Source organism: Heterocephalus glaber, unplaced genomic scaffold (assembly GCF_053883595.1).
Source record: "Heterocephalus glaber isolate CG9 unplaced genomic scaffold, H.glaber_assembly_v1.0 deba00000470, whole genome shotgun sequence".
In the NCBI taxonomy this organism is placed as follows: domain Eukaryota; kingdom Metazoa; phylum Chordata; class Mammalia; order Rodentia; family Bathyergidae; genus Heterocephalus; species Heterocephalus glaber.
In genome coordinates this window covers 2,905,993-4,045,075 of record NW_028258145.1, presented here as the reverse complement: position 1 = coordinate 4,045,075, position 1,139,083 = coordinate 2,905,993, and the positions used below count along the sequence as shown (strand labels likewise).

General features: G+C 42.2%; 9 protein-coding genes, 2 long non-coding RNA genes and 10 pseudogenes across 44 annotated transcripts; 8 read left to right on the top strand and 13 right to left on the bottom strand.

The window, feature by feature from the left end:
- The first annotated feature begins 29,713 nt into the window (after window positions 1-29,713).
- On the top strand, window positions 29,714-158,168 carry Cracdl (CRACD like). Of its 6 annotated transcripts, XM_087203447.1 has the most exons (11): window positions 30,120-30,615; window positions 41,327-41,506; window positions 108,695-108,774; window positions 121,887-122,055; window positions 127,374-127,509; window positions 127,860-128,021; window positions 132,740-132,952; window positions 135,838-137,440; window positions 154,641-154,828; window positions 155,883-156,027; window positions 157,352-158,168. In XM_087203447.1, exons 3-11 carry the CDS (start codon window positions 108,723-108,725, stop codon window positions 157,492-157,494), a joined length of 2,811 nt encoding a protein of 936 aa, XP_087059573.1. In that variant the 5' UTR covers window positions 30,120-30,615; window positions 41,327-41,506; window positions 108,695-108,722; the 3' UTR covers window positions 157,495-158,168. The 6 variants fall into 6 exon arrangements, with proteins under 6 accessions (XP_087059571.1, XP_087059573.1, XP_021113718.2 ...); XM_087203445.1 differs by lacking the exons at window positions 30,120-30,615; window positions 41,327-41,506 and adding an exon at window positions 29,714-29,953; XM_021258059.2 differs by lacking the exon at window positions 41,327-41,506.
- A 5,800-nt stretch (window positions 158,169-163,968) lies between these two features.
- Window positions 163,969-169,191, bottom strand: LOC110349059 (uncharacterized). Its single transcript, XR_002394762.2, has 3 exons — window positions 168,840-169,191; window positions 167,956-168,069; window positions 163,969-164,310 (listed from the first exon to the last, which is right to left on the bottom strand). It is a non-coding gene; the product is annotated as an uncharacterized LOC110349059 (long non-coding RNA).
- Window positions 169,192-204,720: 35,529 nt separating this feature from the next.
- LOC147829750 (uncharacterized) lies at window positions 204,721-207,478 on the top strand (annotated as a pseudogene).
- An 11,268-nt stretch (window positions 207,479-218,746) lies between these two features.
- LOC101718992 (mitogen-activated protein kinase 6 pseudogene) lies at window positions 218,747-222,226 on the bottom strand (annotated as a pseudogene).
- An 11,130-nt stretch (window positions 222,227-233,356) lies between these two features.
- On the top strand, window positions 233,357-234,373 carry LOC101723558 (glucose-induced degradation protein 8 homolog; annotated as a pseudogene).
- Window positions 234,374-238,650: 4,277 nt separating this feature from the next.
- Window positions 238,651-358,277, top strand: Mgat4a (alpha-1,3-mannosyl-glycoprotein 4-beta-N-acetylglucosaminyltransferase A). Of its 5 annotated transcripts, none has more exons than XM_013072164.3 (16): window positions 238,653-238,738; window positions 243,190-243,515; window positions 283,693-283,833; window positions 286,627-286,767; window positions 295,416-295,549; window positions 316,264-316,310; window positions 318,073-318,186; window positions 319,373-319,448; window positions 329,564-329,678; window positions 331,117-331,247; window positions 340,429-340,536; window positions 340,659-340,852; window positions 343,725-343,803; window positions 344,467-344,533; window positions 352,752-352,864; window positions 352,993-358,277. In XM_013072164.3, the coding sequence occupies exons 2-16, from the start codon at window positions 243,422-243,424 to the stop codon at window positions 353,017-353,019; spliced, it is 1,581 nt and encodes a 526-aa protein (XP_012927618.1). In that variant the 5' UTR covers window positions 238,653-238,738; window positions 243,190-243,421; the 3' UTR covers window positions 353,020-358,277. The 5 variants fall into 5 exon arrangements, with proteins under 5 accessions (XP_087059536.1, XP_012927618.1, XP_012927617.1 ...); XM_013072163.3 differs by having other exon boundaries at window positions 283,693-283,860; XM_004844417.3 differs by lacking the exon at window positions 238,653-238,738 and adding an exon at window positions 238,962-239,119 and having other exon boundaries at window positions 283,693-283,860.
- Window positions 358,278-358,793: 516 nt separating this feature from the next.
- Window positions 358,794-368,176, bottom strand: Unc50 (unc-50 inner nuclear membrane RNA binding protein). Of its 3 annotated transcripts, none has more exons than XM_004844411.4 (6): window positions 368,027-368,176; window positions 366,737-367,020; window positions 365,487-365,607; window positions 360,953-361,092; window positions 360,777-360,878; window positions 358,794-359,134 (listed from the first exon to the last, which is right to left on the bottom strand). In XM_004844411.4, exons 2-6 carry the CDS (start codon window positions 367,014-367,016, stop codon window positions 358,998-359,000), a joined length of 780 nt encoding a protein of 259 aa, XP_004844468.1. In that variant the 5' UTR covers window positions 367,017-367,020; window positions 368,027-368,176; the 3' UTR covers window positions 358,794-358,997. The 3 variants fall into 3 exon arrangements, with proteins under 3 accessions (XP_004844468.1, XP_004844469.1, XP_004844470.1); XM_004844412.3 differs by having other exon boundaries at window positions 366,737-367,016; window positions 368,027-368,158; XM_004844413.3 differs by lacking the exon at window positions 368,027-368,176 and adding an exon at window positions 367,832-367,993.
- Window positions 368,177-368,261: 85 nt separating this feature from the next.
- Coa5 (cytochrome c oxidase assembly factor 5) lies at window positions 368,262-382,380 on the top strand. The gene is made up of 3 exons (XM_004844397.4): window positions 368,262-368,450; window positions 377,622-377,705; window positions 379,864-382,380. Exons 1-3 carry the CDS (start codon window positions 368,352-368,354, stop codon window positions 379,903-379,905), a joined length of 225 nt encoding a protein of 74 aa, XP_004844454.1. The 5' UTR covers window positions 368,262-368,351; the 3' UTR covers window positions 379,906-382,380.
- On the bottom strand, window positions 382,218-506,680 carry Inpp4a (inositol polyphosphate-4-phosphatase type I A). 12 transcript variants are annotated; one of them, XM_087203392.1, is made up of 27 exons: window positions 506,242-506,382; window positions 440,122-440,183; window positions 439,073-439,282; window positions 438,548-438,592; window positions 437,753-437,847; window positions 428,044-428,162; window positions 426,270-426,386; window positions 425,944-426,023; window positions 424,305-424,416; window positions 423,414-423,504; window positions 422,839-422,986; window positions 420,358-420,488; window positions 418,321-418,425; window positions 417,772-417,880; window positions 415,552-415,569; window positions 412,204-412,387; window positions 410,756-410,974; window positions 409,548-409,803; window positions 405,971-406,003; window positions 401,460-401,632; window positions 400,501-400,624; window positions 399,596-399,722; window positions 399,203-399,343; window positions 396,769-396,866; window positions 395,131-395,243; window positions 393,113-393,267; window positions 384,772-389,569 (listed from the first exon to the last, which is right to left on the bottom strand). In XM_087203392.1, the coding sequence occupies exons 7-27, from the start codon at window positions 426,321-426,323 to the stop codon at window positions 389,389-389,391; spliced, it is 2,652 nt and encodes an 883-aa protein (XP_087059518.1). In that variant the 5' UTR covers window positions 426,324-426,386; window positions 428,044-428,162; window positions 437,753-437,847; window positions 438,548-438,592; window positions 439,073-439,282; window positions 440,122-440,183; window positions 506,242-506,382; the 3' UTR covers window positions 384,772-389,388. The 12 variants fall into 12 exon arrangements, with proteins under 12 accessions (XP_021113709.1, XP_004844464.1, XP_004844461.1 ...); XM_021258050.2 differs by lacking the exons at window positions 384,772-389,569; window positions 437,753-437,847; window positions 506,242-506,382 and adding exons at window positions 382,218-384,765; window positions 506,475-506,680; XM_004844407.4 differs by lacking the exons at window positions 384,772-389,569; window positions 437,753-437,847; window positions 506,242-506,382 and adding exons at window positions 382,218-384,765; window positions 506,475-506,680 and having other exon boundaries at window positions 409,665-409,803.
- Window positions 405,552-405,689, top strand: LOC147829749 (U2 spliceosomal RNA; annotated as a pseudogene).
- Window positions 506,681-526,791: 20,111 nt separating the features above from the next.
- Window positions 526,792-528,671, bottom strand: LOC101718652 (TIM double twin CX3C motif protein pseudogene; annotated as a pseudogene).
- Window positions 527,813-566,320, bottom strand: Cnga3 (cyclic nucleotide gated channel subunit alpha 3). Of its 2 annotated transcripts, XM_021258044.2 has the most exons (7): window positions 555,743-555,816; window positions 554,460-554,584; window positions 547,866-547,979; window positions 545,772-545,951; window positions 539,302-539,409; window positions 536,414-536,520; window positions 527,813-533,739 (listed from the first exon to the last, which is right to left on the bottom strand). In XM_021258044.2, the coding sequence occupies exons 2-7, from the start codon at window positions 554,552-554,554 to the stop codon at window positions 532,331-532,333; spliced, it is 2,013 nt and encodes a 670-aa protein (XP_021113703.2). In that variant the 5' UTR covers window positions 554,555-554,584; window positions 555,743-555,816; the 3' UTR covers window positions 527,813-532,330. The 2 variants fall into 2 exon arrangements, with proteins under 2 accessions (XP_021113703.2, XP_087059466.1); XM_087203340.1 differs by lacking the exons at window positions 554,460-554,584; window positions 555,743-555,816 and adding an exon at window positions 566,246-566,320.
- Window positions 566,321-593,218: 26,898 nt separating this feature from the next.
- Vwa3b (von Willebrand factor A domain containing 3B) lies at window positions 593,219-908,271 on the bottom strand. Its single transcript, XM_087203240.1, is given in 32 exon segments — window positions 593,219-593,277; window positions 594,046-594,274; window positions 602,869-602,969; window positions 605,564-605,701; window positions 606,807-606,931; window positions 612,720-612,831; window positions 629,654-629,855; window positions 634,770-634,820; window positions 640,318-640,436; window positions 655,368-655,524; window positions 655,618-655,705; window positions 657,079-657,198; window positions 658,744-658,901; window positions 661,140-661,273; window positions 667,446-667,628; window positions 674,014-674,112; window positions 699,487-699,618; window positions 700,656-700,794; window positions 704,752-704,906; window positions 709,192-709,280; window positions 709,283-709,378; window positions 728,759-728,884; window positions 758,196-758,311; window positions 760,584-760,753; window positions 782,641-782,803; window positions 784,323-784,573; window positions 786,561-786,655; window positions 802,586-802,813; window positions 846,596-846,668; window positions 852,183-852,322; window positions 867,813-867,985; window positions 908,103-908,271. Coding segments are annotated over 29 exon segments (3,858 nt in total). The 5' UTR covers window positions 846,654-846,668; window positions 852,183-852,322; window positions 867,813-867,985; window positions 908,103-908,271; the 3' UTR covers window positions 593,219-593,253.
- LOC110349056 (uncharacterized) lies at window positions 644,682-648,186 on the top strand. Its single transcript, XR_002394759.2, has 3 exons — window positions 644,682-644,847; window positions 646,551-646,977; window positions 647,805-648,186. It is a non-coding gene; the product is annotated as an uncharacterized LOC110349056 (long non-coding RNA).
- Window positions 679,084-679,988, bottom strand: LOC147829748 (GATOR2 complex protein MIOS pseudogene; annotated as a pseudogene).
- LOC147829747 (GATOR2 complex protein MIOS pseudogene) lies at window positions 685,390-699,230 on the bottom strand (annotated as a pseudogene).
- Window positions 763,629-766,018, bottom strand: LOC147829746 (large ribosomal subunit protein uL18 pseudogene; annotated as a pseudogene).
- Tmem131 (transmembrane protein 131) lies at window positions 908,099-1,100,302 on the top strand. Of its 2 annotated transcripts, XM_004844395.3 has the most exons (41): window positions 908,099-908,846; window positions 962,355-962,416; window positions 981,891-981,931; window positions 994,123-994,191; window positions 1,006,229-1,006,352; window positions 1,012,214-1,012,330; window positions 1,013,924-1,014,046; window positions 1,017,796-1,017,876; window positions 1,019,595-1,019,745; window positions 1,019,850-1,019,906; window positions 1,020,782-1,020,843; window positions 1,024,806-1,024,914; window positions 1,027,860-1,027,968; window positions 1,028,755-1,028,908; window positions 1,029,001-1,029,171; window positions 1,036,936-1,037,046; window positions 1,037,135-1,037,269; window positions 1,038,643-1,038,747; window positions 1,040,565-1,040,651; window positions 1,046,593-1,046,745; window positions 1,046,846-1,046,921; window positions 1,047,096-1,047,213; window positions 1,049,729-1,049,867; window positions 1,049,981-1,050,090; window positions 1,050,512-1,050,578; window positions 1,054,480-1,054,631; window positions 1,063,455-1,063,597; window positions 1,063,993-1,064,179; window positions 1,065,280-1,065,465; window positions 1,066,203-1,066,361; window positions 1,066,761-1,067,359; window positions 1,084,806-1,084,981; window positions 1,087,734-1,087,861; window positions 1,092,364-1,092,488; window positions 1,092,682-1,092,831; window positions 1,095,363-1,095,528; window positions 1,096,095-1,096,216; window positions 1,096,314-1,096,410; window positions 1,097,117-1,097,214; window positions 1,097,960-1,098,120; window positions 1,099,247-1,100,302. In XM_004844395.3, exons 1-41 carry the CDS (start codon window positions 908,669-908,671, stop codon window positions 1,099,529-1,099,531), a joined length of 5,643 nt encoding a protein of 1,880 aa, XP_004844452.1. In that variant the 5' UTR covers window positions 908,099-908,668; the 3' UTR covers window positions 1,099,532-1,100,302. The 2 variants fall into 2 exon arrangements, with proteins under 2 accessions (XP_004844452.1, XP_021113702.1); XM_021258043.2 differs by lacking the exon at window positions 1,065,280-1,065,465 and having other exon boundaries at window positions 908,273-908,846.
- On the bottom strand, window positions 918,866-920,453 carry LOC106009350 (acyl-protein thioesterase 1 pseudogene; annotated as a pseudogene). Its single transcript, XR_015447548.1, has one exon. The product of XR_015447548.1 is annotated as an acyl-protein thioesterase 1 pseudogene (transcript).
- On the bottom strand, window positions 956,247-957,114 carry LOC101717159 (nucleophosmin pseudogene; annotated as a pseudogene).
- Window positions 1,100,303-1,112,071: 11,769 nt separating the features above from the next.
- Window positions 1,112,072-1,133,189, bottom strand: Zap70 (zeta chain of T cell receptor associated protein kinase 70). 9 transcript variants are annotated; one of them, XM_087203254.1, is made up of 15 exons: window positions 1,131,866-1,133,189; window positions 1,129,975-1,130,206; window positions 1,129,762-1,129,840; window positions 1,120,763-1,121,181; window positions 1,120,455-1,120,615; window positions 1,117,249-1,117,387; window positions 1,117,094-1,117,172; window positions 1,116,963-1,117,009; window positions 1,116,784-1,116,835; window positions 1,116,386-1,116,578; window positions 1,115,790-1,115,996; window positions 1,114,950-1,115,142; window positions 1,114,715-1,114,855; window positions 1,114,509-1,114,621; window positions 1,112,072-1,113,853 (listed from the first exon to the last, which is right to left on the bottom strand). In XM_087203254.1, exons 4-15 carry the CDS (start codon window positions 1,121,162-1,121,164, stop codon window positions 1,113,730-1,113,732), a joined length of 1,851 nt encoding a protein of 616 aa, XP_087059380.1. In that variant the 5' UTR covers window positions 1,121,165-1,121,181; window positions 1,129,762-1,129,840; window positions 1,129,975-1,130,206; window positions 1,131,866-1,133,189; the 3' UTR covers window positions 1,112,072-1,113,729. The 9 variants fall into 9 exon arrangements, with proteins under 9 accessions (XP_087059380.1, XP_087059387.1, XP_087059385.1 ...); XM_087203261.1 differs by having other exon boundaries at window positions 1,130,073-1,130,206; XM_087203259.1 differs by having other exon boundaries at window positions 1,129,975-1,130,172.
- Between the last annotated feature and the right edge of the window lie 5,894 nt (window positions 1,133,190-1,139,083).

The following is a 1,139,083-nucleotide window of genomic DNA, read 5'->3' as shown; positions in this document are numbered from 1 at the left end:
ATAAGGGATAAACAGGTTCAGATCTTAGAAGAATATTTGTATTTGATGTCCACAAAGATAAAAGGTCCCCATTTATGAATACTAGAAGTCCCTTCCTTTGGAGAGATGCTCTTCATTACTGTTAGTAAGGGATGCAGAGAGGTGTGACGTCAGAAGTCAGACAAGGGCAGGTAGAAGCTGAAGCTGAGAACAATTCTGGAGGGAGCTGATGTTGCTGGAGATGCTCTCCTTATGAGAAAGACCAGATTTTCAACTGGTAAATGAGCATCATTGTTCTTTCTGAGTCCCTTCCCTTTCTAAGTGTCTGTGATCTAGTACTGAGGGAAAACCTGTGTCTCTTTTTGTCTTAAATTTTTAGTGCTCTACTTACAGGAAGCTTTGCATCATAAATTTACCCATTTAGTAAAATGGAGACCAAATCTCATAAAGTTTCAACAAAAACAAAAAAGACAAAAATATATAAATACTTTTGTCCCTAAGTAAATGAAGAATTATATTTTATGTTTATTTTGCTATTAGAGTAAATGGTATACACACCCACACAACTTTCCTATAGATTTCAATAAATACTTGTTGCAGGAGCAAATGAATGAATGATCTTCCTCAAGACTTGCCTGCAACTAAGCAATCACTGAAACTCCATTTCAGTCCAGTCAATCTTAACATATTTCCTGTGCTCTGCCAAATGATTGATAAACTGCATGCCTGTCCATTGGCAATATGGACTACTCTGAGGGAATTCTTCAATTGCATTTACATTATTTCACTTCTCTCTGCCTTTTAAATTTTTTTAATTAAAACTTTTGATTTAAAACACTTTTCTTTGAAAGCACAACATAGTTTCAATAACTTGATGTAATGATTTATATAATTGCTTATTCACATTAAAAGCAGGAAGTAGGTCTTTGCAGAATGGAGGTAAAGGCAGATCTGTAAAGGCAGATCTGAAGAAGATGGTCACAGCAGGAAACAACTCAAGAACCCTCCCTTACCTTCCCAGAATTGTAAAATTTAGTCAGGTTAAGTCATGATGAAACAAGTCTCTCTGACCATTCTCAGGACTTCTATTTCAAAAAGGACAATTAGTCCTGGGTACTGTAGGTGTTAATATCAAAACTTCAATACATCTATTAGAGGAAAGCCATATCCAATGTCTTCTGAAAACATTAATAACAATTACACAGACTGGGGGGAGAGAGAAAGAGAATGGAGAGAATGTCCATAAAAACCCAGAACTTTTAATGGCCTCTTATAAAAAGTTTGAAATATAGTTATATTTGTAATTGGAACAGTGTATGGCCATTTCACCCTGAACGTGCCCAATCTCATAATTAGAACATTGCAGTTGCTGTAATACAGGAAGAATTTTTTTTCTCCTAATTCTGAATCTTGATTGAACTATGGCTATTGCTGTAACTATTTTGTATCTGAATGTGATAGCCCTCATCATAACATCTTTCAAATCCTTGTGCTTATCCATAAACTCAGTTACTCATGAAGTTGGATTGTTCAGAGACAGTTTCTCAGCTTTGGTTTAGTGATTTGTGGTTTTCATCAAGCTCCCATCTAACAGTCAGTTTGTCTCCAGAGGTTTTGAAATAAACATTTCACTGGGGCAAGTGGCTAATTCATACATGAAGCAATAGAGTAGTATCTTCTTTTATGGCAATGAATGGCAGATTTATAGAGGCTAATTCTGAATGAAAAGAATGAGTAGGAATAATCTATTTGAGAAGTTTCCACCAATCATTAAAACCAGACAGGGCAGACTGTTGTCCCTCTGGCTGCTTTTCTGTGCTGTCCTCTGCATGTACTGTGCTTATTGTTTAAAAACTTTCTGGGTTAAAATGAAGCAGACATCTCTGGTTCTACAATGAGAAGGAGAAGTTTCTCTTTCTTTGGAAAACAAAATCTTTGTAACCGTAATCTTACAGCCTCGTACACCTGACATCTACATGACAGATTATTAAGAAAGGCTAGAAAAAGTCACCTGTTGGGATGAGGGGAGAAGTATTTTCTTCTAATTTTATTTTATTATTAGAAAAATATAATAAAAATTAAATCTTAGCAATACTTCATAGAAAGCACTTTATTCTAACTGTTAAAATGTAGAAAAGTATGCTATATGAATGTTTTATGAATTATAGACAACCATAAAATGATCATATTGAGTAAAAGTACGAAACATATCAAGTCTCAGCGGTTTCTTTTGTACCTAATCTCAGTTACTAGTCCTACCTTATCCAATAACCAATATCCAATGCTGATTTCTAAGGCTTATAATTTAGTTTTGCCTATTTGGACATGTTTATGAATAGAATAGAATTATTTTCTTTTTCTCAATGTTTTATGAAATTTACACATGTTGATAAATGTAGCTATATTTTCAGTTTGTTTCCATTGTACAGATAAACACTACTTCTTAATGTTGCTGGTAATGGACATTTGAGTTTTTCCTAGTTTGGATCCTTAATACTACTGTGAATATTCATGGACATGTCTGTTGGTGTGCATGGGGATATACATCTACTACTGGAATTACTGGGTTCGAGTATGTGTGTATTCACCTTAGATAATCCTTACTATTTTCCAAAGTAATTGCACTAATTTACACACCCACTAGCTATACAAGGGAGTTCATGTCACTCCACAAGCTTGGTACTGTCAGTCATTTAAATTTCTGCCATTCTGGTGGGTGTTAAGCAATATTTCACTATGGTTATAACTTGCATTTTCCTATTGACTAACTTTAATTAGTTGAACACCTTTTTGGATGCTTATTTCCCAGTTGGTGTATGTATTTATGAAGTTCCTATTCAAGTATTTTATCTAATTTTCTATTGGATTTTCTGTGTTAAATTACAGTTTTTTATAAGCTCTGGATACAAGCCCATTGTTGATAATAAATGTTGAAAGTAACCTTACATGGGTAACTAGAATTTTCACTCACTGAATGATGTATTTTAATAAACAGAAGTTTTTAATTTTAATAGTGTCCATTTTATCAATAACTTTCTTCATTAGTATGCTTTTTTGTTGTTCTAAGAACTCTTTCCCTACCTAATGGTCATAATTATATCTCATATTATTTTCTATGGACTTTAATGTCTTGCTCATCAATTTTAGAGCTATAATCCATTTGAAATTAATTTGTATGTATGTTATGAGGTCAAGGTTGAAATATTTTTTATTCTCTATAGATTTCTACTTCATACTCATAAGAGAGACTGTCTTTTTTTTCTCATTAACTTTATTGGTACATTTTAGGTACACAATACAGTTACATTCATCATTGGGATCTTGTACCATTACATGAGTCTCTTGGTTCTTATTTTTTTTCCCCTTCCCTTCCCCTCCCTTCACCCCCTCCACCCTTCCCTATTTGCAAACACCTTGTTTCCATTTTTTTCCTCTTCTCATATTTTTTCTTTTCCCTTTTTTCCCTTCCCCTACCACTCCCAATTCCCCTGCTCTTTTAGACCTTTTCTTCCTGTTACACAATATCAGTTATACATTTGTTAAATTACAATATTAAGATCTAGGAGACATTACCACAGATTTTACAGAATTTAAAAGGATATAGAAAGCATATTACAAAAATCTGTTTTGAAATAAATTTGACAACTTCTAAGAAGTACCTTGGAAGACAAATTAATGAAACTAACTCTGGAGGAAATATAAAATTTGAATAGCACCTATTAAAGAAAGTATATTCCTAGCTTGAAAACCTACCTATATGACAACAGCAGGCTCATAAACATTTTAACTGATAAATTATATCAAACAATTAAAGCAGAAAAAAGAAGGAACACTTCTCCCCTCATTTTAGGAACTCAACATTGTGCTAATCCTAAAACTGGATAAAGATAATAGAAGAAAAAAGTATGAACATAGATAGAAATTTGTTTAACAAAACAAACTATTAGAAGTCAGATCTGGCAGGATGTAGAAAGTGGTTTTGTTATAGGGATGGCAGTGTTGGTTCAGCATTGGAAGATCCACCCCCAAAAGTCATCATTTTAGCAGAGGAAAGGAAAAAACCATATGATCCTGTCACTAGTTGGAGAAAAAGTATTGGACTAAATTCTACAGCTGTTCATGGTAAAAGCTATCAGGAGACTAGAAGTAGAACAGAACCTTCTCAACAAATTAAAGACATGTACTCCATACTTCCAGTGAGAATGCCTTGTATGAATGGAGAAGATACAGTGCTTTCTCCCTAAGGTGGGGAACGAGGGCAGATATGCTTACTCTTTATCTGTCCATTAAACTTTGAAACCTAGGCCCCACCAAAATAGTCTGGCAATAAAATGACACAACTAGGATAGGATTGGCACAGCAGAAGCAAAATCTTTATATGTAGATGAAATGATCATCTACAGAGAAAATACTAAGAAATCTCTAGGAGCCCCTAGAACTTGTATTTGAATTTAGCAGGATTAGAAAACACAAGGTATATATAAAATTTCAGCTCTGTGTATAGTTGCTATAAATGAAGAATTGGATATTGAAATTTAAAAGTTATGTTGGAGTACAAAGGACCCAGAAAAGCCAAAAACAAAAACAAAAGCAAAAACAGTGTTGGAAGATGTTTAGCACCCAATTTTAAGACTTCTTCTAAAGCTACAATAATCAAGGCAGTGTTGGTGTAAGGAAAGACATATAGATCATTTGAATAAAACAGAGAATCTAGAAATAGAACCACACATATATGGTCCACTGAGTTTTGAAAGATTATTTAACATTGGCATTTTATAGAATATAAACTCAATTCAAGAGCCGAGGAAGAGATAGTGTCTTCAGCAAACGGCACTAGAACACCTGGTATCCGTATATAAAAAATTAACCTCAACCCTTTTTTTCCATACATGAAAATAACTTCAAGGGATCTATGAACCTAATAAGAAAGCCTAAAAGTATAAAACTTTAAGAAGAAATTATAAGGGAAAATATTTATGAATTCAGTGTAGGCAAGAACTACCTAGGATACAAAAAACATGATGTATAAAAGAAAAAAATTGATAAATGAGATTCCATCAAAATTTAGAACTTTAAATGACATCATTAAAATGAAAAGTCCTTAAACAGACCATATTTACAATGCATATAACCTATGAGCAGAATATATAAAGAATTCTTAGAGCTCATTAATAGACAACCCAATTAAAAAGTAGACATAAGAAAATGATAAATAGCCAGTATAGCACAAGGAATGGTGTGCAACTCTAGAATCAGAAAAATACTAATCAGTACAATAATAAGATTGAATTATACACTCATTAGGGAGATGAAGCTAAAAGTTTTAAAAGCCTTATCATGACTTTTTCTTTTTGTTGGATTCTCCCCCTTTGTGTTTAATTTGTCACACCCAATGGATTCATTCTACTGGGTTTCCTGGGGTTGTGATCCTCATTGTGTTTTCCTAGGGTATTGTCTAAAATTTTTTGGAGTGCTGGTTTGGTATTCATGAAGTTCCTGAGGTGCTCTTTATCATGAAAGTATCTTATTTCTCCATCAATTTTGAAAGATAGTTTTGCAGGGTACATCAATCTGGGTTGGAGGCTGTTTTCTTTTAGGGCTTGAAATACATCATTCCAGGCTCTTCTTGCCTTGAAGGTTTGCATTGAGAAGTCTGCTGTGATTGTGATGGACTTTCCTTTGTATGTGATTTGTTTCTTTTCTCTCACTGCTTGTAGAATTTTATTCTTCTGTTGGATTTCTGGAATCCTAACTATTATATGCCTATGTGTAGATTTTTTTTGATTAAGGCTAGCTGGAGTCCTATATGCCTCACTTACCTGTATGTCAAGTTCTTTTCCCCTCCTTGGGAAGTTTTCTGCCCTCACTTCTGTGAACAGTTTTTTTATGTCATCTGCACTCTCTCCTCTTTCTTCACTGACTCCAATCAGTCTTATGTTATTCTTGTTTGCATCATCTAGCAGCTGCTGGATTGATTTCTCATGTTCCCTTACAATTTTAAAGCAATTTTTCTTTTCCTGGTCACTAATTGCAATCTTTTCTTCTATATCTGAAATTCTATCCTCACATTGGTTCATTCTGCTGTGCAGACTTTCGTTGGAGTTTTTAATCTTTTGGAAATCTGTTTGTATCTGTTTTATGGATTCCATTTGTTTCCTATGTTGGGATTCCATCATATTCCTCAGATCCTCTAGTTTTTTATCTGTGTCCTATCATGTCTTGCACCATGAGCACAATCTTTGCTGTTATCTTAGAAATTATTTCTGATTTCATTTTTCCCAGGTCCTCTTTTGTTGCCAGTTCAGAGAGTCCAGGTGTTTGAGTATCAGAGTGTTCCATCTCATTTCCCTTTGGGGTTGCTGTAGGTGATCCAGAAGTCTGATTTTGAGGCTTATGTGTCTTCTCATTTCCACGTGGCGGGGAGGGGGTGCTTCTGGCACCCATGCAGCTCACCTTCTCTGCCCTAGGAGCTTGGGATGGCAGGGGGGGAGCTTCCTTCCAGGTGCTGGGACTGGCTCAGCTTCTCTGCCCTAGGAGCCTGGGCTGGAGGCGGGGAGCTTCCTTCCGGGTGCTGGGACTGGCTCACCCTCTCTGCCCTAAGAAAGACTGTCTTTCCCCCATGGCCATGCATTACCACCTTGTCCTATCTAATGTTGAAATATGTGTGGCTTTGTTTTTGGGCACTCCATGCAATCCAGTTGGTCATTTATCTATTTGGCAAATAGCCTATTTCTTTCATTACTGTGTCTTCACAATAAAGTGCAGCACAGGTCCATTCATGATATTGTTCTTGTTCATCTGTGTCTTAGCTATTTTTTCTTTTGCCTTTCCATATAGTTTAAAAATAATTTAGTGAAATTCCATACTAAATTTATTAAGATATGTTGTACTTCATCAAAACTATGGATTAATTTGGGGAAATTTTACATATTGATAATATTGAGTCTTATAGTTAATGAACATATATTCCTCCTTTTATTTTACTTTTTTCTCAGTAATCTTTCATAGTTTTCTATGCACAAATGTTAAAATACCTGTTAGAAGGTATATGAATTTTTTCAATGCTTTTATAAATAGGCATGTATCATTTCAAAATTTGAATATTTTAATTCTTGCAACATGTAAAACTTTTTAATATACCCTTCTAGTGTATATAAAGTGTTTTTGACTTTTATTTTTCTACTGATTATGTTGAACATGTTTTGATGTATTTATTAGCCATTTATATGCCTTTAGAGAAATAGCTATATAAACCTTTTACCCACTTTTAATGAGATTATTTGTCTTTTTATTATTGAGTTATGAGTTATTTATATATTCTAGGTAAAAGTCCCTATCAAATATATAATTACAGATATTTTGGTTGTCTTCTTCCTTGATGGTATACTTGAAACACACAAGTTTGATCAATTCCAACTTATACTCTCTTTTATCATCTATACCTTTGGCATCATGTATAAAAAATCAGTGACTTGCGCTGGGGATTTAGCTCAGTGGTGCCGCCTGCCTCGCAAGCGCAAGGTCCTGAGTTCGATCTCTGGTACAAAAATAAAATCAGTGCCTTACCCAAAGTTATATCTACCATCCACTGAGTTAGTAGTTTTGTATGATGTGAGGGAAGGATCCAAATTCATTCTTTGAAACATGGATCTCCACTTGTTCCATCAACATTTGTTGAAAGGACTACTATTTCCTTCATTGAGTCTTTGGCATTGTTGAAAATTGACAGAGGCTTTATTTCTGTATTATCAATTCTACTCCCTTGATACATATGTTTGTTCTGTAGCAGTACCACACTGTCTTGATTTCTGTAGCTTTACTATAACTTTGAAACTGGAAAGTGTGGGACTTTCATCTTTGTTCTTCATTTTCAAGATTATTGGGCTACTCTTGCATTTCCATATGAATTTCAAAAGCTTGTCAGTTGCTGATAAAACTGAACTGAGTTTTTGGTATACATTGCATTATGGCTGTCAATTTGGGATGTGTTATCATCTTAGTATGTCTCTTAGTCTTTAAATTTTAGTCATTATGTCTTTTTTTATTAAATTCTTTTATTGGTACATTTTAGGTACACAACACAATTACATTTCTCATTGGGAATTGTACCTTTACATAATGCATCTTGGTTCTTATCCTTTCCCCATTCCTAGCCCTCCCTTCACCCCCTCCACCCTTCCCTATTTACAAAGACTTTATTTCCATTTCTCATCATTTTTCCTTTCCCTTCTTTCCTTTCCCCTGACCCTCCCACTACCCCTACCCCTTTGGACCTTTTCTTCCTATTTTGCATTATTGATTATTCATTCTAATCATTGGTACATTTTAGGTATACAATATAATGACATTCATCATTGGAAATTTGCACCTTTACATAGTCTCTCTTTGTTCTTATTTTTTCACCGTTGCCCAGCCCTCCCTTCAACCCCTCCATTCCTCCCTATTTACAAAGATTTTGTTCCTATTTTTCCATTTTCTCATATTAATCCCATTCCCTTCTATCCTTTCCCCTAGCCCTCCCACTTCCTTCCCCTTTGCCCCTTTTCTTCCTATTTCACATGACCTATTATACATTTAGTCCTTATTTACACTTTCAGTTTCTCACACCAGAGAAACTATTCAGTATTTATACATGTGTGTCCTATTTATTTTGCTTAAGAGTATCGCCTCAATGTGCATCCACTTAGCTATAAATGTCTCTAATTTCTCATTTTTTATGGCTGAGTAGTACTCCATTTTATTAAAAACCCACATTTTCTTTATCCAGTCTCCAGCTGATGGGCATTTGGGCAGTTTCCAAGTTTTAGCTATTACAAACTGTGCTGCTATGAACATGGGTGCACATATATCACTGTGGTATGATTCTTTTAATTCTTTGGGGAAGATCCCCAGCAGTGGAATAGTGGGGTCAAATGGGACTTCCAGTCCTAGTTCTTTGAAGTATCTCCATACTGATTTCCACAGTGCTTGCACCAGTCTACACTCCCACTAGCAGTGGAGCAGGGTTCCTCTTTCCCCACAGCCCCGCCAGCATTTGTTATTGGTTGATTTCATGATAGCAGCCATTCTTTCTGGAGTGAAGTGGGATCTCAGCATTGTTTTCATTTGTATCTCTAGAATGGCCAATGATGTTGAACATTTTTTCATGTATTTATTTGCTATTTCTACTTCTTTGAGAAATGTCTGTTCATTTCAGATGCCCATTTTTGGATTGGGTCTTTAAATTTGAGAGGTCTGATCTTTTTAAGTTCTTTATAGATTCGAGATAGTAGACCTTTGTCTGAGGAAGAGCAGGTGAAGATTTTTTGCTACATTGTGGGTTGTCTCTTCACACTGCTGGTGGTTCCTCTTGCTGTGCAGAAGCCTTTTAATAAGAAGAGATCCCACTTGTTGATTGTTTGTGCTAGTTCACGGGCAACTGAGGTTTTGTTCATAAAATCTTTTCCTACACCGATGTCTTCAAGGGTTCTACCTAACCTCTGTTCCAACTGATTCAGAGTTTCTATTTTAATATTTAGATCTTTAATCCATTTTGATTTTAGTTTAGTGCATGGTGAGAGATACAGGTCTAGTTTTAATCTTTGGCAAGTTGAAGTCCAATTTTTCCAGCACCATTTATTAAAGAGGCTATCTTTCCTCCACTGAGGGTGTTTGGCTCCTTTATCGAAGATGAGATGGCTGAGTGTGTCTGGAGTTGTTTCTGCATCTTCTAATCTGTTCCACTGGTCCTCAGGTCTGTTTCTTTGCCAGTACCATACTGTTTTTATCACAGTAGCTTTGTAGTAGAGTTGTAGGTTGGGGATTGTGATACCCCCTGCCATGTCTCTGTTACCTAGAATTGATTTTGCTATTCTGGGTCTCCTCTTGTTCCAAATGAATTTTTGGATTGTTTTCTCGAGGTCTATGAAGTATGCTGCTGGGATCTCAATTGGAATTGCATTAAATCTATATAGCAGTTTTGGAAGTATGGCCATTTTCACTATATTAATCCTTCCTACCCAGGAGCAGGGGATGTCTGTCCATTTTCTGATATCATCTTCAATCTCTCTTTTCAGAGTGCCATAGTTTTCAGAGAAGAGGTCTTTGATTTCTTTCATTAGGATGATTCCTAGGTATTTCAGTTTTTTGGATGCTATTGTGAAAGGAATTATTTGCCCTATTTCTCTCTCAATGGGTCTGTCATTGGTGTAGAGGAAAGCTATTGATTTTTGTGTGTTGACCTTGTAACCAGCTACTTGACTGAATTTGGTTATTAAGTCTAGAAGACTTTTGTTGGAGTTCTTGGGGTCTTCTATATAGAGTATCATGTCATTTGCAAATAATGACAATTTGACTTCTTCCTTTCCTATCTTTCTTCCTTTTATTTCTTTCTGTTGTCTAATTGCCGTGGCTAATGTTTCCAGAACTATATTGAACAAGAGTGGTGATAGTGGGCATCCTTGTCTTGTTCCTGATTTTAGTGTAAAGGATTTCAGTTTTTTACCATTTAGTATGATATTGGCTGTTGGTTTTTCATAGATGGCTTCTATCAGTTTGAGGTAGAGACCATCTATTCCAATTTTTTGTAGGGTTTTTATCATAAATGCATGTTGGATTTTGTCAAATGCTTTTTCTGCGTCTATGGAGCTAGTCATATGGTTTTTGTCCTTGGCTGTATTGATATAGTGTATTACATTGATTGATTTGCATATACTGAACCATCCCTGCATCCCTGGGATGAATCCCACTTGATCAGGGTGTATGATCTTCTTGATGATCTTCTGCATTCTGTTTGCCATTATCTTATTAAGGATTTTTGCATCTATGTTCATTAGTGAGATTGACCTATAGTTCTCTTTTTCAGTTGGGTCTTTCTCTGCTTTGGGGATCAAGGTGATGCTTGCTTCCAGGAATGAATTTGGGAGTATTGCTTCCCTTTCAATTTCATTGAAGGGTTTAAACAGTAGTGGCAGCAGTTCCTCTCTAAATGTCTTGTAGAATTCTGCAGTGAAGCCATCAGGGGCCGGGCTTTTCTTAGTTGATAAGTTTTTAATTACGTTTTCAATTTCATTGGTTGATATTGGGTTGTTCAGAATTTTTAGGTCTTCTTTGTTCAACTTTGGTAATTCATATGTATCTAGGAATCTGTCCATTTCTTCTGTGTTGTCCATCTTATTGGCATATAGATTCTGGAAGTAGGTATTGATGATCCTCTGGATTTCTGCTGGGTCTGTTGTAATTTCACCCTTTTCATTCCTAATTGCATGGATTTGGGCCTTTTCTTTCCTTTTTCTGACAAGATTGGCTAAGGGTTTGTCAATTTTGTTGATTCTTTCGAAGAACCAACTCTTGGCTTCATTGATTTTTTTTGTATCATTCTCTTAGTCTCCATTGCATTGATTTCTCCTCTGATCTTTATAATTTCCTCCCTTGTATGAGCTTTGGGGTTGTCTTGCTCTTCTTTTTCTAGAAGCTTGAGGCTCAGCATCAGGTTGTTTAATTGGGCTCGTTCCGTTTTCCTAGTATGAGTATTCACTGCTATGAATTTCCCTCATAAGACTGCTTTCATTGTGTCCCATAGATTCCGATGTGTTGTATTGTCACTGTCATTTAATTGAAGGAACTGTCTGATTTCTTCTTTAATTTCCTCTGGACCCATTGGTTATTCAGAAGTGTGTTGTTCAATTTCCACGTGTTTATGAAATTTTTTGAGTTTCTTTTGCAATGGATCTCCAATTTCATCGCACTATGGTCTAATAATATACAGGGGGTAACTTCAATTCCTTTGCACTTACTTAAACATGTTCTATGTGTGAGTATGTGGTCTATTTTGGCGAATGACCCATGTGCAGCTGAGAAGAATGTGTATTCTGATTTTGTGGGGTGGAAGACTCTGTAAACATCTGTTAAGTTCATTTGTTCAAGAGTTCGATTGAGTTCTAGTATTTCAGTACTTATTTTTAGTCTAGTTGATCTATCTATTTGTGACAGTGGGGTGTTGAGGTCCCCCACTACAATTGTATTAGTGCATATATGACTTTTCATGTCCGTTAGTATTTGTTTTATATAGTTGGGCACACTAGTGTTTGGTGCATAGATACTTATGATTGTCATCTCTTCCTATTGGATTGTTCCCTTTACAAGGATGTAGTGTCCTTCTTCTCCTTTCTTAATCAGTGTTGGTTTGAAATCTACTTGATCTGCCAAGAGGATAGCTACTCCTGGTTTTTTTGGGGGTTCCTGTTGCATGGAGTATTGTTTTCCACCCTTTAAATTTCAGTCTATGAGTTTCCTTTTGAATTAAGTGTGTTTCTTGTATGCAGCATATTGTTGGATTTTGCTTCTTGACCCATTCTGCCAGTCTATTTCTTTTGATTGGTGAATTGAGACCATTAACATTGATGGTTATAACTGGAACATACTGACTTGTCATTGCCATGACTTTTTCTTTTTGTTGGGTTCTCCCCCTTTCCATTTAATTTCTTGTCATGCCAGATGGGTTCATTCTGCTTTGCTTCCTGGGGTTGTGATCCTCAATGTCTGTTCCTAGGATATTGTGTAAAATTCTTTGGAGTGCTGGTTTGGTATTCACGAAGTTCCTAAGGTGCTCTTTGTCATGAAAGTGTCTTATTTCTCCATCCATTTTGAAAGATAGTTTTGCAGGGTACATCAATCTGGGTTGGAGGCTGTTTTCCTTTAGGGCTTGGAATATGTCACTCCAAGCTCTTCATGCCTTGATGGTTTGTGTTGAGAAGTCTGCTGTGATTCTGATGGGCTTTCCTTTGTATGTGATTTGTTTCTTTTCTCTAACTGCTTGTAGAACTTTGTTCTTCTGTTGAGTTTCTGGAATCTTAATAATTATATGCCTGTGTGTAGATTTTTTTTTTGATGAAGGCTATTTGGAGTCCTATATGCCTCACTTATCTGTATGTCAAGCTCTTTTCCCCTGCTTAGGAAGTTCTGCCATTATTTCTGTGAAGAGACTTTTTATGTCATCTGTACTCTCTCCTCTTTCTTCATTGACTCCAATCAGTTTTTTGGTTTTTTTTTGGTACCGGGGATCAAACTCAGGTCCTTCCGCTTGCAGGGCAGGCAGCAGAACCACTGAGCTAAATCCCCGGCCCAATCCCAATCAGTTTTATGTTATTCTTCTTCGCATCATCTAGCAGCTGCTGGATTGATTTCTCATGTTCCCTTATAATTTTGAAGCAATTTTTCTTTTCCTGCTCACATCTTATCTTCTATATCTGAAATTCTGTCCTCACATTGGCTCATTCTGCTGTGTAGACTTTCAGTGGAGTTTTTCATGTCCTGGAAATCTATTTGCATCTGTTTTATGGATTCCATTTGTTTCTTATGTTGGGATTCCATCATGTTCCTGAGCTCCTCTCTAGATTTATTAATCATGTCTTGCACTAGGGGCACAATTTCTCCTGTTATCTGAGAAATTATTTCTGATTTCATTTTTTCCAGATTCCCTTTTGTTGCAGGTTCAGTGGGTCCAGGTGGTTGAGTATCAGAGTGTTCCATCTTATTTCCCTTTGGGGTTGTTGCAGGTGATCTGGAAGTCTGGTTTTGAGACTTATTTATGTGTTTTCTCATTTCCACTGGGGCAGGGCATGGATTACCTCCTCTGAGCTGGGAGACTTGGGACAGGAGCCGGGAGCAGCGGTAGGGATGGTGACCCAAAAGCCCTTTCCTGTGGGCTGGGAGCAGCGGGAGGGATGGTGGCTGGGATGCCCCTTCCTCTGGACCAGGAGCAGTGGGGTGGTGGCTCAGAAGCCCCTCCCTCTGGGCCAGGAGTGGTGGGAGGGATGGTGGCCTGGAAGCCCCTTCTTCTGGGCCAGGAGCAGTGGGACAGAAGGTGGCCCAAAAGCCCTTTCCTCTGGGCTGGGAGCAGCGGGAGGGATGGTGACCCAAAAGCCCTTTCCTGTGGGCTGGGAGCAGCGGGAGGGATGGTGGCTGGGATGCCCCTTCCTCTGGACCAGGAGCAGTGGGGTGGTGGCTCAGAAGCCCCTCCCTCTGGGCCAGGAGTGGTGGGAGGGATGGTGGCCTGGAAGCCCCTTCTTCTGGGCCAGGAGCAGTGGGACAGAAGGTGGCCCAAAAGCCCTTTCCTCTGGGCTGGGAGCAGCGGGAGGGATGGTGACCCGGAAGCCCCTTCCTCTGGACCAGGAGCAGTGGGATGGCAGCTCAGAAGCCCCTACCTCTGGGCCGGGAGCAGCGGGACTCAGTACCATGGTCTGGTGGTCTGGTGTCCTCTGCGTCTTTGTAGTGTGGAACCAGGTGGCTGCCTGTCTGCAGCGGGGTGATTTGGCATCTTCCAAGCGACTCGGGACCTCGTTAGGGCGTGGGCAGACCTGCCTGTCTGCAGTGGGCTGATTCCGCGTGTTCCCCATGACTGGGGACCTCGGTAGGGCATGGGCAGACCTGCCTATCTGCAGCGGGGTGATTCCCATTATGTCTTCTGACCCATGGCCATGAGATAGCTTTTCATGTACATAGGTTTTCTTTAATTTCCTTTCATAGTGTTTTGCAGTTTTTAGTGTACAATCCTGTATATCAGTTGTGAAATTTGAATATGTAGTTTATTATTTTTGATGCTATTGTAAATGGAATTTTTAAAATTTAACTTAAGATTGTTTATTGCTGGTGTTAGGAAATACAATTGAATTTTGCACATTGACCAGTGACCTGTGACCCTTCTGTACTTGTTTATTGGTTCTTTTGGGTGAATTCTCTTTTTTTAAATTTTTGGTCCTAGGGGTTGAACTCAGGACCTTGCACTTTCAAGGCAGGAGTGGTGCCACTGAGCTAAATCCCCAGCCCTCAGCTGAATTCTTTAGGATTTTCTATCTGCAGAATCATGTCTTCTGCAAAATATACTTTTCCTTTTCAACCTATATGCCTTTTATTTCTTTTACTTGATAATTTTTCTAGTTATAAACTCTAGTACAATGTTGAATAGAAGCAGTGAGAACAAATATTTTTGATCTGTTTCTGATCTTGCAGCGAGAGCACTCAGTTTTTCATCACTTACTGTAATGATAACTGTAGTTTTATCAGAGATAAACTTGAGAAAGTTTCCCTTCTATTTCTAGTTTGTTGAGTGCTTTTACCATGAAAAGGTGTTAGTTTTTTTCTTTATATATCCTTTTATTGGCACATTTTAGGTATACAATATAATGACATTCATCATTGGAAATTTGCACCTTTACATAATCTCTCTTGGTTCTTATTTTTTCCCCCTTCCCCTATCCTCCCTTCAACCCCTCCATCCCTCCCTATTACACAGACTTTGTTTGCTTTTTTTCCTTTTCTCATATTAATTCCATTCCCTTCTTTCCTTTCCCCTACCCCTCCCACTTCCCCTTCCCCTTTGCCCCTTTTCTTCCTATTTCACATTATCTATTATACTTTTTAGTCCTTATTTACACTTTCAGTTTCTCACACTAGAGAAACTATTTGGTATTTACACGTGTCCTATTTATATCACTTAAGCATATTGCCTCAATATGCATCCACTTAGCTATAAATGTCTCTAATTTCTCATTTTTTATGGCTGAGTAGTACTCCATTTTATAAAAAAACCCCACATTTTCTTTATCCAGTCTCCAGTTGATAGGCATTTGGGCTGTTTCCAAGTTTTAGCTATTACAAATTGTGCTGGTATGAACAAGGGTGCACATATATCACTGTGGTATGATTCTTTTAATTCTTTGGGGAAGATCCCCAGCAGGGGAATAGCTGGGTCAAATGGGACTGCCAGTCCTAGTTCTTTGAGGTATCTCCATACTGATTTCCACAGTGGTTGCACCAGTCTACACTCCCACCAGCAGTGGAACAGTGTTCCTCTTTCCCGACAGCCCCGCCAGCATTTGTTATTGGTTGATTTTATGATAGCAGCCATTCTTTCTGGAGTGAGATTTTGTGTTTTTTTTGTACCAGGGATCGAACCTGGGACCTTGCACTTGCAAGGCAGGTGGTGGCACCACTGAACTAAATCCCTGGCAATAAGTGTTATATTGTATCAAATCCTTTTTAAACTTTTTGTCTAATATGATGCTTATTTGTCATTTGTCCTTATTAATATGTTGTTTGCAGTGATTGGTTTTTATATGTTGAACCCATTTTTGCATTTCAGAATCCTGGTCCTTTTTATATGTTGCTGAATTATTTTTCCTAGTATTTTATTGAGAATTTTTTGCATACTTATCCATAATAGATATTAGTCTGTAGTTTTCTTTACTTGTGATGTCTTTTCTGTCCAGGTAATACGACCCTCACAGAAGGAGCTGGGAATTGTCTTTCTAGGAATTTTCCATTTCACTAGGCTTTTCATTTATTGCCATATGATTACTTTTAGTATACCTTTATAATAATTTTTATTTCCATAAGATTAGTCATGATGCTGCCTTTTTCATTTTTTTATTTTACTTTTTGTTTGTTTTTGTTTTTGTTTGTTTGTTGAGACAAGCTGGACTTGAAGTCACTGTGTAGCCCAGGCTGGCCTCAGACTCACAACAATCCTACCTCAGCCTCCTGAGTGCTGGGACTACAGGCATGCACCACATCTGGTTCCTTTTTTCATGTCTGATTTTAATTATTTCATACTTCTTTTTTTACATTAAGTTTATTGGTACATTTTAGGTATACAATACAGTTACATTCAACGTTGGGATCTTGTACCTTTACATGATGTATCTTGGTTCTTATTTTTTCTCCATTCCCCTGCCCTCCCTTCACCCCCTCCACCCTTCCCTATTTACAAAGACTGTATCCATTTATTCCTTTTCTCATATCTTTTCTTTTCCCTTCTTTCCTTTCCCCTACCCTTCCCACTTACCCTATATTTCATACTTCTTTCTCTTTTCTCTTGGTCAGTGTAGCTAAAACTTTGTCAATACTGTTGATATTTTCAAAGAATCAACTTTGGGTTTATGTTTCTTCACATTGGACGTTTTGCAACCATTGTTTCTTTAAGATTTTGTGTTGTTGTTCTTTCCTTCTCTTTAGTCCCCATTTGGACTCCACTGCAATGGACGTGAGAACATTTGATATGCACCTCCCTGAGGCTGTTTTATTTTTTAAAATCTAATTTCTCTGTGCTTTATTTTGATAAATTCTTCAAATTCATCCATTGTTTCCCCTTCCACATTGCTTAAACTGCTGTTAAGCCCATCCAGTGAATTTCTCACTATAATAGTTACTTTTCTCTCATTGTTGAGACAAAATACCCAAAGTTAAGGGGGAAAGGGTTTATTTGGTTTACAGTTCATAGAGGTTTCTGTCCATAATCACCTGGCTCCAAGGCAGGGTGGCAAAGGGACAACAGTTCATGGTGGCAGAAGACAGCAAAAGCAACAAGGGACAACAACAGCTCTTTCTATCCCTTATATCTTATCCAGATGTGTTAGGGTAGGTAGTACTTACACTCTTACTCTTAGGGCCCTTGAGCCTAGCATTGCACCATGAATAAATCACCCACTTTGGATTCAGCCAACTCTGAAAAATGCTGACTGCATGAGGCTTTGGGGGGACCTCTAAACACAAGCCATAATGCTTTCAGATACTGTATTTTTCACTCCTAAAATTTCTTTTTCCTCTCTGTCTCTGTCTGTCTCTCTGTTTGCCTGTCTCTCTCTCTCTCAGCAAATAAGCATTTGAACAAAGAGAAAGAAGAATAGCAAGATGATAGATTCAATACAGACTTATAGATACATACAACATAGATACATACATAGAGCACCCTTCCTTTCCTCTCTCCATTATGTTCATGTTTTTCTTTAAATGCAAGAACATAGTTATAACAGTCAACTTTACTTGTCTGTTGGCTCTATAATCTATAAATTCTTCATCTTTTCCTATTGACTGATGTTTTTCCTCTAAGTATAGATCACATTTTTCTTAGCATGACAAATCTTTTATTGGATGCTGGACAATGTACATGTCATTGAGGGTCTCAATTGTTTTTATCTTCCTTTAAACAGGATTGATCTTTGTTTTGAAAAAAGAAAATATGTTTAAAAGAACATGTTATTTTTCATATGACAGATCTATTAATTTTTTTCTGGATTAAGAAATAATCTTATTTCTTATGAAGGGAAATATTAATAAGTTCTCTTTTTCTATTTATGGACATTCTATAAATATAGGTTTATAAGTATACTTATAGGTTACACTATAAGTATATTGTAAGTATACTTATAGGTTTATAAGTATAGGTTTATATTTTACTAGAGATTTTTGATTACCTATAATAGAATGAATTTCTGTTCATCCACTGGAAACTCTTTGCTATATACTCACATAGACATAACTAGTATGTCTATCATTATGAAGAAATTAACAGAAGGTGAATTTATTATAAGGGAAAACACTTTTAATTCAAAATAGACAAACTAGGTCTTGTAGAGTATAGTGGTTGAAAGTGCTGACTTTGAAACCAGTAGGACCTAAATTTGCATCCTGGCTGTCTCTATTAAACTTTATTTCTTCAGTGTCAATGAGGATAAACAAAGAGTAAAATGAGACAGTCTAGCAGGTTTGGTCCAGCACATGACATGTTGTAAATGCACAATAAAGGATGGCTATTATTTTAACATGAAAACAATGGAAATTTAAGTACAGCAGTACTAAATAACAATATGCATAATACAGAACTTTCAAAAAGTTGTTCTTTGTCATCTCTCACATACCAAGAAGAAATGAAAGTGAGCCTATTGCTTTTTTTTGTTTTATTTTTGCCAGAACTACTGCATGTCTGAATTTGAAATCACATATATTATAAGCCATTCAGTCTTAATCCTATTTAGGAAAATTAAAGTTCAGGAAGTTTTTAAAAGTTCCCCCAGAGAGACAACTACTTCAGGACTGAGTCAAGCCCAGGACATTTAATGCTATACCATTTACATTTCTTGTACCCTTCACAATCCAGATCCTTCCTCATCTCCATGACCTTGCTTATTACACACTATATCACCCATGTATGGAAAGAGCAGTTCCCCTACTTTTCTTTGGGGGAGAATCTTGGAAGATTTTCAGATATTTATCTCAAAATCCCAGTGTTTCTGTGGCAACCTTAAGTTTAAAAAAAATTGTAGGACGAAAACCACACAGTTTCTCCCTGCTTTGTCTCAATTCAGGCCACACATCGATATGACAAGAGGCATAGGCTTCACTGAGACTTCTCATGCTGCCTGTCACCTCAACACTAATGGGCTCAGTGGTGGTTTCATTCTTTTTTTTTTGGTTTCATTCTTTCAAGGGGCCTGGAGTTGTTGGTAGTCTATTTTTTTAAAGTCTCATTTTTGGGAAGGAATGGCAATGCTGGGCTAGCTACTCTGCATGTTTTTAGAGTGAATCAGTTCTTTATAGAGTATGAAGAGCAAATCCATTTTGCCCTCCAGACTTTTTCCTTCCTATTTCTTTTCTTTTTTGTAAAGCTATCATAAAGTGTATAAATGTGGAGACTACAAAAGAGCAATCCTGTGATTGAACCAAAAAATTCAAAACAACTCAGATATTAAAAATTAAAATTTTCTGGGGATTTAGCTCAGTGGTTCCAGCGCCTGCCTCGCAAGCCTGAGTTTGATCCCCCGTACCAAAAAAATAAATAATTAAATTAAAAATTAAAATTAAAATTTGGGGATGGAATGGGCTGGGAGATGATAGATGTTTTTCACACAGCTGTTACATACAATATAACTGTATGTAAAAATGGGAATAGAAAAGATCACACACCAGTTAGACTGCAGCATTTGCAGCTTTTAAGTCTTTAAAAATGAGCTGATCATCAAAGAACTTTTCCTGAATAGGCCAAGAAAGGAAAGTCTTAATTTTGTTTTAATGCTTTACTTCGCTCTTTGGCCAGTAGCTGATGGAAAAACACTGTTGTGGGAGTACACCCAGGTCTTTCCTGCCTCTTTGAGCCTACTGGATGAAAGATACCAGACAGGCTTTTTGGAGGTCTGCCTGTTGATCACATAGGTTCCCAGATTACCATGTTAACCACTTGGTAAGCTGGTTAAAGCACTACTCCCCAAGGAAAGGGTAGTCTTCACATGTGTAAAGTCTATAAGCATGGTCTTCAATGAATGCCATGAAAAAGTCTGTCTCTGCCTGTCTCACATCAGGGTCTCATCTGGAGAGACTCAATCACTCATAGTTTCTATTTCATGCAGATTCATGAAGTGGACATTCAGCCTTTTGACATTTAGAACTGGCTGAGGCAATGCGGCTATACACTGACCTGGCCAGGGCACAGCCCATGTGCTTAAAGGGCATGCCATCCACTGCATCTCCCACTTCCCGCGGTCACCCACACATGTGCTTTTAAATTGTATGTGTTAGTTTGCTAGGGCTGCCATGAAGTCCCACAGGCTGGGTGGTGAGCAACATAAATGTGTCACAGTTCTGGAGGCTGGAAGTCCACACAAGGGTGTCAGCAGAGTTACAAAGGAGATGTTCCACAACTCTGGATTAGCTTTGTGGGGTTGGCTGGGCATCCTTGGCATCCCTTGGCTTGCAGATGTATCACCCAGACCTCTGCCTTCATGCTCACATGGCTTCCTCCTTGTGTCTGAGTCACTTTCCCATCTCTGGGACACAATACCTGATACCCCCAGCTTGAAGGAGAGAGGTTTATTTTGACTCATGGTTTCAGTCCATAGCTAGCTGGCTCCAAGGCAGAAACAGGATTGCAGAAGGGGCTGGTGGAGGGAAAGGCGCTCAACCCAAGGCAGCCAGGAAGCAGAGAGGGAGAGGGAGGAGCCTGGGACAAGAACATGTCCTTCCAGGTCATGCCCCAGTGACTAACCTCCAACCAGGCCCCAACTCCAACAACACATTCAGCTATGAACGCATTAGTAGATGAATCCACTGATGAATATAGCACCCCCATAATCCAATCACCTTCCACACACATAAGGCTTTTGGGGGCCATTTTTTATCTAAACCAGAACAGCCTCCGTGTGTGTGTGTGTGTGTGTGTGTGTGTGTGTGTGTGTGACCACATTCCCACCCCACCCCTTTTTTGTGGTACTGGGGATTGCATCCAGGACCTTTGCACTGAGCAACATCCCCAGCCTTTTTTAATTTTTTTAAATTTTGAAACAGAGTCTCACTAAGTCACTAAGTTGCTTGGGCTGGGTTCAAACTTGTGATCTGCCTGCCTCAGTCTCCCAGAGTCCTGGAATTATAGGTATGCACCAACACACCTGGCAAATCTCCCCTTTCTATAAGGACAACAATGCATGAGATTAGGGGCCCACCCTAGTCCAGTATGACCTCATCTTAACTAATTACATGTACAATGACTCTTCCAAATAAGGTCACATTCCGAGGTTCTGGGAATTAGGACTTCAGCATATGAATGGGATGGTGGGCAAATCCAACCCATAACGCTTGTTGGGATGGGTCTAGAGAATGGTTAATCCAGGAAAAATCCGGTCCCTCATCAAGCTGTGAGCCTTCTGGGGTCTCCACTGATGAGTTGTGTGATCCCCAAAGACTATCTCTGGAACTCTTTTCCCCTAAGGCTGTCTTCTTTCTGGATCTCTGCCAGGCAAATTCCAGCTCCCTCAGCCTCCCTGAATTCTGAGCTCCATTTCCATAGCTCAGCAAGACTACCAGACTTCAGATTCCTTCTCTCTGCCCACGCAGTCCAGAAATCACCTTCAGGCAAGAAGCCAAGGTGATCTTAGGGCTCACCTTCTTTATTTCCCTTTTCTCAGTGATCACAGTTCTGTGTTACTGGTAGTTAAATGAACATCAAAATTTTATATCTTTTTTTCTCCAGTTTTCTAGTTGTTCAGCCCTTCCTACACCATTTTCTCAAGGGCAGAAGTTTAGAATAAAGTTTAAAAATTCTCTTTGATTTTTAAAAGTGTATCAATGTACAATTCACAGTTCTGATTATTTTTTAGGTTGCTGAATTCAGGGATGTGCTGCTTGCTCAGCTAAAGCCTGGAGAGCAAAGCCATCTTCCCAGAATTCTGTATCTCCCGAATGACTTTAATCTCAGGCCTCTCCAGCCAGAGCCTGTCTGTGTGTTGAGCAAGCAGGAGCACTTTGGCTCAGTCTGTCCTCAGGCCACCACAGAAAATTAAGTCATGGGAGGTAAGAGGGTGGCCTCCCTAAACTTCAGGCAACTCCAGAAAAGCAGGAGAGTCTGCCTTGCCATATGCAGCTCACACAGCTCTCTGGTTTTATTGTCATGCCCCATAGACTGAAAAGAAGTACATTCAAGTTTCTGCCAAATGTTTGAGTTCAGAAATGACAAATTATCTTACCCCAGTTATTGGAATTTGAACTCTCCACAATGAGGAGAAAGGGTAGTTTCTAAGTGTATATGCATCAGGCCTCATCCTAAATGCTTTGGGTTGGTTCCTGTTGGGTCTCAATTCTGGCTTTCTCATTTACTAGCTACTCCAACTTTGGCAAGTTCGCTTAGAGTTTACTAATTCCAAAAACAAGGATGGTATTTATTGCATAGGTGTATTGTGAGGATTAAGCAAGAACATGTGTCTGCTACCAAAGCCTTCTATACAGCTGACTCATGGGTGTTGTGAGGAGACTACCAGAAAGACCTGCATCCCAGTAGCCCCTCCCCCAGTGCCCTTTCCTGTGCTTTTTTCACCAATGGTCAAGCATTTTCTAGGGCTTTTTCTTCCGGATTTTGGAAAATTACATGTATCTTTATTCAATGGTTAGCATCAAGTCAATGCTTGTAATTTACCCCTTTGAAGGGATTGATCTATGAGCATGTTCATTTTCTAGCTGAAGTTTAATAATTGTATTTTAATATTAGTATTAATAGTGTATTTGAATGAAAGCTAAGGGTTAGGCAAGGAAGGGGGCTTTGGTTCCCAAAGGCAGGTCTAGGGCATCTGCTGTGTGGGTCTTTGAGCTGCAAGAGGACTCTTTAAGTGCACCAAAAACAACCTTTGCCTACATCTCAGTTTCCCAGAGGATCCCTGCTCCTAAGCAGTTCTTCACAGACTGAACACTGATCAGGCAGTAGGCAATTAGATACAAAAACAGTCAGTGAGGACTTTTATGTGTGTGTGTGTGTGTGTGTGTGTGTGTGTGTGTGTGTGTGTGTGTGTGTGTGTGAAGTAAACCACAGGCTCCTGGACATTTAGGACAGGAGGGGACAGAGAGGGTGGCAAAATGCATAACAATTGTTGAGCATTACCATGCCAGTGGATGGCCTCCTATTTCTTCTCAGCAAGTCTCCAGGTCTGCCTGAGGCCTCTTGGCTGTAAGACTGTGGAGACATCATTCTCTCTCCCATTTTTCCATGGAAACAATGAAGAAATTATTCTACATCCTACTTTCACTCCAAACACTATTTTTAGTGTTACCATTTGCTATAGAAACATTCACTTCGTTCTTTCACCTCACAGTCACAGCATTTCACTGACAGAGATAAGGAAGAGCTACTCAAGCAGTTTTCAGAAAAAGGTGTGTGTGTTGAGTACCAAACAACTGCATTCTGAACATGTTTTTGTTTATAACTAAGCCACGAATAAGGAGCTGCCCAAGGACGGATGATTATAAAATCTTTGTGATTTAAAACCTTTTCCTTTTTATTTATAATTTATCAGATGAATGAAATTCTGCTTCCCTACCCAATGAAAATGAATGCTGCTAATTTGTCCTGCCAAAAAGTCAAACTACCAGAGAGATGGCAAGCTGCAGAACTGGACCCAGAGATGGGCTGTGTGCAAAGCAGTGGGCAAGGGATCACCTTTCTTGAGGTGCATGTTTGAGACAGTCACTCTCTTCATCCTCTAGAACAAAAGAGGCTGAAGAGTCTGTTCTCTAAGATCCTGGGGAGATCTAACCTCCCAAATCTGAATTCCAGTCACGTAGCACATCGTGCTGGGGAGGCAAGACGAGCTCCAGGAAGCTCCATCTAAATGAAAATCGTGAACAGCATTGGGTACCCAGAAACACAGCAGTGTGTTCATTGGCAGAGATTATCACTCTTATTCAGTGCCTTACATTTATACTCCCACATTTGTTCTCCTTGCTTCTAAATTAGTCAGTGTAAAGACTTTTAAAAGATTAGCTGGTTTAAAGCCACATTTTGCAAAAAGGAGCTATGTGGGCCCGCACATAAATCAGATACATTCTTGTTTCTATCTCTCTGCCCAAAAGAAAACTAGTGGTTTAGACTTTTTCTTGATAACCATAATTAGAGTCCTCTTATTTAAACTATTATTCCATATGAACACAAAATGGCCATTGTTGTGGGTATTGTTCCAAAAGAATCCTTAGTGCAGGAAGCTTGCATTGCCTTTGGACAAGCAAGTGACAAGTATTACCAGAAATAATTAAGGGTTAAGCATGAAAGTGCAGAATTTTATAGAAAACAACATTATTAATGTTCAAAACTAATAAAACTATGATTTTTAGCCACCTAACAAAAGAGTACACTTTTAAAGGGAAGAATTAGTAATACATTCTATAAGGTTTGAGCAGATTAAAATTGAAAATGTTTTTGAGTGACTAGAAAATATTCTGATGTACATTTTTGAAAGGTATTTAAATGGCTGTCCAAGATCCCAAAACCTGAGATTGTCAGTGTTTAGCAGTTGTAGAACAACTACAACAGAAAACAATGCCTCTTAGCTAAGTCTGAATCCCATTAGAGCAGTTTGAAGTACAGTTTCCATTTAGAATACGAAGCTTGACTGGCCAGCATTCAGCCAATGGGTGTCTACTGGGTCTTTGCTAGAGGAAGAGTGGGGAAACTGAGTGCCCAGCAAGGCCAGGGCAATCTAAAACAACTGCTGTGATAAATTGTCCCACACTCAGGGGCTTAAAATGTCTCAATTATTGTACAGCGTTGGAGGTCAGAAGCCTAATATGGATCTTTTGGGGATTTTGTTCCTTCTGGGTCACACAGGGAAGGATTGTTTTCTTGCCTTTTTGAGCTTATAGAGGAGCCCGCTTTTCATTGGCTCATGCCTTTCTCCTCTGCCCTCAAAACCATCAGTACTGAGCTGAGTCTCTCCCCCACTGCCAGATCTCGGACCCCATCTGTCTCCATCTTCCTTTGAAGGCACCCTCGTGATGCCAGGGCATCCACCCGATGATCCAGGGAATGCTTCCTGTTTGCGGTCAGTTGATTAATGAACTGATTTCCATAACTGATATCTTCAGTTTTCTCTGAAGAAGGAAGCAAAACCATCTGTCCAGAGAGGATGGTAGGCACTGGGAACATACATGCACGAGAGTAGTTAGGGCTGGCTGCTGCCAGGAGTGACCAAAGGAGCTTCCCAGGACACTGAGAGGATGTCCCTTTGTGCAACTGGTGCCTCTGGGCCTTCACAGCTTATCTCAGTCAGAGTCCTAGGCCCTTGCATACTGTTAACACAGGGATCCCTCTCTGGGTCTCTCCTAAGGACACAAATATAGGCAAAAAATACATGCCGACAAATTATGTACATAGATACTTGTCAAAGAATGTAGTATCATACCTTCAAACTAGAAACCAAGCAGAGAAGTTGTAAAAAATTATATATCCACATGGAATGTAAATTAAAAGTGTACTTTGTGAAGATTTATTATTAGCTGAAAAATACTCATGTTATCATGTACATAGTTGAAAAACTTAGATTACAAAATGTACATTTACCTTAATCTCAGCTATAAAGAAGATATTTGAGATTGCAGGTCAGCTCAAATGACTTTTTTATAAAAGAGGACAAAACTAGCATATAAAAACAATAAAATGGAAATAGTAATGACCCCTGGAGTTAGAATTGTTGATCTTTCCCTCTTTTTTCATTTTATGTACCATTCATTTGTTTCTCAGAGACTGATTAAAGGGTGTTAAGGCCCAGTGGGGTCCGGGACTGTGCCTGTTGGTGGTTTCAGAGTCTGCATGGCTCTGTGCATTTCCTCTGCATCACAGAAAGGCCTGGCTGTGGGAAGAGGAGCTGACATAGCATTGAGGTTTCAAGCAGAGGTGTGGCCAAGAACCAAAGGCTCATGGGACTGGAGGTACCAGGAAGACAGCAGTTGAGTGACAACCACTGGCTCAGAGCATGGAGGCTGGAGAGGGAGGGCTCTCAGGATAAAAGTGGTCTACTAGAGCAGCACTTTGGGGATTAGTGAGCACAGGACAGGATGGGAAGAGTTGGGGGAGAGTGGGTACTGGCTGCAGTTTCCCACACTGTTGTAGAGTTCAGGAGGGTGAAAGGTCATGGTAGAGCCTCACTGACAAATGCATCCTGGTCAAGCAGCTACTGTATCCAGCACCATGCTACCTGCTAGAGACACAATGGGGCTCTGAACAGTCAGACCCTGCACTCCTGGTGATCATACCCTGCGGCAGAATCCAGTGTGAGACCAAAATGAAAGCACTTCAAAGTGTAATAGGAATAGGTGCTCTCCAGAAAAGAAGAAGGGCAAGAGAGAAATACAGGTCAGGAAATAAGGACCAAAGGAAGTGACATTTAAGGTAAGACCTGAAGGTTGAGAGGGAATATTCAGGTAAGGAGGTAAAACCCTCCAGGATTGGAGGCAGCTCAAGCAAAGAACCCAAGGCAGGAAATGGTGTTGGGGTGTTCATGGAAACCTGGAGAAGGCCAGTGTGGCTGCAGTGCTGTGAACAGAGGATGAGACTGAAAGGAGGTCCAGGAGATGGGCAGGGAACAGGTATCCTAACTGCAGCAAAGCTGGGGAGAAATGACATGCCCATCCACATCATGGTGGAGCCCGGGAGGACTAGTGGCTTCTATCTGGGTACTGTGGACTTCAATCTATGGGAGTCCCTTGGGGCTGGGGTCTGTGTGGCCTCTCACAGATCAGCTGGACTCTGCCACCTAGGCTTACCTGGATAACCCACCCAGTCATGAGAAGAGTGACTTCTCTTCCTAGCTGTTCCTGGCTGGCCCTTGGGTCCAGTCCTCTGAACCCAAGTGAAGACAGGCAGATTGAATGCCTTGTAAAGATCCAGAGCAGAATCCAGGAATGAACTCTGTCCCAAGAACACAGTGTCCCCACTGCCAGCCTGGAGTAGGAAGACAGGTGCCTTTGGTTTAACCTGCCTTACCCCCTTACTGATGAGCCTCTGGTTGGACTAAATGAGATTTCAGGAGGATGGGGACTGGTTTCTAGCTAAATCTCATTAGGGATGCTGGTGCTGCTGTAGGGAATAATTGAGGGAAGAGGAAACATAAATATTTTAAAATGTAAATATGAGCAGTTTAAATACTCTTGCTGATATCCCAGAGGATGCCTCTTCCTGAGGGCAGGAAGGGCTGATTCATTCTTTTCTAAATCAAAAAGCTATTTTCAGTTTGCAGGATTAGATTCCATTTTGACAAAGGCAGACCATACCTGTACAGCAAGAATGCAGGTGGTAGGTTCGAGGCCTGGTTCTCCCACTCAGTACCTGCGTGCCCTTGGGCACAGTGCTTACCCTTATGTTGCTGAGCTTTCTCATCTGCACCTCTGGGATAAGGGAAGTACCTCAGCTGTAAAGGGGTAATGGCAGATTTTAGCTCAAGGGTTCTTCTGGGGCGTGAATGATTTAAATGAGGGGCTATTTCAAAACAGCTTAGAATAGTGCCTGGCTTTCGATGAAAAAAAAAATGCATTCCCAGATGAGGTGTGATACTTTCAGAAGTGGCACAGTCTTCCCCTTTTGGCTTGTCAATGAGGTTCTCCTTCTCTGGAAAGGGGTTTTGGGCACAGCTAAGAGTGGTTTCTTGAGCTTCCAGGAAACAGCCAACCCGATACTCTAAGCTTTGTAACAGTCTGTGCAGGCTGCAAGAACCCATATGTGGGGTCTGTTTCCTGTTGAGGTTTCGGCAAAGCCTTGATTGAACATTTTAGCCTTTTCTCAACTGGCTTCAAGGTTTGGCCCAAGAGACATTAAAGAGGGGAGGAGCTAGGGCCCGGGATTTAGCTCAGTGACACCTCGCCTGCCTTGCAAGCGCAAAGTCCCGAGTTCAATCCCCACGGGGGGGGGGGGAGGTTCGGGGGCGGAGGGGGGGAGGTTCCTTGACTGGGTTAAGAGGGCCTGGGAACTTCTGGCCTGGGAGTTCTGGGCCCGAAGTTGAAAATCACAAGGGTGGGGAAGAGGCCTTCTTCCTTTTCACATTTTTTTTTTAAGCACGAAGGTGTTTTGCTGTACCAGCATCCAGATAATTTTTCATTTCCCTAACCTATTCACAGAGTCCCCCACCACTTTGTATTTTGAGCATTGACACCATGTTCTCAGCCTTAGCTAATCACCAAGAACCTCGGTTTTGTCCTCTCAAAACCTTCAGGAACTTCAAAGGCCACTCACAACATACACAAATAAAGCCAGAGGCTTCCGACATTTGGAAACAAAACTCTTAGGTAGAAATTCAACTTATGGAGTCAATAAATATTTAGTATTACAACGACACAAAATGTGATTTTGAATAGCAAAAGGCAGTGGCTCAAGGTTGGAAGAGTGTACAGAGTTGCTTGTAGTTGCTCAGTTTAGTTTGAGGAGCTAACAATTCCATTGTCTGCCCTGAGTCACCTGCCCATTGTGAATGCAGGTGTTTAATTCGGGGGCTGTGAGATGGATTCACAATTTATTTGAGCTCCTGCCATGCCGGGCATTTAATTCCTTTAACCATCAGAAGGGGTTTTTAAGTGACTAGCTTGCCATCAAAAATTTAAAAGGCAGCTTCCTTGTATATGCTCAAGTAGATGAGATCTGTCTTCAGCCTCTTTCCGGGCCTCTAATTCTTTTATTTCGGATTCTGGTCCCAATTTCAAGCCCCTTCCCACGTCCTGCACTTTCCCTGCTGCGGATAGCTGTGCATTGTGGGCTTCTCAAGTCCTCGGTGTCCATTTCGCAGGCCATCAGACCCACTGCCCCGGGTGGGGCACGGGATCTGCGCAGTCCCCCACGCATCGCCACCCACTAAGAATTCGGATGACACCCGCGTGTCTCTGACGCCGGCGATCTCGTGGTCGCGGTTGTTGGTCCCTCCCTTACCTGAATGGCTCCTTGCCGGGGAGGGGGCGCGGCCCCGGATGGTGGGTGGGCGTGGGGGAAGTGTTTCTGTGCCATTGGGATACCAAAGCAGGAGTTGGGGCTGCCTGGAATTGATTAGATGAGCGACCATTCAAGGTCAGCGCGTTTCCAAGACCCGTTCCCCAAATGGACCGGCTCTGTCACTAAAGGAAAAACAGGAGTCAGCAAAGCTGAGAAGTCAGCAGCCTCTCTTCCCACACTCGCCGGTGTCACAACAATGATTCACCTCGAGACGCGGCGGCAGCTCCCCTAATTATCCTTCAGACGCTCCGGACCCACAAGGTTATAAAGCAACAACAACAATAAAACTTTTACTTTTATTCAAATGCACATTTCCCTCTCACAGAGCCGCTCCTTCTCTGGATCGTGGGCGCCTGAGGTGGCCCGGACCCCGCTCACCCTCAGTGCGGGCAGCCCGCTCTCCCTCCCAGCCTCGCCGCGGGTCGGGGGTCCTGGGGTCCTCAGCCCAGCCCAGGGAGGGGTGGGCAGACGCAGAGCCCGACAGCGCCCCCGCGCGGGCGGGGAGAGGCGGAGTCGGGGCTGGGCAGGGGTCCCCCCCCCCCCCCGCCGCCGCGCCACGGCGCACCCCCTTGACGGTCCCAGCTGACGGCATCCCCACGAGGTCCCAGGCCGGCGGGCGGCCGAGGCAGCGGCGGGCGCCGCGGGGGAGGCGCGCGCGGGGCCGAGTAGAGCGCAGCTAGCGGAGCCGCGCGCCGTCCGCCCCCGCCGAGCCGAGCGCAGCCGAGCGGAGCCGGCGCCGAGCGGGAGTGGAGTGACCCGCGAGCAGGGCCGGCCGGTGGATCGAGCCTGAGCCCGATCCCGCGGGTCCCGGGACCCCGCGACCACCTGCTGCGTGCGCCCCGCCATCGGCCTCGAGGCTACGGCTGGGGTCAAGCGCGCCCCCGCAGACGGTGCCAGTCCCTGTGCGTCTCGCCGAGCCCCGCAGCCCTCCGGTGCCAGGTACCCGGGGAGGGGGCTGGAATCACGGGCTCCAGGCGTGCATGGGGCGAGCACAGGGGGCGCGGGGGCGGCGCGGGCCGGGAAAGCGTCTCCCTGAGGGGCTGGTGTGGGGTTGGCAAGAGTAGAGCCCACGCAGCTGGTGGCCTGGTGGCCTGGGGACCCGGGGCCGCGTCGCCCGAGTGGCGGCCACGTCCGTCAGCGCGAGGCCCGGGGCCCAAGAGGAGCCGGACGCACTCTGCAAGCGCCTGAAGTTTCCCTCTGCACACTTTGCTGGACTTAACTTTGCCTTGCGAGGCGAAGCCCAGCAGTCTAAGGCGCAGAGAAAACAGGGAGAGTCCGGACCAAGCAGCTGCGTTGAAATTATTGGTGTAGGAGCTCTGTGTGCGGAAAATAGTGGACGCATCATTAACTACCTTCCTTATGCTTCAGGGAATGGGTTATTTAACAGGCTTTGGGCTTTGATTACAAGCTGCCGTGAGGGATGCTGGGTTTAATCTGAGACATTTTAATCAGCAAATATTGCTGGAGCGGACGCTTCCCAGCAGGCAGGACTTCCATATGAGGTTCGCCTGTGATCGGAGCAGGAGGAGTTGCACAGATGAGCTAGCACTGGGCTTTGGAAATGCAAGCGAGCGGACGGCCACCCTCTGAATTGAACCCTGGTAGGTACCGGTGGGCAGCTGGCGTTGTGTTACTAGTGAACACTTGATTCTGAACCAGCAGATCCAAGAGGAGGAGACAAGCAGCCCTGTGATCCATACCTCCTCTGACTGTCTGAAAGTCGGCTGCTCCCTGGGGGAGCCAGTGGGTTTCCCTGGCTAACACCAACACCGGCCTCGGAATCGGGCTTGTGCCCCTTCAGGCCCCACCCCAAGGGGAGGAAGGAGCTGTGGTCATCCTAAGAGCTCCTTGAGGTTGTAGAGAATGTAGAGAGAGGAGAGGAAGTTATCTGGAGACAGTACCCCAGGCGGCACCCACAGTTCCTGCTTTGGGGGAGGGGAGTAGAGAGAAGGTGAGCTGGTGGATACAGGCTCAGCCCCAGTGCCGTGCTGAGCCGTGCTAGAACGTGAAGCAAGAGGAAAAGATCAGGAATACTGAGCCTGTCTTCTTTCTCTTTAACTTGATATTTTGTACATCATGGATTTTTAAAAAAATTACTTTCGATGTTTTAAAATACTTCATTAGAACATCTGTCTGAGTTTGGGGCAACCCTTTAATTTTTTTACCTCTAGTGAGTGTCTCACCCTCAATCTGGGCCGCTCTGCAAGTCAAATTTCTAGACCTCTCCAGGAAGCCCTTTCCTCTTTTATAGAGTACTGCAAGCACACCGCCAGGGCTGCGGCATAGCTGGCCCCCATAGCTGCAGCTGGCCACTTGCAGGAGAGGCACAAGGCATCCTAAAGGACAGTTTTCCTGTTTGTGTTACCACTCAGCTTGGGCATCTTGGGCTTGTCATCAAGTCTTGCTGAGTCTCAGTTTGCCATTCAGGGAAATGGGAGTCTTGATGGTGCTGTGAGCTGGGCATGGTGGTTCACTGGGGAGGCTGTGGCTGGAGGATGTCTGTGAGTTCGAGACCAGCCTGGGGTACATAGTGAGTTCAAGGCCAGCCTGAACGACACAGTGAGATACTGTCTCAAAAAAATAAAAAAAGGTAGTGCTGTGGTCTGAAAGTTTGTGTCCCCCTAAACTCGAATGTTGAAAAACTCTAACCTCCGAAGTGATAGTATTGTGAGACAGAGTCTTGGGAGGTGAGGAGACTAGAGGGATTAGTGCCTTGGTGAATGGGATCGGCACTGTTATAGAAGAGCCCTGAGTGAGCGTCTGTGCTCATTTTTCTATACAAGGACACAGTACAAAGGTGTCAAGCCCTCCCTAGATGCCACAAGTGCTGGTGCGTGAATCTCAAGGCTTCTAGTTCACAGAACTGTGAGTAGTAAGTTTCTGCTGTCCATAAGTCACCTAGTTTATAGTCTTTTGTCATAGAAGCCCAAATGGTCCAAGACTGCCAGCTAGCTCTCAGCTTAAATGAGAGCCCTTGTGCAAAAAGGCGCCAGGCGGCCCTGGAGGATAGGTTTTCCATGGTGGCCAGGTGGGTCTGCGTGTGATTTAAACTTGCAGCTACTTGCTCATCCTCTGGAGGGTGGCCCAGGTACACACTCATAAATACTCCTCATGTTGCATGTAGACCCTTCAGAAGTCTTGGGATCAAAGTAGAGAGGCTTCTCGCCCAGGATTTATCGTGGAAGCATACAAAGGTTTTAAGATTCACCTAATTTTGCTACCCCACACAGAGCTTGGGTTCCCTTTGCGCTGTGCACATTCCTAGCTCATGGTAGTGTTTCTCTGGAGCCTAAATCAGTGGTATTTCAGTCATTATCCAGAGCCAGCAGCTTGGGCTCTCAGACTCCATCTGTCTCTCCAGGTTACCCCTCTCAGGGGCTTCTTCTTGCTGCAGGTGGTCTCTGGGAACCAGGAGATGTAAGGAGGGGTGTCCTCTTGCTGGTTGTCTGATCTTGGTGTCCCCCAGTGGGCCCCACTGAGCCTCCTTAGGTTTCCACTATCCATTGTTCAGCTAGGCGTTGCTGGGGTAACACACAGCTGGGCACCAGGCTCCTGCATTGTTCCTCAGGCCCCACCCTTTGAAGTCTCTTCAAGTGCTGGGCACCTACCCTCATCCTTCCCAAGTGTGACAGCATAGGCTGCAGTGGGCCACCAGTTCTGCCAGGCAAAACCAGCATTTCCTACAGGAAGCAGACCCCCACACACACTTTCTGCCCCTCCCCAAGCCTCTCAGAGGTTTTATTCCGCCCCCCCCCCACCAACTTCTCCTCCAGGCTGGGTGCAAAGTTGTGGGGGCCCAGTCCCTGCAGGTTCCTCTCCTCCCACAACCAGAAGGACTTTTCCCTGCTTGTGAAGCAGGAATATTTCTTAGGTTGTGTCTTCTGTCCTCGAAATGTTACAGCTTAGAGTAGAGCTATAGGCTCAAACCTCAGGGCTTTGCTGTTGATACGCAAAAGAACTTAAAATATTTTTATATAAAAGGAATAAATTTCTGGCGTTCTATGGAACAGTAGGGTGACTATAGTTAATAATTTATTGTGTATTTCAAAATGGCTGCAAAAAAGATTTTGAATGTTCCCAGCAGAAAGAAAGAAATGCTGGAGATGGTCGATTATATACTAATTGCCCTGATTTGATCATTATTCATTGTATACTTGTATGAGAATAATCACATCGTACCCTATAATTACGTGTCAATTAAAATAATTTAAAAATGTATTTTTATACTACCTACTTCCCTCTCCACTCTTCTGTCCCTGGATTAACCAGGTGCCCTGGCAAGGTGAGAAGGAGACTCGAAGGTCCCTCCTCTTGCCCACCCCCGTGTTTCTGCTCAGGCCCACCTAGGTTATGTGCAGGAGACTTTTTAGTTCTTGAAAAAGAGGAAAACGTTGTAGGATCTGCTGCAGACTCCAAATTGGGGGTTGGAGGGAACCTGGCAAAGAGCCTCTTGGAAGCATCGGTGGAGGGAGAAGAAAAGAGTTGCTTTCTTCTTGCACCCTGCTTACTGAGCCCGGCCCAGTGAACCAGGTCCCTGTGGATCAATGTCTGCCAAACCATCATCCCTGTTTCTGCTGTTAAGTCTTCATCATCAGAAAGCCTCTCCCTGTGCTTGGCATTTAGTGTGGGCAAAGGAGAAGAGCAGAGAAGCCCAAGTCATAGGCGCTGCTTCTGGGTGCTGAGGAGTCATCTGAGACTTGGGTGAGTCCTTGTGAAGCCCAAAGCTGTGTGTCTGAGTCCTAGGTCTTATTCTTGCCCAGTTTGTGCAGGGTTCTCCGGTGGAGTAGCCAGGGGTGGTGTTTGGAGCAAGTGGGACTTTGGTGATGCAGACTTGGCCACCTTGGATGTGAGATGAATGGGAACTGCCCGGGAGATGGAGCTAAGAAGTCAAAAAGTGGGCCTTGGGGGCACATGTGGGTCACCTCTGGACAGGGATGTGCTCACCTCTTTCCATGTCAAGATACCTGAAAACCCTTACACGGTCATTATCACCTGGAGGTTGAAAACAGGGAGAGTCCGCTTTCTAACCACCTTCCATTTTCCCAAAAGGGAATGGAGATCAGGTGAATTCTCACTGGCATCCTGTTATTCTTAGATCCCTGCACGCAGAAATTAATTTCAAACTTTTAGATTAAAGGGTCCATAGGACAGACTCATTTGTGATTGGGAGAAATGACCCCGCAGTCCTTTGTGTCTCTTTTCACACATGCTCACCCATCATCCTGAGCTCAGTGGATGGTGGATGAGATATACCACATTGGTGCTCTGCAGATCTAGCCGGGAATTGACAGGAAATAATGAGACGGGTGTGCACACATCACCTGGCACCTCCTTACCTGTGCCAGCCATCAAGCTTGCGTGGACTCAGACGACATTCCTGAGGAGACTCCTGCAAGGGAAGGGCTCTCAAATACTTTTCTTATGATTAAGGTATCTGTAAAACTACAAAATATCCTGGAAGGCAAAGGACAGAGAGTTATGTGTTTGCTCAGTCCTTTGCCTTGTTCTGGTATGTGGGACTGGTTTTTAAATGCATAAAGTTGAAGAACTTCCAGAAGAATTTGTCCATACCTCCAAGGTCCGTGCACCAGTCTCTTATGTGGTTTCTGCCCTTCAATTCTCAGGTCTGTGAGAAGTGCTGGAACCATTAGCTGTGGTATGTGCAGGTCCCAAGAAACTACTCTAGAAAGATGCCCTGCAGCTGGGGTGTGGGAATGGTGGTGGGCTCTTGCTGCCTTAAAGTAGGTGGCCCAGCTGAGGGGCCCAGTGGTGCTCTGGTTTCAGCCCTACTACTTAGAGATCCTGAGACCTCGGGGAACAGGGGTGGTGGTGTGTACATGTACACATGACCACAGACAACACTTCCTTTTCGTTGTCTTTCTGATAAGAAGGTAAAAGGACATTTATTATAATTCCCATTTAAGACCCTTCAGTAAAATACCCTAAAGGTCCTTCAGCATTTGAGACCCGATGGTATTTAAGGCATATTTAAGGTGTAGCTATACTATTTTTTTTAATTTTATTTATTTTTTAAAATTTTATTTTATTGGTACATTTTAGGTATATAATATAATGACATTCATCATTGGAAATTTGCACCTTTACATAAACTCTCTTGGTTCTTATTTTTTCCCCCTTCCCCTGCCCTCCCTTCAACCCCTCCATCCCTCCTTATTTACAAAGACTTTGTTTCCATTTTTTCATTTTCTCATATTAATTCCATTCCCTTCTTTCCTTTCCCCTACCCCTTCCCCTTGGCCCCTTTTCTTCCTATTTCACATTATCTATTATACCTTTTAGTCCTTATTTAAACTCTCAGTTTCTCATACTAGAGAAACTATTTGGTATTTACATGTGTGTCCTATTTATTTCACTATTAAGTGCTTGTCGGTGGAAACGGTGCTAGAGGCTGTCCCTTGGGAAATGACCTCGATTGCAATTGAAAATGTACAGTGAGAAGCAAGGGGACAGGCTGAGGTAAGTGAAGGCAGGCAGGATGGGATGCAGCTGGGTGGGAGACCCGCAGCTTCTGCGTCCTGGCGTACAAAGCATTCCTGTGTCCCACCTCTCTCTGCAGCAGCATCACCCTCTGCTAAAATGTGGGTCCAGCCAGACTTCTGAGGTACAGATGGAAGGTGCCCTGGGCCAAGGACACATGTTCGTTCTGTTGGAGGACCTGGGGACAGTTCTTCTTTGCCACACCTGTGGCTCACCTATGAGTCTCATGGGCCACAGAGTCAGAACAGGTGTCACCAATGAGTGATTTAATTGTGACAGGATATTTGGTCCCTGCTGTATATTTAGCCTCATGCATGTGAATATTGAGTACCTCTTCTATATATAGCATTTCATGAATATTTGCTGCCGGGCTGCGTTGGGTATATTTAGTGCCTCCTGAATATTAAGAATGTCTTGGCACTCCCATCCTTTCCTGTCTGTCTTTTATACACCTGCACTCTACTTAGTATTTATTTGCCTGTACTTAACATATCTTATGAGATTTGTCTATTGTACTTACTGTCTTTTCCTCTGAGTTGAATTTCTCAACAAGATCACAAATGCACATTAAAAAATGACATTCAGTAGTCTCTTAAAATCTGTTTGCAGATCGGGTATATGTTTGGGAAGTCACTGTCCTGTCAAGATGGCTGGGCTCAAGTGCTGGGGACCTTCCAGGAGCAGGGTTAGGTCTGTGGAAGTTTGTGAAGCTGGCTTAGGCCCACTGCAGGTTCAGAAGTGGGTGCTGAGCTGGGTCCACAGGGCTGGCTCCTGCTCTGGGCTCCTTGGGAAGAAGTGACCTCAGGAGGATGCTCCTCTGTATCTGCCACTTCAGGTCTTATGCAAGCTGGTCTCAACTTTTTACTCTTTTTGGTCTCATTGTGACTGTACCCAAGCCCAGTGTGTACCTGGCAGGTGCCAGGAAAGGTATGGTGGGTGGAGGGGCCACGCTTTATCTCAGGGTATAAGCTCAGCACTGGCTAGCTGAGTTCCCTGCTTCTCTGCAGTTGATGTAGGAAAGACCTGCCCCGCAGCACCCTCTCCATCCATAAATGCACCTGCTGCTCCAGCTCCTTGTCCTGCGGTTCTGTGATCTTGTTTCAGTACCTTAATTATTTGCCATTTTTGGCTCCATGAAGTGGCACCAAGAACTTTTTGTGTGGGTCCTTTCTGCATGGAAGATTTGGGACTTGGGAGCTGCGGTGCTGATCACAGTGGAGGGAGCAGGGAGAAGCCCCAGGGCTCATGAGTGGGTCCGACCCACCCTCTGGGGGCCTGAATCCACAGAACTGGGGATTCACTCCCTGTGACCCGGGATCATTTCCACAGAAACCGAATTCCATGAAGTGTTGGGTAGTTTCTGGGCATTAGCTGCCCACTCCATTGGAAATAAATTCCTTTAATCCTCAGTCATTAGCCTTCTGACCTGCCCACGGGGTGAAAATGGGCCTTAGTCTACAAACACAGGTTGGGAGGGTCTGAGTCACAATTTGGCAAAGCTTGGCCAGTGTTCCCTTATTTTCCTCATGGCTTTCTTGGGCAAAGAGGTATCTACTAAGTGAGGCTTATCTGGTACCACATTCGTTTTACTTTTTGTTTGTTTGGTTTTTTTGAGGCAAGGTCTTGCTGTGTAGAGGCTGGTCTGGGACTCACTGTGTAGCCCAGGCTGGGCTCAAACTCACAATGGTCCTCCCACCTCAGCCTCCTAAGTGCTGAGATTATAGGTGTGCACCACCATGCTTGACTTTATCTGATACCACATTTTGCAATACAGATGACCAAGGGCCTTTTATGGGGTCCTCAGTGGAGGGGACCTGTGTGGGCCCAGGGGACTCTGCACACAGCAGCCCTGTGGGTCAGCCAGGCTCTGACCAGACTTGTGCTGTGGCTCACTTCTGCCTGGGTGCTCGCTGGCTGCTCCTTCCAGTGGCACAAGGCCAGGTGCTTGCGGAATAGACCTGTCCACCATGAGACCCAGGGGCAGGACAGCAGTGTTTGGAGATACTGTCTGGAGACACAGCCTTCCAAACATCTATCTGAGCTCTGCTGAGTGTACATGTGTTCACATATGCACTAAAGTATGTACAGTCCCCACCACCACCATGGGTTCTGTATCTGGTAATTCAGGCAACCACAAATCAAAAATAATTGTACTGAACATGTACAGACTTTTTTCTCTGGTCACAATTCCCTAAACAATGCAGTATAGCAACTATTTACATGCTGTTAGGGGTTAGAAGTAAACTAGAGATGATTTAAAATGTACGGGATGTGCATAGGTTCTATGCAAAAACTACTCCATTGTGTATGAGACAGTGAGCGTCTGTCAGTTTGGGTGTCTTCGAGGGACCCTGGAATCCATCCTGTGCAGATAATGAAGGATGACTATATTTACTAAAAAGAAGCAATGCCATACTGTTTTGTGGGCCGCCTTTTAAAGATTGATAGTGGGTGGTGAGTCTCTTTTCTACTTCCTGGGTTATTAGATGCCCCTCCTCCGCTCTCCTAGCTGGAGGGAAGTCCATTGTACAGACAGATCTCTGCGTCCCCACTCAAGCCCTCTCCTGTTTGGATGTTTAATTAGGTTCTTCTCAACCTTTCACCACTTAGTAACAGCACAACAGTAAACCGTCCTTGTCCGTGCTTTTTGTGTGTCAGTCTGGTTGGTTTCTTCCCCACATTATCTCCATAGTAGACCTCCTATACATATACAGGATTCTTCCTTTGATGAGTCCAGCCCAAAATCCTTCTTTTTAACACCAAGGGTTTTTTTTCCCCTTAAAATGAATTTCTGCTAAGATTTCACACATCTTGGTCAACAGCATCTGTGTTATTCAGGATCCACTCTAATTAGTCTAAGCAGAAGACAATTGAAGACAAGAAGTTCAGGGCCGATGGAACTGTTGGAAGCTCTGCTCTTGGCCAGTCACGCAGGAGGGACCTCAGAGCTACCCTGCAGGGCTGGCCCGCTAGGGAGCCTTTGCCATCCACATCTGCCCCATGAGGGGTCCCATGTGCCTCTCAGAGTCCACGGGCTGAGGATGAGGGTCAAGGACCTCTACCACCACCTACTGGAAAACTGTTCCAGTTACTTTCAGATGTGCCCCTCAAACCCGCACCCCTATTGCTCGCCCTTGGAAAAATGAGGTGCCAGCAGACTGACCTGTATATGAGCCAGGAGTTTGGAGGTCAGACCCCAGCAGCCCTGCTCCAGTGCGAGGGCACGGGAGGGCCTGACTCTTTTCCCTGGATGTGGGAAAGCCCTCTGCTCCCTTCGTCCCTCTCTCTGTGGGGTGTTAATACTGAGCAGCACCCCATGATGAGGTGTGGGTGGGAAGTGAGATTTAGTGTACCACTAAGTTAATAGCCAATTTTTTCTCATGAGCCATAATTGATCAGCAGTCAGTTTATGAACAGTTTTTCTCTTTACCTCTTCAAACAGGCTTTTGTGTGCAATTACTGTGAATTCAGGTGTCTGTGTAGTTCCTAGCTGCCCACTGATTGGATTATTGTGTTTTCTGTTGTTCCGGGAAAGAGCTGCGGTGGAAGGCACCCAGGAGGGGTGGGGGCGCATGGGAGGCAGTGGGGGGCTGTCCTGAACCCCACTATTTAACACCACTTGGTGCTCTCCACCTTGCAGGCTCCGAGGGGAATGGTGGAGGATGGCCTCCCTCCCTCGTTCCCTCCTTTCCTTCTTTCTGTCCTTCCCTTTCTCTCTTTTCTCCTTCCTTCCCTTTCTTCCCTCTTTCCTTCTTTCCTTCCTTTAACCTTTCCTTCCTTCCCTCTTCCTTTCTCCTTCAGGCCTGGGGTCAGAACTTAGGGCCTTGCACCTGCTGGGCAAGCTCTCTGCCACTGAGCCACACCCCCAGCTCTTGTCCTGTGTTTCGATGGCACCTTCTCTTTATGCATTTAAAGTCGGATTTGATTTATATTTATAACAGCTATTTTTCTGTAATTTTTGGAGGTATATACTGGTGGTGTATTACGAAGTAAACTATAATAATTATTTTACCAGCAGTGGTTGCTTTTTTTTCAATTCTTTTAGCCGCATAAAATGAGATTCTTTGAGGGGTTGCAACATATAAATGCTGGATAATCCAGGCTGCCAACTAGTGCCCAATCCCACACCCCAATTTTATGCTTTAATATAATAAGGTGGGAATGTGCTTGCAATGAGGAGATTCTTGTTCCAGCTTGGAGATTCAATGATATTTACCATGTGTCAGGCATTGCTCATCATTTTGAATAATCTCACCTTCATCATCTTGATTAAACCCTGCAGTTACCTTGTGTGTTTAAGAAATAAGGAAACTGAGGCTCAGGGACTTGAAGAAGCTTGGCCAGGGCTGCTCAGCTGGCAAGTGATGGAGCTGTTGGAGCTTTTGCTTCCCTGTGTGTGTCACGATGTGTTCCCCGGTCGCCTGTGTGGCGTGTGGCTGTGACTATGGAGCTGCCACACGGGGGTCAGGATTGCTTCACCCCACCCTGGTTTTGTCCCCCCTTTACAGAGAAGCAAACTGAGGTGCAGAGAGGTCACAGACTTGCCTAAGTGACTGTTGCATAGGGGAGCGGGAATTTGGACCCAGGGTCCTTCCTTGGCGCCTGGTTTGTGACTATCTTGAGCTCCCCACTTGGCAGTGCCCAGCTGGGAAGCAAGCTCGTCAGCCCACCCAGGGCTTTGCTTCATGAGAGTGCAAGGTTGTTGGACAGATTCCTCCCTGGTGGTGTGCAAGGGTGGGATCCAGGCCTGGGCATGGCAGGGACTCTTACTCCCCATCAGCTCCCCCTGAAGTCTAACTAGGAGTGAACCCACAGGCTGGAGTCACAACCCAAATCTTCCTCCTTCCCCACCCCAGCAGCGGCTTTGGCAGGAGAGGAAGGGTCATGCTGATGTTCAGGTGGCCTTGAGTGACACTGTGGGCCCACTATCCTCCCACTCTTCTGCTTTATTACAGTAAGCACAAGTAGGATTTGTGTGGAAATGGCAGATGGGTTATAACCAGTGTCCAAGCGTGCACTGGAAACATTTTTGTGACAATTAGGTCTAACTCTCCCCTGCCTTTGTTGTTGCTATTAAACAATTTAGTTAAGACAGAGAGTACGTTGTGGCCAGATAGACATGCCAGACTTGGTCTGCAGGGTGGGAGGAGGGAGTGCCAGGCTGTGCCTTGCATGGTGCAGGAGAACACGCTGATGGCCTCCGTTCCTTCTGGCCCTTCTCACAGTGCAGCCTGGGTGCTAAGCCCGACTCCCATTCTCCAGCTTTGGGGCTCTCAGTCAGGGCCCCGACATGGAGAGTGGCATGGAAATGGTGTCATCTCTGGGTTGTCCTCTGGATTAGCTGGGTATTAGTGTTCGTAAAGTGCTTAGCACAGTACCAGGCCTAGAGTGAGCACATGCACTCGCCCATTTTCTGCTGCTATAACTATATACCCGAGGCCAGGAACTTTATCAAGAAAGAGGTTTATTTAGCTCATAGTTCTGGAGGTTCCCAGTGCCTGCATCTGCTCAGTTCTGGCAAGGGCCTCTGGCTTCATCACAGTGTGGCAGTGGGCATCATGGTAGTAGGGTCATGTACAGGAGGGAGAGATCACATGGTGAGACAGGAAGTGGGAGAGATTCAGGGGCCAGGCTGAATCTGAACTTATAAGTTGGCTGAGTATGTTCTGGTACTTAAAGGAGTATATTATAAAGTGTGATCAATAGATACAGTGAATGTTTGAATTTTAAAAATTTGTTACAGTAAGACAAATTGCCATTAATCCCCCTCAGAACACTTCCCTGTGCTTATCCCATTATTCTTGCCACTTTCAGAAGGAGTTCTAGAAGTCCTCTTTCATGAAGTTCTTTGTGAGGTATGATAAAAAATACAGTGAATGCTGCTGCTTCTGAGTGTCGTCCAGCGGAAAAGCAGAAAACATGATGGTGTGTTCTCCTAATTCACTGGATCTGATCCCTGTGACTTCTAACTCTTCTCCAAAGTGACCATGAAAGGTAAATCGTTTGAATGGATTCAGGACATCAAGGCAGCCACAACAACACCACTAGACACTCATGACAGAGGACTTCCAGAATGGCTGCAGAAAGTGGCAAGAATGATGGGATAAGTGTATTTGAAGAGAGGGAGTGTTTTGAGGGGGATTAACAGCAGTGTGTCTTTTATTGTAATAAAATTTTTAAATTGATACATTCACAGTATTTTGACCACACTGCATATGTCCTTATGTATTATTTCTTTAATCAGAAATTGAAATGAGTATCCCTGTTTCAAGGTGAAGAAACTGAAGGTAAGGAAGGTGAAAGTGGCCTGCCTGTCCCCAGCTGTGGACATCTATGTGAAGCTGAGAGAGAAGTGGGTGGTTGAAGCCATTGAGGAGTTTGGCTGGGCTGGGGTCCAGAGCTGGTGGTGGCAGCCAGGGCCTAGTGATCAGCTCCTAGCTTGCACTAGGTCAGTGGTGGCAAGCCATAAGGGGCGGTGTCCTAAGTCTGGCTCTCTCTTCCATCCCAAGTGAACTCCTCACCATGTGTCAGCATGAGTAACTCAAGGAGCAGATATTTCCCAAATATCATCTGTTCTTGTTTCTTCCCAATTCCTAAATAAATGCTTCTGTTGTTACAGCATATTGTATTACAGCAGCTCTTTACTCTTCTGATGAACATAAGTGCAGCTTTTGGTACAGAGTTGCAGATTGGGGTCTTTATTGTCTAAATTCCTGTCAAGGAATACTAAGGAATATTAAATTTCTGTCAAGGATGTATTAGTCAGTGCTCTCTCACTATAAGACATACTTTTGGTAACCATCTTACAAGGAGAGAAGGTTTATTTCGGCTCACCACTTTGGAGGTTCCAATTCATGACTGATTGACCCACTGCTATTAGAGACCTCTGATGGAGGTGCTGGGTGGCCATGGCAAGGGTGGAGAGCAAGTGGCTAACAAACCGATCACTTCCTGGCCAGGAACCAAAGAGGGCAAGGAGGGGTGGAGTCCCATGATCTCCTTGCAAGGCATGCCCCCAGTGACCCAAAGACCTCCCACTGGGCTCTGCCTCTTAAAGGTCCCACCACCTCTCAGTAGAACCTCCCTGGGGATCAGCCTTTAACACATGGGCCTTGGGGGACACATATCCAAACCACAGAAAAGATCATTATCCAGGATGGCCTGCCAGGGTGTTTGGTTTTTTAAAGACTGACAACTCTTCCCTAGTGTCAGGATTCCTGGTTTTTCTAAGTATGTGACATTGAATAATTGGGGGAACCTTTTCATGACAGTAACTACGTCTTCACAATCCATCACTGGGAAAGTAGGTATCCCCAGAAAGACTGAATTTTGAGGCTTGCCTGGGTGACATTGTATTTTATGAATTGCCTCAACATCTGCACATATTTGGAAAACAACCTGTAGTATGTATGTGACATAATATTGATTCCATTTTGAGATAATGCTTATACATCCTGGGTTCACATGTCAAGATGTAAAGATGGGTGTTTGGAGATTTTGTACTTGTAGCCTCTCAGAGACAAATGTGGTAGGTTGCCGCCCCTTCTGTGGTTTGTTTTTCCTCCTGGGAACTTAGTAGCAATTCCTGTTGGTGGCATGAGGGAGCCTGGGGCCACCAAGCTTCTGCCACTGACACTACATCCCAGCTATGGGATCAAGTGGAGTTTTTGGCTCCTAAATGTTTTCTTTTTAGAACAAAAACATTTTATTTTTAAAAAACCACATGAATTACCAGAATATAGTCTTAAAGGAGTAACTAAACATGAACACAAATTTAGAAGATATAGCAGGCTAAGGTAACAACTACATGCCAATGATTAGTTACCACTCAGCTGAATTTAATTCTGGATTTCATTTCTTCATAGCTTTCAGACATTAACACATTCTTGCCAACTTGAACTACTGGTGGTACCTGCATGACTGTTCCATCAGGTGGCTTATACCATTGGTGGTACAAATGGATCTAATCACTTATGGGTCTTTTTACTAATAACATTAATGAAAAGCTGCCCAATGGGACAGTCATGGGTGTACCACTAGTGGTTCAAGCCTCCTGGCAGTGAGACATACTAATTATGGCCCTATTGTGAATGTGTTAGAAACAATCCCAAGCATCAACCAGGGCCTGACTTCCAAAGGGGTTGAAGTGTCATAGCCCTGTAGAACTTTAGTGTTAGAAACAGACAGGTTGTCTTGACAAATCAGGCACCTTGGGCTGTTGGGAGGTTGGTGAACCTTTAAAGGGTGGGGCCTATTGGGAAGTTTTAGGTCATTAGGGGATGTACCCTTGCAGGGGATTGTGGGACCCCAGCCCCTTCCTCTTTCTCTCTTTTGCATGGGCCATAGAGTAATCAGGCCTCCTCTGCCAATCACTCTCACCATAATGTACTGTGTCACCATGATCCAGAGCAATGGGGCCAGTCATAGATGGACTGGAACCTCCAAAACTGGGAGCCAAAATAAACCTTTCTTCTTTTTGAGTTGATTTGCCTCAGATATTTCTTACAATAATGGAAAGCTGACTGACACAATTCCTTTGAACGAACCTCTCAACTTATGTAGAAGGTGCACCGGTGAAAGCTTGCTTTTCTACATCCTGTCCAGTGTCCTTCAGTACATGGCTCTTGAGGGCCCCAAAAAGTGCACAGTGTAATAGTAGCTGTGCTTCTGTCACCTACATGTGGTGAGGTCTCAGGCAAAGGCAGCTGAGTCCCCTAGTGCAGGGTAGGTGGGATCCAGGGCTTGAGGAGGGTCTTCCATGGGGAATTTCCAGAGGGCCTGTAGGGCTTGTAGTGAGGCAGTGCTGGCCAAGGCACAGTGCTGGGGTCCCACCATGATTTTAGGGCCACATGAAAGGATTTGAGTTTCTTTTCAAGTCAGAAGGAAAACATGGCCCTTAGATCAAAGAAAATGTTTTCCTATATAACAAGAATAGGTTTCTCTCTGTACCAATAAAATGGTAAAATATGCTGTTAGCATTTTTTTTTTAATGGAGAAACAGATACTTGAAGGCAAAAGTGCATGGGGCCCAAGAAAATCATAATGCCATCCTAGGTAGGCGTGTGACAGGAGGTCCTTGTGACTCAGGGAAAACTGCCTGGCTGTTGCAGAGGCAGAACTGACCCAGCCCAAGGGGCTGAGCCAACGGCTTCACTTAATGATACCTGGTGTAGAGGGGACAGGAGGGACCCTAGGCCTTCACCTAAAGCAGACCTATTCATCAGGTGTGGCAGACACTCATTATTTTTGCAGGCCCAGGGCCAGGTGCTAGCCTTGGGTGCCCCCAACTTAGGGATCCCCAAGTAATGGGTACTTGGAAATTTTAGCACCTTTGGAATTTTCACTAAGACAGAAAAGAATGTATTTCTGAAATACCATATGGGATACTTTGTTCCCAATCTCAGCCTGATCCTTCAGGGATGACTCCCATCTCCAACTGTGTGTCCTCCTCACGGATGTGCTGGGGTTTCGTGTGATGCACGTCAGGGTGCCTGGCCTCTGAGTACTAGAGTGTGTGGCCTGCCTTCTCCTTTGCCCATTTGGTGGGGCTATCTGGGCCAAACAGGCTTTGCATGTGACTCTGCTGTGCAGCTGCGATGGAAGAGCTCAGCCTTCCCCCTTGGGCAGACTTGATTTCCAAGAACAGGGCTCCCACTTTCCCTCGGGAGGGAGGAGCCAGAGACCATGTAGGGGAGATTCTAGGAGTGAGGCTGCCTGGGGTGGCGTGCACCCCCATCCCCTTGCTGGGCAGGAGCACAGATGCGCCTTTGTCCTCGGCTCCTGTCTTCTGGGTTCCTTCTTCCTTTTGGCTCATGGAGCCAGCAAGGAGGAGGGGCTCCTCCATGGCCAGGGTGCACCTCTCTGGTTTTCCTGATCCAGTTCATCAGCATGCACTGGCTGCAGCTTGTATGCACAGGGCTGATGGAGGCGGATGGCTGAGGGGAGGCTGTCCCTTTCCAGTATCATCGCATGGGGACACATGTGTAGCTCTCTTCATTCAGTGGATTGAATCTGTGTTGCTGCATGAGATAGGGCCCCGGCAGGGATTCTGAGATGTGGAGGGGGCATTTGAGTGGATCTAGAGAGACTCCCATTTCTCCAGGCAGAGAGCACTGCTGATGGGAAGGTAGCTCTGGTGTGTAAGGACAGATTGGGTAGAGGGCTGTGTGAGACAGAGGAGTTTAAAAGGAAGCTGAGGCAAGAAGATCAGGATTCGAGGCCAACCAGAGTGATATAGAGCTTTCATCTCAAAAATAAATAAAAATAAAGTAGATTGCACCCAGATTGGGAGGTCCAACAACCTGGAGGAAAGTGATGGCATCCCTGGGTGGTGATGTCCCTGGGGGTGCCTCGAGGTGATCACTCAGTCCAGGATTTGGAACCCGCTGTGCCTGGGTTGATGGAAGTGGTGGGCAGAGTGTGGTCCTCGGCCTGTGGCAGTCAGGAAATATGCCAGGGAAGCAGATCCACTCATGGTAGGATCCAGGGTGGAACTCTAGGGTTGGGGCTCATGGAGGGGGGGGACTCACAAGCTTCAGGAGTTCATTGTTCCCCAAATTAATCTATAGATTTAATACAGTTTCCAGCCAGGAGGTGGGTGAAGAGCCTACCAGATATTAAAATATGCTGTAAGTTTATAGTGATTTGAACGTTTTTATATTGAGGTGAGAATCGACAGCATGTCCCTGGAACAAATTAGAGTGTTTGGAGAACAATATTTAATGGATTTAGTTAATATTTAATGATTTGGGAAGAGATCAAGTCCCTCACTCATATCAAACCCCATAGTAGGATCCAGATGGATTAAATATTAAAAGTGAAACAAATCATTAAAGTACTAAAAGAAAATTTAGGTAGTAAGCAATTTTTGATGAGAAACATCTTTCTACATGTGGTGCCAGAGACAGACCTACAAAACTGTTTCATTTGAATATCAAGGGGACTGAAAACATTAGTATGCTTAAAGAGAAACAAAATTGATGATTAGGTAAACTGAGAAAAAAAATGCTTACAGGATATAAGACAAATACTGTACCCTATTCCACAGACAACTCTAATAATCCATAGGAGCAACTCTTCTTATAAACAGACTTCCCCCAAAGAACATGGGTGGAAGATGGGAATTAGATCACAAAAGGAGAAATGTGAACGGCAGTAAATGTGAAAAAGAAAATCATACTAATCAAATGGGTTCCTGTTTAAATAAGATACTGTTTTATGCTAACACATTAGCAGATTTGTCTGGTTTTGTGGCTGATGGTCCTCAGCAAAATGAAGGGTGTGGTAGGGCTCTTGTGGGCCTTCAGGCGGACGATGTAAGCTTTCTGCTAATCACTCCAGCAGTTTTCTCAAAACCTTTAAAAGAATTCCTCCCTTGATCCTGGTGGTTCCACTTCTAGGAATCTATCCTAGTCTCAGGGAGACAGTGGGGTCTGCAGGCTGAGACTCCTGTGCCAGGTTGTTCCTCGGGATGTTATTTATAAAGGGGAACATTTGGAAGCCATGTGAAAGTTCAATCATGGGGAATGAGTCACTGTATGCTGGAGCACAGCCGGGCCCTTGGGAACGCTTCTGAAGGGTGCTGAGTCACAAGGGAGCGTCAGCATCTAAGGCTAAATGAAGAAGGCAGGAAGGACGACGGGTCGGAGCTGCAGGGAGAAAGGGAACCGGTGGGGAAGGTGTGGGGAGGGCTGTCGTTGTGCACACAGGAGGCAGAAGGGATAAGACTGCTGGGGAATAGGCTGTTCTTCATTTTTTTCAGGTTGCCTTTATTGAATTTTGATTAAGTAAGTACAATGAATGTACTGTCCTCCGGGAAGGGAAGGGTGCTAACACTGTGCACGTTCTTGCTCAGGGTAGTGGACCCGACTCTCCATCTTGTGTCCATCCCCCTCCCAGCAGGATTGGCTAAGGTATCAGCCTCTTCTTGTCCCCTTCTACCAGCTACTGTCTCTTTGTTCTGTTTCCTGTGTGCATGAGGAATTGGGGAATTCAAAACCAAACCAAACAAAATACTCAAGATACAGAACTTCTAAAATAAAATTAAATTTAGAGCCAGGCATGGTTGGCACATGACTATAATCCCAGCATTCTGGGAGGCTGAGGCAAGAGGATGGAAAGCTCAAGCCTACCCAGGCAATCTAGTGACTTAATGAGACCCTTTTTCAAAATGAAAAATGTTTTAAAAGCTGGGGATGTAGTTCAGTCCAAACACTCTGGGTTCAGTCTCCAGCACTGCAAAAAAAAAAAAAAAAATCAAGATATAAAACATTTTAAAAGAGGGATTTTGTTCTATATAAAAACAAATTGAAGTCAGGCATGGTGGTTCACCCCTGTGACTGTTAATCGTGATCTGTCTGTTGACTTGACCAGAGTAAGAAATACCCAGCTGATTGGTAAAGCACAGTTCTGAGTGTTGGAGTGGGTGACTGACATATAGGCCAGCAAACTGAGGGGGAAGATCCACCCCGGATATGAGTAGCACCAACAGGCTTGTAGTCTGAATGGAAGAAAAAGGGAAAGAAGGAAGCATGCCTGATTTGAAGAACTTCATTCATCTTGAACATGTGCATCCTTTGCTGCCATCACCTTTGAATATCAGTCTCTGAATCTCTAGTTTCTTCAGCCTTCCCATGGAGACTCACACCAGCACCTCTTCAGTGAGCCTCCAGGCCTTCCACCTTGGACTGGGACTACATCCTTGGTCTCTCTTGATCTGTGGCTTCCATTCTCTTGGGCTGAGCAGCTGCCAGGTCCTCTGGCTCTTCATTGTATAGACAACCATTGTGGATTCTCCTGCCTCTGATCCTGCAAGCCTACCTAATTCCCTTGCATAAATATATATATATGTATATATACACACACACACATATGTGTATATATCACACATATATATGCATATACATATGTGTATATGTATATATATATTTTTTCTACTGATTCTGTCCCTCTAGAGAACCCTACTAATACAACCTCTGTAATCCCAGGACTCTTGTAGGAGGATTGCAAGTTCGACCCCAGCCTGGGCACCTTAAGACTTAGTAAGATCCTGCCTCTAAATAAAAAAAGGGCTGGGGATGTAGCTCAGTGTAAAGGTCCTAGATTTAAACCTCTGTACCACAAAAAAATTGATGTATGATTTATGTGTATGTATAGAGAAAAGACTGTAAGGAAGCATATCAAAATGTTATTGTGGTTAGTGTTAGTAGAATTATGGTGCATTTCATACTTTATACATTATCTTATGAATAGCATAGGTTATGGGTTACTTATTTTTTAAAAGTAAGTAGTGTTATTGTGGTATATTTTACATATAATTTGCATATATTTAAGGTGCACAATTTGATAAGGTTTAACATATAACACACCTGTGAAATCAACACCACAGTGAAGATAGTGCACCTCCCCATCACCCACAAAAGCTTCTTACTCCCCTCTGTTCTCTTCCTCCATCCCCACATGCCCCTTGAGCAAACCGCTGATCCATTCTTGGTCACTTTCCTGATTTCACATTGTCTGGACTCCATGTATGCATGGAATGTTGCGGTCTGTGTTCCCTTTGGCTTCTTTCTGCCCATAGTTATTTTGTGCTTTGTCCAAGTAGCTGTGTCACTGCCTGTTCCTTCCTGTTGCTGAATAGTATTCCATTGTGTGGATACAGAACAGTTTTTCCAATCCCATGAATGACTTGGTAATTAGGAAAAATCCCTGCTTTCTAAGCATACTTTGAGATTGGCCAGTTGTCTTGGGACTGTGGTCCCCTCCATCTGTCCCTCTCTGGAAGTCAGGGCCAGTTTCCAGGCCTGACAGTGACCTGACCATAGCAGCCTGGTGACCTCAGAGGACTGTGCTCCACATTGGCCAGTCCCAAGGCTCCACCCAGCCTGTGGGTCCTTGAGCTCCACATGGGGTGTGTCCACATGATAGTTTGGTTGGAGTGCCAAGATGTTGTGCCCCCCAATGGCACTTGGAAGCATTGCCCTTATGCTTGCCCTCTGACAGGGAGTTGAAGAAAGCTTTGTTGAAAGAGCCTGACCTTTGACCACAAATTGGTGGTGACGAATGTTCATGTGCTGCTCCTGCCCTTGCCTGGCACCCACAAATGACTGGCAGCCCTTCCCCCACTCCCACCCACAGGCCTCTGTGCAGAGGCCATCGCCCTGCAGCTTTTGTCCTTCACCTAGCAGAGCTGATGGCCCTCAGGCTCTGCTCTCAGGTGATTTTCACAAAGCCTCTCCCCTGTCTCCTGGAGAAGCAAGAACCCAGGCAGGTTGACCAGGACTCCAGGTGCCCCAGGGCCCTGGACAGTGTCACGGTCCACCAATCCCTGGGCATCCGTGGGCTCTGTGGGCAGGGTGCCAGGTGGTGCTGCACTCTCCATGCTGTACACAGCCCAGTGCATCTCAGGGTTCCCAGGAGGTGGTACCTGCATGGTCAGGGGTGAATCCACCATGAGATTCTCTTCTGCCCTCCAGCCAAGCATGGCCCCAGGGCCCAGAAAGAGGATTCAGCAGCAACTAGTTTTGATCAGAAATCAGGCAGCCAGGGCAGCACCTCTCCAGCGCTCTGTCCCTGGGTTCAGTGCCCTGAGAGCTGCAATGTGCTGTCCTTCTCTGCCTTCCCTTGTCATTTCATGCACGACTCACACCCAGTCCTTGGGGAAGAGATGCTTACAACTTGGCTGACCCTTGCAATGCAACATTTCTCTCCATGCCACCCCTTCACCACAGCCACTCCCACTCACAGAGACCAGTGGCTATGGACTAGGCTCTGGTGCCAGGGGCCTGGGCCTTCTGCCGTAGATCCACCTCCTTGCTCAGTGGGCACTTGCCTACTTCAGGCCATGCCTGCCATGGTGAGGGCCTGCTTGGGGAGCTCCTGCCCTAACTGCTCTCCTCAGGGTCCTACATTCCTGGGGCAGCACTGTCTAAAATGTCCCCTAGGGCAGGGATGCTGGCTGCTTGGCCATTCCTAGGGGTGCTCAGGGCACCCTTGCCCAGAACCACCCATGTCCAACCTTGTCTCAGAAACACTGTAGGAAGGGCCTGTGGATGTCAAGGGGCCTGGGCACGGGCAGCACATGGTCAGCTCTGTGAACTGTGACCTGGTGCCCACAAGGCAGGTGAGGCCAGGAGGGCTCAGGGCTCCTCTATACCCACAGGGGCTCCTAGTGTTTGAAAAGCCTGAGGATAAGCCAGCCTGGCCTGTGTCCAGCCTCGTAACCTGAGAGCCACCATGGCAGTGGGGACAGGACCCTGCCTCTCTAACCTGAGGGCCCAGGTTGGGGGCTAAGGGCTCTTCTGGAAGCTCTTGCCAGGGGCTGCCTGCTTTGTCCTCATGTGGCAGAGCTGCCTCATGCCTGTCCCATGGCAGGGTGAAGCCTAGGGAGTGAACTGGATGGGGCCTTCAGGTTGGGGGCGGGCAGGCCCCTTCCTGCAGCTGAAGATACCCAGGTGTGCGGTTACACATGTTTATCCATGTGGCTTCCATGCTGCCTGTGGGCATGATGTCTGATCTCCTTGGAAACTTTCTCTAGGATTCTTCGCCTGGGTGTAGGTATAGAGGCTGACTCGAGGGACTTTTTTTTATGGTACTGGGGATGGAACCTGGGGCTCTCTACCACTGGACTACATCCCCAGACCTTTCAAAATTTTGAGACAGAATCTTGCTAAGTCTCCCAGGCTGGATCTAAACTAGTGAATTGCTTGCCTCATCCTCCCAGTGCTGGGATTACAGGTATGTACCAGGGACTTGTGATGCATTTTGGAGAGGCTGGGCTCCAGCTTCACTGTGGAGAAGGCTGAGGAGAGGCATGTTGCTCCTGAAGCTGACGGATCCCATCCACATGTTACTGGGCTCCTGGCTCTGGCCACCTCCATCCAGCCTGGCTCCTGACAATAAGTGGGGCATGTGGCCAGCTGGTCATGCATGGTCAGGTGGAGACCAAAGCCTGAGCTGCAGAAATGACTTCTGAGCTTGTCAGCATGGCACATGCAGCTGGGCATAGTGGTATACACCTATGATCCCAGCACTCTAGAAGGCTGAGGCAAGAGGATCACAAGGTCAAGCCCAGGCTGGGCAGCTTAGTGACTTAGTGAGACCCTGTCTCAAAATAAAAAATAAAAAGAACTGGGGATGTACCTCAGTGTGAAGGCCCTGGTTTCAATCCCCAGTACCAGAAAAATAAACAGTAACAACAGCAAAACAACCAGAGCACATGCTATGTCCATTGTTGGCTGGGAGGAAGCAGAGGATCAGAAGTGCTAATACGTCTCCCCAGCCATGTTCTCCCCACTGTGTCACACTGGGTAATCAGGGTCACCTGCTACAGGCCAAGGACTTCCACGAAACTCAGTATATTTAATCCTCTAACAGCCCTGCGGGGCAGTCTTGCCTGGCTGTGATTCTGGTGGTTGTAGAGGCTCTGAGTATGGAACTTGCCTCACCTCCTGCCTCCATTCGGGCTTTCTGCTGCTGGATGTGCAGACCCACCCTAGGAGGGGAGATGGTCCTTAGTGACACAGGAAACTGTCAACCTGGCCCTGTGGCCTGTGACCTGCACCTTGCTGTCTCCCCAGAGCTGGTTCCTCGGGGCCTTCTTGGTCTGCCCAGCGTTTGCTGCTTCCAAGCGCCCCTCCTCTCCCTCCATGTGTGCTCCAGCCTTGATCTCCTTGTTCTCAGGCCTTGCCCAGGTGTCCCTACTGCCCAAGGGCTTGGCCACCCAGCCCACTGTGCAACAGTCCACAGGCCACCTTGAGGCAGACTTGCAGCCCGTCCTCCCCTCTCCTCTCTGTCTCCTGTGAGACAGAAGTCACTGGCCTGGTTGTCCCCCTCTAGTTTCTGCACATCCTTTGCAGAGGGACATCACCTCCTATCTTAAAGGTGCATGGAAGAATAACACATGATGAGTATTGTGAATAGTTTTCGAATCAGGTCGAATGGAACTGTTATATACGAATAACCTCCTTCTTTTCTCCTTGTTTCACTTTGTTTTTTGAGACAAGGTCTCTCTGTATAGTTTAGGCTGGCCTCAAATGCATGGCAATCCTCCTCCCTCCGACCCTTGGGTGCTGGGATTGTAGGCACATTCCTCCACCAAGTCTGGCCCTAATGCATTTTACATTCAAGAACTTTGGCAATATTGTAAGACTTCTGCACTGGCTGAAATGGCTCTTTTTTTGGTAGGGCCCCAAATGATAACATTTAATTTCATTCAAGATGTTGGATGAAAATGAAAGGAAATTATTGTAATTTCCCTTCTATCATTCAAAAACGTAGACTTTTAAGTAAAGCCTTATTCAAACAAAATATCCATATAAAAATGTTATTGATCCTTTTCAAAACATGCTTTTTAACAATGTTTTTGATGTTTTTCATTCTATCGATAGTGAGCGATTGTGACCATTTAACTGGAAGTTCCATTTAACTGGAAGTCACGTGTGACACCTGCTTTGCACACGTGATCATCAAATTCCCCGAACCTCTCCTTTGTCAGCAGCCTTCCCATCATTTTCAGAAGGAACTTTCTCAAGATGAAACCTTAGTACAGCTCTCCCAGGGTTTAGGGTATGATGCTTCTGGTGCCCTCATGAAATGGCTCTTAATGGTAAAGCGTGATAACAGCTTGATGTTCAGGGTTCTGCTCTGGGGGTTGTGTCCTGTGAGGGGAAGGCTGGGGGTCTGGCATTCCATGGAGCTTAGCCTTTGGGTTTGCCCACTGAAGCAACCGGTGAATGTGACCACCTCCGGGTCCCACCGTTGCCCCGGTGCTCAGCCAGTGCCTCGAAGCTGCTGTCCCAGCTCCTGCCCAGGCACTCAGTGTGATTCAGCATCCACTGCGTGGGCCTGCACCAGTGGCAGGGAGCCCAGATTAGCTCAGCTTCGTCTCAGCGGGGCCATGGCTGGGAAGGGAGGCTGCACTGGTCAGCGGAGAGGGGGTGCGGGGTGGGTAGAGAGGTCAGCTCTCAGGAGCCATCCGTGCCTCGGGGTGTTCTCGGAAAGCCTGCCTTGTGCCTGACACATGTCCAGCTGTAGATGAGCAGTGGTTAAAGAACAGGTTTTATACAGCCACAGCTGGCATGACCTCAGCACACCTGGGACAAGAGTGAGTGCCGGCATGTGTAAATACTGAATAGTTTCTCTGGTGTGAGAAACTGAAAGTGTAAATAAGGACTAAATGTATAATAGGTAATGTGAAATAGGAAGGGGCAAAGGGGAAGGAAGTGGGAGGGCTAGGGGAAAGGATAGAAGGGAATGGGATTAATATGAGAAAATGGAAAAATAGGAACAAAATCTTTGTAAATAGGGAGGACTGGAGGGGTTGAAGGGAGGGCTGGGCAACGGTGAAAAATAAGAACCAAGAGAGACTATGTAAAGGTGCAAATTTCCAATGATGAATGTCATTATATTGTATACGTAAAATGTACCAATGATTAGAATGAATAATCGATAATGCAAAATAGGAATAAAAGGTCCAAAGGGTTAGGGGTAGTGGGAGGGGCAAGGGAAAGGAAAGAAGGGAAAGGAAAAAATGATGAGAAATGGAAAAAATGGAAATAAAGTCTTTGTAAATAGGGAAGGGTGGAGGGGGTGAAGGGAGGGCTAGGAATGGGGAAAAAATAAGAACCAAGATGCATTATGTAAAGGTACAATTCCCAATGAGAAATGTAATTGTGTTGTGTACCTACAATGTACCAATAAAAGAATTTAATACAAAAAAAAAAAAAAAAGAGTGAGTGCCGGACAGGCATGACCAGGTCCCACCCAGTAGTGAGGGACACAGGTGTGGCAGGTGTGTGGTGTCCTCTGCTCTTTGCAAAGGGCTTTTTTCATTAAAATGGAGAGAATTGTTAGCACAGGCACTTGGATAAGTTGCAAAATGTTTTATTCTCCCTCGCGCTCTTTCGTGCTTGCTGCAGTCCCTGGCACAGGTGCATCGCTGAGGATGCCAGTGGTTGTCACCCAAGAAAACAAGGAATCAGCCCTTGTCACTCTGGTGCTGCTGCTGATCAGGGTGAAACACAAGGGCAGGCTCCATGCCTCCCAGGGGTGTGGGTGGGCCGGGTGCTTATGAAGCCACCAGTTAAGTTGTCGGCATGGAACTGTGCCATATTTAATCACAAGTGTGTCAGCATTGTTTTAGAAAACAAACCTTTTCAAGGTTCTGGTATGCAGCATGGGCACAGTGTGTTACCTTTGTGGATTTCCGCTGCACGCACAGGGATAGATCAGTGTGCTCAGTGTTTCTATGGCTTTACTCATGTGTATGGAACAGTTGGGGATGAAGTCTCGAGGTTCTTGCAGTGCCCAGCTTGTCAGCTGAACCAGGTAATTTCTGCCTTTGAACCCCTGCCTGCCCCTGGCCATCATGATATGGAGTTCAGGGAAACCGCACAGTGAGTGTGGGTATAAGCAGTTCCACAGGGGCCCAGCTCATGGCACATCACCACCTGGAGCAGCGTGGAGACTGCTTTCCTTCTCAGATTTGTGTCAATTAACACTCATGGATCCATTGGCCACTGAAAGGTGAGGCAGTACCTCACTGGATCCTCAAAATGGACAATAAATAAGTCCGAATCCATTTCCATGAAGGAACAGGCAGAGAATGATCCCAGGATTCCTCCATGCTTGCTCCCATATTAGGTGGTGCACCTGGGACCAGGACTGGGGCTAAAACTCCAAGGCAATGCTGGGGTGAGCTCAGTGGCAAAGCGCTTACCTCCCGTGCATGAGGCCCCTGGGTTTCCCTCCAGTACAGCCTTCCCTTCCTGCCCCAGGGGGGTCTGGTCCTCATTGAAGGGGTTGGGGCTGCCAGGGTGGTCCTAGCACTAGTGCAGGGATGGGAACAGTGCTTCCCTCAGCCTTGTCCCTTCAGTGCCTGGTGCAATGCTCAGCACATATCCCTCCCTTTCCACGTCCATTTGCTGGGACCCAGGCCAGGACTGGGTACATTTGTGCAAAAGGTCCCCCAAGTCTGGAAAACAAGTCCCAAGGAATCCTGTTCTCTGCAAAGCACAGCAGGCACCCACTAGCCTTGTTTGAGTCCCAGATCACCATGAGGTGGGTGGAGCCATAGTGAAATTTGAGGAGCAGAGAGACGCGTGGCCCCTGGATGTGGACTGGGGGCACCCCTGTTGGGAGCAGTGTCCACTCTTGATTCCAGATGCCCTCTCACCAGGCTGTGCTGCGTACACCTTCTCAACCTTTCTTTGAAAATCAAATTTTCTTACATGTTTCTGATTCTCTGTGGACAGAAAGCTCTTTGAAACCAGAATCCTGTTTTCAGGGTGCAGTGACTGGGTACGTTTCTAGGCCCCTGCTGAGGTCGCCTAACATACAAATAAACCCCGCCCGGCCTGGCAGACTCCAGAACCCATGCAGGTGCCCTGCAAGTAGCAGCTGCAGAGGTGGGAAGTGGCTCCAGCTGGAGGTGAGGAATGGAAAGATTCTCACCAGTGCCCTGGAGGAGAGAAAATGCCACAGCGAAGGACACAGTGTCACTGAGGGCTCAGGGTGTTTCAGGAAGCCAGAGGGTCTCCCAGAGAATCTCAGAGAAACAGCAGTTTCCTCCTTCAGAATGAAGCCACTCACTTTTCAAAGCCGCCCAGCCCATCCCTTTTGTTGCCTGTTTCCCCAGCCTGTCTCCAGCCCTTGGCCCCTCCCACTCCTGGGCTTTGTGCCCAAAGCAGGTCTGTGGGTTACAGGTGGTAAAAAGGAGCCAGGAGGAAGAGCAACGTGGCCAGGTGGCCTGGGGCAGGCTCAGGAGGAGGTGTGCAGTGCCAGGCCCTGCTTCCCAGGAAGCCGCCTCTGGAGTCAGATTTCAGGGGCCCTGGAGCTTGCAGGCAGGGAATGAGCCCAGGGAGGGAAGGAGGCGGGGAGGGAGAAGGAGCCGTTCTCTGCTGTGTGTCCTGTCCTCCACACAGCTCCATTTGTGTTTGCAGGTTTCAGGAACGGGGTTTGGTGACAGTTGCTCAGGGCCACATCGGATGGGTTTATTCAGAGTCTCCTCAGGGGTCCCTTATCTCAGTCACAGCAGCTTCTCTCACACACACAGCAGTGCTTTTCCACACCTACTGGCCTGTCCATATAAGTTGTAGGTAATGATTACCACTGTGCAGCACTTACATGTAAATCAGAAGAAAATTGGACCAAAATAAAATAATTTTGGGGGGCTGGAGATTTAGCCCAGTGGTTCTGCCGCCTGCCTCACAAGCATAAGGACCCAAGTTCGATCCCCAGTACCAATAATAATAATAATAATAATAATTTTCTGAACAAACAAGTTCCCTTTGAGAAGCAAAGGGAATCGGATACATATATAAGAAGGGAAACTTAGGAATCTGCTACTGCTGTTGAGGGCTTGGGAATTTCGTGGTGTGCACAGAAACCTTCCTCAGAAGTTACCTGACAGCTTTCTGCCAGGTGCCTCTGAATCTTCACTGGAGTCTTCCCAGGAGCCTCTGGGGAGCTGAGTTCCTGAGATTCATAGATTGAAGCTTAAAATCAGGACACAAATCTACATCTTGTTTTCTTCCTGTTTGCACATAGCCTTTAAACTTAGCATAGGGCAAGCCAAGTCCAGGCTGTGGGTGTTTTTGTGTGTGGCCCTCTGAACTGTCGGACCATTCTGGCTAGTTCTGCAGGTGACTGTAGGGCCTCACACCAGGCCAAAAGAAGACAGGCAAGGTATTAATGACTCATGTCTGTACACATGGATTTTTAATGGAAAATGTGAGGCTCGACTACTTCTCAAGTGCAGGCCCCAGCCTTTTGTGGACTCCAAATGCTGTTGGACTGCCGAGACAGGTGACACCGGAGAGGGGAAGGTCACTAGACTGTAAGCCACCTGGAAACCTGAGTCCTAGTCTATTGTCCAGGGCAAGTGGCAGCTTACCCCAGGGAAGGGCAGGGACAGCCCTTGCAGGTATTTATCTGCCTGCTAGGTGTTTGCAGTGATAGTCTGAATTTAGCCTTCAGTTTTTATTTGGACTGATAAAATCTGTTCACTTGCAAGCCATTATAAGGTTTACAAACTGTGGTGTCATCTAGCTGAGTGGCCAAGACTGACCGGCCTCTGCTCCAGCAGGATCCCTCCTTGTAGTATAAGAAACAGGCATTTGCTAGGAAATAACCTTTGTTGGAGGATTGATTGAATCTTGTGTGTTTGCTTCCTATTACCGAAACAATTGCCTAAGATAGTATGTTTATGAAGAGGAAAGGTTTATCTTGGTTCATCATTTTGGAAGTTCTGGTCTAAGATTGGTGGGTAGCTTGTGACCTATTCCTGCCCCCAGATGCTTTGCAGGTGTCTCCAAGAGCTCTGAGACCCGAGGACAACCTTAGAGCTCTCCAGGCCACACATTTGGGCTGCTCCATCCTCGTGGCTGGCTTCAGACATGTCAGGCTGCTGGTCACAGTTTTGTACATGGAAGAACCTAAAGGGTTGGCCAGCTCCTGCTAGGGCTGTGCTTGGGCTGGGCCAGTAGGACCATGGGAGAGGGCCCCTTTACTCCAGCCCTCCAAACCGCATGTTTCTGCCTGGGTCAGGACGAGAACAGGCTTATCTGAAGGTACACATGTTCTGGTGGGTTTAGCGGAAGGTCCACATTTCATTCCTAATGCCACTTTCCCAAGGAGTTTTAACAAGTGTCAGAACACGATCATTTTCTGCTTCAAGGAAAACTCCCTCATCAGTCTTTTATGAGTGGTCTTAAGGAATGTGGTTCATTTTGCAATCTTGTCTACACAGCAGCCAGAGTCATCTTTTAAAATATAATCAGACTTCCAATCTCAGACATAGTGGAGCAATAAGTATTGCATTCACCCTCTTTTCCTCAACGATTTTGACATTAGAGAAAATGTACAAAACAACTGTTCTCAAGACTAGAACAGACTAGAACACCCCCCAGTGCAGATCTTCAATGCAGTTGGAAGGTTGTGGGGCAGGGTCCATGTTCATGCCTTTCTGTGTGACAGTGCCTTTGAAATGAAGGCAAAGGGGGCAGAGGAGACAGCAGAAGTGGGGAAGCCAAGGCAGCTGGCACTGGTAGAACAGAGAGTAGGGGGAGAGGGTTCTGAGCAGAGCAGGGATTTAAGCAATCTCCAGTGTCCTCCTGTAGTCTTGTAGAGACTCCAGGACAAGGACATTACAAGGACAAGACTCTTTGGAGCTGGCCAGGGAACAACCATGCTGAGGGGTGGGAGGGGGTGGTGAGGTGAATAGAGAATCTGGGGGTCACACAGCCCCAGCACTGCAAGTTCTGACTCCTAGGGTGAGGAGGCCTTGCCCAAGACTTTGAGAATTCACCTGAAAGCACGGAAAGGCCACTCTTGGGAGGAGGGCCACTGCGGGCTGGTGAGGAGCACATTCAAGTCCCCACATGAGCTTCAGCAGGTTAAAGATGTTATGCCATTCCACCAGCTGTCTGCCCAAAGACAACCCTTGAAGCACAGAATTATCTACAATGCCAACATACCATAAAATAATTACTAGACATAAAGACTGTGAGACCAGTAACAAAGGGGGAAAGGTCAGCAGATAGAAACCCATACACACATGATCAGTGAAAAGATAAGAATTTCAGCAGAGAAATGGAAATTTGAGAAACAACTAAATGGAAATACCACTCACGAAAATACAGTATCTAAAATGAAAAGTTCCCTGGATGGATCTCAGTTTGGACACAGAATAAAATGTCTGTGTACTTGAAAACACACCAGAAAAACCATTTCTTATGAAGCAAAGAATAAAGAAATGCTGAGGAAAAAATGAAGCCAGTGTGGTGGCGCCTCCCTCTAGGAGGCTGAGGGAGGAGGACAGCAAGTTCAAACCTGGGCCAGGCAACTGACTCTGTCTCCAAAATGGGGTGGGATGTAGTTCGGTGTGTAGGCCCTGGGTTCAGTCCCTCCTACCACAAAAACAAAAAACAGCAATAGAAGAACTCCCAGAAACTCACACGGGACAAGTATCAATTGGTCTCACATGTTTAATTGAGACAAGGAAGAAATAAGGGTAGAAAAATATTTGAGTAATTTTCCCCAAATTTGATGAAAAAAATCTCAGCCTACAGATGCAAGGAGCCTCAAGCAGCATAATTTCTCTTCCCTCACATACATACCTGGGCCTATTAGAATTAAAGTGCTAAAAACCAAAAATTAAAATGATAGGCAGAAGGAATATGATGGATTGAATACAAGAGAACAAAAGTTTTAAAAACCTGACTTTTCATTAAAAAAAAAAATGCAAACCAGAAAACAGTAGGGTATCTTTAAAGTTCAGATGTCTTTCCAAAATAACTGTGAAACCAGGCATGTTGGCAAAATGCATGTGATTCTAGCACTCAAAGAGGCTGAGTCAGGACGGTTGTGAGAGTTCAAGTCCAGCCTGGGCTACATAGCGAATTGAAGTCCAGCCTGAACTACACAGCGAGACACCGTCTCAAAAAACAAACCAAAGCAAACAAAACAAAAAATTAGATGAGAAACAAAGGCATTTTCAGACTGACAAAAGGTGATAAAAATTGTTGCCTGGATGGAAATGCCACCAGATGGAACATGGAACCATGTAAGGGGAAAGTGGCAGAAATGGGAAATAATGTGGTAAATAGAAAAGACTTTTCTCACTTTAGTATTTCTTTAAACGGTGGTTTCAATATAATAGCAGTTTATTTTGGAATTTCTAGTGCATGTAGCAATCAAAAGTACAACAGGGGACAGCGCAGATAAGTGAAAGTGTGCAGATTGTTGAACAAAAGTTGGTTCTTTAAAAAGATCAACATGACTAACTAGGCAAATTGACGCACACCTTTAATTCCAGCACCATGGAGGCTGAGGCAGGGGGATCTTTGCCTCAAAAGGATCAGTGCCAGCTTCGTCCACAGAGTAAATGTGAAGCCCGGACTATGTAGCAAGACTTTGTCTCTAAAAACAAAAACAAATCAATATAATCCCCTAGGAAGACTATTGGAGAAACAAAAAGAGAAGAAACTACATTACAATATCAGGAAGGCCCATCAGTACATATTGAAAGTTAACAGTGGGATATTAATAACTTCCGTATGTCAATAAATTCAGTGAAACTAGTAAATTCCTTAAAAGATAAATTATCAAAGTTGACAAAGGAAGAAAGTGAAAATTTGAATCACTCCAAATTTGATTTTCAAAAAAGCCCAATTTGTAGTTAAAAATTTTACCACAAAGAAAACTCCAGGTCCCGTGGTTTCCCTGGTGAATCATAGAAAAGCTTTACAGAAGAGATAGCACCAGTCTAACAGAATCTTTCACAGAGGAAGAGGAAACAATTACCAAATAATTTTACTTTTTTTTTTTGGAACCAGGGATCAAACTCGGGTCCTTGCGCTTGCGCAGCAGGCGGCGAAACCACTGAGCTAAATCCCCGGCCCAATTTTACTTTTAATACAAATCATTTCATAGATTTAAATTTAATCAAAATATAATCGGCACAACCACAATTTTGAGAAAAGGAAAAGAAGTTACAGACCAATATTTCTCAGGAACACAGGACAATAAAAAACAAAATTTTTGTGCATTGACTGCAGCAATATAAAAACAGGACAGTGCCTCATGACCAACATGAGAAATGAATGAGTTTAATTTACTACATTAATTAAATTTTAAAAATGATATGATCTCTTCGGTAAGTTGATTGGTTGGTTGGTTTTTTGTGGTGCTGGGATGGAACCCAAGGCAGGTGCTCTACCACTGAGTGACACCCCGAGCCCTACCTTGCTTTTGTGGGTTTTGTTTGTTTGCAGTAGTGGGGATTGAACCCTAGACCTTAGCCTTGAGCTTCATCTCCAGGCCTTTATTATTTTTTATTTTGAGACGGGGTCTCACTAAGTTGCCCAGCTGGGCTTAAAGATGTTTCTAGCTTTTCAAGGTCAGTTTGGGAGGCAGGACCTAGAAGCTAGAGGTCAGAGGCCCACAGCCCTAGATCACTGGATCCTCAATGTAGACAAGAAATAAATAAGCCTGCATCCATTTCCATGAAGGAACAGGCAGAGAACGACCCCCAGGGCTCACCCACACTTGTTCCCATGTTAACCTGGGACAGGATCCAGGTTAAAACTCCAAGGCAGAGCTGGGGTGAGCTTCGTGGCAGAGTGCTTGCCTCCCTCCCTCCATGAGGCCCTGGGTTCCACCCCCAGCTCTAGCAGAGAGATTTCTTGTGTGGAACGAATCACCAAGGGAGTGACAGAGACAAAAAGAGTTGCACAGCAACTGTGATGCTGTTGGAAATACTGTTGAAAGTTTCCTGGTTGTTTGTCCCCAGGTGGGATGCCTAGGGGCAGATTTCAAACAGGGACAGGGGGCTCACATGAGCGCACTTGGGGGTACATGGGAAGAAGTGGGCGTGTGGATTCCTACCTTTGCTTTCAGTGTCTTGTTTTCATACCTCTGTCTTCGGGATCATTTTACTCTGTCCTCACAGGCTCTGTGGCTGACAGGAACTCTGAGTGTCACTGACACCTGCAATGAGAGTGGCCCAGGCTCCCTTACATGAGGCCAAGTGTCCCTCTAGGGGCTGGGGGACCGAAGTCCAAGAAAGCAGGGCTCTTTCTGTGGCAGCATTTCTGAGACCATTAGAACTTTAGGTGTATGCTGTGTTTGGGCTGAAGGATGGTGCTGGAAGGAATGTCTTTTCTTCATGACTTAGTGACACATCCAAAATAGAAAATTACAATGAAGACCAACCTGAAGAACAGTTATAGGGTGAGGCATATCAAGAATGCTCAGTGTGTTCTCAGAGTTTGGGGTTAATCAGAATGCAAATGGTTTTCATCATTAGTATAGTTGAACATTAGAAAAAAAAATTCGTAGGGTGTTTACAGTTATTTAAAATGTACTCACCAAGTTGTGAAATTATTTAACAGAATGAAGCATGACATCCATTCTTAGCCTCCCTGAGAAATTGTAAGAAATTATAAATTTATCTTCTTTCTAGATGAGGTTTTACTGTAAAGCAGGATGGGGAAACAAATGGATTTTAACCAGGGAATTCTTACCAGTGTTGTGTCATGGAAGTAGACATCTGGTCCCTCAGCCCACCTAAGTGTGGTCTGTGGCATCTCAGTGATGGTGAGGTGAGACCCCCTCCATGTAATCCTTGTGTTGTGTCCTGTGGTGGCTTTGAAATTGTTTGTATCGTAGTCATTTTCCTCATCACTGGGGCACAGTACCTAACACCCACAACTTAAGAGGAAAGATTTACTTTGGCTCATGTTCTGGAAGTTTCAGTCCTTGCATGGCATGGTGGGAGGGCTTGGGCAGAGGACAGCTGCTCAAGTCCTGGCAGCCAGGAAGCAGAGAGAGGAGCTAGGGAGGGAGAGAATCCTTCCAGGCCACACCCCCAGTGACCCTCCTCTTCCAGGTCAGACTCCTGCTTCTTAGTCAGCTCTAAGTCTCATAATCCAGTTGCCTTCAAAAGGCCTGCCTATAAGTGCACAAAGCTCTCAGGGGACGTCTATAAACCGTACGTCTACAAACCGTACAATATAAACAGTAACAGTTTGAGCATGTCTGTGGGGTTCGTATGCTGGTAGAGTGTCCTCAGTGTACTGATGTTGGGAGGTGTTGGAACCCTTAAGAGGTGTGGCTTGGTGCAAGTTGGTTAGGCTATTGAGGGTGCTGCCTTTGCCCTTGAAAGGGATTATGGTAGTTCTCATGAGACCTTGGTTAGTTCCCACCAGAGTGGATTGTGATGGAAGAGCAGGAACTGACTCCCTCTTGCTCTAGCTTTGTCTTACCACATGATCCCTCTTGTACATACCTCCACTATGGTGACATCACCATGAGGATGTCACCAGAGGTCAAACACATGGGACCACCTGACTTTGGACTTTCAGCCTCCAAAACTGTGGTCTAAATAAGCCTTTTCTTCATACATTACCCAGTATCTGTTATTTTGTTACAGCAATAGAAAACTGAGTAATACAGATCTGCACAGCACCAAAGGAAGCTGAGGCCAAGAGGGAACTGATTCTGTCAGCTCACGTGGAGCCCACAGCTTGGAGAAAGCGAGATCTTCCCAGGCCTCTGCATTATTGAAATTTGGTCTCCTATGAGGGTTGTGTTGGCTTAATTCCCATGGAAAATGGAAATGAGTACTCAGATCATGTGATTGTGGGTCCCCTCCCCCAAGACTGTATGATGTAGGGAGGATGCCAGTGTAGCTCTTGAGTCGCCCCCACCCTGAAGGGGGAGCTTCACTATCTCAGGATGCCCTCCTACATGAGAGCACTGAATGCTCTGGACATTTGGGCATTTTCCTAAGATGATTTAGGAAACTCAGGAGCTTGTTTTCCAGCACTCCTTTGCCTGTTTCAGAGCAATGACCTGTGGGCCAGGATGTGTCCTCTGAATGGAGGGGTGGCTTTTGAGTCTGAAATGCTGACCCCAAAGATGAGGGTGTGATTTGCGGTCTCAGAGTCCAGGGTAGCTGGACTGGGACAGTTACTGAGATCTGGTCTTCTCAAGGTGCTTCTGCCAGGTGAGGACACCCCCAGCTAGTGTAAGGCCCTCATTCTTCTAGCCCTTCTCCTCTAGGTTGAGGGATGATCAGGCCCTAGTGATTCCCACCCAGTCTCATTCAGAACTGCTCTGGAAGCTGAAGCCTGCTTTACAAATTCAGGGTGGGGGGTAGTCTTCTCTAAAGACCAGAGCAGCTGGGTCTGCTGCTCAGGAGACCTCTTCCTGGGACCCACATACTTGAGGAGCCCACCTGAGAGTCATAAGGTTGTTTGGTGGGCCTGACTGCAGTCTTCGATGAAGGTCTTGATCCGATTAGGGGAGGGTTTTTTCCTGTCTTGGGGGAGGGGGCACTCCTTGCTTGTTCCCTGGGTGTGACTTAGTGACCCTCCTCCATAGGCTGGTGACATTCTGAGAGGTTACCTCATTCCTGTGTCCGTGATAGCATCTGTCCCACCTTCTTTCATTGATGACTTTACTTCCCTTGTGTCACATGAATTGACATCTAAATCTCACAGCAGGCTGTTTCTGAGTCATATGAGGTTGGTACGTCTCCAAAGGGGTTATCCCGGTGGTTCCACTTGCAGGTCCTTGGAACTTCTTTTGCTGGAGAACAGGCTTTCGACCATTCTAGCAGGAGTGGCTTTTCCAACTCTAAGGTCCTTCCTTCTCAGCTGGTGGCCAGTCATGCCATAGTGGGCTCTGATTTATTCTTCAGCATCTCTTGTGTCCATGTCTCACTTCTTCACTTACCCTACAAGTTCCTGGTGAGGAAGGGCTGTGTCTGATCATGACCTGTATGGTTGGGCACAGCATGTTCCCAGCAAAATGTTATTAATACTCACTAATGCTGGGCCACATGATGCTCATGGTTCACTGATCTTTGCCCATTCTGGCCTCAGATCTGAGGCCTCAGGACTCTTAACAAAGAAGTCCTACCCTTGAGTACAAACTGGAGTTTCAAGACTGTGTGACTCAAGACTGGGAAGATGTGGAAGGATCCCTTGAGAATGCAGGCCTTGTAGTGTGGTGTGACATCTTTATGCATGGTCCTGTTGTGCACAGGTAAACATCCTGAGCAAGGTGCTCGGTGGGATGTAAGCTACATCCATGGCCTGCTTCTCTGAGGGGCTGATGCTGTGTGGTGAGGGTGACCCTCAGGCCCTGTGGACTGACCACCCAGGATGTCTGCTCTTCCCACCAGGCCTCTGATCTCTAAATTGAGAGGACCCTTGCACAGGTATCTTGTTCTCCCAAGTGCTGGAGACAGGCAGACCTGTGGTGGGAACTAAAACCTGAAGTCCTGTATGCAGCTGTGGCAGGGGCTCCAGGGCATCCTCCTGGTCAGAATGGTTACTGTTCATTAAGCCTTCTGGGCATCCAGGCTCTGTGCCAATAGCCCTGCCAAGAAGATGGGTCTGCTTTCACAGGTGAGGGGCTGCAGAATGTGTCCTAGGCCAGTCTGCTCTCAGCAGCAGAATCGAGGTGAAACTCAGGCCCAGCAAAGTTATGTGCTCACAAAGCCCCACCTCCTGTGCCTCCCACCTCCTGTGCCCCCCACCTCCTGTGCCCCAGCCCTGTAACTTGTTGAGTCATTTCCTGTTCTGAGAGTGAAGAGGGGTCAATGTACCTTTCTCTGGATTTGAATTCCTCTGTCCACCAACTGCCTCCATCCCAGAAGGTAGAGCCAAGGGCCTTGTCCTTCTCAGATAAGGCCCCATCCCAAAAGCCACACCTGAGTCCCTGGGTGTTTCCTGTAGCTGCTTGCTCTGCCCTACAAGGATTTCTAGGGGGATGCTGGGATTCCTCCCTGACTAGGAGATTACCACATCATGTTTCAGGTGCTAAGATGGGATGGCAGAAGTGTGCTTGGTTCTCTTGGGAGGGCTGTCCAATCTGTCTCTTGGGGCAGAGAAGAGACAAAGAGCAGTGGCACTCATTCAAAAGCCCTGCCACCTTCCACGTGTATGTATATGCACATGGTTGATAGGACCCAACTCCCATCTGTGCTCTTGTTTTTGCCTACTTCTCATGTTACTTTGGAAAGTCAGGAGAGGCAGGCATCACACAGGGCATTGTGCGTGGAATTTGTGGCCTGGCTCTGGATGTGGGGGAGACCAGGGCATCTCCCACCCTGAGCCTCTAGGCCACCCCTGCCTTCCTACTGGACTCAGATTTCCCAAAAGAACCCTCCCCAGGGCCTTGTCCATGGACCCTCCATCCTTAGCCCTGCTCTGGCCCTCCCACCTGTTGCTTTCTTTTCCTACTTAGATACCTGCTTTCAACTCCAGTCCAGCTTCATTTAACCTACTATGTCTCTGCTACTAAACCACAAGTTTTTAGAACTCATGTATTTTTGCCATACTTAGGTGCTTGTTAAATATTTGTATTTGTATTTTTTAAAAACAAGAAATGCCTTAAGGTTAAGAGATCTTGTCTCACTCCCTTGTATTGGCCAGTGGCCAGCATCATGCTGGAGCCCCAGAGGGCACTTGGGTACTTGTTGATGAACCTATAGACCATCAGAGGCAAGTGGCTGCATAGACTTGATGGGGTTGAATGAGCTGGGACACATGATGGCCAGTAATTTCAGATTCTCTACGCCATTCTGCTGTGGGGCAGAAGGATTCAACATGGCAGCTCTTTTATGCGTGGAGACCTCTTAGGTTGAACGAGACAGAGGGCGTTTCTAGTGTCTGCATTTTGGGGGTAGCTATGAACTGTCACTGGGTTGTTTTCAGTCACCATGAATGTTATGGTTTAAATCTAAAATGTCCCCCCCAAAATTTTAGGTATTTAGAGTGGGGCTTTTGGAAGATGATTGGATCATGGCTCACTGTACTTATCAGTAGATTAAATTCATAGCTGAAATGTGCTGTTAAGAGGTTGGGTTCAAAGAAGTGAGTCATTTATGAATGTGACATAGAAAGGTGTGTCCTTGTCTCTAGCTCATTCCTATTCTCTGCTTCCTGGCTGCTGTGGCTTGAGCAGCTTTTCCCATACTATTCCACCATGCCATTTCTGACTTGGAGTCACCCAGTTATGGATTGAACCCACTAAAGATGTGAGCCAAAATAAATCTCTCTTCCTTTAAGTTGTGGGTGTTGGGTAATTTGCCCCAGTGATGGGAAAATGAGTGATATAGAAAATTTGTACTGAGTGTCAGGTTGTTGCTGTAACTGTACCTGACCACATGGTTTAACAAGCCTTTTGGAACTGGTTTATGGGCAAAATTTGGAAAGCTTTGGATATATGGGCTAGAGAAGTCCTCAAATGCTGTAAGCAGAGCCTGATGGGTGATTTTGCTTGGAGCTCAGAAGACAAAAGTGCTGATAGGAATATTGATAGTAAAGGACAGGCTCAGAAGGATTCAGTTGGAAACAAGGACTCCATTACCACTTGGCCTAGAGATCATATGATCACTACATGATCACTACATAATCATTTACACTCTGGCAGAAAATTTTGCCCGTGTCCTAAGACTTTATGGGAGATGGAGATTAAGGGTGGTCGACTAATTAATCTGGTGGAGGAAATTTCAAGGCAGCCCAACAGTCAGACCATGGCATGGGTACTTCTGGCTGTTTTAGCCAGATTTATAATGAGAACTGGGGACAAAAGACAAACCAGGAAAAAATGGAAGAATTTAAATTTTGGCCCAGAAGGGACCATATGTAAAGTTGGGGGCAAAAGAAGTGTGGTTGCTAAAGAGATTAGCAACATCAAAAAGAACTGAAGTACTTTATACAGGAAGGAGAAAAAGGATACCTTGAGGGCATTAAGAAATCAGTAAGGCCTCACCCATCACAGGCTCCAGGGTACAAAAGTATAAATCTTTCATTTGAGAAGATAGTCCCTGGGATGCCTACTCAAGAAAGGCTTCCTAGGGAATTGGTTCCCTGGGATTCATTTCACTATGCTCATCCATCCAGGCACTCAGAGGCCCTGAAGCCTTGGTCAAGGCAGCCTAGCTACTATCCAAGCTGGCAGGATGGCCTTGGTGACATCCTCATGGTGCTAGCTTTACCAGCATGCAGAATGCAAGAGTTGTGGGGTCAGGAAGGCTTCTACACAGGTTTCAAGGGAAGCCCTGGGAGGCCAGACAAGGAGTCCCTGAGAGGGCCATGCATGAAGCTGTGGGAATGAAGCCTAAGGTGCAGTGGAGACCCCAGGAAGTTGAAGATGACAGGAACTTGGGATTTCTGCCAAGGAAAGCTACAGGCGGTGAGTGGAGCCTGCCCAAGGGAGAGGTCTTTTGGGCGGCAACCAGCAAAGCCACAGGGGTGGGCCCATCCAAGGTCTCTGGAACTTACATCTCGCCACTGTGTTCCCCAAACATCAGATAGGGAGCTACAGGATTTAGTGTTTTCCCTGCTGGGTTTTTTGGTCTTGCCTTGGTCCAATTCTTTTTTATTCCCCTATTCATTCCTTTTAGGAGGGGAATGTCTACCCTGTGCCATTATATCTCAGGATTATGTAACTTGTTTTTTATTTACACAAAGGTTCACAGTTTGAGTCTCAGAAGAGACTTGGACTTAGACTTTGGAAAAATCCTGGAATTGTTGGAAGTTTGGGGACACGATTATTTCATTTTTGGTTGCATGCAATAATAAATGATAATGCACCTATAGTAATAAAACATACAGTAGTTGAATCATGGTAGGCAGAGTTATGACTTTGTGTTTATTTGGGCACTATGGATGATTTAAGGGGGTGTCATGTTATTGGTGGGTGAGATGTGATGATTAAACTTGATGATGTTAACTTGATTGGCTTGGGGACCTCCCAGGGAACTGGTGGAACACATTTCTGGGTGTATCTGGGTGTGTCATGGAAGTATGACCTTGGTTACCATATCTGGTTCCTCACCCCTTCCTCCATGGCTCCGTTCACCTGGTCTGCTTCTTGGTCACCATGACTGAATATCTTTGCTCTGTCATGCCCTTCTGCCATGATGTTTCTCCCTTGGAGCCAGTTGACTATGGACTGAATTCCCTGAAACTGTGAGCCAAATTAAACCTCCCCTCCTTTTCAAATTTTAAATTGTACTTTTATTTTTTTGAGACAGGGTCTCACTATGTAGACCAGGCTGGTCTTGAACTCACTAGGTAGCCCAGGCTGACCTCAAACTCAGTGACCCTCCTGCCTTAGTCCCCTGAGTGCTGGGATTACAGGCATGTGCCACCACACCTGGGTAAACATCTCCTCCTTTAGGTTGTTGATATCCAGTATTATGTCCCAGTGACAAGAAAGCTGCCTAATATAACAAAGGAAGCTGTTCATTGTGACTGCATTCTAGATTTCAGCCTCTGTCTTCTTCCTTTTAGAAGGAAGTTACCTCTTGGCAGAGGTATGTGCATCGTTCTTCTATTTAAGAAAAAGAGCAAGCCAGATATGGTGGTGCATGCCTGTAACCCCAGCATTCTCAGGCAGGAAGATATCAAGTTCAAGCTTAGCCTATACAATTTAGCAAGGTCCTGTCTCAAAATAAAAAAGGAGTATGTGTGTGGGAATGTAGCTCGGTTCAGAAACCCTGGGTTTAATCCCCAGTACTACTACAGAAAGGAAAAACAAAACAAATCAACGAAAAGGAAAGGTTGTCTTCCTTGTCATAGGCCTTTGCTATTCTAGCCCTGAGTACATTGTGCCCTTCGGCAGTATTTCTGTTGCACTTGGCTTTGTGGTACCTGGTGACTAGGCACAGTGTCCCCCTTCCACACATCTGTGAAAGCTCCGGTTTGGGTCCTTACTGTGATAATGGGACAGAGAAAGTATCAAGGCCTAGGGTAGCCAGGAGGGATTTGGGGGCCTGCTGGTGCTGCTGGTGTCTGGATTATGTGGGGGCTGCAGGCACTGCAATAGGGTGGGCAGACAAGGCTCATCCTCAGGGCCAGATTCTCAGATCAAGTCAGGTGTCCTGGGCCCTGGGCACACACACTGTGGCCAGGAAAGTGAACCTTATGTGTATTCTGCCTGCCCAAGAAGGGAAAGCTGACTGTCCACTCTGGCCCTCTCTCTGCTTGCTGAGCCTCTCTGGCATTCATCATCTGAGCCTCGAATTTGTCATTCATCATATGACACCATAATTTGATCCTTCTATTGGGGACACATCTTCTCTCCCCACCATCTTGAGGAAATGTGGGCTGTGCCCTCAGAACTCCTGGAAGCCACCACATTCCTACCAAGTCTGCTTGCCCAGTGGTCTTTAAAGGAGTGTTTATTCTTTTTTTTTTTTTTTTTTTTTTGGTACCAGGGATCTAACTCAGGACCTTGCACCTGCAAGGCAGGCACGGTGCCACTGAGCTAAATCTTCGGACCAAAGGAGTGTTTATTCTTGATTAATTTTTCATTTTAATGTGTGAAATAGTGACAACAGCAAGAAAGCCCCTGATTTTAGCCAAGAAATCAGATGAGAGTTTTCTCTTGGCTGGTTCCATAGTCTTGGTGTCTTCATCTTTATAGTAGCTAAGCCCAAATGCAATCAACTCTTGATCTGTTATATATAAATTCCAATTTTGTGGACTCCACCTGGCAAACTGTACAACCACACCAGCCTTTTACTGCACTGGTTTGAGGGTTCCCAGCCTAACCCATAAATGGGGAAAACTTAGGATTCCCCATCCTGTGATGGATTAACTAATGGTTAACTTGGAATGCCCAGCTGAACTGAGTCATTGTGGTTCTGGGTGTGAAAGATCCACCTGAAGATTGTTGCCAATGGCATAAAAAGAGAACTAGAGGGAAAGATTAGATCTTAACGCTGTTGATTTTCCTGGGGAGGCTTGCCGCAGCTGGTTTTCCTGATACGAACTTGGCTGTTCTTGTCAGAGGAAGAGCTCAAGGCCTCGTTGTCATTGGGAATGCCTGTTGTTCTCATCAGGAGAGCTCTGGTCTTTGCTTGGCTCCAGTGCAAATCCCTCAGCCTGGTGCTACAGATCCATCAACCCACTGGTGTAGGCTTTCTAGCTTCAACCATAGGCCTTTGGGCCTTTCTGGTGCAGATCGTTGATATGAATTTGCATGAGACATTGCTGTGAGCTCTAGGCCTCTGGCTGGACTTGCAGAGGACTTTGCCTTGGGCTTTAGGTCTTTAGCTGGACTTGTGCGGGACATTGCTGTGGGATCCAGGCCATTGGCTGGATTCTTTAGGTCTCTAGTGTGTGGCCAAATCTCTTGTTCTCCTCTGCATTTGACTTTTTGGGTGAATATTATAAAGTAATCCTATAAATTGTGTCCTATATTAAATCTATTCCTTTGCAAATCCTGACTACAACAGGGAGCATGGTGATTTTAACAAAATCTGTGTAAAGTGCATGAGGGAAGTAAAAAGTTGGGTTGTGAGATGATCTTGGATTAGCTCCCATGTGGGCAGGAGGGTGCATCCTTGTCCCTGACATCAGAACTGTGCTGTGCACAGGCCGACACTCAGTGGGCTTTTGCTCAATCACTTGTCCAGCCAGAGTGCCATCCAGGGTGGCCTCTAGCTGAGGATTCTGTGACTGGCACAATGCATGATTGATTTGCACCCCTGGACCCTTCTTACTGCAAGGAGAATGGTAAGAAAAAACAGTTACTGAGGCTTGCCCATATCTCTCGTGTTAGATTGTAAGATAAAGACTGCTTTTTTATTGGATTACATGGAGCTTCCCTACTTTAGGCATTAAAAATGGCAAGAAAAAATCATGCCACACAAAACCTTTTGGGCTTTTGTGTTTTGCTAATGTATGGTGGCAGAAGTCACTTGTTTTCCATATATCCCAAGTTATGAATTTGCTTTTCTGTGATCAGGGGACCTGGGACAAAGAGACAGTTTCTTTAGTATCTGTGCAAGACAAAATGTAGGTGCTAAAAGGAGCAAGACTAATGCATTTTTAGCAGCATTGCCAGTGCTTTCATAGTGCCAGTGAGCAAAAGGGACAAAGCACTGATACATGCAGCAGCTTGGATGCCTCTCAAAAACATCACACTCAGTGAAAGAAGCCAGTCTCAAAATGTTACATACTGTACGATTCCATTTCTGTGACATTCTGGAAAAAAATAGAACACGAGCGATGGAGAACAGATCCTTGGTTGCCAGGGGTGCAGGAGGGGTGGCGTGCAGCTCTAAGTGAGCAGGCGGGGGAGGTGTTTTGGGGGGTGACAGAACAGTCTTGTACCCATCACCACTATCCAGGTGGTGGCCACGTGACTCTACATGTGTCAAAACTCACAGAGTTGTGCGCCACAAACAAGTTAGATTTACTGCATGATCATTTAAAAATAAAAATAAATAATTCCAGAAGAGTTAGCAATGCCTGAATTGCATGGTTACTGACAACAGGCATAGACCCCCCATCCCCCTCTGAAAGTCGCTTCATCTGTACTGTTTAGAAACATCCCCAGCCCAGGGCTCACTCTGTTGTCCTGCAGACAGCTTCGGGCTCACTCAGGGTTACAATCTGGTTTCCTCTGCTATATAAAAATAGATTGTGGTGTTTGCACCTCTGCTCCAGACCTGTCCTTAAGGAATCTGCATGTAGGGCGCTGGCTCAGGTAGAAATATTGGCCACTCTCAGATGTCATTTGTTTTGTAAGCATTTGTATGAGTGTTTACATGGATGTGTTTGCTTATATGGAGTTGTTGGAATCAGAACCATGACTTCTTTGCAGCTCTTGACTTATTCCTTTGAAACATTCTCTGTCCTGAAGATGTGCTCTTATCCTGCGCCGCGGTTGAGTCTTTGTTGCTGTCCCCAGCATCGCTGCACCTTGTCTCCCCCTTCCTCTCACTTGCTCGCCTTTGGAGCTGGAGTCCAGCCTTGGTGCCACTCACCTCACTTCACAGCCCTACCTCAGGCACCGTGTCCTGCGTATTTTCTCTTCTGAACATCCCAGGCCACCGCTCCAGCCCTCCTGCAGCAGCTCCTCCACCCTAGGTTCAACTCTTGTTTTGGTCTGTTGGGCTGCATACAAACCTCCATAGACTGAGTAAATGGAAAACAACATAGAGATTTATTGGTCAGAGTTCTGGAGGCTGGAAGTCCAGGGTCAAGGAGCCAGCAGATTTGGTTCATACACAGCTATCTGGTTCACAGATGGCAGTCTTCTCTACATCCTCATATAGAGGCAGGGGATCTCGTCAGGGTCTCAAGGACACTGACCTCATACAAAAAGGGCCCACCTGTTATCATGACCTAATCACCCCTAAAGGCCCCACCTCCTAATACCACCTCCTTAGGGGCTAGGATTTCAACTTGTGAATTTTGAAGAGGGATACAGACATTCAGAACATAAAAGCCCTGTAATCATGAGCATCTTCCTAGCACTCACCTTTGATCATGTGATTCTCCTGCTAAAAAATTTGTCATGTTCCCATTGTCTTTACAATAGAGGTCACATACCTAAAGATGGCTTAATTAATCTGAAATATTTCTCTTCTCTTCTGTTTATTTATCTTGCTTAGATCTCTTCCCTGCCCCTAACCCAACCCTCAGAACTCCAGGGATATTGAACTTCTGACATTGCCTTGGAGTGATCATGTCCTCTCTTGTCTCTGGGTCTTTGCATATACTGTTCTCCATGCTTGGAATCCTGCCCCACATCCCCATCCCATGCAGTGCTCGGCAGATTTTCTATTTATCTGGCCATCTTCTGTCCAGTTTTCCTCCCATCTGGGCTAAGCATCCTCCCTTCCTGTCCTCAAAGCCCACCTGTTCTATCCTGGCACCTGCCACCCTGTGTCATACTGGACCAAGATCTAGGCTGTAACATCTTTGCAATGGAGCCTTTCCTCTGCTGTCACTGCTGTGTCTTGGGCACCTAGAACAGTGCCCATAGCTGGAAGGTGTTAGAATACATTTTCTGATGTATGGTTAGAGGTGTCTGTAAAATCCCAGAGCCAGTGACCAATAAGAATGAATGATGACATCTAGGGACCAGTCCCTGTCTTCTGCATTGCTTGCAGTCTGGTTAGGAAGATGGTAACTGTTGAAATACATGAATCATAGTGGTGTTGAACCATATGGCATGGGCTCCAAATGCCTTCAAGGCAGAGACAGAGGTGGAAAAAGTTGGGACTCTTGGGGAAAATGTGGAGATTTTTGCTCCAACTCATTGTTTAGCCTGTTTTCTCCTAGTGTGAGATCCACCTCATGGCTCATGCTGCACAGATTGCTGCCCACACACTAAAGCTGGGCTGAGGGTGCACTTAGCAGCCCTGTCTGGGTGGCCTAAGATAGCCCCAAGGTCTATGTCACATCTCAGGGGCACTCACATCTACAGCTGTTTTGTGTAGCTGCTGTGCCCAGCACCTCTCACCTTCCTGCTGCTTTTGTGTGGCTGGCGGTGTTACTGTGTCTCTGCTCTAGTTAACGTCGAAACACCTCCCACTTTGGCCCCTCATGACTGTCACTCTGCTACTGAGTGATTCTGCAGCCAGATTACTTACAGAGATGTAGGGAAAGGGGAGGGAGGCTCTTCCCACTCTGCTCCTTCCCTCACACCTAGAAAGGTAGTTTTCCACCTGGAAAACAGTGTCTTGGAATAATGTTTATGCAGACCCTTGAGCCAGCCACGCTGGGTGAGGAGGAGGAGTGTGTTTACCTGGTTAGGGAGTCAAGAGTGCAGTGTAGGAGTAGCTGAGCAAGGGCGGAGTCTGGTGGAAAGGAGTGGGCCTGTGACACCTTATCCCTAGCTGCCCATTGAAGTCACCTGGAGAACTTAACACAGCCTAGCCCATCCCCAAGTCATTCATAAGAATCCCTGGAGATGGCTCTCGGGTGAGCTCAGGTGAGCTCAGGTGGACAAGGTTGTAAGATTTGCTGATTCAGAGCCTTGGCTGGACTACCACTAGAGGCCTGAGTTTCCCCAGCATATTAGACAGCTTTCCCTTGCTAGGATGCAATACCCAACACCTGCAATTTAAATGAGGTGAGGTTTAATTTAGCTTATGGTTTCACATGGTTCAGTCCATGGTATTCTGGCTCCAAACATCATGGCAGAAGGGCATGGTGGAACAAAGATATTTAGTTTGTGGTGACCATGAGGCAGAGCAGGGGAACATTGTCTGAGAGGAAGAGGTCAGGGACTACATATAGTACCCAAGATCATGCCTACATCACCCACCCCAACACACCCAGAAGTGTGCTTTACTAATCTCCAAGGTGACTCCCAAACCAATCAATTTGAGAATCTTAAAATAATTGTCAAACTCAGGAAAAGACAATATATTTAGAATGGTGTCAAAGATCTATTCCAGAGGCCTTTTTTCTTTTAATTATCTTTTAATTATATACATAATTTAAAATGCTACAGAAACATTAGTCAAAAAATGTCATCTCTTTTGCAGAGAGAAGCCCCTGTGTGTCCTTCCAGGTCATTTACTCATGTTCACACACATGTGAAAACAGGGCTCCTTCTGGACTCCAGACTGAGGACAGTGTTGTGACATCGAGCAGCCCCCTGACCTATGATGTTGTGATGGCAGGTTGGCTCCTGCCTCCCCCAGCCTGTGAAGTGCAGCCGCAAGTGGAAAGGATTTCTTTAGAGGATGTTGCAGTGAGCCATTTCCTTCTTGGCATAACTGGAGTTGGGGCAGCACCTGAGCAAGGCCTCCCCGGACTGGTGATGCTCCTGCCAAGGGTGGGGTCAGTGGAGACTCCCTGCAAGGGAGTAGCAGGCCTGAGAGCCATAGGGTTTATGGGCTGGCAGTGGGGAGTCCAGGCCTGTGCTACAGAGAGATCAGAGAGGCCATGGCTGTAGATGTCCTCAGGTGGCAAGAACAGGCCCACAAAGCAAGTTTAGTGAAAGGATGTGGAAGGAAGCAGTGGCTTCTGCTTTTCCTCTAAGGAGTCCAGCTGGGCACAGGCATATAATCAGTTACAGTTTACATAAATGTACATGAGCATGTTGGAGTTTATACTTTAAAAAAATTAAATGATATAGGTTGAGCATCCCTAATCCTGAAATCCAAAATCCCAAATGCTCCAAAATCTGAAACTTTTTGAGCACCAGGATGATGCCACAAGTAGAAAATTCTGCACCTGACCTCATGTGATGGGTGGCAGTCGACACAGAGGCACACTAAAAATATTGTGTAAAATTACCTTCAGGTTATGTGTATATGATATGAAGTTACTTCGTATTTAAAGTTGGGTCCCGTCCCCAGAATATCTCATTATGCATACACAAATATTACAAAATCCAAAAAAAATCTATAATCCAAAACACTTTTAGTCCCAAGCATGTCAGATAAGAGATAATCAGGCTTAGTATGTTTGCATGTTTTTCTGAAGATTTAAAAAAATTTCATAACATATCTTATGAATAGTTCTATGACAGCAGATAGATCTACCTTTTTCCTTTTAACTACTCCCTAATAGTTGAACATTTGTCTTAGTTACTTTTCTTGTTGCTGAGACAAAAATACCTAACATCCAAAGTTAAAAGAAGAAAAGTTTATTTGACTCACAGTTCATAGAGGTTTCAGTTCATAGAGGTTTCACTCCATAGTTGGCTGGCACCAGGGCAGGGTGGTATGGCAGAGGGGCATCGCAGAGAAGGCACGCAGGCAGAAGGCAGCAAGCTACAAGTGACAAGCAATGACCCTCTTTCTGTCACTTACATCTTATCCATCATACCCACCCTTAGGGTGGATAGCACTCACACTCAGGGTGGGGGACTCTTAATCCTACCCAGAACTATGCCAAAACAGTCAGTGGACTATTTTACACACCCTTGATCCCAGCATCACACACTCTAGATCCAGCCACCTCCAAAAGGCCCCGCTTATGACCTCATGAGGCTTTGGGAGGACATCTAGATGCAGGCCATATTACCATTTCAATACCCAAAGATATTATATGTCTGATTTTTTTTGGTACTGGGGATCGAACTCAGGACGTTGTGCTTGCAAGGCAGGCGCCGGAACCACTGAGCTAAATCCCTGGCCCCCCATATGTTTGATTTTTAATACAGGTTTGACTTCAGGGAACGTATTTGTTTATTTCTCTATATGTGTTTCTGTGAGTATTGCTATAGGATCAATTCCCACACATGGAATTGCTGAGTCAAGGGATGATTAAGATTTTGATGGAAACTGCCAAATGGCTGTCTGAGAAAAATGTATCTTTTTTTAAACTCCTACCGGGAATATATGGGAGTGCTCACTTCTCATGCCCTACCAATGATGAACAGTTTCTACCTTTTTCAGTTTCCAGAAGTCTGGGCCGGGGATTTAGCTCAGTGGTTCTGCAGCCTGCCTCATAGGCACAAGGTCCCGAGTTCAATCCCCAGTACCCCCCCAAAAAAGGTTAAGTTTCCAGAAGTCTGATTGTTATATTTGGTTATTAGTAGGGTCTACCCATTTTATATGCTTATTGGACATTTTCTATCATGTGAATTATTTTTATATATCATATACCCACTTTTCCATTGAATTTTTTTTCATTTTTCATATTGCTTTATAGGAGCCCTTTGTAAATCAAAAGTGGATACACACATATACATTCACCTGTTATTTTACATATTGCATGTAGTTCCTTCTAATCTAACTCATGTCTTTCAACTATATTGAAAGAGTTCACAGTGTAGAAAAGGTTTGGAATAGATTATGTTTTATCACCTACTTTTAGAACAGAAAAAGGAAAGGACTCATGATTTGCATCAGTCTTCAAAATTATGTTCAATTTGGCCAAATAAGAAGACAAAAAAAGCTCAGAATTGCATAATTATAACTGTATTGGAGTGTTTTTGTTTTTATCCTTTCATACTTTTCAAATAATTGAGATGTGTTTCACACATCTAACAAGGTTGTGAACTATCACCAGTATCTAATTCTGGAACATTTACATAACTCCAAAAGAAACTGCATCCATTAGTAATCTTCTTTAAGCATTTGGTAGAAGCCATCTTGGCATGGGATTTTCATTGTGGTAAGTTTTATAATTCTGAATTCATCTTTTTAGTAACAACTATAGGTCTATTGATAATTTCTGTTTCTTCTCAAGTCACTTTTGGTATTTTGTGTTTCCAAGGATTTGTCCATGTCATCTAGGCTATCTAGTTTGTTGGCATACAATTGTTCATAGTATTTCCTCATAATCATTTTTATTTCTGTAATGCTAGTAGTGATAACTCCTATTTCATTCTTGATTTGTTAATAATTTGAGCTTTCTGTTATTTTTTCGTTGTTAGTCTAACTAAAGGTTTCAGTTTGTTTATCATATTTTTTAAGGTCGAACTTTTGGCTGTTAATTAAAGCTCTTCTTTAATGCGGATAGTTATTGCTATAAAATTCCTTCTAAACACTGCTCAAGTTGCAGCCCGTAAGTTTTGGTATGTCATGTTTTTGGTTTTAATTAATTTCAAAATATTTTCTAATTTCTCTTGATTTCTTCTTTGACTTACTGATTATTTGGGAGTGTGTTATTTAACTTCCACATATTTGTAAATTTCCTCATTACTGTTTACTAACATTAATTCTGTTGTGGTTGGAAAACATACTTTGTATGATTTAAATATTTTTAAATTTATTGAAACTTACTTTACGGACTAACAAATAGATGGTCTGTCCTGGAGAATGTTCCATGTGCCCATGAGAAGAATGAAGAATGTGTATTCTGCTGATATTGTGAGAGCAGTCCTTAAATGTATATTGTCTCATTTATTTATGGGATAGTTCAAATGTTCTGTTTTTAAATTTTATGTCTAGTTTTTCTGTTATGTAAACTGAGTATTGAATATTCCAGTGGTTACTGGTTATTTTTCTTTTTTCTTTTTTTTTTTTTTTTGGTACCGGGGATCAAACTCGGGTTCTTGCACTTGTGCAGCAGGCGGCGAAACCGCTGAGCTAAATCCCCAGCCCGGTTACTGTTTATTTATCTATTTCTACCTTCAATTCTGTCAGTTTTGCTTGATATATTTTGGGTATCTGCCAATAGGTGTATTTAATTGTTCAATCTTGATTAACTCTTTTATCAGTATATAATTTCTCTTTTGTCCCTAGGGGCCTTTGCCCAGACAGTATTTTTTTCTGGTAGTAGTATAGCCATTATAGCTATATTGTAGCTACTCTTTTCATGGTATATTTTCCCCATACCTTTACTTTCAACTTACTAGTGTGAACTTAAAATGTGTCTCTTGTAGACAGCGTATGTTTAGATCATTTTATTTTATCCATTTTGTCAATCTCTGCCTATTAGTTGGAATATTTAATCCATTTTCATTTTATATACATATATATATTTGGTACCGGGGATCAAACTTGGGTCCTTGTGCTTGCGCAGCAGGTGGCAAAACCACTGAGCTAAATCCCCAACCCTCGTTTATTATAATTATTAAGATAGCATTTATATCTGCCATTTTAGTCTTTGGCTTCTGTATACCTTAGTCCTGTCTTTGCTTATCACTTCCTCCATTGCTACCCCCTGTTGTGCTAAATATTTTCTAGAGTGCCATCTTCATTCCCTTCTCATTTCTTCCATGATTTTAAGTGTATTTTCTCTGGGATTACAATTTACATTTTAACATATAACACTTTAGTTTGTATTAATACCAATGTAATTTCAGTAGTATACACAAACTTTGCTCTTATGTAGCTCTATTCTCTCCATTCTTTTCTGTGGTATTACTAACATTCAAATTATACCTTTACATATATGTACTCAAATTTGTAGTTATTGTTTACACAGTTTTCTTTTTAATTAGAAAAAGTTACAAACAAAGATACATTTACTTTTTCTTTTATATTTACCTATGTAATTACCTTTATTGGTACTAATTTGTTTTGTCTGGTGTCCATTAGTATTTCTTGTAAGGCTGATTTCCTAGTAACAATTTCTCTGCAATTTTTGTTTATCTTGAACTGTCTTAATTTGTCTTCATTTATCCTTCATCTTTTAAAATCAAATTGGAATACATGTAACATAACAATTAACCATTTTAATTCAAATAATTCAGTGGCATTTGGTACATTTGCAGTGTTGTACAACCTTCTAGTTCCAAACATTTTCCAAAACATGTTCTTCACTTCAGAAGCAAACTGTCTATTAAGCAGGTGTTCCACATTCTTTCATTTGTTAGATCTAATGTTCTTCAGCTACTCTTTTTCTTTTAGCACATTAGTTTATCTCACTTCCTTCTGCTCTCCATGACTTAGCATGAGAAATCTATCACTAATCTTATTGAAATCCCTTGAATACTGGTTAGGGTCCTCTAGAGAAGCAGAATTAATAGAATATACTGTCAATTATATATAAAAATTATCAGAAGGTGTTATTAGGTAGACTTATGGGACCTGAGTCAGGATAGCCTCCCCATGGTGATCTGTACACATGGGAGCCAAAAAAACAGTAGCTTCTCACTCCAAGAATCTGGAAGCCTCAGAACGTGAAGGACCAAGAATGCAGTCCCAGTCCCAAGCCTTCATCACCCTGAAGAGTTGCTGGTGTCTGTGTTGATGGCCGAAGAAACTGGAGTCTGATATCCACAGGAGATGGCAGTGTCCATAGTGTAGTGCTCGTCACACTCGCCTAACGCAAGTGATGGCCGTAGCAAAAGATGCACCCACCCAAGCAGCACAGAGCTTGCAAGCACTGGCTTCCTCATCCTTCTGTGATCTTCCACCCAGACTGCGGCCTATTGGACCATGCATCCACATTCAGGACAGTCTCCCCTCAGTTCTCTGATCCACATGCCAGTCATCTCTGGAAACACCCCCACAGACACACCCAGAAGTGTGTTTCACTAAGCTCAGGGCATCACTCAATTCAATCAAGTTGACAATCAAGATTAATTGTCACATCTTATAATGTTATAGGTTGCTTCTCTCTTGTTGCTTTCAAGATTCTCTTTAACTTTGCCTTTGACAGTTTGATTATGTATTTATTAGGTATAAATCTCTTTGTGTTTGTCCTAAGGGGAGTTTCACTGAATTTCTTGCATGTGTAATATTTTCCCAAATTTTGGTTCTGATCAGCTGTGACCTCTTCAAATATTCTTCCTGCACACCTCTCTCTCCCTCCCTCCCTTTCCCTCTCCCTGTTCCTCCTCCCTCCTCTCCTTCTGTCCTCTCTCCTCCTGAGTCTCTCAATATGCACCTGAAGTGAACACTCAGGAGTGTCCCACAGATCTTTGAGGCTCTGTTCATTTTTTTCATTGTTATTTCTTTCTGTTATTTAGACTAGTTGATCTCATTTGGCCTCTCTCAAAGTTCAGTGAATCATTCTTCTGCAAGTTCAGATATGTTATTGAGCTCCTTAGTGTCAATCTTTACTGATTTTTTAAATACTGTTCAACTCAAGAATTTCCATTTGAGGCGGGGGATTTAGCTCAGTGGTTCCACTGCCTGCTCCACAAGCACAAGGACCCAAGTTCAATCCCTGGTACCCCACCACCACCAAAAAAAGAATTTCCATTTGGTTCTCTTTTATACTTTGTATCTCTTTGTTTCTCTATTTGGTGAGACATCATTTTTGCACTTTCCCTCACACATGTTTTCTTGATTCTTTGAACATACTTAAAATAATTGATTTAAGGTCTTTATCCAGTAAATCTAACATCTTGGGATTCCTATGTGTGGACCATGTTTTATATTTTTATGTCTTAAAAATTTTTGTTGAAATTTTAAAAAATATAACATGGCAAGTTGGGATATCAAGTCCTCCACTTCCTCCTTCCCAAGGGGTTTGTTGTTATTGCTGTTTGTTATTGGTTGTTTATTGACTTTACTGAATGAATTCAATAAAATATGTATTTAAAGTCATGAGTAGCCACTGAAATCTGTACTTGGTTAGCTTAGTGATCAGATAATGACTGGACTGAGAATTTCTTAAACATTTGAAACCAGTATTTGCTGAGAGAATCTGTGTACATGTTGAGATGTGCCTTTCAGCACTCAACCATGTAGCCAACAACTCTGTTTAAGCTCTCACTTCCTGTTTGTGCAGAATCTCAAGGTCAACCAGAGGTGAAGACTGAGGGCCTTCTCAGATCTTTTCTGAGTGTGTATGTGCACAGGCCTACATGTGGTCTTCTAGATTTTCAGGAATATGCTGGGCTTTTAAGCATTTTAGTTCATTTGTTGTTTGTCCTGTTATTGACTGCTTCAGGCAGCCGTGAAGTTAAATATTTGCCTAAAATTGTCTTCCATAAACACCTCTTGGGAGGGAAAGGACTTTTTATATTGGGTAAGTTCTGATGGATTTTCCCCTTTGCAAGTGAGTCTTTCCAGGGAACCACCAATAGGTTAAACAATGACAGTTTTCTGAGAATAGATCTTTGAAGAAGCTTCAGCCCAGTTCTTCCCTCCCCAGTGGCTTACTGGCTGCTGGTTTACATAGTAATTATGAAGCTATTGGTTTTCAAGGCTATCATAGAGCTACAGAGCAAGAGACTGGAAAATGGTAAGTTAAAATACCACAACCCTCACTGCTTTCACTGTGATTCAGCTGTTTCTCTTGAATCATTGCTTCCTGAATTCTTGCCCAAATTTCTAGAATTCTGACAAAGTCAATTCTGATTGTTTTAAAGCCAGTTCACTCGATGCTGTTATGGGGGAAAGAACTTTTGGAGGTCCTTATTCTGCCATTTTTGCTAATGTCGCTTGCTTTTGGTTTTATTATTAAAAGTGTTCTGAATCATATTGAATGTTTGGTATCACATTTGATTAGCTAAGAGAGTTAAGTTTTGCCACTTATTCACTCTATCTATGTCTCAGGGTGAGTTATAGAACCTGTCAACCTCATTTCCATTCTTTGAAACATTGTTGATTGGTTGCCAGGCAAGAGCTCTAGTTTTTACTGTGTCTGACATTCTGAGCTTCTAAAGGTCATATTTTCATCTGCATTTTCTGTTCTTCCTTAAGCATTTTTACTGGGTTTATTTTTTCAGGTTCTCTCTATATCTTGTGAATCATATTCTTGTGATAATTATTTCATTCTGGATTATAAACATTCTTCCAATAGCATCATCATGGCTTTTGGCTGTTATTTATTCCTGCTGAGAAAATTTAAAAATATAGCTGCTGTGTATTTCACCACCATAAAAAAAAAAAAACAGGGAAAAATACAGTTGCTCTTCCCTCCACCACCTTCCCTGTTGATTTAGCAGCACCATAGCATGAAGTTCAAGGCGAGCCTAAGTCAGTCTTAGCATAGGGTATTGATAAGAAGTCTGGAGTTAGAGTGGTATATTATCCAAGGCATAGGTCTCAGGCACCCTTTCCAGTTGCTGAAGAATTGACCTCAACCATAGATTTCAATCAGGGTCTTACCTGGATCATCTCTCTAAACTGCCAGTTCTGCGCTTGAACTTTGGTTCCCTTCCACTGGTCCCACAATCCAGATGGATGATTGCCTCTTCCCTCTCTCCTGGGTCTTTCCATGCCAGGCACCCTCTCACTATGCTCTTTGTGGGCTGAAACTGACATTGTAGTCATGTACTTGTTCCAGGGTTTGAGGAAGGGGCCTGGGATCTGACGCCACTCTCTACAAGGCCCAGCCAGGTTCATTCTCCCATTTTTCCATTGCCTGGAGGTAGGGTGTCTGACCTGGTCAAATCAGGCTGCTGGAACAGAACACCAAGAACTGGGTGACCTAGAAACAACCTAGAAACAGAAGAAATTCATTTCACACAGTTCTGGAGGCTGGAAGTCTAAGTTCAGAGTACCGACAGGTTTGGTATCATATGAGGGTCCACTTCCTGTTACAGTAGTACCTTCTTGCTGCATCCCCACAAGGCAGAAGTGGTGAGAGAGCTCCCAGGAGCATCTTTGGGAAGGGCACTAATCCCTTTACCGAGAGCTATACCCTCACAATCAAGGACTTCCCAAAGCCCCACATCCTAATATGGTCACCTTTGCATTAGGATTTCAACATAGGATTATGGGAACACAACCACTTTGTGTATGTCAGGATGACATCATCACCCTCGCACTTCTGTCTCCATTGGATTTGGGCTGATGTCTTGAGTGACACTGTGGGAGAGGGTGGGGATAAAGCCCAGCCCCACCACCTTAACCCCTTTTCAACCTGTGTCAGCCCTGTATGTTTCTTCCCCAGGCCTGTGCATGAGGTCGTGATAGGTCCCTGGCTCCATCTAGCCATTGCTATCCATGTCCCTCCTGCTCTGCAAGCCATGCAGGCCCTGGATTGTTTGTTTGGCTGATGCAAGGAGTGTGCTGCCCATCCTGGTTTTCTTAGACTCAGGGTCACTTATCCATGGCAAAAAGGGCAGGTCTTGGCCTTGTGCTGCCGAGGGCCTCCTTAGCACCAGGCTCCAAACTGCACTGTGGCCACCACCCCACTGGCTGCTGGCCAGTGGATGGTGCACCTATGGGTCTGCTGTCCCCTGTCCCTCCCAGCACAGCCTGCTCCCCAGCCCCAGATCATCACCTGTGGGCGGCACTATTTCTGAATCCCAGCGAGTTGGGATGGACAGCCAGAGCAGGCCTGCGCGGAGGTGGTGTGGGTGGGTCCCCATGTGCTGCATTTTGAGAGCTGCCAAAAATACAGTGAACAATTATTCCTTCCATCCCACATGACATCATCTCATTTGGTTCCAAACAGCATCCTATATGACAGGCCTTGCCATCCCCTTTGACAGGTGAGAAACTTCCCAGGCCCAGGCTAATCAGTGACACCAGTACCAAAGTGTAGATAGCAAAGTGACTATCAGGCCCAGGTTTATCTTCCCATTTGTGCAAAGGAGCTTTATCATTTCCAGTTGGTCTCACTAGTTATGCTTCTTATTAGCACTTTACAAACATACTCTTTCTGAGGTCGTATAGAACCTGTGGTGGAAACTTGCTGTTCCAGCCCCTTATTCTGCTGTATGCAGAAGCCCTGGCTGGGCTCTTCCATGCCTAGGAAGTACAACTCATGCTTTTGTTTTTGCTCTGAGCCCCAGGGGGGCCTTAGCTGCCAATCTTAATCTCAGCGAGCATGGTACATCTCCCAGCCCTCAGCACTCCTTAGGTGGTACCTGTGTTCTAGGAGGTGGGTGGTAGCCCGGATATCTGGATAAGGTGGATACTGCTGGGCAGTCCATCCAGACACCACCCTCCTGTGTGCCAGTCACTCTACAGACAGGTACTGAACACCCTCACCAGTCTTTCTACCCAAGCATCTTGTTGCCACTATTCCTGCTCACCAGGGTCTGTCTGGCTCTGAGTCCCTTTATCCTTTCTGACCTGGTGGAAGAAACAAGGGTGTCTGAGCCCAGTGGGCATGTGCAGGGAATGGGCCAGAGCTGGGGCTTTGTTCATCCTGCTGTGACTAAGCTGTTCGAATGTGACTCTAGTGCAAAGTGACAGTGAGGTGCCTCTCTCTGCTCTCTTTAAATCCACAGTAAACCGACTGTGCCTGAACTGAGATCCACTTCCTAGTTGGCCTTCAGTTGTCCTGGGTGTCGCAGTCTGAAAGTATACCAGACCTCTTTGTCCCATAGATCTAAAAATCGAACCAGACAAAGCATGTCCAGGCAGCTTCAGAGGTTTCGAATATTTTGACATCACCCAGTCAGCTCCTGTTTGTTCAGGGAATTAGTTGGGATGCTTTCTTTTCCAAGTAAAGCTTGCAAAGGCTTGTTTAGCTCTTAAGAAGCCAGAGACATATTTCGTGACTTATGTAACTAGGAAGTCACAGTTGGCTTCAGGAATAGCTGGATCCAGGACTCCAAACAAAGTCCCCAGGTATATTTGCTTTTCTCTCTTCACTTCTTGGTGCTTCTTTCCTCTATAACCTCCTGAAGAGAAAAGAAATAGTCTCTTTCAACAATTCTTGAAAGCCCTGAGCCTCACTCTCCTTGGCCTGAACCAGTTAATATACCTGTCACCGAAACAACCACTCTTTCCGGGGGCTGGACAGCATGACCAGCATAAGCCTGGCCACCTCTGTAAGTCTTGTCTTTGGCCACACTGTGGATCAAGAATGGCCTGGGCAGTTCTTACTGACCCTCTGGGTGGACACAGTGTCCAGGCCTGCTGGAGGGGAGGTCCTTCTGCTCAGTGGTCCTGAGAGTGGTGCTGCTGCCTTGCCACCCATTGGAGTGGAATTTGGGGTAGATGATCTTGAATCCCTCTCATTCCTATGAGGCTGCAGCCCTCTGCTCTCCTTTATTTGACCCTTAGTGATTCAAAGAAGAAACCTTTTAAAACAGAGACAGTGGCACTGAAAGAGCTACTGGGTGCTCCCCAGCCTGCCCCTACTTTGTGTTTTAATCCATTGCCCTGGCTGTTCCCAGTCCCTCGCCAGGCTGGCAGGCATTGTGCCCCTTCCCTGGGAGCTCCACGTATCTAGTTCTGATGCAGCCCAGCCACACTAGGGCAGGGGATGGGAGGCAGTGGTGGATCCTGTCAGAGGCACCTCTCACAAGCACACTGGGTCAACTGTGAGCGTCCCACTTCTTCCCCCAAGGATGTGCCCCACTTCCTGAGCCTGTACCAATGCCTCCCATCAGTCCTGCCGGTCACCTGGGGCGTCTGCCCTTTGTGCTGCTATTGTTGAGATTTTGGGGGTCAAGCCCAGGGTCCCACTGAGCTACAGCCCCTGACTCTGCCTTTGATTACCAACTCTGTCACCTGCCTTGGGGGAAATGCTCATGATGTTCAATCCAGGCTCCACTGAAGGCGCAAACATGTATCACCTAGAATAGTTCCTGGCATCGTCATTGTGCTTTCCTTTCTGGCACTGGAATGGTCTAGAAGTCACTCTTCCTCCCTTCTTGATCACTTGCCTTTGCATCAGTCAACAAAGGGATCAGTGCCAGTGCTCCTGTGAGGACTACAGCACTGTGCCCACTGGCCCTGTAGGACCCTTGCCAATGAGAGGACTACAAGGTCTCCATGTTGCACTATTTTAGTGACTACATTTATCTGGCACCCACTGTGTACTCAGTGCCGCAAGATATGTGGAAATCATTAAGTTTATTGGTACCATGAGACTTTATTGTCCAACTGAGGAGTGACCACTACAACCAGGAGACAGTTCAGCAATCATTTTGAGATGAATGGTGTGGAGGGTCTAAATATTATGCCCACCCCTGTGGAAATATATAAGAAAATAAGGGGTTTGCTCCTTTTTTAAGATCTTGCTGGGATAATTTGGAATATTAAGTGTCTCCACATAACAAGCCGGATGTGTTTCCATATTGCTCCGTGGCCTCAGGCTCTAGATGTGATGTCTGGGAATTACAAAAGAGGAGGATATTTATGTCAAACCTAACCAGTCCCCCGCATCTGAATCACATAGGGCACTTTGTCAGAGGATCTTACCACATGGCTTAAATGAAATCAACTATTTGAGAAGATTTTTTTTTTCTTAGCCATACAGAAGAAAGTTCACCCAGAAAAAACTTTATTAGAAATGAGTGAAGGGGGCTGGGATTTAGCTCGGTTCCTCTGCCTGCCTCGAAAGTGCAAGGTCCTGAGTTCAATCCCCGGTACCAAACAAACAAACAAAAAAACAGAAATGAGTGAAGGTTTGTATCTGATGGATTCTCTGCTTGGGTTTCATAAGCCTAGACAATGAGGTTTTCATTCTGATATACACCTGAAGCCCCATTGATGAGGCAATGTATCCTGTGGCTGCTACTTCTGTTTTTAGAATTTGGTTAGATATCAGTGTAATTCACGATGGCCCTTGGGTTCTTTATAACATTACTTTGGGACATTAAGCAAGAAAATAATGGAACATGGCAGGCACCACTTGTAAAACTTAACCTTGGAGCACTCAGTTGGGGGCTGGGTTTGAAGCCCGCCAACTCATGTCTGAGCATTGTAAACAAGTGATGCCACTTCTCATTTGGACTTTGGGGCCATAATTGTTGGGCTTCACTGATGTGTAGCTGAAAAGAACTTAAGAACAGTGGACCTGTCTCTTCTGGAGGTAAACAGCCTGCATGTCCAAAATTTTGCATGCAATAGAACACCCTTCGAGGCACAGGTGGGCTAGGTGAAGCATGATATCAGGGGTCCCCCAGCCTCTTTCATGAACAGCCTCTATTCCTGTCTGTGGTCAGAGCACAGCTTTGGTGATTCCTGTGTGTAGGGTGTGTGAGACAGGCATTCCAGATAGTAAGGCCCACAGGGGAAGCCATCTTCTAGGAAGAGAGGTTCTAGGTGAAACCAAACCCATGCACACATGCCTCACAGTTGGCCAAAGTTCTCATCTTTGAGAGGAGATGGAGACAAACGAGGAAGCCACTGCAAAAGCACTCATGGACCCAAGCTCCTGATTCCGGCTGAGGAGGGGCAGAGACTGACACCAAGATCCCGGGGGAGAAGCTCACACATGGGGTCTACTGTGGGAGCCTCTCAACCTCCTTCCAGTTTCCAAATTATGAAGCCAAGCCTAAAGAGGGAAAATAACTGGACTCCAAACCCCTAGCCCACAAACCCAGTCTGTTTACATCATACTGCCTGGTCTTTAGGAGAAACTATTGAGCTGCTTCTAATTGTGAACAAAATACACATTCAATCCAAAAGATGTATCTATATCTATATATAGCTATATAGATATAGATTTATAAAATATATAGATATAAAATAATATATAGATATAAAAGATATATATATAGCATAGAAAAGCATATCACGACCAGGAAGTTTAATATCTACATAATTCCACAACCCAGAAATAATTTCAGTTCTCAACTTTTCTGATCCTTTGTTCCTTCTATGCACTGAGAGGCTTTCAAAATGAATGGGCTCTTTCTGCACCCATCATTTTGTAGAGTGACGCTCTTCAAAGGGAGGTCAAGGGCAGCAGGTCATTGTCCCCCGGGAGTATGTTAGGAATGCAGGATCTTAGGCCCTGGCCAGACTTGCTGAAGTAGCATTACTGTCGAGCAAGCTTTGGGTAATGGGATGCGTGATCCTTTCAGAAGCACTGTTGAGACCTCCTTCCCCTTTGCAATGTGTTCTCTCATGTTGGTAAATATTTTCCTATGATATGATTTTTAGGCCTGCATAGCATCCCCTTCTGTGTCCCAGTGCCATAACCAGACTCCTGTTGATGTCCTTTAGAATGTTTCCAGGATGAAGTTAAATGGCAGGACTAGATTATCTCCTTAAGCCAGATTCCCAGAAAAAGGAACAGCTAGAGGAGCAGAATGAAGATTTTGAAGGCTTTTGATACACACTGCCAGGCTGCCAGCCTAGAGAGGATGGAACTTGACCTGTCCCTCAAACCCTTGGCCTGGGTTTCTGCTGCCATCAGTGAAGGACTCACATTTGGGTGAGATACAAGTTTTGATTTGAGGATCAGATTTTCACTTACAGTTTTGGTGATCTTGGGCCAGTTGCTTACCCTCACAGATCCTCTGTTTCCTCATGTGCAAAACAGGTGCACCATTTGACTCTGTGGTAGTTGTAAGTGTTAGATGAGCATGAATAGAAACCTCCAGGACCTGGCTCATTTGTTCCAATCCCTCTGAATAAAATGAATCTAGAGGCCTAAGGAGGTTACTAAGTGTACTAGTTAGGGTTCTCTAGAGGAATGGAATCAATAAAAAACATGTATAATTACGCAGAGGGATTTAGTAGGTAGCTTACAGGATTGGAGGTGGGAGAGTCCCTAGTGGCCATCTGTGCACTTCAGAGCTAGAAGATCCAGGAATGGCTCAGTTCAAGAAGACAGAAGCCACAGAACAAGCAAAGCCAGGAATGCAGTCCCAGTCCAAGGTCAAAGGCCTGGAAGCTTCCTGGAGAGTCAACAACTCAAGTCTGCATTGGAAGGCTGAAGAAACTGGAGATCAAGGTCCAAAGGTGATGGTAAGACTAGAGCTTTCCAAAATAGGCACTCTTCTGTCCTAGAGCCTTTTTATTTCTTCCAGGCTACCAGCCTGCTGGTTGGTGCCACCCACATCCAGGATGAGTCTTCCCTCCTCAGCTGACAGCTTCCATGTCCATCATCCACAGACAGCCCAGAGTTTTGCTAATCTGCTAGGCAGTTCTCACTCAAGTCAAGTTAACAATGACGCTAGAATTTGAATGGTCCCATCAAAACTCATGTTGAAATTTAGCCCCCATTGTTAGGTATCAGAGGTGAAACCAGGTGAGGCTGTTCGGAGGTGATGGGGTCATGAGGATTCTGCTGTCATGAATGGATTCATCTATTCATGGATTCATGGCTTAATGGATTATGTTGAGTAGATATGTGATAAAAGCCAGTTTTACTCTGCATCTTGTTTCTTTTTTGCCATTTGGTGCCTTTCACTGCCTCAGGACTCTGCAGTGAGTCCCTTCAACAAGAAGCCCCCACCATATGTGGCCCCTCAACCTTGGACCTCCCAGGAGAACCATGAGCTGAGTGAACCTATATTTTTTTATAAGTTACCCATTCTGCAGCATTCAGTCATAGCAACAGAAAATGGACTGGGACAGAAGTCCTATCATAAAGCCCTTAGACTTTTTTTGCATAAAAGATTTTTCTGTTCCACTTTACAAGTTGCACTTTAATATATGCACTTGGGTGTTACTGACTGTTTAATTTGGCTCCCGGATTTCCTGGGATATATACAGGATGGGCCCTGCAAAGAAGGACAAAGAAAGGAAATTCTGAATACTTGGTAGAACTGGGCAAGTGTAAAATGTGCAAACTGTGCCATGGAGAATGTGCTGGAAGGTGGCAGAGGTGGCCTTTGGTCTCTGGGCATTCAGCAGTGGAAGAACAGATGTGACATTGCATCTCCTGTGATGTTTGTGTCCCTCTGGAGTGCTGTCTTGTTGGGGCATTGGGCTGCTCTGTGTTGGGCAGTCACACTCCAGAGAGGGCCATGGCATGTGGCAGAGGTGGCCTCCAACGTCAGCCTGACTGCTGTGAGCAGGACAGAATTGCCTTCTGGATCTGCAGGGTTTTGCTTGCTCGTGGCCCTTCAATATTCCACTCTGCTGTGTTGTCCTGTAGGCTCCTGAAACCACCTCCTAGGAGAAAGGGGACTTCCTGCCAGCCCAGTGGACCTGCAAGTTCTAAAAGGTGAATGTGTACGGGCTTCCTCAGAGCTCTAAGTGACTGCCAGTCTCTGAACTCAGTGCTTACTTTTATTGCCATTAAATATATTTGTTATGCTTTTGTCCTTAAATTGTAAACCATTTGACTAGAACTCCGTATACAATTGCATTTTGGAAACACAAGCTAGCTAGAACTTTTTTAGAACCATTTTCAGAAATCTCCATGCTGCCTGCCTGCTCCTGGGCTTTAATAACAGAGTCACACCCACTGGTTGCCTGGAGCCTCTGTCAACATTCCAGACGTTGCCTGGAAACTGCTGATGGTAGAACTGTCAGCCTTGGGATGAACTTGACTCAGGTGGAGCTGCTGGTTGCAGGAGTCTATTATTTTGAAGTGGCAGCTACAGGTAATCAGGAGGTCACCAGGCTCCTGGCTTTGTGGACAGGCTGGGGAACCCAGCCAGGCAGGCTCAGTTGGTGATTTCTCTTGGGTGGGCGTGGCCTGTGCACCTGCCAGGTTCAGTCTTCAGCCGGGAGGGCTGGAAACCCTAGCAGGGCCACAGGGAGTGGGGTAAGCAGGTGCCTGGCTAAAAGCAGCATTTGGATGGCCCCAGGAAAGCAACTTGGGAGACATATCTAGAGCCTAAGATGGCATGATAGGGCACAAAGAGAAAATAAAAAGAAAGCCAAAGCTAGAAAGCAGGTGTGCAGGGCAGACTGGCAGGTCCCCCACTCCTACACCGGGGTCCCTCCCTCTGCAGAGAACAAGTAGGTATCAAGGGCACAGGAGGGATGAGAGAGGGTGGCCCTGGGCTTGAGTGCATTTAGCTTAGAACCTGTTTCGGGGTCCCTCACTGTCCAATCTGTCCTTCCTGGATCTGCCCTTGCTTGCACAGGGAATGCAGCCTCATCCTGACCTCGCCCTTTGCCTGCCTCCATGGTGAGCATGAGAAAACAGTGCAAGTTTGTTTTTTGCCTCAGCCATTCAGCAGCGACTCCAGTCACAGGGAGGCAGGTGACAAGGACTCCAGACCAACTCCCCGAGGAGTCAGGCCACTCCCGCCCTGGCCCTTGGGGCTTGGAGTGGAAGAAGGAAGTGTGTGTGTTCTTCAGACAGCCCTGAGCCTACACACCGGCCCAGGGAGCTTGCAGGGCCCCAGGTGCCCGGGGTTGGCAGAAGCCCCACTTCCTTGTGGCCCATGGATACTGCCAGGCCCACTGGAGCTCCTGAGGGAGACTGGGGCCCAGGCTCGTGCCCAGCAACCAGTGGTGTCCTGAGAGCCTTAGGCCACTCTTCTCCCTGCTGCTAGCTTCCAGGACGATGAGAGAGCCTGAGGCCCACACCGCTTTCAGGAGGATGGCTGCCTTTTCCCAGTGCATCAGGCCTGACCCCAGGTGGGCCCAAGAGCAAGGAGGTGGTGGAGGGGAGATGCAGGGGAGGGGAAACCTTGCCGTCTCTGCCAGGACACGGGTTGCCACCAGCCCTTGGGGCTGGGGCTAATGTTCTATCGGTTTAGGACCTCCTTCCTTACAGACTTTATTTTTTCTCCTTGAATTATGTGAATTCTGGAGCAAAATAATGATTGTCTTTGTTTTCTTTAAGGCATTTACATGGTGAGGGGGAGGAAAAGAATGGGAGGAGGGAGGAGTGGAGGACTTGGTAAACAGCATTTTACTCTTACTATCTCCTATATACCTGGGATCTGCACCACAGAGTTGATACACTTGGAGTAGAGGGAGGTTGGGGTAAAAGGACACCAGGATTATTACCCAAGGTCCAGGACCAAAGGGCTCGCTCCCAGCAGACAGACACGGCCTAGGAGACAACCCGCCTGAACTCTTGCCCAGCAGAGGCCAGCGCTCCCTCACACAGCCACCTCACCCTGCCGTTGGTGACCTTTTCCCTGGAAGCTGTTGGCTCTCAGTGCATTTTAATTCTGTACACCATGGTGCTGTGGCTTGGTTTAAATTCATTTGGTCAGCATAAATAAACATGTCGTGGGTCTTGTGTCTCAGGTGGAAAAGTCTTAGTGTGGCAGCCTCCCTCCATGGTCTTGGTAAATTGATAGTGCATCTCTGGAAGGACACACCTAACTCTTGGTGGGAAGGGATGCTTGAGGACTTGGGGCAGGTCCCAAGCCTCACTTTCTTCTTCAGTTGCATGGGTAGTGACACAGCATCTCATGGATTCCTTGTGAACACAAGGCCTTGTATTAGGTAAAATCCTGTGCCTGTAAGTCATTATTGTCATTACTCTTTTTTGTGTGTGGTACTGGATATTGAATCCAGGGGCTCACTACCACTGAGGTACATCTCCAAATCCTTTTTAAAAAATGTTTGTTTTGAAACAGGATCTTGCCAAGTCCCCCAGGAGGGACTCCTCAGCCTTCTAGAGTGCTGAGATTACAGACATGCACCACTGCACCTGGTTTCATAAAAAAATTTTTGACTGATAATTATTCAAATTCTGTGTCTGCTTCTGCCTGTGTTGCATGGGCCAGGATAGACTGGTGGTGATATGTCTTCCGTTCCTAGGCTTTGGAGCATGTCTTCCTACTAAAAACAAAAACAAACCTCAGCTCTGCATCTGCCACACTGCAGAAATACCAGTCACATACATAACATTCTAGGTAAATGATTTGTGTTGTATATGCATAGAAACAAGGGCGTGTTATCTCTTCAGGAAACTCACACAGTTAAAAGTAACCCAGCCCTTGTCAAATTGTCCTTTGTGCCCTGGACTCCAGGGTCCCCTTCATTGCCTGTGTGTTGAGTAGTCAGCACTAGGCACAGCTTTCTCTGGAAGCTTGAAAGTTTCAAAGTTAAGTGGTATCTTCTTTGTAAGAGCCTCCCCAGCATTTAAATGAATTTATATTATATTTCCCCTGGAATTATGCAAATAGAATTTCTAAAATAAGGTTGTGAAGTTTGAAGCTCCGACACTTAGCTATTCTTTTCCATTAAGTTTATTGGTATATTTTAGGTATACAATACAGTTACATTCATCATTGGGATCTTGTACCTTCACATGATGTATCTTGGTTCTTATTTTCCTCTTCTCCACCCTCCCTTCACCCCTTCCACCCTTCCCTATTTGCAAAGACTTTGTTTCCATTTTTTTCCTTTTCTCATGTTTTTTCTTTTCCCTTCTTTCCTTTCCTCTCCCCCTCCACTTACCCTACTCCTTTAGACCTTTTCTTCCTATTACACAATATCAATTATACATTTTTAATTACAGTATCAAAATTTAGAGGGCATTACCGCAGATTTTACAGAATTTAAAAGGATATAGAAAGCATATTACAAAAATATTTTTTGAAATAAATTTGACAACTTCTATGAAGTACCTTGGAAGACAAATTAATGAAACTGACTCTGGAGGAAATATAAAATTTGAATAGCACCTATTAAAGAAAGTATAGTCCTAGCTTGAAAACCTACCTATATGACAACAGCAGGCTCATATACATTTTAACTAATGAATTATATCTAATATTTAAAGCAGAAAAAAGAAGGAACACTTCTCCCCTCATTTTAGGAAATCAACATTATGCTAATACTAAAACTGGATAAAGATAATAGAAGAAAAAAGTATGAACCTAGATAAAAATTTGTTTAACGAAACAAACTATTAGAAGTCAGATCTGGCAGCATGTAGAAAGTGGTTTTATTAAGGGATGGCAGTGTTGGTTCAGCATTGGAAGATCCAAGCTATTTTTGAAATAATGGTTTCCTTAAAGTCTCTAATAAATTCTAATTACCTGAAAATGTCTAAACTGATGTTTGTCACATCTCATATTAAAACACTCATCTCCTGATGAGTGACAACAAGGTGCTCTTGTGGAAGCTGCCATGCATTGCTGTCTGAGGCATGAAGTTCATGCAGGTGGGATTGTGTAAGACCAGGCTGACCAGGTGAACACAGGTTCACGTGTGTGTGTATGTGGGTATCTGCTGTGTTTGGAGCGCCATATGCATTCCTCCACTAAGTAACTTAATTTGCCCATTTATAAGGACTCTGAATACCACTAAATCAACTTATGTAAGTGATTTTCAAAAAATAGTAGTTTATCTTATGTAAGATCCTAATTATATGCTTGTACATTATGGTGTTTATCTTGTGGATGGCTGAGCTCCTTGGGATGAAGCTGTGGTTTTCTTTGCAAAGAAACAGTGCAGTGAGCTGTCTCTTGCCGTCTCATCCTCTCTAGATGTCTGCATGTCGCTGTCCTGCCTGTGGCCAATGGGGAGTCAGAAGTAAGGATCAGGGCCCCAAGCAGGGACCTCCTATGCACTTGTTCTCCTTTACTCCCAACCAAGGAGTCCACAAAACCTATGAACATCACCTCTGTGTGACTGTAGAGAAGGTGACAACTAAAACAGGACAGTAGGCAAGACGAACTCAGGCAAAAGAAATGTGACAGTCTAGCAAAGTCAGATCTCAAAGTAGTCCATCCTTGAGAATTTGGAGTGTTAGGCAGCCTTGGAAATTGTGCATGGGTACTTGGTGCCATCTTGCTTTTAACAGGAAGTGCTCCTTTATTTAGCGGCTGTTCCTGCAGTTCATTCATTCATTCATTTCACATTATTTGAGCAGCTGCCAAGTGGCAATCTATCCTGGTACCTCTGCCCTATCCTCACAGAATTAGTTTTCAGTTCCATATACTTGGCAAGAAAGGGCACAGCACACTTCTCTAGCCCAACCCTTATTTTTATTTTTAAAGATAAACCCTAGTTACAGAATACTAGAAAACTTCAACACTGTCCAGCCAATAAGTTCTTTTACTCTCTCCTTGTTAAACTTACAGCTCTTTCACTTAGCATTTGTGTATTCTTTGCATTCAGCCCCTTGCTTAGGAGATTTCTCTGCCTTCTTTCTCCAGTATGCCAAATAGATCTACCCGTGTCCTTCCTGGCAATGGACAGAGAAACTTTGCTCAGGCATCTGCTTCAAGGAGCAGGTGGTCATCTGGCACCTTCAGGGAGAGATGATGGATTGTGGTACCATCTGAACTCGATGCCCCACCTCTGCAGGGTGGTTACAGCCATCAGGCCTCTCTGCTCTTTAGGATAATAATATCATTAAGCAGCAAGCTGGCACTGTTTTTGAACAGCAATTTCTCACAGGAACTTTGTGAGCATTACACATTCCATTTGCCTCAATAATGTGAAACTTATTTTGCTAAAAAAAGGAACAGGCAGATCATGGTGTGACTCACTGGAGAACAATAGTTAAGTCATAATTTATTTTCATCTCTTTCTGAAGAAAAGGAAAAAATGATGAAATGTATAGGAAATGTAAGAAGGTATGTTGTAAAGGGGACCAAGATCAAAGATCACACAATACACATGCAATTATCGGATGCCTTTTGTGAATGAAAGGTGCAGGGCTCTTGCAGTCTCTAGTGGGAAGGAGATTCCAACTCATCCTGAAGGAGCAGTTGGCCTTCCTGGGGAAGAGGAATTGAGCTGAAACCAGAAGGATAAGTAGGAATAAGACCACAATGGAACCTGAAAGCAAGCAATATTGTGTTTGGGCAGAGGGAAGAGGGTGTGCAAAGACCTGGGGCTGGAAGGAGAGAGTTCAGTGCTATGGGGAATGGAGAGCGGGTGAAGGCCTGTGTTTCTGCCCTTGGGCCAGGGTCCCTGGCTGGGACCCAGTCCACCTCCTCTTCGGGTGGATTTTTGACCCACCTGCGTTTACACCACTCCCATTCCTGTCTGTATCTCCAAGCTTCTGCTCCATATCCTTACCTGCTTCCTCTAATTCTTGTTTTAGTGGGAGTTTTCTGGAAGCAAATTTTATTGTCTTCTTTTATAAAAATGCCTTTCCTTTATCCTTTTTTTTCTGTTAACTTTTTCCCCCAACAACTTTGTTGACATGTAATGTACATAAAGTTTACCTGTTTACAGCCACGATCAGTGAATGGGTTTTAAGAGTTGTGTGCCTATGAACTTAAGTAATTTTAGAACATTTTTATCTCCTCAGAAAGAAACCTTGGGCCTGTTAGAAGTCACCTCCTATTCCCCTTCTTTCCTCCAGCCCCGCACTCCCCATCTCTGGGCAACTCTTAAGCTATGTTCTGTCTCTTTGGATTTGCCTATCTGGACATTTGATATAAATGGAACTGTACAGTATATAATGGTAGCTGACCCACCTGTGGCCGATCTTCACTGTAGGTCTCAGATCCTTCCTGCCCCAGGCACCACCTGTCAGGGACCTAGACCCGGCACCTTGTTCTCCCTGATCTAGGGGTGAACGAGGATGAATGACAGAAACACAGAGTCAGTTTAACATGTGGGCAGCCAGTGGGCTCTCGCCTCTTAGTCGGCAGAGGAGCCCCTAGCACCTGGCTCATCTTGCCTTTATTTACCCAAACTCGGGTACAAGCAATCAAAGTAACACGAGATTCATCTGCTTTCCAAAATCATTAGTACATGCTCTGGTAAACAACTTAACCTCAGCTGTCCTAACTTTTCCCTAGAACCTGCAACATTCAATCACCACTGAGGGCAGCCTTTCTCCTTTGTGTCTCCTTGTGGCCAGAGGAGGCCAATTAGGCCTCAGTTCTCTGGTCTCCAAATTTAATCTTTTGCAACTGGCTTCTTTCACTTCTCAAAATGTGTTTAAGGTTCATCCAGATCATAGCATGTATTGGTACTTTATTCTTTATTACTGTTGAATGATACTCCATTATATATATATAACACACTTTTATATATCCATCTATAGATGGATGTGGGTTATTTTAATTTTTTATTATTACATAAGTAATTTTTCTATGAATATTGATGTACAAATTTTTGTGTGCACTTTTTTACATTTTTCTATTATGGCAAAGTACATGTATCATAAACTTTATCATCTTAACCACTTTTAAGTATATAGGTCAGTGGTACATTTAGATGTTGTACAGTTGTAGCCACCCATCCATCTTCCAAGATCTCTTCTTTTTCCTTTTATTTTATTTTGAGACAGAGTCTTTTTATGTAGTTCAGGCTGGCCTTGAACTCACTATGTAGCCTAGGCAGCCTAAAACTTGAGTGATCTTCCTGTCTCAGCTTCAGAGCTCTTTTTATCTTACAAATGGAAACTCTGTACTCATTAATAAATAACTCCCTCATCCCTTCTCCCCAGCCCCTAGCCACCACTGTTACACTTTCTGACTCTATGAATTTTGAATACTCTGAATATCTCATGTAAGTGGAATCATGCAGTGTTTTTCTTTTTGTAACTATCTTATTTCAATTAGCATAATGTTCCCAAAGATCATCCATATTGTAGCATAAGTCAGAATTCTCTTCCTAAAAATTTTAATGCTGCCTGATAAGGAGGGACTTCTGCCACACTTTCATATTTTTTTTATATATGCTTTATAGCCTTTTTATCCCTCATTTCACACATTACTCTGTGTGTGTTAGTTGATTTTTGGGGTAATGAAATTTTTAAGTTCCTTTTTCCTTTTCTTTTTACATATTCCATAGCTATTTTCTTTATTAGCATGGATATTCTAAGATTATAACACTCTAATTTGGATCTATATCACCTTACCTTCAGTAACATATAAAAAAATTACTCCTTTACATTTCCTTCAGTTTTCAGTTGTTGATTTTACAAAATTATCTTTATACAGTGTATGTCCAAAAATATAAATGAATAATTTTAAATGCAATAGATCAGTGGTTGCAAACCTATGGCACATGTGCAGCAGCAGGCTGTTTGTATCATTGAAAGCTCTAAAAAGTTCACCATTACTGCTTTAGACTCTTAGATAATGCAGAAAATAAAATATGAGTTACAATCATACTAGTTTTTAGACATGATTATTTGGGAAGAGATAAAGCCTTCCAGGCCACAATCCCAGTGGCCCACCTCTTCTGACCCGTTCCCTCCTCCTAACAGTAGGTCAGCTATAAACTCATCATGGGACCAAATCACTGATGATTATCACACCTCCATGATCCAATTGCCTCCCCAAAGCCCTACTTATGAGCAATGAGGCTTTGGGGGTACATCCAGATATAAACCATAACATTCTGCCCCTGGCCCCCAAAAGACTCATGCACATCCCTTTTAAGCAAAATGGATTTAGTCCATCTCTTGAGAGTTGCCAAAGTCATTGCTGAGAAGTCCAAGTCCAAAGTCTCCTCTGAGATTTAAGGCAAACTCTTAGCTGTGAGCCCCTCTAAAAACCAAAAGAAAGTGAAACACTTCCAACTTACAAAAGCACAGAGTAAACATTCCCATTGCAAAAGGGAAAAATAAGGGATGGAAGAGAATGGGACCAAAGCGGAACCAAAGCAAGACTGAAACCCAGCAGGGCAAACATCCAATCTTGTCATTCCATGTCCAGTGCCCTAGGCAAATCTCGGGGAGATGTGAACTCCAGAGGGCTTAGGCAGCCCACCCCTGAGGCACTGCTTGTCCTTATAGCCCTCAAGGCCTCTCTTGGATCAGCTTTGTTACTCTTTTCAGCTTTCCTCAGACATTGCACATTTCTGGCTTTTCCAACATCCTGGGGTCTCCACTGCATTTTTGGCTTCACTCTCCAATCATGTAGAAAACAAAAAGTGGAGTCACAAACCAGTGGTACAACAATACTAGCTTTTATGTTTCCCATGCATTTACCTTTATTGAGGTCTTTATTTCTTCATATTGTAACTGTGAACCCAAGTTTGCTGCTTGCTACTCAAGAAGGCCAGTGACTCAAGGACAAGTTGAAGAGGGAAAGATAAATTTTTTTTTTGAAATCTAGCTAACCAAGGATGGAAACTGTCACCAACAAAGACCATCAGAAAAGGCACCACAGTAGTTCCAGATTCCAGAGTGGAGACAAATTCCGATAACTTGCTTTTACAACATAGCTGAATGTAAAGAAAAGTTACTCCTAAGAAAGTCTTATGACTAATGTCTGTTCCCAGGAAGAGTTAATCCTGCAGTTAATTGTTAAGACACAAAAGGTATCTTTTCCCCAGAGAACAGGGAAAGATAGCAATAGGCTACTTCTGCTCCCTCTGCTACATCTCCCCAGCACCAGGGAGCTGAAGAAAAGCAGCCTCTGCCAGAGGGCAGGGAGAGAGAACCTGACCCGGAGAGCAGTTTCTAGCCTGTGAGCACCTTGGGGAGTTTCGTCAAAGTGGACTAGCTGGAAGCTGAAAATGTAGTGCCCAGCCACATGACTTCAAAATTAGTGATTTTTTTTTTTTTTAAAAAGTAAACTAAGGGAAAGAGGATTTTTTTATGTTTTTCCTTGGCAACAGTATGACTTCAGTTCATGTCCAGTGTCCTTTTGTTTCACCCTGAAGAACTCCTTTTGCTGTTTCTTTCAGAACAGCTCTACTGAGAATGAACTTCCTCAGCTTTTGTTTACCTAGGAATTTCTTTTATTTCTCCCTCATTTAAAAAATTTTTATTTTATTTTTTATTAGTACATGTTTGCATTACATAGCTGAGTACATCTATTGCGGGGAGTTTGTATATGTATGTAACACATCTTAATTCTTCAATTCCCCTTCATTCCTGTCTCTCTCTGCTCCCTCCAACTCTTGTTCCCTTCTCCATTTGAAAAGTTCTATTTCTATATTTTTCTTTGATTCTTTTTTAAGTCCTCTTTTCTTTACCTTCCTTCCCTCCTCACCATCTCTTGTTCCCATTTGAAAAAAGATGATCTCTCTACTTTCTATTAACTATCCTTTATTTTGCTCTTTATTTATATTTTGGATTTCTCATATAAGAGAAACTGTGCAATATTTTAACTTGTGTCTGATGTATTTCACTTAACATTATGGTCTTGAGGTGCATCCATTTTTTTTTTTTGGTAGTGGGGATCGAACTCAGGACCTTGCGCTTGTGAGGCAGGCAGCAGCACCACTGAGCTAAATCCCCGGCCCTCAAGGTGCATCCATTTACCTATGAATGCCTCAAGTTTATCCTTCTTTATGGCAGAATAGTACTCCATTGTGTATAAATACATTTTCTTTATTCATCCACCTGTTGATGGACACATAGGGTGTTTCCAAAGATTTAGCTATTATAAATTGTGCTGCTATAAATATGGGGGTGCAAGTATCACTGTAATATGATGACTTTCACTCTTTGGGGAATATTCCTAGAAGGAGAATAGCTGGGTCGAATGGAATTTCTGATTTTAGTTTTTTGAGGAATCTCCACACTGATTTCCGTAGTAGTTGTACTAGTTCACACTCCCCCCAGCAATGTAGAAGTGTTCTGTTTTACCCACAGCCTTCCTAGCATTTGTTATTATTAGATTTTTTTTTTTTACGTTAGCCATTCTTTTGGTGTAAGATGGTATCTCAGTATTCTAATTTGCATTTCTCTAGTGGTGAGCAATGTTGACCATTTTTTCATATATTTATTGGCTGTCTGTACTTCTTTTGAGAAGTGTCTGTTCACTTTGGTTGCCCATTTTTTGACTGAGTCTTTTATTTGGGGGGTAATTTTTTTGAGTTCTTTATATATTCTAGATATTTGTCCTTGGTTAAGGAATAGCTGGTAAAATTTTTTGCCCATTGTATTCACTCTTGGGTGTTTCTTTTGCTGTACAGAAACTTTTTAATTTGATCCCATTTGTTGATTTTTGGTATTATTTCTTGTGCCATTGGGATTCTGTTCAGGAAGTCCTTTCCTGCATCTATGTCTTCAAGAGTTGTACCTATTTTATCTTCCAGCAGATTGTTGCCATTTCAACATTTATATATTTGATCCATTTTAATTTTAGCTTAGTACATGATGAGAGATATGAGTCTAGAATCAATCTTCTGCATGTGGATATCCAATTTTCCCAGCACCATTTACTAAAGAGGCTATCTTTCCTCTAGTGTATGTTTTTGGCCCCTTTCTTTTTTATTTTATTTTGAGACAGAAGCTTGCTGTGTTGCTCAGGCTGGGCTTGAACAGGCAATCCTCTTCCCCTCAGCTTCTTGGGGTGCTAGGATTGCTAAAGTCATTAGTAGTAGTAGTAGTAGTAGTAGTAGTAGTAGTAGTAGTATTCCTTGCTTTCCCTAAGGCAGACCTTGTATAGATTAGTCCACCTCTTTCGGCTGCATAGGGGAAGGTGAGCTAAAGGTGACTCTTTCTGGCTTTTCTGCTGCTCTCTGAGGCTAGATGAATTGGTATCCAAAAATCTCATGGGATCCTCTGTCAGCTTTCTCCTGTGAGTGTTGAGTTCCATCCTCCTCCTTAGGCACTGGTAAAGCACTGAGTATAACAGCCCTGGAGCTCTCCTCACAAAGCCTTCAGTTTCAGGAGGGAGGTGGCTCCCCAGGTGTCTCCCAACAAGTTCTCATGACATCCTGGGAGAGCTGAGTGAAGGAAAGATATAAGGGGGCCACGACAGAATCCACAGGGGCCCTAAACTTGCCTGGAGAGAGGGTGTGGGAGTAGCCGATCTGTGGGGTGAACACCAAAGCTTTCATCCATAATCACATGTTCAGGTATATGCAGCTAGCATGCAGATATTTTTCTCCATCTCATGTAGGTAAATATAGAGGATTGAGACCTTTAAAATACCCTATTAAGGTGCCGCGCCTGCATCACAAGTGCAAGGTCCTGAGTTCAATCCCTGGCGGGGGGTGGGGTGGGGGGTGTTGCTATTAATGCGGAGGATGCAGCTCAGTGGCAAAACCACTTGCCTAGCATTGGGAGGCCCTGGGTTCAACCCCAGGAATGTAATAAATAAATAAATACATATTAAAATCTATTCTTTATGCGAACAAACTTTCATAGGACTTTTCTATAGAAGCTGCATCTAAGGATGGCACTTGGCTGTGAGCTGAGAAGGAGCTGATTGGGACTTCTTCGGAAACAGGACTCCCCTGGATTCTTGGGCACCCAGACACACCCCAGTGAGCGCTGTGCAGTGCAGAGAGGGGGTGCGGAGTGCAGCATCCCAGTAAGTTCATTGGAACCGCTGCAGAGGCCCCTCAGGCCTAGGTTTAGTCTAAAGACTAGGTTTTCCTTGTTGGGGACTTGCAGCTGTCAGAACAACAGGAAGATGGGGGGGCGGGTGACGGAACCCTGAACACTGAGTTCCCGCAAGAAGCGCTGTCTTCATGTGAGAGGCCAAAGAGTGTCTCAGCTCCGGGGTGTCTGCTGCCTTGCCTTTCTGATGGTGGCTTCCTTCTGGCTTTCCCATGGATTGGTGGAGGGAGGAGTGAACCTATGTTCTGAAGGGCGAGTTTCTGGGCCCAGCAGGGACGATGGGTGTCGCATTGTCACAGCGCGAGAGATTTCCACCTGGAATGTCCGCGCGAGGGGAACGCTTGTGCATCCGCGCCCTCTGCAGTCTCTGAGGCCTCTGCACCTGTTTCTCTCAGTCCTGTGATGCGTTTCCATTAGTAACTGGGCAGCACCAGGCCGTGGGGATTGAAGTCGGCTTCCCTGTGACTGGTAACAGAGGCTCTAAAGTGAACCATTGCACTGGGACACTGCGTTTCCCTGCCGCCAGGACATGCCAGGCGTGTGTGCCGCAGATACGTTTGTGCACAAGGGGAACTGAGGGTGCAGGTCAAGCTGCAGTAGCCATCCTCACCCAGCGCTTGCTGCGTTCTATATTCTGGTCCTGTTGAATTAAAGTGTTGCTATTGCCCTTGGTATATGAGAGGCTGCAGCCAGCGCTGGCAGATGTTGAGTTGCAGATTCAACCCCAAGGCACACATAATGTTAGGTCCGCGTCTTTGATCTTTCCGCTGCACTAGTACGCGTTTATTAGTAGGTGCTCAGAACATGAAACAGGAGCAGGTGCTGAAGCGCCCCACGTGAGGTGAGCCCCATCTGCTGTCCCTTCGTTTGTCTCTAACTTTGCTTCCATGGTCTGCTGGCCACGGTGAGATCTAATGGTTCTCGGCCTCCATGGGGAGAGCAGAAGAATCCTCCACCCACTTCTGAGCTCTCTGCCCTGTGATCCTTTATTTATTTATATTTTAAATATTTAAATAACATCTTTACTGAATTAAAATTTGAACACCACACAATTTAAAAACAAAGTGTAAGACTCGGTAGATTTTAGCATATTGACAGTGTTGTACCACTGTGACCACACTCAAATTTAGATCATTTTTGCACCCACTGAACCAGTCTCTACCTTCATAGATATTGCTATTCTGGGAATTTATGTTTTTATTTCAAAGTAGATCATGCTCATAGCAACAAAAGACCTTAACATATCCGAAGAAATGGAAATCCTGCAAGGTGAGCTCTCACACCCTGTAAGAGTGAAACTAGAAATCAACAGCAGAAACATACTTAGAATACAATAGCTTTTTTCTCCTTCTCCCTATTATCTGTCTTTTATTTCATATGTTATATGTTAACTTTTTCATACAAGAGAAACCATGTGATGTTCAAGCTTGTATGTCCAAGTTACTTCACTTAATATTATGGTCTCAAGGTCCATCATTTTCCTACAAATCCTTCAAGTTTATCCTTCTTTATGGGAGAATAGTACTCCATTGTATGTAAATACACATTTTCTTTATCCATTCATCTATTGATGGGCATATATGGTGTTACCAAGATTTAACTATTACAAATTGTGCTGCTATAAATGTGAGCATGCATACATCACAGTGATATAGTTTTAACTCTTTGGAGAAGATACCTAAATGAAATTTCTATTTTTAGTTTAGTTTAGTTTTGGGTTTTTTTTGGTACCAGGGATCGAACTTGGGTCCTTGCACTTTGGAGGCAGGCAGGGAACCACTTAAATCCCTGGTACTGATTGATACTGATTTCCATAGTGATTGCATCAGTTTACACTCCTACCAACAATGAAGATGGGTTGCTTTCTCCCCAGTCTTGCCAACATTTGTTATTGGTTGATTTGTTGATGATAGTCATTCTTTCTGGATTGAGATGGAATCTCAGTGTTGTTTTAATTTGCATTTCTCAAATGGCCAGCAATGTTGAACATTTTTTCATGTATTTTTTTTTTGCCAATTGTATTTCTTCATCTGTGAAGTGTCTGTTCTTTTTAGATGTCCATTTTTTATTGGATCTTTTATTTTGGGGGTCTAGTTGTTTTTGAGTTCTTTATATATTCTAGATGTTAATCCTTTGAGGGGGAGCTGGCAAAAAAATTTCCCCATTGTGTACATTGTCTCTTCATCACATTCACATCTTTTAACCCCAGGAAAAGCAAATCTGAACCTCTGTACCACTCCAGGGAGATGGGGTAGGAACGGGATGCCCTCCTCACACCTACCCATGGGGCCCATGCACACTTTCTCTCACACCCCTGTATATTTGCAGCGCTTTTCCAACATCCACCTTTTCATTTCCCAGAGGTGACGGGATGTTGTCATCATGGATTTTCCAGAGTTGTCCTTTCCCAGTTACTTGATGCATCACAGCAATCCTCAAGCCCCTTCCCTCAGACCAAGATGCCTGTCAGACCAAATAGACCATCTTCTGAAGGTGCACTCAGCCCCTGAACCCTGGCCTGACCCTGGGCAGGGTTTCTTGGCAGGCAGAGCCATTTCAGTGGGAGATTTTGTCCTTGAGCCCCTCCAGGGACAGCTTGGGGCTCTCCCTTTGCTGTCAGTACCTGCGAGGTACTAACAGAACCACAGTGCTCTCACTTATTGCTGCACCCCAGCGGCTCAGAACACTGGATGTGTGCTCAGCATGAGTGTCCAGGCGTAAGTCTGCTTTGCTACCTTGAGCAAGTAAATAAACCACCTAACATAATGTACACAGTGTAATTAAAGTAAATGATGACTATAAAAATTTGTTTAAATTTATTACAGTAAAGAACACATTGCTGTGAATCCCCCTCAAAATACTTCCTCTTGCTTCAAACATACTTATCTCATCATTCTTGCCACCTTCTGAAGCAGTCCTGGGAGTCTTCTTTTTTTGAGTATCTTTATGATATACGATAAAAAAATATGATAAATGCTGCTGCTGATTGCCATCCAATGGAAAGGTAGGCTTATAAGAACACCTCAGTGCATCCTCATCCACCTCATTCACCGCATCTGGCACTGTTTGACTTCCGGCTCTTCCCCAAAGTCAAAATGAGCATGAAAGGTAAATGCTTTGAATAGATTCAGGACATCAAGGCATCCACAGTAGCACAACTAAAGATACTCATGAAAGAGGACTTCCAGAACTGCTTCAGAAAGTGATGAGAATGATGGGATAAGTTTTTGAAGGAGAGTATTTTTAGGAGGATTAACAGCAATGTGTATTTTATTGTAATAATTTTTTTTTAATTCAAGGGTCGGGGATTTAGCTCAGTGGTTCCTGCACCTGCCTTGCAAGCACAAGGTCCTGAGTTCAATCTCTGGTACAAAAAAAAAAAAAAAAAAAAAAAAAAAATCAAGTGTTCACTGTATTTTTTGATCGTACCACATATGGCCTCATCTCAAAAATGAGAATACTCAAGAGTTCTTGGGGGAATAACTAGGATAATTGAAATGATATACTCTATACTCAATAAGTAATTTGCAGTTACAGTTAACTCCACATCCAAGCAACGGAGAGCTCTTGGACTTCCTTCCATTTTGGTGGCAACTTTAGCAGATGGTACCCAGGTTAGCAGCTGGTGACTCAACCAGCCCTCCCCTCTCATTCTCTTGTTCCTCATGTTTCCTTTTCCCACTGCCTCTTGTGCCAAATGCCTGGTGGTACCCCCTCCTCCAGTAATGTCACCGAGCAGCAGGACAGTAAGGCATCAGGAGGCTGCTGACTAACTGACATCTCTGGGGTGGGAGGGAGGCCTTTTAGAGCAGCCAGGTTTTGGAGCGGGTCACCAGCATGTAATTATGTAGTTCCTCTGCTGTCTGACTGCATTGCCTGTTACTTTGACCATGAATACAGATGGTGAAAACAAGCCTGTTCTTTCAATCCTGAAACAGTGGTCAAGAATTTGAAAAATACTATTTCTATTCTGCCCTCATTTTCTGTTTAATGCTAGTGTGATCATGAGTCAGATTTGGTGAGGTTCCAACAAAGATTTTTTGGCAGAGCTGACACAAGACCAGAAGCCAAATGGTATGACAATTGAGAACCAAAGTTGGTGATGCTTTATTTTAGCTTTTAAGGAATTGGCTAGGAAAGAGGACAGACACTCTGACATTGATATTAAAGGAGACCTAAATATTAGTGCTAACTCTGGCACTGGCCTGAGTCTCTGTTTCCTTTCCTCTTCTTTGTATTTACCCCATAATTTTCTTTTATGTGCTGTGTACAAGTCATAAATGTAAATTGGTTAATTAAATATTTGAGCCTCCCTTTTTAAGTGTGAGGGTTCATAGTCTCTTCTAGTAAGAAATAGCTTTCTAGATGAACTGTGTGTATTGTTTACAAGGTGTGATCGAAATATACAGTGAATGTTTAGATTTTTTTTTTTAATTATTACAGTACAAGATACATTGCCATGAATCTCCCTCAAAATACTCTTCCTTGCTTCAAACATACTTATCCCATCATTCTTGCCACTTTCTAAAGCAGTTCTGGAGTCCTCTTTCCTGAGTGTCTTTAGTTGTGCTGCTGTGGCTGCCTTGATGTCCGATGTCCTGAATTGATTCAAAACAATTACCTTTCATGGTCTTTGAGTCTGGAGAAGAGCCAGATGTTGCACAGTGCCAGATGCAGTGAGTAAGGTGGGTGAGGACACGTGTAAGGTTTTAGCCTTTCTGTTGGATGGCAGTCAGTAGTAGCATTCACTATATTTTTTTGTCACATTTCATAAAGACACTCATGAAAGGGAACTTCTAGAACTGCTTCAGAAAGTGGCAAGATTGATGGGATAAGTGTGTTTGAAACAAGGGGGTGGATTTTGAGGGTGATTAATGGCAAGGTGGCTTTTGCTATAATCATTTAAAAAATTTAAACATTCATCCTATATTTTGATCACATTTTATAGGTAGTGCACTATTTGAGGTCAGCTATGGGAGACAAGGACACGGAATGCTCAATATTCTGTGGCAGAAATACAGACTAGTAAACATGTATTTGATTTCCATGAAGAGTCAGAAATTTTTATTTAGAAAGAAGCCAAATCCATCTGGGTGAACTGATAATAGTGTCTGGGATCTTTTGCTTGGAAACAGCCTAGTGAGTGGGGTGTGTTGAAGTAAAGCTGAAGTAAGAGGAGCCATATGCTGGTTCCTTATATGTTCTGTGTTCTTTTATATCTGCTTGCAATTTTTCAAGAAGTTCAATGTAAAAAACAGCTCAATGTAAAATATAACATGATATTGAAGTATTATGTAGCCATTAAAATAACACCTACCAAGAATTTTAATAAGGTGGTATAAATTTAAAAATCAGGAACTTAAACTTCCTAATGTGTGTCCATGTACACAAAATACTTGCATAGAAAAAATATTGGAAGGAGATTAAAATATTAATGTGGTTATCCTTGGTTGGTGAGATTATGGGTGATTTTTATTCTCTCTGTTTTCTAAACCCCTACAATAAACAAGAAAAATAGCATAACATAATTTCTCATCATTTGAGAAGAACCCTTTGGAAGAAAGAACCTAATCTGCATTGTGTAAATGAGTGAAACATTTGTTTTGCCCCTGTTTTCCATTCCATTGCCTCAGTTGGTGATTAGTAAAATGCTCCTAGGATTACTGATCTTGTGGCTGTGGCTATGTTTGGTTCCTGTCTGCCCTGCACTCTGCCCCAGACTCTGTCTCTGCAGGGATGTATGTGGGCAGAGCAGTCACTGCCACCATTACATTTATCAATAGCTTCTGTTCAGCGTGGCCCCTTAACATGAATTTCCTTCTTATTTTAGTGAGCTGGACGTGATTTCCACAAGGGTGATGGACATTAAGCTTCGAGAGGCTGCAGAAGGCCTTGGGGAGGACAACACAGGTGAGGCCCTGTTTTCCCCTGCACTGGGAAGAGCCTTTGGTTGTGAGGCAGGGGGAGAGGCTGACAGAGATGGCTTTGGGAGAGGGAGCATCCAGTCCCCAGCGTGGTCAGACACACCAGGCCCCCACGCTGTGATGGTGCACATACACATACACATTATTCAAGCCACTCAGGGGCAGGGTTCCTTTTGTTCTGTGCAAATATGGGGGATTCAAATACCATTTTCCTCATCTGGGAGGATGAGGAAACATTCCATGTTTGACTTAGAAGCAAAGGAAAAAGGGCTAAGTGGATTCATTTATCATCCAAGGTTATCCAAAGGTGTCAGTCGAAAAAAACACAGGAAAGCCTGATCAGCCAGAAAAATAATTACATCAAGAGAGAATCTTTGACCCCTCTCTCTGATGACTTTTATTCCCCTCCAGGAGGCCTTTATTATAGCCACTCCTGAGTAGATTCCAGGGCCATGAATCATCATCTCAGAACACCATCCAACAGTTATCCAGTTATGTGATTGGTTCACTCTTTTCCACATATCCCATTTATGTCTTCATAGAGTTGTGAAATTGACATTCAGGAACATTGATCTCCCCACAATGTACCTTTTCTCTAGATTAGGCATTTATCCTCCCCTTATTTTGTCAACAAAAGCCTCCAGCTCTTGTTTAAAGTCAAAATCCCAATAGTGATTTTCTGTGATTTAGTTCAGGAAGAATAACTTCCAGTGATATTAAATTCTAGCCCCTAGCCACTAGCTTCAGATACTAATTTCAGCAAAGACTTTATTTTATATATTATAAATATATTTTCTTGTTACTCTATATTAGAATCACTTTTTCTCTGTCACATTTCAATAGGTACCAAATAAACCCAAATATAAAGTAAGGTATTATTAAGATTAATACTGAGGAAAAAAATGGAGTTTCAAATGTCCATGATGGGATCTTGAATTATTACTCATTTTAAATAAGAAAATAGTTTGAATAAGTATTTCATTATCCTGAAACAACCTTAATAAATGCTAATGTAGGAAACTTATAGAGCTCCCCATGAAAAATCAGTTTGAAACAGAAAGAAAGAAACTAAATGTCCCCCCCCTCCAAATAATAGTGATCCGAATGTTTTTAGATAAGCTCTCTCCCACTCAAAATTAAGAATTATCTAGATAAGAGATTCTTTACAACTATTTTTAAAAATAAGAAATAATGAGGCCAGAATGAGAGAAAAATGGTACCCCAGAAAGATGAGTAAGCACAAGATCTTTTACCAATCTTAGAAATTTAAAATTTCAGTTTCATGTCTTCATAGGGTGGAAGGAGAGAGAGGGAGTCAGAAAACAAAGTACAGGATGTGTAGCAAGTGGACTGCTGAATAAAAAGCAGTAACCCAGGTGCTCAAGGAGCTAGAGAATCTCAGTGGGTGTGAATCAGGGATCAGCCAACCCTCTGTGGATTTGTAGCTTATGTGTGTATCACTTGGGTAATTAGAGTACTTCAACCCTTAGTTAATAGAGCACTGACACTGGGTGTAACCCCAGCAATAATCTTCTCTAGAGGAAGATGCCTTCCATCTGTCTATTACTGTAGAACATAACATTTTCAGTTCTATGACAAGCGTCCACTCAGTGATAACCAAGTGTATAAGATAGCAGGGCACCACGGACAGGAACCAACATGCTGTGAGTTGAATTTTGTCACCCTAGAAGTCCTATGTTGAAGTCCCTGGCATCTCAGAATGTGCTCTTATTTGGTAATTAGTTAAGAAGATACCATACAGGAATAGGGTGGGCTCCTAACCCAGTGTGAATGCTATCCTTATACAGAGGGGAAATGTCAACACAGACATGCATGAAGGGGGAACAGCCTGTGAACCCAGAGGAGAAGATGGGGTTGGTGCATCCACAAGCTCAGGGATGCCAGAGATTGCTGGCAAACTGCCAGAAGTTGGGGAGACAAAATGGGACAGATTTCTGTGTCATGGCCCCAAAAGGAGCCAGCCATGCCAACACCACCTTAGCTTTAGCCTTTTAGACTCTGGAGCTATGAGACAATTCATGTCTTTTTTTTTTTCTGTACCAGGGATCGAACTCAGGACTTTGCACCTGCAAGGCAGGTGGCAGCACCACTGAGCTAAATCTCCGGCCCAATTCATATCTTTTGAAGTCACTCAGTTTGTGGTCCTGGCAGAGCAACCCTAGTGAACTAACGTATAATAGAAACAAACACTGAAGGCATAAATAGCAGAATGATCACATATATGTTATAAAACAAGTATGTATAATTTTGGAGATAATAAAAGTGATGAAAATATTTGGAAGTGGCAAGAAACCATAAAAAGCAATATGGCAACCAACCATGGCAATAAGGCAAGCAAAAAAAAAAAGAGCATAAATATGGAAGGAAGAAGTAAAACTTCTCTATTGGCAGATGATATGATTAGCAAAAATATACAGACAAGAATAAAACTCAAATTTAGCAGGGTTGCAAAATATAAAGTCATTAAAATCAGTTGTATTTCTATACATTACCAATGAATAATTAAACATTTGAAATCTTTTAAAAGGACCAAAAATTTGAAATACTTAGGTATATATCTAACAAAATATATGCAACAGTATTGAAAAATACAAAAAATTGCTTTAAAATTTAACAGAGACCTAACTATAGGAAGAGAGAGATACCATGTTTATGGTTCAGAAGACTTGGTGTTGCTAAGATGTTGCTTCTCCACAAATCGAGCAGCAGATGATGTGTTCAGTATATATAGGTATGCTGCATTGTTTAAAAGACAGATATGAAACTCTGGAATGCAGTTAGCTTGATATTTGGAGCAGAAATATTGACCATTAATCCTTTTCTATTTTCATGAATATTCATAAACTTTTTTATGTAGGAAAGACCCAAATCTAGAGGAACAAAATGAAAATAGTGTATGGAAGGATTTGCTTTGAAATAGCCTGCAAGGAATGGCAAAGGAATTGGTAAATACAAAGCAGTCAACATCCCAGCAGAATTTTTTGCAGATATTGGCAAGCTGATTCTAAAATTAATGTGAAAAAACAAAAAACTACAAGAAGGGAAACAGTTTTGAAAAAGGACAAAATTGGAGGACTCATAGTACCTGATTTCAAGACTTATTATGAAGCTACTATAATTGAGAAGGTCAGATATTGGGAAAAGGATAGATATGTAGAGATAAGTAGAACAGAATGGAGTCCAAAAATAGACCCACATAAATATGATCAGTTGATTTTTGACAAAGTTATAAAAACTATTCAATGGAAAAGGGATAACCTTTCATCAAATAGTACTACAATAATTGAATATGCATATGTAAAACCAATGGACATTTATCTATGTCTCACAGGTTATATAAAAATTAACCAAAATATATCATATATTTGTTTACATAAATGTAAAACTCTAAAGCCTTTAAAAGAAAGCATAATAGAATACTTATGGGGCCAGGGATTTAGCTCAGTGGTTCCACCGCCTGCCTCGAAAGCACAAGGTCTGGAGTTCAATCCCCAGTACCAAAAAACTAAACAACAAAAAGAGAGAGAGAGTACTTATGACCTAGGTTTAGGTAATAGTTCTTAGATTCGGTATCTCAATCCATAAAAGAAAAAAATGATAAATTGGATTTCATCAACATTTAAGAGTTTTCTCTGTGAAAGCCACTGTTAAGAAAATAAAAATACAAGTTAAAGTGTAAGAAGATATTTGTCAATCACACTTGATGAAGAACTTCTATACATCATATACTTAAAACTATCAGAATTCAAAAAGAAAAATCTAGTTACAAAATAGGCAGAAAATTTTAAAAGATGCCTAGATAGCAAATAAGCATATGAAGAAATGCTGAACATGAGTTGCTGGTAGGAATACAGAATGGCACATCCACTTTGGACAAATTTCAGACATGTACAGCCTATGACTCAGCAGTACCACTCTGAGGTATTTACCTAAGAACAATGAAGACTGATGTTTACATAAAAACTTACAGCAACTTTATTCATAATTGCTGAAAACTGAGAAGCCAAGTGTGCTTCTGTTGGCTGAGTCCATATATCTGTACCATGAAATGCTACTCAGCAATAAAAAGGGATAAATTATTGGCAGACATAATGACGTGAATGAGCCTGCATGTGAAAGAAGCCAGAGGCCAGAAGGCTACGGACTGTCCTACTTGATGCATGTGACACTCTGGAAGGCAAAGCTAGGAACAGGGAAGTTATTAGTGGACACCAGGGATTAAAGGTAAGGGAAAGATTTGACTCTGGAAGGACAGCTCTGGAAAACTTTGGCAACTGATATTTTACAACTTGATTGTGAGGATAATTCTGGGACTCCATGTATACTGGAGAGAGGGGTGAGGAGCACATGTGCGGGGAGCAAACCAAGGGCCTTGTGCACACTAAGCATACACGCTACCACTGAGCGACACTGAGCCTGAAAGTGATTTTTTTAATGTAAAAAGAATTTTCTGGAATTGATTAACAAAAAAAACCCAATGCACAGATTTAAGAAACCCAGTGATACTGTGATAAAAAACAGCATGGTACTGGCAAAGAAACAGACTGGAGGACCAGTGGAACAGATTAGAAGATGCAGAAACAACGCCAGACACACTCAGCCACCTCATCTTCGACAAAGGAGCCAAACACCCTCACTGGAGGAAAGATAGCCTCTTTAATAAATGGTGCTGGAAAAATTGGGCTTCAACTTGCCAAAGATTAAAACTAGACCTATATCTCTCACCATGCACTAAACTAAAATTGAAATGGCTTAAAGATCTAAATATTAAAACAGAAAGGCTGAACCAGCTGGAACAGGGTTAGGTAGAACTCTTGAAGACATTGGTGCAGGAAAAGATTTTATGAACAAAACCTCAGTTGCCCATGAACTAGCACAATCAACAAGTGGGATCTCTTCTTGCTAAAAAGCTTCTGCACAGCAAGAGAAACCACCAACAGAGTGAAGAGACAACCCACAATGTGGGAAAAAATTTTCATCTGCTGTTCCTCAGACAAAGGTCTACTATCTAGAATCTATGAAGAACTTAAAAAAAATCAGACCTCCCAAATTTAAAGACCCAAAAATGGGCCTCTGAAATGAACAGATATTTCTCAAAGAAGTAGAAATAGCAAATAAACATATGAAAAAATGTTCAGCATCACTGGTCATTCGAGAGATGCAAATGAAAATAACACTGAGATTCTACCTCACCCCAAGAAGAATGGCTGCTATCATGAAATCAGCCAATAACAAATGCTGGCGGGGCTGTGGGAAAAGGGGAACACTGCTGGTGCGAGTGTAGACTCATGCAACCACTGTGGAAATCAGTATGGAGATACCTCAAAGAACTAGGATCGAACCCAACTATATAAAACAAATACTAACGGACATGAAAAGCCATATATCCACTAATACAATTGTAGTGGGGGACCTCAACACCCCACTGTCACAAATAGATAGATCAACTAGACAAAAAATAAGTAATGAAATACTAGAACTCAATCGAACTCTTGAACAAATGAACTGAACAGATGTTTACAGAGTCTTCCACCCCACAAAATCAGAATACACATTCTTCTCAGCTGCACATGGGTCATTCTCCAAAATAGACCACATACTCACACATAGAACATGTTTAAGTAAGTGCAAAGGAATTGAAGTTATCCCCTGTATATTATCAGACCATAGTGCGATGAAATTGGAGATCCATAGCAAAAAAAACTCAAAAAATTTCATAAACACATGGAAATTAAACAACACACTTCTGAATAACCAATGGGTCACAGAGAAAATTAAAGAAGATATCAGACAGTTCCTTCAATTAAATGACAACGACAATACAACATATCGGAATCTATGGGACACAATGAAAGCAGTCTTATGAGGGAAATTCATAGCAGTGAACACTCATACTAGGAAAACAGAACGAGCCCAATTAAACAACCTGATGCTGAACCTCAAGCTTCTAGAAAAAGAAGAGCAGGACAACTCCAAAGCTCATAAAAGGGAGGAAATTATAAAGATCAGAGGAGAAATCAATACAATGGAGACTAAGAGAATGATACAAAAAAATCAATGAAGCCAAGAGTTGGTTCTTCGAAAGAATCAACAAAATTGACAGACCTTTAGCCAACCTTATCAGAAAAAAGAAAGAAAAGGCCCAAATCCATGCAATTAGGAATAAAAAGGGTGAAATGACAACAGACCCAGCAGAAATCCAGAGGATCATCAATACCTACTTCCAGAACCTATATGCCAATAAGATGGACAACACAGAAGAAATGGACAGATTCCTCGATACATATGAATTACCAAAGTTGAACAAAGAAGACCTAAAAATTCTGAACAACACAATATCAACCAATGAAATTGAAAACATAATTAAAATCTTATCAACTAAGAAAAGCCCGGGCCCTGATGGCTTCACTGCTGAATTCTACAAGACATTTAGAGAGGAACTGCTGGCACTACTGTTCAAACTCTTCAGTGAAATTGAAAGAGAAGCAATACTCCCAAATTCATTCCTGGAAGCAAGCATCACCTTGATCCCCAAAGCAGAGAAAGACCCAACTGAAAAAGAGAACTATAGACCAATCTCACTAATGAACATAGATGCAAAAATCCTTAATAAGATACTGGCAAACAGAATGCAGAAGATCATCAAGAAGATCATACACCCTGATCAAGTGGGATTCATCCCAGGGATGCAGGGATGGTTCAATATATGCAAATCAATCAATGTAATACACTATATCAATAGAGCCAAGGACAAAAACCATATGATTATCTCCATAGATGCAGAAAAAGCATTTGACAAAATCCAACATGCATTTATGATAAAAACCCTACAAAAAATTGGAATAGATGGTCTCTACCTCAAACTCATAGAAGCCATCTATGAAAAACCAACAGCCAGTATCATACTAAATGGTCAAAAACTGAAATCCTTCACACTAAAATCAGGAACAAGACAAGGATGTCCACTATCACCACTCTTGTTCAATATAGTTCTGGAAACATTAGCCACGGCAATTAGACAAGAGAAAGAAATAAAAGGAATAAAGATAGGTAATGAAGAAGTCAGATTGTCATTCTTTGCAGATGACATGATACTCTATATAGAAGACCCCAAGAACTCCACCAAAAGTCTTCTAGACTTAATAACCAAATTCAGTCAAGTAGCTGGTTACAAGGTCAACACAAAAAAATCAATAGCTTTCCTCTACACCAATGACAGACTCACTGAGAGAGAAATAGGGCAAATAATTCCTTTCACAATAGCATCCAAAAAACTGAAATACCTAGGAATCATCCTAATGAAAGAAATCAAAGACCTCTTCTCTGAAAACTATGGCACTCTGAAAAGAGAGATTGAAGATGATATCAGAAAATGGACAGACATCCCCTGCTCCTGGGTAGGAAGGATTAATATAGTGAAAATGGCCATACTTCCAAAACTGCTATATAGATTTAATGCAATACCAATTGAGATCCCAGCAGCATACTTCATAGACCTCAAGAAAACAATCCAAAAATTCATTTGGAACAGGAAGAGACCCAGAATAGCAAAAGCAATTCTAGGGAACAGAGACATGGCAGGGGGTATCACAATCCCCAACCTGCAACTCTACTACAAAGCTACTGTGATAAAAACAGCATGGTACTGGCAAAGAAACAGACTTGAGGACCAGTGGAACAGATTAGAAGATGCAGAAACAACGCCAGACACACTCAGCCATCTCATCTTCGACAAAGGAGCCAAACACCCTCCCTGGAGGAAAGATAGCCTCTTTAATAAATGGTGCTGGAAAAATTGGACTTCAACTTGCCAAAGATTAAAACTAGACCTGTATCTCTCACCATGCACTAAACTAAAATCAAAATGGATTAAAGATCTAAATATTAAAATAGAAACTCTGAACCAGTTGGAACAGAGGTTAGGTAGAACCCTTGAAGACATCAGTGTAGGAAAAGATTTTATGAACAAAACCTCAGTTGCCCGTGAACTAGCACAAACAATCAACAAGTGGGATCTCTTCTTATTAAAAGGCTTCTGCACAGCAAGAGAAACCACCAGCAGTGTGAAGGGACAACCCACAATGTGGGAAAAAATCTTCACCTGCTTTTCCTCAGACAAAGGTCTACTATCTCAAATCTATAAAGAACTTCAAAAGATCAGACCTCCCAAATTTAAAGACCCAATCCAAAAATGGGCATCTGAAATGAGCAGACATTTCTCAGACAAAGAAGTAGAAATAGCAAATAAATACATGAAAAAATGTTCAACATCACTGGCCATTCGAGAGATGCAAATGAAAACAGCGCTGAGATTCCACTTCACTCCAGAAAGAATGGCTGCTATCATGAAATCAAGCAATAACAAATGCTGGCGGGGCTGTGGGGAAAGAAGAACCCTGCTCCACTGCTGGTGGGAGTGTAGACTGGTGCAAGCACTGTGGAAATCAGTATGGAGATACCTCAAAGAACTAGGACTGGAAGTCCCATTTGACCCCTCTATTCCACTGCTGGGGATCTTCCCCAAAGAATTAAAAGAATCATACCACAGTGATATATGTGCACCCATGTTCATAGCAGCACAGTTTGTGATAGCTAAAACTTGGAAACAGCCCAAATGCCCATCAACTGGAGACGGGATAAAGAAAATGTGGCTTTTTAATAAATGGAGTACTACTCAGCCATAAAAAATGAGCAATTAGAGACATTTATAGCTAATTGGATGCACATTGAGGCGATACTCTTAAGTGAAATAAATAGGACACATATGTTTAAATACTGAATAGTTTCTCTAATGTGAAAAACTGAAAGTGTAAATAAGGGCTAAAAGGTATAATAGATAATGTGAAATAGGAAGAAAAGGGGCAAAGGGAAAGGGGAAGTGGGAGGGGTAGGAGAAAGGAAAGAAGGGAATGGAATTAATATGAGAAAAGGAAAAAAATGGAAACAAAGTCTTTGTAAATAGGGAGGGATGGAGGAGTTGAAGGGAGGGCAGGGGAAGGGGGAAAAATAAGAACCAAGAGAGATTATGTAAAGGTGCAAATTTCCAATGATGAATGTCATTATATTGTATACCTAAAATGTACAAATAAAATAAGTTAAAAAAAGAAAAAAAACCCAGTGATGAGCTGGGCATGGTGGCACAAGCCTGTAATCCCAGCACTTGGGAGGCTGAGGTAGGAGGATTGCCTCAAGTTCTAGCCCAGCCTGGGCTACATAGTGAGACCCTGCCCCCCACCAAAAGAAACCCAGTGAATCCCAAAAAGGGTAAATAAAAGGAGGCAATCCATACAGTGTGGAACTGAAAAAAACCAAAGCCCAAATTAAAAATCTTAAAATGAGTCTGAGAAAAAGAAATGAATTACTTTAGAATGAGCAGAAAGTTAGTTGGTGACTGATTTTTTAATAGTTCAGTACAACCACAAAGCAGTAAAATAATAGCTTCAGTGTATCCTTAGAAAAAAGAACTGCCAACCTACAATGCTGTACCTAGGAAAGATGTTTTTCAGGAATGAGAAAAAAAAAGTATTTTCAGACAAAGAAAACCTAAGTTTGACACCTTTAAGCCCTCAAAAGAAAAGATTCTAAAGGAATCAGCCATCAGGCCTAAGGTGTGAAACACAAGAAGAATGAAGAGCAAGGGACATGGCAAAACAGTGGCCACATCTCAGGGACATGGAACGGCATCTTGGATATTTTTAACAATCAGAATGAAAATAATAGTACATAAAAATGGGATCAAAGCGTTCAGAGGTCCCCATATTGACTCATAATAGAATGCATAGCACGATCGGTTTGCTGTGCAAACCACTGACGGAACAAAAACAAAGTCAGACTTACAGGCTTTTAATGGAAAGTAGGATGATAGAAAAGAATAAATAAAAAAGTCAGTTAACCCAAAAGAAGACAAGAAAAAAGGTTTAGAAAACACATCTCGGATGGTAGACTTTTTATTAGTGAATATATCAGTAATTACAGTGAGTTTGCTTGAATTTATTATATTAGCTGTTCCACTTAAGAATTAAAGACTATCAGATTCTATTTCTAAAACTCTAAATATATGGACTTAAATATAAAGATTCAGAAAAGTGAGGATAATAAAAGGATGCAAAAATGTACTTTTTTTTTTTTGGTGGTACTGGGGATCGAAGTCAGGTCCTTGCACTTGCACAGCAGGCAGCAAAACCACTGAGCTAAATCCCCGGCCCAGAAATGTACTTTTTGAATATTGGGCAAAAGGAGATAGCAAAACCATTCATAGTAATCAAAATAAAATTTAAGGGCCAGGGATTTAGCTCAGTGGTTTTGCCACCTGCCTTGCAAGCACAAGGTCCTGAGTTCGATCCCCAGTACCAAAAAAAAAAAAACCAAACAAACAAAAATAAAATAAAATTTAAGGCAAAACCATAATTAAAATAAAGAGGTCCATTTTCCAAAAGAATCAAGAGGCAAAAAAAATTTTTTTTGCATTTCTTATAAAGTAGAAATTGACAACTAAAAGATAAATAAGAAAATCTACAAAGTGAGTTAGTTTCTCTCTCTCTCTATCTCTGAAATTGATAGAACAAATGTATAAATAAAGTATTTGGCAACACAATTAAAAAGAAAAAGACTTTGTTCTAATTGACATATATAGAACATGAAAAAAATACATTATTTTTAAGCACCAGAGGAACATTTACAAAAAGTGTCTATACAGCTGGGAATAATGGTGCACACCTGTAATCCCAGCTCTCAGGAGGCTGAGGCAGGAAGATCGCCATAGGTTTGAAGCCAGCCTGGGCTACATAGTGAGTTCAATTCCAGTTTGGACTGTACAGCAAGATCCCCCCAAATTATCAATGTAATCATTTGATAATAAAGCAAGTCTACTCACGTTTGAGTGGATCAAATCATTTAGAGGCTATCTTATCACAATACAATTAAGCTAGAAATAATTAACAGAAAAATAATTAAGAAAATCTGCAGTGGTTGGAAATGAAGACATACTTTTCTAAATAACATATTGGTCTAAGAAAGCATCATCATGGAAATTAGAAAATATTTTCCACCAAACAATGATGAAAATATATAATATATAATATAATATATAATATATAATATAATATATATTTTATATATTATATATAATATATGCATCCATCTAAAACAAATTTAGAGGAAATGTATTGCCTGTAAATGTATAAATACAAAGAAAGCCTAAAAATTAGTAAGCTAAGTGTTCAAGTTTTTTAAAAATAGCAAATTGAACCTGAAAAAAGTGCAAGAAAGAAAAGAGTAAAGATGAGAACAGAAATCACTGTGAAATAAAATAAATATTCCATAGAATTAACAAAGCCAGATTTTTTTATAGCCATATAAAATTGGCAAACCTCTGATGAGTTTGATCAAGGGAAAAAGAGGCACAAAGAAGAAACCTGAGTCCCCACCTCTGACCGGCAGGTTAGGGAGGTGTGCGGTTTGTTCAGACCTCCAGGGGGCGTCCTGACCACATGCAGAAACTCAGGAGTCTTTCATACTCAACTGCTCGTGGACACCCAGTCATTAGCAGCATAAACATTTTACGATTGTAAGGAGATTCCCACTGGACATTCAGAAGAACACACTTCCTTTTGGGGAGAAGCTCGCTCCGCCCCTGCTGGAGTGATCCTAAGTAATTCCATACCTGAAGGCAGGATGGCGTCAGCTTCCCAAGGAGAATTAATGTAAGCAAATTTAAAGGACCTCACGGTACAAGGCTATTCACTTCGAAAGCATCTTTAGCTAATTACTTTAGCAGATTTCTTGGTGCATTAGCAGCATCCCAGTCACCTCTGATGTTGCATCCTTTTGGCTCACACACCCCAGAAGAGGAGGAACGGACCGCACTGCTGATGTGGAGCCTGGGGTCTTGGCTGTGATAGCATCTGTGAATGAGAATGAGGAGAACATCAGAGAAGTGATCACAAAATCGCTCTTTCCAAAGCGTTGCACCTTCTGACAGTCCAGGAAGGGTGGCAGAGCATTAGTTCATCGTGGTGCTGGACACTCCAGTCAGTCACTCCTTGCCTGTGAGGCTGGCCTCCTCTGATTGTCCTTTGTGCTTTGTCCTCACTAGATAAAGATTTGAAATTTGTTTTTAAAGTAACTTGGATAAAGGAAATGTGGAGTGTATACACAGTGGAATATTATTTGGCCACCAAAAAGGGATGGTATCATATTTTTTGCAGCAAAATGAATGGGACAAGAGGATATACACTAAGTGACAGAAGTCAGATGCAGAAAGACAAATAATTCATGTAACCTGAAAAGGATTGATCAGAATGTGTAATTGTGATTACTAGAGAGTCAAAAGGGTGCCAGGGAGGGAGGTTAGACAGCAGGTACCCAGACATAGGTAGAAGTAGTAAGTTCTAATGGTTCACAGTGCAGTGGGGGGACTTTAGTTCCCAGTAACCTAGTGTACATTTTATGACTAATTAGAGGAGAGGAACTTGAAGGCTCCCAACACAAGGTAATGATCCTGAGATGGAAATGTTAACTGCCCTAATTTGGTCAGGATATATTGTATACATACATTGAATTATTGCATTGTACTTAATAAATATGTGCAATTATGGTATCAATCAAAAAATTTTTTAAAGTTTAAGGTGATTGGAAATGTTAACTACCTTGATCTGATCATTATACTCTATACACGTGTGTCAAATTGTCACACCATACCCTCTAAATGTGCATAATTAAAGTAATGCTTAATTTTTCTAAACAAGAAAATACATAAAGGGTTATCACACAGCCCTTCCCTCATCAGGACTTTCCCCTATGCCTGCATACCTTTCAGAGATCACGACTTGATCTCCTGTGAGGGAAAAGGTGCCTGGGTTTTGAGTCTGTGCCTGTGGCCCCAGGATGCTCTTGGAGCATTTACTTAAATACCCTAAAGAAACTGGGTCTCAATTCATTTCCAGGTGCGCAGGTCTAGCGTTCTGGGAACTTCAGAGTGGTCACAGGGTCAGAGAAGCCAGTGACTAACCTGAGGATGGAAGTCAGGCACATCTCACATCTGCACACAAACTCTGCTGTTTTTAAAAATCTGTACAGGAAAGAAAAAATCCAAATTCAGAACTTTTAAGAAGTTATTTGGGAAGAAGAAGAGGAAGGAATCACCTTCGTCCACAGGAAACAGCGCCTGGAAACAAAACCCAGCCAAGAGCGAGGTCATTGCCATCGAGTCCGGGCCGGTGGGCTATGACTCCGAGGATGAGCTTGAGTAAGTCGATTTTGCATCCATCAGGCTTATGCGCTAACACCAGAAGGGGGTGGGGGATGAGTGGACACAGGAAAACCTAAGACACTATTCGATGTCTGGGTAAGGGGGTCCTGGAGCCCCCTTCCCCGCTGGGTAATCCCGTTAGTGGTCCTTCCATACAAGGTATGTTTCCTGTCTTTTCACACACAAAAATGGAGAAAGCTGAGGAAGGGACCTGCAGTTAGGAAGCTGCTGTGTGCCAAGTGCTGTACATATTAAAAGTCCAAGCTGGGCATGGCGGTGCATACCTGTAATCCAAGCACGCTGGGAGGCTGAGGCAGGAGGATCACAAATTCAGGCCCAACCTAGGCAGTGTATTGACTTAATGAACCCTCAACTCAAAATAATTTTTTTTTGTTGTTTTGTTTTGGTACTGGGGATTGAACTCGGGTCCTTGCACTTGCGCAGCAGGCAATGAAACCACTGAGCTAAACCCCCGGCCCTCAAAATAATTTTTTTAAAACGGACTGAGGAGGTAGCTCAGTGTAAAGGCCCCATGTTCAGTCTCCAGTACAGAAAAATGAAGTCCACTGTAACTCCAGGAAGAGGTACTATGTATCATCATATAAATAAGCAAAGCAAGCCACAGAGAAACTGGAACCTGTCCAACATCCTACAGCTGAAAGCAGCAGGGTCAAGACTTAGGCCTTAGTTTAGTTTAACTTGAAACTATTTTGAGGACCTGGAATATTGTACTAGAAAATACATTTCTCTAAACTGAACTCCCAGTAATCTAAGAAGAACATTTTCACTAGACAGAGGTACAGAGAGAAAAAGGCTTCCTGTGGGTCAGCCTTATAAAAATTACCCAAGAACAGACCCAATGGGAATGAAAATTGGAAAGGTCCAATGAAGAGATCCATATTTTTGCAACAGTGTATCATCACAATACAGTTACCATGCATGCCAGTAGTATGGTCACAGTGATTTCTGTGGCCAAACAGAAGAGAATCAGGTTTATTGCTTTGCCAGCTTTTATGTTTCCTTTTAAACACTGGCCCTCGAATTTGAGGACAAAACTCTTGAGAGAGTGTGGAACCTGTTGGGATTGGGGAACAGAGCAGCAGAGATGGGCTCCGGGCTCCAGCATCTCTGTGAGCGAGTCCTTCCATCCTGGTCCGCCCCACCCGCCTCCCCACCTGTTTTTACACTAACCACTTGGTGGCACCAGATGACTGGACAGGGATGATTAGATTTTCATTCTTTCATTTTTTTCCTGCTGCCAGCAGGGAGCAGGACTCTCTGTGCACCTTATGAGGTGTGGAGGGGATGCACTGTACACGTTTCTTAGGTGACAAGCTCCAAACCCTGAGGAAGCCAGACCTGGTCTTGACCCCGGGACCCCTTATTAGGCCTGCAAGGGCCCAGCAGAGCTCTCTCCCAAGCCCAGTGCCCCACCTCCTCAGGGCACACAGTCCTGTTGTTTTGGAGAGGCCTGGCGGGACCCCTCCAGCCACAGACAGGTCACAGCCAGAGGGGAAATGGCCCATCCACTTGTCCTCTCCTCTTTGAACAGGACCCCAGGGAAAGTGGTGGTGGGGCCCATCTGATCTGTCTGTTCCCAGCAACGAGCAGGAAGCTGGTCTTCAGTGACCAGAAACAGTTTCCCAGGACTGATATTCCTGGAAAGGAAGATCAGGCATCAGGTAGGATGAGGTCCAGAAAGTAACAGTGACGTTTCTGAGAGCAGCACTGAGGAGGAGACCAACTCCCAACAGTATTCTGTGCAAGTTGTCTGCAGCAGCTTCTCTTCCATGGCCAAGGGCAGAACAGAACCATGTGGGAAGAAGGGTTTGTGCTGGCAAATCACCAGACCCCTGTGCCCGCCCATGTGGTGACATTTGTGCCGTTGCCTGCACCACCACCACCTCCTCCTCCTCCTCCTCCTCCTCCTCCCCCCTTCTCCTCTGTCTTCCTCTCCTCCACCCTCTCCCTCTAATCTTTCTCCTTCTTACATTCTTTATGGTTTTTTGAGACAGGGTCTCACTATGTAGCTCAGTCTGGCCTTGAACTCACAACAATCTTTTTGCCGGGTCTCCTGAGCACTGGCATTACAGGTGTGCGCCACTACACCCAATTTAAGAGCTGATCTATGCAAAGGCCCAGGATAATCCCTCAGTATATCTTCATTTGTTTTTGTCATTATTTTTCCTGATACTGGGAATCAAACCCAAGGCCTTGCCCATGCTAGACAAGTGCCGTGCCTTGAGCCCCAGCCCCAGGCCCTGATGATGTTGCTTAAGTCTCTTCATCTATAACAATTTCTGCCCCCCTCCTTTTGCTTCCTGTCATTGATCTGGCAGAGGATTAGGCCCTTTGTCTCACAGAATGTCCACATTCTGGATTTGCTGTCTCTTGAAACAATGGAGCTTGTGGTGGTGTTCTCTCAACACCACATAAACTCATCCAGAGGTTTGATTAGATTCAGGCTGGAGATGGTGCTGCGCACTTCCTGTCACGGATGCGTCAAAGGTGCATACGTGCTGGTTGTCTCACTCGTGATGTTCAGACTGAGCCCTCCGGTGCTGGGGCTCTGTGTGACCCTGCGAACCTTCTTCACCTAACTCTCAACACCTGCTCATTCTCCACTTCTTTCATTGCAAAAGAGCGGTACTTCTATTCCTATCACTCATTTCATGTTTGCTAGCTGGATCTCTTCTGTGAAGAGCTTTCCTTCCTCAGCCCCTTGAAAAACAGTCTGCCCAGGAAAAGCAGGACGATACTTGGCTCTCCTTTCCCGTTCTCAGGGGACTGACTGCTGCCCGAGCAACTCCCAACCGTGACCAGTGACTTTGGGTTTTTCTCTTCTCTCTCGAGTATCACTGTGAATGCATTGGTTTTTATATATTTGAATTGCTTTCATCTGTAACCATTTTCTCCCTAATACTAGAAGAATTGAGACAGAGTCTTACTGAGTTACCCAGGCAGGACTCAAACTTGTGATCTTCCTACCTCAGCCACCCTGGGTGTTAAGAGATATGAGCCAGTGTGCCCGGCTTTTATTCATTTTTAGTGCTCAAATTGTCCCTGCCTTGGGCTGTCATGAGTCACTTCCAGTTAGTTTCTGGATTCTTGTGGCATAAGCACATTTGTCTTTGAAAGCTCCCTGCTTTCTTGCACAATGTGAAATCCCAGATTGTGTTGCACATTTCCTGGCCCAGATCTGGAATCAATGCCCCTTTCCCCCCTTTTTATAGCCCCTGGTTTGTTCCATATCATGTGAAGTGGTTTTCACTGACCCATCTGCCTGCCAGGGGTTATAATTGCTAAATCTCTGTCCCTGCTTCTAGACATTCCCTGTGGATGTAGCTTGGAAATGTTTATTATTTTTAAGAGAATAATAAGTCATTAATTCTCTAGTATTTCCATTTCAAGCTTCATAAGACAAAATTTTTACTTCTTTGATTCTATTCTCTATTTCTTTTTTACTGGAAACCTTAGATTCTAAAGATATTAACTAAATTACCTATTTTCTTCATCCTGTGGCATAGTAATTTTCTCGCCGTCTTTCTCACATAAAGGTCTCATGCTATAAATATTGTTGTGCATTATTTTTTAAATCAGGATGACTGCTAATGAAACTATAGGGTGAAATCTGATTTTGTTTTTATTGTCCTTAGAATTTATCCTCTCCTGGGTGGGAAAAAAAAGTCATTTGGGTGTAGAGTTAAAGTCACTTCAATCGATTCCTTTCTCTCTGTAGTTATGTTAACAATCTGACAGAAAACTAGTCTTTTCTGTTTCTGTCTGTTTTCCAGTTTTAAAGATTGTTTTATTTCCCTTTTTGCTTGATCTTGTCTTTCGTTTACATAAAATGTTTACATAGCTTCCAAGACAAGATTGTAAATGCAAGTACCTTTGTACCCTGTTTCCCAACTAGTTCTTTGCTTTTCTCTGAAAAGAAGCCATTCTTGTTCATTTGTTACTTATCCCTCTATGTTTATTTTTTAAAATATAAGCAAACGCACAAAGCTATGTATATGATTTAATCTGTCGAGCCTGCACCCATGTAGAGATTGTCCTTGTCCGAGTGGTCAGCTGTGGAGTCCTTCATCAGGTGATGCCTCTGGTTTATTCCAGCAGGCACCTGTCCAGGGACCTATGGGTTGTTTCCCACCCTATAAGTACTGCTGAAGTGAATGGCCTGGAGCACATGGGCTGTGTGTTTCGGCTGCTCTGTCTTTTTGGAGGCCTCCTCGTGCTGTCCTGACTCTGGAGCTGTCTGGGCCATAGTCATAGCTACCCCAGGCTGTGGCCACAGGCTGTCTGCTGTGGGGGGAAATGTAGGTGTGTAGGGACTTTGAGTCCAGAACTGCTGTTGGCCAGGAGAGCCAGGCTTTCACACTGAGCTGATTCCCTCCTAGAAACATGAAGACAGCCTTTTGGGAGCCATGGATTCCTGCTTGCAGGCTAGAAAGAGTCAGGAAAAGCAAGCACCACCTCTCATCTGTAGTGGGACAGGGCCACTCCTCAGAGTCCCTAGTGCCTCACAGAGGTCAGGATGCATGGGGTGGGGTTGGTGGGAGCAAGATGCCCAGGGGACAGAGAGGGGGCTTTCCTTCCTCATCACTGGTCTCAGTCATCTCCTTCCACCTATTGTTTAGGCTGCTAGGAAAATCTGGCAGAGAATTCCCACATCCTTTGAGGGCATTTTATGAATGTCCTGTGGGTTCAGTTCCAAATCAGATCCTTGAACTGGGGAAGAGGCTGGGATGGTGGTGACTAAAGGGCCGGCCCTCTCTGCTGCAGAGCTCAGGCATGGAGGTTGTGTTGCACAGATCAGATTGTTCCAGGTCACCAAAAGAGGATGCAGTCTTGCCGCCATTGCTGCCCTGGATTGTTTGGACCACCTTAGGAAGACATTTCTATCAGGCAGGCCCTCAGGCTGCAGTGTAGACAGCCTCCAGCTCACCCAGGGGTGTTCACCCACAAGTTTTGACCTTCCCTCTGAGGACACCCAGGGCAGGTGTCTGCAGAACCTAGCCAGTGCCAGCCCTTTTAGTCTCTTGTCTTGCACCTCATACCTCTTTAGACCTTGATTTTTCCACTAATAAAAACAATTCACAGAACCTTCAGATCTCTTAGGAAAATTCCCATCTCTTCACTGCTCCTAACAGTAGCCTGTGGCATTTGACAGAGAGAGGATAAACTGAGTCAGAAGGGCCAGAGCTTCTTGTATCATGTTCCCTTAACACACACTCCTCTATTTTCACTCTGAGTGCCCTGAGTTACTGATAGATGGAGGTGGCCAGCATCTTACAATAACTCTTTTATCCTAGGGAATCCAGGGGCACGCTGGGCAGCCGGGCCCTTTCACATGACAGTATTTTCATTCCTGAGGCGGGACAGGACCCTGCTCGGCCGGTGCGGGTGTTTTCCCAAGAAAATGTATGTGACCGGATTAAAGCTCTACAGGTAAGTGTTTGCTTGACAATATCACGTGGTGTATAGGTCACCTATCAATCCAAAAGCCTCTAAGTGATTTCTGCTTGGTCTATTTGATGCATTTAAAGTAGATTTGAAGGCACACCACAGCTCTCCCCAGACATGCCACAGTAGCTTCCCCTGGACCTTGACTTCATGCTTAGATGGACACAGAGAGGTGACAGCAAGAGAGCTGAGGGCGACTGCCTTTCAGTTCCACTCTGCACACCACAGGAGGGTGTTGAAGATATTTCCTGAGCAAATGAATGGGAGCAGGGAAGCTTGTTGAGAGATGTCATTGGTGGAAACACTCAGAGCAGATGTCCTTTGTGCCAATCTAGTTAAAAATACAATGTCACGTGAAGATGGGGCCACCGCCTCCAGGGGGGCTGCCCATCAAGCGGGCAGAGGACACTGGCATGAGCTCCGAGGACGACGGGCTGCCCCAGAGCCCCCCGGAGATGTCCTTGCTGCACGACGTGGGCTCAGGCACGACCATAAAGGCAAGTGTGTCCTGGGCCACGCAAGTTTCCATCCTCCTCTGCCCCTGCTGGCAGCTGGAGCTTGGGGTCCCTGTGTGCTCTTTGTCCCCCAAAATGTTCATGGATGAAAACGATTACGCAGGGTGCAGTGGCCCAGGTCCCTGAAGCCACCATCTGGCCCCTGGGCGATTTTTGTTTTCATTCTTGGAGCAGAAATTCAGGTTTGGTCTAGAGACGCGGTTTGGGTGACATTTTTGTGGGATGGTGGGCCTGACCCAGGGCAGATGACCAGACCTGGAATCCCACTGAAAAAGAGAGATGCCTTTGTGTCTGTTCTCTGCTGTCATGATGCAGTATTGGCTGCAGGAAGAAGGGACAGTAAACATGCGCACTTAACCTGAGCCCCATGGCTAAGTCACTGGCTGGGAGCCTGTTGGTTTAGGTGGGGTGAGAGTTGTGTTTCTGGTAGAAAGGGCAGGAGAGGGATTTATGACCTCAGTGGGCCAAGGGCCTTATCCCAAATACCTCCCTCCCTATAGAATCAAGAAGAGGAACCTGAGGAATGAGCTCTTCCTCATGCATAAACACCGTAGTTCTTGATGATGCTGTCCTTTTAAAAATGTTATCTTATTGTGGTAAGAACAGTCAACACCCATGCTATGTACTTGCACATACAGACCAAACAGATGGTCCTTCTCCTCACATAGATAAGCCCTGCTATAATGTGGAGCAAATTGTAATTACTTAAGCTCTCTTGACATTTGAAAAGCAAATGAAGGCCAGAGTTCACATTTTATAGCCACACACCTGCCCTGTGCATCCCAGAAATGCTTTCACCTTTGGCCTGGCAAAGGGGCTGCTCACAGTGACATTGAGGGGTTGAAGATTCTGTGTCACTGTGAATGATATTCAGCAACTTGGGTGCTTGAAGTCCCCCTCACTCCTAATTTTTGTAAGTACTTGTGGGCTCCCGAGCATCATGGAAGAGGAGCTGAGTTTCAGTCAGCCCCCGGGTTGGGCTTCCCATGGAGCTGGCCAGAAAAGCGTTCTCTACAGAGTTCAGTTCCAGGGTAGGCTTCTCCCTGCTCTCTCTGAGAACAGCGGGCTCCCACACTTGTTGTTCAACCTCAAGAAGAACTAAAAGGTGAACATTGTGGTGTGGCCTGGGGTCAGATCCCATTGAACCAACCCTGCACCCCTTAATACAGTAAAACACCTCCACATCGTATACTCTCTCAAGAGTATACACGACTTGGGCCACATGCTGGGGAGATGTCTGTGGGGAGCTGCTTCCCTGCTTAGCAGAGACTGACTCTCCCTCCTCCCAGCCCATCAGGCCCTGATGCCCATGGCATGACCTTATCTTTGCCTGTAGTTCTCTGCCCGTAGCCAGAACAAGCAGTAAAGAGGAACAAGTAGTTTCTAAGCCCTTCATGAAAGAGCAAACCCCGCTCCAAAGACACTTGGTGCTATGATACCCAAACCACTCATGCTAGGCTAGGGCTGACCCCATCTTTCATGGCAGCACCCCACCACATATTTATTTTTTAAGTTCTGAAGCTTTGTCAATTATTGAGTAATGTTCACAACCCAGTTGCTTCATAGGAAACCAAAATTTGAGCCTTTAAAATATAAAAACATATATATAGGGCCGGGGATTTAGCTCAGTGGTTTTGCTGCCTGCTGTGCAAGCGCAAGGACCCGAGTTCGATCCCCGGCACCAAAAAAAACACCAAAAAAAAAAAAAAAAAAAAAATATATATATATATATATATATATATGTAATCTTTGCCATCATGATTCTAAAGATCCAATCATTGCGTTCTGTGTCCAGAAAGGTTTTTCTGTAAAAGTTGGCCAATTGAGAAGAAAAAAAACAGTGCAGCCTTTTAAAATGTGCTTATATAACATATGGTATTTAGTATTTAATACAAGGGTGCCTCAAGTCCCAAGAGGATAAGATTGTGGGCTGTGTGATTTTATCTTGTGTGACACCTTCTCCAGGCCCACATCCTTGACAAGGAAACTTAAGATCATTATGGGAAAAAATGTCTTTAATAGCACATATTTGTTGACATAACCGAGGTAATATTTTCTGACAAAGTAAGTTTTTCAGGAAGTATTTAAAAAATTTGTTGCCATTTGAATTAACTGATGGAACTGTGTTTGGTGGTTGTGCTTAAGATTTTGTCCCTAACTAGTCACATTTTAAGTTTCCAGCTATTAAAGCCTTAGCAGATTTGTCACCTGGAGTCTGTGTCCTTATAGAGTTTGAGGGAAGATTAAGCAAGACCACGTTGGCTGATGCCAACCTTCTTTTTGAGGAGAAATATTGGAAAGCAGCTCCCACCCAAGAGCCCCCTGAAAACTCCTGAACCCCAAGCCATTTCTTCAGGGGCCTTTGAGCCACATTCTGTACAACAGAAGACCACACATCAGAATTTTAAATTCTCTGCCTTCCAGAATCATCCAGGCAAACTTCAGGAAAGACTGGGTGACCAGGAGCAATCAGTGTAGATGTGGGTGCCCTGTGGGTGCTGCCAGCCCTCCCATGGAATTGCACCCAGAGAGGCCCCAGCCCACTCCACCCTGTATGGTCACACCACTGACCCAAAGCAAAACTCATGATTCTTCTTGCTTGTGACATTGGTCTTTCCTGGCCCTGAGAACTCTCAGGACGATCATGGGGACAGAAGTAAGAAGTGAGAGTTCTGAGGCCACAGGAGTTGAGGTGGATGGACATCGGCTCTGACATTGGCACGGGATTTGCAAGGGACGGAGGTTGAGGAAGTTAGGCTCTATGCCAAGGTCTCCAGCTGAGAGGCTGAAGTGGGCCTGAGCCCCAGCCCATCTGCCCAGGTAGTACAGACACAAGAGACTCAGGTGGAGGAGGGGCAGGGTATAAGGTTTATAGATTGGTAACCAAGGCCCATGATTTCCTCACCTGTGGAATTGGCATTTACAATGCACCTCATCTGGTCTGTTCTCCTGAGTCTCAGGTCAAGATAAAAAGATATTTCATAAGTCTCTCTACATGGTTCCTCCAGACAGAGGTGAAAATCAAAGATCTTATGTGATTTTGAAATACATCCTGCTTGTGACCCCTGAGGAGGATCATCCAGGAAAGTGTCACTTGCCCAATCTAAGGTGACTTCCTGAGTCAGCAGCTACATTGTTGTGCAAAGCTACAGATATTAATTATAGTCATGGCCAGGAGGCCTGCAGCTTCTTTTTAAAATAATTTTCTTCTTATATTCCCTAAGTATCTGGCTAGCTAAAATAGATTATATCTACTTCCAACCCATTCTCCCTCATTTGGGCGGCTTACAGAAAATAGCGTTAGACTTCCATTGATCAATAGAAGGCACCTTGATGTGAACAGGGAAAATAAGTTCTTTGGTTGTCCCTTTACGGGGATAGTCTGAGTTGGAGCCTGTTTTCTTTAAAAATGTCATCCAGTTTAGTTAAGTTGCTGACCACCTGCTGTATTTAAGGCTTCTGGGTCATGGAGAGAAAGTGAAGAAAGATGCACTTGTGGTCCTGGAGGTAACTGGCAGAGGGTGGCGCTGGGCTCTTTTCTGAAAAAACTATTTTCAGGAGAACTTAGTAAATCATTGTGTGATAAACAAAGTTATGTCCTTAAGTTAAAATGTAAATATGTCACTGATACTGAGCACCATGTTCAAACAGAAAGATTGGTTGATTGGTTGGCTAGTTGGTTGGTTGGCTGGTTGACTGTTTGACTGGCTGGTTGGCTAGTTGGTTAGTTGGCTGGCTGGTTGGCTGGTTTGGTTAGTTGGCTAGCTGGCTGGCTGGTTGTCTGGTTGGTTGACTGGTTGGTTGGTTGGTTGGTTGATTGATTTGAAGATCATGGGGTTGTGCCCAAAGCCCAGCACCTCCCAGATTCTCCCCTGCACCTCACCCCTCCTCTGGGCTGTGTGCCAAGTGCTTTGCACACACACACATACACACACACACAAACATACAAGTTTTGCAGGAGAACCCACTTTAGTCCCTGCTCTATGGAGGAGCTCACCAAGTTTGGTGGGAAGGTGTCTTCACATGTGGCACCTTTCTCCCTGAGAACACATTTGCTCTTTGCTGACTGTCAGTTTCTCCTGCTGAGGTATAAATAATAGCATATCTGTAACTTGCCAGATTTCTCCAGGATGATGCAGAGACTTTTTAGAGTGAACAAACAGCGCTTCACTCAGTTGGAATGCGGGGTGGGGCTTGGCACCTCCCGTGCCCCATTCTCTAAACTCCTACCTCTGGGCCAGCCTCTCAGCTTCCAGAGACAGTGCAGAGGTCTCTGCCCTTGCACATCTGGCTGGTCTGTTGCACTGGCAAAAGTAGCTGTGAGAGGGAAAGGACAGAGTCCTCCTGCTAGGGGAGCCCAGTCACATATTTTCACAGCCCAGCTGTGTCTTAGGGGATGCAGGTGTCCAGGGTTTGTCCCAACACATTGAATTCCTGGCCATTTAGCTTACTTTTTTAAATTTTTCTTTTCATTTTTATGAGTGCATAGTAATTTTACAAAATTCTGTATTTCACTGTGGCTCTTTCAGACATGCATATGACCTTTTTGGTCATATCCTAGAATGTTCCCTGTCAAGAGCCAGACTGGACATGTCTCTTCGCAGATAAAGCCCACAGACCATGCAGGACACAATGAAGGGCTGTTTGCATGTCTAGCCACAAAGTTAATGCTTGTTATGTTTACTTGTTGTCCTGTGAAGGTCTGCTTAGTGTCCTCATCCCGGCCACAGTCTCCAGACCACACGAGCAATGCCACCGTCTCCTCCCGGACCTCAGACAGCAGCCTGGTGCCTGTGGCTGACTTCAGCCAACCCCCAGAGTCCTCCTCCTGCCTGGACAACTCTGCAGCCAAGCACAAGCTCCTGGTTAAGCCACGAAACCAGCGGTCAAGTAAAATGAGGCGGCTGTCTTCGGTAATTGGGCCTCCTCCTCTGCACAGGGGCTGGACGGGCAGGCTTGATGCACCCTGCTCCAATTGTTCCTTCCCATCTTTCCTTCCCCCTGACACTCTGCTCCTGGCTGGCTTCTCAGCCTTGGAAGCTCAGCTCAGAGTTTCTGTCCCCAGAGAGGTTCACGTTGACCTTTCGCTTCCTTCAGAGAACTTGATGGAGAAGTGACCTTCCTAAATACATGTGCTCACTTTGAGCCTTGTCCCCAGCTTTACTTCCGGCCTTCAAAGTAGTGGTAGTCACAGAGTGGTATGCAGTAAATGTTTATTGAGTAGATGAATGAGCAGACCAGCAAAGGAATGAATGAGCCAATGAATGACAGAAAAAGCTGAAACACTAAAGTGACTCCTGTCTTGGACAAGGACCTGGTCAGTTGCATGAGGACCAGACTCCTCGTTGGGTGTGCTTCCAGGGAGAATCAGCACATCATGGTTCCAGAAGCTGATCACCTGGTTTGTAGGGAACTTTGGCCCCATGGTGCTGGTAGGTTAGTGGTCCACATAGGTTGCCTTCTCCCCTGCCTGATGGGGCCTTGGATGTGGGTGGTGCTTTGTAAACTCAGCCAGCAGAGCCAGAGGAAGGTGCAGGTGGAGACCTGAGCATGTGCTCGTGTGTCCAGCCCAGTGACAGTCAGAGCTGGATGCTGTGGGGATTTGAGAAGGGCTAAGGACCCCAGATCTGCCTGTTCTCCTGCAGAGAGGAGCCACAGGGACAGGGACAGGGACAGCCTGTGCTTTGTCCCCTGGAGTCTCTTGTGCTCTGGCAGGGGTGTGTGTAACTAGCCACAGCCTGACAGGACTTGGGGCCATCATCCTCCAGATACAACACAACAGTACCTCTCACCGTCCCCATGCAGAGCTGCAAGCTTCTCTCTTGACTTTTGAATTTGACTTCATTGTTGAATCCTATTTTGTAGAATAACAGAAAACCTGAGGTAGTCACTTTTAGGAAAACATTCAACAGGGTTGTAACTCGATTTAAACTCTCCATTTTCCATGTCTCTCCCATTCCTTTTCCCCTTCTCTGCTTCATAGTGAGCAGGTGTGGCTCTCTTAAATTCTTAGTGCTGTCCATATCTTCCCAGCGGTCACTGCCCTCCCTCCATTCACTGTTGGGTCCCACGTTGGAAGCCTCTGTCCATCAGTGTCCACAGCTTCCTCTGCCCTTCCATCCTTAGGTTCTTCTTCCCTGCCCCGGCCTCTCTTGGGCCTCAAGCTACTTCCAGATGCTCCCTTCCTGCTCCAAGGATGAGAAGAGTTGCACACTGTCCCCTCTGGCCCCCTCCCACCCCGGGCACATCTGTGGAAACTTGTTATCCCTTTGGACTTCACTGGACAGTGAGGTCTACTTTGCCCTGCTCTTTGATCCCCTATAGCAGCTGGGACCCCTCTTTTCATCACCCATTCCCTCATGTCCTTTCCTCCAAGCTCAAATGTGCGCAGTCTCTTCCCTGTTCTGCTTCTGCCCCTGCCTGGCCAGGGGCTCTCTAGCTGTGTCGCCAGGGAGTAAATGCCTCCATAACATCAAGGCTCTGACTCTTTTGGAGCTCTGGAAAAAAATAATAAAAAGGGCTCTTACTGTCCTAAAAACCCCATCTTGCACAGTAAAAACTTGGTGAACAATATTATGATATTTATTATGAAGTTAAAATACACACTTGAATGTATTTTGCTGCTCCCACCACAGCAGAGATTGGGAACCTTGGGTTGTGACCCCGGCATTTTACACTGCTGCACAGAACCATGCTGTGTGTGGGTCCAGGCCCAGTACAAGCAGAACACCCACAAATGGTTGCATCCGTGTCCTACCATGCCAGTTGGTCCTCAGTCCAACCTGGGCAGTGCCAGAAACAGGGAGTGTATTAATTCTGTTTTAAGAGGAGCAGTGCCACGGGATACCTGGCTCCAGGTCTCGAGGCTATGGTGCTACCAAATGCAAGACCCAGGTCTGCCCCCACCCCTGTATTGGGGCACTAGTTTGATTTGAGTACAGTGGGGGAAAACAGCACAAGGCTGGAGGACGTAAGAGTTAAATTGAGCTGAAATGTTTGGATCTTATTCTATAAGCTGTGGTGAGCTGATGCTAATGTTAGTGGTGGTATGAATGGTCCTTTAGGAGAACCAGGCTAACTCTGGTGTTGACATGGGACACTGACTCCAAGGCAGCACAGAAAGAGCCCTAGCTGATCACCCGGGCCACTTGCTGGCCATCAGTTAGGTCCTCTTGACCCAGGGTTGTTTTTTTGGTTTTGTTTTGTTTTGTTTGTACCAGGGATCGAACTCAGGACCTTGCACTTGAGAGGCAGGCAGTGGCACCACTGAGCTAAATCCCCGGCTCCTTGACCCAGGTTTTGACACCTCTGAGCTCCAATTTATCCAAGTGCACAAAGGGAAGGACGGTCGCTTCCTCCATGGGATGAATGGAGGAGCCAATAAAATAAGTGTAGAGCACAGAACCTGGCAGATACTCAGCTACTGTTGGCCTCACTCTGATCGGCAGCACCTGCTGATTTTGTAGCTGGCCCTCATAAGCTGTAAGTGACATGTCTTGTGGGACCTCAAAAATGTTTGAGTGAAGCATCCAAATAGACTGATAAGGGGGAGATTAAGAAAGCACACCTAGGGCCAGGGATTTAGCTCAGTGGTGCCACTGCCTGCCTCACAAGTACAGAATCCTGAGTTTGATCCCTGGTACCAGAAAAGCAAAGAAAGCACACCTGTGTGTGAATGTCTAAGTCAGTGCCACCTTTAGGGACATACTGCTTTCAGTAGAAAGCCTTCAGGAAGACAGGGAAGTCTTCAGCTTCCTAATATTTGCCACAGCAATGTTCTCTTATCTATTTCTCCTAGCGGGCACAGTCAGAATCCCTGAGTGACCTGATCTGTACCCCCGAGGAGGAGGAATATGATGAGAAGCCAGCACCTGAAGTCGGCACAGAGGAGAATCCCAGCTCTGCACAACAGGATTTGATGCTGGACAGAGACTGTTTGCCTGGGGGACCTGCTACCTTGATGCCACCTGGGGGACCCCGTGCTAGACGTGCCCGCCTGCAGCACAGCCCAGCACTCAGTGCAAGTATGGAAGAGGGGAGCTCCCTTGAGGATGTCCCCTCAAGCCACCTGGCTACCCCAGAGGTCACTGAGCCTGTGGCAGTCCCGGCCCCCTGCGTGGAGTCCCTGTCTCTACCGAACAGCTCTCTGCACCCCATCCCCAACATTGAAATCCAGGAGGAAGAGCTGTCCACTGCAAGCCCATGTCCTCAAGCTGAGGACAGAGATGAGGAGATGGTTTGTGCTTCTGGAGATGTGGAAAGTGCATTGTCTACCAGTGTCTCCTTGGTAGACACAACACCTCAAGACATAGCACCTCCTGAGATTGTCATTGCCACCACCTTGGAGACACCCTGTGATCCAGGTGGTCCAGACCAAAGCATCCACCCAGAGGTAGAACCCATACTGGCATTGCCTGGCCCCAAGGGAACAGGGACAGAGCCTGCAGTGGTCCCCGCCCCGAGCCCTCCAGGGCCCAAGAGCTGCCTGAAGCACAGGGCTATGACAGTGGCCGAAGACCTCAGCATGTCCCCAGCACCCACCACAGAGTCACCGCTGCAGGACCCCAGCCCACAAGCCCTGGGCATCGAGGCTGTGCCCCCCGAGTGCCCCAAGGCTGAGCACACAGAGCCCCCTAAGGGCGGTCCTGAGAGAGGGACACCAGGACGGAAAAGTGAGCGGGGTGCGGCTGGTGGGGAGCTGCGGGGTGGGAAGAAGTTCTCAGTGTCGTCATGCAGGGCACAGCCACACCCAGGAGGCCCTCGGCTTTTGGGTCCCACTGTCCCCACTGTCTCTGCAATCCGATTGCCCCTGGCACGCAGTGGCCTGGCCTGGAAGAGTGAGGCGGCCCTCGATGACCTCCACATGCTCCCCGAGCCCCAGACTTGGAAATCAGACCCTCAGAAGCCAGCAGAGCCAGAGTCTCAGGACTCAGGAGACATTGTGGCCACCATGCCAGGCATGGGAGAGCCCTGCCCAGGCACTACAGAGAAACCCCCATGTGAGGACAAAAGTTCCTTCCCTGTCAAGCTGCGGTCCACCTCCCTGTCCCTCAAGTACAGAGAGGGCTCCTCCCAGGAAGCCAAGGGCATCAAGAGACACAGCGCTGAGGTTAGGTTAGAAAGAGGAGGGCTGGCCCTGCTCCCCAAAGATGAGCAGGGTCACATCGGGACAGCCACTGCACTCCGAGGTGCCAGGTCCCCCAACAGCCAAGGAAAGGGGAAGGCGCGTTCCCCTGAGCAACCCAGCTCCAAGCCACCCCTGCCCAGGAAGCCACTGCTGCAGAGCCTCACCCTGGCCTACATGCCTGATGTCAGCCCCGGAGAGCCCGAGAAAGTGACCCTGCCTGCAGACCCCAGAAAGGACAGCAGAGGGACAGAGAAGTCAGGACGCAGAGGAGCTGGTAAGAGCCGCCTACCTCCGGGGTACAGGTGGGGCAAAGGAAAGTCCACGATGGCTGGAATTTCTCCTTGGGTGTCCATGGAGAATGTAAATGCTCTTGATGCAAAGGGAACAGAAGAAAGAATCAGTGTTCCTCTTAGTACCACTGATACCATGTTTGAAGAAGAGTTAGGGGACTGGGGGTATAGCTTAGTGGTAGAGCCCTTAACCAGCATGAATGAGGCCCTGGGTTCAACCCCTAGCACTGCAAAAACAAAACCCAACTCTGATTAAGAATTAGAAACAGCGCCACATGCTATAATCCCAGTACTCTGAGAGACAGAAGGTTCTTAAGTTTGAGCCCAGCCTGGGCAACTTAGTGACTGAGCAAGATCCTATCTGAAAGGGGGTGGGGAGCTGGAGGTGTGGCTCAGTCCAAAGGATCTGGGTTCAATTTCCAGTACCAGAGGAAAATAAAACAAAACAAAGCAAAAACAAATGAACAGAAAAAAATAAACACAATCTTGTGTAAGTACTGAGAAGTCAGGTTTGTGGACATAACAAGGGGAATGTAAAAAGTGATTTTCCAGCATATTTTCTGAAAGACAATGGGCTCCTCAGCAGATCCCTCCAATGCTTCTCCCACTTTTTATCTCAGAAACTCACCAAGGCCCCAAATCCTGGGACATGTATGCTCATCTTGATGCCAGTTAGTTCTCCCAGGGCCAAAGCTGCTTCTTGGCTAAAAATAAAACATCCCTGGCAAGCACAAGGTCCTGATTTCGATCCCTGGTACCAAAAGAAAAATAAATAAATAAATAAATAAATAAAACATCTCACTTCTCTATCAGTGAGAGTCCTCTGACCTTTTCCCCCAAGGAAATTCTTCTTTTCTCGTCCTAACAAGGCTCATGTGGCCTGGTCTCACACGGAAAGCATCCGTGAATGATTGGAGTCACAAGGCTTTGTACAATGGAAGCCTTTCAGAGGTGTTTATTTCCTTTCCCCAAAACAAATCATGTTACAACTAGGGGCAGCATGAGAGTGTTTACAAACAACTGTCCTTTCAAAGGAGCAAGAACAGAACAGATGACTTTTCTCCTTTGACATTTGTCACTTACAGTGTTTCAGATGAAATGAGAAGCCTTTTTGGGATGGAGGTGTGTAGCAGAAGTAAGGACTCATTCATTACTGCTTTTTTTTATTTATGGAAATCTGTGTGCCAGAAAACAGAGTCATGTATACTTGAGTCATGCATGTGTATGATTGGGGTCCTAGAGAGAAGTTTTCCACAGCACGTTTTATTTTTAAATGCTTCTGGCTATTTTATGTGGCCCCTAGAAGTCTAGGAGTCCACTTACCCACTGCAGCGTGGGACAGAGGAAACAGAACTTGGTGGCTGTCTTGGGGGAATCCTTCATCCTAAAAGGAAGATGCACACAGGAGGAAAAATTAGCATAAACAAAGCAATGGAACACAAGTCCAAAGATACTCTAGTTTTCTGCCTCCCACCTAGGAAGTTAGTAAACATGCAGAGTCTGAAGAGCTTTGGGTTTCTAAGATGACCCCCAAGGATACCAGGAAGTGCAAAGAGCCAGCAGATATGCCTTCCTGGTCCCTGGTACCATTGGCTTAGCTAGGAATTTTTCACTGCTCCTGCTGCCACTGTATTAGGATGAGCTGCAAGGGAGCTGGGATGTGGGGGTGTTCAAGTCCTAGCTGATGATCCACTGTGCAGATTCCCAGCACATTATTGAAGCAACTGCAGAGTGATTCAAAAAAACCATCTGAAGAGCAAGGAGAGTTGCTCTGTGCACATGAAACCTCAGCATCAACACCATCCACCTTCATGGCCCAGCAGTAAAATGTCTCTCAAGGGCTTGCAGAGTGAATGGAACCTAAAAACTCAGGGTCAGAGTCCAAACTGTAAAAGAAGCTTCTGAGGGCAACACTTGGCCCCGTAATTGTACGTGACCCCCTCTCAGCCCAGGCTGCAATGCTGTTTCCACTCACAACACCTAGGACGGTCTGTAGCAAACCTTTTTTCTTTAATTTATGAAATGTGATACAGCATTTATTTTTATGGGCTTCATTAAATAGTAGGAGAGAATTGTCTTGTCCATCCATGAATATTAGCCACAGAAATAACAGTCAGGTGAATTCCGAAGTGAAAGAAGCTATGGGCACAGGTAATGATTTTCACTGTAATGCAGAGAGGAGAGGAATTACCCGTGTTCTTCTAGGAACCTGCTCTCCCTGGGGGCAGTTTTTGAGAGACAAGTGCTCCAACAGGTTGTGGGTGCACCCTGGGCCCACTCCAGACTTTGGGGGTCTGGTTCTGCCTGTGCAGACCACAGCAGAATGTCAGGGTCCCTGATGTTGGGGCCCATCTCTGAAATAGCCCCCCACCTTCCCCAGACACGGATGTGTTTGTGGTTTAATTCATTATTATTACTTCTACTTTCTTCCTCATTGCTTCCAAATTATAACAGCTGGAGGCAGTTGGACTTGTATAAAACATATAGGTAATAAAAGTTTTAATAACAATGCTCATCTGTTTTCCAGGAAGACCTAATTACTGCTATTTATTATCTTGTGGTGGCAGATATTCTGCCCAGAGCTCCCCGATGGGCTGCCATCTCCCCACATCCCTTTCAGGGCAGGCACCGTAAAGGTAGATTATTGAAGTGTTCCAGATGGGTGTGCAGTTCTGCCATGGTGACTTTGGCCCTGGAACTCCTGCTTCCTCCTCCTCCCACTCCCCTCTCCTCACCCCTCCCCTCCCCTTCCCTCCTCCTCCTCTCTCCCATGTCCCATATTCCCTTCTTGAAGAAATGGAGAACCCTTCACAGAGGAAGGAAAGATGCAAGGCTTTTGAATAACACAGGACCTGGCTTGCCAAAGAGTCCAAGCTTTACAGGGCCAAGCATTCATTAGCCATCGTGGGTCCTTGCTTTAGTGATAATGGAAATTAAAAATAAAGCCAACAGTATGAGTTGACAGGTAAAAGCTTTAATTAGAAGGTAAGATCAAGAAAGGACTCCTTCAGCTTGACTCTGATGAAAATCAGTGACCTACCCACCAAAGGAAGGAGAACAGTTTTGTGGGGTACTGCAGCAGCTGGGGTCTGGTCAATCATAAGTCAGTTCTGATTTTGTAGTTCAAGTTGAATCCTGTTGGTTGAGGGGTGGTTTGGTTCCCCTCGATGGGCATGGATGGAATCCTCAGGGCTAACAGTCCCAGTCATGTGAGGTTCTGCTAGAATCCATAGGCCTATGGCAATGGAGATTCTGGGTGTTGCTGAATGTCCCTGTAAATCGCTAATCCTGGTATCTTTATCTTGATGGGTAATGAGATAGGCTAGGTAAATTTATGGCTAATAAACCTTGTTTTGCTAACTTTTAGACAGATAATCCCCAAAAGACTAACATACCTGTATGGGGAGCTGAAAAGGATTTGACCCAGAGGTGCAGAAAATGAAGGCCAAGCTTTGTTCTACTTTTAGTTAGGCTCCAGTGAAGAGTTGTGAGTTTTAGTAAAAATAGCTCTTAAGGCCCTGATTGTCTTAGAAGAAAACATAAATCATGCTTTTGGAGAGTAATAGATTAAGGGCCAAGGAGTTTTTCCTTTGTCCTTATGGTGTTTTCTTGACTCTGTCATGACTGTATCAACCTTGGCGTGGTTGCTTTAAGCCCAGCACCATATTTGTGCTTCTCAGCATAGAGAGGACTATTTCTAGACCTGGTCCACACTTGCTGATCTGCCATTGTAGGTAAGTGGCCCAGGGTTATTAGTGTTTGTTATGGCTTATATACAGAATGTGCCCCCAAGGCCTCATGCACTCTTGGGCAGGACTTATAAAAGAGGATTGGACCATGGAGTGCCATTTGTTCAGGACATTATCCATCTTCCTGTTGGGCCAGTCCATCACAGGCGAAATTATAGGTCAGGAAGCAGCTTTCTACACACAAGGTAAGAATGAGAGCAAAGGAGCTGTAGTCTTGTGAGGAAACATTGTAAAGACAGAAAGCATACAGGGAAAATTGTCACTCCTGGGCTGTGGGTTTAGCTCAGTGGTAGAGAGACAGAGAGAGAGAGAGAGAGAGAGAGAGAGAGAGAGAATGAATTACTCATAGATCTACTCTCCAGATGTCACCACATTGACCTTTTTTTCCATCTATTTTCTTTCTGGATATAGGGATGTGAGATTTATTTTGTACAAGTTGTGGTCCGATGTTGATGTGTTGGAGGGCGGCTCATCATTTTGCCATTCTTAATCTGCAGTGGCCTCCAATCTGAGCTCCTCCACAGTGACATCAGTCTCTGACCTCTTCTTCTAGACTCTAGTCCTCCTGCCCTCACTCATTCCTGACTCATGCATGTCATTCTTTTGCCTAATATTTAGCACATTTCTGCTTCTTTGAAGCAACATATTTCCTCTAGAAGACAGGAGAAGGGCAAGTCCCCAACCCTCAGGAGGTGACTTCAGGAAGGTGGCATCTAGATACCCCAAGGGAACTTAGGGATGTACATCTTGTCTTTGGATGTCAGAGACATTTTTGGAGGAAATGGACTCAGATTGTACCCTTCTCTAATAACAGTAATATAATGTGCACTTGAGTGTATGTTTATATCCTACAAGAATATATATCAATATCTCTTGAATTTTTTACTTTATCAGGATAAGAACAGTCAACATGAAATCTACTCTCAACAATTTTTAATGTACAATGTTGACTATAAGTACAATGGTGTACAGAAATCTCTAGAACTTACTCATTATACGCCACTGAAATTTATGCACAGTAGCTAGGACTACATGCATGTGCCACTATGCCTGGCTCAGTCTTTTTAGAGAAATACTCACAAATGTGTATATCCTGAATTTTTAAAGAAAGCCAGCTGTTCTCACTACTATACTTCCTTTTTTTTCCTATTAAGTTTATTGGTACAGTTTTGGTATAAAATACAGTTACATTCATCATTGGGATCTTGTACCATTACATGAGTATCTTGGTTCTTTTTTTTTCCCCTTCCCTTGCCCTCCCTTCACCCTCTCCACCATTCCCTATTTGCAAAGACTTTGTTTCTATTTTTTTCCTTTTCTCATATTTTTTCTTTTCCCTTTTTTCCTTTCCCCTATCCCTCCCACTTCCCTTGCACCTTTAGACCTTTTCTTCCTGTTTCACAATATCAATTATACATTTTTTAAATTACAATATCAAGATCTAGGAGACATTACCACAGATTTTACAGAATTTAAAAGGATATAGAAAGCATATTACAAAAATCTGTTTTGAAATAAATTTGATAACTTCTAAGAAGTACCTTGGAAGACAAATTAATGAAACTAACTCTGGAGGAAATATAAAATTTGAATAGCACCTATTAAAGAAAGTATATTCCCAGCTTGAAAACCTACCTATATGACAACAGCAGGCTCATAAACATTTTAACTGATAAATTATATCAAACAATTAAAGCAGAAAAAAGAAGGAACACTTCTCCCCTCATTTTAGGAAATCAACATTGTGCTAATCCTAAAACTGGATAAAGATAATAGAAGAAAAAAGTGTGAACATAGATAGAAATTTGTTTAACAAAACAAACCATTAGAAGTCAGATCTGGCAGAATGTAGAAAGTGGTTTTGTTATAGGGATGGCAGTGTTGGTTCAACATTGGAAGATCCAACCCCAAAAGTCATCATTTTAACAGAGGAAAGGAAAAAGCCATATGATCCTGTCACTAGTTGGAGAAAAAGTATTAGACTAAATTCTACAGCTGTTCATGGTGAAAGCTATCAGGAGACTAGAAGTAGAACAGAACCTTCTCAACAGATTAAAGACATGTACTCCATACTTTCAGCGAGAACACTTTGTATGAATGGAGAAGATACAATGCTTTCTCCTTAAGGTGGGGAACAAGGGCAGATATGCTTACTCTTTATCTATCCATTAAACTTTGAAACCTAGGCCCCACCAAAATAGTCTGGCAATAAAATGACAGAATTAGGATAGGATTGGCAAGATAGAAGCAAAATCTTTATATGTAGATGAAATGATCATCTACAGAGAAAATACAAAGAAATCTCTAGGAGCCCCTAGAACTTGTATTTGAATTTGGCAGGATTAGAAAACACAAGGTATATATAAAAATTCAGGTCTATGTATACTTGCTATAAATGAAGAATTGGATATTGAAATTTAAAAGTTATGTAGGAGTACAAAGGACATAGAAAAGTTAAAAAAAAAACAACAAAAACTGTTGGAAGACGTTTAGTACCTAATTTTAAGACTTCTTCTAAAGCTACAGTAATCAAGGCAGTGTTGGTGTAAGGAAAGACATATAGATCATTTGAATAAAACAGAGAATCTAGAAATAGAACCACACATATATGGTCCACTGAGTTTTGAAAGATTATTTAACATTAGCATTTTATAGAATATAAACTCAATTCAAAAGCCGAGGAAGAGATAGTGTTTTCAGCAAACGGCACTAGAACACCTAGTATCTGTATATAAAAAATTAACCTCAACCCTTTATTTCCATACATGAAAATAACTTGAAGGGATCTATGAACCTAAATAAGAAAGCCTAAAAGTATGAAACTTTAAGAAGAAATTATAAGGGAAAATGTTTATGAATTCAGGGTAGGCAAGAACTACCTAGAATACAAAAGATATGATGTATTAAAGAAAAAAATTGATAAATGAGATTCCATCAAAATTTAGAACTTTAAATGACATCATTAAAATTAAAAGTAGTCGGGCCGAGGATTTAGCTCAGTGGTTTCACCACCTGCTGGGCAAGCCCAAGGACCCAACTTCGATCCCCAGTACCAAAAAAAAAAAAAAAAAAAAATTAAAAGTAGTCCTTAAACAGACCATATTTACAATGCATATAACCTATGAGCAGAATATATAAAGAATTCTTAGAGCTCATTAACAGACAACCCAATTAAAAAGTAGACATAAGAAGATGATAAATAGCCAGTACAGCACAAGGAAAGGTGTGCAACTCTAGAATCAGAAAAATACTAATCAGTACAGTAACAAGATTGAATTATACACTCATTAGGGAGATGAAGTTAAAAGTTTTAAAAGCCTTGTCATGACTTTTTCTTTTTGTTGGATTCTCCCGCTTTGTGTTTAATTTGTCACGCCCAATGGATTCATTCTACTGGGTTTCCTGGGGTTGTGATCCTCATTGTGTTTTCCTAGGATATTGTCTAAAATTTTTTGGAGTGCCGGTTTGGTATTCATGAAGTTCCTGAGGTGCTCTTTATCATGAAAGTATCTTATTTCTCCATCAATTTTGAAAGATAGTTTTGCAGGGTACATCAATATGGGTTGGAGGCTGTTTTCCTTTAGGGCTTGATATACATCACTCCAAGCTCTTCTTGCCTTGAGGGTTTGCATTGAGAAGTCTGCTGTGATTCTGATGGGCTTTCCTTTGTATGTGATTTGTTTCTTTTCTCTCACTGCTTGTAGAATTTTGTTCTTCTGTTAGATTTCTGGAACCCTAACTATTATATGCCTATGTGTAGATTTTTTTGATCAAGGCTATTTGGAGTCCTATATGCCTCACTTATCTGTATGTCAAGTTCTTTTCCCCTCCTTGGGAAGTTTTCTGCCATCACTTCTGTGAAGAGTTTTTTTATGTCATCTGCACTCTCTCCTCTTTCTTTATTGACTCCAATCAGTTTTATGTTATTCTTCTTTGCATCGTCTAGCAGCTGCTGGATTGATTTCTCGTATTCCTTTACAATTTTAAAGCAATTTTTCTTTTCCTGGTCACTAATTGCAATCTTTTCTTCTATATCTGAAATTCTATCCTCACATTGGTTCATTCTGCTGTGCAGACTTTCGGTGAAGTTTTTCATCTCCTGGAAATCTGCTTGCATCTGTTTTATGGATTCCATTTGTTTCCTATATTGAGATTCCATCATGTTCCTCAGATCCTCTATTTTTTTTATTTGTGTCCTCTCCAGATGTTATTAATCATGTCTTGCACCATGAGCACAATCTTTGCTGTTATCTGAGTAATTATTTCTGATTTCATTTTTCCCAGATCCTCTTTTGTTGCCAGTTCAGAAAGTCCAGGTGATTGAGTATCAGATTGTTCCATCTTGTTTCCCTTTGGGGTTGCTGTAGGTGATCCAGAGGTCTGTTTCTGAGGCTTGTTTACGTGTCTTCTCATTTCCGGGGGTGGGGGGGGTGCTTCTGGCACCTACGTGGCTCACCTTCTCTGCCCTAGGAGCTTGGGATGGCGGTGGGGGAGCTTCCTTCCAGGTTCTGAGACCAGCTCACCTTCTCTGCCTACTATATTTCCTTTTAGCTTTGCTCTTCCCTTCTCAATCCCTTCCTGAGTAAGTGTTGTCAACCCTCTGGCCTTGGTTTCCCTCCCTTTCCTGTGCTCAACTCCCATATGTCCTCTTACCCTTGCATGCCTCCCAATGCAGATACTGCTCCTTGATTCTCCCCCACAGAACAGGCTGTGGGTGCCCACCTGTTTCTGAAGCTCCCTCTTCCTTTGGCTCCTTCAGCCTCTGCTATCTGATGGCCACCTCTCATCTGACACCTCCATATTCACATTCTGTCTCTTGATGCCTTCCTGACCCTAGTTTTGTTTCTCCTCAATATCTCTCTTTCCAGACACTCTTGCCAGAAACCTCAGTCATTAAAAATACTTCTGTGTGGGCTGGGGACTTAGCTCAATGGCTTTGCTGCCTGCTGTGCAAGCATAAGAACCTGAGTTCAATCCCCGGTACCAAAAAAAAAAAAACTATGTGCTAAGCATGGTGGCACACACCTGTAATCCCCACTCTTGAAAGACTGTGGTGGCACATTCTGGGCTATATGGCATAACCCTGTCTCAAAACCAGAACAAAACATACAAACCAAAAGGACTGAGGACTTAGCTTAGTCTTAGAGCACTTGAACCATACTAGAAGTCCTAAAATGCTAGGAAAGCCACCTTGGAATCCCAGTGCTTACAAATATAACTTGTGGGTCTGGGGATGTAGCTCAGTGATTGAGCGCTTGCCTAGCATGTATGAGACCCTCAGTTCAAACCCTGACACTGCAAATGAATAAATAAATGAATGAATGAATGAACTTGCACTTCTAACAAGACAGATACATGCATCACCCATCTCACATATTGATACAACTTAAAACCCAAGACAAAATGCATACAGCAAATCTCCAAGGACTCTGGAAGGTGGCTAAGAGCTGGTGGCTTGGGTGGGGGAGATCAAGACCCTGGCACCCAGTGGACAGTAACTATGAGTAGCAACTGCTGCCTGCCTCTAGTGGCACCAACAACCCTTGCAGGCTGGGTCTCCTGTGCCACCAGCAGCCCCTACAGGAGCAGGCATGGCAGTCCTGGCCCTGTCCCCAGAACCATCTGCAGCCAGGCAGCAAGCCCCTCTCAGTGGCAGCGTCCCTGCAGAGTAGAGTTCTCACTCCATCTCTGTGACAGCAACAAGCTGGAATCACCCACCCTGGTAGCAGTGGCAAAGATGTCCCTTGTGGGGCCAAGCTCTTGATTCTTACAGCCCTACCACAGTTGAGGGTTGGCAAGGAAGTGGCCCACCTCCACCCTTGCCAAAAGTGGTAGCAGTACCCACTTTGGGGCGGAGCTCCTTTAGGACTTCCAGGCTTGCTCCAGGCACCTGCTTCCCATCACAGTGTTGCCTGGGGGTCAGAGCCCTTCTGACTGTCCACACCACCCCCAGGAAATCCAGTCCTGAAGCTGCACCCCTCATCCTCACAGGAAGCAGTGACAATGTCATGGTAGATGGTCCTGCAGGCTCCTTTTTCTTGGAACTGCCCTGCTGTGGTCCTAGTCACCAGAGTGTGCTATAGCACAGAGAAATCAAGCCCTGGCTTTCTCGCCATGAAAAGCTAGGGGCTAGAAATGGCAGGATGGAGAAATCTGAGTCTTTGTATCTGTGTCTGACCTGCTGGGCTATTCCTGGGCCGTACAGGTACAAAACTGAATAAGTGCAGCGAAACCTTTGAGGAGACTGAAAAGACCAAATCTCAGTGTAGTATTCAAAATACATAAGATACAAACTGAAGTGTCCAACATACAGAGAGATAAAACCTAAAAATTTCTCTGTGAAAAAGGGAATCAACAGATGCCAACCCTGAGATAATCCAAATATTGAAAGTACTAGGAAAAGACTTTAAAGCAACTATTAAACCATGTTCCAAGAACTAAGATTGAGCACTCTTGAAATGAAAGATAGAAATTCTAGGCAAAGAAATAGGAGCTATTTTTAAAAATAGAAATTTTAGAACTAGGCTGGCTATATTAGTATACAAAGAAGACTTCAGGAAAAAGGATAATTATTAGGGATGAAGTGGCTTATTACCTAATAATACTGATGAATTGATAGCAGTAGATTTTCCAAAAATACAAAACAGTCCTAAATATGAATGCTCCAAATGATAGAGCTTCAAAATAGATGAAACAAGAATTGATAGAGATTAAAAAAAAAATAACCTATGGTGATGAGGAGCAGACAGAAAATTGGGAATACAAAGTCATGAACATATGATTTGAGCAACTTGAACTAGTTGATATTTGTAGGACATCCACCAACCCCAGCAGAATACGTATTCTTTGTGAGTACACACAGGAAGTGCACAGATTCACAAAGATAGAGCATACTGAGTTCTTATTAAATTTAAAAGAATCAAAAAAGTTTATTTTCTGTCCATGACAAGTTAAAGAATTTAGTAACATATCTGAAAAATACCTTGAAAGATTCTCAAATGTGTTTGAAATTAAACACTATGCCACCAAATGACCCATGCATCAAAGAGGATCTCTGAAGGGAAATTAGAACAATGAATTAAAATAAAAACAAATGAATTTGTGGAATGCAGGTGAAGTTGCACATATGCAAATGTATACCCTTTGAAGAAAGGTTTCAAAGCAATGATCTAAGCTTATACTTGAACCAGAAAGAAAAGAGTGAGCTCAGCCCAAAGCAAGATGGAAAGATAATTGTAAAGAGCAAATATTAATGAAGATTAAAAACATCAAAATAATAGAAAATAATAAATGAAATTTGAAAATAGTTCTTTGAAGCACCCAATAAAATTGACAAATCTGTAGCCAGATTGACCAAACAACCCACAAAATACCCACGTCAAGGAATATCACTACTGACCCCTAGACATTAAAATGACAATGAAGACATAGTATGAACAGTTCTATGCATATAAATTTGAGAAATGAGAAGAAAAGGTCCAGTTCCTTGAGAAACACAAACTAGCAAACTTACAAAGAAGAAATAGATGACCTAAATAGTCCTAAATCCATTAATGAATTCAAGTCATTATTTTAAAATCTCCCAGAAAAGAAAACTCACATTGTTTAACTGGTGATTTCTACCACACACTTAATGAAGAAATAACACCAGTTACACACAATCTTCCATGAAAATTACATAAGAGGAAACAAACACTTCCTAAGGTCATTCCATGAAGCTAGCATGATTATGATACCAGAATTAAATACAATACAGAAAAATATAAACCATGTCCCTCATTAATTTAGATGCAGAAATCCTTAATAAAATATTATCAAATTGTACCTCACAAACAGATAGTTCTGGAACATAGGAACATTTATAGGCAGAAATACAAACCTTCATGTAAGTTTCATATACAAAATTTAACTCAAAAGGGAATTTGCACCTTTCAGCCCTTGAGGAGTGCAATCTTGCTGATTTCTGACTTCCTTCAAGCCACCTCTCCCATTTTCCTGATGCAAAGTAGTTGGCTTCTTTTAAATGCTAATCCTTTCAGCAACTACTCTCCAATGCCCCAACTTTGTAGGCACTTCCTTTCCGATCAAGCTACAATTTTTCAAATCATTCATCTCTGTCATTTGCTTCTAAATCTCACTATAGATCTGACTGACAGCAGTCATCAGTACCCACGCCACAGCCTGAACGTCAGGTTTGCAGGATGACCAAATTTTAATATAACCTCTTTGGGTTGTTAACTTAAGGAAAACTTTTTTCTCTATCTTTATTATTTTTTTAAAATCAGTACTGTTGGGGCTGGGGATTTAGCTCAGTGGTTCTGCTGCTTGCCTCGCAAGTGCAAGGACCTGAGTTCGATCCCCAGTACAAAAAAAAAAAAAAAATCAGTACTGTGGGTTGAACACAGGGACCTTAACACTGGGCTACAACTCCAGCCTACACCATCTTTTTTTTTTTTAAATACAGGGTCTCACTAAATAGTCCAAGTGGTACTTGAACTTGGATCCTCCTCCTTCAGCTTCCCACAGTGCTGAAATTAGATGTGCACCTCCATACCTGGCATCTATCTTTATACTCCTATCTATCATCCAAATTTGTACAATGGGTGTGTGCACTTTTATAAACAAGAAAGAAATTTTATGAAAGGCAGAAGATTCTTAAAAATTGCTGCTTCACAAAAAACAGGATATACCAAACGTTCCAGAGGTGCAGGAACCCTGCTGTCCTGCTGGGTGTTACCTAGGGTGGAGTATCTGCTTTATTTTCTCAGCCAAAGGGCAAGGACCACAGGAGTTTATATTGTGAGACTCTTTGCCTCCCACTCAGAAGATAGTGTTCTTGGCAGTTCCCAGACTCAGCTAGTCCCAGCTGTCCCGTGGGGTGAGGTCCACTGTTTGAGTTTTACCCCGGGACCTCGGGTGGTCGCTGCAGGAGTCTTTCTAAATAAAATGGCATCTTAAGGTTGAATTTTGATAGGTACCAAAAGAATAAAGTAAAGGAGAAAGAAAAAAATAACCACCACCCATCAGTGGGTCAGAATGGAGTGATGAAATGCATCTCTCCCGTGTAGAAATGGTTTCATGTTGAGGATCTGGGGAATGGTTCTTTTTAGGTCTTTTCAAATACAGATAGCTCAGTCACAATGCCAAACATGGGTCAGGAAATGGAGGTTTTCTTTCCCAGGGGTATTCAGAGTCAGAGTGCGGCATGGGGAGGGTTACTGAGAATAGGGATGAAAACTGTGGTGCTATCTTGGGCTTTGTGTCACTGTGTTGGAGCCCACAGCATGCAGGATCTCTGGCATGCAGTGTCTACACACGAGGATCAGAGCACTGTTCCAGAAACAGGACTCGAGGCCCACAGGGGCCATGGCCAGGCTCCTCCATAATGCAGCAGGCCTGGGGGGCAGGGCAGCCTCTTTGAGACCCTGCTGGTCCATGCTGGGCACAGTGAGTGCAGAAATGACAAGATGAGGCCACTGCCCCTGTGGGGTGACAGGCAGATAAACACACACAGCGGGAAGATGCAGTCTGCTAGTGATAGGGAAGAAATATAACGCACAACCCACTAGATGTCAGATGTGCTGAATTCATGTCCCCCCAAATGGAAGAATGAATTCCAAGGAAGAACATCGGTTAAGAGTAGTAAGACTTATTAAGAGATAGCTCCAGAGAGACAGGAGGAGTCCTGAGTGCGTAGTCATTGAGGCCCTTTGTCAGGGGTAATTTATACAGTAAAGTCACAATGTGTGTACAGTGTGGGTCAAACCATCGTCAATAATAAGATTACAAGTAGGGCTGCTTAGCTAATATTGACCAAAAACGGAAGGGAGGTACTAGCAAGAGTATATTGCCGACACCATTAACCTTGGCTTATCTATGACTTCTAAAACAGAAACATTTTGGGGAAGGGATGGGTCCAGATGCTCTGGTCACCCACCCACAGGAGCATCTAATGCCTGTCTGCACTTAATGGTCCAGGTGGTACTAATAACAATATAACCTCAAGTCACTGTTATCCTTTAGGGAAGCATGTAGGGTTGGCCACTGCATCTTTATCTTGGGCCTAACCTTCTTCAGAGGCACCTGAAGCCACAACTCTGATGCCTTTATTTTTTCTGCTGACTTTCTTGAGAGCCCAGTCACTCTCTGACTGTATATTAATTTTTATCTAACTTAGCTGCCTGTAATACTAGGAGCATTACAATGTCCTCAGGGATCAAAGGGTCAAGAGGCTGAAGTACAAGCCAGCACTGATGCATTTTCTTATCAGAGCTGGGGACAAAAGTCTTACTTCATGGCGCAATGGCTCACTGGTCTCCATCGTGTCTGGATTTGACCAAAGTGTACATCCTTCCTCAAATGGGAAAACTGATAACACCAGCAACAGAATAACAACAGCAGCCGTAGTGGCAGCAGCTGACATTCTTACAGGCACGTAGGTGCCAAGCACTACACTGAGTACTCTCTGAGGATTGTTCCACAGCTACGCTGGGAGGTGGAGATGGTGGGTTGTCTCATGGATTCTTCTCTGGCCAGGCTGGCAGGTGTAGATGGTGCACTGTCTCATGGAATCTTTGTAGTCTTGCTGGGAAGCACACATACTGCTGTTTTTTTTTCATTTTGCACTAAAATTGAGCCTCCAGGGGTTCTTAGGTTTGTCCCAGAGTGCATTGCTAGCCTAAGGCCTTAAACCCAGCCCTGGAGGCCCCAGCTCCAGTCATTAGCTGCTCTGTTGCCTGGAACCAGGGAGGAAGCCTTCTTAGATATCACAGCCAGTTGAACACAACCCTGAGGACAGGATCTCTGGAAATTAATGCTTATACATTATATTCTTCAAAATAAATCCTTGAGCTAGGGAAATGTGTTAAGGAAGCAAAAGGAATTTGGAGAAGAATATTCCTTTGACAGAATCTTCTCAAATAACCAAGTAATAAGAGCAATAATAGTTTTCTCTGATTAGAAGTATTTTTCCCATGAAGTTAAGTTGTGTGGGGTGCATTCTGTTGCTGTGCAGGTTCCTGGGTCTACAGCATTTCCATTCTGGATGTGCTCGCCAGCAGCATTTGCCTTCCGGAAGTGTACCTCTGTGTTTGTGCTCCAGCAGACCAGCCTGCTGCTTTTCCTTCTGGGGCAGCTGTGGGTAGGGAGTCAGACTTCCAGACATTTAGCATGGGGGACATGGAATTGCCGCTCCCCAGTCTGAGAAGTGCTCACAGTTAACAGCTTAACCCCCTTGTCATCTGGAGAGGAGAAATTGAGAGGTCAGTTCCCTTTAGCCAATCCTCAATAGATTAAGCAACCTTCACGTTGAATGTTTGTGCTTTATAGCTATCACTTTGTAAGGACTTTGGCCCTTGAAGCCTTCTTTATTTGCCTGTGTCTTTATTCTCTTCTCCAGCTTGAGAGAATTCCAGGTTGAGTATAGCATATACCCCAGAAGCCCAACCCCTAAAGTGGGTGCCAAGCGCAGTGGTTAGAGGAGCACATCAAAGAGACCTCCAAAAGCAGACATGACGGCATGTATCTGTGATCCTACCAGTCTAGGAGACTGAGGCAGGAGATTGGCAACTTTGAGCCCAGCCTGGGCAATGTAGCAACTTAGTGAGACTCTGTCTCAAAGTAAAAAAGGGCTATGGATGTAGCTCTGTGTAAAGGCCCTGGATTCAATCCCCAATACCATCACCACACACACACACACACACACACACACAGAGCCATTGAGGCCTATTTCCACAGAGTAGAATGACTTGTCACCCAGCTCTGGCCCTGGCTACCTGGGACAAGGGTGAGACTTCTGTGAAGCTTGGCAGTGTGGGTAGTGCCAAGCCCATCACCCACTTCTTGGGTCACCTGTTGTGAGGCTGCTGTTGGGATCACAGTCCTCACTGAACCATGGTGGAAACAGTAGTGGGTTTTCTCTGTCCCTCTTGGTGTCTGGACCCCTGTGCACCTCTCTTGCTTCTCTCTACCCATGAGGCTGGCCCCAGGAATGTCCCTGTGAAAGGGTCTGGGGGAACCAGGGACCCTTCACCCATTTGCATTCCTGACAAAGGAGAAGGTGAGAAAGAAGAAGATACAGAATACAAGGAAAGGCCGACACTTGGGGAAGAAAGGGAGACCAAAAAAGGAAAGAAATGGCTGGTGAAAGATCTTGGCTGCCTGCCTGGCCCAGTGCTTGGTGACACTGCTATTTTGTATTTTGGGTCATCTTATCGCACACTGGCACTGCCTGGTGCAGCTGTGGGGCTTACTGTGGGGGTGTGCATATGAACATAGGAATACATGCACATACATACAGTACAGCCTGCTCTTGATATAAGGAGAGCTCCATCTCCTTGCGTTGTTTACAAGACTGCATTTCCCATGAGAAAATGGGAAGAGTGTGTTTATATTGCCTCCATCCCCTGAGATGTCGGCCTGGGGACTGGACCCCTCTCTGCTGATGTTTAAAGTTTTTCTTGTGGCTCAGGTGGAATGACTTAAGTGTCTGGCATGAGATCACAGAACCATGTCTTGTGCTCTGTGTCAGGTGCTGGAGCTGCTTTAGCATTCAGCAGCAACCATTCTGCCCCCGGTCTAAAACCAGGGTTAGGGATGGGGCTGTAGCTCAGTGCTCAAGCAAGCACTTGCCTAGCATGTGCAGGGCCCTGGGGATAAAATAAAACTGGGGATGGACATTTCTTTCCCTCTACTCTTAGCCTTGACAGAATTGCTCAGAATATGTTCTTGACTAAGGTAGTAAGTTCAGAGGATGTGATTGGTCAGAGCATGAAGAAATAATCAAAGGAGAACAGGAAAAAGTTGCTTTTTAAGGAAAAACAACAGAGGCTATGAGGATGCTATAAAACTCTCATGCAGCGAATAAGAGATGAGAAATGCAGACTACATCAAACACACAGCCACCAAGCACCTTCCATGTGCCAGGCAGTTACTGGGGTCTCTGGAAGAGGAATAAAACCAAACGATATTGTGAACAGTACCACTCTCCACAGAGAGAAGGCTGTGCTTGCCCTTGTTATGAGGACAACAGTGTGTCTTCAGCATCTGAGCACATCAGAAGTTGGGAAGTGTGTGCTGGTCCCCAATGACGGGATTCTATTACAAAATTCTTACCTATTGTGTGTGTATTTTTAGCTCCTTCCAGAAAGGGTTCCCTGGGAGGAAGTTAGCTTTAAAATGCACATTGACTTTAGACAGGCAATTGTGTTTCATTGTGGTGCAGACTAGAGATACATAATCCCTTTGATATATCTTTAGAAAGAAAACAAAGTCCCTTAAGGAAAAGTAATGGTCTCGCTGGAGAGGCCCCCAGACTGCCTGTCCCCTGCCCTGCCACTGTGAGCCAGAGCAGAGCAGTGTTCCCTGTATGGCAGAAATAAAGGGGGAGGCTGGAGAGGCAGGGCTGGCTCGAATAACCTTCTGCCTTTACCCACAGAGAAGGGTCTGCCTGTGGCAGCAACAGGTCCCGAAGCTGATGGGCAGCCCACACCACCCTGGATCACCATGGCTCGGCAGAAGCGGCGAGGGGGCCCTGACCAGCCACCGAGCCAGGAAGACAAACCTGGAACTCGGACCCTGAAGTCAGAAACAGGAAAGCAAGCCAAGGCACCTGAGAGAGCCCAGGTGCTAAGACCAGACACTAGCAGTTATGGGGGTTCAGGAGGGACAGCAGACCAGGCCAGGGCTGGGGCTGGGGTCCGCATGATGACTGTGTGTGGCGGCTGCTGGTGTGTGGCTAAGCTCAGTGAAGCAAACACAGTTTTGTGCCAAATGATAAGCTCCGTAGAGGAGCCACCTATCTGCTCTTTGCTAGGCTTGTTAGGGACACAGAGAAGCATGGAATTGTTTAGTGGAGACAGTTCTCTACTCCTTGCCTCCTAGGCAGTGCAGCTCAGCATCTGGAAAAATGGAATGAGGTTAAAATAACTTCTTGCTCAGACATATAGCAGCGATGCTGGCAGCTCCCTCTCAACTCACTGTGCAGTGATCAGTGAGCCCCACTTGTGCCCTTTGTGCTGGCCACCTGCTGGGCCTCCTTATTCCTCCCCTGGGGATGCATGGCAGGAAGCTGGGGTTCATTTTTGCCCTCTGCACTGTAAATAGCTTTCACCAACATAGACAGCTAGAAGCAAGCCAATCTCCAGCTTTTCGGTCCCCTTAGTAGCCACAGTAATAAGGTGCCAAGTCCGGAAGAGTGTTTCAGCCCTGTCAGAAAAGCCCGAGCCTACACCTGCTTCTCTCCTTTTAACCACAACTCAGTTGCACCCAGACCAGAAGACTCATATGCAGGCTGGGAAATTTGTAAATAAGGTGTTAATCCATTCAGAGCATGTGTGATCATGCCAAGTGTCCTAAAAGTCACAAAACCATTTCCAAACCCAGTTAATTTTGACTGTCACGTGGAATCCCTGCCATTAAGCATCTGGGGCTAAGGCAGAATTTGGGGGACAGGGAAACCACAATGCCTGTATGGGCTGGGATCAAGCTGGGTACTGGTCAGAATTTCAGCATTCTACTGCTGGATGTCAGCAAGGGGACACACCAGAGCTCACCCAGAAAGTGCCACCAGCACAGGTCATCTTGGGAGGGGCCCCTTGGGACTCACACACCTGGGTTGTATTTGTCTCTCTCCAAGTCTGTGTGGTTGACAGTGTGTGTCTTTCTTGTGTCCCCACAGGAGCCTGTGAGACAGGTTGACTTTGTCCGCAGCAAGTCTTTCCTGATGACCCCTACTAAGCCCACAGTGACCCAGAAGCAGGCAGCCAAACTGAGCCTCAAGGAGGGGCTGCAAAGGGGAATCTCCCTATCACATCAGAACTTGGGTATGAGATCGGCCTGTGTTACCAAGCACTGTGGACTCATGGTCCTGGGTGGTTCCTGTAGTCTTGGTTCGTTTTGTTTTTTGAGACAGGGTCTCACTATGTGTAGTTCGGGCTGGCCTTGAACTCTTTATGTAGACCAGGCTGGTCTCAAACTTGTGGCAGTTCTCCTGCCTGAGCCCCCCAAGTGCTGGGATTAGTGTGCACCACCACACCTGGCTCTTTTTTATGGTGTTATTGTTTGGAGTTTTTTGTTGTTTGTTTTATTGAATTACTTGCCACATTGAGTTTTTCCTGCAGTGTTTATTGAGATATAATTCACACACCATAAAGCCTGCATAAGTAAGCATGTAATTCAGTGAGGATGTAGTCATGATGAGTGTCTTATCTACAAAGTGTGTCACACTCATGGCCAACCTAAGTGTAAAACATTTCCCTCACGCTCAGAAGAAACCTCACATCCACTTGATATCAATCCCTATTCCCACATCTAGCTCTAGGCAACCACTAGTCTACTTTCTGTCTTTGTAGATTTGCATTTTTGGAACATTTCTCTTTTTTTTTTCTTTTTTCTGGTACCAGGGATCAAACTCAGGACCTTCTGCTTTTGAGGCAGGTGGCGAAACCACTGAGCTAAATCCCCGGCCCTTTGGAATATTTCTTATAAATGTAATCATAACGTATCTGTTCTCTAACGGCTAGCTTCTTTTGCTGAGCACAGTGTTTTTGAGGTTCATCTCTTGTTGCATGTATCAGTATTTTTTTTTAAATGTGCTTGCAATTGAGCCCAAGGTCTCAGACGTGCTAAGCACATGCTCTGCTAGATCCCCAGCCCTTTCTTGTTTTGTTTTTGTTGTTGTTGTTGTTGTTGTTCCTGGTGCTGCTGGGTATTGAAATCAGGGACTCAAGCATCTACATATCTATTCTTCTAATGAGGTATATCCCAACCCTTATACTTATAAAATTTTTATTTATTTTTCATTGGGTTAAAAGGCACACAACAAGGAATTTACTTTTCTATCCATTTTAAGTGGACATTTGAGTAGTATTAAGTTCATTCACTTGTTGCATAACCTACCCCCAACATTCCTGCAGTTCCTTTCTATTTCTTACTCTATGCTCTGCTAGAACTGTTCAAGCTACTCTTAAACCTTTTTAATCACATAAATTACATATTCTCAGCCCAAGTGTTCTTGACACATTTACATACTAATGAAGTTTCTGTTGGGGAACACAGGTAAGACCTTGACACATGTTTAGAGAAATGCAAGAGGCTTACGTGAACATCCACACTCCTGTCTCGTGTTTCTGCTTGTCCCCCCTGCAGCAGCTCAGGCTGCGGCAATGGCAGAGAAGGAGTTGCATCAGCTGAAGAGAGCCAGTTATGCCAGTGCAGATCAGCCCTCCTGGATGGAACTCGCCAGAAAGAAATCTCAAGCTTGGAGCGACATGCCTCAAATCATAAAATAAATTGGCAGCCCACCGACAAAGAATGTCCACTCCCTTGACAGGCCACTTAGTTTAAAACTGCCAATAAATCACGGCAAACAGACTGTGCAACTTAAGCTTGATTTTATCACCAAGTTATGACAAGCTCGGGGAAGAGAGGAACCAAGCAAAATGAAGAGAACAAACAGCCATAATCCTGGACCAGAGGGGCCCCAAACAAAAACCACATTGAAAAAATCCAGGAATGAATTCCTGTGCTCAGGGGCATGAATGTGAGTCTTTTAGAATTCCCTTGGTAGAGAGGCTCAGACAAGGCGGAAAACAGAAATGAAATGTGGATTTATAAATCAGACACCCTGAAAGCCCAAAACCGAAGCTATCCCAGGAGCGCCCGTGTTTGTGGTTCCACTGAAGATCAGCCTGTGTGTCTGGCCGCGGTCTTGCCTGTCTTCTCCTTTTGTGTTACTACTAGGCATGACATTTATGGTGAAACAGGGATGCATTTCTAAGAGCAGCTACACAACAATCTGATTTCCTGAAGATAGCCACTCTAAGAAGAAGAGGAAGGAACATAGCAGGGTTCGTCAACCCATAGACTGTTTCCAAAAATAATTTTTAAACTTTTCCACTTGGCATCTGTGTCCTTAACCATTTGCACAATGCATTGCCTGTTTAATAAAAGGTTTCAAACATGCCTCAGTTGTGCATGCAAATGTTATTTCTGCTCACAGAGAACATCCTGCAATACGGGGTTAAAGGCAGTATATGAAGTTCCTCTTCATACAGACCTCATTTAAACTCCAAAATGGTTTAGTCAGGCAATTTCAATTTTTTTGAGCAACCCCCCTTCAGTTTTAGAAGACAGAAGATAACAGGTTTTTTTTTCATGTATGTGATACAACATAGTAAAAATATAAAATTTCTTAAAAGTTGTCATTTAGCATCTGATTCACCTAATCTGCACATTTTTATTGAAAACCAGGTTATGGGTTATTGTTTACCAGGAACCACAAATGCAGAATGTAGAGAAGCCAGGCAGAGGTGTTTATTTGGAATCTCAGAATTTGTGTCTCGGTTATATAATCTCTTTTTACTTTTTGAAAACAGTGTCAGTGTGTTCCTTTGAACAAGCCAGTTTCTGTGGGAATTTGTACAGCTGGAGTCAGAATCATACAATGCCATTATATATTGTAATTTGATTTTATGTATCCTAAGGACTGCTACTTTTATTTATGTTTCATCTTCATCACAATTATTTTTCTAGTTTTTAGTACTATACAGCTTTATAGAGTTTACCCTTATTGAAAAATTCCTGGGACAATTTTTTCCCAACCAAATTGATCATATTAATTGCATTCTCTTAAAGAAGGTCCCGGGTGAATGAGGGTATCATTTACAGAAATGGGACCAGAAAGTAAAGCCCACAGAAAGGAGTTCATCTTCAGTTTTCCCATTAAGCATCTAAATGGAAATACCAAGATCAAGTTGTAAAGTTGGGCATCAGCACTATTTAAATGGAATAGGAATTCAGGGTGTGGAAGAGAAAGAGAAGGCTGCCAGGATCGATCCTAGTTATTCCAACGAGGGCTCCAGAGAAAGGATCTGTGGGAAGGGAAGCAAGAAAAGAAGCTGACAAGAGCAAGGTAAAAAAAAATGTTGGAAGGGAAAAAGGAATAATGAGCTGTCTAGGATGGGATCAGCTCAGATGAGAATAGGAGTGGCCATTGGCATTGCACACCCAGAAGCTTCAGTTGACCTTGACAAGAGCCCTTCTAGTGGAATATTGGGGGCAGAAGCCAGGTAGAGTAGATCTAAGCCTGTTGCTGTGCCACCTAAGACTAGCTTCCATGAAATGGTGTGTGAAGAGGGCAGAAGAAATGGCAGTAGCTGGAGGGGTTGTGTGGGCAGCAATTTTATTTGTTTGTTAGAGCAGACATACAAGAGCAAGTTCGCAGGTGGATGGGAATAAACTTAAGGAGAGAAGAGAAAAACTGCTGGCCCGGGCTTTTGGAAGCAGGGCTTACTTGCCAGAGAGATTCAGGCAAGGATGAAATGCATACAGCCACGGGCTGCTATTGTTCCTGGAAACTGGAGCCCCAAGTTTCAGTCCAGCTGACAAGTGATCAGTTACCCACTGCCTTAGTAACTTTTCTCTCATTGCAGAGACAAAATACCCACCACCCAAAGTTAAAGGGGAAAGGGTTTATTTGGCTTACAGTTCATAGACATTTCAGTCCATAATCGCCTGGCTCCAATCGGCTGGCAGGATGGCAGAGGGGCAACAGTTCATGGCAGCGGAAGCAGCAAAAGCAACAAGGAACCTTACTTAATACCATCTTTCTAACCCCTTTTATCTTATTCAGACTATTTAGGGTGTGTAGCACTCAACCCTTAATCCTAGTGCCCTTGGGCCTAGCCCCACCATGAATCAATCACACACTCTAGATTCAGCCACCTCTGAAAAAGCACGAGGTTTGGGGGGACATCTAAACACAAGCCATAATACCCACTATAACAACAACCTGTTCATATGCTTGCCCTGCTACATGTGGATCCTGATCCACTTTCCTTACCTTGGTTTGAGTGTCAATGCTGAGCTTTCATTCAGGGAGCAGGGTATAGGATGTTAGTGGGGTGTACAGACTCTGAGAGCCATGACACATTTACTGTGTGTATGTGTCTGTACCCCCAGGGTCCCCTTTCACTTTGTTTGGTTTGGTTTTCTTGGTACCGGCGATCGAACTTGGGACCTTGTGCTTGCGAGGCAGGTGGCAGAACCACTGAGCTAAATCCCCAGCCCTCCCCTTTCACTTTGAAGAGCTTCATAAAATCCACTTGGATGCTGGTTGATTCTATGCTTAGGAAAGTCCAATCCTTTCCCTAGGTCTCATGGGTCTTCTGTTCTCACACCCACTTTGCCCTTGGGAATCATGCATTCTTGGTGGTTGCTACTGCCTTTCCTCACCACAGGGCCACCTCAACAGTCTTCAGAATTCCTGATACTCTTTGTCTTGGACAAGCCTATTAAGTATTTAGAAGTAGAATCACAAGGAGGAGACACATCCTAGGGTATAGAGCCCTTTCTGGTTTCCTAGTCCCATAGCACCAGCCACCCACAGCAGGACAGATTTCCTTTGATTGTCTCAAGCATGTCAGGACTGCCTTCAATTCACATTCATTTATGGCTCCTCAGGCTTAAGGGAGCTCATTTGAACAAAAGGAGTCTTCTCACCGAGGAGAGTTGTGATGAATAAAATTAACTCCACCTCCTTCAAGCCTAGTCTTTAATTAGTGGCTCATTCACATGACTCAGACCCCCTAGCACCAACTCAGCAGCCATGTGAATGCAATTTCTTGGGATTGCATCTCCAGCCCCATTTGAGCTGTCAGAAGATGGCAGCCCAGCTGATGCATTGACTGCAGCCTCGTGAGAGATCCTGAGCCAAACTGCCCAGACGGGCTGCTCCCAGATCCTGGCCCACTGAAACTGTGAAGTCATGTTTGTTATTACTTTAAGCCAGTGAGGTTTGGGGGTAAAACATCAATAGCTAACTAATGCAACAGGTTTTCATATTTTTTCTGGATCTGAAATTGAAAAGTCCCTGCTTGTTTTAAAGTTAATATTTTAGTTAAGGTTTAGAACATAGCCCTAAGCACAGTACTGAGAGAATTTTTTCAAAACTTCCCACATGTAGTCCATAACAGCAGTCTGTCTTGGGCTGAGAAGCAGGGATGGCTAGAACATATGTCAAAGTCCTGTGTTCCTCTAGTATGTTAATCGGATTTTCATTGCTCTGACAAATACCTGAGAAAAACAACTTAAAGGAGGAAAGATTTATTTTGGCTCACAGTTTCAGAGGTTTCAGTGAAAGGTTGGCTGGCTCCATTGCTTTAGGCCTATGTCAAGGCAGAAAAATCATGGCAGAAGAGCATGGTGGAACAAACCTGCCCACCTTAGGGCACCCAGGAACCACAGAGAGAACCCCCAGGGACTCACCTCATTCAATTAGGCCCCACTTCCCAGTAAGCCATGGAGCCATGACTTCATCAGTGGATGAGACCATTGATGAGGTTAGAGCCCTCGAGATCCAATCACTTACCAAAAGTCCAGTGGTCCAACCAAGCCTTCAACATAGTGAGCCTGCTGGGGATTTCTTCATATTTAAGCCATAACACTTCACAAGTGGTGTTGTTATTCTGGCAAGCAGATTCTCAGCCAGGGAGTGCAACTCCCACTCCTTCCCCTTCAGCACACACACTACCTATGTGTGGCACCCAAGTGAGTTCTGGCTGGTGGAATGTGGGCAGAAATGATGTGCACCCCATATACAAGGCCCTGACTTTCTAGAGAAGGTTCAAAGGATGACTGCCAGGATGCCAAGCAAGGAAGACTTCCATGGGAGAGACAGAAAAGGGAGGGAGATAATGGCTCAGAGACGTGGGAGGGAAGCAGGAGAGGTATCCTCAAAAGACGTTTGAAAAAGGAAGTGATTTATTCTTTGTCACTCCACAGAAAACAAGCCAGAACTGTAAAATGAAAGTTCAAAAGAAGAATAAAGGAACAAGTGTTTAAACAACCAGAGTTGTCCATTGTGGGATAGGATGCTGAGTCAGGAGTGAGCCTCTCACACCCAAGGTGAGCAAGCTGAGGGAGGACGAGCATCACTCTAGGATGCTGGATGTGTCTTTGCCCTTCCAAGATGTTGGTCCTGAAAGGCTCCCCAGCCTGGACCTATCTGTATCTAGAACTCTATAATGTGCAGCATCCTGTGGCAGGAACATTTCACATAATGCTCTGCAAACTCTGGATTACCAAGAAGCAGTCATCGAGATATTAATCCTAACAGGCTTTCGTGCAGCATGTCATTGTCTAGTGTGCTTTGAAAGCTTCTTAGGACCGCACAGAACCCCACAAGTCACAAGATGGGGCCTCCAGCTTCCTCTCTACAGCTTCCCCTCTACAGATATACTTGACAGGAAGAGGGTACAACCCACCCCTGGGACTTACAGTTGGTTCTGTTTATCTCCCATGTGGAGGGACATATTTATTTATTCCTTGGTAGATGAAAATAATCTGTAGTGTGGAGGCATTTTAGGCCCAAATAGCAGAAATAATGGAAGCTGGATCCATGTATTTTGAGTAATGCACAGGGGTTCAGGCAATGGTAGATATTTGCTTTTTATGTCCAGCTTCTTTCATGCCTTCTCCATTGGGAAATTATCCTTATTACCATGGAAATAAAGGGGCGTTATATCTGTGATGCTCAGAAGATTATTACAAGCAGGCTGCTTGGGTGTGTGCTTCAGGAGCTTGCTTATTAACCTCTCCTGAGCACCCTTCAGTATTTGCAGGGAGCCCAGAGACCTTGTAACCTTCATGGTCCTCCCTTCTGAGAACCTAGTTTGACAATTGCTATTACAGTTGCAGAAAAATAGAAGTTTCACTTATGGCTCACTAGCTAAAGAAAATCAAGTTGTTCCTGAAAGATTCCCCCATGGGGATGAGAATTCTGGTATCAAATTTAGGAAAATGTAAAATTTTCTGTTGAGACAAAGAAAGCTAGAAGCAGATCACTGGGGAGTCCTTTAGATAAAATAAACCAAACTTTCAGAAGCAGAAGCTTTTACATTTAGTATCTCAATCTTTCTTCCCAAGGAAGGGACAGAGGGAAATTATCAGATTGTGTTCATTATGATTCACCCCAAACACCTGATCTACCATCTCATCTATGACGGTCAAATGCTCCACAGGTGGGCTGCCCAGGCTCCCATTGTGACCAGAGCAGAGTTGAACACCCCACAGGTATGCTGAGTTAGGGCATTCTTGAGCCCTCAGGAGCCTCAGCTTCTGGTAGTCCTGTCTTCTCAGAGCACCACTCACTCTCAGTGCTGAAATACTCCCACCAAAGGAAGAGTTCACACAGGAGACGGGGCTGGGCACTAAATTCAATGTGGCCAAGTAGGGAGCTGGCTTTCCTGGAAGTGACTAAAGATAGATATGTCTTGGGTCATCTAGAGTCCTGATAAGTGGGTTCTAGCAACATGGCCTGTACAGACCACATCTAGTGGATACCTGAGCACTGGCCATAACAGGTGGACAGAGCTCTCTTCTCTTTATGATCTCTCCCCATAGGGTGCTGGGCTTTCAAACTGTCAGGCTGAATTGTGTCCCCCCAAATTTGCATGTTGAAGTCCTACCTCCAAGTACCTCAATATGCAACTGGATTTGGAGACAGAGCCGTGAAAGGGGTCATTCATTAAAAATGGAATCACTAAGGTGGGTCCTAATCCAGGATGCCCGGTGTCCTGAGACACTCGGGGAGAAGGTGGCCATCTGCCTACTCAGAAGAAACCAACATTACTAATTGCTTTTATTTCTAACTTCTAGCTTCCAGAGTTAAGAGAAAATAAATTCCTGTTGCATTAGTCACCCAGTCTGGGGCACTTTGTGATGGCAGCCTGAGCAGATCACACACAAGTCTAGTGTGGTCAACATTTAGAGCTGGGGTTGTCTCTCTGGGTCTGGGCTGCGCTGGGGGGTGACCTCTTGGGGCTCACCAACTCTGAGCTTTTGTGTTGAGCCACAAATAGGCCAGGTTGCGTCTGTGAGCAAAAGCTTCAATACTTCTGGAAGACAGTCATTTATTAAAAGATAATCACTGTTTTTTTAAATTCCCTCCCCCCAATTTCCAATAACTTCGGTTTCTGTATCACTGAGTAGTTTTCAGGCCACTGCCTTGGCTTAGTCTTCAAAAGGCTCCATTCCGAGGCACCTGTAGCCCTGGCAGTGCCATCTGTTACTCCGTGTCACCATCAGCAGTGGGCATAGTGGTGCACCTGTTACAAAGTAGGCACTCAGTTAATGCCTATTGAATGGATGAATAAACAAGGTATTTAGGTACCAGAACAATTCCATGTGGGCCAGTCTATAACAAAACACCACTTCTGTCACACACACACCCTACTCTCATTCGTTCCCTGCTTGTCAGAATGCAGACCAAAGGATCTCAGTGGGAGTGGAGGGGCAGGGAAGATGGAAGGGAGGAGGTAGGGAGGGAGTTTTGTTGAACTATGAAGACTATTATTCTGATGCAAGTCAGACCAGAATTACCTGATATGTGGAATACAGCCTGTACATTGGCGTTTCATGGCGCCTGTTCTTGGTGGATATTCCATGTGCACCTGGAAGGGCTGTTGTTGGGTGGAATGGTCTGTCAGAGTCAATTAAACCAAATGATTGGACAGAGTTGTTGGGTCCTTTGTGCTTCATTGATTTTTTTCTCCCTGCTTGTTCTATTGGCTTCGGAAGAACATTGTTGAACTCTCCAACTATCATTGTAGATTTAGCCCTTTCTCCCTTCAAATCTGTCAGTTTCACATTGTGTATTTTGAAGTCTCTGTTGTTAGGTACAGTCACATAGGGTTGTCCTGTCTTCTTGGGAAACTGACCTCTTTATCACTAAGTAATATCTTTGTCCTCATAATCATCCATGCTCTGAAGTTTACTTTAAAACTAAGATAGCTACTCTGGCTTTTCTTTTGATTACTGTTTTCATGGTACATGTTGGGCATTCTGAAATCCAAAGTACTTCAAAATCTGAAACTTTTCGAGTGGAAAATTCCACACCTGACCTCTGGGGGTCAAATGTACACAAATTCTTTAATATGCAGAATTATTAAAAATGTTGTGCAAAATTACCTTCAGGATATGTGTGTAAGGAATATATGAAACATAGGTGAATTTCATGTTTGGACCTAACTCCTATCCCCAAGATACAGCATTATGTATATTCAAAAATTGCAAAATCTGAAGAAAAAACAAAAGAATCCAAAATCCAAACGCTTCTATCCCAACCATTTCAGATAAGGAATACTTGGACATTTGTATTTATCTTTTTAATCTATGTATGTCTTTATATTTAAAGTGAGTTTATCATAAACAGCATATATTTGAAGCATCTTTTGTATTCAGTCTCAATCATTTACGTGTTTAGACCATTCTCATTTTAAATGATTATTAATACAGTTGGGTTAAAATTTGCCACTTTACTAGCTCTTTTCTATTTGTTCCATTTGTATTTTATACTTCTTATCTCTTTTACAGTCTTCTGTGGGTTTAAGTAACAAGGTCTTGCTATGTTGTCCAGGCTGACCTCACACAGACTCAAGTGATCCTCCTGCCTCTGCCTCCTGAGTAGCTGGGATTAGAGGCATGCAGATGGATATTCTAAATAAGTATAGAACTTTGGATTGCTAGCCTTTTTTTTCATTCAGGATTTTAAAAATGTTAATCCACTGTCTTCCTGGTTGCATGATTTCTGACCAACGTCTCTTCTGCTGTAATTCTCATCATTGTTCCTCTGTAAATAATGCCTATTTTCTCTTAATGCCTTCAATATTTTCACTTTATCATTAATTTGTAGAAGTTTGTATGTAATACATCTAGATGTGTTTGTTTATTTGGCTCTGTATTTACCCTGTTCTTCAGTGTGTGATTTTGTGTCTGTCACTAATTTTGGAGAATTCTCAGCATTTATCCTAAAATCCTTCTTTTGCTCATTTTCTCATCCTTCTGGAACTCCAATTATGCTTCTGTTAGACTGTCTGCTATTTCTGATATTGTCCTGTAACTCTTGAGTAGCCTGTACTGTTTTGAATGTTTTTCTTTTTGTATTTCATTTTGTATATTTTCTCTTCCTATCATTACGTTCACTGATTTTTTTACTCAGCTCTGTCAGTCGTACTGATGAGCCCGTTAAAGGCACTTTCCCTCTCTGTTACTGTGTTGTGTTTCTAGCAATTCCATTTGATTCTTTCTAATGGTCTCCATTTCTATACTGAAATAACATATCTGGCCTTATATGCTCTCTACCTTTTCCTTTAGGTCTTTCAACGTATTAACCAAAGCCATTATCTGATAGTGCCCACATAAGTCTGTATCATATATGAGTCTGGTTCCAATTATGGTTTTATCTCATTAGACTGTTTTTCTTGCCTTTTCATGTGTGGTATAATTCTTTTGTTGTAGTTGAAAGCTGGAGCTATTGAGTAGAACAATATATATTAAAGTAAATGGGTTTTTTTCCTAATGTTTGGAGATGAACCTGTCTTTTCTTCTTCTAGGCGCTTAGTGTGAGAAATTGTGTTAATCTAATCAGAAATCTGGCTGATTTGATGTTTATCGTTGGTGTAGTCACCTTCAACAGGCTTTATGTTCCATTAGTTACTGTGCTTTTATGGTGAGGGCTAATTTTCCAGATGATATTTCTGGGTATGTGCTTTTCATTTGGCCTTGGGTCTTTCTGGTACTCCCCAGAGAGAATCTGTCTTGTAGCTCTCCTGGCTGCATTTCACAGTTATTTCTGCAGCAAGCTTGCTTGCTGCATAGAGAAAGGGGATAGACGGGGCATTCTCTGATTTTCTGGTTAAGCCTCAGACTTAAGCAAGCACTGTGAACCTGAATGTCTCAGATGTGTGAACTTCACAAACATCTCTGTTCCTTCCCAGAGATAGCTTTGTTAGCTGTTCTCCTCCAGCTACAGCAGCTTCTTACCAGTGATCTCAGTCCACAGTTTTTGTCCCCTTCATTAAGGGTTTGTCCTACAGGGAAGATGGAGAATGTGTATCTGACCAATTTGGGCAGTGGCTGCTCCTTCTGTCCCAGCCATACCGTGGGAAAGCCTTCTTGAGATTCTTTCCCAATCTTGGTGTGGGTGCCTGGTGCAAATCCTAAGGGGAATCCTGCAGGAAAGGACACAATACTGTTCCATTAGCCCACATTCAGCTTTTAGTGAGTTGTCAGAAATTTCTAACTAAATCTTTCTGATGGACTCATGCAATTCAGTAGCCATTGTCCTCCATAAACAAGTACTCAGGTTCTGTTTGACCTTGCAACCTCAGTTCTCTGATAAGTGCGAAATCAGTCACTTTTTGTAATTTGTCTTTTTTTTTTTTTTTTTTGTAATTCTAAAGGTGAGAGCAACTCTCTTTCAAGCTGTCTACTTTTCCAAGCTGAAACAGGGAGTCTGCATTGGCATTTTAGTTAACACAATGTCCTTCCTCAAAAAATAAACAAACCTGTGTCAGATTTCTAGTTTTTCTTGTTGTATGTGTCAAAACCCATCCACTGGAAAAATGTCTTTGTTAAACAAAAGGAGGGATCTGATAGAGTTAATGCCTCAGGACAGTAGCCTTAACCTTTATGTCTTCATTATCACTTCACATCGTGGTCCAGTGGGCTGTTTTCAGAGAGCAACAAATGTCAGTCAAGAAGTTGTTAGCCCTGTGGGCTCCGTTTTTGTCCCAGAAGTATTCTTGTCTTTACCTCTTTAATCTAATTAATGCTAACACGATTTATTATTTGATTGTTAGGCAATGGCATCCTATTTATGATCCCTGTTTTCTTGGGTTCCTCTTATTTGCATTGCCTTTGAATAAAAAGACTTTTTACAAGGTTGTCATGAGAAATAAAACAAAACTGACTTTCTGAAATCCTTCTGGAAAGCTCGGCTCTTTCATGGGAAAAATTAAGCAGATGGTGAACCATCTTCTCTGTTTCAGCATCTTCTCACGGCTTCCATGGTGAATAATCCAATTCTAGGATCAAATACACAGTGGTTTGAGCTAGTTTAAGAATAAAAAGAAGTTCTATGGAGGATTTGTTAATGTAGGGTTCAAATTTACAGTAGTTTGAAAACCAGGTCAGAAAAGTGAGAAGTTTTAGACTTTTCCTCCTCTTCAGTTTTCTTTTTTCTTTTAAAAAAAAAGCCAGATCATAAATATTTTAAGCTTGTGGACCATGTATCTTTGTCAGAATGACTCAACTCTGCTTTATTAATACAAAATCAGGATCCATAACACAATGAATGTGACTCTGTTTCAATAAAATTTTGTAAAAACCAACAGCCAACTATATAAAAACCAACAGCCAACTTACTGGCTAGGGTTTGCTGACTCCTGAGCTACAGAATAATACTATGTGAAAAATCAAACCCTTACCATCCAGGAGGTGAGGTGGTCCATCCCACTCTCCAGAGTCACTGCGATTTTTTCAACAGTCTTTAGATGGTTACATTCATAATTCCAGATAATATGTGTTTTTGGGGGTATTTTTTTTTTGCAGTAACGGGATCAAACTCAGGACCTTGCACTGACGAGGCAGGCTCGGTGCCACGGAACTAAATCCCTGGCCCTGTTCTGTTTTGTTTTGTTATTATAGTGCTGGGATTAGGACCCAGGGCCTCATGCATGCTAGGCAAGTAGTCCACCACTGAACCACACCCAAACTCCTGAGCCCTTGATTTATTAATTTACTTAGTATCTTCCAAGTCTCCCTTATGAAAACAAGAGAAAATTGTCTGACTTACAGGACCTCTTCTCTCCACATCTCCCCAAGATCTGTCTTCTGTAAACATAGTTTTTCTGCTTCTTTGCTTTCCATAAAGGAAATAAAAGCTTTGTTATTTCTTTCTCCCTTAACAGACCATGTGGTGAGAGGATCTTGTTATCCCTTCACACACTGTCCTCTCTCACCTTGCCTGACTACTCTCCACCCCACTGTTCTTACCACAATACCCATGTCATAATGTTTGCATTCTGTCTTGTAAATTAATGAGGTCTTTGGCATTCTGCCAGAAGTTGATTCTAAAAATTTGCAAACTGAAAAACAGCATTTTCAATATTGTAATTATATAAATGTTAGTCCTTGCAGAACTAAGTAGTGCAGTTGGACACATAACAGTAATCCACTGGTACTAAATCTGTCTCTCAGCAGAGGATCTCTGAGTGTAAAAACTGAGCAGATGGTCTTTTCTGCAGCCCCAGGAGACACCCAAGATCACATTGAATTTCAGCTCTCAGTCTTATCCTACCTGCTCTTCGGTGGCTCCTGCTCTCCACTCCTTTTCTTAGGCCAACCTGTTCTTCCACTGAAACAATTCCCTCATGCAGCACTGAGACTTCTGCTTCTTCAGTTCTCTCCTTTCCCTTGGAAGCGTCCTGGGTTTGCTTGTCTAGGTTCTTATGGAATCTGTTGACTTTCCTCAAAGTTGTCTTGGTTGTCTTTGTTTATGGATGAAACCAGGCTGACTGATCTGAGGTGTGTGTCATGGGCACCCTGGCATTTGTGCAACCCTTCTCTCCCCAAACTCCTCCTCTGGAATGGTAAGGACAGGTCCATGAACAGGGAAGGTCAGCCAGAAAGCTCAACTTTCAGGGAGATAGGCAGGAAACAGCAACTTCTTCCCACTCCCCACAAAGCCCCCAAACAGAAGATGCTTCCCTGGAATGGGACCGCAACACCACTTGGGGGCCTAACCCTAGGCCACCCACCCCCGCCATGCCATGTCTTTAGAGGGCAGCCATCCTGATTTGGTAATAATCATAGCTGGCACTAGGGAGTGACTGCCCACTGGGGCCAAAGTCTACCTTCAATCCCTCTTCTCTAAGGGGACCAAGACACAGACTCTGTCTCTAGGCAGTTTTCTCCTTTGCACCTTCAAAGCTTTAGCTGACTGCTATGGGAATTCGGCATTGTCACCATATCCACTTTCCTCCTCCCAGTGTTCATCAAAATCTGACCTTTGACTGGGTCCCTCTCAACCTCTGCTCTCCCAGTTATTGCATTTTACAGCCCATTCTGCCACATTCCCAGTTGTAGGAAGGAGGCAAGGTACATGTGTGTGTCAGCCCTCTACCTTAGCCTGCTTTGTCTTTTAAACCATCAGCTCACAGTCTAGAATATGTGAAGCCGTAGGGTCCATTTGGCCACTGGATGAAATACACAAGGTAGTTTACCTTTGGCAAAAATTTAACCCGAGTAATTCATATAAATACACACTATGGCTGATCTTAGACAGTTTCACAGAAAACATTGCTTACATTTTTCTATTAGTTGAAAATAAGGAACGGTACTTTTTTTCAAAAAGAGATTTGGACCTGGTAGTCCAGAGTGGCAGTAGGGTGTGTGCTTAGCATGCTCAAGGCCCTGAGTTTGATAATCAGCACTACAAAATTTTTTTTTAAATGAGAAGGAGATTTGCTAGTTTGTAAAGTTTCTCCCACAAGATTTTAGCTAAATTTCCCCTCTTCCCCCACAAAGAGAAAATTACTAGACACAGTTCTTCCTGCCTTGGGGTATTTGAAAAAATACAATGAATCCATTAGGCAGACTGTCTTCTCCTTCCTCCCTGTGTATTGATTTTACTGATCATTTCAACAGTCTGGAAAGCCAAGAGCGATACCTACAGCCCAAGCTGTGCTAAGCAAGGAGAGAGTAGAACCACTCTTGTAGGAGTTCTGAGCTCCAGCTCATGCTAGCTTGCATGGCCCAGGGCCTGATGCTCCCAGCAAAGGCTCTGGAAACTCTCTTTAAACTCAGTTGGCCTTTGGTGATGAAATGGGTGTATTCCAAGCCAGGCCGTTCAGCCTGAAGGGCCTCCCTAAGGGAACAGGCTCAACAACTGCATGCAGGTGAGGAATTCCCTTAGCGCTGATGGGGTTAAGCCCTTGACTTTGAGGGATGGAGAAAGCTTGGTTCAAGCGGCTGATGCACAGAAAGATGTGAGTCACTGGTTTCAGGAATGGAATATTCTCAGTGAAAACCCATCCAGCACAGCAAGTGCCAATTTTTGCATTTTTCAATTAATTGAATCTCTTCGTAAGTCCAAATGATAAATTAAATAAATGAATTATCTGAGGCCAATTGATTTGTAGTTTGCATTTCTTCTAGAAAGATTCAACCACAGATTTATTACTGTATTTCTGAAGCCACATGATTTGGTGCCGAAGCCTTTTGGGGCCACTGATAACTGCCATGATTATTAGGGTCTTCAAAGGTATATAAATGTGTTTTCCACAATACTTACTATGTCCTTTTTACAAAATGGATAAACATGTTGCCAAGAGTGTTACTAAAATAGGAAAGAAAAACAATATATGTTCTTCTATCTTTTCTGTAAGATGTTTGTCACTTACATATCACCTGCAGATCATTCTTGCTTAGGTTGCCTTGTTGCAACAGAGTTGGACTTTGGACCTTAGGAGGAAAACACACTACTAGTGCTGACACAGGGACCAGGCCTTTGATTTGCAGAATGCCAAAAAGTGGAGGTGTTTTCTAGTTCATTCTCTGAAAGTGTAAAATTTATTCCACACATTGTCTAATCTTTTTATTTTCTTAAATTATTTTATTGGTACATTTTAGGTATACAACACATTAATTGGGATCTTGTACCTTTACATGATGCATCTTGATTCTTATTTTTTCCCCATTCCTAGCCCTCCCTTCACCCCTTCCACCCTTCCCTATTTACAAAGACTTTATTGCCATTTTTTCCATTTCTCATCATTTTTCCTTTCCCTTCTTTCCTTTCCCCTGACCCTCCCACTACCCCTACCCCTTTGAACCTTTTCTTCCTGTTTTGCATTATTGATTATTCATTCTAACTATTGGTACATTTTAGGTATACAATATAATGACATTCATAATTGGAAATTTGCACCTTTACATAATCTCTCTTGGTTCTTATTTTTCACCCTTGCCCAGCCTTCCCTTCAACCCCTCCATTCCTCCCTATTTACAAAGATTTTGTTCCTATTTTTCCATTTTCTCATATTAATTCCATTTCCTTCTTTCCTTTCCCCTAACCCTCCCATTTCCTTCCCCTTTGCCCCTTTTCTTCCTATTTCACATTACCTATTATATGTTTTAGTCCTTATTTACACTTTCAGTTTCTCACACCAGAGAAACTATTTGGAATTTATTCATGTGTGTCCTATTTATTTCACTTAAGAGTATTGCCCTAATGTGCATCCACTTAGGTACAAATATCTCTAATTTCTCATTTTTTATGGCTGAGTAGTACTCCATTTTATTTTAAAAAACACATTTTCTTTATCCAGTCTCCAGTTGATGGGCATTTGGGCTGTTTCCAAGTTTTAGCTATTACAAACTGTGCTGCTATGAACATGGGTGCACATATATCACTGTGGTATGATTCTTTTAATTCTTAGGGGAAGGTCCCCAGCAGGGGAATAGTGGGGTCAAATGAGACTTCCAATCCTAGTTCTTTGAGGTATCTTCATACTGATTTCCACAGTGCTTGCCCCAGTCTACACTCCCACCAGCAGTGGAGCAGGGTTCCTCTTTCCCCACAGCCCCACCAGAATTTGTTATTGGTTGATTTCAAGATAGCAGCCATTGTTTCTGGAGTGAGGTGGAATCTCAGCGTTGTTTTCATTTGCATCGCTTGAATAACCAGTGATGTTGAACATTTTTTCATGTATTTATTTGCTATTTCTACTTCTTTGTCTGAGAAATGTCTGTTCATTTCAGATGCCCACTTTCAGATTGGGTCTTTAAATTTGGGAGGTCTGATTTTTTTAAGTTCTTTATAGATTTGAGATAGTAGACCTTTGTCTGAGGAAAAGCAGGTGAAAATTTTTTCCCACATTGTGGGTTGTCTCTTCACACTGCTGGTGGTTTCTCTTGCTGTGCAGAAGCTTTTTAATAAGAAGAGATCCCACTTGTTTATTGTTTGTGCTAGTTCATGGGCAACTGAGGTTTTGTTCATAAAATCTTTTCCTACACCATTGTCTTCAAGAGTTCTACCTAACCTCTGTTCCAGCTGGTTCAGCGTTTCTGTTTTAATATTTAGATCTTTAAGCCATTTCAATTTTAATTTAGTGCATGGTGAGAGATATAGTTCTAGTTTTAATCTTTGGCAAGTTGAAGCCCAATTTTTGCAGCACCATTTATTAAAGAGGCTATCTTTCCTCCAGTGAGGGTGTTTGGCTCCTTTGTCGAAGATGAGATGGCTGAGGGTGTCTGGCGTTGTTTCTGCATCTTCTAATCTGTTCCACTGATCCTCAGGTCTGTTTCTTTGACAATATCATACTGTTTTATCACAGTAGCTTTGTAGTATAGTTTCAAGTTGGGGATTGTGATACCCCCTGCCATGTCTCTGTTACCTAGAATTGCTTTTGCTATTCTGGGTCTCTTCTTGTTCCAAATGAATTTTTGGATTGTTTTCTCAAGGTCCATCAAGTATGCTGCTGGGATCTCAATTGGAATTGCATTGAATCTATATAGCAGTTTTGGAAGTATGGCCATTTTCACTATATTAATCCTTCCCACCCAGGAGCAGGGGATGTCTTTCCATTTTCTGATATCATCTTCAATCTTTCTTTTCAGAGTGCTATAGTTTTCAGAGAAGAGGTCTTTGATTTCTTTCGTTAGGTTGATTCCTAGGTATTTCAGTATCTTGGATGCTATTGTGAAAGGAATTGTTTGCCCTATTTCTCTCTCAGTGAGTCTGTCATTGGTGTAGAGGAAAGCTATTGATTTTTTTGTGTTGACCTTGTAACCAGCTACTTGACTGAATTTGGTTATTAAGTCTAGAAGACTTTTGGTGGAGTTCTTGGGGTCTTCCGTATACAGTATCATGTCATCTGCAAATGATGACAGTTTGACTTCTTCATTTCCTATCTTTATTCCTTTTATTTCTTTCTCTTGTCTGATTGTTGTGGCTAATGTTTCCCGAACTATATTGAACAAGAGTGGTGATAGTGGACATCCTTGTCTTGTTCCTGATTTTAGTGTGAAGGATTTCAGTTTTTGACCATTTAGTATGATATTGGCTGTTGGTTTTTCATAGATGGCTTCTATCAGTTTGAGGTAGAGACCATCTATTCCAATATTTTGTAGGGTTTTTATCACAAATGCATGTTGGATTTTGTCAAATGCTTTTTCTGCATCTATGGAGATAATCATATGGTTTTTATCCTTGGCTCTGTTGATATAGTATATTACATTGATTGATTTGCATATGTTGAACCATCCCTGCAGCCCTGGGATGAATCCCTCTTGATCAGGGTGTATGATCTTCTTGATGATCTTGTGCATTCTATTTTCCAGTATCTTATTAAGGATTTTTGCATCTATGTTCATTAGTGAGATTGGTCTATAGTTCTCCTTTTCGGTTAGGTCTTTCTCTGCTTTGGGGATCAAGATGATGCTTGCTTCCAGGAATGAATTTGGGAGTATTGCTTCCCTTTCAATTTCACTGAAGAGTTTAAACAGTAGTGGCAGTAGGTCCTCTCTAAATGTCTTGTAGAATTCAGCAGTGAAGCCATCAGGGCCCGGACTTTTCTTAGTTGATAAGTTTTTTCATTATGTTTTCAATTTCATTGGTTGATATTGAGTCATTTAGAATTTTTAGGTCTTCATTGTTCAACTTTGGTAATTCATATGTATCTAGGAATCTGTCCATTTCTTCTGTGTTTTCCATCTTATTGGCGTATAGGTTCTGGAAGTAGGTATTGATGATCCTCTGGATTTCTGCTGGGTCTGTTGTAATTTCACTCTTTTCATTCCTAATTGCATGGATTTGGGCCTTTTCTTTCCTTTTCCTGACAAGGTTGGCTAAGGGTTTTTCTATTTTGTTGATTCTTTCGAAGAACCAACTCTTGGCTTCATTGATTTTTTTGTATCATTCTCTTAGGCTCCATTGCATTGATTTCTCCTCTGATCTTTATAATTTCCTCCCTTGTATGAGCTTTGGGTTTGTCCTGCTCTTCTTTTTCTAGAAGCTTGAGGTTCAGCATCAGGTTGTTTAATTGGGCTTGTTCTGTTTTCGTAATGTGAGTATTCACTGCTATGAATTTCCCTCATAAGACAGCTTTCATTGTGTCCTACAGATTCCGATATGTTGTATTGTCATTGTCATTTAATTGAAGGAACTGTCTGATTTCTTCTTTAATTCCCTCTGTGACCCATTGGTTATTCAGAAATGTGTTGTCAATTTGCACATGTTTATGAAATTTTTTGAGTTTCTTTTGCTATGGATCTCCAATTTCATCACACTATGGTCTGATAATATACAGGGGATAACTTCAATTCCTTTGCACTTACTTAAACATGTTCTATGTGTGAGTATGTGGTCTATTTTGGAGAATGACCCATGTGCAGCTGAGAAGAATGTGTATTCTGATTTTGTAGGGTGGAAGACTCTGTAAACATCTGTTAAATTCATTTGTTCAAGAGTTTGATTGAGTTCTAGTATTTCATTACTTATTTTTAGTCTAGTTGATCTATCTATTTGTGACAGTGGGGTGTTGAGGTCCCCCACTACAATTGTATTAGTGCATATATGGCTTTTCATGTCCGTTAGTATTTGTTTTATATAGTTGGGCACACTAGTGTTTGGTGCATAGATATTTATGATTGTCATCTCTTCCTCTTGGATTCTTCACTTTACAAGCATGTAGTGTCCTTCTTCATCTCTCTTAATCAGTGTTGGTTTGAAATCTACTTGATCTGCAAAGAGGATAGCTACTCCTGCTTTTTTTCCGGTTCCTGTCACATGGAGTATTGTTTTCCACCCTTTAACTTTCAGTCTATGAGTTTCCTTTTGAATGAAGTGTGTTTCTTGTATGCAGCATATTGTTGGATTTTGCTTCTTGACCCATTCTGCCAGTCTATTTCTTTTGATTGGTGAATTGAGGCCATTAACATTGATGGTTATAACTGAAATGTATTGACTTGTCATTGCCGTGACTTTTTCTTTTTGTTGGGTTCTCCCCCTTTCCATTTAATTTCTTGTCATGCCAGATGGGTTCATTCTGCTTTGCTTCCTGGGGTTGTGATCCTCAATGTCTGTTCCTAGGATATTGTGTAAAATTTTTTGGAGTGCTGGTTTGGTATTCACGAAGTTCCTAAGGTACTCTTTGTTATGAAAATATCTTATTTCTCCATTAATTTTGAAAGTTAATTTTGCAGGGTACATCAATCTGGGTTGGAGACTGTTTTCTTTTAGGGCTTGGAATATGTCACTCCAAGCTCTTCTTGCCTTGATGGTTTGTGTTGAGAAGTCTGCTGTGATTCTGATGGGCTTTCCTTTGTATGTGATTTGTTTCTTTTCTCTAACTACTTGTAGAACTTTGTTCTTCTGTTGAATTTCTGGAATCTTAACAATTATATGCCTATGTGTAGATTTTTTTTTTGATCAAGGCTATTTGGAGTCCTATATGCCTCACTTATCTGTATGTCAAATTCTTTCCCCCTGCTTGGGAAGTTTTCTGCCATTACTTCTGTGAAGAGTTTTTTATGTCATCTGCACTCTGTCCTGTTTCTTCATTGACTCCAATCAGTCTTACATTGTTCTTCTTTGCATCATCTAGCAGCTGCTGGATTGATTTCTCATGTTCCCTTATAATTTTGAAGCAATTTTTCTTTTCCTGGTCATTAATTGCAATCTTATCTTCTATATCTGAAATTCTGTCCTCACTTTGGCTCATTCTGCTGTGTAGACTTTTAATGGAGTTTTTCATCTCCTGGAAATCTACTTGCATCTGTTTTATGGATTCCATCATGTTCCTGAGCTCCTCTCTAGATTTATTAATCATGTCTTGCACTATGGCACAATCTCTGCTGTTATCTGAGAAATTAGCTCTGATTTCATTTTTTCCAGATCCCCTTTTATTGCCAGTTCAGTGGGTCCAGGTGGTTGAGTATCAGAGTGTTCCATCTCCTTTCCCTTTGGGGTTGCTGTAGGTGATCTGGAAGTCTGGTTTTGAGACTTATTTACGTGTCTTCTCATTTCGACGGGGGGGGTGAGGTTGGCACCCACGTGGCTCACCTCCTCTGAGGTGGGAAAGGTGGGACAGGGGCAGGGAGTAGCAGGAGGGATGGTGGCCTGGAAGCCCCTCCCTCTGGGCCAGGAGTGGCAGGATGGACAGTGGCCCAAAAGCCCTTTCCTCTAGGCTGGGAGTGGTGGGCTGGATCGTCGCCCAGAAGCCCCTTCCTCTGGACCAGGAGTAGTGGGATGGACAGTGGTCCAAAAGCCCTTTCCTCTGGGCCAGGAGCAGTGGGACCACATTGTCTAATCTTGATTCCAGCTACTTTGAGGGGTGTCTCAGTTACTTTCTCACTGCTGACAACAATACCTGATACCCATAATTTAAAGGAGGAAAGGTTTATGTTGGCTCACAGTTTGTAGAGGTTTTAGTTCATAGTCAGTGTTATGGCTTATATCTAGATGACCCCCCAGAGCCTCATGTGCTCATGGGTGGGGATTTGAGGAGGTGATTGGATCATGGGTGTGTGATCCTGGATTATTATAAAATATGACGTTGGGAGGTGAAGCCTGGTGGGAAGAGGTGTGTCACTGTGGGCATAGCCTGAAGGATATATCTATATATCTATCTATATATCTATATATAGATAGAGATCTATATAAATCCCTTCTCCCTTGATGGTTTGCTGCTTCCTGACTACTATGCCACCCTGTCTCAGAGCCAACCAATTGACCATGGATTGAAACCTCTACAAACTGTGAGTCAAAATAAATCTTCCTTTAACTTGTAGATGTCAAGTATTTTGTCCCAGCAATAAGAAAATAATTAAGACAATTGGCCAGCTCCAAGGCAGGACAACATAGCAGAGGAGAGTTGTTCATGGCAGACAGGAAGCAGAGGTCAAGAGAAGAGGAAAGGAGGTAGATCCTTCCAGGCCATGCCCCCAGTGACTACCTCCTCTGACCAGGCTTCACCTCCCAACTTCACATTTTGCTATAAATTCATCAGTGGACTAATCTACCCTTGACTATCACACCCCCATGATCCAGTCACTCTCCAGAGTCCCACCTCTGAGTGCATGAGGCTTTCCAGGGACATCTCTCTAAATACTAACAAGGGGATAAAACCAACACGACTGGGTCAGGGGTTGCCCCCGTAGCTGATTTAACATTATTTCTGGATAAGTCTGGGAGGGCATTTCTGGAAGAGATGAACATTTGGATTGGTAAACAGGGTGAAGATTGCTCCAACCAATATAGGTGGGCATTATCAGTCTCTCGAGGTCTCGAAGAGAACACAAATGTAGAGAAGGAAGGATCCCCCTCTCTACCTGAGGGACATAGATCTTCTCTTGCCCAATGCACTCCTGGGTCTCAGGTCATGAATTACATCCTGGCTTTCCCGAGTCTCTAGATTATGGGTGGCAGATTGTGAGACTTCTCAGACTCCCGGACTCCATAACAATGTGAACCAATACATTATAATACTCCTCTTCCTTCCTGCACCGCTTCCTTCCTTCCTTCCTTTCCTATCCTCTCCTTTCTCTCTCTGTCTCTCTCTCTGTGTCTCTCTGTATCTCTCTCTGTCTCTGTCTCTCTGTCTCTACACACACACACACACACACACACACACACACACACACACACACGGTAGCCCTGGCTTATGATGATTTAACTTATGATTTTTCAGCTTCACCATGGTGCAAAAGCAATTCTGATTCAGTGGAAACTATACTTCAAAGTTTTAATTTTGAGGGCCGGGGATTTAGCTCAGTGGTTCCGGCGCCTGCCTCACAAGCACAAGTTCCCAAGTTCGATCCAAAAACAAGATTTGATTTTGATCTTCTCCCAGGCTAGTGACTCTCATGATGCTGACCAGCCCCTGGTCAGATATTGATGACTGTCACTGGGCACCCTCATCCTCATCTCGAGCCTTCAGTTTCAAGCCTCTTTTGGGCCCAGTGTGTTTTCACTGTGTGCCTTCCAGGTGAGCACCAGATAACCATTCTGTTTCTCACTTTCAGCACAGACTTCAATAAACTACATGCAGTGTTCAGTTATAAAACAGGCTCTGTTTGCCCTTCTGTAGACTGACCTGTGAGTTCTGGGCACATTTAAGGCAAGCAAGGCTACACTGAAATGGGTAGGCTGGGTGTGTTAAATGCAATTTTGACTCGATATTTTCAATTTAATGGTTTTATCAGGACATAATGCTATCATAAGTAGAACAGCGTGTGTATGCGTGCATGTGTGTGTGTGTGTGTGTGTGTGTCTCCTGTTGGGTTTTTTTTTCTCCAGAGAACCCAAATCAATACACTGCCTAACAATGATGCCTGATATTGCATTGCAAACACAATGACTACCTTGTCTGTCCTCACCATGTTATTCTGGAATGACACTGCATCGTCCAGACTAAGAAGATACCAGCTGTAATTTCCCCCACTGCAGCAGCAGGGTGGTGTGTCGTGGCCAGCGAGGAAATGTGAAGTCACCCTCTGTTCAGACAAGAGAGTGGGGCTGTGGGGCCAGGAGGGTGTTCCATAGGGAATGTCAAGATGACTTCTGCCTTGAAACAGGAACTGAAACAAGGCCATATTTCATTTGACTTGGAGATCACCTCCACACTTCTCAGCCAGTTCTGAGAAAGGTTAGAACTCGTGTGCTTGCTCTGGAGTGGGCTCCAGCTTAGAAAAGGACTTTGGGAGGAGATGCCCTTCCCCCACCAGTACATACACTTGCTTGCGCGTGCACACACACACATACATGCACATGTATACCCACATCCAGTTAACTGTTTTTCTTCAGGATTACATTTCAAATCCTCTGAGGTCTCCCAAGTTTATAAAATACAGTGGTCATGGGCCTTCTCAGGATATGCTTTTAGAGTCTTCTACCTTCATCAAAACCAAAACACAGCAGGGCACAGAGTTGCATACCTGTAATCCCAACACTCTGGAGGCTGAAGCAGGAGGACAGCAAGTGTGAGCCCAGCCCGAGCAATTTAGTGAGACCCTGTCTTAAAATAAAAAATAAAGAAAGGGCTGGGGATGTAGCTCAGTGCAAAGGACCTGGGTTCAATTCCTAGTGCCAGGAAAAACAAAACTAAATCAAAACTCCACAGCCCTTCAGGTGAGAGCCTACCCCAGGGTGAAGAGAGTTTGTAATTGCCCTTCAAGGGCTGGGGGTGAAGGAACTGGACAGGCCAGGTACCTGGAGCTTGCAGTCTCCTGGCTAGCTGTTCTCTTCTCCAGGTACCTTGCAGGCACCTAGATTTTGGGCAAGGAATGCAGCCTAATAAAGAACAGGGACAGCAATTTCCTGCTTGATTTGAATAGCTAATACCTGGTTCCAGGAGCCTGGCATGTTCTGCTGTCCTTGGCACCTAGCACAGTCCCAGATTGTAAGTCTGCAATGAATGTTCTTTCCTGTCACTGCTGTTAACTCTCCAGAGGGATCCTGGAGTTTCTCCAGGCAGCCTTGTGCCAGCCCTAAATCCCAAAGTCCTTCACTCCCTTCCTGCCAGACAGGAGCCCTGACACCTCTAGGCTGTGACGAGGTTGTATATAACTAAGCCATAAATGAATGCACAAAACAAAAATAACAACAAAGTAGAGTTCAGTGGGTGACAGGCAAGTGTGGCAGCAGGGTATTTGGCCAAGGTGGGTCTGGGGAAACCTTCACACAGTGGTCAAGTTTTTGAGACCTGCTGAAATGTGGCTGGAAAAAGTGAGGATAACACTGAAGGAAAAATGGGCACAGGTCCCTGGCACCCTTTGAAAATCCTCCCAGAGTACAGAGTGTGCAGCATCCTCAGCCAGGACTTGGTGACCAGATGCTTCCAACACCAACAGGGGTCAGATTCCCACTCTGGGGCTTAGCAAGCTCATCTCCTCAGTCCTCTTCTGGCATGTAATTACTGAACAGCCGCTGTGAGCCAGTCACTGGGTAAGTGCGAGGGAGACACAGGGGGAGACAAGGACATCCCTGTCCTCAGCTCCCAAGGCAGAGGAGTTGGACAAATCTCATGGCGGAGCCCTGGGCAGTGACATTGTGTAACAGTGATGCAGAGACGAGCAGAGGATCCTGAGGAGCAGTCAGGAGAGGCACTGGCCACGTCTAAATGCTCATGTACCCCCATCTTGCTGTGCTGACACCTAAGTCTTAGTGTGATGGAATTAGGAAGTGAAGTCTGTGGAGGTGATCAGGCCAGGAAGATGATGCCCTTGTGGATGTGATCAGTGCTTGTATCAGAGACCCCAGAGAGTTCTCTCCTGCCCTGTGAAGATTCAGCAGGAAGGTGCCTTCGCTAAACCAGAAACCAGGTCCGAAGCAGACACTGAAGCTGCTAATGCCTTGGTCTTGGAATTCAGCCTCTGGAATTGGGAGAAGTGAATCTCTGTTTGTTTCTCAGCTACCCGGGCCATGGTATTTAGTTACAGCAGCCTAAGGCCGGCATCCACTATCAGGACTTAGACAGAGTGAAGCCTGGCACTGAGCTTGAGACCCAGTTATGAGAAAGAGGAACTGGGAGGGGGGCATCGGGAGAGAGAATATCCAGGAGTTGAAAATTTACTCTGAAATCCATAAACATTACTAAAAAGCTTTTGTCTTCATCTATGTGACATTGCTAGCAGCTCCTAGTGCTGTGTCCACCTCGGGCCTCTGTGCTGTGTATCATCTCCTCCCTCATCTCCTGGACTGCAGCAACCCCTGCCAACTGAGACCCCTCCTCCCTCCTGGCAAAGACCTGTTACAGCCCGTTGATGTCATGCCCTAATAAGAAGGTCCAAAAGCCTTGGCATTTCCTGACTGATAGGTGGGAGGGAAGCTTTTTGTTTTTTGTAACAAGACCCTTTTAACCATCCCTGAGTTTATGGAGGAAGAGGGAAGAGAAGGCCTCAGAATGGGGACTGGTAGCCCAAGGAAGCAACCACACAATTCAGAGTTGGGTTAGGACTTTCAGGTCTATCCTTAAGAGGAAAGAGCTAGAGATGCAGTTGATCACCAGTGGCCAATGAAACAATGTATCATGCCTGTGTCATGGAACCTCTGTAACACCCTCAATGACAAGATTGGAAGCACTTCCGAGTTGGGTGCATGCTGAGGTACTAGTAGGATGGCACATCCAGAGAGTGCATGGAAGCCCCCCAGCCTCTACCCCATACCCTGTCTTATGCACCTCTTTTGCCTGTCAGTTCTGAATTTTATCTTTTATAATAAACTGGTTCATTCACTCTAAGTAAAGTGTTTTCCTGAGTCCTATGTGCTGTTCTAGAAAATGAAAGTTGCAAAAAAAAGAAGAAAAAAAAAAGAAAGTTGCCCCTTGGTGTCCAAGGTTGTCCCAGGACCTCTCCTGCCATGGTGGATCCCAAAGCCCACAGAGGCTCAGGTCCCTTCCACGAGAGAAGAGTATTTGCACATAACCTCAGCACACCCTCCTCATACTTTTATATCATCTCTAGACGGCTTAGAGAACCTAATACAAAGTCAGTGCTGTGTAGATAGTTGTTATACTGTATTGTTTGAGGAATGATGACAGGAGAAAAAGCCTTACATACTCAATACAAACAACCATTGTGGCCCTGACTACCTGTCACACAAAGGATATTGTTATAAGAACAAGACACAAGATAAGCAGCGCTCAAACAATGAGTGCTGGAGAGAGATTATGGATTTGTGAAATCTCAGGAGAGGACTGCAGGGCCTGCCTATGCATTGCTTAGGCTCAGTATGCAGCAAATTCAGTTTTGGTTTTTAGAACATCCTAGAAGTTTTTCATGCCTAGTCACCATCTGTGGTTGGTTGAACTGTGGAGGGGGAGGTGGGAGCCACTGATTTCCAACTAATTGGTCAGAAGCATGGGACTTGCAACTGTTCTCTGAAACAGGCAGTTTTGTGGGACTGAGCCCTTGTGTGATCTGATCTGTGTGATCATGTAGATGGTGTCAGAATTGAATTATAGGACACAAGGACACTCAGGTGGTGCCTGGATGGCTGGAGAATTGGTGGTGTGAGAAAAAGCCCACACATGTGGAGTCAGAAGTGTGAGTATAAACAGTCTCCGTTTTCATGAGTGGCACATCTCTCTGGGTTCTTCCACTAGTACCTGGAAACCATCTCCCTGCCCTCCAATCCAGCGAAAGTTCATGTCTGTTGATTTCATGACCATGATTGATTGTGAATGCATTCATTTTCTGTCCATCTCCACCTTCACCAACCTGGTCCAAGCTCCTCACTGGATCATTCCCAGAGACTTCTATGTTTCTGTTTTTGTTTTTGTTTTCCCTCAGTACTGAGGATTAAACCTAGTACTTTCATACTGAGCTATTTTTTGAAATAGCCATTTTTGAAACAGAGTCTTGCTAAAGTTGCCCAGGCTGGGCTTGCATTTGAGATCCTCCTGCCTCAACCTCTCAGGATTACAGGTGTGCAGCACAAGGCCCAGCTCCAGTAACCTTCCTGAAGGATTATACTCAGTGTTTAGAACTTGCATCTTTTTTTCAAATGGGCATCTGAATAAATGGGCATCAAGAATGGAAAGGAGGAACTGTTTTGGTGACCCATTCCTTCACTTGTTCATTAATGTCACCATACACAGTGTGCTCTTGCTCCAGGCAGACATTCAGGACTGAGCTGGTGACAAGGAACGAGGGTCATCCATGCAGAGAAGATGACAGGAAGGCTGGGAGCAGGCTGCAGTTGCCCAGAGAGAGGGCAGGGCAGAAGTCAGAACTCCTGAGTGTTGGGAAGAGAGGAGGAGTAGGCTGCGGAAGCCACAGGAGCAGTGGGATCCCAGGCTCTGGGGGTCCAGGAAGAAGCAGAAGTCAGCGACAGTGAAAGAGTTCCTAGGTAGAAGCCAGGCTGGTGGGTGGGGGCTGGCAAGGGTAAGAGTGGCAAGGGTAGGTACTGCCTGTAGGGCGCCAGCTGTTAGACTTGCAGAAATTCTCAGAGCAGGGCATCGAGCACAGCCAGTTAAAAAACTTAACTGATGGAAACCTGCAGTTAAAAAGGTTATATTAAAAACAGAGTCGTAAATACTGAAGATTCATCTATTCTTATTTTACGTCATTTTGTTGACAGCCACTCTCTGGAGGTTATGTCCATTGTGTCTGTGAGGTGGGAATACTTAATAATATAAAATGATGCCCATCTGCATGTCTCTTCCAACTCTGCATTTAATGCTCTCTCATTGGTAGCTTAAAATTGGCCACTTTTACACTGAGGAAATCAGTGATCTCCACCCATCAGAGCACTTTACCCTTGCAGAACCAGCTGTTAAGTGTTTACCAGCACAGCACCAGAAGAGTGATTTCAAAGCCCTTATGGGAAGAAGGTAATGCCATTATAGCAAGCTGGAAGAAAAAGACACCAGCAAATACAGTGTGTGGGCTTCATGGCAGAAAGTTAGAAGCTTTTCTCTGGTGGCTTCCATTTTCCTCTGTCACACTGAGAATAAAGTGTGGGGGAGCCAGAGGAGAAAGCAGCAACAGAGCCCTAGTTTCAAACCAGGAAGGCTAGAGGATAAGAACTCAGGACCATCTTGGTCCTCATCTTTCTGGTTTCTGGTGAGGAAGAGAAAGGAGGAACATGACAATCACTGGACTGCTGAACATCGTGCAGGGTACCAAAAGGACCTGTGCCACCGAGGAAGAATGTGGATTACTTCCCACAGGATGAGGTTGTAAACAGCGAGGACGGTTGAAGGAGAGAAAACTGTTAGAATGGCTTTGTGTCAGTTTGAAGTTGAATAAGAGTAGATATTATATGCCCTATTTCTCTCTCAGTGAGTCTGTCATTCGTGTAGAGGAAAGCTATTGATTTTTGTGTGTTGACCTTGTAACCAGCTACTTGACTGAATTTGGTTATTAAGTCTAGAAGACTTTTGGTGGAGTTCTTGGGGTCTTCTATATAGAGTATCATGTCATCTGCAAAGAATGACAATTTGACTTCTTCATTTCCTATCTTTATTCCTTTTATTTCTTTCTCTTGTCTAATTGTTGTGGCTAATGTTTCCAGAAATATATTGAACAAGAGTGGTGATAGTGGACATCCTTGTCTTGTTCCTGATTTTAGTGTGAAGGATTTCAGTTTTTGACCATTTAGTATGATATTGGCTGTTGGGTTTTCATAGATGGTTTTTATCAGTTGGAGGTAGAGACCATCTATTCCAATTTTTTGTAGGGTTTTTATCATAAATGCATGTTGGATTTTGTCAAATGCTTTTTCTGCATCTATGGAGCTAATCATATGGTTTTTGTCCTTGGCTCTATTGATATAGTGTATTACATTGATTGATTTGTGTATGTTGAACCATGCTGGCATCCCTGGGATGAATCCCACTTGATCAGGGTGTATGATCTTCTTGATGATCTTGTGCATTCTATTTTCCAGTATCTTATTAAGGATTTTTGCATCTATGTTCATTAGTGAGATTGGTCTATAGTTCTCCTTTTTGGTTAGGTCTTTCTCTGATTTGGGGATCAAGGTGATGCTTGCTTTCAGGAATGAATTTGGGAGTATTGCCCATCAACTAGAGACTGGATAAAGAAAATGAGGTTTTTTTTATAAAACAGAGTACTACTCAGCCATTAAAAAATGAGAAATTAGAGACATAGCTAAGTGGATGCACATTGAGGTGATACTCTTAAGTGAAATAAATAGGACACACATGTGTAAATACCGAATAGTTTCTCTGCTGTGAGAAAGTGAAAGTGTAAATAAGGACTAAATGTATAATAGGTCATGTGAAATAGGAAGAAAAGGGGCAAAGGGGAAGGAAGTGGGAGGGATAGGGGAAAGGATAGAAGGGAATGGAATTAATATGAGAATATGGAAACATAGGAACAAAATCTTTGCAAATAGGGAGGAATGGAGGGGTTGAAGGGAGGGCAGGGGAAGGGTGAAAAATAAGAACCAAGAGAGATTATGTAAAGGTGCAAATTTCCAATGATGAATGTCATTATATTGTATACCTAAAATGCACCAATGGTTAGAATGAATAATTGATAATGCAAAATAGGAAGAAAAGGTCCAAAGGGGCAGGGGTAGTGGGAGGGCCAGGGGAAAGGAAAGAAGGGAAAAGAAAAATGCTGAGAAATGGAAAAAATGGCAATAAAGTCTTTGTAAATAGGGAAGGGTGGAGGGGGTGAAGGGAGGGCTAGGAATGGGGAAAAAATAAGAACCAAGATGCATTATGTAAAGGTATAATTCCCAGTGAGAAATGTAATTGTGTTGTATACCTACAATGTACCAACAGAAGAATTTAACAAAAAATAAATAAATAAAATAAGAGTATATAATGAAATGCAACTCTCCCTTCCATCCTTGAGGCCAGACTCCAAGTTTCTTTCCCGGAAGCAGCCACTGCAGCCTATTGTGAGCTTCTAGAAATAGGAAGAGCAATTGAAAAGCCAGGGTAAAAGCAGCTAAGTACAAAAGACCCAGGTGAGAAGCACCTGTAGTGTTCTAAGCCACAGCAGTGCTTCTTAAAGCGTAGTTTGTATATGAATCACCTGGGATCTTACTGAAATCCTGACTCACAGGTCTGGGGCAGGGCTTGAGATTTTAACAAGAGCTGCTAAGGCTCTTGGCTCCAGGTCTCACTCAGGACAGTAAGTCCTAGGGAACCACGAGAGACCAGTCTGAGAATGGCACGAGAGGACAGACGGGGTGGGACGAGGCTGGAGAGGTAGGTGGGCATGCTCAGCAGGGACGATGGGGACAGAAAGAAGCTTGGATATTATTCTACTGTGATAATGTGACCTACCAGACTTCAGGCAGGCTGGGGCTGGGAGTGGTGTTATATGATCCATGTTTTCTCTTTAATAGCACTGGCTGCTGGTAAGGCAGGGAGAGGAACAGTGGGGAGACCCCACTGGGCAGCTGGCATGCCAGTCTCAGTCAGAGATGGGGTGGCTGCACCTGCACGGTGACCAGGATGGATGGAAGTGGGCAGATTCCAGATATACTTCGATGGTAAAACTCACTAATGGGTTGGATGTGGGGAGTAGGGGCTAAGAAGGAACAAAGGATGACTCTTGGAGTTTTGTCTTAAACAAGGGAGGGTTTGTTTCATGCCATTTGCTGAGATGGCAGGGGAGGCGCTGCTGAATGTGTGAAGCCTGAGCTTCTGAAAGTGGAGAGAGTGGAGTCTGAGGGTCAGAAGAGGGTCTTGTTAGAGATACACACCAGGAATTGGGGCTGGGGGTGTGGCTAGTGCTAGGGCACCTGCTTTGCATGCATGCGGCTCTGGATTGGGGTCACAAGGGGAATCATCAGTAGAGGCATTTTTTCCCCCAATGGCAGTGGTCAAATCCAGAGCCTTACTGCAAGCTAAGCACCTGCACTACCCCCAAGCACCATCTCCAGCCCCGCACTGGCACTTTCCAGGCTATGGAAAGCAAGTGGGGATGGAAAAGAGCAGAAGCTGGAAAGTGAGCCCTGAGGGAGGCAGATAGAGAAAGAACAAGCAACTGAAGGCAGCAGCTGGAGACTGCGGAAACCCTGACGGGCCAAAGACTCAAAGAAGCTGTATCATTTTAGTACCCTACCCCCCTGCAGCCCCGCTACTGACAGCAGAGAATCATTTTCAAAGAGGAGAAGGGCAGAGAGTGTGTACATTAGCCCTGTACCTAATTCATCGCTGCTCGACACCCATCTGCTGAAAACCAAAGGGAAAAGCAGTGGGCACCAGGTCAGGCCCAGGACAGGGGAGGTCACTGTCAACCTCTTCACATCCTCCTATTACTCTAATGACTTATTCATGGTACACTACACGATCATTTCCTTACAATTTGTTTATTACTGTTTTTATTTTCATTATCATATTAGAGTTTTACACGTGGGAGCCTGTGGGGGACATCTTTGTTTATTAGTTTATACCTCCAAATGAATATTTTATACAGGAACATTTTAAACAGAGGCAGAATAACTCTTAGGCTAAAATCGTTATTATCCTTCTTTTCCTGGCTTCTGAGCACTGTGTGAACCATCTTTGAGGAGTGGGTGTCATCAATTATTAATAACTATTAAATTAGCATGGGGTTTGATTCTCCCCTGAGCATGTTTCATAACTGGAGCGGGCAAGGCCTCAGATGCCTCCTGGATCTTCTGCTTGGCTGGGGCACCAGACAGCCCTGCACCAACATCCTCTTCCAGGGAATTCCTGGCAGGGACACTTGACACCGGTGTCCCCTCACCATCTGTTAGGGCACACTGTATGCCCTTCCTCCCATTTATATGGTCCATTCACAGGCCTAGTACCTCAGGATGTGATCATATTCAGAAACAGGGCCTTTGCATCTTCCTGAAAGAGTTAAAGACTTTATATTACAGTGGCCCATGCCTACCTATTTTATAGCAGCACAATTCATGATAGCTAAATCTTGGAAGCAGCCTATATGTCCATAGACAGATGAATGGATAAAGAAAGTGTGGTATTTACACACAATAGAGTACTACTCTGCCATAAAGAAGGATAAAATTGAATCATTTGTAGGCAAATGGATGCACTTTGAGACAATAATGTTAATGAAATACATCAGACACATGAGTGTAAATGTCACATGGTTTCTGTTATATAAGAAAGCCAAAGTGTAAATAAAGAGTAAAATGAAAGATAATAGGAAACAGGGAGATCTTTTGCAAATTAGAAGGGGACAGAGAGATGGAGGGAGATGGAGGCAAGGGAAGAGAAGGGGGTGAAAATAGAATTAAGATGTGTTATGTACAGGCCCCAACTCCTCACAGTGGATGTAATCATCATTTACCACAAACGTGCGCTAAAGCAAATATTATTAAAAGAAGGAAATAGGGCCTTTCAAAAGGTGCTCAAGTTAAAATGTGGGCCTCAATCCAAATGGGCCAGGGTTGTCGAGGCAGGGAGTGGGGACAAGGTCCCCATTTTGTAAGGAGCAGGAGCAAGACACTGGCCATGTGCTGGCTCTGCAGAGGCTGGAGCAGTGTGCCCTGCCCTCCTTATCCCAGGGGTCTGTAAGGAGGAAATTCCCCTGACCCTGAGTTCACCACACTCACGGAAGCACAGAGATGGGGCTCTCATCTTCCCCATTCAGAGTGGCCTTGGTGATTGGGGACAGATGCATCCAGCCAGATGAATGCCGGCCTCTCACAATGTACCCCTCTCAGAGCTCACCCGTCACCCTCAAATCCCTACACTCTTCACCAGCTTCCTCTGTCTTCTGCTGTAGAAAGTGTTGGAGGGGGTTGGGGAAAGATTGGAAACAGGGCCACCCACTCCTAATGGTGGAGAGCTGCTAAGAGCCATTTTGAGAAACCTCCAACCACAAACAGCCTTAAGCTAAAAACTAGTATTGTAAGTATGTATCCACAGGCTGGAGGCTTAGAAGACCCCAGCAACACCTTCTGGTGGCCCTCAAACCACCCCAAAAGTGTCAGCTATCTGATGGAAGCCCAGGACCATCTCCTTTTTACCCAGCATCCCAGAGATGGCACCATCTACACAGAACATGTCTTCTTGTTAGGTATGGAGACCCCCGGGACCCTCTGCTGTGTTCTTAGAGGACAATATCAACACAGAAGTGACATGAGCCCGGGGTCCCCAGACTGCAACTTAATATGCATAATCCCGGCTGAGTTAATTATTCTTTCTGTGTCCCAGTTTTCTCACAGAGTTAAGGGGATAATAATAAATCTCTCATACGGTTTGGTGAGGATACAGTGAATCAGTACATGATGGTAGAACATTATAAGCGTGGTGATTATATTGTTGTCATGATTAGCTATGTGAGCCTGGGTTTCTCCATCTATAGCTATGGATACCTACTTCATGTGATTATTATAAGGATTGGAGGAGATTATAAGGGTTGAGCATGGAGTATACATGTGCGCAACTGTTTGTTCCTTTCTCCTTCCTACTATATTAGAGAAAAACAGTAAATAATTAAGTAACCCATTTGGCAGGAATATTCATTGATCGACATCTACACATAGCCGAGCACCCAGAATAAGGATTGCATGGAATCACAATTATTGCACAGAATCATAGAGTAGCTTGTGTTCTGTGGCTGCCTCCTTTCACTTAGCCTGCTGCTTTCAAGACCTGGTTTTCAAGTAAATAAAAAATGGCCAAAGGACAACATGTACTACTTGGCATTAAGTAGGCTCGGTAAATTCTTACTGAATTGAAATACAATTTTTGATTGTAAATGATGGCCCTGAGTCATCAAGAAAAGACTACATTATACTTACTGTATTATACTCATTTCTTTAAGAAGGCAGAGAAGTGAATGATAGCTTTTTGAAAATTTTCCATTCAGAATAGATAAAAACCTAAGGTTAGTGCTTAAAGGTGTCTCAGCTGCTAGAAACTTACGTAGCTTTCTAGAGTGACCTGTTCTTTTTTTTTTTTGGTACTGGGGATCAAACTCGGGTCCTTGCAGTTGCGCAGCCGGCAGCGAAACCACTGAGCTAAATCCCTGGCCCTAGAGTGACCTGTTCTTGGATGTGTTTGCTATACTGTGTGTTCACTGTAGTGTTTTGTTTTTTTTTAAATTTGTATGGGGTGTTTGTTTTGTTGTTCTTGTTTGTGGTACTAGGACCCAAACCAGGTCCTTTGCACTGAGCTACATTCTAGCCCTCAGCCTCCCAGAATGTTGGGATGGCAGATGGATATCACCATACCTGGCTACACTCCATTTTTATTTGTTTCATCTTAAAAGTAACTGATGCTATTCATTCTGTATGTCTGTATTTCTGATCTCTCTCCCCTCTCTCACCCACCCCTCTTCCATCTTAGTCACTATTTTGTTAGTTATTTTAAGCCTTTAGTGGGTTGTCTTCATTTACTTATTTGTGCACCCTCTTCTGTCCTCACTGATGGACACTGAAAATAAACTGTCCCAAGACTGCCCTTGGAAAACACTTTCTGCATGACCTCTCTACCAACATTGTGACCCTGTGTTCCTGTTTTGCTGAGAGGTTTAGGGGAGATGAGTGTAAACTCCTGCTGAAGTTAAGATGTACCATATAAACAACAGCATTTGCTTTTCCAAACTTAGAACTAGTAGTTAGAGTTCTACAAATCCAGTAGGGTTTGTTATTCCAAGAGACAACTTCATGTGTATTCTGGGGCAGGATTAAGTTGTGAGAGACCCACAATGACAACAATCAAGTATTTTCCTTCATGAAGATTAAAGAATTATTTTAACTGTTTATTTTTAATGACCCTGCTGTTTTTCTTAAAGTTACTAAAACAATGGCAATTATTTAGTTACTCTAAATCCCTAAGACATCTAGTTTGTGTACATCTTTAGTTTAAATAAATATACAGTAAATGAATTCTTTATTTCAATATTATTCTCTGATTTCTAATCTTTTAAAATTTTTTTATTTTCTGAGTCAGGGTCTTGCTATGTAGTTCAGGCTGGATTTGAACTCACTATGTAGCCCAGGTCGGCTTCAAACTCATGGTGATCCTCTTGCCTTAGCCTCCCCATTGCTGGGATTATAGGTGTGCACCACCACGCCCAGCTATCAAATTCCTGATTCTAATGTTGAGCTGGAGCCTGCCATTGGCGGTAGAGGTTGCTGGCCCAGGTCCAACTTGGGGTGCAGAACTGCCTCCTTGATGCACCCCACATGGTGCTGACTCCCTCCCAGACACATACGGGGAGCTGCTTTCATGACTGGATGTGAGGACTCTTGCCTTCTCCAGAAAACTTGTGAAGTAGTCCCCATCAGGCTAGGCTGTTGGCGGCAGCGGGGTGTCTACCCCTCCTTCTCAAAGCTATTCCCCACCTCGCACTCTTCTCCAGGCACTTGGGCTCAGGCCTTGGTCCCCTCACCCCTTGTCTTTGGTTTGCAGATTCTCCCATGGTGCTCTGCTTCTACTTAACTATGACTGGCAGACAGCCAGACGCCCACAGCGGAAGTCTAGTCTGGAGCAGTTTCCCTCTGAAGTCTGAGCTGACCCAGCATCTTGCCACTCTGTGTGGGACTTCCTCATTCTTAGAACTTGTATGTGACCCCCCAGGGCTGTTGAATGTTTCCCTGCATTCTAATTACAAAAATTAGAAGAGCATATCTAGAGTTCCACAGTAAAATTAATAGAGCCCCTGCATGTACGTACAATCCATTCCTTTTGAAATATAGTTTATCATTTGGTTGAGGCTAGATGGTACAAAAATTATTCATGATTGGGTGGTCAACTGTTGTAATCATTCATAAAAGTAATGTTATAATATGTGTCAGAACAACCTAAAAACCCATCAAGGGCTGGGTGTGGTGGTGCACATCTGTAATTCCAGCACTCAGGAGGCTGCCACAGGCAGATCACTGCAAGTTTAAGGCCAGCCTGGGCTACATAGAGAGACCCTGTCTCAAAACAAAAACAAGGGGGAAAAAACCCTTTACAATTTATCCTAAAGATATCAACAGATGTGTACCAAAGTATGTGTGTAAGAATATCATGCAGAATTTCTATATTTAGAAAATTTGGAGACAGTCTAGTGGTCCCAAAACAGGTCTACACAGAACACAGCACATCAATATATATGGTGAGATACTATACACCCATTAAATTATGTTTTTGAAAATTACTGTACTTTTCAAATAAGAGAAATTCCAAAATTTTTGAAGAATCTTTTAAAAGTACATCAATAAAGAATGGGGTAAAATACTTTAGGTGATAATATTATTCCAATTGTAAAATGAAGGCAAAATATTTGCATGTAAGTATGTTTAAAACAAACAAAAATAAGGCTAATATTTATCTCTAAGTTGTATGGATAATTGAAACAATGTGGAATTCTGTATTTTTAAAATACTCTAGAATGAATGTGTTACTTTCTTACTCAGAAAAACAACTGCTACTTGTTGACAGAAATAATACACACACACACACACACACACACACACACACCAAGCAAAACCAAACAAAAATGCTAAAACTCTTTCCTAGTTTTTTTCTTAACCATTCACCTTATCCTTCTCATTGATACAGGAAAAAGGGGGACTAATATTTATGGTGCTAACAATTGAAAGGAGTTCTATAACCATGTAGCAAGTACATGTCTTTTCTATTTCAAAAACAAGGAAACAAAATTACATAACCCTCCCTCCACCAAAAAAAAGAAAAAAAAAAGATGGGAAAAGCAAGATGTGCATTTAGGACAGTGATAGTGAACCATTTTAGAGCTGATGATAACAAACAGCTGGGTGCAGCATGCGTGCCATAGATTTGCCACCACTGGTTTAGGGGATGGGCTCTTAATGCATGTTCATTGCACTTCTATGCTGTTCCCAGTGGTGATTGATTTTATTTTTTATTTTTTTGAGACAGGATCTCCCTATGTTGCCTCAGCTGCTTTAAAACTCCTGGGCTGGAGCAATCTTCCTGCCTTTGTCTCCCAAGTAGCTGGGATTACAGGTGTGCAAGGCCATGGCTGGTCTACTTGCCATATTTTAAAGTTGTATCTTGGGCTTTCTCATTTACTCAGAACAAAGATTCCTCTTAGTACCAGGGAAACTGTGTTTGATTAAGAGTTAGGAGCTGGGGTTGTAGTGCAGTGTAAGAGCCCTGCCCTACCAAGCATCAGGGCCCTGGGGTTCAAGCACCAGCACCATAAAACCAACAAATTCTCCTTCAGTAACAGATACTTGACTTTCTATAAAATTTCCTTTCTAGCTAATTCTTACCAGCTAAAATTTTGCTTAAGTAGTACCAGCTCTTTGAATGATTATACTAAAAATATTGCTTCATTGGTCTGAATAAAATTGAACAACCACAATTGTCCAAACAATCTGAGAGTGGCATTTTTTGCACGTGTTTTGTTACTTGGGTGCAGTAATCATTGTAAACAGGTGCCTGAAACATAAATCTTAGTCTGATATGGTTGAAGAAGTTGTCATTTCTCTAGTCCCTCATAGACGATATTTCTAGCTGGTGCACTCGAATTCTGCCTGACGGGTTCCAGGAAGCCTCAGTGGGGATTGAGACCCCAGACCTTGAATACCACCCTGTTGGTCAGGCACTGTAGCACATGTCTACAATCCCAGAGACTCTGGAGGCTGAGGCAGGAGGATCACTTAGCCCCAGGAATTCAAGCTCAGCCTGGGCAACATAATGAAACTAGTTTTAAAAAAAGAAAAAAAAATCACCTTGTTACTCCAAGGCCAATGTGGTTAAGAAAACAGTCTTTAATGATCCATGGCCCCTAGAACTGAGACAACTTCTAATTAAGTTAATATCATCATTGGTGTAGGCAGGTACAGAGCCACTGTGTAACAATGACCTCTATGTTCTGCTTATCCGTTATCCTATGACCAGGAAAAACTGAGCAGGTACCCCAGTAGAGAAAAACTCAACCATTATCATTTACATTGTATGACAAGGAGATAAGCAATTTGCCGAAGGCCACAGGACACTGGCATTCATCACACATCACGTGACATGAGAAGTAAGTCCAAACTCTTGAGTGTGATTCCCTGGACTTCAAAGACTTAAGTCGAAAGAAAGAACATAAAATATCTCATTTGTTTGTTTTTGAGACAGGGCCTTGCTAAGTTGCTCAGGCTGGCCTTGAATTGTGATCCTCCTGACTCAGCCTCCAGAGTAGCTGGGATTATGGGTTCTTACCACCATACCTAATTAATATATCATTAGTAATATTTCATATTAACTACATGTTTAAATATTTATTTTTGATAAGTTGAGTTAAATAAAATATATCATTCAAATTAATTTTATCCTTTTTATTTTTGCCTTTTTAAAAAGGTGGGTACTACTAGAAAACTAGTTTTATTTATTTTTGCAGTGCTTGGGATGTGACCAAGGGCCTTGTGTGTGATAGGCAAATGTTCTACCATTGAGGTATACCCTGGCCCTATATTTTTAAATTAAAATGTCCATGTTGTTTTCTTTCTGGATATAATACTGCCGCACACTTAATAAACTATTGTACAGTGTCAACCTAAATTTCATGTGCACTGGAAAACCAAAAGATATGTGTGGCTCCCTTAACCATGACACTGGCTCACTGCAGCCATCTGGAGCTGAGCCCATGTTGTCTCGGAGCCCTGCTACATGGGTGCAGGTCCCCAGGTCAGAGGTGGGCTATAAGTTTGTGCTCCTCCCCAGCCCTCTCCTCATGGCAATGCCAAGCCCTTTCTCCCGCACTGTCCAGATACATTAGGACCTTTGCTCTATTTCCATCCAGATTCCTCTTTAGGAGAGGCACAGTTTTAGTCATGAGTTATTTATATTTATTGTCTCATGATGTCCCAGTTGTAAGTAGCAAGTCAGACATTAGAAACTGGAGCCAAGATCCCAAAAATGCCTTGCCCCAAACAGAGGCATTGGAGAAAGCACCTATTCATTAGCTCGTCACAGGAACCAGCGTGCACCCACTGACATTTAAGGGAGGAAATGACACAAGGTAATTCATCCCTCTTGAGGCTGGCTGAGCATCAGTCTGGTTGTGATATGAATTATTCATGGATCCTTCCATCCACACTTCTGAGAGACCTACATTTCCCCTCTTTGACCCCAGTGCTAGGCAGCTGTGCACATGGTCAACACCCATCCTAGAACTGGCTCGTCCTCTCCAAGCTGCAATCCCAGAGTCATCTTTGACTGGCACCTAGTTGGCCACAACAGTTAAGTTTCCTTGTTCAGTCGCTGAGTTCATCAGCAGCCAGCCTAGTAAAAAACTTAAGACAGTTTATGGAACTGACTCATGCTATATTTCTTTCCATAAAGAATTTATGGGTGTCGTGTAATAAGTAGTCTTTTGTTGAGTTGACACTATTGTCTTCTAATTTCATTGCATGATTGCAAGTGACAAATTCATACAGGGCCCAGTTATGTAGATGCCAAGTAAGAAATGGGTGGTGGAGATTGGATCCAACTGAAAACCAGCACCTGCAGGGACAACGCTGCCTGACTCCAGCAGGTTGCCACTTTGCAAAGATGCACCTGGCACTGAAAATCCTCAGGTTATAAAAAGTCAGCTTCTCAGGGTTTTGTATGGATATCTGATTTTTGAAATGTTGGGCTGAATAACCCACCCTGGTCCAATTCAGCCTGGCTGTTTATACTCTCTGATCTCGCTGGTTTACTTACATAAATGGCAGTTTTTTCACAGGAAAGGACTCTGACTTCTATTTTTTTCCATATTCTTTTCTGTTCTTTCTATCTGTCATCTGTCCTTATATGTTGCATAGCATTTATGCCAATTATGCTTTTCAAAATTAGACACCAATTTACTACTACAATAATTGTTCCAAATTCTTCTTGTTGTTCTTGTCTTTGTCTCTCAAAAGTTCTCTAGACTCTAAGAGAGGAGGAGAAGTAGGAACGGGAATCAGAATTGGCCTTTTTCTTACCACATGCTCTCATCTTTTTTTTTTTTTTTAAATGAATAAAATGGGCATGGTGGTGCATGTCTATTATTCCAGCACTCTGAGAGGCTGAGGCAGGAAGATAGAAAGTAGAAGAGTAGCCTAGGAAACTTAGTGACTTAATAAGACCCTGTCTCAAATTTTTAAATAAATAAATAAATGGGGCCAAGGATGTAGCTCCATGACAAGGCCCTGGGTTTAATCCCTAACACTACAACATCAACAAAAAACAGATAAAGCACCTTTTCAATGTTTTATCTTCTTTGCCAGTATGGCAGAAACCAGGAGAGGAGAGGGGAGGAGGCAGGTTAGGGTCTAGAAGGTCTCTTCTTTGTTTAAAGGCAGCCTTCAAACAGGTAAAGACATACCCATCCCCATGCATTCTCCACTGTGGTGCTAGACTCCACCCTGCCCCCTGCTAGTTCCCAGAGCCTGTCTGTGGGGACCCTCTTCCTTTTGTGAGGCTTGTTCTGTGGTGAAGGCTACTACTTCCATTCAACCAAATCATTCGCCTCTGATGACAAGTCCTGAGCTCCCAAAGAAACCTCAGCTGTTTCTGCACAGTAAACAAAATCTTTAAGTAAAATTTAGTTAAGGTAAACAGCTATTTTGATTCTAACAGACAGTTTATCTGGTTGTTTTGTGGTACTTTTCTTATGGGGTTGATACACAAGTTGACTTCTGTCAATAAGAAGTAGATCAGGATTACTTTTTATTTTATTTATTTATTTATTTTTAATTAATTTCTTTTATTGGTACATTGTAGGTATACAACACAATTACATTTCTCATGGGGAATTGTACCTTTACATAATGCATCTTGGTTCTTATTTTTTCCTCATTCCTAGCCCTCCCTTCACACCCTCCACCCTTCCCTATTTACAAAGACTTTATTTCCATTTTTTCCAGTTCTCATCATTTTTTCCTTTCCCTTCTTTCCTTTCCCCTGCCCCTCCCACTACCTCTACCTCTTTGGACCTTTTCTTCCTATTTTGCATTATCAATTATTCATTCTAATCAATGGTACATTTTAGGTATACAATATAATGACATTCATCATTGGAAATTTGCACCTTTACATAATCTCTCTTGGTTCTTATTTTTCACCCTTGCCCAGCCCTCCCTTCAACCCCTCCATTCCTCCCTATTTACAAAGATTTTGTTCCTATTTTTCCATTTTCTCATATTAATCCCATTCCCTTCTATCCTTTCCCCTAGCCCTCCCACTTCCTTCCCCTTTGCCCCTTTTCTTCCTATTTCACATGACCTATTATACATTTAGTCCTTATTTACACTTTCAGTTTCTCACACCAGAGAAACTATTCGGTATTTATTCATGTGTGTCCTATTTATTTCACTTAAGAGTATTGCCTCAGTGTGCATCCACTTAGCTATAAATGTCTCTAATTTCTCATTTTTTATGGCTGAGTAGTATTCCATTTTATAAAAAAACCACATTTTCTTTATCCAGTCTCCAGTTGATGGGCATGTGGGCTGTTTCCAAGTTTTAGCTATTACAAACTGTGCTGCTATGAACATAGGCGCACATATATCACAGTGGTATGATTCTTTTAATTCTTTGGGGAAGATTCCTCAGCAGTGGAATAGAGGGGTCAAATGGGACTTCCAGTCCTAGTTCTTTGAGGTATCTCCATACTGATTTCCACAGTGCTTGCACCAGTCTACACTCCCACCAGCAGTGGAGCAGGGTTCTTCTTTCCCCACAGCCCCACCAGCATTTGTTATTGGTTGATTTCATGATAGCAGCCATTCTTTCTGGAGTGAAGTGGAATCTCAGCATTGTTTTCATTTGCATCTCTCGAATGGCCAGTGATGTTGAACATTTTTTCATGTATTTATTTGCTATTTCTACTTCTTTGTCTGAGAAGTGTCTGTTCATTTCAGATGCCCACTTTCAGATTGGGTCTTTAAATTTGGGAGGTCTGATCTTTTCAAGTTCTTTATAGATTTGAGATAGTAGACCTTTGTCTGAGGAAGAGCAGGTGAAGATTTTTTCCCACATTGTGGGTTGTCTCTTCACACTGCTGGTGGTTTCTCGTGTTGTGCAGAAGCCTTTTAATAAGAAGAGATCCCACTTGTTTATTGTTTGTGCTAGTTCACGGGCAACTGAGGTTTTGTTCATAAAATCTTTTCCTACACCGATGTCTTCAAGGGTTCTACCTAACCTCTGTTCCAACTGGTTCAGAGTTTCTATTTTAATATTTAGATCTTTAATCCATTTTGATTTTAGTTTAGTGCATGGTGAGAGATATAGGTCTAGTTTTAATCTTTGGCAAGTTGAAGCGCAATTTTTCCAGCACCATTTATTAAAGAGGCTATCTTTCCTCCAGTGAGGGTGTTTGGCTCCTTTGCCAAAGATGAGATGGCTGAGTGTGTCTGGCATTGTTTCTGCACCTTCTAATCTGTTCCATTGGTCCTCAAGTCTGTTTCTTTGCTAGTACCATGCTGTTTTTATCACAGTAGCTTTGTAGTAGAGTTGCAGGTTGGGGACTGTGATACCCCCTGCCATTTCTCTGTTACCTAGAATTGCTTTTGCTATTCTGGGTCTCTTCTTATTCCAAATGAATTTTTGGATTGTTTTCTCCAGGTCCATCAAGTATGCTGCTGGGATCTCAATTGGAATTGCATTGAATCTATACAGCAGTTTTGGAAGTATGGCCATTTTCACTATATTAATCCTTCCTATCCAGGAGCAGGGGATGTCTTTCCATTTTCTGATATCATCTTCAATCTCTCTTTTCAGAGTGCCAGTTTTCAGAGAAGACGTCTTTGATTTCTTTCATTAGGATGATTCCTAGGTATTTCAGTTTTTTGGATGCTATTATGAAAGGAATTATTTGCCCTATTTCTCTCTCAGTGAGTCTGTCATTGGTGTAGAGGAAAGCTATTGATTTTTGTGTGTTGACCTTGTAACCAACTACTTGACTGAATTTGGTTATTAAGTCTAGAAGACTTTTGGTGGAGTTCTTGGGTTCTTCTATATAGAGTATCATGTCATCTGCAAAGAATGACAATTTGACTTCTTCATTACCTATCTTTATTCCTTTTATTTCTTTCTCTTGTCTAATTGCCGTGGCTAATGTTTCCAGAACTATATTGAACAAGAGTGGTGATAGTGGATATCCTTGTCTTCTTCCTGATTTGAGTGTGAAGGATTTCAGTTTTTGACTGTTTAGTATGATATTGCCTGTTGGTTTTTCATAGATGGCTTCTATCAGTTTGAGGCAGAGACCATCTATTCCAATTTTTTGTAGGATTTTTATCATAAATGCATGTTGGATTTTGTCAAATGCTTTTTCTGCATCTATGGAGATAATCATATGGTTTTTGTCCTTGGCTCTATTGATATAGTGTATTACATTGATTGATTTTCTTATATTGAACCATCCCTGCATCCCTGGGATGAATCCCACTTGATCAGAGTGTATGATCTTCTTGATGATCTTCTGCATTCTATTTTCCAGTATCTCATTAAGGATTTTTGCATCTATGTTCATTAGTGAGATTGGCCTATAGTTCTCTTTTTCAATTGGGTCTTTCTCTGCTTTGGGGATCAAGGTGATGCTTGCTTCCAGGAATGAATTTGGGAGTATTGCTTCCCTTTCAATTTCACTGAAGAGTTTAAACAGTAGTGGCAGTAGGTCCTCTCTAAATGTCCTGTAGAATTCAACAGTGAAGCCATCAGGGCCCGGACTTTTCTTAGTTGATAAGATTTTAATTATGTTTTCAATTTCATTGGTTGATATTGGGTTCTTCAGAATTTTTAGGTCTTCTTCATTCAACTTTGGTAATTCCTATGTATCTAGGAATCTGTCCATTTCTTTTGTGTTGTCCATCTTATTGGTGTATAGGTTCTGGTAGTAGGTATTGATGATCCTCTGGATTTCTGCTGGGTCTGTTGTATTTTCACCCTTTTTATTCCTAATTGCATGGATTTGGGCCTTTTCCTTCCTTTTTCTGATAAGGTTGGCTAAAGGTTTGTCAATTTTGTTGATTCTTTCGAAGAACCAACTCTTGGCTTCATTGATTTTTTGGTATCATTCTCTTAGTCTCCATTGCATTGATTTCTCCTCTGATCTTTATAATTTCCTCCCTTGTATGAGCTTTGGGTTTGTCCTGCTCTTCTTTTTCTAGAAGCTTGAGGTTCAGCATCAGGTTGTTTAATTGGGCTCATTCTGTTTTCCTAATATGCGTATTCACTGCTATGAATTTCCCTCATAAAACTGCTTTCATTGTGTCCCATAGATTCTGATATGTTGTACTGTCATTGTCATTTAATTGAAAGAACTGTCTGATATCTTCTTTAATTTCCTCTGTGACCCATTGGTTATTAACAAGTGTGCTGTTCAATTTCCATGTGTTTATGAAATTTTTTGAGTTTCTTTTGCTATGGATCTCCAATTTCATCACACTATGGTCTGATAATGTACAGGGGATAACTTCAATTCCTTTGCACTTACTTAACCATGTTCTATGTGCAAGTATGTGGTCTATTTTGGAGAATGACCCATGTACAGCTGAAAAGAATGTGTATTCTGATTTTGTGGGGTGGAAGACTCTGTAAACATCTGTTAAGTTCATTTGTTCAAGAGTTCGATTGAGTTCTAGTATTTCAGTACTTATTTTTAGTCTAGTTGATCTATCTATTTGTGACAGTGGGGTGTTGAGGTCCCCCACTACAATTGTGTTAGTGCATATATGACTTTTCATGTCCGTTAGTATTTGTTTTATATAGTTGGGTGCACTAGTGTTTGGTGCAGAGATATTTATGATTGTCATCTCTTCCTGTTGGATTGTTCCCTTTACAAGGATGTAATGTCCTTCTTTGTCTCTCTTAATCAGTGTTGGTTTGAAATCTACTTGATCTGCCAAGAGGATAGCTACTCCTGCTTTTGTTCAGGTTCCTGTCGCATAGAGTATTGTTTTCCACCCTTTAACTTTCAGTCTATGAGTTTCCTTTTGAATTAAGTGTGTTTCTTGTATGCAACATATTGTTGGATTTTGCTTCTTGACCCATTCTGCCAGTCTGTTTCTTTTGATTGGTGAATGGAGACCATTAACATTGATGGTTATAACTGAAACGTATTGACTTGTCATTGCCATGACTTTTTTTTTTGTTGGGTTCTCCCCTTTACATTTAATTTCTTGTCATGCCAGATGGGTTCATTCTGCTTTGCTTCCTGGGGTCGTTATCCTCAATGTCTGTTCCTAGGATATTGTGTAAAATTTTTTGGAGTGCTGGTTTGGTATTCACGAAGTTCCTAAGGTACTCTTTGTCATGAAAGTATCTTATTTCTCCATCCATTTAGAAAGATAGTTTTGCAGGGTACATCAATCTGGGTTGGAGGCTGTTTTCTTTTAGGGCTTGGAATATGTCACTCCAAGCTCTTCTTGCCTTGATGGTTTGTGTTGAGAAGTCTGCTGTGATTCTGATGGGCTTTCCTTTGTATGTGATTTGTTTCTTTTCTCTAACTGCTTGTAGAACTTTGTTTTTCTGTTGGGTTTCTGGAATCTTAACAATTATATGCCTATGTGTAGATTCTTTTTGATCAAGGCTATTTGGAGTCCTATATGCCTCACTTATCTGTATGTCAAGCTCTTTTCCCCTGCTTGGGAAGTTTTCTGCCATTATTTCTGTGAAGAGATTTTTATGTCATCTCCACTCTCTCCTGTTTCTTCATTGAGCCCAATCAGTCTTATGTTATTCTTCTTTGCATCATCTAGCAGCTGCTGGATTGATTTCTCATGTTCCCTTATAATTTTGAAGCAATTTTTCTTTTCCTGGTCACTAATTGCAATCTTATCTTCTATATCTGAAATTCTGTCCTCACATTGGCTCATTCTGCTGTGTAGACTTTCAGTGGAGTTTTTCATGTCCTGGAAATCTATTTGCATCTGTTTTATGGATTCCATTTGTTTCCTATGTTGGGATTCCATCATGTTCCTGAGCTCCTCTCTAGATTTATTAATCATGTCTTGCATTAGGGGCACAATTTCTCCTGTTATCTGAGAAATTATTTCTGATTTCATTTTTTCCAGATCCCCTTTGGTTGCCAGTTCAGTGGGTCCAGGTGGTTGAGTATCAGAGTGTTCCATCTCCTTTCCCTTTGTGGTTGCTGTAGGTGATCTGGAAGTCTGGTTTTGCGACTTATTTAACGTGTTTTCTCATTTCAACTGGGGCGGGGGGCTGTTAGCGCCTGCACGGATTACCTCCTCTGAGCTGGGAGAGGTGGGACAGGGGCCGGGAGCAGCAGTAGGGATGATGGCCCAAAAGCCCTTTCCCTTGGGCTGGGAGCAGCAGGAGGGATGGTGGCCGGGAAGCTCCTTCCTCTGGACCAGGAGCAGTGGGATGGTGGCTCACAAGCCCCTCCCTCTGGGCCGGGAGTGGTGGGAGGGATGGTGGCCCGGAAGCCCCTTTCTCTGGGCCAGGAGCAGCGGGACAGAAGGTGGCCCAAAAGCCCTTTCCTCTGGGCTGGGAGCAGCGGGAGGGATGGTGACTGGGAAGCCCCTTCCTCTGGACCAGGAGCAGTGGGACAGTGGCTCAGAAGCCCCTACCTCTGGGCCGGGAGCAGCAGGACTCAGTACCTTGGTCTGGTGTTCTAGTGTCCTCTGCGTCTTTGTAGTGTGGAGCCAGGTGGCTGCTTGTCTGCAGCGGGGTGATGCAGCATCTTCTGTATGACTTGAGACCTCGGTAGGGCGTGCACAGACCTGCCTGGCTGCAGCGGGCTGATATGGCATGTTCCGTGGGACTGGGTACCTCGGTAGGGCATGGGCAGACCTGCCTGTCTGCAGCGAGGTGATTCAGCATCTTTCACGCAACTCAGGACCTCGGTAGGGCATGCACAGACCTGCCTGTCTGCAGCAGGCTGATTCAGCATGTTCTGTGCGACTCGGGACCTTGGTAGGGTGTGGGCCTACTTTTTATTTTTAATGGCAAAAGCTACATATTTATGATATTGAACATGTTTAGATATAGGTGTACATTGTGGAATGGCTGTATCAAGCTAATTAGTGTGCAATCTACTCAGCAATTTTTAAGTATAAAATACATTTTTATTAACTATAGTCATCATGCTGTAAAACAAATCTCTTGAACTTATCCCTCCCATGTAAACAAAATTTTGTATCCTTTGACCAATGTCTACCCATTGCCCATCCTCCCATCCCTACCCTTGTTAACCACTATTCTACTCTGCTAATATGAGTTCAACTTTTTTAGATTGCACATATAAATGAGATGATGCAGTACCTGTCATTCTGTTTCTGGCTTATTGCACTTAGTATAATATCATCCAAGCTAATCTATACTGTTGCAGGTGACTGGATTGCCACCTTTTTCAAGGGCAAATAATATTTCATTGTGTATCCCCCTTTTCCTGGAAAACAGGACCTAACCAGAAAATAATCAGCCTTGATATCTAGAGATCAAAAATGCTGGCTCCAGCCCAGTGTGATTGTGCACACCTGTAATCCCAGAACTCAGGAGACAGAGGTGGGAGGATCACTTCAAGTTCAGCCTGGGCTACATTAGTGAATTCAAGACCAGCCTGAATTATATAGTGAGACCTTGTCTCAAAAAACCAACAAAAATGCCAGCCCCATTCAGCCTATCCTTTCCTTACCTGCATCACTATTCTCTTTCTTGGTGGCTACTCTGTAAGGCATGTTAGGCAAAGATAGGATGATTTGGGCTGGAATTTTTAATCTCTAGTTTTCAAGGCTAATTATTTTCCAGCTAGGTCTTATTTAGGGGGAAACTTGGTATATACTACATTTTTTAATCCATTCATCCATTGATGGACACTTAGATGACTTCCATATCTTGACTATTGTGAATAATGCTACGATACACATGGAAGTACACATATCTCTCTGACACAGGGATTGTGTTTTCTTTGAAAATATACCCAGCAACAGGTTCAATGGATCATATGGTAATTCTACCTTTAATTGTCTGAGAAACCGCCATACTATCTTCTGTAATGACTATACTAATTTACACTCCTACCAATAGTGCAGAAAGGTCTCCTTTTTCTCCACCTTTTTATTGTTCTGGAGTAAAAATTTGGGGAACTATAATAGTATTTTAGTAAATGTTAATATATGTCTTGGGAATTGAAATAAGACAGCTGCATTTTCAGGAAATAGATTGAAAAACACTCAGTGAAGCTACATATTCCACCTGTGCACGAACCCAGACAGGCCACCGGAAGTCTGCATGTTTGTGCACTCATGGACCAAACCAAGGTGAATATGATACTGAGTGTGGAGAACTCCGGTCAGCCATGGTGCATCTACTTTCTGGTCAATATACAGGAAGAACAAAATACTTCCTACAGAAGAGAGAAGTGGGTGGGTCCCCTACATACAGCAACCACTGCATAGAGAGACAGACAGACAGACAGATGGATGGATATTCTGTGCCAACCCACTGTGTTTTGGGACTCTTCCCTTTTCCAAAAGAGAAGGTCCATCTCTTACAAAACTCGAAGCCATGTCTAAGGGATCAGTGTCATTGAAGGATGTGACTGTGGGCTTCACTGAGGAAGAGTGGCAGCAACTGGACACAGCTCAGAAGGCCCTCTACATGGATGTGATGTTGGAAAACTATTGCCACTTCATCTCTATGGGGTTTCACATAACTAACCCTGATATAATCTACAAGTTGGAACAAGGAGAAGAACTATGGACAGAGAGAATTTTTCCAAGTCAGAGCTACCTGAAAGATGGGAAGGCTGAAGATGTTTTAGTGAAGTTCAAAGAATACCAAGACATACATTCTAGATCAGTTATATTCATCAATCACAGAAAACCAGTTAAGGAGAGAAGTAATATTTATGGGAAAACACTTACTCTAGGAAAGAACCATATTATTTCAAAAACATTATATGAACATAAACCTGATGGAAAAGTTTTGAAAAATATTTCAGAATTAGTTATTAGAAATATAAACCCTGTAAAAGAAAAGGTTGGTGAGAGTAATGGATGGCAGAAATCAATCCTCAATACTAAGCATGAAAAAATCCATCCTGCAGTAAATCTCCATAAACAAACAGAAAGGAATCTCAGTGGTAAACAAGAGCTTACTCAACAGCAGAAAGTTCAAACTCCAGAGCAACCGTTTGAATGTAATGGATGTGACAAATCCTTCCTTATGAAAGGAATGTTATTTTCACATAGTAGAGCTCACAAAAGAGAAAGAATGTTTGAATATAATAATGATGGAATTGGTTTCATGGAAAAGTGTGAACTGGGTGTCCATTCCCATAATCTTATAGAAAAGAAGCCCTCTGCATACAGCAAATATGGGAAATTCCTGTGCAGAAAGCCTTTTTTTATTATGCATCAAAGATCTCAAACAGAAGAGAAACCCTTTCAGTGTCCTTACTGTGGAAGTACCTTCAGAAGAAAATCATACCTCATTGAACATCAGCGAATTCACAGGCGAGAAACCCTATGTTTGCAATCAATGTGGAAAAGCCTTCTGTCAGAAGACAGCCCTCACTCTTCATGAAAAAACACATATAGAGGGGAAACCCTACCTTGTCTTGACTGTGTGAAGTCCTTCCGCCAGAAAGCAACCCTCACTAGACATCACAAGACACATACAGGGGAGAAAGCCTATAAATGTACTCAGCGTGGAAGTGCCTTTAGAAAGAAGTCATACCTCATTGATCATCAAAGAACTCACACAGGCGAGAAACCATATCAATGTAATGAGTGTGGGAAGGCATTCATCCAGAAGACAACCCTCACAGTACATCAGAGAACTCACACAGGAGAGAAACCCTATATTTGTAATGAATGTGGGAAATCCTTCTGCCAAAAGACAACCCTCACATTTCATCAAAGAATTCACACAGGGGAAAAACCCTATATTTGTAATGAATGTGGGAAATCCTTCCGCCAGAAGGCAGTCCTTACTGTTCATCACAGAATACTTACAGGAGAAAAATCCAATGGATGTCCTCAGTGTGGGAAGGCCATTAGTAGGATATCTAACCTCATCTGTCATCAGAAAACTCACACAGGAGAGAAGCCATATGAATGTAAAGAATATGGGAAGTTCTTCAGTTGTAAGTCAAATCTCATTGTCCACCAGAAAACTCACAAGGTAGAAAGCATGAGAATTCTGTAAGTGATGTAACTTTTTTGTGAAACTTTTTAAGTCATAGTAAACCCTGTACCTGGTGTTGCTTGCAAGTATAATAATATTTAATGGTTTAAGATACTATACTACACATTTACTGTTTGCTGCCCTGTGAAACACACACACACACACACACACACACACACACACACACACACACACACCATTTCTGGGTAAATTAAATGAGAATCTTTGAGAAAAAAAATCCTAATGTTTTTGTTATTAGATTCAGGATACTAAAATTTCCTCTGTTAAATTGCTTTAAAAATACATTCAACATTGTTTATTTCTAATTCAATATTTGTCTTTTTTGTGAACCTGTAATAAGCAGTTGGCTGACTGGCAAAAAAAAAAATACTTCCAAGATGACACATGACACATGACACATGGTAGATGACACATGTGATACAGAATGCAGAGCATTACCATTGTTCTGAGTCCCAGCCACATGCGTAGAGTTTGTTCTTTAAGTTGATGTACGCTTAGTCTTGGAGCTTTAGGGCTTCCTAAGGTATCTGAGAATAGTGACTCTCAATAAAGACATTATAATTTCTCTTTTGGAAATTTGGAAATTCCTCTCTTTTCCCCTCTAATTCGCACTTTTTGGATTTGATATACAAGGTGAGAGCACCATTCATGGTGAATGTTTAAATTTTAAAAATTTATTACAGTAAAAAAGGCATAGCCATTAAGCCACATCAAAATACTCCCCTTTGCTTTGAACACACTTATCCTATTGTTCTTGTCACTTTCTAAAGCAGTTCTGAAAGTCCTGTTTCATGTTCTTTTTTTTTCAGTACCAGGGATTGAACTCAGGACCTTGCAGTTTCGAGGCAGGCACCTGAACCACTGAGCTAAATCCCCACCCCTGTTTCATGTTCATTTTGATCATACGACATATGATCAAAAGTGTGGTGAATGCTGCTGCTGAGCTACATGCAATGTAAAGGCAGGCACATAAAAATATGATACTGTGAACTCATCCACCTTATTCAGATATGGCACTGTGCAACTTCTGGCTTTTCTCCAAAGTCAAATAACCATAAATGGTAAATGTTTTGAACTGATCCAGGTCATTACAGTAACCATGACAGTGCAACTAAAGCCAATCATGAAAGAGGACTTCCAAAATGCTTCAGAAAGTGACAGGAAAGATGAGATAAGTGTGTTTGAAGACAGTGAGACTAGTTTGAAGGGCATTAATGGCAATGTGATTTTTTACTGTAATAAGTTAATTTTTTAAAACATTCATTATATTTCCCAATCATACCGGACATTCCAAAGTTGTATTTTTACTTAGGACATACATTTTCACCTCTGTATTTTGTCTTAGGTGACACACACATTTTGTGTTTGGGATTCCCCAAGTAGATTATCTTCAGGGAACATATCCCACACTTGGGGCATGCTGTTCCTCCCCAGACTCCATCAGAGTGAGGTACACTTTTGTTGCCCCATTCTTTGTAACTGGGCTTTGCCTAGCACCCTTAAGTTCTTGTTAGGGCACGTGAGATGGTCTACATTTTTGATGCAGGGCATGTCTTGATGCTTCTGATTTTGTATTCTGAGGATACCTTGCTTCCCAGTCCTGTGATCTGAGCTGTGTTTTGTATCTTCTAGAGCATGACGCCTGTCCATTGCTGTCTCCTGGGTGCATCTTCCAGTGTGCAGTGACTGGGGTCATGGCTGATTTTTAATCAGCTCTAGTTTTGGAGAAGTAGCCACATAGAAAAATATCATCATGTGACTTGGTACTTTGAAAGTAAAATCTAAATTTCTTTGCAGTGATATGCTGCCTCCTCCTGTTTTGCCATCTGGTACTCCACCTTTCTTGGCATCGCTTCCCCTCCTGTCCATCTTGTCTCCACGATAACTTTGGAGCAGGCTGTTTGAAGATCTTCCTTCTGGCCAGATCAACTGGTGTAAGCCTAGGCACCTGCCTAGAGCCAGCCATTCACAATGCCTTTGCCACACCTCACTCCCAGGCCATAACTGAGTGACCCAAGGGTGGGATCTTGACCCACACTGGGCTAATCAGTCTCTTTCCCTGGAAATGAGGGAATGGTGTTTGCACAGTGCATAGACAGAGGCAGGTCTAAGTTAGCGAGAAGAATGAGGCCATACTGGGCAGAGGCAGAGCTGAGGGACAGAGGGATCCCATGCATGTTTGGATGCAGTTGTTTGGAAGGTCATCTTCATCCCTTTACTCTCATGGCTTCTAACCTAAACATTCTCCTTTTTTTCTGAGTTTCATTCTAGGGTTCTGTCACTTATAACCAAAGCTGTCCTAGTTATTACAGTGAAGTTAGATAATGTGTTGCCAGTGCAAAGTTATATATACAGTAACTGCATTTCAGGCCAGGGGTGTGTTCCTAAAGCCCTTTGTGATTGATCCTGGATGGATAGTTCTGTTTCCCAGCTAAGGTGCTGCTGCAAGGTGTAATTACCTTAAACACAGTACACAGTTTACTTGACCTTTCAAGCATTGACTGTGTCAAAGACTGTAGGGCTGTTTTTCTTTCCTTCTTTCTTCTTAAAGTAATTTGAATTTGAGGGTGGGGAGATTTTTAATGGTTATAAAAACTTTGCAAAAATTATTCCACATCTCTCTTCTCAGAAGATTCAAGGTTTAGCTTTTCCAGATATTGCTAGACACTCTTCCAAAGCGATTGTATTAATTATCCTCCCATCAGCAGTGTAGATTTCTGGTTATTGCATGTTTTCAGCACCATTTGGTACTGTCAGTCTTTTTCATTTTAGTGATTTTACATTTAAACTGTGGCTAGGTAGTGGTATCGCATAGTTTTAATTTGTGTTTTCCTAATGACCAAGGAGCTAGAGCAGTTTATGATGGCCATTTGGATATTGTGTTTCACAGAGTACTTACCTATTCAAGCCTTTTGCCTATTTTCCTGTTGAGCTGATTCTCTCATACTTATTGATTGAGGTGCATTATACATTCTGGATATGGTTTTTATTGGATATAGGTATTGCACATATCTTCTCCCATGCATGGCTTCCTCTTTTATTCTTTTACCATTGTCTTTTGCAGAACAAAATTATTTTAATGAAAATGAAAACCTTCCAATTTTTTCCATTACAGTGTTAGGGCCATTAGAGCCTTGGAGGTTTCTGAGTATGACATGGCCCCCTTGTGCATCATCTTTTGTTACTTGATCTGCCAATTGATTTCCTTTTGTTATGGGGTCTTGTCCCTTTTGGTGCCCTTGGCAGTGTATAATGGCCACCCTTTTTGGCTCTCGAATAGCCTCTAGGAGTTGGAGTATTTCTTCTTTATTTTTAATTTCTTTTCCTCCTGCCATCAGGAGTCCTCTTTCTTTGCATATGGCCCTGTGAATGTGAATGGTGGCAAAGGCATATTTAGAATCAGTATAGATGTTGACAGTTTTTCCTTTTGCCCATAGGAGGGCCCAGATGAGTGCCCAGCATTCTGCTGTCTGTGCCGACCATCCCTTGGGGAGAGGGCCTGCTCTGATGACTTGGTCTGTGGTGATGACTGCATATCCTGCCAGCCATTCCCCACCCTGTATGAAGCTGCTGCCATCTGTGAACAGGGTAGGCTCTGGTAGCTACTGAGGTCAGGTCAACTGGAGAACAGCTCATTGGCAACTTCTTCGTAGGCATGGTCAGGTGGGCCCTCCTCAGTTGGCAGGAAGGTAGCTGGGTTTTGAGACTGAACAGTGTCTGAAATGACTCTGGGGTTTTCACAAAGCAAACCTTGATACTGAGACATCCTGGCATTTGAGAGCCATTTATGTCCTTGATTGTTCATCAGAGTTATAACAGAATGGGGAAACATTACCTCAAGGTTCTGTCCCAGAGTTAATTTGTCTGCTCTTTTGATGAGGGTGACAGTTGATGCCAGGGTGCAGAGGCAAGGGGGCCATCCGACTGCTATGGTGTCTAGTTGTTTTGACAGATAGGCCACTGGCCTCTGCCAGTGTCCTACTATCTGGGTCAGGACCCCAAGGGCCACATAGTCCTTTTTATGAACAAAGAGATTGAATTCTGGGGTCACATCTGGTAGCCCCAGCACAGGGGTGCTGATGAGTAGCCATTTGATCTCTTTGAAGGCTGTTTCTTATTGGCCCTCCTATTTTAGAGGCCGGTTTTCTGGTTTGGTGAGAGTGGCATAGAGGGGCTTGGCTTTTTCTATGAACCCTGGGATCCAGGTCCTGCAGAATCCAGCGACTCCCAGGAACTTGCTGTTTTTTTCTGTTGTCTGGTCTTGGGAGGGAACAAATAACTTGTTTTTCTCTGTGTTTCCAGAGAACAGGATTCCCTTAGTTTTGATGAACCCCAGGTAGTGAACAGAAAGCCGACATATCTGTGCCTTTCCCAAGACACCTTGGAGCCTGCGTCCATGAAGAGCTGTAAGAGGGCTTGTGTTCCCTCCCGGAAGTCCTGTTTGTTTTTACTTGCCAGCAAGAGGTCATCTACACACTGAAGCAGTGAGCAGTTCAGTTTTTCCCCTGGAAGGGCAGTCAGGTCAGCTGTCAGGGCTTCCCTGAACAAGGTGGGAGAGTTTTTGAAGCCTTGAGGAAGTCTTGTCCAAGTTAACTGTATCTTTTGTCCTGTGTGGGGGGATCTTCCCATCTGAAAGCAAAAAGCAACTGACTTTGAGGGGCCAGGCCCAGGCAGAAGAAGGCATCCCTTGGATCTAGACAGGTGAACATAGTGCCTCAGGTGGGAGTAGGCTCAGCAGAGTATAGGGGTTGGGAACAACAGGGTGGATGATGACAGTAGCCTTGGTAATTGCTTGGAGATCTTGTACTGGCTGGTATCCATTTCTTCCAGGCTTTTTGACCAGTAAGAGAGGAGCTGACACTCTGAGGATACCCTTCAGCAGGTTGATGTGTTCTTGGATCCCGATCCGTGCCTCCCCTGGGTATGGCATATTGCCTTAATCTGACAGGTGTTGTCCCCAGTTTGAGTTCCACTATGATTTTCTTTCCTGGCCAGTCCAGCAGGGACTTTTCAGCCCATACTTCCAGATAAGCCTGTAGCAGGTATGGGGGGGGTTATTTCCTCCTGGTCAACAGCACATAGCCTCCATTCTTCCTCCCTGGGGACTATCACGCATAGGATCAGGCTTTCTTGGCCACCAAGAGTCAGGCTGGCAGGTGCCCTTGATGTGAAATCTATTTGGGCTCCCAGTTTGGTTAATAAGTCTCTTCCCAAGAGAGGTATAGGACCTTCAGGCAAGGAGAGGAACTCATGAACCACCTTATGTCCTACCATTTGCCAGGACCATGGCTAGCAGAATGGGCAGGCTGTCTGGACCCTGTTGGCCCCCAAGATGGTGGCCTCTTTCTTTGTGAAGGGTGTCACCAGAGTGGTCACAACAGAATGTTCTGCTCTTGTGTCCACCATGAAAGTTTATTGGTTGGCTCTCAGCTGTCATTTTAACTGGGCGGGGGCGGGGGGGGGGTCCCAGGAGCCAAGACTGAGGGGGCCCAGTCTGTCCTCATCTGAGTCAATCCCTGCAGGTCCAATCATGCCTGGCATTGTTGGCTCTGATTGGTAGTGGGGGCTGGTGTAACTGAGGGCCTTTTGTTTTGGAGAAAATCTCTTCCAGTTCAGGCATGCATTTTTTCAGTGTCCAGTCTCTTTGCAGTAAACACACTGGTCAGAGCACAAGGGTATCTGTTTCTGTGTCTCCCTTTTGCATTGTGGTCCTGGCTTCGGGACAGGGTCTGACCTTCCTACTGTTACTGCAAGAAGTGAGACTTTTTTCTTCATTTGTTTGTCTGCTTCATGCTGGGCCTCTCAATCCTGGTTGGCAAAGACTTTGGTAGCAACCTCCAGGAGCTGGGTGGTGCTCATCCTGTAAACTCTTCAAGCTTTTGGAGCTTTTGGTGAATGTCAGGGGCTGACTGGGCCATGAAGGCAACGTTAACCATTCACTGGTTGGTTTTCAGGAGCTTCAGGATTGAATGAGGTATAGATATGGAATGCCTCACAGAGTCATTCATAAAAGTCACCAGGCAACTCATCTGGTTTTTGAGTCACAGAGGCAGTCTTTGACATGCTTGTTGGCTTTTTGGCTCCTGTTCAGATGCCCCTCAGGATTGCCTCTCTATATTATTTGAGGGAGGACTGACCATCAGGGAAATAGAAACCCTATGCTGGCTTGGTTTCAGGAGCCACCGTCCTTGCCCATTCCTTGAGTCCATGGTTCCTCCAGGGGCCTGTTCTTGTAACCACTTTTTGGCCTCTGTGAGAATTCTATGACTTTCGTCAGTATTGAAAAGAGTCAGGAGCAGCTGGTGGCAATCATCCCACATGGGCAGGTAGGTCTGGAAGATGGACTCCATGAGAGTGATGAGAGCCCGTAGTATCTCAGAGTAAGATGGATTGTGTTGCTTCCAGTTGAGAAGATCAGCAGTGGTGAAGGGCTGATAATAGAGGGTGACCTGGATGGGTTGGATGGATTCATCCTCTAGGACTTCCATGGGGCCATGTGCTTCCTGGAGGGGCAGCTGGACAGCTGGGGGCTGTGCCTAACAGAGGTGCCTGGCAAGGGGTTCATCTGAGGGATTGGTCCAGATGGCATCTGGGATTATGACAGGACTGGAAGCTAAAGAAACAGGTGGTGGGTGGGGACTTGAAGGAGGTGGGCTCTCTGGAAGGACTGGTGTTGGAGGTGCTGAGGAGGATGACTTGAAGGCATAAGGTAGGGACTAGAGGTCTTCTTCAGGAGACCCATGGTGAATAAGTCTCTTGGGGCCTTTCAGTGACTGACCAGGTCATAAAAGACAAGGATCCTACTCTGTCCCTTACTGTTGGTACAGAACCACACCCAGTATGGGAAGGTCTGGGCAATTTCTAACCAGAAATATATATAGGGGAATTGGTCTCCATGGAAGGTACAGGACCTGGTGACAACTTGCCACACTGCTTGAATGGTGGGAAAGTGTAACGTTCCCTCAGGTGGCTAGCCAGTGTTGCACTTAAGCCATTCTACTTCACAGAGGATCCTGAGTTTGGAGGGTTTCATTTTGATTCCATAGTCACCAGTGAAACCTTTCTTAAAATTCTTTAACATACAATGTAAGACAGAGAGCTGGCTAGGTGTGTTTCCCGTGCTGTATGTGGTGTTCCTTGAACCATGTTGCCAAAGGGTGTGAGTCCCCAGAGTAGATCACTCAGATGCCTGCCTGGCCACATCCCCTGTGGGAACTTAGGCAGGTCTTAGCTGAATGTGCACCCATAATTCCAGACCTAGGAGGAGGGTCATCTTTATGCCATAGATGCTGCCATGGAAACACAGGTTAGGGCCCACTCAGACTCTGTAGCCAAGGCCATGGAGCCTCAAAGCCTAATTTTGACAAGCCACAATCAGATTCACAGTCACTCACACAGTCATCCAGAGGTTAAACATTTCCTCGCCCCTTATGGGAGATCCCTGACTGAGGTATCTGGTCTGAGAACTTGGGAGGTGATTAAATGCCCCTTCTGTCCATGGGAACAGCCCTGGCTGGGACTGAGCCCCAGGGTCTTACCTTGTCCTGAAGTCTTGATTGAGGACTCATGTCTCCTCCAAGTTTGGTCTGGAGAGGTAAGTACAGTTGTCAGTCACCCTCACCTGGTGAAGGAGGTCCTGCCAAGATAGGGTGGGGCAAGCTGCCTCATTCCTTGGAGAGGGCTCCTGGTGGCCACTCTCCAACTCCAAGCCAGTGGCTCAAAAGGCCAGCATGGTCAAATTTCCTGGTCAGGGAACCAAAATTGTTACAGAAATTTTAGGTTTACCAGAGATGCAGGAAACAATGACCAGGCACTCAAAGATATGAAGAGATTTAAAAAAAAACTTTATTATACTTGTGGGCCCAGAGGAAATAAACTCTCCAGAGTCTGAGCACTGAGCCAGAGTTATATTACTCCTTTTATACAGAAAGTATAGAAGCAGAACACAAGCAGTAACTCAGGTAGTGACAGCTTGTAACAGTACATCTAGGTGTCTTTGGTCCAGTGAGAAGAAACAGGTTCTCACAGAAATAGGATGTAGCAAAACCATTATCTTTAGGAACAGAGTTGTTAGGGCAAAAAAACAGCTGTCAGAAAGGAGAAAGATTAAGGGAAAGGTGTCAGACAGCATTTGTTATAGCCTTAATATTTTATCTAATATTTAAGTTTAAGTTTTGCCTTCCTCTTCTGCGGTCAGGAGGTTGTATGTTTATCTGCAGAAGCAGAGAGAACATTGTGGCTAAGAAGTAGGAGCATTATCTATTTGGGGGCTTCAGGTAAGGCACCTGGATATAGTCAACTATCAGGCAAGAAGTGAAAGCTTACAAAAACAAAAAGAAGGGAGCCCCAATTGTTTTCTTTATTACTATAACAAAATATAATAAACTGAGTAGCTTATAAACAACAGAAATCATACATAGCTCTAGAAGCGGGATAGTCCAGGATGAAAGGCACTGGCAGATTCCATATGTGGTGACAGCTCCCTCCCTGGCCACTTTTCATGGTGTCTTCACATGATGGAAGGGACAGGAACCTCTCAGACCACTTGTAAGGGCAATGATTCCATTCATGGGGGCTCCATTCTCATGACCTAAAGTCCCACCAGCAAACACCATTCATTGCCTTGGAATTAGGGCTTCAACATGAGAATTCAGAGGGGACGTAATCATGTGGACCAGGACATCTTCAAGTCTCTAAAACACCTTCAGTATATAGAGATACTTCTATTCCATGGAATCTAATTATAAATAAAACAAGGTATTTTCTAAGAAGATCAAAGCACATTTAGTCTCATGTTTCCATATGCCTTATTGAAAATGAGGTCTTCATCATAATGAAGTGCATCTTTTCTTATTTCATATTTCATTTTAATTCCTAAGTCCCTTATAATTTAAAACCATATGTTTCTTAATGGTATGAGGATAAAGAAGCAAGAATGTTCATGGTGGTTTGTTGGGGTTTTTTTGGTACCGGGGATCGAACTTGGGTCCTTGTGCTTGTGCAGCAGGTGGTGAAACCACTGAGCTAAATCCCTGGCCCCAAAACATGACTTCTTAGTCCTGGATGGTCTTCAGGTTTTGGTTCCAGTTCTTGGTTGTAGTCTTATGCAAAGCCCAGATGTATTCGTTTTCACATTGAACCTGGATTTCAGGGGCTTCTGCAATACTTTACCAAAAGACTGAGGTCGTGGGATTTTGTCATAATGAGGGTACAGGAGATGAGAGGCAAGATCAAGGCCCCAAGACAGCTTAAAAAGGCAGACAGATGGGAACTGGCAGCTGACTTAATATATAAGGCAAAAAGAGCACAAAAGACTAAGCCTGAGATGCAAGCTGCAGTCTTTATGAGCAAGAATGTAGGTACCTCCCAAATGGGGAAGCTGGGAGGATGTATTAGGCCGTTTTGTGCTATTCTAACAAAACACCTGAGGCTGGCTAATGTACAAAGTTGATTTAGTGTGCTGTTTTGGAGGCTGAAAGACTGATACTGGGTGGTGGCATGGTTTGTGTTTAGACGCACCCCCCTCAAAAAGCCTCATGCAGATGAGGTGGGGCTTTCTTTTTCAGAGATGGCTGAATCTGGAATATGTGATGCTGGGATTAAGGGCATGTGATTATTAAACCACTACACATAAGTGATTGGTTTGGCACCACCTTAATCCTGGTAGTCTGGATGGGGTAAAAGGGGCAGAAAGAAGCTGTTAATGTCTCTTGTTGCTTTCGTTGTTTTCCACTGCCTGAACTGTTGCTCCTCTGCCACCCTGCCGTGGAGCCAGCCAATTATGGACTGAAACCTCTGGGAACTGTAAGCCAAATAACCCTTTTCCCCTTTAACTTTGGATGTCAGGTATTTTGTCTCAGCGATGAGAGAAAAGTATCTGAGACAGAAATTTGGTATCAGAGAAGCAGGGTCATTGCTGTGACATTACCTGACCGTGCGGCTCAAGAGCCTATGAAACTGGCTTGTGGGAAGGGGAAGAGTTAGGAAAGATTCGGAGATGCCACCTGAAAAAGTAGAGCTGAAACACCTTAGGGTGTACCATATGGGAGATTCTAGTCAAAGCTCAGAAGACCAGAAAACTGGTAAAGACCAGGCTCAGGAGGTTTCTGCTGAGAAGAAGGACTGCATTGGCTGTTGGACTCCAGATGATGTGTGTTATGCCTTAGCAGAAAGTTTGTCTGCATTTTGCTCATGTCCAGAGACTTTGTCTGAGACTGAGATTAAGGGCAGTGGACTAATTAATCTGGCAGAAGAAATTTCAAGGCAGTCTAGTGTTGAGGTGGTGGCATGACTACTGTTGGGGGCTTTCAGCCCAATTTATGTTGAGAATCAAGGGCAAAGAGGTCAGCAGAATGATTTAAAATGTTTTTAGTTTGGCCAGAAAGAAAGCTCGAGTAAAGCTGTGGACTGCAAAGACAGAGCAGAGGAGATCTTGATTGCTAAGAATGAACAGAATAGAAAACATGGACTGAGGGCATCAGAAGAAGCAACAGGACTCCATCCTCTGCAGCCTCAAAATTGCAAATGTTAAAGACTTTGCTTTGAGAAGAGAGCCCCAGGGTACCATGTTCCAGAATGGCAGCAGCCCCACCAAGTTCCAGAATGGCAGCAGCCTAGAGAATTTGTTCATCAGAATTGGAATCAGAATGCTCAGCCATCTAGGCACTCAACCCCTACAGCCAAGAGAGTGAAAACTGGCTACTACTGCTCCAGCTGACAGCAGATCTTGGCATAATCTACATGATGCTAGTTTTAGGTGCATGCAGAATGGAAGAATTGTGGTGTCAGAAAGGCTGCCACCCAGATTTCAGAAGCAGGCCTGGGAGGCCAGGCAGGTGCCCCTGAGAGGGCAGCGCGTGAAGCTCTGAGTTTGAAGCCAAAAGTGCAGTGGAGACCCCAAAAGTTTGGAGATGTTAGAAGCATGGATCATCTAAGGAAAGCTTCAAGGAGAGAACAGAACTGGCCCAAGAGAGAAGCCATGGTAGCTACAACCATCAGCAGTGCTGTAGGGGTGGAGCCACAGAAGCCCTTTGGAGTTCATGACTTGCCACAAATTGCCAGGGATGCTAGAAGTGGAATTGTGGGATTTAATGTTTACCCTGCTGGATTTTGGACTTGCTTTGGTCCCATTCCTTTGTATCCCTGTTTGAACCTTTTGGAATGGTAGTGTCTATCTTGTACCATTGAATGTTGGAAGTGTTTGACTTTCTTTTCATTTGTACAGTGGCTTGCAGCTAAGAATTTACCTTAAATGTCAGAGGAGACTTTGGACTTGGACTTTTCAGCAATGCTGAAATTGTTAGGACTTTGGCAACTCTTGGAGATGGACTAAATGCTTTTTTGCATAAAGAGATATGCATGAGTTTTGGGGGGGCCCAGGCAGAATATTATGGCTTGTGTGTAGATGTCCCCCCAAAGCCTCATGCAGATGAGGTGGGGTTTTCTTTTTCAGGGATGGCTGAATCTAGAATGTGTGATGCTGGGATTAAGGGCATGTGATTACTAAACCACAACACATGAGTGATTGGTTTGGCACCACCTTAATCCTGGTAGTCTGGAAGGGGTAAAGGGGGGAGAAAAAAGCTGTTAAGGTCTCTTGTTGCTTTTGCTGTTTTGTGCCACTGTGAACTGTTGCCGCTCTGCCATCTTGCCTAATTGGAGCATAATTGGAGCCAGCCAATTATGGACTGAAACCTCTAGGAACTATAAGCCAAATAAACCTTTCCTCCTTTAACTTTGGGTATTGGGCATTTTGTCTCAGCAACAAAAGAAAAGTAACTAAGACAGGTAGTGCTACCTGTTTGGTTTCTGGCAAGGACCTCAGGGCAAATGCCATTAGGCAGGAGCATGCTCAAGAGGGGTCACAAGGTGACACAGGAAGCAAGAGACTAGGGAGAGGCTTACTTCTTTTAGCTTTATAAAAACCAGGGTTCCATAAGAGCTAGGTTAATGCTTTCTGAAGGTGGTGCTTCTAATGATGTCATCATCTCCCAATAGGCCCTGCCTCTTAAAGGAACCCACCACCTCTTAATCCTACCACACTGGGGACCAAGCTTCCAACTGGGGACCAATGCATCCTTGTGGAATGAGCCACATCCAGACCACAGCAGAAGAGAGGTGAGAGCTGGGACCTCACATGTGCAGAGTTAGACAATGCACTGGGCTATTCCATGTCAGTCACTTTACAGGGTGGACAGTCAGATCCAATGGAGCAGGTGGCTCTGATCTGGATGTGGCAGTAAGCATGGAAGTAGGAATGAGGAATTCTCTGGGAGAAAGGACAAGGGTGCTTGAGGAGAAAGAGGACCTGACTTCAGGGTCCATTGATGTGGCAGGGCACAAAAATGCCAAGAGGAACCAAGCAAGAGCTAGGTACCTCACCTGGGAGAGGCACACCAAGCCAGGTGCCTGGCAGAGCTCTGTGTTCCTGGCAGAGAAGTCTAGACCAGGAGGAAGGTTAGGCTAGGGAGCTCATTGTTCCTGTAACCAAACATCCATTTGGCCATCAGAAAGATGCAAGTAGAATTCTCCCACCAGCCCTCCCACGTGCATTTCAGTGCATTCCAAGGAGGCTTTCTGTGGTTGGATACATATACTATACTTTTCTTTCTTTTTATGAAGTTAGAATTAATTGTGTATTTTTTGTTTTATTTTGTTTGTTTGTTTTTGCTGGCCAGGATAGCCAATGATAAAGACAGTATTCAGTAACATAAAGTAAATGAGACAAATTCTAAGAAACTACCATGACATATGCTACATTTAAACTAACTTTATTCATTCAAGCAATAGGATTAGGAGTAGATCATTCAATCAAAACACACAGTAAAAACAAAAAGTGTCTTACCATGTATCACTTTTAAACTACAATAATGATGTACTGAGGACCCCTGAAATGTTCTAGGAAACCTCTAGTAGGCACCAGTCTCCTGCCCAGTGTATGATACAGTCCTGAGAAAAAACCCTAAAAAACAGAACTAAGAGAGACAGAAAGCGGGATGCCAGGATGACCAATGCTGGTGCAATCGACAAAGGCGCTGACCAGTACAAGCCACTGATTTTTTTTTTTTTTTTGGTACCGGGGATTGAACTTGGGTCCTCATGGTTCTGAGGCAGGTGGCAGAACCACTGAACTAAATCCCCGGCCCCAAGCCACTGATTTTTATTGGTAATCAATTAGGGTAAAGGCAATCTACATGGAAGGGAATTACTACGTGCAAGGATGTGCAGCTGTGCAGTTTCTATGAAATTAATGTAAACAAGGCTCCTAAAGGACAAGACAAAGCATTCTTGAATTAGGAATAAAATAGACAAAATTTATGGTTGTAATTAGAACACTGTCCTTCTAGTAAGAAGATTTTAATCGAATTTGGGTGCAAGTAACTCTGACTTTGGCACATAGGCTTTGGCTGGACTCACTTCTATAAACAAGCCAATCGTGGGGTTAACTCTTTACAGCCTGCACTGCTCAAGCCTGCCTTGTGCATAATCAATATTGATGTACCTTAATTACTTCATGCACACAAGTCTAATATTATAGTTTTTTTAAAACCACAATTAAGACTTCTGGGAACATATTGTAATAAGGTAATTCCTAATTTTTCTTTGTAGATAGATCAAGCACCTCCAAAATACAAATTCCTTTACACAGTGAGTACTTTATTTCAAATGAACACTTTGGTATATGGAGACAACCTTGGGAGGAGCTGATGGGACATCGTCCTGTAGGTGAGGACAAACTATAGTGCTAAATGCATAAAGTGTCCTTGCAAATAAAATTTTAAAAACTAAGTTCATTTTTATCATAAGTACAGAAAACATACTGCTTTGCTAAAATAAATAAGATGTGATATATCAACACTTCACTATGAATACCAAAACACATTTTGATGATGAGAAGGTTTTAGAATAGTTTCCTACAATGGTCATTAGCTGAACACAAGTCACACCATGAAACACTATGGGTTCATGTGGGTTTTGCTCTATGCTTTTGTACCTTGAGGTACATAATACATGTGTACCAAATTTGGCATTCACTTTCAATTGCTGCTGGTATGGTGTGTTTTAAGAAATGTGCACCACATGAAAAAATGTGAAAATGCTAATGAATGAAAAATATTTTAGGAAAAAAGTAGATATTTTCATGTAGTTCTCTATAGTCTCACTATGTACATTTCGAGCCAAGAGTTTTGTTCCTATAAAACAGATCACTGTTCTAGGAGAGAATGTGTTTACGGGTCTTAGTGCATTTCTTTTGTCCCTTCCCATATTGCATTATTTGCTTGATTCTTTTTTGTGTGCAAACAACATGCCAGGTAAAATGAAAACAATCTCACATGTAGAAAAAAAGTCTGGATTTTTAAAAGCTGAGAACTGATAAAATCCTTACTAAAGGATACCATCTGATTTAAGTAAAAAAAGATGACTTAAACACTGGTAATACAAAAGACAGGAACACAGGAATGTCTGCTGAGTGTTTAGTTCACGTCTCAGGGTGGTGCTGTAGGTCCTAGGGGATACTTTGGGGATACCTTCAGCACAGGGGACTTCAGGGGTACCCCATGGGCTGTGCGTGGACACCAGCTGCTTGTTGAGCAGGAACTCCTGCTGTGGTTCTGAAACACTTCCCTGCTTCCTTTCTCCCCAGGCTTCTGGTCCTTGCTCAGCTCCGTTCCTCACAGGTCGGCATCCTCTTTCCTGCTAAAGAACATGTCCAAGTAATTCATGTGTTTTCCTGCTCAACCTGCTGGTTCTTCCTGATCTTATAGCAGTACCGATTAATGAGGTCCTGAGACAACTGGAACAGTGCTTCCAGCTGAGCCAGGCTGGCCATGCCTTTCTCTGCTTCTCTCAGCTATTGACTTGGAGATCAAGCTTTTCAGCTCTAGCTGAGACATAGAACTATTCAGGTCACTTAATTTGTCCACAACACCAGTGGGCTCATCCTGTGAACTGAACTGAATACTTCCCAAGATAGAGGAATCAAAATCAAACCCTTGATTCTTTATCTTGTCCTTCTCTGCCAGCTGTTGAGATGCTTCCTCAAGTGCCATCTATGCCTTAACTAACTGTTCCTATCACAGTTTGACTTGCTTGCTTTTCTTGGCAGATTTCTCTTTGCTTTGTTCTTTTCCATTGGAAAGATCTGTAATAAGTTTGGCATCATAGTAATGCTTACTCTCCCTCCAAACCAAGTTATCTAAGTGTGACAGTGACCTCATTTTGTAGTTACAGATGTGACCACACTTCAGATAACAGTACTTGTTTTCATGGTGATTTGGGGACTGCCAGCAAGGCTCAGAGGAGTAATTGGTATCAAAAGCAGGATCTTGCAGGTACTTCTCTTGGTCTCCATCCAAGTAATTTTGAGAATCTATTTGTCCTTCTTTATCAGTGACATCAGACAGGGCTCTTGGGTAAAGCCGAACTTCATCCATATCCAAGTTGTTGTGCATGGGCCAATCATGCTTGGAAAACTGACAATCATGGTGTCTTCCTCAGTTATAAATGTGACCATGAGTTTCATCCATGAGCAAAATATCATCAACTTCATCTTCGGTGTCGAAAGGATAGCTGGAGATGGGCTCATCCATTGGAGAAGCACACATGCTCATGTATGGGCCTCCTCCGCTGCCAACTGGTCCATGGGTTAAGTGTCAGCCGCTATTCCAGGAAGTCCAGTGCATACAACCCTTGCAGCTCTCCACTTAGTTTACAAGAGTCCTCAGTGCAACATGCCCATCCATAGCCAGGATCCAGGAAGGGAGTGGAGAGCAAACAGGGTCAGAGTTAGGAAAACAGGGCTCTTTCTGGGCTCTGGAAGATGATGCAGAAGAGCAGAGAGACAAGCCCTCACCTAAGGGCCAGCCCAGAGAGAGGGGGATGAGAATACAAGGTTTGAGTTCCCCTTAGAGTGTGTGCAGACCATGTGGGAGAAAGGATGTACCTAATCTAATCTTGTTTTATATGTTGCTTTTAAAAAAACTGAACATCATGTGATCACTGCAGAATCTGGACAAGTCTAGGGTAGAGCAGACGGGGAAGACAGGACATGACCATCATGCCTGCACCAAGGGTGGGAGAAAGGAAGCACTGTCCTGGGCTGACAGGGCCACTTCCTGTCCCAGGTTCTCCCTGCCATTCTAAGCCCTTTCTGTGCATCTTTTGTCCCATCTGAAGGGGTGGAAGTTCCTAGAAAGGACATGCACTATGTCAAGAGTCATAATGACTCAGACAGCCACAAAAACAGGAGACAAACATAGAAGATGAGAAAATACACCCAACCTTCAGCATTCCCTTCTGTGGCTGCTCCCAGATGCCCTTCAATTCCAACCCCATTCCTGTCTGCCTCATTCTGGCTTGAGAGAAGCTTTTTCACAAAATATCAGGCCCCAGGCTTCAGGTAGCTCCCTAAGCATGCTGCTATTGGTGGTTTGTACACACACACACACACACACAGAGTTCAATTACCAAAGCCTGATGTTAATGCTAAGAGATAGGAAACTTAATCCTACTATGGTGCTTCGAGGTGGGGCCGTTGGGAAGTGATTAGATTAGATTATAGGGTAGAGTCCTCATGATTGAATCCTGGTGGCTTTTTTTTTTTTTTTTTGAGACAGAGTCTTGCTATATAGTTCAGGCTGGCCTTGAACTCATTGTGTAGCCCAGGCTGCCCTGGAACTCATGGCAATCCTCCTGCCTCAGCCTCCCAAGTGCTGGGATTACAGGCCTGCACCACCATGCTCAGCCATCCTGGTGGGTTTATAGGGAGAGAGAGCACAGACAGAGATACTCATGGTATGTGACATAACACAGAGCAGCCTTTGGCAGAGCCTGCATTGTACTGTTTAGACTTTGTGCCTCAAGAAGGGTGAGGTAAAATAAGATTTTCCTCATAAAGTAGCCTGTCTTGAGTATTTTGTTATTGTAGTGAAAAGCTGACTAATATAGTGATTGATGTCTTGTTTTATAACTGTGAAAACTGGTCTTCTACAAATATATGAGTGTGATCCATATAATAGGTAGTATAGTAATTAGTATATTTATGTAATTAAAATAATATATAGTGTATTAATATAATAGTATATATTTTACTGTTAGTATATTAATGTAGGATATATTAATATAATGTGTAGTAATATATAACATGTTAATATGCAGCACATATATTAATAACATATAAGCCTTATATTCATATGTCACCAGGGTGCTGAATGGAAAGTCTGGGATTTGAGCCAGGTTTGAGGCCTCCATCCCTTGGTTCACATTTAAGACGATGGTAACTAGGGAAGTTTCACAGAATTTGGAAGATGAGGTCCCAAAGCAAGATACGGCTAGAAAATATATTTCGTCTTGTCTTCCTATTGTTTTAAAGTAAGGGAAAGTAACATTAGAGTCAGAATTTCAATTTCTCCTGCATGAGCAGAGGATGTAGCTCCTCTGGGCTTCCATTCCTAGGAGTGGCCATTGGCTGGAGCTGGGTGGCAGTTTCCCTTTGGACAAGATGAGTCCTGGCCTGTCACCCAGTCTCCAAGACTCCCTACTGCTCCCCTGATTTGAGGGCCAGCTCAGCTGTCATTTAATCTTGCGCTCAGGTGCTCCTCCCAGCTTTGATGATCTATGTGCATCCGCGGACAGGCCTTTGTTACCCTTGGTGTGTAGTCTTCCTCCAGGAACACTCACTCTGTAAGAAAGTGAAACCCCTAAGCAGAAACAACAAGCCATAGTGGAGAGCGGTGTTCAGGCGTGAGAGAATCCCCAAGGAAAGTACATTTTGTCTGGGGTTGCTGTAGTGTCCCTCATCAAACCTGTATAAATAACTGCATATTCTACATACTATCAAATCCAAGCCAGGAATTGTTCTGCATATGAAAACCAAGTGTTTGTATGTTTTCCTTAAGTCATTTAACTTAATTTTACAGATAGAACTGTCCTCAAATATTAACCCATCTTCAAGCTGAATGCACAAGATAATCATTGGCTGGTAATAATGTCTCTCTCTCTCCTGCTTACAAGATTGAACAGTGCCCAGAAAAACTGTAACTGTTTTGGGAGAGGTGGTGATTTAGCAAAATGTGCTTTTTCTTTCTTCACCTATGTGTAGGGCCATTTAGGGAATAACTATGTTTGCACAGTAAGGTGTTTTTTTTTTTTGGTGGAAAGTTATTTTTGCAAAAGACACACATTTAGTATTTTCACATTACTGCATCCCTGTTGGCAGCAAAATAAAATACTATTAAGAAGTAAAAGTTAGCAGCTTCAGCTTATATGCTGAGAGCTTCAATATTAAAAAGAAGTAGATGCACCTCTTAAAAGGCCAGTACCAACCCTGCACAGTTCAAGTCACTGGTATAGACTATGTATTTTTCTTAGGATTCAAGATTCCACTGAAGTGATCCATTCTTGTTTCCCCAATAGATTCAGGTAAGAGCCATGGGGCTATTTTACCTCTGCATTTCTCCTTTGATCATTCCCTCATGCCTGGATCAAATAATTTAAAACATTACTTAAGCACTCATGTGCCAGGCCTCATCAACATGGTCCTCTGGGTATAAATAGTGGAAAACCCAAGAAGAGAAAGAAAAGAAGAGCTCAGCTAAGGGCAGAAAGGACCAAGAAAACTCTAGGAGCCCTCTAGGGGCTGCAGCCCAAGAGCAGGCCAGTGCCACTCACCCCTCACCTTGAACTTGGTTACAGAGTGCAGCCTCGCCCCAGTTGCCTTCTCTCTCCCTCTACCTCTCTCCTCCATCTCCTCTACCTCCAGCTCCTTGGGGTGCAGTATGCAGACTCCAGACATTGAGTTCCAGTCTTACTTGGCTCCTAGCCATGACATGACCTTGGCCAAGCTGCTCTGCATTGCTCTCTGAGTAATCGTTTCTTCTTATGTAAAAGAAAGTACTGGACCAAAGAGACTTTAAGGTGCCCTCTAGCTCTAAGCATCCTCAATTCTAGGCCTAAGAAATTGGCAGACATTTTAGCTTTCCTACATAATGATTTGTCCTGTGGCAACAGTGATGTTGAACTGAGCCTATGTCTAAAATGATCTGGTACATAGATAAATATCTGAAAGCATTCTACAATTGTGCTTAGTTCCTGCAAAACTCCTCAGACTCCTTTTTCAACCTTTGCAGTGGTTGGAAGTAGCCAGCATCATAATTAAGAACACAGACTCCAGCAGATTGCCCAGCTCAGCTACTTACCAGTTGTGCAAATTTAAGTAAATTACATATTTAGCTTCTCTTGCCCAAGTTTTCTCATCTGTAAAACAGGCGAAATGAGAGACCCCAACGTCTTAGATTGTAAAAATTAAATGAATTAACATATACAAGATTTTTAGAGCGATACTTGGCAGAGCGTAAACAGTTATTTTTACTATTATTTCATTTTCAACCACAATTACAGAAAAATAGCAGAGGCCTCAGGAATAGTTAGAAATATCCAGAAGGAGTGTTCAGTAAGAAGATACAGGCAGTTATGGGGGAGATTTATCAATTAGATCCCCTTTTCCTTACTTTGTATATTTCTTATCTTAAAATAAATATTTTTATCTTAAAAACAAAACCAGAAAGCCTTCACACTACTCTGCAAAAGCATAGCTCAGGCTCACTGCTTTTACCTCCTCCCACTCACACATCCTTGACAAATTATCATGTGGCCTTTAAAGCCAACTCTGCATCACTGGAATGGTTCTCATGAAGGTGACCAGTGGCTGAATTGGGTGACCCCCATTGCTTCTGTGTACGCTCCATCGCGCTCCACCTCGCTTGTGTCATCTGACCCTTCTTTTAGGTTCTCACGCTCATTTCCCACTCTGCCAAAGAGAAACATCAGACACAAGTCTTCTAACAGTCAGATTCAGTGGAGCCCATGTTGAAGTCCTCTTCCTCCCAGGTACTTTTGGTTTGACACCAGCCCTGACACAGGGCTCAAAATCTCAGTGCCACCTCTGCCTCCTCTTTTTCTCTGCCTCGACAGCCCTGAGTCAGGATTGATCGACTCCTCTCACCCACTGTGGGGGTGCCCCAGGCTGTCCTGTATTCTCATTATTTACTGAACAAACTCTTTATGTTAGTACTGACGCCTTTTGCACTGTGAAAAATAACAAGAAGAAAAGAAACAGCCCCTAGCCCCCATCTGTGCGACCTTCTTACTAGCCTCCCACCCCTAACCCTGCACCATGCCTGGACACAATAAAGAAATGTGTAAAGCTGTGTCCCACACTGTGCTTGACCCAGCGCAAGGAAATCAGTCGGTGAATATTTGTTGAGCAGGAAAGGAATATGAAACGTAATCAAATAGTGACTGTAGTGAGTGCTAAAGTCCACGGGAAGAGGCCAAGATGGTGACTTTTCCTTTTGTGCTTAGGAAATGAGGAAACTGGCACGTGGACTTTTACCATGAAGCTAAAGTGTTCAATCAAAAGGAGAAACTGTTCCAAGTTTCTGGGTAGACAGTACTTTCCCTAAGGTGAAAGCCTTTTTATAGGAGGATAATGAAACAATAAAACATAAAGATCATAAAGGTGATTGGGCAACATATTTTTTCGACTCTTATCAGATTTTTCTAATAAAAACCCAGTTCTCATTTGAGGTGAGTTCTTTGAGGCACTTTCACAATGCAATTCCAATTTATTTTTCTATTAGCTGGGAGAAGATCTTATATATTTTTTTTTTCTTTTAAGCCTGTGGTGCCAAATCCACATCATGCTAGAAGTTTCAGAGTCCAACTTTTCAATGCTTCCAAATAGCACCCTGTGATTGCTGAAAGAGAACATAAATGTGACTGGTAAGATAGGATTCAGGTTAGAATATTAGAAAAATAATTTAAAAAGTAATATCATGTAAGGGCTTCCAGTAAATGCCGAAAGAGGACTTATGTGTGTGATCTGATCATTTATTATATTATGGCATTTGGTAAAATGAATGGAACAGAAGTATTATAATCATGATTACTAGAAATAGATCACATATCGTCCTCTACAGGATAGTTTTAGACACTGTATTGACAAGACATTGGCTTCCTAGGATCTCTGGCTGCCTTGATGAGGTGTGGAATTGTGGCCTCTCTACCCCTTCACTCCATGCTCCATGTCTTAAATTTGAGTTTAAAATGAAATCAAGTATAATTACCCACTTTTTTCAACTAATGGGTGGCAAGAATATGGAATAACAGAACACCTAATACACATCTTGGATAATGTAAAAAGCATGTATATGCTTTGCTTCTAGAATGTTTTATTGTTTGTATTTGAATCTGCATATGTGCTACTATTATAAGAGCTTGCAGTCCTTCATGAAAAAAAAATTCAAGTCCGACTGTGAAGACATGACAACCTTCCTTAACTCCCAGGCCGCTCTACACTGTTCACACGACAAGAGTTCTGTGGTGCTAAGTCTTGAGAAGTGCGGGAACCCAAGCAACAATGTCCTAATAAATTCACGTCTGTCTGTCCCTGTCCTCTGGCAGCAAGTGTCCCACAGCAACTCAGTTCCAAGAACAGGTCAAGCAACTGACTGCCTCACTATGTCCTTTTGACCCCTGGTGATAGAGAAATACTACACAATAAGATCGCTCTGGCCTTTTGCTCGACTTGCCTCCATGTTTTTTCTTCCACCAAATGTTTTGTTCCAGAAATGTAACAGAATTATAATAAGTTTGTACTGCTTTGCGGCACTCCTGCCCAATGTATCAAGATGTTCTGTGACTGTTTGAACTGTGTGACCTTTCAGGAATGTTCTGTAACTCCACCCCTTGCTTCTGTGAGCATGCTATGCCCTACAGGAATGTTCTGTAACTCCGTCCTCTGCTTCAGTGAGCATGCTCGCTTACCCTGTAGATCCCTATATAAGGTGGCTCTCATTTATGGTAAAACTCTCAGACTTCAAGTAAGAACTCCTCTGAGCTCACTCTGTGATAAAGGTTTTTCTCCCCCCCTTTGAGTGATCATCGATCGAATCTTCAAATTGCAAGAGCTTCCACACTGAGATGTAAAGCTCAGCTGTGCCTTTTGAGCTGCAGCACTTAGCTGCACCACTGAGCTGTAACATTTGGCTATAGCACCCAGCTGCCCTGGTCAGCTACAACACTGGGTGTCTGCTTCTCTTCCATCACTGCTACTTCCTCTTGGTTTGACTCAGGTCTGCCCCTCTACTTGCTTCTCTGCCTGTGGCTTCCTCTGGGTTCTCTCATGACTTCTGCCTCCTCTGTTTCTGCTTCTGCTCTGGCAATGAATGAGACTACAAGACTTTGTCTCAAAGGCCATCAGAAGTGAGAGCCCATGAGTTCTATTGGTCTGAGCCCAGTTAACATCTTTCCCATGGGAAAGGGTTCGGGTATTATGGCTTTGTATCGTTCTCTTCGGGATAACGGTGCAGTGAACTCAAAGAGAACTCTGATTAGCTTACTGTGTGTCTGTGTACACTTTGATTAATAACAGGAAAATGACACTCAATAAATCTGCTCATCTGGTATGTAAAAGCTTCAGATAATGGAGTCCATAGGAGGAAAAGCAACAGAACAAAACGTTCTTGGTGATGAAAGGATGAGGCAACTGTTGAGTTGGTGAAATAAGTCAATGTAGGAAATCAGGATAAGCTGCTGGAAAAATGGCTTACACCCCAAGAAGGAACAGGAACCCAGCTGGTGCAAGATTCAGGATCTTCTGGGAAGAGACCTCTGTGTCATGACTCAACTGTGTTCAGCTTTTGCACACCTCTCTTAAAATGGTTCTTCTGCTCTAAAGTGTGGGCAGGACTTGTTGATGTCCCTGTCACCTCCAGGCTGAGATCTGAACATTGCTCTTCCATTCCATTCCATTCCAGAGGCAGGTCACTCTTACAATGCTCGTCTTCAATAAGCATTTGTTAAGTACATAAAACAAATTTCTGTCAAAAGGCTTTTAAAGATTTAAAAAAAAAACTAGGTTTACCATGTATTCTTAGAGATTATCTTGGAAGATTTTATTGATACTTCCAAGGTTTTATTTTTGCAGACCATTTTGATTTCTAACAGTATAAGTGTCTTCTAGACTCCTCATATAGATGTGGGCTTGAAGGAGTCTTAAATGGAGTGTTCATAATTCTAGAAGATTCTTTCTCTGAAGAGACACCTTAGTTTTCACTATATTCACTTCTAAAATGATATGTCATTTTCAGTGGCCCCTGGGGCATTAATATTAGAACATTCAGTCATGTCCTGAGGAAACCTCTCGTTCCTTTGTCCTATTTCTTTTTTTTTTTTTTTTTGTTACCGGGGATTGAACTCTGGTCTTCGCGCTTGCGCAGCAGGCGGCAAAACCACTGAGCTAAATCCCTAGCACTTTGTCCTATTTTAAGCCTTGTGATTTTAATCCTATACCATTTCAAAGTTTAACTTAGGAGGCAAACCAAAAGATTGAGGAAATATTTATTAGTGCTTTTAGTAGAGATTGGGCATGATGTAGCTGCTCAGTAAATTTTTTATGACCTTTATATGACTTTTATTTTTATTCAGGTAAAAATATAGCAACTGTAGAAGATACCAATGACAAAGGACTTCCTCTACCCAATTTGTCTTTTTTCCTTATATTTTACATTAAAATATTCACCATTGAATATTTTTGTTATAATGCTGCTTCTCTGTTCAGAAATGTTCAGTGGTGTCCTCTTACCCGAGGCTGAAGTACAAACTTTCCAACATGGCTTCTGTGGCCTGCCGTGTTTCTGATGCCTCTGTTCATGCCCACCATCTTGGCCAGGCCTCAGCCTGGAGCACTGGGGATGTACTGCCCTCTCTGTGACCTTTGTAATCATGTGTATGTGTGTTCCTTCTCTTTTAATGGTATTTCCTTCTCCCCTATGCCTGTCCAAATCCTGCTCCTGTTATTCAAGGCTCAGATCAAATCTTTCTCCTTCCACAAAATCCTCCTTCATTCTGTAGGTGACCATTTGTAGAAAGGTTCTCAAGTGTGTAGGAGACATTGATGAATATGACAGTCCCTGACCTCGGGCAGTGTAACAGCTGAATGAGGAGCCAGATGAGTCAGCAGGTAAACACATCGTGCTGCCCAGCCCTTATTGTATACTAAAATGCAGAGAAAATGATTGTGTTCATCATGGCACCCTTGACTGCTTATGTCTGGTGGGTTCCAGCCCGTCTAGGTCCCACTGAGCCACTTCAAAGGCTGAGGGGCTCTCAAGCTTGCCCTTCCTCCAACCTACGTGTAGCACACCAGTCTGGAAACTCTGGGAGATGCCACAGTATGAGAAATACACTGATAGGAGCAGGGTCCTTGAGCATGGGTGTCTCTCCCAGGCTTGAGGTGAAGGAGGGCTTCCCGTGTCGGTGGCATCAAGCTGGGTCCTGAAGGATGTTAGCTGGCCCTAAAAGGGGGTGGGGTGGGGAAAACAGTAAGGAGTCTACCAGGGGCAACTGTGTGTGCCACCATGTGGGAGAGAGAACAAGGCTCAGTTCATGGGGGCATGAGACAGGAGGGTCCCAGTGTTCCTCTTTGTCTTTCAAAATGTAGGCCACATCATGTGGGGTTTGTACAACATCATCATTTGATAGAAAAGTCCCTACAAGTGACACTGTCATGTCAGCTGCCCTAAGACACTAGGTGGTCTCTTTGAGGAGCAATGGCAATCAGAGAGGTGTTTTCTAGAGTGCATATGAGTTGCATGTGAGCTGGAAGATTAGAGAGGATTACAGTCCCCAGTCCCTCATGTTTCTAGGATGGATCTTTGGTTAGCTTGAAAGAATGCCAGGTGTGGTTTCTTATTCTGACACCGGGCTGGTTGTTTCTCCTATCACCTCCAGCCCTCTCTCAGGCTGCCTTTCTACTGCCTGCCCTGTGCTGCTGGAGTTGGCAGGCTGCATTCCCCGCTCTACCACCAGCCAGCTTCCTATTGGGTTCTGCAAGGAGGAGGCACTGGTGGGGATGGAAGGCAAAGGAAGGAGGGGTGCTTCCTCCCTCTGGCTCCCTCCAATGAGTATGGCAGTTGTTGCAGGTGTTGGACACAGCTGCAAGAGTGATGGAGGTGGGGCAGTTCCTGCTGGCAGCTGTGCAGGCTCCCAGTAGCTACAGCAGTGGTTCCCCAGACGTGCACTAGCAGATGGCAGCCAGAGGAGGGGAGCTCCATCTAGGGCCCTTAGCAGGGGCTGGTCCCTGGGGGTCCATCCTGCTTCCTCTTTACTTCTCTGGCTCCTTCTTTCTTCATTGTGTCTTTCCAGCTCTTCCTACACCTTTGCAACCAACTGCCTGAATGATATTCCCCCTGTCCAAATACCTAAAAATAGTCTCTTCCTCCTCCCCATCTCTATCCTCCCCCTCTGCCCCATCTTTTACTTCCCCCTTTCCGTCTTCTATTTCTATATCTCCTTCCCCATCCTCTCCTCCTTTCCCCCTCTTCCTCTCCTCCCTCTTCTTCTTGCTTCTCCTCCTTCTTTTCCTAACTGGACTCTGACTGACATACTCATAGTTGGTATGTTCAGTTCCCCTCAAATAGGGTAAAGAAACACCTGAGGCATGGAAATGTAGCATACATTCCATTGTCCAGACACCCATAACTCCAGGATTGATGGTCATGGTTCGGGATACATTATGTGAATAAAGCTTTTTATTCTGTTTGCAATGAATTGATAGAATAGTGCAGTTGAACTGCTGAAATTGGTTTCATACATGGGTGAATTTAAGATGCATAGCTGTTGATCTAGCATCTTTTACAAGTACCAAATTCACAAAGGAAGAAAAAGAAAAAGAAAATCCTTAAAGCTCTATAATTCTCTGGCACATAATTCTCTTCCACTGTGTCTTCTGAGTGTACATCAAATATAATAAAAACAAGTGAGTCAGCTTTAATGGTGTGGCTAAGTCACTTACAAGGGAAAAACAATCCCGCCAAGCTTCTTAAATTATCTTGGCAGAGACTTTTGCTGCCATAAGACATTGCTGATTGTTCTAACAATGCAAGGAAGGCAGCCTGTTCCCAGTAAGATAGTTGGATTCTCTTTTATTTTAGGGTTTTCTTAGGGAGGCAGTTAGTAGTGTCTTGTACACATATGTAAACACCATAGGCTACAGCACTTACATAGGTCTTAACATTCTATCCCTAGTAGCCATGTAATCTAGCTTTTATCTGAATAACCTGATAGGTACATCTGCCCCAATGGTGGGACTCAGAAATAGGAAAGGTGCATTTCAGTATATGTGCTGCCAAAGCGAGCACAGGAAAGGTGCATTTCAAAGGGAACTTGAATGAACAAAAATGTGAAAAGAAAGAATAAAAATTAAAAATGGAAGTAATTTAGGTTTCTGCTAAATTCATCTGTCCTTTATCTGGATGAGCCCTCATGTCCACATGTGAAATGTGGTGTTGGTTCTTTCTCATTAAATTTCTTGGGTCTCATGTGCGCTATCTGGTTACGTAACAAATAATTTCTACACTGAGTCTAAAACACTCCGTGGTTAACAAAGGGTTAATAGTCCCTTACAGCCCATCTTGGTCCCAGGTCTGCTATAGTTTCTAGATGAAAGCAATAAAGCGTACTGTCCAGCAATTAGCAATGTACTACCTCAACAAACTGTGTAAAAAAGCCAGGAGATAGCAGACATGGTGCTGCCTATCTATAACTCTAGAGCTCTGGAGGCTGAGGCAGGAGGACTTAGAGTTCACGGCTAGCCTGGTTACACAGTAAGTTCAAGGCCACCCTAAACTACATATTGAGACCTGGTCCTCCCCGGCCCCAGGAACGGCCTGGGAGCCCATACTGCATCGAGTGGGAGGTGGGATTAGCATGAAATAAATCAGAATGAGTTATGCAGAAAAGCCCGATGAAATCACAAAAGATGAGTGGATGAAAAGGCTCAATAACTTACATGTCCAGTGAGTAGACATAAATCGACTCATCATGAACTACCTGGTCACAAAGGGATTTAAAGAAGCAGCAGAAAAATTTTGAATGGAATTTGAACTGAATGTGGATCTTGCAACACTTGAACAGATCAAGATTCTCGAGATGATTCTGAAGGGTCAGATTCAGGAGGCCATCGCCTTGATCAACAGCCTCCATCCAAAGCTCTGTTTTTACTTTCTTTTTTTTTTGTACTGGGGATCGAACTTCGAGTCCTTGCACTTGCAAGGCAGGCAGCGGCACCACTGAGCTAAATCCCCGGCCCTCTGTTTTTACTTTCATCTGCAGCAACAGCATTTGATTGTGCTGATAGCTGCCTGCGTAAGACTGAGGTGGTACTGGTGTTCGCCTAGACACAGCTGGCAGAGCAAGGCGAGGAGAGCAGAGAGTGCCTCACAGAGATGGAGTGCACACTGGCCCTGCTGGCCTTTGACAGCCTGGAGGAGTCACCCTTCAGAGACCTTTTCCACATGATGCAGAGGCAAAAGGTGTGGAGTGAAGTTAACCAAGCTGTTTTAGATTATGAAAATCGTGAGTCAACACGCAAGCTGGCAAAATTACTGAAACTACTACTTTGGGCTCAGAATGAGCTGGGCCAGAAGAAAGTAAAATGTCCCTGAATGACAGACCTCAGCAAGGGTGTGACTGAGGAGCCCAAGTAGAGCTGGTGCAGGCAGACCCTGGCACTGTCGTGATGGCACAGGACTCACCTCCCCTCAGACTGTGACTGAAAGATTTTCACTGTAGTAGAGAACCCTTCACCCCCTTGTACTTTTTTGTTTTTGGTACTGAGGATCGAACTAGGGACCTTGAGCTGGTGGTGGAACCACTGAGCTAAATCCCCAGCCCCTGTACTTTTTTTTTGACCTGGAATCTTTTTTTTAAGGGAATGTGTCCCTTTTAAATGCTGGCAACCCCGTGTGAAAGACACTTCAGAAGTCTGAGCGGTCTATGCACTATGGTACATCCTAAGGATTTCGACATGTTGCTGGTTACTGTCCCAGTGCTCCTGGTGTTTCTGACTCCTGCGGGTTTACCTTGTCATTGAGTGCTGCATTATTAGGGAGTACCCGCTAACGTAAGGCCTCCCATTCAGAGCACATGAAGAGCACTGATCGTTCTTTTGCTTTCTGTAGCTCGCAGGCAGACAGCATGTTTTCTTAATTTTCCTAAGTCCTGTCAGGCCTTTATTTTCAGTTTTTCCTTAACCCTTGTTTTTCATTTATTTTTCATAGGAAAGACTATATAAATTTGTAAATCCTAATTCAAAGATGACTTTTGTGTGAGGGTATTGAGTTTGACTTGTTTTTTCCCTTTTGGTCCGAGCTGTGTGGCTTCTGGAGAGATGTGTGTTTGAGAGGTGGGGCTGTGTGTTTTTAAATTTTGTGTGTGTGTGTGTGTGGTACTGGGGATTGAACTCAGGACCTTGAGCTTACAAGGCAGGCTTGGCACCACTGAGCCTTTTTAATTTTTTAAATGTATATTTTGGTGCTGTATGTGAAGAGAGTCTTGTTTATAGTAGATCAATGAACCATCTCTTGTAGGCATATTCGTTGAAAATAAAAGTTGCTCTTTGATTTCAAGAATGACCAAAAAACAAAAACAAAAACAAAAACAAACGAAGTAGGAGATGGGTGGAGTGTACATGCTACCACTAACTACTCAGGAGGCTGAGGTGGGTGGATTGAAAGTTTGAGGCCAGCATGGACAACTTAGCAAGACTTCCAGCTCAAAACAGCAATAGCAAACTAACAAGCCAGGGAGAACCTCCTAATGTGATGATTCCTTTTGAAGCTCATGTACTGAAAAAAGATTCCACCTGAAGGGCCCAGGGATTTAGCTCAGTGGTTCTGCCGCCAGACTTGAAAGCACAAGGTCCCAAGTTTGATCCTTGGTACCCCCTCAAAAAAAGATTCCACTTGAGCAAGTAGCCAAGACACCCAAATCACATCTATAAATACTCATAAATGATGCAGGTTTGATTGTTTATGCACAGAGAAGGTGGCATCGAAAAGAACCAGATATCTTGCACTTGATTTCTTAGAAGCTGATTGATATAGCCATAGCACCACCAGCAACCACCTACTCACCATCAAAGAGATAAAAGGAAAAGATTCATTTCCCGTGAGTAGTCTGTTTTTAGCTCAAATGTCACTTCCAGGAAGCCTTCTCTGCCCAGAGAATCTGATTAATGGTCCCATCCTATCTGCTGTTGCAGCCCTGTGTGGCACTGCCCTGTGGTTTAATTACTTATCTCTGTCTCCCACTAGTCTGTGGGCACTTCTTGGGGAGGTACCAGCTGCCTCTGTAGTCATAGCCACTCAGAAATATTTGTGGGATAATGAAAATATTTGCAAAGAGACACCAGCTTTGTTGGAAACATATTATAGAATGGTGATGTTATAGGCAGGACTTCTTGGCTACAATCCCACTGGCAGGATGAAATAAAAGTTCAGAGAAGGCAAAAAGAGAAACTACAGAAGTAGACAAGAAAAAAAAAAGAGTGCTAGATTAGGCAAATAATCTTGGGAAAGCATGCAAACGAATTCAGTGGAACTCGGTAGGGTCTGGATTGACTGTTAAATAAACAGCCATCACAGAAGTAGTTGGAAAAGTCAAGATTGTGTACTCTGCAGAATTATGATGAATCATTAATTGTCAGCCATACTCGGATGACACATATTTCTTGGGATTCCAATTTCTTAGGGAAACTATATGAAATTTACACCTTCCTTAGCAACAATGTGAATGGTTTGACACAGTGTAACTGTAACACCAAATTTCTTAGAAAACTGCCAGTTGGAGTAAGGCAAAGTACCTCACAAAGGTTCCCAAAGCAAGGCAGTTGTGTTGTTTACATTTGCTTTTTTGTTTTCTGTGAGTTTTGCCACTAACCAGAGTCGGGGGTGGGGGTGGGGGATTTTTGCTGTCTTTCTGAATACGGGAATTGAGTTTGTACCTGAAGCTTGTCTCCCTACCTTTCTTCTCCTCTGACATATCCCTCTCTTTAGAGCATGTCTGTGACTGCTTTCATTTCCTTCCTCCAACAAGAGAGAAAAATAATGGAGAAAGTAGAGGAGACTGCGTTTTAAAATTATTCACTCACTCAACAAAGAGTGTGGTTGCTCAAGCTAAGAGCAGAGAGAGTGCTGGAGTTCTGTAGGAGTCTAGAATTCTGGATTTGAGTTCTGATGTGGTCATTCACTAGTTGTCTAAATTACTATTTTTATCTTCCAAGTGACTTAATATCTCAGTTTCTTCCTCTATGAAACGGAGAATAGCTACTTGTGCTGGTTGGCCTTTTGGGCATTCCTGTGGAAATGGCTTGAGAGTCTCTCTGTCTGTCTCTCTCTCTCATCAAATGGCAATATTTTCCTCATCTCCAAGAAGCAGTTTGTCTGTCACTAAGAGCACTGTATAGCAAGGCCTGGGCTCTCTATTTCCAGGAGCTTTTTTAGATATAACATGTCCAACAATGTATCAAAAAGTGTATCCTGGGGCCTGGGAGGTAGCTCAGTGGCACCCTGAAGGCTGACAGCCCCGGAAGTGAAAGGTCCTGAGTTCTATTCCTGGTACCGAAAAAAAGTGTATCCTGGAATGGCCTCAGTCTTTCGAGGCAGGTGGCTGAACCACTGAGCTAACTCCCCAGCAAAGTTTCAGAAGCACTGTCCCATTGAAGCCATCCTGCCAACATCCTGTGCCTCATTCTTTTTTTTTTTTTCTTTTGTTTGATTTTGGTACCAGGGATCGAACTCGGGTCCTTGTGCTTTCGCAGCAGGGGCAGAAACCACTGAGCTAAATCCCTGGCCCTAGCTTCAGGCTTTACTGCTTATATCTGTCATGAAATCTGTGGCCAGCTTGCTCCCTGGCAATGTCTTTGGCAGGAAACCTGCTTCCACATCCCCCAAAGTAGATAGTAGAGTTGTCCCTGGGTATTGTAGTCGCCTCAGCAAGTTATGTCCACAGAGCTGGACAGTAAAGAAACTTTTCTGTCTGATCTCTCTAAGTCAGTAGGAGACCAAGGAAAGAGGGTGTCATGTGTCTCTTCCTGCACTTTTCTGTTTAACACCCATGGAGAGAAACCTGACCTCAGGAGAGCTGAATAACCTATACATGCCATAGCTGATTAATTGTAATCTGGAGACAACAATAAAATCATATAGGAAGTTTTTTTGGGGGAAAAAAACCCCTCATTCTGATTGATGATGTTGGTGTTTTCAATCTTTGAATTACAGCTTTTAGAGAAGGATCTATTTTATTACCTCGGGACTTTGGCAGGAACAAGGCTGTCTCTTTAATCTTTGGTCTTTTGATTCCCTGTAAATATTACCTTAGAGTGTTGTAAAAATTTCTTTGTACCAGTGAAGAGATCAGTGAAATTGGAACCCAGGTCTGCCACTTAGCAGCTGTGTGACCTTGGGTAAGCTCTTTAACCTCTCTGAGTTCCAGTTTCCTCATATACAAAACGGATTGGAATACGACGTGATGCAATGAAGATCTTACCACTCCGCTTGGTATATGGCAAGTAAATAGGCAAGGATACTAAGAGAAGTAGGGGCAGCCCACCCCTATAGATATACCACGGCATAGTGGAGAAATCAGGGACATAGGCACACAAACAATGTGCACTTAAATCCTCTTACATTTGTTCTTCCTAGTGGCTTATTAAGACATTGTCCCTGCGTTCAGTTCGCCTCTTCGCTAGGTTGGGGACAACGACCATTGCTGGGAATGGTCGGCGAGATGCCTGGGATCACAGGACTTGGGAGGTGATTACTACTGGGTTAGACCTGGACTTGTCACTGGGACAGCAACCGGCGCCGTGGAAAGAGGCCGAGGCTGAGGCAGCCCATGGTGATCGGGCCGCGCGCCGAAGCGGAGGCCGGGCTCACCCGGGTCTTTGTTGGCAGCCGGGGCAGATTAAAGCCAGAAGTGGCAGCAGGGACAGCCCAGGCCTGGAGCCCGCAGCGTCACTCCAGACCTCGCTGTGACATTAAATGTGGGGGGTGGGGGTGGGAAGGGCTCACGAGAGTTATATAGGCTGCGCTACAGCGCCTCCTAAGTGACAGGCGCGCAGTCAACTGGTGAAGGTGGTGAGGCACGCGGGGCGGGAGGTGCAGCCGATGGCGGCCAATGGCTGCTGGGGTCGCAGGCGGGGCCGGGATGGGGCGGGGCCTCGGCGGGGAGGGCGGGGCAGTCGACGGCGGCAGAGGCCGAGGCCACAGCAGCGCTGCCCGCGGCCGTGGCAGGAGCTCGGCGTCTGCTGCAGGTGAGGGGCCTGGAGCAGCAGTGGCGCGCGGCGGCTTGGGGTGGGGGAGTGCAAGGCGGCTGCGCGGAGGGGCGCCTGGCGGAGGGGCGGCGCCGACGGCGGGGTGCTGGGGCGCAGGATTACGGGAGTCCACCTGCTGGTGACGGAGCTGCTGCGCTGCGCCGGGCCGGGCTGGAGCGCGCACGCCGAGCGCTGTTCCCTCGGGCGCGCGGGGCCGCGGGGCGCGGGCTGGACCGGGGCCGGGCCGCCCTCCTGCTCCCCCCACCGCAGCCCCAGCTTTCCCGGTGCAGTCGCGGCGCTCGCAGACTTTCCCGCAAAGTGGAGTGAAGTGTGCATCTCCAGGGCTGCGGAGCCGAGGGGCTCGCGGTGCCCGCAGCGCAGGTGGGACGGGGGCGAGGCAGGCTGCTTTCGGCCTGGGGCTCGGGTTGTGCAGCCAAGGCTGCGACTGTCCCTACGGAGTGGAGACTCCCCGGGCCTCAGTTTCCCCCATCCGGAGGAAGCTATGCGTGGGACCCTAGGTTGAGTCCACTGGGCGATGCCGCTAGATGTGCCCAGTGACATCCGGAAGGCATGCGTTCCAAAGCTGGCAGCTGAGCCACTCACACGCCTGGTTGCTTTTATTTCTCGCAGCCTTGTTTCTGGGGAGCCCATTCATTGCTTGCTTCCCCAGTTGCCAAATCCGAGTAGGCTCAGGGTGTGTTCTTGATCCTTTCCTTATATTTTGCTGTCGTGCTTTGGCTGTCGGATGAGTCTTTGGGTAGAAGATAAAGAATAGGAAAGTCCTTGGTTTGAAGGTAGACTCTAAATTTAGAATCAAAGGATATGCCTTTGTATGGTGGATGTTTCTTTTACTGAATGTCTAAAAAATAGTTTTACTGGCAGGTTAGGCTGAATAGGTTTCTTTAACTCACAAGTGTAAATCCAAAAAAGGCACTGGACGATGAAATTATGTAAACTGTATTGAAGAGAAACTACTGTATAAGCGGGAAGTATGAATTTTAACATAATTGCGTGCAGAGCTATATAGTCCTACGTCATGCTTTTCATGGTTTGTGGATATCATGGATCGAGCCTTGTATTCTTCGGGCATCCCTGTTTGTCAGTGGGGTACTGATTAAGGAGTATGCCAACTGCTCAGCAAAGTTTTTCAGAGCCATGGAGCACACTATTTCAGAGAACACTGTAAGTGAAGGTTTTTGTACCCAATAAGGAAAAATAAGAATGTTACGATATACGATTGTTAGGTATGTTAACAAAACAGATTGTTCATTCTGAGCTCTTGAGTTGAATATTCCATTCATCTTTATGAGTATGGAGAAATGACTATAATTGTAACTTATCCTTTTTGTTGTTTGAAGATGCAAATATGCTAAGTGATAAATCTCAGCTCCAAGGAGCTAGATTAGAGTGTTTGCAGTTGTGTACATTGATAAAAATGTGGCTTGGCTGCGTCCAACAAGCTAGCCTGTCTGCTGCCTCTCCTGATTGAACAGCACGTAGCTCCCTAGTTTTGCTCTTGTCTGGAGATTTTATTCACTTGTGATGCGCAGTTAAGCTTCAGTAGTTTAGAAACCCTAATTAAAAATGTGTGACTACATTCTCACCGAGTAAAATGCTCTGCTATTTTTCTTGTGAAAGTTTAGGTTTTATTAACAGAATTCATTGTAAATATTGTCTTCGAACCAGAGTTTGCTAACTTCCGGGATTAGTTTTTAATATTTCTTATGCTTTTCATGTATTATGGGTAGTATATCATAGTCTAATTCAATTTTAGAGTTTGTTTTACTTTATGCATTTATACTGAAGTTATACTGCCTTTTTTGGTATTTTATAAAATTGTTTTAAAATATCCTTTATGATTCTGTGCTTATTTCCTCATTATTAATTGAATGTTTAATGAGGCAAATTAAAAAATTAAAAATAAGACAAATTAAGTAAAATATGGCTAAGTACATAGCAACTGAAGGTCATAAGCATTTTTATTTTATGTCACATTGGGATTACAATTCTAAATTATATAATTCACTAAGTTATTGCTTCCTTTTTCAATTTTTTCATGGTGCTGGAGATTGAACCTGGGACCTTTGTTCTAAGCTACTGCCTCAGCCCTTTTTAGAATTTGTTTTGATAAGGTCTTGCTATGTTACCCAGGCTGTGCTTGAACTTAGATATTTTCCTGCCTCAGCCTTCCAGAGTGCTGGGATTACAGGCTGTCTTTTATAATTAAGATGAGGGGCACTTATTAATTTAAGGCAATGTATTAGATACTAAACAGAATTTTAAATTATAGCATTTTCTTTTTTTGCCATGAAGTTTTTATTTTGGGTGGTGCTGGGGATTCCTCAGGGAGTGCTTGCTATGCTACATCTCCAGCCTTTTTAATTTTAATTAATTTATTACTTTTTAATTTTCAAGACAAGAACTTGGGATTCTCCTGCCTCAGCTTTTTGAGTAGCTGGGATTATAAGCATGTACTGTCATACCTGGCTAACATTTTAATTCTAAAACTGCAAAAATGTGCATGTTTAATAATAAGTTATCTTAACGAAGGAAGGTGAATAAATTTGGTCTTAGCAATGCTAACTTTAAGTGAGAATGTCTTTGGCCCTCCTTGTGCTCAGGTAATAAGAGGGAGCAGTGTACTAGGAGTTCAGAGTTCCTAAAATGGAAATTAGAGATGCTAGCCAAAGTGGGTAACAGGCACCCTTTGTTGGGGGTTCAGGGGTGAGGTGGAGGATTAGCCAAAGGCTGCTGGAAGTGAGAAATTTATTGACAGTTGTATGTTTAGACTTTAAAAATTCCTGTGAATTTTGCACCTTATACCTCACTAGGCCCATCTGTTGTACCTTAACAGACACATTCAGCAGGTGGCCGAATTTAAGGGGCAAAAGGTAGTGGCTAAGTGCTTGAACCGTGGAGTCATATGAATTAGTTTTCTCTCTGGGTGAATTTCCTTGTGTGTCAAATGATATTAATAATGCTAGCTTCATAGGACTTTGTGAAGGTTTAAACCACATAATGGACTCAGCATAGGGGGAGTACTTAGTGAGTTTCAGTGGCTGTCATTGTCTTTTTTTATTACTATGCCCTCGTGATCTTTTGTTACCAGTGGGGATTTCTTCTCCTGTTCAGTGGTAAGAAGTAACTAAAGTGGTAGTTTCTGAGTCGCCTTCAGAGGGCTGCTTTCATCAGCTAGCTCTTCACTGAGACAATTGTCCCTCAGGTTTGTTAGCAGTTTGGGAAGTCCATTAACTCATCCCACTAGAGTGTCATTACTATATTGCCTTGTGGTCCCGTTGAGGCCACCAGGAATCAATGCACATTTCTAATTGCTGGACCTGGCTCTAGGTAATGAGACCAGTTATGCATGGAGTGGATTGAACCATTGGCCTGCTGCCTTTGTTTTATTTTAGTTTTTAATACAGTTAATATTTATTGAGACCTAGTGTGTGTTGGGTGTTATGCTAAGTACCTTGGATGGCCTCATTTCTTTCCATTTTCCAAGCAGTTTTGTTAGCTGGATGTTGATCTCCTAGATTTAATTTAGAGAGTTAATGCCTAGTGCTGGGCCCTGGCTGATAAGAGGATGGACTGGATTGCTTCTTTTGTGGTGCTGGGATTGAACCCAGGGCCTTTGCACTGAGCTACATCCCCAGCCTTTTTTATATTTTTAGACAGGGTTTCATTAATGTGCTCGGGCTGGACTGGAACTCATGATCCTCTTGTTTCAACCTCCCAGAGAGCTGAAATTATAAGCATTCACCACCACACGAGGCAGGTTCATTTTCTAATTGTATAAATGTTTCTACTTTACACCCTGGGAATGGGTTAATCACTGAGAAGACTGAGCTTATTTTATGATGATAAATAGCAATAATAATGCTAACCTTCTTACCATTTATGATCATATATGAAAGAGGAGATAGGACAGGTGATTTCTCATTTTATAAAAAAGCTTTGACATCAAGATAAGGGACACCCCAAGAATCACACAACTGTCAGAGCTGGATCTAGGACCCAGGTCTTTTTACCCTTATTTACTCCATTAACTTTCTTTCCTTTTTTTTTTTTTTTTGGTTTTTTAAAATGTTGCTTGTTACTGTGCAGTAGGAATGCTGGGGGGCCGGGGAGTGTTTCTTAGGAAACATTGTGTGATTATTAGAGTTATCATCTTGGAATCTGTGAGCCCTACAGTTTCTCTCTTTAAATGAATAACACTTCTCTTTCTACAGACAGAACCAGAAAGGAGGAAATGAAGTTTGAAGCTTTTATTTCTTGCAGAGAAGGACCATATAATCCTAGTATATTTAAAGTAATTTAGATGTAGGGATGGTCATCATAGATACAGTTTAGTCCTGCCAAAAGTCTCTTTATAATGGTGAATAATAAATGAAGAAATCTATGCTTTGCATTATTGAGCAAGTTTTTCTTTCTCTGCCCTCCTCCCTTAGGAGGAAAAGAGCCGGAGACATCGCATTTGAAGCCTGCAAAGACAATCCTGAGTGGTAATTGTGAATGGTATTACTGTAGACGCCGCCTGCGAGCATCTGAAATGAACCTCTCACATTGATTGTTTTTATTGGTTGGGAGCCAGGAGGATTGGATTCCGTTGACTTCCAGCTAAAGAGAAAATAGTCCTGGTCGTCATCACAAACCTCTGCACCAGTGTGACGATGAAATGAGATGAGGCTCCGCAATGGAACTGTGGCCACTGCTTTAGCATTTATCACTTCCTTCCTTACTCTGTCCTGGTACACTACGTGGCAAAATGGGAAAGGTGAGGAAAATGTCTCTGGCGATGTGCATGAAATGCAGTGGGCTTTTTGCTTGGCAAATAGTGCATAAATGCTTAGGTTAAATATCTTAGCAACCTACCTGTTGCATTCTCTCTGCTGGCAATTTCTTTTGACACAAAAACAAAATGATATTCTTGGACAGAGGAGACAGAATTTCTAATTCCAGTGGGGTTTATTTTGTTTTCAATTTCTTACAGTTGCACTGGGAGAAATAGATACTGATCAGTGGTTTATATTATACATGACAGCCAAGTTGAATAACAAAGACTTTTCTTTGGCATTTTTAAACTAATCATCATATCATAAATGTTTAATAAGCTTTCTTGTACTGGGTGTTGTATAACACTTAGAAGGACATAATCAGTGCCTTCATGAAATTTACATGCCAATTATGCTAATGTGTGGTGGTATGTAGTTAATGATTTAAACTACATGCCTTGACTGATTTCTCCGTAGGCCAAAGTACTTTAGAAAGGGGCAAGGAGAAATTCTGGTTGGAATAATTTTTTTAAAACTGTGTTTAGATTATTGAACTGTGTTTTGACAGAGTCATCTTTTATTGATTGGAATTATATTCAGGGCAATACATTTCTTTATCTTTTTTTTGGAAGAGAAAATATATGGAATAAATTCATTTTACCTCTTTTCCTTATCTTAACCTGACAAATGATAGGAAGAGAGGAGGAAGGAAGGAGGTGAACATATTTATTTTGATTAACTCAAGTTAGAGTTATCACGTGGGCTGTTTGAAGAAGCCATCACTGACCTCACTGTATTGAGTCATATGAAGACAACTGAAACGATTGTTCAGACCCAATTTTGTTTCTGATGTGTTTATTAGGTAACATATCTCTGGGTGTGCATGTATATTTTATACATATATATTTTCTACACATGTGCACCTCTTTGTACAAAATGAACAAATATAAAGCTGGGCATGGTGGTACATGCCTGTAATCCCAGCACTCTGGGAGGCTGAGGCAGGAGGATTCAAAATTCAAGCCTAGGCTGGGTATTAGCAAGACCCTGTCTCAAAAAATTAAAAGAGGGGCTGGAGATGTAGCTCAGTGTGGCTGCCCTGGATTCACTTATCAATAAAATAAGCAAATGTAAATGAAAACCATATGCTCAGTAGTTGAAGCAAGTGTAATACTCTTTTTGTACTCTCTTTGAGTTGGGCTTTAATCCTGAGGTAAAAAAACAAGTAAAAGTTTTGCCAAAGGCAAATTTTTTGTGTAGAAATATATACCTTTTAGATTTTAGTTTCTTATTGTACCAAGTAAGACTTAATCAGGAAGAATCTTGAATACTTAGTTTAATGAAACTGTTGATCATCCCTGACATAAACTAAACAAACAGCTACTGTTAAAAATCTGCTTCTGAGATACCGTAAGGGAAGTATGTGGGTTTTTTCTTATCAGGAAGCAGTATTGGAGTTGTGGAGAAACTTGATCCTTCTGTGTCTTAGAAGATTTAAGGTTTTGGAGACTTCATGCCATTCAGTTGGGGCATTAGAAGTATTATTATTTTTCTTCTTCAGCTGACTATAGCTTCAGGGGTAATTCACAGGAGGTAGAGAATGTCTGACCGTGCAGTGCTCAACACACACACAGCTAGTCCTCTGATCTTCACCCTCTGGCCAGCTCTGCTGTCTTCTGTGCACCTCTTCTCTCTGCTATTTCCCTGCTCATTGGTTCTTCCCTATGCTCTCAGGTATCAGCAGCACCAGCCTCTTGTAAATCCCGTTTGGAATTGCTCTCGTTTATGTAACCACTCTTAACTGTCGAGCATTTGGATTCTTTCTAGATAGTTCAGTCTAGATTTTGCAGGGCAGACTGATTTGAGATGTTCGATTCTAGTATAACCATAAACCATGTACTCTAGTTTTTGTTTGAAAACAATGGTTAAATGCATAACCTTTGACATTGGTAGACTAATACTGCCCTCCCACCCTCCTGCCCTGTATTGGGGATTGAACTCAGGGTGTTTGTGCCGAGCTACACCTCCACCCCTTTTATCTTTTATTTGAAGACAGGATCTTGCACAGTCACTAAATTTCCCAGACTGGGCTCAAACTTCCAGTCTTCCTGCCCCAGTTTTTCAGAGTGCTGGGAATACAGGTGTGTGCCACCCTTGGCTTGGACTAATAGTTTTTATTATTCATTCACTGGTCCCTTACATGTACCCATCATGTGTCCAGCAATGTATTATATGCTACTGATATGAAAAAAAATAAACTTCTTGCTTTTGAGCAGGGACTGTCAGGATAAGCTACATGTAAATGAACACGACGCCATCAGCTAGAATGAGAGGCGATCACAGAGTGCTTGTCCTTTTCTAAGCATGTTGTGTGTATTACTTCATTTAATCCTTGTAACAACTCCAGGAAATAGTACCTCCTTCCTGCAGATAGATACGTCATGAGCTGCCAGGGAAACGGGTTTAGGGCAGGGGCCAGTTTCAGCAGGGCATTCAGGATTCCCAAGTTAAAATGAGGCAGAATTTTAGTTATGTGGAATGGCAGGTTGTGAAAGTTGTAGGCGGTGTTGTGAGAGCGAGACAGGAATAAGCACAACTCTCACCAGTGAGAGTTGGGCTGCTCCTTGGGTCAGGTGCAATCTGGAGCCCGGCAGAACCGGTTCAGCACCATAGAGCCCTGTGCCTGACCCAGCGCTTGGTGCTTCATACACATCTAATAATCATTTGGTGTATGAATGATTCCTTGAGCAGCAAAAATATTTAAAAATGTTTAAACTTGCTGTACTGAGCTGTGATGTACTATACAATTCAGCCATTTACAGTGTGCAACTCAGTGTGTGTTGGTGTCTTCACAGGTGTGTGCATCCATCACCAGTCAGTGTCACAGCATTTTCTTCACTTCAGGAGAGGATCCTGTGCCCTTTAGCTGTTAGCGCCCTGCTTCTCACATGCCTCTGCCCTCCCTGTGGCAATTTGCTATTAATCTGTGCTCCATCATTGTAGGTTTCCCTGTTCCGGGCTTCCATTTAAGTGCAGTTGCAAAGTGTGGTCTTCGAGGCCCCTTTCACTCAGTGGCATGTGTCAGTACTTCACTTCTTTTCAGAGCTGAATAATTTCCCCTTACACGAGCGCACCACATTTGTCAGTCCGTTCATCCACTGGTCACTTGAGTTGTTTCTCCCTTTTGGCCCTATGAATGGGGCTGCTGTAAACATCCACGGACATGCTTCTGTGTGGACGTATGTTTGGATTTCTCTTGGGTATTTACTGAAGGGTGGCATTGCCAGGTCATATGGAAACTCTGTGTAATCGAGGGACAGCCAGACTTTTCCAAAATGGCTGAACCATTTTACATTCTTTTACTTTAATATATTTATGTCTGAATTATGGTGTGTCTCCTGTGGACAATATATAATTGGACCATACTTTTAAAATTGAGTCTGATAATCTCTGCCTTTTGATTTGTCTGTTTATCCATTCATAATTAATGTTGTTATTGATATAGTTGGGTGTATTCTGTTTTTTCTGTCTCGTGTCTTTTTTGTTTCTCTGTTCATCTTTTACTGCTTTGTTTTGTATTTATTGAATTCTAATGTAGCATTTTAATTTCATTAAAGATTTTCAGTTTTTTATTTTCTAAGTTTTAAGAATCAGCTTTAGATTTATAGTAGCTTCCTTCTAGTAATATAAATATTAACTCCTACATAGCTCTATCACTTTTCCCCTTGTGTTGTTGTATATATTTACATCTATTAATCTTACAAACCTTACAGTGTATTGTTATAATTACAATTTTATCATCTGTCATTATGCACCATTCTGATTTTACTATCTGTCATCATTTCTTTAGCTTGTTTTATTTCCACTTACCTCCTTTGTGCTGTTATTGGCAGTTATGCTACTTATATATTTCTATGTTATAAATCTTGCAGTGTATTTATATGCATAATTTTGTACACTTTTAAAATTAGTTAATGGAGAGAAAAGAAAAAAATGCACATTTGTAGTGACTTCTTATAGTTGCATAACTACCTGTGCTCTTTGTGTGGACTTGTGTATGTGTGTGGAGATGTACTGGAGATTGAACCCGGGGCCTGGGGGATTCTGAGTTACATCCTAAGTTGCAGGAACCAGCCTACAAGCTCGAACTTGACCCCAAGGGGTGACAAGGATGAAAAATAAAGAGACAGAAAGAAACAGGTTAAAATCTGGGGGGCTCCTGTCTCCCTTCCACATAGAGTCCCAAATGATTGGTGCACCTTGGCTTTATTCACTCAGACACGGGCACGAGCAGTTAGAGTTCCACAGGACTCATCTGTTTTCCACCCTCCAAGGTACTTCTCCAGGTAAACAACTTAACCTCAGGTGTTTTTACTTTTCCCTGCAGCATTTTAGCATGCTTGCATGCTCTCTTTCTTCTCAGTGCTCATTGAGGAGACAAATTAGGCCTCATTCTTCCCATCTGATCTCCCCACTGAACCCTTTTTAAATCTCGTTTTGAGAGGGTCTCACTAAGTTGCCCAGGCTGGCCTCAAATATGCTCTCTTCCTGCTTCAGCCTCCTGAATAGCAGGGATTACTGGTATGAACCACTCCACTTGGCCTGTGTGGCTTTGAGTTACCATCTGGGGTCACTTTTTTGAGCCTGAAGAACTCCCCGTGGTATTTCTTACATGGTCTGCTATCAGTGACTTCCTTCAGTTTTTGTCTATTTTGGAAAGTTTCTATTTCACCTTCCCTTTTGAAAGATAGCTTTCCTGGGCGTAGGATTCTTGGTTGACAGTGTTTTGAGTGCTTTGTGTTATTCCACTGCCTCCCAGCTTCTATCTCTATAGAGAAGCCAGCTGTTAATCTTACTTGGATTCCTTGTAGGTATATATCATTTTTCTCTTTTTTGCTTTTAGGATTTTCTTATGATTATCATTTTTATCATGATGTGTCTGTAGGTCTCTGTGTTTATCCTGCTTAGAGTTGTTGAGCTCTTTAGATGGGTAGGCAATTGTTTTTCAATAAATTTGGGAAGTAGTCCTTATTTCTCTGAATATTTTTTCTTTGTATTACTCTTTCCTTCTGATGTTCCCACTACACATAGTTTGGTATGCTAAAAGGTATCCTACATTTCTCTCAGGCTTTGTTCATTTCTCTCTTCTTCACCTTACATAACCTCTAGATCTATTATCAAGTTTGTTCTTTCTGATGCCAAATCTATTATTCAAGCTTGTGTTAGGGGTCTTCAGAGAAATAGGCTGTGTATTCTGATGTATATGTCAGCTTTCTGTCACCGTGAAAAAAATACAGTATCCAAGAAGATCAGCTAATGAGGGAAGGTTTATTTTGGCTTACAGTTTCAGAAGTTCAGTCCATGGTCACTTGACTGGGTTTCCTTTGGGACTGTCGTGGTACTTTAAATTGGGGAATACATGGTGGAGGAGGCCTGCTCATTTCATGTGGCCAGAAAACAAGATGGGGCTTGAGTCCCAGAACCCCTTCAAGGGCAACCCTCAAGGACCTAACTTCCTTCCACTAGGATCCACCTCTTAAAGGTTCCACCAACTCCCAATAGTGCTGTGGGCTGGGGACCGTGCCTTTAAAATGTGGGCCTTTGGGGAATATCCATGATCTAAATGATGCTGAGGAGATGTATTTTAGGAATTGGCTTCTGTCACTATGAAGACCCAGAAGTTCATGATCCCACCTATAAGCTGGAGAACCAAGATCTGGTGGTATAATTGATTGCATCTAAACCCCTAAGGGCCAGCCAGCGGAGCGAAAGGTGTAAGTCCTCATTCAAGTCTGAAGACCCAGGAGCCAGCAGAAGGTGACGTCTGCGGGCAGGATGAGAGAAACAGAGTTGCCCTGTCTCCACCATTTTGATCTCTTCAGGCCCTCATTATATTGGGTGATGCCTACCCACACTGGTGCAGACCTTCCTTCCTCAGTCTACCAATTCAATCACTTCTCTCTTCCAGAAACACCCTCATAAACACCCCAGAAGTGATGTTTTACCAGTGATGGGGGTGATCCCCTTAGCCCAGTTAATTGATGCACAATTACCATTCATAAGGCCCCAGGGTGCATTTTCTTTAATTTGGTTCTCTTCAGCTCTCTAATTTCCATTTTTTAAAAATATTGCTATCTTCTGTCTCTTTTTTGTATTATTATTAGGGGTGGGGTTGGGGTTTTTTGTTTGGTTTTGGCAGAACCTGGCATTGAGTTCAGAGCCTCCACACTGGGCTACATCTCCAGCCCTTTTTTATTTTATATTTTGAGACAGGGTCTTGCTAAATTACCAAATTGCCCAGGTTGGGCTTGAGCTTGCGATCCTCCTTCAGCCTTCCAGAGTGCTGGGCTTATAGGCATGTACTGCCACATCCAGTTTTCTTTAGTTCTGTAAGCCTTTTTTTTCCTGGACCTTACTCTTGAATCTGCCATCCAACTATACTTGCAGGCAATTTCCATTGCCTGCTTTTTTTCTGGGGTAAACTTTCCAGTTTTTTGTGCATCTTGTACTTTTGGTGGATTCTGGACATCTTAAATATATTTTAGCAGCTCCTCCCTCTCCTGGGACCCCCGGAGGTTACCGTTGCTTGCTTATTCAGTAACGCACTGTATTTTTCTGTTGGAGGACCCAGTGTTGTTTGAAGTCTTTCCTGGGGAGGCACAGCTGTGAGTGTGCCCACCATCATTGTCAGGGTAGGGCTTTCTTTCATCCTGCTAGCTGATTTATTGTTTACAGCAGTGCCCTGGGACATAACTACAGACTCATCAAATTGTGGTTCCTTTGGAAACAATTTCTGAGGTCTGTGTTTGACATCTGGCCCACCCAAGGGGACCCTCCTGGCCGCCACCTTTTCCAGTTCTCTCCTGTGAAGTGGCCAGCCCTAAATCCGCCTGTGCCCTCATTGGATTCCCAATTCATTCCATTTCCTTCACTCCATACAACCTCTGCTTCGAGAAAGGACTTGGAACTGAACTTTCCACACACTGTTACAAAGGATGCTAGTTCCTGGGGGAAGAGAGGGAGGATCTTGGTTATAGCTCCAGGCACAGTAGGGCTCTGGAGGTGAGAGTAGGCAGGGTGACAGGCATCTCTGAGTAACTCTCAACTCTAGCTTAGCACTGCATGGGCATGGCTTCCTGTTTTGCTGCCTCTCTGCATGTAGAACCACTGCCCCTGCACCCCTGGGAAGGTTGGCAGAGCCCTGGCATTCTCAGTAAGCTGTGCCCGAGGTAGAGCCTTTGTTCCACCAACGTGGGCTCCGGGGAGAAGGGAATCTACAGTTCTCAACCGCTCTCACCTGGGACTTAGCATAGAGAGTGGGCAGTTGGGGCAGGAGGAGAAAAGATGCAGCTCTGCTTCTTCCAGGGTAAAAGCCCCAGGTTGGAGGTGCGGCCAGGGAGCCCTGTGCTCTTGGCTGTGGCAGTGTGGAGTGGGGTCTCTACCTTACCGCTTGTGGGAGGCAGTAGTCTTGGTTTCCGTACTGGGCTAGCACCTTCCTGAATTTTCCTGGATTCTCTCCACTCTGGGTTTCTTCATTTGCTGTTTGCCCTTAGGCAGTTTCCAGATGGACTAAGTGGAATTTTGCATAATAATTGTCCCCCATTTTACTGGAGAGTGAGTCCCTGAGCTCCTGTTGACATGCTGGAAGTGGAGGTCCAAAAATATTTTTTAAATGTCTTACTCATTGCCATAGTTCAGTGAATCTAATGTACTGTCAGTCAGAAAGTGCAACGTGGTTTTGAAGTTCTGCTAAATGGAAAATGCTGGAAGAATCACCCTGACCTAAGCTATGGAAGAAAAGGTGCATCTTAGAATCAAGAGTGTAAGGTATATTTATAGAGAAAACAGTATGAAAAGATCAGGCATCAAATTCTGTTAGCTATCACAGTGTAAACATTAAAACGCTTTATTAAAAACTGGCTCTTATTTGTTTGGGTTTTTTTGTTGTTGTTGTTTTGTTTTTTTTGGTACCAGGGATTGAACTCGGGACCTTGTGCTTGCAAGGCAGGTGCCAGAACCACTGAGCTAAATCCCCGGCCCTGGCTCTTATTTGTAAACAAAAAAGCGCATCAAAAGTTTTTGGATTATTTTTCTTCATAAGATAAAGCAGAATAGGATATAAGAATATTTACCAGCACTTGGACCCTGGCATTGTGGTTTGGGCTTACGGAAAAATGTTCTGCTTTTGTCTGTTGGATGTCTACTTTGTCCAAGGCGCTGCCAGGGGCTGGGATGCTCTAGTGAATGTGTCAGAGAAGAACGCCAGTCTGATTGTAGGAGAGAGCTGAACACAAGTAATAAACTGAAACATAATAAATGTGTTTTAAAACTTTTTTAGTTTGACCTAATTTTAGCTTGAGGATAAATTTTGCAAAAACAGTACAGAGTTTCTTTATAATCTGCACCCAGCTTCCCCCAGTGTCAACAACTTACATAACCTGTGTGCAGCTTTCTAAACCATATGGTTAACTTTGACACCGTGCTTAGCTAATCAGCAAACCTCATGTGAATTTTACCAGGTGTCCTGCTCCTGTCCTTCCGTTCCAGCCCAGGGTCCCACATTGCGTTTGGTTATCCTGTCTTCTGTTTCTTCCTCTGAAGATATTTCTGCAGTATTTGTTTTGTCCTCAGCACGTTTGTGGAGACCTGGACACCTGTTTTTGGTTTTTTGGGGATTTTTTTGGTACCGGGGATCAAACTCAAACTCAGGACCTTGCGTTTTTGAGGGAGGCAGTGGAACCACTCAGCTAAATCCCTGGCCCTGGACACCTGTTTGGTGCATTGTCTTTTACTTTGCCTTTGCCTGCTGACTGCTCTGGTTTGATGGAGGAAATGAATTTCCAGTACCCATCTTTCTCGGGCATACTTGCTTTGATCGGTGAGAGAAGGTGGTGCCCAACAGGCTTCTCCATGGTGATGTTAGTAATTTTGCCTTTGTACTTAATGAGTACTTTGTGGAGGCATACTTTAAAGCCGAGCCACTGTCCTGTTTCTCATCATACTTCTGCCCGCAAATTTTAACCCATATCGATGACCTTCGCCCATAGCTATCATTAGTATGCTGTTTGACAAGTGTGATTTTCTTTTTCCATCACCCCTTCCACACTTACTGATTGAAACTTTGCTGTAAGGCACGATGTCTTTTCTCCCCAATTTCTTTGTAAAAGTATGGATTCCTGAACACTTGGTTAACCCTAAGAGTTCTAGTCCCTCATGATCATTAATATGTTGTTTAAATTGTCCCAGAGGTGGCCATTGAGAGCTCCCTCAAGTAGGCATCTGTGTCTTTTGATGTGCTGCTATTCTTTTTTCAAATTTAGGTGAAATTCACATAATACAGACTTGACCACTTTCAAGTGCATGTTGAGTGGCACTTAGTACATTCACAGTGTGGTGCCGCCACTGCGTCTGTCCGGTCCTCACCGGGTGTACTTTTGGTGCAATAAGATGCCCCAGGCTTCTTATCTTTCCCTGCTGGGATCTTGGAAGCAACCACTTCTCCAAGGATCCTCAGGTGCCTTTGGAGCATGGAGTCTTGGTTTGCCATTGTACTGTGGTATCAGCCCTGCAGTCCCTCTCGGTAGACAGCAAGGAGATGTATGTGTTAAACATGTCTCTCTTTCCTGCCCATCTGTGTATCTCACAAGAGCAGAGTACCACACATTCACAGTGAACCCTCCGATTGTAACATAATGATGTAGTTCTCATGCAAATGTCCCTTTGTCACTCCTGTCTCTGACAGCACAAAACATGGCTTTTATATCCCCGTGTCATCACTTACACCCAATCCCAGTATGTACACACAGAATTGCTAGGTCACACCCAAGTGAAAGTTAATTTGCTACACTACAGTATTTGACCACAGTTATTTTTTGTATTTAGTCTCATAATATGTACTCAGCTACTGTTGTCCAGAGTTATTTTTAAAAATCTTAACAGTTCCTCTTCTGTGTGGTTATGTTACTCAATTTATAATAAAGATAAGTCCATTTATTACTGTTTGTATGACACTCTGGGTTTCCCCTATGTCTTATTTAATTAGAATTATTTACATTTTAGATATGAAACATGATCTTCGTCTGAGTCAGAAGTGTAAGAAAACACATCCTGAGAAAAGTGTCTTCTCCATTTCCAGCCCTTCCTACCCACACCCTATCTCTCATGTATTCAGTATTACTATTTTTTGGTTTATCTCTCTTGGATTTCTTGTTGTACAAATTAAGGAGATACCTGAACATTTCCCTATACTCTTCCTTTCTCATGGGAAGAGTAGCATGCTATGCCTTTTTCACTTAGCAACATATCCTGGAAACCACTCCATAGTTATTCAGAGAGATCACCCTCATCTTTTTTATAACTGCATAGTACTCCACTGTGTAGATATACAGTTTATTCAACCACTCATCTCTTCAAGGGGTATTTATGCTTTTAGTCATATATCCTTTCAGAATATATGCATATATGTTTTAGTGCTTATTTTCCTCTAAGCATTGTGCTGGGCCTTGGGTAAAGCAGATCTAATTCACATTTTTTATAAAATTTAATTTTAGCTTTAATTTCTGTGGGAAATGAACTTTATTTTTGGGACAAAACTTTAGTTGCCCTTTATGTTGTAACTAACATCAAAGTCTGGGGGCAGTATTGATTTAATTAACATTTGGACTTAAGTAACTTATACAAGAAAAGTAGAACCTGTATCTTTTCCTAAAGTCTATTTTGTTTGCCTGTTAAGCTTAATGTTTAGTTTTCAAAACCTAAAGATAGAAAGTAGGTCACTTTAAAAGCTCTATTCTTGGCTAGGGATTTAGCTCAGTGGTTCCACTGCCTGCTTCGCAAGCACAAGGTCCTGAGTTCGATCCCCAGTACAAAAAAAAAGCTCTGTTCTTTAGTTTCCCAACAGGAAGTTAAAAAGTAACAGCAAATTGAGGTTAGTGCTTATTTTTTTAAAAAAATTTATTTTTCCAGTTTAAAAAGTAGTAAACGTTCACATGCCAGGTTTTTAAATTTTTTTTTTTTTAATCTTCCACAGCTGAGATGATACAATAGGATTTTCTAGCCAAGAGGCTGGGAAGTTGGCTGTGTTTCTGCCTTCAGTTGAGCAGGTTTAGACCTTTGTTGTCTTTAGAGCACTTTCCTTTTTTCCCCCCCCCCGGCAAGGTTGTAATTAAAGTGTAATATGCATATAAAAAGTACACAAATCCTCAGTGTGTGGCTCTGTGAGTTGTGACAAAGGGCATGCACCCACGTGACAAACTGCAGAAGCCCTCAGCCCTCCTGTCTTCAGTGTGTGCTGATGCACAGTTCTTGGGACATTTTACCTAGAAGTCGCTGGGTTAGAAACTTTGCTTTTAAAAAAGTTTTTCTCACGCTGCTGCTCTGGAGGAAGCAGCTCTGGGGTGTCCTGTCTGTTGCAGTTCGTTTCTCCGTCCTGCTGTCCTTTCCCCTGAATGATAGATTCTGTCTGTCCGCTAAGAGATGATGCAGACCCAAACGTTGCCAGTTAAAGGAGGCCGCTGGGTGATGAGGTTGAGCATATTCCTCCTGTTTGCCTTGTGAGTTGCTCTGAAGGCGAGCAAGAATTAGAGGGAGAGCTATGTCCTGGGAACAATAGAGAACCACAGTGTGGGCAAGGGCAGAAGACCAAATGGTGGAAGCATCTGGACCTGAGGAGTCCAGCCTGATGGTACAGAGGCCTAAATGTACCAAAAATGGGAGAGGAACCGGAGGAGACCAGGGGACTTAAGAGGTTGGAACCCAGAAGCTCTGTTAGCTCTAAGAGCAGGTCCGATGGCAATAAAAGTAATAGGAGATCTGAAGGGCTTTGGAGGAGATGGGGTCGTTATCTTTTTTATCCTAATTTTATTTTTCTGGTACTGAAGATTGAACCCAGGGTCTTTACACTGAACTACATCCCCAGCCCTTCTTAAAACTTATTTTGAGACAGGGTCTCACTAAATTGCCCAGGTTGGGCCCAAACTTGTGGTCCTCGTTTTTTTTTTTTTTTTTTTGGTACCGGGGATCGAACTTGGGACCTTGTGCTTGCGAGGCAGGCGCTGGAACCCCTGAGCTAAATCCCCAGCCCTAAACTTGTGGTCGTCTTACCTCAGCCTCCCAGAGGGCTGGGATTACAGGTGTGTGTCACAACCTTAGCCTTCAACCTTTATTGTTTTTTAAGGTTTTTTTTTTTTACTACTATTTATAAGATAAACATTTCTACTAAGAATGTTGCTGGTTAGCTTTTGGTGGTGGTGGTGATGGTTGGTGGTTTTTTTGTTTTTGTTTGGGTTTTTTTGGTACTGAAGGTAGAACCCAGGGGCACTCTACCTGATAAGCTAAGTTCCCAGCCCTTTTTTTGGTTTTTTATTTTGAAACAATGTCATGCTAAGTTGTCCAGGCAGGACTTGAACTTGCCATCCTCCTGCCTCAGCCGCCTTCTGTGCTGAGATTATAGGCAGGAGCCAGTGTGCTGGATGCTTCTTTTCTTTTATTGATTACATTGTCACAACTTGGCTACTGGGGTCCCTTTAGGTATTTTCTTTGTCTCTTTAGCATTCTTTCAGACATCCTTGAACTCACTCCTGCTTTCTTGTTCTGTTTCCACACTTCCAGACCCATCCTGACTTATTTTCCTACCAGAAGATGAGGACTTCATTGTACCTTACAGGTCCTAGTGTCTTTCCATATGGATTATATTACAGACTAGAATTTTTATGCTCATCAGTCACAGTAATACTAGAAAAATTATTGTTGCTCCTAGGAAATGGTCATTGGTTGGCTTTCCCATTGGCTTACTTTTAACCAGTCACGTTACTACACCCCATTTTCCCTTATAGGTAGTTTCACTGACCAGATTTCGTTCTGTGTGATGAGCCCCATCTCACTTGAGGGACTTCCGGGAGGACTGGAGTTTTGTAGGGAAGGTTGTTACTTAGAGGAGAGTGTGAAGCCTGTATGGGGCTGGGGATGGAGTTTGCCAATGCCTCTCTCTCTTCCTTTCCACAGCACCAGGAGGCCAGTCCTTTCTTGAATTTACCCCTTTGTTTGTCCTGGCATCTGTGTGAAGAAGCTTCTGTTGGCAGCTTGGCTATTATTTTAAAGTACCCAAGGTTTTTTTTCCAAAAAACATATGTGTGAGTAATGGAACCCTTGTGAAGGTCCCAGAAACAGTACTGGTCCTAAACTGAATGTCTAGTGCAGAGATATCCTTTCTGTATTGTCCCTTCCTCTAGTTGACAAAAGTGAAGCTAAAACCTGAGCTTCGAGGCTTGAGGTATATTTTTATTGGTGCCTCATAATTTGCATTTATTTCAAGTTGTCTCTTTTGTAACCGCAGCTGTCTCCCAAATCTCTTATTCGTTCGTTTTTCTCTTTATTACTTCCAGTCTGTAGTGAAGTCTCATTTGCTTGCAAACAGGTCTTTCAGGGAAGCGCTGGAACTTATTAGATCTCTGTGACTCCTGTGTGCATTGCCCTTGCTGCCCTTCAGGGACACAGGACTGTAGTGTGCAAATGGAAATCCTGCCTGGGGCTGGACTTGAGAGTGAGGAAGGGTCCTGTTCAGGGACTGCCTTTGTCTCATGCTCACAGTGAGCCCTCATAGCGGGTTTGGGAAGTAGGTGTTGGTGTCCCATGATGGACTCTCTCTGTCTGAGCCAGCCAGCCAGTGACGGCAACAGGGCCTGGCCCAGGTGTGTCCGACTCCTTGGCTTGTTCCTCTGCTCCAGACAAAATCTCAAGTTGTCTGTCACCTAGTGGGCCTTATTTATATGCTTTGGCCAAAAAGTTTTCCTTCCTTAGCTCGGTATTTAATCAGACCGTGTAGACTTATTTATTCTGTGGTGCTGGGATCAAACCCAGTGCCTCACCCACACTAGGCAAGTGCCCTATCACCAAGCCACCCCTGCCCCATCCTCTAGCCCTGCTTGTGTTGCAAGAACAAAAAAAGTACACATTTTTAATTAAATTTAACAAATCCAGTTTACCTGGATCATTCATAGATTTAAAAAAGTGAGTTCTAGCTATCATTTGTCGAAGGTACTTAAGTCAGCAAAAAATCAGTTGTTCCCTGTAAGTAGAAGTGTCATGTGTTGCTGGTTGCAGGTATTTTGGGAAGAGGTGTGTGAACCTCAGTGATGGTGGGGGTTTTTGCTTCCATACTAAGTGCACCCATTGTATTATCTTTTGAGCAAAATGTGTGCCAAAGTTTAGGGTACATCGAACCCCCCTACTCCTGAAACATACAGAACACTGGGTTTTAGAACTTTAAATTTATTGTTCCAATACATAAACAGCAAGTCTAAAATCTCACGGCTTGTGAGTAAAAGAAAACATATGATCAGTTTCTACATCAAATTTAGAAAACCACCTGAATCTTATCATTTCTTTTTATCGTGGACCCGAATAGGAGCCCTTTGCCAGATGTGCACATGGAAGTAGCCTCGGCACTGAGTAATTCACAGGAGCTGCCGGAGACCTGGCTCGATTTTGGTCTATTTCAGGGTTGATGAAGGGAAACCAATACACCTGGCAAAACATTTGCAGGTGGTTACAGAATGTGGGTGTGCAGGGTGGGACCTCAGGGGCTTTGAAACTGTTTCTGAGAGAGTCATACTGAGGGTCAGGCGTGGAATGTGTGGTGTTTGGGGTTTTAGGAGACATTTGACTCCTGGGATGATGTCACAGAGAAGCCCCAGAAAGACCTGCAGAGGTTGCATTTGGCTGGCTCTGGAGTAGCAGGGTTTGGTTCCTGGTGGGGAGTGCAGGGTAGGGTGGCGTGTTCCCCTTTTGCAGGTGCTCTTCAGGGCTCTCTTTTCCTGAGGAATTACAGCAGTTTTCTGCAGACATACTTTTTTTTTTTAATAGTTTGCTTTCATTTTGGAAAAGCCGTTTAACTCTCTTGAGACTTTATTATTTCCAGTTTTGCTTCTCCTTTCAGTGTTGATCATGGGAAAATTATAAAGCCAGGAGAGGTCTTGAAGGCATAATGTAGGCAAACAGGATTTGTTTTTTAAGGACAAGCAGGTGGATACTGCAGATTACAGAGCAGCTGGCAAAACTGGGCTAGGATGGAGTCTAAATAAGCTGCTTAAGGGCAGAGACCGTGTCTCCTCACCCAGCCCATTTAACGCAGTTTAAATTTGTACAGAAAAGTATAGTAAATAATATAGAAACACCTGTATTTTCATTACTCAGATTTTTCATATTTACTCCTAGTTATTTATACTTTCCTATTTTCTTTCTTGCTTGCTTTTCTTTTCTTTTCTTTTTTTTAAATAGCACTGGGGATTGAACCCAGGGCCTTCACACTGAGCTACATCCCCAGGTCTTTTTTATTGTTTTTTTTTGGTACTGGGGATCCAACTCTGGACCTTGCGCTTGCGAGGCAGGCGGTGGAACCACTGAGCTAAATCCTTGGCCCTTTTATTGTTTATTTTTGAAACCGGGGGTCACTAAGTTGCCAAGTTGCTCAGGCTGGGCTTGAACTTGAGATCCTTCTGCCTCAACCTCCTTGGGATTACAGGCATGTACTACCATGCTTGGCTTTTCATTTTTAGTGAATAAATCATGGCAGATTTACCTAAAATCTGTTACCTGTTTTTCGCATTTGTCCCTTTCAACTGCATCATGTATATGTACTCCCTTAGGGTTTTTTGTGTACTGGGGATTGAACCCAGGGCCTTGGGCATACTAGCCAAGCACTCTACCATAGAACTATATCCCTTTTTACATTTCTTTTTATCTTGAGACAGGATCTTGTTAAGTTGTTGGGGCTGGCCTCCAGCTTCTGATCCTCCTGCCTTAGTTTACTGAGTAGCCGGAATTACAGGCGTATACCACCATGCCTGGCGTCCTAGTTCATTTTTCACATATTGATTTATGTATGTGAATATTCATAAACTATATGTATATGTATGTGTATATACTTCTGTGTGTTTAAAAATTTTGCATAACTAGCATTGTGCTGTATGTACTCTGTATTTTGCTCTTTGTTTTTTCTTAGATTATTGAGGTATTTCTGGGAAGATTTGTGTCTGGAGGTGCCTCTCCTGCTGTTTTCTCTGCTAGCCTCTGTAGCTGCTTTTTACACCATTCTGGTTGCCAGTTCCTAGTGTCATTCTGGCTCACATTCCTCCAGACCGTGTATTAGCATTTTCATCTTCGTTCCTTCTGAAGCTTGTCTTCTGAGGTTTAAGTCATGGTGCCGAAAAGTAGACTTGGCTTTTTTTTTTTGTCTCACTGCATACATGGCAGGCTACATTTTGGACCCAGTATTCACCATCTGTATTACTATTTTTCTCAATCTGTTCAATGTCCATATCATATTCATCATGTTCCAGGTTTTCATACACTCAGTTCTTCGTGTCTTGTGATAGGAATTTTATTGTTAGTTGATTTCATAAAGTTCAGACTCCTTGTGACCACCTACTCAGTTACTTGACTATCAGTCATTTGAATGGACGTTACTTTTTTCCCCGTACAGTTAGGGCAGTCATGTAATTGACTGTCTAAGCCAGGGCACTTGAGGGAAAAGGGAATGTCATCAGCAGTTGTGCTTGGGTAGCAGTTGTAAATCAGAACTATCCTGGGCAGAGTTATGGGTACAGTCAGTCACTGTTGGTGAAATGGGTGACGATGATGGGAAACGAGTCTATCTTCAGACCAAACAGGAAACCTAGACAAACTGATTCAGTCCTATGGGGAGGCAGAGCTCTCGACCTAGAACTGTCATCCTGCGTGACCAGGGACCTCAGTACCGGATCCAGAGCACTAGCACACATGTGAAACTTACCTGTGGTGCAGTTAATGCTTCCTGGCAATCTAAACATCAGGGAGCAGGCACCTGTTTGCTGCAGGGCACAAGCATGAGAGGAAGTTGTCTTTCAGCCTGCGATTGTGATCCAGTGGCATGCGAAGCCACCTTCTTCATGGAGATGGGCTCTGCCCTTCTAACCTACTCCAAGAGTCAAGGCAACTTGGTCTCCTCATTTGAAAACTAGGAACAACAAGAGAATGGGGACTCCAGGTGTCCTCCTGTCACCTGTGCATGTCTTGTGCTACTGGTGTTCCTAGCAGTCGTCAGCTGTAGTGGAGTCATCCAGTGCAGATTCTTGTTGGTCTTGGTGCCTAAACTATGCACTGTGATAAGATTTAGGTTCTGAGGGAAACTTGCGGACCCCAGTCACAGTGCTCTTGGCACAGGAGCTTTTCACATTTGTCTTTCTCCAGCTCAGATGATTTACCCATTCATTAGTCTTTACTGCGCATGTACTGTGTGCTGTTTCATCAGACACTGGCGGTGTGGTGGTAAACAAGATAAGTGACATTCTTGCTGTCATAGACCCTATTTATAGAGATGCTAAGGAAGAGAGGCTTACATAATAGTAGTTGGACAGCTAAATAGGCTGTTATTTCATGTAGCGATGGATACTGACAAAACAAGCAAATGTGATGAAGAGCGAGGTGGAAATGAGGGCAGTTTAGGTGCAGGTGTAGTTGGAGAGAGGCCCCTCTGAGTAAACAGAAACCTGACTAGGAAGCAGCAGAGAAGCAGCATGAGGTGGGATCCCTGCAGAAGAACAGCAAATCTAAAAGTCCCAAGGCAGGGGTAAGCATTGCACATTGAAAGAGCCCACAGGAAGTTGGTGTGGATAAGCCATTGAAAAGTGAGAGGGTATGGGAGGAGCTGGAGTTGGAGGAGTGGGTTAGAGTCACATCACAGTGGCTGTAGAAGACTATTCCACAGTGGGAATCTTTGGGGAAGTTTTATGCTGTGTCGTGGTCTGATTCCCTCTAAGGACATGGAGTGGTGCTATTAAGATCCCAATAGAAGGCTTTTCTGTTAGGTGTCTGAGACCCTTATTGATGTGGGATAGGGCAGTAGTGGATGGATTCCACCAGTACCTTTGAGGTAGACCTGACTAGGTGTGCTGTGGATCAGAGAGGAGGCGAAGGGATTAGAGGGATCAAGGATGGTTCTTAGGCTTTGATCTGAGAAGCTGAGGGGATGGCATTGCCGTTTATTAAGATCGGGAAGGTGGGAGAAGAACAGGTCTCAGAGGTGGACATCAGGAATTCTGCCATCGATAAATATACAGTGAATGTTTAAACTAAAATTTATTACAGTAAAGGATACATTGCCATTAATCTCCCTCAAATAATCCCTCTTGCTTTGACACCCTTATCCTGTTGTTCTTGCCACTTTCTGAAGCAGACTATATTCATGGTAATTCCTGGTAAATAAAAACATGACAGTGCATCCTCATCCTCCGCATTTACCAGATCTGGTGCTGTGTGACATCTGGTTCTTCCCCAAAGTCAAAAGGATCATGAAAGGTAGATGTTGAGACAGCCACATCATAACATTGAGGCAGCCATGACAGCACAGATAGTGACACTTATGGAAGAGAACTTCAGAATTGTGTCAGATGCTTTGGCGGAGCTGTAAGCTATGATGTTGGTGTGTAGATGGAGTCACTGCCTTAGGGATGGAGGAGGTAATTTAGAGGGCTGAGCACACTGTCACTGAGAGGTAGAGGGGAAGTGACTAGTGAAGTAGGAAGAATGTTAGGAAACTGTTGCCAAAGAAGTCCATGAAGGAAGTGTTTCAAGAAGACAGAATTTGTTAAATGGTGCTGCTAAGTTGTGTAAGGCCATTGCAGGTCAGTTTTGTTACTGCTTTCAATTTCTCATCCTGACGTGTCAGGGGTCCTCAGGAGCTGGCTCCTTGTCTTCTTCTACATCTCTCCATCCTTTGTGTTCAGTGTTAGCCTGAAATTGTGGACCTTCTTTGCTCTTCTTTTTTTTTTTTTTTTTTGTACTGGGGATTGAACTCGGGTCCTTGCGCTTGCACAGCAGGTGGCAAAACCACTGAGTTAAATCCCTGGCCCCTCTTTGCTCTTGCTATAAGCACTACCACAATGATTCCCCCAAGTCCCTTTGCCACAGTCTTTATCTGTTTCCCAGGTTCTAGCCTAAGTGCCTCAGTGCTCCCACGATGTCTCCCTGTCCCTTTGACTGGTGTGCCAGCTACTTGCCTGTGTGTCACCTGGGCCATGACAGCCAAGCAGTTCTATGAACCCTGAGCAGAAGCTCCCCCATCCCAACCTCCCAAGGCTTGGCATCTTGCTCTCTCTTCACTCCCTTTCTCCTGGCACCCAGCATCCGAGTTCTGTGGGCATCAATTTCTTGTGATTGGGTTTTTTTCCTTTTTTGTACCCTACTAAGCAGAGTTGATCACTGTTTCCTAGGTCCTTCAATTGAAGCATATTATTGGTGGCTCTTTGTGTGTTGTAGGCTTTTAAAATTAATTTTTATTAACGTGGAATATATTCATAGTTAAAAAATCTGGTAACACCGGACATCAATCATGTATTATAAAAGAGTCTCTGGTTTCATTTCTGTGCACTCTCCCAGGCTCCTTCCCTAGAAGGGGCTATTTTCAACTCTTTTGGCTACTGTAGTTTTGGTATTTCATGTTTCTAACTTATATACAGGCAGTGCTTATTTCTCTTGTATCTTTTTTTGTTTTTGTTTTTGTTTTTTCAATTTTAGACTTCATCTCTGGGCTTCCCATAGTTGGAGAAAATTTACTTCTTTTTCTTTCTTTCCTTCTCAGTTTTTAGATAGAGCACCACTATAATTTTTAGCTAAATCACTATTCCACGTGTATATTATTGTGGCTAAGTAAAAATATCTTACTTTTGACTCAGGTATTATATTTGTACCTTACCGTATTGTATAACTTTTTGTTTTTCCTGGAATTAATGATTGTCTTTCTTTCCTTGTATAATTTTCTTTTTTTCAGTTGATTCTTAAGATATATCATGTATCTGTCAGTTCTTTCTAAATGCTTTAGTATGCCAAATAACTTACTGATTTTATTTCCTTTCCAATTAGTAGTTTCTTCTGGAAGCCCTGTTCTCATCCATCTGGACTGGTTGCTCTTCCAGATGGCCTCCTGCACAGGTGTTGCTCTGAGACTGCCCTTCACACCATCCTGGGGTGCCCATCCTGCTCTTCATCTTGGGGTCCCCTGTTTTCTGGGTCTTAGTTTCTTTCTTAATCTTTTGCTTTGCTGCTGGAGTATGTTCTTTAGTAGCTTCCTGAATAGATATGTGTCCAAATATTTTAAATTCTAGATTCACATTCTGTTAATGGCTGGGTAAAGAATTTTAGGTTGAAAATGTGTTTCTTTTGCATTTTTAAGTCGTGCCTTCTAGCAGCACTTTTCTATGAAAAGCCATTGAGTCTCATATTCTTTCTGTTCTCCCCTTTAGAAACTTTTTGTGTGTGTGTGTGGTGGTGAGGATCAAACCTAGGGCTTTGATTATGCTAGGCAAATGCTCTACCTCTGAGCTACAGCCCCAGTCCTTTCTTATTTTAAGGCAAGGTCTCCCTAAATCGCCCAAGCTCGTCTAGAACTTGCAGTCCTCCTGCCTCAGCCTCCCGAGTATCTGGGATTATTGACATGTGTCACTGCGTCCAGCACTGTAAATGCTTTTAATGTATCTCTTGAAAGTTTCATGTGGTTTTGTCTTTTTTAGTCACTTAATATGGTATAGTAATTTATGCTTCTGTGGTCCAGCCACCATGGATTGACTACCCTCTGAGCCTAGGGTATTTTTCTGTGGTAAGATTTTTCACAAAAAGAACTAACTTTTGATTTTATTGATTTTTCTTTGTAGATTAAACTGGGATGAACTAACATCATAAAATATCCATTTAGATCTTTAATTTCTTTCAGCAGAGTTTTGAAGTTTTTCATACATAAATCTTGTTAGATTTATATTTAAGCTGCTAAGCTAAATGATATTCTATTTTAACCTTTAAATTCCAGTTGTTCATTGTTAATATAAAATAATGCACTTGATTTTTGTATATTAATTAGTCTTTTTGTTGCTGAGACAAAATACCTGACACCTACAACTTGAAAGAGAGATTTATTTAACTCACAGTTTCAGAGGGTTCAGTCCAAGACTGGCTGTGTCCAAGACAGAAATGGCATGGCTGAAGGGCTTGGTAGAGGAAAGGTGCTCAACTCATGACAGCCAGGAAATAGAGAGGAAGGGTCTGGGATCGGAGACCCCTGCAGTAGACCCCGATCTCCTGCTCAGTGCTATGATGCAAGGAGTTAAAGAGAACTAGGATGATCAAAGCTTGTGCAAAGACAGACCCTGGCCAGCCAGAACAACTGATATTTATTAGTTACATAATCATTCATTAAATTGGCGTGAAGGGACTATGTATAGTTGCTAGGGATACATTGCTGATACAGGCAAGGCTTGTAAAAGAAGAGACAAAGCATTCTTGTGTTAGGGACAGAACAGAAAAAATATAAGTTGTGGTTAACAAATAACTTTGTCTTTTTAGTTAAGGTTTTAATTCTGGAAATGGAATTTGAGTAAGAGTCACACTGACCTTGGTTGCTACATTATCTCATATTAAGCCCCACAGCTTCATGGGCCATTTCTCTTGGCCTCTGCCATGGTCGTTGGTGGGTGTGTTGGGGGGTATGGGAGCAGGTTTGCAGGTTGGAGGTTGGGGTTTGGGGTTGGTACTGACCCACGCACCATCTCACTTCTTTTTTTTTTTTCCATGAAGTTTATTGGTACATTTTAGGTATACAATATGATGACACTCATCATTGGGAATTTGTACCGGTACATGATATATCTTAGTTCTTATTTTTTTTCCCCTTTCCCCTGCCCTCCCTTCACCCCCTCCACCCCTCCCTATTTTTTTTAAATTAAATTCTTTTATTGGTACCTTTTACGTACACAACACAATTACATTTCTCATTGGGAATTGTATCTTTACATAATGCATCTTGGTTCTTATTTTTTCCCCATTCCTAGCCCTCCCTTCACCCCCTCCACCCTTCCCTATTTACAAAGACTTTATTTCCATTTTTTCCAGTTCTCATCATTTTTCCTTTCCCTTCTTTCCTTTCCCCCGCCCCTCCTACTACCCCTACCCCTTTGGACCTTTTCTTCCTATTTTGCATTATCGATTATTCATTCTAACCATTGGTACATTTTAGGTATACAATATAATGACATTCATCATTGGAAATTTGCACCTTGACATAATCTCTCTTGGTTCTTATTTTTCACCCTTGCCCAGCCCTCCCTTCAACCCCTCCATTCCTCCCTATTTACAAAGATTTTGTTCCTGTTTCCATTTTCTCATATTAATCCCATTCCCTTCTATCCTTTCCCCTAGCCCTCCCACTTCCTTCCCCTTTGCCCCTTTTCTTCCTATTTCACATTACCTATTATACATTTTAGTCCTTATTTACACTTTCAGTTTCTCACACCAGAGAAACTATTCAGTATTTACACATGTGTGTCCTATTTATTTCACTTAAGAGTATCACCTCAATGTGCATCCATTTAGTTATAAATGTCTCTAATTTCTCATTTTTTATGGCTGAGTAGTACTCCATTTTATTAAAAAAACCACATTTTCTTTATCCAGTCTCCAGTTGATGGGCATTTGGGCTGTTTCCAAGTTTTAGCTATCACAAACTGTGCTGCTATGAACATGGGTGCACATATATCATTGTGGTATGATTCTTTTAATTCTTTGGGGAAGATCCCCAGCAGTGGAATAGCTGGGTCAAATGGGACTTCCAGTCCTAGTTCTTTGAGGTATCTCCATACTGATTTCCACAGTGCTTGCACCAGTCTACACTCCCACCAGCAGTGGAGCAGGGTTCCTCTTTCCCCACAACCCCGCCAGCATTTGTTATTGGTTGATTTCATGATAGCAGCCATTCTTTCTGGAGTGAGGTGGAATCTCAGCATTGTTTTCATTTGCATCTCTTGAGTGACCAGTGATGTTGAACATTTTTTCATGTATTTATTTGCTATTTCTACTTCTTTGTCTGAGAAATGTCTGTTCATTTCAGATGCCCATTTTCAGATTGAGTCTTTAAATTTGGGAGGTCTGATTTTTAAGTTCTTTATAGATTTGAGATAGTAGACCTTTGTCTGAGGAAGAGCAGGTGAAGATTTTTTCCCACATTGTGGGTTGTCTCTTCACACTGTCAGTGGTTTCTCTTGCTGTGCAGAAGCCTTTTAATAAGAAGAGATCCCACTTGTTGATTGTTTGTGCTAGTTCACAGGCAACTGAGGTTTTGTTCATAAAATCTTTTCCTACACCATTGTCTTCAAGAGTTCTACCTAACCTCTGTTCTGATTCAGAGTTTCTATTTTAATATTTAGATCTTTAATCCATTTTGATTTCAGTTTAGTGCATGGCAAGAGATATAGGTCTAGTTTTAATCTTTGGCAATTTGAAGCCCAATTTTTGCAGCACCATTTATTAAAGAGGCTATCTTTCCTCCAGTGAGGGTGTTTGGCTCCTTTATCGAAGATGAGACCATCTCACTTCTTAAGACAGTTTCGAGGTAACTACTTATAGCCTCCACTGCTTACAGCCTGTGTTGGGCATAATCAATAGGGTAGTCTCCTGCAGTCTGGGGACAAGAAAACAGACTTATTGGTAACACCCCCAGTGACCCACCTTTTCCAAGCAGGCCCCACCTCTTAGCAGCACATTCATGTGTTAGCTCATCAGTGGGTTAATCCAATCACTTCCCAAAGCCCCACTTCTAAATACATGAGACTTTGGGGGGACATTTTAGATCTAAACCATATCATTAACCATGTATGTTGACCTTGCTGTAATTGCTTATTAGTTCCAGGGGGCTTTTATTGTTCTTTGGGATTTTCTACATAGATAAGTGAGTCATCTGCAAAGACAGTTTTGTTTCTTCCTTCCTGTTCTGTGTATCTTTTATTTCCTTTTCTTGTTTTATTGCATTAGCTAGAACTTCTAGTTCAATATTAAATAGGAGCAGTGAGAGCAGATATCCTTTCCTTGGTTCTAATCTCTGTGGGAAAATCTCCGGTTTCTCACCATGGGTCATTGACTGACACTTTACCAAGTTAAGGAGGAACCCTCTGATCCTGGTGTGTGGAGGACCATTTCTCCTTCATGCACTTTTTTTTCCCTCACTGCTGATCTCTTTCCTGGGTGCACCTGATATCTCATACTGTGAGGGTCTGTTCAGTTTTCATCAATCTTTGTTTTCTCTCTGTTCTTCAGATTGGATAGTTTTTATTAATCTAACTTGATGTTCATTGATTCTTCTGTTCTTCTGCTGTCTGAAATCTGCTGTTGAGCCTCTAGTCAATTTTTCATTTTAGTTGCTGTAACAAGTCCAGAATTTCCGTTTTGTTTTATATTTGCTCTCTTTATTTTTCCTATTGAGTCAGTCTCATCATTCTTTCCCTTAATTCCTTAAACATGGTTTTCTTTAGTTGTTTTAACATATTTGTAGTTGCTATTTTACAGTCTTCCTCTGCTAAATCCAGCACCTGGGAACACACAGAGACCATTTCTATTGACTGCTTGTTTTCCCTGCTAAGTATGGGCCACACTTAACTTTTTCTCCACTTGTCTTGTAAGGTTTTGTGGAATTGTGTGTGAATTGTGTGGAATTGTGTGATAATATACTGATGTGATTCTACATTCTTTCTTTGTCTCCTGATGGTGGTGGTGGTGGTTTGGTTTGGATTTGTTTTTATTGTAAAGCCTGGTTTCCTAGAGGAGTCCCACCAGGGTCTACATACCCATAGGGTCAGTGGAGATGGGATGGAGCGTGTAGTCAAATACTGCACGATGAAGACTTTGTCTTCTAATGAAAATGCATGGACTTGGGTGGGGCAGGCACACTCTGGGCTGTTTTCACACTTGCCCAGCCTGAATTTCTTTTGTTTTCTTTTGCTTTTCTGTGTGTTTGCATGTTTTTGTTGGTCAGCTTGGGCCTGCTCTGGTCTGTCACCTTAGGCCTAGCCTGGTCTCTGTAGCCTAAGCTCATAGCCTCCAGTGAATCTGGGATTCGTGAAGTGCTGTCTCCATCCTGGAACTCCTGTGAATGGCTGTGTGGCCTGCCAGTCCTTTCCTGCCCCAGACAGAATAGCCTGAGGCTAGCGGAGATGCTGGCCCTTCTCTTTGCCTCTCTCTGTCATTGCCACTTGGACTGGCAAAGCCCCAAGCCATTTGAGTCCCCTCTGGCAGCAGCAGTGAGGCTCCAGCTTTCAAGGCCTGCCTCACCCTTGCTGACCTTCTGAACCAGCAGAATTGGGGACAAGGACAGCTACTGGCAAGAAAGCCCCAGACTTTGTGCTGTTCTGTCTAGTAGTCTTTATGAATAAAGACTTCTTCTCAGTCTGTTGAGTGTATGGTTGATTTCCAGTGCACTGAAATGGTTGTTTTTGACTCTCCTGACCAGCTTTAGAGTTGCTTAGAAGTCCCCTGAGGAGTTTTGAGTGTTACCCCAGGCAATTTTGATGAGCAGCCTGAGCTGAGAACCAGTACCCTAGGCTTCCTCCGTCTCTAAACACACACACACACACACACACACACACAATCATGGCATAGTAAGGCTTTTGCCCAGTTAGCCAATAAAAATTAATTTAAAAATTGAAAATTAATTTTATTGGTACATTTTAGATACACATGATAACAATATTCATCCTAGGGAATTTATACTTGTACATGATATATCTTGCTGCTCCCCCCCCCCCGCCACAATCCCCTCCCCTCCTCTCCCCTGCCTTCAACCCTTCTTCCTTTCTTATTTACAAAAGTTTTGCTTCCATTTTTTCCCCAGTTGACTTGCTAAGCAAAACCACTCTTTCATGTCCGAGATATTATAAATAAGGACCCAATTTTTACAAAGGGACTAAGGAGGGGCTAGAGCATAGGCCTTCCCTCTGCCAAGTTGGCCAGCAGCCTTTCTTGTTTATATATTACAGTTGACAGATTTAGCCCTTGGACTTGGTAGGGTATTATTTTATATCAGCTTCATTGGGCAGCATCCATTTCCTAAAAGAGCCTTCTAATCTAGTTTTTCCAGGTTGGAAAGCTGCTTAAGCATGTGCTCTGCTCAGCAGTTGTCTAGAATCTATGCTTGATGTATTCTTAACTTTGCAAGGAAATTACTCATGGCTGACATATTAGAGAAGACTAAATTGAGAACACTGGGTTATTACAGAACATCAACTGAGTTTTAAAGACTGCTAGTCAGAATTTGGAGATAAGAGTAATTGTCTGGCTCCCACTGTGTGATGAAATACAGATAAAGGTGCCTTGTACTCTTAAACCAGCAGTGGACAAGCATATCTTTAAAAAGACTAGTTGATCAATCGTAATAAAATGCAAATACATGGAAATTTTAAAGTGCCAATGACATGAATCCAAGAGCTCAATCAGTGTTAGCATTTTGGGTATTTTTGCCGTTTGTTTTTCTGGATCAGTGGTTCTCGAAGGTAATCTCGGAGGACTCATGGGGATCTCTAGAGCCTCTCAAGAGGTTCATGAAGTCAAGACTATTTTTATAATAATACTGAAATGTTATTTGGTTATTTGCCTTTTTTGTTTTCATAAAACATAGCAGTAGCAGAGAAGAGAATTCAGCTGTTTTCAGTTAAGCCAGTCATTAAAAACACTGGAGCAAATGTCACTCTTTTTTTATAATTTTTTTTTTGTTTTGGAACTTATGCTAATGTGCACTGTATTAAGTGAATATTCAATATTAAATATTTTAGAAGTTTATTGGTTTTAATTTCTAGCATGGTAAATGTTGATATAATTTACATAAAGGGTCTTTGAGATTAGTTAATTTGCAGAGTATAAAGCAGTTCTGAGACCAAGAAATCTGAGTACCACTGAATGTATATGTACATATCTGCTTTAAAAATGTAATTAAAGCTGGGTGCAGTGGTGTGTGCCTATGATCCTAGCACTCTGGTAGGCTGAGGCAGGAAGATTGCAACTTAGCCTCGTCTCAAAAAAATAAAATAAGGCTGAGGATGAAACTCAGTATAAAGACCCAGGATTCAATCCCTAGTCAATCCCCATAATAATTGATATCAGATTGTGCATAGTATATAGAAGGTTACTATCTATGTCACAAATGTTTCCCATATTTGAATTTTGGTAGTTGCATAATATTGAATTATATAATTACCATAATAAGCCTAACCTTATAAATAATGTTACAATTATTTTCATGCATATTGCTGATCAACTTTTAATAATTTTTACTATTTAAAATGAGTCACCTTCGTTATCCAGTTGCTACTAATTGTGTGGCATACTGCAAGGCATTGACATTTAGGGGAAAAGTAAAAAGAAAAATGCTACAGTATGCTTCCAGCTGTGCAGGAAAGTGTTAACCTAGCAGAGCTGAGGGTGTTGTGATCAGAAAGGCTGCTGGCAGGGTTGGCCTTGGCTGGTGTCTGGGAACCTGGTTGGTAAACACTGATGTGAAACTTTCCCTACATGGTCTGACCGGTTCTTGTGTCTAAACTGTTTGCTCCAGCCATGCGGTTTACCTGAACACCTGCTTTCTTTCTTGGAGTCTGAAATTTAGGCATGTGCTAGGCTAAGGCTGCCTCGGTGACCAGACCCCAGTAACAGCCTCAGGCTTTGGGTCTCTGATCAGCTTTCCTGGAAGACAGCATTTTACATGCATTGTCAGAACTGCTGGAGGAATTGGATGTGTCCTGTGTGACTCCTCCCCTGTAAGACTCTTGGAAGCCTGTGGCTGGTTTCCTTTGGACTTGCATCCATGTGGCTTTTCCCTTTGCTGATTCCGCACTCCTTTGAGACCTGAGAGTCCTGGTAAATCACTGTGTCTGCTCATGGTCTCAGGGACCCCTCCCCTCAAGGGCCTTTGGGTGATAGGGAAAAATAAGTGTGTAGTTAGCAAGACATAGTGGAGCTGAACCATGGATAGAGGTCAGAGAGTTTCCAGGGAAGCTCCATAGAGCATTTTAAAGGATGAGTAGAATTTCCTGAAGTGAAGAGAGAAGGGTGAGTCTCATAATCAGAGAGCTCAAGCTGAGGGTGAGGTGCACACAGTGTCTCCAGAGCTCTGGTCTTGAAGCAGGGTATGATCCTGGGTGACACCAGTGATCTTGTTTGGGACTCAGGCGGGGAGTCGTTTAAGAGTTTCCAGCTTAGAAAACTCTGTGCCCAGAGAATATTGAAGGGGAAGACAAACAGGATGATTATGTTCTTCTCATCCAGGTAATGAGGACTTGTTGTGACATCTGTGTGGGGAAGAAAGGGTGAGATGCTCATTGAGGTAGGCAAAGAAGATGGACTCTGAAAGGATATTAAAATTTGGGGAAAAAACATCAGAAAAGTAGATGGGCGAGGCCTGAGGGATTTTTAAGAGGCATGCATACTCAGTCTACATATGGCAGCTTCAGGGTGTGTATATTATGTAGCAGCTGCAGCCTCTCAGATCTACTAAAGGACCAGCCTCTGTCCCCTTCCCTCACCAGAGGAAGAGCCAGACTTGGCCTCACAGTGTAGATGACCTTTTAGGAGCTATTAGAGTGAACTGAACCGTGAAATATTGCCACCATTGCTTCTTAGACCCACAGTTCTAAAGACTAGACATCCCCAGTGTTGGAGTTATTTATTCATATTGAAAGTAATTAAAAATAATACAGAAATAAGAGAAAGGGATAGTGACTTAACTATACATTTTAATAAGAATTTAGATATTGCAAAGCCATAGTTTTACTCCATGGATTTCTGGGCAATGTCTTTTGACTACAACAAGCTGCTCATTAACTGTCGGGCATGAACCTGGGACACACAGACTACTTGTAAATTCCAGTGCCAGATTTCAGATACATCTTGAATAGGGTGTGACTTAACCATTGCTTCTAGTTCTGCACTTGTACCATTAAAACACAAAACTTTGAAAACTGTTTAATTTTGTGGATGGCCATCTTTGCTCCACAACTCCAAAAGAAATTCATTATGAGACTTATAAATACCAGTTAGAATGATAAATGAATTTTTTTTTTTTGCATTTTCTCTTTCAAGTCACTTTTATATCCACATTAGCTGTTAGCATTTGTCTGCTTGTAAACCTATGCAGTAAATCTTTTTCCATAAATTCATTAATAAGTGAAAGAAAACTCCCGCAGGTCCTTCCAGCAGCACAAGATGTTCTGTGTTCTTATGACAAACACTGCGATAAAGTCCTTCCAGGTGAATGACTAACAATGAAAATGGCACATTTCCTTTCTTACCTTTAAATTATTGTTCATTTATTTTTGCTTGGCTTTTAAAAATCTATTTTTAAAAGAATTATAGAATTATGAGAAGCAGCAAGATAGCAGTAAGAAATACAGTGGTGGAATAGTCACCTGTTTCTCCCTGGTGAGCTGTCTGTATAACGTACAGTATCAGAATCAGAAAGTTGATGCTGGTGTGATGAGTGTGCATAGTGCTGAATCACTTTGTCACATGTAGGGACCCTGTATCACCACTGCAGGGCCCGCTTATTGCCACGGAGATCTCCCTGGTGCTGCTTTTTCAGTCACACCAACCCCTACACTGCTACCACTTTGACCTCTGCAACTGCTGATGTGGAGTCTGTCGCAGTGATTTTGCCATTTAAGAAATGTAAGGTGAATGGAATCCTACAGTGTGTGAGAGCTGATATTCCTACTCAACCTGATGCCCTTGAGGTCCATCCAAACTGTTGAGTGCTTCAGGCTCTTCTCTTCACTTTCCCCTTCCTGAGGTTTCCATGATTGTGGGGATTGAATTCAGGGCTTTTGCATTCAGCAACATACCCAGCCCTTCTAAATTTTTTAAATTTTGAAGCAGGATCTCACTAAGTCACCAAGTTGCCCAGCCTGGGCTCGAACTTGTGATCCTCCTGCCTCAGTCTCCCAGAGTGTGGGATTACAGGCTGTGTTGGTAGGGAGTATGTCCCTTTGTGTTTCTGAGTAGGATTTCATTGTGTGGGTATCAGCCTTTGAGGTAGCAAATATGCTGTGTAATTAATCGTGTGTGTTTATTGGCGACTGATTCCATTAGTTTTTCTTCTAATGACATTTAGCTTGATGTTACCTTTATTCCCTAAGGATATTTGGTTGGATATGGGATTTAAGACTGATAGTTACTTTCTTTCAGTACTTGACAAATGTCATGCCCCTTACTTTGTTTGGCTCCCTGGGTTCGTGTCATTTATATTGTTTTTTTCATGGTAGGTAATGTGTCATTTCTTTCCGAATACTTTCAACACTTCTTTTTTGTTTCTAGTTTTCTAAAGTTCAGTTATGATGTGTCTTGACATGGGTTTCTTGGAGTTTATCCTTTTGGGGTTTGCTCAGCTTCTTGAGCTGTTACGTATGTGTCTTGTGCCAAATTTGGGAAATTCTAGCCATTATTTCTTCCAATTCTTTTCCCACCCCACTCACTTTTCCCCTTCCTCCTGGGAGGCTGTGATAAGAATTTGGGGTCTCAGACCTTTTATTATAGTTTCACAGTTCCTGAGGCTCTGTTAAGTTTCCCTCTTCCATCTATATTCTGTGTTTTAGGTTAATTCCAGTTGTCTTCATTCAGGCTACTTCTTTCCTCTGTCTTCTGTTGAGCCTGTCTTTTGCGTCTTCTGTTGAGCCTGTCTTTTCTACAGTGTCCACTTGTTTCTTTGTATCTTCTGTTTTTCCATTTAGAGTATCTTTTTTTTTTTTTACTTAATTACCTATTGAAACACCGTTTTGATAACTTTCAGTTCCTTATGAAATAATTTCAGTCCCTGAGTCATCTTGATGTTTACATCTGTTAATTTTATTTCTTATGCATGTTGACATTTTCCTGGTTCTTTTTTCTGACAGGTGACTGTCAGTTGTGTCCAGGCCCTTTTGGATATTCTAAGACTCTGGATCTTACTTAAACTGTCTTATTCAAGGCTTCCAGACCTTCTAGGAGGATGGTGGGGAGTGCTTCTCATTACTGCCAGGTGGTGCTGGGAGAGAAACCTGGGGCCTGCTGTAGGGAAACAGGGAAAGGGGACGTTACTAGAACCTCTGCAGTAAGTCCTGGTCTCCTGCAAGCCATGGCAGCACACGGCAAATTACAGGAAAGGTAGAAAAATGTGATTGAGAAGAAGCTGAGCTTTGGGTCTGATCAGTGCTGCTCTGGGCGGCAAAGACCAAAGCCCCCAGTTTACCACACTTTTTATTCAGTACTCAGTACCTTGGGAGAAACAAATGTAACAAATGACTTGCAGAGAGTTCAGTACATCCTGCGTAAATAAGATGTAACAATCCAAGAACAAGGAGGAACTGAGTAGATGTTTGTTCCTCCCAGGATGTTTTCAGCTCCCAGGATGTTTCTTGTCCTGGAGAATCACAGCATCACCGCATCATTGAGGTCTCGGTTGTGACCTGGGGCCAAAATGGAATTATGTCTTGGAATTCCATAGCTGGGCTGTAGGCAGGGGAACTAAGCTAACCAAATGATTTTTCCCTAAAATTATGTAGCATTGCTCCCGACAGCCTGCCTGGCATGTGCTGGTCCCCAACCAGGAGGGGGTCCCCTGCCTGTGTTGCTGTGCACAGGGAGATCGATCCCCATAGGTCCTGGTGGCACTACCCTGCCTGGGAAGGGAAGCAGTGTAATGTGACTGCTTCTCATGTGGCCTCCACTAACACCTCTGTCAGAGGTGACAAAAGTCCCAGCTGCTCTCTGTCTTTCCCCACACCAGCCTGGAATTTGTTGGGGGGACAGCGAGGGAGGTGCAGTTGTCACAGTTGAATGGGTATGAGTATGGGCCCCTTCCCTGACCATTGCTGTGGGGAACACCTGGACCAGGGTTTTCTTCACGGTGTGTGGATGGAATAGAGCAGTAATCGTGTAAAGGGTTTCTGTGGTCCATAGTCCTTCAGCTCCAGAGATCAGGCTTTTCTTGGGTGCCGTTCGTGTTCTTAGGGTGCTAAGTGCCCCAGTACCTGTCTGGGAGGTATGAGGCAAAAGGAAATTCTGGGAACTCATTGTGGTGGTCCTTGGGTCTCGAGGTCCTGCGCTTTCTGCCTTCTCTTTGCACTGTTGAGTCTTGTTTAGTACCTAGCATCTGAGTTTTTATTGTACTTAACAAAGAGAAAGGAGAGAAATGTGTCTACCTTATCATGGTCTGGAAGGAGATGACTATGGACCAAAACCTGTACAAACTGTGAGCCCAAATAAACTTCTCCTCCCTTAACATTGTGGGTGTTGGGTATTGTGTCACAGTGACGAGAAAAGTGACTAGGACAGAGGGGTTTACACCAAGCCATAGATACCAGAGGGTCATTGGCTCCTTCAAGGTCTGTTGCAGTATCCTAGATTCATATTCTGAGGGACTGAAATGGTAATTGTAAGGTAGAATGAGTTTTACTCTTTAAAGGAATAAATTTTTCTTTATTCAAGCTCAGTCCTTGAAAACAGATTTCAAAATGGAAACTCAACAGCTGAATTTAGGTGGCACACTGCAGACCCAAGAAGAGTAGGACAAGATGGGAAGGAAAAGTAAAATGGTGCTAATCTTCCTGTGGGTGGGTCTGCATTTCCTGCACGTGATAAGAAGTCAGATGAGGGAGGAGGGGACTGCAGCTCAGTCCTAGGACCATTGTCTCAGCCAGACCCCCATTGGTTTTTTTGTTTTTGTTTTTCCTCCTTTTTTAAGTGTGAGATGTCCTTGGGTTAATAGGTCCCTTTTATAAAACAACAGTTTCTATTGAGTTCCCATAGTTAAGTGAGAGACTTTCAGCCTAGAAACCCCAAGTGGTACTGGATTTGGTATCTGCAATGATTTTTGTCTGGTGGTGGGGGCCAGACAGGTGGACTATTTAAAATGTTGGAGAAAAAAATCCTCAGCCTCAGCCATTGGAAACAACAAGAAAGGAAGGGAGGGAGGGAGAGAGAGAGAGAGAGGAGACAAGGATAGTGTGGGATATATGAGGGGAACAAAAATAATATGAAAGAAGCAAGAGGTGAGAGAACAAAGTTTGTGGTTTTGGAAATGAAAAACCCAGAAAAGAAACAGAGACTCAAAGGATTTTGGAGAGGACTATCTTAGTCACTTTCCTCATTGCTGGGATGCAGTACATCTACAGATTAAAGGAACAGAGTTTTATTTTGGCTCACAGTTTTAGACGTCTCTGTCCATGCATGGTGGCCCAGCTCTAAGGAAAAACTCCACAAAGTACAAGGACCAGGGGCAGAAAGCTCACAGCGTGGGAGGAACTGGGGACCGGAGTCCACCCTTCCAGGCCACACTGCCAGTGACTCCCTTCCATCCAGGCCTCACACCTCCTGTGCAGCTGTAGCGCCCTCTGGACCCCATCACCTTCATGCCAGGAGAATTTGGGGCAACACTTTGAATCTAAACTGCACAATGGAAGGGAAAGGTCGAAGTTAAGGAACAAGAGGAAAGAGAAGCGAGAGAAGGTGAAAGAAGTCACAAAATGTTCTAAGGGGATGTGGCTAAAAAGATGCAGTATGAGAACTCTGCGTGATGGTGGAGCAATTCCATAGTGTATGATTGGTTTATCGGTGTTCATTTTTATCTAAAAATGGGTTCTAATGTAAATTGAAATGATGTGTCTTGAAATTCTTTATAGGAAAATTCATGACCTTACATCTTTTAGAATAAAAATGTTTTTTGAGAATGAAACACTTATGAAATAATGGCTGCTGCTAAGTTTACTGAAGGTAACTAGTTATAACCATCTGTAATTTTTATTCCAAATTCCTTATGGTTGTTGAATTTTAAGAAACTACGTTGTGGCCATTTTTAAAAAGTAAACAACTGTTATAAACATATACCTAAATACACTCTACTGAGTCTTGTCCTAACTTACGAAAGTTACTGTTTTTCCCCCTCATTTTACTATGATAATGGAATTTGGGATTTTAGAGCTTGCCCTTTCCCTGAGAGAAATCAAAGACAATGGCTTCATCTGTTTAGACTGAGACTATCTTTCTAAGGAAGTGTGTATTATAGGTCTGCTCAGCATCATTTGTCTGCCTCAGGGTATTGTGCTTTATAAGGTCACTGGATAGATTTTTAACTTATTAAACCTCTACCTGGAAGTTTATTTTGAACTGCACTGTTAATGATTGTTACTTAGGGGACAAATTAGAGAAATAGTAATTCTGTACCAGAAAACTGTTTGTTCTTAGTACTCTCTAGTTAGGACCCTGTCTTGCATGCATAATGAACACATCATGGAAGAAGACAGATGAGGTTTTTTGGGGGTTTTTTTGGTACCGGGGATTGAACTTGGGTCCTTGTGCTTACACAGCAGGCGGCGAAACCACTGAGCCAAATCCCTGGCCCTCAGATGAGTTTTATTCTTTGTTTTAATTGAAGAATGAGCCCCATTTCCCCTTTTGAACTTAGAAAGGTCTTTTTAGAATCCATGCTAACATGGTGGATCCTGACCAGAGTACTCTAGAAACAGGGAATGAGATTGGTGATTCTTGGTAATTCCTCATCTCTCTTAGAAGAGAGATTTGAAGTAGGTGTTCACTGATACTTAGAAACCCCTATCTGCCCCAAATATAGTTCTTGAATTGTGTTCCTAAACATTTTAGCAAACTCCTGCTCTCCCTGGATCCTTTAACATGTGGGCCATAGAGAAGGAAGAGGAGGAGGAGGGGCTGGGAGATAAGAACTCTGTAAATTCAGGTTGCTCAAGTCTGGACTTTGAGAAGGAGTTTGACCACCTGCGAGCTTCTCAGTGGGGTCCTTGGATGAGCAGCACCTTGGTTACCTGTGAGATCGCACATCCACACTGCCTCAGACCTCTGGAGTTGGCTTCTCTAGAGGGAGAGTCCAGAATTGTGTTTTAAGAAGCCCTTCGGTAACCAGTTTCTGACCCCAAACTGCGCCCCCCATTTTGGAACCAATAACAACACCGAACATCAGTTGAGCAGTGAAGATGACTTATTCTTGCCTCAGAGTGAAAGTAGGAGATAGAATTCACCAATCAGTTTCTCAATTCCTTGAGGGTTAAGAGGATATATAAAATGAGCAAAGAAATGGGAGGGGACAGATTAATGAAGGGGAGAGTTGCTTATGTATTTACTGGGAATAAGAGGAGAGTTTTCAGGTGCCACCTTTTTTTCCTCCTCTTATTGTACTTCCTGGTCATTGTCATAGCAATTATTAACTGTCACTGTATTTAGGGGTGTCATTGAGCATGCAGATGGGATTATACTGAAGTTGAGTACAACCCTGAAGTCAGCCCACCTGAAGAGGAGCCACTGTATGAGGTAGAAAGTAAGTTAGGTCAGACTAGGTGTAGGACAAGGTGAGGGCAGGATAACTTTCAGGTGGCTTAAACAAAAAAAAATTTTTTTTTTGCTTTACTAGGGGTTGAACCCAGGGCTTGAGCTACATCCCTAGCCCTTTTTAAATTTATTTTTTTAAATTTTGAGACAGGGTCTCATTAAATTTCTAATTGCCTAGGCTGGACTTGAACTTACATTCCTCCTTCTTCAGCCTCTGGAGTGCTGGGATTGAGGCTGGGGAAACAGATGCCTGGTTTATAATGTTTGGGCTCCCTTCTACTTAGAATCATCTGTCCAGATCCTGTTCTTTCAACATTTTGGATTTGGACTCATGCTTACTGTATCTTTTGGCTTTTCTAGGCTTCAGTTCTTCTAACTGTCCTTCTGAGCTCAGTTCTTTAGAGGTTTGTAAGTGGGAAATCACCCCCAATTTCATCCAGACAAATTTCTATTTTAAATTGGTTATGTAACAATGACAAATGTGAAATTAAAGAGTGAAATAAGACATTTTTTTCAAAGGCAGTGGCAATCCCTAAAAAAATAAAGCTTGTTGAGTTTTTGAACCATGTTACTGAAGGAGTTCTTCACTTGTATCTATTTACTTAATATTTCTGTGTGGAGATATCCAGTGAGGGACTGAAGGAGGGGTGAGCCAGATGACTGGCTGATGGACATTTTCTTCAGTGTCAGAATTTTATTGTTTTATCCTGAAATTTAAAAAATTAAAACATTAAAAGTGGATTTAATTTTGCAGAATTTTAATGCTAGCGCATAGAATTCAGTAGTACCTCCCCATATCTTCCTAATAAAATGGTACAATTGTTTGGAAAAAAAGAGGTTTTCTGTTCTGTTTTTATGTGCTACACAGTGGATGTTACTACTGTTTTTGTGTTAGTGTTATTCATTGATAAATTTTTAAGTTGTTGAGCCCTGGCCTGTTATTTAAATTGTTGAATCATATGAAATTGTTATTTTTGCAAAAAAGGATCAAATGTCAGTTTTTTATTTTCTAATTTTGTGCTTTAAATCCTTAGCTTCACAAGACATGATTTGCCCTTTTGTCTAATCTGGATATACCATATATCATTTTCTATAATTAAAAACAAGTTCCATTTATTAAAAAAATAAAACAAGCACTGCTGGGTGCTTTCTAGGAGGAGGGTGGCCTGAAAATCCCTTGGTTTTCTGGCAGCGGCCCCCAAATGTTACTGCAGTCAAATGTCCAGCTTGTTCCTCACTTGAAATGACCAAAATTCAGGGGGCAGGAGTTGTGGAAGGAATCGGGTTTACTCAAAGGTGGCCCCAAAGAAGATAGAGGGACTGGCTCCTCAGGGCACTGTCTCAGCGTGGGGGTATTCGGGGTGCAGAGGCTGAGCTGGGCGCTGTCCTCTCTAGAACCTGCCCAAGGACTGGCCTCTGAAAATAAAAATCTGGCCACTCACATCTACCTTAGGGGGCTGCTTTTCAGCCTAAAGAGCAGGGCGGAGCAGAAGGGCAAAAGTAGGGAGTGAAGGATGATTTCAAGGGAGCCCTTGTTACGCAGAGAAGCTGACTGAAATGATTTGAAGCAAAGATTGGCATTTTATTACTAAGGATGAAAATAGGGAATTGTCAAACGTCGTTACTTTTGAGGTTTGAATGAAACTGCAGGGAACTGGTACTCTTCTTGTCAAGAAAGGAGTCTTATGGGAAAGGTGAATGGGGAAAATTATAGGGAACTTGTAGAAAGCTGAGTTGGCATTCTAGATGGAGGATGAGTGTACCTTGCCATGTGGAAACTTCCAGTGTGGAGAGCAGAGTGGAACAAAGGGCAGAAGTGAGCTGGGTGGGAAATGGCCCCATCTGGAGCATTTTCATAGCCTTGGGTTGTGGACTAAGAATATTTTTGCCCTTATCCATAGTCCTGCAGCCCAAGCGATCTTCTCTAAATGACTTTCTAAAAGTATGTTGAGTTCCCTTCACAGCCATGGAGCATTTTGGAAACAGGGGTCTCCTCTACAGGCATTGGTGATTCTTCCTGCTTGGTAAAACTAGCCCCTCAGGGAGGCTGGTTTTTTAAAATGTGCTGAACCAGGCATGGTGGAACACACCTGGCATCCCAGCACTCAGAGAGACTGAGGCAGGAGGATCAGAATTCAACCCCAGCCTGGACAGTTGAGCGACTTAGCATGACTCTATTTCAAATAAAAATTTAAAAGGGCTGTGGATATAGCTCAGTATGAAGGCTCTGGGCTCAATCCCCAGTATCTCTCTCTCTCTCTCTCTCTCTCTCTCTCTCTCTCTCTCTCTCTCTCGCACACACACACACACACGCACACACATGCACGCACGCACACGCTAAGAAAATGCACGCAGGGATAGACACTGCTCTCAGACCATGTCCCTCCCTCACACCCAGAGCTGCTGAAGGACTGAGCCTGTATCTGCCACTCAGTCCTGCTTAATCTTTTGAAAGCTTTTCATTAAAAAAAATGAGTTTGCCGGGGATTTAGCTCAGTGGTTCTGCCGCCTGCCTTGAAAGTGCAAAGTCCTGAGTTCGATCCCCGGTACCAAAAAAAAAAACAAAACTTGAACAGTTGCAAGGATAGTGAAAATAACTTCTGTATACATTTCACCTATTGTGAACACTGTAGCATCCTCCTAGCTCTAGGAATTTTTTTCCTCTTCAGAATCCTTTGAGAGTGAACAGCCATCGTGCCTCTCTACCCCTACATATTTTAGTGTTTATTTTCTGAGCGTCAGGGTAGAGTTCAGGAAATTTAATGTCAGTACAACATTATCAGCTCTCTAGTCTAGATTCTGTTATTTATCCAGCAGTGTTCTTTTTTTTTTTTTTTTTTTTTGGTACCGGGGTCAAACTCGGGTCCTTGCGCTTGCACAGCAGGCAGCGAAACCACTGAGCTAAATCCCCAGCCCCAGCAGTGTTCTTGATATCACTTTTTTTGGTCAGGATTGAGTCCAGGACTACTGGCCATTTGTTTTGTAGTTGTCTCAGTCCTGGGCATTTCCTTGGGCTTTGTCTTTGACGACCTTGACATTGTTTAAGTAGAAGGTGTGTGTTTATGTGTAGACCCCAGTTTAGATGTGTTTGCTGGTTCCTCAAGATTGGAATTGGATGATGCACTTTGGCAGAAACACCACAGAGGAGCTGTGTTCTGTGCCCTGCCTTGGACGGTGCCCGATCTCTGCGAACTTGGGTTACTCCATTAAGACCACCTTGTCTCCACGGTGAGATCAGTGTTGTCCCCTTTGTAAAAAGATACTTTGAGATATTTACATATCTTGTCATCAGACTTTCCCCTTCTAGTCAGAGAGTCCATATTTGATGCTGGCTTGAATCAGATCTTGCTATGAGGATTGCAGAATGGCAAATTCCTGTCATTCCTTCTACATTTATTAGTTGGCAATCTGCTATAAGAAACCCTTTCCCCTCATCTGTTAATTTTTATTTCTTTATTGATACAGACTCATGGATTCTTATTTTATTCAGTAGATCATAATCCATTGCCATCAGTATTTGTGCTGGCATTTAAATCATTCCTCAGTATTTTAAAAATGTTATTCTGGATGAATTTTAGAATTACACATCAAGCATCCCCCCTCCGAATTATTTATTTTGAAAGGTATTGAATGAGTTTATTATTTAGCTTAGGATAGAATTTAATATTTTTTACCAGATTGAGTCGTTCCCCCCCCCCCCCAAGCTGGATTCTTGCTATGTGGCCCAGGCTGGCCTCCTGGGCAACTTCTGGGCTCAAAGGATCCTCCTGTTTCAGCCTCCTACCAAGAATCTGGGACTACAGTGTGTTGCGTTGTACCTCGTTCTTTATAGTTTTGTATTTGTGGATAGTAACTTCTTAACTTTTCTTTCAGTGTGAACTTATATGTCCAGGAAAGTGCCCTGATCATGCATATACAGGAGTGAACTTCATGTACAGGAGCAAACTTCATTAAACCACATCACTCAGAGCAATACTAAAATGTGGTTGGCGTCCCAAGCCTCCCTGTGTGCCCTGTCCTGGTCACCACCCCCATCTGCTTTCCTCTTCCTGAAGCCCGCAGACCTAGGGGAAGGAAGTGACTCGAGTGGCTTCATTACTTAATGTAGGCAAGTGTGGCAGTGAAGCCGAAGATAAATTTTTCCCTGCCACAGAAGCCTTAGCAGGTACTTTGCATCCCGACATGGGGACAAGAAACAGTATCAGCAGTATAATTGGCAGTGTTTTTGTTTTCAAGACCAGCTTTAAGAAAAATGCAGATTCAGATGCTATAAATCTGTTTCTTACTGAATTCACCCTTGAATAAAGCAGAGATTATGTTACATTTATTTATTTTTATATGTCATGTTAAATTTCACAAACAAGTTTGCTTATGTTGTGTCAGAATAGTAGCTGGTGGCTGTCTAGCTTGGTGGAGAAGTTGAAAACCACTGCCCTGTTTTCTCTCCATTGAGTGAGGTTGTGAGCCTGGCAGCTGGCTGCTCCAGCCACGCTTGTGCCCCATGCGGCACCGAGGGTGAGGGAGTGAATGAGGCCCCTGCCTGGCTCTGAGTGTGCTCATTTGTACCCAGTGTTTTCATATCTGCAGTCATCCTCATAAGATCCAGTTTTTCTTGACCTGTGATTCTCTCAGCTCATTAAAACAAACAGCACTCAAGCAGGGTTATTGTATGCCTAGCTTATTGGGTTTTTAGGAATCAGGAATTTGGTGAACATCTGGTCCAGAGAAATCTTTGCAGAATCGGAAGTAGAGAGGAAACATTGAGCTTCTAGAAATGAGTCATTATGCTGTAAAATACGTTATACTCACCCTGTGAGTATATATTAACAGCTTTGCATTGTCTGGTTGACACAGATATGGTCCTTATAGTTGTACCATTTGAGAAATGTTAATGTTGTGCTTGAAGTGTATTAATTTTAACATTTTACAGTTTCAATGAAAATTTCTACTCTTATAGTTCTGTTTGGATTTTTAAAAAATGCATTAAGGAATTTTGTTTTTTGTTTTTGCCTCTAGAAAAAATAATTGCTTATCAACGAGAATTTCTTGCTTTAAAAGAACGTCTTCGAATAGCTGAACACAGAATCTCCCAGCGCTCTTCTGAGCTAAGTACCATCGTACAACAGTTCCGGCGTGTAGGAGCAGAAGCAAATGGAAGTAAGGATGCATTGAATAAATTTTCAGGTACAAATGATACTGTTTGTGTATTATAAAAAAATAACATTTTCTATGGGTTACGTGGAGTATGTTACTTGAAAGTCCTGTAGAGAAATTATCAGCCAGCGTTTGTTAATACTTTTCAGAGAGAAAAATCAGACACAGAACTTTCTGTTCTGGTAAATTATAAAATCATTTTTATTAAATGCTAAATTTGATTTTAAAAGAGTACTACAAGTTAAATTTCAGTTATATAAATTTCATTGACAGTAGTGAAGAACCTTCATCCTGTGAAAACATATTCAGAATGAGATTAAAGTTTAACTTTTTGCTGATGGCTTATTTATGTGGTAACTTGCACGTAGACTTGATGGCTGGAGAAGTCTGTGCTACTTGGAGTAATTAGTGCTCTTTCATCTGAATAATAATGAAGAAGATATATGGTTTTATAATGGATATTTTTGGAGGTATCTGACCTGGTCCCCTTCTCTAAGGATATCTGGTCAGAGTAAGATAAATGCCATTTATCTTCTCTTTGCTTTTGTGATCTTCTTCTTCTGATAATCAAATAGATATATGTTTGTAATTAAGCTGCCTTCAGATCTGCACAATCTTTCTAGATTAATGTATTTTTGAAATTCTAAAGAAACCAAAAACATGAATTTCTGTCATCCAGAGATCCACGACTTTACCTCATTTTTAAAGTTTTATGGTCCTGGTTTCCCCTCCTGATGATAAATGTATATTTGTCACAGTAATATTTAAAACTATGGAATAATTTAGATAAAAAAGCCAACCAGAAGCATGGTGCCATGTGATTTCTGTTAAGATTTTTTGTTTCCTTGCAGTCCTTTTTTCCCATCCATTTTTTTTCTTCAAAATATTTACTCTTGAAATTAAACCATGAGCATTTTTACTGTGTCATTAAATATTCTTCAGAATGCTTTTTTTAGTAGCTGTAACCAGTCAGTCATATACCATAATAAACATTTTTTTTTTACATTTAGTCGAATGAGTTTTCCCTGGGTTGTTTTGGCTCTCAACTTATAACCCTGTGATAAACATCTTTGTATATGAATTGATCACATTTTTGTTAGCCCTTATTTTCATTAGACAATGACTTCTTCAAAACCAGCATGTTTTGATGAGTGTTGATTTTCAAACATTATGGTATCATTCCTAGAACAAGATAAACTACTAAACATTGTTGAATACATAAAAGCTTTTCTTTTTTTTTTTTTCTGATACTGAGGATTAAACCCAGGGCCTTGTCACTCAGCTACATTCCTAGGCCCTGCCCATTTAAATTTTTTACTTTGAGATAAGGTCTTGCCGAGTTTCCCAGGCTGAATTTGAACTCCTGCTGCCTCAGCTTCCCAGAGTGCTGGGGATCATAGGCACGTACCACCGTGCCTGGCAAAAGCTAGATTCTTAAAAAGGAAATTACTGAGTAGTAGGACTGAATTTTTTAGGGCTTTTGATGCTGTTCTAAGTAGTTGAGACATTTATTGCATTATCACCAATATTTGCTTTTTAATCTGCTATTCTGATAGGTGAAAAAGGCATACTGAAATTTGTATTTCCTTACTCATAGAATTAAAGTTTTGTTTCTTATATGACAGTGATTTGTATTTTTTGGCAAGTTTTTATTCATCATTTTCTCGTTTGTTTCCTGAGATAGGGTCTTGCTATGTAGTCCAAGCTGGCCTTGAACTTGCTGTGTAGCACAGGCTGGCCTCAAACCTATGACCCTCCTGCCTCAGCCTCAAAGATGCTGGGATTACAGGCTTGTGCCACCATGCTAGCTTTTGTCATATTTTAAAAGGAGTTGAGGGTACAAGTCCTTACTCGTAGCTTCCTTGTTTGAAAGATTAAATTCTAGTTTAATGACATTTTAAAATAATATTGCATAATTAAACCATGTGTTTGGTTTTTGTTTCTTTCTCTCTACCCTGTGCTGGGGTTTGAACCTAGGACTTCATTCATTCTGGGCAAGTGTTCTACCACTGAGGACTTGTCCCAAAGCTATTTAAAATTTTTTTATTTTTTAAAAAAATTTACTGTACCGGGGATTGAACCTAGGACCTCAAGCTAGGTGAACACTCTGCCACTGAGCTGCATCCTCAGCCTTTTTGGTTTTGCTTTTATTTTTTTAATTTTGAGACAGGGTCTTGCTAAGTTGCCAAGGCTGACCACTAACTCAGTTCTCCTGCCTCAGCCCCCTGAGTAGCTGGGATTACATGTGTACACCAGGCTAAATTAAATTTTATTTCATAATACATTACATGATTTATTGGTTCCTCAAAGAAAAACAGAAACTATTTGAAGGTTATGATCCATACTGAATATTCTCAACTTGTCCTGTTTCCATTTGGGTTTCCAGAAAACAGGAGATCTTCCATGGAAAATGTTGGCAAAACGCTAACAGATAGAGAAAGGGAAGGATACTGGTGGCCAGCGTGCTTGCTGTCATCACGTTTTTGTAGGTGGACAGCACATTGGTGCCTGTCCCGTGGGTCTGAGCTCTGGGCTTCCCTGAGGCGACTGATCAGTGCTCCACCTCCTCCGGGCACTTCTGCCGCCCCCCCCCCCGCCCTTCCTCAGTCTGTTTCATCTGCACCATCCAGGAGACTGGATCATGCAGGGGTCCTTTGCACCTTAAATGGAGAGCTCACTCACCAAAGTGTATTAGGAAAGAACATTCAATAAATTTTTACTATTATCTTTATAAAAGCAGCTACTTTTATGAGGTAAAATGTTCTGTGGACTAATTATAGACTTTTTGCCTTTCAGATACGACCTTAAAGCTACTGAAGGAGTTAACAAGCAAAAAATCTCTTCAAGTGCCAAGTATTTATTATCATTTGCCTCACTTACTGCAGAATGAAGGAAGCCTGCAGCCCGCTGTGCAGATCAGCAGTGGGAGAACTGGAGGTACGTTGTGGCCCTGCCCGTGGTCTGACTCGTGACTTGATGTATGGTGGTGACCATTAGAGTTTGGCAGCAGAGGAGGAAGATCTTTTCTCTCTCTGCTCGGGGACTTGGAACTCAGTCCAATGCCCAGGTGAAAAGAGTGTGGGGCATTTTTCTCCATAGACTAGAATAACCCCACAGAAGATGATCAAGTTCAGGGAGCCAAATGGTTAAACCTTTGTCATTTTTCTGTTTTCAAATTTGGGAGGTAGAGGGTGGCTTTTCTCCCTTGTATCTTATTCCAACATTAATAGCTCTCACAGTTGTGCCAGGAAGGCTTGGTCTCTGTCTGTCCTACTTTTTCTTAGAGGGTTGTGTCATCACTCTTATTTAACTTTTCATGCAATCGTAGAAACACCGTGGTTTGCTACCTTTTTCTAAAATACCCACAAGATAATTGATATTTTTATCTCTCCTTTGTCAGAGCCACCGAGTTGCTTGAATTTTCCTTAGGGAAACTGTTTATAACTCTTTTGTACTTTTTTACTCCTTCATTTTAATTTTGTTAACCTTTTTTGGGTAGATTTTATTTTAAAATTTATTTAGTTTTTTTAAAAGACAGGATCTCCTTATGTTGGCCAGGCTGATCTTGAAATCCTGGGCTCAAGTGATACTCCTGCCTCAGCCTTGCAAGTAGCCAGAACATCAGATGCACTGTGCCTGGCTATTTGTGGATTTTGGAACGCAGAGACTGAAATATTATTTTGTTCCCTTACAAGCCATAAACAAGAGACAAAATGATTACTTCCTAGATATTGAAATTCATTGATATTTTGTTAATATTTTTGAAAAGCTGCTTTTGATTCAGTAGCAACCTTTTTCTGTCTTTTCTTTTTTGGTTGCATTTTCTTATATTTCTTAATCTATACTTAAAAGCTTATAATTCATCCTGTTTTATTTTAGTTCTTCCATATTTCTTTTTTATTTATCATTTAAAATAACATGCTATCTTCCTTAAGGAGGTGGAAACCTTTTTTTTTTTTTTTTGGTACTGGGGAGTGATCCCAGGACCTTCACACTGAACTATATCTCCAGCCTTTTGTAAATTTTTATTTTGAGACAAGATCTTACTAAGTCACTGAATTGCTCAGGCTGGATTTAAACTTGTGATCCTCCTGCCTCAGCCTCCTAGAGGGCTGGGAAAATAGGCAAATGACACCACCCTCGGCAGGAAATGGTAAGTCTTAAAGCATCATGCTCAAGCTAGTTCATTCTTCCATTTCTTTATTGAGCCAAGAAACATTAATTGAGGCCAGGCATTCTACAGAAGCTAGATATATGGACTAACAAGATGTATAGGAACTCTAAATTATTTTCTTTATAACATTGATTGTTATTTTTGACACCAATATTATCTCTCCTTTTAATAATTAGTATTTAGATAAGATGTCTTAGCCAGTTGTGGTTTTATTGGCTTAGACTATATCCTCACCAATAAGAATAGCAAATGAAAACAAAACAGAAGTGATTTTAAAGTCATTTAAAACTTTCAAAGTCTTGCCTGGCATGGTGGTGCATGCCTGTAATCCCAGAACTGAGGAGGCTGAGGCAGGAGGATTGTAGCCTGGACTTCATAGTGAAGACCCTTTCTCACCCCCTCCCCCAAAAAGGACTTCTGTTCTTTAGATCAAAGAAAGCTCCCTGCTGAAAATTCTGTTCTTAGTGGCCTGGCTGATTAATTAGGGAGCAGGGGTGCCTTCCTCAGGCTAGAGGGGGGAGCAGTATTCCCAGTGGCCATTTTCCAGGGAGGGGACTGGAATTCTCACCTCTGAACAAAACACTGCCTTCCCACTAACCAGCGCCACCCATGTCTTCCCACACAGTTTACTTAGAGGACAGACTTAGCAGCTACAGAGGGGCAGACGGACTCCTGCTCCAGGTAGACCTTCTCACAGGTCAGGATCAACTCCACGGTGACCCAGTCCTCACAAAAACTGAGTCTGCAGAGCAGAGTGTGATTTGAGAACAAAACATAACCCGTGTATTTTTAGAGGAGTGGGAGAGGACCTAGCTCACCTATGGAACAGTGAAATTGAAAAGATCAGTTAGAAACCTTTGTCTTTTTTATTTCTATTATTATATTTAAAACTTCCATCTAGATGGCGCAATTAAGAGCAGGTGCAGCTAAAGATCATATTAGTGATTAAAAAGGTGGAGTGGTATAGTTATTTCAGCACACAATATAAAGTGTGTGAGGAATGGAAGGGGAGAGCACACAGCCCAAGGGAGGAAGTAATCAAATACCAGAAGAAAATGTTCCTGAGTTGAAGAAGCACCTAGCTCTTCCCAATAAAGGCCCCTCAGTGCAGAGTTGTGGGGCTGAGAAAAGGGGAGTCAGATTATCCCCTGATTTGGAAGCACAGTGCTAGTGGGAGACAGCAGGTGATTCTTTAATTATCTGCTGAGGTCCAAGTCCCTGAGCACCTTCCGTGTACCAGGCACCTTGCTAGAGACTTTGGCTAACAGAATTCGGTGGGTCCTAGTCTTGAGGGGGCTTCTCTATGGTACAGGAGACATGCTTTAGTCAAATAATTACTCAGATACTTGTTTAATTACAACTTCAGTTAGTGATGTAAAGGCTACTTTGAGAGCATGTGAAAGAGGCCTGTAGACTAATTAAAGAGCTTAGGGAAGTCTTAAACAATACATTTCACCTGAGACCAGTAGACTGTCTTTTACTAATGAAGGTGGGTGCATTAGTTTCCTATTACAGCTGTAGCAAATTACTATGACTGCAGTGAGGTAAAACAACATAAATGTGTTATCTTACAGTTGTGGAGAAAAGTCCTAACATTAAGGTGCTGTCAGGGGTGTGTTCCTCTTGGAAGCTCTGGGTGAACCATTTCCTTGTCCTTTCCAGCTTCCATAGGCCTCCCACATTGTTTTGTGGGCCTTTCCTTCATCTTCCAAGCATAGTGTCTTCAAATCGCTCTCCAGCTGTGACCTACTTGGCTTTTGTGGTTATATTCCCCCTTCTCTCCCCCTGGCCTTCCTCTGTGCAGCCCCTGTGGTTATGGTGAGCCCACTGAATAATCTTCCCATTTCAAGACCCCCTTCAAGGTAACACATTCAGGTTCCAGGATTTAGGGTGTGGACATCTTTGCGAGGTCATTATTCTTCTATCACAGTGGGAGAAAAGAATATTCCAGAAAACGAGAAGAGCACCACAGCAGTCTTGTGATGGACGGGGTCATAGAATATTCTAGAAGATGAAAGAAGATTTCCCAGTGATGAAGTGTAGCGTGAGGGGAAGCATGGAACAAGATGAGGCTAGAGATGCAAGTCGCGACCAAGCAGCAAAGGGCCTTTGAGAACAGTTGTAGGGTTTTGGTTTGTATCCTAAGAGCAGTAGGAAGCCACTGAAGGATTTTCAACAGGACTTAGGAAGGATGACTTGATGGGATTTGAATTTTGCGAAGGTCACATTTCTTGCAGCAGGAAGAATGATGGAAGGTATGTGAGGAAGAGCAGATGTGGAAGATCAGATAAGAGGCTGTTTCAGTGACTGCTTGAGAGAGGATGAACTTGGATTAGGTAGAAGAGATGGAAGAAAGGTGGATTCAGGAGTTGTTTGGAGTATGTGGGAACATAAAGTGGCTGAGTGGATTTGTGGACTGAGGTTGAAGGGAGTGGTCGAGGATGAGTCCTAGTTTCTGGATGGCCTGAGTGGTCGATCATATATTACATTTGGATGTGATGAATTTCTAGGTGATTTTGACAAATTGCAGTGAAGATATCAGCTCACTGAATATTAAGATCTGAGACTCCAAGGTGAGATCTTAGTTAGATTTAATCTTTTTAGTCATTGTTTGTGGATGAGTAGTTGTTGAAAGTGTGTGTGAGTGAGATCAGACCCAGGCCTGAGCCTTGAAAGTTCCCCAGAAGTTAATTTCCAGCAAAAGAGAAAGATGAAGCCAGGGAAGATGGAGACACAGACGGTGCATCAAGCAAGTAGAATCAGGATATTACTTTGGAGTATAAGGAAGAGAATGAGGAATAGATGACTAAAGTCAAGCATTAGGGTAATATGATGGGTTAAAAATATTTGACTAGCAATGAATATTTAAAAAGGAACATAATTTAGTTAGAACTGAAGGTAGACTAAAGATTAAGAATGTCAAATCAAGAGAGTTCCTAAATTTTTCTTGATTTTAAAGGAAATATGTCCTAGAATTCGAAAACCTCCTAGGAAAGGGAAAGAAAACAGAAACAGCAACAGTTGCTATCTGGCAAGTCATAAAACACATGAGGTAGGGGCCTCGGATTTAGCTCAGTGGTTTTGCTGCCTGCTGTGCAAGCGCAAGGACCCGAGTTTGATCCCCGGCACCAAAAAAAAAAACACATGAGGTAGGGGCCTTATCAATCTTATGATTGTATTTCAGATTGTCTAGTACGTAATAAATATTACATATAAACAGTTAATACTTGAATTGGAAATACTGAATAGTTCATGAAACAAAATACTTAGCCAACTCTTTGGTTCTGTTTCTGTTTGATTTCTTGTTTCTCTATAAAAGTATTCTTCACTTTGCTGACATATATGAGATGTGATTAAATATATGGTGAATGTTTAAATTAGAAATTATTACAGCAAAAACCACATTGTCACGAATCCCCCTCAGAATACTCCTGCTTGCTTAAAATACATCCCATCATTCTTGCTACTTTCTGGAACAGTTCTGGAAGTCTTCTTTCCCAACGGTCTTTACAAGGTGTGATAAATATGGAGACTGCTGCTGGTAAGTGCCATGCAGTGAAAAGTCAAGCTCATAAAAAACATTATAACATGTCCTCATTCACCCTATTCACTGGATCTGGCACCATGAAACTTCTGATTCTTGCCCCAAAATCAAATGACCATGAAAGGGAAATGTTTTGAATTGATTCAGGACATTGAGGCGGCTGCAACAGCACAACTCAAGACATGAAAGAGGACTCCCCAGCACTGCTTCAGAAAGTGACGAGAATGATGGAAAGGGCATTCAACATGAGGAGGAGTATTTTGGGATTAATGGGAATATGATTTTTACTGTAATAAATTTAAGAAAAAAAATGTTTAGTGTTCACTGTATTTTTCGATCACACCCTGTATTTCCCCTGAAATCCAATCCTTTAGGATACAAATATTTCCTAGACTGTAACTCTCAGAAGATTTTTGTGTCACACAAGAACAGGCTGGGTTATGCTGTGGTACCCGATAACCCCCAAATCTCAGAGGTTTACATAACAAATGTTTGTTTTTGGCAATAGTACAAGCCCTTCATGGGTGAGGGGGCTCCCTCTTCACTGATCACTTAGGGACCCAAGCCGATAGAGAAGTCACCGTTGTGAGTGCTACTGGCTGCCCTGTCAAGGAGAATTGACAACCTGAAGGTTTCAGACTGCAGACAGAAGCACCCCAGAGGTCACATGTCACCCGTGGGCTGTCCTCACTAGTCACTAGTGAGAACACTCTCCCTAACCAGAAGGGGACCAAGAAGTGCAGTTTTACCATGGCTTGGAAGGCAGGGAAAACCACCTATTTTGTGGTCATTTTGTGAATACCACATGCATAATTACTCTAATTCTCTAAGTTTGGTCAAAATCAGTACTTTCATTTTCAGTGCTTTCGGGGTCTTTTGAGTGTCTCAGTTTGAACTAAAGAATTTAAATTTCAGCATCAAAACAGACTATATTTGAGAAAAAAGTTTATTTTTTAAACATGCCATGTAAACAAAAGCAAGATAAAAAGGGATGAAAAATCCTGAGTGGTAGAGAATATAGAATTTGCATTATTACTTTAGACCACATTTGTTTGCATACTCTGAAATAGTGTTTGCTTTTTCTTCAAAGTCTTTGAACTTTATATGAGTTAGTGTTGCCTAGGAATGGTTCATATCATAGTTACTCAACTTTTAACCTATATTCTAAGTGTGTTTGTATGTTTGTGATGCTGGGGTGGAACCTAGAGCCTCATAAATGGGAAGTGAACCTCCACCACTGAGTTCTTCCCCACCTTGAAACATCCCAAATTTAAATTCTGAGGTAGATTAAAGTGTATGGAAATCTGCTTCCAGGGTAACTCATCCTGTCTTTTAGCATCTCAAGGTACCGTGGTCAAAATGGAAATCTAGATTTGGTTCCCTCTCCTCCCAGATGTGTTTCTCTGAGTAAGAGACACCTCCTTTCCCACCTACTTCTGAGTTGTCCTTGACCCTTCCCCTCGCTTGCCTCTCCCTGGCTGCAGCCCATAGGGGGTGGGGTCCCTAGTCAGTCTCACACCTGTCCCTGTCTCCATCTCTTCAGATCTCCTACTTTAAACCCCCCTGTCCTGTAATTTAGTGCAGTAAATTCCTAACTGATCTTCCCCATGATGATGTTGCTCCTCTTAAAACAATGCTTTGATTTTCTACAAAACTTGGTAATCCCTTAAAATTTCGAATCAGATAATGTCACTCTCCTGCCTACATCCTTGGGTGGCTTTCTTTTGTGCTCAGAATTCAAACTGTTTATAACCCCTGACTAATTATCTGAATCTAGGCTCACTCTGCTTCAGATACATTCTCTTCCTGCTATTTATTGACTATGTCAAGAGCATTAGCCCCTCAGGGCCCTGCTATTTCCTCTTCTGGAATGTTCTTTCTCAGCTCCTTCTCTTTGTTCATTGCCAGTTCAGTTGTTATCAAAGAGGCCTTCCAGGACCACAGCCTGTAGAGCTACCCCTCCCCATTCATTGCCCTTTCTCACATGACCTCATTTAAATTTGTTTAGTCCACATCATCCTCTCCAATTACACTATTGATTCATGACCCCACTTCTACATAGACCCCAAGAGCAGGGGTCTTATTTATATTGTTCACCATTATATGCCCAACACCTAGAGTTGAGCCTTGCATTTAATAGATGTTCATAAATATGTGCAGAACCAATAGAGCAGATCCCTTTTTGAGTCACTGATGACTCTTTCTTCCTACAAGGGAAGAGAGGACATGGCCTGGAACCTCAGTGGCAGCTCCCTAAACCCTTGGTACCTTAGTATTCTTGTCTGCAAAATCGTGATGGTAGATTAATTGGTCTGTGATCTTCAAATTTCCTTCCAGCTTTGGAATTCCATGAATTCTTTTATAGCATCTCCAATAAATTGTTTCATAATTCAGATTAAATTATTTTTAACATTTGAAAAATACTTCTCTACTATAGCACATATATTACTAAGACTTTAAGGTGTAATTTTTAAAACCTCATTTTGAAATACTGTCAGTTCTATAACATGTGTTCCCCCAAATGATTGCACTATACAAAATTATGCTATAAAATGAGGAAAATGGGATTAGGGTCATAACATTCAACTTTATTAGTTCCACATAAAAATGATAAGAACTTAATAAAGATATTAGTACAGTTTTACACATGGTGAATGATTAGTACACATGAATGCTATAATAAATACAGTACTCTGCCTTGGAAGACTCCCGGTTCGCTTGTTAAGGTGGATGCAGGAGGGCAGGGCGGCACCTCCAAGTTACCCTGCTGAGGTGCACAGCAGGTGATCTGAGGTCTTAAGCAACTGTAACACCTGATGTGGATGGGGTGGTTCATTGCCTGTGGTGAACTGAGACCACTAATAGATGTTTGAGGTGTGTGCATTGTGTGTATTTCTGCATGGTTTGGTTCAGTTTTCTGAATTTGGTTCAGCTAGGTAGAGTTTTCTGTTATTTACTTAGTGGGTAGCTTAGAGGGGATGCTTCACATAACCAAATGTAAAATTCACATTGTGCCCAAATTGTTCACCAGTGTATTAATCGTGTAGGAAGAGATCTGCATTCAGAACAAGCAATATAGTAGAATCGATGGTAATTTTAGACCTGCAGTGTACAAAACTTCCTTATGTTCTCAAGCAGTGTCTCCAAGTATTTAGACAACCATAGTACAGTGAGCAAACCAGGAGATGAACATTGACCTGAGGTTATTAACTAACCTGAGCTCTTATTCAGATGTTGCCATTTTCATCATCATTTTTCTGCTCCAGGTTCCAACTCAGAATTCCATATTTCATTTAATTGTCATGTTTCCTTAGCCTTTTGCAACCCGGGACAGTTCTTCATTGTCTTCCATGACCTTGATTCTTGAAAGAGCTCTGGCTTGTTATTTTGTGGACTGTCCCCCAGTTTGGATCTGTCTGATGTTTCTTCCTGGCTAGGTTGAGGTTATGCATTTTTGGCAAGGCAACCACAGAAGGATGTTATACCCTTCTCAGTGTGTCATCTCCTTGGAGTTGATATGTAAGACATTACGTTTTGGGTATGTTTATTTCTAAGTTTTGTTTTATTTCTAAGTTTTATAATAAAATATGCTGTTTATAGCACTTATTTTTAGTGTGAGGTTTAATCTCTTATTTTTATCAGTCATCTGACATTACATATTTTTAATAGGTAAGCCATATGGAAAAGAATTACAGTATTATAAGTACACCCTTTGTATCTTTTATTTTTCTTTCTGAAATTGAAATAGAATCCCTCAAACTGATATTCCTATCAGTTTAAGAAGGTGTAATACTTTGGAAATAGCAGTGTTTTTCTATATTGTCCTGTAACATATTTTTATATAATTATTATATTATTTTGTTTCAGTTTCAATAGTAATGGGAATCCCCACAGTGAAGAGAGAAGTTAAATCTTACCTCATAGAAACTCTTCATTCCCTTATTGATAACCTGTATCCCGAAGAAAAGTTGGACTGTGTTATAGTAGTCTTCATAGGAGAGGTAATTATTTCACTTTTTTTTTATAATATGTAAACAAAGACTTGAAGCCATAATTGAATATTTGGGTATACTTTTATGAGCACTTAAAAATGTGGTGAGTAAAGGTTAGATAATCCTGTTTGATAGTATACTGTAAATCCAATGTGCTGTGTTTGCTTTAACTTCTCTTCTGGATTTACAAAACAGAAGCGGTAATCTTTGATGTCAATAGGATAATATTATACACATAGATCTTAATGAATGCCCAGGGCTGGGGATTTAGTTCAGTGGCACTGCACCTGCCTTGCAAGCACAAGGTGCTGAGTTTGATCCCTGGTACCAAAAAAAAAAAAAAAGAAATGACCATTTCTAGGTTTGAGGCCTAACTTTGGAGACTTGCACTGATGTTCTTTCTTTGGGAGTCCTGAAACCTAAAAAAGGTGTAGCCTGGACTAGGATTTTATCATCTCTTATCTCCCCCCCCACCCCGCTTCCTGCCAAGATGTAACCACTATATTAGAGAAGTAAAAAGTCATGTGAATGAGAAATATGCTTATTGCAATATAGTCTCCCAGAAAGATCTAGGGAAATAATAAATCTTGAGCAAGGTTTTCTTAACTCACAGGAAACAACTCCTTCATAATATTTCCGTAATTGTCATATTCAGTTTCAGAATGAGAAAAGATCTAGGACATAATCTATTTCTGGACCTCTGATTCCCATCTCTTTTCAAATGGTAATGGTCATAATTTTTTCCTTAATACATGGGGACTGTTCAAAACAATCGTGTAAACCTACCTGGCATTTCTCTGTGCAGATAGAATTATAATTAATTTTTTGTATCTTAAGATATTTTTCCTATGGCTTGGATACATTTATATGAATAGATTATTGTATGTATATTTTAATGTCATGAACACTTTTCTATGCTAAAATGATCAAATATTTTATAGCCATGAAATATTCCGTTGTATGATTTAAACATAATTTTAAAATTTTCTGATTGACAGGTTGTTTCTAAATTCTTACAGATAGCAACAGTGCATTTAAACATTTCCATAAATAAGTTATTGTGCACTTGTATTCTGGCTCAGTTTATAATTATTAAAATATTCATATATGGCCAAAATGCCCTGTAGAAGTTGAATCATTATTCTTCCAAAGAACTCATTTCTCTATTCTTTCAATATTTTTTCTTTGGCTAATTTTATGGGTGAAAAATAATGCTTTTATTTTGTTTAATTTAGACTTCTTTACTGTGTGGAATTAAATGTTGCTTTTTTTGACTGTTTGCATTTGCGATTATTTTTACTATCTTTGCTCATTGTTTTAGTTTTATGTTTTGATTTGTAAGAAATTTTCATACATGAGGGGAATTAACTGAAATATTGTGTTTAGTTTATTATATCAACTTGTGCTTTTTGTCTTTCATAGAATTTTTACATTTTAGTAATCATATTTGTCAGTCACATATTATATACCAGTAGAAATGGGTACAGCTTCTTTGGAAAGTTTCTTGGCAGTAGATACTAAAATATAAAGTATACACTGACTCAACATTCTGCTTCCAGAAACTGATCCAGTGGAAACATTTGCAAGTCCTACAGAAATAATATTCAAACACAGACACACATTTATACAGCTCTTACCATGCATACATAAAATATGTACAGAAAATTGACTGTTGGAATGTACTTCAAACTATTAGTAGCAGGTATCTTGAAAGCACAGATTATGGACTGATTATTTTCTGTTGTATAAATTTTGTAAAATTAGAGTTTACTTACCATGAGAATATGTTAATGTTTAATCAGAAAAAGGCATTAAAGCTACAAAAAAATGAAAATAAAAATACTTGAAAAATAGAGAACAGCATCCACACAGATTTGAGACTCGCCTTGGCCATGCCTTTGGCCACTAAGATGCAGTACTACCATTAGGTTGGGAGTCAGAGAACCTGTGTTTGGGGCTGGGTTCTGCCTCTTGGTGCCACTTGAGCCTCTGTTTCTTCATCTTTATGACAAGAATGATGCCTTGGCCTCTTTTGAGCTAAGCATTGTTACAGGGAGGTATGGTGACATCACACATGGAGAGGTGTGAACTGAAAATGCCAGGCACATGATGGAAGTATTCCTGTCCCCGCAGGATCCTCTGGCAGCATTTTTCTGTGTATCCACATAAAAGTTCAATCAAGAACATGTTTCTTGGACAGAGGAATAAAAGAGTTCTCTGACTTGCTTTTGGCAGTTAAAAATTATTCATCACTGTATTTGATGCTGCCTTGATTATAGTTTTCTCCTCAGTGTTCTGATAGTCTGGGGTCCTTTTGACACTAGTAACAAGCACGTATTCTGTGGCTTTGACCTACACGTGAGATGGTTTCCAGATCTAGATCTCCATGTTCTTCCTAAGCTCCTGTTTGAACCTCCTTACTTGATAATGATATTTGAATGATTTATGGGCATTAATCTTTCCATAATTCGGTCAATGTGGCCTTCCCAAACTGTGTCTCTTCCTAGGTTCCTGCCTGCTGTGTACAGTATTATGGACCTGAGCTGCAATCATTCTGTTCCCAGTCAGCATGGAGATCTTGTGTGTCCTCGGTTCTGTTTGTTATTGCAGTCTGCACCTTTACCTCTTCCTCTTCATCCTTCAAGTCCCAGCTTGTCACCTTTTGTAAAGCCATTCCCTGCCTCCCATTGGAAATTTAACTCAGGCAACCAGAAATATTGCCAAGATTTTCAAATAAATTAGGAGTTTTGTTTTTGTTTTTGTTTTGGTAGCAGAGATTGAACTCGGGTCCTTGGAAATGCGCAACAGGCGGCGAAACCACTGAGCTAAATCCCAGGCCCAAATTAGGAGTTTTTATAAGGCATGAATTATCTCTATTCCATTTCAACGTGAGAAAATGAAGAGTGAAAAAAGTGGAGAATATGCAGAGACAATCAAGGGTTTTCATCACTCTTTCTTCCTTGTGTCACTTTCTGTTCTTTGTAATTTTTTTTTTTTCTTAAAAGAACCATGAGATGGCCCTCTGGGAGGACAGGAAAGACAGGAAAGTAATTATTAGCTGTACTTTTGTTTTTTATTCCTCTCTGGCCATTTCACCACTGTGGGCCCCCTGAGCATATGGGGAGTCACTTTTAGAACACACAAGGTTTTTTTTAATTTTTACTTTATTGGTACATTTTAGGTATACAATATAATGACATTCATCATTGGAAATTTGCAGCTTTACATAATCTCTTGGTCCTTATTTTATCCCCGTTCCCCCACCCTCCCTTCAACTCCTCCATCCCTCCCTATTTACAAAGACTTTGTTTCCATTTTTTCATTTTCTCATATTAATTCCATTCCCCTTACCCCTCCCACTTCCCCTTCCCCTTTGCCCCTTTCTTCCTATTTCACATTACCTTTTAGTCCTTATTTACACTTTCAGTTTCTCATACTAGAGAAACTATTTGGTATTTACACATGTATGTCCTATTTATTCCACTTAAGAGTATGGCCTCAATGTGCATCCATTTAGCTATAAATGTCTCTAATTTCTCATTTTTATGGCTGAGTACTCCATTTTATTAAAAAGCCACATTTTCTTTATCCAGTCTCTAGTTGATGGGCACTTGGCCTGCTTCCAAGTTTTAGCTATTACAAATTGTGCTGCTATGAACATGGGTGCACATATATCACTGTGGTATGATTCTTTTAATTCTTTGAGGAAGATACCCAGCAGGGGAATAGCTGGGTCAAATGGGACTTCTAGTCCTAGTTCTTTGAGGTGTCTCCATACTGATTTCCACAGTGGTTGCACCAGTCTACACTTCCACCAGCAGTGGAGCAGGGTTCCTCTTTCCCCACAGCCCCGCCAGCATTTGTTATTGGTTGATTTCATGATAGCAGCCATTCTTTCTGGAGTGAGGTGGAATCTCAGCATAGTTTTCATTTACATCTCTCGAATGACCAGTGATGTTGAACATTTTTTCATATGTTTATTTGCTATTTCTACTTCTTTGTCTGAGAAATGTCTGTTCATTTCAGATGCCCATTTTCAGATTGGGTCTTTAAATTTGGGAGATTTGATTTTTTTTAAAGATCTTTATAGATTCGAGATAGTAGACCTTTGTCTGAGGAACAGCAGGGAAAATTTTTTCCCACATTGTGGGTTATCATTTCACACTATTGGTCGTTTCTCTTGCTGTGCAGAAGCTTTGTAAAAAGAAGAGATCCCACTTGTTGATTGTTTGTGCTAGTTCACAGACAACTGAGGTTTTGATCATGAAATTTTTTCCTACACCGAAGTCTTCAAGAGTTCTGCCTAACCTCTGTTTCGGCCAGTTTAGTGTTTCTGTTTTAATGTTTAGATCTTTAATCCATTTCAATTTTAGTTTAGTGCCTGGTAAGAGATAGAGGTCTAGTTTTAGTCTTTGGCAAGTTGAAACCCAGTTTTTCCAGCACCATTTATTAAAGAGGCTATCTTTCCTCCAGTGAAGGTATTTGGCTCCTTTGTCAAAGATGAGGTGGCTGAGTGTGTCTGGAGTTGTTTCTGCATCTTCTAATCTGTTCTACTCGTCCTCAGGTCTGATTCTTTGTCAGTACCATGCTGTTTTTTATCACAGTAGCTTTGTAGTATATTTTCATGTTGCGGGTTGTGATACCCCCTGCCATGTCTCTGTTCCCTAGAATTGCTTTTGCTATTCTGGCTCTCTTCTTGTTCCAAATGAATTTTTGCATTGTTTTCTCAAGGTCCCTGAAGTATGCTGCTGGAATTTCAATTGGGATTGCATTGAATCTATATAGCAGTTTTGGAAGTATGGCCATTTTCACTATATTAATCCTTCCTACCCAGGAGCAGGGGATGTCTGTCCATTTTCTCATATCATCTTCAATCTCTCTTTCCACAGTGCTATAGTTTTCAGAGAAGAGGTCTTTGATTTCTTTTGTTCGGTTGATTCCTAGGTATTTCAGTTTTTTGGATGCTATTGTAAAAGGAATCATTTGCCCTATTTCTCCCTCAGTGAGTCTGTTGTTCATGTAGAAGAAAGCTATTGATTTTTGTGTGTTGACCTTGTATCCAGCTACTTTGCTGAATTTGGTTATTAAGTCTAGAAGACTTTTGGTGGAGTTCTTGGGGTCTTCTATATAGAGTATCATGTCATCTGCAAAGAATGACAATTTGACCTCTTCATTACCTATCTTTATTCCTTTTATTTCTTTCTCTTGTCTAATTGCCATGGCTAATGTTTCCAAAAGTGTATTGAACAGGAGTGGTGATAGTGGCTATCCTTGTCTTGTTCCTGACTTTAGTGTGAAGGATTTCTGTTTTTGACCATTTAGTATGATATTGGCTATTGGTTTTTCATAGATGGCTTCTATCAGTTTGAGGGAGAGACCATCTATTCCAATCTTTGTACGGTTTTTATCATAAATGTGTGTTGGATTTTGTTGAATGCTTTTTCTGCATCTGTTGAGATGATCACATGGTTTTTGTCCTTGGCTCTACTGATAAAGTGTATTACATTTATTGATTTGCTTATGTTGGACCATCCCTGCATCCCTGGGATGAATCTCACTTGGTCAATGGTGTATGATCTTCTTAATCTTCTGCATTCTATTTGCCAATGTCTTATTGAGGATTTTTGCATCTATGTTCATTAGTGAGACTGGTTCTGTTTTTCGATTGGGTCTTTATCTGCTTTGGGGATCAAGGTAATGCTTGGTTCCAGGAGTGAATTTGGGAGTATTGCTTCCCTTTCAATTTCATTGAAGAGTTTAAACAGCAGTGACAGTAGTTCCTCTCTAAATGTCTTGTAGAATTCAGCAGTGAAGCCATCAGGGCCCGGGCTTTTCTTAGTTGGTAAGTTTTAATTATGTTTTTAATTTCATTGATTGATATTGGGTTGTTTAGAATTTTTAGATCTCCTTCATTCAACTTTGGTAAGATTTGGACAGATTCCTAATCTTGGGCCTTTTTCCTTTTTTTTTGATAAGGTTAGCTAAGGGTTCGTCAGTTTCATTTATTCTTTCAAAGAACCAACTCTTGGCTTCATTGATTTTCTTGTATCATTCTTTTAGTCTGCATTGCATTGATTTCTCCTCTGATCTTTATAATTTCCTCCCTTGTGTGAGCTTTGGGTTTGTCCTGCTCTTCTTTTTCTAGAAGCTTGAGGTTCAGCATCAGATTGTTTAATTGGGCTCTCTCTGTTTTCCTAATATGAGTATTCACTGCTATGAATTTCCCTCATAAGACTGCTTTCATTGTGTCTCATAGATTCTGATATGTTGTACTGTCATTGTCATTTAATTGAAGGAACTGTCTGATTTCTTCTTTAATTTCCTCTGTGACCCCTTGGTTATTCAGAAGTATGTTGTTCAATTTCCATGTGTTTATGAAATTCTTGCAGTTTGTTTTGCTATTGATCTCCCAATTTCATCGGACTGTGGTCTGATAATATACAGGGTATAACTTCAGTGCCTTTGCACTTAGTTAAACATGTTATATGAGCAAGTATGTGGTCTATTTTGGAGAACGACCCGTGTGTAGCTGAAAAGAATGTGTATTCTGATTTTGTGGGGTGGAAGACTCTGTAAACATCTGTTGAGTTCATTTGTTCAAGAGTTTGATTGAGTTCTAGTATTTCATTGTTTATTTTCTGTCTAGTTGATCTATTTGTGACAGTGGGGTATTGAGGTCCCCCACTACTAATGTATTAGTGCTTATTTGATTTTTCATGTCCATTAGTATTTGTTTTATAAAGTTGGGTGCACTAGTGTTTGGTGCATATATATTTATGATTGTCATTTCTTCCTCTTGGATTGTTCCCTTCTTTGTCTCTCTTAATCAGTGTTGGTTTGAAATCTACTTGATTTGCAAAGATGATAGCTGCTCCTGCTTTTTTTCAAGTTCCTGTCACATGGAATATTGTTTTCCACTCTTTAACTTTTAGCCTATGAGTTTTTTTTTTAATTAAGTGTTTTTTTTGAATGCAGTATTTTGTTGGATCTTGCTTCTTGACCCATTCTGCCAGTCTTTTTCTTTTGATTGTTGAGTTGAGAACATTAACATTGATGGTTATAACTGATATGTATTCACTTATCATTGTCATGACTTTTTCTTTTTGTTTGATTCTCCCCCTTTGCATTTAATTTCTTGCCTTGCCTGATGGATTCATTCTGCTGGGCTTCCTGGGGTTGTGATCCTCATTGTCTTTTCCTAGGATATTGTCTAAAATTTCTTGGAGTGCTGGTTTGTTATTCATGAAGTTCCTAAGGTGCTCTTTGTCATGAAAGTATCTTATTTCTCCATCAAGTTTGAAAGATAATGTTACAGGGTACATCAGTCTGGGTTGGAGGCTGTTTTCCTTTAGGGCTTGAAATACATCACTCCAAGCTCTGCGTGCCTTGATGGTTTGTGTTGAGAAGTCTGCTGTGATTCTGATGGGCTTTCCTTTGTATGTGATTTGTTTCTTTTCTCTAACTGGTGGTAGAATTTTGTTCTTCTGTTGGGTTTCTGCAATCTTAACAATTATATGCCTATGTGTAGATTTTTTTTGATCAAGGCTAGTTGGAGTCCTATATGCCTCACTTTTCTGTATGTCAAGTTCTTTTCCTCTGCTTGGGAAGTTTTCTGCCATCACTTCTGTGAACAGTTTTTTTAATGTCATCTGCACTCTCTCCTGTTTCTTCATTGACTCTGATCAGTCTTATGTTATTCTTCTTTGCATTGTCTAACAGCTGCTGGATTGATTCTCGTGGTCCCTTACTATTTTAAAGCAATTTTTTTTTCCTGGTCACTAATTGCAATCTTATCTTCTATATCTGAAATTCTGTCCTCACATAGGCTCATTCTGCTTTGTAGACTCTCAGTGGAGTTTTTAATCTCCTGGAAATCTGTTTGCATCCATTTTATGGATTCCATTTGTTTCCTATGTTGGGATTTCATCATTTTCTTCAGCTCCTCTATTTTTTTATGTGTGTCCCATCTAGATTTATTAATCGTGTCTTGCACTGTGGGCACAATCTCTGCTGTTATCTGAGAAATTATTTCTGATTTCATTTTTTCCAGATCATCTTTCGTTGCCAGTTCAGGGAGTCCAGGTGGTTGAGTATCAGATTATTCCATCTTGTTTCCCTTTGGGGTTGCTTTAGGTGATCTGGGAATCTGGTTTTGAGACTTGTTTATATGTCTTCTCATTTCAACAGGGGGGAAGTGTGCTGTTGGTGCCTGTGCAGCTCACCTCCTTGGTGCTGGCGTGGGAGTCTCTGCTCCTCAGTGCTGGGGGTGGTGGTACGGCGGCCCGAAAGGCTCAGCTCCTTGCTGCTGGATGGGGCTCTGCTCCTCGGTGCTGGGGGAGCTCTACTCCTCAGTGCTGGGGGTGGTGGTACAGTGGTCCAAAAGCAGAACATGCAAAGTTTGAAACAGTTGTCTCCTTGCATTATTTGAAAGTTCACTGATTCTGTTCTGAATCTCACAATGGGTTGAGTGGAATGAGTTCTAGCTACCCTGAGGGGTCCTTGGTGGAATCTAAGTGTGATGTTCAGGTTGTATCATTCCTGTGTTCATTTTTACTTACAGTTTAATTATGGTTTTTGTATTCTGATGATTTTTTGTTGTCTGTATGCTACATTTTATGCTCTTATATATTTATATTTATTGCTCATCTTTTGCAAAATGTTTACTCTTGATTTTGGCAAAAAATGTTTTTTCTGCTGCATTCTTATGTTTGGGGAATCCTCTGCCTCACTCTTAGTGGCATGAAGTGCTTCTTTTTGCTCTGGAAACTAGAAATGCTGAATATTTGCTTTAGCAGCTCAGGCAAGTGGCCTGAGCTCAGACACCTGCATATCCTTACCTGGACTTTGGAATGGGGCTACATAATTTTCAGAAAGCACAGAAAATCCAAAAGAATAAACAGGTAACATATTAGAAATAACAGGTGACTTAGCAAAGTGGATGAATATAGGATTAATTAATATTTCTGTATGCCAGTAACAAAATATAGGAAAATACAAGCCAGGATTGTGGATTGTCACTCCTGGCAGTGTCCTTCCAGGAGCTGTGGGGCAGGAACAGAGGCATCTGGGATGAGCACCGACAAGCTGTGCTCCTTGAGTGTTCTGTGATCCTCCTGCCTCAGCCTCCCAAGTGCTGGGATTACAGGCATGTGGCACCATGCCCGGCTAATGCTTAGTTTTAACATGATGAATTTTTTTCTTCCTTTTTAGTTTCAGTTTTTACTTTCCAAACCTTTTTACCACAATACTAAGTTGACTTATTTTCATTATGTTTTGTTAATATAAGAATTGATGTCAATTTTATTCTAAGCACTGTGTTAGCTATAGGTTCCCATATAGTGTTTTCCTTCCGGCTAGTCTGTGAAATATTTTTTCACGCAAATAGCTATTTCTCACCATAACTTTTACTATTTAGCATCCTTGATGACTCTTTTCAGTAATTATTTTGGCAGTGTATACAAAATGGTGATTTTGTAGCTCCATCATTTTGTCTCTGTTAATTTCAGTTCTATAAAGAGTATCCTCACTTCAGTTGCTTGTATCAGAGTTGAGTTGTTGGTATATCTATCAATTTTTATTTTGTTACTCAGATTTTCCCAAATTTGACCACTGGGAGATTTTTTTGAGTTGGCTACTCGGTCCTTCTGATATGGTCCTGTCATTTTTTATTTTCTAGAAATGTAAGAATTGTAGGAGCCAGGTGTGGAGGCACACACCTGTAGGCCCAGCATTTTGGGAGGCTGAGATGGGAGGATCACAAGTTTGAGCCCAGCCTGGACAACTTAGTGACTTAACAAGACCCTGTCTGAAAATTTTATAAAGGGACTGGGGGTGTAGTTCAGTGCAGAGGCCCTGGGTTCAATCCCCAGTACTAAAGTCAGAATTGTAGGTTAATCCTCAATTTTCCCTGCACTGGAATCAGCCATATCTCCAAGAAATCGATTCTTTTTATTGGAGGATGGTATTAGAACCAAGGTCTGGGCCCTGAGGTACTCATGCTCCTGAGGGGTTTGAGGGGGCACTTTCAGTGGAGAGATGTGCATGTGCACACACATATGTAGGTAAGTTTATAACCATCTGTGTGTATGTTCAAAACCAGTTTATGATGATTCCAGTCTCACAGGGTTCACATTAGGTCCCCCTTGTTCTTTATTTCTCTCTCAGCACTGGCACTCTACTGCTGAATTGTATCACCACCCTTTTTTGTTTGGTTGGTTGCTTTTTGAGACAGTCTCTCACTTAAGTTTCCCATGCTGGTTTTGAACTTGCAATTCTTCTGCTTCAGTGTCCTGAGTACCTGGAATTACAGGTGTGTGCCATTACACCTGGCTATTCCTTAATTGTTAAACTCTTTTTTCCAGTAGTGAGAAACCTGGCCGTTATATTATTATCTATTTCCTTTTCAATCCAAAATAAACATAAAGTGGTTTTGTATTTTAACCCTGCCCCTAGAATACCATATATTAGTAACTATTATGTGCTAGAGTTGTGTCTCATTTCTTTTTTATGTATTTATTTTTGAGACTGGGTCTCCCAATATAGTCCAGCTTGGCCTTGAACTTGCTTTGTCACCCAGGCTGGGAATTGTCCTGCCTCCGCCTCTCCCAAGTGCTAAGGTTACGGGCAGGTGTCACCACACCTGGCCAGTTTGTCTGTCTTCAGTCTTACAGTATCCCAAGTGCTGTTTTCCAAAATTGTTTGGATTAGTTCTCACCTTCCCTATCTCTCTCAATGTGGTTATTTTATTTATTGTTAATGGACTAAAGTTTGTTATTATTTGTTTACCATTTTTGACTTATTCACAACTTTTAAATGGGACTGGGTATGTAAAACATTACCCTGCTTCTAAAAGTAAACTATATAAAAAGATATACTCAAAAGGTCTGTGATTTCCCCTTCATTCGTTCTATCCCGTCTCTGGGCTGGTTATTTATATATAATTGTATGGCGTCTTTGAGTAGAGAACATTGTCCATACAGTGCCAACTTCAGTTTCTGTTTTCTTGAGGCTCAGTTTTTGTGAGTATTCTCTGTGCACTTAAAAAGAAGTTTTTTGTCTACAGGGTTCTTATGTCAGTGGTATGTACCCCCATGGTGTTTTAGCTTCCTATGTTCTTTTTTTCCCCACTTGATTTGTTACAGACTGAGAGGTGAATTAAACATTGTCTACCTCAAATGCTTTTATTTTTTTACTTTGTGGGTTTGTTTCACATATGATGATGATATCTGTTTCATAGATATTTGAGTTACTTCAGTTGTCAATTTTAGGTGCCTTCTGCATTGTGCTAGTTTTGGGGTGGCCTGAATTCACCCTCAGGGATGAGGACAGAGTGACCTGTGCTAGCTTTGATCTGCTTCATCTAGTGTTTCTTTGTCCTTTCATTTTCCTTACTTTCTACATCATTTAAGAAATATATTTTACTTATAACCTGGCTTTGGATTTTGCTTTGTGCTTTAACTTGAAAGACTTGATTCAGAGATGGGTGGAGCTTTTAAATACATATTGATATGACTGACAGTTATTTAGTCTTAGTCCTATAATTTTATGTGATAGTCTCTCTCGTTTTTAAAGGCTTTCTCATTTTGTGTTTTCTGTTTGGTCTCTGTTTTTTGATATTGGGGAAGTTTACATTTTTATACTAGTGATCTCCTTTATAACAGTAACTTTCTACACAGCCTTCATGTAACCCTTCTATTTTCTCAGATGGTATCTATGGAAAATGAAGTCATGGAAAACAGTGAAGTTGTTATATTTCCTAATTTCTTCTCCTTCCTTCTTCCTTCCCTTCTGCTTTGTTTGCCAATTGTATTATTTTGTGTGGTGTTCACCATTGTAATGACAAATAGTCTGAGTACATGTATTACTTGTTATACTGCTTTAGGTAATATCCTTTGACATAGAATAGTACAGGTGAGCAGTCAGTTACCTTTTCTATCTGTTGCCCTCTCTGGGTTTTTGTTGAGTTTTGTCTTTCTGCATTGTCAAAAGAGTAGGAAGGACATTGCTATTCCATTCCACTGATCTCCCCATTTGTTTTTATCCTGCTTCTAAGTTAACAGTGTTCAATATGTTCTGCCTGTACTCTTTTCATTTCCATGGTTCCTCTTGTCATTTCTTGGTGGACTAACATTTCTAGTTTCCTCATGAAAGGTTCATGTGAGCAATTTTCCTTGAGTGTGATGGTTAATCTCGACTACCAACTAGATTGGCTTGAAAGATGGCTAGGAAGTTTAGTGACACACACTCCTGGGTGTGTCTCTGGGTAGCTCATGGGGCATGGCTTTGGGGACTATATTTGGCCCCTAGGTCCTTCCTCTCCGGCTCTTTCCCTGTCTCTCTGCTTCCTGGCTGCCTGAGGTGAGCTGCTTTTCTCCACCATGCCCTTCTGCCATAGTGTTCCTACCTTGCCACAAGCTTAATAAAACAGTGGAGCCAGCTGACCATGGAATGACACCTCTGAAACAATGAGCCAGAATAAATGTTTATTCCTTTCAGTTGTTTTTGTTGGGTGTTTGGTCATAGCAACTAAAAACCAACACACCCTTGAGCTGTTCAGTATGGTCAAACACATTCTCTTCTTCCTGTAAACTTCAACTGGACATAAAACCCACTGTTCTCTCCTTCCTGTACACATGGGTGCTGGTGCTAAATTTGTCTTATAACCTTCTACTTCTCTGTCTCCTTCATATAAGAAACCATATTTTACCTTGTTCTACTAGTGATTCTTTTGCTGTCCTTAAAGGCCCGTCTTTCTGCTGTAGTATGTCTTAATTTCAACCAGTAGTATTTCCCTGGCATGTAGTATGCTCTTTATGTATAAGAAGTTAAATCTTCTTTAATTTCATGAAAGAACCTTCCAGTGGTATTTTTTTATTATGAAAAACTTAAAACTTCCAACAGAGTTGCAAGAACTTTGTTGCAGAAAATACCTATATGTGCACCACCTAGGTTCTGCTGTTAGTTTTAGTATTTTTGTTTATTACATCTCTATTTATCCATCTTTTATTCATGACTAATCCATTTTATTTGTATACCTTCTTTTTGAAGTGCCTTTCAGATATTTTCCCCATTTAAATTTTTTTCTTCTTTAGTTATCAGAGTTCTTTGTATGTATTTAATACATTCTTGTCTACCATGTATTTGTGAATATTTTCTCCCAGACTGTAGATGCCTTGTGCTGTCATTTTCCTTGTGCTGTCTTCATGAGCAGAGGTTTTTAATTTAGATGATTCCTAATTTATTTCTTTTATAATTGTTGTTCTCATGACCTAAACAGACCCTTTTTTATTACCTCCATTATGTGAAGATTTTTTTCCTCTGAAAACTTTAGCTTTAGCTTTCATGTTAGGTGTCTGATCCATCTTGAGTTAGTTTGTTCTTGTTAAGGCATAAGGAGTGTTCAAGTTCAGATTTTCCTATAGACATCCAGCTGCTCCAGTGCCATTTGTTGGGAACACCTTCCCCAGTGGGTCACTGGGTGCCTTTGAAGCCTCAGTGGCATGTGAGTGTGGGTCTTTGTTCTGTTCTGTTCCACTGATCTGTGCTTGCTCCTCATGTAGTACTCAACTGTCTTGGTCCCTGAAGCTTTGTATTAAATATTGAAAGCAGGTAAAAAGTCATCCAATCTTGTTCCTTTCAGGATTGCTTTAGATATTTAAGGCCTTTGTGTTTCTGTATGCATTTTAGAATCATTACAGTAATTTATAATACTGGTTTTGCTGTATAGTAACAACTCCAATTCTGTGGGGGTTTTTTGTTTATAAGTTAATGGGGAAATGTTTGGTCACAATTTTCACCTGTTGTGTGTGTAGGGAGAGAAAGTATGTGTTTTGTTCACAGGACTTAACTGAGTTTCTGCCCCTCCTTTTCTTATTGAGTAGTTGCTGTTCTGGATCCTTTCTTATGAATCATGGTGGGAGATGGATTTCAGGCTACTCGTTTGCCGGAAGATGAGGGGACAGACTGAGTGTTTTTTAAAACAAATATTGTCTTTCTCTCTGCCCCAGAGCTAGGCCACTTCCTACAAGTCCAGCTAGTCTGTGCAGTTTCTCCTGTTACCGCTGGTTATTAGAACCAACCTGCATCCCTTTTCAGCTTGAGAATTTTAATTATTGATATTTTGAAATGAAATTTGCCATTTTTTGTGTCTGGTTCTCATTGATGATTGTGCTATTTCCAGGAAGGAAAGTCTGGAAAACTGAGCTCTTCATAAACAGTTTAATCTTGAGTGGGGGAGTTGGGTTTAGCTCTGGATGGCCTTGAACTCTTTTCTACCCTGAAGCAGCAAGGAGAGCAACAGCCTTAGACACAGTAGCCCTCACTATGGTTCTGTTCCACTCCTATCACCTGTTAGACTTACTTTAAAAAATTTTTTTTAGTACCAGGAATTGAACTCGGGACCTTGTGCTTGCAAGGCAGGCGGCAGAACCACTTAGCTAAATCCCTGGCCCTAGACTTATTTTTTAATAAAGGCAAAAGTGCAGATTTCATGATAAGTATTCTTGTACTCATTGAACTGATATGTACTGAATTATTAAAATGAAGAAGGTACTGGAGATTCAGTACTCTTTAATTTCCATTATCTAATAAACGATGTTCCTAAAAACCTTTAAAATTTTGTTAGATGACAGATGATACTCTTAAATTGAAATCTTGCAGTGCATAAGAATTTTTATCCAACTGGCTTTATTTTTTTGTTTTGAAAAAAATTTAGTTATACTTGTCTATTGCAACAGACTCAACTAGTTCTCGTGTGTTCCCCTATGTAGTCTCCTGTCTTCATTCTCCCACTCCCAGCCCCAAATCCTTCCTCATTTCCTCTTCCTCTTGAGACTTTTTTGCTGTAGCTGACAGGCTGTCAAGTAAAATAAAAAAATTTTCTGTGACAATCATTTGTTTTATGTTTCATTAATTTCCACCGTGTGTGTGTATGTTTTACTGGGTACTGAACCCCAGAAGTTAATACTAAACTACACCCTCCCCCTTGAGACAGGGTTGTACTAAATTGATAAATTGCCCAGGCTAAGCATAATCTTAATTATTGTCTTCTTTCTGCTTGCTTTTAGTTTACCCTTTCTAGATCTATAAGGTGAATGCTTAGACTATTGCTTGGAGATCTTTCTTCTTATAGGCAATTTAAAAAGCTATAAATGTTCCTCTAAGTACCACTTCAGCTGCATTCTATGAGTTTTAATGTCATGTTTAGATGAAAATGTTCTAAATCCCCTTGTAATTTCTTTTTGTACCCATGGATTATTGAAAAATGTGGTTTTACATTTTTATTTGTAAATTGATCATTACTTGTTTATGAGCCTTGTGTGGTCTGTCCTGGACAGTGTTTCTTGTGTACTTAAAAAGAATGGATTTTGTTATCAAGTGGGGTATTCTTTCTGTAGATGTCTATTAATGATAGTGTTCAAGTCTTATACTTGCTTATTATCATCTTTCTAGTTAGTTGCTTCATTCTTGGTTTTTAAAGGGTAAGTTACTATCTTGGTGAATTAATAGTACTTTTGCCTGTAATTTACTAGGAGGTAGATTTTAACATGTTTATTCATGCACTGGTTATAAATTATACAAATGACTGGCAAAAATAATATATAATATATATCCTATACAATTTGCTTGTGATTAATCAAATATTTACTCTGTGTGTTGAGTGTTAGGCATACCACTAAGTAAATTTAGCAAAATCTTTTTCTACTGAAACTTGTACTATAGAGAATGGCAAAAAAACCTTCCAATATGTAGTATGTTAGATAGTAGTAAGCTCTGTGGAGGATTAATTGGGTAAGACAGAAAAGGCATACACGCTGACCAGAGGGGTGTGTTAGACATTTGGGCAGGGGCGTGAAGGGTGCAGAGTGGGCAGTAAATGCTGAGAAGCTGTGTATGCAAAGGCCCTGGGGGAGCACATTGCTGGGCACAGTTTACAGAATTGCACAGAAAGTCATCGGTTTCTGAGCAGAGTTGGTGTGGGGCTCAGGAGTGGAGGCAGGCAGAGAAGGTAAGCAAGATCATGTGGGGCACAATGGGTGACTGGAAGAACTTTGCTTTTGCTCTAAGTCAAGGAAGATAGTATGTTTTTAAAGGCCCAGTGGTAAACATTTTAGACTTCACAGGCTGTTCCATCCCTGCTATTTTAGCTTGTAAACAGCCCTGGATAATAATAAGTGAATGGGTGGGGTTGTGGTCTAGTAAAGTTTTAGTTTTGAATAACAGGCAGTGTTGTTTTGCCAAACCGTGCTCTAGTTACACTAGAAAGTGATTTCAGTGTTTTAAGTAGAGAAGACACTTGTATTACTATTTTTTAAAAGCACTCTAAAAGCACCTTTTTATTTTGAAATAATTTTAGATTTAGAGAAAAATTGCAAAGAAAAGTTGCACTCTGCTTGCTGTGAAGCTAACAGCTTATGCAGCTGTAATACAGTTATCACAACCAGGAAATTAACACAGGCTACTACTCTACTTTTTTTTTTTGGTGCCAGGCATAGAACTTGGGTCCTTGCGCTCGCGCAGCAGGCGCGGCGAAACCACTGAGCTAAATCCCCGCCCCCAGGCTACTACTCTAAACTGTAGACTTTATTTAGATTTCCAGTTTTCCCATTAAAGTCATCTTCCTGTTCCAGAACCCATTTGATCCTACATTGCATTTGCTGGTTCTGCATCCTCAGTTTCCTCCTGTTTCTGAAGGCTCCTCGGTGTCTTCTTGTCATGAACTTTTGATGAGCTCTGGCCAGTTCTTTTATAAAATGTCTCAACTTGCATTTGTCTATCTCATGATGATGTTGGCAAGAATATTATGATTTACCTTCTGAGATGAGCCCACAGGCTTTAATGATGGCAGAAGTGAGGAGAACACTTGGAAAACGGTTGTCATAATCCAGTGAGGCTTTGTCTAGGATGATTTTCATGGAAGTAGTCAGAAGTAGTGCATTTATGAACTTACTCTGAGTGGGTTCCGATAAAATGTTTGATAATCATTGGTATAGCATCAGCATATTGTTTAGGAGAAGGAAAGACTATGACAGATGGTATTGCAAATGATGAAGTAGTCTTTTTTTCTTTTTGTCTAGCCTGTTAACTTCCTCTTTCTTTCTTTTATTATCTTTCATCATTTGCCCAATTGAGAAACTAGTAAAGCTAGCTAAAATACTGTGATACTGTGATATTTGGTTGTCTGTCTTGGTACATAAATGTTTAACTTAAAATATAAAATCAAGCAGTAGGTGGGTAGTAACAGCTTTTTCTTGGATCCCAGGGAAATAAAATTTATTATGAGCTACCAGTACTCTTCTGGCATATTCCTGACTGGTTCCTTTTATGTAAAATAGCATCTGTGTATAGCCATGATGAAGTTAGCAAGAACTGGGTTTATCTTCTCAGTACAACCTGGACTAAGTGTGTATATCAGCTTTTCTCAGACGTTGGACAGCAGACCGCACAGTGTATGGTTGCCTGAAAGAAATGTCAGGAGTACTGTGATTGCCCTGACTTTCTGCCTGATGACACTACCTATATCACAGCGCATAACAAGAATTCAGATCAGCAGCTGGTAATTGCAGAGGAGAGTGCTAGAGACGAGAATGGAATGCAGAAAATGACACCTTTGAATCTTGGCTATGTCAGGCCACACAGGCCCAAGAGGCTCCAAGAGGCTGTAAAGGCCTTTGTGCCCTTTCTTCTCCTTCTGCAACTTACATTATGTGAAAGTTTGATCTCTTCATGATCTCCTGTAATTCGTATACGCTTTCATCACTCTTTTTCAATTTTTTGTCTTTCTGTTCGTCTGACTGGATAATTTCGCAGTTCTGCATCCAAGCTCACTGGTTCATTATTCTGCTTGGTGGAGTTCACTGTTGTGGGTTTTTCTTGAGTTTTTTAGTTCAATCATTGTATTCTTCATTTTTAGGATTTCGGTTTGGTTCTTTATTGTTGTTTCTATTTCTTTGTCAAACTTCTCGCTTTTTAATGTGTTGTTTTCCAAGTTTCATTTAATTTTCTGTCTGTATGATTTTGGGATCCACTGAACTACCTTAAGGGATTATTCTAAATTCTTTTTCTTTCATTTCATAGATCTTTTTTCTTTAGGGCCTAAGATTGGAGTCTATTAATTTTGAGGGTTTTTTTGTTCTGTTTAATCTTAATGATTCCCTGATTAGTTGTAATTCTTGTGTCCTCACGTTGCTTTGTGTGGATTGGAGGAGGCATCTCCCTCTCTGGCCTTTCTTCAGCAGGGTTAAACCTTTACTATTAGACCTATCCAGTGAGTGATTCTGGTAGTTCAGCTAGTTGGCAATCCTGGATAGGTAGAGTTGCTGTGAATTCTCTAGTAGGATGTGCTGCTGGCTGATACTGTGATGGGCTCTGGTCACAGGATATATTCCTTGCCCAGCCAGTTCTACTATTTGCAATCTTCAGCTGGGGCAGGACTCTGGACTGTGGTAAGTTAGGTGAAGTTGCTACTGAAGATAGTTGGAGTAAGTGGCTGTGCTCCTTGAAATGCACAAATGAGGAATGCTAGCCTATGAGAGTGGTACCATGGGATGGGCTTTTGCTTGACTTCCTGTTCTAGCCCCAAGTTTCTCTGGAATGTTCAAGGTGGGAATCCCTACCTAGGCATAGTTTTTGAGGGAGTCATTGGGCTGAGGGGAGCCTCTGGTAGCCTTCTTGATCAAACAGTTCTAGCCGATATTCTTCTTGAAAGAGCCTCTCTGGGTGTCATTGTCATGGCCAGGGCCATTGAACTGGGCTCTGAGGCTGGGCATGGAGATTAGCTGTTTACAGATTCAAGCTGAATTTAACTTAGCACTGTGTTTCTGAAGGTGATCAGTCCAGCTTTGTGGATAGATTATGGTTAGCTCTTATCTCTGATCAGGTGTTACAGCGGGCAGGAATGCAGAGGAGCCACTAAGGTATGATGGTCATTGTAACCTCTGCCTTCTTTGTTTTTCTTTGTCCTTGGTGGTCTAGTTGTGTCATAACCCATGGTGTTCCCCATGATGTGTGGGACTAGAGTGGGCTTCCTAGGATATGTCTCGGGAATCTGGGTCATTCTTTCCAATTCTCTTTCCCCCGTGTAGAAACCATGGTCCAGGGGAAGTTTTCTCTACATGATTGTACCACTTGGGGGAACTCAGAGGCACAGTAGTAGTAAGACATTCTTCTTATCCTTCTTGGTGTCTCAGGCCTGTTTCCAGACGTTAACATTTTCAAGAAGATGTTCTAGTCTGTGGGATTTGCTAGTTGAACTTTGCTCGTGTAAGTGGAGCCTTAGACTTCTGATTCCACCATCTTACTAACCTCATTTCCGTTGGGCCCACTTTTATACTTAATTTTTCCACCTAGAACCCTAAGAGAACCTATGATCTTGTCCTTCCATAGTTCATATGTACAATCTGTGATACTTGGAGTTTTAAAAAACTTTATTATGTCTTTGTTTTGTTTGTAATTCATATACAGTTCACACATCCAAAGTCAGTCATGCAACCATCACCTCAGCCAATTTTAGGAAATTTTCGTCACTCTAAAAAGAAACTGTTAGCCATTATGCATTAACCTCCCTATTCTCCCCATCCCTAGGCAACTGCTAATCTACTTTCAGTTCCTGTAGATTTTCATTTTTGGAATCTCATATAAATGCAGCCATACAATATGTGGTCTTTTGCAACTGGCTTCTTTGATTTAACATAATATTTTCAAGGTTCATCCATATCATAGCTATATCAACAATTTCTCAGTTTTAATAAAAATATTTAATTTTATTTAAACATTAAGAACACTTATTCCCTAGGAGAAAATGTTCTTTCTTGTTTTGCTTTTTCAGTGTCTACTTTCCTTCTCACACATTGTTTCCCTCCCTGTGAATATACATATCCCAGTTTTAGATTAATAGATCTATTCTCAGAATTGGGTGACAACATTACCTTTTAGAGTCTCTACAAACCTTTTTAAAAATAACCTGAAGAAAACTTGTTGTCTTAAAGTAAATAAGTCCCAAGAGCTCAGCAATCACCTGTCTTTGCTGCTAATGAGTGGAAGAGGGGCAGGGAGAGTTCCCAGGGGGTTCAGGTGGCCGCCTGCTTTTGGTTCAGTCATAGGTTTGCTTTCTTCAGAGGGTACCCAGAACAATCCAATGCAGACACTTTTTATCATTTAATCTCATAGTCTCTGAGATCTTATTTTTCTCCCACCTTTAAACATTTTTTTAAAAATAGAATTGGAAATTGAAGCTCAGAGAAGTGGCTTCAGATTCTGCAGTCCAGTAGCTACAGAAGCAAATCCTGAACCTGAGTTTTGAATCTAAGTGGGAAAATCTTTCTCAGTAGTATCCTGCATCTGGTGCTCACCATTTAGAGTTTGGATGTTTCCAAAGAAGTGGAAGTAATCTTTGTGCTCAGCTTTCCTAGTGACAATTGAAAATAAAAACTTAGAAATCTCCAATTGAAAATAAAAACTTAGAGCCAGGGATTTAGCTCAGTGGTTTTGTCACCTGCCTCGCAATCACAAGGACTGGGGTTTGATCCCCAGTACCAAAAAATAAATAAGAAAATAAAAACTTAGAAATCTGCAATGGAATTGAGTACAATGGATACAGAAATGCAAATCCAGTAAGTCACCAGTAAGTCACAATTAAATGCACATTTTACCATTTAACTTTGAGTTTAGAATTAAATTAGAAAACAAAACCACAAATGTACATTTAATTTTTTTTTCTCTCCCAGACAGATATTGATTATGTACACAGTGTTGTGGCCAACCTGGAGAAAGAGTAAGTCCTTCTTCATTATGGGAATGGAAATATTTTAGTTGCTATTTTCACTTTGCTTTTTGTTAAAAGAAAGTGCCTTGCTTTGCAGTTCATTTCTTTGTGGAATTCATTGTTCATTACCTGGCATTATCTTTTACATTGTATAAAGTAAATGCATATAAATCCAGTTATCGAGTGGGATAAATTGGTATATTTCACTGTAGAAAAGATTTAAATGTCATATGTATATAACACTGTCATCATCTTTATTTTTGAAGGCAGTGAATATAACATAGTTATATGGGATCGTTTACATTTTTTCAACCTCTGTTTACCAAGCAAAAATGTTTCTGCTGTCAGGATAGAAAATCATGCAGGTGTTTCAAATCTCCGTGCTAAACTGTGTCTAAATCTGTTCTGCTCCGTGAAGTTTGAATACTGGTTTACTGTGAGCAGGGCACAAAGCAGATAATAGAGGGAAGATTAGGAAATTTCACATATTAGCACTTTTGACAATATTGCCTTAGTACTTTTGGTAGTGATATTATAAAAATTAGTCTCCAGATGGCCATGGTGGCGCATGCCTATAATCCCAGCCCTTGGGAGGCTGAGGCAGGAGGATCACCGTAAGTTCAAGGCCAGCCTGAACTGCATAGGGAGACCCTGTCTCAAAAAAAAAAAAAAAAAAAAGTTTCCATACAGCTTTCTTCATTAACTTGTACCTGGTTTTGCCTCTAAAAGATAACATACGTTTTCTTCCTCCTCCTCCTCCTCCTCCTCCTCCTCCTCCTCCTCCTCCTCCTTCTCCTCCTTCTCCTCCTTCTCCTTCCATCCCACCTCTCCCCCCCCCCCACTGTTTTTGCAGTACTGGGAATTGAACCAAGGGCCTTCACACTGAGCTACATTCTTAGCTGGCTCTTATTTGTGAGACAGGATCTTGCAAACTGTTTGCCCAGTCTGGGCTTGAATTTGTGATCCTCTTTCTTGCCTTAGCCTCCCAGAGTGCTGGGATCACAGGTGTGTGCCACCACGTCAAGCTAAAGACATTCTTTCTCTTTAAAAAGAAAAGACAAAAGCAAAAATTGTTTTCCTACTCTAGTTTTAACCAACTACTCTAGGTTCTACCAGCTTGTACTCGTGAAAGAAGCTCCAGTACATTTGCATCAGCACAGATTAATGTGAGGAGCTTAGCAAAGGGTCTGCAGCCTCCACACTCCTGACATTTTGGGCCAGACAATTCTGTGCATGCAGAGTGGAATGTTTAATGGGGCTACACTGGATGGAAGTGGCGTTGCTCGGGGTGGAGACTGCTGGTGGGATGTCTCCAGCCGAGAAGCTCTGTGTCAGCACAGTGTGTAACTAAAGCTTCCTGAGAATGAAGGAACTTTGAATTTTGCATAAATCATGTATTTAGATCACCACACAAATCCATTTATTTCCTTTTTAAAAATTCCTTATTTTCTGTGAGACTGTAATTTATTGTTAAAGTTCTGATTCCTTTCAGGAATGTAATGCCTGCAGTTTGCCCAGGTTTCTGTGCTGCTTTAAGGATGACAGCATTTTATGCTGTTTTTAAAAAGTGTTATTTTAAAAAAAGAAATAAAAAGCCAAAAATCTTATGCTATTAGAGCAGTCTGTTTTCCAGTAAATAAAGTCAGTGTCATTTCCCACATTGTGACCATGATGTTGGACCTCCTCACACAGGCTTATGATGTTTTAACTTTAAATACAGTAAAATGAGTATTCAGAGAAGTAAATGACTCAGCTACCCTTTCTCCTGTAGATTTTCTAAAGAGATCAATTCTGGCTTGGTGGAAGTCATCTCACCTCCTGAAAGCTACTACCCTGACCTGACAAACTTGAAGGAAACATTTGGGGACTCTCAAGAAAGAGTAAGGTAAGGACTATCTCATAAAAGTAGCTCTTGTTTACCAAAGCTTAGGGTATTTAGGACTGAACTGGAGAAACACTCTAGGCATTCTCATTAAGCTCGGGCCAGCATGTGAGACACACTCTCTAGAGTTTTCTTAGTAGGAGGGACAACTTAATAGGGGCTTTTCTTTTATTGTTTCCCTTAAACTGGCTTTTAGAACCTCTTCTTTTATTCAGCATTAATAAGTGTGTTTCTATAGGTGATCAGGAGTTCACTGAAAGGACTTGATGTAAATTTAAATATGTTGTTTTTCTTCAGGATCCAATTCATACTTATTAATCTCTAGCTGTATGTGAAGCACATTCCTAGACCCCAGAAGAGTGTTCCCTCAAATATAATTTTGTTCTGTCTCCTCCCTCCCTAACTCCTTTCTTTCCTTTCTTCCCTCTTTCCTTTTCTTTCTCTCCCTCCCTCCTTCCTTTCTTTCCTTCCTCCCTTCTTCCCTCCCTTTTTTCTCCACAGTACTGGGGATTGCATCCAGGGCCTTCACACTGAACTATATGCCCCACCCCTTGAAGACAGGGTTTCACTGATTTACTAAATTGTCCAGGCTGGGCTCAAACTTGTGATCCTCCTGCCTCAGCCTCCTGGAGTTCTAGGAAGAGAGCTAGGTGACAACATGCCCAGCCCCTAAAGTATAATTTTCAGAGCCCTAGTTCAGTAAGACATTAATTAAGATGTTTCTGCAAAAAAGCCCTCCTTTGAAAGAAGTTTGAAAAATATTGAGTTACATTTTTTCTCTCCACCAATGAATGTCCTTGCTGCTAGACGTATTAGCACCTCTAATGCACTAATATGAGCGTGTCTCTGAGCTGAGATGGCAGCCAGTGTTTTACAAACTTGATTGACCCAAGACTTTTCCCTGGGGCACCTTGAGGGTTAGTATTCTCAGGAGTACAATTTTTTTTTTTTTTGGTACCAGGGATCGAACACGGGTCCTTGCACTTGCACAGTAGGCAGCGAAACCACTGAGCTAAATCCCTGGCCCCTCTCAGGAGTACATTTTGATAAAGGCTTCATTAGGGAAAAGTGAATTTGCTTTGCCACTCTGCACACGCATGTGTGTTTTTGACAGACACTGGAGTTTCTACAGCTAAACTTATGTACACTGTTGCATTGGTCTCTGACCTGTGTTTGGAAACTCTTTCAGATGGAGAACAAAACAGAACCTTGATTACTGTTTTCTCATGATGTATGCTCAGGAGAAAGGCATGTATTACATTCAGGTAAGCACTCTGCTTTTGTGTTTTTCACACTTCTAAAGAAAAACTACTAGCAAGGGTGTATTTTCACTAAACGAGGAACTTTTGAGAGCACAACTGCTCCTCAGATCTGCAGCTCAGAGAGCTGGGCCTCCCTGGTGATGAAAGGTGGCTCTGAGGCCTCTGTCCCGTCTTCCGCCAGTTGGGCCTGTGGTGAGGCCACACACTGTGGTGTGAGCCTGTTGAGGGGCAGAGCTGCTCTCCTTATGCCAAGGATGGAAGGGGACAGAAGAGAGGGTTGGGCTCTCACCATGCTCTTCTAGGCCAGGCGTGCCCTCAGTGACCTGAAGACCTCTGCTGAAAGGCACTTCTGTCCTCAGAGAGAGAAGCCTAGGACATTCAGGATGTTGACCATAGCAGCCAGTGATGTTCACTACATCCCCAGGGTGGGAACTGTGGTGAGAAGCAGAACAATAGCATGTGTAACAGTGTCTAAGCTTTGCATGTAAACACATCATCCTCTAGATTTAGGTGGCATGTTGTCTTTAAACACCTTTTAGTGTCTTATTTCAATATCTGAATAATCAGGAAAGCATTTTATTTTTCGATATCCCAATATTATTATGATTGAGCCAATATATAGATGCATTATACTTAAGGACTTGTGTAGAGAACTTGAAAGTGTAGTTGTGTTGCTTTAGAAATTTGATTTCACTTTCTCTCCTGGGAGAGAATGAATGAAGACTGAATCCTTTCTTGTGGTACATAGGAAGGACGCGGATTGGGAAATTAAGGCTGGGGTATGGACAAGGAAGAGAACTTTCCTTAAGCAAGGTCAGCCTGTGACACTGAAGGACAGCACCAACGAGTTTGTGTTCATTGCAGCTTACCCCACATGCCAATGTTGTTCTTTATGATTTACATGTTATGCATTGTAAATCATTTAATACAATACCCTTTTTATTATAAAAATCACATAACATTAAATTTACCATCTTAACTATTTCAGTGTGCAGTTCAGTAGTGTTAATTATATTTATATTGTTGTTGCACAGGTCTCTACTATTTTCATTTTGAAAAATTGAAACACTGTGCCCATTAAACATTCGCTTCTCCTCCTACCACCTCTCCTATGTCCTTAGTTACCATCCTCTACGTTTTTATGATTTTGACTATTTTAGGTAGTAGATATAAGTGGAAACGTACATTATTTGTCCATTTGTAACTGATGTATTTTGCTTATCATAATATCCTCAAGGTTCATCTATGTAGTAGGATGTAACAGGTTCCCCTTTTTAAAAGCTGCATTTTTATACCACACTTTCTTATTAATTCATATATTGATGGACATGTAGTTGCTCCCAGCTCTTGCCTGTTGTGAATAATGCTGTGATGAACATGACGTACACATACCTCTCTGATACACTGCATGGAATTCTTTTGGATAGATTCTTAGAAGTGGAGTTGTGGATCAGATAGTTTTATTTCTGATTTTTTGAGGAGTCTTCATACTGTTTTTCACAGTAGTTGTCATTTTACACTCCTGCCAACCATGCATAGATATTCCATTTTCTCTGCCTTCTTGTCAACACTTGTTGTTTTTTGAGGGGTTTTTTTGGTACCAGGGATTGAACTCGGGTCCTTGTGCTTGCACAGCAGGTGGTGAAACCACTGAGCTAAATCCCCGGCCCTGTTTTTTGAGTTTTTAGTAAGGTCTTCCTAATGGGTGTGGTGTGACATCTCATTGTGGTTCTGATTCTCATTTATGATGATTGATGTTGAACATCATTTCATGTGCTCATTTGCCATTTGTGTATCTTCTTTGGAGAAATGTTTAAGTGCTTTGCCCATTTTTCTTTCCTTTTCTTGTAATACTGAGAGTTGAACCAGGGTCTTTTCACTGAGCTATTTGAATTTGTTTTTAAATTTATTTTGAGACAGGATCTTGCTAAGATACTAAATTCCCCAGGCTGGGCTCAAATTTGTGATCCCCCTGCCTCAGCCTCCTAGAGTGCTGAGATTACAGGCATGTACCCCATGCCTGGCTCCATTTTTCACTTGGGTTATTTGATTTGTTGTATTTTCTCCAATTCTGTACATTGCCTTTTTACTGTATTATTTCCTTTGATGTAGAAAAGTTTTCAAGTTTTTAGCTCTCATTTATTTTTGCTTTTGTTATATTTATGACATCAAATCCAATATTCTGAAACTTTTCTTCTAGGAGTTTTATAATTTTAACTCTTTGGTTTAGATCTTTAGTATACTTTAGTTAATTTTTGTATATGGAATAAAGTATGCATCTGTCTTCTTTTGCATGTGAATATCCAATTTTCCCAACATCATTTGTTGAAGAGACTGTCTTTCTACACTGTATATTTTTGGCATCCCTTGAAAAATCATTTCACCATATGTGCAGCAGTTTATTTCTGAGCTTCCTACTCTGATTGGTCTGTGCATCTGTCCTTTTACCAACACAACAATGAATGAATTTGTAGTATGTTGAAAGTGAATTTTTTTAGAATTGTTTGCCTCTTTGTGTTCTTTGAGATTCTGTATGATTGTTTGGAAACCATAGGAATTTTGGTAGAAATTGCATTAAATATGTAGATTACTTTGGGTACTGTTGACATTTTAATATTAAATCTGTTCAAAAATTGTTTTATCAATTTTGTTAATTGTAAAAATATTGTTTGCCTTCTTTTGTGTTTTGATGATATTTAATAGTGATATATTTTGATTCTCATCTGATTCCTTTTGTGTATAGTCTGTAGATGTTGGTGATATTGCAGTTACATAAAGAATCTTAAAGTGATGTCTATTTAAAATTGATAATTTAATTCATTCCTGTAAGAATTCTCTACATTTTTACATTTCTTTGTCCCCATTTTTGTTATTAATGACACAGTTACCTCTTTATATTCCATATCTATTAACATAGATTTATAATTCTCTCATGCTTTTGGTTTTTAAAATTCTATACCAGATTTAAAAGTTTATGCACCTGCATTTCCTTACTACAGGGTTCTACATTTGTGTATTTACAGGTAACAGAGTTTTGAAGGGTTTTTTTGGTATGATTTTTTTGTTGCTCTTTCCTTTCACTTCAAGTTGAAGGTCTCTGGGAATAAGGCAAACACTGAACTCACTAAACTTCTGTTTATGCAACAAAGTCTTAATTTCTCTTTTGTTTTTGAATGACAGCTTTGGTAAGCATAGTATTCTTGGTTGATAGATTGTCTTGGTTTGTATTTTGAATATACCATCCTACTCCCTTCTAGCCTGGAAAGTTTCTGCTGAAAAATATGCTGATAACCTAATAGGAACTCCCTTGTATGTGATGGGTCCCTTTTCTTTTGCTGCTTCTGAGATTTTTTTCTTGGTCTGAGACTTTAACAGCCTCATTATCATGTTTCTTGATGTAGATCTCTTAGATTTGTCATAATGGAATTCTTTGAGCTCCTTGAATTTGTGTGTCCCATTTTTCTTTCTAAATGGGGGAAGTTTTCAATTTTATTTCTTTAAATAGACTTTTTTTCTTCTTGAAGTCTTACAGTATGTGTGTTATTTTGCTTTATGGTATCTGTAGGTCCCTTAGGCTGTCTTTATTTTTCTCAGCTGCACCATTAATTTTGAAAGTTCTGTCTTCCTGTTTGGTGATTCTTTTTCTGCATGGCCAGACCTGCTGTTCAGTCCCTCTAATGAAATTTCCATTCAGGTTTTGTATTCTTTGGTTCCAGTTTTTGTGATTCTTCTTCATATTTTTAATCTCTCCGTTATTATTTTCACTTTATTCATGTTCATTTTCCTGATTTTGTTCACATTTTTGTGCTCTTTTTCTTAGTTCACTAAGTCTTATGACAGTTATTTTGAATTCTTTAGTAATTATATATCTCCAGTTTTAGGGAGTTGGACTCTGGAGATTTAATATGTTCCTTTGGATATACCATATTTTTGTTTCTTTTTTCTTTTTTGTTGTGATTGTTGGGATTTTGGTGTTTGAAGTCAGCCACCTCTACTAGTCTTTGTACCCTGGTGTATTGGAAGGACTTCTTCCATTCATCCTAGGGAGATCTTGGTGTCCTCTGCAGTTTTATTTTTTGGTACCGGGGATCGAACTCGGGACCTTGCACTTGCCAGGCTGGCACCGGAACCACTAAGCTAAATCCCCAGCCCCCTCTGCAGTTTTTTGAGGCCTTGTTCCTCTGGTGTCTGTCTGCAGTACTGTGGCCTCTCTGAGTTGTAGTAAGCAGTAATGCTGGCGCTCTCCCTAGTGTCTGTCCATGGTACTGCAGCCTCTGGTGCTAATTGATGCTTCTTGTTCTTGGCCCAAACTTGGTGCTCTGCCAGTGTCTCTGCTTTGACTTAGACACTACAGAAGCCAGTCCTTGAGGATGCATCCCAGAAAGTCAAAGCCGTTGGATGTATGTCTATTCCTTTCTTGCCCCAGAGAGAAGTCAGGTGTCAGGTGTTTCTTTCCAGTCACGTTGCACCACGTCCCTGGGAGGGACTCTGGGTTTTTAGTGTGCAGATGTTTAATCCCTACTCTGTGAGGAAAGAAAAGTCTGGTTTCTCTTCTACGTAAAATAACCCTCTTAACAATACAGGATCATACTCTAGGGACTGGTAGCCTGTTTTGTTGTCACTTAACATCAGTGAGCTCATTAAATGCCAATAAATATAGGTCAGTATAATTTTAATTATTTCTTGAAGTACCATTCATTGTTCAGATATTATAATTTATTGTTGGTTTTTCAATTGTTTCTTACAGTTTCTGCTGTTTCAAAGATGAATTCAATAAATTTTTTTTTTTTTTTTTTTGCCGTACTGGGGATCAAACTCAGAACTTTGTGCTTTCGAGGCAGGCAGTGGCACCACTGAGCTAAATCCCCAGCCCTTAATAAACATTCTTAAAACTATTTCTTTGGCCCAAAAATTGTGCCTAAGGAAAGAGGGGATTGCTTTATATTTATGTCCTTATAATCTTACATTATACACAATTTTGTTGATGAGTTTCTTAGGAGCTATAAAGTTTTAGTGGGAAAACATTTTAGCCTTTTAAAGTCCTCAGATTATGCTATTTTTGAATGTTTATAAAGGAAAGAGGTCACTTGGGAAAATCTGGAGAAGACTAGGGCGAGGAGTGAGGAAACATAGGAATGTATCAGACTTCATTGCTGTCCCCAGGGATGTGGCCTCACTATTGAATTGTGGGAAATGGATCATACCCAGGACTTTGAAAGGGTGCTTTAGAAAAGGCAGTGGAGGGCTGGGGATTTAGCACAGTGGTTCTGCTGCCTGCCCTGTAAGCTCAAGGACCTGAGTTTGATCCCCAGTACCAAAAAGGAAAAAAGGCAGAGTCCAGGGTTAATTCAGGGCAACCAGGACACATACCTAAAAGAAGGAGCAAAGTGCCTTCTCTCCTAGTGTCATGCTGTGCCTTGGAGTAAAGTTTCCACTGACGAAGTCAGGCAGATTTATAAAGGGGCCTATTGCCAACCACTTGGAGTGAAGACAGTGTCTTCTGGCAACTGTTAGACAATCCAGGAACTGCTGGGGTTGGGGGTTGCTGTGGGTAAGGCACATTTGTTAGGCGGCTCCAGATGAACAGTGGCTTGCTAGGCCAGCCCACCTCTCCCTCCTATGCTCCCAGGGAGCCATCTTAGGGTTTCAGCACCCATGGATGATTTTTCCCTGGATCATTTATTTTGTTAGAGATTTCCAAGTGTTAATTTTCGAATTCCCTAACCTTTAATGTTCCTTTTTTTTTTTTTTTGGTACTGGGGATTGAACTCAGGACCTTGCACTTGTGAGGTAGGCACTGTGCTGCTGAGCTAAATCCCTGGCCCCCTTTAATGCTCTTTGAAACTGAGTTCTTCTGTAAAGAATTTCCCCACCTAAATTACTTGCTTACCTTGAAAAACAATTCATAAGGAAAAGGCAGAATAAATGCTTGCTTTTCTTTATCAGTTTTTAAAACTGGTACCCTGGCATTCTTCAGTGGTAGCCATTTTAAAGGTATCATTATAAACTCATGGGGGTTTGTTTGTTTTTTAAGATGGGGTCTCACTGTATAGTTCAGGCTATCCTTGAACTCACTGTGTAGCCCAGGCTGGTCTCAAACTCATGGTGATCCTCCTGCTTTAGCTTTTGGTGTGCTGGGATTATAGGTGTGCACCACCACTCCTCGATGAACTTCAAAAGTATATTTGATTTGTGTCAGTCCATTCCATTGTTATTCTCACCGAGGCCCACACTGGTACATTATGAGCCAGTGTTACCTCTTCACATTGACTCTTGCATTCTTTCTGTGTTAAATCCTACTCGTCAATCACTTCTTTGCTGACTGGTGTGTGTGTCATGCACCTGTCCTGTCCCAGATCTGGAACCTGTCACCTATCTCAGGATCCTGCCCCTCTCAGAGCTGGGTGGTGTTAGGGACATCGGTGGGCACCTGAGGTGCTCATTTTTGTCATATTGTCTTTGCTTCCAGGACTTTCGGCAAGAAAAGGAGTATTTTGTTTTTTAGAGAAAAAAGCTCCACAAATTTCTCTTGGTATTTCTAATTCAGATATAAGATTATAGGGGTTTTACTTAACTTTTTTGAAATTTATACTTGCATGGCTTTCTCTCTTAAACTGAAAATCTTGATTTTTAATAACATGACCCTGATAACACACTTCTTTTATCCTATAGTGTACCTCGAGCTGGATTGAGTGTCAGTAGCAATCCCACTGACAAGACAGCTGCTACAAGCAGGCTAAACACTCTGTGCTTCTTCCCTGTCAAGTGGATCCCGATGTGGATTTACTCATATAATCAGAGTGCCGTTTGTGAAAGCTGCTGAGCAGCGCTCTCTCCTTTGTGACCATGCCACCAGCCCTGTACCAAACTGCGTGCATTTGTTTCCATTAAGCATACCATTTTTAGGTCTTATTTTCTTTCCTTTTCAGTTACATAAAATATTCCAAAATTGAAACTTATATAAAAGAATATGCCTTTACAGAAATCTCACTTTTATCCCTCGTCCACTCACCCTGTTTCCTCCCTCCCCCGTGCATAACTGCTGTTAACTTTTAGTGTCTCCTTCCACTTTTAAAAAACTTAAGCAAATACACATATGGGGCATTTGCATACTTCAGACACAGTATCTGCATCTTGCTTTTTAGCTTCCCTCTGCAAATGAGCAGTCGATAGCAGGGGCTGTGTCAGATTCTGCAGTGTTGCCCCTGCCATGACCAAATGCTGTCAGAGAAGGATTAGATTCGCTAAGCACCTGCACGTGGGTGTCCACAGCCTGTACTACGAGCCTCCCAGATGTGCCTCAGAGAGGACTCGTTACACGGTGGCCCATCTACACCATGGAGCACTGAACAACTAGAGGAAAGAAACTTGATGTACAACACCTCAATCTCAAGGGGAGTATTCTCAGTTTAGAAGCCAAACTCAGAGGCCTATGTGCTGCAGGATTCTTCTATAGCATTCTTAAAAAGACAGAATTGTGCAGATGGACCACAGCCTCCTGTCGCCAGAGGTCAGGAAGCTGGGGAAGTAAGTAAGTGGCTGGCTGTAGTGCAGAAGGTCCAAGTGGTTCCATAGAGCTCTACCTGGTGGCTTTTGGACAACTGCAGTGAACTGTACCCCAGCCAGTTTCCCAGCAGGGACACCGTCCTGAAGTTAGTTACGCTGGAGAGTGTTCCACGAGTAAAGACAAAGTGACATTGATGAGACGGGAGAGCGGAACAAAGTAGTTTTTCTAATTTAATACACCACATGTGACTTTACATGTGTGTGGTAAATGCGCGCACCACATTCTGAGTGGACTTTAATCTTGCCTGGTGTGGGGATGGGTCATCTTCCCTTCCGGCTTGGTCAGCCAGTGTGCATGGGGGCAGCTTCTTCAGAAAGCCAGGTAACTGCTTTGTGGCCCTGCGCCTCGTCCCCTGTCCCCTGTTCCCCACCTCCTCCAAGGTCTGGGCCTACAGTCAGTCTTTTCCTGTTGATGATGGCCCCGGGTGTAGCCTGAGTCTGGGATGTCCTGACTAAGTGAACAGTAGGCAAGCCTATCAATGTGTCCTTCCAAAGGCTGCTGCTGCTGTTGCTTCCCAGGCAGGAGGAGGAAAGCTTCTGGGAGTTCAATGGGTGAATAATCAAATGTAAAAATAAAAATTACCTAGGTAATGAGTGACAGAGTAAAATTAAGACAAGAGAAGCTTTCTTAAAACATTAAAATCCTCTTGTAGCTTTAAAATGAAAACAGAGGAGCCTCTGGGGAGGAGCTTCTGCTTGCTCAGGACCCTGACTTGTCCCCTGCCTGGTGGCCTGAAAGAAAAGCCAAGCACAGATGGCACAGGGCACTGGCATAGTGCGGGATTAGATGGCATTGGGTGAATTGCCAGGCTTCCCTAATATTTTGTAGGTATCTGTTAAAATGGGCAGAGGGAACTCTTGAGACTGTCACATGCCAGTATAGGAACCAACATGTACCTGACCATCTGCCGTGAGCAGATCTGAGGGTACCTTAGGACATTTGTACCCTGGCATTGTGTGTCTATTGTCATATTGGCATGTCCAGCCAGCAGCCACAGTTTTGTTTTTTCTTTTTTTTTTATTTTATTGGTACATTTTAGGTATACAGTGTAATGACATTCATCACTGGAAATTTGCACCTTTGAGTAATATATCTTGGTTCTTATTTTTCCCCCTTCCCCTGCCCTCCCTTCAACTCCTCCATCCCTCCCTATTTACAAAGACTTTGTTTCCATTTTTCCATTTTCTCATATTCCATTCCCTTCTTTCCTTTCCCCTACCCCTTCCCCTTTGACCCTTTTCTTCCTATTTCACATTATCTGTTATACCTTTTAGTCCTTATTTACACTTTCAGTTTCTCACACTAGAGAAACTATTCGGTATTTACACATGTGTGTCCTATTTATTTCTCTTAAGAGTATGGCCTCAATGTGCATCCATTTAGCTATAAATGTCTGTAATTTCTCGTTTTTTATGGCTGAGTAGTACTCCATTTTATAAAAAAGCTACATTTTCTTTATCCAGTCTCCAGTTGATGGGCATTTGGGCTGTTTCCAAGTTTTAGCTATTACAAACTGTGCTGCTATGAACATGGGTGCACATTTTGTTTTTGTTATTGTTGTTTTGTTTTGTTTTTCACTACTAGGGACTGAACCCAGAGCCTGTGCAATGAGCAGCATCACAGAGTTGCCCAGGTTGGGATTGAACTTCCAATCCTCCTGCCTCAGCCTCCCAGAGTGCTGGATTATGGACATGTGCCAACAGGCTGGGCTGCCCTCATTTTTAAAACGTTATAATAATATTTTAAAGGGAAGTTTTGTCACTCATATATATTAACTATATTGCATATTGTATATGTGGCCCAAGACAATTCCTTTTCACTCAAAAAAATGAAGACCACCTCCTGCAAAGTGGTGGGCCACAGCACAGGCTGGACATGCCTAGGATGGATTTTTAACCTGCTATATTAAGAGGAAACTGTGTTTCATAGTGTGAACCCTTTTTCTAAAAATGTGAGGGGTGGTGCAGGAGCATTTGTCCGGCATGTGCAAGGCCCTGACGTCAGTGGCCAGCACTGTAGGGGACAAAACAACCCTCTCCAAGCTGGAGCACCCAATGGGCACCTCATATCCTGTGTGGCCCCATGCACTGTGTGGAGGACGTGGAAAACTTCGAACAGGCCACACCTGACTTTCCCAGTGCTCACCTCGTCCTGCTGGGGATGGAGGAGGAGCCTGCTGTGCTTTGGATCTCTGTGACTAGCTATGTGTTATAGTGTGTAAAAAAAGAAGCAACACATTTTTTAAAATCCACAAAAATTCTTTCCATTTGAAAGGAAAAAAGTGTGAAATCTTCTTAAACACTATAAAAGGACCAAAAAGCAGTAATAATTCATGGAATTTTCTTGCCATTTCCCACAGTAAGGGAAGGGTTCAGTTGTCCTGCAGCACAGCTTTCATTTTATTTTCCCTGTTTCCTTTTGATAACATTTGTTTTTATATTTTCATTGTTTTCTTGATTTTCCTCATGAAAGTGTGCTTGAGCTTCTCTTTAAAGGTACTTTCTATCTTTCCTCCTGTTTTTGATTAATATGATTGTTCAATTTTCTCTAGCTTGAAGATGATATCATTGTCAAACAGAATTATTTTAATACTATCAAAAATTTTGCACTTCAACTTTCTTCTGAGGAATGGATGATTCTGGAGTTTTCCCAGCTGGGCTTCATTGGTAAGAAAAGCTTCAGATCCATCCACTTTTCAAAAATAACTGACTTGCCGAATCTTAAACCATTTGCCCTTTTGGTCACAAAGTGGTATTTTTCCTGTGGAAGTGGATTGTTCTTGAGAAAATTGCACTTAGCTGAGGTGAGCTGTTTACTCTGGAGATGCCCAAGGCCTGCCTGGCCAGGGGGAAAGGCCTAGTTTCTTCTTCTGACTGCTGCAGGTCCTGCATTACCCAGGGGGTGGGGTGGGGGGGATTCTTTTAGGAAAAATACCACAGATTCTCAGGCAAGGCCTGAACCTCACATTCTATGATTAATTTTTTTTGAGGGGGGCTACCAGGGATCGAACTTGGGTCTTTGCGCTTGTGAGGCAGGCCGTGGAACCACTGAGCTAAGTCCCCAGCCCTCTATGATTATTTTTTATTCACTTCTTTTATTAACTAGTATTTGGGGTGCTTCTTTTAAAATCTCTTTTTGGGCTGATGTTCCTAAATTAGCCAATGGAAAAGAATTGGCAGATTTATAAGTTAAAAAAACACTCAGAGGATGACATTTCAGTATGTTACTTTTTAAAATGTTGCTGGGTGTGTTGGCACACAACTGTAATCTCAGCATTCAGGAGGCTGAGTGAGGCAGGATCACCATGAGTTCAAGGCCATCTTGCACTATATAGTTAAGCCCTGTCTCAAAAAACAAACAACAACAAAATGAAACATTAGAGGCTGAACCACTGACCGTGTTGAACTCAAAACTTATTTTAAGCCAGATGTGTAGTACACACCTGTAATCCCAGAACTCTGGAAAGCTGAGGCAGGAGGATCCCAAGTTCAAGCTCTGTGTGGGCAATTTATTGAGACTTTCCCTCTAAATAAAAAAAAGGTCTGGGGATGTAGGTCAGTGTGAAAGCCCTAGGTTCAATCCCCAGTACTACAAAAAAAATGAACAAAACATTTTAAAAAACATTTTTACCTGTGAAGTTTCGATGAAAGAAAATTTAGGAAAAAAAGCAAATTTATTGAGATATATATATATATATATATACATACACGTACATATATATACACGTACACACATAACATCTGCATTTATTGAGAGGATCTATATATATTCTTCTCATGTTCTTTTTTTTTAATGGGAAGGATCTTAATAAGACATGCAAGAAAAGTCTGACCTAGCCTGTGAGTCTTGTGAGCCAGCAGCTGCATGGTAGACTCCTTCATGTCAGTGTGCAGCCTTCGCCACTCGTGCTTCACCCTCCAGTGAGTGAATGTGTGGCTAAGCAGGTCTGTCTGTGCAGATAGTACAAGTGCGGATGTTACTCATGATGATTTAGGACTGAAAGCACAACCTTTGGAGCATTAGGGCACTGACTTCCCTTGTGGAAGCCATTTTGATGACTGGTTTCTTCATTATTAGAGCTCTTGACTGCGATTATCTTTCCAGGTAAAATGTTCCAGGCGCCAGACCTCACTCTGATCGTGGAGTTCATATTTATGTTCTATAGGGAGAAACCCATCGACTGGCTCCTGGACCACATCCTCTGGGTGAAAGTCTGCAACCCCGAGAAAGACGCAGTAAGTCCATTCCTCCTGGGGTACGTGGAGCATCTCTTCTGTTTCACTTACGAAAGTGGCTTTTTGGGAGCCACCTTTTGCCCAAAACACTTCTTCAAGGTAGAAGAGAGAAAATGGCTTTCCATTTGCTGCTCCAAGTGCTCATCATTGTCCCACACTGCACAGATGCCCGGGTCAAGAGGTGTCATCAGCCCAGGAAGGTCCCTGTGAGCCAGGCAGCCTGCTGCAGGCCTGTGCCCTGTCTGTCTCCGTGTGGCTGCTCTGTGTCACCAGCCTCTGTGGCTTCAGGATCTGCTGCTCTCGGCTGTAGAAAATGTCAGCCCTGTCCTGTGGGGGGTTTCAGTTTTTTGCAAATATTTGCGAAAAATATTAGGCTCTAACCCATCTAGAAATAGGGAATAAGATAGAAGTACCATTGTACACCCAAACAACAAGTCAAAGTCTATCTTGTATATTATTTTCAAGAAACACAGCTATTTGCTTACCTTTAGGCGGAGTTGGCAGGTAAATAAGAGAATAATTTTTGCCTTGATCACTCAGACAGCAATTTCCAAGGAAATTATAGTGTAAAGAAATTAGATATATTTTCTTGTTCAATTTGAATTGTATTTCTAGGGGGAACATACAACTTTTTATTTATTTGATGTGAACATAAAATATAAATACGAATTCTTAATGATTGTCAGTTTTGACACATAGTAATAAACATTTAAGCATATGTTTATAGGGTTAAATTATCATTTTCATTGTAATAATAACCATTTATGTAATTTGACTTCATGACTTAATTATATTTCCTAGAATGATATGATTGTCCTACCTGCCAGTGAGTGAGATTTCAGATTCTCCCTTGTGTGTGAGCTATCACTGCATTCTCTGTTTAAAAACAACAGTCAAAAACCCCAGACAACACATCCTTAAAGCTAATCAGGGATTACAACAAAATAGAATATATGCGCATACTTTCCAATAATACTTGACCATATAAATTGATTTGAACAAGTAATTTTAATATCTAAACGCTTACATGTATTTTCTTGTAGGCTTACAAGAATTTTTATTGTAGGACACAAAAAAGTTGCTGTCATCTTTACTCTCCTGCTGCCTACACTTGCCTGTAATTTATCCTGTGTAGTTCTCTCTATTACGTGGTAAGACTGTAAAATGAGCCTGTGTGGTACAAAACTCTGATGGTGAAAATTAAAACAGCAAAAACCTTTTAAAATCATCCATAGACCTGAGTGCACAAGCCTTTGGACAGTTCCAGTGTTCCTTCACTTTTCCTCAGTCTGTGTTTCTTTGTGGCCCTCAGTTCTTCAGTTGCTTCCTCTAAGCTGTTTAAGGAGGTGGCCACCAACCCTTGCCAGCCACTGAACAGTCTCTCTTAGACAGTGGTGTGGAAAACACTTCAGGTCATCCACATTTCTCCCAAAGCTGCATCGTCCTGCTGGGGCCCCTCAGGCCTGAAGGCCACATTGCCTTTGTAGTGATAGGATAGGTTCCAGATGCTGATGTCACTTCTGTCTCCTCTCTCCATTTCTGGTTTTCCTCTCCCCCTCAGATTAATCTTCTTCTTCACTTTCCCTCCTTTTCCTTTCCTCCCTCTCTTACCTCCTCCTATTTGTGTAAGTAAAATGCATTGTTTCACGTCTGTGCTATTGTTAGCATTATTAAATGCAGATAATGTAAAATCCTTTAAGAATTGGGCATTTTAGGGCTGGGGATTTAGCTCAGTGGTTCCGCCTCCTGCCTCGAAAGCCCAAGGTCCCAAGTTCAATCCCAAGTACCAAAAAAAAAAAAAGAATTGGGCATTTTAGCACCCAGTGATTGTAAGTCTTCCAAAGGGGAAATATCTTTTTGTTTTTATGCTAATTGCTTTATTCTAGGACAGTCCTAAGTAATCATTGAATGTGAAAGTCTACTTCTGCCTGTAATGACTTTTTTAAAAATTCATTAACTTTATTGGTACATTTTAGGTATACATTATGATCACATTCATCATAGAGAATTTGTACCTGTACATGCTAATATCCTGGTTCTTATTTTTTCCCAATCCCCTTCTCTCCCTTCAACCTCTCCCACTTACAAAAGCTTTGTTTCCATTTTTTCCTTCTTAATTTTTTCTTTCTCTTCTCCTCCCACCCCCAGTTCTCGTTCCCCTTTGAACATTTTCTTCCTATTTTGCAATATCTATTATACATTTGGTCCTCATTTACACTTCAATTTCTCACAATGAAACAATTCTATATTTACATGTGTGTGTCCTATTTATTTCACTTAAGAGTATAGCATCAATGTGCATCCATTTAGCTATAAATGACTGTTGTTTATCTTTCTTTATGGCTGAGTATTTTATAAAAAGACCACAGCATCTTTATCCAGTCACCAGTTGATGGGCATTTGGGCTATTTCCAAGGTTTAGCTATTATAAACTATGCTGTTATAAACATGAGTATGCATATATTTCTATAATATGATGATTTTAATTCTTTTGGGAAGATAACAGGGAAATAGCTGGGTCAAATGGGACTTCTAGTTCTAGTTTTTTTAGGAATCTGCACACTGATTTCCATAGTAGTTGCAATAGTCTCTACTCCCACCAGCAATGGAGAAGGGTTCTTTTCTCCCCACACCCCCACCAGCATTTGTTATTGGTTGATTTCTTGATAGCAGCCATTCTTTCTGGAGTGAGATGGAATCTTAGCGTTGTTTTCATTTGCATCTCATGAATGACCAGTGATGTTGAACATTTTTTCATGTTTATTTGCTGTTTCTACTTCTTCATCTGAGAATGTCTATTAACTTCTGATGCCAATTTTTGCTTTGGGTCTTTAAATTTTGGGGGTCTGGTTTTTTTTTTTTTGAGTAATTTATATATTCTAGATAGTAATCCTTGCAAGAGGAACAGCTTGTAAAAATTTTTTCCCACATTGTGGGTTGTCTCTTCACTCTATTGGTGGTTTCTCTTGCTGTTCAAAAGCATTTTAATAAGATGAGGTCCCAGTTGTTGATTCTTTGTAATAGTTCCTGCGCAACTGAGCTTTTGTTTGTAAAGTCTTTTCCTACTCCAGTGTCTTCGAGAGTTCTGCCTAACCTATCTTCCAGCAAGTTTAGTGTTTCTGTTTTAATATTTAGATCTTTGATCCATTTTTATTGTAGATTAGGGTGCAGTGAAAGCTATGAGTCTAGTTTTAATCTTTGGCAAGTTGAGAACCAGTTTTTTGAGCACCATTTATTAAAGAGGCTGTCTTTCCTCCTGTAAGGATGTTTGGCTCCTTTGTCAAAGATGAGGTGGGTAACTATGTCTGGGGTAGCTTCTGCATCTTCTGTAATGTTCTGGGTTTTTGTTTTTTGTTTTTGGGGGGTGTTTTTTCCAGTACCATGCTGTTTTTATCACAGTAGTTTCAAGTTGGGGATTGTGATGCCCCCTGCCTTGCCTTTGTTGCCTAGAATTGCCTTTGTTATTCTAGGTCTCTTCTGGTTGCAAATGAATTTTAGGATTGTTTTCTCTATTTCTGTGAGATACACTGTTGGAATTTTGATTGGGATTGCATTAAATCTATATAACAGTTTTGGAAGTATGGCTATTTTCACTATATTGGTTCTTCCTACCCAAGAGCAAGGGATGTCTTTCCATTTTCTGATATCTTCTTTGATCTCTTTTTTCAGTGTACTGTAGTTTTGAAAGTAGAAGTCTTTTGCTTCCTTCATTAGATTGATTCCTAGGTATTTCATTTTCTTTTGATGCTATTGTGAAAGGTCTTATTTTCCCAGTTCCTCTCTCAGTGAGTCTAACGATAATTTGTGTGCAGGAAGGCTATTGATTTTTGAGTGTTGACCTTGTATCCAGCTATTCTACTGAATTTGGTTAAGTCTAGAAGTCTTTCGGTGGAGTTTTTGGGGTCTTCTGTTTAGAGGTGTCATGTTATCCACAGATAATGACAGTTTTCTCTTGTCTAATTGTTGTGGCTGTTTCCAGAACTATATTGAACAAGAGTGGTAATAGTGGACATCCTTGTTCCTGGTTTTAGCATGGAAGATTTCAGTTTTTGCCTCTTTAGTATGATGTTGGCTGTTGGATTTTCATAGATGGCTTTTATCAGGTTGAGATAAAGACCATCTATTCCAATTTTCTGTAAGGTTTTTTTTTTTTATCATGAATGGCTGTTGGATTTTGTGAAACACTTTTTTTTTGCATCTATTGAGATCGTCATACCATTTTTGTTCTTGACTCTCTCCGTTAATAGAGTGTATTACATTTATTGATTTATGTATGTTAAACCACCCCTGTATCCCTGGGATGAATCCCACTTGATCAGGGTGTATGATCTTCTTGATGATCTTCTGCATTCTTTTTGCCAGTATCTTATCGAGGATTTTTGCATCTGTGTTCATTAGGAAGATTGGCCTGTAGTTCTCTTTTTTGGTGGGATGTTTCTCTGCTTTGGGGATCAAGGTAATGCTTGCTTCCAAGAATGGATTTGGGAGTATTACTCCCCCCTCAATTTCATTAAAGAGTTTGAGAAGTAGCAGCATCAGGTCTTCTCTAAATTTCTTATAGAATTCAACAGTGAAACCATCAGGACCTGGGCTTTTCTTTGTTGGTAAGTGTTTAATTAGAGTTTCAATTTCATTGACTGATAATGGGTTGTTTAGAATTTTTATGTCTTCTTGATTCTTCTTTGGTAATTCATATGTATCTGGGAATCTGCCCATTTCTTTTGTGTTTTCCATCTTATTAGAATACAGATTTTCAAAGTATATATATTGATGACCTCTGGATTTCTGCACAATCTATTGTAATTTCACCCTTTTCATTCCCAATTGCATGGATTTGAGCCTTTTCTATGCTTTTTTTGATAAGGTTAGCTAATGGTTTGTCTATTTTATTTTTCAAAGAACTAACTCTTTGATTTTTCTATTTTTTGTAATGTTTTCTTAGTCTCCATTGCATAAATTTCTGCCCTGATCTTTATAATTTCCTCCCTTGTGTGAGCTTTGGGCTTATCTTGCCCTTTTTTTTTCTAGAAGCTTGAGGGTCAACATTAGGTTGTTTATTTGAGTTCTCTTTGTTTTCTTAATATGGGCATTCACTGCTATGAATTTCTCTTGTAGGACTGCTTTCATTGTGTCCCATAAATTCTGGTATCTTGTATTGGCATTATCATTTAGCTGTAGAAACTGTCTAATTTCTTCTTTAATTTCATCTGTGACCCATTTGTTATTCAGGAGGGTGTTATTTAATTTCCATTGTTTATGAAGTTCTTGTGATTTGTTTTGGTATTGATCTCTAATTTCATGGTGCTGTGGTCTGATAATATGCATGGGATAAGTTCAGTTCCTTTACACTTACTAAAGCATGTTCTGTGAGCTAGCATGTGGTCTGTTTTGGAGACTGTCTCCTGTACAGCTGAGAAGAATGTGTATTCTGATGTTGTGGGGTGGAACACTCTGTAGACATCCATTAAGTCCATTTATTCAAAAGTTTGGTTCAGTTCTTCTATTTCATTGTTGATATTTTTTGTCTAGTTGATCTATTTGTGACAGTGGGGTATTGAGGTCTCCCACTACAATTGGATTAGTGCTTTTTTGATTTTTCATGTCCATTAATATTTGTTTTATATAGTTGGGTGCACTAGTATTTGGTGCACATATATTTATGATTGTCATCTCTTCCTCTTGGATTGTTCCCTTCATAAGAATGTAGTGACCTTTGTCTCTCTCAGTTAGTCTTGGCTTGAAATCCACTTTGTCTACAAATAGAATAGCTACCCCTGCTTTTTTCCAGGTTCCTGTCATATAGAATATTGTTTTCTATCCTTTGACTTTCCATGTATGAATTTCTTTTTGAATTAAGTGTCCTTCTTGTATGCAGCATATTGTTGGATCTTGCATCTTGATCCATCCTGCCTCTCTGTTTCTTTTGATTGGTGAATTGAGACTATTAACATTGATGGTTATAACTGATATGTATTGACTTATCCTTGTCATGATATTTTCCTATTGTTGGCTCTCTCTCCCTCCCCTTTAATTTCTTGCCTTGCCTGATGGATTTGTTTCATTAGGGTTCATGGAGTTGTAATCCTCATTGTCTCTTTCTAGGTTACCCTTCAGAAATATTTTGGAGGGCTGGTTTGGCATTCATCAAGTTCCTTGGGTATTCTTTGACATGGAAGTATCTTATTTCTCCATCATTTTGAAAGATAGTTTTGCAGGGTACATCACACTGTGTTGGAGGTTGTTTTCTTTAAGGGCTTGAAATACTTCATCCAGGCTCCACTTGATTTGATGGTTTATGTTGAGAAGTCTGCTGTGATTCTGTTGGGCTTTCCTTTATATGTGATTTGTTTCTTTTCTCTAATTGCTTTTAATATTTTGTTCTTGTGTTGGATTTCTGGAATCTTGACTATTATATGGCTAGGTATAGATTGTTTTTTATCACAGCTAGTTAGAGTTCTGTCAAATTCTTTTTTTCCTGTTTGGGAAGTTTTTTACGATTACTTCTGCAAAGAGTTTTTTTTATGCCTTTTGTATTATCTCCTTCATTGACTTCAGTCAATCTTAAGTTATTCTTTTTTGCATCATTTGCAGCTGTTGGATTGATTTTTTCATGGTCCCTTGCTATTTTTAAGAAATCTTTTCATATGTGCTAATCACAATTTTATCTTCTATATCAGAAATTCTTCACTTCTTGTGCTTTGGATACTTTGAATGGAAATTTTAATCTCTTGGATATCTGCTTGGATGTGTTTCATGGATTCCATTTCTTTCCTATGCTGGGTGTTCATGGTTTCCATCATTTCCTTTATCTCTTCTTTTTTTTTTTTTTATCTGTATCTGCTCTAGAGTTACTAGTCATGTCTTTGATTATAGTCAGCATCTCTGTAGTTATCTGAGAAATTATTGCTGATTTGATTTTTTCCAAACCTCTTTCATCTGCTTTGTGACTTACATTGTTACCACTTCAGGAAGTCCAGGTTGCTGACTTTTGGATTGTACTACCTTGTTGCCCCCTGAATTTGCCTTTGGTGAGCTGGAAGTCTGGGTTTATATCTTGTTTAGGTGTCTTCTCATTTCTCTTTTTTTGTTGTTGTTGATGTTTTTCATTTAATTCCTGGGCTGATGCTTGTAGATTGCTTATGGTGAATATCTTCATTGCTAGTGTTTAGAACCCTTAGGAGATGACTATTTTTCAGAGGTATCTTCCAGGTATAGGGGGCTTTTGGGTTTTGAGTCTGTTGGAAGATCCTACCTATTCAGTTTATTGGAGGAGAGGTTGCTGCCTACTTGGCCTAGCCCCTGGTTCTTTGACAATGGCCTATAGTATTTTTTATGATTCTTAGGAATCTCAGTCTTGGTATACCAAGAAGAACAACTGATTAGAACAATTATGTCACCTTGGTTGAAGTAATACAATCAGCATTAATAATAGCATCAAACAGCCTAGAAAATGACAAACTGGTAACTATTGATTTGCCACCTTTAACTGTATGAACTAGATTTGTGGTTATATAACAAAATGTAAAACAAAGCAAAATTATGTTTATAGTAAATAAACCCTCAATGTAGTGAGTTTACTCTCTGGGAAGAAAATTTAGGAGGAGTTGAGGGGGTGATAGAGAAATAGAAGGAGAGGAAAAGATTAGAAGTAAGTAATTAGTAAGTAAGATTAGAAGTAAGTTTGCATGACAAAGGAAGGTCATGCAAACTTCGAGAAACTGAGGAAGACAGAAGGGAAAGAGAGAAGGAAGAAATAAAAACAAGAACAGAACAAAACAACAGCAATAAGAAAATTAGAAACTGTGTTCATGCTCCTGAAAAAGTAAGAACAATCGAGGAAAAAAGGACAAAAACAGAAACAAGGAAGGAGAGCAATGAAGGGGAAAAAGAAAGTCCCTCCCCTTCAAGGCATGTCTTTGCTGTCACTGGTAGACCACATGGGCAGTGTATAGATCTGAGTTAATACCACCAAGCCAGCTGTGGTCCATTGAAATTCAGGCTCGTTTCTAGCTGCGAGGCCAGAATTGTGCACCCTGACCTCCTGTAGGTTTGAACTCTGCATGGTTTGACTGCAGGTTCAAGCCACCCTACCCCCACAGCGAGACTGAACCTCCAGTAGGAGTGTTGATCCCAACAGCTCACCAACTGAAGCAGTCTGCTGCATCTTTATTCCAGTGTCTCTCTCTTAGCTCTCCCAGTGGTCTTAAATTCTCGGCACCAAACCTCGGAGAGGCCCTATTTCTGCTGCTCACCTATCCACTGCCTTCCCGAGCTCAGAACAATGGCCTTTCTGCGCTCCACCACTGGCACCTCTGCCACGTGAGGTCCAGTTCTCTCAGGCCATGGCTCCCACAGGCAGGTGGTCTCCCAAAGGGGAAATAGCTTAAAAATATGTCTTTTTCACTTTTTGGCCACAAACTCATATAAGCCATTGAAAATGAAGAGTTTGAAAAGTGTGTCAAGCTAGCCTCTCCTGAAGCATGACCAGGCCCCTGCACAGGAGGGGCCATCATGTCTGAGCTAAGCCCTAGGGGTGGAAACACAGGTGTCTCCTAACTATGTTGAGGTGGATTTGTCCATGGAACTTTTAACATCTCTTGCCTCACATTTTCAAATTGCGTTCATGCACTAAAATATGCTTTTTATTATTTTGCAAATTCTTTATTATGTTATCCAATTAAGATAATTTGAATATTTGAACCAAACTGCTATAGTTTGTGCATTTTAATCTTTTATTTTGGGGGGGGGGGACCAGGGATCGAACTCGGGACCTTGTGCTTCCAAGGCAGGCACCGGAACCACTGAGCTAAATCCCTGGCCCCTGTGCATGTTAATCTTAAACGTCAAATCTTTTTTTTCTTTTTGGTACCGGGGATTGAACTCAGGTCCTTGCACTTGCGCAGCAGGTGGCGAAACCACTGAGCTAAATCCCTGGCCCTTAAACGTCTAATCTATATTGAGGTATCTTGAAGGATAGTTGAAACTAAATCCTACCCTCTTCTGTGGCTTAATGCCTTAGAAATTATCAATTTCCAGATCATGGCTGTTGATCAAGAAGATAGGAAATCTCTTAATGCCTCATGACTTGGAATTATTATTTGTATTTTCTCATTTTTTTCCAGATAAGGACAAGATTTTACTTTATTATATAACAATAACATGATTTTTTTTAACTGTTTAGAAACATTGTGATAGACAGAAAGCAAATCTGCGAATTCGCTTCAGACCTTCCCTTTTCCAGCATGTCGGTTTCCATTCATCACTGTCTGGAAAAATTCAGAAACTCACGGTTGGTGGTTTAATTTTATTTTCTCATGGATGTACAATTTCTTATTTAGTGTGTAACTGTTATTTTTCTTCTTAAATATAAATCATATGTTATTTAACAGCATACATAATCTTTTTTTCTAGGATAAAGATTACATGAAACCATTGCTTCTTAAAATCCATGTAAACCCACCTGCAGAGGTATCAACTTCTTTGAAGGTTTACCAGGGCCACACACTGGAGAAAACTTATATGGGGGAAGATTTCTTCTGGGCTATAACCCCAAATGCTGGAGACTACATCTTGTTTAAATTTGATAAGCCAGTCAATGTAGAAAGGTTAGTGACTATTGAAATATATTTCGTCTTAGAGTTTAGACCTCTTATTCATGATGTGATTTGTGCTAGAATGGTTTTTTTGTGTGTGTGCCTAATAGATGTGAGGAGACAATGGGTTGCAAATGTTGGATTATAAATAACATTTAAGATGTAATATCATTTAACATATTTGGTAAACTCTGTAGGTAAATTTGATGTCATGAGCCTGTGAGTCTTCCTTAGTCCTTCTGTGTTCACTGGCTTCCTTGATGTGGCTCTAGTACAGAAGAGGTACTGCTGCCTCTTTGCTTCCAGGTGGGGAGAGGTGTGCTTCTCTGCTTGTCTCCTGTTGACACTGGAAGAGGCCACAGGCTCTCTCTTTCTGTTGGATGGGGTGGGGGTGCTGGCCCCCACTAGACCTCTGTGATACCACCCTTACTGCTTGCCATATGTTCTCCAGTGACATTGGCCAATAGGAAAGAAGGTCTCCACTCCCCATCCAGCCTGAAGTGACACAACCCCAGGTGGGGTTTGGAGAGCTGTGTCACACCCCAGCGAGTGTAGCCATGTCTGCTCCCCACTCAGTGAGTCAGGGTGGACCACATTGTTTTTCTGTGATGTTGGCTGGCATAGAGCAGCTATTGTCTAAAACTTTTCCTTTTCTGATCCTTGGGCTCCACCAAACAGTCTTGGTATGAGGCTCTGACGTCTGTTCCCATGGGCATTTCCAGGCTGATGTCTCCAGCTCCATGTTTAAAATGTATGAGGGGAAAGAAAATTTAAGAATTCACCACCACATTGTTCCTTGGATTCCCAAAGTCCTTAGCCAGTCTTTCTTCTCTCAACCTTCCATAATCTATCTTTTTTGCCCCTTCAGTACTAGAGAATGTACTGAGGGCCTTCTCATTGAGCTACATCCTCAGCCCTTTTTAGTTTTTTTAGTTTTGTTTGTTTGGTTTTGTTTGGCTTTTCTTGAGATAGTTTAAGTTGCTCAGGTTCTAACCTGTGATCCTCCTATATCAGCCATCCAGAAGTGGAAGTTCCAATGAGCGTTTTATTTCTGTGGTTGGTAAAAGAAGATACATGGGGGAGAGAGGCAATCAGACTCTTAAAGAGTCTGCTGGGGGCCAGGGATTTAGCTCAGTGGTTCTGCTGCCTGCCTCAAAAGAGCAAGGTCCCAAGTTCGATCCCTGGTACCGAAAAAAAAGAGTCTGCTGAAGAACTTCTATAACAGGAATCACTTTTTTTACAAATACTTTCACAGTAAATGTCTCTAAGATAATATTTATATGAGGGCACAACTGTAAATTGGGGTCACATTTCTAGTAGAACACATTTCTTCTAGTTATACCTGTGAATTTTCTCAGAGTTTATGGAAATACCCTTCCTAGGACAAAGAAAGGGAATTACTTTTTGATTCCCACAATTATTTATCTGCTCAGAATGGGGAAAAGCCAAACTTGCATTTCTCAATACAGATATGAAGTGTTATATTTTCTGACATTGTTCATGATACAAATTAAAAGTATGAAGAATAAGGAGAAAAATCACAACCTCATGGACACCATTCTGACCATGTTGGCACATTTTTTTCTAGGTATTTCTGCACACTTTCTACTTTGGATCATAGTCCCTATGTGATTTTTCCAGTGTACTCTATCATGAGCATTTTGTGGCCACGTAGATCCCTTCATTTACCTTAATGCTATACTTTCTAGGTAGTGTTGAAGTTTTCACTGTGAATAATCACAGGGTGGACATCTCTGAATCCATCCACACTCCAGATTATATTCATGCACTCTTTTCTCCATGGTAGCCTCCCTGGCCCTGTGCTTTGACCTACTTAGCCAAGACAGTGAATGGCCTGTTGTCCTGTGACCCAGCATTCCAAGTCAAGCGTACCTTCCTAAAATGTGGGAAGTAATTTCCAATGTAGGATAGAAAGAACCTCTTCTTAGGGTTCCCCATCCTGTTGACATCCTCATCATGTGTGATTATTGCCACACGTACCTTACTGTCACACATACTTGGCTGAGTGTTTGAAATATGCAGGGTGCTTTTCACCAGTTCTTAGGAATTGCATGCGACAGTCATGTGCAGTGGGTGAAGATACCGGCATTGGACAGAGGAGACTCAGGTGTGGGAAGCTCATGACGCTGGCCAGAGGGGAAAGCTCTTTTAAATGATGGACCCAGGTCTTCCTAGCTCCTAAGCCTGAACCTTTAGCTAGTTAATGTAACTAAATTTAAATTAGCTTTAGATTCACACATATAGTGTCTCTCTTCTCTTGTTCACACTCTTTCCACACACTACACTGAATCGCTAGTTTTTAAAGTATCAAAATGCAAGAGCTTTTTACTCAATACCCAGAGAGTTTTCTAGATTTATCACAGTGTATCATGTAATTAGTCATCCTTCCAGTTGTTTCCAATAGTGACTAATAGAACTATTCAGATATTTGGAAGAAGTTAATTTAGTTTCATTTTACTGCTACTAAAATGATTCATGGATGTCCCAGGGAACACCTGCTCTCATCCGGGGGCACAGCACAAGTGGGTGCTACAGTGCGGGCTACTCCTGGCCAGTGGTGTTTGTCTCTAAAGCACTGCAAACAGTGGCATGAAACTGTTGTTGTTTTCTATAGTCTGTTAAGTCTAGGGTTATGTTAAGCAACAGATGTGCTGATGCTGACCAGAAGGATGAACACATCACCCAGGGTGGTGCCCTCAGTTTCCTCTGCCGATGTGTGGAATCCACACTGAGCTGCTGCAGGGTCGATTGGCTGTGTGATTTGAGTCCAGAGTGATTCGAGCTGCTGTGAGTTGAGGTCATTTTCTTGCATCCTGGTGAAACCTAGTCTGACAATATTTTTATTTTGTGTCCTTGTGTTCAGTTACTTGTTCCACAGTGGCAACCGGGAGCACCCGGGAGACATCCTGCTGAACACCACTGTGGATGTTTTGCCTTTAAAGGTATGGCTGTCCTGTCACTTCCCTCCCCTGAGAGCTACTCCCAGGGGACTTGGTTTGAAGCCTGTTTATAAGATGAAAGAAAAGCCTCCTTATTTGTAGGACTCCACTCGTGGGTAATATTAATCTTTTGAGGGACAGTGTACCCGGTATATTGACCCATTTTCCTGATATATAGAAATGACCATTTTGTCTTTTGTTGGAAAACAAATGGAAAGTTTGAGCTAAAAATGAATAATTATTAAAAAATAAGAATCATTATTTTACTTTAGGGTTTACTCATTGTATTTTGAGTCCAAAAGTACTATGTAAGCACTTAATACCTGTTGATAAATGTACAAAATTTTGTTGATCTACAATGAATGCTTAGGTTTCTTTCACATTGACACAGTTCCTTACCTCTGTATTTATTTTGCTGTATGTTTTTAATAGGAAATGATATCTGTTAAATGGACTTAGTGTCTCATTTTTCAGCCATCATTGCATTATGTACAAATTCAGATGATCATTTAAAAAACTCACTGATAAGTGGCAGCACAGTTTTATCTCTTTTCAGAGATAGCTGGGCTACAAATGCCACTGAATCATTTATATTAAGATGTATTAAAAAGTCAAATTTTTTTTAATAGAATTATTTGTAAAATTAATATTTTTGTTTTGTTTTAGAGCAAAGGCTTGGAAATAAGCAAAGAAACCAAAGACAAACAATTGGAAGATGGCTATTTCAGGATAGGTAATATCTGCTTGAGTAAAATATTCTTTCTTTTTCTGGACTTAACTCCTAAAGTAATTTTAAATGCTTTTTGGATATTAAGCACCTTGATGGTTACAGTCCCCAGTGTGCTCTTGGTATGGCTTGTTCCTGTGTGTTACTCAGTGCTTATCCATGTCTTCCTGGCCACAGGAGCTATTCATCCATCCTGTCCTTGTTATCACTAGGCCCTCAGCTGCCTCTCGCTCTTTGTCTCTCCCTGGGTGGATTCTGAATGCCACAATCTGCACTTTGGTCCCTGCTTCCCTTCCGTGTCATGATGCCCACTGACACTGGTGGTCACTTGGTCACCTTCTCTGTCCATAATACAGGCATGTCTTCATTGGCTGCCTCCATTTCCACTGCCCTTGTCCGTGTAGCTGCTGGAGCCTAACCCTGGGAGTCACGTGGGACAGCCCATCCCTGCCTGAGAGGGTCCTGAGTAACCATGTGAGGGTGCCATGCTCCCTTTGTCTTCAGGGAGGGGACTGCATGGAACTGTTGTCTGGGCCACTGCAGTTGCCACCATAAAGTATAAATATAGCAGCATGGACCTGGGAAGACATCCTGGTGACTTTGTTATGGAATTCTTTAGCTCCCACCCACCTTCATGTCTTATAGCTTCCCTCTTTTAATTTCTCTAATCCTGAGCTGCTTTCCCTTTAGTTGGTGCCCCTACCCTTTTGTGCAGCCATGTTTCTTGCCATTTTCTCTGCTGAATTGATCTGTGCTTTTTCCTCCTGATCAATGCTCTGATGTCCTCTGTGTTAGCTTTCTGCCACTGTGACAGAACAGCTGAGAAAAATCAATTTAAAAAGTGGAAAGTTGATTTGGGGCACAGTCACAGTTTTAGAGGTTTCTGTCCTTGATTGGTTGGCCCATTGCTTCTGGGCCTATGGCAGAGCAGAACATCATGGAGGGAACATGGCATAGGGTTCTGCTCCCCCCCTGGTGGCTGGGAAGCAAAGAGAGCGAAGAAAGAACTGAGGTCCCAATATGCCCTTCAAGGCATGGGATCCAGCTTCCTCTCACTAGGCCTCCAGAGGCCTTGGAAAGTCTCTGGGCCTTTGGGAGTCATTCCACATCTGAATTGGATCCACACCTTCAATCCCCCCATGTAGCTGCCCTTCCTGTGTCCTTCAGCCCATGCTTCGAGCTAGGTAATTATGGGCACACTCAACTCAGCTCCGCCTCTGTGCTCACCCTGGGATTCTGATTCAGTGAGTGTTTATACATTTTCTCTTCATTAAAACAAATTCACGCTTTCCTTAGTGGTAAGCAAAAGAGAATTGGTAAGTGAACCTGCAAGTCTGCAGGACAGATGTGTTGTCCTGGCTGGCTCAGAGCAGTTTCCACGTGGAGTCAGGCATTTGCCTGTTGCTGGCCAGCCAGCATGCCCGACGACCTGCTGACTCACTGTAGTCTTGGTGGATAGGTGGAGTTGTTTTCATGTTTGGATTGTCTCTCAGCCCATCTCTAGAAATGTGCATAAAATTAGCTGAGTACCCAGGACATATATTACCCTTATTATATATCAGCTCTGTAAGTTCGGAGAGTATATTCTAGGTTGTCAAAGTACCATAGGGGAATCCAAGACAACTAGATGAACTAGCTCTGCTGTAACTTGAAGATAATGACCACCTGCACTATCGACTCCTCTGTACTTAAAACCAGAGGAGAACTTTCAGATTGTCCCACTGAGGACCTCATGTAACTAACATACATGCTCATCAGAAATGAAGGTTCTACTCCCTTAAGTACCTTGTAATGGAAGAAGGTATGAAAACCTCCAGTGACCCTTCCCTAGCAAAACAGCTGTCATTAGTGAAAATTATTTAACCACACAAATTATGCACTTAAAAGCTCCAAAGATTATCCCAAGGGAATACAGTAAATGAAGATGCATTGATTCAGACAGGCGGCTGAATCTTAGCAGTCACACTGAGGCTGCACTTTCCAGGTGATGGTCTGCCTCATGGGCCACGCCACCCAAATTCGGCGAGATGGGAGTTGGTAGGGCTAAGAAGCAGGCCCTCTCCAGGTGGCCAACCAGCTCTTTGGATAGTTAAGCTTCCAGGCTCCGCCAGCCTTTATTTGTACAACACAAAAGTCCAGCACAGCAGGGCAAGGATGCTGGGCCTGAACACTGTCTCCCAGCTCACTTGCCCCAGTGCACAGGGAGAGGGAGGCTGAAAATACAGATGCTGCTACCACAGCCAGTTCTCTGCTTATTAAGCAGGTGTCATTCTGGGAGAAGGGGTGCTGTTTGGGCTGGGGAGGAAGGGCGTGCCAGAAAAACAGGAAGCTCTATGGCTCTTCCTCAGGGCCTGACTTACATGAAACAGAGCTTGAGAAGTTCCATTCCAAGGGTGCTATGGAGCACAGTGGAGATTTGGGTGGTAGCTACACACAAGCTAAACTGGAGCCCAGCCAGAAGCCTGACAGGGAGAGCCATGGAGACAGCTCCTGAGATCCCTCTCGGGTAGGAACAGCCACAAAGAATGGCCCTGCCCCAGAGCCTGATTGAATTAGATCATCTACTTCTGCCTGAAGGTGTTGTTGAACACAATAGATAGTTCCTGAGCAGGGTGTGGACTCCCAGTGGTTGTGGTGGGGTAGCTCTGAAGAGTGTGACTGTCTTATGAAAGAAGCACCAGGTTAAAGTTAGGAAATGACAGAAGACCCTTCTGCAGAGAAGAGTGGACAGGGAAAGTGCCCTGGTCAGGGCATGGCAGGAGGACTACAGGACCTTAATGTTCCTTCTGATCCGGGAATCTGGTATTCTGTTCACTCTTTGGCAATTTCCTCCTCCATGTTTGCTCTTCTTTACTTTTAGTACTTATTTACCAGATCGAGGTGGAGTTAAGGACAAAGTGTAATTTGCAAAGAGAATAAGTGCACCTGTTTCCAAGTACTGTACAGACCAAGGCCTCTCCCTTCTCCTGGCCTTCCTGCCATCTGCCCCCTAGTGGCCGGTTCTGTAATGTTTTCTGTCCTTTCAGAAGTAGTCCATGCCCAGTGAAAAATAATTTGAGTACACAAAAACGATAGATAACATGTTCTATGTCCCTGTTCTGCCTCTCTTTTTTTCCACTGGACAAAATACACAGATACATACAGAACATGGACATTTAAAAATATTTTAAATATTTTGGTGCACAACAATATACAAATAATAAGAATATCCATGTGTCCAAATCTAGCCTAAGATTTGTCCATCCAATGTCCTCCCAGATGGCTTCTCTTCTGCTCAGAGGCAAGGCGACCACTGTCCTGAGTTTGGTACTTACCTTTGGCCCGGGAATTTTCTACATACACATCTCTGTCCATGATGCACAGTGATAGTTTGCTTGTTTGAAAATGTGATACAGATATTGATCTCTAGTCTGCAACTTGCATTTTTCTCTCACCATGAGAATCATCCATGTGTCTGTGTGTATGTATAGCTCATTCCTTTCCACCTTTTCAGACACTATGCACATGTGTGCAAACTTTTTTTTTTTTTTTGGTACCAGGTATCGAACATGGGACCTTGCGCTTGCGATGCAGGTGCCGGAACCACTGAGCTAAATCCCCAGCCTAGCATGTGTGAGGGTTAGGAATCTTCAACTGTATGATCTTCAACTTTAGTTCCTTCTTTTTGATTTACTTTCCATTAGTTATTTAGAATTCCCTAATGTTAGCATCCAAGGGCTGATGAAAAGCTTCGATGTGTGTTTAAATAAAAAAGTTATTGCAATAAAAGACATGTTACCATTAATTCCCCTCAATCCTCCCCCTCAGTTGGAACACGCTTTCCCAGTGTACTTGCCATTCTGGAGTAGTTCTAGGACTCTTCTTTCTTGTATTTGTAAGTGAGATTAAAAAATACAGTATATGTGGCTGCGGAGTGCCATCTGGCAGAAAGGCAGCCTTATAAAAACATTACAGTGTGCTTTCATTCACATTCAGTCATCTGGCACCATGTAATTTCTGGGTCTTCCCCAAAGGCAAAATGACTGAAAGGTAAATATTTTTAATCAGTTCAGGACATTGAGGAAGCCATAAGTGTGCGACTAAGGACCCTTATGAAAGAGGGCTTCCAGAGCTGCCTCAGAAAGTGACAAAAACTATGGGATAAGTGTGTTAAAAGTGAGGCGAAGGGCTGGGGATTTAGCTCAGTGGTGCCGCCGCCTGCCTTGCAAATGCAAGGTCCTGAGTTTGATCCCTGGTACCAAAAAAAAAAAAAAAAAGTATTTTGAGGGAGATTAATGGCAATGTGTCTTTTTAAAGTAAATTTTTTTAAAAAATTAAATATTCACCATATTTTTGATCATTTTATAACTTTAGCCAGTCCCCTAGTGATGAATGCCTAGCCTGTTGGCAATCTTCTGATGCAGCATAAACACACTTTTTGCACATATGAAAGTATATAGCTCAGGATACAATTGCAGAGTGGAAGTGTTTTTATGAAGCTGGTAATACCATTTGGTAATTTTTTTTTAAAGAAAATCAGATGACACTGTAAGATGGCATTAAAATGTAAATTCTATAGTAGTTTTCTCTCCTGAATCCCCTGCCTAATTTAATATTCAATGATACTTTTTTGTAGCATACGTTCCCTACCCTAGTCCACCACCAAGTGTGGATAGACTTTCATGAAATTTATTAATAATTTTTAATAAAAGATTATCTAGGAGGCCGGGGATTTAGCTCAGTGGTTCTGCCACCTGCTTCACAAGCACAAGGTCCCGAGTTCAAGCCCCAGTACCAAAAAACGAAGCAAAAAAAACCATCTAGAAATCTCACAAATTCAATATTTACTGTATAAAGGAATATAAGTCTTTGCTTTGGTTTCTAATCTGAATATACCTTATCTTGCTGTTAGCTTGTTAAATATGGTACTCACAAATAGACATAATTTATCAGACAAGAATCAATGAACTATAGCCCAGGACCCACTGCCTGCTTTTGAGTGATCTGTGAGCTAAGAATGTTTAAAAGAATTGTTTTCATTTCTAAGTGGTTGGAAAAATAATCCATTTTGACATGTAAGATTATGTCACCTTCAGTTTTTGGTGTCCTCACAGTTTTATTCTGACACAGCCCTGCTGCCTTAGTGGTTGCAGTAGGGCTCAGGGTTGTTCTATCCTGGCTTCACCCTGCAAGTCACAATAATGTATTTATAACTTGACAGGTTGAAAGTGCCACACTTGCCACCGTAGTGTGACTTTTTAAATTACCAGTGCTTACTCATCATGTCAAGACAAGAAGAGAAGACTTTCAATATTATGCTTAACCCAGTGGAATGTGGATAGTTTTTCAAAATTAGGTGTCAAATCATTGTGGTTATTGTGCGGTTATATTGTTATGGGTGTACATTTCCAGACTGAGTACTTACACTATAATTCCCCACTCGGGAAAATTAGAAAATTTAGCATGGAATATCTCATCATAGCAGTAAAGTAAAAAGCAAAAGTAAAAAACGGAATCAAAGCTATTAAAAGTGAATTTCCAAGTGGCTTATTAACCAAGCAAGAAAACACCAATCATGGGTTAATTGAATCATGTTTAATTGCAGAGACATGGGTGCAGAGAAAAATAAGCTCATTTAAGATGAGGCCGTCAGCAACAACTGCTTGAAGAGTTGAGGACATTGGCAGCAATGTCAGGAGTCAAGAAGCAAAGCATCTTCTTGCCTTTTTGAGTTGACAGATGTTACTGATACTGCTCAGTTCTTCCTAGGAATCAATGCCAAGGTTGAAATGACTGAATAGTTGGCCCCGTGCATACTCTATTTGGAAGTTACAGTAGTCTATTTGTAATTACAGACAAGAATATTTTCACACAGGTTAAGAAAGTACAAATTCAGACCAGATGCAGTGGCACACGCCTGAGTCCCAGCTACTCAGGAGGCTGAGTCTGGAGGATCATGAGTTAGAGCCCAGTCTGGGCAACATAGACACTGTCACAGCAACAAAACGCCACAAATTTATTACAAACCAAAGCAGAATCTGCTAAGATGTGTTGCGATGAAATGGTGAAAATGTATGTGGAGAAGGTGGTTTAGTTGCATTGATTTACAAAGCTTATGAAAATATATGGTGCTTTAAGCCTTATGGTTATTTATCATTCATCAGCCAGGTACTTTGCAGAAAATCTTTGCATTTGTTGTATATCATTGAGCCAGTGTCAACAGTGAACTGTATTTGCTTTTATCAGTTCTGAGAATTTTTATCAGACATAAGAACTGAATATTTCAACTTGCCCTACTATAGAATCGTTCAGTGGCTTAGCAGTGGTAAAGTTTTACTATGGTTGTTTTAAGTTTGGGACCGAGATTGCAGTTTTTCCAAAAGAGAAAAACTGCCCTCAACCATTATTATCACTTTGAAAATTGGTTTTTGCCACAGACTTGGTAATGTGTCTTCATGAATTCAACCTAAAATTAAAAGATAAAACATTGCTTGTATGTAAAACTTGTATTGCAGTCATTTTGTTGTTAGCAAATTTGTTAGAGCTATTAATAGTGTGGTCATTATACACTTCTTATGCTATCAGAAGTTAGAATAGGAGGTAAAATCTCCATGCTATATAGATTCCCAGTAGATATACCAAAAAATGTATACACACTTCAGGAAAAGAAAAACTTATATAAATATCTTAATACACACCAGACATTGACTCATGGTAAATTGACTGCTTTGTTCACATACATGTTAGGATTTTCATGATGTTTCAGTAAAGTTAGTATTAAAATATTTATACAAGTTTTTTGTCTTTTGAAGTGTTAATACTTTTTTTTGGCAGGCTCTGTATTTTCCAAGCCAAAACTGCAGTTCCACCAGCAATTTTGGACCTCCATGCAAATAAAAAGAATTTAACACATTTCAGAACGTACCTTTGTGGGGGCCTTACACCTAACCTTTAGTGTAATGTGATACATAGTACACTAGAAAGTATCAAAGAGAAGACTCTAATAGAATTCCATAAATAACTTTGAGTGATGAATGTGTGCCATTAAAAAATCCTCTATTTGTGACTTAACATTAGTATTTGGTCGTAACTGGGCTTTGTGGAAAGACATTCCAAAGGTAAAATATGTAAAGTATCATTATAGATGAGCATCAACAAATGAATATGTGCACTGAGTTTTGATAAACACTAATTTTGAAATCATTTAAATGAAGTTGCCCCAAGGAAAAAAAGTTATATTCTCTTTATTACATTTCCAGTACAAAAAAATTGTACTTGATTATTACTAGATAGTGAATTTCATCAAGAAAGCATTTGTGGGAATTTGTTTTCTCTTCCTATGTGTAACCATCTACCTAGTATCCTCAGTCTTCCTCTTGGTCCACAAAGACTGCCCTTTATGGAAAAGTTTGCCAACTCTTGGCTTGGAGAAATTGAGTCCAAAAGGAATCATTTTCTTATCACTTTTCTGACAGCATTTTATTACTTTGTTTTAAGTAGTATAGTATTCCTTACAGCAAGAAAAATTTGGTAAGAAACATAATCTCATAACCTTTTATAGAAGTTCTTGGTCCTTGTTCTTACAGGAGAGCTTTTTCTTTAAAGCTCCTTTTTTTTTTGGTACTGGGGATTGAACTCAGGTCCTTGCACTTGCACAACAGCCAGTGAAACCACTGAGCTAAATCCCTGGCCCAAAGCTCATTATTTTTAATGGAGTTTTGTGTGGGAACTATGTAGAGAAGGCATTAGTTCTTATCCCTTCCAGATGTGCCTGTGGGGAGAATACATGTGTACTGAGCCCCAGCGCAAGGCCAACCACCATGTGTGTGTATGGCTCAATCACTGACGTCTGTGACTGCTGACCTAACCTACCAAGCAGTCAGCCTGAGAAGTAGTACAGATTTTATTTTGGTAAAGTTTGAATAAGTCACAATTTACTAAAAACCTGTAAGTTAAAACATTGTTGATGGAAGAACAAACATTTTTTATTTGGTTTTTAAAATTTAGAGTGAGCATATTGGTCTAGCTCTGCCTAAGTAGATTGCCTCTAATGATTGTTTTTAAGTATCCACTATTTCAAGAAATATTTAGAAATTGAATTAAAGTAGGAAAAGGGAAAAGTCACTTACTTATCTCCTGTTTAGATAGCTACTGGAAATACTTGGTGTGTTCCTTTCCTGCCATAAATCAATGACTTAGTATATTTATCCCAGACTGTCCAGTAAGTACTATTTTTGTTTTGAAGGAAAATTTGAGAACGGTGTGGCAGAAGGAATGGTAGACCCCAGTCTAAACCCCATTGCAGCCTTTCGCCTTTCAGTTATTCAGAATTCTGCTGTTTGGGCTATTCTTAATGAGGTAAGAACATCTTAAATCAGTGAAGTCCCTTAGGTACTACTTTATTTTTGTACATTTTGATTTTGCATTTAAGACTTTTTGAAATTGAGAATTAATGGTCTTACACATTTCACTTCTTTGCATTTCAGATTCATATTAAAAAAATCACCAATTGACCATCTAAGAAATCAACACATTTTTCCCTCTGAATCTGTTAAGATAATTTAGCATGAATTTTTTTTTTTAAACTTGAACACTACCTCTTGTGAAATCTACTGTAGAGAAGATGATTGTCATTTCCACTTGGAAAGTGAATCACCCATGGATAATTGTATTCATTTGAAATTACACTGTCCTCCAATTTTAACTTAACCCAAACATTTTACAATTATGACAGCCTGTTGATATGACTTGTACTATTTTGGTATTATACTAATACATAAGAGTTGTACATATTGTTACATTCCTTAAATTTGAGAAAAAATAATGTTAAATACATTTTATGAAGGGGGTACTTTTGAAGTTCATTTATTTTACTATTATAGACCCTCTTTTATAGATTATCAGGGATTATATATAAATATAAATTACATACAAATGTTATGGAGTTAATTTATTAGAAACACTTAAGAAGTACATATTTTTGTGCAGTAAATTTTGGAATCGATACTTTTTTTGAAAACCAGTTACCTTGCTTTTTTAAGTTCTTTCTATATTTTTTTTTGAAATGCAAACATTACAAATCAATGCCATTTTTCAAATGCACTGCCATTTAAGATTGATTATAGATGGATTTCTTAACCGAAGTACTTTTCTAATCATAGCGACTCTGAACAAAATATTTTCAAGGCATTTGTCATTCTTTAAAGCCAAGATTTTAAAGACCAGCGTCCTTCTTGGGGGTTCTTTTACTGTACTGTGTATGGTACACAGCCACGAGAGATCAGCGTGGTGAATTTCAGCGTGCAGGTGGGATACATTCAACCCAAATCACCAGCGAGTTGATGCCTAACTTTCCTCCAGCTGAAGATGAGAAACACTTCTTTTCTAACCTTTGTCTTTAATTCATGAGTTAGATGCATTTTGTCCCTTTGGTCCTTTTATATCTGCTTTCATTTTCTGAGTTCTGACAAAATGTCTTCTGTGTAATGTTCTTGTATGAGTCATATAACGGGTATAATTTTAAAGAAAAAAATTGTAGTATTGATTTTTGGTGAAAGGTATTGTAGCAGTTGTAGGTTTTTCCAGAATAATTTATTCTACTGCGTTGCATTATGAACTTACAGGTAAAGCATGTGTCCAAAAAGAGCATTTATTACTCTTAATACACACAATTCCAAATATTGTTACTATCAAGAAATAATTTCATCAGTCTCAGCAATCAGTTGTCTTTACAGAATAAAGGTATGAACAGGGCTCAGTTCCCAGCCAGTCTGCTCTGACAGCCCCGTGGACTGCTGCAGAGACTGATGCCCTGGGCTCTGTGTGCCCCTGGCAGGGGCCTGGGCTATGGGAGATTCCATCTGGTGGCATCCAGCTTGGAAGAACTTCATCGGTGACCCAGTGTGCACAGAAAATAACACCAGGGAATATCATTTTCTATGCATTGTTACGAAGGGGAAAAGGTAGGAAACGTTGACATAGTACAGTTATTTCCATCACTCTCTATTGTAATAGTTTTTACTTTTCTTGATTGGAAAATCCATGATGGTATCAATAATTTTTATAGCAAAGTCCAGTTGGAATTTTTTATTAGGGGTTTAGATCTTCTCGTTTTCTTTAATTTACTTTTTATTTTCTTCTCCAATTTCCTTAGCTCAGTGCCCACAAGCAGATTTCTTCAAAAAGAGGTATATAGTTATAAAATGTTGGCCCCAGCTTTTAGTACACTAGGGTACTGATGAAGCAGCTAAATAGCAGAAGGTAAAAGTCTGTGCAAGAAGGGTCTAGGAGTCCCCTTGAGTTTGGTTCCTCAGTAGCCAACTGTGACTTAAGGAAGACACACTATGCTCTGAAAATAGAGGGAGGAGTGTGTGTTTCTGACAAACTGTGAGCTCCTGAGGCCAGCCTGTAATTGGTGCTGCTCAGTCCACTGTGGCAAGCACTGTGTGACTGTGTTAGCTGCTCCCTATTTTTATCCCATCCAGCACTAGGCAATCGGCAGCTATGGTGTCCCCAAGCAAGAAACTGTCGGGGGAGCCCTACAGGGTAGTGCTGAGGCAGAGTGGGAGGAGGTGAAGAGTGTGTGGAACTGGAAGAAGATAAATACACCAAACCACTTTTACCAATGCAGTGGATGAGAAAAGTGTCACATGGTGGACTAATTATATGTATAGAAGGGCATAGTTTGACATCTGGTGTGTATTTCAGAATAAACTATTCAGACTCTTGAGCAGTGCTGGCCTATACAATAGCCACTAGATGCATGATGGCTATTTAAGTTAAATAAAAATAATTCATTCTTGCATCTGCACTAGCTACATTTCAAGTACCTCAAGTACCCAGTGACCATCAAATTGGACACCAGAGATACAGGTCATTTCCTTCATTGCAGGAAGTTTTGTTGGATGGTATTGTGTCAAGAGTGCTGATGTGATACTTTAGAAGCCAGAATTCATTACCGAGGTTAAAAGCAGACCTGAATACATTATAATGCAAATGAGTATTTGGGGGTAAGGTCCAAGATGTCTTAGTTCTCTGTTAGACTACTGTTCTTAGCATGCACTGTATCATACCATGTAGTCAAAAAAGTGATTGAAAACTTTAGAACAAGTTAGTGCAAACATATAGCATGTGGACTAGACATGTAGGTATATGTTCAGCCATTAGAGATGTCTTTAAACAAAGGGACCCTGGCTTTGCAAAGCAGTGGCTTCACTGTAAAGAATTAGAAGGTGTCATTGTTTAAAAGCCATTGGCGAAGTTGTAAAGGCTTCTTTTAAATCTTTCATAATAAGGAAAAACAAAATCATCTCCCAACAATGCTGTCTCTGAAAGAAAAGTCAGGTTATATGGAAACAGCACACTGGAGATTGTTCCAGTTAAGAGCAGTGTGTATTTGTGCTGAGGCAGAATCAGAAGAGTGATCCCCACCCGTTGGCCATGTATAATATAATCCCCTCCCCTGAACATGGGTGGAACTGTGTGATCCATAGTTATGCTATGGTATCTACAGCAGAGGGCAAACTATCCAATTAGTACTAATCCAATGTCAGCCCTTTCCAGGCAATCTCCTCAGAGGACGACTCAAAACACCATTGCTGGTTTAAAGGGGGAAGGGGCTGCAGAAGGTACAGAATGGGCATGTGGAGAGAGGCTCTGGCTGCCAGGCAGGAAAATGAGCCTGCAGGCCTATAGCCATGGGAACCAAGTGCAAGCCACATGTTCATTCAGAGGCTGAGAAGTGGGTTTGACTTCAGAGCCACCCTGGCCAGCACTGTGGGATCCTCAACAGTGCTGTTAGGCCGGCTTGGACTTTTGACCTGCAGACCTGACATACCTGGGTGGTATTCTGGCCGTTAGATCTGTGACTTACTCTGCAGCAGCAGAAAATGAATGTAATATGTATTTGAAAGCAGTAAAGAAGTCTTCATCCTTGATTTCTGGTTGTATGCTGGATTTTTATTTTGATAAACACGTGTACTCTTCATTAGCAAATCATATTCCTGCGCTTTAGCTAGAATGTTCTCTGCCAGAAATCTGAGTCTTTGTTAGTAGGTTCTTAGTAAAAGAGCTGCAGCATTTTGGTAGTTATCTTATGAAAGAGCTGCAGGAATGAGACTGATTGTAAGGAATGGTTTTTCCTAGATGAGGTGTTTATACAGATTTAGACAGACTGATCTGAAGTGTACAGAAGAATGATGAACAGTGGTGTTTTAGATCAGATATCTAAGAGAAGAAACATGCCTTTATGTAGTTTAGATAGACACTATGAGGGACTTGTTTTTAAAATCAATTTATCTAACACAGATCAAACCCTGTTTGTGCCAACCAAATTTTATACTTATGGTAATGTTTTCCAAAATACCTCTGCTTTTAAGCTGTTAATTACTAAGGAAGTTTGTTTTTATTTTGGTTTATCCATTAATTTTTTGTGCTTATTTTTATACTGCCATAGCCTTGATGTAAGACCAATAGAGCTAAATGAAAAGAACATTAGAGGCTGTTAGACTGTCACAAGATCACAAATTTGTGTCATATCATATCTTCACATTATAGGAGAACATAAATATCCAATCCAATCTCATTATAGAAAAGGAAACTTTCCCAAGCTATGTACCAATATTTATAGTCTGTAAATTTTAATAGTGGTAAAATTTTAAATTAATCTTAACCAATATATATTATAACTAGTTTGCTTATTTTAATGCATGTGAATATACAATGCTAAAAAGACAGCAGTATTATTTTTTTAAATAGCAACCAAACCAAGGATTTTGTTGGAGGTACACACTTATATCATCATCATCACAGCTCGGTGTAAACTCTTCTTACCTTACCTTAAGCACTCCTTTTTCCAGCTTGGGCACAAGTAGGTCTCTGTCAAAGAATAAAGAGGAAAGGCGCTGGCACTGTTGTGTGCATGGGGCGAGTGGAAGCTGACTTTATTTAAGACAGCAAAGGGAATGTTGAGGGGAAGGGGAAGCACTTGCACAAAGCGAGTCCACTTGTTAATGCTGTAGTAAAATGTAAAGAACAGCAGTGCTAAAACTGGTCTGAAATAAGGATTGTTCCTCGTGGTAAATCTTTTAATACTTTTGGACGTTAGGGAGGCTATCTTGTATTACGTGCTCTTAGTAGATTCATTGTATTAGTCATTAGCAAATTGTCCTAGAATCAAAGGTTCAGTATGTCAGCTTGGTTAGCATTCCATTACTTACCTGAAATGCTCTGTGTTTGCCCCAATTTGGTGAAAATACCTTTGAAGACATATTCTCTGAGCCTTAAAAATGGCTGATATCGACAGTACTGTAAGATGCACTGCCAGCAGATTTGATACTTTCATTTCAGTAGAGACAGTACGTTTTTTAAAGGAAGATTTAGAATCTGTTAAGCCTAACGATTATGTTTCATTTGTGGAATGAGAACTAAAGCTTGCGCTGTTCCGCACTCTTCCTCTGGGAAGGCTCCTCTGCATCCAGGAGACTCTGGAGCACCCCCCGAAGCTGCCAGAAGGTCTCTGCCAGGCTGTGCCAGACTTTTCTTTCCAAATGTATTGTACATATTTTTCTTAAAATGTCTTCATGGATTGGACAGTTAATATATTTAGTAATACTTTAGGTACCTGTTGGATTTTTACAGGAAGATTATTTATTTTCAAGTTTGCTGCTATAATTGAAATCCTAATAACTGGTCCTGTTGACTGTGCCTTTCATCCCTGTTTCTGTGCCACAGCCGTTCATGTGTATTTGAAATAAAGAACTTTTAAAAGCCATGTTGAGTTGAAGATTCCTTCTAATAGATGGAACTGAATGTGTGGTTTTTTTAGAATTGATACAATAGTTGATTTATTTTCAGTTATAAACAGAAGTACTTTATTTGGGTTCTAGTCAAGTTCTGGGAAGTCATTAGAAGAAAACATAAGATGGTGACTATCGGTATTTATGCAGGTGTTTGCATTATTACATACACAAGATAGTTCCCATGGGCCACTCTGGTCTAATGTTTTTTGGGGGTTTGTCCTTTGTGGTTTCTTTCCCCCCATTTAAAAAAAATGATAATGATGTCAGGGCCTCTTGTACAGTGGCTCCTGTGAGTTACCATACAGGTTATGAAAGTGAGATGGGGTCCCCTAGCCTCATGTTTAGAAATGGGGAGACTCAGCACCTTGTCAGTAACAGGTATGTGATATTACTGCATTCTCTAAAAATAATAAGTTTTACATTTCTGTTTCCTCAGGCCCTTAGCATTTTATATATAGCTCTGTGAGTATAAATATTACAAATACGGATGCTTTAAAAATATTTATTATAGAAATGTACATTAATTAGTCTTAAGGAATGCACTTGTCAATTGTGTTAACATATCTCCTCAGATTGTAAACTTTACATCTTTAAGATATCTACAAAGATAAGTTTATTTACAGATTTTACAGGAACTTCCTTCTCCGGGTCTATTGCCACAGTTTAGATGGAACATCACAGCAGGCTTTCACTCACTTCACTCTGTACTTGTAGAATGAACACAGAGCATGGGTAAAGTTCCACCCCAGGGCAAGTGACAGCCCGTACAGCAGAATGAGCGGTGCAAAGGGGTAGAGAAGAATCACTGTGTTTTTCAAAAATGGCAGTGCTGGAAAAGAAATCAAGAATGACTTATAAAGGAAACAGGCCTAGTAAGTGAACATTATGCAAAGACAGCTCTTTTCAACACATGGGGCCAAAGGAGAATGCAATTTCCGGTTAGTCACCGCTGCCCGTGGAGTATACAGTGCTTTTCTGTTTGCTTGCTTCTCACTTAGGGCTGAGAGGAAATGGGGAGCAGCACTGCTGCAGATGAGGGCTGAATGGGAACAAAGCAGGACTAACAGGCTGGGAGGAAAACACTGAGGACAGTGACTGCCACAGAAGCCTGTTTTATTTTTTGGTGCTAGGTACTAAACCCAGGGCCTCACACATGCTAGGTAAGTGCTATACCAATGAGCGACACCCTCAGCCCTTTGTTATTTTGAGACAGAGTCTCACTAAATTGTTCAGGCTAGCCTCAAATTTGTGATCCTCCTCCCTCAGCCTCCCAAGTGGGTGAGATTTCAGGTGTGTGCCAACATGTCCAGCCTCAGAAAATACAAAGACAGAGGATGTTACAGTAAAGAATGAATTTTTAGCCATCTGACATTTCCCAGTACAAAGAACATCACACCCAAGCTTTAGGAAAGAACTAAAAGCTCTACAATACAAAATGTGGCCCCAAGTACCCATGCTTCTCATCCACTGTTACTTAGCAGGCCCCTATCCCACACATTCTGATCCAAATATAGACAGCTGTACTCAAAGTACTCCACACAGTGTTCAGAGTCCACTTAGAGAACCTGCAGTTTTGCAGCATGGCACTGACCACAGCTTAAAAATTCATTAGAAGCCTGAGTATAAAAAATCACAAATCGCTCTCCTCTGGACTAGAACTCTCAAGGCCCCCAAGCAAGGAAGTTCCATGAGGAAGACTAAGGGTCCCTGGCCAAGGAGTGGAGTTGGGCACAAGCAACCATCGGAGCCACCAGACGTAAGGACAGTTTATACTCACAGTGAGGTGCCCAACACCAGGGTAACAGGAAAGGCAAGTCTGTGTGTGTGTGGACACATAGCTATACATGTGTGTATTAGATATAAAATATGTAATGCTAAGAAATTTTAGGAGTAAGTGTTCTTTGGTCATATTAAGAAAGATGAACCTAAAGCAAGACTTAAGAACAAATTTGAAAATATGTCCCGAGGTCAATAAAAGTAGGGCTTGACCTTCTGTGAGCATCTACAGAACCATCACAGTGATCACAAGAATTAAAAATGAGCAAAAGCCTGCTGCCAGGTTTCAGATGTCAGCTCATGCACCTGTGAGCCCCTACATCAGGTCCAATTTTTCCTCACTCCCTTCTCTTACTAGCAACTTAGAACCTGGCAAGAGAAGAGCAAAATGGTCCTGGATTCCTGCCATAACTCGGGAGACAGTGATTCAGAGTGGTTTCTTGACATTATGAAAAGTTACACAGCAGATACACCACTCTCTGGCTGTGTGACCATGGGCAAGTTACTTCATCTTTTTTGTGCCTTAGTTCCACTTGAAAAATGATGAAGAAATAAACCTGAATCAAAAATTGGTAGGAAGCGTAAATGAGACAGTTCCTCCACAAGTGCTCCTCAGGCAGACTATTAGTACTGTACTGCTAGCATCTCCTCTCCCTGATAGGTCCTCAGCCAACCAGTTCTTTAAGGGTACTTACCACTGTATCCTAGGAAGGTTACATAGATGTAATAGCCAACCGCAATCAACCATAAGGTATTTCCAACTAAATATCCAATGAATGTGTCTGTCAGGATAACATCTGCCAGAAGAAATGCAGACAGTGAGTATCTGTACACACATCTGATAATATTTTGAGAAGTTACTGTTACTTACGGTTGATGAAGAACAGCTGGATAAAATGCAGGATGACCAGGAGTGGGTAAAAAGCATTCAGGTGCACATCAAAGGCGTAGCCCCACTCCACGTCATAGTCTCTGCTCTGGCGTTTCACCAGGTGCTTGTTAGAGATGAACCTGAAGAGCAAAATTCACATTTCTTTCATAATACAATAAAATTAACTCACCAATACCACCAGCCATGTACCAGGCACCATTCTAACTTCCAGAAGGAGTGCAGTGAGATCTCTGCCTTCACCTTGAGACCATAATGAATTAGATGCATAAGTAAATATCACATGGTTTCTCCTATATGAGAAACCCAAAATACAAGGGCAAAATAAAAGGTAATAGGAAGTAGGGAGATCTTTTTCAAATGGGAAGGGCAACAAGAGATGGAAGGGGCAGGGAAAAGGGAAAGGGATTAACAATTGAAAAAAATGAAAACTGCAAAAGGAGAAGACAAGAGTTGGGAGGAGCAGGGAGGGATGGGAGGAAAAGGGGATGAAAAAAGAAATATGATGTGCTATGTACACATACAAACTCCCCCAATAAATATAATCATCATGTACTGCAAACATGTACTAATAGAATTTTTTTTCAAATGATAGTTTAAAAAATAGCTCTGCCTTCAACTGCAGGGGAGCAGACTGACCAGAACATAACTGGATGTCAGAGGGTACCTGCGATGCAGTCTTAAACATGATGGTCATAGGTGAAGACCCAAGGGTGGGATGGTGCTGGCCTCTCAGGATGAGGAAGCACAGTGGGCCTGTGAACAAGATCTGGAGTGGGAAATGCAGTCAGAAAGGAAACACAGAGCCAGATCTTATGGGGCTGCTGGCCGTTTAAAGACTTCTTGCTTTTATTCTTGGTAACAAGAAGCCACTGTGGAGTTGCAAGAAGTGTCTGACAGATGTTCTGACCTGGTCTCCCTGATGGCCCGTCTTGAGAGCAGACTCCAGGGACAAGAGCAGGAGCAGTCTGGAGGATGGAGGAGTGTGTGGGAATTTGGAATGGACATGTTATGTGGAAGATGCCCATCAGTATGGAGTAAGGAGCTGCATATGAAACCCAAGTCCAAACTGGAGAGAAAAAGTCATCAGTTCATCAGTTGCCATAATCCCAGCACTCCAAGAGGCTGAATCAGGAAGACTGCAAATTCGAGCCCAGCCTGGGTAATGAAGCCACTTAGCAAGACCTTGTCTCAAAATATTAAAAAGGGCTGGAAATGTAGCTCAGTGCAAATGCCCTGGGTTGCATGTGTAAACAAAACAAAAATCTCACCAGTGTGTGGATGATATTTAAAGCCAGGGGACTGAATGACATCACCAAAAGAATAAACAGCAGTGCCTCACAAGCAGAAGGACCTGAGTTCGATCCCCAGTACCAAAAAAAAAGAATAAACACCAGATGTGTTCCAGGCCTATGACCTGTGTCAACCCCCAATTAAAAGGTGAGGAAAGTAAAGGAAAGTGGCAAGCAGCACATCTGGTCATAGAACAGCTGCTCAAGTGCCAGGCAATGCTACAACATGCCTACCAGTGCAACACAGCTATGAATGAATACCATATATCCAGGGGACAGAAAGGCCGAAACTGATCACTTATTATAAACATATCTGGGGAAAGTCAATGTACCTTTTTATGTGTCATTGCATTTCAATTCAAGGATACAATTAAGAAAATGCTCTTCCTACAGTGGAGATAAAAATAGAAGATAAACAAAACATGGTATAGTATAATAAACAGTCCTGCACTTAGATAAAATAATACTGCTTCACCTGGACACCACAACTTACCAAAACATTGTCTCAGCCAAGAACACGCGAATTAAGTCTACAGAATGAGTGCAATAAGCCAAGCCACAGTTCCACGTATTCTCAGGAGTGAAAGACAAAACAGCTGTTCTCATGAAAGGAGGGAAAAGTGGTCCTCAGAGGACAGGGAGGGTGGGGACAACAGAGGGATGTGGATAAAGGGTACAGACACAGGAGGACTAAGTTCTAGTGTCCCACAGCACAGTAGGCAAACTGTACTTTACAATTTATTACACATTTTGTAAAGAACTAGAAGTCCATGGGCTGGGGATTTAGCTCAGTGGTGCCGCCGCCTGCCTTGCAAGCGCAAGGTCCCGAGTTCAATCCCTGGTAACCCCTCCCACCCCCCACCCCCCCAAAAAAATTAGAAGTCCAAAAGTTGCCAGAAACAAAGCCCATAAATGTTTAACGAGGAGACAAATGCTAACACTGTATACACAAACGGAATTCTCATCTGAGGCCCATAAATGAGTGCAGTTAGAATCACCCGCAGCAGCCTGTCCTTGGCTCCCCAGGAAGCCCCTTCCCACAGCCACTGCCCCCTCAGCCATCCCTTCAGTGGGCACAAAGGCCACTGTGCTTCCTTGCCCACCTGGACATCAATGGCACCCTTCACAGCTCATCTGGGCCCACACTGCTGAGCCCTCTGCCTCAGTGCCCCATGACCTTTGTTTCCACTAAATGCTCTGTGAGCTCTCTGGGCTCTATATGCCTAACATCAAATGCTCAGCACTGAGTCCCAAACTTGCAAGCTCTGCCAAAGGAGGCCCCACCACTGCCGCTCCTGCCCAGCCCTTGAGGTGTCCTGCTGTGACAGGTTCTCTCACTCCATCCCCCTCTGTTCCTGTCACCGCTGCCTTCAGGATCCTCTGCCCTTCCTCAGGTTCCTGCAGTTCTACCGGCTTTGCCCTCTTCTCCCTCACAGGGCAGCTTTCCTTACTTCACACCCTCCAAGCTCCACCACTCTCCCCTCCTCCAGCCCACAAGTGCAGTACTTTGTTTTCCAAACTGCACTACAGCCAACTTCTCTAGTCTCTTCTCTTCCCCAGCCACTCAGTGTCACCCTCTGCCCTTGGACCTAGTGTGCTGTTCCACATTTCTACATCCCTGCATTCACTCGTTCAAAATCATTCGGAATCCTCTCTCCCCCTAAAATGTGACCTGATATTAGTTCGTGTGGTGCTTCTGAGATGATCAAATTTACAAGGTACCATTTCTATTTCCTCACATGATTCACAACACAGTACAAAATGGATTTTCAAAAGCAGTATGTTGAGTCCTTGTCTATTTAACAGAAACCCTGACACAGGCTCGTGCTGAAAATGCTGAGCTCCAGGGTAACTTAGGCTCTGTGGCCACCAGAGTCACCGAATTCCTAGCAGAATGCTTGCTACAAACTCAACTGCTCTTCTGAAAGCCTTACTTCTTCCATTTTTTCATATACTATGTCTTCTCCATTGCTACCTTGATAATCAATATGTAATTTACGTAGTTAGCAATATTAATTTTAGATTAATGGTGAACAGTATTTATTAATTACCTAGCATATACAGAACCTGCACTTTATCAAAAGTTACAAAGGATAATCAAAGGTTGGTATCATTAGAGATTACAGTCTCATTTAAAATATTAACAGCTACTATATACTGAGCGCACTTAACATATGCCAGGAACTTACAGTGCTCTACAGAAATCTGACAAAATCCATCAACTCCACTGTATAAAAGAGGAGACTTGAGTCTAGAGTTATGCAAATGACTGAGCTAGGACCTGAACCTGGGTCACTCTGAGACAAAAACGTTCCAAGTTTTCCTGATATACACTGACCATCAGGCCTGCTCTACCACTGGCTACACGCACTGCCCTCAGCCTGCAGGCCAGTACCCAGCAGCACGCTCCCCAGGACAAGAGGCCAAACACATTACCCTAGGAACACTGGTGATGTCAGTCAATCCCAGACAAAGTTAACTGGGAGCCCCCCCTTCCTCCCCTCCCCAGTACCGGGGATCGAACTCAGGACCTTACACTTGCAAGGCAGGCACAGCAGCAGAGCTAAATCCCCAGCCCACTGGGAGCTCTATCAATAAAACCCGTGTGTGTGTGTGTGTGTGTGTGTGTGTGTGTGTGTGTGTGTGTGTGTGTGTGTGTGTGTGTGTGTGTGTGTGTGTGTGTGTGTGTGTGTGTGTGTGTGTGTGTGTGTGTGTGTGTGTGTGTGTGTGTGTGTGTGTGTGTGTGTTCTACACCAGGAAGGAACCAGAGTAGTTTTTTTAAAAATTCTTTTTCAAGTGTACTTCATCTAATATCAAAGATTCAAAGTAAGATTCCAAAAAGTAATCCTCTACTCTAAATGGGTCTGAGCACTACAGCACACTCCCCTACATCTGGAAGATGTCCCCACTGATAAATGAAGAAAATGGTGCCAGCATACAACTTAGGTAGAACTGATAAATGCATAACATTTTTGTAAAACCAGGGGTTTTGTTAATATAATAATTATTTCTATTATTGGCCACATTGATAATATAGAGCATCCCTTAAGAAAATTTCCTGATATTGGTACTAACACAGGAAGGCCAAATTATAACCCCTTGGCAGCAAGACTGATCATTTCAGTTACTTTATCTTGGTCTCAATTTCCATCTGCTACTGTATCTCTGAAGGAAATAAATAAATGCTCTACAGTATCTAAAAATCCAAAGTTAGTGGTACTCACCACATCAAGGTTGATATCAGAAGGCCAACGCCCACACAGTCTATGAATACTACCCATAGGAGAAGTTTTATTGTCTCAAAAAATCCCATGTCCAGCACAAAACCAAATCCTATAGTGGACACTGAAAGAAAGATTTACAAGATTCATTCAGACACTGTGATAGGTTCTGGGGGTACAGAACACATTCGTTGGTGTTATGGTTTAAATTTTAAATGTCTCCTGGAGGCCTATGTCCTAAAGGTTTGGTTGCCAACCTGTAATGCTACTGGAAGGAGATGTAATCTTTAGGAGGTAGGGCCTAGTGGAAGGAAGGTAGGTCCCTGAGGGTGTGCCCTGGAAATGGATATCAGGACCCTCCTTCAAGCTGCTTCCCCTCTCTTTCTACTAACCACCATCATGAGGTGAACAGCTTTGCTCCACCACTAACTCCCCACCATGTTCTGCCTCCCCACAGGCCCACAGCAATGGGCCAATGACTATGGACTGAAATCTCTAAACCATGAGCCAAAATAAACATTTCCTCTTTTTAGGTTATCTCAGATATTTTGTCCCAGCAATGGAAAGCTAATATACTTGGCCACCAGATTCCCATACAGACACTGAAATAAAAAACTCCAAAGATGTGTTTTATTTAACTGATGTAGAAATGCAAACCATTTTGGAATGCAGATCTATGAAGCTTACTGAGCAGGGCTCTGCTCATGGTAGTTCACCACATAGCTGTGGCATTCAGAACAGTGTGGCATAGAGGACCTCACACATTGGAAATCCAGTTAAGGTAAAAAACACTCCACACACTTCAAAACCTTATGCAGTTTAAAAGATGACTGGCACCCATTCAGTACACTACTGGAAAATTTAAAAGCAGATTTTCAAGTTCACATCAGTACTTTTAGAACTTCCTTGATGTGCCTATTTGTGAAATGTTAATTTCCAATTTTGATAGTCCTTTTCATGGGAAGATGGAATTTGGGCATCAGTTTGCAGTAGCTAAAAGACAGAGTGAATCTTGTCCCTGCTTTTCAAAGTCCTGAAGTAGTAATTCACTCCAGCATCTGCTTGGGACATGGAAGAATATATCTCTTTCTTATGAGATTTCTGAGGGTTCAGGGAAAAGGAAGAAACAGTTACACAAACCCTCAAATTTGGACCCACAACACATTACATATCAATAGAGCCTCCAAGTGACAAGCCTACTCTGAAGCAATTTTTTCTTCAACTCTAAGGCAGATAAACAAACTAAGACTTACCACAGAGCCAGATACTTAACAAGACCAAGAAAGCAGGGTCATCTCTGGCCCACTGGTCCTTTGTCTGCTTCCTGTAATGAAAATTTCTATAAACCCTCTGTGGGGAAGTGAACAGGTAGAGCATCTGCCAGGCAGCAAACTCAAAGTCCATCTGCCGAAAACGAAAAAGCCTCCTGAGGTATTTGTAGCGCTTTGCTCCAGCTGTGTGTCTTGCTGCATCCCTGGAACTCAAGACTCCATTCCCATGCATTGAGGAATTCACTGAAGTACTTGGTAACATCTTCCTAGATGGAAGACAAAAATTCCTTTTACACATAATCTGAAGAAACTTAAGCAGGGAGGGAGGTCACTTTATGTTTTTTCCACTCTCTGAGGGGTCAGGGGTCAAAAGTGAATGGAGTCTGTGCTAAGGCGGCTGGAAAACTGAGGATTGCAGTTCCAGCTAGGGCGATGCCACGCCCTGAGAAATCATACAACACAACTCTTAATCACGATCCATGCACTTCTCACACTTCATCTCGCTCTAGCCTCAGCCATCCTGGGCAGCTAAAAGAGGAGGAAGAGAGGCACAGGGAGGCAAAGTGAGCTCCCTATAGTTACGACTGTGATGCTGTCAAGACTAGAACTCTGCCCCAAATTCCGATTTCTTAAATCACCAAGGCTTTCAGTCTTTAAATCTATTAGAAAGCAATATTATTCACACAAGTCCATCAGCGTACGTATGACCAGCAAGCTCCTCCTTCATTACAATGATATAAAAACAAAGCAAAACTCCATAGTGTTTTACTCCCAGAAAATAATCCACCCGGAGGAATGACAGCGTGGGAGTCCAGTCCAACTGGTCCGAAGGCGGGTGAGCGCAGGTCACCGCCTGATCCCCACGCCCACACCCCTGTCCCCCACTCGACTTGGCAGGCTTCCAGGACGCCAGTGGCTTCTTGCCCCGCACTGCCCAGGTGGTCCCCTTTAGCACGGGGCCTCGGGTGCGGCTGTCAGGTTTGGCAAATAAAAACAGACTGCCCAGTTACACTGGATGTTCAAACAAGCAAAGAATGAGTCCCACACAATATTTCGGACACGCTTAAAAATTATTACTTTATCTTTCACTCCAATGTAAGTGAGAGTCCTTGATTTTATCCAGCAACTCGAGCGTGGGCTCAGGGCCCCAGGGGCCGGCCGCGGGAATGGTCACTGCCGGGTCGCCATGACGCCCGGCCACGAGCTGCCGGAAGAAAGGCCCCTTTATGCGAACACAAGTAGCACGCGGGCGGAGAAGCCCTCAGGTCTCACCTGGGGCTCAGGTGTGGCCTCGACCGAGGTCTGAGCTACTCCGCCAACACTGCCCAGCAGCGGAACACAGCCCCGGCTGGGCCAACTTTCCTTCCCGCAACGTAGCCGGCGCTCAGGGAGCGCCCCATTACGTCACACACGTCACTTCCGTAACGCGCGATGCCTCTCGGGACTCGTAGTCTTTCCTCCCGACAACCAAGGACCTGCTGGAAATTACCTCAACGTCTTCCGGTTTCTTCGGCTGTGGGCGTCTCTTTCCCCCCAGCCAGGTGGTAGTGATTGAGGACCAAGAAGGTCAAGGCGGCAGCGGGCGGGAGGCATCGCCATGCCCCGTTATTACGAGGACAAGCCAGAGGGCGGCGCGTGCGCGGGTCTGAAGGAGGACCTGGGTGCATGTCTGCTGCAGTCCGACTGTGTGCTCCAGGTAGCGCGGCCGGGCACTCCGGGTGGTGGCCGCGCCTGCATCCAGGTGGCAGGGCTCTGCAGAGGCCTTCCTGTAGGCCTGTGGTGGCCGTCGCGACCCAATACCAGCTACTGAACTCGGGCAGATCCCTGAGCCGTCGGAGCTTCCGTTTCCTCTGGCGTTCAATGGGAGATAACCATACCCGCCCCATCGGGTTTTTATAAATTTTAAGCCGTTTCGGTTTAAGAAATATTTATTAAATGCTGGCAGCCTGCTAAATACTGGAGGCAGGGAGAATAGCTTTCTTGAGCGTGTTAAGAGATGAGAATGTGCAGAAAAAATTATGTTTAGAGTCCCATAAACCTGACCTCGCACACGGTACGGGCTACCAGGTTCTCTGTTCACTTGACCTGAATCTGTTCTATATTTGTCTTGTGTTGGTTTTACAGTAATTTGTTTCTTAAATTGAAATGCTCTACATTCTTGGGCGTTAAGTTGTAAATTTTCACCATTTTTGTACCCCTCCCCCCTTTCTTCACTTGCTGCAGTCCCGGGTCTTCCTAGTCCTCCACCTGACTGCTGTGGGACACAGTGAAGTTCAAACCTGAGACTCGGGCTTTTGAGCCTGAGTAAAGCACACAAGTGTTTCTTCCTTACAGAGGCCTGATGAGAGGGCAGTTAGCTATGTGCAGTTGTTTCTGCATTTGGGCATGTAGTTTCAAAAAGCTGCTAGCGTTTCAAAAAAATGACTACTGGATGGCCAGGCTCTATTAGTGTTTCTACTGAATCACGATTTATGCCTGGTTCACTGATTTGAGCAGACTCAACTCCTATTGTCTAGTAAAACTTCAGTGTTGTTATGAGATTATCAAACCCAACTTTTTTATACAGATGAGGAAACTGAGACATCTGTGGTTTCAGACTCCCCTATCCAGGGTTTTTAATTTAATGCTTTATTCATTGGTGCCTATTCAGCAAGGTCCTAGTAAATAAATGCCTGTTCAGTGACAAGCATGGTGCCAGGCAAGCATGGTGCCAGGCACTGGTGATACAAAAATGAATTTTACTTCTGACCTTAACTTTTACTGATGGGAGACATAGACATACATGTATGAGATTAAATTCCAGTAATAAGGCCTGAGTAAGCCATTTAGTAAGTATTTGTTTAGAGTCTCAGGGAAAAAAAATGGATGAGTCCAGTTTAGAGCAACTGATTGTGCTCCAGAATTTGAAAACTTCTCACAGAGGAGGTGACTTTTGAGACTGAGACTTAAAGGCTGAGTAACAGTTTATCAAATAAAGGAATGGTGGCTGTTGTGATCGTGAGGAGAAACTGAATGCACAGCAAGTGCAGAGGCATGGAGATGTGGGAGGGCCTGGAGAGGCCTGCAGGCCTGGACCATGGGGACTGTGACAGGAGGCTTGAGAAGAATGTTGCAGTCTCATATGAAGGCCCAAGTGTCAAGAGGATGAGCTGGGATTTATCCTCATTTTTCACTACCTGGAAAGCCCTAGAGGCAAGCAATGGGAGAGAAGAAAATACACAAAGTAGGCCCAAGGAAAGACTGTGGAAGTGGAGTACAGTACTAGTGGCAAGAATAGGAAGTTGGGGGTTTTTGTTTTTGTTTTTAAAGTTGGATTTTTTTTTGCAGTGATTGAATAAACACATTTCCAAGTACCAGTACTCGAGTTCAGAGAATACAGTACTGGTGAGTGTCTCCGCCTTTTGTCATGCGGAGACAGTGGGTCTCTGGAAAGCTAGAAAGCCTTAGGCAGAGATGATGACCATGATGCTTGGTTCAGGATTGGTGTTCCCCCCATTATATGGCCTTACTGATGCTGAATGTGGTCCATTGGAAGAGGCTGCTGTTTATATACGGTCCTTCAATCAAGTGCATTTGTAGTTTGTGTTAATCCTCTGGTGATATCAGCGAGTATGGAAGGGCAGTGGTGAGGCAGAGTACTGAGCTTTGCAAGTCAAGACAATGTGCTGTCTTCTTGGGTGGTGTCACTGGTCATGCCTTCACACCACCCCCACCAGGATCTCATGCCAACAGAAGCTCCTGCTCTGTGTGGCCACTTCATGGAGAATTGGTTCCTTAGCTTCCGGAATAAAGTTACTCTGGTCTTCAGGCAGATGGGTGGTATAGCCTCTCCTTGTCAGTGAAGTTAAAGAACTCTATGGAAAACTTGAAGCATCTCACTGGAGGGAGAAAGCTGTAGGCACCCAGAGAAACTCATAGTGTTGGTGATAAGGGTGTAAGTTCCAGAGAGGAAGTGAAGGAAAAGCAGATGCAAAAGAGGCATCTCTTGGGTAGACTTCTTAGAGTTTTATGACTCCTGGGGATCAGAAAATTTCAACTGCCAGACCTGCTGAGTTCAGAATCACCAACAGGTGGGACAGGAGAGCTCAAAAGTAGATTCCATTGCTTTCCCCACAACCCAGTGAGTTAAATGTCTACCATTTTGGTTCTTGGGCACAGCACTGGCTGGTTTTGATCTCAGAAGGCAAAAAAGCTTGGAAGTGAATTAGGGTATAGATATGAGTATATCTTAACAATGGCTTAAACAAGGTAGAGTTCTTGCCTTTACTCTTATGTCTTTATGAATAGGGCCTTGGTGACTTCTCTGTCTTCCAGTGACTTGTACACTGCTGATCTTATGGCTCTAGAAACTGATGGAAGACAGGATGTTCCTTTTATATTCATGGTCCGAGATAGCCTTGCTACCACATACATCATCAAGCTTTAAAGTCTTATGAAATAAAGTGGGAGGAAGAGGGAAGCATCTCTCCACTAAGGACTAACCTTTTTTTTTAACACTGACTTTTTTTTTTTTGATTCTCAGCAATCATTGGTTTAATAATAATTAGTTTCAGATTATATAATCACATCTATATTCTGGAATGTCCATTTACTTTCATGTAGTGTAGCAGAATTTTGAGTACACTTGCACATGAATCGTACAAGAAAAACATTCAATAATAAATTATTTTATGTCTTCATGACAGGTAATTGTCCTGACTGAAAATTACAGCTTCAGTTATGGTCTACAACATACCTCCAGGATTCTTTTTTTTTGTTTTTCTTCTTAAGTTCTTTTATTGGTACATTTTAGGTATACAGTACATTTACATTTATTATTGGGTGCTTGTACCTGTACGTAATGTATCTTGGTTTTTATTTTTTCCCCATTACCTGTGTGCCCTCCACCCCCTCCACCCTTCCCTATTTACATAGCCTTCATTTCCATTTCTTTTTTCTTTTTTTTTTAATTATTAAATTCTTTTATTGGTACATTGTAGGTATACAACACAATTACATTTCTCATTGGGAATTGTACCTTTATATAATGCATCTTGGTTCTTATTTTTTCCCCATTCCTAGCCCTCCCTTCACGCCCTCCACCCTTCCCTATTTACAAAGACTTTATTTCCATTTTTTCCAGTTCTCATCATTTTTTCCTTTCCCTTCTTTCCTTTCCCGTGCCTCCCACTACCCCTACCCCTTTGGACCTTTTCTTCCTATTTTACATTATCGATTATTCATTCTAATCATTGGTACATTTTAGGTATACAATATAATGACATTCATCATTGGAAATTTGCACCTTTACATAGTCTCTCTTGGTTCTTGTTTTTCACCTTTGCCCAGCCCTCCCTTCAACCCCTCCAGCCCTCCCTATTTACAAAGATTTTGTTCCTATTTTTCCATTTTCTCATATTAATCCCATTCCCTTCTATCCTTTCCCTTAGCCCTCCCACTTCCTTCCCCTTTGCCCCTTTTCTTCCTATTTCACATTACCTATTATACATTTAGTCCTTATTTACACTTTCAGTTTCTCACACCAGAGAAACTATTAGGTATTTACACATCTGTGTCCTATTTATTTCACTTAAGAGTATTGCCTCAATGTGCATCCACTTAGCTATAAATGTCTCTAATTTCTCATTTTTTATGGCTGAGTAGTACTCCATTTTATAAAAAAACCCACATTTTCTTTATCCACTCTCCAGTTGATGGGCATTTGGGCTGTTTCCAAGTTTTAGCTATTACAAACTGCACTGCTATGAACATGGGTGCATGTATATCACTGTGGTATGATTCTTTTAATTCTTTGGGGAAGATCCCCAGCAGTGGAATACCAGGGTCAAATGGGATTTCCAGTTCTAGTTCTTTGAGGTATCTCCATACTGATTTCCACAGTGCTTGTACCATTCTACACTCGAACCAGCAGTGGAGCAGGTTTCCTCTTTCCCCACAGCCCTGCCAGCATTTGTTATTGGTTGATTTCATGATAGCAGCCATTCTTTCTGGAGTGAAGTGGAATCTCAGCGTTGTTTTCATTTGCATCTCTCGAATGACCAGTGATGTTGAACATTTTTTCATGTATTTATTTGCTATTTCTACTTCTTTGTCTGAGAAATGTCTGCTCATTTCAGATGCCCATTTTTGGATTGGGTCTTTAAATTTGGGAGATCTGATCTTTTTAAGTTCTTTATAGATTCAAGATAGTAGACCTTTGTCTGAGGAAGAGCAAGTGAAGATTTTTTCCCACATTGTGGACTGTCTCTTCACACTGCTGGTGGTTTCTCTTGCTGTGCAGAAGCTTTTTAATAAGAAGAGATCCCATTTGTTGATTGTGCTAGTTCACGGGCAACTGAGGTTTTGTTCATAAAATCTTTTCCTACACTGATGTCTTCAAGGGTTCTACCTAACCTCTGTTCCAACTGGTTCAGAGTTTCTATTTTAATATTTAGATCTTTAATCCATTTTGATTTTAGTTTAGTGCATGGTGAGAGATACAGGTCTAGTTTTAATCTTTGGCAAGTTGAAGTCCAATTTTTCCAGCACCATTTATTAAAGAGGCTATCTTTCCTCCAGGGAGGGTGTTTGGCTCCTTTGTCGAAGATGAGATGGCTGAGTGTGTCTGGCGTTGTTTCTGCATCTTCTAATCTGTTCCACTGGTCCTCAGGTCTGTTTCTTTGCCAGTACCATGCTGTTTTTATCACAGTAGCTTTGTAGTAGAGTTGCAGGTTGGGGATTGTGATACCCCCTGCCATGTCTCTGTTCCCTAGAATTGCTTTTGCTATTCTGGGTCTCTTCTTATTCCAACTGAATTTTTGGATTGTTTTCTCGAGGTCTATGAAGTATGCTGCTGGGATCTCAATTGGAATTGCATTAAATCTATATAGCAGTTTTGGAAGTATGGCCATTTTCACTATATTAATCCTTCCTACCCAGGAGCAGGGGATGTCTGTCCATTTTCTGATATCATCTTCAATCTCTCTTTTCAGAGTGCTATAGTTTTCAGAGAAGAGGTCTTTGATTTCTTTCCTTAGGATGATTCCTAGGTATTTCAGTTTTTTGGATGCTATTGTGAGAGGACTTATTTGCGCTATTTCTCTCTCAGTGAGTCTGTCATTGGTGTAGAGGAAAGCTATTGATTTTTGTGTGATGACCTTGTAACCAGCTACTTGACTGAATTTGGTTATTAAGTCTAGAAGACTTTTGGTGGAGTTCTTGGGGTCTTCTATATAGAGTATCATGTCATCTGCAAAGAATGACAATTTGACTTCTTCATTTCCTATCTTTATTCCTTTTATTTCTTTCTCTTGTCTAATTGCCATGGCTAATTTTTCCAGAACTATATTGAACAAGAGTGGTGATAGTGGACATCCTTGTCTTCTTCCTGATTGTAGTGTGAAGGATTTCAGTTTTTGACCATTTAGTATGATATTGGCTGTTGGTTTTTCATAGATGGCTTCTATCAGATTGAGGTAGAGACCATCTATTCCAATTTTTTGTAGGGTTTTTATCATAAATGCATGTTGGATTTTGTCAAATGCTTTTTCTGTGTCTATGAAGCTAATCATATGGTTTTTGTCCTTGGCTCTATTGATATAGTGTATTACATTAATTGATTTTCATATATTGAACCATCCCTGCATCCCTGGGATGAATCCCACTTGATCAGGGTATATGATCTTCTTGATGATCTTCTGCATTCTGTTTGCCAGTATCTTATTAAGGATTTTTGCATCTATGTTCATTAGTGAGATTGGCCTATAGTTCTCTTTTTCAGTTGGGTCTTTCTCTGCTTTGGGGATCAAGGTGATGCTTGCTTCCAGGAATGAATTTGGGAGTATTGCTTCCCTTTCAATTTCATTGAAGAGTTTAAGCAGTAGTGGCAGCAGTTCCTCTCTAAATGTCTTGTATTCAGCAGTTAAGCCATCAGGGCCCGGGCTTTTCTTAGGTGATAAGTTTTTAATTACATTTTCAATTTCATTGGTTGATATTGGGTTCTTCAGAATTTTTAGGTCTTCTTCATTCAACTTTGGTAATTCATATGTATCTAGGAATCTGTCCATTTCTTCTGTGTTGTCCATCTTATTGGTGTATAGGTTCTGGTAGTAGGTATTGATGATCCTCTGGATTTCTGCTGGGTCTGTTGTAATTTCACCCTTTTTATTCCTAATTGCATGGATTTGGGCCTTTTCTTTCCTTTTTCTGACAAGGTTGACTAAAGGTTTATCAATTTTGTTGATTCTTTCAAAGAACCAACTCTTGGCTTCATTGATTTTTTGTATTGTTCTCTTAGTCTCCATTGCATTGATTTCTCCTCTGATCTTTATAATTTCTTCCCTTGTATGAGCTTTGGGGTTGTCTTGCTCTTCTTTTTCTAGAAGCTTGAGGTTCAGCATCAGGTTGTTTAATTGGGCTCATTCTGTTTTCCTAATATGCGTATTCACTGCTATGAATTTCCCTTGTAAGACTGCTTTCATTGTGTCCCATAGATTCCGATATGTTGTATTGTCATTGTCATTTAATTGAAGGAACTGTCTGATTTCTTCTTTAATTTCCTCTGTGACCCATTGGTTATTCAGAAGTGTGTTGTTCAATTTCCACGTGCTTTTGAAATTTTTTGAGTTTCTTTTGCTATGGATCTCCAATTTCTTCGCACTATGGTCTGATAATATACAGGGGATAACTTCAATTCCTTTGCACTTACTTATCCATGTTCTGTGTGTGAGTATGTGGTCTATTTTGGAGAATGACCCATGTGCAGCTGAGAAGAATGTGTATTCTGATTTTGTGGGGTGGAAGACTCTGTAAACATCTGTTAAATTCATTTGTTCAAGAGTTTGATTGAGTTCTAGTATTTCATTACTTATTTTTAGTCTAGTTGATCTATCTATTTGTGACAGTGGGGTGTTGAGGTCCCCCACTACAATTGTATTAGTGCATATATGGCTTTTCATGTCCGTTAGTATTTGTTTTATATAGTTGGGCACACTAGTGTTTGGTGCATAGATATTTATGATTGTCATCTCTTCCTCTTGGATTCTTCACTTTACAAGCATGTAGTGTCCTTCTTCATCTCTCTTAATCAGTGTTGGTTTGAAATCTACTTGATCTGCAAAGAGGATAGCTACTCCTGCTTTTTTTCCGGTTCCTGTCACATGGAGTATTGTTTTCCACCCTTTAACTTTCAGTCTATGAGTTTCCTTTTGAATGAAGTGTGTTTCTTGTATGCAGCATATTGTTGGATTTTGCTTCTTGACCCATTCTGCCAGTCTATTTCTTTTGATTGGTGAATTGAGGCCATTAACATTGATGGTTATAACTGAAATGTATTGACTTGTCATTGCCGTGACTTTTTCTTTTTGTTGGGTTCTCCCCCTTTCCATTTAATTTCTTGTCATGCCAGATGGGTTCATTCTGCTTTGCTTCCTGGGGTTGTGATCCTCAACATCTGTTCCTAGGCTATTGTGTAAAATTCTTTGGAGTTCTGGTTTGGTATTCACGAAGTTCCTAAGGTGCTCTTTGTCATGAAAGTATCTTATTTCTCCGTCCATTTTGAAAGATAGTTTTGCAGGGTACATCAATCTGGGTTGGAGGCTGTTTTCTTTTAGAGGTTGGAATATGTCACTCCAAGCTCTTCTTGCCTTGATGGTTTGTGTTGAGAAGTCTGCTGTGATTCTGATGGGCCTTCCTTTGTATGTGATTTGTTTCTTTTCTCTTACTGCTTGGAGAACTTTGTTCTTCTGTTGTGTTTCTGGAATCTTAACAATTATATGCCTATGTGTAGATTCTTTTTGATCAAGGCTATTTGGAGTCCTATATGCCTCACTTATCTGTATGTCAAGCTCTTTTCCCCTGCTTGGGAAGTTTTCTGCCATTATTTCTGTGAAGAGATTTTTTATGTCATCTGCACGCTCTCCTGTTTCTTCATTGAGCCCAATCAGTCTTATGTTATTCTTTTTTCTCATGTTCCCTTATAATTTTGAAGCAATTTTTCTTTTCCTGGTCACTAATTGCAATTTTATCTTCTATATCTGAAATTCTGTCCTCACATTGGTTCATTCTGCTGTGTCTACTTTCAATGGAATTTTTCATGTCCTGGAAATCTATTTGCATCTGTTTTATGGATTCCATTTGTTTCTTATGTTGGGATTCCATCATGTTCCTGAGCTCCTCTCTAGATTTATTAATCATGTCTTGCATTAGGGGCACAATTTCTCCTGTTATCTGAGAAATTATTTCTGATTTCATTTTTTCCAGGTCCCCTTTTGTTGCCAGTTCAGTGGGTCCAGGTGGTTGAGTATCAGAGTGTTCCATCTCATTTCCCTTTGGGGTTGCTGTAGGTGATCTGGAAGTCTGGTTTTGAGACTTATTTACGTGTTTTCTCATTTCGACTGGGGCGGGGGTCTGTTAGCGCCTGCACGGATTACCTCTGAGCTAGGAGAGGTGGGACAGGGGCCAGGAGCAGCGGTAGGGATGGTGACCCAAAAGCCCTTTCCTGTGGGCTGGGAGCAGCGGGAAGGGATGGTGACCGAGAAGCCCCTTCCTCTGGACCAGGAGCAGTGGGACAGCGGCTCAGAAGCTCTTGTCTCTGGGCCGGGAGCAGGGAGACTCAGTACCTTGGTCTGGTGATCTGGTGTCCTCTGCGTCTTTGTAGTGTGGAACCAGGTGGCTGCCTGTCTGCACTGGGGTGATTCGGCATGTTCTGTGTGACTCAGGACCTCGGTAGGGTGTGGGCAGACCTGCCTGTCTGCAGTGGGGTGATTCAGTGTCTTCTGCACAACTCAGGACCTTGGTAGGGGGTGCCTTTAGTAGAACTTTTTAGGACAGTTGTTTTATACTCTGGGAGGGAATGTCCCAGGTACTTATACTGTTCTATGTGTCACAGGAAGGAAAATCCCCTCGGGAGTGCTTGAAAGAAGGATACTGCAAAGCTCTGAAATACTCGTTTTTTGAGTGTAAAAGATCAATGGTAAGTAAAGATTTTTAAAAGCTTATGTTAAAAAAATAGCTACACAGGGCTGGGGATTTGGCTCAGTGGTTTCGCCACCTGCTGTGCAAGCACAAGGACCCGAGTTCGATCCCTGGTACCAAAAAAAAAAAAAGTTACACAGGGCTAAATATGTGAGTGACTTAATAGTCACTCATAGGTTGCAGTGGTATAGTTTGGAAAAAAAAGATGTAGACAGTGGCTCTTATTCCAGGGAGTTAAAACATTAGGTAGCATTCATGAAAGCCCTCGCTGATGGTGCTGTTGCCTTGTCACAATGCAGACCACAGCTGTGCTGATCTTCACAAGGTCCAGAAAATGTGAGAATGAAAGTGCAGTTTGTAGAAGTGGGTCAGAGTTCATGGCAGTCACTGTGAACTCAGGTCACTTGGCATTGTACACAGACCCATACTGTGCAAGCTGAAGGTGTGTGCACTTCTGCCCAGGTGGCTATAAGAACACGTCAATATGTTTGAATTTTGGAGTGATGGATTGTGGAAGGGGGCCCTAAGAAACCGTACTAATCTTTCGGGTTCTGTGCTAATATTCTTTGGTCAAAGATCAACAGAGATCTTTGGAATCAAAGCTGAGAAGCCTTTCTTAAGTGAAAGAAAAGTATGAAGTGAGAAGTCTGCCTCACCTAAAAGAAGGCAGTAACTTAAACTTGAGCATGCTTTGGTTAGTTTAGGAAGTACACTGCAAATCCTGTCCCTTTTATTCACAAAAGAAACAGGGTATAGATGTTTATGACCTGGGAAGTTTAATAAAGTATTTGAGCTATCAGATCCAGCGATTAAATTTGGCCATGCTGTCTTTTCTCAAGTGACAGCTCTCTGCCATATTTTCCTGTCATTTAACAAAGAAGGATTTTTCTTCCATTGTTTCATAGTTTTGTTACCCACGTACAAGAAAACCTTCAGATTTGTCAGTAATTCCAAAGCCTGTTTAGATCATTGTCAAGTGAGTAGAGTTAGGGTAAGGGATAACAATGAGTTGTACTATGCAAACCTATCAAATGACTGGATTTACAGTAAACTCCCTGAAATTCCTTGCCTGAAGGTTATTCTTTGATCTCCAAAAATACTAAGAAATTATAACTTTTCACAATTTACGTATCTCCTGCACAATAAAGTGAAAGTGCCTCTGACTTCTGCAGCGCTTCACTTACTGTGACATTAGAAAGAGCAGTCCAGGGAACTTCTAGCACACTGTAGTGGGTGCTACGTTCTTTCCCCAAGACAGGAGTCTCTACTGATCCTCAGAATGGGTGGAGTCACACCATGCTTACTGTGACTTCAGTTTAATGCATACAGGGTTGGCAGTACCAGAAACATAATGACTGATTAGATTGTGTAGGTAACTTTGTTTACTGTTTCAGACAGGGTATATCTTACGAGTTTGAATCTGCTGTTCTTACAGTATGAACAGTACATCATTCTGACCATGGTTCACATTTAAAAATTTATTTTTTAAAATATGGCTCTTAGCTAGTTTGTGTTGTGCTCAGATGAGTAAGTGGCTGGCTTTCCCATATTGCTGTGTTGGACTCACCGCCAGGCCCATCTCCAAAATAATTCCTTCCTGTGGAATTTCTGGGCATGAACTGCCTTCTATGCAATTTGGCCTTATGCGGACGTTGGAAGCCTCCACACTCCTGGCCATTGTGAAGAAGTAGATGCACTCAGGCTTACATCAGGACCGTGCCATCAGCCTAGCAGGCGGGAACTCGCATTAAAAGTTTTTAATGCAAAGACAACTGTGTGTTACTGAATGTTTTTAAGGATTCTCTCCTTTTCTCTATTGCTATTTAAAGATTACAAATATATCTGAATATTAACCTAAATAAAACAATTAGAATTTTAAGTTTTTGAGAAGGACCTGTATATTGATTGTTCAAAGGAAAAGATAAATATAGTTTGAGTTCTACTTGAGAAGAAAATCTTTATTGACCATCCTTTACTTATTACTTATTGTCTTTAAGGGCACCTTTATTGTGTTTTTTCTAGGTAGCTCTGATAATCACCTTTTTTATTTTGTTGGAAAATGGTTTACTTCTTTCATGTAGTGACACCTCTTACCAAAGTTGTGTTTAATTAATTATATTGTACCAAATTTGATTAAATTATACATTTGTTTTCAGTTGGATGCCAGATCAAGATTCAGAGGAAGAAAAGGATATTGATACCATTTTGCTGAAGGCAAGATGAAAACCAACAGAGGATTTTCTCTGGTCATTAAAGTAAAAAAGCCAATAATTTCTGCTGTTATCTGTTTGGTCAGATGAGTTTTCTCCATACAACACTGGAAAAAACAGATGAATTCTATTAATATGTATAAGGGAAATGTTTTTCCTGATCTACATTGTTTTTAGAAGATTAATTTAGGTATACAGTTTTGAGGATTGTCCTAAAGCACAAGAAATGGTAAGGTTATTTTCTAACTTGACTCTTTAATCAAATTATAGTTTGTGTATCAGGAAGCCACTAATGTGACTGACAAAGTCAATAATATAAAGCCCGTCGAGATGAAGTTTATTAGAAAAGTTTAGGATAAAACTTTTTCTTTTATTCAGTTTGTCCTGTTTGGTTTTAAAATAAATTATGTTTTATTTCTTGGAGAGGAAATGTCCTTTTGTACCAGTTTGATGAGGTACCAACCTCAAAACTTTAAAACCCTCCACTGGCACAGCTGGATGCCAGCCTAGAAGATACTGCCAGGGCTCCTTCCACCTCTTGGCTGTGGGCAGGCTGACCCTCTCCACATAAGGAGCCAATATCAGCCTTAAGCCCACACCCTTAACATCTGAGATCCAAAAGAGAGAGCAAACTTTCCTTACCAGGGTCCACAAATCAGATCCTACTGATGGACTTGGGTCTCCCCTGGATCATCAGACACCTGACCCTGGCCAGGCCTGTGACTGATAACAACCACTGGAATCACACTGGATGAGTGATCTTAAAGAGGGCAGTGGAGCAAACCAAAACAACAGATACTCACTATAGACAGCAAAGGTGAAAAACAGGAAGTGTTGGAAATGTTTAGGCTTTTCTGCGGTGTTATGGTTCGAATCCAGGGCTTTGTGCATGCTAGGCCAGTGCTGTACTACTGAGCTGTATCACCAGCCCTACATTTTATTCCTTCAGTAGTTTTATTCTGATCACTTAATACAGTAGAGCTAAATGGGAATCCAAGTTTCCAACTTTATTTTTGGCACTGAAGATCAATGAAAAGCCATAGTGTCTCCAACAGTTCATTGGAGCTAAAGCAATCAGGGTATTGTATTGCCCACTCAAGGTTCATCAGAAGTTGTGAGAATCCCTCAGAATATCACTGAGGTCTGCTGTGTTTACTGCTTTTCACAGGGAAAGGAAAAATGGGTTTCTTCAATAACTGTTGTATACCTATTTAAATGCTACAACTTTTTGTGGTGCTGGACATTGAACTCATGGCCTTGCATATGCTACCCAAGCACTCTTAACACCGAACTAAACTTCTAAGGCCTGAGTGCTACAACTTTATACAAAACCCTGTTTTTTCTGTTTAGGTATAGTTTTATTGAGCCTTTATTTGGAGAATTTCACATACCACCAATTTACTCTTAAACTATACAATTAAATATTTTTACACTATCTACAGAGGGTGCAGCCATCAACACAATTCCAAGATGTTTTCATCACTCTAAGGAGAAACTCACACCTGCCAGCAGTCTCTCAATTCTTCTCCCCCTCACTCCTAGCAACCACTAATATACTTTGTCTCTACAGAGTTGCCTACTCTGGGCTTGTTATATAAATGAAATTATAGTATGTATAGTATGTGGCATTTTGTGGCTGGTTACCATGTTGTCAAGATTCATCAACATGCAGCATCTATGTACTTTATTATTTACTCCTGAATAATGTTCCATAGTATAGACATACCATATTTTATCCACTCATCAGTTGATTAACTGCATTGCATCCACTTTGGGGCTATTATAAAGCTATGAATATATGTAAACAAGCTTTGCATGGACATATTTTATTTCTCAAGTATAAACCTAGGAGATTATAGGATTGTACGATGACACCACCTTTAACATTAATGATAATGTAAATTAATGTTAAACACCTTAGTCATGAAGACAAAGTTTTCCATAGTAGCTATACCACCATTTGATGTTCCCAGGAATGATGTAGAGGGGGTTCCAGTATCCACATCATCTCCAGTAGTTGTTATTTTGATTACAGCCATTCTACTGGGTATGAAGTGGTATCTAATTGGGATTTTGATTTGCATTTTCCTAGTAGCTAATGATTTGAGCAGATTTTTCCTGTGTTTATTGGCCATCTGAATGTCATTTTGGAGAAATGCTTATTCATGCAGGTTAAAAAGCATTAATCTCGCAGGGCCCCATGCTTACCAATGTACAGGATGCGGTGCCCAGCAGGGATGGACCAGGCAACACTGGCCATGCAGCTGGTGCCTCCAATGTGGGGAATGACCAGGCAAGACTCAGCTTCATGTTGTCAGCTGTTTATTATCTGTCATTCTAAAGACTAGCACATTTACAGCATACATGGCTTTGAATGAGCTAAGAATATATAAAACAGTGACTATATGTTTATATATATATTAATACTGCCCAAAACAAATAAATAAAAGTATTTTAACACTAGCTTGGCAAATACAATTGTGTGGGGACAAAAATGTATTTTACAATATTTTTACATCTTTAAAGGAAACTGAAGGCAACTGTGCTGCAGGAGCTCTGACAGGACCACACAACCTTCCTGCTGTCCCTGTCATGGTGTCTCTTTTCAAAGGGGTCAAGAGGACACTGGATGGAACCTGTAACATGGCCTCCGTGATGCAGCGGGAAGCTCAGGGACCTACAGGTGGACACAAGGAGTGGATCCGCCTGAGGCTGGGCAGTGTGGCCTGATGCCACCAGGAACCGGTCACATGCTTTCAGAGAGTACACTGAAGCCGGAATCTTTTCTACACAATTGGCCAAGTGTTAAGAGTTTTATGGTGAGCCATAAGAGAAACCAAAAATTGGAAAAATAGTTCACATTAAGGTGCCCCATGCAAAACTGCTGACACAAGTCAACACTTAACTGTATTCCCTTTATAGATGCAGATATTTAATGTTCTTTGAACAAAAAAGGTCAGGAAACAATATGAGTAACATTTAATTTAAAAAAAAAAAAGTTTCTGAAAGGTAGTGATGTTAAAATAGGAAAAGATGGAACTAAAAATAACTGAAATGGTGGAGAGGTGAAGGGCTTTATAAATGAGCCATGAGAACGAACTGCCTTTGACCAGGGACCGACCAAGGGGAAGATCTGATACCAGTAGGTTTGGTGGACAAGAGTTTCTCCACCAATTGCCCTCCACAGTGAACTCTGATGAGGGAGGGTCAGCGAGCTGTCACCATTCTTCATTAAAGTATCCCCACATCAGCTTCCATCCTCCCAGCTGGCTCAGGTGATGGTAGGCTGCCTTCTGGATTTGCACACTGTCTTCTGGGTAGGAAGGGGTCTGGCCAGGTCACCTACTTCCACCCCTACCAGGTGCCCACCTACTCTACATCCCTTCCAAGGACTGGTCCTCCCTGTGCTTCAGCACTCCAGGTCCAAGTTCATACATGTTTCTAAAGGAGCCAAAAGAATATTATCTAGAAGTCTATGTATTTCCAACATGTTTACAAATCATTAGTATCAGGATCATTAATTCGTGCCACATATATTTCTTTTACAGCCTTTTAAATAATATGTAAACATAATCATGATAAAAAAGTTGATAAAACATATAAACTCATAAGGAGAAAAATCTCTGCTATGTGCAGATAAGACTCATCATCACCTCATAAAAGATGACCACACATCATTGTCTATGAAATTCCAAAGATTCCTGGCCCATAAATCCCTTTCAAAATTTCATTTGAAGAGATTACCTCAACTGTTTCTCAATAGTCCTATCTTATATAACAGAATGAGAAGAGGAATGTAACAATTATTGCAAACCTAAAAATAAGCCACTTTCATCAGACATTCAAACATGATTGTATTGTCTTGTAGAAAAAGATCGGGAATCCCACAAGAGAACTTTTGTTCTGAAAATATTTAGGTTTCCACTATCTCTACATAGTCATAGATTCCTCACCTAAGTATTGTCTTTTAGACACCAGCGACATCACATTTATGGTCCTTCAGGACATAACTTCCAGGGAGGCGGGATCAATGCACCTGTGGGTGCTGTGGGACCTACAAGTGGCGCTTCAAAAGACCACGTTGCTGGCTCTAGACTCAAGCAGACAGCCTGGACTGGAACTCATGAGGGACAGGAGGCGTGGCCCCATGTGTGGCTCCTCTGTGGGGGTTACCTTCACATTGAGGCTTAGCTCAGGCTGACCACTCAGTCTCACCTTCAGGTTTCATGGGTAATGGTGGGCACTGGGTAATGCATTAGGAATAAGCCCCCCAAACTTAAGGCCCAAGATCCAACTGTTTCATGGGTGACTTACTATTCTACATTCATATTTCTAAGAAGACTGTAATTCAATGCTCACTTTTGAGTTACTCTGTGGAACAATAAGTTAGGTGAGCAGCGCCTAAGTGGACATTTGAAAAGGTCCTCTGGCATTTCAGATGGAGCTAACTGGATTCTTAGGTGACTACCAGTGCTAGCTTGGCTGATAGCTGAAGGCTACTTAAATGGGCATAGTTATTATCCACGCTACTGAGCCAACATTACCTCCTGTGGATTCCAACGGAAAGAACATGCTCCATAGACTCTTTAGTGAAATATTTTCAAAAATCAGAAAAATAAAAAGCCAATCCTTCCAGTCTTCTTGAAGAATTCGTATATTACACTAGAGGGTACCCACATTTATGAGGTGACAGCTAATTAGAGGAAACCGTGTGTTCATGTTTCAACTTTTCCGTAAGTCCCTTCGGGAGGCCTGTAATGCTTGGGGAAAGCCTTCAGCTGCAGGGAATTAAATGCATATTTGCGACTTCCAACATTCTTCATTGTATTTTCTCTTCGACAACCCTCACTGGGGAAAAAACAAGCACAAGAAATGACAGCGGTAAAAAAGGAAAAAAAAGAAAAGACTTAAACTAAGATGAAATGAACTGATTATTTTCATACCATTAAAAATGATTCATTTAAACGAGTGCAGGACTCATTTACAACAAATACACACATAGAATGGTGGGTTTCTAAACAAGCAAGTAAGAAGCACAAAGATGAAACAAGCCGTATGGGGCCGTGTGCTTGGGAGTTCCAAAAGCGGTGCTGTACCTAAGTGGAAGTGCATTTCTTTAAGCTGATGATTTCATTTATCTCCAATATAGTTATTTCAGGTTCTATCATAACTTGTGGCTCAAAGGTTCTGCGACATAGCAAATTAGTGGAAAGAGAAATATTATTACTCTTACTGTTTAAAGTAGCTGTATTTTTGTATACAGCGAGCACTAATACATCAAACTCAAAACGCAGATTTTCCTTGCAGAATTTGGTAAGTAGAAAAGCCATGTGGCTGAGGAGGCGGTTCTGATTCCATCTCCACTTAGGGGACAGCTGTTCTGGGTGCAAAGCAATCCCTCAGGCCCAGGCACTGTCTACCTGACTCTCAGGGCACTGTAAAGGAGTGAGCCCACGGTGGTCTCCTCTAGGTGGACTGCCCTCATTAGGGCCACCTCTTGCACAAATGCCACCGAGCCAGTGACAGCCCACAGGTGCCCTTCCCTAGAGAACTCACTAGCACATCACCCCCCTCTGCAGGTGATGGTGGTTGTCATGGCAACCCAGAGGCAAAACACATGATACCCAGGAGGATGAGCAGGCAGGTGGGCCTCACATTCTCAGTGGGAGCCTCCAAGGAGTTCTCTGGGAAATGTTCTAGTATAGCCAAAATATACAGGCAAATGTGATTTTGAATACAAATGCCTTCCCACAGCACAGTGTAACTTGGTATTTGTGTACTATTCTAAGACCAGCAGTGAACTCATCTAGTTATCAAGTTCTGTATAAAAATCCCCCTTATGAGACGTGAAATTTGCAGTTACCCAGAAACAGTAATTTTAAAAAACATTTTGAATTGTATGAAGACCATTATATCATGCATCTTAAAAATGTCACTGGCAACTGCTCAAGCCTTTCCAAGTGAAAACGACAGTCCCATTATCAAGAACATGTGAAATACTTTATGGTAAGACAGAGATTTTTATTCAAAAGATAAGCTCAGGTAGCTGAGCAAAATATCCACCTGGCTCAGAACAAATGTAGTGGCTCAGATGCCTTCTTGTCCCAGAGCCTTCCACCCACACCTGGATGTGTCGCCTGAGCTGAACACCTAGGCCGCATGAGCAGGGTCAAACATGTCAAACATTCAGTGGTCAGATAAAAATATAATTATATTTAAAGCAGAAAATATAGGTTCCTATACACACTCTTTGGAAGCGCTTACATGAACGACTGTTTCAGATATGGCTTCTCTATACAGAAATGTGCAAACTTCTCAGAAGCAACCATCACTAGGGCCTGCCAAACTCCCATGAAGAGGGAGGAAGAATAATTTGTATTTCCATATGAAAGGAGCTGATACCTGGTTTAGCTGACTGCATGAAACTATCAAGATTACACTTCAAATTTATTTTCTAAATTGAATTGTTTCTCCCAAATGCTGGCATTTACAAAATCTGGCTACAGCCTCCATGCTGCCCCTGAGTGAAATGTGGGTTTCCAAGAGGTGTCACTTGGCTTGGGGCCAGATCTACAGAGGTGAGAAGGTGCTCTGGTGGTCCTTGGCTTCTGCTGCTGAGGAGGCCAGCAAGAGAGATTCAGTTATTCTAAGGTGATCTGATCATATTTTTATTATATCAAAATTATTTTTCAAGGACATCCATTTTTGAAACAGAAATTCAAACACAGTCCCTGAACAACACCAAACTTTAAAGGGGCCTCTGGGTTTCCTTTTCTGGTGGGGCTCTCCTACCCTGGAGCCCATCTGGAGGCCTCAGGGTCTCGGCCCCCTATAGCAGGCCAGGGAGTTGCTTTGCGGAGGGACAATGTGCCATTGTTTCAAGATCTCCACTTGAAACAACCTGGGCAGTCAACAGTGAGCATCACACTAATTAAGAACTGACTAGGAAATACTCCTGAGCAGGATTCTCCAACCTCAGACAGCCGTCTTCATGCTGAAGCTAGGGTGGATGACATCAACGATGCCTTCATACTAAAACTGCTTCAGCACCAAACATCGAGACTCCCCTTCCATGAACCATCTCCTGCCTGCTGTATTCTGTCTGTTTCTCGCTAAAGCAGACAAGATTCTGAATATGCATCTGCCCTTGTTTCATGAGCTAAAGCCCATTAAAATTCAGCATAAAGGGCCTGCATGCTGAGCTTCTTTTCTCAGATATTTTTTAAAAAGGAAACGAAAGGCCGCCTGCTGCCTGTACTGACTAGAGGAACGGATCAGTGCACGGCCTTTGCCCAGCCCCTGGAACAGAGAAATGAAGGGCCTGGTCCTCTTGTCCTTCTGTTCCATTTCTCTCAACCCAATGGCCAGCTCACACAGGACAGGAAGGCATTGCTGGCACCATGACAGGTGCGAATTGGGCCACAATGACCTGGAGGAGCCCTCAGGAGGGCTCCGCTGACTCCACACAGCTTCCCTCTGCTGTGTGGTGGGGTCCTGAGAGGGAGCCCTGGCCAGCACCACAGGGCACCCAGGGGCTTTGGGAGGGGAGGAGATGGCCTCCCTCATCCATGCATGGTCTCTGCCTGGCCACCACCCCCATGGAGGTGGGCATGTGCAGGAATTGCCACTACCACGGGCATCAGGAACTTGTCACCTAGAGCAGAGGCTGTGGGTTTTATTTTTTCAAATGAGGCAAACAAAATGGTCCCCAAGAGTTGAAGTACGCACCTCGGAGTGAAAGAGGGCATGATCTAGGGCACAGTCAGCTGGCCATCAGGGAGAGATTCTCTACTGAAAGTCTGCTCTAAAGAGACCAGGGCACTCAGCAACAGGGATAGCAGGTGGTGATACCTGCCCAGGGGTCCTGTGGTGCCAGAGGGGCCTAGTGAGAAGGAGTCCCTGGGGTGTGAGAAGGATGGCCTTACTGGAGAACTGACAGTTTCAGCTTGGCATTTGTCATTGCTGACTACCTCTAGGATTCCTAAAAGCCCTGCTCTGCAATGATGCCAAGTTGGAGAGAGCTGTGGGTAAGCTCTGGAAGTCTTAGAAAATGGAGAGGTCAGACTTTGTGGTAAACTGGGCTTGTGTGCATGTGGGTGACGGGATTCTGGAAAAGCCAGATTCTCTAATTCATTCATTTTTTTTGACTGGTGAAAAGAAATCCACTTCATAAGAATATAGTGTATGGGGAGCCAGTTAAGAGATAGAAAACAGAAGCAGAACATAATATGACCTGAGAGGCGTACAGAAGCCACTGATTCTTATTCAGGGTGTGCAGAATTTCCCCTGGTTTATTTGGTCACCTTTACGGGCATACAATTATTCCACCACATATGTGTTAAAGTTTCTTTTTTTTGGGTACTGGGGATGGACCTTCTGCTTGCGAGGCAGGCGGCTGAACCACTGAGCTAAATCCCCAGCCCTTATTCTGCCACATATGAATGCTAAGGTTACAAGTCATCCTGTGTTAGGGACATCACCATGTTCAAATGAAGAGTTATAATATTAGGAATTATCTCTCACGGTTATATGTATCACAACTACCCAAAAGCTAAGCCTCATTTTTTGGTAATTGTTCTTTGACTTTTTTGTTGTTGTTGCTGTTCTTCATCATTAACTATATGTGATTAGTAAGACAGGGATGTCTGGACTTTAATCTGGAATTACAGATGTATTTTTTTACATGAAAAATGCTATTTTTAAGAAAAATAAATGGCTATAACTTAATGTCCTTTTGTTATAATGTACATTAATTCCTGGAATCAGTGTGAATCAGTATAATGACCCTTGGAGTTAAATCTACAGTCATGTGCAGTATGTTATCTTTATGTGCCTGACTTGATACAATGTGCAACTCTATTCATAGCTGTGGCATCCTCAACTGGAAATAAATAAGCAAGGAAATGGTATGATTCTGCAAACTGTTTGCTACTGTAATCCAGGGACTATGCTTTAAAATGAAAGCAGAAAGTACATGTCCTATTAAATAGGTTGATCTGAGTCAGTTATAAAGCGCATATCCTTTTTCATCTTTTCTTTAAAATGGAAGGGTAAAGTGAGCAGTACACTTAAAGTATCAAATATACAAATTCTTTTTAGACAGAATTCCCTTCTCTTGGAAACAGGGCACATGAGATGTACAGGTAGTAAATAGCTTTACATCAGAAGGTAAGAGATTTGGTACAAATCATTCCAGGCCAGCTAAATAAAGTGGTAACAGGGCACATAAGGAAAGAACATGTTACAAGCACTGAAGACGCTACATGATTGAAATGAACAAGTCCTCTTGGCGAAATAATTTGGCAGGTATTTACAGTTCAGAAGAACAAAACGTCAAACTGTAAGGCATGAGACATTTCTTGGCAGACCACGCTTTGACACCTTCCTTCTGTTCAGTTAGGTACACGGTGGCTGGACATATTCGGGCACTTTTGTTTTTTCTTGTGACTCATTAATTTTTCAGAATGATACTCATTTGCAACGCAATTTGGTCACCAGGTATGCTATGCTCAGAAAGAGCCACACAATCAGTAAATTGGGGCTCAGAGCTAATAAAGGAATGGAACAGAGGAGGCTGGGGTCTAGCCTTAAGTCTCGGATGGGCACCAGGCCGCTCAAGTTCTTCTGGGTGACTACCTCCCGTGTTCCAATGCTGTGAAAAGGAAAAAGTGTGGGGGAAAGGAAAAGAAAAAAGGAAAGGAAAGAAAGAAAAAAGAGACATGCGATGGATTTTATCCAAAAGTATGGAGAAAAAAGGAAGAGAACCAAAAGATAAGATAAAAAAAAATGGAATGAAGCCACAAAAGAAAGAAAAAATGGTATGCAGAGAAGGGTGTGAAAGAAGACCAAAACAAAACCAGCACAGTCACAGGAAAAAAAGGAGAGAAAGAGAAGTGAAAATAAGAAAAAATACTGCAGTCCACTGCAAATAAACATATGTAGATTGGAGAATGGTTTTCCATGTTCACTGTCTCTCAGCTGGCCAAGCAGAGCCCCACACCGCCCACCGGCCCCGCATGCTGCAGCCGGGTATCTTGGAGAAGCAAGCTGAACATGAAGAACCATGGGTTTGACCTTCTCACAGATGCCCAAGCGGGGCTGCCACACCGAGGTGGCCAAGCTGCCTCTTGATTCACCACACAAACGAAAACCATTTACCCCAGGGACCAGCCCGGTGCAGACCCCTCCCTGGACGGCTGTGGGCCTCAGGTTGAGCAGTGGCAGGGCCTGAGCAATGGTGTACCCAACAAAATACTGTTCTGTAAGGTGGCCCCACAATCCCACACTGGGCATTCCAGCTTTCTCCCTCTTTGGGCACTAAATGTCCTTGGGCCGGGTGCACTCAGAGGCAGAGCCTGTGGTGAGCACGCACAAGGCCCTGAGTTCAGTCCCCAGCACCCACCCCCCCAACAAAAAAAAGGAAAGGCAGAAAGAAAGAAATGCACTGAGATGGTCCTGGGACCACCCGACTCTGCAGCCTCATCCATGTTCACAGGTAGTGACAGTGACGTGCAGTCAGAGGTCACAGGACTCCCAGGTCCCAGGAGGCTATGTAGGACCCACTGGAGATGGGCAGGCAGGAGGGCCAGGGAACCTGGGAGCTCTGGGTGACCCTGCTGGTCTGTTGAGAAGGGACACTTTCCAAGCTGTCACCAGTGTGCTGGAGTTGGCTCACGTGTCTCGTCCCAGAGAGGTGGTGCCACCCTGGGGGCTGGGAATGAGCCCTGGTGGAGTATTTAAGCTCCAGAAATTGCCAAATACTACAGATCAGAGCTTTTTTGGAGCAAGCTGGTTGCTGAACATTCAGTCACTGCTCCCCTGCACCTCCAGGAGTTGGGGTGTCAGCTTTGTCCTACCCTGTGCCGCCCGCGTGCCTGCTTGGTTTTCCACCTGGTCAGATAAAGAGAGAAAGCAAGGGAACCACAAGGTCTTCCTGCACTCAGGGACTGGCGACACTCATGTTGCCTACTCAGGGGTCTCGGGGGACTGCAGGTGCTGGCTGCTGCCCCAGCCGCCTGGGGCCCGCAGTGGATTAAGGATCTGTCTTCTCCAATAAGCTTGGAAGTCCAGTGGAGGGTGGCGGGTGGGCACTGCAGCCAGGAGGGTGATTTTCTAATTTACATTAAAATGGCTACAAAGCCTGACAAAGGTGTATGCTTTGTAACCTAAGAAATCACTCTGGCAAATGTAGGTAGGAAAATATCTAAGGATATTCACTCACCATTGATTAAAATGGTCAAAAATCATATGCCACAATTTGATACTCAATGAAACAGAAAAGTATGATGTGTTAAAAATAATAAGGCCTATATTTATTAGTCTGAAACACTCAAAATAGCTAAATGGGAAAAGTAGGCTAAAACAATGGCAGAATGGTACCTACAAGTGCATTTGTGTGTATGTGTTTTGTGTATTACTCAGGCACTCGTTAACCGATGCGTGGATGGACTAAGTATGGTATGTACGTGCCTCTGAAAGAATACGTGCCAAGCACTGACATCGCTCCGTAATTGCAGGAATAGAGGATTCATCTGAAGAGGGTTGCATGTATGTGTTAAAGGAGGGAGGGAGGGACGGAGAGAGAGAGAGGGGGAAGGAGAGAGAGAGAGGGAGGGAGGGAGGAAGGGAGAGAGAAGAACTAGTGTAGGAGCTTATCTATATTTTCTAGTTTTCCCACTAGGAATATCAATTACTTACATGATTAAAGTTATAAAGAGTGCTGTGTGTGTCATAATCATTGTAATAGCTATTCTGGGCTGGGAATGCAGCTCAGCGGTATAGTGTGTGCTTAACATGCTTGAGGCCCTGGTTTCCATCCCCAGCACAAAACACCTCAAAACAAAGCAAACAAAATCCTTCCCTCAAAACAACAAAAAAGCTGGCCTACACATCGAGCCCCTTTGAGCTAGAAGCGGGCAGGTGAATGGCCCTGCACTTACACTGGATCTCTCTCCAGAGCCACTTTACCCATGACTCTGAGAGCCTAGAGCTCAGATGTGGTCAGAATGAGTTACTGTTTTTGCTGAAATTGTTCAGGAGCTCAAAACCAGACAGAGAGCAGGAGGCCTCACTTAGGTCCTTTAATGCTGACCAGATCACATCCAGTTTTGATCCTTGCTTCCCCAACCACAACAAGGCCCCTCTCCCCACTGCGCAGCTTGCTAGGTGCACACATGCCCACCTAAGGCCAGGGTCACAGTGGACGTGGAGCCTGCAGGGTGGGGGTCCCTAAGGGCAGCCCTTAATGCCCAAGAGCAGGATGCTTGAGTCACCACTGCTCAGGCCAAAGGGATGGAGGGAGGAAGAACTTCAACAGAGAGGTTTAGATTAACTCAGAGAGACAAACCAGGGACAGAAATGATACCACTTTTACAAAACACTGCTATCAAGAGGCAGGAGCTCATGCATCACTTTCGTGCATTACTGTGAGAAGGTCAAGTGGCAGAAACATACAGAAAGGATAAGAGAATTGAACACTTCAAAGAATTTGGTGAGAGGACAAATGAAACAGACATTCAGTAGATGTGACTGTTGGAAACGAGACTTTAACAGCATTGGTGACTACATTGAAGGAGACAGGAAAACTAGGTTTCTTATCCTTTCTTTTGGTATGTGAGGTAGGGGCTGCCAGCAGTGCTTGAAACAAGCCATCGATCAACAGTGGACAGCTGGAGTTCTGGGTTTTATTCTGCAAACACACCTGCTGCCTCAGAATCAGGACATCATTAGGGTGAGGTGGCCAAGGGACACTGACAACTATCACCATGAGACACCCGCTGGACACTGCTCATAACAGCAAACCATGTCCTTTGCTAGAGAGGAAGCAGAGCAAACCGGTGCAACCTGCAGACGCATTTCACTCAAGTTTGGAAATGCACACCGTGTGCAGTGTGCATCCGCTAGGAAACTTCTGGTGTGGACTCAGCCCCACCCCCAGCAGGCAGGTGGCCTGAGGACACTGGGTAGCTCCCCATTTACTGCCTGCCCCCTGCAGGCCTGCTGCACTATGTTTCAGCACAATCCTGCTTGTAAAGACTGCTAGCTCTCCCTTGCTTGTCAGATGCTCCCCTGAATTGGACAGGGCCAGCACTGATTACGCTGAGCCTGGGCTTGGGTACCTGGCTCTGCCTGCACCAGCTCATCTGCAGTTTACACGGGCAGGAGAGCAGCAGCGGCGGCGGGCAGTGGCACTCACCTGCGCATGCACTCCAGGGCCTGGGTGAAGACCTGTGGGGCCATGCCGTGCTCATGCTGCAGGATCAGGCACTGCTCCAGTGTCACCGACATGGCTGTGCGGTCCTTGGCACTCTTGCAGCTGGTGAACCGGACCCCGTTAAGGCGGCGGCAGATCTACCAGTGGGAAACACACTGTGCTTAGGAAGGGGTTTCACAGGGAGACAGCTTCCCACAGGCCTGCCGGGCACATGGGGCAGGAACTCCATGCCCAGGCCCAGCTTGGCTCTGCCTTCCTCCCCACTCTGTATCCTGCTGAGCTGTAATGGAAACCAAGCCACCTAAAGACCCAGCCCTTGGGGGACCTGTAGCCCAGGAAACTTGCCTTCACCCCCATCATCAGTGCCTTGTCTAAGGGACGCTCTCCTCCCAGGCCCAGCCTGCCTGGTGTCACTGCTCCTCGCTGACCCAGAGAAGGAGAGGCTCTGGGACACACGGTACCCAGGTGGCCTGGCACTGTTGCCACACCCACCTGCTCCCAGGGATGCCCACAGTTCAGTGGACAATATGCCCATCCAAGGTCTCTGAGTCTTGCACCTCTGAATCTATGCTTCTACGCCTTGAGGTTCTGCTGGGAACACAAGTCACAGGACTAAAGGGCACCATCCCAGGGTCTGGCTGTGCCACCCTCTGGACTCTGCGAGAAAGCTTTGCTCCACCTTTGAAGTTCACAAAGGCATTGTGACAGAGGCTATCATAGTAGGCATGCAGTGCAGTTAGTCACATGTTTAGCACTCCCCCTCAAAATGAAATAATGTTGATGGGGATTTAGCTCAGTGGTTCTGCCACCTGCCTTGCAAGTGCAAGGTCCCAAGTTAGATCCCTGGTACCAAAAAAAAAAAAGAAAGAAAGAAAGAAAGAAATAATGTTAGGAGTGCTCCTCTGCCCTGTCCCTGCCTCCCATCCTGTAGCTGGGCCCAGCTTGAAAAAGCATGCCACATGAGATCCCAAAGCAAGAATACTTGAAAAGTGAGGCCAGTGAACCCCACTAAAGCTTCTGTCACTTGGCACTTTCAAAACACATTCTGCTGTTATTAAAGACTCAAAGGGCAGCCTGGGCAGAGAGGGGAAGAGGGCCAGAACAAGTCATCTTGCATTTTCCATGCCATGGAGTCATATTGCTGGGGCATGTGGAGGGGTACAGAAGAGATTATACGGAGAGGAGAATGTCTACTTCTTGGAGTGCCATTGATAGGTAAGAGTAGCCATGGCTGGCAGCAATCCATAGTGTGGAGGGCATGCAAAAAGAGTGATGTCTGACAGAGGAAGAGCCACCAAGCACTGGAATGGGATGGCTGAGAATGCCTGTGCTGGGAAGAGACTGCAAAGTAGAGAAGCACTTGCTAACATCAAGGACAGTGCCCCATGGGCTGAGCTGCTCAGGGAAGCTAAGATAGCGCACCCACTTGCTACCTGGACAAAGCTGTGCCAGCTGCGTGTGCCTCCTCCATCACCTGTGCTTGGGCCAGGCAGGGGATGAAGGCCAGTGGGGCCCCCAACTCCAAGCACAGAAAAGGTCATCCTGCTGTGGATGTGAATTAAGTGCATCCCCTCATCAGGGAGAGCGAGAAAGTGCTCGGATTCTCAGGCTCTGTCTGCTATGAAAGTAACTCAGGGAAACAAAGAGACCAAAAGGGCAGGAAGGATTGTCCGAGCTGGTTTGAAGGCCACCAAGGTCTCTCTTTGGACCTATTTCCAACTGCTGTGGGCAGTAAGTTTCAGCTAGTGTCAACTATGCAGGCAGGCTCCTGAAGCTGACAGCTGCCATCAGCCTGCCAAGTCACCCAAGGACAGACTGTCAAGTTTACTAGGGTCCAGGCAGGACTCAGCACCTTCCCGAGTCTCTGATCATTTCTGGTGACTTCTCGGGTGCCCTGAGGAAATCTGCTGCCTCTACCCTGAGATTTTGATTTATCATTATTTTTGTTAGGCTGGCTGGCCGCAGGCGAGCCACAAGCTTCTCCTCACTAGAACCAGTACCTCAGCAGCTTGCCAGAGAATGTCCACGTTCTTATTCTTCCGGGCGTGGACGTTCTGACCCAGAAACCGCAGCAGCTCTGGCAGGCAGGTCTGACTCCGGGACCGAGGTAGACCTGGAAGGGAGCCACACCCAAGACATGGCATGCAAGACTGTGGGAGCCGCCTGAGCACGCAGGTTTAGAGCCAAGTAGGGAGGGAAGCATTTAGCAACTGGACAGGCTACTAAGGTGGTGAGTCCTTAATTTAGATCACTGCCACATCAGTGTCACCTCCAAAGGGCAGTCACTTCATCCCCTTCCAGCTCTTTCCATGGGGTGGACAGTGGACACCAAACCACCACAAAGCTTCTTGTAAGTATTCATGCCAAGGGAGGCAGTGGGAGGCAGTGAGGACAAGCCCCTGCCAGGGATGCAGGGCCTTGGGCACAAGTTCTCAACCACCAAGGGCCTGGCAACCTCAGGGGATCTGGAGAGCTTAGCCTCCTCCAGGGGAACCCCAGCCACACCTAGGAGTACACAGCTGGCCCTGCTCTCTCTACAGCATTCCAGGCCAGGAGATGATAACATCTATCCCTCACTCCCAGGAGCCACTACAGGGGTGGCTCTCCTGCCTGCTCTGCCCAGATCGGCACTAGGTGAGAGAGACATCTCAGCTGATGTCTCACAGCCTCCCCTGGGCTATCAGTAGCCTGTGTCCCCTCCTCCAGCCCAACCAGCATGCTCTGCTGGGTGAGCCTGGAAAAAACAGCCAACCACCCCCTCTTCTCAACTGAGCACTGCCAACAAGAAACCTGTCTGGCCCTAAGACCCTGGGCCATAGTCCCTCCCCTAACAGGACAGCTTCCTCCACCATCCAAGCAACCCCTTCCCCATTTGCACATGGGCACTAACCCCACCTTGCAGGATGTTGTGGGATTTGAAATATGTGCAGGGTACTCAGCCCAGTGCCTACCCTACCTATGACCCACAGATGCTCACGGAACTAATGTTTTTGCCACCAGTTCTAATGCTAAGATCCTCTGCACCTTCCAAGAGAAGGCAGAGGAACCCACCCAGCACACTCTCCTCCCTCTCTAGAGCCCATTGGGCCCCCATCCCAGCCAACTTCAGGGTGGACAGGTCTCCAGGCAGGGCCAAGGTCTCACTGACCCCCTGTCCTGTCACACTTTACAGAGGGCAGGTGCTCAGTGAATGTACTGTGCTGCACTCAGAAGCATGCACCAGCAAAGGCTGTGCCGTGTACTCGGGGCTCCTCCCTGAGTTCTATGTCTTCCAGCGCCCAGTCTGTAGCATTTTCATTGGGCACAGCCAGCCATGCATCAGTGGAACAACTGCTGTGACCTCCAGAGGACACAACAAGGGCCCTCTTGCCCCAAACACCTAGCAAGGAGATCTTCCCAACATTTCCATTCCAAGTACCATGGAGGAAGATGCACAGGCAGCTCATAAAATAAGTGGGGTGGGGCTCAAGCCAGGTTGCTGTGTGTGTATGTGTGTGTGTGTGTGTAAGGGAAGGGACGGCTCACATGTGCACATGTAACCATGTGCACACATGTACGCTTGGCAGCAGGGCAAGCAGAACATCCAAAGTGACAAGAGGACAAGCAGGTGAACCCACTGTGAGTGGAGGAATACTTACAATCCTCAGGCAAAACTTCCTTAAACTGCTCAAAGTAGGAATTTAACCGCACCAAGCTCTCCACATTGATGACTTCTTGTAAAGATGTATCCCCAAACCTGGGAGGGGTAAGGTAACACTGTTAGTCAGCTTGTGCCACTTTCCTGACACAGAGTTGCAGGAGAGCTAACAATGGTGAATCTTTAAGACATTTATTATGGACGTCTAAATGTTAAGCCACTTTCCCCTGCTGAGTATGAAGCCATCTCTACAGTGCTGGGACTAGCTTAAATGCACTTCGTGGGCAGCAACCACGCAGAATGACAGATGCACCTAAGGCATTTTCAGAGCAAGGTGCATGCCAGACCCAGAGACCGAAAGGCCTGAGTAGCGCTACATAGGAACTCCCACATACAGCTACACAGTTCAGAGCACCAGTGTCCTCCTGTCTCCAAGGTACTGAGGAGAGGGAACGGCAGTGGCCCTGGACTAAAATCTAAAGTCCCCTACCTATTGAACAGACAACACTGGCCACTGTCCCCCTAGGCTGCCTAAGGCCCTCGCTCTGCCTTGTAGACTGCAAGGGTTTTGTGCCAGGTACCTGAGGGAGGAGGTGCATAAGCCACCTGCGGGGAAGGCGGTTACTAAACAATGCAGACTCTGCAGTCTGAGAACTGGTCCCCACCCAGGCCTCCGCTTCCCTGCTGCATGACCTCCCTTGGCATCAGCCGCTTTCTGTCACTGTTTTGTGGTGCTGGGCACTGAACCACAGCCATGCATATGCCACTTGCCGGCCAAGTGCTCTAACACTGACCTCCACCTCTAACCTTTGTGATTTCACTTTATTCTGAGACATTTTATTCTTCCTAAGTTGCCCAGGCTGGGCTCCATCTCTCCATTCTCTTGCCTCAGGCTCCCAAGTAGCTGGGGTTACAGGTGTCTGCTGCCATGCCCAGCCGGCATCAGCATCTTTATAGTCCTATGATGTCCCTTGGGGGCAGGACTCACTCTTCCTCTGGGAGCTTGTTCCTTTAGGGGTGACACTGTCTTGGACCTGGTTTCTCCCTCTGCATGATCTGAGTAGCAAACCCAGCTCTCCTGTGTGCTAGGAGGAAAAAAGCCCAACCCCTCCCCCACTGTGGCTCCTCTTCCATCACGCTCTGCCTGCCTCTGCCCTTCCACAGCTGCTCAACAGCTACAGGATGTGGAGATGCCACTCTCCCTCTGCCCCCCAGGATACCTCCACACCTCATGCTCTGCTCCTCTCAGAGGGCCCTGCAACCTGCTGGAATTCAAGCCTCCTCCGGGTCCTCCTGGTCCCGCGCCCGGCTGGAGACCAAACCCTGCCCTTCACCCCTTGCCACCTCGTTCTCCTGGCCCCTTCTCAACATCTACCCCCCACACTACCCCAACACAGGGCAGGGCCTCTGTCCCGGTCTCTCTCCAGCAACCTCCTCACCGTGTGTTCCCCTCACAGCCTTTGGGCCCACAGCCAGTGACATGGCCTGCAGGACAGGTGAGTCAATGATGCTCTGCCCTCTCCAAAGCTCTTCCACACTTGCAGCAACCACAGCCTCTCCTCAGGGCCCACACACAGGGGCCACTGGGGCCAGAGGCCCTCATGCTGGAGACCCATTCCCTTCACAGCAGGAACTTTAAGATACGGTTTATACCCAAATACAGAGCACATGAGTGCGAATGATATGCAGGACAGATTTTCATGTACTCATAGAAGGCTTGGCCCTTTCACGCTGCCCCCCACGCATTGCACACGACTCCTCTCTGCTGCATGCCAAGCAATCCCACAGGAGCTGATGTGGCACAAGCCTTTAGGATCAAGGGCTGACTCTTGGCTGCACCCGTGAGGCCATGCTGCCCTGCCTCCCAACCCCCGCCTGGATCCTGATGGCCCCAGTCCTCACTCAGTTTCTCCCAACACTGGCCTCTGTTCAGTCTTCCTGGCCTGGGACACCCAGGCTCTCCTCCTCTCTCATCTGGCTCACTCCTACTCATACTACAAAGCCCACTTTAGGGACTAAGGGTGTCACTCAGGGGTAGATCATTTGCCTAGCATGTGGGAGGCTCTAGGTTCAATCCTGAGCACCACAAAAAAAATTTTTTTTAGACAATAAAAATAACCCACTTCCCACATCCCCTGTGGCCACCATTGCAGACCCTCTCAGGCCACACTAGGCATCCCTGCTCAGGACCCCTAAATCTTGCATTTCTCTCCATCACAGCACCCATCTCCCTCTCTCCCCACCAGCCTGAGTCTCTGAGAACAGAGCCTGTGCCTGGGGCATTTCTGTGTGGGCAGCAATGCTGAGATGGCTGTGCCGAACCATCTCTGGGAGGCAGGTGACAAAGCCTGCACAGCAAAAGGCCAAGAGGTGCGAGCGAGCATACCCACACCATGCCCATGGCCACTCAGCACCCTGCGATGCAGGCCACGCACCTCTCAGCCAGGGTCTGCTGCTCATTGATGCCCACGTTGAAGAGGACGGGCTGCACACGCAGCAGCATGCCGCTCTGGATCTCTCGGGGCAGGGCGTCAAAGAGTGGGCCTGGCAGGGGGATCCGCACATTAAACCCATCACTGCAGGAAAGTGAGACAGGAAGGGCAGTGTGAGCCAGACACTGAAGGCAGCGTGGGCCAAGGTTCCAGCCCCAAGGCCACCCTCAGGCTCTGTGACACCCAAACCCCAGTTGGACCTTTCAGGGGTGGAATTACAGTAGGGGCTGCAGCAAGTGTTTTCAACAGAATGAAAAGGAGTAAAAATAAAAAAGAAGAGTACACCCCATTAAGCTGACACAAATGAAGAACTGCTCTGGTGCGCAGATTTTCTACCGATTTCCTGTGATGACAGGCAGCATGTCAGTGGACGCATTGGAAGTAGCCTGTGTGACTTTGAAGGTCACATTCCGCAAATCCATGATTCCAAGGCTCATGTCCTCCAGCATGGCCAGCTCCTCACCTGCACATAGAGAGGGAAGGAGGCTGTCAGAGGAGGGCCTTGCTCCTCTCTCCATGCATGGTGCAGACTGGAGGGGTGCAGTGGGGTCAGGCTCTTGAGCCCCAAATGCTGCTGTCACCCCACACCTGTATCATACAGGCAACCAGTGGAAGCAGGTGCCAGCCTTCTCAGCCCTTCCACATCAAGCCCTGGACCCACTGCAGAAAGGAAACAGAAATGCACAAGGACAGAAAGCAATGCCAGCTTTTCAAGACTGAGATGAGAACCACCGGGCAGCTCTGCTGTGCTCACACCCTTCTGCCACAGAGGGCGGGACATCAACTCTATGTCCTAGAATGCCAAGGCTGACAAATATCTTTAACAATGGTCCAATTTCACTCTTTCACAAGAAATAAACTGGAAACAAGGCTGGCAAGAAGACACAGCCTCTCTAGGCAGCAGTCTGGAAACAGCTGTTACATTTTAAAACATTCTTTCCTTTGACCCAGTGACTCTTCCTCCCCGCTCACAAGTACCTTCTGTGTGCAGGGTCATTGCACAAAAAGTTCAGTAGAATCAATTCAGAAACAACCCAAATCCCTTACCGAAGTGCCTGGTTAGACAATCACCAGCCATCCTCCACTAGGAAGCTCTTCAAGATACGCAGCAAAGAATGGCAGCCACAAGGGGAAGAGCTGCGTGTGTAGCACACAGACTCTGGGTGCTCATTACACACTGGTGGTGTCTGCACTCATGTTAGAAGCGGAGAGGGAGGGCTGGCGATCAGGCAGGCTCTCACCGTAGGTGCTCAGCAGGCTCTCAAACTGGGCAAGCAGCCCAATGGTGTAGAGTTGCCGCAGGAAGCCGTCGTCGTGCAGGCAGTTCCGCAGCTTGATGATGAAGCCACAAATGAGGGCCGTCAGCTGCAGAGGCAGGGGGCAGACAGTGTGGGCAGTGGCCTCATCCCTGAGTACTGCTGCTTAGAGGGGGATCAGCAGTACCTCTTGCATCCTGGGGGTTCAGTGTGGGGATGGAGAACATGGGCACTCTGGCTCTGGGGCTGCAGTGGGCAGAGGCCACAGGAAGGACACAGAACACTCTGGGCTTGCTGTGCTCTCACTCTCAAAGGTGGGCTTGGTTTGGGCCGAGCTTCTGACCTGACCTGCTCAGCATTATTCCTGGGCTAGAACCTTCTGGAATTCTAGAATAATTCCTCACAGTGCAAGGCTATCTACTCAAGCTGCACACTAGCTCTGGCTGAAGCCGGAGTTAGGTACAATAGGAGGAATTCTGTGCAATGGAACAAGCTGGCAGGCCAGGGCAGGACCTGCAGAGAACCAGCCCAAGCCGGTAGCACTGTATGCTTTACTAACTCCATTACTGGTGACTTCCGACTTGCGACATTCAACTTTTCACTAAAGGTAACAGAAATCTTCAAAATGGAGTTCTGTAATGAGCCACAGAACTAAGGTACCTGTTGTGTCTTTGAAAAAAGGTAGCCAAGAGGCCTTTGTGCACACTGCCTCCTTAGCGCAGTGCAGAGCCTAACTGTGCCACCTCTTTGGGGGAAATGAATTTGTACTCTCGCCCCCATTTGAAATCTAGCTTCTCTATAAAGTAAACTTCAAAATAACAGGCAGGATGCAGAATGACCACCTGTGCTTTGTACACATGAAGGGAGTGGGCAAGGGCCCCAAGCCTCTTTCTTCTGAAGTAGGAGGTGTCTGCAGCCACCCTCATGGTCCCCCAAGGGCTTACGGTTTGGCAGAAGACCACGTCGCGGCGGTACTGCAGGCTCAGGTAGGAGGCGATGGTGGGGGCGCTGTCCTGCATGAGCAGGAAGACCATGGCCTTCTTGGCCTTGTCGCTCATCATGGCCACACAGTCAGTGAGGGTGGTCAACAGGGGGTAAAGGGCCTCACTCCATTCACCTGGGCACAAGTGAGGGAGTCGTTGTGAATAGAAAGAAAGGGTTTAGGCACTAGGTTCTACTAAGTCAGCAAGTCACCCACTGCCTAGCCATCCTGTTCTCCCCTTCCCCCTACACCTCCCCCCTTCTGCATCTACTGACCCTGCCTGGCCCACCCTGTCCCAGAACTGGCCCCAGGTCTGCCAGGACCCAATCCTCCAGCCACAGTTTCCCCATTAGCCCCAAACATGAGCGCTACTTGGGTGTCCCTGGCACAGGCCTGGGTCTTCCAAAACTACGGGGAGCCCCATCTTCATACTCAGCATTCTGCCTGTTCAGGAAGACAGCAGAAGGCTTTGAAAGTTATGACAAGGCCAGAGAATGATTCTATCTGCAGAGGCCAATTGCCCTCCACAGTACAAGGCTCCTCCAGCTGGGCAAAGAAGGCCACCGTGAGAGGGCCTCTGTTGCCTCCCTTCTCCTGAGCCAGTAGGAAGCACGGGCCTTGCCCTTCTGGAGCACAGGATCCACTCTGCCGCTGCCAGCCTTGTGGACTGCTGTGCTAATTTCTCACTTTCCATGCTGTCCGTGTGTCCCCTTCTTCTACACTCCCTCTCCAGTGCCACCTTGCTACCTGATGCCAACTATTTCTAGCTTACTTTTCTTTTAGAAATATAAGGAAATTTGGACCCTTTACCAAAACAACTTTTCAAAATAAAACCTCAGGGGAGAAAAACAGGGTGAGAGGTATCTTTGGCTTTGGCTCTTTTCCCCTTTCTATTTAGAAGGCATTTAAAAGAGAAGCTATGCCTTCATCCTTTACTTTTTTTCTCAGTACCAGGGATCAAACTCAGGACCTCAAGGTTACAAGGCAGGCATGGTGCCACTGAGCTAAATTTGTGGCCCCATCCATTACATTTTTAACAGGTCACTGAGCCCAGAAATAGGCATTAGCTCATCCCTGCTTGGGAGCCCACCACCCCAAACCCGGCTCCAGGCTGGTGACACACACACTCAGGATGGGTGTTGAGTCACAGGGGGCCCTGGACCATGGTACCATACTGCCAGAGGGTGACCTGTGAGGAGAGAAGAGAGCCTGGCTCTGCTGTCACAACTGTACGGTCAACCCACGACTGGGAAACCAATATGGGGGAGTGCCTGGAATAGGCAAAGGAAAATGGCTATGCTTGGGATCCAGTTGATGGGATGCAGTACGTGTAACAGCTCAAAGGTTGGAAACGACCTAGGCACACTGTATGCAGAAGAAGATTTATATATGTAATGGAAAAACTCAGGCTTAAATTTAGAAAGTCTACAGCAGAAAGGTCTTAGCAAATAAGTCATGGTGACAAAGAATGCTGGACCAAGAAGTGGAAAATGTGACTCCTGGGCTGGTGCCACTGAGGGAGGCCTCGACCCCAGAGCCACACGGGGCCTCTTCAGGAAGATAGGGCACAGCGCCACATAACTGCCTAACTTCTTTGTCCCCCACAATTCTCAGAGACCAAGTTTCTGTTTTACTGAAGAACTCTGGTGAAGGCCTGACAATTACATTCAGTACCTATCAAAAGTGGGCAAAATGCCATGGGGTTTTACTAGCAAAACAGTCTAGAGAAGAGTAGGCTAGGCAGTCACTAAAACAATTCTTCACTAAGAAGTAAATGTACTTACAGCACCTGTTGCCAATTTTATTTGGCTTTTACAGTTAATACATATATCCAGTTAATACATAAATCATGATTACTTAGGCTGAAAATGATCAGAATATGCAAGTACTGTAGTCTTATTTAACTCAGCCAAGCCATTTCCATACAACTTTCTCACTTTGCCCAGTTCTCAATAAATAAAATTTGTGTCAGAATGATCGTTTTGATAAATCAGAAAAAAAAAAGAAAAACAAAAACAAAACTGGAGTATAGGAAGAATGGCTGCAAAGATGAAAATGTCCTGGGAAAGGTGGTAGGGAGATTAGAGTGATGTCTGCCTGGAGAGGGGCTCGAGTCCCACAGGCCATCAGTCACTGTTTACCAGTGCCTTCAGCAATTCTAATTTTGAGCTCTTTCCTCACTGAATCTACAGGCGAAAAACAGGCCCAGTGAGGCTGGGTCTTCCCAGACACACACAGAGAACTGCATCTGTACTTGTCTGACTGACTCCAAGCTCCATGCTATTTTCTAGTAGGTCAGCCTGTGTCTGCTGGGGAGGAAAAGTAATGCATTTTTCCAATCTGAGGAGAAACTCATAATAAAAATGATTGTAAATAAGATGAATTTCAGGGGCAGTAACATGATTTATTCCCAGGCCCTGGTCAAGCAAAGGCATCCAGGATGCTGGTGCTGGTGAAGTGTTTCCAATCTGTTTCCTTTGGCGAGAAAGTCTTGCTACTAAAACAATCAGTTCAACTAAGCAATGTCCCAAGGAATGTAGGTGATCCACTCTTTAGGACAAGCTCCTTATCCAGTTGCCAACCTGTACCATTTGCTGACTTTGACTTTAAAGGGCTCTTTCAAATCCACACTCTACAGGGCCAGGGATTTAGCTCAGAGGTGCTGCACCTGCCTCGTAAGCACAAGATCCTGAGTTCAATCCCCGGTACCGCAAAAAAAAAAAAAAAAAAAAAAAATCCACACTCTACATTTTTTTTCTCATTAGTATGAGAGGAACAGAGTGAGGGAAAGAGTGTTTTAAGCCACTCTAAATACTTAAATACAGCTGTACAGGATCTCCTGATGGGACCATTTTAGTACATTTGATATCAACTGTGGAAAAGCTAGCAGTGCTTCTGGAAATGACACAGTTGACATAAAACAAGTAGAGTCTGACAAGCGAGACGCTAAATGTGTGCTGACTTCCTTTTGGCTCTACCAATGTCAGGAAACTCCAAGTGGAGAGAAGTCCCCAAGCTTCAGTGGGGTGGACTCCCTGCTGCCTTCTCTCCTGGTCCTCACATTGTACTCACACTGCCTGCGGGCTGTGGCCTGCAGTGGAGGACAGCTGAGGAGGACAGGGAGCCTAGGGACAGACAAAGGCAGAGGTAAGGCCTGCCCTGGGCAAGAAAATGGGGAAGAAGAGACCAAGGTTAACTATCTGTGCATCCCCCAAGGCTCAGTGACCTTGGAGGAGGAGACTAGGGACCGAGACCTGCCCAAGGCTACACTGACTTTTTGGGAAAAGAAACAGTGAGGGCTGAGGAAAACTGAGTGTGATGTGTCTGGTCAGATTAGCCAGCGGAAAAGCTGGCTCCAAATGGGATTCTGGGGTTGTTTCAGCAGGTGCCGTGAGAATCACAGTGCTCTGTGAGCAGACCTGACAGGAATGGCTCGGTGACTCCTGCCACAGCTGGTGTGCTATACTATAGATAGAAGGCAGGGGTGCTGCCATCTTACACTGCTATCCACTCAGCAACATGCAGTCATCAGACTAATCACATAGCTGGTTTTTGGAGTTTAAGAAAAAACAAACAAGCCATATTATTTAGGGCACATGCACACTTGGGGAGAACCACAAGCCATATCCAGGAAGCTCATTATGAACTAGGTCAGGGGTTGGCACACATTTTCTGTAAAGAGTTGAGAGTAAATATCTCAGGCTCTGAAGGTCACAGGGTCTCTGTCACAACTAACTCTGGTACTGCCACACAAAAGCAGCCACCCAGGATCTGTGAACAGGTGAGCATGACTATTTTCCCATAAAATAATATTTGCTGGAGCAGACTAAGGACAGGATCTAGCTCAGCACTGCAGTTTGGCAACTCCTGAACTAGAACCATAAACACTGGGTTCTACATGCAAATGCGGGAAGAAGATTCCACTGCTAATTCCAACTGAGCCCCACTGCCATGGCTGGTAGGAATTTCAGAGCTCCATCCAGACTCTGAAGAGAAGATGCTACGTGATTACAAATGCCATGGGCTTCAGGTGGATTCTTATTATCTGACTGTTATCGCTTCTCAGCCTTTTGGCTAAGATCAAGTGTATTATCTGACTGTCTTCAGGGCTTTGCTCTCAGGGTAGGTTAATGCACAGGAAGTATTCACAAATGTGGAGCTTACCCACTTGAGTAAGCCCCACACACGCTTGAACACTAATCATCTGAAAAGGTTTTAGGATGTAAAAGTTGGGAGAGAAAGAGAGAGAGAGCGAACAAAACAAACCCAAACCACATGGTATTCTGCTTCAGGCCACAATTCCCTTAGTCCACCTGGTCTCTCACAAACAAAGAAGTCACAAACCTCACAACAAAGAAGTCCTAAAATTTTTTCCCAGCCATGGGAACAGATGATCATCTTGGGTAAATTAGCTACAAATGCTGCCCGAGTATTACCAAGACGTCAGCGGAGCCTGGAACAGAAATCACGTACCTGGGCTGGGTGCTTCAGGAGGAGGGCTGCAATCTGCACAGAAATGGAGGGCGATAGGGATGTTAAGGAGCAGACACAGTTCAAACACAGCAATCCCTCTTATGGGAGCTGCAGCAGCAGCTCTCAGTAAGGTGCTAACCATGTGGAGAAGAGGGTGGGGGCCTCTGTCCCCAAAGTCTCACAAAAGCACCAGGCAGCTCCAAGGCAGTGGAGCCCTCTCAGTACTGTGCATGACACTGATTCATCAGCGTTGACATTCATGTTGCTAATGTTCCAACATAAAATGTTCTCCAGGATGAGGGATCCAACAGTACAATGTGATACATGCCACACACAAAGCACCCACATCAATGGCATGGCAATGATGGAGCCCACGTTAGCTCACGACATCAAATGAGAGGGGCTGGCCAGCAAATCCCCAGTGGGGCTGCAGCTCTGATGTACTCGGCAGGCCTGGGTTCAAGACGGACCACTGAGACTGCTATGCTAAGACTCAGTAATGAACCCTAGACTAGGCTTTAAGACTTAACTAAATGTAGAAGTTGTATAGCTTGGGGGAAGGCTCCAGTTAGGACTCCCTTCCTGGTCTTCAAAGAATACATTTCACTTCTACTTAGCCACAACTAGGTCACTTACTTCAGTTCATTTTCCTTAAAAACTCTAAAATTGCTAGTTACTGGAGTGCCATCTGAGAGACAAGAAGTTTGAGAAGGAATCACAGGGGTAAAAATTTACTTTACATTTTGTCTGAGCCTGTCAGTTAAGGGATGTCTTCAGGGTACTGAAACAGGTAGTTTTGGAATCCCAAGACCAGCCAGAACCAGCTTTAGGGAGCTGTTTACAGCCTGGATTGGAATAAAGGAGGCGGCAAGAGGTCCTCATTCTCTAATCATATTTGGACATGGCCTACAGGAATAGAAAATGCAAGGACCTTAAGGTGCAGAGCTCGACTTCTCTGTCAGAGCCCAAGTACCCTGCGACCACCTAGCTAATAGAGGAGCCCAGCGGGGAGGGAAGAGTTGGGAGTGACTCTGAGCCTGTGTCCTGCTAGTAAGAATCCTTAGGACCTGGAGAAACACACATGTCTGCCTCCTCAGATCCCCTCCTCCAGGATTCCACATCTATGAATGGGAAGCAAGGTCTAGGAGTCTATGTTGGGAGCTTCCAGGGTGACCCTAAAGAGCAGGGCCAGGACCATTTCTGTTGCTTCATCTGGGTCCAAGTTCACTTGCTAAATTCATCTTCTAACCAAAGAGGAGAGAGAAGGGGTCATTCTGGTACTCCCAGACTAGTAGCCTCTAACTTGTCTTGAGTCATGGAGTCCCCTGAGATCTGATGACCACTGTGGACTTTCTCTGTGTGCACATATAAATTTCAGCCTGATCTCGGGGGCACCTGAACCTGGGGTGCATCCACAGACACAGGTTAACAAAAATCTGGGCTGGGGTCCAAATGACTCTTGGGTGTGAGAATAAGAAGTACATTGTATGTGTGAGGAAGGTGATGGAAGCCGCCACACCCCAGTGGCAACAGTGGTGTACTGGGCAGAGGGGGTCCAGGGAGGGTGTGAGGCACTGGTGGAGAAACATGGAGGGAAGAGCAGTGTGTGGGTCCCGGTGGTTCCAGTTGGCCAGGACTTCTCGGTGCCCTCCTTGGGGCTTGGTCCCAGGGGGTCCCCTATGCCAGGCAAGGTCCTGCCTGGTTCTCAGGACAATGAGCAGTAAGGCAGGAAAACCAAGGACCCAGACAGGCAGAGAATGGAAGGAAAAGTGATGAGGCTTTCAGGAGCACAGTTGTGTGCATTTAATAAATAAGTCGGTGTGAACACAACCTGCTCGTGCCCAAGATGACCACTCCCTAACCTGGAATGGAATGACAGTCCCATGGAGCCAAGCTCTGGCATGCAGACAAGGGAGTCACCAAAACAGCTCCTGGGTTCTTCCTGTCCTCCTGGTCACAGGGGGGCGTGAATGGTTTCCTGGCTGCGCTAGAGATATCTAGCTAGGGACAATGAATAGTTCTTCAGTGGTGTGTGAGCTCTTACACTTCTGAGTACTGACCAGCAGAGGGAGGCTCCCTCATGCATGCTTCATGTGCCCATGACTACAACAGAGCTGATGCTGATGGCATACAGATTATGTGTCAAACCTTAAATAACACAAATGAACATCACTTAAATAATTGGGAAACTGAATTTGAATGGGTCTATATGTAAACAATACAAGAAGTGCCTACAAGAAAATGACATGCAAGTTATGGATATGCAGCACATCTGATTACAAAAACTAGCTCCTAAATTTAAAAAACTCCAATAAATTACTTTTCATACTTGCAGAAAAACTTAAAACTTACAAATAAGACACACACACACACACACACACACACACACACACACACACATCTGAGCTACACCCCCAGCCCCTACAAACAATATTAAATATTACAGAGAAATAAACTTTCAGAAAACTTTAAAAAGAAACAATTTACATTTTTTTTTTAAAAAAAGAACACAGCAGAGACAGGCAGCTCAGTGAACTGGCCAGTCTGGGGACATGACATAACGTTACATTATGTGACATGAAAACCATGGAAACGGGCTCGATGGGACAGTTCCCTGGAAACAGACTGCAGGAGCCACAGAGGTGATGGCCACCTCATACACGAAAAAGGGTCTATCAAGAGGCTCCAACAAAGGAGCACGATTCTGCCATGGATGGGAGTTGACCAGCTGAGAATTTAAAGGCCCTGACCCTGGTGCATCTTGGCCTTACTTAAAGATGGCTCATAGCTCCCCAAGGAGAGGCCCCTGGCCCCAAACCCTCTCCAGCTCTTGCAGGAAAAGGTGGGTAGCACTCACAAGGCCAGGACTCAGGATCCACTTGCTTAGAAAGCATGCAGCCCCCAGCTCTTAAGGATACTGCAGGGCAGGCTCTGAGTATGCCCTGTGTCTCTGCAGAGAGAAGGCTGCTCTGAAACATACTGTTTCATGGCACTGTCCTACCACCTCCTGAAGGCCTCCCTGGAAGGGTGGTGCTGAACAGAAGAAACGCAGTCCTCCTGAGACCCAGGTATCTGACTGAGTTATGTCTCTAAGCGACAAGGCTCCCACAGGTAAGAACATGCCCAGCTAATGACGACTGGCTTTGGGCAAGTCTTTGGGGCCTGCTCATATCCCTCATCCAGTAGGGTTGTTGCAAGACTCACCTTTCCCTCCATCCCAACAGTTCCTGATGCAAGGAGCACCATACTGCAGGGATCTGCATCCTCACTTCCTTTGGGTTCTTGGGTTTGTTTACAAACCTGAAAAGGCCAGGAACCCTGCCTGCACAGCCTTGGCAGTGGGACCTTAGAGGGCCCTGAAAGTCTGCCTTTGTGGAAACGTAGATTCACACATGGGCTCCAGCTGCACAGGGGACAATGGCGGGATGGGGGCTCCCATCCTCCTGCTCCATGACCTGAGTCACCCCACTTGGCCTGCCAGCCCTCCCTGCAGTCTGCCTGGACTCAGAGGCATGGACAAATGGATATGACATAGTATGAGGTAGAGGCAGCATGGGAAGCAGAGATGCATACGCACGTGTGCTTGGATGAGGATGGCATGCAGCGGTGGGCATGGAGGAAGGGCATGGTGAGGAGGGGGCATCGCAGAAGGGGTCTTCTGGTCTGATCCAGTAGGCATGGCTGTTGCCGTTACCTTTCTTGCTGGTGCAGCTGCCCGCATAGGGGAAGACGTCCTCACAGCTCTCACCATGCAGACGCTCCTTCTGCAACAGCTTGTCTACCCGCTGGATAATGCACTCCAGGCTCTTGTCCACATTTAGCCACACTTTCTCCTTCCAAAGCAACAGGACCCAGGTGGGCCAGTTCACCAGTGGGAAATAAGGATACAACACAAACCCCCTCCACTGATCCCCAGCTGGGGCTGCCTGCTCATTAAAGCATCACAAGAAAGAACAGTTTCTTAATTCCCATCAAAGTTGTACTGGCTTTTTAACAACCAATAATGTCATATGGTCACTGCTTTGAAAGACTGAGAGATGTCTGCTGGTAACTGTGGAAGACAGTCAGCCTTTCAATACCACCAGAAGGATCTCAGGACACTAAACGCTGGTTCTCTTCTCCCCACTCTGCAACAGGATGCCTTCAGCCACCACACACATCACACTAAGGCCCTCTTGGCTAGAACGGCATGGAAACAGCTAGCCAATAGGGTGGGGAGCTGGAGAAGGGGATGCTGGGAGTGACCTGTGTGACCCACACAGGCCACAAGATGTATGTCAGGGCTGGAGGACCACTTTGTTCCGGTGAGTAGTTCAGTGCTGTGAGGAGCCTCAACAAAGGATAGTGAAAAGTTGTTCCATGGGTCCTTCCCTCAAGAGACAGAGACTCTCAGGGCCCAGGGTGTGAGGAACAGCAATGTAACAGACACAGTGTCCGAGGCAGCAGCTCCAGCACTGGGGAGAGGCTGGGCTAGCCATGGGTGGCCAGGGCCACAAGAGTGCAGCGGGCAGGAAGAGCAGAGAAGGCTCCAGCATGATGGGGGCCCAGAGGAAAAAACTCATCTCCTTGCCAAGCAGGGTGGCAGCCAGTCCAGCCCAGCATAGTCCTGCTCCCCATGTACACACAAGGGCTTGCACAGTCTCTGTCCCTCAGCAGGCAGCCTAAGAGCCACCTGGGAAGGAGCCCTGGAGCCTGTGAAGCCCCTTAGGACCCAATCCTTCAGGCACCTGATAGGGAAGAGACCGGAAGCAGGCTCTAGCTCTCACCCCAGGATGGCAGACTCACCCACTCCTCTTCATGCCAGTCCACCTGCAGGGAAGATCGGCTGTTCCTCCCCGTCCACCTGGCCATGAGGGTGTCCTGGTCATTCCGAAGCATCACCTGCTCCTCCTCAGTCGAGGTGGGAGAGGCCTTGGAGGCGATGTAGTCAGGCCGCGCGGCATTCAGCCCATGGATGGAGTTGGCCAGCAGCTTGCAGTCGCAGACAGTGACCAGCTGCCGGGTCTGCCGGAACACACAGAGCAGGGCTGCTGGGCCTGCCTTCTCTTGGAGCAGGAGATAGCCGAGGCCCAGGGAGTTTGTCTTCCCCCTACTCCACAGTATCGAGGAGCTAGAGAGCTGCATCCTTCAGGATGCCTGACAGTGAAGGCTCTGTGTGACCTGCTAGGGCTACATCTTAGCAAGAACTTCCCATCACACTGGAAAACACATGAAAACATTCTTTGACCCCAGCCTGCCCAGGACCCTGCTTGCTACAGGATGGGCCTCAAGAGAGCCCAGCATCCCAGCTTTGGCCAATGTCCTGGGCTGGTCCTCAACCTCCAGGGAGCAAGTCTCCAGCACCCAGCATTACTCTGGCTCCATCACTGCAGTCTTTTCTTTTTGTGCCTTTGCATCTAATACCCCAAGTCCTAGGCTCTGGACAGCTGGGCTCCTGGCACAACAGTTCTGGTTTTGGAGAATTTGGTATACATTAGGGGTTGTGGGGTTCATAATTTTACTGCTGACAACTACACCTTCCTTTTCCAGCAGATCTAATCTCCCAACCTTGTTGCTGTGTCATATGAAAGATATAACAGTCTGATCAGGAACAGCAGTTCACACCCAGCAAAGCAAGTGTGGGTGAGGATGTGCAACCAGAATCGGTGTATGTGAGTGTTAGAGAAAGAGAGAACAATAAGAAAAACATCATTCTTCACAAAGGTCTGATATGTCCACTCCCTCAGTATGGATTAACATTTACATATTTTTTAAGGCAACTGAGTTACAATTAATTAGAACTGGTTTACTGATTACATATAAGCCAGTAAGATTATACTGATCTTTTCTTATGCCTATATGATACCTCAGTTTCTTTTTTAAAAATTCAACAACAATAGAAATGTGCCCCTCCCACCCCCCGCAAAGTGCTGGTTAGGCCACCACTAGGAAAGCTGTGGACTATTCTGGCCAACACTGCAAGCCCAGGGTCCTGCTGAGAATACATTTGCATGAAGCAGTACCTGACAGGTACGAGACTCTGCCAGGGCTCATCCAGCTCTGTGACAAAAAGAAAATAAATTACCAAACCTCTCTGAGGCTTCGTAGGAAGCAGACCTAAAGAGAGACCTTCAAGGTCATCCCAATGTCACTCTCTTTGAGGACAGCTCTGGGCTGGGCTGCCCTGTGGGGTCCAGTAGCTTCTGGAAACCGACAGGAACCCCTACCCCATGCGCAGAGAGCACCCCTCTTACCTTGTCTGCCAAGATAGCAAGAGTCCTCTCAAGGCCGGTGGCAGACCTGTCCTTGGCTGCCCTTGAGAGCCGCTCTGCATAGTAACTAACTTGGGTTTTCAGGGTGTTGATCTGGGCGATGATCTCCTTGGCTCTGACGATGTCCTGTGGTATGTAGATTATGGACTGGCAGCTAGACGAAGTACTACAAAGGATAAAAACAGATCTAAGGGGTCCTCTCGAATCTGATGAGGAAGGCGGTGGCAGCTCAACCCTGGCCCACAACCAACCCTAAAACAAAGAATACTTTGTTTCCTGGGCTAGTCTAGCTATGGATGGACAGAAAGAAATCTTGGCCAATCTTTCTTATCTACATGGTAGAAGGACAAAATATTATAACAGGACGAAGTCTTTTATCTCTGTATGTATCTGCAATTTTACCATGTATATGTGTGTAGACACTGAAACATCACCCCCCAAAATTTTCCAAATGCTTAGAATGTTTACCTAAGAACTTCTATCAACTTAAAAGCAGTTCTTAAGTAGACACTTGGGGTTGGGTTATATCAGAAGAGGTCTAATTATCCCACTGAAGGGAAAGACTATAGTAGGTTCTAGACTTTGCCAAAACAAAACAAAACAGAACAAAACAAAATAAAACAAAAAAACTCTGCAAAACGTGCTTTTTCATTTGACCAGACCTTCAAACTTTCTGAGAACAGACCCACGGTTCTCCTTCATGTGTGTGACCCTAGTGAGTCTCCAGGATGCTGGGCTCCTCTTCTCTCCCTGTGCCAGGGCTTTCCCTCTTTGAGGCATAACACTGCACCAGAGGAAGAGGAAGTGGAGAAGGTGCTGCCAGTGGCAAGGTCTCAGCACCTGTGTGGCTTTGAAAGTCTGGCTCTTTCTCCTTCCCACCTCTTTACCACCAAGAAGCATGCGTATCTGGGGGCCAATGTCAAAGTGACAGCCCAGCCACTGAGCGACAGTTAGGAGCCTCCCAGCCTGGTCCATACGCTTGGCTGCATGGAGCTGTATGATCTCCCTCAGAGGCAATAACAAACTGCATGTCTTCCAGTTCAGATCCCAGTCATTTCAGTGTTATAGATTAGGTTCCTGACCATCTGAGGAGGCCAAGGAAGGGAAGAGGTACAAGTTGCCAGTGCAGAGGTCTCCTAAAGTCTGGGACTCAAAATTCTGGGTGGATTATATCCCTCCCCCTCCTGGAAAGAGGGGCCCTCAGTGGCCCCCAAAAGGCCACCCTTTGAGCTCTGGGGACAAAGGAGAAGGTGGAGAAGAGAGAGTGCCCTCAGTACACACTCTCTCCACCATGTGCCCTGGAGATGAAGGCCAGCTGGTCCTCCCCAGGGAAACCTGGAAGAGCAGGTCACCAAGAAATTGCCACTGCCCCTTTTGCTGCTGGACCATGGGGCAAACATGCAAACATCACAAACCAAAGCACCCAGGAAGAAACAGCACCACCACAAACCCACACACCATAATGGAACACAATGAGTTTGCCAGAAGCCCATGCAGCAGACGGCAACCGAGCCTGCACGGCACCAGGGGCCATTCCACAACGCCATGTGCGCGCAACTGCTTTCCAATCTGCAATCACTCTTCCAAATGAATAGCAGCCATTTAAGACAATTTACGTCTTTAAAATACATCTCAAAACAGAAATTTTTAAAAATCTATTCTTCCCAGGCCCTCAATATGAAATTCATACCGTACTTAGGCCTCCTTCTGTGTATGTATGTGGTAGTGTATTCTTCAACCTATACATAACCCCCCCAAGCCTGAGAGGAAAACACTCTCCCAACACCCTGTGCTCTCACAAGTCATGTGCTAATAACAGCACCTGGGACAGGCACCGGAAGGCCATGGGAGGCTGAAAGGGGGATGAACTGCAAAGAGCAGGGCAGAAGTGACTGGGAGCATACGAGCATGTGGTTCAATTACCTTGCTCTAAAAACACTGCCCCATAAAGGAGAGGCACCAGGATGCAGATATTCTGCTACTTTACAACATGTACCCCCCCCCCCCCGGAAGCCTTACCTTTAGGGAAGGGACTTCTAGGTGCCACTAACTGCCCTGGGCTCCCAGGCCTAAGTACAGCAAGCGGACCTGAAGGTGCCAGGAGAGTGCAGGGGTGCAGTGTTCTGGGAGGGCTGGGGGCAGATGAGCAGCAGTCTTTGTGGGCACAAAGACCAAGGCTGCTTCTGCAGAGCCTGGACTCCTGAGAAGCTGGGTCCCACAAGGCGAAAAGGGTGGAGGGTCTAGGTTCTGACTGGGACTTTTAGTCCTCACATCTGCCAGGCAGGAAGGCTCCTTACAAGTCTCAGGAATGTCTTGTGCACAGGGAAGACAGGGGTGGTAGGGTGGGGTCACCAGGCCCACGCTGGGCTCCTAAAGGTCTTATCTCCTCAGTTAAGAGGAAACCTGAAGAACTTTCCAGTTAAGGTTTACTTAAGATGGCTGGGTGGAGACTTACCAAGGGCATGGGGCCTTTGGCTGTGTCCCACCACTCACTCCCATCTGTCATATCCAACCCCAAGTCCTTTACTCATCCTGCTAAGGGAAAGAACAGACATTCAATGGGGGCCCATGGAGAAAAGGTGAGAGGGATCCTGCAGGGGCTACTTCCACAGAGGCTGTGGGTCCCCCTAGCAGAGGCAGGAGCAGCCACAGCCCTCTCCAGGGAAGGAGCTGTGTGTGGAGCTGTTTTCAAGACTTCCTGCAGCACCCTGACACCTCAGGCAGGACTCGCCTGTGGCCCTGGAGGGTCAGGGTCACCAGCTCCAGGCAGTAACATTTCCCAAGGTTGCAGGTGCCTTGGAATGAAGTGACACTACAGAGCCCTTGTTCTGGGACTGGGTCTGTGGAGGGGAGCCCTAAATGCAGCCCCCCAGGAGGTAAAAGGGACCCTAGTAACACTATTATAAAAATCCACACAAATCAATAAGTATCATTTCATTTGTACACAAGGTGAAGGTGAGGTGAAAGCTGAAAAGTCTCAATGTTCTTGTAAAAGAAGACAGAAAGGGGGTCACACACCAGTCAGGGGATGTGAGATCCCAGCATGTAGAGCCCTTGGAGGACTCAGGCTCTTCTGAAGCCTGAGAGTAACAGAACTGGGACCTGCCTGAGTCAGTAGAGCAATAGATGCCACCAGGTTAGCGAGGTGAAGAGTAGACTGCAGACTGGCTATTCATTATCCAAGAACATTGCAGTTGGAAGGGAGAGCTCATCTACAAGGCGGGGAGCTCAGAGCCACTTGGCCCTGTGGGGTGCAGCGCCCCCCGGGCAGGCTGGAACAGCACGAGAGCGAGAACCAACAGACACTCTCTGCACAGACATAAAACTCACCAACTCTCCTCAAAACTGCTAAAGAAAAAAACCAAAATGAGGTATTAGCAGTCAGCAGATAACAAATGCAAAACAAAAACTTTTAAAAGCTAAGTAAATTTTTGTCAAAACACTTCAGGTTACTTGTGGAGGCCCCAACAGTGAGAGGACTAAACTTAGGAGCCCAGTGGCTTCATCCCACTGGGGGCCAGGGACACCTGCACTTGAAGGAAAATTCGACGGGAGAAAACATGGTATATAAGGGACTTTGTCACATTTGTGGGAAATTAATTGCGTGCATATCTGAAGAACACTGAAGAAGCATTTTGGGTAGGGAGAAGTTCTGAAGTGAACATGCAGGCTAATGAGGTGTCAGTACTCCAACCTCCCATGACAGGGACAGCCAGAAGGCCACTCTCAGCTGGCCGCACAGAGGGACTGAGCTTTCCCTGTCAGGGCCCCCAGACCGTCGCAGGTCACGCGCGCATTCTCCACACGGCAACATGCAAAGCGCACAGACACACGCTTTCTGCCGGCTATGCAGAGCTGTGGTGGCCTCGGGGAGCTTTGTGGTCTTCCTATTCCCCAAGGGACCCCTGGGGACAGTGAATACTGGGGCAGGTCTGGTCCCCTCATCTGTGTGCACAGAGCAGTGCCCTTGGTGGGGAGGATCAAGGTCAAGGAGGCTCTGTGGGGCCTCCCAGCCAGTGCCCAAGTCCCCTTGCTGACCCAACCCTCCTTGCTTCTCCTCCTCATACCCAGAACCCGCAGGGCCTGGCCAGCCACCATGCACACCTCTCCTGGTACACCCTCTTCTGCTCCCTGCTCAGCCACCAGGCTTCCTTCCCCATGTCAGTGCTGCTCTGATCGACTCCCTGACCACCTGGCTATGAACTGACTAGTCGTCTAACTATTTGGCTAGTCACTCTGTGATGCAGTCCATGGGCAATTTTCTCATGCAGCATCCTGACTGCTGTTCACAGCAGCACAGTTGGGCAACAGCCCACTGGGTCCCCATGTACGCTAAAGTTCTCTTCCACCTGTCTGCACCCAACAACATGGGGCTCTCTGGATGTTCCCTGGGTCTTTGCTTCACCTTCCCTCAAACTGTTCCATTCTCAATTGCTAAGTCTGAACCTCCTCACACCACAGAAGGCAGACGTGCTTCCATCCACACTCAGCCTGCTCTCTCCCACCTCACAAACCTTTCTGCAAGCCTCTCGTCCCTTCTGGGCTAAACTGGCTGCTCCTACCCCTTCATCTTCTCCAGAACTGCCCTCCAGCTGTGCTCTCTTCTACCTCACCTCATTCACTTGCAATTTCCTCCCAGTCTCACCTCAACACATGCTCAGGTCCTAATTATTCTCCCCAACCTAAGACTTCCATGCCACTTCCTCTACCTCAGGATCTTACAGGGTCATCTATATTCATCACCTCCACCTCTAACACTTGTACCCCTTGACCCATTTATAGCATGCCTGGTGACATTCTAGAAGATCACCAGGGAATGTTTCCTTTGTGTCCAATGCAACAGTTGGGATTCATGGCTCTCTCCCGCCTAGTCTGGGTCAAAGCCCTGCTCCACAGTCCAGGCCCAGTTGCACCAAAATGGTAGTTGCTAACTTGTCTGCTCCCAGGCAAGGCCCTGTTTTCCACATGGCTAGGCCTAGATGTCAGCCCATGTCCCTAGTTACCAGCATAAAGCAGGCTGGCAACAAGGCCAGCTCTTAGCTTTAGCTCCTCTTCTTCACTGCATCTACCATGGCCTCAGCTGAAATGTCTCTCCCCACACTGCCAACTTAGCAACTTCCTGCTCCAGATAGTAGCTCCAGGCAGCCGCGAGGGCCTTTTCAAACAGAATACTTCCTATTGCTGCCCTTTAGGAAGGACACAGTATACTCCTGCGTTTATGGTTCTGCTGCTCAACTGACTGGCCAGGGACTCTAGAGGAAGCAGAGCCAGCAGAGTTTGCACAGGGCTGTGGGCTGAAGCATCACTCAAAGGCAGGTCACAGGGTGCTGCTCATTTTGAAGGAACAGGACCACTACTGAGGTGCTTTCATCACCCACCAACTCAATCACACACATAGAGCAGCGCAAGGTTCAACACGCAGCTCCTCCTGCTACACAGAAGCGGACTGGATGCTTGGATGTTTTTGCAATCATCTTTTGACTTTTCTTTTTTTTAACTGGGAAACATCAGACAGCTCTACAAGCACGACAAACCCCTCCTTCTACTTACTGTTTCTTAGTCTCTTCAAATTTGTGCAGCTTTTTGCGGAGACCTCCTGACTTAAAACCTTGGCAGTGTGCTGCTGGTGCTCCAATGGTGACAATGTCGTAGTTCTGATCTGAATGACAGAAAACTCTCCTCCATTACTCTGGTCTCAGGCCTGTGGACAAGCCAGCTACAGGGATATGCACACCACTCTACCTATCTCCACACAGCCTCTGGTTCCCTTAATCCCATATTCTGGGCTGTCAGAGGGCCCGCAGGAGTCCAACACCATCATGTCAGCAAAGAGGACTTCTTGTGGGGCTCCAGGTACAGCCATGAAGGGCTGTACGAAGCTCCTCCCAACACTCATTTCCTTCCTTCTTGAGAAAAAAAGTGGAGGGAGGGCTTTGAGTTCTTTATAAAGACCTCTTGAAGGTCTTAGGATGTTTCTTCTCTGAGCCACCCAGCAGTACAGTGCACAGGAAAACTGGGGCAGATGTGAGGCAGCTCAAGGACCAAGGATCCAGGGAGAAAACAGATGAACATGATTCAACAAGAGAGAAAAAGAGGTACCTGATCCTCCATCATCTTGAACTCTCATCCTTTGTATATGCAGGTTTGTGGGGACGAATTCTAACTTTTTATCTGCTTTCAAACTGCTTGCTTTAAATGAGGGACCTAAGAAATGCAATATGAGAAAACAAAGGTCTCAACTTGTGTCGTGAACAGCAAGTACAAAAATGGTACTCTGGTGCTGCAGCTGCACATAAGTAGGTATCGAAATGTTGGCCTACAAAACGGAGCTGTCTGAGAGCACGCTGCCTTTACAGATGGGGGGCTAAGGGCAGCTCAGCAGTGAAGAGACTGGCTCAGGGTACTTGGGCACCAGGAAGGACCAGATTCAGCTGGCTGCAGAAGGCCATGCCCTCTGGGACTCAGCTCACAACTCAGAGACCTGACACACAGATGTGATCTTGCAACGTGGTATCAGTACCACTCTAAGATGCAAGTGAGTCCATGCCACAGACTGCTGTCCCAGCCTAGAGATTGCTATTACCCAGAGCAACACATCTCAATTCCGGTAAGTGATGAGAAGGTCTGCTCATCACCACAGGCCATCACAATGAACAAGTGACACACAGCACTGATCCAGCCCCGAGGACAAATGGCCTGACAAGGGCCCTTGTGTATGCTTGGTTAGTTAGAGAGGCTGATGTTTTGTAACCTGTATTCACAAGCTTATTTCTATAAACAAATTCCAGAATCCATAACTAATTAAGTGAAGAACCACATGCCTACTACACACAGGGATTACATATTTAAATGGTGATCAGAGGAGCAGAAGAAATAAATAGTCCACCTGGTGAATACTGCCAGCGTGCAGGTCAAGGGCCAGCAGCTGTACGCTCTGCATTTTGCCACAGGAGTTAACTCCCTAGAGCTTGGTGCTCACATTTTGGCCCTCAGACCAGCAGCATGGTAGTCCTAGGACTCAAGAGAAATGCAGAGTTCCGGACTTGCTTTTTAACCAGATTCTCAGACTGACATTTGAGAAGCTCTGTTCTGGAAAACTCAAGGTTGTGTGGGTGCCACACTTTCCCAGGTAGCATCTGTTCAGCATGGGTAGGTGCCTAGTTCCTCAGGCAAATGTTGCCATTTCTCAGTGGTGCAATTAGACCTGTTCTTCAGGGTCAAACCTAACCCATGCAGCCTCTCTTTGGCTCCCTGTCACCCAAGTTTATGGACAGGTTCCTATGTCCCATGTCAAAAATCCATTAAGGACTTAAGATTTTCTTTAAACCTTAAAATAAAATTATGTAGAGGAAAAGAAGGGAAGACAGAATAATTTGAAATACTAAAGCAATGAATAAAATAATGAAAAACCAAACTGTTTTTTAAATTTGGGAGAAAATGGAAATGAGTTGAGAAAAGTCATCTAAATCTACCCTGAGAGTATTTTGAAAATCAGGCAAAACCTCTTAAGAACAAATGGTGAGGGGCTGGGGATTTAGCTCAGTGGTTTTGCCACCTGCTGCGCAAGTGCAAGGACCCGAGTTCGATCACCGGTACCAAAAAAAAAAAAAGATCAAATGATGAAGGGCTGGGGAGTGGCTCAGTAGAGTGGTTGCCAAGCATACACAAATCCTAGATTCAAACCCCAGGACCTCAAAAAGAAGAGGAAGAAAAAGGGAGGTATTTGAGCCTTAAATGGAGGATTCCACTCCAACAATTTATATGTCCAATTAAAGTAACACTGAATATTGAAACCAGAAAATCTGGAAAACTGCTTTGTCTAAAGGCAACTGTATGTCTTAATCCTTTTGGTTGCTTCAGTGGTATATAGTCTGTAGCTCTGTCTCCCCAAATTTCATCCTACAATGGTGGTTTAGGCAGAAAACACTACAGAAAGATTTTCCCTGCAATTCATTGATTGGTCTTTTTAATTAGGATCTGAAAACCCCACATTTGAAAGAATCCCACCTACATGAAAATCTATTTTTAAAACCCCACTCAAGAGTGTCAGTGCAAGTGTGTGAGCGACCTGTGTTCCAGATCTCTGGCCAGGAAAGTGGGGGTACAGGTGTCTCGAGAGGGCAGGACTGTGCCCACCTTTGTACTGATGGAGGTCAGTCAGGTTCTCCTGGTACGTAAGGATGACAGTCTGGTACTGGGTGACAATCTGGCGCCGGAGGCTCTCCCAGCAAGGGGACAGCTCCCCCAACTCCTCCAGCTCACAGACTCTGCAAGGAAGACACACACGTGAAACCTGGGGGGGGGGGGGGGGGTAAGGGTCCCTACCAGGAGTGCAGAAGGTGCAGGGAAGGGGCACTGGCACCCAGGGAGGGCCAGGCAGTGGTTACACTGTCCACCTGCGGGGCAACCAGGGGATGGGACGGGCAGCTACATGTCAGGTGGACCAATGACCACATGGGAGTGGGCAGAGAAGCTTTCTACAGGAGTGCAGTCGAATGTTCAAGGGAAACTAAGAAGAGGTGGGGATGAGGGGAAAGGCTGTCAAGGAGTGACTGTGTCACTGTGCCCTGGAGACCCTGCTGGAAGCACTGAGGCACAGGCCTGGCCTGCCCTCGACTGGACAGGATGACACGTGACCCTCCATAACAAAGGACTGGAGTCCTGCAGTCACCGCCCGAAGGCAACCTCCCGTCGGGGGGTGTCAAGACAGTGTCCCTTGCCTCCCAGATTCCCCAGGTGTGGACTTCCTGCCCGCCCTGCCCCGGGAACAGAGCAGCAGGTGAGAAAGCTGCTGGGCCAGAGCTGGTTCCTCAGCAAGGAGACTCCCAGAGCTCAGGCTGCAGTCATCAGCTCTTCTGTCTTGTTTCACCCTTTCTGGGTTGGACAATGACCATAAGGAGCTGGCTCTCTTGGCTATTCTCCCCTTCACTGCCTCTGGCAAGTGGAGAGCTGTCTGAGACTGAAAGCGCTCCATGGAGTTATCCCAGGTCTGGCTTTGGCCTTGGCTACTATGTGTGCCTGACAGGGGCATGGGGGAGGGAGCGGGGAAGGGAGAAGAAGGAGAAGAGGAGAAAGAGGAATTGTTATCCCCAGCAAAATATCAGCTGAGCAAGTGTGTAAGAGCTGAAATATGAATTCTAAGCTTAGTTCAAGAATAACAACAACATGATCATAACAGCCCAAGATGAATTTTTTGAAAAAGAAGACCATATTAGGAAAATGGGGACTGAGAAAGTGTAAAAGCCTAAACGCCTCATCCCAGGAAATCAGCAGCTAATCCCTGACAATGATTAATGAAGACAGGAGAATTTGAGGACATATTTAGAAATATAGGACTCACTTGAACCCCTGAAAGTGACTGCTTCTGTGGAGAAAGCGGAGGACCCCATATTTTCCTTTGAAAGGGGAAAATGCTCATTTTACAAAGTTTTTAGGACTCTGCTAAATTGTCTTTTAAAACTTTTGCCATTTTATTACTATTAAAATAGTAAAACTAACAGAAAAACAGTCATTGCAGGCAGGGCCTTGGTGGGACCAAGGTCCCCATGCCCTGCCATCAACTGCTCAGCCTCCCACCCTCTCCTCGTGTCTTTCCCTGTGCTTCTGGTGTCAGCTTAGCGTTGCTATTCCCCAGAGGCCAGGCCTGACCCCTCCCTCGTTCCACACATGGAGACATCTGACAATGTGTACATGAGAATAGGTACAGCTCCTGGGTCTACCACCCTGGACCATCCCTGGTGCCTAGTGTGTAGCTATTACTAACAACCACTACAACAACAAAGACAACAATAACAAGGTCAGTCTTAAGCTAAAGCACCTATCCAAGGAAGGAGCTCTTTGAGGCTGAAACACACAGATAATAGGACAGCATTACATAATTAACAATTAAAAACATGAAAAGTGAAGATACATGGAAAAACAGACTTGTAGCTATGTAAATATATTGCAAATATGGGCAAAACCGAAAGAAAAATTTTTTAAATAAAATTATAAAACACATGCATATAGAGAGATAAAGCAAATGACCAAATACTGAAAGTAGGTGGAAGGTATCTGGATATTTACTGCACTATTCTTGCTATTTTCTCTAAATTTTTTTCAACATAAAAATGAAAACAGCTGTATTAGAACAGCGAGGTTCTGTTTGCCCTGTTTTCTTTCACACTTCAGTTACATGGTGCTGATAGTTCACATCATTTTAGGACAAGGTGTAGAAATGGCAGGCTGGGTCAGATGAGACAAATCTGTAGGTCAGAGCCACCTCTCAGGCCTCTGCCTGTGGCCTGGAGTTAAGACTCTCAGTACACAGGACCAGAGTACCTGGATGGATCATGCTCGGTGGCTGGAGCCCTGATCTGTGGCCCTGACCTTGGAAACCACTGGTCAGCTATTACTGAAGAACAAGTAGCTATTTCCAACAGCCTGAAGGACAAGTGAGCAGCAGGAGAAAAGGAAAGAGAGGGCGAAGTGCTGGGCACACCTCTGGGGCTTCGAGCCCTAACCTGTGGAATCCTCACCCTACCATGGGGCAGATGGAGCAAAGGCCAGATTACAGTCCAGCCAAGCATCTGCCACATCTCAAAATGGAAGGGGCACGTGCCACGGGAGATACCTCACCTAGCCGCGTCTTCTTCCAGCAGGAGCTTCACAAACTGCCGGGGCACATGCAGGGACAGCACACTCTCTGCCATTTGCTCCAGGATCCGAAGGTGGTTGCCGTCGGTGGTTGGGAAGCGGTACATGCGGCAGATGGCACCACCAAACACTGAGGCAGGAGGACAGGAGAACCCGGGCTACAGGTAAGCTGGCCCTGGGTCGCTCGGGTCCCTCTGCCAGGCACTCTGCTTGATCTTCTCCACAGAGCTAAAACACTGGGGCCAGACCCCACAAGTGACTAAGCCTGAAGAATCCACCATGACATGCAATCTTCTTGTCCCAGAAGAGGTAAAGGGCAAGGGGCTAGGGTGGGGAGGCTGTCAGTCACTAAGCCTGATGGAAAACTGGAAAGCATGAAGAAGAGGAACCCTTTCCTCAGAGTATTACGCTGCAGAAAGATGGCAGAGCGATGAACAGCAGGTGGGGACCATCAGGGCATGGCTGTGACAGTCACAGCAGGTGGGGAGCAAAGGGCGATTCTGGCTGTGGGGACACTCCCAAGTGTGCCAAGAGAACCAAAGGAGAAAGCTGTTTACCTGATTTCAGTAGAGTGTCTTTTCGCAATGAAGCATATTTGGATCGGATTCCCAATGCCTCAGTCAAGCTCTCATCAACAGGCAGAACCATCTAATGATGTGGACAGAAAAGCACAAGAGAACTGAGATTCAGACAACTCCAGTGTGCTCCACATGAATGGCGGCCTCAGACATCACAAGGAGATCTCTTAACCGAATATGCACCAGGAACTCTACTGTGCAAATACTTCCCGCGCCACACATGCCCTGTACACAGAGCAACCCCAGCAGGCCCGGCTCTCTCCCTGTGTATCTCCTTGGGCATCTCCCCTCATATTTCAGCGTTCTGCTGTGCAAAATGAGAGACAAACAGATGGTGCCAAGGAACATCCCCAGAGTGGGTGCTCGGGACTTATTTGGGGCACAGTGAGATATTTATATTTTACAATGACTACTTAGCAGTGCTGGGGAACTTACATTAGGATTCTCATTCAGAAGCACAGGAGTATGTCATGAGACTGTGGTCTGGGAGGCACATGAGGGCAAATGGGGAAGGAGGTGCTAAGAAGACAAAGTGTGTGAAGGTCTGTGGGGCACCAGTGTGTCTGAGAGAGACTGTTATCACCAACGTCTGGCGGACAGCCTGGGTCTCACTTGCCTCTTAACCCCACCCTTAGGCCAAGTTTTCATCCTCTGGCTCCCACTTCTTAGAGGAGGTCAGTGGGAGTGGATAGAGGTGGGCTCCAGGGCAGCAGGGCCTTGCGGGCCAGACCAGGAGCCCTTGCTTCCTACTTGGAGCCTCCCTGGGCATCAAGCACCAGGCCCTGTCCTTTGCTGAGCAGAGCCCAGTAAGTCCCTGAGGACAGGTCTTCTTACTCTTTCTGAGGGACAGGACGAAGGTGGTCTACTCACCCTCCCATTGACGGGGTCCAGGGACCGAGTCACTGGGGGCCGCTGGTCTGACTTGTCCTCCATCTGCCAGCCGATCACGGTGATGTTACCCACACGGTCACTCTCTGCGGACCTGCCACAAGCAGAGTGCTTTAGTGAGTGGCGTTGTGACTACCTTTCTGCTGAAAAGCAAACGTCAGCTTTCCTGGGTCATCTGGGGTCCCCAGAATGGCAAGGCCCAGCCATGGGTCAGTCTGTCACCATTCTCAGTTATACACTTCTCTGGGGAAGGCAGAAAAGGAAACCTCAGGGCATAGGAAAGGGCCACATATGACAAGGGTGGTGTGGAGGTGCCTGGTGAAGGTGGGGGCTTCCCTGAAGAGGAGCCAGCCCTTGGGCTCACCCTGCCAGGATGACGGAGCACATCTCAGGGCCTGGAGAGGATCTTTTGTTGGCACCAGGCTCCATTCTACTCCTTCCCACCCACCCCTAATCTCTGATTAGTCCCAAGGCATAGGCCTGTATTCCAAGACCACCAAGGATTTCCTGAGGCACCTGAATGCTGAGTGATACAGCTCGTGCCACTGCAGCCCTAGTTAGCCGAACCTCTAAGACTCCTCAGGGCCTGACAATGGCCTGTGGCCAAGTGAATCATCCTGGGGAGCCCTTGCATTTTATTTATGATGCCTGGCTTAGTCTAGTTCTAAATTTGTAAGTGGTCACATGTACTGACCATTTCCTTTGCGACTTTCACTGTTCTCTTGCCTGGAAAAATTCTTCCCTGCGTTATCCATCCCACAGTCATCTTTTCAAAAGGAAAATGCTCATTTCTTATACTAAACTCTGACCCAACTAGATTTAGTTCTGGCACAGATCTACCTAAATATTTTTTCTCAAGCAGTTTTTTCCCTCACATGAACCCTCTCATTTTTCCTAAGACTCTTCCTTTTTCCTGAATCAAGTTCTCCATACACACTGAGGAGCTGGCAAAGCTCTCCTCCTGTTTGTAGATGGGACAGCCACATGCATCACTGTCGTTACTTGTGCTAACTCCCAAATATCTTCAGATTGCAGGGACTAAATCTTTCTTGTTTGCTATTTTGAACTATTTTCCGAGACAATAATTTTCCAATTTTTACATAATTCTGAATAAAGAACAAAATGCTGGGTTTGGGTGGGACTTGTTTCTAAAATGAACCTGGGAAGTGTGGACATTTCTCACCTCTCCCCAGGGACACAGTGGGAGTTTCTCTTTCACTCATTCATTCCCTCAGTATTTACTGAGTACCAGGCACTGTTCTAGGTGGTTGGGACACAGCAATGAAGGCAAGCAGAGAAAAATCCTTCCTACCTGGAAGGTCACATTCTACTGGGAAGGGGACAGAACGTAGACAACTACATTTAAAATCATCATGCATGCGTGTGTGTGTGTGTGTGTGTGTGTGTGTGTGTGTGTGTTTATGTGTATCTAGGCCTCCTTTAGGTTTGAGCACACATCTCCATCCTGATGGGCTGGGGGATTCACACTGCATCACCTCATGGACAACGTCCCCCCTCAGAGGCCTGGTGTTCTCTCAAAATAGGAAATGGGCCCTTTTCCACTCTATCCCTGGACCTCATGACTCCAGATCTCTTCAAAGGAACAAAATTAAATAGTAACCTTAGTGTTAGATGCAACCTATGATGCCTGTCCTGGAGCAGATCTTTGACAATGAATGTTCCAGAGCCCAGTAAATACATCTGAAGAAGAGAACAGGAGAGACAGCATGAGTGCACTAGTCTGGCCTCTGGTTCCCACAACATGCTTCACCCCACTTCAAGAGCCCAAGAGGGGCTCAGAAAGAAGCTCACAAAGACAAACACGTTTAAACATGGGTTAATATTAATTTATGAGCCAGAGTGAAATCAATCTTGCGCTCACCTCTCACGTGAATGATTAACTGTAAAGCAGGAAGAAAACCCAGGAACCACAACCTGTTACTTAACTGTTCCCTGAGATCTATCTTTGACATCATACACAGATAGTTTGATTTGTGTCATCTGATTGATAAGAGAGTCTTGAAAGAAGGCAATACTGCTTAGGAAGATAGGATTGTTGGTTCCCTAGAACAGAAAAGAAAAAAAAGTCATTGTTTTTTAAAAACATTAACATTTTCACAATGAGAAACTAACATTTTTACTAACTTGGATCAACCCATATGCTAATGGCACTTAAGTGGATGATACAACCAAAAAACTGCTTTCCAGAAGAGGAAAATGTAGTCTGCGGTAGACCATTACAGATCCAGATACAACAACCAGGCCCACCAGAGCTGTGCCTGGGGCTCACTGCTAAGGTTATCACATTCAAGAGGAGGATTTTTCTAAAGGTGAAGACAGTTCAGTGGCTGCACACGCTCCTAGGGTTACAGCTTTTTAGGTATATTGTGGACCTGCTACCTTGGGCTGTCCTTTAAGACACACAAACAGGCAGATGAATGAGGAAATGAATGGCTTACATTATTTCTAGACTCCTATATTTGGAATAATTAAAGTCTGGCTTTTTAAAGCTATTCTTTTTAGGAGGAGCTGCTAGTTTCCAGATCACAGGTGGTTATTTCTGGGCAACTCAACCCTGCCCCACAGCTCCAGCAGATCATATTCTTTCTCTCAGGCCATGGTTAATTGTCTCCACCAAGTCGTTACTGGCCTGTTTTGGCCACTGTGGTGCCTAGGATTCTGCGTTCTTCTCCCTATAGCTCCAGATCTAGCCTCTCAGTGCCTGCTGGACAGCCTGGGACCCTGCAGTCTTGTGTCATCACCCAGCACTGTGCTTGATGTGTAGGCAGTGCTCAAAATATGCTTAGCACACAAGGATTGACCTGAACCTGAAAACAAGTTTCTCAGAGACTGAAAAAGTGGCCTGTCTTCTAAAATGTACTACCACTTTAAGAGGCTCTATGTAAAATTATGCCTCATTAAGTTTATATGTAAAAATGTAAAAACAATGTAAGTGTAGTTTAAGTTTGATAATTCATACTACAAATAAATTTCTGTAGAATTTCATACCAGCGACTCCTACACTTCATGTTATAACTTATATAATATTTTCATTATCTAAAAGGACTTTGTAAAATTCTGTGAATGTATATCAATTAATTTAAAGAGTAAGCCAGGCATGGTGATGCATGCCTGTAATCCTAGTGCTAAGGCAGGAGGATTGCCCAAGAGGCCAGCCTGGGCTACACAGTGAGTTCAAGGCCAGGCTGAACTACATAGGAAGACCTTGTCTCAAAAAAAGACCAAAAGATCCAAAAAACTTTAACTTGAAGAATAAATGTGTAAAACTCAAAAGGATGTAAAAATAAAAACCAACAAAAACAGGGATATGCCCAGTAAGGGGTTGGTTAGTAGTTAACTCCTCCAAGCTCTGGTTATTGAGCACAGTTCTCTAAAACCAGTAACCAAATGGAAATGTAAGGAAGAATTAGTTCTGACTTCTTCAAATGCAACCAACCTTTAGCATTACAGTCGAGGACCTCCATGAGTCATTAATCAGTAACAGTAAAGGACACAGCAAATGTAAATGCCACCCAGATGAGTAGGAGTGATAAAAACTACCAAGAACAGCTCACAACTGAGTACTGAAACATGCAACAACTCACATAAATACAATGAACAGCAGCTACGGGTGCTTGGGAACTGAGCGACCTTCCTGTCGGGGTCACAAGCACCACCAAGTGTCCCGGGTCCCTCAGAGGGGAGGGACAGCAGCACCCACCTCGATGATCTCCGTCTGCGCATGCTTCGTCCAGAAGGCCTGAGGGGGGGTGGTGACGCTCACTGCCACAAAACTATTTGGTTTTCGATCTAGCGATGGGGTGTGCAGCTCACTGCAGGCTATTCAATCAAGAGAGGAAAGAAATGAATCCTCCAACACCAGGTTCCAGTTAGTTCCCAACAAACCCAGTGAAAGCAGAAAGTGAAGCTTAAAGGAATAAGACGGTCACATCGTCAGTTGCTACAGGGAGGTGATGTTTTAAACTTTTAAAATTTAAAAATTCTCCTCACTCCTCCCCTCCCACACACAAGGAAACAAGGCCTTAATTGCAGTGTGTGGGTATGCTGAAGGCAGCTTTTGCATCCATGGCCTGGACACAGAGTTGACAATCTCATGTGGGATCAGCCACATGCGCCTACAGATGGACCTCAGTAACTGACAGCTCCAGTCAGCTGAGCCAAGGAGCCATGGAGCCACAGAGTACAAGCAGCTCAGCAGCCTGTGTCCCATGACTGTGGCTAACCATAAGCTTCTGGTGCTGCATGCGCTTGGTGTGGGAGGGGTGGACACTGGAATAAAATTCAAAGTCTATGGCAAGTATAAAGTTTTTTTTTTAAGTCATTGCTCATTTATTCTCCTTATAAGACTCATATCAAATACAAGGTTATTTAAAATGTTACTTTTCAGAACTCAAGATATTTTGTAGAACCATTTCAGTTAGAAAAAAATGTGTCATACTAAGCATTTTGAAATAGATTACAAGTCTCAGATAATTCCATCATGGAAATGACCCAGAGGAAAAATGATCACATTTCACTGACTCTAACAAGTTCCCTGAAATAAAATGCCCTATAAACGGAAAACAAACCCCGGTGTCATTAAGCTATAATATGCCATTGACAGTGAGAGATACTTATTAACAAGATATTAAAATGTAAAAATGAGTGCATCCTGGAAATGATAAACTGTATGGCAAACCAAAGCTCAACAAAGTAAAAATAACTAGGTTCGTCTAGAAATATAAATGCTCAGTTGTGCTACCTTTAGAATTAAGAACAGAAAACATTAAAATTTGTTAACTTAGTTTTTCAAGACGAAAAACATTCTAGAGATGAACAGTGGCTACAGCTGCCTAACAATGTCAATACACTTAATGTCATTCAACTGTATATTTAAAATGGCTAAAACAGTATGTTTTATGCAATGTATAGTCTATCACAAAATAAATATATTATCAACCGCAATGAAAAAATATGTTCTCATGCCTGTAATATGTGAGACAAGCGCAAAGGAAAAGCAAGAAAAGGATAAGTGGGATGAAAGGAAGACACTAACAGAGATGGGGTGAGGAAATTAAAATACAAAGAAAGGGAAGGAGTAGCTATAAATTTGGTAGGGCAGTGGAGAGTAATGCCTTGCTATGTTCTGAGGTGCATTTAGTGGAGAAGGTTTATTCATCACATTCACTTGGAAAGAGTTATTGGTGACTACTGTTCTTTGGAATGAGTTGCAGTGATCTAACCACTGCACTGTCCACATTGCTCTTTTTGGTTCTAACTACACATTTCCTGCCATTAATATCGCCACACCAGCCATCTCTTTTGTTAGTATACACATCTGTCTGTGTTTACTGTTTCATATAGTCACTATTCATTTAGCTATGCCTTGATCTTTACCCCAGACTTCTTGCCTCATGCTTTTGGGTTTTCGATAGTTTCTACATCTGTGACCATCCATCTGGAATCCTCTGCCTTCTACGAAGGAACATCCCTCAGCGTTGTTTATACTGCAGTCTGGTGTGTGACACCTTCTTTGGCTTTTATGGTTTGAAAAACGTGATTGGGCCCCAAGTCTTAAAGGATATTTTCTCTAGTTGGTTATTTTCTCTAAGACCTTTAAATATAATATCTCTGGGTTTCTATTTTTTCTGCAATGAAGTCAGCTGTCAGTCTAACTATTGCTACTTTGAGCACTCTGTGTGTGTGTGTGTGTGTGTGTGTGTGCACATGCACATTTTCTGGCAGCTCTTACAATTTTCCCATTGAGTCTGGCTTTCAACAGTTTTACTATGATGTATCTAGGGATATTTTCATTTATTCTGTGACTTGCTGTATTTTATTACTTTGGGAGAAATGCTCAGCTATAAATACTGCTTCTAGCCCTTCTCTCGTCTTCTGAGACACAAGTGTGCACTACATATTCTCACTGGGTTTTTTTAAAATGTACTTTCCTGTTTTTAATTTTTTCCACTATTTTATCTCTCTGGCTTCATTTTAGAAGTTTTCTTCTTGACTTTTATCTAAAATCACCAATTTTCTCTTCAAATGTATCAAAGCTGCTATTTACATTCATTCAAGTATTTTTAAAAGCAGTTTATTTTTTAATCCTACAATGCCCATTTCATTCTTTTACGGTTTTCTCTCAGATGAGGTATTCAGTAGTGTCTTTAACATAATGTTATAGACTGAATGCTTGTGCCCCTCATTTATGTTAAAATCCTGATCCCCAAGGTGAAGGGACCGTATTAGGAGGTGGGGTGGTTGGGAGGGGAAAATCTGCTGGCACCATGATCTTGGACTTCCAGCCTCTAGGACTGTGAGAAATGAACTGCTGTGTTGAAGCCACCAGCCTACGATACTCTGCTATAGCCAGCCAAACTCAAAATCAGAGTTGATACAGTTATCTTAGCATCTGTGTGTCTTAACTCTTCTGGAGCCCCTATGGATGTTTCTATTGTTTGTTTGTGTCTCTTGCCATGTTTCTGAGAATTCATGAATTTATGCTGAATGTAACATTTAAAAAACTGTAGAAATGATGAGCTCCACACAGATGCTTTCTTGAAGAAGCCAGGCAATTGCTTCTGCCTGGTCCTCAGGAGCACAGTGCTTGAAGGTACCTTCACTTCCTCAGGGGCTGTGCTCCTGGTGGACCCCAGTGTGAAGAGGCTGTTGAAATCCCTGCTCAGCATATGGACCTTGGGGCCTGGCTCTCAGGAGTCACTGTAAGCTTCCACCTCCAATCCCCTTATCCTAGTAATTCTCTGGAGATATGAACAAGATAGGTCACAGATTTTGCTCCTTTTTTCTAGTTGTCCTTAATGGTAGCATTCTAATATTGTCCTTTTTTTTTCCCCTCATTTAGAAGCAGGTCAATTATTTTTCTTAATCCTTGTAATTTAGAAGTTTCACAACGAGATGCTTGGCAATTGGTGGAACATGATAAATCTGAAATCCACCCTTCTCTCAGGAAAGGATTTTTTAACTTTTTTTGGTACTGGGGATCAAACTCAGGACCTTGCACTTGTGAGGCAGGCGCTGGCACCACTGAGCGAAATGCCCAGCCCAATTTTTATTTTTAATTTGATTTGATTCACTGATTTTGCAGTACTGGGGACTGAACCAAGGACCTTCATACTGAGCTACATTCCAGCCTTCTTTTATTTTTGAGACGGGGTCTCATTAAGTCACTAAAGTTGCCAAAGCTGGGCTTGAACCTTTGATCCTCCTGCCTCAACCTTCCAGAGTACTGGGATTACAGAAGTGCACCACCACACCCAGCTAGAAAAGAATTCTTCTGCTATTTGTGGCCTGCTGCTCCTGTTTCTGTTTCTTTTCTTCAGGGTCTCCTAGCAATCAAATATTACAATGCCAGCTACTGTGACATCTCTTCACTCAAAATCTGCTTCTTGATAATTTTTGCATTGCGAGATTATTCCTTCATTTGGTTTAGGGATTCATGACAGTTTTCAGCAATGTACCATTGATTTTTTAAAAAATGTTTTCTATTAAGAGATAAAGGAGGAAAAGTGATGGCCAGAAACTTCTTGCATTTGATGGAAAGCATACCTAAGAAGCCCAATTTTATAATTCTGCAAAATTCACTTTCCTGAAGTGTACAATTCAGTGGCTTATAGGGCACTGACAGAGTTGTGCAACTATTAAACTATCTACTTCCTTAACATTTTCAGCACTTCAAAATAAAAAAATCCATTCTAACGATCGTTCACCATCTTTTTTCCCTAACCCTCCTGGAAATCACTAATTTGTTTCTATATAGATTTATCTAATCTGGACATTTTATGTAAATGGAATACAATATGTAGCCTTCTGTGCCAGCTTCTTCCATTTGGCATATTGTCAAGGCTCACCCATGCTACATCAAGTATCAGTAATTCCTTCCTTTTTAGCAATGAATCATGAATGAACATCCCACATGCTATTTATCCATTCATCAGCTGGTGGCTATCTTGGTTGTTTCTGAATTTTAATTATTGCAAATAATTTCAAGTTTGTGAACAAGTTTTTCTGCATAAACATGTATCACATTTCTTTTGTATTTGAAAGAGATTTTTACAGGATATGGAATTTTTGGTTGACTGTTTTTTTCTTTTCCTTCAGGAATTTGAATGTCATCCCACTGTCTTCTGAACTCCACAGTTCCTGGTGAGAAACATGCTATTACTCTCTTTCTGGCGAAGCCTTGTATATAGTAAGTCATGTCTCTCTTGCTTTTTAAATTGTCTTTGGCTTTCAATGGCTTAATCATGATATGTCCAGGTGTGGATCCCTTCCTACTTGGAGGTCACTGGACTTCTAAGATGTTTCCCATCAAATGCAGGAAGTTTCTGGCCATTATTTTTTCAAATATTATTTCTTTCCTTCCTCTTTTTTCTCTTCTGGGACTCTCATAAATCTCTATTAGTACACTTGATGGTGTTCCATAGGTCTCTGAGCTCTGTTCATTTTTCTTCATCTTTTTTATTCCCCCAGACTACATTATCCCAATTAACCTGTCATCCATGTTTGCTGATTCGTCCTTTTTCTATCTACAAGTGACCCCCTTAATGAATTTTTCAACTCAGTTGTACTTTTGAACTCCAGAATGTGTCATTCTTTATGTCTATCTCTTCACTGATATTCTGTATTTGATGACTTTCCTATATTTTCATTTAATTCTCGATATGATTCCTTTAGTTCTTTGAACATATTCATAATAGCAGGTTTTCAATCTTTGTCTAGTAGATCAAACATCTATGCCTTTTCAGAGACAGTTTCTATTGACTGTGGAGTTTTTGTTTTTAAATTTCCCTGTGTATGAGGCATACTTTCTGGCTTTTTTGCACACTTCATTTCTTTGTTTGAAACCCCAATATGTAAAATTATACAATGTGGTAACTCTGGAAATCAGATTTTTTTCCACTCCTCAGGGTTTGTTCTTGCTGCCTTTTATTGCAGTTGTTGCCTGTTGGGTCAATGACGCTCATCTCATTGTGTAAGGTAATCTGTGTCACGTGTGGCCACTGGAGTGAATACTTGGTTAGCTTAGTGGTCAGATAAAGCTGGACAGATATTTACCCAGCAACCACAGACCTCTGATGTAGCTATTGCTAAGGTTCTCTGTGTGTAAACTGGGCACATCCTTAATGCTCAGGCAGGCAGTTTAAAACTGTCTGTCCTCATTTCCTGCTTGCACAGAGCCTCCAGGTCAGTCTCAGGTGATTGCTTACGGCCTTCTTGGGTCTTTCCTGAGCATGCAACCAGCCCTAAACATGTGCACAGCCCTACACATGCACTGGCTGCTGGGAATAAGTCAGAGCTCCTCAAAGCTCCCTGTGGACATTTCATTCCCCAGCTTCCCCTTTTACGGGGGGTTTTGGTTAGCTTTTTTGCTTCAACTGTTAGTATTACCTCAGGCAGCTGCCACTGGATTTTTTTTTTTTGGTGGTGGTGGTGAGAGGATTGAATCAAGGTATCACACATGCTAACCAGATGCTCTGCCACTTAGCTATATGGCCAGTCACAGCCACTGATTGTTTTTAACAAACACTCTCAGGAAAAAAGGCTGTTTCCACTGGGTAAATTATGAATTAGGTCAAATAAAGCCAAATCTCACAAATATTTTTCAGGGAACGGCCAGATAGTTCAGATAATGACAGTTCTCTGAGAATGGGGCTTCACACTATCTCTGAACTTATTCTGCCCCCGTAACTTCTTGGCTACTGGTTTTCACCATGATTTCAGGTGGCCAAAGTCTGGGAAGACTGATAGCACTTTAAAGGCCAAAAGGCCCACAGCTGCCTTCGAAACATGCTTTTTACAAGTGACACTCTCTCCTGGCCTTCCCTCACCCAGCCTATCTAAGTCTCATGCCATGCTTACTGACAAGCTTGGTGACACAGGTCCCAGGAAGCGTCCCCTGAACAGCCCACTGCCAAGTCTCCTGTGCATCATGTGTGTCTCATTTCCAATCAATCTCCAATACCTATGCCTTGTCTCTCTACCCAGATCACCTGTAATCCCAGCCCAATGCATGCAAAATAAATTGTTCTAAAGTAAAGGGGTAAAACATACTTCAAGTGTGCATCATTTGACCCAGCAATTGGAAATTCAAAAGTTTATCCTAAGAAAGTAATTAGCAAAATGTATGAATAGATGGAAGTGTGTTCACTGAAATGGTCCTTCACAATGGCAAACTGGAAAGAAAATAAATGCCCAACAACAGAAGACTGGTTAAAATAAGTAGCACAACCATGCCATATTCTCTATGTGAGCACTGGAAATGATGAGGCTGAACCCATATCTATTAACATGGAAAGACGCCAGTGACATTTTGTTACATGAAAGAAGTTTGTCAAGAACACTGGGATGACATTCTTCTAAATGATTCCATCGTCTCTACCACCAAAGTCATTAAAAGTTTCCATACAGCAATGTGATGATCTCTCTCAACAGGGTATTCTTTTCTTCTAACATTTCCTGTATTTAAGATTTTATTAAAAAAAAAAAAGCATATGTAATTTTTGTTTGTTTTTTGAGACAGGTTCTTGCTATGTAGCCCTGGCTGGCCTCGAATTCATGGCAATCCTCCTGCCTTCCTGCTTCAGCCTCCTGAGTGTGGGGACTACAGACATGCGCCACCATACCTGGGGCCACACACATATGTAATTTTTAAAATTTTTAACTATTGTTTTCTTTTAATAGTCAATATATTTGACCACTTGATCATTCTCCTTCTGGTAACCTTTATTTTTTTGCTTAAATTTTTTTATTGGTACATTTTAGGTAAGCAATATGTTTACATTTATCATTGGGTGCTTGTACCCGTACATGATGTATCTTGGTTCTTATTTTTTCCGATTCCCTGTCCTCTCTCCCCCTACTCCACCCTTCCCTATTTACAAAGACTTTGTTTCCATTTTTTCCTTTTCTCATAATTTTTCCTTTCCCTTCTTTGGTAACCTTTCTTAAAAAACAACTGTGATAAAATTCAGTCCACAAAGTCATTCTCACCATTTTAAGCTGTTTCATCGTCCAAGCGTCTAATTAACATAACTGTATTACTGCTCTTGATTTGCCAGACTCAGAAATGTTTTGATTTCTGTTATAGGGATGAGGCTTTTTAATTTAATGACACAGCTCTCATCCTCTGGACTCTATCATTTTAGCTCAGCTTTTTGCTAAATTCGCATTCTGCACAATTAAAGCTAAGCACATACTACTCATCAAGAGCCATGTGGGATTTCTTTCACTTCCTCTAGTGTGAGCCCTGTATTCTGGATACCATGTCATCTTTCTGCTCAATTTATTCCCTCTTTTGGGTGGAGCACATAACTTCCAAAAAGAAGACACAAAGGAGTAAATCTGAGACTCGGTAGAGCCCAAACCAGTTCCTTCTCATCCTCGCATTCTGTTGATGGTCTGCTTGGACAGAAAACTATAGGTTGAAAGTATAATTAGAGGTGTTGACCCTGTCTCTTAAAGTTTTCAATGTCACTGATTAGTTCCATACCAGTTTTATTCCTGGTTCTTGGATAGGACTTGTTTTCTCCTCCAGAAGTTTTTTAAATGGTCTTCATTTTATTTCCAATGTCTTATTTCCTTTTTCTGAAAATTCACCACCATATACATTCTTTTATATCTTTTTCAATCATACTGAACCTTGGTAGGCATTTTTAACCTAAAAACTCCTTCAGTTCTGAGAGATTTCTTGGTAATTTCCTTCCTACCTTCTGTCTCTTTTAAATCTTCAGGCTCCTGGACTGACTCTCTAATTTTCCATTTCCACTGCTTTTCCATTTTCTATTTTGCTTTTAAATTTTTACTCTGTGGGAGAATTTCTTGAATAACTTCCAAATTTCACTGAATTTCTAAATTTTATCTGCCATATTTAAAATTTCTAAGATTGCCTTTATTCTTTGCTTTTTTCTTATGGAATGTTTTTCTTGTGCACACAGGTGCACGGCCTTCTCTTTGGGATATAAATTACAGGGTTTTTGGCATTTTTCTCTACTTCTACATTTCTATTTCTTCCAAAATTTCATTTTTTCTGCTTCTTTTTCTTTCATGTTATAGGTCTCCTACCCACGTCTGGTGATCTTCATCTATTCTATTGTTTTCTTAAAACAATTTTAAGGTACAATTTGTATATAAAATGTAACTATTTTGTATGTACCATCCCATAAATTTGGGTAAGCCTCTGTATCCATATAACCACTACCACAGAAAAGATACTAAACATTTCCATCACCCCCGAAGCCCCCTTCCCAGTTCACCCTCACCCCAGTCCTAACAACCACTAACCTGCTTTCTATCACTACAGCTCAGTCTTCCTGAGTTCATGCAGCTGGAATCAGACAGTACACAGCCTTCTGTGTATCACTTCTTTCTTTCACTGTGCATAATGCTTTTGGATTCTCTCATACGTACCACTCGCAATTCCTTCCTTCTTGAGTGGAATCCCTCTCCTAACTATCCTACCACGGCCAAGTATCCTGCTGAGGGTCATTTGCCCTGTTTCTGGTGCAGGCGACTCTAAGCAAGGCTGCAGCGAGCATTTGTGCTCCCATCTTCATGTGGAGGAATGAGGCCTCTTGAGGTGGGAGTGCAGGGTGGGCCTCCCCCATGGGGAAGCCATGCTTGGGGCTGGGCTTCAGAAGCCCAGCATCCCTCCATCTCTTCGAGAGGAGTGGCTGGTTTGCTTTCTCCAGAGCAAGAGCCTCCTGGCTGCAGGCACAGGCCTGACCAATGAGGATGGGAGCAAGGCTGGGGGCGGAGGGAGCTTGTTACTCAATAAAGACTTCTACTTCCTCCCTGCATTTGGCTGAGCCCTCATCCCTGCTCCTCTGTGCTGAGCCAGAGCCTCTCTGCTTCTGAAAAATAGCCCTGTAGTCCCTGCAGGGCTACACCCAAACTTCCTTGCACTAACTGTGATAGGCCCTATTGTCTCCCGACCATCACTGGGCCTTCAGGACAATGCTCTGCCTCAGTGTCCCCTTCATCACAGACACTCAGATGTGGCCACGCTCCTGTCTCCCATTCCCAAGTCCCCCATTTACCCCTTCCTCCAAGGTGACACTTTTGGGTTCCAAAATGCACTGCTTGGAGTTTGTGTTTCTGTTTCTTATCTGTCTTAATGCTTCGGATGATTTAAGATAAGAGGGTACTTAGAAACACTTGCTCTCCCAACAAAATCCAAAGTCCTTGAGTCAGTTTTGTGCTTTGTGAAAAGCAATGCAGCTCTGGGGTGGGCAGGTAGGAGTGTGGGTCCCCCAGCGCTTCGGGCTGCTTCCCCCGGCCTCATATCCCAGCTGGCAGCTCAGTCCTCACTCCTGCCACAGACCCGCTGGGGACCCTGAGCTTGTTTGGGAAGATTGACTCTGAAATAGGAACGTTTTCACAGTTTAGTATCAACCTAATAATCATGCACTTACACTTTAATGGGATTTGTGATTTGTCCAAGTCATTCTAGAGGTAGAAGAGCTTAAGTGCTTTGATCATCTTGTTTCTCAAACCAACGGGACAGAGCCTGTGGGGAAACTGGGTCAGCAAGGTCAAGTGGGAGGCTCAAAGCCATGCACCTGGTTTGGCACAGTAAGAACTAGAATCCTGGTTATCTGACCCCAGGAGGGTCCTCTTATGTCATATGACCTCCTGGACATCACTGCCAGGCCACTGACCCATGACGACTACCGTGGGCTGGGAGAAAGGGAGGGAAGCAGGAGATACTGTGGACTCTAAAGGAGCAGCATCTCAGGTTGATGCCACTCAGCCCTCCAGCCTCCTGGGTAAGTCACAGTAATGCCACACTTCCCAACCCTGGACCTGCACATCTGAAACCATTTTCAGCATTCTCTCATCTGGGCACAGTGAAGCACCTGAGTTTAGTTTTTACTCCATCCCTCTCCCAGCCAGGGAGGAGGGGACAGACCATCTCTGCAGCGACGTGGGTGGGCTCGCCTCCCTGTCCCCTGGCATCCCTGGCCACTGTAGAACTGCGGGGACACATGCAGGCAGGAGGGCAGCCCCTGCTGAGCAGATGGAGCCCTGTCAGGGCTCCTTCCTTCCCATAGGAAGTTCTGGGCCTCTTCTCAGAAACACCTCAGAAGCAGCAAGTTCTTGGAGACAAATCCATGCCAGTGGGAGGGTTTTGTTGTTCTGTGGGGTTAAGTAACTTTTTAAAAACAAAATAATAATAATGATAAGGACAATGACAGAAAGATACCTACCTAAACTGAATTCTAAAATGGGCTCATCTGGATCTTGTATATTTCCTGAATAGGAAAGAAATGACAGAAAAAGCACCCTTTATAAACCTTATCTTGTTCTTAAGTTTAATTAAAAAAAACCTCCACTTTACTTGGTCCCTCCCCCCACCCAAACTATTATAGGAGATTAATTCTTCATTTTCTAAACATTTTGCCTTAGTGATTCCCAAGACATCTCAGACACCAAGACCAAGCCATCTTCCTCTGCAGGCCTGCAAGTCACAACAGCGAGGCCTTTTACCATGGTGGGCACTTGCCAGATGGCACTGTGCACCTTCCCATCTCACCTCCTGGCACCAAGTCCTGGAGAAGCCAACCAAAGTGGAAAACTGAGATGACTGTGTTCTGGCAGAAGTGGCCCCCAGAAATGGCTGCCTTCCCCTGCCAGGCTCCTATGTCACCCAGAAGGATGCCATGCCAGGCACCCTCCCTCACCCCTCGAGGTAGCCTGTCCTCCCAGTGCCGCTCCAGCCCTGTGAGGCTCACCTGCTAGAGAGAGCCCCAGCATGTCGGCTGCCACATCGATGGTGGAAGCCCGCTGCATGGCACGGGCCCTGGCACCGTGGCGAGGGCTGTGCTCTCTTGCTGTCATGATGTCATTGGTGAGGATGTGCTTCTTGTTCCTGGATCAGATCACACCTGATGCCCCCAGGAAGCGGCGTCACCAAGCCCTAGTGTCCTATGGTGGCAGTAGCCCTGAGAAATAGGAGCAAATATTAGTAAGAAGCCAAAAGATGGTTGCATGAGGAACAGGGTTGGAATGGATGCTGCTCTCAGTCTCTTCTAGTTACTTCTTCCTCCCTATGCCCCAACACAACAGTGTGCCTGTGCATCCCACAGGGAAACCACCTCCTCTCCACAAAAATGCCTTACTAAAAGGTGGCCTCAAAGCAATCATAAACCAGGACTCTGAGATTTTTCTTGTTGCTGTATTATGCTTTTCTGTTGGGAGGTCTCTCACAGAATCTTTATGACCTTAAATCAGTTCGCCACAACTTCTGACAGGACAGAGCTGAGTGGAGAGTGTCCCATGCATACACTACCCCAGTGTGGCAGACTTGGTAGAGACAAAGCCTGAGCAAGTCTCTAACCTGCTTTCCCCTTTCCTGAGCCTTGCAGACTTCCTGTGTGCCGTGGTGGTCTAGGGCTCTCTTTCACTTAATGGAAGGGGAAGGTGCGGAGCTGAGTCAGCAGAGGCCACCCTGGCTCTGCTCTCAGAAACAGGTTATGCAACAAGATGGGAACTGTAGGTCTGTCCAACCCTATGTGCTCCAAGTCCTGACTAAGTTAAGAATTACACTGAGCCGTAAGCCTGGTTAAAAACATACTCTCAAAGGTTCCCCGGGCCGGGGATTTAGCTCAGTGGTTCTGCCGCCTGCCTCACAAACGCAAGGACCCGAGTTCGATCCCCAGTACCAAAAAAAAAAAAAAAAGGTTCCCCTATACCAGGGACAACCCAACTTCCAAGGGTGTCTACCCTCTGTTCCTGAAGGACCTGGGCTTTTGTTCATGCGTTAATTCACCAAACGACTTACTGGACATGTTCGTGCTCAAACCATGTGGCATTTCTTCATAGATGCATATCCAAATCCATCACCTAAAAACAGAGAAGGACAGGCTTGAGCTGATCCATCATGAGGCTTCAGAGAATGTGATGTTAGAAAGGTGGGGAGCAAAAACTCCTCCACATTTACTGCTACTCACTGCAATCCAACCTTCGGCTCAAAAGCACAAATTCTGCTCAAACTCCACAGAATGGGAAAGAAAAAGTGCACAGTCCCCTTTTCCTCTAGAAGTGATCTGGCAGGGCAGTGTGGTGCAGGGAAAATTAAGTGATGAAAATGTGACTCCCCACTTTCCGGCTCACAGAGCACAGGCCCCTGGAGAGGATGCCCAGCCCTGCTGAGCAAGGCTTTTTTGTGTCTAAGATGAGGCTAGCTGTACCCATCACACAGGGCTGTAGTTGAAAACCAAGTGTAAGAACAGGAGAGAGCCCCACAGATGCCACTGAGCCCCCACATCTGGTACCCCGCCCGGCTCCTTCCTTCCCAAGGGAACCCCAGGCCCCACTCAGTCCTGGAGCTGCTGTGGGGCTGTCACAGCAAGGCCAGCTCATGAGCCACCAGAAAGGACCAAGTCTAGGAACTGGAGGACAAGAGCTACAACTCATCCTCTCGAAGTCGGGGCCTGGCACTCCCACTGGGAGCACCCAGGGACTTTCAGCCTGGGCACCTCAGCAGCGAGGGATATGGCCTGGTAGGGTAGCCAAAGAAATCATGAAGGAGAAGACTCACAGGTCTGGCAACGTCAAAAGGCAAATAAGGGCTGGGCACATAGCTCAGTGGTACAGAACTTGCCTAGTGTGGAAGGCCCTACATTTGATATCACACACACACACACACACACACACACACACACACACAGTAGAGAAGTAAAAAAGTAACAATGAGAGCCAGGCATGCTGGTACACATTTGTACTCCCAGTACTTGAGAGGCTGAGGCAGGAGAATCATTGGAAGATCAAGCCCAGCCCAGGGCTACACAGAGAGACCCTATCTCAAAAACAGAAACAAAAACAAAGAAAGAAACAATGAAAATGATAAAACTGAGAAAGTACCTATTCTACTAAACCTTACACTTTACAGTAACACTGGTATGAATTAACAAAAACTCACTAATAATGCGAGTGGCAAATGGTATGAATTCATGAAAGAGGAATATACCTAGTAAAATGGGTCAAACTGTAATAATCAAATCAAGGCTAAATATACCCATCTTCCTCTAAATTAGTTTTTCAATGGAGGCCTAGCTGTTCTAGGGAAAACACACACTGCTGGGGAAAACTGCATAGGGCTGTCCTAGTCTCCTGACAACACTGAAAAGTAGTAAAAGCACTTCAAAGGACAACTGATCAAATTTTATAAACAAAACAATCACAGCATTTGTAAACACCAACAAAATGCTTTCCAACAAATCTGAACATGGAAAAGATGTCTGCACGAAAATGTTTACTGCATACTTCTGACAACGGACCAGGAGCAGTCTAAATGCCCAGCTTACAGGAACATTTGGGAACATTCATAAGACAGACTATTACACAGCTGTTAAGATGACCATAAAGCCAATTAACACATGAAAACTCAACCTCACTAGTCATCTAGGTAATGTAAAGTAAACCCACGAGATCTCCCTGCACATGCATGAGAAGGGGGAATGATAAAGGCAGACGATACTAAGTGCTGGTGAGGATGTGGCGTAGTAACTGGAACCTGCTGCTGTGGAAGGAAGCAGTGTGGCCACCCTGGATCCCCAGGACCTCCTGTTCAGGCTGCATAGGCACCCACCCAGTGACTGTCGATACAACTCACAGTGCAGAACTAAAAGAAACACATATTTATGTTTAGTTAAAAGACAGTCAAGAGTGTTTGGACAGCAACAGTCACAACAGTGAGGCCATCTCAACATGCACCAACAGTGGGACAAAAGGAACAACAAGGATGAATCTGAGGGACAACACCAAGGGGAGAGCAGGCACCAGGAGCCATTCCAGGCAAGGCCCCTGGTGTAAAGTCCAGGCACAGACCTGGGTGCGACATCAGTGCCAGGACAGAGCTCCACCTTGAGCCACTTCCCAGAGTGTTCCCAGTATCTCACCTGGGTGGAGAATGTGCCATGAGCATGTTCACTCAGCACAGTGGAGACACGCCACCTGATGGGGCCACATCTGCACTCCAACATCTTCTCAGCCGCAGGGGCCCCAAACCCATTTACTGTTTCCTCCTCCCCTGCCCACTCTACCTGCCCGCCGTTCTCTCACGAGGGTGACTGGTCTCACTGGCATCACGAGGACTTTGGAGACAGAAATGCTGAAGGGGGAGGGGCATCTACAGACTAGTTTCATACTGGTTCATAGGCCAGGGAAACTTCTAGGTCAAAAAGACCTGAGAAGCCTCCTCACCATCCTCTGCGGGGCATTTAATTAAAATCTGCAATTTAAGTCATTAAGACCCAGAATGCAAAGCTAATTTGCACAGCTGATCTCAATTTCCCCATTTAGTCTCATTAATTTAAGAAAATTCACCAAGGATGCCTATATTCCCAAGGCCACTGTTTTTCCTCCCAGCTCCATTTGAAGACCACAGCTCATTAGAAAAAAGAAAAACTGGCTTAAATAAAGGAGGACACAAAGTATGGGGGAGTTACCAGATGGCTGGAATTTCTTCCTAGGGGCAAAACAAAGCAACAACTCATGAAACTCACTGCTTCCCCCACTCCCCTGTGACCAGAGGACACCAGCCATCGGATGAACAGCAGGCCCTGAGGGTCCCACCCACAAGCGTCCCTCCCCACCAGAGGGCAGGGCGATGCTGGCGGGGGGAATGTTAGTGAGACAGACAGGTGTAAGGGTCTGACCCGGGAGTGGGAGTCCTGAGGGCTGGCAAGGAAACTCCAGCCTCGTATCTTGGAGAGTGCATCTCCGACTCTTTTGTGCATCATTTGCCTTCTTTCCCCCTCTCATCACTCAGAAGTGCAGCTGCCGGTTGTCTCCTATTGGGTGGCAACTTCAAAATTCTGTTGGCTCCTGCCTCAGTTATCACCTGGACTCCAGAGTCAGACCACCTGGGCTGAAGTCCATCTTGGTAGTGTTCTTGCCGTTGGTTCTGATCAGTGACTTAACCTCCTTCAAAGTCCTGCCAGCTTCCTGCCTCAGGGTGACAAGCCGACAGAAGGCTTCACTCCATGAGCAGCAGCACAGGCCAGTGCAGGCTCAGCACACCCACTGCCTCCCTCCACAGCTCCATTCTGCTCCCTGCACCTGCCAACATCAGTCACCAGCAAAAGGACAGGTTGCACCCACAGCGCTAATTCAAGCAGCTACTTCACTTTTCTCTTTCAAACAGAAGGGAAGGGGCATAAACTGCCCAGGAAATTTCATCTTTTAAACAAAGTAAATAGTGTCTCCCTTCATAAAAAGCAAGCAAAGCTGCCTGCCTCAAAGGATCAGATAGTAAGTGGGCAGCAAAGGCCAGATGCCTCAGGCACAAGGACAGGGCTAGAGAACTGGGACCTTCTTATCCCCCTCCTGCTTTGGCCTCAAGCCCACATGCCCCTGGCTCTCTGGTCCACAGAAGGCTCTCCATGCCAGCCTTCAGCAGCCTGGACCCTTGGATCTACCTACAAAGCCCAGAGTGGGGCTCATGAGTCCAGCCACCTGCCTAGCTGTGCCACTACAATCCCTCCTCCTCTACAAGAACTGTGCAAGAGCAGCTGTGTTTCTCCTGGCCTCAGTCTCACCAGCTGCCTCACGAGAATAGCACCTGCTTCACCAGTATACACCAAGGAGCAAGCACCTATGTAAAGCAACACCTAGAACACTGGCTTAAAGCCTGGTGCCCAGCTGCTGGCCAGGTCAGCTCTCTCCTGTGCTTTTCCTCTCCTCCCCAGCCACACTTGCACTGGGGCTCTTGAAACCAGAAGCCTTTGCCAACAGCCAACTCTTCTCTCTAGCCTTCCCTAACTCCTCCACACAGAACTCTTCACCAAGGCACAACAGCCCTTGGCCTGAGATAGTTTACAGTGACCATGTTTTCTAAAGCAAAAATTAGAAGGAATCATGAACAGAAGCCTGCTCCTGGAGGCTTTGTTTGGGGTGAGGGGGCCTGGGCCCTGGAATCACACCAGCAGGGAGACAGAGCTGGTACCTGGTGAAGCACTGAAAAGCATGTGACCTTCCACAAAGCAGCATCCCTGTGCCTCAGTTTCCTCGATTGTCAAATGAGGAAATGACTGCTGTTGGAGGTATTCGTGGCCCTCCAATCAGGGACATGTGAAAGGAGACCCCAGTTTGCTAGGAAAGTGGGGTAGAGGCCCTGTCCCTCCAGGTACACATCTATTAGGACCCTGTCCTGAGAGGCCCCCATTCTCACTCCCTCAGAGCCAGGGCCCAGCTCTCACCACTTCTTGCTCCTATACCTGCACAGAGCCTCAGTCAAGGGGCAGAGAGGGATGCAGTGAGCAAAGCTCTGACTCATGGAATGTGTGCTGCAAAACACGTTTAGCCCAGCTGGTGCTTAAGAGCAGAAAAGCGTAGTGGGTTAGAAAATGTAGCACAGGAAGGCATGAAAGTGCTAGCTATTTGCATTCCTTCTCACCCACAGACACAAACAACCCCACCCAGGGCCCCCTTGGTTTGTGCTCCCTGGGAGACAGCCATTTACCTACCTCCAGCTTCCCACTGCTCCAAACTCTGTCCCTGCCAGCAATGGTGAACACACAGCAAGGGAAGTGAGTTCCCCCACTTCATTAAGTGGCATGCCTCATTAGTTTAATGGGTATGGGAAGTGATATGCCTGATTCCTGATGCAAATTTACGTCAACACGGGATGACAGTCATCTTGTGCTATGGTCCAAATGGGTCCCCCAAATTTGTATTCTGAAAGTTAATGATCAGTGCAATGGTATTAACAGGGGCCTGCAGGAAGTGATTAGATCAAGAGGACTCCATTCTTGGGGACAGGATGATCCTTTCTAAAAGGCTGGGGGGAGCCATCTGGGCCCTATTTGGCCTTCTGTTTTCCAACAGTGGGGTCACAAGGCAACCCTGACCAGATACCAAACGCAGCAGCTGAATCCTGGCCTTAGGAATACAAAGATGAACAGAGGTTTCCTTGGCAGCTGTGTCACAGAAGTGGAACAAAAGCACAATGATGGTGGACAAACCCCTTGGGAAACCTTCACCTGTATAAAGGGCTAGCTGGCTGCTCCTCTCCCAATAGGGAACCCCCCCATGTTAGCACCAGGGATTGTTGGGGTGAATCAAGCCAGTGTTCTTACACACACACACACACACACACACACACACACACGCACCAAGCCTCACTTGCCATTTGATTGTCACATAAGTTTCCTAATAACACAAAGACAATAGCAACACTGTCTTGTGCCCCACACAGCCCATTGTCAGGGCTGCCTGTGGAGACAATGCCCACAGTGTCAGTGCTGTTCTTCTCTTTCCTAAAACTGTCAACAGCTTTGACTAGTCTCATTTCTTGCTCCATTGTCAGCCCAGCCACTCAAAATCCTCACATAATTAACTTAAAGTTTGTATGTTGCCAGGAAAGTCTTCCATTAGTGTCCCAAAAACTTCCAAACAAGTGTGTAAAACAGAACAGAGAAAACCATCCAGTATTTGTCAACTTCCTCGTTAGTGAAGACACGCGATGCCCAGAAGACCAAGAGCCAAGGTAATAAGGTCGATGTCTTCCTCGCCACCTGTGAGTCAGTGTCTCTGCGTGGGTATCAATAAAGGCTCTACTGGCCAAGAAGGAAGGTACTGTCACACACCCACATGCCCCACCCACCCATGGCAAGTGCTCAAGACTGGTTCTAGGAGATGCAGCTAGAAGGCTGCAGAGCATGAACCCACCCTGGCTCCTCTCTAGCTGGGTAGGGGGCTCTAAACTCCAGTAGAAAGCTGGCTGGGCCTTGCTCTCTGCCTGAGGCAGGCCTTTCTCCTCCCTTTTTTTCTCTACCCAAATGCAAGGCTGGAAGGCCTGTCCTAGTACCCTGACCCAAAGGGCGACTGGACACTGGGCCCTACTTCAGATACCAGATAGCCTTTACCTCGAGCACCACCTCATTCCTTCTCCTTTGAGAGTGGCCACAGCTGCTCACGCTTCCTCAGGACAGCAGCACAAGGAGGAGGCACCCTCCTGGGAAGTGGCCTGGTTATCTTGTCATACACACCATACCCCAGCTCCCTGGGGTTCAACGATGAGCTGTTGTGGTGAAGAAAGGTTCCAAGTACTCTTGCTATCTGTACCAACACATCACACATACATAGTAGTCCCCCCTTATCTGTCGTTTTAGTTACCCACAGTCAACTCCGGCCTCAAAATATTAAATGAAATAGTGCAGAAATAAATAATTCATAAGTTTTAAATTGCATCCCAGCCTGACTAGTAAGAGAAAGTCTCACACAGTCCCACTCCATCCTGTCCAGACATGACTCACCCCTCTGTCCAGGGTATCCATCTCAATTACAAGTTCCCCCACGTGGTACTGCAGTGCTGATGGTCAAGTAATCCCTATTTTACCTAGTATAGGTAAAATTTATTTATTACAATATAGTTGTTTTATTTTATAACTGGTTATTGTTGTTTATCTCTTGCTGCACCTACTTTTTTATTTTTAAAACACTTTCAAATCCACTTTTATTTTCTTTTTTCTTCTTCACACACAGAACTTCTCCACACGTTTCTTGCAGCTATAAAATCACTTAATGTTGACTAGGTACCATTTTAATCCCTAAATCTTTGTTGGCATCAAAATATGATTTAACCAGTATTAAATCCATAAAATATTTATATTATACAGCACATTAAGCTTGAGACACTTGGCAATTAAACCACATTTAAAAAGAGGTCAAGACTCCTATCCTACCTGCTCAGAATCAGGTGTTCACTGGTCCCAATCTAGTGACTACACACTGGTTCAAAGGGCAGCAGAGGCGACCCTGAACACTGTGACCTGGACACATCGTGTTGTTACCCCAGTTTCGTGTACCATGCCACCTATATCCTAGGTGGTCTCATAATTCTAGAATGACAGGCCCAGCTGATACAAAACGAAGACAGAAAACACAACATTTATTCTGTGGACTGTACCTGATTTATTATACTTTATTATAGGCATGCACGTCTAGGAGAAAACAGTATATATAGGGTTTGTTATTACCCACAGTTTCAGGATCCACACTGGAGGCTTTAAAAGATATCCCCTGAGGACAGTGGTAAGGACTACTGTCAAACAGCCAGGACCAGCACCAACTCAGGGTAAAGAAACCCAAATCAGATGAGCTTTTAGCAGGAGGAGACATTTGTATTCGAGGTTCCAGGCTGACTTAGAAAACTGGGGCAGGAACACAGCTGGTGATGCCCATGGACTCCAGAAGTAGCAGTAGCAGTAGTAGCCGCAGCAGCAGCAGCAGCAGCAGCCGCAGCAGCAGCAGCACAGATGACCCTTCTCAGCTCCCTTATGCTTACCCTTGTCCATCATTCTCCCTCCCTCTGCAGGTGATCCAGTGCATACAGGGGCGTGAGCCAGCCCCCACCTGGTTCTCATCCAGCTCCCCAGGGAAGGGAATCCATAGGCTCAGCTCAGGCCAGGTGCCCCTGACTGGAGAGCTGGGGTCACTACCACATGGGCCAGGGTGGAGAGTGCCCACACAGGTATGGGGAGGCTAGGCACAATCCCCTCAACTCAGCACAACTGTTAGCCAAATGAGACTCCCCTGTGGCAGGTATTTCTCAAACTATAGAGAGAAATGTCAAAGAACTCCTAGTGTTAACTAGACATGTTTATATTATTTAAAATATGTAACATAAACATAGAATTAGACTTTCTGCTTAGAGCTTTTAAACTACTATAAACCTAAAAGAGATCTATAAATTAAATACAAAGAAAATCCCAACACAAATGAATTCAGAATTATATTAACAATGTGATGGATGAGGCTGCTGTACAGAAATAATCACAAGAACATGAGCTTGATCAACTTCAGAAAGCCTCTCTGCCTCAACTCCTACTCCACCCTTGCCCATCCTGAGGCCAGAAACCCCCAGCAGGGCCACTTTAGGGTCCACTCAACAGCTATCTGGTCACACAGTGGCTAGCAGCCACCATTGTGGCTTCCCCAAATGGCAAGCTGTCAGGCAGGGCGGAGGAGCAGATCTCCTACATCTGACCCTTCAACACATCACTCTTCTGTGAATGAAATGAAGAGTTTTAGAAGAAAATATGGTTTTCTGTGTCAAAGCACAACTCTGACAATGCTGGGTATTTCTTCCTGACCTGCCCCTCTCAGGTGGGGTGCTCCCACTGTGGACCACCATAAATGGCAAACTCAAAATGGCACCCATCTTGGCTTCCTCCAGTGAGGAGGAAGATCAGTTTTGTTTTCACCATCATGTGCCTCCAGGGCTTAACCATCAGCTGCTGCTGGTGTATGTGAAGGATCAAGTTTGCCAATGAGAGAGAGAGAGAGAGAGAGAGAGAGAGAGAGAGACAGAGAGAGAGAGACAGAGACAGAGAGAGAGAGAGACAGAGACAGAGAGAGAGAGAAACTGCCAAGCCTGGGATGCCTTCCAGCCGCTTGGCTGCCCCATCTGGTCTGCATGGAGAGACAAACCCTTTCCAGAGGTCACCTTGGGTACCCTTGCTGGGGAGGAAGTGCAAATGTGAGCAGCCATGACAGCCTGCCCTCAGCTCCTTGGTCCTCTCACTGCACCACAGGGTGACATTCTGCATGTATTCTTGAGTGACATTTGGGGGCTAAGCTCACCATGATAGAAGGGTTCCCTCAAGTTTCATGGCTAGTTTCCCTCTAGTTCAAAGCTGGGACCTAAAACAGGCCATACTAGTCCAGTGTTCTTTCCCATATGCAAAACAAATCACAAAGTGCTAATAAAAGGCACGGTCTTCTACACTTCTTGAGTTGCTTGCTTTTTAAGCACATTCACATGTGTGTGTGTGTGTTTGTGTGTGTGTGTGTGTGTGTATATATATTTTTTTAATCTTAATCTTTATTTATTTTTTTAATCTTACTCTTTATTCTTCCCTCCACCCCCTCCAGGATACCCTGGAAGGAAACACTTCAGATTCAAGACACACTAAACACTATTTTCTTCCCGTCATCTCTACAAGTGTCCCCTGTGGTTGCACAGGAGATGACTCCATCCCCAGCCTTCATATTAAGCAACAAAGACACCAAGAGGAAAGGTTCCTTCCAGAGAAGAAAAAGAGAGGAATGTAGGATGTGAGCAGTGTCTCTGTATCATTCATTTGTGATTTCCTTTTCCTAGGCTGAAATTAAGGTCCTTGAAAAAACAGTTAATATATTTGTCAAAAATGTCTCAAGGGCCAGGGATTTAGCTCAGTGGTGCGACCTCCTGCTTCATAAGCGCAAGGTCCCGAGTTCAATTCCCGGAACCAAAAAAAAAAAAAAGTTGGTATTATTGGCTGGGTCTGTCTCTTTATTTTGTTCACAAAGTTTTGTTTTTTAAGAAAATTTTGAAACTTTTTTTTTTTTTTTGGTACTGGGGATACAACTCGGGACCTTGTGCTTGCAAGGCAGGCGGCGGCACCACTGAGCTAAATCCTGGTCGATATCAACTATTATTAAAATAAAAAAGCAAAAATTCCCCACATTTCTGATGCTGAAGCCAGGGGTTACAGAAGTATGCATGGACACAGTGTATTTCAGGAGGAAAGTACAATGAGCAAGTCATGAAGTTCTAGGCTGGGTTTCGGTGGTGATAGGCTGGCTCCAAAAGCAGGACCACTCTGCTCTTTTTGTATGAGTTCTTGCAGTTTCTTCTCTTTACTGTTCCTAGCAGGTTTTACTCACTCACTGGAGACAGTGATTTGGCAAATGAAGAATAGAGGTGTTTCAAGGAACATTCATCAGAACATCACTGGTGACACACTCCATTCTTTAAGGACAAGGCATGCATTACCCTTCTCCTTACAAAAACTCCCACATCTTCCTTCAGGTTTATCCAAGGAAGCCCCACAGGGAAAGCAAACCAGCTTGCCACTCGGGCAGCGCCAGCTACGTAAAAATGGTGAACCTATGTGAAAATGGGAGACCTTGATCAAGGTCGGCCCAGTTGTGCAAATAACCTAAAGACATAACCAGTCCTTTTCCCCAAATCTAAAAGCAAAGTTCACTCTTGTCAGAGGAGCTGAGTGTCCTCATGACCTCCCAGACAGGTTGGTTTTAGACAGGCCCAAGCTATTATGTTTGGATCTTAAATGACCCTCAAAGGCCCATAAGCTAAAGGCTTAGTGACTAGCCTGTGGTGCTACTGGGAAATAGTGGAACCTTGAGGAAGCTTCCCGGAGGTCGGGCAGGAGGAGGTGAGGTCATCATGTGCCGTCCTTAAAGACGATATGAGGATCCCAGCCCCTTCCTCTCTTTGCTTCCTGGCTGCCACAAAGTGAACAGGTTTCCTCTGCTCTGTGCTTCACCACATCCCCAAAAGCAATGGTCCAAGGCATCACAGACCGAAACCATGAACCAAAACAAGGTTATATTTATCTCTGGCATCTGTCACAGCAATGGAAAAGTAGCTACAACATAGTCTTGGTGTCATGCATGCCTTTTATGAATGGTAATCTAAATCCACATTCTGGTTTATACTAAGTCACTAGAACCACAAAGCTAGGCCCTGGTTTTGTTTACTGCACAGCAAATTATCAGTGCAATACTTCAACATCTGGGCAACCTTCAAAACACCACGCTAACGGAGCTTGGGGAAAACAAAGGGAAGATGCAGCTGCTAAGATAAACCGAATTAAGATGGTCTCCAGCTTACTGCAAGCACTGGCGTCTGTGCACTACAGGTTGCCATGCAAAATTTCAGCTCCCCTCAAACCCATGGACAGCCCAGCCCCTCACCTTGCTCCTGCTGATCCCCTTCCTGACCTCCTGCACCTTCAGCAGCAGGGCACATCGGCTTGAAAAGGCACCTGCAGATTCATTCTAAATACATTATTTCCTTCTATGCTGTCACTGACAAGAGTAGAATAATAAAAATTCAAAAGCTCTTTGTGCTTTAGATGACTGGAGTTGGGTGGGATCTGTTTATTTTTATAATCACTAAGAAAGTTTATTTTCTAATTCACAAGTATCAAAGTTGACTTCACGAGAAAATGTATTTTCTAGGTAGGCACAAAATTCTACAAAGGGCTTTAAATGAAAAGCAACACCCACAGATCAATGAAATGCCAGGAAGATAAGTTATTTGTGGAACAAGGCAGGAAGCCAGCAGACTAGGAACGACCTGCCAAAGGCTTCAAGTGGCCAGCATGAACCAAGTGCTTCTAGCTTTCTCACCACAAACTGAAATAGAAGAGACAGCTTGGTCCTCTAGGTACATTGGAAATAGAAAGTATGCCTGACACTTTGCATGCTTTACAACATGTAGATCTCTAGAAAGTGGTATATTAACTGCTGGATTTAGCTATAAACATGAAATATCACTGTTGAGTGGAACAGAGCTCACTCCAGTGCTCTATATCTTCCTAACAAGGGGGGAGAGGAAAGAGAAAAGAAAGGAGAAAGGAAGAGGAAAGTGGAAGAAAGAGGAGGAGGAGAAGAAGGTCTAAATCTTTACATAGGACATCTCTGGAGAGCTTCAGCCACTCAGTTGTGCTGTTTGTTCAGCTGATGCTGTTTGGGGATGAAGGACCCTTCCAGGTGTCTCTCCCATGGTAACCGGGCCACAGCTTTTACTGAGAAGCTGGCAGTGACAGGAATGATAAAAACCCACAAAGAAGAAAAGCAATTTTGGGAAGAGCGATGAGCAGTGCCTTCGAGGTCCCCCATATCTTTGGGAATGGCTCCAAAGCCACCCACCAGCACTGCAGTGGAGTGGTTTCAGCTGGGCAGGGAGCAACACCTGCTGACACTGGGCACCCTTGTGCTCCATAAGGACATCTTTCTCCTGGGCATGTGGTCCTTCCCAGCCACCAGTGCAGACCAGGCCAACAGAGGAGGGACTGGGGTGGAGGACAGAGAGCAGCTCTGGGGGGTCTACAGAGGTGCGGTTTCTGGCTTCAGCAGGCAGCCCCAGCTCAGTGGCTGGAAACACACAGGAGTGTCCACTGGAGCCCAAAATCTGGAACCACAGTTACTCATTCACTTGTTCAACTGGTGATGAACCAGGCACTTATTGAGGGTGCGCAGTTGAGTCAGAAGTGATCCCTGCCTCAAAGACCCTAATGATGAAGTAAAATATTCAGGTAAGGCAAAACCATGAGAAAGTGGAACACCTGCCCAGGGCTATGAAGGAGGTGAGGAAAGAGCCTGAAACCTGGCAGAAGATATCTAAGCAAGGCACAGACAAATCTGACTTCAAAAGTACAGAAGTACTCAGGGAAAAGCATTAAGTAAGAGACTAGAAAAATCCCTGTTTTAAGGGACAGAGAATGGGGCTGGACAGCCAGGACAGGATGGGTTCCGGGGAACTTTTAATATTAGACTGAGAGCTGGGCTTCAGCTTCTAGGCAACAAGGAACCCTCTAGGTATAGTGTGTTCACAAATAGGCAAGTGCTCAATATGTCTGAGACGTGTTGGTGTTCTCTTAGAACTCTCCTATTGGGCTTTTAGGACAAACCTCTTGCTCACTTAGTACAAACCTGGGAGAATGCTGCCTACAAAGACTGTGATGAGCATCACTTTTCACTAAGAGAGCAAAGAGCAGCGGCCCCAGCTCAGGCCTGGTAAAGCTGGGCCAAGATGGCACCCACCAAGGGATGGACAGGCAACTCTTCATCCCATACAGTCTCCACAGGGCTCTGAAAATCAGTTTGGCATCAGCACAACTAAACCTAAGGTGACTAAACCTCAGGTGACACTTACTAGCTCTGAAGGATCCACTGACTCTGCAAATGCAAAACCTAGTAACAAATAACTACAGAATTACAAAACCCAACAACAACCAAAGAAAATACAACCACCTGGTAATTCAAGAGCCAAGCAATTTCAGGTCTATCAGCCAAAACCTTAAAATGGGGCCAAAACCTTAAAATGGGGCCATCTTTTGCCTTTGACCTGGGATTCCTAGATGACCTCATCCTAGACACTATAGCAGGGACACTGCTTAAGAAAGGTGCCAGAACTATCCTGTTTTTCCCACTTCAGTCTTGTTCCAGAAAAGATTCTTAGGATGATTATACTTTGTTTCCAAATAGAATGCGAGTCAGGATATGTGTGTAATCATAAGAAAGATGTCAAAAGGTACCTTGACCATTATTTCTTTTTCCAAAAAAAGAAAAGAAAGAATGCAGCTGAAATCTGAAATGGAGAGATGGCACTGAGAACAAAGGCCCCCACAAAGTCACGTATCATATGTAAAATCACCACCATCAAGAGCAGTGACATGAAGGCTAATTAAAATCTCTACTTGTGCTTTTATTTTTTTTTAATAAAAATTCTTGCCAGTCAGATAATGAAGAGATCAGGGAAAATGGTGCTTTCAAAATTTATTTTTTAGAATTGATCCCATCTCCCACTGTAAGAAACTTGTAGAAAAGCTAAAAACTGAAAACTGGAAGCAAGCATGTAGCAAGTCCATCTGCCAAGCCCCTCCAGCTTCCTTCCCCTTTGCCTCCTTGATGTAGGCCAGAACACTGAAGAGGGCAGTGTGGGCAGGCCTCCACCAAGCAGAACGTTTTCCCTCCTCCAGAGAGCTCAGCTGGCCCAGGAGAAAGCAGGTGTTGCCTAACACCCTTGACTATCAATGGCCCAACAGCAGGGTTCAATGAGAACTAGGCTCTTGGAGGCCAGCTGCACACCTATGGGACAGGTATGAGCATGTTCACATCATTCTAGAACCCAGGGGGCGGGCACGGCACTAACAGGTGAAGATAACTGGGGTCACTGATGAGTCAGAGATATGCTGCAGTGGTCCGAAGACGGAAACGGCCATGCAGCTGAAAGCCTCCCAGCACTGCTCTGTTCAGCAGCACAGAATACTTGTTTCATCAGCCCAAGTGATCGGCAGACAAATGTGAGGGCACGGAGGACACCAAGTCAGAGAACCCTAGGCTCCTGGCCGGGTTCAGGGATTAACTTAACGACCTTGTCTCAGTCAAATCACAAATCGTGCGTTCAATGTCCCATACCCCACCCCCACAGATGTGGCTCCCTTTTCCCCACAGCTCCCCTCCCTAACCTGAGGTACTATGCCATGCTGGTGGAGTGCCCAAAACAACAGCAACTGTGTTTTTACCCTTTTTTGTCATTTGCTTCTCACAACAAAGCCTCCCCATCACAGGGATGGCACTGCTTGCTCCTTGTCTCAGCGAGGACACCATACTCAGAGGACAGGTTGCCTTGTCCCCAGTCATGCTGTACACAACCAGTAACAGAAGGACTCCGACTTCTACACTGCCATCTCCCAGAGCTGGCATGAATACTAAAGGATTTCCTAAACTGCAGGCTCTCAGGGAATCATTGCTTCTACCACAACCTTCTACTGTGTTTTGTGGGTTCTTCTTTAAATACTTTTTTAACTTAAATTTACTACATGGCATATTTTAAATTAAGTATTTTAAGTACATGTATATCCAAATGTAAGGATTCAGATTCATTCCCCCAGGGAGAGTGACAGTGGTCATCTGTGTTGCCAAGCTCAGTTTGAACCTTCTCCCAGGCCCATGTCTGTCTGCCCTTCCTTGTGAAATCCAGTTTTAGCAAACAGTTTTCCTCAGTTAGTTCAGTAAGAACCTCCACCCCTGGACATCTGATCCCCTTCCCCTACCATGACCTATCTCCAACCCAGGACATGTCTGGCCACCCTGGCCTGTCTTCAGCAAGAATCCTGTTTGGGTGGCCTAGCCAGAAACCCAAACCCTGATGTGTCCTTTTAGCAACGTTCCACCCACTGGTCCCCACCACACCAGCTCTTCAGCTATAAATTCCCACCTGCACAGCCCATGCTGTGGTCAGAGTTGGGCCCAATATCTATCTTCACCTACAAGACCATGTTCCAATGATCCCTAAAACTACTGAATGGTCCTCAAGAAAGTCTTCCTTACCACACTGAGTGATTTTTTTTCCTTTAATAATAGACACACTCTTCAGGAGAGAATGGGCCCAGAGCAGGGTTCATGAGCCCAGCGTGCCACCACCAGCTGCCAGACTGTGGGAAAGCTGGACTCAGAGTCCATGTTCATCCACTGTCATGAAGCAGGGGAGATATTCCTACCTCGAGGTTTGCTGGAAATCTTAAAGGAGAAAGTGTGGGCAAAGGCTCTGTAGTCTACTCTCACTAAGCTAAATCTGATGACACTAGGCATTGCTCAGGGTTAATGAGATAGGATTTGAGATGGGCATTCGGGTTTGAATCTTCAACGACAAATTACTTCAGAATGACAACTTGAGATGTGACATGTGGAAAGGCTTGCCCAGGAATAAGATCTGGGCCAGCCAATATCCTCTCTTGCTGCTTCACTGGACCCACAGGTAGATAGAGCAACACTATGTGGGCCCTGACTCCACATTCCTCCAGCTGCAGAGCTGGTGGGCAGTTGGGATACCACACCCTCCCAGTCAGTGCAGATCAACCACACTTAGAAGCTTACTGCTTTCCTAAAGAAATCTTCTCCTTGTGACCTTGAAGTTCACAAGAGAATGGACAAAGACATTCTGTGTGGGGTCGGGGCATATGAGACTCTCTACCTTCTGCTCAATTTTGCCATGAACCTAAAACATAATGTTTAATTAAAATAAAATGTTTATTAACTAAAAGAAAAAAGAGAAACTCTAACACTTATTCCAAAAGGGTTTTCAGCTGCTCTACCCTAGATGGTTCAGAAAAGGGGAGAAATAAGCCATTTAAAAGCTTCTAAACATATCAATAGTTCAGCCTTTTAAGGCATAAATTCTGGAGTTCTACATTCATCAGATTACTTGGGCAACATTCAAAAAAGCTTCAGATTTCAAATAATGTTAAATGAATATAGTACTCTGTAGATCTTAAAAGGGCGGCACAAGAGATCAAACCGTATGCCCAAAGACAAGGCTATACAGACAAAGTGCTAGGTGGCTGTGAGAACACCCCATGACCTGACACTATTGCTTGGGGGTGGGGTGGCTCACAATCCAAAGTGAACCTGGCATTTCTTGGATCTCTGCTGCTATGTGATCCTATTCCCCTGCATCACTATGTAGAGATGGCTTCTGTCACCAGGGTGGTCGGTAAAAGGGGAGAGAGAAAAATATCCCCAAACAGCATTGTATTTATAATTATCTTTTACACTTGCACCTCTATAATTTTATTGAGACTGTTTTCATAGTTCCTTGGGGTAGACATTGGCACTAATGCTTATGGGTACTGAGGCTCCACATAAGACTTGTGTTATGATGCTCAGGCTGCCATAACAAAGTGCCACAGACTGGGGCTTAAACAACAGACACTCATCTTCTCGTGGTTCTGGAGGCTGGGAAGTGTATGATGGAGGTGCCAGCCGAGTCTCTTCCTGGTGAGAAAGCTCTCTCCCTGGCTAGCAGACAGTGCCTTCTGGTGTGTCCTCACGTGGTCTCCTGTGTGCCTCTTCCAATGTGTCTCTCCTCAGAAGGACACCAGTCCCCCTGGATTACAGCCTCATTCTACCTCTACCCCTTTACAGATGCTGTCCAGATACAGTCACGCCGGGGGGGGGGGGGGGGGGGTATAAGTGTCAACCTCTGTGACCACATGCCTTACTCTGACACTCAGCTGCACACAGTCAGTGCGTGCCGCCAGCGAGAGGGCGAGGACCAGAAGAGCCCTGCCTCTGCTCTCGGGGTACAGCCACACTGGAGAAAGAGGAACAATTTCTCTTCTCCCCTCCCCATAGCTGACTGCACAGGTTGTGTGAGACCAAAGACTCCATTTTGCTAAAATCCACCATTCCCCTAGCCTCTCAAATTAATGGTTAAAATGTGTTTGCTCTGGGACAAAAGATACAATCTGTAACAAACCAAAGTTCCTAAGTTAATTACTCAGCCATCTGTTTGCCCAGGAAATAAATGCGAGGGCCCCCTATTTGTAAAACAATCTGTCAATGTGCCAACCATCAGTACATAGTGGTCGTGACCATTAGCCATTGTGTCTACTGACTGCCAGTACTTGACAGTCAGCCACTAACCTTTGTCCCTCTTTTCCCTCGTAAAACCTATACGTAATCACCCCCTCAACCCCCAATGGGCCTAGCCAATCAGAAGTATACACTTCATGGTTGCTAAATGCCAACCAATCATGTGATTGCTAAATGGAAAATCCCCAAACCTTGCTATAACTTTAGTAAAAACCCCCGCTAATTTGAAATGCGAGGTTCTCAGTTCTGATCCGCTGGGTCCGTGATGGTTGGGAGCCCCTGCTCGAGCTTGAATAAACGACCCTCCTGTGCTTGTGCTTGCATCGGAAACGGCTTCCTGGTGGTCTTTGGGGACTTCACAATCTGAGCATAACAGTTTAAGTATGGGTTTGTCAAGCACTTGGCAGTCCTTACCTGACCAAGTACTCCAGGGTACGCTGGAAACCCAGTGTCTCCACCAGCTCCAGCTCACAAAGCGAACAGCAGCAGAGCCAGTATGCCCAGCCCAACTACAAACTCCAGGCCCCAAGTGCCTCCCTTAGGGCACAGCTGTTCCCTTTGTCTTTACAACCCCAGGCCAGGAGTGCACATGTCCTGAGTACAACATTTCAAACACACCTATGAAAGTAGACCCAGCACAGAACAGACGGCGAGGCCTCCACCTACAAGCCTGATGGAATTTCTTCTCAAGTAAAACTAAAAAACAAAGCAAAATTTTAATAGTTTAGACCCCTATAAGAAAAACCCTTTGAGGGTGGCAAGGATGTAGACCTTTCTGCCTTCTTGTTCTCTGTTCTCTGGGTAATGCTTTCCTTTGCTTACATGGACACCTTCTAGTGTAACTGCTCATCCCTTTACTCTCACGCCGTCCCATACTCCTCCTATACAGTTCTATTCCCACTTTGGCTTTCTTCTATTATTGCTATACATATTATATCTAAGTACATTGGAAACTGTAACATATACTGTCATAATTATTGCTTTATATAATTTTGTCTCTAAAGAAGCTAAGAGAAGAGAGCAAGGCTAAAATTAGAGTCAGTTATACAGAGATTAGCCTTCTTTGGTACCATGCCTGCTCCTCTTCATTTTTCCTGAGGATGAGTTACTATCTGGTATCATTTTCCTGTTCTGCTACCACTTCGCTCCCATTTGCCTCCTTTTTACTGTGGCAGCCAGATGTATTAGCCCCTAAGAGTGCTGGGCCCAACAACATAATTATGTACATATTATTTTATAAAATTGCTTTTTCAAATCAGTTTAAAAACAGAAGAATTATACATTTATAATGTCTTTTGTAATTACATGACTACCTTTAGTGGCACTGTTTGTTTTCTCATCTGAATTTAAAATACTGTCTATGGTCACTTGCTTTTCTGCCTAAAGAACTTCTGGAAGCATTTCCTGTAAGACAAATATGTTAACAACCCCCCTCCTTTTGCTTTTGTTTGTTTTTAAAGTCTGGGAGTGTTATTTCACCTCCCTCCTTCCCCCTCCTCCTCCCTATCTCTCTCTCCCTTTCTCCCTCTCTCCCATAGGCTTGAAGGTCCCCAGAACTCCCTTCAAAAGTTAATACCTTTGGGGAGAGCTTCAGAGTGTTCTCTTTTTTACAGCCTATGTCTCCTACTTGACAAAAATCTCTGAGCTGCTACTCTGGAGGTGGGGGCAGGGACAGAGGCCTGCTTCTCTGAGTGATACTTTCACTTCATAAACAGGGTGCTCGGTGGGGGCATTGGTCTTTGGTCTTCTCAATTTGATGTCAAGCAAGGTGGATGTCAGATGGCAACAGAGGTTCTGTATTCTCAGCCTGGAAGAGAGCATCCACTCTAAGATTAGGGCTGCACATGATCTTGCCTCTGCACCCTGGAGCTCTGAAGGTGGGGTGAGAAATGCCACCAGGCCAGCTTGCCCTTCCTGGAGTCACACCTGTCTCCTCAACCCCACCAGGTAAAGTACAGCTTCTATCATGCTAAGATGGGCAGCAGGTTTGGGGTGAGAGAAGTGAGTGATATCTCAAGTACCATAAACCCCTGCTGTCCTTACTGAGATTTGGTAGATTTTCTTGAACAGGTGTTCCTTCACATGCTGTCTGCCTTTAGGACACGTCTCAGATATTTTAATTCAGTGTTTTCTTAAACTAATTTTCTTGAGTTACTACTGTTTCACTGAGGAGCAGATCTGCAGAGCTCCTATCACCACCATTCCAGAAGCAGATATCAATAAAATTCTTCGTTTCTTTATTCTTGTTCAGCAAAATAGTATTTGCAAAATTCCTTTCAGCCTAACATTTCCACGTTAAGGAAGCTAGCAGCAACCAGCAGAATAGAAACTGTATACATTATGAGGAAATTTCTCCCCAGCAGAAGCCATGCCTTTAAATATACTGTACATTATTTTTGTTAAAAATAATGGTACCCAGATATAAATTCTACTTAGCAAGTAATTTGTAAAATGCGAGAAAAATTTGCCATTATGAGAGGGGTGTGATCACAGATCAACAAGCAGCTAGACAGGCAGACAAGCCACACATATCTCTCCTCAGTAAGTCTCCCTCAAGCAGCAGGTCTACACACGAAAGGCTCATTTCATTCTGGACTGCTCACCTGAAAAAGCCAAAAGGGTCAACATGAACACCCAGAAGAAATGTGGTGCTCAACCCTCTCTATAAACAGCTGCCCCAGGTAGCCAGGCCTGGGAGAGAAAGGGGCCACCAACATGTACCTGGAGGTAACCTTGTGTTGCCCAGCCCTCAAAGGCAGCAGATGGTATTCTCAGAATCCAACTGAGGAGGGACCTGGGAATGTGAAGACACCAGTTGGCTTAGTCACTTTCTCATCTCTGGGACAAAACAGCCGAAACTTAAAGGAGGAGAAGTTTATTTCAGCTTACGTTTTTAGACATAGTGGGCCAAGGCAGGGAGGCACAGTGGAAGGGTCTGGCAGAGCAAAGTTGTTCGTGTCATGGTGGCCAAGAAGCAGAGAGAGAAATGAGGAGCCGAAGAGGGAGACACAGCCTTCCAGCAGCCTGCCTCCCCTTAACTGGGCCCCACCTCCCACCTGCAAGCCAGCTATGGCACCCCATAACACAATCACCCTCCAAAAGCCTGGCCTATGAGTGTAGCAGGCTCCCGGGGCATACAGACATGAACCAAAAATGCCAGCCAACCACTTCCACCTGATAGGCAGTTGCTAGGGCCAGGGCATCATCAAACCCAAGTTCCCACATAAAGCCATCGCCCCATAACATGGGGGTGAAACCAGAGAAACTGGTTCCAATGTCAGTTCCACCCTGCCATTCGAGAGCTGTAGAAATGGACTGGACCCTGGATCCCCTCTAGGACCAGACCCCTTGTCTATAAAATGGGACTCTTCAACACACAAAGCCCAAAGTCAGTATTTAAGAAACTATAGCTGCTGTTATTCTGGACAGGAACCCAACTGGGCTCTATTTCCCACTGGGGTCTGTCCAGATGGGAAACTGGTGCCAGAAGGTCCAGGGCTGTGCTCCATGTACAGGCCCCTTGGTACCCATTCCAGGTCAGCTCCTGACTGTGCCTACTCTCATGATCACACCAAACCTGTCATCCCCAAAAGGCCCAGGATCTCCAGATCCCTGTCCTCACAGCCCTCTGAGATCTCCAGACCAGCTGAGGGCAGGACAGACTCCCTGAGTAAAATGAGAATCAATGACAAAGGGCCTGAAGTACTGGCCCTCCCAGAACAGCATATCAACAGGGCCAACACCTTCAGCGAGAGATGCTGCAGTAGGGAAGCCTCTGGCAGCTGCTCCTGGCCAGTGAGACGAAATTTGGGTGGCAATTTTTTTTTTTTTAACTTTCAGGGATCAAACTTGGGTCCTTGTGCTTGCTTGCGCAGCAGGCGGTGAAACCACTGAGCTAAATCCTCGGCCCAGCAATTTTTAAAAAGCAAACCACATTAGAAGAACTATTCATTCTTCTCTGACTTTAGGGACTATCCTGAACATGAGATTCCCAATAGTTAAGAGAGAGCACAGGTCCAATCCTGCCCATGACCAGTGTGTATCTGAGGGTCTCTCGCCCAGGGTTCCACTGCCTGCCCCTCTGTGATTCGGGGAGATGAGCATGGCTCAGGGTGTGACACAGGGCTGCTTGCTTATATATTAAGTGCTCTGTGCTTGCTGTTCTTTTGGGCTTTCACATTTGCCCAACAGGACGGGCTCACTCTCTCTACCTGCCATCAGGTTATCAGCCTGCAATGTTCTCAGTCAGAGAAATGTGTTGCTTCTTCCTGGCTGGAGCTCCCAAACCAGACTGCCTGTGTGCGCACACGTGGCATGTGCGTGCGTGTGTGTGTGTGTGTGTGTGTGTGTGTGTGTGTGAGACAATGCTGCAAAGAGAACAGCTGCTGGATGAGCACCAAGGCTCAAAGACACTCAACTTTATGTCCCCAGTCCCTGCCCTGCCCAAGGTCCCTAGGCTGTTCACGAGACCCTCCTGCCCTGGGTGTTACTGTGCCACCAGGTCAGACAGCAGCATACTTTCAGGAGAGGAACTTGCTGAAAACAGAAACCTGCTCCAAACTCAGAAAACTCAGCCACCCGACTGCTGTACCCACGGCGTGCAAATCCTCCCCTCAGGAAGTGCACAAGGCTCACTCTACCACTTTGGGAAATACAATTTATTTTTGGTTAACTGGATCTCTGCTGCAATTAGATACAAATAGAACTTATTGTTCCTACTATTATTTGACCCAGTTTGGATTTTGATGTGTTTTTTCTTCCACTAACAAAGAAATGTAACCTCATTTGATTTTCCCCCTCTGTAATTTTTTTTAATTAAGAAACTATCACTGAAATGCTTATTTTCTTTTGAACATGTTTTGTTTTCTAAGCAGAAAGAGTTCACACATTGTAAAATAATTTTGGAAAACAAAGACCTCTCATGATCTGTCAGGACACCAAAGGACACACTGATCAAGCCCCAGCTGTTACTTGGCCAGATGCAGATACAACACCCCCACCCACCCATCCCCTGCTGTGGCCACCAACAGGGAAGGGTGCAGCTGTTCTAGATTCTGACCTCATGCACTTGGGGGCCCTGAGGCTACCAGCGGGGGTGGCAATTCTAGGGCAAGGAGATGTGAAGTCCTAGTTTCGAACAGGAGAGAGGAAGACATCCCCACTAGGACAGGAAAGGGGTTGGACGGAAGCAGACCACATGAACCTCCAGAGGCATCTCATGTAGTAACCAAAGCAGCATCAAACTCCTCACCAGAAACCCCATGCTCCACCTGATGATCCAACCATGATACCACAGCTCAGGGCTTGGGTTGAAGACACAGTCCTTCCATACAGACAGCTTTATCTTCACATGGGGCTCCTCTCTCCAGTCAGGTGCTGAACCTTCTCCTTTGAAGAGAGTCCCGTGTAACAAGTAGCAGGGTCAGAAAAAGGAAGCCTGCAGAAAAATGCAGGCCTTTGATGGCAATTCCCAATTTCCTGGGAGGGTCTACCTGCTCCATTCTGTGTCTTCCCCATCTCTGCAAACAGCACTGCCATTTCCCAGGAGGGCATGCCAAAGGCATGGGGTCTTCCCCTCTTCTAGCAGTCCCCTGCCCGCCCCATACCACGGCAAGTCCTAGTGATACACCCAGAGCTGGGGCGCTCCTCATCTTAGCCACAGCTCCCACGTCAACCCTGGCCCTCTGAGGAGTTTTCAAGCTGAGGATAAGCTCCAGCAACCCAGGCCTTTCCAGACTTCGCCTCCCTCCTCAAGCTCAGGGATCCCACTGTGGAAGAAGAGGATGGGAAAGAGTGAGACTCTCAAGGATGCAGAGGGGAGGATGTCTAAATCCTATGGAAATACCACCTCATCGAAGGGAAAAAACTCAGACTTAAGACTTAAGCCTATCTCCCAATTTTCCCCCCCGAACTACCTACTGCCTCAAGCAACCTCTTCTTCTAAAGAGCTCCCACTCACTCCCAGGCTGCAGAGCTCCTTGTGCATCTGAAACTCCTCTTCTCTCAGCCTTTTCCCTCAGGTTAGATTTTACTGCCTTTGACTAAGAGTCACTATCTGGCTGGGAAAGCAATGAGTAGTACTCATTCATTTGAGACCTGTGTGCTGCATCTCCGCCTCAAGCCACTGTACACAGGATGTCAGGTACAGCACTCAGAGAAAGCACACACCATATCTGCAACTGGAAGACTGTGCAGAGCCTAAAACTGGCAGATGGAGAGCAATCGCAGATGCTTTGCTTTTGTTGTTCAGTTTAGCTGACAAAAATTGAAATTATAATAACTTTAGCCACTTGACACCCAGGTCTTGGTTTTTAAGACTATAGTCCAATACAAGAGATGAGTATTCTTGAAAGAAGAGGCTGATTCTAGGTCTGAGACAGGAAATCTGTAAGACAGCCGAGAACTTCTTATGCTGCCAAGTAAAGAAATGCTTTAAAACAAACAAACCAACACCCAGAATGATGAAGTATATCAGAGACAAGGAATCAACTGAAAAAGTTCCCAATGGCCAAGGCAGAACATTCAGGCAGTACAATAACCCAGCACTGGATTATGACCCAAAGAATAAAATAAACACCCTGAGTCCACACTGATACAAATGACTAAGTAAATAAATGGGGGAGGAAAGACAAATGTCCTGTATAAGTATCCCAAATAATTTATGTAGTTACTTGTTGGGAGCAATGCTACATAATTCTAGGGAAAAATCATTTGAGTAGGCCTAGTTCTCCAGCCTACAGACCAGCTACGACATTCCAGACATAACTGCATTTTGGCCTCGGGTCACAACAGAGACCCCAGTGATCCCGGGATGCTGTAATGCTCTAGGACAAGACCACACCTGCGGAAGACACCAGGGAGAAACCAAATCTTCATCTGCATAGTTCCTCATTGTCCTTAGATTTCCACTGCCCCCCCAGGCTTTTTACACCTTGTTTATCCCAACGTAAAGTACTGAACTCTGCATTTTTCACTTGTTACATCTGTTTCCCCAGGTACTGAATAAAAAGTGCTGCAAGCTAGGGGGCTTTTGTCTTTGCAGCCCAGAGCAGCACTGATCAGACCCAAAGCTCAGCTTCTTCTCAGTCTCACTTGTCTACCTTTCCTGTAATTTGCCGTGTGCTGCAGGAGACTAGGACTTACTGCAGAGGTTCTGGTAACGTCCCCTTCCCCTGTTCCCTACAGTTACTCCTCCCGCAAAGAGGTGGAGCATAACTAACTCCCTCTCACCTCCGTGTAGACTGCATGTAGTGATTCCTTCCAAAAACACAGTGTGCAAAGGGATGGGTGTGACTTTACAGTGGACAAACTCCACCTGGGCCAGAGATAAGTCATGGTGACAGCATGTCCTCTTGAGATGACACAATGAGGACACATCTCCTTCATGGTCATCTCCCCCAAGCTCATAACTCCCCATCTAGTGATGTTAAAAAACATGAGACAAAGCCAAACTGAAAAGCATCCAAACATTCCTGACCATTTGCCCTCAAAACTGTGAGGGTTATCAAAAACAAGGACATACTAAGAAATGGTCAGGATCCTGGGACAGAAACAGCACATTAGGTAAAAAGCTACCTGAGTAGTAGGCATATCATCCTCTTTTCTACTCTACCATGTTTCACTAAACCCTTTTAAAGTGCCCTCATTTGGGTAACGTGGAGAATATACCCACTCTCTGTGTTCAGCCCCTCCCCACAGCACCTTACTGTGCCCCACCACCACCCCCTTCCTGGGCTCATTCCTATCACTGGCCGCGCCCTCCAGAGGCCACTCAACACCTCACCCCTCCCCAGGCTTCCAGTACCCTGTGCACACCTGTCTCCTCCATCCACCAGTCACATGAAAACCACCATACCCCAGACCTTGGGCTAACAAGGGGACTGGAAACGAAGCTCCAGGGGCCTGACACAAAGGCAGAAAGGGGGGTGGGTGGCCAAGAAGAGGCTACACAGAATGAAATCTGGGACCCAGGCTGGGCATCCTGAGCCCCCAGGCTTGGTGCTGCCAGACCCGTCCCCTAACATAGGAGCCATCAGGAGGGACAGGACCTCAGAGACAGGTGTCCAGGACTCTCTGCTGATCAAGATAAACTGGAGTGACAGGCAGTGACAAGAGTGGAGAGGACAGGCCGGGGATTTAGTTCAGTGGTGCTACCGCCTTCCTCAAAAGCATAAGGTTCTGAGTTCAATCCCCGGTACAAAAAAAAGAAATAAGAGTGGAGAGGACAGCACAGTCCTAACTGGAAGGAGGACAGGACTCCAAGCCCACTCCATTTAGAGGCCTCTGGCCCTCCTGGGAGAACCAGCTGTTCCAGTGAGTGGGAGAAGGCAGGGAGGCAGCAAGGGGACAGGAGTATCTTGATGCAAAAGTTTGGCCTTAGGGAGGAGGGTGGAAGAACTCGGTGGACTTCCAGGGATGCTGGGCATGGCCAATTTCTTCACCTTGGATGGCCACACAGCAAATATCTCCTTGTCCAATCTCCTAAGGAAGCAGAATGACCAACAGAAAGGTGGGATGCCTAGAAAAGAAAGGACAGGAGCTGACTTAGGTCATCTTTAGGGTAGGGCTCCTGGACCATATGAATGACAAGGTGTAAGGCCACGGGGATGCTGGACAGACAGTCTTCTTGATGGAAGCAAGCCAGGAGGCAGAGTAGACACACACCAGCCTGTGGGGACAGGCTACCCCAGCACCCCGTATCTGTCAGGAGAGCATGGCAAGCAGAATGATGTGACAAGGATGGCACCCGATCCATCAGGATAGGGCCCACAGCACCCCACCTGCACCTGGCCATATGCACCACTGGGGCAGCTGCTTTGAAAAATGGCTGTTTCTGACCATGGCCTCACAAGACTGAAAGTGAGACTTAGTAATCAGCACTGGATTCCTATTCCCAGCACAGAATCTGTGGAGACTGGGTCACAAAATACAAAGACTCAAATAGATGGAAATTAAGAAAAAGCATTCAGGATAATATTAACCTCCGAGAAGGCAGGGAAGAGTATGTAGCTTCAATTGTACTGGTAACAAAAATATCTCAGGCTACATTATTCTCCTTATCGTTTTTAATATAAAGTTTGGCCTAATAAAGATTTTTATTACTATAAGATATAATAAGGCATGGAGAGCAGCTTTCCACCCTCCACAGATTGAGCAAAGCACAACTGACTGGACAGTCAAATGCTTAGAATTCTCTCCCCGGTACAAGGCTGCTTGCCTTGCCTGGATCATGTAAAGCTGTGACAAATATGTTCCCTCTCCATAAATCTGTTCCTGAGGCTTCATGTAAGTGGCAGCATTTTATAAGGAGAATTGGGTCACTGAATGTTTATAACTAAAATCACTTCAGACAGGTAAAGCCCATGCCAACCTTAAGCCAACTGCAGCTCCCTAAAGAAGCCAGCAGCCTCTGAGGCCACATGATTATCCAGGGACCACTGGCGATCTGAACAGATGACCATGAGTGAAAGAGAGCTCTGGCTGTGAGGAGAGGCATGTTTTGTATGTGCCAAGTGACCGAGCTGGCACTGGGACAGCACGTGCTGGTAGGCTTTGAAGAAAGAACAGTTTCTTTCTCTCCAGGTCATTTTCAGAGTTAGACAATCTCACTCCACTCAGAGGTCACACCAGGCCCACAATGTTCCTCCCACCCTCCTGCTCTCTTCCTGCCTCTCCATAGGGCAAGGGGTTACCCTGAGGGACACTCAGCAACACTCTGGCCTTTTGGATAGACACACCAGATGCAGGAAAATGCCACAGGTGCTCTGGTTAACTTCTTTTTCTTTCTTTTTTTTTTTTTTGAGATACCTGGGATTGAATTCAGGACCTTGTGCTTGTTAGGCAAGTGCGGCGCCACTAAGCTAAATCCCTGGCTGGTTAATTTCTGTTTTGTCAGGACATCACTCCAAAGAGTGCTGGAGCTGAAAGGTGACCAACAGGTGAACTTGCAGCACACCTGTGTGTGCCAAGGTCAGTCAGTCCCCAGGCACCTCTTTACCCTCTGGGCCTTTCTTTCCCCTCACAGTGGCAATAGGCTGCTGCTTGGTAGCAGGCTGCAGTGGCAGCCTGAGTGGCACATGAGGATGGGCACGGTGGCACCACACTGCCCTCCTGGCTTGGGAGGCCTGAGGAGTGCAGTGGCCCCCAGCAGCTTGCTCACTCTCCCCAGGCAAGCACAGGGTGAGTGTGGTGCAGGCGCGTGGATCCAGGGGTGGCAGCCAGCAACAAGGCAGGCCAGCTGTGAAGGGCCAGGGCCTGGAGACAGGGCACCTTCTGCCTGGCCAGGGCCACTGGCTGGAAATGAGACAGCGTGTGTGCAAATGCACTGGATCTGGCTGGTCACCTCCAGTCATTTGCTCCTTTGTGCTGAGGGGCCACCAACAAACACTTGGGACTTCGGGAGAGGGTAGAGACCCAAGGGACAGCAAACCCAGGCTCAGCCCTGGGGCTCCAGAACTTACAGTGTGGGGGAACCACAATCTGCAAGGATATTCCTAAGAAGGTGAAATGACATGATGGTCCTCTCTACAGCCAAAAGAACTACGCTGTGTCACGAGCACAAGTGACAGGGCATCAGATAAAAATCTAAACAAGTTGCTCCACTTCTCTCTAAGATGCCTTCTCTCCTCTGCAGACCGGAAATGAATAATGATTGCCCCATCAGGCAGCCTGGGATTAATACACTGATCCTTGACAAACCCCTGGCATAAGGCCCAACACCTATTAAATGCCCAGCGAGCCTTCTCTTAGGAGTGATCTTCCACATGCCCGAGTCAGGTGCTCTACACAGACCAGGTGCACTGCAGAAAAAGAACAAAGGGCTTTAGGGTCTCAGCAGAGGTTAAGGGAGGCAGCTAGGGGACACCACACCTGCAGGAATGCAGGGGGGCAGTGAACTTGGGTAGTACTCCTTGGAGACTGATCCCCGTCCCAGTGGGAACAAGTTTCTAAGTCTTGAGAAGATAGCATCTCAGGAAAGGCTTTCTAATGAGTTACATACTAGGAGTCTAGGCCAATTTTAGAAATTTGCACAGCCCACAAGACAGCTGACTGACCTAGGTACCCTGGCAGTGGCCCTAGGGAGGGGCCAGCCCAGGTTAGGCACATCAGGCTCCAGAGATCACCATGGGAGCCAATTCAACCCAGGTCAGCCATCTAGGAACCCAGGAGACAATGGGCTGGGTTCTCCTTGTAAGTGACTGCCCTCTCTGGGCAGGGAACACATCAGTTGCTATCTTTGGTACCCCGAATGCCATTTGCAATTGTTATTGGTTTCCAAGAAACTGGTACATGCCAGCTTCTCTGAAGCTGTTTCGCATATCAAAGACAAAGACAAACACTGGGACTCCCTATTGACAACACTGTGTGTCCATACAGTTTCCTGCCATTAGTCACCCTTTCTGTGTAACAAACACTGTGGGCTAGGTGCTACAGTGGAGATTGGGCTTCCTGCCACCCAGGAGAAGATTCTAAAGCAGCCAACGGTGTTGACTCACAAACAGCAGGGTCACAACTCTACTTCCCAGGGCTGGGACAAGCTGGTTCAAACCAGTGACCCCATGCACAGATGCCCAACCAGACTACCAGGTTTTGGGGGTCAGGACTGCACAGTAACAGAAGTTAGGAGGTGCAGGGGCTGTAGACAGCATGTAACCCAGCTCCCACCCCAGCCCTATTTTGAGGACCAGGACCCCAAGGTCCTCAGAGCCAGTGAAGCTGCTCACAGTCCTGACCCCTGTCCCACAGCTCGCCTCCCATGGGGGCCCAGCTGTCCAGCTCAGAGATCACTGTGCCTCTCCTCCCTCTTGCAACTGTGGTCTCCTGGCAGAGAGGGGTTTGAGTCAGCCGGGATGGAGGAAGAACCCTCCTCAAGCTCCTTGGGCTCCTGAACTCCGGGCTGAACAAGGATAGTCACGACTGGGGGCCTGAGTCTCTTCTGATCTTACTCTCTCACAGAGAGGTCAGTCCCCACAAGGCTAATGCTGACAGATTCTGAGACACCAGGCAGGAGAGTGATCACAGCAAAAACTAGGCCTACACTGTAAACGGAGACCTTGGTTAACACCCTGCCATCAGGCTGGTCTGGGAACACAGTGTCTAAGACCTCAGAGAAGGCAGTCGTGGAGCTGCTCCTGGAAAGCCACCTACTGTGTCTTGGATCTGCTGACTAAGGCTTCCCCAATCTAAGCAGAAAAATCAGGGTGGGCCACCAGACCTGCTCAGGACAAAGGGCCAAGAGTACCTGAGGCAGGGAGTTCAGCCTCACCTAGCCTCAAGTAAGGAGAACAGTCTTGTGGCCAGGTCACTTGGGTTCTAATCCTACACTGCCACACACCAAGTTTAGTCAGCCAGGGCAATGCCTTTAAGCTGCTGCTCCTCAGTCTCCCCTCTGTGCAATGGGCATCCAGAAGCACCTCTACCATGGGGTGGCTACAAGGGCTAGGCAGTGTAATCACTATAAATGAACCCAGCACAGAGACACTAGGTAGGTATTCGCTGCTATTATTACTGACACTAGAGCTAAGCCAATCTGACAATTCCAACACTCTGGGGGCTCTTCTATCCAATAGAAAAAGGAACTCTGGAAACACTCAGGCTACATCAATGGGTCAGCCAGAAAGGGGCTGTAAGTACCCAGGGAACAGGGAAAATTTACAGCAGGAAAGAGGCCTGGATGAAGGCCAATCATCTATTAAAAGTACAAACTTAGCCTCCCACACTCCTGGCCCAGGAAGAGAAGGGTTGGAGGGCCCTTTGAGCACTTCTGAAAGACAGGAAGGCAGGCAGGCAATCCTGACCATTCCTAGGTGCTGGTGTGCCAGGGAAAACCTCTCGAGTAACGGCAAACTCACAGTGGGCCTGAAGAGGTCTCCAAGAGCCTCACCCTGGGCCTTCTCACACACACCCAGTGAGCCTCTGAGACTCTATGGTGGAAAAGGGAGACAGAACGGGCAATGGAAGGAAGAGAAAAGAGAAGGGGTGTAAGAGTCTCCACCCCAAGCACACATCCACCCCAGTGGGTAGAGTCCCTGCTCCAAGGAACTCCTGTGCTGCCCCTCCTGAGGGACAGATGCCACCACTCCTCAAAGTGGAGCTGTGTTTCAGATCGATTGAGAAGCTAACTCTGTTAGTTCGACAACTGCACTGGCCTGAGTGTCCTTGCAATATCTGACCCAAAGCTAAGAGTCACCTAACACCTAAAAAGCAAAATGCAAATTCTAGGAACTCAAACTTTAATAAAGTTTCTACAACATGATTTTTCATTATCCTATGAGCCATTTTTAATTAAATTCATTAAAAGTTTTGAGATGTAAAAAAAATTTAGGTGGCAAGTCCAAATCATTTCACTAAGGAAAAAAATGGGCAAAATTTCATTGCAAAGAAAACTTGTTAATCAACAAAGCTTTGTGTTTTCAGTAAGATTCTGTAATCAAATCTGAACTACCTGTGGGTGAATTAAACATCTGTGGATTAGCCCTGGTGAACAAATGAGAAAAAAGTGTATTTTGGGGAGAAAAATTAAAAATAAAAACCATTATAACCACTGAACACTGTTATCTGGAATTACTGGCAATCAGGGGGATGCACAGCCACCTAACCCACCCCACCAGAGGCCTGTGCTTCTCCACTGAGTGCTGCTCCCCAGGTGAGGGAAGCAGGTTAAGAGTGGGCTGCAGAGCTCCCCCACCCTACCCCACACAGCCCCAGGCCACCAGGGTTAACACCAGCTGCTAGGGCCATGTGGAGTCTACTGATGCCTAAAGTATAATAATAAAAAGTTCAATGTGCTGCTAAATTTCACATGTCATTTTAACCAGATTAAATTTATTTTGTACTATATTCTCACTCCTTTTGTATTACCTATGATTTTGCTTTATTCTAGCCCTTTGCTCTGCTACTTCATCTGTCACCCTTGTTTGCAAAGAATTGACTTTAAAACGATGGAGAGGAGTCCCTGCAGGAGAGTGCTCCGCATTTCACACTCAGGTCCTACTGTGGGGAGCTGGGTGTGTCTCCTGTGCAAATGTGAGTGCAAAGCGTCCTGTCTGTGGTCTGAGTATGGGGTAAATCTTAGTGGAGGAAGGGCTTCATGCAGTGAGTGTGATTCATAGTGACCACAGTCTCCACTGGACACCCAAGGCATGTGTTTCCTAATAAAAAAATCCACACTGTGACCTGGAGGAAGTGATTTCCTCACTGTGGCCTCCAGTCCTAAAGTACTAGCCACACTGTGGCCTGTGATACTAGTGTCAAACTAACATAGGGGCCTATGCTATCTGAAGAGTGGATCCTAATACTAAAATCCGCATAGTGGCCTCTTAACTTGCATTAAAAAACCCCAGAGTGGGAGAGGTCCTGGGTCACAGGGAACCCGCCCCATCCAGCTCACGCCCACGGCAGAGATCCACTTAGCCACGGGGGCACCTGCAGGACCGCCCTCCCCCTGGCTCCTTTGGCCTCTTGGCTGTACCGCCACCTGGCTCCACACTACAAAGAGACAGGGGACACCAGACAACCATACTGTTACCCAGTATGGAGGGATCATCACCTCCCATCAGAACCTGGACTATCTTCAGGGGAAGGGCAGCTGGAACCTGCAGTAGAGCCTTGCAGAGTTCAACCCTACAGGAAGACAGGGAGCTCAACTTGGGACTTGCCGCCAGAAATCTGCCTGAATCACACGGGTCTGCGACTGACCTGCTGAGACTCATTGACTTATATCTGCAGACTGCTGCCCACGTTGTCTATTGTGATGGCAGAGACATACCTTGAAGGAGGCCCTTCATTTTCATTTTTATTTCCAAAATTAGTATTATTGGTTTGGGGTTTTTTCTCTTGTTTTTAATTTGTTTTCCTACTCTTTGAAAATTTTTGTTTTTCTCTTTTTTTTCCTTCTTCTTTCTTTTCTCTTTCCATTCCCTCTCTCTCACACTCACTCTCTTGCTGTCCCACATTGTTCTTCATCTCCCTTTTTGTTTCTGTTCTGGCCCTAATTCAGATTTCTTTCGTTTCTTTTATTCTCTTTTACCTTCTCTCGCCCTTGTCCTCTGGCCTCACTGCTAACCTTCCCCTATCCTTCTACCTATCTATTCCTCCCTCCCCAGCTCCTTCTAACTCCCCATCCAGAAGGGTAAAGTTGCTATATTGAACAGTTTATTCACTATAAACGTATGTTGGGTTGGTCCTCAATTTTGATTTAATTCACACAGTTAAAGGTGACAGATTAATAAATTTCAGAAATTGTCATTTTCTAAGATGTACTTGATGCTATAGTGTTGCTGATTGTATCACTTGGGCTAAGGTGTTGTTATTGATCTAGGCAGTAGTCCTTCTTGGTTTAATGGAAATGAGATAGCCTCAGAGTCATTAGAGACTCAAAACCTAAAGACCAGCTATATCTGGAAGACAACTCTTAGAAGCAATCATTCCATAAGGGTTCTAATTATAAGCAACAGATACTTACAATAAGCAATTTCGAAGTATCAACCCAGGAATTAAACCAAGCACAGTAGCAAAAAAAAAAAAAGAGAAGACATGTAAGCAAGGAACAAACTCAGACTTCCACCCCACCAAGGGTAAACTCTGGGGGAAACGAGGTGGAAAAGTCCGATAATCAACCACCTGGACAACCTGAACTGATAGCACAGGAAGTAACAAAACAGATGAATGAGACTCTAGAAAAATTCAAAGCAGAAATAATCTCCCAGATAACTACAGAGATGGTGAGCAGAGTGAAAGACATGATTACAGGCTCTAGAACAGAAACGGATAAAAACACAGATGAGCTCAGAAACACTTTGAAAGCCATAAATGCCCAGCATAAGAAAGAAATGGAAACCATGATTGCCCAACATAAGAAATGGAATCCATGAAACAGATTCAAACAGATATTCAGGAGTTTAAAAGCTCCACTGAAAGTATCCACAGCAGATTAAGGGAATCTGAAGATAGAATATCAGCTAGAAAAGACAGGATCGCGGTTAAGGACCAGGAAAATAGAGATTTCTTAAAAATAGTAAGGGGGCCACAAGAAATCAATCCAGCAGCTGCTAGATGATGCAAAGAATAACATAAGCCTGATAGAGGAGTCCACAAAAAAACAGGAGAAAGTACAACTGACATTAAAAAAACTGTTCACAAAATAGTGGAAAACTTCCCAGACAGAGGTGGAGAATTGCACATACAGATAAGTGAGGCATATAGAACTCCAACTAGCCATGATCAAAAAAAATCTACACCTAGACATATAATAGTCAAGATCGCAGAAACCCAACAGAAGAACAAAATCCTACAAGCAGTTAGAAAAAAAGAAACAAATCACCTACAAAAAGAAAGCCCATTAGAATCACAGCAGACTTCTCAACACAAACCCTCAAGTCAAGGAGAGTCTGGAGTGAAGTATTTCAAGTCCTAAAAGAAAATAACTTCCAACCTAGACTGCTGTATCCTGCAAAATTATCTTTCAAAATCGATGGGGAAATTAGATACTTCCACGACAAAGAACACCTGAGAAATTTCATGAGCACCAAACCAGCACCACAAGCAATTCTAAACAATATCCTAGAAAAAAGCAATGAAGGTCACAACTCCATGAGGCCCAACAGAGGGAAGCCACCAGACAAGGTAAGACACTAAAGGGAAAGGGGGAAAAAATAAGAAATAAAAGAGCCAACAAAAGTAAAACATCATGACAAGGATAAATCAATATCTATCAATTATAACCATCAATGTTAATGGCCTCAATTCACCAACCAAAAGAAATAGACTGGCAGAAAGGATTAAAAAGGAAAATGCAACTATATGGTGTATACAAGAAACACACCTAACTCAAAAAGAAACTCACAGACTGAAAGTAAAAGGATGGAAAACAGTTCTCCATGCCACAGGAATACAGAAGAAAGCAGGGGTAGCAATCTTATTTGCAGACAAAGTAGATTTCAAACCAAAACTAATTAAGAGAGACAAAGATGGTGGTCACTACATCTTTGTGATGGGAACAATCCAAGAGGAAGAGATGACAATCGTAAATATATATGCACCAAATACAAATGCCCCCAACCATACAAAACAAATATTAATGGACATGAAAAACCAAGTAAACACTAACACAACTGTAGTGGGAGACTTCAATACCCCATTATCACAAATAGACAGATCTAGACAAAAAGTTAACAAGGAAATTCTAGAACTGAACCAAGCTATTGAACAAATGGACTTAATAGATGTTTACAGAGTGTTCCACCCCGCAAAATCAGAATACACATTCTTTTCGGCTGCACACAGGTCATTCTCCAAAATAGATCACATGCTAGCTCATAGGACATATCTAAGTAAATGTAAAAGAACAGAAGTTACCTCCTGTATATTATCAGACCATAGTGCAATAAAATGGGAGATCAATAATATAAGAAACCACAAAACCCCAACAAACACATGGAAACTGAATAACACCCTCTTGAACAACCAATGGGTCACAGAAGTAATTAAAGAAGAAATTAAACAGTTTCCACAAGTAAATGAAAATGCCAGTACAACATACAGGAATCTATGGGACACATTGAAGGCAGTTCTACATGGGAAATTCATAACAGTGAATGCCCATATTAGAAAAACAGAAAACTCAGATAAATAACCTAATGCAGAACCCTCAAGCTCCTAGAAAAAGAAGAGCATAACGAATCCAAAGCTCGTACAAGAGAGGAAATTATAAAGATTAGGGCAGAAATCAATGCAATGGAGACTAAGAGAACAATACAAAAAAATCAATGAATCAAAGAGTTGGTTTTTTGAAAGAATAAATAAAATTGATAAACCTTTAGCCAACCTTATCAAAAAAAGGAAAGACAAGGCACAAATACATGCAATTAAGAATGAAAAAGGTGAAGTCACAACAGATCCAACAGAAATCCAGAAGATCATCAATACCTACTTTGAGAACCTCTACTCCAATAAAATGGAAAACACAGAAGAAATGGGCAGATTCCTAGATACATATGAATTGCCAAAGTTAAATGAAGAAGATATAGAAATTCTAAACACCCCAATTACAATGAGTGAAAGTGAAAATGTAATAAAAAATTTACCAACAAAAAAAAGCACAGGATCTGATGGCTTCACTGCTAAATTCTATACGACATTTAAAGAAGAACTATTGTCATTACTCTATAAACTCATCAAGGAAATTGAAAGGGAAGCAAGGCTTCCAAATTCATTCCTGGAAGCAAGTGTTACTTTGATTCCAAAACCAGGGAAAGACTCAACCCAAAAAGAGAACTACAGGCTAATCTCTGTAATGAACATAGATGCAAAAATCGTCAAGATAATGGCAAACAGAATACAGAGGGTCATCAAAAAGATCATACACCCTGACCAAGTTGGATTTATCACAGGGATGCAAGGATGGTTCAACATTTGTAAATCAATAAACGTAATACACTATTATTAACAGATTCAAGGACAAAAACCATGTCATCTCAATAGATGCAGAAAAGGCATTCAACAAAATCCAGCACCCATTCATCATAAAAACCCTACAGAAAATTGGAATAGGCCTTTATCTCAACCTAATTAAGGCTATCTATAAAAACTCAACAGCCAACATCATACTAAATGGTCAAAAACTGAAAACTTTCATGCTAAAATCAGGAACAAGACAAGGATGTCCACTATCACCACTCCTGTTCAATATAGTTCTGGAAACACTAGCCATAGCAATTAGAAAAGAGAAAGAAATAAGAGGAATAAAGATAGGAAAGGAAGAAGTTAAACTGTCATTATTTGCTGACGATATGATACTTTACATAGAAGACCCAAAAAACTCCTCCAGAAGACTTCTAGGCTTAATTGACAGATTCAGTAGAGTAGCTGGACACAAGGTCAACACTCAAAAAACAATAGCCTGCTTGTACACAAATGGCAGCTCACTGAGAGAGAAATTAGGGAAACAATTCCTTTTACAATTGCATCCAAAAAAATGAAATATCTAGGAATCAATCTAACAAAGGAAGCAAAAGACCTCTACACTGAAAACTATAGCACTCTGAAAAAAGAGATCGAAGAGGATATAAGAAAATGGAAAGACATCCCTTGCTCCTGGGTAGGAAGAACCAATATAGTGAAAATGGCCATACTTCCAAAACTACTATATAGATTTAATGCAATGCCAATTGAAATTCCAACAATATACTTCACAGAACTAGAGAAAAGAAGCCAAAAATTCATTTGGAACCATAAGAGACCTAGAACACCAAAAGCAATTCTAGGCAACAGAGACATGGCAGGGAGTATCACAATCCCCAACTTGAAACTATACTACAAAGCTCCTGTGATAAAAACAGCATGGTACTGGCAAAAGAACAGGCCTGAGGATCAGTGGAATAGATTAGAAATGCAGAAACAACTCCAGACATACTCAGACACCTCATCTTTGACAAAGAAGCCAACCACCCTCATTGGAGGAAAGATAGCCTATTTAATAAACGGTGTTGGAAAAACTGGATTTCAACCTGCCAAAGATTAAAACTAGACCCATACCTATCACCATGCACTAAATTAAGACCAAAGTGGATTAAAGATCTAAATATTAAAAACAGAAACACTAAATTTGCTGGAAGATAAGTTAGGTAGAACTCTTGAAGACATTGGCATAGGAAAAGACTTCATGAACAAAAACCTCAGTAGCACGGGAACTAGCAAAAAGAATCAACAACTGGGATCTCATCTTATTAAAAAGCTTCTGCACAGCCAGAGAAACCACCAACAGAGCTGAGACAACCTACAATGTGGGAAAAAATTTTTAGCTGGTGTACCTCAGACAAAGGACTACTATCTAGAATATATAAAGAACTGAAAAAAATCAGAACCCCCAAATTCAAAGACCCAATTCAAAAATGGGCATCTGAAATGAAGAGACATTTCTCAGAACAAGAAGTAAAAGCAGCAAATAAATATATGAAAAAATGTTCAACATAACTGGTCATTTGAGAGATGCAGATGAAAACAACACTGAGATTCCACCTCACCCCAGAAAGAATGGCTGCTATTAAGAAATCAACCAATAACAAATGCTGGCGGGGGTGTGGGGAGAAAGGAACCCTTCTCCATTGCTGGTGGGAGTGCAGACTGGTGCAACCACTGTGGAAATCAGTATGGAGATACCTTAAAGAACTAGGACTAGAGGTCCCATTTGACCCAGCTATTCCCCTGCTGGGTATCTTCCCAAAAGAATTAAAAGAATTATATCACAGCGATGTATGTGCACCCATGTTTATAGCAGCACAATTTGTAATAGCTAAAGCTTGGAAATAGCCCAAGTGCCCATTAACTGGAAACTGGATAAAGAAGATGTGGTTTTTTAATAAAATGGAGTACTACTCAGCCATAAAGAACCAGAAACTATGGTCATTTATAGCTAAATGGAAGCATATTGAGGCCATACTCTTAAGTGAAATAAACAGGACCCATGTGTAAATACTGAATAGTTTCTCTTGTATGAGAAACTGTGTAAATAAGGGTTAAAATGATTAAAATGAATAATTGATAATCTGAAATAGGAAGAAAAGTTCAAAGGGGTAGGGGTGATGGGAGGGGAAGGGGAAAGGTAAGAAGGGAAAGGAAAAACTATGAGAAAAGAAAAAAATGGAAATGAAGTTTTTGCAAATAAGGAAGGGTGGAGGGGTGAAGGGTCCACAGGTAATGGGGAAAAAATAAGAATCAAAATACATCATGTACAGGTACAAGCACCCAATGACAAATGTAAACATAGTGTATACCTAAAATTTACCAATAAAAGAACTTAAAAATAAATAAATAAATAAACGATGGAGACATCACTTAGGTACTTGAAATGGAGCATTAGTTTTTAAAAATTTGTTTGTATTTAGCAGTACTGGGGATTTAACGCAGGGCCTTCTCACTGAGCTACATCCCCAGCCCTTTCTTATTATTTTGAGACACAGTCTCACTAAGTAAGTGTCTAAGTTGCCTGCCTGACCTACCAAGAGTGCTGGGATTACAGGCCTGTGCCCAAGCCTGGCTGCAACACAGGTGTTAAAGGGTTCTCTTAGCTTGTAAACCTGAGAGGCTTCCATGGCACTGTGAGCATAAACAGGATACAGCACACCGGCCACCCAGGCTGGCCCAGCTCCCCATGCACCACACCCACAGGCTGCTTAAGGATCCAGGGGGCAAACACCCATGCCTGGTTCAGGTTGTCCTTCCACCTGCAGTGTCCCACCTGTTCTCATCTGCTTGGTCAGCCCACATCGTGAGGGCTGATCCTGACCATCAACTTGATTTCAAATTAGCAAAGCAAACCTCTGGGTGTGCTGCAAGGGAGTTTCTAGAGACCACTGACGGGTGGGACAACAAACCAGTGGGGGAGACTGCCCTCAGTGTGGGGGCACCACCCAACAGGTGGGAGCCTGGATGGAGCAAAAGCAGGAGGATGCCAGCACTGGTTCTCAGCTCCCTCTCCTTTCTGGTTACCATGAGGTGAGAGCAGCTTTGCTCCACCACAATGAGTTTGCCTCGCCACAGGCCACAGCTGAACCAGAAGAAATACTTCCTCCTTTAAGTTGCTTTTCTCAGGTATTTTGTCACAGTGATGGAAAGCTAATACAGGCTTCATGACCAATTTAAACAGCAATTTGACTGCGAAGCTTCCCTCTTTTCTAGATGGGAATAAACTCCCTCTGCTCTTTGTGACACAGTCACCTTTGTGACCGTAAGGAAAAATCCTTTTAGTTCCCTATAAAGCCTTGTCTCCCAGCTCCTTAGTAGCAAGGACTAAATCATCGTCAGCATGAATGCTTCAGCACTGAGCACAAAGCTGAGATGCTAAAGGAGGCCCAAACAAGCTGCTATTAAATGATCATATGGAAGAAGAAGAATAAATTTTGTATCCCCACTGCTCCAGAAGGGTTTGGTGCATAAGCTAAATTATTTTAAAATGCTTTTTACAATAACATTGATTGTTTAAAAAGAAAAAGAGCTATGAGTATAAAATAACAAAATTGATCTTCCTGTGCCTCCCTTAGGCTGAGGCGATGGCAAGTGTGGTGAGTATGCAGGAAGTTGGGATGACAGCAGCCAGTTGGATGGTCTGCCACCTCCCGGCTCTCACGCTACACCAGCGGGCTGGGGCTGGTCTCATCTGTCACTGGCCTGACAGGAGTCCCTGCACAGGTCACAACATGACAATGGCTGCAGGGTGAAGGGCTCACCTCCCACAGGGCTCCTCAGAGCACAGGTGAAACCTACAGCTAAGTTATTTCCACACCACAAAGAAGGTGAGGCAGCAAAGCAAGAAACAAACTCCAACCAGAAATGCTTCGAAGATATCCTTCTGTGTATGAATCAGGGGCTGAGAGACAGCCTCGCCAGACACACCATGGACACCAAAGCCCTCACCACTGGCCCCTCCGTGGTCCTCCCCTGCCAGACAGCCCACACAGCTCCCAGAGGAGAGGAGGCTGCCAGCCTGGGATCCAGATCCAGCACTGGCCTCAGCTGAAGACAAGAGTCATGGGCAAGGCCTCAGTTCTTGCTTCTGACAAGGAGTTCCAACCTAATCATCACTTCCCCCTTCCTTCAGCTCCTTTTGACTGAAGACTTCTGGATTTGAAGGTCCACCACAGAGCAGCATGAGGCCCAGGCCAGGGCTCCAGGAGGTGACCCAGTCTGCTCCTTGGCCTCTCCCTCAGGAAGGCACCATCTAGAGGAGAGTGGCCCACAAGGAAAAGCTACATAAGGGAGACACACCTTCAGCTGATGCAGCCAGAGCAGCCTGGTTCCTTGGACACTTGTCACCGACTCCTCTCCTCATGTGGATGGTGCACTCCCCCAGAGGGCTAGACTCCATTTCCATCCTTCCCACAGTCCCCAGAGTGCTGGGGCAGCTCTGGTGCTATAGACAGCAGAGATATCTGCTGGGGGATCTGTCACTTTAGCCCTGTCAGGGGCCTATAGCAAATCCACTGACAAGGTCAACAATATTGTGGGATGCTTACCATTTATGGGCTACTAATAAATAAGGGAAAGACGGCTTGCAGATCCTCAGGCTCAGCTCATCGACTTTTGCAGTCCACTTAGCAGACACACCTCGGTTCTGGGCCTGGCTCCTGGGTGCAGGGCTCAGCCCCTGAGCAGCAGCCTGGCCAGGGCCCCTGTTCCAGAGCATCTAACATTCACCCTCCAGAGTGTGGGATTCTCAGATGGTTTTGCAGTAATATTCCACACACAAGCAGATACCATAGAAACATTAGGTGTAACTTTAAACACACACACCCACCTGTCACATATTTTAATTCCACATTTTCTCCTAACAGCTTAGTGAGAACGCCAAGTTTTAAAATGAAAAAAAAAAAAATTCTGAAAACTCAAAATTTTTTGACCCATAGGGTCACCTGTTCTTTTCTCCAACACAGAATAAAGAAAAATAAGGAACTGGTGTTTCCCAAGAAACCATAGCTGCCCACTGGAGTGACAGACACACACCCATTTACACTCACATGTTCACACACACAGGCAGGGCTCTAATAGCCACTGCTAAAACTTAGTGTGACCTCGAATCAAAAATGCTTGGCCCAAGCCATTCTGCTTTCTGAAACTGCAGGTCAATAAGGCTGTGGCAAAAATAAAGCCACATGAAAACCTACCCAAAGAGGGGAATGAAGGAAATGTCTCCCCTGAGCCACACCTGACCTGAGGCAGCCCAAGAAGTGACTTCCCACCTGGCCACTTCTTCCTCCAGTCCTGGGGCCAGGGCTCTACCCACCAAACCACCTGGCAAGAAGCTCAAGGCCAGTGGCCAGTGCATCCTGGTGAAGGGGTCAGGAGGCTACTCAGGGATGTGGACTACACCCTGCACCCTCCTAGGGCTCAGAACCCAGTAGGTGGACCTCCCTCCACGCAGCAGATCATGGTCCCATTCAGGCTTCCAGCCAGGAAGGCACCAGGTAACAGAGCTGCTCCAGTGCTCAGTCTGCCCCACTGCCAGTTCTCACCAGTGCACCACCTGGGCCAGATCTGTGGTCCTTAAAGGCAACCAGCAGGACTCATTTCAAGAAGTAAAGAAGAGGAAAGGAAAATAAAAAAAGAGAGTTGGGAAAGTCCCCAGGGAAGCCATCAGACCTATGTGCTGCTGCCAGCCTGATACTAACCCTGTCAAGGTCTATAGCCTGACAGCCTCAGCTTCACATGTCTGAGAGGAACATGGACTCCAAGGCCAAGCACAGCCTAGGAAAATTAGCAAATTAGGGAGACCATGTCTCAAAACAAAACTCAAAAAGGGGCTGAGGATACAGCTCAGTTTGAAGGTTCCAGGTTTAATCTGCAGTACTGAAAGGGAGGTGGGCAAATCCTAAGCTCTTAATGAAAAATAAAGTATCTGTTTTTATCAAGGAGAAAGTGGGGCTTCTCCCACAGTGGTCCCCTTTCCCTGTCTGTGTTAGACAGCTGGCTGCACCACACACCCAAGATGGCATGGTCCTGGCCAGGTCCTTCATAGGATTTTTGCTGCAAACATAGCCACTGCTCTGCGAGGGGTGAATCTGCAAACAGCAGCCTGGGCAGCAGGCCTTGTGTGGGTGCCACCCCATGCCAACATCATGGTTTGATGATGACAGCAACCAAGCAGCCAGGACTGCTGGGGAAGGGTGGAGGCTTGTCATGTTCAATACAGCTGCCAGGATGGGCCTAACTAAGAAGATGACACTTGAGCCAAGACCTACAGAAGCTTTGAGAGCAAGTGAATCATGTGAAGGAAGTAAGAGCTGCTATGAAGGAGGACCGGGCAGACCAACAGCCTGAGGCTGGGGTGGTGGAGAGTGGGAGGGCAGATGTGCAGCTCTGTGAGGTCAGGGTTAGGGTATGAAGTCAGGGATTTGAGGAGAAAGAAAATCCCAGTTCTGGACAGGTCAGCGAACTACAGTTCAAGGGCAAATCCCACCCACTGCTTGTTTTGTAAACTCAAGTTTTATGAGCACAGAGCCATTTGTTTACCTGCTGTCTGTGAGTGCTTTTGTGCCACCACAGCAGAGCTGAGCAGTGCTGTGACAGAGACTCTATGGCCCATCCAGGGCTCTTTCTAGAGAAAGTGGACCGGCCCCTGCTCTAGGAGAGCAGAGAAATACACTGTGAGTGCCAAGCACTCCCAAGGGTTTGCTGGATCGTGGTGGTCATAATTTTAGAGCCTATAAACATGGTGGTACGTTCTTAGCTACATGCCACTGTGCTGAGAGGTGGTAGAAACAGGGCAGTGGTTCTATGAAGGGACAGAGTCCAGGGAAGTCATGTGCAGCTGGCCCTTGCCTATCAGTCACAACTAGGCCACTGTTACTATGAAAGCTTCCCTGGTGCCCTTCTTCTCATCCTCACAGCCTCCAGGAATGGAGTCACTGAGGCTCAAAGGTAGTGAAAAGCACACAGCTATGAGGTCAGTCCAGACCAGGAGTCTCCTTCTGAGCCTCTACAGCCCATCACTCACCACCCTGGCTGTTAGAGGGCATCACCTGACAGGAAAGGGAACAGGTACCAGTGCTCTCCACTCCCAAGTTACAGCGATTTGCCTTGGAAGGGTGGTGACCCTGGGTTTCTGTTTCCCAAAGCCCCGGGGATAGTGATGGCAGCCAAGGTGGAGAAAACTGCAACCCTGCTCCCACCTTCCAGCCCTCTCTCCGACCCCCAGCCAACCCTTTCCCAGGCTGCTTGTCGGGCCCATCCCTGCTCTGGTTGAAGTGATCCCAGCCATGGCCTCAGGAGCCATCCTGGCTTGGGTTCTTCTCTCAGGTTCTCAAAGTCTGCCAGGAACTCTGCATCTGGCCTCAGCTGGACTCCTGACCCCACTGTGAACGATTGGGCTTATAAAGACTGCTATCCTTTATCCAAACAGTGTGTTATTTCTCCTTCCCAAACTCAAGCCTCACTGGGTTCAAGATCAAAAGAATAACCAAAAGATATGCCACAGGTCTGGGGACCAGAAATGCCCCTCACCAGCCCCACACTACGCAACTTTACTCAGGTTTGGGTTTTATTGCCCTTCCTTCCTTAATTTGCCTGCTCTATTAGTCATCCTTCTGCTACTGGGACAAAATACCCTCATATATAACTTAAAAGAAAAACAGGGTTACTTTATCCCATGGTTTCAGAGGTTTCAGCCCACAGTCGGCTAGTTCCTTGCTTTGGGCCTGTGGTGAGGCAGGAGGGTGTGGCGGAAGAAAGCCGCTCACCTCATCGAAGCCAGAAGCAGAAAGAGGGAAAAAGTCCAAGAGAGAAGAGGGCTATGGACAAGAATACCCTTCCAGGTGATGCCCCAGTAACTACTCCTCTAACTAGGCCCCACCTTCTAACCTCACACAGCTCAGCTTTGAGCTTCTTAGGGTTAATCCACTGATAAGGTTAGAGCCCCCAAAATCTAATCACCTTTCAAAAGCCTCACCTCTGAATGCGTCACCCTTCTGGGGGACTTTGTTAATCTAAAACAGAACTCTTCCGGTGGCACCTTTAAATTTTTGTTTTCCTTACTGAGACATCAAAATTGGGATGGCTAAATGTGGAAGACTAGATAGGAAGAATGAAGCCTAATTGGCCTCCTCAGTAAGCACTAAGAAAAGACAGGGCATGGAAGCATGCTAACACACTACAGGGAAAAGTAAAAACACCTGAGGTTAAGTTGTTTACCTCCCTCCATGGAGGGAGGGAGACAGATGAATCCTGTGGAACTCTAATTGTTCGTGCCCATGTCTGAGTGAATAAAGCCAAGGTGCGACAGTCACTTGGGGCTCTATGTCAAAGGGAGACAGGAGCCCCCTGGTCCAGATTTTAACCTTGTTTCTGTGTCTCTTTATTTTTCATTCTCCTCACCCCTTGGTCAGGTTCAAGCTCATAGGCTGGTTCCTACAGCCTAGGATCTCACCTTCTTACTGCTAAACCTCAATATTTTACAATTATTCCACTGAGACTTACTTGGAGTTATTATCTGTTAAACTAGATCATGGTTCTCACTGCTTTGGAAAGCTAAGCACTTATAATTGATAAATACTTATAAAACTTAGATCTGGAATTCCATACAGGTGAGGTTGAGTTTATGGGCACTTCAACTAATAGGCCGTATTCTAAATCCTGTTTAGAAGTTAACTGGAGCTGGGTGTGGTGGCACACGCCTATGATCCCAGAACCCAGGATTATACACAAGTATAAGACAAGTACTGAAAGAGAGAGAAAGGGTTCTCAAAAAAAGGAAAAGACATTGTCACCTGTGGGACACCTCCTCACTCCTGGGGTTTGGTGGCTGGCCTATCCCTGGAAGAGGCCTACTTGGTACGTGGATAAAAAACAGCTTCATGTCTGAAAAGACCTCTGACTCCTGCTGCACCACTGACCAGCTGGGTGACTTCTCTGAGTCCCCAGGCTCCAGTTTGTAAGGTGGGCCAGGCACTTGCCATTCAGGGTGCTCAGAGGATTCCAGGAAGTAGCACAACACAACAACCAGCACCCAGTGAGGCTTCAAAACACTGGAGACTGTGATCTGTGACAGGGAATGTCTGTCACCCCTTTGAGCCACAGGCCCTGGAATACAGTGAATGCTCCAAAGAGTTTAAAACACATGGTGAGACCCTTTTCTTCCTATTTCACATTATTATACCTTTTAGTCCTTATTTACACTTTCAGTTTCTCACACTAGAGAAACTATTTGGTATTTACATGTGTGTCCTATTTATTTCACTTAAGAGTATCGCCTCAATGTGCATCCATTTAGCTATAAATGTCTCCAGCACAAAGACTTCAGCCGGGCCACCTTGTCCATCATTAAATCCATATGATTCTATCTGATTTTCACCATGGCCTGAAGGTTGAACATGGTCAATGCACAAATGAGGAGGTGGCAGCTGCCCAACACCACTCAGCCTGAGTGAAACTATGATTCACTGATTCAACAACCCTGTCTCTGGCAAGGCACAGCAGTGCACCTGACCCTGAAACTCACATGTTTTTCAGATCAATGTAACAACACAGGAAAATGACACGGGTTTATCTATCAAGGGAATGACCAGCAATATCACAATATCCTTCCCAAAAGGGAAAGAGCTAGGAAAGAGCCATGGCTTTTGGTCAGTCTCAGCAACTTGTTGTATGCTGGACAGGACAGTCCTCATGAGGCTGCTGTGACATGTGGCAGGTCAAATAACACCCTCTCCCCATGTCCGTGTTCTGATCCCAGGAGCCTGTGAGTTACTACATCTCCAGCCCTTCTTTATTTTTATTTTGAGACAATGTGTCACTAAATTGCCCAGGCTGGCCTTGAACTTGTGATCCTCCTGCCTCAGTTTCCCTAAATGCTGGGATTACAATTGTGCTACCTTTTATGGCAAAGAGAGTCCAAATGATTGGGCTAAAGATCTCAAGATGTCAGGATTATTTCAAATTATCCTGGTAGGCCCTAAATCCCATCACAAATGTCCTTATAAAAAAGAAGGCTGAGGGAGATTCCAGAGAAGAGAACAAGGTCATATGACAGAAACACAGGTATGCACAGCCACAAAGATGTCATGGAGCTGACTTTGAAGATGGTGGAAGGGAGCCAGAGCAATTAGGATGTAGTGTCAATTTAAGACTGGCTTTGGGGGAGGGGATAAAAAAATTATTAAAAAAAAAAAAAAGACTGGCTTTGAGATCTGCCTGAGGGATTGGTGATATACATCTCTGGGTGTCTCTGGGTGGGTCATGGAAGCATGGTTTTGGCATCTATGCTGGTCCCCAGCCCCTTCTTTTCTGGCACCCTTTCCCTGTTCTGCTTCCCAGCTACCACCTGCTAAGCATCTGTGCTCCACTATGACCTTCCATCATGATGTTTCTGCCTTCGAGCCCCCTGACCATGAACTGACCCCTTAAAACATGAGCCAATTAAACCTCTCCTCCTTTAAGGTGTGGGTGTCAGGTACTGTGTCCAACAACAGGAAAGCTGACTACTATAGGGACCATGAGCTAAGGAACACAGCCAGCCACCAAGCCACAAGGAGTAAGAGATAGATCTTTCCAGAGGGGGCTTGGCCTTCCCAGTGCCTCATCCAACCACTGACATCCATTCTGGACTCTTGGTCTCCAGAAGGGAAGCAAATATATTTCTGTTATTTTAAGCTGCCAAGTTTGCTAAGCAGCCACAGGAAGCAAGGGCAGGACACTAAACAGGAAGTTAGTATGGTACAATCAGTACACTGCCTGGCACGTGGTAGAAACTCATGAAATTCCAAGTAGTAAAAGGAGGTCCTGCCACCCTCTCTGGATCACAGTGGAAAGCCACAGCCTCATGTTGTAGGTCAAGCTCTGTGCACTGATCATAAGAGCCCCTTCACATAGGTTATCTCATTTGATTCTGTCCTAAAAAGGAGTGTCCTGAAGCTGCACAAGGACTCTCAGCTCATCCCATATAAATGTGATTTTGCCACATGCATTTGTCCTAAACATCCAGTACAATTAATTCCAATATCTCACAGTACAACCTGTGCCAAGATCTCGTGGAGTAGGCAGCGGGCTGTGAGCAGGGCCACTCACCCAGATACACACAGCACAAGCCCTTCTCACCCCAGGAAGAAGCTGGCACTGGCTTCCTGATGTGGGACTTGCAAGATTTGCCTTCCCAGGACCCACATGGGCAAAGGGCAGGCTGGCAAGCAAAGTGGGGGACTAGCGTTTGACCCTCCAAACTGCTTCTCAGCATCTTGTCACACAAGGACTTTCCCTCTCCTCCAAAGCCCTCTTTGGATTTCTTTAGCCCCTGCTCCATGCACTCAACATTCCGTTTTCCTTCTTGAGGGCAAGTCCAAGTGTTGAAACCCACTATGTGCAACAATCTCACTTCCTCCGAGTTCTCATCCTCAGCTTCCTCTGGGTTGCTTGGAGGACAAGGCCCCACAATCCTGGTGGCCCTTCTGTTCCACCCTCCTCCATCCCCACTGGTTTCAGTATCAGAGCTGTACTGTCCCCAGGTCCCAGCTACTAACTCCACCCTCTTCCCCAGCCTGCACGTGATTTGGTGACCTCCTTTCCACCAAGCCACAGCAGCCAGCAGCCACAAAGGGCCCAGGGTGGAGCATCAAAACCTCAAGAGCATTTCAAAGAAAAATGAACTGAAAGCAGCAGCCTATTCCTTTCCTGAAAGCCACTGTTGGCCAACCCTCTGAGTCGGTTCCTTTGCACCCACTCTTCTCTGGCCTCCTGCCAGGACTGGGTTCATTCAGGGGAGACCTGGGGCTGCAACTAGCTAGTTCTCACGACCAGGGATGGAAGGTGATAGTGGGTGTGCACAGACTGAACCTTGGCCAGGGCCAGAAGGGACACCTCTGGGCTGCTCAGCCACTGGCAGTGTGCACAGCTGACCCCAGGCCAGTGCCCAGTGTCTGCCAGACCTTCACTGGCCTCCAGAACCACACGGCCCTGCCGTCCAAACCTGACATGGGAGACTCACACCTGAAACTCTGTGGGAGGTTATCCTACCCTGCTTTCCGGCACATCCCCAGGGCAAGCTCAGCAACAGCTTCTCCTATGTCCCAAATGACTTGCTAGAGACCTGAACAAGAATGGGCCCGTGTGCTCTGCGGGCCTCCCACTCCCAGGCCTTGGGGCAGTCTGCTGTCTCCACAACACTGCCAGGGGACCTAACTCCACATACTTTAGCCTGGATAAACTACAATGGCGCCTTGGAGACCAGGAGCTAAGACAACCATCCCACACAGCTCTGTAAATCATTTACAATCCCCTTGCTCAGGCTGTCCCTTCCCTCCCTCCTCTGGCTGGAACAGCTGGCACAGCAAGAGGGCACAGCCAGAGCCACCTGGGCCAAGCAGCATCACAGTTGGAAGCCCATCACTTCTGGTCTTGGCTGTTGGACAGGTCCCTCTAGAAAAAGGTGTGCCCTCACTCCTCGGCAGCAGGCAGGACAGCCCCTCCGGGCCACTGTTCTTGAGGGTGGGCTCAAAGACAGCCTAAACAGGCTAATTCAGGATGCAAGGGGTCAGATTACAAGACCTGTGCACAACTAAAAGGTAGTATTTTGAAGATGTATAATTGGCAAATAATATCTATTAGCTGTCCCCACCACCCAAAGAAAAAGTTACAAGCCATTTCACAATTAAACAGAGAGGAGCTGCCAAATGTTATCTAAGCCTGCTCACTCCTTCCAACCAGGCTGAGACTCAATCCTTACAGAGCCAGCCCCTGGAGCAAAAGATGGGGGTGGTGTGCAGCATACGGATGTCAGTTCTGACAGACAGCCAAGTATAGGCTGAAGATCCTAACGTATCCAGAGCGCACCAGTCAGGAATCTACACCACAGCCCACCAGGGCAGGGCATGCATCTAGACAATAGAACGCAGCACTCCTTAGGTTCCAGTGACAGTAAGGGGAAAGTCGAGGTGCCCATCAAGTGACTGGCATGACCCCAGGGTGCCAAATGTTCAATGACACATATGCAGATCTGCTAGCACAGGCACAGAGTATCTTGGGAAGCACATGGCACTGATGTCCCCAGGGAGGGAATCTGGGTGGCTATGGCGGAAGACAGACTTTACCACATCTGCTGCACCTTGTAATTTTTAAGCCATGAAAATGTTGCCTATTAGAAAAGATTAAAAATAGAACGTCACCAAACTTGTTCAATCAAGCTAAGCACAGGGAGGTTTTGAGAACTTCCATCAAGTGACATTAGTGCAGAGCCACTAATAAGAGGGTACAGGAAGTCGAAAGGTCTCTCTGGGGCAGTGTCACCCCACAGGGAGAAGATCAAAGGGAGGGCCAGTCTCTGCATCTCCTTTGCTGTGTTCCCTTCCCCTGCTAGGTCACATTAGCTGTCTCATGAAGCCCAGGCTCCAAGTCACACAGTCCTGGGGCCTCAGAGATGGAAGGTGGTGTAGCAGAGACACAAGCAATCCCTCCCCTCATCACCTCTCGTGACCAAACCACCTGCCTCAGCCACCATGGGCAGCAGGCTTCCTTCCATCTGCACTGAGCCCACCTCACAGGGAGGCTACACAGTCACAAGAAGAGCCTGGCTCCAAGAAGCTGGGGCCCATGGAAGCTGCCCTGCCAGCTGTGTCTCAGAAGGGAGAGACCCCCAGGGCAGCTAACGGCTGCTGCCTCCAAGAACCGGGTTCCTGGGGTTCTCTACACCCCAGTGCTTCCTCTATCTGGCGGCTGACATGCTGTTTCACAGACACCTTGGAGGTGCAGAATATTCCTCCTTGGTGCTGGTTTTCATTTCTATCACTCCTCAGACATGGCTTCACCTCCAACAACGTGGGCAACAGGGATGCCCTACCCAGTGCTTGGCACTGCAACCACCTGCACTAGGATCCATCGCCACACAGGGCCCAGTGTGCTGTGGCACCCTAGTCTGCAGAAACATCCTAAGTGGGGACAGGAATTCAAATCCTCGCCCCAAAATCCCCAAAACTGGGTGGTTAGAACACAGGTATGGTTATAAAAAAATATTACAATCCAAGAAGGATCTCCTCAAACCATGAAAGGACTAGGGAATGGCTTTTGTCATTCAAAATAACAATAAAGTTGTAAGCAAAACAGAATTTAAAGTCTGTACCCCTGCAGGGTGTGATGAATTAGTCCCATACCTGGCAAAGGGCCCACCCAGCCTCTCCCAGCCTCTTTCCCAGTTAGCCCAGTCCTCCTCCCTCCTCCCTCCTCCCCTGGAAACCCCCAAGGGAGCCTCTGCCCCTTCTTGACCCATAACTCACCCTTCCATGGGGGCCCATGATGCTCCCCAAAACCCAGGCAAGGCAAGGAGAAGCCTGCCTTTCCTGGTGCCCCTACACTTCCAGACTTCTCCTTATCTTTTAGTACTTGCATACATTTGCATATGTTCATGGGGTGGGGGTGGGGGTGGGGGTTACTCTAACTTGATAAAACTGAAAAAAACAAAACCCAGAACAAGATGATCAGACCCCAAGGTGTGACACCTTCTGACCTACAGGAGCAGAAGCAGCCCCCAGGTTCCCAAAAGCTAGGTAGAAGGGCTCATGTGCCAAGCCCAAGGTTACTGCCTGTGACAGGCACAGTAAGACAAGATGACAGTTTTGGTTTTGGGCTGAGGACCTACTGGGAAAACAGCTGTGCCACAGGGTTCTGGTCTCAGCTCTCTGTCCTCAGCACACTGAACTCCAGCTTGACCTCTGGGAAACAGGCTGTCTTCCCAGAGAAGCTGAGGATTTTCTTTCTACTTACGGCCATGACAGAGTGGCTCTGTTCATTCATTCACGCCACAGACACTGATTATACACCTATTTTATGCCAGGCACTGTAGGACACACTGGAGATACAAAGAAAACTGAGCTACTGTCTCTGCCTTGAAGGACACTTAAGTCTTCTGACACCCCAGATCCACAGTGCTCACAGGGCATGTCCCCAGAGAACACTGGTGATCTTCACATGTGTGCATGCCATTGTGGGACACCACGCTCCCTATGAAATGCAGTGCAGCAGAATCAACACCATAAGTGACCTCCCAGGCCCTTAAAGGAAGTCAGGGTACAAGGGATCCCAAAGCTGGGCACAAATAAGCTACTTAGCACTGCCCAGCAACCCTTCAGGACAGCCTGGCAGATCTGGCAGATCTCTGCACTTTTATGCTACCTTTTGGCCACCCAGCACTGAGCCGCCCCCCCATCCTGCTGATAACAGTTCTCTGAGTCCCATTAGGGGACTGCACTGTGCACTTTTTCTCAGGCCACTCAAGTCAGCAGGGAGAGCTGGGCAGGAGATGGAGCAGGTACAACGAGTGCTGACTCCACCAGCAGCAGCAACTGCTGGGCTAGAGGCAAGCATGTTCCCCTGGATGTGTCCAGACCTGCACCATCCAGCCTGTCACCATCTAGCCTGTTACCCAAGAGAACAGAGGTCCCAGGGACAAAGCCCTGCCTGAGCACTCTGTAATCCTGACCTTCTACCATGTTCTGTGCCTTGTGTGTGCTCCAATCACACTTGTGGCAAAAGCCAATAAAACCAAAAGTTTAAGATGGTCACCATCTTGAATTCAGATGCTTCCAAAGTGCCTACGATGTATAGTCTCTATGACACAACCAGAGCCAGTGGCCACACAAAATGTGCTGAGAGCCTCTTCCACCGCAAGCAAAGCTCTTGAGAACTTCCACCTCCTCTGCCCTTCTCTCCCTGCTACATTCCATCAATGGAGCCTCCCCCTTTAAGAGTTCGAGAGGAAAGGTGGAATTAAGATCCACTTCCACCCTTTGTGGAAAGGCCTTGGCCTTTCTTTCTGCATTTGTGCTGCATACTTAGGTCTCCCAATAGCCTTTGTGTGCTCTGAAATAAACATGCAACATCCATTCACCAGGGCCAGCTGCCCCCAGGACACCAGAGGAAGGGGAAGGCAAGCTCAAGTAACACACAGGCCTGCACACCTGTGAGGGGAGAGAGAAGATATTCCCAAGAAGTTGGGGGGAAGCTCCTTTCAGCAAAGTATTTCTCTCCCAGAATGAGAAAAATAGTATTTTTTACTGGGAAATAAATAGCTAGCAAAACAAACACCAGAAGGTAATCACTAGCTCAGGCACTAGCAACGATCAATGTTGGGATATCAGGAAAGATTTTGTGTTCATTTATAGCCCGTCAGCAGCCACTCCCAGGGTACAGAAGGTAAGAAAGGGCTTTTGATGATTTGAGCCTTTTTAGAAGTTAAAAAAAAAAATTCAGAGGCTGGCAAAAAATAGTTATTACAGATTAGCAAAGTTTCATTGTTAGCTTTGGAAAGAGAACCAGAAAGTTCCTTGTTTGAGAAGCGTGAATTCAGGGAGTGTTTCCCTACCAGGACTCTCTCCCACAACAGCAAGGGCTTCTAGCAAGTGCAGAAGCACAGCATGGCTCCTGTAGGGAGCTGACTTCCAGGCTGCTGCTGGGCCCCGGGAGGTGCGTAGGTGGTGCCTGAGCACGGGTGGGAGGCAGTGACCAGAGGAGCTGGCCAGGTCAAACGCTTACTCCTGGTGCTCGAAAGGCAACAGGAAGGCCAAAGCCCTCCCAATCCATTTGAGTTCCTGGGTTTGACAACCCTCCACCAGAAAGACCTTCTCACTGCAGAACTGCTAGCATTTATATGCTTCTTAAAAGGCAAACAATCCCAAAAGACACCTTGGATTTTATTGCTATCTAGAATAAACTGGCTGTTAGATCCCTTCCCTCCAACGGAGTGAGCATGTGGGGTTGCCTTCCTGAAAGAAAACACCAGATAACGTGAGGTAGTAAGGAGGTACGATCCTTAGTTCAACTGGGGAGACAGCCCTCTCCACACTCGGGACGGAACTGTCTGTGGGGCCTCAGAGCAAGCCAAGAGGAGTCAGCCCATTTGGAGGCCACAAGAAGAAGCTATCTCCCTGTGGACCCTCCACTCTGGGGCCCCTCTTGGCTTAGGGTATCTCATTCTTGGGTCCTCACCTAGACCTTCATCTCTCCCTGAAATCCCCCCAGCCCAGGAAGCCCCAGCCCCTTCCCTTCTAGACATAACTTCACACAGGTCCACAAAAACAACAAAGGAGTTTGTCTTTGTGTCTTTGTGTCTGTCTGTCTGTCTGTCTGTCTGTCTCTCTCTCTCTCTCTCTCTCTCAGCTGTACTGGGGATTCAACCCAGAGCCTTCACACTGACTTACATCCCCTGCTCCTTTGTTTTTATTTTGAGACAGGATCTTGCTAAGTCACTAAATTTCTCAGGCCAGGCTCCAACCTTTCTGCAATTTTCCTGCAGAGAGGTTTGTTTGTCTGTTTGTTTGTATGCAGTGCTGGGGATCAAACCCAGAGCTTCACGGATGCTAGGAAGTGCTCTACCACTGAGCTATACTCAGCCCAAGCCTGGGATTTGGAAGGCCCACAGGCTGGCTACACCTCAACAACATCTTGGAGATGAGGCCCTGGACTTCACCAATGGCAGGACATGGGCTCAGAGTGTCCACCTTCAGGCCCCAGTACAGGAAAGACAAATGCCAATCCTAACCCACCCTCTTTTCTTCAGTGTCTTCTGTTATGTGCATCCATATCTAATCCGAACAACCTCATCATTCCCCACTTACATGCAATGGCACAAAATGTCAGCATCCTCAAATGCTAAGAAGTCCAGGTAAGAAGGGTACTCTTAGATTTAAGCTTGGTAGCAAGACCTATTTTTCTAGAAGGCATTTTCAAACGGCTAACTTGGGCTCCAGGTTAGGGTGAGTACTCATAACATCTCATAATTACTCATAAGTACTCATAAGAGTTCTCATAGGATCTTTTAAGCATACCAAGATTCATTTTATTGTAGGATACTTTATAAAATAGTAATATAATCAACAGTTATAATCCTAAAGAAATGGCTAGTCAATTCTATTTCTGGCCTATCTGAGCAGCAAATGCAAACAGCTTTCATGTATCAAATTCCTGTTTACTTCCCCAAACGTTTACTAGCTTGCCTTGCATAGAGAGTGCAGAGAAATCTAGGCTAAGAGATTTTTTTAAATAGGCCATTTTTATTACAGTAAATCCATTAGGTTAGGTTCACAGTGTGGGCCGTGGACTTCGAGTTGCCACAACAAACAGCAACATAGCCCTTAACAGTTTACAACACAGCCAACCTGCATAGATGTGACAGGAATCAAATCTTGTGACACCCAGTTCCAAGGAATGACAGCGATAACTGCCCTGGAGTCTGGAATATCTCGTCTAATCCTGTTTGGAATGAGTCACCTCCTCGACAGCCCAGAGCCCTCCATGCTCTGGAGGGGCTGAGTCCGTGCTGTCCACTGCAAGGAAGACAGAGCTGCACCTGAACAGGGTGGCCTGTGTGGACAACGCATTAATACCCAGGACACATGGGAGGCCCGCAATCGAGTCCCCACTCAAATGGCTAGCATGACCCCACAGGAGAACTGACTGAGACTAACTTCAAAACCAAATGCTTCTAACCCGTCACGCTGGTACCAGAGACATTTCAATTCCACTGGAACTGTGGTCACCAAGGAATCCTTGCCCTTGGAGTCCACAACCCTCCCACAAAAGGCCCTCACTACCTCACAACCCCACACTGCTTATCTTCTCTCTTGACCACAGAGGTTAATATCTAGCCTGGTAAAAAGATTTGACCAATTAAAGAATGATTAAATAATTAAGCTGGGTCAAAAGAAAAGATCTTCTTCCCCAAAGTGAAATTATTCAAAATGTCATGTACTTCGAAGGCCCCTAGAACAACACCTCCAAACACTGTCTTGGGCAATGGCCAGGGGAACACCATGTGCAGAAGCATCTGCACTATCAGGCAGGCTGGGCTTCTGTTCTCGTGGGCTGTGGTGTTTCAGAAGGAAGGCACATGACTGAAGATGGTGACCACTGTTAGAAATGAAAGCATCCCTGAAATGTGTTTACAGCTTCTAATGGGCTCCTCCTGAAGGGACAAGCACTCATAGAAGCTCTTTCCTTCCCCCTTAATCAGCTTATGGTTTAACTGATAACTTTAAATCTATATATCGGTTTTGCAACAAGTCATGAATGGCTAATAGGAAATAAAATAGGTCATCAAAATACCAGTGACACTCTTTACAGAAATTGAAAAACACTCACAAAATGCATACAGAACCACAAAGACCCCAAATAGCCAAAGCAATTCTGAGCCAAAAGAACAAAGCTGGAGGCCTCATACTCCCTGACTTCAAAACATACTACAAAGCTATAGTAACGAAAACAGCATGGTACTGGCAAACAGATACACAGACCAATGCAACAGAATACAGGACCAAGAAACCCACATATTTACAGCCAGCTTATTTTCTACAAAGGCAGCAAGAACATAACTGGAGAAAGGAAAGTCTCTTCAACAAATGGTGCTGGGAAAACTGGATATCCATATACAGAGAAAAGGGACCATGGATTTAGATCAGTGGTGCCGCACCTGCTTCGCAGGTGCAAGGTCCTGAGTTCAATGGTTGGGGGAGAGCATATACAAAGGAAAGGAATAGACCCTTATCTCTTACCATATTAAATAATCAACTCAAAATGCATTAGAGACTTAAATGTAAGCCCTAAATATATTAAATTACTGGAAGAAAACAGGAAATGATTCAGAACATTGGTCTGGGGGAAAAGAAACCCTTTAGATATAACCCTAAAAGCATGGGCAACAAAAGCAAAAATTGACAAATGGGATTACATCAAACTAAAAAGCTTTACCACAGCAAAGGAAATAATCAACAGAAGGACAACCTACAGGAGAAAACATTGGACACAGGATATATTGCAAACTATTGAACATGGGATTAATATCTAGACTACTTAAGGAACTCAAATAACAGCAAAATAACAAATAACTTGATTTTAAAAATGAGCAGAACAAACATTTCTCAAAAGATGTATAAATGACCAACAAGCATATGAAAACTGTTCAACATCATGAATCACAAGGGAAATGCAAATCAAAACACAGTGTGATACTGTCTCTCCCAAATGACAATGGCTATTATCAAAAAGACAAAAAATATGCCTGCGGTCCTAGGACTTGGGAGGCTAAATTGGGAGGATCACTTGAGCATAGGAGTTCAAGACCAGCAAGGGCAACATAGTGAGACCTCTGCCTCAGAAAAAAAAAGACAAAAAGACAAAAAGATAGCCAATGCTGGCAAAGACAGGAAGAAAAGAGAACTCTCACATTCTCATGCACTGTTGGCGACACTGTAAACTAGTACAGCGCTTATAGAGAATAGTATGGAGGCTTTCCAAAAAATTTAGAACTATTAGTACCATCTGACCCAGCAGTCCCACTACTGGGTGAGAACTGACATCAAGCTGTCAAAGAAACAATAGTCAAGATAGGAATTATCATAAGCCTCCATCAACAGATGAATAGATAAGGAAAATGTAATATACATACGTACACACAATGGCATAAACATTCTGTCCTTTGTTTCAACATAGATGGAACTGGAGTATTATGTCAAGCTGGGCACAGAAAGATACAGCTTGTTCTTACTTATACAGTATTACGGAAGCAAAATTGATCTCTAAGATGTAGTGAATAGTACAGTGGTCACTGGAGCCTGGGAAGAGCTGATGAGGAGCAAAGAAGGGATTGTTCAGGGGTACAGCTCGGATAAGACGAGTGGTTAGTAATTTCTGGTGTTCATAGATAGCACAGTAAGATAAACATGGCTGACAACAATTAATTGACTATTTCAAAATAATTAGTACAGAAGATTTTCAATGTTCCCAACAGAAAGAAATGATAAATGTCTGAGAGGATAGATGTGCAGTTACTCTGATCTGATCATTCCACTGCATATATGTTCCAAAATGTAATACTGTACCCATGCAAATATAGTTACTGTGTCAATTAAAAATAGAACACAAAAATAAGGAAAAAGTGGGTCACAGAGGTAAGTGGAGACATCAGGAAAAGATGTCAAGCCACCAGGCACTAAACAGTCCAGACCAGAACCAGATAACAAGTGTGCACACATTACCAGGGGAAAGCATGCTGGAATAAAGGGGTCTCCATTCATCTATGGGAACATAAAGGGGATTTGGTCTCAACGTGAACCTGCATGGTGCTGGGGCACTGTCTGCAAAGGGACCCCAAGAAGGGTTGTGGGGCTGGAGACCATGCTGGGGAGCCAGGTCTGTGGGATCTGCAGGCAGCTTCCCTCTCCACTGACATCTTTGGCACTCAGGGTCTCTGACACTAAACAGTTTCTTCTACTCTAGAAAACCACTGCTGAATCACTGCAGAGGGGGCAGAAAGTGAAAGGAGAAAGAGGCAGGATTTCCAAGGCAACAAACTAGGGAAGCAGCACTTCCCTAAATAGGCACTGTGTGTGCATGTGTGTCAACCCAATGCCAGCTAGCTTGAGAACACACACTTCACCTGTGTACTCCTCAGCACTGCCATACCACCAGCCTGCCGTCAGAGAGGATGTGAGGGGAACTCACGAAGGGAACCATCATCCATGCGGGAGGAGGAGGCTGGGGTTCAGTCACAACTGCACCAAGTCACTGGGATGGTGGGGCAAACCCCAAATGAACCAGCTAACCCTTCCCTGCTATGCTGGGGGAAGTCTATGGGCAGGGTGTTTCCCCAAGGCCAACCCATTCATCCACCTCCCTCTCCACTTCCAAACCAGGGGAGCAACAACAACTGCATGATTCTGGGGTATCGTGACATTCTTGGCACCCAGCCCCAGGCTATTTGGGCACCATCAATTATTCCATTTCATCACTATTTGATTATCACCTAATCACGTAAGGGGATCATTGCATCTGACATTGTATATGTGGAATCCAGTCAAAGCAATGAGTAAGAACTGTGAAAATGCTCAACATTCCCTCACCATCACAGGTTACTTTCTTTACGAAAAAAAGTATATATACCCTGATATTGAGATATATATATGTAAAAAACAGCTGGGTCAGTGTCCACCTGACTGAAAGCTGATGGAGTCCGGGCTCCTCCCACTTCCCTCTCTTACCCCAACCCACATCTTTCTCCATGACCTCTGCTGGTCTTCCCTGCCTCCCAGCACCTCCTCCTTCTGCAGCACCGACTCCTCCAGAGGTGCCCTGTGCAGCAGTGAACATGGGATGTATTCCAGCCCTGGGAGCACACGCTGAAAGGGGGCACCATGGGAAAAGACAAATTACTAGGACAGTGAAATCGAGCAGGAGGCCACAGCATCCCTACCTGTACTGGGCCAGCGCTCTGGAGCTCACAGGTCTCTCCTACTTAGATTAATTTCCTCAGCCCCCAGGAGCCAGGCCTTTTCCCACCTTACACATGAGAAAGTTGATGCAGGTGCACACCCAGCACTTTTTCTTCCTGTAATCCACCTTATCCTCTCTCCTAAAAAGCACAGACATGTCAACAACCTCCTACCTCTCTCTGCTTTGGGACGAGAACTGATGTGTGCATTACAGAACGCATCTCCCACAGGCCCCTGAGCCAGCTGAGGTGACACGAGGGCTACCCTGCCATTCCTGAGTCACAAAGGGACCCAGGGTAATCATGGGCAGCCATGGTTTCTCTGGGGCCAGCCACAAACAAGCGGCTCTCTGGTCTTCCTCTGTGGGTAGACAAGCTGATTCCTTGAGTCAGACAGACAAAGCACCCACAGGCAAACTCCAAACCTAACAAATCAACACACCCCTCTGCCATCAGAGTGGCTGTACTAAGGACCCTGACGTCATCAGGAGGGTCTGACCCAGGTGGCCAAAGGCCAGACAACAAGCTCCAACAGAGTGGGAGCAAAAGAGTTCTCAGCTGCTGCCCTATGGCACCGGCTGCACTGTCCATCCATGGCACTTTTAGGCCCCGCTCATTTCGGGTCTGTTGGTTCTCAGTCCACGGGGTTCACAGACTCCCAGGTTATGATGAAAGGAAAAGACCATGAATATCCACACATCCAGAGTATCCCCTCCTCACAACTGGTTAGGACCCCCTACACTTGGACCCAGGGTTTGACACATCTTTACCAAAACCCACAGTAAGAAACATTCACAGTAGTCCATTACCACAAATATATCCCACACAAATAAATAAATGTTTAAAAAACAACTATCCTTCCTATAGGCTACATACTTGGATACTTGTCATTTTATCTCCAAAATAAAAGAAAAAACTTTAAAACTGATGACTACACCCTCAGATTGATTTCAAGACCCACTGCCCTCCTAAAAGCAGGGCTGTGGACCTGCTCTGGCCTGTCCCCTCCTCACGCCTCCCTCCTCAGTCACCCACACTAATGGAGCCAGCACTCAGCGAGAGGCTGGGTCTCAACAGCATCTCAGATGCAGACATGAACCTTTAAACCTTGAAAAGTGAAGAAATCTACAAATCCCTTAACTCACTGGCTTCAGGAGAAGCACAGCACAGTGGGCCAATTACACATGGTGGTGGCTATTTTACTTCACCCAGAAGTAAAATGGAAGCTATCCTTGTGAAAAAGGGGAACTCAAAACAAGTCACATTAGGCAAAGTCAGAGGATGCTACCAGCCACTGCTGAAACCAGTCACTTGGGCTGTCTCCAGCCAATGCCTGAAACACTTCCCAAGCCCCTGCTAACTGTACGGCTCTCTGATTTCATGCTGAGTGAGGAGAACAGAGCATGCAAACCCTACCCATGTTAACACTTTGGGAATGTCCTGGAAGGGCCAGCCTGGGTTCCAGCACTGAGACTGGACGGGGGCCTAGGGAGTTGTCCAGGCTGCCCCTTTAGCAGAGTCCCACTAGAATTCCCTGCGGAGGCTGTGGGCACAGGGGCCAGGAAACTTGGCTAGTAAAATGAGCTGGGGAAAAGGGCAGGGGAGACTAAGGCAGGCAGAGCAACCCTCAAACCTGTGCCAGGCAGTTTACACTTCAGACTGTGGCTGGCCTCCCAACATTCTTCTTCCTACCTGGGAGACACTTCTTCCCTGGGGTTGTTAGCACAGGTCTCAAGGCCCCTTCTGGGGGTTCTGATGCAGTAGGCTGGGTGAGGCATGAGACACTGCATTTCTAGCAAGCAGGGACCACTTGGGGAACACACCTAAGCTGTGAGCACGAAGCCCCTCTCACAGCGCCATGCACTGGATCAGGCCAGGCATGTGGCCCTCTGCTCCCAGATATCAGAGGAAAGGGCCAGTGTACACTGCACATGGGATCCCGGCTGGCTCAACTTCTTCCCTGCTCCTGCAGGACAGGAACAAGGAAGCACACGGTCCCACTGACCTTAACACCCATCTGGTAATCATGAAGACATTGCGCCTACAGTGCACCAACTGGCTGGAGTGATGGCTGGAGAGGGGAGAGAAGAGCCCAAGTCCTTGATGAAATCACTAAACTTACTGATTCACTAAGACTCCAGTTCCGCAATGATAAACGTCATTGTTTCCTTCAGAGCCCAAAGCAGCCCACTGGCATTCCCCCAGCCCCAGAAGTTCCTTAGACTGGGCATCCCTGTTTTCTACTAGCACCCCGTTTTCCCCAGGACACCTAAATATACTTCCTTCACATTGTCACTGTATACCTACATCATCTTTCTTTAAAATCCAGGCTAATGTGTTAGTGTACATACCATTTAAAGATAAAACCTATACCCGGGACAAAGAGAACGTTCCACTCCTGAGAGTGAATGAATCTCATCAGCTTCTATCACAGCAGCTAGTACCTGCTTCAGGAGGGTTCTGGGGAGGGGTAGGGGGCAGACAGGTGGCAGGGGGTTTCAGTAGACCTCAGAATCCTACCTAGTGAGGTGCAAGACCAGGGCACTGCAGGAAGCTGAGGAGGAGACAGGGAAAGGTCTCTGGGAGCATGCCAGGAAGGAAGGGGTGATGCCTTCCTCTTCCAGAGTCCCCTTCCCTCCTCCTGGAGGTCAGAGGACATCCCTCAGTCCCCCTGACCCTATTCCAGAAATCACTGACATCATGAAGTCATGCACAACTCCTGATGTTCCCCACACACTGACTGGGCCCTCAGCAGGTGAACATCACTGAGAAGACTCCATGCTCACTGAACAGGATAGGCTAGGGTTATGGGCAAACACCACAGGGCCAGTTGGGCTGGGCTGGGCTGGGCTGGGCTGGGCTGGGCTGGCTGGTGGGCACAGGCTTGACAGTCATCACAAGGCATGAAGGAGCATGTAGAGACCAGAAAAAAAAGACAACTGTGAAGAACCCATCTTCACACAGGTTATGACAAAAGGGACGATAAAGAGATTAAACTTGCAAGGAAAAGGATGATCTAATCCCACACTGGCCCCACATGCTCCAGACATAGACTCCTGCTAAGGGCTCACATCCCTGCAGTCCAGGCTCCAGGCTAGCTCTAAGCATGTACTGTATAGCTCATTTCACACCCCAACAAACCTCTGTGACGCCTGCCAACACCAGTCTAATTTTTCAGATGAGAAAACTGGGCACAGGAAAATTAATCTTCTTGCCCAGTGTCACATAGCTTCTTGGAGGCTCTCAGGAAGTTCAGCTCTGGAGCCTACAACAATTCTAGGAATAAAATCAATGCTTTTGAAAGATATATATGCTCAGCATGCAGGACCAAATAAAGAAGTTCTTGACACTGCAAAGAGAAATTCAAAACACTAAAAACAGAAATTGTTGATATGGAGGAGTGCGAGAAATTAATTTTCATGCATATATTGCTATATAAAGTAAAGCATTTATTTTCAAATCCTGTGTAATTATGTGATTTAATGGAAATGGCAGTAGATCCACAGACCTGGGTTGGAATCCCAGTTCAACCTCTTTTAACCCTTGGTCGACCACACCTCACCATGACTTTCACAAAGACACAGCTCACTTCTGGACTGGACCTCTCAGAGGACGCCTAGGGACACCTGGCCTGGGCCTAGCACACAGGGGATGCTCAGAAAACATGAGGCTCCTTCTCTCTTAGTGTAAACAATGTATCATACTTAAAGGAGCCTTCTAAGGCTGCCAAGATTAAGTCCAAAGCTGCAGTAACTTCCCCAATCTGGTGAGATAACAACAACAACAACAAAAAACCTAGTAAGGAAAAAATGGACACAGGATGTGAATAGATTATTCTTAGATGCTATGAGCATGAAAAAGTCTTCAATATTTTCAGCAATTTGCAAAATATAATTAAAACAATGATGTCGTCTTTGCCCATCAGACTGGCAAGATTAACAAGATATAGATAGATAGATAGATACACACACACACACACACACACACACACACACACCAGGAAAAGAAAACCTTGTATAAATATTTTAATACTAAATTTATTGAGACATCATGAGATTAATACGAGTTATCTTTGGCTTCTACAATTATAAGAGGCACTCAAAGCGGTGGCCATTAGCTTCCAGACATTTATTAGTACAGCGAACTACTGAGCTTTTTAATCATTTTTTTGGTGGACTCTGTATTCTGCTCAATGTTGAACAAGTCAAAAGGACTTTTCACTTTGACATTTTCACTCACTATTAGGAGCACAAATTGATAACACCTCTTGGGGGGCAATTTGGTAATACAGTATTTTCAATTTAAAATTAGTCTTTATCCCAGAAATTCTACTTCCAGAGACCTAGACAACTGAATCATGTGTGATGGTTAACAGTGATGTGCTTCATGCCTCACTATTTTTAAAGCAGAAAATCAGAAACAAGCTAAACATCCATCAGTAAAAGACAGTCAAATTATGGTACATTCATACTCTGGAATATAGATCCCACCCTACAAAAGGCAAACTTATCGTGTCAGTACATATAGATATCCAGAACATAACATTAATTTTAAAAGGCAAATCACAGAAAATTTTGTGTAATGTGACTGCAACTGTTTCAATGAGTATTTGTCCACCAAAAAAATCTAGAAGCAATGGCACTTCAGGAACAATGAGCACATCTTTCGACCTTGATTTGGATCTGTGTGTGTATGTGTGTGTGTGTGTGTGTGTGTGTGTGTGTGTGTGTACAGGCGCATGCATTTGGTTCTGTTTTAATATTGGGGATTGAACTGCATCCCCAACGCTCCCTATGTTTTTGAGATAGGTCTTGCTAAATTTCCCAGGCCAGGCTAGAACTTGAGATCCTTCTGTCTCTGCCTCCCAGAGCACTGGGATTATAGGCATATGCCACTACGCCCAGCTATCTTGGTTCTGATTATCATTCCCCACTAAAAGGAATCAGGGCTCTTTGAAGAAATGGCTAATTGCAGGCCTGAGGCAAAGAAAGTACAGCTGAGTCTTGATGGGCCAGAAAGAAAAGAAATTCTCACAGAATGACAGGAAAATGTCAAAAGGATATAAAGGCAAGCTGGAAGGGGCTCCCACTGGCCACATCCGGAACAGTTTGAGCAATAACTTGAGTACTGAGAGTAACAGGGTATAACTTATTGACTAAAACAAGAATTCATGAATCCAGAGATGCAAATCAAAAAGTAAATAAGGAAGAAAGCAAAGTTCTTTTCTTCAGTATGATTCCAACTAGTAAACGTAGAAGGAAATACGGAATTAGAAAATCACCATCTGCCAACTATCATAATAACTGATTCAGATAAAAAGCATCAAAGGGTTCTAAAATCAGCGGGTAAAAGAATGAGGGCAGCGGGGCTGGGGATTTAGCTCAGTGGTTCTGACACCTGCCTCACAAGGGCCAGGACCCAAGTTCGATCCGCCATACCAAAAAAAAAAAAAGAATGAGAGCAGTATATTTACAGCCTGACGTTCTCTCCCTATGAGACACACATTAATCACAATGGGGGAAAATGGAAACTCTTCAATGAGGCAGACACTCTGCTAACCAAGTGACCAAAGTCAACAAGGCCAGTGAAAGGACTAAGGAGCAGCGTGTGACTCCTAATGGGACACACTAAGAACACCAGGCATCAAGCCTGTGCTACTCCTGCAGGAAGTATATAACCTGAATCTAATCATAAGAAAACCCAAACCGAGGGGCATTATATAAAAAAACAGCCGGCAGTCTTCAAATGTTCCATATTAAAGGAGACTAGAGAGATGGAACAACTTAATGCAACAAATGAGCTAGGATTTTCTTTTGCTATAAAGGACATTTTTGGGGCAACTGGCAAGATTTGAATAAGACCGATACATGAAATAACAACACTGTAACAATGCTCATTTCCTGATTTTTAAAAAATAATTGTACCTTTATTATATAAGTGAATGTCATTGTTTTTAGGAAATACACAGTAAAGTACTAGATGTAAAAGGACACTGAGTCTGCAACTATTAAATACTGTAGGGCCAGGGATTTAGCTCAGTGGTTTCACCGCCAGCGCAAGGACCCAAGTTCCATTCCCAGTACAAAAAAAAAAATACTGTAGTCTGTTAAAAAGTAACCAAGCATGAATATGAGGACAAAGCAAATAGAGCAAAAATCCTCATGTCAGGAGAACCTGTATAAACAGTATCTAAGAATTCTTGCAACTTTTCTCTGACAGTTTGAAATTATATCAAAATACAATAAATAATTAAGGTAGCAAGGTGTGCACCAGGTAAGTTCCAGGGATTAGGTTCACAATGGGTATTTTCTTAAACCACACAGTCAAAATAAAGCAAGCCTGTGTGGGAGTGAATATTTGTCTCCCTACAGAGCTTCTGCTCCAGGACAATGAAGAGAAAAAGATAAAATCTGTGTTGAAGATGTCTCAAGACCCACTCATTAATCAAGTTCTACAAAAGCAGCACCAACAGAAGCAAGCCTCCTTCACTGCAGATCTGTGCTATTTTTTCCTCAGTGAAAGTCAAATCCTCCTGACACCATGAGTAGCTGATGATGCTATGGGACCTTTTCTAAAATATGTAAGCTAAAGGGAAGTTTTTCATTAAGAAGTTAAAACAGGAAAAAACAGTCTTGGTGGGAAGTCTCCACCTCCACATTGCCTTACTGAAACCTTGAGATGCTAAGCCCTGGTGTGTGGGTGTGAGTCAGTTGGTGCCTCATGCCTTCCAGGTCCTCTTCTGTGGTGCATTCACAAAGATGCTGGCTGAGAACGCTCCCAGAGAGACAGCTGGCTAGAGGGACTTGTAGGGCCAATAGTTCTCCACCACACACGTCATTTCTCTGGCGGCCTACCACCTACAGAAAGCTCTTGTGTATATTTCCTTGTTTCCTTAACATGTTTTTTAAAAATCCATTTTAACAACAATATTACAAAATATCCAGTTTCCAAAACAACAGGATAAATTATAATGTCTGACTTGGGCTCCGACTCAGGGCTTACCTGAGCAGATAAATACTCTGAGACGGAAAATGCTGAATGAAAAACAACTAACCAAGTAAACATGTTAAGTACAACGAATTTTGTTGCAGAGCTGGAAAGAAATACAGCCCTTCTTTCCCTTTGGATCTGTCCATCATCCGTTCCTTTAAGACCTGTCTTTGAGTCAAAGCCTTTCTGGAACTCTGGCTTGTTGCTACGGTGTGTATTTACAAGACATTACAGGAACAAGGCCTTGTGAGGTTTCAAGGCCACCCCGGGGACAGCATCATGGTCCCCCAACACCATCCCTCTGGCAGAACCACCATGTTGATCTCCTCACGTGGGCACCACCTTTCAGCTCTATTCAGAGAAACAAATAAGCTGAACCTTCCAGGAGTAAACATTTCAGCAAAGAATCTCCAAAACAAACGTCCCAGCCTAGATACAAAGAACAAAATTCCTGTTGAAAATAGCCTGTTTCCAACCATAGAAAAATCAGGCTTCACTGAAGGACAACCTATAGCAATTGGATACCAACAGCATCTAGATTTCAAAACAAACTCGGCAAAAAAAGGTTCTGTTTTCACTTTTTAGAGATGCAAACATTGAGAACTGGAGTCCGCCAGAATTCACACCCAGGGCATCCTGCTCTGTCCCCAGCCCCACCAGGCAGGTGCCCAAGGGCCACACAACCCACTGTGACAGGGAAGGAACCACACAGGATTTCACTGCAATATCCCAACTCCCACCCTACCCTCATTCCCACGGTTCAGATGCCCAGAAAGACAGGTGACAAATCACACTCTACTCTTAGGCAGTTTCCCAACACAAAACACACTCAGCAGCAGAGCAAAAGACGCAAAGATGGGCTCTACAACGGCCTATACTTCCTTCTCACCAAGGAGCATTTTCATGATCTGTCAACTCGGGGAGGAGGAGCCCATCCTTATGTAATGTCAGACGGCAGGCGACAAGGGGCGGCAGGGAAGCCAGCCCATCGAGGCTCGCTTCCTTCGCCCACAAGGTACAAATTTACGTTTGACATCTTGAGCTTCTCGGTCTTCCCTGGCGCACACATTCATCACTGGCTTTTCAAAGGACGACCACAGGTCCCTGCAAATCTCTCGGGCCTCCCTTCCCTGATGTGCACAGCCAGAGAGAAATACAACATAAAAAGGCAAAGATGGGAGGCACGTTGTCGGGGAGTAGGGGCCGGAGGAAAAGGGAAGGAGTCATAGGGACGGCGCCCCATTGCCCACCCTGAGGCGCATGTTAATTTTCATCCGCTTTAGTGTACACCTGAAGCACAGCCAGGCCTTCAGCGTCCAAGGCACCGGGTCGCCCCCGAGGATCTGCGGTGCTCACGGACGCCACCGCGGGGAACCGCTGGACTGTGCATTTCCATGACGACCGCGGTCGCCGGCCCAGCCGGCCCAGCAGGTCCCACCCCAGCAGGTCCCGGCCGCGCCCGGTTGCCCGGGCCCCCGCCCGCCGCCCCGGCCCTGCCCACCTCCCCGGCCCTGCCCACCTACCTGGCGCGCCGGCCCGCGGCGTCCCGTCCTCCGCCCCCAGGCTGCGCGCCCGGGCCCCGCCGCAGCAGCGTCGCCGCCCGGCCGTGAAGTCACCGGCTGCAGGCCTGGCCTCAGGCGCTGGTATTCCTGTGCCGGCCCAGAGCCGCGAACCCGCTGCCCGCGCGCAACCCGAACCCCGCCGGTGCCGCTGCCGCCGTCCCCTGCGTTCCAGACGCCGCGCACGGCCCCGCCCCGGCCCCGCCCCCTTGCCGCGCAAGCGCACCCGCAAGTCTCGGTCGCCGGGCTCCAGTTCCTGGGCTGCGTCTCCTTCCCCGAGGCTGCGGAGCTGAGTGAGTGTCGGAGCTGCTTCTGCTCCCACCCTGCTCTGTGACTACACAGAGATCTTGAACTTCTGGAATCAACTAAGGTCCCAAAGAAAGCAGGTCCCTTCTAAGAGCCGCGGCCCGGTGACGCGCTTAGGCCCTTTGGTCCCGGGGTGCATGTGTAATCACTTCCTGGGCTACGTTTAGCCCCCTGAACCTTCCCACCAGAAACAGCAAAGAATTAAAAGTGCAGTATTTGGAATTATAAAAACTTCTAATGTCTACAATACAATTGTCTGTATTCTCCCAGTCTTTCTGCGTGTGTACATAAATGCACAACTATAGACTCCCAACAGATAGCGGTTCTTTACTAGTCTCTTCTAAAATTATATTTTTCCATAGCAAAACAAATCAGAGTAGTCAGAGGTTTTTGGAAGACATTTTTTACTTTAATAGAACTTTAAAACTTAACACTTCTGCTTGAACAAGGGTAAATACTACTGAACTAAACATAAAATTGCTCTATGTTTGAGTCTTTACATTTTATCAGAATAAAACCTTTCTAAAAAATTCTTCAATGAAAACTTTTAATTCAGTAAACCACATTACTACTCTGAGTTTGTTGTGCCCAGATTGTGAAGTCCCAAAGACCACCAGGAGGCCGTTTCCGATGTAAGCACACGAGGGTCGTTTATTCAAGCTCAAAGCAGGGACTCTCAATTGTCACTGACACAGCGGATCGAGATTGAGAGCCCCGAGTTCCAAATTAGCAGGGTTTTGATTGAGATTACAGCAAGCTTCAGTCATTAGCAGCCATATGATTGGTTAACATTTAGCAAGTATGAAGTGTAGAATTTTGATTGGCTAGGCTCATTGGGGGTTGAAGGAGATTACGTATAGGTTTTTACAAGAAAAATGGGGACAAAGGTTAGTGGTCTACTGTCACGTACTGATGGTCAGCAGACATCTTGACTAATGGTCATGACCACCTTGTGTGGATAGTCAGCACGTTAACAGATTGTCCTATAGATAGTGGGCCCGGGACACTTGTTTCTAGGGCAAACAGATGGCTGAGTAATGAGTTTAGGAATCTTGAGTTACAGATCATGTCTTTTGTCCCAGATTAAGCACATTTAATCATTAATTTGAAAGAATAAAGGAGACTGCTCCATTTTGGACAAAATGGAGTCATTCTGGTCCCACATTCACAAAATGGAGTCACTTTTGGTCTCACAAGTTCACGGTTCAGGTGTGAAAGCAAGTGTTTATAATTTACTTCAAAAAAGGAAAGCTATTAATCCGTTAGAAATGAAATTTAAGAATTCTCTGAATTTACTTAAAATTAGGTCTGATCTTTACCATGTCACCAAAATTCAAGTGCTGACAATAGTCTGGAGTAAAAATAAACAAAAATATAAGGCTAGTTTTTAATTTTTCTCTTCTGAATTTTAATTTTATTTCTCTCCTAAAAAGTAATTTATTAACAAAACACTTGCTGTTTATTATCTCTTCAGATAAATGGAAATGATGGAACCTTGACTAGTATAAAATTAAAGCTAAGAAAATCTCACATGCTTGTAGAAATACAAAAAATATTTTCACATTTTATTTTCTAAAATTACTGTGGTTGATATGCTGGTTTGCCTGTGACAGTCCTGTTTTCCTCTTTTTTTTTCTCCAGCAAAATAGCTGATAGAGCCTCTTTCATTCTCAAAAGTGTCCTGTTTAGATGATAGATTATAAGCCAACTAACAGAGCTTTTAAAACTGTAACTTTAAAAACACAGAGATAGAAATTTAAACTAAAAACATTTTAAAAACAGACTTCAGTCTTAATTTTGACATTCATTCACTTAGCACAATAACAAACAATGAAGATCGGGCTTCCAGCAGTATTTATCACTTCATTGTTGCATAATTCTGATTGTCTGAAAAGATCAATTGTGTTCCCAGTGTGGCAAAGAACAGGGCCCTAATGCAGCTGTAGAATGAAAATTATCAAGGGAAAGGGTACTCAGGTTTGTTGGTAAATGTACTGCTATACATTCCTTTGGCATCACAACATTATAGAAGAAAGCATCCTAGAAGTGTGTTGGTGGTACAGTATCCCAGAACGTCAGAAGGTTTCAACATGGGCCAACAACCAGTGGCCTCAGCATTCTCCAGAAAGTGCTAAAAGTGTAGATTCTCAGACCTCACCCTAGACCTACTGAATGAGCACTTCTGAAAGTGGGTCAATCTGTATTTGTAGAAAACTTCTGGAGGAAAAGAAAAGAGGCAGGAATGTCAGGTGTTCGAGGCCAGCCTGGGGTACATTGTGAATTCAAGTCTATCAAGGCCACCCTGAACTCCAAAGTGAGACCCTGTCTCCAAAGAGGGTAGGGGGAGGGGGAGGAGGAGGAAAAGAAGAGGCAGAGGAAGAAGAAAAACCTTCTGGGGATTCTGATAAGCATACTGACTTAAACAATATATATGCAATAAGTAGGCTGACTTAGATGATCTTTGTACAACAATTAATATTTTTACTAGCTGAACTGTTGGTATCTTTAGGACTAGAACCACCCAGTGTAAGAGCTTCTCTGCAGGCTATTAAACACGTTACATACATGGTTTTCTTAGAGAATATATGTGTGGCCTTGCAAACAGCTCTGCAGCCTAAGTAGCTGTGAAAAAGCAGCAGCACAACTGGAGTCATGTAGAGTACAGGTAGAGTGTACTGCAAAATGATAGATTTTCGGAGTGTGGGTTGAATACACCTTCAAGTGTGAAACGGGCAAGCTTCAAAGTGGCAAGTTGCTTTGAATAAGGTCTCAGGTTACATTTGTGTGATTAACTGAGTCTTTCAAGTACTGTAATATCTTTTCCTTCTTCCGTGGTCATTGTCCTTGTACAAATAAATTGGCTGTGTTTACCTACTTCAGGGGGAAGTAGGTCTGTGTTTACTTCTTTGCTAGATGTCTCCCATTTAGTTTGAGAACTTGAGGTTTTTCTAACCTCTCACCCGTCATCTGGACTTTTTAGGGCCCTGGGCCTTGTTAGCATACTTAAAGGATGTTACCGTCTCATGAGCTAAAGTTTGAAACCACAAACTTGATTTTATCTATAGTTAATGTTGTCATCAGGGTTTGCAAAGGAAATAGATTTAATACAGGACACAATTTATAGGTTTATAATATTCACCCAAAAAGTCAAATGCAGAGAGCAAGAGATCTAACCACACACTGGAGACCAGAAGAATCCAGCCAAGGGCCTGGATCCCACAGCAAAGTCCTCCACAAGTTCAGCTGAAGGCCTACAGCCCAAGGCAGTGAGTGTCCTTCACAAGTCCAGCCAGTGGCCTAGAGCCCCAGGCAATGTCTCATGCAAGCCTGTATTGAGAACCTACACCTGGAAGGCCCAAAGGCCAGTGGTGGAAGCCAGAAAACCTGCCTGGTGGGATGAAGGATCTGTGCCACCCAGCTGAGGGATCTGACCTGGAGCCAGGAAGTAACACTCACAGTGAAGATCAGAGCTCCCCAGACAAGAACAGCAGCCATTCCCAGCCACAGAAGGGATCAGAGCTCCTCTGATGAAAACAGCCAAGTTCGCATCAGGAAAACCAACCATAGAAGCTTCTCCTAGAAAATCAGCAGCCTACGATCTTCCCCTCCAGTTCTCTTTTTATGTCATTGGCAACAACCCTCAGGTGGGTCTTCCATGCCCAAACCATGCTAATTCAGTTCAGCTGGGTGTTCCAAGCTGACCATTAGTTAATCCACCTAGCTAATGATTAAGAAAGTAAAGAGGGGGGGAAAAAATCACATCTTCTTTGCCTTTCAAGTCTCCCCTAGCTCCTTGTCTCCAGCCTGCTAGTGACGAACATCCTGCCTAACAGCTGGAGGTGTTAATGGGTGGAGGGTCTCTTGGGGCTTCTTCCCAGATTTAAACTGTCCTCTTAGAAGACTCATTTGGCTTCCCAACAGATGTAAATGAAGGCTTGAAAAGAGCATCTTCTGATGAGTCCTGCAAACAGTGCCAGATTCAAATGAGGATAGAAGACAGCATTTTCCTGATTGGTCTGCAGTGTTCAGCCTGATGTCGTTTTGAGTCCCATGTTCTGTGCATGTCCTGTCTTTTTAGAAAACATCTCACTCAACCTGTTAGCCAAGGATTTTTATGACTTTTGACACACTCTACCCAGTTAGTCTGGTTTGCCGAAACCCTAATCACCTCAGAGGGATAAATGGAATTTGGAGCATTTTAAAAAGCCCTATCCCCAGAAGCTTATCACTATTTGACTTGTCTGGCAGCTTACTGGCAAAGCTCCATTCTCAGGATCTTTAATTGGAATGACTTAGAGGTTCTTTGTGCAAATGGCCCTATCCACCAGGCATTTGTTTAAAACAATCAACAACAACTATTTATCATTGCAGCTGCCTGAAGCAGTGACACTTATTGGAGTTATCAAGAGGCTGACTATAAAACTTCAAAGGAGCCAAGAGTGATGGTGCATGCTTGTAATTCAGAAGGCTGAGGAGGCTGAGGCAGAAAGATTGCCTCAAGTTCAAGGCTAGCATGGTGAGTTGCAGGCCAGGCTGAACTACATAGTGAGACCCTGTCTCAAAAAAAAAAAAAAATTAAAGGTAAGTATGAGAACAATAGCTCACCAAAACACGTATATAGGTAAAAATACAGGGATTATATTTTATACAAACTCTATATTTGAAAGGTGTAATAGCTAAAATGAAAAATCCATTGCAGGGGTACAACTGCAGAATTGAGCCAGCAGATCACTCAATTGATATTTCATAGCCTGAGGACCATATAGAAAATACAATGAAGAAAAGTCAACAGAGCCTGAAGATCTGTAGGATACTGATAAGCAGGCCAAGTACATGTAATAGAGGTTCCCGAAGGAGAGGGTTGGGGAGAGTGAAAGAAAAATATGTAAAGAAATATTACCATGAGTGATGGGATCCTGGACAGGCTTCTAGGCTCTTAGGCACAATGTACAAAGAATTGGATGTGGCATGTGACAACGGTAAGGAAAAAGCAGGATAGTTTTAATGAGGTGACAGAGTGAGCAGGCTTGAGCCAGTGGAAAGAAAAGTGGCATGAGCACTGAAGGTGTTGGGTTTAAGAATTTAAAATGTTACACCAGGACTAGGGTGCTTCTCTTTGGGTCTTCCAGAATGTAATTGACAATGTGACTCAGAGTGCTAACTCAGGTCAGCTGTGTATACTGCATGTGCCCTTTCACTTAATTCACTGTGTTGTACTTGGGTGTATGAGATGCAGTACATAGGCATGAACTTTCAGTAAACTCCAAATGATGAAAGGTTACTATAGGTCCTGCCAGAGAATCTGGGCATACATTCTGGTTTGGGATTTTGGAATATTCTTGGGATCTTTTTTTTGTCTGCCTTTGAGTTGTAGGTCTTAGGACAAAGTTTGAAGGGTTGAGCCCAGGCTGCTGCTCAGGTTTAGGCAAATGGAGGGGAGTGGTCCCATAGCTGCAGTTGTGCTATTTCTATTAGAAATAATCACTAAAAACTCCCCAATCTTGATGAAAAACATATCTACAAATCCAAGAATATCAATAAACTCCAACAAGAATGAACTCAAGGAAACCCACACCCAGACACATCCTAATTAAACTATCAAAAGCCAAAGATGAAGACAGTCTTGAGGGGAATAGGAAGGAAACTACTTAACACATAGAAGGAATCTCCAGTGCAATCAACAGCTGGCTTTTCAGGAGCAACAGAGCATCAGGCCCCATCTCAGACCTACTGAGCCATTCTGAGCTTAATAAGCCCCCAAGGTGACTCTCATGCATACTAGGGTCTGAGGAATAGTGCTGTTGCTGTCGCACACAGCCCCAACTGCTTGCTCACTGTGAATTTATTTCATTTCTTATTCACTTTGTTTTGCTCTCCTTTGAAGGGGTATCATAACGGCCCTTTCTTTTCCAGCTAAAATGGACCATCTGGTTGAAAGCAGGCTGAGACTAGGCAGGGATAAGATGAGATGGTGGAGCAGGTTCCCCAGTGTGAAAGAAAGAGGGGAGGTCTTGTTGGCCCTAGAGAGATGGAAGCATTTCTTAGCACTCCAAGGATCTGCATGTGGAAGGTCTTTGAAATGAGCTACTTTTTTTTTTTTTTTTTAAGGATCTCTCTGTGTAGTTCAGGCTGGCCTTGAACTCACTATGTAGCTCAGTCTAGCCTCCAACTCTCAATGGTCCTCCTGCCCCAGCTCCCTGAGTACTGGGATTACAGGCATATGCCACCATCCCCAGCTAGGATGGGCTACTTTGAAAGGACAACTCCTGTTTCTGATATTGCCAGTTCCTTGGTGATGGCCTAAGTGTGTCAGAGGAACCCTGTGGCCTTGTGTGCTGGTAGCCTGGGGCAGATCTGGTTAAGGGGGGGGGCACATGGCCATTGGTGCCTTTCTAGTAGGATAAATAAAGCAGGCTTGTTTGTGTGATGCTTCTGGGATCAAGGAACAGTGGGGGCATTTAAGGACCAACCCATTGGGAATCATAGGTTACCCATAAATATAATTTTTAAAATTTCAATTAACTTCAAAGCTCCAGCCTAATCCTTTGTGAGGTGCATTTAGACTCTGTTGACTGTGATCTATAGAAAGAGACGAAGTTTACACCGAAGTCAAACACATGTGGATGTGTGTTTAACAAACACAATTCCTTGGAACAGTACTTCAAAGAATGGTGCCAATGCAGCCTGTTATTTTCTATTGTGTTCCCTTCAAGCTTGTCATTTGATTGATTTCGTGACTCAAGAATGGATTACCACCCACGATTTTTTAAAAAAGTGTTTTCCACAGAATCATAGTAAATTTGCAAGGAAAGCAGTTGGACACATTCTGCTTGGACATATGAAGTCAACCCAACTCCAATTGGCACAGTTTAGCTTGGTGGTTAAATACATGCTTCTGGAATCCCCAGTGAACCTGAAGCTATATGCTCTAGACAAGGACTTCACTATCAAACCTCAGTTTCCCATTTGAAAATAGGTATAATTAAAGCCCCCCATTCCTCCTATGTCTCTCCCCCACCTTAGCTCACCTTAGCTATCCCTCAGGTAGCAATAACTGACCCAAGGTGTTATGTACAGTGATGGACAGAGTGCATCATCAGAGCACTGGGACAAGGGCAGCACCCTTAGGAACACTGCAGCTCAGGAGGCAGATTTGGAAACCATGTATATATGTATAGCTCTTCCTTGCAGGCACAGGAAGTAAAGTGCTTCCTTCCATATTAAAAGGCAGAATTGGGCTGGGGATTTAGCTCAGTAGTGCTGCCACCTGCCTTGCAAGCATAAGGTCCTGAGTTTGATCCCAGTACCAAAACAAAAATAAAAATAAAAAGCAGAATTTTCAAAGAGCTTGGGATGTTATTGATACATAAACTACATGTATTTAATGTCTACAAGTTGATGAGTCTATACATATGCATACTTATACCTGTAATACCATTGCCACAATCAAGGGCTCAGAGGTCCAAGCTCTTCAATGCCAGGCCTCAAGGTCACTGAAAATGAGAATGGAACAAGAACATTCAGACACTTACTCTACTTCTGCTCACCTCCAGTGACCAGGGGCACTCATTTGATCAGTCTCACTGTAAGGCTGGCCAAGATGTAGAGAGGGCCACAGCGTGGGTGAGATGAGGGTGTGCTCAATACCCAGCCACAGAGATGAAGTGGAAGAGAAGGTGATGTTACCATTGCCACCATCATCAAATGCCATCCCAGCCACAGAGAGGGAAACACAGCACAGAATTCATTTATCATCAGACATTGGGTAATAAATCCTACAATGTCACTAGCATGCTTACTTTGGCACCTTGACTTAATTACTGAAAACAGCCTTGCTGCCGTTCTTGAAAGCTGAGATTTATGTGGAGAAGATTGGATTACCTCCCACTCTACCTGGGCAGATCTGTTTTTGAAACATGCTTTCTACACGGGGAAGTTCTGGGGGGGATACACCTGGATAGCTCAGCTCAACCCTTATCCTGGAAAACCAGTCCCACAAATGGCAGAAGTGTCCATCCCTTGGTGATTAGCCTAATTTTTGTGTACTGCAATCACACACACACACAAGATTTCTCTCCTCAACAGCATTTAGTAAAGATGAGAGCTAGGCTTAAACTACAAAAGCGTGAGGGTTGTCACCAATCTGTGAATATCAATTTCTATAATCAGTTTAAGTTTTGAGTAACCATCGGAAATGGATGGAAGAATCGAGTCATTCTGCCAAAGCAGAACTAGTCATGTGGGCCTAGGGTTTACCACCACTGCCTCAACCATGCAGAGCTGGTGAAGTGCATCCACATGCTTCAGTGACCATACCAGAAACCCTGGGAAACCATCACCCAATCGTAATGCCTGATCATAGCCAGTCTCACTGGGAATAGAAGATTTCTATTAACATATAAATCAAAATTTAATTTTAATACTTGAAAGTATATATAAAGTTTTTAAAAATTTCCAAAGACCATTCTCATCTCACAACCAATGTCTCACTGAAATAGAACTTGGAGTATTTCAAAGAAACTGTCAAAAAGAGCTTTGAAGTTTCCATATCCCTCTCTTTCAAGATAGTCTCTTTATTTAAAAAAAAAAAAAAAGCTTATCTTCAATATCTAAAGCCTCAACAGATCAGCTTGGGGACCCTGCAGTCTTCAAGGTTGCTGCACATTTGCAGGTGATGAACCAGGAAGCAGCCCTTGTTTGCCACTTAATCTGCTACTGCCTTGATCTTGTACTTCCAGCTTCCAGAACCAGGAGAAGTACATTTCTGTTTATAAACTGCACAGTGATGGCATTTTGTTATAGCTTTTTCAAGGAACTAAAGCACTATGTGTAGAACAGTCACATTCCCTCATTGGTAGTCCATCACTTTAATGTTTCCATTTATGTTTCCCTACATTTCTATTCCCTTCTTTACATGATGAAATTTAGCAAATACAGTCTTAAAGCAAAGTAGTAAAACAGAGAACTGGAAGAATAAAGAATAAAAAACACTGGGCCTCTCTGACCAGGACAGAGATGGAAGGAGTAGAACTATTTACCAACCGTTCTAAGGGCCTGGTCCAGCATTCTATCTTTCTCATATCTCTTTTATTTTTTCATAAATAATTTAATGACAAAAGTAATACATGTGTCTTTTTTAATTCTGAAAGTTATAGATAAGCAAAAAAGGACAAAAATAAAGATCATTCATGGTTCTACCCCAAGATAATGATGTTAAGGATTTATTTTGTGTGTGTGTGTATGTTTGCACATTTTGCCTATGATACCTACATCTTTTTTTTTCTTTCTGATACCGGGGATCAAACTCGGGACCTTGCCCTTTTGAGGCAGGCAGTGGCACAACTGAGCTAAATTCCCAACCATACCTACATCTTTTAGAATGAAAGACAGGTAGAATGAGATTGAGGACAAAAGAACTTTTCAAGGTCATTATCTTAGTATGTTTTGTGGTACTGTAACAAAATATCCAAGACTGGGTAATTCATAAAGGACAGAGCTTTTCCTGGGCATGATGGCACATGGCTGTAGTCCCAGGTACTTGGGAGGCTGAGATGGTAGGATCACTTGAGCCTAGGAATTTAAGACTAGCCTGGCAACATAGTGAGATTCCCTCTCAAAAAAACAAACAAAACCTGGGTGTGGTAGCCCTGCCCCTTAGAGGCTGAGGCAGGAGGAATACAAGTTTGAGCCTATCCTGGGCAACTTAGTGACTTAGTAAGAGGCCTGTTTCAAAATAAGAAATAAAAAGAGTTGGAGATGTAGCTCAGTGCAAAAGCCCTAGGTTCAAATATATGTGCAGAGGTTTTCTTTCAGTTCTGGAGTAGAGGCTGGAAGTCCAAAGTCAAGGGGGCCACATCTGGACAACCGCTGAAGGCTTTCTTGTGGCAGTGGGGTAGAAAAGCAAAAGATGTGGGCTCCATCTACAGCTTCTCCTTCATTCTTCTCATCCCCCACCCAAGCCTGTGGACTTGCCTTTCACCCAAAATAAGCGAGCTTTACCTTATTGGCAAATTTCCTAAACAGCGAGATTTTTAGTTGAAAATGATATCAACCTTATAAACATTTGATCTAGGTTACTGAATGGTTCATAGAGAACAAAAATAAATTACAAGGATGGAACTCTTATTGCACAGTAGGAGTCTAACTTGAAATACAGAGGTGAATAGAATCCCCCACCACCACTGCAAAAGAATATTTTAAAAAGCCAAATGAACTTCTGAAATTGGAACAAGTACATCTCTCTGTGCATCTCAGCCAGCCCCCAGGGGGTTCTAGAGTTGGGTGGAAAGGGCACTGTGTTGTCAAGGTGACTGCAGACACTGAGGGCATTTAGTGTGAGGAGACCAGACACTCAGTGTCCTTGGCCCAGTGACAACTGCTAAGCCCATGGCAGAGATCACTCAGAAGCAGTCACTTACAGGTTCTGTTTTCTTCCATCATGAGTGTGCTTTTAGTGTTTTGGGGAAAACTGGGTCCATTTTAAGTGCCAGAGTAACATTAGTCATCGGACTGATGGCCCCCAGAGTTACCTACAAACATGTGAGTTACAATCCTCCTTTCTCTTGGCAGGATCAGAGACAGGCAGATTGGAGGAACCTTGGGACCTGCCTGACCCAACACCTCTGGCTCAGTGGCAGGAACAGAGATGCAGTAGCATCTATAATAGGGTACCAGTGAGGTCACCCTAACCTCATTGATCCCAGAGCTCTGAACATAGTGCCCTTGGGCAATAAAACATAGAGAACATGTGACCATTTGTTCATTTAATGTCTGCAAGTCCAACTGTCTGAGTCTGGTGGTGAGTGGGAGAGGAGGAATAAGGGAAATAGAGACACCCTTCCTCTCCCCTCAGATACCAACATTTGGAGATGCTTAAATCCATTATATAAAATGGCACAGCATTTGCCTATCCTCCCAGACTTCAAATTATCTCTAGATTATTTATAAGAACTAAAACATTGTAAAGTGCTATGGAAATAATTGTTATTGGGAATAATGACAAGAAAAAATAATTCAATGCAGCTGTATTTCTTCCCTATTTCTCTGTGAGGCTGGTTGAATCTACAGAGGCAAATTGAGGAATGAAGAGAGTCACCTGTGACTGGAAGAATGTGGGAACTCTGCCCACATGTCCACTGCTGCAGGAATGTCAGCTCACCATGCAGATAGCAAGTGTCTCCTCTTCAGGACAAGCATCATTTTTTAGATTGATGTATTGGTTAGGGTTTTCTAGAGGAAAAGAACCAGTAGGAAATATACATATATAGCTATGCAAAGGGATTTATTAGGTTCACGGGATTGGCGGCTGGACAGTCCACAACAGCTGTCTGGACCCTAGAGAGGCAGAGGACCCAGTCACTGCTCAGCTCAAGAGGCTGGAAGATGCAGACCAAGAGGGACCAAGGATGCAAATAAGTCCAAGACTGAAGGCCTGGGAGCTCCCTGGAGAGTTTCTGGTGTGTGTTGGTGTTGAAACACTGAAAAATCTGGAGTCTGATGTCCAGAAGCAATGGCATTAGGGAGAGATGCACCTGCTCACACAGAATGGAGCTTTTCAAATGCAGGCTGACTTCCTCCTGCTTCCCTTCCTTCCATCCAGGTGGAACCACAAATAGGATGGTGCTGCCCACAGTCAGGGTGGGGCTTGCCCCCTGTGTGGGTGGTCTACATGCCAATCATCCCTAGAAACACCCCACAGACACACTTGAAAGTCTGGTTTAGAAATCTATTAGGTGTCTCTTAACCCAGTCAAACTGACGTTCTCATATGAACAAGGATACTAAATGTCAAGCGATTCTTTAAAACAATGAAATGTAAATTATTCAATATAAAACAAATTTTGAATTTTTAGTCACAGTCAGGAACTCATAATCATTAAGATACGTAAATTTGACACAAAATAGATGCAAACCTCACTCTTGTGAAAACAAAATTCTTTGGCAGTTTTAATGCTGATATGTCCCACTATGGCTATTTCTTTTTCTGTAGACATGATCACATGTTTGCCAGTTCTTGTCATGACATTTTAAATCTTAAGCGGTTTGTTTGAATTTTGAGATGCTACATTCTCCACTTGGGAGCTTACATTAATGAGCTCCGGAATGGGTCCAGTAAATTATTGCTCCAGACACAGTGCAACAGTCCAGTGGGAGTCTAACAGTGACTTCTTCCCATGTCTCCATTGTCGTGGGAAAGGAAATAATCCTCAGCTCTCCCTATCCAGGTAAAACTTTGTACCTCCCCCTGCTGAAAATTGCCACACTGTATGGACCATGTGTGAATGAGACCCTCTACTGCCATCTGCTGAAAAACTATCATAATAAGCACCCAAAACAAAACACTACGAGGGGAATGCCCAGGACACCTCTTCAGAAGGGGCCCTATCAGGCAATGCATAGCAGAAGCAACCACATGCGTTCCACCCCTGAATATGGCCACTAAAAACAAGCCAACTCCTTCCCCTAGTATCCAGCTAAGAAGAGTCTGTTCCACTGAAGGGAATACTGCCTGTGCGAGACCCAATTCAGAAGATTTCCTAGGGCGATTTTAATGGCCTTTCCCTTACCCTGCACTTATATGTGGTGTGATTTTGTTGCCTCACAAGTTTAGTCAGCAGAAAATGTGACTGACTCTAAAATACACGTATGAAACAGTATCAGATTTGAGCACAAGTGTGAAAGGAAGCTGCTGGGTATGAATTCTGAGGGGTTTTTTCCCAGTTAATTTTAGTTGGCATGGACAACTAGATGTCTATTCAGAGATTGTGTTTGTTTTCCAGAGTTTATAGCAGTTTTCCCAAGAAGCAACTGCTTAATCAAAGGTCACAATTTCCATGAATCTAGATGTGACAAGTTTTCACCAACAGAAGGGATGTACTTCTCTTCTTGGCTAAAGTGGCTGTGGAGCTGCAGTGCCTTTTCCATCTCCCCAGCCTTGTCTGCAGGCTGCCTGCAGAGCTCTGAGATAGATGCCAGGGTGGGAGGACAGTGCCAGAAGTGGTTTCTGCCAGCTGGGAGCCACTGCACTGCACCGTGAGTCAGAAATTGGTTGCATCAAGCCACTGACCCTGGGAGTTCATTCACTGCAGTGCCTACCATTACCTTCATGAATGTGATTTGCTGTTCATTAATACATTTCATCTGCCAACTTGTGGTACCAAGGAGCAGAAGTCACAACTACTGGTATTGGAGGTGAAAAACCTTGAAGCTGTTACTATTTTCCTGCAAACTGGTAAAAGATTGCTCTTCCCAAATTTCAGAGCAAAGTATTAGTGTAGTTCACACAGTTATTCCATGGGAATATGGTTTCGGTAGTTTGGGTTTATTTGTTTGTTTGTTTATTTGTTTTGACAGCTTCTTGTAGTTATGTAGCTCTGTAGTTCAGGCTGGCCTTAAACTCGCTATGTAGCCAGGCTGGCCTAGTGAAGGACCCTAGTTAGTAAGACAGACTCCATATTGCTGCTGAACGACCCACCTGCCTGCCCTTTAGATGAACTCAAAAGGAGAAAGCTTAGAAACCTCCTCCCCTTAGAATCTCTTAGAAACAACAATTAATCAACTATTGTTTTACAAATGTTCTAAGAGCAGGACATTCCACTTCTGTACATTTTGCTTGCTTTACTAGTTCTATCCCATAGGTGAGCCTAGAAACTGCTGGCCTCAAAGGTGTATAAAATATATTAATTTCCCCTCAGTCGAGGCTCGAGTCCGATGCTCGGCTCAGGTCCCGGCCAGTAATAAACTCCTGTGTGGATTTAATATCGGTCTCTGGTTGGTTCTCTCTCACTGGATGCAACACTAGAACTCTCAGTGATCCTCCTGCCTCAGTCTCCTGAGTGCTGGGATTACAGATGCGTGCCACCACCAGGCTGGTTTGGATAGTTTCTGCTTTCTGCTTCCTCTTTCAGGAGAATTAAATCTGTGGTTGCAAGTACGGGTAATGACGGAAAACCTGCCTTGACCACCCCTCTCCCTGGCCATCCTCTTTTTTTGTTTTTTTTTTTGGTACCGGGGAACAAACTCGGGACCTTATGCTTACAAGGCAGGCAGTGGAACCACTGAGCTAAATCCCCGACCCTCCCTGGCCATCCTTACTGCAGGTGTTTGCCTGCTGCTCACTTGATCCAGGTGTAGTGCGTGAGGCCCCGTAACATTGGAGCACTCTTTGGAATAAAGAAGATCATATTGCAGGGATGAGGCAATGGGGAAGAAGTGCCACAGCACACTGGAATCTAAATGGGACCTTCAATGTCATCCCAGCTCAGTGACACTGTATTTGGGGGCCCACGTGTTGACCATCTACCTGGGCTGCTCACTGCTCAGAACAAGGATTCTTGTCTATTGTTGATTCAGGGAATTCTTCAGCTTACTTGTTTTAATTTAGCATATTGTTGGTGTTCCAGAGCAGGGTTTCACTCTTTGTTAATTTATTAAACCTCAAGCCATTAGATTCAAGATCAGTAGAGATGGTGGATAGTCATGTTCAGATCATCTTATACTCTACAGTTTGACTTCCCACTCAAACTAGGTTTAACACCGCTAAGGCGACTACCTTAAGACAGATGTCTACTTCTCACTTTTAATTTCTAGACACCTAATTTAAGTATTTAAAAGTACCTAGGGAGGGGTGGGTGGGGGGTATACAGATCCAGAAAGACCAATAAAGGCAAGCATGGTGGATAAATGAAAAAAAAAAAAAGTACCGAGGGAAACTTGTTTTCTAATTGTATTACAACAAACTCTGTTGGAAACCACTGAAAAGCACATTACTAATTAAAGAAGGCTCTAGGATTTGGGGTCCTAAATTGTATACACTTAGGGGAGAGCTTTTTTTTTTTTTCCTGCTACCAGGAATCAAATTCAGGACCTTGCACTTGTGAGAGAGGCGTGGCACCACTGAGCTAAATCCCTGGCCCAGGGGGGAGCTTTTTAAAAAACAAATTAAAAATTTAAGACCATGGACTAAAGTATACAGTAATTTTTAGAGTGAAGAAAATCACAATATATCACAAATTGAAAATATCATAAACATCACAGAAATGCAGAAAAATATTTAGTAGTACTTTAGGAGTCAACTGGCTGATACAATCTTTTTGGTTGTCTAGTCACTTCTACGCATATGAAACCAATTTTAATATGAGTTTTGCTGGCAAACCATATCCACACTACAGAAGGACCAAGCACTCTGCGGGGTGATCCCAGAGTGCCTCTGGCCCTCGACCACCTGTGTTCCTGACTCTTCACAACTCCAAACTGTCAATATCTTCAAGCTCCTATCCTAGCCCACAATTCTTTTTTTTTCTTTTTTTTTTAGGATACAGTGAAACTTTTTTTATTGTGAGACCAAACCCGTAGGAAAAATGTGCCACAACCTTGACACAGCAAACAGACAGGCTATGTTATCATTTCAAGTAATAAATCGGTAAAAAGACACACATTCCTTATCCAAAAGGTAAGGAGCTGTGCTTGGGCAGGAACACTACATGTTGCAAAGGCCCCAGGCAAAAATGATATTTGGTAAAGGAGTCGCAGCTCAGCTTGCTTACTTTTTGACCCTGTTGCCAGGAGATTATAACAGAAAGGTGCTGTTAATTCAGGAGTCAAAGTAAGCAATGCTGGGTTTAGGCTTTTATTCCATTCTGTTCTATAAAAACCATTTTCTTCAAGTTCAGCACTTCACGACTCTCTTAACTTGCCAACAGTTCCTATTTCACTGTTTAACAGAGTCAAATCCTTTAACCCTTTAGGGGAAGTGTCACTACAAGATTGTCCTGTTAACTGCCGCAAAAAGCCAGAGGGTCCATCAGCCCTGTGAAGGAAGCTCTGCTTCCCAGATAGCGTGTGACACAGACTATCATAAAAAAATGTCACCAGGTTGGAAGATACAGGTAAGAATTTCAAGACCTGCATATCCACATCTTAATGGCTAGAAAAGGATGTACAAAAGGAGTTCTTATCTCCTCTCCCTCTCAACTCCACATCTTAAATCCACCTTGTGCCCTTGTGATATATGGCATGTGATATGATGACCTCCAAGTAATATAAGGGAAAGTCAACCTGCTAGATGTCTGACAAGTAGATTCGAAAGTGCAAGGTCATGAGTTCAATCCCTGGCACCAAAAAAAAAAAAAAAAAAAGAATAGGAAGAATTTATTGAGAGAAATATAGTTTCTTCTAAGAGAGACAGAAGGGGGACCAGAAAATGGGTTGTCCACCAACCCCACTTCTCAAAGATATTTTAATCTTATTTTTAAAAATTTTTTTGGTACCGAGGATCAAACTCAGGACCTTGAGCTTGCGAGACAGGTGCAGTGCCACTGAGCCAAATCCCCAGCAAATATATTTTATTGAGCAAAGCCATGAGGTAAGGCAGGTACAAAGTGGAACAAAACTATAGTCAACGAATAAGGTTACAAGTATGGTTGCTTAGGTAATATTGATCAATGGGCAATCACAAAGTGGGTATAAGGTGGGACAAAACTATGGTCAACCAATAAGATTATAAGAATAGTCACTTAGGTAATATTGATTAAATGGGGATCAAATGGAGAAGCAAGTCATGCAGCAAGCATACCTGGACTGAACAAGGATTTTCTGGGCTAGGGAGGTTTTGATCCCACTCAAAGTGATTGATGTCTATTTAGAATATCAGTCACTGCTGCTTACCATAGGGGAAACTTTTTCCTGAAGACTGGCCTTCAGTGAATGAACTTCCACAGTTGTCATCTGTGCTAAGGGTCCAGCCCTGTCTAACTGGCTGTAATATTTATAACTTAGCTGTCTACAATATTTGCATATAAAAATCCAAGCAGAATGAAGATACAGACCCCACCCCTTTTATTTTGAGACAGTCTTGGTATGTAGTTTGTGCTGGCATTGAGCTCACTATATAGGCTAGGCTGGCCTCGAACTCACAATGATCCTCCTACCTCTCAGCCTTCCAAATGCTGGTATTATAGACATGTAAATTAATTGTCTGAATTTGTTTTACAGCCTACAGAAAGTAGTGTGGTGATACTTCTGGTAAATAGGAGGTTAACTACTGTGGTGGTTTGTGTCTGGATGTTCCCCCAAAGCCTCATACAGCCTTAGATGGGGCTTTTCCAGATGTGGCTTAATCTAGAGTGTATGATGCTGGCATTAAGGGTGTCTGATTACTAAATCAGTCTATTGATTGGTTTGGCACTGCCCTAATCCTGGTAGCCTGGATATAGTATAAGGGACAGAAAGAGGCTTGTCTTTCCCCTTGTTGCTTTTGCTACTGTGTAGGCACCACAAACTGTTTCTCCTCTGCAACATCCCTCTGCCATGTGCCACTCTGCTTTGGAGCCAGCTGGTTATGGACTGAAACCTCTACAAACTGTGAGCTAAATAAACCTTTCCCCTTTAACTTTGGGTGTTGGGTGTTTTGTCTCAGCAACGAGAGAAAAGTAACTAACACAGCCACAGAGACTGACACTTGTTCTGCAATTCCACCAGGTCATGGGCAGCTTGGAGGAACCTGCCAGCCTTCTGGCATCTGTGTATTAAGAAGAATCTGAGGGCTGGGGATTTAGTTCAGTGGTGCCACCACCTTCCTTGAAAGCTCAAGGTCCCAAGTTCGATCCCTGGCAAAAAAAAACCCCACAAAAAACCCAGAATCTGTTTACCTTGGAGAGCTCTTGATTGGGATCAGGTCTTGCCACGTGAAATTTAGGCTCTAACACACTCTTTTATGCTATCTTTGACCCAAAGTTTAGCAGCAGTTTTTTTTCTTTTCCCTATTTCACTTTCTAGCATCCAAACATACAGGGACCAGGGTCCAGAGGCAAATGGAGTATGTCTGTCATCCTTAGTTTGCTGTCATCCTTAGTTTCTTCATTCATAAATTTTACTTAAAAGACTAAGATTCTCACTCTTCTTTTTAAATAGATCCCTGATTTCAGTCCCAATGGCCACTGGCAAAGACTTTTATTTCCCAGTGGATGAGAGAGATCCCTTCATCCTCTTGATCACAGTTGGAATGAGGTTCATGTGGTTATCCACATACTTGGTCACACAACTGCCCAGCTCCCGATTCACCTGAATCTCCTTTCTCCCTGCATCCATCAAATTTTTGGCTTTGTTGGGGTTTTTTTTTGTTTTTTGGGTTTTTTGGCACTATGTAGAAAGTGGTTTTATTATAGGGATGGCAGTGTTGATTCAGCATTGGAAGATCCACCTCCAAAAGTCATCATTTTAACAGAGGAAAGGAAAAAGCCATATGATCCTGTCACTAGTTGGAGAAAAAGTATTGGACTAAATTCTACAGCTGTTCATGGTAAAAGCTATCAGGAGACTAGAAGTAGAACAGAACCTTCTCAACAGATTAAAGACATGAACTCCATACTTTCAGTGAGAACGCCTTAAATGAATGGAAAAGATACAATGCTTTCTCCTTAAGGTGGGGAACAAGGGCAGATATGCTTACCCTTCATCTGTTCATCAAACTTTGAAACCTAGGCCCAAACCAAAATAGCCTGGCAATAAAATGACACAATTAGGATAGGATTGGCAAGGTAGAAGCAAAATCTTTATATGTAGATGAAATGATCATCTACAGAGAAAATACTAAGAAATCTCTAGGAGCCCCTAGAACTTGTATTTGAATTTAACAGGATTAGAAAACACAAGGTATATATAAAAATTCCGGTCTATGTATACTTGCTATAAATGAGGAATTGGATATTGATATTTAAAAGTAATGTAGGAGTACAAAGGACCTAGAAAAGTAAAAAAAAAAAAAAGAAAATCAGTGTTGGAAGACGTTTAGTACCTAATTTTAAGACTTCTTCTAAAGCTACAGTAATCAAGGCAGTGTTGGTGTAAGGAAAGACATATAGATCATTGGAATAAAACAGAGAATCTAGAAACACAACCACACATATATGGTCCACTGAGTTTTGAAAGATTATTTAACATTAACATTTTATAGAATATAAACTCAATTCAAGAGCCGAGGAAAAGATAGTGTTTTCAGCAAATGGCACTAGAACACCTGGTATCCATATATAAAAAAATGAACCTCAACCCTTTATTTCCATACGTAAAAATAACTTGAAGGGACCCATGAACCTAAATATGAAAGCCTAAAAGTATAAAACTTTAAGAAGAAATTATAAGGGAAAATGTTTATGAATTTAGGGTAGGCAATACTACCTAGGATACAAAAAACATGATGTATAAAAGAAAAAAGGTGATAAATGAGATTCCATCAAAATTTAGAACTTTAAATGACATCATTAAAATGAAAAGTAGTCCTTAAACAGACCATATTTACAATGCATATAACCTATGACCAGAACATATAAAGAACTCTTACAGCTCATTAATAGACAACCTAATTAAAAAGTAGACATAAGAAGATAATAAATAGCTAGTACAGCACAAGGAAAGGTGTGCAACTCTAGAATCAGAAAAATACTAATCAGTACAATAACAAGATTAAATTATACACTCATCAGGGAGATGAAGCTAAAAGTTTTAAAAGCCTTGTCATGACTTTTTCTTTTTGTTGGATTCTCCCGCTTTGTGTTTAATTTGTCACGCCCAGTGGATTCATTCTGCTGGGCTTCTTGGGGTTGTGATCCTCATTGTCTTTTCCTAGGATATTGTCTAAATTTTTCTGGAATGCTGGTTTGGTATTCATGAAGTTCCTGAGGTGCTCTTTATCATGAAAGTATCTTATTTCTCCATCAATTTTGAAAGATAGTTTTGCAGGGTACATCAATCTGGGTTGGAGGCTGTTTTCCTTTAGGGCTTGAAATACATCACTCCAAGCTCTTCTTGCCTTGAGGGTTTGCATTGAGAAGTGTGCTGTGATTCTGATGGGCTTTCCTTTGTATGTGATTTGATTCTTTTCTCTCACTACTTGTAGAATTTTGTTCTTCTGTTGGGTTTCTGGAATCCTAACTATTATATGCCTATGTGTACATTTTTTTTGATCAAGGCTAGCTGGAATCCTATATACCTCACTTATCTGTATGTCAAGTTCTTTTCCCCTGCTTGGGAAGTTTTCTGCCATCACTTCTGTGAACAGTTTTTTTTATGTCATCTGCACTCTCTCCTCTTTCTTCATTGATTCCAATCAGTCTTATGTTATTCTTCTTTGCATTGTCTAGCAGCTGCTGGATCGATTTCTCGTGTTCCCTTACAATTTTAAAGCAATTTTTCTTTTCTTGGTCACTAATCGCAATCTTATCTTCTATATCTGAAATTCTATCCTCACATTGGTTCATTCTGCTAAGTGGTCTTGGAACTTTTCCCACTCACTGGTCACCAAGGCCTGGGCCTGAGCTAGAGGTGCATGGCAGTGCTCAGTGCACTGGTACACCTGCTGCATGGACTCCTGGTTGTCCCCACAGCAGTTGGCACTGCACCAGGACATGAGGCCCTGCATCTTCCAGATATTCTCTCTCTCCACACTCTTCACAATGGAGTCCACTGCCTCCTGCACCTGGAGCTGCTGCAGCTCTGCCACGGCAACCCTGTGCTGCACTACACCAGCGCCTACATCCTTAGACCACAATTTCTACCCAGAGTGTCTTCTGCTTTCAGTTCCCACACTGAGGGCCTTACAATTATTGTATTTGTTTCAAATCCTTGAGAGTGTGGACCTGATTGGTCAAGCTGGTCATTCTCACAGAGCAAGGCTACATGAAGATCAGTATCCTTGGGTAATGTGCCCCTCCACAACCAGGCTGGTGAAGGGGGACCATGTGGGACCAACCATGGCCACCAAAGCTGCCCCTGCATGGTGGACAGGGAAGGGCAGTTTCCTCTAGAAGAGGTGTCTATATAAACAAACACAAGTTCATCTGATTCCAATCCAAGACCATATGGTTCATCCTTGTCCTATTGATACAGGAAATTATACCAGAGATGAAATATGAAAATATTATGTCTCCCAACCTGTTAGATGTCTAATATGTTGCTCATATTCTCTAAAAATCAAAAAATGAATTCTAGGAGCAATGTAGGTTAAGAGTAGGAAGAATTTATTGAGAGAAAGATAGCTTCTAAGAGGGACAAAAGGGGTCCCAAATGGGTAGCTGGGGACCCCAATTTACAGGGAGGTTTTATAGAGCAAAACCCACATGGGTGCAACATGGGTTGAAACTATGATTAACCAGTAAGGTTACAAGTATAGTCGCTTAGGTAATTGATCCAAGGGGGAGGCAAGTCATGTCTTGAGAGTACATGGAAAGAACAAAGAATTTCTCAGGTAGGTGATAGATCTAGGGGTCCTGGTCACCCACTGAGGTGACTGATGCCTATCTAGACTTTACCAGACCAGGTGTTGTCACTCATCCCTTGGGGAAGTATGGAGGCCTGGTCCTTTTGTCATCATACCCACCCCACCCCCAACCAGAGATCAAATTCAGGACCTTGTGCTTGGGAGGCAGGTGTAGCACTACTTTTCCCCAGCACCACTAAATGCCCGGCCCCTTTTGTCATCATTTTGAGACTTTGGCCCCAACTAATGTGTCTCTGGCCGCTGACTCTAGAGAACTCAGGCCTGTCTGACTGCCTATTGTATTTCTACCCAACTTAGCTGTCTATAATACTATCACCTTGTTTGTAACTTCTATGGGTGTCACAAACTTGGCTCCTATTTTATCCATTCATAGTGTGCATGTAATTTCAAACGTAATAGCTCATATTCCCATGTAAAACAAATTTACAGCTAGTAATTGCACATTTGCCTTGAGCCTTACTTTCCAAACCACCATTTATAAAATTTATTTAGGTCATCATTTTACCCTACATCCTTCAGTAAGGTTACATCAGTGATGGCAAACCTTTTAGAGCTTTCAATAATAACAGCCAGCTGCGACATGCATGCCATAGGTTTGCCACCACTGGGTTACACCATTACTTGTAATTATTAGATTCTTTTGTCAAAATCTTCTGTCCATCCTAGGATTGTCCTTGTTGGTATCTTTAAATTTGCCTTCATTTAAGTTTACTCTTTATAATGTATAGTTCTATGAGTTTGGACAAACTGATAGAGTCATGTATCCAAAACCCTCATCCCATAAATCCAATCCCATCCCTCTCAAAATTCCCATTTCCCCTTTTTAATCAAGCATGCACCCTCTCCCAGCCCCTCCAATCTCTGAGCTACTTTCTACCCTTACAGTGTTACCTCTTCCAGAATTTCCTATCAACAAGACCTTTTCAATGAATCAGTTGCAAAACATGTTAATGATAACTTTAAATGAACACATGCCTGAGGAAAGTTGTTCTTTCAATAGATGTAATGATTGGCTGAAGAAATTTATACTTCTGCCAGAAGAACAGTGCCTAACATACAGGAGGTGCCTAATAAATGCTCCCTTCCCTTTGGCCCATCCTGTCTTTTCTCAGGAATTTCTGCTTTCTCAAATGGAAAAAGCTTCAGGACAAAGGAAAGAAGCCTTGCTGGTGCACTGTCAGTCACAGGAGAGAGGGTCATTTATTAAGGAAAGCTGGTCTTCACCACCTGTTCCAGGTACATAAATGGAAGATATTCTGACAGTCAAGTTCAAAGTCCTGGTAGGACTGCCAACAAGGAGCCAACTGGGGGAGGCTGCAGGGCAGAGGGAAGGGAGAGGGACTTGCTTCTTCCGGTGTGCCTGGTGTTCTGGTTGTGTAGTGCTGGCAGCCACAGTGACTGTTAGTTCAAGCCTCCTTTTGGGACTCCAAGGACCATCACTACCATGCAATGCACTTCCTCAGGCAGTGTCCAAATTCCTACCTTCACAAACCTTTCTGAGTTCCTGAATTATTAGTAACAGCTAGCAGCACCTCAGCCTCCAAGATCTGAGCTCCAGCTCTTGAGGCTGCTCCTCCAAGCACCTTGTCCGATTCCCCAATTTTAGGCATGTATGGTTACTTCTGTACTCACCCTCCCTGCACAACTGAGTGTCCTCTTCTGCTCATCCATTCCTTTAGCACTGACATGGATTCCCTCTAGTAAATTATCAATTCCCTCCAGTAAATTCTCCTTGGTAGAATACCCAGCATATTTTTTATTTTTTCTTTGTGCTTAGATTCTGATATTTAGGTTCTTTTAAAAAACAATTTGCAGTAAACACTTGTATATGTCTCTGGGTATATATGAGCACACTGTCTCACTTACTTCTGGCTGTGTGTTCCTTCTCATCAAGTATATTCCTTTCCTGGCTCATCAGCACCCATTTTTTCTAGGGAAACCATTGCCCTAGAAACGTATTCTGGGGCTGAAACTTCCCTCATAATAGGAGCCAAAGCAAGAGTGATTAATAGTTTTTAATCCAGGTCTTTCTCCTGTGCAAATATGAACACAGGCATCATTAATAGTTAAGTCTTCAAAATGTATACATTTTGAGAAAACATTACCAGTCACATTTTGTTCATAATATGAGCTTAAATCTATGATTTTTTTTTGGTACTGGAGATCGAACTCAGGTCCTTGTGCTTGCAAGGCAGGCAGTGGAACCACTGAACTAAATCCTCGGCCCCAATCTATGACTTTTAATAGAACTTCTGATTCATTTTAGAAAGTTAAAATGGTCCAGTGACCCATAATAAATGGTCAAATGTACTCAGAGAAGAGACCCACATAAATCTGAAATACATAATTGAAGTTGCAGCTCCTTTTGTACAAATTACATTAGGGCTCAATTACATAACATATGGATTATAACAACAGAGACAGAGACCTCAAGAGCAAAGTGGGATATTTTATCTAATGAGAAGAAGGAAGGAGGAGGAGAAGGAAGGGGGAGGTCAGAATTGGGGGAGAAAGGGAGAGTGGGAAGAGAAAAGGAGAAGGAGAGAGAGAGGGAGGAAGGGAGGAAAGATGGAGAAAGGAAAAGAAAAAAGACTCATCTTTGTGTAATTTGCAACATGTATTTAAGTGAAGGTTGGAACACTGAGGTCCTAATTGCAAATATAGTATCCAAATATAGAAATCTGTTATAAAATATTAATAGGGTTCTATTTAATGGATTTTTTCAAAAGCTAGTTTCTGAACTCTACAGGCTTCCATCTAGCTAGGAGCTTTGCCTTAGAATACAACTTCAGGTGGGCCTGAGGCTGCTTTAAGAATGAAAGGACAGTTTGCAAAGATCTAGCCTATGGTCTCATCTTTGAAAAGTCCTAGTTGTCAGCTAGTTTTTTACTTAGGACACCCTTCCGACTTCCAACATACAAGGCTGTCCCTGAACATAGTTCTCTCTGAGCTAGAATAGGTCACCCCAGGAGATTACGTAGGCCAGCAGCACCAGGCCATCCTGGTGGTGGCAGTTGGTTCCAGCCTACTCTGGGGACACCCAGGAGCAGTGTCACCAGGCAATGCCCCTCCTCAGATAGTGTCCTAATTCCTGGGTTTACAAACTTCTCCACATTCCTAAATGATCAGTAACAGCCAGCAGCAACCCCTCTCCTAAGGTCTGACCTCTAGGATGGGACAGAGGCTGTCTTTGAACCCCTTTGTCCCTTTACTAACTGAAATGCTTTGTTCTACCAAGCAGATGATGCTATCTGAGGGGCTCATGGTAGGGAGTCGAGATTTGCTTCACTGGCTTGAAGGGGCACGGCCCGGCTTCTCTTATCCCACACTCTCTGCCACAGCACTACCAAAGAACCAGGTTCTGGGCTCCCAGAGGGCACAGGGAAGATGCCCACCTCTGAGTCATATACTAACCTGTCTTGCATAAAGTTCACCATGAGTTACTACATTGTTCTTTAGACTTCCAGTGACCTTTTTATAATCAGCGCGTGGTGGAGTGAGGTTAGGGAGGGAAAGGGTGACAATATTCTTCTATTTACAAGAATGTTAGGTTAAAAAGCCTGAAATCTCCTCCTAGATTCCATTAAGAAACAGATCTGGGTGCAGTGGTGTGCACCTGCAGTCCCAGCTACTTAGGAGGCTGATGCAGGAGGGTCACTTGAGCCCAGGAGTTTGAGATCAGCCTGAGCAACATAGCAAAAAAAAAAAAAAAAAATCAGAGTCCCCCATACACATTCTTGGTCTGAGGACACTTCACACTTTCCAAAGCCCTGCCTCGTGCAGCATTTCATGTGGATCTCACAATAATCCCACATTATCCAGGCTTGGTAGTGCATGCCTATAATCCCAGCACTCTGGGAAGCTGAAGCAGGAGGATTTCAAGTTTGAGTCCAGACTAGGCAATTTAGCAAGACCCTATCTCAGAATAAAACCTAAAGGATGGACTGGGAATGCAGCTTATTGTGAAGGCCCTGGGTTCAATTTCCCAGTGCTAGGCGGGGAAAAAGAAAGAAAGAAAGAAAAAATCATATCTGTAAGTGACAAAATATGAAAATTGCCATTTAAAAAAATCAAAGCGACAATAACCTGGCACTTCCTGGGCCCACTTTCTAGATGAGAAAACTGGGCTTACAAAGGGGCTAGGCTGGAAGCCCAGCTAAGCCCTGTGCCATGCATCTGCAGACAGTAGCACTGCCCTGACAGCTGGCTTGTGGAGCAGGAGCCAGACAGACACCACATTTTCACTGTTGTTTGTCCTCTATCTCTGCAGCAACCCCCTGGGCCTCTGAGGAGGCCAGGCTGCTCCCACAGATGTTTACCCAGCTCTCCAGCTGGCTGAGGCGCTGCTTCACTTTCATCTGCGTGGCACTGTACTCAGTCAGCAGCCGTGCAAACCTGGTCTGTAGAGTGTCCAGGGAGGACTCCAGGTGCTCCACCTTCTCCTCAATGTCCTTGGGGTCCACCCCAGCCCTGGCCAGGTCCTCATCGATCAGATTGTCCTTCATCAGGATCTGCCGGCCCTTCTCCTCCAGGGCCTTTTTGGCCTCGGGGTACTCGATGAGGGCCTCCATCAGGTCATCTTTGGAGAGACAGAACAGGTCTGAGTAGCCAATGCTCCTGATGTTGGCCGTCCTGCGGTTGCCTGACTTGCTCCCCTTAATGTTTAAGATGCTGATCTCCCCAAAGTAACTGCCATCGCCAAGGACCACAAACTGGGTGACCCCGTCATCGGCCACCACAGCCAGCCTGCCCTCCTTGATGATGTACATCTCCCTCCCAATGTCCCCCTTCTTGCAGATATAGTCACCAGGGCTGAACACGGTGGGCCGAAGCTTGAGCACCAGCTCCACCAGCAGCCCTGCCTCGCAGTCTTGGAAGATGCGGACCTTCTTCAGGGTGTCCAGGTGCACATTGATGGCGATCTCAGCCTTCAGCTTGTCCGGGAGGTTCTTGAGCACCTCCTTCTCATCCACTGTCTTCCTGTTGGCCCACAGGTAGTCAAACCACCGGATAACCCGAGTCTCCAAGTCCTTGGTCACCTTTCGGAACTGCATGTACTGCTTGATGGAGTCGATCTTAGCCTGGAACTCTGCCCTTGAAGCATTCATATTTGAGATCATGGAGCCCACATTGCCCACGATGGTGGCAAAGATCAGAATGCCCACCAAGAAGTCTATGACCACAAAGAGATACTCCTCGTCTTTCACAGGGGGTGGAGTCTCACCGATGGTGGTCAGGGTCAGGGTGGACCAGTAGAGACTGTAAATGTACTTCCTGGAGAGGCGTCCATACTCTGGTTTGGAGATGTTTGGGTAGACCCAGGAGTCTGTCCCAAAACCAATGAATTTGGAAATGGCAAAGTAGATGCAGGCATTCCAGTGGATGATGATGAGGATGTACAAGACCAGGTTCCCGATCCTGAACACATTGGGATAATTGGTCCTCGTTTCCGTGCGGTCAAAGAATTCAAAGAGCCGGGAAAACTTCAGTAGGCGGTTGAATCTCAGTTCTGGGTAGCTCATACCCAACTTTAAGTAAGCCAGGTCCGTGGGGACCAGGGACAACATGTCCAGCTTGAACTGCAAGGTCTTTGTGTAATGTTTCCACAGCCTCTTCACATCTTTGACCATTAAGCCTTGTTCCAGGAAACCTAAAGAAGAAGAAGAAGGTCCTGTGGGCATCAGAGAGCCTGACTGTTTTTGACCATAACCACAGAAAGAGACTTTACATCCTGACACACAATACATGATGATACACATTAATGGAAATAGTTCACAAAGCAACACAATTTCTCCAGGAGACTCACTCTGATTCTTTTCTTCTATGAATTTCTCATCTGGTCACTCTTTCAAAAGATAGACCAAGTGAGTCTTTGAAACTTTGAAACTAGATTAGGTATTAGATGACAGAAAAGAAGGAGTATTAAATTTTTAAAGATAAATGGAAATTTTACATATATATATTTATTAAAAGGAGCCTTTTAAAGTTAAGAGATACATTCTAGAGTGCTCACTGCCTGGGATTTGCTTGAAAATGTGCTGGATCTGCAACCATAGCTTGAAGTCTGGGGTGCTTGTAACAAGTTCCAGTGCCACAGGTCCTGGTCTAGGGCAACACTGAGGCTAGACTCTGGGTAGGACTGACTCTTCTAAATGGAAAGTAGAGTTTGTTGGCACATACAGTATAAGGGACGCCCCACTTCCAGCCCCTATTCCTCATGTTGTTCTTTTGTTATCCAATTGTCCTTTGGTATCTGTGGGGGAGTGGTTCCTCCTCTGCCCTGTCAAAGCCTCCGAAGCTTAAGTCTCTTGTATAAAACAGCATAGTATTTGCATATAACCTATGTACATCCTAGCACATACTTTTTTTTTTTTTTGGTACCAGGGATCGAACTCGGGTCCTTGCGCTTGGGCAGCAGGCGGCGAAACCACTGAGCTAATCCCCGGCCCCATACTTTTAAAAAAATGTTACTGGAAATTGAACCCAGGACCTTTGTACTGAGCTACATCTCTAATTTTTTTCATTTTGAGACAGAGTCTTACTAAATCTCTAAATTGGGCAGGCTGGGTTCAAACTTGAGATCATCCTGCCTCAGGCTTCTTCTATACTTTAAATCATCTCTAGGTTATTTATAATACCTAATACAATGTAAGTGCTATGTAAACAGCTATCACATTATACTGTTTGAAATCACAAGAAAAAAGCCTTTACATACTCAGTACAAACACAAATTTTTTTCCAAACATTTAAAATTCCCAGCTGCTTGGATATGTGGCTGTAGGTCTGTTGTCACAGAGGGCCAACTGTATGCGTGCTTATGAAGCACATAGGGGGTCACAGAGCACTCCTTGTGCTTTGGGACTCTCTGCCAGTTCTTTAAGATTCCTCTGTCAGTTCTGATGATTTGTTCCCATGGACTACAATCCAGTATTAATTTGGTTACCATGGCTCCACTTCCCCAGCTTCCTGCTAAATCTGGTGTTGGCAAGGGCAGTACCAAACATAGGGAAGTGTGGAATCAGTGCCTGAGGGCTGGTGTCTTGCCCCACCAAAGCCTGTCTGAGATCAGGGGTGGCCAGCACAGTGGGCCGCTCACTTGGGTCTACATGTGCCACTCTGCCACAGCAGAGGGAGCTCATCAGGGCTGGCAGGTCGCCCATGTGAGCCTCCAGCCCTGTGTTGCAGGTCTTCTAAATTGTGCTGGGCACCACTGTGGAAGCAGGGGTACCAGTCTGGTCTGGCTGGGTGGTGAAGGTAGACTTCAGGAAAATCCAAGATCTCTGGCCTTGGCTTCTGAATCAATAAGTGGAAATGATCGTGCCTGTACTTTTTGCCTCATGCAATAGTTCTTTTTTATTTTTTTGTGGTGTGGGGATTATACCCAGGGCCCTGTGTATACTAAGCAGGTGCCCTACCACTGAGCTACATTCCTGGACTTTAAAAAATTTTATTTTGAGACAGGGTCTTGCCAAGTTGCCCAGGCTGGCCTTGAACTTATGATCTTCCTGCCTCAGCTTCCTGAGTAGCTGTGATTGCATGTGTGCACCATCATGCCTGACTCATGTGGCAGTTCTAATAAGTAGGCAAGATGTGGCTGAAATGCTGTTCGTATCCTGAAAACCCCCCACCCAGATCTGCTGCTGGTGGTGTTTACATGTGACAAATATGGTACAGTTTCTAGTTCAAAAAGCATGGAAAAGATAAGCAGGGCCTCCACTTGCTTGGATGATATTTTTGTGCAAATTAGATGAAGGTGCCTGAAGGTGAGTTTATAGCTAACTTGCTGTAGGAGGTAAGATCTGGTTGGAAGAGGTGGGTCACTGGGGGCGTGGTCTGATTTACCTTTTCCCTGCTCCTCCCTTCACTCTGCTTCCTGTCTGCCATGTTATGCATGAGCAAAACTCTCCTGCCACACCCCCTCTGCCAGGCTGCCTGCCTTGGAGCCAGGGGACCATGAACTAAAATCTCTACAAACCAAGAGCCAAAATAAACCTCTCCTTCAACTTGTGGGTGTCAGGTATTGTGTCTCAGATGAGGAAGAAACCAAGACAATTTGACTTGCTCAGGGTCACTGAGCTTATTGGGAATGCAGAGCCCTGAGCCCAGGCGACCTGACCCCTGCTCAGGGTCCTGTCCGAGGGCTCAGTGCTGAGGGGCTGAGACAACAGCACACACCCTTTGGCTGGAGTGGCCCCAGCCTGCCTGGACTCCCATGGCCAAAGATAGTAACATCCACCCAGCCATTCTAGATCTCCCTGAGCACTTCCTATGGGCCTTGTGGTCCCTCCACTGAGGGCCTGTGGCCTGGCCTGGGGCACACTCACCTGTCCGGGCTCGCACCAGCATGTCCAGGCCATAGAGGACATCTGCCGAGTAGTCCAGGGTCAGCCACAGTGTCAGGTGCTCAGACTGAAGGTCATCAAAGCAGGCCCTAAACAAGCCAAGCATGAGGCATGAGGGGCCTGACTGTGGTCACAGCACCGTCATAAGCCAGCTCTGCATCACGTGCATGGCTCCTTTCATGCAATAACAGCCCTGCCTGTGGGGTTGTTACCCAAGCGCAGTCACCCCAGGCTTCTGAGGAGGAGACCCAGGCTCTGAGAAGCCATTCTGCCCTATGGTCATTGTTAAGGTTTAGATCCAGAATGTCCCCTAAAATCTCACGTGTTCTGAGGGAGGGCTTTTGGAAGGTGACTGGATCATGGAGTGCTATTCACATCAGTGGATTCATCTGTGATTTAGAGTTTGATGTGTGGCTAGGAGGTGGGATCTGGTCAGAAGAGGTGGTCATTGGGGGCTGACCTGGAAGGGTCTGTCTTCCTCCCTGGCTCCTCTCTTCTTTCTCTGCTTCCTGACCACTGTGATGTGAGCAGCTCTCCTCTGCCAGACCCTTCTGCTGTGCTGTTCTGCCTTGGAGCCAGCCGACCATGGACTGAAAATGTGAGCCAAACTAAACCTCTTCTTCTTTAAGTTGTGAGCGTCAGATATTTTGTCCCAGTGACAGGAAAGTGACTAAGACAGTCTCAGAGCTCCTAAGAAGAGCTGAGGTTATCCCTAAAGAATGAACAGCTAACTACAAGACTCCAGGGAGCTACAGAACCCCAGGAGGGACAGCATCTCTAGGCCTCTCTGGTGGAGCTAGGTAAATGGACCAAGGACTTTCTGGAGTCAAATTCTAATAAAAACAGAATTTCTGAGAGAGTCACAGAATCTCAGACAATTAAACAAGCCAGTAAATATTTTCTGCCTGTTACCTCTGTATGCTCGTGATTTCATACAGACAGCACTCCAAGCTCCCCTCCCAGCCTCACCAGAGTGGCAGCTTGCCCCATAGCCCACCCTTACAACTTGCTCAGCCACCCCCAAATCTCCCATTCATGCTTAAGAACAGCCGCTCCCCCTGTATCCCTAGAGCTCAGCTTAAACTCAGGGGCCCACTTATTAGGAAAGGCTCTCCCTTCTCTCCCTTTTCATCTGCCTTGCTAACCCTCAGAAGAGTGAGAAACTACCTTTCCTTTAATAATCCCAAAAGACTACCCTTATGCTTGGATAGCATTATGGTTTGGATCCTTTTTTTTTTTCTTGGTACCAGGGATTGAACACAGGACCTTGTGCTTGCTAGGCAGTCACAGCACCCCTGAGCTACATCCCTGGGCCTTATAGTTTAGCTCTTAAATGTCCTCAATGGCTCATGTGCTGAAGACTCTGGTGCTATTGGGAGGTGGTGGAAGTCTCAGGAGGTGGGGCCCAGGGAAGAAGTTAAATCACTGGAGGTGTGTCCTGGAAGAGGCCATTGGGACTCTGGCCTCTTCCTGTTTCTGTGAGCAGCTTTGCTCCCCACCATGATGCTCTGCTTCTCTATAGGACCAAAGCAAAGAAGCCAGCAGACCATGGACTGAAACCTCTCAACCATGAGCCAAAATAAAACTTTCCTCCTATTACGTTGTTCAGCTCAAGCATTTTGTCACCACAGAGATGGAAAAGTGACTAACAAAGGTAGTGTCAGGGCTGCTTTGCATCCCTGCCATGTGGCATGATCAGGAATGCCCCAATATTCATTGCACACCCCCTAGCGCAGTGGCTATCTTGCACACATCTCAGAAATATCCCAAAGTCCACTGTTTACTCTCAAAAGAGATGGCATCACCCCTGCATCCTGGTCTTGCACAGTGGCTCGGGAAAGCCCCAAAGACACCACTCACTCTCGCAGGGCAATGTCAGGTCAGTCCTGGGATGTGGTTAGACAACCCCAAGTGCCCTTGCTCTCAGAAGTACAGAGCCTGCCTCTGTATGTACCCTTGTCCTGTGGGCCTCCTGGGAGGGCCCCCAGCCCCTTGCTTAACTCCAGAGCAACAGCTGAGCATGCAGACTTGCCAGGAAAGCCCAGAGCCCCTGCAGTCCCTGAAGAGGAGTGCTTGCCTATGTCCTTGACAGATGCATGCTCAGGAAGGCTCCCAAGGCCCAGTTTGGCCCTCAGAAGAACACAGTTCCCTCTGGCGTCCCCACTGTGTAGGTTTGCACAGGGAAGCCCAAGTTCCTGGCTTTCCCTCAGAGGAGCAGCATGTGGGCCCCACATTCCCAAACAGCTGGCTTCCCTGGAAAGGCCCTGACCCCGCCTCATGCCTATCAGACAGCAGCTGTTGCCCTCCCTGCGCTTCCCATCTGCAGATCACTTAGGAGAGTTCTGAAGCCTCTGCAGATCTCCAGGTGAATAACTGCATTCGCCAAATCCCAGAAGTACGTGCTCGCCTAGGAATACCTGCAATGTTTACCCACATCTCTACACTCAGAGTGGAACCCTTAGAAAAGCCCCAGCACCCAACCTTACCCTCAGAGAACAGCACCACCCCCCACACACTGCACATGCTCAGAAATGCCCCTGGCATTTCTGCTGAAATCCTGATTCCCAGGCCCACCCTCTTCCCCTGCCAACAGCAGCCACTTGCTTGTCCCCTCTGCAGATGACTCACAAAGGACTCAAAGCACCAGAACCCCACCCATCTAGCTCCAGCCCTGCTCCCCTCCAAGGGCTCAGAGCACTCCAAGGGTGCTCTTTGAGGATCCCCCGGTTTTATAGATGAGGAAGCTGAGCCACCAGAACTGTATGGTGGCTATGAGGGGACCAGAATGCTGGTCTTCTGAGTGAGACTCCAAGCTCCATCTTCTAGGCCCAGTTGTCCCCACCCAGGCCCTCCAGCCACCCCTACACCACCTGCACACCAGCAGACACCAGTTATAGAAGACTGGGAGGGCAATGACAGTCAGCCAGCGGTAGTAGAGGGTGCTGGAGGGGTCCACCACCATGGCGTCCTTCTTCTTCCTGGAAACCAGACATACACAGACAGTGCAAGGTATTGAGTGCCCACAGCTTTGGAAGCTTTACAGACCTGCATTAGGTTAGTAACCTAAGAGCAATTTCAGGTTGGCCCTCAAGAAGTGGCTGTCCACAACACAGTCCTCTCAGTCTCAGGGGTCACACAGTGCATCCATGAATGGGAAGACGGGCCAGGAGCCAGGGTGGATTCTGGAGGTCCTTCCCTCCCAGCTCAACTGCCCCGGAAGTCATGGTTGACTGTGAAGTCATGGTGATGACATTCCCATGTTCCCTGTGGCAGCATCCTCATCCTTTGGGATGCTGGGAATGAAGATGCCATGTGGGCATATCACTGAAGGATGCTGAGGGAGACATGGAACCAGCTGAGGGAGGTTTGAGAAAATGCTGATTCACGGGGTCTGCCCAGGACCTGGGGCCTGGGAATGTGCATTTGAGTATGGTCCCATGTTTCTGAAGCAGTTCCTCTCAGCTGACCTTGGACACACTTGGGAATCCTCTTTACCTTGCTCACTACATTTACGCTGAAATTAGGTTATTGATTTCATTATGATTGCTCACTATGTATTGGGAAATTAGTGGTTCAGCCTAATGTTCTACAATTTCTGATCTATTTTCATGAGCTCTTGGGAGATCATGAACAGCCTGAGACCAGAGATATTTGGTGTTACCAAGCAATAAACCCGAATCTACATGTTGATGGTGGAAAAGCCACATGGACTTTTGGAAATCACAGGTCAAACTCTTTGTATGATCTGTAGGTTGTTCTCAAAATCTTCTCTGGATCAAATGAAAACCTGGGTCTTGAGAAAGCTAGTGAGCAGAAGAGACAAAAAATTCACGTAAACCATGACAGGTGTATAACGCACACACAGAAGGTCCCTGACAAAGATGGTTTGACTTAGGATTTTTTTTTTAGCTTTACAGTGCTGTGAAAATGATGCATTCAGTAGGAGCCTTACCTTGACTTTTGAATTTGGACCCTTTTCCAGGTTAGCAATATACTGCCCAATTCTCTCTCTGCGCTGGGCAGTCCAATGCTCTCTGCGTTATCGTATAGAATGTAGGCTTTGTGTTGGAAGGTTTTGCCCAACTGGAGCTGCTGTAAGTGTTCTGAACACTTTTGTGGAAGGCTGGACTAAGTTATGACATTTGGTAGGCTCTGGTACTCCACGCATTTTTTTTTTCTTTACGGCACTTCCAACTTAAGATGTTGTACCAGGACGTAGCCCCATTGTAAGTTGAGGAGCGTCTCTCTTCTTTTCTTTTCCTTTCTTTTCTTTTCTCTTTTCTTTCTTTCCTTCCTTCCTTCCTTTCTCTACCAGGGATAGAACTCAGGACCTTGCACTTGCCAGGCAGGCACAGAGCCATTGAGCTACATCCCCAGTCCATGAGGAGCATCTTTAGCCACAAATCTGTCATCGAGGCCTGCAAAGGAGGCCATGTGCAGACACATATTCAGACACTGTTGGGCTGTGCAGCTGTCCTGCCTAGGTCTGCAGGATGGCCTGGCTTGAACAGGTACCTCCTCAGGAAGCTTTCCTCTGCTTCCTCTTCTTTACTGGGTGCCTTTTAAGATTTGAATATCATTAAAAGGTTATTTAACTAACAATTATAAAGGCTCAGCAAGGCAGCCATTGAATTGTTGAGTAAACCAAGGTGAAAGGTAAAAGATTTTCCTGTCAAGTGGGGAACCTACTGGAAATCACCTTTGGGTCCCTCTTATTTCAGCCTCCCACACTCTGGAGGAAGGCACAGGCTGGGAAAGATCTGTCCATTAAACAATTGTTGAAAAAGATCAGTGTGTGTTTACCTAGCACCTCCTAAGGAAAGAATGGAGAGCATATGCAAACATGCATGGAGAAGAATGATCACTACCACTATTCACAATAAGCAGAAAGAAATACTACATAAGCAATGTAATCATGAGACTGCAGAAGATCTATCACAAATGACAAAATTCTGCCTGACCACTTCAAACACTGCTAGGAACAGTGACACAGGAAGATTGTTCCTAATAGCCTCTAAGTTAAAAAGAAGACTACAAAAGAGTTTCTAATAAAAGTTGAGTTAGTTTTCTGTTGCTGCCAAAACAAATGATCACAAATTTAGTGGTTTTGCAATCCATTCTCTTGCAGACCTCCAGGTCAGAAGTCCAGAATGAGTCTCACCTGGCTAAAATCAAGCAGAGCTGTGACCCAAGCTAGAGGCCCCAGGGCAGAATCTGCTTCCTGTCCCATTGGATAATTGGCAGAATTCACCTCCTAGTAATTGCAGGACTGAGGTCCCCATTTTCTTTCTGCTGTAATGTGAGGGCTCTTCCTAGCTTTTGGGTGCTACAGCACCCCTTGGTTTGAGGTGCTCTTCCTCCGTCTTCAAAGCCAATAATGATGGTCAAGTCCCTCTTACACTGGGAATTTCCTCTCTTCCTTCGGTCTCATCTTTCTGACCCCTTCTTCCTCCACCATCTTTGGCTTTAAGGATGTTATGTGGTTGCATTGGGCCCACTCTGATGATCCAAGATATCTACACACTTGAGTTTGAAAAGTCTCCTTTCCTATAGAAGGTAACTGATTTGCAGGTTCCAGTAATTAGAACAATAGACTAATTTCATTGTGATTGTCTTTGGACAGTGGAAAAGAATAAGATGTGAATCAGATTGTTAACTGAGAAGAGCAGAGACAGCCACCCATCCTCTGTCCCCTTGAATTTACACATAGGACCTGAACATCTGGGGAATGTTTTTGGCCACTCATGTCATAATGTCACCAGCAGAGGGCGCCACCTACAAGCTTACAGGGTGCACTGAGGAGTTTCATGACACCAGGCTTGCTTGCTACATCTAGGATTTATGGCCCTGGGTTTGGGCCATTCCTAAGGCTACCAAAGTGCTGAGGGGTAAAAAAAACTCCCAAAACAACAACAAAACAAAACAAAAACAGAAACAAAAAACCAAAGTGCTGAGGGCTGAGGAAAGAAACAGCATCATCCAACTGTGCCCCTGAATCCACCTAGATCTGCCAGAAAGAATCTACATAGAGCTACAGAATGATGATGCTGGTTTTGGTTGGGAACGGCTTGATCCAGGAGGGAGAAGTTATTCAGGATCTGAGGAACTGAGTAAAAATGCCAGAAATGTGATAGAAGAGCAGAGGAAGATCTTCACAGAGGATTGTTTTCCATGTCTTTTACACCCAGGTCTCTCCATTTTGGAATAGTTCGCAATTTTGTCTATTGGTCTGCTGTGGACCCATGTCCTGAGCCCCTCTGGAAGGCTTTAAGTGCTCAGGGCGGCTGACACTACCCACCCCTACCCTTGCCCACATCCCAGCCCAGAGAACCACAGAATTTCTGCCTGCCCTTCCAGTCCCCAGAGCCCTGCCTTGGCTGGGAGACTCAATACCAAGCTTTGAAAGGTGTCTACTGTCAGGTTGGCCTTCAGTCAAACGCATATCACAGTAGCTACTGTTTTGTAGATGAACTCATTTCATTTTTCTTGACTGATGGCATTTAAGTTTCTGGATTTGATGTCTGAATTTATGCAAATAAAATACATATTTCCTTTATGGCAGGAAACAGAAAAATGTTCTGGGGAACAAAGAGGGAAGTAAGAAAAGGCCTGGGGACATTTCTCTGGCAACCCGAAGTCAAGAAACTGGCATTTCTTGCTCATGTGAATGGCTTTTCTCTAGCCTCCAGTGAAGACTCCTCTCTCCCCCCATGGTACTCCACAGAGAAGCCCCAAGACTGGAGAACTGTATGATTGTGCACACACTAATGCACCCAGATCACCTCACACACGTGCACACACATACCCCGGGCTCTTGGGCAGCACTTGTGAGAGCCACACTGATTTATTACAGTCATCTGCCAGCTCAGCACTGGTGACAGGAAGTAATCAGAGTGGGGTAGCCCTTCTTGGTCCCTGGAAATATTTAAATTTCCTCTTTCCACTGCCCTGGTGATGCCCTCCAGATTGGCCCAAGTTGGGCCTAGGACAAGAGCACTTCCCGGCACCCGGGAGCTTGCGATGGTACATGCTCATCAGGGAGATGACCCACTGCTCTGCTCAGGGGCTCGAGGTTGGCACCTTCAGATGTACAGTGGCTTGGGGTGATGAATTAAGCTTAACAGGTTTATCTGCTAAGACCCTTTTGCTTCATAGATGAGAAACACGAGTCAAACAGATGCATGACCTTCCCCAGGAAACCATGTGAACCTTGTCCCCTCCCTGGTCTGTCTATGGGGAAGGGGATGGATTTCTGGTGAAAGGGACAGGAGTCTAGAAAGGTCTACTGGTGCTTGGGGTGGGGGAGAAGTGAGAGGACCTATGGAGAGAGTAAAGTCGGCTCCTACAGGGAGGAGGTGACCTGGGGACAGGGGAGTGGGCGGTGTGGAGCTTGGTACTTACTCCTCCTCCTTGTTGTTGCAGGCGTTAGTATTGTTTCTGGCCAGGGGCCAGGAGCTGTGGGGGTGGGGGCGCAGAGAGAAAGCAGCATGGGAGTCATCAGTTCCTTAGGACCTTGTCCCCAGGTGAGTATCCCAGTACCCCAGTTCCTCTCTCCCCAGGTAACACAGGGCGCTGCTATCATCTGGGACAGGGATTCTGTCCCATCCAGCATGGGAGTTCCACTCCAGTTTTGGTTTCACCCTACCCTCCCTCTGTCCCCACCCCGACATGAACTGCACAGCTTCGGGACCTGGCACACCCGATGCCCGGGAGGCCCTGGTGGGAGGTGGCACTGGTGCTGCCACACTGGATGTTTGGAGCTGAATCTCCCAGCACTCCCTGTGTTCTGCGGGGAGGTCCTAGTGACCGTTCCAGGGCCCGACGTTGCTGGTTCAAGCAAGCCAGGTGACCTCTGAGCCAGAGTGTGGCTTGTCCACTCACGGTCATGGCAGGTAGCTCATAGGAACCACAGGGACCAGGGCTAGTAGCTGATGACACTGCAGATTTATCTTCAGAATGCTCGTACATTTCACAATCTACTGCAGAATCTATAATGTCAGGTTAGCCCCTCTCTCTCACCCACACACAGAAAAGGTGGGGTGACAGGGGCTCTGGAAAGACCCTCCTGGTTCCCCAAGCATTTCTCACTGTCACCCCCCTCACATGTCCACTGAGAAGCCCCAAACTAGAGCCTCTCTCCTTTTGAACACAAGGGCAGATGATGTTTTCTCCAGTGAAGCTCATAGCGGCCATCTATTTTGCAACAATCGCACTGTATAAATTCCATCCAAAAGAGAGCTTCCTAACCCTTGATTTTCTTTGTTGGAGAAGCCACCTGCTTGTGAGACCAGGGGAGGCCCATCTGCCCTACACGACTGACCGCTCTCCTCCTTTAGACTGACCTGAAAGTGGAACCTGGGTGACAGCTGAGTCCACCCAGGGTGGCCCTATGCTCTCTCCACCATCTCAGCCTGTGGGGTCTTCTTAAGGCCAAGGGAGGCTAGGAGCCTTGTGTGAGTGTGTGTGTGTGTGTGTGTGTGTGTGTGTGAGGAAGAGGAGGAGGAGAACAGGGAAGGGAGCAAAGAAAAGAAAGGAGAGAAGAGGAGCAAGAGAAGAAAAGAGAGGAAGAGAAGGAGGACAAGGAGGAGAGACAGGAAGAGGAGGAAAAGGAGGAAGAGGGGGAGAAGAGAAAGAAAAAGAGGAGGAAGAGAAGGAGAAGGGGGAAGAGAAGGAGAAGAGGGAGGAAGAGGAACAGGAAGAAAAGGAAAAAGAGGAAGAGGAAGAGGAGGAGGAGGAGGACAGAGCACTGACCCCGTAGGACAGGTGCATCTCCCATTCGGCTGTGTACCCTGCAAGCAGCTGCATAGAGGCCTTTGCTTGGTAGCTCCTCCCCCACAAAGCAGCCCCCCTCCCCACTCACCTGCCCCCCTCCCCCATATGGGACATAGATAATTTTCCTCAAAAATTAGACCACCCTGTGGACCCTCTTTCCAGAAAAACACATGTACATTTACACATGACATGTGGGCCCATTTAAGTACCCATGAGACTCTTGGTGCAAAAGGCCCTGCTTTCTGACAAGACGGGTCACAGGGCAGTCTGGCACAAGAGTCCTTGGTGGAGAGAGATTGGCTTGGCCAGCACCCCCTGATGATCTTGGGGAGCTCATGCATGCAGGAGGGCTCAGTGGTCATGTGAGCCTGGCACCCGGTTCAAAGGCCTCCTCTCTTTTGGGGCTTCTTAGACTCAGAGTGGGAGATAGCAGCCTGTGAAGACCCTGAGGACAGAACTTCAAGGAATGGCTCTGGGGCCTCCAAGAACAGCTGAGCTGGACCAGCAATGCAGAGCTTCCTGCCCCTGTGGCTGGGGCCTGTACCCTCCCCCACTTCCGGTTCCTTACCCTCTGCCTCTGTCTGGCTGCTCCTGGCTACCCACACTGGACTGGGCATTGCTTTCTCGGCTGGACACCTCCATGAGCTCAGTTCCATGGAAACGCTCCAGAAAAGCATCAGGTCTCTGGTCCTCGTGGTGTAAGTGCCTGGCAGCCCATGAGCGCAGGGAGCAGATGAGCTGTGACAACCTGGAAGATGAGAAAGGTCTAGATCAGAGGAGAAAGGCTGAGGACAGCCCACTCTCTGGTCTCCAGGGTCTGGCAGAGGTGGAGGTGATCAGTGAGGCACAAGGCTGGGGCCTGATGCTCAGCTTTGTGTCCTCACTTTGTGGGGCCCTTTCATTCCTTTTTCCTCTGTCTCCCCAATAAGGGATGGTATCTTTTATTATAGCTTTATCCTTTTAACTATGCGAGGGCACGACACTCAAATGGGGCCGTAGCAAGCCCTTCTACTCATCATTCCTTGCTTTGACCACTAAGCACAGGAATAAAAAACAATACAATTTTCAAATGGTTAAGTTCAGAACATGGTTTAGAGGAACAAACATGCACACACAGCACAGATTCTTTTCCCAATGCTTATGCTATTAAGCCTTTCTTTTACAAACTCCAGTTCTCTCCCCAGGCTTGTGCAGAGGTTGCTTTGCAATTTGTCCTGGCCCCTCCGGGAACCAGAGGTCATGGCCTCACCCCCAGAGCTCATCTTAGCTGGACCTGTTGGTGAGGAGCCTCCCCCAGAGCTGCCTCTCCTGTCTGGCACAGGGCGGGTGGGAAAGACCCAACCCTGGGCCTTGCCTTGGCACCTACAGCCTCCCGTAAAATCAGTACTGAGCAACCTCAACTCAGGCATGAATGCTTTCACACCTTGCCCCTTGTCACATGCTGGTGTCCGCTGAAGGGTTACATTGAGACAAGAACCCATGCAGCAAAATACACACATTGAATCCCCCTACCCCCAAAATGTGGAACTGGGGGGGGTGACAGGAGGGGTAAAAATGATCAAAGTATGTTATGCATGAGTACAAAGCTGCCAGAATGAACCCCATTAATAAATGGAATAACCAATAAAAAAGAGTAAAAACAAAACATCTTACAGCACTATGCTACAACCTGCTGGGTAGACATTTTGAGGTGCCTGCCCTGCCCAACCTCTCAATGCCGGACACTCCTCACTTCACCTCTCTGCCGAGGCAGTGGAAACAAGGTCCTTCTCTCCCCTCCAGCCTCAGCCAACAGGACCTGGGCTGACAACTGACGCGCTGCAGTCGCCCAGGCCTCTGCACTCTTAGGAGCCACTGGGTCAGGACCCAGACCATTTGGTGAACCCATTTCAGCCTGTGCCTGCTGCTACCTGTGTGAGCAGAAAAAGCCTGAAGCACCAAGAGAGTGAGGAGAAGACCACTGCCTTCCCTGCCCCCTCCCTGCACCCCACAACCTCCTTTCCACGAGTCTATGTGGTTAGTGTGTCCCAGCATCCCGGCCCAGCCCTGCCCCAGCCTTTTAAACTGGAGCTCCTTTAGAGACACTTTCTTCCTGGCACCAAAGAGCCCTGATTCCAATAGTGTTGTATTAGTAAAACAGCACCGGCCACCACCTTAATGCCCAGCTTGTTAATAATCATGGCAGAGTAGCATCCTCCACCACAGAAAAGATGATGCATAAATAGATGAGTACATTTGGGTGATAATCTTAAGTATAACAGATGAACACATGTCTGTGTAAAACTATGGCATTGGTAACAAAAAATTGGGGAAAGGAGATATGAGCTGGATGTCTGTCAAGCACCTGTCATGTGTGGGTGCCTGCCTGGTCTCCTCACCTTCTCTGGTTGGCTTTTTTTTTCTGAATTCTTCCAGCCTTGAGCAAGTACTCCAATATCTATTTTTATTAAAGCAATTTCAGATCAAGGTGTTTTTTTCCTCATCCTTCTCTGCGCTCAAGTGCCTGCCCCGAGAGGAAGGTAATTACTGATGGATTGCAGGCTGCTGTGCTTCTTCAAATCTTCAACCCAGCCCCCCACCCAGCATGGCTTCCGGAGATGTTTCTACCTTCTTTCTGCCTCAGTTTCCCCTTCCCAAACCGAGGGCGGGGGCTGGTGGTTACCTGGAGGGCCCTGGGCCAGTGAAGGAGCTTCGTCTGGGTCTGGCCAGTCCTCTGGTCTCCATGGCGATCCCTGGCTGCGGGGCTGCCAGTGTGTCCTCACATGGCGCATGGGCCCTGGGAAATCCAATGTGCAGCATGGAAAATTAATTTCAAGCTCATCTGCCTCCTGGACACAGTCAGGAGATGGACAGATGCCCTGCTTCTGAGGGAAGCGGCCACCATAGATCCTCAAGCCAGGGGCCCCCATTTCTGTGCATCTCCAGCAGACCCAGACTGTTGGGGTAAATGTGACCCTTTTTTGAGGTAGAGGGGATTGAACTCGGGCCCTGTGCATTGAGCTATGTCCCCAGCTCCTCCAAAACCTTAAAAAAAAATTTTTGAGACAAGATCTCACTAAATCACTAAGTTGCCCAGGTTGGGCTTGAACGTTTAATCCTGCTGCCTCAGCCCAGAGTACTAGGATTACAAGTGTGCACTATCCTGGCTGGCTCTGTGACCCTTTCTTTATAGCAAGCCTGAGCAGAAATATTGACATGGTCCCCACTGGAGTATGGGTGGGGTAGGGGCTTCCAGTGCCTGATGTCTCAAACCATAGCAACTATTTACATATAATGAGTCCAGAATAAAGATTTGGGTCCAACACATCTTTGCCTGCTGAAATCCTACCCTCTATCAAATGGCTGTCTCCTTCTGGAAGCCTTCCCCAGTCTCCTGTCCCACTGCATGTATGCTGTGGACCCATTCCCTGGAAGTTCTGTGTGCTTTGTCTGGCTGCCCTTCGCAGCCCTCTGGCTAAGGGGAAGGCCCCAGATCCCTGCATAGAATTGGCCTAGCCCTGCAGGCACAGTATCATTATTTTCTGGGGCAAATGGTTTCAGATGCAAAACCCTCTATTCTATCTCTGGCAAAGCAGAGGTAAGGGGCAGCGACCTCACCTATGTAACTTGGGATAAAAAGCAAATGCACAGCTAGGACAAAGGTGACAGCCGCAGAGAGCCTGGTGCCTGTGGAGCTGCCCAGAATAAGACCAGCTTCATGTTTGGGAGTCCTTGCCTTTCTTTTAAAACCCCCTAAGGCGGAACTTGACCAGCTTGATGAAGAGCCAGCCAGGCATCGGCCCCTGGGGATTTGCACTTCATTCTGTGAGTGCTGAGGAGCCCAGGGAAGGCAAATTAATTCCAGCACGTGGTCCATCCCAGCCTAATCAGCTTTCTTAACAAGCTGGTTGAAGCGGGAGGCAAGAATTAACATGGGGCAAAGCTCCAGCCTGCCCTGCTGAGTGATTAGAAGTCAGAGTCCTTGAATCCCAGGTGCTGAGCTGCTGAGCCTCCTTTCAGCAGCAGGGAGCTCACTGCCATCCTATGCCCTGCCCAGGTTCCCTTTGGACAGCTCTGACCTCCAGCAGGAGCCTCCCTCCTGCAGCAGGGCTACTTCTCCTGCTGGAATCAGGAAGAATCAGGCAGCATCATTGTACACGAGATCACCTTCAATGACAGGGACCTGAGCCCTGGTCACCCAGCCATTCTCCTGGGAGCAGGTTCCTGAGTTCTCACTAGGCCGGGCAGGGACACCAAGGCCACTTGCTGTCACTGGGGACAAGCCAGGAAGTCTTTGTTGGTCTTGGTGGTCACCAGCCACCAACAGTCCAAACCCAAAGTCTCACAACACAGGCTGCTGCTGCACCATTTGGCTTGAACTTGTGCACGTGCAATTGAACGTTTGGAAATGAGAACCGGGCTTTCCCATTCATCTGTGATCCTTGACGTGGGAGCCATGGAGGGCAGAAGAGTTACACTTGCCTGTCCTCCCAACACTGTCTCCACCACATACCACTCACCGATGGCTTACTGTGTGGCAGCAGCATATATGTTACCACTCACTACACACCGCAACCCTGTAGGAGGAAATGGAAGTCCAGAGAGCTTGAGTAGCTGCCCCGATGTCACAAGGCCATGTGGCAAAGGTGAGACAGCAGTGAAATTCCATTGCATTTCAAAATCTGCTCTCGTCTGCTCTGTGAAACTGCCCTTTGTATTCTCAAATAGGGTACAGAGTAAAACAAAAGTTTGGTGGATGTGGCTGAGGACTGAGCCCGGTGGCATGTCACCAGAGCTATCATTCTGAGCCATCTGGGTGCATGATGTGGCCATGTCTCTATATTGCCAAACCAGCTGATTGACTTCCTCTCTGTACCCTTAAGGGATCATTCCCACCTCACCTGTGAACATGGAAGAGACCCTGTGGGGGTTCCTGCTGCAGCCTGTAAGCTACAACTCCTATTCCCTCCTCATATTCTGTCTACAACAAAGGTAGGATGTACATTTCAAGGGGCCTAAGTCAATTACTGGAGGAGGTGGCCAGAGGACAAATGAGTCTGTCTCAAGTCCTTGGATCTGAGCAGTTGGCAGTGACAGAGCTATCGGTGGCAGCTGACTGTTGGGCTGCGACTTGGTCACTCCATGTGCCTGGGAGACCCAGAGGCAATCCCAAGGATGGAAACATCGTGTTCCCACCAGCAGCCCAGCATTTCTGTCCACTCTGGTTTCTGTTCCTTCCAGGAGGGCACATTCTGACCCCAGAGTTATTCAAGTTCGTGGCAAAGGAATCAGCACTCATCGCATCAAAGGTGGTGGGGCAGACGAGGAGAGCAAGACTCACTCCAATCCCAAAGCAAACCTGTGTCTGGCCACTGTGTGTGGATCATGTGGCAATCACAGGGAAGTGGCAGTGGGGAGCCAGGAGGCCTGGGTTTGATTCCCTACTCCAGCACCTGTCAGCTGGGTGTCAGTGGCCTGGTCACTTTACCCTCAGAACTGAAACATCCTGATCTTCATAAGGGAATAAAGAAAACATTGACAGTTTCATCTTGATTTCAGCATTGTTCAAACACCAGTCCCAGAGAGGCTCACTTGGCCTCAGAGGACAGGGAGAGCCTTCTGGACGTAAGTTCAGGGGGCACAAGGAGGCCTTTTCTTCCCCATGCATCAACTCCGTAATTGTTTCTTAGAGCCTGAAATTCTGCCAAATCTGTGTCTTTCTTTTAGCTTCTGAGTCTTACTTATCCTCGTTGAATGCTGGGAGGTATTTATAAGGAAGCCCAGTTACAGTCATGCACCACATGAAGTCATTTCAGTTGCCAATGGGCTACATATGTGACAGTAGTCCCAGAAGATTGTAATGGAACTGAAAAATTCCTACCACTTACTAACAACTCACACTGATCGCATGATGATAAAATTGCCTAGTGATGGATTTCTCAGAAAGTGTCCCTATTATGAAGTGATGCATGCTTACAGTTAGCTCTCGGAGAAGCAGACTTCACCAAGCAGGGGGAATGGAGATGGAAAGAGAGGAGAGGAACTGAGTGTCTCAGGTGACATCTGAGCCCTCAAAGAGACACAGGTACTGAAAAATGGAAGATATTATTGGCAATCAGTGCAAGAGGCTGGGAGCTTCCAGGGACACAGAGAGGCAGGGGAGTCTGGGGCCAGCCCCGGTCCTGCCCATAGCTGGCAGAGGGGTCTAGGGCACCACCGTGTCTGCGCCTCAGGCTCTGTAGGATGAGCAGACCACACCAGGACCCTGAAGCTGGCCCTCTGCTCACAGGCTTGGGTTCAGGTGGAGAAGATGCATCAGCAAGAACAAGGCCAACTAGTGAAGCACCGCCGGTGCCTCTTCTGAGACAGGCAGGTTCACCCGAAGTGTTCAGCTTATGAGTTTATTTGTAGAGGGGGATTAATGTTGGCTAGGTGGTGACTTCCTTTGTCTTTTGTCCCTGGGTGAGGACAAAGTCTCCCCTGAGAGCTGGATCTAGTAATTAACTTCTCACTCCAGAGTATTTGTGTCTTTGTCTGGTGACTTGGGGACGTGAGAGTAAATGGAGGTGGCCTTTCAGCATAAGGCCAGAGAACATGACATTTTATGTTTCTTTTCCTCTTCTTGAGCCTCAAGGAATTTGAATGATGTGACAGGCAACGGAAGCCAATGACTTTTTAAGTCTGGTCCAGGAGAAGCAGGTAGAAGTGATTTTCTCGGGTGATAATTGCTTTGGGCTCCACTGAGGAAGTGGCACAGAGAAAGCCTCTTCTGTAGGACACGACCCCTACACCCAAAGCTCACTCAGAACAGCTACCCCAGGACAGGGTCAGCTTCGGGGTGCCCTCTGTTCTTGCTGCAGTTCTCTGAGGCATATTCTTCATTCTTTTTCTATTGCATTATCTTCAAAAATATGCCAGATGGGTCCTAGATAATTGAGTCTGATAAGCAGGACTAAGCAGAAAAGAAAAGCAACACATTTTTATTTCTGGTATTTTTGGGGTCCAAAATTTTCTCATGCAAAGGAAGCAGTTTTATCCTTCTTTATGACTTTCCTTGGGAAGATAACTCCAATAATTTAATAAAGAGAAAAAGAAGACCGGGCCACTGATTTGGTGAAAGACTAGGGTGAGGCATAGGCAGGGCTGTCTCAGGGAAGCCAGATATGGTAGCTCCTTGGTCCTGGGGACACTTAGCAAAGGGACACACAGAACACAGCTCCTGCTGGCTTCTCGATATCATTAAACAGTCTCTGATACTGTAGCACACAAAGCCACAAAGTCCAGTTATTTATCCCAAAAGCTTTCTTTTCTTTTCTTTTTTCTTTCTCTCTTCCTTTCATCTTTCCTCCCTTCCTTCCTTCCCTTCTTTCTTGTTTTTGTTTTTGTTTTTTGACACAGGGTCTCACTAAGTAGCCCTGTCTGCCCTCGAGCTCACAATCCTCCTACCTCGGCCTCTTAAGTGCTGGGATTACAGACCCTGAATTTTCTTTTTGTTGTTTTTTATTTGTTTTTTTGTTTTGTTTTGTTTTTGAGGCAAGTTCTCCCTTTGTAGATCAGGCTGGCCCTGAACTCACTATGTAGGCTAGACTGGCCTCAAACTCCCAGTGATCCTCCTGCCTCAGCCTCCCGAATGCTGGGATTACAGGTGTGGGCCACCATGCCTGGCTCGAATCTTTTTTTAATGGGCAAGAATTTCAAGGCAAAGATGTGTTTTTTCCAAAGCACATCTTTCCCTGCTACCTTCTCTGCCCTAGGGAGTCTGGATGCCCCACGAAGAGCTTGACTCTGGCTCATACAGGCAAGAGGGAACAATTGGGAAAGGTCCATTTTCCTTGAAATAACCATGATCCTGGCAGCTTTTGTGCTTCTCCCACTGGGCCTGAGTCCAGAAGCCTGGCATCACTGCCGGGACTGAGCTGGGGCCCAACACTCTGATCAAAGCTCCCTTTCAGGGGCCTCTAGTAGCTCATTATGGGGAAGAGACTATTAATGCATATCAAGGTTTTAGCTGATGTAAGTGTTCTAATGGTGCCCTTTTTCTTTTTAAGTAAGGGGCAATGCTTTAACCTATAGGAACTAGTCCCCACCAGCAGGCTACAGGCATTTACAAAAGGCCAGTGAGGGCTGGGGTTTAGCTCTGTGGCACCACACCTGCCTCAAAACTTCAAGGTCTTGAGTTCAATCCCTGGTACCAAAAAAAAAAAAAGAAAAAAAAGGCCAGGCCAGTGAGAGGGACATATTTGGGTAGGATGGGATTTTCTGATGCCTCCGAAGTCACAGGCAGTTTCCTGGGGTTCCAGCACCAGCTTCTAATGGTTGGAGGAAATAAATATCTGTTGGCTACTCTAGATTTCTTTCCTTTACCCGAATCTTAGAAGATGGAGTGCAAGGGCTGCACAAATTTGCAATAATGGGGATTCCATCTCTTTGGGATTGTTGACCATCCCTTATTAGCAGTGTTTGCTGAGGTGCTGGGACCAAGAAGGTAGAGAGAGAAAAGCACAAATGTGCCCCTGAGAGAGGAAGTGCCACATGCAGGTGAGCAAAGAGAAAGATGGGTGAAGGGTGTGGGGGTGCAGGGCTGTCACTGCATTTTGGGACAATCAGGTAATATCCATTTACATTTCATAACAGGGAAAAAATTTCAATTCTATGTGGGCGGGACAAAAACAACATGAATATTGGAAAAAAAGTTTCTTATGGTTCAACTCAGTTGTCTCATTGAGAATTTAAGAGACATAAAAGTGTGGTCCATGTGAGCCACATAGATAATCTCTTGCATCTTTACCATCTCCAGGAGCTGGGGAAAGAATGCTGTTCCATTTTACAGGGAAGAAAACTGAGGTGTAGGGAAGTAAAGGTCTATTTGTAACTTGTAAGTAGCATTCAAGGCCCCCGATTTCCATATGGCTGCCCGAGTCAGATGTCATCGATGAGACTGATGGGTTGGCTGGCAAGGGGCCGCCCACTTCCCACACAGGCCCACAAACATGGCCTGAATCCTGATGCTGCCCTGGAAGTGAGGGGCAGAGCTTATACTACATCCTCGGTGCCCAGGGAGGGGGTTGGCATAGAGAGAGTTCAGGACATTTTTTAGGCATACAGGGCAAAGTGTGGCAGCCTGGACATATTTCTATAGTAGTTTCATCTGCAACAATGGGGTGATTATGCATGGCCACCAACCTGTGGCCAGCCAATGCTAAGGTAGTCTTCTCCCACAGAGAAAAACCTCACAGGGGTTAAATCTGACAGGCACACAACAAAAATCCCACCTGACCTGCTGAGGCTTTTTTTAGCATGATCAAAGTCTCTGTCCATGGTTTCCACTCTGGTCAAGGATGGATGGGAGTATTGGGTGTTGACCTTGGCCATCTTGCTTATCACATTCACCCGAGGTGGTTGCTAAAACAGGAGCACAAAGCACAAAGCACAAAGCACAAAGGACAGGAGATGACTGCAAACTCTGTCCTCCTGGACAAGTGTTCCTCCACATGATCTCCCCAGGCAAGCTCCAGCCCACCTGCCCTCCTCTCTGCCCTCCCTTAGTTCCTGCCGAGAGCTGTATTTCAGTTGCCATCTCTGGGCTTCTCTTTCACTCCTTTGCAGATGAGGCCTTGCTCAGGAGCTAACCAGAGCTCTGTGCTGAAAGAACAAGTGAATGAAGGAATGGCCAAGCAGATATCTGAGGTAAGGAAGCCAAACCCTTATGATTCTCTAGGATCATGTGATGTTCCTTTTGACTGTGGTTTTTCTCATTTCCTTTTTTCTCCGGTACTAGGGCATGAATCTAGGGAGTGCTGAGCTGCATCTCCAGCCCTTTTTATATTTTATTTTGAGGCAGGGTCTCGCTAAGTTGTCCAGGCCAGCCTCAAATTTGCCCTCCTCCTGCCTCAGCCTTCTGAGTAGCTGTATTACAGGCCAGAATCACCATGGTAGGCGTCATTTCCTTATTTTTAATCTTATAATTTGGCACCTTTTAGAAGCTCTCCTGAATTCTGTTTTAAAACAAAGTTTGAAAAAAAGTAACAATACTTCACCTTTATAAGACCTTTACAAAAGATGCTAAACCCAACTATACTTTATCTGTTAATCCCCGCAGTAGCCTCATGAGGCATTTGTTCTTTTTCCCTATTTACAGATGGCCAAGTTGAGACTCAGAGATGTCCAGTAGATAGCTTGTCCAATAGATAAAACTTATCAGTGTGATCCTTTCCTTGTGCCAGAAACCCAACCCTGAGTGCTTTCCCTTCAACAAACCCTGCAAGGTGCCTGTAAGGATTGAGGAGAAAGGGAGCTCACATGGGGGTGTGGCTGGCGTGATTGGCCATTTCTGTGACTTCTAGACAACTCTTCCAACTGGAACATAAATTCTGAGAATGTTTTCACTAAAATAGCCTAACAAGGCTCTCTGGAGCAGCCACATGGCTTAGGTGTGTCAAATGGCAGTAGAGACCACTCCAGAGAAAGATGGCAATTTCTCTACATGGCTTAATGGTTCACTCTGGGACCAAATTAATTCCACATCTAAAGGGAGGTCAGGTAAGGAACCCAGGATGTTACCCCAGAACAGCTCCATGGAGGGCCCTGCTCTGCACAGTTCCAGCACCCCAAGTCATTCAAGCACAGCTTTTGGCTCAGCTGGACCCTGACCCATCTCTGTTGCTTGAGATAGCTTAAGTCTGCCAAAGTCATTATGACAGTGTATATGTCACAACAAGAGGGTGGGGCATGTTTGATTCAACAGTATCCTAGCTTGGTCCATGTAATGGTCATCTCCAGCTCTCTGCTTCCTGACATCTTCCAGTCCAGCTATTACTATGGCAATAAGTTGCATGCTGGGTAATCTGGTAGCACTTTGCTCCCTGCTTTAGCTATTCTGTGGGTTGTTCATCCTCTGCTCTGGGGCTGCCCTATGTCCATCCTATGTTTGAGCTGCCCATCTGCTCAAATCACATTGGCCATTCTGACACAAGCGCACACCCAGAAGTGCTAGAGAATCAGCACCCTTCAGGTAACCCTCAACTAGTTGAAGCAGAGCTCAGATGGTGTTGTATTAGTCAGCCTGTTGTCATTGTGATGAAATACCTGAGAAAAATGATCTAAAGAAGTAAAGGTGTATTTTGCTCATGGTTTCAGAGATTTCAGTCCATGATTCCCTGGCTCCATTGTTGCTGCTTGTGGTGAGGCAGAGCATCATGGTGAATGGGCATGGTGGAGCAAGGCTTCTCATCTCATGGCAGCCAGGAAACAGAGCAAGGAAGGGCCAGAAACAAGGTAAACCCTTCCAGGCCACTCCCCCAATTGACCCACTTCCTCCAACTAGGCCCCACCTCCTACACTCTCCATTACCTCCCAATAGTCCATGGATTAATCCATTGGGTCTAATGGACAAGAGCCCCCATGATCTAGTCCCCGAAGCCGTACCTTTGAATATTGCTACACTGGGGACCAAGCCTTCCACATGAGTCTTTGGGGGACATTTCAGATCCCAAGCATAATGGGTGTACACTCTCCCATCCCTCAGGGAGAGGATTCTACAGGCTCCTTGGAGAAACCCTACCTGACAAGAATGGTGTACATTTGATGATGTACATTGGGTTCGCTTCCTCTTCTTAACTTTCACCTTCTTCTAAGACCTCTATGCCTCTCCCTTATATCAGTTCCCAAATCAGCAACCTGCATACATGCCCTTGTCCAGGATCCAGCTTTTTCTATTTTGGGGAAGGGCTTATCAAAGCTGACATGTTGTTTAACTACTAGATATTTAAACACATGGTAAGCAGGTTATTTGCATGCTTGATCTAGGCCCTTCAAGGTTAGGGGCAGGCCTGATTTCTCTCTTGTTTTGTTTTTGTATACTAGGAGCTCTCTACCACTGAGCTAAATCCCCAGCCCTTTAAAATTTTTTTTAAATTTTATTTTAGATAGGGTCTCCCTAAGTTGCTAATTTGCCCAGACTGGACTTCAGCTTGTGATCTTCCTCCTTCTGCCTCCCTCAGTGCTAGGATTACAGGTATGCACCACTGTACCTGGCCTAATTTCTCTTTTAGCTCTGTGTTCTTTGGAGTTGGACAGAGTAAAATGGACATCATTAAGAAGAAATATAAGTTTAAGATTATTTGTAAGATCTCTCCTCTATTATGTCATAGGTCATAAATGATTGTTTTAAAAATATGTATGTAAAAAGAATCAGGGTGAAAATAAGATCTGTATATTCTGATTGGCTAATATACTCATTCATATTTGTTAACCCCAAGTTTTTTGCCCACATCTCCCATTTCCTTTAAGTGGCAGAACTTTGTTTTGTAGTTTCCTACAGTGTAGCTTTTGTGGATTCCAACTTAAAAATACTTGCAATATACTGGTGATTATACGCAGAGGGTTCATCAACTTTGTATTCCATCGTTGTGTTTTGGTGAGACTGTTTATAGTGAGGAGCTATGTTTTTCCATCAGAGCCTCCATGAGACCTGAGGATGTTTCTTTGGGTGATGTCAGCAGCCCTTGGTGATCATTACCTAGATCCATCCATTGGAGGTTATAAATTGGTGACAATCTATCATTTATTCCTCAGTTAGCTAAGACATTCTTTAAAAAGAAGATTTGAAGTCATTAATTACTTAGTTGATCTGTGGTAGAGTTCCTAAAAGAAAGGCAAGATAAATACTTAATTCTTTCTTTTACCAGTTTTTTTTGGTAGCAGAGATCGAACTCAGGACCTTGCGCTTGTGAGGCAGGCGTGGTGCCACTGAGCTAAATCCCCGGCCTGCCCTTTACCAGTTTTTAAGTCATGGCACCTCAAGAGAGTACAGAAAAGCCAAAGCCAAATAGATTTTCAAATCTTCAGCCGGGATAAACTCTAGAACTCACAGTAAATCACAGTCAGTGAAAATGAAAGCTGCTGCCCAGTGAGAAGCACTTCAGTATCCAGTGCTCTTAATCTGCAGGAGTCCCAGGAGGTTGTAGTGATGCTGATTTTGCAAATGAAGAAAGCAAAGCCTGGGTCTGCCTTCCATACTGTGATTTGTTTTGTTTCATTACCACATCCACCACAGGAAGGTAGAAATGCACAAATTTAATTTTAGTTTCCAAGAACAGGAAGAAGAGGCATCCTGTCCACCCTAAAGGTGACCTTGCAGTGGCCTGCAGGCAGGTTTTTGAGCCTCTCCCAAGTGAAAGGACTTGACTGGAATGAACAACACAGCACACCACTTCACACCACTTTTCTTTACACAGTTAAATCAGATATGTCCTCCCTCCCCTAGTCTTCTTATTGACTCCTGGCCAGTATGTCCCAGGCACTGTACCTGGCTCTGAGGATTATAAATACAGGTCTCTGTCTTTGAGTGCACAAAATGCAGCAGGTAGGAACAGATGTGTAACCCAATGGGGGTGGGATATGCTAGAGGTGTGGAAATAGAAGTAGAGGCAGGGTGGGGGGGGCAACGTGGATTAGGGAGGAAACCCTGATCTGCCTAGGGGAATGCTGAGGAGGCTTCCCAGGTGGAAACAATCACACTGAGTCTTTAACATTAAACACGAGTTCGCTATTGTGTTGGGCACCTTTAGGGATTTGAATCAAGACTTTTGTACTCTGGTGTTCATCTTTGTCATCATCATTGGCCTGGAAACCTGATTAAGGTAAGGCACTTAATGTGGCTCACGTGTGTTCTAGATATTCTTGTATTTTTCTTGTTCCTTCACTAACTACAAAACCCATGAAGGCAGAACCTATTTCCTTTTTCTTAAATATTTTATTCTCCAAATATTCAGCAAATACATATAGTAGATAATAAAAAAATGTGTGGGTTGGGTGTGGTGGCACGTTTGTAATCTCAGCACCCTGGGATGCTGAGGCAGGAGGATTACAACTTTGAGCCCAGACTGGGCAATTTAGCAACTTAATGAGACTGTGTCTCAAAAAATGAAAAACAAAGGGCTTGGGATCTAGCTCAGTGCAAAGGTTCTGGATTCAAGCCTCAGTAAAACACACACACACACACACACACACAAATGTGTGGCATGAATGGAGGAGGAACAACAGTGTAACGACACTGTATTTACTGTGCACTTACTCTCTGTTCTTTCTGTTCTAATAACTTAAAATTCATCCTAACTTATTCCATCTTTACAATAATCCTACAAATGGGCCATACTAGAAATTTCCACCCCATTTGAAAATGGTCAGGAATTCATGACGAAGAGAGAAAGTAAGGAACAAAGATGAGCAAAACATGTGAAGCTTTTTCCCCTCACTAAACTGTGCTTCTGGAAAACATTTTGCTCCTTGCTCATGATGAATAAACAATCCTTTATACTCATGAAATATTGTTCCTGCTCCATCCTCTTTTTTTGTGTGTGGTGTAAACATGAAAACTTGTCCTGATCCAATTTGACATGTTATCATTTTCCAAGCCTTGAATGCCACGGAGATATCAGAGGTGTTACAGGCCAGAACACCCACTCCTCCAGCCACTGGGCAACTTTCAGATTGACCCTCTGCCTTGGTGATAAGACTGAGAATCAGTGAGGCACCTCAACTGGACACAGAGCCATAACAAACAAGCCTGAGCCCAGTTAGGGCAGAGCCCTGAGCCTTGACCTTTGGAGAGGCACGGGGTGGGTGGGTGGGGCTTGCCCCAGGCCCTCCAGCTCAGGCTGGTCACTGTCACCACTTGGGGTCTTCATCTCCTTAGAAGTCATTAGCTCCAGAACTCGACCTGCTCAGCATCTCCCGGGCAAAGGCACTCAGGAAATTCCCAGTAAATGTGAGGCTGGCTAGTCTCACTTTGTGAAATTAAACATCAAATGTAAACCAGTCACTCCCATGGTTCTGCATACCTTGGAAGTGCTCCTAATGCACACTGTGAACAGCCTTTCCCTTCCTCCCTTTCCACCTGAGAAGCCAGGGGAGAAAAGAGATCCTCCAGTGCTGGGCCACTCACTCACTCTGGGTTCTGTGACCCAGCCTATAGTGCAGACAGACAACTCCTGGTGACCAGGGCTGGGTGCACTCAAGCGATGTCAGGTTTAGGGAGAGGAAAAGCTCTGAAACTTGTTTGAGGCAAATCACTCTTGAAAGACAGTGTGAATGGTCTTATTCAACTGTGTTTGAAAGACAGTAATTGTGGTCTTGAAGAAGGTAGCCATGGAAAGACATGTCTTGTAGCTAGATAGGATATAAATATCCATCCACTGATAAATGGATAAACAAAAGCAATATGACCCATGACATTAGTGCCATGAAATGTGCATGGCAGGCAAAGCGCAGATGGCAACAGCCGCCTGGGGCAGGAGAAGGGATGGCACCCTGGATCCAGGGCTTCTTCTGAGGTACTCAAAAGTTCTAAAACTATGTTGTGATGGTCGCAGAGCTGTGGATATATTAAACAAAGCAGTGGACTTTAAATGGGTGACTTATGGCATTTGAACTATGTCTATAAAAGGAAATAATATCAAATCTAAAATTAAAACACTTTGAAATGCAAAACTCACAATATCTGCTTTAAGGAACTTACAAAATAGAACTGTGATAAAGATGAGAAATGTCAAAACAGCACATTCATCATCATCATCCTAATGACATTATTTTTTTTGAGACAGGGTCTCACTCTAGTTCAGGCTGGCCTTGCATTTACTATGTAGCCCAGCCTGGCCTCAAACTCCTGGCAATTCCCCTGTCTCAGCCTCCTAGGTGCTGGGACTATAGGCATGTACCACCACATCGGCTCATAATGACATTTCTTAGGACTTATGCTATGTGAGTCTCTGCTCTACAACCTTTTTTTTTTTTTTAAAGACAGGGCTCACTATGTATTTTGGGCTGGCCTTAAACTCACTGCATATCCCAGGTTGACTTCAAACTCCTGCTGATGCTCCTGCCTCAGCCTCCCAAGTGCTGGGATCACAGGCATATGCCAGCATGTGTGGTTGTTGTACAACTTTTTACAAATTCATTTAATGCTCCCAGTAACTCTATGAGTACTGTAGAGAGGGGCTGGGCCCTCAAAGATGTCAGTGTAGAAGACAATTGTGGCTGGAGGCACATTCACTGAAGGCCAGGCTTCAGGACAAAGAGAAAGTACTGCATCCACATACTTCCCCTAGGGGTGAACAGAAGTGACTGATATTTTAAATAGGCATCAATCACCTTGGGTGGGAACCTAAACCTCCCTAGCACATTCCTTCCTGGAAAATCCTTGTTTGGTCCATGTACACTTGCTGTGTGCCTTGCTTCCCTATTTGACCCTCATTTAATCAATATCACCTAAGTGACTATTCTTGTTGTAATCTTATTGGTTGACCATAGTTTTGTCTCACCTCATACCCACCTCATGATTTCCCATTGGATCAATATTACCTAAGCAACCATACTTATAATCTTATTAGTTGATTATAGTTTTGTCCCACCTTATACCCACATCACCTCATGGTTTTGCTCTACAAAACACCTTTGAGAAGCTGTGTTCATGGGTAACCCACTTTCTGGGCCCCCTTCTGTCTCTCTTAGACAGAAGCTATCTCTCTCTCAATAAATTTTTCCTACTCCTAACTTCCTTTGATCCTAGAATTCATTCTTCTATTTTATTTATTTATTTATTTATTTATTTTGGTACCGGGGATCGAACTCAGGTCCTTGCACTTGTGCAGCAGGCGGCAAACCCTCTGAGCTAAATCCCTGGCCCTTATTCTTCTATTTTAGAGAGCACGAACTCGGTGAGTCGGACATCTAGCAGGTTGGGAGTTATAATATTTTAGAGGTCCATATATCATCCCTATATCATATGCCCTATATCATAAGGAGTCTATTACTATCTTTATTTTACAGAAGGGCAAACTGAGGCATGAAGTTCACACAGCCAGGATTAATCTACTTGTAGTCCTACAGGCTTAATCTCCTGCCTTTCAAGAAACAGGCTGATTTCTGGAACCAGTAAGTATCATAGCTTCCCTCTCCCTTCCCCAGAAAGGTCCCAGAGTTTATCTCAGGTGTTTCACAATGAATGCACATCCAGCCATTCTCGGAGCTCAGCTAGGAGATGAAGAGGAGAGGGGGAGGTCAGAATTCTGTTCTCCCTTCTCTATGCAACACAGTGTAGACTATCCCAATCCCAGGAAGGTACCAGCACCAGGAGTTTGAGATAGGAGGACTGAGTCTTGTTTCTGAAAGACATCTCATGGCTGTGAGGTAGAACCTTTCCTCTTCTAACCTTTATGCATTGTATAACACAAGCACACAAAAGCTTCTTCAGACCAGCTGCAAATTTTCAATTTCTGCCTGGGGAACAAAATGAACATTGTTCTCAAGAACAGAAAGGGATTTGGGGTGGAAGAGAATGCACTGAAATTGGACTGAGATTATCAATTATGTTACTCAACCAGGGAAGCAGAGGCCTGTCTCATGTCTAGAAAGTGTCTTCTCCAGCACTGACTCAGAACGAACAGGACTCTGGGTTTCTTAGGTCTGAGTGTACTCAGTTTTGAAATTAATGCTTTGTAACAAGATTCAGCTGTTTGAGTTGAGATTTCAAGAGGATGAAACTTCATTCCAGATCTTTCCAGAACTGGGGAATCAAAATCTCTGCAGCTAAACCCATAGATGCTCTTTCTAGAACCACCTATTCTTCCTGCTACATGTTTTGGGCCAGCGAGGCTGGGCCAAAGACCTTTCTTCCTTCTCCATTGACTTTACCAGGCTTGGCAGCAAGCACAGGAGGTAAAATGAGGTTTTCCTTTTTAACTTTTGGCATGTGATTACAAAAGTAATCCTTTGCTATCAAAGGAAATCATGAGATGGACATATCTAACTTTAAGAATTTGCCACCTGCCACACACCAGACTAAGGAATTCGCTTCATTTAATCCCCCAACAACCCAATGAAGTGGGCTCAGTGCTTTCAATTTACATGAGAAGAATCTGAGATTCAGAATGATTAAATAACTTACTCAAATTCACCCGTGGCAGAGCTGGGGAACAAAAGCCTGTTTAACCCCTGCACTGCATTATTATAATTTGAGGTGAAATACACGAATCCTACAGAGGAGGATAAAAGAAGGAAGAGCTTTCCTTACTGCAATCCCTGAAGTACTCCAAAGCACAGCTTCCTCCCTAACTTGGTCACTGCCACGAATGATACCCAAAGCCTACTGGTCACTCAGCTGACTGCACGCATTTTCACTCCCCACCCCCTGAGTGCCTCCCAGGTCCTGTCAGTCACAGCACTAATGAGTCAACCATCCCTCTGTGCCCTCCCACCACTCACTAATCAGAATCGGACTGATGCTCATCAAGTGCCAGGTGGGGGGTGTTTCCTGGTGAACCAGACAGAGGCAGCTCCTGGCCTCTTCCAGCTGTGCCCCCACCTTTTTCCAGGCCCTGGCCCCCCTCCTAGGACTGTTGAAATAACCCCTTATGCTCATCTCCCAACTTCAGTCTCACCTCTGCACTCTACCCAGTGCCTGGCACTCAGGAGGTGGTGGAATGAAAGAATGGTAGGATGAATGAACCTTCCAGGGTAACGCCAGAGCCTCTCTAAAGGATGGCTCAAATTATGTCCCTCTTCTCAGAAATTGCAGAGCCTGCATATTTCTCCAGCTTACAGTCCCCATCTCTTAGTGTGACACCCAAGGCTTTTCATATCCTGGGTCACATCAGCTCTAACGGGATGTTCCATCTAAACCAAATTCCTCACTCTTTTGAGTGTCATGAATATTGTCAGGGAGTTCATCCTGTGCTTCCTGTATTTCCCAGCCTTCTCTGTTCTGGGCTGGATGTGGGCTGAGGGCTGAGCTCTGGCCAGCGGACTCCTCTCAAATCCCAGAAGCTCAGATGTTGCATGAGTAATAGGCTAAGCGGCAGAGGTGTTCCAGTCTGTGACCCCAGCGGGGCCTGTCCTCTCCTGATGAATCCTCACATCCTTATTCCTGCTAGTCCTGCCTAGAGAGACCTTTTCCTTCTTCCTCACCAGCTGATTGCAAGTTTAACTCCAACATGACTTCTCGTGGGAGCCCCTCCTTGTCGAGGAGTCAATCTCTCCCACTTCTCTACTCCCAGAGCGATTGCCACCTCTATTTCAGTCCAGAGCATGGGCTGGCTCACAAACATTTTAAGTTGTCTCCTACACTACACTGTGAGGCCCCAGAAGGCAGGGACTGTGGCTGTTTAATTAATTTAATTCTGTTTCTCCCATTAGACTTAGCTTTGTGCTTTGTACTCAGGAGTAGCCAGTGTGCAACTGACATGAATTAGGTCAGAGGGAAAACCATTCCCAACCCTCTAGTGTATGTAATGGTGAGATGGAGAAAGGAGTTTGGTCCATCTCAGCCTTGAGGTCTGAGTGGTTGGTGGGAGACTAGGGAGGGTTTCAGGAGAAGAGGGTGCAGTGGGGAGGGAAAGGAAAAGAGAGGACCTGGCAGAGAAAGGATCTGAACCTGGCCCTTTCCATCCTTCCCTCCCTTCTGCAGAACACTGGAGAACTAGAGAGAAAAACCTAGGTGGCTCCTAATTGTTTACATCCTGGATACCATAGTGACTGGAGAGTGGTCACCATGGCAACCCATTATTAACCATCACAGCCACAGTGGCAGATTGTTAGTGAGGACTGAAAAGGCATAAAAACAGGTGCATTAAAGGCAAGGGGTGCATGCAGTCCTGGCTAGGGTCCCAGGGAAATTGATAGAGATCCTGTGTGAGTCATCAGAAAATGGAACCATTCACTCCAGCCTGTGACCTCTCATTTAGGGGGTATGAACCTAAAAGCATGCCCAAGTGGTGACCCCCACACCCAGACAGTGATCTGAGTGTTTGTTTTATGAATGCAAGTGTGAGTTAGAAGACAGATCATCCATTGGGAATGTTGCAAGTGGGGGTCTGAGCTGCCCACTGTGGGATGGCATCTGAACCCAGGTGGAGGGCTATTCCCTAGGGGTTTAGGTACTAGGGTCTGTGCTGCAGATCCCAGCCTCATCCCTATATAAGATGTAATGGGGGATGCCTGCCATTGGGCTGTCCAGCTTCCCATGCCCAGCTGCCCAGGCAGAGTGGGTTGCTTGTCAGAGGCATACAGTTCACTGCCCAATAGGATGGGCTGCGGGCTCCAGGTCCCTCTGCTCTAATTCCCTTTCTCCCCTCTAAACACCAGCTGTAGCCAGAAATCCTCCCTCTTAAATAACAGACAACAGCACAATGGAGGGTGAGTCCAAAGGAGAAAAAGAAAATAGCCCTCCACTTCCCACTCCCCAGCCCCGACCCAGCCCCAGCCCCCGGGATGCCTGAGCACAAGGCTCAGAGCGCTCAGCCACCTGGGGGTGTCAGGGATGGGCTGGGGCTGAGCTGTTGAGAGAGGAGCCTGAGGACAGAGAACAGGCGTGGGTCGGATTAGCAGATTGCAAAGGATCAGAGAGCCTGCTGTCCTTTCAGGGTCCCCTAGCGCTAAGCCCCGGCAGCCAAGGCTGGGGGTGTGAAAATAAAGTGCTCACTCCTCAGAAGAATTTTAATTGCCTTCTCCTCGGTCCACTTGTGTCTTTGGATCCCTAGGTTGAATAGGGTCCAGTAAAGGAAGTCCCGCGGTGCCCTGACCAAGTCGTAGACTTTTTGCCCCAGAGCAGCAGCAGGTGTCTGGGGAGCCACTGCGTTATCCCAGCCTGGAGCGAGGGGAGAGGACAGCGACTGGGCCCCTTCCCAACCCGCGCGAGTGGAGGCACAGCCTGTGGGGTCAGCTGTCCGGAGGGACGCGCAGTTGCACCCAATCGCGTCCCAGCTGCTTCCGCCCCGACGGTTCAGCGGGCTTGGCCAGCGCAGCTGCGGGGCGTGAGTAAAAAGGGGTGCAGTGGAACTGGGGGACACAGAGGAGGATTCTTGTCCTCTGAGCAAGCCTGGAAGGGTGAGGGGTGTCAGACCTGGGAGCAGAGGCCACAGCCTGCTCTGGCTGCCATGCGCTTCTTCCCGGACCCGGGCCATTTCAGCACCGGGGCTGCGGACAGCGCCACGCCCAACAGAGCCCGATCCCGCCCCCCAGCTTCCAGCGTCCCAACAACTCTCAGGCCAGGAGGCCCCGGATCCTTACCCCTTCGAAGCTGGAGCCCCTCCGCTCCGCTTCAGTCTGACAGGGCGTCTGCTTCTCTCTCTCCCCACTCTGTGCTGCACTCGGGCCTCTCTGACTCCTCCACCCCCTCGGCCCCAGGACACTCCTCTGGGGACAGCGCTGGAAGAGAGGAGGAAAGAGCCCGTTGCCTCCCTCTGTCTCTGAAAGTCAGGTGAGGCTCTGCAGCCTTGATGCCGGAGTCGGAAGAGGCAGAAGCCACCTCTTCATAACCCGTCCCCTCCAAGGGAAGGGATGAACAGAAGCAAGAAAGCAGCTAAGTCCCGCGGTCAGCTGTGGACTCTGTCCTGACCAGTGGTCCCTTAGACACCTTTCTGGGGTATTTTACCAGGGGGGAATCCACTCTGGAGGAGGACACAGATATCTGGGAGTTTGGAATTTAAAGGTGGGGAGATCTCTCTCTCTCTCTCTCTCTCTCAATGATAGAAAATACAGTGAATGTTTAATTTAAAAAGTTATTATAGTAAAAGACATATTGCCATTAAATTCCCTGAAAATACTCCCCATTACTTCAAACACACTTATCCCATCATTCTTGGCACTTTCTGAAGCACTTCTAGAAGTTCTCCTTTGCGTCTTGAGTTGTGCCATTGCAGCTGTCTTGATGTCCAGAATCAAAGATCAGAATCCAGAATCAGATTGAAAACATTTACCTTTCATGGTCACTCCAACTTTGGGGAAGAGCCAGGATTTGCACAGATTCAGTGAATACGGCGGATTGAAAAGATGTGATGTGTTTATGAGCTTTCGTTTCTGTTGGGCGGCACTCAGCAGCAGCATTTACCGTATTTTTGACCACATCTCATAAAGACACTTTGGGGGACATAAAGATCACAAGGGGCAGGATTTTCGAGGGGGACTCATAGTAATGTGTTTTCACTGTAATAAACTTTTAAAATTTAAACATTCACTATATATTTTGATCACACTGTGTGTTTACAATCTTAGGATTCTCTTTGGGATAATGTGTATCCTCACAGAATTTTATCACACCAGACAACACTAAACTCCCTGACCTAAAAATTAAAACCCACTAATCCAGCTAGTCATAGCCCTCTATTGAAGCCAAAGAAATTTAAACTTTTTGGAGAAAATAACTTTACACAATAAAACTTCTCCATTTCCCCAAACTCACTTTCCTCACATATGATTTGTGTCTCAGGACACCTCCACTAAGAAGAAAGATCTAACCCAGCATCTCTCACTGGTTCTGGATAGCAGGAGCAGGTCCCAGAAGCAATCCAAGACTTCTTGCTTGGAAAGAGGCCTGGGACCTTGTGTTCCAGATCCTCATGATGGACCCCCTCATGGACAGCAACCAGACACTAGAACCTCTCTGGACCTGGAGCCCATAGCATTTCCTGAAAATGCCCAATCAACTGCTTATTTGTGGAGCAGCTTCTATTCAGAAGGTTTAAGACCTCAAGTCATGTATCATTTGAAGAGAAGATGATGCACATAGTTTTTAGTGAGGAAATAAAGAATTAGGATAAGTAGGAAAACATACATACATGCACGTGTGCACATACATTCCTAAAGATGGGAAGCAAAACCTAAAATATTTTCCACAAAGAAACGTCAAGCTTGTTCAAATTCAAGAGATTTTGGTAGTGGGAAAACAAATAAATTGAAGTGGTAAATCAATAGAACAAAGATGAAACCACAGAAGTTGGAAGAGAAGAGAATGCTTATTCTGTCATCTGGGTTTCTGGAAGGAACTTGAAATGAATTCAATGCAAAAGAAAATACAATTTATGAGACTCTGCTGTCTCAAGATCTTTAGTATCCTTATTCCATAGAATCTCAAACCTGTCTCAGCTATCATGTGCAATCATTTAGTCTTCATTGTCAGGAAACGCTTTGTTTCCTCTAATCCCAGTAATTTATGCTACATATGAAAGCTGTTTTCTATTGGCTTGTCCTTGGGGAAGACTGGAAACAGATGGTTATTGTCTGTTGTCTGGAAACATTTTAAGGCTCCAAAAGCATCTTAAATCCTGATTTTGGAAAAGTAGTGGTTATGAGATGATTTTAAGGCATCATCCTAAAAAATAAAAATTCTCTTTGCCTTAGTTTCTGAAATGCACAGCATTTCTAAGGTGCGGTGGGTGATGGGCAGGTACAAGACTACACAGCTTACCATGATGTAAAGTGCCCTCTGAGGAGTGAGACAGAACATTTGGTGTAGGAGGGGCATATACTCAGTCCTTAGGAAATGATGTATGTGACAACAGTTATCACTGACGAACTTTGGGTGCCTGAAAGGTAGGAATGGATGCATTGAGTTTGGGAGTGAGTAGAAAAAGCCTGAATGGAGGTTCTATGGGGAAGAGCATGTTTTCAAGCCACCAGGATCTGGGGACCCTGTTGAGATTAGTTCTCCCCACTTGTGAGTTAGGTGCCGGGAAAATGAAAGGACTGATGTCTGGAGGGATTGCATCTGATCATGAGCATGCAGATGTGCGGCTTAGGGTGCTCCACTGATATGTCATTTCCTCTTTGAAATTTAGAATAAACATGTTGACCTATGTTGTCTTTTGGAATTTGCTTTTATCAATCAATATTGTGGGTAAGAGTCAGTGATGTCGAGTTTCATTCAGTTTCACAGTGTATTCACTGTGTATTAATTTGTTATTCTGTATTCCTAGGGTATATGTTGCTTTAAAAAACAGAAGAGGAAGAACTACATTTTTGCTCTTCTGATTATAGAAAATCTCTCAGTCCAAGCAAGTTTTAGATCGAGTGATGATCTCACATTTATAGGTTAGTGTGGAAAGGCACATACATTGTGCCTATAGGTGGGGAATAGGGCAGCTATTTCTGCTGGGGACCATATGCTGCCCAGGGAGTGGAAAGACACAGTCTGATAAGGAGATGACCCAGACCAACAGCAATGTAAACAGAGAAGCCCAGTGAGCAGAAAGGTCTTTCTCTGGCAGATGGTCTAGGTCCTTGGCAAATGACAAGGCAGTTTATGGGAATGGCTTTTGGGAAATAAAGTATTTATGAGGAGGCAGGCACTATCTGTGTGAGAAGCAATGTAAGTCAGTCTCCCCTGTAGGAATTCTCTCAGTCAGTGCAAGGTTGGTTGGTGGGGAAAGGCCCTCAAGGTGAGGAGAAGCTGTTGTTTCCAGTCTTTAAAATTCTACCCAAAGGGGGCCGGGGATTTAGCTCAGTGCTTTCGCTGCCTGTTGTGCAAGCGCAAGGACCTGAGTTCAATCCCTGGTACCAAAAAAAAAAAAGATATTTTGGGGCCAGGGATTCAGCTCAGTGGTTCCGCCGCCTGCCTCAAAATTCTACCCAAAGATCATTAAAGGGCTGAGGAGGACAGTGGAGCATGGGGCTTAATCTATTTGTTCCATGTGGAGGAGCCCCACCTTCAGGTCAGCTAGTAGGCAGTGGACAGGTGGCAGAGCCCTGCAAGGTCCCAGTACCAGCTCACCCAGTCCACCCAGATCTCCATGGTCTTAGCACCAGTGCCTGAAATCCACCACCAGAACCACATCTATTTTCTTTTTTTTTTTCTTAAATTCTTTTATTGGTACATTTTAGGTATATAATACCTTTACATTTATCATTGGGTGCTTGTACCTGTACATGATGTATCTTGGTTCTTATTTTTTCCACATTATCTGTGTGCCCTTCACCCCTCCACCCTTCGCTATTTACATAGACTTCGTTTCCATTTTTTTTTTCTTTTCTCATAATTTTTCTTTCCATTCTTTCCTTTCCCCATCTCCTCCTACCACCCCTACCCCTTTGGACCTTTTCCTATTTCAAAGTATCAATTATTAGTTATTAATCCCTTTAATCTTTATTTATACTTTCAGTTTCTTATACCAGAGAAACTATTCTGTATCTACACATGTGTGTTCTATTTATTTCACTTAAGAGTATGGCCTCAATTTAGCTATAAATGACTCTAGTTTCTCATTCTTCATGGCTGAGTAGTACTCCATTTTATAAAAATAAAACTCCACATCTTCTTTATCCAGTTTCCAGTTGATGGGCACTTGGGCTCTTTGCAAGCTTTAGCTATTACAAACTGTGCCACTATGAACATGGGTGCACATATATCGCTGTGGTATGATTCTTTTAATTCTTTTGGGTAAATACCCAGCAGGGGAATAGCTGGGTCAAATGGGACCTGTAGCCCTAGTTCTTTGAGGTATCTCCATACTGAGTTCCACAGTGGTTGCACCAGTCTGCACTCCCACCAACAATGGAGAAGGGTTCCTTTCTCTCCCACACCCCCGCCAGCATTTGTTATTGGTTGATTTCTTGATAGCAGCCACTCTTTCTGGGGTGAGGTGGAATCTCAGTGTTATTTTTATCTGCATCTCTCGAATGACCAGTGATGTTGAACATTTTTTCATATGTTTATTTGCTGCTTTTACTTCTTTGTCTGAGAAATGTCAGTTTATTTCAGATGCCCATTTTTGAATTGGGTCTTTGAATTTGGGGGGTCTGATTTTTTTCAGTTCTTTATATATTCTAGATAGTAGCTCTTTGTCTGAGTTATAGCTGCTAAAATTTTTTTCCCACATTGTAGGTTGTCTGTTAACTCTGTTGGTGGTTTCTCTTGCAGTGCAGAAGCTTTTTAATCAGATGAAATCCCAGTTGTTGATTCTTTCTGCTAGTTCCCATGCTACTGAGGTTTTTTTTTTTTAACTGAAGTTTTGTTCATAAAGTCTTTTCCTATGCCAATATCTTCAAGAGTTCTACCTAACTTATCTTCCAGCAAGTTTAGTGTTTCTGTCTTAATATTTAGATCTTTAATCCACTTAGATCTTAGTTTAGGGCATGGTGATAGGTATGGGTCTAGTTTTAATCTCTGGCAGGTTGAAATCCAGTTTTTCCAACACCATTTATTAAATAGGCTATCTTTCCTCCAAAGAGGGTGGTTGGCTCCTTTGTCAAAGATGAGGTGGCTATGTCTGAAGTTGTTTCTGCATCTTCTAATCTATTCCACTGATCCTCAGGCCTGTTTCTTTGCCAGTACCATGCTGTTTTTATCACAGTAGCTTTGTAGTATAGCTTCAAGTTGAGTATTGTGATACCCCCAGCCATGTCCCTGTTGCCTAGAATTGCTTTTGCTATTCTAGGTCTCTTCTGGTTCCAAATGAATTTTTGAATTGTTTTCTGACCACATCTATTTTTCACACTTTGACCCTTTTTAAAATGCAAATAACTCCAAGAGACAGACTGTGGTAAAGAACCAAAAAGTCCTGGTAAGAAAGATTGAGGAGGGCATTTCATGGAACAGTGAGGGTGGGGTGGCATGGATGCCATAGACAGAGTGGGCAGAATCGGATGGGACAGGGGCCCAGATGACCAGACACAGCACTCAGGGTGAACATCACTCCCATCAGGAGCAAACCAGAAAATCACCTGAGCTTCCCTCTAAGCCTAAAGCCTTTGTTTTCTACCCACAAAAGGAGGACAATCACATTTGCTATCATTAAAGCTGATAAATGTGTAGTGAATGTAAGCCTGTTTAGCAGATCACCATATGAATGTGACCACCAATGCTCCATAAATAGGTGTGACATGCACCAGGGCTCAGTACTGCTTAGCTCAACTTGTCCTCATGGCCTAGGGTAAGCATGGAGTTGCCTGTGTACTTTATGACATGAGCTAGGCAAACATGGTGCCTAAAGCATGTGTGTCAGGATCTCAAAAAAACTTGAGCACCTTCAATGATGTGCTGAATAGTTAGACTAAGAAAAGAAGTAACAGGGTCAAATGCTACGTCAGTACCAGGGTGGGAAAAGCCAGCCTACCATGTTGCATTAGCTTCCAATGATTTTTGGTCATAGCCAAATGATTTATCACTGGCCATGATCATGACCAAAAGGATTACATAATTAATAGAATGATTTATACAATTGTTGATTTTTTAAAATGCACATTTAACTTATTTCCTATTTTTTACTCATTTAAATACCATAAATACATGCATAGACTCTTCTATTTTTTTGTGTGGTTATTTCCTTAGGTTATAGTCTCAGCAGTAGAATTATTCCAAGGATATAAACATCTGAATTCAAGAGAAGTTCTAGAAATGTCTATGAATATCAATCATTTACCAGTTCCACTATATATATTTTTTCTTACCAGCACCTATTTTATTTTTTAAATTAAATGGATGAACTGTACTCCATTGCAATTTTAATTTGCATCTCTATAAAAGATATAACAAGTTGAACATTTTTTTATGTCTGTTTATCATTTGTGTTTCTTCTTTGTGAATCATCTATTCATGTTCTTTGCCCACTTACATTAACATTTTAATGTTTTTCCTTTCAATTTTCATGAGATTTTTGTGTCAGACTGACAGAGGCCTTTTCTAATTTATTTTATGAAAATATTTCCCCTAGTCTACTTGCTTGAGTTCTGATAATGTTTATTCTAGTGACTTGCAAACATTTCCCGGTGAGATTCACACAATTCATTGAAAGCCTAGAAATGCATAATTCCACTAGATATATGATGTCTACTCTTTTATGATTTGATTCTTAATACAATTTAATACTCTTTAATACAATTGGGCTTATTTTGACGTAAGGTCTAGACGATTTTACTTGAAAGCTCTTTGATTTTAAGCAAAGATAAATTTGAAGATGAGATTTAGGGTTCCTAAATGAATCCACTCCTTGTGTTTATTCCAGAATCTTCTAACAGAATGTTGGGGGGGGAGGGTCGTGTGTTTAATAGCTTGGGACACTTGACTCCTCAACCATGCTGTGTTGGTTACCAATTTGTTGTTCCTTAGCTTCAGATTTACCCTTTGACACCTGCTTTGCAGGGAAGGACAGACTTTCCTCAAGCATTTCTTCTTTACAATGTTAGTTTCTCAGTGGAAGATGCTGGGAGGATGCAGGGAGACTGAAGCACAAAAGGGGCCTCTTGCTGTTTCTGGGGTGGCGTCACTGGCGAGCAACAGGTGTGAGAATGTGTGGCGCTGCACCACCCTGGCCACTTGGCTGGAAGGCGCAGTTCCTTGAAGACCCCACAGTTCCAACCTGGCCTGGCTCGCACCTTCCTGTAGTTCTTGTGACACAGCCTCTTACCTGCACCTGTGCTCCAAATCCCTCTGCTTCCCTAGGTACCCCCAGCTTGTCTCCTGTCACCTTCTGGAGCTGGGACCCTTCCAACACAGACATTTGGGCTCAGAGTCTCCTAGTCACACTGGTGCTCCCGGCCTCACTACGCCTGCAGGCTAGGCTTGGCTGTGGTGCCTTGAACACTGCCTGATCTAGGGTGAGTTTCTTCCTGGTTGCCCAGTGACTGCAGACCTCCATCTGGCCTGGGCTAACCTATTCATAAGTTAAAACTAAAATTCCAGTCATAACCCAAGTTGTTTGTATGTCAGGCTGGTCCTAATTCAAGGGTCCACTGCAACTTTTTAAAAAAAAATCATAGTTTAATAATCTTGATGGTAACCTTTTTTATATTGACCTAAATCACTATATGGTTTCTCTCTCTTGATTAGATCCAAAGTGATATGCACACTATCAACCAGAGTACACTTTATATGTTGTATCCAGAGAAAGGGTCAGATATCTTTTCTTAAAAGGCCAGAGAGTAAGTTGTTTAAGGTTTCAGGCTCTATGGTTTCTATCACAGAGTTCAATATCTATTCACGTTTTTAAAAATTTCAATAAATTAATAATGAAAGGGAATGTCTTCAACTTCATAAAATCATCTTAGAAAGGTTTGCAGTTAATATCATGCCTAATTTGAAGACTGGGGTCAAGAACAAGGCAAAAATGTTCATTTTCATCACTAAAAAAAATGGTCCATGTTTGCAGCACATAATGAATGCATTCCTCATGGGGAGTTGGTATGTGTGCATAACACATCTTAATTCTTTTTTACATCCCCTTCTCCTCCCTTCCCCTTTCCCTCCTTTTCTCTTGGTCCCCTTTCCCATCTGCAAAAGATCCATCTGTTTCCTATTACTGATTGTTTCTTTTGCTCCTAATTTGTTTATACTTTGGGTTTCTCATATAAGAGAAACCATGCGATATTTATGGACTTTCAACACTTCTATTCACCATCATACTGAAAGTTCTAGTGAGTGCAATACAGAGGAAAAACAAAAGAAAAATGAGGCATAAAGATGAGAAAAAGGTAACTGTCATTATTTGAAGATATGATTATGTTTGTTGAAAACCCTATGTGAGCTACAAAAATACAGAACTAATAAGTAGAATTAACAAGACTACAGTACACAAAGTTAATATACAAAACTCAATTGTACTGTATCATAACAACAAACAACAGAAAATGAAATTTTAAAAGTCCCATTTACATAACATCAAATCCGTCAATTACTTAGGAATACATCCAGCATTCTGTGCATGATAGAAAACATTGCTAAAATTCCTCAAGTGGAAAGATATACCATACCTCAGTATGTTTATGATACCTCAATGATTGAAAGATATTTCCACCAAACTGATCTATTGACTAAGCAATCCCTATCAAATCCCAACAGGCTCTTTTGAAGAAATTGGATTCTATATTCTTATGGAAATTGAAGGATTCACACTATCTGATTTCAAGACTTATAAATCTATAATAGTAAAAAAAGAAGACATATGGATGAAAAATGTACACATGAAAAATCCTCAATGTCATCTGTTCCCAAAATACTAATTATAAATTGAAATGTAAATTAAACCACAGTGAGATACCACTGCTCAGCCACCAGAATGAGTAAGATTTAAAAAATCTGACAGCACAAAGACTGGAGATGAAGTAGAACAGCACGTATGTTGCCAGTGGAAGTAGAAGATGGTACAAATAGTTTGGAGAAGTACTTGACAATTTATCATCAAGTTCAATGAACAGGTACTACATGAGTCTGCAGGTCCATCCCCCCCAGAAAATGAAAACACTTGTCATCAAAATGGTTTGGGGATAAATGTTGACAGTAGCCCATACTGGGAGTAACCCAGATGTCCACAAATAGGTGATTTACTCAAATGATCAGCCCTTCTCAGGTGAGAGGGAAAGACACCTGATCACACAACAACAGGGATGATTCTCAAAACATTATGTTGAGCAAATAAGACAGACTTGAAAGTGTGCACACTCTTAGGTATGATTAGATTGATTGATTGAACCACAGGCCTTCACACTGAGCTACATCCCTAGTCCTTTAAATTTTTTTTGAGTCAAGGACTTGCTAAGGCACTATTCCCAGGTGAGTCTTGAACTTGCCTCTTTCAATGATGGATTTAAAATTCCCTGGAAATACTCAGCCATAAAGAATGAAAAACTAGAGTCATTTATAGCTAAATGGATGCATATTGAGGCCATACTCTTAAGTGAAATAAATAGGACACACATGTGTAATACCGAATAGTTTCTCTAGTGTGAGAAACTGATAGTGTAAACAAGGGTTAAAATGATTAAAATGAATAATTGATAATTTGAAATAGGAGAAAAGGTCCAAAGACGAAGGAGTGAAGGGAGGGGAAGGGGAAAGGAAAAGAGGGAAAGGGAAAACTGTGAGAAAAGAAAAAAAAAGGAAATTAAATCTATGTAAATAGGGAAGGGTGGAGGGGGTGAAGGGTGCACAGGTAAGGGGGGAAAAATAAGAACCAAGATACATCATGTACAGGTACAAACACCCAATGATAAATGTAAACGAATTGTATACCTAAAATGTACCAATAAAATTAATTTAAAAATTAAAAAAAAATTCCCTGGGGAACAGGGACCTGGTCTAATTTAGGCAGCGTGGTAATGAGGTGGCACCATGTACTGGGGTTGGAAAGCTGCTGATGAGATGGAAGTGGTTTGTTTGGACCCTGCTATCTCCTGAAGAGGTAGTACAGAAGTCAGAGATACCCAGACTTTCAGACCCTAGTGTGGGGCTCAGCTGATGAAGGGAAGGTTTCCAAGGACCATGACTCAGGCCCTCTGAAATGGTTCATGGTTTATTATTCATAAGCTCCAGTGACATTTCAATCACGCAGATGTGCCCTGCTTATCTGTGAATGGACACAGCACACACATTTTGCAGGGACACAGAGCCATGAATAATATAGTTTAGAGGATGTGAGGGATTGTACATTTCCATTTGTCTCTTTGTCAGTCAAGTGTGCCTTTTGACTTTTCCTTCTCTATTTGAATTCTGAGTTCCCACCAAGTAGCTAGAGAAAGGAATTTTCTGCTGCATCCTTTCTTCTTCCAATTATTCCACATTTTTGGCTCTCTATCATTATTCTTTCTTTGTTTCTTCCTCCTCTCCTTTTACTTTCCCACCCTGCCTGTTCTCTTCCACTTACGTTTGGGGACAAGGGCATCGCTTCCGTTCTGTCCTAAGTGTGAGCCACATTCTGTATTGTGTGTCCTCACAATGCTTCTTTTGTGACTGGGACCTAGAGGCAGGACCTGCAGGTTTCCCAATGGGTAGCTAGAAGCAGCATCAAGTTTAGCATCTCTGCCTTCATTAAAAAAAGAATCTCTCTGGTTACCTTAAAACTGTGGGAGAGACCTGGGTTCAGCAGTATCACTGAGGTTTTTTATAGGCACGTTAGACAAACCTCTGCTACAGTTTTCAAGGATGCCCATGGTCACCCAAATACTTTATATAAAATGGCATGGTATTGGCATAGAACCTATGGACATCTCCTTATGTGCTTTACATCATCTATGTAAAGGGTCATCACACTGTACTTTTTAGAGGATAATGACAAGGAAGAAAGGTTTGTGTATGTTTAGTATGGATGCAGTTTTCCCCCCTGAACATTTTCTGAGTTTGGTCGCATCTGAGGATGCAGAAGACTACTGTGATTATCCCCTGCTAGTGTCTGCTTTGTTCTACAGGAAAGGAGAGGGTGCTAGTGAGGCACATGAGGAAGGAGTATCATTGTGGATTCCTGGCAGGAGATGAATCACTGACATTCGAATACATCCTGAAGCAGAGAATGCACCCGAAGGCTTCTGATAGTGTACACAGTTTTGCTTGCAGGTGCTACCAAAAAATCTTGCTCTTCCTAGCAGACTATGTGTGATCCACAGGATGGCAGCGTTACTTTGAAAACAAGTTTGTACTCTGATGTGAACATGCTGTAACGATACAGGAAATAATACTGGAGATGAAATATGAAATATTATTTCTCAAACTGTTAGATGTCTGATATGCCAAACTCTTGTTCTCTAAAAATCGAAGAATGAATTCTAGGAACAACGGAGATTAAGGGTAGGAAGATATTTATTAATAGGATAGCTCCTGAGAGGCAGGAGAGGACCCAAATAGGAAGCCTGAGGATCCCACTTTACAGAGGAGTTTTATAGAGCAAAACCATGTGGGTACAACGTGGGCCACAGCCATGATCAATCAATAAGGTTACAAGTATAGTCGCTTAGGTAATGGTGGTCCAATTGGGAAACAAGTCACACAACAAGTGTGGATGGAAAGAACAAAGACTTCTAGAAAATGATGGGTCCAGAGGTTTCTGGTCACCCACTGGGGTGGCAGATGTCTATCTAGACTTCATTAGGCTCAGTGTTTGTCATTTGAGGAAGTATACAGGTCTGGTCATCTTGTCTTTACCTTGAAGCCTGTTCTCCAACAGATGTGTCTCCGGCCGCAGTTGTAGTATGTTTCACCTTTGTCCTGACTCTTTCGAGGGCCCAGCCCTATCTGACTGCCTATAATATTTCTACCTAACTCAGATGTCTACAATAATACAAGCACTATTGAACTGTACATTTATAAATGGTAAATGTTGTGCGTTTTTTTTTTTTTAAACCATAAGTGAGAAAAAGCAGAAAAAGCTACATAAGGAGCAGAGAGCCATGCCCACCTTCCCATCGAAAAGGAAGTGTTGAAGGAAGGCTCTGGGACCTCCCCGCGGTGTTTAACATCGCACAAATGTGAACAGACAATTCACGCAGGAGATGGAGGGAACTTGATATGTTTTTTAGGATCTCAGTCACAGAAAAACAGCAAAAGAGCTGTTTCTCTGATGGGTAAAACGTGTAGGATAAATATATTAACAAAGAGGTGTGAGAAAGCAGGGAGAGGGAGAGCTTTATTCACTTAACCCCCTAAAGCAGACACAGGACTGTAAATCTCCTGAGGGTCATCTTCTAGGTAAGTCCTAGTCCCTGGAAAGCAAAGGGCCAAGTGTAGCAGTATTTAGAAGACACCTTCACAGCGCCACCTAGTGTGAGCACATGGCGGGACACAGGAGCCTAGCGAGGGGACACTTCCTGGTGACCAACCTGATTTCTCCAAGACTAATGGTGTGGAGCCGTCCTTCATGCACTAATGGCCACTCAGATGCCTTCTTTTAAAATCTTGCCCATTAAAAAATGTCTTTTCTCGCAGAGTTGTAGGAGTTATTTTGATAGATTTTTGCAGATAACATTTTCCCAGCCTGTGGCTTTCTTATTCATTTCCTTGTTAGTATTCTTTGTTGAGCAGAAGCTTTGAATTTTGATGAAGACAAAGTTATAAATTTTTTCATTTATGTTTATTGCTTTCTGTAACATGGAAAGAAATATTAACCCACTCCCATGGCCATCAAGATTTTATACCATGTTCTAGATATCTGGTAGTTTTTGCTTTTACATTTGGTTCTATGACCCATTTCAAGTTAACTTTTATTTATGGTTTGATGACTTATTGATATTTTTTCTCAGTATAGATATCCAGCTTTTACAATTACCATTTTTTGCAATGACTTTCTTTTCCCTGTTAAACTGTCTCGGTGATTTTGTTGAAAATCAACTGACCAATCAAAATCAGTCAAAAGTGTGGGTCCATTTTTGAACTCTTCTGTTCCATTGATCTATACAGCCATTCTTTGACCAACACCACACTGTACTGTTTATTACAGCTTTAAAACCCACGTGGGATAACCTTGAGATCAAGTAAGTTCAATAACCCCACTTTGTTGTGCTTTATCAAGATGCTTTGAAAATTGTAGTTCATTTACGCATATATGAACATATTAGGATATGGTATATTATATTAGGATAGGTATATTAGGATAACATTAGTTTATATCAAAAAGAATGTGTGACACCAGCATTCTGGGAGGTTGATGCAGGACCACAAGTTTGAGACCAGCCTGGGCAACTTAGTGACTTAGTGAGAGCCCATCTCAAAACATAAGAAACGGCTCGGGGTGTAGCTCAGTGTAAAGTCCCTGGTTTCAATCCCCAGCACTGAAAAAAAAAGCATGTGGGACTCTATAGATGAATTTGAGGATAAATGACACCTTAACAATGTCATTTTTCTCCTGAGTAGCTGGGACTACAGGTATGTGTCACCATGCCCAGCCTGGCTTGGTTTTGCCCTGATAACCAAATTTTAGACTTTTTATTTTACCTTGTGATTTCTTTTTTGTCCTTTGGAGTTTTAGAAGTATGTATTTAATTTCAAAATATTTGGGATTGAAATTATCTCATTGTTACTGGCTTTTCATTTAATTTCATCATGGTCCAAAAATTCTGTATGATTACAATGCTTTTAAATTTATTGGATTTTGTTTTATAGCCAAATGTATAGGCTATTTCGGTGAAAGTACCTAGTGTACTTGAAAATAATATATATTCTCCAGGATCTGGACTTTAGATCAAGGCAGCTGAGAGAATCTTTACTAGTTTTTGTTATCGATCTACTTATTCTATAATTGTTGAGAAAATCCACCCTAAAATGCAAAAACCTTAAGGGTTATTTAGCATTCTGTCACTGCCCACAAAGTATTCGAGATAAACAGTTTATAAGAAGGAAAGGTTTATTTTGGTCCGTGACTTTGAAAGTTTCAGTCCTGTTGGTTTTGAGCCTGTGGTGAGACACAACATTGTTGTTATTGCTGTTTCTTTTCTTCTTTTCTTTTCTTTTTTTAGACGAGGTCTTTCTGAGTAGTTCAGGCTGGCCTTGAACTCACTATGTAGCCCAGGCTGGCTTTGAACTCATGGAGATCTTCCTGCCTCAGCCTCCCAAGTACTGGGATTTCAGTCATGTGCCACTATGCCCAGCTCTGGACAGCATATTCTAGCAGGAGTATACGGCAGAGGAAACTGCTCATGTCATGGCATCCTGGGAGTAAAGAGAGGAAGGGTCCCAATATTCTCCTTCAAGTGCTTTCTGCCAGGTCTCACTCCCTTCCGTGAGGCTTCACCTCCTAAAGGTTTAGTTCCAGGATTTTCGTCTGCTTATTTTTTTATAGTTTGTTATTAGCACATTTTACTCTTCCTTAATGAACAGTTATAATAGCAGCTATCAAGTCCTCATCTAATAATCTAACATCTGGATCATCTCAGGAGTCACTGGGTTATACTCTCTTCTCCAGATATGGGGTCACATTTTCATGGCCATGTAGTAAATGATATAAAATTTTATTACAGACCTCATGCATGTTAGGTTGCAGAGACTCTGATTCTGTTACCTTTCTCAGAAGACTCAATATTTTTGTTTTAGAGGACAATTACCTTGTTGAACTTAACTAAAGACTCTGTGTCTTGGGTAGCAGCTCAAATTCCAATTTAGCTCTTTCAGGCTGAGCTGATCTGCCTGCTCTCTGTTCACGTGTGATTACAGTGTTCGACTTGGGCAGGGTTCACCCACGAAACCTGTTCTTCCTTGTGCCTGTCTCTGGATCTCTCCTGCTGGCATCCTTCCTGCACTCTGCAGCAGTTGTAATCTCTTCAAACACCATTTTCTGGGTTTTCAGGCCAGAAAGATGACGAGTTTTCATTGAGAGATCAAGCCTCCATGAAGTAGAACTTATGGTCTTGCCTCAGCCTGCCCTTAAGCTGAAATATGTAATAAAACAGGATCTGTCACTTTGGTCACTCTCTAGCATCTCTGGGGAGTTTGCCTTTTGTCCAGTTTGTAGTTATTAGTCAGAGGACTCTGTTAGGAGTTTACTCAAACTGGAAATAAAACTCCTCTCATATGTATGTCGAAGACTGGTTGCATTGGCAATACAATTCTTTGTTGACGGGTTTAAAAAATTTTTCCCTGCACTTTGTCCTTCTAATATCTAATTCTAATGCATGATGGTCTCTGTAAATTTTGTTTTGAAGTAATCTACAGTCTTGTCATTGTTTCCCTGAGTGGAATATGTTATTCTTTTCTGGCTGCTTATCTGCTTTTTAGCAATTTGACCATGGTGTGCTTCTGAGCGGTTCTCTCTGTGTTTATCATGCTTAGGGTCCCATAGGCTTCTGGGATTTATTTGTGTCTCTGCCACATTTTTAAGTCATTGTGTCTCTAAATATATTTTTCTCTTTTTATGTCTCATTTAGGGCTCTAATTATATATCTTTTGAAATGCTTAAACTCATCTCATAGATCTCTGAGGTTCTTTTTACTTTAGTATTTTCTCTTTGCTAGTTTTTAAATTTTCTTAGCCTGTCTGCAAGCAGTTCTGACCTCTTCCACTTGTAGCCTTTGGAGAATCAACTGTCCTTCAACTTCTCTCTTCTCTTGAACATTTTATTGTGCCTTTAGTTAATTTAAAAATATCTTATTCAGATCTTAAAATTATTATCTAAAAGAAGTTGCATGACCACTTCACATTGGCATATGACTGAAAGTATTCTAAGGGTAGTTTGTATTTCTCTTATTATGAGTGAAACTAAACTTTTAGGTCTATTCTTTTTTGCGGGGGGTCTATTCTTATGTCTTTGTGAATTGTTCATGTCTTTTGCCTACTTTTAAATTTTTATTTATTTTTTGTTGAGGGTTTAAGTCAGTTTTTCTTTGAATTTTTAAGAGTTCTTTGTATTTTAGAGCCACGAGCCTTTTGTGTGATATACCATACAAATACTTTTGGTTTGTCATTTGTGTTTTGACTTTGCGTATGGTGTTTGGTAATGCACTTTAAAAATACACTTTTAAATGTAGCTTAGCTTAATAATTTTTTATTGCATCTAGATTTTGAGTTGTTGTTAGAAAATCTTTCTCTACCCCCACATCTTGGAGGAATTCTCTTGTTTTAGTGCTTGCTTGCTTTTATGTTTGTTTTTACATCTAGGGCATGGATCCATTTGGAATTTATTCTTGTGTGTGATGTGAGGCATGGATCTGATGTCCCCCCAAGTGGCTATAAATTATTCTAGCACCAGTTATTAAGAAGTTTCTGTGATCTCTTGCCTTTATAATATACTAAATTTCCACATATTATGCAGAGATGTCCTTTTCTGGACTTTTTAATTTTTTTAAATTTTATTATTTTTCATGGTACTGGGGATTGAACTCAGGGCCTTCACACTCAGCTACATCCCTATCCCTTTTTAAAATTTTTTAAAATTTTGAGATAAGACCTCATTAAGACTCTTGAAGTCCTCCTGTCTCAGCCTCCAAAAATGCTGAGATTACTCATGTACACCACCACACTTGGCTTCTGGAGCTCTCTTTTAGGCCACCGGTCCATTTGTCTTTTCTTGTGCTAGCCCTGCACCATTTTAACCATAGAGATGCTACTGTGTTTGATATGTTAGCTAAGTCTCTCCTCATGGCTGTTTTCAGTATATTTTTAGCTGCTGCCTAACAGGCTCATTTTTCCACATGAACTTTACTGCCAACTTTTCAAATATCATAAAATATTTTTATTTGGAATGTATTACATCAGTTGGTGAAATCAGGAAGAACTGTCATCCCACCATGTTGAGCCATCCCACCTAAAACAAGCATATGTTCAAGTCTACTTCTGTGTCTTTTAGGAGTGTTTAAATTTTAGTTTTGTTTTTGGTACTGGAGATTGAACCCAGGTCGTTCACACACAGCCAGATCTCTAGTTCTATTTATTTTTGAGACAATATTTCACGAAGTTACCCCAGCTGGGCTCAAACTTGCAATCTTCCTGCCTCAGCCTTGCGGATTATAGGTGTGTGCCACCAAGCCTGGCTCAAGCATATTTCTTTTTAAATTTATTCTAGGTGTGGTCCATCCTCATTATTCACAGATTCCATATAAAGTAAGGTGTTTTAAAGCAGAAACATTCATTAAACAAAGTTATGTATTGATCAGTTGATAAAAATACTGTGACCAGAGATTTGTAGGAATTTATCTTTGTTTTTCCCTAGGGGTAATAATTCAGTATTTGGTGTTAGAAGCAACTTGATAGAACATAACTACCTCAAATAATAAGAATCAACTGTATTTTTCTCTTTTGCTATTGTAACTGAGGATTTCTCTGTCACTATGTCCTTTAATTGGTCATGATCTGTGTATATTGATTTCTGCATATTAAATTCATGTCCTCTATGTCACTGGACTCTTACAGTTTGGAGTGGTATTACAGATTCTCTCAGGGGTTTCAGGCAAATGCTTTTTGTCCAAATGTACTTTGATTTTGTCTTTTCCAATTCTCATTCCCCTAAGTAACCTCTCTGGTTTCATAGTATTGGCTACAAGCTGCCCTCTGTCCTGCAGGTATGGTTTGTGACCTGTGGGAACTGCTCTGAGTTGGTAATGGATGAGGTTGTTAATCTCAGACTTCTGGAGTTAAATAAAATGTGGAGGTGATAGAGGTGATTGTCCCTTGATCTTATACACCACTCTTTTCATCATCCATCCTCTTCTGGACACTTGTCCTCATCCTCTGAAGAGCTTCTATCTCTTAAGGACTTGCCCTGGCCCATATCAGACAAGTTTTTTTACATGTAATTTTTTATTAGTCCATGTTTGTAGTATATAATAATTACATCTACTGTGGGGAGTTGGTACCTGCACATAAAGCAACTTCTTGTTTTGGTCTCCTACCCCTTCCATCCCTTCCTGTTCCTTCTAACCTTGGTCTCTTTCCCATTTGCAAAAGCTCTATTTCCATTTTTTCTTCAGTTCTTTTTTAAATCTCCTTTCCTTCTCCTTCTTCCCTTCCCTCCATCTATTCCCCATCCCATTTGAAAAAGATTTCCCTGCTTCCTATTATTTTCCTTTTATTTTGCTCTTTATTTGTATTTTGTTTCCCACATAAGAGAAACCATGTGATATTTAAGCTTCTGTGTCTGATTAATTTCACTTATAGTCTCAAGGTGCATCCATGTACCTATTGATCCCTCAAGTTTATCCTTATTTATGGCACAGTAGTACTCCATTGTGTATAAATACAGTGCCACATTATCTTTATCCATCTACCTGTTGATAGGCACATAGACTCTTTTCAAGATTTAGCTATAATGAATTGTACAATATCTCTGGCCATTAGAGAAATTAAAAGGACACTAAGATTCCATCTTACTCCAGAAAGAATGGCCATCATCAAGAAATCAAATATAACAAATGTTGGTGAGGAATAATGCTGTGGGGAAAAGGAAGCCTTCTACATTGTTGGCAAGAATGTAAACTAGTACAACCACTATGGAGATCAGTATAGAGATTCCTCAAAACCTAAGGCTAGAAATCCCATTGGACCCAGCTATCCCCTTCTAGGTGTCTTCTTGAAAGAGCTAAAGATGTCATAGGAGTGATCCACACACACCTGGGTTTACAGCATCCCGCAGAGTCCTCATTTGTCCAGATGTTTCTGTCCCTGCCTTGTGACTCAGCCAATCACATATGGTGACAATATCTGGATACATAGCTGTTATTATTGTTTTGTTTTGTTTCCAGATGTGACTCCTTTTATTACTGCTAGTGTATGCTAAAAATGTGGGTTTATTCAGTGAAAAATCAAGCACACAAACGTCCCCTGGAGCAATGCATCAAGGAACTGTTCAGAGTGGATAGAAATGCACAGATGCACAGCACTTACCTTCAGATTTCAGGAGTGAGAAAAGAACATCTTTTATAGACACCACGAGTTACCATGGCTGGGACTTTTCAAAATCTATGTCATTTCTTTTTTTTTTTTTTGTATTAAATTCTTTTATTGGTACATTGTATGTATACAACACAATTACATTTCTCATTGGGAATTGTACCTTTACATAATGCATCTTGGTTCTTATTTTTTCCCCATTCCTAGCCCTCCCTTCACCCCCTCCACCCTTCCCTATTTACAAAGACTTTATTTCCATTTTTTCCATTTCTCATTTTTCCTTTCCCTTCTTTCCCCTGCCCCTCCCACTACCCTACTCCTTTGGACCTTTTCTTCCTATTTTACATTATCGATTATTCATTCTAATCATTGGAACATTTTAGGTATACAGTATAATGACATTCATCATTGGAAATTTGCACCTTTACATAGTCTCTCTTGGTTCCTGTTTTTCACCCTTGCCAAGCCCTCCCTTCAACCCCTCCAGTCCTCCTTATTTACAAAGATTTTGTTCCTATTTTTCCATTTTCTCATATTAATCCCATTCCCTTCTATCCTTTCCCCTAGCCCTCCCACTTTCTTCCCCTTTGCCCCTTTTCTTCCTATTTCACATTACCTATTATACATTTAGTCCTTATTTACACTTTCAGTTTCTCACACCAGAGAAACTATTCGGTATTTACACATGTGGTGTGTACTATTTATTTCACTTAAGAGTATCGCCTCAATGTGCATCCACTTAGCTATAAATGTCTCTAATTTCTCATTTTTTATGGCTGAGTAGTACTCCATTTTATAAAAAAACCACATTTTCTTTATCCAGTCTCCAGTTGATGGGCATTTGGGCTGTTTCCAAGTTTTAGCTATTACAAACTGTGCTGCTATGAACATGAGTGCACATATATCACTGTGGTATGATTCTTCTAATTCTTTGGGGAAGATCCCCAGCAGTGGAATAGCGGGGTCAAATGGGACTTCCAGTCCTAGTTCTTTGAGGTATCTCCATACTGATTTCCACAGTGCTTGCACCAGTCTACACTCCCACCAGCAGTGGAGCAGGGTTCCTCTTTCCCCACAACCCCACCAGCATTTGTTATTGGTTGATTTCATGATAGCAGCCATTCTTTCTGGAGTGAGGTGGAATCTCAGCGTTGTTTTCATTTGCATCTCTCGAATGACCAGTGATGATGAACATTTTTTCATGTATTTATTTGCTATTTCTACTTCTTTGACTGAGAAATGTCTGTTCATTTCAGATGCCCATTTTTTGACTGGGTCTTTAAATTTGGGGGGTCTGATATCTTTTTAAATTGTTTATAGATTTGAGATAATAGACCTTTATCAGAGGAAGAGCAGGTGAAGATTTTTTCTCACATTGTGGGTTGTCTCCTCACACTGCTGGTGGTTTCTCTTGCTGTGCAGAAGCCTTTTAATAAGAAGAGATCCCACTTGTTGATTGTTTGTGCTAGTTCACAGGCAACTGAGGTTTTGTTCATAAAATCTTTTCCTACACCGATGTCTTCAAAGGTTCTACCTAACCTCTGTTCCAACTGGTTTAGAGTTTCTATTTTAATATTTAGATCTTTAATCCATTTTGATTTTAGTTTAGTGCATGGTGAGAGATATAGGTCTAGTTTTAATCTTTGGCAAGTTGAAGCCCAATTTTTCCAGCACCATTTATTAAAGAGGCTATCTTTCCTCCAGTGAGGGTGTTTGGCTCCTTTATCAAAGATGAGATGGCTGAGTGTGTCTGGCATTGTTTCTGCATCTTCTAATCTGTTCCACTGGTCCTCAAGTCTGTTTCTTTGCCAGTACTATGCTGTTTTTATCACAGTAGCTTTGTAGTAGAGTTGCAGCCTGGGGATTGTGATACCCCCTGCCATGTCTCTGTTACCTAGAATTGCTTTTGCTATTCTGGGTCTCTTCTTGCTCCAAATGAATTTTTGGATTGTTTTCTCGAGGTCTATGAAGTATGCTGCTGGGATCTCAAGTGGAATTGCATTAAATCTATATAGCAGTTTTGGAAGTATGGCCATTTTCACTATATTAATCCTTCCTACCCAGGAGCAGGGGATGGCTCTCCATTTTCTGATATCATCTTCAATCTCTCTTTTCAGAGTGCCATAGTTTTCAGAGAAGAGGTCTTTGATTTCTCTCATTAGGATGATTCCTAGGTATTTCAGTTTTTTGGATGCTATTGTGAAAGGAATTATTTGCCCTATTTCTCTGTCAGTGAGTCTGTCATTGGTGTAGAGGAAAGCTATTGATTTTTGTGTGTTGACCTTATAACCAGCTACTTGACTGAATTTGGTTATTAAGTCTAGAAGACTTTTGGTGGAGTTCTTGGGGTCTTCTATATAGAGTATCATGTCATCTGCAAAGAATGACAATTTGACTTCTTCATTACCTATCTTTATTCCTTTTATTTCTTTCTGTTGTCAAATTGCCGTGGCTGTTTCCAAAACTATATTGAACAAGAGTGGTGATAGTGGACATCCTTGTCTTGTTCCTGATTTGAGTGTGAAGGATTTCAGTTTTTGACCATTTAGTATGATATTGGCTGTTGGTTTTTCATAGATGGCTTCTATCAGTTTGAGGTAGAGACCATCTCTTCCAATTTTTTGCAGGGTTTTTATCATAAATCATGTTGGATTTTGTCAAATGCTTTTTCTGTGTCTATGGAGAGAATCATATGGTTTTTGTCCTTGGCTCTATTGATATAGTGTATTACATTGATTGATTTGCATATATTGAACCATCCCTGCATCCCTGGGATGAATCCCACTTGATCAGGGTGTATGATCTTCTTGATGATCTTCTGCATTCTGTTTGCCGGTATCTTATTAAGGATTTTTGCATCTATGTTCATTAGTGAGATTGGCCTATAGTTCTCCTTTTCAGTTGGGTCTTTCTCTGCTTTGGGGATCAAGGTGATGCTTGCTTCCAGGAATGAATTTGGGAATATTGCTTCCCTTTCAATTTCATTGAAGAATTTAAACAGTAGTGGCAGCAGTTCCTCTCTAAATGTCTTGTAGAATTCAGCAGTGAAGTCATCAGGGCCTGGGCTTTTCTTAGTTGATAAGTTTTTAATTACATTTTCATTTTCATTGGTTGATATTGTGTTGTTCAGAATTTTTAGGTCTTCTTCATTCAACTTTGGTAATTCATATGTATCTAGGAATCTGTCCATTTCTTCTGTGTTTTCCATCTTATTGGCATATAGGTTCTGGAAGTAGGTATTGATGATCATTTGGATTTCTGCTGGGTCTGTTGTAATTTCACCCTTTTCATTCCTAATTGCATGGATTTGGGCCTTTTCTTTCCTTTTTCTGATAAGGTTGGCTAAAGGTTTGTCAATTTTGTTGATTCTTTCGAAGAACCAACTCTTGGCTTCATTGATTTTTTGTATCGTTTTCTTAGTCTCCACTGCATTGATTTCTCCTCTGATCTTTATAATTTCCTCCCTTGTATGAGCTCTGGGGTTGTCCTGCTCTTCTTTTTCTAGAAGCTTGAGGTTCAGCATCAGGTTGTTTAATTGGGCTCGTTCTTTTTTCCTAATATGCATATTCACTGCTATGAATTTCCCTCGTAAGACTGCTTTGTGTTCCATAGATTCCGATATGTTGTATTGTCATTGTCATTTAATTGAAGGAACTGTCTGATTTCTTCTTTAATTTCCTCTGTGACCCACTGGTTTTTCAAAAGTGTGTTGTTCAATTTCCACGTGTTTATGAAATTTTTTTAGTTTCTTTTGCTATAGATCTCCAATTTCATCACACTATGGTCTGATAATATACAGGGGATAACTTCAATTCCTTTGCACTTACTTAAACATGTTCTATGAGCTAGTATGTGGTCTATTTTGGAGAATGACCCATGTGCAGCTGAGAAGAATGTGTATTCTGATGTTGTGGGGTGGAAGACTCTGTAAACATCTGTTAAGTTCATTTGTTCAAGAGTTCGATTGAGTTCTAGTATTTCATTACTTAATTTTAGTCTAGTTGATCTATCTATTTGTGACAGTGGGGTGTTGAGGTCCCCCACTACAATTGTATTAGTGCATATAGGACTTTTCATGTCCGTCAGTATTTGTTTCATAGAATTGGGTGCACTAGTGTTTGGTGCATAGATATTTATGATTGTCATCTCTTCCTGTTGGATTGTTCCCTTTACAAGGATGTAGTGTCCTTCTTCATCTCTCTTAATGAGTGTTGGTTTGAAATCTACTTGATCTGCCAAAAGGATAGCTACTCCTGCTTTTTTTCGGGTTCCTGTGGCATGGAGTATTGTTTTCCACCCTTTAACTTTCAGTCTATGAGTTTCCTTTTGAATTAAGTGTGTTTTTGTATGCAGCATATTGTTGGATTTTGCTTCTTGACCCATTCTGCCAGTCTATTTCTTTTGATTAGTGACTTGAGACCATTAACGTTGATGGTTATAACTGAAACATATTGACTTGTCATTGCCATGACTTTTTCTTTTTGTTGGGTTCTCTCCCTTTACATTTAATTTCTTGTCATGCCAGATGGGTTCATTCTGCTTTGCTTCCTGGGGTTGTGATCCTCAATGTCTGTTCCTAGGATATTGTGTAAAATTTTTTGGAGTGCTGGTTTGATATTCATGAAGTTCCTAAGGTGCTCTTTGTCATGAAAGTATCTTATTTCTCCATCAATTTTGAAAGATAGTTTTGCAGGGTACATCAATCTGGGTTGGAGGCTGTTTTCTTTTAGGGCTTGGAATATGTCACTCCAAGCTCTTCTTGCCTTGATGGTTTGTGTTGAGAAGTCTGCTGTGATTCTGATGGGTTTTCCTTTGTATGTGATTTGTTTCTTTTCTCTTACTGCTTGGAGAACTTTGTTCTTCTGTTGTGTTTCTGGAATCTTAACAATTATATGCCTATGTGTAGATTTCTTTTGATCAAGGCTATTTGGAGTCCTATATGCCTCACTTATCTGTATGTCAAGCTCTTTTCCCCTGCTTGGGAAGTTTTCTGCCATTATTTCTGTGAAGAGATTTTTTATGTCATCTGTTCTCTCTCCTGTTTCTTCATTGACTCCAATCAGTCTTATGTTATTCTTCTTTGCATCGTCTAGCAGCTGCTGGATTGATTTCTCATGTTCCCTTTTAATTTTGAAGCAGTTTTTCTTTTCCTGGTCACTAATTGCAATCTTATCTTCTATATCTGAAATTCTGTCTTCACATTGGCTTATTCTGCTGTGTTGACTTTCAATGGAATTTTTCATGTCCTGGAAATCTATTTGCATCTGTTTTATGGATTCCATTTGCTTCTTATGTTGGTATTCCATCATGTTCCTGAGCTCCTCTCTAGATTTATTAATCATGTCTTGCACTAGGGGCACAATTTCTCCTGTTATCTGAGAAATTATTTCTGATTTCATTTTTTCCAGATCCCCTTTTGTTGCAGGTTCAGTGGGTCCAGGTGGTTGAGTATCAGAGTGTTCCATCTCATTTCCCTTTGGGGTTGCTGTAGTTGATCTGGAAGTCTAGTTTTGAGACTTATTTACATGTTTTCTCATTTCAACTGGGACGGGTGGCTGTTAGCGCCTGCATGGATTACCTCCTCTGAGCTGGGTGAGGTGGGACAGGGGCCAGGAGCAGCAGTAGGGATGGTGGCCCAAAAGGCCTTTCCTGTGGGCTGGGAGCAGCAGGAGGGATGGTGGCCAGGAAGCCCCTTCCTCTGGACCAGGAGCAGTGGGATGGTGGCTCAGAAGCCCCTCCCTCTGGACTGGGAGCGGTGGGAGGGATGGTGGCCTGGAAGCCTCTTCCTCTGGGCCAGGAACAGCAGGACAGAAGGTGGCCCAAAAGCCCTTTCCCCTGGGCTGGGAGCAGCGGGAGGGATGGTGACGGGGAAGCCCCTTCCTCTGGACCAGGAGCAGTGGGACGAAGGCTCAGAAGCCCCTACCTCTGGACCGGGAACAGCGGGACTCAGTACCTTGGTCTGGTGGTCTGGTGTCCTCTGCATCTTTGTAGTGTGGAACCAGGTGGCTGCCTGTCTGCAGCAGGGTGATTCGGTGTCTTCCGCGTGACTCAGGACCTCGGTAGGGCGTGCACAGACCTTCCTGTGTGCAGCGGGCTGATTCGGCGTGTTCTGTGTGACTCAGGACCTTGGTAGGGCATGGGCAGACCTGCCTGTCTGCAGTGGGCTGATTCAGCATGTTCTGTGTGACTCAGGACCTCAGTAGGGGGTGCACAGACCTGCCTGTCTGCAGAGGGCTAATTTGGCCTGTTCTGTGCGACTCAGGATCTCGGTAGGGCATGGGCAGACCTCTCACGGGTAGAGGGAGAGAGAGAGAGGTCCCTTGGCCGCCTGGAGCCCAGCTCAGTTCAACCTGCGCAACGCCCAGGGCCGACCAGCCCGAGGGTCTCTAGGTCATTTCTGAGGTAATTTCTACTGACTTTTCTCCGGAGTAAGGCTTGTATTTTCCGCTATGTTTGTCTTCAGGCTGATCTTTGACTGGAAGCCAGACACTGCATTTCGCCTTGCTGGAAGGTGGATATTTTTTATTTCCTAGAAATATTCTTGAGGATTCTTCTAGGGCACAGTTTGGAAACTGTTTGACCCTTCCTGCTCTTGCCTTTAAGCTTTGTTAGTGGGGACCAGAGGAGCATTTAGTCTAAGGTAGTTTGCTCTCCTATGGAGCAAATCCCTTTGGTGTCCATTACCTGTTGCTCTGAATAATCAGGGTTTCCACTCTGGCTGGAGGGAATACTAACTCTCCCCAGCCCCGTGGGAGCTGGAGGTGTTCTTCCTCCTAGTCTTTCTGAATGGTCCTTTCTCTGGCCTTGAGTAATTTCCCTCCAGCTGTGCTGCTCAGTACCAAGCTGAAGGCCTGCAGAAGCCCTAAGCAATCATCTCTGGACTTCTCTCAGTAGCACTCTCCTCTCCAGTGCTCCACCCTACAAACTCCAGCTGCCTCAGCCTCCTCAGAACCCCAGCCCCATCTCCTTAGCTGAAAGCTATGAGGCTTCCCTCCCTGTGCTGCAGTCCAGAGTCTCCAGGGAGCCTCCTGGGCCTCTCCATGGTCATTAACTGTCTTTGCCTGATGGCCAGAGTTTGGGAGCTTGTGCTCCATGTACCCTGTTGGGTGTTCTGGGTGCTCTTGGTGGCAGAGTAGATCTAATGTTTTTCATTCCATATTGGTCAGTGGAAGCATACTGCTGTAATGGCAATTTCCCCTTCTCACTGACGTGGGCATTGCCATCAAACATAGGTAAACCAGTGGTGGTGAACCTACGTCATGCATGCCACAGTGGGCTATTTGTATCATTAAGCTTTAAAAGGTTGGGCAGCACAGATGTAAACTAAGTCATTGAACACATCATGCATTATCATGGAAGACCAATATGATCATGTTATATCCACATGTCCTCCACTTCTTTATCCCTGCACAGCCCCTACCATCAGACAGTAGTGACTGGTTCAATAAGAACATGGAGATGGAGAGAGATGGAATATAGACAGAAATCAGTCACCTTGCGGATGTCTGATGGTGTCCTGCTGGAGCCTGGCACCCTGTCACACTGCGTTGCTTTTTGGGTGACTGATGAACCCTCTCAGGCTCACACGTGTGTGTGATCAATGACTGTGCCTGGCTGGACAAATGAGTGGTTTCTCTCCTGCTCCACTGTTCTCCACTGTGTGTAATAGACGGCTGTGTCCCTCAGGCCCTCCTCCAGGACACGGCTCTCATTAGCAGAGGACTGTCCACAACCTTCCTGCTGGGAAGACAGCTCTGAGTCTTGGGGGACAGAAGGTCTCCCCCAACACTGTCCCTACCTTCCTTCAGTCATCTCCTCACTCCTGATTCCTTCCTTGCTGCATCTCTATTTTTACCTGGATACTGAGTGGATGTTCCTTAGTTCTCATATTTTTGGAAGTAGACTCTTCCTCTAACTTCTTCAACATAACCCTGGTGATCCATAGCTTTCAGGAATGTGAATGCCACCCTTAACTAGGTTCTGAAGTTTTAGAGTATTAGAACTCTTGCCCTATCTTTACTATTTGCCAAAAGCCTCCAATTTGTTTCTTATTAATAATCTGTACTCTATTTTTATCTAGCCCTGGTACTGGAATTTGGCAGAGCTATTTCAGTTTTGAAATCAGTGAACAGGACTGAGTACTTTTATATGGCATTGCTAAAATGTGTTCAGAGAAAACAATAAGACAAGCCCAGTTTCCAATGTAAGAGTTTTTATTCTGCTTCTGTGCTCAATTTGAGGTACCTACAACAGACTACAGACATGAATAGTTAGGAGGCTCAGTAGGAATGTCCAGGAAACAACATAGACAATGCTTAGTCTCACTGATCTCAGGCAAGTTGCCAGGTCTCAATTTCCATCCTCATGCTGAGTGACAAAACCCCTATTTCAGATGGGATCATCAATTTAAAACAAGACTACAGGCTTGGAGCCTAAGTGCCCTGACTTCCAAAGACTTTCACAGTAATGTGTCAAGTTGGAACCTCTGAGTCTGCAGGGTGAACCAGAGGTTGGGATGTTTGGTGCGGAAGGGGGAAAAGGGGATAAAGAAAAGTCAGGGAAAGCCAGAAGCAATGTCCTCTAACAGGTGGGAGAGCTGGGTGGGTGGAGGGAACCTCAGGGAGGCAGAGTGGTCTGAGGGGCCTTACCTCAGCGGAGGGGCTTGTCCCCGCAGTGTTGGGTACTGAGGTCTGGGCAGTCCTGGAGAACACTGGCTCTCAGAAACTCAGTTGCCACTAGACTGCTTTAAGTTTTCTCTGTGATGGTCCTCCACCCTTTGTGCTGTGGGTGGCTACCAGAGGACAGGGTGTGGCTACTGGAGGTGGAGGTGTGGTGCTGATGACCAGGCCAGCTGAGTCTTAGACCCCCGGCTGAGGGCCTTCTCTGGGGAAGTGCATGTCAGAGTTACTCAGGAGGATTGGACCCACCCTGCCCTGGCAACCAGGGCATGACTGCACATCTTCTCTCCTTGGGAGAGATCTCAACATACTCTGGAGATGGACAGTGTCGTGCCCCCGCCTACCTCCTTGGGCTTGGGGTGTTGGGGTGTGTTGGGGTGGCATTCTTGGGACCTGGTGCCATGGGAAGCGCTGTCCGAGTCTGAGGGTGCCGTCTCCTGCAGAGGTGGCCTGTTGGTGGCTTTCTTTTTCTTCCTTCTGGGGTTCTCCTGTCTTGGTTCTTTGAAATTCCCAGGGTCAACTTCTTTCACTGGCCAGAGTGGGAAAGTAGAGTTCCTCACCTCCATGTCCTCCCTAGGGAGAGGAGAAGAGCAAGAAAGAGGGGTCAGGGATGTCCTGGCTTTGACAGCCTCTGTGTCACCGTGACGTCCAAGCCCCATGAGGGTGTTGTGGCTCTTTGTTCCCCATCCTCCTTCCCATGGGAAGGAACCTCAGGCATCTTGTTGTCCCAATACCAGTTTACCTACACAGGTAAACCACACACAAAACCTAACTGTTTGGACAAAGGTCTGGATGCGTCAGTGAGGGAATAACCTGAGGAAATCAGCTGGGTGCCATGACAGTCCCAGTCACCCCTGAATGGGAGCTTGTGGGAGAGACCATTCCCACAGCCTGGGTTCCTCTAATGACTTGATTCAAGGTGTACCAAACAACTTATATTTCATTGAAAAAACTTGGGCATGACTATGAAGTCATACAGCTAGACTTATCATTTGGAAAGTGTACCAGATGAAGCTTATTACTTATCCCAAAAGTTTGACCTTCAAGGAGGGCATCTTGGGAACACTGTAACCACTCCAGGCCCATCACCATGGCTATTTTGGGAACTCAACTTTCTCAGAGCCTTCTGGGTCACATGATGTTAAGCCTTATTTTGCTCTCGTATCGGCACCCTGCCTTCACCCCGAATAATTTTTAGTTTTGTTTTATTTCTACTCTAACTTTAGATCATTGCTGCTTCTGGAAGATGCCAGGTAAGAGATAATAACCTGGGAAAAGATTTCTATTTATTTCTGAAAATTCCATCCTTCAAATTCCTCTTCTGTGGATGAACATTCACCACACCTGTCATTTTCAAAGACAGGCTCTGAGACTCACAAGAAAATCCTCAGGAGAGATTTAAAAGATGGCTTGAACAGCAGCAGTAACATTGGAGAAGGGCTTTCTGGGAGGTCAGACAAATCATCTTTACATATGAGGCTGGCGATATGTGAATGTAGGCGCTCTATGCTCCCAGGTGCTTCAGGATGTATGGAAATTGCACTTCCAGGTTGGATTTGGTTCACCTGCCTTGTGAGAGCAGCACTCATATCCACCTCACTACTCTCAACTCAGCCAATATGTCCTGGTTCCTTTTCCTGAGGTTTCTTTATACACTATGTGTTAGGATTGATCTCAGTCTAGTTTGTATCCTATACCCTCTCAGAAGGAAGAGCAATAAGAAGGGGAGTAGGGAGTAGTCTTCCCGACGTGCTTAAAGGACCCATAGAATAAGGAAGTGGAAGAACCTGCCTACTTGCCTGAAGGACTCAGGAAGGAGGGACGCAGAGGCAGCTGTGGTACAGGCCCTGATGCGCTGCACGGGCAAGTTACAGGCCACCTGAATAATGGAATTTTAGCCAGGTAAAACTGAAACAAGAAAGCCAGGTGTGGTGGCTCAGGCCTGTAATCCGAACACTCAGGAGGCTGAGGCAGAAGGAGCACCACAAGTTTGAGGCCAGCCTGAACTACATAGTGAGACCCTGTCTCAAAAAACAAAACAAAACAAAACAACAACAACAAAAAGAAATGAGGGCTGATGCTCATGGGAAAAAGCAAAGACATTATTTTGGTACCAGGGATTGAACTTGGGACCTTGTGCTTATGAGGCAGGCAGCGGAACCACTGAGTTAAATCCCCAGCCCAGCAAAGACATTATTAAGTGGGGGAAAAGTCACAAAACAGAAAGCATACCTTTTCATTTTTGTTATTGAAGGCTGTGAATCTGTAAGAATCACCAGAAATCTTTGTATCAATTAAGTATAATTTATCATAAATACTTGAGACTAAAAGTGTTTAGATTTAAGATTCTGGAATATTTGCATAGCCACAATGAGACCCCTTGGGAGTGGGATGCCAGTCTACACATGGAGTTCACCTGTGTTATATCTGTCCCTCACTCACATAGCCTGGCATGATACTACACAATATTTTTAGTGTGCCTATATTTTTATATTTTAAAGGATTTATTTATTTAAAGGCCAAAACAGCTGGGATTTAGCTAAATGGCACCATGCCTGCCTTGCAAGTGCAAGGTCCTGAGTTGGATCCCTGGTACAAAAAAAAAACAAAAATAAAAAAGGCCAAAACATTTAGTTTCCAGGGAAATACAAGATGTATGTAAACATAAAATATAAAACAACCCTAAATTTTACAGTCTATGATGTCAAGGTGGAGCACTTCTGCAGAAGACCCCCATCAAAGTGATAAAGGGCACCTGGTCAGTGGCAGGCCAAGGCTCTGGTCCTTCCCCAAGGACATTGCATCTTTGTGATGAGATCTTTAAAAAATCCACTGTTAAAAATAGCAGAAATGCAACCAAGTGTGGTGGTACACGCCTGTCATCCCAGCTACTTGGGAGGCTGAGGCAGGAGGATCACAAGTTCGAGCCCAGCCTGGGCAAACTGGTGAGACCCTGCCTTAAAATAAAAAGGGCTGGGGTGTAGCTCAGTGGTAGAGCACTTGTCTAGCATGCTTAAGGTCCTGGGTTCAATCCCTAGTGCTACAAACAAACAAACAAGAACACCAGAAGCACAGAGATAGTTTAGCATATTTTAACACCTCCAGTTCCCTTCCTACCATACAGTCCTCACACCCTTGTTTCAGGGGTAGCAGGTTTCCTCTTCCCTTTTTCCTTCCTTCCTCCCTTCCTTTCTTCCTTCTTTCCTTCTCTCCTTTCTTTTTCAAATAGGATCTTTCTACATTGCCCAGACTGGCTTCTAGCTCCTGATCTAAAGAGATTCTCCTGCCTCATCTTCCCAAGTGCCAGGATTATAGGCTTGTACCACTGTGCTCACCTAGTGTACCTATATTTTGATTCTAACCTATGGTACGAGGTCAGGTGTGTTATTCTCCACTGTCAATGCTCAGAGAGTTTCAGATTTTGGAACATGTCAGATTTTGGATTTTTGGACTGGGACACTTAACCTGTGATCTGATAAACAGGAGTGTGTGCTGGGGTGGGGGCTGGGATCATGGCTCTGTGCCTTCCCTGGGCTGGGCCCCTTCTGAGAAGAAAGTGTGTACACCTGCTCCCCTACTCCATTGTTAGGTTCCCTTGGACGTCTCTACTCAGCCCTAAGGGTCCCTGTCTGCAAGGTGGTCCTCAGGTGGTCCTCGGGCTGCCACCGAGCAGAAGTCTGAGGAGGACCGGGCGGGCTCTGAGGTTCTGAAGGAGCAGAACTGAAGAGAATGATCGCACTGGCCCAGAGGGTTAGTCTGGTGTCCTCTGAGCCAAGTGCTAGGACCCACACTGAGCTTCCTGAAAGTAGTCAGTGACATTTGTCCCTGAGGATGACCTAGGACAGGCACTCAAGGGCTGGATTTTTGGCTGAGCTGCTTGCTTTGCTGGGCTGCGCTCCACGACAGAAAAACAGCTCCTAATCCACCCAGAAGGGACCAAGGGGGCAGATGACACAGAGGCTTAGTGATTCAGGGGAAACATCACCAGCAGTGGCCAGGAGCCACTCCAGATAACATCGGAGGCACTGCTGGGAAGATGCGGGGAGGCCCCCATGCTGGTTGAAGAGGGAGCTAACGATGTGGGACACGCTCCCCAGTCAGGGATGTGATGAACAGCCTGATGACTTGGGGAGCTAGCTGGCCACAGACCTAGCCTTACATCTTTTCTTCAGCCTCCTATGTGACCACATTCCCCAGTCCACTTGGTGCCCACAAGCAGCAAGGGCAGAACATTCCTGGCTCAGGGTCTCAGCACCTGACAATTTCCTTGAACGGCCCCAAGGGTTTTCTGGAGCACAAAGCCAGTAACTGATCCTGCTCTGGTCTCCTGAAATCATGTTTGAAATAGTGTTAATATTTTAAAAAGAAATCTCAGTCCCTCCAAAGGGAGTCTCCTTAAGGTAGCATTGTCTTGGAGGTTAATTTGCTCCACCTTTGAAGGGTGGGTGGATTCCAGCACCATGGGAGGCAGGGCTTTTCCAAGCCAGGTGCACAGCACCAGATGTGTAGGGCCCGTTCAGGCTGCCAAGAGCCCAGTAGGGCTGAGGATGCCTGACAGAGGCTGAAGAGGACCAAAAGAGGCAGCCAGGGAGGAACCTGGTCTCTGAGTCCCCTGCCCCAGAAAAGATGGAGAAGCCAAATGGGGGTGGTGGTGGTGGAGGTAAGAGTTCCCCCTGTTCTGTGTGCTCCTTAGAGTTATCGATGTCACACAGGAGAAGTGAATTGTGTGTTATCTAAATGAAGAAAGTTATAGGCAAGATAGGGACTATTTTCCTCAGCAAAGACATTTAGCTGCAGTCATAGGGCACACTTACAATCCCAGCGCTTGGAGGTTTGTAAGTTGGAGGCCAGACTGGGATAGACAGTGAGACCCTGTCTCGAAACAAGAAAAGACAAAAAAGATTTATGACACCACAGACTGCAGAGGAAAGCTCAGAGTCACTACTGAGGGGAAGGGGAGAGGACTCATTTCCCTTCACTGAGACCCTCTCAAAGTTGTGTGGTGTGAGGAGAGGGAAATCAGCACCAGGCTTCCCCACATCACAGGCAAATATGGCAATGCCAGACTTCTCCTGTGAGACTGGTCCCTTGGAATGGGTGACATGGAGGACATATTTTGCAAGCCAATCTGTTAAAAATCTTCAAGAGTCATTTAGGCATGAACTTTTGGGTTAAAAGTGAAAACTTTTATCAGCTTTGGCCATGTTTGATCCATTTTGATTCCTTCACCCTCCAACTACTTTCCTTCCTGTCTCTTACCATACATCACCTTTAGTGAGGAACCAGAAGACTGATCTGCAGGGAATACTCTCAGTCACCCACAACTGGAGGCCCCCAGATGGAAGAAGAAGAAGACAGAGAGCTGAATCTGGGGCATTGTGGCCCACATAGTGGTCTGGGCTTAGATTCTCCTTGTCTTGCCCCACCTAAGAGGACGATTATAATGGATTCAATATTTGAAAATTAAATTTAGTTAAATGATGTCCTGTTGGAGATGTAACCTATAGTATACTTCTTTAATGCCTCATCAAGAAAGCACTAGGATTTTTTAATGGTCCCATTTGCTAGAATGGACTGAAGACTTACTAAAGAACAACCAAAGGAAAATGGCACACTTGGAAATGAGAAAGAGCTGCTGAGGAAAGACTCGCAGAAGGAAGTCCCACTGCAGAGACAAAATGAGGCCTACACCATCATTTTTGTGCTCAGCTTGGCAATCTGATTATAGAAACAGAGACAGTTAAGCTCTGAACTTAGCATGTTGAATGCGACCTCTGCTTAGGAGAATTAGATGCAGTCTCTTGTGCCCAAAGAGGCAGCTAGAATAAAAGACAGTGGAAGTTACTATGGGAGACTAGGAACTTGAACACATCCACAATGTGAAGCCCTAGAAGTGAGAGGAGATAATCAGCAGCTAAAACTCTTAAATAAGGCCTGGGGGATGTGGAAAATAAAGGCTTTTCTCAACATAAAAAAACTGGATTTTAATTTTTAAAAATAGTAATGGATAATGTTGAGGTGAGTGGAAATAGTTAATTCCTATTCTTCTATAGTGTACTGTGATTTAACTGATATCTTTTGAGTAGAATTTTGAGATCAACCAAAAATGTTCTCTTATTTTAAATGAAATGCATACATTCATCTAGACGGAGAATGAAGGACTGTGGTCTATATTTTCAATAAATGTACTAAGGGAAGCTCCTCTGTGGACCTACACACCCTTTAAGGACCAGCATCACTAGGTGGTCACAAACAGTTGTTTGAACATATCGTGGGAGCTGGGGCTGGCACCTGGGGCTCAGGGGCAGATGGAACATGGCCCCCACCTGCTAGGACTTCTGCCTCATGGTCTGCTATGGTATGGATGTTGTTTATCTTGCAGAGGTTCACATGCTGGAGCTTGATCCTCAGTGGGGCCACCCTGAAAGGTGGACCTTTATACAGTGGGGCCTGTGGGAGGCTGCTGGGTTCTCAGGGGCTTGGCCCCATTGAAGGAGATTAATGCTGGTCTCCTGGAGTGAATGAGTTCTTGTGAGAACAAGAGCTCAGCAAACAGCAGGACGACCCCTTCCCCCATCTCTGGCTTTCTGTCTCCCCGAGTGGTCTCTTCCTAGATCCTACCTGCCATGTTGTCATATAACCAAGAGGGTCCTCATCAAAGGTGGAATGCATGGGGCAGCCTGGTCTTGGACTTTCAGCCTTCAAAACTATGAGTTAAATAAAACTCTTTTCTTTGTAAATACTTTGACTTGAGCATTTTGAAATAGCAATGGAGAATGGACTAAGACACAGTCCAACACAAGGGAAATTTTCTATAAGGCAGTAGGGTCACCTTACTACATGAGAGGGCTGGGCACCAGGTATTGATCATGGTGGGGGTGCTCACATTCAACCCTGGAATTCCCCAGGTGGCCAATAGCAGATACCATTCTGGGGAGGGAATACTTACGTTTATGCAAAGGCAAAGAGACCTGGAAAAAGCATGGTATTGGGGAAACAACTACAAGTAGTTTAGTGTGCCCTGGATAGCTGGGGTCCCAACCCCTGGAGGGTTGGACTGGGTCATATCAACAAGAGGCTAAGAGGATATGAAGGGGTGGGTGGAGGATCTGAAGGTTTGCAGATGAGGAGAATTACTCTGCTCAGTCCTTGTGGAGAGTGCTTGGGTGAAGGCAGGATGAGGCTGGAGGTGGAGCTCCTGACCTACAGCAGAGCTGAGAAGTACCCACAAGTTGGGATGACTACAGCTCAGAACTGATGGGGTCCTTGTGGGTGAAGAACAAGAAGAAGCCAGAGATGACCAGAAGTTAATTGGTGAGTAGAAAGATAAACTGAGGCAAGAAAAGTTGAAATGGGAACAGGTATGTGGGGAACTATGGCTTTGGTTTAGATGTGCTGACTTGAGATTCTGTGCACTCAGGTAGAAATATCCAGTGAATGATTGAAGATAATGTAGTTCCTACCATGTGCTGAACACCCAATAGATGTCCTAACTCTCGCATCACACAAGTCTTAGGATGAGGAGAAGCTCAGAGGTGATCAGTCATCTTTCCAGAGGCCAAAACTAAGCGACAGAGGGCCCGTATATGAACTAAATCTTAGTTTCCAGTGCCCTTTCCACTGTAGATGTCCATCATTGCTACCTGAAGAAAGGGCCACATTACAACCATCTGGGAAGCTCCCAGAAAGACCCATTGCAGGTCCCACTCTTCAGGCTTGTGCTCCTAAGGCAAGAGCCCTGGAGAAGAGTCGGGCTTGGAGAAGGAGATACAGGGTCCTTAGTGTAAATAGTCATGGAAGCAATGGTGTGGGTAAAATCAGGCAGGGAGAGACCCAGAGACAGCCATGGCAAACCTCAAGAGGAATGGGTTAGGGGAGGAAGGAGAGGTTGACAATGTCAAATACAAACTGAAGAGCAAGCCCGGTCAGGATGGGCAGAGCTCATTGGCTTGGGCATAGGAGAGGTGCTGAGCAGTTTCTTTGGAAATCCTTCTTGCAGAGAGGTAAGGGTGCAAAGGTGATGCCTGAGGATTGGAGTGAATGGGAGTCAGGAAAGTCCACCCAAAGGTACAGAGACTGGAGGAGAGGAGGAGAGGTGCTGGACCACTGCAGAGCCAGGGAGGTTTTGTGTTTAGGAGTGTGTGTGCCTGTGCATGTATGGTGGGGAGGAACCACAGTTTTTATGTGGATGAGGCTTCAGTGGAGAGGAGCTATGGAGAGATAATATAAGAATCCAGACAGATGAGAGAGAGAGGACCTGAGGCAGCAGAATGGGCCTCCAGACCCTAGTGGCCAGCCCAGCCTTGGAAAAGAAGGGAGACACAATGCTTTGACATCATGGAGAAAGACAGAGTCTCACAAGCCTGAAGGTGTGAACAAGAAGTCGAGAGAGTGGATGTCTGAAGGTCTCTGTAAGGAAGCTAGAGGCCAGGCCACTGAGATGATAAAGGTTGGCCTCTGAAGATAACCCATAAACTCTAAGTGAAATTGGAAAGTATTTCCTGGATCCTTTTCCACAAACCTTGCTTATACACTGTATTTATCTTTGTTTATATGCTTTTGACTCCAAGGTCAGGGCTCTAGGACTCCAACCTGTATACTCTTTTTGGCCCATGGGTTTGGGTTTGGCCTGCTCTTAGGCCTTACGTTTTTCCTATTTACTTTGTATGAATCCACCTTTAGAGCTCTTGGCAATCCTACTGCTGCAGATGAAAATTTATTCTCCCCACTGCAGCTTCTGGAAACCACTGCCCACCCCCACCCACACATTCACCTGGCCACCTGCAAGCCATGGCCAGCACCTCACTCTGGCTTCCAACACAGGAAGGGTAGGGGAGTAACTGCTCGTCATTGCAACTGAATTAGAAGGCCTGGAACTCTTAGACATAAAGGGGAACAATTGCTTCTTATTCACAACAGCAGTGAGTGCTTTTCTGAAGGGCCAGTAAAATAACATTGAATTTGAGATTAGGACCAGGTGGAGGAACACACAGCAGGTAAAAGGTATGACATAGAGGGAAAATAATCACAAAAAAAATTTTCAGTGGGCAGTCAGCTACCTTGGATTTTCTCTACTAATTTTTAGAGATCTTGGATGGCAACTCAGAAACAGGCTAAAGGTTCAAAGAGATGTTAGCATTCTGGGGGTAAAAGTTGGGTGCACTTACACTTTGGAATCCTCCTTAATTGGGGGTGACTTTATATGAGAGCAAGAGAGAGCATATTTGTTTTGGCTGATCTTTATAAGTGCACTTCGAGGGCAAAATTCCTGTAATAAAACCAAAAGAGTTCACTCAATTAATCAGAAAACCCACAATTCAAACATTATCTTACCCTAGCTGAAGTCATTTTAATAAGTACTAGTTATTATTCTATTCAGGGTGACACTTTGAAGAGCAGGGTAAATTCAGAGTCCCACTGGATAATTATTTACTGATTGAAAGTCACTGTCGAGTCTTATTCCAGGTCAGGTGCCAAGTCTACCCACATAAGAAGCACATGCACACACACACATCCCGCAAACACAATGCACACATGCCTTCATGTAAGTATCCCGTTCCTTCCTATCTTTATTTAGCCTTGGCCATCCCTCTCCTAGACAATGTCACCATCACTTTTTGCCAAATGCCCCAGCAGGTCTCCAGAATCCCTATCAGAACTATCTCCAGTGTTCTTCCCCTGCCTGTGCCACTCTGGACTCCAGGGACCCCCAGCCCTGTGGGTCAACGCCTAAGTTCCTCCCTGGGCTCTGAGGCTTTTCCTCAGGGATCCTGGACCAACCGCCTCATCACTCCCTGCACCCTGGGGCATCCCTGGGGACACCTCTTCAGATGCCCCCTGGTTTGCAGCTACTGCCAGTGCAGTGCCACATGCCAGGGACACTTCTTCCTGCTCCATCCTTCCTGCTGAATGACCCTAAGGGGCATTCCCTGGGCTGATGAGAGGCAGTTTCCGTATGTGAACATGGGGCACTGACAGTCCCCACCTCACAGTGTGCTGAGGATTCATTCCTGCTTGGATTAGTACCTGTGGAACACAGGAAGGGCTTAATAAAGTCAGCCACACTATTTTGTGTTTTGCATACCTATTTTGCTTGCCAATCAACATGTTAGGTGGTCATCAAAGCAGTGTCATTTTTCATTAGAAGTGTCATTCATTCAAGCAACTTTTTAAAAAGCCACTGTGATAAAGATAAAATCTTCACTTTATCAGGGGCTTCATGGGGCATGGTGCAAAGAGGAATAAACCAGGGTCCCTGCCTGTGAGGGTTGGGGATTGGAGAGGAATCCAGCATAGGAGGAGGGAGATACATCGAGAACTCTGAGGTGTCCAGTGGGAAGTCACAATCGGGCAAGTCTTTAGGGTGACAGGCACTTCCTGTGGAAAGGAGATGGGGAGGAGAGTCCAGGAGGAGGGAATGTCTGGGGGTTTGGAAAGTCCCACTGTGTTCAGGACATCTAGCTCACAGGGCGGGCAAAGGCCATGCTGGTGGCACACTGTGATTCTCCTTTATGGTGACAGAAGGGTGTGTGGGAATGTCAAGCAGACAAAAGACATAATCAGAGTTGCAAACTGATAGAGAATGTTTCCAAAATAGAAAAACATACAGAGAAATATGTAATTAAAGCAGGGTTTCTTATAACATAAGAGAGGGCAATTCATGAAGAAGGTGGCTACATTTGACCATATTAAAATTTATTTTCTCTGACGACAAAGATCCCAAAATTAAAAGACAAATAAAAGACTGGGAAAAGAATATTGCCTGCGTATATCAGAGAATTACTATGCAGAAGACATAGAGAAACTCCATAAATCAATGAAAAGAAAGACAACTCAACAGAAAACACAGATGCTCAACTAATGTCTGTCTAGTGAGTGATTCAACCAGAGGCAATAAACTTTAACAAATCCTCCTCACTCACTGGCTGTGAGGAATCAGAAGGGAAAAGTTCAAGAGTGGTGCTACCAACTATTGCAGCTACATCATCACTACTACTACTACCTAATTCCTGTGTTTCTGTCACGCACACCTATCACCTATATTTTCTTTAAGCCTCATAATCACTCTGGAAGATAGAGATGAAGAAAACTGCCCAGGTCAGGCAAGCAAGAAAGAGCAGGGTGAGTATTCACTGGATCAAAATGCAGGTCTTTTTAACTGTATAGCTGGGCTCTTTCCACCTGGCTCCACTCCTGTGTTCCTCATCATCACCAACCCCTTCTAGGCCTGAGGGTGTTTCCTAAGCAGGGATGGGACAGGGAACCAGGTGGCAGCACTCCTGACAGAGGGAGTACAGGAGCAGGAAGGCTCATGGGGGGAAGGTGCGCCCTGCCTTTGCCCGCTGACTTTGAGATGCCTGAGGGTCATATCAGGAGGGAGCTGCCCAGGAGGACCCAGCTAGAGATGCAGGGTTGGACCTCAGCTCTGCCTTGACTGCCACATACGAGGTCCAAGAATGGAGCTCGTCCCAGGAGACAGACTATGTGGTGGCAGAGGACAGGGCCAGGAGGGGCCTAGGAGATGCCTGTATCTGCAGGGCTTGCACAGGAGCCCAGGGCAGGAGTGAGAGAGAGTGGTGCCCTAAGGACCCGGAGCAAGCCTGCCCAGCTGTCTAATGCAAAGCACAATTTGGCCAAGAGCTCAGAAACACTGCCTGACACAAAGAGAGAGAGGCAGCAGTGGTATCTGTGGAGGAAGAGCCTGTAGGGCTGAATCCAAGCCCCAGGCAGTGGATGGGCAGGGAAGAATTAGACACAGCTGGGGAAATCATTCTGGTGGTGCCAGAAAGGAGTGAGGCACTGGCCAGGGGATAGCCACCTTCTGCCTAGTGGTAAAGTCCTTTCTAAATGAAGGCTACTTACTCTCCGGTTGTTACACTTCAGGACTGTGTAGAATTTTTCTGACCTCACACTTGGATTCGGAAGGGCTATGACAATGGCAGGGACATAGAAGTCAAATCCTTCAGGTGTCACAATTTTGGCAAACACATAGTCTCCAACCTGTAGAGGGGAATACATTTCATAGCAGGTATTTCACTTATAGATCCCAAAGACAATGTTTTTAAAAGCTGGTTTCAAAGCAACCCCAGGCAAGTATTGATGCTAAAATCCAAATGTGTATTTTTTCTCAGTTAAGAAAGAGTTCTAGAATTCCATGGAATTCACATGGAATTTTGTGATCAGTTTGGGGAAGTCTCATTTTGGAAGGACTTTGCAACTGAGAAAGTCCAGGGGACAGCTGGTAGCTGGTGAGGGTCTGGAAGCCAGTCCTACACAGATTAGTCACAGGAACTGATCTGGGGGAGCTTGACACAAAGAGATTTGAACAGTATCTTCACGTATCAAAAGGGCCATCACCTGCATACAGGAGAGGTTTGGTTAATGTTGCTCCAAAGCAACACCTGGGATGCATGGGTCAAAGGTGCAAAGAGGTAATTTGCAGCAAGAAGAGAGCCTTGCAAAGGGACCATTAAAGATTGCAGGCATCTGTAGCTATCCCAGGAAAGGTGCACGGAGGTGTGTTGTGGGTCTGACCAGGGAAGGAGGAACAGACCACCAGGGCTACCTCTGGTGATTCCCCCTCTGCACCTGTCTTCCTGACCCTGCAAGGCTATCTCTCTACTCCCAGAAACGGTACAGCTTTAGAGAACTTACAAGCTGTGAACTTATGAGATGAGATGCACATCTGGGCTAACTGAGCTGCAGCCCCAGGGGGTGAGGGCAGCTTGATAACTGCCATGTCAAGAAGAGCGCTACCTCTATCCTTGTGATAACTATAATGTAGTGTAATCATTTGCAGTCAAAGCCTCAAGAGCACCAGAAGCCACAGCAACTGCCTCCTTCCACTGTCTCCTGCCTTGCAGACTGACAAGTGCCACAAGGCACTGCCATTGTGAATGGCATACATAACAGGAAGTTGGCAGATCACAGTTATGCCACATGATGGGTCCCAGAAGCAGTGGCCACTGCGGTTTTTGCCCAAACACAAGCATGCTGCAGGAGCCCATCTGAGTTCAGCAAAGGGTCTCACAGTGGTCTTGCCATTCTGTTACTCAAAATCTGTGGATGGTGCAAAGGAGCCCATAGTAGATTGTAGAGCAGGTACCTGCAGCAGTGGGCAGGGCATGGCGCCCCCAACAGGCGTGATGAAGGAGGTGGGCACAACCTTAGTGTCCCCGTACCTGAAGTTCACCAGTGCATGGGTGTGGCTCAAACACTTCTTCACAACCCCTGGAAGGAATCAAAGATGACAAACTATAGAGACAGCAACGGGTATCCCCTTCAGTTTGTGCCATCTGTGGTCTGCAGGGAGCTGCAACACTGCCCCGGAAGTCGGTGCCCTTGGGAGTTCCCTGGGGAGTCATGTTGGGGACTGTCGGATGCCAAGAAACCAAGACCTTTCAGGACACCTCCTCCCACTGGATGTCCTTGCTTATTTAACACATTTCCTTCTACAGAGATAGAAAATGGGCATTGTTAAATTGTTAAAGTAGAGAGGAGATATGAACTCCCATGCACTCAGATAAATCTAAGGTTAACTTGGTTGAACACATGCTATGGTTTCCCTAAACTGTACAACCAAAAAGGAAAAAGGAAAAAAGAGGCAAGAAGTTTGTCTTTTAGATATACTCAGAGGTGTGTGTGTGTGTGTGTGGTACTGTGGACTGAACTCAGGGCCTTCACACTGAGCTACATCTCTAGCCCTTTATTTTTTATTTTTTATTTTGAGACAGAGTCTCGCTAAGTTGCCCAGGCTGCGTTTGAATGTGCAATCCTCCTGCTTCAGCCTCCCCAAGTGCTGGGATTACATATGTGCATCAGCAGGTCTGGATTTTTTTTTTAAACATACACATACAGCCAACTTTCCATGATATATTTTCTTTTTTGGGGGCAGGGGATTACTGGGGATCAAACTCGGGACCTTGCTCTTGCAGGGCAGGCAGCGGAACCACTGAGCTAAATCCTTGGCCCCATGACATATTTTCTTATTGAACTAAAATATCTAATTCAGTTTTTAAAGTCTTCTTTATACATTATTCACATACATCCTACTTTACCCTTTTAGTAAAACAACCCCACTGCTCTTTAGCAAGTTTCTATTATGAAAATAATTATAAACCACTCTCACCTGAGAATGAAGAGGATCCTTATGCCCCACACCCTTGTGACCTTTGTTGCCTCCCTCACTCAGAGGTAAGTATTTGGGGTGCCGAGATGTTGACACAGGCTCATGTGACCTCCCCAAATGCTTCACCTTTGGGATTTGACAGAATGCAGTATTAAACCTGCACTGCAGTTTTTCAGTTATTTGCCCACATCAAGAAGGTGTGACAGAGACTGAACCCACAAAACCTAAACCACTTTCTTTCTTTGATGCAAGTCTGCTCATCTCTGCTTTTGATTAGCGGACTTCAACTTTCTGTTTGTTACAACAACTTCTTTTTAGCTCTTTCAGCTGTTTTCTCCTTCCTACCCTTTCCATTCATGTGGGTGTGGGTTCCTAGGGCACATCCATTCTTAGAGCCAGCAGCCCTGGGCTCCCTGCTGGCTATAATCTGAGGGCTGGAGGACTCAGAGTGGATAGGACTCCATCTGCCCAATCCTCATGCCTTGCACTTCAAGCTTGGCTCCAATTCTGGGGTCCCCATACCCTGTACGTTCTCTCTACTCTCAGTGCCCAAGAGGTAAGGTGGTTCTCTTTGCTCTAAACTCCCTGGGAACTCTTTCAGGGCCTGGGTTCTGAATGATCTTCACTGCTCCAAGCCAAAGGAGTCTCAGGCTGGAGACTGGAATACTTTAAACCTCTAACTTTCCAGTAGTCACAGCCCAGCTTAAATTCCACCTCCTCAAACTTGCTCTGGCCACGGCACCGTCTCTCCCCACCTGCCCACCTCGGCTGTCCAGAAATCCTATGCTCTGTTCTTTGTGGCTTTTGGACTCACGGGTTTCCTGCTTTTGTCCATTGTGTTGATTTTTGCCTCTGACTTGCTGGTGAGAGTTCTGCGCAGCTGTGAATGCAAGAACAGCTCCCTCCACCCCCAGGCGACCCGTGGGCCTTGCTTGTTATCTCAGGAGCTCTCAATGGGATAACAGAAAAACTCTCCACAGGAAATGAGCAAGGTGCTCATAACATCAAATTTACTCTGCACAAGAATCTTAAGATGGCTTTCATTGTTGTAAATACCATTTGGAAAAACACGGAAACTGAGGCACAGAAAAACTGAGTGACCGGTCCAGTAGCTAGTAGAGGACAGAGGAAGAATTCAAGTAAATAAAAGCTTAAAGGTTTCTGACCCTGTATGTTTCACCCAAGGAGCGAGTATTCGGTCTCCCCATGCCCTTTCTCATCATAATTTGTTCCCATGGCAGAAATCATCATGAGTTTCCTGACTAAAATGCTTCTTGTCACTGAGCAACAGAAAGGATGATCCATTTCCACAAGTGATGACCTAATAAGGTTTTGAAAGGTGTCTTCCTCCTTGCTTGCCAGCATCCAGACGAGCCAGGCTGTCACCTATCACTTCCATTCTGCACAAGGTCATTTCCTCACCTGGATGATCCACACTGACCCTGCAGCAGCATTGGCCACTTGGAAATCCTGAAAGCCATGATCTGGGAGGGGCTAGCAACAGCCAGCCACCCAGCTCTGCTCCAGTGTAGATTTGGAGTCCAGCAATGGACGCCCAGGTCCAGGAATGCTTAGGATTCTGGACAACAGTTCCAGAAAAGAGTCACCAGTGAATGTTGCGTCTGTGTCCAACATGATTCTTTTTGGCCTTCTTTTTCACAAGAGGGAAAGGAGCAACTCAGAGCGGCCAGGTTCACTAACGGGGCAGATGGATACCATTGTGTCTCTGATGGAATGTCACCTGAGTGGTATTACTCAGGTAGGGTTAGGACCAAAAATGCAAAGCTGAGTCTAATCTAACCCAAATTGAGGAGAAGGCTATAAAATAACTGGCCTTTCTCTTAAATAGTGTCAACATCATGAAAGGTGATAGCAAGGGCTAAATAATGATCCTAGATTAAAGAGGACGAAAGAGGCATGTTAACTAGAGGCAACAGACGCCTCTGGATGGGGACTTGTTTGGAGGTTCTAACAGGGGAATGCAGCTACTTCTTTACCCTTGGCCAAGGAAACAGCCCTCTTCTATGGGGGTGGTCGTCCTCTTCAACCAAGTGCACAGCTTTAGGAGGGAAACACAAGGAGGGGTGAGGAAGGAAAGGGACGCCCGCCCAGCCAGCCAGATCAGCCGAATCGACGCTGGCAATCAGTAGGGTGACAGATACCGCAGCCAGTTGGCCCTCACATCTTGGATTGGGACTTGTATTAGAGGAAAAAATGCTATAAAGGCCATTATTGGGACAATTAACAAAGTTGAAATATATAGATTAAATTGCCATAATAATGTTAAATTTCCTGAATTTTATAATTTTATTGTGGCTATATTAAAAAAAAATCCTTGCTCTTGAAAAAAACCACTGATGTATTTTAGAAGTAGAAGGACATAATAAATGCTATCTAATCTCCAACAGGTCAGAAAAAATAATGTGTGTATATGTATGTGTGGAGGGAAGGGAGGGAGAATAAAATAAAGTATGTGATAAAACATGATGAAATGTTAAAAATTGGTAAATCTGGGTAAAGAGTGTACAGGCATTTTCTGTGTTGTTATTACAACTTTTGTAGGTTTGAGGCTTTAAAAAAATAAAAATTAAGCCCATGAAGGTGAAATTGAAATTTTCAGTTAAAGATTAGTTGACTTTGGGGCAGGGAAAGGGCACAAAACTAAGTTCACCCAGCTGTTCCATGCACTGCCATTTAACTTGGTGGAGTCAAGGTTTACTACTGATCAGCCACTGATCAAAATTGCATTCTGATGTTTGTTTCCCTAACCTGACTTTTCGAGTTTAATCACAGCTGCAAATTAAAAATTCCTGCTTAGTAGATCCCATGCAGCTATCAGGAGCACACGCTCTCTGTCTCATTGCCTGTGTGGTCTCAGGTACCACGTGTGATGTGGGATTTGTCCTATCTCTCTACTCTCTCTGGCAGCAAGTTTTTCACATCTTCCCATCACACAGGAAAGAGTTTAGTCACGCTTCATTTCTCTGGGGCCTAGCCCCACATAGGCCCCAAGCTGTAAGCCAGCCTTTTGGAATTCAGTTCTTTGAGGCATTTCTGTTTGAATGCCAAAATTTCCAAGGCTCAAATTCAGAAAGTCAAGTTTCTGAAGCAGAAGTGGCTCCTATAATCACCTCTCAACAAATCAAAGCAAGGGAAGTATCCCTGTTCTGCTCTTGTGAAAAGAGTTTCATGCCTCAGCCTATGTGCTCATCTCATTGGGTCCATTTTTACTCCTATTTAGGCAAGTCTTCAGTCCCAAATATGATATTTACCAAATATTGTATAAGATGTCTTAGTTGTAGGTTTTACATAGAGCTGGCTGGAAACTAAACATTCTGCTGAAGTATTTTTTCCAAGCTAAAATGATTATTTAATTAATTTTGTCTATTTTAAACTAGTGATTGATAGCAGATGCCTACACAAGGCCAGCTCCATTTCTGCAGTTTAATCATTTTGCCTCACAGGGTTTCTCTGGGATTCCTCCCAGGTTCTTTTATCCCTGAAGAGCCTCCCATGATTTCAATGACAACTTCTGTGTTGCTCTCTCCAGACAGATTTCCTCTGCAGACTCAAGACACTTGTCACTGATGGCATCTCTGACATTTCCCACTGGCCTCTCATAGGCACCTACAATCCCTCCTATCCCAGCACATCCTCTGTCTCCATCCATATCACCATCTCCTGTGGGCACCATCATCTACCTGCTGGCCCAAGCCAGGGACCAGGGTGACATGCTCATCCACTTCATGTCACCCTGCGATGGGAGGGATGTTTTAGATTTCAAGTGTGGCTGTGTTTCTTCTTGCTTTAAATGTGGCTTCCCAATGCCTTGAGAGGAAAGTTCAAACTCCTCAACAGAATCCTTTCTGAAAAGCCTCATATTTACATCTGAGCAACTTCATTAGTTTTGCATCCTCTAGGTTCCAGCTAGAGTCTATTTTATGTCTCCAGATGTTTTACTCACCTCCAGCTCTTCACATATACTTTTTCCATTATCCACAAAGCCCCTTCCCTGCCTCCACTCCCTGTGGAACAGCACCCACTGTCCTCCAGAATCACGTCCCCCTGAAGCCTTGGTGAAGTGCTCTGATTCTGTGGTCCTGGCTTCTTGCTCTTCCTCTAACATGCCATGTACACTCCAGCCTCAGGCCTTCCCAGTTAGAACTCTGTTCTCCTAAATACTTTCATGGTGTGCCTCTCTTCTTTAAGTCCTTATTCATATTATGTCAACCTCCTCATTTGCTTGTCACTCACCACCATATTTGGATCACAACCAAATATACTCTCAACCACCTTTGTGGCTTGACTTTTCTCATTAGCACTGGACCGGAAAAGTTATGTATTTTTATTGTTTGTCTGCTTACTTGCCTGTCTCCTTTAGTAAGATGTAACCTCCATGAAGACAAGAATTCATGTGTCTACTCACTATATTAGACTGGCACTTTCAGGAGATTATATAATAGAACATATTAGGTGTATAATAAAAACTTGTTCACTAAGCAAATTAAAGATAAATATGAGCCGGGTGTGTGACACAGGCCTGTAATCCCAGCACTCGGGAGGCTGAGGCAGGAGAATCACTATGAGTTCAAGGCCATCCTGGGCTACATAGTGAGTTCGGAGCCAGCCTGAACTACAAGGAGAGATCTTGCTTCAAAAAAGTAAAGCAACAAAAACAACAAAAAAGCTAAATACATTTTTCTCTTTTTATCTTTCTTTCTTTTTTTGCCTCAATATGTGGAGAAAGCCCATCATTATTTCATTTGAGAAGCAGTATCCTTAGTCTAGCTCATGAAATGTCAGTATTCTAGGGAAAGCCCAGGTTGAAACCTCTGGTCCCTAGTACTAAATTATATAACAAAGGAGTCTCAAAAAGTAGAAGAAATCTACCTGGAAAATAAAAGCCATTTTCATCACATCTTGCAATAACCTTCTGGCCTTTAAGGTGATCTACGTTTTTTGATTTGATTTTCCTTACTGGACTTCCTTGAGATTTCTGCTGCTGAAAAAGACAAACAATAATAATAGATGAGAAAAAGTCAGAATGGGTAGGGAAAAATCATAAGTAATGAGTATCCTGGGATTCTCTCCTGAGCATTAGACTACTGAAGAATCACAGAACCTATATATACTACAACACTTACTTTGGAATACTTTCTGTCCTAGGTTAATTAAAAATTATCCTTTGGGTAGGGGTAATTTTTTCCCTCCATGGTTTTTGTACTTATCTCAAAATAAAATGATAATTAGATAATTAACTAAAGAAAAGGAAAAAGAAAGAAAAATTATATATACAAGTAGAATCCTTGAAATTCTATGACAGCCTCAAAGCTGGAGAACTAATTCAGAACCATAACCTGTGCTGCTGCCTTCCTAGAACTGTGAGAGCCAAATGAGTCCTGCAACAGAGAAGTTGGTAATTAGCTAGCAACTGAGAGAGAGAGAGAGAGAGAGAGAGAGAGAGAGAGAGAGAGAGAAGCACGGACAAGCAGTGTTTTACAGAAACATGATGTCCCACCTCACTTCTTCAGGACAAAGGAAAACTCTTTTAATCATGTCTGTCTGAATTTAAAACGTCCCCCAAAACTCACAAGCTAAAGGAGTGGCTTCCGGCTGGTGGGTTTTTGGGAAGTGATAGAATTACGAGGGTTCTAACTTCATCAAGTGGATTAATCCACTGATGAGATAATAATTTAATGGCATATTGGGAAGTGATGGAAACGGGAGATAGTGCCTAGTTGAAGGGAGTGGATCAGGGAGTGACCGTTGGGACTATATCTGGTTCCTAGCCCCTTTCTCTCTGGCTCTTTCTTTCTCTTTCTGCTTCCTGGTCACCATGAAGTGAGCAGTTTTCCTCTGCCACACCCTTCCATCATGATGTTTCTGCCTTACCACAGGCCTAAAAGCAGTGGAGTCAGCTAACCATGGACTGAAACCTCTGGAACTGTAAGTGAAAATAAACCTTTCCTCCTTAGTTTTTCCTGGGTATTTTGTCACAATGATGGAAAGCTGACTAATACACAATCTTACAAAGAAGAAGGAAGCCCATGGGCTGAGATTGGTGAGTGACTGGATTATGTTTGTTTCTTCTAAGGGTTGGGGCAACAGTGGCTACTAGAAGGCAGTGAGCAGTGCTTTCAAAGTTCTGAGAGAAAGTAACTTTCAATGTAGAATTCTAAACTTTGGTAAACTGTCAATTAAACTGAAGGACAAGATCAGAACATTTCTAATCATATCCCTAAGTTGAAGTTTTTCCCTCCCATTCATCCTATCTTAGGAAATTACTTGAAAATGGACCCAAGCAACATGAAAGAGTAAAACCAGGAAGAGAAACAGATACATTGTAAAAGGCAGTAGAATTTATCCCAGGAGGGGAGAGAAGAGAAACCTCAAGATGACAGCTATGTGCAGGTCACAGACCACAAGTGGTCTCCCGGAAAAAAAAGATCTAGAAATCTTGAAGGTACATATGCATATATAAAAGCATGTATACAAAACGAATGACTTAAACATAAAACAAGCAAAATTGTGGCACAATTTTAAGTTCTTAGGGAGAAAAGATGAATCATTTTTCTTGTTGCTATTAATATTCTTTAATTGACTGACATATCACATAAGACCTTCAAGATGACCATTTACTCCTAAACTATAATTTGTTCCAATATTGAAGAATATTTATCCAATTATAATCATGTAAACACTGTTTTATAATTTTCTAAGAAAATTTAAATGTTTACAGTGAGTCTTTGGAAAGAGAACAACACTGATAACAGTGGTCTAAGGTGGGATTGAAAGGAAGAAAAAGCTTTGGCATATTGATCTGCACCATGATGTCAGGGTTAAAGAAGATTATAAAATCTAAGAAATCTAGAAATATAGGTAGGCATATTAAATAAAATATTACAATTCTAACTAATGGAACAAATAATATAAATATCTAATATAGGATTCAAGAGAAGCAGGGTGTGATAAGAATAAAAACTGTTGCTTTTTTTCATATAGTAGAATAAAATATTGTTTACATGTAATAAATCATGGGACAGGGGAATAACAGTTTGAACAGAAGAACTATAAACAAATACTTCATAGAATCTGGTTCTGAGAGTAGGACTGGGGTGGCAGAGAAAGGATACTTATCATGAGTGAGTTTTTAAATGTTATTTAGGTTGTTATCATATAAAAGTGCAATGATAAAAATTACAGTGGACCCTTGACTTATGAACTCAATTAGTTCCAGAGGGCTTGTTATAACTCAAATTTGTCAATTTAAGGCTCAGGCTCCTCTACACAGTCTTAAAAGTCTCTCTCCTGTATATAGGCTAATCTCAGTGTCCTTAGAGAGACATTGGCTGAGGATTTCTCAATTAACCCCACATGAGAAAGGATGTTATAATGTTCCTTCCAGAATTCTTTAAGAATTAAATTTGTATCTGAGACCATCTGGAAGCACAAGCGGCTAGCATTCAGGTCATAACTCAAGGCTTTGGTCATAAGTTAAACCTAAAATTCCAGTCATAACCCAACACGTGTGTATATCAGGCCATTTGTAACTTGAGGGTCCACTGTAAAAGTTAAGGTGGAGGGCCAGGGATTTAGCTCAGTGGCATCATGCCTGCCTCACAAGTGCAAGGTCCTGAGTTAAATCCCCAATACCACACACACACAAAAAAGTTAAAGTGGAACTCTCAGGAAATAGCTGGAGATAAGGATACATTTATTCTTTCTATGAATAAATCAAATTCTGAACTCACCCACTGTTATGGTTTGTATCTAGATAGCCCCTCAAAGCCTCATGTGCTCATAAGTGGAGCTTTTCAGAGCTAGCTGGATCTAGGGCATGTGATACTTGGATTAAGGGTCTGTGGTACTAAATTAGTCCATTGATTGAAACTAGCATATTTCTGGGTGGCATCACCCCAAAAAAGGGCTGGTAGCCTGCACAGGATAAAAAGGAAAGGGAGTCTTGGTGCTTCTGCTTGCTGCTTCACTGTCTTCTGCCTGACACACCATGAACAGTTTCTCCTCTGCCATTCCCCTCTGCCATACCACCCTGCCTTGGAGCCAGCCAACTATGGACTGAAACCTCTACAAACTATGAGCTGAAATAAACCTTTCCTCCTTTAACTTGTGAGTATTTTATCTCGGCAATGAGAACTCTAAGCCACCCATGAAGTGCACATGTGCAGAAAAGACTTAAAGCGACACAGCAAAGGCTTCAAAAATTGAACTACAATTTACATCATTGCACACATCCCAGCCTACCAGATTATACCCCGAGTGATTCAGGCACAAGGCAAGCTCAAAAGGAATAGCATGGCCTTTTAAACTGAACTGACAAGGGAACCCTAAAGTGTACCAAGTGTGGTGAAAACAAAAAATTTTTCCTGGAAGCTTAAATCTAAAATCTCAAAACATAATATTCAAAATGCCCATTATCTAATAAAAAAATACAACATAAGTAAAAGCAAGAAAATATGACCAATTCTCAAGGTAAAAGGCAATTAATAGATTCTAATATTGAGATGACCTAGATGTTAAGATTAGTACTTCAAAATAGCAATTACAACTACACCTCATGAAATAAATGCAAATACTCTTGAAATGAATAGCCAGACAGTATTTTCCCAGCAGAGAAACAGAAACTATAATGTTGGCAGTTTTAGAGGTAAATATATAATATCTGGACAAATATAACATATACTCAATAGCAGAACTGATACAATGGAGATAAAAGATAGTGTGCATGAAAACAAATCAATAGAAAATATTCTATTTGAAGAAAACAGAGAAAACAAGATTTAAGGAAAAGAACAATGTCTTTTTTGGTTCCAGAAAACCCTCTGAAGGCCCAGCTCAGTTGTAGCCTTTCTTGGAAGACTCACCTCCAAGAAATTTCAGAAAAAACAACACTTTGAAAAGACAGCTTTGTTATTTCCAAATGGCATTACATGAATAAAAGCTGGAGTGAATGTCTTGACTATGCATACTACACAAAGAAACCAGGAGTGTCATTTTGATTTATAAAGTTCAACTCTAAAGTTCTATTTTCTATGCCTGGTCAATGATTATTAAAAGAAATGCTCAATTCCTGCTAATTTCTTCCCCAAAATTAATCCCCCAAAGCCTTTATTCTATCATCCAGAATAGTCATTACTTCTAATTCCCAAACAATTTGAGAATCAACGCTAGTGTAAAGTATATTACAAATGAATTGCTAAAAGAATGAAATAATATAGACTTACAGGAACTTTGAGTCACAGGTAAAAATCTATTTAAGGAATCTGATAATCAAATAGTACATGAGTTGGGAAAGCAGTCAAGAATTCAAAGAAACACCAAACTGGTGGTGTGTTTATCATGTTTTTCATCCAGTGTCTCCTGGCCTGATCTCAAGGCACCCCAAAAGGTCAGAAGTTAGCATCGGGGTGCAGACCAAACTCTCTAAGAGAAGCCTGCTACTTCTAGTTTAAGGAGCAGGATAAAGAACTTCTAACAGAGAGAATTAAGAAATTTCCTTCTTTTTTTTCTTCACACCTTAGTCACCAAGGCATCCTGTGACAGTGGCAGTAATGTTGACTATGTGAGCCGAGAGGAACCAACATTCTGAAGGAGGGAGATCTTGTTTTGAGTCGCAGCACAGAGTCCCAAAAAAGTGAGACAAATTGTATTATTTGCCCCCACTCCCTGCCCATTTTGGCCCTAGATGCAAGCACAATAAGTAGAAGGATGGAATTGAGCTGGGTTAAAAACTACCAAACAAAAAACAGATTGTTGGCTAAAGAACTGCAAAGAGGAGCCCTTGGGAACCAGAAACTATTGGGAAGGTCACTTATATTAGAAAAGGAAAAGAGAAGTATTACCTCAATAACAAAACAAGTATATCTGAAGAAAAGGAAACTACAGATCTATATACTTCATGAATCCACATGAAAATATCTGCAAATAAACCCAGCAAAATATAAGAAAGATTGTACACAATGGCCAGTAGAATTTATTCTAGGAAGGCAAAGCTGGTTTACTATGCATATTAATAGAATAAAGAATATTAATAATATAAGGCACAATATTAATAGAATAAGGGATAAAACTATATGATAATTTCAAAGCAAAGAGAAAGAGAATTTGTCAAAATGTCTTTTCATGATAAAATATCTCTCAACAAACCAGGTATAGAAGGAAAAATTTTCAACTTGATGAAAGGCATCTATGAAAAGCCTACAGCAAATTTGATATTAAATGATGAAAGTCTGGATAGTTTTCCCTGAAGATCAGAAATAAAGCAAGGCACTCTTGTTACTTCTGTTAACATTGTATGGCAAGAAAAAATTCCCCTCAGACTGGAAAGGAATAGTAAAACTATCATTACTCATAAATGATGAGATCTAAAGGTGGAAAAACTTAGGGAATCCACCCGAAAGCTGCTTCAATTAAAGGTATTATGTTATAAGATAAATATATAAAAGTTGATTTTTCTCTGTACTATCAATGAACAATCTGAATATTAATGTAAGAAAAATTTCTGTTTATAATAGCATTAAAACAAATATAACATTTGGGAATAAAAGTAGCAAATTAAATGGAAGACATACGCCAAAAACTAAACAACATCATGAAAAATCAAAGATCTCATAAGTAGAGTGAAATACTATATTCATGGATTAGAAGACTTGATATTATTAAGATAGCCATTTTTCCCAGACTGGTCTATAGATTCCATATAATTTAGATGAAAATCCCAGAAAGTTTTTCTGTACCTCTTTTTTCTCTTTCTTCCCCGCTCCAAAATTGAGATTACGCTAAAATTTACACATATATGCAGAGGACCCAGAAAATCCAAAACAATTTTGAAAAAGACCAAATTTAGGATATTATGCAGGTATTTATATATAAAATATACAGAAAAGGCTGATTTATCAACAGAAATTGATTAGTGGTCACAGAGATCTGAGGGGTGAGATCAGAGACTAAGAATGGGCATGAGAAATCTTTTGGGATGAAGATAGTATTCTAAAACTGGATTGTGGTGTTGGGTGACAACTCTGTCAGTTGTAATAAAGATCACAGAATTGAAACAGGTGAATCTTATGGCATGTGAATTATACTTCTACAAATCTGGTGTCTTTTAAAAAGGTAAAAATAGGTGGCCATTTATTTCTGGTTTGCTCTACATAACTGCTCATAGTATTCTGCACAGACTGGGCTGAACGATGAACGAACACAGAAGTTTCTGTTTATACTGAGCCACATCCCAGCCTTGAATCTAAAGACTCAAAAGAGAAACCAAAGCAGCTTTCCTTTCAAATTGCTATGCTGCAGAAATGGGAAGGGGGTTTCCTTTCTAGATTTCTCACTTTTATTTTGCCATTAACTTATTAATTATTGGGTTTCTTTTTGGGGGGGGTACTGGGAATCGAACTCGGGTCCTAACACTTGCGAGGCAGGTGGCAGAACCACTGAGCTAAATCCCCGGCCCTGGGTTTCTTAATGAAATTCATTCTCCATAATCATCCTGCAATTCTCTCATTGAGGACAGACCATCAGATATCCCTCTTTTGTGTGATACAGAGCCTGGTAAGAAGTGTTTCCACAGGCATTTTGATGGTACCTTTTTGAGTGCCATGCCTATATTACTATGTCTTGTATTTGCAGTGCTATCGTTATATCATAAATAAAGTATTCAGTGCATACTTTATGAGTTCATAAAAGAAGACTTAAGGAAGTTTCTAATTTATGTGCAAATTGACTATAAAAATTTAAATAACTTCAGGCAGTGTGAACATCATTTGTTCCTGGGTCATTACTCATCTTCAATCTAGTTTGGGTTCTGGTAATAACTGGGCTCATTTCCATGGTACCCTGATGTGACAGTTCTGCTGTGGCCATCTATCACCAGGATCTGTTTGGAGATCCTTTGTGTGTGGGGGGGGGTCATTAAAGGAAGTGGAAATACAGTTTATTTCCTCAGAGATGAACATTTAGATACTGGTCCTCAGACGTGAAGAATTGGTAAGCTAAGGGCTGAAGGTTTCTTCAAGAACTCATGGGATATTTCTCTAGGCTTCAGACCTATGTTGCTTGTAGCCCCAGAAGCCACGGATGAATGCTGCTCTTTTGTTTATGATTTCCCATTTGGCCAGGTTTTCCTTGGGCCCCTCCATTCCCTGGAATGTGTGCTTTTGCTGAGGCAATCAGTGCATCCAAGAGAATGGCCTAGGGTCACTGGTGGATGCTGAATGCTGCCTGCTTATCCTGGGCTTTCCCAGAGGAAAATCCCAAGCCCTCCTCCCCATAAAGATTCAGGATGATGTACACAGGCTGGCACTGGCCTCAGAGGAAGAAGCGTAGAGTGCTGCTGATCTTGCTGTGTGACTTAGGGCTTACCTATGCTTTGGTTTCTACATATGTAGAATGAGAGGACACACTGATCTCTTTAACATCTTTCATTCCATCAACCTGAATCTGCATTCCTGGAAACTGTCAGGGTGTGTGTATACAAGGACAGGGACACAAGTCTGCTGCCTTTGTTTGCAATTTCTACAATGTGGGAGGACTGGACCACCCAGAAGAGTAGCACAAATTTCTCCTCCTCCTCCTTCAAAGCAATGCCCACACCATTATTTTCTACAGTTGGCAACTCAGTGAAAGACTCCATGTATTCTAATAATTGAAAGAATGTTGAATCCGGAATATGCCAAGTTAAATCAGCCATTGCCTGAAACCTCACCTTTATGTAAGTTAACTTACATAGCCCCTTTGCTTCCTGTCACCAATGTTCTATCAAAGACCAAGTAGCCAGAGAGGTGCTGTTGGTCAGTGAGGCCATGAGATAGTCTCTCAGCCTCCAGACAAATAACAATCTGTGATTCCAAAATCAGGTCCACATTGATTCCAGAACGGTATTTTCCCCATTTAGATTTCATCCATATGACAGGTTGCTTATTAGAACCTATGCCTAGATACATAAAGATTCTTCTTAAAATTCCAAATGAATGCAATCACATGATTTATTTAACTTTATCTCTGGATTCTAAATATCGATTTTCTCAATGTCCTGGCTAGAAGCCAACCAATAAGATTACTTTTTACATTTTCAAAATGGGTTAGAAGTACAAATTTGTGAAGTCAGTTGCCAAAAATAATCAGACCCTACCCCCACTAAGTAAAGAGTAGCAATGCAGTGTGTTCTGGCACTCATTTTAACACTGAAAATGTCTATCTAAATGGCAAAAAGTATCACTGCCCTACAAATCATTCACATACCTCTGAGTTCCCCTGAAGGACCAAGGCAAAACCAAAGGACTTTGAGCTAGTCAGTCACATTTACTGTGTTTTTGCTTCCAACTGTGCTTACTATTGGCAAGAATTCATTTTTGGTCGATTTCACAGCATGCAGCTTTATGGAAAGAGCCATTTACCATGGCCTCTGTAATGATGCCTTTGTATCACAGCATCATCAATTCAGCTCCACCACCAATAAAGCAGCATAGCTGAAGCAAAACAAGCCTATTGTGCCTGCAGTATCACAACAGTTGGTCCCACAGAAACCGAACATGAGCTTCCCAGGATAGAGAGACATCTGATCAGGGCAGTGAGACTCATCATCCCTCCAGCCGGAATACAGCCAACCTCATTCCAGAAAGATGATGTTCAGCTTCTGTGGAATCTTGCCAAACACTTTAGAGCCAAAGTGCATCCTCCAGAGCCATTGCTTTCCTGCCATAGCTCACTGTCACATAAAACAACAACAATTACAAATAAATCACTGAGTTTAAAAAAGAGAGTCACGGAGGATGAGAGAATCAGGGCAGTGTGAGAGAGGGAATGAGAAATTCTCACTTTAAAACAAGCTGACCCATCAGATCTCCACGCTTAGGCACAGGAGGCAGAGATAAGCCAGCTCCAGCAGGGTGGGCACATACGTAGCAACTCTTGCAGGAGAGATGCTGCCCTCTCGGTAACTGGATTTAGCCCTGTCTATGGGGTCCAGAGACCCCGACTCCAGGTGATGGACAGCAAGATCCCCCTGTGATGCCACTCTCTTTTCACTTCATGCTCATGATGTTGGGTCTTCAAGGTCATGCTCTTGGGTTTTCATTGGTGAAGACAGAGAACTCACTGAATGTTGGATACTTTAGAATTTCTCACCAGACAACAGGAGATTGATCTTTTGCAAAAGGAACTGGGACCAAGCAATAGAGGGAGGGAGGAGGAGGGAAGGGATGAAAAGAACTGAGGTGTGTCATGTCCATGTACATCTCCCATTGGTGAATGTGATCATTATGTGCTATAAACATGTAAAACTATAAACATATAAAATTTAAAAATTTTAAAATCCCATTTAATGAGCACCATGCTCCTCTAACATTGGGTACAGAACACACTTTTACAACTTAACAACTAGTCTTTGGCTCAAAAATTGTTTTTAAAAACTACTACTCAGTGTTTTTTCCCCACCCCAAATCTTTGAACTCCACCACTGTCCACCACAGTCCCCAAATTGTCTCAGCAACAGTTCCAACATGCTTCTCTGTTCAGGTTTGATCTTTATGGCCTAGTAAAGTCTACAACTGCCATAATTATTGTAATGTATGTAGGGTCTGGTATGTTTTGACTTTTCTTCTCTCTAAGATCCCCAATTATGAGGGTAGAACATTTGCAAACTGTCTCTGTGAGTGATTCAACTTAGGACAACAGCAGGTTGTATGTAGCATTTTCTGCTTTTTAACAGAAGGCAAATATTATGCCAAAGAAATGAAGGTCTACAAGAGGAATTTCCAAGGAAGAAGTAAAGTCCTCTTGTAAGTTTTCCACAAGGACAGAGCAGCTCAGGGCTGGGGCTAACAGTTGGCCGCACTCACTGTTCATGAGTCCCAGGTTTAGGGAAGATCATACTGTGCTCCTTGCAGTAGTCTTGGGCACTGAGCCTCACTAAAAACCAGAGGGAGGAGGGCGAGTCTCGTGTGGGGTTATTTCTTTTCCCACCTCTTCGGGAAGTGTAGCTTTGGAAAAGTGTGAGAAACACAGGGCCCCAGTTTTCCTTTGGGGCTCCCTACAGGGCCTGTTTTCTGAGTTGATTCCCCTGCCCAGCTGTCTGGTCTTAAACTCATGCCAGTAAGTGGTGCTCTGTGCTGAGTGACAGCTCCTGAAGATGTGCAGGATTTAGCTGAACCTTGGAAGATACCCAAATGTCCATTAATAGATGAATCGATTAAAGCAAATATAGTATTTATACACAGTGGAGTACTATTCTGCCATAAAGAAGGATAAATGAGTCCTTGTAGGCAAATGGATGCACCTTGAAACCATAATTTTAAGTGAAATAAATCAGCCACAGAGGCTTAAATATCACATGGTTTCTCTTATATGAGAAGCTCAAAATATGAATAAATTAATGAGCAAGATAAAAGACAGATAATAGGAAACAGGATCTTTTGCAAATGGGAAGCGGGCAAAATGATGAGAGGGGAGGAGGGAAGGGGACATGAGAAGAATTAGGGTGTGTTAGGTACATATACCAGCTCCTCACAAGGAGTGTAAGCATGATATACTGTAAGCATGTACTCATAAAAATAAAAATTTTTTAAAAAGACATGGAGGAACCAACACAGGGATGAAGCCCAGAGCAGGAGGCAGCCCTTCCATCCCTCCTGACACCCTCGCAGGGATGGGCAGCAGAGGAAGCTACCACTTAGAATGGGAGATCTCCAATCAAATGCTAATAGCAACTTGGAGGGCTTTTATGAAAAGATGAATATCTCCTGTTTGCTCTTTTAGGGAAACACTAAAGAGAGAAAAAGTCAAAATGTCTTAAATAGCTAATGCTGAAAGTTACGGAAGCTCTGGGGATCTGTAATCTGGATGTCACTGACACAGTCTCCATCTCCTGTGACTCCACAGATGAACAAAAGCCACATGCTGGAGCCCCTTATGTGTCCCTGCCTGATGTGTGGACCACCAGCTTTAAATCTCACTGCATTTAAATACCTCACACAAGACTGTGGTGTACAAGTAAACTCTGGTCTTTAAGGAAACTCCTCAAGATGTCTACACTCTGGGCTCATTGTTCTGCTCTTACTCGCCATGCGCACTGAATCCATTCTCTGCCTTCCCTGCCCTATGACCCCATGGCTGCCCCAACTTCTGTACCCCCTATTTTCTTAGCTGGCTGGCTTCCAGTTGGGGGCTGGCTGGATTTCAGGTAGGGGTAGACAATGTGAGGCACTGCCAGAGATCAAAAGGCAAGAGGGGGAGAAAGACCTGGGGCCTGGTTTCTTGCCCCTTGCTGCTCTTGTCTCCAGGGTTGTTTCCCCTCTCCCTCACAGGGCTATTTCCTTCCACTCCCTCAACAACTTCCTGTCACTGCTAGTCTCAGGTATCTCAGTATCCTGTTACTGCGTTAGACCTGCTTTCACCTGTGAGTGGTCCCTTCATTAAGCTTCTCCACTTGGGGTGACTTAGGGGGTTCTGCTTCCTGCCTGGGGCCTCCTGATAAGCCCCCCCCACTCAATTCTCTTCCTCCAAACTCTGAGGGTAGTGACTGTGCCCAAATCCATTTAGGGTGCCTGGGCCAAATCCAGGCTTGAGAACAAAGGCAAGTTTAGAGATGGGAGAGTCTTCAGGTCTGCCCAGCTGGAGTCTCCAGCAAGGATTTAGCCAGGCTTTAGAAAACCTGGCTGTGGCTTTTGTCATCTCAAGAATTCTTGGGGCTGATACTCACTTTTCCACTCCTGAAAAACAGGATATTAGGCTTTTCAGATGATACAGTCTGTTCTTCCTCCCTTCCTTTAATTTCTTCCAGTGACTGGTGCTCTGGAGCAGGGGGTCTCCCTTAAATCTGCTGTTGTCCGTGACACAGTTGTGAGACTGGCTGCATGATTTTTTTTGGTAACCTCTCTGATCCTTCCCTCGCTGAGATTTCAGCTTCATCCTGGCCATTCAATCTGCTACCAACCTTAGGGGTCCCTTTCCGTATAACTCACCACTGTGGATCTGTCTGAGAGTAGTGTGGCCTGAATGTGCACCTGTCCACCTTTCTGGGATGGCAAAGTCATCATTGCCCAACCCAGGCCCGTGAACCTCCCTGTCTGCACACAAGGAGGTCTCACTCTGTCAGAGGATAGTCAGTCACTGGATAGCAGACCTGGATAGCAGCAGAACAGACTGAAAATTTTACTCGTGGAATGGGAAAGGCTGACTTGTGGGGTAAAGTGTGATTATCTCCTTCCCCTTAAAGAGGGGATCAGGAAAACTATAAAAGAATGGGCTACAATGCAAGAATGGCAATTGGTCCAATTCTTGTTTGAGAATGAAGATAACAAGTGTATGTATTATGACTTGATTTTACATAACTCAAAGAGATCTTCCTCTAAGTCTCCCCATACATTGTCCTGAATGCATAATGTCAAAGTTGCAACCAACACAATGTTCTCAGTCCAAATGGCCTCTCTGCTCTTCATTCTCCCAGTGCCACCTCACCCAGCCTCACCTCCTTGTGTGGGTTTTCCTAACACTCTTTTTCTCTAGGACAGCCCTTCATGGGGCAGAGCATCCAATCCATCATGCCTAAGTGTCAGAGATGCCAAGTTCCTCACTGGTCACGGCTTTGGGAAGTTCACATACTCATCCAGCTGTGTGGGTACATTTCCAAGGCCTTCTTTAGAGTTTCTTACTCCTTACAAATTACAAATGATTTTCTGCCTTTATATTTCCCAAAATGGTCAATGATAAGGGTGAGGAGAAGTCTTGGGATCTTTCCAGGTTTGGATTCTATAGGATTTGCTTGGGGAACAACCTATATTTGTTAAGACAGTGTTCAGGGCAGCATATCTGGATGGTTCTAGGCCATGCTTTCAGGGAGACTAGGGAAGGTTAACAATAATTCACAGATGTCCTTCATTGTTCAGCTTTGAGGGCTCAGGAATGGCTGATGAGGGTGAAATCTGCAATCATGTCAACAACAGGAGGAGTTTTTAGTGAAAATAAAAGTTTGGACTTAATATTTCTCCTTTCATTATGTGGCCAGGAAGCCAAGCTCTGGTCTCCAGGGGCACTGTGAAGTCAGTGGATCGTGGTCATAGGGGAAAGTGTGACTCAGGCAAGCATGGAACATGCTCTGTGCAGGATGTGAGGCATAGCAGGTGGGAAGAGCACTTCTCACCTTAGGCTGGACCCAGGGCAGCCAGGAACTGATGGCAGAAGCCCAAGGATAAGGAACAAGCCAGGCTTGCTGCTCCTGGTACCTACAGCCATGCCTCTTTCCCACTGGACTTCATGGTCAGAAGAATCACTAATCTGTCCCAAATTCAGGAGCCAATGGGGAAGCTATGTTGGGGGCCAGCATCACTACTAAGAAGCTATCAGGAAGCCTCAGACATTCAAACTCCAGAATGCCTCCTGGAATGGTCTGAATACAGAGGCCACAGCCTTCTGGACACACATGGGCCTTGCTGATTGGATTCCCGCACAAAGGGACTTTGATCATTTGCTACACATTTTAATAATTAGTAGGGGGTCTTAGTGATTAATAGAAAGGTTATTACTCTCTAATTTTTAATCATTGATCAAAATTTTTGGCTTTTGCTAAGATAATTTAAAATGAGATTATACTTATATATGAATGAGTAAAAATGAATAGCATCAGCAATGAGCGCTTCACCCTAGGATCTTAAAAGACCTTACAATCTGGCCTTGCAGTCCTAAGCTTTGCTCCCACCAAAGTTTTTCACTTTGGAGGTTGACCTGAAATCAAATGAGTGGGGCATAGCAAAAATGGAATTAAAAAATCTCAGAATATACCACACATTCCTCATAAATAGAAGGAAAGAAAACATAAAATCTTCCACTTCAGAAGGCCATACTAAGAGTGGAAGAAACTCTGAAGACACCCTCCCCCCATTTATTTCATGTGGACAGTTTGTCTCAGCACATGGGACTTGCCCTGAGGAGATAAGTGGGACTTTGGACACCCTGTATGGGGACAAGACAGTGAAGGGACAGCCTTAGCCCCGACCAAGAAGGAGGCAGCAGTAGACCCAGAATACCCTGACCCATTGGCTTCTCCCACACTTGCCTGTGCCTCATATTCCTGGCATCTTTCTCCTGGACTTTCCCATGAAGACCTGGAAACAAAAGTCTGCACTTTGCATATTGATTTTCCCCACTTCTGCCCATTCACTACAGACTTGTTGCTGTTCCCACAGTTTTACTCACATTCTTCTACATCTTCTAACATCACTAGTAAGCTCCCCCTGGCAAATCAAATGGCTTTCAGATACCATTCTGTATGACTCCAGAACCCTCCATTATAACTTTAATGGTGGATCTTGTATATTGAATGAATTTGTTGTTGGCTCTCAGTGCTCCCCACTGTCCTAAGTGTGGATATGCTTTGTCTCACAACCATCTTTGGTTTTTCTGTCTTAGATATGAGGACACTCTGAGGAGTGGAGGGCATGGGTGAGGCCACACAACTCAAAAGTGGCAGAGCTGAGATTTGCATCAGGTCTCCCTGACTCCAGAGCCAGGCTCTTAACCACCTCTCCTTGGTTCTCACATTGTAGCTCTCTAACCTGAGGCTCTTGCTTCTCTAACTTCTCTGTCTTGATCCCTTCCATTGTCTTCTCTTCCTCTCAGCACCTACTTCAAATGATGCCAAGTCTACCTGTCACTCAGCCCTTCCTCCTGAGCTCCCAAGATTTGACTGTTGGCTTTCTCACCTGGATGCCCTGCAGACACTTAAGAATCTAGAAGACTGAAAGCTAATAACCTTTCCCTCTTCCTCTCTGGTCTTTCATGTATTTACTGAAATATCCATCAGTGTCTTAACAGTGTCAACTACTATTTCCGGCTGCAGGAGTACCTAGAATACAACAGGCCCAGTGGCCTGGTGGGCTGGTGGCCCGGTGACCTGGTGGAGAAGACCACCCATAAACAAGATCCTAAGATGAGAATGAGCTGGGCTACTCAGTGCCTTGGATCACCTGTGCCAAGCATAGTTTTGTCCATGGTAGGGGATAAATGGATATTTTTAGATGAAGAAATTACACTTTGTGGAAAGTGAATAAAGGGAATAAAGGAATAAAACAATTCATTCATATCCTGTGAACAATGAGCTTTTGGTTGCCAGAATTCTGGGGAAATTTAGTAGAACATACTATCTTTGTCCTGATTCATAAGAGGCTTCTTTTCACTCATTTACAACACTTCCTATTTGCAAATTTAATATAAAGTATAGATAAAAGAATAATGTTAGCAAATCCCGCTACCAGCCAGTAGGGTCTCCACAGCTAAATGTGGGAAAGCCCATCACTTGGGGGAGTAATGCTGTCTCCTTGTGAGAATAAGGGCAGGATGGGGTGCACCATGTTCTAGGTTCTCCCAAGGCCTAGTGTAGTGCTCAGGTCCTCACAAATATTTCAGTGAACAAATGAAAGAACGAGTAGACAGGAGGCCTGTAGAGATGAAGAGTGTATTTCAGGGAGAGTAGGAATTCAGTTTGGTCCTCTAGACTCTTAAGCGTCCACAGGGCATCAAGCCAAACAAGGCCAATGGACAGAGAAATGTTTGGGGGTATCTGATTGTGTTCCCAGGGAACACTGAATAATTCTTTGAGGAACTAATTTTGTTTGAGTAATATTAGCAAACATGTGACAAAAATTTTGTATTCTGCACAAAACATAATAGCTTTCTATACTAGCGGGAAAAAATGTGATCTGCAGAGGAAAAATTAAAAGAAAAACAAAAAAAACACAAGAATCTAGAGCAGCAAATACAGAAGCCAAAATCAGGGAAAGCCTGCATTAGCTGGCAAAGACAGAAACTAAGAGAAGCCACCAAGGTCAATTCATATGGTAGGTATCTGAAAGCAAGCTAGGATTCAGAAAGAATTTGGAGAAACTATTCTGTGTCCACACACACCCAGGCGCAGTCAGGAACAGGGATGCCATACTGGAAATACCTATTTTGAACCTTCAAATGTTCATGCCATTTGGTCCAAGGATCCCATTCCCAAGATTGTATCTCAACAAAAAATTCAACTAAATGACTTCCAGAGGAGTTGTGACAATATGAAAAAGAGCAAAAACTGGAAAATAACCCCAAATCCCAATATTCAGGGAAGAGTTAAATATACCAGGGTATCTGCACATCATGGAATATTATATAGCCACCAAAAATATCAATCTGAAGATTCAACAAAACACAGAGAAATTCTGTGAATTAACAAGAAATTCAAAAGCAGAATATAGAATCTCAGGTTATATCTATGTAAAAACATTTATTTGAGGAGGAAAAAACTGTAAGAAAATTCCCCAAAGTAGTGCTGATAAGGCAATCAGGTAATAAATTATTTTTTAGAATATTTGCTTTATTATTATTAATAGTAATACTAATATTAATAATTTCTTATACTTATGCAAGGCTTTCAATACTAGGTACTTAAAATGGTTGTTTTATCCTCATAACAACCCCAGGAGGCAGGAATTATTAATACTCCTGTTTCACACATAAGAAAGGAGGTTTAAGGGGGCTAAGCAACCAGCCAAGATCACCTAAAAACAGGGTGGTAGATCTGAGATTAGACCTGGGCTCTGATCAAAGTCTAGGCTTTTAATCATTACATTATATTATACTTTTATATTTTTCAATTGAAGGATGTGCTGTTTAAAAAATAAGAACATATTAAAGTCAAGTGGCTTTTCTTTTATGATTGAAAAAGTTCTGAGACCTCAACTGTAACTCTCAGAAATCAGTGTGGTGGAGGGAGGTGGGGGACAGTGTAGGGGTGGAGATGACTTGGAACAGGCAGGGAGGGAGGAAATACCCACCTCTGCTGGTGCCTGGCTCACACAATTCTTTTTGGAAGCCTGCTGGAGTTCCATGGCCTGCTGGATGTACATTTTCCCAGCTAGGATCTCATTTTCCAGGAGCGACAGCTCTTCCAGTGAAATAGGCCAATTTGACCGCTCTAATGCTTTGTTTAGAGCTGCCTTGTTTTCCAAGTACTGTATTGGTTTGATTGCATCTAACCTAAAAAAAAAAAACAAAAGCAAATGACTATAATAGAAAAATATATGGTGAGATGTTGTCTCAGTAAACTCCCCTGAGAAATATTTGAATGCTGAACATCAGATGTCAGATGACACTCACAGCCACGCCCTCTAGTCCATCTGAACTTAGGTAGCTAAAACAGGTTAAAAACAATCATCTTTGTGAATTACAGTTGGCACTTTTACTCATTACCTCATTTGGTGATCTCTTTTGAAATTCTTGAATGTAGTGAAAACCTGTAGCATTCAGAAGAGTGCTTAATGTAGAAAGACATGTGTACTTAAGGACATCTCTGTCAAGCCACTGGCTGACCAGAGATAATGGAACAGAGGCTACTTTGAATACACACAAGAAATTTTGTTTCTGTAAAAATAATTTCGAAAAGCACAAAAAGACAACTGTAGCCCTCATTAATGACAGCAACCGATGAAGAGAAAAGAGATTCTGATTTTCAGAGGTTCCACATTATAATAGCAAAAATGTTTGATTCAACCCCCCAAATTCCAAATTTGCATACAAAGAAACAGGAAATGTCCCATTCACAGGAAAAAAAAATTGTGGAAGAAAACTGATGCTGGATTTAATAGACAAAGATTTTAAATTAACTTTAATTTTAAATTAAATATGCTCAAAGAGGTGAAGGATATCATAAGCAGAAACTGAAGGAAACAGAGAGAAAGATATATAAACAACTAGAGGATAGAAATCATGAAAGGAAGCAAACAGAAATAATGAAGCTGAAAGGTACAATAACTGAAATGAAAAATTCATTCAGCAGCAGGTTTAGAGCAGGCAGAGAATGAATCAATAAACTACAGATAGGTCAATTGTGATTACCAAGTCTGAGAGGCAGGGCCGGGGATTTAGCTCAGTGGTTTTGCCACCTGCTGCACAAGCACAAGGACCCGAGTTCAATCCCCGGTACCAAAAAAACAAAACAAAACAAAACCAAGTCTGAGAGGCAGAAAGAGTAAGGGGATGAAGAAAGGTGAACAGAATCTAAGGAAATGTTGGGATACCATGGACTTATGAACATAAACATTTTAGGAATCCTAAAATGTGACAGGAGAAAGGGGTAAGATACTTTAATAATGGCCAAAAGCTCCCTAATTTTGATGAAAGATGTAAATTTACACATCCAAGAAGTTCAGCAAACTTTAAGCAAGAAAAATTCAAAGAGCTACACCAGCACACATTATAATCAAACTGTTGAAAGACAAAGGAAAAGAGATACTCTTGAAAGGAGCAAGAAAAGGGACTTGCCATGAATAAGAAATCCTAAGGAAGATCAACATTTGACTTCTCATCACCAACTATGGAGGCCAGAAGGAAAAACGGGATGATAGATTTAGTGTACTGAAAGAAATCATTGTCAACCAAGAATTATATATAATAAAATGATCCTCCAAAAATGAATGAGAAATAAACACATTCCCAGATAATGAAAGTGAAGGGGTTCATTACTAGTGGACTTGTTCACAAGAATGCTAAAAAGCACTTTTCATGATGAAATAAAAGGCTACTAGAGGGTAATTCTAAGCCATATGAAGAAGTAAACATGACTGGCAGAGATGATAACATAGAAAAATATAAAAGCTAGTATTCTTGTATTTTGGTACACAACTGCTCTTTTTGTTTTGTATATTACATAAAAGACAAGTGCACAAGATATAATCACAAATATGTTAATAGGCATACAATGTAAAGGATGTAATCCATGACAATAAATAGGTAAACGGAGAGATTGAAGTTGTACAAGAATGGAATTAATGTCTGCTGCTGAAACTAATTCAATATCAATTCCCACTAGATTACTATACATTTACAATGTGAATTGCAATCCCTATGAAAACCACTAAGAAAATGGTTGAAGAGTATATAGGAAAGGAAATGAAGAGTGATCAAAATGCATGCAAGAAAAAAACCAAGCAAAAAGAAGACAATATTTGAGAAACTGAGGAACAAAAATATATGACACATACAAATAACACAGAGGTATACCTAAGTCTTTCATCATTATTAATCATTTTAAATGAGATTAAACTCACCAATTAAAAGACAAAACCTGACAGAATAAAAAAAAAGAACCAACTGTATGCTGATGAAGAGACTCTCTTTTGAACTAAAGACATAAATAGATTGAAAATGAAAGGATGGAAAACTGGGTGTGGTGATACACTCCTGTAATCCTAACACTAGGGAGGGTGAGGCAGGAGGATTGCTGCAAGTTCAAGGCCAGCCTGAACTACATAGCAAGACCCTGTATCCAAAGGAAAAAGAAGAAGAAGAAAAAAAGAAAAGATGGAACAAGATATTCACAATGGTAATCAAAAGACAGCTGGAGCAGCTGTTTTATTGGGAAAACATTATTGGGAAAAAATAGATTTTAAGTCTAAATTGTTATAAGAAGCAAAGGACAACATCTTCTATTGAGAAGATTTCAAATCATCAGGAAGAAATTATAAAGATACGTAGAGCTACTATTACAGACCCTATTATGGCTTATATTTAGATGTCCTCCCAAAGCCACATGTGCTTATAGATGAGGCTTTTCAGAGGTGGCTGGATCCAAGGTGTGTGAACTTAGATTAAGGATGTATGATCATTAAATTACTTCGCTGATTGGTTTATCATAATTCTGGGTGTGGACAATGGGAAGGCCTACCCTGGGTATGGGTGGCACCACCCAAAAGGATTGTACTCTGGATGGTATAAAGGGAAAGGCAGGCTTATTGCTGCTGCTGCTGCTTGCTGCCTCTTATCTGCCCTGCCATGGACTGTTTATCCTCTGTGATGCCTCTCTACCTTGCCACCCTGCCTTGGAGCCAGCTGACTATGGAATGAAACCTTCACAAACTGTGATCCAAAATAAGCTTTTCCTCCTTTAACTTAGGGTGTTTGGTATTTTGTCTCAGCAACAAGAAAAGTAACTAAAATAGCCCCCCAAAAGGGCAAACTTTGGCAGGATTACAGGGAGAAATAGACACTTGTACAAAAATAGCTGGAAGACTCCACTTTCAGTTATGAATACAGCATTCTGACAGGATCAAAAAAGGAAAAAGAAGAGCAGAAAACACTATAAATAAATCAGACAATAGGCATATACTGAACACCTCTCTCAACAATAGCAGAACATAAGTTTTAACATATTTAATTTTTCTCAGGATGGATCATTATGCTAGTGTACAGCAATTCTCCAAGTATTCTACAAGACCTCACTCCATACATAAAACTTCACTAAAAATTAACCAACAACCTAAATGTAGGAGCTAAAACTATAAACAGAAGAAAACATAGTGATACAACTTCATGACTTCATACCTGGCAATGGATTCTTAGATTTGAACCAACAACATGAATAACAAAACAAAAAAAAATGATGACCTGACTTTCCCAAAATTAATAACTTTTGGGCATCAAAGGACATTAACATGAATGTGAAAATATCTCCTCCTACAAAATAGGAGGAAATGTGGGTGACTCATGTATCTGGTAAGTGCTTAATATCCAAAAGACTGACAATTCAACCACAAAAACATAACTCAATTTAAAATAGACAATGGACTTACATGAACGTTTCCAAAGATAAGAGAAATGGACAAGAGCATGCAAGATGTTCATCATCACTGGTCATTAGAAAACGTGTATCAGGACCACAGTGGGATAGCACTTGACACTAGGAGGTTGACTTTACATTTAACTTTTTGAACGTGACATAGTATATTTAATATAAACAAAACATTCATCTTAAAATTCTACATTCATCTTAAAATGTCCTGGCAACCACACCAACAGTGTTAGAAGAGGAAGTATTATTCAGCCACAACAACAAAAATGTATAATTAAGTTATGTGCCTATATAAGGAAGTAATTCTTCCATGGAAATGATTTAAAGCAAACATGTCATTTTCTACATATTTGTTTAGAGGAGCTTCCAGACTGTTCCACAGAGAAGCTGAACACCTTGTCCATTGCTGGTGGCATCAAAGTGGTACAGCCCCTGTGTCAGCAGTTTGGGGGTCCCTCAAAAGTCAAGCATAGAATTACTGCATGACCAGCAAAGCCACTTTCAGTTATACACTCAAGAGAGGTGAAGACAAATGTTCACACAGAAACTTCTTTACAAGTATAGCAACATTATTCATAATGGCCAAAAAGTAGGCACCCCAAATGACCATCAATGAAAGAGAAAATACATTTTACAAAAGTGATATGTTGTGCATGTGTGTATGTGTGTGTGTGTGTGTGTATTTAGGACCCCCTGGAAGATACATACATACATATACACACACACACATATATACACATACATACACACACATATAGACACATATATATGTATCATATTTATATATAGATATATTATATCTATATATTATATCTAGATATAATATATCTAGATATAATATATAGATATATAACTGATATAATCTGAAGTTATATAGATATATATGCATAACTGATATAATCTGAAGTTATATATATACATATATATACACACACATATATACATATATATCTGATATAGATCTGATACATACAAGTTGGATCAACTTTGAAAACAGTAACTTTTCACATTAAATAAAAGAAGCCAGACATATGTTACATGATTCCTCTTATGTAATAGGCAAATTCCAGAAGGGCAAATTCATAGAAATCAGACTAGTGGTTACCAAAGGCCAGGGAGGAGGAAAATGGGAATAGTTGCTTTATGGGTGCAAGGTAGTTTTTATTGGGCAAGGAAAATGTTTTGAACCTAGAAATGGAGAGGAGAGTTGCACAACATTTTGAATACTCTAAACACCACTGGATTGTACACTTCAAAATGGTTAATTTTGCTGGCATGAATTTCATTGGAATAAAAAACTTAAGGAAAGACATAGGATGACTTACTTTTCTTTTTCCTCTTGAGATAATGCTTGCCAAACAATTTTATTCAAGCGCCTGTTAAATTTTTAAAAAAGGACAATAATTTAGAATCAATACTTCATTTCATGACAAAAGGCTGCCTCCAGGCCCTAAGAGGCACTGCAGGGGGCCTCCAGGCCAAGTGCTGTAACCCCGGACTATACCACTGTCATCTGCTGAGAGACTGGACAGGCGTGTCTCCCTCTCTAAGTGTCTCCTTCACTGTGGAAGTCTCATGGCTTTGAGGCAGTTATGTCAAATATCAAAGTAAATGCAGTCAAAAACATGGTCTACATCATCTCTGCATTAAGAACACTTGGGAGGCTGAGACAGGAGGATTGCCAATGCAAAGCCAGCCTGGGCTACGTAAGTAGGACCTTGTTTCCAAGAAAGTGGGTCTCAGAGAACATGCTTTGGATGGAGGTATTATTCTGCCTTGCAGCCCATTGTGAGCCTGTGCAGAACACAGCAAGAGAGTCTGAAATGAGGGAAAAGCACAGACCCTACCAGCAGGGCCAGGGGCCACTGCTAGGTCAGCTTCTCCTCTTCCTGGCTGTGATTGGGCGGTACTGGACTTTTCTGTCAAGTAGGGTGAATAACAGAATCCCCTCTGTACAGCTAGTCTGGGCATGGCACACCAGACTGTGTTTGACACAAGTAAATGTTTTGTAAGCGAAGGGGACAGGGTCAGAAGAAGCCAGCTCTGTGCTTCTGTACCCTTTGAAGCTTTTGGTTCTTTGGGGCCTATTTGGAAATTAGGTTTCTTGAATCATGTGGCTCATGTGACAATGATCAGAGTTTTTAAGATTTATTGAAAGGAGTCATAGTAAGCATTTTTGCTTTTGCATGCTTTTCTTTAAAAATCCTATTCAAAATCCTCTGAAATCTAAACTCAGTGTTCCGGGAGGCAGGCTGGGTAAGGGCTTTAGAGCAACACAGGTCTGGGTTCACAGCTTTGTGTCCATCCTCACTTTGCTGGTGTACAGTCTTAGAAGCAGCTTCCTTGTGGATAAAACAAGAAAAACAACACCTGTCCTTGGCATCAAGAACATGGAGTGAGATGGATGTGTTGGGTGCCAGGAATAACTCAGTGTGCATGTACCAGGGCAAGGCCTGGAAGCCTGGAGAAAGCTTTGGTGCCTATGGATCCAATTAGCTGGCACATATCTCAAATTTGAACTCACTTCTTTAGAAGCTATTTTTCTAAGAGCTCATTTTCATAAGCTTGGTGTTTCCCCACCTGTCTGTCTATCTCCATGGAAACATTTCTGTTGCTCTTCTCAGTGGGTGATGACTAGGAGAGGCAGGTCCCTTGCCAGGGATGTTGGAGGGAACTGGGATGTGGTCTCTCTCAGGCTACTCCAGCCTCTCTGCTCAGGGATTTGGCTAGCAATACTTTCCTCTTTTTTGGCATAGGAGAACAGAATTTGGCTGAAAGGTTGCACTTACTGGCTTACTGGCTTACTGCATGTCTAGTCATCAAATCTACTTGCACCAAGGAGTGGTTCATTGGTAAAGCAACTTGCAACAGAAACGTGATCAGCAGCCAACTCAGCCTTGCAGAGGATGGAAGTAAAGGCTCTGAGCATGGTCCCAGAGCCTGGTTAGGACCAAGGTTTCTCCTGTGGATCCAAGGGCTGTGACCTTTTTTTGGTGCCAGGGATTGAATTCAGAACCTTGAGCTTGCCAGGCAGATGCAGTGCCACTGAGCTAAATCCCTGGCTGTGATCTTGACTTAAGACTTAGAGTCAAAATAAACTGCAGAAAGATCACCTCCGAATCCAGACAGGACTAGAAATGCTCACTCAAAGCTATGCTCAGACCCATAAAGACAAAACTGTTGTCTTAAATTATAATGTAACAGAAAATAACGTAAAATAATGAAAATAATGTAACAGAAAGTAATGTAACAGAAGGACACCCACATAAGGGCACTAAATGTGACCCAACTAGTGCCATTATTTTGGCCAAAGACTCTGAGCTTCCCATGTGCTTGGTCATAACCATAGCAATGGATTTAAGGTTATATAAAGCTTATATTTAAAGTCATAACTGTTTTCCTTTTGGTGGGAAACTCCTTAGAAATGTAATATTGGGGCTGGAGGGGATAAACGTCTCATCAATTACTTTCTGTATTTTGCATATTTTGAGAAAGGTAAAGTAAGATGTGAAAGGGAATTGTCATTTGGATCAACAAAATTCTTTATTTTTTCAATAAATTTTATTTTATTTTGTCCCATTCCCCCCTCAAGCCCCCTCCCCTCCCTATTTACAAAAGCTTTGTTTCCATTTTTCCTTCTATTTTCACTTTTTTTCTTGTCCTTTCCTTCCCTTCTCCCTCCCTCCTCCTTTGTTCCCCTTCCCATTTGAACACTTTCTTCCCATTTCCCAACATCCAAAAATTCTTAAATGCTATTGAATGTAACAGATCAGGGAGTTTTTGTTCTGTATAATATTAATATTGATATGAAATAAATAATTTATGATATTAAAGCAATGATACAGTACCAATAATATTAAATAAGAATATTAAATGTTTGTCATATTGAAGTTAATTTCATTAATATTAAAAATTATTACTAATAACAATACAAATATCTCTTGTTTTGTTTTTGGTGTTTTTGAGACAGGGTCTCACTATGTAGCTCAGGCTGGCCTTGAAATCCTGGCATTCCTCCTGCCTCAGCCTCCCAAGTGCTGGGATTACAGGCATGTGGTACTACATCTGGCAAGCTGAGTACCTCTTCTGTGAAACTCTTGGAACCAGAAATGTTTTGGATTTTGTGTATTTTGGAATATATTTGCATTTATAAAATGAGATATTTTAGATAGGATTCAAGTCTACACACAAAATTCATTCATTTTCCTGTACACCTTGTACATATGCAGCTTGCAGGTAGTTTTATAGACTCTTTTTAGTGTGTCTGCATTTTGATGGTGATCCTTCATATGCAGTCAGGTGTGGAATTTCCCACTTGGGGGATCATTTGCACACTCAAAAAATCTTGGATTTTGGAGCATTTTGGATTTTCAGATTAGGAACGCTCAATTTGCTTTGACAATATTTCCCTAAAGGGCACTAAGAGTTTTTTCCAGAGTCACTGCTCAGAAGTCAGAAGTGGGACAGATCAGTTAAAGAGTCTGTATTCTGGCTTTGCTTTTAAGGAAGGAGAGTTTTTGTTGCTGAGAATGGGTCTCCTGTTCTTTCTGGAACCCCTGAGAAAGATCGGCACAGGTGACTAATGATGCTCCATACACTGTATATAGCATGCGTTTTGGGGGTGGGCAGATCCAGGGAGTAAAAGATGGACACATTTCACATTAATTGCTCTCACAATTCTCACACCAGGCCTGTGAGAGGGACTCAGTAAATAAGGACTCAGAGACTTACAAATGTTACATCCTTGCCCAGAGCAGGCACCAGGGCCAAGATGGAGCCCACAAGCACTGTTTGATGTCTGAGCTCCGGCTGGCGTCCCTGCACCAGGCTGTCACAGGCCAGACAATTACAGAACTCAAATATCTGGATTATTTAAGCAAACCACATTAGAGTTTGAATGGTATTAGTATATTGCATTTGGTAAATCTGAATTTGAAAACTTTCAAAACAAATCTAGAATTATATAAAATTTGAATTAAATTCAAATAGTCATATATACAGAAGCCTGGAAGGATAAATGAAGGATGAAACAAGGTTGGCCAACCCAGGTTTTGGAGCTGGCAACCAGAGGGACAGGGACAGGCAGCAAGTCACACAGGAAGAACTGTGCAGTAGCCACAAGGGCTCTGAGGGCCACATATGAGGTAGGCAGGAGAAAGGGACTCCGCGGAGGCCTTGCTGAGGAGCCCATGGAAGCATCAAAACCAGGGGGAACAACTCATCCTGCCTGTGATAGACAGAGGGCAGATTAAGACTCCAAGAAATATAGAATGCAGCATCCCTAATCCAAAATCCCCAAATCCAAAGTGCTCCAAAATCTGAAACTTTTTGTGTGCCAATGAGAAAATTCCACACTATGAAAGTTTTCTCATGCACAAAATTATTTAAAGTAGTGTATAAAATTACCTCCAGGCTATGTGTAAAAGATGTATGTAAAACATAAATGAATTAGATATCCCATCCCCAAGATATCTCATCATATATATCCAAACATTCTAAAATCTGGAATCTGAAACCCTTCTGTTCCAAGCATTCTGGATAAGGGATTCTCAACCTGCAACCACATAAAACAGCCTCAGTTCCCAGGGAGAGCAGTGGAAGATGCTCAAGGTGAAGGGAATTTGGAGAGGTCTGTGTCAGGCATGGTAGAGGAGACCTTCCAGGGGACTGAGTGTCGCTCCTGTACACAGCACCAGGCTTTAAGCTTGCTTTGAACATGCACTAAAACTACTGCAAAATGACAACAGACACATAAATGCTGGCCTGGCCACATTGTTCACTTCTGTACTTTATTTAATTTTCCTTCTCATATGGTAGTAAATAAAACCTGACGGCACAACTCCTCAACTAAGGGGCTTGCCCGAAGAAGTGTGGCTTGTTGGAAATTTAATTAAGCACTGTGAGCCAAGGATGAATTTTGTGCTGGGCCAGAGGTAATGAGGGCCCCAGCAAGGTGATGACTGGGTCATCTGCAATGAGAGGAAAGGCTCTTGTCTCTGCATGGACACAGGGACTATTCAAGGGCATCATTTCCACTGCAGTCAACTTGATTGCCATCATGAATTTGATACAAAATTTAAATGACAATGCATGCTTATACAATTGTTCCTTAGAAGCCATGGAGAGAACTGGTTCCAGGAACAACAAAAATGCACAGATGCTCAAGTCTCTCACATGAAAAGGTGTAGAATATGCACATGGCTCAGGCACATCCTCCCACAGACCTCTCCAGATCACTGATAATATCGAAGGCAGTGTAAATACTATGCAAATTAGTTGCAGTGCTATATTATTTAGGGAATCACAACAAGAAAATAAAGTCTGTACATGTTCAGTACAGAGGCAATTTTCTCCTGAATATTTTCCATCTGTGATGGCTGAATGAGCACTGGCAAGACCCAGGGATAGGGAGAGCTGGCTGCATCAGCTTTATTCCTGCATTACTGTGGAGATTTGTTAGTCACTTTACTGAATGTTAGATGCCAAGATGATCAAATTCACTGTGCTGAAAGGGAAATTTGAAAGATTTTATGGAAACATGAGATTTCTTTTTTTTTGGTACTGGGGATTGAACTTGGGACCTTGTGTATGTGAGCCAGGCAGCGGCACCACTGAGCTAAATCCCCAGGCCAAGATTTCTATAGTTTGGAAAAGGAAGATGGATTCTTTAAGACTGTTAAAATATTCAGGTAAAGAACTTAATGCAGAGGCTGGCACATAGGGAGTCCCTGTGTTAGCTGTTCCTGTTGATGTTGATGTTGAAAAGCTTGTAAATTGCTGCTTCCGAGAAGAAAAATCTAAGCTAAAATGAGAAAACAAGGTTATGCAAACAAGTTGCACATCTGTTAAAGAGCAGTCGGGAATAATACTCACTTTTCGTAGGACTTAATGGCCTGCTCCACTTTCTGCTTGTAGAGATTGAGTTTGACTCCTTGGGGGTTAATTAATGTCATTTTATTTGTGTCCTTGCACACATGTGCCAAAGGGAACACCTACAGGGAAAGAAAAGTGTCACTTGTTAGGTTAACATGTGCCTTCAAAAGTGTTATCTACACAGCTATGAAATATGTTTTCATGACTATAACATCAATATAAATGCAGAAAAATTAGAAAATATAGATCACAAAGAAAAAATAAGAATCCAAGATGCTAACCTTTTTCTTCCAGTTTTAAAAACTATATATTTTAAAAGTCAACACTACAATCATACATACATATCACAATCCAAAAACAATAAAAATTCCAAAACTATCTCAGAAAACTCAGAACTGAATAATATCTTCAGAATCCTCTATCAGATTAGTAAGAGGATGTAATAAGAAATAGGAGCCTAGGTTCGGGGATGTAGCTCAGTGGTGCAGCGCCTGCCCAGCAAGCACAAGGCCCTGGGTTCCATTCCCAGTACCAAAGAAGAAAAGTGAAATATATATCATGTTAAGTACCACATTAAAAAAAAAAAAAAAGAAATCAGGATCTCATTGTTGCTTCTTTATAAATTACTAGTTGGGCCTAAACATCTTTTATAGATAATATATTTCAAATTTTCTTTTCTTTTCTTTTGAGACTATCTTATTATAGTTATATCTTTGGGGGATTTTCCTTATCTTTTGTGTTTTTGTAGTACTGGAGATTGCACGCAGGATCTTGGGATAGCCGAGTGTTCTACCACTGAGCTCCATCTCCAGAATAACTTTTTTAAAATTTTGAGACAGAAGTTTGATCCCCAGTGCCAAAAAAAAATTTTTTTTTTGAGACAAAGTCTTGTTAAGTTGCCCAGGCTGGCCTCAAACTTGGGATCTTCCTGCTTCAGACTCGTAGTATGTGGGATTACAGGTATGTGCTACCATACCTGGCTTTTCCTTATTAATTTATAAGAGAGTCTTACACATAACCAAGAAGGCTCAGTGGTCAGTGAAACCACGTCTACCAGAATGACAGAATCTTCTTTTACTTTCTTCTGTTTCTACCCAGTGCTTACTTCTGGGCTTTGGGATACTTCTGCTTTCATGTCAGGCAATTCCTGGGGGAGAAAATGTCAAACTTATTGCTGGTTTGGTAGAACTGTCTCCCCAATTCTTTTAGGACCATTTTGATGTTAAAAGCCATTGGTAGCATCTCCAGGTATTCTGTCCAAGGTTTATAGTTGAATTCAGTGGGAGAAACAGGGTAGAGTATGTTCACTCCATCTTCCCGAGAACCAGAACCCCCCATAACTCTTTCATTCTCAACTCTTCTTCCATCTTAATAGAACCTATAATTTTGTGCTTACCTATTTGCATATTGCCCATCTCTCCCTAGTAGAATGTAAGCTACTTAAGTGCAGGGGCTCGGTTTTATTCTTTATTGTATGCCTAGTGCCGCACACAGTACACCCGCAACATAAATTTGCTCATAAATGAATAAATGTATGCTCATCCAAAGGAATATTTCATATTGTAACATTTAAATGAAAAAGCCTAACAGGAAAATACTAAGCTATACTATTATTGCTTCAAAATCGTGTATGACTTCAACCATAAGGAACCTATAGGCCTTTTGGAAATGTGGGAACTTACTTCTCAGGAATAAATATTTCACTTTCAATCAAGATGACGTCGTTCATGCTTTTATATTTCTCTGGCTTCCAAAATCATACACAAAGCTTATTGTGCTGTTAGAAAATAATGGAAGGAAGAAAGAAAACAGATGCATGGCTGGAAAACAGGTTTGTAGACATAAAACTTGAGTAGCTATGTGAACTAGTGAGCAGAGGCAAAGCTGTGGACTGTGGTTCTGTGTCCAAGGGTGGCAAGGCCACAGGCTCGAGTACTGAAGAGCAAGGGAATCGTAAGTGCTCAGAAAAGACACAGGACCTAAGCCTGAGAGCATATGAGCCCCTCTCACTCTTGGGAAGCAACTACAACACAGAAGGAAAAAGATAAAAGCAAATTTTAAGTCCTGTTAAAATAAGCCAGCATATCAAAATTCCCAAGGACATGGGCAGGGTGGTGAACACCTATAATTCCAGCAACTCTGGAGCCTGAGGCAAGAGGATTGTGACCTTAAGGCCAGTCTGATTAACATAGCAAGACTCTGACTTAAAATTTTAAAAAAGATTTTTTTAAAGAAAGAGCTGGAAATGTAGCTCAGTGCTAGAGCTCTTGCCTAGCATGCATGAAGTCTAATCCCCAGCACTGCAAAAAAAGAAAAAAGATCCTAGGTGCACACACATACACACACACACACACACACACACACACACACACACGCACTACCAAAATTGACATCTGAGTAAATCAATAATCAAAATTTCAATTCACTTAATAAGTTAATTTTATGAGCAATCTAATGATAGCTTTAATTATGATTAAAATTACTTATAATTAGACTCTCAAAAGATATAAAAGTACAAGAATTTATTAAAGGGCCATAAGAAGAGGATAGACAAAGCAATTAAAAAATTTGTCTTAGGAAAACAAAGGACATTAGAACCAAAGCAAAAAAAAAAATCTTAATAGAATGAATTCTAGACTGGATATAATAATAATTTAAATAAGCACTGGTAAATTGGGTGATAGTAGTAAAGACTTTTCCCAGAATATAGCATAGAGAGACAAAAGGAATAGATATACAGTACCTAAATAGTGATAGGTAGATAGAGATAAAGAAACATCAATATGTATAATACATTCTTTAAAGATTAGAATTTCAATAGAAAGATTATTAGAGAAGCAACCTTTGAAAACAATCTCTGAGATTTTACAAAATGATGGCTTTAGTCTTCACATCACTTGTTAGGAATTAGTGATCCCTACTGTCAGAAGTTAAGCGCCCTATAGAGGGTTGGGTGTGGCCTCAGGCTCTGTGTAAGAAGCTCAGCCGAGGTCAACAGCAGTTCAAGGTCGGTACCCTTGGAGAACTCTGGAGTCACAGGCTTAGGTGCTGTCTGGGGTCTGAGTAGCAAAGGCCTCCCATCTCCCTATTTACTGTTGGAATAAAACTCACTCCATTTTGATTTTCCCCTAGATTGTGTTTAAAGTTTTAAACCCATTGAACAATATTTTATTAACTTTGTATTAAGAATAGTAAAATACACGTGAAAATTCAAGCTGACATTTACCTCTAGGAAAGGGGGGAATGGAATGAGATTTTTTTTTTTTTTTGTACTGAGGATCAAACTCAGGACCTTGCACTTGTGAGGCAGGTGGCGGCAACACTGAGCTAAATCCCTGGCCCCAGGAAGGAGATCTTTTAAAGAAATGTTCAAGAATCCTCAACTTTGTAATGTTTTATTTTTAGCAATATCTAAAAACATAAACATTAGGTTTAAAACTATCAACAGTAGTTACTTCTAAAAATTGGTGTTTTTGTGACAAGTGAGGTAGGCTGGGTTTTTCCTTTTCATTTTTTTAATTTGTTATGGCAGTGCTGGGGATGGGAACCCAGGGCCTTGCACATGCTAGGCAAGTGCCCAAGCTACACCTCCAGCCCTACTGTATACTTAGTTTCTAAAAAACTACATATATTAATTTTATAATAAAACCACCAAGAGCCAAAAACTAAAGGCAAAGATTTGGACAACTGAAGAGAACATTAAAAGTCTGCATAGTCCAACCCAGCTTCTTACAAACCCCATGAATTCAGCACTGTCCTTGTTAAAGAGAAGGAAGCAGGACAGTGGGTTAAAAGGTGGGAGGACTAGGCTTTGAAACTGATGCTTACATAAGTGAAAAAAAAATCATCTCTCAAAATAGAGCTAGTATATGTCACATAAACTTTCAGAGGAAAAAAATCTCAACAAACGAAACACATTTGTTTTCTTTAGAAGTCTATAAAGAGCTCTCCCAGTTTGCCAACTTCTGCCTCTACTCCAAATCAATACCACAAAATATTTAGCAACATTATACACTTCATCGGGATCAGCTTGGCTCCTGACTTGGCAATGTACTCAGAGAAAAAGATCCACTCATATTCTACTTCCCTCTTTCCTGGACTTGGCTCTCACGCCTTGCCTGGCCATGGTGGCCTGGAGTGTGGCAGTGGGGGTCTGGCGCAGGCACACTGTTCTCCTTCCTGCGAGCAGGTGTAGGGAAGGACAAACTCATACTCCACAACTTCAGTCTTCGGTCTTAGTTTTTACAACATGATGGCTGCACGGAGGTCAGAGGAGACTATCTCTTTATGATGTCACAGGGAGAGAGACTGTGAGGTCACCAAGGCATCCCAGGACTGGGGGCTCAGAATCCTGGTTGCCCAGCTTCTGTAAGGAGCCAGCAGGAGGGAAGGGAGGTATAGGATGCAGGTGAGGGCTCTGCTTGAGAGAGAATAAAAACACCCAGCCACTTTGAAACAGCTCACTTATTATGTTTATAAGGTGGCAAGGGGCCTTTTGGATAATATTTGGCAGCAAAAGGGAGCCTGAAGGTATCTACTTTCATTTTCTTATAGCTGACCTAGATCTAAGCCTTACCAAACTGATATTAATAATCATACCCTTGGGAAAAACTTTTAACTAAGAGAGAGGTAGAGCTAGAAGGGTGTGTGTGTGTGTGTGTGTGTGTGTGTGTGTGTATGGGTGTGTGTTGGAGGGGAATCACTGACCATAAAAACAGAAGAAAGTGTTGGAATTCATGGAAAAGATAATTTAGGCCGATGACATTATAATTTTCCCCACTATTAGATGAAATACTTTGAAAAATCTACTGAACACTAGAATAGCTTTATCAATAATGACAGTAGTATTTATTCTTACTGCCTATTGGCCACTAGGCATTTTTTTCTTTATACATTTTCTCAATCTATAGACAAAGGCATTTAACAGTTTTTTCTCTTCATCAAACTCAGTAGTTCTTTATTTCCTTTTTTTAAACTGAAATTTTTTTTATCAGTATGTGTTTTCAGTACATTATGTTTACATTCCTTGTATGGAGTTGGTACATGTCCATAACATATCCTAATTCTTTTTTCATTCACTTTCCCTCTCCTCTCTTCTTCCTCTCCCTCTATCTCTTGATCCCCTTCCCATTTGAGAATGATCTCTCTACTTCTTCTTTTATTTTGCTATTTATAATTTGGGTTTCTCATATAAGACAAACCATGTGATATTTAAGCTTGTGTATCTGATTTATTTTACTTAATGTTACGGTGTGTCCACTTTCCTACCAATGACTCAAATTTATTTTTCTTTATGGCAAAGCATTACTCCATGGTGTATAAATACCACATTTTCTTTATCCATTTATCTGTTGATGGACATGTATGCTGCTTCCAAGATTTAAATATTGTGAATTGTGCTGCTCTAAACATGGGTGTGGATGCATCACTATAATGTGATGTCTTTAATTCTTTTGGGAAGATACCTAGAAGGGGAATAGCTGGGTCAAATGGAATTTCTAGTTTTACTATTCCCTTTTCAAATATACTAGTTGCTGGTACAATAAATGTACAAAGTAACCATTTATTTAATACACAAAGATTAAAACTATATGTAAACTACAATAATGGCTGAGGTGCCAACATTTTTTAACAAGTTTATCTTACAAATAAAATAAGTTTGGATTGCAAATTCTTGATAATTGAGGCATAGAATGAAGTATGACTGCTATTTTTAAAAGATACTTGCTAAGACTGAATAATGTAAAAAAGATTTTAAGATACGTATGTATTTAGCATTCAAAAGAAAACTAGTCAAAAATGATAAACTGAATATTAAAAGAAATACTGTACCATCTTCACATAGAAATGGAAATTTTTACTTGTCTTTTTGTTTTACTATTCCTACTTTAGTGATAGCAAAAAGACAGGAAAATGAACACTTAAAATTTCAAGTAAGAAATATTGAATACTAGTACAATTATTAAAATTCACCCCCAAATGATCATTAAAAAGAAAATGTTCAGAATGTATAGTAAATGAAGAAAAGTAGAATATATAACTATAGTTAGAGCTATTGTTTAAGTAGAACAGGTAGAGTTTACCTGACAACATTTCAGGTGCATTGAAAAGCAAACACAAAACATTTTGAAACAGAGACAATAATGTGAAACTAGTGTTTATATATTTATTGTTCACACCTGATTGAACTCACCAATTTCACTGTTTTTCAACTAACTCTGTTCTTCCAATAGCTGTCCCATGTGCTCACTTTGGCAGCACATATACCAATAGTTGTCTCAAAGCCTACTACCATCCTGGCCAAAGAGAAGTTCGATTGGATGAGTGAAATGAAGATGTAAATGCTGTGCAAACCCCACACGAATAAACCTTTGAATACAGATGCAATGGCTTTATCGACAGTATAGTTTTACAAGCTGCGGAGTGCTGAAGCTTAAACATCTGCTTTTCAGACTGAAACATCTGCAGGCTCCAATGAACAATGTGAAGATAAGGCTACATAATGAACTGGGAAGGTGTGGCAAGATCACTCACAGACCCATGAAGACTTGTTCCTGCTTTGTAGACTACATCTTACATTCTAAAATCCAAACTTTTAAAAAAAATAGATGAGGATACGCTGGCATTGAATGAGTTCTTGGTAGATGGAAGAGGAAAAAGGTAGATACAAAACAGTGTATTCAGTTTGACATCATTGTGGTAAAAACAAAACCAAAGGACATATACATAGTAAAAACGATCTGGTCAGATAACCAGCAGAGACATGTCCCTGGTGGAACTATAACTCCATTGCTTCTTTCTTTTTCACTTACCTATATTTTCTAGTCTTTTGTAATATATACTGTCACTTTACATTTTTAATTAAAAAAGCTTTTCAATCACTATATAGCTTTATGTTCAATGTTTTCATATTTGAAAGCAATAAAATATCATAGCTTTAGCATCCTGAACCTCTTTGCTCCTTGTCAGCTAAACGATGAAGTCACCTCATGGATTGCTGTGAGTTTTAGATAAGATACTTTAGTGATATTAAATGCTTCACTAAGAACCCAGTATGTGAGGAGGGTTTGTCATAGATCAGGGACCTTGCCATGGTCCTTCCAGAGTAAATGACAGAGCTGCAGTACAAATCTGCAAAAGCTTGAACCCAAAGTAGGACAAAGCAAGAAGCCTGATGAGATGTTGAGGAAGACACGATGATGATAATGATGATGATGATGATGATATATGACGATGACAATGGATAATGATATAGACTTTAGTACTGCAGTCTAATCTTCCTAACATTTCATTTTTATCAAAGCAATTGGCACTAAGGAGCTTTGAATTCTAGGCTCATCAAATGGCTAAAACAGTCTTATTCTATATATGACTTAGTGATGAATTAATTTCTTTCAAAGAGTGAAGATAAAATTATCTGGCCCATTTCACATCTTATAATGAAGCGTTGCTAGGGTAACCTTTCTGCTCAATACTTTATTTCCAAGGTGACAGAGTTGATGCTGGTCCGGGAAACTGAAAACCAAAACAGCATTGTGTTCTAGAAGAAGAAAGAGGCCATGCATACGTCATGAATGGAACAAAGAGCTGGGACAAAGGCAAACACTGCTTTACAATTTTACCCAGACAGATGTGGGCACATGTGCAACAGAGGAAAAAGAGTCCATTAAAATTCTCAGTGAAGTGGGTTAGGATGCAAGCATGTTTCCTTTTCAGCTTGATTCAACTGCCAACTTTTTCAGAAAATGTTAGTTCCAAATCTCAAAAAGCTATAACTCCTATGAAGTGGGAGATATTTTAGATTATTGTATTACTATTCTTTCCATGTATAGCCGAGGGTCTGTCCCAGTCAGAAAATATTACAGAATAAAAGATACAAACACAAGACATTTGAAATTTGCATTCTTATTTTGAATATACATATATTATTATTTATGACTGTGGACACTTTACTATGCCATAGATCTCAAAGCCTATCCCTAAACACCCTCACTGGAGGAAAGATAGCCTCTTTAATAAATGGTGCTGGAAAAATTGGGCTTCAACTTGCCAAAGATTAAAACTAGACTTATATCTCTCACCATGCACTAAACTAAAATCAAAATGGATTAAAGATCTAAATATTAAAATAGAAACTCTGAACCAGTTGGAACAGAGGTTAGGTAGAACCCTTGAAGACATCAGTGTAGGAAAAGATTTTATGAACAAAACCTCAGTTGCCTGTGAACTAGCACAAACAATCAACAAGTGGGATCTCTTCTTATTAAAAGGCTTCTGCACAGCAAGAGAAACCACCAGCAGTGTGAAGAGACAACCCACAATGTGGGAAAAAATCTTCACCTGCTCTTCTTCAGACAAAGGTCTACTATCTCGAATCTATAAAGAACTTAAAAAGATCAGACCTCCCAAATTTAAAGACCCAGTCCAAAAATGGGCATCTGAAATGAACAGACATTTCTCAGACAAAGAAGTAGAAATAGAAAATAAATACATGAAAAAATGTTCAACATCACTGGTCATTCGAGAGATGCAAATGAAAACAATGCTGAGATTCCACTTCACTCCAGAAAGAATGGCTGCTATCATGAAATCAACCAATAACAAATGCTGGTGGGGTTGTGGGGAAAGAGGAACCCTGCTCCACTGCTGGTGGGAGTGTAGACTGGTGCAACCACTGTGGAAATCAGTGTGGAGATACCTCAAAGAACTAGGACTGGAAGTCTCATTTGACCCCACTATTCCACTGCTGGGGATCTTCCCCAAAGAATTAAAAGAATCATACCACAGTGCTATATGTGCACCCATGTTCATAGCAGCACAGTTAGTAATAGCTAAAACTTGGAAACAGCCCAAATGGCCATCAACTGGAGACTGGATAAAGAAAATGTGGTTTTTTAATAAAATGGAGTACTACTCAGCCATAAAAAATGAGAAATTAGAGACATTTATAGCTAAGGGGATGCACATTGAGGCTATACTCGTAAGTGAAATAAATAGGACACACATGAATAAATTCCGAATAGTTTCTCTGGTGTGAGAAATTGAAAGTGTAAATAAGGACTAAATGTATAATAGGTAATGTGAAATAGGAAGAAAAGGGGCAAAGGGGAAGGAAGTGGGAGGGCTAGAGGAAAGGATAGAAGGGAATGGGATTAATATGAGAAAATGGAAAAATAGGAACAAAATCTTTGTAAATAAGGAGGAATGGAGGGGTTGAAGGGCGGGCTGGGCAAGGGTGAAAAATAAGAACCAAGAGAGACTATGTAAAGGTGCAAATTTCCAATGATAAATGCCATTATATTGTATACCTAAAATGCACCAATGATTAGAATGAATAATCGATAATGCAAAATAGGAAGAAAAGGTCCAAAGGGGTAGGGGTGGTGGGAGAGGCAGGGGAAAGGAAAGAAGGGAAAGGAAAAAGGATGAGAAATGGAAAAAATGGCAATAAAGTCTTTGTAAATAGGGAAGGGTGGAGGGGGTGAAGGGAGGGCTAGGAATGGGGAAAAAATAAGAACCAAGATGCATTATGTAAAGGTACAATTCCCAATGAGAAATGTAATTGTGTTGTATCTCTAAAACGTACCAATAAAAGAATTTAATACAAAAAAAAAAGCCTATTCCTCCTGTGTATCTAAAACATTGTCAACAACTTTTGATCAACAACTTCCTGTGCTCTCCCTCTCCACCTCATCCCTCTAGGCTCTGCTAAACATCATTCTATTCTCAACTTCCATGAGGTCAACTCTTTTGGATTCCACATATAAATCAGATCATGCAGTCTCACCACAAAAAAGACAGGCAAGCCAAGTGACAGATATGTTAACTGGATTGATTTAATCGTGCCCCATTTTATACATATGCAGTGAATATAGAGTGAATACTTAAATTTTTAAAAATGTGTTACAGTAAAAGACATGTTGTCATGAATCCCTCTCAAAATCCTCTAACTCACTTACAACGCACTTATCCCATCATTCTTGCCATTTTCTGAAGCAGTTTTGCAAGTCTTTTTTCGAGCATCCACTGTTGTGGCTGCTTTTATGTCATGAGTTGGTTCAAAGCGTTTACCTTTCACAGTCATTTTGACTTTGGGGAAGAGTCTGAAGTCACACAATGCCAAATCTGGAGGACAAGAACACACTGTAATGTTTTCACAAGCCTGCCTTTCTTTTGGACGGCACTGAATAACAGCATTCACTGCATTTCTGATCACACTTTGTAAAGACACTCACAAAAGAGGACTTTCAGAACTGCTTCAGAAAGTGCAATGGACAAGAGGATATGTACATTTGAAGCAAGAGGGAGTACTGATTAATGGCAACATCTTTTACTGTAATAAATTTTAAAACTTTAAACATTCTCCATATGTTTTGATCACCCCTCCTATACCAAAACATCCTTTGTACTCTGTAAAATGTATGTAATTATGATCTATCAATCATTTTATCAAAATAAATTGAAGAAGATAGATACAAAATGTGGTTTGAAGATGAAACTGGAATGTAGCACAGTGTATTGCTGTCACTGTCAGGGTGCCAGTTCTTCCCATTAATGAAGGGGGTGGGGCATGTGCAGGGCAGGGTGCCACTTGCCCACAGGTTGGCGAGAAGGGGTTACAGTGCCGCTTACAGGACCAAGCACAGTCCTCACAGAGTGTACTGCCCGATGTCCACCCCTTCCCTTGGCTGTGCTTTCTAGAGGCAGAGATGAGAGTGTTCTGAAGAACAGAACCCTCTCTGCTTTTCCTCAATAGTCCAGGCTGGCATCACGAGGCTGCCCTTGATGTTTCTTCCTCAGCCTCCACTGTCTGGTGCTGTGGACTTGACTTCCTACTTGCCTAGAACCTTCCCTGGTGCAGCCACGGGCCTCCCTGTTGGGACCTTGCCTCCTGACCCCCATCTTCCCACTCACACTCCCTGACTCTCGCCACAGGGAAGCCAAAAGCCCCAAATTACTCTATCCACCACTAAAACCCCTTCCATTCCTCTGAGGATGAGGTTCATAATCCTTCACTCAACCAGGCTCTTCCTTCACCTCTGTGAAGCCTTCCTGAAGTCACTCTGAACTTGCAATGACAAATTCTCCCTGTCCCTCTGGTGCCCCACAGCTCCCCCATGTGCGGGACCCTCTACTCCACCCTTCACCCTCTGGACTCCTCGCTTCCCCAGGCCCCAGTGGGACACCACGTGCCAATGAGCTTTCTTTTCCCACCCACCCCATTTCACCAGAACTTCTCATTTGGATTCTCTTTCCTCTCCGAGGATATCAGCTGTGCTTGGGTAGGAATATTGTCACACATTCTAGAACCCAGCAAAGGTATATAGTCAGAGTGTAATATTTGAGGACTATTTTTGTAATGAAAGCCAACATTGACTGAGCATCTGCTAAGCACTATCCCTCAAATGCATTACTTCTTTCAATACTATAACAAGTAGGGAGTAGGTATATTATTATTCCCAGAGAGCAAGTACGTGGCATACATCCTGAAAATCACATCTCTGAATGTTGGACTGAGTTACTAACTTTACCTCTCACATAGGACCCAGGGGTGGGAGGGACCAAATAAGGATTTTATGTCTGCATTCTACTTTCTGGATTTTCAAAGCATTTCTACATTCATAGAACTAATGATTCTCAGTAAGTATTATATATAGTTCCCTTTAGGAAAAAACGATTATTATACACTGCCTATGCAGATACAAACTAGTGGAAATTTGGAGAATGGTTTGGATTTAGCAATAAAACTTAAATGTATATACCCTTTGGGTCCAGCAATCCCACTTGAGGGCATCTCTTCCAAATACAGACTTGTACATGTGCCCCTCAGAAATCTATGGGCAAGGAAATCTAGTGTAGGATTGTTTATAACAGAAGGAAGGATACAATGTATTGATTTGTAATAGGGAAGAAGCTTGCAACTAATGTGAGAGACACCCATATATATCCTTGCAGAAATGTCTCTAAGACATAATTTCTAAAAGATAAAATGGCAAACCAATATGATATTATTGCCTCATTTTCTGTTCATTAAAATATATGTGTGTGTTATGTTTACACATACACATGTATGTATGTGTATAGAAAAAGGATTAAAAGAAAATTCACCAAACCATTCAGAATGTTTTCTTCCTGGATGAAAATGCTCATATGAGGAGTGTTCACATCTTCCTCTAAAGATGTTCAATTACCACACACAAAGAATTTACTCATACATCACTCAACAAGTAAAAGTAAAACAAAAGTTAAGTTCCTTGTATATTTTCACCATTTTATCATTTAAGTTCTGCTTTCCTAAATGTTTTTTGTCAGTATATAATTCATATATGTAAAAAGTACTACCACAAAAATTTAAAAATATGTAAATAAAAAACAAATATTACCAGCAACCTCACTACTCAGCTAAACCATTAACATTTTGGAAGACTGAGGCAGGAGGATCCCAAATTTGAGCTTACCCTGGGCAACTTAGTGACTTCGCAAGACCCTGTCTCAAAAAAAAAATAAAATGGGGGTGGGGATGTAGCTCAGTGCAAAGGCTTTGGGTTTAATCTGCATGCAGGGGTGGGGAAAGTGTGATATATGTCTATATCATACATATACATAATCAAATTGTTAACATGCTATATATGGAGTTTTGTGCTGATTTTTTTTTATTCAGAATGATACCAAGGACTTTCCCCCATATTATTACTTTTCCTTTAAAAATGTGATGTTTAACAAATATATGACATTCCATTATATGAATGTAGCTACCAGGTATTTAGGTTGATTTCAAGTGTCTCTTGTTAGATATAAAGGAGCAATAATTGTTCTCTGCATACATTTGTCAGCATTTCTGATGACAGTATTTCCTTACACAGATTCCTAGTAATGGATTTACTGGGTTAAATGTTATAAACTCTTAAGGCCTCTGAACATATAGCAACAATGTTGCACTAATTTAAATTCCAATTCTCAGAATATAAAGTTTCCCATTTTATTGTATTATCATTCATTAGTATTTCCTAACCTTGCTAATTTAATGGGGGAAAGGGATGCCTAACTGATTTTCAATTTGCATTTTTTCTAAGTCATATATTTGGCTACCAGTGAAATTAAATTTTTTTTGTTTTGTAGTTTTGACCTCCTCCTTCTCCCTAGATTGTCCACCGAGTTATTTATCCTTTTCTTATTATTTGTGGTGTGGGTGAGTCTGCATGTGTGCCTATACTGGACACTGATTTATACACATATACCCACTTATACTGATACACATATTTAAGATAGTGCTCTTATGAACCTTTATACCATCATCTATGGTATGGATTTTTTTTTTTTGGTATGGATCTTTTTAACATTTAAAAAATGTATTCAGTCTCTAAATCTTTCCTTCCTTTGATTACATGGTTATATGTTTCTACCCAACCATATTTATTTTTTGAAAAATTTACTTTTGGGGCCAGGGATTTAGCTCAGTGGTTTTGCCACCTGCTGCGCAAGCGCAAGGACCCGAGTTTGATCCCTGGTACCAAAAAGAAAAAGAAAAATTTACTTTTCAATGTATCTCAAGTTGTTGAGAGGTTTAGATGGAGGAATGATAAGCCCATGAACATTTTATTTCCAGGCAGAGTTCACTAAATATATTTTGTTCCAAATAAAACTCAAGAATATTAATATAACAACTGTACAGAATATGAAGAAACTGTCACCAAACTTCCTAGAAGAAATAAATCAGTGTCTAGCTTTCCTTTTGCCCTTGAAACTCTGAGGGGAGGTTGGCAGGAACCAAGCTAAATAATGACTCATGGGTCACAGAGTAAGAGCCTACGGCATCAATGGGACCCATGTCAATCTTTGTAGTTGTAATTATTTAAATGTGACTAATGAAAAAATATCACCAGCTCATCTGCTTCATTCAAACACGTCAAATCTCAGCTATTTCAAGGCCCTTAGACAAGACTTTTTCTTTTTTGAAAAGTTTTTCTGTTTTATTTTTTTCAACATATTTTATTCCAGAAACTTTCAAATATATTTAAAGCAGAAAAAAGGGTTCAAAGAGCCCCTCCCCAGTATTTTTATTAACCAGATTTAAAAATTATCAACTTATGGCCAATTTGTTTCATCTACTCTCCTCACCCAAGCATCAAGATCATGTTGAAGCAAATCCAGACATCTTACCAATATCTCTGTAAATATTGAAGTATGCAAAAGGTCTTTTTCAAAGATAATTGTCTCCACCTGGCAACTGTACAGCCAGATACACTGCAATTGAAATCATTAGCTGCTGTTCTATTTGCCAGGAAGGTACAGGTCTTCCTGGTCACATTTCTTCTGTGTTTCTCATCCCACTGCAACCTGGCTGCTCTAATGAACTGTTCTTACTAAGAGCAGGACCGCCTTGTTGCCAGATTCCTTGGTAACTTTCTACTACAAACCACTTTTTGTGGGTACCAAAATCCACAGATGCTCAAGTCCCTTCTATAAAGTCTCTGCTCATAACCTATGCATGTCCTTACATATATTTTAAATCATCTGCAAGTTACTAAGAGTACCTAATGCAATGCAAATGCTGCACAGACACTTGTTACACTGTACCCAGATGCAGGTTTTTTTCTATATATTTTCAATCTGAGATTGGTTGAATCTGTGGATAAGGATCTGCAGGTACCAAGGGCCAAATGTACTCATTTGGCCTGGTTCCACATCTGGTCCCTCCTCCACATCTGGCCTTTCAGAGAGGGTGAAGGACAAACTGCCTCGCCGGGCCTCCCCATCCTCTGATTGAGTAATGTTCTCCCCCAGGTCTGATGCAGAGTTTTCAGACATTTCTGCCACGTCACACTTTCTCCCAACAGCAGTGAGCCACAAACTGCCAACGAACACCAGTTTGCTCAGCTCAACCAGAATTTTAAGGGCCTCTGTTTCCCTGTTTCTGCCTTCACAATTTCCTCCAATGGCTGAAATACGTTACTGTTACAACTACCCAAGAGAATAAAACAGATTGCTTCTTATTTGAGTGGGAAGTAAAATAAATCCCTCCAGCAAGGACACTGGGACAGTCTGATTACCTCGTCAAAGACCTTGGAGACAACAAGCTTATCCAGGATAGGGACATAGGTGGGGCTGTGGGGCACTGCTGTCACTGACAAGGCGTCCATCAGGGTGAGTTTCTTGGCCACCAGGCCATGGGTCTGTAGCCAGTTTGCCGAGGACATCTCCAAAGAGCTAGGAGTACATAACCATAGGTTAGGAAACTTACCACTTGGTTGGTAACAAACAAAACATATCAAAGTTGTCCTTGTAAGTTAGAGCACTCACTTGCCATCGTAAGCTGGGCTCCCCTCACTAGTCAGTCTTCCTGACAAATTGTCATCCAGACACTCACTGGTCAGCAGGGCACTCAGTTCTGTAGAGGGAGAAGTGGTAGCTATATACTTTCCCCTTTTATCCCTTTATTTTGATCCCCTTTGTATCAAAACTCAAAAGGACCACACTTGCTCAGTCCAGCTGTGATTGAAGCCTTCTAAGTGGGCCACTTTTCAGAGATCATGTCGGGATCCATCAGAGTGGACTCTTGGGCAGGATGCACTTGGGGTTTGCCCTACAGACCAAGGTACAGGTGAATATGGCCCAGTCAGTCATTGTTTTGCTCATCCTCCTCACCCCAGGTCCACTGAGCTCTCTGTCCCTGCAAGAATCAGACACATTCATTCTCTCTGTCTCCAGAAAAAATATTTTAAATGTTTCATAAAACACCATTAACAAATGGTTGTTTGGTGTCAATCTCATTAGACTCCCTGCAGTAGTCTTATAGAGGGGAGACCTGACCAACACCTTAGATGCTGTCAGTTTGTTTTGTAGTTCCTCAGCTCTGTGTGGAAAACTGTTTAGGTATAAGCTTGAATTCTGAAATTACTATTTGGGATTTGTAATGTATACCCTTATATAACATTGGATTTTAAAATGGGAAGGAATATTATTATCTGTTGAACAAGCAGCATTTAGAGAGAGGTGTGCTTGGGTATGAGCTGGTTAAGAAATTATGTCCTATTCATATTCTAAGAAATCCCATCCTAGTCACCATAAAATAAACCCTTAAGGATGTGCATGTAACACCAGGCTAATCAGAAGTGAGGAGCAGACCCGCACAGGAGCACTGCAGGAAAGGTGCTTGATTAGCTGTGATGAGCAATGACAGGTATACCTTAGTCACTCAGTACTTCCTACTATGTGGGGGATTGTGTGTGTGTGTGTGTGTGTGTGTGTTTGGAATTTACTAGTTAGCAACTATTTAAAATACAGGAAATACTATAGGACTTCAATTTTTAAAATTTATTATTTTAAGAATAATACATTTATCAGTAGTAATAAATGCACAACTTATATTTTCCTCATATTTAGCCCTCGAAGTCTGGAATTTGGACCAAAGAGTGGCTCACTGGATGGGTCACTTGTGAATGAAGAGAAGAAAACAAATCTACTCTGAAGTACAAAAGTTTCCAATTGAAAGCTAGGAGTGGGAAGCAGGTGTAAGCACTGGCACAGGACTTATATGAACTGCATGTGTTAAATGCCCAAGTACAGGTGGCACAAGTCTAGTCCCCAGACCCATGTACTACTGTGGTGGGCCTGGTTTACAAGGACCCTTTGCACAGGAAGTAATCTGGGAGCATTTAAAATATGATTTGTTTCCCCCAAACATAGCCATGCTTTACAGAATAGGGACACTGGGTAAAAGAAAGCCAGAAGTCCCCTGAGTAAGGGACCCCTCAGGCTTGCCTTTGTCACTCAGAGCAGTGCTCCAGGTGCTGGAGGTGGAGAGGCTGTCATTTCTGTGTCTGAAGGGTGAGCTCTTGAGGGTGGACATCTGGTTTCTGAGGAGGCTGGTTTTGGTTGATTCTATTGGTACCAAAAGGAGAGAAGTTAAAGGAATTTGGAATGGAAGGAGAGACTTCTTTAGACATGACTGTTTCATTGGATCTGTGAAACAAGAATCCAATGTAGTTTCCCAGCCTCAGGGGATGGGGATCCTACCACAAACTGAATGCTGCAATAAGAGCTGGCTCTCTTGAACTGAATTCAACCTGTGCCCCTCTTGGGAAGAAATCTACTTCTAAGCTCACTGAGATTGTCAGCAGTATGTGCTTCCTTGCAGTTGTAGGACTGAGGTCCCTATCTCCTTGATGGCTCTAGGCCAGGGGCATCTCTCATCTCATAAGTCTCCTGCACCATTTTCAACATGGCCCTACCATCTTCAGGCCAGCAACAGTATGCTGAATTCCTCTCACGGCTCAAACCTCCAAATTCTTTTCTGCCACCAGCTGGAGAAAGCTCTTGCTTTTTAGAGATTCCATTACCTTCTACAAGAAAGTAGATCACTGGCATGAAGATCAGCTAGTGACCTGCCAATTGTCTACCTTTTGTACAGAAGAGTGATACCAGTGTTCTCCACACAAGGATGCAGGAGTGTGCTATGTGATAGTCATTGTTTTTCCAGGCAAAAAGCAGGAGAGCCCTGATTCAGCTGCTTTGTAACTAGGAGTTTACAAAGATAAAATTTCTTGGGAGTTATGTGTATCATCAAAAGAGATCAATGACCCACACAAGAGAGCTGAGCGCCTGTGGTGTCCACAGTGGCAGGTCACCTTGACCAAAGTCACTAGACAAAAATAAGCAGATACATGTGTGTCAAATGCAAATGAAATGTAGCTCCCAAAGTCCCCAAGCATAAAAACTGCATTAGTCCCAACCCTGCAAACATGGAATAAAAATATATTTATCTGGAAGTAGGTTCTAGCATTTAACAACGCCACAAACTCTGTCTAGTCACCACATTTCAGTATTCTTGTACATTAAAAAGGGAAGTAAAATAAAAATTCTCAGTGAAGTGGGTTAAGCTAAGAATGTGGAGAATTTCCTCAGTTGACAAAGACAACATGCAAAGACATACAGCTAAAATTACACTTAAGGATGCAGTCTACATAAATGACAAAAGTGTATAGACTTAAACACAGCCAGACACACAAAACACACTCATTTTACTTGTACAAATGACAACAGGCAAGACTGGTATAATTTGAATAAGACCTGTGGATTGTTTCAATGTCAATATCCTGGTTTCAGTATTGTAACACTACTTTGTAAGATATTGGCATTAGACAAGGTAGGATGCAGGGTAAGTTCATGGGATCGTGTGAATATACAATTACCTTAATAAAAAATTCAATTAAAAAACCTCACAGGGGGCTGGGGATGTAGCTCAGCAGGAGAGAGCTTACCTGGTGTGCACAAGGACTTGGGTTTGATCCCCAGTACAGCAATAACAACAACAACAAACCCCCAGAGGCATAGGGCTTTAAAAAATACTGTGGGAGTTTGGTTTTAGTCTATCTTCTTGCATTGAAGAAAAAGCAGTAAAGAGTGAAGCCATTTTATCACTGATACCTGCATGGAGGACTTTCTTTCTCTGAGTCTTTTGACTTGAAAGGTCCCATGGTACTTTTGACATATCTGGGGGTGAGGTTCGTGTTGATTCAACATCAGACTGAGGTTTTGCACATTTTTCTGGGGTTGAAACCATAGAAGAGATTTCCTTTTGATGCCTATTTTGATTTGGATAAAAAGCCAAAAAAAAAAAAAAAAGAGCAGAGAAAAAAGAAAACTTTCATCAAGAAGAGTTAAAGTAACGCAGTCATGTTAAACATTGCAAACTTAAAGAAATAAGCTTTCCCTATTTGGGTTAATATAAGAATAGTCATTTGTCCCTGCCTCAGACAGAAGTGTGGGTGGGAGTCAGACTATGTGGCCTCCATCTCAGGTCTGTTCCTTCCTAGATGCATGACCTTATTGAACTCACTCAATCCCCCCTAACTGCTTCACTTTCCCCATCTATACCTGAGGAAAGAAACTTCACCTGTGCACCAACCGTGTGGGTGTGATGTGACGATTCATAGGAGACAGAGCTGGGTATAAACACAAAAAGATTACAGAGACCCATGTTTCTAACCTAAGAGTCGACCAACAACTCTGATAAAAGTCAGAGAAGGGAAGCTCCAGCCTCGGGCCTCCCAAGTGAGCAAGAGATCCCTGCAAATCATGCTGGGGAAGATGTAGGCCGGGGCGGGGTGTGTGTGTGTGTGTGTGTGTCAGGAAATCTTGAGTATTTGTGTTGATATTTCTGTCTTTGAAGCTCTGAACACAGCAGCCACAGGCAGGGATGTTTTCAGGACAATCTCCTGCTCCATCCCTGTGAAGTGCGCTCTCGCTCCTCCTCCAGCCCCTCCCACCACACCCACTGAAGTCATCCATCCAGTGAGCACCATCGCTGTGGTCCATAACCCTTATGTGACCACCTGACCCAATCCACATGGTGCTTCCCATGGCACAAGAATCAAGCTTACATTCACTTGTGCAATCCTGTGCCCTAGTGCAGGATTTATTCTCAATAAATGTTTGGAAAAGGATTTAGGGGCTGTTAAATATTTTCCTCTCTTGAGAAACTAGGAAAAGGCACTTTGCTGTTGACCATAGCTAAGTGGCAGAATTAACTTTTCCAAACTTGTTAGGTTGTTGAGGACCAGTCATGATATGTATAGACTGGTGGGGGCCAGGCTACAAGCCCTGCAGACCCACAGCCAGCATGACTTTAGGAATACGGAAATATGTGGAAGGCTGCATGTTTCCTGGCTGTGTTTCCTTAGCTCTTAAGGCAAGATAACATCTGCTGAAGACAATACAAAAAATGCAGGAGTCCAGGTACAGGGAAGGACCTAATCCCCTCTCTTTGTGAGGATTAACTTGTTTCTCATTTTTTTATTGCCTCATCCTTAATGTTCCAGGAAAAGTACACTACCGCTCCACTGCACTTCTTGCTGGCTAATAACCATGGAGTTTATTGAGTTTGTCCACTAGAGGCAGGCTCCTCCTGGTCCCCTTTATACCTTGACTATTGTCTCTGTCTCTCATTATTCCCTGTCATCTCCCTCTACAGGCATCCGAAGGTCTGATCAGCCCCAGCATTAGATTAAGAGGAAGCACCGAGCGTGCACGGTACCTCTGCAAAGAGGTACAGCGCTTTACTCTTCCCTTGATGTTAATGAAGCCAGAGCACTCAGCTGCCAAGCACACCCCCTATAGCCCAGCTCCTGACCCTCTCCCTACCATCATCCCCGTGTTCTATGTAGATGAGGGAGCTGGGGCTCAGCAGGGTTAGGTAACTCACCCAAACACCTAACAGGTGGAATATCAAAACATTTCTCTGCTTCCTCCAGCTCTCAAAAAAGAACAAAAGACTGTATCTACTTCTCACTCAAATAGTGGACACAGTCAACTGACCAATTCAACTTCTAAGAAACAGCTAGCCATTTTGTCCTGAGATTTTAAATTTGATTAAACAAGAAGAAAAAATAATTGATTTACTAGCCAAAAGTACAGAGAAGATAATTTACATTTAAGTGCAGCTCATTTATTTGATTCTTTGTTTTACTTGTTCAAATTTGCGGAGTTTAGAAAATTTATCTGTGTAAATGTATCCCAAATATTTAAAAATTAATGCTGTGAGTGTGGCAGTGTGTACCTGTAATCCCAGTACTAAGGAGGCTGAGGCAGGAGGATCACCAGCCTGGTTCCAGGCTGGCCTGGGTCACACAGTGAGTTCAAGGCCAATCTAAACTACATAGTGAGACCTTGTCTCAAAAAAAAAAAAAAAGCTGACAATCATGTTATGTGAATATTTTACTGAAAAAAATCTCCCATGGCATTTCAGGAAGGAGGAGCATCCCGGAGACTGAGCAAGGGTCTGAGAAGACCCCAGCCTGAGTCACAGGCATTGGCACACTCACTTGCTGTCACCTTCCTTCTCTCTGTTGTACCACCAGTCCATGATCACACACTCAGAATAAAGGTTTTGCACCTTCTCCAGATCACTGTACCCTTGCTCCATTTCCTGAAGCAAAAGCATTAGATCTCCATTCTGCTGAAATGAAAAGTGAATACATTATGAGGCTGAATGAAAGAATACAAATTTCAAACACTTCCAACAGAAAACCAACTATATTGAAAAAAAAAATCTCAAGAATTTCATGGGACTCATTCCATTTCTAGCCAACTTAATGAACATACAATGCACATACAGTAAGCTGCACACGTATAAACGTTACCACTAGAGAAGCTTAGAAATTCACACTTGTGAAATCATTATGATCAAGGAAACGAACACATTTATAGCCCCTAAGAAGTTCCTTGTACCCCACTGTAAATCATCTTCCTTCCTACAATCTTTTTCCAATTACCAAGGAACTCCTGAGTGTTCTGCCACTACACATTAGTTTCAATTTTTCTAGAATTTTATATAAATGGAATCATATAGTAAATACTTTTTTCTTATATGGCTTCCTTCACTCATATAATTATTTTGAGATTCATTTGTTGTAATGTGAATTAACAGTTCATTCATTTTGTTGCTGAGTAGTATTCTAGTGTACACCACATACTAATATCTATTTACCTGTTCACATCTTGATGGGTAGTTATTTCCAGGCTTGGGGTATTGTAGGTAAAGCTATGAATATTTATGTCCAACCTTTGTTTGGACATCTGCTTCCATTTCTCTTGGGTATGCTAGGGTGGGATGCTTAGACCACATAGATGGTGATACAGAGCTTTCACAGAAACTACCAAACTGTTTTCCAGAATGGTCGTACAGTTTACATTCCCCCCAGTCATGTATGGGAGTTCCACATCCTCCGCATCATGCACTCATTTGGACATTTTAATTTCAGCCATGATAAAACCTGTGTTAACACTATCTAATCATCGTTTAACGTGTATTTCCTAATGACTAATGATGCTAATGATTTAGAACATCTTTTCATGTTCTTATTTGCCATGCATCAAATATCTTTTTTGGCAGTGCATGTTTAAATCTTTTGTCGATATTTTGAGTTTTTCTCATTATTAGGACTTGAGAAATCTATATATTCTGGATACAAGTCTTTTAGTAGGGATAACACAATTTGAGAATATTTTCTCTCAGTCAATAGCTTTTCTATTCAATATCATAGAATTATCTTTTCTTTTTTCCTTCAGTACCAGGGATCAAACTCACAACCTTGCTCTTGCAAGGCAGGCGTGGCACCACTGAGCTAAATCCCCAGCCCCATAGCATTGTCTTTTAAAAGGAAAAAGGTTTTAATAAATTCCAATTTATCGATTTATTTTCCTTAGGATTATACTTTTAATACACTATCTTTAAAAATCTTTGTCTAACAAAAGGGTTTTCATATACTCACCTCTAGAGGAAAAAAAAACATAAGCTTTACATTTAGGTCCACGAACCATCTTAAATTAATTTTTTTTTTTTTTTTCCGGTACCAGGGATCGACCTCCAGTCCTTGCGCTTGCGCAGCAGGCGGCGAAACCACTGAGCTAAATCCCCGGCCTTAATTTTTGAATGTAGTGTAAAGTATAAAGCAAAATTATTTATTTGATTACAAATATCCAGTTGTTCCAACACTATTTGTTGGAAGGGACAGACTAAAAATTCTCAAGTAAATTGCTTTTGTGCTTTTGTTGAAAATTTGTTATCCTGCATGTCAGTCTATTTTTGATTTTTCTAATTCTGTTTTGTTGATCAATGTGTCTTTTCATTAATACCACACCTTCTTGAAGACTGTTGATTTAAGATAAGTCTTGAAATCAGGTAGTGTCAGTCTCCCAACTTTGTCCTTTTTCAAAGTCTTTTTGGCTACTCTAAATCCTTTACATTTCTGTAGATTCTGTTTGTCACTTTTTATTTTTAAAAAGCCAATTGGGATTTTAATGGGGATTGTACTGAGTCAACAGATCAGTTAGGAGAGAGCAAACAACTTAAATTATTGGGGTTTGCCCATGCACAAAATATATGTCTCAGCAATGCTTTATAGTGTTCAGTATAAAGGCCTTTCACATATTCTGACAGATGTATCACTATATGATTCATGCTTTTGACTCTACTGTCAATGATTTTATTTAATTTTTCAATTATTCTTTGCTAATATGTAGAAACAAAATTCATTTTTAATATTTCCCCTTGTAACTTATAATCATGATAAATTCAATGATTAGTTCCACTACTTCTTTGTGTATTCCATTGAATTTCTACATAAGTAATCACGTTGAATAAAAATAAAGACAGTTTCGCTTCATTTTCCCAATTTCGATGCCTTTTCTCCTATTTTTTGTTGTAACTAGAACTTCCATTTTGGTGTTGAACAGGAAAGGGGAGGTCAGACATTCTTGTAATTTTTCTGATATTAGGAGGAAGCATACAACCTTTTACCTTTAAAGTATGGTGTTAGCTATAGGTTTCTATATAGTTGTTAACTATCATATTAATCCCATTCTATTCATACTTTGCTTAAGCTTTTATTAGAAATGTATGTTGGTTTTTAAAATTATAAGTAATTCATTCATTGTACAAATTAATAGATTTATGAGACGTTTTCAATCATGCATGTATCCTACATTGTTTGAATTCACTCTCCCTAATTCCTTCTCTCTTGCCTTCCTCCCCTGTCCTCTTTGCCTTCCACATTCGTCCTTCTTTTTCCAGGTCATCCCCTTGCTCATCTGTAGTTTCTTCCCACGAGAGAAGACATATAATACTTGTCTTTCTGTGTCTAGCTTTGTTGCTTAACATGATGACCTTTCAGTTCCATCCATTTTCCTGAAATGATATGATTTCATTCTTTATAGTTAAGTAATATTCTATTTGTATATGCCATATTTTCTTTATCCATTCATCTATTGATGGGTATCTAGGCTGATTCCATAGCTTAGCAACTGTGAATACTGCCACAGTAAACATGAGTGTGGAGGTATCTCTTTTGTGTGCTGATTTCATTTCCTTCAGTTATTTACCCAGCAGTGGTATAGCTGGATCATATGTTGCAGCTCTATTTCTAGTTTGTTGAGGAAACTTTATACTGTTCTGCATAGTGGATATGCTTTTCTAAAAAGTTTTCTCTGCATTCATTGAAATGATTGTAAATTTTTAAAAATAAGTATGTTAATATAGTAAGGTACATGTTGATTTTCAAATGTTAAAACAGCCTTGCATTTCTGGCATAAATAAATCTAACTTGGTTGCAATATATCAGATTTTTAAAGTATTGCTGACTTTGATTTATTAAATTTTGTTTGGAATGTTTGTATCTATATGCATGAGGGATATTAGCCAACAAATTTCTTTCCTTATAATGTTTTTGTGAAGTGTTGGTGTTGCAGAAATCTCGGAAAGAAATACACAGACACAGAATTTGGATAAAATAATAAAATTTCTTCTCATGAGCAGGCGGGAATGCCAGATACCAGTCTGGTCAGTATCTGCGCCCCCTTTGTTCAGCATTTCCCTTTTTATATCCTTTTTAGCCATTATCTCATCCCTAGTGGTCTTTGATAGGTAAATACAATTCCAGTTCCTATTTTCAAGTCACAGACACAAGATAGGCCACATACATTGTAAATTCACTCTGGCATGATAACTTTGTTAGGTTAATGAAGTTACTGGTTAGAGACAGATAATCCTCACCTTAAACAAGGAGTTACAGGAAAAGCAAATCTTAAAAGAACACATTACTTATTTTGCTTCTACAACTACCTTAATATTCAATCTATTAAGTTATCTAAAACTTTTACGTATCATTGGTATCAGGTTAATGTTAGCCTCATAGAATGAGTTGCACTTAATTTCTTTAATTTCTTTAACAGATGTAGGATTACTTTGGTTTTATGTAAATATAAATGGTCTTTCTTCGAAATATATGCCCAAGAGACCAGCTACTTATTGGCTCATAGAGTGATTAATTTTTTTGTTTTTTGTTTTTAAGGAAACTGTCAACTGCTTTTCAGAGTGCCTGTGCCATTTTCCATTCCCACCAGCAAAGTGTTAGTGATCCAGTTTCTCTTCTTTCTTGTCAGCACTCTGTGTTGTCACAATTTTAAATGTCAGCCCTTCTGATGGCACCTAGTGACACCCCGTAGTGGTTTAGTTTGCACTCTTCCAAGGCTAACAACATTAAACCTTTCTTCATAGCTTATTTGCCATCTGCAGATCCTCTGTAGCTTAGCTACCACCTCTGATCATCTCTGTGAAAAGCTTGCATGTGTTTTGACTATTTCTGATTGGACGCTTTGCTTTTCCAGTTGAGTTCTGAGAGCTCTTCATACATTCTAGATCCTAGAGCTTTGTCTGATATGACATTTTGCAGATACTTTCTTCACTTCTGTAGCTTGTCTTTTCATTCTCTTAACAAAGTCTCTCACAGAGAAAATGCTTTTAATTTTGATGAGGTCCAATATATTATTCCATTTATGAATATTGCTTTCAGCATCAAGACTAAAACTTCTTCACCTAGCCCTAGGTCCTCACAATTTTTTCCCACATTTCTTTCTAGAAGTTTTATAGCTTTATGTTTTGCATTTAAATCCATGATCTATTCTGAGTTACTATTTGCATAAGGTATGAGGTTTGTATTGAGGTTCATCACTTTGCATATGGATGTCCAATTGCCCCAACTGTGTGTTGAAATGTCTATCTTCCTCTACTGAAATTGCTTTTGCTTCTTTGTCAATATCAGATAGGTGTGCTTCATGGTTATATTTTTATAACTGTTCTGTGGGTGTAAGTGTCTACTCCTTCAACCCACAATGTCTTGATTAGTGCAAATATATGAGCCCTTATATCTGGCACAGTGCTTTTCCCTCTCATTATATGTCTGTACTTTCCTGCTTCTTTGTATTCCTGCTAATATTTGATTGAATTCCTGATACTGTCATTTTTACTTTTGGGGGTGGTGGATATTTTTGTTTTCCCATAATTATTTGGGGGTTTATGCTGGATGCCATTAAGTTACTTGGAAAAGGTGTGATCCTTTCATATCTTGTACTTAAACTTTGTCAGGTGGAATTGGAGCAGTGATTGTTTCTCCCACTATTCTGCCTAGTGCTCAAAGGACTGTGAGGTTTCCAGCCTCGTTGATGAAGCAGTCACTACTCCCAGCCTTGAGTGACCTCAGAGTCCTGCTCTCTCTGATCCTTTTGGATAATTTGGTCCCCAGATCCAGGCAGTGTGCCCAGTGCAGGCACTGACCCATTCCCTAGCTTGATCTAGGTTTAAAGTCACTCTTCAGGGAATACAATAAGCGAAAAGAATGCCTCCTCTCTTGAAGGGCATTCTTTTTTATTTCTACAAGTCCATAGAGTTATGATTTTTACAAGTCCATAGGGTTATATTAGCCTTTTTTAAAATTTACCACTTATGCTTAAAAATTTAGACTAAGTTCATTTAATTAGGATAAACTTATAATATCAGTATCTTTACATTTTAAACCCTTTAAATTTAATTTTTATTGTGAAAGAAGCAATGCTTTTGGAAAATTTCAAACTGTGTGGTTGAAAGTGAAAGCAGGTTCACATGGCTCTGATCTCCATGGCATTCCTTTTACATAAATGTTAATAGTTAACTGTATACCTAGATGGGCATTCTTAAAATTCATATCCTCGGGCCAAGATTGGAAGATTGGAGAATAGAATTTTATTGACTTTCCCCCACTAGCTATTAGAATGAACTGCTTTATTGGATGGTCACATGGTTCTATAGTCTGAGAAGTCAAAAGACAACTACAGTATCTAACATTTGAGCTTTTTACAAGTTTCTTGGAAATGTCTATATACAGCAGTGGTTAACAATCTTCAGATACAGAACCCTGGAATCCTTGTATATAATACATATTCTTAAAGTTTGACAAAATATTGATAATTATTGAATTTGAGTGATGGTTATGTTGGGGTCCGTAAACTTTTGAGTATGTTCGAAACTTTTTAAAACAAAAATTTAAATGAAAATAAAATATATTAAGATTCCTGGGCCACTATCCTACAGCTTTACTTAGTACTCCACAGTGAGACTTTGGGGTCCACCCTTTCACATGTGACCCAGCTCAGGGTGATCCTTGAACCATCACATTTGAGGAACACTCATTGTTCCTTTGCTCAACAGGGTTTTCTTCGGTTGCAGTTTTCCCAGCTAAGGTACTGCCTGCCCCTGACCTCCACCTGTAATGCATGAATGAACAAATGAACACTTGCTTAGCCCACTGAGCTCTTACCTGAACAGCCTCTTGAGGAATGGAGGCCTTGCAACCGAAATTGTAAGACTGGAACTTCCCACCAGTCACAGAAGCAAGCTCTCTCAGAAAGTCATTGGCAACCTCATCATTGTAATTGAAGGAGATGGTATAAACAGGAATTTTCTGAAAAGCTTTGACTTGGTCTATCACCATTTCAGGTGGCTGCAATGACAAAGAGGTGGAAAAAGAGAAAGAGAAAGAAAAACAATGAAACATGAAAACCCTTAGTATTTGCCACAGACAGTGAAATTCTGAAATATCAATTCCTTATACAGTGGTGAGCAGCTTTTTAAATGTGTTGATTCACTGTAATAAATAAATCCTGCCAGACAGTGAGAGTACAAACACCAATATGCTATGGCCCTCTGAGAATTCACATTTTAGTGGGGAAAAAGAAGCTATGAGAGGATTTGCTTAACCAAATTGCTCAATGCCCCTAAATTTAGAGTCCAAACACTGTTCAAGTACTGGGGTCAACATCCTTGGACAGAACATCCTGGACATCTGGATTCTGTAGAGTGGAATCCCTGAGTTGTCAACTGGGCTACAGTCATCTTGCTGCATACAGAGCGTGAAGGAAGAGAAGTTTATTAAAAATCCTCCCATTTGTTTGATATTCATTTTAGGCTAATCTCCCAGTTAATCTTCATAACCACCTCATGAGGTTAGTGGCCTAACATCCATTTCTTTCTTCTTCTTTTACTATAAAAGCCCTGATTTTCTTTTCATGGCCCAGTTAATGTGTCCTCTTAAACACACACACACATACACAGCAACAAAAACACATAAACATACTCAAATTTTACCTTCTGAGAGGTTTTAGTAGCTAGGGCTGGTCACATGACCCAGCCAATGAGAGGTAGGCAGAAGTTCCTAATGATGGGTGCCCTTCCTCCAATAAGAAGACTAAAGACTTTCAAAAAGGAAGGAAGCCTAATATCCTTCTCCTTATCCCTCCCTGGAAAATGGACACAATCCTCCAGGAGAGCCACCTTGTGGTGACCAGGAGGATGAAAGTCATGCATAAAGATGGTGGAGCATGAAGATAACAAGAAGACTGTTTTCTTGGAGATGTCCTTGAGCAACTGTATTACCCACACTAGCTACCACTGGACACCCATAGAAACATACTCTTCAGTTTTCAGCCAACATTTGTGTGCACTTCTGCCTTTCCTTCAGTAACATGTACTTCTAACTGATGTAGTAGGTAGAGATTCCATTTAAACATGGGGAAACTGAGTCTCATCCCAGATTAAGTTTCCCAAGGTCACTTAGCTCTTAAGTGGTAGGATTGGAATTCAGACTTCATTTTTTGGTACTTGAAGCAATGCTAGATGATTTGTTCCCTGCTGTGCACCAAAGACCATCTCTTGGCAAGAATTAATTCTCAGAAAACATTACTTGACTTTTAGGAAAGCGGTTTTCCTACCATCTTCCTCCCCACCACCACAGTTCAGCTAGGAGAAACTGTCCTCAATTGTCCTGGTCCCTTTTTGAAGACCCAGCTTGCTAGCTCCTTCAGCCAGCCCCTGGGTGGGGAGTTCTTCTCTACCCTTGCTTCCTGCCCTTTGACCTTTAACCTTTCCACATGTATTTTTGCACAGAGCTCTGGGAAGACAGGATGATGAAGGAGAGGGGACTCTGGACTCACCACTGGCTGGCCTTGGACACATCACACATTCTCTGGGGAGGCTACTAGGTAAATGTTCCCATAGGAACATCCTTGGGCTCATCTCAGCCATCACACACAGCCTCAGTCTCTCTATCTGGCTCCAGGTTTCCCCACCAGCTCCTCTTGCTGCCCATCAGCTGGTTTCCTAACCCAGAACCAACCCAACCCAGCTGAAGGGCTGACTCCCTGGCTCTTGCCAATGGCAAGGACAGAGCAGAGACTTCTGCTGCTGCCTCCCCTCCTTCAATTCAGTTTCCCTTGCTGAATACACATGCAAGGCACAAAGAACTGTGCCTGTGTTCCCTCCTCATGTACTCTCTACAGTCCTTGGGGGTGATGCTTTTATGAGTCTTGTTTCTTACCAAGGACTCATAGCCACTGCTCTTCAACCCTTGGTCTTCACTAGACTAAAGACAGAACTAGATTCTATTAATTTGACAGATGAAGTATCAGCCAGGAACAACTCCTGTGTATAGCTGAGATATGTGGGAAAGGAAAGAAAAGAACATTGATCAGGACCAACTGTGTAGGTGCCAGGAAGCATGGGGAGCATTTCCACCTTCTCATATATTCCATGGTGTTACTGCTGTATCTGTTTGCTTGCTGCCTGCATTCCCAGGATGAGAGCAGCACTCAGCCCACAAAAGGTGCTCAATAAATAGCTGTGGAATGCCTTCCTGGGAACATCAACTCATTTACCCCTCAGAGAAGCCCTCTGAGGTGGGAGGACAAGCTCTAAGCCACAGATTAGAGGACACTTGCAAGACATTCAGGTGGGCAGTGCTGGGGGATGACTTCTAAGATATTGTCCTCACTCTAGACAGCTACAAAGTGTGTGCACACATGAGAGCCTGCTAAGTGTGTCATTGGTCCCACCTGCACCCAGCCCCAGGGAGAGCTGCCACGGCAGGACTTTGCAGTGCCCCTTGTGGTGGCTAGAGAGCTGGGAGAGGGTGCAGATGGCTTTGGATTGCAGAGCAAGCTCTATCTTCCTTTCCCCTGAGGGTTTCACTCTAGCTGGTTTACATCCTCAGAGATGTGAAGAGGGGACTCAGGCTGATGCCAGCCTCTCACCATGCAGCCTGACTGGCCCTGACTCTCCAACCACTCATTCCAGTGCCCCCGGCTGTGCAGTGCGGAGCTCAGGCCCTGTCCAGCTCCTGTACGACAGCAAGGCAGAGTGCCCCTTGGGTACTCCCCACAGAGGCTACCAGCCCTCTGCAGTCCCTAAGCTAAGGTCATGTAGCACAAGTGTACAGCCAGAGCCCCTGCCACCACAGATGTTAATGTGGAGCAGCAAGGATATAGTCCTTGACACTGCCCGGAGGACACCTGCTGGTGCAAGGTGATCACTGTGTGCCTTCCCCATGCCCAGCCCTCTCAGACCCCATTTAGGCACTGTCTAGTAGTTCTTGCTTGGAATGGTGCGAACAGCTCCATCATGTCTGTTTCCCCGACTCCTACCAGGCCAAGTGCTTAACTTTGAAGAAATTCTAAAATGACCCCAGCCAAAGCTGAGCTGGGTTCCTCCCAGCAGAGCCCCACCCCCAGATCCAGCAGGATTCTCCACCGAAGGACACTGTCTAATGCGAATCTGATTATATTTTAATGGAGACTGATATTTATAGAAGCTTAATTCTAAAGACTTGATTAATTTTAAAGACTTGTATCATCTTATCCCACCAGCCTGATCATTTTCATAAGCAAACTGTCAGCTGGTGTCTGTATACAAATTCAGAAGGGCATCTTTGTGTATTCTTCCAAGTAAAAATTCTGCAGCATACTCTGAATAGTAGCTTTGGCCTTACACATCCAGTGCCTTCCAAGTTAGTGGTAATTCAAAATCAAATGGAGATTGAGTGGTATCCTTAATGTTTTCTTCATAGAACATGGATATCTGATATCCATTTGCTTTCTTGAGAGAATCTTAGGGATAATGCATAATAAATAAATGGATGTGTGAAAAGGTAGCTATGAATATAAAAATTCTTGAGAGTTTAAAAATTGTTTTGGGTAATTTGCATATTTCTGACTCTAATTGTTATCCATTTGCTTGACTCTTCTCTACATGGACCACAGGCTCTCTGAGAATCTAGAGAAAGGTACTGGTCTTTAGAAAAATGCATGATTTGGGCTGGGGATTTAGCTCAGTGGTTCCGCCACCTGCCTCACAAGCGCAAGGTCCCGAGTTCAATCCCCAGTTCCAAAAAAAGAAAAAAAGAAAAATGCATGATTTTATTTTGTATATACTCTTGAGGGATTCTGTGATGGCCTTCTGATCGCAAATCCTCACACATTGTTGGTGGGAGTGTCACTTGCTACAACTTCTTGGGGAGTTATTTGGCAGTATCTATCAAAATGTATCCTTTTGCCTGAATCTACTTTACTTACACATATGCAAAATAATATATGTATACAGTTTGTCACAATATTATGTGTAATGAAACAATTGGGAAAAACCTAAATGCCAATCTCTGGCGGACTAGTTAAATAAGTAAATTATGGAATAACCATGTAATGGAACTATAAAAAATAAATTATGAAACAACCATGGAAACTGTATGAAGAAACTCTTTCTGAAGTGATATGAAGCACTCTTCAAGGTATACTGTTTAATAAATAATGGTGCAGAATCATGTGCATGATATACTAAAATTTGTACTTTTTTTTCTTTTTGAGACAGGGTTTTGCTATGTTACCCAGGCTGGCCTACAACTCATAATCCTCCTCCCTCAGCCTCCCAAGTATCTGGGATTAAAGGTATGTACTATCAAACCTAAATCATTTGTACTTTTTCTTTAGAAGAATAACATCAGTTTCCTCCTAGCTGGTAAACAGGAGTCAGAGGAAAAACTTTTTCTTTATGTCCTTTTACATCTTTGGATTTGGACAACGTGAATGTATTGCTATTCAAAAATAAAATTAAACTAATTTTAATATAAAAGTTTTATTAAATCTGTACTACAGATATGACATATTCATTGAGAATGATGTTTCTAAAATATTTCTCAAGACTTGCAAAAATGTACGTGATAGATTAAAAATGTAGAATACAAAATTGAATTATGTGTATTGAAATTTTCCTCTTTTTATGCATAGCTATATTTTCTAAATTGCCTATGGTGTAAACAATTTTAAAAATAAGAGTTTACTGAAAAGAAAATTATGCTCTGTCCCAATGACTCTCAAATTGGAATCTCCACCTTACATCTTTCCCAAACTGATACAGCCCCCTATTTCCAGACATCACAAACATAGCTCCCTCCGCCAGCAATCCAGGCCTGCTTGCTCCTTGAAACCTAAATTTAAATTGGTTGATAACAATCACCATGAACCAGAAACCAGTCATGTTGACTCCTTTTCACCTTGCTCCGCCCTCCTCACCCTGCTCTCCACCCCAAACTGGTCACCACGACCTGAGGATTCTACTTCCAGTGATGGCTACCCTTTGAGAGCGGTGTTTAAGGACCTTTGCAACCTCCCCCAGCTCAGGTCTTGCCCCTCAGCCCTGACATTCTTTCCTCTGCTCCTGCTGTGGCCTCTCTCTGAGCACCCCATGTATCGCCACATCTCTGTCCCTTCTGCCCAGAACACCATTTAGATTCTCTGATCATAATTTCCTACCTTTCTACACACAGCTCAAATGTCCCCTTCCCATGGAACCCTTCCCCTCCTTTCTCCTTCTCTTACAGCAGAATTCATCTCTTTGTTCCTGGATGCAGCATTGGCACCCTGGTCCCTAGATTGTATGGGAGTTAACTGTGAACATCTAACACTGTTCCCTAAGCATAGACTTCCGCCCTGCAGGGATGAGCTATTATTCATCCGTGCAGCCTCAAGTCTTGCCCCCACAGGGAACACAAGAGATGTACAACAAACTGCTTCTGAACGGAAAATATAATGAAGTTGATAGGAAAGCTATTCAAAATGAAATTTCACTTTATGTACTACTATACTTCTCTGCCATAAATCTAATGCTGTGGTAAAATCCATTTGCATTATTATTTAATCCTTGAACCATCTGAAGCAGGATATTTTAGAATATTTGTCCAGCCATCTGTATATATCAACATCTTACAAGGAAAGATTCAAGTTGATACTAACTCACTTTTGAGGTTAATTTACATTGTGCTGGCCTGAAAAATCCTTGTATTTCTTTCACGCCTGGAGCACAAGTCTTTCATTCACAAAGCTCAAAAGAAGCTGTACAGATTCTCTAAAACCTTTCAAATATTTCCCAGTCAGGCTAAACAAAACAAAGAACATTTCCCTACAAAGGCATGTTTTTGTTTAAATGAGCAATAAGCTAAAATTAGAGATCAAACCAAAGACATTGTTCAGTGACATGTTTAGATTCTGAGTCCTTTCAAAGGAAAGAAATCTAAAACAATCTCCTCATTGAGTTTATAGTAAAGCACACACCAGTCTTCAATGGAAGGCAGATGTCTCTTGGGCATGGTCTCCAGGCCTACTCCTGTCACATTCACTGTCACACAAATACTCCCTGGAGTTTTGGTAGACAAAGGAATTTCTCAGTGTTTTTTCTCATCTTTGTTCTGTATTTCCTAACCTGAGGAATGATCTCTCAGCCTTTTTCCCCCCTGGAATGAGGAGAGTGAGGATTGAATCCAATGACTTTGCACTGAGCTACAACCATGGTCCTTTCTTATTTTGAGACCCAGCTTACACAGTCACTAAGTTGCCCAGATAGGGCTCTAGTTCGCGATCCTCCTGCCTCAGCCTCTGCGAGTGCTAGGATTACATATGTGTATCACCACATCTGGCTCAAGTGCTTTTTGATGGCAGTTGTAAAGGGTCAGCACTCACTTTCAGAGGACTGGTGAGCCCCTCTTTCCCAATTTTGATGATCAGTACCTGATCAGGTCTCCCATCAGTCAGAAGGTAGATAACCTGCGTTTCATGATCAGCAAAAGCAATCTGCAGGGCCTGCAGGGTGTTTGTAGAGCTTCCAACCTGTGGCAAAAAAGAAATATGCAAAGATTTCACCAAGTAGTATGTATCTCCTGCTTTTAAAAAAGGAGGAAAAGGACTTGTGAAATAAAAGAAAAACTAAAATTATATTGAGATAATGATTTAACCCCAGTGATTCAAAAAAATGAAATCCCTGGGTGTGTTATCGATGACTCTGTTTGGGCAGTCCAAGGACTGTTGTTCATAGTCCAGGACTATGAATTTCCTGTCTGGATGACAGAGGTCTAGATTTTATCTGTGTGTGTCTTACTCAGTTACTGCTCATCCAGCTTTTAACAGAGCGTAAATAGGCAGTCTGAATCTACTCTGGTGGAGAGTGTGTCTATTTCAAACCAGGATTTATTTAGGACACCGGACATTCTGCAAACACAAGTGTGATAGTGTTAGCAATCTAACAGCAGACCTATGGGCATATTTAACATAACCTAAACCCATACAAGTTCTGGTGAAATATATACTTCAAGTACATGGACTCATCCATTAGGTCTTTTATGGATGTATGGTGGGAAGTGAGAGACTCTAAATGTCCTACTTTACATATGATGAGAATAAATACACACTCCATATCTGTGGGTTCCATGTTTGTAGATTAAGCAAACCCTGGGTTGAAAATATTCAGGGAAAAATCACATCTGCACTGGCACATACATACTTTTTTCCTTGTTATTATTCCCTAAACAAATATAGTATAGCCATCATTTACATAGCATTTGCATTGTACTAGTATTGTGAGTTGTCTAGATGTGGGCCACCTGGGTTATACACAAACACTACTCAAATTTGTCTAAGAGGCTCTGCATCTGCAGAGTGAGGGATCAGCAGGGAGTCCTGGATCCAATCAGTCGCCATGGATACTGAGGGAAACTATACCAGTCAAAATCAGAATCAATCAAGGGGAATAAGTTATGGCTCATTCCTCTCCTACACAATACATTAATCATATCACCATCCATAGCTCTTCATGTAAAAAAAGAGCAGGTATCAATATACACATACACACTCTGTGTCAAGGGAAAATAATGATAGATTTTTAGCAAACTCTCCAATCATACTAAACAATTATAAATTGAAAATCTCTTGACGGCTTTATCAATACAGAAGAAGATTTTCAGATAGATGTAAATTCATTGGAATACACTTTCCTTAATATGCAAAAGCAATCCTTACCATGACTCTAACAGTCAGATCTACAGGACTTTGAGATTTCCAAAAACCCCTTTAAGCCTTTGCACTCAGATCTGGTGTCTCAGTCCAGCTTCAGTTGTAAGAAAGAAAAACCAGCAGTGGCTGACTTAAGAAGAAAGAAATTTATGAAAGGGTCCTTGGCATGGCTCACAGTATTATTGAGCTGCAGGAGAATCTGAGTTGGGACTTCACACCAGAAGGGATATCCCCAGTCCTGCTTCAGATCTGCCTGATGGAAGTCTCACTACAGCTCTGCTGCTGAGCACCAGATACTGTGCTTGCCTCACTGACATCAGGAGTATCAGACATGAGATGGCCAGCACCCCACTGCCTCTGGCATTCAGGATCCACATCAGTCTCTACCACCCACCACTGCCATGGTTCTCCCTGTAGGCCCATCACCTGGAGTAACTCTCACTTCAAACCCCAGGAAGTTAATCTGATCATTGGTGCTTGCATCATGTGACTCACACCTTCACTCAACTTCCATAGAGTGAACAGATTGTGCCTCCCATACCAGGAATCAGCATAAGAAGGGAGAGTGATGATCAGCACATGCCCAAGCCCTACCTAAGATATCTCATCTCCAAAGACTTCCCATACCCGATGGATGCCTTCTCCATTAACAGCCTTTCTTCATGGACCTTTCTTCATGGTGTAGCTCAGTGGTAGAGAACTTGCCTAGCATGCTTAAGGTCCTGGGTTCCATCCTTAGTACCATGAAAAAAAGTTTCTCAGACCTAGACACGCGTAGGGAATTCTGTGCCCTGACTTACCCAGTTGCTCTCACCTAGGCCTCCTTCATGTGTCTTTACTCCCTTTCATTTCAGGTATTTTGTAAGCACCTATGTCCCATGTACCAGGCATTTTTCTAGGTCTGTAATATAATTTACAAAACCAGGCCAAACTTTGGGTTTTTAATAGGGATTCACAGGACAGTACTAGAAGCCTGTACAACCACTGCCAGCACTGTCAAAAGCTGTCGCAGATCATGCCTGGCATAGGGCATATCTTGCTCTAGCTAAGTGGGTAAAGAGTCTCAGTGAAGATGGCTGGGAAGACTAGGAAGGATGAGTAGCATGGGTAGATAGACATAGAGAGGATGGCAGGTGTTGTTCACAATTTAGCCAGTAATTCTATACTTAAAGCTCCAAGTATTTCCTTTTCCTGCATTTTCATTCTGCAGCAAAAGGAGACACAGCCTCTGTGTGTCAGTCCCTGTGTCTCCAGAAGGTCACAGACAGCCTCCCACCCTGCAGACAGCACAGGTGGAATTTTGTGGGGCCCCAGCAGCATAAGACATCTCAGAAAACTAACCTGTCACAAGAATGAAAGCCACAATTGTGAATCTATACACAGCGACTGCCTGTTTAATGACAAGATTCAAATGGGATTAGTCTCCTAATATAACAATTAAAATGTCAAAGGTACAATAAAAAAAGTCACTCATCATACCAAGGACCAGAAATAACACTTTTGGATGAGAAATTAAATCAACTAATGCCAATAACAGAAGAGCCTCAGAAATCTCTGGGAGAATAAAGATTCAGGCCATGAGAGTTTTAGAAAAGAGAGGGTAAAGAATGAGGAACTTGAAAAGAATTCAAAAAGTGTTAGTTTAAAAATCCCCAACTTTGGTGAAAGATACAAAAACTACCATTCACAAGAAGCTGAGTAAATAGGATAAACCAAAGAAATCCATACCAAAACACATTGTATTTAAATTTCTGAAAACTGAAGGCCAAGACAAATCCTAAAAATGGGCAAAGAGAAATAACATTATGGTACCTATAAAAGAACACCAACTCAGATGACAGAAGTTTCTCATCTGAAACTACAGAGACAAGAAGGGAGTGGCATGACATGTTTCAAGTTCTGAAAGAAATGAAAAGCCAGCCAGCAATCACATATCTGGTGAAAATATCCTCACCAGATATAGGAGGGTCAAAGAAGGAAAACTATGAGAAATTATTATTAGGAAACCTATCTTTAAACAATGGTTAATGGAAGCTCTACAAATAGAAAACAAGAATAAAAGAAAGACTGGACTTCCAGAAAGGAATCAAGAATAATGGAATGGGTAAATGTGGAAGAAGCACAGTAGATAATCCTTAACTTTATGAGTTTCTTACATCATGTTTTATGATTGAAGCAAAAGTGTAACATCATCTAAAATAGTATAATGTATATGAGGGAAATACTTTAAACAGTGAGAGTAAAGGAATCTAAATAGAAGGTCTGTACATCAAATTGAGGAAAAAAACATCAATATCAGTACACTGTGATAAGTTAGTCCTTTTTGTAAGTGTCTTAATGAGATGTGCTAAAAAATACCTAGTGCCATCCAATGGAAAGGCAGGCTCATAAAAACATGACAGTGTGTTCTCAACCACCTGTTCACCAGATCTGGCATTGTACAACTTCTCGTTCTTTTCCAAATTCCAAATAATCCTCAAAAGTAAATATTTTGAATCATTCAGGACATTCAGCTAGCCATGAGAATGGAACAAAAGATATGAAAGAGGACTTCCAGAACTGCTTCAAAAAGTGGCAAGAATAATGCGGTAAGTGTGGTTTTGTAAAAGGGGAGTATTTTGAGGGAGATTAATGACAATGTTCTCTTTACTGTAATAAATTTTAAAAATTTAACATTTGTCATATTTTTGAACATACTTCATAGGCAGGTTTAAAGTGAAAGAATGAAAAGATATAGTAAGCAAACACATCTTTGGAAAGCAGGAGTAACTATATTAATATCACATAAAATAGATTTTAAGGCAGTACCAGGGACACACAAAAAAAAGACATTATATGATGGCAAAAGGTTCAGTCCGCCAAGAAGATAGCAATCCTAAATGTGTATGCACTAAACAACAGAGCTTCAAAACAAATGGAGAAAAATCTGATAGAGCTAAAAAGAAAAATAGATAAATCAATAATTATGGTTGGGGACTTCAATATTCCACTCTTAATGATTGACAAAACAGCAAATGTATAGAAGAAGTGAAAAATGCCATCGACTAGCCAGATCTAATTATCACTTACAGAATACTTTGCTCAACAACTGAATATACATTCTTTTTTTTTTTGCTGATCTGATAGAATGATTTATTTTCTCATTATAGGAAAGTCATGAGTGACTTGTTCTGAGGTATGTTTTTCACTTATGAAGGACATCCATTAGAAAGCTCCACACTTGAAGGTTTCTCTTTAGGTGATAACATTTTATGGCTGAACAGTTTCTGCAGGTTCCAAGTTCCCGGTTGTATCCAACTGCATACATTTACATGTGCATCCAGACACAGGACATGCTGCATGGTCCCTGAACCAACTAAGCATGTGTCCAGCATGTCCACCCTGTCTGCAATTATGACACCATGTAAACCAGTTGTTAAATTGAGCTAATTTATTGTCCTTGCTCAAGTCGACTTTTTCATCTGATTTGGATCCTCCAGGACAGCTAGAAACAGGTGTTCCCATATTAATGAGGCAAAGAGCACATCAAGGAAGGGGTTTTCGACAGCCAGGGCAGCTTGTGACTTTAGACTTTGTTGGGGAGCCACTCACACCATACTGACTAAAACCTCTGCCCTGATGAGGCAAAGATGAACAGCTGTAGGAGATGGACTTGCCACAGAAATTACAACTCACAAACACCTGTGCTAATGGCTTGGAACTGGGATCCAACTTACTTCTGTGAATATCAAATTCAGCTCATTTGTGCCAAAACCTCCAAGCATCTAATAAATTTCTGTAATTCTCAATCCATTAATGAACTCTTTCATCTTTCAGAACATCTAAAGGTGAGCCCTGTAACATGCAGTAACTTGCTTTCTGGACATCTTCAGTTCTATCAACATAACTCTCCATTAAGTCCACTCCATCTTTAGTAAGGGCTGTAAGCAAAATTCCTTCCAGATTTCCTGCTTCTTTAATTTCACTGGTCAATTTCTCAATGTATCTATTTAACTGAGTATCACTAAGGAATTTACAAGCAAATGCCACTCTGTCACGTACCACAACTTTGTTTTCATACAAAACACCATCGTAGGATCCTGTTTCACCTGTCAGAAATGCAAACACGACACATAGATATGGGTGGTTGAGTTGTAATCGTAGAGTACTGCACATTTCTCTCCAAAGGGAGTTCTTCTCCTCTGTATAACCCAATAAAGCCATTGCTACCACATTGAGATTTAGATCTCCTTTTTCTGAAGATGCCCCTTCATTCAGGATTTGGATTGCTCATCAAATATCCAAGTTGAACAATGCCACTGGAGCAGCTCTCTCCCATTCTCCTTCTTGTATAAGGGAGTTCAAAAATGGCCCCACATCTATATCTGTTCCTTTCTTTATTCACCCACAAAACTGTAAAGCTAAGAGTCTCTCTTCATTTAAATTCTGAATATCAGTTTGCTTATCCAACCAGTCCAATTATGTCTGCTGCTTTCCACCATTCCCAAAGATGATTTTACTATTGATTTAATTCCTGTATAAACCAATGATCCTTTGTTGCCTGGAGATTTCTGATCCATATCTTCTGTATATTGCTTCATAAAGTACAGAATATGCCAGAGTGTCTTGAGCTGTGGATCTTCATTATCAGCTAAAATGTGGTTTCTCCAGACCTGTTCTGTATCAAGTCCATACCTTGACAAAGCTCAAAGGCACATTTTTGCTGCTATATCTTTTTTTTGTATATCCTTTTATTGGTACATTTTAGGTGTAGAACATAATGACATTCATCATTGGAGATATGCACCTTTACATACTCTCTTGGTGCTTATTTTTACCCCTTCCCCTACCCTCCCTTCAACCCCTCCATCTCTCCCTATTTACAAAGACTTTGTTTCCATTTCTTCATTTTCTCATATTAATTCCATTCCCTTCTTTCCTTTCTCCTATCCCTCCCAATTTCCCCTCCCCTTTTCCCCCTTTCTTCCTATTTCACATTATCTATTATACATTTTAGTCCTTATTTACACTTTCAGTTTCTCACACTAGAGAAACTATTTGGTATTTACACATGTGTCCTATTTATTTAACTTAAGAGTATGGCCTCAATGTGCATCCATTTAGCAATAAATGTCTCTAATTTCTCATTTTTTATGGCTGAGTAGTACTCCATTTTATAAAAAAAAACACATTTTCTTGATCCAGTCTCCAGTTGATGGGCACTTGGGCTGTTTCCAAGTTTTAGCTATTACAAACTGTGCTGCTATGAACATGGGTGCACATATAGCACTGTGGTATGATTCTTTTACTTCTTTGGGAAAGATACCCAGCAGAGGAATAGCTGGGTCAAAGAGACTTCCAGTCCTACTTCTTTGAGGTATCTCCATACTGATTTCCACAGTGGTGGCACCAATCTACACTCCCACCAGCAGTGGAGCAGTGCTCCTCTTTCCCCACAGCCATGCCAGCATTTGCTGTTAGTTGATTTCATGATAGCAGCCATTCTTTCTGGAGTGAGGTGGAATCTCAGCATTGTTTTCATTTGCATCTCTCCAATGACTAGTGATGTTGAACATTTTTTCCTATGTTTATTTGCCATGTCTACTTCTTTGTCTGAGAAATGTCTGTTCATTTCAGATGCCCATTTTTGGATTGGGTCTTTACATTTGGGAGGTCTGATTTTTTTAAGTTCTTTATAGATTCGAGATAGTATACCCTTGTCTGAGGGACTGCTGGTGAAAATTTTTTCCCACATTGTGGGTTGTCTCTTCACACTGCTGGTGGTTTCTCTTGCTGTGCAAAAGCTTTTTAGTAAGAAGAGATCCCACTTGTTGACTGTTTGTGCTAGTTCATGGGCAACTGAGGTTTTGTTCATAAATTCTTTTCCTACTCCAATGTCTTGAAGAGTTCTACCTAACCTCTGTTCCAGCCGGATCAGTGTTTCTGTTTTTATATTTAGATCTTTAATCCATTTCAATTTTAGATTCGTGCATGGTGAGAGATATAGGTCTAGTTTTAGTCTTTGGCAAGTTGAAACCCAATTTCTCCAGCACCATTTATTAAAGAGACTATCTTTCATCCAGCAAGGGTGTTTGGCTCCTTTGTCAAAGATGAGGTGGCTGAGTGTGTCTAGAGTTGTTTCTGCATCTTCTAATCTGTTCCACTGGTGCTCAGGTCTGTTTCTTTGCCAGTACCATGCTGTTTTTATCACAGTAGCTTTGTAGTAGAGTTTCAAGTTGAGGGTTGCCATGTCTCTGTTACCTAGCATTGCTTTTGCTATTCTGGGTCTCTTCTTATTCCAAATGAATTTTTGGATTGTTTTCTCAAGGCCCGTGAAGTGTGCTACTGGGATTTCAATTGGGATTGCACTGAATTTATATAGCAGTTTTGGAAGTATGGACATTTTCACTATGTTGATCCTTCCTACCTAGGAGCAGGAGATGTCTTTCCATTTTCTGATATCATCTTCAATCTCTCTTTCAGAGTGCTATAGTTTTCAGAGAAGAGGTCTTTACTTTCTTTTGTTCAGTTGATTCCTAGGTATTTCAGTATTTTGGATGCTATTGTGAAAGGAATTGTTTGCCCTATTTCTGTCTCAGTGAGTCTATTGTTCGTGTAGAGGAAAGATATTGATTTTTGTGTGTTGACCTTGTATCCAGCTACTCTACTGAATTTGGTTATTAAGTCTAGAAGACTTTTGGTGGAGTTCTTGGGGTCTTCTATATAGAGTATCATATCATCTGCAAATAATGACCATTTGATTTCTTCATTTCCTATCTTTATTCTTTTTATTTCTTTCTCTTGTCTAATTGCTGTAGCTAATGTTTCCAAAACTATATTGAACAGAAGTGGTGATAGTGGACATCCTTGTCTTCTTCCTGAGCTTAGTGTGAAGGATTTCAGTTCTTGACCATTACATATGATATTGGCTGTTGGTTTTTCATAGATGGCTTTTATCAGATTGAGGTAGAGACCATCTATTCCAATTTTTGTAGGGTTTTTATCATAAATGCGTGTTGGATTGTGTCAAATGCTTTTTCTGCATCTATTGAGATGATCATACGGTTTTTGTCCTTGGCTCTATTGATATAGTGTATTACATTGATTGATTTGCGTATGTTGAACCATCCCTGCATCCCTGGGATGAATCCCACTTGATCAGGGTGTATGATCCCCTTGATGATCTTCTGCATTCTGTTTGTCAGTATCTTATTGAGGTTTTTTGCATCTATGTTCATTAGTGAGATTGGCCTATAGTTCTCTTTTTCGGGTGGGTCTTTCTCTGCTTTGGGGATCAAGGTGATGTTGGCTTCCAGGAATGATTTTGGGAGTATTGCTTCCCTTTCAATTTCGTTGAAGAGTTTAATAGTGGCAGTAGTTCCTCTCTACATGTCTTATACAATTCAGCAGTGAAGCTATCAGGACCCTGGCTTCTCTTGGTTGGTAAGTTTTTAATTATGTTTTCAATTTCACTGATTGGTATTGGGTTGTTTAGAATTTTTAGGTCTTCTTCATTCAACTTTGGTAATTTATATGTATCTAGGAATCTGTCCATTTCTTCTGTGTTGTCCATCTTGTTGGCATATAGGTTCTGGAAGTAGGTATTGATGATTCCCTCTATTTCTGCTGGGTCTGTTGTAATTTGACCCTTTTCATTCCTAATTGCATGGATTTGGGCCTTTTCTTTCCTTTTCCTGATAAGATTGGCTAAGGGTTTGTCAATTTTGTTATTCTTTCAAAGAACCAATTCTTGGCTTCATTGATTTTTTTGTATTGCTTTCTTAGTCTTCATTGCATTGATTTCTGCCCTGACCTTTCCTCCCTTGTATGAGCTTTGGGTTTGTCCTGCTCTTCTCTTTCTAGAAGCTTTAGGCTCAGCATCAGGTTGTTTAATTGGGTACGCTCTGTTTTCCTAATATGATTATTCACTGCTATGAATTTCCCTCATAAGACTGCTTTCATTGTGTCCCCAAAATTCCGATATATTGTATTGTCATTGTCATTTAATTGTAGGAACTGTGTGATTTCTTAATTTCCTCTGTGACCCATTGGTTATTCAGAAGTGTGTTGTTCAATTTCTATGTGTTTATGAAGTTTTTGCAGTTTCTTTTGCTGTTGATCTCCAATTTCATCGCACTATGGTCTGATAGTATCCAGGGGATAACTTCAATTCCTTTGCACTTACTTTAACATGTCATATGTGTGAGTATGTGGTCTATTTTGGAGAATGACCTGTGTGTAGCTGAAAAGAATATGTATTCTGATTTTGTGGGGTGGAACACTCTGTAAACATCTGTTAGGTTCATATCTTCAATAATTTGATTGAGTTATAGTATTGCACTGTTTGTTTTTTGTCCAGTTGATCTATCTGTTTGTGACAATGGGTTATTGAGGTCCCCCACTACTATTGTATTAGTGCTTATATGGTTTTTCATGTCCATTAGTATTTGTTTTATATAGTTGGGTGCACTAGTGTTTGGTGCATAGATATTTATGATTGTCATCTCTTCCTCTTGGATTCTTCCCTTTACAAGGATATAGTGTCCTTCTTTGTCTCTCTTAATCAGTGTAGGTTTGAAATCCACTTTGTCTGCAAAGAGGACAGCTACTCCTGCTTTTCTTTGGGTTCCCATCGCATGGAGCATTGTTTTCCACCCTTTAACTTTCAGTCTATGAGTTTCCTTTTGAATTAAGTGTGTTTCTTGTATGCAGCATATTGTTGGATCTTGCTTCTTGACCCATTCTGCCGGTCTATTTCTTTTGATTGGTGAGTTGAGACCATTAACATTGATGGTTATAACTGACATGTATTCAGTTATCCTTGTCATGACTTTTTCTTTTTGTTTGATCCTCCCCCTTTGCTTTTAATTTCTTGTATTTCCCAATGGATTCATTCTGCTGGGCTTCCTGGGGTTGTGATCCTCATTGTCTTTTCCTAGGATTTTGTCTAAAATTTTTTGGAGGGTTGGTTTGGTATTCACGAAGTTTCTAAGGTGCTCTTTGTCATGAAAGTATCTTATTTCTCCACCAATTTTGAAAGATAGTTTTGCAGGTTACATCAATCTGGGTTGTAGGTTGTTTTCCTTTAGGGCTTGAAACACATCACTCCAAGCTCTTCTTGCCTTGAGGGTTTGCACTGAGAAGTCTGCTGTGTTTCTGTAGGGCTTTCTTTTGTATGTGATTTGTTTCTTTTCTCTAACTACCTGTAGAATTTTGTTCTTCTGTTGGGTTTCTGGAATCCTAACACTTATATGCCTATGTGTAGATTTTTTTTTGGACCAAGGCTAGTTGGAGTCCTATATGCCTCGCTTATCTGTATGTCAAATTCTTTTCCCCCGTTTGGGAAGTTTTCTGCCATCACTTCTGTAAATATTTTTTTTATGTCATCTGCACTCTCTCCTCTTTCTTCATTGACTCCAGTCAGTCTTACGTTATTTTTCTTTGCATCATCTAGAAGCTGCTGGATTGATTTCTCATGGTCTCTTTCAATTTTAAAGAATTTTTTCTTTTCCTGGTCACTAATTGCAATCTTATCTTCTATATCTGAAATTCTGTCTTCACATTGGCTCATTCTGCTGCATAGACTTTCAGTGGAGTTTTTAATCTCCTGGAAATCTGTTTGCATCTGTTTTATGGATTCCATTTGTTTCCTATGTTGGGATTCTATCATGTTCCTCAGCTCCTCTATTTTTTTTATCTGTATCCTCTCTAGATTTATTAATCATGCCTTGCACTATGGGCACGATCTTTGCTGTTATGTGAGAAATTATTTCTGATTTCATTTTTTCCAGATCCTCTTTCGTTACTAGTTCAGGGAGTCCAGGTGGTTGAGTATCAGAGTGTTCCATCTCATTTCCCTTGGGGGTTGCTGTAGGTGATCTGGAAGTCTAGTTCTGTGGCTTGTTTACCTGTCTTCTCATTTTGACGGCGGGGGTATGGGGGTGTGTGGGGGGGTGTAAGGTGGGTCTGTGTTCCCGGCGCCCGTGTGTCTCACCTCCTCTGGGCTCGGAGCCGTGGCACGCCTACCCAGAAGCCTTCTGCTGCCTGGGAGCCATGGTGCGCTGATCTGGAGGTCTCCTCTGGGCGCAGAGCCATGGCACGCCTACCCAGAAGCTTTCTCTATGCTGGGAGCCACAGCAGGCCTACCCAGAAGCCTCCTGCTGCCTGCGAGCCATGGTGTGCTGACGCGATATCTTTTTCTAAAGAATCATCATTTTCTTCTTCCATACATTCATACAGATGACGACCACAAGCCCACATTAAAGATGTAATTGGGCTCCAAGCAAGGGATATCCTTTCAAAAACTGTGAAGTCAGATATTGTTCAGTTGGGAGTCACAACTATCATTCAATTTAGACTTGCGGGATGCCATGCAAAGGAAGCAATCTAATTGTCACAAGGCTGCACACTTCTTTCAATTATTATGGGTTCAGTTTCATCCCCGATGGGAGTGGGCACGTGCTGCACATCATACAACCTAATAATATTGCTATCCCTTATTAAAGTTGTGAGCGAACCAGTTCTAGATGCAAACCATGCTATTTTTGTTAAGGGTTTTAGTTGCTCAGTCAAAGTCAAAACTGGCTTTTCAAATTTTCTAAGATCCCATATCACAACCTGACCTTCATAGAAGAAAGCAACACGATCATGGAAATATGGGTCTACTGTCACCCCTTGAAGAGCTTTTGTGTTTATAAACATCTTCTGGCTTGTATTTCAAAGATCAAATATGGCTAGGTTATGATACATACCAGTAAGGAGAAGTTTCTGGTCTCATGAAGTCAAAAAAGAGAGAGAAAAGCATCATTCCGCCCTAATTCATACAATGGTTTTGTTACTAATAATGTTGTTTCAGTTTCACCCACTGAAAGTCTTACTTTTTCCATGGGAACAGTATCAGGAGTATATTTGCTATAGATATCCCATATTACCACTGAAAAGTCAGCTCTGTGTTTATCTAGACCAGCAGCAAGCCAGTTATTATCCAATGGATTCCATGCAAGGGTATTGCATTCTCGTGCATGTTTTGGAACAAATTCTTTTCCTATTAAATCTTTGAACTTTGAGGTATGATCTTGACCAAGACTTGTAAGTACAACTCAACCATTTGCTTGTCCAACTGCTAGGAGACATTCAGGATCGTAATTGAGATACCATGCAACACATTTCATATAGGGTGTGTCTGAGTTTATTGACAGTAATGTAGTGGCAGAATCTTTGGATAAACGTAAAGATCCAGCTCTGAGTTCTGAATTCACAGTAGATTCCACATGATAAAGGCTCAGTTCTGAGCCACACACAGTGAATCCTATCAACCTGTTGTGGTGCCCACAAAATATCAGGTTTGTTACCGCTCACGTTTATTGATGTAATGAAAGAGACCAGTCAGTTCCATTCACTTCAAGTTTTAACAAGTGTTCATTTTCTGTCAGTGGGTTTACAGCATAGGAAATCTGTGGAGTCTTTGTTCATTACCAAAACGTCTCTAACAGTGTTTATTTTTTGGTGCCAGGTAGGTCTTCGAAAGCCAGTGTTTTATACTCACAGCACATCTCAAACCACGTGGCTACTGGACGGACTTCCAATACACTGAGGTGGCAGCCTCATTTCATTCATTCATTTTTTAAAAAAATTAACATTTACATAAATAGATCATATCTTGAATCACACAGAACAATGCTTAACAAATTTAAAAGAATTAAAATCATACAGGGTATATCCAGTAACAGAAAGATGACACAAAAGTTACCAAACACTTGTAAATTAAAGAACATGCTTTAAATAACCCATGGCTCAAAAAAGAAATGCCACTGAGAGCTAGGTTGGGATGTAGCTCAATTTTTAGAACTCAGCCATAGCATGGAAGAAGCCCTAGCAGAGAGGGAAAGTGAGAGGGAGAGGGAGAAGGAGAGGAAGGAGAAATCACAGAGAAATTAAAAGATTAAGTAGAACTAAATGAAAATTAAACAAAACATAGTAAATTTATGAAGTGCAGCTAACAGTGGTAATAAGGAAATTTGTGGCATTAAAGGCTTATGTTAGGAAAAAGGAAATATCACAAAACAATATTCTGTTTCTAATACAAGAAACTAGGAAAAGAAAGCAAAATGTATTCAAAGCAACCAGAAGGAAGGAAATAAAGACGAGTAACAAGCAATGAAATACAAAAAGCAAAATGGAAAAATTTACTGACACAAAAGACTTGTTTAAAAAAAAAAAATCAGGGCCAGGGATTTAGCTCAGTGGTACCAGCGCCTGTCTGGCAAGTACAAGGTCCTGAGTTTAATCCCCAGTACTGGGGAAAAAAAATCAGTAAAATCCACAACCTCTAGCAAAATTTACAAGATAAAGAGAGAAGACACATAATACTAATATCAAGGGATATCACAACATCTTTTACTGTCACTGACAAGATAATAAATGAATATCCTGAGAAACTTTATGCTTACAGATTTGACACCTTAGAAGAAATACAGCAACTTCTCCAAAATTACAAATGATCAAAATTCCACCAAGAGAAAAATAATCTGAATATTTCTATACCTATTACAGAAATTAAATTTGAAATTTAAAAGCTCCTAAAATGAAATCTCCAGGATCATATAGTTTTACTGGAGAATTTTATGAAACATTCAAAGAATTAACACAAATTTTACACAATCCACTCCAAACAAAAAAAGAATTTTTCTCAACTAACTTTATAAAGCCTCTATTACCCTGATATCCAAACCAAACAAAGACAGCACACACTCACGTGTGCGGGTGCGCGCGCACACACACACACACACACACACCAGAACAACATATCTCATGAACTTAGGCAAAAAAATTCTGAGCAATATATCAGCAAATTTAATCCAGCAATGTGTAAAATTAGTAATATATCATGACCAAGTAGGATTTGTTCATGCATAAAGAATAGGTTCAAAATTCATCCAGGGATTTAGCTCAGTGGTTCCAGCACCTGCCCAGCAAGCACAAGGACCCAAGTTCGATCCCCAGTACCAAAAAAAAAAAAAAAAAAAAAAAGAATAGGTTCAAAATTCAAAAATTAATCAATGTATTGTAAAACTATAGTATACTATATTAACAGGTTAATGAAGAAAAATCATATAATCATACACACTGAAAAGGATTTGACAAAATTCAACCACCATTCAATATAAAAACTCACGACATTAAGATGGAAACTTTTTCAGTCTCATAAAGAGCATTTTCAGAAAACCTGAAGTTAACATCACACTGACTGGTTAAAGAGTGAGTTCTCTCCCTTTATTTTGGGAAAAAGCTAAGTGTTTCTGCTCTCATGATACTCTCATGATGCTCTCATGATCCAATATAGCAGTGAAAGTTCTAGCCACAGAAATAAAGCAAAGAAATAAAACTCAAAGAGATTAGGAAAAATCTCCATGTCCATCTCTATCTCTATCTCTCTCTCTCTCTTTTATATCTGTCCTTGTAGACTACTTGATTGTATACTTAGAAAATCCAAAGAAAAGCATCAAATCAGGAACAAAACATCCCCAAATGAAAAATACAATTCTTATTATACATAAGTCTAGTAAAAGTGAAAGATACAAGATCAATACACAAAAGTCAATTGCATTTCTATATACTGACAATGAACAAGTGATGAACAAAATAAAAAACGCAGTTACATTTACAATTGCTCTAAAGCAAATGGTACAGGGCTGGAGATTTAGCTCAGTGGTTCCGCCACCTGCCTCGCAAGCGCAAAGACCTGAGTTTGATCTCCGGTACCAAAACCCGGCGCCCCCCCAAAAAAATGTTATAGCTAGTATATGCTTAATCAAACATGTACAAGATCTGTATGCTGAAATTACAAAATGCTGATGAAAGAAATCAAAGAACTCCTACATATTTGGAGAGACATGCTGTATTCATGTATTGGAAGAGTTAATACAAATATGTCAATTCTTCCTAATTGGATGAATAAATTTAATGCAATTAATATCAGGAAAGTTTTTAATAGACATACAGAAGCTTGTTTCAAAATGTTATATTGAAAATAAAGGCCCTAGAATAGCCAAGACAATTCTGAAAAAGAAATGTAAAGTAGTAATTTACAAAGGAGAAGTGATATTTCCGAATCTTAAGCTTGTTATACAGCCAGAGTTATCAGACAGTCTGGTCCTAGTGGATGCATAAACATATATAACAATAGAACAGGACAGATGATCCAGACAGAGACCCACAGGTACACCTGACAAAGGAACAGAAGCAACTCTGTGGAGGAGGGACAGACAGCCTTTCCAAAAAAGGTGTTGGAGTAATTGAACATCCATCCAGTCTGGAAAAAAAAAAGCCTTGGCCTAAATCTCACATCTTCTACAAACATTAATTCAAAACAGACCACAGACTTCATAAAATCAAACATTCTAGAAAAAAGCACAGGATAAAAATCTTTATGATCAAGGATAGCAAGAATCTTTAGCTTGAACTGAATAAAAAGTTATAAAGTAGATCAAAACTTGTGGGAAGCTAAAGCAGTAGAGGAGGAAGTTGTAGTCAGTGTTTTGGCAAGGGAATAGATTTAATACAAGACACATAATTTATATGACTTTTATGATATTTACCAAAAACGTCAAATAAGGAGGAATACAAGAGATTAGCCACACACTAGAAACCCAAAGAATCCAGCCAAGGGCCTGGATCCCACAGCAATGTCCCACACAAGTCCTGGGAAAGGCTTAGAGTCCAAGGGAATGTCCTCCATGAGTCCAGCCAGAGGCCTAGAGCTCATGGCAATGCCTCATGCTTGTCCATACTGAAGATTTGCACCCAGAAGGCCCAGAGGCCAGTGGTGGAAGCCAGAAAACCTACACTGGTGGGATGAAGGATTTGTGCCACCAGGCTGAGGGATCTACGTTGGAGCCAGGAAGTGATGCTCACGGTGAAGATTTGAGCTCCCCTGACAAGAACAGCAGCCATTCTCAGCAACAGCAAGGCCTGAGCTCCTCCTCTGACAAGAATGGCCAAACTTCTCCTAGAAAATCAGCAGCCTATGATCTTCCCCTCCAGTTCTCTTTTTATGGCTATTGGCAACAATCCTCAGGTGGGTCTTCCACGCCAAGACCATGCTGATTCAGTTCAGCTGGTGGTTACAAGTTGACCATTAGTTAATCCACCACAAAGCATGTGTAATATTAAATTCTTAGATCAAAAAGAGAGAGGTATAATTTGAAAAACAAACCAAGTAGAAGGAGGGAAACAATGAAGACAAGACTAGAAATCCATGAAACTGAAAACATTTTTAAAAAATTAGTCAATAGCAATTAGTCAAAAGCAATTTCTTTGGGGGAAAAAACCCAACAGCAATAAAACTAGACAGGGGAAAATGAAAACTACTACCACTACTACCACCACCACTACTGGTACTACAAACTCTTCAAAAAGCCAAGAATAAAAGGAGACAAAAATTACCAGGATTGGGCTGGGGATATAGCTCAGTGACAGCTTGCCTGCCTGGCAAGTGCAAGGTCCTGAGTTCGATTCCCTGTCCAAAAAAGAATCACCAATGAATAAGGAAACATTACTGTAGACTTTACAAAGATGAAAAGAATGATAAAAGAATATTATAAACTATAATTTATAAACTATGGTCTAAAGTTAACATCTTGTAAACAATAGACCACTTCTTTAAAAATGAGTAATACTAACTCAAACTGATACAAATAACCTCAATAGTAACATATTTATTAAACAAGTTGAATTCTTATTTTAAAACCTTCCACCAGGGCCGGGGATTTAGCTCAGTGGTTTCACCGCCTGCTGCACAAGTGCAAGGACTTAAGTTCAATTCCTGGTACCAAAAAAAAAAAAAAAACTTCCACCAAGGAAAAATCAACGCGCAGATGGTTTCATTGGTAAATTCTACCAATCAGTTAAAGAAAAAATAAAAAACTCCAATTATATATAATTTCCTCCAGAAATAAAGAATAGTGAATGTTTCCCAGCCCATGTTATGAGACCAGCATTCTCTGATATCAAAATTAAATGACACATTCTAAGAAAGAAAATCCACAGACCAACATTTCTCATGAACATAGACACAAAAATTCTCAAGAAGACAAATTTGGCAAATTTAATGCAGAATATATTAAATATATAACACATCATGAGCAAGTACAGATTATCCCAAGAATGCAAGGTCAATTCAATGTTTAAAAATAAAGAAATCAATGTAATTCACCGTATTTATAGACTACACGGATCAGCTCAATAGATGCTGAGAGTACATTTGACAAAATTCAATATTCACAATGGTAACAATTCTCAGCAAACCAAGAATAGAAAAGAACTTGATAACATGCATCTACAACACACACACACACACACACACACACACACACACACACACACCCTCCAACTAGCAAAGTACTTAATGGTGAAAGATTGAGTACTTTCCTTCTAAGATTAGGAACAAGGCAGGGGTGTCCTCGCCTGTCACTCCTCTTCAACATCATATAGAAAATCCTACCCAGTGCATTGAAACAATTAAAAAATATAAAGGTTATATAGGTTGAACAGGAAACAATAAAATCAGCTCTATTCATAGACAACGTCATTGAAAATTCCAAGTAATCTATAACAAAGCTTCTAGAACAAGAAAGTTAATTTCCTAAGATCAAAAAATACAAGGTAGACATAACCTTGTATTGTAGTGAAATTTAAAATTTAAATATATAAATGAATTAATAAAAGGAGGAAAAGGGAAACCTTTATAGATTCGGACAAATAATTATAAAAGAAAGAAAATAGACAATCACCATTGGCTTAGTCTCATCACTGGGACAAAATACCCAGCAGCCACAACTTCAAAGAGGAAGGTTTATTTTGGCTCATGTTTTTTAGAGGATTCAGTCCACAGTCAGCTGGCTGTAAGCAGAATGGTGGAAGGGTCTGGCAGAGGAGAGCTGCTCACCTCAGGGGGTACAGGAAGCAGAGAGGGAAGGGAGGAGCTTGAAAGGGAGATGAACCCTTCCCATTCAAGCCCCCAGGGACTCATCTCTTCTGACCAGACTCTATCTCCTCACAGCACACTCAGCTACTGTGTTCATCAGTGGAAGAATACACTGGTGACTACAGCACCTTCCACACACATGAGAATTTGGGGGGACATTTTAGCTCTAAAACCACAGCACCCACTACTGGGGCTATGTTGAAAAGATGGTGAAAGACTTGGGGAAAAGCCAGACTGAGAGAACCCAGGAGAGATGAGCAAGAGTCAGTAACTGCTCTCCATCAGCTCCCCCAGCACCCTCTGCTCAGACCCCACCACCGAAATCCAGCGGGTCCTGCCCCTACCCCTTCTGGACCTTGAGGACAGCTACACATCTCCTCCTGACACTGGGGCAGAACAAGTGCAGAACACTGCGTGGTGCCTGGAGTTTACTGAGTTGATTACTGCACCAGACTTGCTAAAGAGTAACAGAAGAATTTGGTCTCATTATTGTTCTTTTAACTTATTCTATTAACAAATGAAATTATCTATGTTAATGGTGTACGACATGATGTTTTGATACAAGCAAACACTGTGAAATGGTTAAATCAATCTAACATAGTCATCTATCTATCTCTATCTATATATATTCTTTCTGTCTGGATATGTATGTGTGTGTGTCTACTCTACTTGTAATTTTCTAGTGTACAGTACATTATTATTATTCCAGACACTATGCTGTGGAATAGATCTCCAGAACTTCTTCTTCCTCACTCAACCTCTCACCTTTTCCCCATCCTCTCCCCACTCCTCCTTGCCCTCATGCCTCAGCTGCAGACAATCACCATTTTACTCTCTGCTTCTATGAATTTCACTTTTTGGATGTCACACACAAGTGAGATAATGTAGTATTTGTCTTTCTGTACTGGATTATTTCACTTAACATAATATCCTCCAGGTTTGTCCAGGTTGTTGCAAATAACAAAGACTTTTTTGGGTTTTTTTTTTTTTTTGGGTACCGGGGATCGAACTCGGGTCCTTGCACTTACACAGCAGGCAGCGAAACCACTGAGCTAAATCCCCGGCACTACAAAGACTTTTTAAGACTGTGTACTATTCCATTGTGTGTGTATATATATATATATATATATATACACACACACAATTTTAATTTTTAAAATTTTTTTAAAATTATTTTTATTGGTACACTTTAGGTATACAATATAATGACATTCATCATTGGAAATTTGCACCTTTACATAATGCATCTTGGTTCTTATTATTTCCCCATTTACCTGCCCTCTCTTCAACCCCTCTCTCCCTATCTACAAAGACTTTGTTTCCATTTTTTCTCATATTAATTCCATTCCTTTCTTTCCTTTCCCCTACCCCTCTCACTTCCCCTTCCCTTTTGCCCCTTTCCTTCCTATTTCACATTGTCTATTATACCTTTTAGTCCTTATTTACACTTTCAGTTTCTCACACTAGAGAAACTATTCGGTATTTACACATGTGTGTCCTATTTATTTAACTTAAGAGTATTGCCTCAATGTGCATCCACTTAGCTATAAATGTCTCTAATTTCTCATTTTTTATGTCTGAGTAGTACTCCATTTTATAAAAAAACCACATTTTCTTTATCCAGTCTCCAGTTGATGGGTATTTGGGCTGTTTCCAAGATTTAGCTATTACAAACTGTACTGCTATGAACATGGGTGCACATATATCACTGTGGTATGATTCTTTTAATTCTTTGGGGAAGATCCCAGCAGGGGAATAGCTGGGTCAAATGGGACGTCCAGTCCTAGTTCTTTGAGGTATCTCCATACTGATTTCCACAGTAGTTGCACCAGTCTACACTCCCACCAGCAGTGGAGTAGGGTTCCTCTTTCCCCACAGCCACGCCAGCATTTGTTATTGAGTGATTTCTTGATAGCAGCCATTCTTTCTGGGGTGAGGTGGAATCTCAGGGTTGTTTTCATTTGCAACTCTTGAATGACCAGTGATGTTGAACACTTTTTCGTACATTTATTTGCTATTTCTACTTCTTTGTGTGAGAAATGTCTGTTCATTTCAGATGCCCACTTTTGGATTGGGTCTTTAAATTTGGGAGGTCTGTTTTTTTTAAGTTCTTTATAGATTCGAGATAGTAGACCTTTGTCTGAGGAACAGCAGGTGAAGATTTTTCCCACATTGTGGGTTGTCTCTTCACACTGCTGGTGGTTTCTTTTGCTGTGCAGAAGCTATTTAATAAGAAGAGATCCCACTTGTTGACTGTTTGTGCTAGTTCACGGGCAACTGAGGTTTTGTTCATAAAATCTTTTCCTACACCGATGTCTTCAAGAGTTCTTTCTAAACTCTCTCCCAGCCAGTTTAGTGCTTCTATTTTAATATTTAGACCTTTAATACATTTAGATTTTTGTTTAGTGCATGGTGAGAGATATAGGTCTAGTTTTAATCTTTGGCAGGTTGAAACCCAATTTTTCCAGCACCATTTATTAAAGAGGCTATCTTTCCTCCAGTGAGGGTGTTTGGCTCCTTTATTGAAGATGAGATGACTGAGTGTGTCTGGAGTTGTTTCTGTATGCTCTAATGTGTTCCATTGGTCCTCAGGTCTGTTTCTTTGCCAGTACCATGCTGTTTTTATCACAGTAGCTTTGTAGTATAGTTTCAAGTTGGAGATTGTGATACCCCCTGCCATATCTCTGTTACCTAGAATTGCTTTTGCTATTCTGGGTCTCTTCTTGATCCAAATGAATTTTTGGATTGTTTTCTCAAGGACCCTGAAACATGCTGCTGGGATTTCAATTGGGATTGCAGTGAATCTATATAGCAGTTTTGGAAGTGTGGCCATTTTCACCATATTGATCCTTCCTACCCAGGAGCAGGGGATGTCTTTCCATTTTCTGATATCATCGTCAATCTCTCTTTTCATAGTGCTATAGTTTTCAAAGAGGTCTTTGATTTCTTTCGTTAGATTGATTCCTAGGTATTTCAGTTTTTTGGATGCTATTGTGAAAGGAATTGTTTGCCTTATTTCTGTCTCAATGAGTCTATTATTGTGTAAAGGAAATCTATTGATTTTTGTGTGTTGACCTCGTATCTAGCTACTTGACTGAATTTGGTTATTAAGTCTAGAAGACTTTTGGTGGAGTTCTTGGGGTCTTCTATATAGAGTATCATGCCAACTGCAAATAATGACAATTTGATTTCTTCATTTCCTATCTTTATTCCTTTTATTTCTTTCTCTTGTCTAATTGCCATGGCTAATGTTTGCAAAACTATACTGAACAGGAGTGGTGATAGTGGACATCCTTGTCTTGTTCCTGAGTTTAGTGTGAAGGATTTCAGTTTTTGACCATTATGTATGACATTGGGTGTTGGTTTTTCCTAGATGGCTTTTATCAGATGGAGGTAGAGACCATCTATTCCAATTTTTTGTAGGGTTTTTATCATAAATGCATGTTGGATTTTGTCAAATGCTTTTTCTTCATCTAGTGAGCTGATTATATTATTTTTTTCTTGGTTCTATTGATATAGTGTATTACATTGATTGATTTGTGTATGTTAAATCATCTCTGCATCACTGGGATGAATCCCACTTGATCAGGGTGTATGATCTTCCTGATGATCTTCTGCATTCTATTTGCCAGTATCTTAGTAAGGATTTTGCATTTATGTTCATTAGTAAAATTGACCTATACTTCTCTTTTTCAGTTGGGTCTTTCTTGCTTTGGGGATCAAGATGATGCTTGCTTCCAGGAATGAATTTGGGAGTATTGCTTCCCTTTCAATTTCATTGAAGAGTTTAAACAGTAGTGGCAGTAGTTCCTCTCTAAATGTCTTGTAGAATTCAGCAGTGAAGCCGTCAGGACCTGGGCTTTTCTTAGTTGGTAAGGTTTTAATTACATTTTCAATTTTATTGGTTGATATTGGGTTGTTTAGAATATTTAGGTCTTCTTCATTCAACTTTGGTAATTCATACATATCTAGGAATCTGTCCATTTCTTCTGTGTTTTCCATCTTATTGGCATATAGGCTCTGGAAGTAGGTATTGATGATCCTCTGGATTTCTGCTGGGTGTGTTGTAATTTCACCCATTTCATTTTTGCATGGATTTGGGACTTTTCTTTCCTTTTTCTGATAAGGTTTGCTAAGGGTTTGTCAATTTTGTTTATTCTTTCGAAAAACCAACTCTTGGCTTCATTGATTTTTTGTATCATTCTCTTAGTCTCCATTGAATTGATTTCTGCTCTGATCTTTACAATTTCCTCCCTTGTATGAGCTTTGGGTTTGTCCTGCTTTTCTTTTTCTAGAAGCTTGAGGTTCAGCATCAGGTTTTTTAATTGGGCTCGCTCTGTTTTCCTAATATGTGTATTCACTGCTATGAATTTCCCTCATAAGACTGCTTTCATTGTGTCGCATAGATTCTGATATGTTGTATTGTCATTGTCATTTAATTGTAGGAACTGTCTGATTTCTTCTTTAATTTCCTCTGTGACCCATTGGTTATTCAGAAGTGTGTTGTTCAATTTCTATGTGTTTATGAAATTCTTGCAGTTTCTTTTGCTATTGATCTCCCATTTCATTGCACTATGGTCTGATAATATACAGGGGATAACTTCAGTTCCTTTGCACTTACTTAAACATGTTCTATGAGCTAGTATGTGGTCTATTTTTGAGAATGACCCATGTGCAGCTGAGAAGAATGTGTATTCTGATTTTGTGGGGTGGAAGACTCTGTAAATATCTCTCAAGTTCATTTGTTCAAGAGTTTGATTGAGTTCTAGTATTTCATTACTTATTTTTTGTCTAGTTGATCTATCTATTTGTGACAGTGGGGTGTTGAGGTCCCCCACTACAATTGTATTAGTGGATATATGACTTTTCATGTCCATTAGTATTTGTTTTATATAGTTGGGTGCACTAGTATTTGGTGCATAGATATTTATGATTGTTATCTCTTCCTGTTGGATTGTTCCCTTTGTAGGGATGCAGTGTCCTTCTTTGTCTCTCTTAATCAGTGTTGGTTTGAAATCCACTTGATCTACAAAGAAGATAGCTACTCTTGCTTTTTTTTTGGTTCCTGTCACATGGAGCATTGTTTTCCACCCCTTAACTTTCAATCTATGAGTTTTTTTTGAATTAAGTGTGTTTCTTGTATGCAGAATATTGTTGGATTTTGCTTCTTGATCCATTCTTCCAGTCTGTTTCCTTTGATTGGTGAATTGAGACCATTAATATTGATGGTTATAACTGTTATGTATTGACTTATCATTGTCATGACTTTTTCTTTTTGTTGGATTCTCCCCCTTTACATTTAATTTTTCGTCACGGCCAATGGATTCATTCTGCTGTGCTTCCTGGGGTTGTGATCCTCATTGTCTGTTCCCAGGATATTGTCTAAAATTTTTTGGAGTGCTGGTTTGGTATTCATGAAGTTCCTAAGATGCTCTTTGTCATGAAAGTATCTTATTTCTCCATCAATTTTGAAAGATAGTTTTGCAGGGACATCAATCTGGGTTGGAGGCTGTTTTCTTTAGGGCTTGGGATACATCACTCCAAGTTCTTCTGGCCTTGAGGGTTTGCATTGAGAAGTCTGCTGTGATTCTGATGGGTTTTCCTTTGTATGTGATTTGTTTCTTTTTTCTAACTGCTTGTAGAACTTTGTTCTTCTGTTGGGTTTCTGGAATCTTAACAATTATATGCCTATGTGTAGATTTTTTTTTTATCAAGGCTGTTTGGATTTCTATATGCCTCATTTATCTGTATGTCAAGTTCTTTTCCCCTGCTTGGGAAGTTTTCTGCCATCACTTCTGTGAACAGTTTTTTTATGTCATCTGCACTCTCTCCTCTTTCTTCATTGACTCTGATCAGTCTTATGTTATTCTTCTTTCCATCATCTAGCTGCTGCTGGATTGATTTCTCATGGTCCCTTACAATTTTGAAGCAATTTTTCTTTTCTAGGTCACTGATCATAATCTTATCTTCTATATCTGAATTTCTGTCCTCACATTGGCTCATTCTGCTGTGTAGACTTTCAATGGGGTTTTCAATCTCCTGGAAATCTGTTTGCATCTGTATTATGGATTCCATTTGTTTCCTGTGTTGGGATTGCATCATGTTCCTCAGCTCCTCTATTTTTTTATCTGTGTCTTCTCTAGATGTATTAATCATGTCTTGCACTATGGGCACAATCTCTGTTGTTATCTGAGAAATTATTTCTGATTTCATTTTTTCCAGATCCTCTTTTGTTGCCAGTTGAGGAAGTACAGGTGTTTGCATATCAGAGTGTTCCATCTTCCTTCCCTTTAGGGTTGCTGTAGGTATTTTGGAAGTATGGTTTTGAAACTTGAAACTTCTCATTTCTATGTGAGGGGAATGCTGTTGGCGCCTGCACGGCTTACCTCCTCTGCGCTGGGAGCAGTGAAACAGTGGCCCGGAAGCCAATTCCTTTGGGGTGAGAGGGGTGAAATGGCGACCCAGAAGCCCTTTCCTCTGGGCTGGGAATGGTGGAACGGTGCCCTGGAAGCCCCTTCCTCTGGGCTCAAGAAGAACTAGGTAATTTTTTTTTTTGGTACCAGGGATCGAACTTGGGCCTTGCGCTTGCAAAGCAGGCACTGGAACCACTGAGCTAAATCCCCAGCCCTATTGTTTCTTAATTAATATAGTGCAACAGCCATTTACAGGGCATTTATACTGTAGTAGGTATAGTAAGTCATCTTGAGATGATTTAAGCATGCTGGAGATGTGTGTAGCTTCTATGGAGTACTATGCCATTTTATATGACACTTGGACAACCATGGCTTTGATTATCCTTGGGGTGAGGTGGTCCTGGAATCAATACCCCTCAGATACTGAAGAAGGCCTGTGCTGAAGGACAGGGATTTATCTAAATTTTAAAATAATGAATCCTGACATTAGATTAATGTGGCCTGATCAGGTGGGACCAACCTGCGGCCTCCAATCCCACATACCTGGCTTGCCTGGCCCACATAGTGCAGAGAGGAATTGTCTTGAGCTGCATATAAAATATATCATATAGTTAATGTATGTAAAGAACAAAGTTTCCTTTATAAAACATTTTTTATTACAACACAGGGGTGTGGAACCCGTGGCCACAGTTTCAACATGTCCAAGTATGAAGGTGATGCCATCCTCAGAGCTCAGAACATTACTTAAAATTTCTGTCCTGTGAATAAATTCAGTGCACAGGTGAAAAACTCAGGCCCCCAACTTAGTCTCCACTTTACCTTAATCTCTCTAATCCAGGACTGAGCCTGTTCCAAGTTATCTTCATTAATTTCAGCAAGTTTATCCCGCCACGTAACTGCCTGGCCATCAAATGTCACAAAATTGAATTTGCTTTTGTATTTCAGCTGTTCCTGTAAGAGAAGATTATTATTTAACCATAAAACTACTCACATGTAAGAAAGCTCAGGACAGCTCACAGCTTGACACATTTTAACCACTAGGATATCTATTCTCAGTGTTAGAAGCTAAAAATTACATTCAGTAGCAAAACTCATTTCTAGTACAAAAGGCATTTAAATAAAATTTATACTTAGTTCAGATGGAAGACATTTACAAATGTATAAAGGAATGTACAGATATATACCACATATGTCACATAATGTGTTAATTATAGATAATAATTATATGTGACATTAAATGCTGACATTAACAGTATACTGGATAAGCATACAAAATGTAATATGCCCAAAGAACAGAAATCCAAATTATCATCATTTTGGTGATCTTTTGGGTCATTTTTTAAATTATTCAGTTAAAGACCTATTCACTTACTACATATTAGCCTGGATTTCTCCAGTAGAGGTTTATCAAATTAAAACTATATTTTGTGTTTCTCACGCACTTCCCACTACGATTTCTGTGGCCGACACACCAATCCGACAGATGCACAGCAGGACTGTGACACCCACACATAGGGGCAGAAACTGAGCTTGGGAAACCACAGTGACCTGTTCAGGTCCCACAGCTCAGGAGCTTCTACTCATCTGCCTAGGCTCCTTCTGGGCATCAGTTCTGGGCCAGTATACACAGCATCCCTAACAAACACTGGCAGTTAAAATGCAAATGCCAAGAAAATAAATATCTGGAAAATGATGGAGGCTTCTGTACACCAACTTTCAGGATAGTGAAAAGTTGAAGCAATGAATATAAACACCCTTTTTAAATCCCACATGTGACAGAAGGACCCACAGAGGACAGGTCTGCTTGCAAAAGAGAACCGATGATTTGCTAACTGGCAAAAGGGAGCTTTTCCTGAACTGGTATCTTATGGATTTTTTTAGTGCAAAACCTCCCTGTCTATGCTCAGAACCATTAGAGACAATGATTGCTAGAGTTGCATTTATGACACATTGGCCCCGAATGCATGACGTTGACAGTTCCAGCTAACCTGCATAAACTCAATGATCTTGCCCTTCACCATGTCCAGTTTGCTCTTCATCGAGTGAGATGTGTCAATGAGGACATAGATGCAATCTTCATGCACTTTCCCAAAGAGGAGTTGGCTCCTGTCCTGCAGCCACTTAATCCTGGGCAGGAGGAAGTTTTAGAGTGATTAGTGTCTTTGGCCATAGATCATCTTCCTCAGAGCTTAATGATACATCTGCAGAGGCCAGAGCTGTGCTATGTGTTGTTTAGACCCCATATTCAGGGACTGGATTATTCACCTTGAGGTCTTCTGCAGAAAATCCTACATTTGGGGTGGTTCCCTTATCAGTGCCTTTCACTACCTGTCATCAATCTGAGTGAAGCCTAACTAAGTTAATCTATATGACAGAAAAATAAATCCAATGTGGGTGCCAAAGCCAAAAGTATGTTCCTTCCAGTCATCTGCTCTGTGGAGGCCCTCAGTTGTGGTTTCCAACCATTTGCTCTTCTAATCCTGCTCAGTGTGTTCAAGCTAGTGAAGCCAGCACATTCCGGAAGCTCCTGTGGAGCTTGTGGACAGTGTCAAGCAACCCCAAGGATGGTGACAACCAAGCACCAGGTGCTGTGTGCACAGGACTGCTTCTGCGGGCCATGCTCAGGTGCCCAGCACAGGACACCAAGGAAGCCTATGGCTGTAACGGAAACTGGGGGAAAGGACAAAGACAGTATCTGAAGTGGAGCTCAGGGTTCAGCAAGGCCTAGCCAACTAGAATCTGTAGGGCAAAAGTCTGAAGGGTGTGGTTACTTCACAGAAGGGTAGAAAGAGAGAGTGTACAGAGGAGAGAGAGAGAGGAAGAAGAAAGAGGAGAAAGGAGAGGATAGGAGAGGGGAGAAGAGAGGAGCATAGAGATTAAGTGAGAGAGAAATTGGAAAAGGAGAGAGAACTTGCTCCAGAGATCTGTAGAAAGAGGCCCATGAGATTTTGGCAAAGTGATGATCAAGGTATGCCTTTGAAGAAACTACTGAAGCCAAGAAACAAATCACAAAAAAGGAGTAAGTGGATCAAGTCCTCTGAGCTTATGAAGGCTGCGAACAGTTCATCTTCCAGCCAGAGTGGAGGAACCTGCTTAAACCACAAGGGATGAAATAGAATCCTGACCAGAGTAGGACCTGAGGAGTGGGATCAAAGGAACCCTAGGATAAGGGCTAACACAACCTAAAAGCAAGACTTAGAGAGTCAAACTGATTCCATGTAACTCAACTGAGACAAAGAACACACATAAAATATACAATGAGGTCCAGCATCTAACAATGTAAAATTCAATTTTTGGGTTTCTAGTTTGAAACCAATGGGGCTGCAAAGAAGCAGGGAAACACAATCCAAAATCAGAAGAGAAACTGATCAATAGAAAACAAACCCAAAACAACACCAATTTCAGAATTAGCAGAAAAGGATGTTTCTAGTACAGTGATTACAAATGTAATCCATACATTCAGGATGGTAAAGTGTGAAGAGAATAAGGAAAGAAATGGAAGATATAAAAAAAGACTCAAATGCAACTTCTAGAAATACATAGTATCTGAAATGAAAAAATACAGTATTAATAGTAAATTACATAGATATTAATAGAAAAGATCAGGAAAAATGTTTACAAGATACAGCATTAGGAAAAATTACAAAATGAAACAGAGAAAGAAAGACTAAAAAATTCAAGTGACTAAGTAGCTCATGGAACAATACCAAGGAGTCTAAGATGTGAAGGAGAGGGAAGGAGGAAACAAAAGATGTTTGGAAAAATATGGTCAAAATGTTTCTAATTTTTCACTGAAGCAATATATCGGCAAATATAAGGTCAAAGAACCAAAAAAAAAAAAGCAAAATGAAGAAAACCACACCAACGCACATCATAAAACTGATGAAATCCAGTGATTAAAAGAAAAACCTTAAAAGAAGCCAGACACAGAAAAATATACATTGCATGTAGAGGAAGAAGCCTAAGAATAACAAGAGCCTTTTAATAATAAATCATGCACAGCAAGAGAAAGAGATTTTAAAAATGAAAGATAAAAATTTTAAACTAGAATTCTATGGGTAGCAAAAATATATTTTAAAAATAAAGATAAAGAGTTTTCCAGACTAAAACAGCTGACAGTTATTCATCACTAACAAACCTACGTTACAAGAAATACCAATGGACTTCAGGCAGAAATAAAATGATGTTAAATGGAAACTTGGATCCACAAAAGGAGTAAGGAATAATAGAAATATCAAGTGTGTGGATGAATATAAAATATACTTGTTCTAGGTTCTAATCTAGTTATAAGATAATGGACTATTTGTAATGTGAAGTTTATAGCATATGTAGAAGTAAAGTGCAGGATAACAGGAAAAAAGGGGGAAAGGAAGTTGTACGATTCTTAAAATATACATGCAGTGATATATTATTTGCAAGTAGACTGTGATAAAAATGAATATCGTGAATGCTAAATAGTCATACATCAAAACAAAACAAAGAGGTAGTGTTAATGAGACAATAGTGGAGATAAAAAGGAATCATAAAAATACTCAAAAGAAGGCACACACACAAAAAAGATAACAATCTACAACCATTTGGAAAGTAAGCTACATGTTTCTAATAACCCTTTGGTCAAAGAACAAATGACAGAAGAAACTTAAACCCAAAGTAAAGAGAAAGAAAGAAATAATAAAGATAAGTGTAGAACTCAATGGCATAGAAAGAAGAAAGCTATTTGTCTATATCTGTATCTACATTTATATCCAGTGAAATAAAAAGCTGATTCTTTGAAAAGATCAGTAAAATGTATGACCTCCAGCCAGTCTGGTTAGAAAATAAAGATGATCTAAATTACCAATATCAGCTCTATGTGTATTTAAAGAATTGACATCATAGTTTAAAACCTTCCCACAAAGAAGGTGGCTTCAAATGACTCAAATGGCTTCAGTGGTGAATTCTACCAAACACCTAAGGGAGAGGTGGGACCAATTCTTCATAAAGTCTTCAAAACATAGGAGCGAAATGAAAACTTCCCACAATCCCTGATATCTGGAGGAGGAAAAAGACAAGGCACCCGGAGGCTGCCAGTGCCATGTTTTCCAAGCATATTTAGCCCAGGTTCGAAGCCCAAATTACTCCCTCCAAGGAGTCAGCTTCAAAATCGTAAGTGGAGGAGACTTCAGACACAGGGGCTGTGTTTTTAAGAGGCTGGAGCTCTGCAGGTAAACATTTGTCCGATGGGTGTCTGCAACCTGTGGCTATATGATAGAAAGCACAGAAGGAAGGAGGGAGCTCTCTTTCTCAAATGACTATTGCAGGCTGGAACTGGTTTAAACTCATCAGATTTAGTATCTGATCTAATCCATAAAACAAACTTATAAAGAGCATTACTTTTCCCATTTTATAAACAAGGAAATGGACGCACAAAGACACTGGCTAACTTCCCTAGGGTCACCCAGCAAGTGGCAGAGGTGGGATTAGAATCCAACTTTATCTGACCTCAGAGCCCACACACCTGAATAAATTTGGTCTTCTAGAATAAAACTGTCCCCCCAGCCTCTGAGAAGTGAAAGTGTTAAGGTAGACCACCCTCACAGGACCAACCCTGAGGTCACAGTATTAGTACACCAGGTTCATGAGCATGATGGAGTTTAAGACCCAACAACATTGTGAAGGATGACATGAAGTTACTTTAAGTTTATTTCATGAACATACACACATATGTATAGATATGGATACATATTTTCATTGTTTTCTAGTTTTTCACAACCTTGCAATAGTTGCTTTGAAACATTCAGGAGCACAGAGGACAGGTGTAATCGAGTCTGCAAGATACCTGTGACCCACAAAAAATCCAAAGCATGACCAGAAGCTTTCCTTAGCTTACAGTGAAGTGTGACCAATGTGATGACTACACCTTGCTTGCTATTTTTAAGAATCTGCACTGGCATCCGGGCAGCTGGTCTCTGAATTCGAAAATCCCCCTCAAATATCCTGAGTGTTTATTGGCCATTTCTCTTAGTTGAGCTTTACCAAGATATCAAACAGGTTTGCATTTCAAGAGACACTACATCACTTGTACCCTCCTGTGAATACACTGACCTCCTTTGGATTCTGGCCAGGGCTGTGTGCATTTTCTCACTGTACCACTTGTATTTCTCCTTGGTGATGTTGACATGGACCAAGCTCCCATCCCTCCAGAGAGCGTGGACAAACTTTTTGCAATATTTTGCATGGACTGTCTTCATGTTGCTCTCCTAAGGGAAGAAGAAAAAAGCCAGTAAGAAACTAAAGAAGAGTTCCCAGGATGGCACTCTCTCCTTGCCTTATTTATATAGTTCTTGGCACTCATTCTCACTATAGGATCATTCAATTCCTGCTCCATAGGGAACTCTGTGCTAGGTATGGACAATAGTCAGAAAGACAGGTGTGATTCCATCCATGCCCAAAAGATTCCAGCAGGAGGGAAAAAGGGGGGGGGAGTGCAAAGAAGAAAGCCTCACAGAGCACTGGAGGGTCAGGGAGACCACTCTGGAGGTGGGACCCGAGTCTCACACATAGCCTTTTCCTTTGTTATACCCAGCTGCAAATAGAGCAAAGTAAGTAGCTGAGAACCCCAGCTGAGATCTAAACATCTTCTTCTGGGACCTGCAGAACTGGTCCAAGAGTAGAGGCTCCAATAAGGAGCACTATCCTCTGTCTGTTGCTACTCCTCACCAGGAGCTCCTCCTGGCTCCGGGAATAGAGTCCATAAAGCAAAGACCCCTAACCCTACCTGTGTAGCTCACGTTAACAAGAGAAGGGCCAGAGGGAAGACAAAGCAGAACAGGGCAGGGCAGATGACATCAAATGCTATGGGGGAAAATAAGGCAAGGAAGAAAAACAGAATGCTGAAGAAAAGAGGAAGAGTTAAACCTAAAATATAAGAAAGACCAGAAAGGAAGGAGTGTGGCCATGTGGAGGGGAGTTATCTAACCGCCAGAGGCCCCACAACCTCATTTTCTCATGTGTAAAATGAAACTGCACATTTTTACCTTTTGCATAAACCATAAAGACATTCCACAAATGCTAACTTTTTTTTTGGTACATACTTTTATTGGTACATTTTAGGTGTACAACATAATGACATTCATCATTGGAGATATGCACCTTTACATACCCTCTTGGTTACTATTTCTCCCCCTTCCCCTGCCCTTCCTTCAACCCCTCCATCCCTCCCTATTTACAAAGACTTTGTTTCCATTTTTTCATTTTCTCATATTAATTCCATTCCCTTCTTTCCTTTCCCCTACCCCTCCCACTTCCCCCTCCCCTCTGCCCCTTTTCTTCCTATTTCACATTATCTATTATACCTTTTAGTCCTTACTAACACTTTGTTTCTGACACTAGAGAAACTATTCGGTATTTACACGTGTGTCCTGTTTATTTCACTTAAGAGCATGGCCTCAATGTGCATCCATTTAGCAATAAATGTCTCTAATTTCTCGTTTTTGATGGCTGAGTAGTACTCCATTTTATAAAAAAAAAAAATTTTCTTGATCCAGTCTCCAATTGATGGGCATTTGGGCTGTTGCCAACAAATGCTACCTTTTGACTCATAATGCTAATATTTGCAACACACAAAATATACTGGGCATCTCCTAAGAGCTGGGTATTGTGCTCAGACAGGCAGTTTTTAATTTCCACTTTATAACACTCATTTTACAGATATGGAGAATGGAGCAGTCAGGTATATCAGCCAATGAAGCCTTTTTAGTCATTTATTTCTCAGTATAAATGGCTTTTCTAGATCTGTACTTATAAACCAGTCTGTATAGTTAAAAATTTTGGTGAGCTCCAGTCCAATAGAATCCTGGGGAGCCTAAACAATCTACATATTTAACTGGTTTCATTTTAACAGATTTTTTAATAGGGATTCTCCCTATTTTATACACTTCATAATTTTAGGGGTAAATCCAGTTTGGGTCCAGAAGCCTTAAATACCATATGTAACATTTTCCTTTTTCATAACTATTTGTGAAAGACAATAGCTTTATTATATAACTCTCAACCTTTATCATATTATTATTCATCAGCACAAGAAATTTGAGGTAAAATTACAATTTAAAAGCCCGATTCTTCAATCTTACCCATAAAATTTAATTTACAATTGTCAAAGAGTAAAGAAATCAGTCTAAGCTAGCCCTGGGCCTGCTGCTTTGTCAGGAGTCTGTGGTAAGCTATGTCCAAATTGACAAAGATTAATATTTTTAAATATCCAGGGCCTAATGTATTTTTTAAATGAAAATTTAGTTATGTGTGACTTCCTGAACATTACTGAATAATGTCTACAGAACTAGAGAAGTGTGCTGGGGGAGGAAATCTGCAAATGAGATTTTCCCTGCACTCTGGCAATTGCTCTGCATCCTAGGATATGCTGGGAAACAAGTCTTGCATCAATTCTGCATTCTTCTAATTCAATTTTTATATTGCCCTCCTGCAGTTCATTGTGAATGTGTGGCAGTAAGAAGGCAAGAACACAACGTGGGGAGAGAAGGTGAGAGCACAAGAGCATAAGATGGCCAAGGGCCCTGGAGTTTCCTCTCTGTTGGATCCACAGACATCTCGTATTGATCCCAACACTGAGCTCCAGCCTTTGGGAATCAATGCTTCAGGTGGCAGGGGAAGTGTGAGGCTCCTCCCCCACTGTCTCCACAGGTCTGTTCTGGGACATGCTTTTCAGCTCTTACTTTACAGTACCTGGGACTTTACTACCTCTTTTGTTTTATTTTTTGAGCAGGGTCTCACTACATAGTTCAGGCTGGCCTTGAAGTCACTATGCACCCCACACAGTCCTTGAACTCATGGTGGTTCTCCTATTCAGTCTCTCAAGTGCTGGGATTATAAGCACAAATCTCTAAACCTGGCATTTGCCACCTTCTGAAAGAGCTTTCCTTTGGTTTTACAAATCCAGAATACTCATTTTATCTTGATTTTCTGTTTCATATTGTGACATTTCTCAGTCTTTCTGCACTTCCAATGTCTTATGTTGTCTGTTCTATAGATGGAAGTTTCTCAAAGTACAGTACTTGGCCAGCAGCTGCAGTATGGTGTGGGAACAGTTATTGGCGATGGCCTGAATGTAGTGTGTCCTCACCATATACTGAGCTTGGTGCCTGGTGTGGCTGTATTGGGAGATGGCTCCTTTAAGAGATGACTAAGTTACTAGGAGGGATGAAACTTTACCTTGCAGGAGAGTTAGGTCTCTCTGAACTGGATGGCCTCCCTCTGTCTCTCTGTCTCTGTATCTGTCTCCTTCTCTCCTCTCTCTCCCTCGTGGTCTTCTACCCAAGCTCACTTTGCTCCCACTTTTCCACCATGAGTAAGTGTAGCATGAGATCCTCACCAGAAGCCAAGCAGATGCTAGCACCAGGCTCTTTGACCTCCAGAAATGTGAGCTACATCAACATCTTTTCTCTATAAATTTCCCAGTCTCAGATATTTTGTCATAACCATACAAATCAACTAAGGTATTATTCATGCAAAGTTGGTGCCTCCCTTCAAACCTCCTAATGAATGTGTATGATTCTGGAGTTTGGAAGCCACTGCTATTGAGCATTACCCTTCTACTAGGAGCCAGAAGCTCTGTTCTGTGAGACCCATTGGCACAATGGAACTACTGCTTTCAAGGTTTTCAGTAGACATGCCGTCCATTGCTATCACCCTTTGGAGAACCTGGTTTCATATTAACTGGGAATCCACTGTATGCTGATGGTGCTTGTTCAAATAATGCACCTTCAAGACTGATAATTCAAGGGGGCCACAGAAATGCCTGAATTTAGAATATTCACCAGCAGTTTCTCCTTTCCATTTAACATGGGAAAGGGCCTCTCTTTTGACATCATGACAAGTAATTCAGGGATTCACAATGCCTAGATTTCTACAGGCCTACCCAATGGCTTCTATGTAACTCACTCACATCCAGTGTGGTGGTTCAGAAATGACTTCAATGTGTCCTCCAAAAGTTCATGCCTGGTTCCAGTGTGGCAGGGTCAAGAAATGGTTGATCCTTAAAAGGTGGACCTGCCTAGTGGAAGGTTGCGGACAGTGCCTCGGAGGGAGATTCATGCTGGTCTTGCGAGTGAGTGAGTTCTCACAAGAGCCACACCAAGCCATCTACTTGGTCCTTTTTTGCACATGGCCAGTTCCCTTTCTCCTTTTCTGCCATGTTGTCACTCAGTCAAGTACCCTCACCAGCGGCCAACAGACAGGGCGGCCTGATCATAGACTTTCCATCTCCAAAACTGTGAGCTAAATAAACCTTTTCTCTTTATAAAGTTACCAGGCTTTGGCATTCTGTTATTGCAACAAAAAACCAGACTAGAAACCATTTCCAGACTTGATCTCCACTCCCAAGGGTAGCATTTAAAGAAAGGTACAAAGTAGAAGGAAGACCTGATTTTTCTCCCTGCTCCCTTTCTGTGTGGCTCTGGTCTCGGATTCTGATCTGAGGGAGGCCCCACCCACCCAGGAAATGCCCCACCAAGAGTTCACTCCACCTACCGCACTGGTCTGCACCGACTCATCCTCGGGCTTGGCTTTTATATCAACAACTCCATCAGCATGGCGGAAGGAGCAGTCGGCAAGGACACCAGCTTCTGGGCCTTCAAGCCATATTTCTGTAGCCACTTCTCAGAGTCCCAGGTGTGTTCTGGATTTGGCTCATTCTGGACAGATGCTGCTCCTGACTCTGTTTTGGGGATCACAGTTCATCAACCATACATACTGTATGAGCCATTCATATCATACCCCAAACCTTGTGCTAACCAAACTGGGGCATGGTTGCCATTAGATCACAGGAAAACACAGGACCGGCAAGGAGTTAGTTCACAACACTGGGCAGCAGGAATCTACTTTTCCTCTCATTTCCTCCTCTACTTAAATTGCCTGGCCCATGCCTGTGCGGAGTTGGATAACAGACCAAAGCTGTGAGTCAGAAGAATATTAAATTCAAGGTCAGAAGCTCTGGGTTCAAGTCCTGACTCTGTCACCTACTAGTTTGGTCCAGTTCAGTGAGTCACCACCTTTGACCTCTCTGAGCTTAGGCAGACAGGTTCACCTGCAGATTGAAGGTCATGTCTGCTCAGCCTTCCTCAGTATCGGGCAGCAATTTGGTGGGAACAGTCACACGACAGTGCTCTATGATGGAAGGGAAAGAGAAGTAGGACACACCCTATGGGGATGTGAAGTCTCTCAGCCTGCAAAGGCTGGTGGGCTGCTCCTCATGAAGCTCCTTCATCCTTTGGTGAATGCATTGCTGTTCAGAGCCCAGCACTCATCTCTGCAGGCTCAGAAACCTTATCCATCAGTTCAGATGCCCCAGAGCTGTATCGGGGACAGTTCACCTTAGGTTCACAGGTTAAGGTAGAACCCAGAATGCTAATTGCCCAAGTACAGCATTCCCAACCTTTGGCACATCCCTTGCTGTTTTCCAGAGGTCACTTGTACAGTCATGCCTTGGTATCTGCGGGCCACCGGTACCAGGGGCCCTCATGGGTACCAAAATCTGCAGATGCTTAAATCCCTTAAATAAAATGGTGTGGTATTTACATAGAATTTATGCACATTCTCCTGTATGCTTTAAAAAGATCTCTAGATGACTTATATCTAATACAATATAAATTCTGTGTAAATAGTTGTTATATTGTATTATTTAGAGAATAATGATAAAAAGGTATGTACATCTTAAGTACAGACACAATTTTCCCCAAATATTTTCAATTCCTATTTGGTTGAATCCTTATATGTGAAACCAGAGGATACGGAGAAGACTGTAATTAAAAACTAGCAATCAATGTGAGGGAAATAAAATATTATCCACCTGCCCCTCACTGTATTTAAGGGCTATATAATTAGAATAAGATGTGCAGAGACAAAACTCTTTAGTGCCAATTTTTTCTCAGTAATATGTAAAGGAGCTGCCCATTAATGCTTCCTGTGAGCCATGTCCTTGCATTTTAACAGAACATCTTTGAAAGAATCCATGTGAAACCTACTGGAGCTGGAACTTATTGAAAAACTTGTTTCAGCTTTTGAATCTGAAACCAGCACAGCATCAGAAGCCAGTGGCACCATGCAGGACAGCAGCAGGTGGTTTCCAAGGAATCATACAGTGTCCCCCCAACCTTCCTTCTAGGGGTCAGGTCAGAGGGTCCCACAGTTTCTCAACCCTGTGGTTCTCTGGAAAGCTCTCCTGCATCCCAAGGAAACAGCAAAAGGCAGCAGGAAGCTGTTTTTGTCAGGGAGAAACCTTTCTGTGACTACATTTCCTCAATTATTTTTAACTACTAAGTCTCTCCTATTTAGGGAGGCATTTTCCTTTCTCTCTTTTTCCTGGTCAGTAGGTGAACTGTAGTAGTAGGAAATAAATTTTTATTCCATTATTTCCATAGTAACACACACTGGGTCACATGCTTCTGCTCTGTCCTGGGTTGACAAGAAAAAGACAAGAGCCTTTTATCAAGTGTAAGTTCCAGTTGCCCATAAAAGAGCTTCTTAAAAACACATGAACCAGCTGGGGATAGCTCAGTGGTTCTGCCACCTGCGTTGCAAGCTCAAGAACCCGAGTTCAACCCCCTGTACCAAAAAAAACCCCCAAAACCGCATGAACCAGTCCTTACAAGGGTTTTCAAAAAGACAGAGATGAACATCGAGCTCTCACCTTCACCTAGGACCAGGCAGTGCAGCCTCTGGAGGACACATTTCAGGCTCTCATTTACCATCTGAAAGGGGGTTCAGGTAAAGACCTCCAAACAGCTTGAACTTTCGTAAAGGAAAGGGGCAGCCAAGCAATCAAAAAAAGGCACTAGGTGCTCCAAGGCTAAAGAAAGCAGGAAAGAAATGAAATCTTTTCTGTTTCAGTGCTAATGACACCAATTAGCGGCTGAGCCTCGTTTTCCCCAGGAGGAGACAGGAAGGGCATCATCTGTTCATTAGCATCACTTACTAACAGGTTCTTTCCATTCCCCTGCAGTCATTTTAATTAAAAGTGTTACATGGATTCTCACCTACAGAGCCTTCATTTACTATAGAGGTGTGAGCTGGCAGCTACTGCTGATTACATGGCTTTCCTATTCCGCTCAACAGATTGCTAAAGATTTTCTTTCAGCAATGAACAAGGGAAGCAGATGGCAAAGCACATCGATGCCCCCAGAATTTACTTGCCTGGCCCTGTCTATCCTATTTATCAATCTCAGAACAGTTTTCAAGGAATAAGGCATTCTGGCCAATGCCTTTTAAAATCCATAGCCAAGGCCACAAGCAAAATGATAAACTTGGCATAATTTAGCAGTATCCACTCTCTCCCCGGCCTCTTACTCCCATCTTCAAAATTTAGCTCTCCAAAGACTCCCAACCATCAGGGATTTACTACTCCCATAACTGCCTTCCTCTATCCTCCTCCACTGAAAGTTATGTCTGGCACCTCATTCTTGCCATGCCAGGTTACTGTGCCATTCAAGAGAACTATTAGTGAATGAATAAACTAGATCCTCAGAGTGACGTTTCCACAGCAGGTCCCACAAACACTGTCTCCACTGCTTGCCAGGGGCTATGACTAAGAAAGGGGCTCCTTGGGCAAAAATCATGGGGAGTGTGAAATACAGTTTCAAGGGGTTCCTAAGCCTCTCTTTTGAGAATGAGCAAAGGGGCTTACTATAAGCAGAATCCCAGAGCTATTTGGTCCCAGTCTTTCTGCTCAGGGACCACGTGAAGGGCTTGCATTTTAGAGACAACAGCTTGATATATATTGTCCAACACCCCTATTAATCACAGTTGTCATGAGACACTGAACAAACCCTTGGCCACCATAAGGGAAGTGTTTATGGGAAAAGGATGGTGTGGATTAGTTGAAAAAGAAGGTGGAAGGAAGAAAATGAGGGAGACAGGAAGGAAGGAAGGAAAGAATGAAACAAGGAAGTAGGGAGGTGAAAAGGAAAACAGAATTAAGGACAGCTGAGAAGGGAGAAGAAAGACAGCAACTACCAGCAAAAGAAATCCAGATCCTGCCTGCTGGAGTCACAAGTGAGGTTTCAGCCACATGAGCCAGCACAGCAGATGGTAGCTGTAGGGCCATGGGTCGTCTGAAGGTGAGATGAAGCCTGTCTTGCTCTGAGGCCCAGGGAACAGGTGTTGACAGAATAGGGTGAGAGAGCAGCTGGTCCCTGAGCAGTTACACAGCGTCTGCTGGACTTGTTGCCTGGTGTTTTTCATGCTGAGCCTAGATGCTTGCCATGGCAGGGCTACCAGGCCAGGAGGATGAGGGAGACTGGAGTATGGAAACCCGGCAGCATTCTACAGAATGGGTCCACTGAGGAGACTGAGGCAAACATTTTTAGGAGTGACCCCAGAATGCTTGCATTAGGGCTGAGGCCCAGTGAAGGACCTGCAATCAAATGTTGTCTGTGACTGGGTCCAAATGGGCAGTTTTAGAGTCTGCATATAATCTTGGGGAAGCCTATTAGGAAATCTTAATGGGAGAATGGGAATGAATTCTAGGCTCTTTGTCCCCTGGAATATTGTAAAATCATATTTACTTCCACCTTGTACTGCTTGTAAAATCAAAGTAGGTTCTCTGTTATAATGAAGGGCTCTGTGGCTTACCCAGCTGTTTATAAATCAGTGGGAAAATGCTTACAACCCTGAGTGTCCCTAATTCCTGGCATCTTCAAGGAATGGAGGGGAAGGGAGAGAAAGGAATTCAAAAATGGTGAAAAAGAAGCAGATGTAGGAATAAAGAACAAAAAGCCCCAATAATGAAAAGAACATGAGAACACGGAAGAGGCGCTCACACCCTCTCAAAAACACAGTTTTACATTTCTCTCCCTTTCTCTTCTGCCTCACAATTCTCAAAGAAGGAAACTTTAAAAAATTAATTAGATGTAGGCTGTGAATGAGGCAGCTGCAGGAAGAATTTCTGAACTCTTCAACACCTGCAGCTGATTGCTGAGAAATATGCAGTGATAGTCATTTTAGTTTAGTAATAAATCCACATGAAGATGAAGAGAAACCACAAAGGGGGTGTGGATAGGTGAAGAATTACAAAAGCCACATTTTAATGTATACACATTTAAGGGGATATTTAAAATAAATAGATAATATTTGAGGATCAATGAGGTAGCCATCAAATTTTACCTTGCACAACTATTTCTTTTAAAATAGCCATAACATGGTGAGATAAACACAGACCATTTCAAGATGTTTGGTACAAAATGGAACAACTGAGATGAGGAAGTGACAAAAGATTAACAGTGTTTGGAAAGTTTAGGCTGAAAGACCTGAAATTCACATGGTAAATAGTGAGGATCCAGTTATTGGCCTTTTTATTGTTGAATTGTATGCATCTTTTATATTTCTTTGGGTCTATAACCTTATCAGATATGTAATTTGCAAACATTTCCATTCTGTGGGCTGTCCTTCTACTTTATTGATAGTGTCCATGGAAGCATAAAACTGTAAATTTTTTGAAGTCCAATTTATCTATTTTTCCTTGGTTCTTTAACTGTTACAACCAAGAAACTATTGCAAACCTAATATCACAAACATTTGCACTTTGGTTTTCATCTAAAAGTTTCACTGGAGTTTTATCTCTTACACTGAAATCTTTGATCCATTTTGAGTTAAATTTTTGTTTATGCTGTGAGGTAGGAGCCCAGCTAAATTTGTTGGGTGTTGATATCCAATTGTCCCAGCAGCATTATTGACAGATTATACTTTCCCCATTGAAATGTCTTGGTGCCATTGTCAAAAATCAATGGACCATAAATGAATGAGTCTACTTCTGTCAACCATGTTCTATGCATCTTCTTTGCATCATCTAGCAGCTGCTGGATTCATTTCTCGTGGTCCCTTACAATTTTAAAGAAATTTTTCTTTTCCTGGTCAATTGCAATCTTATCTTCTATACCTGAGATTCTGTCCTCACATTGGGTTATTCTGCTGTGTAAACTTTCAATGGAATTTTTATTCTCCTGGAAATCTGTTTGCATCTGTTTTACAGATTCCATTTGTTTCCTATGTTTTGATTCCATCATGTTCCTCAGATCCTCTATTTTTTATGTGTGTCCTGTCTAGATTTATTAATCCTGTCTTGCACTATGGGCAAATCTCTGTTGTTATCTGAGAAATTATTTCTGATTTCATTTTTTCCAGATCCTCTTTTGTTGCCAGTTCAGGGAGTCCAGATGTTTACGTATCAGAGTGTTCCATCTCGTTTCCCTTTGGGGTTGCTGTAGGTGATCTGGAAGTCTGGCTTTGAGGCTTGTTTACATGCAAAGAAGAGTAATATAAGATTGATCAGAGTCAATGAATAAACAGGAATGAGTGCAGACAACATTAAAAAACTGTTCACAGAAGTAATGGCAGAAAACTTCCTGAACAGGGGACAAAGAACTTGATATAGAGATAAGTGAGGTATATAGGACTCCAAATAGCCTTGATTAAAATAAATCAACACATAGGCATACAATTGTTAAGGTTCCAGAAACCCAACAGAAAAACAAAGTTCTACAAGCCGTTAGAGAAAAGAAACAAATCACATACAAAGGAAAGCCCATCAGAATCACAGCAGACTTCTCAATGCAAACCCTCAAGGCAAGAAGAGTTTGGAGTGACATATTCCAAGCCCTGAAGTAAAACACCCTCCAACCCAGATTGATGTACCCTGCAAAACTATCTTTCAAAATTGATGGTGAAATAAGATACTTTCATGACAAAGAGCACCTTAGGAACTTCATGAATACCAAACCAGCACTCCAAAAAAATTTGGACACTATCCTACAAAAGGACAACAAGGATCACAACCCCAGGAAGCCCAGCAGAATGAATCCATTGGGAAATACAAGAAATTAAAAGCAAAGGGGGAGGATCAAACAAAAAGAAAAAGTCATGACAAGGATAACTGAATACATGTCAGTTATAACCATCAATGTTAATGGTCTCAACTCACCAATCAAAAGAAATAGACTGGCAGAATGGGTCAAGAAGTAAGATCCAACAATATGCTGCATACAAGAAACACACTTAATTCAAAAAGAAACTCATAGACTGAAAGTTAAAGAGTGGAAAACAATACTCCATGTGGCAAGAACCTGAAAAAAAGTAGGAATAGCTATCATCTATGCAGATCAAGTGGATTTCAAACCAACACTGATTAAGAGAGACAAAGGACAGTACATCCATGCAAAGGGAACCATCCAAGAGGAAGAAATGAAAATCAAAAATATCTATGCACCAAACACTAGTGCACCCAAGTATATAAAACAAATAATAACAGACATGAAAAATAAGCACTAATCATATAAGCACTAATACAATAGTAGTGGGGGACCTCAATACCCCACTGTCACAAATAGATAGATCAACTAGACAAAAAATAAGCAACGAAATACTAGAACTCAATCAAACTCTTGAACAAATGAACTTAACAGATGCTTACAGAGTGTTTCACCCCCACAAAATCAGAATACACATTCTTTTCAGCTGCACACGGGTTGTTCTCCAAAATAGACCACATACTCACTCATAAAACATGTTTCAGTAAGTGAAAAGGAATTGAAGTTATCCCCTGTATATTATCAGACAATAGTGTGATGAAATTGGAGATCAATAGCAAAAGAAACCACAAAAATTACATAAACACATGGAAACTGAACACACTTCTTTTTTTTTTTTTTTTTTTTTGTACTGGGGATCGAACTCAGGTCCTTGCACTTGGGCACCAGGTAGTGAAACCACTGAGCTAAATCCCTGGCCCTGAACACACTTCTGAATAAATTAAAGGAAATTAAAGAAGAAATCAGACAGTTCCTTCAGTTAAATGACAATGACAATGAAACATGTCAGAATGTAAGGGAAAAAATGAAAGCAGTCTTACGAGGGAAATTCACAGCAGTGAATACACACATTAGGAAAACAGAGTGAGCCCAATTAAACAACCTGATGCTGAATCTCAAGCTTCTAGAAAAAGAAGAGCAGGACAAACCCAAAGCTCATACAATGGAGGAAATCGTAAAGATCAGAGCAGAAATCAATTCAATGGAGACCTAGAGAACGATACAAAAAATCCATGAAGCCAAGAGTTGGTTCTTTGAAAGAATAAACAAAATTGACAAACCTTTAGCCAACCTTATCAGAAAAAGGAAAGAAAAGGCCCAAATCCATGCAATTAGGAGTGAAAAAGATGAAATGACAATGGACCCAGGAGAAATACAGAGGATGATCAATACCTACTTCAAAAACCTATATGCCAATAAGATGGAAAACACAGACGAAGTGGACAGATTCCTAGGTACATATGAATTACTGAAGTTGAATGAAGAAGACCTAAATATTCTAAACAAACCGATATCAACCAATAAAATTGAAAACGTAATTAAAAACTTAGCAACTAAGAAAAGCCTGGGTCCTGATGGCTTCACTGTCAAATTCTACAAGACATTTAGAGAGGAGCTACTACCACTACTGTTTAAACTCTTTAATGAAATTGAAAGGGCAGCAATACTCCCGAATTATTCCTAGAAGCAAGCATCACTTTGATCCCCAAAGCAGAGAAAGACCCAACCAAAAAAGAGAACTATAGGCCAATCTCACTAATGAACATAGATGCAAAAGTCCTTAATAAGATACTGGCAAGTAGAATGCAGAAGCTCATCAAGAAGCTCATACACCCTGATCAAGTGGGATTCATCCCAGTGATGCAGGGATGCTTCAACATATGCAAATCAATCAATGTAATCTATCAATAGAGCCAAGGACAAAAACCATATGATTATGTCCATAGATGCAGAAAAAGCATTTGACAAAATCCAACATGCATTTATGATAAAAACCCTACAAAAAATTGGAATAGATTGTCTCTACCTCAATCTGATAAAAGCCATCTATGAAAAACCAACAGCCAATATCACACTAAATGGTCAAAAACTGAAATCCTTCACATTAAAATCAGGAACAAGACAAGAATGTCCACTATCACCACTCCTGTTCAATATAGTTTTGGAAACATTAGCCACAGTAATTAAACAGGAGAAAGAAATAAGAGGAATAAAGATAGGAAATGAAGAAGTCAAATTGTCATTCTTTGCAGATGACATGATACTCTATATAGAAGACCCCAAGAACTCCACCAAAAGTCTTCTAGACTTAATAACCAAATTCAGTCAAGTAGCTGGATACAAGGTCAACACACAAAAATCAATAGCTCTCCTCTACATGAACAACAGACTCACTGAGAGAGAAATAGGGCAAATAATTCCTTTCACAATAGCATCCAAAAAACTGAAATACCTAGGAATCAACCTAATGAAAGAAATCAAAGACCTCTTCTCTGAAAACTATAGCACTATGAAAAGAGAGATTGAAGATGATATCAGACAATGGAAAGACATCCCCTGCTCCTGGGTAGAAAGGATCAACATAGTGAAAATGGCCATACTTCCAAAACTGCTATATAGATTCAATGCAATCCCAATTGAAATCCCAGCAGCATGTTTCAGGGTCTTTGAGAAAACAATCCAAAAATTTATTTGGATCGAGAAGAGACTCAGAATAGCAAAAGCAATTCTAGGTAACAGAGATATGGCAGGGGGTATCACAATCCCCAGGCTGAAACTATACTACAAAGCTACTGTGATAAAAACAGCACGGTACTGGCAAAGAAACAGACCTGAGGACCAATGGAACACATTAGAACATACAGAAACAACTCCAGACACACTCAGTCATCTCATCTTCGATAAAGGAGCCAAGCACCCTCACTGGATGAAAGATAGCCTCTTTAATAAATGGTGCTGGAAAAATTGGGTTTCAACTTGCCAAAGACTAAAACTAGACCTATATCTCTCACCATGCACTAAACAAAAATCTAAATGTATTAAAGGTCTAAGTATTAAAATAGAAGCACTAAACTGGCCGGGAGAGAGTTTAGAAAGAACTCTTGAAGACACTGGTATAGGAAAAGATTTTATGAACAAAACCTCAGTTGCCCATGAACTAGCACAAACAATCAACAAGTGGGATCTCTTCTTATTAAAAGGCTTCTGCACAGCAAGAGAAACCACCAACAGTGTGAAGAGACAACCACAATGTGGGAAAAAATCTTCACCTCCTCTTCCTCAGACAAACATCTACTATCTCAAATCTATAAAGAACTTTAAAAAATCAGACCTCCCAAATTTAAAGACCCAATCCAAAAATGGGCATCTGAAATGAACAGATATTTCTCAGACAAAGAAATAGAAATAGCAAATAAATACATGAAAAAATGCTCAACATCACTGGTCATTCTAGGGATGCAGATGAAAACAACTCTGAGATTCCACCACACCCCAGAAAGAATGGCTCCTATCATGAAATCAACCAATAACAAATGCTGGCGGGGCTGTGGGGAAAGAGGAACCCTGCTCCACTGCTGGTGGGAGTGTAGACTGGTGCAACCACTGTGGAAATCAGTATGGAGGTACCTCAAAGATCTAGGTCTGGAAGTCCCACTTGATCCAGCTATTCCCCTTCTGGGTAACTTCCCCAAAGACTTAAAATAATCAAACCACTGTGATATATGTGCACCTATGTTCATAGCAGCACAATTTGTAATAGCTAAAACTTGGAAGCAGCCCAAGTGCCCATCAACTGAAGACTGGATAAAGAAAATGTGGGTTGTTTTTTTTTTTTATAAAATGGAGTGCTACTCAGCCATAAAAAATGAGAAATTAGAAACATTTATTGCTAAATGGATGTGCATTGAGATGATACTCTTCAGTGAAATAAATAGGACACACATATGTAAGTACCAAATAGCTTCTCTCGTGTGAGAAACTGAAAGTGTAAATAAGGACTAAATGGTGTAATAGATAATGTGAAATAGGAAGAAAAGGGGCAAAGGGGTAGGGGAAGTGGGAGGGGTAGGGGAAAGGAAAGAAGGGAATGGAATTAATATGAGAAAAGAAAAAAAAGCAAATGAACTCTTTGTAAATAAGGAGGGATGGAGGGGTAAAAGGGAGAGCAGGGGAATGGGGAAAAATAAGAACCAAGAGAGATTATGTACAGGTGCAAATTTCCAATGATGAATGTCATTGTATTGTATACCTAAAATGTACCAACAAAATAAAATTTTAAAAAAATAATGGATGAAGGGAGGAGAAAGAATATACACCCTTCCAGACCATGCCCCCTGTGACCCACCTCTTCCCACTGGGCTTCACCTCCCAACATCACACCCAGCGACAAACTCATCAGTGGGCTAATCCATTGATGAGTACACACCCTCATGATCTAATCACTTCCCTAAAACCCCACCTATGAGTGCATGAGGCTTTGGGGGGAACACCTAGACATAAACTAGGTGTTGATTTTGTATCTTGCAACTTTGCTGCATTCTTTTATTAGTTCTTACAATTCTTTGGTGGAGTTTTGGGGGTTTTCTATATATAAGAAAATTCTATCTTCAAAAGTAGAGATTTGACTTTTTTTTTCCAAATTGAATGCCTTTTCTTTCTTTCTTTTGTCTGCTTGCTCTGGCTAGGACTTCCAGAACTATGTTGAATTATTTGAATGAAAGTGGGCATCCTTGTCTTGTTCCGGATCTTAGAACGATTTGAGCCTTCTCTCATTCAGTATAATGTTAGCTGTTGGTTTATTAAAAATCACCTTTGTTATGATGAGGTATGTTCCTTATTAGGAACATTCCTAATTAGTTCAGAGGCTTTATCATGAAAGGTGTTAAATTTTATCAAATATCTATCCCACATTTATTGATATGACCATAGGGGTTTTCCTTCATTATACTGATGAGGTATATTAGTTTTATTGATTTGCACATATTGAAAAATTCTTGCATACCTAAGGGGAATCCACTTGATCATGGTGAATAATCTTTTTAACATACTGTTACGTTTGCTTTACTCATATTTTATTGAGAATTTTGTGTCTATATCCATCAAGGATATTGGCCTGTAGTTTTCTTTTTGTTGTTGTTGTGTCTTTATCTGGTTTTGCTATCAGGGTAATTCTGGCCTCATAGAAGTTAGTTGGAAGAATTCCTTCCTCTTCTATTTTTTGGAATAACTTAAAGAGAATTAGTATTAAGTTTTTAAAAATGTTTGGTAGAATTCAGCAGTGAAGTCATCTGGTCCTGGGCTTTTCTTTGTTGGAAGCCTTTTTATTACTGATTGAATCTTTTCACTTGTTATCGGTCTGCTCAGGTTTTCTATTTCTTCATTCAATTTTGGTAAGGTTATGCATCTAGGAATTTTTCCTCTTCTAATTTATCAAATATGTTGGCACATAGTTGTTCATAATATTCTCTAGTGGTCTTTTTATGTCTGTTATATCAGTGGCAACATCTTACTTTTCATTTCAGATTTTATTGATTTGAATCTCCTTAGAGTAGCTAAGGACTTATATTTTCTGTTTATCTCATTTATTTCATTGACCTTTTGTATTACTTTTTAGACTCCATTCTATTTATTTCTACTTTGAGTTTTATTGTTTCTTTCCTTCTACTAATTTTGAGTTGTTTGTTCTTGTTTTTCTAGTTCCTTGAGATGTTGTAGTAGATTTTTCAAATTTGAGTCTTTCTTTTGATGTGGCCAATGTTTGCTAAAACTTCCCTCTTAGTATCGCTTTTGCCATATCCCACAGGTTTTGCTATATTGTTTTCTTTTTATTTCAAAAAATTTTAAAATATGCTTCTTGATTTCTTCCCTCATATATTGATTGTTCAAAAGTAAGTTGTTTAATTTCCATATATTTCCCAATCTTGTTATTATTGATTCAAAATTTTATTGCATTGTGACCAGAAAAAGATACATAATATGATTTCAACTTTTAAAAATTTGTTGAGACTTGCTTTGTGGCCTATGATACCATCTATCTTGGAGAATATTCCATATGCTGATGACAAAAATGTGTATTTGGCAGCTGCATGACAGAATTTTCTATAGATGTCCGCTCAATCCATTTGGCCTAGGATACAATTTAACTCTATTGTTTCTTTGTTGATTTTCTGTCTGGATAACCTGTTCATTCATAAAAGTGAAGTGTTAAAGTTCCCAGCTATTCCTTCAGTGGAGTCTATCTCTTCCTTCAGGTCTATTAATATTTACATATTTCAGTGCTTCAATATTGGATGCATATATATTTATAATTGTTATTGCCTCTTGCCAAGTTCACCCCTTTATCATAATATAATGACTTTCCTTATCCCTTTTTACTACTTTTGATTTAATGTTGAGTTTATCTTCCATAAGTATGGCTAGTCCTGCTTTCTTTTGGATTCCATTTGCATGGAATATTTTACCCCATCCCTTCACTTTCAGCCTGTGTGTATCCTTAAAAGCAAAGTAAGTTTCTTATAAACAACATATAAATGGATCTTTTTTTTTTAAATCCACTAGTCACTTTATGTCTTTAAATGAATTTTTAATCCATTTACATTCAAGATAATTACAGATGTGTATTTTTCAGCTCAAGAATTTGTTTTTTTAAAAAGTTGCTATCATCTCATTGTTAAGTTTCTCTGTTAGAATATTGAAATATTTCTCTGTGTTTTCTTCAAGCTTACTGAATTCCTTACACCAGTTGTTTTAATTTCTCTATCTGAGAGTTCTCCTGTCATGATAGTAGATCTATCTGATCTACTTCTGGCACCTTACTAAGTGGGGTCATGGTTTCCTGAAATCTCTGGATGCTTGTTGGTGTACAACACAGTCTGGGCACTGAAGGATTAGATATTGTTCTAGTCTTCTAAATGTGGCTTTGTTTGTGAGTGTCTTTCGAGAAATTCTAAGTAGGCTGCTTATTTTCTTAGGTCCCATAGACACTTCCACTGTTGCAGTACTGGATCACAACCAGGTCCAGATTAGCCAGAAGTCTGCCATTGTGTTGTCACTATTTCAGTACTAAAGGACAACTCAAGCCTAGATGTGTCCCAAATACACTGTTGATGTGTTGTTCAGAAAGAACCAGGAGAATGTCTAGGAAGGACAGTCTGTCCACACAAGTATCTTCCTGGGACTAGGGTAGCCTCAAGTGCTTCATGCACTGTTACCGGCCTGTGGTTAGGCACTGCTTGATTCTGTTGATCTGTGAGCAGAGTCACTGGGGATGGGCCAATTCAACGCTCTTATGTCACATTTGTAACCACTTGTGCCATGAAGCTGTGTCACATCATGAATCTATAGCCCACCAAGACCAGCACAACACCAAGGTAGGATGAAGGTGCAACCAGTCACAGGTGATGCTACCTGGAATAGAAGTCTGATAGCCTGGAACCTGTCTTCTCTTGGTCCTAAAGCTATTCCAGAGGCTCCTTCCATAGACTAGTCTGGGGATAGGGGCTATTAGTGTCTACCCGATGTTAGCTTTCACCAGCCCACCATTAAGTTTCAAGACAGTCTTGTTCTAACTACTTTGCCCTACTCTGAATAAATGGAGTCTTATACCATCCTATGCTACCTGAGGTGAGGTAGTGCCTGTGAAGGCAGTAGCTTTGCCATGTGGACTGATGTTAAGCTGGATCAAGTCAGATGCAAACACCTAAAGTTTTGGGAGGTACCAAGCTCCATGCCATAGCTGGAGGAGATGCAGTTTGAAACTCAAGTCCATCCTTCTGGGGCACAGGTTTCTGCCAAGTGTCAGGGTAGTTCTAGGGCCTTGTTTACAAGCAAAGGCCTGGTAAAAGCTGTGGTACCTGAGGTTGGGGGACTGGTAGTGGAGACAGTCTCCTGGCCACCAAGGCTGACAGTAAGCTAGGTCATTGTAGGAGACATCCCTACAGCACAAGCGGGCTATGAGTGGCATGTGCTTCTTGCCTTCCATAATTCAGCTATATTGTTTTATATCAAGAGACAGACTGAAGCTCTATATAACTCAAATGGCCATGTCAGATGGTGGACTGGGCAAGTATAGCCCCTCCCTCAATGGCTGCCATGGAAACCTAGGCCCTGGTCTGTGAAGTGGCAGGACTCTGCTGAGTTATGTGCAGCTGAGGTCAGTATGACCCCAATTAAAACCCTTTCCTCTGAATTATGGCTTCTCACTGACCCAATGGGTTGCATGCTAATTGCACCTGGTCCTAGTACTGGTTTGTTCTATCCAAGCAAGATAAACAGTGCTTACTCACTAACAGCCTTGCCTGGCGCCATCATGCCAGGTGTTAGGCAGCATTTCACTAGATGCCTTCAAAGCATACATACCCTGCTCCCTGTTCCTTCCCATGATTATATTCAATAAATAGTGAATGTGCTTGGGGGCCTTTGTCTTTGTTGCCATCAGCAGCACTGACCAGGACCTAAGACTCAGCTTCTCCACTCTAAGTCTCATTTCTGTCTGCTCTTGAATTCACCTTGTGTTGTCATGGCTCACAGGCCAGGACCCAAGGCAGAGGTCCTGGTAACATCCCCTGCCTTGCTCCCTACAGGTCACACCAGAATCTCCCACTCTCAGGGGCTTGCATAGTCTTGGGAGAAGGGTGAGTGTCCCCAGGCCTACTAAAAGGCTGGAAATGGTACAGAGCAAAATTTGAGTCTGTCTAACAGGAGCATGGGTCTCTGCCTGATGCCAGGACCAGTCTCAAGGCTCAGTCTTTGATCTCTGGCTTATGAACGGGGCCTTCAGTTTCTACCCAGTTCTGAGTCTCATGATGACAGCCAGTTTTGATTGATTTTTCTCTTTATGAGGAGGCACATTTTCCTGCTTCTTTTCATGCCTGGTAATCTTTGATTGAATGCCAGTCATGAATTTTACCTTGTTGGGTACTGGATGGTTTTGTACTCCTATAAATCTTCTTGAACTTTGTTCTGAGATGCAGTTATGTTAACTAGAAACAATTTGTTCTTCACATGTCTTGCTTTGATAATATCTTAGGAGCTCCCAGAGAGGTGTTTAGTTTAAGGCTAATCATTCTCCATTACTGAGACAAGTCCTTTCCAAGTAGTCTACCCAGAATCCTATAAATCACAAAGTTTTCAGGTTGGAGAGAAGAAGCACTATGCCTGAGTCTGTGTGAATTCTAAAGTTTTTCCTTCTATTGCTTCTCAAGGGTTCTTTCCCCAGCATAAAGTAATTTTCTTTAATGCACAAGCTAAGCAAAACTTTCAAGGCAATTCTCTGCAGATTTCTGGAATTTTCTCCCTCTCCTCCTTCCCTCTTCTTCCTCCTCTGTCTCTCCTCTTACTCCTTCTTTCTTTATTCTTCTTTTCCCTCTTCTCTTTCTCTTCTCCTTCACCTCTTTCTCCTTCTTCCTCTCTCTCTCCCTCTCTCCCTCTCTCTTTGTTATTTGAATTCTAGCTGCCTTGGTCTCTCCAGACTGAGTTTTAGTTCTATCTCCCAAACTCAGGATGCTTTCCATGCTCTGCCTGGGTTCTTCCTTCATGTACCATGGCCTGGACATTCTTTCAAGGCAGTCAACTGGGAAAATCTACAGCTCACTGTTTTTTCCATGTATCTCAAGGATTACTGACCTTCATTGCTGGTGTTCAGTGTCTTTAAAAACATTGTTTTATATACTTTTGTCAGGTTTTTTTCTCCAGAAAATTTTCATATAATGGAAGAGGGCAATAAGTTCAATCTATAGCACTGTTCCCAAACAAACACCTTAGCAGCAGGATCACCAACCTCTTTCCTGGCAAAATGCTTACTTTACCCTGAGTTCCCTGCCTCATTTTCATTATCTCAGGATGACAGGAGATCGTCTGGGTTCTTAGATGGGGTGTCTCTACCAGTGAGCAGCAACCCCAGACAAGCCTGACTAGGCCCCTCTTTTGGGACCCCCATAACAGTGGTCTTGGCAAAGCAACCACAGCTGCTGGTATCCCATGCCCAAGTCAGGACACAAAATCACAGGAAGAAGCTACTGTCAGCAGAAACTTATTGGGTCACACAGGACAAGTTCATCTATGCCTAAACCTCTCCCTCTCTCTAAACATGTCAGTCTTAGTCATTTCCCTTGTTGCTGAGACAAAATACCCAACATGGACAATTTAAGGAGAGGTTTATTCTGGCTCATGTTTCAGTCCATAGTCAGCTGACTCCAAGGCAGGACAGCATGGCAGAAGGTTCATGGTGGAGGACAGCTGCTCACAGCATGGTGGATGGGAAGGAGAGAGAGTCAAGGGAGCAGCCAGGAAGGGTCAGAGAGCCTTCTGAGTCATGCCTACAGTGACCTGACTCTTTAGACCCTACCTCCTAACAGCAAGTCAGCTATGATGCCCCTAGAATCCAATCACCTTCCAAAGGTCCTATGTATGATCATATGAGGCTTTATGGGGATATCTAGCTCTAAATCATAACAATATCCCTGCTCCCATTTCTGCATCCTTGTCGCAAGTCAGCCTGGCCTCCTTGCTCTCAGGCCCTGTGAAGACCTCCATAACATAGGCAGTGCTGGGAGGCACCACAGCCATGAAGTGGTTCTAGACCTTGCTGCACATTCTGCTCACCTGGGAGCTTTAAAAATTTGAATCCCATATGGATTATCTGGTAGTGGAGTCAGATACCAATGGATTTTGAATGCAGGCTACATCACTTACTAGAAGTAGGGCTTTGGGTAAGTTAATCAACCCAAAATGAAGATAATAATACAGTAGGATCTGTCTCATAAGATGTGTGGTAAGGATTCAATGAGCTAAATGTGTGAAGCACCTAGAACAGAGCCTGACAGATAAGATGTGTGCTTTCAGCATTAGCTATTATTATTGTCAGGTGCACCCTAAAGGAAACCAGTGCCTTGCAGAGGAAAATCCTCTCCTACCTCAAGAATTCATGCAGGAAAATCAGTGTACCAACGCCTCTACAGATGCAAGGGAAAATCTGCAAGATTAGGTAACTGCTTGCTGCAAAGCATGCATGATTTCACTTAACTTTTACAATAAACCCTCCATATTGATAGTATTATGGTCATTTTGCAGAAGAATAAACTAACATTAAAAGAGATGAACAGAATAATGATAGAGTTGGGGTTTATAACTGGGTTTCTCTCACTCTAAAATGTAGGCTCTTTGTTGTGAAAAATGCTTTGGCTGACAAGAAAAGAAGAGGAAAAATATTCCTTGTAGTCTCAATGTCATTCACTAATAAAAATTCACTGAGCTTGCTTCTACGGTGCAGAAAGGGCTGGAGCACATCAAATACCAGGCCAGCACTTTCATTTTTTCATGATAGGATAGATGCTAATTAGTAACTAGAAAAGTAATGTTCAGATGAATACCTCATCACTACTAATATTTTAAAAAATATAATCAGAACAGGGCACGGTGGTGCACATCTGTAATCCCAGCACTCTGGATTGCAAGGTTGAGCAGCCTGAGCATCTTAGTGAGCCTTTGTCTCAAACTAAAAAATTCAAAAAACTGGTTTGGGATGTAGCTCAGTGTGAACACCCTGGGTTCAATCCCTAGTACTATATACATATGTATGTATGTGTGTGTTTGTGTGTGTGTGTGTGTATGTGTAAGCCCCTGTTCTGCATTTTGAATTCAATACCAGACCCCACATTTGGAAGCTGTGTGACTATGCACCAATTACTTAATTTATGTGCACCTAAGTTTCCTCACCTGTCACATGAGGATAGAAATTATAACTTCCTCTGGAGTTATGAGGAGCAAATGGTCTAAATAGGAGGGGCTACTACTGATCCACAGGAAGTGCTCACTCAGGGGTCATCATTGCTGTCATTACCATTTAGAGAGGGCAGGTCAATCTTCTGAATGCTAAAATTCCAAGTGCTATTCTAAATTACATGAAAGAGCTCTAAACTCAAGACCAGGATATGCAGGTGAACTGAATAATTCCTCATAATATTAATTATGTGAACCCATGTTTACCCTCTACCCCTCAAACAGTCCATACCCCTCTCCTGGCCTGGCCAGCCTTCTACCGTAAGGTTGTAGATCCTGCTCCAGAAGAGCAATGGCCTTCAATAAGATGTGAAAAAATGAATTCAGCCTTCCATGTGGTTATCTGAGGGTGAGTCAGATGATTGCCTGCGACAGTTTGAGTGTGATTCAGTCTACAGGCAAGAGCCCAGGCTAGGCTGTCCATTACTGCTCTCTTCTCGTGGTCCCTCTAAGAGTACATGTCTCTTGGTAGTATCTCCCTTTGACCAGAATTAAGTCTGGGTCCTCTGAATCCTCTGCTCAACTAGGCCTTAACCTATGGGTTTCTATGCTTATATTAGTGAGCTTTCTTGTTCCTGACATTCACAAGTTAAAAGAGGAGAGGTTAAATTTGGCTCATGGTTTTGGTGGATTCAGTCCGTAGTTGGCTGGCTCCAAGGAAGAAATATCACAGCAAAAAGGGTGTGGCAGAGCAAAGCTGCTTAGTTCATGGTGGCCAGGAGGCAGAGCAGGCAAACAGTGCCAGAGAGGAGGTGGCCAAGGACCAGACATAGACCCCAAGGCCATGCCTCCATGACCCAGCCAGACACACCCTGAAGTATGCTCTACCAATCCCCTAGGTGAATCCCAAAGACAGTCAAGGTAACCCTCCACCATAACTGCCACAGTGCTCATCTTTGCACAGCTGAACTTTGGCCTAAGTCCTGCTACATCAGAGTATCCAGAATCCCCTTCCCTTAGTATCTGATCACTTTTGATATCTCATCAGATTCTTCATCCCCACTATCCCTTAGGGGATGTCTGATCACCTTGGCCTGCCTTTAGTAAGGATCCTGTTAGATCAGTTTAGCCAGAATCCTTCTTACCCTGGAAGTTTCCTCTTTGTAATTTTCCATTTATTGACCCTCACCTCTGCTCCTAACCTATAAATTCCCACTTTTCCATGTTGTATTCAGAATTGAGCCCAGTTCTGTACTAAGGCCTGTTTCCCCTCTTGCAATAGTACCTGAGGAATCTTTACTTTAACTACTTTCCAGCTGTAGTTCTTCTGTGACAATTTATAAACATGCATGTTTATGCACACATACACACACACACACACACAAAATAGAATGGCGTTGGAGGCTTTCCTCATAGCTCAGCCAAGGTAATCTCATTGGTTAGAAACACAGAAACAGCCTCTATCTCCAACAGTTGACATTCATAACTCTTTCACACTAGGGACCATAAAAAGCACCCACCCCAGTCTGTTGGGGCCACAGTGGACTTTGGAAGCTCGGTCACCAGACTCTGGACCTGTGCCAGTATGCTACAGGCTTCCTCCATCTCCTTCCAAATGAGAAACACTTCCTCTCTGACTCCAGCCCCTGAAAAGGGAAATACAGTGTGTTAGTCAGCTTTCCTGTTGTTGGGACACAATACCCAACACTCATAACTTAAAGGAGGAGACATTTAATTTGGTTCATGGTTTAGGGGAATCAGTGTATGGTTGGCTGGCTCCAAGGCAGAAATATTATGGTGGGAGGGTCTGGTGGAAGAAAACTGCTCACCTCACGGCAACCAGGAAGCAGCCAGGGAGGGAGATACATCCTCCAAAAGCATGCCCTCAATGCCATATCTCTTCTGACCAGGGCCTATCTCCTAACAATACATTTAACTATGAACTTATCCATGGATTAATCCACTAAGGAGTACAGTGCTCCCATGATTCAATCACTTTCCAAAAGCCCCAGCTCTGAACACACAGACTTTTGGAAAACGTCCTAGATCTAAATCATGACATACAGTGTGAGCAGCCAGCAGAGACTCTCCAGTGGTCCTAGAAGGCCTGGCACATTTCAACCAAGTTTCTAGAACATTTCTGGACATTCAGTTCCACTTCCTCCACTAATTTCTTTCTGAGATTCAGAACTGAAATCCACAAGGAAATATTGCCACCTCCAGAAATCACAAAGGCAGATTTAGAATGTAATAAATTATTATAAATAAAATGTTTGTAGTGCACAAAATATTTAAGATAAATTATAGATAAGGAATCAAAACAGTCAAAATCACTTCATAACATTCAGGGATCCTGTCATACAGGAGGGAAATTCAGCAGTACATGAAAGCAACAATCCCTAAACTTTTCTTAATTTAGCTGAGATTTCCTATTTCTTTGAAACCAACTTTAAGTGTCTTTATTTTATCTAATATGATGGTAATTCTTTGGCCTCCTTTTCTGGACCACTGCTGTCTTAGTAAAGGTTTAGGTTTGGCTGTATGACATTTTAAAATGAGATGGCTTAATTAAAATAGATATCTATGTTTCTCAATCAATGAATCAATAAAAGCTTATTCCATGGGTAAATGAAGTTCTGCCTTTATCAAGGTCCAGGCCCTAACACACTACTGGTTTCCAGGGGTTAAGGAGGGTTTAGAGACATGGGAGGAAATGAATGTGATACTAAAGGTACAATATAAGGGATTTTAACTGTATCAAAATCAAGATTCTGGATGTGATGATGTACTATAATTTTGCAAGGTGTTACTAAGAGGGAAACTGAGTATATTGGTCATATTTATGGCACTTGGAACAAAATACTTGATACATATAACTTAAAAGAAGAGAGGTTTAATTTGGCTCATGGTTTCAGAGGCTTCAGTCCATGGTCAGCTGGCTTCAAGGCAGAAACATCATGGTAGAAGGGCATGATGGAGGAAAGCTGTTCACCTCACAGTAGCCAGATAGGACAGCCCAGGGAATGAAACAGAGGGAAAAGAAGGGATTGAGGACAGGGTACACCCTTCAAAGGTGTGAAATGACCTCTTCCTCTAACTTGGCCCCATCTCCTTATGGCCCATTCAGCTATGATGCATTGAGCCATTGATGAGGTTTAATGTTCTCCGTACATGAGTCTTCAGGGGATACTTCATATTTAAACCATAACACTGGGTAAAGGGTACTTGGGTATCTCTGTATCGTTTCTTTTAACTGTATGTGAAGCTACAATTATCTACAATTAAAAAAATATTTTAAGAGTCTATGCTCTTTCTGTCTTGTTGTTCCACCAGCCTAGCACATCCTCCATCCTTAAAGTCACCTCAGGATTCAAGATGGCCTCTAGGGTCCCAAGTAGCAGTCTTGATTAGTGTCCAGAAGCAGAAGGAACACTGGAAGGGCAAATAAGCACACCCCCAATAGAATCAGTCCCTCTTAAGCACCATTCCCAGGAGTCTCACAGAATAGCTTCATGACTTAACCATGCCCAAAACCTCGGCACAGGGCCCCACTTGGCTCCAAGGGAAACTGGGAAGTGTAGCTTTTTGCAGGTACACTGAAGCCCTAAGTAAAATTGGGGCTATGCACTAAGGAGGAATGGGGTGGGTGGGGTGGAGCACTGGGAATGCCTGCCTCACCTGCTGAGACCTATTCTGCACCCAGCAAGGTCAGCTCAGATGAATGCAGCTGGTGGCCCCTGCACAGACCCATGGTGGGGCTGACAACTCACCAAATCTGCAGTCAAAGATGGTAAGAAAGAGCCCTCCCACTGGCTAGCTGCTCTAAACATGTTTGTGAGAGAGCAAAAAGGAATCTTAGATCATCCTAGTCCCCATTGGAAATGTCAGTAGAGTTTCTTTCAAAAAAAGCAAAAAAAAAAAAAAAAAAAAAAAAAAAGGGCAATCTCTGTGGGCCTTGCAAACCCTGAAGACAGGTGGCTTTACCCACTACTATTTCTGCCCCCAAGCTGAGTCCCTCCCCCTCTCACCAGAGCCTGCTGTGTACATAAGACCCACAGTAAACCCAAGAAGCAACCATGGCTGGAAAATGCCACCCACCCTTTTACAATGACACCACCCTAGAACTACTTAAAGCAGCATGGGGCCCAGCCGGAATCCTTGCCCTGGGGACCATTAATGTGGCCATGCAAATAAGAGTTTGGCAGATGTATTCTTTGGGTTTAAAAACTCCAGTAAAAAGTTTATTTAAACACCACCACCAACAAAAAAACATTCCATGGACTACAGACAGTTGGCTCAGAGACCACTGATAATGTTATCATTAAACCCAACAGCTGAGTCCAAATTCTTTAATTGTAAATTCCTTTCAGAGACACCTGTTTTGTGGCAGGCATTGTACCTGGGCCTTTCATTTCTCCTCACCACAACTCTATGGGAAAATTCTATTCTTGTCCCCATTTTATGGCTGAGTAAACTGAGAGAAAGCAGGTAGACCAGGGTCAAACTAAGAATGAAAGGCAGAATAGGGGGTCAAACCCAGGTAGGAAAGACTGCAGCAACCCAGCCGTCCTGTAGGATTGCCCTGAAAATGGGATGAGGGGGCCTTGCAGCACCCCACCCAAGCTGTTGATGAGACCCCACTGACAAGCTATGGCTTCATAATAGCTCTGCTGCCCTGTAGCCATAGACAGTGACACCAACATTCAGTCTAGGGGCACCTGGAGGTTCATCCACTCAGAGCCAAAGGACTGACCCTAAGCCACCAAGACAGACAGTGACAGACCAGAGTTGATGTTTGTGACTTCTAACATGTAGGAAGATAGGCAGGGCAGAAACCAAGGGACATTGAGACTCTGGCCCTCCTGAAGTCAGCTAGATCAAGTGAGAGGCTATTAATAGCTGTGGGCATGAAGAAGTAGGTGACAAGCCCTGACAGAGATGGATGGTCACCACAGCTTTGCAAGCATCTGCAGCCCAAGGAGAGAAACGTGATGTATGCTGAGCTCTATGCTGGAACTCAAAAAAGTCACACACTGCTGCCAAATGTGAACCCTATGCCCCAGGACACTTGACCACTGGTCCAGTGCCAGCCTTCATGTGAGGTATTAAACAGAAGGATTCTCTCTCAAAAAGTTTCAAATGAGTCAAGGCTTTCCTCTAGACTCATCAGTAACATCTCGACAGCAGGTATGCCACAGGTCAACATCAGAGGAAAAGCTTCCAAGGAAATACAGTTGGCTCTGGACCAGCCAAGGACAAGGAGGTGCATGTCCGGGGCCACAGTGCCCCTTTCTCATGCAGGCAAGAGCTAGGACTGTGAGCACACAGGTTGGTGACTGTACACAGGCAGCTACAGACTGCTGCACTCCCTGATAATCAGAAAGCAAAACTCAAAGCTATCCATTTAATTAACTAGTTTGCTTTATTTTTTTTAAGCTGGTAAAAAAAGAACAATGACAGGACCATAAAAGCATGACTTAAGAGTGCACAGGTTTGTGTTCAAGTTACTCCTCAGGCAGTGAGAAGGGGTGGCCATTTTCATCAGGGTCTCTTCTAAGAGACTTAGCTGGGATATCCTAGCTGCAGCTGAGAGAAAGAGGGAGCCCTGTAGGGAATGGACAAGGTTAGAAGCCAAGGCATAGGAAATATTAGATTCTCCAGACTGAACCAGAGAGGAGAGGAGACAGAAAGAAGCCTGGTGTCTTGACCACCAAGGAACACCGAGCCAAGGCCAGCCTTACACAGAAGCAGCATATGAATCCTCACAGAGACATCTTTGGGGGCTCAAAGAACCCAAGCAGCCCTACCTGCACCTCTAACCTCCCCATTTCCCATAGGATGACAATTTGAAGGCTCACGATAAAATGTTAAGGACACCTGGGAATGCTGTCAGTGAAACTGCTGTTTTCGTTAGCACCTAGTATTGACTGCTCCAAGTAGCTAATTTGACAAGCAAAATGACACCCATGACAGGCAAGTTTTAATGTGGCAGGGGATGAGTTCATGGAGTCCCAACACCAACCTCTCTGCCATATCTTCAGCATCTCATCTACAGTATAGAACCCAGTGGTTACCTTCCAGTAGGTTCATATACTCTTTCTAGGAAAGATGTGTTGAGCATTTACCATATTTTGGATGGGCGCTGTTGGTACCTGGGATGCAGCAGTAAACAGGTGAGCCCAGGGTTCAAGGCTGCCCAAACACTCCCCCAACAATTTGCCTTCATGACCCAGCTCACAATCCTCCCTATCAGGGGCCTTCCCTCCATGCTGTCACTTGTCCCTCCCTTCATCCAAGGCACAGTTCTGACTCCACCACCATCACCCAGGACCCTGGAATCGACCTCCTGCTCCCACTGTCTCCATTCCTGTGGAATGCACCTGCCACCTCCACTCTTCTCTGCCCTCCTGCTGCCAGACACATCTAGGGTCACAGCAGGAGTTGGGCTGTCAGGGCATGAAATCCCCAGCCGGCTGTCACTCCAGCCTCAGGTCCAAAGATCACAAGGAAACACAAGCCCGGTGACAGTGACATTATAAGGATAACCTTGAATCCAGTCTAATTTAAGCTGATCCTTCACAAACACCATTCTTATATTTAGGAGGCAGCTGCTCACCGCACAGCTCATCTCCAGCCCTCCTCCCACTCTTAGCATGCAGGCTCAGGCTGCTGTCCATGCTGGCCTGAGTGGGCTTTACTCACTCAATTCCAAGCATCTCAAGCATAGCGACAATGTCTCTGCTTTCTGTGTGCCCTCAGCACAGGATGCAGTGTTTTCAGTAAGAAGCCCCATCCATCCTTGTGCTTAATTTTTCTTCTGACCAGGGAACAGTTGAGCATTGTTTTCATGGACTTTTCCCGCCTCCTAAGTTCGTTCAGCCCCTCAAAAGTTCCTGTAAGAAAACTCTTCTAAATGGCTTGTAACAGAACAGATCATCTGAGCTATGCCCTGGGTATTTCAGACATTAACAGTGGTTTGTTCTAAAGCTAAAGGCATCTCCTTTTAGTGAGGCAAGACTCCCCCCAGGTACCTGAAATACTATCTTTCCAAGGTCACTATGGAAAAGGCGATTGGAAGACAAGTAAATGTGGCAGTGTCTGTGGGAGAGTTTAAGGCAGCCCCTAGGAGAAAGCAATCCAGAAACAAATCCACTGTTGGCAATTTCCGAATCTCAGGCCACCCTGTGGGTCCTACCATGGGCTCCTTTGTTGGTGGCCCTGTCCCCAGTTGAGTGGAGAGTCTGCTCCTATTTGGTCCTGCACATCCAGGAAACCTGAACAGACCCAGGAAAAGGCAATGTTTTCAGGAAAAAGTAGCACATATTTCTATTTTCAGAAAGCAAAAATAATAAATTTCAAGGTATTAAAAATCTCCAGAGAACTGAAATTACAATGTGGATCCGGTAAAAGGGAGCACATTGCATACATAAAGGAATAGAAAGTGGTGAAATCAGGAGTTTTTGTTGTAATTTAAAGATTTCTAGTCCCTTGAGTGAAATTATGTTAAGATGTTTTGTTGTTGAGAAGTAATTAGACACCTGCTGGCCTGATCGGCCCCACAGCCCTAACCACTAAGGCACAGAGTGGAGCTATACTCAGTCCCACCCCTCAAAAATTAATCATTAATTAACTTAAAGCAAACATAAAGTCATCTCACCATCTGGATAAACATCTAATGTTTTCATGGGCCAATGAATGTATAGGTTTCACAAGGGCCATTAAATTATCTTAGGAGCAAATTTAAATACAAACTATGGGCAGCATGAGCTGTAATCTAATCTGTGAATATGGCCACTCTCCTGGGTCCTCTCTTTCTCTTCTAAGTGAAACTCTATAAAATGCAAATGCAATACAGTCTAATTGTCCAAGAGTTACTTAGCAAACTTGGAAATAACCACCCCTATTTGCAGGAAGAATGCTTCCAATTCAGTAAGAAACTCAAGGCCCAGGTCCTGGGGTGCTTCTAGCAATAAAGGTGACAAAGTTCCAGGCAAAGGATAGAGAATCAATATATAAAGAACAAGTGCAAAAAGAAAAACGATCAATAATGTTTAGTTGAATAAACATATTCTATTTAGAATAAGTTGATACCATTTATAAGACACCACCAACTCAAGGGATGTTTTAATAACATAAGTTCAAGAGAACTCTGAGTTTTCTGAGAAAATTTACAAAAATTGTTGTTTTTCTAGCTTTTCCATCAACAAGCCCAAATTTCTTTTAGTTCTAAGAAATCAACAGTATACAACAACAACAAACAAAATAGTCACTGAGCTGCCCCTCAATTTGTTACCAACCAACTCTGAAGGGAGAGAGAAAGAGAAAAGGCAGGACTATTGTTACGGGAGCAACTACACGCATAGACTCAGCCTCTGTCCCCAGTAACAGCATGGCCACCTGGGGCTGAGTCTCACTCTCACAGTGGGGTCCCGGCCAGGTCATTCTGGAATGAGGAAGTTCTAGGAGGTCAGTGTCTTCAAAGTCACAGGAGACTGACTTGGGAATCAGAAGCTAATTATTTGATAATATCCACTTCTCAGTCAGCCCATCTCCTTGAATCAAGCAGTCAACAGAACTTGCCCAATCCGATACATCCGGGCACTGGAAATATGATGAGTGCGGAAACAGCTCCAGAGGCTCTTTGTGGCTCTTACTCTGGAGGGGTCTTCCCAGAGTGTGGTGCTCAGGACCAGTGTTGGAATCCCTGAAATGCTTGTTAATGAAGGTTCGTAGGCCCCGCCCCAGACTCATACTGAGGGCAGGGCTACAGGAAATGTCGCTCCTAAAAGCCTTTCACAACACAAATTCACAAAGCTTTAATCTAGTAAGTGAGGCAGATATATAACAATTATTACTACACAGCATATTCTTGGAGAAACGAAAAAGAGGTGGGTGATTTCTAGGAGCAATATTTTCATATCCTGATCTCCTTATTTTACCCTATGTAAATGCTTTTTCCCCTGCAAAATACTGGGGACTCTGATATTCCAGTTTCTTAATACTCATTCCAGGCCACCTTCTGCTGACATAACTTACTGCTGTTTCTAAGAGTACTGCTCACTTTAGATATGTCATAATGGCTGCTTCCTACTGATATATGAAAACAAGAGAAAAAGGAAATTAAAATTTATGGTGCACCTACTATGTGTTGACTACTGCTCTGGGAATTTAACAGTCTCATAACAAGGGATCATCATCCCTGATGTACAGATGAACACACTGTGGTTCAGAGCAATTACAGAACTTTAAAAGGGCACACAGCTATGTGGTAAGGTTAGGATTCAACCTCAGGTCTGACTGTCTCCAAAGGCTTCATTCTGTCTTTACCCTAGAATACTGACCTTCCTTCAATACCCTTGTGAGTTTTCATAGGGCAAGATCAATGTCACCAAACCCCATTCATCACGTGTTGGTCACTTTTAATTTCCCTCAAGGAGTTTTCCTAGGATGGAATCCAGCCAGCCTGTAATTCTGATGATGGTTGGTGAGCCATGGCCCAATGGCCAGGGCCTGAGGTGACACTGTGATAAGCGGTTACATGCCTCCACTGGCTCCCCTGTGATCAGAGGGCAGGCCTGTGAGACTGGCTCCCAGAGCTTTCAAAGGTGGGGCTTCTACTATCTACATGTTTGTCTCTACTATGGTTTTGATGTAGTTTGTCCCTTAAGGGTTCATATGTTGGAATCTTGGTTCCCAGTATGGCAACATGAAACATGATGGGACCTTTAAGAGATAAGGGCCAGTGAGAGGGCATTGGGGGCACTGCCCCGGAAAGAGATTAAGGTAGATCTTGTGGGAACTTAGTTCTCATAAGAGAGTTGTTATAAAAGAGCAAGACTAGTTCCTCTTCTAGCTCTGACTTCCTGTCTCACCATGTACTCTGTCCCTCTCTCATGCACTACCACCATGATGCCATCTGCTATGAAATGATGCAAGCAAAGTAGTCCTCACCACCGCCAGAAGTAGGCTATGTGGACTTTTGACCTCCAAATTGTGAACTAAATCTCTTTTCTTTATAAAGTCTCTAGTCTTGGGTATTTTATTATATCAATGGAAAACTGCCTAAGGCATTCTCCCTCATCAAACCATAACTTCCTTGAGGAAAGAATTACGCTTATCTGTTTTTGTGTCTGTTTTTCACAAAATAGCCCTGAATACTTTTAGTTTGTATTAGCCAACTTTCTTGTTGCTAAGACACAATGCAGAATACCCACAACTTAAAAGAAGAATGGCTTAATTTAGCTCACAGTTTCAAGAGATTCAGTCCATGGTCTGCAGACTCCAAGGCAGGAATAACATGGTGGAAGGGTATGATAGAGCAAAGATGCATAGTTAATGGAGGATGGGAAGCAGAGCAGGAAGTAGCACAAGCAAGGAATGGGTAAGGGACAGATATAGTACCTGAGATCACATCTCCATGGCCCACCAGACACTCCCAGAATGTGCCCCATCAACCTGTTAGGCCTTTCTTACTTGAATGAAGTTGACATTCCAGGATTTATAAATAACACAGTGTTCTAGAACAGGCTTCTTTCTTCTTCTTCTCCTCCTCCTTCTCCTTCTTGCCAGTATCAGATTTACTTATTTTATAAGCCTTTATCAAGTTAATTATCATAAATGCAGATTAACAGCCAGACTAACAGGATAAAAAATATATAAAACATATGAAACAATTATACTGATTCTGCTAAAATCCAGAATATCATTGGTAAGTACTTTGAGAAGCTGTACTCTAAGAAAATGGAAAATTCAGAAGAGATGGATAGATTCCTAGATACATATGAACTACCAAATTGAAACAAGAAGATATAAAAATCTCAAATAATCCAGTATCAAGCAATTAAATTGAAGAACTAATAAATCCACTACCAACTAAGAAAAGTCCAGGTCCTGATGGATAAACTACTGAATTCTACAAGAAATTGAGAGACGATTTAACACCAATACTCCTGAAACTCTTTAACAAAATCAAAAGGGAAAAAGCATGCCCAAAGTTGTTCTTGGAAGCAAACATTAGTCTGATTCCAAAAGCAGAAAATAATTCAACCAAAAAAAAGAGAACTACAGGTCAATTTCTTTAATGAACATAGATGCAAAAGTTCCTGATAAGACACTAGCAAACATGATGCAGCAAATCATCAAAAAGATCATCCGTCATGACCAAATAGGATTCATTCCAGGGATGCAGGAATGGCTCAACATATGCAAATCAATAAATGTAACACCACATAAACAGAAGAAGGACAAGAATGACACAATCATCTCAGTAGACACAGAGAAAGCATTTGACAAAATCCAACATGCACTCATGATAAAAAAAAAAAACCTGAAGAAAATAGGTACAGAAAGTCTTTATCTCAATTTGATAAAAAGCCATCCATGACAAAACAATGGCCAGCATCATATTAAATGGAGAGAAGCTGAAAGCTTTCCCTCTAAAATCAAGGTCAAAACAAGGGTGTTTGCTATCACCGCTCCTGTTCAATACAGTTCTCAAAACATTAACCAGAGAAATTAGATGAAAGAAAGTACTAAAAGGAATATGGATAGGAAAGGAGGAAGTTAAACTATTGTTATTTGCAAATGACATGATCCTTTATGTAGAAGACTCCAAAAACTCCACCCAAAGATGCCTAGAATTAATAACAAAACTCATTAGCATAGCAGGATACAAAGTAAACACATAAAAATCAATAGTATTCCTGTACATGAATAATAAACTCACCAAGAATAAGTTAGGGAAACAATACCTTTGACAGTAGCATCAAGAAAAATGAAATACTTAGGAATTTAGCCTAAGCAAAGAAGTTAAAGACCTCTACAATGAAAACTACAGTACTCTGAAGGAGGAAACTGAGTAAGATACCAGAAAATGGTATCCCCTGTAGCTATTCAGGATTTTAGCCAAATCCATTTGACTTTTTAATTTCTAATTCCATAGATATGGATCATTTCTTTCCTTATCTTGGTAAGACTGGCTAAGAGTTTTTCTATTTTGTTTAACCAACTCTTCGATTCATTGATTCTCTGTATTTTTTAGTTTCAATTTCATTAATTTCTGCTCTGATCTTTATAATTTCCTTCCATGTACTAGCTTTGGATTTGGATTGTTCTTGTTTCTTTAGGACCTTGAGGTGCATCATTAGGTTATTTTAATTCACTCTGTTTTTCTGAAGTGGGAATTCACTGCTATAAAGTTCCCTCTTTGGACAGCTTTCCTTGTGTCCCACAGGTTCTGCTATGTCATACTGACATTATTGTTTGATTACAGTAACTGCCTAATTTCTTCCTTACTTTCATCTGTGATCCATTGATTAGTCAAGAGGGTATTGTTTAATTACCATGTGTTTGCATAGTTTCTGTGGTTTCTTTTGCCATTGACCTATAGTTTTGTTGCCCTATGAGCTGATGATATGTATAAGATAACTGATTCTTTTGCATTTACTTAAGTGTTGTTTATGAACTAACATGTGGTCTATTTTGGAGAAAGTCCCATATGCCGCTGAGAAGAATCTGTGTTCTGTTTTTGTTGTTAGATGGAACACTCTGTAGATATCTATTGAGTCCATTTATTTGAATGTTTGGTTCAACTCTAATATTTCTTTGTTGATTTTTTTCATCTAGTTGATCTGTCCATTTGTGACAGTGGGGTATTGAGGTCCCCCATTGCAATTGCACTGGTGTTTATGTGATTTCTGTCCATTAGAGTTTATGAAGTTGGATGTGTTGGTATTTGGTGTGTACATGTTTATAATTGTTATTTCTTCCTGTTGAATTGCTCCCTTAACCAATATGTAGTGACCTTGATTTCTTATGATTAGTTGTGGCTTAAAATCCACTTTGTCTAAAAGTAGGATAGCTACTCCTGCTTTTTTCTAGGTTCCTGTTGCATGGAATATTGTTTTCCATCCTTTTATTTTTAATCTGGGAATTTCTTTTTGAATTAAATGTTGTTTTTGTGCACTTTATATTGTTGGGTTTGTTTCTTGATTCATTCTGAGAATCTGTGTCTTCTGACTGGGGAATTGAGAACATTCACATTGAGAATTATTGCTGAAAAGTGTTGACTTATTTCTGTCATTGCATTATTTCCTGTTGCTGATTTTCTTTCTTTTTTTCCCCTTTTGGTTAGCTCCTCATCCTGACAGGTATTCTTTCTTTTTGACTTACTGCCTCTTTCTAGGATATCATTAAGAAACTTTTATAATGCTTGTTTGCTGGTCGTGAATTTCTTGAGTTGCTCCTTGTCACGAAAATACCTTATTCCTCTCTCAATTTTGAAGGAAAATTTTGCAGGGCACAAAAGTTGGGATTGACAATTGTTATTGGCCTTTTAAGATTTGTATTGAGAAGTCTGCTGTAATTCTAATGAGTTTACCTTTACATGTGATTTATTGCCTTTCTGTAGCATACATACACACACACACACACACACAAAGGAAATTTCTGTGATTTTGAATGTGTGGTTTTCTTCCAGGATCTACAATTTTGGGGCAGTGCCCACATCAAGACATGTTCCTGCTTATGCTGGTAGATTAAGAAGGCACTCAGACTCAATATCTACAGGGGTCCCTTCTGGTGTACTGACCCCCCTGTGCTGGTGTGAATCTGCTTATGATTTATTTCTTCAGTGGTGTGGGCTGGAAATCTACTTAGGATTTTTATCCTGAGTAGTGTGGACACAGCAAATAAATACTCAGAGCTATTAACACTGAAGAACTCCAGACCCCAACAGCCAATGAAGACCAGTAGCAGAGACTCAGTCCCCAGCAGAAATGACCTACAGTGTCTAGCACAAGCTGGAATTGGATGGTGATGGTCAGCAGTGGCAGTGACCAGGAGCTAGTTGTGTCTACATCCAGCATTACCTGCTGTCATCTTAACATCAGGACTGCTAGTACAGGTACCCTTTGCTGATTCACAATTTCCATCTGAATCAAGCAAAAGAGCCCTAGATTAATTAACAACATTTCCAGCCCATTCCCTGACCATGGCTGTCTACCATGGCTGTCTCTCCAGTCACTGTGTGAACATAACACTGGGGTCCCTGAAGTGAAGCTATCCTTGATCTTGCTCTGAGTATCAGGTTCAAACAATCAACCTTTCCCTGGAATGGCCTCTGACCAAGCACTCTCTTCAGGGACATGGCGGGTGCTTGGACCAGAGTCACTTACTAGCTGTTGCCTGTCAAAGGACTTCTATGGAAGCAGAATCCTGAGCTCTCCTTGCAGATCACAACAGCACCTGCTGGTTCTCTCCACCACCAGGTTTCTCCCTGAAGTCCTATTGGAGTCCACAGCTTTCACTTTGTCTCTGTGGATTCTGTCTCCCTTACCCATGAGCCATGAGCTGGGAGCAGGGGAGAAAGTGCCGACAGTCCCTTCCTTTCTCTGTGTCATGTTCTGTCTCTTCAATTTCTCTCTATGTTTTAATTTTCCTGTCATATCCTTCCTGGCTCTTGGGGATATACCTCTCTCTTTTTTTCTTCCCCAAGTTGTTATTTTCCAGTGTCTGGATTCCAAATCTTGGAGAGGCTGGTTGTTGTCGCTTACCACGCCACCATTTTCCAGGAAGTCTAGAACAGCTTTCTTGAAATACTTACTTTTTTTACCATTGTATTGCCAGAGCCCAGCAATCCTTGGACTTTTAAATTAAAAATATGAGTAGATCTCTCACACTGAAATCAGAGCAAGTTCATTCAAATGAAATCAGAAATTTACACCAACTTTGTTTTTCTAGGAATTCACTTTAATTTTTAAAAGATTTTTGAGAAGTTTCTCTCTGCCTCATGTGTTGTTGGATGATGCAGGAAACCTGGATATACTCCATTAAAGTGGTACCTTGTTTGTAAACAAAAGTTTTTTTGAACCGAGGTACTACTGTATTTCAGCACAATTCTAAGAGGCTCATTGCACTTGCCAGGCCAAGACCTGGGTTGAGCCCACCACTGCCCAGTGCCAAGGAAGAATGACAATGAACAGGCCACACCATGGCTGGCTGCCAAAATAATACAAGGAACCCAGGCCATGAGCCCAAGAAGGGAGTAGGAATACAGGGGCTCCCTGCCCTTAGCTCTCAGTTAGAAAGCTAAACGCACACAGACATTAGAAAGGGTGTCAGTAAGGGAGGAAGACAGTGGAGGTGCAGGTGGAGGTTTTGAGTTAACTGGGAACTTGGTTATGGGGGAAAAAGGAACAACTCTAAATCACAAAGCAGAAGCAAAATTGAAATTGGAAGTCTGGAGTTCTCTGACTGGGAACTTTGCCTTTTATACCTTTTGAATCTCTCTTTCTCACCCCTAGTGAGAGTCCCAAGCCCACAGAAAGTGTTTGATGCCTGTTAACTAAGCAAAAAGCCTGCCTTAGAGCAGTGATAAGAAATTCATGGTGCTTCATTCTCAGAAGGAGCAGGACTTTGAAGTAATTAAAAGTCTCTCAGCCTAGAAAACTGTAATGTGGCAACAATTCTGGAAGTACCCCTGCTCCACTGAATTAAACTGAATTCTGGGGAGAAGGAAAGAGACGTTGGAGAGAACCTCCTGCTGTCCATATAAACAGCCATAAACAGACATCAACCAGTGCTTCTGAATTAAATCAGAGATTAGAAACAAAGAAGCAATGCCAAGCCTCAGCAATGGGCAGTAAACTCTAAATTCCTAATTAAAGATCACAAATGTCTGCCAGGAACAGGATTTGGTTATTTTTTCTCTTTAAAAGAGTGGCCTGATGTATGCTCAAGTGAATACAATGTAGTTTTAAACTATTTAGTCTTTGTTCATGCATTTTTCTACACACACACACAACACACAGAGTTCCCAACAGTGGAACATCCAAAGTTTTACAGCTACAACATTTTTGTACTTAAAAAGAATGCTGGCATTTTGCCAAACATACTGGACACAAATAAGAAATAGGCTCAGAAAAACATTCTCTTTTGCTATTTTACCTAATACTTCTTTTCATTTATTCATTGTGAAGCCCTTTCCCCATCTCTCACTCTCTCTCTCTCTCTCTCTCTCTCTCTCTCTCTCTCACACACACACACACACACACGAGCTCCAGTGGTGACCACAGGGAATCTTCTTTTGTTGTGTTGGTTCTGATCAGTGAACAAGGGCTGATAATTAAAGTCTCTTGGCCTAGTAAGTACTGTGCAGTGAGGGACCAAAGCCCAGGACATTCTTGGTGCACAGAGCACTGGAAGGTTGATTAGTGATGTCTGCCATGCCAGAGGGCCCAGAAGAGCAAAGTGTGCCTGCCCTGTTGCTCCACCCTGGCCTACTGGAACCATGAAAGGGTTCTGAGCTGTTGGTACTTTGGGTTGTACAGGAAACTGTGTGAAAGCACCAATTGTTTGCAGTGTGTCTCTTCCTCCCCAATATAAGACAGGAGGCTCTGGCTTGAAGTGGGAGCCCAGGGCTGGGAGCACAGATTTCAGTCCTGGTGCTCATGCTAGCACTCAGCTCCTTGGATTTCCAACCTGGAAGAATCTGACATAATAGAACATCACAAGTCCCTCAGCCTCATGGATCAGCCCAAACCATGAGCTGGCTGAATTAGTGCCACAATTCTTTACTTTTATTTAGCCTGAGATAGACTCCCCAGTGATGACTTTGTTCTAATATAATTTTACAAATCTTTATTTACTATTTCACTTTAAATTTTTTTTCATAATAAAATAGGAAAAGAGAACCAAAAATAGAAGATGAAGCCTGCTCCGAAGCTGAAATCAGAGCTTTTTCCTTTCAAAGAAGGAGACCAAAAACCACTAAATAGACCCTCCCTCTGAAGCCTCAGGACTTTCATAGACTAATGAGCCAGCTTCCCAGAGGATTAGGAAAGCAGCCTTTAAAGACACAGCCCTTGGAAAGCACCAGCAAGCTTCCTTCTAAAACTTAATAAGCCCAGCTCACAACTTGGAACAATCCATCTCTACCAGAAGGCCTCTTGGAATTGAAAATTATCTGTAAATATTCTTGCAGCATTTTAAGGCTCTCACTGAGCTCAGTCATTAGAGAGAAGTGGGTGAAGCCAAGCCTAGAAAGGACCCCATAGTATAGCCCTGCTCACCATTAAGTAGGATCCCACCTTTGGGAGGATGACGGTTGTTCCTGACCTTCTCAAAAGGTCCCAGTAGCTAACCCTATCAAATGTGACAAAACACATAAACCAACAGGTCCAAGAAGCTCAAGGAACCCAAGGTACAAGGTATCTGTCATTACGGTTTGATGGGGAGAGGTACTTAGTGATATGTTTTGCTCTTGAAAAGAAATAATGAGAGGCTTCAGAAAACAGAGACAAAAATAGGAGGGAACACAGGGGAGGAGGAATGCTACCTCCAGTCAGAAGACAGCAGTGGGAGGAAAAGGGGAGCTAAATTTTCTTACAGATTAATGTGGGGTGACCAGATACAGTGCAGGCAAAGAGAGGCTCCCAGAGGACAGTGGGATGGAAAGGTTTGGATTTTTCCCTAGAAATGCAGGGAATCTGGGGGCAAAGAACAAAGGCACAGAATCAAAGGTAAGAGAAGATTTTCCTTGATTCTCTGATAGGGGAAGGCATCACCATTACTCTAAGTCACAGTCTGCAAGACTGCTCAGAAAGATTGCTAAAGCAGGATATATGTCCACACATGGATGAATGGATGAAGAAAACATGGCATTCATATACCATGGGGCACTGCTCTGCCATAAAGAAGGATAAATTTGTGGGAAAACAGATGCACCTTGAGACCATAGTATTAAATTAAATAAATCAGACACACAAGCTTGAATAACACAGGCTTCTCTGAGAACTTTAAAGTACAAATAAAGAGCAAAATAGTAGATAGATAATAGGAAATAGGGAGATAGATCTTTTCCAAATAGGGTGCGCACGCCCTACCAAGGTCCCGAGTCCTGTGGAACACAACGAATCAGCCCGCGCCCTGGCAACAATCCACTGGACAACCCCCCCTGCTCCTCTGTACAGCCACATAGTTCCACACTACAAAGACACAGAGGACACTGAACCACCAGACAATGGTACTGAGTCCCGCTGCTCCTGGCCCAGAGGTAGGGGCTTTCCAGCCACCATCCCTCCCACCACTCCCATCCCAGAGGTAGGGGCTTCTGAGTTGCCATCCCACTGCTCCTGGTCCAGAGGAAGGGGCTTCCTGGCCACCATCTCTCCAGCTGCTACCAGCCCACAGGAAAGGCCTTTTGGGCCACCATCCCTACCTCTGCTCCTGGCCCCTGTCCCACCTCTCCCAGATCAGAGGCGGTAATCCGTGCAGGCGCCAACAGCCCCCGCCCCCCAGTCAAAATGAGAAAACACGTAAATAAGTCTCAAAACCAGACTTCCAGATCACCAACAGCAACCACAAAGGGAAATGAGATGGAACACTCTGATACTCAACCACCTGGACCCACTGAACTGGCAACAAAAGGGGATCTGGAAAAAATGAAATCAGAAATAATTTCTCAGTTAACAGGATAAATTGTGCCCCTAGTGCAAGACATGATTAATAAATCTAGAGAGGAGCTCAGGAACATGATGGAATCCCAACATAGGAAACAAATGGAATTCATAAAACAGATGCAAATAGATTTCTAGGACATGAAAAACTCCATTGGAAGTCTACACAGCAGAATGAGCCAATGTGAGGACAGAATTTCAGATATAGAAGATAAGATTGTAATTAGTGACCAGGAAAAGAAAAATTGCTTCAAAATTATAAGGGAACATGAGAAATCAATCCGGCAGCTGCTAGATGATGCAAAGAAGGATAACATAAGACTGATTGGAGTCAATGAAGAAACAGGAGAGAGTGCAGATGACATAAAAAAAAAAAAACTCTTCACAGAAATAACGGCAGAAAACTTCCCAAGCAGAGGAAAAGAGCTTGACATACAGATAAGTGAGGCATATAGGACTCCAAATAGCCTTGATCAAAAAAAAAATCTACACACAGGCATATAATTGTTAAGATTCCAGAAACTCAACAGAAGAACAAAGTTCTCCAAGCAGTCAGAGAAAAGAAACAAATCACATACAAAGGAAAACCCATCAGAATCACAGCAGACTTCTCAACACAAACCATCAAGGCAAGAAGAGCTTGGAGTGACATATTCCAAGCCCTAAAAGAAAACAGCCTCCAACCCAGATTGATGTACCCTGCAAAACAATCTTTCAAAATTGATGGAGAAATAAGATACTTTCATGACAAAGAGCACCTCAGGAACTTCGTGAATACCAAACCAGCACTCCAAAGAATTTTACACAGTATCCTAGGAACAGACATTGAGGATCACAACCCCAGGAAGCAAAGCAGAATGAACCCATCTGGCATGACAAGAAATTAAACGGAAAGGGGGAGAACCCAACAAAAAGAAAAAGTCATGGCAATGACAAGTCAATACATTTCCGTTATAACCATCAATGTTAATGGTCTCAATTCACCAATCAAAAGAAATAGACTGGCAGAATGGGTCAAGAAGCAAAATCCAACAATATGCTGCATACATGAAACACACTTAATTCAAAAGGAAACTCTAGACTGAAGGTTAAAGGTTGGAAAACAATACTCCATGTGATTGGAACCTGAAAAAAATCAGGAGTAGCTATCCTCTTGGCAGATTAAGTAGATTTCAAACCAACACTGATTAAGAGAGACAAAGAAGGACACTACATCCTTGTAAAGGAAGAATCCAAGAGGAAGAGATGACAATCATAAATATCTATGCACCAAACACTAGTGCACCCAACTATATAAAACAAATACTAATGGACATGAAAAGTCATATATGCACAATGCAATTGTAGTGGGGGACCTCAACACCCCACTGTCACAAATAGATAGATCAACTATACTAAAAATAAGTAATGAAATACTAGAACTCAATCGAACTCTTGAACAAATGAACTTAACAGATGTTTACAGAGTCTTCCACCCCACAAAATCAGAATACACATTGTTCTCAGCTGCACATGGCTCATTCTCCAAAATAGACCACATACTAGCTCATAGAACATGTTTAAGTAAGTGCAAAGGAATTGAAGTTATCCCCTGTATATTATCAGACCATAGTGAGATGAAATTGGAGATCCATAGCAAAAGAAACTCAGAAAATTTCATAAACACGTGGAAATTGAACAACACACTTCTGAATAACCAATGGGTCACACAGGAAATTAAAGAAGAAATCAGACAGTTCCCACAATTAAATGACAATGACAATACAACATAACGGAATCTATGGGACACAATGAAAGCAGTCTTATGAGGGAAATTCATAGCAGTGAATATGCATATTAGGAAAACAGAAGGAGCCCAATTAAACAACCTGATGCTGAACCTCAAGCTTCTAGAAAAAGAAGAGCAGGACAACCCCAGAGCTCATACAAGGGAGGAAATTATAAAGATCAGAGGAGAAATCAATGCAATGGAGACTAAGAGAACAATACAAAAAATCAATGAAGCCAAGAGTAGGTTCTTCAAAAGAACCAACAAAATTGACAAACCCTTACCCAACCTTATCAGAAAAAGGAAAGAAAAGGCCCAAATCCATGCAATTAGGAATGAAAAGGGTGAAATTATAATAGACCCAGCAGAAATCCAGAGGATCATCAATACCTACTTCCAGAACCTATACTCCAATAAAATGGACAACACAGAAGAAATGGACAGATTCCTAGATACATATGAATTACCAAAGTTGAATGAAGAAGATCTAAAAATTCTGAACAACCCAATATTAACCAATGAAAATGAAAATGTAATTAAAAACTTATCAACTAAGAAAAGCCCCGGCCCTGATGGCTTCACTGCTGAATTCTACAAGACATTTAGAGAGGAACTGCTGCCACTACTGTTTAAACTCTTCAATGAAATTGAAAGGGAAGCAATACTCCCAAATTCATTCCTGGAAGCAAGCATCACCTTCATCCCCAAAGCAGAGAAAGACCCAACCGAAAAGGAGAACTATGGGCCAATCTCGCTAATGAACATAGATGCAAAAATCCTTAATAAGATAATGGCAAACAGAATGCAGAAGATCATGAAGAAGATCATACACCCTGATCAAGTGGGGTTCAACCCAGTGATGCAGGGATGGTTTAATATACGCCAATCAATCAATGTAATACACTATATCAATAGAGCCAAGGACAAAAACCATATGATTGTCTCCATAGATGCAGAAAAAGTATTTGACAAAATCCAACATGTATTTATCATAAAAACCCTACAAAAAATTGGAATAGATGGTCTCTACCTCAATCTGATAGAAGCCATCTATGAAAAACCAACAGCCAATATCATACTAAATGGTCCAAAACTGAAATCCTTCACACTACAATCAGGAAGAAGACAAGGATGTCCACTATCACCACTCTTGTTCAATATAGTTTTGGAAACATTAGTCATGGCAATTAGACAAGAGAGAGAAATAAAAGGAATAAAGATAGGAAATGAAGAAGTCAAATTGTCATTCTTTGCAGATGACATGATACTCTATATAGAAGACCCCAAGAACTCCACCAAAAGTCTTCTAGACTTAATAACCAAATTCAGTCAAGTAGCTGGTTACAAGGTCAACACACAAAAATCAATAGCTTTCCTCTACACCAATGACAGACTCACTGACAAAGAAATAGGGCAAATAATTCCTTTCACAATAGCATCCAAAAAACTGAAATACCTAGGAATCATCCTAACAAAAGAAATCAAAGACCTCTTCTCTGAAAACTATGGCACTCTGAAAAGAGAGATTGAAGATGATATCAGAAAATGGACAGATATCCCCTGCTCCTGGGTAGGAAGGATTAATATAGTGAAAATGGCCATACTTCCAAAACTGCTCTATAGATTCAATGCAATCCCAATTGAAATCCCAGCAGCATATTTCAGGGTCCTTGAGAAAACAATCCAAAAATTCATTTGGATCGAGAAGAGACTCAGAATAGCAAAAGCAATTCTAGGTAACAGAGACATGGCAGGGGGTATCACAATCCCCAACCTGCAACTCTACTACAAAGCTACTGTGATAAAAACAGCATGGTACTGGCAAAGAAACACACCTGAGGACCAGTGGAACAGATTAGAAGATGCAGAAACAACACCAGACACACTCAACCATCTCATCTTCGATAAAGGAGCCAAACACCCTCACTGGAGGAAAGATAGCCTCTTTAATAAATGGTGCTGGAAAAATTGGGCTTCAACTTGCCAAAGATTAAAACTAGACCTATATCTCTCACCATGCACTAAACTAAAATCAAAATGGATTAAAGATCTAAATATTAAAATAGAAACTCTGAACCAGTTGGAACAGAGGTTAGGTAGAACCCTTGAAGACATAGGTGCAGGAAAAGATTTTATGAACAAAACCTCAGTTGCCTGTGAACTAGCACAAACAATCAACAAGTGGGATCTCTTCTTATTAAAAGCCTTCTGCTCAGCAAGAGAAACCACCAACAGTGTGAAGAGACAACCCACAATGTCGGAAAAAATCTTCACCTGCTCTTCCTCAGACAAACGTCTACTATCTCAAATCTATAAAGAACTTAAAAAGATCAGACCTCCCAAATGTAAAGACCCAATCCAAAAATGGGCATCTGAAATGAACAGACATTTCTCAGACAAAGAAGTAGAAATAGAAAATAAATACATGAAAAAATGTTCAACATTACTGGTCATTCGAGAGATGCAAATGAAAACAACGCTGAGATTCCACCTCACTCCAGAAAGAATGGCTGCTATCATGAAATCAACCAATAACAAATGCTGGTGGGGCTGTGGGGAAAGAGGAACCCTGCTCCACTGCTGGTGGGAGTGTAGACTGGTGCCAGCACTGTGGAAATCAGTATGGAGATACCTCAAAGAACTAGGACTGGAAGTCCCATTTGACCCCACTATTCCACTGCTGGGGATCTTCCCCAAAGAATTAAAAGAATCATACCACAGTGATATATGTGCGCCCATGTTCATAGCAGCACAGTTTGTAATAGCTAAAACTTGGAAACAGCCCAAATGCCCATCAACTGGAGACTGGATAAAGAAAATGTGGGGGTTTTTTAAATAAAATGGAGTACTACTCAGCCATAAAAAATGAGAAAGTAGAGACATTTATAGCTAACTGGATGTACATTGAGGCAATACTTAAGTGAAATGAATAGGACACACATGTATAAATACCGAATAGTTTCTCTGGTGTGAGAAACTGAAAGTGTAAATAAGGACTAAATGTATAATAGGTAATGTGAAATAGGAAGAAAAGGGGCAAAGGGGAAGGAAGTGGGAGGGCTAGGGGAAAGGATAGAAGGGAATGAGATTAATATGAGAAAACGGAAAAATAGGAACAAAATCTTTGTAAATAGGGAGGAATGGAGGGGTTGAAGGGAGGGCTGGGCAATGGTGAAAAATAGGAACCAAGAGAGATTACGTAAAGGTGCAAATTTCCAATGATGAATGTCATTATATTGTATACCTAAAATGTACCAATGATTAGAATGAATAATCGATAATGCAAAATAGGAAGAAAAGGTTCAAAGGGGTAGGGGTAGTGGAAGGGGCAGAGGAAAGGAGAGAAGGGAAAGGAAAAACGATGAGAAATGGAAAAAATGGAAATAAAGTCTTTGTAAATAGGGAAGGGAGGGCTAGGAATGGGGAAAAAATAAGAACCAAGATGCATTATGTAAAGGTACAATTCCCAATGAGAAATGTAAGTGTGTTGTATACCTACAATGTACCAAAAAAAGAATTTAAAAAAAAAACAAATAGGAAGAGATGGAGGGAGAAGGGAGGGAAGGGAAGGGGATCTAAAAAGAATTAAGATGTGTTATGTCCATGTACCAACTATCCACACAGAATGTGATTATTATGTACTGCAAACATGGACTCATAATAAGAAGAAAGCCAGCTGGCTCAGTAGGGACTCTGAACTCAGTCTCCTTTCTGTCCTCTGTCTTCATGTTTTTGACAGCCAAAAAAGATGGGCTCTTAGGCAGTAATGTAAGAACTACTTAGTGCACTATTTAACGAGCCACTCTAAGCAGCAAATACCAACTGTGGCAAAACATGGAAAAACACAGCCCCAGAAAAACAAATAGGGAAAAACTAAATTGAGGGAGGAATTTCTCCAAGGAAGTAACGCATCTATAACAACCCAAAGTAAACACAGATTAAATAAATGGTTGTATATATCTATTTTTGACTTTGCAGTGTAGCAAGAAAAAAGACAAAATTGTCCTCAAACTGCAACTACTTTTTTTTTCCCAAGAGGAAGTAGTTCAGGTAAAAAATCACTCCAAAATCAAAGGTCGAAAAGGTGGTAATAACTTACACATAATTCATTTATTTGCAGATACTATGACAACTTATTTGTCAAGCCTGTTAAAAGAAATCCAGATTTCTACACTTATCTATTTAATAATAAGTACCAATCAGGATTTGTGTCAAGTTATTCAAGTGATTTGTCTAGACTCTACTAATTACAGCCCCAAAGTAGTTACATGACGGGGTTGAAAAGATGAAGTAGCCAGGAACACATTCTGCCTTTTTTTTTTTTTTTGATATCGGGGATCGAGCCTTTTTAAAGCCTAACCCCCTAAGAAGTGTTAGGGCTTACAAATCAAGTAATTTTGAAAAAGCAGCGGTTAGAGATACTTTTTCCCAGACTAAAAGGAGACTGCTGTTGGAATCCTATTCAGGACGTCTTTCCCTGCCTGCCTATTCAATTCTGTCCCCCATGTTTCATGTCTTATACCTAGGCCTTTGATGCACTTTGAATTGATTTTTGTACAAGGTAAATTGAACAGACACTTCTCAAATCACCAAGAAGTCCATGAAAAAATATCCCATATCTTTAGCCACTGGGGCACTGTAAATCAAAACTACACAGGGCCAGGGATTTAGCTCAGCGGTGCCACTGCCTGCCTTGCAAGTGCAAGGTCCCAAGTTCAATCTCTGGTACAAAAAAAAAACCTACACAGAGATTCCATCTCACCCCAGTCAGAATGGCTATCAACAGGAGTACAAAACAAAACAATAAAGGCTGGCAAGAAGCAGAGCGGAAAAGAAACCTTCTACATTGTCACTGAGAATGTCAATTAGTATAACCACTATGGAAATCAGTATGGAGGTTCCTCAAAAACTAAAAATAGAATTATCATTTGATCCAACTCTATCACTCCTCAGTATATTCCCAAAAGAAATTAAGTTAGCATGCATACCCATGTTTATTACAATGAAATTCATAACAACTAAGCTATGGAAACAGCCTAGATGCCTGTCAACAGATAAATGAATGAAGAAAATACGGCAAAACACACAGTGGAATACTACTCAGCCATAATAAGCATGAAATCATGTCATTTGCAAAAAACAAATGTATGGAACTGGAGACCATTGGTTTAAGCAAAGACTTAAGCCAGACTCAATATTAGATATCACATGTTTTCTCTCATATGTGGAATTTAAAAGAAAATTAAAAGAGATGGCATGAATGTAGAAAGGAGACTATTCAAGAAGAGGGAGATTACAGGGAGAGAGAAGGGGCAATAGGACTATGAAAATGATCAAAGTAGAAACTCACTATTATGTATAATTAACACACACTAATAAAAGGTTTAAAAATAAGAGAGACTGCCTTGACCTGGGAGTGAGGAAGAGAGCTCCTGGCAAAAGGCGAGAACTGTCTTCCAGTTCTTTGTAGAAAACCCTGGGAAGAAAGCTGCATGGGGAATCCAGGAGGTGGGGCAGAATTTGTAGTAGATTCTCACACCCAAAGCCAGGCAAGGGAGCAGTGGGGAGCTGGGGTTAATTTTTTATAGGATAAAAGGGAACTGGGTCTTCATTTTGATTATTATGGACTTCTGCATTAATTTTGAATTTTTAAATATTGTGTTAAATTTTTATTTATTTCAAGTTGGGCATAGTTGCACATGCCTATAATCCCAGCACTTTGGGAGGCTAAGGCAAGAAGATTGTCTTTTTTTTTTTTTTTGCTACCAGGGGTCGAACTCGGGACCTTTTGCTTGCAAGGCAGGCACCAGAACCACTGAGTTAAATCCCCAGCCCAAGAGGATTCTTGATAAGTGTAAGTCCTACTTAGGTAACTTAACACGTTCCTTCCAGCCTGAACCACGGTGGTACAAACAGATCTAATCACTTATCGGTCTTTTTATTAATAAAATTAAAAGTCTATAAAAGGACCAAATCTACAAATTTCCAATGATAAATGTCATTACATTGTATACCTAAAATGTATCAATAAAATTAATTTTTTTTAAAAGACAGCATAAAAAAGGACCAAATCTAGTGAGTTGCTTGAAATTGAATAATTGCTGCCCAAATATAAATATTATTTAATACTACTTACCAACTAAAATTACTACAATAATCAACAAAATTATCAGTTTATCAATAATTAGTTTATCAATAATTAGTTCTCTAAATTTTAACATGGAAATCTTACAAGTACTCCATTGCTGGTGTATATAATGTATGTTTACAACTGCTGTACCACAAATTAGCTATATTACAATTTTTTATACCAGTTTAATGTTTTCATTGAGGAACTGTAATATGATGACATCTGGTCTGCTAACTCAATACCTTTCTTTGCATTATTGTAGTCAAAGACCCCCTGAGAAGCAGTACAAGCCCCCCAATGGGACAATCATGCATGTACCACCAGTGGTTCAAGCTGGCAGGAATGATCCAATTCAAATCAGAGTCACCCAGCAGTGAGGCATACATATCATACCCCTGCCATGAATCTATTAATGAGGTCCTGTCTTAAAAATTTTTTAAAAGGGAGGCCTGGGGACATAACTTGATGGTAGAGAGTTCCCTGGGTTTCATCCCTAGTACCACAAAAGATATTTATTTCCACAAGTACATGAAATGATGCTCAACATTATTAATCATTAGGGAAATGCAAAGCAAAGCACAATAATACATCATCTTATCACCTTTAGTTACTGTTAAAATATAGAAAATAAAAAAATGTTGGCAAGGATGTGGAACAACTGTACACTGTTCATGGAGATGTAAAATGGTACAGCCACTACAGAGAACAGTATGATAGTCCCTCAAAAAAATTAGAAATAGAATCACTGTACATGATCTCTCCCACTCATGGGTATATATCCAAAATAATGGAAAGCAAGGTCTCGGAAAGATATTTGCACAGCCAAGATCATAGCTGAATTATTCACAATAGCCAAAAGGTGGAGCAATGCAAGTGTCCACTGGTGGATGAATAGTTAAATAAAATGTGGCATATACATAATGTATAATATTACTCAGAAAGGAAATTCTGACTCATGCTATAAATGACTCATGAGGACAATGTTAGGTGAAATAAGCTAGTCATAGAAGGACAGATGCTATATGATTCCACTTATTATGGGGTACCTAGTGTAGTTACATTCAAAAGTTCAGAAAGTAGAATGGTTGTTATGCACTGTGGGAGGGCAAGTAGGGTTCTATGATTTAAATGTATGTGGCTCCCCAAATTCATATTGAGACCTAATAATTAATAGGATGGTATTAAAAAGTGAGATCTTTGGAGAAGTAATTAATAAGGGTATTGATTAGTGCTTTTTAAGTTTAGATATGGAATATCCCCAAAAGTCTCATGTGTTCAGAGGCGGGGCTTTGGAAGGTAATTGGATCATGGAGGCACTATACTCATCAGTGGGTTAATCCATTGATGAGCTCATAACTGAAGGTGCTGTTAGAAAGGAAGGCCCTGTTGAAGAAGGCATGACCTGAAAGAATCTATTATTGTCCCTGGTTCTTTTCTCTTTCTCTCCTTCCTGGATTGGCATGGGTTGAACAACTTTTCTCCACCATGCAATTTCTGCCTGGGAGCCAAATAACCATGGACTGAATCCCCTGAAACCATAAGTTAAAATAAACCTCTCTTCCTTAAATTTTATATAACAAGTACTTTGTCCCAACAATGGGAAAGTGACTAACGCAGTGATCTTACAAAAGAGGTTGAGGGAGTTCCCAGTTTTCACTGTTTGGACCGTCCATCTGGTTTGCCTAATAACAAAATAGTATTTGTCTCCTTCAAAGAACGTAGCAACAAGGTGCTGTCTTGGAAGCAGAGACTGGATCCTCACCAGACACTGAATCATCCAGTGTCTTAATCTTGGACTTGCCAGTTTCTATAACTGTGAGAAATAAATTTCTAGTCCTTATACATTTTGTTACAGCATCACAAACAGACCAGGACATGGGAAGTCATTATTGAATAGATAAATTTAGTTTGGAAAGATAAAGAGTTCTGGGGATGAATGGTGTTGAAGACTGAACAGTGTGAATATATTTAACACCTCTGAGCTGAACATTGAAAAATGGTTAAGATAGAAAATTTTATATTATGTATATTTCATTATAATTCTAAAACTATTCTTTATCTGTGTAAATACTGAATAGTTTCTCTAGTGTGAGAAACTCAAAGTGTAAATAAGGACTAAAAGGTATAATAGATAATGTGAAATAGGAAGAAAAGGGGCAAAGGGGAAGGGGAAGTGGGAGGGGTAGGGGAAAGGAAAGAAGGGAATGGAATTAATATGAGAAAATGAAAAAATGGAAGCAAAGTTTTTATAAATAGGGAGTGATGGAGGGGTTGAAGGGGGGGCAGGGGAAGGGGGAAAAATAAGAACCAAGAGAGATTATGTAAAGGTGCAAATTTCCAATGATGAATGTCATTATATTGTATACCTAAAATGTACCAATAAAATAAAATTAAGAAAAAAAATTTTTTAAACTATTCTTTATCATAACTGCATGGTTTTTTTGCATGGGGCATGGACCCCAAATGCATGGGTCAGTCCTACTCTGAAAGCTGATGAACCAGAATGCAAAAAAGTCAGTAATAGCAGGAAATTTCTTTCAGATTTCCAAGTGTGTTCTCTAAGTAGTGCTTCTCGAATTCCTCACTGATAGTATCTGTGTTCCATATAATGGGATGTAAAATTATCTCCTAAGGAATCATCCCCATCTCAAATCAGAGAGTGACCTGAGAAATGGATAGTGATAAGTAATTATATGATAGTGCAGAGAGGGAATCAATCAGGAAAAGGTTAAAGCACTACCACTAAAGCCTAGGTAAAGTTGGAAACCACACATTTCCCAAACCAAAATGGTCTCTCAAAGCTTTCTGGGAAGTTTCTGAGTGGGAGATGTAGGCTTCAAAATGTTGGTATTTCTGCAACATTGTGATGGATTGAGGAGATAAGATTGCATATTTAGGATTTGACAATCGCACCCCTCAATTCAGGACATGTGGTCACTGAAATTCATTTAGAGTAGCAAGCCACACAACATTTCATTCTATGGAAAATGTTGCATCTGTAATTTAATTTGTACGTTTCACAGTGCTGGAAAGATGATAGTGGTGGAAAATGTTAGCTCTGTGACCAGATATGTTTTCTTTTATAACTTAGTTACCAAGTGATATAATTTGAATGTGGCCCTCAAAGTTCATGTTTTGGAAACTTAATCACCAATTCAAAAATATTAGCGGATGGGACCCAGTAAGTGATGGGTCAATAGGCCTCTGCTCTCGTGAACGGATTGCTGTCAGTACCACAGATGTGGGTTGGTTATTGAGAGAGTGGGCTTGTTGTAAGAGCAAGTTTAGCCTTCTCTTGCTCCCTCACTTTTATCCTCTTCTGCCTGTCCACTTTCCTGCATGGGTGAGACAGCATGAAGGCCATTGCCTGATGGTAGCACTGTCCCTCAGACTTCCAAGCCTCCAGAACTATGAGTCAAATAAATCTCTGTTCCTTATAAATCCTATAAATTGGGTATTCCATTATAGCATCAGAAAACAGACTAAGAATCCATGGAACACATAGGCTGAAATTTACCCCTGTTTGCAGTAACAGGCAAGCCTTGGGATCTGGTGACACTTCATTCTTTATCCTGATCAATTCATTGCCCCCTAGGCTTAATCTTGTAAATTACTTTCAATAGGCATGGTATATATCCTGAATTAATTTTTTTCTTAAATTACCATCAATCTGGCTTATCATTTGGCATCTGCTCAAATTTTCTAGAGATGTCCACTTCATGATCAAAGGTGTCAATGTGATCACCACTGGAGTCTGTGGTCCAACAAGCTCTAATAGAACCTCTCCTTTGCTCTGCTCTGGGCTGCTAAGAACTGGATTCTGCCAAAGCTGTGTGCCCTGGCCCAACCCCCAACCATTATCTTCATCTGACAACCTAAAGATAATGCAACTGCCTCCCACTTATAGTCCCAGTGCCCTTCTCCCGGGAGCATTTGCAACACCATTATGCAAATTGAGGAATCTTTTGAGAACTGCATGTTGCAGCATCTCCCCATCCCTCAGTAGTCCTGCCTCATAATGAAGCTGACTGATTGAAGCTGATAGATTGATTGCCTCATACTGAAGCTGATTGAAGTCTGATTGATAACTGAAAACAAACAGGGGAGTGGAGGCTCACTGAGGTGAGCTTTCTTAGATTTCTCCCCAGTCATTGTGCCATGTCATCTAAATGATAGGACAGCAGCTTCCTTTTCTGTTTCTCTCATTAATTTCTATTCATTGTCCTTGGTACTTCGGAATTTCTTCAACCTAACAATCTTTGAATGAAAAAGTTGGTTCATTCAGCTTCCATCATGGCCTGGGCCCTCCCACAGGCAGGTCTATCCACTCACTATATCCACAACATCACAGGAAGGATGGGAAAACTCCAGAGAGCTGTAGTGCATCCCCCTGCAGCCTCAGTGAACCCAGGCACTGAGGGCATTTTCCTAGACAATAAATAGGCCTGGCTGCTAGGCTGGCAAATTTACCACTAACATCCATTAGCCACACCTTTGTACCACCTAAATAACACAAAAGACATGATGCTTTATTTCCTAACTTATATAGATGACCTGAAATTATAAGGATATAAACTACATTGCTCCTTTTGGATTCCAGGTACCTGGAGGGAGTTTTCCTTTCAGTTTCCTTGAATTCCAAGAAATCACACTGTCATCATTCTTTGTGGAGAAGGCGGGAAATTCTATGCACTCTGTTCGCTCTGCAAATGCATGGAATCTGGAACATGAAGGATGCTCAACATTAGGCTGGTAGAGAGTAATTAACAGATATGTGCAAATGCCTGGAACTGGAAATGGAGCAGGAAGAAGCACCAAAAGCTGTGAGTTAGACTTCTTGTGAGGACCCAGAGCATGGACAGGCAGTCTAGTCACCCCTGGCCTTTTTCTGCAAAACTTGGCTCCACACAGTGCACAGCCTAAAACTCAGTGGCTGAATTGCAGCTCTTCCATGCTAAATTACTCCTTGGGCTCTAGCATGCTCAAGGAGAGTGTCCAGATGAACAGTGTACAGCACAAGCAAGAGAGGTGGCCCCCTCCAGTTGTCTTTTTCTGTTTGTCATAGTGAAGATGGGGCAGAGAGGCCCCTTTTGTAATTGGGGTGTTCAGAAACCTAGAATCAAAGTCAAATACCTGTTGCTAAAGGATTTCAAAGTGCTTTAAGAGCAGCCAGAGTAGTGAGCCTGAATCTCTGAATCTCTAGAGGTCTTGTTAAAAATGAAGACTTCTGACCATCTTCAGACCCTAAAAGTCAGGATCTCTGAACCTGTGGCCCTAGGATCTGCCATCAAGTTCCCTAAACAGTTCTTATGCAAAGTGATTGGTTAAAATGCACCTTCTCAGGCCCCCTCTGCTAAGTAGGATCAGCCTGCAAGGCCAATCCTAGGCTTCTGTGTGGTTAACTAGCTCCCCAGGCAGCTGTGATGAGCTCCTACACTTGAGAACAAGTGCTCTGGGCACACATTGTACTAATTTCGGACAGGCTAACTTAGGAAAGGACTCAATAAATCTCTTTGTCACCACAGAAGTAGGTGGTCTTCTTCCACAGGGAACCCCCCACACACACACACACACTGTAAAGGAAAGGACATATGTTTTAAAATGTATTATTATTTAGGTGCAGTGAGGCCAACCAATCAGGAGATGACCTCCAATGAAAAGATAATTTGTCAGTCTCAGTTCCTGCTATGAACTGAACTATGTTCCCTCCCCACCCAATTCATATGACCATATTTGGAGATAGGTTCTATAAGGAGATAATAAAGATTACATGAAATCATAAGAATGGGGCTCTGATCTGATAAGTGACCTTGTAAGAAAAAGAAGAGACCCTAGATAACTCACTGTCTATCTATCATCATGTGAGGACACAGTAAGAAGTCAGGTGTCTTTAAGCCAGAAAGAAAGCCTTCATTAGAAACCAAATTACCCTTGATCTTGAACTTCCTACCTTCCAGAGCTTGAGAAATAAATTTCTGTGTTTAATCCACTCAGTCTGTGGTATTTCATTAAGGTAGACCACTCTGGTTTGTACCTGGAATATCCCCCAAAGGCCCCTACGTTAAAGCCTTGGTCTCCAGCTTGGCACTACTGGGAGGTGGTGGAACCTTTAAGAGGCAGGGCCTAATGGGATGTGTTTAGGTCACTGGGGTTGTGCCCTTGAAGGAGATTGTTGGATTCCAATCTCCTTCTCTTCTCTTTTGCTCTCTGGCCATGAGGTGAGTGGTTTTGCTCCACCATGGCTCCTTCCATGATGTGCTGCCACCACAGGCCCAAACCAATATGGTTAATTAGCCATGAACTGAACTCTCCAAAACTGTGAGCCAAAACAAGCCTTTTCTCGTTATAAATTGATTATCTACTCTAGGGTATTTGTTATAATGACAGAAAGTGGACTGACACACAACCCAAGAAGACTAAGTTCCCAGGAGGGGCTGACAGGACTGGTCAGGAGGCAGAATATTGAAGGGAAACAATGGGTAGGAGGTTCTATTGTGGTTTCCCTGGGAAAGACCCAGCAGACAAAGTAGCTGGTTTAAAATTGGCTGACTTGAATAATTTCAATGAGCTCAAGGATTTAGAGCTGTGCCCCTTTGTTTGGTGCCTGGCCCTAGAGTGATCAGGATAGAAGATAGTGGTCCTGAGCCTAAAAGCCAAGAGAGTGGAGATCTGGATCAGTTAGTTTGCATATGAAAGGTGCACCCCCAGATTGTCCTTTACCACCTCTAGGAATTAGCTATCATAGGGAAGGCAGTCTCCCCAGAGTCATCAGGCTTCCAAAATGTCAAAGAATCAGAAATACAGGAAGCAAAAAGATATGATTAATATGATAAAGAAATAAAGATACATAGAGACTAAAGACTATACTGGAAAGAGGGAAAGAACATAGCAACAGATTGGGCAAAAAGACCACACAAAATCCAAGACACACTGTTGAGCTCTTATACGCAGGCCATCCACCACTGTCACTCAAAAGCACATTTTCTGCCTACCTGCTGTGGGTCCTGGCACTCAGGTCCTTTAGGAAAGCTATGGTGCCTTCTCCTCTGGCATTGAAGGACACTGTGTGAACCAGACATGGGATCTCCAAAGCCCTCTTAAGGAGAAGCTCCTTGGATTCCTCAGGAACTTCCCCCACCACAAAGTAGTAAATGGATTCAATCTGCAAAATAGAGGTGCTGTGGTTGATCTCCCTACCACATCCCAACCTTTCACTGGACTCACCAGCAATATACTTTCTACAAAAGTGCTTCTTTTAAAAACTGGGCAAGAAGAATTGCAGCATAGCTCAGTGATTTGTGAGGACCTGGGAGGCAAAGTCAGCCAATTAGATATTTTAGGCCTGGTGCCAAAAGTGTCTCTAGACAGTGGATACAGTCTCCAGTACTGCATGAGAAGAATATGGTTGCAGATTTAGAGAAAAGCATTCCCTGGGCCCATGAATACATTATACAGGTTAAGAGCAGTTATTTTCAAGTCAAGAAACAAAGAAGTATTGGCACAGCCTCTGTGGGCAGGAAGCTTATGAACCATTTTCCAAGGTGGTGCCAGAATTCTGCAGTGCAAATACATCCATCCTCAGTTGGGACAGGAGGCAGAAGGGAGGGCGTAGTCCCCACTGGTTCTTCCTCTGGCTTCATCTCAACAGAGAAACACATTCCTCACCAAGGACATGAGACTGTCCTGACTTTACAAAGCTGGTCCAGGGGCTGGGGATTTAGCTCAGTGGTTTCACTGCCTGCCTTGCAAGCACAAGGTCCCAAGTTCAATCCCCGTAACCAAAAAAAAAAAAAGAGTACAAATCTGGTCCAGATCCAGGTCTGTCCTCTAGGCCTCACCCCACACTTTGCCCCTCACCCATGTGCCCCACACCACCATGCCAGCCCATGAGCAGAATGGGAGAATGAGAAATCCATGTCAGAAGCTACACATGTACACACACACACACACACACACACACACACACACACTTCTTTAACCTAGGGTTCTGGGAGATGTATACTTCACCAAGCTAGGAGACAATCCCCAAAAAGTGTTCCTTGCTTAATTTAGAGAGATGGAAAGCCCACACCAAGCAATCCTTGTGACAACTCCCCTAAACTCAGGCATACCAGTGACGCTCTTCTGTAGGATATAGCTTCCCTGTGTTCATCTCTCCCAGCAACTACAGAGTTCTGTGGCCCCCAACAAGTGATTTACCTTCAGTTTCTTCACTTATAAAAAAGGAAATGCAGGTTGTTCATGACTGAGTTTTAAGGAGGTGATTTACATTTACGTATGTACAATTATGCATATAGAAAGGGACATCAGAATATATGGTGAATGTTTTTAAATAAAAAATATGTATTATAGTAAAAGATAATGCATCATTAACCCCCCCCACCTCTAAACACTTTCCCTTGCTTCAAATATACTTTTTTTTAAAAATTCTTTTATTGGTACATTGTAGGTATACAACACAATTACATTTCTCAGTGGGAATTGTACCTTTACATAATGCATCTTGGTTCTTATTTTTTCCCCATTCCTAGCCCTCCCTTCAACCCCTCCACCCTTCCCTATTTACAAAGACTTTATTTCCATTTTTTCCATTTCTCATCATTTTTCCTTTCCCTTCTTTCCTTTCCCCTGCCCCTCCCACTACCCCTACCCCTTTGGACCTTTTCTTCCTATTTACATTATCGATTATTCATTCTAATCATTGGTACATTTTAGGTATACAACATAATGATATTCATCATTGGAAATTTGCACCTTTACATAGTCTCTCTTGGTTCTTGTTTTTCACCCTTGCCCAGCCCTCCCTTCAACCCCTCCATTCCTTTCCATTTACAAAGATTTTGTTCCTATTTTTCCATTTTCTCATATGAATCCCATTCCCTTCTATCCTTTCCCCTAGCCCTCCCACTTCCTTCCCCTTTGCCCCTTTTCTTCCTATTTCACATTACCTATTATACATTTAGTCCTTATTTACACTTTCAGTTTCTCACACTAGAGAAACTATTCGGAATTTATTCATGTGTGTCCTATTTATTTCACTTAAGAGTATTGCCTCAATGTGCATCCACTTAGCTATAAATGTCTCTAATTTCTCATTTTTTATGGCTGAGTAGTACTCCATTTTATAAAAAAAACCACATTTTCTTTATCCAGTCTCCAGTTGATGGGCATTTGTGCTGTTTCCAAGTTTTAGCTATTACAAACTGTGCTGCTATGAACATGGGCACACATATATCACTGTGGTATGATTCTTTTAATTCTTAGGGGAAGATCCCCAGCAGTGGAATAGCGGGGTCAAATGGGACTTCCAGTCCTAGTTCTTTTTTTTTTTTTTAATTAGAAAAGCAGCTTTATTCTTGTATTGCTCTCAAAGTTACAGCAAATCAAATGGAAATGGAACACTCTTTAATGTTAAATAACCCAAAAACATTATTGTGGAAGAAAGTTTCCTATACAAATGACTCTTAATTTGAACAAGTACCATCATAGGAAACTTACCACTTCTGAATATCCATTTTGAACATTTAAAAGAATGGCTTCTGATCTTTTCTCTTGGGGCCTAAGAAGCCATCATCTTAAAAAGACAGGAGTATGGTAACAGCAGGCAGTACAGATGAACATCTCCACAAGCTTTCACTCCTTTTGTTTTTTGAGATGGGGTCTTGTTCCGTTGCCCAGATGGTATCAAACTTCTAGACTCCAGTGATATTCCTGCCTGAGCCTGTGTGCTGGGACTATAGGCAAATGCCACCATGTGCCAATTCCTGCCATTAGAAGTCCTTACATTTGCCAGTTCCATTCACTCTGTAACTATCTTGAAGAGTGACTTTAAAAAAACCTGTGAAAAGCCTCATTCCATAAACATCAACAGTGAGTATTTTGTGAATTTATATTAGCTAAAATACCATTGCTGGAAACGTTGTTTGCATTGAAGCTGTTTAAAATTTATACAAATTTAGTAATGTCTTCGCATGGTAATGTTTGCACATTAACAAGACTGCAAAGCAGATTAAAATTACTCCTTTATAAAACAGATGTTGAGTCAATAGCATGGTTTATTGTACTATACTTACATAATTTTAATCTCAGACATCAAATGTCACAGGTAGTTTGAGCACATTCCCTGGTCTTGAACTTGAGAAAGTATTCTCCTTGACAATATGCAATTAGCAACTTTAGTGGCTGAAATTAGGTAAATTTTTATTAACCTACAGATTGGATGGGGTGGGGCATGGTGGCACACACCTATAATCCCAGCACTCAAGGGAAGCTGAGGCAAGAGGATCATAAGTTCAAGGCCAGCCCAGACTGCATAGCAAGCCCTTGTGGTCTAAAAAAATAATAATAATTGGATGAGTAGTATCAGCCAAGCCTACCAAGCCCTCTGAAATTCCTTGGGCTCAGGCCAGGGATTTAGCTCAGTGGTTCCACCACTTGCCTCAAAAGTGCAAGGTACCGCACCCTGGTACCAAAAAACCAGAACAATAAACTAAACTCCCTTGGGCTGAGAATGTACCTCAGTGGCAGTGCTTGCTTAGCAGGCTTGAGCCCCAGCATTGCAGAAGAGACATCTTGAGGCCATACACCAGAAATCCACTTACCCAGAATTTGAGCTATGGGGAAATTGGTAACTGTTAAGAGCAAGACTAAAATAAATCATTAAAGACCTTTGATTTTCCATTTTCAGTGTTTCCTGTGGTCTAAAAGGGCTGTTTCTTAAAAGACACAAATAAATTTACCCACCAACTATTTTTTCCCACAAACTTGATATCCAAGATTTAATATTTGATCATCTTCCATATATTGTCATAGTCAGATCTGGCATGTGTCCTTCAACATCCCATAACATGAGACATCTCCTTTTGAAACTAGAAGCACTTCTATTTTCTGCTCAGAGGTTTTACCTGGTTAAAGTGAATGTACTGAATCTGTGCTCTTCATTTGCTTTCTCTCAAAAATTTAAAGCCATCATTCATTGCCAGTTTTGTTTCCGCTGAGATTGTATACTTTTGAGGTACGTTTTCTTCCCATTAATGATCTGGTTATAATGAATGGACAGAAGAATTACTTCCTAGTGATCACTGATTGGTCTGTTGTTTGCAAAACTTTTAGGGAGAGCTATACCATAAAATTTGAGGGATAATAAAAAGAAAAGGAGGGCCAGAGATTTAGCTCAATGGTTCCGCCACCTGCCTTGCAAGCGCAAGGTCCCAAGTTCGATCTCTGGTACCAAAAAAAAAAAAGAATAGGTATGAACTTTGGAGGAATCAAAACACAAGTTGGTTGTTTCTGGAACAAATTACACCTGTTTCTTGGAGGAAAAAAAACCCTGTCAACTCCTTTGCTTTTATACTTCAGTGTATTTCTTAGACTCTCATAACAAAAGCTTAACACAGAAGCAGTCGCTTGATGAATAAGTTTATTGGTTGTCATCTGAAAAATCTTCATAGAAAATTTGGTTTAACTCTCAGCAGCTCGCTCCTGAGCTCTGAGGAAGCTTGCCTTCTTTTGAGCTACCCTATTTTTGTTCGGGGCAAGGGACATTTTGGGATGGTTCCACCTCTTCTTTTTAACTTCTCTTTTTGGCTTCTTTTCATAGACTGGATTCTCTCGTATAGCAGCATGAGCTTTCTTATACATCTCCTCCATCATGTCTGGAGTTACATTGTTCTTTATGTACTGAGAGAACTGTTTCTTGTAAGCATCTTCATTTTCTTCCATTAGGTAATGCATATAAACAGCAACATTCTGACCCATGATGTGCTTCTGATGTACTTCTGCACTGAACTCCTTGCTTTCAGAATCATAACCAGGGAATCGTTTGGTACTGTGAGGGATAGACAAGCCTCCATCCACAGCACCCTTCAGAGCTCCAAAAACTTTATTGCCAGTTGTAGTTCTGGCAAGACCTGTATCCAAATAGCAGGTGAAGGCACCAGATTGACCATCAATGCTTTCCACCTTGTATTCATCTCCAGTCACCTGCACCTGGCCTTCATAGATCTTATCCATGCCAAACCTATTAAGAAGCCTGCGGGCCAGCAGCAGGCCAGTACAATATGCTGCAGCATAATTTGTTAGGTCAACTTTCACACCATATTTTGGTAGCTCATGTGCATAAGCTGCACAGACTATCATATCCCCTTCAATATGGGCATAAGCAATCTGATAAATGATATCTCTGTTAGTTACATGAAATATCATCCTGGATTTAGGTGTGTTGTACTTATTTTTGTCCTGGATCACCAAGCGTTTCCGAGCATAGTAATCAGTTTTGCACTCTCGTCTTCTTCTAAACTTCACTTGGTATCTCTTAAAGTAGGCCTTATTCTTGACAACTTTAACAAACCCCATCCTGCGGAATAAAGACCCGCTTACGCGGTTCCTCGCAGACCTCCCAGTCCTAGTTCTTTGAGGTGTCTCCATACTGATTTCCACAGTGCTGGCACCAGTCTACACTCCCACCAGCAGTGCAGCAGGGTTCCTCTTTCCCCACAGCCCTGCCAGCATTGGTTATTGGTTGATTTCATGATAGCAGCCATTCTTTCTGGAGTGAAGTGGAATCTCAGCATTGTTTTCATTTGCATCTCTCAAATGACCAGTGATGTTGAACATTTTTTCATGTATTTATTTGCTATTTCTACTTCTTTGTCTGAGAAATGTCTGTTCATTTCAGATGCCCATTTTTGGATTGGGTCTTTACATTTGGGAGGTCTGATCTTTTTAAGTTCTTTATAGATTCGAGATAGCAGACCTTTGTCTGAGGAAGAGCAGGTGAAGATTTTTTCCCACATTGTGGGTTGTCTCTTCACACTGTTGGTGGTTTCTCTTGCTGAGCAGAAGGCTTTTAATAAGAACAGATCCCACTTGTTGATTGTTTGTGCTAGTTCATGGGCAACTGAGGTTTTGTTCATAAAATCTTTTCCTGCACCTATGTCTTCAAGGGTTCTACCTAACCTCTGTTCCAACTGGTTCAGAGTTTCTATTTTAATATTTAGATCTTTAATCCACTTTGATTTTAGTTTAGTGCATGGTGAGAGATATAGGTCTAGTTTTAATCTTTGGCAAGTTGAAACCCAATTTTTCCAGCACCATTTATTAAAGAGGCTATTTTTCCTCCAGTGAGGGTGTTTGGCTCCTTTATGGAAGATAAGATGACTGAGGGTGTCTGGCGTTGTTTCTGCATCTTCTAATCTGTTCCACTGGTCCTCAGGTGTGTTTCTTTGCCAGTACCATGCTGTTTTTATCACAGTAGCTTTGTAATAGAGTTGCAGGATGGGGATTGTGATACCCCCTGCCATGTCTCTGTTACCTAGAATTGCTTTTGCTATTCTGGGTCTCTTCTTGTCCCAAATGAATTGTTGGATTGTTTTCTAAAGGTCCATAAAGTATGCTGCTGGGATCTCAATTGGAATTGCATTAAATCTATATAGCAGTTTTGGAAGTATGGCCATTTTCACTATATTAATCCTGCCTACCCAGGAGCAGGAGATGTCTGCCCATTTTCTGATATCATCTTCAATCTCTCTTTTCAGAGTGCCATAGTTTTCAGAGAAGAGGTCTTTGATTTCTTTTGTTAGGTTGATTCCTAGGTATTTCAGTTTTTTGGATGCTATTGTGAAAGGAATTATTTGCCCTATTTCTCTGTCAGTGAGTCTGTCATTGGTGTAGAGGAAAGCTATTGATTTTTGTGTGTTGATCTTGTAACCAGCTACTTGACTGAATTTGGTTATTAAGTCTAGAAGACTTTTGGTGGAGTTCTTGGGGTCTTCTATATAGAGTATCATGTCATCTGCAAAGAATGACAATTTGACTTCTTCATTTCCTATCTTTATTCCTTTTATTTCTTTCTGTTGTCTAATTGCCGTGGCTAATGTTTCCAGAACTATATTGAACAAGAGTAATGATAGTGGACATCCTTGTCTTGTTCCGGATTTGAGTGTGAAGGATTTCAGTTTTTGACCATTTAGTATGATATTGACTGTTGGTTTTTCATAGATGGCTTCTATCAGTTTGAGGTAGAGACCATCTGTTCCAATTTTTTGTAGGGTTTTTATCATAAATGCATGTTGGATTTTGTCAAATGCTTTTTCTGCGTCTATGGAGATAATCATATGGTTTTTGTCCTTGGCTCTATTGATATAGTGTATTACATTGATTGATTGGCATATATTGAACCATCCCTGCATCACTGGGATGAATCCCACTTGATCAGGGTGTGTGATCTTCTTGATGATCTTCTGCATTCTGTTTGCCATTATCTTATTAAGGATTTTTGCATCTATGTTCATTAGCGAGATTGGCCCATAGTTCTCTTTTTCAGTTGGGTCTTTCTCTGCTTTGGGGATCAAGGTGATGCTTGCTTCCAGGAATAAATTTGGGAGTATTGCTTCCCTTGCAATTTCATTGAAGAGTTTAAACAGTAGTGGCAGCAGTTCCTCTCTAAATGTCTTGTAGAATTCAGCAGTGAAGCCATCAGGGCCGGGGCTTTTCTTAGTTGATAAGTTTTTAATTACATTTTCAAGTTCATTGGTTGATATTGGGTTGTTCAGAATTTTTAGGTCTTCTTCATTTGACTTTGGTAATTCATTTGTATCTAGGAATCTGTCCATATCTTCTGTGTTGTCCACCTTATTGGAGTATAGGTTCTGGAAGTAGGTATTGATGATCCTCTGGATTTCTGCTGGGTCTGTTGTAATTTCACCCTTTTCATTCCTAATTGCATGGATTTGGGCCTTTTCTTTCCTGTTTCTGACAAGGTTGGCTAAAGGTTTGTCAATTTTGTTGATTCTTTCAAAGAACCAACTCTTGGTTTCATTGATTTTTTATATCATTCTCTTAGTCTCCATTGCATTGATTTCTCCTCTGATCTTTATAATTTCTTCCCTTGTATGAGCTTTGGGGTTGTCCTGCTCTTCTTTTTCTAGAAGCTTGAGGTTCAGCATCAGGTTGTTTAATTGGGCTCCTTCTGTTTTCCTAATATGCATATTCACTGCTATGAATTTCCCTCCTAAGACTGCTTTCATTGTGTCCCATAGATTCCGATATGTTGTGTTGTCATTGTCATTTAATTGAAGGAACTGTCTGATTTCTTCTTTAATTTCCTCTGTGAACGATTGGTTATTCAGAAGTGTGTTGTTCAATTTCCACGTGTTTGTGAAGTTTTTTGAGTTTCTTTTGCTATGGATCTTCAATTTCATCTCACTATGGTCTGATAATATACAGGGGATAACTTCAATTCCTTTGCACTTACTTAAACATGTTCTATGAGCTAGTATGTGGTCTATTTTGGAGAATGACCAATGTGCAGCTGAAAAGAATGTGTATTCTGATTTTGTGGGGTGGAAGACTCTGTAAACATCTGTTAAGTTCATTTGTTCAAGAGTTCAATTGAGTTCTAGTATTTCATTACTTATTTTTAGTATAGTTGATCTATCTATTTGTGACAGTGGGGTGTTGAGGTCCCCCACTACAATTGCATTGTGCATATATGACTTTTCATGTCCATTAGTATTTGTTTTATATAGTTGGGTGCACTAGTGTTTGGTGCATAGATATTTATGATTGTCATCTCTTCCTCTTGGATTCTTCCCTTTACAAGGATGTAGTGTCCTTCTTTGTCTCTCTTAATCAGTGTTGGTTTGAAATCTACTTAATCTGCAAAGAGGATAGCTACTCCTGCTTTTTTTCAGGTTCCAATCACATGGAGTATTGTTTTCCACCCTTTAACTTTCAGTCTATGAGTTTCCTTTTGAATTAAGTGTGTTTCTTGTATGCAGCATATTGTTGGATTTTTCTTCTTGACCCATTCTGCCAGTCTATTTCTTTTGATTGGTGAATTGAGACCATTAACATTGATGGTTGTAATGGAAATGTATTGACTTGTCATTGCCATGACTTTTTCTTTTTGTTGGGTTCTTCCCCTTTACATTTAATTTCTTGTCATGCCAGATGGGTTCATTCTGCTTTGCTTCCTGGGGTTGTGATCCTCAATATCTATTCCTAGGATATTGGGTAAAATTCTTTGGAGTGCTGGTTTGGTATTCACGAAGTTCCTGAGGTGCTCTTTGTCATGAAAGTATCTTATTTCACCATCAATTTTGAAAGATTGTTTTGCAGGGTACATCAATCTGGGTTGGAGGCTGTTTTCTTTTAGGGCTTGGAATATGTCACTCCAAGCTCTTCTTGCCTTGATGGTTTGTGTTGAGAAGTCTGCTGTGATTCTGATGGGTTTTCCTTTGTATGTGATTTGTTTTTTTACTCTGACTGCTTGTAGAACTTTGTTCTTCTGTTGAGTTTCTGGAATCTTAACAATTATATGCCTATGTGTAGATTTATTTTGATCAAGGCTATTTGGAGTCCTATATGCCTCACTTATCCGTATGTCAAGCTCTTCTCCCCTGCTTGGGAAGTTTTCTGCCATTATTTCTGTGAAGAGATTTTTTATGTCATCTGCACTCTCTCCTGTTTCTTCATTGACTCCAATCAGTCTTATGTTATCCTTCTTTGCATCATCTAGCAGCTGCCGGATTGATTTCTCATGTTCCCTTATAATTTTGAAGGACTTTTTCTTTTCCTGGTCACTAATTGCAGTCTTATCTTCTATATCTGAAATTCTGTCCTCACATTGGCTCATCCTGCTGTGTAGACTTTCAATGGAGTTTTTCATCTCCTGGAAATCTATTTGCATCTGTTTTATGGATTCCATTTGTTTCCTATGTTGGGATTTCATCATGTTCCTCAGCTCCTCTCTAGATTTATTAATCATGTCTTGCACTAGGGGCACAATTTATCCTGTTATCTGAGAAATTATTTCTGATTTCATTTTTTCCAGATCCCCTTTGGTTGCCAGTTCAGTGGGTCCAGGTGGTTGAGTATCAGAGTGTTCCATCATTTCCCTTTGTGGTTGCTGTAGGTGATCTGGAAGTCTGGCTTTGAGACTTATTTATGTGTTTTCTCATTTTGACTGCGGCGGGGGGCTGTTAGCACCTGCACGGATTACCTCCTCTGAGCTGGGAGAGGTGGGACAGAGGCCAGGAGCAGAGGTAGGGATGGTGACCCAAAAGGCCTTTCCTGTGGGCTGGTAGCAGCTGGAGGGATGGTGGCTGGGAAGCCCCTTCCTCTGGACCAGGAGCAGTGGGATGGCAGCTCAGAAGCCCCTACCTCTGGGCCGAGAGCGATGGGAGGGATGGTGGCCCAAAAGCCCTTTCCTCTGGGCTGGGAGCAGTGGGAGGGATGGTGACCAGGAAGCTCCTTCCCCTAGACCAGGAGCAGTGGGATGGCTGCTCAGAAGCCCCTACCTCTGGGCTGGGAGCAGCAGGACTCAGTACCTTGGTCTGGTGGTCTGCTGTCCTCTGCGTCTTTGCAGTGTGCAACCAGGTGGTTGCCTGTCTGCAGTGGGGTGATTCAGCATCTTCCCCAGGACTCAGAACCTCTGTAGGATGTGCACAGACCTGCCTGTGTACAGCAGGCTGATTTGGTGTGTTCTGTGCCACTTGGGACCTCGGTAGGCCATGGGCAGACCTGCCTGTCTACAGTGGGCTGATTCAGCGTGTTCCACGAGACTCGAGACCTTGGTAGGGCTTGGGCAGACCTGCCTGTCTGCAGCAGGGTGATTCGGCATCTTCTGCATGACTAGAGACCTCGGTAGGGCATGGGCAGACCTGCCTGTCTGCAGTGGGGTGAGTTGGCCTCTTCCAAGTGACAACTTCAAATATACTTATTCCATCATTCTTTTTACTTTCTGAAGCAGTTCTGGGAGTCTTCTTTAATGAGCGTCTTTATGAAGTATAATCAAAAATACGGTGACTGCAGGAGATGTTGCCCCACAAAATGCTAAGAAAGCTAGGCTTTTTTTACCAGAAGAGGAAGAGACACTGGAATCAGGCTCACAGACAAGACCCCCCCAAAACAGGCCTACATGCTCCACCACTCCCAGCCCAGAGGAAGGAGCTTCTGGGCCGCCACTCCACCACTTCCAGTGCAGAAGAGGTGAGCCATGCAGGCACCAACAGCACCTCCCCCCCATAGAAATGAGAAGACACATAAACAAGCCTCAAAACCGGACTTCCAGATCACCTACAGCAACCCCAAAGGGAAATGAGATGGAACACTCTGATACTCAACCACCTGGACTCTCTGAACTGGCAACAAAAGAGGATCTGGGAAAAATGAAATAAAAAATAATTTCTCAGATAACAGCAGAGATTGTGCCCATAGTGCAAAACAAGATTAATACATCTAGAGAGGACACAGATAAAAAAAATAGAGGAGCTGAGGAACATGATGAAATCCCAACATAGGAAACAAATGGAATTCATAAAACAGATGCAAACAGATTTCCAGGAGATTAAAAACTCCATTGAAAGTCTACACAGCAGAATGAGCCAATGTGAGGACAGAATTTCAGATATAGAAGATAAGATTGCAATTAGTGACCAGGAAAAGAAAAAGTTCTTCAAAATTGTAAGGGACCATGAGAAATTGATCCAGCATCTGCTAGACAATAACATAATACTGATTGGAGTCAATGAAGAAAGAGGAGAGAGTGCAGATGACATAAAAAAAACTGTTCACAGAAGTGATGGCAGAAAACTTCCCAAGCAGGGGAAAAGAACTTGACATACAGATAAATGAGGCATATAGGACTCCAACTAGCCTTGATCAAAATAAATCTACACATAGGCATATAATTGTTAAGATTCCAGAAACCCAACAGAAGAACACAATTCTACAAGCAGTTAGAGAAAAGAAACAAATCACATACAAAGGAAAGCCAATCAGAACCAGAGCAGACTTCTCAACGCAAACTCTAAAGGCAAGAGGAGCTTGGAGTGATGTATTTCAAGCCCTAAAGGAAAACAAGCTCCAACCCAGATTGATGTACCCTGCAAAACTGTCTTTCAAAATTGATGGTGAAATAAGATACTTTCATGACAAAGAGCACCTTAGGAATTTCATGAATACCAAACCAGCACTCCAAAAAATTTTAGACAAAATCCTAGGAAAAGACAACAAGGATCACAACCCCAGGAAGGCCAGCAGAATGAATCCACTGGGCAGTACAAGAAATTAAAAACAAAGGGGGAGAATCAAAGAAAAAGAAAAAGTCATGACAATGATAAGTCAATACATATCAGTTATAACCATCAATGTTAATGGTCTCAATTCACCAATCAAAAGAAATAGACTGGCAGGATGTGTCAAGAAGCACAATCCAACAATACGCTGCATACAAGAAACACACTTAATTCAAAAAAAACTCATAGACTGAAAGTTAAAGGGTGGAAAACAATACTCCACACAATGGGAACTCAGAAAAAAGCAAGAGTAGCTATCCTCTGTGTAGATCAAGTGGATTTCAAACCAACACTGATTAAAAGAGACAAAGAAGGACACTACATCCTTGTAAAGGGAACAATCCAATAGGAAGAGATGACAATCATAAATATCTATGCAGCAAACACTAGTGTGTCCAACAATATAAAACAAATATTAACAGAGATGGAAAGCCATATATGCACTAATACAATAGTAGTGAGGGACCTCAATACCCCACTATCACAAAAACATAGATCAACTAGACAAAAAATAAGTAATGAAATACTAGAACTCAATTGAACTCTTGAACAAATGAACTTAACAGATGTTTGCAGAGTGTTTCACCCCATAAAATCAGAAAACAAATTCTTTTCAGCTGCACACAGGTTGTTCTCCAAAATAGACCACATACTCACTCATAGAACATGTTTCAGTAAGTGAAAACGAATTGAAGGTATGCCCTGTATATTATCAGACAATAGTGTGATGAAATTGGAGATCAATAGCAAAAGAAACCACAAAAATTACATAATCACATGGAAATTGAACACACTTCTGCAAAACCAATGGGTCACAGAGGAAATTAAAGAAGAAATCAGACAGTTCCTTCAATTAAATGACAATGACAATACAACATGTCGGAATCTAAGGGATACAATGAAAGCAGTCTTACGAGGGAAATTCATAGCAGTGAATACTCAAATTAGGAAAACAGAGCGAGCCCAATTAAACAACCTGATGTTGAACCTCAAGCTTCTAGAAAGAAAAGAGCAGGACAAACCCAAAGATCATAAAAGGGAGAAAATTATAAAAATCAGAGCAGAAATCAATGGAATGGAGACTAAAAGAATGACACAAAAAATTAATAAAGCCAAGAGTTGGTTCTTCAAAAGAATAAACAAAATTGACAAACCCTAAGCCAACCTTATCAGAAAAAGGAAAGAAAAGGCCCAAATCCATGCAATTAGGAATGAAAAGGGTGAAATTACAATGGACCCAGAGAAATCCAGAGGATCATCAATACCTACTTCCAGAACCTATAGGGCAATAAAATGGAAAACACAGAAGAAATGGACAGATTCCTATATACATATGAATTACCAAAGTTGAATGAAAAAGACCTAAAAATTCTAAACAACCCAATATCAATCAATGAAATATAAAACATAATTAAAAACTTACCAACTAAGAAAAGCCTGGGTCCTGATGGCTTTACTGCCAAATTCTACAAGACATTTAGAGAGGAGCTACTGCCACTACTTTTTAAACTCCTCAAAAAAATTGCAAAGGAAGCAATACTCCCAAATTCATTCCTAGAAGCAAGCATCACCTTCATTCCCAAAGCAGAGAAAGACCCAGTCGAAAAAGAGAACTAGAGGGCTATCTCACTAATGAACATAGATGGAAAAATCCTTAATAAGATACTGCCAAATAGAATGCAGAAGATCATCAAGAAGATCATACACCCTGACCAAGTGGGATTCATCCCAGGGATGGAGAGATGGTTTAACATATGCAAATCAATCAATGTAATACACTATATCAATAGAGCCAAGGACAAAAACCATATGATTATCTCCATAGATGCAGAAAAAGCATTTGACAAAATCCAACATGTATTTATGATAAAAATCCTACAAAAAATTGGAATAGATGGTCTCTATTTCAATCTGATAAAAGCCATCTAGGAAAAACCAACAGCCAATATCATACTAAATGGTCAAAAACTGAAATCCTTCACACTAAACTCAGGAACAAGACAAGGATGTCCACAGTCACCCCCACCCTGTTCAGTATAGTTTTGCAAACATTAGCCATGGCAATTAGACAAGAGAAAGAAATAAAAGGAATAAAGATAGGAAATGAAGAAGTCAAATTGTCATTCTTTGCAGATGACATGATACTCTATATAGAAGACCCCAGGAACTCCACCAAAAGTCTTCTAGACTTAATAACCAAATTCAGTCAAGTAGCTGGTTACAAGGTCAACATAAAAAAATCAAAAGCTTTCCTCTACAAGAACAATAGACTCACTGAGACAGAAATAAGGCAAACAATTCCTTTCACAGTAACATCCAAAAAACTGAAATACCTAGGAATCATCCTAACGAAAGAAATCAAAGACCTCTTCTCTGAAAACTATAGCACTCTGAAAAGAGAGATTGAAGATGATATCAGAAAATGGACAGACATCTCCTTCTCCTGGGTAGGAAGGATCAATACAGTGAAAATGGCCATACTTCCAAAACTGCTGTATAGATTCAATGCAATCTCAGTTGAAATCCCAGCAGCATACTTCACAAACCTTGAGAAAACAATCCAAAAATTCATTTGGGACAAGAAGAGACCCAGAATAGCAAAAGCAATTCTAGGTAACAGAGACATGGCAGGGGGTATCACAATCCCCAACCTGCAACTCTACTACAAAGATACTGTGATAAAAACAGCATGGTACTGGCAAAGAAACACACCTGAGGACCAGTGGAACAGATTAGAAGATGCAGAAACAACGCCAGACACCCTCAGTCATCTTATCTTCCATAAAGGAGCCAAACACCCTCATTGGAGGAAAAATAGCCTCTTTAATAAATGGTGCTGGAAAAATTGGGCTTCAACTTGCCAAAGATTAAAACTAGACCTATATCTCTCACCATGCACTAAACTAAAATCAAAATGGATTAAAGATCTAAATATTAAAATAGAAACTCTGGGGCCGGGGATTTGGCTCAGTGGTTTCGTCGCCTGCTGCGCAAGCGCAAGGACCCGAGTTTGATCCCCGGTACCAAAAATAAATAAATAAAATAGAAACTCTGAACCAGTTGGAATAGAGGTTAGGCAAAACCCTTGAAGACATCAGTGTAGGAAAAGATTTTTATAAACAAAACCTCAGTTGCCCGTGAACCAGCACAAACAATTAAAAAGTGGGATCTGTTCTTATTAAAAAGCTTCTGCTCGGCAAGATAAACCACCAACAGTGTGAAGAGACAACCCACAATGTGGGAAAAAATCTTCACCTGCTGTTCCTCAGACAAAGGTCTACTATCTCGAATCTATAAAGAACTTAAAAAGATCAGACCTCCCAAATTTAAAGACCCAATCCAAAAATGGGCATCTGAAAAGAACAGACATTTCTCAGACAAAGAAGTAGAAATAGCAAATAAACATATGAAAGTGTTCAACATCACTGGTCATTTGAGAGATGCAAATGACAACAACCCTGAGATTCCACCTCACTCCAGAAAGAATGGCTGCTATCATGAAATCAACCAATAACAAATGCTGGCAGCTGTGGGGAAAGAGGAACCCTGCTCCACTGCTGGGGGGAGTGTAGAGTGGTGCAAGCACTATGGAAATCAGTATGGAGATACCTCAAGAACTAGGACTGGAAGTCCCATTTGACCCAGCTATTCCACTGCTGGGGATCTTCCCCAAAGAATCAAAATAATCATAGCACAGTGATAATATGTGCACCCACGTTCATAGCAGCACAATTTGTAATAGCTAAAACTTGGAAGCAGCCCAAATGCCCATCAACTGGAGACTGGATAAAGAAAATGTGTTTTTTTTATAAAATGGAGTACTACTCATTCATAAAAAATGTGAAATTAGAGACATTTATAGCTAAGTGGATGCACATTGAGGTGATACTTTTAAGTTAAAGAAATAGGAGACTCTTGTAAATACTGAATAGTTTCTCTAGTGTGAGAAACTGAAAGTGTAAATAAGGACTAAAAGGTATAATAGATAATGTGAAATAGGAAGGAAAGGGGCAAAGGGGAAGGGGAAGTTAGAGGGGTAGGGGAAAGGAAAGAAGGGAATGGAATTAATGTGAGAAAATTAAAATATGGAAACAGTCTTTTTAAATAGGGAGGGATGGAGGGGTTAAAGGGAGGGCAGGGGAAGGGGGAAAAATAAGAACCAAGAGAGATTATGTAAAGGTGCAAATTTCCAATGATGAATGTCATTATATTGTATACCTAAATTGTACCAATGAAATAAAATTTAAAAATAAAAAAAAGCTTACAGCCTGAACTTGGAAAAAAAAAAAATACAGTGACTACTGCTGCTGAGCGCCATCCAGTGGAAAGGCAGACTCATGAAAACATGACACTGTGTCCTTATCCACCTTATTCACTGGATCTGGCATTCGACTTCTGGCTCTTCTCCAGAGTCAAAATGATCATGAAGGGTAAACATTTTGAATCAATTCAGGACATCAAAGCAGTCACAGCAGTGCAACTAAAGACATTCTGAAAAGGGGACTTCCACAACTGCTTCAGAATGTGGGAAGAATGATGGGATAAGTGGGATCAAAGTGAGAGAGAGGATTTTGTGGGGGATTAATGATAATGTGTCTTTTACTGTAGTAAATTATTTGAAATTTAATCATTCACTGCATTTTAATCATACCTTTTATACTTATGTATATGTGTATATACAAAAGAAGAAACCCAAGGAGAGCCAGGTATACACATTATCTCAACCACTCTCTAAGAATGTCCTAATTGACTGTTTTCTATAGATAAATGGGGAAGAGGCCCTGGCAAATTTATTGTGGTTTAGGATAAATAGGTTTCACCATCTCTTTAGAATTCATGATGTCTTCTCTACTTTAATCCCAAACTTTCATGAGCTGAAGATAGTCACCAAATGGTCTCCCCTTAACTTCAAACCTGGGGCTTAAACTCATCTGGTAGCGAGGAGGGTAGACTTAGGGTTGCCCCCCATCCAACTGGTTAGGAAGCTCTGGTCAGGCAGGCTGCATGTCCAAGGGGGCAGATGGAGGTAGGAATGGCTGAGGGCCCAGGCTGGGAGCCAGGAGGAGGCCAAGTGGGAACTGAGACCCAACTCCTTCAGCCCCAGCCCTCCCCCAACATGCACAGGAAACCCCTACCTGTTCTTCCTTCTCCAGCCTTTCCTCACCAGCTCCCTGACTTTAAAACACCTGCTGGGAGGCGAGTAAGGGATGTTGTAATTCTCTTTCACCTAGCCATCTGGGAGGCAGAGGGAATAAACAAGAAACTGTGTTTTCAGATTGCTTATTAGGCCATTAAATTACTCTTTCAGCAAATTCATTCTATGCTTTTCCTGGTGATGGCATTGCCCCGTACAACACAGGGTGCACAAAAATGTTCCTGTGTTCATCACAAGAGCTTTCCAACAGCATCTGGGTCCATATTTAGCACAGGGACAGTCATGCTATCATAAGCAACTAAAGTGCCACATGGCCAAGACAGGGAACAGCATCTTCTAGTCCTAGCGAGCTCATACATCCTTAGGTGGCCTTGGAGGCTTGGGACACCCCTGGCTCTCTGTGGCATGCTGTGCTCCTTTGCTCTGGCAATAACCGAAGCATCTGAAATCTTTGTGCAGAAATGTTTTCCTCCCAGGGTTTCACCGAGCTGAAAATTGCTATAGCCAGTAGTGAGTCAGGATTTCCTTTCCTTTACTAAGGCTGTGCCCTTATTAGTTATTCATTAACTTCATTACTCAGCTTCGGAACTGCGTGACTTCAGGCCAACTTTCAGGTCCTGGGACAGGCTTAGGTGGAGGCCACCTGCCCTGCCCCCACCCCTGCACACAGCCTTTCAGCCTCTTTTTTCTGCTCCCCTGATAATGACATGGAGAAAAAGAGAAGGAAGCAAATATGCTACTTATAACGACTCCCTCCTCAATTGTCAAAATGCCGCTTAAAGCAAAATTGCCTTAGGGTCATCTGCTGGATGATGAGCTAAAATGAATTCTTTTATTTAATACTCAAAAAAGTCGCATGGAGTATGAATTGTTGTTATTATCACCCCCAGTCTACAGATGAAGAAACTGAGGCTTGGGTAGGTTAATTGACTTCGCCAAGGGAAGCCTGGGAGGCCCAGGTTGTTTGAGCCCAGGAGCTTCTGCCCTGGTTCTCAACCACCATGCTGTGCAGTTCCTGGCAAGGCTGCCAACCTGTTAGTGAGGGATGCAAATGCCAGAACTGTGAAAGCAGGGTCAGACAGGAGAGGCAAAACGATGGCCAGGGAAGGCTGTCTTTTCACTTCTTGGGATTCCCCCAGCCCCGAGGGTTCAGCTCCTACACTCAGTGCCAACACTGCTGACCAGCATGGGGTCCAGGAAGGTATGTGGCTAATGGGAGCCATTCCCGAGGGAATCTTCTTCCCTTAATCAGGACCTCTGAGCTCCTCGAGGGCAGGGCCCAGTCTCCGGGCTCAGCAACAGCATCCAGACCAGGAGCCACTTCCTCTCTGACCCAGCACTTCCCTAAATGCTGACATGCACTGAGCTAGCTAAAATAACATGGGTTCCATGCAGCCTCTGGAGAGTGAGTCCAAAGTTCTCCCTGCTTCAAACTACAGAAAATAGGGGGAGCCTTTATGGTTTCACTTGAGATGTCCAATTCTGTCTGGGCCTTTGGTTCTGTAGCTTCCCACAGTAACCTGTGTTCTGCCCCACCAAGGAGTCCTTGGTCTTTTCCCAGCTGCAGCTTGGGGTGGATGGGGAGAAACAGACAGGTGGTGGCTGCTTCCATGCCAACTGCTCTCTGTCAAAGCCTGTCCTCTCATCCTCAAGGCCTCTGGGTAAAAAATCTCTGCTCTTCAAGGAGCAAAAATGAACATCAGCCAGAATAGCAGCAAGAAGCCGAGCAAAGTTCCGTCTTGTTCATAAGACTTTAAACACTGCAGCATTTCTGGCCAACTCCAGACTTTGTATCTAAGTCCCAAATCCTCCCTGTACCTATGACAGCTCTTTCCTGTTTGGTCCATTCCTAATTTCCTCCTTGGTGGTGGCTATTCCTCATGGTATTGATCTAGTATAATTCTAAGATCCTACCCATCACCCTTGACCAGTATGGCTTCTCAGGCTTCTAGGTTCTTGTCCCATAGTCTTATAACACTCAGCAAATTCATCATTCTGGTCCTGTACAGACATCTCCTTTCAGTTCAAAATCTCAAATCTGTGTTACAGCTCAGAGATGGACTCCTTCACCCCTATATCTAGTCCCCAAACTCAAGAATAGCAACATTATTTCCTTTTCATTCCTTCAGTATTTAACAAACATTTATAGAGCCCTTGTTAGACATTAGGGACGCAAAAATGAAAACACTTGATGCCTGTCCAAACTGCTGCAAGAAAATAAATGAGATGCCAGTTTCATGGACTAATGGGGCCAGGTCTTTAGCTTATAGTCCAGCTCTCTTTATGAGATTACATAGATCACAGCATCATAGGATCATGGACTCAAATTAAACATATTCATGCCTGTCCAGTGGACTGAAGAGAGGCTAAGAGAGCAAAAATAGAAATCCAAGTGCCTTGTAGACAGATGTCCTTCTCCTGAAAGCAGAAGCACCTTGGTTAGCCTTCCTTGGCAGCCTAGAACTAGGTCTGTGGGTGAACAGCCTTCTTGTTCCCAAGGACCACTCACAGCCTCTAGTAATAAGCCTTCCAGCGCCTCCTAGCACACCACCCCTCCTCATAAAGGCCAGAGAACTTACTAACTTCCAACAGATGTTTGTCTTGGAACCCAGAGGATGCTGCAGAGTAGAAACCAGGCTCTGTGTTTACCTGGACTCTGAGGATGCCAATCCCCCCACCCATCAAACAGTACCTCAATACCTCACAGGCTGCCCTAACATGAACCAGGTCCTTTTTCACAAGATGCAATAGGAATTTATGCACCAATAATGCTCTTCAAGTGCTATTGTTGCAGCCATGTTTTAGAGAGACCCCCACAGTCTGCTGGAGCACTTCTCAAGACTCTGAGACATCCTCCCTCTTAAATTGTCCCTGTAGCTACAACACCTGGTACAAGAGGAGGCCAGTGGCCCATTTCTCATGCGGGCTTGATACAAAACCAAATTGCTGTGCTAATTTCTTTGATTCTTCTTAGGACCCATGAGGGAGATGCTAACCCAAAGCAGGTTGTTATACGTAGGAAAAGTCTAGATGTTTATATTTAATGTTCAAAAAGGCTAAGCCTTAAATCTTTTCTATTCCAGCCAACTGCAGTCTCAGATGAATTTGAGATTCCCTAGGGTGGACCACAGGTGCACTGAGCAGAGGGGCAGGTCCTTATGGGAAACTATTCCTGAATCCTGCCCCCAAACACATGCACAAGCATGCTCTTTTTTCCTCCTTATAAAACACAGGGCATGACATTTTTATATATGGGGCAGTAGCATTTACTAGACTTTTCCTTGGGACCACCCACAGATAGAGGCTGCGGACAAGGGAATTCAGTGGTCTGTATACTCTTTACATTTCCCTCATGTCATAGTCTCTTCTTAGGAGCTTTGAGGCTGCATTTGATGATCAGTGCTTGTGAGCTGCTTTCTCAGCTATTCCTCTTCTATCAGATTCCCTTAGAACTCACAGAGTTGTTTCTCAGTTTCTAGGCTGGAGTTGAACACCAGAGCAAGAAGAAGCACAAGCCAGAGGGAAATGAAGAACAGTGAGGCCCCAGGAGATCTTGCAGTCATATCAGGTGGCCAGACTCAGCTGTGCTTCCCACACCCAGGTTCACAGGCAAAGGAAGAGCTCACACATCTGCACACCCAGACACATGTCCGGAGCCTGGGAAATGTTCCATTTTTTGAATGCTTATTAAGGTGTCCAGACACCTTGGAATTTTACAAATGTTGAAACAAATTTGAAGGGCGGAAGAACAAAGTAGCTTGTATTTAGTTCTTCCTTAATGGAAAACATTTGTTCCTCTGGCTTTGTGAGAAAAAACAATGTTTCCAATTTCAAATCATCATGCTTGGTGTTGATAAACACAGTGACCAACCTTTCAAGTTTCAAGCACATGGCCTCTTTGCTCAAGAAAGAACTTCTGAATGCAGCTGGGTAAAGCTTGAAACCTACGGAAAGCCCAGGCTTCCAGAGTGGAGGAAGCAGGTAGCATGTATGTGTATCCCAAAGGCAAGCCAGCCCACACCCACCTGGGGAGCAGAGGCTGGCCATGGGTCCCCTCCTGCCCAGAGTGCTTCCTCATTAGCCTGCCGCTGCCCTGCACAGTGCCATCACAACTGCCATTCACTCACCATTTATTTGCTTTTTCCAGGTAAAGTCTGATTTCCAAAAGATCTCTTTCAAAATACACTTGTCAGTGCATTAGCATTTGAAAATGGATGGGTTCCACAGCTTGGGTACATCTTGTCTTGGAAAGCACATGATAGATCCATCTCTGAAGAGGAACTGGGAAAGACCACAGGTGCTGGGGCAGCCCTATTTCCTCATCCTCCAGGTACTATGAGGAGCCTCCCAGCCTCTCTCTGCTCCACCAAGAGACAAATCAGTTTCTCTAACTGGCAGAAGGATCAGGGGTGGAAGTGATGTGTTAGAGATGCAAAACGATGGCTGAACTCCTGCTTCCTTGATGCTCAGCAGGTTTGAGTAGGTACTGAGCTCTCCTGGCACTGGCTATGTGGGGTCTGCCCTGTGGCCACGATCACTCCAGAGAAAGCCTAGCTGGGCCCAGGGGTCAGGAATTTGGGAGTCTCATTTTGGTTGGTCCAGCTCTGCTACCCCCCCAACCACTATTTTGATCCCTGCCTAGGATCTGGAATCCATTTCTCCAAAACTGATTCCAAATCCAGTGGCAAATAGGATTATGGCCTTTGGGGCTCCTCAATCCCAAAGTCAGCCGAAAGGCAATGTGGAGACACTGAGTGTACAAGGTTAAGTATGAAACCACCTTGATGGCCTGGGCCAGCCATGGATCACACTTACAGTTTTGTCTTTCCCAGCTTCCAGCAGGGTGTCCAGGCGGCTAACCCCACTCACAGTCAGTGGCTCAAAAGTCAGTTTTTCAACCCAACTGATGGCTGCAGCTATGGATTGTGGGGTCACGGGCATGGCATGGTTCTGCCATTTCACAGGCGCTTGGGACACCCTGAAAGGAATGACATGGAGTGGTCACGGGACAGTGATCGATGCTACTGCAGCAGTGTCAACCTTCAGGCTCAGAGCCAGGGCAGCAAAGAGAAGGAAACAGCAATCCCAGCTCCTGTTCCTCAGAAAGCTACTAACAAAATGTGAGCTGCAGAAGAGAGATCTGACTTATTAAGGAAAAATGTGCTTTCTGAACACACTGCATAACTCCCAAGCACCGCTGTTTCCCCTAAGCTGTACTGACTAGGAAAAATGATCTTTACACAAGAATAAAAAACCTACACATTAACAAGTGCTTCAGAAATATTGACAGAAGTCACTTTCATGAATAGGCAGGTTTATATGAAATGGTCTTCCACAAATAGCAAGTTTATAAGAATTCACAGGACTGAAATTTTGCAAACTGGTAGCAGTTTTACTGCTCTAAAATTTTATTTCTAATTCTTTCATAACATGAATTGTTTTGCCCTTAAAGATTCCCATCAGTTTTCTGGGATTAAAAAATAGTATTGCTTTGAGTTTAGCAGAACATTCATTTATAAATCTGGAGAAAATGTGGTCCATCTATTTAGTTTGGGCTTAGAAATGATTGCTAGAAATGCCATGTCTCAAGAAGAGGAGCCATTTGAAGTTATCTGTGTTTATAATTGCAAATAAATTAGTCTGATGTCCCTCCTGGCCCACCTCTGGTTCCCATTGTATCCCTTCTTGTGGTTTCTCTGGGTAGAGAAATCTAGCAAGGTGCCATGTGCCACAGTAAACACTCCAAAAAGACAAGAAAAGGCTTTGCAAACTTTAACACTTACTTCCTTTGATCATATACCTAGTACAGAAACAAGCATCTGGGAAGAAGCACAATAAGCCATCATCTCTAAAGATCCCTTCCATTAAGCTGAAGGTAGTTTATTTAAAAAGGAAAACCTCAATTAGGTAAACAAACCTCCCACCAAGCGCAGATGTTTCTTGTTAGGGAGGTGTAACCATTGTTCTCTGTTCCAGATGAGAAGTCAGCAGGGAGGTCCAAATTCTCATGAATCCAAGAATCCATAAATAATTGATTTGCAAACTCTGAAATACGGGAAATTCTATAAAGGCAGCCACCTGTTGGTCTGATTAAAGGGGTCAACTCACAGGACAGGGCAACTTGAGTTGCAAATTCAGTCTGGGAAAACAATAAATTTTGAGTTCATTATCTAAGCTAAAATCTAAAACAAGAGATTTATGGCCTTAAATATGCATTGAATATGAATACATAATTCATATTCTCATATTTTGACCTTCCCAGACATTGAAGAAAAAGTATGTTTCTAAATCTGGTAATGTAAAGACTAAGATGCCCTATACAAAACAGATAAAAATTTTCTGAGATTTACTCATTGTGGGCTTACTGCTAATATCATATATTCTGGGAAATTCTAATACGTCCTCCCTCGCCATAGCGCTACGTTAGTGATGCTTAACTCCAAACGTGCAAGTTGTATGAAATTTCACTAAGATAAATGCTTCCTCTGGGAACTCACCATAGGATATTGAACTTGGTTATGTGGGCCACCTGCTCCTGGAGGACCATGGTCAGAGCATCTTGGCATAGACTGAGCTCCCCCTCCAGAAGGTCACCCCAATCCAGCACTATAGCAATGCACTGTTCCAAGATGATGCCAAAAATCTGCCGACTTCTGCTGGTAAGCCACTCCATCCGCCGCTTGTAGCTCTCCACGGCTTGTGCTAAATGTCCCACAAGCTGATAGATCAGTTCTGAGTTAGCTGTCAGCTTAAAGGGAAGCAAAAATCAAAACAATGACACCAAAGTAAGTCAGCAGAACCACAGTGCCACCACCAATTGTGCATTAAGAACAGTTCTGTACGTGACTCTCCAACCCCGCAGGATCCAGCAGGAAGGGCTCTAGTGTTTCAGCTAGAAAATCTTTGGCAGGTTCCCTACAGAAGAGGTGCTGTGATCTATTCAAAATGCAGCCCTCTTTTTTTTTTAATGCTTCTAGATAATCTTTTATTTTTACAGATTATCAGAAAATACCTAGGTGTACTTTTAAGAAGTTAAATAGGTAAAAAAGAGAGACCAGCAAAAGCAGATGAAAAAAAGGAGTCTCACTAAAAAGCTTCCCTAAGCACACACAACATGCCAAAATATTTCTTAAAATGTTTCTAAACATGGCAGCATGCCTGCCCACCTTTCTTTAAGGGATGCCAGCCCAGTCACTCATCCTCCTGCACATAACCTTTGTCTCCCTGTGTCCTCTGTCTCACAGACCAAGCCTCCCTATATCTGGATCACCTGTTCACTCACAGCTGCCACCAGTATCTAGGGACCGTCAGAAAGTGGCAGAGACTTGTAGGCAATTTCTCCCATGCACAAATAAATCATCCTTCACAGAGATCATACACAAGGGTACAAAGCTGTTCAGGGTGTAAGAAAGATATGGAAAAAGAGTTAAAAAAATTATATAATGAGTCAAATTTTAAAAGATCTGGTACCTTTTAAATTAATGTTAACAATTACCAGAACACCCGCCAAATACCCCAACTGTTAAGGGAAATGTACTTTCTAAATGCACTGTGCAATTCCACATTTTCATGCCTTGTCACCTTAATTCCCCAGCCTAGCCTCTCTCAAGATCATGCCTCAGCTTCTCTGCTCCTGCTCAGGGCCCCTTAAAGCAGGATTCTAAATTCCCTCGACAGCTTCCACAGCCTGGGCCACAACACAGGAAGCTCGCAAGATGGCTCACAGGGATGTGCAGGTGGACTTGGGTGGGAGTGAGATAGACATTTTTAACAGCTAGGTAGGGATTTTGAATGAGGTTCAGTAAAAAATAGACCTAGCACACCGAACTCGATTCCACAGAGATTCTCACTTCATTTCAGGCCTAGTTGAAAAAGTAATTTAGATTTTTAAAAACACAGTCAGCCCTCCATATCTACAGATTCAGCATCCTCAAATTCAAATGACCAGGAATGGGAAATACTCAAAAGCAAATTGCTTCTGTATTAAATATGGACAGACTTTTTCATGTCATCATTCCCTAGACAATATAGTATGATAACTGTTTACACAGCATTTATGTTGTGTGAAGTATTACAAGTCATCTAGAGGTGACTTAAAGTGCACAAGAGGATATGTATAGGTTATATGCAAATACTATACCATGTCATATGAGGGACTCAAGCATTTGTAGAGTTTGCTCTCTGATGGGAGTCCTGGAACCAACTGGATGCAGACACCAAGGGATGACTGTTTTAGATAGCAACAGTCTGGTGGTTCATCCATTGCCTTGACATGAATGATTATCTACATACAGGCACAATGGGACAACTGTCTCCAGTGGACTGTGAGCTCCATGTCAAGAGACAGGGGCACGAGATCCATATGTCAGATTGCTGGGGACGGAGGACTCCAGGCAGATAGGCTCCTCACGTTCTTCCCTTCCACCTGCTTCTGTCACATAATGGTAGCTTTGGCCTGGCTTTCACTTGATTTCAGGGATTCCCATCATTGTCTTTCATCCCTTATTTTTAAGGCGAAACAAAGTGTTGACATGAAAAAGTTTTCATCTCTGGTCAAGAGCATTCTGCAGTAATCTTTTTCAGGTCAAGGGCATCCTTTGCCAACTCCTTGGCCATGATTTGCATCACTCTACCACTCCCCAAAGAAAGATTTCAGTTTGAACCTCCCATCCTCTGGGACCTGATGCCACCTCACATGGTGTCCCAGGACTGTGCACCGAAGCAACCTTACTTACATTGTAGACTCGGCCATCTTCTGCCCTGTGGAACTGTGGGAAGAGGCCATCAGCATACCGAGAAGCCACGGGTCTCCCCAGAGAAGTCACATAATCTGCATTTTTATGAAGAAAAACAAGACAGAGTATTATCAAAGCTTCTTATTTTATATTATAAAGTAATTTTTTGACACCATTCGAACCCCAGTGATGCTTTGTATTCTGTTCTAAATCCTGAAGTATTTCTAGGTGCTATTATAAAGGTAACTTTATGACGTGTAATTTTTTCACGCATGAATGAATAAATAGGAAGAGCATAACTTGTTTCTAGGTTCCTTTGTGCAAAATGATTAAAGCTGAGGTCAAAAAACACAGAAATTGTTTAATTCATGAAAACTTTATTCAAGACTTGCACTTGTCTTTCAGAACTTTAAAAATTCAGCTTCTATACTCTTTAACATTATCTCAAGTGGCGGTTTAAGACTAAATGGGTAAAATGAAGGGTGCAAGTAATAGATTCAGAATAGCCAAACACAATGTGAGAAACACAAGATTTTCTTCTCAAATTATATGCTCATCAGTGCAAACACCCATTGCACGTGCATTTATTGAGCACCCACAATGCATTAGGAACAGGGATTACAGGATGGGTATACGATGTTGTCTGAAATATATTCCTACTTCTTCATGGAACTGCAAGAAGGCTGCAGGGGCTGTAAGGACTGACAAGGACTTGGCAGGGCAGAATGAGAGGAAAGGCTTCACCAAGATGTTTTGATCTTGCTGTTGCTGGCTTTACTGTTTGTTACTGTTCTCCTTATTACTACTGTTCACTCCTGAAGGTGGTGCTCTTGATCCCAGTACTTCCCTTCTTCGGCCTGTCTAGGAAGGAAGGTTAATGACCTACTCTGGAAGGGCAGAAAAGTCAAGGGTGTGTTTTATAGGCTCCCTGGCCAGGATCAGTCCCAAATCAAAAGAGGTGATAAAATTTACAAGTTTCAAAGTCCAATTCTCACCATAGTAAAGAGTAAAGAAGGGATACTTGAATTTCACTACCAATATCCCCATTCCACAGACCTCTCAGAGTCTAAAATCTATTTCCAAAGTTTCAACTCCTGCACATTGATAAAGGAATGTCACATCACCAGCAACATTCTCTCTACCTGGATATTTACCTGGACTCAGAGAGTGGCTATTTCTTTAGGCTTGGAGGATATAAGTCTACAAAAGCTCAGTAAGCCATATTGAGAGTTGAAATCCAAGACATTGTGAGCTCTACAGCCAATGATGGTAGGGTAGGTTTTACTGGCTAACCCTTATTCAATGATAAATGTAGAAACAGCTATTTTAAGGCATTAGAGAGCAATCAAGAACAGGCAGAAGCTGGAGTGGCCTTCATCCTCAAAAGGAAGACACTGACTAGTGAAATATTATATGGCCATAAAAAGGAATAAAATATTCAAGTGATAAATAAATACAAACTATAGTCTATCCATATAATGAAATATTATATGGCCATATAAAGGAATAAAATACTGGCAATGAAAATGTGGGAAATGCTAAGATATTGATTAACTTTAAATAAATTACACTAAATGAAAGAAGTCAGTCACAAATGACCATATACTATGAATTCCACTTATATGAAATGTCTAATACAAAAAAATTTATGGAGATAGAAAGTAGATTGGTTATAGTTTAGAGGCAGAAGTGAGTGGTGAGAGCTGAGGAGAATAGGGTGGTTTCTTTTTGAAGTAGTAAAAGTAGAATACTATTGACTGTGGTGGTGGTTGAATACATCTAGGCACATTTACTAAAGACTATTTAATTGTACACTTTAAATGCATGAATGGTATGTGAATTATATCTTAATAAAGTTATTTTAATAACTTTTAAAAAATATTTTTAAAATAGCTCTTCTAAGAAAGAGTTAATAAAACCCAAAGCTTTTACAACCATCCACAGCATCCCAAAATAAAATAAAAAATTATCAGATATACAAAGAAACTGTCCAAGGAGCCAAAAGGAACAGCAGTCAATAAAACAACCCTGAGATAAACCAGACATTGCAATTAGCAAACAAGAGCCTCAAATATTTATATTGTAAATATTTTTATATCTACCCATCAAATATTGATATTGTAACTATTATAAGTATGTTGAAAAGAAAGAAAAATATAATTATAATAAGTGAACAAATGGAGATCTTAGCAGAGGAACTGAAAGCATGGAAAGGAAATTTTATTTATTTATGTTCTACATTCTAGCTGTTTTTAAAAATTTTTTTAATAAGTCCATATTTGTAGTACATAATGATTACATTCATTATAGGGAGCTTGTACAAGTACATAATACATCTTAATTCTTTTTTCATCCCTTTCCCCTCCCATTCTTTCTTGTTCCCTCCAATTCTTCCTCCTTTCCCTTTGGCAAAAGCTCTATCTCCACTTTTTTCTTCAGTTCTCTTTTTTTCATCCCTTTTCCCTTTCCTTCCTCCCACTTCCTCCATCTCTTTTTCCCTTTCCCCTTTGAAAAAGTTCTCCCCAATTCCTATTATGTAGCTTTTATTTTTCTCTTTATTTGTATTTTAGGTTCCTCATATAAGACAAACTATGCAATATTGAAGTTTGTGTGTCTGATTTCTTTCACTTAACATTATGGTCTTGAGGTACATCCACTTACCTACAAATGCCTCAAGTTTATCTTTCTTTATGGCAGAATAGTACTCCACTGTGTATAAATACCACATTTCCTTTATCCATACATCTATTGATGGGCATATAGGCTGTTTCCAAGACTTACTTATTATGAATTGTGCTGCTATAAACACAGACATGAATGTATCACTGTAATATGATGACTTTAACTCCAAACACCTAGAAGGGAAATAGCTAGATCAAATGGAATTTCTATATTTAGGTTTTTGAGAAATCTCCATACTGATCTCCATAGTGGTTGTACTAATTTACATTCCCACCAACAGTGTAGAAGGATTCCTTTCCCCCTACAGCCTTGCCAACATTTGTTATTTGATTTGATGATAGTCATACTTTCTGCAGTAAGATGGAATCTCAATGTTGTTTTAATTTGCATTTCTCTAATGTCCAGTAATGTCATACATTGTTTCACGTACTTATTGGCCGTCTGTATTTCTTCTGTGAAGTATTTTATTAATTTTGTTTCCCTGTCTTTTTGTGGGGGGTACCGGGGATCGAACTCTGGACCTTGTACTTTCAAAGAAGGTGCTGGAACCACTGAGCTAAATCTCTGGCCCCTGCCTGTCTTTTTAATTGGATCTTTTATTGCGGGGGGTAATTTTTTGAGTTTTCTGTATATTCTTGAGGTTAGGCCTCTGCCTGAGGAATAGTTGGAAAGAAAAGCTTTTTCCCATTCTGTAGGATGTCTCTTCACCCTGTTGGATGTGCAGAAGCTTTTAAATTTGATGTGGCCCCATTTGTGGATTCTAAGTATTATTTCTTACACTATTAGGGTTCTGTTCAGAAAGTCCTTGCTTATGCTTATGTAATCAAGAGTTTTACCTATTTTATCTTCCAGCAAATTAAATGTTTCTTAAGATTTAGATTTTTGATCCATTTTTCATTTTAATTTAGTACATGGTGAGATACATGGGTCTAGACTCAATCTTCTGCATTTGGATATCCAATATTCCCAGCACCACTTATTAAAGAGGTTATATTTCCTCCGGGGTATGTTTTTGGCCCCTTTGTCAAAGATCAAGTAGCTGAATGTGTCTGGGATTGTTTCTGTATTCTCTTTTCTGTTTCATTGATCTACATGTCTTTTTGTGCCAGTATCATGCAGGGGTCTTTTTTGTTGTTACTGTTTTGGGTTTTTTTGTATGTGTGTTTTTGTCACTGTTGCTTTGTAGTGTAACTTGAAATCTGGGATTGTGACGCCTCCTGCTTTACTCTTGTTACCCAGGACTGCTTTTATGATTCTGGGTCTCTTTTGGTTTCATATGAATTTTAGGATATTTTCTCTAGATCTGTGAGGACTGCCATTGGTGTTTTGATTGGGATTGCATTAAATCTATACACCAGTTTTGAAGTAAGGCCATTTTCACTAGTACATTGGTTCTGCCTATCCAGGCACAAGGGATATCTTTCCATTTTCTGATGTCCTTTTCAATCTCCTTTTTCAGAGTGAGAACATTTTTGTTGTAAAGGTCTTTCACTTCCCTGATTAGGTTAATTCCTAACTATTCAGTTTTTCTTGATGCTACTGTGAATGGTATTGTGTTCCTAATTTCTTTCTCAGTGAGTTCATTATCTGTATATAAGAACACTGCTGATTTTTGTGGTGATTTTGTATCCTGCCACCTTTCTGAATTTGATTATTAATTCTAGGAGGCTTGGTGGAATTTTTTTGAACTTCTGTGTGGAGGATCATGTTACCTGTAAGTAATGATATTTGGACTTCTTCCTTTCCTGTATGTATTCCTTTTATTTCTTTCTCTTGCCTGATTGCTCTGGCTAATGTTTTGAGTACCATGTTGAATAGGAGTGGTGATGGTGGACATTCTTGTCTTGTTCCTGATATTAGAGGGAAAACTATCACTTTTTCTGAAAATGAAATTTTAGAACAAAAGGTTCTGCTGTGCTTCAGATATGATTAGTTTGACTCCCCAAGTAAACAATAGAGGTAGGGGAACATGGATGAAGTGGGTCCAGTGGAAGGTCATAGGTCACAGAGGCTCTTCCCTTGGAATGGATTTATGGTCTGGATTAGTCCCCATGAGAATGGGGTGTTCCAAGACAATATGGCTCCTCCCTGAAGTCCTCTTTCCCCATGTGCTGCTCACTACTCTCCTCACCACTCTCACCATTGTGATATCATCTATCATAGGCTCCAACCAAGGCCAAGTACTATTGGTGCGATGCTCTTGAACTTTAAAAGGTGTGATGAAATAGACCTCTTTTTTTATATATTACCCTGCACAGGTATTTTGTTATAACAATGCAAAATGGGCTAAGACAAACACAATACATGTATGGACCTAACAGCAAATCAGAGGTGCCAGAATAAAGTGTCAGTGTATCTGACACTTCCTCATCACTGGAACAAAACACCTGACACCTCCAACTTAAAGGAAGAGAACTTTATTTTGGTTCACAGTTTCAATAGATTCAGTATGTGGTTCCCAGCTCCAAGACAGAAACATTATAGCAGAACATAATTTCAATGGAAAGCTGTTCAATCCAAGGTGCCCAGGAAGCAGAAAAAGATAGGAGGATCTTGGGTTGAGAATATACTCTTCCAAGTCATGCCTTCAGGAACCCACCCCCCTTCCAACCAGTCCTACCTCCAAATGTGAGACTTTCAAGGAACATTTTAGATCTAAAACATAACAGTCAGTAACCATGAAAAAAAATCTGTCAAGAGAAATTACCCAATCTGAAGGGCAAATTTAATTATACTTATATTAAAGAATAGAGTTTCAGTGATCTGTGGGACAACATCAGGATATTTAGCATAACTCTTACTGGAGTCTCAAAAGAAAATATAGATTAGGAGAAATAATAGTTGGAAATTTCTATAATTCTATTTAACAAAAACTTACAGATCCAAGAAGCTTAGCACATCCCATGCAATATAAATACATAGAAAACCAAACAAAAACATACCATAATAAAGACTAGTACAATAGCTGCAAGCCAAGAATAAAGAGAAAAACTCTTAAAAATAGCCACAGGAAAAGTTATGTATTAGATGCATTACATGCAAAAGAAAGGTTTTATGAATATGACTGATTTTTCAGATAAAAAAATAGAAGTCACAGAACAATAGATTTATATGTTGTAAGGTCAGAAAGAAAACAAATTTCAACAATAATTTTATATCCAGCAAAAAAAGTCCTTTAAGAATGAATGTAACAGCTTCTCACTGCCTGGTATGTTGAAGAAATCATACTTTTTCCTGTTCTTCCAATAAGTTCAACTAAAATCCAGATAGATAGATAGATAGCTAGATAGATAGATAGATAGATAGACAGACAGACAGACAGACAAATCACTCTAAAAGCTGGAAATGTAAAAAGTTGGAGGTAGTTTGACCATGAATCGTAGGAGCCCCCCCACAAAAAAAGTACTGCTATGCTTTATATCTGGGTTTTCCCTGAAAGTCTCAGACACTCAAAGGGGAGGCTTTTGGAAAGTGATTGGATTATGGGGGCTTATAACTGACTTGCTGATAGAAGGTGGGGCCTAGTCAGAAGAGGCAGGTCACTGTGGGCATGACCCAGAAGGTTATATCCCCCTTCCTGGATCCTCTCTTGACTCTCTCTTCTTGTACACCATGCTATGAGCAGCCTTCCTCCACCATGCCCCTCCACCATGCTGTTCTGTCTTGGAGCCAGATGCCTATGGACTGAATCCTCTGTAAACTGAACCAAAATAAATGTCTCCTTCCTTAAGCTGTGAGTGTTGGGTATTTTGTTCCAGCAATAAGGGAAATAACTAAGACAGGTACTCTACTCCAGCCAAACACCAGAGAAAAAACTGTAGCACTACTCCTTGACCCTGCACACACATACACCCTAGCAAAAGTGGAGAGTTGAAACTCGTGCCCTTGCCAGGGTATATAATAAATGCCACAAACTTTTCCAAGGGCAGCACCAAAGAAGGAACAATGGGGAGCTAGGACCACCTGCATTCTTGCTGGTCAGTAACTAGCTCCCACATCAGAATGTCAGTGAGGACCACATAGGTGAACTGGACTTCCTGCCCCACTAGACATTAATGAAGTATCCCTTCCTTTTCTCACTGGGGTGGTATCAGAGCAAGATGTTCTCCAACACTCAAAGATTCACCTCTCAGCCCCATCCAGGGTGATATTAGTGAAAGCCTAGAGAGTCTGAGCTGCTATCCTGAACAAGGAGCCCCTCTTCCTGTAGATGTCACAGGGGCGGTGGGAAGAACCTGGACTTCTATCCCCATCAAAAAACTATACTGAAATGCCTTCATTTATCCACCAGAGAACACAGAAGTAAGAAAGATCCAGAGTCAAATCATAAAATACCCAAATGTCTGTTTCAATTTAAAAAAATCACTTATCATCCTGAAAGCCAGGAAAATCTCAAATTTAACGAAAAAGCACAATCAACAATATTGACACATGGTAGAAGGAAAGCAAAGACCATAAAAAAACTTTATCAAGCAATTATAAACATGCCTGAAATGAATAAAAACATATGAAATTTCAGCAAAAAGCCCCAGGAGATACATAGACGAACCAAATGGAAATATATATCAGAACAACCAAAAAACAGAATAATAAAAGAATGAAAACTCCATGGATGGACTCAGGAGAAAAATGGAGAAAAAAAAAGAATGAATAAGCTTGAATACAGAATAGAAATCACTCAACTTAAATGATCAAGATAAAATAAACTGAAAAATATGAACAGGATCTCATAGACATGCAGGATTAAGAAAAACATAAAGGTCTAATATTCAAGTCATTGGAATGTCAGAAGGAGAAGAGAAAAAAGTACTAAATGAAAGAAAGGGTGAAAAAGACAACATTCAAGAAGATAAGAGAAATTCAAAGAGAATAAATCCAAAGAAATCCACCCAAGGCACAACATATAAAACCTCTGAAAACTAAAGACAGAAATAAATCTTGACATCCCGGTGCAGACAGGCAGGTCTGCACATGCCCTACGGAGGTTGTGAGTCACACACAACACACCGAATCAGCCCACGTCGCAGCAACAGCCACCTGATTCCACACTACAAAGACACAGAGGACACTAGACCACCAGAACACTGTACTGAGTCCCGCCGCTCCTGGCCCAGAGGTAGGGGCTTCTGAGCAGCCATCCCACTGCTCCTGGTCCAGAGGAAGGGGTTTCCCGGCCACCATCCCTCCCGCTGCTACTAGCCCACAGGAAAGGTCTTTTGGGCCACCATCCATACCTCTGCTCCCGGCCCCTGTCCCACCTCTCCCAGCTCAGAGGAGGTAATCCATGTAGGCGCTAACAGCCCCCCACCCCAGTCGAAATGAGAAAACACGTAAATAAGTCTCAAAGCCAGACTTCCAGATCACCTACAGCAACCACAAAGGGAAATGAGATGGAACACTCTGATACTCAACCACCTGGACCCACTGAACTGGCAACAAAAGGGGACCTGGAAAAAATGAAATCAGAAATAATTTCTCAGAAAACAGGAGAAACTGTGCTCCTAGTGGAAGACATGATTAATAAATCTAGAGAGGAGCTCAGAAACATGATGGAATCCCAACATAGGAAACAAATGGAATTCATAAAACAGATGCAAATAGATTTCCAGGACATGAAAAACTCCACTGAAAGTCTACACAGCAGAATGAGCCAATGTGAGGACAGAATTTCAGATATAGAAGATAAGATTGCAATTAGTGACCAGGAAAAGAAAAATTGCTTCAAAATTATAAGGGAACATGAGAAATCAATCCGGCAGCTGCTAGATGATGCAAAGAAGGATAACATAAGACTGATTGGAGTCAATGAAGAAACAGGAGAGAGTGCAGATGACATAAAAAAAACTCTTCACAGAAATAATGGCAGAAAACTTCCCAAGCAGGGGAAAAGAGCTTGACATAAAGATAAGTGAGGCATATAGGACTCCAAATAGCCTTGATCAAAAAAAATCTACACATAGGCATATAATTGTTAAGATTCCAGAAACTCAAGAGAAAAGCAAAGTTCTACAAGCAGTTAGAGAAAAGAAACAAACCACGTACAAAGGAAAGCCCATCAGAATCACAGCAGACTTCTCAACACAAACCATCAAGGCAAGAAGAGCTTGGAGTGACATGTTCCAAGCCCTAAAAGAAAACAGCTTCCAACCCAGATTGATGTACCCTGCAAAACTATCTTTCAAAATGGAGCACCTTAGGAACTTCATGAATATCAAACCAGCACTCCAAAAAATTTTACACAATATCCTAGGAACAGACATTGAGGATCACAACCCCAGGAAGCAAAGCAGAATGAACCCATCTGGCATGGCAAGAAATTAAATGTAAAGGGAGAGAACCCAACAAAAAGAAAAAGTCATGGCAATGACAAGTCAATATGTTTCAGTTATAACCATCAACGTTAATGGTCTCAAGTCACTAATCAAAAGAAATAGACTGGCAGAATGGGTCAAGAAGCAAAATCCAACAATATGCTGCATACAAAAACACACTTAATTCAAAAGGAAACTCATAGACTGAAAGTTAAAGGGTGGAAAACAATACTCCATGCCACAGGAACCCGAAAAAAAGCAGGAGTAGCTATCCTCTTGGCAGATCAAGTAGATTTCAAACCAACACTCATTAAGAGAGATGAAGAAGGACACTACATCCTTGTAAAGGGAACAATCCAACAGGAAGAGATGACAATCATAAATATCTATGCACCAAACACTAGTGCACCCAATTCTATGAAACAAATACTGACGGACATGAAAAGTCCTATATGCACTAATACAATTGTAGTGGGGGACCTCAACACCCCACTGTCACAAATAGATAGATCAACTAGACTAAAAATAAGTAATGAAATACTAGAACTCAATCGAACTCTTGAACAAATGAACTTAACAGATGTTTGCAGAGTCTTCCACCCCACAACATCAGAATACACATTCTTCTCAGCTGCACGTGGCTCATTCTCAAAAATAGACCACATACTCACACACAGAACATGTTTAAGGAAGGGCAAAGGAATTGAAGTTATCCCCTGTATATTATCAGACCATAGTGAGATGAAATTGGAGATCCATAGCAAAAGGAACTTGAAAAATTTCATAAACACGTGGAAATTGAACAACACACTTCTGAATAACCAATGGGTCACACAGGAAATTAAAGAAGAAATCAGACAGTTCCTACAATTAAATGACAATGACAATACAACATATCAGAATCTATGGGACACAGTGAAAGCAGTTTTAGGAGGGAAATTCATAGCAGTGAATACACATATTAGGAAAACAGACTGAGCCCAATTAAACAACCTGATGCTGAACCTCAAGCTTCTAGAAAAAGAAGAGCAGGACAACCCCAAAGCTCATACAAGGGAGGAAATTATAAAGATCAGAGGAGAAATCAATACAATGGAGACTAAGAGAACGATACAAAAAATCAATGAAGCCAAGAGTTGGTTCTTCAAAAGAATCAACAAAATTGGGAAACGCTTAGCCAACCTTATCAGAAAAAGGAAAGAAAAGGCCCAAATCCATGCAATTAGGAATGAAAAGGGTCAAATTACAACAGACCCAGCAGAAATCCAGAGGATCATCAATATCTACTTCCAGAACCTATACTCCAATAAGATGGACAACACAGAATAAATGGACAGATTCCTAGATACAAATGAATTACCAAAGTCAAATGAAGAAGACCTAAAAATTCTGAACAACACAATATCAACCAATGAAATTGAAAATGTAATTAAAAACTTATCAACTAAGAAAAGCCCAGGCCCTGATGGCTTCACTGCTGAATTCTACAAGACATTTAGAGAGGAACTACTGCCACTACTGGTTAAACTCTTCAATGAAATTGAAAGGGAAGCAATACTCCCAAATTCATTCCTGGAAGCAAGCATCCCCATGATCCCCAAAGCAGAGGAAGACCCAACCGAAAAGGAGAACTATAGGCCAATCTCACTAATGAACATAGATGCAAAAATCCTTAATAAGATACTGGCAAACAGAATGCAGAAGATCATCAAGAAGATCATACACCCTGATCAAGTGGGATTCATCCCAGGGATGCAGGGATGGTTCAACATACGAAAATCAATCAGTGTAATATATTATATCAATAGCACTAAGGACAAAAACCATATGATTATCTCCATAGACACAGAAAAAGTATTTGACAAAATCCAACATGTATTTATCATAAAAACCCTACAAAAAATTGGAATACATGGTCTCTACCTCAAATTGATAAAAGCCATCTATGAAATACCAATAGCCAATATCATACTAAATGGTAAAAAACTGAAATCTTTCACAGTCAAATCAGGAACAAGACAAGGATGTCCACTATCACCACTCTTGTTCAATATAGTTCTGGAAACATTAGCCACGGCAATTAGACAACAGAAAGAAATAAAAGGAATAAAGATAGGAAATGAAGAAGTCAAATTGTCATTCTTTGCAGATGATATGATACTCTATATAGAAGACCCCAAGAACTCCACCAAAAGTCTTCTAGACTTAATAACCAAATTCAGTCAAGTAGCTGGTTACAAGGTCAACACACAAAAATCAATAGCTTTCCTCTACACCAATGACAGACTCACTGACAGAGAAATAGGGCAAATAATTCCTTTCACAATAGCATCCAAAAAACTGAAATACCTAGGAATCATCCTAACAAAAGAAATCAAAGACCTCTTCTCTGAAAACTATGGCACTCTGAAAACAGAGATTGAAGATGATATCAGAAAATGGACAGACATCCCCTGCTCCTGGGTAGGAAGGATTAATATAGTGAAAATGGCCATACTTCCAAAACTGCTCTATAGATTTAATGCAATTCCACTTGAGATCCCAGCAGCATACTTCACGGACCCTGAGAAAGCAATCCAAAAATTCATTTGGAACAAGAAGAGACCCAGAATAGCAAAAGCAATTCTAGGTAACAGAGACAAGGCAGGGGGTATCACAATCCCCAACCTGCAACTCTACTACAAAGCTACTGTGATAAAAACAGCATGGTACTGGCAAAGAAACAGACCTGAGGACCAGTGGAACAGATTAGAAGATGCAGAAACAACGCCAGACACACTCAGCCATCTCATCTTTGACAAAGGAGCCAAACACCCTCACTGGAGGAAAGATAGCCTCTTTAATAAATGGTGCTGGAAAAATTGGGCTTCAACTTGCCAAAGATTAAAACTAGACCTATATCTCTCACCATGCACTAAACTAAAATCAAAATGGATTAAAGATCTAAATATTAAAATAGAAACTCTGAACCAGTTGGAACAGAGGTTAGGTAGAACCCTTGAAGACATCAGTGTAGGAAAAGATTTTATGAACAAAACCTCAGTTGCCTGTGAACTAGCACAAACAATCAACAAGTGGGATCTCTTCTTATTAAAAGCCTTCTGCACAGCAAGAGAAACCACCAGCAGTGTGAAGAGACAACCCACAATGTGGGAAAAAATCTTCACCTGCTCTTCCTCAGACAAACGTCTACTATCTCAAATCTATAAAGAACTTAAAAAGATCAGACCTCCCAAATTTAAAGACCCAATCCAAAAATGGGTATCTGAAATGAACAGACATTTCTCAGACAAAGAAGTAGAAATAGCAAATAAATACATGAAAAAATGTTCAACATCACTGGTCATTCGAGAGATACAAATGAAAACAATGCTAAGATTCCACCTCACTCCGGAAAGAATGGCTGTTATCATGAAATCTACCAATAACAAATGCTGGTGGGGCTGTGGGGAAAGAGGAACCCTGCTCCACTGCTGCTGGGAGTGTAGACTGGTGCAAGCACTGTGGAAATCAGTATGGAGATACCTCAAAGAACTAGGACTGGAAGTCCCATTTGACCCCACTATTCCACTGCTGGGGATCTTCCCCAAAGAATTAAAAGAATCATACCACAGTGATATATGTGCGCCCATGTTCATAGCAGCACATTTTGTGATAGCTAAAACTTGGAAACAGCCCAAATGCCCATCAACTCGAGACTGGATAAAGAAAATGTGGTTTTTTTTATGAAATGGAGTACACTCAGCCATAAAAAATGAGAAATTAGAGACATTTATAGCTAAGTGGATGCACATTGAGGCAATACTCTTAAGTGAAATAAATAGGACACACATCAATAAATACCGAATAGTTTCTCTGGTGTGAGTAACTGAAAGTGTAAATAAGGACTAAAATGTTTAAGAGGTAATGTGAAATAGGAAGAAAAGGGGCAAAGGGGATGGAAGTGGGAGGGCTAGGGGAAAGGATAGAAGGGAATGGGATTAATATGAGAAAATGGAAAAATAGGAACAAAATCTTTGTAAATAGGGAGGACTGGAGGGGTTGAAGGGAGGGCTGGGCAAGGGTGAAAAATAAGAACCAAGAGAGACTATGTAAAGGTGCAAATTTCCAATGATGAATGTCATTATATTGTATACCTAAAATGTACCAATGATTAGAATGAATAATAGATAATGCAAAATAGGAAGAAAAGGTCCAAAGGGGTAGGGGTAGTGGGAGGGGCAAGAGAAAGGAAAGAAGGGAAAGGAAAAATGAGAAATGGAAAAAATGGAAATAAAGTCTTTGTAAATAGGGAAGGGTGGAGAGGGTGAAGGGAGGGGTAGGAATGGGGAAAAAATAAGAACCAAGATGCATTATGTAAAGGTACAATTCCCAATGAGAAATATAATTGTGTTGTGTACCTAAAATGTACCAATAAAAGAATTTAATAAAAAAAAAAGAAAGAAAGAAATCTTGACAGCAGTCACAAAGAAAAGACACATTACCAATATGGGAGATTCAATTCTAATGATAGTGATTTTTCTCATCAAAAACGTTGGAGGCCTGAAGAATGTGGCACAATAGTACAAGTACTAAAAGAAAAGAACTATTCACCTGAAATTTTATATCTGGTAAAATTATTCTGCAGGAGTATCAAAGAAATAAAGACATTCTCAGACAAAGAAACTAAAAGAATTTGTTACTAGCAGAGCTACTCCTAAGTAATGAATAAAGGAAGTTCTCTAAATAGAAAAATCACAAAAGAAGGAATCTTAGAATATAAGGAAAATAGAAACACAATAAGCAATATCATGAGTAAATAAAGTGGACTCTCTTTTCTTGAGATTTATAAACTATTGTTTGATGGTTGAATCAAAACTATAGCATATACATTGCCTCTCAGCCTTTTGGCTAAGATCAAGTGCAAAACTATAGCATATAAAAGAAAATAAATTTTAAAACTGTAGCATAGTCTAATGTTCTCAGTATATGAAGAGAGAGTAATACATATTATTACACATGGGAAGGGAAAGGAACATAATGGAAAACAAATTTCTTCTTGTCACTCACACTGATAAAATCTAGACATCAGTAGATTTTTAAAAATTTATGTACTCATAATATAATACTTAGCACCTCCACTAAGAAAGCCATATGAAAAGGTGCAGTGGAAAACACTATACATAAATAAAAATAGAATTCCAAAAAATGTTTAAGTAACCTAAATCTAGGCAGAAAAACAAAAACAAACAAATGAAAAAGAGAGGAGGAAAAAGCAGAAAATAAAATGGCAGACAAGCCTTAACATATCAATAATTAATTACATTAAATGCAAATGGTCTCGATATACCAATTAAAGGATAGATTGGTAAAGAGGACTTAAGAAACCAAATTATGGGGTCTATAAGAAACTTTCTTCAAATATAACTATATTCAAAAGTTAAAAATAAAAGACTAAAAGAAGTTCATATAAATATTAATAAGAAGGAATCAGGAGTCTCTACATCACAAAAGCAAACTTCAGAGCAAAGAATATTCTTAGGAATAGAGTAGGAAATTATATAATGATAAAAGTGCCTATTCTCTAGAAAGACATAGCAACCCTAAATATATATGCACCAAACAATATAACAGCAAAACATGAAGCAAAAATCAGTAGAACTGAAAGATGAAATGGACAAATCCACAATCATAGTTAGAGGCTTCAATATTGTTTTTATAGCAACTGATAAACGCTAGACAGAAAATCAGCAAGGATACTAAATAATGCCATTAGTGAATAGAATCTAATTGACATCTATAGAAAATTTTATGCAACATAACAGAATATGCATTCTTTTCAGGTACCTATAGAATATATTCCAACATGAACCATATCCTTGGCTATAAAACAAACCTGTCAGGCTAAGCACATCTGTCACCCTAGATGGCTGGGAGGCTAAGGCAGGAGGATTGCAATGTTAAGCCCAGCATAGGTAATTGAGCAACTTAGCAACTTTTCTGTCTCAGAAAAAAAAAATTTTAATGGCTGGGGGTATAGCTCAATGGGAAGGCTCTGAGTACAATTCACAGTACTGAAAAAAAATTAAAATAACTGAAACTAGAGTATGTCCTCTGTCTAAAATTGAAACAAACTAGTAATTAACATAAAAAGACAAGAAAGTTGTAAAACACTTAAAAACTAAACAACATGTTTCTAAAAAAAAAAAAAAATCCATCGACCATAGAGGAAGTCTCAAAGGAAATTAAAAATACTTAAAACTGGAAATGATAATATATAAAATGTTGTGATACATGGCTAAGCAGCACATAGAGGGGAATTTATAGCACCATGTTTCTGAAAAAAATCTAGAAAAAGAAGAGTAAATAAACCCAAAACAATCTGAAGGAAATAAACAGTAAAAATCAAAATCGAAATCTATGAAATTGAAAATGAAACAATAGAGAAAACCAATTAAACAAAAATCTATTTCAAAAGATCAATAAAATTGACCAATAAAATCCTCTAGCAAGACTAACAAATATAAAGAGAATAGAATAAATTACAAATATTAGAAATGAAATGGAATTTCACTAAAGACCCTGCAGACATCAAAAGAATTATAAGGGAATACTACAAACAACTCTACACATATAAATTGGACAAGTTGAATAAAATGAATCAAATCCTATTGCTTCTTGGCCTTCTAGCTAAGATGAAGTGTAAAATCAATCAAATGCTCAAAAAACACAAACTACCATAACTCACCCAGTATAAAATTGATAGTTTGAATAGTCTTTTTTTTTTGGTACCAGGGATCGAACTGAGGACCTTGGACTTGCAAGGCAAGCAGTAGAACCACTGAGCTAAATCCCCGGCCCTACAATAGTCTTATACCTATCAAGGAAATTGATTTTCAAATTGATATGTTGGGGGTACATAAGCATTTTCTAGTGATGGAGATGTGAGATCAAAGCAAACATAAAGACCTGTGGTTTCTGAGGAGCTTTCAGAACTGACACAGCCTCCTCAGAGTCTAACCATAGCATGCTGGCTGTTTGTGAGCACTGTACCTTCACAATGTGGGAATCCTATCTGTGACAAGATCTGCTGCAAAGACAATTTGTTGGCCTTCAGCCCATGTCGTTGAAGCCATTTTGCAGATGAAATGAGACTCTGCTCAGCCAAGTCTGTCCTGGGCTTGCTCAGTCCCTCCTGCCTCCACAGCTGCTGCTCAGAGATGGTAGAACACATGCTTGGTTTCTCCATCTCTGCTTCTGGAGCTAGATCACAGGGACTACCTGTAAGGGCAATTGTCAGACTTAGACTTCATGGGAGCTTGGAGATAATCTAACATCAACAGAGGAGTAGTTTAATATATAGGATATCCATGAAATGGAATTCTATTTACCAGTTAAATTATAATATAGATGCAGATTTGTTGGCAAGAAGATATCCACATATATTGCTAAGAGGTATCCATAAACTTCAAAATCCATAAAAGCCAATATTCATATGTAAGCACAAACAGAAAAATATCCAGAAAGATGTACACCAATAGGTTTTCAGTATTTTCTCTACATGGTAAAAGTAGGTGTGACTTTGCCTTTTCTATATTTTTAACATTTTTGTGTTTTTGGAACATTTCTGAGATAGAATTTACCATTAGAGTCAGAAAAATACAGAGCTCTTACATTTTGGAAATAAACTCCCCTGAAGCAGCACTGTACATCTGTATTATAATTATAATCCCACCTGACATTCAACAAAGATAAAGAAGATAAAACTCTGAGGGGGCCAGCCATGGTGGTGCAAACCCGTAATCCAAGCTATTCAGGAGGCTGAGGCAGGAGGATGGAGAGTTTGGAGCCAGCCTGTCTCAAAATAAAATAAAAATCCTGGGGATATAGCTTAGCAGTGGGGTACTGAGGACACATGATGTCCCAGGTTCAATCCCCATTACTGATACAGAGAAAAAACACCTCCAAGAGGACATACAACTGATCCACAGATGGAGTGGCTAACCGGAAGCTGGTGGGAGGTGGGTACCAGAACACAGCTTGGCCCTGCTGGGAAACATGGACTTGCCTTCTGAATGTTTTCTTTTCTGAGACTTCGCTTTAAAATTGGATTTAAACATTCTCCCTCATGAAGCCAGCTGTTCTGGAATCAACTAAACTCAAGGCAAAATGAAACATACCAAACTTCTGTGGCCCTGCCTAAATATAGCCAGTGTACCCAAGAGGAAGGGAGTGGCTGAATGTAATGCAATCCCAACCCACTGGCCACAGCTGGGCAGGGCCTGATAACTTGGAGGAAGTGTAGAAAGCTCTGCTTATTTCTGTATCCAGAGTGGGCAACGCATATAAATTGGTTCCCTGGACTGTAAAACTTTTCAACAATAAAAATACCCCATTTCCTACTTCTAAAACTAGTTGTATTTTCTGAAAATGTCAGTGTTATGACATAGAAATTTAGTCAAACACAAAAATCAGCTGGATAGAACTAGGGAGATTTTGTGAAAAGAAACGAGAATTATGATCGGCAAGATTTACTTTACATTATGGCATGCACAGTATAAATTTAATCCTTATAATAACCTTATGAGGTAGGTACTATTTTAATTCCCAAGACAGAGAAGGGTTAACTAGCTTGCTCATAGCTGGCAGGAAGTGTAGCCAATTCTAACCTTGGCCATTCAGCTCCAGAGTTGGTGTTCTTCCAATAGCTCCCATTTGCGGGCCAGCCACCAGGCAGAGCCCTTCATATGCACTGCCCATGGATTCCTCATAACTGTATGAGTCATGCCCTGCTAACACTCCACTTACATTTGAGAAATAGGAAGCTTGGAGAATGTAAAGAGCTTATTCACAAGTTCTGCCACAGCTGGTAAGTGGCCAAAGCAGGAGGCAAATCTACTTCTTAACCAATCTGTTACCCTTACAACTAGCCTCCTTACAACTTACAACTAGTCCACAACTGTGTTCCACCAGCAAGGGTGTGTTCTAGTAGGGTGCCTGGGTCCTGAAGACAGAGAGCACTAATCTTGATTCCCAGAGCTCAAGCTCCACAGGCTTCCTGGCCACCATCTTAGCCTTGAATGATAATGATTCTATTTCAAGGTTTATGTGAGTTTGTATTGTCCATACATGTTGACTTCCAAAGGTCTACACATTCATATTATTGATAAAGATCTTGCTTTCTGTCTTCAAGGCTAAAATTGATGAGTATGCCACAAGGTTACTTGGAGAGCATCACAGAAGAGTAGAAAAGTTTAGAATCAAAGTTCCATGAGGGCCAGGGATTTAGCTCAGTGGTTCTGCCACCTGCCTCAAAACCGGAAGGTCCTGAGTTCGATCCCTGGTACCAAAAAAACAAAAAACCCCAAAAACTTCGGTATAAGCCTATTCTGCTACTTTAGAAAATGACCACACCTCTCTATGATAGAAATACATTTGCACACCCTAACCCAGGGCTACGACAAGGATCAAACAGGATGATACACAAGTTATGTGTGTATGAGCATTTGTTATACTGGAACTATGTACAGGGAAACTATCTACAAGTCATTCTCTTTGGGTAACTATGTCTTGTTTCCTGATACCTACTTCTACTCCAGGCATGTTTTTATCCACAAAATTTTCAGTCACCTTGAACTATGACGTTTAGGGTGAATCACAGAATGTGGAAACAAGGGCAGACCAATATGCTTCAGCTTTCTTTTGGGGATCTGTCCAGAGAGACTATAACTGAAGTTCTTTAAAATTGGGTCAGTTGTTCCTATAGAAACAAGAAAAGGAAGCTCAGAGGAAGATTTCTGACAATTTCATCATTTCCAGTTCATCTCTTTCTTCCCTGAAACACATCTGTCTTCCACATTCCTGCTGGAGGGAATTTAAAGGGGAGCATTTTGATATAAACTGCCCTAAGTTTTTCTCAGAGTGGATTTTGGAACCTTAAAGAGGAGTTCAGAAGAGTATAGGCTTTGTTTTTATGTCAAAAAGACACATTCTTTTTTCACTTTTTAATTAATTAAAAAAGATTCTCAACTAATAAAAAGCAATTAAATTTCCCAGTTAATCTGCTCAAGTCCTTTTTATGCTCATATTACGGTTTTTTAATTAATATTTGTCAAAATGTGATTGCACCAGGTGTGGTGGTGCACACCTGTAATCTGGGGGTACTCAGGAGGGCTGAGGCGGGAGGATCACAAGTTTAAGGCCAGCCTGAGATATTTAATGAGACTCTGTTTCAAAAAATAGATAGATAGATAGATAGATAGATAGATAGATAGATAGATAAAACTAGGCTATAGCTCAGTGGCAGAGCACTTGCCTAGCACAGGTGAGAGGCTGGATTGATCCCAAGCAACAAACACAAGACCACGCACACATACCACCTGCTTTCCCATCACCGTGCTCTGTGTGTGTGTGTGTGTGTGTGTGTGTGTGTAATTGGCTCTATTGACTCTAAGCGCCTGTATGATTCACTGTGACTCAGACTTTAACTCTAGGGTTTTATAGCCTGAGAATACCTGTATTATCACAGATGAAAGGATTTGGAAAATGGAACTGAGCCAGAGAAAATAAGGAAGGAAAGAGAGAAAGGGCATCTCCCAAAAGAAGGGCCCTTCTATTCAAGCAGGATAAAGACTATTGTATCAAAGCAAGGAAGCCCACCCTGAGCAAGAACCTGACAATCTACACACACACTACACACACACACACACACACACACACACACACTGTGCCTATTTTCCCATCACCATGCTGAACTCCAGTGTGGAATCTTGGCCTCTAGAGATTGTGTCAAGTGCTGCCTCCGCCACTACACACCCCAGTGGCCCTCAGGAACCTTCCCAACCTCTCCCTGGGGAAGTCCTAACTTCTGCTTTGCAATTTCAGTACACCAGCCTTTGACACTTCAGCTCTGTCCTTTCAGGACAAAAGGTTCAATGGCCTTGGTGACAAACTACATGAAGGCTTTCAGCAGGCACTTTGTATGAGCATTGAGATGAATTAAATTGAATTCAGAACTCAGAACTACATGTATTGAAAGAATCCTGATTGTTTCAAAGACGCCAAAAGATTCACAGTTCCCATAAAGCTAAGATCAGGAAACAGCTATCTTTTAAAACATAGACATATAATTTTCTGGATATAACCATTCTATTTACTTATTTTTTAATTATTGTTAAGAATTTTCTCATCTGAGATTAAAATAAATTGAGGAACAGACAACCTCAGCATCAGAAACAATTAACATCTCCCAGGAGGGCATGGCCTTTAGTTGTGAAAGCTACCCCAAGAGCAGTAGAGTTGGGGGAAAGAAAGTGATTTCCTGAAATGAAAGTCTGAACTAAATAAAGATAGGCACAGGCGAATAGAAAGGCTATGTGCCTAGCACAAGTGCAAAGGCCGAGCCACAGGAAGTGGGGGCTCCACATCCAGCCAGCCCTGTGCTGCTGGTCTCCTCCCCTTGAAGTTCAGCCAAGAGTTGCTCCAAGGCTGGCCTGGGGTGAGAGTCTTGTAGCAGTCCCCATCCCCAGGAGAGGTGGGCCTATGTGGTCTGTGGTTGAGGGACAATGCAAAATTTAGAGCCCACTGATTCAGCTTAAACTGAGCTTTTGGTAACCTTTATTGTGTGGAGTTGCTTGTTTTGTTTTGTTTCTGGCAGTATGGGGATGTAACCCAGGGCCTTATGCATGCTAGGTGATTGCCCTACCACTGAGCTACACCCCCAGCTCGTACATTTGGCAAGCTTTGTGATCAACACCCCAAATGTGGTAGTTTCTAAATAGGCTAGGTGGACATATCCCATGATTTATGTGAGTTTTGAATTTTCCTTAAAGAAAGGAAACTGGGATGGTGCTTCCTGATGTATCTTTCGCCATTCTTACCATGCTCCCATTATTCAACCCTTAAAAGCAAGGCTAGGCCGGGGATTTAGCTCAGTGGTTTCACCACCTTCTGCGCAAGTGCAAGACCCGAGTTCGATCCCCGGTACCAAAAAAAAAGGAAAAACTCCACGAGGTGAAAACTGAACCTAATTATTGTTTTAATGCCCATATTAAACAGAGTCAAAGAAAGTGATGCAATTGTGAAAATTACGTGCGTGGAACAGGAAGCAGCTAGACATCTCTCCACGACTGAGTTGTTGAAAGCTTTAGAGCAAGCAGATGGCTTTAGGGAGTTTGACTATTCATATTTATCATTATTTATTAGAAATAAGTTTCTCCTGGTTCTCATATTTCCTCCAAAGTCCAAGCAGACTTCATCATCATATTACTGTTGCTATGGCACAGAAAGAAATTAGAAGAGTTGATTCTCTGCCAGCGCAGCTGGAGCTTCTGCGGAAGTGAGGTACAAAGTGAGGGTGGGAGGACCCTCTAGACTCGGAGAGGAGGGAGGGGGTCTCCTCCAGGCTTGGCTTGACCCTACAGTTAAGTGAGTCTGGCCAGAGTCTGAGCTTTCCTGGGACTGTTCTGCATCTACGAAGAGGGAGTAGAGTCCAGCTTGAAAATCACATAAGCACAGGTTTTCCCTTCGCCACCTGCCCAAAAGCTCAGCACCTTGGAAGTTCCGGCTGTCAGGACGGTGTTCCCGCACTTACTAGGCAATCTGTCCGGTGGAAGGCAAGGCGGCTCCCATTCAGCAGCGCCCCTGCCATCCTCCGGGGCCCGTCCGACCCAAGGGGGCTGGTGGGTAAAGCAGTGATCCGCGTGGGCTACGAGGGTCAGAGCTCAGAGCTGAAGGTTCCGGATCTCCGACCTCTCTGTTGACGATGGCGTCCCCGTGGTTTCTAGGACACGGCCAATCACGGTGGAGCTCGTGAGCAGGCCCCGCCCATGGTGCGGGCCCTGCGGAGGAGGCTGAAGGGGAGCGGGGGCAATGGGGAAGGTCCAGGGTAAGGGGCTGAATGCCAGAGGAACAGGGCGGATGGCGTTGACCCCGGTGCCTACCGTCACCAGGAAAATTAACAGTGGTGAATATTGGTGAATTAATTTAAACAAATACAGATGCCCCCTGCTAAGCAGCCCGGATGCCAGCAGACGGTGGAAATATTCTCTCCACCACACAGTTGAGGGATAGAAACAGAGCTGGGGCGGTTAGTGATAGACTTGGGTGGGGCTGAGACTCACAGAGGGGCAGTAAACTGCAGTTTTGCACCTTTGGAGGCAGGGACTTATCTACTAGATATGAGTATTACGGTAAGCATTATGCTCTCCATTCAGATTTATTTTTAGCCCTTATGTTTGTTTTCGTTATCAAGTAAGGAACGGACTCAAAATATGTACCTACGATTTCCCAGGCACTGGCACACACAGAAAAAAATGCTTACTAAAAAAATCTTTTAAATTCTTAATAAAAGATCCCACAGGTGAATATTGTTTTTAGAATTTGGGATATGAATATTGTTTTAGATTTTAAAACTGAAGAAGTGACCGGATCATTTGTAGGTTTTTGAGTCAAAGCTCAAATAAAACATATTTAAAATTAGAACTAATTCTTTCCCCCACAGAAAATCTATTTCACTCACAGTGGTTTGTTTTTCCTTTATTCTCTTAATGCTTTTATAATTGAAAGAGTACTGAAAGGTTTAGTTTCAGATCACAAAACATTTCTGTGAAGTGATTAGGTTGTCTACCTTTGGCCTTGGAAATGACACGTGCCATTTGCACAACCAAAAAAACAAACAAAAACTTGACAGTACTAAAGATTCTGTTCCACAGACCCGAGGATCAGTGGAATAGATTAGAAGACTCAGAAACAACTTCAGACAATACTCAGCCACCTCATCTTTGACAAAGGAGCCAACCACCCTCACTGGAGGAAAGATAGCCTATTTAATAAATGGTGTTGGAAAAACTGGATTTCAACCTGCCAGAGATTAAAACTAGACCCATATCTATCACCATGCACTAAACTAAGATCGAAGTGGATTAAAGATCTAAAGATTAAGACAGAAACACTAAACTTGCTGGAAGATAAGTTAGGTAGAACTCTGGAAGATATTGGCATAGGAAAAGACTTTATGAACAAAACCTCAGCAGCATGGGAACTAGCAGAAAGAATCAACAACTGGGATCTCATCTTATTAAAAAGCTTCTGCACTGCAAGAGAAACCACCAACAGAGCTAACAGATAACTTACAATGTGGGAAAAAATTTTTGAAGCTGTAACTCAGACAAAGAGCTACTATCTAGACTATATAAAGAACTGAAAAAATCAGACCCCCCAAATTCAAAGACCCAATTCAAAAATGGGCATCTGAAATGAACAGACATTTCTCAGACAAAGAAGTAAAAACAGCAAATAAATATATGAAAAAATGTTCAACATCACTGGTCATTCAAGAGATGCAGATGAAAACAACACTGAGATTCCACCTCACCCTAGAAAAAGTGGCTGCTATCAAGAAATCAACCAATAAAAAAGGCTGGTGGGGGTGTGGAGAGAAAGAAACCCTTCTCCATTGTTGGTGGGAGTGCAGGCTGGTGCGACCACTATGGAAATCAGTGTGGAGATACCTCAAAGAACTAGGGCTAGAGGTCCCATTTGACCCAGCTATTCCCTTACTGGGTATTTTCCTAAAAGAATCATACCACAGAGATATATGTGCACCCATGTTTATAGTGGCACAGTTTGTAATAGCTAAAGCTTGGAAATAGCCCAAGTGCCCATCAACTGGAAACTGGATAAAGAAGATGTAGTTTTTTTTTATAAAATGGAGTACTACTCAGTCATAAAGAATGAGAAACTAGAGTCGTTTATAGCTAAATGGATGCATATTGAGGCCATGGTCTTAAGTGAAATAAATAGGACACACATTTGTAAATACCAAATAGTTTCTCTAGTGTGAGAAACTGAGAGTGTAAATAAGGATTAAAAGGATTAATAACTAATAATTGATACTTTGAAATAGGAAAAGGTCCAAAGGGGTAGGGGTGGTGGGAGGAGCTGAGGAAAGGAAAGAATGGAAAGGAAAAATTATGAGAAAAGAAAAAAAATGGAAACGAAGTCTATGTAAATAGGGAAGGGTGGAGGGGTGAAGGGCGCACAGGTAATGGGGAAAAAATAAGAACCAAGATGCATCATGTACAGGTTCAAGCACCCAATGATAAATGTAAATGTATTGTATATCTAAAATGTACCAATAAAAGAATTTAAGAAAAAAAAAGATTCCGTTCCAAAGGATAGTCATATACCAGCCGTGCCCATATTTTCCAATGCCACATAACCCTCCTGTCCACACCTGCCTGATAATATCCCTCAGTCACCAAGGTGAGACCCAAGCCCAGCCAAATCCACCACTCCCGTGGTCACACTGGGCATGCCTGCCCTCACCCCACCACTTCCATGCCTTCTCCCTTCCCTAGGACATTTGCCACCGGTGCACAGGGCACTGCAGATGGCTGTTCCTGCCTGCTAAGTTTATGGGTTCATAAGCACACATTCTTATGAAAATGTTAATCAAGGGAGCAAAAAGTTTAAATCCTTTTGAAGTCTTGCATAGCTGAGTTCAGTTCAGCTAGCCACAGGATGAATTGCACCATTATTTGTTGAGTGATGTGCAATAGCAGAGATCACTTTGTACAGCTGTGATATACCACTGTACCAAGCTTTAACAAACTGGTTTTGAATTTATATTTTTACAGATATTCAGTAGCTACTTTCAACCTCAGTGATTCACTTTCATCACACTACTCCCATCCTTCAATAATGCAGTGTTTAACTAGCTGAGTTCAGCATGCAGGGCCCATGTTATATTAGCCTCTTTGCTCACTGCCCCCTCTACAAATCCTCCCAGCAGAGAGACTAACCAGATTCCTGCCTCTGAGCACAGGGCCTTTACTCATGGAACCTCAGGCAGCTGCTGGGGTCCTTCAGGGAAGCCTTCCATAGATGCCTTAGCTTCATAACTTCTGTCCCCATCACTGCTTAGTTCCACACTCTTGGCAACCACCTACTGTCTTGTGACAGTCTTTTCATTATATTTGACTTTTGTCCTGCTTATACTTCAGGTTAAGTGGCTTTTTTTTTTCCCTTTATACAAGCCTGTCCATGACACTGCTTAGGCCTGTGACCATGATTAAAATCTGTGGCAGGGAAGAGACATTGATAAATGAAATGAGAGGAGGAAAAGCAATTTTCCTAAGCCCATTGCAAACCCTGGCACCAGAGGAAAAGGAAAATGTTCATTTGAGGGAATCCTGCATCTGTATGAGAAAGAGTCACAGGTGGAGTGAAGATGGAGGCACTGTCTTGGGAGAAAGGGGGACAGATGTGGGATAACTGTATCAGACAACAGTCCCTACTCAGCCTTCATAGGCCCTTTGGGTGAAGTTGGGTCATTGGGGTGGTGGGCAGGGGCAGAGTCCAATCCAGACATTTGTACTCACCCCCCCATAAACCCATTGTTGTAAGTTGAAACTATTGTAAGTCAAAAGTTCATTTAACCCACCTAACTTACTGAACAGCATAGTTGTAGAGTGCCAGCTGTGTCCCTTGCAATGGTGGGACTGTTAGGGACCAAACTGACTACCTTTGCCTAGTATCACAAGCATCTCTTACCACATGCTAGGCTGGAAAAAGAGGCAACTATGTGAAGTTGAAAGTGCAGTTTCTATTGAATGTGTATCACTTTTGTACCATTGCAAAGTTGAAAAATCTTTAAGTCAAACCATCGTCAGGCAGGGACCACCTGTACTCTGACATTATTTAGTTCGATGTTCATTTTCTGGGGAGAGAATCCAGGATCCTGGCTCCCAATCTAGCAGCTTTCACAAGGAACAGAGCTTTCAGGTGCAAATCTCCTACCCTGGATGATTACTAGTTCACTTTTACCTGATGGAATTATGGCTTAAAAATAGCTAGGCCGAATCATCCCGCTGCAGACAGGCAGGTCTGCCCACGCCCTACCAAGGTCACCAGTCGCGTGGAACATGCTGAATCAGCCCACTGCAGACAGGCAAGTCTGTGCAGGCCCTACCGAGGTCCCAAGTCACGCGGAAGACACCGAATCACCCAGCTGCAGACAGGCAGCCACCTGGTTCCACACTACAAAGACGCAGAGGACACCAGACTACCAGACCAAGGTACTGAGTCCTGCTGTTCCCGGCCCAGAGGTAGGGACTTCTGAGCAGCCATCCCACTGCTCCTGGTCCAGAGGAAGGGGCTTCCCGGTAACCATCCCTGCCGCTGCTATCAGCCCACAGGAAAGGCCTTTTGGGTCACCATCCCTACTGCTGCTCCCAGCCCCTGTCCCACCTCTCCCAGCTCAGAAGAGGTAATCTGTGCAGGTGCTAACAGGCCCCCGCCCCAGTTGAAATGAGAAAACACGTAAATAAGTCTCAAAACCAGACTTCCAGATCACCTACAGCAACCACAAAGGGAAAGGAGATGGACCATTCTGATACTCAACCACCTGGACCCATTGAACTAGCAACCAAAAGGGATCTGGAAAAAATGAAATCAGAAATAATTTCTCAGAAAACAGGAGAAATTATGCCCCTAGTGCAAGACATGTTTAATAAATCTAGAGAGGAGCTCAGGAACATGATGGAAACCCAACATAAGAAACAAATGGAATCCATAAAACAGATGCAAATAGATTTCTAGGACATGAAAAACTCCATTGAAAGTCTACACAGCAGAATGAGCCAATGTGAGGACAGAATTTCAGATATAGAAGATAAGATTGCAATTAGTGACCAGGAAAAGAAAAATTGCTTCAAATTTATAAGGGAACATGAGAAATCAATCCAGCAGCTGCTAGATGATGCAAAAAAGAATAACATAACATTGGGCTCAATGAAGAAACAGGAGAGAGTGCAGGTGACATAAAAAAAACTCTTCACAGAAATAATGGCAGAAAACTTCCCAAGAAGAGGAAAAGAGCTTGACATACAGATAAGTGAGGCATATAGGACTCCAAATAGCCTTGTTCAAAAAAAATCTACACATAGGCATATAATTGTTAAGATTCCAGAAACCCAACAGAAAAACAAAGTTCTACAAGCCGTTAGAGAAAAGAAACAAATCACATACAAAGGAAAGCCCATCAGAATCACAGCAGACTTCACAATACAAACCATCAAGGCAAGAAGAGTTTGGAGTGACATATTCCAAGCCCTAAAAGAAAACAGCCTCCAACCCAGATTGATGTACCCTGCAAAACTATCTTTCAAAATGGATGGAGAAATAAGATACTTTTGTGACAAAGAGCACCTCAGGAACTTCGTGAATACCAAACCAGCACTCCAAAGAATTTTACACAATATCCTAGGAACAGACATTGAGGATCAAAACCCCAGGAAGCAAAGCAGAATGAACCCATCTGGCATGACAAGAAATTAAATGGAAAGGGGAAGAACCCAACAAAAAGAAAAAGTCATGGCAATGACAAGTCAATACGTTTCAGTTATAACCATCAATGTTAATGGTCTCAATTCACCAATCAAAAGAAATAGACTGGCAGAATGGGTCAAGAAGCAAAATCCAACAATATGCTGCATACAAGAAACACACTTAATTCAAAAGGAAACTCATAGACTGAAAGTTAAAGGGTGGAAAACAATACTGCATGCGACAGGAACCTGAACAAAAGCAGAAGTAGCTATCCTCTTGGCAGATCAAGTAGATTTCAAACCAACACTGATTAAGAGAGACAAAGAAGGACATTACATCCTTGTAAAGGGAAGAATCCAAGAGGAAGAGATGACAATCATAAATATCTATGCACCAAACACTAGTGCACCCAACTATATAAAACAAATACTAATGGACATGAAAAGTCATATATGCACTAATACAATTGTAGTAGGGGACCTCAACACCCCACTGTCACAAATAGATAGATCAACTAGACTAAAAATAAGTAATGAAATACTAGAACTCAATCAAACTCTTGAACAAATGAACTTAACAGATGTTTGCAGTCTTCCACCCCACAAAATCAGAATACACATTCTTCTCAGCTGCACATGGCTCACTCTCCAAAATAGACCAAATACTCACACATAGAACATGTTTAAGGAAGGGCAAAGGAATTGAAGTTATCCCCTGTATATTATCAGACCATAGTGAGATGAAATTGGAGATCCATAGCAAAAGAAACTCAAAAAATTTCATACACACGTGGAAATTGAACAACACACTTCTGAATAACCAATGGGTCACAGAGGAAATTAAAGAAGAAATCAGACAGTTCCTTCAATTAAATGACAATGACAATACAACATATCAGAATCTATGGGACACAAAGCAGTCTTACGAGGGAAATTCATAGCAGTGAATATGCATATTAGGAAAACAGAAGGAGCCCAATTAAACAACCTGATGCTGAACCTCAAGCTTCTAAAACAAGAAGAGCAGGACAACCCCAAAGCTCATACAAGGGAGGAAATTATAAAGATCAGAGGAGAAATCAATGCAATGGAGACTAAGAGAATGATATAAAAAATCAATGAAGCCAAGAGTTGGTTCTTCGAAAGAATCAACAAAATTGACAAACCTTTAGCCAACCTTGTCAGAAAAAGGAAAGAAAAGGCCCAAATCCATGCAATTAGGAATGAAAAGGGTCAAATTACAACAGACCCAGAAGAAATCCAGGGGATCATCAATACCTACTTCCAGAACCTATACTCCAATAAGATGGACAACACAGAAGAAATGGACAGATTCCTAGATACAAATGAATTACCAAAGTCAAATGAAGAAGACCTAAAAATTTTGAACAACACAATATCAACCAATGAACTTGAAAATGTAATTAAAAACTTATCAACTAAGAAAAGCCCCAGCCCTGATGGCTTCACTGCTGAATTCTACAAGACATTTAGAGAGGAACTGCTGCCACTACTGTTTAAACTCTTCAATGAAATTGCAAGGGAAGCAATACTCCCAAATTCATTCCTGGAAGCAAGCATCACCTTGACCCCCAAAGCAGAGAAAGACCCAACTGAAAAAGAGAACTATAGGCCAATCTCGCTAATGCACATAGATGCAAAAATCCTTAATAAGATACTGGCAAACAGAACGCAGAAGATCATCAAGAAGATCATACACCCTGATCAAGTGGGATTCATCCCAGTGATGCAGGGATGGTTCAATATACGCCAATCAATCAATGTAATACACTATATCAATAGAGCCAAGGACAAAAACCATATGATTATCTCCATAGACGCAGAAAAAGCATTTGACAAAATCCAACATGCATTTATGATAACAACCCTACAAAAATTGGAACAGATGGTCTCTACCTCAAACTGATAGAAGCCATCTATGAAAAGCCAATAGCCAATATCATACTAAATGGTCAAAAACTGAAATCTTTCACACTCAAATCAGGAACAAGACAAGGATGTCCACTATCACCACTCTTGTTCAATATAGTTCTGGAAACATTAGCCACAGCAATTAGACAACAGAAAGAAATAAAAGGAATAAAGATAGGAAATGAAGAAGTCAAATTGTCATTCTTTGCAGATGATATGATACTCTATATAGAAGACCCCAAGAACTCCACCAAAAGTCTTCTAGACTTAATAACCAAATTCAGTCAAGTAGCTGGTTACAAGGTCAACACACAAAAATCAATAGCTTTCCTCTACACCAATGACAGACTCACTGACAGAGAAATAGGGCAAATAATTCCTTTCACAATAGCATCCAAACACTGAAATACCTAGGAATCATCCTAACAAAAGAAATCAAAGACCTCTTCTCTGAAAACTATGGCACTCTGAAAAGAGAGATTGAAGATGATATCAGAAAATGGGCAGACATCCCCTGCTCCTGGGTAGGAAGGATTAATATAGTGAAAAATGGCCATACTTCCAAAATTGCTCTATAGATTTAATGCAATTCCACTTGAGATCCCAGCAGCATACTTCATGGACCCTGAGAAAACAATCCAAAAATTCATTTGGAACAAGAAGAGACCCAGAATAGCAAAAGCAATTCTAGGTAACAGAGACAAGGCAGGGGGTATCACAATCCCCAACCTGCAACCCTACTACAAAGATACTGTGATAAAAACAGCATGGTGCTGGCAAAGAAACACACCTGAGGACCAGTGGAACAGATTAGAAGATGCAGAAACAATGCCAGACACACTCAGCCATCTCATCTTTGACAAAGGAGCCAAACACCCTCACTGGAGGAAAGATAGCCTCTTTAATAAATGGTGCTGGAAAAATTGGGCTTCAACTTGCCAAAGATTAAAACTAGACCTATATCTCTCACCATGCACTAAACTAAAATCAAAATGGATTAAAGATCTAAATATTAAAATAGAAACTCTGAAACAGTTGGAACAGAGGTTAGGTAGAACTCTTGAAGACATCGGTGCAGGAAAAGATTTTATGAACAAAACCTCAGTTGCCCGTGAACTAGCACAAACAATCAACAAGTGGGATCTCTTCTTATTAAAAAAGCTTCTGCACAGCAAGAGAAACCACCAGCAGTGTGAAGAGACAACCCACAATGTGGGAAAAAATCTTCACCTGCTCTTCCTCAGACAAAGGTCTGCTATCTCGAATCTATAAAGAACTTAAAAAGATCAGACCTCCCAAATGTAAAGACCCAATCCAAAAATGGGCATCTGAATTGAACAGACATTTCCCAGACAAAGAAGTAGAAATAGCAAATAAATACATGAAAAAATGTTCAACATCACTGGTCATTCGAGAGATGCAAATGAAAACAACGCTGACATTCCACTTCACTCCAGAAAGAATGGCTGCTATCATGAAATCCACCAATAACAAATGCTGGTGGGGCTGTGGGGAAAGAGGAACCCTGCTCCACTGCTGGTGGGAGTGTAGACTGGTGCCAGCACTGTGGAAATCAGTATGGAGATACCTCAAAGAACTAGGACTGGAAGTCCCATTTGACCCCGCTATTCCACTGCTGGGGATCTTCCCCAAAGAATTAAAAGAATCATACCACAGTGATATATGTGTACCCATGTTCACAGCAGCGCAGTTTGTAATAGCTAAAACTTGGAAACAGCCCAAATGCCCATCAACTCGAGACTGGATAAAGAAAATGTGGTTTTTTTTATGAAATGGAGTACACTCAGCCATAAAAAATGAGAAATTAGAGACATTTATAGCTAAGTGGATGCACATTGAGGCGATACTCTTAAGTGAAATAAATAGGACACACATGTGTAAATACCGAATAGTTTCTCTGGTGTGAGTAACTGAAAGTGTAAATAAGGACTAAATGTATAATGGGTAATGTGAAATAGGACGAAAAAGGGCAAAGCAGAAGGAAGTGGGAGGGCTAGGGGAAAGGATAGAAGAGAATGGGATTAATTTGATAAAATGGAAAAATAGGAACAAAATCTTTGTAAATAGGGAGGACTGGAGGGGTTGAAGTGAGGGCTGGGCAAGGGTGAAAAATAAGAACCAAGAGAGACTATGTAAAGGTGCAAATTTCCAATGATGAATGTCATTATATTGTATACCTAAAATGTACCATTGATTAGAATGAATAATCCATAATGCAAAATAGGAAGAAAAGGTCCAAAGGGGTAGGGGTAATGGGAGGGGCAGGGGAAAGGAAAGAAGGGAAGGGGAAAAATGATGAGAAATGGAAAAAATGGAAATAAAGTCTTTGTAAATAGGGAAGGGTGGAGGGCGTGAAGGGAGGGCTAGGAATGGGGAAAAAATAAGAACCAAGATGCATTATGTAAAGGTACAATTCCCAATGAGAAATGTAATTGTGTTGTATACCTGCAATGTACCAATAAAAGAATTTAATTTTAAAAAAGTAGCTGGAATTTATTGAGTGGCAATGTTCTAAGTGCTGTAAATATATTACTTCATTTAATATTTAGAAAGCCTCCATGAAGAAACTACCAGAATATCCTTATTTTATAGATAAGCAAAGTGAGACATAACATTAAGCGACTTTTCCAAAGCCTCTCAGATTTTGAACCCAGGCAGCTTGACTCTACTCCTGTCCTCCTGGCTCTGTTGCCCAGTAGTTGGTTTCCATTTTATCCAAAAGGGGATTTTTTTGTCTTCTCATTGGTACCCTGTTTTTCACAGCTGCATATTATTATCACAGTAAAAACCTCACCAAATGAGCTTTTAACAGGACTTCTTTTCTTTTCTTTTCTTTTCTAGAGCTGGGGATGTGCATGCTAACCAAGTGCTCTACCACTGAGCTACACCCTCAGCCCTCACTTTTTGATGTTAAATGACATAAAGCAGTTTATGGTGTAATTCCCCTTCCCTTCTGCGCTTCTTGTTAACACCTTTGCAATGTGACATTGCTTTTAAATGAACTTGATCCCTGGTCGGCTTTCTACCTTATCCCAGTAGCAAATTAAAAATAAATGAACAATGAATTTATATAAATAAAAAGTTCAAAATCCTTGGAAATTTCAAATCACTGTGGAAAATAGATACCGATACAACAACCTGGCAAAGATGGTACTCTTGGGCTGAGATTTGGTTATGCAGAAAGTGTTCAGCCGTGGACTGACCTTTGCCTTGGTTGGCTCTCCTCCTCCTACAGCTCCTGGGAGATGGGACCGCATGATGGGCCGTGGCAGGGTAGCGAGGTGCTTCCTTATCAGAGGCTCTTTGTCCTATGCAGGGCCCTCTGCAGCCCTGTGCTTGCCTCTTTCTCCCAGTTCCTTTCTGAACCTAGAGGGGCAGGTGTAGCATTGCTCTGTGACAGCAGGAGAGATGAACGGGTGTCCCCCACAGAGGGGCGCTCCTCGATTTTCCCTTGAGAAGGAGCAAAGTGCCCGAGGGAGGACAGGACGCACCAGGGCTCATAACTCAAACAGCACCACCAACATCCGGGAATCTGAGCTGCTTACCAGCCTCCTTAAGGAATGAAGAAAAGAGAGGAAAGGAAGGAAAAGTCTACCATTCGAAGAATTAGAACATTCTCACTGGTGATCTAATTGTAAAACCCCTAGATAAAATGCCAGCAGATTGAATTCAATAGAATATTTATAAACAACTTTTTAAAAACTGATAAAATACACTTTTCTGTGGAGGAATTCCACTTCTAAGTTTCTTTGGGAACACACAAAAGTATTTTTGTCATAGCAAAATAATGGAGCTCAACTAAGTATCCATCCATAAGGGGGAGGCTGCAATGGCACATTATCATTATGATATGATAACAGCTTTAAAAAATTAAGGCAGCTGAGCATGGTGACACACACCTGTAATCCCAGCACTCTAGGAGAGTGAGGCAGAAGGATCTCAAGTTTGAGCCCAACCTGGGCAATTTAGCAACTTAGCAAGACCTCGTCTTAAAAAATAAAAAAAAAAAGAGGACATGGTAAGGAAGCTCAGTGAGAAGGTCCTGGGTTCAATCCCCAGTACCACAAGAAAGGTAACTTTATTTATAATCATATAGAGAGATCGCAAAGATATATTTTTAATGGAGTTGTGGAACATTCATACAGTACAGTGCATTTTATATTACAGCACACAAAATTATATTGATATATTTCTACGTTTGCTTCCATTCACAGCCCATTGGCCAGAGCAAGTCACATGACCTGATCTAATTACTGGGGGGCAGGGGGGGGTTGCTCAGGATCATCCCTGGGCAATGGGAATTTCTTCCTGCTGTATAAGCCAAGGCTTAGCCTCCTGAAGAACAGCAGCCAGAGAGAGTTGCAGGCACTCTGCTTCCCAGTGTGCTGCATGTGGAATAAACACAGTGGGAAATACACACACACACACAGCCCAATTTTATCTAAAGCCATAAACTAAAATTTTCTTACTCAAATAGAAATGTTGTCACAGACATAGGGCTTGTCAAAGCTTATGCCAAAGGCTTTTGTAAAACGAACCCTTACGATAATTATTAGTGCTCCTACAAGAGAAGGCCACAGCTGGGAGTGATGGTGCACACCCATAATAATACCTACTTAGGTGACTGAGGCAGGAGAATGGTAAGTTTGAAGCCAGGCTGTGCTACTTAGCAAGATTCTGTACAAAAATAAAATTTTTTTTTAAAAAAGAAAGGTTTGACCATGTAGCTCAGTGGTACAAGAGCACTTGCCTAGCATGCACAACATCCTGGGTTCAACCCCCAGTACCACAAAATGGGGTGGGAGGAGAGAGAAAGAAGAAGAAGGGGGGAGAGGGAGGAGGAACAGAGGAGGAACAGGAGGAGGAGGAGGAGGAGGAAGAGGAGGAGGTGGAGGAGGAGGAGGAGAGGTAGCAGCCATAACTAGCAGCTCTTTGACCATGGCTGGGTTACTTCTTGCCCTTGGACTTCCCCAAGGTGCTGATGTGGAGGTTAAGAGAAGTGACCATCCAGGGCTGCCATGCTTGGGGCACCACAGTCACTGAAGAAATTCTCCCCACCCAACCCAGTTCTGATGAGCCCAAAACTGGGTAATGGAGGCAGAATTGTAACCTGAATGGAAAGAGTCTTTGTGTTTACTGATCCTTCTGGAATGCTCAGGACCTGCCCACCCATGTGACTCACTCTTTCACCACCTTCAAGTCTTTACCCAAATATCACCTTCTCAAGGAGGCCTTCCTTAACCAGGCACTGAGAGCCACAGACATCCCTCTCTGTGCCTCTCTTTCTGTCTTCTCACATGAACTTTCTTCATAGCACACATGGCTGACTTTCAGAGCACCATTAGCTTGGCTTATTGTCTCTCTCTCTGCTCTAGGATATGAACTCCTGCAGAGCAGAGTTCTTTGTGCATTTTGTTCACTATATATTTTAAGGTCCTGGAACAGTGCCTAGCATGCAATAGGCCTTACAGTGCATCTTTGGGGAAGATATACAGGTGTGAGAAACCCAGATCCAGCTGCTTTCTTGTGAAGGATGTTTCAGTAGGATGACCACTTAATCAGGCCAGTTGTGTCACTGAAGGTTTTAACAGAGAATTTATGTAGACAGACAGATCTTCTTCTCAATGAGCTGAAATAGAGTCCACCGTGGGCCTATAATGGAACTTTTAGAACAAGGACGGTGGTGCTTGCTGCTCTAACAAGCAAGTCCAGAAGTATAGATGGGCTCAAATACAATGGCAGTTCTTATCTTGCTCACATAAACTCCAAAAATGATGTTCCTCCAAGCATTGATCCAAGAAGCCAAGCTCCTGATGTCTTCTGGTTCCACCATTATTATCAATGACCTTAAGGTACTTGTCCCTATTGAGCAGCAGAAGGGAAAAGAAAGCTAAAAAGTGGCAGGTGGGAGCAGGGTATGGACCTTGGTCACTTTCACTTAAACTGCATTGACTAGGATTCAGTCCAGGTCCACATTAGCTGCAAAGGAGGCTGAGATAGGGGGCCTAGCTGTGTGCCCAAGAAGAAGGAAGGAAGGTAATGTGAACAGACAGCCAGTCTCTGCCACACACTCTCTGAACTGACCTCCCCTCATCTTACCCACAGGATTAACCAGGCTCCGTGGACTAACTGGCTCTTAGGACTAGTACGTCAGTGATATACAGATGCTGCTCCAGACAGTTGGGTTGTACATTTATCATGTCAGATGTATTCATTTTCAAATTCAATGAAGTAGGTCAGACACTTGTGTAATTTCATGAAGTGTTTAAATTAGTGAAATATAATTGTTAAAATAGAAAAAAATGTCTATGAAATGTAGGATGAATGCTCAGGAAATACCAGATGGAAGTGAGTCACTGTCTTAGTTCATTTCTCTTGCTGTCACAAAATACAAGAGACTGAGTTATTTATAAAGAAAAGAGGTTGAGGGCCGGGGATTTAGCTCAGTGGTTTCGTCGGCTGTTGCGCAAGCACAAGGACCTGAGTTCAATCTCCGGTACCAAAAAAAAAAAAAAAAGAGGTTGAGGCCAGGGATTTAGCTCAGTGGTTCCACCATTTGCTTTGTAAGTACAAGGTCCCGAGTTCGATGCCTGGTACCAAAAAAAGAAAGAAAGAAAAGAAAAGAGGTTGAATTTAGCTTCTAGCTCTGGAGGCAGAGAGGTTTAAGATCAGGTGGCAACATGTGGCAAGGGCCTCAGGCTGTGTCATAACATGAGGGAGGGTTACCTCACATGGCAGGGAGGGTTACCTGTGACAGAAGCAAGCAGATCTCATGGAAACTAATCCAATTCCATGAGAGCAAGGACTCCTTCATGAGAAAGGAATGAATCCACTTGTGGTAATTCCACTCCAGTAACCCATCACCTCCCACGGGGCCCTACCTCCTAGACTACCACACTAGGGACCAACCCTCAGCATGGGTTTTGGTGGTCACAAATCATATCCAAACCACAGCAGTCCCTAAATGGCACTACTATTGCATGAGGAGTAAGTGAAACCCCACCCAGAGATGGGGCAGATGATGAGAAGTCACAGAAATCTACAAGTGTTCAGATCCCAGGTTATCTTGCACCTATCCATAAGGTCTGCTTCCACCTTACAGAGAATTAAACTGGACACCATTGTTGTCTGAGTGTAATTTCTGAAAGAGGAAAAACTGACCAGTAAATAACTGTTCAAAGAAAAAAACCCTGATGAAAGATAAGCTTTATAAAAAGGTAAAATCATGACTTTCATTCAAATATAAAAGTGAACACATGTAAAGAATTTTATTAAATACATCAAATGAAGGAGCCAGGCAAATATTATAACCCTTCAAAGGAGAAGTCCAAGAAGAATGAATTTTTAAGGAACAATGTTAAATTGATTAGATACCGATGGGCTTTTCCACAGTGGAGAGGAAAACCAGTCTCAAGTAGGCAGAATAATTTGCATGTCTATCAGTTACCTAAAATGCACAGATTTGTAAAATTACCCCAATAGAATCTATCTGATAAGGTACACAGTTGATGCTGCATAGTTTTTCATCGAAGTACTAAATTTTTTCCTGCAACCCTGTACAAAAGATCAGAGAATGAACATATACACGAGCCAAGTTAGATACAGTATATAAAATCTATCTTATTTTCTCAATCATTCCTATATTTTCAATGAACCAGTTAACAATTAGCTCCAATCTTTGAATCAGAGAGTTTCAGCTATAATAGATTTTCTTTCACAGAGAAATCAGGGTAATTAAAGGTTCAATGTTTAAAAAACAAAACAAGAACTGATTATCTTTTCCAAGTGTAGCAACCTGAAAAATGAGCATCCAACATGAACTTGAACCTGATAGTGGTCGATCTTAGAAGGAGATGAAATGTCTTTTTTTTTCCTTAGGCTTTAGGGTTTTCAATTTTCAGTTTCTATACTTTCAGCTGTCCAAATAGAATTGTGGCAACAGCAGCAATGTTGGTGCCAATTCCATGGTTTTGATGGTATACTGCAGTTAGATAAGGTGTTAGCTTGGAAGCTGAGGAAAAGCTATAGGGAACTCTCTATATTATTTTTATGACTTCCTGTGAGTCTACAATTAATTAAAAACAAAAGTTTTTTTTAAAAAGAACAGTGGCATATGTTTCAAAGTTTACTTGACTTTATGAACTTTTGTTGATTATATCTGATTCTGCCAAAAGCAAAACTATAATTTCTTTCTGATGTTGGGTCCATTGAGGTTAGATGCATTGGAGGGAAAATGTGAGTCGCTTTAAACGTAAAAATATCATTTTGAGAATAGTAGAACTTTCTCCATTAGTGTCTAAAAAATAATCATGAAAAAATTAACAAGTAGAAGTGTTTTTTATACCTTCAGGCAAGGCCAAACCCAAGAAAGATCTTCCTTCTGCCATGTTAGTCAAAAGTCTGTTTTCCAGTGATGAGGGGACCTGGGACTATTTCTCTTCTCTCTGAAAATGTATTCCAAGTCCAAGGCGTGTGCAGCAGATTTCTTTCCACCTGCACAACTCTAACCCAGCCTGAATGACCGTGCAAGTTCCTTTGAAAGGAAGAACAAGATCAGGTGCCCAAGTGTTCAATCGTCCCTGCTACTGTGGCTACAACAACTGGGCGCTCCGTGTCCCCTCATCCTTGTGGACACCTCGGTACCCAGGCATGGGGCTTTGTCAACACAACATGGATGTCCACATATTCTTTGTGAAATGTCAACCTTTGGCTGAGTTAGGAATGGAATGTCCTCTGTCCTCCTTCTCATTTATCTGTTCTTTGTCCTGGAGGCACCTTTCTTTCTTTCCACTGTGGAGACTCACAGTTAGGGATGGGAAGGATTTCTTTACAGACTGAACAAGTACCAAAAATTGTGTTGCCTAGTTTACAATAACAAAAAACAAGAGCCCAATTGTCTATGGACTATCACCTTTTTTATTTGATGGTCCTGGGGACTGAACCAAAGGCCTTGAGTTCTCTACCACTGAGCTACCTCACCAGCACTATAACTATCATTTAAAAGTGACTTCCCCCAAGGAACAAGGAAATGTTTTGAGAAAGCAGCTATTGGTAATGTGTTAAAGGTGTGGTCTTACAATTACTTGTGCAGAGAGTGTTTTATCTGTTGTTTTTCAGCTGGTGTAGGTATCCCTACAGTTTGTTTATTCCAGTGGTGTAAAATGTTCTCCTTTGTCTCAAAACAAGGGGAATTGCAGAGGGTTAGGTTTATAAAAATTGAGGCCCATTTTTTAACTTTGTTCTTCTATTTAAGATCCCAACTCACAATTCTTCCTTCTATAAAAGAGAACGAACAGAATTTGTAGCTCTAAGTGAAAGAATACTATCCTATCTTCCAAAAGTCAACTTACACCAGAAACTCAAAACCTTCTGGTTAATTTTACTTAAACCTTTCATTTTTATTGCAGATATGGTCTTAAAACCATTAAATCCATTTAGCTAGGCACTGTACTCGAGGGATATATGTCATCAAGACAAAGACAGCCTTCTCCCTAGACAATTTGCACTTAATTTATAAAGCCATCAATAAATAAAAGCTAAATATACATCAAATGAAAGCTTATAATGGTCCAAAACTGTAGTCAACCTGAATTTCAAACAAGAGATCATGGTTAAATAAATTATGCTATACAGGAACAGGCCATGATGTCTAGAAAACACATTTAATGACTTGCAAAGGTAGAAACAATATAGTGAGGGAAAAGAAAAACTGTCAATGAAGTATATTGTACATGTCATGTGAAAAAACTAGAAGGCAATATAAATAATTATAGATAACTAAAAGTTATCTCCAAAGGGCCAGGGATTTAGCTCAGTGGCACTACACCTGTCTGGCAAGCACAGGTCCTGAGTTCAATTCCTCATACCAAATAATAATAATAATAATAAAAATCATCTCCAAATGCTGAGATAAAGGGAATATTCATTTTGTCTTCTGTTTTTTGTATTTTCTAGGTTTTCTGTAATGAATATGCATTATTTTGCAATTTGAAAAACTAATAACTATTTCTCCCTGAAGAGAAGAAAATTCATTGTTAATGTTATCCTTGATATAAAAATCTGACACTAATCAAATTTTCTTTAAGATTGCATATGTGAGTGCTTGTCTGTGCATACACTATTTCTGGAAGAGACTCAAGAAATTGTAGTATTGGTTGCCTCCAAGAAAAGGAAACACATGTTTAGGGAAACAGATGGAGAAAAGAGTTTTCACTGAACAATATTTTATATCTTCTGAAAGTGTGGCCTACTCAAAAAATAATGTAATCAAAGCTTGAAAAGTAATAATTTCATCAGTATTAACTGTAAGTTACCATTATCAACCTTAATCAAGACTTGCCTTGGTGTCATTGACAAACCTGTGAGGCCTGGGACCTCAGCTTAGCAAATCTGGAAGGATTTTGTTCAACTCACTACTAGTAATGCATAAGAGGGTTACATATGCCCAAAGCTCATGACTTCTTCCCAGGAACACCATTATTGTGGGTAGAGTACGGGATCCAATTACAGTTGACAAAACAACCTGGTGACTACTCCATCTTCTTGCTGTACAACTTATCTGCTTGCTCCCTCCCTGGAACAGAGAGAACAGGGAGTGAAGGAAAGTCATTGATTTCAATAACTGGATAATTCACTGACCTCCATGAGCACATCCTTGGCACCATTACTGTAATGATGTAGTAGTCTTCCTGTGTGTGAGGCTCCTCCATAAGTTGTGAGATGCCCTCAATTCCACCCTTGGGAAAGCATGTGACTTCAGGGTTTGCTTCTGCTCTGTTCTGTCCTCTGAGGCTCCATTTAGCTGCCTTTCTTGTGAAGTTTTTTTTTTACTGCTCCATTCTTGGGTTACTTGGGCCATTCACCCCTCTTGTGGCACCCTGATTCTGCCTAATCTCTTTGGCAATAATAGGCTGCCTTGTAGGCTTGCTAGGCAGTCAGTTGTGGTTTTGTGTCTCCAGCTAGATTCTCATCTCCCTTAAGGAAAGACCATGAACTTTCTTGGGCCCCTACTGAGCTGAACATGAAATATGCATTACTAGTTATTTGACCAACAGTAATAATCTAAAATTGTGTGCACACAGTCTTTTCAGGAACAGCACTTTCTCTGCCTCAAGTTCTCCTCCCTGAGAAATTCCTCCTGATTTATCAATCCCAGCACTGATGTCACTTACTTGATAAGCTGCACTCCAGAGCACTGTACCTCTATTGTAATAATTTCACATTGAACTGATTACTGTGGCCTTCTCGAGGCTCCATCTGATTTCCTTTTGAGTGCCCAACACTGAACATAAAAAAGACAACATGAGTCAATGCATCAAAGAATAGCCAATAACAGTGTTTCTCAAAGTAGATCTCCCCAATGTCATTATGGGGGGACTGTCCCTCCAAACAGTAACATCCTCCCCACCCACCTTCCTGTTGTCCATGCCAGAAGTTGCCTCAAGAAAGGATAGTTTTCTCTCTTCATACTGTACTTTACTGTACTTTGTTTCATATTTTTGTGGTTAAAAAATGCATATGGTTCAGAACAGATTAAACTTATTTACATTAAATGTTATGAGGAAATTTGATTCACTTCACAACTAATTCAGTTCATGACCAGAATCATGGAATGAATTAAGTTTGTGAAGTGAGATACCACTGTACCATGAAAAACTGCAGGCCAACAAAATAGATAACTTAGATGCAAAGGGATAATCCCTACAAGTGCAAAAACTACTGAAACTATTAAAGAAGAAATAACACATCTCAATAGATCTAAAAAAATTACACATACTGAATTAGGAATTAAAATCTACTGACAAAAAAAAACCAGGAGACAAAACAAAAGACACCCATGCCCAAATTGCTTCAAAGATAAATCCTAAAATTAAAAGAACTAACACCAGAGTACTGAGGTGGAACTTTCCAGGCCTCCATTCCACCACCCCCAGCACTGAAGAGGTGACGCCCCTGCCATTCAAATGAGAAGACATATAAACACATCTCAAAACCACACTTCCAGAATACCTACAGCAACCCCAAAGGGAGACAAGATGGAAAAATCTGGACTCAAACACCTGGACTCACTCAAACACCTGGACTCAAACATTCAAACACCTGGACTCGCTGAACTGACAACAAAAGAGGATCTGGAAAAAATGAAATCAGAAATAATTTCTCAGATAACAGGAGAAATTGTGCCCCTAGTGCAAGATATGATTAATAAATCTAGAGAGGAGCTCAGGAACATGATGGAATCCCAACATAAGAAACAAATGGAATCCATAAAACAGATGCAAACAGATTTCCAGGATATTAAAACCTCCACTGAAAGTCTACACAGCAGAATGAGTCAATGTGAGGACAGAAATTCAGATATAGGAGATAAGATTGCAATTAGAAGCTGGGGATTTAGCTCAGTGGTTCCACCACCTGCCTCACAAGCAGAAGGACCTGAGTTTGATCCCTGGTACAAAGAAAAAATAAAAGATTGCAATTAGTGACCAGGAAAAGAAAAATTTCTTTAAAATTGTAAGGGACTACAAGAAATCAATCCAGTGGCTGCTAGATGATACAAAAAAGAATAACATAAGACTGATTGGAGTCAGTGAAGAAACATGAGAGAGTGCAGATTACATAAAAAAAAACTGTTCAGAGAAGTGATGGCAGAAAACTTCCCAAGCCAGGGAAAAGAACTCGACATACAGATAAGTGAGGCATATAGGACTCCAAATAGCCTTGATGAAAATAAATCTACACATAGGCATATAATTGTTGAGATTCCAGAAGCCCAACAGAACTACACAATTCTACAAGCAGTTAGAGAAAAGAAACAAATCACATACAAAGGAAAGCCCATCAGAATCACAGCAGACTTTTCAATGCAAACCCTCAAGCCAAGAAGAGCTTGGAGTGACATATTTCAAGCCCTAAAGGAAAACAGCCTCCAACCCAGATTGATGAACCCTGCAAAACTATCTTTAAAAATCGATGGAGAAATAAGATACTTTCATGACAAAGAGCACCTTAGGAACTTCATGAATACAAAATCAGCACTCCAAAAAATTTTAGAAAGTATCCTAGGAAAAGACACCAAGGATTACAACCCCAGGAAGCCTAGCAGAATGAATCCACTGGGCAATACAAGAAATTAAATGCAAAGGGGGAGAACCCAACAAAAAGAAAAAGTCATGACAAGAATAAGTCAATACATATCAGTTATAATCATCAATGTTAATGGTCTCAATTCACCAACCAAAAGAAATAGACTGGCAGAATGGGTCAAGAAGCAAGATGCAACAATATGCTGTATACAAGAAACACATTTAATTCAAAACAAAACTCGTAGACTGAAAGGTAAAGGGTGGAAAACAATACTCCATGCAACAGGAACCCAAAAAACAGCAGGAGTAGCTATCTTCTTTGCAGATCAAGTGGATTTCAAACCAACACTGATTAAGAGAGACAAAGAAGGACACTACATCCTTGTAAAGGGAACATTCCAACAGGAAGAGATGACAATCATAAACATATATGCACCAAACACTAGTGCACCCAAATATGTAAAACAAATACTAACGGACATAAAAAATCAAATAAGCACTAATACAATAGTAGAGGGGGACCTCAATACCCCACTGTCACAAATAGATAGATCAACTAGACTAAAAATAAGGAACAAAGTACTAGAACTCAATCAAACTCTTGAACAAATGAACTTAATAGACATTTACAGAGCGTTCCACCCCACAAAATCAGAATACACATTCTTCTCACCTGCACATGGGTCATTCTCCAAAATAGACCACATACTCACTCATATGACACGTTAAAGTCAGTGCAAAGGAACTGAAGTTATCCCCTGGATATTATCAGACCATAGTGAGATGAAATTGGAGATCAATAGCAAGAGAAACTGCAAAAATTTCATAAATACATGGAAATTGAACAACAAACTTTTGAATAACCAATGGGTCATGGGGAAATTAAAGAAGAAATCAGACAGTTCCTTCAATTAAATGACAATGACAATACAACATATAGGAATCTGTGGGATACAATGAATGCAGTTTTACAAGGGAAATTCATAGCAGTAAATACTCATATTATGAAAATAGAGCAAGTCCAATTAAACAACCTGATGCCAAATCTCAAGCTTCTAGAAAAAGAAGAGCAGGACAAACTCAAAGATCATAAAAGGGAGGAAATTATAAAAATCAGAGCAGAATCAATGCAATGGAGACTAAGAGAACCATACAAAAAAATTGATGAAGCCAAGAGTTGGTTCTTTGAAAGAATCAACAAAATTGACAAACCTTTAGCCAACCTTATCAGAAAAAGGAAAGAAAAGTCCCAAATCCATGCAATTAGGAATGAAAAGGATGAAATTACAACAGACCCAGAGAAATTCAGATGATCATCAATACCTACTTCAAGAACCTATAAGCCAATAAAATGGAAAACACAGATGAAATGGACAGATTCCTAGATACATATGAATTACCAAAGTTGAACGAAGAAGACCTAAAAATTCTAAACAATCCAGTATCAGTCAATGAAATTGAAAACTAACCAACTAAGAAAAGTCCAGGTCCTTATGGCTTTACTGCTGAATTCTACAGGACATTTAGAGAGGAACTACTGCCACTACTATTTAAACTCTTCAATGAAATTGAAAGAGAAGCAATACTCCCAAATTCATTCCTGGAAGCAAGCATCACCTTGATCCCCAAAGCAGAGAAAGACCCAACCAAAAAAGAGAACGATAGACCTATCTCTCTAATGAACATAGATGCAAAAATCCTTACTAAGATACTGGCAAGTAGAATGCAGAAGATCATCAAGAAGATCATACACCCTGACCAAGTGGGATTCATCCCAGGGATGCAGAGATGGTTCAACATATGCAAATTAATCAATGTAATACACTATATCAATAGAGCCAAGGACAAAAACCATATGATTGTCTCCATAGATGCAGAAAAAGCATTTGACAAAATCCAACATGCATTTATGATAAAAACCCTACAAAAATTGGAATAGATGATCTCTACCTCAATCTGATAAAAGCCATCTATGGAAAACCAACAGCCAATATCATATGTAATGGTCAAAAACTGAAATCCTTCACACTAAGCTCAGGAAGAAGACAAGGATGTCCACTATCACCACTTCTGTTCAATATAGTTTTGGAAACATTAGCCACAGCAATTAGACAAGAGAAAGAAATAAAAAGAATAAAGATAGGAAATGAAGAAGTCAAATTGTCATTATTTGCAGATGACATGATACTCTATATAGAAGACCCCAAGAACTCCACCAAAAGTCTTCTAGACTTAATAACCAAATTCAGTCAAGTAGCTGGTTACAAGGTCAACACACAAAAATCAATACTTTTCCTCCACATGAACAATAGACTCACTGAGACAGAAATAGGGCAAACAATTCCTTTCATAATAGCATCCAAAATACTGAAATACCTAGGAATCAACCAAACAAAAGAAAGCAAAGACCTCTTCTCTGAAAATTATAGCACACTGAAAAGCGAGATTGAAGATGATATCAGAAAATGGAAAGACATCTCCTGCTCCTAGGTAGGAAGGATCAACATAGTGAAAATGTCCATACTTCCAAAACTGCTATATAAATTCAGTGCAATCCCAATTGAAATCCCAGTAGCACACTTAACAGACCTTGAGAAAACAATCCAAAAATTCATTTGGAATAAGAAGAGACCCAGAATAGCAAAAGCAATGCTAGGTAACAGAGACATGGCAACCCCCAACTTGAAACTATACTACAAAGATACTGTGATAAAAACAGCATGGTACTGGCAAAGTAACAGACCTGAGGACCAGTGGAACAGATTAGAAGATGCAGAAACAACTCCAGACACACTCAGCCACCTCATCTTTGACAAAGGAGCCAAACCCTTGCTGGATGAAAGATAGCCTCTTTAATAAATGGTGCTGGAGAAATTGGGTTTCAACTTGCCAAAGACTAAAACTAGACCTATATCTGTCATCATGCACTAAACTAAAATAAAAATGGATTAAAGATCTAAGTATTAACACAGAAACGCTGAACCAGCTGGAACAGAAGTTAGGTAGAACTTTTGAAAACATTGATGTAGGAAAAGATTTTATGAATAAAACCTCAGTTGTCTGTGAACTAGCAGAAACAATCAACAAGTGGGATCTCTTCTTATTAAAAAGCTTCTGCACAGCTAGAGAAACCACTAACAGTTTGAAGAGACAACCCACAATGTAGGAAAACATCTTCATCTACTGTTCCTCAGACAAAGTTCTACTGTCTCGAATCTAATGAAGAACTTAAAAAGATCAGACCTCGCAAATTTAAAGACCCAATCCAAAAATGGGCATCTGAAATGAACAGACATTTCTCACACAAAGAAGTAGAAATGGCAAATGAACATATGAAAAAATATTCAACATCACTGGTCATTCTAGGGATGCAGATGAAAACAATGCTGAGTTTCCACCACACCCAGAAAGAATGGCTGCTATCATGAAATCAACCAATAACAACTGCTGGCGGGGCTGTGGGGAAAGAGGAACCCTGCTCCACTGTTGGTGGGAGTGTAGTCTGGTGCAACCACTGTGGAAATCAGTATGGAGATACCTGAAAGAACTAGGACCGGAAGTCCCATTTGACTCAGCTATTCCGCTGCTGGATATCTTCTCCAAAGAATTAAAAGAAGCATACTTCAGTGATATATGTGCACCCATATTCATAGCAGCACAGTTTTTAATAGCTAAAACTTGGAAACAGCCCAAATGCCCATCAACTGGAGACTGGATAAATAAAATGGAGTACTACCCAGCCATAAAAAATTTGAAATTAGAGATATTTATAGCAAAATGGATGCACATTGATACGATACTCTTAAGTGAAAGAAGTAGGACACACATGTGTAAATACCAAATAGTTTCTTTAGTGTCAGAAACTGAAAGTGTAAATAAGGACTAAAAGGTATAATAGATAATGTGAAATAGGAAGTATAGGGGCAAACGGGAAGGGGAATTGGGAGGGGTAGGGAAAAGGAAAGAAGGGAATTGAATTAATACGAGAAAATGAAGAAATGGAAACAAAGTTTGTAAATAGGGAGGGATAGAAGGGTTGAAGGGAGGGCAGGAGAATGGGGAAAAAATAAGAACCAAGAGTGATTATGTAAAGGTGCAAATTTCCAATGATGAATGTCATTGTATTGTATACCTAAAATGTACCAATAAAATTAATTTTTAAAAAGTACTAACACCAAGTCTTCACAAATTGATAAGGAAGGAACACTTCACAACTCATTTAGTGAGGCCTAATATTACCCCGATATCTAAACCAGACAAACATATCACAGGAAATAAAACTATATGCCAGTGGGCCAGGGATTTAGCTCAGTGGCACCACACCTGCCTTGCAAGTGGAAGGTCCTGAGTTCAATCTCCGGTACCCCACCCCCCCAAAAAAATTATATGCCAATATTTCTCATAAATTTAGATATAAAAATCTCCAATAAGATACCAATAATCTGAATCCAGCAATTTTAAAAAGAATTATACACCATAATCATGTCGGATTTATCCCAGGTCAACAAAATTGAGTCAATTGTTGCAATTTTCTATATTAGCAGACATTTTGTACAACAGTTTTTTCTCTTCAATTGGAAGCCTGATTTGGGGGACAAGACCAGGCATTTTGTGAGACCAAAGGGGCTTCAGAGGCAGTCTCCCTCCTCTCTCTCCTCCCTCTCTCTCTATGAAATGGAGAAGGTTGAAGGCTATTTTTCTGGCATTTACAGATTAGATTACATGTGCAGGGCATATAGCTCAAAGGTCGAGCATTTCATTGCTAGATTACATGAGCATAGGTTTCTTCAAGTCAATATTTGACTTTGAATTTAGCCTGGGAGAAACTATCTATTGAAAGATTGTGTAGTTTTATGAATGCTCTAATTTACTGTAAGGGCTTTATATATGAATCTATTGGGATTCAGGACATATATCCAGGTAAGAGCAGAGGCTTGTGTTACCATGGTAGGAGGACTAACTGGAACATATAGAGATTCAGAGCCAAGAGTGAAGAAAATGAGGACTTAAGAGAGGTAGAAAATATGGCAGACTGGACGACCCAAGCCTTACCTTCACTGAATCCTGATCCTCCATCATCCCTTCATTGAGGGTCCCAACAGGGGAAGTCAGAAGTTTAAAAGCCTCAGAATATCTCTGCCTGCTAGATTGAAGTGTCTCCTAAAATGAGTGTCTGAATGGGTACCTTGACATACGATGACATGTTTGGCTTCTCAGGTATGGTTAGAGAAGACAGCCCTAACTTAAGTGAAATCCTGCCCTCCTGGGAAGTGGGCAAGACAGAAGTCTAGTAGACCTGCTGGGTAAAACAGCATACATCTCTGCACAAAGTTTTGCACCCTCCCTGGGATTTTATCCTCAGAAAGAGGGAGACAGAGTGACATGGAACCAGCACAGGTGGCTTTGGTCTCCACTCAGCCTTCTCAGAACTTGTGTTTTGGGCTCATGGAAAGAAGAAGCAATGAGTAAAAATATAAGGAAATGATTTCACTTGAAGCATCTGTGAGATGGGGCAGCTTTAGCCAAGTGTAACATAAAAAGGGAGAGAGGCACTCTGTTTTTAACTGAGCTAAGGCAATCTCTAGGCCCAACAATTGCACAGCTATTTTGGGTATCTCCAGGCTTTGCCAGTTGGATGTGGGTGGGAGCTATATATTTCCTTCCTCACTACCTCAGGACCAGATGGCATGCAGCAATTGGTGCTCATCTCAGGCCAGACGCTGCCACATGTACAAGCCTTATTAGCAACTTGACTCCAAAAGTCACATGACCAGTTCTTCGATTCAGTGGGGCTCCTGCCCTCTTCCCCTTTATTGGCATTCTGATCCACAATGGATTCATTTCCTAGGGCTGCAGAAAACAAAGTACTGCAATCTTCTTTTTTTTTTTTTTTTTTTTTTTTTTGCCGGGGATCAAACTTGGGACCTTGAACTTTCAAGGCAGGCGCCAGAACCACTGAGCTAAATCCCCGGCCCCTGCAATCTTTTTTTTCTTTTTCTTTTTGTGTAGTGCTAGGGATTGAACCCAATACTTGGGCGTCCTAGGCAAGTGCTCTTATCACTAAGCTACACCCTCGACCCAGGTACTGCCATCTTGATGGCTTAAAAACACACAACTTTATTCTCTCCTTTCTAGAAGATAGAAGTCTGAAATCAATGTGTCAGCAGGACAAGGCTCCCCCTAAAACTCTGGGTAGAATCCTTCCTTGTCTCTCCCCAGCTTCTGGTTATTAGCAGCAATCTTTGGTATTCCTTGGCTTAGAGCTGCATCTCTCTAAATTTTCCCTCTATCATCACATGACATTCTTTTCTCTGTGTGTTTCTTCTTCATTTCATATAAGAATACCAGTCATATTGGGTTAATTTGGTTGTGTCTGCAAAGATTCTATTTATGGAGTATATCCACTCCAGCATGACCTCATCTTAACTTGGCTATCTCTGCAAAGACTATATTTCCAAAAGGGTCACATCCATAAATAACAGGTGTTAAAACTTCAGCATGGTTTGGAAAGATACAACTCAATCTACAACAAACACCTTGCCAGAAAGGATTAATGAAAACCCAGTGCAGCAATTCCCCAACCATAGGACCAGGTTTCTGGCTAAGTTGGACAAGAGCATCCTCTCTAAAGGAAACACCAGATGGAGTCCAAGATCTTAGTGGAACAAGCAAGTGTCATCCTATGGGGTCTTCTGATTCTTGTGCTCTGATCATGTAAGACCAGGGTTCATAACTTGGACATCTCCAATTACAGAATGAAACATACAGCAGTAACTTCTGATATCCATTATAAGTAACTTTAGGGTAGGATTTCTTAAACACTTTGTGCTACAGATCTCATTGGCAGTCTAGGAAGACTATAGATTCTTTCAAAAAAAAGAAATGCCTAAAAATTAATAAAAATTAATGCATAGGATTGCAAAGCAAACCAATTTTGTTGAAATACAATTCTCAAAATATTTTTCAAAATAACTTTCTGTTATAGTAATAAATATGCTTTTTAATACTTTAATAAGGTCTAATGTAAAGTCTAATAATTATTGTGACTTGAAAGTAAGTGTTTGGAAATATTTGCAACAAGAGTAAGATCAATGAAAACTCTTGTGATTTCTGCTGTGACAAAATTGCTGTTTTCTCTTTCTACTAAGATTTGCTGCCTTCTTTCATGGAAAGAAATGCTATTTTTCAGTTAGAAGACATTTAAAACAAAGATGTAATTTTTCGCATCCAAATGATGGACTTCCTGAATTCTGTCCTTAGACTCCCAGAAAGTCAAGAGCTCCAGGCAAAGAAACCCTGTCCCAGAAGGATAAAGAGAGTGACTGATAGCTCCAGGGAGAAGAAAAAGCTTATTCCATTACACAGTCTATACTGCATCATCTTAAAATAGCTAATAGACCCTTTGTGGCACTCTCTGCCTCATGACAGAATTTGGGAGTCCAAGGCTATGCAAGTATCATAGGAGAGATGCAGATGGAGGGCTCTGGCAAAGGTTGGAGGAGCCTCAGAGAAGCAGGAGGCAAGGCTTTTAAGAAACAACTGGGAAAGGAGATAAGAGGGCAGACGAGACAGGGCCAGAGCAGAAGACATCAAACTGTGGAAGTGGCCAACCCCATTTGGTAAGAAACTCCATGTAATGCTAGGCACTTGGAAGTAACCTGGGCACCACTAGAAATTACCCACATTATTTGAGGCATGGCTAGAACCAATAAAATGTAGATTACGTAGACTGTTTTGGAAGGGTTTCATTTATAAAGTGTTAGTTCAAATCTTGAAACACAATAATTACAATATTACTGTTGCTTCACTGCTTAAGGTTAAGAAACACGATCTTAAATTTTAGAATATATCAACCAGCCATGTTGGGGGATTATGCCCTTGGAGGAGTGAATCTTTTTCTTTTTTTTTTTAAACCAGGAACGAACTCGAGACCTTGCGGTTGTGAGGCAGGCCCTGGAACCACTGTGTTTTTGTTTCTTGGGGTTTTTTTTAAGGAAAAAAGAAACTTCCAACAAGGAACCATTGTATAGCCTATGTTCTAATCACACATTTTGACATCCACTTAGAAATGTTAAGCATAGCCCGATAGCATATCCTGTATCATTGCCGCTACCTACTCGGATGCTGTGGAAGTGGACAATGCTGTAACACTGGCCTTGGCAGGGTTGCTGGGGTGGAGTGGGACTGCCCTGACTTTGACCTTATCTCTAGGGTTCTCTTTCCTTTCTCAGTGGTGTCTATGGTTGATGAATCCCATGAGCCAGTGGCCCACACACAGAGAAGGACAGCTCCCAGGCTCTGTCTGAGAGGAGCCGTCACCATCCACTCTCTGATCACTCTTTGAGCAGCTGTGCCTTGGCAGCGGGCCTGGGCTGGCCACCAGGAGATCTGATGCGAGTCACAGCACTGCTGTGGATTAGTTGCCTGACTTTGAAAAGTCCTTTAATCTCTTGGGGTTTCAATTTCTTCCCTACTAAACCTCTGAAAAAACTTGGCAGTTCAAAAATTATTCTATGACAGAACAGTGTTCAAAGAAAAAGATTTCTTGTGGCCCTCCAGTATTGGTTTCAATGATTTTAATCAAAAGGATACTTAAACATGTAACCCTAAAGTAGGTATTTTCTTACACAAGTAATTTTAGATTTTTTGAAATGAGCAAAACAACAAATACAATAACATTTTAATTCCTACATATTAAGTTTTAACTGCTTTTACTCATTAAAATGGACATTAGTAGTAATTCAGTGGGATGGGGAATACCAGTTTGCTGGATCTAAATTGCTGCTCGCAATAAGAATATAATCTTACAGGTAATTGCTTTCACCTGGGATGACTCAGCTCTCCCATTCTTTTCTCCTTTTGAGCTGTTATGAAATGTTTCTCAAGCCATGGTGTCATTTGGTCTGTTTGCATTTCATGTCCTTCTTTTCTATGTCTTCCTGAGCCTGCAGTTATTAATATAAACTTACATAGCCTCAAACGGCACTGAACCCAATGGCCAGGTCCATATAGGGGTTATCCAGATGATTCCATTAACACTTTTGTCAGGTTGCCACAAAAATGAAAACACAAGAATTTTAAGATTTCTCTTAAATTCACAGTTCCTGAGGATATATGCCTGGATTTCAGTTTGAGAAATGTTCTTTTATGACTTGTCAGTGAGCTTGTGGAATCTTCCTCTAGTGCTTGCACTGTCACCTGCAAAGGCAGCACATGATATATATATAAGACCCTCAGCCCCCCTCCAAGGATCTTTGGCGATTAGAATACAGAATACAAGATCCAATATGTTTTAAAGGTCATCAGACAAAGCTGATTTGCCAAAAAACCTGGAGCCTTCTTGTTGCTAGGACACAATACCCAACACCTACAAGTTAAAGGCAGATAAGTTTATTTTGGCTCACACTTTGTAGAAGTTTCAGTCCACAGTTGGCTGGCTCCAAGGCAGAGAGGGGCATAGCAGAGAAGGGGTTGCTCAAGGTATGACAGACAGGAAGCAGAGAGAGAGAGAGAGATCAATGGAGAGGAGAGGGAGCTATAACCTTCCAGGCCACGGCCCCAGTGACCCACCTCCTCCAGCCAAGCTCCATCTTCCAACATCACATTTAGCTACGAACTCACCAGTGGACTAATCCACCCACCCATACCACACTCACATGATCCAATGTTAAATCCCCGAATAGATATCCCACAAAAAAACGGCAAATACTCTTACAAAAAGTTGATCAACATTATGTCATTAGGAAATTGCAAATAAAAACAATCATATGCCACCACACATTCATTTGAATGTCTAAAGTCCAAAACACTAACAACACTTAATAAATCATTATCTCTCCTCCTCCTCTTCTTCTTATAGAAGATCCCTTCAAAAGCCAGCCTCTCTTCTGTGTGCCTAAGAGATGTCCTAACTGACAGTGAAAATGGCTTGCACAGGGAAGGCCAAGAGGAAAGGGAAGAGGCTGAGAATCTGGCCCAGGATTCAGTGCTGGAGGACCTGTATAGTGGCTTTAGGTGCATGGGCTGCTACCAGGTCTTCCCCAATATGCAGATGCTTAAGAAACACCTGGAGGATGGAGTTGAGGGTGGTGCTTCATGCCTTAGTCTTGCATTTGCCAAACTAAGGAGCAAAACGAACCAAAGCAAGAGAATCACAGAGGGGGAGAATGGGAATATGACAACATCTTCTTCTTACTTGTCCTCCTCCTCTGACAGTGCTAATGTAAATGATATTGTGTTTTAATTTCAAATTCCAGTTGCTCATTGCTAGACCAAAGGAAAGTAAATTAACTTTGTATATTAGTTGTGTATTCTGGAACCGTGATAAAATTGCTTGTTAGTTCTGGGAGTTTTTGTTCTTACGGATTTTTTATAGACAATCATCACCACTGGACAAAGACAGTCTTTTTCCCAACCTGTATACCTTTTATTTCATTTCTTTGTCTTATTGACTTAGCTAACTTGGCTGAAACTTCCAGTATGCTGTTGAGTAAGAGTGCTGAGAGTCAGCCTCCTGAGTCTCGGGGTTACAGGCATGAACCACCATGCCCAGCTGTTGTCAAGGTTTTATAGCATTAAATAGTCTTATGTAATGGTTCTGTCCCTTAGTTAATGTTTAATTTCAAAGTGAAGTTTTTATTTCATTCTACTTTAATTCAATGTTTCATAGTAGCTGTGACATTTTTTCTTTTTTATTCACCTTTTGCTTTCTATTCTTATACTACTGTATTTTACTATAGAATCTGTGATTTTCTCTGACTTTATCTTGGTAGGCTAGGCCAGAAATAATTTTCAAAAGTTCAAGTAGCACTGTATACCTATAATAAACCCCATTTGATTATTTTGTGCAATTCTTCTCATGCATTATTTTATTTTATTTAATAATATTTTGTTCAGAATATTTGCATGTTCCTGAGATATTGGTCTGTAATTTTCTTTTCTTATAATGTCTTTGGTTTCAGTATTAGATATTGGGGACTATGTCAGCCTAATAGAGTTAGGAAGTATTTTCCTTTGATTCTGTTTTCTGGAAGAAATTGTAGAGAACAGATATATTTCCTCTTTAAATGTTTGTTAGAATTCACCAGTGAGCCCATATGGGCCAGATCCTTTCTCTTTTTTGAAGTTTATTAATTATTCATTCAATTTCTTTAATAGATATAGGTCTATTCAGATGATTTACATAAGGAAAACCCTGTGTAAGTGTTGATACTCTGTGTTTTCAAGGCCTGTTTCACTGAAGTAATCAAATTTGTGAACATAGAGTCATTCATAATATTCCTTTGTTATCTTTTTAATATCCATAGTTTCAGTATAATGACTGATTCTAAATTTCTGATATTAGCAATCTGTGCCTTCTCCTTTGTTTCCATAGCTAGAAGTTTGTTTATTTTAATGATCTTTTTAAAAGACTAGCTTTTGGTTCTATTGCTTTTCTCTATTAATTTCTGCCCAAACTTGTATTATTTCTTTTCTTTCACTTACTTTGGATTTAATTTGTACTTCATTTTCTAGTTTTCTACAGTGGAAGCTTGGGTTACTCATTTTAGATCTTTGTTTCTAATATCTGTATTCAATGCTGTAAATTTCCCTCTAAACACCGTTTTTACTGCATCTCACAAATTTTGTTAAGTTGTATTTTAATTTTCACTTAGGTCAAGATATTTTTTAAAATATTTCAAAATTTATTTTGCGACTTCTTCTTTAACCTCTATATTATTTAGAAGTTTGTGATTAAGTCTCCTAATATTTCGTGACTATTTTCTAGTTACCTTTTCTGTTTACTGATTTCTAATTTAACTCCATGGTGACCTGAGACTATATTTTATATGTCTGTCCTTTTATGTTTAAGATGTATTTTATGGCCCAAAATGCGACCTGTCTTGGTGAAAATTCCAAATGAACTTGGGAAGGATGTGTATTCAGTTGTTAGATAGAATATTTTATCAATGTCAATTAGATCCATTTGATTAATGGTGCTATTTAGTCTATGTTGTTACTGGTTTTCTGCCTCCTGGATCAATCTATTTCTCCTTTCAGTTTTATCAGTTTTGCTTCACATATTTTGTGCTATGTGTGGTGTATACACATCAGGATTACTGTGTTCTATACATAGGTACTGAAATCCCCAATAACAATAGTGGATTTGCCTATGTTTCCTTGCAGTTGTAACAGTTTTTCCTTCACACATTTTAATGTTTTGTTCACAGGCACATATATATTAAGGATTGCTGTGTCTTTTTGAAAAATTGATCCCTTTAGCATTATGTGGTATCCCTCTTTATTTCTGATAATTTTTCTTACTCAGCCTTGTCTGAAATGAATGTAGCTACTCCATTGTAAGGATTTGTATTGTGTTCCAGCAAACAACGTTGAAATCCTAATGCCCAGTATCTCAGAATTTGACCTTATTTGAAAATAGCTTATTATACATGATTATTTTATGATACTGGAGTGGGCTGAACCCCTAATCCAATGTGCCTTGGTGTCCACATATAAAGGCAAAATGAGGAAATAGACACACACACACACACACACACACACACACACACACACACACATACACGGCAGGTGGGCAGGGGAGGGAGAGACCCTGTGAAGACTCAAGTTATGCTCCCACAAGCCAGGGACCTACCAGAAGCTAGGAGAGGGTGCTGGAACAGATGCTTCTCTAGCACCTTCAAAGGGAGCATGCCCCTGGAAATGCCTTAATCTTGGATTTCTGCCTTCCAAAATATAAAATAATAAATTCTGGTTGCTTAAGCCACATAGCAGATGGTATTTTCTTGCAACAGTCATAGCAAAAGAATTCATTTTAGTTTCTTATAATTAGTGTCAACATTGTATATCCTAGGTTTTAAGTCTGCAATTTATTTTTTGTTTCCTACAGTACTTTTTCCTTTTTTACCTTTCTGGTTGTTTTTTTTTCTTGATTTCCTTTGGGGTACTTGAACTTTTTTTATAATTCTACTTTGATTTATGTATACTTTTATTTTAGTGTACATTTTATATAGCTTTTAAATTTAATATATTAAGTATTTGAGAGTGTAATAATATAATTGTGTTAAATATTTCCTCTACATACACTTAGAATCAAATCAGAAAGTGTTACAATTTTTGCTTCCATCATCAAATATAATTTAGGAAAATCAAGAGGAAAAAGAGTATAGTACCTTTTTGCTTACTGTGTTCTTTCTTCCTTCCTTTCCAAGGTTTCTTCTTTTATCATTTCCCTTATGTTAGAGAACTTCCTTTAGTCTTTTTTTTTTTCCTTTAGTCTATTTTAGCATAAATATGCTAGTGACAAATTCTTTTTTTTTTTTTTTTTTTGGTACCAGGGATCAAACTTGGGTTCTTGTGCTTGTGCAGCAGGCGGCGAAACGACTGAGCTAAATCCCTGGCCCCTAAAATTCTGTAGTTTCCCTTCATCTGAGATTGCCTTGATTTCTTCCTCACTTTTATTACTGGAAAAAGGATTCTGAGTTCTTTTCTTTCAGCAATTGAAAAATTTTGTACCACTTCCTTCTGGCCTCCATGGTTACTATTGAGAAATCTGTTGTAATTAAATTGCTTTCTCCTATTCCTAAGGAGTTCCTCCTTTCTGGCTACTTTGCAGATTTTTTTTTCTTTTCCTTTACTCTTTAGACATTTGACCATGATGCATTTCACTGTGAATTTCTTTACATTAATGGTATTGAGATTTATTCCATAGTTATCTCTTCTAGTAATTTTTTTAGCCCTGCCCCTTTTCTCCACTCCTTCTGAGACTCTGATGATATAAATATTAGAACTTCTGTTATAGAATGTTAAATATTAGAACTAACAAATATTAGGTTATTTTGTTTGTTTTGTTTTTGTTTGCAGGACCGTGTTCGAACCCAGGGCCTTGCTCATGTCAGGCAAGAACTTTACCTCTGACACTATTTAAAGTCTATCCCCAGCCCAGAACTCCTATTTAAAGTCTATCATCTTTCTATTATTCAGATTAAGTACTCCCCCCACCCCCACCCCCACCCAAGGCATGCCACTGAACCAGTGAGGTAAATCCCTGGCCCGGGGGTAATTTCTTTTGTTCTGTCTTCAACTTCACTTATGTTTCCTCTTCCTCATCCATTTTGCTCTTGACCCTATCTCCCGCATTTTTTGGCTGTTATATTTTTCAATTTTAAACTTTCCATTTGGTTCTCTATAGTTTTCATTTCCTTGGTGAAAATTTTCAGTTTTTCATTTTTTTCAGGCATGTTTATAATTATTCACTGAAGCATTTTTGTTACAACTACTTTAGAATCGTGGGTCAAATAACCCAAAAGTTTGTTACCTTAGTGTTGACAATGATTTTTAAAATTTGACTTGAGCTCTTTCTGTTTCTTGATATGAGTGATTTTGATTGAATCCCATATATTTTAGGCATTACCTTATGAGACTATGTATCTTCTCTAAACTTTGTTTTAATTGTCTTTTTTGACACTATTCAGGCAGAATAGAATATTTTGACACTATTCTGCCTTATTATTGCCAGGTGAAGGAGAACCCCAGGTCTCCATGTGACTTCCTTTGACACTCAATGGCTGTGAAGCACCTCAATATGATTAGGTGCAGGAGGAAGTTCTGGCTCCTCAGTAGGGTGTTCCTCAGTGCAGTTTGTCATTACTGCTCTGCACCTGGCCTCTACTGACATCATCAAAGGTGACCTAGTTATCACTAGGAGATGGTGTCACCCTGATTCTCCATTAGGCCTTCTCTGCCACTACCTGGGTAGGGGGACCAGGCCATCCCTGTAGCCTGGTGACGGTAGAAGGCAAGGCTCCCCATTCAACTTTGGTTGGCACAAGTAGGGTAGTGCCACAGATTTTTCTGTAGCTGGAATAGAATTTTTAACTGGAATAAAATAGTTACTTTCTAAAAGTTTCCTGCCTTGCCAAGCTGTCCCTTTCCTGGTCTTTAGTTAGAAAGAGTAGGCATCATTGAGACTTTGGTTTGGTTAGGTCTGGTTTATCTGCATCATTGGCAGTTTCAGATTTTCAGTTTCTTTGGTTCTAACTCTGAAATATATGAGAGATAAAGCCTAGGAAACATTGCCATGGCATTCCTGGGGTCCTCTTCTACACTTTTCAGTCTTCCTATGTTTATTTTGTGAACAATGTCTAATGTTTTTAATTATGCTTAACATGAGGAATAAGTAAAGTATATCTATTTGATGTGCCAGAAGTATGCTGGTATATCTTTAGGACTTATTTTGGAAGTTGTCTTTGGATGAAGAAAAGGCATGAATGTCCTGGCATTCCTCCACATGAAAGCTGTGCTTCTGCGACACTTCTTTTCAGGAGACACCCTATTAGGACAGAGATGGCCTTCCCATTCAGTTCCCCAAAGGTAGACCTGAGATAGGGATTAGGGTGAAAGAGAATTATTGGCAAGTGAATAACCAGTAGAAGAAAGGTGGGACTTGAAAGTAAAGGAAGTTTTTTGTTCTTGGAGGGTAAACAGTAGAAACAGTCCATGTGTCCCAAGGAGTCATCCTGATCAGAGGCAAGGGCAGGGGTCTTCTTAAGATTGTGCAGTTAAACAAGATCCCATACTCAGAAGGGATCATGCTTAGGTTAGTGTTCTGTTCTCACCATCTTGAAATTCTTAATTTTTTTAGCAGAGGGCACTACATTTTCATTTGGCACTGGTCCCCATAAATTCTGTAGGAATGGAGTCCAAATAGGTCCCTCCCCACAAAGGCGTTGGAAGGATGTAAATTCCAAGGATTCTGATTTCTTCCTGAGCTCAGGTATACTGGTTAAAAGTGTCTCCCCAAAATTTATGTCTGTCACAGAGGACTGATATAAAGAACTCAAAAAATTAGACTCCTCAAATTAAAAGACTCAACCAAAACATGGGGAACTGAAATGAATAGACACTTCTCAGAAGTACAAAAGGCCAATAAATACATGAAAAAAGTTCAACATCACTGACCATTAGAGAAATGCATAAAACTCATTGAGATACCATCTTACTCCAGAAAGAATGGCTATCATCAAGAAATCAAATAATAACAAATGCTGGTAAGGATGTGGGGAAGAAGGAATTTTCCCACATTGTTGGTAGGAATGTAAACTAGTACAACCACTATGAAAATCAGTGTGAGGATTCCTCAAAACACTAAAAATAGAAATTCCATTTAACCCAGCTGTTCCCCTTCTAGGTATCTTCCCAGAACAGTTATAGTCCTCATATTACAGGGATACCTGCAAACCCCTATTTATAACAGCACAATTTATAATAGCTATATCTTGGAAATGGCATATATGCCCATCAAAGATGAATGGATAAAGAAGATGGGTTATTTATACACAATGGACTACTACTCTGCCATAAAGAAGGATAAACTTGAGGCATGCATAGACAAATGAATGCAACTTGAGAACACAATGTTAAGTGAAATAAATCAGACACACATGCTTAAATATCACATGGTTTCTCTTATATGAATAAAATATGGAGAGAGATTGTACACAAAATAGGAAGTAGGGGAATCTTTTTCAAATGGATGGGGGAATAAAAACTGGAGAGGGAGGGAGGGAAGGAAGGGAAAGGGGATGAAAAAAGAATTAAAGGGGAAACTGATGATGAAAACAAAATTGCAAATGAGTAGGGAACCAAGAGTTGGAAGGTGCAGGGAGAGAGGGGAGGGAGAGAGAATAAAAAAGAAAGAATTAAGATATGTGGTGTCCAAGCAGCAACTCTCCACAATAAATGTAATCATTACATACTGTAAACATGGACTGATATAAACAAATAAATAATGCAAGTCCTTCAGAACTGCAGAACGTGGCCTTGTTTGGAAATAGAATCTTACCAGATGTAATCAGTTAAGATGAGGACACACTGGAATAGCATGGGTCCTAATCCAATGACCACTGTCCTTATAAGAAAAGAGGCACGCATGCACACACACAGTCATGCACACACCCACAGAAAAATGCCCCAGGAAGACAGACAGAGATTGGAGAGAACCATCTAAAGCCACTGAAGGTCAGATGCAGGGGCAAGAACAGAGCCCTCCCTGGGCCAGACCTCTGGCATTGGCTTCTCAGGTACTGAAATCAACTTCTCAGCATTAAAATGAGCCCTGGACCAATAACCTTTCAAGAGGGAAGCGTTAGACAATAGAGAAGGTGAGGCCTCCAACAGACCAGAAAGGGCTGACCCACTTAAAAAACATTTACTTTCAAAATTTTAAAAACCAAGTAATGCTAAACATACAAGGCAAGTCAGGGGCCCTCATTCAGCTCTAGGGCCTGGAAATTAATTCTTCAGTCCCAGTGGCAATCCTGGGACCCAGCTGACTGGTGCTGACCATCAAGTTCCAGCTATTCTCTGGGTTGAAGGTGCCTGTATCCTGTGGGCAGACTGGCTTTACTCACCACTCTATTATTTGGCATCCTCAGCTAGTCATAAAAATCTCCCCACTGGCCTTGAAGGTTCTGAAATTCCCAACTGACTTATTCCTTGGTTTAAGACTCTAAAGTTATTGCTTAAATGCAAATATTATCACAAACTACAATCTACTACAACAGTGGAAGATTAACTCAAATTGCATTATCACATGATCTCCCTAAAGACCTTGCAGGCTTAAGCCAAGGAGAGACTAACCAGGTAGCTTTTATTTAAATGGAGGAAATAGAAGAGCCAGAGACATAGGCCATTACCTGGGGAGTGCAATCCAGGAAGAGTGGCACCAGGCAGCAGGCCAAAGTCACAAGCCATGAGGAGGAGGGAGACCTGGAAGATAAATGTCATCATATCAAAATATTGTCAAGGCTATCACTAACAACAGAAATGACTTAGCAAGCATGAGTGCAAAGGATTTTTCTCTCAAATTGAGGCACATAGCTTTGATGCCAGAACCTCCCAAAATAATAAAACCATGAATTTAACTATTCAGTGGCTCTCTAGCCTCATATCCTCAGGCTCCCCAGCCTCAGATTCACCCAACTGTGGATCAAAAATATTCAGAAGAGAAAAAAATTGTATCATACTGAACATATACAGAGCCTGTTTTCATATTGTTATTTCCTAAACAATACGAAAACACCCACACATTGCCATAGTATCAGATATTGTAAGTAACCTAGCGATGGCTTAAACTATACAGGAGAATGAGGGGGGTGGATGTGCAAACACCACACCATTTATTTAAGGGCAAACTTGATCAAGCCTGGATTTTGGTGTCCAGAGAACCAGTTGTCCAAGGACACTGAAGGGCAACTCATGTTCTCGTCTTATTTTATTTGACCCTTACAGCATCTCTAAAAAGAAGCTATTTACACTTCTGCTCTATAAAGAGGGAGAATTAGACTAACAATGAAGCAAGTTTCCCAAGCAAGTAGGAAAACTACTGTCAAGCCAGCTCCTTTACAGAGCTTATGCTTGCTGTTCACCCCAGGGATGCCTGGCACATTTGGGTGCAAATCCTGCCAGCAGGAGATTGAACAAAAAATGATAAAAGATAAATGGCAGTCAGGCCTGCTGCCCAAGCCTGCAACCAACCAGCCACATAAGGCCATATGCTCAGTGGGGGGCTGGCATTTGGATCTTGCGCTCTGCTGTTGTTATCTCAAGATTCTTAATTATTTGGTTTTTGGATTTGTGCCCTGTAAGTGGAGTCTGACGGAACAATGGCACTTGCTCTGAAGGCTTGAAACCGTGGCTCATGTGCAGTTAACCCCCCCTCGGTTGCCTGCTCCTCTGCCCCTAGCCAGGGTCACTACAGCCACCACCCTGCTGGGAGACCCTGTCTTCCTTATAAGCAAAAGGATCCAAATTTCAGTCTTGTAGCAGCCCAATATACTATACAGAAAAGCAACTGTCACAAGCCAAGGAGCCCTTGAGCAAATTGGCTGATTTAACATAGCACCAACATGGTAAAATTGTAAAGCCTGTCCTTAATCCCAAAAGTAGCACTCCAGGGACACCCAGCCTGTCACACTCTCTCAAACCCACTCCATTCCTGTGGGTCAATCTGCAGCTTGGAACTAGGCAAGCCAGCCTCCAATTCACTAAAAAGAGCCCAAGCTTAGACTCCTAGCTCTTAGACTGTAGTGTGCTATGTATAAATCAATTGTGTTTACTTCATTCACTCCTAAATTCCATCTGTAGGCTCCTGGGGAGTGAATATCCAAAGCAAGTTAGAGGTTCTGGCCTTAAGTTTGGGCTCCAACAAAAGCCTAATGGGGCAGACTCAGGTTGTCCTGCATGTCCCTATCATGTCCCTTGATTGCGGAAGGTAGGCTTGCAGTTTCACTACATATTTCTGGGTGTGCATCAGCCTTCTCAGATAGAACACACTTCCTGCCCTAAGTGGGGCTAGTTTCCCACGTTTGTGTGTTTGTTGTCTCTGCTTGCTTTGCTGCTCCAAGGAGACTCAGTTCTCTTCTTGTCACTGCTCCCAGTGAGAGCTGGCTGGCAGGACAGGCCCTCCCTAGGCCTGCTCCCAGGCAGCTGACAGGAGCAGAGGCTGTGCACTTGAGCAAGCTGGGCACAGAAGGGAAGCAGGTGGGCAGGAGAAGGGGCAGCTAGGGTAATGGACCTCTGCTCTCCTGTGACTGGCAGAGTCGAGGACACACAGGGCACCAGGTGCACCTGGAAGACACCCACAGGCTTCTTCATGCCCATCTGTGTGGGGTCCACAGAGTATAGAGAACACAGGCATGCCCACATTCACAGATGAAAACCCTGCCTATGTCAGAGGCCTGGGGGTGTGAGGCTGCACTAAAGCTCTTTACTGAAACTGAAAGGGAAAGGCTACTGTCAAAGTCATTCTTGGAAGCTAGCATTACATTGATTATAAAACCAGACAAAGATCCAACCAAAAAATAGAAGTATAGACTAATCTCTTTAATGAATATAGATGCAAAATCCTCAAAAAGATTCTGACAAATGGAATGCAACAAGTCATCAATCAAAAAGATCATCCATCATGACCAAGTAGGCTTCATCCCAGGGATGCAAGGACAGTTTAACATATGCAAATCAATAAACATAATGCAACAAATAAACAGAAGCAAAGACAAAAATCACATAATCATCTCAATAGACACAGAAAAAAAATTTGACAAAATCCAATATCCATTCATGTTAAAAACACTAAAGAAAATAGGTATAGAAAAACGTCATGTCAATCCGATAAAAGTCATTTATGACAAACCTTCTGCCAACATCATATTAAGTGGGGAAAAACCGAAAGCTTTCCCTATAAAATCAGAAGTAAGACAAGGATGTCCACTATCACCACTCCTGTTCAACATAGTACTCAAAACATTAGCATCAACAATTAGGTAAGTAAAAGAAGTAAAAGAGTTATGTATAGGAAATGAAAAAGTTAAATTATAATTATTTGAAGATGACATGATTCTCATCATAGAAACTCCAAAAAATTCCACCAAAAAATTCCTAGAATTAATAACCAAATTCAGGAGTGTAGCAGAATACAAAATCAATACTCAAATATCAATAGTGTTCCTGTATACCAATAATTAACTTACTGAGGAAGAAAGCAGGAAACAATAGGATTCACAATAACACTGAGAAAATTAAATACTTAGGAATTAACCTAACCAAGGAAGTGAAAGACCTCTACAATGAAAACTATAGTACTCTGACAGAGGATAAGGAAGAAGACCCAGAAAATGGAAAGCTATCTCTTGCTCCTGGAGAAACACAGCCAATATAGTGAAAATGGCCATACTTCCAAAATTGATATATAGACTTAATGTAACTCCAATCACAATATCAACAGCATTCTTCACAGAACTAGAGAAAACAATTCTAAAATTGATATGGAACCAGAAGAGAGTCAGAATAGTAAAAAAAATCCTGGGAAACAAGAGCAAAGCAGGAGGCATTACAATCCCAGATTTCAAGTTATATTACAAAGCTACAGCGATAAAAACAGCACATTACTGGCACAGAAATAGACGCGTGGATCAATGGGACAAAATAGAGGGTGCGGAAACCACCCAGGCACATTCAAGTATTTGATCTTTGACAAAGGGGCCAAAAACATATGCTGGAGGAAAGAAGCCACTTTAATAAATGGTGCTGGGAAAACTGGCCACCACATGCAGAAGATTGAATCTAGATCTGCTAAGGAAGGACCAGAAGGGAATTAAGGCCTAATTGGCCTTCTCTGTAAGCACGAAGGAGAAAGGCTGCACTCAAGGGTGACTGCATATTAGGGAAAAGTTAAGACAGCTGAGATTAAGCTGTTTACCAGAAAATGTACTAATGGATACTGGAGACCAGATGAATCTTGTATTATTACTTTGATTGCTTGTGCCTGTGTTTGGGTGAATAAAAGCAAGGTGAGCTAAAGGCTTGGTGCTCCTCTGCCTGCTAGAGGCATGAGCCCCCTGGCTGCCTGCATGTTGAGCTGACCATGTCTTTATTATTCATCCTTGAGCAAGGCGGGCTGGGTGAGCTGGCTACAGGTGGCGCCCAGTGTGGAGCTGGACTGGGTCACCTACATAGATGCATATCTTTCACCATATACTAAACTAAAATCAAAATGGGTCAAAGATCTAAATGTTAAAACAGAAACACTTAATACACTAGGAGATAAAATAGGTAAAAATGTATTCATAGGTGTAGGCAAGGACTTTCTGAATAGAATGCCATTCGCATAGGAAATAAGACTATGAACCAACAGACGGGATATCAAATTGAAAAGCTTCTGAACAGCAAAAGAAACAACTTACACCCTACAGAATGGGAAAAAGATGCTGCCAGCTATCCCTCAAATAGAGGACTAATATCTAGAATACATAAAGAACAAAAAAAATTAGCCCCTCCAAAATAAAAGGCCCAAACAAAAAAAGGGGCAAGTGAAATGAACAGACACTTACAGTTGGCCAACAAATACAGGAAGAAATATTCAACATCACTGGTCATTACAGAAATGTATTTCAAGATTTTTTTTTTGTACCGGGGATCGAACTCGGGACCTTGCGCTTGCAAGGCAGGCAGTGGCACCACTAAGCTAAACCCCTGGCCCTACAGAAATGTAAATTAAAACAATGCTGGGGGGCGGCAGGGATTTAGCTCAGTGGTTCCATCACCTGCCTCTCAAGCTCAAGTTTCCAAGTTTGATCCCCAGTACCAAAAAAACAAAAAAAAAACCCAAAAAACAATGCTGAGATTCCATCTTACCCTAGAAAGAATGGCCATCATCAAGAAAACAAATGCTGGCACGGATGTGGGGTAAAAGGTGCCCTTTTACATTGTTAGTGGGAAGGTAAACCAGTATAACCACTATCAAAATCAGTGCGGAATCCCTGTAAAATTAAAAATAGAAATTCCATTTGACCCAGCTATTTCCCTTCTAGGTACCGTCCCAAAAGACTTAAAGTCATCATACCACAGTGATACATGCATACCCATGTTTATAGCAACATAATTCATAACTGCTAAATCTTGATAGTGGCTTATACATTCATTAACAGATGAATAGATAAAGAAAATGTGGCATTTAAACACAATGGAGGACTACTCTGCCATAAAGAAGGATAAACTTGAATCATCTGTAGGAAAATGGATGCATTTGAGACCATAATGTTAAGTGAAATAAATCAGACACATGTGCTTAAATATCACATGGTTTATGTTATGTAAGAAACCCAACATATAAATAAAGAGCAAAATAAAAGATAGATAATAGGAAGTAGGGAAATAGATCTTTCTTTCTTAAATGGGAAGGGAATCAAGAGTTGGAAGGGGAAGGGAATGAAGGCAAGGGGTGCAAAAAGAATTAAAATGTGTTATGTACATGTACCAACTCCCCACAATGAATGTAAACATGTACAGCCAATATGTACTAATAAAAAATAAAAATTAACAAAATAAACTAAGACAAAAGGGCTGCAGGTTTCAGAGTGAAAATGCCCTTGCCCACACATTGATTTTAGACTTTAATCCTTGAGGACTGTAAGACAATACATGTCTATTTTAAGTCATCCAGTTTGTGGTAGTTTATTTTGGCAGCCCTGACCAACTAACACATTTGTACTTGCCTATTACCCACTCCAAGAAGCCAGTCAAGTGAGAAGCCTTTCCTCCAAAGTTCTGTTTTGTTTTATATTTAACTCCTTGCTGAAGTTTAAATAACCTCTTTGTTTTGCTGAACTGATGTTTCTCCCCAGCACATGATTAGCTCTGATATGGTCAGGAATGTGATAAGATAGGGAGGGAAGATTTTCAGTCAGATTCTTCCCAAAGTAACATAAAACACATATTTCTTACATCACATCTTCATGGAGGTAAGAATGGAGGAGTCACTCAGCTAGATGGTCCCAGTCCAGAATCTTTCCTGTGGCTGCAATTGAGGAGCCATACAGAGTTGTGTCATTTGATGCCTCGGACTTCAAAGCCTGGGTATGGACCTAGGAAATGAGAAGGACAAAAGCATAGACATTATCTTGGAGAGGCATGAGGTTTAAAGAAGAAGGCTTGTATCCCACCCTCCAGATTAGAAAATCCTTCCCTGAACCACCACAGAGTGTGGAAGGAGAAAGACAGAGGGAGTAGGAGAGCAGAAGACTGTGGGAAATGGTTCTGAGGGAGGAACTGTAACTAGCTTTCCTGAAAGAGGCCTGGGCAACGTGGGAAGACCCTGGAGCTGTCCTAAGCACTTTATATGGGCCCCTTGTGAGCATTTAATCCTTACAAAATCCCTGTGAGGGAAGTATTATTAATTATAATTGAGGAAAGTGAGGCTAAGCAAATTAAGTAACTTTCCCAAAGACACTCCTCATGTAAGTAGGTGTTATAGCCAGGCTCCAAGATGGACCCCAAGGAGCCCTGCCCCCTCAGATTCATGCCCCTCTGTCACAGTCCCATACTTGAATTATGATTGGTCTGTGGAATTAAGGGAGTATGGCTAGGTTATAAGGGGCATGTGGTGTCTGCCTTCTCTAACTTGGATTGCTTGCTCTTGGAGAAGTTAGCTGCCACATCATGAGAACACTCAATGAAGGGCCCCACATAGCAAAGAACTAAAGCCTCCTGCCAACAACCACATGAGTGAAGCATCTTGAAAGAGAATCCTCCAATGTCAGTCAGGCCTTCAGATAGCAGCAGACCTGGTGGACATCTTGCCCACAACCACAAGAAAATTTCTGAATCAGAACAGCCCAGTTAAGTGACTCCCAAATTCCTGCCCCACTGAAAGTGAACTAAGCAATATTTGTTGCTTTAGGTCACGGTGGGCTGATTGGTTATGTAGCACAGATAATTCACACAGCAAGGTTCATGATCTCTGGGCCAGGCCACCCATCTCTTCAAAGGCTGTTCTGTATTCCACCCTTTTTCCAATCAGTACTAAATGGAGACTACATTAACAGTAAAATAAAAGTTTTATTAAAAATTAAAATGCAAGTCTTATTAAATCCTGTGACAGAAATTTGAAAAAGAGATTTTGGCAGTTGCAGTAGCAAGCATGGCAAGAGACATAGTGAGGGCATAAAAGCATTCAACCCACAACTTTAATGATTATAAACTCTGGAGCAGGCATGGGCAGGCATAGTCTTAGCCCTAGTGAGATACAGACATACAGAACAGCCTGGGAATAACAGGGAAGAGTGCCCTTCTTCCAGTGTGTCTAGTCATCCAGTACACACTGGGGGGAAGCAGAAGAGGAGGGTGAGGGCTCCCAAAGGCACAATGGGGGACATGCATTCAAAAATGTACATTTGTGAGTCCTTTTTATTCTGCAAATATTAAACTGGCAACCTCAAGAGACAGCAAGGGCCTGAGCATAGATACAGGTGAGTGTCACCCTAGGGTGTGGCCATTGTGGGGATACTCAGGGGGTCACCAAGACACCTTAAGGTATCCATATTCAAACAGCGCTGAGTAAATAAATATCTTCTAAGCTCTTCTATATGCCAAGCATTTGCTGGACATTGCAAGTTCCACTTTCAAGGAGCCAAGGGTAGGACAAGGACACATAGAATTAAAATCCAAGAAAAATATTCAGTGTCCTTGAGTTTGTGGCATAATTCAATGGCAGAAAACCAGCCAGCAGTGGTGCTCACTTGGCAGCTAGAAAACTGTGACCTGGGGTCTACCAGGGGCAGCAGTGATGGTTATTGGGAATAGGTAACCTGTGGCCTGGTTTGTCAGTACAGTGGTATTGAGGGAATATATACCCATTTACAGCTAGGACAAGCAAGACACAGTTGGGGACACCAGTGAGCTTAGAATCTGAAAGTTCCAGGTCAAAGCAAGGAATAAATACAAACAAAGTCACATGTCCAACTGAGAGTGAAAGTTTGGATTGGATGGAGAGGACCAGGAGAGCAGGAGTTTGAAGTCTAGCGTGGGATGTAGTTTCTTGAAGTCAGAGGGGGGAGCTAAAATGGCACAGTAAGAGTTCTTGCCTCCCTTGGGAGTAGTAGTTGGTCTGAAAAATGGCAAAAATGCAAACCCAAAGAAAGCAAATTCCTGTTTGGTTGGAATATCAGTAAAGGCCTGTGGGGCTTGGTGAAAAGCTCACACTGGCATGCACAGCAGGAGAGAGGAGTCACCAAATCATAGAAGAAAAAGGATTTCACTTGTTGCTTAACCCATTCCTTTAGATTAATTTTAACTTCATGAGGGGAAGGCTTTGAATGTCAAGTGGTAGCATTTAAACAATACTCTGCAGACAATTAGAAAACAAGAGGCTGGAGGCTTCCAGGTGGCCATATGACCACTCCCAGCACAGAGGAGGAGGCTTCCAGGCTGCTGCAGCACCACTCCCAGTGCAAAGGAGAAGGATTCCACACTGCCACTGCACCACTCCCAAGAGAGGAGGTGAGGTGCGTGGGCACCAACAGCACCCCCACCACCGGTCAAAATGAGAAGACATGTAAACAAGCCTCGAAACCAGACTTCCAGAACACCTACAGCAAACTCAAAGGGAAATGAGATGGAACACTCTGATACTCAACCACCTGGACACCCTCAACTGGCAACAAAAGAGGATCTGGAAGAAATGAAATCAGAAATAATTTCTCAGATAACAATAGAGATTGTGCCCATAGTGCAAGACATGATTAATACATCTAGAGAGGACACAGATAAAAAAATAGAGGAGCTGAGGAACATGATGGAATCCCAACATAGGAAACAAATGGAATCCATAAAACAGATGCAAACAGATTTCCAGGAGATTAAAAACCCCATTGGAAGTCTACATAGCAGAATGAGCCAATGTGAGGACAGAATTTCAGATATAGGAGATAAAATTACAATTAGTGACCAGGAAAAAAAAAATTTCTTTAAAATTGTAAGGGACTATAAGAAATCAATCCAGCAGCTGCTAGACGATGCAAAGAAGAATGACATAAGACTGATTGGAGTCAAGGAAGAAAGAGGAGAGAGTGCAGATGACATAAAAAAACTGTTCACAGAAGTGATGGCAAAAAACTCCCTAAGCAGGAGAAAAGAACTTGACATAGAGATAAGTGAGGCATATAGGACTCCAACTAGCCTTGATCAAAATAAATCTACACATAGGCATGTAATTGTTGAGATTCCAGAAACCCAACAGAACAACACAATTCTACAAGCAGTTAGAGAAAAGAAACAAATCGCATACAAAGGAAAGCCCATCAGAATCACAGCAGACTTCTCAACACAAACCCTAAAGGCAAGAAGAGCTTGGAGTGATGTATTTCAAGCCCTAAAGGAAAACATCCTCCAATGCAAATTGATGAACCCTGCGAAACTATCTTTCAAAATTGATGGTGAAATAAGATGATTTCATGACAAAGAGCACCTTAGGAACTTCATGAATACAAAACCAGCACTCCAAAAAATGTTAGAAAGTATCCTAGGAAAAGACACCAAGGATCACAACCCTAGGAAGCCCAGCAGAATGAATCCATTGGGCAATACAAGAAATTAAACACAAAGGGGGAGAACCCAACAAAAAGAAAAAGTCATGACAAGAATAAGTCAATACATATCAGTTATAACTATCAATGTTAATGGTCTCAATTCACCAACCAAAAGAAATAGACTGGCAGAATGGGTCAAGAAGCAAGATGCAACAATATGCTGCATACAAGAAACACACTTAATTCAAAACGAAACTCATAGACTGAAAGGTAAAGGGTGGAAAACAATACTCCATGTGACAGGAACCCAAAAAACAGCAGGAGTAGCTATCCTCTTTGCAGATCAAGTGGAGAAGGACACTACATCCTTGTAAAGGGAACAGTCTAACAGGAAGAGATGACAATCATAAACATATATGCACCAAACACTAGTGCACCCAATTATATAAAACAAATACTAACGGACGTGAAAAATCAAATAAGCACTAATACAATAGTAGAGGGGGACCTCAATACCCCACTGTCACAAATAGATACATCAACTAGACAAAAAATAAGGAACAAAGTACTAGAACTCAATCAAACTCTTGAACAAATGAACTTAACAGATGTTTACAGAGTCTTCCACCCCACAAAATCAGAATACACATTCTTCTCAGCTGCACATGGCTCATTCTCCAAAATAGATCACATACTCACTCATACGACATGTTAAAGTAAGTGCAAAGGAATTGAAGTTATCCCCTGGATATTATCAGACCATAGGAGATGAAATTGGAGATCCATAGCAAAAGAAACTGCAAAAATTTCATAAACACATGGAAATTGAACAACACACTTCTGAATAACCAACGGTCACAGAGGAAATTAAAGAAGAAATCAGACAATTCCTTCAATTAAATGACAATGACAATACAACATATCAGAATCTATGGGATACAATGAATGCAGTCTTACAAGGGAAATTCATAGCAGTGAATATTCATATTAGGAAAACAGAGCGAGCCCAATTAAACAACCTGATACTGAATCCCAAGCTTCTAGACAAAGAAGAGCAGGACAAACCCAAAGATCATAAAAGGGAGGAAATTATAAAGATCAGAGGAGAAATCAATGCAATGGAGACTAAGAGAACAATACAAAAGAATCAATGAAGCCAAGAGTTGGTTCTTTGAAAAAATAAACAAAATTGACAAGCCTTTAGCCAACCTTACCAGAAAAATGAAAGAAAAGGCCCAAATCCATGCAATTAGGAATGAAAAGGATGAAATTACAACAGACCCAGAGAAATCCAGACAATTATAAATACCTGCTTCCAGAGGTAATTGGCCTATAAGGCCAATTAAATGGAAAACACAGAAGAAATGGACAGATTCCTAGATACGTATGAACTACCAAAGTTGAACAAAGATCTAAAAATTCTAAACAACCCAGTATCAGTCAATGAAATTGAAAACTTACCAACTAAGAAAAGCCTGGGTCCTGATGGTTTTACTGCCAAATTCTATAAGACATTTAGAGAGGAGCTAATGCCACTACTGTTTAAACTCTTCAATGAAATTGAAAGGGAAGCAATACTCCCAAATTCATTCCTGAAAACAAAGCAGAGAAAGACCCAACTGAAAAAACTGAAAAAGAGAACTATAGGCCAATCTCACTAATGAACACAGATGCAAAAATCCTTAATAAGATACTGGCAAATAGAATGCAGAAGATCATCAAGAAGATCATACACCCTGACCAAGTGGGATTCATTCCAGGGATGCAGAGATGATTTAACATACGCAAATCAATCAAATCAATCAATGTAATACACTGTATCAATAGAGCCAAGGACAAAAACCATATAATCGGGCTGGGGATTTATCTCAGTGATTTCTCCACCTGCTGTGTAGGCGCAAGGACCTGAGTTTGATCCCCAGTACCAAAAAAAAAACCATATTATCATCTCAGTAGATGCAGAAAAAGCATTTGACCCTACTCAACATGGATTTATGAGAAAAACCCTACAAAAAATTGGAATTGATGGTCTCTATCTCAATCTGATAAAAGCCATCTATGAAAAACCAACAGCCAATATCATACTAAATGGTCAAAAGCTGGAATCCTTCACACTAAACTCAGGAACAAGACAAGGATGTCCACTATCACCACTCTTGTTCAATATAGTTTTGGAAATGTTAGCCACGGCAATTAAAGTAGAGAAAGAAATAAAAGGAATAAAGATAGGAAATGAAGAAGTCAAATTGTCATTATTTGCAGATAACATGATACTCTATATAGAAGACCCCAAGAACTCCATCAAAAGTCTTCTACACTTAATAGTCAAATTCAATAAAGTAGCTGGATTCAAGGTTAACACACAAAAATCAATACCTTTCCTCTACTTGAACAATAGACTCACTGAGACAGAAATAGGGCAAACAATTCCTTTCATAATAGCATCTAAAATACTGAAATACCTAGGAATCAACCGAACAAAAGAAAGCAAAGAACTCTTCTCTGAAAATTATAGCACTCTGAAAAGAGAGATTGAAGATGATATCAAAAAATGGAAAGACCCACCCTGCTCCTGGGTAGGAAGGATCAATATGATGAAAATAGCCATACTTCCAAAACTGCTACATAGATTCAATGCAAACCCAGTTGAAATCCCAGCAGTATACCTCATGAATCTGGAGAAAACAATCCAAAAATTCATTTGGAACAAGAAGAGACCGAGAATAGCAAAAGCAATTCTAGGTAACAGAGACATGGCAGAGGGTATCACAACCCCCCAACTTGAAACTATACTACAAAGCTACTGTGATAAAAACAGCATGGTACTGGCAAAGAAACACACCTGAGGACCAGTGGAACAGATTAGAAGAGGCAGAAACAACTCCAGGCACACACACACTCAGCCATCTCATCTTTGACAAAGGAGCCAAACACCCTCACCAGAGGAAAGATAGCCTCTTTAATAAATGGTGCTGGAAAAATTGGGTTTCAACTTGCCAAGTATTAAACTAGACCTATATCTCTCACCACGCACAAAACTAAAATCAAAATGCATTAAAGATCTAAATATTAAAACAGAAACGCTGAATTGGCTGGAACAGAGGTTAGGTAGAACTCTTGAAGACATTGGTGTAGGAAAAGATTTTATGAACAAAACCTAAGTTGCCCATTAACTAGTACAATCAACAAGTGAATCTCTTATTAAAAAGCTTCTGCACAACAAGAGAAACTACCAAGAGAGTGAAGAGATGACCCACAATATGGGAAAAAATTTTCTCCTGTTGTTCCTCGGACAAAGGTCTCAAATCTATAAAGAACTTTAAAAAGTCAGACCTCCCAAATTTAAAGACCCAATCCAAAAATAGGCATCTGAAATGAATAGACATTTCTCACACAAAGAATTAGAAATAGCAATAAACATATGAAAAAATGTTCAACATCACTGGTCTTTTGAGAGATGCAAATGAAAACAACACTGAAATTCTACCTCACTCCAGAAAGAATGGCCGCTACCATGAAATCAACGAATAACAAATGCTGGCGGGGCTGTGGGGAAAAGCCACACTGCTCCACTGCTAGTGGGAGTGTAGACTGGTGCAACCACTGTTGAAATCAGTATGGAGATACCTCAAAGAACTAGGATTGGAAGTTCCATTTGACCCAGCTATTCCCCTGCTGGGTATCTTCCCCAAAGAATTAAAAGAATCATACCTCAGTTGATGTATGTGCACCCATGTTCACAGCAGCATGGTTTGTAATAGCTAAAACTTGGAAATAGCCCAAATAGCCATCAACTGGAGACTGGATAAAGAAAATGTGAGGTTTTTTTAATAAAATGGAGTACTACTCAGCCATAAAAAATTTGAAATTAGAGACATTTATAGCTAAATGGATGCACATTGATGCTATACTCTTAAGTGAAAGAAGTAGGACACACATGTGTAAATACCAAATAGTTTCTCTAGTGTACAAAACTGAAAATGTAAATAAGGACTAAAATGTATAATAGATAATGTGAAATAGGAAGAAAGGGGCAAAGGGGAAGGTGAAGTGGGAGGGGTAGGGGAAAGGAAAGAAGGGAATGGAATTAATATGAAAAAATGGAAACAAAATCTTTGTAAATATGGAGGGACGGAGGGGTTGAAGGGAGGGCAGGGGAAGGGGGAAAAATAAAAACCAACAGAGATTATGTAAAGGTGGAAATTTCCAGCGATGAATGTCATTATATTGTAAACCTAAAATATACCAATAAAATTAAATTTTAAAAAAAGACAGTGAAAAAACAATGGCTATATCAGAATTTTGGGGGCCAATTTCATTTCTAAATTAAAAATTGGCATTCAATTCAATAACAAATGAAATGCTGCATGCTGTTGGATGTGATTTTCCTCCCCAGTTGGACAAGTTGCTGTTTGATTCCTATTATGATTAGAATGTGGTTTGTCCCCACCAAAACTCAATTTGAGCCTTGGTCCCCAGTGTGGCATGTTGGGAGGTGGTGTCTTTAAGGAGGATTACTGTGCTTCTCTCAGGAGAGAGTTAGGTCTCTCTAGAGGTCATTTTTGCTCTCTTGGGCCTGGGTTACTGTAGTTACCGTGAGAGTGAGTTATCAGGAGCAAATTTGTCTTCTTCTGCTCCCTCTCTTGCTTCCTCTCTTGCCGTGTGATCTCTGTCACACATGTGCTCCTTTTCCACATATGCCACCTGTCACTCTTGCGTGGGCTTCTGCCCTGTGATGCCAGGCACCATGTCGTGAGGTAGTCAGAAGGCTCTCATCAGAGAACAAACAGACGGGGCTACCTAATCTTAAAATTTACCTTCAGAAACTGTGGACTAAGCAAACCTCTTTATTTTATAAAAGTATTGTTTTTTTGTTATTGTTATAGCAACACAAAACAAGTTGAGATGTTTTCTAAACCCATTCTAAAATTTCTACCTTTGCAACAGTTGATGCTGTTTCATAGAAGGATCTCACCAGCCTGCTGTACTCTGTCTGTTCCACAGGCCAAGGTGAAACTCCAAACACCAGTTTTTTATATTTTCGCATTTCTGCCCTGGGGAGACACTAAATTTATGTCAAACGATGCTCATCAGCTGTCAGGCAGAGGAGTGTATTATGGTGGGGCTGTCATGTGCCAGTTTAGTCATGTGTGACAGTACCTAATGATTGGATTGCCACTTCAGCTGACTTATTTGCATTGGTAGCACCAGAAAAGATTGAATTTAAACTTGAACTTAGTTCCCTAATCATGGCTTAAAATGACTTCAAAAAGATTATATGTGATGCAGAAATGAAACTAAAAATAATGTTTTATGCAAAAGACCTTCTGAGAGTAAGTCTGGTTTTACACTGTGATGCAAAGAGGGCAATTTCCCCTTTCTCTGAGAAATCACCCAAAAGTAAAAAGGAAAATAAGAAACAGGAATAAGACTTTTCTTCAATAAAATTATGAGGTATTTGTAACCCTGAACCAAAATAGACGCAGAAGGGCTTCTGAATACAGTGAAGGTCAGGCAAGCCTGTGGGAAGGTAACGAGAGAGGATGTCCATAATTGGAAATGTCAGTCAAGGCTGGGAAAGCCTAGTTCCTTAAATCAAAGGACACGCCCTAAGAACCAAAACCAACAATCCCTTTTTGGAAGAGGACAGTGCACACCTTGGTGGATGAAATCCAAAGCCCTGACAAATAAGAAAGGCAGAATTGAATGAGAAAGGACACAGAGAAGCTGTGTTTCAGTCAGAAATGGTGAGGCAGGAGTGCAGGAGCAGCCCTGCCTTACACATCTCTTCTGTCTGCAGAGAAACAAGGAGTGAAACAGCTCGTACCTACCACCATCTTTAGTCTGGAAGAGTGGCACAGATTCCTCTTCAATCTTGACCTCTAAGAATTCGCCTCTTTGCTAAAGATTTCCTTCTTAACAGTCACAGAATTGAAACATACCACAGTAAAGGAAAGAATGGTTCCTTGGTTACGTGGAAAGCCCTTAGCCAGTCTGGCAGCCTGGCGGATGCCCCCAAGTTCTATCGACACCTTCCTTCATGCAAAATCCTCTACTGTGAGGAATGAGAAAGCTCCTGGGGACAAAGAATGTGTCACACACCTTTAATGTCCTTAAATTATGAGAAGACTATAACACCTCATGGCTGGTCTCCTACTTCTTCTAAGATGAGACCAGTGTCCAGTGAAGCAAGATGGCTCTATTCAATGAAAAATGTCATCTAGGAAGGGAGCAGACAGGAAGAAAATCTCTTCTCCTGCTCCTCAAAGAGTCAGATTCAAAGAGTGCAATAATCTGATTTTGTAGAACTTAGGTTCAATCCAGAAAAAATTTACTGCATCCTATGACCCAAATTGAGCTTTTTATAAAATAGGTATTGCCCTGTTTCATCTTCACAAGAGCAAACAAATCAATCTATACTAAACTATAAAGCTAAATATTAAAATTGGAGGGAATAAACCAGTAGTTCTCAAATTTAGTATGTATCAGAATCACCTAGGGGAAAAACACAGGTTGTCATCAGAGTTTCTAATTCAGAAGGTCAGATGGAGCCTAAGAATTTTCATTTCTAACACATCCTGGCCCCAAGGATCCATACTTTGAGAACCACAGGAGAAAATGACACAGGCCACCAGGTCAATCCAGAACCCCCCTTCCCTGTCAGGGACTGTGGCTATCCAACAGGTCAAGTGGTTTAGATGCCAGGTACCTGCTATAGCTCTTCCTTCCTGGTCTAGCTCAGTAGTATTTACACTTAGGTATCTCCCTAAGATTTCTGCATGGGGCTGCATGAATGAAACAAAGAAAGCATGCTTTATGGCAGATTTAAGAGATTTTCAAAGACAGTTTTGGTTCTACTTAATTTTTGCCTTCTGCACTAACTACAAAACATTATTTACTTATCAAGTTTGGTGCTGCTGCACAATAACAGGAAAGCTGTAATAAGAAGACAGATCCTCCACCCCCATGCATATGCACACAACTTGGGGGGGGGGGGTTAGGAGGACACATGTGAAGGTACATACACTTATACCAGAAGAGTGGGAAGTATGTCAGAATTCTCATAGCATGGGCATTCCAGGCAGAGGAACGACATGTGTGAAGCAGAGGCAGAAAATGCTTCCTTTTTTTTCCTATTTCCCAGCATTCCAGCCAGCTAGCACAGCTCTTGTGGACTAGGAATGCAGTCAGCAAACACCAAGAGCATCTAGGGGCACCAGTTATGGGATCCTCTTGGAGTATAACTGTCTAGTAGAATTTTCTGCAGCGGTGGAAATATTCTGTATCTACATTGTCCAATACGGTAGTTGCTGGCTATACATGACTGTTTAGCACTTGAAATGTGACAAGTGGAACTGAGGAACTGAATTTTTAATTTTCAGTTTAATTTTAATTTCAGACTTAAATAGGCACAGGTGGCCACATGCAATGGCTTTTCTGGACATGCCCTGGGTGTCATAATTGCTGGCGTCTGCTTGATGGCTCCCCAAAGGGTCTTTTGTCTGCCATTCATTAATATCGTTGAAGTTATTGTGGGAAAAGTTCTGAGTTAGATGCAGGTGGGAGTCAGTGATGAAGGGGTCTGCTCTCTACCATCAAGGACCTCATGGCTTTAAAAGATAGAACTACACAGGTACTAACTAGAGTGCCACTGGAAGAGCCCAGAACTCCATGACAGCACACCAGAGAACCACAGACCTGTCTGTTGCTCAGTGATGGCTTCTCAGGACAGATGTATCAGGCTGAGTCAAATTTATCATGGAGGGTGGAGACAGGCCATGTGGAGGGGATGATGCCCTGCAGTTGTCAGGGCAACATTTAGGCCCTAGAACTCACCACCTGCCCCTGGGCTGCTATTTAATTGAGCTACCAAATCATGGTGGAGAATTACCATTTATTCAATTTACTTTTATATATTTTTATCCCCTTCCTCCCCCCAAAAAAAGATTAGAAGAAGATCGTAAGAATAAACATATGGTACAATAGGATAAAAATCTTAGGATGAATCTACAGGGCTCTTGAGTTATCACCAACCATTCCAAGCCATCAGACACATTTCTGTGAGTGAAGGAGCCTTGCCTCCTCTGAGGCACCTGAAATCACAGCAGCAGCATCCTCACCAGGATTTTCCAGGCAGTCCCCAACCAAACAGTCGCCCAAAGATAGATGAGATTGGAGGAAGGCAGCACCAGGGAGTTCTCCCAGTTCTACAGCACAAGAGAATGGGTAATGGGACCCTGTGACCTAGCAGCTCCCAATGATACCAGTAGGTTGAATTATGCCTCCTCCAAAAACCAAAAGATGTATTGAAATCCTAACACTCAGGCTGTGACCTTCTTTGGAAATAAGATTTTGGGGAAAGAGGGGTACCAGGGATCAAACTCAAGACCTTGTGCATACAAGGTAGGTGTGGTGCCACTGAGCTAAAACCCCGGCCCTGAAATAAGTTCTTTGCAGATATGGTCAAGTTAAAATGAGGTCATAAAGATAGACCCTAATCCAATATGACACGTTCCTATGCAGAGGGGAGGGCTAGGGATGTAGCTCGGTGGTAGAGCACTTGCCTAGCGTGCACAAGGCCCTGGGTTCTGTCTCCAGCACTAAAATAATAATAATAATAATAATAATAATAAATTAAAAGGGGAAATTTGGGCACAGAGACAGACACACACAGAAGGAAGGGAGCCAAGTGAAAACGGAGAACTGGAGTAAAACCTGTACAAATCAGGAAACACCCAAGTCTGACAGCAAACTACTAGAAGCTAGGCAGAGGCAAGAAAAAATCCTACTCTACAGGTTCCAGAGATGACATGGCCTTATCTACACCTTGATTTTTCACTTTTAGCCTGGAGAACTGCAAGACAATAAATTTCAGCTGTTTTGAGTCACTTGGTTGTAGTACTTTGTTACAGCAGCCCTAGGAGACTAATGTTAAAAAGAATTCCTTAGACCAAGTACATTTAATAGCTTACTTCAGCAGTTAGAAACAAAATAAAACAAAGCAAAACAAAATGAAGATTTGTGAATCAGCTAACAACTAGAACAATTCTGAAAACTCTCCCTAACAGTATGATCTGCCAGCATTTCTGGAAAATGAAGTGAGAGGTGGTAACAGCTTGATTGGCTAAAGCTTAACTGGGTAATCAGTTACTGTGATTAATCTCCATATTGCTTAGCCCAGTGCAGAAGCCTATCAAGTCAATGGCCTCCTACCAATGTTACTGATCATGAATACACACCCTGATTCATGGCAGAGCTGGAAAGTCTGTGGGACCAGGTCTGAACTGGAGAGTGAGGTGCTGAACCTGTGAAGTCAGGGTCTCAGATTCTCAGAGGTCTGTGTGTCTGAGTACACAGTGGGTGAAATGTGACTGCTTCAGCAACGGTGATTACTTCTAACCCTAGAAACCTTTCTTGCCATTAATTTAATTATTATTGTAGCACAAGGAATGGGAGCAGACTACACAGAAAATAGATGCTGTGTATACCCAACCTGAAAAAGACTTCTCATTTCCTATCAGTTTTCCACTTGTTCTACATGGATTTGTATTGTGTTTTTGTTTTGTTTTGTTCCCACTATCTTTGACTAATCATTTTCTATAGTCTATATAACTTTATTTTAAAATACAAATAACCAATTGTAACTAATGCGAACCTTTCTTCCTATGTTATAATTTCACACATTGTGACTTGTCATTCTTGACAGAGAATTGAGATGTGCCCCTAGGAGAATAAAGTTACTGAAAATGAAAAGCTACACAAAAGAATCATTAAAAAAATTTAAGGGGAAGGAGGGCCATAAGACCAACGAGTCAATTTGCTTTAGGGTATAACAAAGCTCTCAGCATCCACTGTGAAATTTTTGATTTCTAAAATTTGGTTTAATAACAGTAGCCTAGTGTAAGTTGGCCTTTGATTTTTAAAATATTTTCCTGTGTTTTGCATCTCTTTATTTATAAAGTAGCAACAATAACATTACCTCATAGGGTTTGTGTTGACCGGCTTCCCATCATTGTAACACATACCTGAGATAATCAATTTGTAAAAAGAGAAGATTTAATCTGCTGTACACTTTAGGGGGTTTCAGGATGCTAAAAAGAGTGGAAGAGCAAGGGACAAGCATCCTGCAATCTCCTTCAAGGGCACACCCCCCCAATGACCTAAAGACTTCCCACCTCCAAAGATCCTGTCACTCCCCATATCCCCCTGTGGAGAGCAAGCCCTTACTTTGGGGAACACTTTAAGACCCAAATTAGCTTGATTGTTGAGGGTTAATGATTAACTTGAAAGCATGCTTGGACAATCATTAGAGCTCCAGGGTATTAAATTGAAAGCTCTTCAGGTCGTAGGCCTTGCCCTCAAAAACTTACACTCAAATTTGTGATACCAGCAAATAAGGCAACACTAGCTTTTGTTTTCTCCCCAACCTCTTCCCTCAAGCCCTTCCTTAACCTGAGACAGTGTCTTTTCTAAAAGGTTGAAAAAGAGACTAGAATAGCAAATACGTGTTTAAAAAGGTTCAACATAAAGACAACAGATTCGTATCTTTTACCCTTCTTTAGCTCACTCTGATTATAGGGCAAAGGGTTCCAGAGGAAGTGTATAAAGGGGGACATGGGAGAGAAGAGATTCATAGGGCTAAAAGACACCCAGTGGGATGTGTCCGCCGGGAGGAAGGAGGAGCAGTAAGAGGGGCTTGCAGGCTAGAATTCCAAGGACTCGAACTTGGACTTGAACAACTGGAGGTAGAAACTGGACATAGGAGATGTCTGTGGTGACTCAGTCAGCAGGGAGGAGATGATGTCGGCCAGAGGCAAAGAATCCAGGAGGAGGACCGGGTTGAGGAGAGGATCAGGGTTCAATTTTACCCACCGAGTACAGCGACCTGCAGCACATTCCGTGCTGCAGCGCTGGGATCAGTGCAGCCCTCAGAGGCCACCCGGTCCCACTAACTGAGTCTCCACTCCCGCTCTGACCATGCTGTGGCCTCTACCAGTGATGGCGCTCTATTAGCAACCTAGACAGCCAGCCCTGCTTTACCAGCTTAGTGAAACATTCTCCCTTACCCTAAGACCATGAAATTCCACTACTAGAAATTCAAAAGTAAAAGTAAGTCAAGCCGGGCGAAGTGGCGCGTGCCTGTCATCCCACCACTCTCAGAGGCTGCAGTAGGAGCATCGCAAGTTCAAACCCAGCCTGAGCAAATTCGTGAGTTAGCAAGACCCTGTCTCAAAAAAAAAAAGGTGGGGGATGGGATGGCTGTGGGTGTGGCTCGGTGAAAAGGCACTGGGTTCAATACCCGGTACAGAAAAAGAAAAAGGAAAAGTAAGTCAAAACATGGGCAAGATTTGTACACAAAGATGTATACCTATGGACTGTTTATACTATGTGATGACTAACAGCTTAAATACTCCAAATTTAAAGTTTGGTAAGTATGCTATTAAATTATTTTTTTCTGAATTAGTTTTCAACTTCACCCAGTAGAACCACATACACACAAACACACGCACATACACACACAAAACACACTTAAATGAGTGCATGAAAAACTGGTACAATCTGAAAAGCTCTGTGATTGGACCATCAATTTCCTGCTGTGGTAATTTACTCCAGTTACACAAGTTGTCACCGCTTGTATACATTAATAACACAATCAGAACAGAATTGTCCTGACTGCCACAAAGATTTTCCTCTGGCTACATTTTTACTGTAACAAAAATCCCCATTTCCTCACTTCCTTCTTTACCCCTGGCAACCACCAAGCTGTCATTTTATCATTTCAACAATGTCATATAAATCAGTATGGTGGCACTTGCCTGTAATCCCAGCTGCTCAGAAGGCTGAGGCAGGAGGACTGAGAATTTGAGGCCAGACTTGGCAACTAAATGTGATGTTTTCTCAAAACAAAAAATAAAAAGGATGGAGGATGTAGGTCAGTTAGTGTAAGTGCTTGCCTAGCATTTGTGAGGCTCTGGTTTCAATCCTCAGTATCAACAGAAAAAAACTTTTAAAAAGTAATGTTGTATAAATAGAATCACACAGCATGTACCTTTTTTTTTTCATTCAACGTAGAGCCTCAGAGGTCCATCCACATTGTTATGTATGTCAATAGCTCATTTCTTTTTACTGCTGAGTAGAATCCCACAGTATAGATATGCAGTAATCCTCTCTTATCCATGGTTATACTTTCCCTCGTTTCAGTTCCTGGTGGTCAACAACAGCCTAAAAAATATTCAATGGAAAATTCCACAAATTAACCATTCATAACTTTTAAATGCCATGCTGTTCTGAGGAACATGATGAAATTTCATGCTGTTGCACACCACACAGCTCTGTCCTGCCAGAGACATGAATCACCCCTTTGTCTCAGGTCCACACTGTGAACACTACCCACCCATTAGTCAGTAGCTGCCTAATCTATCAGATATGCAGGGTTTGGCATCCACTGGGTATCCTGGAGCATATCCCCCAAGGGTAAGGAAAGACTACTTATCATAATTTGTTCAACTAGTCACTCTTTGAAGGACATCTGGTTGATTCCAATTTTGAGCTATTATGAAAGAAACTGTTATACATACATTTCTGTGTAAACATAAGTTTTTATTTCTTGTAGAATAAATATCCAAAGTGTAATTGCTAAGTTGTCTGGCAACTGCATGTTTAGTTTTCTAAGAAACCTGTTTTCTGGACTGGTTAGGTTGTATAACATTGTCACCACCAATATATAAGGATCTGTTTTCTGTGAGTCTTTCCCAACAACTGATGACATCATCATTTTCATTTGAGGCATTCTAGTAGGTAAGTGGTGGCATCTCAGTGTGGTTTTAATTTGCACTGCCTCAGTAGTTAACAATGTGAACATCTTTTCATATGGTCTCCATTTTTTCATAGCTGACATCTGTCTTTTTTAGAGAAATGTCTATTCATGTCTATTGTCCATATTCCAATTGGATTGTTCGTTTTTACTGGTGAGCTTTTAGAGTTCTTTCTATAGTCTATTCAGACTTTCCTTATTAAGTATTTATGTTAGTGGGAGCCTTGATGCAGATCTCTCCGCATTTAGGAATTTCCCACTTATTACTAGGTTGCAAAGTTTTAGCAAGAATGGATACTGGATTTTGTCAAATGCTTTTTCTCCTTCAGTTGATATGATCCTACAATTCCTCGACTTGAGCCTGTTATATGATATATTTCATGTATTGACTTTTAAAATCTGAATGAGATTTGCATACCTGGAGCAAATCCCCCATTGGTTGTATTGTGCTATTCTTTTTACATATTACTGGGTCTGAATAGCTAGTATTTGCTGAAGATTTTTTTCTAAGGTCTTTTTTTTCCCTATTTTTTAGAGACAGGGTCTCGCTATGTCACCCAAGCTGGCCTCGAACTCATAGCCATTCTCCTGTTTCAGTCTCCCAAATGCTAGGATTACAGGCATGTACCACCATCACCAGCTGATTTTTCTAAGTTCTTGAGAGTCATTGTCTGTAGCTTTCTTTTTTTATGTGCTATCTGTCTGGTTTTGGTATTACAGTAAAATTCACTGTGTAGAATAATTTGAGAATGTTCTCTTCTCTTTTATTTTCAGAAAAACATAGATAAAGTTGATGCTCATAAATGTTTGATAGAATTCCCCAGTGAAACCACCTGCCCCTGGAGATTGTTTTGAAGGCATTTTAAAATCTGAATTTAGTTTCTATAATAATCACAGGACTGTGCAGATTTTCCATTACATCTCAAATAAGTTTTGAAAGTTCATGCTTTTCAAGGAAATTGCCCATTCCGTCCACAGTGTTGAATTTGCAAGCATTATGCTTTTGCAGTATATCCTTACTATCCTTTTAATGACTTCAGAATACATAGTGATACTCCCTGTGTCATTTCTGATAATCATAATTTGTGTCTTCTTTTTATCTTTGTTAATTTTATTGATAGATGATTATCCATTTTATTGTTTTAAGGAATCAGCTTACTATTTCACTGATTTTATTTTCATTTTCATGAATTGCTTTTTTGTTATTAAGATATAATTCACATATCATAAAATTCACCTTTGTAAAGGGTACAATTTATTAGTTTTTATAATATTCACAAAGTGAGCACATATCACTACTACTTAATTCCAGAACATTTTTATCACCCCTAAGAGATAACCCCCACAGGTTAGCAATTACTCTATATCCATCCGTCTCCCAGCCCTTGGCAACAACTAATCTACTTTTGTCTCTATGGGTTTTATTCTGGACATTTCATGTAAATAGAATTATACAACACGTGGGGTTTATTTCATTTAGTATACTGTTTTCATCGTGGTAGCATATTCCAATAGTGTAACACAAACCAATGCTTCATCCCTTTTTATAGCTGAGTAATATCACACTGTATTGTTGGTACAGTTTGAGTCTGGAATATCCTTCCTGGCCCATGTGTTAAAGGCATGGTCACCAGCCTGTGGTTCTGTTGGGAGATAGCAGAAAGTTTAAAAGGTGGAGGGGCTCATGGGAGGTTCTCCAGTCACTGGGGGCATGGCCTCAAAAGAGATTTGAGAGATATTTTCTCTCTGTCTCTCTCCCTCTGTCTCTTTCTGCCCCCCACCCCAGTTTTGTTTCATATGCAATGCTGTCATGGCGCTGGGAATGTAGCTCAGTGGATAGAACGCATGCCTAGCACGTATAAAGACCTGGGTTCAATTCCCCAGCCTTGAAAACAAACTTTCTGAGCCCACAGCTCCAATTTCAGGTCACGTAGGCAGTCTTGCAGGGAACCACCACACAGGGTCATATAGTGACAATTCTCTGGGAATGAAGCTGGAAGGGGCTCCAACCTTTCAATCCTCCCTCCCTCTGGTGAACCCTGAAGTGGTTGCCAGGCTGCTGGCTTTCCCCTTGCCAATGGCCAGTCGGTTTTCAAGGTTACAATAGAACCTGGGCAGGCGAGATGGAAATATGGCAAGTTAAAATACCAAAAGCTCATTGTTCATAGTCAAGTATTTTTTGTTTTGAGGTTTATTTGTTTGTTTTTTTGTTTTCTTTTGTTTTTTAATAAATAATCCTGTTGCTGAAAGTCTTCGGTGAATTTCCTGAGTTTCGACCAATGTTGATTCTGAAAAGTCTGCCGCTTTCCCATTGCTTTTAAACTCTGAGTAAGGAGTTTTGTAGATTCCTACTCTGCCATTTTTCACTACCATTACTTAAATTCATTGAATTCTAGTCCTGTTATTACTTTTTTTAGTGGCATTGCTTTAGATGCATTCCAAAGAAACTGATATGCTGTAATTTATTCATTTTTTTCCTCTGAGACTTCCTCTTTAACCCATACATAATTTAGAACTCTGTTGTTTGATAGCCAAGTGTTTAGAGTTTTCCTGTTGACTTTCTATTACTGATTCCATTATCTTCCAGGAACTTACTGTGTATGATTGCAAGTCTCTTAAATGTTTTGCAGTTTGAAATAGGTCACAGGATATGATTTTTGTTTTGTTTTTGTTATACTGGCAAAACACTGAACCCAGAGGCCTCATCCATGCTAGGCATATGTCCCAAGATATGAATGGTCTATATTGGTGAATGCTTTGTGGGTATTTAAAAATAATATGTATCTTGCTGTAGTTGGGTTAAGTGTTCTTTAAATGGCAATTCGATTTTGCTGGATTATGGTACTGTTCAGATATTCTATATCTTTGATGATTTTCTGTCAGGTAGTTCTATCAGTTGCTAAGAGTGGGGTATTGAATTCTCCATTATTTTTAGATCCATCTGTAATATTCATCTATACACACATATGTTTTTGTTCGTTTTTTGGTACCGGGGGATCGAACTCAGGACCCTGTGCTTGTGAGGCAGGCAGTAGAACCACTGAGCTAAATCCCTAGCTCTACACATAGTTTATATAATATTGAAATCACTGTTACTGCATTACCATGTTAAATAAGATATATAAACCTCACTTCTACCTATGCACTTAAAAAATATAATTCCAAGCCCGCTGCAGACAGGCAGGTCTGTGCACGCCCTACCAAGGTCCTGAGTCACGTAGAAGACGCCGAATCACCTCGCTGCAGACAGGCAGGTCTGCCCACACCCTACCAAGGTGCCCAGTCCCACGGAACACAGGCCGAATCAGCCCACTGCAGACAGGTAGGTCTGTGCACGCCCTACCAAGGTCCTGAGTCACGTGGAAGACGCCTAATCACACCACTGCAGACAGGCAGGTCTGTGCATGCCCTACCGAGGTCCTGAGTCACGCAGCAGACACCGAATCACCCCGCTGCAGACAGGCAGCCACGTGATTCCACACTACAAAGACGCAGAGGACACCAGACCACCAGACCAAGGTACTGAGTCCCACTGCTCCTGGTCCAGAGGAAGGGGCCTCCCAGTAACCAGCCCTCCCGCTGCTCCCAGCCCAGAGGAAAGGGCTTTTGGGCCACCTTCTGTCCCGCTGCTCCTGGCCCAGAGGAAGGGGTTTCTGAGCCACCATCCCACTGCTCCTGGTCCAGAGGAAGGGGTTTCCCAGCCACCATCTCTCTGGGTGCTCCCAGCCCACAGGAAAGGGCTTTTGGGTCACCATCCCTACCATTGCTCGTGGCCCCTGTCCCACCTCACCCACTCAGAGGAGGTAGTCCGTGCAGGCACTAACAGCCCCCGCCACAGTTGAAATGAGAAAACACATAAATAAGTCTCAAAACCAGACTTCTAGATCACCTAGAGCAATCCCAAAGAGAAAGGAGATGGAACACTCTGATACTCAACCACCTGGACCCACTGAACTGGCAACCAAAGGGGATCTGGAAAAAATGAAATCAGAAATAATTTCTCAGATAACAGGAGAAATTGTGCCCTTAGTGCAAGACATGATTAATAAATCTAGAGAGGACCTCAGGAACATGATGGAATCCCAACATAAGAAACAAATGGAATTCATAACACAGACGCAAATAGATTTCCAGGACATGAAAAACTCCATTGGAAGTCTACAAAGCAGAATGAGCCAATGTGAGGACAGAATTTCAGATATAGAAGATAAGATTGCAATTAGTGACCAGGAAAAGAAAAATTGCTTCAAAATTATAAGGGAACATGAGAAATCAATCCAGCAGCTGCTAGATAATGCAAAAAAGAATAACATAAGACTGATTGGGCTCAATGAAGAAACAGGAGAGAGTGCAGATGACATAAAAAAATCTCTTCACAGAAATAATGGCAGAAAACTTCCCAAGAAGAGGAAAAGAGCTTGACATACAGATAAGTGAGGCATATAGGACTCCAAATAGCCTTGATCAAAAAAAATCTACACATAGGCATATAATTGTTAAGATTCCGAAACACAACAGAAGAACAAAGTTCTCCAAGCAGTCAGAGAAAACAAACAAAGCACATACAAAGGAAAGTCCATCAGAATCACAGCAGACATCCCAACACAAACCATCAAGGCAAGAAGAGCTTGGAGTGACATATTCCAAGCCTTAAAAGAAAACAGCCTCCAACCCAGATTGATGTACCCTGCAAAACTATCTTTCAAAATGGATGGAGAAATAAGATACATTCATGACAAAGAGCACCTTAGGAACTTTGTGAATATCAAACCAGCACTCCAAAGAATTTTACACAATATCCTAGGAACAGACATTGAGGATCACAACCCCAGGAAGCAAAGCAGAATGAACCCATCTGGCATGACAAGAAATTAAAGGGAAAGGGGGAGAACCCAACAAAAAGCAAAAGTCATGGCAATGACAAGTCAATACGTTTCAGTTATAACCATCAACGTTAATGGTCTCAATTCACCAATCAAAAGAAATAGACTGGCAGAATGGGTCAAGAAGCAAAATCCAACAATATGCTGCATACAAGAAACACACTTAATTCAAAAGGAAACTCATAGACTGAAAGTTAAAGGGTGGAAAACAATACTGCATGCAACAGGAACCTGAAAAAAGCAGGAGTAGCTATCCTCTTGGCAGATCAAGTAGATTTCAAACCAACACTGATTAAGAGAGACAAAGAAGGACATTACATCCTTGTAAAGGGAAGAATCCAAGAGGAAGAGATGACAATCATAAATATCTATGCACCAAACACTAGTGCACCCAACTATATAAAACAAATACTGACGGACATGAAAAGTCATATATGCGCTATTACAATTGTAGTGGAGGACCTCAACACCCCACTGTCACAGATAGATCAACTAGACTAAAAATAAGTAATGAAATACTGGACCTCAATCTAACTCTTGAACAAATGAACTTAACAGATGTTTACAGAGCCTTCCACCCCACAAAATCAGAATACACATTCTTCTCAGCTGCACATGGGTCATTCTCAAAAATAGACCACATACTCACACATAGAACATGTTTAAGTAAGTGCAAAGGAATTGAAGTTATCCCCTGTACATTATCAGACCATAGTGCGATGAAATTGGAGATCCATAGCAAAAGAAACTCAAAAAATTTCATAAATATGTGGAAATTGAACAACACACTTCTGAATAACCAATGGGTCACAGAGGAAATTAAAGAAGAAATCAGACAGTTCCTTCAATTAAATGACAATGACAACACAACATATCGGAATCTATGGGACACAATGAAAGCAGTCTTATAAGGGAAATTTATAGCACTGAATACACATATTAGGAAAACAGACTGAGCCCAATTAAACAACCTGATGCTGAACCTCAAGCTTCTAGAAAAAGAAGAGCAGGACAACCCCAAAGCTCATACAAGGGAAGAAATTATAAAGATCAGAGGAGAAATCAATGCAATGGAGAGTAAGAGAATGATACAAAAAATCAATGAAGTCAAGAGTTGGTTCTTCGAAAGAATCAACAAAATTGACAAACCCTTACCCAACCTTATCAGAAAAAGGAAAGAAAAGGCCCAAATCCATGCAATTAGGAATGAAAAAGGTGAAATTATAACAGACCCAGCAGAAATCCAAAGGATCATCAATACCTACTTCCAGAACCTATACGCCACTAAGATGGACAAAACAGAAGAAATGGACAGATTCCTAGATACATATGAATTACCAAAGTTGAATGAAGAAGACCTAAAAATTCTGAACAACACAGTATCAACCAATGAAATTGAAAATGTAATTAAAAACTTATCAACTAAGAAAAGCCTGGGCCCTGATGGCTTCACTGCTGAATTCTACAAGACATTTAGAGAGGAACTGCTGCCACTACTGTTTAAACTCTTCAATGAAATTGAAAGGGAAGCAATACTCCCAAATTCATTCCTGGAAGCAAGCATCACCTTCATCCCCAAAGCAGAGAAAGACCCAACCGAAAAGGAGAACTATAGGCCAATCTCACTAATGAACACAGATGCAAAAATCCTTAATAAGATACTGGCAAACAGAATGCAGAAGATCATCAAGGAGATCATACACCCTGATCAAGTGGGATTCATCCCAGGGATGCAGGGATGGTTCAATATACGCCAATCAATCAATGTAATACACTATATCAATAGAGCCAAGGACAAAAACCATATGATTAGCTCCATAGACGCAGAAAAAGCATTTGACAAAATCCAACATGCATTTATGATAAAAACCCTACAAAAAATTGGAATAGATGGTCTCTACCTCAATCTGATAAAAGCCATCTATGAAAAACCAACAGCCAGTATCATACTAAATGGTCCAAAACGGAAATCCTTCACACTCAACTCAGGAACAAGACAAGGATGTCCACTATCACCACTCTTGTTCAATATAGTTCTGGAAACATTAGCCACGGCAATTAGACAACAGAAAGAAATAAAAGGAATAAAGATAGGTAATGAAGAAGTCAAATTGTCATTCTTTGCAGATGACATGATACTCTATATAGAAGACCCCAAGAACTCCACCAAAAGTCTTCTAGACTTAATAACCAAATTCAGTCAAGTAGCTGGTTACAAGGTCAACACACAAAAATCAATAGCTTTCCTCTACACAAATGACAGACTCACTGACAGAGAAATAGGGCAAATAATTCCTTTCACAATAGCATCCAAAAAACTGAAATACCTAGGAATCATCCTGACAAAAGAAATCAAAGACCTCTTCTCTGAAAACTATGGCACTCTGAAAAGAGAGATTGAAGATGATATCAGAAAATGGACAGATATCCCCTGCTCCTGGGTAGGAAGGATTAATATAGTGAAAATGGCCATACTTCCAAAACTGCTCTATAGATTTAATGTAATTCCAATTGAGATCAGAGCAGCATACTTCATAGACCTCAAGAAAACAATCCAAAAATTCATTTGGAGCAAGAAGAGACCCAGAATAGCAAAAGCAATTCTAGGTAACAGAGACATGGCAGGGGGTATCACAATCCCCAACCTGCAACTCTACTACATAGCTACTGTGATAAAAACAGCATGGTACTGGCAAAGAAACACACCTGAGGACCAGTGGAACAGATTAGAAGATGCAGAAACATCGCCAAACACACTCAGCCATCTCATCTTTGACAAAGGAGCCAAACACCCTCACTGGAGGAAAGATAGCCTCTTTAATAAATGGTGCTGGAAAAATTGGGCTTCAACTTGCCAAAGATTAAAACTAGACCTATATCTCTCACCATGCACTAAACTAAAATCAAAATGGATTAAAGATCTAAATATTAAAATAGAAACTCTGAACCAGTTGGAACAGAGGTTAGGTAGAACCCTTGAAGACATCGGTGTAGGAAAAGATTTTATGAACAAAACCTCAGTTGCCCGTGAACTAGCACAAACAATCAACAAATGGGATCTCTTCTTATTAAAAGCCTTCTGCACAGCAAGAGAAACCACCAGCAGTGTGAAGAGACAACCCACAATGTGGGAAAAAATCTTCACCTGCTCTTCCTCAGACAAATGTCTACTATCTCGAATCTATAAAGAACTTAAAAAGATCAGACCTCCCAAATGTAAAGACCCAATCCAAAAATGGGCATCTGAAATAAACAGACATTTCTCAGACAAAGAAGTAGAAATAGCAAATAAATACATGAAAAAATGTTCAACATCACTGGTCATTCGAGAGATGCAAATGAAAACAATGCTGAGATTCCACTTCACTCCAGAAAGAATGGCTGCTATCATGAAATCAACCAATAATAAACGCTGGCGGGGCTGTGGGGAAAGAGGAACCCTGCTCCACTGCTGGTGACAGTGTAGACTGGTGCAACCACTGTGGAAATCAGTATGGAGATACCTCAAAGAACTAGGACTGGAAGTCCCATTTGACCCTGCTATTCCACTGCTGGGGATCTTTCCCCAAAGAATTAAAAGAATCATACCACAGTGATATATGTGCACCCATGTTCAGAGCAGCACAGTTTGTGATAGCTAAAACTTGGAAACAGCCCAAATACCCATCAACTCGAGACTGGATAAAGAAAATGTGGTTTTTTTATAAAATGGAGTACTACTCAGCCATAAAAAATGAGAAATTAGAGACATTTATAGCTAAATGGATGCATATTGAGGCCATACTCTTAAGTGAAATAAATAGGACACACATGTGTAAATACCAAATAGTTTCTCTGGTGTGAGAAACTGAAAGTGTAAATAAGGACTAAATGTATAATAGGTAACGTGAAATAGGAAGAAAAGGGGCAAAGGGGAAGGAAGTGGGAGGGATATGGGAAAGGACAGAAGGGAATGGGATTAATATGAGAAAAATGGAAAAATAGGAACAAAATCTTTGTAAATAGGGAGGAATGGAGGGGTTGAAGGGAGGGCTGGGCAAGGGTGAAAAATAAGAACCAAGAGAGACTATGTAAAGGTGCAAATTTCCAATGATGAATGTCTATATGTTGTATACCTAAAATGTACCAATGATTAGAATGAATAATCGATAATGTAAAATAGGAAGAAAAGGTCCAAAGGGGTAGGGGTAGTGGGAGGGGCAGGGGAAAGGAAAGAAGGGAAAGGACAAAATGATGAGAAATGGAAAAAAAGGAAATAAAGTCTTTGTACATAGGGAAGGGTGGAGGGCATGAAGGGAGGGCTAGGAATGGGGAAAAAATAAGAACCAAGATGCATTATGTAAAGGTACAATTCCCCATGAGAAATGTAATTGTGTTGTATACCTACAATGTACCAATAAAAGAATTTAATACAAAAAAAATTATAATTCTAGGGCTGGGAATTTAGCTCAGTGGTTCCACCGCCTGCCTTGCAAGTGCAAGGACCCAAGTTTGATCCCCGGTACCAAAAAAAAAAAAAAAAAAAAAAGATTCTTTAAAAAATATAATTCTTTGGTGTTTTCTAACAGCAAATAATGTTACGATGTTTTTTATCCTGATGATAAAATATGATTTAACAAACTCCATGAGAAATGAGGGTTAATTATATTTACCCTGTCACATTTTGGGTTTTTTTTAAAATTCACTTCATAATTCTTTCCTTTCTGTAGCTTTAAGGCTTCTTCTGTTCTCTTTTCCTTGAAAAAATGTCCTTCAGCCATCCTTTAAGGCAGTATCTACAAGCATCTCGGTTCCCTTAGTTTTTCTTTGCCTGAAAATACATTTATTACCCCTTTATGTTTGAAGGATAATTTTGCCAGATGTAGAATTCCTGGTTAACAGTTCTTTTTTTCAGCATTTATAAATACAAACTATGGAAAACTATAATGAATGTTTAAATTTTTAAAAAATTTATTACAGTAAAAGACACATTGCTATTACTCTTCCTCAACATGCTCCCCCTTACTTAAAACACTCATCCTATTGTTCTTGCCACTTTCTGAAGCAGTTCTGGAAGTCCTCTTTCATGAGTGTCTAGTTGCACTGTCATGGCTGCCTTGATGTCTGGAATGAATTCAAAACTTTTACCTTTTATGGTCATTTTGACTTTGGGGAAGAGCCAGAAGTCACACAGTGCCAGATCCAGTGAATAAGGCAGATGAGGAGATAATGTAATGTTTTTACAAACCTACTTTTCTTTTGGATGGCCCTGAGCCGCAGCATTCACCATGAAGATACAAAAGATGCTTGCTTGAGAACAAGGTGAGAACAATGGAATAAGTGTGTCTGAAATGAGGAGAAATATTTTGAAGGGGATTCATGGCATGTCTTTTACTGTAATAAATTTTTAATTTAAGCACACAGTATATTTGATCTCATATTGCTGCACTTTTTTTTTTCGGTACTGGGAATTGAACTCAAGACCTTGTGCTTGCCAGGTGGGTGCAGTGCTACTGAGCTACATCCCCACCCCTTACTCCACTTTCTTTTGGGCTTCTTGGTTCTCCATGTAAAATTTACTGTTATTTAAATTGTTTTCTTCACATAAGTAAAGTGTCATTTCTTTTTAGATGTTTTCAGATTTTTTACTCTTTAATTTTCAGAGATTTGACTATGGTATCTGTTGGTGTGTATTTCTTTGGGTTTATCCTGTTTGGGATTCTCTAAATTTCTTGGATGTATTGTTTTATTATTTTATCAAATTTAGGAAAATTTCTGTTATTATTTCTTTTAATGTTTCCATCTCCATTTTCTTTCTCCTCTTCCTCTAGAATGCCAGTAATAAGAATGTTAGATTCTTTTAATCATAGTTTCTTAAGTGTCTGCTCTTTTTCTCTTCAGTGTACTGCCTCTGTGTAGTCAGATTGGGTAATTTCTGTTGTTCTGTATTCAATCTTACTGATCCATTCCTCTGTCAAATGTCTTATTTTTGTCCATATGATGATTTTTTTTTTTTTTGCTTATTGTACTTGCTGTTCTATAATTAAATTTTCCTTTGGCTCCTTTTTCATTGTCTCCTTTTCTGAGATGATCAGTTTTTTCATGTGCTTCAAAATGTTTGTAATTGCTTGTTGATGCATTTTAATGGTGAGTGCTTTAGAGTCCTTGTCAGATAATTTCAACATCTGAGTCATCTCAGTATTGGCATCTGTTGATTGTTTCTTTTGGTCCAATTGTGATTTTTCTTGATTGTTGGTATGATGTTTTTCAGGTGTATCCTGGACAACTTTATTATTATGTTGTAAGACTCTGAATCCTATTTAATCTTTTTTTTAGATAGTTATTCATTCATTCTAGGTGCGGCATTATAGGCCAAAGTATAGGTGGGTATTCAATTCCTTCATAGGACCTGATGACACCATCCTGACAAAAGTTAAGCAGTGACTCACCACCTATGAGTGGGGTAGAAGTCCAGCAACCCTCCAAATGCCAATTCATACTGCCTCATTGTCTCCTGATCCAGTATAAGCTCAGCTCCGTGCCAGGCCCAGCTCACACAGGGTCAAGGCCACATGGGTGGCTGAGATGCCTTGCTACAGCCTATCAGTTTCCTTGGTGGCAGGTGGATGTGGGTGCTCAGTGAATCACTGGGCCCCATGGATGGTACCAAAGCAGGAAAATTAGTCTTCTGCCTACTTCTGAGGGTGGCAGATGGAACATTAGTTCCCTTTTTGGCCCTGCTAACACTTCTGGGCAAGCAAATTAGAGCTTCACTCCTCCTTTCTTGGTTCTTGCAAGAGAGATCAAAGATTAGCTGCCTGTTGGGCCTGATGGGGACCCCAGGCAGGGATGTTTAGCCATTGGTGTTTTGCTGGAGCAGAGCAGATATTCTATTGTTTTATGTCTCTCTCTCCTGGTGCTTTGTTCAAGGGCAACAGGCTTTTTCTGAAGCCTTCATTTTCCCTTTACAATGCTGTTGGTGGACACAGACTTCAGGCTTTACCAGCATTCCATTTCAGATAGATGGCAGGCAAAAACGAAACCCTGAGAACTCTTCACCATGTTATTCCTCATGTGTCCAAGTCCTCAATCACTCTGCCTTCTTTTTTCCACCCTGCAAACTGTTCCTGTTTGCTCATTGTCTTATGTCCAGTTTTTTGGTTGTAAAGGGAAGACCTGGGTGGAATGCAACTCCATGTTGGCTAGAACCAAGAACTCTAAAACTATTTTTTTAATATTTATGATGATGTGGGAAATACATAATGTTAAGTATAATAGAAAGAGGGAATTTACATGTATTACATAATCTTCACCATGTCATACATTTTAGAACAGAATGGAAAATACCACACCATTGACAGTCTTTATGGCTGGATTGTTAGATTGAGTGAACTTTTAATTACCTTCATGTTTTTACCTGTATTGCATGGTCCAATTGTTTTTCAAAGTAAAGAAAGTAACTTTTATAATTCAAAGTCATGTTTACTTAAATGCTCATTCATACACTAGGTTATAATCCCTTATTTTTTTCTATTGGTCTTAGATTTGCCCCTTGGAAATATACAGAACATAATCTCTTTCCCAAGACCTCATAAAACACTGAAAGAAATCTAAATTCATTTAGAATAAATACAGATGAGCCTTTCCCTCAGATTTTCTCTCAAATCTCACCTTCAGTTTCTTCTTACCAAGATTCTAGTATTTCTGGCTCTGAGGTATTCTTTTTTTTTTTCAATACCGGGGATTGAACTCAGGACCCCAGGACCTTGCACTTGAGAGGTAGGCACAGCGCTACTGAGCTAAATCCCCAGCCCAAAGTATTCTTCTTGAAAGACAAAGGGAAGGAAAGCTAGAAGTCAGGCATGGTCTTGTTCATCTCCCCAGACTAATTTAGACACCAATCTCGTGTGCACCAGACAGACTTGCTCATTTCTGTGGGTCACCCACAACCTGGGCTGCTGTTGTGGGTTTTATTTTCACCCCAAGCAGAGTAAGTTCCCCAAGCTCCTGTCCCATTCTTCTCTGTACCCACGACAAGTGGGGTAGTGCCTGACATGGGGAAGGCATTCTATTTATATCAAGTCATAAATATGAGTCTTTTGGAGGAAAATAGATATTACTTGAAACCATAATATTAAGTGAATCATGCTTAAATATAGCATAGTTTCTCTTATATAAGAAACCCAAAATACAAATAAATTAAAGAACAGGATTGCCAGGAGCAATTCTACATAATTTGGGGGAAATTTCATTTCACAATTAAATTATGATTAGGCCTAGTTTTCCTGCTTACAGGCCAGCTATGGCATGTCCAGACATAACACCATTTTCACCTCTGGTCACAGCTAAAACCTCAATGGTCTGGTGATGCTGTTATGCTCCAGGGAAGGATTACATCAGCTGAAGATATTCTCGGGAGGAACAAATTCCTCATCAACATAAGTTCTTCATGAACTAGGATCTTCATCTACATAAGTTCCTCACTGTTCTAGAATTATCAATGCCCTCTGAGTCATCTGTTACGCCCAATGTACCAAATAAAGGTGTGACAAGCTTGGGGTCTTTCATCTTTGCTGCCTAAAGCAGCATTGACCAGGCCCAAAGCTCAGCTTCTTCTCTAAGTCTCATTTGTGTCATTAGTAATTAATTTGCCTTGTGCTGTCATGGCTTACAGAAGACTAGGATTCACTGCAGGAGTTCTAGTAACATTCCCTTTCCCTGCCCCCTACACAGGATAAAAGATAGATAACAGGAAAAAGGGAGATAGATCTTTTGCAAAAGGGGAGGGGATTAAGTCATGCAGAGAAGGAGGAGACAGGGGAGGGGAAGGGGATGAAAAAAGAATTAAGATGTGTTATGTACATGCACCAAGTTCCCTGGATGAATTGAATCATTATGTACTGCAAACATGTACTAATTAAAATTAAAATTATAAAAATAAATAAATCTCAAGTTGGATGAGTGAGTTGATGGATGGTTGGATGGAAGGAATAAACATTTGGTGGATAGATGGATGAATTAAGTACTACCCTCACCCACTGCTGCCCTGCCTGACTCCTCCAACCTAATTGCTTTCTAACTCCAAGCCTTAACATTTTCCAAAAGCCTCTGCATGTATACAGCTATGGTCTTGCTGAGGTTTAACTTATAAATCCTGAACACCCTTTGAAATGTCACTTTTATGAGCCCTGCTTTTACTCTTTTGTCCACTTTTGTAGCATATGGCAGGTAATGAGATTTTAAGAACAGACTTTTAAATAAATTGGTTGGAACATTTTAATCATTTTCCTGGGACTGGCTGGGTAATTGGATGAAATAATTCATTTTTCTTGCCCAACCAGGCTACTCTCATTACATGGAGGCATTTATTTATGCACCAAGCATCTATGAAGTCAGAGTCAAAGAGACTTCACTTGTAAAGCTCAGAATCATTGGTTCATAGACCAACCAGCAGAAGACCTTGGCAACATCCAGGGGGTAGACAGACTCCGTTACAGGGAGGATCACATTCCTGAAGGAACCCAAGTTTAGATTTTTGCTTTATTTTCTTTTGAGATAGGGTTGCAGTATGTATCTCAGACTGGTCTTGAACTCACAATCCTCCTGCCTCAGCCTTCTAAGTGCTGTGACTACAATAATATGCCACCACGCTTGGCCCTAGACCTTTGCTATCTCCAAATAAGATTCTCTATACTGCAATGGCGATATCACATTGTATTTCCTTATTTCAAAAATATGTTTCAATAGAAGCATTTAGAACATATCACAATTTTTGTAACCTTATTTGGAATTTCATCTTTTGTTCTAATAGATCAAGAACCTCAAGAAATAGGAGTGTCTGAGAGCCTGTTTTGATCTTGGCAGGTGTGAGATTTATAACCAAAACTCCTCAAGATGCTGTTCACAGTGGCTTGGAATAATATGTCCCTGACCACAGTGTGTCCTCCATAAGCAAAGAGAACGGCCCTGGAAGGTAATGGTGGGGGTCATGTCATAGAATTAAACTGCACTTGCTTCTTTGATCACATACTTGCCTCAAGGGGTATCCATTGGCTTTACAAGAGCTCTGGTACATAGAGGAATAGAGTTATCTTGGCTTCCCATCATTAGGCTATCTCTTTCTGTAAAGGTCTATAGTATTGAGGTCATTTACATGAACACAAACACAAGAGGCTTTCCTCTCCACACATAATTTTCATACTCCAGACCAAACCGTGTGTCGCAAAACTGTCATGTAATGAAGGCAGTTTTCGGCTCTGAATGCTATTGTATCTGTAGAAAAAAGAGGGTAAAATGGATTTTTCTGAAAGATACAAACTATATAATAGCATTGCCTCAAAATGCTGCATTTTCTGATCTTACTTTTATATACTCTTCTGCTTGAAATTTTATTGAAATTGACCTTTGAGAGATGACTGAACCTAGGGAACTTAATCTAGATAAAGACAAAGAAGATAATTGTCCCTCTGTTAAAGAAACCAATCTACAATTATTTTTGTAATGATGGTCTTTGTTCTTGAGAGTTGATAAAATACTCAGATTTTTCCCAATATGTTTGCAATTTGGGATACCCTTTTACAATCTTTCTTTCTTACTTTTGCCGCTTCTAAAGCAGTACTTGAAATCTTATGTCTTTTGTATCTTTATGAGGTGTGATTGAAAATAAGGTGAATGCTGCTATCAAGCACTATCCAACAGAAAGGCAGGCTCATAAAAAATACTAAGGTGCACTTCATCAACTTTATTCACCAGATTTTGCACCATGAAATTTACTGCTCTTTCCAAAGTCAAAATGACCATGAAAGGTAGACGTTTTTAATTGATTCAGGACATCAAGGCAGCCATGACAACACAACTCATGAAAAAAGACTTTCAGAACTGCTTCAGAAAATGGCAAGAATGATGGGATAAGTGTGTGTGAAGAGAGGGGAAGTATTCTGAGAGAGATTAATGGCAATGTGTCTTTCATTCTACTCAAAGGGTGAGGAAAAGTCAGTAGAGGTGTTTGGGCAGGAACATGACATGAGCTGACTTAAACTTTAAGAGGACCACTTTGGCTTCCAGGTGAAAAATAGATTGAAAAGGCCAAGAAAGAAGTCAAGAGGCCAATTTGGAAGCTATGGAAATACAGCAGGTGAGAGGAGATGGTGCTTTGGGCTCTGGTGGTATGAAGAGATGGTCAGAAGTGGTCAGATCCTGGATACATTTCAAAGATAGAGCAACAGATTTTTCCAATGATTGTATGTGGGAGGTGAGAGGAAGGATAACATCAACATCACAACTTAGAACGGGAGGAACTAGAATGGGGCTAAAGTCGCCATTTGTTGAAATGGGGAAAGTAGGTTTGAAATAAGTTTTGGTAATTAGGAACTTTTGGAGAGATGTTAAATGTAAGAGGTCTATAAGAAATCCGAGCCTTCACAGCAAGATACTGAAATATATGAATCCTCACTACTACAAATTTGGCTTAGATTACACATAAACTTATCTTAGTATTTCTAAAAGTATATTTTTGCATGTTTCTGGTTTCATGTGCTGTTTAATAGATTTATATTGGACTTCCATTTCTGACCACAATGGAGTAACTGATACCACAATAACTCCTCCCTCCATAAACAGCTATAAAACTAAACAAAAATACAAAGGCGCTGTTTCTAAGCTGGATCCATGGAGCGACAGAGCAGAGGAGGGGGCCACACAGAGAGGGGGCCCCAGAAACCCATGTGCAGGAGCCCCCTGGATCTGTAGAAGAGGGACTTCTGTCCATATGCAGGGCAACACCTTTATGGCTTCCTAAGCAGTAGTTGTGACAATTCTTTCATTAGTAAAATAAACTTTACAGTAGCTGCCACCCTTGTGTTCAAAGAGTTAGAGCAAAATATAGTCCTAGTGAGTGATTGGGAGGGAAATTTTTTTTAAATGTAAATTCTTGAAATGAAAAGTTAAAGAACCCCAGGGGGAAATGATTTTGTGGACAATTAAAATGTTTTAAAAGCTTATACAAAATGGGCATCTGAAATGAACAGACATTTTTCAGACAAAGAAGTAGAAATAGCAAATGAACATATGAAAAAATGTTCAACATCACTGTTCATTCGAGTGATACAGATGAAAACAACACTGAGATTCCACCTCACCCCAGAAAGAATGGCTGCTATCAAGAAATCAACCAATAACAAATGTTGGCGGGGGTGTGGGGAGAAAGGAACCCTTCTCCATTGTTGGTGGGAATGTAGACTGGTGCAACCACTGTGGAAATCAGTATGGAGATACCTCAAAGAACTAGGACCGGAGGTCCCATTTGACACAGCTATTCCCTTGCTGGGTGTCTTCCCAAAAGAATTAAAAGAATCATACCACAGTGATATATATGCACCCATGTTTATAGCGAGCGGCACAGTTTGTGATAGCTAAAGTTTGGAAACCGGCCAAGTGCCCATCAACTGGAAACTAGATAAAGAAAATGTGGTTTTTTTAATAAAATGGAGTACTACTCAGCCATAAAGAATGACAAACTAGAGACTTTTAGAGCTAAATGGATGCATATTGAGGCCATACTCTTAAGTGAAATAAATAGGACACACATGTGTAAATACCAAATAGTTTCTCTGGTGTGAGAAACTGAAAGTGTAAATAAGGATTAAAATGATTGAAATGAATAATTGATCATTTGAAATAGAAAGAAAAGGTCCAAAGGGGTAGGGGAAATGGGAGGGGAAGGGAAAAGGAAAGAAGGGAAAGGAAAAATTATGAGAAAAAAATGGAAACAAAGTTATTATAAATAGGGAAGGGTGGACAGGTTGAAGGGAGGACAGGGAATGGGGAAAAAATAAGAACCAAGATACATCATGTACAGGTACAAGTACACAATGATAAATGTAAAGGTATTGTATACCTAAAATGTACCAATAAAAGAAGTTAACAAAAAAAAAGCTTATACAGGTTGCTTCTTAGAGCACTGAATATGTTTACATGCATTATGAATCTGCAATAGGGAGTATAAAGGCGATCACATCCACACACATTTGACTATGGAACTTGACTTACCCAGGAAGAAAGATTTGCAGAACATATTTGAGGATGACTCATGGAATTTACAACACCCATCTCTTCTAGCTGTGCTCATTCCCTGGCCTGCAACATGCTCCCTTGTCCCCATGCCCTTGAGCACTACTTTGAAATCCTTTACATCACTGCACATATCTGATGAACTACTCACCACTCAAAACTTATCTTAATTATTCCCTTCTTCCCAAAACCTTCCCCCAACTCCCTCCCCTAGAATCAGCCACCCTTATCTGAGATTCCTTAGTACTCTGCAGAAACATCCACTGAGTCATGGTTTATCATGCTGTGTCATAATTATATGCTCCTATGGCTGTCTTTGTGACCTCCTTATGGGATTGCCACCTCCTCAAGGGCAGCAGTCAGCCTGACTCATCTCCATGTCCTCAGCACATGGCATAAACTCAGGGATTGGCAGCATCATAAGAACCTATGGAGTGAGCAATGTCTTACTTCAGAAGCTGATGACCAATGGAAAGCAAGGACCAAGATGACACAGGAGCCAACTGTTAGCAGCACGAAGGTGAGTCATTATAATATTCTGCAGCACAGTATTTCATGCTGGTTAAAAACACAAGTTCTGGGACAAGACTGCCAGGGTTCATATCAACTCTTTACGTCCTGGGGCAACTTATTTAACCACCTGAGCTTCAGACTCCTCATCTGGAAAATTAGGATAGTAGAACTCTCTGCCTCATAGAATTTGTGAGGATTAAAGTAAGATAATCCATGCAACACAGTTACAAAGCCCAACACATACAAAGTACAGGGTGAGCAGCAGCTATATATATCATTACCTTTTCCTGTCTGTCATCTGTCTGCCACCTCTTCCTCTCCTAAGCATCAGTTATCAGTTTCCTCCTTCTATCTTCCTTCCTCACTCACCCCCCTGACTGTTTCTACCACCACTTACCAACACCCATCTACTTGTTCATACCAAAAGCGCAGCATCTGCGGCCAGTATATTCCAGGATGCACTTATCCCTGTGTGCATTTGCTTATTGGATGCTCTGTGCACAGGCCAACTCATCCTTCAAGGCCAGATGAAAGCTGAGTCTTCCCATGAAGCTTTACCAGCTCTTAATCTCTCCTTTCTCTCTGCAGTGCTTTCCAGTCCCCACAGTTTGCATTTGGCTGTGTGGTCCCAGTGTTTACATATGCAAGTGCCCCTTGCTTGGAAAGACTGTGTCCTACTTGGTAGAGTCCTTAGCTCATTCCACTTCCTTCTAGACTCAAGACTCCGGAAAGGGCCATTGCAGGACACTGAAGATGTGGGGGTGGGGCATCGGATCACCTCTACAGATACCCTCTGGGGTTGCAACAATGTACAGCAAGAGTCACATGTCCAGACGCCTACAGAGTCCAGGCAGCCTGTTTGTGCATGAAACATTTAAGGTATAAGATAACTGAATATTATGACTCAGGGATGTCACGTGTTAGCTAAAATGGTTTGGTGGTTCTGGGCTACATGAGCAGAAGCATAGGCTCCAGGACAGGGACAGAGTTCCATGTCCTCTCAGTTGGTGTGACATACTGGGTTCCTTCCTTACACACATGTAGTACCAAGAACATGAAAAGGAGAGAAGCAAGACTATTTAATAATCTTGAAATAGCACCAAAGGCTAAAAAACTAGGAAATTTGAAGATACTGTTGAGAAAACATAGATTAGTCTGATCACTTTGATGACAATTGTTAGGATTTTTCTAACCTTAAAATCTAACTAATTGTGATATACCTATAATATCTTAGCAAAGGCTTATCAAATAGCTTTTTGTTAAATCTTGTTGGTTAAGTAGTTTGGACAGGTGCTTTCTCCTCCCTTTCCTCCAATCCAACCTTAATAATTGAAAAACCAGCCTACAGTATTCTTTTCATATCAGGGCTTTAGCACAGTATGAATAATCTCATACAGGAGTAATGTTCTCTAAGCTGTGCATTCAGTGTAGGAAGGCAGTGAATATTATCATGCAATATTGGAACCATGTTACTGCAGAAGAATAAGATTGCTATACCTGTCCACATGAAATTGTACAGAAGAGAGCTCCAGCAAATAGTGAAATATATATATATATATATATATATATATATATATATATATGTGTGTGTGCTCTAAGAATTAATGATAATAAAACAGTCTGAGAGAATTAAAATGTTCAGAAAGATGAAGGAATGAACAGGATTCAGGCACAAACAGAACACTGGAGAAAATAAGGAAGCAAAAAGAATTTCAGAAATGAAATATGCAGTCATTAAAATTTTAAAACTCAGTACATAAGGTAGACTCAGTGAGGAGAGAGAGCACTAAGGGTTTGGAAGATGGATCTGAGGAAACCTCACCAAAGCACAAAATGAAATCAGAATTTATGAAAGTGAAATCAGCGTGATGTGAAGGGTGGAATGACAAAATCCAATATAAATCTAATAAGAGTTCGAAGGAGAGAATGAGGGAGGGTCAACATATTGAAAAGACAATGGCAAAGAATTCACCAGAATGGAAGGATGAGTGTTCAGATTGAGAAAGCATACTGAATTAGGAGAGGGTAAATAAAATAAATCCACCTAGTCATGTCATAGCGAAACTGAGACGGATCAATACAAAGACAAAATATTAAGATCCCTAAGGGAACTAAAGTAGGTTGACTGAGAAGCTATATCCTCTCTTGCCTGGTGGTCTGGTGCTATTCAGCTTCTAGCCAAGAAAGGAACAAGAACTGAGAAGTAGCCAGTCATTGCCCAAGTGAAGATGATATATCTAAGAGAGACAGGGGCCAAAGAGAAGGTAATGGTTTCAACCAAACTGCTATGCAAGGATTCATTTGAGTATGTGTTGATAATATGGACTTGCACTTTCCCCCACTCATTTGCATGTGTGGGTGTTTGAAGGGGTGGTGTCAAGCTTCTTATGCCATCTGCAACCCATCCCCTTTTTAGTTAGTTGTGTATAAAAAGGTAGTGAACATATTCTCCTGAAGTAGGCGTTCTCAACCCTGGCTCCATATAAAACCTGAGAGTGTCTTAAATATCCCAATACCCAGGTGGGGCCAATGTATGTATGTCTCAAAAACATCCCAATGGCTGGGTGTGATGGTGCACAGCTGAAGTCACAGCGACTCAGGAAGCTGAGGCAAGAAGATCACAAGTTCAAGACCAGGCTGGACAACTTAGTAAGACAAGTTATCAAACCTGGTATGGTGGTGCATGCCTGTAATCTCAGCACTTGGGAGGCTCAGGTACAAGTTCAAGGCTGGCCTTGGCTATATAGTGAGTTCAAGAACAGCCTGGACTATGTAGAAAGACCCTGTCTCAAAAAGACTAGGGATGTAGCACAGTGCTCCTTCAGTTCAATTCCTAGTAACACACACACACACACACACACACACACACACACAAACACACATACTCCAGATGATTCTCTTATGCAGCTAGAGTTGAAATCTATTGTCTTAGGGCAAAGTCTCTTAACTTGACACTATTGACATTTTTGGGACAGATAATTCTTTTTTGTGGGGCTGTCCTGTGTACTGCAAAATGTTTAGTAGCATCTGTGGCCTCCACCCCATAAAACACACACACACACACACACACACACACACACACTCCAGATGATTCTCTTATGAAGCTAGAGTTGAAATCTATTGTCTTAGGACAAAGTTTCTTAACTTGACACTATTGACATTTTTGGGACAGATAATTCTTTTTTGTGGGGCTGTCCTGTGTATTGCAAAATGTTTAGTAGCATCTGTGGCCTCCACCCCATAAATGTCAGCAGAAGCTCACCCACAGATGTGACAATCAAATGTCTGCAATGTTTCTCAGATTACCCTGACCCATAGCTCACAAACTTAAAATAAAAATTTCAGAAAATATTTATCATTAATGTAAGTGATACACTCTGATTTTTTTAGTCTTTTCCATCCTTTTCTGTTTCTTTTCATTCTTTAATACTCATTGTGATTTACTAAACCTACCATCAGTCTCTAAGCCACTCTTCTATAACTTCTGCCTAATAATTTCATCAGAACTGTTCTTGGGGAAGATTACCAATGACCTCTTCATCCAACAGTCCCTTTTCAGTTCTCAGCTTACCTAAGCTCTCTGTGGCACTAGACAGAGTTGACTATGTCTTCCCAAAATAGTCTCTTTCCTTACTTCCATGACATCACACCCTTTGGTTTTCCTCTGCCCTGTCTTGTCCATTTGTCTTTGTTTCTGGATCTTTCTTCACCTTATCTTTACATTGTAAAGAGTCTCACTTTCTCTCCCTATCATCTTCCATATTCTTATAGCTCTCAATACCAACCATATGCCATTGACTCCCAAATTCATGTTTAGCCCAGACCTCTCTTCTGAGCTTGACACCCACAGATCCAACTGCCTTCTTAGCCTTTCCTTTGATATTCCACAGGTATAAAACAAGAAACTCTTGCCCTTTCCCTTAAACTTTTATTATTCCTATTTTTTCAATCTCAGTAAATAACACCACTGACCCCATGCAGTTGCCTAAGCCAGAAACCTAGAGATCCGACTCAACACCTTCCAGATACCCCATTCTGTCAACTTCTAAAAGGTGTCCAGAGCCTGACAACCTGCCTCCATCCCCAAGGCCACCACCCTGTTCTGAATCATTGTCACCTCTGAGCACTGCAGAGATCCCTGAATGCTTTCGAATTCTAGTCTGGTCCGCAGCCAACAAACAGCAGCACTCTTAAAATATAAATGTGATCATGTCTCTTCTTTGCTTGGATTTGGAATCAAGAGCAAAGTTCTCAGCCAGGCCTAGGATGCCATCCATGATCCACACCTTTTCTTGTCTCCTGAAACCTCCTTGGCACTGCTTGCCCATGTCCCCATAAGCTCTGACACAGTGGCCCACCTTCTCCTAGCTCTATGAACTACCTGCCTGAACTCTTCTCTGCTCTTCTGCCTGCAGCACCTTTCCCTTGCCTTTTTCAGGCCAGGGTCTACCACTCCTTGACACAGCAGAGTGGCTTCCACGAATTTGGAGGCCTTACCTGTCCACCATCTCCCACCCCAATTTAGATTAGGCTCCACTCTGCATATTCTTTCCCAGCAGCCTCTCCTTTGCCTGCACTGTGTCAGTGCAATTGTCTGTGCTCCCACCAGAAACCAAGCTCTGTGAGATAAGACCTATACTCTGCCTTGAGGCCAGTGCCTGGCCCAAGCTCAGCACTTCATGAATATAAACTGGATGAATGAATGAATGCATGAATGGTGTCAGCTACTGCAGAAAGAGTGAGATGGTGCCTAACTGCACAACTAAATGCTGAAGTCATGATGGCAAATTTACATGAGTCTTTAAATTTACACGAGAAAATTGATGGCAATGGAGATATAAGAAGGTAACTACTCTGGAAGGGGACAGCAAGGCAAAAAGTCTTCTTGATTTTTTTTCTTTAGAGACAGGCTCTTGCTATGTTGCCCAGGCTGGCCTCAAACTCTTGGGCTCAAGAAACCCTCCTACCTCAGCCCCTCAAGTAGATGGGACTATAGGTGTGGACCACTGAACCCCATTAAAGGAAATTTTGTTGATCAAATTATTTGGAAAGTGACATCATGATATGTGTTCCTATGCCATGAGGTCTCCTTCTCTGACTGGACTCAGCCACTGTGCTCTCAGGTGTGTCGAGTGCCTCTCTGAGCACTGAGTTCTGTTAGGAAGAGCCATGCATGACAGGGTTGCTGGTTCCCTACTCCCTCAGTCTTCTTCTAACCACAGTTGTTTCCAGCATCCATCCCCATCCTTGTGAACTCAAGCCTAACTGGGGAGGAAGGTCCATTTTCTTTTTTAGACAACTTTTTCTGGTAAAATGCAAACATGACCTTTGAGAACTGCTGCTCTGAACCCTTGAGGGTTGATTCCACTTGGAACTAAGAATTTCTTCACTATTTTCACTTATGCAATTACAAGAAAATGACAAAAGTCAATTTCTGTAACGAGTCTTAAACATCTTCATCCAACAAACCTTACTTCCTGGCTTTGGAATCTCAGTCTGTTGAGATATACTTGATGAAATCACTTCTTTCATGTGTGTGACTTACTGTGCTTTTCTGAGCTTGTTTTTTCATCAATAAAACAAATGAGGGTTGGGCTGGGGATTTAGCTCAGTGGCACTGTGCCTGCCTCGCAAGCACAAGGTCCTGAGTTCGAACCCTGGTACCAAAAACAAAAAAAACAAATGAGGGGGCTGGAGTGGAATTTTGTCATGGTCTAGAGTAAATGCACATTCACATGTCATAGGGGACTCTCCAAATCTGGTCTTTGGGGACATGACCCAACCCTGTGAATTTTAAGAAGGCAGTACCATACACTCCTGGTTACTGCCTTATACTCTTCTAATTTCTAATATGCTGTATTAACATTCAAGTTTGTTTAGTATGAAATTGTCTAATAATAGTGAAAATATTTCTCTCACAAAATTTTGGTGCTGTGATTGCATTTATATTTGGGCTTTTCAAGGGAAATTTTAGATGAGGGACCAAGAGATGGAGGGATGAGGTAGGGAGGGGAGAAGAGGATGTAAAAAGAATCAAGATGTGTCATGTACTTGTACCAACTCCCCACGATTAATGTACTCATTATGCACTGCAAACATGTACTAATAAAAATTAAAATTGAATACAAGAGATAAATTTTAGATAAATAATTCCTTTACAATAAAAAACCTAAGTACTGATGCTGTCTTAACCTACATAGTTTATATATATATATATATATATATATTTTCATTGTTTAAGTGAAACTAAGTACTTGGTTTAGGAAGAATACTACTGCATATAACAAGATGCCTTACTTAGGAAATGTTCTGTAGCTTTAATGGTGAGAAAGCACCATTAGGAGTCTCTAAGCAAAACTACCTCGTTCCATTACCAAACCTTTAAGTCTGAGAATTAGAGGAAAAGTCTTACATCAGGGATGAGAATAGAGAACTGAAACTTACACTGGAATTGAGAACAGAAATCACAGGCATAGACGAAAAGCAGAACATAAGCTGCAGGGGAATTGCCATCCCATATCAGAACCCAGTGGGTGAGTCAGAAAGAACTGACAAAATAAAAATCATGTGGGGTGGCCTCTGAATATTGAGGAGGATGCGGCTCAGATTCTGTGGCCTGAGGATACAGGCAAAAGCATTGTCAGCCATTGCTAGGTGAACTAAACACTCCACTGCCGTCCCAGGGATACATGAGTAAACTCCCACCCCCGTCTCCCCTGGGCAAACGGGCAACAGGATTGCAACTCTAGAGCTAGTAAATGTTTCCATCCTGTCAAAATCAAGCCTCAAAATAGGAATTCAGCTGAGGTCCAAAAATAGTTATTTTTCTTATATATCCAAGTTATGAGTACCATAGAGTTGCCATTAAATATTATCTTTGTCTTTGCTACTGTTGCTTTTCTTCTGGAAGTCTTTTCACCTCTACCCAGTGGCTAAAGTAGAGATCTCTGACATATCCTAAGTCCTTCTGCTTGAGTTACCATTTCCTCCCACTTCTCCAAGTATAGATTACCTCTTCCTCCTGCCATTACAGTAGAAAAATCATTTACTCACTCCTTGGCTTCATTCATTTGCTCCATAAACACCGTATGTCAGAGACCCCCTTAGGCAACAGAAGCATAGCAGGGATTAGACAGATCCATTCTTTCCCAGGGAGTGCATTGTGAAGGTGACAGGCAGACAGTAAACAAATAAATACACAAGCTGTCAAGTGATGACAAGTGCTCTGAAGATAAAAATAGTCAGCTAAAGGAATGAAGAGAGATGGGAGGCAGGTGCTATTTCAGAGATGGTCAAAGAGGCAAGCCCTGTGCTGAGCAGACATGGAGCTGGGAGCGTGGAGAATTTATAAAAGTGCTTTACATGTGCAAGAACCTCAGAGTTTCGGCCAACTGGTCCAGTGGGGGCAGGGGTACTGTTTCCTGGCAGTGTACCCAATGTTAGGCTAAATCAGATGAGCTCCAAAACACAGGTAAATGTCACCTAGATCCACACCACCACTGATGAAAGACATACTGACCCAAAATAAAAACCGGTAGCAGTGTAAATGGGCTTCCATCCAAAACAATGGTCTGTAAACATATAAAATTACTTAGCAAAAGACTAGACCATGACAAAAATCTAAATACCAAAACTGTCCAATTGGTGTTTCCAAAATCAGTCAGCCCTCCCTAGCGATGGGTTCCATATCTAAAGGATTCACCAAACCATGGGTTGAAAATATTTAGGAAAAAAAATTGCATTTGTTCTTTTGCATCAGATTCTTTTCCTCAATATTATTCTCTAAACAATGCAGTATAATAACTATTTACCTAGGATTTGTGTTTTTTTAGGTACAAGTCATCTAGAAATGATTGCAAGTATATGGGAGGACATGCATAATGTTAATGCAAATACTACTGCATTTTATGTAAGGACTTGCGCATTTGTAGATTTTGGTATCTGCTTGGGGAGGTGGGAGTATCCTGGAACTAGTCCCCAGTAGATACTGAAGAACAACTGTAGTGTTTCCTTACACTTTATTGATTTGGAAATGCTGAGAGGAGGTTCAGAGGTTCATGGTTCCAGCCATGTTCTGAGGTTCCATCACAACAGTTCAGTCTACACAAGGTCTCCTGTCAAGTGTAGGTGAGAAATGGGAGTTCTGGGGACAGTGAGACTCTGGAAACACATAGACTTAGGTGTGAATGGAAGCTGCATTGGAAAGTGACAGAACTTGCCCAAGATCACACAGCAGCTCGCCAGGGTGCAGGTGGATCTCAAGGTGGGACAAAGGTTAATCTCGAAAGGCTATGAACTGTCAGATTCCATTCATAAAATGTTCTTGAAATAACAAACTCAGAGATGGTGAATGGAATCTAGGCTACAGGGGCTAAGGAGTGAGGTGATGCAGGTACAGAAGGCCAGCAGGGGACTCCTTGTGGGGAGGGGACAAATCCATGTGTTGATTATGATAATGATTACACAAATCTGTGTGTGCTGGAACTGCACAGAACTAAATATGCACACACACGTATATTAAATCTGATGATATCTTTAAAAGCTCTGTGGGTTGTCTCAATGCTGATTTCATGATTTTATAGTCTACTATAACTATGCAAAATGTTATCACTGAGGGAAATGGGGGAAGGAATAAAAGGGACATCTCTGTTTCAGTTTTTTTTTCCTTTGTGAGGGTGTGTGTGTGGCGGGGGGTTAATTGGGGAATGAGCCCAGGACCTTGCCTATGCTAAGTAAGCCCAATGCCACTGAGATACATCTCCATTTCTTACAACTGCACATGAATGTATAATTACTTCAAAATAAAAAGTTCAACAACAGCAACAACAAACTCAGGCAGTCAGAGAATATTCCATCTAAGCTTTAATCATGGCGGAAGGCCAGCTTTATTATCAAGAGATTCTTTAAACAACTTAGTATTTTAATTTTTCTGGGTTTTTTTTCATTTTTTTTGTTTTTTGGGTTTTTTTTTTTTGGTACTGGAACTCAAACTCAGAGCCTTGCGCTTGTCAGCCAGGCACTGTGCCACTGAGCTACATCATTCCTGCCCCTAAATTTTCTGTTTTCTGTGATGTTCTGTTTACTTCTTTAATAGATGAGGAGAATAAATGTAATTTAAAATAGTTCTATAATGATTTATTAAGTAGTTTATTTTAATCTTTACTTTCTCTAAATGTAATCCACATGAAACATCCCAGTTCATTGTAAAGTCCCAGTTCTTCTCAACTTTGAAAAATATCTATATTCCTTCACCAATCATCATTAAAATACAAACTTCTATAAATAAAAAGAAATCAGAGGAGGCCAAGAGATAGAAGGAGGGGGTACTAAGGAGAAAGGAAAGGAAAGTGAAAAGAATTAAGATGTGTACATATACCAACTCACCTCGATGAATCCAATAATTATGTCCTGCAAACATGGACTAATAAAAGATTTTTGAATTATTTTTTAAAAAGGAAAGAAATGGGCCAGGGATTTAGCTCAATGGTTCTGCCACCTGCCTCACAAGTGCAAGGTCCTGAGTTCGAGCCCCAGTATAAATAATAATAATAATAAAATAAAATAATAAAAAGGAAAGAAATCAGATCATGATCCTCAATGTCCAGCAACCCAGCCTGAGCTGTGCACATATGAATTGCTCGCGTCTTCTGCATCCCTGGAAGGCTGTGGGAAGAAAGAGATGTCCTTGCTCAGTGTTCCAGGGACTTTGCTCCAGACCCATTGGAAAAGCAACTTCCCTTTGTTCACGTGTTGTTGCTTTATCTGAAATTTTACTTCATAGGCTCTGAAGCATACAATTTTGCATTTTTCACATTTATTTGCACTTAGCAATCTGCGCAAACTGTTACAAATCTGTGATCAAAGTGTCAGCCCCACCTGCATTATCGCAAGGCTCCCATTTCCCTTCTAAGCTTGGCCATGACTAAGAGCAGGCAAGACTTAGAGCCATGCTGGCCAAGGGCTTGAGGTAGGTCTTGACTAGCAGCCCATCCACAGGGATCCTTATCACAGGGCAGCTGTCTTTTCCCAGAGGCAGGAGGGGCAGACCAACAGGCCTACAGACAGAGACAGAGATTGCTAAATCTAATCTGAGAGTAAAGTTGCATAACTTTAGCCATATCCATTGAGGAGAAGTGTCATTAGGCTTAGCCCACACCCAAGGGAAGATGGACTGGTTTGCAGAAAATGTGGAGATACTGTAATTGGGAGCTATACCTTTCAAGGCACTCAAGTAAAGAAAGGACTCTGACTCTCTCTCTCTCTCTCTCTCTTCCCTGAAGCAGTCCTGGAAGTTCTCTTTTGCAAGTGTCTTCCTATGGCTGCCTCGATGTTCTAAATCACTTCAAAATGTTTATAGCACTTTCTGTCAAATAAAAACATTACTGTGTGTCCTCATCCACCTTATTCACCGGATCTGACACCACGCAACTTCTAGCTCTTCTCCAAAGTCAAAATGACCATGAAAAGTAAATATTTTTAATAATTTCAGGAGGTGGAGTCAGGCATGACAGCATGGAAGGAGTCCAACCACCACCATCCAAGGCTGACCAGAAACCACTTTAAGCCTCTTCCATCCTGCTACGGTTTTACACCTCCTAAAGATATATAATCATGGGTTAATAAGGCCCAGTAACCATGGCTACACCCCATAATTCCCAACATTCTTATTTATCCCTCCTCTTGACAAGCAGCCACCACTCTTCTCAAGCCTTGTCCCTGGCAGATAGCCACAATTCCTTTTCACTGAACTCTCCCCCTTGAAAGCCCCATTTTGACCTTTTCTTTTCACAGCCCCCCTTTATGCTCATGGCCCTATAAAAGACCTCAGAGCCTGTGCGAGAGTTATTGGTCTGGTCTAAGTGCCAGGGCAGTTCCTGTCAGATTTATTCTGAAATAAAACTGTGCTGTTGAGCTTGTACCTTTGTTTTTTCCTAACAGGTACAAATAAAGACACAAAAAAGGACTTCCAGAACTGCTTCAGAAAGCAGCAAGAATGATAGGATAAGTGTGCTGGAAGCAAGTGTTTTAAGGGGGCTTCCCCGCAGTGTTTTTTACTGCAATCATATTTTATTTAAACATCCACACTGAATTTTTCCATAGCATAGCATAGGAATGCTGAGTACTGTGGTTTGTTGGGATTCCTCCTTAAAGAGATACATGTGTTGGAAATTGAATGCCCAAATTTTTATGTTGAGGTATTTTAGTGACTTCACAAGAGTAGGAAGAGACACCTGGATTTGCATGTTCCCACTTTCTGGCCACGGTAGCAAGCGACCCTCAGCTGATGCTCACACCATGCCACTGGACTCAGCCTCCAGAACAGTGAGCTAATAAAGATCTGTTCCTTACAAATTACCCTGTCCCAGGTTCTCCGTTACAGCAACAGAAAATAGACTGAAACATCAGCAACCAGGCCTCAGGAGGGTGGGGTTCAGGCAGTTCTGGGGCCCTCTGCCACAGGGATTGTGGAGAGCCATGTGTAAACTCTGCCATCTACAACATTCAGACCCCTCTCTTAGCTCAACATCCATATCTCTTAACACTACAAATATTAGGGAGAATCAGATCAAACCAGCCTGGGATAAGAGTTCATAACCAATCGACTATGGCAGGGAAGACAAGATGAATGAGAATAAATCTGTGCGGCTGTGGGCAGGGAAGCAGCACTCTCAGAGAGAGGGCAAGTGGTGTGCCAGGCATAGCCTGGTGGTGCTCAAACAAGCTTCTCCATCAGGAATAGACTGACAGCACCGTGGCTCAGGGAAGATCTGGGATGACCTGGGGTCCCCAGAGGCAAGGAGGGACATTCATCTGTGCCTGGCCCAGCTGTGTGCCTCACACACATCTGCACATCTCAGAGACATCCAAAGTCTCTCTGCACTGAGTTAATGACCAAAGGAAATTTAGTGTCCTTCCAAGGTCACAGAGTAGCCAGAAAAAAGGAGTGAGCAGAGTTGGACTCATGTTTAATGTGCTGATCTGTACACAAAATCATGACCTCTTTACAGGTCAGAGTAGGGAGGTTGTGAGGTCCTGCCAGGCACTGCAAGACATGAGCGTCATTGCTGCCACCTTGGCCTAGAGTGGGTCCTTTGAAACATTTGGCAAATACAAAAATTCTTTGGATGAAGTATTTTCCAGGACTTGATGTGCCCTTGGGCAGGCCCCTGGCACCAGCAATGGTCCCTTGTTAGCAATCTCTAGAGGAGCTGAACCTGCAGGGCTAAAACAGCTGAGGACTTATTATTGTAGGGTTTAAAACTGTTTTTATTATGGAAAATTACAAGCATATCCAGGTATAGTGGTGCATGTCTACAATCCCAGCACTCTGGGGGGCTGGAGGATCACAATTTCCATCCCAGCCTAGGCAACTAGATGACTTAGTGAGACCCTATCTCAAAACTTAAGAAAAAATTTTAATGGCTGGGGTTATAGCTTAGTGTGTGGGCCCTAGATTCAACCTCCAGTACTGAAAAAAATGCAAGCAAAAAAAGAGAAAAATTAACATAATGAACCCCTATGTTCTGATCTCCCAGCTTCAACATCATCGATTCATAGCCAGTCTTCTTTCATCCAAAACATTACCCATTGCTTCCACTCACATTGTAGATTATTTTGAAATCAGTCTCATCATCATATCATTTCATTCATAAATATTTCATTATGTATTTCTAAAAGTCAAAGTCTCTCTTTTAAAAATCCATAATAACCCATTATCACACCTAAGATAATTCACAATTCTTCATCAAAAATCTGGTTAGTATTCAAATATTCCATTACTGCTTTGTTGACGTACAAACTCTAAAAATTAAAATTTGAATTCCACTCAACTGCTTTTAAAAGCAGTCATATTTCGTGGGTGGCTACATTCATAATAAAAGTACATAAAGCCAACAAACAAAAAGATATTAAATGATAAAAATTTTTAATTTATCACAACTTGATAATTCATGGAAAAATGAATACAGTTTTCATTATTTTTTCTCAGACTATTTCTTATTTACCCAAGAAGAAAAGAAAAGAAGCCAAAGCCTATAATAGTCATTAAGGCTATTAACAAACAGTCCCATCCTTTTGTCCTTCCAGTAGATGAGAAGATTGAACTTCCTCAGTCCTATGACATTAGCTGTGGTCACATGACTAGTTCTGGCCAATGAGTGTCAGCAGAAGTTATGAAGTATCAGTTCTTGTCAGAAAATTTAAGAAGATATTGGGAGATCTTCCAGGACCTCCTTTTTCTCTCTGGTACAATGACCTAGGTTATTCTACCAGTTAGGTCCCTGGATGAACATGTAGTGGATGAGGGAAGCAAATCTATTGTTTTAAGTCACTGAGATTTAGGAGTTGTTTGTTATCACCACTTGTTATGGCTGGTGTCTAATGTCCCCCCAAAGCCTTATGCATAAAGCTTGTTCAAAAGTGGCTGGATCAAAGGGTGTGTGACTGATTCATGGCGCAATGCTAGGAATAAGGGTGTGTGATTACTAAATCAGTCCACTGATTGGTTTGGCACCACCATAATCCCAGAAGCCTGGATACAACATAAGGTCCCTTGCTTGTTTGCTTTTGCTGTCTTCTGCCTTTCATGAACTGTTTCTCCTCTGTGACGCCCCTCTCCCATGTGCCACCCTGCCTTGGAGCCAGACAAGTATGGGCTGAAACCTCTACAAACTGTAAGCTAAATAAACCCTTCCCCCTTTAACTTTGGTTGTCAAATATTTTATCTCAGCAACAAGAAAAGTAACTAAGGCATCACTCAATCTGGCCTACCTTGACTCCTAAAACACTTAGGCTTGAGTTGGTGAACTCAGAGAAGTCCAAGCTCTAGCAAATTACCTTTTAGTGAGAGCTCTATTGAGGAATCCTTCCATTCACCTGTCATGATATTATTTAATCTGTGCTATCATTTTAGTACAGCCTTAAATTTAAATTCTTTAGTCTTTGACATTATGATGGGATTAAAACAATAATTATAAAAGTATCCTGCCAAATAAAGCCCCGTAGACACATAAAACTTTTAATTAACTGGAGCTGAAATGAAACAAGAGACAAAACCTTGGCCAGGAGTTGTGTTTCTGCCCTGCCATTATATTGGACAAGGCTTGTAATCTCTGAGCCTCAGTTTCCCTTCCAGTAGTAATAATATAATGCAACAATGATATTATCGAGTGCCACATGCTAGGTACTTCCATGGCACATAGTTTATTCAATCCTTACAAATAATCTTCAGTAATTATTTTTACCATTTTTAAAACATAAAATTGTGGAGGCTAAAAGGTAGAGAAGTTGAGTAATTTGCCATCATAGCTGGAAGTGAAGTAGATGCTTCCAAAGGCAGCCTCAATCAAATATGGAAGGTCCATTTCCCTTTCTCTCTCTCTCTCTCTCTCTCTCTCTCTTTCTCCCAGTACTACTTGGGACTGAACCCAGAACCTTAGCACTGAGCTGCATTCCCAGCCCTTTTTATTTTTTATTTTGAGAAAGGGTCTCACTAAGTCACTAAGTTGCCCAGGTTGGGCTCAAACTTGTGATCCTCCTGCCTCAGCCTACCAGAGTGCTGGGATTACAAGTGTAAGGTCCATTTCTTATTGTAAAAACCTATGGAGTTTTTGGTGTAAAGTTATTCACAAGAAAATCACATTGTCAAAAATAATATGTTCTCTGAAAGAAAAAAAGCAGTTTCTTTATTTGCAATCATATTTTCCATATGTGACAAAACACATATTTTATGGAGATCAAAGTCTGCTATTAACACTTCCTCATTGTGTACTATCAAAGGGATTCAAAGTACCAAATCATCATGGCAGTAGGTGGTGTCTATAGTTAACAATATGTTGTATTTTCAAACTTGCTAAGAGAGGAGATTTTAAGTGTTCTCACCAAAAAAAACCCTAGTAAGTATATGAGGTAATACATATGTTAATCAGCACAATGTAGCCATTCTACAAATATGTGTACATATTTGAAAATATCATTAGGGCCAGGGATTTAGCTCAGTTGTTCTGTCGCCTGCTGTGCAAGTGCAAGGTCCCAAGTTCGATCCCCGGTACCAAAAAACAAAACATCATGTTATATATCAAAATATAGAGGGAAACCCTCTATGACAGATACATATGCTACCAAAAGGCAGACTAAATTTGAAACAAAGAATATTCTCCTCAAAGGCTTGCATAGACGATTCCCTTGCTGGCATTTTTCTTTTAAGAAAAATTCACAGTGCAAGGTTCTGAGTTTGATCCCCGGTACCAAAAAAAAAAAAAAGAATAATTCACAGGCCTATAATCCCAGCACTCTGGAAGGCTGAGGCAGGAGGATCATGAGTTCAAGCCCTGTTCAAACAACTTAACAACTTAGCCAGTCCCTGTCCCCCAAAATAAATAAATAAGTAAAAATGGGGCTGGGAATGTAGTTCAGTGTGAAGGCCCTGAGTTCAATCCCCAATACTGGGGGAAAAAAAAAAAAAGAGTAACACTTGTCATTTCATGGTCATAAAGACATATTTCCAGCCATATTAGGTGGCTTTAAACTACCAGATGTAAAGTACCAAATTTAACTTGTGGTTAAAATACAGAAATTAAGTTGGGCATGGTGGCATACACCTATAATCCCAGGAATGATGAGGCTGAAGCACAAAGATCATGATTTCAAGGCCCACCAGGGATGTAGAGCAAGTTTAAGGCCTGCCTGGACTACATAGTTAGAACTGGTTTTGAAAAAGAAGCAAACTCCTTCAGAGCAAGCAGCATTTTGGAAAACACGGCACAGTGTGTGTGGCAGTCACAACACCTGCCCTTAGATCACTGCTATAGGCTCCACAATTTCCTCTTCTATAACGATCGTTATCACAGCAGTGGTGTTCTAGATTTTCCACTTAGGGAACTCACATTAGACTGAGCAGAGCGATGAGGTCTCTCCTGCTTCATCTGTGTCTCAGCAGCTCTTACTTCACTGTCTCTGTTACTTTTCTCATTGCTAAGACAAACTACACGACGCCCAAAGTTAAAGGGGGAAAGGTTTATTTGGCTTGCAGTTTATAGAGGTTTCAGTCCATAATCAGCTAGCTCCAAGGCAGGGTGGTGTGGCAGAGGGTGTCCACACAACAGCAAAAGCAACAAGGGACCTTAACAATATCTTCCTGCCCCTTTTATCTTTTTCAGACTACTTAGGGCAGGTAACAACTCAACCCTTAATCCTAGTGCTCTGGGGCCTAGTATTACACCACAAATCACACACTCTAGATTCAGTCACCTCTGAAATAGCCCCACCTCATTTTCATGAGGCTTTGGGGAGATATCTAAACACAAGCCATAACACTGTCTTATGTTCAAATTAATCAGTATCTTGGGGCTGGGACTCAGTTAGTGGAGAACCTGAACACATGAGGCCCTGGGTTTGATCCCCAACACTACAAAGAAAACTTCATGCTTTAATTTTGTCATTGTTTCAAATCTCCATGTGTATCTTTAACATATTGGTCCTGTCTTTACTGAATGAATATTCCTGTTTTATGCTGTTTTTCTGTGCCAGGGATGGAACCAGGGCCTTGCACATGTTGTACAGTACTCTATCACTGAGGTACACCCCAGCCCTATCTCTGGATGTTTTACAATTGCAGTTAAATAAGAGGGAGAGGTAGAAACAAAAATCCATTCACACATTGCTCAGTGTCTTTTTTCCCTCCTGAATGGTTTTCTGAGGCTGCGAATTACCATCAAGACCATGCAGTTTTAAACATAACTCAATGTGGGTGAGGCTGGCTTCTTTTTTTCAGCACTGGGTAAGCCAGGGCCTTCACACTTAGCTACATCCCCAACTCTTTATTTTTTTATTTTGAGATAGGGTCTCACGAAATCGCTACATTTCCCAGGAGGGACTCAAAACAGCAATTGTCCTGCCTCAGCTTCCCAGAATGCTCAGATTATACTGAAGTTTCTTTAGTAATGGTGTTTAGGAAAGATCATGAACTCAGAGCAGCCAAAAAAAAATCAGTGTCAAAGTACTTATTGAGTATTAAAGAGGTCAATGGTTGGGAGGGGAAGAAACAAGAAAAACACTAGGGGTATCGCTGGTCTCCAAGAAAATGATTTCCCTCCTTTTAACAGAAAGACTAAATCATATAAGAGTTTTCAAAAAGTCACAAGATTTTTAAGTGTTGTAGGAGAAAGTTACAAAGGTACTGGAAACTGTCAAGAATTTGAAAGGTCAGGTCGAGATTTGGGTTCATTTCAAACTAAAGTTTCCAAATCCTCGACTTTTTAAAATTTTAATTTAGAGACAGGGTCTCACTAAGTACCTAAATAGGGCTGGGTTCAAATTTGTGATCTCCTAGGTAAAGAGCCCAGTAGAGGGGAGGGCAAATAGAGTCCAGGCAATTTATTGCTGTGGGAAGAGGTAGCAGTTTCTAAGCCGGTGAAAAGAGACCTGTACCAATGGGGATCCTCTCCTATTTTCCTTTTCTAGGAGGAATCAAGGCCACTTATTAGGCAGCTCTGGCAGGGAGGTGGGCAGCAAATGACAGAGAGCTGCCCAAGGTGGTGAGGCAGGGGAGAGTCTGGTGAGAAGGACGCCTTGGTTTGGAGCCTGTGCATCCCCAGGCTGGGGTTGCCCTGGAGATGAGAAACATTGTGGGAGGAGGAAGCCAGAAAGATGAGGCAGTCACATGGGTTTAAATGTGTGCTAGATACAAGAGTCAGGAGAGCAGTGGAGATGGCACTGTGAAGGTGGTGACACAAAGCTGGAAATGGAAATAATGTGGATGGTGGTGAACAGCAAGAGACCAAGTACTGCCTTCACCCAGGACACCAGTGAGATAGAAGCCCAAAAACTCTGACAGTATTCTCCCTCCAAATTCATCTATACATATATTTTTCTAATAACTCTCTAAATATACTTATTAAAATATTTATATTTTATATATTTAGAATGAGATTTTTTTTTCTGTTACTAGGGATTTAACTCAGGTAGTGCTGAGCTACAATGCCCTGCCTTTTCACAGTGTTTTTTGTTTTCTTTTTGTTTGTTTTTATTTTGAGACAGAGTATGGCTAAATTGCCCAGTCTGGGCTCGAATTCAGGATCCTCCTGCCTCAACCTCCTGAGTAGCTGGGATTAGAGAGGTGCATCACCATACCCTGCTAGAATAATGAAAATATCCTTGTAAGTCTCTCCAAATATTTTGTAGAGTAATGTGGGGGTTTAAGTGAATCAATGATCTTTAAAAGTTTTACTGTACCTGATAAGGTGTTTTGAAAAAAATAGACAGGTGTGGTAGCACACAACTGTAATTCCAGCACACAGGAGGCTGAGGACCAAGTTTGAGACCATCCTGAGCTATACAGTGAGTTCAAGACTAGCCTGGTTCAAGACCTTGTTACCCTCAAAAAAAGAAAAACAGTCAACCTAAAAGAAAAAATAAGTACTCAATAATTATTATTTTGCAGCACTGGGGATTGAACCCACCATATTAGGGAAGTACTCCTCTGCTGGGCTACATCCCCAGCACAACACTAATTATTTTGACAAATTTTTCCATGAGCCAGACACTATTCAATATGCTTTCCAAATATCTTGCTTAATAGCTGCAAATTTATTAGTTATAACATTCATTTTACAGATAAGGAAATGGAGGCCAGAAAAATCTAGTAATTTGCCCAACATCACATAGATAATAAAGACAGGCTAGAATTTAAGAGTTGAAATATATCTGATCCTAGCACTCTGTAAGGCTGAGGCAGAAGGGTCATAAGTTCATGCCCAGTCTGGGTAACTTAGTGATTTAGCAAGATCCTGTCTCAAATTTTTAAAAATCTGAGTAGAGAGAAAAGTGAATGGAAAATAAAAAAGTCTCAATAATATGTAGCTCCTGGCAGAGATCAACTTACTGAGACAGTCTTCAGTCTTGAGCATATATCACAATCACCCAAATGGGTTCTTAAAACACTGTTCACTGGACCCCAGCCTCAAGTTTTCAACTTCACATTCCTGCCACATGGCCTGCTAATTTGCCTCTCTAGCAAATTCCCAGGTGCTGCTGGGAAACAGGTAATGAGACCCCTGGCTTCATGGGTTTCTTTGATTATGCCAACTAAACACCCTTACCTGTTGTGAACAGGAAGTTCACAACTCAGAGCTGCAGCTGTAACACTGATGTGAGTCTTCCTTCAGTATTAACTCACAACCCCCTCCAAGCCTGGACACGTGAGTGTTGGGGGGAGTGGGTGATGGGTGACTCTCCAATGCCCAGGTTACCAAGTTTTCTGGCAAGGCCATGTCTTCCCTTACTATGGTATCCTACTCCCAGTGGTCTCATCCTTGCCTAGAAGAAACTTCCATCATCACCTCTCCTGTTCCCAGTTGCTTTTAGACCCTGGGGAGGGTTCAGGAATGCTGGGTCCTAAAAGCTTATGCAACTCTTGGGAGGGCCCCTTTGAGAACAAGAACACGGCCGGGGATTTAGCTCATGGTTCTGCCCACCTGCCTTGCAAGCCCAAGGTCCCGAGTTTGATCACCGGTACCAAAAAAAAAAGAACAAGAACACAAGTTTTAAAATGCACAACTAAGTGCAGGGCCTTGGGAAGAACTTGTGTTGTGCTAGAAAGGAGTCAGGCTGCCTAGACCTCGTTAGCTTCATGAGAAATTGACCTCCCTTCAAACATGCCTGTATATATCTAAGCTCCAATTAAAGACATATGCAAGTTATTTCCCACGGTGCTCTTGTGCTTCAGGTTAACAGCAGGATGTGGCTAATTCCCGCCTAAGAGAACCTGAGCATTTCATGGTAGAAAGGCTTGTTTCCCTTGAACCTGGCAATGGGGGAAGCATTACTGCTTGCACACTGGAAGCTAAGCTTTGACTCAGCCAAAGCGCTTAGTTACATATCCTTGGGCTCGATTTCTTTTGAGTTAAAAGCTTTCCAGGAAATTCTTGCCTTGGGTATGTACCAAAAGCCAAGTTAGTTACATAAGGAACAAAATTTGATTATTCAATTTTGGTACTAATATTGAGAAAAATGAAATTACTTTTAAAATCATTAGGGCAAGGCCACTTTTCTGTTTTTATTTTCTGGCACTGAAGAGTGAACCCAGGGAGAGCTGAACTACATCCCCAGCCCTTTTCACTTTTTAATATTGTGATAGGGTCTCCTTACATTGCCAAGGCTGGCCTTGGGCTTGTGGTCCCCTTGTTTTGGCCTCCTGAGTAACTGGGATAACAGGTGTGTGCCATCATGCCCACCAAGGTCCTTTAAGACTACTGCAGAGGGTGGCATCTTGATATCTGTTTTTTAAGTCTTTCTGAAACCTTACTTTACTATCTAGTTTGTTTTAAAATGTACTATGGGCAAACTTGGCCCTTTAATTGCTCAACAAAGAAGCAAGCAAAGTGAAATAAGTCTAAGCGAGGTGGGAGAAGTTACTAAAATGAGCCAAGAGTGACCCCTCCATAGAGCTTAATTTAAATCTTGGAGAAGACACCAGCCACACACGTCAAGACCCTCAGCCTGAGATGAAGGGCATCTAAGAGGCGTGAGGTAACTTTGTTAAAGACTAAAGGAGACAGCGTTTGATTCGGAACTTTGAAGGGAATATGTGAATAGAAAACGTCTTAAGAATCCAAGACAGAAAAACCCAGCGCAACCAATGGATATTTTTTCTAAACAGTAATCTCGCTGCAGGGTCACTGCGGTTGCTCGCACACCTGAGATTCCTGCGGCAAAGCAGGCACGAGGATTCCGAGAGACGCCTCCTGGGTAGTTTTGGAGAATGTAAAGATAAATAGAGCAGTCTCTAAATTGCATCAGACGTGGGAATTCTCGTCGTTTAAGAAGCGACCAGGATGAATCACAGGAATCAACTTCCAGCGCCCCGCCCCGCCCCGCCCCTCCCCTCCCCACCCCTCCCGGCCCCTCCCCGCCACCAGGACGCGTACTCAGCCCTCTGGAAGACTTTTGCAGTGCAGGACAGAACGCCGCGTTAGTCCCGGAGTCGGAGGCGTGGCCGATTCTCACCGCCCCACCCTGTCCCCGCCCACTCGCCATGGCGGCTGCGCACCGTGGCCGCCCCCTCCATGTGATCGCCGTTACTGACTTTGCGAAGCGTGAGCCACCATCATAAGTCCTGGCGGCCAAGCCGGGGCCCGCCTCTCTCTTCCTCCCCGGCCCGGCAGCGGTGACGGCGTGGCGTTGGGCCTCCTCAACCTGTCCCGGCCCCGTCTGGCAGGTGAAGTCGTGAGCCTCCAAAAGCGAGCCGAAGAGTCTAGGCGCACAGAGCGTGGGGCCGACGTACGGACCAGAGGGCCGCCCAGGTGTCGCCGCAGCGGAGGCGGAGCTGAGGGCCCCGCCCCGCCCCTCGCAGGCCAGCCCCTGGCGTCCGCGGCCCTTGCCCGTTTCCAGTATGGCCGCCCGCCGTGTCTGACCCGCGGCCTCTCCGTTCCGGCTCCTCGTAGGCGATGCCGATGCCGAGGCCGTGACTGACACGCTCGCTCACACAAACGCACGGACCCAGACCCGCGCCCAGAGTCCGAGCCCTGGGCCCGGAACCACTCTCGCTCCCAGAACCGCGGCCAGAGTCCGGACCACGGCTCCCGCGCCGTCGCCGCCTAGCCGAGAAGGGCTGCGCCGGACTTGGAGCGCGGCGGCCCCCGGCCGGCAGGGATGGAGAAGCGGGCGGGAGGAGGAGCAGGAGCAGCCGCCGCCTCCACGTCCGCCGGGGCCGGGCTGGATCCAGCAGCCGGCCGCGGCTGGGGCCCGCGGAGCGCGGCCGCTGGCCTCCTGGGAGCGCTGCACCTGGTGATGACTCTGGTGGTGGCCGCGGCGCGGGCCGAGAAGGAAGGTGGGTGTCACCGTCAGGCATCCCCGGGCTGGCTGTCACTGCGCTCTCGCGGAGGCCGCGGCGAGGCCGCGACGGGAGGGAGGCCGCGGCGAGCACCGCGCGAAGTTGCCCGGCGGAGTCCCATCCGGAGCCGGGAACTTGCTCTGGACGTCGGGCGCACGGAGTTGCTCTCCGCTCCGTGATTCCTTCCCTTTGGCTCGCCTTGTCTACTGTCACCGCAATTTCAAAACTTTCTGAGTTCTCGTACATTTTTGCCACTTGGCCCGCTAGATAGGAGGGGCATATATTTAGGTTTGACTGCTGTTAATAGGTAAACCTTAGGACACTTATTTTCTCTGGGTTGCAGTTTTAAATAACGGCGTGCAGTAGGTGCTCACTTGAAAATGTCGTAGTGAAAATAGCCAGACTGGTGGAAAGGCTTCGAAACACAGCTTGCAAAATTTAAATTTGTTCAGACATTTCTTTAGCTTCTTTGTGCACTTTCTCTGTGCGGTAGGGATGATTGTTTCGTTTATCAATAGCTCTAAATACAATTCTGTTTAGTTCTCTAGTAAGCTATTGAAAGCCAGTGTGTGTGTTTTTAAAGATACTCGTGTAATTCGGTGCCTTTCTTGTGTAAGACTTTAAAAAACAAATGTCAGGTTTTCACCTTGCAAAACTTTAAACTATAATTTACAGTTAAAGGCTGGCTCCTATTTTGTAAACACATTGGTATTGTGTGGCTGTAAAACTGGTGCTTTTGACAGGGTTAAAAATTACTTTGTCCTCTTGAAGACCCAATGTGTCATTTTGTCTGTACTGCCTGTGGAAATGAGTGGTCACAGAACCTTTATGAAGAATTCACTCAAAGTGAGCGATTTTTTTTCTGGTGGGGTGTTAACGAAAACTTGTTTAGCTTCCGTTTCACATTAAGCTAACTGCAAGAAAATAACATATTGCCATTGTAACTTTGAGTCGGATGTCCTACTTTGTAACTATAGTCATTTACCTTTTATTGTTATTGAGGGCAACGGTATGTGCAAACAATTAGTATTGAAGTTTAAATGTGCTTCGGTTTACTATTCATTTATTTTTGTTTAAAATATTGCATTCCCTCATTTTACTCTGTAGGCAACCTTAGCCTGGATTAAGGTAGGTGGAAATTATGTAAAGAATTGCCATCTGTAGAAAAGATTGACAGACAAGCATGTTTCCAGAATAAAATACTGCTCCTTTAAGACTAGCCGGGCCTGGAGTTGTCCTAGTTCATCATTGTTTACAGGTCTGCAGTTAAATGTTCTTGTGGGTGACCATAGTACTCAGTGCTTGGGCATGCAGTGGGTGTTCAATAAACCCCCTGTAGTGCAATAATTTTTTTTTTTTTGGTACCAGGGGTCGAACTCAGGACCTTGTGCTTGCCAGGCAGGCGAGGTGCCACTCAGCTAAATCCCTGGCCCTGTAGTGCAATAATTTAATGGGCGTGTTTCCTGGATCTCTGTATATAGACCTGGAGAATATTGTATGGTTTATTTTCTCTTCCTTTGCTTGCCTTCCACAGTGCCAGGCACACAGTAGGCTCTTAGCTTTTGTTTGCCTGAATGACTATCTTCACATGCTATTGGTGCAGGGAAGTGAAATGATTGAGTCTATTAAAGCATTAAGTTTATTATCCTTGTACTGCTGCTTATTTTTCCAACAGCCATTTTATATGCTAATTCTCTAGGTACAGTTAAGTAAACAAACCTCTTGTTTGAGAACTGTTAGCCTAAAATATATTTGATAATTTCCTATTTGCATAGTTTACAAGTTTTAATGCACCGCTCTGATATCCATAAATGTGTTTAAGGGCTGGCCAGGAGAATAGCTGCCAGGTATTAAGTAAAAAAAGAAGTGGTTGAGTAAGCCAGTGGTCTTGGCTGAATCAGACATCCTTTGTAGCCCATGCTGTATCTGTATGAAGAATTTGTATGCTCAAAGTGTAGTCACTCAAGATATTGACAGGATTGCTGCTACTATAGAGCATAGGCCTCTGCTCAACACCAACAGATTTGGTTCTAATTAAATATTCCCTGTAGATATCTCCACAAATGGCCTTTGCTTTAAACCTTACTGATCAAATCCCAGTATTGTTTTTGAGTAAGAAGTGCAGTTGATTTTCTCACATGATTGTGACACTGTTTGGCATATGATGTGTCACAAATATAATACTTACCCCAAATGAGTGCTTTTTGAGTTTTTCAGCAAATCTGGGCAGGTTTTTAAAGATGACTGAGTTCAGCTTATCAATTTACATCCCAAGGGATTTTGGTGTTTTAAGTATCAACTGATTTAAAATGTCAAAGTTAAGATTTATCTGCAGTTTTAATGATGATTCTGTGGATATCTTTTGTTTGTGTATTTTTCCTGCATTGCAGTAGAATTTGTCTAGAAAATCTCCAAAACAAGATAAAACTTACTGTCTACCAAAGAAAAGCTGCAGACATAGCTAGATTACCTAATCCAGTTTTTCATGTTCGAACTGGATGTTAATTTTCTCAAGTGGAAATTCTGAGCCATTTCTTAACACCTATATGTCTTAACATCTCCTGTATGTTAACATTTGTCTTAATTGATCTTTATTGATCAGTTAATTATTGATCACTAACCCAGAGGAAAGGGACCTTTGAGACTATTTTGGCTACCTGGAAAGTTGGTAAGGACTTTGAATAGTTGCCAGAGGTAGAAGTTGCTGTAGTTATTACAGACAACTAGCTTGTTCTGGGTTGGTGTCAAGATTTTTCTTAAGGATAGAATCTAGACCCTGAGAACAGTGATGTGTGTCTGTAGTGAAAATGTATATTAAAAAATATGGATAGTGAAATATGAGTGTAAAAATAGGGATAATTTTTAGTAATCTTGAGTTATAAATCAGCCCATTATTATGAACAAGTAAGAGTTTCAAAACAGCATCTTAAATCATGTAATACTGTTTCATTGAGAAATGAGATTTTAGAAGGCATAGGGCTTTTTCGTTTATTATAAATGAGAAGCTACAGTTTAGGTCTCTAGTAAATATAAAAATTTGGACAATTTTCAGGAATATGATCATTTGGGTCATGAAAAATTTAAATCTGAATGTCACATGTGTTATCATTAATGGGCAGTTAATAGCAAGGTAAACTGCAATTAAGAGTAAACTTTTTGCCGGTATATTGTATTTTTATGTACAGATTTTTGTTTTAAGCTACATTTGTGCCATAATTGCAGCAGAGTGATACAAAGTATTTTCTTCATAAACCATTAGAACAAAGTGCTTTGGAATAAAGACCAGGAAAAAAAACGATTAAAAACCTAATAGTGATTTGTCTTAGAGTAGTAGGATTGATTGGGAGATACGCTTCTTCTTAACCCAAATTATTGTTTTATAAAGATATATTTTAGGCCAGGGATTTAGCTCAGTGGTTTCACCGCTGCTGCAAAAGCACAAGGACCTGAGTTCGATCCCCGGTACCAAAAAAAAAAAAGATATATTTTAAAGTGTCTTAAGAGTGAATTGTTTTAAGATTTTGTGTGGGGCCCTGGGGATTTAGCTCAGTGGTTCCGGCGCCGGCCTTGCAAGCGCAAGGTCCAGAGTTCGATCCCCTGCACGAAAAAAGAAAAAAAAAAAAAAAGTGAACCTTAATTATTGGGCTAGGGATTTAGCTCAGTGGTTTCGCCGCCGCCTGCTGCGCAAGCGCGAGGACCTGAGTTCAATCCCCGGTACCAAAAAAAAAAAAAAAAAGATTTTGTGTGGGGATATAGTGACTACCTTTTAATTTAGGACCTATTAAATAGAATATTACTTAATAAGTTCTTCACTAATGAACTTCCATTGCTTGCTTTTACTGAAAGTCGTATTGTCAAGAGTACTGGAGTCCTGTAGGTGGGAAAAAGTATGCTCTTATTTCTCTTGCTAGTAACTATTTTCTTCCTCTTTCTAATTTTTTTTTTGGGGGGGGGGGTCTTAGGGATTGAACCCAGAGCCTTTGCACTGAATGACATCCTGAGCCCTTTTTATTTTTTGAGACAAGGTCTTCTTACTAAGTCACTAAGTTGCCTAGGTTGGGCTCGAACTTGTGATCCTCCTGCCTCAGCTTCTCAGGGTGCTGGGATTATAGGCTTTCTCCACCATACCCAACTCCTCTTTCTAATTCTGAGTGGATCCTGATAGGTACCTATCAGAAAGATCAGCTCTGGGAACAGATGTAAAATCATTTAATCTTTTTTTCCAAATTAGGGATGTCAACTACTCTTGGAGGAAAGTCTTTGCTGGGTGCTTGATATTTTAGATATTCTCTCTCATCTTCCTGTGGCTTGAGTTTTCTAATTGGCTATTCCAGACCAAGAGGCCTTTTTTCCCTTATTACGTGTTATAAGCTGCCACTATTTCGTTTCTAAACTTTGTACTTGGTTATCACTGGGCCCTCACTGCCTGTTGCTGCGCTCTGTGTCTTCTTCCATATGTGTATCTATGCACACCACACGTCTGAGCCAGAATTGTCTTGTGCTGCCTTCAGTTTCTCATTTTATTAATGCCACTATTGTTTCTGTGCCACATTGGACTCATTTTTAACCCTTTATCAAGGGCATCAGTGCCTGTAACACCATGCCTTGATCAGCTCTCCCAACACCTTCATCCTGGGGCACCCCAGTGGGCTCTCACATCCTACCTTTCCCCATTCTGTTCAGTCCTGCTTGCCCCCTGTGAAGTCATACTGTCTTTGTTACTCATTTATCATTCATTGAGACACTTCTTCATATACTGCCTTGTTTAGCTACATGTAAGATTTCGTAGGTGTCATTCTTCACCCAGACTAGAATTTCTATTGGGCAGAACCTGTGTCAACATCTGGAGCATGTACTTAGCTTTCAAATGAATATCTGGTCAAATTGACCTCATCCTCCACTTTTTGTACTTGTGACCTGGGTTTATAGGGTAGGTTAAAAACTATAATGCAGGGGGTAGATGCCATTAGGAAATCTATTTTAATACCACCTTTCCCCTCATTGCTGCTTTCACTTGTAACTAAAATGAGTTGTATATATTTACCTCAATCATCCCTCCTGACTTTTGGATTTTAAAGTTTTCAGCTCTTCATAGAACCCCAATATGAAACTGAGGCATGGAGAATCTGAGGCATGGAGAGGTTAGGTAATATTCCCAAGATAACAGAGCTGGTAAATGATAGGGCCAAGGTTCCATCCTGAGCCGTCTGTCCCTAGAGCCAAACCATTTAGGTACCAGGTTATATTGCATAGGTTAAGATTAAGCAATCTTGTGCTCTGTGAATACTGTAGCTCTAGATTGGCATGACAAATTAGTCTAGTCATGTGGAATGTTGTCAGAAGCTGGCCCTGGATTGAGAGGTACTGGAGATAATCCTGGAGCTGACAGTAGAATTTGCTTTGAGGGTGATGTTGACCATATATCTCTTTCAGACTTCAGTTAGATCCAAGGGATTCAGAAGTTAGTTTCTGGTGCTTTGTTCTTTCTTGTGAAGGTCTTTGTGAATTAGCCTTTGTTACTTGCTTTACTCCTTCTGTTGTATACACATGTAGGGCAGAGGTCTGAAAAATATCTAAGGGGATCCTTAACATGACCTGTCATAAGAAAGTGAAACTTGCATTATTTATTTGGTTTTTTTAAATTAAAATTTGTGCTTAAAAAGTATAAGATTTGCCATCTTAATATTTTTGGGTAGGAGAGATAAAGGGGTACTGGGGATTGAATCCGAGGTGCACTGAGTTATAGCTACAGCCTTTTTTATTTTTTAGAGACATGGTTCCCCTATGTTTCTTGAACTCTTGTGATCCTCCTGCCTCAGCCTTTGGAGTAGCTGGAATTGCAGGCATGCACCACTGGCAGCCTTCCTAATCATTTGTAAATGTACAGTTCATTTCAGCAATGATAATGATGCATAGTTGTATAACATATCTCTAGATCTTTTCATCTTGCAAAACTGGGACCTCTATACCCATAAAACAACAACCCTCCATCCCCCATCCCCACCCCCACCCCCCAGCCCTAGAAACTACCATTCTTTCTGTTTCTGTGAATTTGACTACAGGTACCTTATGTAAGTGGAATCACAGAGGATTTGTGGTTTTTTTTTAATTTGCTTATTTTACTTAGCATAATGTTTATAAAGTTTTTTCATGTAGCAGTGACAAGATTTCCTTCCTTTTTAGTTAAACTAATACTCTTATATATCGTATTTTGTTCATCCATTCCTTGCCTTATGGACAGTTAGGTTATTCCACCTCTTGACTATTATGAATACTGTATTGCCATGTGGTATGCACATATCTCCTCAAGACCCCGCTTTCAGTTCTTTGGGGCTTATACCCAGAAGTAGGATTTCTGAATCATATGATAGTTCTGTTTTTAATTTTTTCAGCAGCTACCACACTGTTGCATAGTAGTGTTCCATTTTACAACCCCACCAACAGTGCACAGTGGGGCCAGTTTGTTCACACTCTTGCACTTGCTATTTTCTGGAGTTTTTTGGTTAGTGGCCATCCTAATGGGTATGAGGTTGTGTCTCATGGTGGTTTTCATTTATGTTTCTCTAGTGATTAGTAGTGTTGAGCATCCTTTCGTGGTGCTTTTTGACCATTTGGATACCTTCTTTTGAGAAATGCCTGTTCAAGTCATTTGCCCAGGTTTTAAACTGATTTTGTTGGTGTTGAGTTGTAGTTCTCTGTATATTCTGAACATTAACCTCTTATCAGAGAGATGGTTTGCAAATATGGTCTGTCTTCCATAGTTAACTTTTTCATTATTATTTTCTTTGATGAATAAAAATTTTTGTTACCTTTTTTTGCTTTTGGTGTCATAGCCAAGATTTTATTGCCAAATTTGATGTCATGAAGCTTTCTCCCTAATTTTTATTTCAGGAGTTTTGTTGTTTGGGGTCTCATACTGAGGTCTTTAATCCATTTTGAGTTACCTTTTATAAATAGTATAAAATAAAAGGTCCAACTTAGTTCTTCTGCATGTGGCCATCCAGTTAGTTTTCCCAGCACTGTTTGTTAGAGAGACTGTCTCTTCCCCATTGAGTGGTCTTTGCATCCTTGTTTGACAGTCATTTGGCCATCTATGTGAGAGTTTGTTTCTGAGCTCTTTATTCTATTTAGTTACTCTATGTGTCTCTTTTTCTGAAGGTGCTTGTTTGATGAGTGTAGCTTTGTAATGTTTTCAGATGTGGAAGAGTGAAACCTGACCTTGTTCTTTTTTAAGATTAGTGTGGTTATTTGGGGTCCTATGAAATTCACATGAATTTTAAGGTGAATTTTTCTATTTCTGCTAAAAAGGGCTATTTTTATTTTGATAGGGATTGCATCAAATTTGTAGATCACTTTAGGTGGTATTGACATCATAATTCTTCCCAATCTATGAATGTGGGATAGTGTTTTCTTCATTTGTGTTTTAATTTCTTTGAGCAGTGTTTTATGATTTTCAATGTGCAAATCTTTCATCTCCTTGGTTAGACTTATGTTTTTTAATTTAAAACAAACCCTACATATTCACAACTAGCCACACACTGAAATCTTGAGTTAAACAAGTCCATTTTGATTTTCAATGGCATCAAAAATAATACTTAAAAGATAAGTCTAAGAAAAAGTACATGGTTAAGGCATTCCTTCAAGCTCCTTGTCTGTAAAATGAAATGTATTTTATCCCCTCTATAATTCCAGTAATTGTATTTTTGAAATCATTTTTAATTATAGCAAAATAATATGGCAATTTGATTCTTAAAATTTTACATAGTTACTTTACATAGTTAATACATTTGGATTGAAAAATGCAATGGTTAAAAAATGTCTCACAGGTAAAGTGAGAAATAGCCTAAGCTAATTTTACTGATTAAATTTAATTAGCAGTTTGTATTCATAGTATGGCAGTGGCCCCCACTTGGATTTTGTTTTGGGAATGATTGAAGTGGAAGCAGATGATTTTGGGGAGAGTTATTTATGGTATTGAAGGCGTTCCTTATATCTTAACTGCATTTGTAAGGAGCCTTGTGATATATAGTTTGTCATTCAAGAGGGATTTGGTAGCACAGTGTGCTTTCAGACAACACTCAGATAAAATTGAGCCACTTTAAAAAATGCCCCCCTATGGCGTAGTGATATACAGTTATCTGAAGTACTGCTTTTTGATTAGCAGATGGACAGTGATTTAATGATCAGCACTACCAACAGGGAATTTATGTGGTTCTTTTTCCACAAAGAAGTCAGAATTATATTTTATTTCACATCAATAGAAACCATGAAAAACATTTACATTGTCCTACATTACAGCACAACATTTCAACAGAAGATTTCTTGCTATAAATAAGATCTTACTGATTTGTATAACTGAAGTAAGTCTACAGTTCTTCAAGGTAAAGCAGAATGAAATAGTAAATGATTGTTTAAAACTTTTAAATCCAGATAAACATATGGCTTCATTATAAACATCCTGTGTAGTCCATTACCAGATTATTTCCATGATCAATTAGCACCGTAAAGATGCATTCTTAACATTGCTTTGGTAAGTTGAAACACAGCAGAAAATTAACATAGTTCAGAAATATTAAGCATATATTTTTTGCCACATTTTAAGCTGTATGGTAACTTTTCCATATTTATAGGGTTCTGATTAACCTTTATTACCCCCAAATTTGTTTTCAAATAATTTTTTACTATTAATCTGGAAATTTTGACTATTTAAAATCAAATGATTTGTTTTTGTGTTTGCACAAAAGACTAATTTTAAAAAATAATTTGAAGTGAAAATTTCAAATAAGACCATTGGCAGATAAAAGTAAAGCAATTTTTTCTCTTTTTTTTTTGGTACCGGGGATCAAACTCGGGCCCTTGTGCTTTTGAGGCAGGCAGTGGAACCACTGAGCTAAATCCCCGGACCCTAGCAATTTTTTCTAGTGGACTGTTTTCTACAGTAGTTGGTTTCAAACATATATACAAAAAAGTAATGCAGCAAGGAGACTCAATAAGAAATTAGCTTTTAAAATCAGTCTTAAATATTTCTGTACATACCAGAATATGATCTAATTATTCATTCAACTGCTTACAGAAAAAATAAGATTTTATTACCTGAATTCTAGGTAACTAAATAAGTCTAAATTTGAACTAAAGTATAATTATTTGAAATATATAAGAAGTTTAAGTAATGTTTAGTTTCTTTTAAAGTTATATAGATTTCAAATACCACGTGTCTGTAATTCAGAATGTCAAATTATAGACTGTATTGACTGTAGATGTATATGGCAGAGAGGCAATATATTTGGTCTGCTATGAAGGATAATCACAAAAGAAAACAATTTTTTCTTGAGAAAAGAAAATATTAAAAAGAAATACCATCAAGGAAAAGAAAAACTGATCCCCCAAATAAAGGGGCCATTAGATGAAGAGAGCCATGTTACTCTTTACTGACAAAAGCATTATCCCTATTATCAAGAATAATGTAATAGGGCCGGGGATTTAGCTCAGTGGTTCCAGCCCCTGCCTTGCAAGCACAAGGACTCGAGTTTGATCCCTGGTACCAAAAAAAAAAAAAAAAAGGATAATGTAATAACATCTAATTCTTACGTATTACAATCATTATGTATAATGAACATATATAGAAAAATACAGACATTGCATGGTGACTAAGCAATTTTGGAATAAATCCATAGACTAAGCAACAGCATGCATAAATCATTTATACCTAAACTGTTCATTTTACCTGAACAAATTATCATTAGGATACTGGTAATTTTGAAATGATGTAATAAAAAAATTTTGTTGCAGTATTTTATTATTTTGCTGAACTATATTTGAGAAAAAGAACCTCCCTGCCTCACCTATTTTAATGCTGGTATATTCTGGATCACATATACAAATACATGTATAGAAATTTAAAAGATCATAAATTTCCCATGAGGAAACATTATTTGTTATATATCATTGATGTGTATTTCCAAAACATTTTAACACTGCAAACATTAGAAGTTTTAAGATTGGACATGGGAAAAAGTTTATATTCTACTACAGTGCTGCTGCTGTCTTTCTACACAAGACCTCTTGGTGTCATCAATCGGAGGTAGGAGTTTATCAGTGAATTGCTTGACATCCATCATTTCCTGTTGACACGAACTATGCATCATGCCTTCATAGGTTTTGAAGGTTACATTGGCTGGATTTACCAATGATTTTAGTTTTTCAACAGTAAGGGAACCAAACGTTAGGGAAACTAAAGGGTCGCAATGTCCATGGCACTGAAGAATAGAAATACCTTTGTTAACACCACTGATAGGACCCTGTGGAAATGAAGCCCGAAGTGGAAGCCAGCAACTAGGTGCAGTGACACCTGCCAGTTTCTGCTGTGTGGTTAGAGCAGTGTATAAAGATAAAGCTCTTCCCTGAGAAAATCCTCCCAAAATAATTCTGTTAGAAGGAATGCCATTCTTCACCTCTTGCTTTATTAAAGCTTTTACATTTTCTGCTGCCCGTTTAATTCCAGGTTCATCCTCCTGAGAATCTGGTGAAAGCCCAATGATATCAAACCAAGAAGGCATAGCCATGTTTAATGTTACAGGCATAACTGGCCTATGTGGGCAGATATATTTGATAATGTGAACTTCTGATACCTGCAAAGACTTCCGCCCATCCATGCCCAGTATCTCCCAATCCATGAAGGAAAATAACCGCAGCGGTGGCCTTCCAAGCAGTGGGCACAAAGGCTGCCATCACAGCAGACATATTATTGCTGCACATCCACCGGTTTGGAGGACAGCGCATCAGAAGCAGAAGGGAGAGTGCACTCTGGGCCGGGGAATTTACGTTTTGGAGCTGATGTAGCAGTGGTTATGGTCCAGATGTAGGGGCTTATTATCTATTTAGGGGTCTGCCTTACTGAACTAGGCAGCTTATCTTTCTCTTGATTTATTGCTAGACAAAAGAATCGTGTTGGAGAGGGAATTAACACAAGACAGAAGAAGCAGATGTTAAGGAAGATTCAGTTTTATTGGAATCCTAGAGTCTTGTAAATAGAAAATGATTTCTGAATATTGTCAATTCCTTCCTCAGTATATCTGTGTTTATTTATACCTATATAATTCAGGAGCTTCTGAGAGTTAGAGCCTGGGTTGTATTACCCTTGGATGTGAAGTTTGAGTTGTTTGTTTGTTTTGGGGGGTTTTGGAGTTTCTTTTCTTGGGGGGTGGGATATATTGGAGATTAAAACCAGGGCCTCATGCATGCTAGGCAAGTACTCTACCATTGAGCTACACTCTTGACTCTTTTTAAAAAATATTTATTTTGAGGCAGAGTCTCACTAAATTCCCCAGGCTGAATTTGAACTTGAGTAGCTGGGATTTCAGGTGTGTGCCACCACACTCAGCTTATTGAACCCCTTTAAAATGTTATATCCAGCCACGTGCACTGCTGCACACCTATAATCCTAGTTACTCGGAAGGCTGACCCAAGAGGATCAGAATTTCGAGGCTACCCCGGGCAACTTAGACCCTGTTTCAACATAAAAAGTAAAAAAAATGGCTGGGGATATGACTCAGTGGTAGAGTACTTGCCTAACATGCTGGAGACCCCAGATTCAATCCACAGTACCGCAGAAAGAAAAGAAGAAAGTGATTCAAGATGCTGAGTTCTGTATTGATAGGTGATGCTAGACTCTGCTACAATAACAGATACATTTTATAGCTTATAAGGAAAAAAGATTTTTTTATTTTCAGTTCTGGGGATGGAACCAAGACCCTCACACATGCTAGGCAAGTGCTCTACCACTAAGCTGCATCCTCATCCCTTTTAAAACAAGTTTGGGGTTTTTGTTTTGTTTTATTTATAATTTAGGTTCTGAGAGTCTCACTAGGTTGTCCAGGCTAGATTACAGGTATGCACCACCTACCTACAAAAGGTTTATTTGAGCTCATAGCTTTGGAGGTTTCCAGGGATAGTCATTTGGCCCCATTGCTTTTGGGCCTGTGGCAAAACAGTACATCATGGCAGGGAGCCAGTGATTGAACAGAGCTACTCACCTATGGCCAGGATGTGAAAAAGAAAGGAAGGCACCAAGCTCACACAGTCCCCTTTGAGGACACAAGGTTCTACCACTGCACAATAGCAGCATACTGGGAACAGGATTTTGATGTGTGGACCTGTGGAGCACATTCCAAATCTAGACTGAGGCTGTAGGAGAAGTGGTGAGACCTGAAGGGAGAGAACTAGAATGAAAAAGTGTTGCGGAAATGATAATTTTCATACACATTTGATTTTCACTATTTCAGAAGTGTGTATCAGTGCTTGTCTGTAATGGGTGATGCCTGTAATTGCCTGATGCTGCTGCTTAATGAGGATTGCTAATGTTTGTCAAGCACTGTCTTTGTATCAGGTGCATGCTGATTACATTGCCTGGCTTATCTAATCCTCACGTTAACCCTGCATGGGCAACAGTTCTCTGTCAACCCCCAAATCTGTTTGTCCTTTGCTATAATTCACCTGTGGCTGTCAGTACTGCTGGTAGTACTTATTTGTAAGTTTAATCACCATTTTAACCTCCAGTAAAGTGAGGCAGTATAACATAAAATAACTGTATTTACAATTTCAAGGTTGGTTTTGGTAACTTAGTTGTTTTGCTTTTGTTTTACTTTGGAAATTTTTTAATCAAGCAAAAATATATGTTGACTGTAAAACTAAAACAAATTATAAAATATAGTTTAGTAAATGGTGAAAAATTGTAACAAATCAAGAGTCAGCTTCAGGCATCCATTTTTTGGTCTTTGACCTTTCTCATCTCTCTTCTCCCTTCCATACTCCATTTAAATAAAAGATGCTGCCAAATTGCCTTTGAGGAAGACCATATCAATTCACCAGTACTGTATGATAGTGCCTATTTCCCTACATTGGCTGTTTCCATTCTTTTAAGTTCTTGCAAATCTGCCAACAAAGTTGTCAGGTTTTTAAATCTTTGTTATTATTATTATTTGGTTTGGTTTGGTTTTTTGGAGACAGGGTCTTGCTATGTAGTTCAGGCTGGCCTGGAACACGCAACGATCCTCCTGCCTCAGCCTCCTGAGTGCTGGGATTATAGGCATGCGCCACTATACTGAGTTTTGACTTTAAAACAATTATTAGTAAGACTGAACACTTTTGTTATTAACTTCCTGATTGATTGATTTCTGGATTATACTGGGAATTGAACACAGAACATTTGTGCTCAGCTACCTCCCAGGCCCCTTTTTATTTTGTGGGGGTTTTTTTGGTACCGGTGATGGAACTCTGGTCCTTGTGCTTGTGAGGCAGGTGGCACTTATTTTGTACTTTGAGGCAGGGTCTTACTAGGTTGCACAGGCTGAGATGAAATTTGTAATCCTCTGCTTCAGTTTATAGATGTGCACCACCACACTCAGCTTAGATGGAAAACTTTTATACGTTTACCGGCCATTTGTACAGTGCTTCTATTGTGTCATTTGATCATGTTTTTGTCATTTTTTTCGTTAGTTTGAATTTTTTTTAACTTAAAAAAATGCTTAATTAAAGGCTTGATAATTTTCCAGGTCTGTATTTATATTTGAATTTTTGTATTTTTGCTTTTCTGTTATCATTTTGTTAGCTAGATCTGTAACTTTTCTTTTGTGGTTTCTGCCTCTCTTCTTGTACCTGAAAAGGTCTGTGCATAAAGCATTATATCAATACTTTATCTACATTTTTCTTTTCTCTTTTTTTTGCGGTAAAGGGATCAAACTCAGGACCTTGCACTTGCGAGGCAGGTGCGGTGCCACTGAGCTAAATCCCCCGCCCCATGTTTCTATTTTTAAATCCAAATATCTAATTTTTTCCAGGATATTAGCATCAGATATGATTTCCTTAATAACACTTACTGCAGTTTATACAATGTTTCCTTTTTATTTACATTCTGTTACATAGTTGGGTCTTTTTCTTGATTCCTAAGGAGATTTTTCCTCCTTAAATGTATATTTGCAATTTCTATTTAAGTTTATTTTAAGCAACACAGTTTATTTATATATTTTATTAGCTAGCCTACCAGGTCATTTCCTCCCTTTAAATTATTATTCTTCCAAAACTGTTTTCTTGTCTATCTTCTTTTTATTCCATATAGACCCTGAAGTTATTTTGTGAAAAAATTTAACATTCTTATTTGCCTTTTGATTAGAATTATATTGATAAAATGTGAGATAAATTTGGATCTTACTGACATCTTTATATTGTTTTTCATTTTCCTTTCATCCATGCCTATACATATATTAAATTGAACCATATAAAAATGACATTCTGAAGGTTCAAAGTGATTAAATAACAACTTAGTATTTCAAGATTAAATTGTAAGTAGGAAGTATTTGTGTTGGCTAGAGCTTTACAACAATTTTAAATAGGACTGATAAGAAAAAGGGCATCTTTGTCTTTTTTCTGGTTTTTCTGGTGTTTAAATATCTTACATGTTTCATTGTGAAATATGATCATGATAATTGGTTAAAGTTAGATGTTCTTGATGATAATTAGGAAAGTTCTTGTGTTTTTTAATTTTAGTCTTGGGAGTTATTAGAGGTAGAGGTGTATTTTATCCAGTGAAGTTGTGTTATGGTGTTTGACTTTAAGCTACTGACTTGGGCAGTTGGAATGGGAGTAGATGAATGGCCGGGTGGATTAACCCAAGGCTGTGTTCCCTCTGAAAAGCTATCACTGGAGGCCACTGGACTGGATTACTTGGAGCTGCCAGGCCACATCTCTCACACACTTCTCTACACATTTGTGTGCTCTTGTTGGTGCATGTATTTTTATGTTGTGGGCTTTTCTTTTTTTAACCAAAACTTTAAAAAAAAAATAAAAAGGTTTGTGGCACATTTCAGATGTTGCAGAAAGGTATCCATACTAATAGCAGCAATAATAAAAACATAGTTTTAAAAATTAACAAGAAAAATGCAGAATTTGAGTGACACTTTAAAACATTCTTAATGAACAGAGAATGGATTTGAACAGTAGAAAGATGCTTTGGCTAGGAACACTGAACATCATAAAGGTAACAGTTCTCTCCTAGTTAACTTAGTACTTTTTGAAATACCAACAAAATTTTTTATGAAATTAGAGAAGTTGATGATAAAGATCATATGGAAAAATAAACATGTAGGAATGTTGGACGAATGCTGAAAAAGGAAGATTCAAAGGGTGGCTGGCACAAGGAGTTATTAAAATACGCTCTTAAGCTGTTATATAATTGGAATTGGTAAGGTACTGGTGTGTAAAAAGACAGATTAGTGGAACAGAATAGAAATTTCAGTAATAGACATATGAAGTGTGGAATTTTGATAGGTGCTAAACAAGAAGGTACCTATGTGACCAGCTCCAAATTTAAACACCTGGGATCCTATATTAGTTTTCTGTTGAAGCTGTAGCAAATTAACACAACTTTAATGGCTTAAAACAATGTATTCTCTTCAAGATGTTGGTGGGTCTGTGCTGCTTCCAGAGGCTTCAGGGGAGACACCATTTCCTTAAATTTTCTGTCTTCTAGAGCCTTTCTGTATTTTTTGACTGGTGGCTTCCATCCTCACATTCGTCTGTCCATCCTCTTGATTCATGCCAGCTTCTTATATTCTCACATTGTTCTCTGTTCCTCGGGGTGGTTTTGTTTGGCTGTTCTGATATCCATGATAATGTCCCTGTGTCAAAGTCCTTGGTTTAATCACATCTACAGAATCCCTTTTGCCATAAAAGGTAGGATTCCCTGGATTAGGACATGGATATCTTGGGGAGTCATTCTTCACCCTACTGTAGACATTGAGTTTCTAGATATGAAACAAAGCACAAATAACAAAAGACATAAGTAAATTAGTCTTCATCAAAATTGAAAACTTTTGTGCTTCAAAGGGCACTTTAAAGAAAGTGAAAAGATACCTCACAGAATGGAAGAAATTTTTTGGAAATCTTGTGATTACGGCTATATATCTAGAATATATAAAGAACTTAATAAAGAGATAGCCCCGTTAAAATGGGTAAAGAATCCGAAAGGGCCTTTCTCCAAAGAAGATACACACAATAAGCTATGAAAATATGTTTAGCGTCATTAGCTACAAGAAAAATACAAATGAAAACCAAAATGAGATTCTACTTCATACCTGCTAGTGTGGCCATAATAAAAGAGATAATGAGAATTGACAAGGATATAGGGATGTGGGAGTGTTACATGTTGCTCTGTGGAACATAAGATGGTGGAACTGCTTTGGTAAGCAGTCTGGTATTGTAGTTCCTAAAAATGCTAAATATGGAGTTACCAAATAACCCAGCAATTCTGCTCCTAGGAATGTACCCAATAGGCAGAAAAAGAAAAACTTGCAAAAATGTGTACAGGAATGTTCATTAGCAGTATTATTTATACTAGCCAAAACGTGAAAACAACTAAAGTACTTATTGACTAATGAATAGAGACGTCAAACAATATTGTTCATCCATAAAAAAGAAGTGAAGTACGGATGCATGATACAACATGGGTAAACCTTGAAAACATGAGAATTGAACAGATCCACTCACAAAAGACCATCTGTGACCACAAAAAAACATCTAAATGTTTTATCTGAAACATATATAAAATGTTCAAATAGGCCAGTCCATAGAGACAGAAAATAGAGTTATTACCTAGGCCTGTGGAAGAGAGGTATGGGGAATAATTAATAGTTACCAAGTTTCTTTTGGGGGTGATTAGAATGCTCTAGAGTTAGGTAGTGGTGATGGTTGTATAACTCTGTGAATATACTAAAAAACTATGCATTATGTACTTTAAATGGGCAAATTGTATCATGTGAATTATGTCTATAAAGCTATATTAAATTTTTTTTTTAATTGATATCCTTTTTGTCTTAGGAAAAATAAATGCAAATGAAATGTCATTTCTCACTTACTTGAATGGTAAAATTTCAAGGTTTGACAACTCTTGGAGTAAGGCTGTGAGAATGTACATGTTTTCATACCTTACTGGTAAGAACACAAAAAACAGGCACAACCTTAATGGAAAAAAAAGCACAGTATCTAATAAAACTGTGTACATGTTTAAAATTTTAACTTAGCAATCCCATTTCTAGGAATTGAAGACACACTAATACAAATGCACATACATAAGTTTATTCATAACATGATTTATTTGTAAATGAAAAATATCAGAACTGTCTAAATGTCCATAATGCAATTGAGTAAATTGTCATATTCACATTAATGAGTCATTCTGCGCATATAAAAAAGAATGAGGAAGATCTCTAGAATCTGCTGTTAAGTGATTTCCTAAATATGCTGACAGATGAAAGCAGCGGGGCAGAGGGGGACTGTGGTAGTTTAACAATATTTTAAATTGTTTTTCTGTGTAGTTCTCTGAGTTTTAATGCATTATGGATTTGTGTAACCACTGCCAGTCAGTACACAGAACAGTTCCATTGCCCCTCAAAACTCCATTTCTATCCCCATACAGTCACCTTGTGTTCACTTCCGAACCTTTGTAGCAGCTGATGTTTTTGTACTGTAGACTGTATAGACTATATACTGTAGGGGTCTCTTTCCAAGAATGTCATATAAATGCAGTCATACAATGTTTGTAATTTTGACACTGTGGTTCTTTCATTTGGTATAGTGCCTTTAAGATTCATCCAACTTTTGAGTATCACTTAAGTCTTTCTTTGTAGTGTTGAGTAGTACTATATTCCATTGAATGACTATATAATGACTTACTCATTCATCATTACAAAGTTGCTCTTAACATTCATGTAAAAGTTTTGCAAGTCCTTCTAGTTCCATTTCTCGGGTAAATTCCTAGGAATGGGATTTCTGGATCATATGATAGTTATACATTTAACTTAAGAAACTGTGAGCTTGTTTTCCAAAATAAAAATACATATGTACCATTTTGTATTCATATGCCAGCAGTGTGTAAGAGTTCCAGTTCTGCTAAGGAATGTAGCTCAGTGGTAGAGCACTTGACTAGCATTCACCATACCCTGGATTTGATACCAAGCATGACAAAAAAAAGAAAAAAAGAAAAAAGAGTTCCAATTTTTCCATATCTTTATCAACAATTGATATGGTCCATTTTTCTAAGCCTTTCTAACAGATATGTCATGTTTCATTGTAATTTTGAATTCATATTTCCCATGTAAATAAAGATGTTGAATTCTTTTCATGTGCTTATTTGCCATCCATATATCATCTTTGGTGAAGTGTCTCTTCAAAACTTTTGCCCATGTTTATGTTGAGTTATTTGCTTTATTTTTGAAATTTGAGATTTCTTTATGTAATCTGGATACAAGTCCTCTGGAAGTACAGTGTATGTTTGCAAAGATTCCCTCCTAATCTGTGGCTTGCTTTGTCATTCTCTTACCAATGTCTTTTGAAGAAAAGTTTTAAATTGGTTAAGTCCAGTTTATCAGTTCTTCTATAAATCATGATTTTGGTATTGTATTTAAGAAGTCTTTGGGGGCCCGTGGATTCAGCTCAGTGGTTCCAGCGCCTGCCTTGCAAGCGCAAGGTCCCGAGTTTGATTCCCGGTACCAAAAAAAAAAAAAGAAGTCTTTGTGTAACTCAAGGTCACAAAGATTTTCTCCCATGTTTCTCTCTAGAATTAGAGTTGTAGATCTTCTCTTTACATCTGTGATCCATTTTTAGTTCATTTTATATATAGTACATATAAAAATACAGATCCACATTCTTTTTTATGCATATTAATATCCAGTTGTTGTAGGGCCCGCTTTGTTGAAATTGCTATATTTTCCCCACTGTGATGTCTTTACAGTTGTACATATGTGGGTTTATTTCTGATGTCTGTTATTCTGTTGTTCCAATAAGCTATTTGTGTGTCTTGAGCACAATACTACATTGACCTGACTAGTGTAGCTTTAAAATAAGACAGTGTTAGTCCTTCAACTTTGTCCTTTTTCAGAGTTGTTTATTATGTTTTCATATTTTATTATGAATTTTAAAGTCATCAATTTGTGCAGCAAATCCTTCATAGATATTAATTGAGATTGTATTGAGTCTATAGATTAATTGGGGAAGAACTGACATCTTACCAGTGTTTGGTCTTCTTTTCAGTATAAAATATATATTTGTTGTCAGATTTGTGTCTTTAAGTATTTCATATTTGTGATACTGTTCTAAATGATATTTTAAAAAATTTCAATTACTCATAGTTCATTACTGGAATATAGAAATAAATTGATTTTCTTATGTTAATGTTGTATTTGCTAATCTTGCCAAACTAACTCATTAGTTCTGATAGTCTCTAGATTCCATTGACTTTTCTCCACAGCTGATTGTATCTGCAAATAAAGAGTTTTACTTCATCTTTTCCAGTCTGGATACCTATTATTTTTCATGACTGATTGCACTCCCCAAGTCCTCCAGTGCAATGTTGAATAGAGGTAGTAAGAGTTAACATTCCTGTCTTATTTAGAATCCTAGAGAAAAGCATTCATTCTTTTACCATTAAGTATGATGTTAGCTATAGTTTTTGTTGTTGTTGTTGTTTTTGCTACTGGGGACCGAACTCAGGACCTTGCACTTGCAAGGCAGACACGGCGCCACTGAGCTAAATCCCCAGCCCAGCTGTAGTTTTTTATAGTTATCCTTTCTCTTTGAGGAAGTTCTTTTTGATATCTTGTTTGATGAGAGTTTTTTTAAACTCGCAAATGAATGTTGAATTTATCATCTGTTTTTTCTGTTTATTGAGTTTTTAAAAGATTGATATGAAATTACCAACTTTGCATTTCTTATTTGTTATATTGTCTTTTTACTGTATTGAGGGTTTTGTGGGGGGGTTGCTAAAATTTTTCTAGGAGTTTTGCATATTTGGTCTTAAGGAATACTGTTTTCTTGTAAGGTGTTTGCTTTTTCTTTTTCCTTCTGGTACTGGAAGAATTGAATTCAGGGTCATAACATGATAGGCAAGCACTCTAGCACTGAATGACATCCTCAGCCCTTTTGAAATTTAATCTTATTTTGAGACAAGTACTTGCTGAGTTGCCTTCCCAACCCAATTTTAGAGACTCCAGTTTTCCATGTAGTAGCTTGAAGTTGATCCCACAGCTCACTGTACTGTTTAGTATTTTGAACTTTTATTTTTCTGTGTGTTTCATTTTGTCTAGGTTCTATATACTGATATGCTTTTGGGTTTCTTAATCTTTTCTTTTGCAGTGTCTAATCTATCATTAATATCATTTTATATATTTAATCTTATACATTATAATTTCTTATCTTGAAGTATAATTTCATTTCTTTATATCTTCTATTTCTCTACTTTCTGAACACATGGAGCACATTTATAATGCCTGTCTTGTTGTCTGCCGTCTAACATCTGTGCTAACTCTAGGTTGGCTTCACTTGATTATTTGTCTCATGTTGTCTTGCCTCTTTGTGTGTCTGGTGATCTTTGATTGGATGCCAGACATTGGGAGTTTTACTTTCATAGCTGCCAGTATTTTTGTACTCCTCAAAATATTTTGTTCTAAGGTTTAAATTACTTGGAAAAGTTTCATCTTCTTGAGGTCTTATATATACACACACAAACATGCATGTGCCCACACATGCACACACGTGCACACACACACATACATGCAGTTCTAGGGATTGAACCCAAGGCTTCACATGTGTTAGTCAAGGGTTCTGCCACTGAGCTATATCCCTAGTTCCTTGAGGTCTTGCTTTAAAGCTGTGTTATGTGGATCTGGAGCACTGCTCAGTTTTGGACTGTTCACAGCTGAGGCAAGACTCTGAGTCCTCTATCTAATGTTCTGTGAACTAAGGATTTTTCCACTTTCAATTTTTCCACATTTTTCCACTTTTTTTCCCTATGGGAGTCATAGGCACTATTCCTGAACCTGTATGAACACCGGGCACTCTTCCCTCTAATCCTTCAAGGGTTTCTGTCTTTCCCCAGCTTAGTTAACCCACACGTACATGTGATTGGTACTGTGTCAAGTACTTGATGGGGAACTCTTTGTTGTTCTTTGGGGTGTCTGTATTTTCTCCTTCAGTATTGTCTCCTGTGAACTCACTATCTTGGTTTCCTTGGATTCTCACCTTTGTCTCAATCAACTTGGAGTTCACTGGGCTCCACCAGTTTCCCCTCCTTGCACTATGGCCTAGTAACTCCCAAGTTGGTAAACTGGGACAGTCATAGGACTCACAGTGTTCTTTTCCCAACTCTCAGGGGTTGTTGTCCTTCATTGTCTGGTGTTCAGGATCTCAAAATTATCTTTTACTGTATTGTGTTTGAGTTTTTGGTTGTTTCAGGTTGGGAATGTACATTTGTCCCTCCCTATTCCTTATGTGCAGAAGCAAGTTTACCTCTACACCATTTATTTCTCTCCAGTATGAACAGTATTGTTATTTTCCAGTATTATTCCTGACCTTTTGCTACAGAAAAACTTTGGTAATTAATGTCGGGTAGAGTGATGTACTAGTACCCTGCTGCTGTAACAACCACAGACTTAGTGGCTCTAAACAAATGTATTGTCTCACTGTTCTAGAGAGCAGAAGTCTGAAATGAATATCTGTGAGCTAAAATGAAAATGTGGATAGGTCTGTGTTTCTTTCAGTTACGTGAGTTTCCAGCTTCTACCCACAGTCTGTGGCTTGGGCCCCTTCCTGCTCTTAAAGCCAGCAAAGTTGGGTCACCACCTTTTCGTGTTACTGTCTCTCTGGTTCTCCCTCTCCTGACTCCTTTTTCCACTTTTAAAGATGTTGGGCTCACCCAGATAATCCAAAATAATCTCCCTGTCTTAAAATCCAGTGATTGAAACCTTAAATTTACCAGCAACCTTAGTTCCCTTTGTCCATCCAACCTGACACAGTTGCAGGATCATGAGATTATAACATGGATATCTTAGAGTGGACTGGCAAACCTTATTCTGCCCACCACAGAGAGAGCGCTTTCAGTATTGTTCTCCTCTGCCTCAGACATTTTTCTTTACACTAAAGAAGATTAATCATACAGGATTTTCTTCTTAACCTGCACATATGAAAGAAAACATGTTAGTACTAAAGACTATAAACTGTGCCTTTTAATTGTGTTGATTGTGTATGGCTTGGCTATCATAGGTAGCATTTAGAGGTAGTTAATTTCAGATATAACTCAAATTAATTTTTATGGATTATTCACAAAGTTTTGAGAATTGCTCAGGCTATTGCATTTGGCCATCTGTGCAAACTTTTCAGACTTGTAAAGTGCTACTAGAAATGTAATTTTAGGCAAGTATCAGTTACTGTGCCTTATGTTTCAATTTTGTTTTCCTGTTAAAATCAAATAATGATATCCCCCCGCCCATCTCCACTTAGCACAGCTAACTTTTTGCATCCCTTTTGCTGTTTATCTCATGAACCAGCTGCTCACTTCTTGCATATCCTCTTTTCCTGTCAGGCCTTCGGCAGCATCGTCTTCTGCATGTCAACAGTTTCAGTGATCTATGACAAATATCAGTGTTGTAGGCTCAGGTTTTCTCCCTGACCTTTACCCAGAATCCTTTGTGAAGACTTACATGTACTTAATATTGACAAAAAAAATTTTTTGCAACAGCTCTGAGCAATTAGTTTATAACTTTAGCTTCCACAGCTGTCTTTGTATTGTGTTTGACTGGCCAGGAGGGAAGAAAAGAAGGAAGAGGGAGGCCGGCAGGCTGGCGGGCGCGGGTGTCGGGCACTGAAGCAGCAGAGGCAGGCGAGAACCCGGCCGGCCGCCGCTTCGCTCTGTTGCTGCGCGGGCTTCTGGAGGGGCGGCCGCTCAGCCGGCTGAGGAGAAGCGGCTCTGGCGGTTCTGGCGCTGCTGCCTGGGGGCGGGGGACCGGAGCTGCGAGAAGGGGGACGCTGCGGAGCGTCGCTCTCCGGCCCGGTGGACTCCTCCCAGCGTCACCCTCGCCTCCTGGGCCCCGCTCCCCGCCCCCCAACTGTGTGTCTTGATCCCGAGCGGCGGGTTTCATGGGGCTCCTTAGGATTATGATGCTGCCCAAGTTGCAGCTGCTGGTGGTGGTGGCCTTCGCGGTGGCGATGCTCTTGTTGCTGAACCAGGTCCAGAAGCTGGAGGAGTCCCTGTCGAAGCTGGAAAGGGCTATCGCAAGACATGAAGTTCGAGAAATTGAGCAGCGAAATACACCAGATGGACCTCGGCAAAATGCATTGTGTTTGACTCCTATCTTCTTTTCGTGTTTAAATAACTATTGATGAAATTTTAAGGTAGTTTATTTAAGCCAGAAGTCACTGTGTGAGATGAATAATAATTTTAATCATACTTTATGCTCTTCCTCCATAAACTGCATTCTAAACCAGACAGACTTGCTTTTATTTGTCCAAGAAGGATTGAGTGTCAGTAGGTCAGTAGGGCCAGTTTCAGAGCACACAGTCAAGCCAGAAGATGTTTGTGACACCTGCTGCTTCTTTCTTCTGCTTTGCTGCTACTGGCACATCCCTGGGTGAAAATGAGGTAGATATGCCCAGCAGGGCAGACCATCAGAGGTTGGCCAGAACACTTGGAGTTTTGTCCTTGCTGCAAGAATGGGCTTGAGTCATTGCACTTCTCTGGCCACAGTCCTGGGGCCTGGCACCCAATCAACTGAGCACCTGTTCTTCAGCCTGACTGGTTTCTGCCTGAGGGCCACACCTGGTGAAGAGATGCGGTCAGGACTTTCCCGATGGATGGCTTTTCTTTATAGATTAGTCTATCTAGCTGTGTATCTCCTTGGGGAAATTAGTTACAGACTTTTCTCAGCTATAAAACATTTCTGGAAATATTTCTGTGCTGCCCATAGCACTATTAAAGTGATTCTCCATCACCAAGGAGGAGGGAATGGAATGTTGCCATAATCTTGGTTTGCGCAGGTAAACTGACCTGGAGATAGACCTTTTGGGTCCCTGAACTACTATACATCAGACCATCACTTGCTGTGAAAGGTGCTGAGCAAAAGAAAAGTGAGTAATTTCACATGACTTACTGTGACATCAGGCAGTCCAGGGTGGTAGGAAAGACAGCTTGGGAAGGGAGAACACACAGTGGGTGCCAGCTTGGTGAGAATGTGAGCTTGGGACTTTGAGACGACAATTCTGTTCCTGCAGATTCTCATTCATCACCTTGTTTCAGTAGAATGGCATATATACCATTACCTTTGTCAAATGGGTGTGTAGCTGTGCTTCTGTCTCATGCAGCATGAGTACACTAAGACTTGGCACTGCAGGCTGTCAGCACAGAAAGATACATTTGAAGCTATCAGAGAAGCCCACAAGTTTCATTATTTAGGGTCTGAAAAGGAAATGTTTTTAAAAACATAAGGTAAGTCATTTGGTCATCTGCAGACAGAGAGGAAGGAGTCTGTATCAAGGAAGGGCGGTCGTGGGGCCAAAGAGTTCTGGAGTCTGGAAGAAAATGGTATAAAATCCCAGTTGTCTGTCTTTAAGCACATACTCTACCATCCCCATTGTTAGGGGCTGGCTTTAGATATGTACCATGTACAGGGTGATTTCTTGCTTGTACAATTGAAGCTAAAACCTCAACTTGGACCTGTCAGTAGTCATAATACATTAACTTTTTTGTGTGTGTGGTAGTAGGAATCGAACCCAGGGCCTTCTTACTGAGCTACATCCCCTCCCCTTTTTATTGTTTTATTGTGAGATAGGATCTTGTTAAGCCACTACACTGCCCAGGCTGGGCTTGAACTTTTGATCCTCTTGCCTCAGTTTCCCAGAGTGCTGGGATTACAGGCGTGCACTGCTGTGCCTGTAACAAATTTTTCTTTAGTGAGTTTGTCAGCTAATTAATATAAATGTTGTCATGGCCTATTCCGATAGCAAGGCTATGCTTTAGAAAACTGACTTGGGTAGTGAGTTGGAGACTGAATAAATGTAAGCCCCTGATAATGTTAGCCAGGGGGCCAGGTCAGGCTCTGTCTGCACCTCGTGAAGGCAAGTGGAAGCTCCACGCAGGCTCTCCTACAGACACATGCCATTGCTGCTGGCACACTTTCTGAAGATTTATGTTTCTGTCTGAACATCTCCCCTCTGAGGGTGGTGCTTATTCTCAGAGCATTTGCTACAAGGAGAGAGGAGTGCTTGCTGTGTGACCTGTGTTGTGCATGAGAGGGGTGCTCCACAGGGCTCAGCTCAGTTGAAGTGGAATTATATGCGGGTGGGCTGGTTCATGACCATTTTTGAGTTCACCTCAGAAGTTCACATTGATGTCTTAACACTCAAGACAATAAGACAACACATTGGTTAAACAAATTTTCTTTTCCCTTGAAACACAGCTTCTCAGAGCCTGTATCAGTAGTCAAACCTCAGTTCTTTTCTGGTCCCCAGGCTAGCCTGAGCGCTAGCAAATTCATTCGTTAATTTGTATTCACTAAATGCCACACCCTGGGATGGGTCTAGAAAGATAAAGACAGTTCTGACACCAAAAAGTCCTCCATATGGTGGGGTGAGCAGGCCTAAGGACAGAACTCAAGTTCTAGGCAGTTACCCGGCTAGGCAGGTGCTAGGGGCATCAGGAGAGGCAGACTCCAGGTGGGACCCCTGAGCAAATACATTCAGCGTGATTCAGTTTACCTGCCTCTTATCAAGACTGTTTGTTCCTTCTAAGTAAAATATTTAGCTTTTAGGGTTTATAAGTAAGCACTTTTCAAACTGATCTTGCTTAGAGTAACCAGCTTTAGAGCCTTAGACAAAACTGTTTAAAAAAAAACACAGTAACTAAGGTGGCATGGTATGATTAGAGAAAAGCTTGAGACTCTGGTACTGACTAAATTGGTTACCTTGGGCAGGTGACTTATCCCTGGGAGCCTCTTCTCTTGAAACGGAACAGAAGTATTGTATGGTTGTATGATGAGAGGTTAAACCTGTTTTTTTAGGATGCTTCATCTGTCCACCTTCCCTTTAGCCCTACAGCCAACCCTCTTGAAAAAATCTATTGCAAAATTTAGTGAGTGTACAGTTTTTATATATACAATTGAATTATTAAAATTTCTTATTTCCTTGTGATCTTTATATGCTAATGTTTAATTCTCTCTTTTTGGCCAGTGGTCTGGGATTTAAAAAAATAGAATCCTCTCAAACATTCCATTTTGTGGTCACACATGAGTAAATTTACCCACTGTATTATTTTATGATATGCTTCTTATTTTCTGTCAGTGTTCATCTTTCATGCAACCAGTATTTTTGAATGTACTGTTGAGCAGTGGGGCTATACTTGTAAGACATAGTCATTAGCTTCCAAGAATTTCTTGTTAGATTGACAGGCATAAACAAATAATTATAGTGTAGGATGGAAGATACATATCAAAGTGTGTGTCACAGAAAGGAGTGGAGCTGTGTACCTAAGCCAACTCATTGAGTAGCTTGTCTAATGGAGGGAACAATCTGGTGAGGATATTAGGTCTACTTCTGTAACTAAGTTTTACAGCAGGTCAAAACTCTGCTCCAAAGTTCTGCCTGATTCAATGCCCTTGCCACTCTCTTAACTAGTGTGCCTTTTTAAAATGTGTGTTAAGTGGCAGGCAGGTGGGGCAGAATTCAGACCTGTGAACACTCTGGAAACCATCAGTACATGAGAAGCTTGCCTAGCTGTGTGGAGACTAAATATACAGCATTCTTGCCCAAGGTCCTAGTCTATGGCATATAGCTACCTTCTCTGGGTATTGAATACAGTACCTGTAAGGGGTGGCATGGAGTAAGTGCTAGACCAAGGCTGCCTCCTGCAGTTGTTACATGGGCGGACTACTTACATAATACCAGATGAGCCAGATTGCACTCATTTTCCGTGGAGCGGGCGAGCTTCTTAGTCAGAAGGTATTCCACGTATTCAGCCCAGCAGACATTCTTGAGGCCTAGTGTGTTGACACTGGCTTGTGCAAGGAAGCCTTAGAGATGGGGAAGGAGGACCCCGTCTTCAGATTTTATACTGTTATATTGTTCTCTTTGATTTCCCAAAGTACTTTTAAGACCAGAATGCTCATTAATTATTTTAAAAAGAAAGAAGAAATAAGATCAGAATTCAAGGAATTAGATTTGAAAAGTAGAAGTACTTTCAAAAACTAGAAAAAGATTCTTTAAAAGTAATATGTGAGGTAGTTTACAAGAAATTGCCCTTTCTAGGCCCTATGAACCACACTAGAAACATTCTGAGTTAGATGCCAGACACCTTGTTGTCTAAACTTCTGCTGAATTATCCTGCAAAGAGCAGAGAGCAGCCGGTTTGCTCTGTGAGGTTTACGTATTCGGTGTCAGCTCTAGGAATCAGTCCAATGTATTAATTATTCATGATAGAAACTTACTTTATGACAAAGGAAAAATATATTTACCTATGTCAAGTTAATAGCAACAAAATAAAATTTGATAACTTCAGGTTTTTTATTTTCATTTTGATTAATATTTATTTTTAGCTTCTATTCATTCTTTTACTAAATTATTCTTACATTATTATTCTTTTCTTACTTATTAGCTAACTATCCCAGTTGAAAGAGTGACACTAGGATACTTGACTATTTCTCTGTGAATTCAATTTTAGTATATGTACTGCCAAAGCAAGCACTTCTCTATGAATTCAGGATTACATTTAGATCGTTTTTCCATGGGCAGGCAAAAGAAATATTTAAAAAATAGCTTTTGAAATTTGTCTAGGGGTAGACCAGTTTTTCACAATCTAAATCCATTGGAAATTTCTTCAGGTTTGTAGAAGCAATAATTCTCATTACACTAGGGAATTTTTAAACAGTCTGTGCTGTTTATATGACCACATAAGTTCTGCCCAGTCAGAGCTTGTCACATCCACCCAGATTCATCATTACTGGTTAGAGGCCCTGACAGTACGTGTCCAGTAAGTAGTGGCTGGTGTGTCTCAAGTACTGTATACAATGGTACCTCTTTTATTTTTACTCTGTTACTTTAGTAGTGCCATTTTAACAAGAGATGTTTCCATATTTAAATAGATGAGAGGACTGAGCAAGCTTTCCTAATAGAAGTTAATAGTGCATTTTTAGTAATTTTACAATACTTTAAGCATCCCTAATCCAAAAATTGAAATTCAAAATGCTCTAAAGTTCAAAACTTGTTTTTGTTGCTGTTGTTGTTGTTGTTTGTATGGTACTGGGTATTGAACCTAGGGTCTTGTGTCTGCTAGGCAAGCATTCTACCACTGAACTACATCCCCTGCTCTTTTTTATTTTGGACAAGATCTTACTAAATTTCCCAGGCTGTCCTTGAATTTATGATCCACCTGCAGCAGGTGCTACAGGTATGTGACACCCTGTCCACCCAAAGTCCAAAAGTTTTGGTCACTCATACAATGCCACAGTGGGAAATTCTACACCTGACCTCATGTGAGGGGTTACACTCAGAACACAGGCACAGGGCACTTGCCGAGAGCACTTGAGGCCCTGGTTGGATCCCAGCACCACGAAACCCCAGCACCACAACAACCCCCCCAAATATTAACATACTCCAAAAATACTGTATAAAATTATCTTCAGGATGTCTGTATAGGTATGTAAGAAATACAAATGATTTTGTGTTTAGACTTAGGTCCCATCCCTACTATTCCAAAATCCGAAAGCATCTGAAATCCAAAACACTTCTGGTTCCAAGTGTTTCAGATAAGGTAACCCAACCTATACTTGGTAATTTATCCCTACATGAAATGTCTACATCTTTCTTCTCATGATTTATTGGCATGCATATCACCTAACACAGTGTTCAATATATAGAAGGCACGTAGTTGATGTTGCTAAGGCATTTTACTCGGGTTATTCTATTTTAATGTTTTGTGCCTCAAACTCAAGGTGTAGTTTAAGGAAAAACAATCTACAGTAGGATTGACCAAATCAGGGATTTATATCTCAAGTGTGTAAAAGCTTGATAGGATAAAAATAGAACCATTCTCAGTAGCCTGTGAATTTTGTTTTCCTAAGTAACATTTATTTGACTATTTTAAGGAAAATACTGACTTCTTTCCTGATTGTATTCCCCTGTGATTTGTTTTCAGTCAAAGTTTCCTCTAAAGGAGAGGTATGTGACTTGCTTGCCTATTTCAGTAATAGAAAGTGACTTGAGCAAAATTTTAAGGAGAGTTCAAAGATTAGCCTTGAGTGAGCCCTGTAGATCAGAATGCCTTTCAACAGTTCTTTTAGTACTCTGAATTGAAGCTGCAGGTTTTTGGGTTTGTTTTGCAGTAGTGGGGATTGAACCCAAGGCCTTTGCATCCCAACACTTTTTATTTTTATTTTGTATTTTGAGGCAAGGTTTCACTAAGTTGCTGAGTTGCCCAGGTTGGGCCCAAACTTAATCCTTCTGTCTCAGCCTCCCAGAGTGCTATGATTGCAGGCGTATGCCACCACACCTGGCCTAAGCAGCAGTAATTTTTAATGAGGTGGTTATCTCCTTTATTTTCTGTTGACTGGTTATGTAAGAGCTCTCCTGATTGAGAAAGGAAAAGAGAGCTTTGACTGCAGCTGTATGTATGCAGTAATGGTTATGTAAAGATTGCTACCATCCTATTAGTAGAACATTCAGGAATGTGAACACTTGGTTTGGAAGTAGCTTGAAGTATCAGAAAATTACTATACATTTGACACTTTTATATAAGCCTGTGGGTTAGAGAATTGTATTTGGGAAAACATATTTGAAATTATTCTTTCAAATATTAATTCAGTAGCCAGATATTTTTAACTTTTAACAGAAACTTACTATACATTTGCATAGAAAAAAAGCTTCTAAAATATGTGGTGTAGTACAAACATCTGAATTTTAAAGTGAAAATCGTGATTCATTTCCTCCCTGCATGCACCCCCCTCAGATTTTTAAAGCTAACAAGTTCTTGGAATCTTAAATGGGGGTGGTGGGGGGACCAGACAGAGACAGACACAGACACAGAAACAGAAAAGCAGCATGAGTCCTTTCTCTCACCACAACACTTGGGAAATTAATACTGAAGACAAAACTGAGGTAACAGCTAGATGCTTAGAGTTTAAAGCCTGTGGTAGGGTGGAGAGAGCCTGGGATAATAGGGACCTTAAAACATCTCTGTAAGGTGACTGGATTTTATAGCTCGTGTGCTAGCTTTTTTTTTTTTATTCATGTTTTAACTAGCTTTATTGAGTTATAATTCCCTACACTTTAATTAGTTTCACAGACATCCAGTTGTGAAAACACTACCATCACGATAAGACATTTCCATCATCTCAGAAGGCTCCCTTGTGCCTCTTTATAGTCAGGCCCTTTCCTCATCACTGTCTAGGCAACTGCTGATCTGCTTCCTGCAACTGTAGTTGTAGCCTTTCTTAGAATTTCAAATAAACAGAATCATACTGTGTACAGATTTTTGTGTTTAACTCGATTTGCTTTGTTAATGTTTTTGAAATTCATCCATGTTGCATGAGTTGTTTTCTCTCCCTTTCTCCCTTTCCCCCCCTGTACTGCGATTGAACCCAGGACCTATCTATTATATAGATATACTATATTTTATTTATTCATCTGTTTATGGCCTTTGGTGTTGTTTCAGGTTTTGGACCATTATTCTAAAGCTTTTATAAACATTAAGAAAAGTCTTTTTGTGAGAAAAGACTTTCATTTCTTCTAAGCAGATACCTAGGAGTGGATTGATGGGTTGTATGTTAAGATTATGTTTAACTTTATAAGAAACTGTCAGACCATCACCAGCAGTGTAGAGTTCCAGACATCTTTGTCCACACTGACCATCATGTTAGTGGTATGTAGAAGAATGTCATTATGTTTTTAATTTGCATTTCATAATGGCTAATGATATCATACAACTTTCTTGTACTTCCTGGCTATAGATCTCCCATTGTATAAGTCAACTCTTTTTCCAATATTTTTCAAGTTGTTTAGCTAATAAACTCTTGAGAGTTATTTATTCATGGATATGAATCTTTTATGAGCGATCTATATTACTAATATTTTTTTCAGTGTATAGTTAGGCTTTTCATTTTTTCAAAACTAACATTTTTGTAAATGGTAGGAGGTAGGACTCCGTATTCATTATTTGCATAGCAATATTCAGCCATTCCAGCACAGTTAGTGAAAAGACTTTCTTTTCTCCATTAAATTGCTTTGACACGGTTATTAAAAATCAATAAGCCAATCATGGGATTCATTGGCTTCTTTGTGAAACTGATCCACATCCCCATTAACAATATCATTGGGGGTGGCTGAACACCTTTTGGAAGAATGTTTTTCTTCTTGGCATCTTAGGGGTTGGAGAAGCTCATGAAGTAAAATCTTGCCTGTGTGCTTTGTGTTTTTCTTTTTCTTTTACCCTATTAATGTGTTTTCTATTTTTAAATTAAAATAATTTCAGAATAAAAAAATCAATAAGCCATGAATATGGATGTTTTTGGATTCTTATTAGTTCTGTTTTGTTGATTTACATACCTGTCATTTTGTGAGCACCACATTCCTGATTACTGAAGCTTTTTGGTAAGTCTTTAAGGAGACAGGGTATTCTCCAGCTTTGTTATTTTTAAAAATTGCTTTGGCTATTTTAGTTATTTGCATTTCCATGTAAATTTTAGACATCAGTTTCATATGTGCACACAAAAGCCTCCTGGGATTTTGATTGGGAGTACATTAAGTCTGTAGAATCAATTTAGTTTGCAACATAACAAAATTGAGTGTTTAATACCTAAATATGATATATCAAGTTAGAGCTCCTTTAATTTCCTTAAATAGTGTTTTATAGTTTTCAACATACTAGTGTTATACATATTTTGTTAAATATATCCCTCTTTTATGTTTTGGGGTTCTATTATAAGTGGAATGGTATTCTTTGCTACTATATAGAAATGTAACCAATTTTTGTGTATTGACTTTGTATCCTCTAACCTTACTTTGAATAGCACCTATTAAAATTTATAGGTTCATTAGGACTTTCTACATACATGATATCTATAAATAACGATATCTTTACAACTTTACTGTATATCCTTCTTGCTTTTTTTCATTGTCTCAGTGCAATAACTAAGACTTGCAGAATGATGTCAAATTAAAGTGGCACAAATGGGCATTCTTTCTTGTTCCCAGTTTTAGGGGAAAGCATTCAATCTTTCATCATTTTAGGTTTGATGTCATTTATAGGTTTTTCATTGATGCTCAAAATCAGGCTGAGGAAGTTCTTTCTATTCTTAGTTCACGTAGTTTTCATCATGAATTAGTGAATTTATCAAATGCTTTTTCTATACATTGAAATGGTTACCGTAACTAATTTTTCCTTTTTTTGAATATTAATATGGTAAAATCCATTGACTTTTTTAAAATGTTGAACCAATCTTACATTTCTTTTATTTTGTTTTATCATTATAAATCATTTTTATACATTGCTGGACTCAATTGTGTAAAACATTGTTAAGAATATTAGTGTAATTGATGAGAGATACTGGTTTTTAAATTTTTTTTAAGATTATTCTTTATTGCACATTTGTTTATATGTCTGCTGCTTCTGGGTACAGATAAAACTGAAATATTGAGTTAGTTTCCATTATATTTCCAACAACTGAATTATAGCAGTGAATTACCTATATGTTCCCCTAGGGGTATTTTTCAAAAACTAGAGCATTAACCTTCCCAATTTGTATATGTACTAGAGCACAGATTTAAAACAAATCAAACAGTATTGTAAACAAACAATTTTTACATTTATACATATAATCCAGGTTAATACAACTTCTGATTAAATAATATTATAGAGGTAATTATAAACCAACAATCTTCCAAACTATTCAATTCTTGTATGTATAACTAAACATTTGTCTTAGAAAATTTTAACACTTTGAGAAATTAATTCTCTCACAATTAGGCTTTCATAATGATATTTCTGCTCACCAAATAATAATTTTTAAAATGAAAATTAAAAGCCAATTATTATCTTGGACAAAGCTGTCCAGAATAGTTAACTGTTCTTATTTTCTTTGGTTTTAGTTTTTATACATATTTTTGTCTATTTCTGGTGTCAGGTTAATGTTGGCTTTAAATTTTTTCCTGTAATACTGAATTTTTTGTATAGGAGTAGTCTTGTTTATTTTAAGCTGTTTCAACATTATTTGTTAATTGGAATTCATTAGTGAAACCATTTAGAGTTCAGACAGGAAAACTACAAACTGGTTTCAGAACAATATTTTGTTCCAGAAAACAAAGAATTGTTCAGGGACTAATGAAAGCGTGTTAGAAAGACACTAGAGCTGGTTTTAAGGGGTTCTCATCGGGCAAATTTGGGATATTTTGAACATTAAAAAACCGTACTAGTAATAATTATTATATTGGGAGAAGAATCAGTGAGTCTATAGTGATATGCAAACATAAAAGGGGTAGGAGGAAATAAAAATGGCAATTCCGAGGAATGCCAGCTAATATATGTACTAAACCGAATTGGAAAATCACAGCTTTCCAACAACCATTGTAATCATTGATTCAGGCAGCAGTCGACTATGGATGCTAAAATTATTGGTGAAAGACTGATCTCAAAAGTTCTCTTTATGGATTATTTATTACTTACAGAGAGGAAAAGATATCTTTATGGTGGAAATATCTAGCGGTTACTATATTAACCAGGTGATCCAATTTACCATCATCAGTAATGTTAGACAAAGTTGATATCAGCTGCTGGATGGGTATATGTTATTTGACAAAAATGATCAATCTCAGTCTAGTCATGAGCAAACACTATAGCAGATCAAGATTTAGGGATATTCTGTAAAACAGTAGGTCTTGATTCTTCAAACAGTATGTCAAGGAAATGGTTAGGTCAAAAAACAAAGGGGTAAAAATATAGTAATGGGACGTGCTGAAACAAACCTGCCAGTATTATTCTTTACTAGAATTTAATAGAATTGACTGTCAGTTAAAGTTCTCAGTAGAAAAGGTTTGGCAGAAAATGTTTTCCTGTGTGCGATTCAGGGCCACAGTGGCTCTTCAGGCCTGGAGCCTGTGGCTCAGCAGTTAGTTGTGCACAGTGCCTCACCTGACCGGGCCCTGCTTCTCCCACCTCTGCCCGCTGCCCGCATACAGATGAGCCTGTGTCTCAGCTTACTGCACACAGGCCCTCCAGCATCCCCTCCTACTTTACCTCTTCTTCCTCCCCTCAGTGTGTGTCCCCACCCATGGGTTTCTCCAGTCTTCAAGAAAGAGCATTTCTCCTCCTTTCCACGGCTCACCCTTCCCGTTTTCTTGACAGTTTGAGGCTTCTCCCTGCTACTTAGAAACCTAACTAAAGTGGCTTCCATTTGGCCAAGTCTGAGGCTTATTTTAAAGCCCTTCCCTGATTCTCTAGCACAGCTTTGATGCTGTTGAACCCTACTCTTGGCTTCCATCACATGGCTCTTTTCTGTCCCTGCTCACAAACTTCCACTGTCAGTGGCTCCACTGCTGCCTGAGGGATGTCCTTCCCTGTGTTAAGCCGTAAGCTTCAGCTCTCTACCTTTTCTTCCTTGGTGATTTTGGGAAGCTTTGGTTTTTACATCTTTGTTGGTGTCTCCAGCTGTAAACTCTTTCTCTAAATTCAGATGCTGTCTTGGAACTGCACATCAGTATTTTCACTTGCATATTTCATCTCAGATCTGTTTGAGGCTGAGTTAAGCCTTTTCTTTCTTCATTACTCCCCTTCAAATCTGGTCATCCACCTGCCTTCAGTATGACAGGCATTGTTTAGTCACCAGCCTTCAAAGTTTTCGTGTTATCAGTGCAACCTGCAGAGTCCCAGGCTTAGTCCCAGAGCCTGGTTCAGTACATCAGGATGCAAGCCCATGCTCTACATTTTACTGAGAACCCAGGTGATTTGAAGCAGGGCTCCAGACTCCACTTGGATAACTGTTGTTTTAGCTGTTAGTTTCAGAATTAGTTATTTTATTAGTTCACTGGGGGCTTCCTCTACCTTCAGGAAACTGATCTTATTTGGAGACCCGTATACCTGGAAGGTTGTTGAGAGCTAGTGTGAATTTGAACTTTGCAGAGAAGCAAGCCTGAACTCTCCTCTTGATTGCCACCTACCAGCAGTGTGATCTTGAGCAAGTTACTAGAAAGTAGAGAAAATGGCATGTAACGTCTAGGGCTTATCATGGGCTGTGACTTACTTTCTGCTCTCAAGCCTCTTCCCTGATTCCTCTCAATACTCCTTGAATTTCAGACCTATAAAATTTAGGCTTGTAATTGACTCATCCTATAGTGAGGTCATAAAATAACATTGCCCCTCCCTGTCATTTGAGTGACCTGATGCCTTCTGTTTATAGGTAGTGATCAGCACCAAAAATGGTATCCCTCATGCTTTGAAGCAGACTAGAGGTGAAGATCTATCTCTTGTTAGAAGGGAAAGATACAATGATGTTTTTATGTAATCAAAAGTAAAAATGTAACTAAATTCATAGTAATGCTAAACTGTATATTTAAGTAAAATGTTAAGTCCTTGGGCGCAACAGAGTTTTTGGTTTTTGTTGTTTTGGTTTTTTTTTTAACTTGGAACCTACCAAACTTGGCATCTTTTACTTTTTTCTCCCTATAAAAACTCATATTTATTTGAACACCTAATTTCATTTTAGAATTCTGTTGGCTAGTCTTTTAACTTAAAATTTATGTCAGAGATGATAAACAAGCTATTAGAGACTGATAGTAGAAAAATTCTTGGACCATATATTTGCAAAAGTCATATTTAATAGTAAAAAACATCAGTTTAAACTATTTAATGAAGATAGTTATTCTTTACATTTTTTCTTCTAGTTATAAGGCTTTCTCAATTTAATATCAGGCCTACTTGCCAAACCTAAACAAGACCATGTTTTTCTAATCACTTTAGATCATTAATTTCACTTAAAGCCTTTTTTTTTTTTTTTTGCTTTTTAAAATATATCTAGTTGTGCATAATGTGAGTTTCTACCATCAGTTGAATTGTTTTACTGTCTGCTTTTGTTCTTTTTTTATTTTTTGTATTAAATTCTTTTATTGGTACACTGTAGGTATACAACACAATTACATTTCTCAGTGGGAATTGTACCTTTATATAATGCATCTTGGTTCTTATTTTTTCCCCATTCCTAGCCCTCCCTTCAATCCCTCCACCCTTCCCTATTTACAAAGACTTTATTTCCATTTTTTCCATTTCTCATCATTTTTTCCTTTCCCTTCTTTCCTTTCCCCTGCCCCTCCCACTACCCCTACCCCTTTGGACCTTTTCTTCCTATTTTACATTATCGATTATTCATTCTAATCATTGGTACATTTTAAGTGTACAATATAATGACATTCATCATTGGAAATTTGCACCTTTACATAGTCTCTCTTGGTTCTTATTTTTCACCCTTGCCCAGCCCTCCCTTCAACCCCTCCATTCCTCCCTTTACAAAGATTTTGTTCCTATTTTTCCATTTTCTCATATTAATCCCATTCCCTTCTATCCTTTCCCCTAGCCCTCCCACTTCCTTCCCCTTTGCCTCTTTTCTTCCTATTTCACATTACCTATTATACATTTAGTCCTTATTTACACTTTCAGTTTCTCACACCAGAAAAACTATTCGGTACTTACACATGTGTGTCGTATTTATTTCACTTAAGAATATAGCCTCCATGTGCATCCACTTAGCTATAAATGTCTCTAATTTCTCATTTTTTATGGCTGAGTAGTACTCCATTGTATTAAAAAACCACATTTTCTTTATCCACTCTCCAGTTGATGGACATTTGTGCTGTTTCCAAGTTTTAGCTATTACAAACTGTGCTGCTATGAACATGGGTGCACATATATCACTATGGTATGATTCTTTTAATTCTTTGGGAAAGATCCCCAGCAGTGGAATAGCGGGGTCAAATGGGACTTCCAGTCCTAGTTCCTTGAGGTATCTCCATACTGATTTCCACAGTGCTTGCACCAGTCTACACTCCCACCAGCAGTGGAGCAGGGTTCCTCTTTCCCCACAGCCCCGCCAGCATTTGTTATTGGTTGATTTCATGGTAGTAGCCATTCTTTCTGGAGTGAAGTGGAACCTCAGCATTGTTTTCATTTGCATCTCTCGAATGACCAGTGATGTTGAACATTTTTTCATGTATTTATTTGCTATTTCTACTTCTTTGTCTGAGAAATGTCTGTTCATTTCAGATGCCCATTTTTGGATTGGGTCTTTACATTTGGGAGGTCTGATCTTTTTAAGTTCTTTATAGATTCGAGATAGTAGACATTTGTCTGAGGAAGAGCAGGTGAAGATTTTTTCCCACATTGTGGGTTGTCTCTTCATACTGCTGGTGGTTTCTCTTGCTGTGCAGAAGCTTTTTAATAAGAAGAGATTCCATTTGTTGATTGTTTGTGCTAGTTCACGGGCAGCTGAGGTTTTGTTCATAAAATCTTTTCCTACACCTATGTCTTCAAGGGTTCTACCTAACCTCTGTTCCAACTGGTTCAGAGTTTCTATTTTAATATTTAGATCTTTAATCCATTTTTATTTTAGTTTAGTGCATGGTGAGAGATACAGCTCTAGTTTTAATCTTTGGCAAGTTGAAGCCCAATTTTTCCAGCACCATTTATTAAAGAGGCTATCTTTCCTCCAGTGAGGGTGTTTGGCTCCTTTGCCAAAGATGAGATGGCTGAGTGTGTCTGGCCTTGTTTCTGCATCTTCTAATCTGTTCCACTGGTCCTCAAGTCTGTTTCTTTGCCAGTACCATGCTGTTTTTATCACAGTAGCTTTGTAGTAGAGTTGCAGGTTGGGGATTGTGATACCTCCTGCCATGTCTCTGTTACCTAGAATCGCTTTTGCGATTCTGGGTCTCTTCTTGCTCCAAATGAATTTTTGGATTGTTTTCTCGAGGTCTATGAAGTATGCTGCTGGGATCTCAATTGAAATTGCATTAAATCTATAGAGCAGTTTTGGAAGTATGGCCATTTTCACTATATTAATCCTTCCTACCCAGGAGCAGGGGATGGCTCTCGATTTTCTGATATCATCTTCAATCTCTCTTTTCAGAGTGCCATAGTTTTCAGAGAAGAGGTCTTTGATTTCTTTTGTTAGGATGATTCCTAGGTATTTCAGTTTTTTGGATGCTATTGTGAAAGGAATTATTTGCCCTATTTCTCTCTCAGTGAGTCTGTCATTGGTGTAGAGGAAAGCTATTGATTTTTGTGTGTTGACCTTGTAACCAGCTACTTGACTGAATTTGGTTATTAAGTCTAGAAGACTTTTGGTGGAGTTCTTGGGGTCTTCTATATAGAGTATCATGTCATCTGCAAAGAATGACAATTTGACTTCTTCATTACCTATCTTTATTCCTTTTATTTCTTTCTGTTGTCTAATTGCCGTGGCTAATGTTTCCAGAACTATATTGAACAAGAGTGGTGATAGTGGACATTCTTGTCTTGTTCCTGAGTTTAGTGTGAAGGATTTCCGTTTTGGACCATTTAGTATGATACTGGCTGTTGGTTTTTCATAGATGGCTTTTATCAGATTGAGGTAGAGACCATCTATTCCAATTTTTTGTAGGGTTTTTATCATAAATGCATGTTGGATTTTGTCAAATGCTTTTTCTGCGTCTATGGAGCTAATCATATGGTTTTTGTCCTTGGCTCTATTGATATAGTGTATTACATTAATTGATTTTCGTATATTGAACCATCCCTGCATCCCTGGGATGAATCCCACTTGATCAGGGTATATGATCTTCTTGATGATCTTCTGCATTCTGTTTGCCAGTATCTTATTAAGGATTTTTGCACCTGTGTTCATTAGTGAGATTGGCCTATAGTTCTCTTTTTCAGTTCGGTCTTTCTCTGCTTTGGGGATCAAGGTGATGCTTGCTTCCAGGAATGAATTTGGGAGTATTGCTTCCTTTTCAATTTCATTGAAGAGTTTCAACAGTAGTGGCAGCAGTTCCTCTCTAAATGTCTTGTAGAATTCAGCAGTGAAGCCATCAGGGCCCAGGCTTTTCTTAGTTGATAAGTTTTTAATTACATTTTCAATTTCATTGGTTGATATTGGGTTGTTCAGAATATTTAGGTCTTCTTCGTTCAACTTTAGTAATTCATATGTATCTACGAATCTGTCCATTTCTTCTGTGTTGTCCATCTTATTGGCATATAGGTTCTGGAAGTAGGTTTTGATGATCCTCTGGATTTCTGCTGGGTCTGTTATAATTTCACCCTTTTCATTCCTAATTGCATGGATTTGGGCCTTTTCTTTCCTTTTTCTGACAAAGTTGGCTAAAGGTTTGTCAATTTTGTTGATTCTTTCAAAGAACCAACTCTTGGCTTCATTGATTTTTTTGTATCATTCTTTTAGTCTCCATTGCATTGATTTCTCCTCTGATCTTTATAATTTCCTCCCTTGTATGAGCTTTGGGGTTGTCTTGCTCTTCTTTTTCTAGAAGCTTGAGGTTCAGCATCAGGTTGTTTAATTGGGCTCCTTCTGTTTTCCTAATATGCATATTCACTGCTATGAATTTCCCTCATAAGACTGCTTTCATTGTGTCCCATAGATTCCGATATGTTGTATTGTCGTTGTCATTTAATTGAAGGAACTGTCTGATTTCTTCTTTAATTTCCTCTGTTACCCATTGTTTATTCAGAAGTGTGTTGTTCAATTTCCATGTGTTTGTGAAATTTTTTGAGTTTCTTTTGCTATGGATCTCCAGTGTCATCTCACTGTGGTCTGATAATATACAGGGGATAACTTCAATTCCTTTGCCCTTCCTTAAACATGTTCTATGTGTGAGTATGTGGTCTATTTTTGAGAATAACCCATGTGCAGCTGAGAAGAATGTGTATTCTGATTTTGTGGGGTGGAAGATCCTGTAAACATCTGTTAAGTTCATTTGTTCAAGAGTTCGATTGAGTTCTAGTATTTCATTACTTATTTTTAGTCTAGTTGATCTATCTATTTGTGACAGTGGGGTGTTGAGGTCCCCCACTACAATTGTATTAGTGCATAGATGACTTTTCTTGTCCGTTAGTATTTGTTTTATATAGTTGGGTGCACTAGTGTTTGGTGCATAGATATTTATGATTGTCATCTCTTCCTCTTGGATTCTTCCCTTTACAAGGATGTAATGTCCTTCTTCATCTCTCTTAATCAGTGTTGGTTTGAAATCTACTTGATCTGCCAAGAGGATAGGTACTCCTGCTTTTTTTCCGGTTCCTGTTGCATGCAGTATTGTTTTCCACCCTTTAACTTTCAGTCTATGAGTTTCCTTTTGAATTAAGTGTGTTTCTTGTATGCAGCATATTGTTGCATCTTGCTTCTTGACCCATTCTGCCAGTCTATTTCTTTTGATTGGTGAATTGAGACCATTAACATTGATGGTTATAACTGAAACGTATTGACTTGTCATTGCCATGACTTTTTCTTTTTGTTGGGTTCTCCCCCTTTCCATTTAATTTCTTGTCATGCCACATGGGTTCATTCTGCTTTGCTTCCTGGGGTTGTGATCCTCAATGTCTGTTCCTAGGATATTGTGTAAAATTCTTTGGAGTGCTGGTTTGGTATTCATGAAGTTCCTAAGGTGCTCTTTGTCATGAAAGTATCTTATTTCTCCATCCATTTTGAAAGATAGTTTTGCAGGGTACATCAATCTGGGTTGCAGGCTGTTTTCCTTTAGGGGTTGGAATATGTCACTCCAAACTCTTCTTGCCTTGATGGTTTGTGTTGAGAAGTCTGCTGTGATTTTGATGGGCTTTCCTTTGCATGTGATTTGTTTGTTTTCTCTGACTGCTTGGAGAACTTTGTTCTTCTGTTGTGTTTCTGGAATCTTAACAATTATATGCCTATGTGTAGATTTTTTTTGATCAAGGCTATTTGGAGTCCTATATGCCTCACTTATTTTGTATGTCAAGCTCTTTTCCTCTGCTTGGGAAGTTTTCTGCCATTATTTCTGTGAAGAGATTTTTTATGTCATCTGCACTCTGTCCTGTTTCTTCATTGAGCCCAATCAGTCTTATGTTCTTCTTTTTTGCATCATCTAGCAGCTGCTGGATTGGTTTCTCATGTTCCCTTATAATTTTGAAGCAATTTTTCTTTTCCTGGTCACTAATTGCAATCTTATCTTCTATATCTGAAATTCTGTCCTCACATTGGCTCATTCTGCTGTGTAGACTTTCAGTGGAGTTTTTCATGTCCTGGAAATCTATTTGCATCTGTTTTATGGATTCCATTTGTTTCTTATGTTGGGATTCCATCATGTTCCTGAGCTCCTCTCTAGATTTATTAATCATGTCTTGCACTAGGGGCACAATTTCTCCTGTTATCTGAGAAATTATTTCTGATTTCATTTTTTCCAGATCCCCTTTGGTTGCCAGTTCAGTGGGTCCAGGTGGTTGAGTATCAGAGTGTTCCATCTCATTTCCCTTTGGGGTTGCTGTAGGTGATCTGGAAGTCTGGTTTTGAGACTTATTTACGTGTTTTCTCATTTTGACTGGGACGGGGTGCTGTTAGCACCTGCACGGATTACCTCCTCTGAGCTGGGTTAGGTGGGACAGGGGCCGGGAGCAGCAGTAGGGATGGTGACCCAAAAGCCCTTTCCTGTGGGCTGGGGGCAGCCGGAGGGATGCTGGCCAGGAAACTCCTTCCTCTGGACCAGGAGCAGTGGGATGGTGGCTCAGAAGCCCCTCCCTCTGGGCCAGGATCGGTGGGAGGGATGGTGGCCCAGAAGCCCCTTCCTCTGGGCCAGGAGCAGCGGGACAGAGGGTGGCTCAAAAGCCCTTTCCTCTGGGCTGGGAGCAACGGGAGGGATGGTGACTGGGAAGCCCCTTCCTCTGGACCAGGAGCAGTGGGACGACGGCTCAGAAGCCCCTACCTCTGGGCCGGGAACAGTGGGACTCAGCACCTTGGTCTGGTGGTATGGTGTCCTCTGCGCCTTTGTAGTGTGGAATCAGGTGGCTGCCTGTCTGCAGCGGGGTGATTCGTGTCTTCCACGCGACTCAGGACCTTGGTAGGGCATGCACAGACCTACCTGTCTGCAGCAGGCTGATTGGGCATGTTCTGTGGGACTCAGGACCTCGGTAGGGCATGGGCAGACCTGCCTGTCTGCAGCGGGGTGATTGGGCATCTTCTGCACGACTCAGGTCCTTGGTAGGGCATGCACAGACCTGCCTGTCGGCAGTGGGCTGATTTGGCGTGTTCTGTGCGACTCAGGACCTAGGTAGGGCATGGGCAGACCTGCCTGTCTTCAGCGGGGTGATTTGGCGTCTTCCGTGTGACTCAGGACCTCGTTAGGGCATGCCCAGACCTGCCTGTCTGCAGCGGGCTGATTCGGTGTGTTCTGTGCGACTCAGCTTTTGTTCTTACAGGTTTGTTATTTGAGTTTTAAAATGTACAACTGTGGTAAATTCTAAAACACCAGTGGATGTGTTCCTTGAGAAATGAGTGGGCTTCTTGACTATATACACTTTTATTGTAGCCCTCTCCTGCAAATTTGGGCTATTTTGAGGACATTTGTGTATCAGTTCAGTTTAGTTTCACTCTTTGAATCTTTATTGGCTAGAATTTTAGTCATCTTTGATTACAACAGTTTTTATTTATATAGGTTCTACCTATAACCTAGACTGGAATCTTGAGTGGATAAAATGGGATATATATGTAGATATGGTAAATACCCAATCAGCAGATCCATGCCCTCCTTCTGACTCTTAATTCATTTGACTTCTAGATGATGTGAGATACTCAACCTTTTTTTTGAAAAACTAGAGTAGTATTTCTCCTAAGTAGCTGAGGTTACCTGTTTTCTTAATCTCTTACCACCCAAAGGAGAATATCCTGAATGCTAGACCCTACCCTGATGTTCTTTCTTGGATATGCAGCTGGTGTCAGGAGAAGAAGGCAGTCTTATCAGGATCAGCCACAGTCAGTCTGGGGGAAGTCAGGGAGAGGAAAAGTGGGAATGTCCATGAAATACTGCCACTCTCAACTTTGTCATTTCTTGATTGAATTATAACATGTTCTGTGTGGTACATACACCTTAAGTATATGGCTTTTTGAATTTTATATATGTAAATATTTGTGTGTCATCCAAATAAAAATGTAGACTATACAGCTTTTCCAGTGTTTTTCATTGGGAAACACTTTTTCCCACTCACTACTCTAAAGAGCTTAAGTACTGGCTTGGTACTGTATGTCTTATATGTAGGAATGTATGTGTATGTTTGTATATTTTCATTTTTTGTTCTTCTTGTGCTAAGATTCTGAATATTCCACAAGATAGGTATTGTTGATGATCCATAGCCTTCATTATCACATGACAGTGTTTTTCTGAGGGGAACATGGTGGTATAATAGGCCAGTTGAATATACAGGTATAAGGGATAAGGCAAGGTGGATATTTGCATTTTGTGAGATAGTGATTTGGAATCCTTCAAAAGCTATTCCATAAAAGCCAAGGTCTTATGTAGAGCATAGAAAGGATTTTTAAAAAACCAGTTTATCAAGGTATAATATTTTTTTTTTGGTACCGGGGATCGAACTCAGGACCTTGGGCTTTCAAGGCAGGCAGCGGAACCACTGAGCTAAATCCCCAGCCCAAGGTATGATTGACATGCAAGCAACTACTCACATTGAGAATGTGCAGTGTTGAGTTTTGCCCCGTGTGTACACCTGTGAAACTGTTAACACAGTGACTCTAATAATGAACATAGGCACTTTTTCCAAGTTCTTTTGTGACCATTTGTAATCTTTTCCTTTGTCCCAGCCACAAGCAAAAATTCTCCTGTCACTCTATACTAGTTTGCATATTCTAAAAGTTCATATAAACAGAATCATGTAGTATGTCCTCTTTCGGTGTGTGCCTTGTTTCAGCATAATTATTTTGGTATTTGTTGGTTAAGTACGTTTTGGTAGTTTGTTTTTTCCTTCTACTACTGCATAATATTCTGCTCTGTGGGGAGGCATGCCCCCCACACAGTTTGTTTATTCATTCACTAGAGTGTTGGAATATGGGTGGTTTCCTCCAAATATTTATGTATGAGTCTTTCTGTGCACATATATTTTCTTTTCTTTTGGGCAAATGCTTGTTCTGAATAGAATGTCTGGTGGGCAGGTATATGTTTAACTTTTTCAGAAACTGCTGATGTTTTCCAAGCTGGTTGCACCATTCCCATCAGCAGTATATTATAGTGTTTTTATGTGCTATTCATATTGTCTTTGCTTAGATATTTGTTCAAATCTTTTCTGCATTTTAAAAATTGAGTTTCTTATTTAATTGTAAGGGTTATTTACATATTCTGGATACAAGTCTTTTTTCAAATAAATGTGCAGTTATTGTCTCCAGTTTGCAGCTTGTATTTTAATCTTACTCTTTTGAAGAGTAAAAGTTTTTTTAAATTTTTAATCAAATCTGATTCTTGGGTTTTTTTTGGTACCGGGGATCAAACTCAGGTCCTTGTGCTTGCACATCTTTTTTCTTTTATAGTTTTTTTTTTGTAATGGAATATTTTTGCAAATTCAAGGTCACTAAAATTTATGTTGATACTTAGTTTTAGGATTTTTTGGTTCTTGCATTAAGTCCTGTCATTCATATTGTGTAAGTTTTGAGTTGTCAGAATGTTTTTCTAGTTTTTCCTTTTCCTTTCTTTCTCATGTGGCTGTCCATTTGCATCAGCTTAGTTTATTGAGAAGATTACTTTTCTGACATTTTTCTCAAAATCAGTGGACTGTGAGGGGTCTAGCATCTCTTGTTGTATATCTCTTACCTTTGTGTCAGCGTTATACTTGTCATTGATTATTATGGCTTAAAGTTGTTTTGAAGGTGTGTATATGGGCGTGTATGCATTTGTGTGTATGTATATGTATTTGTATTTTTGAGAAAGGGTCTTGCTATGTAGTTCAGGCTGACCTCAAGCTCGCAGTGATCTTCCTGCCTCAGCTTCCCAAGTGCTGGGAATAAAGGTGTCCACCACCGTGCCTAGTGATGGCTTTAAATTATAAGATTAGACAGTTTTAAATCCTCCAGACGTTTTTCTTTTTCAAAATTGTTTTCACTGTTTTGGAGTTCTTTACATTTTCATGTACATTTTAGGATCATCCCATAAATTTCTACAAAAAAAAGTTGCTGAGATTTTGATTGAAATCCCATTGACTGTCTTGATCAATTTAGGGGAAATTGGTGTCTTAACAGTATTGAGTCTTGATTCAAAAACATAGGATCTCTCCATTCCCTTAGGTGTTTTTTAATTTCTACAATGTTTGATAGAATATGTCCTTTGGTATTTCATATATTTAGATACTGTTGTAAATGGTTTTGATCTTTTAGTCTCCAGTCATTCTTTCTACTATTAAGAGATACAATTGATTTTTATTTGTTGCTCTTGTACCCTGCCACCTACTTTTCTAACCTTGCTTATTCTGTAGAAAGTTTGTAGGTTTCTTAGGATTTTCTGCATTGAAAATGATATTGTCTATGTGCCAGAAAGTTTCTCTTTTCCAGTCTACATTCTTTTTTCTTCTTGCCTGTCATTCTCTTAGTGTGATGTAGGATGAGAGTGGTGAGAAATGGTCTGCCTTACTTTGTCAGTACGCATGAAAAATGTTCTGTCTGTTACCATTATGATGTTAGCTATCTGTCTTTTGTAAAAGTCCACTTCTTCTTGCTTTTCCATTATCTTTTATCATGAAAAGATGATGAATTTTGTCAAATGCTTTTTCTGCATTTTTTTGAGATGACTGTGGGGTTTTTTTTAAGTCTTTAAAATGAATTGCCTTTTTAAAAAATATTAACTCAATATTGCATTCATAGGATAACCTCACTTGGTCTTCGTGTATTTATCCTTTTTATACCCTAGTGGATTATATTGTTGGAATTCTATTAAGTTTTACATTTGTAATAACAAAGATATTGGGCCAGGGATGTAGCTCAGTAGCACCGTGCTTGCCTTGCAAGCATGAGGTCCTGAGTTCAAGTCCTGGTACCAAACTAAATAAATAACAAAGATATTATATTGGTCTGCAGTTTTTCTTTTAATGTCTGGCTGTTTGAGTAATCGCAGTCATATTGGCCTCGTTAAATGAGTTGGGAAGTTTTTTCACCTATTGTCTGGGAGAGTTTGTACAGAATATTTTTTTTCTTCCTTAAATATTTGAGAGTATTCATCATTGAATATATCTGGGCCTGGAGTTTTGTTTAAGGAAGGTGAGAGTGTGTGTGTGTAAAATGAACCTAGGGTTTCATGCATGGTAGGCAAGCACTCTTACCACTGAGCTCCATCTCCAGTACCCCCCTCCTTTTATTTAATGTTTTTGAGACAAGATCTTGATAAATTGCCTAGGCTGGCTGTGGGCTTTTGATCCTCCTGCCTCAGCCTCCCAGTAGCTGGGATTGCAGAAATATACTGCAATCTTGGTTCTAAGAAGGTTTTGATTATAAAATAAATTGTGTCAGTACACTTAGGGTTATCTAAGTTGACTAGCTTTTCCTGAGTGACCTTGGGCATTTTGAGTCTTTGAAGGAATTTGTACATATCCTAAAGTGAATTCCTGGCTATAATAACAGAAGTGTTAATTATATTTTCTCATTAGCCTTCTAATGTTTATAGAAAGTGATCCCATCCTGGTCAGGGTATCCTTGCTAATGTTTATAGAAAGTGTAGTTGTATCTAGTCATGTTCTAATACATGACTTCTCTCATTTTTTTTTTTTGACTTCTCTCATTTTTAAAACTGCATAGTCAAGCTAGAGGTTTATCAGTTTTAGTAATCATCCCCCCAGAAAGCTTTTATTTCCTTTGATTTTTCTCTGTTTTCTGCTATTTCATTCCTTCTTTTTGGAATGGTGGTGGGGATTGAACCCCAAGGGCCTCACACAGGCTAGGCAAGCACTCTACCACTGCTCCAGACCCCTAAGTCCAACTTATGTTCTTCATTATTTCTTATCATCAACCATGGGTTTGATCTGCTCTTCATTTTCTAGTTTCTTAATTAGTTCTTTGGGCATGTGGGGGAAAAAACATGCAGAATATGGATGATTGCTTATATAATATTTACAATGTAATCTTACATATTGTGTGTGTATGTGTGTGTATAGTATAGACATTGTACATACAAGTCATATTATTTATAATTATACAAGATAAATCCCCTGCCTGGTTGCTGAGTTGGCGTTAAGTACATCCATCATTTTTTTTTACTTTATTAAAATACTGAGTTTATTTCACGTGTATATTTTTGTCTCCCCACCATCTCCACGTCTGACCACCACTACTACTATGTTCTATCATAACATTCCATACATACTTAAAACCAAGCAAAGGGTAGAGTTCCATCTTTAAAAACTAAACAGACATTTTGGACAACACATTCTTGGCAATGGAACCTGGACAACTTTTGTCAAACATGGTAGAGAAAGTTCTCACTTTGCATTATATATCAACTGTTACAGAAATGAAATAAGATGGAAAATTTTAACAAACTGTTTAAATTGTTTTCTTAAAGAGACTTCCTCCACTGCCAGAGATCTTGAATAGCCTCCTGGTCAGTCATCCAGAAGCAGTTCTTCACATAATTGATGAACTTGGCTTCCACTTTGGGAAGAGAACCACCCTTTTCTATACTTGCTTGCATTTTTGTTTTAATATCTTCTACAGAACTAGGTCCTTTGAGTGTTTTAGGAGTCTTGTTTTTTGAAGGATTCTTGACCTTTTGATCTTGGTGTTGATGGTTTTGAGTCTTCCATTCTGGTTTGATTTTTGTGCATTTTTGGCTGGAGTATCTCATATCGATTTCTTCACTGTTGCTTTCTCTTCAGCTTCCTCATCATCAAAATCATCGTTGTCATCATCATTGTCTTTGTCATCATCTTCATCATCTTCATCAGCCACTAGTTTTACTTTTTTCTGTGGAACCTTGCTACCACTTCCAGGGGCAGATCGCTTTCCAGATATACTTAAGAGTTTTACATCCTCTTCCTCCTCATCATTTGATTCTGCATCTTCCTCCACAGCCACTTAAGTGCTGTCCACTAATATGCACAGGCCCTGTGAACCACACTTCAACCTTAAGACCACAGGTGGTGTAATTTCAAAGCCCCCGAGGGAAACTGTTGGCTGTACAGACATTTTCAAAGTTCTAGTGTTACTTTAATTAGACCGCCTTCGTAATTCATTGCCTCTGCTTCCTCAATGTACAATTCATCCTTTGCACCAGCCCCTAAACTGACCATTCTTAATGACAACTGGTGCTCATTTTCATCATTATCCACCTTAAAGTGATAATCTTTGTCGGCCTTTAGTTCACAACTGAAAAGATAGTTCTGGGGCCTCAGGGGGCTCATGTCCATATCCATTGAATCTTCCATGGAGTGATGGCACACACTTAGGTGGGAGAGAACGCAGATGGAAATAAACAGCTACTGCCCCCAGAGAACAGACGCGCAGAACAGAATCACGCCAGGTAGTACATCCATCATTTTAACAGACAGTTTTTTGTTTTTAGTACCGGGGATTGAACTTGGGACCTTGTGCTTGTGAAGCAGGTGGCAGCACCACTAAGCTAAATCCCCGGCCCAACAGACACTTTTAAGGTGACTGTAATACCACAGTAGTTATAGGCATGTCAGCATCTTAACTGTACTTAACACTTCTAACCTGTAGTAGCAGTGAGGCTACCAGCTGCCTCTGGAACCCCATTTCCAAATTGGCAGAATTAAGTGACTTTACAATAGCTTGATACATGATTTTTTTAAAGATTAGGGGTATTTAAACATTGAAATTTTTTATATTCTTACATAAATGATTTTCTCTATTGTAAAGTCTTTATTTGAAATATTTTCAAAGTTTGAAAAAATCTGTAATGAAAACAATAAAAACCTCACAACCCATTCACCTGTTGTTGACAGTTTGCCCATTTGCTTTATCATTTGCTCTTCCTTCTCCCTCCACAAAACACAGGCACACACACTAATAAATGGATTTTTATATGTGAGAGAGCTAGAAATGTTAATGCTCTTCTCAAGCAGAGGTTATATTTTACCCCATGGTTACATGATATTTAAATGTCATAACCCCAGCCTGGGCAATTTAGGGAATTAACAAGACCCTCTCTCAAAAAATAAATAAATAAATAAAGGGCTGGGGATTTAGCTCAGTAGTTCCATTGCCTGCCTTGCAAGCGCAAGGCCGAGTTCAATCCCCAGTACCAAAAAAAAAAAAAAAATTAAAGGAGATCTTGAGATCTCTGTGTTCTTTTTAATATTGGCATGTACTGCTCTAAATTTTTCTTCTAGCACTGTTTTCATTGTATCTCATAAGTTATGGTGTTTTGTATTTTTGTTTTTACTTATTTCAAAATATTTTTAAATTCCCCTCATTTCTTTTTTAACACACTGGTTTTTAAGGATCCTATTTTTCAATATCATCGTATTTTCTGAGTTTCTCAAATTTTACTGTTATTTTTTATTTCACTGTGGTTGAAGAACACAGGTGTGTATCTCTGTGTATGTGTCTGTGTTTTATTTTGTTTTTGATTTTTTTGAGACAGGTTCTCACTATGTAGTCTATGCTGTCCTCAAACTCTTGGCAATCTTCCTGCCTCTATTGAGGCTAAGGTTGCAGTTGTTGTACTTTACTTTTGTCTTCTTGACAGTTTATTATGAATGAGTATTGGGCTTTGTCAGATATTTTTTCTGTTAGGTAGTAGTGAATTACAGTGAGTTTTGAATTTCAAGCCAGTCTTGTGTATCTTGTATAAAAATCACTTGGTTATAGTGTACAATTTTATACATTGCAGGATTCAACTTAATATTTTGTTGCAAAAATTTGTTGTTTAATTTGTTATTCTGTAAGTTTTTTAATAACATACATATAACATAGAATTAAACATTTGTAACTATTTTTAAGCATATAATTCAGGGCCAGGGATGTAGCTCAGCAGTGTGGCATCTGCCTGGCAAGCACAAGGTCCTGAGTTCGATCCCCGGTACCAAAAACAACAACAAAACAATTTAATAGCATTAAATATATTCATAATGTTGTTCAACCATATTTTACCTATTTCCAAAGCCTCTTCACCACCCCAGAGACTCAGTAACATTAAACAATAATGGTTACCCCCACCTCAGCCTCCAGTAACCTCTAGCCTACTTTCAATCTCCATAGATTTCCCTAATCTAGATAATTCATATAAGTAGAATTATCCTATTGGACATTTTGTGTCTAGATTCTTTCCCTTAGCATAAAATATCTAGTCATGTTTTAAACATGTATCACAAGTTCATTCTTTCTGAAGGCTGAATAATACTCCATTATGTCAGAGCTGTGTTTTACTGATCGATTCATCTGTAATGGACACTCAGATTGTTCCTGTTTGAAGACTTTGGGTATATGTTAATTAGTTTTCCATTGCTGTAACAAAATACCTAACATAAACAACTTAAAAGGAGGAAAGATTTATTTTGGCTTAGTCCCTGATTACTTGCCCATACCACCTTGGGCCTGTGGTAAGGTCAGACATCAGAGCAGGGTGCGCATGGCAGTCCAGAGCTGCCCACATTATGGCAACCAGGAGGGGGAGGTGAGGAGAAGGAAGAGAAAACAAGTCAAGAATTTGACTGACGTGAATTCCTTTTCACTTCAAATGTGGCAAGAAGATAAATTAAGTATATTATGCATCTTTCAGATAATAAAATTAGTAAGGGAAGAGACAAAGATTTGAACTCAAAGTATCTTTACAGCTTGAGGAAACTCTTATAGACCTAGTACAGATGATTACAAATTCTCAGTTTCTAAGCCCTTTGTTGAAAAAGTCTTGAGCAAGTGTAACTGTAAAAGAGATATTAATTTCATTAAGAATGATGAATTCTGACATGTCATATCTTAGCCAACTTTATGTTCCATTTTTCCTCCATATTTCTTCTTTAGGCTAAGCACAAATGATTAACAGACAAACCAGAAATTATCGTAGATCGTGACAAATTAAAATAGGGCACATTATAGAGGATAGCAAGGCTGCTTGGAGCAGTCAGGAATGGCCTCACTGCTGTGAATGGCTAGGTTGAGGCTTGAAGAAGATACAAAAGCTCAGGAGGAGCTTTTCAGGCTAGGTAAGATTTGACAGGATTTGGGAGCCTCCTGAAGCCTGCCTATCTATGTAGCCTTTCTTCCTGCTTTTGTAGGGGCTTTGTAAAGAATTTAATTAGTCCAGCCTCTTCCTCTTAAGGAGAAAGAGACCATGGGGGTCAGAGATAAAGACAATGATAAACCTACATTCCTAAAGTTGACACCCCTTGCCTCACCAGTACAACTTATATTTGTACTATTTGTACAAATAAAGCATGAATTATTTTTAAAGATACAGATTGTATCCAGAATTCCACCTAAAGGAAAAAAATAAGTGAATTAAAGATTTGCCTTTAAAGTGAGTATATGTTTAATCATATAAATGTCTTTTTTTTTTTTTTTGGTACCAGGGATTGAACTAATCATATAAATGTCATTCTTTACTAAATGAAATAAGGAGGTAAACAAATCCAGCTTCTGAACTTCATGTTGGAAGTGAGTCATTAAACAACTGACACTGAAATTTTTACACTCAGATGTGATAGTGATGTGAGCAATTCTGAGGAACTTAAAGTAGATCTTGGTGAGCCAAACTTCTCAGAGTAAATGCCAGTAGAATCAGAAAAGCCAGAGATATAAATCCTGTTTGCTCGTATATCCTCCTTTCCTCACTTGGCGTCATACACTTGATCTTAGCCAAAAGGCCAAGAAGCGATACTTGGCGTCATAAATACATGACTAATTTTGAAAATTAGGTTGCTTGAAAGTGCTGTCAGTCATGAGGATTAATGCTTTGAAAGTAGTGATGGGTTTAAAAGCATAGATTCTGCGATCTTTTCTGAAATTCATAGTACATCTTTACCCGCTTTCTTGGTGAACATAACCTCACTGTGCCTTTTTAAAAGAAAACCTTAAAATGGCATCAGTAATGTCGCATGATAGTTTGAAGTTTAATACCATAGTGATCAATAATTATTAGTTTTTATTTCTACTATGTCTGGTTGCTCCTTGAACTACAGAATGGTAGAATTGGGAATTCATTAAGAGTATAAAATTACAGGAAGTATTTTAGGGAGAGGAAATACTTGTCACTTGTGACTTTGAATCCAGAAATGTGGGAATATGGACACTTTGATTACTGTCTTTATTTTCTAGGTTAATAATTATTAACCCATGGGGGCCAGGGATTTAGCTCAGTGGTTTTGCCGCCTGCTGCGCAAGCGCAAGGACCCAAGTTCGATCTCCGGTACCAAAAAATAATAATAATAATAATAATTGTTAACCCATGAAATGATTAAGTGCACATCGACTGTCACTTGTATTTTTCTAGGCATAAAATTTTAAGTTATTGTAATCGGTCATTTAAAGCAAAATGTCCTAATTACTTTTATGCTAGAGTTGAATCCTATTTATTTCTACATCTTTTAAGGAGAGCTGATGATGCATAACAGTTCTTGCCTTTTCCAGAAGGTCACATACTTGGAATCATGCAGTGTGAACCTTTACTTTGACTAACATTTGCATTGTACAGTTTGTTTGTTCACCTTTTGAAGGACATCTTGATTATGAGCAGATTTTGGTGATTATATGTAACATAAAGCTGCTACATAAGCTGCTACAAGGAATTCCATGCAGATTTATATGTGGACATAAGGTTTCAAATCAGTGTGGTAAATACCAGGAGCATGAATGCCAGATCATATGGCACAGGTATGCTAGCTTCTAAATAGCTTGTCTTTGCAATGTGGGTTTGTTTATTTGTTTGTGTGGGAGGGTTTTTTTGGTTTGTTGTTTTTTTTTTTCTTCTTTGTTTTGTTTGAGACAGAATCTCCCTGTGCAGTTCAGCCTGGTCTTGAATCCACTATGTAGCCAAGGTTAGCCTCAAACTTGTAGTGATCCTCCTGCTTCAGCCTCCTGAGTGCTGGCATTGCAGGTGTGCACCACCATGCCCAGATACCTTGTTCTATTTCTTGAAGCCATTTCCTTTCACTGTTTTTCTTACCCACTTCCCTGTGAACTTACTTTTGACTACTGATTCCAGGTCATTTCACTACAAAAAAGCAGATGATACAGAATTTTAGCTGATCACAATTTAGGTCTAGAGTTAGGGTTAGGGGTTAGGGACTAGAGTTAGGGTTAGGGTGATCTTTTCCAAGTGCTTATAATCTTTTCAGTCAATCTACCAGTGAAAATAATTACCTACATCTAGTTGAATTCAACACTTTTGTACTTTACCAGACTAGATATTTTGGAAGTAACTTACACAGTCTGTAAGTTATTGGAACTACTTTGATATAGCATTTCAAATTTGCTAAAATTCTGAAGTATTAGTTATATCTTCATCTATAACCACCACCATCAAGCAATGTGTTTCTTTCTTTGTTTTGAAACAGGGTCTCACCTTGAGATTACAGCCATGCACCACCACACCTAGTTTGTATTTTTAAATCTAAAACTGTATTCATTAATCTGAAGATAAAAGATTTCATGAAAATCAAATTTTTGTTCCTATCAATGATAGTATATTTTGTTTCCTTTACAGCATTCATTCAGTCAGAGAGTATAATAGAAGTCCTGCGTTTTGATGATGGAGGGCTACTACAGGTAATTTTTTTTTTAAGTTGAAGAATTACTCCAGTATTATACCTTAAATAACATGATTATTTTTCTTTTAAAAATGTAACTGATTTCTCTGAACTGTATTTTATTAGCTTTATTTGTAGATGAGTCAGTACAGTCATTAGTAATATTAAAACTTTCTCAACTAAATGAATTATCTTTTAGATTACATATTTCTTTAAAAAGCAGACTCATTATATAGCATCAAAGCCTTGTAAAGCAGCCAATCATTAGTGTGTGGCAAATGTGTGTGCCCATGGGCCTGGGGGCTGGGTTAGATCAAGGAGAATGGAAACCTTTATGAAAATTTGTTTTACTTTTTCATAAAATAAAAATTAAAAAAGAACAGTGGAATCCATGGAAAGCTCCCAGAGCCAGAGAGCCTAACATTAAATTCAGATGTTGGACCTCAAAATATTTATCTGTCAGAAAACTTCTCTAGAACTTATAACTGTTGTAAATCTCATTTAGGTCATCCTTCCACTTAACATTTGGCACATTTTAAAAATCTTATGCATAAAATTTGAAAGTGTAATCTGGTAAATATCTTGTCCTTCCTTTCAGACCTATTTCAGATATCACTATGAACCCTAATTCAGTCTTCTCAACTAAAAATGAAATCTAGAATTTCAGAGCTAAAAGAGACAATAAAAGGTACCTTCAGTAACCCTCTGATTTTTATGACTAGGCAATGTCTCCTTTCTTCCAAACCTGTATCATATAGTATGCTTATCGTTGCTGTCCTTACCACCATTGTTATGATAAGATTTGTTTTCAAGTACCATGCTGTCTGGAAGCATAACTGATAGGATTTTATTAATTTTATTATTTTTCTACTCAAGGGAAACTAAGATGTAGGTTAGGAGAGTGCCCCAAATCCCATGACTGAAACAGCACTGGCACTAGGATTACTGTCTTTCACTCTGGAAATGATCATCATTTTTCTTATCATATGAAAATGAGCATGGATGTATTTTTTTTACTCATTTATAACTAAATTACTTAATTCTGAAAACCCATCTGTAGTTTATAATAAAGGCAAGAAAGTAAAATTAGATCTAGACAATAGAGAAATTAATACTGTTAGAGACCTCGAATGAGATTTCTATTTGCATTTTAGCAGTTTAGATTTAAATTTCATATACTAACTTAAAGAGAGCAAGATCAAAAGTGATGGATTTTAAGAATCTTTTTCTCTGATAATGAAGCTGGTAAGTAATCTGGAAGACAAATTTTTCTTCTGAAATGTCAGATAGGAAGAAATTAGACAGTTTCTACAAGTAAATGATAATGCCATTACAAAATGCAGGAATCTATGGGACACAATGAAAGTAATCTTACGAGGGAAATTCATAGCAGTGAATGCGCATATTAGGAAAACAGAGAGAGCTCAAATAACCTAATGCTGAACCTCAAGCTTCTAGAAAAAGAACATGACAAACCCAAAGCTCATACAAGAGAGGAAATTATAAAGATCAGAGCAGAAATCAATGCAATGGAGACAAAGAGAACGAAACAAAAAATCAGTGAATCAAAGAGTTGAATTAAGAGTTTTCAGAAGAATAAATAAAATCGATAAACCTTTAGCCAACCTTATCAAAAAAAAGGAAAAAAAAGGCTCAAATCCATGCAATTAAGAACGAAAAAGGTGAAGTCACAACAGATTCAGCAGAAATCCAGAGGATCATCAATACCTAGTTAAGAACCTGTACTGTAATAAAATGGAAAACACAGAAGAAATGGACACATTCATAGATACATACGAATTGCCAAAGTTAAATGAAGAAGAAAACAAAATTCTAAACACCCCAATTACAATGAGCGAAATTGAAAACATAATTAAAAATTTACCAACAAAGAAAAGCCCAGGTTCTGATGGCTTCACTGCTGAATTCTGTAAGACATTTAAAGAAGAACTATCACCATTACTCTTTAAACTCATCAATGAAATTGAAAGGGAAGCAGTTCTTCCAAATTCATGGAAGCAAGTGTTACTTTGATTCCAAAACCAGGGAAAGACCTAACCAAAGAAGAGAACTATAGGCCAATCTGCCTAATGAACATAGATGCAAAAATCCTCAACAAGATACTGGCAAACAGAATACAAAGTGTCATCAAGAAGATCATACACCCTGACCAAGTTGGATTTATCCCAGGGATTCAAGGGATGGTTCAACATATGTAAATCAATAAATGTAATACACTATATTAACAGAGCCAAGGACAAAAACCATATGACCATCTCAAGAGATGCAGAAAAAGCATTCGACAAAATCCAACACGCATTCATGATAAAACCCTACAGAAAATTGGAATAGAAGATCTTTATCTCAACCTGATTAAGGCTATCTATGAAAAACCAACAGCCAACATCACACTAAATGGTCAAAAACTGAAAACTTTCACACTAAAATCAGGAACAAGACAAGGATACCCACTATCACCACTCCTGTTCAATGTAGTTCTGGAAACATTACCCACAGCAATTCGAAAAGAGAAAGAAATAAGAGGAATAAAGACAGGAAAGGAAGAAGTTAAACTGTCATTATTTGCTGATGATATGATACTTTACATAGAAGGCCCAAAAAACTATGCCAAAAGACTTCCAGACTTAATTTATAGGTTCAGTAGAGTAGCTGGATACAAGGTCAACACTCAAATAACAGTAGCCTTCTTGTACACAAATGACAGACTCACCGAGAAAGGAAATAGGGAAACATAATTGTGTCATTTTATTTCCAGACTATTTTGGTTTAGCCTTATGTTTCAGAGTTTAATGGACAGATGAAGAGTAGGCATATCCATCCTTGTTCCCCACCTTACGGAGAAAGCGTTTTATCTTCTCCATTCATATAAGGCATTCTCGCTGGAAGTATGGAGTACATGTCTTTAATCTGTTGAGAAGATTCTGTTCTACTTCTAGTCTCCTGATAGCTTTTACCGTGAAGAGCTGTAGAATTTAGTCCAATACTTTTTCTCCAACTAGTGACAGGATCATATGGCTTTTTCCTTTCCTCTGTTAAAATGATGACTTTTGGGGGTGGATCTTCCATTGCTGAACCAACACTGCCATCCCTATAACAAAACCACTTTCAACATATTGCCAGATCTGACTAATAGTTTATTTTGTTAAACAAATTTCTGTGTTCATACTTTTTTCTTCTGTTATCTTTATCCACTTTTAGGATTAGCCAATGTTGATTTCCTAAAATGAGGGGAGAAGTGTTCCTTTTTTTTTTTTTTGCTTTAAATATTTGATATAATTTATCAGTTAAAATGTATACGAGCCTGTTGTTGTCATATAGGTAGGTTTTCAAGCTAGGAATATACTTTCTTTAATAGGTGCTATTCAAATTTTAAATTTCCTCCAGAGTTAGTTTCATTAATTTGTCTTCCAAGGTACTTCTTAGAAGTTGTCAAATTTATTTCAAAAAAGACTTTTGTAATGTGCTTTCTATATGCTTTTAAATTCTGTAAAATCTGTGGTAATGTCTCCTAGATCTTGATATTGTAATTTTTAAAATGTATAATTGATATTGTGTAATAGGAAGTAAAGGTCTAAAGGAGCAGGGGAATTGGGAGGGGTAGGGGAAAGGAAAGAAGGGAAAAGAAAAAATATGAGAAAAGGAAAAAAATGGAAACAAAGTCTTTGCAAATAGGGAAGGGCAGAGGGGGTGAAGGGAGGGCAGGGGAAGGGAAAAAAAAATAAGAACCAAGATACTCATGTAATGGTACAAGATCCCAATGGTGTATGTAAATGTATTTTATACCTAAAATGTACCAATAAACTTAATGGGGGAAAAAAAAAGAAATTAGGGAAATCCTTTTATAATAGCATCCAAAAAAATGAAATATCTAGGAATCAATCTAACAAAGGAAGCAAAAGACCTCTACACTGAAAACTACAGCACTCTGAAAAAAGAAATCGAAGAGGATATAAGAAAATGGAAAGACATCCCTTGTTCCTGGGTGGGAAGAACCAATATAGTGAAAATGGCCATACTTCCAAAACTGATTTAATGCAATAGATTTAATGCAATGCCTATTGAAATTCCAACAATATATTTCACAGAACTAGAGAAAACAATCCAAAAATTCATTTGGATCCAGAAGAGACCTAGAATAGCAAAAGCAATTCTAGGCAACAGAGACATGGCAGGGGTTATCACAATCCCCAACTTGAAACTATACTATGAAGCTCCTATGATAAAAACAGCATGGTACTGGCAAAGAACAGACCAGAGGATCAGTGGAATAGATTAGAATATGTAGAAACAACTCGAGACACCCTCAGCCACCTCATCTTTGACAAAGGAGCCAATCACCTTCACTGGAGGAAAGATAGTCTCTTTAATAAATGCTGTTGGAAAAACTGGATTGCAGCCTGCCAAAGATTAAAACTAGAACCTTATCTATCACCATGCACTAAACTAAGATCGAAGTGGATTAAAGATCTAAATATTAAAACAAACACTAAACTTTTTGGGAGATAAGTTAGGTAGAACTATTGAAGACATTGGCATAGGAAAAGACTTTATGAACAAAACCTCAGTAGCACAGGAACTAGCACAAAGAATCAACAACTAGGATCTCATCTTATTAAAAAGCTTCTACACTGCAAGAGAAACCACCAACCAAGCCAAGAGAAAACCCTACAATGTGGGAATAAATTTTAGCAGCTGTACCTCAGACAAAGGACTATCTAGAATATATAAAGAACTGAAAAAAATCAGACTCCCGCAAATTTAAAGACCCAATTCAAAAATGGGCATCTGAAATGAACAGACGTTTCTCAGACAAAGAAGTAAAAGCAGCAAATAAACATGAAAAAATGTTCAACATTACTGGTCATTCAAGAGATGCAGATGAAAACAACACTGAGATTCCACCTTACCCCAGAAAGAATGGCTGCTATCAAGAAATCAACCAATAACAAATGCTGGCGGGATTGTGGGGAGAAAGGAACCCTTCTCCATTGTTGGTGGGAGTGCAGACTGGTGCAACCACTGTGGAAATCAGCATGGAGATACCTCAAAGAACTAGGACTAGAGGTCCCATTTGACCCAGCTATTCCCCTGCTGGGTATCTTCCCCCCAAAATTAAAAGAATCATACCACAGCAATAACACCCATGTTTATAGCAGCACAGTTTGTAATAGCTAAAGCTTGGAAACAGCCCAAGTGCCCATCAACTGGAAACTGGATAAAGAAGGTGTGGTTTTTTTATAAAATGGAATACTACTCAGCCATAAAGAACGACAAACTAGAGACATTTATAGCTAAATGGATGCATATTGAGGTCATGCTCTTAAGTGAAATAAATAGGACACACATGTGTAAATACCGAATAGTTGCTCTGGTGTGAGAAACTGAAAGTGTAAATAAGAATTAAAATGATTAAAATGAATAATTGATAATTTGAAATAGGAAGAAAAGATCCGAAGGGATAGGGGAAGGGAAAAGGAAAGAAGGGAAAGGAAAAATTATGAGAAATGGAAAAAATGGAAACAAAGTCTTTGTAAATAGGGAATGGTGGAGGGTTGAAGGGAGGACAGGGAATGGGGAAAAAAATAAGAACCAAGATACATCATGTACAGGTACATGATAAATGTAATGATAAATGTAAATGTATTGTATACTTAAAATGTACCCATAAAATAAAATAATTTAAGGGAAAAAAAATAAAGTAAAATGTCAGATAGGGCCAGGGATTTAGCTCATTGGTGCCCCAGCTGCCTGGCAAGTACAAGGTACTGAGTTCGATTCCTGGTACTAGAAATAAATTAATTAATTAAATGTTGGATAAATTTATTATTTAGCTAGGTATGGGGGATGGTTCATGCCTGTAAATCTAAGTTTAGGGAAGATTGCAAGTTTGAGCCCAGCCTGGGCAAATAGTAAGCCCACAGCCCCATCCCCAGTTTCCAAAAAAAAAAATCATTCATACCTGTACATAAGATATACAAGAAACACAGCAGAAAGTCTTCATGTAGCTTCTAAAACCAAATAAAAATTGAAGATAATATAACAAGTTTTGACTTTGTTAAGCCTTCCCACTAGAAAATGACCTTGGTCTCATTTTTCTAGTTTTTTAATCTGTTTCAAGGTGAGAACTTGTAGCACTTGTAGAATGAACTTTTTAACTATCTTCCTGTAGATGGCTCTTTGCAGGATCTGGAGGGCAGGCAAATCAGGACTGAATTTCTAGAAATTCTGTAAATGTAGTTCCTTTTTGATTGAGGAAGCATCTGCGTCCAGGAGAAAGTAGACACTAGAACTAGGCATTAGATTGCCAATTGGTAATCAATTTTGAACACTCTGGAGAGTGATCTGTTTTTGCAGAGGGAGGTTGTCAGGCAGTGCCTGGATGAACTTGGCAGTGGGTGAGCATGTGGGCTAGGATGAGATTTGCTCATGCAAAGCTTGGACAAGGCCTGATTGACACCTCAGAATTCTATGGTAGTGGAAAGGTGTTAAGGGCAGGTGGTATCAGTTGGTTACCTTGGCCACAGTTAAACCTTACTAAAACTGCTGCAAATGCCTAACATTGAGATGCTGTATACAATGTGTTATATATCTCCAAATAGCTGAAGAGAAGACCCTTTTGAATAGATGTGTATAAATTATTCATTTCTTTGTAGAATGTTTCCCCAGAAACAAGTTTGTTTGTTTGTTGGTTGGTTGGTATCGGGGATTGAACTCGAGACCTTGTGCTTGCAAGGCAGGTGGCAGAACCACTGAACTAAATCCTCGGCCCCCAGAAACAAGTTTTGATTTTGAGATAATGTTATTTTTTCTGATCCTAATTTGCCACAAGTTTGACTGTTTCATAGCAACTCCTGGTTTCTTATGGTATGACCAGAACAGAAGAATGTGCCTGTAGCATTTCTGTGGCAGAATATGTATCAGAGCAGGTTTCTCTAAATTAAATTTAAGCTAAAACAAGGAGATCAAAACAACAAACTTGCTTTACATTATTTAAAACGTTAATTTTGCCTAAGTGCATTCCTTCCCAGATTTGGAACTTATGTTACTTTCTTGTGGCTTGGCTCACACTAATTTTTTTAATCTTCAGAATCAATTAATAACGTATCAGTAGAAATTGCCAGGTTTTAAAAATATATACTAGAACTGCTCCTGCCTCCACAAGCCACAAGGTCCTGAGTTCGATTCCCAGTATCCAAAAAAAGATAGATAGATAGATAGATAGATAGATAGATAGATAGATAGATAGATAGGGCTTGTTTTCCTATTTTTTAAAGATAAGGAAAATGAGGAAATGAGGTTCATAAATAATTTGTTTAGTGTTTATAGAGCAGGATCTAACATCCAGTTCATTTCTGGCAGGTTTAGTGTCAGAACTCTCCCCACAGCATGCCACGTGTGCTGTCTTCTTGGGCATGAGTCATAAGTGACCACTTGTTACATTATGATTAGAAACCATAATCCCCTTAGTCTGAGTTTTCTTGTAGTTGGTGCTTTGACCACTGTCATTCCTGATTAGCAAGGCTGCTAGATTTGGTATATCGAATGTATAAAGATCAGAAGATTCTGAAGATGGACAGGGACACAAAAATCTTCATTAAGACTCATCACCATAGGATTCCTTCTGTCAGGTATCTTAACCATCGTTTCATCCTAAATGAACAGAATGGTCCCTTCCTACCCTGTATTTTTGAAATACTGTAAAACAGAATAACAAGAGATACTTTATTTCTTTCACTTATAAGCATTAATCTGTTATCTAATCTAATTTTCATATAAACAAATGAAGATAAAGCCCAAGAAAAAGGCTAGCTAGCTCTGTATATTTGTCACTATTCTACTAGAATAATAAACAGAATTTTAAGATGTTGGAGGGCAAGTTGAAGAATATTCATGAGTGGAGAGTATATGCAGTTTTGTTTTTTAAAACTTAAAACTATGTATAGGAAATCATATTTTGTAAATGGAATTCTAATGATCTAAATTAGGGACCCTGTATTCAGTTTTCTCCCAAAGAGTATAAAAGAGGGGTAAAATTTTAACTTGGTATTTCTTGTCTTTAAAGTATTCATTGTGAGGTATGTATATATAAAAGAACAAAATGTGGGATATTTTTCACACACCAAATACTAGTGTGAGTACCAGCCACCCACCTTGAATACTAAAAATGGAAAACAAGCCAGAATCCTTCAGCTTCGGACTGTTAGAAATGCTGTCTCTTGGTGAACATGTGTATGTTTCTTGTGTAGTAGGGTGCAGTTGCTGGGACATAAGATATGTACATCTTCACTTTTAATAGATAATGCCATATAATTTTCCACAGTGGGGACACCAATTTATAATCCCATCATCAGGAATTCCTCTGTTTAACACTTTAAAATGCAAGCAGGGCCAGGGATTTAGCTCAGTGGTTCTGCCACCTGCCTCGCAAGCGCAAGGTCTTGAGTTCGATGCCCAGTACCTAGATAAATAAATAAATAAATAAAAATAATAATTAAAAAAATAAAATGCGAGCACTTGTTCACTTTCTCTTGCTCTTTCTTACCATATCTGAAGAGTGGTTTTATTTGCATTTTCTGGTTCCTTTTATGTTTATTTGACCATTTGTATATCCTCCTGAGTTGCTTGTCTTTTTTCCTATCGTTTTGTAGGCGTTCTTTATAAATTTTGTATATAATTGGAATCCTGATGCCCCATAACAAAAATCAATTCCATTATATAAGTTCTTTAGTGATTAAATGTATCAGAAATGTCTTCTCTCAGTTGATGGATTATTTTTTTGAATTATGAAATTGTGACTGCCAAAGAACTGAAATTCTAAAGTTTAATGAAGTTCAGTCTATCAGTCTTTTGTTATTGTTGTTGTTGTTAAATACCATTATGTCTTATTAAAGGATTTTTTATTTTTTTCATTTTGCCTTATTGAGACAGGGTCTCACTATATATTTCAGGCTGGCCTTGAACTCAGTATGTAGCCCTTGAACTGACACGATCCTCCTGCTTCAGCTTCCCACGTGCTGGCATTATATGCATGTGCCACCATACTCAGCTCTATTAAAGGGTTTTCTTTTCCTGTCCCTGGATTGTAAAGATATTCTCTGGTGTGTTGTTCTAAAATTTAGGATTTTATTCTTTTCACCTTTTCAATTTCAGCTACAGTTGAAATAGTTTTTGTGGGGGCTGGGGACTTAGCTCAGTGGTTCCACCACCCGCCTCGCAAGTGCAAGGACCCAAGTTCAATTCCCAATACCAAAAAAAAAAAGAGTAGGAAATAATTTGGGCCGGGGATTTAGCTCAGTGGTTTTGCCGCCTGCTGCGCAAGTGCAAGGACCCAAGTTCTATCTCCAGTACCAAAAAAAAAATTTTTTTTTAAAGAAATCATTTTTGTGGTTAGTATGAGGCCAGATTTTATTTCTCCCATATTCAGTTGTCCTACTACCCTTTCTTAAATATTCCCCAATATTTTCTTTCCATAGTATACTTTAGTGACATCTTACCATAAATAAACTATCTGTATATGCAAGAGTCTGTTTCTGGGCTCTGTATTCTATTTCTTGGTTTTACTTGTCTGTCCTAATCCCTGTTCCACACCATCTTAATTACTATAGTTTTTAAGGTGTTGGTATTGGGTAGAGTGTGCCCTCTGTCTTTGTTGTTCTTCAGTAATGCCTTGATTATTCTTAGCCTTTATCTCCCATTTGTGTTTTTAAAATTGGCTTTACACATTAATACTTTTTAGGGATTTTTTATTAGGATTACCCTGAATCTGAAAAATCAGTTTGGAAAGAATTGAAAAATCTTTGTGGATAACTAAGTGAATATATACTGTATAGAATAATAATAATAGTATCTTAGCAAATACAGTGTGGCAGAACATTCTGTTACCATTAACACTAGAACATGAGAGGCTTAGAAGCTTCTACCTGGGTCTCTTGGGTCTCTCAGTCTTAACATTTCTTTTAGAAACCCACTTACCATGATTGACAAACCTAAGACACATGGAAAGGCCACATGCAGGCCTGTGGTCAGAAGTCCCAGCAGAGGTCCCAGCTCACAGCCAGCCACACCTTCCCCCCATGTGACAGCCTGCCCATCTGAGCCTTCGGATGAGTGCAGCCTAAACTCACATCTGCCTGCAGCCACAGGAGCAGCTTCAAGTGAGAACCAGCCAGTTAAACCCAGTCAACCCCAAAGAGTGCAAGGGATGATAATAAATTGTTGTTTTAAGAAACTAAACTTTAGAGAGCTTTGTTATGCAACAGTAGATAACCAGAACACTGATAACACCTAAAACCTGGTTGGTCTGTATACAGCTTTCTTCCACTATTTAAAAAAAATCCCTTTTTACATACCTATATAATGAGACCCTAATAAAATCTTGGTAGAGTTTCCTGGTTGGTAAACACATCAGTGCACCAGGAGGATAAGGTACCCTCATCAATGGAGAGGACACAGAAGCTCTGCAGGGTGCTATTTCCTGTATCCCTTTAGAATAAAACTGAAATTGTTAAGTACAGCACTTTCCTGAGTTCTGTGATCTCAGGATCATGGGATCTCTCCAGATTTATAGCTGGCTGGTTAAAGGTACAAATGGTCTAGGGACCCCTGAACATGTGACTGTTGTCTGAAGTGAGGGCTGTCTTGTTAGGAATTGTGTCCTTTAATCTGTAGATTCTGATGCTAACTCAGGATAAAAGCATCAGAATTTTATTACAGTACTCCAGTACCACTACATTTTCCATTATTTCTCTTAAAAGGACATGTTCACATTGGGTTGTCCTCGGTCACATTTTGTATGTAGGATGTAATGGTTCTGCAAATAAGATTCTGTGATATTACTTCTGTTGGTCTCCTGAGCCAAAGGTTGGCATACTTTCTTCTGTAAAGGGCCAGGTACTATTTTAGGGTTTATGTGACAAATAGTCTCTGTCACTACTAGTCATCTTTTGTTGTAATATAAAAACACCTATAGACAGTGTATGAGGGATGGGCATAAAACTGTAAAACTCAGTGGCAGACCGGATTTGGTTTATGGGCTGCAGATGACCAACTTCTAAATTGTTTTGGAAATAGGCTTGCAGTTATTGAGAGAAAGGGAGAAGGAGCTGGGATTTTGATTTATACTGAAGGCTAATAGTACTCATCTTTTGTGTTAAATAAAGTACTTCTATTATAAAAGAAATGCATGCTTATAGAAAATTTTCACAATATAGAAAATAACCAAGTACAAGTAATATTTATTGGATACTGCCAAGTACAGATTTATTTCGGTAAATTCTTTAAATACATGAGATAATTATTAAGTCTGATGGTCATTTTGCAGGTAAGCAATATACAGAAGAGATTAAGTAACAACCAGATAAGTGACTAGTAAGTGATAAAGCTAGAATTCAAAGCCAAGTGTTTGACTCTAAAGCAGAAGTTCTCAACCATTCTTTACAGGAACAGCAAGGGAATTATCTTCGGATCCCACTACCCAAATATAGTACAAATAGTAGTTATTATTTGTTCTCTGCAATCTTAGCTTTGTTTTGTCATTCTACATAGTCAGCTTTACAATGTGCAGCTAATTCTGTACCCAGAGCAGCCATTTCTCATCAAGTCATAGTTGATTAGCTATGGCTGAACGGAAGAAATGTATGGGATGCCAGAAGACCCTTATCAGAGAATATTGTCTGTAACTCTTTGGAACTGTCAAAATGCTGCTTTAGTCATGATTTTTTCCAAGGTTACTTGGCTAGCAAGGGCAGAGATGTTTTTTACTTTAAAGCATAGAGCTATCTGCTCCCCCACTTCATCCCTATTTGACTCTTCTCCCTTCACCCTGTTTCATGCCCTGTATTTAAAAATAAGCACTAGTCTAAAAAGACTAAATAGCTTTTCAAAAACAGCTTTTAAAACTGGGAACAAAAAACATTTTTAAAATGATATTAAAAATACATAGACAAACCTCATACTGTCTATAAAAATTAACTCAAAATAGATCAGAGACTTAAATATGAAACAAAACTGTAATAAAACCTTTAGATAAATTATAAAAGTTTCAGGAAACAGGGATAGGCAAAGAGTTCTTGACACAAATACAATACAGAAGGGAAAGATTGATGAATTTAAAACATGCTGTGCAAGTTTGTAATAGCTGAATCTTGGAAACAGCCCAAATACCCATCAACCAATGAATGGATAAAGAAGATGTGGTTTTTCTATACAATGGAGCCATAAAGAAAAATAAACTTGAGGCATTTCTAGCTAAATGGATACACCTTGAGACCATACTCTTAAGTGAAATCAGACAGATGTGTATAAATACTGTATTGTTTTTCTGATGGGAGAAACTGAAAATGTAAATGAAGACCAAAATGTGTAATAGATATTGTGAGATAGGAAGAAAATATTCTAATGGGTAGGGGAACCAGGGAGGGAGGCAGGGGAATGGAAGGAAGGAAAAGAAAAAGGAAATGAGAAAAGAAGGAAAAAATGGAAACAAAGTTTTGTTAACAAGGAGGGGAAGAGGCTTTGAAGGGAGGGTAAGGGGATGGGGAAAAAAAAGAATCAAGATATATCATGTACAGGTACAAATTCCCTATGATTGTGATCATTATGTATATCTAAAATGTACCAATAAACTTAATTTTTAAAAACGTGCTGTGCAGAAGACTATGTGGAAAGGTTATAAGGACAAAATGTAGGAAAATAATTAAAATGTAGAGGAAAATAATTAGAGGCCACATCTGACAAAGGAGCTAGTTTGTAAACTGTGTAACACTCTAGAGTGAAAGCATTAAAGGGGACATACACATGAAAAGTTGTTCAATATCATCAACAGATGCAAATTAAACACCCACGTATGCAGAATAATGACAACACCAGATCCAGAAAAGGATATAAAGAAACTGGATTGCTCATACATTGCCAGTGGTTATAGAAGTGGTATAGCCACTGTGGAAAAAGTTTGGCAGGTATTTAGAAAACTTAAGCATGCGTTTACCATGTGACCCAGCAGTTATACTCTTGGGCATTGTTTTAGAGAAATGACAACTTACATTTGCACCAAGACTTGTATATAAATGTTCACAGCAGCTCTATTTGCAGTCACCAAAAATTGGAAGCAACTTGCATGTATTTTAACAGGTGATTAATTAGACTGTGGTAAATCCATCCTATGGGATACAATAACAAGGATAGCAATAACAAGGAATAAACTATGATTTACACAAGAACTTGGATTATACGCTAGAGAGAACTAGCCCAAGCAAAAAGAGCCAGTCTCAAAAAGTTTATATAATTGTGATGCCATTTATATGGCAGTTTTGAAATGGCAAAACTTTAGACCTAAATAGTACAGTAATAGTTGCCAGGACGTGGAAGTGGAGGACAGAGGTGGGTTGCTGTGAAAGGGCAGTACAGGCTCTTTGGGTGTTGGAACTCTTCTGCATTTGACAGTGGTGATTGATACTTGAAATTGTAGAACTAAGTACCCACACATACATATAGATGTATCCAAGTAAAACTAGGGATATCTGGGCAAGATAGATGGGTTATATCAATGTTAGTATTATGGTTGTGATACTATCTCATAGTTTCTGCAGAATGTTACATTAGGGGGAAATTGAGTAAAATGTGCCTTTTCATGTTATTTCTTACAACTATAAATGAGCCTCAATTATCTCAATAAAAATTACATTAATATCTATAAAATTCACATTATAGTATGGATTTCAGTATTTACATTTTGAACCAGGTAATTCATTATATGGGAAATAGAAAAAGACTCTGCATTTTAGAGTGTTTATCAATATCCCTGATTTCTGTCACCTTGATGCAAGTAACTCCCTTATTTCTGACAATTGAAAATGCTTTCAGACATTGCCAAATGCCTTCTGGGAGACAAAATTGCCCTCAGTTGAACACGACTGAGCTATAGGAATAACATATCTTATGTGCTTTCGTAAGCATGTCACACATATAGTTTTGCATAGGCTAGTCATTTGATTAGAAGACTATCCCATTTCCCTTCTACACATCCCTATTTGGAGTTAGGGGTGCTTTCTGGGAGAGGCTGTGCTCAGACTGGTCCGGAACCTGCAGCCTAGTGATGAGCATGGCTCAGGCTGGAGTCCTTAAGTGCAGCAGAAGCACAGAATCTGAACTGTGGGCAGAGGGCAGCTGCAATTGTCTATCGGATAGATAGGCAAGTCAAAAAGTACTAATTCCAAGTTGCTCTGATCCAGTGATGTTTCCTTTGAAACACTCTAGGTATATCATAATTGATAGAAGGTCCAAATATGTGGCATGGCATTTCCCAGGGCCCTGAGTCCTCCGTACAAACCCTTATCTCTGGATGTGAATCCATAAAGCTCAAAGGTCCCTGCCAGTCAAGTCAGATGGTAAAACATGAAGTTTTCATCATCTTTTAGGGAATTCCTTTTGTTTAAGGAGACAGTTATCTTTTTCATGTGATTTTTTGACTTTTTCTTTAAGGAATTGTCTGTTCTTACTCTTTGCTTAGATTTCAATCAGTATTCTTTTTCCCATTTTTATCTCTTCATTTTGAATTATAAAAATTTTTACATATAAAATCTTATTGCAGTTATGAATGTTGTAACTCTTACTTGCTTGCCTTTATTCTTCTTTTGAAGGCATTTTACCACCTATTTTTGCTTACTCTTTGACTTTTTTTTTTTTGGTACCGGATATTAAACTCGGGACCTTGCACTTGCAAGGCAGGTGCCAGAACCACTGAGCTAAATCGCCGGCCCTACTCTTTGACATTTGAATTAAATGTTTATAGTTGGGTTTTAATTTTTAAACACGATCTTTTTTTTTTTTTTTAAGTCTCGTTTATTTATTTATTTTTTTTTTTGGTACTGGGGATCTAACTTGTGACCTTGTGCTTGCAAGGCAGGCAGTGAGTCTCATTTAATCTTAACTAAAGATGTGTTTGATATTTTCCATCTATCCCATGTTTTCTATTAATTTTATGCTTTCTTGAGACTTTTTCTTGGGGGGGGGGTGTTTGTGTGTGTGTAAAACCCTCTTGATCTAGGGGCTCAATTTTAAAATACACATTTAAGATAAATTTAAGCTTTTATTTTTCAGAAATGAAATAGTGACTAATATGATCTCCTTTCTCTCAGCACTTGGGGCATACTACAGTCTTGATTATTATAGCTAAATGATAATTTTTCTGTTTTGTGGCTTATACTTCAAAAACAAAATTTTTTTCTGCTTTTCTGACCTTATTCCCACAGTTCTTTGCATTGATAAACCTTTGTGTCTTTCACAATATAGCTTCCTCATTTTTGATTCTTTATTAATAGTAGTTTCATTGGCCAGACTATCATTGTGATTTTTTTTCCCCCCTCAAGAAAGTTCACCTAGGTGATAGACTTTCTGATTTGCTTTTCTGTCACCCTCATGTGGGAACCACAGCCCTAGAGCTCAGAAATTCTTTGATCAACTTTTATTGTATATGGTGACATAATAAATTGTACATTTCAGTGTACAATTTGAAAAGTTTGACACACCTGCACGTCTGTGGAACCATCACTGTGATCAAGATAAGGAACATATCCATCACCCTAAAAGTCCATTTGTATCCCCTGGTGACCTCCTCACATGCTCTATCCCCAGGCTCCCTCTTTCTGGTCAGCTGTCACACTCAGTTTACATTTTAAAATGAGATCATGCAAAATGTACTTTGTGTGGGGAGTGGTTTGGTTTGTTTTTGAGTGACAAAGTCTCACTGTGTAATCCAGACTGGCCACAGATTCGCAGTCTTCCTGCCTGAGCCTCTAGAGTGCTGGGATGCACTTCTGTCAGGGTCTGGTTTCTATCGCTCACCATGTATTTATTTTGAGATTCAGCCATTTTTGTGTGTGTGTCAATAATTCTTTTTATTGCTGAGAAGTATTCCATTGTATAGATATATGCATTTGGAAATTTGGTTTGTGTCAGTATTGAGTTATCACAAATAAAGCTAATGTGAACATTCATGTACAGGTCTTTTTATGGACATGGCTTTTGTTACTCTTGGGGAAATACCCAGGAGTGAGTGGAGTGACTGGGTTATATGGTAGGTGTATATTTAACTTTGTAGGAAATTCCCAAACTTCTACACTGGTTGCTCTGTTTTACATGCAGTCCCATCGCCAGCGTGAGAGTTCTAGTTGCTTTCCATCCTTGCCAGCTCTTTAAGTGTTGACATTATAATAGGTGTGTGGTAACTCATTGTAGTTTCAATTCACTGAGCATTTTTTCATGTGCTTAGTTAACATTTATATAATTGCTTATTGTAAAATATTGGGTTCTATTAAGGATTTCTTTTTCAGGTTATTTCTATTTATAGTAATATTTATTCAGGATACCAGTCATTCATCAGATATGTAATTGGCAAATATTTTCTTGTTCCTTTTCATGTTCATTACATAATCTTGGTGAATATGTTTTTAATTTTGATGAAGTTTAGTCTTTTTTTTCTTTATGACTAGAGACTTTTTTTTGTTCATGAAGTTTTTATCAAGTTTAGTCCTCTGTTGTTGCTGCTTTATGATTTTAATTTTTATACAGGGAACTGTGATTTATCTGTAATTAATATGATTATGTGGTGAGAAGAATGGATAAAGGCTCTTTTTTTTAACCATGGCTTTCGAGTGAGTGTGTGTGTGTGTGTGTGTGTTTCTGTAGTTTGTTCAGTTCCATTGATCTGACAGCACAACATTGTCTTAATTACTACAGTTTTTTTAAATTGTGGTTAAATGTATGTAACATAAAAATTTATATTTTTACCATGTTTACTGTGTTTAGCAGCAGCATTAGTACATTCACAGTGTTGTGCAACCACCATAGTCATCCAGCTCCAGAACTTTTTTTGTCTCCCATGCCAGAACTCTTTCACATTAAATAACTCCCCATTCCTCCATCTCCTTTCCCCTTGGCAACAATTCTACTTTCTGTCTATAAATTTGACTCTGCTAAGTACTGTACCTCATATGTGTGGAATCATGCAGAGTTTGCCTTTTGTGACTAGCTTATTCCACTTAGTCCAGTGAAGAATTAGTCAAGGTTCATCCATTGGAGTATCCATCAGTTTCCTTCTTTTTTAAGGCTGAATAATTCCATGATGTATATGAACCATATTTTGTTGGTCTCACCATGGACTCTGGTTGTTCACCCTTTCACTGTTGAAATTATTCATTGTTGTGAATAATGTTGCTGTGAGCATGATTTCATACAGTATCTGTCTGAGTCCCTGTTTTCAGTCTCTTGGGATATATACCCAAAGTGGCATTGGTGGATCATATGGTAATTCTGTTTAATTTTTTGCAGAACTGTCATACTATTTGCACAGTGGTTCCACTGTTTTTCATCTCCACCAGCAGTGTACAAGGCCTCCAGTTTTTTCACATCCTTGCCTGCCCTTATTTTTGTGTTTTATTTAAAAGTGTAATAACCATTCTAATGGGTATGAAGTGATAATGTGATTTTGATTTGTATTTCCCTTTTGATTAGTGATGTTGAACATCTTTCAATCTGTGTCTCCTTTGGAGAAATGTCTGTCTATTCAAGGCCTTTACCCATTTTTGAGTCAGATTATGTTTTCCTTGTCAAACTGTAGGTTTTCTTTATAGAGTTTAGATATTAATCTCTTTCCAGTTATGTGATTTGCAAATGTTTTCTTCCATTCTTTGTGCAATAGATATAATTTTCATAGTAAAAAATTAAAGGAATTTTTAAGTACAGAAAAAGAATTCAGTGAATACTCACCTCCCAGAGATCCAACAATTAACATTTTTCTGTATTTGCCTTATCTATACATATATGCACACACCCAAATTATATTGCTGAACCATTCTAATTATATACACCCTTATAGGTTACCTACTATCTGCCTTCAAAAAATAGGCACTTTTCTCTCATCTGCCATTTTTCCCCGTATACATTCTCCAAAATACATTTCAAAATAATACACAAAGTCCGCCAAATGTATGTACACTTCAGGAAATGAAAAATTTGTATAAATATTTTAATACTAAATTTATTGAGACATCATGAGATTAATGCAAGTTACCTTTGCCTCTGCAATTACAAGAGGTCCTCAAAGTGGTAGCTATTAGCTTCCAGACATTAGTACGGTGAACTGCTGCTTGGATAACCTTGGTCATTGAGTTTACTGCACATGCATTTTTGTTTCTTCTCTAAGGGCCAGCAGTGTAGTGAGTTTTCTGCAATATACGACATCTTCTAGGGTCCCCCATACAAGAGTAACACCATCTGTAGAAAAAACATTTCCTGAAGTGTGTATACATTTTTTGGCAGACTCTGTATATTAATGGAGAGAAATACCATAGCACCAGTGCTTTTTCTAATTAAAATGTAGCAACCTGCCCTTGGTTAAGTTCACTGATGGTGTTCCTTGGAGTGCTGGCATTTTCTCACAAAGCATTAAGATGTTCATGTCCTTCTTCCCTTAAACTACAATGGTAGTCTCCAAACATCCTACTTTCTCTGTTTTGCTCTTTTAATTCATCATCTGTACTGTGGCCAGAACATACTTTAAGCCATGTCAGTCTGTTTCTTACTCTTTCAGATCCCTTATGTTGTATTTAGCATACAATATAATCCAGATTACTTATCATGGTTTCTTAAATGGACCCAACACAGCCTGGCGCCTGTCTAGACCTTCAACCTTATTCTCAAGAGAGCTGGGTAGATCTGCTGTCTGTGTCTTGAACATACCAAGCTGGTTCCTTTACTAGGACCTTTGCACATGCTCTTTTCCTTTATTAGCACCCATGCCACTTGTGTGTCACTCTTTTCCTTTCAAGTTTTAGTGTAAACGTTAGCTGTCTAGTCAAGTTTTCCTCATGACATATTAAAGTACATCATCTATTTATTCCCTTCCACAACACCTTTGCAACACTTTCTAAATCCTTTTTCAGTGTGTACATACTAATGTCATGTTTGGATGACTCTCTCCCTCCCATCCTTGCTGTGTCCTAAGCTCCATGACAGCAGGGACCATTAGACATGACACACAGCTCACAGTTGCTGAGAGGTGGGTGGTGAGGGGCACACATGGTCCCACAAGAAGTGGCCATGAAGAACGCTCTTCTAGGATTTGTGTTATTTGGCAAAATAAATCACATTATTTTATATTATTGTCACATGTGTTTAAAACTTGATCCAAATTATTTTCTCATTTGAATTACCTAATTTAAAATTAGATAATGACCAGTCATTTCATATGATTTGGGGATCAATTTTAATCTGAAAATCCAAGTGTATATTAGATCATAGTTTGGTCCTGGGGATCAAACTTGGGACCTTGTGCTTGCAAGGCAGGCAGTGGAACCGCTGAGCTAAATCCCTGGCCCAAAGTTGAAGGTACAATAAAGTATTTGGATATTCCATATGTATGTAGTGTAAAAACATTTGATTTTAGTATTCTCATCATGGTTTTCTTCCTTTTACAGACTGAAACAACACTTGGACTCAGTTCATATCAACAGAAAAGGTAAGGCTTATATATTCAATAAGATATTAAGATACTTTCAGATCCTTCTGGGGGATTCCTGCAGTTCTCTCCTTCACTTCCCTAGGATTTTGTTTTGTTTTGTTTTGTTTTTTGTGAACAGGAAATAGCAAATTACAAATTGCATTGTATCATGTATTTCTAAGTATTATGTATGGAAAACCAAGTCTAAATCTGAATTTGCTTGTGATACAATTCTGTAGTATGCTTCTGTGATAGTCCGCTTTCTGTTACTATAACAAATGCCTAAGAAAATCAACTCATGAAGAGAAAAAGGTTATTTTGGCTCACAGTTTTAGACGTTTGGGCCTGTGGCAAGGTAGCACATCTTCGCAGGAGCATGTGGCAGAGCAAAACTGCTCACCTTATCACCACAGAGCCAAGAGAGTAATGACGGGGCTAGGATCCCACTAACCCCTTTAATGGCACACCTCCAGTGACCTAAGACTTCCCCCTAGGTCCTTCCTTTTAAGCTCCCAATACCTTCTCATGGGGACCAGGCTCCAGCACAGGGACTTTCAGGGGACATTGAAGATCCAAACTGTAACTCTCCCCCATCATATACAGAAGGCTTTTACTCAGAGCTGACATTCCCCTTGCTTTGAAAGAAGAGCATCTCTGTGACTTCTCTTGTGGCCACTGCTACCTTTTATGGCTGCCCTCACTTCCCGGGGGGTCTGCCTACAGGCAGAAGCTCAGAGCTGGGGAATACAGTCTTATGATTCAAAGAAGCCTCTTTTAAGTACTGCTTTTCCTGTGATGCCAGGGGTTTCCTTTACCTCAGGTATTGTGAAAACACATACATGCATGTGAATTTCAAAATGCCTGCCATGCCTTCCTATCCCTAAATTTTTGGTCTTTCAGTACCTTTTCATGTCCCTCAGAGAAAAGGATAAAAGGAGGATAACTGGCCCGATTCCCTTTCCATATCCAGGCAATACCTGCTGCAGAAGGGGAGTGAAAGTTGTCTTTAAGACAACCAATCCCATTGCTTCTCGGCTTTTTGGCTAAGATCGAGTGAAGACAACCAGTCCTGCCCTCAACTGTTTCATGTTCTCCCCAGACTCTACTGAGTGCTCCTTTCAGGAGCCATAGACTTAAAGGAGCTGAGCTCAGAAGGCTCAGCATACTGGTGTAGTTGTGCTTCTGTTCGCCAGGAACAGCTGGCCACCCCCCAGCTCCTGTTCTCATGAGTGCCCTTGAGTAACAGTTGGAATGCGGGCAGTGCTGTCAGTGGGTTCTCAGATGGTGAGCCCATTGTACATATTGTAAAACTCAGTCATTTTACAGTGAGTGTTTTTAGGAGTATATTTTATTCTGAAGAGATACCTATTCCTGAAAAGAGAGCAAAATTAATTTATCTTTAAAAATTATCAATAAGTAATCTTATGAAATCAGACATTTAACAACCAAAGTGGTGGAGGCAGCACAAGATGCCCCTGCTCTCACTGTCATCACTGCAGTCCCATTTGGATGTTACAAGAGAGGGAAGCATTTCTTCTTCATGTACAACTGCGAATGTCCCCAGACCTGCAAAATGCAGCCTATATCAATAAAGAATTTTATTTTCAGAGAAAGATGTCAAATACTTATGAGTAGGACAGTTAAAACTTTGCTTTTTCATAGATGTAATGATGAAATCCTTCAATAATTGCCATTTTTGCTTTTTCTCTCTCTCTCATATCTGCAATAATGTGACCCCTTTTCTCTGTTGCACTATCTGTCCTGATACATGTGCACTGTTGGGACCTGCCCTGCCTATAAACGCTACCCAGTATTTTTGGTACTAGGGTGCATTGTCTCCAGGCCCATGTGAGTCTAGCCTGATGCCTCCTTGGTTGGAACATCTGAGAACTCTAGAGCTCACTGACACATCTAGAGCCAACATAGCAGAGATAAAAGCACACCTATTATCTTGTGCTTCTTACTTGATCCTTTATACCAGCAGATAGGAAATTAGCTATAGAACTAAGCTGATTTACATTAATGAAGATGATGTTTTCATCTGTGATCAAAATCTAAGTATTAAGTATTTTCTCAGTATAATGAAGAATTTCCATCAATGCATAATCAGATTCTCAGTTCAGTTTTCATTTACCCATGATCTGTAGCTAACAGATTAACCCAGACTTGGGGCATAAAGTTAGGAATTCAGGCAAAGCACAGCAAAGATAGCTTGTTTGCCTTATAATGATTTGAGGTCTCAGCTGTTGAAACTTCAGTCCTACAAATGACTCAGTAGCTGGGAGTGGAGGCTTGGTCACTCATATTTTGATGCTAGAGTATTAGCTGTGACTTCAGCTGGCTGTCACCTGGAATGCTTATATGTGGGCCTATATGTGTGGGCTTTTCATATGGTCTGGTTTGGACTTCATCTCAGCCTGGTGGCTGGATTCTAGGAGTGAATCTTCATTCCAAAGAGAACCAGTGAAAATTGTATCACCTTTTATAACCACCCCTAGGAAATCATACAGTTACTTCTGTCATATATTGTTAGCCAGTAAGTTCAGTTTGCAAAGGCTCAAGACAAGGGAGAAGAAACCTCCACTGATCGAGGACAGGATGTCAGGATTTGCAGACATATTTTATAACCAACATACTTCACATTTTGTATGTGTGACCAACACCATGAATTAGATAAACATTTATATCAAATTTGTATGCAATACCCATATGGCTCTGGATTAGGGACAAAAACACATCTTAGCTTTGCATGCCATAATAAAATACCATAGACTGGGGTACTTAATACCACAGACATTTATTTGTCTTAGTTCTGGAGGCAGAGAAGTATCAGGTTCTGGCTGACTTCCTTCCTGGTGAGGGCTCTCTTCCTGGTTTGTTCTCTTCTTGCTGTGCCCTCACAGAGGAGGAAGGAGAGAGGGATGAGAAAGAGGGTGAGAAGGAGGGCCAGAGATGTACAGACACACACACAGAAAGACAGAGGGAGAGAGAGGGAGAGAAAGAGGGGCAGAAAGCTCTCTGGTATGTCTTTTTTTTTTTTTTGCTACCGGGGATCAAACTCAAGACCTTGCGCTTGCGAGGCAGGCATGGTGCCACTGAGCTAAATCCCAGGCCCTGATATCTCTTCTTATAATGACACTAATCCCATCATGGAGACCTCATCTAAACCCAATTACCTGCCAAAAGCCTCACTTCCGAATACCATCATACTGGAATTTATAGGCCTTCAACGTTTGAGTTTTGGAGAGACAAAGCTCATGATATCATTCAAGTCCAGCTTTAGATTCCATGCCTATCAAACAACTAAAAACTAAAGAGCTATATTTATGCATTACCCTTATAAGTCATTTTAAAACACCTTTAGCATAGAAAAATAAATACAGTATCCATATTTACCTAGCACATGAGAAGAGTTTAGCTGTGTTTTTTTAATATGTGGTTTGGTGCTGCACATTCTAAACATTGTCAGAGCTCTCAGTAGTTACAACTTTAATGAAAATGTATATGTAAAATAGAACAAAGTAAAATATAGAATTAACTATGTCTAGTTGTATAACAGACATTATAATTTTTTCAGTTCAAAAACTATTCTATGTGTCAGAATTTGGATTTGGGTTTGCAGATTTAAGATGAAGCCTATCATATAATCAAAGATGGTTTTAATTATAAAGAGACCCCAATCATCTTGTTGAGCCCCCTTGCTGAATTATTAAGGAATCAAAGGTCTAAGACATGAGGGATGTTAAAAGTGGCAGAGTTAGACTGGCCAATTTTCTGATTGATAGCCCAGTGTGTCATTCTCTTCCTCTAGTCTTACATCAAGTATGGAATCTTTCAGCATTCACTGTATTTTCTGTTAGCCAATATTTGGCAAGAGGACTATGGTGTAAGAATTCGAGGAGAAAGGCTGTGAAGTAGAGAAGCCCCCTGAAGCATGTGCAAGGCAAGTTGCAGTGATTGAGCATATCCAGTAGAGAAGATGTTGGTGAGAGAGATGCACAGCCAGCTTTTAGTTTCTTAGAGTCTGCTGTGTGCTGGCCTTATCCGTACACTCCCTCTCTCCAGGGTCTTGAAGGAGAGTAAAGAAAGCACTTCTGATGAGATCATAAAGTGTGTGTTAATTGGCTAAATACAGTCCACTTTGTGAAAGCAGTGCATTTGAAAGGGTGTTGTAATCAGACTCTGTAAGCCTCAGGCTTTACTTATACAGAGTCAAGATGCTAAAAGCACCTGTGATCTCTGTCAGCAGAACAGTCCACAGCCAAGGTGAAGGTTAGCTTCTGGCTCCAGAACCTTGTCTCTTCACCCTGATCTACACTGTCTCCACTCATCTGTCCTGTAGGGTATCCCAGTGCATTATAGACCATTTCTGCATCAATCTCTCACTTCATTTTATTCCCCAGCTGTACAGTCCTTTGCTGTCCTCTGGCTTTTCCAGTAAAGCAATAGGGTGAGCCTTGTCCTATCTCGTACTGCCTGTATAAGTCAAATCTCTCATTTTGTTCATGAAACTTAACCTGCCCAGGGAATTTACAGCATAAAAATCTTAGTTTAATGGAATGATTCTCTAGGTAATAGATTGATTGGATGTACTGATGCAAACCTCTGGCTACTATTTGATCTTCATTGTCCCCGTACCTGTCATTGTCCTCCACTTTAGCTTTGGGGTAAAGCTGGCTTTAAGAGCTTCCAGGACATTCTGAAGAGGAAGGAGCTGATGCTTACACAAATTCAGGATTGTGGGTAGTAAAAACCATGAAAAGTAGAATTTTCCAGGATACCCTTCAGTCTTCTGGTTCACTGTGGTTTTTTAAAATGTGATTATTACATGAAAATATTTTTGCTTTAAAAGGCACTGTTTGCATAATAGATGCATATAGTATTCCATGTGTTTATTTAAGTTGAATGTCAAAAATACTATATTGGATGCTAGTGTTAATATGTTGTGACCTGAGGCCGCCTCTTAAGGGTGGTCTTTTCTTATGTATGGAACACTGGTGGGAGATTTGGAATCACATATCTGAGTTCTTTGTTCACAAGCCTTGTGACCTTGAGGAAAAGGTTCTGAGAATGATTTTTACTTAACTGCTCTGAACATGATTTTTACCTGCAAATTGAGGGAGATAACTTCTCTGTCTGATATATCTTATATATGGTATAAGATTATGCAATTGTATAAAGTTGTTTTCAGGATCAAATGAGGATATTAGTAGCTTGTAAACTTTAAAACATAATATGACTGTGTTTTGAGTATTTGCTAATTTGTTCATGTAGTCATTTAGCAAATATATATTGGGATTCATATGGACACCAGGCATTATACCATTGGCGATTCAGTTATCATAAACATTATTTACTGCTGTGTACTAATTTACCACAAACCTAGCTGGCCTAAAGCAACAAACACTTAACTATCTTTCAGTTTGTGTAAGTGGGGAATTTGGAGTGGCATATAAGCAGTAGTGGTTCAGCATCTCTGGTGAGATTGCAGTCAGGATACCATCCACAGCTGTAGTCACCCAAAAGGCCTAGCCCTGGAAGATGCTCTGCCAAGCTGGCTCATTCACATGGCTGCTGGCAAAGACCTCATTTCCTTGCTGGCTGTAGGTAGGAGGCCTTTAGTCACCATGTTCACCATGTGAAATCTATAGGCTGCTTCATTGTTTTCCAATCATGGCAGCTGGCATCCCCCAAAGCAAGTGATCCAAGAGGAAGACACAGAGCCTTTGTAATTGAATTTAGAAGTCATGTGCCATCATTTCCACCATATTCTATTAATGAAGAGAACTAAGCTCCTTTTTCTGAAGATAGGAATATCAAAAAATTAGAGGATATATTTTAAAACTACCACAGTGCTGGATGGATGGGCATGTTAGTCAAGACTCCTGCCATGATGAAGCATTTGTTCTCATGGGGAAAGCAGACAGTAAACTGCCAAATAAATAAACACAACAGCAGCTAGAGAAAAATGTGGGAGAAAGAGAACCCTATTGGATCTTTAGATTGGACATTAGGGAGGACACCCTAGCTGATGTGTACACTTACCTTGTGAAAGAAGAGCATTTCGGACAAAGGAACAGCTAGAGCAGAGTCTTACATTGGGAAAAATTTTGTTTTATTGGTACTAGAGCTGAACATCTTAGTAAAACCTATTCAAAGAAAATTATATCTCTAAGAGACATATTAGGCAAAAAGGATGTGAGTGAGTGTACACGAGTATTCAGTACCTATAAGAACCAAGGCCTTCTGATCTCTAAGTTTCCTGTTATCTTTCTCTTACCACCTAGAAAATAAGCTATGAGAAACGGACATACTGATTAGGGTGCCATGTTTGTTTAGAGTCCTTTTTTCTGTAGCCAAGAGCATATTATCAAAATACTGTGTGTCACACTTAGCTGGCTTTTCAGGTTCTTCACCTTTCCATGCTTCTTGGCACCTCCTCTTACCCCATCTTCATTGTGGTTGTATACCAGTTTTCTTACAACAGAATGTTATCTTTAAACTTTAGCTAATCTGATGGGTCAGAAATTCTATCACAGTGCAGTTTTAGTTTGTCTTTCTCTAATTATGAGTGAGATTAACTATCTCTTCATTTATTTTAGGGATATGCTTATATTTATCTTTTGATTTATTTTTACCCATTTTTAATAGGGCATTTGATCTTTATTACATCTTTAAAGATCCTTTATATTAAAAGATATAAATTCCATGTTGCAAATATCTTTTTCTTGTTAGTCAGTTCTCTTATTTTTGGGGGGAAAAGAAAGCACTTCAGTATAAAGACACAAGTAGGTTAAATGTACAAGGTGGGGGTAAAGGTTAACACTAATCTTATAAAGGCTAGGTAGTTATATTAGTGTCAGACAAAGCAGACTTTAGGAGAGGGAATGTTATCAGAGATAAGGGGGAGACTTCACAATTATGAAAGAGACATTCTACTAGAAAGTTATAACAACCCCAAATCTGGGTAAGTCTAATGTCTTGAGCTTCAAAATACATGAAGAAAACCTGAACAGAATCCAAGGGGACAAATCTGCAGTTATAGTAAAGGATTTCAACATGCATCTGTCAATAACTTATAAAATAGATAGAAAATCACAGTGGTGCCATGCCTGTCTGGCAAGCACAAGGTCCTCAGTTCAATTCCAAGTACCACAAGAAAAGAAAGAAAAAAAAAATCAGTAGTAGTATAGATTTGAACAACACTATGAATCATCTTGACCTGATAGCTATTAAGTACTACACTCCTAGCAGCAGATTTTACATATTATATTCTGATCACTGCAGAATTAAATTAGAAGTCACAAGGAAAATCTCGACATAGGAAACAACAGAAACTTTCAAATAAAATACTCACGGGTGAAAGAAGAAACCACAAGGAAAATTTTAAAACAAAAATACGTGTCCTAGTCTGCTTGGGCTGGACTACCATAACAAAATATCATACACCAAGTGCTTACACAAAGGATACTTGTTTTCTTATAGCTCTGGAGGCCAGAAGTGTGGGCCTAGGTGGTCGACATGGTCTGTTTCCAGGGAGGCTTCTCTTCTCTTGTTGGCTTGTAGGCAGCAGCTGTCGTACTGTTGCTCACATCATCTCTTTGTATGCGTGAAGACCCCCCATCCTCAAGACTATATTCTACCTTGATTACCTCCTCCATGGGCCTTCTCTCCAAATGCAGTCATACTGGAGATCAGGACTTCAGCATATGGATATGCTTGGTGGTGGGAGGTGGGGGTAAACACACAATTCACCTCATGGAACAACGTATCAAGTTTTCTGAAATTTAAAACAATACTTAGATGGAAATTTATATCCTATCTCAGACAAGAAGAAAAATTTTAAAATCAGTGATGTACGTTTCCATCTAATACAGGAAAAGAACATCAACTTAACCTCAAACTAAATAGCAAGACAAAAATACAGGACATTTTTTAAATCAGTTAAGTAGAAAATGGAAAAATAAGAGAACATCAGTAATAAAAACTGACTGACTGTAAAGCATAAAACAATGAATAAACCTTAACTTAGATTGGTTAAGAAAATGCAAAAAAAAAATCAGTGATGAAAACGACATCACTTCTGATCTTACACTCAAAGAGTAGTGAGAAATATTATCAATCATTTTATTCCAATAAGGTGAAATGAACAAATTCCTTGAAAGATAGCAACTATGAAAATAAACCAAGGAAGAATTAGAAAATAGTCTCAAGGTCCTGAGTTCGATCCCTGGTACCAAAAAAAAGAATTAAAAAAATAGAAATTTTCCTTGTATCTGTTAAAGACATAGTGTATAGTATTAAGCCCCTGTGCAACAAAAACTGCAGACCCATATAACTTAACTGGTAAATCCTGTCACATACCTTGCAAGAGAAATAACACTAGTTTTCAGAATATTCCAGAAAAGAAAGAAAGAAGCTATCCTTCCCCACACATTTTAGAAGGTAACCACTGCCGGCATTACAAGAGAACTAGAGACTGTATCACTGTGAACATATATCTAGAAATCCTTAACAAAATCTTAGCAAATTGAATTAGAAAATATGTAAGAGGGAGAGTACATCATGACCAAAAGAGTTTTATCTCAGGAATGCAAACACTAATGAACATTTGAGAGGCAATCAGTATACTTTTCTCTGGTTAACAAAATAAAGGGGAAATCCCTACATAACTATTTGAATAGAGGTAGAAAATAGCATGTGAAAAAACTCAACATCTATTTTAAATGTTCAGCGAACTAGAAATAGAAGAGAATTTCTCCAACCTGATAAAGGGCATCCATGGAAAAATGACAGCTAACATGATGCTTGATGATTAAGACTGAATGCCTTCTAAGACTGGGAAAGTGGCACTTCATTATTGTACTGCATGTAGTAGTAATTACATGAGTAGTAACAGAAATAAGAGGCATCAGATTGGAAAAAAGAGTTTTCTATACAAATGACATGATATATACATAAAATCCTGAGGGGTATACCTACTGGGAAACAGTAAATGAATTCAGCAACATCAAAAGATATGTAGTAATCAGAAATAACTTCAACATCTTTAAGTTGTGTGTGTTAGGTATTGGGTCCCAGCAACAAAAAGCTAATACAAGTAGCATCAAAAACATGTACTTTTAGTTTTTACAAAAAAGTTTTGAGACCTCTATACTGAAAACTATATGTTACTCAGCAATTAAAGTCCTAGATATTTTGAGACAGATTCTGTGTTCATAGATTGGAAAATTGTTCTGGTATTCATTCTCCCCAGATGGATTTTAGATTAAGTACAATTTCAATTAAAATTTCAACAGACAATTTGGTAGAAAGTGACAAGTTGGCTTTCAAATTTTTATAGAAATGTTCAGCACCTAGAATAACACAAACAAGTTTTACAAAGAATGACCAAACTGTAGAACATAAACCTCCGGGGCCAGGGATTTAGCTCAGTGGTTCTGGCGCCTGCTGTGCAAGCGCAAGGACCTGAGTTCGATCCCCGGTACCAAAAAAAAAAAATTCTCAGAACATAAACCTCCTGTTTTGAAGACCTAGTTTAAATTTTTTCCCAATTTATTTTTCACCATTATTCAGTTGTAAACATTTGCTTTCTATTTATAAAACACTAAACAGTGTCATGAGCTACATAAACACCATAGCACCATTCAGCTAGAGTATTGCATTTTTGGTTTTGTTCAGCTTGTGTTGACCCACTTAAGTATTTTTTAGGTTCTTACTCTGTTCTTTACATGTAGATGTGCTGTTGTTTTGAAAATACGTATTTATTTATGAGAGAACCATCTTTTATGCATTATTTCCTCTTTTCCATATTCTGTGAGCAATCTGTAAATATCAGAGTAACAATTGCTGGGCACCATTTCTGTGGAGCATTTTACAAGAGGCCAAGACATAAAAAAGAAAAACAAGTTCTAAGAATTTAAAAAGAAGTAGAATTATTGTTACTCAGGAGTGATTTGTTTTCAGTGATCATCCAAGCTAGTGTACATTTTAGCAGCACATATAGGAACAGTGAAAACATCTTAAGAGAAGCTAGACAAACTATTAGAATTAAACCCTCTAAAGTGACAGTACATGAAACAGTAATCTTGTGTATAAAAGCAGTAGCCAAGTATACTCTAGCTATCCACATGGCACCTCCATCTAGATTAGACACTTCAAATGTAAATGTCCAAAACTATACTATTGTACATCTTCCCATTTATCCCTCCCTACTTCCAACCCACTCTTCCCATGTCACAGTTGTGTATCCATCAAAATCTAAGTCATCCTGGATTCCTCTCTTTATCTCTTATAGTCCAAAATCAGTCCATCAGCATAACCTGTTGTGTTCAACTTCAAATATATTCAGAATGCAGCACTGATCACCACCCTCCCTTGTGGTCACCTAACCCATAGCTACCCTTACCGCTTAGGTGGATTCCCCCGAATATTTCCCTGTTTCTACCCCTGGGCTCCTACAATCTGTTTTTCACACAGTAGCCAGAATTAACCTTTTAAATGTCAGATCATGTTACCTCTTTGCTCGAAATACCATGGAGGCTGTTTGTTACATCTAGAATAAAATCCACACTCCTATTAAGGGATCTGTCCTCTAACCTCAATTCCTTCTTCTTCATCCTCTCCCTCTTCTTCCTCCTCTTGTTTCTCTTCCTTCTCTCTGGTACTCTGTTCCCTTGCAGAAAGGACTCTTGATTCTCCAAGAGGAAAAAACAGTTATCTTAATCTCCTTTGTACTTCCAGCATCTAACAATCTATGTTTATATATATGAGCAAATAACTTAGATGATTACATTATATACTACATTTTATTTTCCTTGATTCAATTTTAAGATTTTATATAAATGTAACACTGTTAAAACAGACAAACTGCACAGCATCTTTTGTTTAAAGGAGGTGAAGAGTGTCTTCGTTCTATCATGTCTAAGGACAGAAAGCAAGGGGGAAAAAAGGTTGTGTACCTCCAGCTATATCTGGAAGGTGTGTTGTGAGGAACTGTGCCTTCTTATCTGCTGTTTAGTTTGGTGTTTTGGGAAAATCTTACATTTAATATTTTCTTTTTCTGTGGTTTTCGTCTGTTGTGTTCAACATATGTAGAAAGGGGGCTTATCAAGCAGTAAGTACAGAGAAATACTCTAAATCGGTAGAGCTAAAAACATGTTTGGAATTTATTGCTTTTAGCCCAGTTATTCCACGACTTAGACTGTTTAATCTTTATAGAATTGAATTAAAAGTAAATTTCCCATATATTGTGAATATCCTTGTCTATTTCTAATATATTTCCTATATCTTCTGAATGAAATTAATATCATTAGGAAGCTTGTGTTCTTTTGAATTGTGGCAGTGATGGCAACAAAGTAGTCCACACATGAATTTTTCCCTGATATCACTTCTTGAAACAAAAAGCTCAGAATCTACTATTTTGAAACTTTAAAACTGACTGGATTTCTAATTTCCCAGCATATAGATGAACATAGGTGAGTTCCTGCTATCCCCAAAGACTATTTGTACTTTATATCAGTGTTACATCATGGTAATGGCTAAGACTTGCTATTCAGAAACCTGTTTTATTGAGAAGTTCTAGTATCAAGTGAGCTATTAGAAGTGGTATTCAGATATTTAGATCAAAATATCATAGATCAGTGTGTTCCAAACTCTTAAATGTTTCAGTTCTTGGAAATTTCTATCCTAAATTTCATTTTTGTTTAATCCTTTGGCATTGTAGTTACAATGTGATTGTGATTTTTGTCTTCATATATTGCCTACCCAGTATCTGTAATTATATTCACTATTTATTATTCATCATATGTTTCAAAAATCAAGTGAATTAAAGTATATTGTTGCTTATTATATCAACCAAATAAATTCTAAGTCTACCTGAGCATTTTATTTTCACATCTTTCAAAAATCCAAGTCAGTCACATTAAAGTATATTGTTACTTACTGTATCAACCAAATAAATTCTGAAAATCTCCGTGAACATTTTGTTTATACATACCTTTGAATAAAAATTATTTTTTTTACCATTTTTTAAAGTACAACATTTACTGGTTTCCTCTGGGGTCGGGGGGAACTATTGCACATTCTTAACAGAACACTAGACCTCAGTTTTCTTAAAGATACTTTCTTATGACAAGTGTCTGACTACAGTGGGAGAAAATGTATACTTTGAAGAACTGCTTCTTATACTCTTTTCTTTTTACATGCAGTATATCTCTATACCGGGGTAATTGCAGGCCCATACGATTTGAGCCACCAATGCTGGATTTCCATGAACAGTAAGTTAAAACTTTTACACTATATTTTCCCATTAAATGATTACAAGTAGTTTTACATGCATTTGTCATACCTTTTGCCTGTGTTTTCTGTGAAAAAAGGTACACGTTATCAGGAAAACATGATGTTGAATGTCATTCAAAACTGGTAAACAGGTATCTATTTGAGTCTAATATAATAATATTAATTTCTAAAATTTGCAAAATACCCACATGGGTATTTCAAGGCTCTTATCTTCAAACTTCATAAGCTATTTGCTTGATGCCTATCCTGTTAAACTACAAGCTTAGCCAGGTCCACTGGTGCACATTTGTAATCCAGCAACTCAGGCAGCTGAGGCTGAGACGGAAAGATTTTGATTTTGAGCCTTACCTAGACAACACAGAGTGAACCTGTCTCAAAAAATAAAAATGCCATATAAATAAATAAAATGCAAGCTTTTATGCATCACTAAATGATATTATCCCCAACCCAGAATAGCAAACAAAAGCAAATGCTCCAGACAGACCTGGTCCAAGAGCAGAATTGCTTCCTCAGACCATGTTCTATCAGGGACTCAGGTTTCACACATCTTAGTTATTCAGCAAAAAACATGTTTTTATTCTACTGGGCTCCTATCCAGTTTAGCAGGTGGATGAGGAGAGCATTATAAACGATACAGCTGTTAGAACAAAGCCACTCTGGTGAGTAAGCAGTTTAGGAGAATTTTTAAAGGGACAGAAGGAAGCTCTCTGTACAGCACCACTGGTTAGACTCTAATAGAGAATCACTGAAGTTTTGATTTGGGTTATAAATGTTGTATGCATGTGGTAGTGTTTTACTAAGATGTGATTAGTCTGTGCAGTTTTACCTCTTTTTCCCTCATGAACGTAAGTAATTCTCTGTTATAAACTTGTCCTAGCCACATGGGGTGGTGCACACCTGTAATCCCAGCACTTGAAAGGCTGAGGCAGGAGGATCCCTGTGAGTTTGAGGCCAGCCTGAACTATATAGTGAGACCTTGTCTCAAAAAAAAAAAAAAAAAGAAAGAGGAAAAAGAAACATCCTAAATGAAATTTTATGTGCCATATAACATTCTTGTGAGTTTATTTAAATACCTTGCTATCCTTGGGCATATAGATTCTTTTTTCTTTAAGCTGTTGCTGTAGTGGACATTATGCATGAAGACTGAAGTTTTTTCATTAATTTGGAGATTGATAGGTAGGTAGATGTTGGATTGTTTCCTCAAACTAGATTTCCAGAAGTAAAATTACTGAGCAAAAGAGTCTGGACATTTTTTAAAGTGTTCATGAACATCAAATTGCTTTTTTGCCTACTAGAAAGATAGTTACACTTTTCACTGCCATCTCCTCAGATTTTGATTGTCTGTTTTTATATCCTGATTTGATAGATAGAAATTTTGTTTTCTTTAATACTGTCAAAGTTGTATACATGTTAACTTTAAGTTGCTTATGATTCTTTAGGAGGAGAGAAGTTGAGACAGGATCTCACTTCATAGCCCAGGTTTTCCTTGAACTCACTCCCTGCAGTCTTTCCACCTCAGCCTCCTGAGGGCTGAGATTGCAGGCATGCTGCCACCACACCCAACTTTAAATTATCTATACTTTCAAACCTAGAATAATCAAATATATCAATTGTACAGAACCATGGTAGAGTCATTGGCACCAAAATTTAAAAGTAACAGATTTTTTCTAGAGATTGTATTCTCACAGAGATCATGGATTTGGGGATAGAAGAGCAGAGAGAACTTGTGTATGTATTTGTTTACCTCTGCATGGAATCAGTATTTGGAAGTAGTCATAATGTAAGTAAAATTGACTTGCCAGCACTTGTGGAGCATTAGATTTTAAAGGCTATAATGTTTGAAGAGGAAATAAATCACTGTTTTCTTCTATATAAGAAGTTTAGGTACTATTCTTTAAAACTTAATCTTCAGTGCCACACTGTTGAGAAGTGAGACTTTTAGGGGTGATTAGTTTATAGGGACTCTGGAGACTGTCTCGGGAGTGGGTTCTTTCTCCCCCATGTGAAGCCCTGTGCCTCTTATGACACAACAAAAGGCCCTGAGCAGACTCTAGTGCCTTGGTCTGGATTTACCAGCCTCTAGAACTGCAGACAGATGAGTGTCTGTTGTGTATAAATGACTCAGGCTGTGGCATTCTGTTATAGCAACACAAAGTGGATAGGGACAGGTACAATGTTAAGATTACAAGGAATATAAACTAGAGCTTTTAATCCAGTTACAGTGATATATCATCCAGTCTCCTTTCAGATGCCACATATTTAATGAAACATGGCATTTGACTGCTCCCTTGAGTAGAATTCTCTTTGAATTATTCTCTTATTGCAGAGTGGATCAGAACAGAGACTGGTGCACCCCAGAATTTGACTGTGGCCTTGAGCAGTGTTTATCACATTGTCATCATTGAGGGAGGGGAACATGAGGAGATCTGTGTCCAGCATCAAAATAATTCTAAAATATAATTCCTACTTAGAAAAACTTAGCAATATTCGCAAGATACTCTTCCAAAAGTTTTATCTGGGGCTGGGGATTTAGCTCAGTGGTTTCACCGACCCGAGTTCAATCCCCAGTACAAAAAAAAAAAAAAAAAGTTTTATCTGTTTTTGCTTCATTATTGGATGTAGGGAACAGGGAAAGGGGACCTCTGCAGTAAGTCCTAGTCTCCTGCGAGCCACAGCAGCACAAGGCAAATTAACTTATACAGGAAAGGTAGAAAAAATGAGACTTTGAGAAGAAGCTGAGCTTTCGGCCTGATCAGTGCTGCCAAAGATGAAAGCCCCCAGTTTATTGCACCAGCTTATTGCACCTTTTATTCAGTACATCAGGAGAAACAGATGTAACAAATGACTTGCAGAGAGTTCAGTACATTGGGATAAACAAGGTGTAACAATCCAAGAACAATGAGGAACTGAGTAGATGAAGATGTTCCTCCGCGGATGTCTTCAGCTAGTGTAATCTTGTCCTGGAGAATCACAGCATCACCGGATCATTGAGGTCTCAGTTGTGACCGGGGTTCAAAATGGAATTATGTCTCAAAATGCCATAGCTGGCCTGTAGGCAGTAGAACTAGGCCTAATCAAATTGTTTTTCCCTAAAATTATGTAGCATTGCTCCCGACAGTTGGGCAGGGGGATTTTATTTTGAGATTTTAAAATATTTTCAGGTACAGAATACCTGAACTGAGACTAGAAATTCCTGTTCCAAATTATCTGTCCTTCAATCCACCGAATTATGCTCCACTCCAAAAATAGGAGAAATTGGGATAAGATCAAGCAAGATTCTGGACTGGTGACTTTTTGGATCTTGACTCTCTTGAGGAATGGCTGAGTGCTGTGCACCCTCATGCTTCCTGTCACCAGTGTACAAACACAGAACACAGTTGCACATCTTAGCAGATGCACAGCTTTTGTAGACATTCCTCTCGTGATCCATGTAGGGATCTTATTAAGAGGTAGTGAAGCTGGGCATAGTGGTGCACGCCTATAATCCCAGCACTCAGGAGGCTAAAGCAGGAGGATTGCGGTAAGTTTGAGGCCAGCCTGGGCTACATAGTGAGTATAAGGCAGCCTGAACTATATACCCTTTCTCAAGGTGGGGAGGGGTGATGAGGAGGGGTAGTGAAAAATTCCTGCTCTAGGCCAGGTTGTTAAATACCACCACAAAAGTCATGAGGATTTTGCTTATACTACCAATACATGCTCACTGTAGTAACCTTAAAAATACTTATGACGGGAAAAAAGAAAGTAAAAAAAACCCTGATAATCCAGCTACCAGAAATATTAAATTTGAGCTTTTATCTTGAGTCCTTTTTCTGTTCATTTATGTTTATTTATTTACAAAAACATAACTATATATTCAACTTTGTTGAATTTTCTACTACTTTATTTTATGGTGTTAAAGAATATCAAATTGTATAGGTATATTACATTTGTTAAATTCATTTATTGTTTTATTATGTTTATTTATATTTTGTTCTTGTGATTAATGCTGAAACTGTGATTTAAACACAACCATGACCATTTCCTTAGGATAGGGTCTAATGGAAGGTTATGCAGAATATTAAAGTTTTTAGTTAACCTTTAGATTACAGAATAATTTGGTGTCATGAGCAAAGAACAACTACTGGGAATAAAAGAGTCAGTCTTTGACTGGAGAGGAAATAAGCATGGTTTCTTCTTGAGACTGATGCTAGTGGTCATGGAGAAGCCGAAACCTGAGCTGAGAGACTCTTTGAAGACTTGCTGAAAACGTGTGAAAGGGCAGATGCACTCCAGCACAGTACAGTCAGGGCAGGCAGCATAGGGAAGGAATAGGTCCCTAAAGCAGCCATCAACTCCAAAGTAGTGGGAACAAGCAAAAAGAAAATTGTTTGCTGTGATCCCCCTACCCCAAATTCACGTATTAAACCCTTTTATCCAATATCGGAGGGCTGCAGGTGATTAGGTCGAGAGGCAGAACCCTCATGAATGGGATTAGTACCCTCATAAAGATGCCCATATAGTTGCCTTGCCCTTTGCCATTACATGAGCGCATGGCAAGAAGACACCATCTATGAACCAGAGACAAGTCCCTCCCTAGAACCCAGACCTGCTGACACCCTGGTCTCAGAGCTCCCAGATAATAAACTCTGAGAAATAATATATTTCTACTGTTTATAAGCCAGCCTGATATTTTAGTTAGAGCAGCCTGATTAAAACATTATTTAGCCATTATTTAAAACTTTTCTGCACCTAGTCCAAGGACACTAAATGGAGTGTGTAGTAGAAGTAAAATAGGTCTATAGAAGGCAAGAGTTGTGGGCAAATGTGCACATGTGCTTGTTAAGGTTCAGAGATTTTCATTGTATGTGTATATGTATGTAGATGTGGGTTTGTAATGAGAAATTGGTGTATGTACTTATGTGAACTGGTTGAGCAAGTTCAAATTCTACCTGGGTAGGCAGTCAGGAGAGGAAGGTCAGGAGTAGGCACAGGCTGAAACTTGTTCCCAAGCAGCACTCAGAGAAGATCCTGAGGAAGAGAACGCCATTGCAGGTCCAGCTCTATTTGGAGGCTCTTAGCTCAGACAAAGACAAAAAGCTCTTTGAAAGGGCTGCAGGTGATTGTCAGGCCACCTAGAATGATAAGCTCCCTTTTGATTAATTTAAAGTCAAATGATTAGGTGCTTTAATTATATCCAAACTCCCTCCAAACTGCAGCTAGATTAGTATTTGACTGAATAACTGGAAGAGGATATATATGAGTGAGTACTCATGAGCTGCTGCCTCCCTCCCATCTCCCCGCTCTCGGGAAACAGTGTCACTCATGGCTCACATTAACCAAGAACGTTTTAGAAAGGCATCCTGGGGACCATGTTGATGTCACAGAGCCACCATATGGGCATGAACAACACAGTTCTTTCAGTACCTTTGAGTCCTAGCAAGGGAAGGAGATACAGTTGGAAGACTTTGCTGGGCAGTTTCTTTAGGTTAAAGAAAATAGGGGCTGGGGATTTAGCTCAGTGGTTCTGGTTCCTGCCTTGCAACTGCAAGGTCCTGAGTTCAATCCCCAGTACCCCCCCCCAAAATGGTGAAAATAGGTTAAAGAAAATGAAAATGTACATTTTTACTGAGGGAAGGAAATTATCAGTGGGTTAAAAAGTACCTAATTGCAGAAGGAAATCAGAGATGTTTTAGGATATGTCCTCTTTTGAAGGTCGCGTGTGTGTGTGTGTGTGTATGTGTGTGTGTGTGTATTCACTCTTAGAAACATGAAGCCAGGTGTCATGGCACAGACCTATATTCCTAGCTACTCAAGAGGCTAGAAGGATCACAAATTGGAAGCCAGCTCAAGATCCTTTCTCAAAAGAAAATGTAAAATGGTCTAGAGATATATCAGTGGTACAGCACTTGCCTAGCCCCTGCAAGCACTGGGTTCAATCCCCAGAGCTCAAACATGTAAAACCAGAAACAAATTTATTAGCTGAACTTTTTCCTGCATTGACTGGTTTTTTTTCTGCTTCCAGACATTCCTGCTCATTCTTTTTTTTTTTTTTTTGGTACTGGGGATCGAACTCAGATCCTTGAGCTTTCAAGGCAAGCAGCAGAACGACTGAGCTAAATCCCCAGCCCGTATTCTTTTGTTTTATTTTTTTGGTACCAGGGATCAAACTCAGGACCTTATGCTTGCAAGGCAGGTGCTGGAACCACTGAGCTAAATACCCCCGGCCCCTCTCCAGCCCCTATTCTTTTTTTTTTTCCAGCCCCTATCCTTAAATGAGGAGTATTAAGTGGAAAAAGATCAGATTAGAATACCACAGCTCAGAAGGCTCTTCTTCCTATTAGTTACTTACTCAGCACCTCTCCCCCTTCTTATCTTAATTCAACTTCATTTTATTTTCATTTATCCAACCCTTAGGAAAAGTGACCCCATCCCTAGCTCAGGCGCAAATCCTGATTAATCCCATTCTTGTTTGTGATAAGTTCAAGGGTAGATATAACCCAATTCTACCCAGTAACATGTGGGCAGGCCTACTGAGGGGTTATGGGGAAAGATTTCCCCCCTAAAAGGGGCACAAGAAAGACCCACCTCTCTCTCATATATGCAATGCCTGGGGTGCTGGGGCAGCCATCCCGCCACCAGTGAGGGAACTTGGTGCTAGTCTGAGGAACAAGCTAGCAGTGGAAAAATGGGAAGAACCCAAGTCTGTGAGGCAGTGTTGAACTGACCTACCTGAGTTGTTTTGTTAGATGACACTTACTAGTCTTGTCTTTCTTAATCTTGTGTAGAGTACAAGACACTGCACACCTCTTCCTCCCTCTCAGATCTTTTCCATCTCTACTCTTGTGAACCACTCTGTATTTTGCTCCTGTGTCTGAGACTGTTCTTTCTTTATCTCTTTTATTTTTCTCTATCCAGTAACTATTGCTGCCTCTTTCCTTACCCACCTTGGCCTAACTCCACACTTTCTCATCAGGTCGTCTCTTCCAAGCAGGTCTGAAAAATGGCTTGAGAGCAAAGAAAGGACACTGGTGTAGCTTTAGTGTGGCTACGAGGGAGGCTGCCTGGGGAGTGTTGCCACTGTTTGAACTTAACTGGCTCCAAGAGAGTGGGGGGGCTTTTTATTAGCTTGCCCAGATACAGGGTGGAAGGTAACAAGGGGGCAGAAGTGGGGCTCCAGACCTGCTAGTGACTAAATATCAAAAATGGATTTAGATTCTTTATTAGAATCTTTTAAAATTTTTCAGCTCTTCTAAAGAATTTCAGGCCTTTTAGAAAGGATGCAAGAAGTTCCCCTGCTTCTTACTAGACCACCCTACACTGACTCCACTCATTTCTGCTGCCCTCTAGAATTTAGTTCACACTAATCTGATCAAATGAACTTTCTTCAACAATAGTCCTTTCTTTGTTACATCTATTCTTTAGTCCTCCCTTATATTTCCTCTCCATCTTCTCCCTCCTGTCCTTCCTCCCCATCCTAACAGTCCACGGCAACATCCACCTCACTCCCTTCTTTGTGCCAATGCCGCTAAATGTTTTTCTGTTTCCATAACAACTCCTTTTCTTAAGCATTTATGGCAGACTGTAAAAGATGCTTGGGTAGGAACTTGATTTACTTCTTTGATTTATGTAATTGTTAAATGCAGAAAATCTTAATTTCAAATCTAAAGTCTAAAATGGCTATTTAATGTCTTTAAAGATGAACATTGAGTAGATTTTTGCTAAAAATGGAAGTCTTTTTTTTTTTTTTTTGATACCAGGGATCAAACTCAGGACCCTGCGTTTGTGAGGCAGGCAACAGAACCACTGAGCTAAATCCCCGGCCCTGAAAGTCTTTATTGTTAAAATAAATCCAAGTTATGAAAGGTATTTGTCCATCATGACTTTTTGGTATTTCAAGAAAATCAAGTAGGTCTTCTTTTTCAAAAGAATGTTAGGTTTTCAATTTGTAACTATCCAGTATTTTTGTGAGAGCATTTCCACCAATGTGTGTTTGAGAAGACTGTAGGATTCTGTGATAATTCAGTGGTACAAAGTGCTGCATATTGATTTGGCCCAACTTTTGATCTAAAGCTGTGGGGGTTTTTTTGTTTTTTGGTTTTTTTCGTATCAAGGATCGAACTCAGGACCTTGTGTTTGCGAGGCAGGCAGCGGAACCACTGAGCTAAATCCCCAGCTCCCAAAAGCTGTGTTTAATAGAATGCTGTGTCCCTGTTGTTCCTGAGCTTTGTCCAGGGGCAGTTACTCAGCTGTGTGCCCGCACTGCAGTGTCATCTCTCTGTGGTGTAGGAAACTTGCCATTGACCACAGAATTGCAGCATATTGCCAGCCTAGCCTCTACGTCATAGCTCCTTCTTCCTGATCCTTTTGAATCTTGACTCTTCTAGAACATGGACGGTTAGTGCTTAGTTTTGCTGCAGCACCACAGAGAGCAGCTGTCACTTGCTCCAGCCTGTTCATCTATAAATATTTCATGGGCCCCTTTGTTCCTCATTCTGTCTTTGGCAAAGCCCACAGTGGAAACAAACAGGACCAGCACTAGCAGGCATCTGGAATCATCATTTATTTTTAAATTTTACCTGTCCAGCCAAGCAGGTCACACATGCTGCTTGTGATAGCAGAATGTAAGGTCTCTAATGTATCTAACACACTTCCCAGTTTTTCAGCCCAGTGCTAATCTAGGTATTGCTATAAAGGATTTTGAAAGTGTAACTAAGGTCCCAAAGCAATTGATTGTCTGCTTGAGGCTGGCCTAGTCCCTGAGCCTGGTAAGCCTGTCTATAGCAGTCAGAAGCAGACATGTAGAGAGACTTGAAGTGCAAGTACTTGATGCCAGGGAATTTCTTTATGCTGGATTTGGAAATGGAGGGGCCTTGTGGCAGAAGACCAAGAGCAACCTGAATTTTTCCAACAATTTGAATGAACTTAGAAGAGTATTTTGGGTTTCATGTGAGACCACATCCTACCAACAGCTTGAGGCAGGAACTTTGTGAGACCCTGAGCAAATAAATCAGCCCTTCTTATGGAATTGAAAGATGATAAATGGGTATTGCTTTAAGCCACTGTTTGTGCTAATTTGTTACATAGCATAAAAAATTAATGCACTGTGTACTTTCCATGGTCCAGAACTGCTTGTGTCACTGGGCCAGGGTGGGGGGTCATGACTCCTTCAGCGGCCGTCTGCTTCCTGTGTGCTGAGCTGCCTAGAGTTAGAGGAAGCCTGCACCCTGTGAGCATGTCCCTAGGATAGCCTGCAACGCCTTTCCTAATGCTATCTCTCTGTCCTCCTTGCTCCAGCCTTCTTTGAATAACATAGGTATGTAACCCTTCTCTGAGCAAGGGCTCACTTCTGCAGGTTGTGGCCCAGGGCCTTTTCTCTGAGTCCTAGAAGAAAGGGCAAGGGCAGCTTCTGCAGTGCTGCAAAGCAGGCATTCTCATCCACCCCTGCTCCTGGGCTCCTAGAACCTAGAGTCCTTGCTGTAGCAGGCCGTCCATCTGCAGCCCTGTCTTTCAGAAAGATCTCTCAGAGCACCTGTCTATCCTATGTCCTTTCTTCTTTATCTTCACAGAGACAGACTACACTAAAGTCGCACAAGGAACATGAAGAACAAATTCATAGTGTAGTGACTGACAGATTGCCAGTTAGCCTGCAGTCTGTTTGAATTGTAAAAGAGCTATGGAGGATTGAACTTAGGGCCTTTGCAATGAGCTACATCCGTAGTCTATTTTATTTTAGATAGGGTCTCACTAAGTTGCCCACGTGGGACTCAAACTTGTCAATCTTCCTTCCTCATCCTCCCAAAGGGCTGGGATTACAGGTGTGTGCCACTGTAACTGGCTAAAGAAGTTGTTTTGTTTTGTTTTTTGGCCCAGGGATTTAGCTCAGTAGTTCTGGCGCCTGCCTTGCAAGCGCAAGGTCCTGAGTTCGATCCCCGGCACAAAAAAAAAAAAAAAAAGAAGTTTTTTTTTTTAAGAAAGTACCTAGTGGGCCAGAGATGTAGCTCAGTGGCACAGCTCCTGCCTGGCAAGTGCAAGGAAAAAAAGAAAAGAAAAGAAAGTACCTAGCTGGTGAACTTTCATGACATAAGGAGGATGTTTTTATTTCTGTACACTGCTGCTCTACTTATACACCTATACAAAGCTTTTGGAAGAAAACTTTTATCTTCTATATTGTACTCTGTTTATGCAGCTTCTCCCGGCAGCATCATGGCCATAGTCCAAGGTCCATCTGGGTCTGTACCTGCTTCCCTGTCTTATGCCCTATGTCCCCATCTGGGATCAGTGATCCAGTTGATTAAGGGATGTAGTCTCTGCTAGAAGTCAGAGGATCTCAGCCGACTGATGCTTCATAGTGTGAAGAGTTTGGAGGGCATTTGGCTTTCTGCTCCCTAACCCCATTTGTGTTTCTATAGGTGTTACCTCTCTGTCATTGTCTCAGGACCCAAGCCCTGCTTCCACTCCTCCCCATGTGTGGCTAGATTCTTAAACCATAGGATTATTGTGGACCTCATAATGGCTGGTCTGTAAGCCTGAGTATCCACCCAAGTTTTTGCTTCTCTGTGTAAAATAGAGAAACACTTTGTGGGATCCCACCTCTCAGGGTAGTCTCTGGGCACAGCCTTCTATGACAGCTGATACAGTATGGTCATCAGCTCTCAGCTGGGAAACTTGAGGGCAGCTTGTCTTCTGCACAGCTTGCCCACTCCTGCAAAGTGGTGGCAGCTGCAGCTTTCAGAAAACATGACTTGGTTTAGGCTTCAGAGGCATCAGAACACAGCCGACCTCAAGACAGCAAGACTTCATGTCGACATTATAACAAAACTTTCAAGTGACATGTAAAATAAAGCAGTGCCAACTGTTATCAAAACATAAGAAAAGTGTGTTAAATGTTTGCAGAAGACAGTGAAAGATCTTATTTATACAATCTTTGGGCCCTGTGCATGTGTTTGGGGCAATATGAAAAGAAAATTGTTTCTCCATTCTAGAAAAGACAACTAGTGAGAGGGAGGGGAGAAAGAGGAAGAGTGGAGAAAGTGCGCAAGCATGCACATGCACTCTTAAACATCCCTGGTGCCCTGCTGAGTAATACGGGCAGGACACAGTGTGTATAGGATTTGTCTTTTGCCCTCAGAGTGCTGATAATCTTGTTGGGTAAAAGACTGGTATCAATGAAATGATTAGAGAGCACTAAAGAAAAATATAATTTACATACAGAATTCTCTGATGTTATAGAAGTTAGGAAACCTGTCCAATAAGATTAGCTACAGAAGTGCTAAGTAGACTTCATAATGAGATGATGCTTTTAAGGAAATCTGTAACATGGATGCTGAGGGGAACAGTAAAATGTTATCAGTGAACCATTAAGTGTGTGTTTAATATTGTTCCTTCAAGAGGATGTAGTTTAGTGCTGCTGGTTAGGTCATGGGCTAGACCTAGATGGCTTGATTCAAATCCAGGTTCCAATTGTGACTTTGGGCAAGTTAATTAACTTTTTTGTGCCTCAGTATCCCCATCTATACATTGAGGATAGTAAAAATCCCTAACTCACAAGGTCTCTTCCTGTGATTTTGTGACTCAGTTTCTGTTCTCACATTGGAGAGCGCAGTCAGTGGAGTTTGAGAAGATGTGGTGGACAGTGCATAGGTATGCAGGATGGTATCAGAGAGAAAAGGGGGTGGGCTTGTTCCCTGCCTGCTTCCTCAGTAGATGGTAACAGATGGTAACTGGTGCAGGGTAACAGATCATTTACAATCAGCAAACATTTATTGAGTAATAAAATATATTTTTATGTGTAATTTAACATAGTCAATATGATAAATCTTTTAATATATGCAAATATGAACTTCCAATGCCTTTGATGATTTTGCTGTTGCTCTATTGTGGTGATGGGGAGCAGACACAGGGCTTCATGGTAGGCAAGCACACTGCCACTGAGCTACATCCCCCGCCTTGTTTAATTGTTTTTAACAACTAATAATTATCTTAACAGCTAGAATTATCTTTGAAGTATTTGTGACAGTTTTCTTCTTGTTCTTACAGGCCAGTTGGAATGCCAAAAATGGAAAAAGTCTACTTACATAATCCTAGTTCTGAAGAAACTATTACTTTAGTATCAATATCTGCTACAACATCACATTTTCATGCATCATTTTTTCAAAATAGGGTAAGTACCTCTGCTAAAAATTGATTTCTTCAGAAATTCTGAAATTTTACCCCTTTTTTTGATACTGGAATTCAAGCTCAGGACCTTGTGCTTATGAGGCAGGCATAGTGCCACTGAGCTAAATACCCGGCCCCAAAATTTTACATTTTTATTGGTGAATAATTTTATTGCTATAATTAGAATCTACTTTGAATGTGTATACCTTTTCTAGATTTCAGTTTGCCCTATTTCCTAAGAATTATTACTTCTCTTAAATACACATTATTCTTCTCAACATGAAACACCTTAACAAATGTGCTAGGGATCTTAGCACATTTGAAAACAGCACAGCACCTGAAAAACAGCACAGCATTCCGATGTTCTAATTATAAGCAAACTCCTCAACATTGTATTAGTTTTCTGTTGCTGCATAATGAATCACCACAAACTTGGTGACTGAAGACAACATTGTCTTAGTAACACAGAGTCAGTGAGTTGTAAGTTGCTCCATCCCCAACCCAGCAGCCTGCCATCTGTCCTTTCCCCTCATGCTTCGTCTTTCTCTGCCTTCCACTTCTGCCACCTGCAGACCAAACTCTGCTTTTAAAGGCTCATGGTATTGTACCAGGACCCTCTGAATGGTCTCCCTTTCTGTGTTTTTTTGCTTGATTTTTGTAGCCCTGTTTATTGAACCCCAGGGTCTTGCATATGCTAGGCAAGTGCTCTACCTTGCTACATTCCCAGCCTATGGTCTCTCTTTTGATTAACTCAAAGCCAGCTGACTCCTAACCCTAATTACACCTGTAAAAATCTCTGTTACTGTGTAGTGTCTCATCAGAGTCACAGTCTCAGAAATTTAGCCAGGAAGTCATTGGGGCCATGTCAGGGTTCTCTGCCTACCAAAACCATCTTCTAAAATTTTACTCATAACTTTTGTAGGTAGTTGGTAACTTGTTATGAAAAAGGCAGAAATTTTTTCTGACCAAAAAAAAAAAATTGGATCTTAAGTAAATTTTGAAGTTGAAAGAATGCATTAACCCTTAATGTGTAAGTTTCCAAAATAATTAACAAAAAACCAGCAGGAAGCAAGTGAATTAAACCTGATTTCATCTTCTTGGGGTTTTTACTGAATCCTTTGAAGGAATGTGCCTAAAGAACACAGAACTTTTTAAAGCATACAACATACCAATTATTGTATTAATTTTATATCAATTATCTAGATTTTTACATTTTTCCTTTCTATTTTCCTTTACATTATTTTCTTCTTCCTTTATATTTTTCCTTTCCTATTTCATATTGATGTTAGGTAGCAACTTCTAAGGTAAAAAAAAGACATAATTTTGCCTTTTCTTCGTTTAAAAGTATTTTATGAAGGAAGGATTAATAAGTCAGTGTGTTATTTTTGGTAATAAAAATTTTAATTTTTTGAGGTACTCATGAAAAATCTTTTCTAAAATATTTCTTAAATTTCTCTTATGTTGTTCTTTTTTCCTAAAAGATATTTTTACAATTTTTATAAGTGTGCTGATGGTCTCAGTAGATATTCTAGTGCTGAAAGAGGCCTGTGTATGCAAATGAAAGCTGAGTCCCCTGGGAGTTTGCCCCAGTCCTGCAGGTATTTACTAGAGCCAAGGTCAAGGTCTCCCCAGTGACTTGTATCGCATTTCACTTCAGTGAGTGGCTTGTGTGACAGCCTAAATATAGAGATATGCTTCTGTATAAATGGGACTCCCCATCTTTCAGTCTCTGCCCGTTTCCAGACTATTGGGTTAGAGAGCAGGTAAAAATGGAGACAGTTCAAAATAGCTCACAACTGCACTACACATTTTATTTTTAACTTTTAACTCATTTTGCTAATTAAAGGGATATTTCATTGTTTCTGAACACCCTAAACTTCACCTGGGTTAAAAGCAAAAGTTTTCACTTCTTTTTTTTTTTTTTAACTGCTGTCGCAATACAGAGGGAACCAAGACTTGCAAACAGGGATTCTTGCAGGGCCTGTAGTCAGCCTCACTTGGCTCCAGCCTGTAGAGTGCAAGCCCAGGTGCACTTCTGAGTTCTCAAAGTCAGAATTTTTATATATATATCTCCAAAATTTTACACAATAAAAATTAATCCAGCTCTAGAAAGACAGTGTGGACTGAACAACAGGACCTAATGAGCACCAGTTTGACATTTCCAAACTAGGCTCTCCCAGGTACCCACTTCTACAGGTAAATGTTATGCAAAGAAAAGTTTTTCTAAAAATGTTTAAAAAGATAAGCTAAATTTGTATTTAATCAAACAAGTTAAAAGCAAGTATGTTTTCTGCTGTTTGAAGGTGGAATTAAACAATGAAAATGATTACATGTGTCAAAATCTACATTCAGATTAACTTCAGTTATCTTTAAAGGAGATGATGAAAATCTGTGCTGTCCTTTCTTACCTTTTTTCCTTCTTCATGCTCTCCATCTCTTTTCCCTGTAAGTAGAGGGGACAGAGCACGAATTTCAAGGGGGAAGAAATAACCTTATTTGCCCTCCACTTCAGTGTTAGCCCTGCAGTATGAGCCTCTGAGGGAAAGAAAGTGTCAAGAGAGGAATCCTCTCTGCATGCGCATCCACTAAATGCCTTCATCAGGATCCCTGGTCACGTCATAGCTCTGACAATAAAATGTTTCCTGTGACTCATGTTTTTTATTATTAACTGCTATCATCTGTACATTAACTGAACAGTAGGAAATACAGAAAAGAATAATTATTATTTAAAAGGGCAAGTTTTACAGTCATATTTTAATATGTACCTACAAATAATCTTGTTAAAGATTTTGACTTTAAGATTACCTGAAAATCAAGAACAATAGTAATAAGAGGAAATGTAGAAAACGTGGTTGTGTGACATTTTATTTCTTTGTATATAACCTCTCATTATTTGTTGGTTTATCCATAGTTATCTGTTCATTAAATATAATTAGTTAAATTGAAAGTTACATCATGTTGGTACTGCAATTTAGGCCTATGTATCTTTTGTGACTAGATTGTATATTGACCATAATGACCAGTGTATTTTTTTATCAGTGTATGTTTTCTATCATAGAATACAGATTTTTAATATTTTATAATAGTCAAGGTTTTTTTGTTGTTGTTTTTTTTAATTTATTTTTTGGTACGGGGGATTGAACTTGGGTCCTTACGCTTGCACGGCAGGTGGCAAAACCACTGAGCTAAATCCTTGGCCCCTGATAGTCATGTTTTGATTGCTTAAATTGTGGAAGTAGGATGTTTTATACACATGGTAAGACAAAAATTATTTTTTCTTAATTGACTAGAACTCGGATTAATTAAATTTTTGGAACTGAAGATTAGAAAAACTTTTTTCCTTCTATGACTAAATTTAAGATATTTTAATCAATTTTAGTTACTTTTAGAAGCCTAGACATTATTTATTCCATTTTAGTTGAACACTGATGTCCATGTATGTTATTGAGAGTTGAACCAAATGTGATACAGTCCAAGTATGGGATGTTGGGCAGATTTAAAAGAATGAAATAGATCTGTATCTGTTGATCTGGAATAACATATATGATGTGTTGATCTGTAAGGAAAGCACATTGTAGAGCAGAATATAATCTCACTTTTATTGAAAGCAAAAATCTGAGTATTTGGTTATATTAATAAGAGCCAGAGCAAGTTATTGATGGACGTACCAGGTTAACTGGGTAACCTGAGAAGGGTGAGAATGGAGGGGAATGGGGAGGGTATTAACTAGAATCATGGAAAGAATTAAGTCCGTGAACTGAGGTACCACTGTATTTTTCATCTTTGCACTGTATCAGTAAATAAAATGAGCACTTGCTACTTTTGCAACTTAAAACATATAAGGAAATATAAATTAGTCGGGGATTTAGCTCAGTGGTTCTGCCGCCTGCCTCATAAGCGCAAGGTCCCAAGTTCGATCTCCGGTACCAAAAACAGAAAACATAAATTAAAAAGCTTCTCCACATGTATAAAAATTAAAAATTAATTAGTTTAACAAATATTTATTGAGTACCTACTAAGTACTAGGCTCTTTGGGTTGATCCCTGAACAGTAGAGAACCTTTACTCACAGTATGTACCTCTGTGGGGTTTGGGTGACATCAGCAGAGGGAAGCCAAAGCATAATAAATAAATTGTCTAATATCTTAGAAGATTATAAAAGCCAAGAAAAATAAAAATATTAAGGTAAGAGGACTTGGGCTGGGAATTTAGCTCAGTGGTTTCGCCACCTGCTACACAAGCGCAAGGACCCAAGTTCGATATCCGGTACCAAAAAAAAAAAAAAAGATAAGAGGACTAGAATCAGGATAATCCACTTTTAAATGGGATGATTAGGGTAGCGTAGGTTTCCTCCAGAAGATGATGTTTGAACAAGGGATGAGGTAGGACTGTGTAGAAGAAAGCCAAACACATGGAAGAAAAACATTACAGAAGAGAAAGATCCGCAGGGAACAGGCTCTGGTCTGTGAGCAGGCCTGGTGTGCAAAGAAGCAGTGTGCCAGTCTAGAGTGAGCAAGAGGGGCAGGGAAGAGCCATTTGCGCTGTGGTAAGGACTTGGGTTTTCTCCTGATTGAAATGGAAAGACATCAGAGGGTTTTGAGTAGAGGAATGAAGTGGTAACTTATATTTTAAAAGGGTCCCTTTGTCAAAAGTAGAGGAGCAGTAGGAGAATAAAATGTAGGACTACTTTGGTTATCTATTTTATTTTGCGTGAACTTTGTCAGATTTGGTAGACTGTCAGAATGTATCCATTTCCTCTAGTTATTAAATTGATGAGTTTAGTGCTGTCTGTAATGTTCTTTTGGCACCTTTTTATGGGTAAAGGGTCTAGTATAATGGTGTTCATATTTTCATTTCTTATGTTTTTACCCTTTCTCCTTTTATTCATTCATTCTGTGTACAGGTTTTATCAGTTTTGTGGAACTTTTCGAAGCACCAGCATTGGTTTCATTGACTTTTTTGTTGTTGTTGTTGTTTTTGTTTTCTATTTTGTTTTTTTTTTCCTCTTTTTATTAATCTTGGTTTTACTTACTTTGGATTTAATTTATTTTTCTAACTTCTTACAGCTGAGACCCTGAGTTATTTGTTCAAAATAAGTATTGTAATGCTACAAATTTCCTTCCAGGTATTGTTTTAACCATTGACCACAAATTCTGATACATTATATTTTCATTTCAAATCAATTCAAAATATTTTATAATTTCTCTTGTGACTACTTATATGACCAGTGGGTTATTTAGAAGTATGCTGTTTAATTCCAGGCTATTTGGAGAATCACCAGATCCCAGTCTCGAACTTCATGAGCACCCCCTATTGTTTTTTGTAATAAAATTTTATTTCACTGACTACAGTGACATTCTCATTCTGCACAAGATAATAGGAGTGAGTTCTGAGGCATTTTGTGCCTTGTGTGGATGGATGGCAGAGGTGGAGGGGTTGAGGCCATGGCTTGTTCTTTAGAATGATACAGGCTGCTGCTCAGTAGCACAGTAGTACATGTATGTGAAAAGCTCAGCTTTAGCCCAGCACCTGCTTGATTGTGTGATCCTAAACTGCCTGTAATTAGGTTCTTCATTGCAGCCTGATGATTGTTGCGTGAAGAGGGTCCAGGGGACTGTCTGTTGTGCAGGGCTTTGTAGTGGACAGAGATAAGTGACTGGACACATTTAGTATGACAACACCTTTTTTATTATTTTCCTTTGCATAATTGCCTAACTTAAAGCTTAAACCTTTAAAGAGAAAAAAATGCTAGCTTTTGGAAATGATTCTGAAATACTTATTTTATAGAAAACTTGAACTCTAATTTTGGTCAGCATGACCTGATTTTTTTGGTTACCGATTTAACTTTATTGCTTTTCTTTTTCAGAAAATTCTTCCAGGAGGAAATACATCATTTGATGTAGTTTTTCTTGCAAGAGTAGTAGGAAATGTAGAAAATACTTTATTTATTAACACATCTAATCATGGGGTATTTACTTACCAGGTAAGAATCAGATTTAAACTTTTACTTATTTTATAAATTACAGTTATCATCATCATCATCAACTTGTATTTTAAATGTAGAATCTTTGTTTGGATTATTAAAGAAAGTTAATGTTTACAGGACTTAGAGTAAACTAACCTTTTTGTATATCAGCCATTATTCTGTGTATGAATCAGGATTTGTATATATCAAGGTTATCAACACCATAAAGAAGAATAATTGCTTATATTTGGCACTATACTGTACATGTACTTCTGCCTACATTATAGATTCTGTTATCCTCATTTTTTTAGATAAGGAAGTTGAATTTTGGAAAGGTTAAATAATTGCCCAAATACTGCTACTAGTATTGTTCAGCAAGGACTCAAACTCATGTCTTTCTATCTACACCTGACTCTAATCTTAACCACTGTGCTGTGCTCCCCATGGAACGCAAGTGTTTGAATCCTCACTTAGTTAATACTTCACAGTCCTTATGCTTTTTTTGAACATTTCCTCTCCAGTGCCAAGAACACTTGATACGTTTTGACAGTAAGTATCAGAGTAAATATCTCACTTTAGTAGGACAAATTCAGTTTTTAAAGATTGTTTATCAGGCTTCAGTGAACTTTTGATGCTTGGTTTAGTAGTTTTAAAGTTCTGTATAGATGACAGGCATTTAACACATACTTGTCAAGTAAATGAAAAGAATACCCTAAAAATGAAGGTCATGGCCTTCGAAAGCATCCCCCAGCTGACCCAGGTGGTCACAGCCAGATTTGCCATCTGAAGGTCGTGATCAGGTTGTTCTCAAGGTGAGTCCCACTGGCCAGCTATCTTCTGTCTTTCCGTCTTCAGATCTATCTAGTCTTTCTTCAAGTCTTCCTCCTAAATATATCTCAAGTCTCACACACTCTCCCCAAAAAGACTTTGTTCAAAGATACCACTGCTCTCTTGTAAGTAATGTCATCTCACTGGATTATATGGCAGCTGTCTAGCTGCTTTCCACTCTTCCCCAGCCTCTTCCACAATCTGAGATTCACTCTAGCCAGAGGGATTTTTTGTTAAAATCTTTTTATTCGTCTCTATTCTGACTTTAGTACTAGAATATAACTTTCATAAGGTTAGGCACATTATCTGTCTTGTTCAGTATTAAGTTGTTCACTGCTGCACCCTTGTCCTAGCACATCATATATATTCCATAAATACTTGTCATTTGAATAACTGCCTCACCCTATTTAGTCAACCTAGGATCTTTGAATGTGGGAATAACCTGGGGCTAGGCTTGATATTTGAAGATTGCCTGAGCCATGGATCCATCTTCTGATACTTGGAGTAGGAAGATCTTTTGACTCCCTATTTTCTTTTTATGTGCTCCGCAATTTCATGAAGGACTACTGTCATTTCAATTTCTAGCATGTTCCAGAAATCATTCCAAATGTACATATATAGAGTAAGTTAAATATGTATCCAAATCAAGATTTTTAATAAGAGATTGTTAATGTTTTACATCTAAATTAGATTCACTGGTCTCTGTAGATCAGCAGAGTTATAAGTATAAAAATGGTAAGTATAAAAACAACTCAAATGGCATTTTTTTCTTCTTTGAATCAGGTATTTGGTGTTGGAGTTCCAAATCCATACCGATTGAGGCCATTCCTTGGGGCCAGAGTCCCTGTGAATAGCAGTTTCTCACCTATAATAAACATCCACAACCCTCACAGCGAGCCTTTGCAGGTGAGTTTATGAGGGTAATTTTGACTAAGTCTCCCTTTGGTGGGAATTAATGCTTAGCATGAAATTTCAGTTTGTGAAAGTTTCTAAGACTGTTTAAAATAATGGAGCTTTACAGATATGTCAGTGGGAGGTATTACTTTTAAAACACTTGTTGTAATCTGAATTTTGGAGTACAACACTCTGGATTTGAAATTTTTGGAACCATATTTAAGTGACCAATTTTAAGTGTTTTAATTTAGAGAGCTCTGCATTTAAGAGTTTTCAGCTGGGGCCAGGGATTTAGCTCAGTGGTTCCGCTGCCTGCTTTGCAAGCTCAAGGTCCCAAGTTTGATCCCTGGCACCAAAAAAAAAAAGAGTTTTTAGCTGTATGGGCTTTCTTTTTTCTTGTTTTTCTGGGCTTTTTCTGGCTTACTGTAAATATTTTTAAAATAGATTATGTTTATTTCTGATAATAAATCTTTTGGAGATGGCAACCTGGTTATTAGAATCCTGGGAAATGGTGATAGTCATGATTTAAAGCAAATTATAAAATCTAACTCCTTGTCTTAGCCAGCCTTTGGAAATCTCTCCTTACTAGTTCCCTGTATCTCTGCAGTAGGAGTAGTGAGTGTCTCTCCTTCAGGGATGTCTGAAAATCCCCATTCCTCATCTCAGTGGTGTCCATCTCTCTGATGTGTGCAGCCACTGTCACTTCTAGTTGTGTTATCTGTACTAGAAGAACATGCACATACTTTCCAGAGTGTTCATGCTGTATCAACCCCTAGGCCCCCAGAATTCTTTAGAACTACACTGCAGATCCTAACAGTAGCTTGAAGGTAGAAGGTAGAGGAAAGATGTAATACATTGCATAGTTAAGTACAAAGCTTTGGCCATGCACAATGGCTTTTGTCCTCCTAGAATCCCTTGGTATTAATATTATAGACAATGACAAAGAAAATAAGGAGAAACAAGGGAAGATTTTCAAAACTTAAATAGTGAGAGATTTGGGCAAAACGATAGTTTCCCAAAAGAAAGGAAATCAGATGTCCATGCCAAGACCTATACTCTGTGTCCATAGCAGCTTTATTGCTAATGGCCAACACAGGAAACAACTGTGTCATCCATCAATATGTGAGTGCATAAAACACTCCACCGTGAGACACTACCACCTCTCGTGTTGCCTGTGTGCTCATTTGGCACAGACCTGCTTCTACTGTGAAGAGGAAGCCAAGGAGACACCAGCCCTCAAGATGGCCAGTGAAAAGCCCAAGGAAGAACTTTATAAGACCAAGAACAGCAGTCATTTTAAATTGAAGGTGGTGAGGCCAGATGGTTCTGTGGTGCAGTTTAAGGGGAAGTCACACACCACCTGGTAAACTAATGAAAGTCTACTGTGAATGACAGGGTTTGTCAGTGAGGCAAACCAGATTCTGACTGGACAGGCAGCCATTCAATGAAATGGGCACACCGTCTCAGCTAGAATGGAGACACAGCTGCAGACAGGAAGAGGGCTACAGACTTTAAGAGGGGAGCTTGCTGCTGTTCTCTAGAACTGTTGTGATAGAACTCTGGTCCGTGTGCTTGTGCAGCAGGCGGCAAAACCACTGAGCTAAATCCCCAGCCCTAGAACTATATTCTTACAGACCAGGAATATGTTCTCAATTAGAAAACTGCAATTTGGACCGGGGATTTAGCTCAGTGGTTTTGCCGCCTGCTGCACAAGGGCAAGGACCCGAGTTCAATCCCCAGTACCAAAAAAAAAACTGCAATTTGGATCCAACTCATCCTGACTACTAGAGTACAATTTTCTCTATTCTTTAATTTCCCCTTCCCTGTTCCTTTTCAGTACATAGAATAACTGCTGTAGGTGCACAAGCATATTGCTTTTTTTAAACTAAATGGCCAGTGATATTTTAATTGACGTCAAATGGAGACAAGATAGTGCTGTAAAAACATTCTTTTTCTCTATTAGTAGCATTCTCATTCAACACTTAACCTCTGTATTTCCAGTAAGTTGTTTTGCTCTCACTGTCTTAACAAAAACAATATGAAAATCCTTACACAGCTTGTTCATTTGGAGAATTTTAGTGTTTTTCATTGATCATTGTGAAACAGAGGATAATTTTATGACTTTCTTCGTACATAGCTGTTACATGCAGAACAATCTTGTCTTTAAATAACAATAAATTACTTGAAGAAGCAGCAGCAGCATCCTAGGCAGATTTCCCTTCAATTGTCTTGTTTAAATAAATTTCTGGTTTAAAATGAAAAAAACAGAAAATACTGTGATAACAGCCCTAAAATAGAAAAGAAATTAATTTTAATACATATTTGAATCATATAACAACCTGATGGATCTCAAAACAGCTGTACTGAATTGCAAGGCCAGACAAAAGAGTACCTACTGTTTATTCTCTTCATGTAAAACTTTAGCAAACTCAACCTCACCAGGCATGATGGTGTAAGCCTGTGATCCCAACACTCAGGAGGCTGAAGCAGGAGGATCCCTGACAGGTCAAGGCCAGCCTGTCCAAATAGTGAATTCAGGGCCAGCCTGAACTACATAGTGAAACCCTGTCTCAAAAAACAAAAAGGAAAGAAAGAAAACTCAACCTCATCTGCAGTGACAGCAAAATCACTGATTGACTGGTGATAAGAGAGGAACGAGTAGATTACAAAAGCCCTGGGGAAACTTTTGGAGGCAGTAGGTATATATAGTATCTTAACTGTAATGATGGCTTAATGGCTACAAACCTGTGTCAGAATTCCTGGGGTTGTACATTTTAAACATGTGTTACTGATCATACAGCAGTAATACCTCAGTAAAGCCATTTTATACAAATCTTTTTTTTTTTTTTGGTACCGGGGATCAAACTCGGGTCCTTGAGCTTACACAGCAGGCTGCGAAACCACTGAGCTAAATCCCCGGCCCCATTTTATACAAATCTTAAGTGCTTATAAGCACAGAACTGATAGTACCTATGATTTTGCTACCAGTAGAAACCAGATACCTTTATGTTTTGTGTTTTACTTCAGTTGACACATAGTAATCATACATATTTATGAGGCACAGTGTAATATTTCAAAACATGTATATAATGTGTAATGATCAGATCAGGGTAATTGGGAGTAATATTTATCTCCACTATTTCACAGTTGTAATTATTAGATCAACTGCTAGATCTTGTTGTATATATGTGTAAATAAAGAAGCACTTGTATTACTATAAAAATACAAAATTTATATTTGTAAAACCTGATAATTTCCATAAATTATTATTTGGAAAAAAAAAGAAAAAGTATCCTGTTCATCACTAAAATCTAGTCTCTAAAACAGCTACACTGTTTCTAAGTTTGATTTTCAAAGCTGCCTTGTTTCAATTAAAAGTACAGTGGTACCTCAGTTCACAAACACTTTTGTTTGAAGTTTGGTTCACAAATAGGTGCATTTGGCAGAATTTTGTTTTTGTTTGCAAACTCTGCATCACATGGCAAACAACCGTGGTCATCTTTCCCACACAAATACAAACGTGGCTATCTTTTCCAGAATCGTAGAAAAAATTAAGTTCATGATCCAAGGTACCTCCATCCTTGCTTACACATATGAGACACTGAACTTAGTGATATGATATACTTATCCTACATTTATATCTACAAATGTTTTAGTTTTTTCTGAAAATTAGCATGCCAAAATTATTCCTAGGTAACAGCAGGTCCCTTGCGTTGGGAATGTGATTTGGAGCCTAGCCCTCCTGTGCTCTTCTGTCTTAGGTTGTAGAGATGTACTCCAGTGGAGGAGACCTGCATCTGGAACTCCCAACAGGCCAACAAGGAGGGACCAGGAAACTGTGGGTGAGTGGAAACGGTTTTCTCTCGTGTGCTCACAGAGAACCAATCATTTTCTTAAATACAATAGAAAATCCTTAACTCTTTTTTGCTTGAAAAAATATGGGTAACTTTTCTTTAAGTAATGTCTTAATGCTAAATGTATACCAAATATATTCGAAAAATGAAAGGAGAGCGAGGGAAAAATAAAGTCATAATTCTTATAAAGAGCAGTGTACAAAATTGGTGGACACTTTAGCCCACTGTGTGGATGGGAAGCTGTGTTCAGCTGTTTTCTCAGAATTATATTGGAAAGTTGCATATTATGAATCTGGTCATAATATGCAAGAACTACCTTGTCAAAGGCTCCTGCCTTATGAGACTTCTCTTGCTGTCGTCATCTACCATGTGCTGGCTCATCCAAAAAGTCAGTGACCTTGGTACAAGGTACAAGATATTACTCCTTGTCTATAACTATAGACCCACTGGCTTATTTTCCAAATAAGTTCTGAGGATCAAAATATCTTTATTAATTGCTGTGTCACACACACACAACCTCTTGATTGTCTTCTGACCAGCCTGCACCAGAAAAGGAATGTTGTAGAGGTGACATTTGAAGGATGACAACTTGAACATTTAGAAACAAATGTGTAGCTGAGGCAGGAAGGTCACAAATTCAAACCAGTCATAGCAGTGACTTAGCAAGACCCTGTCTCAAAATAAAAAGGGCTAGCTGGGCATAGTAGGGTAGGCCTGTAATCCCACCACTCAGAAGGCTGAGGCAAGAGGACCACCATGAGTTCCAGGCCAGCCTGGGCTGCATAATAAGTTCAAGGCCTGTCTGAACTACATAGCAAGACCTTGTCTCAAAAAAATAAAAATAAAAAGGGCTAGGGATGTAACTCAGTACTAAAGGTGTGTGCAGAGAAATTCCTGTGGTTTGCAGGAAGCCAAATTCTGAAACTAGGAAAGCAGTGCACACATACTTCCTTTTTAAATTTTTCAATGAGTCTTCCTTCTAATATGTATATGAATGTTCTCTCATTACCAGACTGAAAATTGATGCTGTTTTTTTGTACCGTGAGCATTAATAAATGCAGTTGGTAAACTGGATTTGTTTAGGAAGCTTTGTTATGTTTTGTTAGGCTTTAAATGAAAGGAAAGCTGAGTCTCAGCCCACTTGGTTATCATTTATAGAAATTCCTGTGCACCTCTAATGGTGACATTTCTGTCAGGTAGAGAATTTCAGGACTAAATTCCCATATTAAGCATCAAAAAAAATTACTGGTTTTGTAGATTAGTTCTCCCTTTTAGTGATGATTTTTTTTTTCAACCATTCTTATTTTTTGGAGACAGGGTCCTGCTGTGTAGTCCAGACTGGTTTTGAGCTCACTAGGTAGCTGGCCTTCAACATTCAGCTCTCTTCCTGCCTCAGGCTCCCAAGTGTTGGGATTACAGGCACGCACCACCATGCCCAGTTTATTTTCAAGTCATTTGACTTTTACTTTGCTTGCTTTACATACCATATTCCATCAGTTTTAAGAAGCAAATCTTTTCATATTTTAATTTTCTCCAGAATTGGAGCATGTATTATAATCTGTAGAACATATTTAATTGGCAATGTATTTTTTAATAGGTATGTAAAATAATCTGTCTTTCAGTTGATGTCATTTTAAGTCAATAAAACAAGGTAGTTTTGTGACATTACAAATGCTGTGCTACATTGTGGTCTGTTCACTTCTCAGGAAATTCCTCCTTATGAAACTAAAGGGGTGATGAGAGCCAGTTTTTCATCCAGAGAAGCAGATAATCACACAGCCTTCATAAGAATAAAGACAAATGCATCAGACAGCACAGAGTTTATCATTCTTCCTGTTGAAGTTGAAGTTACAACAGGTTAGTGGGAAATGGAAGATATTGCAAGTTTGTTTTGTTTCGTTTTGAGTACATCTTACTCTGGCAAAATGAAAGATAATTGTTTCCTTTTCTTTTTTTCCAAGCTCCAGGTATTTATTCCTCAACTGAAATGTTAGATTTTGGTACACTGCGAACACAAGGTAAGAAAAAAAAAGGCCTGTAAGTCTTTTTGAAAAATTTTTGTGAAAGGGATTCAGTGCTGAGTGAATCTACTGTGCTTTGTAATTCAGCTTTGAAAGTTATTTCTCAGTGGATTTCGTGATTGATCTTAGAGAAGTCACAGTGTTCACAGGTTTATACCCTATCCCCTGGCATGGTAGCGTTGCTGACCAGGTAGGAAAATAAGGTCAGGGCAAAATGCAATTATCTTGAATGGAAGACTAAGGCACTATAGTTCCTCAGTAGGAACTACTGTTTTAATCCACTTCCTCATCCATTCAGTTATGCTGAATATTTTTTTCTTATAGTTAAGGAACTCAAGATTTACTTTTGGGTTTTTGAATAGATATAAACTATTAAATTGCATTATAATGATACAGTGTTAAAAATTTATCCCAGATGGTCAGAGAAAGAATTTAAATTATAAAATTAAAAACCCAGGTGAAGATTTTTATTAAGGAAAAAGATTACTGTACTTGTAATTTGGGATTTACTTGAGGCATATGTAATTAACATTTAGTTATTTAGCATTGAAGACATTTTTTAAAATTGTATTTACTTTTAGTTTGATAATTTCATGTATATTATTAATTATGCTTTGAAGTGAAAGATTAGTAATGTCTGAGTTCACTAAATTATGTGGCTTTTTTTAGTCTTTGCTTCAGAGTAGGCAGTTCTTGAAGTACACACTGTCTTTATGAATAAAGTCATTCCTGTTTAATGTTTCTTTTATTAATGTGATTATCATATTTATTGGTTACATTTCATCTTCAGTTTGAAATCTAATAAGATAAATATTCTAACTTGCTAAGAAGGACACCTTTTTGAGAAACGTTTTTCTCCTCCATCTTAACAGATCTACCAAAAGTTTTAAATCTTCATTTATTAAATTCAGGAACAAAAGATGTACCAATAACAGTAAGTTTTTACTTATTTCCTTCCTAATTTGTATAGTCTTTATTTTAAAATTTATGACAGAGTTCAAAATAATTAAGCCCTTGCTCTAAAGAGTTGTATTGTGTGGTGACTGGGGTACTCTTTGGTTCTGAGTGTGACATGAGAAACCCAGTCCACCTCTCACCACCCAGGTTGTAAGGATCAGTAGAAGGTCTTCTCCCTGCCAGGTGTGAGCCAAAGTTCAGGCTCCTATTCAAGCTGAACCCAACAAGAGGCCCATAAACTGGATAAATCCTAGGATTTCTGTGCCATGTGGGGAAAAATTAAAAACATATTCTAAGGATTTCATTGGATTTGATTGTCAGGCTTAAGATATGGGTAAGTAAAAAGGGAGCGAAGGGCCCACCCACAGTAGAAACTGAGTTTTAAGAAAGCTTCTAAAAGTTTTCCCTGTTTGTTTCAGCACCATCTACATAATGTACTTCTTAGAGACTGATTTATTTTTAGAAGGGTTTGTACCTTCTTCCATTTCACAAGTACATAAAATATTTGGGATGGGATAGGCAATGCTAAATTTTGAGCTTTTTTTTTTAAATTCTCCTTCAGGTAATTCAGTCTCTTTCTAAATACTAGTCTTTCTAAATATAGTGTTATTAATGCAAGTGACTATAAATAAAGTTCCTCACCTGTTAATGGACAGGAGCCCCACATTCAAGCCCTCCTGCTGTAGTCTATAACATAATATTGAGAAAATGGTTTTCCTAAATATTTACAAAACAGAAATGCTATACATTTTGAAATAAGTTTGCCTGAAATATCTTAAGAGGAATGTTTCCATGAGGTTTTCTTACTAATTTATATATCAAAATCACAGATTTACTTACTAATTTTACCAGTGTTCCCTTGATATGTTTTAGTGAAATCGTTTATAAATTATTAAAAGTAAAATTGTTAAATACTAAACAGTTGTGTTCCATTTTTGCTCATGTGCTTCTATAAACATTTTCAAAAGGTCCTGGCCTGTTGATTCTCCCTTGAGAGTTACTGAGTATTAGTTGGGTCTAAATGGCATGAGAAAAGGCTGGAACTACAGTATGTTTAGGAATATGCAAACTGCTTTTCCTGGGACTCTTGCCATATTTTTCCATTTCTTGATTATCTTTGAATAAGCAATAGTCAGTGACTAATACTAAAAAAAGTTGTTAGTTGGGCCGGGGATTTAGCTCAGTGGTTCCACCACCTGCCTCGCAAGCGCAAGGATCGGAGTTTGATCCCTGGTACCAAAAAAAAAAAAAAGGTTGTTAGTATAAATATGTTTATCACAAGGTAATGATTTTGTATTTTCCTGTTAAGCCATCAAGGTGAATCAACTATTTAAGTGTTTTATTTTGCTTTTTGTTTGTTTTGACTTCCTTCAGAAATGGGTTTTAACAGATTTAGGTTTATCTTTAATGATAATGAGCAAACAGTTCAGTCCATTTGTATAAAACAGTATCAATTGAATATTTGTTTACTACTTAGTTCAGTATATATTATGACAAAAATAGTACAGAATATAAAATTTTCCTCTAGAATGGAATATTTTAAAGTATGTTTCATATGCAGAAAAACCTTTTTCTTTTTTTTCAACTATTCTGAGCTCTCCCTATTTACAGAGACTACATTTGAACAAAAACCATTTTAAAGGTGGTGTGATTGTTTGGTTTCTTGTTTTTGGTACTGGGGATCAAACTCAGGACCTCTCATTTGCCAAGCAGGCGCTGTGCCGCTAAGCTACATCCTCAGCTCCAGAAAGTGGTGTGATTGTTAATGATGAACCTCCACTTCCAGGAGTTACACGTGTTGGGAATGGCCAAGGTTCTATTGTTGCTGTTTCATAGCAGTAGAGTATGTGAAGGAATTTGGAGCCGTGTTTGTAAACGTCCTCTGCAAATTTCTAACCTTTATGAGATCATCTTTTTAACAAATTGTAACTTCAAGATAAAAGTGGCCAATTGAAAAAAATGGCAAAATTAATTGAATCTACCAAAACACCCCCAACCCTCATGTTTTCAACAGGTAGGGAAAATAAGCTTGAAAAGTAGGCAGTTACTCAGGCTCATACTTTTGTCACTATTGAATTGTCACATATGTTCTGTATGCTTTCTCTTTTCTTAAGTATTATAGTGATAGACTAGTGTGATGAAACTAAATGAAGGGCCAGGGATTTAGCTCAGTGGTTCTGCCGCCTGCCTAACAAGCGCCAGGTCCTGAGTTCAATCCCCAGTACAAAACAAAAAAATGAAACTTTCTCCAGATTGTAGTTTATCTTAAAGTTAGACTGCTTTGTTCTGTATTCTACCCCCCACCACCATCTGTCTCATACACACACACACACACACACACACACACATCCTTCACCCCCACCCCACCCCAGTGTGAGATTTCAAAGCAGATGAGAAGGCTTCCTCAGAAAGAAAAAGGAGGCAGGTAAGAGTTAAAATGCTAAGAGAGCCCTATGCCAGTCACTAAGGCCACAAGAATTCCAAGCACAGACAATTTCAGAGCCATGGGGTCTTCATTCCAGGCCCTTAAAGGCTTGCTAACAGCTGAGGATCAACTGCAATCTGCAATGCAAGGGAAAGGGAGCTACTCTGGCAGTGCCTGTAATCATGGTAACATAATCAGTCTCTTTCTTCACACTCTGCTCTGTGGTTATGGTGCCTTCAGGCGCCTGCCCTTTGATGTTCAGTTTAGGCAGATTTCTCTGGGAGAAGCTGATGACTTGTTGGAACTGACTGTCTCCTATTAACAGGCATGCTTGGTGGATGTCACAGAAAAGAGCAGTGTTCTTTCCTATAAGAAATGACAGGCTTCAGCAGCAGGTTAATAAAGCCCCTCAAAATTCAACAAATATTCCAGGAGGATTTTGAGACCAAGGTTAAGATTCAAAGTAAATTAGAAGTAAAATTCAAGGTACATCCCTAGCCCTAAAGGAAGATTCTTTAAAATCAAGATTTGTGTGCAACACTGTGATACTGTGAATATGTGTTTCTGCAATAGGAAGTCAGGTCAATGGCCTTGAACCAAGTGAGGAAACCTGGTTTCTAGTTCTGCCTCTTGCAGTCTATTTTTTTTTTTTTTTGTACCAGGGATCAAACTCGGGACTTTGTACTTTCAAGGCAGGCAGTGGCACCACTGAGCTAAATCCCTGGACCTCTTGGTGCCTAATTATTGAAACATCAGTGGCTAGCATGAAGTTCTCTTCATCAATAAAACAGAGAAGGGGGCTACGATCTTTAATATCCCTTCAAATTAAAATGAACAGGGTCAGGATAACCAAAATAACTGTACCTTAAAATGTCTTTTTTGAAGCATGCTCTAAAAATATAAGCTTTTACTGCTTTTTGTTATTTTAGAATTATTTGAGCAGAAAGATTTGACTTTCTAAGCCTAAAGCATTCCAACCTCTTCCAGTCAGATGTCCCTGTCATCTGCCTCACTGCCCCTCATCCCAGCACAACCACACCCTGGAGAAGAAGAAAAAATGCTGCAAGAGGTGGAGTCTGCAGAACCACGCCCCCCCCCAGGCCACACTTAAGTCTTTGCCTTCAGAGTCTGATGTTAAATTTAGTGCTGTAGGTTTCTTTAAGAGGGACCTGTCATGGTCATCTTCATGTCACCTTCTGTGATACACAAAGGAGACATTCATTTGGGAAATAAATACCTTTTTGAATGTGTTATGTACTCATACCCAGTGTGAGGGTTTAGATTTGTACACTTCCTCATCTGTCATGTTTCTCATGTGGTCATCATTTTATTTTCCAAAGGGATTCTAATGAGCTTAATGTAAAGTTTTACTAGCCTATTCCATTTTAAGGGACCACAGAAGTTAAACTTTAAATTTTCATTCTTCTTTATTTTTCTAGTATACTTTCTAGTGTAAAGCAAATAGTCTATTAGACCAAAATAATGGTGTACATATACATATTTTTTCTTTGCAGAGTGTTCGACCAACACCACAAAATGATGCTATAACGGTACACTTTAAACCAGTCACATTAAAAGCTTCTGAAAGTAAATACACCAAGGTTGCGAGCATTAGTTTTGATGGTAAGTATTTGCTTTTTTTTCTCTCTAATGGAATGATGTTACCCTGATAAACTAGAAAACATCTATGATGACATGTTCATACAGAAATCCATACCATTGTACAGTCAGATTTTAAATTACTGTGTAGGTTTTTTCCATAAGCCATCATGAACCCTTGATTGATTCATGAAAGAAAATACCATAACTTTATGAAGTTCATAAAGCTAAATCAGTATTAACAATAGGTAAACATTAGCAAATACATTGGAATTGGAATATATCTGTAATCTGGGCTAACCAGTTACATCTATTGTAATTTGCTTTAATTGTGCAGTCATTAATTTTTTGTAATTAAGTGATAATATATTTAAATTTCAGAAGCATGTTTAAGCGTGAGAGCAAAAGTAAGGTATTCTTTCTAGCATTTTTACGTATTGGCTTTTGTAAGCAAAGCAGCAGCCCTGCATAACTAAAATAATAGCTTTGTGATAGAACTGTCAAATCATTATTTCAAACATGTGTAATGTATATTTTGTCACTTGAAATGTTAACATGGACTTTAAAATTTTTACAGCATGTTTTTATTCAGTTTTGCCTGATTTAATAGGTATTTATTACATTTACTGTCACAAAAATTTTAAATTGTCACTTAGTAGCTCTTTAACTGTGTATGTGATTGCATTTAAAAACACACTCTGCAGAAGACTGTGCACCTGAGGAGCTGGAAAGCAGAAACTGGCCTCTGGTGAAGCCCCTCTGCTGGAGCCCATGTGCGCAGCCCCACCCCATCAGTGGGCAACTCCAGGGACCAGCAGCTGCACCCTAGGCAGTGTGTGAAAGCCCTAGGGACATCCAGGAAGGATTAGATGGAAGACACAGGCCGCCCACATGCAGGCCTTAGAATCCATGCCCTGAACCAAGTGGGAAGCCTGAGGCACCAGGATTAAATAGGCAGTGTGCTCGCACAATGCAAATGTAGGAAGTGGGAAGTTGTGCCAGGGGAGGTTCTGTTGTCACAGTTCCCATCCAAGTCTTCGGTGAGTGGTCGGTGCTGCCGAGAGACCATGCCAGGCAGGGACCTACTCTTCTCCAGCAGAGGAGAGCAGCCAGCAGTGATTCCTGAGCTCTGAGGATACCTAGGCCACCCTCTGGTTTCCCAGGGTACCAAGTTAGGCCTCACATTTCCCCTTACTCTACATGGGCTAAGAGCTCCTCCTCTCCAGCTGCTATTGACACCATAGCAGATGTCTCCATTGAGATATAGGCAGCACCACTAAACAAGCATTCTACCACCAAGCTATACTCCCTGGCCCTAAAACAAGTGCTTCTTAAAGAAATTATGTAAAACTAAATGCAAAGACAAAAGGAAAGCATCTTTAAAAGCAAATGTTACAGTGCCAGGGATTTAGCTCAGTGGTTCTGCCGCCTGCCTCACAAGTGCAAGGTCCTGAGTTTGATCCTTAGTACCAAAAAAAAAAAAAAAAAAAAAAAAAAAAAAAAGCAAATGTTACATCCCTGGCCCTTTCTTTATTTTTTTTTATTTTGAGATTAGATCTCGCTAAAATGCTTAATTGCCCTGGCTAGCCTTGAACTTTTGGTCCTTCTGCCTCAGTGTCCCAGAGAAATGTTACATTTCTTAAAAGTAGTTTTTAATATTGAGAGGAAATACTTTCATCTTCCACCTCACTTCCTGCCACCCAGGTCCTAACACAAAACTCCTCTCTGATTGCTAAGACGCAGGAAGTATGTTCTGTATTTAACTTAATGTTTCCAGAATGTGCCACAAGTATTAATTCTACAGTACTCACTTATCAACCAACTATCTTTCTCATCAAAAATCACTCCTTTATGATTATTAACTGACTTTTCTTGAGATTTTTGACTACTTCATTTGCTAAATTAGTACATATAACATGGTACCTTGAAATGCCTAAATTATGGTCCTCATAATCACCCTTACATCAAAATAATGAAAAATTAAAACCACCCAGAGATGGTTAACTAGCAAGCAGAAAGAAATAAGAGGCTTAATGGCAATTTTTAAAATCTAAGGTTGCCATCTGTACATTGCTGAACTCACATAAAAATTCTTCTCACACATGGAAGTGAGTCAGGAATACTTTAAAGGAGATAAAGTTGAACAGCTTCTTTACTTGCTTTGAAAGGGCCATCTCATGGGTACCCAGATTGAATCCATTGACTCAATTTCTGTAATTCCAGGTGGAATTAGTCAGAACTACTACAAAATCTAGAGGTTTCACCTCCTCACAGAGGACAGTAAAATAACTGGACCTGCTGTGATATAGGAGAGGCTTTGTCTCCTCCTGCTTCTCTTCAGGTTGGCTAAATGTGAGAAGTCAGAGCTCCTTACTTCTGCCCATACTACTTTGTCCATACTGTTGCAAGACTGGCCATACAAGGAATCTTATTTCTTTCTCAGTACGGCTATGAGCCAGTGGTATTCAGTAGGGAGCAGTTTTGCCTCCCAGGAGACATTTGGCAATAACAGACATTTTTGGAGCAGTGTTACTTCTGGAGCAATGTTATGACATCTAGCAACTAGAGTCCCCAGTGAAGTTAGACACCCTGCAGTGCACAGGACAGCCCCTACAACAGAGAATTAATCTGGCCTAAATGCTCATAGTGCCATAGTTGAGAAGCCCTGCTGTTACAAAGCCAGTGCTTGTAGTTACCAAGAAGCAGCTTTAGATAGTGTTTTTCCTTTTGGCTTGTGTTCACTTGCTAGTTTTGTATCAGTTTATCTCATTATAGGAAAAACAAAACATTTCTCCTGTTTTGTATGAAAAAATGATATTTTGATTTAAAATGTAATAAAAGTGCTCTGTTGGCTAATTTGAAAACTTCTGTTTTTTAAAAAATAAAATTTTGTCAGTCCACAGAAAATCATTCGTACTCTTTGGTAGTTAAAAAATAAAATAAAATAAATTTTTAATGCTTCCTTTTAGCCTCAAGGGCAAAAAAACCATCTCAGTTTTCTGGGAAAATAACTGTTAAAGCAAAGGAAAAGAGTTATTCTAAACTCGAAATACCATATCAAGCAGAAGTTTTAGATGGGTGAGTTTCTTCTTAAAATAAGCTTTATAACTTTTTGCTAATTAGTTAATTTTGCTTTCCTGCTGTTAACACATTGCAAAAACCATACCCAAATTCATCCCAGTGGGATTGTTGTTATAAAGAACAATCTCAATCATAAAAGAGAACCTCTTATATTTCATTTATTTCCTACCTTCTTAGAAGAAAAAGGTAAATAAGGTAGTAGAAGTTTTGCTTAAATGAAGATTTTAATGATTCAAAAGCAAATCTGATTTTTAATATTTCAATCATTAGAACTATATTCTGTCATTCTTTTGGTAACATGCAAGTGAATGTGACTTGGTACTATTTTGTGACTTGAAACAAAATCATTTATATTCTATAAACTCATAAACACTTCAAGAATTATAATTTTTATCAATGGGCAGTAACACATGTAATTTGCTCTCTAATTCCACTCTCTAACCAATAAACATTTAACATACAACTTGATAGTTATTTATTTTAACGAAGCTGGTTGCAGTTTTAATGATAAACTTGATTTTTCAAAGTAGACTGAGCCCCTTCCTGTTAATACAACCTTGATTCTAATTATTTGATTATGTATAATTCATTAGAGAGTACTGTAATTCTTTGCGTTCCTTATATATCTAAATTTATTTTAAATCATGTGGTTAATGATTAAAATATAATAGTTCTAGTTCTGTAATACAGTCCTTAATGATAAATGTAAATTATTACAAAGAACTTGGGTTTTAAATAAGCACATAGAAATAAAAATTATTTGTTTTTTTTTTCTTCAAATAGTTATTTGGGATTTGATCATGCTGCAACTTTATTTCACATCCGAGACAGTCCTGCTGATCCTGTGGAAAGGCCAATTTACCTAACTAACACTTTCAGTTTTGCAATCCTCATTCATGATGTGTTACTACCACAAGAAGCCAAAGCAATGTTTAAAGTATGTCTGGGAACCCTCCTGATTTTTAGTTTGCTGTTCTACCAACTAGATGATATTGACACTTTATGTTTTTCTCTCCTTCCATTTCCTAGGTTCACAACTTCAGCAAACCAGTCTTAATTCTTCCTAATGAATCAGGATACATTTTTACTCTGCTTTTTATGCCGTCTACATCATCCATGCACATAGATAATAACATTTTACTTATTACCAATGCTTCCAAATTCCATTTACCTGTACGGGTATATACAGGGTTTTTAGATGTAAGTATGTTATCCACATTTAAAATGTAAACTCCCTGCCTATTTTTTGTTTTTTCAGGTATTATTAGGCAGTTGTGTTTCATACTCTAAAGTTTTGCTGTTATATGTGCCCTATGCATTGATGTACTTTCAAGATGCAATGCCCACCCTACCCATCCCCTGTGGTACCTAAAACCAGAGATAGTACTGAGTCTTACATAGTCATACTTCTGTGTTCCAAGAAAATTGATTCCAGAGTCCTCTGTGGACACAAACTCCATGCGTGCACAAGCCCCTTATATAAAATGGCAAAATATTTGTATATAACCTCCAAAAACTACAGATGTGGAACCCACAGATTTGGAAGACCTTTACTATATATACATACCAATGATTAAGTTTAATTTATAAATTAGGCCCAGTAAGATATAGAATTACACAAATGATAATAATATAGAATAATTATAACTATGCTGAAATTGAAATTATTATTTTCACCTTTTCAATTAAAGCACTTTCTAGCTTCTCTCTGGCTTATTTGAATTGCTGGCATCGATATTTGGCACTATTACCTTCCACTTTGAGGCCATTATTAAGTAAAATAAGTGTTGGGCTGGGGATTTACCTCAGTAGTTTTGCCACCTGCCCTGCAAGTGCAAGTACCCAAGTCCAATCCCTGGTACCAAAAAAAAAGTAAAATAAGGGTTACTTCAACACAGGAACTGTGATACCAGAGCAGTAGATCTGCAGCAGCTATTAGAGACTGGTGGGTAGGGTAGGACATACAGCATGAGTACACTGGACAGAGGCATCCTTCACATCCTAGATGGACCCCAGAGCTAGGAAAGAAGAAAATAACATGGTAAACACACACAGGGAAGGAAATAGCACAGAAGGAAAGAATAAAGTTCATCTTGGTATAGAAAATAAACCAGAAAAAAATCCATAGGAAACTGTTTTGAGAGGGGATAATGAAAGAAGTTGAATAAGAGAGAAAACTGTTAGGAAAGATAAAAAGGAAAATAGGACATATAGAAATGTCTTCCAAAGTCAACCTCAGTTAGTATTGTAGAGTTGAAGAAGAGACCTCCAGTATTGTCCCACTCCTTCATTTATTTTGTTCAAATGATTCCTTATTTGTATTCGTCTGGTGTCTACTGAGATCATAGATTCTTTGCCTTAATCCCCAAGAGTTCCACTTAACCTCTCCTTAACTTTTGTCTTCCTTTCTTTATATGCTTGCTTTTTTTTTTTTTTTTTTGGTACCAGGGATTGAACTCAAGACCTTTCACTTACGAAGCAGGAGGCGGAATCACTGAGCTAAATCCCCAGTACCTCTTTTTTTTTTTTGTATTAAATTCTTTTATTGGTATATTGTAGGTATACAACACAATTACATTTCTCATTGGGAATTGTACCTTTATGTAATGCATCTTGGTTCTTATTTTTCCCCCATTCCTAGCCCTCCTTTCAACCCCTCCACCCTTCCCTATTTACAAAGAGTTTATTTCCATTTTTTCCATTTCTCATCATTTTTTCCTTTCCCTTCTTTCCTTTCCCCTGTGCCTCCCACTACCCTACCCCTTTGGACCATTTATTGCAATTTTACATTATTGATTATTCATTCTAATAATGGGTACATTTTAGGTATACAATATAATGACATTCATCATTGGAAATTTGCACCTTTACATAGTCTCTCTCGGTTCTTGTTTTCCACCGTTGCCCAGCCCTCCCTTCAACCCCTCCAGCCCTCCCTATTTACAAAAATTTTGTTCCTATTTTCCATTTTCTCATATTAATCCCATTCCCTTCTATCCTTTCCCTTAGACCTCCCACTTCCTTCCCCTTTGCCCCTTTTCTTCCTATTTCACATTACCTATTATACATTTAGTCCTTATTTACACTTTCAGTTTCTCACACCAGAGAAAGTATTCGGTATTTACACATGTGTGTCCTATTTATTTCACTTAAGAGTATTGCCTCAATGTGCATCCACTTAGCTATAAATGTCTCTAATTTCTCATTTTTTATGACTGAGTAGTACTCCATTATAAAAAAAACCACATTTTCTTTATCCATTCTCCAGTTGATGGGTATTTGGGCTGTTTCCAAGTTTTAGCTATTACAAACTGCACTGCTATGAACATGGGTGCACATATATCACTGTGGTATGATTCTTTTAATTCTTTGGGGAAGATCCCCAGCAGTGGAATAGCGGGGTCAAATGGGACTTCCAGTCCTAGTTCTTTGAGGTATCTCCATACTGATTTCCACAGTGCTTGCACCAGTCTACACTCCCACCAGCAGTGGAGCAGGGTTCCTCTTTCCCCACAACCCCGCCAGCATTTGTTATTGGTTGATTTCATGATAGCAGCCATTCTTTCTGGAGTGAAGTGGAATCTCAGCATTGTTTTCATTTGCATCTCTCGAATGACCAGTGATGTTGAACATTTTTTCATGTATTTATTTGCTATTTCTACTTCTTTGTCTGAGAAATGTCTGTTCATTTCAGATGCCCATTTTTGGATTGGGTCTTTACATTTGGGAGGTCTGATCTTTTTAAGTTCTTTATAGATTCGAGATAGTAGACCTTTGTCTGAGGAAGAGCAGGTGAAGATTTTTTCCGACATTGTGGGTTGTCTCTTCACACTGCTGGTGGTTTCTCTTGCTGTGCAAAAGCTTTTTAATAAGAAGAGATCCCATTTGTTGATTGTGCTAGTTCATGGGCAGCTGAGGTTTTGTTCATAAAATCTTTTCCTACACCGATGTCTCCAAGGGTTCTACCTAACCTCTGTTCCAACTGGTTCAGAGTTTCTATTTTAATATTTAGATCTTTAATCCATTTTGATTTTAATTTAGTGCATGGTGAGAGATACAGGTTTAGTTTTGATCTTTGGCAAGTTGAAGCCCAGTTTTTCCAGCACCATTTATTAAAGAGGCTATCTTTCCTCCAGTGAGGGTGTTTGGCTCCTTTGTCGAAGGTGAGATGGCTGAGTGTGTCTGGCGTTGTTTCTGCATCTTCTAATCTGTTCCACTGGTCCTCAAGTCTGTTTCTTTGCCAGTACTATGCTGTTTTTATCACAGTAGCTTTGTAGTAGAGTTGCAGGTTGGGGATTGTGATACCCCCTGCCATGTCTCTGTTACCTAGAATTGCTTTTGCTATTCTGGGTCTCTTCTTGCTCCAAATGAATTTTTGGATTGTTTTCTCGAGGTGTATGAAGTATGCTGCTGGGATCACAATTGGAATTGCATTAAATCTATAGAGTAGTTTTGGAAGTATGGCCATTTTCACTATATTAATCCTTCCTACCCAGGAGCAGGGGATGTCTGTCCATTTTCTGATATCATCTTCAATCTCTCTTTTCAGAGTGCCATAGTTTTCAGAGAAGAGGTCTTTGATTTCTTTTGTTAGGATGATTCCTGGGTATTTCAGTTTTTTGAATGCTATTGTGAAAGGAATTATTTGCCCTATTTCTCTCTCAGTGAGTCTGTCATTGGTGTAGAGGAAAGCTATTGATTTTTTTGTGTTGACCCTGTAACCAGCTACTTGACTGAATTTGGTTATTAAGTCTAGAAGACTTTTGGTGGAGTTCTTGGGGTCTTCTATATAGAGTATCATGTCATCTGCAAAGAATGACAATTTGACTTCTTCATTACCTATCTTTATTCCTTTTATTTCTTTCTGTTGTCTAATTGCCGTGGCTAATGTTTCCAGAACTATATTGAACAAGAGTGGTGATAGTGGACATCCTTGTCTTGTTGCTGATTTGAGTGTGAAGGATTTCAGTTTTGGACCATTTAGTATGATATTGGCTGTTGGTTTTTCATAGATGGCTTCTATCAGTTTGAGGTAGAGACCATCTATTCCAATTTTTTGTAGGGTTTTTATCATAAATGCATGTTGGATTTTGTCAAATGCTTTTTCTGCGTCTATGGAGCTAATCATATGGCTTTTGTCCTTGGCTCTATTGATATAGTGTATTACATTAATTGATTTTCGTATATTGAACCATCCCTGCATCCCTGGGATGAATCCCACTTGATCAGGGTGTATGATCTTCTTGATGATCTTCTGCATTCTGTTTGCCCATATCTTATTAAGGATTTTTGCATCTGTGTTCATTAGTGAGATTGGCCTATAGTTCTCTTTTTCAGTTGGGTCTTTCTCTGCTTTGGGGGTCAAGGTGATGCTTGCTTCCAGGAATGAATTTGGGAGTATTGCTTCCCTTTCAATTTCATTGAAGAGTTTGAACAGTAGCGCCAGCAGTTCCTCTCTAAATGTCTTGTAGAATTCAGCAGTGAAGCCATCAGGACCCGGGCTTTTCTTAGGTGATAAGTTTTTAATTACATTTTCAAGTTCATTGGTTGATATTGTGTTGTTCAGAATTTTTAGGTCTTCTTCATTCAACTTTGGTAATTCATATGTATCTAGGAATCTGTCCATTTCTTCTGTGTTGTCCATCTTATTGGCGTATAGGTTCTGGAAGTAGGTATTGATGATCATCTGGATTTCTGCTGGGTCTGTTGTAGTTTCACCCTTTTCATTCCTAATTGCATGGATTTGGGCCTTTTCTTTCCTTTTTCTGATAAGGTTGACTAAAGGTTTATCAATTTTGTTGATTCTTTGAAAGAACCAACTCTTGGCTTCATTGATTTTTTTGTATCGTTCTCTTAGTCTCCATTGCATTGATTTCTCCTCTGATCTTTATAATTTCTTCCCTTGTGTGAGCTTTGGGGTTGTCCTGCTCTTCTTTTTCTAGAAGCTTGAGGTTCAGCATCAGGTTGTTTAATTGGGCTCCTTCTGTTTTCCTAATATGCATATTCACTGCTATGAATTTCCCTCATAAGACTGCTTTCATTGTGTCCCATAGATTCCGTTATGTTGTATTGTCATTGTCATTTAACTGAAGGAACTGTCTGATTTCTGCTTTAATTTCCTCTGTGACCCATTGGTTATTCAGAAGTGTGTTGTTCAATTTCCACGTGTTTATGAAATGTTTTGAGTTTCTTTTGCTATAGATCTCCAATTTCATCGCACTATGGTCTGATAATATACAGGGGATAACTTCAATTCCTTTGCCCTTCCTTAAACATGTTCTATGTGTGAGTATGTGGTCTATTTTTGAGAATGAGCCATGTGCAGCTGAGAAGAATGTGTATTCTGATTTTGTGGGGTGGAAGACTCTGTAAACATCTGTTAAGTTCATTTGTTCAAGAGTTCGATTGAGTTCTAGTATTTCATTACTTATTTTTAGTCTAGTTGATCTATCTATTTGTGACAGTGGGGTGTTGAGGTCCCCCACTACAATTGTATTAGTGCATATAGGACTTTTCATGTCCATCAGTATTTGTTTCATAGAATTGGGTGCACTAGTGTTTGGTGCATAGATACTTATGATTGTCATCTCTTCCTCTTGGATTTTTCCCTGTGCAAGGATGTAGTGTCCTTCTTCATCTCTCTTAATTAGTATTGGTTTGAAATCTACTTGATCTGCCAAGAGGATAGCTACTCCTGCTTTTTTTCGGGTTCCTGTCTCATGGAGTATTGTTTTCCACCCTTTAACTTTCAGTCTATGAGTTTCCTTTTGAATTAAGTGTGTTTCTTGTATGCAGCATATTGTTGGATTTTGCTTCTTGACCCATTCTGCCAGTCTATTTCTTTTGATTGGTGAATTGAGACCATTAACATTGATGGTTATAACTGAAACGTATTGACTTGTCATTGCCATAACTTTTTCTTTTTGTTGGGTTCTCCCCCTTTCCATTTAATTTCTTCTCGTGCCGATGGGTTCATTCTGCTTTGCTTCCTGGGGTTGTGATCCTCAATGTCTGTTCCTAGGATATTGTGTAAAATTCTTTTAGTGCTGGTTTGGTATTCACGAAGTTCCTAAGGTGCCCTTTGTCATGAAAGTATCTTATTTCTCCATTCATTTAGAAAGATAGTTTTGCAGGGTATATCAAGCTGGGTTGGAGGCTGTTTTCTTTTAGGGCTTGGAATATGTCACTCCAAGCTCTTCTTGCCTTGATGGTTTGTGTTGAAAGTCTGCTGTGATTCTGATGGGCTTTCCTTTGTATGTGATTTGTTTCTTTTCTCTGACTGCTTGGAGAACTTTGTTCTTCTGTTGTGTTTCTGGAATCTTAACAATTATATGCCTGTGTGTAGATTTTTTTTGATCAAGGCTATTTGGAGTCCTATATGCCTCACTTATCTGTATGTCAAGCTCTTTTCCCCTGCTTGGGAAGTTTTCTGCCATTATTTTTGTGAAGAGATTTTTTTATGTCATCTGCACTCTCTCCTGTTTCTTCATTAAGCCCAATCAGTCTTATGTTATTCTTTTTTGCATCATCTAGCAGCTGCTGGATTGATTTCTCATGTTCCCTTATAATTTTGAAGCAATTTTTCTTTTCCTGGCCATTAATTGCAATCTTATCTTCTATATCTGAAATTCTGTCCTCACACTGGCTCATTCTGCTGTGTAGACTTTCAGTGGAGTTTTTCATGTCCTGGAAATCTATTTGCATCTGTTTTATGGATTCCATTTGTTTCCTATGTTGGGATTCCATCATGTTCCTGAGCTCCTCTCTAGATTTATTAATCATGTCTTGCACTAGGGGCACAATTTCTCCTGTTATCTGAGAAATTATTTCTGATTTCATTTTTTCCAGATCCCCTTTGGTTGCCAGTTCAGTGGTTCCAGGTGGTTGAGTATCAGAGGGTTCCATCTCCTTTCCCTTTGGGGTTGCTGTAGGTGATCTGGAAGTCTGGTTTTGAGACTTATTTATGTGTTTTCTCATTTTGACTGGGGCGGGGGTCTGTTAGCGCCTGCACGGATTACCTCCTCTGAGCTGGGTGAGGTGGGACGGGCCGACAGCAGCAGTAGGGATGGTGACCCAAAAGCCCTTTCCTGTGGGCTGGGAGCAGCCGGAGGGATGGTGGCCGGGAAACCCCTTCCTCTGGACCAGGAGCAGTGTCATGGTGGCTCAGAAGCCCCTCCCTCTGGGCTGGGAGCGGTGGGAGGGATGGTGGCCCGGAAGCCCCTTCCTCTGGGCCAGGAGCTGCGGGACAGAAGGTGGCCCAAAAGCCCTTTCCTCTGGGCTGGGAGCATCGGGAGGGATGGTGACTGGGAAGCGCCTACTAATGGGCCCGGAACAGTGGGACTCAGTACCTTGGTCTGGTGGTCTGGTGTCCTCTGGGCCTTGGTAATGTGGAATCAGGTGGCTGCCTGTCTGCAGCGGGGTGATTCGGCGTCTTCCGCGTGACTCAGGACCTCGGTAGGGCATGGGCAGACCTGCCTGTCTGCAGCAGGCTGATTCGGTGTCTTCCGCGTGACTCAAGACCTCGGTAGGGCGTGCACAGACCTGCCTGTCTGCAGCGGGCTGATTCAGCGTGTTCCGCGGGACTGGGGACCTCGGTAGGGTGTCCCCAGTCCCTCTTTATATGCTTTCAAAGGAGAACGTAGCTGCTTAGTAGAGGGTCTTTTTATTTCTGATTACTCAAAAAATTTGTGCAGGCCCGGGATTTAGCTCAGTGGTTCCACCACCTGCCTTGCAAGCCCAAGGTCCCAAGTTCGATCTGGTACCAAAAAAAAAAAAAAAAAAAAAGATTTGTGCAAAATTCTAAAACCATATTGTACATCTACCTGTGCACGTGTGTGTGTGTGTGTACGCATATATATATACACTCATAAAATATAGAAACTTCAGTGTATCTTAATGTAATCACTTTTTCTTGTTACATAAATGTAGTTTTATCTTTAATCTAGTCCTTTTATATCTTTCCAGTACTTTGTATTGCCCCCCAAAATAGAAGAACGTTTCATAGATTTTGGAGTACTGAGTGCTACAGAAGCAAGTAATATTTTATTTGCAATTATAAACAGCAATCCAATTGAGGTAAAAAAAATTTTGTTTTTATTCTAAATCACATTTAAGGATTGCATAGTTGTGTTACAATAATTTTCACATTTTTTTCTTTTTTAAGTTGGCTATAAAAAGTTGGCATATCATAGGAGATGGATTATCAATAGAACTTGTAGCTACAGAAAAAGGCAATAGAACTACAATAATTTCAAGCCTTTCAGAGTTGGAAAAATCCTCTTTATCAGACCAGTCATCAGTAAGTAAACTTTCTTATTGTTTCCTTAAACTAAGGTGGATGTCTGAACTGCAAGTAAAAGGCAATTCTATGTTGCAAACCTCAATTAATATTTTATGTAACTTGTAATATTGATTATTTGATATTGAAAGAACCTTACAGGTAATCTGCTTTGGCCCTCTCGTTTTTTTGGTGCTGGGGATCGAACTCAGGACCTTGCACTTTCAAGGCAGACATGCCACCACTGAGCTAAATCCCCGGCTTAGCCCTCTCCTTTGTGATGAGGGCACTGAAACCCAAAGGGGTTGGCCTACCTTGTCACAGAAAGTTATAGCAGACTTTAAATTAGCTTGAGAGATTCCCATGGGCACTAAACTAACCCCTGTTCATTAAGTTTACTGGGAAAGAGAGAGAGCCCTGAACAGTGCGGAGAAGTATTTTCAATTAAAAAATAATATTTCAGCCAGTATTGTGTACCGACTGGGAGAGTATCCGAGAGGCAAGCAGTGTTTGATCTCTGTGGGAATCTTCCCATGTACTCTCACTCTGTCTCATGAACATGTACAGTTGGTATTAAGATATCACTAAACAAAGAAAACAAATAGATCAGTCTCATCTCTCACCACTGATGAAAAAGGAACTGGGAGTTAATACCTACTAAGAATAGAATTGGTAGCATCACCTTTTGAAAAAGAACTGCATGAATCTCATCTGTAGGTTAGAGTAGCCTCCTTAGGGCAGTTTTACAAAAGGAAAAGCCAGTATCCTTATGCACAGAGACTGCTGACAAATGGGCATAGGATTGTTTTGATAGCATCCACACTCCAGTGCTATGCACTGTTAGCATTCAGAGTGACACTCAGAACTTGGAGCAGGCTTGTGCCAGCCTGTGACTGAAGAGCTAGTGGAAGGCTGTGGACTCTGCTCTCCACACACACAGACACACACACACAGACACACACACACACACACACACACACACACACTTTTGCCTCACAGAAGCATGGGCAGTGAATGAGGAGCTTTGCTGGCTGGAGGACCACAGCCTTCCCTGGATGGGAGCTGACTGCTCTCTAGAACCCATGTTCTCGGTGGCTTGTGAAGTGTAGTAGGTGAACATTAAGGGATGGGTGGTATTTTGAGGAGCTTGTACACAAAGATATGGTAATGGGGCCGGGGATTTAGCTCAGTGGTTTCACCACCTGCTGTGCAAGCACAAGGACCTGAGTTCGATCCCCAGTACCAAAAAAAAAAAAAAGAAAAGATATGGTAATTCACTATTGTACTAGGATAAAGATGTGGAGATCAGTTTATCACTATAACCTTCCTTTCCACTTTAATAAAAAACTTCAACTTGCAAGGATAATGAATGATGTCATTTTTACCACATCTAGGTTATATTAGCTTCAGGCTATTTTGCGGTATTCAGAGTCAAACTTACTGCAAAAAAACTAGAAGGGATTCATGATGGAGCCATACAAATCACAACAGACTATGAGGTAAGGACTTTGTGGGAAATTCATGTGAATGGGCTTTTTCTGAATAAGTCCTATTTTTTGTTTTGTAAACTGATAAATGAAAAATCGCACATATTTATGGGGTTTTTATTTTTATAGAAACAAAGAACTAAATTTACTCAGAAAGTTACAGTTTACCAGTGTCATGCCTTAAAAACTGAGCTTTGAGACTAGTTTATAGAAAATTGGTATGGATTTCCTTGTGGTTTTCTCATAAAACCCAAATCTCCTTACTGAAATAGCAGCTTCAGAAAAATAACTTAGTTATCTTTTCTTATTGCTGAGACAAAATACCAAGCAGCCAAAGTTAAAGGAGGAAAGGTTTATTTTAGCTCAGTTTGTAGAGGTTTCAATCCATAGTCACCTGGCTCCAAAGCAGAGGGTAATGGCAGAGGAGAAACAGTCCATGGCAGGGTAGGAAGAAACCAGCAGCCCCCCTTTCCCTTTTATTCCATTCAGGCTACAAGCCTGTTGGTTGGTACTTCCCACACTCAGGGTGGGCCTTCCCACCCTTTATCCAACCAGAACTATGCTAAACCAATTGGCAGACTGATTTAGTTATCACACCCTTATTCCAAATTAACACACCTTAGATCCAGCCACCCCCAAAAAGCTCCACCTGCGACCCCATGCGCCTTTCAGGAGACATCTACACATAAGCTGAAACAATGCCCTAGCACCTTTGGAATTGTTCTGTTCGAAATTTGATTACAGATAGCTATAAAATTGCACAGAGCCTGACTAAATTTCCCAAGCTCAGTATCTGATTCTTCTTGCAGTCATAAATGTCTCCTGTGTAACATCTCCAAAAAAGGGGGCAACATGAAGAATCAGGTATTTTACATTTATATTTACAAGAGACATTCTATGTCAAGTTTGTTTTTTTTTTAAAGGCTCTTTGAACTTTTTAAAGACTGTTGTGGGATTAATGTTGCCTTCAGTAAAATCTTGAATGGATATATTTCTGCCAGACCTAAATACTTTTAATATTTAGAGGCTCTTTGGGAAGTCAAACACTGCTAAATTCAACAGGTGCTACCCTTGTCTTCCCATTATGTGTTTTCAGCATACGCAACCCTCATGTGAAAGAAACCTAATTGCAAAATAAACATAATTGGCCATTTAATAATCAGTGATTTGTTGGGAGTATATCAAATGAATTGCATCTGAAAGTAAGAAATTCATGCTTATGCTTATATTCATCATAGAAATACATTTCAGAATTAAGACTTTTCAGAATTAAGCTTTAATTATATGGATAAAAATAAGAGTGACTGTCTTCTCATATCATTGCATCACTAATTTGTGATATTATTGGAGTGTGAGGTGGAGTCTAACTCTAGAATTATCAACTCATTTTTTTAAAGTTAGATCAATGTCTTTTTCTATAAACAAAACAGTAGAGAGCTACAAAACTAGAAAATGCTGGGGTTTTATATACATTGTTTTAGGTGTACAATTTGACTTTCCTCTTTAATCACCTACAAAATTTTTGTGCTTTGAAAAAATCTGTCTTCATTTCTTTCTCATTGTTTAGTCTTGTTAACTATGTTTTCAGTGAATTACTGAAGTGTCTTGTGACATTTGGAAATTTACTGTATTTTATTATATTTTATGGAGAACTTTGGCCAGATTAAATAGTATCCATGGATAACTTTAATACAGGTTTTCAGGTGATTATTGCTAGTAGAAGTCCCAAAATGAGTTTTATTTTTTAACCCCCCAAAACAACACAGTAATTGTCAAGATGGCTCACAGACTTGGATGCTGACTTCATTATGGTTTGCCTCCCTCTGCAGATCCTGACCATCCCTGTCAAGGCTGTGATTGCAGTGGGCTCTCTGACCTGCTTCCCTAAGCACATGGTTCTTCCTCCTTCCTTTCCAGTAAGACACTTTATTTATAGACTTTTTCTTGGTAATTCTTTTGCTTTCCCTCTACCTCGTTCTTTCTAGAACCCAACAGTAATGTCCATTGTTCTTTAGTAATTGTTACACCAGGTTCTTTAGAAGGTACAAAGAACAATAAGAAATAGTCCTTTCTTTCAGAACTTTTCTATCTAGAGTGGGAAATAGACCTGTGGTTCATAGGTGTGTAGAAATCACCTCTGAAGAAGGGTACCAAGAAAGTACTGGGAGGGAAATGTGTATCTCATTATGAGTTACATCTGAGCTGGCTTAGACTTTCTTCTGGCAGAGATAAGGGGTGGTGAGGACTTGTATTTGGGGCAGGGAACAGCTTCATCCAAGGTGCAGTGGCACTGAAGTCCCAGGTGGATTCAGGTGGAGTGCAGTAGTGAGTTATCCAGTTTTTAAGAATGGAAGAAAGTTATTTGTTTTTTTGGTACTTTTGTTTTTTGGAACTTGGGACCTTGCGCTTGCAAGGCAGGCAGCAGAACCACTGAGCTAAATCCCCGACCCGGAAGAGTTTTAAGAAAAGATAAAATGGGCCTTCCATCCTACCACTCTCGGCACAGACAAAGGGGATTCCAGGCCGCCATCCATCCTGCCGCTCCCAGCACAGAGGAAGGGGCTTCCAGGCCACTGCTCCCTGCTCAGAGGAAGGGGCTTCCAGGCCACCATCCATCCTGCCGCTCACAGCCCAGAGGTAGGGGCTCCTGAGCCACCATCCCACTGCTCGAAGGTCAGAGGAGGTGACCACGTGGGTGCCAACAACACCCCCCTCCTCCTGGGGGTTGAAATGAAAAGACACATAAACAAGTCTCAAAACCAGACTTCCAGATCACCCACAGCAACCCCAAAGGGAAAGGAGATGGAACACTGATACTCAACCACCTGGACTCCCTGAACTGGCAACAAAAGAGGATCTGGAAAAAATGAAATCAGAAATAATTTCTCAGATAACAGCAGAGATTGTGCTCGTAGTGCAAGACATGATTAATAAATCTAGAGAGGAGCTCAGGAACATGATGGAATGCCAACATAGAAAGCAAATGGAATCCATAAAACAGATGCAAACAGATTTCCAGGACATCAAAAACTCCATTGAAAGTCTACACAGCAGAATGAGCCAATGTGAGGACAGAATTTCAGATATAGCAGATAAGATTGCAATTAGTGACCAGGAAAAGAAAAATTGCTTCAGAATTGTAAGGGACCACGATAAATCAATCCAGCAGCTGCTAGACGATGCAAAAAAGAATAACGTAGGACTGATTGGGCTCAATGAAGAAACAGGAGAGAGTGCAGATGACATAAAAAAACTGTTCACAGAAGTAATAGCAGAAAACTTCCCAAGCAGGGGAAAAGAACTTGACATACAGATAAGTGAGGCATATAGGGTTCTAACTAGCCTTGATCAAAAAAATCTACACATAGGCATATAATTGTTAAGATTCCAGAAATTCAGCAGAAGAACAAAGTTCTACAAGCAGTCAGAGAAAACAAACAAATCACATACAAAGGAAAGCCCATCAGAATCACAGCAGACTTCTCAATGCAAACCCTCAAGGCAAGAAGAGCTTGGAGTGACGTATTCCAACCCCTAAAGGAAAACAGCCTCCAACCCAGATTGATGTACCCTGCAAAACTATCTTTCAAAATGGATGGAGAAATAAGATACTTTCATAACAAAGAGTACCTTAGAAACTTCATGAATACCAAATCAGCACTCCAAAAAATTTTGAACAGTATCCTAGGGACAGACAAGAGAATCACAACCCCAGGAAGCACAACAGAATGAACCCATCGGGCATGACAAGAAGTTAAATGTAAAGGGGGAGAATCCAAGAAAAAGAAAAAATCATGACAATGATAAGTCAATATGTATCAGTTATAACCATCAATATTAATGGTCTCAATTCACCAATCACAAGAAATAGACTGGCAGAATGGGTCAAGAAGCAAAATCCAACAATATGCTGCATACAAGAAACACAATTCAAAATGAAACTCATAGATTGAAAGTTAAAGGGTGGAAAACAATACTCCATGTGATGGGAACCTGAAAAAAAGCAGGAGTAGCTATCCTCTTTGTAGATCAAGTAGATTTCAAACCAACACTGGTTAAGAGACAGAGAAGGACACAGCATCCTTGTAAAGGGAGCAATCCAACATGAAGACATGACAATCATAAATATCTATGCACCAAACACTAGTGCACCCGACTATACAAAACAAACACTGACGGACATGAAAAGTCATATATGCACTAATACAGTTGTAGTGGGGGACCTCAATACCCCACTGTCACAAATAGACAGATCAACTAGACAAAAAATAAGTAATGAAATACTAGAACTCAATCGAACTCTTGAACAAATGAACTTAACAGATGTTTACAGAGTCTTCCACCCCACAAAATCAGAATACACATTCTTCTCAGCTGCACATGGGTCATTCTCAAAAATAGACCACATACTCGCTCATAGAACATGTTTAAATAAGTGCAAAGGAATTGAAGTTATCCCCTGGATATTATCAGATGTTAGTGCAATGAAACTGGAGATCCATAGCAAAAGAAACAGCAAAAACTTCATAAACACAGGGAAATTGAACAACACGCTTCTGAATAACCAATGGGTCACAAAGGAAATTAAAGAAGAAATCAGACAGTTCCTTCAATTAAATGACAATGACAATACAACATATCGGAATCTGTGGGACACAATGAAAGCAGTCTTATGAGGAAAATTCATAGCACTGAATACACATATTAGGAAAACACAGCGAGCCCAATTAAACAACCTGATGCTGAACCTCAAGCTTCTAGAAAAAGAAGAGCAGGACACACCCAAAGCTCATATAATGGATGAAATTATAAAGATCAGAGCAGAAATCAATGCAGTGGAGACTAAGAGAACAATAGAAAAAATACATGAAGCGAAGAGTTGGTTCTTTGAAAGAACAAACAAAATTGACAGACCCTTAGCCAACCTTATCAGAGAAAGGAAAGAAAAAGCCCAAATCCATGCAATTAGGAATGAAAAGGATGAAATTACAACAGACCCAGCAGAAATCCACAGTATCAACAGTACCTACTTCAAGAACCTATACACCAATAAGATGGAAAACACAGAAGAAATGGACAGATTTCTAGAAACATAATGAATTACCAAGTTGAGTGAAGAAGACCTAAAACTTCTAAACAACCCAATATCATCCAATGAAATTGAAAACATAATGAAAATCTTACCAACTAAGAAAAGCCCGGGCCCTGATGGCTTCACTGCTGAATTCTACAAGACATTTAGAGAGGAATTACTGCCACTACTATTTAAACTCTTCAATGAAATTGAAAGGAAAGCAATACTCCCAAATTCATTTCTGGAAACAAGCATCACCTTGATCCCTAAAGCAGAGAAAGACCCAACTGAAAAAGAGAACTATAGGCCAATCTCACTAATGAACATAGATGCAAAAATCCTTAATAAGATACTGGCAAATAGAATGCAGAAGATCATCAAGAAGATCATACACCCTGACCAAGTGGGATTCATCCCAGGGATGCAGAGATGGTTCAACATACGCAAATTAATCAATGTAATACATTATATCAAGAGCCAAGGACAAAAACTATATGATTATCTCCATAGATGCAGAAAAAGCATTTGACAAAATCCAACATGCATTTATGATAAAAACCCTACAAAAAATTGGAATAGATGGTCTCTACCTCAAACTGATAAAAGCCATCTATGTAAAACCACCAGCCAATATCATACTAAATGGTCCAAAACTGAAATCCTTCACACTAAACTCAGGAACAAGACAAGGATGTCCACTATCACCACTCTTGTTCAATATAGTTTTGGAAACATTAGTCATGGTAATTAGACAACAAAAAGAAATAAAAGGAATAAAGATAGGAAATGAAGAAGTCAAATTGTCATTATTTGCAGATGACATGATACACTATATAGAAGACCCCAAGAACTCCACCAAAAGTCTTCTAGACTTAATAACCAAATTCAGTCAAGTAGCTGGATACAAGGTCAACACACAAAAATCAATAGCTCTCCTCTACACGAACAACAGAGTCCCTGAGAGAGAAATAGGGCAAACAATTCCTTTCACATTAGCATCCAAAAAACTTAAATACCTAGGAATCAACCTAACAAAAGAAATCAAAGACCTATTCTCTGAAAATTATAGCACTTTGACAAAAGATACTGAAGAGGATATCAGAAAATGGAGAGACATCCCTTGCTCCTGGGTAGGAAGGATCAACATAGTGAAAATGGCTATACTTCCAAAATTGCTATGTAGATTCCCTGCAATCCCAAATGAAATCCCAGCAGCATACTTCATAGACCTTGAGAAAACAATCCAAAAATTCATTTGGAACAAGAAGAGACCCAGAATAGCAAAAGCAATTCTACATAACAGAGACATGGCAGGAGGTATTATAATCCCCAACTTGAAACTCTACTACAAAGCTACTGTGATAAAAACAGCATGGTACTGGCAAAGAAACAGACCTGAGGGCCGGGGATTTACCTCAGTGGTTTCGCTGCCTGCTGTGCAAGTGCAAGGACCCAAGTTTGATCCCCGGTACCAAAAAAAAAAAAGAAAGAAACAGACCTGAGGACCAGTGGAACAGATTAGAAAATGTGTTTTATTTTCAATAGGCTGTATTACTAAAGGAGTAGTACTTGTCTCAGCATCACCATCATTCAGCTCTTTCCTGTGCATTAATCTTTTAATACCAAATACAGTTGTGCCTCGGTTTATGAACTTAGTTTTACGGTTTAGGGGAAGGTGGCTGCATTAGTGTTTGTGTGGGGAAGATGGCTGTAGTTGTGCTTATCTTCCGATGCAGAATTTATAAATGGAAGCAAAATTTTTCCAAACACTTTGGTTTGCAAACAGAAGCTTTCAGGAACTGAGGTGTTACTGTATTAAGAGAGAGATTTTGTCATTTTTAGAGTTGTACATAGTAGAAGAAAAGGTGCTTGACCATGGTGACCAGGAGGTAGATTGAGAAGGGAAGAGCAAGGGAGGGAGATAGAGCTTTGAGTCACACCGCCAGGGGCCCATTTCCAGCCAGGCCCAGCACACTCAGCTCCTGAACTCAGCCATGGAGACACCCACTGAGGAGAGCACCCCATGATCCAGTCACCTTCCACACAAATGGGAATTTGGGGAGACATTTCACATCTAAACCATGACTGTACCCTAATAAAGAGAAGCTTGTAGCTGGTAAGGGCAGTTGTTGATTATTTGAGAACTGAATCTGTATGCTACTTTCATGAGATACTTGATAATCTATATTTTTAAAAGACAATATCTCTTTGGTGGCAGAAGCAATATTTTTCTTTTACAAATGAAAGACTTGTAACCCAGCCATGGTGGCACATACTTGTGATCCCAGCATTCAGGAGGTTAAGGAAGGAGGATCATCACAGGTTCACAGCCAGCCTGGCTACATAGTGAGTTCAAGGCCAGCCTGAACTGCATAGTGAGACCCTGTCTTCAAAAATAAAAAAAGGAAAGACTTCCTTTAAGAAAATAATGTGGGTTTCTTTTAAAGTTGTCTTTTTGTTGGCATCTTCAATATGTTAACATGAAACTGAATGTTGTTACTTTAATTCATTTTTACAAGATTGCAAAGATCTGTCCCCCAATTTTTGTTGTATGCCGTAACAACAAAAAAAAGTTCAGAATTTTTTTTGTTGTATGCCGTAACAACAAAAAAAAGTTCAGAATTTTTTGGGGGGGTGGCTTTTTGGCTCGATTAAAATTTAAATATTTTCAGCTGATTAGATCCTAAAGATCTTTAGGCTGTGGTTTCCTAGAAATATTATGTTAAGAAAATTTGACTGTGTACAAATAAGCTTGTGTGGTTTTTTTTTCTCTCTTCCTTCAGGGGAAAATAGTTCATCAGAGTTTAAATATTATGAATTCCTTCTCACAGAAGGTAAAGATACAGCAAATACGATCTTTGTCAGAAGATGTGCGATTTTACTACAAACGATTACGGGCTAATAGGGAAGACTTGGAGCCAGGAAAAAAGTCCAAGGTTTGAAAATGTTATACTTGAGAACTCCCATCCATTAATACTTTGTTATTATGACCTTGTATGGATTTGGGATTCACAGTTCTCCTGTGCCTCTTTATAGATTGCAAACATTTATTTTGATCCTGGACTGCAGTGTGGGGATCATTGCTATATTGGCTTGCCTTTTCTATCCAAATGTAAGTTATTCTACTGTTCCATCTCATGTCTCACTCCCCTCAAATGCTCTCTTAGTAAAAGGCTGCCACTGTTAAGTTCATCCCTGTCTTTTGGTACCATAGAAATCATGTGATGGGAAATTGACAACTAGGTTTGGAGCTAGGTCTGTCATAACTTGTGTTTCCTTGTTTCAGCCGAACCCAAAGTTCAGCCTGGGGTGGCCATGCAGGAAGATATGTGGGATGTTGACTGGGACTCACATCAAAGCCTATTCAGAGCATGGACAGGAATAAAGGAAAAGTCAGGTCATAGGTGAGTGGTTTTGCTTTAAGTATTTTAGTGATCTTTACAAGTTTGAAACATTTCACCTCATAAATTACTTTCTGAATGTCACTGTATTTTTATATTAGGTTATTTTGCTTTACAGCTAAGAAAATAAGCCTAATCTTCAGAAAGTTATTAGTGAAGCATCTTAAATTGTCATTGTAATTACATGTTGCTCAGAAATACACACTACCATTTTTCTCTTTTCTCCAATACTTGAGAAATTTCCTTAAAATCAAAAAAACTATTTGAAATTGTCTTTCTGTAAGATGACTACAGAGTTCACCTTAGACACACTCGTTTGCATAAGAAAGGTAGTTTTTACCTTTCACTGACCTCTGTGAAAGGCAAGGAAAATGTTTCCTCTTCTGGGCTTGTTCTCAGAGCAGAAGATGAATGTGCATTTGCTTCTTGTGAAAAGAGCTTCCTCATCTATTTCCAAGTGCTGGGCTGTTGGGGGCACATAGGCCTCAGCGCAGATGGCTCCCTATTGTGTCTTTGGCAAGTCAAAAATATGCTAATGACAACTCAGTATTGCACTTGGATTCAAAAGCAAAGATGTATTTACTTGGTATTATAAAAACCTGGCCTTTTCATATTCTTCAGAAAAGAATTTTTCTAGAATAATATGACAAGTAATGAAAAGTGTCTTCTTAATTGGCAAATTTGAAATATATTTATCAGAATCAAAATATTCCATCTTTGTGGTGGGCACAGTGGCATACGCCTATAATCCCAGCACTTGGGAGGCTGAGGCAGGAGGCTTGCCACAAGTTTGAGGCCAGCCTCGGCTATGTAGTGAGTTCAAGGCCAACCTGAACTACATAGTGAGACCCTGTCTCCAAAAAAAAAAAATCCAACTTAACAAGTATTATAAAATTCTCAAATCATTAAAGATTAAATCTCAGAGTTATCTGAACTCTATATGTTGTGAAAAGTTGTCTTAAGGCAAAAGAAAGTTAAAGTTTTACTTTAAAATGTTAAAATGAAGGCCAGGGATTTAGCTCAGTGGTGCCGCCACCTGCCTTGCAAGTGCAAGGTCCTGAGTTCGATCCCTGGTACCAAAAAAGTAAATAAATAAATAAAATGTTAAAGGGGAGCAGGGGATATAGCTCAGTGTTGCAGTGCCTGCCTAGCAAGCTCAAGGCCCTGAGTTTGATTCCTGGTACCAAAAAAAAGAAAACCAGTTAAAATGGGTACAAAGAGACTCCTAATAGACTTAGGAAGAGAACACTAATTAAAACTCCACTTTGTATCCATCCTGTCTCCACAGTGGAAATGCAGGCCATGCGCAAGTTTAATATCCAGTTATGAACGAATACCTTGTTAGGGCTCAGCAGTGAGGGAGCCCTGTACCTACCAGCAAAACTCCTGCCTTCCCCTGTGGACCAACACCCCCACCCATACCATCCTGCCCTGTGCCACTGTGCCCTGGTGGCACAGTGAGTGCAGCAAGCTCCTTGCTCCTGCCTTTATGTCATCTTGTCAGAATGCATGTCACCAAGAACTACTACTACTGGCCTTACAAAACTTACACTCTTGCCAATGTCCAAATCTCATAATGCAATCATGTTCCACTTAAAATAGGCTTCAGTGTTTGGTCTCAGAGACCTTAGCCCCATTTATAAATGTGTTACGAGTTTAAAACAGCTGGATTATAAATGGTCATAAGTAGGGAAAGATTAAAATGAGGTCGTGAATGGTTACTGAGCACTTTACATCTATCTGCTCAAAACCTGCAAATGTTCTACCTTTTTAACTGACATCGACATTGCATGTGAGGATTTAGTTTTGTTTTTCTGTGAGAGTGGAGTAAAAACCATATGCCAGGCAGTTTACTGGCACCTCATTAGTTTTACTCCAACATCCTGCTGTTTGGTCTAGATCTTTTCCCTAGTCATGTAAGATTATTTAGGACCCCCATTGCATCATATGTTTTCTGTATATGTATGCTTTTTCTAATTATATTATCTAATATAGTCCAAGCTTTTTTTACTGAATTTATCCTTTAAAAGGCTTAACTTAGACACCATTACACTGATGCTATTGGAGCTATTCCTAAGGTCTGTCATCCTTTACAGAGTTAGTACAAAAATCAATACAGGGAGCCAAGGATTTAGCTCAGTGGCACCATGCCTCCCTTGCAAGCACAAGGTCCTGAGTTCAATCCTGAGTACCAAATAAATAAATAATACAATCAATGATAGACATTTTGGCAACCCTTTGATAAAGACATCATCATGTAGCATTAAAAGCTTAAGAAAATATGACAGGGAATAAACCTGTGTTGTTTTCAAGACCAGAATCACCTTTCTTAAGTATACACATCTAGTGAAATTTCTTTATGTTTAAAAGCTTAGGAAAATATGACAGTGAATAAACCTGTGTTGATTTCAAGACCAGAATCAACTTTCTTAAGTATACACATCTGGTGAAATTTCTTTATGTTCAGACAATTCAAATATCTCATTTTGATATAGTGACTTACAAATTATTTTTCTAGATTGAGCGCTGTATTTGAAGTAAATACAGACCTTCAGAAAAATATAGTATCAAAAATCACTGCCGAGCTCTCCTGGCCTTCCATACTTGGTTCACCCCGGCACTTGAAATTCCCACTCACTAATACAAACTGCTCCTCAGTAAGTATTCAAAGTAACATCAGATTGTAAAACTATATAACAAGATTCAAAGTAGTTACTCTTGCTTTTAACTGTAGAAATCTTTGATTTAACATTTCATTGCTTTGTTTAAGGAAGAAGAGATTACCTTAGAAAATCCTGCAGATGTTCCTGTCTATGTTCAGTTTGTTCCTCTGGCTTTATATTCCAACCCTTCAGTCTTTGTAGATAAGTTAGTCTCAAGGTAAGCATTGTTTTGTTTAGGTGGTCAAAATGTTCTATACAGTACTATATTGGTTATACATTTAAAAATTATTGCTGCTGATACAGTAATAGATTTAATTTAACTAAATTCTAAATCTATAAAGTTGAGAGAAGATTCTAGTGAGGAGGTTCATACTGCATTCAGCATTTAGAAAAGCTTTCAATTTGAGGCAGTGTGAAACTCCCTCCTACCAAATTTTGTAAAGAGAAAACAGGCAGGACTTTTCATATATTTACATTTTTAAAAAGTAAATAGCCTTTAATTTGAAGACTATTAATGTTGTAATATTGATCCTAAAACTTGCCAAAAGATAATTTGCAAATAAAGTCCAAAATATAGTCCATAATCCCTTTGATTTCATGCTACTTCACAAGACATGTATGTGCATTTTTTATTTTAGGTTTAACTTGAGTAAGGTGGCAAAGATAGATTTGAGAACACTAGAATTCCAAGTCTACAGAAACAGTGTAAGTATTCAACCTTAATACTGTTCTGTAATGTGATTGGTGCAAATATGAAAGAAGCCTATTGGCTGCCCTTAAATTTGGCAGAAGGGCAAGCTACTGAGGAAGTTAAGGCAGTCAGGGAAACTGGGAAAAGAAACTGAGAAAAGTCGCTGAGCACCCTAAGCAGAAGGTTCCTCTTTGTAGGCATTAGCCCATGAAGCTACCAGAAATTCTGAGAGTATATAAATGAAGTATAAACCAATACATAATTTGTCTTTAGTAAGTATCACAATATTGAGCTTGATCATTTTAAGTCTCTTAATGCTTTCTAATAAAAGTATAAGCCCCATGAATATGAGACCTATGACTGGCTGTATTCATGCTTGGCACAACAGTACCCAAGCTTTTTACTCAGTAGGTACTCCTTAATTCACAAATACATATGCAAGCTGATTGGTCTAGGAGACCAGACTGTTCTCTGTCATTCAGGCTGAGCAGCCACTAGCCATTCATAGGACAAGGCCTTGATGTGGGCGGACATGTCAGTGAGGAGGACAGTGTTTGGAGCTGAAGCCCCTACAGTCTGGCCAATTCAAATCCAGTTCTCAGATTCCAGACCTCTTGTCCATACTGTCTTACCACATGATCATTGCTCATTAGGAAGTGCTCAGTAACCTCGTCAAAACAGATATCTTATACTTCTTGAAATACTGTGTTCTTTCCCATGGCAGCTCCTTTTTTTTTTTTTTTTTTTTTTTTTTAGAGGCTGGTTTTAATGGCTGGAAAACCAGATTGAAATTTAGACAGTTGTGTATTCTAGTATCATGCCTTTTTTCTCTTGGAATCTGTATGCTTTGCTTTTCCCATTCATAAAATGCCAGTGTAACAGATTTATTGGAGGAGATCAGGAAAGCTCAGTAACCAGAACTTTACGAGAAAAAAAAATACAATTTAAGTCATAAATGAACTAATAATTACTTTTTTATTTTATTGCATACAAATAGTATTTGTAAGATATAATGCACTGAACTAGAACACTTCGTAGGAAAATAAATAAATACTCTAGACCTCAGAAATTCTAAATAAAAAATTCCAGAAGAGTCCTAGGAGGAGCTTAGGATAAATTCTATACCAGTGTTCTACAGTACCATAGCATTGTGATTCTCACAGTATCTGGTCACAGGGTTCCATTACATCTCAGAGTCATTAAGGAGCCCAGAGAGATTTCTTGTTTATATAAATTACTTCTATTAATATTTCAGCATATTAAAAATTGAAATTGAGAGGTCTTTAATATATTAATTTCATTCACTTAAAATAATAAGCCTATTCAATTTAACATACATAAAATAAAAAATGAAAACTAGATGGATTTTCATAAGTGCTTCATTGATTCTTTCATAAGTTTTTTAGTGAAACTAGCTGATGAAAATCTGACCTGATACATATAATTGGAGAAACAAGGAGTATCTTGTCTTTCTAGTCATAATACTGTATATGAATTACTGGGAAAATACTGATTCACTGATATATGCAGACCTTACAGATCCTGACACAGTTAACTATACAGTATCCAGAAAATCACGTTCATTAATATAGCCACCAATCTCATCAGAAAGTTGAGTACTAGAAAGCTGCCAAGCTCATAGGAGTGAATACAATTTATACAAAATTCCAGGTTTTGCTCAAAAACTTACTTTTCATCATTGACAACAAATACTTGCGTTGTTTTCCTTAAGGGCACAGAATCCTTTATTTTCATGAAAGTGCCTGCCAGATACTCAAGTCTGAATAGTCATTAGCTAGTTCGTTTTGTCTCAAATACAGTAGTGGTTCAGGACAGCACAAGCTGTCCAGTGTGTGTTGGAGGACTGATCTCTGCATACTTCCCTTTTTATTAAAGTATTACAGAACATGAGCCCCAGGACGAGATTCATAAACTCAGTGTTTATTATTGCTATATCCCCTGCACTTTTTAAACTTTTTAGTTTTATATTTTGGAGATAAAGTCTCACTCAGTTGCCCAGGCTGGACTTAAACTTGAGATCCTTCCACCTCAGTTTCCCAGAGTTCTGGGATTATAGGCACATGCCACCATACCCAGCTAAGGACTTTCTTTTTCTCACTACAAGTGCATGGCAGTGAACCATGCTATGGCCACTCAGGAAGTTTGACACCACTGCCCGGATTCAAGGGAAAGGGTTAGCAGTTTTACCCTCCCTTGTGCAATGAAAATACAAATAATATATGTCAGTATTATTGTGAAAATAATTTTGACATCATGAATACCCTGAAAGGATCTCTGAAATCCCCAAGGCTTCACAGGTCACTCGGAGAACTGGACCTTAGTGATAGCCTGAAGGATATCACTGCATCACCCTGCAGTGTTTCCCACCTTATCAGAGTTTAAATTCACTAGTGTTTGTTGGAAATACATGTATATCATTGTATCCATAAATTACCAAGAATATTTAAAAGAGAGCTTATTAACCAGGCACCTTAGAGCACTCAGAATATTCTGTTGTCCTAGTAGGCATTGACAGAAAGCAATGTAAGATGTGGAAGAAAAATTTTCCTCAGAAGCAAGAGTTAAGAAGTACTGTGCTGCCTAGAGTCCATGGCTGTAAGTGCTATCTGTAGACCTGTGCTGATACAACTAGACAGACCTGTCCCTTACTGGGGGGCAAATGGGGTGGGGTCAGAGTCCTAAATCTGGGCCCTGCCTGGATTTGCCTGCCTGTCATCAAGAGTACAAGAAGAACCTATAAAAATGGAAAAATGACTATATTCACAATTTGGCCAAATTGGGAGGGCAGCTACCCCACCTCACTTGAAGGCACAAAAGCCAGGAAGTAGGCATGAGTAGATTTCCCAGGCTTTGCCACCAGAAGGCCCAGAAAATGTTGAAAGCCCAGTTCTGTTCAAACCTCTTTGGCACCAAGGCTGGGGGTGAAAGTTTCTGCTGTCACCAGATGAAGTTGAAGAAATAGCTTATCTTTAACTTTTCAAGATCCATTTTAGCCTATCGGTTATGGTGTGCAACCTGTCCATGTAAGGGGACTTTCCTGGCATCATCAGGGCCGTGAAGAGCTGGGGTCACATATAGCCCTCCTGCCTGAATGTTTAGGCTCGATTCTACTTAACAGTCAAAACAGTGTATCTTAAATGTGAACCATGGGGTGTTTTTTAATTTTTTTACAAAGCTTTTCAACCTTATTTGTTACTGGCCATCAAAAAGTCAGATTTTAGATACTAAACTAAACCATTCTCTAAACTTTCAATCATCAAGTGTTTATGAAGCAGTAACTATGTGCCTAGTTTTCAGAATAAAATTCAAGCAGAAATAGTGTGAATTAGAGATATTTTTACAAATAAAACACATGACCTAACATCCTCAGTTGGCTCCTTCTGTGGGGAGGGATGGGGCAACATCAGGAGGACCTGAGGGTGCTGCTTATGCAGATATTTCCTTTGTGCCTGCCTCAAGCTGTTGTTTGCCTTAGGTCTGTGTCCTTTTCTGTGTATGTGTCCTGTCAAGGTTTAAAATATCTGTGCATAAGTGGCCGAGGATTTAGCTCAGTGGTGCCACATCTGCCTGGCAAGCACAAGGTCCTGAATTTGATCCCCAGTACCGCCCCCCCAAAAAAAAAAATCTGTGCATAGAAGCAAACACCTAGTGCAAAACTGAGGACTTTGGTGACCTGAGAGCAAAGCCATTTATGGACTTCTTGCAGGATACGAAGTCTCATCTCTGGGTGCCCAGCTCTGGTTGCCAGGTGACCAGTGTCTCAATTGTGAAGGTTAAATCATTTGCATACGTAATCAATTTGAGGAAGTCTCCCAGGCTGCAGGTGGGATAAGGGAAAAAACATTTTCCAGGCAATATATTAATAACTCCTGTTTGTCTGCTCAATGATTCCAGGTTCATCCTCTGCAGAGTTCAACAGGATTTACGGAGGGCCCCTCTCGACATTTCATTTTAAACCTAATTTTAAAACCTGGAGAAAAGAAATCTGTCCAAGTAAAGTTTACTCCAGTTCACAACAGAACTGTTTCTTCACTAATCATAGTCAGGTAGGTTCTTTGATGTAGGTATGGGTTGGTTTTTAGTATTTATATCAAAATCCTTAAGTTTCTCACTCAAAAATATGCATAGTATCTTATTGTACCACATGTGACTCCAAAAAATGAAACACTTGCTCTTCTCTGTGCATTTTTAAATTTCTACCCTTAAATTCAATGTACTGATTTCTTTTTTTGTTCCCATTAAGTTTATTGGTACATTTTAGATATACAGTACAGTTACATTCATCATTGGGATCATGTACCTTTACATAATGTATCTTGGTTCTTATTTTGTCCCCATTCCCCTACCCTCCCTTCACCACCTCCACCCTTCCTTATTTACAAAGACTTTGTTTCCATTTTCTTTTTTTTTCTCATATTTTTTCTTTTCCCTTCTTTCCTTTCCCCTACCCCTCCCACTTCCCCTACTCTTTTAGATCTTTTCTTCCTATTTCACAATATCAATTATACATTTTGATCCTTATTTACACTTTTAGTTTTTCTTTTTTTCTTTTTAGGTACCGGGAATTGAACTCTGGTCCTTGCGCTTGCACAGCAGGCCACTTTTAGTTTTTCACACCAGAGAAACTATTCAGTATTTACACATGTGTGTCCTATTTATTTCACTTAAGAGTATGTCCTCAATGTGCATCCAATTAGCTATAAATGTCTCTAGTTTCTCGCTCTTTATGGCTGAGTAGTATTCCATTTTATAAAAAAAAAAAAACACGTCTCCTTTATCCAGTCTCCAGTTGATGGGCAATTGGGCTGTTTCCAAGGTTTAGCTATTACAAATTGTGCTGCTATAAACATAGGTGTGCATATATCACTGTGGTATGATTCTTTTAATTCTTTGGGGAAGATACCCAGCAGAGGAATAGCTGGGTCAAATGAGACCTCTAATCCTAGTTTTTGAGGTATCTCCATATTGATTTCCACAGTAGTTATACCAGTCTGCACTCCCACCAACAATGGAGAAGGGTTCCTTTCTCCCCACAACCCCCGCCAACATTTGTTATTGTTTGATTTCTTGATAGCATCCATTCTTTCTGAGGTGAGGTGGCATCTCAGTGTTGTTTTCATTTGCATCTCTCGAATGACCAGTGATGTTGAACATTTTTTCATGTTTATTTGCTGCTTTTACTTCTTTGTCTGAGAAATGTCTGTTCATTTCAGATGCCCATTTTTGAATTGAGTTTTTATATTTGAGGGGCTGATTTTTTTTTTTTTGGTACTTCATATATTGTAGATAGTAGATCTTTGTCTGAGAAACAGCTGGTAAAAAATTTTTTCCCACATTGTAGGTGTTCTCTTAGCTCTGTTGGTGGTTTCTCTTGCAGTGCAGAAGCTTTTTTTTTTTTTTAACTTCTTTTATTGGTACATTGTAGGTATACAACACAATTACATTTCTCATTGGGAATTGTACCTTTATATAATGCATCTTGGTTCTTATTTTTTCCCCATTCCTAGCCCTCCCTTCCACCCCTCCACCCTTCCCTATTTACAAAGACTTTATTTCCATTTTTTCCATTTCTCATCATTTTTTCCTTTCCCTTCTTTCCTTTCTCCTGCCCCTTCCACTACCCCTACCCCTTTGGACCTTTTCTTCCTATTTTACGTTATTGGTTATTCCTTCTAATCATTGGTACATTTTAGGTATACAATATAATGACATTCATCATTGGAAATTTGCACCTTTACATAGTCTCTATTGGTTCTTATTTTTCACCCTTGCCCAGCCCTCCCTTCAACCCCTCCATTCCTCCCTATTTGCAAAGATTTTGTTCCTATTTTTCCATTTTCTCATATTAATCCCGTTCCCTTCTATCCTTTCCCCTAGCCCTCCCACTTCCTTCCCCTTTGCCCCTTTTCTTCCTATTTCACATTACCTATTATACATTTAGTCCTTATTTACACTTTCAGTTTCTCACACCAGACAAACTATTCAGTATTTACACATATGTGTCCTATTTATTTCACTTAAGAGTATTGCCTCAATGTGCATCCACTTAGCTATAAATGTCTCTAATTTCTCATTTTTTATGGCTGAGTAGTACTCCATTTTATTAAAAAAACCACATTTTCTTTATCCACTCTCCAGTTGATGGGCATTTGGGCTATTTCCAAGTTTTAGCTATTACAAACTGCACTGCTATGAACATGGGTGCACATATATCACTGTGGTATGATTCTTTTAATTCTTTGGGGAAGATCCCTAGCAGTGGAACAGCAGGGTCAAATGGGACTTCCAGTCCTAGTTCTTTGAGGTATCTCCATACTGATTTCCACAGTGCTTGCACCAGTCTACACTCCCACCAGCAGTGGAGCAGGGTTCCTCTTTCCCCACAACCCCGCCAGCATTTGTTATTGGTTGATTTCATGATAGCAGCCATTCTTTCTGGAGTGAAGTGGAATCTCAGCATTGTTTTCATTTGCATCTCTCGAATGACCAGTGATGTTGAACATTTTTTCATGTATTTATTTGCTATTTCTACTTCTTTGTCTGAGAAATGTCTGTTCATTTCAGATGCCCATTTTTGGATTGGGTCTTTACATTTGGGAGGTCTGATCTTTTTAAGTTCTTTATAGATTCGAGATAGTAGACCTTTGTCTGAGGAAGAGCAGGTGAAGATTTTTTCCGACATTGTGGGTTGTCTCTTCACACTGCTGGTGGTTTCTCTTGCTGTGCAGAAGCTTTTTAATAAGAAGAGATTCCATTTGTTGATTGTTTGTGCTAGTTCACGGGCAGCTGAGGTTTTGTTCATAAAATCTTTTCCTACACCGATGTCTTCAAGGGTTCTACCTAACCTCTGTTCCAACTGGTTCAGAGTTTCTATTTTAATATTTAGATCTTTAATCCATTTTGACTTTAGTTTAGTACATGGTGAGAGATATAGGTCTAGTTTTAATCTTTGGCAAGTTGAAGCCCAGTTTTTCCAGCACCATTTATTAAAGAGGCTATCTTTCCTCCAGTGAGGGTGTTTGGCTCCTTTGTCGAAGGTGAGATGGCTGAGTGTGTCTGGCGTTGTTTCTGCATCTTCTAATCTGTTCCACTGGTCCTCAAGCCTGTTTCTTTGCCAGTACCATGTTGTTTTTATCACAGTAGCTTTGTAGTAGAGTTGCAGGTTGGGGATTGTGATACCCCCTGCCATGTCTCTGTTACCTAGAATTGCTTTTGCTATTCTGGGTCTCTTCTTGCTCCAAATGAATTTTTGGATTGTTTTCTCGAGGTGTATGAAGTATGCTGCTGGGATCTCAATTGGAATTGCATTAAATCTATAGAGCAGTTTTGGAAGTATGGCCATTTTCACTATATTAATCCTTCCTACCCAGGAGCAGGGGATGTCTGTCCATTTTCTGATATCATCTTCAATCTCTCTTTTCAGAGTGCCATAGTTTTCAGAGAAGAGGTCTTTGATTTCTTTTGTTAGGATGATTCCTGGGTATTTCAGTTTTTTGGATGCTATTGTGAAAGGAATTATTTGCCCTATTTCTCTCTCAGTGAGTCTGTCATTGGTGTAGAGGAAAGCTATTGATTTTTTTGTGTTGACCCTGTAACCAGCTACTTGACTGAATTTGGTTATTAAGTCTAGAAGACTTTTGGTGGAGTTCTTGGGGTCTTCTATATAGAGTATCATGTCATCTGCAAAGAATGACAATTTGACTTCTTCATTACCTATCTTTATTCCTTTTATTTCTTTCTGTTGTCTAATTGCCGTGGCTAATGTTTCCAGAACTATATTGAACAAGAGTGGTGATAGTGGACATCCTTGTCTTGTTCCTGAGTTGAGTGTGAAGGATTTCAGTTTTGGACCATTTAGTATGATATTGGCTGTTGGTTTTTCATAGATGGCTTCTATCAGTTTGAGGTAGAGACCATCTATTCCAATTTTTTGTAGGGTTTTTATCATAAATGCATGTTGGATTTTGTCAAATGCTTTTTCTGCGTCTATGGAGCTAATCATATGGCTTTTGTCCTTGGCTCTATTGATATAGTGTATTACATTAATTGATTTTCGTATATTGAACCATCCCTGCATCCCTGGGATGAATCCCACTTGATCAGGGTGTATGATCTTCTTGATGATCTTCTGCATTCTGTTTGCCCATATCTTATTAAGGATTTTTGCATCTGTGTTCATTAGTGAGATTGGCCTATAGTTCTCTTTTTCAGTTGGGTCTTTCTCTGCTTTGGGGGTCAAGGTGATGCTTGCTTCCAGGAATGAATTTGGGAGTATTGCTTCCCTTTCAATTTCATTGAAGAGTTTGAACAGTAGCGCCAGCAGTTCCTCTCTAAATGTCTTGTAGAATTCAGCAGTGAAGCCATCAGGACCCAGGCTTTTCTTAGGTGATAAGTTTTTAATTACATTTTCAATTTCATTGGTTGGTATTGTGTTGTTCAGAATTTTTAGGTCTTCTTCATTCAACTTTGGTAATTCATATGTATCTAGGAATCTGTCCATTTCTTCTGTGTTTTCCATCTTATTGGCGTATAGGTTCTGGAAGTAGGTATTGATGATCATCTGGATTTCTGCTGGGTCTGTTGTAGTTTCACCCTTTTCATTCCTAATTGCATGGATTTGCGCCTTTTCTTTCCTTTTTCTGACAAGGTTGACTAAAGGTTTATCAATTTTGTTGATTCTTTGAAAAAACCAACTCTTGGCTTCATTGATTTTTTTGTATCATTCTCTTAGTCTCCATTGCATTGATTTCTCCTCTGATCTTTATAATTTCTTCCCTTGTATGAGCTTTGGGGTTGTCCTGCTCTTCTTTTTCTAGAAGCTTGAGGTTCAGCATCAGGTTGTTTAGTTGGGCTCCTTCTGTTTTCCTAATATGCCTATTCACTGCTATGAATTTCCCTCATAAGACTGCTTTCATTGTGTCCCATAGATTCCGTTATGTTGTATTGTCATTGTCATTTAACTGAAGGAACTGTCTGATTTCTGCTTTAATTTCCTCTGTGACCCATTGGTTATTCAGAAGTGTGTTGTTCAATTTCCATGTGTTTATGAAATGTTTTGAGTTTCTTTTGCTATGGATCTCCAATTTCATCGCACTATGGTCTGATAATATACAGGGGATAACTTCAATTCCTTTGCCCTTCCTTAAACATGTTCTATGTGTGAGTATGTGGTCTATTTTTGAGAATGAGCCATGTGCAGCTGAGAAGAATGTGTATTCTGATTTTGTGGGGTGGAAGACTCTGTAAACATCTGTTAAGTTCATTTGTTCAAGAGTTCGATTGAGTTCTAGTATTTCATTACTTATTTTTAGTCTAGTTGATCTATCTATTTGTGACAGTGGGGTGTTGAGGTCCCCCACTACAATTGTATTAGTGCATATAGGACTTTTCATGTCCGTCAGTATTTGTTTCATAGAATTGGGTGCACTAGTGTTTGGTGCATAGATATTTATGATTGTCATCTCTTCCTGTTGGATTGTTCCCTTTACAAGGATGTAGTGTCCTTCTTCATCTCTCTTAATCAGTGTTGGTTTGAAATCTACTTGATCTGCCAAGAGGATAGCTACTCCTGCTTCTTTTCAGGTTCCTGTCGCATGGAGTATTGTTTTCCACCCTTTAACTTTCAGTCTGTGAGTTACCTTTTGAATTAAGTGTGTTTCTTATGTGTAGCATATTGTTGGATTTTGCTTCTTGACCCATTCTGCCAGTCTATTTCTTTTGATTGGTGAATTGAGACCATTAACATTGATGGTTATAACTCAAACGTATTGACTTGTCATTGCCATGACTTTTTCTTTTTGTTGGGTTCTCCCCCTTTCCATTTAATTTCTTGTCATGCCAGATGGGTTCATTCTGCTTTGCTTCCTGGGGTTGTGATCCTCAATGTCTGTTCCTAGGATATTGTGTAAAATTCTTTTAGTGCTGGTTTGGTATTCACGAAGTTCCTAAGGTGTTCTTTGTCATGAAAGTATCTTATTTCTCCATCCATTTTGAAAGATAGTTTTGCAGGGTACATCAATCTGGGTTGGAGGCTGTTTTCTTTTAGGGCTTGGAATATGTCACTCCAAGCTCTTCTTGCCTTGATGGTTTGTGTTGAGAAGTCTGCTGTGATTTTGATGGGCTTTCCTTTGTATGTGATTTGTTTGTTTTCTCTGACTGCTTGGAGAACTTTGTTCTTCTGTTGTGTTTCTGGAATCTTAACAATTATATGCCTATGTGTAGATTTTTTTTGATCAAGGCTATTTGGAGTCCTATATGCCTCACTTATCTGTATGTCAAGCTCTTTTCCCCTGCTTGGGAAGTTTTCGGCCATTATTTCTGTGAAGAGATTTTTTATGTCATCTGCACTCTCCCCTGTTTCTTCATTGAGCCCAATCAGTCTTATGTTATTCTTCTTTGCATCATCTAGCAGCTGCTGGATTGATTTCTCATGTTCCCTTATAATTTTGAAGCAATTTTTCTTTTCCTGGTCACTAATTGCAATCTTATCTTCTATATCTGCAATTCTGTCCTCACATTGGCTCATTCTGCTGTGTAGACTTTCAGTGGAGTTTTTCATGTCCAGGAAATCTATTTGCGTCTGTTTTATGGATTCCATTTGTTTCTTATGTTGGGATTCCATCATGTTCCTGAGCTCCTCTCTAGATTTATTAATCATGTCTTGCACACAGGGCACAATTTCTCCTGTTATCTGAGAAATTATTTCTGATTTCATTTTTTCCATATCCCCTTTGGTTGCCAGTTCAGTGGGTCCAGGTGGTTAAGTATCAGAGTGTTCCATCTCCTTTCCCTTTGTGGTTGCTGTAGGTGATCTGGAAGTCTGGTTTTGAGACTTATTTACGTGTTTTCTCATTTCGACTGGGGTGGGGGGCAGTTAGCACCTGCACGGATTACCTCCTCGAGCTGAGTGAGGTGGGACAGGGGCCAGAAGCAGTGGTAGGGATGGTGACCCAAAAGCCCTTTCCTGTGGGCTGGGAGCAGCCGGAGGGATGGTGGCCGGGAAATCCCTTCCTCTGCACCAGGAGCAGTGTCATGGTGGCTCAGAAGCCCCTCCCTCTGGGCCAGGAGTGGTAGGAGGGATGGTGGCCCGGAAGCCCCTTCCTCTGGGCCAGGAGCAGTGGGACAAAAGGTGGCTCAAAAGCCCTTTCCTCTGGGCTGGGAGCAGCGGGGAGGGATGGTGACCGGGAAGCGCCTTCCTCTGGACCAGGAACAGTGGGACGATGGCTCAGAAGCTCCTACCTCTGGGCCGGGACCAGTGGGACTCAGTACCTTGGTCTGGTGGTCTGGTGTCCTCTGCATCTTTGTAGTGTGGAATCAGGTGGCTGCCTGTCTGCAACGGGGTGATTCGGTGTCTTCCGCGCAACTCCGGACCTCAGTAGGTCGTGCACAGACCTCCTTGTCTGCAGCGGGCTGATTCGGCGTGTTCTGTGGGACTCAGGACCTCGGTAGGGCATGGGCAGACCTGCCTGTCTGCAGCGGGCTGATTCCAGTGCAGAAGCTTTTTAATAAGATGAGATCCCAGTTGTTGATTCTTTGTGCTAGTTCCCATGCTACTGAGGATTTGTTCATAAAGTCTTTTCCTATGCCAGTATCTTCAAGAGTTCTGCCTAACTTATCTTCCAAAAAGTTTAGTGTTTCTGTTTTAATATTTAGATCTTTGATTCACTTCTATTTTAGTTTAGTGCATGGTGAAAAATATGGGTCTAGTTTTAATCTGTAGCAGGTTGAAATCCAGTTTTTCCAGCACCATTTATTAAAGAGGCTATCTTTCCTCCAGTGAGGGTGGTTGGTGCCTTTGTCAAAGATGAGATGTCTGAGTGTGTCTGGAGTTGTGTCTGAATCTTCTGTTCTATTCCACTGATCCTCAGGTCTGTTTCTTTGCCAGTACCATGCTGTTTTTATCACAGTGGCTTTGTAGTATAGTTTCAAGTTGAGGATTGTGTTATGTCTTGCCTAGAATTGCTTTTGCTATTCTAGGTCTCCACTGTTTCCAAATGAATTTTTGCATTGTTTTCTCTAGTTCTGTGAATAATACTGTTGGGATTTCAATTGGGATTGCATTGAATCTGTATAGCAGTTTTGGAAGTATGGCCATTTTCACTATATTGGTTCTTCCTACCCAGGAACAGGGGATGTCTTTCCATTTTCTCATATCCTCTTCGATCTCTTTTTTCAGAGTGCTATAATTCTCAATTTAGGGGCCTTTTGCTTCCTTCATTAGATTCATTCTTAGATATTTCATTTTTTTGGATACTGTTATGAAAGGAATTGTTTCCCTAATTTCTTTCTCAGTGAGTCTGTTATCTGTGGACAAGAAGGCTATTGATTTTTGAGTGTTGGCCTTGTATCCACCTACTCTACTGAATCTGTCAATGAAGTCTAGAAGTCTTTTGGCAGAGTTTTTTGGGTCTTCTATGTAGGGTATCATATTGTCAGCAAATAATGATAGTTTAACTTCTTCCTCTCCTATCTTTATTCCTTGTATTTCTTTCTCTTTTCTAATTGCTATGGCTAATGTTTCCAGAACTATATTGAACAGGAGTGGTCAATGTATTAATTTCTTGTTGACAGCAATTGGGATTGACCCAGACTCTTGTGCATGTTAGGCATGTAAGCAAAAGCTCTACCACTGAACTACACCACAACACCCTCTTTATGAGGCAGGGTCTCACTAAGCCACCCAGGTAGGCCTTGAATTTGTAGTCCTCCTGCCTGAGTCTCTTGAGTAGCTGAGATTACAGATATGTGTCCCAGGCCCAATCAATATATTAATTTCTGTGTAGTGGCTTAGAAATTAACAGTGGAAATTACAGAAGGAAAGACTGTTCAAACTTAATGGGGAAAGATCTGTAATTCTTGTTCTTGCATAGAAATAACCTGACCGTGATGGATGCTGTGATGGTCCAAGGACAAGGAACAACCGAGAACTTGAGGGTGGCAGGCAAGCTTCCAGGTCCAGGAAGCTCCTTACGCTTTAAAATCACAGAAGCATTGTTAAAGGATTGTACAGACGGTGAGTATTCCCAGCAGTGCCCACAGCACAAATTTTATCATTTACTTTTAACAGCAAATAATGCCAAAAACAAGAACAGTGTTTCTGTTTGTGCATATCTGTGTATCAGTGAGGAACGCTTACGATTTTAAAGATATCCTGTATCATCCATTCAGGGTTGTTTGACATGAATCTTTAAAGATAGAAAGTGTCACTACTTGTGGCGTACTCTTAAGTACAAAAAGTAAAACAGTAAAATTTGCCATCCTGATGAAACCTGAGAAGTGATTGACTTCTTTGGCTTGTGTGGGTGGTTCATAATCTCTGGCAAAGATTATATATTGAATGTATGTAATGTATAATGTACTATTGTGATAGCAAGATTTAGCCTCACTCTTGGTTTATTTTTCCTTTAGGTCTGAAACTAAGAGAACCAAATTTCACATTGAAAAGAACTTTTAAAGTAGAAAATACAGGACAACTTCCAATCCACATAGAAACCATTGAAATCAGTGGATATGCATGTGAGGGCTATGGCTTTAAAGTTGTTAATTGTCAAGAGTTTGCACTAAGTGCCAACGCCTCTAGAGACATAGTCATATTGTAAGTATTTTCTCAGTGTGCAGTATACTGATGAACTTCTGTCATTCAGTCCTGTGCAAAAATACATTTTCATATTTGCAAAATAAGAGATCATTATCAAATGTATTCATTTGATTTTTTTCATATAATCTTCAGCTAATATAAGCTTTATATTTGTTTTTTAAAATTGTCAAAATTCTCAGTCTTCAAAGTGGATCAGATAATCTTAGAAACCAATTTCAAAATTATTCTCAGAGCTGTTAACACCTAAAATGCTTTTATGAAGTCTACCTTGGCCACAATGCAGGTTGAGTGTAAATAATAGGTAATACTTCAGTCAGAAGACAGTTTTAATGCCTATATCAGTAATAGTTACAGCACATTTTAACAGTTAATTGATTACTTGTTTTGCTACAAAGTTTATGTAAGAAAACCTCTCTCCCCTTAATTGAATAATAATTTCATGATCTTAGTACATCCAAACCATAGTGCTTGACACCTAGAAGTACACGAAGGAATAATACCATTTTCCTCCAAGTGCCTAAAGTAAGCAAAACATAAAACACTTGTAACAATAAGCAGTACTGCGGGAAATAACAAAAACTCACAAAGGCTAGGGATTTTAAAGCATTATTGGCAGTGTAGCCTAGATAAAAGAGAAAGGAAAGGAAAAAATAAGGAAAAGCTCAGACTACTTTCTTTCTTTTTTTTTTTTTGGTACCAGGGATTGAACTCGGGTCCTTGAGCTTGCTCAGCAGGCGGCGAAACCACTGAGCTAAATCCCTGGCCCTACTTTCTGTATTAATATTGAAAAGCTGATGGTTGTTGTTCTTTTTTTTTTTTTTGGTACCGGAGATCGAACTCAGGTCCTTATGCTTGCGCAGCAGGCGGCGAAACCACTGAGCTAAATCCCCGGCCTGGTTGTTCTTCTTTATGTAATTTCCCAATCACTCCATAGAACACAGGTGTACATTAACCTCATGGGACAACACTTACTTCATCTTAAAATGAGGAAGTTGAATAAAAAGTCACACTCAGGTTCTTATTTCCAAGACTTATAGTTCTGATCTGCTTATCATCTCTTTTCAGACTTTAGCCTTACTACTGTCCTTCTGTCTTAGGTTTACCCCTGACTTCACCGCTTCTAGAGTTATTCGTGAATTAAAGTTTGTAACAACCAGTGGCTCTGAGTTTGTGTTCGTATTGAATGCGTCCCTCCCGTACCACATGTTAGCAACCTGTGCAGAAGCCCTGCCCAGGCCTAACTGGGAACTAGCTCTGTACATCATCATCTCAGGAATAATGAGGTACTTGTGTCTTCTTTGGAGGTTGGTATTCATTTGTCACTGGACACTGCTTATCACGTGTCTGCTAGGTCCCAGTCACTGTTAAGTGCTGGGACACAGCAACAGCAAACAGACAGAACTCTGCCTTCACAACACTCACCTACTGGTGTGGGTCATTGAACCAAACCCTTCTTGGGTGCAGTATACAAAAACAGGTTTTTTTAACCACTGAACTTTGTTACACAAATGAAGTACATATTAATTTCATAAAGGAAAAATACCTATAATTTACCAGATAAAGTTACTTGATTTACTTAACATAATTGTGTGCCTCAGCAACATGACAATGATTAGAAATATTTTTTAAGTCCTCGGGATCCTTTTTTCTTCAGTATATCTCATTATGTGCTTCAGATAATCAAATATAATTTATATAGTTACCTAACATACCCTTTAAAGTAAAAAGAGCCCCAGAGTTGAAACTCACATTCCTCTCAGTAAAGAAAAAATTATCCTCCAGGTGTTTCTTCTGATGAAATAACTATTTCCTTCATATAAAGTCTCTGTGTAAGATGGCATCTTATAGATTTTCATCCAAAACAATTTTTTTTTTGTCTTGTTCATTAAAAACGGTCCTAAACATCTCTTTTCTTTATGTTGTAGTGTACGTTACCAAAAACTCTGCATTTACTACAAGAGTACATTTTGGTACTCTTGTGCTAACAATCCTGATTCTCCTCCACCTTTTACCCCTGCAGTGCACTCTTTCTCCTGGTCATTGGAACAGCCTATTTGGAAGCTCAAGGAATCTGGGAGCCATTTCGAAGGCGACTGTCTTTTGAAGCTTCAAACCCACCCTTTGACATGGGAAGGCCATTTGATCTCAGGAGAATCGTCGGCATTTCATCTGAAGGAAAGTACGTTCACATGATACAGTCAGTTCTCTAGTATACATAGATCTGGCTGACATAGTTACAAGAAAAAGTGATGTCTTCTGTTCATCTTTGCTTAAGAGGGTAAAAAAGAAAACCTATAATCCTAATTACTCAGTAATACGTACTCTGTGTACAGCACTCACTCACTAAGCACTCATGCCACATGTATCTTTACCACATTGGTACAGATTAAGTGTTAGAATACTGACTTGATTTAGAAGTTTTCAGGTAGAATAGACCCTGGAAGATTGTGGCAATTATTCCTGTCTCTTGCTGGTTTTTTCCTCAGTTTCTTTTTGTGATGGCCATACTGGTGAAAGAAATTCAATATTAGATTCTGTGGGTTGCTGTTTACTCATCTGAAATTGGTTCTTTTTTCAGCTTGAACCTCGGCTGTGACCCCAGTCATGGTAGAGGCTTCTGTGGAGCAGGTGGCTCATCATCCCGACCTGGTGCAGGGAGTCACAAGCAATGTGGCCCATCGGTCCACCAGCACAGCAGCCACAGCAATAGAAATTCAGCTGACGTGGACACCATCAGAGCCAAAAACAGTTCCAGTACCTCAAGCAGGACTTCTGCACAAGCAGCCTCCTCACAGTCTATGGGCAAAGCAAGTCCCCTTATCGTAGAGGCAAATGCAGTGACCCAGGGCCACACAGCAGGCAGAAAGTCCAAAGGGGCAAAGCAGAACCAGCATAGTGGCCAGCACCATGGCCACAGCCCACTGGAGCAGCACTCGCAGCCACCACCACCACCACCGCCAGTGCCTCAGCACCAGGAGCCACAGCCTGAGCAATTGTCACCCGCCCCCCTTACACACCCTTCCCACCCAGAACGTGCCAGCAGCACAAGGCACAGCTCAGAGGACTCAGACATCACCAGTCTCATTGAAGCCATGGACAAAGACATCGACCACCAGGACTCCCCACCCCTAGAAGTGTTTACAGAGCAGCCTCCATCGCCACTGTCAAAAAGCAAAGGTAACCATCACCTATTCCCTCTAACAGGAAAGCAGACACTCTCAAGGGCTGTTGGGATTGCAGTCAGGAGGAACAGCTGCCCTGGGGGTGTTCTCTGGCTCAAGTTCATGTCCACTGTCAGACATCAAATTCCTTATCACGCTGCAGATAGAGGTATCCATTGGTCATAAAAGATAGATTTGGATTTTCTTAGATTCTCAAACTCAGAAATTTGTTGGACATCTACTGTTTTCCTTTTCAGCTGCCTGTGATTAAGGAATTGTGATAAAGAGCTTTTTGGTTGTTGTTGTTAAAATAATTTTGGACAGAGTAGTAAAATGGAGATCATCTGCCTTTTTTAACTCAAAAATAGGATTCCCACCCAATCTTTACCATAGAGCAGGAGTTGACAAGCTGCAGCCACAGGCTAGAAACCCCCCACCCCCACCCTACTTCTGGAAATTGTACTGGAACACAGCCGTGGTGGTTTGCATATGGGTTGTTGATGGCTGCTTTCATGCTTCCACAGAGTAGTTGCCACAGAGACAGCACGGCCCACAGAGCTGAAAGTGTTAGTGTCTGGCCATTTACAGGAAAAGTTTGCTGAACCCTGCTTTAGAGTTCTGCATACTGCCTTGGTTAACTCTTTCAGAGAAACTGACTACCCCAAAACCCAGTGGCTCTCACCAGACTGGAGCCAGATGTCCTGGCTGGGCTGAAGTCATCTCCAGGCTGACCTGCCAACACTTCCTGGCTCACTGAGGTGGTTGACTGCAGATTCTGTTCTTCACAGGCACAAGGTGCAGTCTAAGGGCCCTGCTTTCCTTGTCACCTATGGCAGAAGCCTATGGTGGCTCCTGTTCATCAGGCAGTCACAGTTGGTAGTTGGCCTCTCCAGAATGAGCAAGCAGGAGTGCAAGAGAGAACAAAAGCTGGCAGAATGGAGGCCAGTTTTCTGGGACCTACTATGGGAGTGGCATCCCATCAGTTCTTGTGTTTTGAGACAGGGTCTATGTACTCCAGGCTGGCCTTAAACTCACTGTATAGCCCAAGCTGGCCTCAGCTTTGCAGTGATCCTCCTGCCTCAGCCTCCTGAGTATTGGGATCACAGGTGTACAACACCATACCCGGCTAGCATCCCATCAATTTTGTAGTGTTCTGCTCATTAGAGGTATAGTCTGACCCAGAAAAGAGTACTCCACAAGGGCATGAATATCAGGAGGTGGGGATCATCGGGCACCATCTTAGCTGTCTGCCTACTACACGCAAATAGGTAACTTCCAACCAAAGTGAAGAGTACTAGGTAGTGGCCTCCAGTTGTATCTCAGTGTTAGCCCTTTACAGCTTGGATTTTAAGCCTTCTCTTCTCTCCAGAGGCAGTGTGTTAATATATATTACCCTGAGCCTGTTTAAGCAGCTCTGTCACTGATCACCAAGCAGTTTCTGCCTTTGGTTCACACACTGAACAGGGAGCTTGGTGCCCCTAGGAGAGCAAAGGAAATCTGACATCACAGAGTCTAAACTGCTTTTAAGAATCTCTTCGTCCCAGTGATATGAAAACTAGCTATGCTGACTCCTTCAAATCACATACATCTGTGTTACTTGTTAAAAAAGTAAAATATCTTGAACATTGTTAACTTCTACAGAATCCTCTTTTGATTAACTTAATAGAATTTACATATTTTAGGATAATTTTTATAGTAATATTAGGTGAGTGCTTAAAAGCTCTTTTTTAAAAATCAGATCAAGTTACATGGTTTTCCCTATTCCGGAAGTAATTAAACTATCCTTTATTATCAGGAAAAAAGAGTTGGACAGTCAAGTTAAATATCTCATTACATGTGTCTGAAATAAGCTTCTCACATGATAGGTACACTTTTGTCCTCAGGGCCTTTCTTTTGAAACTAAAAATGGGAAAAAAAAAAGTTTTTCTTTTTTAAATTTCGTAGTAGCCCCACAGTGGACCTACTAAAAGATACTTCATGATGGAGCACGGGCAGCATGTTGCCAGTGACATGTGAGCCCATTGAGAGACAGCAGTGACATGCTTCACATGAGTGGCCACACTCCTTTGTTTTCCTTCCCAGTGCTGCTGTTTAGAAAGAAAGAAAAGAACCAGAACATATTTTTTTTTCTTCAGTAAGTGTTTTATTAAAATATATATGTAGAAAATCAGTCTTTACAATGAACCTTAGAGCCGGAGGTGTGGCGCAGCGGTACAGCGCTAGCCTAGTATGTGCAGAGCCCTGGGTTCCATCTCCAGCATCACCATCCCCAAGAAAAGATAGCCATTGATCCTGGACTGCAGAATATCACAAGCCCTTAGTCTCTTGGCTTTCTAATTTGCTAGCCCCCACACCTGCGTGTATGGTCCTCGCATTTACCTGATAGATGAGCATTCTGTTGTTCGACACAACCTAGTCTTACCCTCCACCCACCCAGTATCTCAGACAAATCTTGTTCCTTATGTTGAGCTTAGGTCTAGCTTTTGCAAGCCATCCAGAGTGGCCTCTCTCCCAGTTAATGTGATGAGCTCCCTGAGCTGCCCTTTCTTGTTGGACAGCTTTCAGGCTCTCCAACCACTCTCTCATCCTCCCTCCAGTTGCTTCCTGGCAGAAGGGGAACAGAAATGCCCTTCGTATATTGTTGGCCTGTCCAGGGATCGTGTAGCTGGACAGTCATGAGATTCTGTCCTGTGGTTTCTCCCACTTGGAACACTTAACGTTCTGTGGCCCGGATAGAGGACATGCTGGATTGAAGGCTAAAGCCCAAAATAGCTCTGAACCTGCCACAGTCCATTCTCAATGTCTGCAGTAACTGCAGTCGTTCTCATTGCAGGTTTGGCACGCTGTGGCTTTATTGAAGGCAAGGAGTGACATAGTGATACCACATCAGGAGGCCAGGCCTGACCATCAGACACGCCCAGATTAAATCCTGGCTCTACCACTTAGGAACTATGACTTTTAGAGAAAATTACTCCTCTGAGCCTCCACTTGTCACCACTTCTACTGTAGGTTGTTGCCACCGTGATGGTTACTCTTAGGACAGGAAATAGCACAGACAGGCTATAGCCTCTGCTGAGTTGAAGCCGGCTGTGGAACATCCTGGCAGAATTGTCTGCTCAGAACTTGGTCTTAAGAGTGAGAAGTGGGGCAAACAGGGGCTAAAGACAGACTCCCAAGGGCAAGGCTGGCACGAAGGCAGCCAGCAGCCTGTGTGACAGAGGGCAGGTAGGCGGTCCAGTGGCATGTGATGAGCATGTCCCGGGAGGCAGCAAAGCAGAGCCAGGCAGCATTCCACACAGCCCGGCAGTTAGAGTGTTACCCATTTCCGTGAAGTGTTAGGACTGGAGACCAGGCTGCTGTGACAAGGAGTCACTCACATCAGACTTTGAGCGGTGGTCACCAGTCAGTGTGTGTTGTGGGCACTTACATTTAACCTTTACTTTCTAGGTTCATATATTGTGTGGTAGTACTTGAGATGAGAAAAAAGAACAAATGGTGCTTGAAAATATCTGTAAGCCAGGGTCAAAAGGCCAGCAGAGCTGAGAACAGTGAAGTTGATCCTCCTTTTGTGAGTCCCGGCATAGCCGAGTTGTCTCCCCCACCCTGATTGACATTGCTTTACATGTTTTTGCAGGGAGGAAACTCAGGCTAAGAAAGCTTAGGTCAGGGTGGTACAGGAGCCAAGCTCCAGTCTGTGCAAGTCTAACCCTACACTGTGCTGCTGCCACAGAGAGAAAGAAGCAATAGGAGGTAATAGGCAAAACCAAATGCCCTAGGAAGTGGAGCAGAATGAGGCGAGATTGAGCACATTCTAAAGGAAAGAATATACTTACTCCACAGTGGGGTGGATGTGGGTGTGCTGGTAGAGGTGAAGAGGTGGCAGGCGGGCGTAGGGGACTTTGCACTTGAACTAACATGACAGTCACTGACTGAGACCAAAGGGAGAAGCGGTAGGGCAGAAACAGAACATAGATAAATTGGAAGTAGTCAAATTCTAGATGGCTGAGAATTCTGTACAGATTTTTTTTTTAATGAACATAAGACTTCATTTCTCTGGGATAAATGCCCAGGACTCAATTTCCTGGGTCATATTATAGTTGCCTGATTAGTTTTTTTAAAAACTGCCAAAATGTTTTCCAGAGTGGCTGTTACTGTACACACTCCATTCCCAGCAGCAGTGTAGGAATGAGTCAGTGTCCTCATCAGCATTTGAGGGCATCATCTTTTTTCTATGGTAGCCATTTTGTTGGATTTGTAATGGTGTTATCTCATTGTGGTTTTAATTTACATTTCTCTTATGGCTTATGATGGGGAGCATATTTTCATGTGTTTATTTATCTTCTGTATATCTTTGGTGAAACATCTTCTTATCTTTTGCCCATTTCCAAGTGGGATTGTTAGAGTTTTTTGTACTGTTGAGTTTTGAAATGCTTTGTAATCCTTTGTCAGGCACACGTTCACAGATGTTTTCTCCTAGTCCATAGCATGCTCCCACCCCACTGAAAGGGTGCTGAGAATTGAACCCAGAGCCAGGCAAGCACTCTGCACTCTTTTCATGCTCTTAAAATCCATAATCCTTTTTTGAGTTAACTTTTGTATGAAGTGGGGAACTTGGATCACAGTTCACTTTGAGGGCAGGAAGTTATTAGTTATAACCTCATTTTCCTTAATAGGGCTATTTACATTATCTGTTTCACATTAGATGAGTTGTAATAGTTACAGATTTTTGTAAAAGTGGTCCATTTTAACTAAGTTATCAATGTATATATGTAGCTGTTGGTAGTATTTTCTTATTGTGGCTTTTATGTGTGTAGGGTCTATTGTGATACCTCATTTAATTTCATTTCATTTTAAGTAGTTTGTATCTTGTCTTTCTTTCCTCCTAGTTTTCTTTTCAGTCTTGCTAGAGGTTTGCAAGTTAACTTTATTTTGACTTTTCTCTGTTATTTATCTGTATTATTGCATTGTTTTTGCTCTTTTTTCTTCCTCCTTAGGTTTGTTTTGCTGTTTTTTAGCTTTATTTTGTTTTGTTTTGTTTTTGCAGTATTGGTACTGAGCTACATCTCATCTTTTTTTTTTTTGGTACCAGGGATCGAACTCGGAACCTTGCACTTGGGAGGCAGGCGGTGGAACCACTGAGCTAAATCCCCAGCCTCTCATCTTTTTTTGAGACAAGGTTTCACTAAGTTTCCTGTGCTGGTCTAACTTGAGATCCTCCTGCCTCAGCCATCCAGAGTGCTGGGGTTACAGGCATGCACCATCATGCCTACCTGAGGCTTTTCCATCTTTTAATATGTGCTCTTTGTGCTATAAATTTCCTTCTCATTCCTCCTTTATCTGTGTCACACAAATTTTGATATACAGAACTTTCATTTTCATTCGGTTCCATAGACCTTTGTTTGAGAATTCCTGTGACCCATGGTTGGAAAACATAACTGATTTATTCCACCTCTTTGAAATTATTGAGGTTTGTTTTATGCCCCAGGATTTGGTCTTTCCTGCCATATGACCATGGACACTTGAAAAAGAATGTGTATCCTCCTGGTTTTTGTTTTCTTGTAGAATAGTTCATAAATGTCCATTAGATTCTCCTGGTTGATGGCATTGTTGAGTTTTGTTTTGTTTATTTTCATTCTTGAGCTCTTCCATATTTTTTCCAATTTTTTATCTAGTTGTTCTGTGGTTGAGAGAAGGATGCTTCTCTTTCGGACCTGTTTCTGCTTCACATAGTGTGCACCTTTGTTTAGTGTGCACACTTTAAGATTACCGTATCTTCTGGGAGCTTGACCTATGCTCGCTTTGGCAGCACATATACTAAAATTGGTAGCTTGACCTTTCTGTCTTTATATATGTCCCTATTTGTCCCTTTGCTTTCCTCAAAGATATGCTTTGTTATTAATATAATCATCCCTGCTTTTCTTTAATGTATCCATGATATATTTTTTCCATCCTTTTACCTCCATCCTGCCTATATTATTATTTTTTTCCCCATTAAGTTTATTGGTACATTTTAGGTATAAAATACAGTTACATTCATCATTGGGATCTTGTACCATTATTACATGAGTCTCTTGGTTCTTATTTTTTTTCCCCTTCCCTTGCCCTCCCTTCACCCCCTCCACCCTTCCCTATTTGCAAAGACCTTGTTTCCATTTTTTTCCTGTTCTCATATTTTTTCCTTTCCCTTTTTTCCCTTCCCCTACCCCTCCCAATTCCCCTGCTCTTTTAGACCTTTTCTTCCTGTTACACAATATCTCACATTTTTAAAATTACAATGTTAAGATCTAGAAGACATTACCACAGATTTTACAGAATTTAAAAGGATATAGAAAGCATATATTACAAAAATCTGTTTTGAAATAAATTTGACAACTTCTAAGAAGTAACTTAGAAGACAAATTAATGAAACTAACTCTGGAGGAAATATAAAATTTGAATAGCACCTATTAAAGAAAGTATATTCCTAGCTTGAAAACCTACCTATATGACAACAGCAGGCTTATAAACATTTTAACTGATAAATTATATCAAACATTTAAAGCAGAAAAAAGAAGGAACACTTCTCCCCTCATTTTAGGAAATCAACATTGTGCTAATCCTAAAAGTGGATAAAGATAATAGAAGAAAAAGGTATGAACATAGATAGAAATTTGTTTAACAAAACAAACTCTTAGAAGTCAGATCTGGCAGTATGTAGAAAGTGGTTTTATTATAGGGATGGCAGTGTTGGTTCAGCACTGGAAGATCCACCCCCAAAAGTAATCATTTTAACAGAGGAAAGGAGAAAGCCATATGATCCTGTCACTAGTTGGAGAAAGAGTATTGGACTAAATTCTACAGCTGGTCATGGTAAAAGCTATCAGGAGACTAGAAGTAGAACAGAACCTTCTCAACAGATCAAAGACATGTACTCCATACTTCCAACAAAAACTCCCTCTATGAATGGAGACGATACAATGCTTTCTCCCTAAAGTGGGGAACAAGGGCATATATGCCTACTCTTCATCTGTCCATTAGACTTTGAAACATGGGTCTAAACCAAAATAGTCTGGCAATAAAATGACACAACTAGGATAGGATTGGCACAGCAGAAGCAAAATCTTTATATGTAGATGAAATGATCATCTACAGAGAAAATACTAAGAAATCTCTAGGAGCCCCTAAAACTTGTACTTGAATTTAGCAGGATTAGAAAACAGAAGGTATATATAAAAATTCAGGTCTATGTATACTTGCTATAAATGAAGAACTGGATATTGAAATTTAAAAGTTATGTAGGAGTACAAAGGATCCAGAAAAGCCAAAAACAAAAACAGTGCTGGAAGACGTTTAGCACCCAATTTTAAGACTTCTTCTAAAGGCAGTGTTGGTGTAAGGAAAGACATATAGATCATTTGAATAAAACAGAGAATCTAGAAATAGAACCACACATACATGGTCCACTTAGTTTTGAAAGATTATTTAACATTAGTATTTTATAGAATATAAACTTGATTCAAGAGCCAAGGAAGAGATAGTGTCTTCAGCAAACAGCACTAGAACACCTGGAATCCATATATAAAAAATTAATCTCAACCCTTTTTTTCCATACATGAAAATAACTTGAAGGGATCTATGAACCTAAATAAGAAAGCCTAAAAGTATAAAACTTTAAGAAGAAATTATAAGGGAAAATATTTATGAATTCAGGGTAGGCAAGAACTACCTAGGATACAAAAAACATGATGTATAAAAGAAAAAAAATTGATAAATGAGATTCCATCAAAATTTAGAACATCATAAATGACATCATTAAAATGAAAAGTCCTTAAACAGACCATATTTACAATGCATATAACCTATGAGCAGAATATATAAAGAATTCTTAGAGCTCATTAATAGACAACCCAATTAAAATGTAGACATAAGATGATAAATAGCCAGTATAGTACAAGGAATGGTGTGCAACTCTAGAATCAGAAAAATACTAATCAGTACAATAATATTGAATTATACATTCATTAGGGAGGTGAAGTCAAAAGTTTTAAAAGCCTTGTCATGACTTTTTCTTTTTGTTGGATTCTCCCCCTTTGCGTTTAATTTGTCACACCCAATGGATTCATTCTGCTGGGTTTCCTGGGGTTGTGATCCTCATTGTCTTTTCCTAGGGTATTGTCTAAAAGGTTTTTGAGTGCTGGTTTGGTATTCATGAAGTTCCTGAGGTGCTCTTTATCATGAAAGTATCTTATTTCTCCATCAATTTTGAAAGATAGTTTTGCAGGGTACATCAGTCTGGGTTGGAAGCTGTTTTCCTTTAGGGCTTGAAATACATCACTCCAAGCTCTTCTTGCCTTGAGGGTTTCCATTGAGAAGTCTGCTGTGATTCTGATGGGCTTTCCTTTGTATGTGATTTGTTTCTTTTCTCTCACTGCTTGTAGAATTTTATTCTTCGGTTGGATTTCTGGAATCCTAACTATTATATGCCTATGTGTAGATTTTTTTTGATTAAGGCTAGCTGGAGTCCTATATGCCTCACCTATCTGTATGTCAAGTTCTTTTCCCCTCCTTGGGAAGTTTTCTGCCATCACCTCTGTGAAGAGTTTTTTTATGTCATCTGTACTCTCTCCTCTTTCCTTACTGACTCCAATCAGTCTTACGTTATTCTTCTTTGCATCGTCTAGCAGCCGCTGGATTGATTTCTCATGTTCCCTTATAATTTTGAAGCAATTTTTCTTTTCCTTGTCACTAATTGCAATCTTACCTTCTATATCTGAAATTCTGACCTCACATTGGTTCATTCTGCTGCACAGATTTTCGATGGAGTTTTTAATGTCTTGGAAATCTGTTTGTATCTGTTTTATGGATTCCATTTGTTATGTTGGGATTCCATCATGTTCCTCAGATCCTCTATTTTTTTATCTGTGTCCTCTCTAGATTTATTAATCATGTCTTGCACCATGAGCAAAATCTTTGCTGTTATCTGAGTAATTATTTCTGATTTCATTTTTCCCAGATCCTCTTTTGTTGCCAGTTAAGAGAGTCCAGGTGGTTGAGTATCAGAGTGTTCCATCTCATTTCCCTTTGGGGTTGCTGGAGGTGATCTGGAAGTCTGTTTTTGAGGCTTGTTTATGTGTCTTCTCATTTCCACGGGGCAGGGGGGTGCTTCTGGCACCCACGTGGCTCACCTTCTCTGCCCTAGGAGCTTGGGATGGCAGTAGGGGAGCTTCCTTCCGGGTGCTGGGACCGGCTCAGCTTCTCTGCCCTAGAAGCTTGGGATGGAGGCGGGGAAGCTTCCTTCTGGGTGCTGGGACCGGCTCACTTTCTTGGCCTTAGGAGCCTGGGATGGCAGCAGGGGAGCTTCCTTCCGGGTGCCAGGACCGGTCACCTTCTTGGCCCTAGGAGCCTGGGATGGCAGCGGGGGAGCTTCCTTCTGGGTGCTGAGACCGGCTGAGCTTCACTGCCCTAGGAGCCTGGGATGGAGGCGGGGAGCTTCCTTCCCGGTGCTGGCCTGCCTATATTATTATATTAAAAGCGAGTTTCTTATAGATAGTATAGTTATGTCATGATTTTTAATCCAGTCCACCAGTCTCTTTTTAATTATGTAATCAAACCATTTTCTTTTAACAGAATTGTTGCTATAACTGTGTGTTCCCCATTTTTATGTCTTTTCTATTTGTTCTCCATTTTTTCTGTTTTTCCTACCTTCCTATGAGTTACTTGTATATTTTTTTAAATTCTGTTTTGATTTAGTTTAGCATTTTTACTATATCCTTGGATAACTTTTTTAGTGATTATTCTAGATATCACATATATACACAGTATGTTGCAGTTTTCTGGGGTCATCTTAACCAGTTTAAGTGACATATAGAAACCTTACCTCCTTTTATGTTCCTTTGCCTTCCACTAGTTGTAATAGTTGCCTTTAAAACTTTTACTACAGGGCTGGGGATTTAGCTCAGTGGTTTCACTGCCTGCTGCGCAAACACAAGGACCTGAGTTTGATCCCCAGTACCAAAAAAAAAAAGAATGGGAGAGGAAGACTTCTACTACATACTTTTAGATGCAGATCCAATGATGATAGGATTTTCACTTCCATTATTACACATAACTTAGAAAATTTAAGGCTTGAAAGAAAGCCTTTTGTATTTTACCCATACTTTTGCCTAGCTCTGTTCTTACTTTTTTCTTAAAGCTCCAGTGTTCCTTCTTTTGTCATTCCCTTTCTGTTTTGAGAACTTCTTTCATTTATTTTTTTTAGAGTAAGTCAGTTAGATGCAAATTCTCTTAAATTTTCCTTCATCTGAAAATGTTAGATTATTCCTGAAGGATATTTTCATTTGGGTATAGAATTCTGGGATGCAGGTGTTTTGTTTTGGTTGGTTGGTTTTTTACTTGCAAAATGCTTCCTTGTGTCTCCGTGGTCACAAATGACAAATCTTGTCATTCTCTTTTTTTTCTTCTTCTTCTCTATAGATATGGTGTCATATCTCTTTGGCTGCTCTTAAGGTTTTTTCTTTTTTTTTCATATGTTTGATTATGAGTCTTGGTGTGGATTCCTGTTTATCTTTTTAAGGTTTTCTCTTTTTAATTTTTTGTTTTTAATCTGTAGGTTTATATTTCTGTCAAAATTGGGACGTTTTCAGTCATTATTTGAGTAGTTTTTTATCTTGTCCCTTTCTCTCCTTCTGAAACTGGTAACATAAATGTTAGATCTTGTGTTATAATCACACAGGTCCTTGAGGCTCTGTTTATTTTTTTAGTTCATTTTCTGTCATATCTGTTTTTCTGTATTCAAGTTTACTGATTATTTCCTGTCTCTGCCATTTTGCTATTAAGCTATGCGCTGACCTTCTTTCAATTATTTTTTTAATTCTAAAATTCATGTTATGTTCTTTACATCTTAAATTTCTTTGCTGAGGCTTTCTGGGTTTGTTTGTTTGTTTATTTGTTTCATTTATTTCAAGTATGTTGATAATTGCTTATTGAAACTTTTTTTTTTTGAGGCGGGGTCTCACTGTGCATTTCAGGACTGGCCTCAATCTCCTGGCGATCCTCCTGCTTCAGCTTCCTGAGTGCTAGGATTACAGGCATGTGCCACCACACATGGCTAAATCATACCGTTTGTTTATTTTTTGTACTATCTTATGGATGGATGTGGAAATAATTTATCAGTATTTTATTCTTTTGGGGGGATGCCACCAGGAATTGAACTCAGGACCTGGCACTTGCCAGGCAGGTGCTGTGCCACTGAGCTACATCCCTGGCCCTTACTGAAGCATTTTTAGGATAGCTGCTTTCATCTTTGTCAGATAATTCTGACATCTTGATGTTGACATCTGTTGATTGTTTTGTTTATTCATTTATTTGAGATCTTCCCGGTTCTTAGTCAAGAGTGACTCTGTATTGAAACCAGGGCCTGTGGGTATTAATGTCCTGGGGCTTTGGATCAGTCAAACCTTGGCTAACGCTGTCTGGTTATGCAAGGTGGAGTTAGAAGTTCTGGTTCCTGCTTGTCCTCTGTTGACAGCTCCTTGTCCCCACGGCTTGGGGCTGGAGATGCTGCTGCCCATGTTGTCTATACAGGGACCCCTGGGCTGTGTGAAAGTGCTGGCTCCATGAGGCTGCCTCTGACACTGCCCAATAGGGAGGAGGAAGAGGTTGGCTCCTCAGTGCTGGTGGGGTGCAGGGTGGGGTGAGACCTCCAGGTCCTCAGTGCTTTTGACACCACCATGGTAGACATACTGGATACCCAGCTCCAGCCTTGTAAGGGTGGGGTGGAGTGTCCCCACTCACCGTGGCTGGCACAAGTGCAGATGCCCTCCAGTTGGGCCAGACTAGAGCGGTTTGCCTTGCTGCTTGCCCCTTCCCTGCCCTTTGGCTAGAGAGAACTAGCTTTTATCAGGGTTTTCTGTGTACATTGGTGTTTGTGGGTAGGTAAGTGTGGCAAAAAGGAAAACCAGGGACCGTGTGTCACTGTCCAGTCTGTCACCATCCCTCCTCCTGTCAGAACTATCTCAGGTTTATTTTTTTCCTACACTGTCCAGGGTTTTTAGTTGCTTAGCAAGAAGAACAGGGGAAAGTACATCTACCCCATCTTCCCAAAAGTGTAAGTCTCCAGGTTTTTTTAATGGGCTTATGCTTCTGAATTAGGGAAAACCTCAGGCTCCCCTAAGTATAGAGGCTGAGATGGGATTAAAAAGTCATTAGTAAAGATCTCTACTACAAAGCCACAGATTGGTAGTTATCACAAAAACTGCACTCATTGGTCCTGACCACTAATTCTAGAAAAGCCCTCTATTAAAAGCTATTGTGATCTGCTTTTTGATGGGGTACATTACTTAGAAAGGATTGAGCTGGGATAAGCATGTGGACAGGGGTAGCAGATCTCAGCCCAGGCACATTCGTGCTGTATTTCACAGGACTGACTGCAGCCCAGCAGGTGCTACTGAGGGCTTGCTGAGGACAGAGACCAGTGAGGCCTGGTCTGCCTCAAGATACTCAAGCTGTACACAGATAGAGCCAGGGGTGGGGAGGTGTGAGTGCTAGGAGCCTGGAAAGAGAATCTCTGGGGAAATGTAGCAAAAGAGTCCGTGTCCAGGGTTAGGTGGCCACAGTAGAAAGCCAGTGTCCCCAGCCACAAGTCTTCTTGGAGGTGGTAGGAGTAAGCAGAGGGTGAGTGGCCTCGGGATTGTTCATCAGCTGGTGGTGTGAGCCTGGTCGACCCAGCTGCCCTCTCAGGAGCCCTTCTCTGTCACCAGGGTCACACTGGCATCGTCCTTCTTTGATCAACTTCAGAGGAAATCCACTCTGAGTGTCTCTGAGCTGCTTCTCCTGTCAGCTCATGCCATCTGAACATGGACAGGTTAGGTTATGTTAGTTATAATGCACCAGTTGAGTCATGGTTGCCTGAAGGCTGGGAGACATCCCATCTCCTCCCCTGTGCACCGAGTTAATCCGTCTTTTAAGGGCACTCTCCCTGTCAGTCTTTTTAATTGTATATATTTATGGGATACAGTGTGATATTTTGATGTGTGTTTACATTGTGGAATGATTAAATCAAGCTAATGAACTTGTCCATCATCTCGGACACTTATCATTTTCTGTGGAAAAACCATTTAAGATCTTGTAGCAACTTAGAAATGTGTACTGCTGTTAACTGTAGCCACTTTGCTGTACAGTAGATCCCAGATATATTCCTCCTGTCCACCTGAAGTCTTCCTGTTCCTCCTCTGCCTCGCACCTGTGGTACCCCACTGTTTACTCTCTGCTTCTGTGTTACCTCACATCTGTTAGAATGGCTGTTGTCAAAAAGACAAAAGCCTACAGTGAATGCATATCAAAACATCACCTTGGCCAGGCACAAACACCTATAATCCCAGCTCCTCTGGAGGCTGAGGCAGGGGGATTGCAAGTTCAAGACCATGCTGGGCAACTTAACATGACCCTGTCTTTAAAACAAATTTTTTTTACAAAGGACTGCAGATGAAGCTAAGTGCAAGATTCTGGGTTCAGTTCCAGAACCACCAAAAACAAAATGAAGCAAAACACCTTGTGCTCTTTAATTGTATAATATACATAATTAATTTGTAAATTTGTAATTTTTTTTTTTTTTGGTACCAGGGATTGAACTTGGGACCTTGCACTTGCAAGTGTAATTTTAAAAAATGTAAACTTTTTAAATTTTCACCAATGATAAGGGCTGGCTAGAACATAGAGAAAAGGGATCCTTCTAAATTACTCCCTCACTGTCTGAGCACTGGGAACAGCATGGCAGCATAGAGAGCAGTTTGGGCTCAGGAAACTGAGTCACCATCATGGTCAAGGGTGAGACTCTAGGGACAAGATTCGGCAGGCCTGGACAGATGGAAAGGTCCAGATTGTGAAGAAATTTGAATTTCATCCTACAGAAAAGGGACAGGATAAAATTTGTAAGCTTTAAGATATTTCTAAAGGAAGTCATTGCTGCTGAGTGTGGAAGGTGGAGAAGAACCAGGAAGATTGGGCTATGGCAGCAAGCCAGGCAGCAGATGACAGATCCCTGAGCCACAGAAGGTCCCATAGGGCGAGGTAAGAAAGGAGAGCTCAGAGTAGACTCCATCCAGCTGATTGATGCTTAGTGAAATTGCATTATTTAGGTAATTGTTTCCAAATGACCTAGAATTCCCGTATTCTACTGTGAAAATATGCATTCACATGGTAGACTTTTGTCTTTTTGACAACAGCCAATTCTAACAGGTGTGAAGTAACACAGAAGCAGAGAGTAGAACAGTGGGGTACCAGAGACGTGAGGCAGAGGAGGAATAGGAAGACTTCAGGTGGACAGGAGGAATATATCTGGGATCTACTGTATAGCAAAGTGGCTACAGTTAACAGTAGTACACATTTCCTCCAGACACCCTCAGGGGATACACACATGCCGCGGTCCTGAGAAACAGGAAATGTGACACTGCATCATTACCAGCATGTCATGTGCCTTTAGTGCCCAGCCCAGATTCTGATGAGCCGGGTAGCATTTACAGACTGGATAGTTACAGTCCTCCAATCACTGAGAGCATGTGCCCACCTCCGGAGTTTCTGGTTCCTTAGACTTGGAATGTGGGCATATAATTTTCATTTCTAACAAATTCCCAAGTGATACTGATTCTGGAAAAACACTTTGAGAACCACTGACCTAACAAAAGGCTAAAGGATCTCTCCTTTCCCTAAAACCCAATCTCTACCGGAAACCAGCCCCGAGGAAGAGACTGGGGAACAAGCTTGCATTGAGAATCAGCTTATTGCTTCACCCACCAAGTGGCAAGGGAAGGCAAAGCCCACTCCTGGAGCACAGCTTGGTGGGGATGGCGACCTCCTGCAGGTAGATGTGGCTCCACTGTCACTCTAGTTAATCAGTCCATCAGTCCCTTCTCCCTGGCACATCCTCTCCCTCCACCCGGTCTGAACTCAGAATTGAAGCAGTGGCAGAAATCCTTCCTGCTACTACAGAAGCCACTGGACTGGGTGATTGGGAGGGTGCTGAGACCATAGACCAGTAATTTTCAATCTCGGTCCACAGTAGAACCCTGGGATTCCCTCTGGAACTATTAGATCAGAATCTCTTGAGGTGGAGCCCAGATTCGGTATTTTGTTAATGCTCCCTAGGTTATTCTGAAGTGCACCTGATTAGGAACCATTATTATAGACTGAGAACCTGAAAGATGTTTTTAGTATATTCACCTCAGTTTTAGACATTTTATGTTTTCATCATTTCAGTTCATTAAAGTGAGCCCCCAGGAAAAATAGAAAGGTAAAAAAGGGCACATAGCTAGATGAAGCCAGCAAAAAGTGGCCAGAAGATAGAAGTACCCGAAGTGATCATGTCAGCCCAGTGGAACTGGAGAGGGGGTTGTGGGGTTTCTTCTGCAGTGTCCAGTAGAAGAGAAGTTTGGAGCAAGATGGTGAGTTGGAGAGGTCATTGGCTTTGATGGTGAGGGGTGATTGTTAACCTTTATAAGAGCACATATAACCTTTTTTAAACCCAAGTTTTTATCTTCTTGGGTTTTTTTGTTTTTTGGGGTTTTTCTTGGTACTGGCGATCGAACTCAGGACCTTGCATTTGTGAGGCAGGTGTGGTGTCACTGAGCTAAATCCCTGGCCCCCGAGTTTTTCACTTAATTGTTGGTTTAAGTATTTTTTCTTTATCTGTCAATGGCTTTAAAAACTGAGTTCAGTTTTTTAAAAATTAATTTCTAGCCTTTCCTATTTATTATGAAGGTTTCAGGTTATCATAAATAAGATTATATATACATATCTACCTCTCACCGGGGAGCCCAAGCATGATAAAATTGAATAATCACAGGTGAGACATGTGTGAGGCACTGATCTTGGTCACGTGGGAAAGTTAGAGGTTCCCTGCACATGAGCTGCTGATCTCTCAGGAACTGACTGGTCCTGATGCTGCTGGCCAAGCAGGATACACCGTTTCCCTCTGTCCTGGCCCTCTGGGCCTGTCAAGAACACAGCAGTAGGCCAGTGTTTCAGTCAGCGTCGTGCAGAGACAAAGACCTCTCTTTTGGGGAGCGGGGATTGAACTTGGGACCTTTTGCTTGCGAAGCAGGTGGCAGAACCACTGAGCTAAATCCCTGCCCCTGACCTCCTATTTTTTAGATGAATATCCCAGTTGCAGTTTTGAGGCTAGCACCTTATAGAATCAGAGTACAGTAAGTGGGAAAATTACATTCCTGGAAACAAGCCAGAACCTTACTTACTCTTCTAGATCAGGCTCAGCAAACTTTTTCCATAAAGGGACAGGTAATAAAGTGTTTGAGGCTTTATGGGCCACACACTGCCTCTGTTCTCTGTATTCTTTCTTTTTCAACTCCTTAAAACAGGCAACAGGCCAGATTCAGCCAGTGAGCCACAGTTTGCCAGCTCTTTTTCTAGATGCCAGGGTTTGAGTCCCTGGAACCTGTTAATAGTGGCATTCTTGGGGATGAAGCATAAAACATCAACGCTGAAGTAAAGTTGTACAGAATCATCATTTTCAAAAGGATGTGTCAAGCGAGTAATGATGTCAGCCGCAGGGCGGGCCCACACGGGGCTGGACAGCTTCTGTAGCCCTCACCTGCCTGCCAGGGTAGTTTTGCAGATGCACCTGCAGGGCTGGGATCCAGGGATTTCTCTGTCTGTCTGTCTGTCCCCACAGAACATCAGCCTTGTTCATCTCTGTCGTCACAGCACACAGAATATTGCCTAGGAAATGTGTCATGGCTTGCTTCTCATTCATCTTAGTAGCTTCTGGATCTTTTAAAATACTAATCTTTTCTTAGCTCCACTTTACTCTAGGGTTCCTGTCCCAGCTGCCATTCTGAGGCTCCTTGTAATCTCTCACTGCAGCCCTATATGGTCTCGTCTCCCCATCACACAGACAAGGGGCCAGGGTCACAAAGCTCCCTGGGAAAGCCAGGATTGGGGCCAGCCACCATGGCTCTGCTGCTTCAAGTGACAGCTCATCTCATCAGCTCATCTTGATGTCACCACCAAGCTTCTGTCTCCCAGCCTGTTTCAAAAGCTATCTGGTTTGGGCTGGGGATTTAGCTTAGTGGTTTCGCCACCTACTGTGCAAGCATAAGGACCCGAGTTCAATCCCCGGTACCAAAACAAAAACAAAAACAAAAAAAAGCTATCTGGTTTTCACTTCTGTGACTTTCCAAAGCCCTGTTACCCAGGGAATACTCTTAGACTTGCCAGATCTCCTGCATTTGTTCAAATTCATCCAGGTACAGACCTGTGCCAGGTGCATTCTATTGTACATAAACCATGCCTCAGTAATCTGATCACAAAGTCAAGCCTGCTTTGGAAAGCTTTAAATCAAGAAGAAATAAAGTAGTGAAAGAAACCTTTATTAATGAGAAGAATCCAGCTTCTTCCAAAAAAAATTGTAATGGCTTTGTTTTCTGAACTGCTTACAAATCGAATTATTTTACTTTGCTTTTCATCCCCAGGGAAAGGAAAACCTCTTCAGCGCAAGGTTAAACTGCCTAAGAAGCAAGAGGAAAAGGAAAAGAAGGGAAAGGGAAAACCCCAAGATGATGAGCTGAAAGACTCTTTGGCTGATGACGACAGCTCCTCCACCACCACAGAGACCTCAAACCCTGACACAGAGCCGCTCCTCAAGGAGGTACACAGGGTTGTGGAATGACAACGTGGGGAGGCGAGCTCTTGTGGGTGTCAGACCATTGCCCCATAGGTCCTGGGTTAGCACAGCGTTAGTGGTTCGTGTGTGACATGGGCTCACTCTGAGGACAAGTTTCAGTGTGCACGGGCATGCCTGGAAGCTCGCATCCTGCCTCTGGGGACCAGTGACTTCATTTCCCCAAGGAAGAGTATTTGGAAGCACGTTAACAAAGTAAAACAGAAACTAGAAACACTCCCTGAAAGTCAGGGAGCACCTGGAATAGTAACTGCTCCATCTCAGGAAATCTGTTTCTGATTTTGAGTGTCGGTTTCATTGTGTCATCTTGTCACTGTTAGGAGCAAGGTTTTGGTGGCCACTCAATCCTCAGGGAGGTAGAGCAGTGACTGCCCCAGAGGGACTGTGGCCCAGAGAAGGTCACCCCAAACTGGCACCCAAACAGGACATCAAAGACACTGCCCTCCTTGCCCCTGGGTGTCCTCAGCTCAAGGAGCATTACCAGCTCAGGAATAATAATAGCACATTGTGCCCGGCACAGAGCAGCCATTAGGACCTGGAGGGTAGAGTTACAGTTGTCAGTGTGTCTAAGAGGGTGAGTTACACATGGTGTCCAAAAGAGCGAGGATAGAGTTCTACTTTGGCCCCTATTTCTGGATAGATTTCAAATTTAAAATGATCTTAATATAGCCTGTAATGTTGTGGACCAGAATCTATTTTTCAGTTTCAATCTGAACACCTAAGGGAAACTTCTTAAACACATTCAACAGTATCAGCTGGATGAATTAATTCTTAAAATAAAATGTGTATGTAACGCATTGTTCAGGTCAGCCACCGTCCCCTTTGCATGTCCTCACCACTGGCGTGGTGCCCTGTCTCCCTTGGTAGAATTCCTAACTAGTGCTGGAGTCATGTATTTTGTGTCCATTTTAATAAATTACTTGAGTGCAGCAGAGCTCCCAGTGCTAATCTTGCAGGGTGGCCCTGCCCCCACCCCCTCATGCTCCACTGTGTGAGCGGCATTTGGGAAGCCCTTGGCATAGTCATTCTCTCTTCAGCCTGCCTTTCCAGACCCTTTCCTCGTCACCCCAGCTCACTGTCTCCTACTGACAGGTCCACCAGTATCCCCTGCACCTTCTGGCACCAGCATCATTCTGGCACCCTAGCCTAGCCCTCACAGATGCAGCCCAGAGCTCACAGTCTCTAGAAGGCCTCTGCACCTGCTGCCCACCCCCATGAGTCTGCCCCTCCTATACAGCACTTTCAGGCTGCAGGCTGTGAGCTTTTCTCTGTGACTGGTCTTGGGTTGCAGGTTGTGTATTTTCTTCCTAACTGGATTACCCTTGCCAGGTCATTTGTCTTCTCCAGCCCTGATCCATCCATTCAGTGAACAAATATGTGTCAGTCACCTAAGCGCCAGGTCATATACAAAAAGGCCACATCCTTGTCCTCACAGAGCTCTGGGTCTGTAGACCACTCGACAGGTCATGGGTTCAGTAATTGCTTCTTGAACAACCCAATACAGAGATGCAAGTGCCAGGAGCTGTTTCTGCCCTGCCTCTGGTTATTCACTCCTGGTGGTTAAAGGGACTAGCGTGTTGTGATCTAGGAAATCCTGGCTGCTTTACTGACCACCTGTAGAGACCCCCCTGCCCCCCGCACCTGTGGCTGTCCCTCATTGCCGAGAATGGCCTTTCCATTGTCTGTCCCCTGAACTAGCCCCATACTTCTTAGTGGCAGTGGTGAAGAGCCAGGTTGTTTTAGTGCCCAGCACCCTCTACGTGCAGCTCCCCTGGCAGCTCAGTGACTCCTGAGGGGGCCAGCATGCACCCTTGTTAGGAAACAGGCCCATGATAACGCAGGATGGTGTGTTTGTCACAGCAGCATCACGTTACTCCAGAAATATATAGAGCATTTCATGAACCGATCTCACAAAGGCCCAGAAACAGCAACTGGTGGACCAATTGACAACCATAGCTTTCAGATGCATCTCAGGCTTGCACTTCCCACATCTGAGCCAGGCTTGACAGACCCTCTGTGCTCCAGCCTGGCGAGGGAGCATTTCTACACCAGAGGCCCACACTGCCCTCTGTCATGTGTGTCCTCCTCTTGCTTGACTTCACAGGCCTTCAGGGAGGGAATTGGGCCCTCCTGGTAACCCCATTGCCTAGCATCAAGTGCCAAATATGAGAATGAATTCCAGGCACCATCCCATTGACAGAGGGAGAGGAGCTGTAGGAGCTGAACCAGCCATTACTGTGGCTCCTCCAGGCTCAGGGAGGAGCAGGTGGGAGTACACTAAGTGCCGCCTGCTCTGCCTTTTTTCCTGGAGTGTTTTCTCAGAGTGAGGCCATTGCCAGAAGTGCTTAACTTTACACTGTAGTCTTTGCTGAACTTTTCATACCAATAAAGATAAGGTTTTACTCCCTAATACTTAAAAATAAGGAATTACCAATTGATGCTGCTGTTGGCACCATCCATTACTGTCAGGACAGAGTATAAATTAAAATGACCTTCTTTATAACTTAAACTCTACACATCACAGTTACACTTTAAATGGCTGCAAACCTGCCAGAAACACAATAAAGATCAACTTGCACGAAGGAGCCTGTTCATGTTAACATGTAAGACACATAGATCTCTTACATTGTAGATTTTGTATCCTTATCTTCAAATGGAACTCATTTCAGTCATTTCTATTAATCCTTCTCAAGCAATTAAGTGTACTTTTTTTTAATAGGACACGGAAAAGCAAAAGGGAAAACAAGCCATTCCTGAAAAACATGAAAGTGAAATGTCTCAAGTGAAGCAAAAGAGCAAAAAACTTGTTCATGTTAAGAAAGAAATCCCAACAGATGTGAAACCCAGGTAAGAAAAATAAGTACAGAGAAAAAAGGGTACACAAAGGAAGTAGCTGGTGAAAGTCGGGTATTGTTTTGGTCGGTTGGTTTTGGGGGGATTCTGGTAGCAAAATCTGGGTCCTGCTTCATGTTTCCCTTGGGTTGCGGATGGAGGACAGCCAGACATGTAGAGGACAAGATTAACAATCTGTTGTAGAAGTTTAGGTTTATGATTCACTCCCAGGCAAAGAACCCTTTCACTTGTGCACAAAGGTGATATCGGTGGTCCAGCAGGAGGAGCATAGCTTTTCTCACAAAGACCTCTGCATCTGTAGAGACCCAGAGCCACAGTGGGGATCTAGAATCGTGTACCATAAAACTTGGAAGAGTTTGTTCTTCCCTAGAAACTGTCAGGCAAATGTCCACGTCAGACAGTTTGTCCATGAACTAACTCCACTTCAGACTGTGCCTCAGGCTTCAGGCAGGCCCCACAGGGAGGCCTTGCTGCAAGTGTCTCTCCAAGTGAATGAGTGTACTGCACTAAGGTCACTTCGTGTTCTCTTTAGACCCTGTGTTGGTGTCTACATTCCTGATAAACCTAGTTTAGTATTGGCATCATTGATAATCCCCTTCGTAGTTAGTCATAAAAATGTCCAGTAGCACTGCCTTCTTTTGGACAGACAGCAGGAAATGATGTGGGACGTCAAGGCATTGGGTTTAAATCAAAAAAGCAGTTGTAGTTTTTTATCATTGTTCATCCAGGCCTAATTTGTGAAAGTCTATTCTGTGGAAAGTTCTGACTCTGATTCTGGGAATAAAACTTGACTTTGCAAAAAAATGACTAACCTGGATTTGTTGTTGAACAGCTGGCCTCAGGCAGGGCCAGTCCTGTTCTGTAGAGATTACCACAGTAAAATGTTGCCTGAGCCCTGAGCTTATGAAATGACTTATGGCACTGATTACAAATGGAGTATTTCTATCGAAAATTTAGTCTTCTGTGAGAATTGTTAGTTTGAATGACCAGGCCCACATTTTGTTGAGAACAGTGTGGTCCAGTTAGAAGGAATGTCAGGTGGACCATGTGAGGGGAGAGAAAGAGAGGAGAAGGCCCCTTCTGAAGAGGAGGTTGGCACCCTGGCATCCCTCCTGAAGAACCTGGCATGAGGCACCAACTGGCGCTAATGTTATGGCATCCCGGGATAGGATTAGCACTGCTCCAGAGGCCCGGAGTGTTCTCTCAGGCCTGTTTCAAACTTAAGTGATTGAGAAGATATCTTACAGTAAATGAGGCAAGTGCACCCAGATTATGAAAAACCCTAGTTTTTACATAGGAAAAATCTTTTGAGAGTAGATAATACACAGTTCTTACGATAATAAATGTAAAAGCCAGAGCTCATACGAATTCTCATAAATACTGCCTCGTAGGTAACCGTGACCACACCTACTGTTTGCTTATGCCTGAGATTGGTACCTGAGACTAAGTAGATAGGACATGTTTATCCTGACCTTCATCTTTCTTCCACTGACTTCTGCTATATTCTGACTTTATCAGAATAGCAGATTTGAATTTGTAGAGTCTGTGAAAGACTTCGCTTGAGTCCACTACCTTTGCAAGGATTTCCAGTTCCCTGGTAAAGCAGAAGCTAGAGCAGTCAGTTCCCTATTCCCAGCCCTGGGGTGATGGTTCCAACAGGCCCCTGGGATCTCTTGATGCATAGCCAAGAGAAGAAATCATTACCAGAGGACAGTTCAAGCCATATTCTCTAAATTACTTTTTTAAACTATCTTTTTATCACTGGAAAAATCCATGTGCAACCCCAGTCTTTTAATCTCCTTAATTTAATCCACTTAATCTAATCCTTTTTAGTTCACTGATCATTTTGTTTTTCCAAAAAATATTGAGAATCAGAATTATTTCATGAATCAAATAGACAGTTAGACAGAGTCTGATTTTGTAAATAACCAAAGACAGTTGCTTCTGAGTAGAGCCATTCCCGTGTGCCCTGAGCTGTGATGGGTGCTGCTGCTGTTGGTCAGGCAGAGTCACGGCAGATCCTCACTCAGAGAGACCTGCTGGCTGTGACCCACATACCTAAAGGATAAGTTATCACAGCAAGGCTTCCTTGATAAGGTGTCATACCCACTTCCTCTTGGGAACTTTGCACATGCTGATAAAGCCCGGGGGTGGCTCATCCTCCATCTCCTCCCACACTCCCCAAGAGTGGACTTCAGAACAGTCGGCCCCAACCTAAGGAAGGAGCACAAGGCTGCAGGGCAGAACTGGGATCTCCATTTCTCCAGCACTGACACCATACAAACAGGCCTGTGGACCTCCAGAAGGCTGTTCTGGGTCAGAGATGCCAGCAGAGAAGAATCCCGTCTCAGTATTAGGAACCACCTACCTACTGGTCTTCTGTTTTCCTGTCTGTCCATCATGTCTCTGCATGTTTAAGTAGCTGTAATGATCTCCAGTGAGCAAAGGTGACTTTAACGTGCTCGACATAGGGTGAGGGCTGTGGACACCACGCTGCACACACTGGCACAGTGCCATCAGCATAGGGAGAGCCCTCAGCTCCATCCCTCTCCCCAAACAGGAGCCTGAGCAGAGAGGAAGCCTGGCCAGGCCACCTCCTCTTTCCCTTTAGAAAGAATCATCTCAAGTAAGTTGGCTCTCCATTTTATTTTGAAGCCTTAAAAAGGGATTTTTGCCAGAGATCATCTGGCTTAATTTAGGAACATAGGAATCCACAAAAATAAAATAGTCTGGCACCTTTTTTCTAAAAAGCCAATTAATTTTTTAGTGGCACAGAGCTAAGCTTTGAATAAACAGACACCCCACTCCTCAGCCAACCTTGCCTAGAAATAACCCTAACCCACACCACCCCCCTGGAGGGCTGAGTGTCTGTGTCATGGTAGCCTTTGGAGGTTTTTTTAGAAAACAGATTTTAAATAACACTGTCAGAAGTGGAAGAGGGACAGATGATTTTATAATACCATAGTATTAACAGTCTCACCCATAACAAGTGGGTTTTTTTCACTTCAGCTTATCATCCTACCTAAAATTCTACTGATTTGGGCCAAAAGAGACCTGCTGGGTTTTTGGTTAGCTCTTTTACTAATTCCATGTAAAATAGGATTGTGGAAAATATATAAAATGTAAAAAAATAAAAATAAAAAATGCAAATGACTTTTGATTCTGCCACCTTACAAAGTGTTTGTAAGTAGCCTTCTTTAAAACATGTTTATTCACTTATGAGACCACACTTCACTGTCCTGGAAAGAGAGCCAGGGTGTCCTGGTGACCATGGGTCAAGGACATCTGGACCCTTCTGAGCTTTCAGATCTGTCATGCACTGGTGCAATGAGTGTCCCTGAGCCCAAACCTGGCAGGTGGCAGGGCTCTAGGGATGGCGGTGGAAGGAAGATCGTGCAGTGCAGGTAGACCTCAGAGGGTGAGGCTAGGGAGCCTGAGGACAGGCTATGGTCACACCGAGGACTGAGGGTGGCAAGTATACCCAGAGGTGGGGAGTACCAGAGATATGTCTATGTGTGCAGATGTCATAGATCTGTGAGGAGAAGCAAGCTGTGGGCTGAGCCTTAGCTCAGTGGTAACTGCTGATGATTCTTGGGATAATTCCCCACAAGGGCCCTGGCTTCCCACAGCTGTGTCTCACGGTCACCAGAGCACCTCCTCAAGGCCCCCAGGTCCAAGGCATGGTCTTGGTGGGCAGCACAGAGGCAGCTTTATAAAGAATACTGTCACCGTGTGTTAGTGGTACGCACAGTGTTACCTCCACAGGCGTGCTACCCAGCACATTCCTGCAGCTTCCCTCTCTGGACTACTTGTCTCCCAGCAGATTTAATGTCTTCATCAGTGTGGAGGGCTTAAAATAGTCCATCAGACTGTTTTTCCTTGGCTGACAAGAAATTCAGTCAGTTGTCCTATTTATACAATGTATGTTTATTATTGAAAGCTTACCTCAGAATCATTTAGATCCTCAGTGATTCCATAAAAAATATTTATAGTGGTTACCTAGGATTTGCCCTGCCGCATTGACCTGGACCTGCATGTGAAGCAGCCTGCTGCCCTGTGTGGGCTCAGTACTTCTCCCTGGCCTGGCTCCTTGCAGTTTCTATGGGGAAATGTGTCCAAGGTTGTGAATAGCAGAACCTATGAGATTGTAAGTCCGAGACCCCCAGACTCCCCATATTCAGGAGGGCTGCCAGAGTCCAGGTACAGAGACTGGTGCTCAAGGCACATGTTACCTGAGGCAGGCATGCCGACCTCACCTCCACACCCTGTCAGCGCTCAGAACAGAAAATTTAATGCTGCCGTACTAGGCATCCTCTGAGCATTCCTACCTTGCTCAGAATGCACTGGTCCTGGGCCAGCAGTGTGGGTGGGCCACACCTCCCAGAACCATGTTAGACATGCAGTAGAATTGTAGGATAATTATAGTATTAGTCTTTTCTACCCCTGCTCCAAAACAGTGGGACACATCTGTATCCTCATGCTTGATTGTCTTTCAGTTCTTTAGAAATACCGTGTACTCCCCCACTGGAAAGTAAACAACGGAGAAATCTGCCAACCAAGATTCCTCTTCCAACCCCATTGACAAGTGGATCCAAGTCACGAAGTTCCCAGAAAACAAAAGGTACCGCCACTTTGATCGCATGGGTGTTTTCACAGTTCACCGTATCTGTAATTGCTGTGAGTTAGTAGCATCAATTATCAATCACATTAGGGGGCAGAGGCGGTGTTCCTGTCCTCATTGACAGCCTCAGCGAGACAGACCTGAAAGAGAAATTGTCCCCCACTAATGACTCTCTTTTCTGGTTTTTGTGCAGGTACAAATAAGTTAGTGGACAACAGACCACCCGCCCTAGCAAAATTCCTCCCAAACAGTCAAGAACTGGGCAACACCAGTAGCTCAGAGGGTGAAAAGGACTCTCCTCCTCCAGAGTGGGATGCCATACCAGTTCACAAGCCCGGCAGCTGTAAGTATGGTGCATTAGGAATCATGTTGCTCCCTGCACCCACAGCCTCCCCATCTCTGGGTGTGGGCCCCCTGAGGCAGGCATATTGCTTTCAGGGGAGGCCAGCATCATAGCCAACTGGAACCAGTCAGCAAGGGCCCATGGCTAAGCAGTGTAGCCAGTGGTTATACTGTTAAGAGATTGAAGCTGGCCCCAAAAGTGTATTTACACCAGAGAAAATACCAGGGATTCACCTGAGGGCTCCCCATTCCAGCAGGCTGGCATGCCACTGCCTGTGTGCACAGTAGAGTGGACTGTCTGCAGTGGCTGATCATCCCAGAAGTGTTCAGTGTACAAAAGCCTTGACCCAGTCATCCTGCGCCTGCGACGGTTTCCTCCACATGTATCCCAGAATCGCTTTGCCACATTCAGTTCACTCCCCACCTCAGCCACATTTTTACATAAGCAGCTGCAGGAAGATTCCCTGATTTTGCTCAGATTTGACCTGTGATAAATCAAGACAGTGAGCACAGTCTGCTGAATACAGGTTGAAGTGCTTGCCCTGTAGACACTTAGGCCAGAGATAGAAGACAGCAGAGCAAGAGAAGGAAGGGCCCATGAGCAGGGCACTTCCTGCCCTGGAGAGCAGACCTTCAGCCAGCTTGTCCTTACTGAGAGGAAATGAGGCAGATGGACAGGATGGGGTGGCTGAAGATGAAGATGCAGAGATGGTGCCACAGTGGGGATCAGGGCACTGAGTGGGCTGTATGCGTGCAGAGGCTGGTCGCTCAGGTGCTGTGGTGTTTTGCCTGCATGCACGTCAGCCAGTGAGAGATGTGTTCTATGTTGGAGCCTGGCGCCACCTGCCTGCCATGACCCTGCCAGCCCCAGTTAGTCTTGGTCTTTTTGCCAGAAGTGAACTGCGTTCCTAGGTCCAAGGTCATACAGAGCCCTGCCCAAGTGTGTGAATGGGTTCATGTGTGCAGACAGCTTGGCTCTTTGGATGCCCACGGAGGCCCTGCTGGATGTTGGTCCTTGGCTTATACCTTATGCTAGGGCAATTCCCTATTAAACAGATGCCCAGGGAAGTAAAGTCAGTCCTGCCATCCAGGGTGCTCCTGACTGGGTGCAGCAGTGGTCTCAGGTAGGCGCTGAAACCTGTGCATAAGCTCTCACTGTCCCAAGGGGCAGCCCTCCGTGCAGGGCCTTATACCATGTGGGACACTGAGAAGTTCCTTGGTTTAAAAAGACAAAAATACAAAGGAAAGGCAGCTAGAAAGCCACAGAGAAAAATCTAATATTTGGAGCAAAAAGTTCTCTAATTGCAGATACCCTGTGAGATTTTCCCTGCCCGTCCCCTATGTTGGGTTCCTACCTGAAGCATTAACTGTGGATGCCTCTGCAGAGGATGAGAGGGCAGAGGAATGGGAACAGGTTCATATGGGGCACCATTTGGGATAGGCGCTGGGCACAGGCAGCAATGCGGCTGGAGGGCACGTGTTCAGGGGAAGAGGGTCTGGGGGCCAGCACTAAGGTGGAAAAGCAGCGGCTAAGGCAGAAGGCACCCATGAAGGCAGGAAGTGAGGCTTCCAGAGCAGGGAGTGTTCTTGGCACTGCCATAATGTGGGTCCTGACATCATGTGGGACAGGGATGCAGGGAGAACCTGTGGGGCTGGACAGTGATAGGGTTCAGTGAGTACCCCAGGCAGGCTGCAGCTCTGCAAGCCAGAGCAAAAGGCATGGAGAGAGGGGGAGGGATTGGGTGGACACTGGAGGCCACCCAGGCTACAGTGGAACACCAATCTTGGCACACCAGGGTTGGGGACCCCCTAGCAGCCAGACTCCCTGATGATGCTTCACATCTTGGGGTCAAGAAGAGCATAAAGATTCCAATGATGAATGTAACTGTATTGTATACCTGAAATGTACCAATGAACTTAATGGAAAAAAAAAAAAGAACAGCACCAAGAGGTGCACAGTAGATGTGCAAAATTTTATTTAAAAGTATATATATTTCCATCTTGAATGCAAATATTTTGTGACTTTTCTGCCTTAAATCTTTAAAACGGCTATGTAGAGGCTGCTCTGATGGGTGTGGGAATATCCCAAGAGCCAGTGTCCTTTTAAAACAGGGAGCAGAGCAGCACACAGCAGGCCTTCGGGGGGTGACAGGTGTTCCTGTTGTAGACCTGGGGATGTCAGCCTGGGCACTATATCTGCTGCCACAGCTGTGAACCCAGATGAGGGCCGAGGCTCTTCCACATCCCCAGCAGCGGCAGTGGAGCTCCAGCTGCCCAGGTGGGATGGTGAGACAGTAAAGGGTGACTGAAGCTACCAAGATCACCCTATGGGCGTGGGATTCTTGGAGAGCTGAGTGTCACAGATTCTTTTTTCTCTTTTAAAACCTTTAAACAGGTCCGTAAGAGCTTTAATTTGTTTTCTTTGTAGAAGTGCTTGAGTTGTGCATTGTTTCAGAACATCAGCAGTAACTGACTGGGAAGACTACAAACCAAAATACTGCATTAATGAGAACTTTTGTTTTTCATTTCTAGCTACTGACAGTCTTTATAAACTTTCTCTGCAAACCCTCAACGCAGACATTTTCTTAAAACAACGCCAGACCTCACCGACACCCACCTCTCCATCACCTCCCACTGCCCCTTGCCCATTCACATCCCGGGGCAGCTACAGCAGCATTGTCAACAGCACCTCCACCAGGTAGGCACTAGGCCTTCCAGACGCCCAGCGTTGCTACCTTGACATGGTGCCGCGGCCCTCGTGTCTGCCTGACAGTTAAAGTGAAGATGGTGGCACCATGTGCCAGAGCTGTGTCCCACCAGCAAGCTTGGTGTCAGGTCTTCCCATGCCAACGAGAAAGGCAGCAACACTGAGGCTGGGGGCCACCCTGCTTATGGCCCCTGCCTGGTGAGCATGTGACCCTGCCTGCTGGTGAGGGTGGGTGGGCTCCTGTCCTCTGTGGGCTTGCCCACCCTCTGACAGCATCTCTGCCCAGTGGCTCCTCAGTTTCTTCTCCAAACTGTGGTCACCCACTGCCCCTACATTGTGATCCCTGCCCTATTCTTTCCTAAATCCCAAGATACCCCTCATTTTTCATGTGAGGAAGCAGTCTTGGGCACAGAGCATCTTCTGTGAGATGCCCCAGCAGCACCGACTCAGGTGTCGGGCTATGTCCTGCAGGCCTTGCTCCCCAGGACAGGTGCCCCACAGCCTCCCAGCCCACACTGCCAACACCAATCACTCCTCTCTCTGCTTCTTGCCTCAAGTGATCCAAAAGCAAAGCAGCTGAACAGCAGCAAAAACAAGTTGACAAAAGCAGCCTCACTGCCTGGCAAAAACGGCAACCCCACCTTTGCCGCTGTCACAGCGGGTTACGACAAGAGCCCTGGTGAGTGCCTCCACTTCTGAGACCTGTTCCCAGGGCGTGGTACTAGAACGGCTGGGTCCCGCTCTGCCTCTGACTGGTTCCGGGTCCCTCGTTGCAGGTGGGAATGGCTTTGCTAAAGTGTCTTCAAACAAAATAGATTTTTCCAGCAGCCTTGGCATCTCACACATTCCTGTTGACAGCGATGGCTCAGACAGGTACAGTCGACCTTTCTTAACCCAGGGTTGGGTTGGCACCTCAGTCCAGAGATGGTTTCCAGGCACTCTGTCCCTCATCTCAGGGGACGAAGTTGTCAGGTGCCACTGGGTAAAAGCAGAGAGGTTTACTGGGCCTCCCTGACAGAGCCCTGCAGAGGACAAGTCCAACAGATCTGCCCTGCTTCTCTCCATGAGTGGGCTACATGGGAAGCTGGGTCTAGTTTGCTGTTACAGACTCCAAACCATACTTGGGAGGAAGGAGTTTGGCCCAAATATAAGCATAGTAAATTCTGGCCATGCCACGCTCTGGACCCAAAGCACCAGCTTGTTTTTTACACAGTGACATGGTGGCATCAGCAGTCACTTACAGACTTTCCCAGATAAATAACAAGAACTACATTAAAGCCTGTCAGTAGGGCCCCCGTTTACCCACTTTGCATGAATAGGAAATGGGTCCTAGGTTGGAAATAGCTCTTTAACAGATCTGTCTTTACCGAAAAAAAATGAAGTAAAATGTATGTTTTCTTTTCAAACACTGCCTCATTCAGCTCACAGCTAGCATGGGGCACAGCCCTGTAGCTTTCTGCCATGACCCTTGGGCGCGCCCAGCTCCCTGTCTGTTGTGAGTGTAAGCTCCCCTCGGAGGTGTGGGCCGTCTCACTAACTCAGCCATTTGTGTGTTGCCTTTTCCTCCTGTAACCTCCAGCTCGGGTCTGTGGAGCCCCGTCAGCAACCCAAGCAGCCCTGACTTCACCCCCCTCAATTCGTTCTCCGCCTTTGGAAATTCTTTTAATCTAACCGGTGGTGAGTGTTTAACACTGGCCTGTGACTAATCAGCCAGGGACAAAGAAGGAAGGAAGAGGCAGCATAGGTCCGTGTGTTATGCGGTGCAAGGGGAAGCCTGACTGGTGTGGAGACGTGTTTACAGTGCGTTGCTCCCCGGAAGTCAGAACCTAGTCATTAGCCGGTAGAAAGTTTCCGTGCTGGTTTCAGGGAAGTGAATTCTTCTGTCACTCTCCTGGAGGGATTCTCAGGAGCCCGGCCCCACTCACCCCTTCCACCATTCTGTGTGGGAAGCACAGTACGGTGGCCTGTGGAAGGGTCCCTTTCCTGCCCGGTCCCCTCACATCCACACTGCCGGCCTGTGGTGCAGTGGGGTGGCCTTGCTGTGTATGTGTGTGTATGCTGGCTGGCTGGTGCCCCCCACACACCCTCACGCACGTCAGAGCGCCCTGGAAGGACTCTGCTCTAAGTGAGAGCCCAGGATCCAGGGTGCCACCTCCTGTTTCTTGCCAGCTAGAATTAGAGGCAGCAAATGAGTTTGGCAGTGGCTGTGGCTGTGATGTTAGTGTCTGATGCACGTGCTGCCTTGTGCCTGAGTTCTGGGGGCCGCCCTCCCCCAGCCCCCTTGCGTGTGGTGGGAGTGATGAAGTGTGTATGGCAGTTCCAGGTGAGTTGTGTGGGATGTGTGCAACTGAGGGAGCCCCATCTCGCCCAGAGGTCACAGCAAAATAAAATACAGACTTGACGATTGTCTCCTTATTTTCAGAAGTTTTCAGCAAACTCGGGTTACCGCGATCCTGCAATCAGGCCTCACAGAGGAGCTGGAATGAGTTTAGCAGTGGCCCTTCATACCTGTGGGACGCACCAGCCACAGATCCTAGCCCCTCCTGGCCAGCTAGTTCCAGCTCCCCGACCCACACGGCCACCGTGAGTACTCGGGCCCTGGCCCCTCACTGTCACCTCAGTCATTGCTCTCACTTGGACGGTGCTGACAGAATACTTCCATGGTCCCCGCTGCTACATTCACATCCTGCCAACTGGTCTGTCACTGCCCTCCAGAGCCACCAGGGTTGGGACGCTTCAGGAGTATAGTGAGCTACTGTGGGGCTGCTCCCCAGTTTTGCCACCACAGCCCAGGGCCATCGTCACCCTCTCCAACCTGTGAGCTGGAGCACAGGTGTGATCCAGGTGATGACTGGGCATGGCTTCACTGGCCCCCAGAAGCAAGGTTGCATTCACAGCAGTGCCTCAGTTCATGAACTTAATTAATTCCACAGTTCTGGGGAAAATGACCACATTTGTGTTCATGCAAAAAAGATGGCCGTGGTCATGTTTGTCATCCAATGTTGAGTTTGCAGACAAAAACAGAATTTTGCCAGAAGCGTTTGTGAACCAAGGCACCACTGTATTTTGTTTCTGAACAGCACCTGTGTCTTAGCTTGAGCTTTGGTAGTACACATTTGTTTGCTTCTCAGCTGAATTTTTCTGGAAAGATTATGCTCCAAAATTGCCCTCTTATCCAGGAAAATAATCATTTCAGCTTTCCCAGAATTACAACAGAAAAAATCCCTGTGATTACTTCGTTGTTTTCAGGAAACTAAATTAGATGTGTAAAGTTTGCCAGGAGATATTTTAATTTCACAGATTTTATTTTCGTAGATTCCAAAGTTGGCTTTCACTTCTAATCATTCTGATATCAATTTCGAAAGCACCTCAGCCGTCTGTAAATCATGATCAGCAAATGGTAGGGTCAGATTGCCTATGTTTGAGACTTTGAGGGGCATCCTGCTTGTGTGTCACCTACTTGGTGCCATTGTTGTGGTGTAGAAGTAGCCCCAGTGGCACCTGCAGGTGAGCGACTGCTCCAGGGAGATTGTAAGGCAGCAGCCAAGCTGTTTGGAGCCGTTTTCTCCCATTGCAATATAGCTGCGTAGATGGATGTGTTCCAGGTAAAGTGAGAAAGATCTGGAGCCTCAGCTCCATCTGTGCAGAGCCCCTCACCTGCCCACCTCAGCCTCGGGCTCAGTGTCAGGTGTCCTCTATTCTGTTGCAGTCGATCCTTGGCAACACCAGCGGCCTGTGGTCTACTACTCCATTCAGCAACTCGATCTGGTCCAGCAACCTCAACAGTGCCCTTCCCTTCACAACTCCAGCAAACACACTGTCAGGCATCAGCCTCTTGGGTGCAGAAAACTCCCCCACCTCGCACTCTGCCAACACCTCCAGTCCAGCTGATGACTTGGGACAGACCTATAACCCCTGGAGGATATGGAGCCCCACAATTGGAAGAAGAAGCTCCGACCCTTGGTCGAATGCACACTTCCCTCATGAGAATTGAAATTAGGCAAAAAGCAAATTGTGGGGGCCCCTTGTCAAGATGGCAAGAGCCCAGGTTTGAGACAGCTCTTTCAGGCTCTTACTGTTGTTGCTCCCACCCCTCCCTTCTCATCCTTGCCAAACAGACCCAGCAGGGCAGGCTTGCACCACTCGCTTCTTTCAGATCTCTCTTGCAATTAATGATAATATGAGATTTGCTGTTGTGCTTTTAGAGAAAAGTTTGGGCTCAGCCACGAACCCTACTAAGACCTGTACGTGTGAGAACCGTAACTGCTCCCCGTGTTCCTTACCTGTCTTCTCCACGCTTTCTTTACCTATCTGAACACAGACTTGGCATTGCCGCTAAGGGGGTAATTTGAGTTGATTCCGAAGTACTGGCATGTTGACAATTTTACTAAATTACCAAGTTTGGTTTTTAATAACTTCACAATATTATGCGCCAAGATCTAATTTTAAAAATGTATGAAGACTTTGTGCTGAAAATACAGAGTATTTTTTTAAAGTAAGGCTGTCTTGGTTTAAAGCAGATTACAGAAATGTATGTCAGCTTACAAGCAGTGGATGAATGTAAAAACATTCGGTTGAGACCATACGCATTTTCTGTGCTGTTTGTACTTGAGGTATGTAACATTTGTATACCTGAATTTATTTTAAAGATAAACTGAAATGCACATAGCCAAGTCTTGAGATACAAGATTGAATGTGTATTTCTTAAAAATACAACTTTGTGTTGTACTTTGAAATAAATGATGCTTTTTTCAAAAGCCTTGAATTGTTCTGTTCTGCTTTTTTACACACAAGATGCATTTATTTGGATTGTCTCACACATAGTGAAGAGTCAAATCATTGTCCTACTCTGGAGTTGACAGGTAAAGGCAGTGTGTGATTTACTGCAACCAGAATCCCTGTGGTCTAGTGAAATTCTCATGGTAATCACTGAGAGGGTCCTGATAGAAATTACCTAGGAGCCTGTTTGGGCTCACCCGGGAATGGTTTTTCCTCTACCATTTTCCTAACCATTAAAGTCTTAAAATCACAGTCGCTAACATTTCTCAGATACTTACTCTGTGTTGAGCACCTGTCTAACACCCCGGAATCCATTGGTTATCTCCATTTTACTTTCAGCTCTAAGAACTCGGTGAAAGGGATGCCTGGGCACCCAGAGGCCTATCTGCCACAGACCTGCAGGGCACAGTCCCCATCCTCAGGAAAGGGCCCTGTATCCCACTCGCCACTGCATGTTCCGAGATGGGCCAGCCTTTACCAGACCGACATCTGAGGAGGTCGTATGAGAGGAAGACAATGTGAATGGTAGAGCAGCTGGGAATCTGAGAGAGGCCCAGGGCCACCTGCAGGAGCTTTCCAGCAGCTCCGCAGCTTGGGTTCCTCAGTGTTTCCCCTGTCAGTTCTGAATTTGGGGGGACCAAGTGGGAGGGAGGCTTGGGCTGGGAGCCAGGGACCTGGAAGCTGCCATTTTCCACTGGTAATGAGAAGCTTCAGCAATTTAAACAAATATAGCTAAACCCCAGACTAGGGCTGAATGGAAGGCAGCCTGTGTGAAGCTGAGGGACAGAGCCACAGATGGCAGAGAAGGCAGAGTGCTGGGTACAAATGCCAACATGAGCTGCCAGGCCTCAGAACAGACTAGAAGCAACTTAGCCAAGTCTGGAAGGTACAAAATTAAAGTTGACACATTTAAGATGTTATTTTTCCTTTTAACTCAGGGGGTTGCCACTTTTCCAATTTAAAAACTCCTCCAAATGGCACCTGTAGTCTACGTAGATACCAGGCAAGTTTCAGCACACCAAACTGCATTAATTTGCATTACTCATTCAGAAAGTCCTGCTTGCTCCAACTTGCTTTTTTCACCTTATTTCCAGTCTATTTTAATGCCACCTTTTGCCAAGTGACTAGAAAATGTTCTCTTTGGGATTAGTTATGTCATGAAGAAGCAAAACCATTCCTGTGAAGGTCAGAATGGATTAAGTGAACCGTTGTATGGTATGTGACCATTAATACTGATGTATAGATTTCACTGGATTAAGAAATGGCTAGCAAGGACAGGGGCTATAACTCAGTGGTGCCACATCTCCCTGGCAAGTGCAAGCTCCTGAGTTCAATCCCTGGTACCACCAAAAAAAAAAAAAAAATGCCTAGTAGATCTGGGTGAATGGAAGTGGCATGGCCTTGGGTATTTTATCCAGTCCCTCACCCATTCCTCTCTGGCACTGTTCTGCTCTTCTTCCCAGACACCATGAACCATACCTTTCTGCTGTGATGTTCCTCCCTTAGAGCCAGCTAATTATGAACTAAATACCCCCAAACTTGACCTTGAGAAGAAGTTGAGCAAAGCTGCAGGAATGAAGCCAAAGGTTCAGTTGGAGACCGCAGGAAGTCAGAGTTGCCAGGAATGTGGATCATCAGCTGAGGAAAGCTGCAGGCCATGAGTGGAACCAGCCTAAGAGACACCTTGTAGGCTGCAACTGGCAAGGCCATAGGATGGGGCTGTTCATGCTGTCTGGAGCTCACTTTATCATGATGTGTCCCAGATGCTGGACACAGAGCTTTGGGATTTAATGTTTGCCCTGCTGGGTTTTGGTCTTGCTTTGGTCTAATTCTTTTTTATTCCCTCTACCGCCTCTCCTTTGGAATGGGAATGCTTACCCTGTGCCTTGAGTCTTGGGCTCATATGACAATTTTTTTTAATTGTTCACAGCTAAGAGTTTGCCTTAAGTTTCAGAAGAGACTTGGACTTCTGAAAAATGCTGGAACAGTTGATATTTGGGGGAAAGGATCATATGTCTGTTTGTGGGATAATTGTATTATGTTAGGCAGAACTGTGAACTTGCTTCTGTATTTAACTGGGGCTTAAGTATGATTTAAAATGTGTGTAGGTGTGAAGTTGACAAGGGGTAAATTGTGACTTAATCCTGATATGTTAAATTCATCAGATTGAGAAACACCTGTCAGATTAGTAGAGTGCATTCCTGGGTTGTCTTGCATGGCCTGGGGTGCTGTAATGGTCCCTCACCTCATCTTCTCTACTGCTGTTCCCTGCTCTGCTCCTGGCCACTGTGAACTAAGCAGCTTTGCTCCACCATGCCTTCCACTGTGATGGCCCTGCCTGGGAGCCAGCTGTGAACTGAATCCTCCCAAACTGTGAGTTGATTTAAAGCTTTCCTCCTTTAAGGTACAAGTGCTGGGTATTGTGTACAGTGATGGGAAAGCTAATATATGGCATGATTTTGAGTCTGGGTTTTCTGTGCTTCCTAAGTTCAGTAGAACCAGCTGCATCACATTAACAACATTAATATTTATCACTTAGGGACACCAGATTTCCTATACAGCAAGCTCTCTGGTGGACTGGGCTGATAGTTGGCCTTGTACAGTCTTGTTATAGGGTCTCCTAGGTGGGCTTGGAAAATCGGGACAAATTTAAAGCTTTGAAATCTGTATCAAAGCAAATAAGGTGTAAATGCTACAAACAGGTGAGATTCATATAAATCCTCATTAAGAAAATATTAACCAGCCACCTTTACTTCATGAGGTTATAGCAGGGATCTTAAACTTGCTTTGGCACAAAAATCACCTGAGCCTGCCAGACTTTCCTGTTTAAAGTTCTATTTCCCCTCACAGGACTGATCAGCAGGCTTGAGGAACACCATACCATTGTTCTTGTTGATTCTTGGGATTTTATACTGTTGTGCCCAGATCGCAAAGTCCCCAAAGACCACCAAGGAGCCGTTTCTGATGTAAACACACGAGGGTCGTTTATTAAAGCTCGAGCAGGGGCACTCAACCGTCACCGACGCAACGGATCAGGATTGAGAGCCCTGAATTCTAAATCAGCAGGGTTTTTATTGTGGCTACCGCAAGGTTTGGGGATGTTCCATTTAGCAGTTACATGATTGGTTGATATTTAGCAAGCATGGGGGGTTGAGGGGTGGCTACGTGTAGAGTTTATGGGAAAAAGGAACCATCAGCACATTGACAGAATGTTCTATAGATAATGGGCCCGGGAGCATCTGTTTTCTGGGCAGACAGAGGATTGAGTTAGGAGCTGTGTCTCTTTTTTTTTTATCTGTTGTCCCACAGCAAGGACATTTTATCATTAGTTTATGGGCACAAAGGAGACTAGGGGAATAGTTGACTTCAGTGAAGTGGAATTTATGTCAAGGCCACTTTACTGTCTTATATTTAAGATGGAGTCTAACTTTAAAATGGAATTAGTTAGGTCTCACATTACGTAGATAATTGTGCCGTATATGAAGAAACAATTTTTGTTTCTTCCTTCACAAGTGGTATTTTAAATTTTTCCTTTCCAGTTTTATTACACTAACTAGAATTTTAAGTAGAGCAGAGAATGAGATGGTAAGAGAAGACATCCTTACCTTGTTCCCCATCTTAAGGGAAAGGTGTCCAGCATCTCACAACCATTAAACATGTTGCTAGCATTAGTTTTTTATGGAAGTTCTTTTTTGAGATGAGAAAAAAACCCTCCTCCCCATATTCAGTTTGCCAAATTTTTATTATGAATGAGTGTTGGATATTATCATATGCTTTCCTGTGCCCATTGATATGATTATTTGACTTTTCTTATTCACCCTATTGATACTATGGATTACATTAATTAATTTGCAAGCATTGAGCGAGGCTTGTATACCTCACTAAATCATTGTAAATCATATATAATTCATTGTAGGATTCAATTTTACCTATGCTCATGAGAGATATGTATTGCTCTATAGTTTTTGTTAATTTGAAAAGACCCTGAAATTTCTGATTTGCTGACAGACATATGTCTGCAGTTCATCCTGTGGACAGCACAAAGTAAAGTTGCTGGTCATTCACACCTTGTTTTCTTGGGTGCATTCCACTTTCTTCCTTGCTGCAGGAAATTCCAAGGAATACGAAAAGCAAAAGTAAAGAAATTAGATAAATCCAAAAGAAATGGCTATACCAAAAATGGCATACTGAAAAACAAGCAAAACAAAATGAGCCACTTTGTGATGATAGAAAACCTGCTTAAATTTGCAAAGTAGGCTAAGAGATTTTAGTCACTGAAACCATTGCCAGCACAGTGGTCCCAAGAAACTTGATTTCTAGAAAGGAGTGAATATTTAGGAATCAGGAGAAGGGAGATATATATATGAGAAAGAGAGAGAAATCTAAGAATCAATACTTTTGATTTTGAGACAAAATACCCAACAAATACCCTTCAAAGTTAAAGGTTTATGAGTGGTTTCAGTCTGTAATCGGCTGGCTGCAAGGCAGAGTGGCAGAGGGTCAACAGTTCATGGAGACTAATGGTAGCAAAGCAACAAGAGAGTTTAACAGTATCTTCTTCCCCCTTTTATCCCATCCAGACTACCAGGGTTAGTGTGGTGCCAAACCAATCACTCACTTGGTTTAGTAATCATATGCCCTTAATCCCAGCATCACACACTTATGACTGCATGAGGCTTTGGGGGTACATCTAGACACAAGCCATAACATTCTGCCCCTGGCGCCCTAAAGATTCAGGCACATTCCTTTATTTTTAAAAAGGCATTTAGTCCATCTCCAAGAGTTTCCAAAGACCTAACAATTTCTGAACTGCTGAAAAGTCAAAAATCTCTGAGATTTAAAGTAAACTTAGCTGCAAGCCCCTGCACAAATGAAAAGAAAGTTAAAACACTTCCAACATTCAGTGGCATAAGATAGACTTTTCCATTCCCAAAGGTAAAGACGGGGATACAAAAGAATGGGACCAAAGCAAGTCCAAAATCCAACATGACAAATATGAAATCCTGCAGTTTCACTTCCAGCATCCCTGGCAATCTGTGGCAAGTTGTGAACTCCAAAGGGCTTGGGTGACTCCACCCCTGCGGCCCTGCCAGTGGTTGTAGTTCCCACAGCTTCTCTCTGGGGCCGGCTCTGCTCCCTCCTTACAGTTTTCCTCAGACAACTCATGCTCCTGGCTTCTCCAAACTTCTGGGGTCTCCACTGCATTTTCATCTTCACACTCACACTTTCACACACTACCCTCTCAGGGGCACACTGCCTGGCCTCCCAGGCCTTCTTCTGAAATCTGGGTGGAAGCCTTCCTGACCCCACAGCTCTTGCATTCTGTGTGCACCTAAAACCAGCACCATGTGGATGATGTCAAGGTCTGCTGCCAGCTGGAGCAGTAGAACAGCTTCCTTCTCTCTTGGCTATAGGGGTTGAGTGCCTATAAACCAAATCTTTAGGAACAACTTCCCTAGGCTGTCACTGTTCTGGAACATGGTGCTCTGGGGCTCTCATTTCCAAGAAAAGTCCATCACTTTTGCAATTTTGAGGCTGTAAAAGGTGGGGTCCTGCTGCCTCTTGTGATACCCTCAGGCCATCTTTTCTATTGTCCTTTTCCAAAGTACTTGGCTTTTTAATGTTAATCTTTTCAGCAACCAAGTTCTCCTTTGTTCTGTCTTTGTTGGCCAAAACTTTACTGGAGCTTCCTTTTTTGACCAAACTCACTGGGCTCTTTGCTCTTGATTCTCAACATAGATCTGGCTAAAAGCCCCCGACAGCAGCCATGCTGTGGTGTCAACATTAGCCTGCCTTCAAATTTCTTCTGACAGATTAATTAGTCCACTGCCCTTAATCTTCATCTTAGCGAAATTCTCTGGACATGAGCAAAATGTGGTATACTTAATCCTGAGAGATTACAGAGAATTTCCACCGCTCTGAGCCAAATTTGAGTCCTTTATTGTCAGCCAGCATTTGAGAGTGGCTTGTGCCCAGAAAACTCTCAACAAGGAAAAGCAACTTGTGGGGTTCTTTTAAGCAGCTCTTTTAATTGAGGAAGGCTCAGAGAGAGGGGGAGCACAAGCAGAATTTCACAGGAACAGAATTTTGCTAAATTAATGAGGGTAGGGAAGTTTAGTGAAACAAAATATCACACAGGTGTGGAGTATCCCATTTACAAGGTTGTAAAGATAACATAGTGCAGACCAAATGGGAAGGTGTAAAGATAACACAGTTGCAGACTGCAGGATATGGTGGTCTGTCATGCATTGACTGAGGGGACTCCCAAGGGGAAAGGGGGAGGTAAGCACCAGAGTCACTTGACTTTACACAAATGGAGCCAGGTTGGCTATCACAAATGCACACAAACTTTCTGCCAAGGCATAACACACAGCAACTGGAGTCAGCAGCCAGTGCAACCCTTCTTCCGAACAGAAACCTCCCAAGTCTGGTCTTTACCAGCTTTCTGGTCTTCTGAGCTCTGACCAGAATCTCCCATACAGAACAGCCTAAGGCATTCCAGCTCTACTTTTTTAGCTGGCATCTCCGAATCTTTCCTAACTCTTCCCCTTCCCGCAAGCCAGTTCCAAAGGCTCTTGAGCACATGACCAGGTAATATCACAGCAACAACCCCACTTCTCTGGTACCAAATTTCTGCCTTAGTTACTTTTCTCTCCTGGCTGAGACAAAATACCCGACACTCAAAGTTAAAGGGGAAAAGGTTTATGTAGTTTACAGTTCATAGAGGTTTCAGTACATAGTGAGCTGGCTCCAAGGCAGGGTGGCAAACAGGCAACAGTTCATGGAGGACAGACAGTAGCAAAGCAACGAGAGCTTTATGATGTCTTTCTGTTATACACAGTGCATGTGAATCCACTCATTTAAACAGGCTTTTTGTGAGGAAAAGATTTTTCCAGTGAACAGAGACTGATAGGGAAAGGTTTTAGATAACTTAGTAGATTGAATATTAAGGTGGTTGTAGAAGCAAAGTAAGTAATGTGTTCCTTTAAGATTTGCTTTTCCTGTAACTCATTGTTTAAGGTGACAGTAATCTGACTCTTTTACCAGTAACTTCATTAATCTAACAAAGTTGCAATGCCTGGGTGAATTTACAATGTATATGTGCCTATCTTGTGTCTGTGACTTGTAAATAGGAACTGGAATTGTATTTACACATCAAAGACCACTAGGGATGAGATAATCGCTAAAAAAGATATAAAAAGGGAAATGCTGAACAAAGGGGCTCATGGATAGTAACCAGACCAGTTTCTAGTGGTCCTGCCCGCTTACAGCAAGTAGAAATTTTATTATTTTACCCAAATTCTGTGTTTCCTTGTATTTCTTTCTGAGATTTCTGGAACAAGACTAAAATCAGGGAATCAGGGGCTGGGGATGTAGCTCAGCGGTGCCAAGCAAGCACAAGGACATGAGTTCAATTCCTAGTTCCAGAAAAAATTTTTTAAAACAGGGACTAAAATCAAGAGATTCTAGCAGCCAGTTAGGAAAAGCTTCGTTTATCACATCCATGTGTGGATGGGCTGACATTGGAAGTGAGAAATAGCAGCAGCTGGCTGGGAGAGATTTCATCTGTGAGTGGATGGGCTAACACCAGGAGAGAGATATTAGCAGCTAACTGGTAAAGGAACTAGGTTTATATAGGTATTGAAGGGCCTAAGGAATCTGGGGTGAAATATTTAAGATTGAGTCTAAGGACAGTCAGCACAGGTGTGTGGACAGTCACTGGACTTCTGGACTTCTCGGTGCCTGCCAAGGAGATTGTCTTGTGTTTACTGAGGAATAGCCCATCATTTGCTGAAAATGGCCTGTTTGCTTTTGTCCTGTTTGTTTGTGAAGGACTTGCTTAGGTCAGGCATGACACTTTCTGCCCCTTTTATCCCATCCAGCCCACTGGGATTAGGGTGGTGCCAAACCAATCACTCATGTGGTTTAGTAATCACACGCCCATAATCGCAGCATCATATGTTCTAGATTCAGCCCCACTTCCGATTGCATGAGGCTTTGCGAGGACATCTAGACATAAGCCATAAGACTGTCTATAAATTTGCCTGGTTTCGACATTTTACATAAGTGGAATAAAATAACATTTGTCCTTTTGTGTCTGGCTTATTTCACTTAACATAATGTTTTCAAAGTCCATCCCTATTGTGGCTTATGACAGTTTCATTCCTTTTTATGGCTAAATAATATTCCATTGTTGTTTTTATCATATTTTATCTATTCACCAGTTGAAGGACTTGGATTTTTCTCATCTTTGGGCTATTGTCAATAATTCTGCAATGAACACTGATGTATAAAAATCTGTCATCCTTTTTAATTCTTTTGGGGTTTATATTTAAAAGTAGAATTGTTCTGTTTAGTTTTGTAAGGAGACATTGAACTGTTTTCCACAGTAGCTCTCCCATTTTACATCCCCACCAGCAGTGTACAAGTGTCACCATTTTTCCACATCTCACCAACACTTGTCAGTGTGTGTGTGTTATAACAGCCATTCCAGTAGGAGTGAAATAGTATTTCCTTGTGTTTTTTGATTTGCATTTCCTTAATGACTAATGATCATTAATGAGCATCTTTTCATGTACTTATTGGCCATTTGTGTATCTTCTTTGGAGAAGTATATATTCAAGTCCTTTGAACAATTTTCAGTTGTCTTTTTTGTCATTCAGTTGCAGGAGTTCCTTATATGATGTATGTTATTTTTATGTTGTAGATATCCAACTCTTACCAGATATATCACAGATATTTTCCTGTTTTTGAGTTGTTGTTTCACTTGGCTCAGAGTACAGGCCCAGACCCTCCCAGAGCCCGCAGGCCCATGTCACCACCCCCTGGCTGGCTGTCATCATGATGGTCTCTCACTGTGCCTGAGCCAACTGGGTCTGTCCCTGGCCTGGGCCTTCGCATGGCTATTCCCTCTACCAGAGCTCTCCCACCCAGACACCTCAAATTGTCCCTCTGCTGGTGCCCACAACTTTCTTGGTGCCAAGGGAAGGTCCCTATGGCTGGAGTCCCCAGAACACACAGCCTCAGGCCTGTCTGAGGCCTGTTGGGGCCAGCCTCAAAGTTCAAGGGAAGAGCACTAGGAGTGCAGCCCAGTGGTAAGTGCTTCCTGGTGTCTATGAGGCCCTGGGTTCCATCTCCTGCTCTGGAAAAAGAAAATGAGGGGAGTGTCCCTGAGACACACTGTCCAGCCCCTCTGTGCCAAGCAAATCCAGGAGGCCCCCAGAGGCGGTCTTAGTATAGAAGGGAGCACCCCTTCCTGTCAGAGCGGTTCCAAGCCTTGGGCATGTAACAAAGCTGGGAGCACAGACCAGGAGCCAAAGCTGAACAGGAGGCAGAGCCCAGAGGAACGATTACCACCAACTGTACCCAGACTCCACACCATGCAGCCCCCAGGCTCCAGGGAGCAGTGCCAGCATCTGCCAGCATGTACTGCCTGAGACAGGCACTGTGGTTTGGGTCCAAATGGTGCCCAAGCCTGTGTTCCAAAGGCTCAGTCCTGGCCAGCAGGGTTCTGGGAGGGGCCTCTGGAGGTGACTGGGGCACAAGCTGCCACCTCATCCAAGGGTCAGCCTTTGGGCAGGTTTATGCAATGGCCTCATGGGAGGTGATGGAGACTGCAGGAGGTGGGGTCTGGGGAGGAAGAAATCACCCAGAGTGCCCTGGAAGGTGTTCTTGTCCCAGGCTCTCTGCTTCCTGTCACTGTGAGCAGGGCAGCTTCACTCCACTAGCCCTCCCGCCACCATGTGAGCCTCCACCAGCCCAGATGCTGTGGAGCCGAGGACTGAAACCTCCAAGCCAGAATCCACCTTTCCTCCTGTAAGTTGATTTTCCCTGGTATTTTGTCACAGCAACAAAGCTGGCTGACAGTCACTGACAGCACCAGCAGATCGTCCCAGCCCAACTGTCGTGGCCCCTGAGCAGGGTCACACAGCAACAAGGCTACCCTGCAGCCATGGTGCCAGCCCCGAGGACACCCACAGGGCAGCACCCAGAGCGCTGTAACAACTGAGCCTGCGGGACATGACCCTGATGGCCCTGCCCCAGGGGAGGCTCCCCTCCGCCGCTACTGCCCCTAAAGCCCTGCCCTTTGAGGCCATGACAGGCACCCCGAGTCCTGGCAGGTGGCTGCACAAAAGTGATAGTGACAGGGCCTTTGGGGAGGGGCCCAGGTTGGGTCCCCTGCCAGGCAGGGAGAGAAGCGGCACCCTGGGCACAGGTGGCATTGGCAGCTGTACCATGGGGAACATTGCAGGGCACAGGGTGATACCCACAGAAGTGAGGCAGGGAGATCATGAGTCTGTGGATGGGAAGGCAGGGGAGACAGAAAAGGGGCAGCAGGTAGCTGCAGCCAGAACCCCCAGACAGGCTCAGTCTTGGGGTCTGGTGTCCTCCTGTCCCATAGGGCATCTAGTGTCAGGGGACAGAGCCACAGGGTGAGAGGCAGCTCTTCTGCCCAGGATGGGGGGCATGTGGGACCACAGACGGATGGACAGATAAGGGCAGGACAGGGATTTGGAGAGAGCTGGAGACAGGGAGACCAGCGGAGGAGGAAGCTGTTGAGGACAGACAAGGACAGGGGTGCCCTAGAGTGGGGAAGAGACCAGAGGGGTGGGGAGACGCCAGGTGAGGGCTGGAGGGGTAGGGTCCCTGAATAGCCCTGGCTTCCTGAATGTCCCAGAGCCCAGCTGGCTCTGGCCCTGTGCACAAGCCTTCCCTCCTGTCACCCTGTCCCAGAGAACCCACCTGGGTCACATCAGCCTCTTGGTCACCAGTGTTTATTTATTGTTTGTTGAAACAGAGTCTCACTATGTAGCCCATGCTGGCCTTGAATTTGTGGTAATACTCCTGCCTCAGCCTCCTGAGTGGTGGGATTACTGGTGTGCACTACCACACTCTGCTCCCATGTGTTTTAAAGGTGACAGCCGGCTCCCTTCCAACCTGCAGCTCATGGCTTCTCCTCCAGGGCTGCCCCCACCATGCCCCAACCTGTGTCTGCCAAGGACCAGGCTCCAGGGGCTGGCTCACAGAGTACCCAGGGAGGGTACAGAGAGCAGGAAGAGCCACTAGCCCAGTCCCTGGGGATTGGTGGAGGGGGCCTGAGCCAAGCAAAGGCCAGAGCCGTCCACTCCTCCATCTCCCCAGGCAGAGGGAAGGGGAGACTTTCCCTCTGCATCCCCAGAAGTCTCCTACGCAAGCACCTTCCGTGCTCCCCGCCACCATTCAGATCTCCTGGTTCCTTGACCTGGATTTACTATCTCTTCCCAGCCAACTGAACGGATTGAAGAACTCGCCCCAGGGGAAATTGGGGCTCAATCTGTGGCAGCTTCCCAGCAACTATGGGCCATCACGGTGGGATGTGTTCCCCACAGAGGTGGCAGTAAAGGAGGTGAGAAGCAGCATGGGAGTCTAGGGACCTGGAGCTGCTTGGTAGGAATGAGCCTGCGGTGTGAACACCTTGCAGTGGACAGGATCGGGCCTGGAGGTCAGGGAGGATTCTCGGGTCGGCTCCAGGCTGGCCAGATGTCCAGACCTAGGGCAGGTTCGAGAAACTGAGCAGGCCTGGGATTGGCGGCACCGTCACCTTGTAGTCATGTGGTGGAACTGCACCCTGTTTCATCGGTCCATTTGTGGCATTGAGATACCCCTAGGTTCACAGTGAAATATTTTGATATCCAGAGTGAATCACTTCCTATGAAGTCATATTGTTTTCAGCAATAAACAGGAAACAGAACTAATGATAATTAACATAAAAGAAAGGAAAGTCAAATCATTATCCAGTAGCAAGTGAACTTTAATAAAACTGATCTGCAAACAGAATTCAGGAAGCCATCGTCACACCACTGATGTGACTTTCCTTTATTTATTAAAGACAAGTCATTCAAAAAACAATACTTGAGGGCCAGGGATTTAGCTCAGTGGTTTCGCCGCCTGCTGTGCAAGCCCAAGGACCCAAGTTTGATCCCTGGTACCAAAAAAAAACAAAAAAAACAATGCTTGCATTTAATATTGAGGCACTGGTATATTAAATTTTAAACACACAAAATCGCCAAGAGGTCACAAAGAATGTCAGCCCAAAGCAGTTCGAGCTCTTATGTCTTTGTCTGCAATTAGCTGTGCCCTGAGGTCTGACTATGACCCAGGAAGCCAGGTCTGGCGGGGTCCACAGACCCTCAGAAAACCCCAGGGCATCCCTGACACCAAGGTGCACACAGCGGGGTCTGTCCCTTCCTGCCCTATACCCCAGAACTGGGGCACTGGTAATAGGCTTCCACAGAGAACACAAAGGTCACTGAAAGAAAAGTAACAGGGCCAGGGATTTAGCTCAGTGGCACCGTGCCTGCCTTGCAAGCACAAAGAAGGTCCTGAGTTCGATCCCCAGTACCGAGAAAACAAAAAAGAAAAGTAATAAAAGCTGCTAAGTTGACATTTGAATTATTAAAACCCAATAATAAATGGTGAGGTCAAAATAAGGTCTATCCTGGGTTGACCTCCTGGCTTCACAATGTATCCACATGTCCCCAAGGCTCAGGGTCTCCTCTCTGCAGCCTCCCACCTGGGCCTCAAGCTCTGTCCCCCATCCCTCCCCTGTGGTCCCACAAAACAGCTCAGGCTTCCAGGTCTCCTGGTTTCACAACACAAAAAGGAGATCTGCCTTCCCAGGATCCCCAGTGAAGTTTCTTGCCTCTCACTGGCTGCTGGTGTGTCACATGCTGTCCCCTGGACCAATCGCTCGGCCATGAGAATGAGGCATTGGCTGGGAACTGGGAATAGAGCCCTTCTCAACTTGGGAGGGGGCACGCTCAGAAAAGCAATGCAGGGTCCTGGCTGTCCTTCACCCTTCTGTTGGGTTCTGCCCTCCAACAACCCAATTTCCCATTTGGGGAAACTGAGGCAGCAAGACTTGACTGTTCTGAACAGGGCTGAGCTGACACTTGGGGCAGCAGGTGACAAAGACCAAAGCTGTGATGAGGACCAAGGAAGAAAGCGGGAGCAACTGAGCAGGCAGCTGGGTGACTCAGGGAAACTGAGGCAGTGCACACACCCCTTTGGGCCCACACATTTGGCCTCAGTTTCCCCGCTCTGCCCTCCATCTTTCTCATAGGAGGAAAGTCACTTTGGGGTGCTTCTCAGCCACTCCTTCCAGTGACCACCCCCATCCGGTCTGCCTCACCAGAAAGATGAGAGGCTCAGGCAAGAGAAAAGCTGAGTTTATTCCAATGATTGAAGCCTGGACAGCCCCAGACTCTAGCCTTCCCCCTCAGGGCCAGAGAGTCCAGAGGGAGAGAGTTCTGAGGCAGCCCCTCTGCCCAGGACTAGCCTGCTTCAGCCCACCTGCCCCAGGCCCAAAGGACCGGGGAGCCTGAGCAGAGGACAAAGGTCGGCCTGGGGTCCCAGACTCCATGCAGCCAGGGCTCAGGCACACGCTGCCTCGGCACCCTGTGCAGACTGTGAGGAGCCCTCAGCCCTGCTTGCCAGGCTGTAGTAATAGGTCCGCATGCGCTGCTCCACTGTCTGGAAGTCAGGGCGGTCCTCCCACCTGTGGGGGTACAGACCCAGCACTGACCACAGCCAGACCCCAGCTTCAGCCCAAAGGGGGCTTGCACGGGTCTTGCTATGGTGGATTTATGGGGCCACTAGGTGGGGGGACTGCTGGGTAATGGAATGGTGTTGGGGTGAGGGCCCTGGAATCCTAGTGTTCCTGACAGGCAGGCCACTGGGAGAACTGAGTCCCCGGATATCAGAGCAACAACTGCAAACCCTAGGAGCCAGTGCTGGGCAACACTGTGTGTGGCTGGATGGGCGGTGGGATGTTGATGGTGCCCGGACTGGGGTTGAATATGCTGAGCACCTGGGTCCCTCAGAGTTGGCCTAGCTGGGTACCCAGGTGCAGAGTGCTGGCTGGTGGAGGCCGAGGGATTAGGTACTAGGGCACTGTCCCCTGCCCAGAGAAGTGGGGTGCATGCTGGGTGGCAAAGCGGATCTGTCTGGGGACTGCAAGCTCCGTGTGCTAAGTGGTGGCAGGTGAGGGGCTAAGGTCCACAGTTGGGGTACAAGTCCCAGGGGTGTCAGAGAGGCTGTGGACTGGTCACAGACCTCTGCATGGGATGACACTGGGGAGAGTCATGGTGATGCTGATGGATGGGCACTGGGACCAGGCATGGTTCTGACAGGGTCCCCCACCAGGCACTCACTTGTAGATCCAGCAGTCGCTCATGAGCGCATACATCTGAGGCGGGCACTCGGGCGGGCACTCCATCCGCTTGCCCTGCTTGATGAAGTCCAGCACCTCGGGACCCTTCATCTTCTACTGAGCGAGAGCCAGGGCAGTGTGAGTGACGGATGCCTGCCTGCTCCCCTCTGTCCCTGCCCTCATCCCCACCTATTCCCGCCTGCCTGCCTTGTAGGGCTTCTGGCCGTAGGAGAAGGCCTCCCACATGGTAACACCATAGCTCCACACATCACTGCGGCTGGAGAACTTGCGGAAGTTGATGCACTCGGGCGCATACCACTTGAGGGGCCACTTCCCTGCTGAGCGGGCCTGGGGTAGAGGAAACGTGGCTAGGACTCAAGGACTCTGGGACCCTCTGCCTGCTGAGCCCACATACCTGGGCACCACAGGGGCAGGGGCTCACAGTGTAGTAGCTGTCATCAGCACCCAAGGCCTTGGAGAGGCCGAAGTCACTAATCTTGGCATAGTGCCGGTTGACCAGCAGGACATTTCGGGCCGCCAGGTCTCGGTGCACGAAGTTCTTCTCCTCCAGGTACTTCATCCCCATGGACACCTGGTGCAGAAGCTCGGCCACATTGCTCACGGGGATCTCCTCCCTGGGGAGGATGAGGGGGTCAGGAGGAGACAGCAGCCCCACTCCCAGGGGCAAAGCCCAGCAAACCCTTGTCCAGTGACTGAAGGCATGGCCAGGCACTCATGGGGAAGGCATGTGTGGCCGTGTGCAAGAGTCTGCAGATCACCAGAAGTACACCAGAGTGTGCAAGCAGAGCACAAGGAGGCACAGATGAACCTGCAAACATTTTCACCCAGGGCCAGAGAGTACACTTTGCAGTTTCTGCCAACCTATGGCCTCTGTCACCTACTCTGCTGGTTTTGTTTCACATTTAACCCTTTAAAAATATAAAACATGCAATAAAAAAGCAAGCCCAGGCTGCTATCTGCTGCCCCCGCTAATGGTCACTGAAGTGATCATGAGCAATTTCCCACGGTCATGAACTTAGCCTGGAGAACCTGGGCAGCAGCGACTGTATATGGCTCCTGTCTGTAAAGCTCTCGCCAGGTGAGCCAGAAATTTTGGACACGCTTTCCAGGGACTGACTCACAAGAGCCACTTGGGTGGGTCCTGTTGGCACCACCAAGGTGCCAACTCGGAGGGCCAGCAGCACTCTAGCAAGGTGCAGGGGTCAGGGTCAGGTGTCAGGGAGGGCGTGTCGTGGCCCCGAGCCCTCCAACCCAGGCTCACTTCTTCCCAACCAGGAACTTGTGCAGTGGCCCGCCGCCTGCCATCTCCATGACCAGCATGAGCGCCTCGGCCTGGCACACGCCAATGAGCCGCACGATGTAGGGGTTGTCCAGCTGGTGCATGATCTGCGCCTCCCGCATCATCTCGTCCTTGTCCGCCTTCTCTGTGCTCTGCTTCAGCACCTTGATGGCCACATCAATCTGCTTCCTGCCCAGAAGGTGGCGCCTGAACCAGACAGCCCGCGCCCACCATCCTCACCGAGCTGAGCCAGCCGCAGTGACGTGCAGGCTCAACCCCTGCCTGGCAGCACTCACTGCCCCACCCCCAGGCAACGCTGAGGAAAGTGCCCCCCCCCGGCCCCACGGCGGAGACCCGCAGCCAACACAACCCCCAGCTGTAACCACTCCCGGGCAGGCCTAGGCCTCTGCCACAGATGCCACGCCAAAGCGCCCCCTGCCCAGGCCCGAGTCATCTCACTCCCTCTCCTGTGTCCCCAGCTTTCCAGGGCCCCTCTGGCACACCCTGTCGCTCTCCAGACACCCCCCAGCTCCCACCCACATCCCCCCCACCCCAACCCCTGACACAGGCAGTCCTACTTGCGCATGCGGTAGACACCCTGGCGCACTGAGCCAAAGTTGCCGCAGCCAAGTTCAATGTCAGCCACCAGCAGGTTCTCGCGCTTCAGGAAGAGCTTCTTGTCCTTGAGCTCCTCGGGGTCGCTGTAGGGACTCTCGTACACGCTCGTGTCCATAGGCATTGGCCGCGACTTGTCTGCGGGGGCCGGGCGCGCTGGGCACACAGGTGCACATGAGTGTTCACAGGTGTGCATGTCCGGGTGTATGCAGGTATATACACTCCCAAGTGTCCACCCCAGGATGTGCACACGGGCAGGCACCTGCCTCATCCTCCCCGCCCAAGCCCCACAGTGCCACAGTGCCCAGAGACCAGCGCTTAGCCGGCCACAAGGCCCCCACCTGCAGCCCAGCCAGCTCACCTGGTTCCGGGGTGTATCCATCCGAGTTGAGGGTGTCCCCCCGTCTCTGAGGCTAAAGGTCACAGGACCAAGGACAATGAGCCAGGCTCCCAGCCACATGTGGGGAACCCTCTGCCCCTCCACACACCCCCAGCTGCCAACGGTGCACCCAGCCCCAGTGCTGACAGGCCCCGACTCACGTGGATGAATGTGGATGGGTGGGCAGGGAGCGTGGGAGCGGTGGCCCCTGAGGGAGCAGAAGGGACAGTGTGGGCACGGGGCCACCTGCCCCTGTCCCTACCCCGCCCTGCCGCATGTCCCCCATGCTCACCCTCTGCGCTGGTGTTGGGGCAGGCCTCCTTCAGGGAGGAGATGAGCCCATCGGCCTTCAGCTTCAGGTACTCCACCAGCTGTGGGAGCAGGAGTCAGGCCAGACCCTGGGCACCCTGTCCCTGTGTCCCCCCAGAAGAGGTGCTTGGCCTCTACCTGCCACAGCGTGTCAAACTTGGTGCCCTCAGGGATGCAGTACTTGCCAGCCTTGTCCTGGCTAACGAGGTAGTGATACACGGTTTTCCCATAGATCAGGGACAGTGCGTAGGTGCCCTGCTCCTTCCGGGGCCTCAGCCTGCAGGGCAAGGAAGCTGTCATCTCTGTGGCCACCTGGTCCTTCTGCTCCTCAGGGTCCCCAGGCTCCACCCCTAAGCTTCATGGAGAGTGGCAGGGACCGGAGAAGCCCAGGTCAGATGTCCCTCAACCACCACTCCTGGTAACACTGGTGACATGTCATCAGGGAGCAGACAGAGGGCAATAGCCGGGTTTGTGGGGGACACACACGGCTCTCCAGCGTCAGACCTGTGGCCCTTCACAGGCAAACACTGACACCCCACATGGACACGCAGCCATTCACTCCTCCTGCTCCTCCACAGGCTTACGGGGCCACCCGGTCCCCCATGGCTGAATGCATGGCTGCTCATGGCCAGATACTTGCCATCCACTGGGGGACACTCAGTCACCCACAGGGGACAGCTGGCCAAGCACGGGGCCATCTACAGCAAGCTCCTCTTCAAGGAGACATTCGGCCTTCCACAGACACTCAACCAACCTCCTGGATACAGAAAGCCATTTCCACACGGACCCACCCAGGGACCCCAACTGAGACCCCTTCCAGGCCCCCTTCTGCAAGTCACATCCTCCACACAGTTCAGGACATTTTGAAAACAGACTGGCTGGGAGAGAATGCAGCCCTTGAATGCCCTCTGCTGGACACTCATCAAAATAAACCTAGGTACAAACCTTCCACATCTGTGATGGGACTCACAGCTGATACAAGAAGAGCCTGTCCACCAATCGCCATGACACACACATGCTTAAGCACACACACCCAGGCCAGCTGAGAGCCAGATACCAGTACTCTCACATGAAGCCCCGTGGTAAAGCCATCACCAACTCCACCAAGCTGGGACTCTGGGTCCAGGACCAGGTCAAGTGCTTCAGGCTACACGCAGATTCCCACTGGAGGAGAAAGGCCAGCTGGTCCCGGGGTCTCAGAGCTACAGAAAGCACAGTACCTAACTAGGGACTGTGCCGAGTGACAGGGAGCTGGCTACTGGGTTCCCCACGAGCAGAGTCCCCAAGGTGTGATTACACAGCTACTCAGGCAGGGCGTGGGCCCCACCAGTGCACCTCCGTTCATGGCAGAATATTTATGACCACAGCAAGGATATGGCTGTAAGTGAGACAGAGGGGAGCCCACCTTGCCAGCAGGGCTTTCCTTAGGGCAAAGGACCAAGGCACTGTCCCCTACACCACAACAGAGCAGAGAGGGGGACAGAAGGATGGCTATGACTGTTCCATCCATGCCCAGACAACAGCACAGGGAAAGACAATACAGTCCATGACAGCCCAGGGGTACAGAGAGAGGCAGACACCAAGGGCGGCAGCAAGAGACTTAAGTTGCTAAATTGCCCAGTCTGGGCTCAAACCTGCAATTCTCCTGCCTCAGCCTCCCAGACCACTGGGTTTACAGGTATGCACCACCATATCCAGCCATAATCTTAAGTTTTAAACAGACATAAGAAACTCAGTGCCGAACTACTCACCAACAAACACATGTATACAATAGTGGGTGGAGGGAAGCAGCCTCTTCCCGATAGGCAGCTCTTGCCATCCATAATGGTGTCTCCCATCCAAGTACTGACCAGGCCAGACCCTGCCTGATCAGACAAGACCCTTCCAAGATCAGACAAGATCAGGGCGTTCATTCAGGGTGGTATGGTCGTAGATCACAATGGTGTCTACAGCTTCTCTAGCTGCTGAATCGGTTCCACCCTGGGCTGGTTTTAGTACAAGCACAACATAAACAGCTTGTTCACTATGGTCACTGTGGAGCCCTGCCAGGTCTCTCACTTTTCTTGGCAAGGCTGCGCCCACTGTGGAAATGAGTCCAAGCCAGCCAGCTAGAGGGGCCACACAGGGGGAACCCAGCCCTCAGCCTGGCCCCTGTAGACTCAGGAATGAAGCCATCCTGGACTGTCCAGCCCTGGACACCCTCCCGGTGGACTGAAGCCACAGGACCAAGCTCATAGAGCACAGAAGAACCGGCCTGCTAAACTCAGCCCAGACTGCCAAGAGAAAATACATAGCTATTTTCAAAAACTGTTTTGTGTTATTGTAGTTTGTTATGTAGCAAATGCTAACTGATACACTCTCTTTGGAAAGAGGCACATGGGTTCATACAAGAGCAGCCACTAATTCCTGGATAAATTCACAGGCTAAGACATTGGTTTTCTGACTACATACATTTCAATGCCACAAATTCTACTTTATTTACAAAAAAGTATTAGGCAATGGCAGTGCAGAAATGACACCCAGCGCCTGGCAGAAGCTCCTATCACTGAGCCCCGCCCCAAGCCCCACTCTGGCCCCGCCCCCTCCGGGTCCTCCCTTGGGAAGGCCTAGGGGGCCGGGCCGTGACACCGACCCTCCCCACCCACATACAGCACGCAGCACCACCTGACATGGTCTGGATTTTATCAGCTGTCCTCTTTTGTCTGCCCCACAAGAACAGGCACGAGTATCTGGATCTCAGCCAGGTCCTCAGTGCCTGTACCCAGTAGGTATTTTGTACATACTGGTCAAATGGAGGTGAGGAAACGGAGGCTGGCAGAAATTCGGCCACATCCCCAAGCCCACAGCCGGAAAGTGGCAGAAGCTGGGTTCCCACCCAGGCGAACCATCTCTGGATTCACCCCTACTCATTGCTAGGGTCCTATATAGAAGTCCCTGGTGGCCCACTCCTATAATGCCAGCACTCTGGGAGGCTGAGGCAAGAGGATCAAAAATTGTAGCCTGCACCGAGGATGTAACTCAGTGGAGCCATGACTGCCTCGAAAGCATGGCACCACGCTTGCCTTGCAAGCACAAGGTCGGGAGTTCGATCCCCTGTACCAAAAAAAAAATCAGGGGAGGAGAAGGGAGGGGATGGGTGGGGAGGGCTGGGGATGCAGTTCCGTGCAAAGGCCTTGGGTTTAATCCCTAATACCTCAAGAGGAGGGGGGAGGGGAGGGGGATTCCTTTTGCACACCAGAACTGCACAACCCACTTGTACATGTGCGCACAGGCACACTGCTCACACCCACCTGCACACCGGGTGTGCCCAGTCCCCCACCCCACCCCACCCCAGGCCCACATACAGGAACTTGCCGTCGGTCTGCGCGCCCGAGTAGAGCTTGCGCTCAGCCTCCTCGCGCGTCAGGCCGCTGTGGTACCAGGGCATCCGCTCGTGGGCTGTAGTGGCGATGAGCTTCTCCACCTGGGGCGCCTGGCTCAGGATGGCCTGCTCCAGCGCCTCGCCCTGAGGAAAGAGGAGCGAGGGGTGCTGCGGGGGTGGCCAGATGCAGGGCCCGGACCCCTCCGTCCCCGGGCCTCCCCCAGCTTTCCCAGGGCCCCCGGCCCATGGTGCACCCCACGGGCACCCACCCCGCCCGGCCGCCGCACTCACCTCCAGCTTCCAGGTCTGGCGCACGTAGTCACGCACCATGGCGTCGCGCAGGCTGTCGAAGACGCCCGGCTGCGGCTCGAGCCCAGCCGGCCGGTTGCACGGGCGGCGCAGAGCGCAGGGCAGCCCGTCGGCGTCGCGAGAGTAGAACTCGCAGAGCTCGGCGGGGCCGCAGTGAGCGCGGCCGCCCGCGATGGCGTAGGTGCCGTTCAGCTGGCGCTCGACAGGGAAGTGGTGGAAGCGCACATCGTGTACCAGCGACAGCACGTAGCCGCCCAGCGAGCGCAGGCACTGGCGCAGCAGGAAGAGCCCATCGGCCATGCCCGCCAGCTTCAGGTGCTCCTCGGCCTCGGCGCGCGAGATGCTGCCGTAGAAGAAGGGCAGGTGCGCCGCGGGGTCCGGCATGGCCAGCGCCTGGCCGCCTGCGGGGCAGAGGGCTACGATCAGGGCCTGTGTGGCGCCAGGTCGGGTGGACAGCAGCCCCCCGGGTCCCAGCTGTCCCCCCAAACACGGGTGTTAGATTATTACTGTGGGGCCCACCGCCTGCTGAGTATTTAGATGCAGAAGGCAGACAGTGACCCTGCCCGCTGGCCTGCAGAAAAAACTCAGGATGGGAGACACAGGAAACAAAGAGAGGGACAAACTTAATCATTGCACATGAAGGTCAGGCTTCCAAAGGAGAGAGAGTGGTTTTAAGAGAGGGAAGAGGTCCTTTGAGCTAGGATGGTCACCTTCTCTCAAGAGGTAGTATTTGAGCCAAGATCAGAAGAAGGAGGAGGAGCCAGAATTTCATAGACCCCAGGGAGGGCACATCAAGCTGAGGGAACAGCAAGTGCAAAGGCCCTGGGACAGAGAGGAACCTTGTCCACTTCCTTCTGGGCCCTTCCACCAACTTCCCCTCAGTCTGGAGGAGGATGGATGGATACATAAATAATGTGGTCATGCAGGTCATTTTAAATTGTGTAGCCTAGACTTTCTGAGACAGTTGTGATGCCCTGTATCTTAGGGATTGGACCATACAGGGGCCTATATTAATCAAAACTCAGAGAGTGTACGCTAAGGCTTGTCTGTCTCACTGTATGCATCGCCCCCAATTAAAAGAACCTTAAAATATGGAGCCCTGGTTAATGATCTGCATGCAGAATGTAGGTGTTATGGGTGCTGCCAACTATTCTTTATTTTGAAGGTTATCCAAAAAATAACACTGACGGGTAGCAGGAAGTGCATAGACAGTTTATTCTTGTTATTCACAGTTCTGTTTTTAAAATCAAATGCTCAATTAGCAAATGCTAGACCATTGCTTCTAGAGGAAATACAGATTCAGGTTCCTGCAAGACTCTGGTTACAACAGTTTCATCAAGTAATGAATATGTAACATTATTTTTTGTGTGTTTCTGTTTCACAACACTTTTTGTTTGGAGACAGGGTTTTGCTAAGTTGTCTTAGACTGCCCTCAGACTTACGACCCTCCTGCCTCAGCCTCCCAAGTATCTGGGATTGCAGGCACATGCCTGCGCACCCAGCTCAAGGAACCTTATTTAATATGCACAGTAAGGGGCTGGGGCTGCAGCTCAGTGGTAGACACCTGCTGAACGAACACCAGGCCTGCACCATGCTAGAAAGCAGTCCATGAACACAGGAGCTGTGGCCCGAGGCATTGGAGCTATGTTGCTTGGGTCTGCACCCCCCTGCACTGAGGGTCCCCCAACAGCACTCCCGCATGCTGCTCAGAGCCACTTCAGACCGTGAAATCACTAACAAGAAGCACAAATTTGCAGAAAGAAAAAGGCACCAACTTATAGGATGAGAGAAGCCAGGGTCCCCACTATTCAGCATCAGTGGGGACATGCATATTGGTGACCCACGTTATTCTGCACTCCGTGGTCTACAAATGACTGAAAAGACCTAGTTGTTTGGGGATTATGAATACATTCTAGCAAGTAGGTGAATTCAGATACCAACACTGTGGATTGTAAGGAGAAGCTGTGTGGACAAATGAACCAAATGGGGACCAGAGAGCCCAAGGGCTGTGGGTTTCCTCTTTCTATGTTTACAAAGTCTTTTAGGGAATGTTGGAAAAAATCATCTGCCCGCAGCGGTGGCTGGTTGGTTCTCCATTAAGGTGGCCCAGCAAGGCCACTGGCCACAAATGGGCCTGGGGTGGGGTCCTCAGCATCCTCTTAATTATGAAAGTGGACAGAAGGGCTAGGAAGTGTTTGTGGGTTGAGAAACACTGCTGCCTCCACCCTGGGCATTGGGGACAAGCTGGGATGACACAGAGGAAGACACTGGCATGGGGACCAGGGGAGGCAAGGCTGGGTCAGGCACTGGGAAGGGGCCAGGTGGCTCTAACACTGGCTCTGACCAGGTAGCTCTTGACCCTGGGCTGGGGAGAGCCAGGCTGAAGGGGGATCCTGGATGTCCCAACAGCTACAAGCAAGCAGGTACTCCAGGGGACAATATGGGACTAAATTCCTGACCCCACCTAGAGAACAGTGTTTGAAAAGAATCATTTTTAACCAGGCATGGTGGTGCACACCTGCAATCCCAGAACTCAGGAGACTGAGCCAGGAGGATCACCAGGAGTTCAAGGCCAGCCTGGGCTACATAGCAAGACCCTGTCTCAAAAACAAACATAAAAAACTAAAGGCCCATGCCGTAAGACTGTTTAAAATGAGTCACAAGCACTCCTAAGTGTTCACCCTAGAGAAACAACAACTTAAATGCACACAATCCCACACAGAACGTGGAGCGCATATCCACTCATGACAGACATCACTGGGAACAGCATACATATTTTTAAGGAGATAAGGAAGTGAGTGTTGGTACCCACCTAGGACAGAACTGTACTCAGCAAGAAAGCGGTTGGAGGCCCGGGGATTTAGCTCAGTGGTTCCACCGCCTGCCCAGCAAGCGCAAGAACCCGAGTTCGATCCCCGGTACCAAAAAAAAAAAAAAAGCAGGTGGAATGTAGGTGCCCTGGTGCCTAAGAAGCCAGACTCCATCTCCATTCAGAACTCAGGCAGGTGCTCACCAGGTGGACCGGGATGCTCGGGCTACAAAGGGCATGAGGGGATTAGGCCTGATCCACATCTTGTTTTTTGGACCAGGTCTTTTGGCCTTGAACTTGCTGTGTCACCCAGGTTGGTCTCAAACTGGCTGTCCTCCTACCTCACCCTCCTATGCTGGGGTTGCAGGCTGGGCCACCTCGCTGAGGCTCCTTGACAAAAATTAAACCCCACCGGAAAAGTGAAGACTAACGGTAGTCTACAGCTTGCTGGAGGTGGCAGTTTCTCAGCTGTAAGCATTCATTGAGTCTCAGGATTTTTCACTAAGTGTACAAAAATCATTGCGAGTGATATATTTTTTTTTAAGTTTTTTTGTTTTGGTACTGGGGATCAAACTTGGGACCTTGCACTTGCAAGGCAGGTGGCGGAACCACTGAGCTAAATCCCTGGCCCTATGCCTCATTTTTAACTAAGGCAGAGAGGCTGGGCCTCACAAGCAGTCAGGCATGGAGACATCATTAGTGAACAGGATGTGCACTGAGGGCTGTCTGTCTACACTCTTGCCACTTCCCTGACTCCAGCCCAGCTCTCATCCAGCCACAGTCTACACTGCACCCCCAGCTGCTCCTCAGCACTGCTATCTCCACCTCCTTGATGCCAGGTCCCCAAGGGAAGGGGACACAGCAACTGCCCTCTCCGCTTCAGTCTCACAGATCTCTCTGGTCCTGAGCAGTCGCCCAAGGCCTGCTCCTGCTGATTCTTCCCGATCGGCCTCTGTCCTCCTGGCCAGGCCCCTCCGGGGATCATCCTGCCTGTAGCTACCCAGCTCCACACCCAGCTCCCTGCCAGCCCAGATCTCTCGCCTGAGATCAGTTTGTGCTTTGATCTCCACCAACTGTTTCTATTAATATGACCCGAGATCCAAATCTAACTCACACAGCACCTGTGGCTGGCTGAACCCCTCTCCCCTGCCAGTTTCCACTCAGCTGAGCTCTGGGGTCTGCAAGCTGCTCCACTCCAGGGCAGTTCTTCGCCCAAGGCTTTCAAGCTCCCTCCTGCCTGCACTGTGTCCCAGCTCCTCAGCCCTCCACCCCAGCTGGCTGTGTCATCGGCCTTCCTTCCAAGTGCCTTCCACACTTCTGTCCAAGCAGCACCTCTGTGTGGTGGCCCCCACACAGCTCTGCTCCTGGCCATCCACCAGGATGGGGAGCAGGACCAGGTGGGGCAGGGTTGTCCTGGGACTCTGGGACCAGAGGAAGGGGTGACCCTAGGCTCTGGGACAGGAAGCTGTGGTGGGAAGCTGCCAGTGACAGGGTTTGAAGCTCCACCCCTCGGTGGCTGCAGGTGCAGCCTGGGTAACGGGAAACGGGTGGGGCAGGAGAGAAGCTGGGGCTGAGCCAGGGCCCCAAGCCCTCAGACCCCGGGCCAAGCACAGGTCCCCCTGCCATCCTGCTCCTCCCTCCTTCCCTGATTACTGTGTGTGACCACAGTGACAACTGCCACTGTGCCAACCCACCAGCCTGCCTCCTCCTTCCTGGACTGTCCTTGTTAGTCCCTGGGGACCGAGCACCCTGGACCCCATGGCTGGGGGGCTGGAAGGAGGAGGTGGTGGAAGGGGCCAATAGCAGCCTCCCGTGTGACCAGGCATCAGGCGTCCTGCATACTTACGGCCTCCTGCCCTGAGCCCTGGCCCAGGCTTTACCCAGGGGACAGCAGGGCTTGGGACAAGGGCTGCTGGGCTGAGCCTCAAGAACTGCCCCCACCCCCAGCCCTAGTCCTCCAGACTCACAGCTGTGAAATCCCCTCGTCCCTCTCAGAGCCACAGCCCCGGGGTGGCCCCAGGGACAGCCTGAGCCAGCCAGGCCGAGCAGGGACCCTTGGTCCTCAGCAGGATGCGCTGACCACTCAGGTGACCTCCTGGGGAGCTGAAGTGGTGTCTGTCCCCGGCACACGAAATGCCCTCCACACCCCACAGGAAAAGGACCCTGCCCAGATGCATTTGAAGGCAGTGGGAGGAATGAAAGGGTTAAGAAGAGTGACAAGGTCCCTGGAAGTGATCCTCCTGCCTCAGTCTCCTGAGTGGAGCAAGGACCTTCATAGTTGTGTTAATCTGCATGTAGGCATCGGGGCCCTGAACCCCCAATTCACATTCAAGCCCAGAGGGGAGACTGAGGCAGCCATGCTACAGAAGGGACATGCCAATCCCTGGGGACCTGGCGGGAGGCCTGGAGAATCTTGTGTGCCGCTTCAGCCAGAGACAGAAACGTCCCCACCCAAGGCACCGCCACCACTGTACTCCATCCTTGTCCTCATCCCCAGAGCTATATCCCTCTCCTCCCTCCCAGGCCAAACTGGGCTCCAGGGGTCCAGCAGGCACTGTGCAGCTGTTTGTCACTCTGCACAATGCCACCTGGGTCCCTTACAGCAACACTCGGAGGTGCTGCGTGCCCGGGTGGCAGGAGGCACCTTGCTGGGTCCTTCTTGACCCGGGCATCAGGTGAAATCCTGGGATCGCAGCAACACAGAGCTGTGAGCTAAGCTTGATGACTGCAACCCAAGACAGCGGGGACCCCAGTGCCGGGCCCTTCCGCTATCACACCTGTCTCTGCCCAGAACCTCCAGGGCTCCCACCTGACTCTAGGTGAAAGTCCAAGGCCTCAGGATGGCCCCCAAGGCCCTGTATGATGTCCCCATCACATCCTGGCTCACTCCCCACTCCCCACCATTCCTTATGTTATCACTCAGATCCTTGAACAGGTCAGGTACAGCCAACCTCAGGGCCTTTGTACTGCCTGTGCCTGCTGCCCGGGCTTCTTCCCCAGGACCCTCTACCTGATTCAGTCTGCATGAATGTCGCCCCCCTCCCCAAGCCCTGCCTGACCCCATGTCTAACACAGCCCTCCTCGGTCCCTGGCCCAGCTTCAGTTCTTCACCACCTAAGATGTGACGCACGTATCGCCATGTTGACAGTGTCTGTGTCCCCCGCAAGGCACTGCAAGAATGGAGGTTTTGTAGTGTCCTGTCCCCATATCAACCAGACATGGAGCCAGGGCCCAATGTGTGTCCTCAACTTGGGGACAGAGACCACTACAGTGGGCACCAACAAGGTGTGCAGCCTGTGTGGGCATAGTGCTGCTGAGCATGAGGAACCCAGAACCTCTCCTGGCTGAAGACGTCAGGTCCCTCAGTTGTCCCCTCCACCTAGAAAGGCTCCCCACTCCCATCCTCCCTGCCCAGATGGGCCAGGCACTTCCTGTGGGCTCCTAGGGTCCCCGTTAACCTGATCAGAGCCCCGATGGCCACGGGTGGTCATCCTGTTGGCTCCTCCATCCCTGACCATGCCGGGTTTCCCATGGCAGAGCCCAGGGACACTCACTTCCCATGCTGCCACTTCCTCCCAATAAATCTCTGCCACGTGGAGCTGGGTATGGTGGCACATGCCTATAATCCCAGCCACTCTGGGAGACTGAGGCAGGAGAATTCCAAGTACAAGCCCACCCTGGGCAACTTAAGTGACTTAGTGAGACCCTGTCTCAAAATAAAAAGAAGGCTAGTGAGGCTGAATGTAAAAGCCCTGCATTCGATCCCCAGTATGGGGGGGGAGGGGAGTGGATAGGGAGGGAGGAAGAACATGGGAAGGGGTAGAGAGGGAGGAGGAGGGATAGGAAGGGGTGTGGGGAGAAAAGGAATGTAACCTAGAGGAAAAAATCTCCCATGCTTTCACAGAAAGCAACATGGTCAAGCTAGGCCGTGACATATCCTGATGGCTGACACTGACAGAGCTAAGAGGCTCTATGCATGGTTCCAAGACAGTGCCTGAGGAGACTCAATTGACCTTGTTAGACAGCAAGAGGTTGACTTTATTTAATATAGGTCTCTCCGTAACTTGGTCTTAGAAAAGTATAACTAAAGATAATAATTATTTGAGTTCAACAAAAGTTTAAAGTTTTTTAGCCAACATTGTTTAAAAAAATTATTATTTGATTTTTAATCCTTTTACAGCCCCAACTAAGAGAAATTATGGTTATTATAGACAGCTAAGTCAGTCAAACACTTACAGATCCTTACACTTATAGATCCTCACAATATATAGGGACAAGCCAATGTTGAGCGTGCTCACTTTTCCTAAAAACACCCTCACATAAAACAAAAAGAAAGGGAGATATGTCGGGAGCAATGCTTTTAATTTTAGGGAAAAAATCATTTGGTTAGGCCTAGTTCTCCTGTCTACAGGCCAGCTATGGAATTCCGAGACATCATTCCATTTTGGCTTCTGGTCATAACTGAGACCTCAATGATACGGTGATGCTGTAATTCTCCAGGACAAGATTACACCAGCTGAAGACGTCCTCCTAGGAACAAAATCTTCATCTACTCAGTTCCTCATTGTTCTTGGATTTCCACCGCCCCCCAGTCTTTTGTTACACTTTGTTTATCCCGATGTGAGGTACTGAACTCTCTGCATTTCATTAGTTACATTTGTTTCTCCTTAGGTACTGAATAAAAGGTGCTGCAAGCTAGGGGTCTTTGTCTTTGCTGCCCAGAGCAGCACTGATCAGACTCAAAGCTCAGCTTCTCCAAGTCTCATTTTTTCTACCTTTCCTGTATAATAATTTAATTCACCTTGTGCTGCCGTGGCTCGAAGGAGACTAGGACTTACTGCAGAGGTTCTAGTAACGTCCCCTTTCCCTGTTCCCTACAAAGCGGTAGAGAGAGGAGAGGAGGGGAGAGGAGAGAGACGAAAATATCTGCCAACTAGACCAGAGCCACAGCTTAAGGAGCAGGGCCACACACCCCATAGGTGTCCCCCCAGCCCAGCTCCTTTAATCCCATCCTCAGCACCCCCCAGTCAGTGGAACTGTGTCCCCTTGCCTCACCCCAAAGGCACATGTCTCGCTGAGAACCACAGAGCCTGCAAGTGGCAGGGACTTGAACCCCAGTTTTTCTGACCAGCAGCTGGCACTAACCTCTCCAGCAAAGCTCCACTAGAGGGGAGCTCTGAGCTGGGTCCCCAGGGCTCCCACATCCCCACAGAGCCCAGGCTGGCCCAGACGTCACTGCCCTTTGCCTGTCAGGGTCTAGAGAGCTGGGCTATTAGGGGACCCAGAGCAGGTTCCCAAACCCAGCAAACTGTTGATTAACTAAACAACGTCCCTCCACCCCCTGCAGTGCACCCCTGGCCCCGAGCCATGACTACAGATATATACAGACACTGTAGACCGGCTCTGGGATCTCAACCCTCGTCCTGGGGCTGCCAGAGAGAGCCCTGGGACAGGGTCTCACTGTATAGTCCAAGCTGGCCTTTAACTCACTATGGAGCCCAGGGTGGCCTCAAACTCAAGGGGATCCTCCTGTCTCAGCCTCTTAAATGCTGGGATTACAGGTGTGGGCCACCACACCCAGCTTGATTGTATGTCTAAGCAACGCTGCATTAGGCACTTCATCTTGGGCACTGCCAAGCCCAAGGCAAGCTTGTCACATGCAGCCCACAAGCCTTTCTTGTCCTTCCTCAAGTCAGGACCAGCACCTACCACAGCCCACGTTTGATCTGTGTTTAATAGATGCTGTCAGGGGGCTCAGAGAGGCCAGGCACCTTCCCAGGGCGCACAGGACCTGAGCAGAACTCAGATGTCTGGCTCCTTGTCCCTTAGGTCCCCTTGCCTCAGCCTGCCCTGCGCCTTATCTGAGTCATCCGCATTTGGTGTCAAGTTCACCAGCCCAGGCCTGGGGACCTTTACGTCTCTGGAGGTGCCTCTGCTTCCTGGCCCAAGGATGCAGCCCTGACAGTGTCCCCCCGATTCCCCCACTGCTGACCCTCTGCAGGGCAAGCTGCTCCAGGGTGGCTGGCCGAGAGCCAGACCCCAGTTGTCGCAGTCCTACACCCCTCCTGGTCCTCCTCAGCAGCCTTCGGATTCCCCCGGAGACACTGTTACTCCCCCAGCCCCAGGCCACCCCACAGACAGCAGCCAGCGCTTCCATCTGGGCCCAACCTACCTGGGGATGTGCAGATGAAAGTTGAGGAAAGCAGGCCACCGCGGGGTCTCGGGTCCCCAACACCGACTCAGAGCTGGCTCTAGATGAATAGCGGGGACCCATACAGTCAACTCGGCTTTCGGCAGCTGAGTCTGAGAGCCCTGCTGGCCCCCACCCTCCTTGCACACACAGCGAGCGAGGTATAAGGAAGTCAGGTCCTGTAGCATTTCACACCTGCAAGGTGCAGAGTCGCCCTCTGCCTGGTGCTCTGGAGTCCCCTGGGGTGGCCGGGGTGGCAGGGCTTGGACACAAGGCTGAGGCTGGCCGCTCACCTGGACGCCCAGCAGTTCTGAGGCCGGAAGGCCTGGTGTCAGGGCTCTTGCCGGTAGCCTGCTGTGCACCTCTTCCTCGACTTGAAGACAGGAAAGAGAGCTGCGTTTGAAGTTTTCATCAACGTCACAAAGTGCTGTGTTCAAGGAAAATTGCAGGCCCCGTGTTCCGGGGAGGGCAGAGGACATTTCCGGGGCCACAGGATTGTCTGCCCCAGCATGCAGGGCAGGGAATGTGAAAGGGAGGCTTTCGGCAGGCAGGGCCAGGGGACCAGATGGAGGGGCCTGTGTGCTGGGTTAGAAGGGCAGGGGGACGGAGGGGGAGCCCGAGACTGGTTAAGACAGGACTGCAGGACTTTCCCTTGTGAGCCATGGCCAACGTCCCCAGGAAGATTTACTTATTCCACAGGAAGGAGGGAAGAGGAACCCACCAAGACAGCCCCTTCCCTAATGTCCAGGTTGCCTACTGTGTGTCAGGCATGGAGACAGCAATGACAGACTGTCCCTGCCCTTGGAGGGCTCCCAAGCAGGGCAGGGTGGGGTGGGGGGCTCCTCGGGGAGGCGGGCTGGGATGGCAGAAGCCTGGCACCTGTGCACCCAGAGTTGCTCCAATTCTGCCCAGGATGCCAGGGAAAGGCTCCAGGAGGAGCCAGCCATCCAGCCCAGACATGGAGACAGAGTGACCCCAGCGCTCACACAATCCCAGCCCGGCCTGCTCCCCTCCCGCCCCTCATCCTTGCCCACCAAGGGCCATCCCCTTCCATTGCCCACAGCCACGGGGTCCTCTGCCTCCTCGCCCTCTTCGCCTCTCAGACACTTGGGACCTGGGAACCTCTCTCCCCCTGGTCCTGCCATGCACAGGGGAAAGGGGATCCCCGATCCACCCCAGGGTCCCCTGTCCCCCCTGCAGGTCTCCTTTCTCTCCTGTGATCTGGCTGCACAATTCCCTCACCATGCAGGAAACCCTATCCAGACTTCAAGCTGGAAACTCTTTTCTACCTAGGTTTCCCTAAGACTGCTTTTGCTAGAAGCACTTCCTTTCCCCCCAGTCATAGTGAAACTTGGGGTGGAGAAGGCCCTGTGAGCACATGCTGGGTGCTGTTCTCTCTGAGCGATGAGAGAATGCTCAGCAGACTGAAAAATCAGAGCATCAGAATCACATAAACTACAAGAACAACAGTAGCACTACATTGCAGTTAATAACCCAGTGGGTCCACTTTCCAGAAGAGGGGCATGGCCCGCATGGTCCCCACGGCTTCCAGTCTCTCCCACCGCTGGCCCAGCAGCCTCAACCCCTTCCCGAAGCTGCATCCCGAGACTGGAAACTGCGAAGAACCCGCCACAGAGGCGCCGCAGATAACTCGGGGTGGGGGGGTGGCCCAGGAGGAGGCCGACCCTGAGCCTCACAGGAAAGGGCATGGATGGAAACCGGGCCGGGAAAGTTGCGGTGCATCTGCCAGACGCGCGCGAGGAGCTCGGAACGAACTGATCACGCCCTCGCCGGGACTCCGCCCAAGCCCTGTGCGGCCAGAGCTCTCTGCACCGACGGTTCCCAGCGTTTCTGAGGAACATGGCTCCCTCCCGGAAGCCTCACCGGCGAGGATGGGCCTTGCAGCCCGGTGTCTGCAGGGCGCACCAGGCCACAGCTGGGAAACATCTGGCAAAGGGTCTCCGCTTGAGGACCTCCATCCAGGCTCCTCCTGGGAGATTGCCACCCCTGTAGGACTTTGGGTGCGACGTGACTTGACCTGTGTGTGCCTTCATTTTCTCATTCGGGAAATGGTAATGGTACCTACCTCGTGGGGCTATTGTAAAAATTGAAAAACAGGCCTGGAAACAGATGCTGCTCCATGAATACCATCGTCGTCGCCATCTCCTTCATCTTCATCGTCCCCATCTCTCCAATTCCCGAGCTTGCTGGTGACCGCACAGCCTCGGGAGTGCCTGCGCCCTCCAGAGGCAGCCTTCGGGTACTGCATGCTGACGAGCTCAACTCAGGAGGAAGGGGCTGCCACCACCTACCCCCAAATAAAATATTTACCGAGCTCCTGTAAGTCAGAAGAGAACAGATTGGTCATCTTAGCCACATACTGTGCTCTCCCCTGGGGGCTTCTCAAATGGCTGGTTCCTTCTGAACCCTTCAAACCGCCAGCACTAACATCCCCAGTGTGGAAGGTGGGCCAGGCTGAAGCCTGTCAAGAGCTCCCAGGAGAACCTGGCATTGATGATGCACCTGCTGTCTGCCCAGCCCTGCCGGCCACATCTCATTCCAAGCTCAAGAGGACCACATCACCTGCTCCCTGGACGCCAGGGCCACCTGTTCCCTGCAGTGTCCCAGCACCCAGCCCAGCATCCAGGTTGGCCTGGCCCACAGCAGGTGCTCAGTAAATGCTTCCTGCTGAAAGAGCCACACAGTGGCCCTGTGGAGGGGTGAGTGATGGCCCGCTTTGCCAAGATGAGGGAGTGAAGGCTCAGAGGGGCCATGGCAGGCCCAACTCCCCAGGGCTTTGATCTGGGCAACATCTAGCACTTCCAGGTCCAAGGCAGACAGACTTCAAGGGGACTGGCCACACCCTGCTGCCACCTGTCCTGACCAAGCTCATGAGACCACGGGGCAGCCAGTGTGACATGTCCATCCCCCTCTCCAGCTACTGCTTCCTGTCTGTGAGGTGGGGATGGTCTTGCTCGCCTCACAGAGAAGGGCTGAGGCCACAGAGGCCAAGGGCAGGTCCGGGAGGGCTGGCATGTTGAGGGAACTTGCTCACCAGGGCATTGTGCCTGGCACCAGGAGATACCCAATAAAAGCCTGCCAGAGGAGGGACCAGTGCTCAGTAAGCAACAGCTGAGGCTGCTGCTAGCCAGGAAGAGCTCTCCTTGCCCCTATCCCTCTGGGGTCCCCCACCCCACCAGCTCTTTTCCCATCCTTTTCCTACCTGTCCTGTCCCCTCCACTGCACCTTGCCCCCATCCAACACCCCTGCCCTCTCAGTTCAAATCCTCCCATCTGCACCCCCACTCTCTTCTGCCCTCCCCCACCAGCACCCAATTCTTCCTTCCTCCTCCCCCACCCACAGCCCTTGTCCTCCCTCCCACCTTATTCTTCTCCACCCGCCCACTGTCCCCTCCTCCCTACCTGGCTCCTCACTCCCCCTACCCCATACCCACCCCATTCTCCCTCTCCTACTGTAAGACCGAGAGCCTTACCAAATGCTCCAAGGAGCTGACTGCAGCGAAGAACACCCAGGAAGGAACACACCGGACAAGTTGGAAAGCAAAACAGACCTTTATTAGTCTGGCCAGACGGCACTCCCAAAGCAAAGTAGCTTAGAGAGGCAACTGGCTCAGAGCCCGAGGCTGTTTTTATAGGGGGTTGCCGGGGAAATTAGCAAAAGAAAAAAATGTTGATGGTCAAAAGATGTTTGCAGATTGTCTTATAGATAGCTGTGTCTGGAACATCGGTTTTGGACAAACAAGGAGTCCAGTAATTCACTTAGGAACTCTACGTTTGTTACAGATTTTATCTAGTGTCCCAGAACTAACAAGCACATTTTAACTATTAACTCACAATCAGTCACTATGTTGGGGCTGGGGGAGCCTTATGATTACAGAGTTATGCAGTCCCACACTACCCCCACACACTGGGTCCAGGACTGGGCAGTTGTTGTGGCCAGATTGCGAAGTCCCAAAGACCACCAGGAGGCCGTTTCCGATGTAAGCACACGAGGGTCGTTTATTCAAGCTTAAGCAGGGACTCTCAATTGTCACTGGCACAGCGGATCGAGATTGAGAGCCCCGAGTTCCAAATTAGCGGGGTTTTTATAGAGGTTACAGCAAGGTTTGGAGATTTTCCACTTAGCAATTACAATGATTGGTCAGTGCTTAACATGCATGAAGTGTACATTTCTGATTGGGTGAACTCATCAGGGGTAAGGGGTGATTACGTGTAGGTTTTACAAAAGAAAAGAAGGACAAAGGTTAGTGGGCGACTGTCACGTATTGATGGTCAGCAGACACGGTGACTAATGGTCACGACCACCCAGTACTGACAGTCAGCTCATTGACAGACTGTTCCTACAGATAGTGGGCCCAGGATGTTCATTTCCTGGGTAAACAGATGGCTGAGTAATAAACTTAGGAATCTTGTGTTACAGATTGTGTCTTTTGTCCTAGATCAAGCACATTTTAATCATTAATGTGAGAGGACAAAGGAGACTACTCCATTTTGGGCAAAATGGAGTCATTCTGGTCTCACATAAGCAAAATGGAGTTACTTTGGTCTCACACAGTCACCCTCACAATGCGTGCTACTACACTTGGTCTGGGGCTGCTTGAACCCTGAAGCTCTTCAGCAAGTGCCATCCCCACATCCCCTTGCTCCTCTGTGACACTGAGTGGGGCCAGGGCTTCCCCTGCCATCGGGGCATGAGTGTGACTGTGTCTGTGTCAGAGCGTGTGGGACTGCCAGCCAGGGTGAGTCTGTACAATATGGGTGTGTGGTGTTGTGAGTGGGACACAAACTGCCCCTGCATGTATCTGAACACATGTCAGCGCAGCCCATGGGTGTTCCACAGTGTGACATAATGGTCACGGTAATATAGGACATATGATACAAGGATGATATAGGACCTCCAAATGATCCAAATATATAAGGGAAATATAACTCCCAACCTGCTAGATGTCTGGTACACTGAGTTTGTGCTCTCTACAATCAAAGAATGAATTCTAGGAACAATGGAGGTTAAGAGTTAGAAATACATATATGTATTGGGGGGGTGGGTACTGGGAATCAAACTCAGGACCTTGCGCTTTCAAGGCAGGTGGTGGAACCACTGAGCTAAATTCCTGGCCCTGAGAAATATTTATTGAGAGAAAGACAGTTTCTGTCTAAGAGAGACAACAGGGGCCCCCAAAAGTGAGTTACCCATGAGCCCCACTTTTCAAGGGAGTTTTATAGAGCAAAACCATGAGGTGAGGTGAGTGTAAACTATACTCACTAAGATTACAAGTATGGTCACTTAGGCATTATTGATCCAGTGGGAAATCACAAGGTAGGTATGAGGTGGGACAAAACTGTTGTCAACCAATAAGATTACAAAGATAGTCGCTTAGGTGATATGGACTAAACAGGGATCAAATGGAGAAGCAAGTCAGGCTGCAAGCATATGTGGACTGAACAAGGACTTTTCTGGGAAGAAATGGGCTAAGGAGGTTTTGGTCCCCACCCAAGGTGATTGGTGCCTATTTAGACTGGTGCTCATCCCTAGGGAAAGTATGTGGGTATAGTCAATTCCCTTGGCCTGGAAGCCTGGCCTTCATTGAATGTGCCGCCAGGCACATGTCTTCTGCACTGACTTCTAGGAGGGCCCAGCCCTGTCTGACTGCCTGTAATATTTCTAATTAACTTAGCTGTCTACAGTAATGTCACCGTGGGGGAGTGGGGGAGATAGCCAGAGCCTCTTGTGCATCTTTGGGCATGGGTGTTGCATTTCACTGTATTTGAATGTTAAGTATGGAGGAGGCCACAGCCACCATGTGGCGGCTGCAGGGACACACAGGTGCCACCCCAGGCTAGGAAGTAGGAGGGGCAGGAAGGGTCGGGTGGGGGTGCAGGGTGCACCAGTGTCCTAAGGGGTCAGAGGACCCTGGAGAGCCTGACAGGTATGTCTGCCCTGGGACTTTCTTTCCTCCAAACCCTGAGCTGGGCCAGGGCCATCCTGTGTCAGCACACAAGGCCACAACCACAGTAGCTAGAGCAGGACCACAGCCCAAGGCCACTAACTGGGTGGATCTGCTGGAAACAGGTTTCCTGGGGACTGGGGACAGGCTGGCTTTCCCAAGTGGTGAAGTGTAGGGAACAGGGGAAAGGGGACGTTACCAGAACTTCTGCAGTAAGTCCTAGTCTCCTGTGCGCCACGGCAGCACATGGCAAATTACAGGAAAGGTAGAAAAATGAGACTAAGAAGCTGAGCTTTGGGTCTGATCAGTGCTGCTCTGAGCCGCAAAAACAAGAACTCCTAGCTTGCAGCACCTTTCATTCAGTACATCAGGAGAAACAAACGTAACTAATGAATATGTAGATTTCAGTATCACATTGGGATAAACAAGGTGTAACAAAAGAGTGGGGGGCAGTGGAAATCTAAGAACAATGAGGAACTATGCAGATGAAGATTTGGTTCCTCCCAGGGTGTCTCCCGCAGGTGTGGTCTTGTCCTGGAGCATTACAGCATCACGGGATCATTGAGATTCAGTTGTGACCCGAGGCCAAAATGGAATTAGGTCTTGGAATGCCATAGCTGGCCTGTAGGTGGAAGAACTAGGCCTAATCAAATGATTTTTCCCTAGAATTATGTGGCATTGCTCCCAACAGTGAAGAACTGACAGGTCCCTGGGGCTACTGTGACTTCACTGCCCACACAGACTGGTCCACAGCCCTCCAGATCCACACTATTCCCCTGCCTGCCCCAGCCCCACCCATGCACAGAGAAAGCTTCAGGTCCTCGCCTGTCATCTGCCACCCCCAGGGAGCAGCCCACCTGCTGAGCACTGTAGGGCAGCCACCCCTGGATTCCTAAAGTCTTCTCAGGGAGAGGACTCTGGCCTTAGGTGACGCCCACCCCTGCCCCCCTTCTCTATATGCTGTGGCCACGCCCTCTGTCTGTGGTCCACCCTCACTCCCCAGCGTTGTGTTTGGACCCTCAGGCCATGCCTCTAAGAGGGGCCCCCTTGAGTGTGACCTGTCCTTGAGCACCACCTCTGCCTTGGGTCCTATCCCTGACTTGCTCTCTTGCCCCATCACAGGGGCCAAGACCTCCCACAGGACAGGGGTGCAGAGCCCTGAGCCCATGGAGAGGGGCTGCTCCCCCTTCCCATCTACATCTCCCATGGTGCTCATCCAGGGTGTGGCCAGGTGGTCACTCTCCGCTGGCCTCTACTGTGACAGCCCTGGGGACACCCCTCAGGAACTCCATCCTTCTCCCTCCCCTGCCCCACCTTCCAAAGTAGGTCATTGCTGGCCTGTGCTTCTGGAGAGTCACACTGGCAGTGTGGTACTGCATAACCTTTGTTCCTTTTTCTCCAGCCCCATTGTGATTAAAATGTGAGTTAATGGATGGAGATGCTTGTTAGTCTAGGGAGGCTAGATAGGGATCTGTAACAGACCTAGAGTCCCAGAGTAAACTACTCAACTCTTTGTTTATCCGGAACTGATATTCCAGGCACCACAATTGTTAGAACAAACTGCAGATGTCTGCTGACCATCAATATGTGACAGTCGACCACTAACCTTTGTCCCCTTTTCTTTAATATGTTAACTTCCCCCTCAACCCCCTATAAAAACAGCCTCGGATTCTGAGCCAGTTGCCTCTCTAAGCTATTTTGCTTCGGGAGTGCCATCTGGCCAGACTAAAAAAGGTCTGTTTCCCAACTTGGCCGGTGTGTTCCTTCCCGGGTGGTCTTCGCTGTAGTCAGCTCCTCGGAGCATTTGGTAAGGCTCTCAGTCTTACATTCTGAAGGCACCGCTGGGATTCCTGGGTGTGCTTCACTATAGTCAGCTCCTCGGAGCGTTTGGTAAGGCCCTCGGTCTTACAGCAGGAATCCAGAAAGGAAGCTGCTTTTCCCTCCTTCACCCCTCCAGGCTCAGGCCAAAGCCTCCTGTTGGCAGCCACCAGCTACACTGATGTTGAGACGCATCCCTGTAGAGCCCAGGCTTGCCAAGCAGCACAGAGCAGAGGAGGAAATAGGGCTTGGTAGATAGGTAAGTTAATTAGATATGTTGTAGGCAGTTAGACAAGGCCAGCCTTGGAGGAGCCAACATGGAGGACAGTCAAGACACATTCACTGAAGGCCAACATTTTATTATTGTATTATTGTATTATTATCCACACCCATGTAGGATAAATAGCAGTGATTGATATTCTAAATAGGTATCAATCACCTGGGTCGGGGACCAAGATCTTCCAAGAAAGATCCCTGACCACTGACAATCCTTGCTTATTCCTTGTATGCTTGCTGCGTGACTTGTTTCCTCATTGGATCACCCTTTAATCAATATTACCTAAGCCACTATACTTTTCATAATCTTATTGATTGTTCATAGTTTTGTCCACCTTGTGATTTTTCACTGGATCCATATTTCCTAAGCAACTGTACTGTAATCTTAGTAGTTGACTACAGTTTTGTCCCACATTGAACCCACCTCACTGTGAGACCTAACTAACTCCTTTTTAAAGTTTGACTCCATTTTAAATATAAGACAGTAAAGTGACCTTGACATAAATTCCACTTCACTGAAGTCAACTATTCCCCTAGTCTCCTTTGTGCCCATAAACTAATGATAAAATGTCCTTGCTGTGGGACAACAGATAAAAAAAGAGACACAGCTCCTAACTCAATCCTCTGTCTGCCCAGAAAACAGATGTGCCCGGGCCCATTATCTATAGAACATTCTGTCAATGTGCTGATTGTTCCTTTTTCCCATAAACTCTACATGTAGCCACCCCTCAACCCCCCATGCTTGCTAAATATCAACCAATCATGTAACTGCTAAACGGAACATCCCCAAACCTTGCGGTAGCCACAATAAAAACCCTGCTGATTTGAAATTCGGGGCTCTCAATCCTGATCCGTTGCGTCAGTGACGGTTGAGTGCCCCTGCTCGAGCTTGAATAAACAACCCTCGTGTGTTTACATCGGAAACGTCTCCTTGGTGGTCTTTGGGGATTTCGCTATCTGGGCACAACATCACCTCATGGCTTTGTCCCATAAAACATCTTTGAGAAATTGAGTGAGTGGGCAACCTACTTTCCGGTCCCCCTTCTGTCTCTCTTAGACAGAAGCTATCTTTCTCTCAATAAATTTGTCCTACTCTTAACCTCCGTTGTTCCTAGAATTCCTTCTTTGGTTTTAGAGAGCACGAACTTGAGTTTCTGGTACTTAGCAGGTTTGGGAGTTACACCTCTTCCGCTATATAGCAGGAGCATCAACTGGTCAACCCAGGACCTTGCTCATGCTAAGCCT

What these genes read in the sequence shown, in the direction of transcription:
- Zap70 (XM_021258042.2), bottom strand. Translation starts at nt 1,121,164, where the DNA reads ATGCCGGACCCCGCGGCGCACCTGCCCTTCTTCTACGGCAGCATCTCG. An exon ending in AGTTTGACACGCTGTGGCAG is followed by an intron (nt 1,117,173 to 1,117,248) that starts GTAGAGGCCAAG and finishes CTGCTCCCACAG; the next exon opens with CTGGTGGAGTACCTGAAGCT. An exon ending in AGCGACTGCTGGATCTACAA is followed by an intron (nt 1,113,854 to 1,114,508) that starts GTGAGTGCCTGG and finishes GTACCCCCACAG; the next exon opens with GTGGGAGGACCGCCCTGACT.
- Tmem131 (XM_004844395.3), top strand. Translation starts at nt 908,669, where the DNA reads ATGGAGAAGCGGGCGGGAGGAGGAGCAGGAGCAGCCGCCGCCTCCACG. An exon ending in CAAAAGATGTACCAATAACA is followed by an intron (nt 1,020,844 to 1,024,805) that starts GTAAGTTTTTAC and finishes TTTTCTTTGCAG; the next exon opens with AGTGTTCGACCAACACCACA. An exon ending in GTTAAAGGATTGTACAGACG is followed by an intron (nt 1,063,598 to 1,063,992) that starts GTGAGTATTCCC and finishes TTTTTCCTTTAG; the next exon opens with GTCTGAAACTAAGAGAACCA.
- Cnga3 (XM_021258044.2), bottom strand. Translation starts at nt 554,554, where the DNA reads ATGGCCAAGGTCAACACCCAATACTCCCATCCATCCTTGACCAGAGTG. An exon ending in CAGCCAGACAGAGGCAGAGG is followed by an intron (nt 539,410 to 545,771) that starts GTAAGGAACCGG and finishes TCTGGTTTCCAG; the next exon opens with GAAGAAGAAGGACGCCATGG. An exon ending in GCTGGTGCGAGCCCGGACAG is followed by an intron (nt 533,740 to 536,413) that starts GTGAGTGTGCCC and finishes CTTCTTCTTTAG; the next exon opens with GTTTCCTGGAACAAGGCTTA.
- Inpp4a (XM_021258045.2), bottom strand. Translation starts at nt 439,178, where the DNA reads ATGACAGCAAGAGAGCACAGCCCTCGCCACGGTGCCAGGGCCCGTGCC. An exon ending in GCTGGGGCTCTCTCTAGCAG is followed by an intron (nt 438,593 to 439,072) that starts GTGAGCCTCACA and finishes TTTCCTATTCAG; the next exon opens with GAAATATACAAGATCCAGAT. An exon ending in CCTGTCATCACAGGAAATCG is followed by an intron (nt 399,344 to 399,595) that starts GTAGAAAATCTG and finishes ACTTTCCTGCAG; the next exon opens with TGATGGGTTTAATGTGCGGA.
- Cracdl (XM_004844418.4), top strand. Translation starts at nt 92,245, where the DNA reads ATGAGAGAGCCTGAGGCCCACACCGCTTTCAGGAGGATGGCTGCCTTT. An exon ending in AAATGAGGCGGCTGTCTTCG is followed by an intron (nt 132,953 to 135,837) that starts GTAATTGGGCCT and finishes TATTTCTCCTAG; the next exon opens with CGGGCACAGTCAGAATCCCT. An exon ending in GTCAGGACGCAGAGGAGCTG is followed by an intron (nt 137,441 to 154,640) that starts GTAAGAGCCGCC and finishes CTTTACCCACAG; the next exon opens with AGAAGGGTCTGCCTGTGGCA.
- Coa5 (XM_004844397.4), top strand. Translation starts at nt 368,352, where the DNA reads ATGCCCCGTTATTACGAGGACAAGCCAGAGGGCGGCGCGTGCGCGGGT. An exon ending in AGTCCGACTGTGTGCTCCAG is followed by an intron (nt 368,451 to 377,621) that starts GTAGCGCGGCCG and finishes TATGTGTCACAG; the next exon opens with GAAGGAAAATCCCCTCGGGA. An exon ending in TTGAGTGTAAAAGATCAATG is followed by an intron (nt 377,706 to 379,863) that starts GTAAGTAAAGAT and finishes ATTTGTTTTCAG; the next exon opens with TTGGATGCCAGATCAAGATT.
- Unc50 (XM_004844411.4), bottom strand. Translation starts at nt 367,016, where the DNA reads ATGTTACCAAGTACTTCAGTGAATTCCTCAATGCATGGGAATGGAGTC. An exon ending in GTTAAGTATCTGGCTCTGTG is followed by an intron (nt 365,608 to 366,736) that starts GTAAGTCTTAGT and finishes TCTTTCTTTCAG; the next exon opens with TGTCCACTATAGGATTTGGT. An exon ending in CTGATATCAACCTTGATGTG is followed by an intron (nt 361,093 to 365,486) that starts GTGAGTACCACT and finishes TTTGCTCTTCAG; the next exon opens with GTTCATCTCTAACAAGCACC.
- Mgat4a (XM_013072163.3), top strand. Translation starts at nt 243,422, where the DNA reads ATGAGGCTCCGCAATGGAACTGTGGCCACTGCTTTAGCATTTATCACT. An exon ending in CAGCAGTGGGAGAACTGGAG is followed by an intron (nt 286,768 to 295,415) that starts GTACGTTGTGGC and finishes ATTTTGTTTCAG; the next exon opens with TTTCAATAGTAATGGGAATC. An exon ending in TGGATGTTTTGCCTTTAAAG is followed by an intron (nt 343,804 to 344,466) that starts GTATGGCTGTCC and finishes GTTTTGTTTTAG; the next exon opens with AGCAAAGGCTTGGAAATAAG.